Consider the following 1,052,468-nt stretch of genomic DNA (forward strand, 5'->3'; position numbering starts at 1 on the left):
CGGTTCTACCCTAATGACCTCATTCAAAACGCATTTACTGAGCATCTGTTATATATAGGCACTGGACATTCAGAGGTGATAGTACCTAGTGGAGGGAAAGAGCAGGAGTAGGTATATAAATGTAATGGTGGGGTAGTTCAGGTATGAATTAGAGGCTTTGACGTTCCTTCCACTATTTATTCAATGAACATTTCAAGCATCAACTTTGTTCTAAATACTGTGTCAGAAGCTATTGGGTTGGGAGGCAGAAAGGAGAGACTGATACCAACTGTAATCATTTGAAGATACATCTTTTATCATGTATTGATATTTCTGAAATTATATGTGTTTTACAATCATAGTAAGTTTAGATGGTAACTTTTGTTTCTCTCTCAGTGGTGCATAAAATAGTGGTGCTTCTTACAACTGACAGAGCCAATTAGATTTAATAAAACATGATTTTTGGGGCTTCCCTGGTGGCGCAGTGGTTGAGAGTCCGCCTGCAGATGCAGAGGACGCGGGTTCGTGCCCCGGTCCGGGAAGATGCCGCGTGCTGCAGAGCGGCTGGGCCCGTGAGCCATGGCCGCTGAGCCTGCGCGTCCGGAGCCTGTGCTCCGCGACGGGAGAGGCCACAACAGTGAGAGGCCCGCGTACCGCAAAAAAAAAAAAAAAAAAAAAAAAAATGGCTGTACGTTCAATACTCTTTCTTCCATGAATTGACTTCCCAGCCTTAATACCTTCTTCTTCGCAGGCATGTAGCTTGAGGAAAGTAAAGCAGGACTAGCCATGGGGCTGTTCACTGTGGGAAGCGAGCCAGAACGCGCCCCTGACAGGAATCCGTGGACTAAGCAGCCTTTCAGGCCTTGGCCCCGATCCCAGGAAAGAAGAGCAAGGGGCTTTCCACCTGCCCCAAGCCTCACCCGGATACCAGGCCTCTCGGGTTCCAGCCGCTGGGGCTCCGCCTCCAAAGCCGGCCGCCTCCTCTCCGCGCCTTTTCCCCGCCCCTCCCCTCACGCTCGACGGGCTCGCTCCCGCGCAGGGCACGCGGGCGGCGCACGAGCACGCGGACGCGGAAGGAAGGCCGACAGGGCAGTCCACCGCGGTGGCGAGCGCGCAGGCGCCTTTCTGGGACCCGCTGCGGCGCGAATCCCCGCGTTCCGCGGGCGGCGGGGTAAGGGGTCGGGTCACTGCTGTTCTGGGGCGCCCGGCAGGGGTGGGGAGAGACGGGCTGGCGGCCCGGCTCCCGGCACCGCTTCGCTCAGAGGAACGGCACGCGAGGCCTCCGCAGACCAGCCCGCAGGCTCGCTTGGGAGTCGGCTGGGGGACGCGGTGATGGTGGGGCCTGGCTGGAGCGCCTTGGCACCCTTGTTCCTGCGGTCCTGAGGGTCTGGCCCGCCGGAGAAAGGGAGAGACACATCAGGAGGGGTCCCTTTGGCGAGACGTGCTCACCTGGGATAGCAGTAGTCCCTGGCTGTGGTGTCCATCTGGGGGAGGCACCTTTCAGGCTGAAAGGAGCAAGTTCAGCCCTGGGACGTGGACGGCAGACTTTTTTTTTTCTGTCCAGACGCACCCTCGGGGCAAAGTAGGACGGAAAACTCCTCTGCTGCCCGCGTGGCAACTTCGTGGCGCGAGGATGGGTTAGGAAGTTACTGTGCTTTGCTTTGCAGATGGGAAAAGTAATAACCCTTTTTACTGTTCAAGGAGAAGAGATCGGTTAAAAGTCTCACAGAATATCTTTGACCATAAAGGACTCAGTAAAATTAGGTACTTCCCTTCACACGCGAAGATCTCCATTCAGCAAATATAATACTTTATGAGTACCTGCTTTCTGCCAACATTGTTCTAAGCGCAGGGAACCCAGCCACGACTAAGGTAGGAGGATCCCTCCTCGCCTGGGGCTTATATTCTAGTTGGCAAATAAATGTAATTTCCTTTATACTTTTTAATTGGAATATAACATGTACAAGAAAATACGGTACATAAATTGTAACTAGTTGATTTATCATTAAGTAAACACATCTTTTAACCACCACTCAAATCAGGAAGCAACATTCACAGCATCTTCTCAGAAGACCTTCCTCGAGACCTCTCCCAATCGCCGCCATCCCCTTTCCTCCCCAAAGGTAACCTCTTTCCTGATTTCTAACACCACAGATTAGTTTTGCCTATTTATGAGCCTTTTTTTTTTTTTTTTTTTTGCTGTATGCGGGCCTCTCACTGTTGTGGCCTCTCCCGTCGCGGAGCACAGGCTCGTCCGGACGCACAGGCTCAGCGGCCATGGCTCACGGGCCCAGCCGCTCCGCAGCATGTGGGATCTTCCCAGACAGGGGCACGAACCAGTGTCCCCTGCATCGGCAGGCGGACTCTCAACCACTGCGCCACCAGGGAAGCCCTATGAGCCTTTTGTAAATGGAACCATATGGTGTGCATTCTTTGGTGTCTAGCTTTTTTTTTTTTTTTTTTTGTGTCTAGCTTTTTAAACTCAAGATTATGTTTGTGAGATTGTTTCATGTTGTGTGAAAATATAATTTCTGATAGTGAAAAGAATTAGGAAGAAAATAAAAGAAGGTAACGGTACAAGCAGTAAGAAGTGGAAACCATAGTAAGGGTGGTCAGGGATAAACTTTCTGAGGGGATGACTTGAGGTATAAGATGAATGACAAAAGATTGGCCAGTGAGCTGACTTAAGAGCGTTCCAAGCAAAGGGAATAGAATTGGAAAGGAACTGAGGTATGAATGAAATGGGCAGGTTCTAGAAAGAGGGAAGACCTTGTGGGAAAGTGGGAGGAGATGAAATTGGAGAGGTAGGCAGGATCTTATGGCTGAGGTACTTGGATTTTATTCTAAGCGTAATAGAGGCCAGGAAGAGATGTTTTTTTTTTTTTGCTTTTTGCGGTACGCGGGCCTCTCACTGTTGTGGCCTCTCCCGTTGTGGAACACAGGCTCCAGACGTGCAGGCTCAGTGGCCATGGCTCACGCGCCTAGCCGCTCCGCGGCATGTGGGATCTTCCCGGACGGGGGCACGAACCAGTGTCCCCTGCATCGGCAGGCGGACTCTCCACCACTGCGCCACCAGGGAAGCCCAGGAAGAGATGTTTTTGATGTCCTTCAGTTTCTAACATGAGCCACTTGTGGAGGATGTGAAGGCCTACCCATTTTACTCATTAAAGAAACCCTACAAAAGTGGCAATACTTGTCACTTACTGGGGATTAGGACATGTTGGGAGACGAAATCATCTTTTGTATTGTCAGGATTTATATTAATTTAGATACATAATATGCATCCAAAATCAGATTTAAAACACAGTTTAGAAATTAGTTATCTGTTCTCCACTCTAAAATATTCTTTTCAGGTTGTTGCTTAGCTTCTGCTTGAACCTTTCAAAGAGAAACTCCTTTCTCAAGAAGAAGCTCATTTAATTTTTGGACGGCTCTAGTTGTTAGAAAAGTTTTTCTAATATTTAATCTAATATTGGTCATCAGTTCTGGATCCATACAGAACTGATAATTATCATCGTTATCTGTTGCCTCCCTTTAAATACTCAAGCAGTTGATCTTTGTTGTTTTTTTCACATTTAAGTGCAGAACTTTGAATTTATCCCTGTAATGATTTCTGGAGTTAGATTTGGTCCATCATAGATGTTGTCCAAGTCTTTTTGGATATGATTCTTCATCTGTCAGCTGTTCCACCTTTGTGCTTCTTTTTAATTTTTAAATTTTTTTAATTTTTTAATTTATTTGTTTATTTTTGGCTATGTTGGGTCTTTGTTGCTGTGCGTGGGCTTCCTCTACTTGGGGCTACTCTTTTTTTGTTGTTGTTGAGGTGCGCGGGCTTCTCACTGAGGTGGCTTCTCTTGTTGCAGAGCATGGGCTCTAGGCACACAGGCTTCAGTCGTTGTGGCTTGCGGGTTCTAGAGCGCAGGCTCAGTAGTTGTGCACGGGCTCAGCTGCTCCACGGCATGTGGGATCTTCCCAGACCAGGGCTCGAACCCATGTCCCTTGCATTGGCAGGTGGACTCCTAACCACTGCACCACCAGGGAAGCCCCATCTTTGTGCTTTTAACAAACTTGATCAGAAAAGTTCCGTGGTGGCCTAGTGGTTAGGATTCCTTGCTTTCACTGCCGGGGGCCTGGGTTCAATCCCTGGTTGGGGAACTGAGATCCTGCAACCCACGTGGTGCAGCCAATAAACAAAAAAACTTGATCAGCATGTTATTAGTTAAGCATTATGTTCTTTTAAAGTTTATTATGATTATTACATGTTGTGGATTATTGATTTAACTTGTTTGTATTAGTGATTTAAATTTCAAGATGGAATATTAGTTAAGCTGTATTTTTAAATCCAGGAATTAGCATTTGTAAAGTCAATTTTAAACTTGATATCTCAGCAGAAAATAGAGTGTTGTATTGCAATTCTGAAATATATAGTGCAATGCGTTGTTAAAAGGGGCTTTTCGAGTTAGACTAAAAAAGGATTTGAAAAGTTTATAAATGGCCTATAAACTGTGTCAAACCTGAAATCAACATCGGAAAGTGATTTAATTTTAATTTTTCCTCCTACCTTGCCTCTGTGGTAGAATTTCTAATGAACAGTGGAATGATCAAAGGTGGATGCAGTAGGAGGGAGGAAAGAAAAAGGAAATTTATATAAACCAAATTTGAATAATATAGTCACATAGCCTTATTAAATGCTTTGAGTCATTCTACCTAATTGAGATGCTAGACTTATTAGTTCTAGAGTTGTCCCTTGCTATTTTTAAGTAAGAAAATACTTTTTTGACCTGTAGGTAGACTATGCCAATTTTTCCCTAAAATTTTCATTTATATATTAATTGCATTTTTCTGAATATATGTAAATTAAATTATATCCTGTGGTTAAAACGGCCCATGATTTTTCAAATCTTTGAACTTTTAGAACCCCTACCCAATAGGGAAAAAGTAAAAAAAAAAATGAAGCATGTAAGTGGTTAATTAATTTTACTGCTTTTGTATTTTCTCTTAAGAGTTGGGGCTATTCTTATTGATTCTGACAAAGGTTCATTCTCTAGAATGGAAAGTAGGTGTAGTTAGTTCAAGTATATTTTGGAAGAAAAGAAAAATCAAACTACATAAATGACTTTAGTGGAAGATTTTCTCAAGCTGAATATAAAGATAAAAGTCCTCTTTCTGTCTATACCAAAGGTAAAATCACCCCTTTGTTTATCTTTGTGGTCTTGTTTTTACCTGTAGGTAAAAATTCTCTGTTTAGAACTGACCTACTATCTACACATCTGTGTTGTTTTTCTTCACTCAGAAATATTTCCTTGTGAGAGCAGATCCTTACTATATCTTTAGATATATTGAGTCACATTTAATAGGGAGAGCTACATTTTGAGGTCCATTTCCCAACTAGAGGACTAGGGGATAAGGAACTTAAAATTATCCCCTTTCCTTGATTCCCCGCCTCCGCTTCCCCCACTTCTCCATCTTTCTACTTGGTTTAATGGGTTTGTTGTTGTAGGTACTATGCTCAGCTAACTCTTGGTATCTTTTTTCTTTTTTTCTGCAGGCTACTTCTTCATAGACATAAAAATCAGTATTTGACTGGAAACAAAGCATCACTTAAAATCCTCTCAAATTCCTGATTCCAAAGAATTGATAACATTTCTCTGATCAAGAAAAGAAGTGATTGACTGCGTGTTAAAAGTATTCCAGCATTGGTCCTGTTATTTTTCCTCTCCCTACATTTGAGAAGAAATATGGAGAAATGCTACTTGATGACAGCTCTTGTCTTACTAGGACTAACAGTACGGTGGACAGTTTCTCTTAATTCTTACTCAGGTAATGCATTTTTCGTTTAAGATAGGTAAATAATTTTTTGAATCATTTTTCTTGTTTGTTTTTTGAGGTTTTTAGTTTTTGGTAATAGTTTATAGTCTTCTGACCGGGACAGAGAAGAATTTTAGGTTTTATTGGTGTAGTCAAGAAAATACACTTAAGCATCTAATTCTAATAAATAGAATTTGTATAAGAGCTAAATAGAAGCATGGGCTTTGTGATAATGATAAAACAAAGATGTGTTTTAACTGGGAAGATGACAGGTTGAGAAACAATTATCTATTAGGCATTGAAGAGAGAAATGAGCTAGTACTTCAAAGGGGGAGCAGAATCAAAAGAGGCTTTTTTGTTTGTTTAGGGTAGAGAAGGCATGTTACTACATTGAAAGGAAGAGATCAGTGGAGAATAAGATTGGGGACGATGTGAGAGTAAGGGAGGAGGAATTGATGGAGTGTGGTCCTGGAGGCTGGGGATGTGATTAAACTTAACCTTGTGAGTATTTATTTAATACTTCTCATGTTCCAGGCATTATGCTAAGTGCTAGAAATTCCAGGTGAGTACTTAAATATTTAACAGCTCCAGTACTTAAAGAGTCCACATTTTAGTAGATAAGTAGTCACAATACAATGTGATAATTATAATGTTGAAGTATGTGTGAGGTTCAAAGGTAACAGAGAAATGAGTGATCAGGATGCACTGGAGAAAACTTTTCAGAGAAGATGATTTTTGAGTTCAAGGTTTGAAGGATGAGTTGGAATTTGCTAGGCAAATGGAATGGGGAAGATATTCTAGACAGCAGAACATGTGCAAAGACATGGTCGATGGCATGAGAGCATGGTTAGAAGTGTTTGGTATTGGATAGCATAAAAAGAAGGAACGAAAAGGATGGGGAGGGATGGCTAGAGGCTTGGCTATACAGTTAGCTCGGGAAATTATTTGTCTTAGAAAAATAACTTTCATTGTAATAAAAAATGATTGTAGCAAGAAGGTTGGGTGTAAAGAGACAAATGAGACAATCTTAATAATAGAACTAAGAGCTACTCTTTTTTAAGTATTTACCAAATGCTAGACACTGAGCATTTTCCTTAATACCACACCACTGAAGATAGGTATTATCTCTAATTTACAAGTGGAAAATGAGACAACCAATAAATGACAACTGGGACTCAAATATAGTTATATTTTATTCCAGAGTCAGTGCTTTAACTCTGCTCTCTGGCCTCTGAGAAAGAAGTCTTGAACTAAGGCAGTTAGTTGAAAGATGAAGAAGTGAATTTAAGGAATATTGAGGAAGTAAAATCACTTGAATGCAGCCATAGACTTGGGTTCAAATCTTAGTTCTTTCACCTGTTGGCTGCCTGATCTTGGAGAAGGTTCTTAATCTTCATGAACCTTGTGTACCTCTTCTACAAAGTATGAATATTAATATGTACTTTAACAGAGTTGTTGTGAGGATTGAGATAATATGTATGGATTGTGCTTTATTTTTAGTAATGTAGGAATAAAATCAGCACATTAGTGGTTCATAACTGTTTTCTCATTTGATCCTGACATCAGATCATTTAACTCTAAAATATTTACCGAGTGTCTGCTGTGCAGCAAAAATAGGTCTTGCTGGTGATCATATCTTTAGGTCTGGTCTTTAGGGTGACCAAGAATAATACATGGTAGGTACCTGTGATATTGTGATTCATAATAAGACATATATATTTGGTCTTCATCTGTGGTTTTGGCACAGAGCTCCTAAAACTGCTGGAATTTTCTAAGTGAGATGATAAAGTTGTTTTTGTTATGTTAATGAGGTGGCTTTGGGTCCCCCCACTTAAGGATGGAGGCTGGTTGCTAGGCAAACCAACCTTATGCTTAGAGGGTGGGAACTTTCAATCCCACCCCCTGATTTCTGGGGAGGGGAGGGGAAGGGTTAGAGATTGAATCATTGCCTATGGCCAGTGATTTAATTAGTTATGCTTATGTAATGAAGCCTCTATTAAAACCCAAAAGGACTGCATTTGGAGAGCTTCTGGGTTGGTGAACACGTGGAGATGCGGGTAGAGTGGCATGCCTGGAGAGGGCATGGAAGCTCTGCTCTCCTTTCCCCACATCTTGCTCTATGCATCTCTTCCATCTGGCTGTTCCCAACTTACATCCTTTTTTTTTTTTTTTTTACATCCTTTTATAATAAACCAGTAATCTATAAGAAAAATGTTTCTCTAGCAAATTGATCGAACCTAAAGAGGAGATTGTGGGTACCTCTGATCTATAGCCTGTCAGTCAGAAGTACGTGTGATAACCTGGATTTGCCATTGACACCCTGAGTTGGAGGGGGCAACCTGCAACCTGTAGGCAGTGGGTCTTGACAGTGGTGTCTGAAGTGGGTGTGGGGTGTGGGATGCAGTCTTGTAGGACTGAACCCATAACTTATAGGATCTAATGCTATCTCCAGGTAGATAGTGTCAGAATTTAGTTGAGATATAGGATACCCAGGTGGTGTCCAGATAACTGCTTGCTGGATGTGTGTGGGAAACCGCCCCCCCCCCCCCGAAATGTTGTAATTGGGTCTTAGAATCACACTTTTACTTCCCTAGAGAAGTTCACAGTCTAGTGGGTAGGGCAGATATGTAGGTATATATTACATTAAAATATAGTGTGGTATAAACAAAGTAGACTGGGAGCACAAGGGACTTCTAATTCAGATGAAAAAGGCTTAGAATGCAGTAAGTTCCCTACATACGAACCTTCAAATTGTGAACTTTCAAAGATGCGGACGTGTGTTCGCCTGTCCAATCATGTAAATTAGTTCACGTGACTGGCATACCTTGTCACGTGTGTGCATCCTCTACAAGTGGTTGTGCTTTTGTGTACTTTACTGTACAGTACTGTATAGAGTACAGTAGTACAGTATCTTTATTTCAAGCCCAGGATGTCCGGAGGCAAGCGTAAAAGCAGTGGTGATATAGCTGGTACTGCTAAGAAGTGCCAGGAATTGGAGGCCCAGAGAAAGAACGAAGAGAGACAAGAGGAAGAAGAAGTAACTGAAGAACCGAAGAGATTCATGACGCAGGAAATGGCAAGGGGATTTTCTTTATTTGAGGAGGCAGTTAGTTTTGAGGTACAGGACCTGAACGTAGAATGGTACACGAAGGTTGCAACAGCCGTTCAGAATGCAATTCAGTGCTACCGTGTCATCTATGATGAGAAAAAAAGAGCTACTGCCCAGACATCACTGGATTGTTTTTTCAAGAGGGTAGGTAGAATTGAATCCAGCAAGGAACCAGAACCTGTGCTGTCAACGTAAGGGCTGAGTGAAATTGCAGCTTGCCCTCTGTCTCCTATCGCTGACGATCCTTCAGCTCTACCATCTCCCACCTCTCCGTCCTCCAGTCAGTGACTCTTCTTGCCTGTTCACTCGATGCCAGCCCCTGTATGCCGGCTGTTGTACTGTGCTACTGTACTTTTCAAGGTTCTGTACTGTAAGATTAAAAATGTTTTCTTTATTTTTTGTGTTCGTTTGCTTTTTATGTATTATTTGTGTGAAAAGTATTATACCTATTACAGTACAGTACTATATAGTCGATTGTGTTAGTTGGGTACCTAGGCTAACTTTGTTGGACTTAACGAACATGCTCTCGGAATGGAACTCATTAGTGTGTAGGGGATTTGCTGTATAACGTTAAAGTTTGTTCTAAAAGGGAGGGAAGAATTTTACTAGGCAGAAAAGGAGGTGAGGAGAGTACTCCAGTAAGAGGAAATAGCACGACCAAGGGATGAGAGTTCTTTGAGGTTTGGTGAGGATGTAGGTGTGACTGGAATACAGGGTGCATGGTAAGTGGAACAGTAAGAGATGGGGTGGCAGAAATAAATTTGAGGCAGACTGTGAGCCGAAGTAACGTGTGAGGGATTTATCTTTTGGGCAATAGAGGTTTTTAAGCCGGGAATTCACATAATCAGATTTGTTTTTTAAGAAGACAGCTTTAGAGGCAGCATGGTGTTTGGAGTAGAACGTGTAGAGACTGATGATAGCATCTATGTGCAGTGGCCTCATGTATGTTTATAATGCTTATTTGAAGTTGTTATGCATAGCTGGTTTCAGTGGTCTTGGAAAGGGATGATGAGGGCCTGGACTAAGTGACTAAATTTGAGAGCCATATTAATTAGGTAAAAATCAGCAAAATTTAATGACTAATTGTATGCAAGGATAAATAAGAAGGAAGAGTTTGAGAATGAGTCTGGTTTCTAAGTTTAGAGATACTGAGACTGAAAACTGAGAGGTAGGGCAGATTCAGTGCGGGAAGGTAATGAATTCTCTTTTGGTTATGTTAAGATTTGGGTGCATTTTAGTCATAGAAAAAAGGGGGAATTTTGGGAGATGCACTTTGGCTGGGGGCACAGGAACACATAAATCCATCTTCAGCTGGTCACAGAGAACACTTTGTTATTAGAGTTAGTTTCTAGCTTCATACTCCAAATGCAGCCTGGTGGTGACCTTGGCAGGGCCAATAGCAGGACTTCTTTTTCTTGGCTAGAATCAAAGTAGGCAGATCGTATTTTGTCCAATTTCTCTTTAAGCTCATGCCTAACCTCAGAGCTAGAACAAAGCAAGTGCAAGAGATGAACCAGAAATCATTTGTGCCAATTCCTAGAGCCAATTTTATGTAGGTGGTCCATTCTGAGCCTTTCTAGTATTGAGGCACTTCCCAAGTGGGAGGGTTCCTATTACTCCACATTCTTCACAGCATTTGGTAGTGTTAAACTTCTGAATTTTTGCCAGGCTGGAGTGTGTGAAATGATATTTTATTGTGATTTTAATTTTAATTTCCTTCATTGCTGAATTCATTTATTTATTTTGAATTTCATTTCTAAAAGATTGAGCATACTTTTGTGTTTATTAGTCATTTGTATTTCCTTCTCTGTGATATTTGCTTATGTCATTTGTACATTTATATTAGTTTTTTTCTTATGTATTCTATATTTTGGCTTTTGTTTTTTTCCTATGTGTTCTGTATTCTGGAAGCTAACCTTTGTACAAGTTGCAGATATCTTCTCCCAGGTAATGGCTTATCTTTTCACACTTTACAGTGTCTTTTGATGAACAAAAATTTTTGACTTTAAAATAATGAAATTTACCAATCTTTTTCGTTTATGATTTGTGCTTTTGTATCTTTAAGAAATCCTTCCCTACTTCTGGGTCACAAAGATATTTTTCTAAAATTTTCTTCTAAAAATTGTAAGATTTGGGAATTCCCTGGCAGTCCAGTGGTTAGGACTCTGCGCTTTCAATGCTGAGGGTGTGGGTTCAATCCCTGGTCAGGGAACTAAGATCCTGCAAGCCGCGTTGCGTGGCCCACAAAAAAAAAAAAAAAAAAAAAAAATTGTAAGATTTGTCTTTCCTGTTTAAGTCTTTATCTCCTTAGAACTGAACTTTATGTATAACATGTGAGTTAGGGAGCCATTAAAAATTTTTTTTTTCACATGGATAAAAACAGTTGTTTCAGCTCATTTATTGAATAGTCCATCCTTTCCCATAAATCTGCACTACCAGCTCTGTCTATATCAGGTTTTCATACACACAAGGGTCTGTTTCTGGCTCTCCATTCTGATCCATTGTTTCATCACTGCCATGTCTTATTACTATAATTTTACCTTGTCTTGATATGTTGTGAGGCAAGTTCTCCCACCTGATAGTTCCACTTCACTGGTGTCTGAGCTATTCTAGGCTTTTCTCTTTCATATTGTAGTAGGAAGAATTTCTTAAATGGTCCCCCAGAGATGTCCTGCCTTAATCCCCAGAACCTGTGAAAATGATGAGATCTATTTGGGAGTGATTATGTTATGTCATATGACATAATTGACTTTAAGATAGAGAGATTGCATTGGATTATCCAGGTTTGCCCACTGTAATCACATGAGACCTTAAAAGCAGAGAACTTGCTCCAGTTGACAGTAGAAGGGAACCCTGGAGAGATTCAGATCATAAGGACTCAGCACTTTTGCTGGTTTGACAATGGAGGGGGCCATATGAGAAGGAATAGGAGTGGCCTCTAGTTGCAGAGAGTAGCCCCCAGCAAGATACAGCGACCTCAGACCTGCAGCCAATCACCTGAATGAACTTGGAACTGAATTCTTTCCCCAGGCCTCCAGGTAAGTGTCTAGACTGGCTGACACCTTATTTTGGCCTTGTGAGCCCTGAACAGAGAACCAAGTTATGCCCACCCAGACTTCTGACCTGTAGAACTATTAGATTACAAAAGAATATTGTTTTAAGCTGCTAATTTTGTAATAATTGTTATGCAGCAATAGAAAGCTAGTACACACATGTGTCTTTTTTTTTTGGCTGATGGGATCTTAGTTCCCTGACCAGGGATTGAATGGCAGTGAAAGCGCCGAGTCACAACCACTGGACCATCAGGGAATTCCCCATATATGTCTTTTTTAAAAATCAGATTGTTAAAGTCCTATGAAAAACCCTGTTGGGATTTTGACTGGAATTATATTCTATACTATTGATTAATTTGGGTGGAATTGACAATCATTACCATAGTAGGTAGGGCTTCTGATTCATTAAGATGGTATGCTTCTCCATTTATTTGTCTTCTTTAATGTCTTTCAACAAAATTTTATATTTTCTACATGAAAGTCTTATACATCCTTTCTTAGATGTATTCCTAGGTGTCTTAAATATCTTTTCTTCCTCACCATTGTAGATGGTATCTTTTAAAAAATTGCTTTTCTAAATGCTTTTTCCAGGGGTATAAAAATGTTTATTTTTTAATATTTGGTAACTTTCCTAAACTTGTAATTCTAATAATTTCTCTGAAGTATTTTTTGGATCTTCTGTGTAAAATAAAGTGATCTATGAATAATGACAGTATTATTTCTTCTTTTCTACTTCCTACCCTTTTTATTTCCTTTTTCTTCTTAATTCTAGGACCTTATTACAGTGTTGAATAGAAGTAGTGATTCTGGCTTCTTTCTCTTGTTCCTAATTTTAATAGATGCTTTTAATTTACCATTGAGTATGTTTTTGTTCTTTCTAGCATTGCACCAACCTTGCATTCCTAGAATAACTATTTGTGTTATATTATCTTTTTTTTAAAGTATATTGATAGATTTGGCTTATTAATTTTTTATTTATGATTTTAGCATCCATGCTTACAAATAAAATTGGCCTGCAATTTTACTTCCTTAAAATGCCTTTGTCAGATTTGTTATCAAGGATGTGCTAGCCACATAAAATGAATTAGGGAGTATACCCTCTTTCCTAAAATCTGGAATAGTACTCAAGACTGGAATTGTTTTTGGTTTAAAATATATATTCTCCAGTTTAATAGTCTGCATATATCCATTTACTTAATATCAGTTGTTTTGATTCAAATTTTTTATATTCTTACTGATTTTTGCCCAGTTGATCTACCAGTTATTGAGAGAGCTGCAGTTTCCTTTTGTAGTTCTGTCAATTTTTGTTTGAATATTTTGAATCTATATTATTAGGTGATTTAGAATATTTTTCCTTGTGACTTGAATTTCATGACATCATTATCATGTCCCTGTTTATTTACAGTAATGCTTTTGTCTTAAAGTCTATTTCCTGTAAAATTAATATAACTTTACTAGTTTTCTTTAGGTTAATTTTTGCTTGGTATATCTTCTATTCTCTTACCCTCTACCTCTGAATCCCTGTGATTTAAATATGTCTAACCAATTCCCCTCCCTAATTCCATTTTCTCTCCCCTACTGACTTGGAAGCTATACTTTATTTTGTTCTTTCAGGGCTTACTCTGGAGATTTTCACATACATATTTAACTTAACAAAACCTAAAATTCATATTTATATCCTCTTTTTGAACAACACTAGGACCTTATAATGTTTTAACTCTACTTACAAATCTTCACCTCCTGCCTCAAATTAAAACAGTATTATTGCCTAGGATTTCAGTTCTTTCATGATTTTAGATGTTAGTCACTGTTATTTTATATAATTTATAGTTACCCAGTTTTACCCTCATTTTCTTTTTACCCTTTCTTCTTACATAGTACATCTTCCTTTGAGATCATTTTCTTTCTTCCTGGGAGGTATTTTTTGGGAGGTATTTTTTTTTTTAGTGAGAGTCTGTTACTGGCAAACCCCATTTTTGTCTGAAAATACCTTTATTTTGCTCTTTGTTGTAAAGTTTTTCTGGATATGGAATTCTGTATTGACAGTTATTTTCTGTTAATACTTTGAAAATCTTCTCTCATTGTTTTTTAGTTTCTGTTGCTTATGTTCAGACATCAGCTGTCTTTTTTTTTTTTTTTTTTTTTTTGGCGGTACGCGGGCCTCTCACTGTTGTGGCCTCTCCCGTTGTGGAGCACAGGCTCCGGACGCGCAGGCTCAGCGGCCATGGCTCACGGGCCCAGCCGCTCTGCGGCATGTGGGATCTTCCCGGACCGGGGCACGAACCCGTGTCCCCTGCATCAGCAGGCGGACTCTCAACCACTGCGCCACCAGGGAAGCCCAGCTGTCATTTTAATTGTTATTCCTTAGTAGGTGATTTGTCTTTTCTCTCTTGCTGCAATTTCACACACAAAATTTCTAATTTTGACAGATATATTATTTTCTTTGCACTCTTTATCTCAAGAGAAAGTTAAATTAATATCAGGGTATAGGGTTAAATAATTTTAAAAAATCACACCATTTCAGTATTACTAGTGTACATAATCAAATGCTTAATGGGAATCAAGTAGAGAACAGCATGCATATATAATACTTTTCTATCCCTGTGGCTTACATACATTACTTATTCTAACATTTCTCTCCTAAAGTCTGAGTTTACTCAGTTACTTCCCTCATCTGAAAACAGGACTCCTGTTACTTATTTTATTTATTTATTTATTTATTTTTGGCTGTGTTGGGTCTTCGTTGCTGCTGCGGGCTTTCACTAGTTGCTGCGAGCGGGGTCTACTCTTCGTTGTGGTGCGCGGGCTTCTCCTTGCGGTGGCTTCTTTTGTTGCAGAGCATGGGCTCTAGGTGCACGGGCTTCAGTAGTTGTGACATGCAGGCTCAGTAGTTGTGGCTTGTAGACTCTAGAGCGCAGGCTCAGTAGTTGTGGCACACGGGCTTAGTTGCTCTGTGGCATGTGAGATCTTCCCGGAGCAGGGCTCAAACCTGTGTCCCCTGCATTGGCAGGCGGATTCGTAACCACTGCACCACCAGGAAAGTCCTGTTGCTTATTTTAGACCTTACTCTTAACAGTATAGAGTTTACTTAAAAAACTAAAAATAGAGTTACTGTATGATCCAGCGATCCCACTCCTGGGCATATATCTGGCGAAAACTATAATTTGAAAAGATACATGCACCCCAGTGTTCATTGCAGTAGTATATACAATGGAAGGAACCTAAATGTCCATTGACAGATGAATGGTTAAAGAATATGTACAATAGACTATTACTCAGTCATAAAAAAGAATGAAATAATGCTGTTTGCAGCAATATGGATGGACCTAGAGATTATCGTACTAAGTGAAGTAAGCCTGACAGACAAATATCATGATATTGCTTGTATATGGAATCTAAAAAAAATGATACAAATGAACTTACTTATAAAACAGAAATAGACTCACAGACATAGAAAACAAATTTATGGTTACCAAAGGGGAAAGGGAGAGGAGAGATAAATTAGGAGTTTGGGATTAACATACACACTACTATATATATATAAAATAGATAACCAACAAGGATCTACTATATAGCACAGGGACCTATACTAAATATCTTATAATAATCTATAAGGAAAAAGAATTTTTAAAAGCATAGATATATATGTATGTATAAGTGAATCACTTTGCTGTATACCTGAAACTAACACCTCATTGTAGATCAACTATACTTCAAAAACAAAAAAGTTAAACCTTACTCTTAAATTGTCTTCTAAGAAAGTCAACAGAACAAGAGTATTTTTGGATCACTATGTAAGAGGAGTATTGTTATTGCATATTAAAATATTTGTAGCATCTTTTGTAGGTGGTTGTTATATATTTTTGTTATTTTTCAGATAAGAAAAATAAAAATGCTGAATACTAAGAAAAATGGTGATTCTGTCAGAGTTCTCAACTCCATCGTAAACAGTGTGACATTTAGTGTTCACGTGTGACGAACTTCTATATCAGAGGAGGCTGGGAGGATTATTGAATGAGTGTAACATCTGTGACTCTGTTGAGATTTTTTTCCCTCTATTAATTAAAATACTTATTTTGGTTATAATTTGCTTTTAACATGCTTATTTTAGTTTGCTTTCTGTTTTTCTTGTTTTAAGATTGTAATTAGGAAGCACTGGAGTGAGGAAGCTCAGGTGAGCTTGGTTAGTATTAGTCCGTTACTATTAGTTCGCACATACTGTATAGTTTCTCAGCTTACCCATTGTTGTTTGTAATGTTTCTTGTCACTCACTAAGAATATATAAAAGGGGGATTATTATGGAAAATTTTAACCAAATTCTCTTCCCTTAGAATGTTTAAAGTTTCATTGTAAAGGCAATTAGTATGTATTGTTATCAAAGAAACTACTTGTTTTTTAAATTCTAACATAATTCTGAATAGTTCAGCAATTAATAAAATGAACATTTAAGTGGTGCTTAAGCCCATTTTCCTAAGAATGAGACAAAATTGAAGCTTTGTAAATGTACATTAATACGTTTTCTTTATGTAATTCTGAATCTCATGTAAATGAATTTGTAGAATTGATCACAGTAGAAGGAATCCATTTTGCCCTTCCCAAATGAAGCTCCGATAGGTACGGTTGGGTTGGTCTTCTGGGTTGCTTTAAGGGCACTTTAGCAGTTTTAAAAACTTAAGTACTAATTTCATAGCCAGTGTCAGCTGCATTTATTGAGGTAGGTCAGACTCTGGATAGAAACTTGTTTCTCAACCCTGAAGAGAGTCATTATCCACTCTTCTCTTTGTTAGAGAATGGTAATAAATTCTTCCACACTGACCCCAAGTCTAGAGCAATTTCAGAAAATCTAGATAGTTGGATTTTTTCAGGTGTAGGAAACTACTTAAGATCCTCTGTGACTTAAGTAGTTTCCTATGCCCACTGTATAGGTATTATCCCAGTGGGCCAAAAACAAGCAAACAAAAGCAAAAGCAAAAAAAAAAAATCAATTCCTTTCTCCCTGTAGATAGCAGCTGTATCACCAAAAAGAGAAACTACCCCCACAGCACACACACATCTATAAAGTGCATGCGTAAAGATAAGGTTTATTCAGTGGGAAATTATTTTCCTTCTTTAAAAAAATTGTAAGTTGGGCTTCCCTGGTGGCGCAGTGGTTGAGAGTCCGCCTGCCGATGCAAGGAACACGGGTTCGTGCCCCGGTCTGGGATGATCCCACGTGCCGCGGAGCGGCTTGGCCCGTGAGCCATGGCCGCTGAGCTGGCGCGTCCGGAGCCTGTGCTCCGCAATGGGAGAGGCCACAGCAGTGAAAGGCCCGCGTACCGCAAAAAAAAAAAAAAAAAAAAAAAAAAAATGTAAGTTAATCCCCCCCTCCTGTTCAGTTAACGATGAGCAAGTTTTAACTGAAAGTATGTACTATATGCCTAGCAATATGTTTCCTGTGAACTCTGGAAAAATCACATTCTATGTCCACTGGAATTAAAATTCTTATTTGGGTAGCTATTAGAAACTAGTATAATCATGTGACAAAATATATGATACTGAAAATATAAGTATTATGAGAAGTCAATAATTTTTTTTTCCTTTTAAAAATCTACTTGACAACTATTTTGATTTCTACATTTTTTCACATGCTGTTTATTAAACAGAAGGAGGAGATATAGCTCTGAGATACTGTGGTAATGGGTTTTCAATTCACTAAACAATTGATATATTTCAAGTTTGGTATTTATTTCTTGTTATGGCTATTGTCTTCTATTTCCTATTCAAATCATGGCTCTACTGTTTACTCTCTGACAAGGACGCAGGTATTGAGATTTAACGCCGGTGGGTTTGAATGTTACTAGCTGTGTCTTATTGGCTGTGTGACACTGGGCAAGTTATTTTAAAATTTCAGGGTCTCAGTCTCCTCATCAGTAAAATGCTGGTAAAATCATAGGTTGCAGATCAAATGAGTTACATCTAAAGCTCTTGGCATTTTGTTTTGCTCTTAAGTACTTAATAAAATTTTCACTACTGCAGTTGCTAATAATTCTTTTTCCTTAATCACTCTGACAATCCCTAGCCTAATATGAAGAAAATAAGAATTTCAACACTTGCTTGTTAGACTTACTGTAATGAATAATAAAATAATATATATAAGTATGATGTCTATAGTTTGCCCTTAATAAAGATTAGTTCTAAGAAGTCAATAATTAATGATCAGTATGTTTTTAATTTATAAGGGAAGGTTTTGTGGAGAATTTGGCAGTTGCATGGTTCTTAAAGGTTGGATACGAGTTGATAAAAGAGGTGTATGAATAGGGAGAGGAAGTAAGCAGCATGAGCAGAGGCTTGGAATTTCAAAATGCCAGATAGTAACTTAAAGATGTTTTGAGACAAGAACCAGTATATGGGCATTGTGTTAAAGTAGCCTTCGCATAATTAATTCGTCTGCCATCACAAACTGCTTAGTGTTGCACATTCAGTAAGTGGAAAGTCAGGGACTCAAAAATTCAAATCTTTTTGAACTAAAAATCCTTGCTATATCATACTGATAATATTGACATCCTTCCTACATCATCATTCACTGAGAATCTGCTAGGTGCAGTTACATCCTGAGAATGCAAAAATGAATAAGATATGGTACTTTCTAAGAGAGAGACAGCGGTAGGTTTGTGTGTGTGTATACATGTGCCTGAACTGTGGGTAATGTTTTGCGGCAGTCACTCAATGTGTATATGCTTTGGAGATGTTAATCTGCTTTTCCCATGATTATCTCATACTTGGGAGTATCTCCTTGGGTGGAGATGCTAGCATTTAAAGAATAGTGGTATAATACAGCTGTTAAATGCAAAACCTCTACTTAATGTAGTGTTCTAACGCTGGAGAACGTCTGGGTTAGAGTTTGGTGATTGATAACATATCATTCACCAATGTGGCACACCTTCCCAATGGATTATTGAATATATTTGACTATATGTGATCTTCACTTGCTGATTAAGAAACCTGTGTCTGTACTGTACCTATTTGGGCCTTCTCACAGTTTTGTAGTCAACTGCTAGCTAAATAGTGGTTGTTTACTATTTACTAAATGGAATTACCTTTATATCATTTAAAATGATTTAAGGTTAACAATGCCTTAACCAAGTTGTGAGGCAATACACAGTAGGAGCCCAGAACATGGATTATGGAGCCAGTCTGCCTGCATTCCAGTCCAGACTCTGCTATTCATTACTTGGGTGACCATTGCCTCTGTTTTGCTAGCTGTAAAGTGGGGATGATAATAATAACTGCTCCATTGTTGTATTTGGTATGTAGTAGACACTGTCAATTGTTAGTTATTAAAGATCCATTATCCCTTATTTGCAATTCTGAAGTAAAAAAAAAACTAGAAAGTGGCAGTTTTTGTTTGATTTTCTTTTTTTTTTTTTGCGGTACGCGGGCCTCTCACTGTTGTGGTCTCTCCCGTTGCGGAGCACAGGCTCCGGACGCCCAGGCTCAGTGGCAATGGCTCACGGTCCCAGCCGCTCCGCGGCATGTGGGATCTTCCAAGATCGGGGCACGAACCCGTGTCCCCTGCAGCCGCAGGTGGACTCTCAACCACTGCGCCACCAGGGAAGCCCGTGGCAGTTTTTATATAACTCATTTGACATCAAAGCCTGACCTGACCAATGTCTTTGCAATATATAGTCCGTTTTTGGTTCTGTACTTGACCTTAAGTTATTTATATTTAGCTTGTAAAAGTCCTTGGTAAAATATAGACGTTTGTTATTATTGTTTTATGATACTTATTGGATAGTATAGTTGACAGTCTTTCTCATGAAGTAAAAATAAACTTGGATATCTTATGATTAGTATCATCAACTAATTAATTAAAAACTAATTAAGGGATTTCCCTGGTGGTCCAGTGGTTAAGACTCCATGCTTCCAATGCAGGGGGTGCAGGTCTGATCCCTGGTTGGGGAACTAAGATCCCACATGCCGTGCGGCATAGCCAAAAAAAAAAAAAAAAAAAGAAACTAATGTTAATAACTAATTAATGTTAACAATATTTATTGAATGTTTATGTGTGCCAGGTACTATACAGGTTATTTTATGTTCATTATTTTCTTTATTCCAACAGTCCTTTAGGTGACAATATTGATTCTGTTTTTAATGTACTGAGGCTTAGGGAGGTTAAGTCATTTGCTCGGGGTTACACAGTCACTCAGTGTGCTAGCAGTGCTAGGATTCAGACCTCATCTCTCTGACTTTTTAGGTAACTTCTGTGTTCTTTTCCTCCACCTATACTATCTCTATAATTTAGAAAATTTTCATAAGGATTTTATTTCATAAGGAAATAAAATCACTGATATACTAAAGTATATTTTTATTTTGCTTTTTTTACCTTTCATCTTAGGTGCTGGAAAGCCCCCTATGTTTGGTGATTATGAAGCTCAGAGACACTGGCAAGAGATTACTATTAATTTACCGATCAAACAATGGTATGGATAATTTTAACTTGATTTTATTGTTTATCGGTCAGTTAATGTAGATTATTTGAAGATACTTAAAAGGAAAATATGCTATTTCTTAACCTTCAGAATCCTCATCTTCCTGTATACTGATGTCACATATATTACCCTGCATATTGTCGGTTCATTTTGAAATTTCATCCTCCTGAAAGTTACCCATATATTTAGTTACCAGCTGGAATCTGGTGCTGAACTAGAACTTGGAGGATAGGACACTGTATGCCATGGAAGCTCCTCAGGACATAAACTGTGGAAGTTTATGGACTAAGAGTATTTCTTCTGGAGGTTTTGCAAAGCTTCCTCCTGTAAGGAACATATGAGATGAAAAAAAAGCAGTAGCTTAGTGGTGAAGAGTGTAGGGCTAGAGTCAGACTGCCAGACTTCAGATCAAGGCTTGTACCCTTTACTAGCAGTGTGAGCTTTTGCAAGTTATTTAACTATCTCTGCCACAGTTTTATCACTCATAGAATGGAAATAATAGAATACATATTTCACTGGGTTATTGTGAGGATTGAATAAAATGATTCATTTAAAGCACTTTAGACCAGTGCCTGAAGTGTAATGAGTTCTCAATAAATGTTAGCTGTAGTTATATCTCACAGAAATCCATGCACTGTCATTTTTGTTGAACACATTCTGATAACAATTGATGACAGTATTTTTTTACTTATTAGGTGCCTGGTAGATTATTGATTAAACCTGGCTGTGCAAACCGTTTATATTGTTCTGTTGATTGCTTTGATCACTGCTTTTTTTTTTTTTGTGGCATGCGGGCCTCTCACCGCCGTGGCCTCTCCCGCCGTGGAGCACAGGCTCTGGACACACAGCCCCAGCAGCCATGGCTCACGGGCCCAGCCGCTCTGCGGCATGTGGGACCCCCCTGGACCGGGGCACGAACCCGCGTCCCCTGCGTCGGCAGGCGGACTCTCAACCACTGCGCCACCAGGGAAGCCCTGGTCACTGCTTTTATATAACTCCTTTCTGAGAGAGTTACATACAAGAACTTCATATTAAACTCTCTATTAATAGGTTGGCTGTACCCTAGTCCAAGTTTGGAGTATTTAAAATAGAGGTCAGCTGAATATTTGATACTATTCTTTTTTTTTAATAGGTGTGTGCATATTTGTTTATTTATTTACTTGACCTCACTGCGCAGCTCGTGGGGTCTTAGTTCCCTGACCCCGTAATGAACCTAGGCCATGGCAGGGAAAGTGCCGAGTTCTAATGTTTAAATGGTGTGATTTCTTTTTTTCCCCCTAGTTTGAAGTTCATTGCTGTATGATTCATAATGACTATCATTGAAAAAGATATATCTCAGTGGCACAGTTTATAAAACAGAAAATATATCCTTGGGACAGGTTCACTGTTATCAACAGTGGATATAAATCTATATTAGAAATAACATTTCTAATATTCTAAATTTTTGGGCTAATTTTGTCAAATTTGATTAGTTTGCCATTATTGTTACCTAGCAACGTGGCTGAGGAATGGTTTCTCATTTAACTTCAGTTTTCCAAGAGTGGGGACTTCCCTGGTGGTCCAGTGGTTAAGACTCCACGCTCCCAATGCAGGGGGCCCCTGGTTCAATCCCTGGTCAGGGAACTAGATCCCACATGATGCAACTAAGAGCCCACGTGCCACAACTAAAAACCCTGCATGCCGCAACTAAAGATAACGCATGCGGCAACTTAAAACGCTGCACAGCCAAATAAATATTAAAAAAATTTTTTTTCCAAGAGTGAAATCTTTCTGTCTTCATCTAGAAAGTTAGCCATAGTACAGTCAAAACTTTCAAGTGACAAAGTTGTCTAAAATGTGAAATCAGGATCTATGAGGTAAACTTTTAAAATGTCAGTTTTGGGACTTCCCTGGTGGCACAGTGGTTAAGAATCTGCCTGCCAACGCAGGGGACACAGGTTCGAGCCCTGGTCCGGGAAGATCCCACATGCTGCGGAGCAACTAAGCCCATGCACCACAACTATTGAGCCTGCACTCTAGAGCCTGAGAGCCACAACCACTGAGCCCATCTGCCACAACTACTGAAGCCCACGTGCCTAGAGCCTGTGCTCCACAACAAGAGAAGCCACCGCAGTGAGAAGCCTGTGCACCGCAACGAAGACCCAACGCAGCCAAAAATAAATAAATAAATAAATCTGTTAAAAAAAAAAGTCAGTTTTATAATTCTAAATTTAAACATTTATTCCATTTCAATACACATAGTTATAAGTAATAGAGGAAAATTGAACTTTTTTTCTTTAATTTTATAATGATAGTTCCTTATGTGTGAAGTCAGGAGTAGTTTTGGCATCAAGTAGTAGAAAGCCTAAGTAATAATAGTTTAAGCAATAAAATAATTAACTCAATAAGTAGGTCTTTGCAGGGCTGGTTAACTGGCTCAATGATAGCAATCAAGGGACTTCCCTGGTGGTCCAGCGGTCAAGACTCCGCACTCCCAATGCAGGGGGCCTGGGTTCGATCCCTGGTCAGGGAACTAGAGCCCACATGCCTCAATGAAGATCCTGTGTGCTGTAACTAAGACTCAGCACAGCCAAATAAATAAATAAATATTAAAAAATAATAGCAATCAAGGACTCAGGCTTTTCCATTTTTCTTCTCGTTCATTTATTCTTCTTGGCATGTTGGCTTTTCATCCTGAGGCTTTTCACCCCATGATCAATAGATGACTGCCAGGGCTACCAGCACTGTGACTTTGTACAACCATATTCAAGGCAGGAATAATAGGAATACCTTATTATTTTTATTTTTTTTGCAGTACATGGGCCTCTTACTGTTGTGGCCTCTCCCATTGCGGAGCACAGGCTCTGGACGCGCAGGCTCAGCGGCCGTGGCTCACAGGCCCGCCGCTCCGCGGCATGTGGGATCTTCCCGGACCAGGGCACGAACCCGTGTCCCCTGCATTGGCAGGCGGACTCTCAACCACTGCACCACCCGAGGGGAAGCCCGAGCATGTTGCCTTTTTAAAAAAAATCACAGGTTTATAAGTCAGTAATTGTGGGAATGACTTTATTTCAGCATTGTTTATAATTATGAGAAGCCTGAAACACTCTAAATATCTTTTAGGAGGTGAATGATAAAGTACATTTCTCCTGTGTACATGTGTACGTGTTTTTCCTAGGTAGATTCCTAGAAGTGGAATCTCTATAAAGTAGCCAGTTTTAATGGATACCAACACAAGAATATCTCTTTCCATATACCCTTACCAATATTTAATAATAACAATTAACACCAGACTTCTAAAATTTCCATTTCCTTGAGTACTTGTGTTGTTGAGTATCTTTTAATATATTTACTGACCATCATATTTTTTCTCAAATTTGCATATTTATATATTTCCCCCATGTTTCTGATGGATTGCTGATCTTTTTTGTAATGATTTATATGATTTTAAAATAAACAATTACATTAATTTTCTATGCTGTGTTAACAAGTGAACATAAATGGTACTTACATAAACACACATTTATTATTGTAGTTTCTTTAGGTTAGAAGTCTGGGCACAGCTTAGTTCAATATTATGATCAGGGAGGGTCTCCTTCAGGAGGTTGCAGTCCAGTTGTCATCTGAGGCTGCAGTCTTATCAGAGGCTCAACTGGGGAAGGAACTGTTCCCAAGTTCCCTCAAGTTATTGGCAGAATTAATTTCCTTGCATTTACAAGACTAAGGGCTTTGGTTTCTTGTTGGAAGCTACCCTTATTTCCTAGGGTCTACTTGCAGTTTCTTGCCATGTGGCTTCTCCAGTATGCCCACTTACTAAAACATGACAGCTTGATTCTTCCAAGTCAGTGAAAGGGAGTCTCTGTAGCTTAGCCAGCAAGATGGAATCTTACATATACATAAAACATAAGCATAGGCTTGACCATCTTATCACGTTTGTCATATTTTGTTTACAAGCAAGTTACAGGTCTTGCCCACACTTGAGGGGAGGGGATTGATTGTACACACTTAAGGCAGGAACACCAGGAGATGGGTTCATGGGGATGACCTTAAAGTCTGTCTGCCACAGTATTCAACAGTATACAATAGTATTCTATATTTTAATCAGTTTTTGGTGTGTGTATATGTATAAAATAAATATCTTCTTCCCATTCTTTGAATTTTTCTTATGGTGTCTTTTGTTAAATAAATTTTTACATTTGATGTACAGAAGCTCTTTGAACTGTTCTTGAAACTTTTAAGTTTGGAACTATTTATTTTTAAATTTTATTATTAATAAAAATTTTTTTTGGCTGTGTTGGGTCTTCGTTGCTGCACATGGGCTTTCTCTAGTTGTGACGGGTGAGGGCTTCTCTTCATTGCAGTGTGTGGGCTTCTGATTGCAGTGGCTTCTCGTCGCGGAGCACGGTTTCTAGGCGTGCAGGCTTCAGTAGTTGTGGCTTGTGGGCTCTAAAGCGTAGGCTCAGTAGTTGTTGTGCACGGGCTTAGTTGCTCCATGGCATGTGGGATCTTCCTGGACCAGGACTCGAACCCATGTCCCCTGCATTGGCAGGTGGATTCTTAACCACTGTGCCACCAGGGAAGTCCTGGAACTATTTTAAATTAAAGTATTTTTTTGTAAAAAGCAAAACTACCCATGATATGTTAGAAAAAATTACATTTTGAAGTTAATGATAACACTCTTGAATATAATTTCGTTCCTTCCCACTTTGACCAGTTAGAGGAGCCTGTTAAGTTATGAACATTAGATCTAGCTTTCTTCCTTAATTCACAGAATTTTGCATGCAATAGGCTCTCATTACATGTTGGTTGAATTGTGTTCAAAGTGTTATTAATAAAAGTATACCTGTTTCATGCAATATTTCTTTCTTTGTAAACCAAATCTTTATGTGGTCTTTGACATTCATTTTTTATTTAAATTGTGATTTCATATTGTTTCTTTAATTTTTTAGACCGTCAGAAGCAAATTCTCTTTTCGTTGCATATTTTCTTTTGTATAAGTATTGGTCATTAAGTTTACTAATAGTAGAGTGATAACAAGTTCCGGTTTGCCTGTGAGAATCTTGGTTTGCCTCTATTGTTATGGCTTAATTATTTACAGCTTCTTTCTTAAGAGTACCTTGGTTTGACAATAAATTATTTAGTCACACTACTCAATAACAACTTTTAATTGTGAGTTCACAAAAATTTTTAGGAGGGGGAGAAGTTTAGATGAATTTTTTTTTAACCTTGTATAACATTTTTTCATGTTAATTAAGTTAAATGAAGTGAGATGTTAAATATAAGTATTTCTTGAATATTGATTGTTGGAATGGTGCTTTCTTTTTCCTTTTCAGGTATTTTAATGGCAGTGATAACAACTTACAGTATTGGGGATTGGACTATCCACCTCTTACAGCTTATCATAGTCTTTTATGTGCATATGTGTAAGTTTTTCTTCCTTAACATAACTTTAAATATTTATGCCCTAGCAGATGTAGTAAGGAAGGGTTTGTTGAATAGAGAAGAAATCGTTTGTAGCTACTATTGTATTATGGTTTGTAGAGCACCATACCTTTATAATTGGATTGTAGGAAAGTTTATCAGAGTTTGACTATTTTCATAACTTTTTTGGAGGAAAGTCTAGGAAGATACGCAAAAATCTAGCTTTGTTTTGAAGTAGAGGTGTTACCAACTATGCATGGATTACTGAGAAATATATCTAATACAGTTAGTTGTGCATAGGAAAGCTTTTTTCCTGGAATGGCCCAAAGTAAATGAGAAATAAAGGTCTAAATGGTATTCTGACTAACCTGTCAAGTAAGAAACTAGAAGTACCATAGTGTTTCACTTATGATTTAAGATCGGGATTGGAATTCCTTTTTCTTTTACAGAAATGGAATGGTTTATAGAAGATTAGGTGCTTCTATTTAGTGGAGAACCAGTTCTACTCTGTTCTGGTATTCCATTTCAGACTTGAAGTGTATCAGCCGAAATTTGAGGAACTTCTTCACATTATCTTCTGAACTCATTTTATTTGTTCTATTTCATATTTTGTAAAAATTAGTGTCCTGGATTAAAAATAAGTTTCCAAACTTCAGGATAATCAGATATACTTTGCAGTGTTCTGGAGAATGTAATATGATTGAAAACTTAATTTATCTTTAATAATTATGTTCAGTTTTATGCAATGATTTATGATTAATAGCTATTTATTATAGCCTATTATGATAACTGAAAAGATTATAAATTATAAAACTATGATCCTCTTGTCAATATTAGTGTATTGCTCTTTACAAAGTATATGTTTAATAAATGAAATGTGACATAAGATTGTTTTCACACTGGAAGAATCATGAAGGTAGGGCTTTTAGTTAACACGCTACATGGGTTTGTTGGAAGATAAGCATGGCAGATTCTGATAGCGTTAGTCAGTTTCACATGGTTAAATAGAAAGAGTAAAGCTTAAGCCTTAACTCCATTGCTTTATAGGAGCAATGGCCTCTTCTCAAAATAGATTCATATGTCCTCAGATGTCCTTATTGCTAAAAGTATTGGAGAATAAAGTGCATGTACATATGTTTGATTTGCAGGGCAAAGTTTATAAATCCAGACTGGATTGCTCTCCATACATCACGTGGATATGAGAGTCAGGCACATAAGCTCTTCATGCGTGCGACAGGTAAAAGAGCAATAGGCATTGAGTGTAAAATTTGACTTAAAATTGTTTTTGAACTGATGACAGGTTCTATTATTGTCCTTACTTTTATAGTTGTGTAACTATAAATATGCATATATATGTATAATATGTGAGCAAATGTATATGTAAGCTAAAAAACAAAAGGGTAGAAACTAATAATTCTGGGTGCTTTACATTTACTATTATCTCCCTTAATAATTTGGACACACAAATGAGGTAAATACTGTTGTTATCCTTACTGTAAGCTGAGGAAACTGAGGCCTAGTAAAGTGAGGCTAATATTAATAGCTCACCTGAAGTTGGTTAGCTCTAAATTAAAGTTTTATTTGTTTAGGCTGTTGCTTTAATAAATCCCTTTCACTTTTACAGTGAATTACAGCTGTATGTCATATATTGTATTGCTTTGCAGTGTTGCTAAATTAATCTTTACAACAAATGTTTATTGAGCATTTATTGTGTGCTGTTTAAAAGTTGAAAGTAATAAGCTTAAATTTCTTTAAAAAGCTTTACAAGACTTAGGCTTTAATGCTAGCCTGGGTCTTTTCCTTAATTAGTCTAAATCTAGTCAGGGTTTGTTCTCTTTACTATTCATCCAGTCATGGAATATCAGGCCCAAGAGATAACCTCTGTATTGCCCGTCTTTCCCTCTCTCACACCACTCCCTCTTCCCAAATGCTTTAATCCTTTTTGAACCGCATACTCACCACATGATATTTAGCTTCTGAGCCAATACCTGTATCTGCAGGGAACTTACAGCCTTTAGAGACTCTATTCTATTTTCAGAGAGCCCCAGTCATTAGAAATTTCCTTCTTATATTGAACCTTCACTAGTCATTTTAGGTTCTGTTTCCTTGGGCTACATAGAACAAGTCCAATCCTTTATATATCTAACACCCTTCAGACATTTGAAGTCATCTCCTGTTGAGGTTGAACATTCGTAAATACTTCAGCTGTTTCTTAGACAACCAGTTTCTTGAATGTGATTATGGTTTTGAGGCCTCTGGTTGTGCTCCTTCAAATATGTTACAGTTTGTCAGTGTCATCTAAAATGTGGCATCTGGAGCTGAAAATAGGATTGCATGCATCTAACACTGACAGTTTACTATCATTTATCTTATTGTGCACAAATATATATGTGTGGTACAAGACAAAAACAGGCTTTTTTGGATAGCTGTGTTGTACTGTTGAAGAACTTAATAGTTTTTCTTTGTTCTAAAAGGACTGAACATTCAGAATTATGAATTGCTTTATTTTTTTTCCCACTTTTTTTCAGTTTCCTCCTCACCTGGACCTATCAAGCTCTTTGTAGGCATTAATTAGCAAAAATTTATGAATTTTTATAAATATTCACATTAAAAAAGATTCTCCTATGCATCTCCACGTTTGAGGTATTGTTCACATCAGAAAATTTGGAGTATACGGATACTGAGGGGAAAATAAAAGTTTCCTTCCCTTGCTTTGAGTATTCTTAATTTTTATGTCCAAGTCAGAGCAAAGAGAGAACTGGTTTTAGATACAGCTAATTGATTTAATATGTGAATTTGTTAGAGAAAATTAAGAGACTCTAGTACTGTATCAGTTGAAATTAGGCACAGGTGAAGGGAATGGAAAGTGCTCAACATGGAAAGGACTTGTCCAGAGTGGGTAGGAACCTTGTGTTAATAGAATTCCCACTCGGGGTTGGAGGAAGGCTGTTAATAGGTTATAGTAGACCCTGATGGACTCAACGCTTAAAATCATTTGCTTGTTATTTCAGTGTTAATTGCTGATTTGCTGATTTACATACCTGCAGTGGTTTTGTACTGCTGTTGTTTAAAAGAAATCTCAACTAAGAAAAAGGTAAGTTTTGAAGTAACCTGACATTTCATCTCTGAAATGTTTTATTACCTTAACTATTAAGTGTAGAGCTTAAGGAAGTCATGCTTTTGGGAATAGATAATAGGGAACAGTATATCTTCTGTCAATTAATTTCATTTAGAAACATTAACTTAGAGTAATTATTTTAATGTCCAAATATAGTAATAAGATGCACTGAATTTTAGAAGTTATTACTGCTGAAATGCACAGCATGCTACATTTATTGCTTAACTGGTAAATCTGAATTTTGAGTTGGCTTGTGAGAATGACAACTGAAAGTCATTTTGAAAAGTTGCGATATATTCACAGTTAACAAATATGCTCTTTTTTTAAAAAAATCAAATGGTTTGTGTTAGAATTTTATTATTTATTATTTATTGGCTGCATTGGGTTTTTGTTGCTGCGTGCAGGCTTTCTCTAGTTGCGGTGAGCGGGGGCTACTCTTCGTTGCAGTGTGCGGGCTTCTCATTGTGGTGGCTTCACTTTGTTGCAGAGCACGGACGGGCTCTAGGTATGCAGGCTCAGTAGTTGTGGCTCGTGGGCTCTAGGTGTGCAGGCTCAGTATAGTTGTGGCTCACGGGCTCAGTAGTTGTGGCTTGTGGGCTCTAGAGTATAAGCTCAGGAGTTGTGGCGCACGGGCTTAGTTGCTCCGCAGCATGTGGGATCTTGCTGGACCAGGGCTCGAACCCGTGTCCCCTGCACTGGCAGGCTGATTCTTAAACACTGAGCCACCACGGAAGTCCCATGACTATTCTCTTTGGTCATTTTATATAGATTAATCATTAGATTAATTTATCTGATTTATATATCTAAAAAGTGCTTTCTCAGACAACACCTTTTAGGGATTTTTTTCCTTTTTACTGAAGTATACTACGTCACCTCCATGAAGACTTTAGTGTTTAAAGAGTTGCTTTATAAAAATGGAGTATTTCGATAAATAGAAGGTAAGAGGGGAACATTTGCTACTGTGTTAAATGAAACTACACTTTTACCCGGTTTGATTCAAGTAACAGATTACTTTCTTATTTCACAATAATTTTCTTTACAGATTGCTAATGCATTATGCATATTGCTGTATCCAGGCCTTATTCTTATCGACTATGGACATTTTCAGTATCCTTTACTAATTTAGAAATGAAGTCAGATGCATATCATGAAATCTAGGCTCAGTTTGTATAATGTTGTCATCTAGTAACGTCTTATTTACTAGGGTTCTTGCTTATATAAACCATTTTTTAAATGGTAAAAGAATCTCTTCAGCAAGTGTTTAGTTGAAGGGTAAAGTACAAATTAAAAGTAGCAATGTTTTTTTCACAACTATTTGGATTGGGAACAGAATATTGGTAACTGATTAGCTGTTCTGGAGCTAATTCTGAAAAGGTGAAACATTTTCTATCTTTTGTAAATGTTTTCTGATGCTTACAAAAACAGTCTTCCAGTTTTTGAGTTTTAAAACAGAATGTTCCTCTAACAGATAGTGGTAGCTGGGAGCTTTAGGAAACTAAAATTGAATAAATCTATGTGGATTTTATGTGTGTAATTTTTGATACCTAAAATAAGGAAACATTTCAAATAAACAAATTATAGAGGAAAGTTGATAAAATCTGTACATGGCTCTCCAGTTTATCTTCTAATGTATTAAATATACTGTTTGTCCCAAAGGAAAATAAATAATCCACACCATGATTGCTTAATTAAATTTTTTCCTTTTGGTGCCAATCTGTTTTAGTTATAAAATTAAAATGTATATCTGTCAAAGGACTTGCAAAAATATTCAAATAGGTAGTTACTTCCATCGTATTTTTTATTCAGTCCTCTTTCCTAATTGAGCCCTTTTTTTTGGCATTATAGGATCATGGCTTTCTAGATAGTTTTGATAATATCAAGAACATTGATAACAAAGAAAAGAAAAACGTTGTTTACAAGCTTTTTTTTTTTTTTTCGGTACGCGGGCCTCTCACTGTTGTGGCCTCTCCCGTTGCGGAGCACAGGCTCCGGACGCACAGGCTCAGCGGCCATGGCTAACGGGCCCAGCCGCTCCACGGCATGTGGGATCTTCCCAGACTGGGGCACGAAACCCGTGTCCCCTGAATGGGCAGGCGGACTCCCAGCCACTGCGCCACCAGGGAAGCCCTACAAGATTTTTTAAATACTATATTTACTTTGAAATATTCTCATACAGAGAAGTACACAAAATGTAAATGAATTGGCTATTATCCATGTCGAGAAATAGAACATTGCCAGTATCCAAAACCACACCTGTACGCATCCCAAGTAGTTCTCCCTCCTCCTTTCTCAAAGATAGCCACTTAACTGACTGCTAGTACTATAGTTTGGTTCTCCCCCTTTTTTGAACTTTCTATGAAAAAGACAACACAGGGCTTCCCTGGTGGCGCAGTGGTTGAGAGTTCCCCTGCTGATGCAGGGGACACGGGTTCGTGCCCTGGTCTGGGAAGATCCCACGTGCCGCAGAGCGGCTGGGCCCGTGAGCCATGGCCGCTGAGCCTGCGCGTCCGGAGCCTGTGCTACGCAACGGGAGAGTCCACAACAGTGAGAGGCCCGCATAACTAAAAAAAAAAAAGACAACACAGTAGGTATTCCTTTGTGCTTGGTGTTTTTGGTTCAACATTCTGTTTGTGAGTTATTCGTGTAGTTGTATGTAGCAGTAGTTCGTTCTCTTTCATTGCTTTATAATCTATTGCATGAACACACATGATTTTATTAGATAGACATTGGAGTGTTTCCAGGTTTTGGCTATGATGACTATGTTGCTTTGACCTTTCTTGTAAATATTTCTTTGTACACATGTAAATATATTTCTTATGAGTGGAATTGCTGAATTATAGGGTGTGCACTTGCTTAATTTTGGATATTCCCATATAGTTTTTAAGCATGATCTACCAGTTAATACTCCTGTTAGCAATGGTGTAGGAGTCCCAGGTGTTCACCTTCACCAGTTGTCAGTTATTTTCCTTTTAACCATTCTGGTAAATTCGTAGTGGTATCTTCTCCGTGATTTGAATCAAACTCTGGAAGCTTTGGGGATTATGTCATTTTGTAGGGACACCCTTTTTTAACCACTATTTACTTTACTTTCCTGATTTGTAAAATGGAGATGATATTAACCCTTATTTTTTAAGCTTTTTGAGAATTAAATGAATTCATATTTGTAAAGCATTTAAAGCAGTACTTGGGAGGTACTAAGCACTACATAAGTATTTATTGCTATTACTAACTGTTACTGCTGCTGCTGCTTTTGTTGTTCCTGTTTGTTACTTTTCGGGCTCTGAAATTTTATAATGATTTGTTTGGGCAAAGATATTTTTGACAGTTGTTTTGGACACTATGGGTCATTCATTTTGAAGACTCATGTTCTTCAGTTCTGGGAAATTCTCATAAATTATTTTTTTTGATAATTCTCTCCCTTCTTTCTTGAGCTTATTAGACAGATATTAGATCTTTCAGCTCCATCTTGAGCATCTCTTTGTCATTTTGTTTTATAGTTTTGAAGATTGTCTTGCTTTATGAGTAACACTTCTATTAAATTTCATTTGTTCTGTTAAGCATTTAATATCTTAAATTTCAGTTTACTCTTTTTTTTCCCCACTGTTCCCTGAATTATTTCCATTCTCCTAGGAGTCAGTCTTTTCTCCTCTTCACTTTGGTCCTTTTTCTGTCATAGGTGTTCCTTATATGTCTATTGATCCTGGTGTATTTATTCTAAGAATAAGGCAGAAGAGAAAGCTGCATGTGAGCTTTCTATACATTTGGTCCACTATAGGGTACATGGCAGGATTCTGGCCAGTACTCTGGGATCCTTAAATGTCACAATGTGGAGGAATTTGCACTATAGTGTTGACTTCTACACTAGTTGCTCAGATAGTTTATTCCATTTCTTTGGAGAAATATTCCTTCTTTTGTTGCCTGGTAGTAAATGTTTTGGCTGCCGGATAATCTTTGCAAAGGAGTGAGGTGGGATTTGACATCTCCATCTAGGAGTTTTCAGTGCATCCTCTTGTTTTCTCTTCAACATACTCAAGCACTCCAACCTGCTTGTTTCCACAGTTCTCGGGGGCTTGCAGGGTGGATTGGCTCCTTGCTAGCCTGAGCTTCCTCTGTGCATTCACTAGGCTTCTTCTAGTTTATTTGTTGCCACTTCTCTGTCCTTTTTCCATCTTCTAGAAATGTGTTGATATCTTCATCTCTTGTAATGCATCTTCCTGTTCCCTTTATGGCTGTGAATTTATACTTTAAAAAATTCCCTATCGTTTTAAGGGGGTCTCAGGAAGGAGAGGAGGTAAACATGAGTACTCAGCTCACCGTTTTCAACTGAAAATCTAGTTGTGATATTGTTTTCATATAAGTGTTATTAGTTTCTAATCAAGCACATATATTAATTTATATTATTGATGCATATTATAGAGGAAAAATAGTGATATCAGTAAGTTTGGTGTTTTTTTTTTAACTTTTGGAGCATTGATTTTGGTATGTGTTATAGTAATATTGTGAAATAGCCTAGCAGAAAACAAAGCTATGTGTTAACCATTTAGAGCTCTTTTAAACCTAAACAAATCAGTTGCTCTGTTTAGTAGTAGATTTAATATATTTGAAGCCACTACATGTAATTTCAAATTTGTTTATCAATTCAATACTTTCAGCTTTTATTTAGAAATCGTTTTCATTATAATGTATCATTACAAAATCACATAAGAAAAATGTTCTATAAAATGCAAAATCTATCTCTTTTAATTACTGAGATAATTCCTTGACACAGAAACATATATAATTCTGTGAGTCTTGGCTTTGCCTTGTGGGGTGTTCTTGGAGTATCTTACGACTGGGACCTGCTGGGGTCCCTGGCGTTTTGCTTAGCTATAAATTATAAGCAGATGGAACTTTACCACTCCTTGCCATTTTTTTGTTTTTTACTTGGCAAGTGTTTTAAGAAAGGCCTCAAAGGAAAAGGGTGAGTGTCTTTTAAACAACAGAATTCAAAAAATTACTTCAGATAATTTATTTGGCATACTTACCTTTGCCTTCTGGTGATTTCTCATTAATGTGTTGGTGGCTATGGAGTAAATGGAAAGAGAGATCAAGTCATGTTCTATATTATTGTATTTTAAATCTTCCTAACTAGAGAAATATTTTGACCGATGTATATTTACTGGAGGTAATGTGAATTGGCTTGTTAGAACATTGCTGTAGGATTTCATCCCTTTAGAGCATATTACATTATATACTTACTAGAAACACATCCCAATTTGACATTTTTCTTCATAGCTGCATAGGAATGGCATCTAAGTTAAATGTTAAGAAGGATGGTGATAGTCTTCTTGTTGGGGAATTGCACATCTTAATAGTTGTGAATTTCTTAACTCTGATTTAAGTAGACTCTCATCTTAAACCCATATTGGTGGCATAGATTTTTACTATACATTTTTACTATACATTACTATACATTTGCATTTATTATATTTATAGTAATGAGACGCAGATTGATTTCTCAGAATTACTAACCTCTCCCTATCTTACCAGTTCCCTTTGTTTTTGTTCTAGGTTTGTGTTGTTGATTAAACTGGCTTGTACTGTTGTGGCTTCCTTCATTCTCTGCTGGCTGCCGTTCTTTACGGAAAGGGAACAAACCCTGCAAGTTCTAAGAAGACTCTTCCCAGTTGATCGTGGATTATTTGAGGCATGTTTAAAAACTTTTCTCTCGCTCCTTTCTGTTACAGTACCTTCCCTGTGACCTTTGGGGATTTCATGTAGAAACACTTCAGCTGCTCTCCTCCTGCAGTCATTCCTTGCCAGTTATTTAATCTGGTACATAAGCTATAGCTCATCTGGCATTTTCCAGTACATTGTACAAATAGGTAATGTTTATGTCATCCTGAGATCCATAATTCAGTTATACATTTTTCTAATGAAATAGGGTTCGTAATGAAAGACAGCATGAGGAGTTGCAGCTACAAAGGTAACAGCTTTGTGGGGTTTTTTTGGTTTATATTCTTTTTTTAGTCCTAGGAAATTATTTATTAAACTAATAATCATGTTTGCTTCAGAAAGATCTCATAATTCCTTATGAGGTATATAGCTTTCATCCATAGTAATTTTTAATGAGAATCATTCATTTCATTTCATTTAATGCCAGCTTAATCACTCTTGTTAAATTTTTATTGCATGGATAATTTGATTTAGAGTTAGTAATTAAATTAAACAAACCATTTTTCTGAAACAAAAAGGTCTTTTAATAAAGTTAGACAGAGACAACATATTTATAGATAATTTGCTTTTGAATAAATATTTCTTTTAAAAAGAATTAGAAAAGCATATATATCTTTCTAGTTTTTGAGTATATGAAATGCTATAGAGTATCTTTCAGTGGATCTGTGGGAGGGTGGAACCAGCATTTTGAAAGAGGCTAAGAAAGAATTTGGTGTTGTGAAGGAACAGAAATGTGTGCCCTGTATGTCAGTGGGGATGATGATAGTGACGGCCACTATTGCTATCACCACCACTTTCTTACTAGGTACCAGGCACTTCACATGTAATTTTATTTGATCCTTAACCATAGTGCTGAAGTAGCTGTTATACCCACTTTACAGATCAGAAAACTGAGGTCAGAGATTCATATAGCTTTTGCATGGCAGAGCTGTAATTTGAACTTTGAGAATTGTGCTCCTAACGTCTTTATATATCCTCTAACCTTAATACCTATATAAAGAAGAGTTTAGTTCTCCATGTAAGCTGCCTGGTTATTTGCCTTGCCTTCTATTGGGTTGGCCAAAAAGTTTGTTTGGGGTTTTCCATAATATTTTACAGAAAACCCAAACGAACTTTTTGGCTAACCTAGTATTTCAGAAATGGTATTTATCATGATAATTATAAAAATGAGTGTCATGCACTTTTGATGGTGCTGTTGGTTACCTTCACTCACTTGTTGCCCTCAAAATCTGAAGAGCAGGGCTTCCCTGGTGGCGCAGTGGTTGAGAGTCCGCCTGCCGATGCAGGGGACACGGGTTCGTGCCCCGGTCTGGGAGGATCCCACATGCCGTGGAGCGGCTGGGCCCGTGAGCCATGGCCGCTGAGCCTGCGCGTCCGGAGCCTGTCCTCCGCAACGGGAGAGGCCACAACAGTGAGAGGCCCGCGTAACGCATAAAAAAAAAAAAAAAAAAAAAAAAAAAAATCTGAAGAGCAGTTTCATTGGCCCGACAGAGGGAAGTAGGATGGTACAGTTGCCGGTGATAGTTACTTTCTTTTTATTTATTTATTTATTTTTAATTGGAGTATAATTGCTTTACAATGTTGTGTTAGTTTCTGTTGTACAATGAAGTGAATCAGCTATATGTATACCTATATCCCCTCCTTCTTGTACCTCTTTGCCACTCTCCCCACAGTCCCACCCATCTGGGTCGTCACAGAGCACTGAGCTGAGCTTCCTGTGCTTTATAGCATATTCCCACTAGCTATCTGTTTTACACATGGTAGTGTATATGTCGATCCTAATCTCCCAATTTGTCCCTCCCCTTCCCCTCTGTGTCCACATGTCCGTTCTCTATGTCTGTGTCTCTATTCCTGCCCTGCAAATAGTTTCATCTGTACCATTTTTCTAGATTCCACATATATGTGTTAATATACAGTATTTGTTTTTCTTTCTGGCTTACTTCACTCTGTATGACAGACTCTGGGTCCATCCACATCTTTACAAATGATGCAACTTCATTCCTTTTTATAGCTGAGTAATATTCCATTGTATATATGTATCTTCTTTATCCATTCATCTGTTGTTGGATATTTAGGTTGTTTCCATGTCCTGGCTACTGTAAATAGTGCTGCAATGAACATTGGGGTACATGTGTTCTTTTGAATTATGGTCTTCTCTGGGTATATGCCCAGTAGTGGGGTTGATGGGTCATATGGTAGTTCTACTTTTAGTTTTTTAAGGAACCTCCATACTGTTCTCCGCAGTGGCTGTATCAATTTACATTCCCACCAACAGTGCAAGAGGTTTCCCTTTTCTCCACACCCTCTCTAGCATTTACTGATTTTAGGTTTCTTGATGATGGCCATTCTGACTGGTGTGAGGTGATAACCTAATTGTAGTTTTGATTTGCATTTCTGTAATAATTAGTGATGTTGAGCATCTTTTCATGTGCCTCTTGGCCATCTGTATGTCTTCTTTGGTGAAATGTCTATTTAGGTCTTCCGCCCATTTTTTAATTGGGTTGTTTGTTTTTTTGATATTGAGCTCCATGAGCTGTTTGTATATTTTGGAGATTAGCTAATAGATTACTCTGATTTCAGGTGTGTGGTAAAATGGGTCAAACAATATGTGTTCTACATTAGACAAAGTAAAGATCTCTTAGAAACTAATTTCCAAAGATGAATAACTTCAGTATTTAGGAATAATGTGCTGCTCTTCGAAAAATATTAAGTATTTCTTGGGCGCATGTAAATTATGGTTGGCTAGATCACCTCCTGTTGCGAAAAATGTGTGTGTATGTGTTCCTTAGAGAGTTTAATCAACTTAGTTATGAAATTGTGAACAAGCGCTTCTCATGACCCCAGAGTTTATCTATTTAGAGATTATGGGCTGTACTTCATGGAGTTTAATATTTCTTTCAATTATACTAGAATGTAAAACTAACAAATTTCTTTTAAGGATAAAGTAGCCAATATTTGGTGCACCTTCAGTGTCTTTCTGAAGATCAGGGATATTTTGCCACATCACATCCAGATAATGATCAGGTAAGAGACACCAAGTTTGTATATAGTGTTTTATAAGCTACTCTAAAAGTGTGGCAGTACCTCATTTATCTGGCATCATAGGGAGTAAGGTAGTCTTCATTAGTGAATATTCCACATAATGTAAACTCATTGCTCTGTATAACAGAACTTTTTTATTTGAAACATTTTATGTGAAAGTTACTGTTACCTACTTCTGTCTTCCTTAAACAGTATATTAAACATGATTTAACATAACCTTGAAGAGTCATAATTTTCCGCGGTGTATCAGTCAGGGTCGACCAGAGAAGGAGAATGAGTAGGAGATCACTGTGTGTGTGTATGTGTGTGTGAATTTATTATGAGGAATTGGCTTATACAATTGTGGGGGACTGGCTAAGCAAACTGAATGCCAGTCCATAAGACAGACATTCAGGAGGGGCAATCTAGAGGGAAGGAAGAGCTGTACTGACCCCACTGCTCTTTGGAGTCTGATCTCAGGGAAGGCCTAAGCCTTTTAAAGGGCTTCCAAGTGATTCAGGTACCACCCAAGGCCGCACCCTTTTGATTAACTTAAAATCAATTGAATAGGGACTTTAATTACATCTGCAGATCTCTTCACAGCAGCACCAACATTAGTGTTTGAATAACTGGGAGGGGTGTGTGTGTGTGTGTGTGTGTGTGTGTGTGTGTGTGTGCTGCCTTTCTCTTTCCTCCAGTTCTTTTGGTTGGAGGGTATCCTTTGTAGCCCACCGTAACAGGAAGCAGACTAGTCGAGCTGAAGCCACAAAGCCTCCTCAAGTGGGAAAATTAGTTATTGTTTTGCATTATAATACTTGTTTTCAGGGCTTTCCAAGACAGATTGCCTTGGTACTAAGAGGCTCCAGACTCCTCTGCTTGTTGAGTTCTTTTTTCCTCCTTGCCCATCAACCATCACAAGGAGAAGCTCTAGCAGCTTCCCACTCTCTTTCTAGCTTGTTCTTTCTGATTTATCATGGGCTTGAAAATCAGATAATCAACTTTTGTGAAATTGAGGGCCAAAAAGGTTCTCTTGTGAGTAACTTTTATGAATGTTTGTGTTACAAATATAGCATTGTCTCTTTATACCTGGTTATGTTTTCTTGTTTGATAATTGACTTTTAGCTATCTTTGTATCTTTTCCATAATTGATACTAAATACTAAAAAAACATAAGCAATATTTAGTTCTATAATATTTTGTTCTATTTTATATAATCATGTATATATTAAAGTGTGTACATTTTTAAGTGTATGGATTTTATTTAAATGTTATTTGGTCTTGAATTTATTATTTAATACATAAAAACTTTAATTTGAAATCAACTTAAGTTGATAAGTAACGTGACCCTTACATTAAAAAATTGTTTCTTTGTTTTAGCTATATACCTTTATAAAGAAAACAAATGTCTAATTTTTATTAATTTTTTAGCTTTTGTTTTACATTTTTGAGCCTGCTTCCTACATGTATAAAATTGACACTTCACCCCTCTCCCAAAGGATTCAAATTTACTCTGGTAAGTTTCTTATTACTTTAGATAATTAATTCTTGCTGCAATTGATCTTTTAAAAATACAGATAATTATTTTCCTGCTTTGAACAGGATTATTGGATTGAGACATAAGACATTCATTTATTTGGCAAACACTGAGTGTCTGACATACTTAGGTGCTGTTTTGCACTAGGCTGAGCAATCAGAATCTTACAGTTTAATTCAACAACTATTTAATTTCTTTGTGGTGGTCAGTGAGGGAATACAAAGAAGAAAACAGTGGTGATAGACATGTTTAAATTATTATGCTCTAAAGCAGACAGTATTAAGTTCTGTCAGGTACAATGGAGTGCTGTGATAGTGTGGGAAAAGGAGATATTACTTTGAGGGCAGATTTTAGACTATTTCTTAAAGCAAGTGGGATCAGAGCCAAATTTTGAAAGCTGGGCAAGATTTGGAATAGGTGGTTATATAACAGGAGAGTTCGAGACAGGAGGAAGAGCTTGAAGGTACAGATGTGGGAAGGGATAGGGAATGATCTGGGAACAGCTATTAACCAATGAAATTTGTGTAACTTTTACCTGGGTATGTGTGTGTTGAGGTTAGGAGAGGATTTAGTGGGAGAGAAGAGTCGGAAAGAATCAAATTATGTAAGAGCTTGGATGCTGGGCTGAAAAATTTGGAGTCTGATTTGTGTGCAAGAGGAGCAAAAAAGATTTTGGAGAAGGAGAGGGAACAGATCTCTGTTTTAGGAACATGACTTGTGTCAGTTGGAACATGGATCGGGTATATATTTTATATTTTAGGGTTTCTCTGCGTGGGTTTACAGATTCCTCCTGGTTGTATTTCTGTGGTATTTAGAATTTGTTCCTGTGTACCTTGGTCTATAAAATGACATTTAAAGGATATCCTTTTAAAATATCAAGAAGAGTTAGTTTATGAAAACAGTCAGTCTTAGTGGACTTATAAAGGGACAACCTTTTATTTTTTATTATTTAAAAAAAAATTTTGGCCATGCCACGCAGCTTGTGAGATCTTAGTTCCCTCACCAGGGATTGAACCCAGGCCCTTGGCAGTGAAAGTACTGAGTCCTAACCACTGGACTGCCAGGAAATTCCCTAAAGGGACAACATTTTAGAAATTGGAGTTTCAGTTCTGGGACTGCCACTTATTTATATTGCATTCTAAAAACAAGCCAGAACAGAGCATGTCAGTCAAATATTTCAAAAGTGCTTATTGGTTCCACAGTGCAAAAAGATTCATGTTCCTCTTTTTTAAAGTTACCTTTTTATTGATGATGTCTGTTGTTTCATTCTGTGAATGAACTCTAAGCATAGTAAGTCATCTATAGTTAATATTCTATAGAATGTTTAGAATAGGAGGGATGTGGTTAGTAATATTCTGATGTCTTCAGTAGCCCTAACTTGAAATATTTGCAAGCTTATGTAAAATGGTTATTTATCATGCTAAATAAAGGTATATTTCAAAGATGATGGAATGGAACTTCAGAGTTTCGGTAACTAGCAGTGTTAGAGATGGTTACTTTTAGGATTATAAAGCAGAAAAAGCATTTTCTTTCTCTTAATTTCCTAATTTTATTTAGTTTTTTGTGTTTTAATACCAGACATTGTGTTTAAAAAATAAAAAAGACATATTAATGACTTATTTTATTTTTGTTGATAATGTTTTAAATTCTTATTGAATACTTCTGAGAGCTTTAAAACATTTCCCATTATAATTATTTTAAAGTGTTTTTTCCTTTCAATTTAAATTGAATTATTTCTTAATATAGGTCTATAATTAAGGTAATTGATAGTATAAATACTAATATATCTACAGCAGCAAAGTTACTTTTATCTATATCTTTTCAAGTAGTATTTATTAAGTGCCCTTTAATGTGTCAGGTCCTCTTCTAGGAATTGGCATATAAATGAATGACAGCTAATATCCCTGCTCTCTTAATTGGGGGACATTCATGCTAGTGGCAGGAGAAGAACAATAAACAAAATAAATCAGTTAACAGGAAAATATCTGGGAGTGATGAGGATTATGAAGAAAATAGTATTATGTGAAAAGAGGGCTGGTGGGGTTTGGTTAGGGGGGTACTACTTCAGATTGAGTAAGGGAAGGCCTCTCTAGGGAAGTGGCATTTCATCCTGGAACTGAATGATTGATTGATCAGAAGGAACCAATTACAAGAAGATCTGGGCTCTGACTTGACAAAAGCAAGTTTCTTCTCCAGGCAGGAACACATTTGGCATGTTCAAAGCATTAAAGGGACAAATATGAAGTGGCTGGTGTGAAATGAGTGAGGGAGACAGTAAGAAAGACTGGAAGAGGAAGGCAGGACCCAGATTATGTAGGAGTTTGGATTTTATTCTAAGTGTAATGGGAAGCTATTGGAGGATTTTAAACAGGGAAATTACATGATCTGATATGGTGGCTAAATGGAGAATGGACTGTCGGGGGCAGGAGCATTACCAGTTGGGAGGTTACTGCAGTGGCCCAGCAGAAAGGTGGGCGTGGCTTAGACCACTCCTCTGCCGCCGTCAGCAGAGGGGAGTGGAGAGAAGTCAGTGGATATTGTATTTGGGAGATGGTGTAGATAGGATTTGCTGATGGATTGGATGTATAGCATGTACAAGATAGTGATCCAGGTTTTTTGTTTGAGCAACTAGATTGGATGTATATAGATAAATGTCTAATATGCAGAATATAAACTCCTGAAAATAGATCTAAGTCATTATTAATTTAAAATCCCAAATAGCAAGTGATTACTTTATAGAACATTGAATATATTTTATTGAAGTGCACATTTTAAAAACACTAAAATGGATTTACTTTGCCAGTTTTAGATTTTGACTTACTTGTCCTTCATGCTTTTTAATTTAAATTGTCAGAGATTCCAAGGGAGGATGAAGGTATGATTGTTGTGTCTGGATTATTTAGTAGTTTTGTTATTAATAACTGAGACTCAATGAACTTGTTGTAGGTGGTTAGGTATAGCTTTATAATAATTATTTTTCAAAATATTTTGATTATTAAATTTGAATAAAATATTATGCACATTAGAGTTGTGTATATATTTTCCTTCTAGCTACAAGCTATATTAAACTTTAAAATTTTACTTGAAATGATTTTTAGTCAGATTCATAATTAAATTGATATTATATTTTGTAAGTTGTTATGTCTGATTTTGTCCTCTTTTTCCTTAAGGTTAGCTGTGCACTGTCCTTCTTTCTATTTTCTTTCCAAGTACATGAAAAGTCCATTCTTTTGGTATCATTGTAAGTAAAAATGTTTCAAGTATGTTTTATTTGTTTATTGTGATGTGTTTATAATATGTAAATAAATTTATTGCTTACATTTAATCACCTAAGTGCAAATCAAGACTATGCAAATGTTACATAATTTCATAAAATTATTTCATAAAATTACATGTTTTCCAGAATGATGATCTCTTACAATTTTACTTCTTTATGATATATTTTAAACTGATGAAATTTTATGGAATAATTTCTGATATCTTATTTCTTCCTATTTTTTTCATTTATATTTTCTATATGCTAATAAAAACGCCTTCCAAAGAGGCTCTACTTAGGTTGGAGCCTGTGTGTCTTCTTTGCCTTTTTCACCTCATTCATTTCCACATCTATTCAATAGCCTGTTCTCTCCATCAACCTCTTTAGAGGCTTTTATATGTTGCCTCCTTTTTAGTTCTTCTGTCAAAACCTTTGTTTAGACCCTATTGGCAATCCCTAACCACACTCCTTTTTTTTAGGAGCATTAAAATTTTTTCCTGTTCTTCATAGAAATTGAGTGGCAGTTGGGGGTATATTATCCCAATATTAAAATAGTATTTGCCCAGAACACATTGGAATACTTGAATCCTGCCCAAGATCAATTCCACCCATGCCTGCCACACCCCTCACCCTGTGTTTGCTAGGTTCCTGTGGAAGATGCATGTATGAAATGACTAATGACAAATGGAAGGGTGTATTGCTTTTATTAGGTGGAGCTTTGAACTAAAACCTTAGTGCAGAGCTTTATAGTAGGTGGGGCTGGCTATGGGGAAGCCTTCTTTCTTCCAAAAAAAAATAGTCTCGTACCATTGCAGACTGGGAGGGCAGCTTAATTTCATCCCCTGAAGTCTAAACTTGAGTTAGATCTGACCACTGTTATGTGAGGCTAGGCTGACCCTGTGCAAATCCCTAGTGCCAGGGGATGGAACTATGGAGAGGTATTGCTTTCAAACATGTATAATCTTCCCCAGGATTCCTACTCCAGAGAAAGGAGCTCGATCAGTGAGTGACCTATAATCTGACTATTCAGATTAGCTCGTGGGCCCTGAATTTCTGGAAGTTCATACTCTACAACTGTACCTGGATTATTCATAACAGTGCATGACTTTAATATAATTTTGATCAAATATTTTAAAGTTCCTCTTGACCTGGTTCCAGCTAAGCTATCATTAAACAAATATTTCACCCAATAAATATTTATTGAGGGCCTGCTATTTGCCAGATACTGTTTTATGCACCTGGGATATATCTGTGAACAAAACAGACAAAAATCCCTACTTTCTTAGCTTTCATTCTCAAGGACAGACACTAATAATTAAATAAAAATAAGAAACTAAATAATGTGTTAGCAGGTAATAAAAGTCATGAAGGATACATAAAAGAGGATAAGGGAAGTTGGGAGTACTGGAGCTGGGGTTACAGGAGTAAGTGCAGGTTGCAGTTTTAAACAATCGGATGTCAAGGTAGGCCTTGTTGAGGAGATACTTGAGTGGACTGGAGGAGGTGAGGGTTAGCCAAGTAGATATCTGGGAGAATAACATTCTAGACAGCCAGTGCCCAGGCCCTAAGATGGGAGTATGACTGATATGTTTAGGGAACAACAGAATGGCCAGTGTGGCCAGAGTGCAGTGGTCAATGTAGGAAGTAATAGGAGGTGAAGTTAAAGAGGTAACAGGCATGTAAATTATATAGGATCTTGTAGGCCATATTGGGAACTTTGGCTTTTATTCTGAAGGAAACGGGGAGCCATGGAAGGATTTTGAGGAAGATGCATGATCTGACTTGATGTGTTTTTTTTGTTTTGTTTTATTTATTTTTTATTTTTGGCTGCGTTGGGTCTTTGTTGCTGCACACGGGATTTCTCTCTAATTGCAGCGAGCAGGGGCTACTCTTCGTTGCGGTGCATGGGCTTCTCATTAAGGTGGCTTCTCTTTGTTGCAGAGCACGGGCTCCAGGGTGCGCGGGCTTCAGTAGTTGTGTCACGCGGGCTCAGTAGTTGTGGCGTGCGGGCTTAGTAGCTCCACAGCATGTGGGATCTTCCTGGACCAGGGATTGAAACCTGTGTCCCCTGCATTGGCAGGCGGATTCTGAACTACTGCACCACCAAGGAAGTCCCGTGACTTGATGTTTGAAAAGGATCACTTTGCTTATCAAATTATACATGTTAAATATGTACAGTTAATTGTATATCAGTTATACCTCAATAAAGCTGTTAAAAAAAATAAAATGATCATTCTGGTGGCAGGTCAAGAACAGATTGTACAGAGCGAGGGTAGAAAACACAGAGACCATTTAGAAGGCAAAGGCAATCACCATTATCCAGGTTGAGAGATGGTGGCGATGGGGACCAAGATCGTAATAGTGGAAGAGGTGAGAAGTGGTCAGTAGAGCCTGAATGTTTCCCGATGATTTGGATGTAGCATGTGAGAGAAAGAGAAAAATCAAAGGTGTGTTCATGGATTTTGGCCTGGAACGGGAAGGATGGAGTGGCCATTGACTGAAATGGGGGAGACTGCAAGTGGAGCAGGATTACACTAGATGTGAACAAGGTGGGAGGTTCCCAAGTTCAGTGTTGGACGTGTCTTTGGACATCAAGTGGAGGTGTTGAGTTAGTATTTAAATACAAGTCTGGGTTGGATATATGAGTGGAGTCCAGAGAGAGACATAAAATTAGTAATTTCTCAGTAGAGATGACATTTAAAGTCATGAGACTAGATGAGATAACCAAGGAAGTGAGTATAGACAGAGAAGAATACCAGAGACTGAGTTCTGGGCCACACAATATTAAGAGGTCTGGGAGAAGAGGCAAATGGCAATGGCCAACTAGGTAGGATGCAAACCACAAGAGTTGGTGTCCTGGAAGCTGAGTGAAGAAGGAATTTTAAGGATAACAAGGTCCGCTGTCTTACACCACTGACAAAAATTAACTTGAAGTGGCTTAGACTTAAATGTAAGGACTGAAACTGTAAAACTTGTAGAAGAAAACATAAGGGAGAAGCTCCTTGACATTGTTCTTGGCAATGATGTTTTGGATATGACACCAAAAGCAGAAGGAACAAAAGCAAAAATAAATAATTGGGACAGCATCACACTAAAAAGTTTCGGCACAGCAAAAGAAATATCAAAATGAAAAGGCGGGCTTCCCTGGTGGTGCAGTGGTTGAGAGTCCGCCTGCCGATACAGGGGACACGGGTTCGTGCTCCGGTCCGGGAGGATCCCACATGCCGTGGAGTGGCTGGGCCTGTGAGCCATGGCCGCTGAGCCTGTGCATCCGGAGCCTGTGCTCCGCAATGGGAGAGGCCACAACAGTGAGAGGCCCGCATAACGCAAAAAAAAAAAAAAAATGAAAAGGCAACCTGTGGAATGGCAGAAAATATTTGTAAATCATGTATCTGATAAAGGGTTAATTATCCAAAATATATAATGAACTTATACAACTCAGTAGTAGAAAAAACAAATAATCCAAAGGACCTGAATAGATATTTTTCTAAAGAAGGCATACAGATGGCCAACAGGTACATGAGAAGGTGCTCAACATCACTAATCATCGGGGAAATGCAAATCAAAACCACAGTGAGATATCACCTCACACCTGTTAGAATGGATCTTATCAAAAGGACAAGAGGGACTTCCCTGGTGGTGTAGTAGTTAAGAATCTGCCTGCCAATGCAGAGGACATGGGTTCAAGCGCTGGTCTGAGAAGATCCCACATGCCATGGAGCAACTAAGCCCGTGTGCCACAACTACTGAGCCTGCGCTCTAGAGCCTGCGAGCCACAACTGCTGAGCCCAAGTGCCACAGCTACTGAAGCCTGCACGCCTAAAGCCCGTGCTCTGCAACAAGAGAAGCCACCGCAATGAGAAGCCCGCGTACCGCAAGGAAGAGTAGCCCCCGCATACTGCAATGAAGAGTAGCCCCCGCTCGTCGCAACTAGAGAAAGCCCGCACACAGCAACAAAGACCCAACGCAGCCAAAAATCAATCAATAAATAAATTTATTAAAAAAAAAAAAAGACAAGATATAACAAGTGCTGATGAGGATGTGGAGAAAAGAGAACCCTGTGCACTACTGGTGGGAATGTAAATTGGTGCAGTCACTATGGAAAACAGTATGGAGGTTTTTCAGAAAATTAAAAATACAGCTACCATATGACCCAGCAATATTTCTGAAGTAAATGAAATTAACTGTCTTGAAGAGACATCTTTACCCCCTAGTTCTTCACAGCATTACTTGCAACAGCCGAGACATGGAAACATGGAAGTGCCTGTCAACAGATGAATACAGAAAGTGGCGTATTACTCCCCCCCCTCCAACACACAGAGGAATATTATTCAGCCATAGAAGAGGAAGGAAATCCTGGGGACTTCCTTCCTCCAGTGGTTAAGACTCCATGTTTCCACTGCAGGGGGCACAGTTCCAATCCCTGGTTGGGGAACCAAGATCCCACTGCCATGCTGTGGCGCGGCCAAAGAAAAAAAATGTAAGGACATTTGCAACAACATGGATGAACCTTGAGGGCATTATGCTAAATGAAGTAAGTCAGACAGAGAGAAAGACAAATACTGTATGAGCTCACTTAAATGAGGAATGTTAAGACATAGAAGCATCGAAACTAAACTCACAGAAACAGAGTAAGTTGGTGGTTGCCTGGGTTGGGGTGGAGGGGAAATGGGTGAAGGTGGTTAAAGAGTACAAACTTACAGTTATGAGATGAATAAGTTCTGGGGATCTAATGTACAGCATACACTGTAGCTGGCTGTAGTTAGCAAAAGTTAACAAGTCCCCTACATACGAACCTTCAAGTTGCGAACTTTCAAGGATGCGAATGTGCATTCCTTCAGCGTCACATGTGAGTGAAATTGCAGCTTGCCCTCTGTCTCCTGTGGCTGACGATCCTTCAGCTCTACCATCTCCCACCTTTTCTCCCTCCTCCAGTCAGTGACTCTTCTTGCCTGTTCACTCGATGCCAGCCCCTGTATGCCAGCTGTTGTACTGCACTACTGTGCTTTTCAAGGTACTGTACTGTAAGATTAAAAATGTTTTCCTTATTTTTTGTGTTTGTTTTTTTAATGTATTATTTGTGTGAAAAGTATTATAAACCTATTATAGTATGGTACTATATAGCCGATTGTGTTAGTTGGGTACCTAGGCTAACTTTGTTGGACTTAACAAACAAATCGGACTACAAACGTGCTCTCACTATGGAACTTGTTCGTATGTAGGGGACTTACTGTATTGTATACTTGAAAGTTGCCAGGAGAGTAGATCTTAAAAGTTGTCACCACAGACACGCACAAGGGCACACACACACACAAAAGGTAACTTTAAGTTGATGGATGTGTTAATGAACCTTATTGTGGTAATCATTTTGCAATATATACCTATATCATCACATTGTACACTTTGTTCACATTGTGCAATGTTATACGTCAGTTACATCTCAATAAAACTGGGGAAAAAAGGACATGATGTGATCAGTTGTATCAGATGCTGTTAATAGGTCAAATAAGATGAGGGTTAAGAATAGACTATTTGCCATAGTGAAATGGAAGTCACTGATGAAAAGTGACTTTTCTAAGTCACTTAGAAAAGGCTAGTGTTGGTAGAGTGATGCAGGGAAGAGCCTGATTGGGGTGGGTTTAAGACATAATGAGAAGAGAAGAATTGAAGATAAGTATAGATGATTCTTTAAAATATATATATATTTAAGTATATACTATATTATATATATATATATATATAAATGGTGAAATACACTATTAGTACATTCACAATGTTGTATAACTACCACCACTGTCTACTTACAGAATACTTTCATCACCCTAGAAGGAAACCCCATACCCAGTAAGCAGTCATTCCCCATTCTCCCCTTCCCCTAATCCTTGTAACCATAACCACTACTCTACTTTGTCTCTGTGGATTTGCCTGATTTGGATAGTTCATATAAATGGAATCATAAAATATGTGGCCTTTTGTTTCTGACCTGTTTCACTTAGCATAATATTTTCAAAGTTCATCCATGTTGTACCATGTATTGGTACTTCATTTTTATGCCTGAATAATATTGCATCATATGGATATACTACATTTTGTTTGTCCATGCATCAGTTGATGGACATTTTGAGTTGTTTTCACCTTTTGGCTATTGGGAATAGTGCCACTATGAACATTCATGTATAAGTTTTTGTTTGAACACTTGTTTTCAGTTCTCTTGGGTCTCCAGGAGTGGAATTTCTGGGTCATATAATAATTCTGTAAACTTACTGTGGAACCACCAAACTAATTTCCACAGTAGATATACCATTTTATATTATCACCAGTAATTGTAAGTGTTCAATTTCTCTGCATCCTTGTCAGCACTTGTTATTGTCTGTTATTGTTTTTGCCATCCTAGTAGGTATGAAGTAGTATCTCATTCTGGTTCTCATTTGCGTTTCTCTAAAGACTAATGATGTTGAGCATCTTTTTATGTCCTTGTTGGCAATATGTATATCTTCTTCAGAGAAATGCCTAATACTTAAATCCTTTGTCCAATTTTTAAGTGGTTGTTTCTCTTTTTTGTTGAGTTTTAGAAGTTCTTTATATATTCTGGATATTAAACCTTTATCAGATATATGATTAACAAATAATTTCTTCCATTCTTTGGATTTTCTTGATAGTGTTCTTTGATGCACAGAATTTTTAATTTGATGAAATCCAATTTATCTATTCTTTCTTTTGTTGCTTGTGCTTTTGATGTTGTATCTAACAGACTATTGCCAAATCCAAGGTAATATTTACCCTCATATTTCTTCTAAGAACTTATGGATTTAGCTCTTATATTTAGGTTTTTGGTCCATTTTGAGTTCAGTTTTGTATATGGTGTGAGATAGGTAGGCAGTTCTTTAGATGAGTTTTGCCAAAAAGGAGAACAGAGAAATTAAGCAATAACTGGTAGAGAAAGTGGGGTCAAAGAGGTTTGTTATTTGTTTTCAGATAGGAGAGATAATGGCATGGGAATGGTCAGTAAGAGGGAACATTGATGATACAGGAGAGGTAAGAGTTGCTGGAGCAGTGTCCTTCAGAGACAGGTGGAGTAGGATCTAGAGCACAAATGGAAGGATTGGCTGTGGACAGATGCATGAATCGTTCATCTTAATAAAAAGAGGGAACACACTGTATCAGTACAGATGCTGGGAAGAGAGTAGATGTGATGGTGACATCTGTGAAAGTTCTCTTTTAGTTGCTTTAGTTTTCTTATTGAAATGGAGGACGAAGTCATTAGGAAAGAGTGGGTTAGAGCTGTTGGGAATATGAGAAGAGAGGAGAAGGTGGAATTATCTTTGTAAGGAGACACAGAGTATGAACAGACTAGGGAAATATATATTAATTGCTGGACACTTGAATATCATGATCATGTATTTAAAGTGAGCATAGTTAGTGCGGGTAAATGTTTTCCTCCAGAGCAGTTGCTCAGTAAGGCCAGAGTAAGTGCAGGTGGAGAGTTGGGTATTTCCAGGTTTATGGTTTTGTCTAGTGAGGATAACTCACTTGCTTGGGATTTGAGATTGAATACATGGGAGTGATTATAATGATTGATCTTAGAATTTAACCTGGGTAAGAAGGGAAAAGGCCATTAAGATAGTGAGGCAAAGTGAAAATGTGCTAGGAACAATGGATCGAAGGTATTGGGGGGGATTGTTGGAGTACTGAAAAGGTAGGAGATAGTAGTCAGAATGCAACTGATGAGTTGTGATTATGGAGGGCTTACAGTCTAGCATATGACCCTAAGTGTAGGCCTGAAGATGAGATCACTAGAAGAGGAGTTCCAGCAAATGAGAGGTCTGGGTGTTGGAAGATCATCTATGTGTACGTTAAAATTGCCAAGAATTGAGATGAGTAGGGTTGTAGACAGTGACAGTGTGTAAGAAGTTGAAATTATTGAGTAATGAGTGAAGTGATCCTTGAGGCTGGTGGATGATAACAAAGACGAGGAATAATAAGGGATAGACAGCCAGATGACAGGAGATTCAAAGCTGGAAATTGTTGAGGTGGGGAGAGGGAGAGTAGTGTGGAAGTAGTGATGAAGAGCAAAGAGGTTATGTCCCTTCTCAGGGCCTTTAAATTGTTTGAGGGCTGTGGAAACAATAGCAAAACAGGCACAATTGACAGGGCAGAGGGGCAGCATTTTCCTTAGTGGGAGAGAACCAGGATTTGTTTTGAACAAGGTGGTGAAAGGAAGGGTTCAGAGAAGAGGTTGAGGTTGTAGACGATTTTGCAGCTTGATTATAAATATTAAGTACCTAGAAGTTAAGGGCTGAGTTACATCATCACTGCATTCCTTTCAGAGCAGTGTTTTTACATACTACATTTTCAATAAATGCTTATGTTCAGTAAATGAATACCGAATGATTAAGTGGGAAAGAATTAAGACCTAGAAACAGAAAATAATGTTTATTGAACACCTACTGTGTGCTTGTAATTAACAAAAATACATTCCAATTATAAAAGCATAAAGCAATGAAGTTGAAAGTCCTCTAGTATTTTCTTTTAGTGCAGTAGTTTTCAATCAGTTTATAAACCTAGGCCTCCCATCTCATATTCTAGCTGACATGAGGAGGAGTCATCCTTCTAAGAAAGGAGAATACTTAAACCTTTTAAAATAAGGAGACCAATAATAATAACAACAAAAATAATTATTCAACAACTACCACCATTAGTAAAAAGTTATTTTATTTTTGTTTTACTAAAAAATAAACACTAGATAATACTCACAGAAGAGTTCTTTCAACTACTTAACAATCCAAGGTATTGTTATTATTTCCATTTACACATAAGAAAAAGGTTAAATTAATCATTTGTTCAAAGTCAAACAGTAAGTAAGTGGCAGGGATGGGACTAGGTAGGACTTAAGTCTTCTGACTAGACCCTTCTTTTGGAGCACTGCCACAGTTGAATCCAGAAGGTAATGCAACCAGGGGTAGTGCTAAGGAGGTCACAGAGCTTGGACCTATGAACCTACACGGCTTTCTGATAAAGCCAGTGGTTCCATCTACTGGTGTTACGCTTCCTCTTCCTACACTATTGCTCTTTTCATGTAGCCTCTTCCTACTCATTTTGTCCTTTTTTCTTTTATTCTACCATCATCAACCCTTTATAATTCTTCCTTGCCTCTGCTGTCCTCTCTGCAGTGGCAGATGATGATCCTGTCTTTTAGTTTTTAACTTAGCTGAGCATTATGTCATACGGAAGATCATAAAAAAGAAGTTTGAAAACCACTGTACCAAGTAGGATATTCATGTTTACCAAGTAGGATGAAATATGTGAAAAAGCTCTTTTTCTCTGAATGTTCAGTTCTGTTTGATCCTTTCTTTAAGCTACTGTTTGTATGATAGGGAAAAAATGTTTCATTAATGGATACTGGAAGAAGCAGTTTTCCAGTTGTTATGAGGAGTTGACACCCTCTCTGTGTCTAGATTCATTTAGTTTGCATTGATAGTTATAAAAAACTGAATCAGTAGCCCCTATGGAGTATTTTGTGTGTGTGTGTGTGTGTGTGTGTGTGTGTGTGTGTGTGTGTGTTTTTTCTTACTACCTCAAAAATCAGACAGGTAAAATGTATTCATATTTTTACATGTAAGCACTGAAATTATATTCTCTACGATTAACATATTTTTCTTTGTCATTTTAGACCAGTCTGCTTAGTTTTAAGGGAAATTCCTTTTATGTCTACTTGGTTTTTACTTGTGTCAACATTTAGGTGAGTCAAACCAATTTCCAGTATAATATTTTCAGTGTAGTACTTATAAACTCATTTAAAACTTTTTTACAAAGTGATTATGGTTTGAATTGACAATTCTCTTTTTAACGTTTTTTCTGTTTTCCCATATAGTATGCTGCCTCTTCTATTGAAGGATGAACTCCTAATGCCCTCAGTTGTGACAGTGATGGCATTTTTCATAGCTTGTGCAACCTCCTTTTCAATATTTGAAAAGACTTCTGAAGAAGAACTGCAGTTGAAATCCTTTTCCATTTCTGTTAGGAAATATTTTCCATGTTTTACATTTCTTCCAAGAATTATACGACATTTGGTAAGTTGTTTAGTTTTTAAGGTACTATTTTTAAAAAGTTATTATAATATCTTTTTTCTTTTATAGCATTTTTGAGATATAATTCCCATAAAATTCACCCATTTAAAGCATGCAACTCAGTGTTTTAAATATGTACACAGAGTTTTACAACCATCCTCCTAACCTAGTTTTAGATTATTTTCCATCACCCCCAAAAGAAACCCTAGCAGTCATTCCCCATTCCACCCTCACCCCTAACCTCAGCCTTGGACAGCCACCCAATTACTTTCAGTCTCGATAGATTTGCCTATTTGGACATTTCATATAAATGGAATGCATTAGTCCCTTAGGGCTGATATAGCAAAATACCACATCAGGTAGCTTAAACAACAGAAATTTACTTTCTCACAATTCTGGAGGCTAGAAGTCCAAGATCAGGGTGACATCAGCATTGGTTTCTGGTGAGGCCTCTCTTCCTGATTTGTAGGTGACCTTGCTGTCTCCTCATGTGGCCTCGTGTGTGTGTGTGTGTGTGTGTGTGTGTGTGTGTGTGTGTGTGTAGAGAGAGAATTCTTTGGTGTCTTTTTCTCTTCTTATAAGGACATCAGTCCTATCAGATTAGGGCCCCAGCCTTAGGACTTCATTTAACCTTAATTTAATCTCATCTCTAAATGCAGTCACATTGGGGCTTAGGGCTTCAACATATGAATTTTGTGGGGACACAGTTCAGTCTATAACATGGAATCATACACAGTGTTGTCTTTGATGACTGGCTTCTTTCACTTAGCACATTTTTGATTTTCATCTGTGTGGTAGCACGTATCAATACTTCATTCCTTTTTATTGCCAATTCCATTATATGGATATACCACATTTTGTTTATTCTTCAGTAGATGCTTGCTTCCACTTTTTGGCTGTTATAAATAATGCCGCCCTGAAGATTTGTGTATTAAGTTTACCAGTGCACATATACTTTCATTTCCTTCAAGTATATACCTAGGAGTGGTAATTCTGTGTTTAACATTTTGAGAAACTGCCTGTCTTCCAAAGTGCTGCATGATTCTACATTCCCCCAGCAATATATGAGGATTCCAATTTCTCCACATCCTCGACAGCACTGGTTATTGGCTTTTTTTTATTATACCCCTCCATTATTATAGCCATACAAAGTGGGTGTGAAATGGCATCTCATTGTGGTTTTTGCATTTGCCTAGTGACTAATGATGTTGAGTATCTTTTTGTAATTTCTTTGGAGAAATGCCTATTCAAGTCCTTCTCCCATTTTTTTTTTTTTTTTTTTTTTTTTTTGGCCACACTGCATGGCTTGTGGCATCTTACCTCCCCAACCAGGGATTGAACCCAGGCCCTTGGCAGTGAGAGCACGGAGTCCTAACCACTGGGCCATCAGGGAATTCCCATCCTTTGTTCATTTTTAGTTGTCTTTTTTTTTTTTTTTGAATTGTAAGAGTTCTCTATACATTCTTGATACAGGTCTCTTACTAAATTGCAAATATTGTCCCCCATTCTGTGGGTTGCTCTTTGACTTTCTTGATGGTATTGTTTGTTGCAGAAACGTTTTCATTTTTATGAAGTTTAATATATCTAGTTTTTCTTTTGTTTGTGCTTCTGGTGTCATATCTCAGAATCTATATATAACCAAAGGTCATGAAGATTTACTCTTATGTTGTTTTTAAGAGTTTTATAGTTTTAATTCTCTTTAGGACATTGATTCATTTTGAATTAATTTTTGTGTATGGTATTAGGTAGGAGTCCAACTTTATTCAGTTGTTCCAGCACCAATGAATTGTGTTTGCACCCTTGTAGAAAATCAACAGATACTAAACGTAAGGGTTTATTTCTGGACTCTCAATTCTATTTCACTGATCTATATTATCCTTATGCTGCTACCACAGCCTTGATTACTGTGGTTTTATAGTTAGTTTTGGGATTGAAAATTGAGTCCTCTAACTTTGTTATTCATTTTCAAGATTGTTTTAGCTATTCTGTGTCCCTTGCATTTTCATATTCTTTTTAGGATCAGCTCATCAATTTCTCCGAAAACCAAGCTGAGATTTTGATAGGGGTTGCTTTGAATATGTATTTAAATTTGTGGAGTATTACCATCTTAGCAAGATTTAGTCTTCCAAACCTATGAACATAGGATGTATTTCCATTTATTTATTCTTTAATTTCCTTCAACAATGTTCTGTAGTTTTCAATGTACAGGTCTCACACTTCTTTTGTTAAATTCATTTCTAAGTATTTTATTCTTTACGATGCTTTTGTAAGTGGAATTGTTTTCTTAATTTTGTTTTCATAATGTTCATTGTTACTGCATAAAAATACAATTGATTTTTTATTCTGAACTTGTATTCTGTACTATAAGTTTTTAGTGAATTCCTTATGATCTTCTATATACAAGATCATGTCATCTGTAAATCATGATAGTTTTATGTCTTCCCTTTAAAACTGGATGCCTTTTATTTCTTTTCCTTGCCTAATTACCTGGCTAGACAGCTCCAGTACAGTGTTGACTACAACTGGCAAGAGTGGATATCTTCGTTTCTTCAGATTTTAGGGGAAATCATCCAGTCTTTCAACATTAACTATGATGTAGTTGTGGGATTTTTATAGATGGCCTTTATTTGGTTAGGAAGTTCTCTTCTGTTCCTAGTTTGAATGTTTTTTCATGAAAAGCTGTTGGATTTTGTCAAATGCTTTTCCTGTGTCTAATGATATTATGTGTTTTTTTCCTTTATTCTATCAATATGGTATATTACATTGATTGATTTTTGTATATTGAACTAACCTTGCATTCTTGGGATAAGTTCCACTTGATCAGGGTATATAACCATACTTATATGCCACTTGCTCGGGTTTTCTAGTATTTTGTAGAAGACTTTTGCATCTTATATTCATAGGGGATATTGGTCTGTAGTTTTCTTTTTGTGATGTCTTCGTATGGTTTTGTAATCAGGCTTAATACTTGCCTCATGGAGTGAGTTAGGAAGTGTTCCTTTTCTACTTTTTGGAAGAGTTTATGAAGGACTGGTATTAGTTCTTCTAGAAACATTTGGTATAATTTACCAGTGAAGCCATCCGCCTGTTCCTGGATGTTTCTTCGTGGGATTTTAAAGATGACTAATTCAGGAGAGAGGGATAAAATCAGAGTATGGCATTAACAGATACAAACTACCATACATAAAATAGATAAGCAACAAGGATTTACTGTATAGCACAGGGAGCTATATTCAATGTCTTATAATAACCTATAATGGAAGAGAATCTGAAAAAGTATATATAACTGAATCTCTTTGCTGTACACCTGAAACTAACAATATTGTAAATCAACTGTACTTCAATTAAAAAACGATTAATTCAATCTCTTGTTATAGGTCTATTCAGACTTTCTGTATTTCTTGACACAATTTCAGTGGTGTGTCTAAGAATTTGTCCATTTCATCTGTGTTATCTAATTTGTTGGCATACAGTTGTTCATAATATTCCCTTATAATCCTTCTTATTTTTATGTATGGTAAGGAGTGATGTTCCTTTTTCATTCCTGACTTGGGAGATTTGTACCTTCTTTCTTGGCCTTGGTCAGTCTAGCTAAATTTTGATAGTTTCATTGACAGTTTTGCTGAACCAACTTTTGGTCATTGATTTTCTCTCGTTTTTCTGTTTTCTATGTCACTGATTTTATATACCCTTTTTTTTTTTTTTTTTTTTTATGCGTTACGCGGGCCTCTCACTGTTGTGGCCTCTCCCGTTGCGGAGGACAGGCTCCGGACGCGCAGGCTCAGCGGCCATGGCTCACGGGCCCAGCCGCTCCGCGGCATGTGGGATCCTCCCAGACCGGGGCACGAACCCGTGTCCCCTGCATCGGCAGGCGGACTCTCAACCACTGCGCCACCAGGGAAGCCCCATACCCTTTTTATATACCCTTTTTCATGCTTGGGTTTGGTTTACTCTTTTTTAAAAAAATATTTATGTATTTGCCTGCGCTGGGTCTTAGCTGTGGCACGTGGGATCTTTGTTGTGGTGTGTGGGGTTTGTGGGATCTTTAGTTGTGGCATGCAGGATCTTTAGTTGCAGCATGTGGACTCTTAGCTGTGGCACGTGGGATCAATTCCCTGACCAGGGATCGAACCTGGGTCCCCTGCATTGGGAGTGCAGAGTCTCAACCGGCGGACCACCAGGGAAGTCCCTGGTTTACTCTTTTTTATCTAGTTTCTTAAAGTTCAGGTGGTTGATTTTAGACCTTTCTTCCATTTTTATATAGTCATTCAAACCCATATATAACCCCTGTGCCATTCTTAAGCAGTATTCCGTAAACTTTGAAATATATGTTTTTTAATTTAGTTAAAAATATAGTCCATTTCTTCTGATTTCTTCTTTGGCTCATGAATTATTTAGGCATTTGTTGTTCAGTTTCCAGATATTTGGGAATTTCCTTGACTACTTCATGTTTTTCTATTCGAATTTAATTCTAATGTATTTAGAGAACATACTTTGTATTATTTCAGTATTTTCAAATGTATTGACTTTGTTAATTTCCCCTTCAGTTTTGAAGGGTATTTTTGCTATTTCTTTCAGCAATTTGAATATCATCCATCCTGCTGCCTTGTGGCATCCATATTTTCTGATAAGTCAATTGTTAATCTTATTGAGGATAGTTTATATTCATATATATATACACACACTTACTTTTAGGTGCTTATTAGATACCCAAGTGGAGATTTTAAGGAGAACTTGGATATGTGAGTCTGGAGTTTAGGGGAGAGGTCCAGGCTGGAGACAGTAATTTGAGTCTTCAAGTATATAGACAATGACTAAAGTCACTGTGACTAAAGTCATCACTGGATGAGCTCACCAAAGGTGTGATTATACATTGAGAAGGAACCAGCGAAGTTGTCTGAGAAAGATTAACTAGTGAGGTGGGAGGAAGCCAGGAGAGTATGATGTCATGGAAGCCAAAGGAAGGGTTTCAAGATGGCAGTGATGTATTATTTCAAATGCTGCTGAGAGAACAATTAAGGCAATAAGAACTGACCACTGGATTTAGTTTAGTGGAGGTCATCATGGATCTTTCATTGGAGTGATTGGAGTGAAAGCCTAGTTGGTGCAGGTTCACTAATGAAAGGGAGAATTGGACACAGCAAGTCATAGTTAACTCTTTTAGGAAACTTTTTTTCTAAACAGGAGCAGACACGTGGGGTAATGGCTGGAGTTTGACGCTGATTCAGGATCATAGTATCATGACATTTCATTCAGTCCCATATTTCTTAAGTTTGAAACTTTTGATTTGATGATTTCACTTCAGACATTTTCATTCCTCACTAAGATTGACTCATATTTTCCCTTTGGAGGATATTTGCAGCCTATTTATACCTGTTTGTAAGCCTTTTTGGCTTCCATCCTTCCCATTCTTCCATCTGGAATGATCACTACATTACTCTCTTTACAGGTCTTACCAATTCTGTCATAATCTAGCCATTAAAGCATCTTTCAGGGTTCCATTTATGTCCCACTTCCTTCATGGAAGTCACTACTGTTTCTCACTGCTTGTTTTCTACATTTACTTAAGCAGCTTCCATGTCCTTGTCTGGCTGGTCCTTGTCTCACAGTCTACAGCTATATTGTCCAATATCGTAGACACTAGACACACGTGGATTTAAGCTTAGTAAAGTTAAAAATTCAGCTCCTCAGTTACAGCAGGCATATTTCAAATGCTCAGTAGCCGTTATGTGGTTAGCAGCTACTCTTTTGGAGTACACAGATATAGAACATTTCCATCATTGTAGAAAGTTCTATGGTGCGGTGCACTGGTCTAGAGAAGGAAACTGCTGCACAGTTACAGTAAATTCAGTAATTATGTCTACTGCTCATCTTGGCATTTAATAAACTGTGACTCTGTGATTTTATTTCATTCATTCCCCTAAATTGGAAGCTCTTCGAGGCCAGAGGACATTTTCTTTCACGTGCCCCACCATGCTTTACTATAGCACTGGCTCACTGAATGTGTTCAGTGAATATGAAATGTAATTTTGCATTTTCTGTAGAAAACTTTTTCATAGATGAATTCTTAGATTAACTTAGAATTTTAGATCCTGTAGGGCCCTGGAGCATGCCATGAATTTAACCCTGACTAGCAATATTATCTATTTCAGATACCTTTTTTCAGTGCTTGGGTGATAAGAAGTATTAGATAGGGGCTCTCAGGCTTTGGCTACACATGGGAATCACTTGGAGAGCCTACCCTAGAAACTCTGATTTAATTGGTCTGGGATGTGGTCTGAGGATCGAGATTTTTTTAAAACCCCCAGATGACTCTTCCATACAGCCGAGGTTGAGATTCATTAGTAAAAGAGGCTGAACCCCCAGCTCTCCCCTTCAATTCTGCTCATTTACAACTATAAATCAATGTTACCGGTACATTTAAATGTTATCTTTTATCCTATGCAGTAACATTTTTTTTCCCTCCTTATAGTTTCTTATCTCAGTAATGACTATGGTCCTTCTGACACTGATGACTGTCACACTGGATCCTCCTCAGAAACTACCGGACTTATTTTCTGTATTGGTGTGTTTTGTATCCTGCTTAAACTTCCTGTTCTTCTTGGTGTACTTCAACATTATAATCATGTGGGATTCCAAAAACGGAAGAAATCAGAAGAAAATCAACTAGCTATATGCCCATAGAAATGTGAAAATGTTAATAGTGCTACAAGCTTTTGTGAAATTTTTGCCGTGTATAAAAAGAAATGATCATTTTGAGAATCATGGAATTATAGGAAAGGAGATGGTGAAAAGTCATTGTTGTCTACACAAAATAAATGTATATGGGGACCAAAGCAATGGAGGCTTTTATTTTCTAACTACTGGGTGGCCAAGAAATATTGTAGTTTTATTAAATTCACAGTTATTATTCAAATGGGAAAATAAGAGAAACATGTCCTTAATCTCAGTGTTTACTTAGGAAATGTACTCTGTAATTTGTTGTCTTGAAAAAAATCTGCAAATACAGTGAGCTTAATGGGAGAATTTAGCCCCTTATTTTTGAAGGAAATCACTAATTTTGGTATTCAGATTTAGTTTTCTTTACAGTTTAGAATGCTTTAGAAATTATATCTCAGGGATTAAATTTGTGATAATCTTTTGTATTACTATGAGAAGGCAATTTAAACTATTTAAAGTTTGAACATGCCTCATTACATGTGCAAATTTGAATTTTTTTAGCAAGGCAGAGATTAAACTGTGTTCTTATTTATTTCCAAGAACTCTTGATTTCCCTGAATGCAATTAAACAATGAATTTTCCTAAATTTAAATCTAAGTGGTTTGAATGAAGTCTTTTTAATTACTTATGATCATTAGTTCTAAACTTTCAGGATCATTCTGTTTAAGTTAAGTGGCCTTATACTGGGTTCATCCTTCTGTTTTTCTTTGTTATGACATGGTTCAAGGTTACCAATGCCATATGCATTGATCCATATCATGCTTCATGTTAACTTAGCCCTGTTAATAACTATATCACCCTATATTAGAAGAAGCCCATCTTTACTATAGTGTTCAGTTGGTAAAAATAATTTATTGTAGCCATGTTGTAGATTCTCATGTTAAGATATGTTTTCTTTAGTCTCTGTAATAAAAATAACCACTTCCCCATCAACCCATGTTTTTAATGAATATATTTCTTTAATAAGCCATTAAAGCATAATAACTAAGTGGTGGTATATTTTAAAACAATGCAAGCCAAACACATATACACAAAGAAAATTTGGTTCTAGACACGGACACCTACAGGCTGATGCAACAAGGTATATGTTTTTAAGTCTGATAAAGGAAGTGGGTTTAGACAAAGCAAAAAATCAAGAAGTATTTCCTTCTCAAAGCAAATGTGCATAAAGACTCAAAGGGCAGGTCAGCACAGAAAAGCAGCCTTGAATCGCTGCTGAATCAGCAGGAACATCGCTGTCCATGGTCACCATCTGTAATCACTGTGCCCAAATGTCAGCATCTTGGCCGGCTGGTGTAGTCTTTTTTATTTTTTGTAATAGAAAACTTGCATTTAATACAGGATGTTGATTTAATTCAATGATGAGGAAGTTCTGACAACTTCTAAATAGTTGGAGTAGAGAAACATTATTTGAAAATGAAAGTATTATTTAAACATTAGTAAAACAGAATGCACCCTTATTCAAGGTATCTTATAGGTGAATTCTAAATAAAAATACATTTCCAGATGATTTAATCTAGTCATATGGAGTTACACTGTAGCTTTAGTGGAGACTTGCAGCAATTATCTCGTAAGTCAGGGATCTCATATCTATTAGAAACCAGTTTAAGAACAGTCCACTTTGAACTTTGAGGGATTAAGTACCAAAATAACAAAAATATCCAGTGATGAATTAAGATCAGAAATAAGCAATTTCAAAGCATTTCTCTCAGCTATATTCAGGATTACAGGGATATTTTAATATAAAGATATTTAGCTTATACAAAAAAATTAAAGACTTCTTACTTTATTCACTGATATACCTGTCAAAAAATGATCTAAGTTATTTTCCAGTTCATTTTAGAGGGAAGGGCTGTTTCTGAAAAATGCAGTTTTCTTTGTTGCCAATAAACTTAGGTATGCGTCTTAAAATGAAGAGAACAGGGTATATGTTCATGTATCAAATATGAGGCAACAGAAGTCATTTTGTCTTGAAGCCTTAGGGAGGGGAGAAAAATCCCCGATGTAGCATTCTGTCCAAATGATAAACCACAACTAAGTGAGTGAAACATTTACAAAAGTCAAGGCAGCCAAAGGAGCCTCTCTGTTCAAGGGAAAGAGAGTAAGAGATGGATAGGATGTAACTAAATAATGGTTGGAGTAACACAATGGTTTCAAGTCTCAATTGGTCTCTCTCTTCTGTTATGTTCATTGGAAGATCAGGGCCAAGTGTATCCCACGCCTTCTGCCCCCGCCCCTCCCCCCCGCCCATATAAACATTAGTTTTGTGTGTGGATCTTTCTGCTTTGTCCTTCATGTGGCCTCCAAGGGTGATAAAGCGAGAGTCATCTGATCTACAATGAACAGAACTGGGAAGGGATTCTTAGCGGACCCAGCTGTTCTGAAAGGCAAAAGCTTAGTATATCAAGAGGTCAAACATACAGTAACTGATTTAATAGCATTAAGCACATAGCTACATAACTTGGATTACATATGAAACCAATCTACTTCTTAACCCTTTATTTCCTGACTAATGTAGGTTTCTTTATATGTTTTGGCTTACATTCTAAGGTAAGTTTTCAATGGTAGAACACAAAGGAATTATCCTTTTTGGTATATTTTAGGCAATGTTCTATTAGCACTGTATCACAAAGTATCCTTAATATTTAGCAGATTCTCTAAAAACCTTATTTAAGTAGTACCAATAAAATCACTAGTGAAGGCAATTAGTTTTACTGCGTTACTGTTTAGTATTTCAATGAATAGTTTTTAAAAAATAACTCATTTTCATTTTAAGAGGTGAATCTGAAATTTCTGTAAATGGAAAATTAGTTATTTTCAACCTTAATTTGTTAAAAATTTTGTTTCATATTTTTCATAGTATTTTTATTTTCATGATACAGTGAATTAAATGACATGGTAATACCTTACACAAATTTTGTCACAACAATTTGTGTAAGATATTATACAAGGGAATAGCATTTTTTTTCCCTGTGGAAATGGTCAAAGTATATAAGGTTTAAAAAAACGTGCTATCAATTCTGTGATTCTCTCTTCCCCTTTATTTTGTGACAGCACAAATGATGATACAAAAAAAACTAGAAAATTAAAAATTTAAAATAATGCTTCAAAGTAATTTGGAGGGGATCTCATATTGCTCCATGAGATATGTCTTTTCTTTAAATTCAGTAGAGTCTGTGTAGTTCAGTTTAAAAACAACTTCATATTTAAAAGTCTATACTGAAAAATACATTCCAATATTTTATAAAAGGAGATGTGGAAATTTTAAAAGTTTGAAAATACTTTTTCTCTACAAGCGTAAGAATAACTAGAATATAATGAAGACTCATCCCTGAGATAGCTAAAATAAACTTATAAATTTTAAAAGCTTTCAAAAGAATCTAATAAATACACATCTGGAGCTTTAAATGGGAAAACTGGTACCTAATACCACTATTAGATTTAATCTGAGCTTTAAAATATATAGCTCTACCAAAGGTGCCATTTTTATTAATGCTTTATTAAGTCTATCCACAAATGCTAAAAGTATATAGAAGCATATGAGATACAAAATATAAGTCAAGATCCTCTTCTACATGTTGGCTTACTTTAAAGGGTCAAGAAGAAATGTATTATTTACGTTGAGATTATCTACTGGTGCATGTAGAAAGTTTAAATTAGCTGCAAGAAATTTTATCTAGACATGCACCTGCCTGTGCTATGATCTGGTATTTATTGGGCAGATTAATTACAAATATTTCTTCTGTTCCTTTAAATATGATCAGGCAGATACAGAAGTTGGCGTTTTCATAGTGAGTGCATTTCTTCTAAATGCCTGCAGGATAAAAAAGATGCTTATTAAATCATCAAGAATTAGTTTCCAAATTAACATGCATCTCATACATGATTTAAGAAATGATTTAAACACCCATTTACTATGTAATTTGGTACCTAGTTTAGTTAGGTACTGGTCATCTCTCATTTATTTTTGAGTCTTCAAAGCAAGATTCACCTTCACAAATAATTGTCAATATGACTACTCTGACATAGCACTCTTCACTTTATGTGAAGATGGATTTGAGATACTTCGAGAGGGTTCTAAAACTCCTACATGACCTAATGAAAACACCAAATCTTACATGCCTTTTGTCTATAAGCCTTCAGTGCCTTTTAGCAGGTGTTTCCTCCAACAGCTGCCCCCGCAAAAAAGAGTCTTTACTGACATTCCTATTCAGAGTATGTCCCTCTGGGGACTCCTAGTGGTGACAGAAGTTCTTGTCTATTTGGCCTTAGGACACTTGTGTGAGAGGAAGCCTTTGAAAAAAGCACCCAATGGCAACTGATGGCATACATTCCCATAGGGCATGTGGACCCTTTACTTCCTTAAGTATCCCTTCCTTGCTTATATTGGCAGCTATGAATAAGTAATACATGGTGGGCCCCTGTATTTCCCTATTCATGACAGTCCACCTATATTCTTCTTGTCCTACAAGTAGATAGGCTTCCAACTTGACAACCAACTTTTGCCAACTCATGAGCTGAGTCTGATCTGAATACTAGTAGAAGATTTTAAGCATCCTAGGGTTCACTTAATATCCTTATAGGTTATTGATACACAGTTATCAGAACTAATGATAATACTGTGGAGGAAAGGAAGACTGCCATTTATTAAAAAGTTACTGTGGGAAAGGTACTAATTAAGCTAATTATTTAATTTAATTAATTTGACTTTTATTTTATTTTTTTTTGCCACACCGCGCAGCTTGCAGGATCTTAGTTCCCTGACCAGGGACTGAACTGGGGCCCTGGCAGTGAAAGTGCCAAGTCCTAACCACAGGACCACCAGGGAATTCCCTAAGCTATTTTATATAATCCACAAGGTAAATAGCATCGGTTCCATTTTATAATTAAGGTTTTGGGAACCGAGTGCCTTGTTTAAGGCCACTAGCTAAAGTAGGTAGTAGAGCTGGTGCTGGACATCTAATCCAAATCCCATTCTCTGTTACAATGCCAGGCCCTGCAAAGAAGTCTCATCAGTTGATCATGGCTGCCAGGACAGTTGTGTTGAGAAAGATTCTGAGGCCAAATTTAGGATCCAGCAAAGATCAGTACTTCGATCAAGGTGATGTATATCATAGCACAAGAGTAAGGAACAGCAGCATGTTTGTTTTCTCTACACTGTCATACTGGTTCTGGAGATGAAGATCTCAGAACACAAATGAAAAGAAATTTACATACAGTGATGCAGTTCATGAGCAGTATTTTGACAGAATTCATCCTTTATATAGCAATTATATTCTTTCTAAAACATATTTTGGATTGTTACCTCCTTAATAATCTTCACTGGTCCATTTCCGCCTGATGAATAAAGTCTGAGCTAATTTATTAGCCTGGTGATCATAACTGTCAATGATATATCTGGAATCTACTGTTCAATCATTCTGCTTCTCTGCCTGTTTTGTTCATGCTGTTATCTCTGCCTAGTATGTTTACACAGCCCATCAACATTACCCATTTTTCAAATTCCAGCTTCCTAGTAAAATACAAACATTTCTATTACTAGGGTCTTGGATGGCCCTCTGTTAGAGATTATGTACAGTGGAATAACTAAAACTGATTTTAAAATCATGAACCCTTAAATAATGACCTAATCACTCTATCCTAAAGGTGGTCTATGTTGTGTATTCCTATACTACTGCTTATTCATTTTGTACTTAGAGTAGGAAAGAATGTTTACTCTCCTCAGTCTGAAGAGGAAGAAATTTCTGTCAACTCTTCTGCTCCCTACAGCCCATGGAAAAGTGACAAATTTGACTGAAGTCCCGAACAGTAGTCCACATTTTACCAGTCATATTCGGCCACTATTCTTACACAACACTCTTCTTCCCCACTATTCAGCTTCCCTTTCACCGTCTGTCTACTTTCAAGTCCAGGTGGCCCTCATGCTTCGTAATTTCATGTTGTAAGGAGACCAGACCATTCTCTCTCTCTCTTCTGCAACCAAGCATATAAGGTAGGTCTGTGGTCTTTACTGTTATAGACACACGTGGACTTGGGTCTATTTCAAGGATCCAGCTTTCTCCTCAGGTTCAGGAGAGCACATGGGATTCAAGATCTAGATTCAGTAGAGGGGAGGTTCCACTTCTGCCTTAGTCCACATTAGTTACCCCAACCTTCTACCAGAGGGCCTGCCACGTTGGAGGTTAATTCCTCCACTAATCAAGTTGACACTTTGATCCTCGTTAGATTCATAATCTTTTTTTGTACTTGCCATTGTCCAGAATCCTAGAAAGAAGAAGGGTCTGAACTTGTATTACTTATCATAGCTTGCCTTATATTATTATTATTTCATGTATATAATATGAATCTTATATCCTTAGCTTGAATACTAGGTTGGCATTAAGCAAAGTGCTTTGTTTATACTAACCCTCACACTTTTGTTAACCAAGTGATTTATTTACACTGTTTCTAGGAAATGTATCTCAGCATCGCTCGTCGACATTAGCCCAAATCATGCTTTCTCCGCCTCTTTTGCTGGTCTTCATACTGTCTGTGGCCTATGGGTTGCTGTCTCCCTTACGCACAGTCTCTCTTATTGTAACATTATTTTATAAAGGCTCCATTTTCTAAAGGCTCTGGGAGCGAATGCATATGGGGTGCTTACCCCCACTGAATAATATAGGTCGGGAGGAATAATAACTGAAGTGTGACAGAGGGCAGAAGTGATGTGCAGACAGGGAATCTGGCCACAGTGGTGTCAGGGGCATTGTGACTGTCAGAGGTTTCTAGGGCATAGGACAAGATCAGGGAGTTTAATATCCTCCTTTAGACATACCAGTTAGGCAGCTGTGACAAATGTATAAAAGAACATGGAAGAGAGGGATCTAAGGAAGCCTTGTGTAAGGTAAGTTATAAGCAGGTTTTGAAAGACAGGTAAAATTTTGATGATGGGGGAAAAGGTATGCCAAGTAGAGGAGACAAGAACAAAGATAAGGAAATGAAAAAGGTGCTTTCTGAGGAATGTGTCTAGGTATGAATGGCAAATAATCTGGAGTGACTGAGGCACAAAGACATATTAGAAAGGTAAGCTGGGGTCAGATCAGGGAAGAGTCCTGAATGATGGTATAAATTTGGATTTTACTATGAATATGGTGGAGTGATACCTTTGAAAGCATAATCTGTTCAGTAGCAGGACAGGCTGTAGGGAAACAAGATCAAAGAGCAGAGAGGCAGGTTACAATGAGGATGCAGATAATCTGGATGAGAGGTAATGAAGGAATAAACCAGCGCAGTGGACATGGAAAGAAGTAAACGTTTTGGGAAGTGATATGACTTGGCAGCAGTTTGGATGTGGGGACAACTGGATCAGACAGAATTGTAAGGTTTTCAGCCTTATCACTGGATGAATGTAATCCCTAGAAAGATAAAATGAGGGATAATATGAGGGGGGGATGAAATCAGCATATTAGGGGAATAATGTATGGGAGTTGAGATTGTTTACAGCTCAGGAGGAGGGTGACTTATACACTAAGGTGAGAACTAAAGTCAAGGAATGGATGAGATCATGAGGAAAGCACCCAAGGTGAGAAGAAAACGTGATCAAAAGAACCCAAGGAAATGTCTCAAAGGTAGTCAAGTACATTTCACTGTTATTTCTCTCTGTTGCTTCCCACTAAAAGGGAAGTTGACTAGTAGGTCAACCTTAATTCAAGTTTTTTGAAAGTACTACTCAAAGACTCAAAAACATCCCTACTAGATGTTTACTAGAATCCATGAACACAAAGCTATTCTCAGTACTCTTAAGTTTCCCAAAAGTTCATTAATGAGACTGTCATATATTAAATGTGTATATTCATTTGCCAAATGTATGACTGTGAATATTTATGTGTGTATATAACTGTGTATTTATGACAACCATCTAATAGTTTGCTGCTGGATTTCCATAGGTCAGAAATTGTATAAAACATTTTACCCTATAATGAATGAATGTATGTATTTGTATATATATTGTATACTTAAAACTTAATAGGATCTAAAACCTTTGAGCAGTCATGAAACCTGACATTCACTGATTACTACAATGTAGTGGGCAAGAGCACAGGCTCTGGCACCAGACTACTCTGGTTAGTATACTGGCTCTGTCTCTTAAGTGATTCTGGTACAAGGTACTTAACCTCTGTGTCTCAGCTTCCTTACCTGTAAAATAAAGATACTAACTATCTACTTCACATAAGTTGTTGTGAAGGTTAAATGGGATGCATATAAAGTGCTTATAACAGTGTCCGGCACATTGAAAGTGCTCAATAAATGTTAGCTATTATTATAAGCTATTATTTATTGTATAATACAGAATGAACATTTTAAGGAGTGAAAGTGATACAATTTTCTGTAGAAGATGCTTTGCAAATATTTTAGAAACATCTAGTTAAGAAGATAATATTAATCACTTGAGATACCATTTCTAAAGAAACGTATTTTCAGTATAGAACTCTTTTCTTGCATTAATTTTTTTCTGAGAGAAAACAGGCAACATCTGGTTAGCTTCTAAGAATCTTAGTATTGATGCCACTAAGTCTGGGATAATGCTAGTTTTTACTGTGAACCTTCATTTGCAGGTACACTAAACACTAATGTTACATCATGACTCAATGCTTCTAGCTAATATGTTATAGTAAGCTATTTATAAATATATCATTTTTACTTGTATTGCTGAATCCACAGGAATTGTTTTGAAGGAAAGGTACAACTAATTAATATGTAATTATTTACTTAATTCAGCACATTTCCAAATTCACTGACTTGTTATATCTTTGTTCAGTCAGATGTGCCCTATAGAAACTATAACCTACCTCTCACTATTTAGTTAGCTATTTTTGCTAAAGGTACTCAATTAAGGGCCCTCTTTATATTCACTAAAAAATGTGCCCTCTCTGAAAGCTAGCCTGGTAAGCTGAACAGTGTTCTCTTTCAACAGCCTCTAACTCACAGATCTTGTTAGACTGCCTTCCTATTATTTATAAGAATAGATAAAATACACTTTCAACTAATGTCCCTATTTTCTTTACAGACAGACAATACCAAGTTTGATAATACAATTAAAATGTTTCCACCTGAAAAATAAACAGTGAAATCTAACAAGGCTAAACCTAATTATAAAGGTGAAACAGTACCTCGGTTTAAAATGGTTTTAAGGAATTCATAGCTATCAAGATCATATAATTAATTCTATATGAAAGAAAAAAGACTTTTTTTCAGAAAACAGTGCAAAGTAAGTTGTCATAGTAATGATGCAGAATAAATGCTTAGAATGAAATTAAAGAACCTACACATAAAGTTTTATTTTACATTATAAATAACAGCTTTGGGGCTATAAATTCTTGTTTCAACAGCCTACAGATTTGCCTGATTCTGTTTCAGAACATACATTTAAAAATTTAGGATGAAAACTACCAAGAAACTTATTATTATAATGTGTGCTTATGTTTTATTATAATTATTCATCTTTTGTGCTAGGTTCTATAATCCTGAGGGCAGGACTATGTCTGTCTTATTAGTGTATCCCCAGTGCTAGAATAGTGCCTGGCTCCTAGTAGGCATTCAATAAATAGTAAATGGGGCTTCCCTGGTGGCGCAGTGGTTGAGAGTCCGCCTGCCGATGCAGGGGACACGGGTTCGTGCCCCGGTCTGGGAAGATCCCACATGCTGCGGAGCGGCTGGGCCTGTGAGCCATGGCCGCTGAGCCTGCGCGTCCGGAGCCTGTGCTCCGCAATGGGACAGGCCACAACAGTGAGAGGCCCGCGTACCGCAAAAAAAAAAAAAAAAAAAAAAAATAGTAAATGAATGAGGCATGTAAGGAAATAGCAATTTATAAGTATTTGAAAATATCTAAGTAATTCCTTTAAAAAATTCTTAGAGTGGCCATTTGTTTTTATTCATTCACTGAATATGCATTATGGACCTTCTATCCAGGTTCTATACTAAACTCTGGGACTACAGTATAGAGATAAGACTTTTGTTTGTTTGCCAAGGAGAAGCCCAGAGAGAGCCCTGTAACCAGACAATTACAATACACTATCACATGATACATTTATAATCATTCAGACAAGTGTTGTAGAAGCCTAGAAGATGAAGCAACTTAGCCTTTTACCTAGGTGAGCTGGGGAGAGTTTCAAATGATGTGACACTGAAGGCTGACCTTAAGGCATGAGCAGGAGTTTGCTAGACAAAGAAGGAAGCAAGTACAATCCAGGCAGAGAGAGAATTAGTAGAGAAGCCTGGCGTCCTGAGAGAGAGAGAGATTCCAGAGGACTGAAGCATATGGTATGAACAGTGTGAATGAAAAAGACTACTTTCTGCCTATGTGTGGTCTGAGCTGGAGGAAGAAAAACACCTAATATGTACTGATTGCCCAAGTCCTGCTTTTAACTATATAATTAGCTATATAACACTATAAATATCTGCTTTATTATTATATACATGTGTTTAAAATACAAAAACCACTTAGAGAATTTATCTAACACTGAGGAGCTTCTCTGACTACTCTAAGAGTTAAAATGGGAAAAAAATGTTCACCTGTCAGGTGACATAAAACCGATTCCTACTAAATGTGCCAGAATAATTTTTCTCCACCTCAAGAAGAGTTAGTCTTCAGTCTGTTCATTACTGTCTTTTTATAGTATTTTTATTTAATAAAACCTATTAAGACTACCATACAAATCTCTTTACTTATGCTTTTATCTTTTAACTGATCAATTTTTATATTGCTGACATCCCTTCTTCACCATTTGCTCATTTAAAAATTCATAGTATATGAAATATGTCTCTGGAGAAAATGTCTATAAAATTTGTTACAGCTGGCAAATGTGTATGAGTCAGTGATAGCACATGACTAAATGCTTCACAGAAAATAAAATTTGTTTCTGTAGTAAGCAGAACTGTTTAAATGTTATTTATTTTTATGTTTCAAAGAAAATATATTGTGAAGTGCTGCATTGATTTAATACGCAACAATGTCTGTGTACACGCTGTAGAAGGAAAATTTATGAAACCTTTGCACAACTCCTTTAATTGAATTTTCCAAATCTCTCACCACACACAAATAATCAATATCTTCTGCAGAGAAAACCAGTCAGAATTATTACTGTCTTTCGTTTCAATTTTGTTGTCATCAGCACATACAGAGCACCTGGATATTTGTAATGTCTGATAGCAAGTTATTTACTATATTTACACCTCTTAAACACATAATTGCTATTAAATGAGTTAAAATCTATGGTTTAAAATTTTTTACCTAATTATTTAAAAGATAAAAGCATCGTACTTCTAGTAAAGTATAAAAAAAACTAAATCTTGGAAGAAATTATTTAAAAGGCTTTGAAAAGTAATAAACCAGTTTGTTTTTCCTTAAATCCTAGACGAATCTCAAGTAAGCAGTCGAAATGTAGCTCTAAAAGTGATGAATAGTGTAAAGCAAAAGCATGAACATTTATTAATAGGAAAAGGTATGACCCACATACAGCATATGTGACAACTGAATCCTTATAAAGAGTTGAGGACTACAGTTGTACATTAATGTGTATTTGTGTCACCAAAACTAACATCTCTATTTTTTATCTCCAGATAAACTAATGTTTATCTGGAGATAAACATAAGAATGTTAACATAAACATAAGAATGTTAAAGCATAGGGGAATTTTTGTTGTTTCTCCTAAAATTCATCATGTCTAAACCTCAGTGCTTTTAATATTGGAGTATTTGTTTGAAAAAAGATATTGCTTGATGTTAAGATATAACAGAAAAAAAAAGCGTAGAAGTTTTCTAGGAGTAAAATTATTTAGCTGTTATGATGAATACTTTTTCAAGACTGAGTGGGGGAAAGAACAACATATTTTTAAGCTAAAAAATACTTCAGTGGGTGGTTAGAATGAAAAGGCAATATCCAACTATTTTATAGTCTTAGAACAGGAGTTTAAAATTTGTCCTGTGGTCCAAGAATTTGAAAACTTCAAAATCCTATAACCAAGATGAATTTTACAATGCAAGAAGACAGTAAGTCAGCTAAAGAAAGCCAGAACATGATAGTTTGTGCTTTTTTCTTTTTAAGGCCAGAGCTAGAAATTCTGAAATATTTTGTATTATAAACAGCTGAAACAATCAACTTTTTTGAACAATGTAAAGTTCAGATGGTTACATTTCATTTAAATTATGCATACTTCAACCTACACAATTATTCTCAAAACAGATAAAATATGTTTTGGACTGAAGCTAAGTGTCTAGATTTCATATCTTAAGTGTCTAGATTTCATATCTTGGCAACTGCTCTATAATTTGCTTACATTCTTTTAAAAAACATTTTGTTTACTGGAAGTACTAGTCACAGACAAACAATGCTGGTATTTTCTAATATCTCCAGAAAAAATGAAAATACCAAGTACAATATAATGCCATCTATTGTCTCAGGAATATTTGTATCAAGTTGTTTTATGTAGGGGTTGATTATGCAAAGTAAATAAATTTCATGCCTTCCCATGTGATGATAATGTGACATTCCATCTGTATCAACCCATTGAATGGTCATATGTTTTAAATCTTCAGCATAACAAATTAAAAATAATTTTGAAAATTCACATCCAAATATAACAGAAAAAGAACCTTTCATTTCATTATTTTTCTAATAGTCATAAAGCCAATATTATTAAGGAAAGTGAAGTTAGGCTTACTTCCTAAGTAACTGAAAAAAGAAAGAAGCCTTCCTTTGTTTAAGAAATTTGTAGTTAGCAAAGGAGGTCCTCTTTATTCATATGCTCTATCAAGGCATTCCCTAATGTGTAAGGTCCAGTTCTGAAAACTATGAAAATCTCAGTGTACCTTTTCATGTTATTGTGTATGTTTTAAATTTCCCTGGAATAGTTTATATAAAGGCTTAGAATGTGTGTCAGATGTCTATTTAATTAAAACACTAGAGTCTTATCTTTACAATTATACTTCTCTGCCTGTAATAAAGACTGCAACTGATGCTAAACAAACAAGCACTGAAATGAAAAACAATAAACAGAACTAAAGGACCAATTCAAAGGTGCAATGACAGCATAAATGTTGGAATTCTTCTGTTATTGTGTATTTTAACTATTCTGGGAAAATTTGATAAAAATCTGAAGGACATTCTTTTTTTTTTTTTTTGCAGTACGTGGGCCTCTTACTGCCGTGGCCTCTCCCGCAGAGCACAGGCTCCGGACGCGCAGGCCCAGCGGCCATGGCTCACGGGCCCAGCCGCTCCGCAGCATGTGGGATCTTCCCGGACCGGGGCATGAACCCATGTCCCCTGCATCAGCAGGTGGACTCTCAACCACTGTGCCACCAGGGAAGCCCTGAAGGACATTCTTTTGATAGTGAAACAAGTAATCTGTTTATTTTCATTTTCATAATTACCTAATAAAACAAATCCAAAACATAGGGCTGATTTTTACATTATGTAATTTGTGACTATATAGTTTCTAATATTATGGAGATTCTCAAAACATTTTAAAATTTAAATAATTCTGGGTAACAGCATAGTAAAAGAAAAGAGTAAATTAGAAATTTTTATAAAAAGATGAAGGCTAGATCCCCAAATAAGGAATATATAAAGCAAATAGTTTGAACTGTCAAAAAAACTAACAAAGCCCTCTTAAATAATAAATGTATGAATAGAAGGGGGTGAAAGTTAACTTAGCAAAGAAATTTACATATAACATGCATGTGTTTGGTGTCCATCACCTTTAACCGAAAAAAAAAAAATCCCACTAATATTAAAAAATACACATATTAGGAACCAGAGAAAAGAACAGGGAAAAGTATTCCATAAAAATATTTAGCTCAAATTCAAATTAAAAAATTCAATCTACTTTTCAGGCAATATTACTTTAAAATATAAGTCGATACACTAATGAAGATTTGAATACCTCAGTAAATATTAAGAGCTAATGTAGCTCTTGCCAAGAAACAGAAATGGAAAATGACATATATTTTCATATATATATTTCTATATAATTTATATAAATATTATATATTTAATATATCTTAGCTCAGTTTTCATTTAAACCACAACAAATAATCAATGCTTATTAGAAACTTTAAAACATGATTTAGTGATACAATCTCCTCTATGCATGAACACTCAGTTCTTAGGGAACACCTGGTAATGGGCAAGTCAGTTTTAATGCCTAAAATACTAGAAAATGGTTTTAAGGCTGATCATGCAGACACACACAAAGAATCAGTATGTACTGGATAACTGAAAGGAGATGACTGTTTTAACATGTGGAAATAACTTTAATGTCTTAATCAATGTTTAGGGAAGGAAACAATAGGAAGTTCACCTATTTGTTCTACAATTTTCCCTTCCTCACAAGCCTAATGTAAAGCCTAATTCTAATTAGTTCTAGGAAATTACAGATTAAAAAAAATTACACCATTGCCACAGAATATATAGAAGAAAGATTTCCTCTAGTTGGGAAATAATAAATATTCCAATTTCCCATTATGATCCTCTAAAACTTGTCAAGTTAGTAGAGATTAAAACCACTGAAAACCAGTTACACATTATAATCCAGTTACACAGCATCAGAAGAGATCTCAAGCCTTTTTTAAGGAAAGAGCTGCCTTCATGCTCTTAAATTCTATGGACCCTAATGGGAGTTAGCTGCCCAACTGAATGGCTCAGGAAGCCTGCTCACTTCCCTTCCCACATGAGTTTTGGAGGAGTTTTTCCATGGCTGCTAACGACCCAGTTGGCCTTTGGAACTGACCAGCAGGGAATCTAGCTCTTTCCACAGCAAACTCATCGCTGGCTTTGTTAAAGATCCTAAACACAGACTAACATACTAGATTGGTTGAACCAGTTTCAGTTATGCCTTATGTTTGAATCTGAGAGCAGGGATGACTGGATGATTTCATTTGTTTTAGGAAGAGACAACATGGAAAAATGCAAAGACCATACTTTTTGAGTAAGACTGGTCTTTAGTTGGAATCCCTGCTCTGACACTTAAGTAGCAGTGTCTTTGGGCAAGTTACTTAATATTTTTCTGTGTCTTTGTTCCTTATCTATAATGACAATAACAGCTATCTTGCAGGGTTGTTGTAATGATCTGCTGATTCTAGTATTGGGAACACAGTAATTATTAGTCCTCAACAAATGGTAGTCATTGGTACTCAAAAATGGTAGACTAAAACATGGCTATCCACTTCAGGGCTACCTCTATCTGCAGAGATTGCCAAATGGCATTCATGTCAGTAATATTAAAATCATCCCTCTTAAGTTGGTCTAATGGTTTTAATATTTTATAGTATTTTGCTTACTGAGGTATGAATGTGCATGTGTTATGAGAACTTAAAATCTGCTGATTTAGTTTCCCATACTGTGAAATGCCCCAAGGTGTGAGTTCACAGTAGATCAAATGTCATTAATAATCTGAAAGTTTTCAAAACACCGGTTACAAAGTAACTTTTTTTGTTTTGTGGATCTTTCTAATTCACCATTAAAAGTTGCCATATATTAATGCATTGTTGCCCCATTTGTCTGTATTCTCAAAAAGAACTTTTAATAGAAGAAAAAATTTAACTCTTGAACCAGAAATTGTATTTCAAAAGTTCAGTCATCAGGGAAGCTGATCTTACCAGACACGGTCTTTTGCTAAATGCAATATAATGTTTTTCAAATTAGATTCGTGGTCTTTTAAAAAAAGGGCCCATGATAATTGGTTGAAATGGTAAAATGAGATGAAAGGATCTCTTTATGTAATAAATTAAAACACAACTCTCACCTTTGTTGGGAAGTCCTGAATTCTTCTTTTCAAATAGTTTTTGTTTTGTTACTTTTGTCACTAAAGGAAAAAAAATCTCATTAAAAATTAATACAGAATATTAAATAATTTCTCATTTTGGAAGAAACAACTTCATAAGAAATAATTTCAAGCAATACATACTTATAAATATCAAGTATAAAATGCAATACCTTTTATCTTTTGTAAAGAATGAGAACTGCATTAAAAAAAAGCCTAATACCAGTTTCCAAGGTACATTCTTTCCCTTCACATTCAAGAAGAATCCCTGAAATAACATATCCTGGCAAAAGATATGTGGCTTCCTGTTCTAAGTTTGCAAACAATAGAGAGACACGATCAAAAACTCATAAATTTCTCTTACGTAGGTCTTTTGTTTTCTGCATTTCTCTTTTTAAGACACCTGATGTATGGGAGATACCAATGAGATTTTCAAGCTCTCTACTGTCCTCCAAAGCCTAAAAGAAAGTCATCTTAAATGAGTTAAGTTCTCTACAAATATAATACTACTGACAAGTCTAGTGAAAATACAGTATACTGCTTCCTTCATATGAAAAACTTAAACTCTATGATAATGAAATTTAACTTTTTCTGTTAGGTTAACTATTGCAAGCCTTAAAATACCTGAATAAAAACAATTCATTAACTAAAAAAGACTAAATATAATTAATAAATTTACTTTTAAATGTGAAGAAGCCAGATATTACTAAAATATTATGGTTAATTAATGTTCATATATGAAAAGAAGTTCCCATGAAAAGTAAATCGAACGTATCCCCTGTAAGTTCTTTCTGGGATTGGATTCTCCTATTCTTTTTCAAATAGGGTAACAGAATATGAAAAATTATATGCCAAAAAAAGCAAACCTGTATATTACTTAAATTTTGCATTATTTCCATGAATTCGTCTGATGATTTCTCAACTTTAGATAGCAACACCATGAATCTATGAATGAAGAAAAAAATATTCAGCAAGATCAGGCACTTTCAGAGCTTTAATTCTTTTGAAAGCATCTTTGATTCAGTTTTCTAATCCTTTTCTTTATATTTTTCAAAGTGGTAAAAGATGTAAATGCTTCTCCTTCATGCTTTCATTCCTTTACAAACAGTATATTTTACCAACCATCCTGTCCTTTGGTGTTTCACTTTCTCATTCCCACTTTGCAGTGGGAGAGAAGATATAGCTGGCTTGTCCTTTCTCCCCCATACCACTTTGAGAAAACTAATACATCACCATCTCCTTATTTACCTAGATCTAAGCCTATGAATCAGTGTCACCCAGTGATCTTCTTTAATAAAAAACCAAGTTTTTTAGCTTTAATATATCTCAATGTGACAAAGACACAAAGGCACTCTTTTAAATTTGAAAACAATGAAAACTTCACTTTGTAATCCTACCTTCCTTCTAAACATATCTCTAGTTAGCATATTAGCATTCTGGAAAAATCTTAGGTTTTAAAAATATTTTTATAACTTTATACCACACTTTCTTGCCTTAATATAACATTACACACACACAAACACACACATATTCATGTGTCTATAATTTTAAAAGCTGCACAATATTGTACCTAGCGAATACACCAAAGATGATTTAACCATTTCCTTATGGCTGCAATTTTAGTTTCTTTTTCGATTTTAAGATCTCATAGATAATGATATGAGATAATCTATATGTATGATTATCTATACCAGTGCAGTCTAACAAAAATATAATGCAAGCCACATATGTAATTAAAATTTTTCTAGTAGCCACATTAAAAGAAGTAAAAAGAAATAGGTGAACTTAATTTTAATGATATATTTAACTCAATATATCCAAAGTATTACCATTTCAACATGTAATCAGTATAAAAATTATTCGAGATATTTTATACTTACTTTTTTTTTTCAAAATTCAGTGTATACTTTACACGCATAGCACAGCTCATTTCAGAATAGTCACATTTCAAATGCTCATTAGCCATGTGTGGCTGGCTAGTGACTACTGTTTCGGAGAGCACAAATCTATACTACCGATTTTATGAGAGAAACTAGATATTCTCTTTAAATGCTTTTCAAAATCACATCAGTGTTATCCATTAACATTTGTGTGCTATTAAAAAATAAGACAAATGTGATGTTAAATGTACATACACAATGAATATGAACAGTATGTTTTTCTTTTTTTAATTAATTAATTTTTTGCTGCATTGGGTCTTTGTTGCTGCACATGGGCTTTCTCTAGTTGTGGCGAGCGGGGGCTGCTCTTCGTTACGGTGCGCGGGCTTCTCATTGCAGTGGCTTCTCTTGTTGCGAAGCACGGGCTCTAGGGGCGCAGGCTTCAGTAGTTGTGGCATGAGGGCTCAGTAGTTGTGGCTCGCAGGCTCTAGAGCGCAGGCTCAGTAGTTGTGGTGCACGGGCTTAGTTGCTGTGTGGCATGTGGGATCTTCCTGGCCGAGGGTTTGAACCCATGTCCCCTGCATTGGAAGGTGGATTCTTAACCACTGTGCCACCAGGGAAGTCCCTGAACAGTATGTTTCAACTAAGTAAAATATATAAGTATACAACAAGGAATGGAGAGAAAGCATTATGCAAAAGCTAAAAATTATGTGAGGATAGTGGAATTACAGGTCATATTCTTTCTTTAAAAATTTTCCTTTATTATTATGCATTTTAAATTAGAAGTCATCTATCTGTCTGAGGCCTCAACTGCTCACCACTGGAACCTCAGTTTGTGACAGAGTATCATAAAAGGATTCCAGCTCCTCCAATTGAGTTCCAAAAGCCTGAAGGAGCAAGACGACTTAAGTGACTCCCACCCAGGGCTGGGAACCTCCAGCTTCCCCTATATTATACGTAAGCCTACTAAGTGCTTCAGAAGTGCAAAGCTGAGGCAATTAAGCTACTCTGCTATGAGGAGGAGTCCTAGGGGCTTTTTTCCTTGCATCCCTTTCCTGGGAGGATTGGAGGGGCAGAGCCTCTCCACACTGTCTTATCATACCTTAAGGAACTGATGCTGTTCCCTGTCTACCCTGAGGGAATTGTGTGAGAAGCGTTGAGTCCTGCAGGATTGCCATCTTGAATGACTCAAAGGAGCTCTGTTCAGATAGAGTAAGATGTGAATGGTGCCCCCAGGAGCTGTGCTATGTAGCATCCCCAACAATCCTATTAGTAAATCTCTCTCCCAAGTTAAGATAGTTATCCAGCAGCTAAGCAAACTGTTTGTAACCTTGGAGTTTTTGGACTGAGTATCAATTCTCTGACTATCAAGATATTCTTCACATGCCTAAGCTACTTTTGCAGGGAAACTTGCCTCCACTGCAGGACCAAGTAGAGTAGTGGACACTCCATCACTCTTGTAATTTTTATTTTAATTTCCTTTCCTTTCCTCCTCCTCCTCCTTTTACTTCTTCCTAGGTGAAATCAACTCCTTTTCCCATCTCGGTTACAAGCAAATTCACAGAATGGTTTTAAAACTGTCATCCAACTGTTAAATTTTGAGAAATTCAGGAAGTGTGTTCTCCATTTCTACATCTTCTGACTCAGTGGACAAGGCTTCATAATCTTTGGAGATAAACTACTTGCTGAGCAGCTTTTGGGAGAAGAATGGTTGCCACTGTCTTCATCCTAGACAAAATGGCAATTTTTATATTTAATCCCATTTGTGCTGGAGACTGGATTTTTATTGCTGCTAATAGCATTTTCTATATTTTCAGTGGATGGTTCAAACTGTACTTTGTTGCCTTAAGACAGCATCACTGTTTGCTTTAATATCATCTCGATGTCCCTTCACTAATTTACTTATTTCTGAAAACCAACAATCTTTTATTCCTGCCTGCAGAATACATTTGTTACAAAATTTCCAAGTTATTGTTGCTCCCTCTTTCAAGTTGGTGAGTGAAAGTGTCATCAGTAGGTGCCATTCAGATTTTATAGAACACTACTCCTTTCTTAAACAGATTTACCTCTGGCTGGACTAAATTGGCTCAAATCCTTCATCTTATAATGACCATTGCAAGCTACGCAGATGTTGATGGGTACTGCATCCCGATATCTAGTGACTGCTGCCAGCTTCATGGCATCCTTATAAGATTTGATCACATCCTATGTTATGGCCAAAGACCACTGTAGTACAACTTGAGAAATCTGAAATCTTGGTCCTCCTTGAATGAATCTTTTTTTGTTTGTCAGTAGAGTAAAAGTCCAGCATCATCTTTTTTTTACCAATGGGTATTTTTAAAGTGTCTGGGTTAGTCCTCTAAGATACTTTTAAAAAGAAACTATGATCCAGTTGCTCCCGCACAACAGAAAGTTGTTCACGTTTTGACATGTCTTTGCCAGACTGCTTTACGTCAGGGCAGATACTTATGGTATGTTCACTATGAATATCTCTTTTTCTCTTGAGAAAGCCACATGCCAAAAATTCAGGGTTTTCGGTGCCTTTTCCAATTTGCCTAGAAAAGTCTCACTGTGAAATTCAGAGTTCTCTCATTTTCCCCAAAGAGGAAGTCTTAGTATTCTGAAGAACAACTGAAATTAGATGCTTTGACCACATAAAATCCATTGAGGGATGTATCCATTAATTATACTTTAAATTTCTTCCACAGAAATTTCTTCAGTTTCAAGCAAGTCATATGTAATGTAACTTTCAAAACTATCATTCTGCTCCAATTGTTTTTTTCCCATCTTGACTGCTTTCAATTATTTTCCATTCTTACCTTCAAATTTAGCTTCATCATTTTCCTTTTCTCCATAAAGTTCCTCAGATATATTCTGAGGGGAGAACTAAAAGAATAAGGAGAAACTATCGTTAAATTGGTGGGTCTGACTAAAAATTGCTGATACAGGTGGTTAGCAAGCATTAAGTCAGCTGTTGCTATGCCATTCTAGATGTGGAAGAAGGGAGGCAAAGGAGATAGGAAAGGAGCCCACTAATGTCTTCAAGATTCCCTAGCATGCGACTCATGGTGCCTACTGTATTAACTGTGCAGGCACTGTGGGTGTAGTGAGAGAAGAGGAGAAACGTCTAAAAGCCATCATGGTCTTTAAAGATCCTGATTTCCCCCTTTCTGTAACTTCCAATTGTTTGGCATCTGTCTTCCTCACCAGACTGTAAGTTCCATGAAGGCAAGGACAGGCTCTACCTGTTTACGTTGTAAACCAAGTTACCTAGCATGGTGTCTGTAGTATGGTAGATATTATTTGATGGATCAATGAATAAAATAAAAAAGACCTAGTCCATTAAACATCCATTCCTAGATCCAAGTGAAATATGCTCATCTTTTATTTTTTTCTTTCTTTTACGTCCTTCTAATCATAGACTTCATAGTTCATGTTTGTTACATCACTGAGAAAGCTGGGTGGGGTCAAAGTGTACAAGTCTTCATTTATAAGATGAATAAGTTCTGGGGATCTCATGTACAGCATGGTAGCTATAGTTAAAAATACTATATTGTATACTTCAAATTGATAAGAGTAATCTTAAGCATTCTCACCACCAAGAAAACAAGGTAACTATGTGAGATGGTAAATATGTTAATCAACCTTACTGTCATAATTATTTCACAATGTATACATATATCAAATCATCACGTTATACACTTTAAATATATATATTCTATTTGCCAATTATACTTCAATTAAGCTGGAAAAAACTTGAAGAAAAAGAAAATTTTCTCAGTCCCTTAACCTTCTGCCACACACATGGGTGTCTAATACGTAATCCTGGATTTCCTACCTATTTGTTTTCTTCATTCCTGGCCCAAGCTGTGAGTGCTAGAGAAAACTTACAGCACTACTGAAGGTCAATATTACAAGTACATATATGATTTTGCTGGGCCCCTGATGCTTTTAACTCTCCTTTTACTTAATGAATATTCTCTCTTTTACAAACCATTGCTCAAAATAATGGTCTAGATCAATCTCCACTTCCTCCATCCTGAAATTAAATTCAAATATTCAGATTTCTGCCTTACTCCTCTACTAACACTATACTCTCAAAGGCCACAAGTGAACTCTTAATTAATTCCATTACTAAAAACTTATCTGAAAATCACTACCCATAAGAGACTGTATTTTTATAAAATCTCAAGAAACCTGAGAGCTGCATGTACATAACAGGGATAAAATCCTCAAGATTTTGTTTTTATAAAATTTATTTTTTCTTTCAATTTTATTGAGATATAACTGACATGCAGCACTATTTAAGTATAAGGTGTACAGCATAATGATTTGACCTTCCTACATAATGAAACGATTACCACAATAAGTTTAATGAACAAGTTTTTCTTCATTCTCACAATATTATATATATACTACCAAATGTAAAATAGATAACTAGTGGGAAGCAGCTGCATAGCACAGGGAGATCAGGTGGGTGCTTTGTGACCACCTAGAGGGGTGGGATAGGGAGGGTGGGAGGGAGACACAGAGGGAGGAGATGTGGGGATATATGTATAGCTGATTCACTTTGTTATAAAGCAGAAACTAACACACCATTGTAAAGCAATTATACTCCAATAAAGATGTTAAAAAAATGTCTTATACAGAAAAAGGTTAATCCATCACTGAACCTCTACTTACCTAACTCTATTAATCTAAATTATTTTGGATGATGATAGCTGGATTATAAAAATGAAATATATTGCTAACATTTTTTGAGCTCTTTCCAAATACAAGGCATTGTATTTATTACTTTACAAGCTGTATCCTGTTTAATCTTTTAAACAACTCTCTGGGGACTTCCCTGGTGGTGCAGTGGTTAAGAATCCGCCTGCCAATGCAGGGGACACGGGTTCAAACTCTGGTCCGGGAAGTCCCCACATGCCGCGGAGCAACTAAGCCCGTGCACCACAACTACTGAGCCTGTGCTCCAGAGCCCGCGAGCCACAACTATAGAGTCCACAAGCCACAACTACTGAAGCCGGCACGCCTAGAGCCCATGCTCCGCAACAAGAGAAGCCACTGCAATGAGAAGCCCGCAAACTGCAACGAAGAGTAGCCCCTGCTCACCGTAACTAGAGAAAGCCCACGCGTAGCAACGAAGACCCAACACAGCCAAAAATAAATAAATAAAAGTAAATAAATTAAAAGAACAACAACAAAAAAACAACTCTCTGTGGTAAATATTATCTCCATTTTATTGGTATGGAAACTGAAGCACAAACAAATTATTTAATTATACAAGGGTACACAATAAGGAGCAGAGTCAGGACTTGAACCCAGGTGTTTTTTTTTTCTCTTTATTTTGAGGTAATATTGGTTTATAAAATTATATGTTTCATGTGTACAACCTTATACTTCCACTTCTGTATACACTACAGTGTGCTTACCACCAAAAATTTAGTTTCCATCTGTCACCATACAGTTGATTCCCTTTATCCATTTTGCCCTCCCTCTGTCCCCTCCCTTCTGGTAACCACTACTCTGTTCTCTGTATCTACATATTTGTTTTGTTTAGTTCATTTATTCTGGTTTTTTGTTTCTCTGTTTTTTATATTCCACATACGAGTGAAATCATGTTGTATTTGTCTTTCTCTGACTTATTTCACTTACCATATACCCTCAAGGTCCATCCATGTTATCACAAATGGCAAGACTTCACCTTTTTATTTTATGGCTGAGTAGTATTCCATTGTATATATATATATGCTATGCCACATCTTCTTTATCCATTAATCCACTGATGGGCACTTAAGTTATTTCTATAGCTTGGCTACTGTAAAATAATGCTGTAATGAACATAAGGGTGCATATAGTTTTTTGAACTAGTATTTTTGTATTCTTTGGTTAAATACTCAGAAATGGGATAACTGGATCCTATGGTAGTCCTATTCTTAATTTTCTGAGGAATCGCCATACTGTTTTCCAAAGTGGCTATACCAATTTACATTCCCACCAACTGTGTATTAGACAGTATACTCTTTTGACATCAGTCTTAGCAATATCTTTCTAGATATATCTTCTCCGGCAAGGGAAACAAAAGCAAAATACATCAATGGGACTACATCAAACTAAAAAGCTTCTGCACACCAAAGGAAACCATCAACAAAATGAAAATGCAACCTACTGAATGTGAGAAGATATTTGCAAATCATATATTCAATAAGGGGTTAATATCCAAAATATATAAAGAACGCATATAACTCAACAACAACAAAAAAACTGATTAAAAAATGAGCAGAGAAGCTGAATAGACATTTTTTCAAAGAAGACACAGATGTCCAACTGGCATATGAAAAGATGCTGAACTGAGGTGTTTCTGACCTATGTTTATAATAATATTTCCCAAAGCGTAACTCACCACTGGCATCAAAATTCCTTGGTGAGACTGGTAAAGATACAACTTTTTAAAAACTAGGCTGCATTCAAGATCTACTAATCAAGAATATCACTAGATGGGGCCTAGAAATACGTTTTTCCAGGAGATTCTTATGCACATCAAAATTAATTAATGGCATTTTTCTCTGAAGAAAGATTGGTTAAATAAAAAATCTGGACAATATAAAAAACTGGACATTTCTTGTCAAAAGAATTTTTTTCTGTATTTAGGTCTATTTATTCCATTATATTCGCAAAAGCTTTCTCAGGAAGGTTTTCTTTAGCTGTTCGTGTAGCTGTTTTTCTCTTTTTAAATTTTATTTTGGAGTATAGTTGATTAACAATGTTGTGTTAGTTTCAGGTTTACAGCAAAGTGATTCAGTTATACATACACATGCATCTATTCTTTTTCAAATTCTTTTCCCATTTAGGTTATTACAGAATACTGAGCAGAGTTCCCTGTGCTATACAGTAGGTCCTGGTGGGTTATCTATTTCATTTTTAAAAAAATTTTTAAATTTTATTTATATTTTTATACAGCAGGTTCTTATTAGTTATCCATTTTATACACATCAGTGTATACATGTCAATCCCAATCGCCCAATTCATCACACCCCCACCCCCACCCCCACCACTTTCCCCCCTTGGTGTCCATATGTTTGTTCTCTACATCTGTGTCTCAATTTCTGCCTTGCAAGCCAATTCACCTGTACCATTTTTCTAGGTTCCACATATATGTGCTAATATACGATATTTGTTTTTCTCTTTCTGACTTACTTCACTCTGTATGACGGTCTCTAGATCCAACCACGTCGCAACAAATGACCCAATTTCGTTCCTTTTTATGGCTGAGTAATATTCCCTTGTATATATGTACCACATCATCTTTATCCATTCGTCCGTCAGTGGGCATTTAGGTTGCTTCCACGACCTGGCTATTGTAAACAGTGCTGCAATAAACATTGGGGTGCATGTGTCTTTTTGAATTATGGTTTTCTCTGGGTATATGCCCAGTAGTGGGATTGCTGGGTCATATGGTCATTCTATTTTTAGTTTTTTAAGGAACCTCCATACTGTTCTTCATAGTGGCTGTATCAATTTACATTCCCACCAACAGTGCAAGATGGTTCCCTTTTCTCCACACCCTCTCCAGCATTTGTTGTTTGTAGATTTTCTGATGATGCCCGTTCCAACTGGTGTGAGGTGATACCTCATTGTAGTTTTGTTTGTTTGTTTTTTATAAATTTATTTATTTATTTAATTTATTTTTGGCTGCTTTGGGTCTTTGTTGCTGTGCGTGGGTTTTCTCTAGTTGCTGCGAGCGGGGGCTACTCTGTTGCCATGCACGGGCTTCTCACTGTGGTGACTTCTCTTGTTGCGGAGCACAGGCTCTAGGCGTGTGGCCTTCAGTAGTTGTGGCTCGCGGGCTCTAGAGTGCAGGCTCAGGAGTTGTGGCGCCTGGGCTTAGTTGCTCCGTAGCATGTGGAATCTTCCCAGACTAGGGCTCGAACCCATGTCCCCTGCATTGGCAGGTGGATTCTTAACCATTGCACCACCAGGGAAGCCTACCTCACTATTGATTTTTTTTTTTTTTTTTTTTTTTTTTGGTACGTGGGCCTCTGACTGCTGTGGCCTCTCCCGTTGCGGAGCACAGGCTCTGGACACGCAGGCTCAGCGGCCATGGCTCATGGGCCCAGCCGCTCTGTGGCACGTGGGATCCTCCTGGACCGGGGCACGAACCCGTGTCCCCTGCATCAGCAGGTGGACTCTCAACCACTGCGCCACCAGGGAAGCCCCTCACTGTAGTTTTGATTTGCATTTCTCTAATAATTAGTGATGTTGAGCAGCTTTTCATGTGCTGTCTTCTTTGGAGAAATGTCTATTTAGGTCTTCTGCCCATTTTTGGATTGGGTTGTTTGTTTTTTTAATATTGAGCTGCATGAGCTGTTTATATATTTTGAAGATTAATCCTTTGTCCATTGATTCGATTGCAAATATTTTCTCCCATTCTGAGGGCTGTCTTTTCGTCTTGTTTACGGTTTCCTTTGCTGTGCAAAAGCTTTGAAGTTTCATTAGGTCCCATTTGTTTATTTTTGTTTTTATTTCCATTACTCTAGGAGGTGGATCCAAAAATATCTTGCTGTGATTTATGTCAAAGAGTGTTCTTCCTATATTTTCCTCTAAGAGTTTTATAGTGTCCGGTCTTACATTTAGTTCTCTAATCCATTTTGAGTTTATTTTTGTGTATGGTGTTAGGGAGTGTTCTAATTTCGTTCTTTTGCATGTAGCTGTCCAGTTTTCCCAGCACCACTTACTGAAGAGACTGTCTTTTCTCCATTGTATAGCCTTGCCTCCTCTGTCACAGATTAGCTGACCAAGTTTATCCATTTTAAATATAGCAGTGTGTACATGTCAGTCTCAAATTCCCAATCTATCCCTCCCTCCTACCCTTCTGCCCTGGTAACCATAAGTTCTCTCTCTAGGTCTGTGAGTCTGTTTCTGTTTTATAAATAAGTTCATTTGTATCATTTTTTTTTAGTTTCTGCATATCAGCAATTTCATATGATACTTGTCTTTCTCTGTCTGACTTACTTCACTTAGTATGATAATCTCCAGGTCCAACCATGTTGCTGCAAATGGCATTATTTCATTCTTTTTAATGGCTGAGTAATATTCCATTGTATATATGTACCACACCTACTTTATCCATTCATCTGTCAATGGACATTTAGGTTGCTTCCATGGCTTGGCTACTGTAAATAGCACTGCAATGAACACTGGGGCCCATGTATCCTTTCAAGCCATGTTTTTCTCTGGATATATGCCCAGGAGTGGGATTGCTAGATCATATGGTAGCTCTATTTTTAGTTTTTTAAGGAACCTCTATACTGTTCTCCATAGCAGCTGTACCACTTTACATTCCCACCAACAGTGTAGGAGGGTCCCTTTTCTCCACACCCTCTCCAGCATTTATTATTTGTAGACTTTCTGATGATGGCCATTCTGACCAGTGTGAGGTGATTTCTCATTGTAGTTTTGATGTGCATTCCTCTAGTATTTAGCGATGTTGAGCATCTTTTCATGTGTCTCTTGGTCATCTGTATGTCTTCTTTGAAGAAATGTCTATTTAGGTCTTCTGCCCATTTTATGATTGGGCTGTTTGTTTTCTTGTTATTGAGCCACATGAGCTCTTTGCAAATTTTGGAGACTAATCCCTTGTTGGTCGCATTGTTTGCAAATATTTTCTCCCACTCTGTGGGTTGTCTTTTCGTATTGTTTATGGTTTCCTTTGCTGTGCAAAAGCTTTTAGGTTTAATTAGGTCCCATTTGTTTATTTTAGTTTTTATTTCCATTACGCTAGGAGTCAGCTCAAAAAAGATATTGCTGCAATTTATGTCAAAGAGTGTTCTGCCTATGTTTTCCTCTAAGAGTTTTATAGTACCCAGTCTTACATTTAGGTCTTTAATCCGTTTTGAATTTATTTTTATATATGGTGTTGGAGAATGTCCTAATTTCATTTTTTTATATGTTGCTGTCCAGTTTTCCCAGCACCATTTATTGAAGAGACTATCTTTCCTCCATTGTATAGTTTTGCCTCCTCTGTCATAGATTAATCGACTATAGGTGTGTGGTTTATTTCTGGGCTTTCTATCCTGTTCCATTGACCTATATTTCTGTTTTTGTGCTAGTACTATACTGCTTTGATGACTGTACCTTTGTAGTATAGTCTGAAGTCTGGGGGACTGATTCCTCCAGCTCTGTTTTTCTTTCTCAAGATTGCTTTGGGGCTTCCCTGGTGGTGCAGTGGTTGAGAGTCCGCCTGCTGATGCGAGGGGCGTGGGTTCGTGCCCCAGTCCGGGAGGATCCCACATGCCACGGAGCGGCTGGGCCCATGAGCCATGGCCGCTGGGCCTGCGCGTCCGGAGCCTGTGCTCCACAACGGGAGAGGCCACAACAGTGAGAGGCCCACGTACTGCAAAAAAAAAAAAAAAAAAAAAAAAAAAAGATTGCTTTGGCTATTCAGGGTCTTTTGTGTCTCCATACAAATTTTAAGATTTTTTGGTTCTAATTCTGTGAAAAATGCTATTGGTAATTTGATAGGGATTGCACTGAATATGTAGATTGCCTTGGATAGTATAATCATTTTGACAATATCGATTCTTCCAATCCAAGTACGTGGTATATATTTCCATCTGTTTATGCCACCTTTGATTTCTTTCATCAGCTTCTTATAGCTTTCAGACTACATGTCTTTTGTCTCCTTAGGTAGGTTTATTGGTTCTTGCACTCTTGTGGGCAGGGCCGTGCTCAGGAAGACTTTAAGCAGCCTGACTGCTGGCGGGTGGGGCTACGTTCCTGCCCTGTTGGTTGTATGGCCTAGTATGTCCCAGCACTAGAACCTATGGGCTGTTGGGTGGGGCTAGGTCTTGGGGAGGAAATGGTGACCTCCAGGAGGGCACACGGTAATAAGTACTTGCCAGAACTGCTGCTGCCAGTGTCTTTGTCCCTGCAGTGAGCTAGAGCCACCCCCCGCCTTGGTGGGAGACACTCCAACACTAGTAGGTAGGTCTGGCCCAGTCTCTTATGAGGTTACTGCTTTTTTTCCCTGGCTCCTGGTGCATGAGACCTTGTGTGTGCCCTCCAAGAGTGGAATTTCTGTTTCCTCCAGTCCTGTGGAATTCCTGCGATCAAAACCCACTGGTCTTCAAAGCCAGATTCTCCTCCCGTTGCCAGACCCCCAGGCTGGGAAGCCTGACGTGGGGCTCAGGACTTCCACTCCTGTGGGAGAACTTCTGTAGTATAATTATTTTCCAGTTTGTGGGTCGCCCACCAGGAAGGTTTAGAATTTGATTTTATCGTGATTGTGCCCTTCCTACCACCTTGTTGTGGCATATTCTTTGTCTTTGGATGTACGGTATCTTTTTTGGTAGGTTCCAGCATTTTTTGTTGATGGTTGTTCAGCAGTTAGTTGTGATTTTGATGTTTTTGTAAGAAGGCGTGAGTTCACATCCTTCTACTCTGCTTTCTTGCCAGATAATGCATATTCAAGTAGTCCCTGTAGCTGGTTTTAAATGGAAAATTTTTTTTCTTATTGTGGCAAAATATATATAAGATTTGCCATTTTCACCATTTTAAAGTGTACAATTCAGTGGTACTAGTTACATTCACAACATCGTACAACCATCACTACTACCTATTTTCAAAACTATTCTATTACCACAAACAGAAACTCTGTAACATTAAGCAATAACCCTTAGCCTCTGGTAATCTCTGATCTACTTTCTGTCTCTTTGAAGTTGTCTATTCTAGATATTGCATATAATTGGAATTATATAATGTTTGTCCTTTTGCATTTGGCTTATTTCACTTACAATATGCTTTCAAGGTTTATTGTGTTTGTAGCATGTATCAGAACCTCGTTGCTTTTTATGACTGAATAATTTTTGTACATGGTGTAGAATTTTGATAGGCATTACACTGAATCTGTAGATCACTTTGGGTAGAGGTATTGACATCTTAACAAATTAAATCTTCTGCCCATGAACACAGGCTGTCTTTCCATTTATTTAGGTCTTCTTTAATTTCTCTCAGCAATACTTTGCAGTTTCCAGTGTACAAGTCTTTCACCTCTTTGGTTAAACTTATTCCTAGGTATTTTATTCTTTTAAATGCTACTGTAAATAGAATTGCCTCCTTCATTTCCTTTTCAAATTGTTTACTGCAGGTGTATAGAAACACAATTGATTTTTGTGTGTTGATCAAATACCCTGTAATTTTGCTGAATTTGTTTATTAATACTAGCAGTTTCTTGTGCATTCTTTGGGAGTCTCTCTCTATAGGATCATGTCATCTGCAAATAGAGATAGTTTTATTTCTTCTTTTCCAGTTGGATGCCTTTTCATTCTTTTTCTTATCTAATTGCTCTGGCTAGAATTTTCAGTAAAATATTGAACACCAGTGGGGAAAGTGACCATGGTTGTCCTGTTACTGATGTTTGGAGGAAAGTTTTCATTCTTTCCTTTCAAGAATTTTAAACAGTTGAAAATAAAAGTAAATACTGGTTTCCCTCTTAGTCTTTGATCACCTACAGAATATAGGCATAACTATATCTTCATCCTAAGCTTTTGATAAACATTTTCAACTAACTTATCCCCAGAGACTCTCATTTAAGCAGAAAATGATCCATAAGTCAGTATTCTTGCTCTTTGATTAAATACTTAAAATACAGTAAAGAGAAAATTAGAATTCTGAAATGTGGTTACTTGCCACAATTAAATTGTATAGATAAAAAACAAAAAAAAACCCATTTCTGGTGTAACATTACTTTTAAAAAGGTCTTATTTGGATTAGTATAGAAATAAAAGTTACTCTTCTGCCTATAAGAGAATAAACCAGTGATTGAAAATACACTTTATACAGCAGGAGGGATCCTTGTGGTGACAGGACTATTCTGTATCTTGACTGTGGTGGTGGATACGTGAACCTACATATGTGATAAAATTGCATAGAACATATACACACATATACAAATGAATATGTATTGTAAAATTTAGAAAACTGAATAAAGATTGGTGCATTGTGTCAACATCATTTCCTGGTTCTGATATTGTACTACAGCTTTGGAAGATGTTATCATGTCAGGAAAGTGGGAAAAGGGTACACATGATCTATGTTTTACTTCTCAAAATGACAAACCTACAATTATATGAAAACAAACTTTATAGAAGGACAGTCACCATTACTGCATTTTTTGTAGCAGTGCCAGCAGCAGCAAAAATTTGCAAAGAGGAAGAAAAACCAATGGCAGTGAATTATATATTTTCCTTTTAGAGAATAAACAATATGGAAGTTCACATGAAATATTAATGTGTAGGTGTTTGTTTAATTTATAAACAAACTTTATTGACATATTGAGCTTTATTGACATGTCACTAATTGCTTGTTTTCTGGGAAAAAAAAATTTACCTAAAACATGGAACTATATTTTCCTGCTGGAGAATCCTTACATTTAAAACTTGTCAAGTCGATTAACAGGCAGTGATTTCAGGACGTATTTGTAAGTGGAAAGAGCGAAGTATGAAAGAATATAAATTGTATGCCATCTTTGTATAAGAAGAGAAATGAGATAAAATAAATGAAACGGCTTAATTTTATAAAAATAAACATATGAAAGGCAAACCAGAAACTAATTAATTTGGTTACTTAGAGGACTACACAGAAGGAATGCAGCAGGGAATAGTAACACATCTCTATGTATACTTTTTTGTAAAGTTTTGACTTTTGGAACCATATCAGTTGTTTTACACAGTCAAAAAACAAAAATAAAAAAGGATGAGAAAAAAATATCAAAATTGCATATAAACATCAACAAGCTAACCTAACTACTTCAAATGACTGACTAATTCTTCATATGGAGAACTAATCCAAGTAGTTCTGAACACAGTAATTTGACTATATACCTTCAAACTAAAGACCAAAAAGAATGCAAACAAAAATGCTTTTGCAGGTTTGTTTTTAGCAGTGCAGGAATTTTGAAACCATTTTGTGTACACTGTAGGAATAAGCAAGTGTGCAAATGGACTGCTGCTAATAGAAGCCAGAGATCTACTGTTTGAAAAGGAGTGCAAATATGGAAAGGGGGAAGGCAAGGAAAGACACTATATCACTATGAACTCATGACTTTCAAAAAGGCCAGCTAACAGAAAGAATGATGGGGTTAGAAAATCACTGCTATGCAACCGTCTTAGTAATACTGGCTCAGTAAATTGCCTTCCCCAATGTGGGTGGGCATCATCCAATCAACTGAGGGTCTGAATAGAAGAAAAAGCAGAGGAAGGGAGGATGGGTTCCCTGCCTGCCTGCTTTAGCTGGGATATTGCTCTTCTGCCCTTGAACTGAGATTTACACCATTGGCTTCCCTGGTCGTCAGGCCTTTAGTCTTGGACTGAAATTATACCACAGGCTTTCCTGGATCTCCAGCTTGCTGATGGTACATGGTAGGACTTAGCCTCCATAATTGCATGAGTCAATTCCTCATAATAAATCTATCTATATAGGTAATTGTATATATAATTCATTATTAATTAATAATTATTACATCAGTAATAATTTTTTATTATTATTATATTACTATATGTATGTACATTTGCTATTGGTTCTGTTTCTCTGAAAACCACAACCTAATGCAATTGCCAAAACAAAACATAAAATGTTATAATCATTTAAAATTGATCTAAAAATACAAAATGTTCGGTTTAATTTCAGGTTTTAAAAAATCCAAGTCTTTGGAATGGTTTTACAAAATAATAAAACAAATCTAAACAAATGGAATAAATAAAGAACTTATTACTAAAGCTAATAAAACAGCTCTATTGACTAGGTCTGAGTAATTTTATGATGGGTGGAAAAAAACAATCAGAAACACATAATTTTTATACATTGTAAGATATCTTGGCTTGTACTTAAATTCATTAATTCTAACACCAAGTCATGGAATGATATACATAAATAACAGGGATCTTTAGAAACAAATATTGAGGGAAATTAAATAAATATTGGCAAATTCCTAAGTGACCCATAACAAAGGTTCTTGCTCCTCCCTTGCTACTTGAAAGCTCACTGCTATGGGAGCTACTGTGTATATGTATAACTGAATCACTTTGTTGTACTAACACAACATTGTTAATCAACTATACTCCAATATAAAATAAAAAGTTAAAAAAAAATGTCAAGCTGTAAGCAGACTGATGGGTTCAGAAGAAAAAAGGAAAAACACTATGAAAACTTAGGATAGCTTGAGTGGAGCTGATTCAGGGGAAAGCAACAGGTAAGTCTGGTTTGCTTACATGGTATCACTACTGTCCAAAAATATTTTCTCATTGCCTGTCTATTTTTACTTCTAAGTTTGTTATACTTCATACAACTGTATCAGAGATTAATTTGGTTTAGCAGGTAACTGCTTTCAAATACAAGATTATATGTGATTTAAAAATTGTTACTTGCCACTTGCTTTCTATATATCCCTTTGTACAGTTTGAGTTCTTATTATGTACATCTACTGTCTCTTTTAAAATATATTAAATAAGTTAAACAAAAAAATAATGCTTCTCACTTAATATCTAGTTGAGATTGGTTTCACCAAGGAAATTGGAACTTTGGTTAGAGGAAGGAGGAATGGTAATTGACAACAAAAATATCTGTGGGATAGGGCACATGAAAATATTTGGAACTGGGAAGAGTACGGCTAGGGAAAGCAGCTATAAAAACAGATAAAGGGGTACAGGTGATAGATGAAGCTGTCAAAGGACACCTCTTTGAGAAGACTCTTCCCTTTGTCCCTACTGTACTCGAAGTGGCACTCTCCATGTCTTTTTATCTAGACTACTACTGATTAATACTATACTTCACCTACATTATGAAAAAAATAGACTTGTAGCCCTGACTTGAGGTTATAACCACAAATAACAACACAATTTGTATGGAAAATGCATTCTAAGGTTCACTCAAATGATTTAAAAAACACTCAGACCCAAAACTGAACCAGAAAGAAATAGAAAATATGAACAGACCAATCACAACTACTGAAATTGAAACAGTAATTTAAAAACTACCAAAAAACAAAAGTCCAGGATCAGATGGCTTCATAGGCAAATTCTACCAAACATCTGGACAAGAGTTAAAACTGACCCTTTTGAAACCATTCAAAAAATTGCAGAGGAAGGAATACTTCTGAACTCATTCTATGAAGTCAATGTAACTTTGATACCAAAACCAGACAAATATATCACAAAAAAAGAAAATTACATGCCAATACACACATGTAAATATCTTCAACAAAATATGAGCAAACCAAATCCAGTCATACATTAAAAGGATCATACATCATGATCAAGTGGAATTTATCCCAGTGATGCAAGGATTTTTCAATATCAGCAAATCAGTCAACATGAAACACCACATTAACAAATGAATAATAAAAAGCATGTGATCATCTCAATAGATGCAGAAAAAGCTTTTGATAAAATTCAACATCCATTTATGATAAAAACTCTCCAGAAAGTGGGCATAGAGGGAATATACCTCAACATAATACAGGCCACATATGACAAACCCACAGCTAATATCATACTCCACAGTGAAAAGCTGGAAGCATTTCCTCTAAGATCAGGAACAAGACAAGGATGCCCTCTTTTGCCACTTTTATTCAACATAGTTTTGGAAGTCCTAGCCACAGCAATCAGAGAAGAAAAACAAATAAAAGTAATCCAAATTGGAAATGAAGTAAAAGAAGTAAAAGAAGTAAAACTGTCACTGTTTACAGATGACATGATACTATACCTAGAAAATCCTAAAGATGCCACCATAAAACTACTAGAGCTCATCAATAAATTGGTAAAGTTGCAGGATACAAAATTAATATACAGAAATTTGTTGCATTTCTATATACTAACAATGAAAGAGAAATTAAACAATCCCCTTTACCAGCATATCCAACAGAATAAAATACCTAGGAATAAACCTACCAAAGGAGGAAAAAGACCTGTACTCCAAAAACAATAAGACCCTGATAAAAGAAACTGAAGATGACACAAACAGAAACACATACCGTACACCTGGATTGGAAGACTCAATATTGCTAAAATGACCATACTACCCAAGGAAATCTACAGATTCAGAGCAATCCCTATCAAATTACCAATAGCATTTTTCACAGAACTAGAACAAGTAATTTAAAAATCTGTATGGAAACATAAAAGACCCTGAAGAGCCAAAACAATCCTAAGAAAGAATGGAACTGGAGGAAGCAGGCTCCCTGACTTCAGGCTATACTGTAAAGCTACAGTCATCAAAACAGTATAGTACTGGCACAAAAACAGACACATAGATCAATGGAACAGGAGAGACCAGAAATAAACCCACGCACTTATGATCAATTAATCTACAACAAAGGAGGCAAGAATATACAATGGAGAAAAGACCGTCTCTTCAATGAGTGGTGATGAGAAAACTGAACAACTACATGTAAAAAGATGAAATTAGGACATGCTCTAACACCATATACAAAACTAAAATGTATTAAAGATCTAAATGTAAGACTGGATACTATAAAACTCACAGAGGAAAACACAGGCAGAACACTCTTTGACATAAATCGCAGCAGTACCTTTTTCGAGCTGACTCCTAGTGTAATGGTAATAAAAACTAAATTAAACAAATGGGACCTAATTAAACCTAAAAGCTTTTGCACAGCAAAGGAAACCATAAACAATACGAAAAGACAACCCACAGAATGGGAGAAAATATTTGCAAACAATGCGACCAACAAGGGATTAGTCTCCAAAATTTGCAAAGAGCTCATGTGGCTCAATAACAAAAAAATAAACAACCCAATCAAAAAATGGGCAGAAGACCTAAATAGACATTTCTCCAAAGAAGACATACAGATGACGAAGAGGCACATGAAAAGATGCTCAACATCACTAATTACTAGAGAAATGCACATCAAAACTACAATGAGAAAGCACCTCACACCGGTCAGAATGGCCATCATCAGAAAGTCTACAAATAATAAATGCTGGAGAGGGTGTGGAGAAAAGGGAACCCTCCTACACTGTTGGTGGGAATGTAAAGTGGTACAGATGCTATGGAGAACAGTATAGAGGTTCCTTAAAAAACTAAAAATGGAGCTACCATATGATCTAGCAATCCCACTCCTGGACATATATACAGATAAAAACATGGTTTGAAAGGATACATGCGCCCCAATGTTCATTGCAGTGCTATTTACAATAGCCAAGACACCAAAGCAACCTAAATGTCCATTGACAGATGAATGGATAAACAAGGTGTGGTGTATATACACAATGGGATATTACTCAGCCATAAAAAGAATGAAATAATGCCATTTGCAGCAACATGAAAGGACCTAGAGATGATACTAAGTAAAGTAAGTCAGACAGAGAAATACAAATATCATATGATATCACTTATATGTGGAATCTAAAAAAACATGTTACAAATGAACTTGCTTACAAAACAGAAACAGACTCACAGACATAGAAAACAAACTTATGGATACCAAGGGAAAAGTGGGGGGAAGGGAGGGATAAAATAGCAGTTTGGGATTAACAGATTCACATTACTCAATATAAAATAAACAACAAGGGCCTACTGTATAGCACAGGGAACTATATTCAATATCTTGTAATAACCTATAGGTTGTAATAACATATATATATATATACACACACACACACACACACACACACACACACACACATATGTATATAAAATTGAATTGCTTTGCTGTACACCTGAAACTAACACAACATTGTAAATCAACTATACTTCAATTTAAATAAATAAATAAATAACATTTCAAAACATAACCCATTTCTAAGTTAGAGTAGATATATTAACTTACAACATGAGACCATAAGCTCCCAATGGGTAGATGTTTCATTTTCCTCATCTTTACCCATCCATCCATCATATTGTATGGCACACAGAAGATACAGCTGGAAAGGTAAATGAGCTGAACATATGAAGTACTTTAAAACTTGAACCCCTTGTTCTGCTTATTTCAATTTTTCCAGCCTCAGTGGATAGATATAAATATTCTTCCCAGAATACATAGGCAGTAGCTTTTTACACATAATGACTTCATTCAAGGCACCCTTGACAGGCCAATATGAAAATAACTGATGGCCGATAAGCCTTCTAGGTTCCTCTAGATTCCTTACTCTGCTGGCTTCACTGTGTTCCTAGCTCTTGAACCAGCAATTATGTTCCAAGACAATGTATTACTTGTCCATCCATGTAAATCCAAAGAGGGTGTTTCCCTCAGTTTTACCCTAAGCTAGTCTCTTAAGCATAGGCTGGGGAAACTGGGCTAAATGGGTATTAAAATAAAGGTATCATATATCACCATCATATGAACATGGCAAAACACATCATAAATAAAGAATTTTACTTCTTTAAGAAAAAATACTTCTACTCAGGTATAAACTATTCATTTCTGCAAAGAAATGATTTATCTTAAATCATCACTTTAACAAATATGACATTTTTCTTTTAAGACACACGAGTATATTATTTCAGCAACAACAAACTTACTCATCATTGTCTTCTATAGTAGATGCCTTTCTTTCGGTTATACTGAGGTGATTCCAGTTTCTCCTCTTTCCTATATGTGTGCAATAAAAAGAACATAAAGTTAAGGCAAAAACTGTCAAATTTTAAATAGAATTTAAATCACCAACTTTTCAATAGAAAATAAAAGGGTTGACAAATGAAAGAAGAGTAGGTAAAGAAAAAGTATCCTGAAATTTGTTATGAGAAAATTTTTTCACTATTGTGGATAACTTTTCAATAGGTAGTTTTTTTTTTAATTTGCCAGTCTCCTAATGTTTTATTCATGATTACATTATATAGAAGAAATAATCTTTTGAATAAAATTTCCACTGGGGCTTGGTATATTAAAAAGAAAAACTAGATAAACCACTTTGATAATATAATTAGTTTAAAATACATTAGTTTTTCATCAAATATTTTCATGAGGAGGGACCTTCAAGATGGTAGAGGAGTAAGACATGGAGATCATCTTTCTACCCACAAATACATCAGAAATACATCTACACGTGGAACAACTCCTACAGAACACCTACTGAACGCTGGCAGAAGACCTCAAGTTTCCCAAAAGGCAAGAAATTCCCCACGTACCTGGGTAGGGCAAAAGAAAAGAGAAAAAACAGAGACAAAAGAATAGGGACGGGACCTGCACCTCTGGGAGGGAGCTGTGAAAGAGGAAAAGTTTCCACACACTAGGAAGCCCCTTCACTGGTGGAGACAGGGCGTGCCAGGGGTAAGCTTCGGAGCCACAGAGGAGAGCACAGCAACAGGGGTGCAGAGGGCAAAGCAGAGAGATTCCCGCACAGAGGATCAATGCCGACAGCACTCACCAGCCCAAGAGGCTTGTCTGCTCACCCGCCAGGGCAGGTGGGGCTGGGAGCTTCAGCTTCGGCTTCAGAGGTCAGATCCCAGGGAGAGGACTGGGGTTGGCTGTGTGAACACAGCCTGAGAGGGGCTAGTGCACCACAGCTAGCTGGGAGTCCAGGAAAAGTCTGGAACTGCCTAAGAGTCAAAAGACCATTGTTTTGGGGTGCGCGAGGAGAGGAGATTCAGAGCACTGACTAAATGAACTTCAGAGACAGGTGCAAGCCACGGCTATCAGCCCGGACACCAGGGACAGGCATGAAACACTAACGCTGCTGCTGCAGTCACCAAGAATCCTGTGTGCAAGCACAGGTCAATATCCACACCCATGCCCCAGGGAGCCTGTGCAGCCCACCACTGCCAGGGTCCCATGATCCAGGGACAACTTCCCCAGGAGAACACATGGCATGCCTCGGGCTGTTGCAGAGTCATGCTGGCCTCTGCCACCACAGGCTCACCACACATTCTGTACCCTTCCCTCCCCACAGCCTGAGTGAGCCAGAGCCTCCAAATCAGCTGCTCCTTTAACCCCCTCCTTTCTGGGCAAAGAACAGATGCCAGAGGGCGACATACATGCAGAGGCGGGGCCAAATCCAAAGCTGAACCCTAGGAGCTGTGCGAACAAAGAAGAGAAAGGGAAATTTCTCCCAGCAGCCTCAGCAGCAGCGGATTAAATCTCCACAATCAACTTGATGTACCCTGCATCTGTGGAATACCTGAATAGACAACAAATCATCCCAAAATTGAGGCAGTGGACTTTGGAAGCAACTACAGACTTGGGGTTTGCTGTATGTGACTGACTAGTTTCTGATTTTTATGTTTATCTTAGTTTTCAGCACTTGTTATCTTTGGTAGATTTGTTTACTGATTTTGCTGCTCTCTTCTTTTTTCTTAATTACCTTTCTTATTTTAATAATTAAAAAAATTTTTAATTTTAGTAACTTTATTTTATTTCATTAAAAAAATTATTTTTTCTTACTTTCTTTTTTTTCTCCCCTTTCTTCTGAGCTATGTAGCTGACACGGTCTTGGTGCTCCGGCCGGGTGTCAGGCCCGAGCCCCGAGGTGGGAGAGCCGAGTTCAGGACATTGGACCACCAGAGACCTCCCAGCCACACATAATATCAATCGGCGAGAGCTCTCCCAGAGATCTCCATCTCAACACTAAGACCCAGCTCCACTCAATGACAAGCAAGCTACAGTGCTGGACACCCCATGCCAAACAACTAGCAAGACAGGAACACAACCCCACCCATTAGCAGAGAGGCTGCCTAAACTCATAAAAAGTTCACAGATACTCCAAAACATACCACTGGATGCAGTCCTGCTCACCAGAAAGACAAGATCCAGCCTCATCCACCAGAACCAGTCCCCTCCACCAGGAAGCCTACACAACCCACTGAACCAACCTTACCCACTGGGGGCAGACACCAAAAACAATGGGAACTAAGAACCTGAAGCCTGCAAAATGGAGGCCCCAAACACAGTAAGTTAAGCAAAATGAGAAGACAGAGATATAAATACACAGATGAAGGAGCAAGGTAAAAAACCACCAGACCAAACAAATGAAGAGGAAATAGGCAGTCTACCTGAAAAAGAATCCAGAGTAATTATAGTAAAGATGATCCAAAACCTTGGAAATAGAATGGAGAAAATACAAGAAATGTTTAACAAGGACCTAGAAGAACTAAAGAGCAAACAAACAATGATGAACAACACAATAAATGAAATTAAAAATTCTCTAGAAGGAATCAATAGCAGAATAACTGAGGCAAAAGAATGGATAAGTGAGCTGGAAGATAAAATAGTGGAAATAACTACTGCAGAGAAGAATAAAGAAAAAAAATGAAAAGAATTGAGGACAGTGTCAGAGACCTCTGGGACAACATTAAATGTACAAACATTCGAATTCTAGGGGTCCCAGAAGAAGAAGGGAAAAAGAAAGGGACTGAGAAAATACTTGAAGAGATTATAGTTGAAAACTTCCCTAATATGGGAAAGGAAATAGTCAATCAAGTCCAGGAAGCACAGAGAGTCCCATACAGGATAAATTCAAGGAGAAACACACCAAAACACCTATTAATCAAGTTATCAAAAATTAAATACAGGGCTTCCCTGGTGGTGCAGTGGTTGATAGTCTGCCTGCCGATGCAGGGGACGCGGGTTCATGCCCCGGTCCGGGAAGATCCCACATGCCGCGGAGCGGCTAGGACCGTGAGCCATGGGCGCTGAGCCTGTGCGTCTGGAGCCTGTGCTCCGCAACGGGAGAGGCCACAACAGTGACAGGCCCGCATACCGCAAAAAGAAAACAAAACAAAAATTAAATACAAAGAAAAACTATTAAAAGCAGCAAGGCAAAAGCAACAAATAACATACAAGGGAATCCCCATAAGGTTAACAGCTGATCTTCCAGCAGAAACTCTACAAACCAGAAGGGAGTGACAGGACATATTTAAAGTGATGGAAGGGAAAAACCTACAACCAAGATTACTCTACCCAGCAAGGATCTCAGATTTGATGGAGAAATTAAAACTTTACAGACAAGCAAAAGCTAAGAGAATTCAGCACCAGGAACCAGCTTTACAACAAATGCTAAAAGAACTTCTCTAGGCAGGAAACACAAGAGAAGGAAAAGACCTACAATAACAAACCCAAAACAATTAAGAAAATGGGAATAGGAACATACTTATTGATAATTACCATAAATGTATATGGATTAAATGCTCCAACCAAAAGACACAGACTGGCTGAATGGATACAAAAACAAGACCTGTATACATGCTGTCTACAAGAGACCCACTTCAGACCTAGGGACACATACAGACTAAAAGTGAGGGAATGGAAAAAGATATTCCATGCAAATGGGAATCAAAAGAAAGCTGGAGTAGCAATTCTCATATCAGACAAAATAGACTTTAAAATAAAGACTATTAGAAGAGACAAAGAAAGACATTACATAATGATCAAGGGATCAATCCAAGAAGATGATATAACAATTGTAAATACTTATGCACCCAACATAGGAGCACCTCAATACATAAGGCAAATGCTAACAGCCATAGAAGGGGAAATTGACAGTAACACAATCATACTGGGGGACTTTAACACCCCACTTTCACCAATGGACAGATCATCCAAAATGAAAATAAATATGGAAACACAAGCTTTAAATAACACAGTAAACAAGATGGACTTTATTTATATTTATAGGACATTCCATCCAAAACCAACAGAATACACTTTCTTCTCAAGTGCTCATGCAACATTCTCCAGGATAGATGATATCTTGGGTCACAAATCAAGCCTTGGTAAATTTAAGAAAACTGAAATCATATCAAGTATCTTTTCCAACCACAATGCTATGAGACTAGATATCAAGTACAGGAAAAAAACGGTAAAAAATACAAACACATGGAGGCTAAACAATACACTACTAAATAACCAAGAGATCACTGAAGAAATCAAAGAGGAAATCAAAAAATACCCAGAAACAGGGCTTCCCTGGTGGTGTAGTGGTTAAGAATCCACCTGCCAATGCAGGGGACATGGGTTCAAGCCCTGGTCTGGGAAGATCCCACATGCTGTGGAGCAACTAAGCCTGTGCTGTGTTCCACAACTACTGAGCCTGTGCTCTACAGCCCGCGAGCCACAACTAGTGAGCCCATGAGCCACAGCTACTGATGCTTGTGCAACTAGAGTCTGTGCTCCACAACAAGAGAAGCCACCACAGTGAGAAGCCCATACACCACAACGAAGAGTAGATCTTGCTTGTCGCAACCAGAGAAAGCCTGCGTGTAGCAACAAAGACCCAACACAGCCTAAAATAAATAAAATAAAATAAATTTTTTTAAAAAAGGTTTTAAAAAACATGAAGTTCTAAACAAAAAAACCTAGAAACAAATGACAATGAAAACACAATGACCCAAAACCTATGGGATGCAGCAAAAGCAGTTCTAAGAGGGAGGTTTAGAGCAGCACAATCCTCCCTCAAAAATCTCAAATAAACAATATAACCTTACACCTAAAGCAATGAGAGAAACAAGAACAATAAAACCCCAAAGTTAGAAGAAGGAAAGAAATCATAAAGATCAGATCTGAAATAAATGAAAAAGAAATGAAGGAAACAATGGCAAAGATAAATAAAACTAAGAGCTGGTTCTTTGAGAAGATAAACAAAATTGATAAACCATTAGCCAGGCTCATCAAAAAGAAAAGTGCAAAGACTCAAATCAACAGAATTAGAAATGAAAAAGGAGAAGTAACAACTGACACTGCAGAAATACAAAGGATCATGAGAGATTACTACAAGCAACTATATGCCAATAAAAGGGACGACCTGGAAGAAATGGACAATTTCTTACAAAAGCACAACCTTCTGAGACTGAATCAGGAAGAAACAGAAAGTATAAACAGACAAGTCACAATCACTGAAATTGAAACTGTGATTAAAAATCTTCCAACAAACAAAAGCCCAGGACCAGATGGCTTCACAGGTAAATTCTATTAAACATTTAGAGAAGAGCTAACACCTATCCTTCTCAAACTCTTCCAAAATATAGCAAAGGGAGGAACACTCCCCAACAAATTCTACCAGGCCACCATCACCCTGATACCAAAACCAGACAAAGATCTCACAAAGAAAACTACAGGCCAATATCACTGATGAACATAGATGCAAAAATCCTCAACAAAATACTAGCAAAGAGAATCCAACAGCACATTATAAGGATCATACACCATGATCAAGTGGGGTTTATCCCAGGAATGCAAGGATTCTTCAATATAGGCCAATCAATCAGTGTGATACACAATATTAACAAATTGAAGGATAAAACCATATGATAATCTCAATAGATACAGAAAAAGCTTTTGACAAAATTCATCACCCATTTATGATAAAAACTCTCCAGAAAGTAAGCACAGAGGGAACTTACCTCAACAAAACAAAGGCCATATATGACAAATCCATGGCCAACATCATTCTCAGTGGTGTAAATCTGAAACCACTTCCACTAAGATCAGGAACAAGACAAGGTTGCCCAATCTGACCTCTATTATACAACATAGTTTTGGAAGTTTTAGCCACAGCAATCAGAGAAGAAAAAGAAATAAAAGGAATCCAAATTGGAAAAGAAGAAGTAAAACTGTCACTGTTTGCAGATGACATGATGCTATACATGGAGAATCCTAAAGATGCTACCAGAAAACTACTAGAGTTAATCAATGAATTTGGTAAAGGAGCAGGATACAAAATTAATGCACAGAAATCTCTTGCATTCCTATACACTAATGATGAAAAATCTGAAAGAGAAATTAAGGAAACACTCCCATTTACCATTGCAACAAAAAGAATAAAATACCTAGGAATAAACCTACCTAAGAAGGTAAAAGACCTATACTCAGAAAACTGTAAGACACTGATGAAATAAGTTAAAGATGATACAAACAGATGAAGAGATATACCACTTGATTGGAAGAATCAACATTGTGAAAATGACTATACTACCCAAAGCAATCTACAGTTTCAATGCAATCCCTATCAAACTACCAAAACCATTTTTCACAGAACTAGAATAAAAATTTCACAATTTGTATGGAAACACAAAAGACCCCAAATAGCCAAAGCAATCTTGAGAAAGAAAATCGGAGCTGGAGGAATCAGGCTCCCTGACTTCAGACAATACTACAAAGCACAGTAATCAAGACAGTATGGTACTGGCACAAAAACCAGAAATATAGATCAATGGAACAGGATAGAAAGCCCAGAGATAAACCCATGCACACATGGTCACCTTATCTTTGATAAAGGAGGCAAGAATATACAATGGAGAAAAGACAGCCTCTTCAGTCAGTGGTGCTGGGAAAACTGGACAGCTACATGTAAAAGAATAAAATTAGAACACTCCCTAACACCATACACAAAAATAAACTCAAAATGGATTAGAGACCTAAATGTAAGGCCAGACACTATCAAACTCTTAGAGGAAAACATAGGCAGAACACTCTATGACATAAATCACAGCAACATCCTATTTGACCCAACTCCTAGAGAAATGGAAATAAAAATAAACAAATGGGACCTAATGAAACTTCAAAGCTTTTGCACAGCAAAGGAAACCATAAACAAGACGAAAAGACAACCCTCAGAATGGGAGAAAATATTTGCAAATGAAGCAACTGACAAAGGATTAATCTCCAAAATATACAAGAAGCTTATGCAGCTCAATATCAAAAATACAAACAACCCAATCCAAAAATGGGCAGAAGACCTAAACAGACACTTCTCCAAAGAAGATATCAGATTGTCAACAAACACATGAAAGGATGCTCAACATCACTAATCATTAGAGAAATGCAAATTAAAACTACAATGAGGTATCACCTCACACTAGTCAGAATGGCCATCATCAAAAAATCTAGAAACAATAAATGCTGGAGAGGGTGTGGAGAAAAGGGAACCCTCTTGCACTGTTGGTGGGAATGTAAATTGATACAGTTACTATGGAGAACAGTATGGAGGTTCCTTAAAAAACTAAAAATAGAACTACCCGATGACCCAGCAATCCCACTACTGGGCATATACCTGGAGAAAACCATAATTCAAAAAGAGTCATGGGAGAAGCAACTTCTCAACTCGAGTCTCTGTCTGCTTCGGCCTCCTCGCCTCCTCTCCAGCCTCCACCATGTCCATCAGGGTGGCCCAGAAGTCCTACAAGGTGTCCACCTCCAGCCCCGGTCCTTCAGCAGCCGCTCCTATACCAGTGGGTCGGTGCCCACATCGGCTCCTCGGCCTTCTCCCGGGTGGGCAGCAGCAGCAACTTCCGGGGTGGCCTGGGCCCCAGCATGAGTCTGGCTTGAGGTTATGGCGGGGCCCTGGGTTTGGGGGGCATCACAGCTGTCACAGTGAACCAGAGCCTGCTGAGCCCCCTCAAGCTGGAGGTGGACCCCAACATCTAGGCCATGCGTACCCAGGAGAAGGAGCAGATCAAGACTCTGAACAACAAATCTGCCTCCTTCATCGACAAGGTGCGACACCTGGAGCAGCAGAATAAGATTTTGGAGACCAAATGGAACCTCCTGCAGCAGCAGAAGACAGCCCGGAGCAACACAGACAACATGTTTGAAAGCTACATCAACAACCTCTGGCATCAGTTGGAAACCGTGGCCCAGGTGAAGCTGAAGCTGGAGGTGGAGCTTGGCAACATGCAGGGGCTGGTGGAGGACTTCAAGACCAAGTATGAGGAAGAGATCCAAATGCACATAGACATGGAGAATGAATGTGTCATCATCAAGAAGGATGTGGATGAAGCTTACATGAACCAGGTAGAGCTGGAGTCCCACCTGGAAGGGCTGACTGAATAGATCAACTTCTACAGGCAACTGTATGGAGAGGAGATGCAGTTGCATATTTCTGACACCTCCGTGGTGCTGTCCATGGACAACAGCCACTCTCTGGACCTGGACGGCATCATCGCCGAGGTCAAGACCCAGTATGAGGATATCACCAACCGCAGCCAGGCCGAGGCTGAGACCATGTACCAGATCAAGTATGAGGAGCTGCAGACATTGGCTGGGAAGCACGGGGATGACCTCCATCACACGAAGACAGAGATTTCTGAGATGAACTGGAACATCAACCGACTCCAGGCTGAGATTGAGGGCCTCAAAGGCCAGAGGGCTTCCGTGGAGGCTGCCATTGCTGATGCTGAGCAGTGTGGTGAGCCGGCCATCAAGGATGCTCAGGCCAAGCTGGCTGAGCTGGAGGCCGCTGTGAGAACTGCCACGCAGGACATGGCACAGCAGCTGCATGAGTACCAGGAGCTGATGAACATCAAGCTGGCCCTGGACGTGGAGATTGCCACCTACCGCAAGCTGCTGGAGGGCAAGGAGAGCCGGCTGGAGTCTGGGATGCAGAACATGAGTATCCACACCAAGACCACCAGTGGGTATTCAGGTGGGCTGACCTCGGCCTACGGGACCCCTCGCCTCAACTACAGCCTGAGCTCCTACCAGTCCAGCTTGGGCTCTGGAGGGGGCTCTGGCTCCTTCAGCTGTACCAGTTCTAAGACTGTGGTTGTGAAGAAGATTGAGACCCATGACGGGAAGCTGGTGTCTGAGTCCTCTGACGTCCTGACCAAGTGAAAGCCTCCTGCGATCCCTCCCAGCCTCCCCACTCACTTGCTCCTGCAAGAAGGAGTTGTGCGGGGGAGTGTCAGAACCAGAGACCTGAGGCTCAGCCCCGTCCTTAGCCCACCCCAGGGGAAGTCAACTGCCTGGGGCTCCCTATCTTGCTCACGCCCCCAACTAAAAGCCAATCCAAGAGTAAAGCTTCAGCTGGCTCTGCCAACACACACACACACACACACACACACACACAAAGAGTCATGTACCACAATGTATATTGCAGCACTATTTACAATAGCCAGGACATGGAAGCAAGCTAAGTGTCCATCGACAGATGAATGGATAAAGAAGATGTGGCACATATACACAATGGAATATTACTCAGTCATAAAAAGAAACAAAATTGAGTTATTTGTAGTGGGGTGGATGGACCTAGAGTCTGTCATACAGTGAAGTAAGTCAGAAAGAGAAAAACAAATATCGTATGCTAACACATAGATATGGAATCTAAAAAAAAAAAAAGGTTCTAACGAACCTAGGGGCAGGACAGGAATAAAGATGCAGACGTAGAAAATGGACTTGAGGACGTGGGGAGGGGAAGGGTAAGCTGGGACGAAGTAAGAGAGTAGCATGGACATATATACACTACCAAATGTAAAATGGACAGCTAGTGGGAAGCAGCCGCATAGCACAGGGAGATCAGCTCGGTGCTTTGTGACCACCTAGTGGGGTGGAATAGGGAGGGTGGGAGGGAGACGCAAGAGGGAGGGGATATGGGGATATATGTATACGTATAGCTGATTCACTTTGTTATACAGCAGAAACTAACACAATTGTAAAGCAATTATACCCCAATAAAGATGTTAAAAAAAAAAAGGGATTTCACGAGAGCAACAAACTGGTTCCTTAAAAAAAAAATATATATATATATATTTTTTTTTAATCAAAGTATATTAAAGTTTCCAGCTTGCATTATTTAACCCCTATTTTTTTGTCTCAGAGTTGACAACAAGGGATTGTTGATACTAATATCTAGAAAATAGTGAGTTCCTCAGGATATCACAGTAAAATAAATATGATTTTAGAGGTAAAAGTACCTGACTGTTTAAATGCATATTGATTTAGTAAATTCTTGGAAAGATCTTTAGTGCCTATGAAAATATTTCAAATACTGTATGGTATCACTTATAAGTCAAATCTAAAAAAAATAATACAAATGAATGTATATGCAAAACAAAACAAAAAAAAGTAATATTTTTTTTGATATTATCTCCTCAGGCAAGGAAAACAAAAGCAAAAATAAATAAACAGGACTACATCAAACCAAAAAAGTTTTGCATAGCGAAGCAAACTATCAACAAAACAAAAAGGCCACCTACTGAATGGGAGAAGGTATTTACAAATGATATGTCTGGTAAGGAGTTAATATCCAAAATATATAAAGAACTTATACAACTCAACATCAAAAAACCAAACAACCTGATTAAAAAATGGGCAGAGGATCTCAACAGACATTTTTCCAAAGAAGACATACAGATGGCCAGCAGGCACATGAAAAGATGCTCAACATGACTAATCACCAGGGAAATGCAAATCAAAATCACCTCATACATGTCAGAATGGCTATTATCAGAAAGACAAGAAATAACAAGTGTTGGCAAGGATGCAGAGAAAAGAGAATCCTTGTGCACTGTTAGTGGGAATGTAAATTGGTGCAGCCACTATGGAATACAGTGTGAAGGTTCCTCAAAAATGTAAAAATAGAACTACCATATGACCCAGCAATTCCACTCCTGGGTATTTATCCAAAGAAAATGAAAACACTAATTAGAAAGGATATATGCATCCCTATGTTCATTGCAGCATTATTTATGATAGCCAAGATATGAAAAGCAACGTAAGTGCTCATCAACAGATAATGTGGTGTATATACACAATGGAATATTACTCAGCCATTAAAAAAGAATGAAACTGCCACTTGTGACAACATTAATGGACCTAGAGGGTATTATGCTAAGTGAATTAAGTCAGAGAAAGAAAGACAAGTGTCATGATTTCTTTTATATGTGGGATCTAAAAACCAAATAAATGAACAAATGTAACAAAACAGAAACTGTCATAGATACAGAGAACAAACAGGTGGTTGCCAGAGGGGAGGGAAATGGAGGGATGAGAGAAAATGGTGAGGGAGATTAAGAGTAAAAACTTCCAGTTATAAAATAAGTAAGTCTCAGGCATGAAATGTACATTTGGGGAATATAATCAATAGTAATGTGATATTTTTTTATGGTGATAGATCGTAACTAGACTCATGGTGGTGATCATTATGTGATGTATAGAAATATCGAATCTCTATGTTGTACACCAGGAACTAACATAGTGTTGTATGTCAATTATACCTCCAAACCAAACAAACACATAGAAAAAGAGATCAGATTTGTGGTTACTAGAGGCACAGGGTAGCAGGGAGGAGGAATGAGATGAAGGTAGTCAAAAGGTACAAACTTCAGTTATAAGATAAATAAATGCTAGGGATGTAATGTACAACACAATAAATATAATTAATACTGTGATATATATGAAAATTGTTAAGAGAGAAATCCTAAGAGTTCCCATCACAGGGAAAAAATTTTTTTCCTTTTTCTTTTATTTTGCTTCCATATGAAATGATGGATGTTCACTAAACTTATTTTGGTAATCATTTCATGATGTATGTAAGTCAAATCATTATGCTGCACACCTTAAACTTAAACAGTGCTATATGTCAATTATAGCTCAGTAAAACTGGAAGAAATTGGTTGAATGACAATAAAAAACAAACTGTATCTTTCCTAATTTTTTTTAATCCATTTTATCAGCTTCTGAAAGAGGTAGTTTAAAATCTCCTACGATGATTAGGGATTTGTGAGTTTCTCCTTGCAATCCTGCCTATTTCGTCATGTTTTGAGTTTTTATTTTTGATGCACAAAGGTCAGGATCCTTTTTCTGGTAGTGAATCTTTCCTTCTCTCATTATGTAAAAATTCATATTATCTTCAATAAAGCCTTTTTGTCTTAAAGTCTATTTTGGTCTATATTAATATTAATATTCTTGTACCAACTCTTAGCTTTTTAAAAAAGCTAATATTCACTGTTTTTTTATCCTTTTATATTAAATCATCTGACGTCTTTTCTTAAAGTATAATAATAATATTTTAAAGTATAGCTAAAATATGTATTGAACACTTACTATATGCCAGGCACTGTTCTAAGTCTTTTTTGTACATTAATTCTTTTAATTCTCACAACAATCCTGAGGTAGATATTATTATTTTCCCCATTTTACAGGCAAGTAAACAAAAATACCATTAAAAAGTCAAGTGACAGATATTCCATCTGCTCCCTGAAAATTATAAGGACCTTAAAATTTTTAATTCCTTTCTGCTTCCTCATATATCTCCCATGCTATTATGGTCTATTAGTATTTGTTTTCAACCCCCTATCAAGTTGTTTTTGTTTTGCTTTATAGTCAGCAAGATTTGTAATCACAGTTTTATAACTAGATTTATAGATCTACCAACATGTTTGCTAATTCATTTTTTTTTACCATTGCTCTTTGCATTTCATTCCTTTATTTGAGGCTCAATTATGAGCATGTACTTACAGAAGTACATTCTTTAGTAATCCTTTCAGGGAATATCTGTGAATGGTAAATTCTCTCAGACTGTCTGAAAATATCTTTACTTCATTCTTACTTCCTGAATAAAAAGTTCAGCTGTGACTTTCAGTTGGTATTATTACTCCATTTCCTGCTGCAGCCTATAGATACTGATGAGAAGTCTACTGTCAAGCTGTCATTAAAATTTTCTCTTTGTCTTTGATGTTCTGCATTTTTACCATGATACGATTAGGTGTGAATTTGTTTTATTTCATCCTGCTCAGATGAAGCATGCCAGTCTGATCTGGAAATTCCTGTCTTTCCTCAATTATGAAAAGCCGATAGTCCATGTATCTTAGATATTGCCTCTGCTCCATTCTATTTCCTCCTTGTAGAACTCCTATTTGACATATGTTGGAGCTTATTCTATCCATTATTTCTCTTTACTGTTTTATCATATACTCCATCTCTTTATCTCTCTGTGCTGTTACATTGCTACAGTCTGGGTGATCTTTACAGATCTATTGTCTAATTTACAAGTACTCTCTTTGTGCAAATTTGTTGTTTATCCTTCTACCCCAACTATTAAAAAATAAGTCTGATGCAATCTTGGGAGTAAAAGAACAGAAAATTTTACCATCCTTCCTCTCCTCTGAAAAGGATACTAGTTTGGAAAAATTTGCTAAGGGGTAGGGGAGGGGATAGCAATATAATGATACACACACACAAACATACATAAATGTAATCAATATATATGATGATAAATAAATAAAAGTGTGTGTGTGTGTATCTTTTTTTTTTTTTAAGCAGGATTTCAGGCACCTTTATTCACAGCAGGTATTTTTGGTCAGGGGAGCTTTCTCTGAAACCTTCCTGTTACTTAAGGAGACAACTGCTTACATCCTGATGGTCCACTTGCCATTTCCCAGGCTTGGAAGCATCTTGCACGCGGTTCCACCCAGTCCCTGAGTCCAGCCGGCTCTGGACTTTCAGGGCCACACCTCGCAGCACAACCTACCGGCCCAGTGAGGGAGTTTCTGCAGCTCGGTGGTAACAGTGGGGAATTCATTTTATCCCAGAAGAAATCGACTCCTCTGTGTTCCCCATATAATTTATAAATAGGACAAATTATTCCTTAATATTATTATATATTTGCAGTACAAACAATTAAGACTAGTGACATAGGAAACTTTAAAAAAATCATGCTGTGTTGACTACGGGTTTCCCTCTCCACAGCACTGTTCCATTCCTCAGCTTCTTCCATATTCTCTATACAAAATCATCCCGCTGTGACAGTTGCATGGGTCTCCTTCCCATCAACACTGCCTCTGGGCTCAGCACTCCTGACACTGTACAGCTGAGCCGTAGGAGTTATTTTCCCTGTCTTCCATCATCAATTATAAAGCCACTACTCTCCTCGAATTTAGGTAAGAAACAGTTTAAAGAAACAGTATTTCTTAAAAACTCAAGCCTACTGCTAGTTATTTAGTAGGCATGGACTTAACATGGTCTGTTTTCCTTTTCTGTTTCTTTTCCCAGCCACTAGCTCAAAAGATGGAGTAGCTTAGTTGTAAAGTCCTGCCAGATTTCCTATGGTAACTGCTGTAGATGGACAAGGTAAGGTCCTACTGAAGGTGCAAACCTCATGCAAAACTCTAACTGCTGAAAACCTCATCACATCAGACAACTCTGTCATTGTCTCTATTTAAAAATGCTAACCGTAAAGTGGCTTGTGGTCACTCTTTGTTACTGTAGCATCTGACCTCAGGGACTCAGACATAAAATCGTGGTTCCATTCCAAGTTTTGGTGACACAGTAGTGCCAGATATTTCTGAATACACAATTTTAAATGTTTTTAACCACTTGGAAAGTATCGCCAACACACTATTTGGTGTTTACTCAGTCACTCTGAGGATCAAAGAACCTTAACTATCAATGCCTTACTTCACAAAATCTTATTATAACCAAGGATCTACCCTATGTCCAATAAAAAAATTACACAGCAACTTTTATCCAACAGCAACTACTACAAAGGGAATGATAGGAAAAAAATGACTTCACAAAAATACACTAAAAAATTTGACAATTGTATGCAGGAACTGCCAAAGTTTTAGTGTTTAATAGCACAACTGACCAAGGTCCAAGACGTGAAGTTACCATGTTCAGGAAACATGGGGGGCAGGGGAGGGAAACTACTCTATAAACCAACTCTATAGTATGTGGTAAGAAGAATGCACACTTTATAATATAAAACCTGTCTACAGAGTAGTTACTTGCAAAAAGCTATCCGGCTTCTCTTGGCTTGTAAAAAGGGTGTTCCAGATTCCAGTGCAGATGAGCAACCTTCAAGTCTTCTGTGTGGCAGCAATCCTGCTTTCCCCGTCCAGCTTTTCCACCCCGGCCTGTGTCATGAGGTCTGCGATGTTTTTCTCCAGGCCATCAATGTGACTGCTCATGTCATCAATTCTTCCAATGATCTGGTCAGACATGGTCTGAAATTTATCTTGCATCTGTTGCAGGAGTGTCTGCACCACCGAGGTGAGATCCTGCACGGTCTTGGGCTCAGCCTCTGCCATCTCCCGGGTTCCCACCTTGGCGGTGCTGTCTCAGACCGTCACCTACACTTCCATTTGTCCGCGCAGACGCCCCGTATGTGTGTATATTAAATGTATAAACTGGAAGCATTCACGCCATTTGTGGGCCATGTAGAGTCTAAGTAGAGGGAAGACTCAGAACCACATTTTCTTCCTTTTACAATTATAAATAGATTTAAAGTTAATATTGTCACCTGTTCACATAGTATGTGATTCAAATGAATATAGAAAGTACATATAAATACCTGGAGGAAGAATATTCGAGATTGAGAAAAGTGCAAGTGCAGTTCTTGTGAAGGCAACAGGCTCAGCACGATTGACAAATAACCAGAAAGTAAGAGTGGCTAAAGTACTGTAAACATTGGAAGGGCAGCAGAAAGTGAGGCAGGTGAGGTAGTCAGGTATTAGATGACATATAGCCCTGAAAGTCATGATAAAGTTTTGACTTATATATCCTAAGTGTGATGGCAACTGAGTAGCACCTAAAATGTCCTTGAAAATGCTATTTAAGTAAAAGTGCTTATTTAAATTGTACCTTATGTTTTGTACAATATTCAAAAAGTGAGAATTGTTAACAGAAGTTATGACTTCATTTGGAACTTAAATTACTTTATAAGACCCAGGCTTTCCTATTTCTAAAACATATATAAGATGACATATTAGGAAAAGCAATGTAATGATTACAAATGACATAATCCGATATAAGATTCTAGACAGAATTCTATTTTGAGACTTCTGTATGTGTGATCTATATATCAAAGAGTACATAAAACACGTATGTGCAGTTTAATGAATAATTATAGCGTGAACTTGCATAACCATCACATAGAAATAGAATATTACCAGCACCCCAAGAACCCTTGCTATATGACTTTTTAAAAAAGAGCTTACCTAGTACTATAATCTGTGATAATTATCCACTTAAATGTCAACTGAGATCATGTGACCAATCTTTTTATGGGCAAAAGAAATGTTCCCTTAAGTCCATATTTAATTTCAATATGGAAATTGAGTATGTATCCACTTGAAATCTATTCACATTTCAGGATAGAGATGTTCTATCTCTAAGGCACTAATTTTTAATTTTAAACAAAAGATATATCAAGCGAATGAAAAAACCCCCAGAACTATATAGAGCTTGAAGAAAACACATACATCTTCATATATTTTTGTGAAAGCAAACCTAGTAGTGATAGCTTTAAGATAAAAAGCACCTGATTAAAGTAAAATAAAAGTCATTCAAAAGTTTAAGATCTCATTATAGGTTTCATTACAACAAATTAGGTAAAATGAGGAGACTTCTTTGTTTCTCTGTAGTTTCTAGTACATGCTTAGCACTCAAATATTAAATAGTAAATATGAATCAGGCTAATCACAGAATATCTAAAATATATTTTACTAAATTTAAACCTACTTAATATTTTATATTATAAAAACTTGACATGTCACTGATTCATGACCTTTTACAATATTAAAAATTAAACCTATGAAATCTAGATTTCTATATCTTTATTTTTCTCAGCTCAAGTTTAATAAAACTACAGAAGACCAAAAGTGATACCCTACTACTATACACATCAGTTTGCCTGCCCCATAATACAGCTCAGGCCATTCCCTCCAGAGGAAGAAAGGCTAGCCTCCCCAACCGCTGCAGGAAAGGCCTGTCCTGTCCCACACCACATCTGGGCTGAGTGTAAGATCTTGTGTTTTAAGCATGACAATAGTACAAAAGAGGTTTTGTTCTCATGGCCATCTACTTCAGCCTGGCCCTAAAATGGCCCAGTGCTCACTTCTGCTTAGAGAAATATCCTTTGCTTTTCTGGACATCAGGCTTGATGGTATCACTGCTAGGCTTCCAGCCAGCTGGGCACACTTTCCCACGTTTGTCAGTAAACTGGAAAGCCTGATCTAGTCTCAGTGTCTCATCCACAGAACGGCCAACAGGAAGGTCATTTATGGTGATCTGTCGAAGGATACCTTTATCATCAATAATAAAAAGGCCCCTGAATGAGATGCCTCTATCAGCCTTTAAGACCCCATAGTCCTGAGCAATGGTGCGCTTGGGTTGGGGTCTGGTATCAAGGGAATGTTCATGGGTCCTAGTCCTCCTTGTTTCTTGGGTGTGTTGATCCATGCCAGGTTTCAGAAGTGCGAATCCACAGAAGCACGAATCACTTGGCAGTTGAGTTTCTTAAATTCTTCTGCCGTATCATTGAAAGCAATGATCTCCATGGGGCACACAAAGGTGAAGTCAAGAGGGTAAAAGAAGAACACAGCATATTTTCTTTTGTAGTCAGATAGGCTGATATCTTCTAACTGACCATCTGGCATTACAGAAGCTGCTTTGAACTGGGGGACAAGGTGCCCAATTTTGGCATTTCCTGAAGACATATTGCTATCAGCAGTTCTCACAGACAAACTACAGAGACAGTCAGGAAGGAGACACGTCTAGATTTCTATATCTTTTAAATGAATATTTTAGCAATAAACTACCAGAGAACAAGAAATATGTGTGGTCAAAATTAAACTAACAATATTTTAAAATAAAGAATTTCATATTAAAATTAGGTTACTCTCTAATGGAAAATTCAAAAAACCTTTTGCAAATGCATTTAAAATAGTAAAGAGGATGAAATATAATAAATAAAAGCAAGCTATAAAGACACAGGAAATGTGGAAAAACTAAATGGATAACATGGATAAAAATAACATTCAGAAGTATCACTCTTAAATTGTAGTGTAGCATTACCTGAATTATGTGCCCTTTAATTTATGTACATGATGGATAGCTTGTTAAGAGGCTATACCATTATAATTGATAGTGGCTGAAGGCAGTCAGGCCATAATTTCTATTTAATGGATGGGATAGTAAGAGAACAAAGTCTGCAGTAGCATTTTAAAATAACTGCCTATAAAGTTTACATTTATGTCCAAAGTGTTACCTATATTCTAGTCTTTTCTATGTTGAATTCTTTAAGAAAAAAGAGAAAAATCAGCTGCAGCAAGATCCACATATTATTAAATCAAAATTCTGATTTAACCAATAACTAGAAAAATCTCACAATAAATGGAAAAGAATTTTCAACTAACCATCTGATGGTCCATTTTTGTTCTCTTGTTCTTTAGAGCTTGTGGGAGAAGCAAATGGGCTAATTTGACAGGTTCCAGTTGTTGGAGAATAGGCTGTAACACTTATCTTCCTTGTGATTTTTGAAGAATCAAATGACTAGAAATAAATATTAATTTGGGACAAAAATACTTATGTTTAGTTACAGATCTTTGGAAATACATTTGAAAAACTCGCAAAATTCAAACTAATACTCTTTTCCTTGATCTTTCTTTTCGGATTTTAAATATACACAATTATTATCTTCAAAGTGAACACTGTTATTTCAAGGTATGTACATTTTCCTGGTCTCCATACTGATTAGGGCATCTCAATTTGATTTTATGAAGTTTTAACATTAAATGGTTACTACATTCTGAGATGGTATTTCCAAACAAGTAGAGATAGCTGACTCTCCCAATTACATCCTGACATTTGTTGTTAGCTGAACGTGAAGTATAATTATGGGCCTAGACCAGAGAAAATCTCAGAAGTGTCTCTTAGTAAGACCCACAAGGAAACCCTAGGAAGGATTAGTGGTGTCCTTAACCTTCACAAAGTTGCTCTGACACAGTATCTTAATGATAAAACAAAAATAATGTTCAAACAATTGAGTATGGCATTTAAGGCCTTTGAGAATTTGATCTATTCTACACAAATCCTCTCTGCAGCTTCCTCCTCTGTGTTCCCATAGACCTTGTTCATACCTCTTATTGGAGTTAGTAAATTCTAATAATTTATTACATTTCTGTACACCCCATTAGTATTTAAGTTTCTGAAAATACATATTACTTCATCCTTGTACTATAGGAACTCAAAAAATGTATGATGAATGAATGATTTAAAAGAAACAGCCAGTAAACTTAGCCAGGCCACTCTATTCAGAATATACTCATTTGGGGCTTCCGGGTGGCGCAGTGGTTGAGTCCACCTGCCGATGCAGGGGACACGGGTTCGTGCCCCGGTCCGGGAAGATCCCACATGCCGTGGAGCGGCTGGGCCCCGTGAGCCATGGACACTGAGCCTGCGCTCCGCAACGGGAGAGGCCACAACAGTGAGAGGCCCGCATACCGCAAAAAAAAAAAAAAAAAAAAAAAAGAATATACTCATTTGTTCACTGGTCATTCATCTATTATTAACTGACGCCTTTAGTCCCAGTCACTTAGGTTATGCACATTTGGGTCTCAGCTAGTCTTTCTTTGGTTTGGGGCCTCATTCTAATCCACTTCCTCCAAACACCCATTATCACACTATTAAATTGCTTGCTCTTCTGAATTCCTTTTTAAACATATTTTCTGATAATGCTTATAATCACCCAGTATTTGCTAACTACTGTGTATACAGGAAGAGAACAAATTGCTCTGGCCTCATAAACAGCAGAGGACAGGTCTAAAGGTAGTAGCTTGTTACAGAAATTCAGAGAAGAGGGAAAAACCAAAGTGGGCTGCAGTAATCTCACAGAAGGATTCTTGTGAAGAGGAAGGGTGAAGGCTTAGATAACTGAAAATAAAAGGTATTGAAAAACCTGAAATCTAGAGGTGAAACAGACAGCACAGGTGGATTTAGGATAAAGGAAAGGTCTGAAGGTTCATGATATGTTGCCAACACTGTAGAATTAAAACTTTAGCTTGGCTGCTGACTTGAAAATAGTATATAATTCTCCATTGTCCCCTATTCTTTATTTTCAAGACACCATGGCAGAAATAGTGGCTATGTCACCTTTTTCAATAATCTTGGTATTAGTTCCAGAATCTATAGCATCAATTTTTTTTTTTACAGGTAAGATTTTAAATGATAGATATTCTTTGTATTGGGGGAAAAAAGGCATTATATTTTTAATTTTATGTATCCACAGTAGCCACAATATAACCAATATTTAAAAAAATCAAACTACAATATCAAGTTATAGCTTCAAAGTAATCTTTTTTGTAAGGTGAAAGAGTTTTAAGGTCTCTTTAACAGGTGGTTATTATTACCTCTCCATCTGAGTTTTCAGCTGTTTATAAGTATTCAGTCATAAACTATGACATTTATCCAATCCAACCCCACTTTTCTAAGAATTTATTGCCCAGAAATATTTCACTGTGTATGTACAAGAAATGAAAGTCACTACCCTAATGTACATTTATGTCAATCTGTTTTCCTATTTTCACCAAAAATCTATTTTTCCAATTGCCAAATATCTAAATATTGGCAACTGGAGATCATTGAAAACAATTTTCTAAGCTTTCGTAAAATAAGTCTTTGTGTGTGTGTGTGCACGCACGTGTGTGTTATATATATATATACAAATTTCCCCCCTCACCTTAAAAATACTAAGTCTTCTCTTTTGCTTTTTTTTTTTTTTGGTGATCTGTGTTGATTAAAAAGGAAAATATATGTCTACAATCGTAATGTACTTAGAGGGAAAAAAGAAAATCTACCTTTCCCTACTATCCCACTAAATATTCTTCAGTAAATAATGCATTTTTATATGTCTGCCTACTGATACACACAAATGCAATAGTCCTTACTTCTTTAAGTTCTTTTCCTCTCAAAGTTTAACCAAGGTCCTCTAATTTTTAAACTCTGAAGATGCTTAAAAGTGATCCTAAAATCCTAAGAATTTCCATTCTGCCAACGCCCAAACGTTGAAGGACTTGGTCTTCTTATTAGTCGCCTACAAAAGGAAGAGTTAAGAAGACTGGGATTTGAGAGAAGACTGAGCTACTAATTGAGAAGTCTGGAACTCTTTCCATTCAGCAATGATGAGTGCTACCTACCAGTCCTTTAGAAAACAGAGGAAGAAAAAGTGAGAAGAACAGATTTGGCTAGAGAAGGGAAAGAATTCAGGATGCAAACAAAATATAAGGATATAGAAATCAGATAAGTCACAACTACTTTCTATAATAATTTACAACTGCTTGTAATATTTATTGACAAAGTTATTTAATACCACACTAAAAAAAAAAAAAAAAAAGATTCTGTCTAGGATCAGTCCAAATGCCACTGTACTTTCTGTAAGGTCAAACCTTGTACATTAGCAAAACTAAAATTTGGTCATTGATTTTTCTGCCCAGAAAAAAAGAAATGAATGTTCTCTCCAGAATTTCAAATATATATGACATTCTCCTTCAATATGTTTCACAAATTGTAGCTTGCTTCATCACCTTGTTGAAAGCATATTCTACCAAAAAGGTACCTGTATTTTATATATTTTTACCTATTATAAACAGTCTAGAAAGTACTAACTAAGGGTTCTTTCAGGATGAAATGTGGGATATAATGGATCTGCTATTATTATTATGAACTACTAGACTACGCTATCACTGAAATATTTAAAAATACAGGTACTGTAGGTATTTGGACAACCAGAAGCAAAAGAAAAATAAGGGTAGCTAAAGGGAGACAATTCTTTATAATCTTATACTGGTTAATTAGGTTATTGGAATGTTTCACCTAAGGCAGTATTATACATCACTAGTACTTATTATAGAATTTACATTAGAAAATTTTAAATACTAGCTGTCTCAGGGATTTTTCATGATTTGGGCCTAGGGTTCCTAGAAGAGTCCTAAATATCAACTAACTTTTTATCAGTTGCCACAATTACCACCCTTAATGACTCTAATAATATTTAGGTTTTGTTATTTCTAATGGTAGTTATGGAGAACAAAAGCATTTTGCACTTACCCCGTGATCTTACAGGGACATCAGGGAAAGGATATAACCAATATATTAGATCTGTGCTGATGACAATGTTCTATTTCTTGATGGGGTGTTTGATACCCAGGGATATACATTTGTTAAAACTCATTGAACTGTACACTCAAGATCTGTGAATTTCACAATCTATAAATTTTACTTTGATAAAAATATTTTAACAGGAAAAATAAAACATTGGCTAAAAAGTTGATACACTGGTGTTTCTATTTGTGCACACTACTATTCCACAATTTTAAGACATTAAAATACTAATTTTAATATTAAAGACATGACCATTTTGTTACTCTCTTGCACTGTAGTCTTCAATAAGTTTTTAAAGATATATTTTCATGGCTATTGTCATTCCTTCATATGTCCTCCTATTTTTTCAGAATAGGAAGTGAATCCTACCTCAAATATATTTTTTGTTTATTGAAGTATGATTTACTTACAATAAAAATACACAGATCTTAAGTTGTCTGGCTTGCTGAGTTCTGATAACTGTATATATACACTGATGTCACCACCCCCCAAGATGAAGAACATTTCTGTCATCCCAGAAGATTCCCTTGTACCCATTTCCACTCAATTCCCACTCTGCAGCCCAGAAGCAACCACTTTCTAATTCCTATAACCATAGCTATTTTTGCCTATTCTTGAACTTCATATAAATTAAATACATAACTCTTGTGTTTGGCTTCTTCTTTTCAATGTGTTTTTGAGATCATCTATGTTGTTGTGAGTGGTAAGATTGTGTTCCTTTTAATTTTACTATTCCTTTGCATAAATGTACCAGAATTTGTTTTTCTAATCTCCTGTTGAAGGACATTTGGGTTATTTCCAGTTTGGGGCTATTAAGAATTAAGGGGCTAAAGAACATTTTTGTATATGTCTTTTGCGGATATATGATTTTATTTATTTGGGAAGCCCAGGAATGGAATTGCCAGACTATAGGATGGATATAGATTTATTTTCTATATATAAAATAAAGGCTAAATAGTTCTCTAAAGTGTTTGTATCATTTTAAATTACGATCAATAAATGAGAGTTCCAAATGCTGCACATCCTCACCAACCTTCAGGCTGTTTTAGACATTCCAGTGTTGATTTTTAAAGCCATTCTGTTTTGTTGTTGTTATTTAGCTATTCAAGTGAGTGGGAATGGTATTCCTTTGTGGTTTTAATTTGTATTTCCAATGACTAATGATGTTGAACATTTTTTCATGTGCTAATTTTCCATTTAAACATTTTATTTGTCTTAGATTTATAAAGCTGGACAGTTGCTGATTTGGTGATCGTTAGGTCACTCAGACTATGTAAACACAATGTATTGATCTTTCTAAATGTTCTTCTGGGTTTTTAATTGTTTACAAATTTCTTTTTGTATTGAAAGCAAAAAAGACAAAGTATCTTTCAGAGGACTGTATACCAGCCAAAGGGATCTGGAATATCATCTTAGGGCCACTCTTCTTAAAGTGGGAAATCCTGTTATTAGTGACAACATGGATGAACCTGGAGGACATTATGCTGAGTGAAATAAGACAGAGACAGAAAGACAAACACTGCATGGTATCACTTAATAGGGGAAAAAAATAAAGTCCAACTCACAGAAATAGAGAGTAAAAAAGTGGTTGTTAGTGGCTGGGGGATGGGGGAAATAAAAAGAGGTTAATAAAGGGTACAAACTTTCAGTTATAAGATGAATACATCTGAGAATCTAATGTATAACATGGTGACTATAACTGATAACACTGTATCGTACAGTAACTGAAATTTGCTAAAAGGGTAGAACTTAAACGTTCTCACCAAAAAAGAAAAAGAAAAAAAGAAAAATCTGAAGTGATGGATGCATTAATTAATTTGATGGGAGGAATCCTTTTACGATGTGTGTGTGTGTGTGTGTGTGTGTGTGTGTGTGTGTGTGTATATATTCACAATATATACATCAAATCATCACATTGTACATTTTAAATATCTTATATTTTGGTTAATTATAACTCAATAAAGCTAAAAAAAAGGGAAAGCCTTAGATCATCCTTTTTTTTTGTTCTCCTTTCCCTATTTCCTATTTTAGACCAGATCTTCTGTCCTAAAAACTTGACTCCTACACTACACAGACATACTCTTTAGATTCTTGAGTGTCTCCATAACTCCTGAATCATTTGTATAAAAAAACCTGAAGAAGTTAGGAATATGTCATCCCTTGTGCCAAACCTTGTGAGTCAAGACTATTCCTTGATAAGATTCATGCAAAACACTTACACTGGCATATGGACGGACCAAACCTACTTAATCTCCTATTACAGATTGAGAGAAGCAATGGGGGGCTTTCATGTAGAAAGACGGGGTAGGAAACCAAGAGAGGGAAGATGAATGTATATATCCAAGTCACTCGGGAACTTTTATGCAGATGCAAAAAATTTAAGTCAAAACTTATGTTTAATAGGAGATGGACAAATGTAACTCCATGTTTACTACTAGAAACCAAAGCTTTGTGCTAACTGTTGAATTTATAAGATGGGAAAGATAGCATGAACCTGTTTGTTCTTTCCCTGATACCTTCCTCTCATTCCTGAACTACAGAAGACTGAGCTCCCTTGGGCTTTGGTGAATCTATCACCAGTGTGTGTTTATGGTTTTAATGGATACTTGCTTCCCTTTCTGCTATACTTTTGCTATATACTTCTGCTATATGCTGATCCTTTCCCCTTCCTCTTCTTTTCTCCAAGAAAACACAATGAATAAAGACTTACTGATACTGAAAAAAAGAAGATATAACAATTATAAACACACACACACATACACATCTAACAAGACAGCCCCAAAATACAAGGAGCAAAAACAGGCAGAATTGAGGGAAGAAATAGAAAATTCAACCATAATAGTTGGAAACTTCAGTGTCCCACTTTCAACAATGGATAGACCAACTAGACAGAAAATCAGCAAGGAAACAGAAGACTTGAACAACACTATATACCAATAAGACCTAACAGACATCTATCGAACCCTCCACCCAACGAAAGCAGAATACACATTCTTCTCAAGTGCATATGTAACATTAGCCAGGATAGAAGATATGTTAGGCCATAAAACAAATCTCAGTAAATTTAAAAAGATTTGGATCATGTAAAGAATGTTTTCTAATCACAATGGAATAAAATCAGAAATTAAAGAAAGAAGGACATTTGGAAAATACAAAAATACATGGAAATTAACAAACTCCTAGATAACCAATCAAAAGGGAAATTAGAAATACACTGAGGAGAATGAAAATGAAACACAACACATGTAAAAACTTACGGGATGAAGAGAAAGCAGTACTCAGAGAGAAAGTTAAACATACATTAAGAAAGAAGAAAGCTCTCAAATCAATAACTTATCCTTCCACCTTAAGAAACAAGAGCAAACTAAAACCAAAGGAAGCAGAAGGAAAGAAGTAATAAATACTAATATTAAAGAGAACAAATGAAATGTAAAATAAGAAAATAGAGATCAATGAATCTAAAAGTTGCTTCTTTGAAAAGAAAATTGACAAACCTTTATCTAGACTGACTAAGAAAGAAATGAGAATCAAATTACTAAAATCAGGAATGGGGGGCGGATATTACAGCTGACCTTGGAGAAATAAAAGGTATTATAAGCGGATACTATGAACAATTGTATGCCAACAAATTAGATAATCTAGATGAAATGGACAAATTCCCCAAAATACACAGCCTACCAGGACTAAATCATGAAGAAATGGAAAATTGGAATGTATCAATAGCAAGTAAAGAGATTAGATCAATTCAGAAAACTTGTCAAAAAGAAAAGCGTGGGACTGGAGAGCTTCACTGGTGAATCCTACCAACATTTAAAGAAGAATTGACACCAATTCTTCTCAGACTCTATCAAAAACAGGGAACAATTCCTAACGCATTTTATGAGACCACATTACTCTGAGACTAGAACCAGACAAATACCTTAAAAGAAAACTACAGACTAATCTCCCTTATGAATACAGATGCAAAAATCCTCAACATTCCTGCAAACTGAAACCAGAGAAAAATAAGAATTATATATTGCAACCAAGTGGGATTTATCCCTGTGAAAAGCAAGGTTGGTTCAATATAACAAAAACCAATCAATAGAATACATCATATTAAATAGAATAAAGGAAAAAAACCCACACGATCATCTCAATAGATGCAAAAAAGCATTTGACAAAAATACAATTCTTTCATAATAAAAAATAATCATCAAACTAGGAATAGAAGGGAAGTGTCTCAATCTGACAGAGGGCATTTAGGAAAAACTCACAGCTAACATCATATTTAATGGTAAAAGACTGGATGCTTTCCCCCTAAGATCAGGAACAAGGCAATGATATCTGTTCTTGCCATTCTATTCAACATTGTTCTGGAGGTTCAAGCCAGGGCAATAAGCAAGAATAAGAAAAAAATGCATCCGATGGGAAAGAAAAATGACATGATCTGATATATAGAACACCCTAAAAATCTATAAGAAAGTATTAGAGCTAATACACGAGTTCAGCAAAGTTACACAATACATGATCAATATACAAAAATTAGCTGTGTATCTATACACTAGCAATGACTGATCTAAAGGGAAATTATAAAAACATTTACAGAGCTTCCCTGGTGGCGGCAGTGGTTGAGAGTCCGCCTGCCGCTGCAGGGTACACGGGTTCGTGCCCCGGTCCGGGAAGATCCACATGCTGCAGAGGCGGCTAGGCCCCGTGAGCCATAGCCGCTGAGCCCTGTGCGTCCGGAGCCTGTGGCTCCGCAACGGGAGAGGCCACAACAACAGTGAGAGGGCCCATGTACCGGCAAAAAAAAACCCCACAAAAAGCCATTTACATTATCACCAAAAAGAATAAAACACTGAGGAATAAATATAACCCAAAAGTATAAGACTTGTATACTGAAAACTACAAAACATTGTTGAAAAAAATGAAAGAAAATCAAAATAAATAGAAATAGATCCTGTGTTCATGGTTTAGAAGAATTACTAATTTTAAAATGGCAGATTCAGTGTAATTCCTATCAAAAGTACAAATTTTTCTTTTTCAGAAAATGAGAAGTGACCCTAAAATTCACCAGGAATTGCAAGGCATATGGAACAACAGAAGCAAATCTTGAAAAAGAACAAAGTTGGAGGACTCACACTTCCTAATTTCAAATTTATAGTAATTAAAACTTTCTTTTTGAAAAACTTATGTAATCAACACAGCATGGTAGTGCATAAGTTCAGATCTACAACCAAATGGAATAGATTTGAGAGTCCAGAAAATAAATCCATGAATTTTATAATCACTGATTCTTCAACAAGGTCTAAGGCCATTCATGGGGGAAAATAATAGCTTTTCAACAATGCTAGGACAAATGAATATCCACATGTCCCTAACCTCATACCATGTTCAAAAATGAACTCAATAAGGTCTTAAATGTAACATAAGTGCTAAAACTATAAAACTCTTAGAAAGAAACATAGTGAAAGTTTGCATTACCATAGACTGCACAACAGTTTCTTAGATATGGCACCAAAGCACAGGCAATCAAAGAAAAAGTAATTGGACTTCATCAAAATTTAAAACTTTTGTGTATCAAAGGATACTGTCAAGAAAGTGAAAAGACAACACACAGAATTGATGAAAGTATATGCAAATCATATATCTGACAAGGTAACAGTATTCAGAATTCACAAAGAATTCTTACAATTCAACAGTAAAAAGACAACCCAATTAAAATATGGGCAAAAGTTGTGAACAGATATTTCTCCAAAGAAAATATACAGATGGCCAATAAGTACATGGAAAGATGTTCAACATCATCAGGGAAATGCAAATTAAAACCACAATAAGATAGCACTTCACACCCAGTAGGGTGGCTAAAATCAAAAATTCAGAAAATAACAAGTGTTGTTGAGGAGGTGGAGAAAGTGGAACTCTCATACACTGATAGTGGGAATGTAAAATGGTGTAGCTACTGTAGAAAAGAGTTTGGCAATTTTGCAAAAAGTTAGAATTACCGTATGACCCACCAATTCCACCCCTAGGTATGTAATCAAGAAAACTGAAAACATGTTCATACAAAACATTGTACAAGAATGTTATATACAACATTATTCATAATAGTTTAAAAGCGGAAACAACCCAAATGTCCTTCAGCTGAGGAATGGATAAACAGAAGGTGATATACCCATACAAAAGAATATGATTCAGCCATAAAAAGGAATAAAGTACTGTTACATGTGACAACATGGATAAACCCTGAAAATGTTATGCTAAATGAAAGAAGTCAGTCACATATTGTATCATTCCATTTATATAATATGTCCAGAATAGGCAAATCCATAAAGACAGCAAATAAATTATTAGTTGCCAGGGACTGGGGGAGTAGGGAGGAGGAAATTGAGACTAACTGCTAATAGGTATGGATTTCTTTTTGGGGTGATGGAAATGTTCTAAAATCAGATAGTGGTGATGGCTGCACAATGTAATGAGTATATAATAAACCACTGGTGTATACTTTAAAATTATGAATTTTATATTACATGAATTATATTTCAATAAAAAATGCTAAAATTAAAAAAAGAGAACTGAACTGTCAAAAAATATATGAGATAATTGGAGAATTTGAACAAAGATGTCCATTTGATGATTAAGGAATTAATTCTGAGAGATATAATACTTTTTTTTAAAAAAAAATATTTATTTATTTATTTATTTTTGGCTGTGTTGGGTCTTCGTTTCCGTGTGTGGGCTTTCTCTAGTTGCGGCGAGCGGGGGCCACTCTTCATCACGGTGTGCAGGCCTCTCACTGTCGCGGCCTCTCTTGTTGCGGAGCACAAACTCCAGATGCACAGGCTCAGTAGCTGTGGCTCACGGGCCTAGTTGCTCCGCGGCATGTGGGATCTTCCCAGACCAGGGCTCGAACCCATGTCCCCTGCATTGGCAGGCAGATTCTCAACCACTGCGCCACCAGGGAAGCCCTGATAATACTATTATAGTTTTTTTAAGTCTATCTTTTAGAAATAATTACTGAAGTATTTAGGATGATATGGATGATGTTTGAGATTTGCTTCAAATCATCTAGTATGGGGGATACTGAAGTATGCGTGGGAATATAAATGAAATAAGATTGGTCTTGTGCTGATAATTACTGAAGCTGGGTAATGAGCAGTGCATTCTCCATAATCAAAATTGTCCAAAATCAAAAGGTAAAAAAAAAAAGGAATCAATATTTGGTAACTGTAGTGAAATAAGGAATCTATAAAATAATCATTAAGGAATTTTTTAAAAATTAGGAGAAAGATTGACAGAGAATTTTATTATGGGTGGATGAGGCTGGTAAAACCAAGACCATTTTGTGCCTCCTGAGGTGATGAGACAGGAACTACACAGACTACCTATGAGGCATTCTTATCAAAATATGAACCACAATCTAACCAAGCCTCTAGTTTTAACTATGAGTTTTATAGGAATATGAAGATTAGAGAAATCACTTAAAGGACCCACAAGAAAACAATCAACCAAATCTAGAATGTGAAATATGAAAAAATATGTCAGTGTTTTCAAAAAACAAATTACAGAAAAAGAGTGAGATTTTAAAAAGATTTAAAAGGAGTTGGGGGAAAAAAAATCTCAAGGTTCATAAGAACCACTACAATGTGTAAGACCTTGTTTGGATCCTGGATTTTAATAAGCCAACTGTAAAAGGACATTTTGAAGCAACTATAGAAATGTGAATATAAACTGAGTGAAAGATATTATTGGACTTCCCTGGGTGGTGCAGTGGTAAAAGACTCTGTGCTCCAATGCAGGGGGGCCCGGTTCGATCCTGGCCGGGGAAACTAGATCCCACATGTATGGTCGCAACTAAGAGTTTGCAATGCCACAACTAAGGAGCCCATGCACTGCAACTAAGGAGCCCATGAGCCACAACTAGACCTGGCACAACCAAATAAATAAATAATAATTTTAAAAAAGATTTTATTAAGGAATTATTTCTTATTTTGTAAGGTATGATAATGGCACTATAGTTATGAAAGAAGTCATTATCTGTTAGAAATGCATACTGAAGAATATTCTGATGAAATAACATGTCTGGGATTTGCTAAATTCCAGGAAAAAAAATACAGACACATACACACATATATACATTAATATGTGTACATATATATATAAATAGATGAAGGCAAAATGTTAATAATTTTTGAAGCTGGGTGATGGTTACATGGTAGTTCACTGTAATTATTGTCTCTACTTTTGTGTATGTTTGAAAGTTTCCATAAGTAAAAAGGTAGGAAGGAAGGGAAGAAGAGGGAGGGAGGGGGGAGAAAAAGAAGCAGATGAGCCAATCAATAAGTAAGCCTACAGAATATGAGCTGTAATATTTCCTAATGCCCTGAAGTCCCAAGTTCTTTCTAATTTCAGGAGTCAGGAATAGCCTTATCTCAGAGAGATAAGGTTAGGCCATGGGAATAATCAGACTTAGAAGTATCCTACTAACGGTAAAGAGAATAATTCCGACTGGGTATGTATGTCCAAATCAGCAAACCTCCCCCAAACCTGCACTGCATTCATTCTAGCAGTATGCCTATTGAGTCGGCCTTGGTAGGAAGTATGTTCCTTCCCTTCCCAATCTGCAGCATCTGCTTCTCCCATTCCTTCTCTGAACTAGCCTGAAAGAGATTAGGTCAAGCTGGCTAGGTATATGACCAGGTAGCCAGCTGTCCCTATAAATTCATCTGGACTGCCATTGGCAACAGTTTGTAATAAATAATTCAACTTTGTTTCTGAAAATTCATCTAGAAACAGTGCTTGGAGGGCAATAACTTCAGCAACCCCAATATTGCAGGTAATGATAAATCAAAACCTTCATCACTCATTACCCCCCAACAATTTGAGAGGTTCAGCAAGTAGTGGTACTCATAGTATATACTCTATATATATTAAAGGAAGATAACAGGGAATGATCCATACCTCTGTTTTCCCTATTAGGGGAATCATAAGGAAAATTACTTTTGCAGACTTGCCCTAACATCATGGAGCATTAATCTCCATGAAGGTCTGTAGCCACATTGGGAACACTGGGATTTGGTAGTTCTAATTATTGCTGGGAGAGAAAACACCAGTTGTTTAGAATGAACAGGCTCCACTTCAACCAACTGGCATATAAAAGCCATCTCCTTTCCTTGGACACCAGAGCCTTCTTCCTTCAGCATCATATGGGTAAGGCAAAATGACCACAAAGTTACTACTAGTTTCTCTGTAGCTTCACAGCAATTAGGTGCTCTTAGAGTTATAGGTAATTGTCTGATTTTTCCTTCGCACAGACTAAGGCAGGCCCTCAGTGGGATCACTGGCATGTAGCAGATTCTTGGGAACCAGGCTGCTTCAGGGCTTAGCTGTTACTGGAATGGATAGAAGCATAAATGTAGCTAAAGAGAGAAGCCTAGATTTAGCACCAGAGCCAAAGCTGTCAGATCTAAGAGCTGCAAACAAATTATGAGGCAAGATACAAAAGCTGAAAATATCAGAAATAATAATAAATATTAGAAATAGGGTTAGAAAACAGAAATGTTGAAGGCCCAGGCTAGGATGCTAGGAACCTGCATTTAGCAGTTGGTGGCCATGTGGTACCAAGCTAAGTGGAACTGGTTTAAAGGTACAGAATTGGGCCAAACATAACAATGTATTTTTCTAATACAGGATACTAGCTGTGTCACTGGCTACCTTGACACATCCTAATCTGGAGAAAAATGGATAGAAAGCTTGCCATGACGACAACTGTACTTTATGAAAGGATGAATTCCTAAATGGCCATTCTCTTCCATTCAAATGATGTTACCACCTCCCAAAGAACAGTTTTGGGGCAGGAAAAAACAGTATTTCATTTCAAGCTGGACTACTTCATCTACCAAAATACCATTCTGACCAAAGAAACAGATGCAAAATTACAGTCACAGCTGCATTCTGTACAGAACAAGTTGGATAATAGTGTTCTAAATTGCTAATTACACTGCCTAATGATTTTTTTTAGTGGCATTGCAGTATTCTGCCACCTTTGTTTAAATTTTTAAAAAAAGCATCTAGGAATTGTTAAAATGGTAAAATTGTTAAATACCAGTGAGTCTTCTGAAAGAGAAATTCCATATAAAACCCATTTCTTGAAATGGCATTCTCATATGGGATCTCACATAGGAGCCCATTTACTGACTAGCTATTTGTTTTAATTTACTTTCTCACCAATTTAATTGCATTTAAGATTACTAAGGCCATAAGTATCCCAGTATTAATGTCTGTATCTAGATCCAATATTGGTAATGAAAAGATAATAAACTAGCATATGTCATGATATGCTGGTATTGGTAATGTGCTATGAATGAGATTTACAAAAAGTAATAGCAACAGTACAATTTTATTCTTGTTGTGACAACCACAGTGAAATTTATTACAGTGTTAGTATTTAATTGTTTATTCATGCCAGCGTAGCTGAGGGGGTAATTACCTTTTTGATATAAAAATGTTTTTAATGCTTTTATTTCATTTAGCAGATTAGAGAATGCAGAGTAAAGCACTGCCATTGTTCCATCTTTATTTATCTGCATTTAAGTGGCAGAGCATTTTTTTTCTACTAAATAGGGGAATTAATTTCTACTAAATTATTTCACTAAGGTTTCAAATAATTTGCCCTTTAAATAAAAACCTCAAGCTGGCCAGGAATTTCCAATATATTAGATTACAAATTTTATATGTAGAAAAATGGTGTACCAATAACAATTATTCACAGTGGGTTTTTTTTGATACTTTTTACATTTAGTATAAGGGTAAATTAGCTGTTAAAAATTAAAAAACACAATCTTATTATGCTATTACAAACTCATAAGTAAATACTTACATTTGCTTTTAACAGATCATCCAATTTCAGTGATCTTTTAACACTGCAAACAAAATAGTTAAAGACATCTTAGATTTAATATGCTTTAAGTAGCCAAGTATTTAAGAGTAATCTATATAAACAAAGATTCTAAGTTACTTTCACCAACTAAAGTAGAATACCTATGAAGAAAGCAATTTTCACAATGATGAAACTGATTTTTTGATAGCATATATCAAGATGAAATCATAATTAAATATTTAGATGGATTTTTATATATGTAGTTTTATATATATGCACCATTATACAATTCAAACACTAAAGTTATATTATAAAATAATCTTAGTAAAAAAATTAATATATTTGTGTGTTTTAAAATACCACTAACAAAAATTATACATAAAAGGAAAATAATTTACATACCTTCAATGGAGATGTTGAAAGTATATTATTTGCAGAAATAATACACTAGCTATTAAAATAAAAGTATGAGCAAGGTGAAAAAGTTTTGCACCTTATTCTAGCTTTAAACATGATTCAGTGCTACCAGACTATGACTTAACTGAGGAACAGATGCTCTATGTCTTTATAAGTCCCCAATCCATAAGAAACTATTTTTTGTCTCCTTCACTAAACTGATTCAGGAACATGCCAGGCTCTCTCTGTGCAAAATCTGTTCTGCTAAACTGGATGCCCAGCTGTTGGTGACAATGCTTAGAAAGGAAAGCTGAATATTTATAATACTTTATTTCGTACAGCTGTCTTCTAAAGAGCAGTCATCAACATTTTATTGAACACAGACTAAATGCTCAAAGGAGAAAAAGGTCAATATAAATTAAAACTAGTTTTCCCAGTGACAAAATGCAACGTTAAAAGTACTTTCTCGATCTCTGAGAAAAAAGAAATTAAGTTATTTAAAATATTAGAGAATCTGAGCATAAGCAAACAAATTTTATTATAAAGGTTGTACTACAGAAAACAAAACCAAAATTTATAGAATCCTAGAAAATGACTATTCATAAATAAGTGACTACTGACTTTCAAACAAGTGACAGAAGCAGGAATAGAAGAGATGGACAATTTATAAAAATTACTCAGCAATAAATATTAAATACAAAAATTTAATCTATCTAAAATAGTTCACTTAATTTTGCTATTATATCTACATTAGCCTATCACATAACATTATTTCTAAAATTAACTAAATTGGGTTTAAAGAATTACTCATATCTTTTAGAGGTCCACTTGAAATCAATTTAATGTGAATTCTCAATGAAGCAAGAAGAGAAGAGAGGTTATGAACAAAACGGCAGCTAATCAAAAAAAGTACTATATTTAGCTTTGGAATATATATTACCCTATTCAGGTGTGTGAGATGTTTTTGTGTTTATAAAACTTCAAAAGTAGAAAAATCAAAAACTAAAAGTACACAGTACAGCATTTTCAGCCTTTGTTTTTAAATGCTGTTAAGATGCAATACTACTTTTTAGAAGTAAATAACCCCCACCCCCGATATTAACCATTCAAAATATTCTTGCTTTATTAGTGATGGCTAATTCTTAGAGAAACTAAATATTTGTATTTAAAAGGTTTCCAGTTTAGGTCCTAGGGTTGATCTAAGAAGCCCAAGGAGATACATAAAAGTAAATAAGAAAGTGATCTGAGTTAGACTGTTATCTCTCACTCTAACAGTTTAGTGAGAATCTAAAAACATGATTTATTGTGGGTAATGTGGTTCTCAGATAATTCAGGCATCTAATATCCAAAGCTGGTAATAGTTACAAGAATCATAAAGACATTTACTAGACAAGACTAGGAGAAACCTAAGAGATTACTTAGGTCATCCAATAGAGAAGAGTTTTAGTGTGATTTGCCCCCTATCACACAGTTTGAGGGAGAGAAACTCAGATTTTACACCCTGTTCATAATAAATCCTTGTTGAATTGAGGGGAGGAGCTAAAGAGGTAAAGAAAAACAAACCTACTAGAGGAATTTATGACCATCTATTCTTACCATTCTGGTAGAACTGGCCCAGTGTCAAGATATCAGTTATTAAATTAAGCACCTACTAAATGCTTTTACCCTTTTAAAAAAACTCACAAACAACTGTAGCATAGATGATGCTAAGTGGATTAGGATGATGTTAACAGAAACAGAGAGAAAGAGATGGATGAAACACACAAAGGAAGGACAGGCAAAACTTGATTAGATATGTGGGACAAATATTTTCCTAAAGTTCTTACTTATTTGCTACCAGTATTAGTTAGCAATTAAAAGTGATATATCTCTGGTAGTTCTGTAAAGTAATAAGCAGCTCTTGTGGTTACTACCTTGATTTTAAAAAAATGGGCACCCCCAAATAGGCAAAGAACTCAAATTGACAGTTCTCCAAAGAAGATATACAAATGGCTGGTAAACACAAGAAACAATGCTCAACATCGCTAGCATTAGGGAAATGCAAATCAGAACCACAGACACACAAATCAGAACCACAAGATACCACTTTACAACCATCAGGATGGCTACTATCAAAAAATCCAGAAAGTAAGTGTTGGCCAGGATAGAGAAACTGGAACTCTTGTGCTGTGGGACTGTAAAGTGGTACAGCTGCTATGGAAATAGTTTGGCAGTTCCTCAAAAAATTAAACCTAGAATGAACATATAATCCAGTAATCCCACTTATGAATATATACCCAAAAGAACTGAAAGTAGGGACACAAACAGATATTTGTACACCCATGTTCATAACAGCAGTATTCACAATAGCCAAAAGGTGAAAGCAATGCAAGTGTCTGTGGACAGAGGAATAAGTAATAAATTTGGTATATACATATACAAGAGAATATTATTCAGCCTTCAAAGGAAAGAAAGTCCACATGCTACAACATGGATAAACCTTGAAGACATTATGCTAAGTGAAATAAGCCAAGCAAAAAAGGACAAGTACTATATAATTCCACTCAAATGAGGTGCTTAAAGCAGTCATGCACCCCAGTGTTCAGTGCAGTACTATTTACAATAGCCAGGACATGGAAGCAACCTAAATGTCCATCAACAAAGGAATGGATAAAGAAGATGTGGTACACATATACAGTGGAATATTACTCAGCCATAAAAAGGAACAAAATTGGGTCATTTGTAGAGACATGGATGGACCTAGGGACTGTCATACAGAGTGAAGTAAGTCAGAAAGGGAAAAAACAAATATTGTATATTAACGCGTATACATGGAATCTGAATAAACTGGTATAGACGATCTTATTTACAAAGCAGAAATAGAGACATAGACATTTATGTATGGATACCAAGGGGGAAGCGGGGGGGTGGAATGAATTGGGAGATTGGGACTAACATATATACACTACTGATACTATGTATAAAATAGATAACTAATGAGAACCTACTGTATAGCACAGGGAACTCTACTCAGTGCTCTGTGGTGACCTAAATGAGAAGGAAATCCAAAAAAGAGGGGATATATGTATATGTATAGCTGATTCACTTTGCTGTACAGTATAAACTAACACATTGTAAAGCAACTATACTCCAATAAAAATTAAAAGTATATACATATTATAGAAAAGAAAAAAGAAAATAGAAAGATAGTTGCCAGGGGCTAGGAGGAGGGGTGAATAGGGAGTTACTGTTCAATGGATAGGAAGTTTCAGTTTTGCAAATGAAAAAAGTTTGGAGTTGGATGATGGTAATTGTTGTACAAACGATGTGAATGTACAGTTGACCCTTGAAACAAACACGAATTTTGAACTGCAAGGGTCCACCTATTCTCGAGGGTTTTTTTTCCCCAAGAAATACATACTACAGTACTACACAATCTGCAGTTGGTTGAATCCGTGGATTCGGTACCAGGGATACAGAATGCTGACTGTAAAGTTATAAGGTGGACTATAACTAGAGTAAATCCCCAATTTACTCAAGGGTTACCTGAACTTAAGTGCCACAGAACTATATACTTTAAAATGGTCAAAATGGTAAATTTTATGCTATGTATATTTTCACAATTAAAAATAAATAAATAAATTTTAAATGGGCACCTACCTATTATATCCTAATTACCTCCCTCTTATGGGTAAACCTTATAATCTCTATGGCAGGGGTCTCCAACCCCCAGGCCATGTGACCGGTACCAGTCTGAGGCCTGTTAGGAATTGGGCGCACAGTGGGCAGTGGTGGGCAAGTGAGTGAAGCTTCATCTGCCGCTCCCCCATCGCTCGCTATTACTGCCTGAACCATCATATCCCCCCACACACACCCTCACCCTGGTCCGTGGAAAAAACTGTCTTCCACGAAAACCGGTTTCCTGGTGCCAAAAAGGTTGGGGACCGCTGCTCTACAGGTTACTTCTCACTTTCAACTTAACCCAAATTTACACCAGTGCCCACAATTTGAATACTACGTACCCCTAGTACACTTAGGTGTACTAGGTTTAGGTTCACTGGGATCAAATTCTGGTTGCTACTAGCATTATTGCTAGTGAGAATTTAAGAAAGATAAAGATATGTAGTTTTATATCAACAGGAAGAAAAAGAAAGTAACCATGTAGAATTAGCCATATTACTCTCAAAGACCATCTTCCACTATTTTATTTATGCTTACCACATGGTAGTATCCTGCGTAGGATTCTCTAACTCATCAGAACAGAACAAGTGCATGAGTTTTAGTATGCTAACATTAATAACAGCAGTTACAATATTACAATATTAAAAATAACTATTTTAGAAAACATAAAACTATCATTTGATTCCTAATTAAGAACAGGAATGACACCTCCAAGACTCATGAAGCAACATGATTTGAGGTTCCCTTACAGGACTTTTTTTTTTTTTTTACATTAAAAAATATATTGCTTAATGGATTATTATAAGGCAACCACCCTTGTAACCATCACCCAGGATCAAGAAATAGAAGTTTGCCAGCTCATCCCCCAAAACCTTCCATTTGTCCCATCTTGTTCACCCCTCCTTTCTCCCACATAAGTAACCACAATCATGACTAATAGTAATACATCATCCCTTACAGGACTTTTAAAACATTGGATAAATATGATTTTCAATAGAGCTGAGGGGAAGAGTGTATGTGTGTGGGGAGGAGATAAAATTAGTAAGGCATATAAAGACTCAGGAGCCTTGATGTTATGCCAAAATTTCCCCTAAGGTTGGGCAAATCACATAATCTCACTAAGCTTCATAAAGGTGATAATACTGGCCTGTAAACCAGTGGTAATTTCTGAATGGAAGATAAAAATATCACTTAGTATATCAGTGCTTCCATTTACTTCTCTCTATAATGGAGATAATAATATTGCAGCTACAACTACACAACAGTTTTTAGAAGGATTATAGAATATGCTTATGAGATGCTTAGAAATCCCTTGATGAAAGGCAATGGCCAAATTCACATCCCATGTGACTCTTTAGGTACAAACTGAGAAATCTAAAATGACACATTTTCCATTCCATGTATGGGAATGAGCAAAGAAGGGAGAAGAATCTCCTATATCCTTCTGCATTCTCCCTTTCATTCAAGCCTATGCTTTTTTGTGTTCAACACTGACAGAGGTCACATAATTCATTATCACAGCATGGGTAAGTGGGATTATCACTCCACTGCATGGAGAAATATGGTCACCACGTGAAAGCAACTAACTAAATGATTAATCTTGTTATTCTTCATGATAAAACTAGCCAAAACCTTAACCAGCTTGGGCAACACGTTTATGGTGTCAAAAGTTGCTTTATCAAAAGATTAATAAAGCATTAGCTAAAGAATTTTTACAGACATAAAAGGGATATATTTGGGAATACTGAACCAGAAGATATATGGATGGAGGTGAGATGTTCTTTGGGTTGAATAAAATGAGAAATGCCATAAGATCATTTCATTCTTAAGTGGGTACTCTCAAAAGTGAACATTAATAAAACATTCATTACTATTACCTTCTGTGAGAAACATATACATATGTGTATCATCACACATACATATATAAAGGACATGAATAAGTCTTTTAAAAGATTCTATTAAAAGGGGCTAAACAGGTTTATCAGAATTAAATGTGGTAGACTGGTGACATTTTATATACCTTTTTGTATGTATAATATTTTACAACATAAAAATTAACAATAATAAAACTAACATTGATGTCTACCCTTTTCTCTGAGATTCCAGCAGAGTCATATTTAATTTTTCCCTGACACTGTTCAGATTGCACTAAGGGTCTTTCCATTCCATACCTATAATACTTGTGCATGTTCTTCTCATTAAACTTATCAAGTTGCAATAGTATATTTCCTCCCTAGACTCATGTATTTAGATCATTAGCATCTTGTCTGTTACTGGTAAAATTATTAGTTCTAAAAATACTTGTTGAACTATCTCTCCCACTAAATGCAAACTAGAGAGTGTAAACATCTGTTCATATTTGAATCCCCAAAGCCTGACACAGTGATTGGCACAAAGGTGTTAATATTATATAAATTAATAATTAATTTTTTTTTACTTAAAAACGTCAGTCTTAAATTCAAGAACATATTAATTCCTTACATTTTTTATAATCCTTCAAGTTCTATTTAAGGTGCTTTAAATGCAGGTTCCCAAGAGGATGTCATATTAACACTGTCTTATCTTAAGGCAGTCTCTTATCATGGATTTGTGTTTTATCAGTTCTGGAAAAATCTAAGCCATAATTCTCCAAACTATTGGCTCTCCTTGATTCTACCTTTCTAAGAATCCCTCTAGAAGAAATTTTATATTTTCTATTCCATTTTCCATATCTCTAAACATCTATTTCTTATCATTGATCTCTATGCTGTCAGGCAATTTCTTCAGTCTATCTTTAGTTGTGTAATTCTTTCTTTAATTGTGTCTAATTTACAGTTTAATCTACCCATTAGCATTTTTAAAAACAATTTGACGGGTATTTTTGGGGAAACTTTTAATTTTTATATATTTTAAAGTTAAAAAATATTCTAGGAATAACAGTTTTTGGATATCCTTTACCCAGACTTAATACTTGTTTACATTTTGTCCCAGTTGCATTATCATTCTCTATAGAAACATACACACACACATACATATACAATGCAAAATCTTTTTTATGATCCATTGAAAATAAGTTGGAGACACTGTATACCTTTATCCACAAATATTTGTGTGTTTTTCTAAGAACAAGGATATTCTCTTACATAAACACAATACAATCATCAAAATCAGGAAAATTTTTTGAAATATAATATTAATTTCAGATGTACTACATGATTCAATACATGTATATATTGTGAAATGATCATCATAGTAAGTCTAGTTAAAATCCATCAATCACCACACATAGTTATGATTTTTTCTCTTGTGATAAGAACTTTTGAGATCTAATCTCTTAGCAACTTTCAAACATACAATATAGTATTATTAACTATAGTAACCCTGCTGTACATTACATCCCCAGGACTTAATTTATTACATAACTAGAAGTTTGTACCTTTTGACCACCTTCCTCCAATTCCTCATTCCCTATCCCCCACCACTGGTAAACACAAGTCTGATCTCCTTTTCTAGGAGTTTGTTCTTTTTAAAGATTCCAAATATAAGTGAGATCATATGGTATTCACCTTTTTCTTTCTGACTTATTTCATTTAGCATAATACCCTCAAGGTCCATCCATATTGCAAATGGAAGGATTTTCTTCTTTGTTATGGCTGAATAATATTCCATATGTATGTATATATATATATATATATATATATATATTTCTTTATCCATTCATCCATTGGTGGATATTTGGCTATTGTAAATAATACTGTAATGAACATGGGAGTGCATGTATCTTTTGTTAATGTTTTGATTTCCTTCAGATAAATACCCAGAAGTGGAGTTGCTGGATCATATAGAAGTTCTGTATTTTGAGGAACCTCCTTATTGTTTTCCATAGTGGCTGCACCCGTTTACATTCCCACCAACACTGCACAGGGTTCCCCTTTCTCCATATCCTTACCAGAACTTGCTATCTCTTGTCTTTTTGATAAGAGCCATTCTAACAGGTGTGAGGTGACATCTCATTGTGGTTTTGATTTGCATTTCCTTGCTGATTAGTGACGTTGAGCACCTTTTCACGGTACCTGTTAGCCATCTGTATGTCTTCTCTGGAAAAAATGTCTATTCAGGTCCTCTGCCCAGTTTTTTGGGGTTTTTAAACACTTTTATTCGAGTATAATTGCTTTACAACGGTGTGTTAGTCTCTGCTTTATAACAAACTGAATCAGCTATACATATACATATATAAGTGCTAACTGGGTTATTTTTCTAGTGCAAGAGTAGTGAGGCAAGTCTTTTAGCTTCATTTTGGGGAAAGGAAAACCTCTTTAATAATCCATACCTTTTAAGGGTATAAGTGAAACATATATTTATTGATACCTATGTGTAGGACACCTTATTAGGTGCTGAGTTCCCTAATCTGGAAAGTAGAGATAACAGCAGCGCCTACCTCCCAAGGTCCTTTTTAGGATTCAATGAGAAAATGTAGGGAAATTGCTAAACACAGTACCCAAATCATAATTAAACATTCAACAAATGTAGGTTATTATTTCTGCAAATCTTTCCACTTTCATGTCAATTCCTATTTGATACAGATGTCCCTCCTCCCACCCTATGTTACTTTGCATTTGCTCAAACCTGAATGTAACGGAGAAATAAGTTACTCTAGAAGCACGCAAGAGAGGGTACCTAAATCAGCCTGGGGACAAGAGGCAGCCAGAGAATTTCATGTGTTATATATTATCCCCACCCCCACCCCAAAGAAAAAGTTCTTTACAGAGCTTAAAAAAAAAAGTCTCTATTGGGCAGTGATAAGCAAGAAAACTGAAGCCCGGAGGTAATTAAGCGATTCGCTCAACGTTGGACAGCTCTTTACAGAATTGGCTATGCTTCCTCATTTGAGAGGTGGAGTTCAGGTCTCTTGGGACCCGGTCCATGACTTCTGCCACAAGTTTATATGAGCTCACGACACTAATCTAGGCATTAAATGGCTTTATCAAATTATACGGCGTGATGTAGTCTACCCTGTCCTATTCTCGGTATGTTAACCATATTTGAAATTATTTCAAGCAATACATCACTAAATATAACTCACAGCCTATAAAATCTGTCAGAAGCCTTGTGGAATCAGAATTAAAGTGGAGAAATACTACCGGATAAGTAAGGCTGGAAGGGAAGCAGACGTAGGTTGAGGGAACCAAGCACTAGGAACTGTCGTAGGAAAAGATAAAGTACAAAAAGTAGGAAAAGAGAAAAGGTTATCGGGCTACATAATATCTATTCTTCTTGCTCACAGAGGGGCCCAAACACAGCAACACCCGGGGAGGAGATACTTACGGCATTTCGACATTCAGGGACGCACCCCTGTCACTGGATAACACCACTGAGCAACTCTTACGAAAACAGAGAACCTTCGGAGAGAAACACTGAAGCCTGAAAAGCGCGGGCGAACGGTCACTCGACGCTGTGCCACACTCCACGCGGCCCGCCGGAAACACTCCCCCAGCTACAAGGGATCCCAGTGTATGACGGGAAGGGGGGAGGAGAGTCTACAGCTCTCAGTCCCTGCCAGGGCAACGCAGGACACTCTCTCACGACTCTGACCAGAAGGCCCCCGATAGATGAGAGTCAGAGCCATCTCCGTTAGCTCTGGAGTAACTATTCCCTAGGTTTCTAGCCGGACCATTTGGGTAGGTACTCCGTACCTTGTTTCCGGTAGCGGAGAGGTGCAGTTGCCATGGTAATTAAAAGAAGGCCAAGGACCTTCCGGCCGCTGTGAGAGGGTTGCGGAATCCGTGAGGAGAATTGTCTGCGCTTCCTCGTTTGTGACCTGCAGTTAGGTAGCAAGCAGCTCGCTGTCTGTCTCTTCGCCCGCTCCGTTCGTCACTGTTCGGCTTCCCTTTCGCCACCTGCATCTTTTATCTCTCTGTCATACGTACACTTGCTCCATGTCTGTACTTAAAAAATGTAAATATAAATGCAGTTTTATTCCCAGAGGAATACAAAAAAAATAGATGTTGCCGGAGATCAGCTGTGAAGGTATTTTACTATGTAGGGACGGTGACTGGATGGCTGTTTTCCCTTGGCCCTTTAGAAGCCTTAGGTGCTTGTACACAGTTTATTTTTCTTGCTATTGTGCGGCTGCTTATTTATGGAGCGGTTCGCTGCAATGTACTCTCTAGGCCCTTGTCTTGGTCTTGGGCTGGAGTTTTAGATGCAGGAGGTTTCCAAGCCTGAGGGGCGCAATTATATATTTAATTATATATTTAAGCTTCAGTTTAGTCTCTCGTTACAGAGAGAGAAAAAATAGCATTCTGGAACACTTCAGCCATGGGATTTCCACGTGAGGGAGTCACCTTATTTGGAAAGAGCATTTGAGGACACTCTTAAAAAAATATTTACATTTTTAAATTGCTGGCTGCAAAACGAACGTTCATTCTTCCTTCCTTATTGGAACAGTTTTCTTTCACATTTGTGAGGAGATGTGTTTAAAACTGTATGTGTTTAAAACTGTGATGCTTAATTATAGCGATACCAATTTGCAGTAACCAGACTGTGACACCACATCCCTTCGGGGTCCTTCTAAATCTGGTGTAAGATGAAAGTGTCAGGCAGTTGGTCTGTGTATTATAAATAGGGTACTTCATCCATGATAAGCGATTATTATCTTTCTTTCCCAAGTGTAAAAGACCTATATAATTCAAGAAGGTGCAAGTGATTCAGGCCTCCTGAGTAAGAATCCAATGAATCCTGAAGGGGACCCTACCTGTGTCGTCTTATTGTTAAACTTGAAATATTCAATTTATTAGGTTGGAATGTATTTTTGGAAGTCAGAGCTGGGTAAAATAATGTTGGAAGCTGTTAGACCTCCAGCACAATTTAGGGCCTCATAGTAACTGTTGTACAAGAAGCCTTCATTCACATTAAAAACGAAGAAACTGTTATCGAAATTTGCTGCCTTTTGCTACTTACTATTAGCTGGATGACATCTCTGTCTCTCAATTTCCTTATCTGTAAAATGGGCAAAAAATATCTGACCACTGTAGTAGGTATAAATCAAGATGTATGACAGTTTTTTAAGCTCTTATGAGCAGAGGTGCTATATAAACCCCCAAATTATTATTATTATTATTAACATTATTATTGGTAGTAATGGAACACAGTAAAACCTCAGGATAATGCTATAAATGACTGGATTTTTAAAATTCAGTCATTTAAAATGTGGGGCTGAATTACTGAGATGTTAGTGAAATGACCTGGTTGATGCTGCTGTGGAGATGGATGCCAACTGCCAATCACATTATAGTCAAATTCTCATTATGGTGGCGATTCACTCTATCTACAGTTTATTTAGCAATTATTATGTGCCAGGCACTGTTCTATATGCTTCACATGTGTTAATTTACTTAATCCTCATTACAATCCTATGAAGAGTCTCAACTGACTGTCCTCTAATTTTGAGAGAATAGATGAATGCTTTTCCTTTGCCCTGTGATTCTTCTTTTGTATTTATGTTACACCTTTGTTTTGGCTTTGTTCTTTTGGCTCTCTTATATATATATTTAGAAAGCAACTGCCAAAGGCTTATTCTAGCTTAACATATGATAATATAACTGTATGCATATTATAATGTACATCTTTTTTCCACATATAAAAACCTTGATGTCTTGATTCCCCCTTGCCCCAGTTTGAAAGGTAAAGTGACACTTGAATTTTAGGATTAACACTGACTAAAATAAAATTTTAAATTATTTTCTAATAGAATGGCCATCAGTCCAGGAAGTGATGCAGCTTTCTCCAGTCAGAAATCAACGCTTTCAGAGAGTCCTCGATCAAAGAAATTTCCACTAACTGAAGAGGAGATATTTTATATGAATTGTAGAGCTGCCTACTTAACTGTTTTCAAAAGCAGCTTAGATAACATTATTTCTAAAGATCAACTTTGCTTAGGTAATTTTTTTTAACTTAAGTAGCTTACCTTATTTGTTGAAAGTTAATAGATCAGAAAGACTGCAATTAGAATTACATTGTTGAATCAATCCAATTTCTTAGTTAAGCTTGAGCAGTGGAACTACCTTATGCTATTGTGCCATTTTATATAGCTACATAGTCTAAGAGGTTCAAAATAAAACTTTCAGTGTTCAAATAGACTAGATTAGTATTTTTAAAGCTTCCATCAATTACTTGCTTAAAAATACTTTTAAAATTCTTATCTTGGTACTTTAAGATTCATAAATTCTTATGTTGGTACTTTAAGATTTATAATGATAGAATTAAAACACTTCTGGCAACTGAATTACTAGTCTGAATTTGACCTACACTGGGAAAAATGTAAAGGGAATATATATATATATATATATGTGGTTGAATGATTATAAAAGAGTAGTATTAGAAAATAAGTGAAACTTTAAAAGAAAATTAAGAATTCTGGGTTTTGTCCTGTTCTTTAGGGGTGAGGGCTCGAGAGAGTTGATCTTTTTTTGCTTCTTTCCATTATATTTTTTAATTTTATTTTTTATTGAAGTAGAGTTGAATTACAATGTTGTATTTATTACTGCTGTACAGCTGAGTGACTCAGTTATATATATACATTCTTTTTCATATTCTTTTCCATTATGGTTTATCACAGGATATTGAATATAGTTCCCTGCCCTATACAGTAGGACCTTGTTGTCTATCTATTCTATATATACCAGTTTGCAACTGCTAATCTCAAACTCCCAATCCAACCCTCTCCCACCCTCCTCCCCCTTAGCAAGCACCAGTCTATTCTCTATGTCTGTGATTCTGTTTCTGTTTCATAAGTAGGTTCATTTGTATCATATTTTAGATTCATATAATGATATATAAGTAATATAATATGATATTTGTCTTTCTCATTTAGTATGATAATCTCTAGTTGCATCCATGTTGCTGCAAATGGCATTATTTTGTTCTTTTATGGTTGAGTAGTATTCCATTGTTTATATGTACCGCATCTTCTTTATCCATTCATCTTTCGATGGACATTTAGGTTGTTTCATATCTTGGCTGCTGTGAATAGTGCTGCTATGAACATAGGCATGCATGTATCTTTTTGAATTATAGTTTTTGTCTAGATATATGCCCAGAAGTGGGATTACTGGATCACATGGTAATTCTATTTTTAGTTTTTTTTTTTTGGCTGTACGCGGGCCTCTCACTGTTGTGGCCTCTCCCGTTGCAGAGCACAGGCTCCAGATGCACAGGCTCAGCGGCCATGGCTCACTGGCCCAGCCACTCCGTGGCATGTGGGATCTTCCTCTCTCAACCACTGCACCACCAGCGAAGCCCAGTTTTCTTTTTTCAAAATAAATTTATTTATTTATTTTTGGCTGCGTTGGGTCTTTGTTGCTGCACACAGGCTTTGTCTGGTTGCAGTGAGTGAGAGCTACTCTTCGTTGCACTGTGCGTGCATCTCATTGCAGTGGCTTCTCTTGTTGCGGAGTATGGGCTCTAGGTGTGCAGGCTTCAGTAGTTGTGGCACGTGGGCTCAGTAGTTGTGGTTTGCAGGCTCTAGAGCACAGGCCCAGTAGTTAGGCGCACGGGCTTAGTTGCTCTGCGGCATGTGGGATCTTCCCAGACCAGGGCTTGAACCCATGTTTCCACCAGGGAAGCCCTATTTTTAGTTTTCTGAGGAACCTCCATACTGTTTTCCACAGTGGCTGCACAAACTTTACACTGCCACTAACAGTGTAGGAGGGTTCCCTTTTCTCCACACCCTCTCCAACATGTATTATTTGTTTAATGATGGCCATTCTGACCAGCCTGAGGTGGTACCTCATTGTAGTTTTGATTTGAAGTTCTCTAATAATTAGTGATGTGAAGCATCTTTTCATGTGCCTATTGGCCATTTGTATTTCTTCTTTGTAGAAATGTCTCTTTAGGTCTTCTTTCCATTTCTCAATTGGGTGGTTTGTTTTGTTTTGCTTTGTTTGCGGTACGCGGGCCTCTCACTGTTGTGGCCTCTCCTGTTGTGGAGCACAGGCTCCGGACGCGCAGGCTCAGCGGCCATGGCTCACGGGCCCAGCCGATCAGTGGCATGTGGGATCTTCCTGGACCGGGTCATGAACCTGTGTGCCCTGCATCGGCAGGCGGACTCTCAACCACTGCGCCACCAGGGAAGCCTGGGTGGTTTGTTTTTTCGTTGTTGAGTTGTATGAGCTGTTTGTATATTTTGGAAATTAAGCCCTTGTCAGTTGCATCATTTGCAAATATTTTCTCCTATTCTGTGAGTTGTCTTTTCATTTTGTTTGTGGTTTCCTTTGCTGTGCAAAAGCTTGTAAATTTGATTAGGTCCCATTTGTTTATTTTTGTTTTTATTTCTATTGCCTTGGGAGACTGACCTAAGAAAACATTGGTACAATTTATGTCAGAGAATGTTTTGCCTGTGTTCTCTTCTAGGAGTTTTATGGAGTCATGTCTTATGTTTAAGTCTTTAAGCCATTTTGAGTTTATTTTTGTGTATGGTGGGAGGGTGTGTTAACTTCATTGATTTACATGCAGCTGTCCAACTTTCCCAACACCACTTGCTGAAGAGACCATCTTTTTCCTATTGTGTATTCTTGCCTCCTTTGCCAAAGATTCATTGACCATAGGTGTGTGGGTTTATTTTTGGGTGCTCCATTCTGTTCCATTGGTCCATATGTCTGTTTCTGTACCAGTACCACACTGTTTTGATTACTGTAGCTTTGTATACTGTCTGAGGTCTGGTATGGCTATGTCTCCTGCTTTGTTTTTTTTCTTCAGCATTGCTTTGGCAATTCTGGGTCTTTTATGGTTCCATATGAATTTTAGGATTATTTTTTCTAGTTCTGTGGAAAAGGTCATGGGAATTTGATAGGGATCACATTAAATCTGTAGATTGCTTTGGGTAGTATAGCCATTTTAACAATATTAATTCTTGCAATCTGAGAGCATGGGATATCTTCCATTTCTTTGAATCATCTTCAATTTCCTTCATTAATGCTTTATACTTATCACATATAAATCTTTCACCTCCTTGGTGAGGTTTATTCCTAATATTTTATTTTTTGAGTTGTGATTTTAAAAGGTATTGTTTTTTACATTCCCTTTCTGATATTTCATTGTTGGTGTAAAGAAATGCAACCAGTTTCTGTATGTTAAACTTGTATCCTGCTCTCTTGCTGAATTTGTTTATCAGTTCTAGTAGTTTTTGTGTGGAGTCTTTAGGGTGTTCTATCTATAGTGTCATATCATCTGCGTATAATGACAGTTTTACCTCTTCCCTTCCAACTTGGATACCTTTTGTTTCTTTTTCTTGTCTGATTGCTGTGGCTAGGACTCCCAATACTATGTTGAGAGAAGTGGTGAGAGTGGGCATCCTTGTCTTGTTCCAGATTTTAGCAGAAAGCCTTTTAATTTTTCACCATTGAGTATTATATTGGCTGTGGGTTTGTCATATATAGCTTTTACTATTTTGAGATATGTTCCCTCTATACCCACGTTGGTAAGAGTTTTTATCATGAATGGATGTTGGATTTTGTCAAGTGCTTTTTTTGCATCTATTGAGATGATGATGTTGATGTGGTTTTTGAGTTTTCTTTTGTTTATGTGGTGTATCATAAACAAAATTGATTGATTTACGTATGTTGAGCCATCCTTGTGAACTTGGGATGAATCCCACTTGGTTGTGGTGTATGATCTTTTTTATGCATTGTTGGATTTGGTTTGCTAGTATTTTGTTGAGAATTTTTGCATCTATATTCATCAAAGATATGGCCTGCAATTTTCTTTTTTGGTGGTGTCTTTGTCTGGTTTTGGTATCAGGGTGATGGTGGCTTCATTGAATGACCTTGGGAGTGTTCCCTTCTCTTCAACTTTTTGCAAGAGTTTGAGAAGGATCGGTATAAGTTCTTCTTTGTATGTTTGGTAGAATTTGCCTGTGAAACCATCTGGTCCTGGAATTTTGTTGGTAGGGAGTTTTTAAATTACAGATTCTATTTCAGTTCTAGTGATCCATCTGTTCAAATTATCTATTTCTTCTTGATTTAATTTTGGTGGGCTGTATGTTTCTAGAAACTTGTCCATTTCTTCTAGGTTGTCAAATTTGTTGGCATATGATTGTTCATACTATTCCCGTGTGGTATTTTTGTTTTTCTGTGGCATCAGTTCTTATGTCTCCTTTTTCATTTCTTATTTTGTTTATTTGTGTTCTCTCTTCTTGGTGAGCCTGGCCAGAGGTTTGTCAGTCTTGTTTATCCTTTCAAAGAACCAGCTTTTGGTTTTATTGACTTTTTCTATTGTTTTTTTTTAAGCTCTGTTTTATTTATTTCCTGTCTGATCTTTCTTCCTTCCTTCCTTCTGCTGACTTTAGGTTTTGTTTGTTCTTTTTCTAATTCTTTTAAGTGGTAGTTTAGGTTGTTTATTTGAGATTTTTCTTTTTTTTTGAGGAAGGCCTGTATCACTATGAACTTTACTCTAATAACTGCTTTTTCTGCATCCCATAGATTTTGTATGGTTGTGTTTTCCATTATATTTTAAACCTTCTGGTGCAAATATCCCCCGAACCAGTGACTTTGGTCCTTATTAGGTGTGTCAAATGACTTGGAGGTCTTTAGTCTTAAGAAAGTGGGAAACAACAATACCAGATAATACTATACTCATGTCGGTTTCATCAAGGCTAATAACTTCATGAGTAGAAAAACTGAATTTTTTTGCCAACTTTAGAAGCAGTTTCCTGAAATAAAAAATCTGACATATTCTTGCAACAGTGTCTTGGATTTGTATGCAATAAGATATCTATTTGAGGAAACCCATTTTGGGAAATATAAAAATTGAAAAGATTAAAATTTATATTTTATTATAAACTATAATTTTAGTTTTTTCTCTCTATTCTTTTGGATATTGGTTGAGATCATGAATCTACTAAGTATAAAAGTTTAACATGCTTTCTGCTACTATGGCATTTAGTTTAAATCAATGACTATTACTAAGGTGTTATCAGTCGTATAGAATTATCTGGGAAGATAATAATGCAGTGTTCATCTCTTCAACTTTTGATTTTATGGTGGAATATTCTTTGTAAAATTGTAATGATTGATTTCAGATAATCTAGATTTTAAAAAACTGGTTGTGTGAACCAGTGATGTCTCTTTCTTAAACTTTTATGCCTTTCGTCTATAACCTTCTGCCACTTATGCACATACATGTGCTTTGACATTCCATTTTGAAATAGGATAAAGCAGTACTTTAGCTTATTTGGAAATGGAAAGTCAAAGAGAACTTTAGAGTTCCTTTTTTTCCCAGCTTACAAATAACACAGGTATTATAAACTCATGTCAAAACTTAAAGTAAACCCTGGCAGAAGATCAGTATTTTGGTGTAAAGCTTTAAACATCTACAATTACATTGTGTTTTCACTGTTACTGGACTTAATAATGAGCTCCAACTAATTCTAAAACTAAAGATTAAAGTTAGGTTAGTATTGTACCTATTTCTTAGATATGGGAATATTTAGTTAATACCATGTTTTGGGAAAAATAATTTTATTCTGAGCAAGTTGTTCTTTTAGACAACAGTAATTTAAAAAATATTTTAAAAATATTTTGTTATTGAAGATAGCAACAAGCATTTGAGCTGCCACTTAGGGGAAAGAGTTACACATCTATTTTTCCAGAGCTGGACAGAAAATACCATTTTTTTCACATGGACTTTTGACTTTAAATCACAACTTCATTTAGGTCCTACTTGTATTCCCAGATTTTAAAGGGAGGAGGCTGACTGGGGATGGAATCCTAAAACACATATGCCCTTTTTGTGATTATCTTGGTAGATGAATTAAGGAATTGTCCACTTATACACTAGGCAGAGTACTTATCTTTTATTCCTGGGCAACATGGTAATTAGGGCTTTTGTCTACGTCCAAAATAAACGTGTGGAAATTTTAAAAACCATGTTATCTCCACTGTTACAAATTTCCACAAAGGCTTTCTAGGTGAATAGAAGATGGCAATTGCTATAGCTGTAACTTCTGGTAACTCTGAGAGTCACCTCTAGTTGATGATCTTGTTTCTGTTTCTTTGCCAAAGTTTATGTTATCTAGGTACAATGCACTGGCATAATGTGGAAGATGGGAACATTTATCTTAGTCCATTAACTTCTAATATGTTATTAACCATAAATCTTGACCACAAGTAGCAACTTTACACTTAAGGTGTGGACTTACTATTTAGGTTATAAAAGTTCTTAGGAACCAAGAAGCTTATATCTTTAAAAATAAAAAATCACCTCATATTATTCTTGTGTACAATGAATGTTCAATATAATAGACTCACAAATGTCTGCATTTTATTGCCTTGATCTGGTTTCTATTTCCTTGAGGATATTTCTTTAGTTAAATTGGTTTTTATATATTATTCCTTATTACATTAAATTGTAGAATATCTAGATTATCAATTTTTAATGGTGATTGACAATGCATAGATCTTGTGAAATCTCACCTAAGATAGTTGGAAATATCCAATATAAAGTTTTATAATAGAAGTTTGTAGTATAATTCAGGACAGTTACACCTTTTAAAATTCTGTTAATTTTGTCTGTGGTGCTTAGGAAACTTACTATTGGATCATTTTAGATAGTGTTAAGATATTAAAGCCTTAATATGAAGAGATTAGTCTGTTTGCAAATTACCAAGTTACTCCTATTCAAATGTACAAAATATCTACAATTGTTTAAAACCATTATATTTTAGTGTGATATGACCTGCAAATATACAAAGCCTTTCTCACATTTTAATTCTTTGCTTCTAAAAAGGGCACAGCTTTTAAAATAGGAATGTTTTATGAATAACTGGTTATAGGGCTATTTTTAAATGTTCTGGTTAAAAATGAAAAGTAATTTGACCATTGCATCTCTATAACAGAGTTCTCTCAAAGTTTGTTGACATTCTTGATTTTTAGTAGGCTGTAACTGCAAGTAGGATACATTTTGTGCATGTATTTGACATTTGGGACATGATTCATGTTCTTGAAACTAATAGCTGGCAGTGATGAACATTTTAGATATCATGACTTGTTGTCAGCGATATTCTCAAACTAATGATTTACTCATTTCATTAAGTTATTTGTTGAGCCAGAAAAAGTAATAATTTATGCTTTTTTTTATTCCTATGTCCTCAAAACAATTAAGTGAATGGTTGTTATTAGATCTTTTTTTTTTCTCCAGGCACTCTTATGAAGTAACTCAGATATTGTCAGTTAATTAAACTATGTAAGTTGAGAACCAACTATCAGAATAGGAAAAATCTATTTAATTCTGGCATTTTAATATATTTGAGAATCTTTAGCTGGTAACATATATGTATATTGTCATTTTTGAAAGTTAGGCATACATTGTTAGCACTAGATTATCAACATCAAAGGTAATGTATTGGTATGTGTGTACTTTTGTATAATATTGTAGTATATAATGATTTTTTAAAAATGCACTTAAATACCAATTCCAAATGTTACTGTAACAAATAATACTTGTTTTATTGGACAGCTCTTCAGCATGCAGGAAGAAATCCATCCCAAAAGACTATTACTAAGTATTGGACTCCTCAAACTGCCAAACTGAATTTTGATGATTTTTGTTTAATTTTAAGAAAGGAAAAACCTACTTCAAAAGCAGAATTACTAAAATCATTTAAGCAATTAGATGTAAATGATGATGGCTCTATTTTACACACTGATCTTTATAAACTTCTAACAAAGGTAAGATCTGTGAAACAGTTTTGTAATATGCATGTTTTGCAGAACAACTTGGAATCTAGCTTTGGCTACCGAAGTCCACATCAGAAATAACTATTTCACTGGCAGGTGAAATGAATCACATATACGTTGTTTGTAAAGTACTTAAGGATGAAGTACTTCTGGATGAAAGTACTTTATAAAGTATAAAATTGAGCCTGTGTTGTAATCCTCTTGTGCTCCTTTGCAATTCTTTCCTGCCAGAACTCTTTGTAAATCAGTGATAGGTTCATATGTGATAAGTAAAAGAGAACTAAAGTATAAATGAGATTCAGAAACCATTCTGTTTCTTGGTACAGCATGAGAAAGTATTGTTACTCTGAATTTAATAGTAGTTATTACTGAATCTATGATATATATTGTTGAAATTTAATAAACTGAAATTCAGCGCACTTTTATACAATTTAATTGTGAAAATTGTGAAATTTTATTTCATATAATAGGTTCATTTTTGCTTGACATAATACTCATTCTGAGATTTTTAATGAAATCGTATATTCAAATTTACTTGTAGAAAAGATTAAAATTAATTTCCACTCTCCCCATGCAAAACAAAGTGATAGGCATGTTGCTTTAAAATAAATCTTTTTTTTCCAGAGAGGTGAGAAAATGACTCGAGAAGAGGTAAATGCCATAATAAATTTGGCTGACGTAAATGCTGATGGCAAATTTGACTACATCAAGGTACATAAGCTCATACTGTATAGGAGAAGTATTACTGTATAGGAGAAATATTTTTAAAGGCACATATCTTTTAAATATTGACAATGATATATATTATGTACTAATTGTACTTGAAATTTAATCTCTCCAGTCCCACAATTGTAATCTGAATGACTACCTGAAAAATAATGTAACCAAGTTAAAATACATGCATGTGCTCACACACACACACACACACACACACACACACACACACACACGCACACACACACTCTTCTTTGAATATGCCTCTTCTGGAGTGGAAGAATCATAAAAATTATTTAGAACAAACGCAAGTCTGCACGTCTTGTAAAAAAATAATAATAAATCACCTTTCTTTGTGTAACATTTTATTTTCACTCAGGGTATGGTCTCCTTATTGAATCATGGCTGCATTTCACTAGGTCACTTGAGGGTGGTCAATCTGATTCAAGAAAATAAAATGAGTAACCTAGTTCAATAGGAAATATATTTCATCTATCAGTCTATCCCTTGCCTACTAATGTGCATTTTCTTTCTCCTCCCAAATGTATGATTGAATGTTTTACCCACTGGAGTACTTGTTTCCTGTAGTTTTGTAAATTATATATGACAACCAATGAACAATGTCTCAAAACTACGCTAGAAAAATTGGAGGTTGACAGTAAACTGAGGCGTCAACAGTTTGGAAGCCATATGGAAGGGTCCCCTGAAAGGGACCCATCACCAGTACCAAAACCATCACCCAGAATCATAAGAAAAACTGATCAGGAATCATTCTCAAATAAAGGTATTTACTTTTCTTGTTCAAGAATTAAGGATCATATTCAGATAAATTTTTCTTTCCATCTTAGCTTATCAGTGATAAAACAAACTTTTGTTAGCTACTGTTTCTAGACTCACTTAGCTATAAAAATCTATTGAAGTAAAATTTTATTATGGAACTTGACTTGGCTTTGTTCATTATATTTTATTAAAACTAAAATTTCAGGCTAAAAGATGACAGATTGAAATAAAGAATCTTATTAGTAGATCAGAAATTAGGAGCCATTAAAAGTCTGATAAATATAAAGCTTTTGAGTTTATTTCAATAGGAAGAACAAAGAGAATGAAATTAATACATAGTCCTTTCATACTACACTGTGTTTAGAAACAGACTTCTTATTGACAGCTTCTCATAATGTGAGACTGAATAACTATTACTTGTTACAGGAGACACGAGGAGTTCTTTACTGACAACAACTAGAGAGTTCAGAACATCTGTTTCTTTCACAATTACCATGGGCGCTAATAGTAACCAAAACTCAAAGTTAACTGAGCCAAACTCAATAAAGGTATAGTATTTTAAATGAATAGTATGACTTTTTCTGAAAACAAATTTGACATTAAGTTTATTAATAACTTTTTGGTGTTTACAGAGAACAAGTAAAGTTTATGAAGTAATTCTTTGAGGTTTTTTGTGGATTGTAGCATTTCTACCTATAAGCCAGTTTTAGTAAATTTAAAGTGAAAATGATGGATAAGAATATTATTAAATGGTCTTCAGTTTAAAAATGATGACTCTTCAGTTTTTGAACTTGATGAATAGATTTTGCAATTATGTACTTTGCCAAGCAATTTTTTGGTTTTGTTTAACAAATACTTCTTATAGGTGTTTCTTATAAATAAATCATTCATTCAATATCAGTTCCTTTGAGAGAAAGACAACAAAGTCACTTTGCTAAGTCAATATTTGTAGAGTGTTAATATTGATCTTCTTCCTTTGTTTTCCCTTTCTAGACTCAACCTTTACTAGTTTTCTTTCAACAGAAAATAATAGCTACAGACATATAAAACATTAACTGGAAACTGCTAGGATACATTAAAAATGTGTACCTAGGCGCGTCCGGAGCCTGTGCTCCGCAACGTGAGAGGCCCGCACACTGCAAAAAAAAAAAAAAAAAAAATGTGTACCTAGGGACCTCTGTAAAAGGGGGAAAAATGGTTATGACCAAATACTATAACTGCTGTTAGAAAACTGAACTGATTTTTCTCAAGAGCTACATTTTTGTTTCAAATAACAACTCTGTATTTGATATTGAACTCTGAAGTGCCTTATATCTTTAAATTGCTAGACAGTGACATTTGTTCTATATTAAAATTTTAAAACATTATCTCCAAGGAATTTTGTTCAGACTGTTTAGGAATCTATACACCCTAAGCAATTTGGTGTGCATGTCCAACATGTTCACACACAATATTTAGTGTTCCAACAATATTATTTTCCGCCAGTGAAAACTTTCTGTATTTTGCAACTAAATTAAATGCTAAGTAATAAAATCAACTTAAATAATTGTTGCTTACCTGATTCAAAAGTGTAAATAAATATAATTTTATAAAATATAAATGAATATTAATATGGGTTATATTAAAGCCATAATAAAACTTTTTCTCTGTTTCATGCTCTTATTAATTGGGTACATACCAATACAGTTCCTTTAATTTAGTTCAGCTCAACAAGTATTCATTAAAAAGGTAACATATGCGAGCTATTTTGCTTAGTGTAATGGGCCCTGAATTAAAAAAATAAAAATTTTCATTTCATTATTAACAATATACCAAGTTAGTATAGCATTTCATTTATTCAACAAATATTTATTTAGGCCCCACCAAGCAGTGTGGCTTGTGGGATCTTAGTTCCCCGACCAGGGATTGAACTCGGGCCCTCAGCAGTGAAAACATGAAGTCCTAACCACTGGACCACCAGGGAATTCCCACACCAACAAATATTTATTGAATGACTACTTTGTGCAAAGCACTGTTCTAAGGTGCTGATTAAAACCTTTGAATAGACAGACCTGTGTTTAACTTTTAGCTTTATCACTTAATAACTGTGTGACCTTTGGTAAGTTAGTCAGCAGCCCCTCTGAGTTTTAGTTTCCTTATCTATAAATTGGGAATAATTATATTTAGTGTGTTTTTGAAAGATTTAAATCATCTAACATATATAAATAATTTAGCACAATGCCAGGGACATAGTTTTACTTTAATAAATAATATTGTTATTAATATTATTATGGAAATAAGAAATTGCTGTAGGTCTTTGTGTGGGAATAGCATGATGAAAGTATAGTTTAAGAAAAGTTATTACACTGTTGTATATTGTATATGGAGACTTCAAATTAGGGAGACTGTAGAGAGGCTGATAGAGTTATCCAGATACAAAGTAAGTACAGCTAGACCAAGGGTAGTACCTGAACATAGTAAGGAAGGGACAACTCTAATAGACAACACCAAAATTAATCTGTAGGCCATAGTGATTGTATAACAAAAGACTAAAGTTTTGCATCTAAGACATCAAGAGCAAGGAAAGGTACTGATGATAATTAGGAATTAGGTAAAAGATAGTAGGAGAATTTAATGATTAAAAGAAGATGGTTTACTGTCAACTCATAAATTCTGTGACTTTCATATAAAATTTAATGTCTTTTAGAAATACTTCATAGCTTTCGTATTACTTACCTGACTTTATGTCCTTTTTCTGATCTTGATATTGCCCACTGTTTGTACTCACTGATATTTCTTAGATGAGCTGAAATGATTTTTTTAAAAAATGTGTGATCCTTTTGCTTCAGCAGAATTCAGTTCTTTGTTTGCATTTTACCTTGAAGTTATTTTTAAAATTTTCTTAAATTTTATATATTTCTTAAGCTTCACAACAACTCTAAGAAGTACTTGGTTAGGAATACAATTATTGTATAATTTGTTTTAATTGAGATTGATAGAATAAGAATTATGAAATTAATTTTCTTCAAATACTTTAAATCTATTTTAAACAAGTTTGGGTACCTCAGTTTCATGTGGAGTGGAGAAGTATGGAATCGGGACAGAAAAGAAAGGTCTTTTCAGAAATTAGAAAATTATTGTAATGGGGTACACATAAGCCAGATTTTAAATCATAAATCTACACAAATGGTAAAAGACCTGAATTATGGGAGGAAAGTACGACCTTCACAGGGACTATACATGTGTTACTTTCTGTATACCATATGTAGGTACTGTATCACTATTCTTTATTTAATCCTGAATTCTCTCCATTTACTTAGGTTTCATAATGTACAAGGAGTGTCAGAAATTTTTCTTTGAGAGAAATATAGCTTCAGTTGCCAGTCATGACTAAAATTAGAGAAAGCCATGAGTTGTAAGCTCCAGAGTTGCAATACTATATCCAGATTCCTAGTTAGACTATGTCTACATATATTTTACATATATATGTGTTGTGTAACATATATATACAACATATGTGTTGTATGTGAATATGTTGTGTAACATGTAGGTTATATATGTCTATATATGTAAAACAATACAAATATAAACATTTTAGACTTGAGATGGTTGTCTAACTTAATTTTTGTGAAGGCTCCAAAGAGTAATTTTCTTATAAAAGTCTCTCATTTTCAAAATGATGATCAATTCAACTTGTCAATTAGGTGAGCAATCTATGTCAAATTTTCCCCTTATAAATCATCTATTTAACCTCCTGTTTTTAAGTATGTACAGTTTTTAAGTATGTACAGTTTAAAATTCTTTAATAGCAAAAAGTTCAATAGCAGTCTGTTTACCTACTTAACAAAAAGTAAATAGCCTTCTTATAGTGTGACGTACGGTATCTTTATAGAAAACAACATGATGATGATGATGATAATGATGACATAGAAGTTCCTCCTTTGACTAAGTCTATGGCAGATCTACTGCTTAATAATTCTACCTCACCTAAAACTTTAATAATACAGAATTGTGTGTCAAACAAATCATGTTCTCTACAGTGTTCCAAGAAAAATGTAACTTTACTGATATATTTAGGTTTTGAGAGCTAGAATTTTCAACTTTACTATTTTTAATTTATGCTTTTAAGCATTTCCTTATGCATTGTGAATGAAAATAAATAATATTTGTATATGACAAATGAATTAAGTTCTTTTTCCTTTTATATGAATTTACTTGAATTGGTAGAATATAGCACCACCTTATGCCCTATATAAGAATTACAAGCTACTATTTTATTTCTGCTTTATATTGTCAAAAATTATTTCATACATGGAATTTCTTACTCTATCATTCTCAGAATTTTTAAAAAACTCAACCTTCTTCCATTTTTCTCATAATACTCAAACTGTCAACTTAATCTATAATCCTTTCAAGTTGATTTATTTGAATGAGCCAGCCAATTTGTCAGTACTTTTTTCCTTTTAATTCATAACATTTTAGTCTAGGTCCTAGAGAAAAAGCTCTGTGTGATTGTAAGTCTATTTGTTTTAAAGTAAATTTGGGGTTGAATAAGCATTGTGTGTTTAATAACTCTGACAGATCTTAAGAATTTGAATTCTTCCTTTCAAACAAGAGAGCTACAAATTCTCCTAGTGGTGTTATTTAATATTCAAAGTAAACTGATTATCACATTGAAGTTTGGTTGATATATATAATATATAGGCTTTCTTCTATTTAATAATAGCTGTTTTCTTACCATTTTCCAGCCTTATTAACCATGTGTTGTATTCAGAGTGATTGTCTTTCAAAGACACTTGTAAATTCCCTTCTACCTGTACCTTTTCTAAAATTGGAACTTAGGAAAGACGTCTAATAAAAATACTTAATTCGCTCCCCAGCTAAATTTTATAAAGCATCTCCTATCAGCCAGAGATACCATAAGCACATGGAGAAACTCTTCCATTTTTGAGTTTCCCAAATGCCACAAGTACTTTTCACTATGTGTACCAGGCAAAGTACATTGTTTTTTAGTTTCATTTAAACATTTTTTAACTGGAGAGTAGGAGGCTGCTATACCCATGGTTCCAATACAAATTTAAGAAATCTTTTAGCTACTGAAATCTACATTTTTTTAGTAAGAAAACCAAATAATTATGTTTATCTTAACACTTCAGTATATGTATAATTCTGAATGATAATGAGTTATCATACTTATGATAATTTTATAAACATGAAGTTTAAAAAATATTAGCTTTAGAAAAATCATGGCAGATATTTAAATGTGGGGAAAAAAAAGATTTTTGAATATAGCTGGTAGTTTGGAGAGAAAGTAAGGATACTTAGGTTCAGCTCTGGTTCTGCAATCAACGAGAATTGATTGCAACGAGAATTAAGCATATCATTTTATTTTTCAGAGTTTCATCAGTCAAAAGAGAAGTCTGACTGAATTGCTTTTTAGACTTCTACCTTTAATATTCTGTAATTCTAAACTAGTATCCTTTACCATTCCAGTTGGGTAAATGTAAAAAATATATTCATAAGTTATATTAGATTAAATTCCATGTGTGCTGCAACTAAGGAGCCTGCCTGCTGCAACTGAGACCTGGTGCAACCAAATAAATAATTATTTTTAAAAAATTGATTGAAAGGAAAACAGTTTAAGTGTTTTCCATTTGATGTCAGAATCTTAGTTCAAACTGTCTCAAAATTCCATATGATTGTATCTTTCCTTTCTTATCTGTGGCAGTCATCATCGTCCAAGGTCATGTTGATTATGTTCAGGACAATTGGCTTTGAAATAATGTCAGCATCTGTTGTTAGTCAATAATACATTCCCATCCAAGAGATTTACAGGGAGGCTAAATGAAAGTCTGTACATACTCTTACTCATCATTAACAGTTGAACTTTTGACTCAAGCCCAACTTTGAACTTCATTGTGTTATAAAAATTTTGAATTTAGTACCTTGAGTATATTTTCTTTTAGAAACATGATTTAATGGTAAAGCTTTGATCCAGAAGTCTTAGACTCTACACCTAATATTTCTACAAACTCCTTGTATAACTGTGAACCCATATAATCTATGGGTATCTCAATTTGTCTGTTTATTAAAATGACTAATTTATATCTACCCCATATTGTCTTATAGGGACGTTGTTGAAATATCATGTATAATGACTTGTTTCTGTCATGGGCAGTATACTTGTGAAGATGAATTCCAATAATTTAAGGTCACATTTTAATTTCTCAGAATTAAAAGTACACATATCTTTTTTTTTTTTTTGCGGTACGTGGGCCTCTCACTGTTGTGGCCTCTCCCGTTGCGGAGCACAGGCTCTGGATGCGCAGGCTCAGCGGCCATGGCTCACGGGCCCAGCTGCTCCGCGGCATGTGGGATCTTCCCAGACCGGGGCACGAACTCGTGTCCCCTGCATCGGCAGGCGGACTCTCAACCACTGTGCCACCAGGGAAGCCCAGTACACATATCTTTTATACCCCAAAGGTGTGACAGTGCATGTGACTAATGACTGACTAAAAGCTTGAGTAATAGTTTAGCAATAATGATAATTTCTTAAAATTCAGTTTAAGAAGAAATCTCCAAAGAAAAGATGAATATAAAAATGGAAAACTTACATAATTGAAAAATAACCAAAGCTAAAATTAAAGGAAATAGAGAAAATACATGCATCAAAGTTTACAAAGGTGATTAATACCTAAAATAATCAAAATAACTTATTAAAATATGTAAGAAAAATACCAAGTCCACAATAGATCTATGACGATAAGGGATAAATAGGCAGTTCACACAGAAGGAGACAAAATTATAAACACATGGGGAAATGTTCAACCTTGCTAGTAATTAGGGAAATTAATGCAAAAATCATTACAATACCATTTTAATTTATTATATTTTATTACGTTAATATAAATTATTGTAAAAAATCATTAACAATACCATATACAAAAATATATGTAATGCTATAATGAATATTTTATGTACTCACACCTAGCTTAAGAAAGCATCCCCAACCACTAACGAATTTTTTAATGGTAACACTACTGACCAAGTTATGGTAATAACAAATTATCAAATTATCACAACTGTAAAGTTGCATCACTTTTATAAAGCGGTATGAACATATGTCATTAGCCTTAAAAATACACATACTTTTTAAAAAGTTTGTTTATTTTTATTTTATTTATTTTTGGCTGTGTTGGGTCTTTGTTGCTGCACACGGACTTCCTCTAGTTGTGGTGAGTGGGGGCTACTTTTCCCTGGGGTGCACAGGCCTCTCATTGCGCTGGTCTCTCCTGTTGCAGAGCACAGGCTCTAGGCATGTGGGCCTCAGTAGTTGTGGCACATGGGCTCAGCAGCTGTGGCTCGTGGGCTCCAGAGCGCAGGCTCAGTAGTTGTGGCACACGGGCTTAGCTGCTCCGCGGCATGTGGGATCTTCCCGGACCAGGGCTTGAACCCGTGTCCCCTGCATTGGCAGGCGGATTCCCAACCACTGCACCACCAGGGAAGTCCCCACATACTTTTTGCTTAGAAATTCTTCCAAAGGATATGCATCAGAAGAAAAGCATTTAGACAAAATAGTATTCATTTTAGCATTATCTATACTGATAACCTACATGTCCAACACTTTAGAAATAGTTAAGTAATGGTATATAAACTCAATGGGTAATAAAAGAACCAGTTAAATTGAAAATTTGAATATTGCTTAGCAAAATTTTTTTTTTATCGTGCTAAAATACACAGAACATAAAAATTACCATTTTAACCATTTTTAAATGTATGAATCTGTGGCCTTAAATACATTTGTGTTGTTGTAAGACCACTACCACCATCCATCTCCAGAACTTTTTCATCACCTCCACTTGAAACTGTACCCATTAAACAATAACTCCTCATTTCCTCCTGCCCTCAGCTCCTGGCAAATGCCGTTCTACTTTCTGTCTCTGAATTTAACCATCCTAGCTACCTCATATCAGTGAAAGCATACAATATTTGTCCTTTTGCTTTTGTTTTGGCATACTTCACTTAGCATATGTCCTCAAGGTTCACCCATGTGTAGCATGTGTCAGAATTTCATTCCTTTTTAAAGCTGAATGATATCCCATTGTAGGTATATACCATATTTTGTTTATCCATTCGTCAATGGACATTTTATATATTTGAGTCTTTGCTTTCAGTTCTTTTGGATATGTACCCAGAAGTAGAATTGCTAGATCATATGGTAATTCTATGTTTAATTTTTGGGGAGGAACTGTCAAACCTTTTCCACAGTGGCTTCTTCACTTTACATTCCTATGAGCAATGCACAAGTGTTCCAATTTCTCCACGTCCTTGTCAGCACTTGTTATTGTCTGTTTTTTTTTTTTTATTAGCCATCCTAGTGGGTATGAGGTGGTAACTCATTGTGGTTCTGATTTGCATTTCTCTAATGATAATGCTGAGCATCTTTTCATATGCTTATTGGCCATCTATGTATCTTCTTCGGAGAAATATCTGTTCAAGCCCTATGGCCATTTTTTAGTTGGTTTCTTTTTTTGGTTTCTTGTTGTTGAGTTGTAGGAGTTTTTAGTATAATCTGGATAATACTCCATTTCAGATATATGATTTGCAGATATTTTCTCCCACTATGTGTGTTGCCTTTTCACTGTGTTGATAGTGTCCTTTGATGCACAAAGGGTTTTTAATTTTTTTTTTTTTTTTTGCGCTACGTGGGCCTTTCACTGTTGTGGCCTCTCCCGTTGCGGAGCACAGGCTCTGGACGCGCAGGCTCAGTGGCCATGGCTCATGGGCCTAGCTGCTCCGCGGCATGTGGGATCTTCCCAGACCGGGGCACGAACCCGCGTCCCCTGCATCGGCAGGCAGACTCTCAATGACTGTGACACCAGGGAAGCCCAGGTGTTTTAATTTTGATGAATTCAGTTTATCTATATATGTTTGTTGTTGCCTATGCTTTTGGAGTGTCATATCCAAGAAATCATTGCCAAATCTAATGTCATGAAGCTTTTGCCCTATGTTTTCTTCTCAGAGTTTTGTAATTTTAGTACTTACATTTAAGTCTTAGATCCATTTTGTGTTAATTTTAGTTTATGGTATAAGGTAAGGGTTCAAAGTGATTATTTTGCACAGGGATATCCAGTTTTCGCAGCCCCATTTGTTGAAATTTGAATTGCATTGGCACCCTTGTTGAAAATCATTTGACCATATTTGTGAGAGTTTATTTCTGGTTTATCTTTTCTGTTCCATTGGTCTATATGTTTGTCTTTATGCCAGTATCACACTGTGTTGATTAATGTAGCTTTGTAGTAAAATCAGGAAATGTGAGTTCTTCAACTTTGTTCCTTTTCAATAGCACAATGTTTCAGATATAACATTAAATGAAAAAGGCAGGACATAAAATAATATTAATTAGAATGTAAAAAATAGGTTTTTATATAAAGTCAGTATTAGGAATGATTACATAAGAATCAAACTAGGGTGGTAGAACTATGGGGACTTTTTTTCCTTATTTTTAAATTTCTAATTTTAAATGTATTTTGGTACCAGTAAAATAATATAAAATATAAATGTAATTATAATTTACATAGTAGAAAAGTAGTGTGTAAGTATATGTTAAGATAGTTTAGCCTTTAAAAATGTGAGTAAGATATCAATATCAATGTAAATAATGTTTGTTCTTGACTCTTCAGTGCCATAGTAAATCCTTCTAAAATGGATTAATAATTTTTTTAAAAAAATATTTATTTATTTGGTTGTGCCAGGTCTTAGTTGCAGCAGGTGGGTTCCTTTTAGTTGCAGCTCACTGGCTCCTTAGTTGCGGCACGTGGGCTCTTTAGTTGTGGCACATGAACTCTTAGTTGCAGCATGCATGTGGGATCCAGTTCCCTGGCCAGGGATTGAACCTAGGCGCCCTGCATTGGGAGAGTGGAGTCTTAATCACTGTGCCACCAGGGAAGTCCCAGGATTAATAATATTTTTGATATTATTGTTACATAGCTAATGCATGCCTTTTCAGTTGTTATCTTAATATTATTAAAGCCTTGAGCTTATTATTTAAATATACTAACAGATAATTTTTCAAAATCATCCTTTATATAGTCACTTCAAAACCTCATTAATATTCTATTTTTGGAAGCCATTAGGAGTGGAACAGAAATATGTCTTATAGGTAGGCAAGCCTACTAATGATAAAGTGGAAAGCATTTTTGCTCACATCTATGGTAATGGAACAATTTCTCATACCTTCAACAAAGAATCCTTTACTTTCTGCAGAAAGTGCCATCTTCAAGTAAAACCTGTTATGAAGTTCTAGTTATGAGATCACATGTAAGCATGTTTGTTTGGAACTAGGAGAAGGAATTTGAGACCAAGAGGTAGTAGAGATAATTATATAGAGAGGTCTTTCTCAAAACTGGTATTTATCAGCATTTTGCTATAGCTGTGAAATGAATTCAGTCTTTTAGTTACCTAGACTTGAAGCAATTATTCTGGTTTATTATACTTTATCTTTTAAATATAAAGTCCTTTCACTTTTTCTTTCAACATATCAGTTTTAACAATCCTTACTTCTTCATTCTTAGTATGCTCTAAGCACTAATCTCACCCTGATTATTGCAGCAGCATGTTCATTTATTACTTTGTTTCAGTACTTTTCCAGCTCTCATTAACTGTATTTTTCATATTTCTCCTCTCCATTATATCTTTTCCTAACTTTTTGTTATCTAAATGCTGCCTCTTAATGATGTTGCAAATTCCTGGAGGGCACTGGCTCTAGTTGACATTTCTTTTATATGTTCCCTAGGTTTTTTCTCATTGCTCTTCATGCTGGAAACTTGTAATAAATATTGTTTGAAAAAAGTTTTCCTTCATTTCAGGAGTGGCGTTGTGTACAATCAAAAGGTTGCTTTTTCTTAGAAGAAGATGGTGAAATCATTAGTCATCAATATAGGATGCAAATAGCTCAGAGATCCCTGGTTTATCTAACAATTAAGCCATTAAACCTGAGTCAAGCTGAAGGCAAGTTTAAATTTTCTGTATTTTTAAAAAAATATCAATTTATGCCCACTTTGAAAATACTTATGTAAGTATTTGATGGTTCTAGTTAGTGAAGAAAATGATCTGCCTAAGAAACATGTGGTTACATATTGCAATACACTTAAAGAAAGTCGTTTGTACATCGACTGGGTTGTCATATTATGCAAAGAAAGTAAATTGTTTTGGACATGTTTAAAGTATTTTTGTTTTAATTTATTTAAAAATGAGAACAAAATGTTACCTGGTTTCCTTTTGACATAGAATTAACTTTTTATCTGCTAATAAGTCCTTAGCTTTATCCATTTATCAATTTTTTAAATTAATATGCATGAGACAACTTCTATAGGAGCATAATTTGGGACAAATATGAACTGCAGGTATTTTTGAATACCTTCAAAGTGCCATGTCATATGACTTAGACAATCCTTATTAATAATTTTCATATCCCTGGTAATATTCTTTTTCTATACATCAATGCTAGATAAAAATTAATAATTTCCTAGTGTCTACAGTGGTTATTACATAATTTTTAATTAGTGAAAAATGGCTATATGGGTGCTTTCCCTAGATATCCTTTTAATGTTATTGTTCTAAGTATCAATCTTTATTTTTCTTTTATTATGTTTACATATAAACATCTACTTACTAGAGGATTCTTCCCCACTTACATTACTTTTCCCTCCTAAAGTAGAGATTCTGAAAGTTTTCACTGTATATATTGTAGGACACTTACAACATTTCGTAAATGATACTTTTAATTTTTTTTATTTTAATTTTTTAATAAATTTATTTATTTATTTTTGGCTGCATTGGGTCTTTGTTGCTGCACGCAGGCTTTCTCTAGTTGTGGCGAGCGGGAGCTACTCTTCGTTGAGGTGCGTGGACTTCTCATTGCGGTGGCTTCTCTTGTTGCCGAGCACGGGCTCTAGGTGCGCGGGCTTCAGTAGATATGGCACGCGGGCTCAGTAGTTGTGGCTCATGGGCTCTAGAGCGCAGACTCAGTAGTTGTGGCACCCAGGCTTAATCGCTCTGCTGCATGTGGGATCTTCCCGGACCAGAGCTCAAACCCATGTCCCCTGCATTGGCAGGTGGATTCTTAACCACTGCACCACCAGGGAAGCCCTGGTAATTGATACTTCTAAATGACAATTACAATAGTCATTTTTCAGATAAAAGTATCAAGATAGGTCTGCAAATTCAATGTAGTTGTTTATTCTCTGTATTCTTATGAAGAAGATTTTTTTTTCATTTATTTATCAAATATTTATTGAAGACCTTATAAACCAAGTATCATTTTAGGTGCTTAAGATACAGATACATCAGAGTACAAAAAATACAAAATCCAAAAAAAAAAAAAAAATACAAAATCCCTGCCCTTATGAACTTACATTCTAGTGGAGGAAATAAACAATAAATAATAAACATAATAAATAGTAGGGGATTCCCTGGTGACGCAGTGGTTGAGAGTCTGCCTGCTGATGCAGGGGACACGGGTTCGTGCCCCGGTCCGGGAAGATCCCACATGCCGCGGAGCGGCTAGGACCGTGAGCCATGGCCGCTGAGCCTGTGTGTCCGGAGCCTGTGCTCCGCAACGGGAGAGGCCACAACAGTGAGAGGCCCACCTACCGCAAAGAAACAAAACAAACAAACAAAAAAAAAACCCATAATAAATAGTAAATGACATTGTGTGTTAGAAGGTGATAAGTGCTATGGGAAAAACGTAGAGGAAAAGGGGCATTGTGAATACGAGGGAATATGAGTTGCCATTGAAAGGGAGTATTAGTGTATGCTTCATTAGAGGTTGACATTTGAGCAGATTTTGAAAGAGGTGTATTAATTATCAACTGCTGTGTAACAAACTACCCCAAAACTCAGTGGCTTAAACAATTAAACGTTTGTTTGCTTATGAGCAGTTCTTTTGGTCTGAGCTGGGCTTGGCTTTTCTCTATAGGGCTTACTCATGCATCTTTGATCAGCTGCAGGTTAACTGGTGGCTGGCTTTAACTTATCTTGGCTGGGCCCTTTCCCTTGTATGGGTTTCAGCTGAGACAACTTGATTCAGCCTTTTATAGTCTCTTACCCTCTAGTAAGTTAGCCTGGACTTGTTCTTATGGTATAACAGGACTCTAAGAGAGAAAGCAGAAGCACCATAGGCCTGGGCTCAGAACCAGCACATTACTTCTGTTACATTCTGTTGTGCACAGCAAGTCAAAAGGCAAGTACAGATTTACAAGGTGGAGAAATAAATTTGATATCTTGATGGAAGAGCTACAAAGTCACATTGCAAGGGGTTGTGGATACAGAGAGGGATGGCCATTTTTGCTGTCTTCCATAGGAGGCAAGGGAGTAAGTTTTGTGGATGTAGGCTGGTGGAAGGGGATGGGTGAAGAGTGGAGGAAGTGACAGGTAGAGGGAATCCTCTGTTCAGAGGCTCTGAGGTGAGAGTGTGCTTGGTGTTAGAAGAACAACAAGGTGGCTAGAGTTGGTATATTGAAGTAAGTAAGGAGAGAGTGTAGGGGCTGAAGACAGGGAGAAACAAGGACAAAAATCAGGTAGAGTTTTGTTTTGTTTTTTGCCATAATGAGAACTTGGACTTTTACTCTGAGAGAAAAGAGGAACCCTTAGGAGGCTGCCATCAAGATTTACTCTTCATCTTTGATTTTCAGTAGTTTGAATATGTGTCTTGGTGTTTTGGGGTTTTTTGTTGTTGTTGTTGATGCTGTTTTTGAGTTTTGGGGAGGTTTTTTGGTTGTTTGTTTGTTTGTGTTTATCTTTTTGGTATTTATCCTACTAACGGCTCTCTGAGTTTCTTAGATTTATCCTACTAACGGCTCTCTGAGTTTCTTAGATTTATGGCTTGTTGTCTCATTACTTTCAGATAATTTTCCATCTTTATCTCTTCTGCTCTCTCTTTTTTTCCACTTATACACCTGACATCTCGTTCTCCTGTGTGCCACCACCAATAAGCCAGTGCTTGCATCTCATCTCTCCTTGGAGGGGTCTGTCTTTCCTTGGATTTCAGGCTGCTTGGTTGTCCTGTGACCTCAGCTCTGACAGGTTCAAGAAATGTTATAATTTTGTATTTCATGCATTTTTTCTCATTGTTAGGGTGGAAGCAACATTCTTCCAACTTTCAACTGTATTAGAGGATTTTTAAATAGAGATGGAACATAATCTGACATATTTTAACAAGAGCAGTCAGGTTGCTGTATTGAAAACAGATTGAAGGTACAGAAAGCAAGGGGTCCAGCTAGGACTCTATTGCAGAATTCTAAGAGGGGACTGGTGTTGCTTTGAACTGGGGTGTAGAGGGTATAAGAAGTAGAGATTCTGGATATATTTTGAAGGTCAAACCATAGCATTTCCTGAGGCTTCGTTATGATATGTGAGAGAAGGGAAAAGTTAAAGATGATTCCAGGATTTGGGGTTTTAGCAACTGGAAGGAATGAGTTACTCTTATCTGAGATAGAAAAGAGTATAGATGGACAGTTTTGTTTTTTTTTTTCAGATGTTTGGGAAAGCCAGTTTTAGACATAGAAATCCAAGTGGAAATGTCAAATAGGCAGTTGGGTATATGGGTCTAATGTTCAGAGGAAAGGTCCTAGCAGGAGATACAAATTTTGGAGTTAACAGCATATAGATGATGTCTAACATCTCTTCCTCCTGTGCTCCTTTACAGGTAAGCCAGTGCTTGCATCTTCTCTCTTCTTAAAAGGGTTTGTTTGTCCTTGGATTTCAGCCTACATGGTTACCTTGCAACCTTAGCTTTCTGATGAGTTTAAGAAAAGTTATGATTTTTAGAAAGTGTGTATATAGAGAATGTTTCTAACAATTTCATTGTGTATAGGTATATGCCTTATTGCAAATGCTATGATGTTTATAAAAATGGATGTGTATTTCTAAAAAAGAAATCCGAATGGGAAAGAAACCACTACTTTTTTAAATAGGAAAGAGTAAGTAGTGATTGCTTATTTTAAGATGTTTGGGTTTTTTTGTTTATAGGAAAACCATCCCCTTGGTTATCAGTTGATACTGCCCTGTATATTCTTAAGGAAAATGAGGGTCAAGCAAATCTACAGCTCATGTGTTTTACTGAACTACGAAATAGAGAGGTATACATATTTATTTTCCAATGTTTAGTTAAAAATATAGTATGACCTCAAGTTTGAGGAAAATAATCATTTTTTTATATATTTTAAAACTTTTTATCTTCCCTTCCAATTAAGGTATATACAGTAATCACTATTCATATTACATATGTTTTATTAATTGTGAAGGACTTTTTCTTATTTGCTGAGATTTAAAAACTGAGGATTGATTGGCCATTTTGGCTTCATAACTTATAAGTGTGACATTGTACTTCACTTTCCTCTTTTCTAATGCCCTGATACCCCACATATGAATATTTTTTTTGTTATACTCAATAAAAATGATTGATGCCAGTGGATTTTTTTCCCCTAAATACAAGAAATTCAAGGCTTTGAAAAAGTTCCTCTAGATGTTTGTCTTACTTATACTACTATTGCAAAAAAGAAAAACTTCAAGATTACTATCCTCAGGCTTGACTCATAGGGTCCAAAAATAGATTGATCTGAAGAAATGCTTTCAAATGATTTTATATGTTGCCCATGGGGTTGTTCTGATCTTTTCTAATTATATATTTACTCAGAGGCCAAATATGTGAGGCAGATACATAAATGTGGCTATTTGTTTTATGAGGACTACAAAATATATCTGCTACACAATAACAGGAATAATACTATTCAAGGGCTTACTGCAATATCATATTTAATCTTTATATAGGCCCAACGACAGACAAACATTTCCCTGATGGAATGTTATATAAAAGTATTTATTGTTGGCTTCCAACAGACAAGAATAGTTATAGGCAAGAAACAAATAAAATGACAGCAGTTAATGTTTTGATTAAACTGTTCTTCAAAACTGACTAAAGTTAAATTCAAGATAAAGCATTGTCTAAAACAATAGCTTTCCCACTTTGTTTTGCTAAAAATTACTTTCTTACGAGATTACATGTATAAAAATGTTAGTACATAGCAAGCCTATAATAAAATTTGAATGAGTTTCTATTTACCTCTTTCCTATAGGCCTCTGTTTATCTTTAATATGTCATATTTACAAAGGATTTTTAGTTTTAGTTTCACAATTATTTTCTTTAAGAGGAGTTTTGTGCCCATGAAAGACTTTCCATTTGCCAACCACTGTGGCAGTTCAAGTTTATATGTAGAGATAAGGGAGGTTCAAGGGATAATATATATTAGGAAACAGCAAGAACTACTTTTCATTCCTGGATATCAGTCAACATCTGGCCAATCTAAAAGATTATGATTTCCAAAAGATGGGTTTGGTCAATCTTTAGTTTTCAAAATGGCCCTCACTTTTATTGGATTCCTTCTTTTATCAAAATAGGACATGGTCACTTTAGGATGATTATGGTTCCTCTGACTTGTGAGGGTAGAAATAGGGCCGAACCCAGAATTTGGATGAGCAACTTTGTTTTGTATATGAGTCCCCAGGATGACCTAAAGTAAACCTGGGATTGGAAAGGAGTTTTAGACACAATACCAGACAGAATTCCCTAGGGTTATTCTGTGCTGAAGGGCAAATGGCTACTTGCTTAGATATTATACACGACTAGGAAATGCTTAGGTTTAATATATTTGACAGAGACAATCCCTAGGTTTTATAGGAAGGCATTGGGCTCCAGAAAGCACCTAGAAGGTTCATAGAGGGATGCCATTTTGCTTTTTCTTATAGAACAGGAGAATAAAATGTTTTCCTATACAAATGTCTTGGCACTCATTATAAATATCCTGTGATGGAAAAGAATTTTGTATAAGGTAGGTTTATCTGGGACTCTGCCTTCTTGTTTTATAGTCCATATTACATAAATAGTAGTAAAATTCCAGTGCTTTTGTCCACATAATTGTATTTTTACAAATATGGCTAATTCATACAAATAGTGAACTCTTAAAATATATTTAATTTTTATGTTGTGTCATAGCAATCTGAATTACAAATCATATGTTTATATTTGAATCAAATTAGGCAACTATAACCCAGAAAAATTCCTCTAAGATTTTTCTCTTTGCTTCCTGTTGAAATATTTGCATAAAAAACATCTTTGAAGATTATTGGGAAGATTTAGAAGTTATATAACTTCTAACCTGTTACAGCTTTAGGCATTTGTTTTTAAAATATGTAAAGTACTACATCTAATATTATTAGCCTTACCATTAACAAAAAGATTTTGAAGCCTATAAAACATTGATAGAACCATAATAGAATTGGTGAATATTGGTATAAAAAGAAACTGTTTCTAATGCTTCCCTTTCATAAGAAAGATTAAAAGTCATTAAGACTCATGGTGGTTGTTTGTTTGTTTGTTTTTAAAATTCTTTTGGAAAAGATGTTTGGGTGGACTGGTGAACTAGGACCTGGAATTTACTGGTTAATTCCTTCCACAACTGGCTGCAGGCTAAAGAAAGAAATAAAACCAATAACAGAAGAAGCCCAACTTGTATATAGAGATGAAACAGGGGAATTATTTCTCACAAAGGAATTTAGGTAAGTTTTGTTTATTAAAGTTAAGAGCTATAACATCTAGACTGGATATATATCAGTAGCCTGTCTTCCATCCTTTCCTTTGGCTAGCTGCAAATCCCAACCCCACATTCTAATCAATAGCTCAACTCATCCACTAGGCATCTGAAAGTGACCTTCTACTCATAGGTCTGGGATTGCCATTCATTTCTGGGTTCCATACATTTGGCAAGTCAACTTTAGTTGCGTATCTACTGATTTCTCATCCACTAGAAATAAGTCCTGCTAGTTGCACTATTGACTTAGATAGCTATCAAATATGAAATCCAAATAGGGTAGTTCTCCCATACCATACATGTACACAGTAAGATCTGGCTGCAGGTAGAGAGGAAGAAGAAAGTAGATGGACAAAGGAGAAAAGAAGAAGGGAACTTCTCTTTGAGTTCCTACTACATGTTGACATGCTGGGGTTGCTTTGGAAACTTGTTTATGTCATGTAGTACTAGACTGAGTAACATATATATTTGGATACATTAATTTTATCATTCACAAATATCGTTTTTTATTTTATTCTTTTGCATTATGGTTTATTATAGGATATTGAATATGGTTCCCTGTGCTATACAATAGGACCTTGTTGTTTATCCATTCTATATATAATAGTTTGCATCTGCTAGTCCCAAACTCCCAATCCAACCCTCCCCCACTCTCCCTCCCCCTTGACAACCATAAGTCTGTTCTCTGTGTCTGTGAATCTGTTTCTGTTTAGTAGATAAGATCATTACAAATATTGTTTAATGCCTTTATATTACTTCCTTTTGAAAGTTATCCTCATAGAAACCTTTTTCAGTCTAGTTGCCTTAGAGACAAATAATTTGCTATTTTTTGTAATTTTAGGTCAACTTTATCAGATATATTTGAAGTGATTGATTTAGATGGAAATGGTCTTCTCAGCCTTGAAGAATATAATTTTTTTGAACTGAGAACAAGTGGTGAGAAATGTGATGAAGATGCTTGGGCTGTCTGCAGAGGTAAGCACTTTTCTTTTTCTTAATGGTTATGTAAAACATATATATATATATATATATATATATATATATATATACATACACACACCCTTTCATCCTTAAGAAGTGAAATGTCAAATTTCTCCATGGAATATTATAGCAATTGGGACAGTTTAAAAGTAGTAGCATTGTTTGTAGACCATAAAAAATTAAACATTTATTTTCCTTAAATTAGTAGTTGGTGTAGTACTCAAGTTAAAATAAAATGTGAATTAATTAATCATAATTTCTATGTTCTTTGGAGCTTAGAATGTAAAAAAGTTTGTCTTACCTCTGATAGCAAAGGGACTGAAATGGTTGAGAGAACCAAACTGCGCCCAGGAGAGGGCAGCAAAGAGCTAATAGGCTAGAGTTTTACTGAAAATTAAGAGGTTTCCAGGAAGTCGTTTATATATCTTAAGAATTCTTTTGTTTTTTGTATTTGAGTTGAATTAAGAAAGTCCATCGATGGACGTATAAAAGCCAAAAATGCTAAGATAGGCAAAGAAAAATACTGAGAGCGAGGCAAAGTCAGTTGTCACTTGCGAGGAGTCTGGGAAGAGGCTAGAGCTTGTATATTTAAGCCAAGGACTAAAAGGTCAAAGGGGAAAGCCAGAAAGCCACAGCCAACTATAGATCACAGAACAAGAAGTTGAGGAGGCTAGAATGCAGTCAGGAGAGAGATTAACTCACATGTTGCTGTCACTGGGGTATTAATGTGTCCTAATCCTCTGGTTCTTGAAATGGTCTAAGCTTGGCAGTCAGTGAGCCAGAGGGGAGTCTGATAAGTCTGTTTATCTAAACAGCAAGTAAGGTAGAAATATTATTAATATAAAGGTTTTTAAAAATACATCTCTTTTTAACTGACAGTTTATATACTGTAATCAGTAACAAGAAATGTATATTGATTTATAATAGTAAACTTCAATTAACAAGATTGATAACACACATAATAGAGTATTATTTTTAGGAGGATGTAATCATCCTGTAACTTTAATGATATAATATTTTGATTCTCTTTGTTCCCTTGTCATATATCAGTTGAATATATTTGTATGAGTATTTTCTGAGTTCTCTATTCCACTGATCTGTTTGTCTCATCTGTCACCAGTACCACACTGTCTTGATTACTGTAGCTTTAATGTAAGTCTTGAAGTTGGGTATTAATAAACTTTAAAAACTTAATGGAGAATTGATCATTTTAAGTTTTAAAAGTAGATTATTGATAGTCTCTATAGCATAGTATCTAGGTACATTTTTCTTGAAAGTAATAATTTCTTTGTATTATATATCAAATATTAATTTTTTTATCTTGCTTTTCTACTTAGTAGCTCCAGCTTCCATTTTAGTGGCTACCATGTCTTTCTATGATCTAATTTAATCTACATTTACTTTTTTTCCTTACAAAAGTTATGAGTCACTTTCCAAACTCTGAACATTTTAAAGTATTAATCAGTCAACCAGTTTTAAGCAGTTATGTCTCTGCCTCTTTTCTCACAGTAATGTGTACAAAAGAGATATCTCAAATAAGAGTACCCATTTTCCTTGGGTATATTACAGATGGGAGTTGGAAAATAAGATCTTTCTTTGTTGTAGGACAATTAACAGAATGTAATCTAAAATGAGTAGCTGTTTATTGTCTATATTATAGAAACAGTCAGGAATTATATATATCTAGATATTTCTTCATGAATTTATGCTTATAAACAATGTTAAAATGGGTACTTAGATTTGTCTGGGACATTCGTGGACTCCAAAGTGTTCCCCATTATCTAACAGTTTTTTAGGGACCAGTGGACAATTCAGTTAAAATTAAAGCAGTTTAGAATATAGCAGTCTCCTTAAACCTGGCACCATCCACATTTCCCTTTTGAAACACCAGTAGTTTGGGGGGTATTACATCAAATTCATTTGGGTTTAAGTGGCAAATATATAAGAAGCATTTTAATTTTTGAAATACACCGCTGGATTTGGCAGCACATATACTAATTTTTGAAATATATGTCAGTATATACTTTAGATAAGCAGGCAGGTTGGAATTTACCCAGAAAAATTAAAGTTTCCTCTGATTTTGGAATATATTTTTGACTTCAGATCTTGTTGAAAAACTAAATCATGCACTGTGACAGTGCTTATTGTGGAAAATTAGAACAGTATGTCTCAAACATGTTTTGAGTCATTCTTATTTCACTTTTGTAGTGCTCACAGATTCCTAAGGCCTCCTTTAAAATAAACATTTGTGAATACTAATATATAATAGACATTTTAGTAAGTGTATGAATTTTTAAATTATGTAAGAAAGAAACTTCTGGTTGTTTTGACAGAGAACTTCGATACAAAGAAGAATGAACTAACAAGACAGGGCTTTATGAATCTGAATCTAATGGAAGCCTATGATGGAGAAGGAGATCCTCATGACCTTTGGGTAACTCTGCACTCAATGGGCTACAATAAAGCTCTGGAACTGACAGAGGTAAAACAATCTTGAAGTTTTTCAGTGGGTTTAATGTACATAATATTTTACCCCATGAGCATTTTCCTGACACAGGACTTTTGAATTGGGCTCTAAAATCCTTGAACTTCAATACGTGAATGAATCCTGGGTACAACAGTATGTTTCTGCTAGTTTATACAAGTTCTTACCTGAAATTTAGTTACTGCCAACATTTAAGTAATTCAGGAACAACAGGAGTTTGAGCATATGATGTGCAGGAAAAAGATTGGTAATATAAAAAATTATATTTCTTAATTGGCGATGGCTATTTGAGTTGCTAAAATTTCATTTCTATTCAGAGACTCTTTGTCCTAATAGAATAAAGGCTCTCATATAATAAGGAGAATATGTCTGGATGAGAACTGGAATTCTGATCTTTTTACAGAGGTACTCCTTGGGTTAATATTTGTAAAACACTTGGAACAGCACTTGGCTCATAGAAAGCACTGTGTATGTATTAGCTATCATTATTATTATTTATTAACATGATAAGGTATAAAAGTTGAATAAGACTCACAATAAACCAGAGGAATAATAAAAATTAGGCCTATTTCTTAAATTGTATCTTTTTGTGTCCTTTAATAAAGTTTAGAATAAAGGATTTAATAGTTTTAGACCACACAATTAGATAACAATACATTTGTTTATAAATTAAAAATAGTATCTGTCCTTTCTATAAATAAATCAACCTCAGAGGGTAACACTACCACCAACAAATTTTAAGTTTTGGGTGTATTGAGTCTTTGGTTTAGTTCCTAGTTTTGACATCATTTAACATTCCTCATAAATTTGTTTTCTGAGAAGTTCTCTGTAATATTTTTTGCCATTTCTATTAATAAGAGGTGAATAGTTCCAGTAACTTTTTACATCCTACTTTAACCTAACATTTAGTGAATCTCACATTTTTAAGCATGGTGCAAAATCAGCATCTAATCTGTGAATAATATTGTGTCTGCTACACATGCTTTCACTTAACAAAGGAATTAGTTAAGAGCAAATTAAGACATTTTATAACATTTGCTGATGTCGTTGACTTCTGAAGTCATAGGCAAGAAGGATTTCTGAGACAAAGATCTTTTTATTTAAATTTTATTTTTTTATTGAATAGGTAATATATTCATATCACTGAATGTTCCAAAGGTTAAAAAAAATAATTTATACAGTGAAAATGTCAAAGGATGATGAGACCACCACTCAGTAGCTGGAATAAAAAGACAAAAAATGAATTGATTGCTTACTACAAGGGAGAGCTATCTGGTCAGGTGTAGTTTCTCTATGCAAAGCAGAATGTTCATCTTATTTATAAAGTGTTTTGGGGAAGCATGGTTACTCAGGTGAGACTGTTGACTGGTTGGCACTCAGTGGTATATTTATTTACATGAGTCTGTCTGTGATTACTTGACTTTCAAAAGTGAGGAGCCAACACTGGCTGACTTACAAAAGTGTGTTTATTGAAGTGAGTTGTTGCAGATCAACTGAACAGTTTTAAAACAAGTTTCTGGAGAGAGAGATCAAGATGGCAGAATAGAAGGATGTGGATCTCACCTCCTCCCACAAATACATCAAAAATACATTTACATGTGGGCAATTCTCACAGAATACCTACTGGACACTGGCAGATCTCATACAACCAAGAAAGATCACCACGTAACTGGGTAGGATGAAAGAAAATATAAAAAGGAATCAGGATGGGACCTGTACCCCTGGGAGGGAGTTGTGAAAGAGAAAAGGTTCCCTCACCCTGGGAACCCCCTTCACCAGCTGGGAGATCAGCCGGGACAGAAAGGGAGATTCAGAGGCTCAGAGTGCAGCAATAGGCTTGCAGCAGGCAGAGCAGAAAGAGAACAGCACGGATGGTCCTGGCCACCTTGCTGAACACTCCAGCCTGAGATGCGCATCTATTGGTGTGCACAGTGACTGGGTGCTGAAACTCGGGCTTCAGCGGACAGACCTGGGGAGGGGACTGGGGTTGGCTGCATGGAGACAGCCCAAAGGGGCTGGAGTGTGGCCTGGGCCACAAATGGGGGTGTGCACGGGATGAAGCCTAGGTCCGCCATAGAAGCCCCGTTGTTAATGCATGCAAAGGGAAGGGCAGGGCCCTACACTAGCAGCCTCATTCTTCAGTGACCTCACAGCAGGCGCAGCTCCACCTCCATGAGCTCTGGGAGCACCAAGCTGCAGTTGCCCACATGCAGAGGCAGAGCTGAAATCTGAGCCAATCTCCAGGGGCTGCTCGACTTCAGAAGCCGGGCTGAAATCTGAGCCTTGTCCAGAGGCTTTGCAACTTTGGTGGATGTATGCTGCCAGCACCTTTGTAAGCTCAGCACCTGTGGGACATCTGTGAGGATTACTGGTGCTCCCATGGCTGGGGCAGGTCTGGAGTTAGCAGCTGTGGGCTTTGCAGGCACGCACATGCAAAGGCAGGGCCAGGGTCTGCGCTGATTCCCTAGTCCCCACAGTGGGTTCAGAGGCACGACTATATGTGACTACTGTGGGTCCTGGTGCCTATGAACACAGTACCTGAGGGACATACGGGTTGATTGCCTGCAATCCCATGGCTGAGGTGGGGCAGAGGGCAGTGCCAACAACAGTGTACTTTGTGAGCACACAACAACTGACACACAACACCAGAGCACACTACCTTGTGGACAGCTCCCACAGAGGAATACTCAGTGGCTCTCCCAGCAGAGATACTTCAACCCCACCTACCCCACACCACAGCTCAGAAATGGATCTGGGGACTTCTACTTCAACAACTGAAGAGCAGACCTTGACCCTGACAGGGCTATGACAGCCACAGAGCAAAGAGGAGGCCCTGCTCAACATCCAGTAAAGGCACTGGTCACCACAAGTCCAATCACACCCCCTATCAAGGGGATAACAGCCAGCACACACTGAGGAAAAATGTGGCAGGCATCCATACTAAAAACAGCCCTCGCACCAAAACTATTAGACTCATGTAGGCTACACAGGAATACTCCCACATAAAAACAGCCCTTCATGACCACAGTAGATACCTGTTTCTCCTAAATTCAGAGTCAGAGAAGTATAAGTAGAATGAAGAATCAGAGGAACGACTCCCAATGAAAAGAACAAGAGAAAGTCCCTGAAAGGACAAACAATGAAACAGACCTCTCCAGTCTACTAGATCCCAAGTTCAAAGAGGAGGTAATAACAGCACTGAAGGGGGAGTTCCCTGGTGGTCTAGCAGTTAGGATTCAGCACTTTCACTGCCACGGCCTGGGTTCAGTCCCTGGTTGGGGAACTGAGATCCTGCAAGCCTCATGGTGCAGCCAAAATAAACAAAACAAAGCAACAACAAACACTGAAGGAATTAAGAAAGCCTATTGATAGAAATGCAGATCACTGTAACAAGGAACTAGAAACTATAAAAGAGGAGCCAATTAAAATTAGAAAACTCACTTGCTGAGATGAAAGCCAAGGTAAAGGCAGCAAATAGCAAACTAAGTAATGCAGAAGAACGAATAAATTATCTGGAAGACAGAATAATGGAAATCACCCAACCAGAACAGCAGACAGAAAGCTAAACAGCAAAAAAAAAAAAAAAAAAAGAAAGAAAGAAAGCAATATATGAGACCTATAGGATAATATAAAGCAAGCCATTCTATGCATAATAGGGATCGCAGGAGAAAAAGAAAGAGAAAAAGAGATTGAAAATGTATTTGAGGAAATTTTGGCTGAAAACTTCCCAAACCTAAAGAAAGAAACATATCCAGGTACAGGAAGCACAGAGGGTCCCAAACGGGATGAGCCCAAACAGAACTATATCAAGACATATTATATAATTAAAATGGCAAACCTCAAAGATAAAGAGCGGATTCTAAAAACAGCAAGATAAAAACACAGTTAGTTACAAGGGAGGCCCCATAAGGCTGATTTCTCTACAGAAACATTGCAGGCCAGAAGCAAGTTCCAAGACATATTCCAAGTCCTGAAAGGGAAAAACCTGCAACCAAGGATACTCTACCCAGAAAAATTATCATTTAGAATAGAAGGAGAGATACTGAATGTTTCAGGTAAGCAAAAACTAAAAGAATACAGCAATACTAAACCTATCCTAAAAGAAATATTGAATGGTCTTCTCTAAATAGAAAAGAAACAAGAATCTATAGGAAAGAGAAAATCACAGTCAAATCAGGCATTACACAGAAAAACAGTTTCTTTGTGAAAGCAATGATAACTACAATGAACAGCAAAAGCATAAACATGAATATGAAAAAGAGGACATCAAAATAAAATGTGGCGGAGAGGAGTAAGAAAATTTAGGGTTTTTTTTTAAGAATGTGTTTGAGCCTATATGACTACCAGTCTAAAGCAAGTAGATATACTAATGGGTTAACATACTTGAAAAACAGGGTAACCACAAATCAAAAAACATATAATAGATTCACAAAAAACAAAAACAAAAGAACTCAAGCATAACACAAAAGAAAACCATCAAACCACCAAAGGAAAAGCAAAAAGAGAAAGAAAGGAACAAAGAAGAAATTGAAAATCTGGAAAACAAGGTTTAAAATGGCAGTAAATGCATATCTATCAATAATTACCTTAAATGTCAATGGACTAAATGCACCAGTCAAAAGACATAGAGTGGCAGGTTGGATAATAAAACAAGAGCCTACAATATGCTGCCTACAAGAGACCCACTTTAGGGTGAAGTACGCACACAGATTGAAAGTGAGGGAATGGAAAAAGATATTTCATGCAAACTGAAATGACAAGAAAGCAGGGGTAGATAGCAATATTCAGACGAAATAGACTGTAAAATAAAGGCCATAAAGAAAGATAAAGAAGGACACTATATAGTGATAAAAGGATCAATACAAGAAGAGGACATAACACCCATTAACATATATGCACCCAACATAGGAGCACCTAAATACATAAAACAAATACTAACAGACATAAAGGGAGAAATTGATGGGAATACAATAATTGTAGAAGACTTTAACACCCCACTGACATCAATGGACAGATCATCCAGACAGAAAATCAATAAGGCAACAGAGATCCTAAATGATATAATAGACCAGTTAGACTTAATTGCTATTTTCAGGACATTACATCCAAAAAACAGAATATACATTCTTTTCAAGTGCATATGGAACATTCTTTAGGATAGACCATATACTAGGACACAAATCTCAGCAAATTTAAGAGGACAGAAATTATTTCAAGCATCTATTCTGACCACAATGGCATGAAACTAGAAATCAACCACAGAAAGAGAAATGAGAAAAAAATGATTACATGGAGACTAAACAACATGCTACTGAAAAACCAATGGGTCAACAATGAATTAAATAAACAACTTAACCTACCACCTACCACCTTCTTAGAAAAAGAAGAACAAACAAAAATTAAGGTCAACACAAGGAAGGAAATAATAAAGATCAGAGAGTAAATAAATAAAATAGAGATAAAACACATTAGGAAAAATCAATAAAACGAAGAGCTGGCTTTTTGCAAGGGTAAGCAAAATCAACAAACCTCTGGCCAGGCTAACCAAGAAGAAAAGAGAGAGGACCCAAATAAACAAAATAAATGAAAAAGGAGAAATAACAGCTGATACTGCAGAAATACAAAAAACCATAAGAGTATACTATGAACAATTATTTGCCAACAAATTGGACAACCAAGAAGAAATGGACAAGTTTTTAGAAGCATAAAGCCCACCAAAACTGAATCAAAAAGAAATAGGTAATTTGAACAGACCAATCACTAGAAGTGAAATAGAATCTATAAAAAAAAAAAAAAAACTCCCTGCAAACGGAAGTCCAGAATCAATGGCTTCACTGGGGAATTCTACCAAACATACAAAGAAGAACTTATACCAAACCTTCTCAAACTCTTCCAAAAAGTTGAAGAGGAAGGGACACTCCCAAAGTCATTCTATGAAGCCACCATCACCCTGATACCAAAACCAGACACTACCAAGAAAGAAAATTACAGGCCAATATCTTTGATGAATATAGAGGCAAAAATTCTAACAACACATAAAAAAGATCATACACTGTGATCAAATATATTCATCCCAGGGTGACAGGGATGGTTCAACATACGCAGATCAATCAATGTGGTACACCACATCAACAAAAGCAAAGACAAAACACATGATCATTACAATAGATGCAGAAAAAGCATTTGATAAAATTCAACATCCATTCATGATAAAAAAAACTCTTACCAAAATGTGGTTAGAGGGAACATATCTCAACATTGTAAAAGCTATTTATGACAAACCCACAGCCAACATAATATTCAATGATAAAAGCTGAAAGCCTTCCCACTAAAATCTGGAACAAGACAAGGATGCCCACTCTTACCACTTCTCTTCAGCATAGTATTGGAAGTCCTATCCACAGCAATCAGACAAGAAAATGAAATAAAATGTATCCAAATTGGAAGGGAAGAGGTAATATTGTCATTATATGTAGATGACATGATACTATATGTAGAAAATCCTAAAGACTCCACGCAAAAACTACTAGAACTGATAACAAATTCAGCAAGGTATCAGGATACAAGATTAACATACAGAAATCTGTTGCATTTCTTTACACTGACAATGAAATATAAAAAAGGAAAGTGAAAAAAAAATCCCTTTTAAAATCACATCAAATAATTAAATACTTAGCAATAAACCTGACCAAGGAGGTAAAAGACTTATATGCTGAGAACTATAAAACATTGGTAAAGGAAACTGAAGATGATTCAAAGAAATGGAAAGATATTCCATGCTCTTGGATTGGAAGAATTAATATTGTTTAAATGGCCATACTTCCCAAAGCAATCTGTAGACTTAATGAGATCCCTTTCATGACATTTTTCACAGAAATAGAACAAATAACCCTAAAATTTATATGGAATCACAAAAGACCCAGAATTGCCAAAACAATCCTGAGGAAAAAACAAAGCTGGAAGCATAATCCTCCCAGACTTCTGACAATACTACAAGGGTACAGTAATCAAAAGAGTATGGTGTTGGCACAGAAATAGACATATGGATCAATGGAACAGAATAGAAAGCCCAGAAATAAACAAACACACCTACAGACTATTAATCTTTGACAAAGGAGACAAGGATATACAATGGAGAAAAGACAATCTCTTCAGCAAGTGGTGTTGGGAAAGCTGGACAGCTGCATGTAAATCAGTGAAGTTAGAACACTCCCTCACACCATACACAAAAATAAACTCAAAATGGCTTAAAGACTTAAATATAAGACATGACACCATAAAACTCCTATAGGAAAACATAGGCAGAACAGTCTTTGACATAAATTGAAGCAATATTTTTTTTAATTCGTCTCTTAGAGTAATGGAGACAAAAGCAAAAATTAATAAATGGGACATAATTAAACTTAAAAGCTATGCACAGCAAAGGAAGCCATAAACAAAGTGAAAAGACAACCTATGGACTGGGATAAAACATTTTCAAATGATGTGACCAACAAGGGATTAATCTCCAAAATATCAAACAGCTCATATAGCTCAATATCAAAAAAAAAAAAAAAAAGCAATGCAATCAAAAAACAGGAGACCTAAAAAATAGAAAAGACCTAAAAAATAGACCTAAAAAAGAAATAGACATTTCTCCAAAGAAGACATATAGATGGCCAACACACACATGAAAAGATGCTCCACATCACTAATTATTAGAGAAATGCAAATCAAAACTACAATGAGGTACCACCTCACACTGGTCAGAATGGCCATCATCAGAAAGTCTGCAAATAATAAACACTGGAGAGTGTGTGGAGAAAAGGGACCCTCCTACACTGTTGGTGGGAATGTAAATTGGTGCATACACTATGGAGAACAGTGTGGAGGTTCCTTAAAAAACTAAAAATAGAGTTACCATATGATCCAGCAATCGTGCTCCTGGGCACATATCCAGAGAAAACTCTAATTCAAAAAAATACATGCACCCCAGTGTTCATAGCAATGCTGTTTATAATAGCGAAGACATGGAAGCAAACCTAAAAATCCATCAACAGAGGAATGAATGAAGAAGATGTGGTATATACATACATACACACAATGGAATACACACACACACACACACACACACACAATGGAATGCTACTCAGCCATAAAAAAGAATGAAATAATGCCATTTGCAGCAACGTGGATGGACCTATAGATTATCATAGTAAGTGTAGTAAGTCAGACAGAGAAAGACAAATATTATATGATATCACTTATATGTGGAATCTAAAATATGATGCAAATGAACTTATTTACAAAACAGAAACAGATTCACAGACATAGAACAAAAACTTATGGTTACCAAAGGGGAAAGGGGGGTAGGGATAAATTATTAGGAGTTTGGGATTAGCAAACTACTATATATATAAAATAGATAAACCACTGCATATAAAATAGATAAACAGCAAGGTCCTACTGTATAGAACAAAGAATTCTATTCAATATCTTATAATAAACTATAACAGAAAAGAATATGAAAAATATATATATAATATATACGTACATATCTGTGTGTTTATATATATACATACGTATATAACTGAATCACTTTGCTGTACACAAGAAACTAGCACAACATTGTATATTAACTATTTTACTTATAAAAATTAAATATATATTAAAGAAAAAACCAAGTTCTGATGACTGCTCATTACCATAACGACAGAATAATCAGTTTTTTCATAAGTTTATGGGCACTTTTTTATTCCCAGTCTTTCCTTTTGATTTTCATCCAGCTAAGGTTGCAGAAAAAACCATCAACGATTCACTCAACCACTGATGTTGATTCTCTTTGAAGAGGTTTCCTCTGTGGAGATCTAATTTTCAGTTTGTGCATGTATCATGATTTCATCCTGATTTTGCCTTTAAGTCATCTGTTGGGAAAGTAACTTTTTAAGTTACTGAAGCATTTTAAGATTCTGGACAACAGTTAAACTCTGAGACAAGTACAACTAGAAGTATTATAAGAAAGGACTGAAGGGCACTCCAGAATCAGGACCCCAGATTTTCCAGACTTGGCCAAGAAAAGTCCCAAGGACTCCTTAAGTCTATTTTTTATAGCCTTTTGTAGTTTTAGTTAGTTTTACTTCTAGTGTTAATCCAGGTACAACCTGAAGTATTAGCATTAGTGCAGACTCCTCCCTGATTGTTCAAAAGAAAGTCGAGGCTTTTTTATTATCTATACCCGTTTGTGTTAAAGAATTTAACTCAACTGGCTTGTTGTGCCCCCAGGGCTTAGGCTATATTAATTACTGTGTCAACCAAAATGAAGGAGCAATGTTTTGATGATCATGTGGAGTGGCATAACTGCTGCGAATCGGCTTACTATCTTCAGGAGTCTTTTGCAGAAAGGGTTTTATTATTTTGGGGTGTATGTCAGGAAATATAACCCACTGAGGGTATTGGAGAGTCATACCCTTGTAATGGCCTAACTAATAGCTGTACAAAATAATTTACCGTGGTTCTGGGTTGGCATTAAATAGTCTGATTTCCACATAGAAGCTGCACAAGTCATGTAATCATCCTTTGTGGGATTGTAGGTATATTGTTTCTTGGTGTTTCTTGGTGCTGTGACTAATAATAAATATTGCATTTTTATTTCTCATAGTTCAAACATATTTTCCTTAAAGCCTAGACTTAGGAAAGTCAGTATTACTAATAAGGAGAACATGATAGGCTAAGTCAGACATATATACCCTTAAATCAGTAAAGAGGAAAGCTATGAATAAACAAGAGTGTTCAAAGAAGACTGTAACCTATAGAAGAATCTTGCTCCAGTGGTCTCGAGAGAAAGCTTCTTACTTCATATGGTCATGTGCTTATTGAAAGGTTTCTGGGTTAGCAGTTAATTCTGTGTACTGCTGGCTTCTGGAGGTTCTCTGGTAAACCTCACTTTAGGATCTTTAAAGGGTGTGTCTTTCTAATTCTGTTAAGGCCCTTATCGTTTTCCCAGAGATTTGGGAACGATAAAGACAAAAATGTTTTTGAGTACATAATCCAAATTTATGAATAATTGTTCCAGTTAAATGTGTCCCTTGTCACGGGATCAGTAATTTGGAATGTCCTAGGCAGTCATGATGGTTGTGACCTTTCAACAGGGAAATATTTTGATCCATTCTGAAAAGAAATGTGCTATTATTAGTACGACATATTCAGAAACCATGGCAGGAGAGGCAACTGTATAAATTCAATTTGGACATGCCCAGAGTCTTTTAGAGCATAGTCTCAGTTCATGTCCCTCAATTTTTTTAGGTTAATTTAGTTCCAAATAAAGCATGGACCGACTTTATCCTTCATCATCCTAGGAAGGTTCTTTCCTTAGTGTTTGATATTATAGCCAGTTTGTCCCTATTGGAATGAATTGTTTCACAGAGGATTTTATCCTTTATTTTTGTAGTCCAGATGGCTATTTTGGTTTTGTCAGATCTTAATCCTCGTGGTTCTTATAACCTGATTGTACCCATTGTTTCTTTTCAGAATTTGGGAGGCCAAAGTTTGTATATCTACAATGCAATCCTTGAACTTTTCCATGGATTTTATTTTATTATTCTTACAATGCTTTTACATAAGGACTTTAGTCAGAGTAGTCTGTTTAATATAATGGTCTGTTAAAAGTATTTGTATAGTACTTCTAAAGTATTTCTGTGGTATCTATAGTATAGATATTAGCTTCCATAGAACTTCTTTTACTGTCTCTTCCTTTATGATAGCAATTATTTTAGGTATCAAATCATGTATTTGTTGTTCATTTTTAAAGAGTACTTGAGAAAGTGCAAATAAAACCTTGTTTTTTTCTATAACATTTTTTAAAAGTCAATTATTCTAAAAGCATACTAGCTGTTAGCTAGTATGTGTATTTTACTCTCTTCTTCTAGTGATTTGATATGCTTTAGAGAGAGCCATAATTTAATCATTTGAGCTAAGCTATTTCATGGTAAGGAAATAGATTTTACAGAAGAGACTAGGCTACTTATTATGTCAAGCCTGGTATTGTCCTTTTTATTTTTTTTAATATAACCCCATCAACAAACAATATTAAGTCAGGATTTGGTATTGAAGCATCCAAAATTTTTTTCTGGGTATGGATACTTCTTGATTTACAGAATCATAATGAGGATATTCTCCTCATTCAGTAAGGGTTATAGAGTTGTTGGGTTGAAAGTATTGAATCAGCAGATGGTAATAAAGGGAGAAAGTAATAATTCATAATTAATTAATTGGTATAAAAATATTGAATACTTCCATCAATGATAGGGATATACACATGTGATAGCATTTTATTTAAAGGATTCATACAAAATCTGAAGGTATTTGGACTGATTTAGTTTTGACTGATACCTGTAAGTGCTCTGAGACAATGAGCCTGTTCAGTTAAGGTATTAGCTTTGATAGGCAATGGTTCTTTGATGTGTGCTATGTTACTGAGTTAATATACCTAGAGCATGACCTAACATTTTCATGTTTGTAAAAAAAAAAAAATTTATGATAATTTAGGAAGAATCCATTTAAAATCTTATGGGCTGTGTTCTAATTGGTTTGAATATGTCTGTAGAGTCTTTTGCCCATAAGGATTCAGGAACCGTTTTTTTGGCAATTTCTTGAGTCGTATATTATGTAAGTAATCTAACGTCTAAATGAGCTGTATTTTGATCCCACCTATTAAATTAGTAGGTATTGTGTCACAAAGACTAACCAAAGTATCAGTTACAGGTTAGGATTTAGGAAAGGGCTTAGGTTTGTTTGAAATCTCATTAATTGAATGGTTTTAGTAAACCAAAGTTTATTTTAAGCATTCTATAAGTTACTATATACTCTCAGTTTGTCTTATTTTTTTCCTCTACAATCAGGCACAGCCAGTCACTTTTACTTTATTTTTTCTTATTAAACCCCCTAATTCAGTTTTAGAATTATAGGTTATCCACTCTCTCTATCAACTTATAAAGGCAGATCCTCTTTCAAAGAGCCGCATAACTTCTTTATTGTTCCTCCTGCAAGAGCATTGCCCCTATGTCACCATAACAATAATTTGTTCTTTATTGGACATTGATAAGCAAAACGTATGCCTAGTTTTTTTCCTTTTTTTCCTTCTCTTCTTTTTAAAAAAAGAATTTCATGGTATAAATTCCTTTTGGAATTCAGAACTGGGAAAAATTTCCTTCGTTTTTTTAGATATTGAGAGCTACGTAATACACTCTCTTTCACTTTTATCTTGGCTAACAGGTAGCTAAGAGCCACACTTTGTGCAAAATTTTAGTAGCATGCCTTAATCTAGGTTTTTTTATTACAGTCTTCCCCGTCTTCCTTATTATATATTGTTAATAGTTTTACAATTACCAATTTACAATGAATTGTTTTCTTCCTTATTGTATGCTTCCTATATTAACTTAGTAGGATAAAAAAGATAAGTAAATAAAAGATCAAGTCCATGAACAGAAAAAAGTAATACAGTTACAGGGCATCATTTTTAGAGTAGATAAGATTTTATTTAAAAATTTTAGGGAATACGTCTTTAACAAAGACTTTAAGATGTTTATAGTCAGTGATATCTGAATGTAATATTGATACTCTTTGGTTGAATAAGACAAATAAGCAAGACTTGAAAAATGGTAGAATAATACCAGAATCTATTCAGTACTGAAAAAATAAATTAAACCTTTAAAATGCCATAATCATAATTATTGCAATTTTTTTTAGAATTCTATATTGTGAAATATTTTGACACATATTACTATTAGATATTTCTAGCAACTCTTGGCAGGATATATACTGTTTATCCCCACCTTCTCAATGAAGAAACTGAGCCTCATAGAAGTGAAGTGACTTCCCCAGATCACGAAGCTAGTAAATGTCAAAACCCAATTACAGGGGCTTCCCTGGTGGCACAGTGGTTGAGAGTCCGCCTGCCGATGCAGGGGACACGGGTTCGTGTCCCGGTCCGGGAAGATTCCACATGCCGCGGAGCGGCTGGGCCCGTGAGCCATGGCGGCTGAGCCTGCGCGTCCGGAGCCTGTGCTCCGCAATGGGAGAGGCCACAACAGTGAGAGAGGCCCACGTACCGCAAAAAAAAAAAAACCCAATTACAAACTCAGATCTTCTGCTTTCTTTTCCAGTGATTTTTCAGACTACTGTCTCTTAAAAAGGTGACTTTATTATTGCCAAAGGTTGGAGTCATTAAATGTTTTTAAACTTTTTAAAAAAAATAAAAATGTATATTGTTCTACTAAGTTCAGACTTTTATCTTTTGTCCCCATAATAAGAAGTTGATCATCAATGTGTGTGAATTCATTCATTTACTCAACGAATACACTTTAATGCCTACATAAAGTAAGCTTGTAATAAAGAGGCACAGTGATGAATAAAATAGTCAAAAATTCTGCCCTCATGGACATTCCATGAAGGAGGATGACTGATTAAATGCAAAATTAATAAAATCATTTCAAAAGTGTTTTGAAGGGAACAAGCCAGTGGCCAAAGTAGAGAACAGTGGGGGAGTGAAGGAGATTGGGGGACCAGAGCCACTCTCTCTGCAGAAGTGACACTTAAGCTTAAACTTGAAAGAGGAGGATGAGATATATATGTGAAAATGTATGAATCTTCTAAGCAGGGAGAATACTACATACGAAATCCCTGACACAGGAAAGAGCTTTATTTGTTCTAGGATATGAAAAAGCAGAGTAACTGGAACATGTCCTGCAAGGCAGGGGACTGGGCTGTATAGAGAGGCTACCGTGTGCAGTATCTTGTAGGCTATGGTAGAGACTAAAGAGTAGACATTAGAAAAATCTATTTCCAAATGCAGAAAATCTCTTTAGATCTCAGATTTTTAAAGGTGCTTTTACACTAACTATAAACTGTGTGAATTAATTTTTCTACACTTAGTTATTTTTGGTGCTATATATTCGTGTATTGAGTTTCACATAATTTCTTTAGAGCCTGTTGATGAATTCTTTCTGTAGTCTTTCTGTAGTTAGGAAAGGAAATTAAGTAACTAACATGACATGAGTTAGCTTTTGAGCAAATGGAGGGGTTGGCGTAAAGGAGGTTTCTTTCCTTTTCTATGAACATTATCAGTTAATATGCAACCAAAAAATCAGAATTTCATGCTTTTTTATTAATCAATTCATAGTACTAAAATTTTCCTCATAAACGTGTATCAGAAGGACAAGCTAGAAAGTATGTTCTTAAGTCATATGATAAACATATTAATAATAAATAATTTAAATTCTATCAAAAGGCTAAAACAAGGTTTGATTTATTTTTCATTTCAGGCATGCCCATTTGTCATCGATATCTATGCAGACAAATGCAAGCCAAGAATTAAAACTGTCCATATGGAGGCATGCAGTGGGCAACTTGAGAAGGCCATTTGTAAATCTGTTCTTAACAAAGGCGATGCCAAAGTAATGGATGGCTATGAAAATATAATTGTACATACTTATAAGTGTGACACCTGGATAACATCAGTTATTGAAAACAAGGTATCAGTTATGAGGTGGTTCTCCTCATAACAGCAATGTTTGCTACTATGTTCCATCTTCTTTCTCACCCTATTCTTGCATAGTAATTAAATACCCCATTACATTAATAATATCTGTAATAGTCAAGTTATTCTTTTTTCTTTTTGAGTTTCTAACTCAAACTGGGCATGATAATTTTTATATATTTTTAAGGTATATAATATTTACTTTATTTATTAGATATTTATTTTTGTGTTTCCTTTTGAGACAATTGTTTTTCTATTAAAATATTATGAAAATTAAATATTTGGAGATCTATGAAGATAGAGCATAATCTGGATACAAAGTATTTTATTTAGTTTGTTACTAAAAGTCTTCACACATACATAGCTATTTTAAACAATGGACATCATGTTTTAAAGAAATATAAACAACGTAAAGAAAAGAATTTAGCCCAACTGTTTTATACAAACTTTGCAGTATCAGAAATCCTACAGATTATCATCATTTTATCTAATTAAATATATTCCACTGTCCAGGACCTGTTTTTATCAAGCCAATTATTTCTGGCTTTTGGCCATCTTCTTTGCTACTATTGATATTGCTGGTCAAGAGAATACACACATAAATTCTTAAAGTCAGATATACTGAGTTTTCTAGAAATTATAAATTTTTATAAAATCTTACTCAAGATGGCTAGGTTTTTTAGAACTGTTGGCTTATTTCTTTTAGTTCCTGGGTGAGATTTACATTATTTTTATGCCTTTCATAAATTTCTTAAAGTGCATTAAGATTTGGCTGAGTATTGAGTCAATGTGAATATATATTATGTAACTCTCATAGTCACCGTAGGGGCCACTAGAAAGTATAACATGGTCTCTGCTGTCAAGGAGTTTATGGGCTAATTGTAAAGGCAAAATTAATACTCTCGAAATAACAGTTAAATGTTAAATTACATAATACTGTTTGTATGTGCAATAGGAATTCAAATGTATTTGTATCTCTTGTACTTGATGTTAGTTTGGACTATAGAAGTTGGGGAAGGGCTTGTGATTAGGGGGAAGGGAACTGATGTGGGATTTAAACATGTGTATAGGATTTGAAGGATAACTAGGATTTAGATACGCAGAGAGGCAGCCTTTAGAAGCAGGAGAAACAGTATAAGGAGAAATATGAGTAAGAGTTAATGTGAACTATAGATGAAAAAGTGAGAATATCTCCTTTGCAGAAACAGAAAGCTTTATCTGGAGAAGTATTTGAAAGGTAAATAACATAGGTTGAATGGGTCCAGATTATATATGTTATCTTGAAAACAAGATAGAAGAGTTTAGACTTGATGAAATAAGAGGTTCCCCAGCCAGTAGATTGCAGTCTTCAAATGGATCATAACACTTTGGAGAGTGGTTCCTAAGATCCAGCATGTTTCTGTTTCTGCCCTCTATGTTTTCTTTTTTGTTTGGTTTTGGTTGTGTGTGTGTGAGCCCTCTACGTTTCATTAGAATTAAAAGGGTGGAAGAGAGCCACTACCTTACCCCAATTCCTCTGCTCTATTACCTTCATTTCTCAATCCTCCATCTCCTTTTCCCTCAAGGAAAATTAAATTTCCTTCACCAAAATGAGGTAATAATATTTTAGAGCTTACCATGTGCCAGGCACTTTAACGCTTTTACTTCTCACAACAACCCAATGAGGTAAGTATTATACTATTCCTATTTTCCTATTCCTAAGTATTATACTATTCCTATTTTACACACAAGGAAACTTGTGCACAGGGATGTTAAACTTGTGCACAGCGATGTTAAATAACTTACAAAAGGTCACAGAGCTAAGTAGTAGAAGAGATGAGAGATGAATCCAGGTAGTCTAATGTTATATTGCCCCTTTGTAGTCATTAGAGTGATTACAGGTTCTTTAGCAGGGGAATACTTTGACTCCTACATTTCTCTTATTTATCAGCTTCATTCTGCTTTCTCTTGTTTGCTATCCATCCTAGAGGCTATCGTTATCAATGATATATTATCTTCAGTATCACTTCTTCCATAAGGTCTTCCGTGATACCCCAGTCTGAGCTAATGTTTCTGTGTTTCTATAACGTCTTCTTTGTTTCTATAGAACCCTGTGAATATCTCTATCACAAGACTTGCAAAGTGTTTTGCAATTATCATTTTGTTTGTATGTATTTAGTAAAGAAAGGACTAGCAACTTATAAAATCTTTTTTTTATAGTCAGATAATAAAGTGATTATTCACATCAACAACGAGCTGAGTAAAAACTGTGTAAACAACAGAGGACTTGACATATTTGCAGTAGAAGTGGCACCAAAATCTACAATGGTAATGCATTGTTTTCTAATTAAAGCCTTTTGTTTTATCAATTTGAAAAAAACATTTTTGCTATTAATGTTATGGATAAATATGTAGATAAATATAAATAAAGTAGAAAATTATTTTAAGTATGATATTTGTATTAGTACCATCCTGTACTATGAGATAGGAGACTGGTTCTAATCCAGTTTTCACTATTTGGTTCAGTAATTATGGGACATTCACTTAACTTCTCTGTTTCAGTCTCTTTTTTGTTTGTTTCAGTCTCTTTAAGTGTAAAATTAATGTAATGTCACCAGTTTTAGGTACTTCACAAAATTAATGTAAAGATAAAAATATAATGATATATGTGAAAGCACAATTGAATATTATATAGAAATACAAAGTAGTATTAATAGTAATAGGACTTTTGATAACTCAAAATATTTTTATCTACATTATTAAGATTTTCTGAGGTAACCTAAAAGAAAAAATGCCTGTGAATTTCAGATAACCAACTAAGTCAAGAGCTAGAATAGCTGAAGTTATGGTGTTAGCAGAACTCTGGGTTTCTGATTTAGCCAGGAGTTCAAAGGCAGGGAGAGATCAGTAGACCCTGAAACTAGTTTAGTCAAGGGAAAAAGGAAAAAACTTTCTATTCTTTCCCTTTTTTTCTCCATGCTGTCAGTGAAATCCTAAAACAGGATAAGAAGAGTTTATCTTTTCTGTTATCCCAATCATGGTTTTTTTTTTTAATGTTCTAGGCTTAGTGAGGAAAGAATATTTACTTCCCTTTCTACCACTCCTCTTTACCCACATTCACAAATACCAACTACCAAATACTATATTATGTAGAATTTAGGCTGGATTATCCTGTTAGACATCAGATCGTAGATTGCAGGTCCCTGCTAAGGACAAATATTAAAGAATTTTATCTGCACAGAGGTATTTTTTACATAGGTTCTAGAAATGTCCTATTGAAAAATTAGCCCCAAATTACAGTATATAAAAGGAAAGTAAAGGCTTTCTATTTTTATATGCAGGTTTGTCAACATGTAATGCCTCTGAATGAACGACAAGAATGGATATATTACTGTGTGTATTCCCTTATATCTTAAACGTTGTTTTTAGGAAATAATTTTGCTTGAGACTATCAAACTGAGAAGAATTATTTCAAGTTTAGTCTATTATTTGTTGATCAACAAAATGCTAATCAATTTAACTGATGTACGTAATAATCTATTTAATTTGTATGCATTTACATTTCATGTCCATATTATATACTTTGTTATTAAAATAGAAATAATTTTTTAATGTGTGGCCTTCTTATTAATTTAATGGGAAATCTGGGCATATTTCATTTATGACTAGTAAATTGAAATCAAAGTACAGGTAAGCTTTTAAAAAGTAATACTCAATGAATTCTATAAAATCCTATACACTTTTGATTTATCCAAAAAATCCTGGAATAAAATGTAAATGGGCAAGCTGCAGTGAGTGCCTTGTGCTTTATCCCTGTGCTCTGGCCTGTCCAAGGAGCCCAGTGGATCCAAGACTCCTATCCTCACCGATATAGTCACAGGCATGTGGCTGTGAGAGGACCAGGAGTCCTCCTTCCTGCTGCTGCTGCTGTGGCTGGTGACGTGTAGCCCTTCACTGCTTGCTTCTTCACCGGCAGCCTCTATCTCCTGCTGCGCCTCTTCAACCTTGAGCATGTGCCCTCCCACAGGGCTCTGCTGGTGCTCAAGCCCCAGGACCGAGTTTCTGCCATTGGCAGTGGCAGTCACAATGAGTCAGAGAACAGTTGGATGCTGCGTTTCCTTCTGATGAGATTGCTACCTTAATGCACAATAGCACAAGTAGACTGATGGGACTGGTCGATGTGTGATTTGACACTTGAACAAATTAGAAAGTTTAATCCTGCAGCAGATCACAGATTCAGGAATAATTTCCCTGATGAGAAGATCCCTGCCCTGAGGGAAGCTGGAGCAGAGTGCCTGAACCATAACGTCACAGTCTTCTTTGATGTCAAAGGCCATGCAAATATGGCTACTGATGTTCTAAAGAAAATGTGTATGGAATTTCCTCAACTATACAATAGTAGTAGTATTTGCTCTTTCTTGCCGGAAGTTATCTATGAGACAAACAGATCACAGTGTAGTAATGGCTTTAACTCACAGACCTTGGAACCTTAGCCAAACAGCAGATGGGACTATGATACTCTCTGGATACAATCCATGTTTGTGGTAATAGATGTTTCATTTGCTTGGAGCATACGTAATATCTTATGGTACCTGTGTGGAATTTCAGGTTTCCTCATGCAAAAGGATTTTGTATCCCCAAACTACTTGAAGAAGTGGTCAACTAAAGGCATTCAGGCTGTTGCTTGGACGGTTAATACCTTCGATGAAAAAAAGTTACTATGAATCCCATCTTGGTTCCAGCTCTGTCAGACAGTGTGTTGGAAGACTGCACATCAGTTCTAGAATCTCCCCCAACCCCCTCCCCAAGGAAACATGTACAGAAACTGCCTGCTGGTCTCATGCAGGGATATCAAAATACCCCTTGTGCTAGCCCAAACCCTGGGAGATCAGGTAGCTCACACAGTAATAGGAACCAAAGCAAAGTCTGGTGTTGCCAACATGCTCCGTGGAATGCCTGAGTTCAACACTTGCTCTTGAAAGTCTGGGTCTGCAAAAAGGCAGAACAGGGCTTCCCTGGTGGCGCAGTGGTTGAGAGTCCGCCTGCCGATGCAGGGGACACGGGTTCGTGCCCCGGTCCGGGAGGATCCCACGTGCCGCGGAGCGACTGGGCCCGTGGGCCGTAGCCGCTGGGGCTGCGCGTCCGGAGCCTGGGCTACGCAGCGGGAGAGGCCACAACAGTGAGAAAGAGGCCCGCGTACCGCAAAAAAAAAAAAAAAGGCACAACAGCTCCTGCCCTGACCTAAGTGAGGCATACACCTTAACCTGGTGAGGATAAGCACAGACCGAGTTGTGAAATTTGGGGGTACAGATGCAAATACATGGGAAATGCACCATCACTCAGAGTTGACATTTTAAAACTTGCCACGCTTTTGTAACATTTCAATACTGTCTTCAGCTATGTTATCAATGTATTGTGGCTGTCAAACTTGTGACCACACTAAAAATCATTAAAAGGAATAAAATAGTGAATGCAGAAACAGCCATTTAATTATATACTGTATTTAGTTTTCCCATGAGGAAATATAATTAAAGCAAAGTTTGGAGAAATTAATTTTTGTATTAAAGAAGCCAAAATCTAATCACAACAGTAGGAATATTTTGTTCTGACAGTAAATTGTTTAATGGATTTACCTGTGGAGTATTTTTAATTAAATGTATTTTGAAATAATAGAAATTAAATCAAATAGCAATTAATGAAGTAGTACGGTGCATGAAATACTATATTAAGGAATTAAGACCTGTGTAACCATATCAGTAACAGAATTCTTGGCTAGTAAATGTCAGCTTTTGAAATATGAATACCAGTATAGCAGTATATTATTTTTACCCAGCATATGCTAGCACATAGTTTAAATGTCACTTGGATTTTTGGCCCTTGATTAGATGTCTGTAAAATGGGTTGTCGTTATCTAGCAGTTTGAATTCTTCAGATGATGTCTTAAAAAGTAATGCAATGTGAAAGCATTTTATTAATTGCCGGATGCTTTCTAAGTCAAATAAATGTGGCCTTATATTCCATTTCACAAAGTATTGAGTTGCAGGAAATAAATTATCTGGCTCTGTTACCAAAAGCATATGATAAAGTTGCTATCTTTGCCGCAAGTTGTAAAAAGGCTTTTTATAATAGAATGATAGGTGACATAAAGTGCTATCATTGGAACATGGAGACTCAAGAAAGAATAGTGAGCACTTAAGCCTTATCTTCCACCACTGTCACCACTTAGACATACCAAGACTTTTTTCTTCTTCCCATTACTCACTTATTAGAGGGGAAAAACCCCAGCTATCTTATGGTCCCATTTTCAATTACTCAGTAGAAAAGAAAGATATTTTGTTTCAAGTTAAACTTTCTTCCAAGCAAATGAAAATCCAAGGGAATCAGCTAGTTAATGATTATAATAAGCTGGGTTCCATTTTTGGACGTTTAAGTAAATGATGTTTTAAGAATTACCTCAGTACTGTGGTACTAGAATATCCAGAAAAAATTAATTCAAGTCCTGAAATACCAGACTCATAGGTTGATAATGATTCTTTATTCAACTAAAATAAAGTTGATTAACATGTAAGAATGTTTTCTTTAAATTCAAGAGGTACTACCCTTTTTCAGGGTAGTTTTGTGCCGATTGACTATTACATTTTCAAAGGTAACTTTTCATGTTGTTTAATTTTAAAATCACAAGGATTCAACTTACAAAAAAGACATCTAAATGCCCCAAGTCTCTCCTGTTCCCTTCCTATCTTCATGGTATCTACATTAAAGCTCCCCATGAAAAAATTTTATCTACAAACACTTCCTCGAAATTAGCTTTTTTTTCATTATTATATATATGTGTTCTAGACTTTTCATCTTTAAGAAACCTCTCATTCCCCATCTATCTCTATCATTATTCTGTCCTCCCCTTCACACCAAAAAGACATGAAAGAATTGTTTGCTATACCTACTTTTTTGACTCCCATTCATTCTTCCCAGTTAATTCAACTAGTGGTTGTTTTTCCAGGGACATAAATAACTTCCTTATCATTCAACACAGTGGATATTTTGAAGTCTTCTCTCCAGTGTTAGATATCGTTGATCTCTCTGACACCATATTCTCCAGATTTTCTTCCAACCTCTGACCATTCCTTTTCAGGCTTCTTCCAACCATACTTCTGTACCTTCTCTCAGTTTCTGCATTCTCTCTCACCTCAGGCCCTTTGGATGTAATATTTCCTTCTTGCCCATAGAGTAAGTCTTCCTTCCCCTTTTCCTCTTCTTCCTTCAGGTCTCATCAAATATGTCAGTTTTCCCAAGAATCCTTTCTTGATTACTCCCCCCCACCAAGACCACTTTGATGGCCCTATTACTTTGTGCTCACTCTTTATGGTCACACTCAGCATCCCATACGGGAATTACTGTTTTATCTGTACCCTTCACTAGGCTGAAAGCAGGGATAGTTACAATTCCAGCATATACCATTGGAACCATAATATACAATAAATATTTTTTGGATGATTGAATAAAGTGGGCAGAAAATTTAAACTTACATGTGGTATAATTTTTTCCTAGTTCTTGGGCTATTTGTAAGTTAAAAATAGAAACATAAGAAAAGAAACACAAGGTCTCATTACTATCCAATTCCACTTATACAGATTTTGTTTTTCATGTAATTAATTACATGAAACAGATTAAACAACTAAAACAAAATGAAATATTTTTTCGTTATCTAAGTTTTAAATGGGAGGGGAAATGGCTAAATGATCGCTGTAATTCCTTCCTACTCTAAAATTCTACAGTTCCGATATTTTAAAGCCAAATTAGTGTTAATTATCAAATGCTGTCATAAGTAATTCTTAAATTACTATATTTAATAAGTTTGTTGATTTTTCCATTACATATTGTAGTAGACCTGTGGTTTTTTTTTTTTTTTTTAAGCCAATGGCCTTCTTTTAGATCTATTTTTGGTGTAAGTTAAATAGGAAGCAGAAACTTAATATACCACAGTGATCATATTTTGGATATAATCCAGGAAAATGGAAATGTATTTCTGGTTTTGACCACCAGAGGGTGAGCATATTATTTCATTATTCATTAGTGCACACATATGCCCCAGAGAGAGAGAGACTGATAATATTTCTCAGCAGTGGTTTAAGTCCTTTATGACTTCTAAGACTGCTTTGGGGAAATATATTGTATATTGTGGATACATCCATACACAAGCATATACACCCATTCTTATTAGAGAATATATAAAAATTATTTCTAACTTGTAAAGTGGATACTAAATCTTCAGCTCTTAAAAGGCTCTTCACTTGTTCATGAAGTTACAAATATTATATAAGGACATATAGAGATAGCCCTGCTAGGTTTTCATAGGATTATAAAGCCTATCTTTGCTACTCAGCCTTGCTTAATTTCTGGAAAAAATAAGAGCTACATAAAGATTTGAGGAAAAATAAGGCAAATAATGGAATTGATTTAGGGAAAGTAGATGCGATTGTGGAGACACAATTTAGGGGCCAGGGACTAGGAATTGTTGCTGAAAATCTAAGAGATAAAGGATTTTGATTAAAGTGTCTGTATTTATTAGCTATGGCTAATTCTTGTCTAAGGAAGATGAAGAATAGGCATTCTCAATTCTTATGAATAATTCACAAGCTGCATATATTTGCAATATTTGACCACAGTTGATTTAAAGATATATATGAATGTTAAAAAGAAGACTAACATAAAGTGGTTAGAAGTATGGTTCCATTCCCTCCAAATTTAAAAACAATATTTTAAAATTTCTTTTAGATACAGTTGGTAAACATCCAACATTTTATACATATTCTTAACTTTATTCTTTCCTCTACAGTTTAACACAAGGTCATCTAAATTAAATTCAAGGCCAGCTTAAGTTCAATCATCCGTATGAGGCTAATGTCAACATAGAATATCAATGCAATAGTGCCAGTTACAGAATACCAGCATTGTAACCTTTCTGGCAATTATAGATATGAATATGCAGCATTACTAAAACATACATTTCTCTGCGCCGTTTCTAAACATTGTTGTAAAAATTGTTTGCATTTAGCTTCTTCAGAAAGACTTGTTTTCTTCCTTGCAGAGCAGTAACAATTTTGGAAGCCAAGTAGACTGGTGAATGGTATACAAGGACATAAAATTAGCAAGTATCTAGCACACATGGCATTAGTTACAAGGCCGAAGTAGTGGACATGATCTCTGTCCTCAGGAGAAGAAAGAGCTGAGGAAATGAGTTACATGTTATCCTACTAAGGAATGATATTAAGTCTTAAATTACAGTAGTAAACACTGATCATTAAGCATAAACTAGGGATGAGTTAGGGTACAGGAACAGAAAAGGAAGGGAAGACTTGCCCAATTTGAGGGGAGAGGGGTGATAAGATTTTCTTGGAGGAATGAAGGAATGAAAGAAGTGTGGTTTGAAGCCGACAAGTGCTTTGATTTGTTTTTAGTCATGCAATACAATGTATTTTAAAATTTAAATAATGGAAAAAGGCACATTTTAATAACTATTAAAGGAAATGAGTCATAGGCTTTAAAATATTGAGAAGTACTACACTAAAATATTAGACCATGTTTGGTAGAACCAGTTTGGACAAGTTGGAAAGAGTAGTGTGGCTGGAAGAATCAGGGAGATGAGCTAGAACTTTAACTGAACTTGAAGGGATAAAAGGGATTTAGAAGGGGGAGGAGGAACTTTCAGGCATTTTCTCATGTTTTTCACTTTTCCTACAATTTCTTGTATTGTATCTCTGCCTATTAATATCATAGGCAATAAGTCAATAATCATATACTTATTGATTGCCAAATATGTATAGAGCACTGCTTTATTTACTGCATGTACACAGGTGATCAAACTAGACATTGTTCCTGCTCTCATTATATATAGTCTATCAGAGAAGATAGATTGTGAACAAGTATTACACACTGGGCCTTTAACATATATTTTTTATATTCTTCATGAAGCCTTTAAACCTTTCCCCAATGCAGAAGAAACTATTCTGCTTCTTGAGCTTCTATTTTAAATCTAATACTTTTTTTTCTGTGAGTTTTTTTTTAAAATAAATTTATTTATTTATTTTTGGCTGCGTTGGGTCTTCGTTGCTGCACGCGGGCATTCTCTAGTTTCGGCGAGCGGGGGCTACTCTTCACTGCAGTGCGCGGGCTTCTCATTGCGGTGGCTTCTCTTGTTGCAGAGCACAGGCTCAGTAGTTGTGGTGCACGGGCTTAGTAGCTCCGCGGCATGTGGGATCTTCCCGGACCAGGGCTCAAACCCGTGTGCCCTGCATTGGCAGGTGGATTCTTAACCACTGCACCACCAGGGAATCCCTCTGTGTGGTTTTAATTCCATATTAAAATAATTATTATACAATAAATTTGACCTTTTGTGGGGGAGGAGGTGAGGTTATATATTTCTATTGAATTAACACACGTATAGATTCATTTGACTACCACCGCAATCAGGATCCAGAGCAGTTCCATCACCAATAAACTCCCTTGTCACATCCTCCTCTCCTCCTAGCTCCATACTCCCAGCTCCTGGCAATCACTGATCTGTTTTCCATCACTATGGTTTTCTCTTTTTGAGAATGTCATATAAATGGGATCATGTATCAACCTTTTGAGACTGAATTTTTTCACTCAGCATGCCTTTGAGAATTATCCAAATTGGTATATCAATAGTTTGTTCCTTTTACTGCTGAGTAGTCTTTCATCATAAAGATTTACACAATTCGTTTATTCATTCATCTGCTAGGTTGTTTCCAGTTTTTGGCAATATTAACAGAGCTGCTGTAACATTCAAGTATAGGTTCCTACCTGAACATAAGTTTTCATTTCTGTAGGGTAGATACCCGAACGTGAGATTACTGGATCATATGTTTAAGTGTATGTTTGACTGTTTAAGAAACTGTTTCAGTGTTTTCCAGAGTGGCTGTACCAGTTTGCATTTCTACCTGCAATATATGAGAGCTCCAGTTGTTCTGCATCCTTGTTAGCACTTAGTCAGTATTTTTTATTTTAGTCATTCTAATAGATATGCAGTGTTATCTCATAGTGGTTTTAATTTGCATTCCCCTAATGGCCAATGATATTGAGCAACTTTTCATATGCTTCTTTACTATCTGTATATATCCTTTTCAGTGAGGTATCTCTTTAAGTCTTTTGCCTATTTTAAATTGGGTTGTTTTCTTACTGTTGAGTTTTGGGATTTTTTTGGTAATTATTTAAATTTTTTTTGAACTTTATTTTTTATACAGCAGGTTCTTATTAGTCATCAATTTTATACACATCAGTGTATACACGGCAATCTCAATCTCCCAATTCATCACACCACCACCACCACCACCCCCGGGGCTTTCCCCGCTTGGTGTCCATATGTTTGTTCTCTACATCTGTGTCTCAATTTCTGCCCTGAAAACCGGTTCATCTGTACCATTTTTCTAGGTTCCACATATATGCGTTAATATATGGTATTTTTTTTCTCTTTCTGACTTACTTCATTCTGTATGACAGTCTCTAGATCCAACCATGTCTCTACAAATGACCCAATTTCATTCCTTTTTATGGCTGAGTAATATTCCATTGTATATATATACCACATCTTCTTCACCCATTCATCTGTTGATGGGCATTCCATGACCTGGCTATTGTAAATAGTGCTGCAATGAACATTGGAGTGCATGTGTGTTTTTGAATTATGGTTTTCTCTGGGTATACGCTTAGTAGTGGGATTGCTGGGTCATATGGTAATTCTATTTTTAGTTTTTTAAGGAACCTCCATACTGTTCACCATAGTGGCTGTATCAATTTACATTCCCACCAACAGTGCAAGAGGGTTCCCTTTGCTCCACACCCTCTCCAGCATTTGTTGTTTGTAGATTTTCAGATGATGCCCATTCTAACTGGTGTGAGGTGATACCTCATTGTAGTTTTGATTTGCAGTTCTCTAATAATTAGTGATGTTTTCATGTGCTTCTTGGCTATCTGTATGTCCTCTTTGGAGAAATGTCTATTTAGGTCTTCTGCCCATTTTTTGATTGGGTTGTTTGTTTTTTAAATATTGAGCTGCATGAGCTGTTTATATATTTTGGAGATTAATCCTTTGTCCGTTGATTCTTTTGCAAATATTTTTTCCCATTCTGAGGGTTGTCTTTTCGTCTTGTTTGTAGTTTCCTTTGCTTTGCAAAAGCTTTTAAGTTTCATTAGGTCCCATTTGTTTATTTTTGTTTTTATTTCCATTACTCTAGGAGGTGGATCAAAAAACATCTTGCTGTGATTTATGGCAAAGGGTGTTCTTCCTATGTTTTCCTCTAAGAGTTTTATAGTGTCTGGTCTTACATTTAGGTCTCGAATCCATTTTTGAGTTTATTTTTGTGTATCGTGTTAGGGAGTGTTCTAATTTCATTCTTTTACATGTAGCTGTCCAGTTTTCCCAGCACCACTTATTGAAGAGACTGTCTTTTCTCCATTGTATGTCCTTGCCTCCGTTGTCATAGATCAGTTGACCATAGGTGCCTGGGTTTATTTCTGGGCTTTCTGTCCTGTTCCAGTGATCTATATTTCTGTTTTTGTGCCAGTACCATATTGTCTTGATTACTGTAGCTTTGTAGTAGAGTCTGAAGTCAGGGAGTCTGATTCCTCTAGCTCCGTTTTCTTCCCTCAAGACTGCTTTGGCTATTCGGGGTCTTTTGTGTCTCCATACAGATTTTAAGATATTTTGTTCTAGTTCTGTAAAAAATGCCATTAGTAATTTGAAAGTGATTGCATTGTATCTGTAGATTGCTTTGGGTAGTATTTTCATTTTCACAATATTGATTCTTCCAATCCAAGAACATGGAATATCTCTCCATCTGTTGGTATCATCTTTAATTTCTTTCAACAGTGTCTTATAGTTTTCTGCATACAGGTCTTCTGTCTCCCTAGGTAGGTTTATTCCTAGGTATTTTATTCTTTTTGTTGCAATGGTAAATGGGAGTGTTTCCTTAATTTCTCCTTCAGATTTTTCATCATTAGTGTATAGGAATGCAAGAGATTTCTGTGCATTAACTTTGTATCCTGCAACTTTACCAAATTCATTGATTAGCTCTAGTAGTTTTCTGGTGGCATCTTTAGGATTCTCTATGTGTAGTATCATGTCATCTGCAAACAGTAACAGTTTTACTTCTTCTTTTCCAATGTGTATTCCTTTTATTTCTTTTTCTTCTCTGATTGCCGTGGCTAGGACTTCTAAAACTATGTTGAATAACAGTGGCGAGAGTGGAAATCCTTGTCTTGTTCCTGATCTTAGAGGAAATGCTTTCAGTTTTTCACCATTCAGAATGATGTTTGCTGTGGGTTTGTCGTATATGGCCTTTACTATGTTGAGGTAGGTTCCCTCTATGCCCACTTTCCAGAGGTTTTTATCATAAATGGGTGTTGAATTTTGTCGGAAGCTTTTTCTGCATCTATTGAGATGATCATATGGTTTTTCTTCTTCAATTTGTTAATATGGTGTGTCACATTGATTGATTTGCATATATTGAAGAATCCTTGCATCCCTGGGATAAATCCCACTTGATCATGGTGTATGATCCTTTTAATGTGTTGTTAGATTCTGTTTGCTAGTATTTTGTTGAGGATTTTTGCATCTATATTCATCAGTGATATTGGTCTGTAATTTTCTTTTTTTGTAGTATCTTTGTCTGGTTTTGGTATCAGGGTGATGGTGGCCTCAAAGAATGAGTTTGGGAGTGTTCCTTCCTCTGCAAATTTTTGGAAGAGTTTTAGAAGGATGGGTGTTAGCTCTTCTCTAAATGTTTGATAGAATTCACCTTGAAGCCATCTGGTCCTGGACTTTTGTTTGTTGGAAGACTTTTAATCACAGTTTCAGTTTCATTACTTGTGATTGGGCTGTTCATATTTTCTATTTTTTCCTGGTTCAGTCTTGGAAGTCTTTACCTTTCTAAGAATTTGTCCATTTCTTGCAGGTTGTCCATTTTATTGGCATATAGTTGTTTTAGTAATCTCTTATAATCCTTTGTATTTCTGCAGTGTCAGTAGTGATTTCTCCTTTTTCATTTCTAATTTTATTGATTTGAGTCCTCTCCCTCTTTTTCTTGATGAGTCTGGCTAATGGCTTATCAATTTTTTTTATCTTCTCAAAGAACCAGCTTTTAGTTTTATTGATCTTTGCTATTGTTTTCTTTGTTTCTATTTCATTTATTTCTGCTCTGATATTTATGATTTCTTTCCTTCTGCTAACTTTGGGTTTTGTTTGTTCTTCTTGCTCTAGTTCCTTTAGGTGTAATGTTAGATTGTTAATTTGAGATTTTTCTTGTTTCTTGAGGTAGGCTTGTATAGCTATAAACTTCCCTCATAGAACTGCTTTTGCTGCATCCCATAGGTTTTGGATCATCGTGTTTTCATTGATATTTGTCTCTAGGTATTTTTTGATTTTCTCTTTGATTTCTTCAGTGATCTCTTGGTTATTTAGTAACGTATTGTTTAGCCTCCATGTGTTTGTGCTTTTTACCTTTTTTTCCCTGTAATTGATTTCTAATCTCATAGCGTGGTGGTCAGAAAAGATGCTTTATATGATTTCAATTTTCTGAAATTTACTGAGGCTTGATTTGTGACCCAAGATGTGATCTATCATGGAGAATGTTCCATGTGCACTTGAGAAGAAAGTGTAATCTGCTGTTTTTGGATGGAATACCGTATAAATATCAGTCTAGCTGGTCTATTGTGTCATTTAAAGCTTGTGTTTCCTTATTAATTTTCTGTTTGGATGAGCTGTCCATTGGTGTAAGTGAGGTGTTAAAGTCCCCCACTATTATTGTGTTACTGTCAATTTCCTCTTTTAGAGCTGTTAGCAGTTGCCTTATGTATTGAGGTGCTCCTATGTTGGGTGCATATATATTTATAATTGTTATATCTTCTTCTTGGATTGATCCCTTGATCATTATGTAGTGTCCTTCCTTGTCTCTTGTAACATTCTTTATTTTAAAGTCTATTTTATCTAATATGAGTATTGCTACTCCAGCTTTCTTTTGATTTCCATTTGCATGGAATATCTTTTTCCATCCCCTCACTTTCAGTCTGTATGTGTCCCTAGGTCTGAAGTGGGTTTCTTGTAGACAGCATATATATAGGTCTTGTTTTTGTATCCATTTAGCAAGCCTGTGTCTTTTGGTTGGAGCATTTAATCCATTCACGTTTAAGGTAATTTATTGATATGTATGTTCCTATGACCATTTTCTTAATTGTTTTGGGTTTGTTTTTGTAGGTCCTTTTCTTCTCTTGTGTTTCCCACTTAGAAAAGTTCCTTTAGCATTTGTTGTAGAGCTGGTTTGGTGGTGCTGAATTCTCTTAGCTTTTGCTTGTCTGTAAAGCTTTTGATTTCTCCATCGAATCTGAATGAGATTATTGCTGGGTAGAGTAATCTTGGTTGTAGGGTCCTCCCTTTCATCACTTTAAGTATATCATGTCACTCCCTTCTGGCTTGTAGAGTTTCTGCTGAGAAATCAGCTGTTAACCTTATGGAGTTCCCTTGTATATTATTTGTCATTTTTCCCTCGCTGCTTTCAATAATTTTTCTTTGTCACTAATTTTTGCCAATTTGATTACTATGTGTCTCGGTGTGTTTGTCCTTGGGTTTATCCTGTATGGGACTCTCTGTACTTCCTGGACTTGGGTCACTATTTCCTTCCCCATGTTAGGGAAGTTTTCAACTATAATCTCTTTAAATATTTTCTCAGGTCCTTTCTCTCTCTCTTCTCCTTCTGGGACCTCTATAATGCAAATGTTGTTGCATTTAGTGTTGTCCCAGAGGTCTCTTAGACTGTCTTCCTTTCTTTTCATTCTTTTTTCTTTATTCCGTTCCACAGCAGTGAATCCCATCATTCTGTCTTCCAGGTCACTTATCCGTTCTTCTGCCTCAGTTATTCTGCTATTGATTCCTCCTAGAGAATTTTAAATTTCATTTATTTTGTTGTTCATCTCTGTTTGTTTGTTCTTTAATTTTTCTAGATCTTTTTTAAACATTCCTTGCATCATCTCAATCTTTGCCTCCATTCTTTTTCTGAGGTCCTGGATCATCTTCACTATCATTATTCTGAAATCTTTTTCTGGAAGGTTGCCTATCTCCACTTCATTTAGTTGTTTTTCTGGGGTTTTATCTTGTTCCTTCATCTGGTACATAGCCCTCTGCCTTTTCATCTTGTCTGTCTTTCTGTGAATGTGGTTTTTGTTCCACAGGCTGGATTGTAGTTCTTCTTGTTTCTTCTGTCTTCCCTCTGGTCTGCTAGTGTTGGAGGGTCTCCTGCAGAGGCGGGGCATGGCTGTGTCTTACCATGAGGACAAGGACACCGGCAGCAGAAGTTCTGGGAAGTACTCCTTGGTGTGAGCCCTCCCAGGGTCTGCCATTAGCCCTACCAAAGAGCCTGGGTAGGCCGAGTTTTGGGCTTCTTTATAAATTCTGGTTCATCTTTTGTTGGAGATGTGATTTGAAAATATTGTCTCCTAGTCTGTAGTTTGTCTTTTCATTCTCTCACTTGTGTCATATGGAGAGCAACTGTTTAACTTTGATGAACTCCAATTCATCAGTTTTTCCTTTAATGGATCATGCGTTTGGTGTCAAATCTAAGAAGTTGTTGCCTAACCCCAGGTCACAAAGATTTCCTCTTGTTTTCTTCTAAAAATTTTATAGTTTTACTTTGTACATTTATATCTATGATCTTTTTTTCCCCATTTTAATTAAATATTTCACTTAGCTCTTTATTTTTTTAACACTGTGATCTATTTTGAATTAATTTTTGTGTGAACTATGAGGTTTAGGTTGAGGTTCGTTCTTCTTTTTTTCCATATGGATTTCAGTTATCCTGGCACCATTTGCTGAAAAGATTATTCTTTCTCCGTTAAATTGCTCTTTTATTTCTGGACTCTATTCTGTTCCTTTGATCTATCTGTAATTCCCCTAACCAATACTACACCGTCTTGTTAGTGTAGCTTTATATATATAGTATATATATATTATATATAGTCTTTTAATCAGATAATGTGATTCCTCTAATTTTACTGTGCTTTTCCAAAGTCAGCTAGTTTCTTTCCCTTTCTAAGGAAATTTTAGGACTAGTCTACAAAACGTTTATATATCTACAAAAAGTTTTGCTGGAATTTTGATTTATATTGTGTTAAATGTATTGATCATTTGGGGGCAATTGACATGTTTATTATGTTGATGCTTCCAATCCATGAACATGGTATAGCTTTTCATTTATTTAGGCTTTCTTTTATTTATTTCATAAGCATTTTATAGTTTTTAGCACACAAATCCTATACATTCTTTATTAGATTTGTATCTAAGTATTTTATTTTTATGAGCTATTGTAAATCTATTTTTTTTTAATTTCAGTTTATACAGTTGTACATTGCTAGTATATAAAAATATGATTGATTTTTGTGTATTGGTCTTATATCCTGAGGCTCTTGCTTAACTAATATATTAGTCCTAGGAGTTTTTTGTTTGTAGATTTCTTAGGACTTTTTTCATAGAAAAACATGTCATCTGCAATAAGGACAGTTTCATTTCTTTCTTTTCAATCTGTATGCCTTTTCTTTATTGCATTGGCTAAGACTTCCATAATTATGTTGAATAAGTATGATGAAAATGGATATCTTTACCTTGCTCCCAGTCTTAGGGAATAAAGCGTTTATTCCTTCACCATTAATGCAATGTTAGCTGAAAATGTTTTTGTAGAAGTCCTTTATTAGGTTTGGGAACTTTCCTTCTATTCCTAGTTTGCTGAGAGTTTTTATCAGGATCCTGAATTCTGTGAAATATTTTTTCTGCATCATCCTATGGTTTTTCTTCTTTAGACTGTTAATATAGTGGATTACACTGATTGATTTTCAAATACTGAATCACCCTTTCATTCTCAGGATAAACTCCACTTGGTTGTGATACGTTATTCTTTTTATATATTGTGGATTCAATTGTCTAGTATATTACTGAGCATTTTTGTGACTATGTATATGAGGGATATTGGTCTGTAGTTTTCTTGATTTGTAATGTCTTTGTCTGGTTTGGGTATCAGAGCTATGCTGGCTTCATAAAATGAGTCTGGAATGTTCACTCCTCTTATTTTCTGGGAGAGATTGTATGGAACTGGTGTTATTTCTTCTTTAAATATTTGAATTTGCCATTAAAACCATTTGGGTGTGGAGATTTTTGGAGGTTTAAGTATTAATTCAATTTTTTAAAACAGTTATGGGACCATTCTGTTTATCTATTTCATCTTGGGTGGGGGGTAGTTGGTAGTTTGTGGGTTTTGAGGAATTGGTCCATTTTATCTAAGTTGTCAAATTTATGCACATAGAGTTTTTAAAAATTGTTTATGGGGTCTGTGGTGATATCCCCTTTTTAATTCCTAATATTAGTAAAATATGTCTTCTTTTCTTTGCCACTGGCTGCAGGTTTATCGATTTTATTGATCTTTTCAAAGAGACAACTTTTAGTTTCATTAATTTTTCCCTATTTTTATGTTTTCAATTTCATTGAAATCTGTTATCTTTATCATTTTCTTCTTTCTGCTTGCCTTGGGTTTATTTGTTCTTTTTCTAGTTTGTTAAGGTAAAAGTTTAGGTTATTGATTTGGGACCTTTTTATTCTAATACTAGCTTTAAAAATCAATACGTTTTTTGTGGCTCATGCTTGTTTCTTGTATTTTATTAATTTGTATACATGTCTGTACTCTCCTATTTTAAACTCCTTGAGTACAAGGATCTTATCTTACATGACAAATCTGGGCCTACCTAAGTATCTTGTACTATATGTTTAGTAAGTATTTCATAGAAGGCTTGAATGGAAGGATGGATGGATGAAAGGAGAGTTAGTGAAGACAATGAATATAAATTATTTCAAAGATATCTTCAATGTTAAGAAAATATACAGCAGGAGCTACAGGAGTCAGGAGTGTCAAGGGAAGGAAACAAAACAATTCACTCTGAGGAAAAATTGCTAAAGCCAATCTAAGCTACTTCTGATGGGGAGTATTCAGAATCTCTGTGTGGTATACAGAACACTCACAGTATGCTATGTTCAATTCTACATAGTGGATGAAACAGAGACTCTGTTTCCTAGACAATTCAACAAAATATTTTGTTAGATAATTTAAGCAAAACAATAATTTGGAAATAATTACATCCATGATTTTCTCAATTCCTTTTTTATTTGTGATATACCTTAGATACTTTCCTCTGTTGTTAATTCATTGGTAGAGCCTCAGGATAGCCTTCTTTTCTTATTCTGTCTCTTGCTGACCACCTGAAGTCACACTTTAGGCCTCTAGAGAATCAGACCATGAGTTTCTTGTCTAGACTTCTCCATAAAGTTAAAGCATCTGTGTTAGTTTCCGATGGTTGTGGTAACAAATTACCACAAATTTGGTGGCTTAATACAACATAAATTTTCTCCCACAGTTTTGGAGGCCAGAAGTCCAAAATCAGTAACACTGAGCAAAATCAAGTTGTCATCAGGCTGTGCTCTTTCCAGAGGTTCTAGAGGAGAAAGCATTTCTTGCCTTTTCCAGCTTTTGGTAGCTGCTGGCATTCCTTGGTGTGTGGCTACATCACTCCAAGTTCTGCCTTTATGGTCATGTTTCTCCTCTTCTGTAGTCAAAATCTCTCTCCTTCTCCTACTTGTCAGGACACTTGTGATTGCATTTAGAGCCTGCCTGATTAATCCAAGATAATCTCCCATCTCAAGATTCTAAATTATATCTGCAAAGTCCTTTTTTTGCTAAAAGAGATAACATTCATGGGTATCTTTTGGGGGGGCATGATTTAGCCTACCATAGCATCTTGATTTCTTAATCAAGAACACTGATGAAATGGGATAACAGAAGACATTCATTATCTCTTTAAAAATGTCTTTCATAATCTGTATTTTTAAAAGCTTATCTTTTTGTCATTTATATTATTAATATTTGCATATGAAATATTCATATAAATTAATTCAGACTGATATCCTTTATAGTAGATTCCAAAAATGAATTCTAAGGGAAAAGTCCAATTTATCATATATCCATCTTTTTCACATAAAACTTCATGAATAACCATTTGACACTGAAACATTAGTGCAGAAACTATTATTATTTTGACAAGGAACAAACAATTTCAGAATCACTGACTACAGATATCCATTAAGTTTTATTCAAATAAGTTTTAAGCACTTGAATAACTTACAGATGCAGATAGAATAGATATTGAATGGTTTTATATTACTTACACATGTAGGAACAAGTCATTTCAGCAAATTATAAATAGATCAAAATTTAACATAATGAACTAAATCTACAGCCACAAAGAACCTATGATTTAGGTTTAACAAAAGAACAAAAAATGACATTTGCAGTGTTGTTCAGTATTAATTTGTATGGGGATATGGAATCATCAATTAGTTATTTGACAGCTACAAATAATTGAAAGTTCTTGTAGAAGATTATCTACGACTTACATATTCCATCAGATTTCTCATAATTGAGAGACCTCCTTACAGGCCTAGTAGAACACTTGGGTAGGAGAGAGATTTGGGTGACCATTCTAGGCCTAAACTGGAGACCATTCCGATATTCCTCGATATACACTGTTCTGCTATCACTTGACACCACCAGATAGGAAGTTGAGTGTATAAAAATAATGAGTTGTGTTTTGTTTTTAACTACAATATGATACACGTTTTTATTGTATGCCATATAGGGTCTTTCTAAGGCCTTGTCTACATGTTGTTAATTACTTTTCAGTGTTTTTTATTTTGATAATCAGTTTCTGTACAAGCCATATAACCAGTGTTAAATGGCTAATGCCACTAGATCACCCACTTCACCACCCAGTGTTTCCACTATAAATTCCATACATGTCTTTTACATTATAAAATGCGTACCATCTGCAATTTGTTGAAGTCATCAAAGATTGATATCCTATGGTAAACACATTTCTTTAAATCATTATAGTTGGAATGCAAATGATGATTTGTGAAGGGTAAAGGTAAAGCTGCTTTAATGAACACTGTATTTGGAAATGGGATTTGACCAAGCATTATATACTTATCTAGCAACGATTTAACCTACCTTCCATTTATACACACTTGTATATGTAGACAGAGAAATCATTCAACCCTTTCACAAAATCGCCCACTGCTTGTTCCTTGACCTAGATCAAACTTAACAAAATTCTGGATAATTTGGTTTATAGGAAGGCTCCTAAATGGCATATTAATAACTTATTTAAAAAGCAAATCTTCCTTGCCTTTGAATGTAACCTAATAGGTTTGAACTCAGGTTTACGGAAGGCTGGATAACATACAGAAGAAACACATTTAAATCTTCCTGCTAGGTCGATGTTCCTAAAGAAGTTGTTTTTCAAAGGTAGAAAAGCCTAACTTTTTCACACTGCAGTTCTTGGCCTTTAAATGTTGGGGTTTCTCGGAGCTTGGTATTGGACTCTCTTTTTTTTTTCTGTACTCTATATTCTCTCCCTGGGTGATTTCATTCACTCTCATGTTTTCAAATGCCATCTATATGCTAATGGGTTATAAGTTCATATCACTTGGCCAAGTCTCTTTTCTAAGCTCTAGACCTCTATATCTAACACATTATTCTATAACTCCTCTCGGATGCATGACAGGCACCTCAGACCTTACATATCTAAAACAGAATTCATGTTATACTGCACTACCCTCCAACCCCACATTTCTTATAATAGTCCCAGTCCCAGATTGCCATGGGATACCACTCCTTTTCACTTACCCTATACATACAGTCTATCAGCAAGTTCTGTTGACTCTACTTTCTGAAAATATCTTGAGTCTATTCACTCCTATATATCTCCTTTGACTTCAACCTCGTACAATCCACTATAGTTTTCCACTTGCCTATTTGGTTTCACTTCATCCACTTTCTTTCATTCATACACACAGGAGCCAGAGTGATCTCTTAAAAATGCTATTATGATCATAGTATTCCTCTGCTTAAAACCCTTTTGGCATGCTACAACAGGATGAACCTTGAAGACATTATGCTAAGTGAAATAAGCCAGACACAAAAGGACAAGTGTTGATTCCACACATATGAGAATAGAATAGTTAAATTCATAGAGACAAAGTACAATGGTGGTTCCCAAGTGCTGAGAGAGGGAGGAATGAGAGGCTATTATTTAAATGGTACAGTGGTTCAGTTTGGGGTGATGAAAAGGTTCTGGAGATAGTGGTAATGGTTGCACAATGAATGTATTTAATGCCACTGAATGTACTTAAAAATGGTTAAAGTGGTAATTTTTATATTATGTATATTCTACCACAATTAAAAAAAACCTTTTGGTTGCTTATTGCTATTATGATAAAGATCCTAATGTTTGACACCATCCAGAAGGCCTGACATGATTAGACCCTCTACCCCTCAGTTTCTATGCTACAGTAACACTGATTGCTCTTTAAATCCTCGATGGCACAAATTTTCCTTCTTATTTCAAACCTGCCCCCTTAACATTCCTTCTCATGGAATGAAATGTTCTTTCCTCCCATTTCACCTGGCCAACTACTGCTCATCCTTCCAGTCCTCAGCTTGTACATCAGCTCCTCCAGGATATTTTCCCTGACTGCTCCAATGATAGATCCTCCTATTTACATTTTAAAGCACCACTATGTATTTGTAGCACTTATCACAATTATGATTTGTTATTCAGTATTTGCCTCCTCTAACATATGGAAAACTCGGTGGGATCAGGGACCATTCTGACTTGTTCACCTAACACCTTTTAAAGAGCGGGTGCTTAGTAGCAGTTCAAAACGTATTTGTAGAATGAATGAACCAATACATGAATGAATGAATGCCATCTAAAGGATAACTCATTAATGAAATAACATGAGAATTACCACTTAAAAGAGGTAATAAAAAGAAAAAATGTGTTTTTATTATTATAAAAACAATACAAATTCCCTATAGAAAGCATGGAAGATCCTGATAAAGCATAAAGGAATATATAAGAATTACCCTATCCCACAACCCAGAAGTAATCATTGTTATATATGTTGATCTATTTCCTTTTAGTCCTTTGCATGTATGTGTTTCTAAAAGAAAGAAATGAAAACACTAAAGTAGGATAATACTATATATACAATTTTGTTTCTTTTACGTTACACTATTTACTTAAGCCCATAATATAAGTAATGCTGGGTTAGAATATCTTTTTTTTTTTTTTGCGGTACGTGGGCCTCTCACTGTTGTGGCCTCTCCCGTTGCGGAGCACAGGCTCCGGACGCACAGGCTCAGCGGCCATGGCTCACGGGCCCAGCCGCTCCGCGGCATGGGGGATCTTCCCGGACCGGGTCACAAACCCGCGTCCCCTGCATCGGCAGGTGGACTCTCAACCACTGCGCCACCAGGGAAGCCCTAGAATATCTCTTGATAAATCTTTGACAGCATCTTGGATTTTTATTAGGATTAATTAGTGAAAGTAGATACATTGTATGAACATGAAAAAATATGAATCAGAAAAAAGATGAAAGGGGCACATATCTCACTATAATCTAACTGCAAGGAAGACAACTTACTTTTTCTATAACAACTTAATGTTTTCTAAACTCCATTCTGCTCAGGTGGCAGAGACTTAGATTTCTATGAGTAGATACAAATCTTAGGCCACAGAGTTAGGTGTTCAGGAAATAATATTTATTTCTCTAGAATTCATCTTGATTTCTATTTCGTTTGCCTGAGATAATCCATCTGGGACTATCATTAAGTACAGTTAGCTTATATGGCACCAAACATTGGGGAAGAATACCTGGCCTCTGATACCAAATGTCTTTGGAGGCACACAATCATCCTGTCGAATTCTTGACCACTGGTCCACACTGCCAAGAATTCTCATTTCTATTTGTATGGGCACTTCAGGTCCAATGGCTTCTTTTCCCACTTCACTTGCCACCCAGGAAGGAACAGGAATCATTCTGCTGCTTTTCTCAATACTACAACTTGGAAATCTGTACGTCAGTTTCTGAGTGCAGGTAGAATATTCGAACATGATGGGATATAACTTCCATGATTGTTACATTATGTGGCAAAATGGAGGTTATCCAGGTATTCTGATCTAATCACACAAGCCCTTTACAAAGCAGTAGTTTTCTCTGGCTGATGGTGGAAGAGGGAGTCAGAGATTGCAGCCATGAGAAGGACTCACTGTAGGTGGCCTCTAGGAGAAGAGAGTGGAGCCTGGCTGACAGCCACCAAAGAAACAAGGACCTCAGACATACAACTGCAGGGAAATGGATCCTGCAACAATTTGAATGAACTTGGAAGCAGATTCTTCCCAGAGCCTCCAGGTAAGAGCTCAGCCTAGCCAATACCTCGATTTCAGCCTTGTTGTACAGGTACTATGAACATTCAACCCAGCCAATCCCCCCCCAAGACATCTGACCTGTAGAACTGTGATAATAAATGGGCGTTAAGTTGCTGACTCTGTGGTAATGTGTTACACAGCAAGACAAATAATATAAGGGGATTACATAAAAGCATGATTACCAGGAGGAGGGGATCGTGGGGACCACCATCTACAGGAGCCCAGTCAAGATCCGCAGAACCACCCAGTTAACTCATAAAATCATGGGCAATAAGAATACATGGTGATTGTCTAAGTTGAAGAGTGGTTTGTTATATAGCTAAAGCTAATTGTTACAACTTCTGAGGTGAGAGAAGTATGAAACAAGTCCTCTTAAATGAAAAGCCTCATCCTAGTTCCAAAGATAGGGAAGAATAGAGAAAGAGCATGAGATCTGAAGTTGAGCCCACCACTTTATAATAATGAGTTACCATTTACTGAGTAGCTATCAGTACTGTGCGAGGAGCTCTATATTCAGAACGTCATTTAATCCATACAACTCTGAGAGGTTCATATTTCTAAGACTCAGTGATTCTATGCTATATTTTCATTTTGTGGAGTCAGGTAACCTTGATTACATTCACCATTCTATTCTCAATCCTCTAGTCTATAAAATGAGTTTGATTACACTACTTAATTCACAAGATGATACTACTCTATAAGCATCATGCTGCTTTACTTACATCAGCTGATTATGATTGAATCTGTTTGGATCAGAACATGGCTAGTTTCTAAAGGGTGTCAGGTGAGTCTACTGTGTATGCATGATTGAGAACTAGGGACATACAAAACCCCATTAATTCTTGCAGAAATTCTCTAAGATAGGTTTTGTGTCCATTTTATAGTAAAGAAACATATGCCCACAGATGTTAACTAGCTTTCCCTGGTTAACACATCTTGTAAGTGACACATTTCTCAAGCAGAGGAGACAACCACTCTCACCAAATCAAGGGAGATGCTGAACCTAAAAGACAGAAGATTCCTAGTTAACAATCGAGCCTCTTTGATTGACTCTGTATCCTCCAACCCTTTGTGGCCACCTCAGTTCTTTTTGATCTCTTCACCAATTCTGTACTACATGAATAACTGGTGGTAGTAACACTCAGCCTTACCGTGTATTTGTACATATGTTTATCAAGGCTTCCCCATACATTTCCTAGTTCTCAAACCTGGTGACATGCAGGCAAATCATGATAAGAGCCCTGGCTTGGGAGACACATCCACCTGAGTTGGCCTCCTGCATATACTTATCTCTGTGGCCTTGACTAGTTTTTATTTATTTATTTATTTATTTATTCATTCATTCATTCATTCATGCGGTACGCGAGCCTCTCACTGTTGTGGCCTCTCCCGTTGCGGAGCACAGGCTCCGGACGCGCAGGCTCAGCGGCCATGGCTCACGGGCCCAGCCGCTCCGCGGCATGTGGGATCTTCCCGGACCGGGGCATGAACCCGTGTCCCCTGCATCGGCAGGCGGACTCTCAACCACTGCGCCACCAGGGAAGCCCCCATTTTATTTTTTGAATCTCAGTTTTGTGAGCATGAAATAGGGGAAAAAATAAAACCTGTACTTTAGAAACGTTATACTCAGTAAACATTATATTCAATAAATCTTATCTATTAGTACACCCACCCTAACCAAATGAAGTGTGGCCCATCAGTAAACAGGTGGAAAGTAGTAGGTTGAATTAGACCTTTGAATTAGACACAAATACCCTAATATTTAGATAGAAAAAATGAGTCAAAATCTAGCTAAGGCTGACACTTCCATCCCTCAGAACGTGTTTCCGGAAAGTTATTTACATATGAAACTCCAGCTTAACCACAGGAAATGTTGTACACATCTTCTTCTACTTAGGGTTACCTCCTGATAAACCCACTGTTAGGTGAAACTATCATAAGGGGAAAACGCATTTAATACACCTAACCTAGCAAACACTGTAGCTCAGCTTAGCTTACCTATAAGAGTACTTACTTTACCCTGCAGTTGGGCAAATTCATCTAACACAAAGCCTATTTTATACTAAAGTGTTGAATGTCTCATGCAATTTATTGAATACTGTACTGAAAGTGAAAAACAGAATGGTTGTATGGATACAGAGTGGTTCCACGTGTATTGGTTGTTTACCCTCCTGATCAAGTGTCTGACGGGGAGCTGGGGCTGGGTTTGCTGTCACAGCTCAGCATCTCCAGTGTACAGAGTACCTACTGCATATTGCTAGCCCAGGAAAAGATCAAAAATCAAAATTAGAAGTATGGCTTCTACTGAATGCTTATTGCTTTCGCACCATCATAAAGCGGAAAAATCCTAAGTTGAAACCTTCCCAAGTCTTCTAAGTCCGGCTGTCCCTACTCTATTTTTCCCGCTCTGCCTCAAGTCCTTGCCCTGTGACCCGGTCCCTACCCCAAGCTCTGCTCTTCCACTTATGGGAGGAGTTCCGGATTTCATTTTACAGCGGATGGGTTTACGAGGGGAGGGTAAATCAGAGAGGCTCCACCCATCACACTGGTGGCCTAGGGGTGGGCGCTCCCCATTCCCCTCCCTCTCGGACCTGCAAGGAGGTGGGCTGGCCGCGAAGGGAGGGCCCTGTCCCCTGTCCCTTTAAGGAGGAGGGACGAGCACCGCTGAGAGAGCCTGTATTGCCCTGACCCGTCAGAGGCCTCACCACACAGCAGCTGCAGCCACAGCTCCGGTCGCCCCTCGCTTAGCAGAGTCCGCTCGGGCCCCAGGAAGCTAGTCGCCACCATGGTGAAGATCGTGACCGTTAAGACCAAGGCGTACCAAGACCAGAAGCCGGGCACGAGCGGGCTGCGGAAGCGGGTGAAGGTGTTTCAGAGCAGCGCAAACTATGCCGAGAATTTCATCCAGAGTATCATCTCCACCGTGGAGACGGCAAAGCGGCAGGAGGCCACCCTGGTGGTGGGCGGTGACGGCAGGTTCTACATGAAGGAGGCCATCCAGCTCATCGTCCGCATCGCCGCCGCCAACGGGGTAAGGGACGCGCCCGCTCCTCGGTCGCCCCCGTCGCCCGCCCGCCTTCTGCCTCACTCTTGCGGGGCCACTTCCGCGCGCGCCGCTTCAGTCTCCACCCCCACAATTCTCTGCGCTTGCTCTTCCTGGCCTAGCGGGCCGGGCAGAGGTGGCCCAGGGCCGGACAGTGGCCACGGGGCGCCGCAGAGCTGCTCTTTTGCCAGCTCCTCCCCTCCCTCGTCGCCCCTCCGCCCCCGCGGGCGGGGAGGCGCGAGGCGAAGGGCAGGGCTTGACCTTGGGAGGCCCGCCCCTCCGCCTCCTGCACCTCCCTTCTCTTTCCCCCCTCCCCCCCTCCCCTCCCCCCGCCGCCGTCCAGGCCTCTGACCTTTACGTTAACCTTTTCTGCCGGTGGAGATGCAGTTACCGAGCAGAGGGCAGTCGCCTTAACCGGGAAAGGTTAGAGGCCGCCGCCTTGCTCAGAACCGTTTTGCATCCCGCTGGGTTGCCTGCTATTCTCGTCCGGGACTGGCGCTTCCCGCTGGCTGCGAGCTCAAGGCTTTGGACACCCGCCCCGCTGGTGGTCAAGCACTCAGTTCTGAGGAGGCGGTCGCAAAGTCCCTTTCCCCGTCCCCTAAGTTTGCTGGGACGGAGCTTCTGCCTCTGCCCTGGAGCGGCCTGGTTTTTGGGGGGGCAGGCTTTTGAAAACGGTAGTCTTTGCTCGGTGTTGCTACTGGATCTGTTCCACCGAGGGGGCTGGAGCTGAATTTCCATTAGAACAGAAACCACCTACCCAAGGGCGCTCTTGTGTAAGCAGTCGTGGCAGGCCAGGAAATTAACGCAATACCTTGGTTCTGCCACCACAGCTAAGGAACGTTAAATGAGTTAATGGGGCAGGTCCACATAGGTGAAACCTTGAAGTAGACTTTTCAGTCAACCTGGTACGTTTGCGAAAATGCGGCTTTATAAAATAAGTAAATTGGGGTAATTGTTTACTCTTATAAAAAAGTTTTCTAACGAGTTTTTTTTTTAAGTTTTCTTTTTTCTTTCTATATTTAACATAAGATTTGACTTACACTCACCTCTTCTGGAACTCAGTAATATTTAGAAATATTTTTATCCATTTTAGCAGTACTTTATTTCTCTTATTAACATATTGAGTGCCATTTTGCCAAGCCCTGTGAAAAGTACTTCCCTGCAGTATCTCATTTATCCTCCCGTAGCCTTATGAGGTAGATGCTATTATGGGCATCTTCAAGATGCCAATTAGAAAACTGAAGCTTAGGCAGGTTCAACAGGAACTCTAATGGCAGCACTGAGAATCTAGTATACACCTGCTAGTTCCAAGGACTTCTGGGAATGAAGAGACCCTGAGCCTAAAGACATATTTTCCAGCTGTCTCTCAAATCTAAACTGGGAACAATCTACATCTGCCTCTCTGGGTCAAACATTTATAAGCATCGGTGAGAGAAGATTGTCTGGATTTGTTTTCTTTATAATCCTGAGTTTTCAGACAACCTCACATTCCCTTGAAAGAAGAACGAAGAATGAACAAGACCTGTATCCCAGTACAGCTCTTGTTCATTTCCCTGTTATCACCTGTGTTGAATTTGCATTTCTTCAGCAAATACTGAGCCTATACTATGTCAGAGAAATGGATGGAATAAAAAGATGATTTAGAAGCAAGATTTGTCCTTAGGGGGCTTACAGCATAGTGGGAATTTAAGGGGTCCAACTGGAAAACTGTCCATTTGAGAGTAGTGTGGGGTGGAAGAAAAGAATTAGTTAAGACTAAAAATATATGTTCTTAAAACCACTTCACCCTTTTGCTTCTACCCTGTTGCTTTCCCCGCCCCCTTTTAGCCAATCTTTGTAAAGGTTGTGTACATTCACCATCACAGATTTCTTAACTCCCGTTCACTCACCGCCTTACTGCAGTCTGGCTTCTGTTTATTCCACCACTCCACTGACGTTGCTCTTGCCAAGGTTACTGATGACTTTCTGGTTGCTAAATCCATTGCACATTGTTTAGGCCTTATCTTATCTGACCTGCCTGTTGCATTTGGCAGTGCTGACTTTGTACTCATTAAAAATTCTCATTCCCTTGCCTTGGTCACTGTCTCCCGATTCTACTCACACTTTTTGAGAGTTCCTTCATGGACTGCTTACTCTACCCACATCCTAGCTATTCCCTAGGTTTCCATCCTCAGCTCACTGTTCTCTGATTTTATTCTCTCTCTCTGTCATCCCTCACCAGGGATTTAAATATGCTGCTCTTTCTCTTCTGGTGCAATCCAGATAGCATCTTCAGAAAGCCTTTCCCAGCAGCCCCTGTCTGCCACTCTTCTCCCTTAACTGACCTTTCCCCATAGATACCGCTAGAATAGATGAAATTGTCAGTTTACATGTGACACTCCCTCGTACCTAAGGCAATGCAGCATTCAATGAATCCTTGTTCTGTTGCCCTGAATTATGAAGTATATGGAAAACACTTCAAGTATATTCCAGCACTTAAAGCCAGCATATAGTTTATGACCCATATATTTATTCTCATTAAACATTTACTATGTGCTTATTTCTTATCAGTCATTGTGCTTAGTACTTGGGATATAATACATTCCTGCCCTCAGTAAGTACATAGCCTAGAAGGGGAGGTAGACAGGAATAAGCAGACAACACAGTGTGTTAGGTGTTGTGAGGGAGTTATGTGCCAGATGGTGAAGGGACAGGAGCATGGCAGGCTGTACTTGGGCGCGGAAGGGGAAGCGAAAAAGTTTTCACAGAGGGGTGGTAGCGGGATTGAGGCTTACAGGATGAGTTGGAGTTTCTAAGATGGATTTGTTGGGGGAGGAATTCTAGACAAAAAGAATAAAAATCATAGGAGTTGGGGACAGTTCTCTTGGGCAAGTTATTCAATTTCGGATCCTTTTTCCCCCTTGTCTGTGAAGACTGGAAATGATAATATGTACGCAGTGAGGCTCTTGTGAGGATTAAATGAAACAACATATTTAAAAGTGCCTGGCAGCCCCTTTTCACCTGGAAACTGTTTGAATGACACTTGTAGGGAAACCTCAGGATGAGCCTGAGGGCAGGACTTTCTGTTATCAATGTTCTGCTAATATGGGGACACTAGTTAATCATACCCAGCCCGAGGCACATATTAATGCCCACACCCCATAGATCTCAGCGTTGTCTCCTACCTTCCTCTTACCCTCAATGGCCCCAACCAAAATAGAGGGATACCTTGTTAGTCAGAACCCAGTTGGGTACAAGTGACAAAAACTTAGATTAGCCCAAGTGAAAAAGGAGGGAATTTGGGATACCTTCCAAATGCTCATTTACTGCTTAAAGCTTTACCCAGACTGGAGAGGGGGAAGGGTAAGCTGGGATGAAGTGAGAGAATGGCATTGACATATATACACTACCAAATGTAAAACAGATAGCTAGTGGGAAGCAGCCGCATAGCACAGGGAGATCAGCTCGGTGCTTTGTGACCACCTAGACGGGTGGGATAGGGAGGGTGGGAGGGAGGCGCAAGAGGGAAGAGATATGGGAACATATGTATATGTATAACTGATTCACTTTGTTATAAAGCAGAAACTAACACAACAATGTAAAGCAATTATACTCCAATAAAGATGTTAAAAAAAAAAACCTTTACCCAGACTGACAGTGTCCTCAGCCACTCCCTGCGGGAATCTAGTATTTGGAACACAGTCCTGGCATATCTGTGTTTGCTACTGTGTAACATCTCTTGCATTGCAGGAACAGAGGGGGCAATTCCCAGTCTCTTTTCCTGACTCTGTGAGTGTGGGCCAGGGACGCCTGAAATGTTTGCTGTAGTGAGAAAATAAAGCAGTATGTGTGGAAGTATCTTGTAAAATATAAAACATGAGGGGTTTTTAGTGTGTTTGCTTCCTGTAGAGCGTGAAACAACAGAGTTGGAGGACGGGGCTCTCTCCAACCAGCCTCTTCAACCTACTTCTCCAACATGCTCTACTCTCTCACATCTGGTTCCACCTGGAGCGTTCTTCTCGCCCCTTCACCTTCAGGTCTGGGTTTAGTTGGCACTTCTCTGCTCCCAGTCCCTGAATCAGGTGCACCACTTTTCTGCTCTCGTAGCCTGTCTTGCTCACCTCCATGATAGTGCTGACTGCATCTTATAGTGGTTGTTGGGTTGCTTGTCTGTAACCCACCTGGCCTCCAACACAAATCTTCTTGACTGTAGGTCTCAAGTGGATGAAGCCTGGGCTTGTCTCGTTCTCTGCTTTATCCCAGGAGACCATTCAGATGAACTGCGAGTTCATCTGGAGCTCCTGCCAGTGTTTGTGGTCCTCACGCTGGTTGGTTTGGCCCCAGAATGGCTACTCACCTCGCTGATTAAACCCATGGGGCTCACACAATGTAGTGACCATTTCAGCTCACTCTTTAGCAACACAGGTGTTTGTAAGCATATTAGAGTTCAGTATAAGAGACTATTATTTATTCAGAATCAAATCCTTACCGCCAGATCCTACCATGTGGTGACTCAGGAGGAAAGTTACCCTAAATCCTACCCCCAAATCCTTATCCCCAAATCCTACCAGGGTGTGACCTGGGAGGAAAGTAATCCTTGGGCAGAATCATTCACACTCAACAGCAGGCAAAAACAGATTCATGTATCAGTTGTCAAAATGAGCCGTATGGTATAATCTATAGGAAAACAGGATCTCACCCTCCCTGTATGCCACGAACAACAGTTTAAAAGGAAGAGGCCAAACTTAACCCTGGGAAGATTTTTATAATGTATGGATAGTCATATCAACCCTGGGGTGGTGGAAATTGATACTTCCCAATATCGTTCTGGGGCCCTCTTGCAATCTCACATGACTCTTTTGTATATTAAAAGCTCTGAAAGTCCTACTTAACATTGCCCAAGCCAGTTTTCCCAAGCTTTTAAGTAAGATATAACAATCCCTGAAACTGCTTGCTTTGGGATATACTTATTTATGGAAAAGATCAACTGGATGAAATATCAGAAGACCAGAGTCCTGATTACAACTCCACCATTTCTAGCAGGTTGGACAAGTCAACCAAGTCTTTCTGTACCACCACCCACCTGTCACGTTTCTTCTTTTCAGAAACACTTTGGGGCACTCATGAAGAGGAAAAAGGGAAGAAATTGTTTCCAGTACGAAAACGTAGTGTTCAAAGTGTTTCAGACTCATTGGCCTGAGCTGATTGACATTCCTCACTGTATTTATTCAGGGTTCATTCACCTTTTCTATCTTGTGCCTCGGGGACTCATCTGAGTGGTGATTGGGATAAGCATTGGGAAGGGAGACTTCCAACAGTTGAAGTTAAAAAAGCAACAAAACCCTGAGGCAAAGGCAGCCCCTTTTCACCCTTTCCAAACATCCTCCCCACCCCTAGGGCTACCCCGTTTGTGGTCCATCCCGTTTGAGGACACCAGGTAAGAAAAGTCTTCTCCAAATTCTCCCAACTGAAGGTGAGCCCTCGATTACTTGGCACACTCAGGAGCCATTAAAAATTTTTTTTTTATTTTTTAATTTGTGTGTGTGTGTGTGTTTTCACATCTTTATGGGAGTATAAATGCTTTACAATGTCATGTTACTTTCTGCTGTATAACAGAGTGAATCAGCTATATGCATACGTATATCCCCATATCTCCTCCCTCTTGCATCTCCCTCCCACCCTCCCTATCCCACCCCTCTAGTGGGTCACAAAGCACCGAGCTGATCTCGCTGTGCGGCTGCTTCCCACTAGCCATCCACTTTACATTTGGTAGTGTATATACGTCAGTGCTTCAGTAGCCATTTTTAAAAGGTGATTCCCCACTGTAACCACAGCTCCAATGGCCACAGAATGACTGGGTATGTCTGTGTCAAGTTCAAGGAAATTTAAGGGAGAATGAATGGATCATAGAAACTTGCCTGCTTAACTTTCTTAGAGGTGTAGCCCACTCAAATCATTCTTCTGAAAGCTTTTCTGAAGTCTGAAGGGGTCCAGAATACATCACTGTGGCATAAAAACTATTTCGAGCTGAAGGCCTTTGAAAATAGGCATTTTTCTGAACCCCTTTCTCTGCCTAAAAGCAGAGCCTCCTCAGTTGTCATAAATCCTGTCCCTGGGAGAGAGTTTCTGGAAACCAAGGAAAATTGACTCAGCACCACACCTAAACAGACATTATCACAAAATTATAATATCCCCTATCCATTCCTTTAAGGCCCCATTTATCTTGCCTAAAAGTCCTTTGTTTCTCCAACACTGATAACCACAGTGAAAGTTCTCACCTAGATGGAGTTTAGAAGCCTGAAAACATTAGCTTTTATTTTTTGGCCTCTATGCTTTGTCCCTCCCCTGATTTCTCTGTCACTGATGGTCACTTTAAGACAGTAGGAAAAGCTAGGCTGGGTAAGAAGACAGTATCCTTAATGGGTTATTTGCTGGTAGGCTAGTTCCCACTGTGTGGCAGAGAATCCCAGGAAAGATTTAAGCCTTTTCTGCTACACCTGCTGCTTCATGGGTAGCTGCTTTAGCCTAGGTATACAAATGATCTTCATCTCAACTCTGCAGTGTACAGATTACTGGACTTGGGCAACATGGTGTACAAGCCACAAAGAAAACTTTCCTTAGCAGAACCATCACCTCCATTTCTGCTTGCAGGATGCCTAGTCCTTGCCTGAGCTCCTCTCTGTATTGTGGCAAGAAGCAGCCAACAAACACTCCTGTTCTGAATTCTCCTAACCATTTGCCTAGAGCTACAGGTTTGGTTGGCCCGTGGTCTGCCTTCCAGGGTAGTGGTGGTAAAAATTTTGCCATGGCCATAAAAAGTATGCCAGTGCTGCACATTTTAGATTCTGTTTTGGTACAGAACACCAAATTTTATCATTAGTTAAAACATAGGTTTTGGCTGCTATAGCAGAGTTCTAAAATAAGTTACTTAAAATAAAAGTTCATAGTAATAGGTTCAAGAGTATTACCCTTTCTGTAATAGACTGGGTGTGGGCAGTCCAGGCCTAGGGTGGTGTTTCCACTGTGTCAGAGGATGCATGTTTTTCTTTTGTTGCTCAGCCTTCCCCAGTGAATCGCCCTTATCTGCATAGTCCAACGTGGCTGCCTACCACCATATGGTCATTCCAGCCAACAGGAAGGGGAGAAAGAGAGAGGAAGGCACACCTTTCTCAGAGGCTGCATGTAATCGATTTCACTCCTGTTCCATTGGCTGAAACTTAGGCTAAGGCCTCCTCAAGCAGCAAGGGAGGCTGGGAAATACAGGTATACCTCATTTTATTGCACTTTGCTTTATTGCACTTCACAGATACTGTATTTTTTGCAAATTGAAGATTTGTGGCAACTCTGTGACGAGTTTTTTTCCAGCAGCATTTGCTCATTTCGTGTCTTTGTGTCACATTTTGGTAATTCTCGCAATATTTCCAACATTTTCATCATTATTATATTTGTTATGTGATCAATGATCTTTGAAGTTGCAGGTGCAAAAAGATGATAACTCACTGAAGGCTCCGATGATGCTTAACATTTTCTTTTACCAATAAAATATTTTAAAATTAAGGTATATACAGTTTTTTAGACATGATGCTGTTGCACACTAAACAGACTGCAGAATAATGTAAACATAACTTTTATATGCACTGAGAAGCCAAAAAATTCGTATGACTTGCTTTATTGTGATATTCACTTTATTGCAGTTGTCTGGAACTGCAATATCTCTGAGGTATGCCTATATTTTTTAAATTTTTTTTTTAAATTTTTTTATTTATTCATTTATTTATTTTTGGCTGTGTTGGGTCTTCGTTTCTGTGCGAGGGCTTTCTCTAGTTGTGGCAAGCGGGGGTCACTCTTCATCGCGGTGCGCGGGCCTCTCACTGTCGCGGCCTCTCTTGCTGCGGAGCACAGGCTCCAGACGCGCAGAGCTCAGTATTTGTAGCTCACGGGCCCAGCTGCTCCGTGGCACGTGGGATCTTCCCAGACCAGGGCCTGAACCCGTGTCCCCTGCATTGGCAGGCAGACTCTCAACCACTGCGCCACCAGGGAAGCCCGGTATGCCTATATTGATGTTATTCTGGGTACTATGTGTTAGGCTAAATATTGGGGGTGTCAGTCCAAATGAAGGGGAGTATTAATCTTGGGGAATACCCCACAGTCCTCATTATCATAAACATGCTTTCCAAATTTAGTGAAAACCACTCAGTCATTTTCAAGTGATAGATTTACAGAGAGAACATAGAGACCTAATTTTATATCGGTACCTAGATTTTTTAAAAAGACCTTGACTATCGTTTATTCCAACTACAGGCTTAGAAAGGAACCTAGGCAACAATCATTCTCATTGTGGAGGACTTTTAAAATAAAACTATTTTATTGAGATATAATTCACACACCACACAACTTATCCATTTAAAGTGTACAACTCAGTATTTTTTAGTGTATTTACAGAGTTATGCAACCATCACCACAATCTGATTTTAAAATATTTCCATCACCCTAAAAGAAGCCCTGTGCATTAACAGTCAATCCTTCTTGCTCCCCTACACCTTCAGCCCTAAGCAACCACTAACTCTACCTTAGGCCTCTATAAATTTGTATGGGTGGATTTTACACAGACTGAATGTCCAGTTTTGCTTGCCAGGCAGAAGAAATTATATTTGACAGGTGAAGTCCTGGGAACGTGAGAAGCAAAGGCAAAGGGTCCGCCTCCAGAACGGGGATTAGTGTCCTGTGCTTCTGTGCACATTGTCTGAGCATCGGAGATACAGGAACAAAATAATGTCCTCATTCTCAAGGAGCCTCTAGTTGAAGGAGGTAGATTGACACAAAAACAGACAATCACCACTAAGTTTTATAAGTGCTAATACCCGAGGGAAAAGAGATGGCTGTGGACGCTCAGAGCCGGGATGCCTGCCCCCGCTTGAGGTGGGGGTTATGTGTGGGAGGGGGTAGTGTGTCCAACGAAGCCTTTCTGCAGGAGATGAGTCTATTTTTCTCAGCACACTCCTTGTCCAAAGCCAACCAGGCTGTCAAAAAAAGGAGGAGAAATTTCTCCAGGAGAATAGCTTCTTCATTTTCATGAGTGTAAGCAGTCAGATTTCTTTTTTTTACAAACATATTTGAACTTATATATCCAAATTAGTATTGTACCCTGCCAAGTCACCACTCTGGGAACCATACACTTATTCCAGTGATGCATCTAGTGCTCAAAGCGTTTTGAAACTCCTCTACGGGAATTATTTTTCAGCTAGTCGGTTTATGGGTCACCTAGGGAAACCAGTCACATTATTTTACAGTCATGCCTCATTTTTCACCTAAAATGATGTAACAAGATTTGATCACCCACTTTATTCATTAGACATGGCTCCGACCAATTTTCTTCTCTTTCCAAAGTTCACATCTGTTCTCAGAGGATGAAATTTGTTAAGACTGAAGACGTTCAAAGAAAGTACCACAGACTGTAAAGACAGCTGCCTGAAAAAGAGTTCCAGAAATGTTAGTGCAAAGTCAGCATTGTTTGAATACATACGTTGCTACCCAGGGTGCTTGTTTTGAAGGAGATAATATTAATTTAGATGAAAATACTCTGGTATAACTGTTGAAAATGAGTTACATTTTATACTGTTCAAGCACACTGCCCTGTCGAGAAGGTCTTAGAAGACAGTTCATGCTGAGGGAGATTCTGGCGTTCTGCTTTCCTTCTGCAGTTTACCGCAGTGGGCTGGGGATCCAGTTCTCGTCCATCCTGGTAAGCATCTCAACATGCTTTGGTGCATTTAGAAATTGTACGCAGTAGGAAGTTTTGTGAAAGCCCAAGTAGACAAAATGACCCTGACCTTGGAAGGGAGTTCTGTCAGCTCAAAGCCACGAAAACCAGAAACCTAGGTGTTAAGCCTGTGTCCACCTCAACTCTGAGAGATCATCCCATGATTGCAAAGAGGCCAGAAAATGGAGCTGGGTTGGCATAACTGGGTGGGGATGGGGAAAGACCTTTTGCTTTGGTAATAAAACTATTATGTTATGCTGCCCCGTGGGGACTTTGAAAGAAATGCGTTCTGTGGAGCCAAATGAAATCCATTTAAAAATGAAGCAAAAGGGAAATAAGTGTAGGAAACGCAGATGGAATTGGGAGTGAGGCTGGCTCCTGTCACAAAAGACAGCTGCCTCTCTGGGTTGGGCCATGCAGTTGGCGCCAAGCCCTCTGAGGTCAAGTTCACTAGAAACATGCTCATCACACAGTTCACCATAGCCTTTCACCGTGTAAGTAGATTTGGTATAAAGAGAGTAAAAATATCTGCCTTAACGATTAACGTGAGAACAAAGTAACATTTGTGAAGCGCTCACTATAGTGCCTGCCGTTGGAAGTATGTAGCAAACAGAAGCTTCTGATGATTCTAATGATTATTATGATTATTCCAAACTCTGAAGCCAGTGGAGGGGCAGAGGGGAAGGTCTTCTGTGTCTGTCACCTCCACTGCCAACATGTCCTGTCCTGTCTCTGTCCATACGTTGTCCCTTGAATTTGATCTGTGAGGCAGAGGTTCACAGTTGCTCTAAGTGTCGGTCACAAGGCCATTGATTTGAGGCCTTCACCTTACTGGAGTCATGAGCTAGCAGTGCGTAGTTGAAGATGGGTATTTTGGGATGGATCTATGGCATGGTTACCTGGCCCAGGCCAATGTCATGCTACAGATGGGAAGCTGCACGAAATGTGTGCTGGCGTTACTGTGTACCTCCTGGACCACATGTATTTTCTCATTCAACAAGCATTGCTGAGCACTCTTTAAGTGCCAGGCACTGTGTGAGATAGTTGCAGGTACAAAGATAAATAAGACAAAATCTTCATTCTCAGGATTCGTGCTGGTAGAGGAGAATCCATAAGTAGTTACAAAAATATGGTGTGAATACTAGTTTGAACATTGGTGTGAACATTAGTTTCCTGTTGCTGCTGTGATAAATGACCCCAAACTGGGTGGCTTAAAACTACAGAAATTTATTTTCTTACCGTTCTGGAGATGAGAAGTCTGAAATCAAGGTGTTGGCAGGGTTGCATTCCCTCTGAATCTCCAGGGGAGAAGTTCAGGGAATCAAAGGATCACAGAGTCACTCAACCCCACCTTGAAGGGGAAGGGAAGAATGAGGATGTTTTCTCTGCCCAGACAAGGTGCTTTTTGAGACAAGTGCAGGATGATAAAGAGGAATCAGGGAGACCTTAGCCGAGAGTGAAGTGAGGGTGGAGGCAGGGCACAGTCGCTGCTTTACTGCATATACCTAATACCGTTGTTGTCCTATTTAAAACTATACTAATGGTAATAACTGACAAGAAGATTCCAGTGCTCCATAATCCACACTGCTTCTGTAGACTTCTGACATAATGTCAACCGGAAGACAGGCCACTTGGTGGCTCCTTGAATCTTACCAGATAACTTTAGTTCATAGTGATGGGTTGGAATTGAAGATTTTGTTTCAAATCTCAGTTGTACCATTTACTGTGCAATATCATGTATTCTGCTTAACTGATCTAAAGCTCAGTTTTCACACGTAAAATGGAATCAATTCTAGTATCTGCCCTATTGGAGAGTTTTATGAGAATTAATTTAAATAATGGGCATACAAAGGTTTGGAAGACTCTAAGGTGCAGTCATTGGTGCAGAGAACTCCAATCTCCGTCTCTGTCTTCACTGGCTTTCTTCCCTATGTGTCTGTCTCTGAATCTCCCTCTTCTTATAGAGACACCAGTGATTGGATTTATGGCCCATTCTAATCCAGTATGACCTCGTCTTAATTTGATCGCATCTGCAAAGACCCTTTTTCCAAATAAGGTCACATTCACAGGTATCTGGGGTTCAGAATTTAACATATCTTTTTTTTTTTTTGGTGGGATGCTCAGTTCAACACACAACACCTGTGCTCTGTCTACCAAGTGCAGTGGGTTGTACAGGCATCAAAACTCATATACTTTGCACTTGCCCAATATCCCGATGAGAGTCACCTGGAATCTGTTTCCTCTTAATTTTTTCCAAGTTCAAATGCACTTGATCATCCAAAGGAGCCATACAGCCTAAGCACCAGCTTTGGCGTTAAAACTGGTGTTGAAGCCTGCCTTCCAGTTTATTAGTTGTGAGGCTTTGAGCGAGTCATTTATTCCCTAAGCCTCAGTTTCCTCATCTGTAAAATGGGGGTTGTGAGGATACCTATATTGCAGGGTTGTTATTAAATAAACCTGCCTGAGAACCTACATGTAATCCTGTGTACCATGATAAGCCCTTTACATGATCTCCTTTTATCCTGTCAACAACTCTTAAGAAGTTGGTATTTAGACCTCTGTTTTACTGATGAGGAAATAGAGGGTAAGTGATTTGCCCAAGATCACCAAGATACTAAAAATTATCAAGAGTAAGGATGCAAACCTAGATTTCCACTATGCTGAATTCCTCAAGGTAGACATTTTTAATAGAATTATCTAGAGCTGTAGTCTAGGGGGTTCCCGAATCTTTTATGTTGTGGTGCAACTTTTGATTTTCCTGAAGCCTTGTTCTCACTTAAATCTTAAAACCCAGTGAGAGTGTCCTGCCTCTGCCCACTTGGGGTACTGTTTATCCCAGGAATTCCCATAAATGGTGTAGAGTGGGAAAATGACCGCATCTCTTTAGATCGCTGTTTTAAAAGCTATTGCATATTGTGTATTTGCCACATAATACAATAAGAGGCAACACGGCATGATGGTTAAGAGGGTGGGTTCTGGAGCCAGATTCCCTGGGTTCAAAACCCATCTCCACAATTTCCCAGCTATTTGACCTTGGGCAGATGACATAACCAGTGTTCTTATTCCTAAGATAGGGGCTGAGAATAATAGTATTGATCTCATAGGGTTGTTGTAAAGATTAAGTGAGTTAATGCTTGTAAAGCTCTTGGAACACTGCCCAGCACATCGTGACCTACTGCAATTATCTCCTACTGTACAACAGCCTTTAAAGCAGTGTCGTTGTCCCTGTTTTACAAATAAGAAAAATGAGACCAGAAAGGCCATACACAGCCAGAAGCTGGCAAAGGCAGGATTCGGACCCAGGCCTGTCTGAAGTCCTCTGGTTAGAGCAGGGACTGTAGATTCCTCTGGTTAGAGCAGGGACCGTAGATTCCCCTTCCTCCACCTTTTCCCTGGCCCATCGTAGGTGTTTAATCTATCCCACAGGCCGACCCAGAGCATTGATTCTCTCCTGCCTGGGCCCACGTGCTTTAGAGATCAGGGGTTGTGTTAGAAGGATGGGATCAGTGCTTCTCAGTATCTCTATTTTGGTAGTTTATATAACATTTACTGAGTGGCTACTCTACAGGCCGGCATTGTGATAAGCACTTTACATGCCTTTCCTCATTTGCTGTCAGAACCTTTAAAGGAAGTTTTACTATCCCCATTTTACAGAAACTCAGACTCACAAAGACCCCATAGAAAAAGATGTTCCCTCTCTCTGGCCACCTTCATTCAGTTTCTTTACAGCTGGACATACTAGTTTGGCCAGACCGTGCAATTGGAAAAATCCTTAGTGAGGAGACAGAATAATGTAACGTCTCTTCTTCTTAAAAGTCAAGAAATCTGCCACATTTTAATTATTTGACAGAGGGCCAGTCACTGTCTGCCACAGAATTCCGAGGGACTTGATTCTCATTGTATTCCAGGTGAATGGTACCCTCGAGAGTTGTGTAATGCTGCTCCAGGCAGGTAGCCCACCCATTCTGAGGCTGTAGGAAATCTTGCTTGTGTTTCCATTTTGTAACACAAGAGGGAAGCATACAGCTATGAATGATTTGAGATAAAGCAATTCTATATAGATAGCCCTCTTTTTACCAGAGGATTTTTTTTTTTTTTTTAGTACGCGGGCCTCTCACTGCTGTGGCCTCTCGCATTGCGGAGCACAGGCTCCGGACGCGCAGGCTCAGCGGCCATGGCTCACAGGCCCAGCCGCTCCGCGGCATGTGGGATCTTCCCGGACTGGGACACGAACCCGTGTCCCCTGTATCGGCAGGCAGACTCTCAACCACTGCGCCACCAGGGAAGCCCTACCAGAGGACTTTAATACATAGTTCCTGGTAATAGCCAGAATATGGGAAAATATTCTGCTAACTCCAAATGAATGTTCTTCACGGATTTAAACAAAAAAAACTTTTAAGGATGCTCCAAAAAGGAAATAAGATAAAAATACATATAAAAATTTTATGTGAACCATATTCATTGTTTTTTTAGGTCAGGATGATTGAATATTGGTGATTTCTTATTAAACAGGAGTCTTCTTGACATGTGCATTTTGTATGAAAGTAATTCCTAAGCCTTGAGCATCTTCAAGTTGGAGAGACTGTTTTTAGATTTAACCACGCAAGTTAAGAATGGTATTTGTGGAGTGGGGAATGCCTTCCAAAAATTTTCTCTCTCCTCTGAACACTCAGAGCACCCTTGCAAGCTCCCAGATTTTACTCCTTTTAAAATGATTTATTGACTTATTAATCTCTCCTTTTAGATCAGGAGTTTGATAACTTGAGTCTGTCATCTTCCCGTGGTGCACAGTACCTGATGATCTGAATGGAAAAGTCAGTTTACATAGTAACTGCTGGACATATGGGTGTAAGCAGAGGGCCAACAGACTGGCAGATGCTAAAGGATGTACACGCTCCTAGGCAGCGGTTTTGTTTGTTTTTAACTTCAAAATGTGCTTCTGGAGTATTTTTTGAACCTGGGATTCTGTACAACTCTAAACAAACCATTTGGTCCTTGTAATTCTTCTGGCCTTGTACCTTTATAGTTTAATGTAGTTTCTCCTTTTCTTTAAAGGACACTTCCTAACTCTATTAAAACATATGTACTCATAGATAGCTATTAAACGCAGCTACATGTTTTCAGATTGGTTCAGGGTAGTCATAAAAGCTAACTCTTATGTAGGACTCACAGGGCACTAGAACCAGCCAGTGCTAAGCTCTTTATACTTACTAACTCATTGTACCTTTATACAACAAACCTGTGCAGTAGGTACTATATCTTTCTTTTTTTAACTCTCTTTAAGAGATGCATTTTTTTAAAAATTGAGGTATAATCAACATATAACATTGTGTTAGTTTCAGGTGTACAAGCTAATGATTCTAGATTGCAATACTATGAAATGATCGCCACAGTAAGTCTAAGGAGGTGCTATTATCAGTCCCCGTTTCAAAGGTGAGAAAATGGGGGCGCTGAGAGGTTAAATACTTTGCCCAAGGTCTCCTTGCTGTTGGCTGAGGTTGCTCAAAGTGTGAAGGCAGGAGGTTTCTTTTCTTCCTCTTCTTCCCTGGATGGGACAGCAGGTGGAACCTGCCTCAGAGCTGGCAAATGGGAGCCGTGCACTACAGAGCCCTGCTCCACACACTGAAGCGTGCAGGTGTGGCAAGTATTGAAACCCAGTCTGACACACTGAGCCTCTAAGAGGACTGTATCATAAGGCCAGAGGGTCTCCTGAAAGCCAAGGGCAGGGTGGGCACTTGGGCCTCACAAGAGCCTGAGGCAAGAGGAGCCCAGGCAGCTAGCCTCTGTCTCTCCTCTCTGTTTATCTCAGCACATCTGCTTCATTTTCCTCTCTCTGCTGACTCCATTGTCAGTGTAAGTTGGTGCGGGGGTGTGTGTGTGTGTGTGTGTGTGTGTGTGTGTGTGAGAGAGAGAGAGAGATCTTAGCTATATACTCAAACTCCTATGAATATTTCAAGTTTATAAATCAAATGTTTATTTACTTTTTACAGCTTTTGTCTAACAAGCAAAACTTTGAAAATATTCCCATTGTTCTCATATAATCTAATAATGATAATAGCAGATACTTGTGTAGGGTACCTTATGCCAGCAATGGTTTTAGAATTTTCTGTATATTACTTCATTCAGTCATGACTGCAACAATAAGTGAGATAGGGGGACTGTTGTTCTCCCCATTTTTACAGATGGGGCAATGGAAGCCCAAAGAGGCTAAGTAACTTGTCTGAGGTCACACAGCCAGTGACTGGCAGAGCTGGGTTCCAACTCTTGTCAGTCTGGCCTTAGAATCCATTCCCTGAAATATTGCAGTAAACTCTCTGCATCTGATGATTTAAACATACAAGTATGGTACATTCAAAGTTTTCTTGAATGATCCAATAATGTTTATAACTTTTATAAAATTCTCTTACTTGAAATCATAAGTCAAAATAAGTTACTCACCTATATCTTATAAATTGGAATCACAGGGCCGATCTATTAGATAAATCAATATCCCAGAGTCTCTTAATATACTTAAATATAGATTTTCTCCCAAGCTTATTGCAAAAATATTAATACTATGATTTATTATCTCTCTACTACGAGTTTGATTTACTTCATGTCTACACTTAATTCTAAATCTTTTTATGTTAAGAAGTGCCCAATCCCCGGCTTTAAACTATATCACAAAACTACAGTAATCAAGACAGTATGGTACTGGTACAAAAGCAGAAATATAGATCAATGGTACAGGATAGAATACCCAGAGATAAACCCACACACATATGGTCACCTAATTTATGACAAGGGAGGCAAGAACATACAGTGGAGAAAGGACAGCCTCTTCAGTAAGTGGTGCTGGGAAAACTGGACAGCTACATGTAAAAGAGTGAAATTAGAATGGTACCTAAGAACATACACAAAAATAAGCTCCAAATGGATTAAAGACCTAAATGTAAGACCAGACACTATAAAACTCTTAGAGGAAAACATAGGAAAAACACTCTGACATAAACTACAGCAATATCTTTTTTGACCCACCTCCTAGACAAAGGGAAATAAAAACAAAAATAAACAAATGGGACCTAATGAAACGTAAAAGCTTTTGCACAGCAAAGGAAACCATAAACAAGAGAAAAAGACAACCCTCAGAATGGGAGAAAATACTTGCAAATGAAACAACAGACCAAGGATTAATCTCCAAAATATACAAACAGCTCATGGAGCTCAATATCAAAAAAACAAACAATCCAATTAAAAAATGGGCAGAAGACCTAAATAGACATTTCACCAAGGAAGACATACAGGTGGCCAAGAGGCACCTGAAAATATGCTCACCATCACTAATTATTAGAGAAATGCAAATCAAAGCTATAATGAGGTATCACCTCTTGCCAGTCAGAATGGCTATTATCAAAAAATCTAGAAACAAAAAATGCTGGAAAGGGTGTGGTGAAAAGGGAACCCTCCTGCACTGTTGGTGGGAATGTAAATAGATACAACCACTATGGAAAATAGTATGGAGATTCCTTAAAAAACTAGAAATAGAACTACCATGTGACCCAGCAATCCCACTGCTGGGCATATACCCTGAGAAAACCATAATTCAAAAAGAGACATGTACCACAACGTTCATTGAAGCTCTATTTACAATAGCCAGGACATGGAGCCAACCTAAATGTCCATCGACAGATGAATGGATAAAGATGTGGCACATATATACAATGGAATATTACTCAGCCATAAAAGGAAACAAAATTGAGTTCTTTGTAGTGAGGTGGATGGACCTAGAGTCTGTCATACAGAGTGAAGTAAGTCAGAAAGAGAAAAACAAATGCCATATGCTAACACACATATGGAATCTAAAAAAAAAATTGGTACTGATGAACCTAGTTGCAGGGCAGGAATAAAGATGTAGACATAGAGAATGGACTTGAGGACCCGGGGTGGGAGGGGGAGGCTGGGGTGAAGTGAGAGTATCATCGACATATGTACACTACTGATGTAAAATAGTTAGCTAGTGGGAAGCAGCAGCATAGCACAGGGAGATCAGCTTGATGCTTTGCCATGACCTAGAGGGGTGGGATAGGGAGGGTGGGAGGGAGGCTCAAGAGGCAGGGGATATGGGGACATATGTACGCATATGGCTGATTCACCTTGGTGTACAACAGAAACTAACACAGTATTGTGAAACAATTATACTCCAATAAAGATCTGTTTTTTTAAAAAAATTCTTTTATCCCAAGCAATTAGGAGTTACCTTTCCAATGGAATTGGGGGTGACACTGACCGGAAATCTGGCTATGGAAGCACCCCAGTCCAGAATGCCAGTGCCACCAGGGGAGTCTCAAGTGGCTTGTGTTCAAAGACCACAATCCCCAACTCTCATGTCTCACGAGTCTGCAACCCTTACCCACTTGAAAAGATTCATCTAACCTATATTCTGCCTGAATCTACTCTGAATTCTTTTCCAGTTCTTCCTATACATCAGGCCCCCAGCTCTTAGGGATGCCTGAGTGATCCAGAGTTGGATCCTGCATAATATTGTCTCATATTCTCATGTATCATCTGGCTGCCAGTTACAATTCTATAGATATTCTCATGACACGATATCCCTGCCCCACAGCACCTGAGTTTACCTGTATTCCCAGTTCAAGAACTAACTGAATCTGACTGGCACACTTTTGAGTCCTAATTCTAGATTCCTAGGAGAAAAAATATGAGTGATCCAGCTTTGGTCAGGTGTCTGCCGTTGGTGATCATGGCCTGCCATCAGGGTCCTGCAGTAGAAACTTGGCCCTAGGTATCCACTGTTGTGGGGTGGGATAGGGGACAGTTCTCAGAGAAGAGAGAGAGTGAACTGAAGGGGTCAGAGGAAAGAGCTTGTTCGGGTAGTGTCTTCATATTGGAGGAAGATAACTTAAAAGGGCCCAAACTGGCCAAGACTCAAAGTTGAAGTCCTTTGTAAGAGGAGCAGGTCTTGACAAGATCACAGAGACCAGGATCCTCAGAGCCACCTCAGCTGCAGAGGCAATCCTTTTTTGCAAGCCTTGATTCATCTTTTTCCAGTCTCTCCTCCAAGCTATTTGATGCACCACTGGCAGCCATTCAACTTTCCAAAAAATAGCAGTTTGTATTCCTCCGGCTTAAAAATTTCCATAGCTTTTGGTGTCTGCAGAATAAACTTTATTGTGATTCATGAGACTCTATAATCTTGCCCCAACTACTTTTCAGCCTTACCCCATCACTACAACCTCTTGCGAGCCATGGCTCTGTCCATGCACCTCTGGGACAGCACGGAGGCCACCAGGCTGTGATGGCTCCTCCGAAATGAACTTCTTAAGAACAAAGGTCTGTTCGCCTTTTTTTCCTGTCCCTATCACCCCTCAGAATGTGAAAAAAAATTCATATCTTTACATCATTTTCTAGTTCACAAAGGCTTTCACAGACATTCGGGGAAGTCATCGTCCCCCAAACCTTGTGAGGCAGGTATCATTATCCCATTTTAGAGATGAGGACATTAAGGATGGAAGGGTGAGGGGCTGGCATTTACTGATAATCTGCTGTATTCCAGACACAGGTACTAAGTGTTTTCACACCTGTTGCCTGATTCAGTTCTCAGAACAACCTTGACAGCTATCCCCATCTTACAGGCTCAAGTAAGTTAACTTGCTCGAGATAATACCTCCCCATACATTTTAGAGTGCAAGATATGAGCCCTGGGGCTTCCCTGGTGGCGCAGTGGTTGAGAGTCCGCCTGCCGATGCAGGGGGCACGGATTCGTGCCCCGGTCCGGGAGGATCCCACATGCCGCGGAGCGGCTGGGCCTGCGTGTCCGGAGCCTGTGCTCCGCCAAGGGAGAGGCCACAGCAGTGACAGGCCCACGTACAAAAAAAAAAAAAAAAAAAAAAAAAAAGATATGAGCCCTGGTTGTGTCTGGCTCCTGAACCTGTGGTTTTTGCATTATCCTGCAGTGCCTCTCCTGGGGCTGGCATTCACTACATGCCTACTTACTGTTGGTTGGAGAAATGAATGATTTTTCCCAGCTTTTGTTTCCTGTCACTGGGGTCAAACACCCCAAGCACTCAGGCAGGCACCTGCAGCTGTCACAAGCGCAGGGCTTTGGGCTGGGGGTCTAATGGGCCCTGCTGCTTTTAGCCCAGTTAGTAGCTTTCTTTCTAGTGCTTGTGCTGAGAGAAAGGGTTACCAGTTCTATCCACTATGCCCACACCTGTGGCATTTTCTAAAGAATAATTCTTGGTGTGAAGAGGCGAACCTTTTCAGGCCCTGGGTCCAGCCCTCCCACTGGCCCTGGGGCACAGCAGTTAGTAACCCAGTAAATATTTGTCAATGGCAAAAAAACAAAGAAAGGTAGAATGAATAAAGGATTGGCAAGTCTTCAGTTTCTGCTGTGTTCTACTAGGAAGGCATCATTGCTGATCAGAGTGGGAGCTGGAGTCTTTGCGAGGCTGGGAGCGAAGGGGTTCATAACTCTGCCATTGTGAAATTGATTGGACCCAAGACCAGTATGAAAGTTCCTTGTCTGAAGGGAATAATCCTTAAATCCCCTGCATGGTTTAAATGTAATTTGTGTCATTGTGAAGGAGTACTGGCAAGGCAGGCGGATTCATTAGGCCAAATTGGGTTCGCTATGCTCGACAGTAACGTTTCCGAAGATGAAGTTCAACCTTTGCTGGAGAGCTCAGACAAATGAGTTTCTTAATAGCTGGCCCACTTAGTCTGAGCGTCTTTGGAAGCTTAATGTTTTTAATGCTTCTTCTTTTTTACCACACTTCACAGTCCATCTAACATTGCTGCTTCTGGTAATATTTTTATGTGGGGTTGAATTCTATAGTGTCCATAAAATTATGACCCAGGCCCATCTTTAGAACAGAAGTTTTTCTAGGGCAAGGATTATATCATTTTGGTTTAGTTTTGCATGTTGACAAACACCATGCTGACACGTGTAGTTGGTGAAAACATTGCTCTTCATTTTGGGGTACAGAACTCTCTCCTTCGGAGCCTTAGATTTGAGGTGCACTTAAATTGCTGGATATTCATTGGCATGTGCAGGGGCCATGAGAGATGGGGTCTTTTCCAGTCCATGCCTCGCCGTAAAGCTGGCTCACATACAGTGAAGTAAAAAAGTGTGTGTGCCCACATGGACATTCCCATCCAGGAAGGGGGTGCTGGGTTCACCTAGTGACCTGATTCCCCAGGTTTCACAGGTAGGACTTCCCGATGCTCAAACACTGCTGTCTATTTCCCTTTGTGTTCAATAATGTGTTAAATATGAAGATGTTCCACTGGGGAGCTATATTTAAAAACTTGGAAGTGAGAGGCCATCAAATAATGAACCCCAAAGTGGCATATCAGCTATTTGGAGAGTTAGGAGTAGAAGACCACCAGCATTATTGTTTGCAATGATTCTTCTAAACTACTTTAGAATATGTATTTTTTAACCTTGAAGAATCAGAATACTTATGTTTGGAATACTTTCTGTATCAGTCAGTTTTTAGGTGGTTAGAAACTGGTACTAGGCCTAGGAACAGGCTTAATCCTGGAGAAGTGTAGCTCTTACAACAGTTTCAATGTAAAAAATATTTTTAGAAACAAATTTTAGTTCATATGAAAACACACTGCTAAGCTGAGGTGTTCTAGTATATGATGTGGCCACTGTCTTTAAAAAAAAAAAAGCAAGCATTTACCATCCTTTGAAATAACACCTGTTGGATCTTATGCTGCAAACAAACCCATTTTGATGCTGTGGGTTTTTTTGTGTTGAACATCTATCGATTTTGAATTTTCGTAGTTATGCCTTGATTCTTCATCATTTCTCATTTTACGGAATTGATTTGCATTGACCATAAACTGTAAATAAAATAAGTGAATGTGTGGGAAAAGCCCCCAACAAAACATTACTCTTCTAGTTCTGGCTTCAGAAAGAGCTTCGAGAGAAAGCGATCGATCACCAGCAGAGAACATGCTGGAATGTGTGGGCAGAGAAGTTTTAGTGGGGATATTGGAGCCCCTTTGCAACGAAGTGTCCCTGAATCTATGCTGGGCTTTCAAGACCTTGTTAAGGACACTACCAATTACATGGTTGGTTGCTCTGTTATTCCCAATGAAAAGACTGTTGAGTTGATATTTCATGAATGTGGATCTATTATTAAATATGTCAAGACACATAGACTGGCATAATTTGCGAACCTATCTAAAATCAGAGAAAACTGGCCATGGAACTTAAAAAATATGAATTAAAAAAATGCATTTGTAGTAAGTTGAAAAACATTGGGTGTGTAAACTACTGTTCATAAAGGAAGCTTACTTCATAAGAATTTTGGTTTTAAACTTGAAATAAGAGGGAAAAATAAGCTATAAAAAGCAATTGTCTTTTGGCTGACTGGTTTTCAGCTTAATAGACGTGTCCTGTGAATTGTTATAATGTTATGTCTCGAGGTCCTCTTTTCAGGTGGGCCAGCCCTGTTTGCCATTTGAAGGAGACTAGGCTTCCTTGGTAGTGGCCTGCTTTCTGCTCATGAGCCCGCTAGCTCTTCTGGTCCAGTATGTGTAGCCCCTGGAGCACAGAGACACTCTTGCCTCTCAGAGGGCAGTCTGCTGCTCTCAGGGCCTGTCTGCTTTTGGAACTGGCTTGACAAATTATTAGAAAAATATTCAGATTTTGTTTCTCAAGAGATTACTACTTTTCCCTTGAAAACCTGACTTTTATGTGCACATCAAACTCCCCAGACATGTGGCGTAACTAGTCTTGATTTACGTTTTAAGCCTTGTTAACAAGTTCACCAAAACCTTGACAATGGAGCTTCATAATTGACAACTTTTGCTGAGCCAGATAAAGAACACAACATGTATGTACTGAAATAGATTATTAATAAAATCTCAGGGATCAAATGGGATGAGGTAGAATGTTTTTAAACATCTTAGGTTCTTCAAATGCAAAGGACTTAAACTGCTTCACTAAAAATGTTTTCTTAAAAGTCAAATACTTAAAACTGAGAATATGAATATACAAATTTTAATCTTATGTTCATATTATTTTTCCAAATAATAACTTGATCAAGCCTCATGCATTCAGAAAAACTTACTTCCCTCTCCCCCTACCACACACACACTATTCTGCTTATGTTTTCAAGGATTTGGTGCATCTTCATCCCTACTTTTCTATAAGTTCAAGGGAATGATGACCAAGCTGTTGGTCATTCAGGGCATATTTGTGAATCTCTATTCTTCTAGAACTGAATACTTTTTTGTTAAATCTCTGGTGGCCAGTGAATAAATCTGTTCTGTTAGATGCTTTTTTTCCTTCTAACTGGGATTGCATGTGGGAAGTAAAAAAAAAAATCACTTGAGTATCAAATACTTAAGTATCAAAATGACAGTGATGAAAGGAAACCAGAGGTAACTGAGATCTTTCACTTCCATTTTAAGATTGACCTTTAACTTGTGAGATGGCCTGGAACAACTTTAGCTGCAGATGGCCTTCTCAGTGATGACTGCCCAGAGAGGCTCAGTTTTAAGGGGTGTCAGTAGCAGAGAGCCTGGTGGGAGCCACACCAGGTGTCCTGTTAATGATCCTGCCTCTTAGGACTGCACTTGCTCCGTCTTTGTCTGGCTCTGAGAGTGGAGTCTGGAGGCCACCTGGTGTTTGTAACTGAAGTCTGCTGCATGCAACACCCTCTGGACCCATCTCCACCCTAACAGGGAAACGAGGCAAAAATAATTGAAGGGTATTTGGCTTGGTTATGTGGGCAGACTGTCCTCATCAAAACAACTTTGAAGATCTGTGGATGTGGGTGGGTGTTTGGTCCGTAACTTTTTCACACGGGGTGACGACAACAGGAGTTAACTCTGCTTCGTCATTGAGAGTGATCTTCCAGGCAAGACCTCTGTTTTAGTTACTCGGCCAACACTGTTGCAGTTTCAGTTTGGACAGACTATTTGGGGGACCCTTGGCTGCTTTCTGGGCACCCTCGCTGAGCCAACTGGTGGAAGTGAAAGATGAGTGATCCTGATGAATGGATTTCTGGGAAATACAGAAAAATGGAAGAAGGTCCTCTCCCTCTGTTGACTTTTGCTACAGCTCCCTACTACGACCAGAAACCAGGAACTAGTGGATTACGGAAGAAAACCTATTATTTCGAGGCAAAGCCATGCTATCTGGAGAATTTCATCCAGAGTGTATTCTTTTCCATAGACCTAAAAGATCGCCAGGGATCCTCACTGGTGGTTGGTGGAGATGGGCGGTATTTTAATAAATCAGCAATAGAGACAATAGTGCAGATGGCAGCTGCCAATGGGGTTGGTATACGATAAGTATTGCTATGCTTCTGGCTCTCCACATAACCTCTTAATTTTGCAGAAATATACACAAGTACAAAGATTTGTATATTGTAAACACCTCAATGCTACTAGCATCCAATTAAGTTTCATTGTGACTTCAGAGATTGTATATTGTGATGTTACCCCTGAAATTACATCAGTCACATTGGGATATGGGAATGTAAGCTTAATTTCTTATGTTGTGCTCTGTGCCTGTTGCTTGAAAAAGTACCTGTTGCTTTTAGACATTCAAAGCGTACCCCAGCCTTAAGCTGTCTTATCTACATTCAACTAGTTTTGAGGGACACTCTGTCCTGTGTATGAGGCTCTAATGAGCAGCGGAGAGAAGAAGATTTTGTTTTCTTTCAATGGCTTCCTTGTTGAAGTTCAGTCACTTGTCAAACAGGAAAACAAAAGCCAGGGCACGCTGTTATTTGTGGATCCCGGTAGTTGTGCAGAAATGCTAGGAGGGAATTGGAAAATGTTAGGTGTGAGCTCTCCAAGAGGACCTGTTACAGGGGAACCCACTTATAATGACCTTGGACACAAAGAAGCCCTGTGTGTGGTGAATTTGTGCAGCAGGGTAGAGATAATAACTCCTGTAAGACTATAATATATGGAGGCTCTGCTAAAGCTCTGCATCGTGAAAAACTGTGTTGCCTGAATTAACCAAATCAGAAGGAATCTTGCACCAGGAAGCATTGATGTTGATAATCTAACAATTTGCACAGCCTTACTGATTTACGGGAAGGCAGGCATCAGGACATTGCTGTTTTTGCTCTGCAAATTCCTCTGTGGGACCAAAAATATATTTTTAGATTTTAGATTACAGTTAGCAATAATTTGGAGCACACAGTCCTTCAGTACTTACAAATTTTAAAAATCTGTTTTAGTTCCTTTCTGGAAGCAATTCTGATGCTGAGAACATAAAAATTTAGCATTGTAGCCAAATGTGTTGGGCATTCATTTTCAGTCTGTTTTAACAACACACTAAGAAGGTGTGATTACAAAAGCCAAATTTAAAAAAAACCATACGTTATCAAATTTAGAAGAGTTTGTAGATCCTATTGTTTATGTGAGGTTTCCTTTATACCCAGTTTCAGAATGAGAATGCCTCTCATGTAAAATTTGCTGATAAAGTACTCAAATACGAAATTATGACACATACACATTTTTAAGATAAAATGTGACATGCTGTCAATTTGAGGAGAGCTGCAAAGGGAACGAACGGTATTAAGATGCTTTTAATCTTTTGGGGGAGAACGAATGGCACATTATTTCTCCGAATATATCTAGATTGTTGAGTGGATCTGGTACACTGTCCCCTTTGCTGTGATATATTTGGCTTCATTTCATTTTTGTGCAAAGCGGAAGGATGTGGAAGACGTGGTAGGAATGTGTGGTAGGAATTCAGGCAGACGCTATAGACTTTCTCAGATTTACCATCTGAAGGTTTGCTAAATAATGCAATTAAGTGATAATACTTGACTAAATATGGTAACTGCCTATTTGTTAGAGCTGTGACAGCCCCAGCAATATTTTCAAGTCTTTCCAAGGACATTCCTCATTAAAAATAGTGTTGCATTTAAAACAGTCACACTACCCAGCTGACTTACGTAAAACGTTTAGTGGACCCATAAAGCACTTTCATCTGATAAAACCTATCAAATCCTATATAGTTTGATTTCTTTTTCTAACATATCCTAAATTCTGACTATTTTAACATCCCTTTGATTGTGGGCAGAACTTCAGGGAGGCAATCTAAAGGAAAGAAAATTTATTGCCACAGATTTTGGTAGAAGTCAATGTTCCTTCCTCAGCTTTGTCAATACCTACTCCACCTATGAGCCGATTCTAGGAGAGCTTCTCAGCCCAGTGAGCTACATGGAGACCATTTCATTTCTCCCCTTTAGTACAGTTTTATCTGGTACATTTACAGATAATGGAATACACTCTGCCTTTGTTTTTATTTGCACAGAGCTGTCTGCATTTACAGGCAATTTTAATGTACAAAATAAAACATTGGTGGGGCCCCGTTTATAGTACGGGTATGTCATTCAGTCCCCCGAGCTTTAAACCTAGAGATAATTTTGGAAATGAGAATAGAACCTGTGTGTATGACTGGCAGAGCAAAGAAAATGGAACTTGTTTTTTTTTGTTTGTTTTTGTGTGAAACATAAAACACCAGGCCCTATTTTCAATTAAAAGGAATATTTTAAAGTTTGCTCCCTGTCATGGTTAACTATCAAATATGGGGTTGGGGGGAGAGTGAGGTATCCAGCTTGGCAGCAGGACGTGAGTCTTACGGAAGGGAGTAGAGGGCCAGGAGGAAGGGCAGGAAAGGCTGCTTGGTGAAGGACTCTCAGTGCGGGATGAAGGGGTATCTTTAAGTTGGTAGACACTTGGGACCCAGGGAAGGGTTGTTTTTTTTTTTTAATTTTCTTTTTTGTGGTAGAGTATACCTAACAAAATTTGCTGTTTTAACCATTTTTAAGTGTACAATTCAGTGGTATTCATTACATTCACAATGTTCTGCAACCATCACCACAATCTAGTTCCAGAACCTTTTCATCATCTCATCCAAAACTCTGTATCCACTAAGCAAGAAGTCCCGATTCTCTTCTCCCCCCAGCCCCTGGCAACTTTGGTTTTACTTGCTGTGAATTTGCCTGTTCTGTGTCCTTCATATAAGTGGAACCACACAATACTTGTCCTTTTGTGTCTGGCTTATTTTACTTAGTATAATGTTTTCAAGGTACATCCATATTGTAGCATGTATCAGAATTTCCTTCCTTTCTGAGGCTGAATAATATTCCATTTTATGTGTATACCACGTTTTGTTTATCCGTTCATCTTTTAATGGACATTTGGGTTGTTTCCACTTTGGACTATTGTGTATAATGCTGCTGTGATGGGTGTGCAAATATCTGTCTGAGTCCCTGCTTTCTTTTTGTGTCTATACCTAGAAGTGGAATTTCTGGATCATATGGCACAGGGAAGGTTTTTGAGTAGGGGAGGGACACAGTTAGAACTATGGTTTAGAAAGATGAACTAGGTGGGCCTGAGTAGGTCAGATAGATTCAGCCAGGGTAGGGCAAGGGAGGTACAGGTGGGGGAGAGGCAGGGGAGGTTGAGTCAGGAGCTGTTACAATGCTCCAGACATCCTTAAGGGGAGGAAGATAATAGAGTAATATCTCCCCAATATCAGGTTGAGGATTAATATTGCTGAGGATAATTCGTGGAAAAGAGTCTGCTCTGGAAGGGAATATTTTGGCCAGCTGTACCTGTTCTTGGGCTCAGGAGAAGGAACCTACCATGCACTTCCCTTGCTTCTCTTGACTTTCTGTCTTACTCTTACCTTCTGGTATAGTCCTCTCAGTCTTGGACCATTCCTGACTGCAGATTTCACCGTAAGGAATGGTAGAATTAAGGGGTGACTTGGGTGGCATAGCTTAATATTCATTTATCGGTTTCCCCTTCCACATTAAGAACATACAGAATCCAAGTAAAAGTCAGCGTGCTTGATGGGGAAACACTGTTTCCAGATAACTCCACCAGCCACTCTGGCTAATTAAACTGACATCTGTAAGCTCCTCTCATCGAAATTATGGAACTGCTCAGCCATAGGCTTTTATTTTCATCAGAACCACACCCGGAAACTGCTAGAAGGGTGAGATGTTACCATTACCACTGTATTGAGTCAGGGAGCTACCACTTCCTGAGGGAGGCAGAACGTAAGAAATATATTAGGATAACAGAAATTGTTCAGAGAGAGACACATGAGAGCCAAGATGTGCCTGCAATGAAGTGGCTGCCTCCTGAGAGGTGGTTGGTAGTGGAGAGGGTTAATTATAAGGCAGTCGAGCCGTTAGTGACCTGCGGAAAGGTGGCAAAGCTAACAGTCCCAGAAAAACTTCCCCAGGGAATCCAGGTATCTCATTGGCATTTTCAACATTAGAAATGCATCTTCCACCATCAAGTCATTTCTTCAACCATGTTTATCTTGGGTGGGGCAAGAAGAAATAACAACTGGAAAACTTAAAAACATCCTCGTCCCTTCCTTCTTTCAGAGGGGAGAATGGAGGAAGGGCACAAACTCCTTGTTTTTTAAATCTTTTCATGTAGCAGTCACATCTTCTCTAGTCAGAGGAACGGACAGAACTTCTTCCTTCTTTTCCAACTTGCGTCGTGTTGAAACAGATATAAATTACTCTCATTTTAGCAAAGGAGTTGTGCTGATACCATCTGTGAGAGAAATGGGAAGGTGAGTTAAGAACGCAACAGAAGTACCACCTGCAGCTCTTTCATGTAGGTGTTCTGGCTGGTTTACCCAGTAACACTCCCAGCATTCCCTGCCTTAGGCCCAGGAGGTAGCTCAGGTACACCCTAGCGTGGGTAGGTGTGTCCTGCTTTGAGGAACCCCCAAATCCAAGCTTGACTGGAAACATAAATTTATGAGATACATTTTGTAACATTTCTTCATGTAAAGTTTGCCCTTTTTACTTTGTCAGATATTTTAGTTTACAGAAGCCTTCTGTTTGGGTTAGAATTCCTTTAACTAGTTAAATTTATATTCTCTTTCCCAATGTGGATTGAAAGTATGATTATAGTGGATAAAAATGTGGGTTTTCTCACAAATTTTTAATGTATTCAAATTATGAACCTAGTCTGGAAAGGCTGTGTTTTGTTTTCTTGCCAAAGCCTTACAGCATCCCTGGATCATACACTACAAAGTCCTAAAAAGCTATCTGAAGGAATGGCTTTGTTCAGCAATGCTGATTCTACTTCAGTAATAATATTACTCAACGACAGCAATAAAATACTCTACTTCGGTATAATAATACTATTAACCCAAGCTGTTAGATGTTCATTAAAGGACATCTTTTCTTGTCCAGTAGAATATTTCTTTGTCCATCTGGCTGTTCTGGCATTTCTGTGCAGTAGCTCTGGACTTATTAACATTAAAGTGTGTGTTCTGGATTTCTTCTCCTAGATCGGTCGCTTGGTTATTGGACAGAATGGAATCCTCTCCACCCCTGCTGTATCCTGCATCATTAGAAAGATCAAAGCCATTGGTGGGATCATTCTGACAGCCAGCCACAACCCAGGAGGACCCAATGGAGATTTTGGAATCAAATTCAATATTTCCAATGGAGGTGAGTTTGCTGTCATTTTGAGTATAGCCAGTTTTATGTTCTGTAGGACACACTGATAACCAAGGCCTTGGGAGGTCAGGGTTCCCGTTCTGATCCTTAGCAAGGGAGCTTTTTGTTTCCTTTTGGTGAAAATGAGATGCTTCTCATTTTGCTGTACCTGAGTATGAGGAGCCGTGCATGAATGATCATTAACGTAATATTTCCTTTTAGAAAATTCCGACTTTGCTGCTTGAATGGTGGCATGGCAGATGTGCTAGTAAGGAGGAGTTGATGAACTTTGTGCTCTTTGTATTTCCATGTCAACTGTACAAAATGACCCACTGTTTGCTGTTTGATTTCCAGGTCCTGCCCCGGAAGCAATAACTGATAAAATTTTCCAAATCAGCAAGACAATCGAAGACTATGCAATTTGTCCTGACCTGCATGTAGACCTTGGGGTTCTGGGAAAGCAGCAGTTTGACCTGGAAAACAAGTTCAAACCCTTCACAGGCATGTTTACTCTTCTCCTCTGTTGCCCACTACTAGTTCCAGCTTGAGGGATTTGCCTTTCAAGGTTTTAATAACATGGGTCTTTATCTTTGGAAAGATTGTGGTCACCAAGCTTTGCAGGCATTAATTAGCAGGTCTGGAAGTCTAGAGAACTGGGCTCTTTGGGCCCTGCTGGGGATCAGCTGTGTGACCTTGGGTGAGTTGTTTCCAAAACTCTCGGCTTCAGTTTCCATACCTATAAAACAAACGGCCTTAAGGAGAAGACCTGTAAGATCATGTTCATAGCTATCTTTTATTGAGCTTTTATTGTGTGCCAAGCTCTTCACATGCGTTATCTCATTTTATTCTTACAGTAGCCCTGTGAGGGCAGCACTGTCAGTATTCACTTTTTCCAGATGAGGAAACAAAGGCTGAGAGAGCTTAAGTAACAGGCTCCAGGTCACATAGTCAGTGAGTGGTAAGCCAGGATTCAGACACAGGTGTGAATGATTCCAAAGCCTGGGCTTTGATTTCCTTTTCAGTAAAATCAACTTAGACCATTTTGGGGGCTACATTGAAACTCCCTGTGTAGCAGCTGTGGTAAACATTTTGTTGTTGAATGCCAAGTTTTGACAATAATTGATGGAATAAATGTTTATAAAATTATTCATATTAATAAACGAGGATGAGATGGGTTAGCAATGTGACTTGCATTTCAACTTTGCTCTAAGATGTATTCTTTCCTCTGGGCTGCAAGTTTATGGGAGGCATTTTTTTTGTTTGAACCTACCCATAAGGAGCTGACAGTTGCATCCCAACAAAGAGGAGGAGGTGCTTTGGTACATTCTGAAGACATTCTTAGGGTTTAGAAAACACCAGTAGAGAATTTCTTAAACACTTCATGTTTTGAAAATGTTCAGACCCGTGAAAATTCAACAAGAACAATACTTAGTTCTTACATTTGTTTTATTCCTTTAGCAGTGCATGTGAAAAGTGATTCATTAAAAATTATTTTCGGGCTTCCCTGGTGGCGCAGTGGTTGAGAGTCCGCCTGCCGATGCAGGGGACACGGGTTCGTGCCCCGGTCTGGGAGGATCCCACGTGCCGCGGAGCGGCTGGGCCCGTGAGCCATGGCCGCTGAGCCTGCGCGTCCGGAGCCTGTCCTCCGCAACGGGAGAGGCCACAACAGTGAGAGGCCCGCGTAACGCATTAAAAAAAAAAAAAAAAAAAAAAAAAAAAAAATTATCTTCTCTGGGGCTTCCCTGGTGGTGCAGTGGTTGAGAGTCCGCCTGCCAATGCAGGGGACACGGGTTCGTGCCCCGGTCCGGGAGGATCCCCCATGCCGCGGAGCGGCTGGGCCCGTGAGCCATGGCCGCTGAGCCTGCGCGTCCGGAGACTGTGCGCCACAACGGGAGAGGCCACAACAGTGAAAGGCCTGCGTACCGCAAAAATAAATAAATAAATAAAATTTATTTTCTCTGCTTTTTACTAATATGTCTTGATGGCAAGGGGCCTGGAAAAAGTAAAATAAAGTAGGTGTTACATTTTCTGTTATTTTTTGACACCAAAATACACTTCTCGTGGAGACTGATAGGGAATCAACGTGGCAGCAGAACAGAGTTTAGCATCAGGCAAAACTCTGTCAAAATTCCCCTCTGTGCCCCATCCCAGGTGTGTGGGCAAGTTACTTAATCTTTCAGGACTTGAACTTGCTCGTCTATAAAATAGAACTGATAACATTTACCTCTCAGGAAATTTGTTAGCATTGAATAAGAGATCATGTAACGCGGCCCTGGCACATTGGAGCTGCTCCGTAAATGTCCTTTTAAAATAGCAATTGCACGTTTACAGCAATGTGATCATTTCAGAGGAGAATATTTCTAAATGTGTTTAGTTCCTCCATCTTTAATGTTGCTTGTTCTCACAGTGGAAATTGTGGATTCGGTGGAAGCTTATGCTACGATGCTGAGAAGCATCTTTGATTTCAACGCACTGAAAGAACTGCTTTCTGGTCCAAACCGACTAAAGATCCGTATAGACGCCATGCATGGAGGTATGGAGCCATTTGTTTTCTGTTCCCTTCCCTCAAAGACATGAAGCAGCTCTCGACTTTGTGTATTATGATGCTTTAATAAACCTTTTCTTAAGACTCTCTCTGTTTGACGGTTTTTAAACAGTTATGTTGCAAAAATTTCAGAGTAATATTCACGCAGATAAAAATCTAATTGTATGCAGGAAAAATTCCTAATGGTAAGGTAGTGTGAAGGTCAGCGTTTCCACATTAAGCATCAGGTTTTGAGTAACAGGCAACTATTTTTGTGTACCCTCCCTCCCCCTCAGAAGATGCCTTACATTCTTCTTAAATGCCCCCATCTATTTCCGAGCTGGCCTGTGGTTTGCTAGATACGATAAACGTGCTTCTGAGCCCCACACCCCACTTGCCTGCTCCCACATAAGCCTTTACTTAGAAGATGACCAGAGCAGGCTGAGGATTAAATTCAGGAACAACAGGATGTATGTCTCTCCCTCTTCTTCCTCTGTGGGTTGTGTGGCCAGGTCAGTAGAGAGAGCAGCTGTCACCGAACCAGAACCATGAGGTTCTCTTGCATATAGGGAATTCCTGAGCACTTGAGTTTATTTGTTTTGTAATAATTTACAATTTTAGACTCTTTGAGTCACAGGGATTTTCCCTGGTGTTGGAATCCATCTGCCTGCCTGGTTGTGGAAGACTTTCTGCCTGTGCTTGAACCCTTTCCATGATGCTGTCAGGGCCTTCTGTTACACTGCAAAACCACAGTTAGAAAACTTCTCCTGGTGGGCTGAAATCTTCTGTCTCTGGAACTTCTCCCATTGGGTCCTAACTTGCCTCTGGAGTCCCATAGAATGGGTCTCCTTCTTGTTTCAGACAAAGGCTATTCTGACTTTTCAAAGCATTCAACAGACATGTATTGAGTAGCTACTATGTGTATGCTTGGGGGTAGGCAGGGGTTCAGTAGAGACTCTCTTCAAAGAGCTCTGCAATGCTTGGAGAGATGAGGTAGGTAAGAAACCAACCATTGCCAGGCCAGCAAAATGAGGGTTAGGTAGAATTTCAAGTATTCTCCTTGGGGTGTGGAAGAAGGCATAGTTTGACCAAAGGTATCAAGAAAGGTTTCCTGGAAAAAGTGGCAACCAACTCATCTTTTATGAAAGAAAGACGTAGGGTGGTGGAGAGTCAAGTGATGGTCATTCCCAGCTGAGGCAGTTGGCTGTAGCAAATGCATGAAAGCTTAAAGATAGCAGTCACGTTAGGGGAATGAGCAGAAGCCTGGGCTGGCTTGAGAACGGAGCCTGTGATGGGGTATTTGCTAGTCGCTGCCAGTCACGAAGCTGACCTCTTTCTCCAGGCCTTTATGTTGTTCCTCGAAAGCCTCAGTTGCTATACCCCTCACAGCCCTGGCTGCCTCGGCCTCATTCTGTGGTGTGTCAGTAGCCTCCTTAACAGGAGGCCCCTAATGGGAGACACGTATTCTATACTGTTCTGACCTCTGTCGCATATATTGGTGTCGGTACCTTCCTTGGTGAAAAAACATTCTCAGCATTTTAGAGATGAACATTCTTGATCGTTACACTAAGTATCACTGTAAAGTATGTGACTGGTTTTTCCTGTTGTTCATTGTTACTGTTTTTTGTTTGTTTGTCTGTATTCTTTTGATCAGTTTTCCGGATAGCTTGATAGAGGAGAAGGATTAGGGCTCTGAATCCTAACTCCCACTCCTGCTCTCTGTGTAAGTCTGGGCAAATAGCTTCCTCTCAGAACCTCAGTTTTCTTATCTATAAATTGGAGGAAATAATCGTAATTCAAAATTTATAAAATGTGTGCTGGTACTGTTCTCAGTGCCTCATATCTATTAACTCATTTAATTCTCACATCAACTATTATTATCCTCATATTGCAGGTGGGGTAGACGGAGGCACAGCAAAGAGATTACATAGCTTTCCCCAAATGGCACAGCCAGTAATTGGCAGAGCTGAGATTTGAACCCAGACCCTCTGATTCCAGAGTCCAGGTTCTTAAGCACTATGCTGTACCACCTCATGGGCCTTTTTTGAAGGACTGAGTGAGAAAACAGTTGAGAAGCACCTGGTACAGGTGTGTAGCAGGGCCTTCATAATGGTTCGCTCCCTTCCCTTCCCCCACTCTTTCCTTCAACAAATGGCCTCACCCTTTCCAACCTAATCTCTCAATATTCCTGTTTGTAGAACTTTCTACTCCAGACTTATCTCCCCACAAGCCCTTGAATACAGTTTGCATGTTCTCTTTGCCATTCTCCCTAGAACACCTCCACCTTATGTAGTAAGTCCTCACCTCCTGTAGTAAGTTTTTATTTTCTGGTTCTTTATTTCACGCTCTGCATAGTTGTGGGACCGTATGTGAAGAAGATCCTCTGTGAAGAACTCGGAGCCCCCGCGAACTCAGCAGTTAACTGTGTTCCCCTGGAGGACTTTGGAGGCCACCACCCTGACCCCAACCTCACCTATGCAGCTGACCTGGTGGAGACTATGAAGACAGGAGAGCATGATTTTGGGGCTGCCTTTGATGGAGATGGGGTGGGTACAAGTGTTTTTAAGTGAACTCTGATGCAGGGCAGGCCTGATTCTAAAGACGGGGGAAAAAGCAGACTGCTTCTACCAGGCCCTGTGGGCCTAGGAGTGCCAGTCAACCTCCTTCATTGCACCTGGAGTCAGGGCTCAGTTATTAGAAGACCCTCTTGAACAGAATGAGTCCTTGAAATGGAACCCATGTGTTTAATGTCTGCTAAGAGGGGCAGGGTAATTGGGGCCTGGTTATGATGTCATGACTGGTGCTTCATGAACTAGTTGGGTTCTAGGTACCTGTCCTGAGGTAGGTTTTTGCTCTAAACGAGCAGCTAGCTACTTAATCTCTGGCAAGGGTCTTGGCCTTATAATATACCCACCTGTTCATTCACATTAGCTGAAAGATGAAACTATAATGAGAGAATTAACATTTTATTCTTTAGCTACAATTAATATTTTAAATGAACACGCACTTTTATTTACATTGGTGAGTACATGACAGACGAGGAGGGAAACTGTCTTAGTTTTGTATACTTGATACTCAGAGATAGTAAACACTACACATATTTACTACATATTTACTACACTTAAATATGTGTAGTAAACACTACACATATTTATTATGTCGAAAATATATTTTGGTGGTTGCTATTATTCTTTAACATCATCTAGAATTCATTGTTTCCTAAAAATAGATATTCCAATATCAAAATTTGGAGAAATTAGAAGGGTCCCTAGCAGACATCATTTGCAATGCATCTTTCTGTGGCAGTGCATGATGGGAGTTTTTCCCTCCATACTCTCAGTTACTTGAGTACTTCCGGTATGTCAGGCACCAGGAGAGCAGTGAGGTGGCAGCGTGTTCTGTTGGGTCCTGCGTCACGTGGAGGGCCCAAGATTTAGAAGCCTTTCCTTGAGGGAATCTGCTTTGTTCCTTGAAGGATGTCTGGTAGACCTACCAGACTCTAAAGAGCCCATATTTCCTCTCATTGTGATCTCTCCTCTCTTTTGGGAGACAAGAGAGGTGATTAGTTCCAGAGTTTGGAAAAGGTCAGGGAGGTTACAGTCAGCTGGCCTCTGGAGGGAGAACAGAGGATTCGGCCCAGAAGGAGTTTGTGCCTGCACTTTAATTTAAAACGGTTTTAGCTCTTCGGCACGGAGGTGCCGCTGGCCCAGTGGTACTGTACAGATTCATTAGGAATAAAATCCAGTGTTTAGAAGCCAGTATGAATAAATGTATCATAGTTTTAAATTTTATAAAACCTCCATGTAAGATAGTTTTGTTTCTTCAGCACTTTGATTAAAAGATCTTCCTTTGAATTCCCCTTCTCCCAAAGGATCGAAACATGATTCTGGGCAAGCATGGGTTCTTTGTGAACCCTTCAGACTCTGTGGCTGTCATTGCTGCCAACATCTTCAGCATTCCATATTTCCAGCAAACCGGGGTCCGCGGCTTTGCACGCAGCATGCCCACCAGTGGTGCCCTGGACCGGTACGTCTCTCCATTCCCTTGGCTCCCGCCAGGCCCTTCACAGTGCTGGGAACACCCTTCTTCCCTTTTCAGCTAGGGCATCAGATGCATAGTATGTGCTGTGGAAGTGTTTATTTTATGAAGGAATGGATGAACTTTTTTCTGGTTTGGTTGTCTCCCCTCTGTGCTCCCTCAGCACCCTGCATTCTTCCATCCTGGCACTTATCACACTGTGTCCTGATAGCCTGTTTACTTGACTATCTGCCCCGTTAGACTAGAAACTTCTAGTCAAGTCTAGTCTAGAATGTCTTATTCACTGTCCTAAACTCTTCCTGATCATGGTGTGCCACACACACACACACACACACACATCATTTTTAAATATGAATGATTGAATGTTAATGAATAAATGAATGGATAGCACTTCGTTGTAGTCAAGACATCATTCTAGAGACTCACTTTCCCTTAGCAGTGTACACAGAGTTTGGATGAAAGAGCAGTTTGTTGTAAGATCAGTGTTTCAGCAGAACTTTCAAAAAACATCCCTCATCCAGCCCCCATCAGATGCCCATACACACACAAGCATAGTAAATGTTCATTTGTCCAAAATCTGAGTAAACGTAAAGCTAGAATAGTTTAAAAAGTGCATTCGGTTTTTGAGAAAGGCGGTACCAGTGACAGTAAACAGTTGATATCTCTGACTTGCTTATTTATTGATTGATTGCATTTCATCTCACTTGCAAAGGCTTTAGGGTAGCTTACGGGATCACATCTAAAACATCTGAAAAATATAAGTTATCAATGAGGACCAACCAGGGAGAGTATTAGCTAGACCATGTTAGGTGTCCAATAAATGTTTCCTGAATGAATAGATAAAGAACAAGTGAATGAATAAAAGGTGGAGGCCAGGGAGGAAAGCAGAATGTATGTATCTAGGCGCTTACAATCATAATTAATATTAATTGAACATTACCTTATGCTAGACACTAGATATGTTTTAAGTCATTTAATTCTCAGACCGACCCCATGAAGTAAATGCTATATTTAACTCCTCTTTACAGGTGGGAAAACAAAAGAACAAAGAAATTAACTAATTTGCCCAAGGTCACCCAGCTAGTCAATGATGGAGCAGAATTTGAACCCAGAACCTTTGCTCCTAACCACTGAGCTATACAGTAGTTTTCTATTTCGTGTGTGTGTGTGTGTGTGTGTGTGTATGTGTGTGTGTGTGTGTTATAGAACTAGTGCTGACTTCAGCTAACAAAGTAGTGGCTAATATTCATATAGTAGTTTGTAGTTGACACAGCGCCTTTTTACATTCACCATCTCAACTGATCCTCATAGCAGTCCTTATTTTAAAGAGGAGGAAACCAAAAGAGTAGTTAGCAGTCTTGCCCGGGACCCCACAGCTACATCAGAGCTAGAATTAGAACCTGGTACTTCTGCCTTCACATCCTCCGAAGTTGTGAGCTGGTGTGTGGCCACGCTCTTGTACATTAGACTGATCAGGTCCTGAAATACCTTCTGTGTAATCCAGAACAGTTTAATTCCAAGTTCTGAAAAAATTGATAATCCACATATAGAATCACAATGGAAAATACCTCATTACCCAGAAAAAAGTTCATTGTACTTTCACAGGTTTCAAAATCGTAGATCTAATTTTCCTCAAATATTAGAATTGAAATATGATATTGTGTTGCTAGTGATAAGACAAGCATTTTGGAAAGCAAATCTCACTAAAAGAGTAAATGAATTGTAGGTAACTTTTCCTGTTCAAAGGGCAAGGGTTTAAAAAAACAGTCACTCAAAGGTTTCAAATAGGCTAAGGATAATATAGGGAGAGGTAAAAGATATATTGGAGGGGACAGGGGACCATGCATCAGTGTGGATGCAGCTGGTGCACACGGGAGACTGCACTGGGCACTGTCCTTGGGGGGCCTTCCAGGGAGATGAAAGGAGCACTGACTGGGCAGCTGGATAGCAGGCATTGGTCATCCTGGCCGTGTGACCTCGGGCTGATCACATAACATTCTGGGTCCTGTTTCCTTCTCAGTAAAATACTGACCTCCCAGACCCAATATTCTATGTCTCTATGACTATAGGTGCATCAAAACATCACTCTTTTATTCACTATGGAATGGTTATAAATATTGTCTGTATCCAACACATGTGGGTTTAAATGGCCCCCCAAACAGCCTTGCCCATTTTGCCACTGTTGCTTCTTCTAAAATGTTAAACTCAGTGACCTGAATTAATTCTTTCTTCGTCCCCTTTTCCCCCCTCCGCTGACTCCACATATAATAGCACATTGTGTGCAAGTTTTCTCATATGATTTTTCACCGATCTTAGAATTATGTGTACCTCTGAGGAATACTAAACAGGACCCTTGATACAATAATGGTTGCTGTTTTCCATCCCTCACATGGCTATGCTAGCAGTCCTGCTGTGATGTAACTTTGATTTCATGCCTTTGAAGGGTGGCTAATGCTACAAAGATCACTTTGTATGAAACCCCAACTGGCTGGAAGTTTTTTGGGAATCTGATGGATGCAAGCAGACTGTCCCTTTGTGGGGAGGAGAGCTTCGGGACCGGTAAGTGTGCAGTCCTGAGCCACCGCTTTCTTTCCTGTAAATGCTGCTTGCAGTGAAAGAAAGCTTAGACTGCTAAAGGCAGCACTGAAATAGCAACAGTAGCTGATGTGTCCTAAATCAAGATACAGCTTATTTATAACAACCCTGATGGAGTGTACACATTTGAAAAGCAATGAGCACGTTCTGCCAGGGAGGGCTAATTTTACTTTCAGAGGATCACATCTACTGAGGCAGGAAGTTTGATCCTTGAGTCTGTGGGGATTAAACAGAGTGATAAACACATTTTTCTTCCCTCGGTGGTCAAGGAAACCTTTATAAATGTTTTCATTTCTAAGAAGAAATATGGTGGAGCGAGTCAGTTTCTTGTTTTTATATGAGAAGGTTTCACCACAGCATTACATCTTCCTCTTTAATAGGCACACATTTTCCTTAGCAACAGGTTGTGATTTATTAAGGTTAAGTGGAGGGAGACCATTAGGGTGGAACTAAGTTGCTAGGTATCAAGAAGTTGACGACAAGGCTCTATATGTAAATTGTGGTACGATGAAAGAGTAGAACATGGTACGCTTTGGGAGATGTCCCAAGACACCTAGATCCCACTTTCTATGCTCTCTCTCCTCTTCTATGTCTGTCCAATATCGACCTGAATTCCCACCTCCATGACCTTTCCTGTAACCCATCCTACATCAGTCTCTTTCTTTTCTAAACATTCATTCAGGTGTGTGGCCTTTTCCCTCGTGTTATCTCCAGCAGCTAGGTTACAAGGTACTTCAGTGGCCCTATTTCCTTTCCTCCTATTTCCTCTACCCAATATTTTGAAGTAAAAGGACCAGTCTTCTGGGTCCTTCAGTACCATTCTTCCATCCTTTAGCAAAGAAAAGGTCAAAATCTAGCATTGTATCAGCCTTGCCATTAAGTTGCATGTCATGCTAGTTAAACAGAATAGAATGCTGATTTCTTTTCCTACAAGTCCTAGGGCAGGGTGGGTAGAATGGGCTGGTAAATTTGAGACACCCATTGACAAAATTCTAAGCAGTTTAATATCCTTGAGGGAGTGGCAATACTTCTTGGTAATGAATTGGCTTGATGGAATCGGAGAGTATTAAGCAAGATGGATGAGTCTGGGGGGTTGAACAATGTCTACAAAAAAGGCTACATGATTTCCCAAGGTTCTAGATCTTTGGTAAGAGGTGACAAGTCTACTGCTTAGTCCTTTCCTACCTCATAAAGTATGGATGGTGCCATGTTACTCCATGGGATAATAGATGAATACCCAATGGACCTGTGAGGTGGTCTTCTCCCATGAAATCTCCTCAGTGTTATCCAGTGCAGACTTGGTGTCAATAATTCTTCCCTATGGATGAAGCTGTCTTTGAAGGCAGGCACCGTGTCTAAACCTTTGGTTTCCTGACCCCATGTACCTATTTCAATGCTGAGCCTAGCAAAAAGAGAAAAGTCTAGAACAGGTCTTTCCAGGGTGTTTGGATGTGTGGAAAGGTACTAGTTCCATGCAAGAGTTCTGAGTTCAATACAGATTGGGAAACTTGGAATATACCTTTCTGTCTTGGATATTCATGATGATGTTATCATTTGAGGATTCCAAAACATTCTGCTATAAGGAATCCCGTTTGTATAGTTTTACCTAAGCATAGTTAACTGCGATATCTCTTTTTTGTGGTATATCTAGTAATGTATTGCCCCACAGACCCATGTGGGTAGCATTGGTCAAGGTGGGTCAGAGTCTTAGCTGCTCCTCCCTCACATGACAGGCCTTCAAGATGCCAGAGGGCAGTTCTCAGGTCCTCTCTTCTCTGGCCACCCATCCCTAGTCCTCCAGTCATCCGCCACTTCATGTTGGTTATATACCCAGCATGAGTTTCTTGATGCTTCCCTGTTCACCAATGCCCTTTGAAGAAGATCGTGTCTAGAACTGAGCCCAAATCCTCCAGGATTGACCTGACAAGTAAAGAGTAGATGGGATGACTATTTCTAGAAAACTGGACCCTGTAGTTTTCTTGATGTAACTTTCATTTATGTTAGCTTTTAGGACATTTCGTAATACTGTTTAGCCCATGTAATGTTGTAGATAATTAAACCCCCTTAAGCTTTTACTTAGGAACATTTGCCAAGAAAAGTCCCCATGTTACGTTTGTGGAACTGATTTCTTTGAATCCAAGTATTAGATTTTAAGTTATTTCTTATTAAAACTTGTTCTTATTTGTTTACTTATTAACCCACTCATCAAATACTAAGTACCAACCATGGTTTTATCTTCCCTTTGATATGTTTTATATCAAAAGAGAGAATTCATCATAAGAACAATCCACAAACTCATTCTCTCTCTCTCTGAAAAAAGGACAATTGTTCTGCAATATTTCTGAGATAAGCATTTAAAAAACCAGGCTGCATAGCCATGGGTCTCCACTGCTAAGTGAGTGCAGCTGGACTTATTTAACTGAACTTCTGATCTCCTTATTTATAGAGGAGTTAATTTCCACCTACTATGTCCCTTGTCGGCAAATGCTTCCAACGGTTCCTTTACAGAGCTTCTCTGTAAAGGAGAAGTGATTCTACAAGCTTTGAAATGTTTAAATTCTGTAGCTTAATTGAGTACAGGGTCATTTATTTGTGTATTTTTCTAGGCAAGAGCAGAGGCAATTTCTCAGGAAAGCCTTCCTAACCTTCCAGAGTAGGTCCAGTCCCCTTATTATTGGACTTCATGGCACTGCATACTTCTTCCTTGCACGTATTACAGCTGTAACTTTACAATGATTTATGATTAACGTCTGTTGGTTCCACTAGAACGTCTGTTGGTTCCACTAGATTTTAAGTTCCATGAGGACAGGAGTCACATCTGTCTTGTTCTCCGTCATATCCCCAGAGCCTCCTATAAATCCCCAAATGGACCAGGTGCTCAGCAAACACTTGTTGAATGAATGGGAGAACACGCTCTTTACTTGGCATCCTCCATTCAGACCAACAGAATCCTGCTGTTGGAAAGGAAAGAACTTTAAACGTTATCCGACATAATTTTCTGTGTGTTGCCGGAGTCATAAATAACCAGTCAGTGCTCTTCTGCTTAAACACCCGCCTCCGTGGAGAATGCCCACCTCACCTCTGGCGGCTGCAGTCTGGGACTCTTGTGGGGACTCAGCATCATTCCCTCTCCATAGTCCAGACCTGAGGACCCAAGGTCTTTGTGAGACGAGATGACCTTTCATGAAAGAAAAGGAGAAGTTTACTGGCAAAGAGGTGCATAGGAGTCAGACTTCAGAACTGGCTCACCAAATAAAACAAACCACTAGCATTTAAAAGCACAAGCCATAATATGACTCTTACCAAGTATACGTTAGTTTGTTCCTGGTGGAGAAACAGCAACTGTCTAGCATGATTACTGTAGCCACCAAGGCTATGACACTTCCTCAGACATCAGCATTACAAATGCCAGGGATAAAGGTGTTTTTGTTAGGGCACCAGAACTAGACAGGGTGAACCTGCTGTTTCTGGTTGATCTCATGGAGCAGTTATTTGCCCCCCTAACTGTGGATGCTAACGCACGTGTTCATGCACAAGGGTGGAGGGAAACCTTGAATTCTTGGGAAACTGGGAAGGAAATAGAAAGTGAAGTCACTGAATAGATTAGAATGTCACTGCTTTTTAAACTCTTCCTTGGGAAAAGTGGGGGGTCCTGGGAAAGAGGGATAGGAAACCAGGTTGAGGATTAACTTGGTATCATGTAGAAATATGCCAGTAAATTCTGATCTGGTTGGGTCCAAAGGTTAGCAATATTTTTCCCCCATCCCATCTTGAAAAGGTCCTAGTGATGATATATTATATAGGAGTGATTATCTTGAAGAAGTACAGCATTCATGCTTTGCAGATTTCTTTTAATTTTAATTTCTTATGAAAAGTCCTTCATATTTGTACTTCTTTTCATCAACTCATTCCTCAAATGTTTATTGAGCTTTGACTGTAACCCAGATACTGAATTAGGTTCTGGGAACACAGTGTTAAGCATAACCTCCCTGTGGAGGACTCCGTGGAGGCCACATTTGGGGAAGGAAATCGGACCCCGGCCAGGCTCTTACAAGTGTAATAGAAAGTGATAGAAACTGAAGTACAGGATGCTCTGGGAACTGTATAGTCAGGGCGCCTAACCTGGTTCTGTGGTGTAGGGGATTAGATGTCCTATCTACTTCTCTGCCTGCCCTGATGTGCATACCTACTGAGTACATTTTCCTGTAGGTAAAGCCCCCGCAGGAAGGTTAGAGCATCCCGTCTCTGGAAATTTCCCAGGCAGAACACCCCAGTAGAACTAGGCTGATACTCTAATTATAACTAACTCAGTTAAACTGTTACCTGCATGTCTGTCTCCCTCATCTGTACATCTGTGCTCTTCTGTGAGGGCAGGGAATGTATCTTATTCATCTTAGTATTTTCTCATATACTTGGAACATGGTAGGCACTGATTCAAATTTGTTGAGTATCAAATGGAGTTCGGGTTAAGACACATTTCCTGCCTGTCAGGCGCTTACCAATTTCCTCCAAAGAAACAAAGTTCCAGGGGCAGTCATGAAGCAGCACAAGATGAATTGATAAATGGAAAGTTTGGGGGTTGCTGAGGAGGAGCCCCCTTGAAGGCCAGCGTGGTCTGGAAAAGGCTTCCTGAGGAGCTTATCTGCCCTTTCACAGGGAAGTCATTTGTGCAGTGGAAGCCAAAGAGGACAGCACAGTGGACAGAGCAGGTCTGCTGGACCTCCCAGCCAGTCAGCTGAGGTCTGGGCATCCCCCGGGCAAACCTGTATTGAGAGCTGACTGCACACCAGGCATGAGCTGGGGATACAATTCTTGGCGTAGGTTGGGGTAGGAGCAGACAGGGTGTGATAGAATAGGGGTAAGGACAGAGGGTAACAAGTAAGGCATCCTAGATAAGGAGGAAGTTGAAAGTAGTTGCAGGAGATGTTGGCCAGGCTAATAGGTATATGTGGGGTGGACATTTCCAGGCATGTTTAGGAGATTGAAGGAGAGACAGAGGTGGTCAGAGAAAGAGAGAGAGGCAGAGAGACAGAGGCAGACAGATGGATGCTAGGGTTTTCAGAGAACTCTGTGGAGCTCTTTTTCTGCTGCGTGGTCCATCCACAGGCCTTGGCCTGGCAGAGGCAGAAGCCCAGGCACTCCTGAGATGCTCGTACTGGTAAATGAAACCTAATCCCAAAACTATTGGCTCTTGGCTCCCTGAACAAAGGTTGACATTTTTCTTGGCTGAGACCAGAGTGTGCCCTGACTGAGCAGTTTATACATATCACAAGGTGCTGATTAAGTCAGAGTCAAGTGACAGGTGTTTGGAGATGCTGAAAGGGTAGAATCCCCATAGGCTTAGTTGGTCCCTGACCTGGACTAAGTATGAAAAGACCTGAGGCAAAACTCCTGTCAGCTAGGATCGGTGGTGCTTGCTGGTAGTTTTCCCTTTCCTTACACTTCAGTGGGATTGGCTGTTTTTTTTAATTAAAAAAATGATACCAGTAATTCACATTCATAACTGGAAAAAATTAGATAAGGAAGAAGAGAAAATCACTATAATCACACTGCCCGGAAAAAAAGAACTTATTGGGTTATATTCCATTTTCTTTCCCATTATGTAGAGTTAAGGGATGTTATTTTTTTATTTTATTTTATTTTTACTTTTTTAACAAGCACCATACCTTCTGAAATTTCTATTCTACCTAATTCAGATTTCTCTGATTCTATGTTCTTTTTTTTTTTTTACATCTTATTGGAGTATAATTGCTGTACAGTGGTGTGCCAGCTTCTGCTTCACAACAAAGTGAATCAGTTATACATATACATATGTTCCCATATCTCTTCCCTCTTGCGTCTCCCTCCCCCCCCCCATCCCACCCCTCTAGGTGGTCACAAAGCACCGAGCTGATCTCCCTGTGCTATGCGGCTGCTTCCCACTAGCTATCCATTCCACACTTGGTAGTGTATATATGTCCATGCCACCCTCCCGCCCTGTCACAGCTTACCCTTCCCCCTCCCCATATCCCCAAGTCCATTCCCCAGCAGGTCCACATCTCCATTCCCATCCTACCCCCAGGTTCTTCATGACATTTTTTTCTTAAATTCCATATATATGTGTTAACATATGGTATTTGACTTTCTCTTTCTGACTTACTTCAGTCTGTATGACAGACTCTAGGTCCATCCACCTCATTACAAATAGCTCAATTTCATTTCGTTTTATGGCTGAGTAATATTCCATTGTATATATGTGCCACATCTTCTTTATCCATTCATCCAATGATGGACACTTAGGTTGTTTCCATCTCCGGGCTATTGTAAATAGAGCTGCAATGAACATTTTGGTACATGACTCTTTTTGAATTATGATTTTCTCAGGGTATATGCCCAGTAGTGGGATTGCTGGGTCGTATGGTAGTTCTATTTGTAGTTTTTTTAAGAAACCTCCATACTGTTCTCCATAGTGGCTGTACCAATTCACATTCCCACCAGCAGTGCAAGAGTGTTCCCTTTTCTCCACACCCTTCCAGCATTTATCGTTTCTAGATTTTTTGATGATGGCCATTCTGACTGGTGCGAGATGACATCTCATTGCAGTTCTGATTTGCATTTCTCTAATGATTAATGATGTTGAGCATTCTTTCATGTGTTTGTTGGCAGTCTGTATATCTTCTTTGGAGAAATGTCTATTTAGGTCTTCTGCCCATTTTTGGATTGGGTTGTTTTTTTTTTGTTATTGAGCTGCAAGGGACGTTATTTTTGAAAGCTTAATGAGGTAGTAGAAAATGTTAATTTTCCCTAAAAGTTTTTTTATTTTTCCTTATTAATAATGGTATCTTGCATTTATATTGTACTTAACAATTTATAAACTATTTCCACTCTCTATCGCAGTAAAGTCTTAAAATTGTGTGAGAAACGTGGCATCATCCCCATTTTACAGTTGAAGAAACTGAGGCTTGGAAAAGTTAAGTAACTTGTCCAAATTCAAGCAGCTTATAAGTAAGTTTCAGATTCAGGTTTTCTGACTCTTAAGCATAAAACATTTTCCATTGAACAACAACTGCCACAACTGCAAAAACAACAGTAGCTTGAGAAACACATACACACACCATTGCCTTTTTTCACTACTAGCTTGTCATCATTCATTAGAACCCGAAAGAAAATGAAACTTACCCAGACTTCCTGAGTATTAGTCAGAGTTACCTAGAGTTTTGATACATCCAAGGTGATTAGTGAAATTAATGAGAATTTTCAAAGAGACTGGGGATTGTGTAAATGGAATAGAATATTTATTTATATTATCCAAGGCAGATGATTCGTTTGTAATATTAGGTGTGTGATTTAGTTATCGCCAAGTAACTTGGTCAGAGTTGGGTGAGAGTTTTAGATTTTATTGTCATTTCTACATAAAGGAAAAAGCCAGTTCATTACTTGGAATAGGAAAAGCACAAAGGAACACTGCCCCCTATGCTTTCAGTCTAGCCACCTCCCTTCCGCCTCTCTGCACCCCACCCCCAAGAAAAAAGAAAAGAAAAAGGAAGGAAGGACAAGAAAAAAAAAACCAAACCTAGGGGTTCACAGATGAATAATTCCAAGCTGTACACTTCTGTCATGAATTCTCAGTATACTGGGGAAGCTGCTAGGATCTTACTGCTCAGGGTAAACTATTGCCAAAACATATCATCATTTGCAAAAGCTGTAGGAGCCAGAGAGCTAATTTTCTGTTCCTTGAAATAGCACTAAAGGCAAATAAAAGTCCATAGCTAATAAAATTAGGTTAACATTTCTGCAATTTGTTATATAAAGTGCTAAAAGTATTGCCTGATATTTCTAGTTTGTCAGCATCCAGGTTTTGAGAACTGCTGTTTCTAAAAGTAGTGTCTTACTGAAGAGGGACTCTTTTGGGGGGAAAAGTTGTATATTTTTATGAACCAAAAAGAGAAAGAGAAGATGTTGGAGTAGAATATTAATTGATTAATTCATTTATGAACTCCTTCACAATTAGTTATTTAATATATTCCATGTGCTATGCTAGCCACCAGACTAAGTTACAAGGATATAAGAGATGCCTCCAAGACATACATGGATAGTGGGGTAAAAGGCTCATAAATAGATGGCTGAGGCTCAAGGAGTATGGCGCCGCACCACATGTTTTGAGCAGTTGCTATGCGAGAAGAACAAGTAGCTCATCACTGTCCAGGGAAGCTGGGAGCTAGTCTCAGATAGGAGAGAGGATGTTTCAGCTGGGTCAAAAAGGATGAAGAGAGGAGGGAAACAAACTTACCTCATGCCTCATCGCCAGCATTGTGCTAGATACTCTCACAGTTGTAAGGAGAATAAGACCCAGTGGGATGTCAAGAAGGACAGAGAGGTACATAAAAAAGTTCAAGGCATGATAACATGCAAAACATTATTGGAGGGATTGTATCGAGTCCTATTCAGAAATCAGAAAGTAAAGCTCAATATCGTCTGCTCTTTTTAGAATAAGGAAGTTAAAGGCAAAAAAATGAGAGTTCTGTTCCCCATCAGTCTCTTGGGAAAGGGTCTCCATGCATATAAGCACATCCAAAGGAGCCAATTTGCTATTTTTGATAAAGAGTTTAGCAAGGACCTTAGCAGGAGACAGATGTGCCAGAGTTTATTTAACCAAACCCCTTTTGGTTAAAGAAAGATATCCTAGAATTGGAGGAGGATCCAGGAGGATCCACAAGTAGGTCCATTTTTAAGCCTTTCATACTTTTTGCCAAATTGCTCTCTGGAAGGACTGTACCCCTCCCAGCAGCAGCATGTTGGAATCCCATTTCCCTTATACCTCCCCGATGCTAGGTGTTCTCATTTTTAAATCTATGGCCATTTGTCAAACAAACAGCAGTTTCTTATTGTGATTTTAACTTTAATTTGTCTTCTTAAAAATAATACAGCTTTTTATTATGTAAATTGGGTACCTGTATTTATTCTTCCATGAATTGCCTATTTATACCCTTGGCCTGTTTTTCTATCAAGATTTTACTTTTTTCTTATTAATATATAAGAACTTTTTCTATATTGAGTGTTTTAAATATCTACTGTATATTGCAAATGTGTAGTTTTTTTTTTTTTAGTTTACCAATGGCCTTTTAATTTTATCTATAGTAGTTTTGCTGATAGAAATGCTAATTTTTAAGTAGAAAAATACATAGATTTGTTTTCTATATGAATTCTGAATTTATATGTATTTGCCATCTCTAAGATTTAAAAAAATTACATATATATTCTAATATTTAAAGGTTTTCAGTTTTTATATTTCAATGTATAATTCATCTGGAATTCTTTTGTATGGTGTTTTACAGGGAAAAAAACTGATTTTTTCCCAACTGTTTAGCTAGTTAGACAAATACTACTTAAAAAGTAATCCATTCTTTCCTACAGCCTTAAAGTGACACCTTTATCATTTATTCAAGTCTCATATGTGTTTGGGTCTATTTCTGGGTGCTCTCTTTTGTTCCGTTAAGCTACCAGACTATTTTAGTTATTGAAAATCCACAGTGGTCATGTTCTTTTGTTTTTTCCACTCACATTCATACTTCATAATTGATACATCAAGTTCCACCAAATTATTCTGCTGACATTTTTACTGGCATTTGCCTTAAATTTCTAAAATTACTTTGGGAAACATCACCTTCTTTTCAATAGTATGTGGCTTTATTCAGTATGTGGTTTCTTCCATGTATTCAAGTTCCTCAGTAAAGTTTTATGACTTTTTTGGTTGGGTCATATACTGTTGAGGAGTTTATTCCCAAATATTTTGGAGAAATCACGTTTCTCACAGCCGCATGCTGTCCCCCGACCAGGTTCTGACCACATCCGTGAGAAAGACGGACTCTGGGCTGTCCTTGCTTGGCTCTCCATCCTAGCCACCCGCAAACAGAGTGTGGAGGACATCCTCAAAGATCACTGGCAAAAGTATGGCCGGAATTTCTTCACCAGGTAAGCCACAGCCTGGCTGGGCACAGAGGTAGCATGGGGAAGTGGATAGAGAGAATTCTCATGTGTACAAATTTTTTACTTCCTGTCTTAAGTGATAATAAAACCTCAGTTCCTTCAGCCTCTATCAATTGAGGATTTTTAGTATAATTCAGTCAGGGTCGAGATGAAGTCAACTTTTATGTTAGTCGTAAAGAACGAGGCTTAAAACTTTTAGTTAACATATTCAAAAGAATGAATGTTTTGTCAGCCTTTTAAATGTACCTATCAGGTGGACATGATAATACATTGGATTTGGATTCAGAAGAATGGATTAGAATTTTATTTCTGCCCCCTAGTAGATTGGGAAGTCATTTAACCTCTTTCTGTACTCAGTTTTCTCATTTGTAGAAATGGAAATAACAGTCTAGCTATTGAAAGTGTTCTATAAACTCTGGGACACTGAAAGTATGGAAACTTTTTCTGAAATTATGGAAACAATTATGCTTAGTCTAAATCAACTTTTCTGACTCATTAAAATAGGTCCCCAAAGGCTGTGTAGTTATCAATACTTCATTCATTGATTCAATATATATTGACTGTCTACCTACTTTCTGCCAAGCACTGGGGATTCATCAGTGGACAAAATACTTAGACTAGTTAGTAAGTCTTCTTTACCATACATACTTCTTTTTTTTTTTTTTTTTTGTGGTACGCGGGCCTCTCACTGTTGTGGTCTCTCCCGTTGCGGAGCGCGGAGCACAGGCTCCGGACGCGCAGGCTCAGCAGCCATGGCTCACGGCCCCAGCCGCTCCGCGGCATGTGGGATCTTCCTGGAGCGGGGCACGAGCCCGTGTCCCCTGCATTGGCAGGCGGACTCTTAACCACTGCGCCACCAGGGAAGCCCCATACTTCTATTTTTAAGAAGCATTAACATTTTTTTCCAGTTGTATTTTTCACTAATTTCAATTTGCCTTTCCCACAGTAAGTGTAAAAATCTAATAATTTTTTTCCTGAACCTCACTATTCTAATTATGGAAAATAAATATGAGGAAAAGCATATTAAATAAATTATTTATGTAAGAAATACAAAGGTATTATTCCTCTGAGCCTCAGTTGCCTTCTCTATGAAATAGGTGAGTTAGACTAGAGAATTTTTAAAATATGTCACAGATTTAATGGTCCATGATCTTTGGATAGTCAGGAAAAGAATTCAGCCTTCAGGAACTTGGCCTCCTTAATCAGGATCCTTTTTTTGACTTTGGACAAGTATATTGCTATCTTTCTCCCTCAGGTTATTTTTTGTGGAAGGTATAAGTGGTATCTGCCACATGGTACCACACAGTAGCCCTGGTAACCAATGCAAGAATCTCTACTTTCTAAGAACCAGAAAAATCTAGTAATTTAGAACAGCAGTCATGAACTGTCTAGAGCCTAAAGGATCATGAAGGCAGGACCATATCTGTTTTTGTAATCCATGGTATCACCAAACACTAATTCATAGTGACATTGTGTAAATATGCTTTGAAGAGATAAATGAATGAGTTAACAAATGAAAAGTAACCAGAATGGAATAAGGTTAGGAGGGTTTGTTCAGAGAGGGTCACTCTTGAATCAGTTAGGAGTCTTCATCTAAAAACGATCTTAACACATTTTTATTAATTTCACATAACTGCTAACCAAGTATTACAAATAAAGTCCTCAGAAACTGAATTTATGGTTAGTTAAGACTCCATTATACCCTCCATTTATTTAACAAAAAGTGCTTTTTGCATGCATTGTTTCACATCGGCTTCGAAAACAGTTATTGATAAGGCAACTGAGATTCTAAGACATGAAGCAGCTTTCCCACAGTTGCAGTTGGTAACCAATAAAGGCTGGGTTCATAGCTCGTTCTGATTCCAAAGCCCAGATTCTTTCCATTATACCCTTCTGTGCCTAGGATTTATAGAACATTTCCCTCAAACACCCAAAGGTCACAGATGTAAAGCACAAACGCCTGGTTGTAATTTTTTTGCTGTTTATCATTTTAACTGGGGGAAAGAGCTGACTTCAGGATTAAGGGGACTGCTGTCCTTGATTCATAGAATCCTGGAGCCAGAATAGTTGGCCTTAATTCCCTGGTATTTCTCATGTCTCAGAGGTGTCTGCTTGCACATATCATATTTGTTTCACTATTGCAAATAAATATAGACTCTGCTATCTTGAGCCTCTAAAAAAGAACTCTCTCAAGAGGGTGTGTGCCACTAGGACAAGAAAAGCCACCTGTAAGAGTCTTTAACCTCATAAGAAAGAAGTCAAGAACAATTCTTGGAGGAAAAGTAACAGTCATAGAATTTCATTTGTGATGTACTTTTTGTTTCTTGGCCCTTTTGCATCCACACCAGGCCTCCTCTGTCAGGGTGGATGCTGTGGACCGGAATCCACTCTCACTGAGAGGAGGGAGGCATTTCAGGTGTAAAGAGTTAGGGCTTAAAAAAAAAAAAAAAAAAAAAAAAAAAAGAGTTAAGGCTTGGCTCCTTCATTTGGTCAGTGAAGAATTGGCCTTGGGCTTCCCTGGTGGCGCAGTGGTTGGGAGTCCACCTGCCGATGCGGGGGACGCGGGTTCGTGACCTGGTCTGGGAGGATCCCGCATGCCGCGGAGTGGCTGCGCCCATGGGCCATGGCCGCTGGGCCTGCGCGTCTGGAGCCTGTTGCAAAGCAGCAGCGGGAGAGGCCACAGTGGTGAGAGGTCCGCGTACCGCCAAAAAAAAAAAAGAATTGGCCTTACTTGAGGAAGCTCCTGTGGAGACTGGAACTCTCCTTATCCAAAATCTCAGCAGCCTCAGGCAGGTCCCAGACTGGGACCCTTCCCAGCATTTATCCCATAGAAGCTCCAGCAGTTTGGAAGAGCAGTGCCTGAGTCACGTGTGCATTTATGCAGATAACATTGCTTTTGTTTCTACATCCTCAGGATGTGGTGATTAAATGTTAGATAATCTCTCTCAAAAGGCTTTGAAGCTTCTAAGAGCTTTATTCTGTAGAAGAGCCAAGATGGGAGTTTTCTGCTTATTCAGAAAAGCTCCTAAGCCTTTCCTGAAACCCTCCAAACCCTTCTTTTCATCCCTCGTCTGCTCCATCCCCAGAGAATGACACGCTCATATTTTTGCCAGCTTCTTCTGAAGTTAGATGGTTTGGGGGAGGGCCAAACAAATGCTGTAGAAAGTGGTGATATAAGTTGGTGTGATCTGAAGTCAGCCCACAGGCCTCAACTTTGTGATTTCTTCCAGGTATGATTACGAGGAGGTGGAAGCCGAGGGCGCAAACAAAATGATGAAGGGCTTGGAGGCCCTGATCTCTGATCGCTCCTTCGTGGGGAAACAGTTCCCAGTGGGAGATAAAGTTTACACTGTGGCGAAAATTGATAACTTTGAATACAGTGATCCGGTGGATGGAAGTGTTTCAAGAAATCAGGTAGGAACAGACGTATGTGCAATGTGGGAGAGAAGCCTCAGACTTTGTCTCTGAAATCTCAAGAGAAAAAAGAAAAAGGCTTCTTGGTCATTTGTCCTTTGCTGCCCTGTTTTCTCAAGTGACTGTCTGCTGAGTCACACATGATTTGCACAGGTACTTGTAGGGAAAATGGTTTTTGCCCTGATTCTACGTACACCCCTATGCCCTCATTCTGGGATTCTTAGTGTAGACTCCAGAAAGACTTTTACATTCTCCAGAATTCTATGCAAGAGGTCATGTTGAATTTGTGTGCAGAAAAGAGCCCTAGAATCTTAAAAAGATGGAGAACTGCTGCCTTAGACCTCAACCTCCTTCTTCTCTCTCAAGAGCTTGTAACAGAATGCCGGCGTGGCATGAGAGTAGCCTCTTCATAGGCATTTCTGTGATATGTTCTGATTTCTAAAAAAGAAGAAAAAAACAGACAAGCCATTTACAGACTTAGAAACATTCACTGTTATTACCTGTAGCACGTGACTCACAGCTGACCCTAACACAGCAGCGCGTAGGAGGACATCACAGTTGAGACCCTGGACTGTGTCTGGATATGTACAGAACGGTTAGCGTTTCCCTCACTGGGCACCAGGCACCCAGGGTGCAGGCTGGGTCAGCCCTTCTCACTAACACTCGGGCTCAGGCTCCTCTCTCCTCTGGTTCTGTTGTTGTTGTCACAGAATGGACTCATAACTTAGAAACAAAGATAATAAAGAGGGAGGTAAGATTATGCTATAGCTGTCCAGTTAGCTTTTTTTCTGATCCAGACCCAGATTTTTGGCTGGGTCCTTCTCAAGGCATCCAGCAGGCTTTGAAGGAGTTGGGCTGCAGGACTTTTTTAAAGTCTCTCTCTGGAGAGCAGGTAGTGGACGAGTGGATGGAGCATGGCCATAGTGACCCTCAGTGCCTGGAGTCTCCCTTTGTCAAAATTCTGGCCCCGTGGCTTTTCTTCCTTATGCTTTTTCACCATCTGTGAGAACTTTGGGTCTAGTATGGATGATCGTAAATGATGTCTGAGATAATTAGAAAAAGAGAGGCCTGGGGTTGAGGAGAGGGTGGGTGTAGGAAAGGGGAGGGTGGGGTCCGGGGGCCGCAGAGCAGAGCAGAAGATTTTGTGGTGAGGCTTCAGAGAGAGAACAGACCCTTAGGCAAAGTAAACCCTGACTCTGCGCCGCATCCGGCATGTACCAGGAGAGAGGGGGGATGCTGAGGTATGCATGGGAGGGGCGTCGGCGTGAGCACGGGCCCTGTGCTCTGTGCTCAGAGGAGGAAGTCAGCAGCTCCACGTTTTGTAATCAGAAAGTCTGAGCATTTAGATGGAAGACCGGGGAGGGGGGAAAATCTTCTGAAGTAGATATAGCATCTGCAATCAAGTGAAAAAAATTTAAGAGGCTTCAAGTTGAAAGTTGTGGGAGGAGGAGGCCAACCCTGGTATGTGTCTAGAAAGCAGGAAATGGTAAACGGGTATTAACTGTATCCTCCCCACGTTGACTAAGTGGGAATGTACTCTGTGTATTTCATCTGCTGTCTTCAGTGTTGAGTGGCATGATTAAACCCTGGATTGGGTCTGGTGACAAATAGTAGATGAGAGGTAGTACCTTTCCTTTTGGTAGGCCATCAGCTTTATGCAAAGTTCTTTTTATGGAAGAATTGACAGCCTCATCAAGACTGAAGGGTCTTCAGATAACTGTCTTGCTCAGCCTTCTTGCCTCAAGAGTCCCCAGCCTTTTTTCCCTGAATCAAGATTATTGAGGACAAGAGATGAGGCCAGAGAGGGAAGGCGGAGGGCAGGAGATAGAGGGGCGGGGCTTGGCATTGCACCCACATGGGCCCTGCTTTCAGTCATCAGGCATTGGTGGAGACTGACCGCTGGATCTGGCTCAATAGGTCGGAATAGCTGGCCTCTGTCATTTGGGGCACGTGGCTCCCTGTTCTACTTTGAGGCTCTCCATCAGTGTTTTGCAAAGAGTTCTTCCTCTGTTTCACCTGAAACCTCCTCTGCTCTGGTTTCAGCCCATTCTGTCCGTGTTTCCCTCCTGATTTGGAAATCAGATTTCCGTAGCTAGCAGCTTATTTATTTATTAACTTATTTATTAGGCTTCAAACTGGAATAGTTAGTCCATAAATCACAGGGAAGTGGGATGGAGAGGGCAGGGCTTGTGTCAGCCAGCCTCCCCAGGATCCTGTCTCCCGCCTGACCCTGGGGATGTTTTTCCCCCATGAGCCCAACCCCCATTGGCTGGATGCAGTGACAGGCTGACCGAGGGCAGACTCACGGGGCTCAACTGTGGTGTTTCTCAAGGATCTAATCCTCCGACTGATCAAGTACGGATGAAATGAGATCTCCAAATAGACCCCTCATAACTTGTCAGCCTTCAATCTTTCTTCCAGCATGCGAGGAAAAAAGAAACTCTGTTACCTTTCCCAGGGCTTGCGGCTCATTTTTGCAGATGGTTCTCGCATCATCTTTCGACTGAGCGGCACCGGGAGTGCAGGCGCCACCGTTCGACTGTACGTCGACAGCTATGAGAAGGACATCGCCAAGATCTACCAGGACCCCCAGGTAATGCCCAGACCCTGCGCCCTGGCTAGTTCTTTCTGTTGGAGGGAAGGGTAGTGGCTCCATTGCGCCTGTCATCACAACCCATTTCTCAAATGATCAGACAGGCGGGCTCACTTTCCTCCACGTCTTCTTCAGTGCATCAGAAGGCAATAATAGCTAACAATTATCTGAGCATTTTCTATTCACCAAGCTCTGTTCTAAACCCATTACCCAAATGGATACACTCATTTCATTCTCAAATCTGTTATTCTTATCTATTAATACCCCTTCTACAGATAAGGAAACGGAGGCTCAGAAAGGTTAAATAATAGTTAATAGGTTCACACGCCTGGTTAAGTGGCAGATTCAAGAGAACTAATCTTTCAAATCAGCCCCTGATCTGGTATTCTGGTCTGTCACTGATTGTTTGCCACTTTGCTTGGTCTCATCACCTGCCCTGGCAGAACATACACTGGCTCTAGATTTGGTCAGGGCTAGGGGGTAGGCAGGGAGAGACTGTTTCGTGGCCCAGAAAGAAAGGTCTTTATGGGAGAGTCTTCGGACTTGCAACCTGTATTTTGGGGTCCCAGCCCCACCCAGAGTGTCTCCAGAAGTATGTTAGAGTGAGGAGGGGCCCTGGGAGCCAGAGGTGGAACAAAGAACTTGGAGGACAGCCACCCAAATGGGGAAGCAGGGACGCACAGGGGAGAGTTTCCCCACGTGTGTTCCTTGTTTTGGAAACTGCTCCCCAACCAGAGCTCCAGAGCCAAAATCAGTTTAGGAAGTGCTGGGGTACGTTAGCTCCGCCTTAGCAGCTCACGACACACACCTCGCCTTAAAGCTCGGAGCAGACTTGCAGTACATATGCCAGTTCGCCATGTCTATTCTCCCACAAAGCCCTTTTCCTTCTGACACCTAATTAGAATCCTGTGAAACTCATTTGGAAACCCCTGGCATAGTGATTTTGATCTCTCTAACCTGTTTTGGAGTTAGATCTTGTTTTAAATTCAGTTCCTTTATAACTGTGTGTCCCTGGGTAAGTCTTTTCAATGTTCTGAGCTTTGGTTTCTTTGTCTGTAAAATGGCAGAATGCTACTTACCTCACAGAGTTGTTACAGGGATTTAAGGAGATGATGAAGGCAAAATTCTGAACACTGCCTGACATATGGAACTAGCTTTTGAGGAAAAGTGGCTCTTAGAATTGTTTTTATTACAAAAAGAGAGAAATGAAAGGGTGCTTCAAGTTTACAGTTTTTCCAGTGGCCAGGCATTAGCTCCAGTTATCGCCAGATTGCTGTGGTGTTGAGACATCCCTAAAACTAAAATCAAAGGGGATGGTGTCTACATTGTAGATCCACAGAATAATAGCGCAAGAGCAAAAGAGGAAGGAAGTTGTGTTTCTCTGTCTTAATACCTGACACATGGTAAATACAAAGAATGAGTGAGAGTTGTTTCGTCTGAACCATAGTCCTCAGGAAGTGGGAGGGCCCTGAAGGATGCAAGGTGCCCACATGCCCAGGTGTACCACCATTCTATCTGGGGACATGCCTTTCCCCTGGGCTTCAGCCTCAGCACTTCATTGGGACTGTTGGAGCCCCAAAGGGAATGGCAAGTGTGCCATTGTGTACAGCACAATGGTATGCCAGTGTGTACAGCGGTTCTCCAACTTTCTTCCAGGTGTAATGAGCTGGTAGAGATTTAGACGAGGGAAAGCAACAGTGGTCAATAGAAAATGTACTACTCTTGGCTCTGCCCTTGAATCACTTGGTCAAATCACTTCACTTCTTTGGGTATCAGTTTCCTCATCTATAAAATGGGCAGTTCAACTAGATACATAGTTTTCTTTTTTTAATATTAAAATATTTATTTATTTAAGCAACAGCAGAATTCTTTTTTCCCTTAAGTGAGAGGTAGATGGGAGGGTGGTGTATTTTGAAAAGAGTGCTTTGGGTAGAGTGTGAGGAAACAAATAGGAGGGTGCAGAAGCACATCTTACCTGTTCCAGGTAAGAGGGAGGACTTGGTTTACCGAGAGCTGTGGCACTGGGGTGGAGAGAACTGGGTGACAATGGGAGAGAGGTAAAAGATAAGTCACTTAGGCTGCTGGTGGGTTGGACAACAGGAATGTGAGGGAGGAAGGTGTCAAGAATGACTCCTATTCATTCACTTGCTTTATGTAATAGATCATTGACTGAAATAGGGAATGCTGGAACTAGGTTTTTCTGCGAAGAAAGAACATGTCTTTGTTTTTAGACTTACACAGTTTGAGGAGCCTTTGGGTTATCGGAGTAGGCAATCAGACATGGGTCTGGAGCTCGAGGCCTACTCAGGGCTGGAGCTATGGATCCGTGTCTAGAGAAAGTGATGGCAAAGGTTTTTCTCTTTGTGTCTCCCTCAGGTCATGTTGGCTCCCCTTATTTCTATTGCCCTGAAGTTGTCCCAACTCCAGGAAAGGACGGGACGCACTGCACCCACTGTTATCACCTAAGAAGACAGGCCAGATGCGGTACATCCTTCCACCCCAGGCCCTCCGAGTCATCTGATTGAAGAGCATGAACAGAAACAAAGTGTATTCACCCAGGCTTTTTAGGATTCGGTTCTTCCACTAACCAGTCATTTGCAAATGGTACAATTCCAAGACATTGCCAATTGATATGCCCGTAGGAGCCATGCAGGAAAGAGAAAAAAAAGGACCCAGGGGCTTATACTACTGTCAGCTCCTTTTTGTGTCCTCGTGCACCACTGGTGTGTGGGTGTTTGTCTCCTTAGCACCAGGTCCTGTTTACACTACAGTGGAAGATGGAGGTTGAGCATCAGCTCATGAGGCTAATTTCCATCCTTAGGATCCACCCGTGAAATGATAGCGCAAGTTCCTTTCTCCTTTGTGAGCCTTTCCCCCCATTTACTGTTTACATATAATCCAGCAAAATGCAGTTTCTGGTGCCTTCTCTCCAATCAGTTCTTTCCTCAGAGTGAGACGTGCTTGTCTACAGAGTTCTGCCTTGTTCTGTAGCATAGTCCCATTCACACAAATATTTTGGGATATTAAAGCAAAATAAGCTACTATTTCTGTATGTCTTTTTTCTTTCCTGCAAAATGCTCTTTTGATTTCAGAAAGAAACCAGATTTTTTTAGAGGGGGTGGGTGGTATTGTATTTTGTTTGGATGTCCTAGCTAGAAAAAAAACGTTCTCTGTGCTTGGTTTAAAATTAGACTCAAGAACTATAATTTCAAATCTTAGCAGGGTCAGCTGGGCCCTGGCTCCTTCGGAGGTGGATAAATTAAGCTCGACATGGTTAACTTGGAACAAGGAAAAGGAAGATAGTTTTCAGGAGATCTTAAATAGCAAAGCACCGTCTTGTGCCTTGTGGTGCTGAGATGCCACCCTGCCTGTTGAGGGGACAGAAACAGAACTCTCGGAATCTGAGAGCAGGATTTCTGGCATTTGGCTGGAAATCTTGAGCCTGTTGGCATCTTATTCATCTTAGACTATATTCAGCCCACGAGCGTAACTTAGTAGTTAAAAGCATAGTCTTGGGAGCCAACAGACCTGAGTTTGAATACCACTTGAGACCTTGAGTGATCTTGGAATGTCGTTCTCCTTATCTTTAAAATGGGCTTGAAAAATAGTTCTAACTTTGTAGGGTCATTGAGAATATAAAGCAAGTAAGTCTGTGAAAAGCCATGGGCACAGTATCTCATTCATGGTAGGTTATCAAATAAATGGGAACTAGGATTACGTTTACAATATTGTCTCTAGATTTTAAAGAATCAGAAAAACAAAAACTATAAAACAAATATTTGAAGTGCATTGTATGGTTTGGAAGGCACTTCCCATAGTCACCTGCCATATGGACTGTTCCAGAGAGACAGCCCAGCTCTGCACCCCTCCCCGACCCAGGGTGGAATCCCCGTTCCAGGTGGCAGGGTCTTTATCTAGGGTGAGATTTCCAGTGTTGCCATTTAACCAGGGAGTCCAGCCCAGCAAACCGAACTGAGCTTTGACAGTGATGAGGGGAAGATGAATACTTGCTGAACGTTAATCCTATACCAGGCGCTGTGCTGAGTGCTTTCCATATACTCTGTAAATGCTCCCAATAGCTATGAGGTAAGTACTCTGAATATCCCCGCTTTAGAGATGAGGTTCAGCTCATCATCCAAGCTCGCACCACGGGAGGGTGGTGGCATGTACCCCGGCAGGGCAGCCCTAGTCCTGCATGGTTTACCAATGCTTTGTATTGCCTCTAGTACTAACTGGCTACTTCTCAACTACTTCTAACAGGTGGAAGAAAGGCGTGCAAATGCCCCTGTATTTTGGTGATTAAAGGGTGATGCCTTGGGTGCCAGAAACTCAATTAATTTTGGGCATTGTTGTCCAACCCCACCCTGGGGATATGGATACCTGGGTGTATCAGTCAGCCAGGAAACACGTATTGACCACCTTAAGTGTGAGATGCCTTGGGAAGGAAAGGATGTGTAACACACAGTTGCTGCCCTCCAGCTGCCTGTGAGACTAGCTAGAGGAATGGAGTCCCACACAAATAGAAGGCTGTGTAGGACTCATAGACATAGAGAACAGACTTGTGGTTGCCAAGGAGGAGCGGGGGAGAGAGAGGGATGGACTGGGAGTTTGGGGTTGGTAGATGCAAACTATTACATTTAGGATGGCTAAACAACAAGGTCCTACTGTATAGCACAGGGAACTATATTCAATACCCTGGGATAAACCATAATGGAAAAGAATATTAAAAAAAAGACTATATAGATGTGTATATCTGAGACACTTTGCTGTACAGCAGAGATTGGCAGAGCACTGTAAATCAACTATACTTCAATAAAAAAAAAAAAAGAAAGAAAGAAAGGCTGTGTAGGATAAGTGCCTTAGGAGTTGTATAGGCAACACATGCTGTTAAAATCCAAATTTTCCAAGCACCTTTTCTGTTTCAGAAGATGGTTTCCAGTAACCCTCCAAGCAAGACACTCTTGTGCCCGTTTTAGAGCTGAGGCAACTGAAACTCAACAGAAGCTTAAGTAATTTGCCCCAGGTTTTCAGCTACCATGTGGTAGAAGTGGACTTTTGACCCTGAATCTCGCTCATTTTCCATGACCCTTTGTTGCACCCCCCGTCTGTTGAATCAGCTGTACACAGTTCTGGGTCTATGGCCCCTGGAGCAGCTTCAAGAATTTCCTCCTCAAACCTGATCATAACTGAGCTGCTTTCCCTGATCCACTTGGCTATAGGTTTGGGAGCCGTTAGCTCAAAGGAGGAAGAGGGAGGTGTCTGGGGCCGTGGAGCAGTGGGATGGGCTGGGGTATGGGCTGCCCTTCCTCCCTCTGTGGCCTCTAGAGAGACACCCCAACACGTGCCCCCAGGCGTGCAGGGAGACGGAACCGTGAGACGCCGGCCAGCAGCACACAGCCAAGCTTCCCTGCCTCCCAGGATTGATGTGGTCCGTGAGTCAGGCCTGTTTTCTTTAGGGTGTGGTGAGGACTACAGCGAGATAATTGGGTTTCAACTGTCTGGGGCCCAACTCTGAAATTTCAACTTTTCCCCTCCCTCTTGACATTCAGCTCTGATTTCAGAGAAGGAGGTTCCTGTTCAGGGATGTTCCTCAGGCCCAGGGAATGGCCAGGCTTCCAGGGGGTGGGCCCTGCCTCATGGAGAATGACAGCAAAGGCCGGGCTCACTGCAGTGTCCCAGAGGCCAGCTCTGGGGCCTGGGTCCTTCTGCCCCCTCTGCCTCAGAGCTCATCCCATGCTGCTTCTGCTGCACTTCCTGTTTACTCATCAGACAGAAAGTGGCCTTACTGTGTTCGAATCTTCCAGAAAACATAATATGTAAAAGACACACCCTTCATCTTTCTATGTTCTGAACCCCCAGCAAAAGGAGTTGGAAATGAGTAGCAGCTCATGCACAGAATCATTGCATCCCACCTGGGTTACAGCAGAGGCCTCCTCACGGCCCCTGGCCTTCATTCTTGTCCCCTCTCATCCGCTATTCTCATCACTGGCTAAGTGCTCTTTCCAACGCTGACTCTTTCAAGTGCTCTTTCCCCAATTCCTTGCGTAGCCTACAAGACCAATGCAAACTTGCCTGCCGCTTTCCATCCCACCCCCCCGCTCCTCTTCTACCTTCTGCGTTATGTTGGATGCTTCAGCCACGTGAAACCACCTGCAGTTCTCTGGAAATACCGTGCTCCCTTGTCTCCAGGCCTTCGGACCTGCTTGCATCACCCTTCTCCTCCGCCCCACCCTCCCCCATATTCCCCAACTCCTACTCCTTCCTCAGGCCTCAGAAGCTTCTGAGCTTCCAGTCTCTGGCTTGGGAGCTTTTTCTAGTGTTCCTGTAGCAGCATCCTCTTCACAGCACTTATCACACTCTACCTGTTTATTTTCCATTTCTCCTACTGTCCTGGAACTCCCAGAAGGCAGGGGCTGCCTTTTTCACCAATGTTTACCCAGGGTCTAGCCCCATGCCTGCCACATCGTAAAAGTTCAATAAACGTTTTTTTTACAGAGTGCATCTCACACCGGTCAGAATGGCCATCATCAAAAAATCTACAAACAATAAATGCTGGAGAGGGTGTGGAGAAAAGGGAACCCTCCTGCACTGTTGGTGGGAATGTAAATTGATACAGCTACTATGGAGAACAGTATGGAGGTTCCTTAAAAAACTACAAATAGAACTACCATATGATCCAGCAATCCCACTACTGGGAATATATCCTGAGAAAACCAGAATTCAAAAAGAGTCATGTACCAAAATGTTCATTGCAGCTCTATTTACAATAGCCAGGACATGGAAGCAACCTAAGTGTCCATCGACAGATGAATGGATAAAGAAGATGTGGCACATATACACAATGGAATATTAGCCATAAAAAGAAACGAAATTGAGTTATTTGTAGTGAGGTGGATGGACCTAGAGTCTGTCATACAGAGTGAAGTAAGAAAGAGAAAAACAAATACCGTTATGCTAACACATATATATGGAATCTAAGGGAAAAAAAATGTCATGAAGAACCTAGGGGCAAGATGGGAATAAAAACACAGACCTACTAGAGAATGGACTTGAGGATATGGGGAGGGGGAAGGGTAAGCTGTGACAAAGTGAGAGAGTGGCATGGACATATATACACTACAAAACGTAAAATAGATAGCTAGTGGGAAGCAGCCGCATAGCACAGGGAGATCAGCTCGGTGGTTTGTGACCACCTAGAGGGGTGGGATAGGGAGGGTGGGAGGGAGGGAGACGCAAAAGGGAAGAGATATGGGAACATATGTATAACTGATTCACTTTGTTATACAGCAGAAACTAACACACCATTGTAAAGCAATTATACTCCAATAAAGATGTTAAAAAAAAAAAAAGAGTGAATGAAATGTTTGTTGCATGGCAGAGTGTTTCCTTATGCTGTGACCTCCCCAACCTGTGAGGTATGATTAGCTTCATTTTACAGGTGACCAGTGAGTTGACCAACTTTTGCAGCTAGTGACTGGCTAGCCAAGAACTCTTTCCTAAAGCTTTAGAGGCTGAAGGGGAGAATCACCCAGGACAGAGGGTCGGGGTAGGGGGGGGATGCTGGCAGGAGATGGGAGATATGTATCATGGTCACTTTGAATAAAACTAGATTTACATGTTAAACAGTATTTTATCTCCCATTGCTACAAAAGTTAATTGGGGGTATAGCTGGAGGAGGGTTCTACCAACTTAGCCTGAATCCAAAAGGAGTTACTTTTCTTTAAGGAGTAGACTCAACAAAGGCAGGCCCAAGCCCCAAAGCCCCACCTCAAGCAGGTTCTCGGAAGGGGAGTCATGATGGGACTAGGTGGGCAGGCTGGCCCTGGGCCTCGCACTGGAAGGGCACACAGCATGTACTTCTGGGAGGCTGAGAGGCTCTTCTCCATTCTTATTATCAGAGGCAAGAAGCAGTCCCACAAACTTGGCGTGTCATTATCGAAGAGAAGTGAGGTCACCGCCAGCAAGAGTATGTCTCATGTCTGCTTGTCATGTGGGAATTTTTGAGGGCTTTGGTTTGGTTTTTACCAAATGTGAAAGTTCTACCTAGATCCATTAAGTTGGATTTGTGGAAGTGGGGTAATAACTATTTTCCCAAAGGCACGTCTTTCGTGATTCAGAGTGCCACTCTCCAGTCGATGGAAAGGCTAGTCAAGAGTAGCAATCATTTGCTCTTCATGACGGTGTTGTTTCATAAACACCCTGTCTCATAAAAGCTCAGTCTCTATTGGTTTCTGACTTCATTTTTGTACTGTGATAGGAAGGCTATTATTATCCCAGATAAAGGAATGGAAACTTTGAGAGTTTTCCTGTCCTGTGCAGATTCTCACAATCAAGATGAAGGAAAAAGCAGACCCGCCACCAGCACCCACCCTTGGTGTTTGGGATGCTTCTTCTGGTTTACCATCGCTGTGTAACAAAGCACCCCAAATCTAGTGGTGTTAAACTTTTGCATGATATTTTTATGCTCACAGATTCTGTGGGTCAGCAAGGCAGACACAGAGGAGATAGCTTGTCTCTGCTCCATGACGTCTGAGCCCTTACCTGGGAAGGCCAGAACAGCTGGGAATGACTCAAAGGCCATGGGCAGGAATCATCTGGAGCCTCTCAGAATTGAAGGCTGGGTTCAGCTGGGAATGTCGACAGCTTGACCTGCACATGATCTCCTGTGTAGCTTGCTTTTCTTACAGCACGGTGCTGGCTTCCCAGAGGAAGCTTCCCAAGAGCAGGTATGCCAAGAGAGCCAGGCAGAAGCTGGGATTCCTTTCCTACCCAGCTTCGGGAGTCAGGCAGCCTCACTTCTGCTATATCCAATTGGTTATGACCCACTCAGGCCAGCCAAGATTGAAGGGACGGGGCATTACACTCTACCTCTTGGAGGAGTGGCAAGGTCACATTGCAGAAGAGCATGTGAGCTGGAAGCTCTGTAGCCATCTTATGGAAAACACAATCTGTCATAATACTTGAATATTCCACCCCCTCCCACCGCTAAATATACCATTCTGAGTCAGGTGGGCAGGAGAATGAATTTAATCTTGAAATTATTTTCACCAAGAACATCCATTTGTCAATTTTCTAAGTATAGACATGTGCTATTATTTCACATTCCCATGCCCATGGCAGACATAACTAATCAATTGCAGCACTATTTCTACTAAGTCCAGATAGGGCCCCAGACACCTCAATACAATGCACTGGACAAGATATATTAATCAATGGTAGTGGGAATGTCAATGAAAACTTATTTGCTACTTCTGAGGAATATTCCTACTTTCTTTCACAAATGTTTAATTAACATTTGTGGGTGTGAAAGCCTATTTGAAAATAGACCAGCCAATCTGTAAATTGATAAAAAAATATGTGCCCAATATACAGACAATTAGTAGTTACTATTAAATGAGATAAATCACGATTTCAGAAATAGTACAAAACATATTAATAAAATAGTTGTACAGATATTTTTAAACTCAGAAGTGAATTAAAGATTGATTTCAGTAGTTTAAGTTCATGACCCCAGCTTTTTTCTACACTTTGGCTTTTTCCATCTGCCACTTTGCAGCCTCGCCTGTAACAGTCCCCCGTGTCTGACTTCATGATTCCTAAAGCTGTACAGCACTTTCAAAGCATTCAACTCGCCTTCTTTAATTTAATCTTCACAACAGTGCTGTCAAATATGTAGATTTGCAGTAAATATGACATTTTGCAATCAGATTATTTGCCCCAAATCATACAAGCCACTGCTACTACTAATATGTATTGATCACTTTTTGGTACCAGATACCATTTAATCACTTTATATACACCATGTCATTGAATCCTTATCATAACCCTAAAGGTGGGTATTATTAGTTCCATTTTACAGTTGAGGAAATGGAGGCCAAAAGATTAAGTCATTTGCCTGAGGTTAAAGTTAGCCAGTGGTGGAACAGAGATTTAAACCAGAGTTGATCAGATTATAACAGTCAAGTAAAACCTAGAAGAAGAAACAAGGCCTCAGTTACTTCCTTTGGGAAATAAAATTTTATTCAGATCTAATTTTTTAAATGATGATTTTAGCAAGACGAACCGATGGTAAAATTTGATGTATAATTTGATATTATGTTTCTGACAGATGGGTGGTGGTGGAAGGGAGATATTTACACAACTGATACTTGGGGAGAAGTCAAGCCTAGTCTGCATAGAAGCCCAGGTTCAGGGGTTCCAAGTGTTATCAGGAGAGAGCCCCTTGCAATGTGGCTGATTACAGAAGGCAGGAAAGACCTGGGGGTCTGCCGCATCTGTGCAGTCTCCCTGAACCAGTCTAGCCTGGTTGTTGTGCTAGGGAAGTGCTTGGCATCATAAGAGCAGTTCCTCTCAGGGCCCCTAAGTTCATGTTTATGCTCCCACCTCCATGCTTAAGGCAGATTTATGTCCTATTATATAGCAGTTTCCAGCAAATGAAGGGTTGCCTTCAAAATGTCTTTTTGGGGGGTGGGTGGGGAGGGGACCTCTGACGACAGTGGCAGGGGTTCCCACTCTAGTGCCCACTGTGATCTCTGACCCAGACTGGGACCACAGTGAGTGTTTATGGGATAATGATGTTTACCACCATCACTCCTGCCCTGCAGTGAAAGAATGTCCTGACTTCCAGAGAAAGGGGACGATGTTCACCCCAGCTGCTCTTCCCCAGCCTCCCTTTCCAGTTTTATCTCCAATCACAATCCAACTTCTCCACCCTCCACCCTCACAGTTCCCCAAATATCTCATACTTTTCCACACTGGTCTGACTTTGCATGTGCTGTTACATCTGTTGGAAAAATTTTCCCTGTTGTGCTAATGTCATACTGTCTGCTCCACCCAATTCCCCTTCTAAGGGAAACTAGCTTCTGCTGGGGAGGAGGATATGGCCATGAGTTGAACATGATCCACCCTCAGATTTCCTGGCCACAGCTGATTAGACCAGGGCTGAGCACCTGACTCAAGGGCAGCCAATCCACTGGCCTGTCAACAACTTATCACCTCTGACTTACGGCTTGGTTCCAAAAGATAAGCTGGAATGATCAGGCTCTCTCTTGGGAATCTGAGGTAAGACAAGAACAAATTTGTTCAATCTACCTAGCCAGGAGTAAGACAGACCCTCTCCTTCAGATGAACACAACACTTCATACTCCTTACAATAGTCTCTGAAGGAGAAAAATGATGTCTTGCATTGTATCCACAGGGTCTAGTTCAATGTCTGGCCCACTGCAGGGGCTCAGTAAATGTGTAGTGAGTCCATAAACTCAGATGGGCAAGAAAAATTCACATTTCTTATTATCTCAAGGCAACTTAAATCTGGATGTGACCCCCATTCCACTAGGCTGTCAGGATTTTATTTTTTTAATTGGACACTTTATGTTACTCATGTAATGCTCACAGCAATGGAAGATTTTTATTTCCATTTTCTACATGAAAAAGTAATGGTGCAGAATGTTTAGGTAACTTGCTCGAGGTCACAGTGCTAACAAGTGACAGGTCTCAGATAAAACACAGTCAAGTCCTCACTCTTAATCAGATTTCATCTTTTAAAAAAAATTTTATTGAAGTATAGTTCATTTACAATGTTGTGTTAACTTCTGCTATATAGCAAAGTGATTCAGTTATACACATATATACATTATGTTTCATATTCTTTTCCATTATGGTCTATCACAGGATATTGAATATAGTTCCCTGTGCTGTACAGTAGGACCTTGTTGTATATCCATCCTGTATATAATAGTTTGCATCATATTTCATCTTAGCCAATGTTGCTACTCACCAATGAATGAACGAATAAGATGCTCTGACCTACAACTCCTTTCCACCATTAGTTGGTCCCTCTTTTTTTCATGTTTCTTCAGCATTTATTTCACTCATATTTAATTTATTCACATCCTTTGCAGAGAAATTCCCGTAGTGTAATAATCAGAGCTAACAGTGAGTACTTGCCTTATGCCAGGTACCGTTCCAGGGAATGTGGAGAAAAAGTTGATTAAATATGGCTGAAAATTATTTGTCTTGAAATATTAATTCAAGTTGCTGTGAGTTCAAGAAGGGATTCTTTTTTAATGCCCAGATGCTTTCCTCTTGAAAATTTGAACTTTGGAGTAAAAAATTTCAGATCCTTGAGTCAAGCCCTTGTTTGCTTTCCTTGGGAAAAGCTTAAGTCATGGAATGGTATAGGTTCCAAATACTCTGGAAGTTTTCTGCAGATCATGTGATGTGCGATGTGACAAAACCCAAGCAGTATGTTTATAAAAGTTTATTTTTTATTTAATTAATTTTTTAAATGGATCTTACTCTTGTTTGGTTGGCAATTTGGAATTATTGTGTGATCTTATAAATTAAGATAACACTGGTAAAGTCAGCGTGGTGACTGAGCTGTTTTCCCCAGTATTCCACCAGATGGCGATTATTATCCCCATTTTACTGATGAGTAAACTGAGGCCCAGAGACGTTGTGTAACTTGTCCAAGGTCCAGTAGCTATAAGTAGCAAGCAGTTAGACTCTAGAGCCCTTTAAAAAATTGTTATAACTCACATACATGAAATTCTCCCTTTTAAAGTGTACACTGGTTTCTGTGTATTCACAAGGTTGTGTAACCATCGCCACTATTCAATTCTAAAACATCTTCTTTGCCCCTAAAAAAACTGGTACCCACTAGAGCCACTCCCAATTCTCCCCTCCCTTCAGCCCCTGGCAACCACAAATCTACTTTCTGTTTCTATGGATTTGCCCCATCTGGACATTTCATATACATGGAATTGTATAATATATGGCCTTTTGTGTCTGTAGAGCTCTTATTTTAACACAAAGCAAATGCCCCTAAACTATGAATTCCTCCAGTGTGAAGACTTTCTGTTCAGTTTTGTCTTCACAATGCCCTGAATCCACTGTGATGATTAAATGAATGACTGAATGTGCAAATGAATTATGAAATAAATATATGTAGACACTAAATAAGCTCAGAGTCTGACGTTTGCTGAGTGCCCACTATGGACCTGGCAGGGTGCTAAGTGCTTTGCAAAAGTGACCTCACTTCACCTTCATAACACCCCCACGAGATTTACTGTAACATGCCCATTTTACAGATGGAAGACAAGGAGGTTAAAAAACTTGCTGCAAGTCCAAGACAGTGGGTGGTGGAGCCAGACTGCACTCGTGTCCTCGGTCTCTTGAGTCTGCACTTCTAAATTGTATGCAAAGGAAAGTCCTTTAGAGATAGGGTCTAACCTCCTCTGTCTGCAGCAAGAAAATGGAGATCTATAATGCATTTACAGCAAGTCCCCTACATACAAACCTTCAAGTTGTGAACTTTCAAAGATGTGAACGTGTGTTCGCATGTCCAATCACATAAGCTGTAAGTGAAATTGCAGCTTGCCCTCTGCCTCCTATCGCTGACGATCCTTCAGCTCTACCATCTCCCACCTCCTCTCCCTCCTCCAGTCAGTAACTCTTCTTGCCTGTTCACTCGATGCCAGCCCCTGGATGCCGGCTGTTGTGCTGTACTACTGTACTTTTCAATGTACTGTACTGTAAGATTTAAAATGTTTTCTTTATTTTCCATGTTTGTTTGATGTTTATGTATTATTTGTGTGAAAAATACTATAAACCTATTACAGTACAGTACTATATAGTCGATTGTGTTAGTTGGGTACCTAGGCTAACTTTGTTGGACTTAAGAACAAATTGCATTTACAAACGGACTCTCAGAACAGAATTTGTTCGTATGTAGGGCACCTAACATTCCTTGAGCCCATGCTATGTGCCAGCCACCACATTACGTTGGAGACCACGTGCTAGTCAAGAACAAAGGTAATTAAACCAACAACAGCAATTCCCTGCAACGGGCACGAGGTAGAGGTATATGTGCACGGAGAGCTGCGGGAATGGTGGGTCCAAGGTGCCTGCGCGGGTGCACATCCCAGGGCCTGAGCCAGTTTCTACCCAGTGCTGTTAGCAAAGCACATCCCCATGCATGAGCTCATGGGGCCCATTGTCACCCTCCTCCACACCTTGGGGGCTGCCTTGAGGGTTGGATGTGCTTATTCTCCTGGCCTGTCAGGGCTGTCAAGGCCCTTGTCTCTCAGGACAGCAGGTGACTGGGCCTTTCCTCCTCACTGCGGGGCTGCAGGACAGGGTGCAGCTGGCAGCCCACTCCCTTAGTGTTTCTGGCCTGCTGGTGGCTTTTCTCTTCTCACAAAGACTGCTGTGTTGGATCTGTTTTGAGTCAGATAGTTATTTGATTTCCACCTCAGAACTCTGTGCCAGTGTTCTGTGTTGCCAGCCTCACTGCCACAGGCCGTGGTGTGGGAAGGAATTCAAGTTCTGGAGCACTGTCTGGGCACTCCTCAGTTAGGGGGTGGAGTCAGGAGAGACTCCCACACCCACCATCTGACTCGGGCCTGGTCAGCAAGAGGGCAAAGTGGCTCTGTGTCAGGAGGAGCCCAGGCCACACCACCTCCACGAGATGCCTCAGACTGGGATCAAGACCAACCCAGAGCCTGCCCTGGTTCATTTCTCCTTTTCTCCTGCTCCCTCTGTCTTTGTCCAGCAAGCAGGGTCAGAACAAACTGAGAGGGGCATAGTGCACATGGGGTCATGCCAGTGTGTAAGATCTCAAAGCCAGGCTGGGCCTAAGGTGGAGAAAAACTGTCACTGGGGGGCAGTCAGGGGCTTCATAACTAAAGGAAACCCCGGACTAGGTTGAGAAGAAGACAGAAGTTCCAAGCCAGAGAAATGATGCAAAGATCAGGGCTATAGTGGGTTCAGTTCAGCCCTAGGCAGGAAGAGGAATCACGAGGACAGACACTAGGAAGGTCAGAAGCAGATTGGGAAGGGGTCAGGATACTCCAGTGGCCACTGGCCAGCTAACGGCCCATGTGGTCATCACAGGGGAAAAAAGATGGCTGAAAACCTCAGCATGGGATGGTGAGCACACATTCAGTGAAATTTCTCCGGGTGCGTCCTAGATTGAGGGTCTCTAGAGAAATTTTTGTTTGTTTCTTCCAGGTACCCCACTGGGTTTGACTTGTTTGGAATCCCTTTAAAGTTGAAGATTTCAGGACCATGCCAGCAGAATAAATTTCAACCCCAAACCCATGAGAAGACTCATGTCTATACACTCTCAAAGGGGATGGCTTTTTTTCTACCCAGAGGCCAGGCCAAGATGCAAATACTTTCTTATTCTCTCTCCTTGATGATGGGTGCATTTTTTCCCCTGGTTCATTGTTTCACCATTCACTGAAATCCCCAGCTTTATGTGGGGTATGGGCAGGAGTAGGAAGGTTCTCAGATCTAATGTCCATCTCATTTAGGCCTGAGACCCTCTCTCCTTTCCCCATGCGGCTGTTAAAAACATAAGTCTCTTGGTTATCTAAGGCTGGAAGAACTTCCAAGGGAAAGCAGATTCAGGTACTCACTTAACACTTATTTTTCAGTTTCCTCCTTGTCTTTGCCCCCAAGAGGATTTCTCGTACTTTCCTTCAAGTACTACTGTGCATTTAAAAGGATCTTTGCTATGATTTATTGAGCATTTCTAGATAATTTCTAGGTAGCTGGGAGGTGTTTCAGTTGGCCTAGAATCTGAAGTCCCTTCTGCTTCTACCCTTTTCCTTCCATTCCAGTCTTACAATAGCCAATGTGATCTTTCAAAAAAATAAACCTTAAAATAAAATAAAATAAAATAAACCTTATCTTGTTTTTCACTTGCATACAACATTTCAGTCGTTTCTCATAGCTTTTTGTTAATTATGATGTTGTTTTGTCAATGTTTTTGCATATCCCACATTTTTTCCCATTTCCCTTCTATAATCAGCACCACTTTTCTTTGGGGGAAATCTCCTCCCATATTCCATATGGCCCTACGTCTGTCAGTCACGGTGCCTCCCCTTTTCCTTTATTCACCCTCCACCCTCATTCTAGCTACAGTGGTAGGAACATGGCCCAGGTTAGGCTGATCATTGTACTGCCTCCCTGTGGACATAGTGATTGGTCCAGTGAGTCTAATGGTTCCAGCATGTGACCAAAGCTGAGCCAGATAGAGTCTTTCCCTGATTTTTCTTTTCAAAATGGAGATAGAGGGGTAACTTTCTCTTCCTTTTGGATTATAGGTTGTAAAGATATAGGCCTGGAATATCAGCCTATTTTCCTACCAGATTTACAGAATATGTCAGTGCAAGAGAAAATTAGAACTAATGACAAACGCAGAAACAAGCAAAGATAACTAATTCATTGAAAAGGAAGTCTTGATGATACTATCTGAACTCCTGGATTCAGCCATACCTGAAGCTTTAATGCCAGATTTTCCAACTATATGAACCAATAAATTGCCTTTTCAACTTAAACTAGTTTGCATTAGGTCTTGTCGTATGTAATGAAAAGAGACTTGACCGATAAAGGGCCAAATCCTTAACATGGCATTCCAAGGCCCTGTGTGACCTGTTTGCTGCCTATTTCCACAACCTCACCTCACACCACTCTTTTGCTCTCCCTTGATGGTCCATCAATACAGAGCTTCTTTTAGTTCATCAAATGCACCAGGCTCCTTCCTGTATCAGGGCCTTCACACATGTTGTTCTCCTAAATCACTTTGCTTTGCTAATTCCTACACATCCTTCAAGTGTCTGCATATAGAGCATGTCCTTAGGGAAGGCTTTCCTGACTGACTGACCAGGCCAGGGTCCTCCTCTCCCCTTCCACATTATGTACTCCTATAGCGTCCTGTGCTTTTCCTTCTAAACACTTGTCACAGTAATAATGCACAAATTCCTTGTTTACAATAAGACAGTTCCTTGTTTATAGCCCATCCTTTCCATGGGACTAGAAAATTCATGAAGTTAGGAACCGTATGCCTGGATCATCATTGTGCATTCAATGCCTAGCACAGTGTTTGGCACAAAATAGGTACCCCGTAAATATTTGTTGAATGAAAAAAAGTGAAATGAATAGGTCAGTGTTTGACTTGGAAGCCCATACTTTCCATCTCTGTGGGTTTTGTTAACTAATAAATAAACACTGGCAGTCCAGATTCATAATGTGATCACTGAAGGCTCCCTGGGGGAAGCAGAGAAACTAACATGTAATTTAGTCAGGTATTCATTCTGAGCTAGATTTCTGCCTGGCCAGACCAGATGGACCTTGTTCCCAGGAGAGGGCAGTGTTGTACAGTCTTTGGCTCCTCAAGCCTCCCAAACGCTTCCCTGAGGCCCTGGGAGCTACTGGGCTTGGCCTTGACACCCAGTGCCCCAGAAGCCAAAGTTCATGGCCCTTTCAGAGAGCTGCATGTTCAAAGCAGCTCAGTAGCAGAGCCTTTATTTCAGAGCCTGGCTGTCCCCCAATCCAAGATAAACAATCCTGATTGATCGACTGATTGCTCGGGTTTGGTTCCTCTGTTCAAGAACTCCATTTTTCTCAGGGTGGCCCAAAGGCTTCCCTTATGCTCTACAATCTCCCAGGAGAGAAGACTTCAAGTCACAGCGTTGGTACCTCCTGAGGCTGTGGAAGGTTCTCCCTATTCATAATTTCTCTCAAATCCAGAGGCTGCAAAATAGCCCAACTACCAATGTAGACCCACAGGTGGACAGTCCTCTGCTCAGATCCTGGCTCTGTCACTTACTGGATGACCCAGGATAAACATCTTACCTCCTCCCAATGAGAGAATAGTAGTATCTCCTTCTCAGGCTTGTGCTGGTGATGGAGCCAGCTGTATGGAGACTGCCTGGCGCCCTGCCTGGAGCACAGTAGGTGCTCAGTGAATATCGGTTCCCTTCCTTGTCCCCCTCCCACCACCCTGGGGCAGTCATGTGCACAGGGAGAAAAGGTAAGAAGTCCTCCTCAGCAGATTTTTACTGGCAAAGACCTAAAAACAACCACCTTCTTCACTTCCCCGAAGCACCTACCTATCCCCAGTGTGACTATGAAGCCAGGTTAAAAAGTTCTCGTGGACACTGGAACACACCCCAGTCAGATAACCTATGTCACTGGTCTCATCCACGTGAGCCTTGCTTCTGCCACTCCCCACTGTGGGGAACCAGGTGTTCCCTGGAATCCTGAGAGCTACCCTGACCCAAAGGCCCTGGCTCCTTTTCAGTTCATTTCTTTCATGGTGGAGCGGCTGGGCCATAGCGCTGGAAGTGTTTTGGCTCTGATGCTGGAGCCCTTATCTCTGTGCTGTGTGAGTGCCATTCCTGCCATGTCAGAACCCATTAGCGGCCACTCTGCTGAGGCTTTTGAAGGAGTAATCGGTTTGTAGAGGGAAGGGGCCGTGCCAAAGCCAGGCCAGATGGAGTAAGTAATGAAGGCCCCAGATTAATCTCACTTCTCTCTTTTTTTCCAATATGAAGCCTCAGCCCAAGAGCTTGGCAGTCTCAAGACAAATTATACTTGTCAGCTTCAAAGCACAAGTTCCCTTCCAAGTCAGAATGTTTGCGCTCTCTCTCTGTCTCTCTCCCTGTCTCCTTCTCCCTCTCTCTTAAAATAAAAAAATTGGAGTAAAAAATGGGGTGCAAATGAAATGTTGTGACACTTTTGCCTCATTGTAATAATAAGAGCCTCCACTGGGCATTTACTATGTACTAGGCAACATACCACATCCTCTACTTGCATTCAACTCATTTATTTCTCACCATAAGCCTCCAAAATAGGGTTATAGTGGACAGTCCTCTGCTCAGATCCTGGCTCTGTCACTTACTGGGTGACCCATGATAAACGCCTTACCTTCTCTCTATGAGAGAATAATAATATCTCCTTCTCAGGCTTGTGCTGGTGATGGAGCCAGCAGTGTGGAGTATCCCCATTTTACAGATTAAGAAACCAAGGTTTAGAAAGGATGACTGACTTAAAGTCATACGGTTAGTAAATTGTGGAGCAAGGACACAAACTTAGGTTTGTGTTATTCCAACCATTACGCTTTACACACTCTTTTGTCTTAAGAGCTGCTAATCTCTCTGGTGTAAGTCTTTACCTGAAGGGAGAGTCCAGCTCTGAAGCCAAGAACACAGTTTCCTGTTCTTACTTATTGTTAAAAACTCTCCCTGGAGTCTTGGGCAGAAAGCAAGGGGTAAGGATTGGGTTCCCAGAGAAGCATTTCCTGAGGTATACTTTATAAAATCCTAGTCTTTGACGTATGTGGGAACACATATCCTGTGGTCAAATAATGTGGGAACCACTACTTATATCAGTCTCCAAGAGTCACAAGGCATGTGAGCAGGCAAGAAGTCCTGAAAGTAAAGGAACCTGTAGAACTTTGCTATGCTCACTCTTTCCCCAAAGTATTTTGGCCCAGTTATATTTTCAAGGCACATCTAGAAAGAAGACATACAGATGACCAAAAAGTACATGAAAAGATGCTCAACATCACTAATTATTAGATAAATGCAAATCAAAACTACAATGAGGTATCACCTCATACCAGTCAGAATGGCCATCATCAAAAAAATCTATTTACAAACAATAAATGCTGGAGAGGGTGTGGCGAAAAGGGAAGCCTCCTACACTGTAGGTGGGAACGTAAATTGGTACAGCCTCTATGGAGAACAGTATGGAGGTTCCTCAAAAAACTAAATATATAACTACCATATTATCTAGCAATCCCACTCCTGGGCATATATCTGGAGAAAACCATAATTTGAAAAGACACATGCACCCCAATGTTCATTGCAGCTGTATTTACAATAGCCAGGACAGGGAAATAACCTCAGTGTCCATTGACAGATGAATGGATAAAGAAGATGTAGTACATATATACAATGGAATGTTACTCAGCCATAAAAATAGAATGAAATAATGCCATTTGCAGCAACATGGATGGACCTAGAGATTGTAATACTGAGTGAAGTTAAGTCAGACAGAGAAAGACAAATATCATATGATATAATTCATATGGGGAATCTAAAAAAAATGGTAGTCATGAACTTATATATACAACAGAAATAGAGTGATGGATGTAGAAAACAAACTTATGGTTACCAGCGGGGAGGGGGCGGGAGGGATAAATTGGGAGATTGGGGTTGACATATACACTCTACTGTATGTAAAATAGGTAGCTAATAAAGACACTATAGCACAGAGAACTCTACTCAATGCTCTGTAATGACCTATGTGGGAATAGAAGGTAAAAAGAGTGGATCTATGTATATGTATAACTGACTCACTTTACTGTAGACCTGAAACTAACACAAGATTGTAAATCAACTACACTCCAATAAAAATTAAAGAAAAAAAGGGCACACCTAGAAACATCCATGGAACTGAGTCCTCAGAAACTCTTCTGCTCCAGAGCCCTGCTACTGAAAGCAATGTGTTCAGACCAGCAGAGCCGCATCACCTGTGAGCTCGCTGGAAATGCCAAATCTCAGGCCATACGCCACTGAATTCTCTGGTGACTTCACAGCCTTAACCCCTGGGAAGCCCTGCTCTAGGTTAGAGTACGGCCAAACTACTGTCACTAGACCAGGAAGCCCACCGAGTAGACAGGCCTCATTCGGCCACCCAAGTTTTGAAAGATGGCAACACGAGTGCTATTTGGAAAACCAAATTAGAAAGAAAGCCCAGTTTCTTCTTTGTCCCATCAGCCCCAGCCCCCCAACTAAACATAAATAGGACATGGAGTAAGAATGCCATATTTAACTAGGGCCCTGGCCCACCTATAAGATTTTGGTAATTCCTCATTAGGAAGAATTAACTCTATGAATGATCGTTTTCTCCTTCTTTTCATCCATGCTGCCTCAGAACCAAGATCCTATCATTCTGCTTAAAAATTTCTAGACGTTTGAGCGGAGCCATATCTGGCAGCCCCACCATCTGCCACATTCACAGCCCTGCCCAAGTGAAGGGGTTCTCCCCATAGCCTCCGAGGAAGACACAGTCCTACGTGCTCCAGGGACATACGGTGTGATCGTCCTACATCTCTGTTGGATGAGGGGCCACTGAACCACAGATGGGCACTTGGCTTAAGGGAAGCCAACCTATATGCTGTCCAGCAAACTGTGTGCCCTGGGGCAGAATGCGAACTATAGGAGGCAGTGAATAGAGCAATGGGTCCCAAAGCTGAAAGGTTCTAATACAGACAGGAGCCAGAGAGGACAGGGATAGGCTAAGCGTAAGCCAACGCTGTGAGAGAGCGGAAACGGTGAGGAAGCAGGGGCTCTGAGGTGGAGAAAAGATACAGCGGAAGGTGGGAACAAGGGTGAGAGCGTAGAGCAGATGTGTGCAGAGCTGCAGCCTGCTCCAGGCAGAGCAGCAGGCAGTGAACCACACCTTGTGTTGGTTTCCTGTGGCTGCTATAACAAATGACTACAAACTTGGCAGTTTAAAACAACAGAGATTTATTCTCTCATAGTCCTGGAGGGTAGAAATCTAGAATAAAGATGTCTGACGGTTGTGTTCTCTCTTGAGGCTCTGGGGGAGAATCCTTCCTTGCCTCTCCTATCTTCCGGTGGCTGCTAGCTTTCCTTGGCTTGTGGCTGCACCACTCCAATCTCTGTCTCTGTGGTTATATTGCCTTCTCTTCTGTGTCAAATATCCTTCTGGTTCTCTCTTATAAAGATACTTGTAATTGCATTTTGGACCTACTTGGGTGACCCCGAGTAATCTCCCCATCTTGAGATCCTTAGTTTAGTCATATCTGCAAAGTCCTTTTGCCAAATAAGGTAACTGCTATGAACTGCTTTTGTGTGGGCGAAAGGGGGGCCCATTCCTATGTTGACGCCTGAACTCTCAATGTGACTATATTTGGAGATTGGGCTTTTAGGAGGCAATTAAGATTAAATGAGGTCATAAGGGTGGGGTCCTAATCAATAGGACTGGTGGCCTCCTAAGAAGAAGAGAAATCTCTCTCTCTCCACGTGCACATGCTGAGAAAAGCCCATGAGAGAACACAGAGAGAAGGCGTCATCTGCAAGCCGGCTTGGAAGAAGACAGCTCTGACCAGGAATCAAATTGACCAGCACCTTGATCTTGAACTCCACAGCCTCCAGAAATATAGCAAATACATTTCTACTGTTTAAGCCAGCCAGTGTATGGTATTTTGTAATGGCAGCCTGAGCTGACTAATGGTAACAGTTACAGATTACAGACCTGATGTCTCTGGGGGTCATTATCCAGCCTACCGCATACCTCAAGCCCAGGGTCCTAGCCTTGGGTCTACAATGGCTTTCTGATGTCTGACTGTGCTGGATCCTGGGGTCAGCTCTTCTTATTTTATTCTAGTGTTTCGATTTGGGGCTCACTTGGAGCAAGTGCCTGTTCTTTGTGATCTAAGAGGCCAGCTGACCCAGAAGACTCACATACCTACTTAAATGATGTGTTATGAGAAGCCAGCAGTCCTAAATCTCCCCTCTCCTGTAAAGTAAAATCCCGGTATTTCATTCCTCTGTGATATACAGTGCCCTCAGCCTATATTTTTCTTTTAAAATGATCAGATGCCTGGGAAAGATAACAGATTAACCCTATATTTGCCAGAGTCCAGTCAGGAAATAGGACTCAATAGAGTGGGTTTAATTTAGGGAATTTGTTACAGAGGTGTCGAAAGGGCTGAAAGGACAGCCAGAGGAAGGTGAGGTGACCCAGAAATGAATGAGTTTAGGAGGAGGAGATGTATTACCAGAGACTAGGACCAGAGTTGCCTGGTGGGAGCTGGAACCTTGGGGGAAGGGCTGTGTGAGGGGCCCCGTGGCCTGGGTCATCAAGTAAGAGTCCACAGCAGGGGTTGCTTGACAAGAGCTGAGACCACCGAGAGAAGGGTGCTTAGTGGGAAGTGGAACCACAGAGATGTGACCACTGTTAAAGATGCTGCCTGGAGCTGAGAGAAAGGGAGCGAAACACCCTGGCTTCTTCCCAACCCAAGCCCTCCATCGCCCACTAGTGCCTCTGCTGAACCTGACCAGAATCCTTCAGACAAAGGAGCTCAAGGATCATTGACAAGGATGGTCATGAGATTCAGGGTAGAGCAGGAGAAGGGTGGGGTTGGATCAGAGAGCCAGCAGGCAAGTGACTGGTGCAAAGCCCTAGATACCCACGTGGGTGAGGGTACCAGCTCTTTTCTTCCTTGAGAACGGGCTGCAGCAGGGAACAAAGGGAATCTGGTGGGGAGAGGATGAGACCACTCATGGAGCAGAGAAGAACCATGTCAAGAGTGGAGAGCCCCAGCATTGCCTGACTTTCACTCTGACCTTTGCATGCTTCTGGCATATCCAGCTGTTGTACTGCCAGAAGCCCCTGCAGGCCCTGCTGGGAGCAGTCCAGGATCCATTCAGACGTCCTCCCCTGCCTTATATAGACACACACACCCCCATCACTTGTTCACTCTTCCTGCCTTACTGACCCCCTTGGTTCCAGAGACCCCAGCTCCTGACACCCACTTCAGGCCACTCTTGTTAGGGAACTTGAGGATATGCCTCTGTGGGTTTGGCTTCAGGCCCTCTCCTGGAGCCGCTTGAACATCTTCCACTACTCATTTCCCCACAGGCTGATGCAGAGGTGCTGCCGAAAGGAGCATCACAATTGCTGATTCTAAAACCGTCTTTTTGGGAAATCTTAAGTCTTGGTCTTACATGGGGACCTAGGCATTCTAGTGATCTTAACTGGCAGGGTGAAGTAACGAGCAATTATTGAGTGGCTGCCGTATGCTCCTTGCTGTATTTGGGATCCTGTGAAATGCACGCACGCCATTGAACACCAGCATATCCCTTTTTTTCTAGATAATCCTTTCTCAAAGTTCACTGAGAAATTAACTCCCTTCCTTCCCTCCTTCTTTCCTCCTTTCCTTCCGTCCTCTTATATATCATCAAATATTTATGTGCCAATTGGGATGCAATGGTGAGCAAGGAAGGACGTGGTCTCTGTCCTTAAGGAAGCTCCGTTTGCTGAGAGAGAAAGAAGGACAATTATAGTTCAATGAAGAAGGCCTGGGGCAGGGGGAGAAGAAAGGCATGGAGGGAGGAGTGACGTCACCATAATGTTGACATAGGTCGATCCTGACCTCGCTCCCCCTCACAAGAATAAGTAACGTCTATTCAAGAACAAGACACCACCAAGAGAATCCTAGAGCATGGGGTGAGGCTGAAGCACCCTCCTGCACCTCAGAGACCAAGACAGACCGCGTTTGAAGGTAAGAGAAGCCGGTACACGTTCGCCGCGTTGCCCCTCCCCCAGCACGCGGAGAGCTCTCCCCTGAGCCTCCAGGTCCCCCAGTGGGAAAAGAGAACCCAGGGGGCACCCAGCCCTCCCAGCACTGTGGGTCACTTTGCGGGAGCCCCTACTCTGATCTCGCACCATGGAGACTGCAGGGGAGTCTGCGGGGCTCAGTCACTGCCTGCGTCCTCTGCTCTGAGTAAATCCCCTTGTGCCTCCGCACTGCGGTCACACTCTAGTTGCAACGACCGCAGTCCGTGGGGTCCAGGTGGATAGATGCGATTCTTTCCCATTCGCAACCCACTGATTTTCCATTAAGTAAACAACAGCTGTGTTCAGATTTCAAAATGACTCTACCTCTGAAGTCTCTGTGCCGTTGAACTATCTTCTAGATTTTAGGAGCTTGGCTCCCAATTCTGGTCTCTGGTCTGTCATGTGTTTGTTTAGAAACTCTAATTAGCATTCTTCAGACTAGACTACTTCTGTCTCCCTGAAAATGCTTTTAATAAATAATAAGTCTTGCTTGTTAGGTAGGCTCCTGGCCACAAAAACCCCAGGTTAATCAACCCCATGGTATTTACTTATTTTGAAAGTTTCTTTACCTTTTATTGAATGCCAGGTATTATGTTAAGAGCTTTACATGAACTGGTTCATTTACCCCTTTGAAGAATGCTGTAAGGTATTATTCTTATTATATAGTTGAAGAAACCAAGGCCCAGAGAAGTTAAGAAACTTTCCCAAAGTCACACAGCTAGGAAATAGTGAAATACAAATTGAAATCAAGTTAACTACCTTAACTACCTTTGACCTTAACTCTCTTAATTCTTAAAGCAGGTTCTGTAAAGAGCCTGGTAATATGTTTACAGGCTCTCTGAGCTGACCCATTTGAGAGACAACAGTGGTTTTCAAATTGAAATCTTGATATGCGTATTAAAAATCATTCCTATTTCTGTATTCATGTTTTATAAGTGACTATCATGTCTTATATGTAGTGGTATCCATCCATCCATTCCTTCCCCTGCCCATCTGCCCATTCTTCCATCCATTCCTTCCTTCAACCATTCATTCATTTTCCAACCTACCTATTCATCTACTCATCCACCTACCCACCTACTCGTCCACTTACCCCTCCATCTGTCCACCCACCCATCTATCCATTCCTCCATCCACCCATGAATCCATCCATCCATCCTACAGCTTTCCATGTAACAGACTCTATTCTAGGTGCTGAACACCCCCATGACATCACCTTCATATTATTTCCCACACTCAAAGCGACTTCCCTCTTCCTCTCTGCCCATCCAAATCCTCCCCTGCTCTCATACCCAATTCAAATCCTTCATCTCCCTTAAAGACTTCTCTCACTATGTTCATCCAAATGAACTCAGTCTAACTCTGGATGGAATGTCACATTAAAGAACACAAGGCTTAGAATGTGACAGACATGGGCTCAAATCCCAGCTCTGCCCTCTCCATAACTATGTAACCAAATTGTTCTTTTTTGAGCCTCTGCCTTCCTCATTTGTGAAATGGAAATCATGGTAATGAGAATAGTAATAATGATAATATCTACCTCATAAGGTGGTTGGATGATTAACTGAGAAACTGAATTTAAATTATATAGTAGGTAGTAGGTGCTTAATAGAAGTTATTTCTTCTCCTCTCTGCATTGCCCCTCCCTCTCCAAAAATTGGACCAATGGTCTGTACTATAGCCATCAGATTCATGCTGTTAATTAAGTTTAATTAAATTCTAATTAAATTAATTTGATTAAATTTTAACTGATTTAATTAGTTAAAACTTAATTGTTCAATTCACATTAATCATTTCCTTGGTAAGAAGCCTATAAATTCCTTCAATGCATAGACCACACCTTGGACATCTTTAGCATCCTTTCCCTCCATGGGGTTTCATATGGTGCTAGGGGCATAGTAGATGCTCCATAAATAATTGTCAGGTCAAACTGAGTTAGTGTTTCACCCACTTCTCTCAGCTGTCAAGAAAAAAAAAAGAGTCAGGAACACTCAGGAAGTCCTCAAGAACCTGCTGCAGGCTGGGGCTCCCGTGTGCCTACTTGCTCTGAAGCCCCAGCAAGACTGTTCACATCCTGGGGTTCTCTCCATCACTGTGACTTCCGTATTGTTCAGGCAATAGGATAGCTCCCACCCAGGGTCTGGGGAAGGGCTACGGACAGGGGTGGAGAGGAAAGCAGCCACAGAAGCCATGTCCTAAGTCGCAGTGACATGCAGTAGAGCTCACCTTAGCTTCTGGCCGTGGAGCCCGCAAACTTTTGCCAATTAGGGTCTCTTAACGTCAAGATGTAAGGGCACCAAAAGGAAATGAGTGCAGACTGAGCACTGAGGAGGTGGATGGAGGTGAATGAAGGCGCAGGCCAGGCAGCGGCCAGCCAGGATGCTCATCTATACGGGGAACTGGGACGTCACTAGACAAAACTGGCAAAATATAAATTGGTCCTGTTCCCCTTAAGGGAGATGGCATCTGTCACTGGGAATGAAAAACGCTCCTGGCTAGCCCTGGCCAATCTCTGTTGAGTTTTTGTGAAACTCACAATGGTCGCGCTCTGATGAAATTCTGAAAACCATAGAATGAATGCATGGTTAGTGCTCTTTCCTGGGAACTTATGACTCATTTTATCATCTAAATTTAAAAATCCTCTGAAGTGCCTCCTTAAGAAGTCCACTTCAGGAAGTCAGCAAAGAAAACTGAAGACAGAATCAGAATTCTGAAAGGTAGGAAATTTTGTCAGATTTTCCTGAACATTGATTCTGCTTCAGCCAGTAGACAAGAACTAGTAATTAAGTTGTTTCTGTAAATAGTATTTATTCATAGGAAATCGGTGTTTATTCATAGCATTTTTCCATAGGAAATTGCAACCTTCACTTAATAACTATTGAATAAATAATCAGAGAAGAGTGATTGGAAGGCACAGCAAGTGACTGCTGCCTGAGTGTGTCCTTGAGGGCAGGATGTGAGCTCTGCGTACAGCTGGCCCTGATTGGAGTTTCCTCAAAGGCTGACTCCAAGACTGGGAAAGTGTAGACAGTTTATTTAGGAGGTGCCCAGCACCAGCAGGGGGTTGTGGAGGTGAGGCAGAGAAGAAAAGAAAGCAAAGGGGGAACGTGTTTTCAATCACCTTACCATTGTGGGAAACTGGAGCCTGACCCCACTGGGGACTCTGGGAGCCAATGTAGAATACCTGCCTTTGGGTTATCCTGCTGACGGGAACCCAGGAGCTGGAGTATTTATATACCGACTGCCAGAATTCACCAGAGTCCCGCCCCTCTGGAGTATGGATTCTAGGACTTGTCGGTCCTGCCTTGTAGCAGGCAGAGCCATTTTCCTCCACTGAAAAACAAAAGAACAGAAAAACAAAGAAAAATCCCTAAGGCAAAGAGGTGCACATGTTGTCTGTGGGCCAGCTCACCCCGAGATGGGAAGGCCTTTGAGTACTGGTTTTTCTCTCTCTCTCTTCTTTTGTTTTTTAACTGTTACAGATGAACCCCAAAATAGGGTGTTTTCTGGTTTCAAATAAAAGTCACCCCTACCTGGAAAAATATGTGGGTACCAGCAGCATCTGTTACCCTAAGGTATTGCCAGACCCCAGGCAGTGCCTGGCCACAGCTGACGCTCAGTGTTTTCCCACTAAATTGATGAATCCACAGCTGCACCCATTTTAGCAAGGCCACAGCGAAGGCTGAAGAGGTAACCCACTGGTGCAGCAGGCAACAGTAGGGCACCCAGGTGCGGTAACTTCTCCACACCTCAGGCGTTCGGATATAACCGTAAGACGACTTCGACTGGAGGACTTGGCCCTCCACCGGGCTGGGGATGAAATTCTAAAACCAGCTTAAGCTGGAGAGGCAGAATAATACCTAGGGCCAAAACGCTTCCCACGGATCTCTACGAAATGCTGCCAGACCAATGCTGTGCTGCATCCTAGACTCGGAATTACAAGGAGTTCTCTGATTTAGGAACCAGACTGTTTGGTGGGGTAGGCAATGTTTTATCAAATCAGAGTTGGATGATGAAAGAGGTGAGGTTGTGGCAGGGCCGGGAGAAGCCAGGGGGTTGGGAAGGAGGCCTCAAAGCTCGGGTGGCCCTGAGGAAAGCTTCCAGCCCACCATGCTGACATATTGTGACAGCTGAGCATGCTGGTTAGCTTATCCGGATTCCAAACCTAGTTTTGTCGTCTACTAGCCATTGACTTTGGACAATTGCTAGACTCTCAGCCTAGTTCTCTCATGTACATGTAGAGTTAATCCCCATCTCGTGGTTCTGTGAGAATGACATGAGAGAACACGGGCAAGTGACTTTCTGCCTGCAGGTAACGGTGCTGAATACACTGTCAGGCTCTCTTCAGGATCCCCAGCCGCTAGCCGAGTAACTGGCACAGAGCAGGTGCATGAGAAATAATGTTAATTGAAATAATCATTTGCATTCTCCCTGTGTCTGCTAATTCATCACCTTTCCCCCTTCTATCCGAGGCTCGTCGGAGTTTACTTCCAACGTCCTGAGAGAGTGAAACTTGAATTGAAAAAATTCTGCTAGAACTTAGGTTGGGGACAGATTTACTGATCTTACCTTGTGCCAGGCACTGCGGTAAGCACTTTCTGTGGATAATTTTATTCAATCCTGTACAAGTATTCCATCGAACCACATGGAGTTGTCATTTCCGTTAAGTCAAAATGGTTAAATATGGACAATTTCACGTGCCTGTGTCCTATACATGCATTAGGTCTTATTACTGTTATTCTCGTTGTACAGATGAAAAATCTGAGACTTGGCAGGGTAAGTAACTTAACCACGGTCTCAAAGACCTGTGCTTCTCAAACTGTATTGTGCAAACCAATCACTGGGGACCTTGTTAAAGTGCACATTCTGACTCGATCTGAGAGTCTGCATTCTCCAAGTTCCCAGGTGGTTCCTGCTGGTCTGTGGACCGCAGACTTTGAGTTGTAAGGACAAATTAATACCTGACTTGAGTTTACCTGATCCCTACAGGACCCCTAGAGCTGAGGTGGGGATCAGGTAAGGAGACTACCAGAAAAGCATCTTACACTATATTAAACTTTATAAAGGAACTTTCCTTGCATTCAACGTTATTTACTGCCCACTATGCATTGAGCAGCGGCTAGGCACCCATTTTGACAACCAGAAAAGGACTCCCCTCTCCTTTTCTTCACCTTCCCTCCCTCCCTCCCTCCCTCCCTCCCTCCCTTCCTTCCTTCCTTCCTTCCTTCCTTCCTTCCTTCCTTCCTTCCTTCCTTCCTTCTCTCTCTTTTGTCTTCGCTTTTCCCTTTGATTCCTATTGTATTAGTTAAATTTTTTTCAGATGCAAGTGATAGAAACTGACTCTGGTTTCACTGAGTCAAAAAGGATTTGATTGGAAGACTATGTGGGCTCATGGAATTTCCAGAAAGTCTGGAGGACCACGCTTGGAACAGAGGCTAGAACTGAGACAGCTCCAGAGGTCCAAGAAGTCAGCCCCTGAGCCCCACTGTCTAGAGGGAGCTGTGGCTGAGACACAGCCTCCTGATGTAGACATGGCCACCCCAGCCATAGATGTCCTTCTGCCAACCACCATAACTGCTACTATAAAAGAATTTTAATGACTTGCCATTTTCCCACCGTCCCTACAGGAGTCCAAGCACAGGGCAAGAATGTTCAACTGGCTGATCTTGGGTTCCATGCCAGGACCATGGCTGCCAGGGGACCAGGCAGAGACAGAGCCCTACCCCTCCCAGGCTGCTCCCAACAGGCATTCCCCTAATAGAAAGGGGAACTGTCACTGGATAGCCCAACCTGCAGATGTTCACCGCAGCTATGCAGGGCTAGTCTCCTTTACTCTCCCTTCTAGAAAAGGGAAAATACCTCAGCTGCCCTGTAATTACTGAGAAGCTCAAGAAAAGAGTGAGAAGTGCAGCCTGTGAGTCGAGAGCCTAATGACCACAATTCAAACAATACCAGGCTTTTGTCTGCTCAGCTATAGGAGAAAGGGAGAAAGGAAAGAAGTTTTTATTCTGTTTTTTAGAATCTGCTGGTGAAAGTTCTGAAGCCCTTGTTGTTGACTAAATGATTCTGTATACCCAGTGTGGCTCTCTGTAGTTCACCATGAGCTGAGGGGCTTGTAGAAAATGTCTTTCCTCTCTCCCTCTTTCCCATCATTTCAGGCATTCATTATTAAGCATACCTGTTTTTAATGAACTTTTATTGAGTACCTACTATGTCTCAAAACCTGTGCTAAGTGCAGAGGAAACAAAGATGAACAAAACAGAATTCCTCAGGAGCAGCCCTGAGAGAATGAGGTTGTAGGGTATGGGTATGAAAAAAATGAAAGTAAGTGTTAATTGTACACTTAGTTCTGGAGGGCTCTGAGAATTGGGAAAAGCTTTTTATTTATTTATTATTTAGGTAAGTGTAACACGTCTACCTCTGGCTGGCAGATTTATTATTGAAAACAAAACATTCTTAGCTGCAAAGGCATGGGAGTGTTTTCAAGGCAAAAAGCTTCCCACCCTAACCCAACAGAGCAAGTTACCCTCCATTTGTCACCAGTAGGGGGCAGCAACACAATGGATTAAAGCTGGAGTTTAGAGGAGGAAACCTACAGAAAACATGTAACCTCCTCATATAGGAGCTGGGAAAATAAAGTATGGGAGTAAAAAAAAAAAATCTACATTTTTTTTTTTTTTTGTAGAAAACTGTTTCAAAACTTTACAGTCTGTTCTCAGGGAGTAGGTCCTTAGGTCAGTGAGAGAAGAAATTCACATAATCAGGTCCGGTATAAAATCAATGTGATTTAGGTTATATTACAAGAGTCTAGGGGACCAAAAAATCTAACAAAAATAGTCCTCAGTGTTAAGATATAATGTGTCTTTATAGACCAGTTGATCAGAAGTATTTATAGTGGTGGTTCTAGGGACAAGAGTAGCATTCAAAGAAGGCAACCTGCCTTCAAGAGAAATATAAATTTCAATATTCTTTAAATTGAGCACATGACAATAAGCTTAACATTTTAAAAAAAATTTTATTTTATTTTATTTTTTTTGCGGTACGCGGGCCTCTCACTGTTGTGGCCTCTCCCATTGTGGAGCACAGGCTCCGGACGCGCAGGCTCAGCGGCCATGGCTCACGGGCCCAGCAGCTCCGCGGCATGTGGGATCTTCCCGGACCGGGGCACGAACCCGCACCCCCTGCATTAGTAGGCGGACTCTCAACCACTGCGCCACCAGGGAAGCACAAGCTTAACCTTTTTGTTCTGGGATCTACTTTATAAGGTTTGAAAAGTAGATGGAATCTGTAGTCACTGCTTCTGTAATAACTTTGGGCTACTGGCTTCCACAAACCTCTCCATACTTGAGAAAATACAACATGACTTCCATCGTTGAGTTGTCTCACCGATCAATCAGTTAATCAGTCACAAACACCCATGAATTAGTGGCACTTTGTTGGGGTCCTGAGGGATACTGAGATCTCAAAGGCATATTCTCCGTCCGGAAGGCACTTGCAATCCAGTTAGAGGAGTAAAACACGGGAAAAAACATGCTGTTTAGTAGCAATGGAAAGAGCCAGATGGGTGATTTGGATGGACAGTCGGGGCAACAGAGGACTATCCAGCACAGGGGGTGAAGTGTGGGTTTCCGGTCAGCTGGTACCCCGGCTCTGCCTTTGCTGGGGTGACCCGAAGCAAGTCCTCACCTCACTGAGAAGCCAGTGGGACTCCAGAGATAGGATGCTGGGTTCGATTCTGGAACCAGCCCCTCATCTCTGTGGGAACTTGGACAAGTTCAGCTTTCTGAGCCTCACTTTTCTCATCAGTCAAGTGAAATTATAGTAACAGTGCCACGTAATGGGGTTGTTGTGTGGATAATCTAGGTAATCCATGAAAAGTATTTGGTCGACTGTCTGGTGTACTATTAGCTTTCAGTATGTTGCTGGTGCCTCTTTCCTTTTCTGAAAATGAGGGATAACAGTGACACATATTTCACAGGGCTGTTGTGAGGATTAAGTATAGTAGAGATTGTAAATTACCCAGCACAGTTCTTGGCACATAAGAAGTATTCAAGAACTACTACAAGTGTAAGAGAAGATAGCTTTATGCCAGGGTAGTCAGAGGAGGCTTCCCGGAGGAAAAGAGCCTTGAAGGATGGATACTCTTTGGAAAGAACACAGGATGGGGCGTTCAGGCAGGGCCACCGACATATAAGCAAGGAGTGGAGGTGGAAATATGAAAGGTGTGCTCAGTAGGAGGTAGAGTTCCTGAATGGAGCACCTGATCAAATCAGAAACTTAGGCCACTAGACTCAAGGAGAGCCACACTACAGCAGCCCAAACCGACTGGCCCCTGAGACAAAGCCCTTCAGCAAGCCACTTCCCTCCCTGGGCCTCAGCTTCTGGGCTGGTTGGGTTGGACAGGAACGATTCCCCATCAGGGATTCTTCCAGTGCTAATGTTCTCTAAGTCCAAGTTTGTTCCACAGTGAATTCTAATAAGTATGTGAGCATACATGTTTACGCAACTCCAGAGCACGTTGACATTCATGTGCAGTGTCTCAGTGCTTACCCAGGAAAAAAGTTTCCTTCAAGTTCTTCATTCATTCTTCCATTTCTTCTTTCAACTAATGTCCATCAGATGTTTACTGAGCACCTACTATGTGCAAAACACCGTTCTAGATGTCGGGGCTTTCTTTCTAAAACCAAGATCTGACCACATCACAGCCTCACTGCTTTCAACGACTTCCCGTTGCCAAGTGCAAACTCCAGGCCACATACACCATGTACTTGCCCACCTGCATGCTTCTGTTCACGCAGTTTCCCTCTCTGGATTATCCCTCCTCATGGTCCAGACGCTTTGAAATGTCCCTTCCTCTCTGAAGCTGCCACCAAACTTACCTTGGTTCCCTTCCCTGACTTACGCCGGCATAGTGCTCTCCCCTCTGTGCTCACACAGCACTTTGCACCAGCTCTGTTACTACGCCTCTTGCTTTGTAATTTTAGTACATTGTTTGCATGGCTTTCTCTCCTGCTAGATTTTTAATTTAATGAGGCTGGAACAGTGTTTTATTCATCTTGGTAACCTCAGAATCTAGCCTACTGCTTGACACATGAGAGGTGATTAAACATTTGATGAATTTACTTGTTGAAACATTGGAAGTGGATGAGAATGGTGAGATGAATTATAATGACAATGATAGTAACCATGTTGTATATTTCTTACACGCTGAACGCTGAGCCCAGAGCTTTACATCCTTCTGTGCTCTGTTTAGTTTTAATCCTCACAATGCCCTGTGAGGTGAGGGGCACAGCATCTCCGGAGTCAGAGAGGCCAGGGTTTGAATTCTGGCTCTCTGAGTGCCTGCACACTCCTGTAATTTGTGTTCTGCATGAGGGGCTTGCCTAGGGGGCAAGTGCGGCCAGCTGCTCCTTCCACTTGCCAAAACACGCACTCTGGAATGGGGCTGCATCTGACTTCTCCAAAAGTAAATAAAAGGCATCCTGCAGGCAAGCACTAGCCTCGTCTGTCTCTACCCCTTGCCGGTGGTGGCCTGGCACAAGTTCCTTACCTATGCTTTTTGCCTAGACTTTCTCATCTGTAGAATGGGGCTATAGCACCACCAACCTCAGAGGGCTCTTGTTAGGGTGAGGTGGGATAACGTATGTGATATGCGTGGCACTTGTCTGACACTTGTATTCAATATATGTTAGTTATTGTTATTATTATTAAGTAGTCTTATGTGTCAAACAAGAGAATTTCAAGAAAAAAGAGTTGGCAGAGAGCAGAACATGGGGGCCTTCGTCCATTTAGGGGCATCAGAAGGAACTAGGAGGGAGGAGGGCTGCAAACATTAAGCAAGAGTTAGAGGAGAAGTTGAGCAAGTGTAAAGTGCTTCTGAGAAATTAAGCTGGAAGAGGCTGAGAAGAATCCCCTGGACCTGACAGTTAGAGGTCATCAGTGACCTTTGAATGAAAAGTATCAGGATAGCAGTGGGAGAGGAAACTAGGTTTCTGTGGGTTAAGGAATCAATGAGTGATAAGGTAGAAATAGTAACTGGCTTATTCATCAGGAATTAGGTAGTAAAGGGTCAGAGACAAATAGGTTGGTTGCTTTAGGGAGATGCAGGATGGATAAGCAGCTCGCTTTCACAGACTTTACTTCAGGAGATAGGCACCCCCTTCAAAGGGCCAGATCAATGGAGCTCTCAGGAAATGTGGACCCTCTGCCCCCGCCTAAATCTGTTTGGAAAATCTGACAGTCTCTGCAGACTCCTGGGATGACCAGGAGGATGACTTGCCTCAAGTACCCAGCCTCTAGATGGGACTCTCTTTCATTTAAGGAAGGAGGAGAGTTCAATGTATTTTTTTTGTTTTAGGCAGAGGACAATCAACAGAATGCAGGTGCAAAACAGATGGGGGGATGTGATCAAGCGCCTGGTGGATGGATTCAGCCTGGGGGGTGGTGGGGATGGGCAAAGAATGGGTGAAGACACACAGACGAGTCAGGGATATAGCAGAAGGAAGTTGGACTCTCTGGATGGTTTGTCTTTCTTGGAACAGAAAGTGGCAATGCCTGCCAAGAGTGCTACGAGTAAAAGGTGAAGGGCTGTGCATTAGTCAGGATAGGTTAAGTGCTGCGACAAACAAGCCTTGAGTTTTAGTGGCTTCACACAATGAAAGTGTATTTCTCTTCCCATTAAATCCAGTCAGCATGGGGTTCAGAGAGGCCTCTGTTGTGTGCAGTGATCAGGGACTCAGGCTCCATACATTTTATGGCTCCTCGAGGATCTCAGAGTCTTTTTCTGGATCGTCTGCTCTACTGGCAAACACAGGAAAAGAGAAAGACTGTGGAGGATTGTGTAGGAGACTTCAAAGGCCACACCTGGAAGTGTTGCACATCACTTTTGCTAGTGTTCCACTGGCCAAACCTCAGTCCCATGGCTACTCCTAATCACAAAGGAGGCTGGGAAATATCATCGAAGCACGTGTAGCATCCTGTCCTGACTGCATGCCCAGTGCCTGACGGTGCCAGAGTAGAGTGGGTGCTCAGTAAGCATCATTGAATAAATGCGTAGATGAACTTTATCTTCTTTCTCCTCATGACTATTCTATCTGGGCAGAGACCTAGTGTCCTAGATATGAGCGAAAGGCTGGGCGCGGTCCTGCCTGCTGCCGTGCTGCAGGGATCCATTAATACTCTCTGCACCTGTACGCTGGCTACCTGGAGTTAGGTGAACCTGGCAGAGTGATGCTGACTTGCTTTCAGGGAGATAAAGATCAAGGTGTTTCTTCCAAAGCCTGCTGCTATAACAAGTTGAGCTAATCAGCCAGAAAAACATATTAATCAACCCCTGAGCTACAATTTCCAATCCAAATATGAACTAGCCAGCCCATGGTTTTGCTAGCCAGATCCTACCTGAACTAGCCAGTCCCAAGATGAATAGACAAGTCACTGAGATAACCATCCTCCAGTTAAGCTAACTAGTTCCTTTTCAAACGAATTGGTCACAAGTTATCACGGATTCAACTGTGTCCTGGAGAAAATGTTTAAAGCCCAGGACTGGGATTAGTCTTCTCCATGGCCCTTTTTATGGATAACACAAGCTCTAGAAAGGGAAGGAAAGCTGGTGATGTGAGTCATAACTTTCCCAAAGGGCAAGTAAAGGACTCCTTATAGGGCTGGTAAAGCTCACCTGCAAGTGGAGCATGACACGGAGCTGCACAGGGCAGGGAATGCCGGGGATTTTTTTTTTTTTTAAAGGCTTCAAATGCTGGGTTTTTTGTTTCTTGTTTTTTTTAAATTTTTGGCTGTGTTGGGTCTTCCTTTCTGTACGAGGGCTTTATCTAGTTGTGGCAAGCGGGGGCCACTCTTCATCGCAGTGCGCGGGCCTCTCACTATCGCAGCCTCTCTTGTTGCCGAGCACAGGCTCCAGACGCGCAGGCTCAGTAGTTGTGGCTCACGGACTCTAGAGCACAGGCTCAGTAGTTGTGGCACACGGGCTTAGTTGCTCCACGGCATGTGGGATCCTCCCAGACCAGGGCTCGAACCCGTGTCCCCTGCAGTAGCAGGCAGATTCTCAACCACTGCGCCACCAGGGAAGCCCGCCAGGGATACTTTTATAAACAACCCCAGAGATGTCAACAATGTGGGACTGTTGCATAGATTCCCCTATTTGCAGATGAGATTCCATGAGCAAGGGTGCCCTCGAGTGAGAGTCAGTGCCAACAAGCCCAAGAAGGAAGAAGGAAGCAGAAGCAGATGGTTATAAGACAAGTCAGTGTTTCACACTTGGGGAGACACGGAGGTCAGTACCGACACCTCTGTCTCAGCCAGCCTGGCCCGCGGCCACAGTGGTGGGTCTGGGTGGCTGGGTGCCGGGTCATGTGAAGGGGGGTAGGGTGCCCAGTGCCAGAGGCCCTGCCCAGACTGAAACACGAGGGCTCCAATGGCGAGGAGATGGGCATCTTCTTGAAAGGGCCAGATTAGTGGAGCCCTTGGGGAACATGGACTCTTCTTCCCCACTGGAATCCCAAATCTGTCTGGAGAATCTGGTCATCTCTCCAGACTCCTGAGATGACAGGAAGGATGACTAGTCTCAACTACCCAACTCAACCGGACCTCATTGAGCTGCTCGTGATAAAGTAACTCATTATGAAACAACAGTCGTGGTGTCACCGAAAGATGCCGGTCTTTGGGTCAGTGAGTTCTTTTTTTTAATTGATTTTTATTGGAGTATAGTTGCTTTACAATGTTGTGTTAGTTTCTACTGTACAGCAAAGTGAATCAGCTATACATATACATATATCCCCTCTGTTTTTGGATTTCCTTCCCATTTAGGTCACCACACAACACTGAGTAGAGTTCCCTGAGCTATACAGTACGTTCTCATTATTTTATCCATAGTATCAATAGTGTATATATGTCAATCCCAATCTCCCAATTCATCCCACCCACTACCCCGTTCCCCCCTTGGTGGTCAGTGAGTTCTAATGCTTCCAGTTACCTCTTAATAGCAATGTGGCATTGGGCAGTCTATTCAGCCTCTCTGGACCCCAGTTTCCTTTTGTATAGAACAGTAATTCTATTTTTCAGGTTAGCGAGGATTTAATGTGGTTGTGCATGAAAAGAGCCTAACCCGCTGCCTAGAAAACACGAGGTGCTTAATAACGTTCCCTCCCTTCTCTCCAAGCCCTACCCAGTGCCCTCTGGGCCAGGCTTAAGCCTTGTCACAGTGCAGCCCTGGACCAGCCCATCGTATGCTTCCTACAGGGTCCACCCTGACCGGCCTGCCCTGGCCCACGCGGGCCCGCGAATGGCTCCAGCCCACGGGCTAGCGGTTCCAACGGCTCCCAGGCTGCGATCAAGATCCAGACCGCACATACTTATATTTCTCTGATTCTTGGAAAATAGTAGGCAAGAGTCTGGTAAGCAAGGGCTCAAGGCTGAGAGCCTCTGTCAGACCTCACATAACAAACCACAGTCTGCCTCATGACAGACTGCCTCATGACAGCAGTGGCTGGGCTGCCCAGGCCCTCACGTCTGTATCTAACAATGTCCACACTAACGTCCAGTTCTGCAGGTGAAATTTTCTAAATCACAGCGGCTTGACCCAAAGGAGGGCTGAAAGTCAGGCACACTTAAACGATGTAATTCACATGAGCTGAGCTGGTGTAAATGGGAACATGTTCATGGGCAACCAGAGGTCATAGGCATTCTTTTTTTTAATAAATTTATTTATCTATTTTTGGCTGTGTTGGGTCTTCGTTGCTGTGTGAGGGCTTTCTCTAGCTGCGGCAAGGGGGGGCTACTCTTCGATGCGGTGCGCGGGCTTCTCATTGCGGTGGCTTCTCTTGTCGCAGAGCATGGGCTCTAGGCTTGTGGGCTTCTGTAGTTGTGGCACGAGCACTCAGTAGTTGTGGCTCGTAGGCTGTAGAGCGCAGGTACAGTAGCTGCAGCTCACAGGCTTAGTTGCTCCGCGGCATGTGGGATCTTCCCAGACCACGGCTCGAACCCGTGTCCCCTGCATTGGCAGGTGGATTCTTCACCACTGCACCACCAGCGAAGCCCTCATGTGTATTCTTGAGTCAGGTTGGGATGGTGTTTACTGTGGTCCAGGGAGACCTTTGCACATGCTCGACCCCAGGCTAGTGCTTAGTACACAGGAGTATCTCTGGATCACATTTCCTGGCACCTCCAGGGATGCTTAGGCGCAGTAAATTTGGGGAACCCCATCCTTCCTCCTTGATCCTGTCTCCTGTCCCTCTCCACTCTTTCACTGTGCTCCAGTCACCCTACTCTTCCTACTTGAACACTCCAAGCTTTACCACCTGGAGCCTTGTTACCACTCTTCCTCCTGCCTGGGACTCTGTTCCCTTACCTCCTCCAAGACTCACCATATCAGAGAGCCTCTTACTGACCACCCTTTAGAAAAAGGTGACCCACTCCCATCATCCTCTGTTTCCTTATCATAATAATTTTTCTCCTTAGAACTTAGCATCAGACCTATTATGTTTTATTTATCACGTCTGCTCCCCACTGGAATGCAAGCTCCATGAAGACAGGATTTCATTCTGTTCACTGCTGTCTTTTCAGTTCCTAGAATAGCCAGGCCCCTGGTAGGACTTTAATAAATACTTGATGGAGAGATATTGGACGTGACCTTTAATTTGGTCTGTTGTCCGTATAGTGAATTAGATAAAATGATATCATTAGTCACACTATACAGATCAGGAGACTGAAGTCCAGAGAGATTAAGTGACTTGCTCAAGGTCATCAACTAGTTGGAGGCAAGGTCAGGACCAGAACCCAGATATCCTGAGTCTCAATCTGAGGCACATGCTGAGAGCCACATGTGTCTCCTTAACTCTTCAGCCCATTTCCTAAAGCAGGGCATGTTGTCTTGCCTTAAAGACCACCCCTGAATGGAGCACTGCCTCCATTTAAGCTTGACTGATTTTTTTCATGGACTGGTCAGAAACTGGAATCTAGAGATAATAGGCAGAGACTAGGGTTTTTTAGTAAAAACCACTTTTCAGTTCACCCAGCCTCTATTCGGAACTCTGTTTATTCCAGGTCTAATGGAGAAAATATAAGCACTAAAAAGCAAATTAAAAATAAATAAGTGAGTTAGAAACTGCCCAGGGCTGTCAGGAACTTATGTGCCATGCTATGTGGGTTTTGAGTAAACATTTGCTTTGCAAGCCAAGAAGCACTATGTATTTACTGAGGCCATCTCCGGCCGAGGGCACATATGCTGCTTCTGGGATTTGGAAGTTTCTCCAGAGAAGTGTGCACACAGGCCTAAGTACCATGGTGATCTGAGAAGAGGAGGCAACTTGGCATCGGGGGACCTGGGTTCTCGTTTGAGGTCTGCCTCTCTCTTGTTTGGTAAATTCGGGCCACGTGGTACCCTTTCTGGACCCTTTTGCCCTTAGCAGAATCCTATGACTTCAAGAGGAAATATCAGTAGTTTTCTGCTCAGCAAATTACTGAGATGACAGAGAGGGAGCGGGGGAGGGAGGGGGAGAGAGAGTTCTGTGTACTTTAGCTGTCTCTGTCTTCTGTTTTTTCCACTGAGTCAACTTTTTCTTCATTTTTTCCCCAGCACAAGCATCTCTCTTCCCAAGAGCTTGCAACCAGTGCCAGAACCTTCTGCGGGTTTCTGCTTTGCTCTTGAACAAGAGCTAGTACCTGTGCCCAGGTCCGTCTGGCTTGTAGTAAGTGGTTGGCTATGCAGGCAGGTGGGACGGGGGCTGCGTAGCTCCTCTGTCTGAAAGCATTACTTGTCCAATCCCACAAGGGGAAAGATGTTCATTGCACATCTGCACACATTCAGAGCCTATTTATTGACCTTCTGCCACCGGGACACGCTAGGGAGCAAAGCCCACGAAGCTTCAGGTCTGGTGATGGAGAGACGGTTGAGGAACCAGGCACATCTCATGCTCCCGTGACACAGCTACAGGGAGCTGTATCCATAGGAGGGCTAATTAACTCAGACCTGTCTTGAGGGGGAAGATTCTAGCAAACCTTCCCAAAGTAAATGACACGTAAGCCAAGATGTGAAACTGGGAGAGTAGAAGTTATTCAGGCAAGGGTGAGGAGGGAGGAAGTGTCTGAGGCTGAGAGTATAAATGTGTGTAAATGCAGAGGCCAGAGTGGGGGGCCGTGGGTGTTGGGATTGTTTCTAAATAAGTCAGGAAGCCCAGGAGCTGGAGTAGAGAGTGAGGGGGAGGGGCAGGAGATGAGGTCTGAGAGGGAAGGGGATGGGGGAGGTCTTGCCTAGAGCTCTGCGAACCTCTGGAAAGAGTTTGGATTTTGTGCCCAGGGCAGTGGGGGAGGGGGGAGGGTTCTGGAGTTGGGTACCATGAAGTTCCGATTTGCATTTTGGAACGCTCACTCCAACTGCAGTGTGGAGCCCCCTCGGGAGGGAGGCAAGGCCGGAGCACCAGACACTGGGCGACCAAGTAAGAACAGTAAGAATGCAGAAGAAATCTCTTGCCTCCAAGAGCAGGTTCAGGCTTTGGGATTCCTAGAACAAGTTTTGACTCCTGTCTTTTCTCAGACCCCTGTGGTTCCTTTTCTCCATGCACCACAGGATTCTATAATTTAATTCTAATGAATTCTGGGACTTCTGTCACACTAGAGCAGTGGAATCTAACCCTTTCGAGCAAGAGGACCCTTTGTTAACATAAAAGACCTCACCCGCATGGCACAGTCGTTTTGCTCTTAGTATCTGTTAATTGAGAAAATACCTAAAGAACAAAGCGTCTGTAGATGCATGCACGCTTGAAAATTATGCCTACATATATGTGGGAGCCAGTATTTAGCCAGCCTATTGACATGGCTGCTATAACAGATGAACCTCTAGAACCATCTGAAAGAAGCCTGCATCCCCCCGAGGGGTTGGGAACCGCTGTCCTGGAACACGTGTGTTAAGAAGCCACATCGCCGTCTGTCCCCAGAGCGCAGTGCACGGCTGCCTTCTCCGTAAACCGCGGGCTGCATAAACTCAGCTGGTTCTAATTGCACAGGGCATGCCATATTGTTGCCCGATGTAATGTCAATTTTTATTTATTTGTGTTTGTGAAAAGCAGGGCTGATTAGACCACTTAAAACTACACAGGCTAGTTAGAGCCAGGCTGGCGTTAGTGATTTCAGCTGCCCTCCCTAAAGTCCTCGTTGCTCCCAGCTCATGGCCTCCCTCTGAGAATGTAAACTTGGGGCCTTGTGCTATCATGATTTCTATTTCACCCTGACTCTTATAAACTACCATATAAAAAGCAGCCGCTGAAGATTTTTTTTTCAATTTCATTTTGAGGCTTGGAAAATCACAAAATAAAAATAGCCCTGAGAGTGGAAAGTTTGGGGGAGTTTGTTTAGCTTTCTTTGAAATGCACTTTGTGAAGGAATAAGTAAGCTATAAGATCCCTCTTTGTGGAGTGCTTTACGGTATACGTAATTTTTTTCACATTCCTTTTTTCCTATTTGATCCTTATGGAGACCTGTGAGGTGTGGATTATTACTGTCTACACTTTGCAAGTGAGACAGAAGCTTCGGGAGATTAAAAGATGGGCCTGGCCCAAGATTACATGACAAGGTAATGGCAGAGTCAGGCCAGGTAGGTCCTCACTCCAATTGCTGGCCTCCCCCTGCCCTTCTTCGTCTCTCCAAGAGTCCCCTCACTCAGGCCCAGCTCCTGTCTTCCTCCTTCTTCATGTCCATTCTGATGAAGAAAAGGTGTCCAGGCCATGTCTGGACAAGCACAGGCTCCTGGCTGGTCACCAAGGATCTGCCTCCCCAAGGGACTCAGTATAATATCTCCTTATAGACCTGTCTGAGTCTCCTCACAGGCTGCCAGCTCCTTGAGTGCAGGGCCTTTGCCTTGGTCATCTCTGTGTCCTTAGGGCCCAGAACAGGGTCCAGTGGACAGTAGATGCTCTGTAAATGTCTTCCAAAGTGAAACATCATTGAATAAGAAAGTTCAACCATCCTTCTATTTCATTCCATTTCTCTCCTGACGATTAATCGGCCATTAGAAGACTGATTAAGGTCTTCAAGTTATTACCTGGCTCCACATTTCCTAAACTGTGTTTTGAGGAGTGTTCTGAGATACATCAAAAGACATTCCCAAAAATTAAAACTTCCATGGTCATACAAATTTGGAAAATACTGATTCAATAGGGTCAACAGAGTTTTTTGATTGAAAATTTTCTCCAAGCACAGATTCTCTTCCAGGTCTGGTTCCCTTCAAGCTCTCCCCATCTGTATGAGTCTTAGGCATACCTCTCCATTCTCATGACTGTATAATGAATAACTTTTAAGCACACATATCTACCCTCATACACAGAACTATTTTCCCAAATGGTCCATAGCTTTCGGGGCTGCTTCCCTTACGGTGTCATCAGTACTCAGCAAAGGGAGAATCTTCCTTCTAATCTTCCCTGCATCCTACCCACCACCAGGCCACAGACCTCCTGATGGCTGAAAAGCTCCCTTTCCTCTAGTTCCTTCCCTTTAGCCTAAAAAGCGCTAACATCTTTTTTTGTTTAAGGAACTCCTTCCTTGACCATACCACGTCCTCACGCTGTGGCTCCATTGTTCTTTCTCTTTGACTTGAAACGTTTGTGAACAGTTGCTTTCATCCAGGGTCACCCACACACACCTTCCTGAGGGCAGTCAGCCTCCAGTGAGTGGTGAATGCCTAGGAATCAAGCCAGCCTCCTTGCCTAGATTCAAGATTATTCTTCAAGTCTGTCCAAGCTCCAGTGGTCCACCTGGGATTAGCTGAGAACTGCTGTGAGTGCTTCAATACCCTACCTTCTCCTTCTGTTCAACTCTGTTCCTTCATGTCCTTCAAGGTGTTTATTCTGAGAATATTCTCCAAAAAGTTTCCGATGTGCAAATGTTCATCTCAAAATCTGCTTCCCAGGAAATCTGACCTGCAGTAGTTGGTTCCTGGAGTGTCCAAGAATGCAGATGTTAATATAAAATTTCTGAGCTGGCTGCAGGCAGTAAGAATGTTATCACTGGTGGTAGATGGAACACAGATGATTCTTGGCACAAGGTAGCAGTGAAATGCCTAAAATTTTCACTGTGGTAAACGGGGAAGGTATACGAGTGTCTTTCCGTACAGTGGTGGGTCAGATGTTTGAGTAATATGGAGGAAATGGTCTATGAGGAGGATGGAATTGGATGAGTGTGGCAGGGAGAAATTGATGCTCCAGAGAAAGATAACGAAAGACTGAGGGTAAATATTCAGCAGCTTATATGGAGACTCCCATCACCTGAACTCTGGAACAGAAAGAGCTCAGCTGACCCAGGACTTAAGCATAAAAGTAACAGAGATTCTAAGCTCAGGCAGGGTTAGTCTACCGATGTTGAGCCCTGATTGGAAAGGGGACCCTGAGATGTGGCAGAAGGACATCTGGGTTGACGTACTTGAATATCTTGAGTCTCCAGATTGCTCTGAATTTTCTGGGTCTGCGGCAGTAGCCTACCACTCCCCGTGAAAGGCTAGTGTTTCCCCCTCACTTGAAGACAATGCAGAGGCCTTTACCTTGTGAGCTAACACATGACACCCCTATTTGCCCTCCTTTTAGCCACCAGAAAAATATAGGATGAAATCACAACATATTCCAGCTAGGGAAGTGCCAGGCCTGGTAAAGGAAGAAAGGAACTATAACCCAGAGGAACTGCAGGACAGAGCCAGCATGTACCAACAGAAGCTGGGAGAGTGTGTATAGACCTAGATTCCGAGAGTGCTGAACCAAGATGGGGTACAGACCATAAAACTGGATAAGGAAAAGTTTAAAGATATGGCAGCACTCTCCCTGACTAGGACCCTGGGAGACAGTGCTAACACACTTTCAGGATGACTCTTAAATGTTTGCAGAATGCATATAGCCCACAGTCAGTGAAGCTGAAATACCATAGTTGCTATGGAAGATGTTGGAACAGGAGATGAAATGGCTCAGAGAAGTGTGCAAGCTAAGGCTGGGAAATCCACCAGAAGACTGTGTTGCACAGGTGGGCCCAAAAGACACATCACTTGCCAGAGCAATAAGGAACACACTGACCAGAGGAGGATCAGCATCACCAAGAAGCTCAGTGATGGATGTTCCCTATAGACCAGAGGTCATGGTAGGGGAATTGGGATACGAATAACAATGGAGATGACATGATCCCCAAAACAGAGGTGAGATTTCAGCATTTAATTGTCAAAATCATAGTAGTTGCAATTATCTTAATGAGCGCCGAGACAGAAGAGTGAGCCTGATCTGAAAAAAGCTATGGAGGTGATGTGCTGTCCCCAGTAGTCTGGATACATGGATCTGGAAACCAAGGGGTTTATGTAGGAGTAGCCTCCTTGCCATCATTCCCAATTATCCACTTGGGGAATTTGTGCTTCATCCCCACGACTCTGGCCTCTACATAAGTTTATTTACAGAAAGGGAAATGCTTCTGGAAAGAATTCCATTTACTTTTTTTTTTTTTTTTTTTTTTTTTTCTTTACGCGGGCCTCTCACTGTTGTGGCCTCTCCCGTTGCAGAGCACAGGCTCTGGACGCGCAGGCTCAGCGGCCATGGCTCACGGGCCCAGCCGCTCCGCGGCATGTGGGATCTTCCCGGACCGGGGAACGAACCCGTGTCCCCTGCATCGGCAGGCGGACTCTCAACCACTGCGCCACCAGGGAAGCCCTCCATTTACTTTTCAGCTACCTCTTGCTCTCTCATCCCTTCAGCCTCCTGGAAGGGGTAATTGATTCTGATTAGCAGGAAGAGGTAGAGCTGATGTTACACAGTGGGGGCAGGGAAGAATATGTTTGGCACCCAGGTGATTTATTTGAGTGTTTCTTGGTACTTCTTCACCTAATTTTGATGGTAAATAGATAAGTGCAAAAGTCATTGCCTGAGAAGGCCAGGATGACCAAGAGTTCAGATCCTTCAGCGATGAGAGCCTGGGTCACCCCTCCAGGTAAGCTGTTTAAACCTTCAGAGGCACTAGCTGAGGATGAGGGGTCTGGAGAGTAGAGGAAGGAGATGATGAGTATCTGCTTTGTCCTGCAGCAGTCAGTGCAGTAGTTTATACCATTCACCTTATTTTTAAGTTTTTCCAGAAAAAGAGTCCAGTAAATTCCTGAAAGATACGCTTCTAGGACATATTGCAACAAGTAGATCTGAATATCATGAGGGGTGGACTGTAGTGGATGCTCTGGTGTTCCAGCCCAATTCTGTTTCCTACCCCCATCAGGACCAGCTTCTAAGAGTGTTGGCAGTTGACAAGGTACAGCTGAAGAGAGTTGCCTTGCCCAATGTCACACACCTCTCTTGAGGGCCGCCTCAGTCCAATGAGTCATTGCTGTGAAATTATAAAGGCTCAGCTACATTGGCCCAGTTTGAGACAATGCTTCTGACTCTGGCCATCTAAGTGCCAGAGTCCCCCATAGGATGGGCTGATGATGCTGTTTTTGTGACTACATCACAACCCAATTTCATCCTGTTCCAATCCTATTCCTTTACTTTACGGACCTTGATCCTGAGAACTCTCTTCAAAAAGCTTTCTGCATGCCAATCTTTTACTCAGAGTCTATTTTCCAGAGAATAAGGCATACAACAGAAACCAATTCTCAGATCCAAAATAACAACAAGTTACACACACACACACACAAATACAAATAATGGCAAACTCCAGAAAATCAAAAAAGGTATTTGGAGGTGGGATGAAAGAGAAGATAAGTTGGAAAGAAAAGATAAGACTTTTCTCAAAGCATCAGCAATGTGTCTGATGGCTGACTTCTCTAGAGAAAAAAAAAATATATATATCTTACTATATTATCTCAGTTTTTATGCGGAGTCTCCTTGGGTTGCCATAACAAAGTAACACAGACTGGGTGACTTAAACAACAGAAAATTTTTTTCTCAGTTCTGGAGACAGGAAGTCTAAGATCAGGGAGCAAGCACGGTTGGGTTCTGGTGAGGGCTCTCTCCCTGGCTTGCTGACAGCCACCTTCTGGCCATGTCTTCACATGGCAGAGAGAAAGGACGAGCACTCTGGTGTCTCTTCTTCTTCTTCTTTTTCTTTTTTAAATTGGAGTAGAGTTGATTTACAATGTTGTGTTAATTTTTGCTGTACAGCAAAGTGATTCAGTTATACATATATGTATATTCATATATACATTCTTTTTCTTTCTTTTTAAAAAATTTTTATTGAAAAAAATTTTTTATTGGATTATAGTTGATTTACAATGTGTTAGTTTCAGGTGTACAGCAAAGTGAATCAGTTATACATATATGTATATCAACTCTTTTTTAGAGTTTTTTCCCATACAGGCCATTACAGAGCATTGAGTATACATTCTTTTTCATATCTGTTTCCATTATGGTTTATCACAGGATACTGAATATAGTTCCCTGTGCTATACAGTAGGACCTTGTTGTTTATCCATCCTATATATAATAGATCGCATCTGCTAATCCCAAACTCCCAATCCACCCCCTCCCCTACTCCTCTCCCCCTTGGCAACCACAAGCCTGTTCTCTATGTCTGTGAGTCTGTTTCTGTTTTGTAGATAGGCTCATTTGTGTCATATTTTAGATTCTACATACGAGTGATATCATATGGTATTTGTCTTTCTCTTTGACTTACTTAACTTAGTATGATCATCTCTGGGTCCCTCCATGTTGCTGCAAATGGCATTATTTCATTCTTTTTTATGGCTGAGTAGTATTCCATTGTATATATGTGCCACATCTTCTTTATCCATTCATCTGTCAATGGACATTTAGGTTGCTTCAGTGTCATGGCTATTGTGACTAGTGCTGCTATGAACATAGGGGTGCCTGGATCTTTTCAAATTACAGTTTTCTCTGGATATATACCCAAGAGTGGGATTGCAGGGTCGTATGGCAACTCTATTTTTAGTTTTGTGAGGAACCTCCATACTGTTTTCCAGAGTGACTGCACCAACTTACATTCCCACCAACAGTGAAGGAGGGTTCTCTTTTCTCCACACCCTCTCCAGCATTTGTCATTTGTAGACTTTTTAATGTTGGCCATTCTGACTGGTGTGAAATGGTAGCTCACTGTAGTTTTGTTTTGCATTTCTCTAGAGAAAATATGGAAGCCAGAAAATGGTGAATTGATATCTTCAATGTGCTGAAATAAAATAACCCACAATTCCATACCCAGGAAAACTACCCATCAAGAATAAGGGTAAAATACAGAAATTTGCGGAAAAACAAAAACTGAGAAAGTTTACTAAGAGCAGATAATTATTAAGGAAAATGATGAAATGTTCAAGGAGATATGGTGAGTGGGGATTTTGGTAAATTTGTAGACGAAACTAAGAAAACTAAAATAATGATAATATCTAGTGTCTGGGGCAAAAAGCCAAGAACTGAAATATGGACAAAAATAGTACGTGAGTTTGGAGGAGGAGGTGATCAGATTTAAGGCATTCTAAGGTTACAGTATTTTCTGAGAAAAAAGTGAAAATGCTATTTATACTTTGTTGAAAAGAATAGACTTGGAGCATTTAATTTCCAAACAAGTACAGGGAGAAGTAGGATGAGGAAGAGGAAAAATGCAGTCAGTTCAAAGAAGGTAATAAGAGTGGGTGTAAAACAGTAAAGATAGTAAGAATAGAAAAGAGAAATAGAAATAAGAGGGCAGGGGCTTCCCTGGTGGTGCAGTAGTTGAGAGTCCACCTGCCGATGCAGGGGATGTGGGTTCGTGCCCTGGTCCGGGAAGATCCCGCATGCCGCGGAGCGGCTGGGCCTGTGAGCCATGGCCGCTGGAGCCTGTGCTCCACAATGGGAGAGGCCACAACAGTGAGAGGCCCACGTACCTCAAAAAAAACAAAACAAAAAAACAAATAAGAGGGCAGAAATAATCCAAATCAATCAGTGATCACAATATATGTAAATGGATAAAACTCACCTGTTAAAACACAAAGATTCTTAGGCTATATAGAAACCAATTTAACTATATGATTTCTATGGGATGTTCAACTATAATGTATGAATACAGAAAATTTTAAAGTCAAAGGCTAGAAAAAATAAAGCAGGAAAATATTAACCTAAAAAAGCAGCTACAGTTAAATCAATGCAAAACAAAATAGAGTTCAAGGGGAAAAGCTTTAAGAAAAATAAAGAGAATCACTGCATCATGCCAAGAGGTTCAGTTTATCAGGAAGGTAACAGTATAAAACATATTCACCTAATAGCATAGCTTCAAAGTTATATATTATATATATTATTAGATCTACAGAGAATTATTAACAGATCCTTCACTATTTTAATACAGCTTTCTCGGTTATTGATAGATCAAGCAGAAAACAACATTGGCAAAGATATTTAAGATTTGAATAGCACAATTAAAAAACTTTTAGGAAATTATACTGGCTTACATCGCCCTCCCTCCTTGCAGTTTTCTCCTTTACTCCACATATGCTCCCATTACTCTTCCTCTGGACTTTTGCATTTGTTCATTTCAGGGAAGCTCTTGATTCGTTGTTCTGTGCCTCAGTTTGTTACTTGCCTCTGATTTGAGGCTCTACTCATACCCTCATTTGGCTTCTTAAGCAGGCTCTCTCTTCTAGTATCTGAGCTGGGAAAGGCCCCTGGTGGGCAGGACCAGACTTTGACCACTTGCCTTCCTCATATTACAAAGTGAGTTGGGGAGGCTATGTTCAGACACCAAATAAATGTTGGCACATGTTGGGTAAGGGCTCATAAATGTATGTAGAATGAAAACATTAAATATTAGCTTATATGAAGTGTTTTCTTCCAGCAGCCTTTACCTCTAGACAAAAGTACATAGTCAAATCAGATCCTAATTCCTAAATGCAGAGAGCTTTATCAACCTTCACTCTCCCAGCCCTGCATCCCTACACATTCCACTTTCTTCTATATTTAGTCCATATTTCCTACCACTTTGTGCCAATTGCAGGATGAGAGTCTGAGAATGATTTCTCCAGAAAGGCTTTTGACAGGAACAGCAGTGGCAGACAGAAACCACCCATAATATCTACCGCAAATGCTGGGCTCTCCCAGCTGAAAGCCTTCTTAGAAAATGAGAATTCATCTGGCAACAAATAACAAGGGCTACAAAGAAGATTCTATTCTTCAATCCAGTAATTCTACTTCTGGGAATTTACTCCAAGGAAATCCCTTAAGGGGGGAAAAAGTCATCTGTGTAAAGATGTTCATAGCAATCCAATTCATAAGAAAAGAAAACTAGAAACAGTCCCCACTACCACCATTGGGGAAATGGCAGAGCAAATTATGACACATTATCACAATAGAATAGCTATTTCAAATGACAAATATACACACTAGGCCAATTCTTGGAAATGGACTTCTGAAGCAACATTCAGTGAGAGGCAGCAGACTGGAAAATATTTATTGTCTGTAGCATGTAAGACCCTCCAAATCCAGAAAGGTGATAGGATCACCTGGTTCTGAGGATGAGGAAACTGAGGCTCAAGGGGTGGGTGAAACTGAGTCAAGTGGTTTACTGTCCTTCCTAGAGAGGACCTGGAATTCGAGCCTGGGTCTGATTCCAAAGTCCATGTCCTCCTGTAAATGCAGCTCCCAGCTGTGCCTAATTTTCTGGCAATGATATAAAGGAAACATAGAGCTCCAAGGAGACTAGAGTTTATTTTTAATTGTCATATTAATGAAAAATTGTGTAAATTTAAGTTAGAAGAAAACAAAGGACTAAAATGAGATCTGTCCCATGAAGACCAGGTCTGAACATTAGGATCCTTGTAGAGTAGAAGCCCATACTATTTATCTCTCCATGATGTATCCAAATCACCTGAGGGCTTGTCCAGCCCACACATGCCCTCTTCTCTCTGTCCCCAACCCTGCATTTAAACTCTATGTCTATGCCATAGTGAGCTACTGCTCCCAGTGGAAGCATGAATATTTATTTTTTATTTGTTTGGAGCAAAAAAGACAGACTAAAAATCACTGGTTAAAGCATTGCCTTCCAAAGGTTCCTGTGAAACCCCAGGAGCTTGTGTCTCAGATGGCAGGAATAAGCATTTTCTTATTTTAAACATATCACCCATGCAGGTGACATTGTATTAAACGAAGGGTACATTGGTGTTTGTGTGGATTTGGGAGTAAGGCTGATTTGGGTTCAAGTCTTGACCCAGCTATAATTGTAAGTAAGATCTATTTTACACACACACACACACACACACACACACACACACGCACACACACACACACAAACACACACACACTGCCTTGGCTTGTCCTTAGAAACTCTTAGAACTGCATGTTTATCTTGCTTTTTACTCTAATAAAGTTGAATTTTGTAACCAAGGAAATGTCCTGGTTCTTCGGCTAAAGATGCCTCAGCAAAAGATAAGGATTAGAAATACTTTTTTCCTAAAGGTCTTTTGTTTCTTGGCTGCTATAGATTAAGTATTTCTTCTGTCCCCTCAGGATTCATGTGTTGAAACCTGATCCCCAACGTGATGGTATTTGGAGGTAGGGTCTTTGAGAGGCAGTTAGGTGATAAGGGCAGAGCTCTCCTGAATGGGATCAGTGTCCTTATAAAAGAGACTCCAGAGAGCTCCTTCCTCTCCTTCAGCCGTATGAAGACTTAGTGAGAAGACAGCCATCTATGAACCAAGAAGTGGGCTCTCACCAGACACTGAATCTGCCAGCACCATGATCCTGGAAGTCCCATCCTCTAGAACTCTGGAGAAATAAAATTCTGTTGTTATAAGCTACCCAGTCTTTGGTACTTATTACTGCAGCCGGAACAAACTAAGACATTGGCTGATGCTTGTGGTTTTACTCCTTGTCCTCCCCTAGCGTACCTGTCAATTAAAGCTGCAATGACAGGGCTTCCCTGGTGGCGCAGTGGTTGAGAGTCCGCCTGCCGATGCAGGGGAGGCGGGTTCGTTCCCCGGTCCGGGAAGATCCCACATGCCGCGGAGCGGCTGGGTCCGTGAGCCATGGCCGCTGAGCCTGCGCGTCCGGAGACTGTGCTCCGCAACGGGAGAGGCCACAGCAGTGAGAGGCCCCCGTACTGCAAAAAAAAGCTGCAATGACAGCAGTCCTTTGGACTCTTCCTAAGGCCAGCCTGCCGCTGCAGTTGAGCTGGATGACTTCACCACCTCCTTCTTAAATGCTCCTGATTGGAGAAGCAGTTGGATCACATGCATGAACTGACCAATGAATAAAAGGCAAGGGACCATTTTGAAGTAGCAACCTCCTGGTCCTAAAGAAACTGTAAAAGCAAGCCAGGCAGAGAAATGGTAGAGGTCTCCAAGCTCAAGGGCAATAGACCTAGAAGACACCTTGCCATCAGAGTACCAGCTTCTGAATTGCCTTTCTTGGGTGCTGTTCAGAGCCAGGGGCTATTTCTTTAATGGCTTTGGAGTAGCAAGATGAGGTGGTGGGAGAAGGCAAGGGACATGAGTTTGTGAGAGCCTTGCAATCAGCTGATCTACCTGCCCTGCTTGCTTCCTACTGCCATGACCATGTCCTTTGAGTTAAAAATATCAATAATATTTTTCTTTTTATTAAGTGGCAGATGGTTGGGATTTTTTACTTTGCTATTGCAAACACGTAGGAAGGAAACAACTGTAAGGCTAAGGGGCAGACAGAATAGCTCAGATATTAAAGTCAGGAACTTGGTTACAGGGCAGGAATTAGAAGATGAGGCTGTGATGTACAGACCTCTCAGAGTCACCAGCTGATACAATGACTTACTCTCAGTATACGTTATCTCTCTCATCCTGAGGTTCCTTATCTGTACAATGGGGCTCATTCTCCCATGTTGCAGAGTTGTATAAAGGTTAGAGAGAATGTATCTAACATGCCTGGCTAGCAGTAGCCACTAAATGAATGAGAGTTACTTCCATCGTTGACATACAGTAGTCTGTTGGATTCCCTTCCTCCCCTTTTTGCTTCCCAAGCTGAACTGGCTGTGAATCAATGGGAAAGCAGTCAGGACAAGTGTCACCATCCATGATGGTTAATGTTATGTATCAAGTTGACTGGGCCAGGGATGCCCAGACACTTGGTCAGACATTATTCTGGGTGTGTCTGTAAGACTGTTTCTGGATGAAGATTAACATTTGCTTTTTTTTTTTAACTTTTTATTTTATATTGGAGTACAGTTGATTAACAATGTTGTGTTAGTTTCAGGTGTTACAACAAACCAGTAGACTGAGTAAAGCAGAGGCCCTCCCTGATGTGGGTGGGCCTCATCCAATCAACTGAAGACCTAAATAGAACAAAACCGACTGCGTAAGAGGGAATGCCTGCTGTTTGACGGGCTTGAACTGGGACATCAGTCTTTTCCTTCCTTTGGACTCAAACTGAAAAATCACTCTTCTTGGGTCTCAGGCCTGAAGGCTTTCAGACTGGAATTTATACCATTATCTCTCCTGATTCTCAGGCCTTTGGACTTGGACTAGAACCACATCATGGGCAATCCTGCGTCTCAGACTTCTTTTTTTAATTTTTATTTATTTTTGCAGTACGCGGGCCTCTCACTGTTGTGGCCTCTCCCGTTGCAGAGCACAGGCTCTGGACGCGCAGGCCCAGCGGCCATGGCTCACAGGCCCAGCTGCTCTGCGGCATGTGGGATCCTCCCAGACCGGGGCACAAACCCGTGTCCCCTGCATCGGCAGGCAGACTCCCAACCACTGCGTCACCAGGGAAGCCCAGTCTCAGACTTCTTGATTGCCGATCTTGGGACTTCTCAGCCTCCATATCTGTGTGAGCCAATTCCTTATCATTAATAAACAAATAAACAAACACGTATCTGGTTCTGTTTCTCTGGAGAATCCTGACTAATACACCACTTAGGGCGCTGAGATAGAGGACTGGCCAAGGGGAGGACCTGCAGAGCCAGGGGAGGCCTTCCACACTGGGAAAGAGGAGCCTGCATGCACAAGCCAAGAGGAAGCATGATTAGGAGGGAAGGGAAACTTTGCCCCTTGCCTTGTTCGCCCGCTTTAACTACTAGAGACAGTCTGACCTAGTCTGGCTCCTGCGAGTGTTCTAGGAGCGGCTCCTGTTTGGCTGAGCCCAGAGTGACCTTAACATAGCAACAGGCAGAATGCAGTGTTCCACCCTATGTGTGCCCTGAGCACTTTGTACGTAGTAGAACTATAGCCATCGCAGCATCCCATCATATTTTAATAACACGCCTGTCTCTCTCACTGGTCTGTGAGCTCTGTGAGGAGAGGGATTGATTCAGATTCATTCCAATTCCCTCAGGGCCCAGCTTGGGACCTGGCACCATGCTTAGCTCATGGTGGACACTTTCGTACTTTGAAATTGTAGATTAGTATTTGGGTGATGGAAACACTTTATTCTTTCCCTCTTTCCTGTACATTTGCCTCATCTATTTCTCAGATGTAAAGGAATTTGAAGCAAACAGGCGTTTTGGGATCAGGTTGGGCTAGGCTGTGTTGCAGTAACAACCCACTCTCAAATCTCAGTGACTTAAGACAAGTTAATTTCTGACTCATGAAAAGTCCCTGTGGTTCTGGGCAGCTCTCCAGAGCAGCTGCTCTCCATCCAGCGGCTCGGCAATCCCAGACTCCTGTGATTTGGTGTCTCCATCATCTCAGCCCAGGCAGGGCAGGAGCTCGTGGAGAACACACACCCTCTCAGCCGTGCTTCAGACCAGATATGCTAGCGTCACTTTCCCTCAGAGCCCTGGGGCTAGATCTACTCCCACGGCCACACCTAACCACATGGTTATTGGGATGAGTGGTCTTCTGTGTGCCCAGGAAGGAGGGGCGAACTGGATATTGATGGGTACTAAGCATACCTACCAAGCTGAAATATAGGACAGCTCAAATTAAAAGTGGGAAAACTACCAAAATTTGTTGTTCTTGTTATGATACATATATTTATTTATTTATTCATTCAACAATTATTTATTGAGCACCTCCTAGGTGTTAAGCATGGTTCTAGGTACTGGGGCACAGCAGTGAGTAAAACAAAGTCTCTGACATTATGAGCTTACATTCTAATGGAGAGAGACATACAAATCGGTATATACACTCTCAGAGGGTTATATGTGCTATGAAGGAAAATAAAAGAGAGTAAAAGGCTAGAGAGAGATAAGAGGAAGTTGCTGTTTGGGATACGGTGGTAGAGGAAGTCTACCCCCAAACCCCAGGGTATTTCCCTCATCTCTTTACCATAAGCTCTCCCCCAGGGTACTTCAAGGCCCTCCCCATTAAACTTCCTAAGCAGAAAAGTCCTTTGGGAATACAAGTGATGGTTATGCATCAGGAGAAGGATGGGGACACTCCAGTTCATCACTTAGGAAACCTTCCTTGGGGTAAGTGTTAGCAGGGGTGTCCTTCACAAGGGTATTTTATTGAGGGATTTCTTCTTTTGTTTTGTTATATGTGTAATGTTGTTAAAGTCCAAAATATTTCCTTATTGCGTCCGCTGTAGTGTGTGTTTGTCAGCTCTGTCTGGCTGAGAGAGGCTCAAGGCTTAGTTCAGCTTCTCTCCTAGACATTTTAGAAATACTCCCTTTTCTTTCTGGTTTCAAGATATTTGCATCAAGTTTCAGTCTTGCGGCCACTCACTGTGTTCTGGTGGCAATGACCTGGGAAGTGATCCGTTCATAGAGCACCTACTGAATGTGTCCCGTGAGCCAGGAGCTGTGCTAGACCCGGGAAGCAGAGAGCAGTGAGACAGGCCTCAGCCCAAGGAGCTCAGTCTAGTGAAAGCCACACCTCTGGCCAAGGGCCCTTCTTGTCCTCAGAAAGGCTGGTTAACCTATATGTACCTTATTGATTTATTGCCTACCTGAGAGGTAGAGTGAATTATGTTCTACAACAACCCAAAGCCTAGCAGTCATCTGCTAGTTGTATATTTAGTTAGCCTAATGCTAGATGCTGTAACAAGTAAACCCCCAAATGTATGATGGACCAACAGAACAGAAGTTCATTTCTTGCTCACATTCAGCCCAAATGTGAGATTCTGTTTACCCAACGGCTCTTCTTCCAGCGGGGATGTCTGGAGTGTCTGTGGTGAGACTCTCTGTTTTCTACCAGTGGATGGGAAAAGTGGGAATAAAGAAGGCATAACCACTTCTTAAACACACTGCCCCAAAGTCACATACACGACTTCTGTTCTCATCCCATTGGTGATGACAGATTCCACAGCCACATCGAGATGCAAGGACAAAGGGAGGCCTTGGCTTGGCAGTCATTTCCTAGCAACATGGCTCCACTATGAAAGGGGAACACCATGCTTTGCTGGAAAACTAGCTGTCTTAGTTATTTCTGCCTTCCATGGGTAGGTAAAAAATCTGTAATGACCTGCCCATTGATTTGCCTGTCGCACCCTTTTTTCTCTGCTTGCTTTGCTCCTGTGTTTTACTCCAGGATCTTATAATTCCCTTTCTAGTATGATGGAATTAAAAGAGCTGTGAACTGGATGTCAGATGATCTGGGTTCTAGAATTACAAACACTATCTCACAGGCTCATCTTGAGCAAGTCATCTTCCCACCATGTGCTTCCCTTTATCCGTAAAATAAAGATACTAGTACATACCATACGGGGGTGTTAGGAAGATTAAATGTGATTCACATCCAAAGTGCCTAGCACAGTACTTGACAAATAAGAGGAAACTACGCATATTTATGTATAATTGAGTGAATGATGAAAGACATTTTTATCAGCCATTTTCCTGCTAGCTTCCACTGGTTCCTGTGGCCATGTTTCTTGATATTATTTAGGTATGTGGTGGTACGGATGGGTGGGAGGGGAACTGGAGTTTGCCCAGCTACTCAGTAAAGTCACCGAAGGCAGGGACTGTGTGTGAGCTCCCTCATGTACATGCCTCCCCTCCCCCTAGGGTGTGTCTCTGGAGGGGATGCCTAGTAACCCGATGCTGGGTGAGTGAGTTTTGTTGAATTACAGAGGCGTGATTACACTATTGCCTCCAAGGGGCTAAATGCTAGGGTGACCACAGTTATGGCCATAGACCAGGGCTGGGGTTGCCCAACCTCTAAAACTCAAATTATTTTTGTTCTTCTGTTTTCAAGGCGTGAGGCAACATTTCTAAGGTGGGAAGGTCAACATGGGTCCTTTCCTGACTGAAAATGTGAGAGGACCCTTCTGTTCACCAGGTAGACGACTTTTGGCCTCCAGGCTGACTTTGGAAGCCAAATTGCCCACTTGAGTATTCAAAGCAATGAGTGTTTCTGGCAAACCATAAACAACTGGTGCTGGGCTCGAGTTAGACATTGGAAGACTTGGTTTCAAGTCCTGAATGTGCCATTCACTAACTGAACAGGACTGAGCGGCAGAGTGAAAAGGGAATGAGCGTCACAGATCACTAGCTCTGGCTTCAGATTTGGGTTTGGCAGGGAGGTTTTAGGCACCTTATTCCACTCTCTGAGCCTCAGTTTCCTCATCTGCAAAATGGAGACCATAATCCTGTCACCTTCCTTTCCTGTCTCCTTTCCTAACAGGGTTGTTGAGGGAGCAGATTAGTATTGCATAAAGGTTGAATAATTAGGCTCTGGTGGCAGACGCCCTGGGCTCCCTGGACAAGTTATAATCCTTCCATATCTCAATTTCCCAATAGGGACAATAGTACTTCCTACCCTATATGCTTATTGTGAGGATTAACTGGGTTAATTTACGTGAAGCGCTTAGAAGAGTGCCTGGAACAAAATAAACAGTCCACTGCAATACGTAATAATAGCTATTACGTTATTATTATTATTACTATTACCAAGAGAATTAAATGAATGTAGAGTCGTTTGATAACTCTAAAGCCACAAATCTTAGGTTTTATTTCTAAAGCAATAGGCCTTCTCCTGTCCCCACCCAGATCTATTTTCTGGCCTCTTTGGAACTGTGGGAAATTTCTCAGCATCAAGGGGGCACTTGCTTGATTTTTATGCTCCTGGTTCCTGTGGCCGAGAGCTGGTGGGCTTCTGCCCCATCAGAGCCTGTGCTCTGGTGTTTTTGCCCTGCTGTGTTTGGAGTACGCGTTCCCTTCAGTGCAGCTCCTATTTGTACTAACCAAAGCATTTCCTACCATGATTTTACACTGTCCATGGGGTGGGAGGGAACTGGCCCCAGGCCAGCACCACGGAGGAGAAATTGGGGTACCAGGACCTCTCTTAGCGTGAGCCAGCTTCTGATGCTCCACCCTGGGAAGTAGGGTGGGACATGAGGTCAGTGGAGGAGAGACCACACACTAGGAGGCTGAGAGCGTGGGGCTTGTGGTCTGACCAACCCGCGTTTGAATCTCGGCTTTCCCTTTCCGTAGTTGTATTACTTGACTTGACCTATTTGAGCCTCGGTATGTTCGTCTATAAACTGGGGAATATAATACCTACTCCCTAAAGTGGTGGTGAGCATTGGATGTGATCGTTCAGTGTCTGGCACATAGCAAGCATTCAAACACTGTGAACTAAAGCCAGAGGGCTAGGGGTCAGCAAAACCGGCTCTGGAAAAAACATCTGCTACAAAGGTTCTGCGAGGCATTGGGCAAGTCAGGTCATTTCTCTGGGCCTTAATTTTCTTCATCTGTAAACTGGGTGTGGTGGCTTTATACCATGTCAATTTAGCTACGCTGGAATCATTTTTCCCAGAATTCCCTTCCCTGTGTGGATCTCATTTCGAGTTGGCTACAAGACAAATCTGTGCTAGATTTGGAAGGTGGCAGCGAAGCAGGAACTATTTTTATGCTGTAGCAGGCACTGTGGCAACACACACACACACACACACACACACACACGCACGCACTCTCACACTGTTGCTGATCTGCTAGCTCAGCTCATTGGTGTGGCGCCGCACCTGGACCTTCAGCTCCTATTACATGCTCCTGTAGCCCTTTCAAGTCCTGGGTCAGAGTGTGTGCAGTTGCACGTAAAGGGCACAGCTTCTCCTGTAGGTCGTTTGTGACATTGAGGTTGGAGGTGATGGGAGATGGACACAGGCTCTGGTTCATGTTCATGGGGTCCCTATTTTCCATGCGGATTCTAGCACGTCCTTGCTCTCCATCACTTCATGTCCAGCTTTCCCTCCCGACTTCCAGTATCAACTGTAGGCACAACACCTGACGCAGACCCTTCTCCATGAGCTTACCCATGGCAGAAGGTCTAATTTCTATGGTAAACCCCTTATTCTATATCAAACCATAGTGATTCCACTTGTCCAATCAAATCATGATGCAGTGGGGAAAGCAGCAGCAACCTCAACAAGGCTGCTTTAAGGATCAAATGAGATAACAGACAAGCAATTTCTTTGAAAATTATAATGTGTGTTATGGATGTGTGTGCCTTTTCAAAACCTCACATGTGGATAAATGTTTTACTAAAACTCCCAGGTGTAATTCTTTTCTTTTTTTTAATATATATTTTAAAATTTTATTTACGTATTTATTTTTGGCTGTGTTGGGTCTTCGTTGCTGCGCGTGGGCTTTCTCTAGCTGCAGCGAGCGAGGGCTACTCTTCATTGCGGCGCACAGGCTTCTCATTGCGGTGGCTTCTCTTGTTGTGGCTTACGGGTTCTAGGTGCACAGGCTCAGTAGCTGTGGCACAGGGGCTTAGTTGCTCTGCGGCACGTGGGACCTTTCCGGACCAAGGCTTGAACCCATGACCCCTGCATTGGCAGGCGGATTCTTAACCGCTACGCCATCAGGGAAATCCCCCAAATGTAATTCCTCAAAATAGTTCTTAAAGCAGAATTCCTGGGCTCCCCAACACCTGCTGTACTGTCTTCTTTGCAGATGCTCGGGCCCAAATCTTGGATCCTCCTGGACATCATGTTCTCCTACACGTCCTTTCTATGTCCAGCACCAAGTCACTACTTACCACCTCCATCACTAACTCCCTGGTCCAACCCACCAGGCCCCTCGTCAAGGTTAAGGTCTCCTTGCTGGCCTCCCCACTTCCACTCTGGCCCTGAAATGATCCAGTTAGAACCTGAGTTCGATCACAGCCTCCTTTGGTCACACAGGTCCTGTCTCTCACTGCTTCTCTGAGCTCATTGCCCCTACTCACTCTGTTCTAGCCACTGGCTTCCTCATCACTCATCAGATGTGCCGAGTGTGGGCCAGTTCTGCAAACAGGACAAAGTGTTTCAGAGAGAAGGAACCAGACTGGAATGATGGCTATCGGGTGTTAATGTTGGCTTAGACACATCTGGGGACGTCATTTGCCACCCGTGCACAAGTATTTACTAGTAAGCTCTATGACCACAGACCAAAGCTGGATGACATTCTGGAAAGTGCTTTTCACCAGGAATTAAACACAAGTTGAGGTTGCTGTTAGATTTACAGTTAACAATGACAACTCCGATTTTAATGATTACAATCCACGGTAAAATCTCACGTCTCTGTGGATACCCAGGGTTTTCAAAGTGCTTTCGTGTCCTTTATATAGCTCTAGCAGTTGGGTGTTACCCTCCCCCACCAACTCTTTTTACAGGTAGGAAAACTGAGGCTCAGCCTCGCCCAGAGTCAAAGAGCCAGTAGTGGACGAGGCTCAATCTCAAAGGCAGATTTGCTGGTATTCTTCTCTTTGTGCTACAATTCAGAGCTACTTCTAGGGCCAACCTGATACATAAGTAGGGTCAGATGGAGTGAAAAAAAAGTTGTGTTTTTTTCCCATTGCCATCATCTACAATTCAAAATATGCCCACTATGCCCAAACTTTCCAAAATTTTACATTTACTTTTAATGCAGATATCCCTGAGATTTGCGTGAAGAGTACCTCCGCAGAGAAAACGGCACTTTTTGTTTTGTGGGAATTAGGAAGGGAGAGAATGGAGGAGTCCTGGGAAGCATGTTGTTCAGGTAATTGAGCAAGTATATTATTATCCTCATTTTAGGAATCAGCAGTATGACTCAAAGTGTTCAAAGCAGCTGCTGGCAGGGAGCAAATCCATCATATCACGTTTGCCTTGTAAATTAGGGATGTTGGATGCAAATGTTGCTAAATTCTCTTCTAACGTGTGCCTAACTTGCTGAACCTTTGCAGTGAAGTTGTGATGAGGGGCCTCCAAAAAAGTCTGAGTGTGGTACACTCATTTTTTAAAGAAAAATGAGAAAAGGCGCACATGTCTTAGCATTGCAAGCATGTTCTATAAAAGCAAACAAGTGTTTCCAAAAGCACACGATTTTCTGTCACTCAGGCAGGAACCCTGATTACATTGCTGGGCCATTTGTCATGACCCTGGAAGTGCAGTGTTCCTGGTATTTGGAGCCAATAATCCCTGAGTTTGTACTGTGGTCCTGACGCTTACCATTTTTTCTAATAAGCATTGTCATTTATTGGACACTGATGTCAGGTGTTGTGCTTTACCTGCATTATGTCCCTTAACTAACCACCCCCAATAACCCCATTAGGGAGGTTGTGTTTATCTCCATTTTATGTATGAAGAAACTGAGACTTGAGATAACAAAGCTGCTGTAGCTGCCATGTGGAAGAGCTGGGATTCAGATAGTCTACTGCATTCTAGAATCCATGTTCTTTGCGATATGGCACTTTAAAGCAGAGGGGGAAAGGCACAAGCCCAGGCGATTGCCTTAATTTGAGTTTAAGAGACAACAGGCAAAGCCTGCTTGACTCCAAAAGGTTACTTAGTACTATGGGATACAGCCTCCTTCACAGGTTGTTTTGGGATTAAAGAAACCTGTATAAAGGCCCCACCATAATGCCTGGCACATAGTAGGTATGAGTAAATGGCACAGGAGGTAGTGCAAGATGATGCTTAGGAATGCTGTTCTAGTCCAAATCCCACCTCCTTCACTTAATAACTATGTGACCTTGGGCACGTCACGTAACCTCTCTAAGCCGAAATTTCCTCGTGTATAAAATGGGGATAATAACTAACTTGTTCCAAGGATTAATTGAGATGATCCTCCTAAAGGACCTAGCACGGCGTAAAGGACCTGGCTCATCGTCATCATCAAGAAATGTTGACTCTTATTATTACTATGGTTATTTTTTCAGTCCTCATGTGTGCTGCTTTTGCTCCAAGAGCAAGGATGGTGATGGGAGTTGTGGTGAGTAAGGAATGGGGAAGGAGGTGAAACCCCCATTTCCTCGGGGCCCCTCACATTCAGTAAGCCCACCTGTATAACGAGGAGGCCTCCCAGAAGTCAGCTGGATCCGCTGCTTCCCCATTTTCTATCGGCTCATGTTCTCTCACGTGGTTTGGGTGAAGAAGCTGATGAACAGTGAGGAGAGCAGCTCAGGGCCCTGAAGTGGGTTGGGGGGAGGAGGGAGGAGAGTTCTGAGTGTCTGCAGGTGGAGAAGACGGAGGCCCCACGCTGCTTGTTGGATCCCAAGAAGGTTGGTGGCTTCTATATTTACATTCCAGTGTGGGAGGCCAGGGGGCTTAGAGGGAGTGAAGCTCCAGGCTGACCATCACAAAAGGCCAGAGTGACCAGCTGGGGGCTGCCATCTTGTTTCTTCTAGCAGCCCGAGGGGCAGAACAAACTGTCTAGAGATTTTGTGCTCTTTCCTTGGGACAAAGAGATCAAGGCCCCAGGTCAGCAGAGGTGAGAAGGTGCAGGAGGTGTGGAGTAGAAGGTCCTCCTCTCAGGGAGGACAATTCTCCTTCCCTGTCAAGGGCCCAGATGTGACAGGGCGGATAGGTCTGACCAAGTGTGCTCTTGGAGCAGCTAAGACAGTCCCCTCCCCTGGGCACGAATGAACGAGAAACAACTAGACTATGGACCCTGAGTTACCTCCCACACAGAGTAAATGCCAAGATACTCCCAGGACATCACATCAGACTTCAGGAATGGAGTTTAATTTTGACGGGTTTTATGTTGCCTTTTTCTTTTCTGTTGCTAGAAATATAAGCCGTCTGTATTATTCAGTGAAAACAAGGGAAAAGATGGTGTTTACCGCGATGATGACGACAATGGAAAAGAACAGCGTTCGACACATAGAAGTAGTTGCTCAATAAATATTTGTTGAATGGATGAATAAAGCTCATACAGAGGGAGAAAGAACTTGCAGGGGGAAAAAAAAAAACCCCTGGAAACTGTTATTGGTTGGTGATAGGATTAGTGGTGATTTTTATATTTTCTTAATCCTCTACAGTTTTATATTGTGGTAATGAGAATATTATAATAACAGGTAATTATGACCAAAAGGAAATCAGAGCAAAACTAAGGGGTCATTTTCATATGAAGCAGAAGGCAGCTTGTAGAATCAGCAGTTCAGCTGTGGGAACCAAGTCCTGCTGAGGAGGGATACATTTTTTTTTTTTTTTTCCGGTACGCGGGCCTCTCACTGTTGTGGCCTCTCCCATTGTGGAGCACAGGCTCCGGACGTGCAAGCTCAGTGGCCATGGCTCACGGGCCCAGCCGCTCCGCGGCATGTGGGATCTTCCCGGACCGGGGCACGAACCCGCGTCCCCTGCATCGGCAGGTGGACTCTCAACCACTGCGCCACCAGGGAAGCCTGAGGGATACATTTTTACATCTATTTCACCTCTGCTCTTTCTCCTCAAGAAGTACGAAATCTCTCCCTACTCCAAGTGAATGCATGCCAATCCCCTTCTCCCCCAAATTAATTAACACCAAATCTGGAACCCTTGCCAGGGTTCCAGAGGCAAGATTTTGTAGTCATTAAGACATGAGGCTTTAGAGGAGACAAATGATTTGAGTGCCTTAAATTCTACTGTTAATTCTTAAAAAAAACCAAAAACCTCATGGTACGTAGTTTTTCAAAAAGCATTTTCTCCTGATTTTAACACTGGGTTGAGAACTATGTAAAATTTGCAGTAAACAGTTAGCCCTTTTACTGTGAACTGGCACAGTCCACAGGACACAGATTGACTGTTGTCCAACCAGGGCTAGATTAGATTTGGGGAAATCCTCTCCCAGGCCTCCCTGTTCTTTTATGAGGAGTTGGTCCTAAAATATTTACCCATTATCTTCTAACCCCATAGCCCTCTAGGCTAAAATAAAGCCTGCCAAAGGAGATATGGCAGTTTTAGGATTAGGCCAGAAGAGACTGGCTCCTGTGCTATCGGGTGACAAGATTCAGAGACCAGATGGGATTGTCCTCTTCATCTCCTAAGACCTGGTCACAAAGGAGATATGATCGCTCTGGCTGATATAGGCACACCACGAGCACAGAGGCATTTATAAAAGAACTCTACCACTTTTCCTTAAACTACCCGGAAACACTCTTAGTCACAGGGCCAGGTTGAAGTATTTGAACTTTGGGGTAAGGACTAGGTCTGAGAATTCCTAATATAGGAGATTCCTGGAATGCATTCTCCATGCCAGGGAATTCCCATTCTATCCTTATTGGGCAGTTGCCACGGGGATCTGAGTTCTATTCCTGGCTCTGCCATTGACTTATTGGGTGACATTCCTCAAGCCGCTTTGCTTCTTTGGACCTCCATTTCTTCAGCTGTAAAATGGGAACAATAATCGTCACCTCATAAGTTTGTTGTGCTGATGAAATCAGATATGGTAGATGAGAGCATCTGACTGGTAGAGGAGGTTCAATGATTTTAACTCCCTTTTTTCTTTCTCTACAAAGAATCAGGACAGTGCCTAGTGTACTCAAGGTTGTCAACAGCTGCAGCAACCTATGCTGGGTCCCTCCGCATATACCACCTGAGTCAGAGCTTTAAATTAATGCCAGGTGAACTCCGGGTTGGATCTAACAGTTCAGGAGCTCTGAGTCAAGCTTCATCAAGGAATTATTGCAGGAGCACTTTGGGAAGGACTCGTGCTGCTCTGGGTGATGGGGGGCTACACCCCGGTGCTTGGAAGTTGGTGTGGTGGTTGCATTTCGTTGTTAGTTTGTTTGATTTAAAATATCCACATCCTGTCCCACAGCTGGGGCATAAAATCAAGCTTTAGTTGTGGGATTTTTGTTTACCTTATTCACTAGCTGGGCTGGCCAGGAGTTTAACCGAGGTCAGTGATTTTACGTTGCTTGGATTCTGCAAAGAGACTCCAGCAGTTTTCTGGCTACTAAATACGCTGGTATAAAAAAAGGAACTAAAAAAATAATGGTTGACCTACACAGTCTAATTGCTTTTAGGGCACATTCATTTTTGTTTTGCTTTAAAAATTACAACAAACTTCTAAATGTTTATATGTTTTCATTTTGCCCAGGCAGCTTTGGCAATGGGGAGGTTTGGTAGAAAAAAAATCATTAAAGAAATAAATGTGGCAGCTCTCAGAGCTGCAAATCATTGATTCAGCTCCACTTAGAAAGAGGGAAGGAAAAAGGGAAGAGAAAAAGAAAAAGCGATTAGCCTTCTTGCCAGAGGATGACTCCCTGTCAGTTCCCATAAAGTCTTCCTCACGTCCTTTCTCTCGTAACATTTCAGAGGTCTGGAAAGTATTTGATTTGTAAAGGGTGAAAGTAGACAAAATAGAGCTTCCCAAAAACATTTTTTAAAATTTAATAAGACTGGATGCTATTTCCGTGGTAAACATAATACATGTTCATTAAAGAAAAATGAGAAAATATTGCAAAGAAGAAAGGGAAAGAATTCCTGGCTGTCCAAACACAGCTATTACTGACATTTTCACATGCTTTCTAGCATATGTTTCTTCATTTGTTTCTCATAGATATAATGATGGGGTGTGTATGCTTTTGCACTCTGTCTTTCACTTAACAGATAATAGCATTTATGGAAGCCTTGCTCTGTGCCAGGTACTGTCTGCCACTGCTCAGTATCTCTAAGCCAGCCTGACATTCTCATGTGTCCATCATCGCCATCAGCTACATAAACGTGGTTAAGTTCCTGTCTGTCTCTTTGGCATCACAGTGCGTGAAAACAGCTGGATGAAGTTTCATTCATTTTGAAGGTGAGGATGGTCTTCATTTGAGGATGGTCTTACTTCAAATATGAGCTACAGGACATAAAATTTCCACCATAGGACACCTCGGGTGGAGGGGGGTGGGGCTCAGCTTTTTTTGTTTCTACCCGGAGCGAGTACTGTGACACTTCATTTCGAAGATTTCACTGAGTCAAGTTTAGACATTTACATTTAAAAAATCTTTCCATGATTTTATGGATGGGTTCAATGTATTTCAAAATAGTCACAGTTTTTCCCCCTGTGCATACAAGTACATATAAGAAATTATACCTGACCTAATGCCCTCTAAAGGCATTAATTCACTGTCAGGAAGAATTTTTTTAAAAGAGAACTTTAAAAGAATCTAGCACATCAGTCAGAACGGGATAGATGTTTGAAATCCAAAGAGGAGAGATGCAATGCGACGTCTCATGGCAGTTGTCCAAGGGCACCTGGGGCAGATGTCCAACCCGGGGATGTTGAAACACCTATGTTGATAGGTGCTCATCCTTCAGAGCAATGAAACTGAGGTACAAAGAGAAGTACCTGTGATGCCAATTGGGAGAGACAGGTCATTGGGTTAAGCTGCTATGGATATAAAACCAACAGTGGTTTCAAATATGAAGCTTAACCCTAGGTTGCCTGTGGGCGGATACTCTAAGATAGAACAATGAAGCTGCCTCTCGCTTGGCAACTCTACATTAAGGATGATTCAGGGTGAGAGACGAAGATGTGTTCCTATATATCCCAATCCATAGGACAACAAGTGTGTGTATGAAAACATTTTTTTTTACCAAGTTGAAAATTATTAAAGACCTGTTTGAATTATTACAACTCTAAACATTAAGTTTCAAATAGCTTCTATTAAACAATGATGCTTCTGATCAGTTTCATATAATACAGCTTGAAATGATAATAAGGGCTACAGTTGTTAAGTTAAAACCCTCCCTAATACTCAGAAATATGCTAGATGGCCTGCTTAGTACTGCACGCTTCATTTCAAATCATCTCTACTATAATCATTGTTATCATGAGATAGATATCATTATTATCCCTATTTTCTAGATCTGGGTCAGGGCTAGGGTGAGGCAAGTCCATTTCCCAGAGTACAAAGTTAAGGAGGCACACTCGGGCTCCTTAAATTTTGCCAAGCCTACAAGTGAGTGCCTCATTTGCCTTCCCTTAGTCCTGATGCTTTTATAGATGAAGGAACTGAGGCTCTAAGAGGTGAATTGGCTAAGGTCCTCATCTAATAAGGGGCAGAGTGAGTAACTGAGCCTGGTCTTGGTCAGCCCCAGGTGATTTCAGTTCTTCATATACTGAATAGTGACTGGATATCTTCTATAATGGGCACTATGGATATAAAACATCTACTCTTAAGGAACTGACAGACAAAGGCAGGGAAGGGAAACACGTATGTGTGAGAAGATGACTTGTGTATTATCTTAACAGTGGATCTCAATTGACATCCTTTTAGGGAATGAACATTCTTTGTTTACAAAAATGTCTTAATAAATTACTGAGGATAGGATGAAACTTTGTGTGTTGGCAGAAAAATAAAGACCAAATAAAGTGGTTAAACTGTTCATGGAAAAATGAGAGAAGGAGGGGAGAGAGAGAGAGGGAGAGGAAGAATAAGAAGTTGGAGGCAGAGGGAAGAGGAGGGGAGGGGAGATGGAGAGATGAGATGATCCAATGAGCTGATGTGAAGTTGGGGATTATGTAAGAAGAAATGGCACTAAAAATTGTCTGGTAAAGAGGTTACTAAACCATAGTTTAAGAACAGAAATGCCACCGCCTCCATCTCTCCTGTCCCCCGCCGCCCGCCTGGATTCAAGCTGTCATCTGTATCACAAACCCTTGTTATAAGGAGGGGCACAGGACCACCACTATCCCATGTTGTACATTTTCGTAAATTAGTAAATGGAACCTCTTATTGGTGGATGTTGAAGGTGAGCAGGTCACAGGCTGGTTTTCAGACCTCCCTGCCCCTATAGTTTGATGCCCTTCAGCAGAGCACAATCTATATAGCCCTACGTGATGGCCTTGGTCACACCTGGGTCAACATTGTAGACTAGAAGCAGCAGGTGTAGAACCAGGAGCTGCAGATGGGGGACAAGGGAAATATAGATCCCCTGGGAATTCACAAAAGCCATAGGAAAGGCTTTGGACTTCCACACGTCGTAGAATTGGAATTCAGTGGGCCTTTTCCAGCTCTGGGGGACTAGGATTTGGATTGCCTGTATAGACACACAACTACACTGTAATATAGTGAGTGTGCTGATGGAAGTAGGTACAAAGTGCTGTGGAGTCCAACAACTAACCCTGCTTGGGAGAGCTGGGGAGGCTTCCTGGAGGAGGTGACATTTAAGATGCTATCAAAGGCTGAGGTTGGTTAGCAGAGAGATGAGGAAGAGACATTTCATGGAAGAGAGCATTGTGTATTAGGAGCATGGAGAAGAGTTCAATTTGGTTGCTGCAAGGCTTGTGTACAGGGAAGTGGCATGGCATGGGGATGGAGGAAAGCCACAGCTGAAGTTTTAAGGGTCTTAAGTGCAAGGTTTTGACTATCCTGTAGGGGCTGGGGAACCACTGAAAAATGGCTAAGTTATTCGCAAGCTTTCTCTGGCATTGAGGAAGAGGATGGAGCAGGGAGGAAACATTTGCCAGGTTCCAGGTGACTCAGGATGAGATCAGAACTAAGGTAAGAGCAGTAGCAGTGGGGGAGACTGTGCTGCTATGAGCAGGTATCTGTTAATTAGGGTTGCCAGGACTTGGTAGGTGGACTTATAAGGGATGAGTCACAGCTAAATCAAAATTTCTAGTTTGGTCATCAAAGCATCTACAAACAACAAATGCTGGAGAGTGTGGAGAAAAGGGAACCCTCTTGCACTGTTGGTGGGAATGTAAATTGATACAGCCACTATGGAGAACAGTATGGAGGTTCCTTAAAAAACTAAAAATAGAACTACCATACGACCCAGCAATCCCACTCCTGGGCACATACCCTGAGAAAACCATAATTCAAAAAGACACATGCAAAAAAAAAAAAAAAAAAAAAGACACATGCACCGCAATGTTCATTGCAGCACTATTTACAATAACCAGGAGATGGAAGCAACCTAAATGTCCATCAACAGAAGAATGGATAAAGAAGATGTGGCAGGGCTTCCCTGGTGGCGCAGTGGTTGAGAGTCTGCCTGCCGATGCAGGGGACACGGGTTCGTGCCCCGGTCCGGGAGGATCCCACATGCCGCGGAGCGGCTGGGCCCGTGAGCTATGGCCGCTGAGCCTGCGTGTCTGGAGCCTGTGCTCCGCAACGGGAGAGGCCACAGCAGTGAGAGGCCCGCGTACCACAGAAAAAAAAAAAAAAAAAAAAAAGAAGATGTGGCACATATATACAGTGGAATATTACTCAGCCATAAAAAGGAACGAAATTGTGCCATTTGCAGAGACATGGATGGACCTAGAGACTGTCATACAGAGTGAAGTGAGTCAGAAAGAGAAAACAAATATCATATAATATTGCTTATATGTGGAATCTAGAAAAATGGTACAGATGAACTTATTTGCAAAGAGACACAAATGTAGAGAGCAAACGTATGGCTACCAAGGGGGAAAGGGGGGAGGTGGGATGAATTGGGAGATTGGGACTGACATATATACACTACTATGGATGAAGTAGATAACTAATGAAAACCTATCGTGCAGCACAGGAAACTTTACTCAATGATCTGTGGTGACCTAAATGGGAAGGAAATCCAAAAAAGAGGGGATATAATATGTATACATATAGCTGATTCACTTTACTGTACAGCAGAAACTAACAACACTGTAAAGCAACTATACTCCAATAAAAATTAATTTAAAAAAATTTCTAGTTTGGGCAACTAGGCCCATTATTGCTTTCCAGTCCTCAAACCAGAATGTGCATTGCTGTATTTTGAGGGCCTCACCCCCATGCCTTGTCTTGAGGACAAAAAAGAAGTTGTTTCTCCCAGGCCCAGGTTTAAAGAAGTGAGGGCACCAGGAGGGAAAGACTCCAAGGGCAGGGAAGCCGTGTACAACTTGGCTTTTTCTTACATGTTCAGGAGCAGTGTGGCCACAGGTCAACTGGGGCAGATGTCCTGTCTTTCAGATGGTGGCTGAGGGAGCAGGGAGTGGTCCCTCCATGCCCTCCACCAGCTTCCCTGGAACAGAGCAATGAGCTACAATAGCACCTAGCATGAACATGGAAGGGTACTGCTGGCACTGAATCAGTGAGATGGATGAGGAAGTAAAACCAGCAGAAGAATGACTAAATCCCTCTCTCACTCTTGTAGGTGCCCTATCTGTGTGGGTCAGCCTGAGCCAGGCCTTGGTTTCAGGGGCTCTCAGGGACAGGAAAGCCCATCTGAGGTCTGAAGTTGAAGCATCCATAAGGTAGTATTGCTCTCATTTTACAGATGATGATATTCAGGCCAGAGAGGTTACGGTTCTTCAGGCAACAGGGGTCAGAGCCAATAATGATAGGTAGTATTTTGGTGGTGGATACCCTGTGCGGGCGTTGTTCTCAGCATCTTTTTTTTTTTCCTTTCCAGTTTTATTGGCATATATATAATTGGCATATAACGTCATATTACTCCAAGGTATAAAGCATAATGATTTGATATCCGTATATAGTTATAAGTTGGTCTTCTTGTGATAAGAAATTTTAAGATCTACTCTCAGCAACTTTCAAATCTACAATATTGTTAAGTATAGCCACTGTGCTGTACATTACCTCCCCAGGACTTGTTATCTTATGGCTAGAAGTTTATACCTTTTGACCACCTTCAACCATCACTCTTCCTCCCCCGACTCTGGCAACCACCGGTCTAGTCTCTATCTATGGGGTTTAGTTTCTTTAGAGTCCACGTATAAGTAAGATCATACAGTATGTCTTTCTCTGTCTGACTTATTTCACTTAGCCTAATGATCTCAAGGTCTATCCATGTTGTCACAAATGGCAGGATTTCCTTCTTTTACGGCTGAATAATATTCCACTGTATACAAATACCACAACTTCTTTATCCATTCCTCTGTTGATGGACACTTAGGTTGTTTCCATGTCTTGGCTGTTGTTAATAGTGTTGCTGTGACAGTGGGGGTGTGGATTTCATTTCTTTGTTCTCAGCATCTTATTTGAATTACGTCATCCCTGTGATGTTGGAACTTGTATTATCCCCATTTTACAGATAGGGAAACTGAGATGCAGAGAGTTCAAGTAACCTGTTTAAGGTTACAACGCGTATATGATTGTGCTGGACTTCAATTCCAGGCAGTCTGACATCAGGGCAGGTGCCTGACCACAATGCTCCTTTGAGTTCAGCACCAGCCGGGTCTTCTGATGTCAAGCCCACTGCTCTTTCTAATGCAGTGTAACAGTCAGTTCTTGGCATACAAATGTCAAATATCAGGCCAATAATTTCATATGTAAGGATTTCAAAGGTGTACCTCTGGGGAATCTATGATCTCAGCCACATTGTAGGAAATAAATCGCTGGAGTTTACTATCTTAAATTCAGATCCCAAACCTAGGAATAGCAGTATGGTAGAAGTACTAGTAAAAATTTATCTTATTAAACGAACATCTGTTTCCTGGAATTTGACAGCGTTCCCATACACTTATGGCTAGGTTGGGATGGCTCACTGAAAAAGTTTATTTTCTAGTGCAAGCTGCCTAGTTATAAAATCTTTACAGATGAAGTCCGTGGACAAGCAGTCTGAATTTTAGTACCCCGAAAAAAAGAAGGCATTTTTTTATCTGCCTAATTCTAGAGCCATTGTATCTCCCCAGCCAATAAGATGCAGAAAGACTGTGCAAGGAAGTGGCATTTAGAGGAGAAAAGGCAGGGAAGTGGGCATGGTCCAGAATATTAGAAAATGCCACTGCCCTTCATCTGCTTTTGGGAATGGGGCTGAATCTTGTAGTAGACTGACTGCAAAGAAATGTCTGCAGTTCTCTAAGCACTTTGCAGTGTGACTCTGCCAGCCATCAGGAGACAGAGTCTATTTCCCCACCTCTTGAATCTGGGGGCTGTATTCTGACTTGCCAGTGAAATGTGGCAGAAGAGATGGTATGTCTAAGGTCTCGCACACATCCACTCTCTCTTGTTCCTCTGCCTTCACCATGAGAACAATCCTGAACTGGCCTGCTGGGTGATGAGATATTGTGTGGAGCAGAGCTGAGTCATCCTAGATTAGCCATCCCCAGAAGACCTTCCACCCGGTGGCAGACACATGAGCAAGCCCAGCTGACATCATCTGAGCCCGTCCCAGATCAGCATAGTTACTCTGCCAGCCCCTAAATGCATGAGAAATAATAACTGGTTGTGGTTTTAAATCACTTTAATACTGGCCTTGTTAGTTATGCAGCATTATTATGGCAACGGATAATTGATAAAAACACCAAAGGCAAATCTCAGCGGTGGCAGGATGTCTGTTCCCCTCCATCATGCCTTCTTTCCTATGTCCCTGCTGGCTTGTTTGGCATTTGCTTCCAGTAGTGGTTGCAGCCCCACCCTCACCCAAGCCCATATATAATCTGAAGTCAGGCCATGAGTTACCTACTTGGGGAAGGTAGCCAACTCTTAGATTACAAATGTACACACACATGCTCCCCTGCCTACAAGACCAAGTCGCCAACATGGAAGACATCCAGTCCTTCCTCCCTTGTTCCCATCATGCTTGTACTTTGATCCATCTCCATTTGATTCCCAACCATGGCTCCACTTCCCATTTAGAGAGGGGTACAACAGAGTTTAGAATCAAGAAACCTGGGGTTGCACAGATCTGGATTCAAACTCTGGCTTTGTCACTTACCAGCTCTGTACCCTTAAAAAGTCCCTTAACTCATCGAGCCTCAGTTTCTTTGTCCATAAAATAGGAGTAATAATCTGCCTATAGAGTTATTGTGAGGATTGAATGACATGTTAAATGTCCATTAAATAGTAGTTTTGACTCTTTCGTTGATAATCCAACCCCATTCTCTCCAGTTCCTAACTCTGGTTTGTGTTCATACTGCCTCCTCCACCCCCAGCAGTACTTCCATGGAACCAGTACTTTCATGGACTCTCTCAGGAGCTGAGAGTCCAGTCGCTGGTCCCTGTGGGCACCCAGATGGATGGCCTTGCATGCCCACTGCAGCTTCACTGTGGAGTGGGACAGAACCTGGAGTCCAGGCCCTTTTGCCCGTGGGTCAGTGGACAAGCCCACCTCCCCGGCCCTCAAGCTCTGCTGACCGCTTTCGATGATTTTCACATGATGCAATGCTCCCTCTCCACTCAGCAGCAGTATTAGGTTTCCTCCCATTCCCATACACTTCAGAGACTGCTGCCCCTCTCACATTTCAGACGCTGACCTTCTCCTCTGCACTTTTCCCCTCTGCTTGTCTAGAGACCCGCGTAATGAAAGTCAGACAGCAGTGAATGCTGCGCTCTGTCTGACTGCCCCTCCAAACGGGGTGACGAGGCCGGGGCTCCCCGCCTTGCAGGGAGCTTGCTTCTCCCATGGCTTTGACGCAAAACTGGGTGAGAGGAGCAAGCCCGGTGACTTCCTTTCTTTTCGTCAACTCATAGGTTCCTTTTTTTTGATCTGCCTGTGGGGGTAGGGTGTGGGGTGGAGGATACATGTGATACATAAAATGAAACAAGCTTTCCAAAAACAGCAAGGCTGAATCATAATAACTTACATTTGTGGGACACTGTAGTTTCCAAAGCTGTTTCACATGCATTGTCTCATTGGATTCTCACAGCAGCCCTGGGAGACAGACAGGACAATGATTAACATCCCTGTTTGACCGTGAGATCACACAGTGAGTAGGTGACAGAGTCCTGGCCTGCACACTGGTCTGAGGACTGCACACCCAGTGTTCCGTCCTCTGCGTGAGGCTGTCTTCTCTCTCACACTTCACACCACGACTGAGGCCCAACATTGGTACAAATTTCCCAGAGAAACATCCCTTATGGCAGAGGGAACGAACAAAATTACTACCAGGTCCTGTGTTTTGTCCAGAAAACATTCACTCAAAATATGAATTCTGATTAATTATGTCATTTATATTAAATAGCTCTTATATTCTTAATGTAAAAGTAAGGTTTTATTTTAGCTTTCTTCAGCTAAAATAGATATTTCAGGAAGATGGCTTTGCTTAACCCCTGGTAACTTTAGGGATATGTGGCACCAGGTTCTAGATGCTTCCAACCAGAGTGCCAGATGAGTGCGTAACACACATGCATACAACCATGGCAGCCACCCGAAGAAATGCTTAATTTTAGCCCCTATCTCAGGAAGAATGTCTTTTTTTTTAACAAGCATTGTTGACTGGGGCTTCCTTTAAACCATCTGCCCCAAACATTCCATCCTGCATTCTTTGACAGTGGAAAGACACATGTTTATAAGGTATGTTTAGCGTCTGAGAGGCTGAAGGAGTGAGCTTTCCAGCATTCCCAGAGGCACTGAGTGCACTGCAGAGCGGAAAACACGCGCCTTAGGCAGGAACCCTGAGCGGGGAGCAAGCAGAGCTAAGGGACTAACTGTGGGGGGCTCAGCTGAAGGTCCTGAACCCAAACTTTGGGTTCTCAGAATTGTTGTCACTCTCTGCAGTACCTTACATCCCCCTCCCGGCAGCTCTCTCTTGGCGGAGCCTTGAAGAGGAGTCCCACTGTCAACCAGGAGTACTTTCCTCTCCACTCCATGTGGGAGGCCAAGGATCCCTAAATCATAACTCCAATTCCAAAGGGAATCCATAGCTCTGACTAACCTTGCCAACCCTTGCTGCCCATCCCAGAGCCCTTGCTAGTGGACTGTTTGCTCCAGAGAAGCCTCTAGGGACTGGTAATTGGCACAGGTGGCGGGACGATTTCAGCGCACTTGTCAGAGCAAATGGGATGCAACCCTGAGTCAGAGGTGGGGAAACCATCCTGAGAGCTGGCTCCTTTGGTGTGGGTTTGAAACAAATAGGAATATATTCAAAGTGCTCTTGCAATTGGTTGCAACCACGGAGTTGAGATTTACTGAAGGGAAGAGAGGGAACACGATCTCAACAGCCAGCACGTACGAGAGCTTCCTATGGGCCACGCACGGATCCATGCGTCGTCACTGCATGAGCTCAGTGTCTTCTCACCACAGTCCTCCAAGGTAGGTGTTCTTGTGCTCACCCCCTTTCACAGGTAGACACTGAAGCAGAGAGGGGGTAAGCAACTCGCCCGGGATTAACAGCTAGTGTGTGGCAGAGCTGGGATTTGAAGCCACACTTTTAACCACCATGCTGTGCTACCTCTCACTGCCTGCACAATGTACCCAAGAGTAAGAGTAACAGAATCTTCTTTAGTCCCTTTATGGCAGGCACTTGCTGAATGCTTCTTGACTTGCACTGTCCTCCACTATCCTTACAGTGTTCCTGGAGAGAAAGTGCTGTCATTACTTCCATTTTCTAATTGAGGAATCTGAGGTTCAGAGATGTGAACAGGTTAAGACATGACTTGAAAACCCACTCTGTTTTGCTGCCTTCCCTGTAAACTGCATAAACTGTAAGTAGCACAAAACAAAGGAAAGAGTTTTGCAGAGAAGCTCCTTTGTATTCCGGAACACGAAATAGGTACAAATTCACTTCCAAGAAAATTGTACAGGATTTGAGATCTGGGAGTCAGGCCATATGGTGAAAAGCAAAGAACCCCGAGCTTGTGGTTAGCAGATCCAGGTTCATGTCCCATCTTTGGTGCCCACATCCCGGAGCTGCTCATTTTCCTCACTTGTAAAATGGAGGTCACGGCAAGACCTGCACGTGGGACTTGAGTGATAAGACACGTGGTACTGTTGTTGTTTAACAAATGAAAGGTGGGTTTGTTTTTGTTTTTTACATTACTGTTCACTCTTTGTGTTATACATTCTAAGGATTTTGACAAATATATAATGACATACCCACCATTATATCGATAGTATCATAAAGACTAGTTTCCCTAAAAATCCAGTGTTTTGCCTATTTATCCCTCCCTCCCCCAACCCCTGCAACCACTGATCTTCTTACTGTCTCCATAGTTTTGCCTTTACCAGAATGTCATATGGTTGGAATCATACAGTATGTAGCCTTTTCAGATTCGCTTCTCTCACTTAGTAGTATGCGTTTAAGTTTCCTCCATGTCTTTTAATGGCTTGATAGCCGCCTTTTTTTTTCAGTGCTGAATAATATCCCATTGTCTGGATTGTCACAGTTTATTCAGGGGTTATTATTTTTAGCCCAAATCTCTTCCTATTATAGATGAGAAAACTGAATCCTAGAGAAGGTAGAAAAACACGCTAGGGCTTCCCTGGTGGCGCAGTGGTTGAGAATCCGCCTGCCAATGCAGGAGACATGGGTTCAAGCCCTGGTCCAGGAAGATCCCACATGCCGCAGAGCAACTAAGCCCGCAATCCACAACTACTGAAGCCCACGCGCCACGACTACTGAAGCCCGCACGCCTAGAGCTCATGCTCCACGACAAGAGAAGCCACCACAATGAGAAACCCATGCACCAAAATGAAGAGTAGCCCCCGCTCGCCGCAACTAGAGAAAGCCCTTGCGCAGCAACGAAGACCCAACGCAGCCAAAAATAAATAAAATAAAATAAACAAACAAACAAAAATAACACGCTCAAGTGTCCCAGCTGGTTTGTGACAGAGTCAGGACTCGAAAGCAGCTCTTTAACCTCCAGTCCAGCACTTTTGCTACTTTGATGGGCTGATTTTCTGACATTCTCTAGAGCTTGCGTTTTAGGATTCCCCTCTCAACTTCCTTGCAGTCATTTGCTAAACTACCACTTATCTCACTTGTATTTTTGTGGAATTAGAGGTCAAAGAGAGTTTGGATAATGCAGATACACATTCTCTACAGCCATCTAGTCGGTTAACAGCTTCCATTTCCTTCCTCATGTAGGAGTTTTAAAAGAGCAGCTGAAAAGTAGTAAAATTGGTAGAGGGGTTTCCATCTCCCCTGTCTCCTGCTCATCTTTGGAGAATGTGCTACCTAATGATGATGTGAATGGGAGACAGGGAAGGCATGGTAGAGTTCTTTAGGATAGCCTTGTCTGCTGCAAAGGCAGGCGTGGAACTGTGGGAAGAGGGAATCACTAAAGAAGAAATCCAATAGGGATCAACACAGACCCCTACACCTAGGTTCAAAAAGTCAGCTGTACCCGATGCAGGCTATAGTAGAATAAGCCACACAAAAATGGCTTTGGAGTTTAGCTGTGTAAGCGCAATAGGAAGCAATATTGCTATGGGTAGCCTAAAATGTGACTGCACTCCTAGGGTGCATTTTGAATAGAGTTGACTTCTAGTGCTGACCTGTCACAAACAGACTGGGAGACTCAGCTTTTTAAGTTTATTAAATGTTTCAGAGTGACGAATGTTACAGTCCCTCTGTATTCTATATTTAAGTAGAGACGCATAGGAAGGCCCATTTGTGGACATCACTTCTAAACTTGGTACTGACAGGCTGGAGCATAGCGAGAAGGTGCTGATTGGGCACTGGAAAGGGACTCACCTTTGTGGGGACCATCCGTGTACTAGACGCTAGGGCTTTATCTACCTGGTTTCAGTTAATCTTCACACCAAACCTGAGACGTAGGTTTATTAATCTTGTATTTCTTAGAGGAAGAAACGTGCCCACTATCACTCCTCTTTCAGGTGTCAGTGCTTTCTCCTAACCCTATGTCCTTTTCAGCTTAAAAATAGTGAAAGTCCTAAAAACCATTTCATAAGAGGACAGCTGTAGAAATCAGGCACACACAACCATCCAAAATATTTGAAGGACTTTTCAAGTGGAACAGGGAATTCGATTTATTCCTCCTGGTCGCAGAGAAAACTAGAGCCAGAAGATGAGTGTTACAGGGAAGTGTTACATGGGAGTTGATGTCAAGGAGAACTTTCTGTTAGAGGATGGCTCAGCAAAGGACCCAGCTGCTTTAACTCATCCCGAGTGCCTCCTCACTAGAGGAGCGTTCAAGGAGAAGCAGATTGGGCAACGGTCAGGGATGCTATTCATTCAGTCAGTCAATATTTAATGAGTAGCCATGATGCGTCATCACTAGCTTAGGACTTGGGGGTTCAGCAATGTACAAAACAGACCAATAAAAAAATTCTCATCTTCATGGGGTTTATATAGCAATGGAACACTGTACAGTGGTAGAGGGAATTGTAACATTCTCTGGTACATCATAATAGTGGACCCCCAAGATGCCAGTCATAGATGCTGTCTGTGCCTGCCACTGTTCCCTCAGCTTGTACCACTGCTGGGCATGCTAGCTCCACCTCCAATTGCCAAATCTGTGAATCTATGCCTAAGGGCGTGCTCTGGTCATTGCGTGCTGCGTGCTGGTAAAACAAGAGCATTGGATTAGATAAAATATATATGTGTCATCTATATTCATATCCATAAGCATACCTAGCACTTAAATGTGTAGACTCCTTTACCTGCTTCTGAAAGACCCTTCACATCCATGTTTGATTTGATCCTCAAAATACCTCTGTGAATTAGACTGGGTACAGACAACTTTGCCCGTTTAAGAGATTAGACAATTCTTCACCATAAAAACTTAGTTTCCTTCTTTCTCTTCTAAACATTTTAACCAATGCTGTCCTGGAGTTTGAGCGATTCCCATCTGTATTCTCCTATTCTCCATCTCCAGTCCTGATGTACAGAACAGGTTTCCTATTTCTTGATTCTCTGAAAAGTAGGTTATAACCAGGAAATGGCTGGAATTGTGACTAAAATAAGGAGGGATCCAGAGGGCATCCCCTGGTGGTCCAATGGTTAGGACTCCATGCTTTCACTGCTGAAGGCCCAGGTTCAATCCCTGGTCAGGTAACTAAGATTCCACAAGCTGCATGGTGCGGCTGGAAAAAAAAAAAGAAGGGGTCCAGAGCCTTTGGAATATAAAAAATTCCACCTTCAACAGCTCATCTGTATGGTGCTATGTGGGACAAGAACATGGGGGTAAGCACATACCCTGAGCTAGATGCAGATGTACTTGTGAATTGTGTACCCACCCTCTGATAAGAGACAGCATGAGATACATATATATATTTCTCTGTGGTTTACAGAAGCACTTTCATATCTTTTATCTCACTTGATTCCCACTAGCCCTGTGAGACACTATAATATTTGTATTATTCCCATTTTGATGGGGAAATAGGCTGAGAGAGGTTGAGTGGATGTGATAAGTGTAATGTATACTTGAAAATGTTAAGGCAGATGCTGCTGCAGGTCATCATGCCCAGCCCTGTTCAATGGAAAGCTGTTGTTATGAGTTCTCATGTAGCTGTGTAGATCCAGTTGCAGGGTGCATTCCAGAATAAGACAGGAGGACTCAGTCATAAAGAACGGAAGAGTAAAGACGGCGACCCTACAGACTCCTTGAGTTATTATTAGAGAGATGACCCATGTCCCTACGCAGAGAGGGAAGTCAGACTTTGGCATTCCACTGAATCTTTAGGGATCTTTCTGGTCCAAATTCTTCTGTGGTCCAGAGAGGGGAGGTAACTTTGTTTAAGGTTATACAACTTGTAGGGTGAGCAACCATCCTGAGGTGCACTGAAATTCCCACTTTCCAGGAAACCCCAAGCCAACTAGGACAGTGGGTGACTCTACAACTGGTAAATAAATGTCTTTGAGACTCCCAAGGCTGTCTGACTTCAAAAGGCTGCTTGTTTAACCACACTGGCACTGACTGTAATAATGAGTGAGGCACTTTGCCCCTCCAAGCTTCAATTTTCTCATCTGTAAAATGGAAACAATAATAGCAGACTCAAAAAGTTTGTGGATTAAATCAGAAAATGCATGTAAAGTGCTCACTAAATGGCAGATGGTATTATTATTACTTACGAAGACTAGAAACAGGTTATCCTGGCTTTTTACCCACCTCTCATTCTAGGACTCTAGCAAGATTCACAGATCGCCATGAGGGGCTTTTCTACACATGAAATAAAGTCTCCATATTATGACTGGAAATTTTGGTAAATTTAGATGCACGGGAAGCATAGTTCTTTTTAGTGAACAAAAAGCTTTTGCTTTCTGTACCAAAACTTACATCTTCCAAGAGGAATTTTGGAATGTAGTTCAACTGTACCCTAACGATTTCTTTTTCAGATTGTGAGAATAAGCTATTATCAAATACGCAATAAAATGGAAGGATTTAGATGTATCTGGCATCGAGGGTTTAACTAACGTTTGTGGTAGGAAAGAATGACTATATTTTTTAAGTCACGTCCAGTTATGTAGAATAAGACTGTATTGGCTATAGCTGCCATTTGATCATATTCTTTCTGTTGCTACCATCCCTGCCCACACAAATATGCTCTAGTGCATTATATAGAGGGAATAACAAAATCCAGCATTTCATGCTAGATTTAGAAGGCTGTCTCGTTCTCCTGTTGTAGTGTTCCGAGTATGCGTTTGAACTCTGAAACCTTGAAGACTGAGCCCCTCAAACAGGCTCTTTCTGTGTCTCAGTGGGAAACTCTTTGCTTCTCTTCTTCAGTTTCTTCAGCTGTAAAACAGGAATCCAAATAATTCCCTCTAGCCCAGGGATTCTCTGAGCTAGTCTGTAAAATTACACAGAGATGAAAAACCCTGTAGTGACAATACACGCCTAACATTGTTATGAGTCTAGAGCTCAGAGGTCAATGAGATTAAAAAAAAAAAAAGATCCAACATCCAAGAGGAAAACCCCAAAGTGCTCTCTGCTCAAACAGGGGTATTTTGTGCATAACTTTTGGGGATCAATTTCTGTGCAACTTCCTGGGGTGACCTTGCAAATGTTTTTCTACTCTTTTCCCTAAAGAAAGCTCTCTCTCTCATAGTTTTAGGATTCCCCACCTCCTTATTTCTCATTTAACTGTAGTAAAGGGAGAAGATTGAGTGCAGCTTAAGGATTGTGGAGAACAAATTGTGGAGAACTGATTGTGGAGAACAAATCTGTATCTCTTTGGAAGCTTGTTGATCAAAAGATTTGTGTCATCTGTGTGTAGTACGTTTCTCTGAGGGGAAAAGGCAGAGTAATCATGCATGCTTCTCTTCTGAGAGGGAAACAGATGCACTGTGTGTGTAATGGGACTGCGTTTAAAAAACAAAGTCAAGAGCCTGGGAGAATTAAAATGGTGCTGCCTCTGCAAATGTGTGGAGATAATGGGGGCTCGAAAAGAGACCTCACATTCCAGAGCTTTTGGTGTGTATGGCAAGAAGCAGATGAAATGTGTCAATAAAATCTGGCATTTATTAGAGAGATAAGGAAGCCTGGAGCAAAGGGTGTTCTCTGAGTAAGACAAGAAAACAGAAACATTTCTGTACCGCGATACTAACTTCTAACTTGGGTCTGGGGGCACCCGGGTTTATTATTTAGAATCTTTAACATATTCCCTTCAAATGATTACTAGTTTTTGGAGTGCTCTCCTCTTGGTTGATGGTGCTTACAATTTACACCAGGCAATAGATCTTTAATTCTATTATTAAAAAACAGTAATAAAAAACGGGTTGCTTGTCATGCATTTTTCTCTAGGAGAATGAAATCCGCTAAAGTATTAACCACCAGCGTTTTCACTGTTTGAAAAAGCAAAACAAAACAAACCATAGACACACAGAGAGTCAGCTGATCCTCCTCCCATGGGTGGCTCTTCCATAGCTGTATCTAACTGTCTAAGGCAATTACCCTCATGATGACCTGTGTTTCATAGTGGCAGCATCAAATATAATCAGAATACTGAAAACTTCAAGGTATTCTTCATATTTTGTAATTAGGAGAGACAAATGAGAAGATGTATCTATTTCCAGACTTTGGTTTTCAAAAATGTTTTTCAGGTGGACTCGTACTAGTTAGTTCATTACAGGCTTCCTGATTCAGTGTTTAGGTTGAAAGAGGAAAAATATTTTGGACTGACAGAAGATCAAGAGCAGATGTATGTCAATGTTTTTGTGGGTTATCTGTTGGTTTTCCCCTTTCTCATCCTGAATATGTTTTGTGTGTTTACTTCATGGGCTCATTTCAGGTTTAATGCGGAGCTGTCACCATGACCTGGGCAGCACTGGTTTTGACACCCATCGGTTTCCTTAGGAGACGGAATGTGGTTATAGAATCACTTAAAGTTGTGGCTATTGGAACACAGGTCTGTGGAAACAGGGAAGTTTCAGGTCAGTATGATCAAGGTAGGATGTCAAATTGGATCATTTGAGACTCAGGACCCCCAAAGTATATCCACTCGTGTGTCCAAAAAAGTCCAGATTGAATATCTACACTGCTCAAATATGCTGGAAGGTTGCCAGATCTCTGCTTCAGTTGGTGTGTGTGGAAACTGCTGACACATGCAGCCACCAGGGAGTCAGTTCTGTTGAATGACTGTCTGAATGTCAACACAGCTCATCGTCATTTCTAGATGACAAATCATAAACATCGTTGGCCCTCTGGAAAGGGTGGTTAACTGTGTGAGGTGGAATGGTGGAAAACACAAGTTGCACATGTAAATGCCTGTGGGTCCAGGTTTATATTATTAATATAAGAAGTGAGGCAGGCCTGGAGTTAGGGTGTGAGAGATGGTAGGGACCATGGAGACCTGAGGGCACCCACCCCATCTGAAGGCTCTCCACTGCCCTGCCTCAGTGGAGGCTCAGTGTTGCCAGATCTGCTAACATTTTTCAAGTCAAGCAGGAAATTCAGATTTTTTATGTGAAATCTCTCAAACTTTAAATGTTGACTTAAATTTCTTAAAACACTATCCATTCAGATTCTAAATACTTCAGAAGGCTGGATATGGCCCCAGGCTACTATTTTGAGATTTCTGAATTAAGTGATTCTTTGAGAAGAACCTCCCTACTCTCCATCTATAGACTTTTTCCAGTAACCTCGGGGGTGTCTGTTCTTATAAAAGAACACTGGACTGGGGATTGGGAGACTGGGTAAGCCAACTCTATCTTTCCTAACTGCATGATCGGGGCAAACCCTTAAACTTCACTCATCTTCAGCTTTATATCAATTCATAATACATGTCCCACCCATCTATCTCACAGATTAAATTTGTTAACCTAACTAATATTTATTGAAAATTTACTTGAGTATATCCTGTTTTATTTACTCCTCAAGAAGACCTTATGAGGTAGATATTCTTAACATGAATGTAGAGATGAAGAAACTGAGATTCCACAAATTTTAAGGAAACTGCTCAAGGTCATGGAACTAATTAGTGATTGAGTGGAGATTGAGACCAGATCTTCTCATATTAAACTCTACTTTCCACTGGGAGAGCAAATCTTAAAATAGATAAGAAGCCATAATCCATTTAAAGATTTTTCTGATGTGGACTTTTTTTTTTTTTTTTTTTGCAGTATGCAGGCCTCTCACTGTTGTGGCCTCTCCTGTTGCGGAGCACAGGCTCTGGATGCGCAGGTTCAGTGGCCATGGATCACGGGCCCAGCCGCTCCGCGGCATGTGGGATCTTCCCGGACCGGGGCACGAAACCATGTCCCCTGCATCGGCAGGCGGACTCTCAACCACTGCGCCACCAGGGAAGCCCTGGACCTTTTTTTAAAAAAATTAATTAATTAATTTATATTTATTTTTGGCTGTGTTGGGTCTTCGTTTCTGTGCAAGGGCTTTCTCCATTTGCGGCGAGAGAGGGCCACTCCATCGCGATGCGCGGGCCTCTCACTGTCGTGGCCTCTCCCGTTACGGAGCACAGGCTCCAGACGCGCAGGCTCAGTAGTTGTGGCTCATGGGCTTAGTTGCTCCGCGGCATGTGGGATCTTCCCGGACCAGGGCTTGAACCCGTGTCCCCTGCATTGGCAGGCAGATTCTTAACGACTGCGCCACCAGGGAAGCCCCATAATCCATTTAAATCATCATTTTCATCAGCAACATTATTATGGTGTTTTCTTATCTAGCCCCTAGACACAGGGTTTACAAATAGAATCTTACCTGGGCAAGTTGCTTTATCTCTCTAGGTCTTAGTTTTCTTACTTCTTAAGCCGGAGAAGTAAAACTTGAGAAGAGGTGCAAATTGGTATTTCAAGGGCTGTATTTAGCTCAGAGATGTCTTTGGTTGGGCCTAAATTTTTTCTGTTTTTAAAAAAACCTTGTTATTGAGGTAATACAACTGACATAAAATAAAGAATACATATATTTAAGTGTATGATTTGATAAAATTTGACATATGAACACAACCATGAAAACCATCACAAAAACCAAGATAATGAGCATATCCATCACCCCCGAAACTTTCCTCATGCCCCTTTGTGATCTATCCACTCCTTGCCCCAGGTAAATACTGATCTGCTTTATTTTACTATACATTTGTTTGCATTTCCTAGAATTTTATATAAATGGAATTATAAAGAATATACTTTTGTGGAGGACATCTGTCTTCTTTCATTCCTTCCATTATATGGATATACCATGGTTTGTTTTGTTACTCACCGGTTGATAGACATTTGGGCTGTTCTAGATTGGGGCTACTACAAATATACCTGCCCTGACTATCCATGTATAAGTCTTTGTATGAACATATGCTTTCATTTCTCTGGGTTAAAAGCCTAGGAGTGGTATGGCTGTGGCCTATGTAGTGTATGTTTAACTTTTTAAGAAACTGCCAGTTGCTTTCCAAAGTTGTATCATTTTACACGCCCACCAGCAGTGTATGAGGGTTCCAGTTTCTCCTCATCCTTGTCAACACTTGAATAAGCAATCTTTAAAATTTTTATTCTAATATGTAGGTAGTGGTATTTTAATTTGGTTTTTTTTTACATCTTTATTGGAGTATAATTGCTTTACAATGGTGTGTTAGTTTCTGCTGTATAACAAAGTCAATCAGTTATACATATACATATGTTACCATATCTCTTCCCTCTTGCATCTCCCTCCCTCCCACCCTCCCTACCCCACCCCTCCAGGCAGTCACAAAGCACTGAGCTGATCTCCCTGTGCTATGTGGCTGCTTCCCACTAGCTATCTATTTTATGTTTGGTAGTGTATATATGTCCATGCCACTCTCTCACTTTGTCACAGCTTACCCTTCCCCCTCCCCATATCCTCAAGTCCATTCTCTAGTAGGTCTGTGTCTTTATTCCTGTCTTACCCCTAGGTTCTTCATGACATTTTTTTTCTTAAATTCCATATATATGTGTTAGCATAGGGTATTTGTCTTTCTCTTTCTGACTTACTTCACTCTGTATAATTTGGTTTTAATTTGAAGTTCCTTAATGACTAATGATGTTGAACATCTTTTCATGTGCTTATTTGTCAACTTCATATCTTCTTTGGTGATGTGTCTGAGTCTTTTGCTCATTTTTATTGTGTTTTTTTTCTTATTATTGAGTTTCGAGTGTCCTTTATATACTCTGGATATAAGTCCTTTATCAGATATATGACTTGCAAATATTCTCTCTCTCAGTCTGTGGGCTGTCTTTGCATTCTCTCAACAGTGTCCTTTGAAGAGCAAGAGTTTCTAATTTTGATAACATCAAATTTATTTATTCTTTTATGGATTGTGCTTTTGGTCATTAATTTTAAGAATATTTGCCTACTCCAAGATCAAAACATTTTCTCCTATATTTTCTACATGATTTTTCTACTTAATTTTATATAACTTGAAAATTATTTGCCAACATTTAAAAGTTGGAAGATTTTATGTAAGAAATTTGAATTTCCAGTTTCTCTTAGAAAGGGAAGAGCTGGGTATACTGGCCTGCATTCTTGCAGGGTGGTGCTCCACTGGACCTAAATGATCCAGTCTACCAAGGTACCATTGCACTGGCCTCACTCCTTTACGTTCCCAACCTTGCTACTCTGTGTGCAAAGACCTACCATCCGGTGCCCTCTAAGACCCTTTGCAGTTTTAAGCTTTGGTGATTCTACAAATCTTCCTTTTATTATTACATATGAGCCTCCTTCCAGAGGCTAAGAGAGTGAGCTACCCTGCAATGGATCTGGAATCAACTTGGAGATTCTGGAAGAATCACAGTAGTTACTGTCTTTAACGATCTGGGGAAATTTTAAAAATAGGTTAAATCTGAAAGCTGTAATTTGACTCAGCTTTGGACATTTGCCTACTCCTACATTTGTCTTTCTCATTTGCTTTCTGCTGTATATTAAAACAATTTATATATGGTAAGTATATAACATAAGATACACATATCTTGATATGTACAGTTTCATGAATTTTCAAAACTATAACTACCACTCCAATTATGATATATAGCATTCTCATCACTGAGAATTTCCTTTCTGTCCCTCTCCAGTCTATCCACGGGGGAGAGAGAGGGATGCAAGTTCCCCCTCTAGAGTCAGCCACTAATATATCTACTGCAGCTGAATCTTCTCTGTTCTTGAAATTCATAAAAACTGAACCATAGAGTAAGTACTCTTTTCTGTCTGGCTTCTTCCTCTGAGCATAGTATTTTTGAGATTCATCCACCAGTAGTTGTCATTACATCCACCAGATGTCATTACATCCACCAGTAGTTTGTTCCTTTGTATTGTGAGTCGTATTCCATAAAACAAAAATGCCACATTTTATTTATTCATTCTCCTGTTGGTGAACATTTGGTTGTTTCCAGTGTTTTGCTTTCATGAATAAAGCTGTAATGAACATTGCTGTAGAAACCTTGTACGTAGATTTTTATTTCCTTTTGGGTAAATATCTCAGAGTGAAATTGTTGGGTCATAAGGTAGGGGTATTTTTACCCTCTTAAGAAACTTTTAAAAAGTTACCACAGTGGTTGTAACATTTTCTACTCTCACCAGCAATGTATGAGAAACTCAATGGCTCTCCATCTTCTCAATATTTGGTGTTTTTGTCTCTTTAATTTTAGTCACTCTCATGGATATGAAATGGTAGCGAATTGTGATTTTTAAAATTAATTAATTTTTGGCTGTGTTGGGTCTTCGTTGCTGTGCATGGGCTTTCTCTAGTTGTGGTGAGCAGGGTCTACTCTTCATTGCGGTGCGTGGGCTCTAGGCATGCAGGCTTCAGTAGTTGTGGCACGTGGGCTCAGTAGTTGTGGCTCGCAGGCTCTAGAGTGCAGGCTCAGTAGTTGTGGTGCACGGGCTTAGTTGCTCCATGGCATGTGGGATCTTCCTGGACCAGGGCTCAAACCCGTGTCTCCTGCATTGGCAGGCGGATTCTTAAGCACGCGCCACCAGGGAAGCCCTCTCATTGTGATTTTAATTTGCATTTCCCTGATAAGTAATGATGTTGAACATTTTTTTTGTGAGTTTATTGACCATTCAGTTAAAGATATTTTTTTGATGAGCAGATGCTTTTAATTTAAATTCTAATTTATTAATTTACTCTTTTACAATTACTGCTTTCAGTGTCCTAAGAAATCTTTCTAGCCTCTATTCACAAAGATACTCATGTATATTTTATTCTAGGAGCTTTACAGTTTTAATTTACATGTAAGCCTTAATTCATCTCAAATTATTTTTTCTTTATGGTATAAAATGCAGATTAAATTTCACTTTTTCTCCAGTTGGTACAGCACCATTTGATAGACCTCCTTTTTTTCATTGAATTATACCAATGCCTTTATAAAAAGGAAAAAAAAATCAATTGTTGGTATTTGTGAGAGAGCCTATTTTTAGATTCTCTATTCTGTTCCATTTGTATATTTTTCTGCCTTTATGACATATTTATAGTATTGAGTTTTTCAGTTCATAAGCATGATATACCTCTTCATCTATTTAGGTTTTCTATAATTTCTCTCAATAATATTTTGTAGTTTTTTAGTGTAGAGGTCTTTTTATTTCCTTCATTAAATTTATTCATAGGTATGTATTTTGGTGCTATTATCAATGGAATTTATTTTTAAATTTTATTCCCAGTTGTTTCTTACTAATACATAGACATTCAATGGATTTTTGTATATGGTCATGTATACCTTGCTAAATTAACTTATCACATTTATTTGTAGGATCTTAAAATTTTTGTTGTTAACTCTTTTGGGTTTTCTACATTCACCATCATGTTATCTCCAAATAAAGACAATTTTATTTTCTTTTTTCCCAATATTTATGCCTTTTATTTCCTTTTCTTGTCATCATTGGCAGGTACTTTAATGTGATATTAAATAGAAATGGTGAGAGTGCACATCCTTGCCTTGTCCCCCACATTAAGGGGAACATGTTTAATATTCCATTATTAATCATGATATTTTTCTTAGATACCTTTTATAGATTGAGGATGTTCTCTTTCATTTCTAGTTTTATGAGATCTTTCTTTTAAAATCATAAATAGGTGTTGGATTTATTTATTTATTTATTACATCTTTATTGGAGTATAATTGCTTTACAATGGTGTGTTAGTTTCTGCTTTATAACAAAGTGAGTCAGTTATACATATACATATGTTCCCATATCTCTTCCCTCTTGCGTCTCCCTCCCTCCCACCCTCCCTAGCCCACCCTTCTAGGTGGTCAGAAAGCACCAAGCTGATCTCCCTGTGCTATGTGGCTGCTTCCCACTAGCTATCTATTTTACGTTTGGTAGTGTATATATGTCCATGCCACTCTCTCACTTTGTCACTGCTTACCCTTCCCCCTCCCCATATCCTCAAGTCCATTCTCTAGTAGGTCTGTGTCTTTATTCCCATCTTACTCCTAGGTTCTTCTTGACCTTTTTTTTTTTTCTTAGATTCCATATATATGTGTTAGCATATGGTACATGTTTTTCTCTTTCTGACTTACTTCACTCTTTATGACAGACTCTAGGTCCATCCACCTCACTACAAATAACTCAATTTCGTTTCTTTTTATGGCTAATATTCCATTGTGTATATGTGCCACATCCTCTTTATCCATTCATCTGTTGATGGACACTTAGGTTGCTTCTATGTCCTGGCTATTGTAAATAGAGCTGCCATGAACATTTTGGTACATGACTCTTTTTGAATTATGGTTTTCTCAGGGTATATGCCCAGTAGTGGGATTGCTGGGTTGTATGGTAAGTTTTTCAAGTGCTTTTTCTTAACTATTGAGCTTGTTAGATGATTTTATCTTCAAACCTGTTAATTATGTTGATTAGCTTTGTGAATTACATTGTTTTAGAATGTCAAAATAACTTACATTACTGGGATAAATACAACTCAGTCACAATATATTATTCTTTTTATATTCCTGAAATTATTTTGCCAATATTTTGTTAAAGAGTTTTGTATATAATTCATGAGAGATATTGGTTTGAATATTTCTTTTCTTGAAATATCTTTTATCAGGTTTTAGTATTAGGGTCATCGTAGCTTATAAAATGACTTAGAAAGTGTATTCTCCTCTATTTTTAAAAAGAGTTTGTGTAATATTGGTGTTATTTCTTCCTTAAGTGTTTAATAGAATTCCCCTGTAAAGTCATCTGGACTAGGGGGGTTTCTTTGTGGAGGGGTTTTAAATTAAGAAGTCAGGGCTTCCCTGGTGGCACAGTGGTTGAGAGTCCGCCTGCCGATCCAGGGGACACAGGTTTGTGCCCCAGTCCAGGAAGATCCGACATGCCGCGGAGCAGCTAGGCCCGTGAGCCATAGCCGCTGAGCCTGCGCGTCCGGAGCCTGTGCTCCACAACGGGAGAGGCCGCAGCAGTGAGAGGCCTGCATACCACACACACACACACACACACACACAAATTAAGAATTCAATTTTCTTTCATAGTTACACAGCTATTTAAGTCTTCTATCAGTTGTAAGTTGTGTTTTTCAAGGAATTTGTCTATTTCATCTACATTGTTTAATGTGTTGATAGGACCTATGGTTATAACCTATGGTTATAGTCTCTCTTTCATTGTTTTTTTTTTTTTTTTCGCCACACTGCAGCTCGTGGGATCTTAGTTCCCCAACCATGGATCGATTGACTAGAACCCAGGCCACTGACACTGAGAGTGCTGAGTCCTAACCACTGGACTGCCAGGGAATTCCTTCTCTTTCATTCTTGATGTTGGTAGTTTGTGAGGTTTTTCCCTCTTATTTTCATTAATCAATATTACTAGGGGTTTATCAACTGTGTTAGTATTTTCAAAGAACTAAATTTGGCTTTGTTGATTTTTCTCTATTATTTGTTTTCTATTTCATTAATTTATTTTTTCTTATCCTCATTTCTTCTGCTAACTTTGGGCTTATTTTGCTCTTTCTTTTCCAGCTTGCTGATAGGGAAGCTTAGATCATAATTTTAGAGCTTGTTTCCTTATATAAACGTTTAAAGTTATGAATTTCCTCTTTATACCACTGTAGCTATATCCCCTAAATTTTATTTTTATTTTTATTTTTGAGGTACGCGGGCCTCTCACTGCTGTGGCCTCTCCCGTTGCGGAGCACAGGCTCCGGACGCGCAGGCTCAGCAGCCATGGCTCACGGGCCCAGCCGCTCCGTGGTATGTGGGATCTTCCCGGACCGGGACATGAACCCGTGTCCCCTGTATCGGCAGGCGGACTCTCAACCACTGCGCCCCCAGGGAAGCCCTCCCCTAAATTTTAATATGTTGTGTTTTCCTGTCATTTAGTTCAACATATTCTCTAATTGTCCTTGTGAATTGTTCTTTGATTTCAGAGTTATTAAAAAATGTTAATTCTCATATATCTATGGATGGTCTACATGCATTTTATTGTTGGTTTCTAATTTATTTGACTTGTGGTTAGAGAATATACTCTGTATGATTTCAGTCTTTTGAACTTTATTGCAATTTATTTTATTGATTAGCATATAGTCCTTCTTGATGAATGTTCTGTAAATGCTTGAAAAGTATATGTATTCTTTAGTTTCTGGATATAGGATTCCATAAATATCTACTACATCAAGTTGGTTAATAGGGTGCAAGTTACCAATTATATTTTTTCTATTAATTACTAAGAAGTATTCGTCTCCAATTATGATCGTTCATTTTCTATTCTATCTTTAGTTTTATCAATTTTTGCTTCCCACATACTTTTAAGCTCTATTATTAGGAGCATACACATTTAGGAGCATATATGCATAAACACAAAAAAATTTAGAATTTTATGTGTTCTTGATGAATTGATCCTTAGCATTATGAAACATCCCATTTTATCTCTAGCAATACTCTTTGTTTTGAAGACTATTTTGTCTGACGATATTAAATCCACACCAATTTTCTTATAATTACTATTGGTGTGGTGTATCTTTTTTTTATGCTTTTGCTTTCAACCTGTATTTTTATATTTCAACTGTGTGTATCTCTTGAATATTGCAAATATGAAATTTGTGTTTCCCTTCCTCATAACCTTGGACTTTGCCCCCGTAGAAGGAACTCTTCCACTAAGCTCACAATAAGAGTCCCATTAAATTTTAAGCTACTGTCCAGTTACTTTGGGTTCCTCATACCAAAGGGTCAGTAGGCAAGTAAGGGAGTTATCATCCTGGCAGGAGTAATTGGCCCTGATTAGCAGGAAAAGGATGCTGTTTATTTTAATTTAATTTTTATTTTATATTGGAGTATAGTTGATTTATAATATTGTGTTAGTTTCAGGTGTACAGCAAAGTGATTCAGTTATAAATACATATATATCCATTTTTTTCAGATTCTTTTCCCATATAGGTTATTACAGAATATTGAGTAGAGTTCCCTGTGCTATACAGTAGGTCCTTGTTGATTATCTACTTTATATATAGTAGTATGTATATGTTAATCTCAAATTTATCCCTCCCCCCACCTTTCTCCTTTTGTAACTATAAGTTTGTTTTTGAAGTCTGTGAGTCTGTTTCTGTTTTGTAAATAATTCATCTGTATCATTTTTAAAAGATTTCACATATAAATGATATCATATGATATTTGTCTTTCTTTGTCTGACTTACTTTACTTAGTATGATAATCTAATAGTCAAGACAGGGGAGCAAACTAAATGTTCATCGATAGAGGAATGAATAAAGAAGATGTGGTACATACAATGGAATATTACTCAGCCATTAAAAAGAATGAAATAATGCCATTTACAGCAACATGGGTGGACCTAGAGATTATCATAAGGATGCTGTTTTTTGAATAGTGTGTAACACTTTTCTACACATGGCAGGGCCACACAGAACCCTAGAAGTCTATCCTGTGATTCTTCTACTGAAGGTTGCTATTAATTCCACACAATTTTTCCCACTACAAACACCTTCAAATAGTACAGGATCTACTGAGTCATATGGGCCCAAGCAGCAGGGCCACTTGTACCCTACTTGGGCAAGAGCTCTTTCTTTTATAATTGCTGTACTGTTGTAGGGACTTTCTTCCTGAGGATCTGCCTCTCCTTTAGTCAACTGAGTTCTGGTCAGAAAACTGATCCTGGCCTGGAACCTAGTAAAGTACCATGATTTTTTTTTTTTTACTGGGGAAGCTGCCTTCCACCTCCTGATCATCCAACCTTGATTAATTTTGGCTGAATGGTTTGAACAATGCCCTTGTTGCCTGCCCACATAATTTGCTCCTAGTGATGCTGTGTCCTTTTAAACATCTCCATAACTCTGTGAGCCAGGCTTCCCTGGCTGCCCCTCTAGCCTCGCTACTCATCACAATAATTGTGTCCATGTTGCATCTTTGGTTAAGCACTTCCACCTGGCCTTTACTTGGGGATATTATCATCCCTATTACCACCAACGATCCATTTTCTAACAGCATCTCTTAACATCTGCTCTGGACTTGCAGAAGAGGGCCACTACTGAGCGTCTCATTGATTCTGGTATCCTCCCGTCATCCACCCCCCTTTCCCACACCTACTTCTTGATTTCAATTCTTTCAATCCTTTCTTTCAGTATTTCTCTTCATGATCTTAAATAACGTATAGCTGCATCTTGATATTTCAGTTTTAGTCATTATCTATTTATTTTTTTATTTTTAATTGAAGTATAGTTGATTTACAAAGTTGTGTTAATTTCTGCTGTGCAGCAAAGTGATTCAGTTTTACATATACATATATACATATATATACACACACACATATATACACACACACACACATGCATTCCTTTTTCTTATTGGGGTATAGTTGTTTTACAATGTAGTGTTAGTTTCTGCTGTACAACGAAGTGAATCAGCTATATGTATACATATATCCCCTCCCTCTTGGACCTCTCTCCTACCGCCCACCCCATCCCACCCATCTAGGTCATCACAGAGCACTGAGCTGAGCTCCTTGCACTACACAGCAGGTTCCCACTAGCTATCTGTTTTACACACGGTAGTGTATATATGTCAATCCCAATCTCCCAATTCATCCCACTCCCCCTTCCCACCCCTGTGTTCACACATCTGTTCTCCACATCTGTGTCTCTATTCCTGCCCTGCAAATAGGTTCATCTGTACCATTTTTCTAGATTCCACATATATGAGTTAATATATGATATTTGTTTTTCTTTTTCTGACTTACTTCACTCTGCATGACAGACTCTAGGTCCATACACGCCTCTACAAATGACCCAATTTTGTTCCTTTTTATGGCTGAGTAATATTCCATTGTATATATATACCACATCTTCTTTATCCATTCATCTGTCGATGGACATTTAAGTTGATTCCATGTCCTGGCTATAGTAAATAGTGCTGCAATGAACGTTGGGGTGCACATGTCTTTTTGAATTATTGTTTTTTCTGGGTATATGCCCACTAGTGGGATTGCAGAATCATATAGTAGTTCTAGTTTTAGGTTTTTAAGGAATCTCCAAACTGTTCTCCATAGTGGCTGTATCAATTTACATTCCTACCAACAGTGCAAGAGGGTTCCCTTTTCTCTATACCCTCTCCAGCACTCATTGTTTGTAGATTTTTTGATGATGGCCATTCTGACTGGTGTGAGGTGATAACTCATTGTAGTTTTGATTTGCATTTCTCTAATGATTAGTGATGTCGAGCAGCTTTTCATGTGCCTCTTGGCCATCTGTATGTCTTCTTTGGAGAACTGTCTATTTCAGCCTTCTGCCCATTTTTTATTGGGCTGTTTATTTTTTAAAATATTCTTTTCTATTATGGTTTTCATAAGATATTGAATACAGTTTTCTGTGCTATGCAGTAGGACCTTGTGGTTAGTCGTTATCTATTAAATTCCACTATGAAATATGAGCTCTCTTTCATAATCACTGCCCCCCCAACTCTATACTTCCCATCCTCCCACTCTCTCATAATTGATTGTAATTTTGATTAGATTCAGTGTTTGTGGAATTATGTCTGTGTAATCTCTAGCTACAGCTAAACCATGTAACATACTATGTTTATTTTTCCTTTTTTGTACAACTTTTTTTTGTATTTCATGGAGTTAATCATTGTTTGTATTTATTTGTTTGGTTTTCTATATGCTTCTCATCAATTCATCCCAAAACTTTTCCTCAAAAGCAAAAGTTTTTCTTAGACCTAAATCTACCTGAGATTCTACCTCCTAGAGTCTTCAGACCTGTTCCAATCTTGGCTAATTCTCCCTGTTCAATTATTCAGTTTTGCTCCTGGAACACGCTTTCATTAACATCCTGAAAATTCCTCTCCCCTTTTTCCTAGATTCCAAGTGTCCATTTTTTTCTTTCTTTCTTTTTTTTTTTTTTTTTTTGGTTTACTTTCTGAATAGCTGCCATATATTCTCTGATAGTGTCCTTGGAGAGGGTTTGTGGTAGGCTGAGTAATGGCTTCCCAAAGACCCCATATCCTAATCCCCAGAACCTGTGAATTCGTTTCTTTACATAGCAAAAGAGACTTTGCAGATGTGATTAATTTAAGAATTTTGTGATGAGGAGATTATCCAAGTGGGTCCTGTGTAATCACAAAGGTCCTTATAAGAGAGAAGATATGAAGATGAAGTGGAGAGAGATTTGAAGATGCTACACTGCTGGTTTTGAAGATGGAGGAAGGGACCATGAGCCAAGGAATGCAGCTCTAGAAGTTGGAAAAACCATATTCTCGCCTAGAGCCTCCAGAAGGAGCCAGCCCCATTGATACCTTGACATTAACCCTGTAAAACTGATTTTGGACTTCAGGCCTACCAAACTGAGAGAATAGATTGGTATTCTTTTAAATCACCAAGTTTGTGGTAATTTGTTACAGAGGCCATAAGAAACTAACACAGGGTACATGGAAGACACTTCTGAGGATTTGCATGTCAGCAGATGTTCTTCTCTCACTTCAAATGATAGTTTAGCTGAGTATAGAATTCTAAGTAAAAAATAATTTTCCTTCAGAATTTTGAAAGCATTTCTCCAAGGCTTTTCTTTTTATTTCAGACATAATAATTATTTTTAATTTCCAGGACTATTGTTCGCTACATCTTTCTCCCCCTCCTCATCCCCTGCAAACTGTTCTTATTCTATAAGAACAATCTCTTCACTTATCCTTCTGAATGTGTGAATGATAGAATGTGTGTGTGTGTACGTGTGTGTGTATAAGTTTTCTTCTATCTAAATAGTCTATTTCTTCCAAGGTATTTTTTCTTATTTATTTTTCTCTCTTATTTTTAGAACCTTTCTCCAAATGGTATTATTTGGCTGTCAGCATGTATTAGTTACTTTGAAAGTTTATTGAGGTGTAACTGACATACAGACTTTAAATTGAATATATTTAAAGTGTATATTTTTTAAAAATTTTAATTTATTAAATTGTAGTTGATTTACAATATTGTGTTAGTTTTAGTTGTACCACATCAGATTCTTTTCCATTATTGGTTATTACAAGATACTGAATATAGTTCCATGTGCTATACAGTAAATCCTAGTTGTTTGTCTGTTTTATATATAGTGGTGTATATCTATTAATCTCATACTCCTAATTTATCCCTCCCTCATTCCCCCTTTTATAACCATAAATTTGTTTTCTATGCTGTGAGTCTGTTTCTATTTGGTAAATAAGTTGATTTGCATTATTCTTTAGATTCCACATATAAGTGATATCATATAATATTTATCTTTCTCTGACTTACTTCACTTAGTAGAATAATCTGTAGGTCCATCCATGTCGCTGCAAATGGCAATATTTCATTCTTTTTTATAGCTGTGTAATATTCCATTGTACACGTATGCCACATCTTCTTCATTCATTCATCTGTTGATGTACACTTAGGTTGCTTCCATGTCTTGCCTATTGTAAATAGTGCTGCTATGAACAATGGGGTGCATATATCTTTCTGAATTAGAGTTTCTGTATATTCCCAGTAGTGGGATTGCTGGATCATATGGTAACTCTATTTTTAGTTTTTTAAGGAACCTCCAGACTGTTTTCCATAGTGGCTGCACCAATTTACATTCCCACCAACAGTATAGAATGGTTCTCATTTCTCCATACCCTCTCCAGCATTTGATTATTTATAGACTTAAAAAATTTTTTTTATTTATTTTTGGCTGTGTTGGGTCTTTGTTGCTGCACGTAGGCTTTCTCTAGTTGCAGCAAGCGGGGGCTACTCTTCGTTGCAGTGCGCGGACTTCTCGTTGCGGTGGCTTCTCTTGTTGTGGAGCATGGGCTTTAGGCGTGCGGGCTCAGTAGTTGTGGCTCGTGGGCTCTAGAGCACAGGCTCAGTAGTTGTAGCTTGCAGACTCTAGAGCGCAGGCTCAGTATCTGTGGTGCACAGGCTTAGTTGCTCTGTGGGATCTTCCCGGACCAGGGCTAGAACCCATGTCCCCTGCATTGGAAGGCGGATTCTTAACCACTGCGCCACCAGGGAAGCCCCTATAGACTTTTTGATGATGGCCATTCTTACTGGTGTGAGGTGATATCTCATTCTCGTTTTGATTTGCATTTCTCTAGTAATTAGCGATGTTGGAGCATATTTTCATGTGCCTGTTGGCCATCTGTATGTCTTCCTTGGAGAAATGTCTATTTAGGTCTTCTGCCCACTTTTTGATTGTGTTGTTTGGCTTTTTGATATTGAGTTGCATTAACTGTTAAAGTGTACAATTTGATGAGCATGTCAGTTATCAACTTATTGTTCTCAGTTCTGAGTGCACCCTTCAATATATGCTATATACTAAATAATGGAATTTCTTTAAGTGTTTGTCCTTTAAAGTGAGCTTTTTCCATAGCCAGGTCTGGAGGGACATTGCAGGAGGAAGAGGCTTCTTGCAGTTCCCAGCATGGGCCAAGTCGTGTGGGTGTGAGAACACAGGTGGTGGCTGCCCCAGCACAGGCCCAGAACTCTATCTCTCTGCCACCTTCTAGCCTTGGCCTGGTGATAAGCTTTCTCATAACCTTCTCAGCAGGGAAACCAAAGCCCCTGTGTGGCTTGTATGCAGTCACCTGTGGCTAAGATGGTCACACACTGAGCAGATGTTCCTTTTGTAAGTCCCCACAGCCCACCTGTGGCTCCAAGCGGTAGAGGGGTACACACAGAGCTGCAGCTCCCTCTGAAAACCCCTCACTGGTCACATGTTCTGAAAGCCTCCTGTCCACACCAGCACTCAGACTCCCACTGCACACTCATGCCATTAGTTGCTCTCAAGAAGGGGGCCTATTGCTTGCTTTAGTCTGGACGAGTCGGTGAACATCATTACTGCCTGGTGGGCTGAACCGTACCTTCTCCAATGAGGTCTGAACCTCTTTTAAGTTTGTAACATATCTAGTTTCCTTATATCTTATAGTTACTCTTTTATCACAGTTATTAATTCGTAGAAATAATTAGAATGAAACTTCTCCTGCTTAGTCTATGGTGTGGTTTCTATCACATGATTGGATCTAGACTGCTGCAATGAGTTTTGACATATGTATACATCTATAAAACCATAACCACAAACAAGATTAAACATATCCGTAACTCCCAAAAGTGTTGTTATGCCTGTTTGTCATCCATCCTTCCAATTCTCTGTCCCCAGGTAAACAGTAATATATTTTTTGTCATTATAGATTAGTTTGCATTTTCTAGAATTTTATATAAATTGAATCATGTAGTATATATTATTTTAAAAAATCTAGCTTCTTTCATTCAGCATAATTATTTTTATATTCATCCATGTCATTATATGTATTAATAATTCATTCCTTTTTACTGATGAGTAGTATTTCATTGTATGGACACTAGATTTTGTCCTTTCCCCAGTTGATGGACATTTGGGTTGTTTCCAATTTTGGGCAATTACAAATAAAGCTGCTATAAATTTTCATGCGAAAGTCTTTGGAAATATGTTTTCATTTGTCTTGGGTAAATACCTAGAAGTGGAACGGCTGGATCAAATGGTAGATGTACGTTTAGCTCTTAACTGCAAAACTGTTTTCCAAAGTGATTGTACCATTTTACATTCCCATCAGCAATGTATGAAAGTTTTAGTTGCTCTACATCCTTGCCAACACTTGATATGGTTCATCTTTTTATCTTTAGCCACTCTAGTAGGTATGTAGTAGTATCTCAACATGGTTTTACATTGCATTTCCTTGATTATTAATGATGCTGAACATCTTTTCATGTGTTTCTTTGCCATCTGTATATCTTCTTTGGTGGTTTTTGTTCAAATACTTTGCCCATTTTTAGAATTAGGTTGTTTCTCTTCTTATCAATGAGTTGTAAGAATGCTTTGTATGTTCCAGATGCAAGTCCCTAGTCAGACATATGCTTTGCTAATATTTTACCCTAGGCTGTGGCTTACCTTTTTATTTTCATAACAATGTCTTTCAAAAAGCAATAGCTTTGGGCTTCCCTGGTGGTGCAGTGGTTGAGAGTCCGCCTGCCGATGCAGGGAACACGAGTTCGTGCCCCGGTCTGGGAGGATCCCACGTGCCGCGGAGCAGCTGGGCCCGTGAGCCATGGCTGCTGAGCCTGCACGTCCGGAGCCTGTGCTCCGCAGCGGGAGAGGCAGCAACAGTTAGAGGCCAGCGTACCAAAAAAAAAAAAAAAAAAGCAATAGCTTTTAATTTTGAAGAAGTCCAACCTATCAACCTATCAATATTTTCTTTTACAATTCATGGCTTTTGTGTCTTCTATAATAAATCTTCACCGAACCCAAGACTGCTAAGATTTTCTCTTGTTTTCTTTCAGAAGATTTTATAGGCCATAACATCTTGGTATTAGTTACTAACAATACTTTACTGTTCTTGAATTTCTTGTTAATGAAATTCTGATGGTGATACTAGGTTGAGGAGATGTTACACACACACACACATACACGGTATCTCAAAGGTATAGCATGGACAAGAAGAGCACAACATTGGGGTGCAACAGGGAAGCACATCTGTCTTTTTATCATCTTTTTTACCCCTATACGAATGGACCTGTGAAGCTAATGGATAAAAATATATGAAATCAAGATTGTGCTAGAAATCCAGTCTGTATGACCACCAAATTAATGACCCTCTCCCACCCCATAATGTAGAAGTTTGGAGAAAAAAATAATAAATAATTCATTGAATAGGCACCATGCTAAACACTGTGTTGAGACCTTTATATTCAGGGTATATAGTATATTATTTTATAATCAAAATAACTGTTTAGGATTGGGTCTATTATATCATAAAGAAGTATAATTATTTGTTCAGGTCATCCAGCCAGGTGTGTCTAACGCTAGGGCCCCTGATCTTAATCACTATTTATAATAGCTCATAAATATTGGCCGCTTACTGTGTGATAGGCACTGTACTGAACCCTTTACAAGTGTTAACTAATTTAATCTTCAGAGCAAAGTAAGATGCTAAGTATTACTACTATGCTTCTTTACAGAGATTCAAGCTCTCACAGCTATTAAGTGCAAAGCCAGGATTTGAATCCATGTACTCTGGCTCCTGAGTCCTCACTTGTAACCATCACGCTACTTGGTTTCTCCAAGATGAAAAATTAATGGCTATATTTGTTGGGTATATCAAGCAAATGCCCCAAATGAATCTCTCTCTCCAACAACTTTCTGAAATGTAAGGTAGTTTCTTTTACATTCTCCTTGGCACTTGACCCCATTGATTTGCCACTATCCTGCTCCTTTTCCACCTTCCCACTATGACTTATCCATAGTTGTGCCTTCTAAGTGTCCACAGTGATAATAAACAGAGCCATGAGTGTGTGCTTGTGGGAGAGGCCATGGTGGATGGTGGCCTTCTTCAGAAGCAGGAACCTCAGCTGGTACCTCATAGCTGGAGCCAGGACTCTGAAGAGAGTGGCTCCTCCTGGATTATCTGATCCATTTGTGTCAATTACTGGAGTGGTTAAGGAAGAGGGCAGGTCCATAGAAGGCCTGCAAGAGGAACATTTCTATTGCTTATATCTTTTCACACATCCCATCACTTGGGTATAATGTAGAGAGATTTGACTTAGGCTTGAGTCCTACCTTTTTGCCTTAATTTTATGGCTTTGGGCAAGTTTGTTTCCTTTTTTTTTTGAGAGTGATGAAAACATTTATTAAGCAGAAGCTCAGTATCAGGCCCTGTGCTAAGCACGTCACATTTTTTATTTAATTAAAATTTCCCATTCTGTGAAGTATATATTTGTATTTTCTTTTAACTAATGAAAGAGGTTAAGCAACTTTGGGGCCAGTTTCTTAACCTTATTTTAGATTAATTTCTTCATCTGTGAAAAATAAAGATGACACCGACCTCATGGGAATTTTGATGGCCTAAGTAAGCTCGTGTATGTAAATAATAAAATAATAGTGTTATTATATCTATAACATTTTTTAAGTGCCTACTCTGTGCCAGATTCTCATAAAAGCACTTTATGTGAGTTAACTTATTTAACATTCATAGCAGTATGGAATAGGTACTATTATTATCATCATCACTTTGAAGACGAGAGCCTGAAGCACAGAGGGACTAAGATATTTGTCCACGTTCACTCAGCAGAGACAAGAAAAGCTAGAGCATGCACCCAGGCAGCCTGTACTCATAAGCACTGGCATTTACTGAACTTGCATAAATATTTCCTTTGTCTTTTTTTTAAACAGGAAGAGCCTTTTTCTAGCCTATCCTTTGGGAACTAGTATGTTACAGCTAAACTTCCAGGGATCTGGGATGACTGAGGGAGTGCTTACCTGGGTCTGGACTTGTTGATGCAGGTTCCACTTTTGGCTCTGACCAGCTGTGGGACCTTGGGCCAGGAAGTTTCACCTCTCTGACTCCCATGTTTCTCCCCTATAAAATGTTAAGGGGGGTAATTTCCAGGGCCCTTTCCAGCTGTCACATTCCTCACGTCTATGATTCTGTGATTAAGTTCCTGGAAGGTTTAAGTACTGATAAAAGTGCCATTAAGTTCTGTATACTCAGCACTGGCCGCCTTCTGTTACCTAAGATACCTGGGCCAAGCCGTTATGGGTTGGAGTTTGGGGGCAGGGTGGGTAGAACAGAAAAGGCTCCTTGTCCGGCAACTAAGTGTTGTTCTGTAGACGACGGAAGACTGTTCAGCAATGTGCAGTGTCCTGAGATTCCTCTGATTTCTGGACCATGGTGGATTGAGGCCGACCATCAAAGACAGTTTTCTAACAAGAGAACCTTGTGTAGTAAGTTCCTCAGGCAAGTGACAGGAGATAATTGAGACAGGATTGAATGCGTCTCAGGCAGAGAAACTTGAGGACAGACCTATTTGGGCGATAAACTGGTTGACCCAAGGCCTCTCTGTCCATCATTCCTTGACCTCAGGTCAGAGTGATAGAAAGGGGAAAAGCTATCAAGGCAGCTGGGGACACTCCTGCCCTGAAGTCCTGAGAAGAATAAGTGACTGTTTGTCCCACATGGGTTAGTCATTCACCTGCCTGAAGGCAGAGGGCCACGAGCCTAGAGTCTAGGACCTGCTGGGACAGAATGTGGGCTACAAAGTCCTTGCCTTCAATGAGGTGACTGCTCATTATAAAATCCTAAAGCTAGGTACTTAGAGGCTATTGCTGCAGCAATAATAACCACTGCCACTCATCGAGTGCTTGTTATATGCTAGGCTCTGGCCAAGAACTTTTAGGCCCATCATGGCAAAGAGACTGAGTCTTGGCTTGGCCATCCATTGTCTGTGTGACTGTGGGCAAGTCACTTACTCTTTTTTGCATTTCAATCTCTAAGACTGTATTATGAGGATAATCTATGTAAAAGTGCAAAGAGATGTAAAAATTTGTAATGACTTTTTTTTAAACTGTCAATGGAAGATTCAGGAGCTAAATGCACACAAAGCACTAGGCAAACAGGAGGTATTCAAGAAACGATTATCTATACTGTGGGTGTCTCGGTGTTCCTCTAGGCCAAGGCTGACTGGTGTCTCTTTTTGCTCTTGCATCCTCATAGCCTAAAGCAGGGCCTGGAACCCAGCAGGTGCTCACCATTCCATATGATCAAAGGCCCTCTCTACAAGGTCATGAGTATTTATGTATCACAAAATTCATAACCCTTAACCAGGAGAAATGGACAAAAACATACTGTTAGTAGGAGACTTTAATGACCCCTTTGGCCGAGCAACCGGACGAAAAAATATGCAGACACAGAAGGCCTAAGAAACATAATATAAAGGTCAAATTGAGATAGTCACCTATCTCCACATTCTGAAGACAGAAAAACACCTTTCAAGAGACCAAGGGGACATTGACAAAAACTGACCACAGAGAAATCCTCAATACATCTCCATAAAGAAACAGTACAGATGACATTGATTTCGATGCAGTGAAACTAGAAATTGAAGACAAAATGGGAACACAGAAATCACTTGGGTCAAAGAGAAACTCAGAAGGGAAATTGCATGGTATCACTAAACGTTCTATTACCCGGGGTCACACAGCTAACAGTGGTAGAGCTGAGGCCGCTAGAATCTAGGTCTCCTAAGTCATTCAGCCACGAACCGGTTTGCGAAGCCCGACAAGTGTCCCTGAGTCTCGGTTTCCCTTTCTGTCAAATGGCCCCAAGGGCCCGCTGGGCTCAAGTCCCGCCACAGGTTTGAGCTGTCGTGGGGCAGGACTTTTGGGACGTCTGGCAGGGTGCGGGTGTTGAGAGGCAGCAGCAGAGGGCGCTGGGTCGCCGGCCTGGGCTCGCCTCTGCCATTGGTCGGGGCCCGGCCGCTGGGCTGGAGAGTTGGTGGAAAGTGACAAGTTGAGGGAGGTTGAGAGCAAGAGAGCGAGCGCGCAGAGCAGGAGGAGCCGCCGCGGCCGCCACGGAGGGAGCCCCGGGACGGCAGCCGCCGGACGCAGGGCGCGCTCTTCTCAGAGCCCGAGCCGGCGAGACTCTCAGTCCGCGAGTGCGACCCCGACAGCCCGGGACTGAACTGACCGTCCTGACGCGGCGAGGCTGCAGCCAGAGGGCTGGGGAGGGACCGCGTTTACGGGGTCCTGAGCGGCCGGGCGGAGGCGAAGGAGCAGGTTAGAGGGAACAAAGAACTTCTCAGACGCCCCCGGCATCCTGTGGGGAGAGCGGCCGGGACGAGGTGGCCGGGACCCCGGGCAGAGCCCGTGGATGTTCTGCGCGCGGCCTGGGAGCCGCCGCCGCCGCCGCCGCCGCGAGAGGAGGAATGCACCGGCCGCGCCGCCGCGGGGCGCGCCCGCTGCTCCTGGCGCTTCTGGCCGCGCTGCTGCTGGCGGCGCGTGGGGCCGCTGCCCAAGGTAAGAGGAGCATCGGCCGGCTCGCGGGCCCGCCCGGCCCCGGCCACCCTCTCGCCGGCCCGCCCGGCGCTGGCAGACAGGAAGCGTCGCGCCCGCCTCGGGGGGCGGCCGGCGCCCCGTCGGGGGTCTTGCCAGCGCGACTCCAGGCGCCGGTGAGGCAGGCGAGGGGATTCACTCGGGAGCCCCGCTGTGGGCCGGGGGTGCGCCCGGGGACTTCTTCCTCGGCGCCCAGCCGCAGTTGTCAGCGCTGACAGGAAGCGTGGAGGGGTTGGGGGTCGTGGGGCGATGGGATGCTTTTCGTCCCCCCCCATCTCTCGCCGGACCCCTAACGCACTCCAACCGGTGTTCAGGCAAGTCCATCCTGCTCCCAAATCGCAGACGCCTTGGAGAGCGTGGTCCAGAAGGGAGTTTGTATTTTCAGGGGTGCCTGCGAGAGCCCAGGCTGTCCGCAGACCGACCCAAACAAAAGCCCTGTCCTCCTGGGGCTCGGGCGGCCTCGCATCTCCCACCGTCCCCGGCTCGCCGGCCTTCTGGAGGGTCACGATGGAGGCCACAACGTGTGCGCTGCCGCCGCCGCCACTTTGTGCAAAATGTGCTGTCACAGGAGGCCTGCTGCTCCAGAGTGCGTGTGTGTGTGCGTGTGTGTGTGTGTTACAAACAAGGGGGGAAAAGACAGCTAATGCATACTTGATTTTGGTAATCTCCAAAGACAATCGCAACAGTTAGAGAAAGACTTCACCGAAAGCCAGAGCGTCTTAGCTCGCTGCGGGAAGCTGGGATCCTTGCTGCGTCTAAGCCGGTACACAATGAGAGGGAAGAGCCCGGCTGCGCCTGTGGAGACAGCCGATTCATTCTTTGGAGGTTGGAGGGGGAAAGTTGATTAAAGTCTCCAGGGTCTTGGGCCTCACTTTTAACATGCATCCCTTGAGGGGGTGCTGGAGCCCCTGGATTCTTCCCTCCCCCACTCACAGCCCCAACCCATGCTCTTTTATCATGCATCTTTCATTTTTAAGTTAACGCTGGCTTTAGGGAAAAAAGGCTCTAGGCTATTTAGCAGTTGAGGGGAAAAGATCTATTGGCTACATGGACTATGCAGAATTAGTTTAGACTAAAATCTAGCTAATATTTTTCGTGGTAGAAAACACACTCTGGAAGGAAGTTGTGGGTGAATTTTGATTTCTTAGAGATGACTTTGGGGAAGTGGGAACCACATTTTCCGAGGATGATTCTGAAATTGATCCTATAGTGTGGTTGGGCTAATCTGGAGGCTCCTCGGGGTAAATACAGCTCCTAATTGTAATTAAGATGTACGTCAGCAGGGAGTGCACCTTCTTGATGAAAAATCCTAATGAAATGTAAACAGCTTGGTCACATGGATGTTTGCTTCGTTGATGCCAAACATCTGGTTCCATGCCACACACCTGGGTGAAAAGTAAAGAAGGGGCCATGCTGCCTAAAACATTGTAAACATCCTTCTGATGTCAGGTTGCCCCGTGAATTGAGGTGGAGATAACCAGGGTGATTCTAGCTAAGGCAAGGAAGGCTCCTAGCGTGGGGCCTTGATTTTTGGTTATATCCTCTGTTCACTCTACTTCTACATAAGCTTTCAAAGGTGGTTGCTTTTAGATCATGGGGAAGGGGGGGAAGGGGGGAGGGAGGGTACAGTCCACCTTTCCTTGGTTAACTGCCTTTAAATAAATGTACAGGCAATGATTTTGCTGAGTGTAAGACAATTTTGTTATCGGCAGTCACCCAAATTCTGTCTTGTTTAATTGTCTACAGGCTTAAAAAAACTTAAAAAAATTCCTCACAAATTTATTGTTTCTTTGTCTAAAAAGTATAAAAGCTGCCAGCTTTGACCACTTCTTAGGTCCCATTTCTGTGGGACCTCTATGTGTATGAATTAAAATTGTTTTTCTCCCATGAAATTTTTTTTTTAAAGAAAGAGTATTGCCTATCCTGAGCTCTTCAATATTGAGCTAAAATCAGTTATTACTGTCTTATTTATTGTCTAATAAATCCCTTTCTATTTCTGTGAATGCTTGATATTTTCTCTGGGGAGAAGTCTTCTAGTGGAACTCAGATTTACCTTGTCTGATCCAAGATTCTTAAGGTAACTCAGCCAGAGGCTCAGGAAGTCAGCCTAAGGGGAGATATGTTTCATTTATTGATTTATTTTAAAAGTGCTCAGCATTTCTCCCATCATTTCTCTATTTTGTTAGCCAGGAGGAGCAAACCTTTACATTTGCTTTTTCTGGTCTGTTCATTGTTTTCTCCCCATCTTCCTTTTACCAACCTGAGCTACACCTCTCTAAGAAGCTGAAGCCGTGATAACTGTACCCAGAGCTCAGGGCCTTTAGAACCCACCTAGGCCTCTCAGAATCCTGTAGATTCTGTGGTTTGGCTGCTAGGAGTCAGAGGGGGGCTGGCCTGCTACTGTTTGCTGTCATTTTGTAAACTTTCCAATGATGTTTTAATAGGTGCCTGTCCTGTTGGTTTCTAGAATCAGAATCTCTTGAGGGCAACAGGACTGTTAGCTTTCCTGGTGAAAACACTGGAGACCAAGTCATCCAGCTGCATCTTTATTAGAGACACCTGAAAATCCTACCTGGGGGAGCCACACAGAGGCCTAATTAACAAGGGGTGTGGTCCAACTGCCTCTGGCAGTGTGTTGGGAATATTTAATTTTTAATATTGATTCAGTATACCTGATGGCTGTATTGCTATTCTGATACCTGGGATTATCTTTCTGGTATTTAGTTAGGAGTCCTTTTACAAACTTAACCTTGGTCTGTATTTTCCTCTCTTCATCTCCGACATGGTGAGCATAGGCCTCAAATGAGACTTGAAAGTTTCTAAATGGTGTGTTACTTGCATTCATTAGTGTTCAACTTGGCCATGGTTTGGTGGTACCACATACCCCATTTCAAGTATTTTTGAAAATTGTACCCAGCATCCTATGGAGAAAGGAATGCTCTGTAGACTATATTATGTACATATATATCTATATAAATGGCATATGTTTATACATGTACATAGTAAGTGGGCCATAGATTTTTGTTGAATGAATGGAGAATAACTTTTTTGGTTGTATGTAAAATTGTTGTGTTATTTGCTTTTCCTAGTTAAAAACTCAACATGGCGTATTTTCAAGGATTTTTCCTTTTCTTGTCTCATCTTCTAGTATGAAGGGAGTATAGTAGAACTGAACAGTAGAGCTTAATGGTTATGAGCACAGGTGTTGGAGTTAACAGACATGGGTTTGAATCTTTTCTCTGCCACATACTGGGTATGGTGATTAGTTTTTCTCAGCCTTACCTGAGTGTTATGAGATCTCAATGAAACCATGTATGGCAAGTACTGGAGAAGAGCACCCAGCCTAGAGGGTCTTAACTTGGGGTACCTGAAATTAAGGCTAGGAAACCCCCCAGAAATAATACACAAAATTTAATATGCATTGTTGTGGTTGTATGTTCCTAGATGTAATCTGATTTTTTAAGGAAACTGCAATCCCCCCAAAATAGGAACCATTGATTTGGAGTGTTTGGTGCTTGGGGCAATGAGTTGCCTTCCTGGGTAGGTTGCAAAAGGTTGAGGGTTGGTGGTGGTGGTGGGGTCCTGGGCCTTAGCCCAGATCTGCACAATCCATGGGGCCTCTATCTCTCCTCACTTTCTGCTTTCTCTCCCACCAGGCCGGCTGTTATTGGGCCTGAGAAAAGCTGAAGAATGGTGTCAAATCCTTTGACCTCTACCAGGAATGTATTTCCCTGAACCCAAGCATTCTGAGATGCTGGTGTTTGCACAATTTATTTAACAGACACTTGCATAATCCTTACAATAGGCCAGTCACTGTTCTAAGCATTTTGCGAGTATTAACTCACTGAATCCTCACAACAACCCTATGAGGGAGGTGGCATAATTAGCTCATTTTGATTTAGGCACAGAGAGGTTAAATTACTTTCTCAAGGTCACATGGCTAGGAAGTGGCGTTGCTGGCCTTACAGAGGCTAAGAGTTCATGCTCTTATCTAACTGCTGCCCTAGACAGTCTCTCCTGGTTTAAGTCTTAAAATTTACACTATTTTTATGTTATGTAGGAGCCAAAGGTGCCTTTTCCCCAGGTTTTCTAAGAGCAGCAAAGGGATGTTCTCTTAGCCGTATCTAGGGGTTATAATAAATGACTGGAGACAGCCAATTTCAGTTTTCCTTCCTGTGCTGGAGTTGCCTGAGCGTCCTGAGGCATGTGCTGGAGTTGACCTGCTGTAACTCAGAGACAGACCGGAATGGCCTCTATAGTCTGCACTTCTGATCAGGAGGAATTATATTGTTGTAATGAACTGCGCCTTGGATGCGGTTTGAGGAGTGTGCCTGGCAATTCCTTCCAACCAGCGATGAGATGTATTTTGATGAAGTGCCTCTGTATTTGCATCTTGGTGTACAACTTGGGGTGTAGGCTGAAAAGGGGTGATTTATTAGAGTGTTCTCTAGTGGGAGAGCTGGCTTGCCAACTCCAAGTTCCTGATGTGGATCAGACCCTCGCAAATCCAGCCCCATCTGGGAAACACTCAAGTCTCCGAGGACTCTTTCTCAAACAGAAGAGCCTCAGCTTGGCCTGACCTAGTCCCCAAGGTGTGTCAGGAGAGTCTGTTCTGTAGACAGACAGAAAGGAATAGTCTTCTATGATCCTGAGAGGGTTCTCTGGAGTTGAAGCGGGGGATGATGGGGTGGGGGCTTTGGGTTGGGGGAACTCTTCGAGATCCTTAACTAAATGCAGCTGCTTGTTACACGGAGCCTGACTTGCATGCCAGGAATATCTAAAAAGCTAACGAATACAAAATAAAAATAAACAGCAGTAAAAAGGCTCTCTCTTTGTTGCAGTAAGCTCGGTTGGGGTTTTCAGTTTGTTTAGGAATGGGTTAATTGTGGCATCCACTTTATTTTGGTAAGGCAGTGAAACGTGGATTGATGTTATGTCATTGGGATGCTACCACCACCTGAACTTTTTCCTTCACACCTCCCCCCTCAGGACGCCCAGGCATGAACAGCCACAGGGCCTGAGTCTCAAACTGTTGCCCCTGAGTGAATTACATTGAAAGAGGGCAGATAATTTAATGGGATAATGTTGGCAGGGCCAGCAAATTTCACACCCCATCTCTCACTAATAGAAAGGCAGTAGAAGGCTACAATATCCTCAGATGAAAAGGTTGTATAAAAAGGTTCTGCATAACAGTCATTGTCTGTCCATAAATAAGGTTCTGTAGAGTTTTGATCCAAAAGCTGTTATGAAATACTGATAAGCCAACCCTCATAATGTTTGGCCTGCTTACATTTCCTTTTTTTTTCCTTCTCTCATAGAACCATAGATTTTTTTTTTTTTTTTAAGAGGGGGAAAGGACCTAAAGATCAACCAGTCCAAACTGTTTATTTTCTGAAGTATTTCTGTACAGAAAGAACCTTCCTTTATAGCCTTTTAAAGAGGCAGTATGGAGTAACAGAAATGGAATGGGATTTGAACCTGATAGACTAGAGTTTGAAATGGGGCTTTGCTGCTTGCTGGCTGTGTGATCTTAGGCAAAGTTCTTTGACCTTCAGAGCCTCAGTTTCCTTCTCTGCAAAATGGGGATAACAGTAATATCTGACTCACAGGGTTTTTGTAAGAATTAGAGGAGATAATTGTCATAAAGCACCTAACACAGCACCACAGACCTAGTAGCTGCTATCATCAGCAGGGTTTGCTGGAGAAATCAGAACAAGTGGTTCCAAAACAATGAGCATTGTTCTGTGAGATACAAACCAAGACTCAGAGAGCAGCAATTTTTTCAAGATGGTAGGACTCTTGAGTGTTCTTTTTTACAGGGAGCATATAGATACTCTAGATGTGAGCAGTCCCAGGCTAGTGCTGGGGACCTGGACTGGAGAAGATTCCACAGGGCAGTTTTGCAAAGCCTTAAAACAAAGGCTTTTTTCAGAACAGTGAGCTCTTTGGGGAAGAGCAACCCCTCCCTGGTGCTTGGTGTAATTCCAGAATCCTGCAATGGGGAATGTTACATTTCAGGGACCTCCACTTGTAATCTGACCGTTTTTAGCTCCAATATCCAAATAATCTTGCTGAGCACAACTTGAAAGAGAAGGATAATGGCCGGAGGAAAGAATCCTGAGGTGCTCTGTTAGCCATTTAAAATTTCTGAGTACAAAAAAAAAAAGTTCACGTTACCCAAAGAGAGAAGAGTAAAGAAGTGTGTGGGAAGGGGGAGGGGAGATAAAAACGAATGCGGTCTAAAGACCAAGACCGGGCTTGTGGTTTTATTTTTATTTTTCAACAGTAAAGCTTGTCATTTAATGCATTTCAACTTACATTTGTTTTATATTTATTATATGCAAGATATGGTGTTTGTGCCTAGGAGTAAAACATTATCACTGCCCTCAAGGAGAGATGGAGGAGGGACATTCTTACTTTTTAAAGAACCTACTATGTGCCAGGCATAGTCTTTATAGGTATTAGGTTTATATGTCCCAACATCCCCTTGAGGTTGGACTTCTGACCCCATTTGTCGGATAAGGAAATCGAGGCTCAAGTATTGAGGTAAGCGTCTTAGCCAACCTCACAAAACTATTAAGTTGGGTTTGGCATTTGAACCTAGGTATTTGGACTCTCAAGTGTATGCTATTTCCACTGTCCTTGAAGTGTAATTGGAGAGGCAAGATGAACAGATACGTACCTCCACATGCCAACTGGCTCTCCCATAAGTGAATTATAGGAAAGGGTTGTGAAAAAAGGACTTTGGGAACACAGGGGTAGAAGACATTAATTCTCACTCAGGGAATTGGAGGGTCAGAGGGAGAAATCCGTGCCCTTCAGTGGCTTATTGTGAGGATGCAATGAGATAATGTATGGAAGATGCTCAGCATCCTGGGTGCTCAGCTGTAGTTCTGTAGCCAGAGAGAGGCCTGGTCAGGATTAATCTTCCTCGAAAGCCTGTGTGCTCTTAATTGTTCTGATGTGCTCCTTTTCAACAGGCGTGTGGTTTGTGGGAAGAGTAAGTGGCTATGCAGCCCCCAAACAGAAGGGAACACAGTTTCTCTGGTATCTTCCCTACCTGCCCTAATCCAGATTCTTGGATTCAGCTCTGCTTTGGGCAGGATGTGTGTGTGGGGGGTGGATTTGCACAGGCGTGAGTTTGGAGAGACTCACGGAGCCTAATCATAAACCATAACACTTCTGGAACTCTAGCCAGGACCTGCCATGTTCCCCATTCATTCTCTGATCATACATTTTTCTATGCACTTACTTTGAGCCAAATATTTTCCTAGTCACTAGAGACATAAAGGTGAATAAGGCTAGGTCCTTTCCTTGGAGGGTTTTTCAAATGGCAGGTCTGTGGCAGAGATTGCTAGCTGATCATCAGATCTGTTTCATCTCTTCCTGGGCACATGGCTAGACTACATTTCCCAGGTCCCTTGCAGTTAAATGGAGGCCATGTGACTAATGTGCTTTGTGCCCAGGAGTAAATGAGGTTGAAAGCAATGAGTGTCACCTGTACACCTGATCCATAAAAAAACTTCCCAGGCAGGATTGCTATGATCCTGTATGTGGGAACTCTAGAAGTCATGTGTTGAAGACACCACAAAATGGAAACAGCTTGGAACCCACCCTAATGACTGCCCGGGGGAAGCCGCCTGCCAGTCCACGCTTGTTTAGGTTTTATGTGAGTAAGAAATGAACTTCTGTTGAAGTGAAGGCTATTTCAGGGCTTATCAGTTACAGCTGCTAGTGTTATCTTAACATTATTTATATAACTAACATTTTATATCTATCTATCTATCATATAGTTGTAAACCATAGTGCACCATGAGATGAATTTTGTGGGTCTGAATCACTATTTTTAGATAGAATATAGTAGGAAATATCAGAGAGCATTACATTAATCTGGTGAGTATTTTGGGAAACTTTAGCTTCAGTTTGGTAAGTGCTGATTTGGGTTATTATTGAGCTCTCATGATCAAAAGTTTGAAAGTCACTGTTTTACTGAAGGCGTACAAGTCAACAGCTCTGCACAGCAGAGTGTGGTAGTTACGATAATAGTGGTAAAGTCCCAGTGCTATAGAGACTCAGTTAACGAGTGCCTAGGAAGCAGAAATGGCAAAAGGGGTTCATCTTTCCAGTCAATTTGTATTGGCTGCCTGTGGTGCAGCGTTGAAAAGGATTCTGAGGTTTCTTCCAGGGTCTCTGGGAGGGAAGGCTGTGATCTGATAGCAGCATCTGCCGTGGGCTTGGGAGGAGGAGTAGAGGCTCAGACCTAGCTTGCATCTGACCACTTTGCAGGGAGTCTGAGCTCCTTCCAGTGAATTCAACCCCTTCCCCAATTATTTATGGCACACAAACGGTGTCTGTAGCGCTGTGCTCAGCACTGTGGGGATTTTAGAAGAACTATGACTAGCCCTTGTAGAGTTTACCTTTTAGGGGCAATAAAATAGACACTTGTGAAATAACTTTGCAGCCAGAGAGCACAGAGTTGGCAATTACAGATGCAGAATGCCTAGGAAAGAGGGCTTTGAGTGGTGCCTTCATGGTTTTTTTGCGTATGAAAGGAGCAGGGGATGGGAGGAAGAAGCAGGGTTTTACTGGAAGCCTGATAACTTATTTTTCTCTCCAAAAGAGCATCCCAGAGAATTAAAAATCCAGTACATTTCAGGGCTGCTTGTCAAAGGCATCGTGTATCTTATTCCCTCTGCTGCAGCAGTTTTGTTTTGTAGTGAAGGTTACTAAATCTCAGTCCACCTTTTGCCTGCGTGATGAACATCATAATAGTTGAGTAATACACGTCAAGAATCCTGTGTGCCAAGAAATATTTTAAGTTCTTTAACTATTTTAACTTGAATTGTCTTCGGGGAAACCCTATGAGGTAGGCACTAATTATTAGCTCCATTTTCCAGATAAGAAAATTGAGGTACAGAGAAGGTAGGTAACTTGATCAGTATCAAACAGCAAGTTAAGTGGGAGAGCCAGGATTTGAACCTAGTTGTCCCGAGTCCGGGGCTTTGTCCTTGATCATTAGGCTATTTTACATCTCATTAAAAAAAAAAAAATGCGGGCTTCCCTGGTGGCGCAGTGGTTGACAGTCAGCCTGCTGATGCAGGGGACACGGGTTTGTGCCCCGGTCCAGGAAGATCCCACATGCTGTGGAGTGGCTGGGCCCGTGAGCCATGGCCGCTGGGCCTGCGTGTCGGGTCCGCAACGGGAGAGGCCACAACAGTGAGAGGCCCGCATACCGCAAAAAAAAAAAAAATGCTACCTGATGATTCAGATTCTCTGTAATAGCTGAGTCAAAATAATTATAATTGAAGCCTCCATTTGTACAGGGCTTTGCAGCTTACAAAATTACTTCATGTATATTACCATTAATTTTTCAAATATTCCAATGAAATAGAATTTCTTTCTTTCTCTCTCCCTTTTAAAATTAGGCCTGTGAGGTTGGCAGTTCACCTAAAGTCACTACAGCTGGTGGAGCCTGCCTGTAACCCAGCCTCTTTTTTTTTTTTTTCTCTCTTGCGGTACACGGGCCTCTCACTGTTGTGGCCTCTCCCGTTGCAGAGCACAGGCTCCTGACACGCAGGCCCAGCGGCCGTGGCTCACGGGCCCAGCCGCTTCGCGGCATGTGGGATCATCGCGGACCGGGGCACGAACCCATGTCCCCTGCATCGGTAGGCAGACTCTCAGCCACTGTGCCACCAGGGAAGCCCCCAGCCTCTTTGACTTCAGGCCTTTAGTGCTTTCTGCTCTAAGTAACTGGGGGAATTCCCTGATGGTCCAGTGGTTAGGACTCTGCGCTTTCACTACCAAGAGTGCGAGTTCGATCCCTGGGCAGGGAACCTGCAAGCTGCGTGGCCAAAAAAAAATTAAGAAACTGGAATTCGTGACTCTACATCTTGTCACTGCAGTTTTACCAGTAAATGAATTTGCCTGATTCTCCTCAAATCGGCTATGGTTTTTGGAAATAGTTATGAGGCATTTGTGGGTGGAACCTGGAGCTAGGGTTCCTGTAACCTAAGAAAGTTCACTTGCAAACAGACTGAGAGAAGTTACTTAAAAACAAGGAGTTTCCTAAGTGTTTGGTGATTACAGCATGCAGTGGAGCCAGTAATAGAAGGGCTTTGGCATCAGAAGTTCTTGCTGTGAAACTGGGCTCACCATTTCTGGCCAGGTCAGCAAATGACTTGACCTCCCTGAGACTCACCTTCCTCACCTGTAAAACAGGAAGCATAACGGTGCCCACCTGCATGGGGTGGGGAGGACCATGGGAAGTGCATGTACAGTGCCTGGGTGGTGTTCAGTATGTGCCTGCAGCTACTCCTGTGAATTAAATGCAAGAGTGCACTGCCTCCTTTGAGATTTTCCCAGGACATGACGGAGCAAAACTTCTAAACCTCAGAACCTTTCTTTTATAATATAATCATCCCTGGGGCAGACCTTCCTAGCACCTAGAACTTTTAGGTTATAATTATATTAATATTTCTTCAGGATGGGGACCTTTCTTAAGCTTCGTGAAGATTGAACATCCTGAGGTAAGAAGAGATCCTGCTGCCTGAAATCCTAGATTTCCTGGAAGGCTCCTATGTGTTCTTCCAGGAAAATTGACACCATTTCCTGATGGCGTTAGGCATCCATCACAGCAACTCATTTCACTTTTTCTCCAAGAGAGAGATTATATCCTCACCTCTTGGATTTCACTCCGATCTGGTATGTCATAGTTTTTACATAATTTTCACATTTCCTGCAGAGGATTTGTTGTTTTTCTTTTCCCTACCTGAATGTTCAGTGTGATGCTTCTCCATATGGGCTCCCCTGAAAGGCGTGCCTTAAGAAAGTAGTGCTTAGGGCTTCCCTGGTGGCACAGTGGTTGAGAGTCTGCCTGCTGATGCAGGGGACACGGGTTCGTGCCCCGGTCGGGGAGGATCCCACATGCCGCGGACCGGCTGGGCCCGTGAGCCATGGCCGCTGAGCCTGCGTATCCGGAGCCTGTGCTCCGCAACGGGAGAGTCCACAACAGTGAGAGGCCTGCGTACCGCAAAAAAAAAAAAAAAAAAAAAAGTGTTGAAGAAAGTAATGCTTAGTTCCATGGTGGCTATTTACCTCCTTCCTTCAGAGAATTGCCGTGTGTCATCTAGGAACTTTCAGTCGCAAAATATTGCCTATTTGAGATTAGCTGTGTTGACTGCTGACAACAAGCAGTAACAATTTTTGACGATGTTCTTAATCTACTGGTGAGTTACCTTCTCTTTCTCTATGCTGCTCACAGCACGCTCTGCCCACTCACATCTGGTGTCCCTAAGCCAAGGAATCAAGTGCTTTGCTTGTGGCCAGGTAGTCTTCAGATGGTCAGAACCTGCAATGGGGGCCTCCCAGGGGCCACCTGGTAAAGGGCATCTCTCCTACCCAGTGAGCAAGGGAGGATCTGAGCTGAGCATGCCCAGTTTGTTCTACCAGCTGTCAGCAAGTCACCGTATCCGACTGTGCCTTGCAAGGAGTAGTTAAGTCAAGGGGTAGAGAGAGTCCAGCACTTCCAGCACTGATTGGTTTCCCTCCCCAAGATGAAAGTAATGCATTGCTCCCTTACACTGGCTGCAACTTGATTTTTTCTTAAAGGAGTAATTGTCAGATTTTATGGATGTGTTGGGATTAAAACTATATATACGTTAGTCAAAACGTTTTATAAATAACCCTCCTACCTCTCAACCTCAGGGCTCAGGTTTAGAAAGTTTCTCGACCAGTCCAGGATGCTGGTGAAGGTGGCTTCCCTCAGACTCACGGAATCAAATCAACAGGCCAGTGGCTCTGTCTGCTGAGTGTTGATGTAGAGGAGAGAAGGAAAGAAGGGACCCAGGAGGCACAGCTCCTTACCCGCCGAGTGACATGTCCTGTGTAAACTCCCAGGAAGTCACTGGCGATTCCACTTGGTTAAATATTTGTTTAGCAACTAAAGTGGATGCAGGAGAAATACATGGCTAGATTCTCTTCTATAGGAAGTTTACTGTTTTTGTCAGGGAGACAAGATTGATATCCCCGTATGGCATGAGAATAACTCATTGAATCAAACTCACTGTTCTGGCCTTTGTTTAGGCCCCTTTCTCTATCATGCAGCCTCTAGAATCTGTGTACTTAGCACCCTCCCTCCCCGCCTCCACACATCTGGCTCAAGCTCTTTCCTGTCCATCTCTCCTCCCTGAAATCTTTTTTTTTTTTTGGCGTACGCGGGCCTCTCGCTGTTGTGGCCTCTCCCGTTGTGGAGCACAGGCTCCGGATGCGCAGGCTCAGCAGCCATGGCTCACGGGCCTAGCCACTCTGCGGCATGTGGGATCTTCCCGGACCGGGGCATGAACCCGTGTCCCCTGCATCTGCAGGCGGACTCTCAACCACTGCGCCTCAGGGAAGCCCCTCCCTGAAATCTTGTTCTTCAACCCCCAGTGCTCCCACCTTCAGGAGTCCACCCTTCTGCCCTTCTTTCCCCGGTACCCTCACATTCAGCCAGCATTCCCACATAAGCCTCCTAAGTCACACTCATTTATGCTGATTTAGCCCAAACCTCAATGTTAGTGGTGTAATAATAATCACCATCATTTATTGAGCATCTACTACAGGCAACAAATCTAGCAAGGCATTCTGTATTTTGCGGTGGAATCCTATTATTTTGTCTTTCCAAAATTATTGCCCTGAATTAAACTTCTCTCCCCTTACTTCCTCCTTCTGCCCCTTTGTCAACTGGGAAAAGAAGCTGCTTTTGTCCACACTCCAGCCTTGTTATGGGGAGACTGCCAATCATAACCCCTGCCCTCCAGCCTCACTATGATGGGCTAATCATAGTCCAACCCTGGGATTTAGGGGTAGCCCCTTTAGGGTGGGGAAGCTGAGAGATGCCCTCAGCCATGTCTCTACCCCAGAACAAAGCTGGCCTGTAGGAGAGAATGACTTTGATATTCAGAGCAGGTGCTACTGAGAGGTGTGGCAGGGGTCCAATCTCTCCTCCGTCTCTCCCAGAATTTCTGCTCAGAGCCCATAGACTCTGCTATGGGTGAGGTTATTGTGTCCTGACCGTGAACACATCATACCGTGCTAATCCTCACAAGAAAATGAAGTGGTTTGTCTTTTTTAACCTAAAGGAAAACAGTTTGAATGCTTTTTTTCTCATGAGAAAATATATGTTCACTAAAAACAAAATCAGAAATGTAATGCAAAAACAAAATTCGCCACAATCCTATCCCTCAGAGATAACCTCTGATAGTGTTTTGAATACACGTGTATTTATAAGAGGAGGTCACACTTTTTTTTTTTTTTTGCGGTACGCGGGCCTCTCACTTCTGTGGCCTCTCCCGTTGTGGAGCACAGGCTCCGGACGCGCAGGCTCAGCGGCCATGGCTCACGGGCCCAGCCGCTCTGTGGCATGTGGGATCCTCCCGGACCGGGGCACGAACCCGTGTCCCCTGCATCGGCAGGCGGACTCTCAACCACTGCGCCACCAGGGAAGCCCAGGTCACACTTTTATTCCCAAGAGAAACTGAGGCTCAGAGATATTATGCAACTTCCCCAGTGTCATAGAACCAACCACTTTCCATTCTACCCACTTCTTCACGAGCAGGGACCAGATCTTTGTTAGTTAACAACTGTCTAGTTGAGCATGTTTTACTTGATAGGAAATCACCAAATATGGGTTGAGGGAATGCTAAAATCAATGTAATTAAGTGCCATGAGGAAGGTGCACACGGTAAGTTTTGTAGATCAAGGAGGAGAGAGGTGTGCATTGTTCGGAATTACTGGGAGGGTTTCTGAAGGAGGTGGAGCTTGACATGGAGAGCCAATATTAATTTGCTTTTCTCCAATATGCAGTGTCCTCAGTGGTCCAAGTCAGCAAGCGGGGACACCTGAACGCTTCTCACTGCTAGGGTTGGGCACTGCCCAAGACATACTGATTACGTTTGAGCTGTTCTGAAAATGCAAAAGGTCAAAATGAAAATTTGTCCATGGCAAAGAGGAAGAGAGGTATAGTATCCAGGAGGAAGTTCACAGCGGTTGGTGCAATAGGAAATGAAGACCTAAAGACTTTGTCTTAAAGAAATTAAGTGGGGGGAGGGAAAGGGTGAGGGTATCCCCAAACATATTATCAAGGAGCCTCTGACAGGGCTTTCAGTCGGGCCTTCCCAGTCTGTCTGCCGCTCCCTCTCGGGTGTCATGGGACCCCTTTGCAACACAGTGGCTTCTCTATGGGCTGTCCCCTCCCACAGAAACATCCTTCCCCAGCCCATCAGTCCTTCGGCCCTGGCTTAAACGTCACTTCCCTGACTGACCAGACTAGATTGGGCTCCCACCCTACTTGCTTTCATAGCACCCCGTATTTAAAAATATTCATCATTACGAGTTTTAATTAGGTATTTATTTGTGCAGTTATTATTTTTGTGATATCTCCTCTATCACCGGATCAGACGCTCCATAGGGTAGGGTTTGAGTCTGCATCACAGCCAGCACAGTGCCTAGGGGCCAACTGAATCAACTCTACTTACTTTTACTAAGCTTTGTCCTTACTTCCTAGAGACTGGGAACATTCCAATTGGTTTTGCTATTACTGTCTAGCAATTTGAAAAGGCATCTTTGAACAGCTGAAAATCTCAAGGCAATCTCTTCCAAAAGATGAGGAATCTAACCCCATAAAAAGCCAGTCTGGACTCAATCAAACCTGCTGTGGGCTCTATTTTGCAGGGGAGAAGTGGGCAGCCGAGAGCTGAGCTGTTTTCCCAAGATGGAAGATCTGTGATAACTCTGGGTTCCGCTGCCATAAATTAGGGTCACTCTGTCCTTAATTGGCAACAAATTAAAATTCTCCCTTAAGGTCCTCCTCTTTCTCTTCTTTCATGTATACTCTGAGAGAAGATGTGGGAAATACTGGCATCCTGCCACAGGGGAGAGGGCACAGTGCCTGAGGCCACAGGCAGGTCAGGGCTATGAGGGCCGCCTGAGGATGGGGGCGGCCAGTGATTCTTCCCTGACTAAGCATCCTTCTTCTCCCTCCCCTGGTCCCCTTTCTTGACCTTCTGCTCTCCCCTCCCCTTTCTTTCTCCAGGAAATTTGAAAGTTCTCATTCCTAGGGAAATATCCCCTGGGGAGCTCTTACTTTCTCTTCTTTCTCTTAGTAAGCAGAGGGGAAAAATTTCTCTAAATTTTGAACTCGCAAGCAATTTGGATGCAAATATGGCCAGAAAGGCCTGCCTGTCTTTGCATTTCCCACAGCACCTCTTCTTAAATCCCTAGAACCATCTGCTTCAGGCCAGGCCTCCTTTCCTTCAAGCAGGAGAGAGAAAAGAGAGCTTAACAAAAAACTTCAGTTGGGTTTCTTGGGGCGGGAGGCAGTAGTGAAGGAGGAGAAAGGCCTGGGCTGTTTTATTTCTTGCCCTGCTGGGTGGCTTTCATGGGGGTAGTTGGTCCGCATGTACACGGAGGTCTGCTGGGAGTCAGGAACTGCGTCGGGGCCTGGGGCTCCAGGCATTTCTCCTGGGAGCTTGTCTTGTGGCTGGCCTTGAAAGCTGATGGCTGTGAAGTAAGGCAGGGGCACAGGTCCTGGAAGTGTGGAAGATGGAGCAGCTAAGCAAGGCGCTGGGTTGGATTGGCAGAGGGGGGAGTCAGGAAAGGTGTCTCGGGGGGGCGGTGCTCTCCTGGAAAACATGTATCTGGGAGGCCCTAAAACAATAACCCATAGTGCATTTTTTATATTATCGATAATAATAGATGGGTTTATTTTAACAAATGTGTTTACAAAAGTCTACCTTCTGTGATATCTGGTGCTTGACTAGGTGATAAAAGCCATTTCCCGGGCCCCTCTCTGTAAGCCAGCCCTTCTTGGGAACCTCAGTTGCTCCATCATGGCCAGAACAGCTCAGAGGGAGGCTGAGACCCACCACATTTAAGTGCTGGATGGAGATAGGGCTCAGGAGCCAGCCCAGGCCTCTGCCTCTCCGGAAAGTTGCTCTGCTCTGAGGTCTGGGGTCTCAGTTTCTTCATCTCTGCAGTGGGGATTATAACTCCATCCCTGAAGATTATGGAAGACTAAAGGAGATGAAGAAAGTAAAAATATATTGTAAACTTTAAAGTCTTATCTGAGATTGAAGGGTCAGATAACAAGCAAGAATTTGTCTCCATTCCTTGGTGAATGGATCCAGGCTTCCTTTATTCACTCAACAAATATTTATGTGGCTGGCGTTGTTTTAGATGCCAGGGGTGAAGCAGTGAGTAAAACAAAGACCCTATTCAGGAGGGAGTCTGAAAATAAAGAAGTAAATGCTTTATCAGGTGAGAGAAAGTGCTAAGAAAAATGAAACAGAGTAAAAGAACTTGTGATGGGGTGAGTGATGGGGTGGGGTGGGCCCTGTTGTATAGGGTGGTAGGGAAGGCTCTATAATAAAGTGTCTCTTGAGCAGAGACCTGCAGGAGGTGAAGGAATGAGCACTGTGGCTGTGTGTGTGTGTTTGGTGGGGGAGGGATGACATCCAGGAGGGGACTAGTGTGTACAAAAGCCTTGGAGTGGGAGTGTGTTCTCAATGAACAATCCAACAGCAATTGCTTCTGTTACCACTAGTAACATTTGTGTGCCAGGCAATATTCAAGCATCACTTAACAATGACCCCGTTAGGTACGCCCTATTATTATAACCATTTCTTAGATGAGGAAACTAAGGCATCCTCAGCAACAAGTCAAGCATTCAGATAACTGGGGAAGAAGAAGTAGCTCTCATTTATATGAGGGTGTATGAGGCAGCCCTGCACAGAGGAAAGACTGCATGGTTTGGAGAGAAAAAAAGTCTGAATTTGGGCCTGGCCTGCCACTCATCTGCTGTGCAATTTTGGGCAAGGTGCTTAACCTCTCTGGGCCTCAGTTTCCTGATTTGTAAAATGGGCTGATAAAATCTCAGATGATTGCTATGTATATTGAGAAATATGTATATTGTTACATATATTGTATATGGTGAAATGATATTGTGAACTGCATATCACCATGCATAACACTATGAAAATGTTCCATTATTATTATTACTACTACTACTACTACACGAGTATACCAATTCTCCTTCCTAACCTCTTGAAAAGAGAGTGAATGAGAGAGAAATAGAAGCTTGCAACTTATATAATTTCCTCTGTTCCCTCTCCGAAATTTCATTTTCTGATGTCTTTGATGGTGAATCAATTTCAGTATCCAATAGAACTGGCAAGCATTTTGCTGAAAGATTAAGGAACTATGAGGTGAAGTTGGTGGCGAGGCTTCTCACATTCCTAAAGAAATCAGTTGAGGTCCTAGAACTTCCAGTCCACTGTCTTCCATAATCCCAGGCTTCTTGTCATCCCCAAACCTAGACTTTTATGGCAGTTTTCTCTAATTTTGCATTGTGTCGATAGTAGGTGCTCAATAACTTTTAAGTAAATGACCCTAAATAACTGTACCTTTAAAAATTATTCTGTGCCTTTGTTAGAGAGTCCTGTGGGATGAATGGGTAAATCCCGGGGGATTTGGAGAGATGCGTGTTATTATTTGGGGCTGTAGAATGGGAAAACTGAGGAGAAGGAAATTACCTCAAATCGAATAATTGCTGGTGAGCCTGGGTACTCACTTTTATTTCTGGTGAGGAATGCTTTGCTTCCACAACTATGGCGGTGGGTCAGTAGGTTCATTTGTTTGTCAACTGATGGAACGCCTGCTCTGGTCCAGGCACAGTGCCAGATGTTGGGAATTTGCTCTCAGGAATGCTCTTAGGACATGCTCAGGATACGATCTCTAATTTGAGTGCTTGCTGCTGTCCTACTTGGCACCTCCAGACAATGCAGAGGTGGTAGTTGCTTCATTGTCACCTGCTGACGACTGGCAGGTGTGCACCCATCCAGTTGGCATCACATCCAGTGCCTGTGATGACACCCGAGTTGTGCAGTCTGCGTTTTATTTCCCCCAGCGTGACAGCGGCTTCCTGTGATAACCTCCTTCCTTCCCTGGGGTTGGGATAACAGCCTCCTGGGGATGGTGGCTAATCTCAGGAGAAGCGGAGCCCCAGGGAAAGAATGCTGTCTCTCACTGTGTGCACCTAGGATTAGGCAGAACTGCCGCTAATGCAATTAGGTAAGGGCGAGGAATGATTGCTGGGACAGGAAGCATGGGGGTGAGCCTCCTGTTTGTCTCATGAAGGCCTTCCTCACTGTCATAGCTTCTTATAGTTAAAGGGGCCCCTGAGAAAGTGAAATGAGACAGAAGTCAAATACTGGCCTGGGAGTCAGGTAAACCCATTCAGCTCACCGTGACCTTGGGCAAACCTCAAAGCCCCAGTTTCCCCATCTATAAAACTTAGGTGCTAATCATATCTACCTCATGGCCTTTGGTGAGGATGAACTTACACACTGCTCTCAGACGCCTGGCAAGTACTGAGCCCACACAGTAAACATCAATAACTCAGGTCAGATTGCCATGTTATAGGTGAGAAGCCTGAGGCCCACGCTGACATTGGTCAGAATTAACCCTTTAAAATTCCTCAGTGCTGGAGTCTGGAGTGGAACTCGGCTTTCCTGCCCTCCAGCACTGGGCCACGAACGAACAAATCTCCTTCTCTGCTGGATGGGGTGGTGGCCTACCAGCCCTGCTCCCTGGCCTGGAGACAGGGAATGAGGAGGGACTGGGGTAGGTCTGCCATGGACGGCAGAGGCTGGAGAGGCTCTGTCCAGCTGGACCACTAACTGGGACACCGCATCCCTTGAAGGTTGAGCTGAATTCCTCATCTGTAAAATAAGATGGCCTGACTGTCCCTTCCAGCTCTAAAACCTTTTTAAGATGCCTACTGGAAGAAGCAGAAGAGCCAGAAGGGAGAAGTGGAGGAAACATACCAATATTATCTGATAAAAGAGTTAGCATTTTCTAAATCCTGACTACTCGCCAGGGATTGTGCTGGGCTCCGGGGATACATCAGGAGCAAAACATGATCCATTTTCTAGGGGCTCCTGGACGTGGAACCCGTGGCGGTGGGCAGAAGGGATGCGGAGAGACAACTAACCACAGGAATTAGAATCCGTCTTGGTTTATGCCTTAAGAGGAATATGAACGGTGAGTGTGGCCCTTAGACGAGGCTGTCATTTGCTGTCATGAGGCCGCCTGGACATGTGCAGAACCGTCAGAACACTGGCCCCGATGGTGTACAGTGAAGGGGAGCCAGAGCCCTGCGTGCCAGGAAGGGGAGTTTGTGGTTGAAAGGGCAGGTTCAGGAAGGTTGAGTGGGAGGGTTGGCAGCCAGGCCAGAGCTCCAGGGGACTGATGGATTACATTCCTCCAGTGAGAAACCATCAGAAGCCCCACTGAGAGGAGCTCTTGTGGCTTGGGAGCTTTGCTGCTGTTTCTTCTTGCAAGGGGGAAAATTAGTTTTACCTTTAAGTGTTACCTTTCTGTCCTCTTGGTTTCCTAAGTGTGGCAAGACCCAAACCCAAAGTATTTGCACTAAACTTGTTAATTTTAACCAAGTGGTAGAATATAATCAGAATGTGAGACAGCCGAAATGCTGCCAATTTTTCTTCCCTTTGAGGTTATGTTTTCTGTCCTTTTAAACAAAGTTCTGTTGAAAACCTGGAGAATGTGTGACTCTAGGTGGTGGATGCGACACTTTCATGGACATACTATATACTTGGGCCTGTGCTAAGTAATTTCATGGAGCAAGATTTCTCGAACTCTTCAGATTGTTAAAATACAGTTGAAAGCCCCAGGAGGCTTGTGAGTGATTTCTGAACGGTGGGAGGGCGGGGGAGGCTTTAAAGCCATCCTGTTTGAACACTTAGGCTGCTAAGTGCAACTCTTCAAACACTTCATGTGCCTTAAATGGTCCAGTGCAAAGGATATTCAAGGGACATAAAAATCCCTGCTGGTATTGGGATAAAAACCCCTTAGCTCCTCCCTAAATGTTGATTTAGAATAATAGCTTGTTTTGAACTTTCTCCCAGTAAATTAATTTTTAATTTAGAAAAGTACCTCTAGGGAAAACTTAGAGAGTATATAGGTACAGACAATTTTAGAGACATGGGTTAGCTGATCTGAAGTGTGTCTTTAAAGAAATCAAAAATGGGAAAAAAGGTAAAGACACTTAGTTAGAATATGGCTCTCCACCCCATCAGATTAACCCACTGACACAGATTATTTTGAGTATCTTTTGTTTGTAAGACTCTGAGCTGGAAACTGAGGGAGTGACTATGATTTAGCCTCTGTCCTCTAGGGAATGTGTTTGTGTGTGTTTGTGTGTGTGTGTGTGTGTGTGTGTGTGTGTGTGCGCGCGCACGCGTGTCTATTTATATGTGTGTGTGGTGTAAGAAAATGAGATTTTTTTAGAAACTTGTTTTTTGGGGAGGGAGAAAGGATGACATTAGGGCATAGCAGAAAGAGCTCTGGCCTAAAAGTCAACAAACTTGAATTCAACTCCTAGCCCTGGCTTTAACTAGCTGTGTGACTGCATACAAGACATTTGCCTTCTCTGATCCTCGAGTTCTCTTCTTCAAAGCAGTGGGACTGGACCCTGCTCTGTGGACCAGCAGCATCTGTGTCACCTGGGAGCTTGTTAGGTAAGAATGGAGAGTCTAAGGCTCTTCTCCAGAACCATTGGATCAGAATCTGCATTTTAACAAGATCCCCAGGTGATTTGTATGCAAATTAAAAAAGCATTGCTTTAAAGAACGATTCCTGTTCTAATATTCTAGTATTTTTTCCTAATATATAGTAAAATCCAATTATGAAGAGTTTACTCAGGGCTGGGCCAAGCATTTTTACCCTGCAAAAGTGTACTCTGTGAGAAAAAAAGATTTAAAGGCAGAAACATGGGCAAATAGTTATCTATTCAGCTCCAAAAGCTGTATATACATATTTCTCTTTTTGCCTTGTATTTTAGGTCTTGGTAGTATGGTAAGAGCAGTGAGAGAGGGGAAGAGGAGCTGGGAAGTCAAGGTGATTGAAGGTGGGGTTTGGGTTGGCAATGGACTGGACCTTCTGAGCTGGCAGGTGGCACAGGGCACTCAGCTCCGGTCCTCAGAATCATCCTAAGGGTTCTGAGAATCAGGAATCATCAATGATTGCCAAATAATATGTCATATTTTTCAAGCACCACATATGAATGGTGCTCTGATGAACTGAATAAAAATTCGTAGTGACTTTTTGATATTCCATATTTTACTAATTAATTGATACTAAATGTTAAACCTATTAGATGGGAGGGGGAGTCTCCATGATTTTTTGCATTAAAAGGAGTCTTCTTACTTGAAACTGTTGGGAACTACTGGAATAGGGAATAATAATTGATAACAATATGATGAAAACAACTAACAAACATTGAGAACTTTCTAGATACCAGGCATTGTGCCTTACAAAGAAGGACCTTAGGTATCTGCTAATAAATTTATGGATAAGGAAACTGCAGCTCAGAGTGGTGTGATGATTTGTTTCAAGTCATACCTTGAGGGAGTGATGGGTGGACCTAGGACTAGACCTCAGGTGTCTGGGCTGCCGGCCAGGTTTATATCTGCTGTGCTAGACTTTGTGACTTGTCCATCTAATGCTCTGGGGTAGCACATGCAGGAATGTTGAGTGGAGAGGAGGACACTCCTGCATTCCTGCAGAAGGAGTCACAGACCTGCAGAGTCAGGAGGACCTCTGGGCTTCTGGGCCACTCACCTTATTTACAGGTGAGCACACCTGGCCCAGCAAGGGAAAGGGACTTGTTCAAGGTCAAACAAGTAGTTGGGGGCTTCCCTGGTGGCGCAGTGGTTGAGAGTCCGCCTGCCGATGCAGGGGACATGGGTTCGTGCCCCGGTCTGGGAAGGTCCCACATGCCGCGGAGCGGCTGGGCCCGTGAGCCATGGCCACTGAGCCTGCGTGTCCGGAGCCTGTTGCTCCGCAACGGGAGAGGCCACAACAGTGAGAGGCCCATGTACCGCAAAAAAAAAAAAAAAACAACCAAGTAGTTGGGTTTGTTTGCTTGTATGGCTCTCCCTCCACCTGAAACTCAGCTCTTTATAGATAAACTTTTTCACAAGAGATGGGTGAGTGAAACAAGCCCTTCTGTGAAAGCAAGTGAGCGTGGTTTCTAATATCGCACCTAAGGTTTTTGTGAAGGTTTATAAATCTTTGTAAAGGATTTAGAGTAGTCGCTGGTAGTTAGTTATAGTACTTACATAATAATAATTTTAGTTTGTTATTGTTCTTATTGTTTTTTGAACAAGCTTTGTATGTTAAATTTAGTAGCAGTTTTTTTTTTTTTTGTTTGTTTGTTTGTAAAGTTGGGCTGATTATAGCCTTGACTTTTTCTCACCATGTTCTCTGTCTTAACAATGACCTTTCGGAGGGCAGACTACCAGAATCTTTTTTGCTGAAAACAGTACCATGTAATCATTGGAAATCATTTAACAGAAAGGGAGAAAGTCAGCATTGGCTATTGGGTGGCTTCATCCATCTTACGAGCCCACAACTTACTGACTCTCGTTAAACAGAGAAGCTGTCTCCTAAGCAGTAGGTCTCCTGATCCTTAGAAAATAAGAACAGAAGAATCATTGTCCAGGAAGCTGTCAAGCACCTTTCTGTGTCTTGTACAATTGTTACTGATCTAGGGAAGTAGAAGCTAGGTTAGAATCAGGATCGGCTTTGTGGGTATGCAACCTGTGCAACTGAATAGGTTCCCTGCCCCCTGCCTCCACGGTGGGTTTAATGCTCTGCTATTGCAGTCCCGAAATTCTTAATATTATTTTGAACAAGGGACATACTGTTTTATTTTGCACTAGGCCTTGCAAATTATGTATCTGGTCTTGGTTAGAATAATCCAGAATCGGGACCAAGAGCCCCTGAGGAACAAGTCAAGTGGGGACTGCAGCCTTTTGGGGGAAGTTGAGGGGGAAGGGGAGGTGGAGGAGGAGTAAGAGGGGGAAGGGGAGGAGGTCTGACCCCTTGTGGTGGTGTCCAAGACTGCGTGCTTAAAACAGGCAGCCTAGAAGACCTAAATAGACATTTCTCCAAAGAAGATATACAGATTGCCAACAAACACATGAAAGAATGCTCAACATCATTAATCATTAGAGAACTGCAAATCAAAACTACAATGAGATATCATCTCACACCAGTCAGAATGGCCATCATCAAAAAATCTAGAAACAATCAATGCTGGAGAGGGTGTGGAGAAAAGGGAACCCTCTTGCACTGTTGGTGGGAATGTAAATTGATACAGCCACTGTGGAGAACAGTATGGAGGTTCCTTAAAAAACTACAAATAGGGGGCTTCCCTGGTGGCGCAGTGGTTGAGAGTCTGCCTGCCGATGCAGGGGATACGGGTTCGTGCCCCGGTCTGGGAAGATCCCATATGCCACGGAGCGGCTGGGCCCGTGAGCCATGGCCACTGAGCCTGCGCGTCCGGAGCCTGTGCTCTGCAACGGGAGAGGCCGCAACAGTGAGAGGCCCGCGTACCACACACACACACAAAAAACTACAAATAGAACTACCATATGACCCAGCAATCCCACTACTGGGCATATACCCTGAGAAAACCATAATTCAAAAAGAGTCATGTACCAAAATGTTCATTGCAGCTCTATTTACAATAGCCCGGAGATGGAAACAACCTAAGTGTCCATCAACAGATGAATGGATAAAGAAGATGTGGCACATATATACAATGGAATATTACTCAGCCATAAGAAACGAAATTGAGCTATTTATAATGAGGTGGATAGACCTAGAGTCTGTCATACAGAGTGAAGTAAGTCAGAAAGAGAAAGACAAATACCGTATGCTAACACATATATATGGAATTTAAGAAAAAAAAATGTCATGAAGAACCTAGGGGTAAGACAGGAATAAAGACACAGACCTACTAGAGAATGGACTTGAGGATATGGGGAGGGGGAAGGGTAAGCTGTGACAAAGCGAGAGAGTGGCATGGACATACATACAGTACCAAATGTAAAATAGATAGCTAGTGGGAAGCAGCTGCATAGCACAGGGAGATCAGCTCGGTGCTTTGTGACCACCTGGAGGGGTGGGATAGGGAGGGTGGGAGGGAGGGAGACACAAGAGGGAAGAGATATGGGAACATATGTATATGTATAACTGATTGACTTTGTTATAAAGCAGAAACTAACACACCATTGTAAAGCAATTATACTCCAATAAATATGTAAAAAAAAGAAAAAGAGTCTATGTGAAGAAAAAAAAAAAAAAAAGCGCAGGATTGAGCTTCCTCTGATTGGCTAGGTAAGAAGCCTGAGACTCTCTCTGGGATCCAGAGGGACTAGATTAAAAAAAGAATCCACCTGCCAGTGCAGGGGACACAAGTTCAATTCCTGGTCCAGGAAGATCCCACGTGCCACGGAGCAGCTAAGCCCCTGCGCCGCAACTACTGAGCCTGCACTCTAGGGCCCGTGAGCCACAACTACTGAAGCCTGCACGCCTGGAGCCCGTGCTCCGCAACAAGGGAAGCCACCACAATAAGAAGCCCAAGCACCACAAATAGTAGGTCCTGACACATTGTGACAAATAACATTGTTTACGTTATTGCTGCCCTGCAGTGCACCATCCATAGGTAACTTTGAAAAAAAATAGGTGAAGCTCTTTGTGTGAGTTGCATTATAAAATTTTCTGTTTTCAGTGTCATCACCATACTGCATCTCTGGATGATCCAGGGGCCTTACACTACTTTCCCTGCTGGTAATCTCTTCCTTATATTAATCCAACTAGCTGGATGAACTTTCCCAGATCCATTACTAACTAGCCATGTGACCTTAGCACTTCCTTCATATTTCTAAGTCTCAGTTCCCTCATCTCTGGAAAAGAGATGATCATGTTTACCTTGAAGGGCTATTAGGAAGTTTGAAGATAATACATGTAAAGCCCAAGGAATAATAGTGACTGACATAATACATGGTCAATAAAGTAGTATTTCTTATTATAAAATTACAAGATTTTAAGATTATATATGATTATATATGATGTATGAATGATATACAAACAGCTTTCATCATGTTACTTCCCTGCCTCAAAGAAACCTTCAATGGCTCCCTATTGCCATGGAGGGTCAAGGCTCTGCATAATTTAGCCACAGTCTATATTGCCTGACTTCCCCCATTAGTGTTTTAAGTACTTCTAGAATACTAGTTGTGGTTGTTGTTTTTACTCTTTCTATATTGTTTCGTAAGGGCATTGGGAGCTCCTTGGCAGTAGAATTCTGTCATCTCTCTAGTGCCCAGGAGAGTGGTGGGCATACAGTGTCTGTGTGGTTGTTGATTGCTGACCACAATGTATTTCAGGAATGTACTGTAACATTGCTTGTTTTCCATCTGTTTATACCTCTTGCTCCTTCAAATTGGAAATGGATTATGATTTTGCATTTGAATCAGGAGGTGGAAAAAACACCCTTCCTTCATCTCCTGTTTTTGTTTTTGTTTTTTTTTTAAACAGCCACTGTCACTGTCTATTGGGATTGTTTGTTTACATGTTTGTCTCCCCTTCTGATCTGTGAGCTCTGTGTAGGGAGGAATGGTATTTAATTCTCTTTTATACCTTCAATGACTGGCACAAATAAAAAAGACATTCATTAAATATTTGTCAAATCAATGAATATTGGAAAGCTCAAATTTTTATGGCAGACAAGGGAGACAGTGGGAGCCTTCTTTTTACTAGAAAAACATTGTTTATTGGATCTGAATGGATCATTTAGAAAATATGCAGTTGGATATCTTTTACAGTCAAAGAAGAAAATCAGTATAAAATGCTTAATTAAAAGCAAAGGCTAACATTTCTCCTTGTAATGAAGGCAGAATTGTGAATATTTTCCTTTCCTCAGCCCAGTTGGGCAGGCAGCCAGGCTCAAAGACAGGGATGCTGTGCAGACAGATAAGAAGATTTGACATTAGGAGGGCTGGGTCCTGGGATTACCTGGGATTACCCTGGGTCCATCTTTGCTTCAGTGTTTCTCCTCAGGGATGTTGAAAGTTTGAAAGGCATTAACTCCTTTAAGATACTCCGGAGACATTGTCAACTCCTTAGGATGTTTTGTTCTGTTACCTATGAAATTACCACTTGTTTGTGAACTTATAATGGCATGTTTTTCAGGAGTATGTTCTGGATTTGAGGTTAAAAGGCCCAAGAGGTGTGGGTCTTTTTCCTTGTTCTTCTAGGTGCTCCTGGTCCTGGCCCTTAATAAATGGGATGCCTGAAGCTCTTACTCACCCAGCATCTGCAGGGTTGGCCCTGTCCTGGGTGTAAGAAGCTGTTGAGGACCAGGATTTATGGAGGCAGGGAGGGCGATGATGTTCTGAATGTTTGCCACCTGGAGGAAAACAGTGAGTGGAGGTGCTCTAGGATAGGACCTTGCTACTCAGTGTGGTCTAAGGACCAGTAGCATCAGCATCACCTGGGAGCTTGGTAGAAAGGCAGAATCTCAGACACCCCCCACTCATTAAATCAGACTCTGCAGTTGACCAGGATTCCCAGGTGATTCATACGCACATTAACATTTTAGAAGCACTGCCCTGCTGAGAACATCTTTCTCATCCTTGAGGTTTGATTGTCTGGATTTTTGTAATTCTAGGGTGTAACATGATCCTTGATCCCAGAACTGCCTTAAATCCCAGAACTGCCACCATGGAGGTATTACTTGACCCTTTTTAATCTTAGATTGTTTTCATCAGTAATATGTATATGTTGTGTGTTTTGCTAGTTTGTGTGTTAAATGAAATAATGTAATGCTCAGCATATAGTAGGAACTTAATAAATATTGATATTACTTGTTGCTGATACTACTTTTTAAATCTGGTTTTATTTTTTATATATTTTAAACAGATTATTTTACCTGAACCCTAATGCAAACAGTTCAACTATTTATTATGAGGGGAGAATTGCTGTGCTATGATTACTAAAATGTTGTAATTTTGTATTAACTTTGTCTTTTGCATGAATTAATCGGTGGTTAAAGAATCAATAGCTTCTGAATCCTCACTTTTTTAACCTGTTTTTGTATTTTTCTACTCTTTTTTTTTTAGATGTTGGGGTAGGAGTTTATTAATTTATTTTTGCTGTGTTGGGTCTTCGTTTCTGTGCAAGGGCTTTCTCTAGTTGTGGCAAGCGGGGGCCACTCTTCATCGCGGTGTGCGGGCCTCTCACTATCGTGGCCTCTCTTGTTGCGGAGCACAGACTCCAGACGTGCAGGCTCAGTAGTTGTGGCTCACGGGCCTAGTTGCTCCGTGGCATGTGGGATCCTCCCAGACCAGGGTTCGAACCCATGTCCCCTGCATTAGCAGGCAGATTCTCAACATGTACTTTTCTACTCTTAACGTGGACATGTGTTATGTAACTCTGTTTATAGCCATCATCTAGTTTTAAAATATGACTGAATCACTTATATTTTCTTTTTGAGGTTCCTTTCCCCCTTCATTCTGATGATAATAATTAAGCAGAAGTCTTTTTATCCGCTGTAGTTAGACAGTTAATGAAAAAGGTCAGTTAAAGCAGGGAGTGAAGAAATAAAAGCAACCATTTTATTTCACTTTAATGCCTAGATGTCCATTCTTTTAATATCATGGTTTAGGGCCAAGGCTTTTCCTTTGAGCCTGGGTCTGATATTTGGAGGTCCTTTCATGTCCACACCTTACTTAAAATACATCTTCTACGGGCTTCCCTGGTGGCGCAGTGGTTGAGAGTCTGCCTGCCGATGCAGGGGACACGGGTTTGTGCCCCGGTCCGGGAAGATCCCACATGTCGCGGAGCGGCTGGGCCTGTGAGCCATGGCCGCTGAGCCTGCGCGTCTAGAGCCTGTGCTCTGCAACGGGAGAGGCCACAACAGTGAGAGGCCCGCGTACCGCAAAAACAAAAAAACAAAAAACATCTTCTATGATATCCAGTTTGGATTTCTCTAAAGTGGATTAGAAATTTAAAGACATGTAAAGCAATTCAAATGGAGAATTCTTGTACATATTTACCCCCTTCTCTTTTTATCCTTATCTTACAGTTAATACAGTGGGTTTTTTTTTCTTAAGGGGGAGTTATTTCTATTTTACTTTTCCAAAGAATTTGACCTAGTTTTCATAAAAGTAACAGCTCTCTTTTCATACTCTTGTTTCATCAATGTACATCCTGTACAAAGTCATAATTACTAAAAAAAAAAAAAATATATATATATATATGTGTGTAATGAGCTTTGGGACCAAACTCTATTGATTCTCGTTAGAATAAAACTCAAGAGGGCTTCCCTGGTGGCGCAGTGGTTGAGAGTCCGCCTGCCGATGCAGGGGACACGGGTTTGTGCCCCGGTCCGGGAAGATACCACGTGCCGCGGAGCGGCTGGGCCCGTGAGCCATGGCCGCTGAGCCTGCGCATCCAGAGCCTGTGCTCCGCAACGGGAGAGGCCACAGCACTCAGAGGTCCGCGTACCGCAAAAAACAAAACAAAACAAAACAAAAACGTCAAGAAGTGGGCGCAGCACGTGGCTTGTCCAGGAGCACCCGTGGACTGCAGGCAGATACTTCATAGTGGGGATGGAGAGAAATGACTAACCCAGTGAGTCAGTCGTGTGGTGTTGGTTAAAAAAAAGTTTGCATTTCTATTTATGTGCATGCTGCTTTACAGTTGTCAGAGCACTTCCAAATGGATTATCCCATTTAATTTTCACAATACTCTTGTGAAATAGGCAAAGCAAGAATTTAGAGGTGAGGAAATGGAGGTTCGTAGAAGTTGAATTCTGTGAATGGGAGTAAATCACTTCATTGAGGATGAGTTAGGAATAGAATTCTGATTTTTTGGAGTCGTCAACCAGATCTCTATCTGTTCTTCTCTATTGCCTCTTTTTATGCAATCTTGAAAGCGGTGATGAGACTTCGGCTTTCTTCAGATAATTACCATTTTCTTACAGCATTATGTTCATGCTCTAGGGCCTGTCAGTAATAGTAATATACCGTGTATGGCCATGTTAGACAATAATCACCTCTAGCAACCTAGATATACACAAATAAACAGAAAGATAAGCAAAATCCCTCTGGACCAGTGCTGTCCAATAAAATTATAATGTGAGCCACGTATGTAATTAAAAATTTTCTAGTAGCCACATTTAAAAAGTAAGAAGAAACAAATGAAATTAATTTTATAGTATACTTGCTTTATCCTAGTATGTTTAAAATAATCGTCATTTCAATATGTAATCAGTATAAAAATTATTTCACATTCTTTTTGTACTAAGTCTTCAAAATCAGGTATGAATATTTTGCATTTACAGCGTGGTTCAATCTGGATTTTCCACATTTCAGGTGCTCTGTAGCCACATATATGAGCAGCATACCCTTAAACTTTGGGGAGAATGATTGTAACAAATACAGGAATGGGAGCACTTTGAGATAAAAACTTATAATATTGGGTTGGCCAGAAAGTTCATTCAGCGTTTTCCATAAGATGCTATGAAAAACCCGAACGAACTTTTTGGCCAATCCAATACTTTGGGGCCATTCAGTTTACAAATAGTTCTGTAGATTTCAGTGGCTCATAATAATGGCTCCAAATAATTAAAAATAAGATTAAATGATTTACGTCGTACCATAATTAAGAGGGCAGAGTAGCATGTGAAATGCATGGTTTTAGAAAACTCCATTGAAAATTCTTTGAAATAAAGGTTTTACATATGACTCAGCAGTTGTACTCTTGTACCTTTGTCCCAGATATATGAAAACTTATGTCCACAACAGCATTATTTGTAATAGTTAAAATTTGGAAACAATTCATATGTCTTTGAATGGGTGAATGGTTGAATAAAGCGTGGTACCTCTGTATCATGAAACACTACTCAGCAGTAAGAAGAAATGAACGGTTGTTACATGCAACAGTTTGGAGAGATGTCAAGGGAGTTATGCTGAATGAACAAAAACTAATCTTAAAAATATGTTTATATTACATTCTGAAAATAACAAGATTATGGAGACGGCAAACAGATTAATGGTTGCCAGGTGTTAGGGACTGGGTTGGGGATACTGGGAGGGGGATGACTATGATGATAAAATGGTAGCATGAGAACCTTGTTCTGTATCTTGGTGGCGATGGTGGTTACACGAATCTACATGTGATGAAATTGCATGGACTATAGATGCACACTCACAACTGAGCACACGTAAAACTGGTAAAGTCTGAGTAAAGCCTAGGGATGTACCGAAGTCAATTTCCTGATTTTTCTCTTACAGTTATGTAGGATGTCACCACTGTGGAAACTTGTGGGAGGGGACATGAGACCCCTCTGTTCTATTTTTGCAGCTTCCTCTGAATCTACGATTATTTTAAATAAAAAAAGTTTGGTGCTTGAATGAATGTTTAAGGCATACCTCATTTTATTGTGCTTTACTTTATTGCTCTTTGCAGGTGTGTTTTTTCAAATTGAAGGTTTGTGGCAACCCTGTGTTGAGCAAGTCTATCAACGTCATTTTTTTTTTTTTTTTTACATCTTTATTGGAGTATAATTGCTTTACAGTGGTGTGTATCAACGTCATTTTTCCAGCAGCATTTGTTTACTTCCTGTCTGTGTCACATTTTGGTACTTCTTGCAGTATTTCAAACGTTTTCTTTATTATTTGTTATGGTGATTTGTGATCAGGATCTTTGATATTAATGTTGCAAAAAACTACGACTCGTTGAAGGCTCAGATGATGGTTAGCATTTTTTTTGCCATAAACTATTTTTCAATTAAGGTACACACATTGGTGTTTCTTTAGACATAGTGCTCTTGCACACCAAATAGACTACAGTATAATGTAAATATAACTTTTATATACACCGGGAAACTGAAAAATTCCTGTGACTTGTTTTATTGCGATATTCGCTTTATTGTGGAAGTCTGGAACCAACCTGCGGTGTCCCCAAGGTATGCCTGTATTTGGAAAGCATCCTGCCCTGAACTCCTAGTGATGGGCCCTAGTGAAGCTGAATAAATGAAGTACACAGACCTTTGCTCAGGACTCCCTTTTCCATGCCTTCGGGGCTGGACTCACCTCTGTGCAGGGGTGTGTGGTCATGGCCCAGCTGCACACTCTCCCCTGCAGGGAGGCGCCCCTCTATTGATCACTCCCAAGGGCATTCTTGTTCTGGCTAATCTCTTGAGCTCACTGCAGTGGACAGTGCTAGCACTGAGTGCTCATCCGAAGGTATCCTGAGCAGGCCCCTGGACCTGAATGTCCCCTGAGCTGACCCCACCTTGGGAATGCTGGAGACACAGTCTTGGCAGTCTGAGACCTCGTCCCTCCTGGCTGAGCTCGCGATTCACGTTTTCGTATTAATGAGTCACTGGCTTTCAGCAGTTGCCTCTCAGTAATGCAGTTAGTCCCTGGGGAACATTCCATAGCCAGATGAACTTTAATCCTTGAGTGCTCCGGAAAGGAGGGTTCTTGTTCCTCTTTTGAAATTTCTGTTCCCCTGTAAGAAAAGTGCATGATTTAATTAATGGATGAAAGAAAAGGGCCCAAACGGAGCCAGAAGGGAGTCAGCAGCATTGCCATCCACCTGCAGACACACAATAAGATAAAGGCAGCCCTGAACAGGGAGGGGAAGGACTGGAGGGAGAGGGCTGCAGCCCAGAGTTGGGAAGCCTGTGCTCCAACCAGCCTGGTCATTGACTAAGTGTGACCTTGAAGCTCAGTTTCTGGGGGATTCTTTTTTTTCATCCTTTAAAAATGGGGATGAGAATATAGATACTTCCTACCTCCAGAAATGTGTAGATAACAGAAAGAGGAAAGGAGAAAGTCCACTGCAAAGTTGAAAATGCCCTACAGTGCAGTCATTTATGATTGCTAATAATGCATTACCTAGAATGAAACTACCAAGCCAATTTAAGAGAGGAAAGATGGGAGGATACTTGTTCATGTTTCTTAAAAAAAAAAAGCAAAAAAGATGACCTCTTGGTAAAGAGTAGTAGTCTGTCTTTTCTTATAATGATGATAATAAAATTATAGTAGTGGTTGTCCATTCCTCTATAGGGACATTTCTCAAAGTGCAAGATGCTCCTTTAAAATACGTGCTCCTTAGCTTATAAGTAAGGCATATCGTGCTGCTCTTTGGAGATTTATGATGAACATATTAAAAGGTCCTGCAACAAAGAAATGTTTGAGTTTTGTTTAGTCCAGTAATTCCTCAGTTTATTATCCATGGAATCCCTGCCTGCCCCCTGACTTTTTCTTAACTTTTTACATAGCTGGGTTAAGTACCCTGGAACTAGTATTGAGCTCAGCAAAACTTTGAACTGAGTTCTTGAGGGGTTAGCTTGTTTGTGCCTTTCATACGTTATAAATTTTGTAAATAATTTAGTTTTTCTTTCTCTACTTTGGCTTCAAGGAAACTCAGAGGAAATTCATAACTCAGCGTTAGCTTCTCTTTTAGACTATTGTGACCTTCCTATTTTTGTACTATATTTTCCTGGTTTTCTTGCCTTGTCCTATTGATATATTTACGGACTCTGACTTAAATACTTGTTATTATCTTATTTGTATATTGTCAGCCACTTCAAGTTTGCTCTGGGTTGAAGTGGGCTATGAATACAGATAAAGAAACAACAAACTAATAATAATATAAATAATCTAAAAAAGATGCTAATAAGTCTTTATTGAAGCACTATTATTTGTCAGGCACTGTACTGGGTCCTTGGCATTAAATGATTTCTTCTTCATTTGATCGAGGTGTTCCTTACTTTTACCCTAGGAAGTTTCAGATCTCAGGATTCCAATTTAGATTCTCAGAATCTTACAACTAGGAGGGACTTTTGAGAGCCTCCAACCTTAAGCAATAACCCTGAGGGAGGTGAAAGTCTAACCATCCAGGACAGATGGTCTTCTGAGACTCTCCATGGCAACCTGCAGCTAATCTCTGCCCTCCTGCCACTTCTGGGAAAATTGCTTTAGGGAAATGCTGTTTTAACTGGGACCATGAAATCATTAATGACAGACAAGGTGGGGTTTGGGTGGCTTGTGTTTGGAATATGGAGATGCAACGCCTGTCTCTCTGGGGGAAGCAGCAGCTGTGTGCTGGGATTATCTAGGACACTTTCTCACTGGTGAAAGAAGAGGGCAATGTCTTCCTCCACCCAGGTGGGCTTTGCAGGGCTCTCTCACATGCTGAGCTGGTGCCAGCATTGGTCTGCTAGTTCCCCTGCCTTCATGTAGCCCAACATCTCATTCAAGATCTGTCCTGTGGGCATGAGTCAACTGACGTCATCCTTCCTCCTCCAGGGCCATTTCTGGCCGTCCTAGGCTTCAGAGAGCTTTTCCTCATTTGCCACCCGGCTTTGCAATTCCTTGCTGCATCATCTTTCCTTGCTGCATCATCTTTCCTTGCATTAGTGCCCTCTGGACTCCTTGACTAGACTGGACCCTCCTGAGGGCAGGGATGATGCCATAGCCACAGTTGTTTCCCAAGTCCCAGGGCATATTGGTCCTGGGTGGGGTATTTACTCTTCCTACTGATTGACATCAACACACAGTTGCTAAACATCAGTAGAGTGCAGGGCTCCTAGCTGGCCTCTGGCGATACAAAGCTGCAGGGACACTTTTCAGGTTGTAGTAATAACGCTGAGCTCTTTGAGGGGAAGGGCTAGGATTTATTCATCTATGCCTCCAGTACCTAGCACAGTGCCTGGCATATGGAAGTGTGCAGAGGCTGCTACTTGTTCCTTCTAATGTTTGTGGCTGTTCCTTCCCCACTTCCTCCTCCTATTCCTCCTTCTATAGTAATAGGAGCTTTCTCTGGACATGTTTCCCGGCTTTCCTTGTAGCTGAATATGGTCATGTGACCAGGTTTTGGCCAAAGGAGTGTGAACAGAGGTAATATGGTTTAACTTCTGAGTTGTGCTCTTAGAAGTAGACGAGTGGGCCATCTCTTACCCTTTTTTCTCCTCCTTGGGCTGGAATGTATGCAGGCCATCTTCAACTATATGAATAAAGGTGACACTTTCAGAATGGCAGAGCAATGAGATGGAGGGATCCTGGGTCCTCTTCACCCCTGAGCTGTCATCCTAGCTGTGGACTGAATAACTGGACTTTTTATCTCAAAAAGAATGTGGGGCTTCCCTGGTGGCGCAGTGGTTGAGAGTCCGCCTGCCGATGCAGGGGACACGTGTTCGTGCCCAGGTCCGGGAGGATCCCACGTGCCGCGGAGCGACTGGACCCGTGAGCCATGGCCGCTGAGCCTGCGCGTCCGGAGCCTGTGCTCCACAATGGGAGAGGCCACAGCAGTGAGAGACCCACGTACCGCAAAAAAAAAAAAAAAAAAAGAATGTGTATGTGAGAAACAAGCTTCTATCTCGTTTAAGTTTTTGTAACTTTGGGTTTCTTGGTACAGCAGTCTAGTTTTATTCTAATTAATTCAGTAATTCAGTGTTTAGTAAATGTCCGTTGAATGAATGAATGACTGTCTGCCTTACCTTTATTACATTATAGTTTTAACAGCAGTCAGTGCACATATTTATATTGCGAAGGAGTCTTTCAAGTGACTTTTCATCTACATTTCATTGGCCAGAACTATGTCAGATGTGTCTCTAGCTGCAGAGGGGGCTGTAAATTTGAGTTTCATTCTCTAGTCTCTATATTTGAAGGAGGGAAAAAAGGGGGTAGGAAAGGGGAGGAATGAATGAACCAATCTATAGTGCCTCTCAGTCACATATGGGAAAATTAGCTTTGACTTATGTTGTTTAAAACTACAGGACTTAAAAAAATTTTTTTTTTAATTAAAAGAAGAATATAAGCCACCTAATTTGAGTATTGCCAGGATGAGATATAGTTCTTATCCCAGATGAACCGGATTCTAGGAAGATAAGACGTCTTCAAAAGAATACAGATCATTATCAGTAGGGACCCTGGGGCTAGATGTGGTCATCTTGTCATACAACTTGATCCATGGCCACCTGGAACTGACTACAAAGGGATATTGATGTGAGGCCACCTGCTGTATTCAGTGTCCTAAATGCTTTCTTTGGGGCCATAGCCAGTCCCAGGTAAGGCCTGGCCATCCCAGAGTCTGCAGGTAAGCTGGAAAACGTAGTGTCAGAGCGGTCAGAAACGTTCAGCAGATACTTACTAAACACTTCCGTGTACCAGCCAAACTGGGCTCTGGGGACGCAGAAGCAAGCTCTCTGCCATCTAGAGGGAGATTGAGAGACAAAGCTGATGGTTACAGTGTAACGAAGGCCATGTATAGAATGTCTATACATATCGGAAGCAAAGGAGGAAACAAGACGGCAGGTCTTCCAGGAAGAGCAGCAGGAAGTACCTGGAGCTGAAATTTCTCTATTTCAGTGCAAAAGAGACTCCAAAACAGTGGATCTCAAATACCTGGTCTGCTTCCAAATTGTGTCTGAATTAGTATCTTGTGTGTCACATATGCATTGTGCTTGTTACTCTGTGGGGAATGTTTCAAAGCAGTCTTGAATTGAGGCACTGTCCCCCTCTGCGGCTAGGATAGGCACTTCAGAAAATCTGAGACCATTTCCCGTCTGACTCCTGGGCCCTTCCTCCCATGGAAGGGCCAGGTTTCATCAAATGAGTTTTTCATCTTTTAACTAAAGAGAGAAAGTTGCTCATGAGTATCTTTCACTTCAGGCAGTGGGTATGGAATCTGGAAAATATCGGGGTAAGAAAATCTTGGTAAACTAAAATCATCTGCTTGTACCTTTCCAAAGGCAAGAATACATTGGACATTTAGCTTTTTAGACTTTAGATATTCTTAAAGCAAGGCACACAAAAAGATCAAAGAAGGTGCTCTGAGATGCTGACAAAGAAGGTACACAGAATTCAATGCTGGTTAACTCATCTTACCAGGGGAAATTTCAGAAAACAAAGAAAACTCCTCAGCAGCTTAACTCACCAACATTTGGATTCCAGTGCTACAAACAGACTGGATGCAGGCAACTTGCCCAGGCTCTGCAGAGTTTAAAGCCGGGTGTTTGTGTAGGGGAGGAAAAACATTCAAGATTTTTTCTGGAAAAATGTATTCAGTTAAGACCAGAGAAGCCCATTTTGAGAACGTAGTGCATATGTTCATTTTATAGGTGTGTTGGGAAATTATCAGCAGGTGAATGGATTTGGTCACAAAGCCTTTGGGTTGATTTGGAGGAAGAATGTTGCTTCTTGGGAAGCGTCCAGAGGAGTCAAGAGATATTTTGGGAACATTCTCTATTCTCCTTTTTGTTGATGCCTTCCCAGTTGTCTAGCCCTGAATCTCTTCTGTGAGTTAGGAAATCACGTAGAAGTAGAAGGTGTACTTCATTTCTTTACTTGACTATGTGTCCAGAACCAGTGCTGAGTTCTGGAGATGAAAAGACACAGTTCCAGCCTTTAAAGAACTCAAAAGCGGGGGTGGAGACCCATCCATATCATGTAAATGATGTAATGTAGCACAATAAATGGTATGTAGTGTTGTGGGTTTGGAGGACAGTTAATTACCTTGAGGACATCATAGAGAAGATGGATTTAAGTTTGCTGCTGAAGAGTCTTGAAGGTGATTTCCAGGAAGAAGATGAGGAAGGGACAGACCAAGTGGAGGGATCAGCCTGTGCAAAGGCATAGAGGCGTGAGACAGATGGCACCCCTGGGGGAGTAGCTGGTGGTTCATTTAGCTGGAGGAAGGGTTTGGGGAGGCCCATGGAGGGTGCTTTGGGAGGTAATACCAGACTACAAATGGCTTGATACCCTAGCCTAGGAAATCTAAACTTAAACTTTTAGGAGGTAAGTAACTTCTCTGTAGGAAAATAACTGTAAGTGATAGTTATACATTATGTTTGCTAAAAAAAAAAGCCAGGACTTCAGGACTCACAGGTACTGTCCGGTTTCTTCTTGGTTCCAATGTGTTGTCAGAAACCTGAATCGTGCCTGAAAACTGACCCTAAGAGAGATGGGAAGTGCTGAGAGGCTGCAGAACCAACCGACTATACAAGGCTGTGGGATTGAGGTTAATATATAATTTGTTTTAACTTGGCTGAATGTAGCTTGGGGAGAGTGACAGGAAGATAAATTCACGCTCATCTGATTATAGTTGTGTGACTTGAGCACCTCTTCCTTTAAAATGGGTTGGGCATGGAAAGGGATGAACATGCCTTCAACAGGGCAGTGCCTGAGAAATCTGCATGAGGACTGGCCAGGAGCTGAGCTGCCCGTTGCTGGAAACCCCCTGAAAGGACAGAAGTTAATGATCAGCGCTCCTAAAACTGTCAGATAGGTAATTGATTGTGAGAAATTGGTCCAGGTGTTGAGGTTACTTTTTTTTTTTTTTGCGGTACGCGGGCCTCTCACTTTTGTGGCCTCTCCCGTTGCGGAGCACAGGCTCCGGACGCGCAGGCTCAGCGGCCATGGCTCACGGGCCCAGCCGCTCCGCGGCACGTGGGATCTTCCTGGACCGGGGCACGAACCCGTGTCCCCTGCATCGGCAGGCGGACTCTCAACCACTGCGCCACCAGGGAAGCCCGAGGTTACTTTTTAAATCAAGATTTTGTGTCTCCTCAGAGAGTCAGTTGTCACGAAACCCCCTTTGGCCAAGGAGAGCCTTGTGGCCTGTCCTTTTTGCTAAAATCCCACAGGCTTCTGTGAGCAGCTGCTTTTGGTAGACTTTACAGGGGAACCCCTCCCTCCTCCATCTTCAGTTTTTCCATCTGGAAAAGAACACTGAGGTGTAATAGGAAGGACCCTGGTCTTTGGGACCGGAGGCTGGGTTCTAACTCTAGTTATGCTGGTTGCCTAGTGACTGGGGACACACAATGGCACTTCTTTTCTCTGGTTCTCAGTTTCTTCATCTGTGAGGTGAGGGCACTGGAAATGCAAGGTTTGTCATGACTGACAAGTTAAGGTTGTGCCTGCCTTCATGGCCTGTTTTGGGTTCCCTGCAGTCACCGAGTGGTAATGATCTAGAAGGGTCTGGATGGCTCAGGCAGTTGGTATGGGAAGAACTGCCTTACCTTTGGCTCTGCCTTCTCAGGTCCAAGTTGGAATCAATTTCAATAAATAAAGAAGGCTTTCAGGAAGTAAAACCAGACTCTTAGATTAGGAGCTGGCAAACTAAGGCCTCCTGGCCAAATGTGGCCTGTGGCTTGTTTTTATAAATAAAGTTTTATTGGAACACACCCACACACATTCATTTACACATTGTCTATGGGGGTTTCTGTGCTACAATGCCAGAGCTGAGTAGTTGCAACAAAGACTGTATGGCCTGAAAAGCCTAAAATATTTACTATGTGGCCGTTTATAGAAGCATTTTGTTAATTCCTGTTTAGATCATAAGCTCTAGGAGGGCTGGGGACATAGCAAGCACTCAATATGTTTTGGCTGAATGAGTGAGTGAGCGGATGGGTAAATAGAGAGAAAAATCTGAATTTATTAAGTACATAACTTTACAATCAACTTTTTGTGACACACTTCAGGTCCCAGTTTCCCTTTAAATAAAATAAGAACAGGAATACTTATGAAATAGGCAGTACTTAGGAGGATTATTTCCCATAATACAACTTTGAGTGTTTAAATGCTATTAAAAATATAACTACTATCTTTTAAGCTTTATATGTGTTGAGCACTCTATGAAGGGCTTTATTTTTATTACCTCATTTAATTCTCATGACCGCTTACTAAGAGGGAGGAATTACTGACCCCGATTTATAAATGTAGGAATTCAGCCCAGAGAGGCTAAGTCATTTGCCAAGGTCACACAGCTGGGAAGGGATTGAGCTGAGTCCAACTCCAGTGTGACTGGTTCCAAAGCCTTTCTACCATGCCCCACTGCCTCTGAGTGCTGTTAAGTGCTCCTGCCCCCTTCTTAAATAAGAGAAGCAGATATTGGTCTTGAGGGGGTTTCAAGATAGGAAATAGTAAAATGAAAAAGATTGGTTTTCAAATTTTTTTCTTTTTCTTTTTAATTGAAGTTTAGTTGATGTACAATATTGTATAAGTTACAGGTGTACCATATAGTGATTCACAATTTTTAGAGGTTATATTCCATTTATAGTTATTATAAAATATGGGCTATATTCCCTGTGCTGTACAATATCTCCTTGTGGCTTATCTTATACATAATAATTTGTACCTCTTAATTCCTTTCCCCATATTGCTCCTCCCTCCTTCCCTCTCCCCACTGGTGACTACTAGTTTTTTCTCTATATCTGCAAGTCTGTTTCTTTTTTGTTACATTCACTAGTTTGTTGTATTTTTTTAGATTCCACATATAAATGATATCATACACTATTTGTTTTTCTCTCTCTGACGTATTTCACTTAGCATAATACCCTCCAAGTCCATCCATGTTGTTACAAGTGGCAACATTTCATTCTTTTTTATGGCTGAGTAGTATTTCATTGTGTGTGTGTGTGTGTGTGTGTGTGTGTGTGTGTGTGTGTGTATGCACACCACATCTTCTTTATCCATTCACCTGTTGAGGTATCACATTCCCTGACATGAGATTATACTACAAAGCTACAGTCATCAAAACAGTATGTACTGGCACAAAAACAGACTCATCGATCAGTGGAACAGAATAGAGAGCCCAGAAATTAACCCATGCACTTATGGCTGATTAATCTATGACAAAGGCAGCAAGAATATACAACAGAGAAAAGACAGTCTCTTTAGTATGTGGTGCTGGGAAAACTGGGCAGCTACATGTAAAAGAATTAGCTTAGAACATTCTCTAACATCATATACAAAAATAAACTCAAAATGGACTAAAGACCTAACCGTAAGATCAGAAACCATAAAACTCCTAGAAGAAAACATAGGCAGAACACTCTTTGACATAAATCGCAGCAATATTTTTTTTTGATCTGTCTCCTAAAGCAAAGAAAATAAAAGCAAAAATAAACAGATGGAACCTAATTAAACTTAAAAGCTTTTGCATAGCAAAGGAAACCATTGACAGAATGAAAAGATAACCTACCAAATGGGAAAAAATATTTGCAAATGATATGACCAATAAAGGGTTAATATCCAACATATATAAATAGCTCATACAACTCAACATCAAAAAAACAAACAACCTGATTTACAAATGGCAGAAGACCTGAATAGATATTTTTCCAAAGAGGACTTGCAGATGACCAACAGGCACATGAAAAGATGCTCAACACTGCTAGTCATCAGGAAAATGAAAATCAAAACCACAATGAGATATCACCTCACACCTGTCAGAATGGCTATCATCAAAAAGACAAGAGATAACGAATGTTGGCGAGGGTGTGGAGAAAAGGGAACTCTAGTACAGTGTTGGTGGGAATATAAATTGGTGCAGCCACTGTGGAAAGCAGTATGGCGGTTTCTCAGAAAATGGTTTTCAAATTTTTTAACCTTTTAAATAATTTAGAAAACAATGAGGTTGTTTCATCATTAAAAACACACTTTAGAAAACTCTCCTTAAAATTCAGCTCAGTTATATGGAGAAAGCTAAGTAAAAGATCATGTTTCTCCCTTGGAAAGACAAATTTTGCAAGTTTTAGGGCTTTGGAAAATTTTCATTTGTTTAGCAATGTTGTATGTAGTGGTAATATGCACTTAAAATGCTACCTTGTTCTAGAAACCTTTTGCCGCATTTGAAAGGACCTCCCTCAGAACCCTGTGCCCAGCACACAGCAGACATTCAATAAATGTTGGTTGAATGAATGAATGAATGAATGAATGCATTCCAGCACTTCATACATACTGCCTTCCAGTATAATTGGATGCATGTGTGTGTCCTTACTTATTACAGAGTAAGCACCAGTGCCCTCACCACATCCTTGTACCCCTACAGAACCTACCTACCACAGTGCCTGGCACTAAACAGACGCTTAATAAACATTTGTGGCATTAAAGTGATGGGCAGTCTGTGCCCCCAAAGCTTTGGGGACTTAGTGAATGACATGTCAGAAACTAGTGTGAAGATCAGATGGACTTCTCTCTGTATCAGAGGAATGATTTAAACCCACAATTATATTGAGGGTAAAAAGTCCAATAAACAAAGGCAAAAAGTATTTGTTGCTTTAGATAGAAATCATATTTGTTTCTTTTATTCTGGAAAATATATTTACGAAAGGTCATTGAGCTTGCGCTTTTCCCCCCCACTTAGCTGCCAGTTTGTGGGTTTAACGCATATACTTAACTTTTAAATGAAACTTTCGTAATACATGTGGCCCTGAATCAGGATTTTTTCCCCATCTGCCCCTTCTGTTGCTAATTTCTCTCTTTTGTGATTTACATACGACCCATTATTTTGTGTGCTGTTTTGGATTGCTGAAGCAGCAACACCTGAAACAATACCCGTGACCATTTTAGCTTTGGGGAGTCAGGCAGCTGCCCTGGGACTGTCAGGTCAGGGTCAGAAATGCTCATCTGCTTTTGTTTCCATGGAAGAAGTTGTCCTGGAGCTCTGGAGAGACACAGGTATCTTCTATGCCCTTCAACAAACACAACAAACAGGCAAAGTCACGCATCACAACCTTAGCCTGGGGTGACCCCTTAAAAACACGTTCCCCAGCTTTTTCACATACTCTTTTTTTGGCTTGTTGAGCTTGCCTATGATTTTATGCAACTCCTTTAAAACACAAACGCAGCTATTCAGGTTGCTTGAAGGATCAGGGCGTTGGCTGGTGCCTTTTTTCAGCCTCTTACTACTTCTGTATTTTACTGGAATGTCTCTATTCCCCTCAGCTAGGAGTTTGGATCTATTTTGCCCAGTTCCCCCCTCTCCACCAACCTTTTTCCTCTCACTTAATTTGTTTCCACCTACAGCTTTGATCTCTTTGGAAAAAAAGCACCAGGGCACTGGAATATTATTACTGGCCTCTGTTTATTTTTACAAATGTACTATAATTGGTGGTTGGTCTTTTGGCCAGCCTGATACCACCTGACCCTCAGCAGCCCTAGTTCCTCCAGGGCATTCTGTGGGAGAAAAATTAGTTTTACCCATTTTTTTCACTGATGTTGGTGAGAGTCTCTAAGTGACGATGACTTTTTGGATATGGAAAAAAGCAGAGCCAAGAGAATACCAGTAATTATGCTAATCTGAGAGCATTAAATCTTCAAATATTATGCATTTTTGGATAAGTAATTCTGTTGTTTTTGAAGTGTGGTTGTCTTTTTGTTTCTTGGGTGGTGGCCTGTAATTTTGTATTAAGGAAAAATGCCTAATCCTTCTATGTTGACTTGCTGTGGAAATAGGACTGGCTTCTTAGTTGTTTTCTTTTGTGTGTGTGTGTGTGTGTGTGTGTGTGTGTGTGTTTGGAGTGTTCATGAAAGGAAGCTAGGAGGATGTGTGGGTCTAATAATATACTATTTTGTGTATGAAGATGAAATGAATAATAATAATAATAGTTTTGTCAGGGGTGAAAGGCTTTTAACTTTCAAAGCATAATTCCTTTTATGAACTTATTTTATCAGTCAAGGTGATTTCAGCTACTTTCCCTACGTGATGATAGGTCTGTGGGAGCTTATCTGACCATTCAAGTGAGTTTGAGAGACTCCATCCCAGTGGTTCTTAATCAGGGGGGAGTACAGAATCACCTGGGGGCCCACTATAAATTATCCATGCACAGATCCTACCCAGGACCTACAGACACAGACAGTCCAGAGGGAGGGGAGACCTGCTTATTTGGAAAAAGCTTCCTGGGTGATTAAGGGCCACCGCATCAGTCCACTCCCTCTACTGGACCCCTCCGGGAGTTGTGGTCATCTGTCGTGGGTAGGCGGTGGGGATGCCATGCCATCTGTGACTGGAAGCCAAGGAGAGTGATTACTAATCTGGGGATTACGTAGAATCCACAACGGCAGTCACCCTTGGAAGCTGGCCACAGGCAGAACTTTATTAACTGTTCTAACCATTGAATATTTGTATTGTGCCCAGTGACTTTCCATAGAGGGTCCTTGCATATACTGTCTCACGTAACCATTTAAACCAGTTTTATCACCAGAGAACTGTGTTAGCAGCCCCTTGAAAGAAAACGAGCTTCCAGCTCGATTCAGGAGGTGTGGTCTGAGGAGAGTGATTTAATGGATTTTCACCAATAGGGGTTTCTTGAACCTCAGTTTCTTTGTCCGTGGTATGGGGCTAATGCTCTTACTGGGGAAGAAGTAAGAGTGATGGGCTCAGGTGCTGCCTCTGTTCCATGCAAACCTTACTTAGCCTCCCTGAGTATCCTTGTCTTCATTTGCAGGATGAGGCTAAGAATGCGTACCGTATGGGCTTGCCGTGAGGGCTGCATGTGGTACAGTAAGAGAAACGACTTGCATTCTGCTTGGTACGTGGCAGATGTTTAATCCATGGCAGGTATCTTCCTTGCTGCTTTGTATTAGAGGTCTATGAGGATGGCAGGGGTGTGTTTTGCACAGCTGTCATCCTGAAAAGTTCTGCCTAATGCCTTGCACTCCTGACAGTTGTGAAGCAAATGATGGTCATAATAACAGTAGAAAGAGCTCCCTTTTACTGAGTGCTTTCATTGAGTACCAGGCACTGTGCTGGGCATTGGGCATACAATGGGGAGAAAAAGATGGACATGGTTCCTACCTCATTGAGCTTAACAACAAGAAGGCCCTAAAGAGAAAGTTTTCAAAGCATTACTCTTCTCTGTGTGTATAAGAGGAAAGCTTTAATGTGATAGGATGGCTTCTAAATGTGTATTTCATAACATAGTGGGTAGAGTGTGGAACGTGTCTACTGGGAGGAAACTGGAGTTTTGCATTTCCTGCCTGCTTGTGCTTTTGAATTTGTGGCTGTAATGCTCCCCTGCCTGAGGTTTCGGCAGTTAATATTTCCCAGGGCAGCATGATGTAAATGCCCCGTGGTCTGTACATACTAGAAGGATATACCCAGGGCAGAATAGGGGGAAAGGACCATTTTCAAGGTCTCTCTTGAAGAACTTTGTTGAGTTTTAACTTGAATTTCTCCCCATCTCCTTCCTCAAAAGTTCCTAGTGCTTGATACACATAAACCATGCCAATGTTTTGGAAGATTCAGGTTTGGCCACCGTAAATTGGTTCATATTTCCAGCAGGGCAGTTATTTAATTTCCTGTTGGAAGTCTACAAATGTTGGCACTGTTCACTCTTTGGCAAAGGACCAAAACCCAGTACAGTATCATTAGCGTGCTCTGGTGTATAGATTAAAGCACGATTGTCTTTAATAAGAGGCCATCCCTGTTTAGGATGGGGCTTCGGGGGCTGCAAGGGCATGGGGAAGCATAACTGAGCTTTCTAATCAAAACCAAAGTGTAGTAAGTGGGACTCACTCAAGAGAAGGGTTAGGAGGAGGGCAGAACTCTGTTTTCTTGTCTCAATTTCATTTGTTTGGGTTATTTTTCTCTAGACCCTGGGAGAGTTTGGGAGGCTGAGGCTGGCCAGCTTTATGCCATGTCCTCATGGAGGCCTTGTGTTTCTTCCTGGCCCCCTCCTCTCGTTTGGCTGTACTGCTCCTGGGAGCCACCCACCTCCAGAGGGCCCAGGGAAGAAACGTGGAGTGCCTCCACAGAGCCCATTGTAATAACTGAAATGTGCTAGAGCCGGTATTCATTGGTATTCATTGAGGCTTTGAAATGGGTGAGGCACTTTACATATGTTCTTTCCAATCTTCACAATAACCTTGTGAGATATGAATTATTATTGATGCATTGAGGATGAGATTTTTGAGGTGCAAAGAGATTAAGTTACCTGCAGCCAGTGAGTATCTGAGCTGGGGTTCGAACCCAGTTTTATCTCTTTGAAAAGTTCTTCCTCTTTCCATATGCTGTGTCTATATCCTAGTAGGGTTCTGGGGAAAGAAAAGGTTTGGGTTTTCGGAGGGAAGGGTGAGAAGTTTGAAAATTTGCCTGGAGCAAATTTGAACTGGAGCTTGGAGGATTACTTCTAGATGCTTTTTACCATGTTAGCTCTGTCTTTCATTAGCAGGGATCCTTAAGTGTTGGCTCCTTGGTAGACTCAGCACAGAGACGTAATTTTTCCCCTCCAAACATTGTATCATGAAAAATGTCAAACATTGAAAAGTTGATAATGGTGAATATTTAAATTCTACTAATTCTTCTTCTCTTCTCTGTGGCAGACACCATGCTAACTGCTTTTTCACCTTATCTCATTTATTCTTTCAGCATTCCCAATTTATACATGAGCAAACTGAGCCTTAGAGAGGTTAAGTTCCTGAGTTTCTATAGTTAGTAAATTGTATAGCTGGGATTTGAAACTGGTACGTGGAGACAGTGGTGTGATTTCTTTGCATTTCACTGTATTCTTCTCGGTGTTTCTATTCTTCTTCAATATCATGTTATTTAGAAAATCAGAGTCTAGATGGGGTGTCCTAGAAGGTTACTAATAAGGCAAGCTTGCTAAAGCCCCATAAACTGAAGGCTTCCAGAAGCTTCCAGGAGCCTTTGGGGGGCAAGACCTAGTTCCTCTGAGAATCTTCGCCAGACTTCCTCCAGGGAAGGGGCAGAAGTTCTGCTCCCCCCAGAGAGGCCTTTGGAGTTTTTTATGATTGATTCACATCTTCCTTTCACCTGTTAAAAGATCCAAACTCTTACCTTGGGTCATAGGTCAGTTAATTTTTTAATGGTGGGATTATCTATGGCCTCCTCAGACCTACAGACAAGACATCTTTCTTTCCTGGGGTAGAAGATGGCATTTGTAGGCACTGAGTCATGGGAGCAAGTGCAACTGTGTATGTGCCTTTTGTAGGGGACCAAGTTTGAAAGGTAATTGGTGCTTTTGGCATATTTATGCTTGAACCTGCTTCATTGCTGATTGGATGTGCCCTTGGGCAAGGCACATAACCTTCTTAAATTCTGGGCCTCCCTGCAACAGCAATTATTGTCAGGAGGATAGAGAAAATGTACAGGCAGAGTTCCTTCCATCAGAAAATTTAATCTTCTTAAGGAGTCAAGACACATATCCATGAAAAAGATGCTGCTGAAGAGGTAGGGCATAGCATAGACAGGAATTGCTCTAGAAAGGCAGCAACGAGACAAAATAACTATTGGTTGGCATAGTTGAGGGGAGGAAGAGAGAGTGCCTGGGGCTTAAAGTTGGGTTCAAATCACAGCGCTGTCACTCATTAGGTGTATAATTTTAGACTCATCGGTCCTCAAGTTTTCATCGTAAAATGGAGTTAATAATACCTGTATCATAGTATCATTGTGAGGCTTAAGCTTACGTAACATGGGTAGAGCTCCTAACACAGTAGTTCATAGCAGTTGGCAGTTGAGATATCTTTAAGGAGTAGGAAATGGGAAAACTGAGGTAGGTCTTGACAGCTGAATATGATTTGGATATGTGAAATGACTCAGTTCTGAAAGTATCTTACAAATTACTGTATTATCAAGAAGCATGGTTGAAACCCCAAACTCTTCCTTCTCTTAATAAGGCAAATTTGTTTACTTAAATATGTTTACTTGTTTGGTAAAATGCCATTGGTAAGATGTCAAAATGTCGGACAGTTGGGAGTTCTTCCTCCTGCCACCCGTACCCTGCAATCTGCTGTATTTTTCTACACACCTGTTTGGTTATTTAATGAAATCTATGCCTCTGTACTGCCGCAGGTACAAAGAACCAGTGTTGAGTAAGAATCACGTTGGAAATTGAGGCTGTAATTGCACTATTGAAAATTTTTTTCTTTTGCTTTGTTTTTAGTTGAGAGGTCGGGGGAGGAAAATTGCCCCAGAAGAATCGAAATCCTGGTCTAGCACTTTGAGAGAGTGTATTTTTTCCTCTCTTTCTTCTGTCCTACATTGTGGTCATTTCCACTGTCTGCAGATTAAGGTTTGATGTGAATTTTGAGTTTAGCTGGAATTAGTTCTTTTATGGCCTTGAGAAGTGTATGGATAAAGAACTTAAAGCACACCAGGGGTTGACAGTAAAATTCAAAGGTCAAATGAGGTTCTAAATATGTCACTTTCTTGGAGTGGTTCTGTAGTGGTAGTATTAGAACTTTATAAACATTTTCTCATGTAATCTTTCTAAGAACACTTTGTTATAAAATAGGTATTGTTCAGTGTTATTAAGTCATTTGTTCATTTCTTGCTAGGTATTGTTTTTATTGCTATTGTACAGATGGGGACAGAGGGGACACAGATGAGGGAATAATTTGTGTGAGGTGATGCAGCTAGGAAGTAGCTGGGATTTGAACCCAGGTGTCTGACTCCAAGCCCTTCCTCTGAATCTCAGTGGAATACACGCTTTCTTCTGTAGTAAGTAATGCTTGCTTGTGCTTTGTAAGGAGCCCCTGGGAGCAGAGGAAGGGGAAAGAGGACTTCTTTGTATTCACTTTAAATCCAACTAAGCTTTTTTATGCTCAAGATTATAACGAGGAAAGAAGCGCCAGAACTACCATGTGTTAAGTAGTCTTTTTGTGCCTGGATCAGAGCAAGGTGCTTTGCATAACTCACCTTGAACCAGGATATCATTATCTTTGTTTTATTGATGAGCTTCAAAAAAAAAAACAAACAAGTAACTTCACCCCGGGAGAACATGCTGGTGTTAAGATTTGAATACAGGACTTCCCTCATGGCGCAGTGGTTAAGAATCTGCCTGCCAATGCAGGGGACACGGGTTTGAGCCCTGGTCCAGGAAGATCCCACATGCCGTGGAGCAACTAAGCCCGTGTGCCACAACTACTGAGCCTGCGCTCTAGAGCCCACAAGCTATAACTACTACTGAAGCCCATGAACCACAGCTACTAAAGCCTGTGCACCTAGAGCCTGTGCTCTGCAGCAAGAGAAGCCACCGCAGTGAGAAGCCCGCGCACCGCAACAAAGAGTAGCCCTAGCTCGCCGCAACTAGAGAAAGCCTGAACGCAGCAACAAAGACCCAACGCAGCCAAAAATTTAAAAAAAAATAATAAATTTATATAAAGAAAAAGATTCGAATACAGGTGTTGAGTACACCATCTTGCCTCCCTATCCAGTTTTTAATGACCTCTGCCTGACAATCACATGATGGTGATTGTGGCTTTAATTTCAAAGACCTTTTAGATTGTTGCATGGCTGAAATATTTGGTATCTACTGGAAACTGCTGAAACTTATCACTGCTACATTTGGAAGAAAGCGGCAGTGAGTTGACGTGTTTGTGATTCAGGACTTCTGGGAAACTGAAAACACCCGTGTATACTTGTTTTGAGTCAATACGTTGCTAACGACTCTGGCCCAAAAGGAGAGATATCTGTCTTCTGAAATTGAATGCATGTCTCTTAGTGGCTTACCCCAGCAGGGAGCCAGTTATTACATAAGTTGAATACCAGGTCCGTGGGTTTCCCTAGCCTGAAAAAGAAGCAGCGTCTGCAGTTATGAGGAAAACAGAAAGACCCATTTCTCTGTGGAGTGATATTGAACAGGCAGCTTCAGCCATGAGGATATTCTGGCCAGAGGAAAATGTAGCTTAAGAAAAGCCCCAGCTGGTTCAAGTAACTTAAGCCTAGCTATTCATGAAATATTATCTGACAGCCTCCCCCTCCCCAAGTGGCAGGGGACTGACTCAGAATTGCTCCAGGAACCTGTGTTCTCATTTTGGCATTAAAGGTTTACCCACTTTCCGCACTAGTTTTGAGAAAAGCTGTATTTAGATCAAACCTTTTTTTCTTTTTCTGTGAACATAAAAGCATTTAATAAACGTACTGGGAGGCTTGCTGTGATGAATCCTTTTATTAAGAAATGAACCAACACTGGGCTTCCCTGGTGACACAGTGGTTAAGAATCCGCCTGCCAATGCAGGGGACATGGGTGCGAGCCCTGGTCCAGGAAGATCCCACATGCTGCAGAGCAACTAAGCTGGTGCACCACAACTACTGAGCCCATGCACCTAACGCCTGTGCTCTGGAACAAGAGAAGCCATCACAGTGAGAAGCCCGTGCACCGCAATGAAGAGTAGCCCCCCGCTGGCCGCAACTACAGAAAGCCCGCACAGCAACGAAGACCCAACACAGCCAAAAAAATAAAAATGAAAATAAAAAAATAAAAAAAATGTTAAAGTAAAAACAGGGCATGCCTTTGCTGCAGGCCCTAAACAGTTAAAAAAAAAAATTAAGTAACAACTGATTTCTAAATGAGGGCTTTCACATGTGTCCAGCACTGTGCTTGCTGATGTGGTAGATACAGACAGATGAGACATGTAAAACACTAGAATGGAAGCTCCACGAAAGCAGGGATTTATTTTGTTTATTAATGAAATCTTGGTATTTGGAAGAGTGTCTGGCACATAGTGGATGCTAACTCGATATTTGTTGAATGAATGAGTATAGGTTTCTGCCTCTAAGAGCTTACACCATTAATTAATTAAGTAGCGCTTGTAAACTAGTTTGTTTGCATTATAATTAATTAATTAATATCAATGAGTAATTTAATTCCTTTATTCTACTCGTGTGAGTATCCTGGAGTCCTCAGTCTTATTGGATCTTTAATTCCTTTTATTTTAATTTTGTTTAAAAATTAAACCAGTGATGTGTTTATTGTAGAAAGTGAGAAAAGAGCAGATAAGTAAACAGAAAAATAATGAATTAATAATTATTTTCATTTAAGCTTATATCCTTCAAAACTTTTTCTATGTAAATAAACATTTTTTTTTAAAAAAATGGACTCATCCCCATGCAAGTTGATTTTATGACTTGCTTTTTCCCTTACTTATCATTGTTACTGTGAGCAACTTTCTATATCAGAATACTTAACACTCAAATAATCAGTTTTTAATCATTGCAAAATTTAATATTATGTGTGATTATATCACAATTTTCTTAAGCCCTATTGTTAGACATTAGATTTTTTCCCCCTTTCTCTCTCTTTCTAGTTTAAACAATGCTCTGATTGTCTGTAAACTTTTCCACATATCCATGATGATTTTCTTGGCAATAATTCTTAGAAGTGGAATTACTGTGTCAAAGGTCAAAGGCTTTTGATACATATAATCACATTGCTCACCATAAAGACTGGGAAAATGCATACCCCACTCTATTGAAAGAAAGTGTGTTTTCCTTTACCTATACTGACACTGTGTATTGTCATTTTAAAATACTTGACTGTCTTCTAGGTTAAAAAAGTGAACATTATTATTGTTGATGTCCAGGTACTTTTGATTTGCTAGTGATGTTAAACATCTTTTTCATATGTTTTTGGGTCATTTGTATTTATTCTTTTGCGAGTTACCAGTGTCTTACTCGGAAATTCATGAGGATAGATCTTCTTTTCTTGGACCCTCCTGACCCAAATGGGACTTGCTATGGCACTTATGCCACAGTTAGACCTCAAGAACTGTTGACTTCATTCACCCATCTACCCATCTACCCATCCATCGTTCATCTACCCATCTATTTATTTGTTGATTTATTCAACAAGTATTGAAGACTAAGTAGGTGCCAGGCAGAGAAATACAGCCTTATAATTGAAAATAGTGCTTTGAAAGTTTTTGATATTGTTGCTCTCAGCTACAAATCCTATATTTTTAGGAAAGACCTTAATATGAATTAATGCAATGAATGACTAATCCAAAAGTTTTTTCCCTAATGAATTTTCTTTAGGATAATAGAACTGAGTTTGGCTTTTCTAAGCACCCATCAGGGGTAGGTAGACAGAGGCCAACAAACTTTTTCTGTAATGGGCCAGATAGTAAATATTTTAGGCCATGTAGTCTCTGTGGCAACTACGCAGCTCTGCTCTGAGAGTGCAAAAGCAGCCATAGACAGACAGGTGAGCTGTGTTCCAATAAAAGTTTATAGCCACTGAAATTTGAATTGCATATAACTTTCATGTGTCACAAAATATTATTATCCTTTAATATTTTTCAATTATTTAAGAATGTAAAAACCTTTCTTAGCCTGTATGTCCTATGAAAATAGGCAGTGAGCTGGATTTGGTCTGGGTTTGTAGTTTGCCATCCCCTGGAGTAGAATGCTTTAAGGCAGAGAGGAGCCATCCTGGTTTTGCGGATTTGCTACAAACACCCCCATAATTCATGAAGGGAGAACTGAGTTGACTTTAGCTGGGGCTGGGGAATATCCTGACTCTTAGTGATGTGCAATGTGTAGTTTTCAGTGTTTTAGCAATATTTAAATTTTTAAAATGTATTTTAATTATATATTTACTCATACCAAAAATTCACAGTTAAGTGTAAAGAAAAAATGCTCTCATATCCTTTGTCAAGGATAGCAGATGTGTTTTTGATGTCTTTCAGGTCTTCATAAATGTGTAGGGCTCACATTTGTGTGACGCCATTCTATATAAACACTTTTTTTTTTTTTTTTTTTTTCGGTACGCAGGCCTCTCACTGCTGTGGCCTCTCCCGTTGCGGAGCACAGGCTCCGGATGCGCAGGCTCAGCGGCCATGGCTCACGGACCCAGCCGCTCCGCGGCATGTGGGATCTTCCCGGACCGGGGCACGAACCTGTGTCCCCTGCATCGGCAGGCGGACTCTCAACCACTGCGCCACCAGGGAAGCCCTATATAAACACTTTTAAATCCTGCTTTTTTTCTTTTCATATTAGGTGGTAATATTTTTCAGTGCTGTTAAATATTTTAATGTAAACTAAAACTGCAATAAGATACCACTACACTCTATGCACCGCTACACACAGAATGGCTATAATAATAATAAAACCCTGAACTATTGATAACTTATCCGAGAGAAATGAAACCATGTGTCTACACGAAGACATGTATGCAGACGTTTGAAAAAGCATTATTTATAATAGCTCAAAAGTGGAAACAACCCAAATGTTTATCAACTGGTGAATAGATAGACAAAATATGGTATATCCATATAATAGAATACTGTCTACAATAAAAAAGAGCAAGATACTGATATAGATTACAACATGGATAAACCTCAGAAACATTATGCTAGGTGAAAGAAGGCAGACACAAAAGAACATATATTATATGATTATATGATATTTCCAGAAAAGGCAAAAAATTAGACAGAAAGCAGGTTAGTTTTTGCCTGGGGACTGGGTGGGAGGGGAAGCTTACTGAGACAGCAGAACTCTTTTGGGGTGATGCACATGTTCTAAAAGTGGAATGTGGTGAGGATTGCTCAACTAGGAGCATTTACTAGAAACCATTGGGCTGCACGCTTACAATGCACAAATTGTATGGCATGTAACTTATACCTCAGTAAAACTGTTAAAAGTATTCTTTGGAAACTCAGTTTTTAAGGGCATCATTCCATTGTGTGAATGTTCCATTTCTTTATCCTGTGTGACTTGGGAGAAATGTTCAGGGTTTATTTCCTTTTTAGCCAAAATCTATAATCAGTAGGTTGGATTTGAGCCATTAGCTGTAAATAAGAATGATTTAGTGGAATGACCCCTAATCCAATGGGCAAGGAACCTAGTATGGTGTCAACTCTGCCTCCTCCTGAAGGGACCTCAGTCCCCTCATCTGTAAAATCTAGAAGAGAAGTGGGCAAAAGGAAATACTGGGCCCTAAGAGGATGGAGGAATGAAATAGAAAACATAGAAGTGGTGGTAATAAAAAAGACTGATTTCCCCAGAAGTCTGAGGCCAGAGACCGATTACTGACCCGAGTGTTTCCACCTCCTCTCCACCCCTGCTTTCTTGTGCTGGGAGGAAGTCAGTGGGAACTGTGTGCAGGGTTCTGAGGTAGGTGATCATTACCAAGGAGAACATAAGAAATTGGAGGAGACTCTGGAGAGACTGCAGTGATGACAAGGAGTTGGGTGGGATCTGCTCTGTAAACTGGAATGTTCTGCTTGGCCTCGGCCCGCGTCACGGTGATGGAGCACCATTTGGGTGATTCAGTCACTGGGAACTATCTAGGTTTTGTGCTCCCAAGTAGGAGCGTAGATCTCATTATAGGAAGACTGAGGTTAGAAATACTTTTGGAGTCAAGCGTTTAGAAATGTCGCCATGAAATAACAGGTCATCGTGTTTGCTTTCCAAGGGAGAGCTTAAACTGGTTGAGATTGAACTGGTCTTTGACTCCTTGTGTGCTCTGTCACCAGCCGAATTCCAGGGTTTCCTAGAGTATAGCCAGCAGCCTCTGTACCAGAGAACACAAAAGAAAAGCTGTGGAAACCTAACTTGTAAATGTTTTTTTCATTAGCTCCAGGCTCCCAGCCACCAATAAACTCTATGCTTTTAAAAATCCTTTATTATTTCATGAGTTAAAAAAAAAAAAAACTGTGTTTTTTTCCCCCTTGTTCATGGGCTTCTCTTAAAATGTTACTTATCAACCAGTTATCTGTTTAGTCCTTCCAAAAGGTAAAACAGCACTCTAAGTTTTTGCTTAAAAGAGAAAAAAAAAAAAAAAAAAAACCATTTAATAAACTTGCTGTAACTTGAGCCTGTTGGTGGTCTTGGAACCAAACCCAAATCCAGGTTTGGTTGATACTGTGTAATGTGAATGCAATTAGTAGTGGTTTTCCTAAAGTAGAAAGAGATGTAGAAAAATAACGCACAGCAAATTTAGGTCAGAGCTGGGAAGCTTACAAATCCTTATTTTTGTTTTCATTACCTTAAGTAATAGGGAAGCTTTTGTCTTTATTACGTAATTTCCGTAGCAGTAATAAGTTTTAAAACATTTTTGAGTTAATTTCGTCTGTTTGATCAGAAAGCCACAGTTCATAACCCTGTGATGTGGCTGCTGGCACTGTTTATGTACAGATTTCTTGTTCATCCCTAGGCAGCCAACACTAAAATCACTGATGGGGGCAATGTTCACCACCTGTTTCTTCATTCAGTAGATGGTCCGACGAAGCAGTTTTCAGGTGATCAACATCCTCCTGCTAGGTGAAGGAGTGAACCGACCTGTGTATCGGTGTTGTCGTATTTCAGAGGATGTGATTTGATTCTAGCATATTTAAACCTGTGTGACCAGATCGTGAGGTCTTCAAGGACAGGGGCTATGTTTTCCTGATGATGCTCAGGCAATAATAGCTCTTAGTAGTCTTACCCTCCAGATTCGAGATGCAGTTTTCACTCCTCCCAGCTGCACCATCCTCCGTGCTTCTCCTTGAACTTGCCAGGCCTACTCCTGCTTCAGTACCTTAGCATTTTCTATTTCCTCTGCCTGAAGGCCAGATACCAGCCTGGACCACTCCCTCACCTATTCCAGGTCTTTGTTCAAAGGACACCATCTCAGGAAGGCCCTACCTCTCTCCTTTCGTTGCTTTATTTTTTTTCATAGTATCATCACCATCTGATAAACTGATATGCTAATGGATTGTATATCCTATTTATTTATTTGGTTTATTGTTTGTCCTTCCACCACTAGAATGTGAGCTCCCGGGCAAGGGTTTCTGTCTGATTTGGTCATTGCTGTGCACCCAGTGCCTGGAACATAGGAGTTGCTATAACTTGAATGAATGAATGAATGTTCCACTGTTTGCTAGTTATGTGGCAATGGCAGGTGCATTTGTTCTCTTGGATCCTTTGCTTGATTCCCCATTTGTTCCATAGAATGGCACGTGTGGGTCACATGAACGCTCGTTCATGCTACGTCATGCACATGCATTCATTCGTGTTTTTCATTTAACAAGCCAGACACCCATCCTGCCTTCACAGAGCTTAGTCTTATGAGGGAATTGGACAAATACACGAGTAGTTCTAGTAAAGTGGGCTAGCAGCCATGATAGGGAAGGTGTGATGAGCTATGGGAGGACCTGTGAGAGACTCCTAACCCCGTTAGGACCAGAGAAGGCTTCCAGAAGGAAGGGGCATTGAAGCTGAGATCTGGAGATGGAATAGGCATTGAACAGGCAGAGTCAGGGTGATGTGATGGGTGGTATGAAAAGTATTCCAGGCAGGAAGAATAATGTATAGAGCCTGGAAGTGAGGAACCATGAAGTATGGGGAGAACTGAAAGTCATCCAGTCTGTCTGGAGCAGGCAGTGTGGAGGTGGCAAGTGGACAGAGGTGTGGCTTGAGGTATAGTCCGGGGACGGATCAGGGAGAGCCTAGCAGGCCATGCCAGGGAGCTTGGATTTGATCCTAAGGGCAGTGTGGATCCATGGAAGGGTTCCAAGTACAGGAGTGTCTTGTCAGACACAACAGTCATTTTATGGAGTAAGACAGTTTTTTCTCCCTCGATGAGGAACTTGAGTACAAGCTCCCTAGAAGAGAGATTGTGAAAATAAAAAAGCCAGAAAGTGAATCTTTAGGCTCCATGAAATCTGCTGAAATTCTGTTGAATTTGACTGGTGAGTTTCACAGCAATAAGTTTAGAGATGCCTCCCCCCAACTGACACACACACAAATGCTTAAGAAGCTTAGTTATCTTTGGGTGAATAGCTCATAGCTTAAGTTAGGGGACATGCCATTGAACTTCACATCACTGTGGGGCTGACAAATACAGTAAGAGTGGAGGAAGCAGAGAAGATTCTAATCTTAGAATTTTGACCCAGGGGAGTGAGGGTACCTCCTACTCAGCACTAGTTGCCAAACGAAAAAAAAAGAAAAGGTGGCACCTTTAGGGGATAAAGTGGTGGAGCAGACAGCTGGCAGATCTTGGTCCCATCCTTGCAATTTACGTATCACGAATGATGTGGCTTTGGGAACCACGTAACCTCTCTGAGCCTCGGTTTCTTTTTCCGGAAAATGGAGTTAATGCTACCTGTCTTTCAAGGTAGCATTAGGATTCAGTGAGATAAAGTACAGTCAGTTCTGTCTGCTGTAATACTTGTTTTAAAATCACAAATTTGTTCCAACCCGATTGATATATTAGGGAAAAATTTGAGGATAATACAGATTTCGCGTTTGTTTATGATGGATTTTATCCATGAGAAGTGCTAGGTGAACTCAGAAAACTGCGCCCAGCAGAAGTGAGCTGTGTAGGAACATGCAGAACACACACCTCAGGCACCTACCGGCTTCACGGTTCGCACGGTGAACACAGTTCACCACGTGTGTTCCGAGCCACACCCCTCCACATCTGGTGTTACAACTTTCTGTCTGATTTCCAATAACCCTTCTTCCACCACTTCTCAATAACTCACAAATGGCAACCCTTCCAGCACCCACTTCCACAAGCAAACTTCAGGTCTTTCCCAAGAGAAAGTGTCGTATTCATTCTTAATGTATGTCTTAAGCATTTACTTAACATGCAGTACTATGCTACTGTGTTTATTTGATTCCTATCTTTTATTCTGTGTCACTAATAAAGTTTTTGAGTGGTGGTCCCCAATCCTGTTTTCCCATAAGCTGTGTGGTTTTTATTTCATGATTTTGCATAGTGTGGTGATTTTTTAGAACTAGTATTTTCTGTTATAGCAGAACCGTCTGTATCTATTTTCTGTTATAGCTAATGCAACTCCTGGCAAACAATGGGCACTTAGGAAAAGATAGTACTTTCATTATCAATATTAATCCACCTAAATACGATGTTGGATTGGGGCAGGGATAAGTAGTTAGAGCATTTACAATAATTGCTTGATTGTGAGCATAAGTGGAATGGAATGGCTGGGTGGAAAGGTTTTGGTGCTTCTGTTTTTTCTGAGTGTGTGGTGGACCGATTGGTGACAAACCAAGTATGTCCAGAAAAGAGCAAGCCGGGAAGAGAGAAGGCATGAAAATGGTCTTTAAACAATGTAGAGTGCTGCCCTGGGGAAGAAGGGTTGCTTTGTTTTGTAGGGTTCCAGGTCCCCTGAGCAGAAGCTCCCAGAGGTCAGGGTTCTGCTTTGCCCAGAGAAGTGGTGGCTACTATGAGACAGGTGACGAGTCAAGAGAAGTCAGGTGTGGGTTTGGAGGTTCTACCTTTAAAGTTCCTTTTGAAAAAAAAACGATGTGCAAAGACAGATAACTGCAAGGCTTACCAGAATAAATTTTACACAAAAACAACCCAAAGTTTTCCAGCAATACTTGGACTTCTGCTTGCCTTTTTTTTTTAGTGGTCTAAAGGAATCGTTCGCACATGGACATATTTACTCACTGATTTCTTTAGTTATGCTCTTGAACTGGCAACATAAAGACTCTGCTTTACCTATATTTATGCTCCTGGCATGCTTAGGAATAGTGAAATCACATCAGCGCTTTTTCCATCCAGAGCTCTGTTTTCCCTCTTCTTTTTTTAAATTTTTTTACTTTTTGGCTTTTGTTTGTTTTTGTTGTTTTTTTCAACTTAGGGAGAAAGTGCAACTAGTTGCTGATCTGGATTTAATTTCTCTCTAACATCCTGTTTAGCTTTGGCCCTGCCCACTCTGGCCAGGCTGTTAAACTCTTGTAATAGTAAGATGTTACCCTAGTCTTGGATGCTGTCAGCCAAGCTACGAGGGAGAAGCACGAGGGCATTTGAGTTGGGAGTGGGCAGAGTCCGCCTCAGGTACTTAAAATGGGATACTTTGAGCCTTCAAACTAGAGGCCTTAGGGTAATATCTCTAGGAGAATTATTTTTGGACTTCCAGATGAGTTAAAATGTAATTATATTGAGCATTCTGTCTATATACTGATATATAAGATTCTAGGTTTCTATTTGATGTTACTTTATTAAGAATAGAAGATGTTTCAAACATACTTGATTTTGTTCAGTTAGTTTTCCCTCTAATCATAGAAGGGGTACTACTATTCACATGCCAAAGCTTAACAAAACCATAAAAAAACCTTAAAATGCCATATTTTTTATGGCATCGCCCTTGCTCTGTTGCTTTAAAAATAATGTTATCTTTCTTTTTGTTTCTATGAAGAGTACATGGGATTTAGGCTTGCTCTTAAATTGATTTTTCCAAAACTAACGGTTATTAAATTTTTTCATCTGAAATCTGTTCTCCTCCCCTTCTAGCTTTCTGAAAAATGTGGATGGTCTTTCCACATGGGAGTTTTTGAGCTATGCTTATTGGCTCTAAGAACACATGGGAAATGGACTGCTGTGTCTGAGATCCAAGGCTGAGGTATTCTGATGGGCTGGCCTGGACTTGTAGATAATGACCAGAAGGAATTGGGCTAGCATTGCCATTTTCCCCAGCCACTAGCCTAGATAAATGATCCTGCTTGGCAGATGACTCTAATCAACATTTCTAGCCTTGCTGGACATGGTTTCAGTGGCAAACATATAAGTCAATCATTGGCTGGGGCAGGTGGCCCCATCTGGTCAACCTCCTTCCTTAAGACTGACTCACCAGTTGTTTTCACCTCCTTCCTCCCCTAAAGCCATATAACTTCAAATAAGTTGGTCCCATCTATTTTGGTGCTTTTCCCTCTTCCTTAGTCTTACATAATAGAAAGAGCATGGACTCCAGAAGTGTGGGTTTAAATCCAAGCTCTGTTATTTTTTGGCTTTGCAATTTTGGGCAAGTGACTTAATCTCTCTAAGCCTTTGCTTACTCATTTAAAGAATGGTATCAATCATCCCTCCCTCCCAGGGCTGTTAGGAAAATATGTAAAGTGTCCAACACAGTGCCAGGCACACAGAAGGCCTTCCGGAACTGGAATCCACTCAGATTTTACCAATTACTTTTTTATGAGTAGGCTAATTGCTTTAATCCCAGTCGACATGCCTCCAGAGCAAAAAGATTCATTGATCCTGCTTTCTTCTTTGTGCCAGGCTCAGTCCTAGGCCCAGGGGCTTCAGAGATAAGTAAGAAAGCGGAGTGTCTAGGAAGAGGTACTCCCAGCTTTACTCACATCCATTCATTCAACAAACATATTTTGACACCTAATGTGTGCAAAACCCTGTACCCTTGGGGAAGGTGCTAAGATGACTCAGTGACGAATTTATTACACCTTTATAGGTTGTCTGTTGTGTGCCAGATACCGTTACAAACACTAGGGGTAGAAAAAGCATGTATGACAGCCTCTTCCTTTGAGAAGCTCACAGTGAAGTAAAATACACCTAATGGTGGGAAAAGCAGATAGAAAGAGAATATGATCTGGTTGTTAAAAGGCACTTGCTTTGCTGTGTAATACAGGCTGCACACAGCAATATAAGTTGCATTTTTCCCAAATATTCAGATCTTGAAACTTAGGGCTTCACTGAGGCAGTAAGCTTTTATTTCACAGCTGGGGAAACAGCCCAGGAATGGTTACTACATCACAACTTTCAAGTAAAAGTAAAGACCAGCCTCCAGAATCTTTTTTTTTTTTTTTTTTTGCGGTACGCAGGCCTCTCACTGTTGTGGCCTCTCCAGTTGTGGAGCACAGGCTCCGGACGCGCAGGCTCAGCGGCCATGGCTCACGGGCCCAGCCGCTCCGCGGCATGTGGGATCCTCCCGGACCGGGACACGAACCCGTGTCCCCTGCATCGGCAGGCGGACTCTCAACCACTGCGCCACCAGGGAAGCCCCTCCAGAATCTTTCATCTATGTAGTGACTGAAGTTGAACCCACTCTTTTTTCTTAATCCTATTGTTATCAGTAGCAGATCTGTCATTTGCCTTTTGTAAACGATCCCATTCCATCCTTCCAACAGCTCCACTGGTATCAGGATCATGATGGGCTTAAGGAACTTGCTCAAGGTCACACAACTTGACATACAAAGGCAGGATTTGAACTCAGGTTTATCTGATTCCAGAATCCTAGCCCTTAACCTCTATCCCATACCCTATTGATGATTCATCTTCATTGAAGTATCTGAAGGCTATTTTTTCGGGACAGTGTGTAGAAAAGACAACACCATGAATCATTTCTTAGGACTTGCTTATCTGAACCAGTGGGAAACCTAAATTTATGAACAATAAAAACAGTCTATAGGTGTTCGCATGCCAAGTGGGGCCGGATGTAAGCAGGAAAAAAAGCTATCATCAAAAAAGTTCTCCTATACCCAGTTTCTTAAGATTTCATAATCAGAGGGGTAATTTTGGGCAAATGAGTATAAAAAGACCTCTGCAAGTGGTCTAAGAGATGATGCCCAAGTCCAGAGATCATAATAGGAAAGAGGAACAGGCACTGGAGATTTTCCTCTCCTCCACAATGTCTTATTGCAGAATTTCTGATTTTGGCGCAGATCATACCTAAAGTTAATTTCTTAAAATCACTGATGCCTTGTTTAAAGAGCTTAAAATTCTGAAGATGGCTGCTCCACAGCCAAACAAAAACATCCCCTGGTTCCTTTGTGATTGCTAATGCAATTGACTTTCCACCTTTTAAGAATGTCCCCCCTACCACCTCCTTGTCTTCCAATTAATTCATGTTTATTTTATAAAAAATTTATGGGCCTGTTGAGTTGATAATGGTAAAGGCTGACAACCACACAGAGGTACATCTTACAGCGATGAAGTGTGTGAGCATGTTTGAATTTTCTTTTAACCAGCATCAAAGACACTGAAGCTCTGTCCTGGATGAGTGGCAGAGGAGACCAGGCTTCATTTGGCCAAAGCAGCAGGGATCTAATAGAATGTTTCTTCTCCCCTTAAAGAAAGGTAGTCAAGCATCTGTACTTCCCACTGAACTCCAATTTCCATTCTGCTTTGAAATCCTTTTAGCTCTGTCAGTGAGAGCCATATGACAAATGTTCAGTATGTCAGATTTGTTTTCCTTTTAGACTGCATGTGAATTTGACCTCCACAGTAGGGCTATGTTAATTTCCCAAAGCTTTTTCAATAATTGTGTGCTTTTAAAAAATGTGCATACTATTATTCTTTTTTGGGGTTGCATTACGACTGGTGTTTTGAAAGTGGTTAGAGGATCACTGGTTTCATATGAGGTCATGTGAGCATGCTGCATGTTCCCAGATGTAAACAGCCATTAAGATCATTATCTAGTTTGTATAACTACTCTACTCATTTCACCAGACGCAATTTTCGTAATATCCGGCTAGCAGAGTAGGTTTTTTTCCTTCAGCAAAGTTAAGTTTGCATAAGCTTTTCTGAAAAGCAGCATTAGTTTTGTCATATTGATATTTATATTGATAATTAATTGCTTGTGGCTGCCAGAAGAAAGGGTGTATCTAATTGTGGGTGGACCAAGTTACTCTTCTTGTGTTTGTATGGTGACTAGTTCGTACATAATCAGTTACCTGTACCATCCATTCAGAATTTCAAAGGTTGAATCTATATATCTAGGATGTTTGTAAGTTTCTCTTACCTTAAAAAGTCAGTTGGTTAGTTTAGAGAAGAGGGAGACAGCCTAGGTGGACAGGGAAGCCAGGTCTTGACTGTACTTCTAAGAGGAGCCATTCTGGAATGCTTTCGGTAAAATAATGTCTGTCTCTATATCATTTACCCATCTATCTATCTTTATCTATCTATCTATCCATCTATCTATCTACCTATCAATCATCTATCTATTAATCTCTCTGTAAAACAAACATTCAATACATTTAAGAAATATAAGAAGTAGTATAGATCTTGAAAGAGATTAATACTTTCAGCAAAGAAAGGGACAAGTAGAGACAGAGTATTAGCTGTCTGGTCTCTTCCATCTCTCCATTCTTCTTCTCCTTCTTCTTCTTTTTTTAATTTGCTTACTGCAATTAAAAGTGTGCAAATAACGTTATGTCCATTAAAGAAAATAGAAGAATATTGAGAAAGTGAAAAACTATTCGATCTCCCTTAGGCTCATATTACAAACCTAAATAATCACTTTTAACATTTTCATATATTTCCTTCCAGCCTCTTTTGCCGTATGTATACATATGGATATTTAAAAATTCCATAAATGTGATCATCTTGTATACACTATTCTGTATCAAGTTTTCTCACTTAACATGGAAATATTATTTTTTCCAAGTCTTTATAAATGTTGTCTTTTATGTCTGTGTGATGTTACACACAATGGGCATAGTCTACATAGTTTATTGAGCCATCGCTTGATGGTTGGCGATTGGGTATTCCACCTCCACTGTCTTCGAAAATGAGACAACAGTAACAACAACAACAAACTTGGTTGAAGTCCAGGGTGGCCCAACACCTTGGCTATACATCTTATCCATCTGCTACATTATTCACATGGAAATGAGGGGAAAAACCCTCTGCATCTTTGAGAAGGGTATATTAAACTAATCAAGGAAGTGTTTATGAACAGCCAACAGATCAGTAAGAAATGAAGGTTGGTAAATGGAGTCATTTTATTTCATAAAGGTACCTCAGAGCTTTAAGGCCCACACCTCTCAATTTTGAGTCAGTTTAGATTTCATGGGTCAGTACACTGACGCACTGTGATTTTGCCTTACGTGGTATTCAGTGTGAGACATTAACTCTTCCTTACTCAGTTTTCAGAATCTATGACGTAGGACTGCAGCCAGCCTGGAAAAGTCTACTTGTCTGTTTAGATATTTATGAATCATCTTTCAATACTGAGTAGAAGACTATTAGTAGTTGTCGACTGAAGGTACATGCTTCCAAAGATCCCTGTTCTTTTCTTTAAAAGTATAAGTTGTAAAAAGTGCATTCCTTTTCTCCCTGAGGAGGCAATTTGGCCTTGACTCTGGAGCCAGACAGCCTGGATTGACTTCCTGCTCTACCACTGTCTGCCGGGTGACCTTGGGCAAGTTATCTGACTTGTGTAGGTGTCCATTTTCTCATCTGGAAAATGGGAATAATACTGCTCATTCATAGGTGTGTTGGAATGGTTTATATTAGTTAAAAGACAGTAGGCACTCAGTAGTGTTAACTATTATTGTTTTCCTAAAGTTGTGCATTTCTAGTGCTTTAGGCCACTTCAGTGCATTTGTAATGTTCTTCAAGATCCCTCAGTGAGTGGCTTTTCTCTGAGTACTTCTTCCCCAACTGGCTTACGATAATGGTAATAATTCTAGCTACCACTTTGAAGGAGTACTAATGCCAGGTGCTCTACATGTATTATCAAGTGTAATTCTCATCACCGTTTATGAAGTACACATTTTTTATTATCCCCTTTTCACATGTGAGGAAATGAAAGGTTATAAAGGTTAAGTAACTTGATCAAGGTCATAAAATTGCTAAATGTGGGTCTAGGGACTAAATTCTGGTCTGGCTTATTTGCTGCCACTCTACTTTTGTAAATTCCTTTAAGGAGGGAAATTTTATACTTTTAAAATCCCTTACAGCTTTTAGTGCAGTTCCTTGAACAAATGTAGTAGGTCCTCAGTAAGTCTTTTTTTAAATGAACGAATGAAGAAGTGGTATCGCGGCTAAGAGAACTTGGAACTCTCCTCTAGTAAGAAAACCAACAGTACTGCTTTTTAATGACCATGAAACTCTGAATCTTAGAATTGTGTTCTGCTTCCGAACAGAACATTGCACATGAGAGAATGATAGATTTGTAATTATTTGCATATGAAACTGGCTGTATTTCATGTGAAACAAATTTAGACACTCTGAGATCCTGATTTGAGAAAATCTAGATTAGCATTACAGAGATAGTTGTTGAAGCAACTTTAAAGCTAATTCTAGGTCTGGTTTGGCCATTTTTTGAACAGGCATTTATTTAGCACGTGCACTGTGTCAGGCCCTCTGCTGGGCACTAAGGAGTGTAAGGATGAATAGCATGAATAGGATGGCTCCTTTGAATGCTCTGCCTGGGCACACGGAGGGTCCAGCAGTCTTTTTATATGTTGGATAGAGGATTTTTATGCGTGCTCATGGCTTCAGCTACCCCTGATGCTAATGGCCCCTATACCTATATCTTTAACATAGCCCCTCCCCTTTTGACTCAATCAACCAGCTGTTTGCTAGATATGTCCACATAGAGGTCTCAGAGGCCACCAAACTGAATTTATCCTCGAATCCCCAGGCCCCCTGTGCCCCAACCTTGTACTGGTTATATATTTTATCTTAGTTGGTGACACCACTGTCCTCCACTTCATCCAAATTAAAAGACCTGAAGGAATCTTTCATTCCTTTTTCTCCCTCACCTTCTGCATTTAGCCCATCACCAATTTTCCTGCCTAAATAAATCCTCAGCTGTGAGGGATTTGAGATTTTTTACCCTATTTGTAAATAAATTAGTCTGCCAGTTTCATGGATACTGGCAGAAGGCATGAGACTCCTGGGTTAGAGACAAAGGAATTTATTGTTCATAACAATACCAGTAGCCAGAGTGTCAGCATCTTGGGGTGACAATTCCCATAGGGTAACATGAAGAGGGCCAGATGACCCCTATATGTGCAGGAACCCTGAGCTTAGGGAACCCAAATCTTTTATATTGGGCAATAAATATGCTTTCCCTTTGCTCCAGAGGAAGACTATATCTTCCAAGTCTGTCATCCATACAAACATCTTTGAAAGGATAATCTGGGACCAAAGGCAGCCAGTGCTTTTCTCATGATTTGTATAGAAACTCAAGAGACCCACGGAAAATTGGCTCCCAACAAATGCATTTTGCATCTGTTCCCTCTGCTCTTTCCTTACACCATTAGGTCAGGTCACCCCATCACTCATGGGAATATTGCAACAGCTTCTTATCTGGTCTCCGCAGCCCTTCAAATCAGTCCCCCACACCTTGCTGGAGTAGCCGTCTGCACCCAACCTGACTGTGTCACCCTCTTGCTTAAAACTATTCACTGCCTCCTCATTGTCTATGGGAAAAGCCCAAGCTCCTTAGCATGACACTAATGAGTTCTCAGAGCAGCCCCTGCTGACCCTTGTAGCCTCAGGAATAGGCAGCATATCAGAGGAGTTACCGCCCTTACTGTTCAAGTTGCTTTACCTGTGTGGCCCCAGTTTCCTCATCGGTAACATTAGGGTTATGGGAACTCCCTCATGGGGTTATTGGGAGGATTAAGTCAGCCTCACATGCAGTAAGCCCTCAGTCAGTGCTGCCTGTTATGATTGTGTTTTTCCACCCTGCCTCACACTTTAAGGTCTGGCCATGGCTTTCTGTTCTCTCTGTGTTGCTTTTCGCCACAGGGAGGGCCTTTGCTTTCACCGCCCCCCAGTCCTTAATGCCTGGGTTTGGCTGGTTAGACACAGCCTCTCTCCTTTCTCCTGGATACATTGTGCGTGTCCCAGCCGTTGAGCTGGAGGTATCTGTTAATGAGTCAGTTATTGTCACTGGACTATGAACTTGTGAGATTGGGGCTGTCTTATTTATCTTTGCGTTGCTCGTACATAGCCCGTGTTAGAAAATCGTTGAATAAATAAATGAAAGAATAAAAGGAGTTCACATTCTACTGGTGTGTTTGGGGGCTGGGACTGAGGGATGGAAGGCAGTTAAGTAGCTTGATAACGGTGCCGGGGATCTGAGGAAGTATTGGGCTGAGGTGAAAATTAGGCCCTGTAGGAGTCCAGTGCAGGAAGTTTGCTTGTTCGTGGGATTTGGAAGCCTGTTTAAAGTTATCTGTTAAATGAAAGAAAGCGGCCCATTCTATGTGATTCTAATTATTCCCTTTCCTGAAAGAAGCTATTGCAAATGGAAGGTCATGCAATCCGCCTTCTTGTAAGATTTTCAGTTCCTCAGAATACAATGCATTCTCTGTTACCTGGTGGAGTGGGTGGAATGGAACTTATTTTTAATTAAATCGTCTCTGCAACAGAAAGTGTGTGACCTTATCCTTCCTTCTGAAGTCTCCTAGGTCTTCAAGGCCTGGCTCAAATCACCCTCCTTGAATTTACTGTCCCATTGGTGCACCTTGCATTGTGAGTTATAATTTTATGTGGGCATGTCTAGTTCCCTGATGAGACTGGGGCTTTTGGGAATTTATTTATTTTTCCTGAACTATTTAATGTCATGCTTTTGAATTAAGAAGGCCCTCCACATACATTTATTGACTGACTGGGATTCTCCGTATATGTGATAACAACTTTTGAATAGTTAGAACACAGCCTTAGTCTCAGAATGTCAGCCATCTTCTCCAGGACTTCAGGTTCCCCGCCATAGCTACTTCTCAAAGCATGTTATAAATGTTTAATTTACAACTTTTATTAATTTTGAAATAAGAAAAACAGATGTCTATAAAAAGCTATTTAGAAAATATTGATAAACAAAAACCCTTGAAATAGCCCAGTATCCAAACCTAGTGATAATGACTTTTTGTATTTAATATGTCTCTCTTCCTTTGCTTTACATTATTGTGTCTCTCTCTCTCAACATACATTGGGTCATAGTTTACCACTCATCTGGCAATCTGCTTATTTCCTCCTAACTTCAATAGACATTTATTAGAAGTGATGGTACTGAACACTTTCTTGTAGCTACTGTTCCAGCCCTTGACCCACCATGTTGCCTAGGTTGTCACTGCCTGTCCTTTTTGGATTTCTTTTTATCTCTCTGGATTGACCAGCTATTGCTTTCTGCTCTTTGACACCTACATGCATCTTGGTAATAAGTTCCTGCTTTTTGGAGTGTCTGCTGTGTCATCCCAAATACTGTGTGTGTTGTACACACTTTAAAAATCTGTTTTCTGGTAGACTGAACATTAGTAATGTCCATTTTATAGATGAGGCATTTGGTTTAGGGAGTTAATGACTGTAAAAGATCATGAAGGTGGACCTTAATCTTATAGTCTTTATGTCCAGCACCCTCTCCAGTATGAAAATTGCCACACACACACCCCTCCCCTTCACACTACTTACTTACCTTCAAATTCCTTCTGGAAAACTGGATTTTAGGGGCTGTGTCTGATCAGCTTTTGGCTTTACAGTGTCCCTCCTACAACCCACGCCCCTGGGCCAATGTAGTGAATTTCACAGGCTTTACTTGAAAGAATGTGTGGGTGTGCGTGTGTTTGAGAAATGTTGTGGCTCTTGCTTTCATCCCTCATGGTGCTGAGGTGGACTGCCCCTCACATCTGTTTTCAACCCCCAGCCCCAGTACCACAGTTATATTTTATTAACTCGATGCACCTTTTCTTTGTAATTCATGTCAGTTTTCCTCCCAGCCACCTGCACAGTCACTGTCTCTCTCTCTCTGGCTTGCTCTCAAGGCTGTAAGTTCTTTGTGTATTTGCTGTTTTTGATAACCTCAGCCCAAGATTTAATGTCAAGGTGGAGCCCCTATTAAAGATGTTATTAATCATCCCGTATCGGTTTGAAGATTTCCGTGTTGGCAAGCGGGCAGATAGAAGTCGTTGTATGTTTCCCAACCAGCTGGACTGGTAGCTCGGGTGGCGGCATTCAGCTGAAGCACATTCCTATCATTATTTGGCAGAGAAAGGGCCACTGAGATTAATAGAATAATCCTTGCTTGTGATCCAGATTCATCGGCTGAATCATAGAGCCTCAGTGCTGTAGAGGACGTTGAAACCATCCACTCCAACGGCATGATTTTATACTTGAGGAAACTGAGGCAACAGATAAAGGAAATGGTTGAACATTACGGAAGGCCAAGGCTGTGAAGGACTTCTGACACGACTGAGCCTTGCTCTCTTATTCTTTGGGGAAGGCTAGTGAGGCCTTGAGAAGTTCAGTTACACCCCTCAGGTCACAGCTTGTTACTGTGGAGCAAGGACTCTCTTGCATTCCTGACCTCAGGCCCAGGAGGGGTGACCTGGAGGCCAAGCCACCGTCCATCAGTTTCTAGGGTGGATCTGTGGTTTTTGGCTGGTACAGGAGCGTTCTTCTCTCTCACGTTCCTTGTGCAGTGGTGCACGTTGAGTGCTGGTTGGTGAGACAGAAGTTCCTTTTGGTGAGGGTACGGGTGGGTGGAGTTCCCTGATGTTCCCCTCAAGTTGACTCCCAAGGGTCTCTGGTTGAACTCTCAGTCCAGTGTTCTTGCCTCACCCCCGCAGCCCCGCGGAGGTCTTTTTCTACCTGGACAGTTGGAACTGCCTTCTCCAGTATGTCAGGAGTGAGGGAATCAGTGAGGGGAAACCCAGGAGAGAAGAAGCCAGGGAGTGGGGCAGGAGGTGCCAGCAGTTCAGAGGTGCTGGTCGCTTGCCGTGGGGTTATGGGTTTTTATTTATTTACTTATTTATTTATTTACTTACTTATTTATTTATTTATTTTTTGTGGTACGTGGGCCTCTCATTGTTGTGGCCTCTCCCGTTGCGGAAAACAGGCTTCGACGCGCAGGCTCAGCGGCCATGGCTCACCGGCCCAGCCGCTCCGCGGCATGTGGGATCTTCCCGGACCGGGGCACGAACCCGCGTCCCCTGCATCGGCAGGTGGACTCTCAACCACTGCGCCACCAGGGAAGCCCCCGGTTCACTCTTTTGCTGTTTTTCAGTGTTCAAGCCTATGGATTGAGTTAGGAGAAAGATGAGGTTTATAAAGAGGTCTTTCTGGTCCTTCCAGTACTAAAGCCCCTTGGATAAGGGCCAGGGAGATTCATCCCCCAGAGTCTAGGTGGTGGTGATGGAGGCTTCCTGCCAGAAGGATCTGAGGCAGAGGGCATGGATGCTGCCACGCTGGCGTCTCCATGCCTCTGGCAATGAAACAAAGAACTTCTGTCTGCCCTACAAGGTTAGGTCGGTAAAACCCACTTCAAATGAAAGCCACCATAATTTTGCAACTTGATAATTAAAATTCTACTCTATGAATTAAACAAAACATAGGGCTACCTTATTGAAACCCTAAGATACAGCCGCAGTGACTCTACTGTTGTTCCTCCTGCAGATCTGTGGCTTTCCCACACACTTTCTTTGTTTCAAGCCTTGATTCAGGCTTCATCACCTCAGGAAATAAGTCCCATGTGACGACCCCGTGGTTGGGCAATGCGTGCGATGATGCTTTTGTGACGGGGAGAAATAAAAGAGAGTGTCTTCAAATAGGTGGCATCTCAACGGCCAAGGTAAACAAAACCCCCGGGAAAGGTACTTTCGGAGCTCCTCTTTTGTTTTCCTGGTGATTACAAATATGAAGGCCGAAGAGAAGAGAAATAAGAGGCAGTCTTGCTGAGGTGGACCATCAACCTGAGCTTATGGATTGATTTATTTCCTTGCATGCTCTGAGAAAATGGCCACTTGTTGCTTTCTGCTATTAATAAAGAGGTCACTTTATCATTAGGCCTTTGAATCTGCATTTAATGGCTAAAGCAGATGGTTATAATTTCTGGCTTCGTGTGGCCACCTTATTAATAAAAAAGAACTGATGGAAAGGAAAAGGCTTCTTCATTTTTAACTCCAGAAGCATAACACAAATGTCTTCCAGCCTTTCTTTGTGTGGAGAGCAGACCTAGGGACTGCAGTAAGATCCTGTTACACATTTGAAAAAAGACTTTTGTAGAGCGGAGGTAACTCCATTTGAATCCTTCTTTTGTTAAACTTTAAAGAGACACTATGAATACATGCCCCTGCTTCATGGAAAAGGTATTTTGAAGGAAGCTCCAGGATTATATTTAAAAGTAAATTAATATTTTAATAACATAAAGAAGAAAGTAGAAAACATCCACCTCATTTCAGAGAGTGGAGGTCTGTGGTAGTTTCTGAAATTAGTCTCTTTGCTTACATTATTTTAAACTGCTTTTTCGGATTTAATTACTGGGTTTGGGTGAATATATCATGTATCTTATTTTGGTTCTTTTAAAATTCAACTGAATTTTTGTGAAAAAAATAATGGCGAAAATGTATGGTAGTGAATTTCTGCTTGGTTTCACTGAGTCTGTATATTCCCCTATAATGGTCAGGAATTTGAAATCACAGTGATCACACTGGCAGCAGCTTTTTGTTACATTCTAGCATTCTGAGGACAGGTTGGGAACAACTTCCAGTCGTGAAGACAGCATGACTTAGAATCCTAATGCACCTGGTAAACAGGGCAGAGAAATGCGGAGAATTCTTTACAGAAGGCTCAGAAGGGTGCTTTAATCAATGCATTTACCCTACAGCTTATATATATTTCAGGCTGTTGGTCATATCTTGGGGTCTGTTATGACAATGAACTTCTGCTCCTTTAGATGAATAGAATGTGATGAGTGTTCAGTGGGTGCCTCTGAGATACGGAAAAAGCAGTGAATTCTAGGGATAGAAAAATCTTCAAAGGTTACTTTGTGTACTTGTTTTCAGTTTTTTTTTTTCTACTAATGATGCCTTTAAGAAGAGCCCTACATTGACCCATATGTAGAAATAGTTTGAATTTCAAATTAGTAACAATAATTATTTTTTTCCATTTTTATTAATCAAAGGCATGTGTAACAACCCATTCAGTTCATTTGGTCATTTATTTGTTCACTTGTTGGTTCATTCATTCATTAACGTTTAGTCTGTATTTACTTTTGACTAAGCACTGTGCTTGGACATGGGGATACAAAGGAGTTTGTGATGGCCATTAGACTTGCTAAAGTGCCCCAAATTGTGGATGGACCATTGTTATTTCTACCTTCTCAGACTCCTGGATACCCAGATACCAATACATGGCCAATCCATCATGCTTTGTATTCTGTTTTTAATTTTGAAATATCTTAAGTATACAGAAAAAACAGAAAAAAAATTGACAAATTCTTTTTCAAACATCTTACCATACTTGCTTCAGATTTTTTAAAGAAATAAAGCAGCTGAACCTCCCTTCCTAAATCCTGTTTCTTTTCTTCTCCAGAGATAATCTCTCAACTAAATATAATGTTTTTTCATTCCTATGCATGTCTCTATGCTTTTGCTATGGATGTATAAATCCACTAATGATGCATGTTATTACTTTGCTGATTTTTAAACCTTATGTAAATAGTAACTTATTGTACCTGACCTTCCACAGCTTGCTCTTTTTAGCTCAATATTATGCTTTTGTTATTTAGCCTTGTTAATATAGGAACTGCATGTTAATCTAGGAAGTTATTTTAGCTGTTGTGCGGTAACTATTCTACTATGTGACCATTTCACAACTAAAGTACTCCTTCTCCTGTTTTCCTTTTTTTCTGTATTATAAGCAATGCTGCTGTGAAGAATTTTGACCTTTTTTTTTTGTGAACATGTGGGGAAATTTCTTTAGGCTCTATACCTAGGAATACGGTATGGCGTGCATCATGTCTTCATCTTACCTAGATATTGCTGGATTGCACCCCAAGTGCCTTGTGCCAGTGTGAACTCCCGCCTACAGTGTATGAGTTCCTGTTGCTCCTCACCTTTTTCAGCTCTTGGTATTGAAAGTATTTTTAGTTTTCACTTATTTGATGGGTATGAAATAAACTATCTTCATTTGGATGTATAAAGATATGTCAAAATTTGAGTAAAGACGTCAAGCAAAGACTGGAGATTTTTCCCTTCCCTCCTGTTTGAGCTCTATTGTAGGGCAGGTTTGAGTTTCTGGTTGGGGAGGGTCGTCCTCATCAAAGCCTATTTGGGCCTTAATCATCTTGCTATGCACCCATTGTACACAGAACTTATCCTTATATATCTTTCTAAGGAGAGTGAAGATATACAATCCAAACTCATAGAAACTGTGTTGGGTGGGAAGCAGTGGTCGCTATGGCCTTATTTACAGTGGATTTAATGGAAAGGGCCCTGGTCTCTGCTCTAGCAGAGGCTGCTGCCAGCTCGTTACTAGCTTATGCACCCTCATCCATAAAATGTGGGGTTGCATTACTCATTCTTTCTTCAAATGCTGATTTTTTTTTTTGGTTCCAAAATTCCATATTTCTCACTAGTAATGTCCCTTGGTACTTTAAAATGTTTTTGAATCACTGCTACTCAATTTTTCTTGAGAACAGAGGAACTTGATGCAGGAACCATCACTCAGTGAAGAGCAGTTAAAATTGCTAAGAAGTCCCCTTTGAAATTACAATCTAAATTAAAATTATGTAGAAAAAGATCCATGCGTGAAGGCGATAGGGAAGAAATAATAATATATAGACTGTGAGTGATTATTCCCCTCACTGCCCCATTTTCCTGTTTTCCAAATTTTCTTTAATGGTCATAGAGTAATATTCTTGGAATAAAATAATAAACATATGCAAACAATTATAAGCTCATTTGGTAGGAAAAAAGAATGTGATTTACACAAAACATGTGTTGGGCAAAGGGGGGAACACCTGTATTTGAAAAATGATTTGTAATACTTTCTTAGGTAATTCCTGTAATCCTTTCCTGGGTTAATGTTGGTGGATGATAAGTGTCTTTCTTTATGTATTGCTGTTGGAAGGATCCAGGGAAGATGGAAAACAAGTAGATTAGCATCTTAACGTAAGAGCAGCGGCAAAGCTGAGTGTGGAACAAAGCTGAGTGTTGAACTTCTCTCAGTTGGTTTTAAGACCAAAAGAGAAAGTGGAAAGCAGAACTAGAGAGATTTTAACCAATAGGTCATGTAGATTATCCTGTTTCAAAGGTGTCTAACAAATCCACACTGTTTATCAGAGGTAAAAATAAGAGTGAAAATAATCATGCCAACTACATATTCAGTGTCAGATATGTGTGTTTTCTTTCAATTCTGGGGCGACCCCGGAAGGTAGGAATAGCTGTTCTGATTGATAGTTGAGGGCTCAGATAGCTTAAGAAAACTGCCCCATGTGAAGAGCTAATCGATGGTGCAGCCTGGATTTGCCCCAGTCTCTTTGACTCTGTGGAGGCACGCGTGTGTGTGCACCCTTGCCCTGGGAGGTTCTCCTTATATAGAGCTGAAAGCTGCCCCCCTGCAACTTTTCCACACATTGCTTCTCATTCTGTCTTCCCAAGTGCTCAACATCAGAAGTCCGCTCCCTCTTTCACCTGACAGCCCTTCAGATCATTGAAGAGCGTTATCGTGTCCATATTCCTATCACCCCCGCTGTCCCCCAACCCCTTACCTCACTCTGTCATTTCTGAGAAGCTTAGAGAGGTGCTTTTATTCATAGATGCCTTGGGAAATTTCATGGTTTTTAGACTCATGCTGAGTTTGTCCAGATGTGCCAATATTTGTCTTATATGATATAAATTAATTGTTCAGAAGAGGAAGAAACCTTTGTAGGCACTTATTCACTAATTCAAACCAGTTCCTTTGGGAAGGGAAAAAAAGTTAAAAATGAACCAGATCATTTCCATTGGGAGAATGTAGTCGTTGAATTCACATCCTACGTTTAGGACAAATCTGTAGCGTGGCAGTTCAGTGTTACCACATATTTTAACCAAGGGAAACTCGGGCTGACACTTGTAATAGAGCCCAGCTTTTACGTGAAGACATTGCAGTGATGGAGAAAGTGTGATATTCTCATATTTTATTACCCAGCTCTATGGCCCAGTGTTTACAGCCTGGTGGCAAAGAAATTAGCACCTCTCAGACTTACCAGAGTAACTGTTATTATTATAAGATAATTGTGAGAGTGTTGAGTAAGGTTTAAATTTATGGAAAAGCACAAACTTTTAAGGAGAGGAATTCTAAGAATAAAATGCTGTAACGTTGTCATATATGCACCTGAGTTCTCTTCATGATCCAGAATGAAAAAAATATGTCCAGTGTGGATGAGCCTCAAGATCTCGATCATAATCATCGTAGTCACCAACCATAGCAACAGCTGCTTCTAATATTTTTTGAACTCCTGTGATGTGCCTGGCAGTGTGCTTTGCATTAGTTATCTCATTGAATTCTCAGAACTTAGGACGTCGGTACCATTGTTAGTCTCATTTTACAGATGAGAAAACAGAGAGCTTAAATATCCTGCCCAAGTTCATATATCTCGTGTGTAGCAGAGCGAGAGTCCTAGCCTATGCTCTACTTCTATACCTTGTTTCTTTCCTCTGCAACATAGACTATAAATTGAACATTAAACAATGCACTGGGGACACATTAAGGAATCTTTCACTGTAAATGGAACACGAATGAAAATTTTCCCATTATGAGGTTTTCTTAGTGAGACACTCATTCTTAGTAAAACTAAAATTAAACCAAGGTTTATTGTAAAGCATCCATTTCCACATCCAAATATACCTTTCCTATATTAGTATAATTCTCTATGAAAACCACAGCACAAATTAGATCACTCGAAGAGATGGATAAATGCAACGTGATTTGATGTAAAGATCACCAGCTTCCCAGAGGTGAAATGACATGAATTTTAACTAGTGCTGCCGCTAACCCTCTCTGGGGCCTTGGTCCAGCCTCATACTCAGTCTGGGTTTCAGTGTTCCCGTCTGCAAAATGTGTGTTGTGCTCTGATTGTGAAACTTCCTTTTAGCTTTGCATAATGCATAGTGTATAATGACTGCTAACTTCAGGAAAAATAAAATGCCTTTCTTCTTTAATGAAAATATCAAACAGCCAACCTCAAGCCAATTGCTTTGAACTTTTTACTCACTAAGGCTTTATTCTGAAAACATATTGCTATCCTGCTGCCCATCTATTTAAGTCATTCTCCAACAAACTTGTCAGGGCTTATCTGAATCTTAGCACCGTTTAGGTGTGGTTGATTGCCTGGAAGAAGTTTCCTGACTTCTTTCTTACATGGATTAGTGCAGTAAAAACCAGTGAAAAACTGGCTTCCCTCTTCTTTCTCTTGAGGACTCTGCCACTTATTTTCCAGCAGCAGTTTTTGGAAGCCAAATCTGGAAGCAGGACGGGATGGAGATATTAGACATAGGTGACAGTTGTCTGTCTCGTGAATTTCTTTTCTATTCTTTTCTATTTTTTTCTTTTCTCTTGCTGAGTGAGTTGCTCCCTTCTCAAAACGCTTGAACACACTTCCTGTAGAGCATATCTTGCAGGGTGGCCAGTAGTGTTTTCTCTCGTTTGCTTCCTCTGCATTATAAACCCATCAGAAGGAGAGACAGAACATGTCTGTGCTTAGCTAGTAACTGACACATAGATGCTGCTCAATAAAAGGTGAATGAATGAATAAGGCAGAAAGAGTTGCATTTCTAAATATATAATAATGAGCAGTGCTTTAAGTTACATGAAAATATCCATTTATGAAACAGACAGTTCAAATGTTTGCTCTTTGACCATTCTTAACCTGATCTTTCATCCCGAGCATGAAATAATTTGTTCCTCTCCTCTAAAGAATTTTGTGTTCCATTTGTTTGGTAAGTAACTATGTAGTGCCTCAAGACATTTTTTTCTGTTCTTATAATATTTGTGGTTTTCAAATATTTTATGACCTTATTGTCTTTTTTTATCAAAATTTGATTCCACATAAAGGTTGTAAATTATTTGAAGATAGGGATAAATATTAAATATTTATTAATATAATAATGTATTAATCATCTAAATAATTATATTTAATAATGTAATTAAATATAATATTTCTCTGTTGATTTTTAAAATTCTATTTTCTCTGTGTTTCATTTTGAATAGTCCTGATATTTGTGTTTTCAAGTTCACTAATCTTTATCTTCTGTGATATCTAATCTGATGTTAATCTGATCCAGTGTATTTTTCATCTCATACATTGTAGATTTCAACTCTAGAAGTTTGATTTAGGTCTTTTTTTATGTCTTCAATGTCTCCACTTAATTTTTGAACTTATGGAATGTAGTTATAAGAGCTGTTTTAATGTTCTTGTCTGCTAATTCTAACATTTGTGTCAGTTCTGGGTCAGCTTTGATGGATTTTTCTCCTCATCAGGGGTCATCTTTTCCTGCTTTTTGCATGCTGTGTAATTTTTGATTGAATGCCAGACATTGTGAATTTTACCTTGTTGGATGCTGCATATTTTTGTATTCCTGTAAATGTTCTTTACTTGTTTTAGGATGTAGTTAAGTTGCTTAGAAACAGTTTGATTCTTTTGGGTCTTGCTACTAAGATTTGTTAGGCAGGACTGGAATAGTACTCAGTCTAGGGCCAGTTATTCCCCATGTCAGAGGAGAGACCTTTCTATGTGCTCTCCCAATGCCTAAGGAATCATGAAGTTTTCTAGTTAGAAACATCCTTTTGGATTTGTTCCTCCAGCCTTGAGTGATTGCCTCACACACATTCACTGATCAATATTCCACTCAAAATTCACTCCCTGTGAGTCTCTGTGAAGCTCTCTCCCCTATCTGGTATTCTCTCTCTCTCTCTTTTTTTATTTTAAACAATTAACACTTTTATTTATTGGTAAAATATAAAAATCCAGGTCTCTTAAATCAACACAGTCTCTCCAAATATTTGGCTCGGGTCCTCTGTCTTATGGATTCTAGTTGCCTTGGTCTCCCTGGACTGTTAGCTCCATTTACTCACCTCAGGAGGTCCACTCGAGTTTTCCCTGCCCCCGCACACCTCGGCCTGGAGACTCCCTCAGGTAGTAAGCTGGGGGACTCATAGGACTCACTTACTTTGTTTCCCTTCTCTCAGAGATCATTGCCCTTGGTAGCCTGTTATCCAGGTCTTGACAACTGTCCCTGTTACTCCTTCTTGGCCAGAAGTGGAAGTGATCCATTTTATTCTTTCTATCTAGAATTATCCTCCATCCCCAGCTTCCAAAGCTCACCATCCCTCACCCCATGAGATTGGGTAAGGAGCCCTTCCATTGTGTCCCCATTATACCTGTGCTTACAATAGCTTAGCACAGCACTCAGCTCTCTGTATTGTTATGGCAGTCTTTACTCTCTCTTTCTTTATTATATGTTATTTTCTTGAAGGCAGGGAATATCTTTTACATCTGGATTTTCAACACCTAATGTAGTCCCAGGCATTTAACAGTTGCTCCTAAGCATTTGTGGAATGAATGAATGAATAAATGAATGAACAAATAAGATTCCACTTACAAAGTACCGGTTTATGAACAACTTTCAGAAGCTTTTTTTTTTAAAAAAACAAAAAACAAGAAGGAGATTAACGGTGTGTTTTCATGTATGCAGTTTAAGACTTTACAGTTTCTAGATTATCAGTTGTTTATGGTGGCTTAGACCTGGTTTTTATCTGTTTATTTTCTGTAGCCTCTCATTAAAGGTGGATAATGAAAGTCACTCTAATTAATGCTTGAAATAAAATGTGGAAAGTAAAGGAACTAAGAATAGAATAACTATATTTTGTAGATATACACAATGAAGACTAACTTTTCGGTAACGCACTTTATGGTTGTGGTGTATCCCAAGTCTGAAATTTACTGAGGTGGTGTTCTTATCTCAAGTGCCTTTTCCATGTTTGATGTACTTGGATATCTGTTATCCAAGTAGACTACAGCTGGTCTGCAAATAGCTGCGAGTCTGTGCATTCTTATCAACTGGAGACAATTGACAGTGGATATGTGCCATGGTCAAGTACAAGTCCATACTATATTTGGGTCTTTTAGAGTCGGTAGAGTAAACTATATTTGGTAAGCCTCTTAAGACTATCTTGTTCTGTTTCCTCAGCACCTCTTGGTTACCAAAGGCACCTTCGGAGTCTCCCTATTCTTTTATCACCATTCCACAGTTGACATGATGGAAGTAGCTTGAAGGCTTGTGTTCTTCTAGACTCAGTGTTTTTTTTTTTTTTTTTCCCGTGCATTAGGGATAATGAAATTTAAGGCAGGTTGCTTTGAGGATTAAATGAAGTAATAAATGTAAGTTGCCTATCACAGTTTCGGGCACATAGGACCCCCCTCCCACTTCTCCCCAACCTAATTTAAAAGGTAGCTATCTGCCCCTGAAGTTGAACTATACTGGCTGGCTACTAATGTACAGATACATGGAGTTATTCTATCTGTATCTCTCACTTACCAGCTTTTCCTTTTAGGTTTAATGTGTGTTCCTTTGCTTTCAGGCCAAATGCTGATTTTCCTAAAACAGTGTTTTCTTGACTTTAAGCACAGTCTTCTGCTTTTTTTTTTTTTTGTTTTTACTGCTCTTGCCTGGTGATCAAATTGTTTAAAGCCATCTTTGTCCTTCCTCCTTCTAATCCATGGCCAAGGCAGGGGGTGGCTTTAATTAACAGGAACACTCTGTATTAGCTAAGCAATTTCTCATTCTACCTCTCAGGTATTGATTCCATCTCTTGCTGATGCACAAATGAAGACTGGATGTATTTTGCATATTTTCCTAGAATGGCACAGTGATTCTGTGGCTAAACCAAGATTAGACCTTGCTAGTTCTAAAAAATCTGACTTTTTGCTTTAAAGAAACTGTGTTGCCTCCAGAACTGCGAGTTGAGTTTACCTTTCAAGTGTATTTTGTATTTAAATCTGATGATAGTCTTGTTTTCCATTTGTCTTATTTAGATGAGGGTCTTGGATGCTTTTCTTTACTGGGCTGGTACAGCTGCCCTGACCGTGACCTAGATGGCATGTTTCTTGATGCTGTCAAGAATGCTAATTAAGATAGTTATTCTCTTTTGTCCTACTGTTTATGAAACTTGCAATTATGTCTATTAGATGGTAAGCTCTGTTATCTCCCAGTATAATGAGTGTGGCTCTCTGTACACAAAGAAATGTTTGAATGTGTGAGCGTGTGAGCGAATAAATCAATACGTTTATATTGTTACTGGTTTAAAAAAAGCCTCCGGGTTACTGGTTTAAATATATACAGTCTTAGGATGGGGTGTGGGATGATAGAACAAGAAATGAGACTGTTTGTTAGGATGGCCACGGGCCTTAGGGTGCCTATGTACAGATTAGAAAAGGTGCCCCTTCCAGTGCATGTCTGCCATCCCATGTCAGGATGCTCAGTGTGGCTGGAGGAGGGCTGGATGGATTTTTGTCCTCACCTGCCCCCTGGGTTGGGTGCCCTACTGCAGGGCCCAGCCAGCACAGTTGTATGAGGACCTTCTGATTTTTGTCTCACTAGGGGCGTTGGTGTCAAGTGGTCTTCAGGAAGGCAGTTACCCTTATGCTAGTCAACGTTTCCTTGAAGAGCAGGTCCCAGGAAGATGAAGATGGCTCCCCCCCACCCCCACTGCTCCATTCTGTCTTTGGGACTCTTTTGTGATGCTTCTGTCTGCTTCCTCATCTTCCAAATCAGTTTCTCTGTGACGTTTGTCTGTTCTATTGAAGACTTGGAGCAGAATGCTGTTGTCAACGTGCCTTCCTGCTACCTGAGGCTTCATGAGTTTCTCCCATTTTGGTGGAATCAAGGCCAATCGCCCATGCTGGTGTTTGAGGTCCCACTTGTCCTGGCCTTACTCTAGCCATCAAATCACATTTCTTTCTGTTCTTCTTCAGACACTTCTTCTCAAGCCATTGATGGTGACGGGCTTACCACTCACAGCTTGTGGCCATGGCCCACGTGGTTCCCTTTGTCTGGATGCCCTCTTCTGCCCCTACACATTCTGTAGAATCCTTTGCATTCTTGTAAGCCCACTTTGGGTAGCTGTTCTTTGATGAGGATATACCATTCCTTCTCCTTGGCCCCTTGAATCATTCTACAAAGCCTACTTGATTTTTTAAACTAAATATTAAACATTAAATATATAATCAATGTTAATGGATATTAACTCCTTAGATCAAGGCCCTGCACATAGTTTATGCTCAGTATTTAGCTATTGTTATACTCTTTTTGAATCACTTTAGCCATTCATTCACTCATTTATTCAACAAACAGACATTCCTCCTGCAGGTACTGCTCCAGGTCTGGGGATTCAGAAATGTGTAAGACCTGGAGCTTGTGTGCAAAAGCAGGGGTGATGGCCTCCAGTTCCCTGGAGGGAGATGCTGTCGTAGAAGGTGGGACAGTGTCTTCAAGGCTCTCCCCATCGTCATACTCTAGACTTCTAACGTGACTTCCTCCACTGTTCTGGTCAGCATGAGGCAGTAGAGATAAAGGGCTCACACTGGGTGGACGTACTAACTCTGAGCTTCGGTCTCCACCTCTTAAAATAGGGAGAACAGGGTACGTGCCACATATCATTATGAACTAGGCCCTGGGTTAAGTGCTTTATGTTTGTGATTTAATGGAATTCTCAAAATATCCCTATGAGTTATATCCTGTTAATATGCTTACTTTACAGATGAGGAACCCGGGACACAGAAGGGTTAAGAAAATGGCTTACATGGTAGAGCTTTGAGCTGAACCCAGGTCTGTCAGAGAGCAGAAGTCACGTTCTCATCATCATGTAGCATCACGCTATGTCATGTGTTAAGAACCCAGGCACACAAGGTCAGAGTAAATAGCTATTATTAGTAATATTATTACTATTATAATTCTAAAATTCAGGCCTTTCTTCACCACACCAAGTAATGTACATCATAGCGGTTGCATAAAACTTTATTCAGTTTAATTAGTTGTGGATTTTGTGTGTAGGGAGGTGGGTAACTGCCACCTCTAAAGAAATTCTTAATAGGAAAATCTTTTAAAATGGGGAAAGTTAACCACAAAATATAGCAGCCAGAGAAGCAAACCAGTTAATGAGATTCTGTATTGGAAAGTTGGAAAGAAGCTAAAAAGAAATGAAGGGTACAATCTGGTGGTTGACAACATTTGAAAATACTCTGACCAGCAGACAGTGTTTTGAGCGAAAGAAATAGAGATGAGTCAGTTACATGGTTGTCCCTTACAATAATGACAGAGAGGAGGTGGGGCATAGTCTTTCAAGTTTAAAAAAGGATTTGTCCTTCTGCCATCTCTTCCCTTACCTTGACACAAATCTGGTCATGGCCAAAAGATTCTGCTCTGTCTGATGAGGTTTTGAGGGAATTAGGTTAGGTTTTCTTGAAGACGGCTGGAAGAGAAAATAAAAGATTTTCTCTCTTTGGAGAGGAGCTTTACTCCGGGGAAGAGCACAAGCTGTCCAGGAGGAATCTGGGACGGTAGAGACCAGGAACTCCCATCCTTCCCCCACCTCCTCCCAGTGTTTCACCAGCAGAATGAGGATATTATTAAAGCTTTGTGATGAGACAAAGCCACACACTGAGACGTGGCTGCCAGCACGTTTATCTTTATGGTTCTCTTGAGTTTGGGAGTGAAATGAATGCTGCTACATATGCAAATTGAGAGCAACATTTTCCACTTTGGTAATAGTCAGTCCTTTGGTTTTCTTTTGGATTTCAGCCATTTCTCTCTCCTGTTGGGTATTGCTCTGTCCCAGCCTGCATGAGTACTGAATCTTCAGGAGGGCCTGAAAGCCAAGTCTGGATCCTAGGTAGCCAAGAACATTCTGCAACAATGCCTAGTTACATTCTGAGCCCGCTCTAGAGAGAATACCACTGCCCTGCTGTCCAGCATCTTGGACTGACTGTGCTCAGGAAGAAGATACCAGAAGCCCCACCAGAGCCCACACTGCATCAACAGGCTTGCTGGAAGATTACCTTCCAGGAAGCACTTTCCGCTTCCCTTGACTCCTTTTCCAGCACCCGTGTTTTGCAGAGGGGCTTATGATTGCTTTGCCATAGGACCCCTGGGAAATACAGTTTTTTGGATTCTACTTTGACTTAATGGCCTTCATCAGTAAAGTGGGAAACTATCAGGATGTTGAGAAGATGTTCAAAAGACTTGGGAGAATCTTGAAATACGAGTGTCCACTCCAGTCAGCCAGGAGGTCAGTCCTGGGGTTTCCGTGATAACATGGGGCTTGCGGGTGGAGCGGACCCTTCTGACAAGTCTAGAATTGATTTTCTGTATTTGCTAAAGTTTGCTAAAATAAAAATTCTAAATGGCATGTTCTGTAAAGAAAGTGAATGTTAATGACATTTTAATTCAGCTGAAGTAATACATAATGGGTATCATATAATTTCTATTATCATTTTTCACATTTCAGGATCTTTCTTCCTGTGAAGTTTCAATAAAACGCTTAGAAATACATTTTGCTTTGTTGTAGGCAGGATGTGCTTCAAGAGGCCTTCTTCGCCTCTGTGTCTGATCCATTTGCCAAATGTCTTGACTTTATATCTCCCATGACCCATTTGATCTTTCTGTGGTTGCAGGAGAGACGTACCTTTGAAATTAGAATTTCGAGTAAAGAAAGCTAGCAGTTAGGGGTTGATGGCTAGGCTCTTTGGCTCCTTGTTAATTCTAGCTGGAAGCTACGTGCTGTCACTTCTTAGGCCCCTTGATCTGCCACTGAGCATATATTTTTCTTTCTTAGTGTGGATTCTGTCCCTTGGTGTAGATGGTATTTGTCATTTAACTCTGATATAAACATGTAGCCCCTCTGTGCCTCAGTGTCATTATCTGTAAAATGGGGCTATAGCATATTTCCTGACCTTCTTCATGGTTACCGTAAAGCTTGAATGGTAGCATACAAAGAAACCTTTTTAAGAATTATTAAGTGTAATATAAACATAAAGTGACATACAGTTAATTACAAGCTTTATGATTTCATTCTATTTTGTGACCTCATCAAATTGGGCTCCTTTCAGCTCTATCAAGGCTGTCTCGTCATCTTCTTTTCTTTTATTTTTTTAAACAGATTTATTTATTTATTTTTGGCTGCATTGGGTCTGCATTGCTGCCTGTGGGCTTTCTCTAGTTGCAGCGAGTGGAGGCTACTCCTTGTTGTGGTGCACGGGCTTCTCATCGCGGTGGCATCCCTTATTGCAGAGCACGGACTCTAGGCGTGCAGGCACAGGCTCAGTAGCTGCAGCACACGGGCTTAGTTGCTCCACGACGTGAGGGATCTTCCTGGATCAGGGTTCGAACCCGTGTCCCCTGCATTGGCAGGCGGATTCTTTTTTTTTTTTTATAATTGACTTACAATATTATATTAGTTTCAGGTGTACAACATAGTGATTCAATATTTCTATACATTATAAAATAATCACCACAATAAGTGTAGTTACCATCTGTTACCATACAGAGATATTCCAATAATACTGAGTATATTCTCTATACTGTGTATTACATCCTTATGACTTATAACTGGAAGTTGTATTTCTTTTTTTTAATTTAATTTAATTTATTTTTTATACAGCAGGATTTTATTATCCATTTTATACATATTAGTGTATATATGTCAATCCCAATCTCCCAAATCATCACACCACCAACACCACCCCTGCCTCTTTCCCCACTTGGCATCCATACGTTTGTTCTCTACATTTGTGTCTCAATTTCTGCCCTGCAAACCAGTTCATCTATACCATTTTTCTAGGTTCCACATATATGTGTTAATATGTGATATTTGTTTCTCTTTTTCTGACTTACTTCACTCTGTATGACAATCTCTAGATTCATCCACGTCTCTACAAATGAACCAATTTCATTCCTTTTAATGGCTAATATTCCGTTGTATATATGTACCACATCTTCTTTATCCATTCATCTGTCGATGGGCATTTAGGTTACTACCATGACCTGTCTATTGTAAATAGTGCTGCAGTGAACATTGGGGTGCATGTGTCTTTTTGAATTATGGTTTTCTCTGGGTATATGCCCAGTAGTGGGATTGCTGGGTCATATGGTAATTCTGTTTTTAGATTTTTAAGGAACCTCCATACTGTTCTCCATAGTGGCTGTATCAATTTACATTCCCACGAACAGTGCAAGAGGGTTCCCTTTCCTCCACACCCCCTCTCTAGCATTTGTTGTTTGTAGATTTTCTGATGGTGCCCATTCTAACTGGTGTGAGGTGATACCTCATTGTAGTTTTGACTTGCATTTCTCTAATAATTAGTGATGTTGAGCAGCTTTTCATGTGCTTCTTGGCCATCTGTATGTCTTCTATGGAGAAATGTCTGTTTAGGTCTTCTGCCCATTTTTGCATTGGGTTGTTTGTTTTTCTAATATTGAGCTGCATGAGCTGTTTATATATTTTGGAGATTAATCCTTGGTCACAAATATTTTCTCCCATTCTGAGAGTTGTCTTTTCATCTTGTTTGTAGTTTCCTTTGCTGTGCAAAAGCTTTTAAGTTTCATTAGGTCCCATTTGTTTATTTCTGTTTTTATTTCCATTACTCTAGGAGGTGGATCAAAAAAGATCTTGCTGTGATTTATGTCAAAGGGTGTTCTTCCTATGTTTTCCTCTAAGAGTTTTATAGCGTCTGGTCTTACATTTGGGTCTCTAATCCATTTTGAGTTTATTTTTGTGTATGGTGTTAGGGTGTGTTCTAATTTCATTCTTTTACATGTAGCTGTCCAGTTTTCCCAGCACCACTTATTGAAGAGACTGTCTTTTCTCCATTGTATATCCTTGCCTCCTTTGTCATAGATCAGTTGGCCATAGGTACGTGGATTTATCTCTGGGATTTCTGTCCTGTTCCAGTGATCTATATTTCTGTTTTTGTGCCAGTACCATATTGTCTTGATTACTGTAGCTTTGTAGTATAGTCTGAAGTCAAGGAGTCTGATTCCTCCAGCTCTGTATTTTTCCCTCAAGACTGCTTTGGCTATTCGGGGTCTTTTGTGTCTCCATACAAATTTTAAGATGTTTTTGTTCTAGGTCCGTAAAAACTGCCATTAGTAATTTGATAGGGATTGCACTGAATCTGTAGATTGCTGTAGTACAGTCATTTTCACAATATTGATTCTTCCAATCCAAGAACATGGAATATCTCTCCATCTGTTGGTACCATCTTTAATTTCTTTCAACAGTGTCTTTTAGTTTTCTGCATACAGGTCTTCTGTCTCCCTAGGTAGGTTTATTCCTAGGTATTTTATTCTTTTTGTTGCAATGGTAAATGGGAGTGTTTCCTTAATTTCTCTTTCATGTTTTTCATCATTAGTGTATAGGAATGCAAGAGATTTCTGTGCATTAATTTTGTATCCTGCAACTTTACCAAATTTATTGATTAGCTCTAGTAGTTTTCTGTTGGCATCTTTAGGATTCTCTATGTATAGTATATCATCTGCAAACAGTGACAGTTTTACTTCTTTACCAATTCGTATTCCTTTTATTTCTTTTTCTTCTCTGATTGCCATGGCTAGGACTTCCAATACTATGTTGAATAATAGTGGCGAGAGTGGACATCTTTGTCTTGTTCCTGATCTTAGGGGAAATGCTTTCAGTTTTTCACCATTGAGAATGATGTTTGCTGTGGGTTTCTTGTATATGGACTTTATTATGTTGAGGTAGGTTCCCTCTATGCCCACTTTCTGGAGAGTTTTTATGATAAATGGGTATTTAATTTTGTCAAAAGCTTTTTCTGCATCTATTGAGATGATCATATGGTTTTTCTTCTTCAGTTTGTTAATGTGGTGTGTCACATTGATTGATTTGCATATATTGAAGAATCCTTGCATCCCTGGGATAAATCCCACTTGATTATGGTGTATGATCCTTTTAATGTGTTGTTGGATCCTGTTTGCTAGTATTTTGTTGAGGATTTTTGCATCGATATTCATCAGTGATATTGGTCTGTAATTTTCTTTTTTTTGTAGTATCTTTGTCTGGTTTTGGTATCAGGGTGATGGTGGCCTCATAGAATGAGTTTGGGAGTGTTCCTTCCTCTGCAATTTTTTGGAAGAGTTTTAGAAGGATGGGTGTTAGCTCATCTCTAAATGTTTGATAGAATTCACCTGTGGAGCCATCTGGTCCTAGACTTTTGTTTGTTGGAAGATTTTTAATCACAGTTTCAATTTTATCACTTGTGATTGGTCTGTTCATATTTTCTATTTCTTCCTGGTTCAGTCTTGGAAGGTTATACCTTTCTAAAAATTTGTCCATTTCTTCCAGGTTGTCCATTTTATTGGCATAGTCTCTTAGGATGCTTTGTATTTCTGCAGTATCTGTTGTAAGTTCTCCTTTTTCATTTCTAATTTTATTGATTTGAGCCCTCTCCCTGTTTTTGTTGATGAGTCTGGATAATGGTTTATCAATTTTATTTATCTTCTGAAAGAACCAGCTTTTAATTTTATTGATCTTTGCTATTGTTTTCTTTGTTTCTATTTCATTTATTTCTGCTCTGATCTTTATGATTTCTTTCCTTCTGCAAACTTTGGTTTTTATTTGTTCTTCTTTCTCTAGTTCCTTTAGGTGTAAGGTTAGATTGTTTATTTGAGATTTTTTTTGTTTCTTGAGGTAGGCTTGTATTGATATAAATTTCCCTCTTAGAACTGCTTTTGCTGCATCCCATAGGTTTCGGATCATTGTGTTTTCACTGTCATTTGTCTCTAGGAATTTTTTGATTTCCTCTTTGATTTCTTCAGTGATCTCTTGGTTATTTAATAACGTATTGTTTAGCCTCCATGTGTTTGTGTTTTTTACGTTTTCTTCCCTGTAATTCATTTCTAATATCATAGCGTTGTGGTCAGAAAACATGCTTGATACGATTTCAATTTTCTGAAATTTACTGAGGCTTGATTTGTGACCCAAGATGTGATCTGTCCTGGAGAATGTTCCATGCACAGTTGAAAAGAAAGTGTAATCTGCTGTTTTGGGATGGAATGTCCTATTAATATCAATTAAATCTATCTGGTCTGTTGTGTCATTTAAAGCTTGTGTTTCCTTATTAATTTTCTGTTTGGATGACCTGTCCATTGGTGTAAGTGAATGTTAAAGTCCCCCACTATTATTGTGTTACTGTTGATTTCCTCCTTTATACCTGTTGGCAGTTGCCTTATGTATTGAGGTGCCCCATTTTTGGATGCATATATATTTATAATTGTTATATCTTCTTCTTGGATTAGTCCGTTGATCATTATGTAGTGTCCTTCCTTGTCTCTTGTAACATTTTTTATTTTAAAGTCTATTTTATCTGATGTGAGTATTGCTACTTATATCAGGTAAAATATGAGCTTCCTTTTGATTTCCATTTGCATGGAATATCTTTTTCCAACCCCTCACTTTCAGTCTATATGTGTCCCTAGGTCTGAAGTGAGTCTTTTGTAGACAGCATATATATGGGTCTTGTTTTTGTATTTATTCAGCGAGCCTGTGTCTTGTGGTTGGAGCATTTAATCCATTCACGTTTAAGGTAATTATCGATACATATGTTCCTATGACCACTTTCTTAATTGTTTTGGGTTTGTTTTTGTAGGTCCTTTTCTTCTCTTGTGTTTCCCACTTAGAGAAGTTCCTTTAGCATTTGTTGTAGAGCTGGTCTGGTGGTGCTGAATTCTCTTAGCTTTTGCTTGTCTGTAAAGCTTTTGATTTCTCTGTAGAATCTGAATGAGATTCTTGCCGGGTAGAGTAATCTTGGCTGTAGGTTCTTCCCTTTCATCGCTTTAAATATGTCATGCCACTCCCTTCTGGCTTGTAGAGTTTCTGCTGAGAAATCATCTGTTAACCTTATGGGGGTTCCCTTGTATGTTATTTATCGTTTTTCCCTTGCTGATTTCAATAATTTTTCTTTGTCTTTAATTTTTGCCAATTTGATTACTATGTGTCTTGGTGTGTTTCTTCTTGGGTTTATCCTGTATGGGACTCTCTGTGCTTCCTGGACTTGGGTGGCTATTTCCTTTCCCATGTTAGGGAAGTTTTTGACTATAATCTCTTCACATATTTTTTCAGGTCCTTTCTCTCTCTCTTCTCCTTCTGGGACCCCTATAATGTGAATGTTGTTGTGTTTCATGTTGTCCCAGAGGTCTCTTAGGCTGTCTTCATTTCTTTTCATTCTTTTTTCTTTGTTCTGTTCCACAACAGTGAATCCCACCATTCTGTATTCCAGGTCACTTATCCGTTCTTCTGCCTCAGTTATTCTGCTATTGATTCCTTCTAGTGTATTTTTCATTTCAGTTATTTTATTGTTCATCTCTGTTTGTTTGTTGTTTAATTTTTCTAGGTCTTTGTTAAACATTTCTTGCATCTTCTCGATCTTTGCCTCCATTCTTTTTCCGAGTTTTTGGATCATCTTCACTATCATTATTCTGAATTCTGTTTCTGGTAGGTTGCTATCTCCATTTCATTTAGTTGTTTTTCTGGGGTTTTATCTTGTTCCTTCATCTGGTACATAACCCTCTGCCTTTTCATCTTGTCTATCTTTCTGTGAATGTGGTTTTTGTTCCATGGGCTGCAGTATTGTATTTCTTCTTGCTTCTGCTGTCTGCCCTCTGGTGGATTAGGCTAAGAGGCTTGTGCACGTTTCCTAATGGGAGGGACTGGTGGTGGGTAGGTCTGGCTGTTGATCAGGTGGACAGAGCTCAGTAAAACTGTAATCTGCTTTTCTGCTAATGGGTGGGGCTGGCTTCACTCCCTCTTGGTTGTTTGGCCTGAGGTGACCCAACATTGGAGCCTACCCCGCTCTTTGGTGGGGCTAATGGCGGACTCTAAGAGGGCTCATGCCAAGGAGTATGTCCCAGAACTCCTGCTGCCAGTGTCCTTGTCCTTACGGTTAGTCACAGCCACCCCCCACCTCTGCAGGAGACCCTCCAATACTAGCAGGTAGCTCTGGTTCAGTCTCCTATGGGGTCACTGCTCCTTCCCCTGGGTCCTGATTCTCACACTACTTTGTCTGTGCCCTCCAAGAGTGGAGTCTCTGTTTCCCCCAGTCCTGTCGAAGTCCTGCAATCAAATCCCGCTAGCCTTCTAAGTCTGATTCGGAATTCCTCCTCCCATTTCTGGACCCCCAGATTGGGAAGCCTGATGTGGGGTTCAGGACCTTCACTCCAGTGGGTGGACTTCTGTGGTATAAGTGTTCTCCAGTTTGTAAGTCATCCACCCAGCAGTTATGGGATTTGATTTTATTGTGATTGTGCCCCTGTACCGTCTCACTGTGGCTTCTCCTTTGTCTTTGGATGTGGGGTATCTTTTTTGGTGAGATCCAGTGTCTTCCTGTTGATGATTGTTCAGCAGTTAGTTGTGATTGGCAGGTGGATTCTTAACCACTGTGCCACCAGGGAAGTCCCGCATCATCTTCTTCTAGAAAAGTTAAATGCTTATTGAATTTCACAAAGCAAGTTAGCACAAGAGCTCAGGTCTTCTGACTCACAGACCAGCAGAATGCTTAGATTTGATTTCTGCTTTGCTTTATCATTTGTGTCATCTTTTCAGTGAATGAGGATACCTATCTCTTTTGGAGGGTTAAAATAGTACCTTAGAAGTAGCAGAGAGTACTGTATCACTTTGGTTCTTTTTAACCCTCATTACTTGTTGCCTTCTTTGTCTACATATCCTGGGCTGTCATGAAGGTAGAAAGATATTAATGACTAGGTTCTGGGCTCCAGGGGTTGACAATCTAGTGGAAGGAGGCCAACGAACAAATAAACCTCCAAGAATTTGAGTTCTTGACTCTGCTACTTACTTGCAGGGTCTACCTGGGCAAGTCATGCACGTCTCTGGGTTCAGGTTTCCCAGCTGCCCAGTGAGAGTACTGGACTAGATGTACAGGATGGCCATACTCATTAAGGCCTCTTCTAATTTGTCACCATCTATGGTCTATGAGAGTGCAAAGCTATGTGCCGGCCAAGTCTTCACAAGCTGAAATAAAGGAAAGCTATGAATCTGATTGCATATTTTTCTTAATTATTATTTGTGATAAAGTTCTCAGGCTGACTACATTTTCTAACACCCAATACTCCCATTGTATTGAGATACAGGTGGTGATACTTGTTCAGTTAACCAAATGTCAACTTTGCCAAGAAAGCAGACATGAACATCTGATGATTTAATAAAGGACATTAATTAATTAATGCCAGCATTCACTACTATTTCTGCAGTTCTCTAGTGCTTTTCTAACATGAACTTTTATTATGTTAGGTCATCTTCCTTTTTTCCTAAAAAGGACCATAGAATAATTATAGCTAACATTTATTTTGTGTTTGCCTATGTACTAGGTAGAGGTTGCTCTAAGTGCTTTCCTTATAAAGATTCATTTAATCTCTCCTACATTTTGAAGCAGGTTTTATTATCAATCCCTGTCTTATAGATAAGGGAACTGAGGTACAGAGGAATAAGTAAAACCTGTTCCAAGATTACACCACAATGAAGAGACAGAGGCAGGATTGGAACTTGGGCAGTCGGCCTCTAGCAGCTACTGTTTTCATGGCTGGACCATTGCCTACATACATGAAAGCTGCTTGCCTTCAGCTCATGTCAGAGAAGCTGGAGAGACTCACCTGTTAAGAAGCCACAAAGTAAGAAAGCAATTGAATCATCTTATCTGCAGCTGTATACTTGGCCAGCTCCTCAAGTGTAACGTCTCTTACTATGTGCCAGGGTTCTCAGTCTGGATTCTGTGTCTCAGGTGACTCATGAACGTTTGGAAACTTGTGTTAATTGTATTTATGTGTTCATGTGTGTTGTTATGGTGTGAGTTGCGGGGTAGGCTGCTTGTTGGTTTCCTGCACATTACCAGAGGGGGCTCCCTAACCTGTTTCTGGCAGAATTCTAGCTGTGCAGGTCCTCCTCAGCCCTAAATCTGGATTAATGTTCTGGGACTGGAAGTTTGAGCGTAACTACCCATTGAACGATTGAGTGGCTGTAGGAACCTAGGAGGACCAGACTTTCCAAAAGTCCCTCTGCCCCTCAGAGCTGTGTTGCCTAGGTGCAGTTGGACAATGCCCTTTTCACTCCTTGAAGTCTTCCAAAACTTTAAATCATTTTTTTCGCTCTCAGAATTTTGGAACCTCAAGGTTTTGAGATGTTTTGTTTTGTTTCATTTTATCTCTTCCTTACTGGCTTTATTCAGAAATCAGATGTTCATAAGCTTTTTATTACTTATCCAATTCATGAGTTCAGTTTCCCATTTAACTTTTATGAATGTTTTCTTTGTCAATATGGGTCCTTTCAAAACCTTGTAAAGAATGTTTTACCACATACTAACATAAGAATGGAGTGGTAAAACTAGAAAATCCGACAGGAAACACACACAGACGCGAGCATCCCCATAGGCAATTTAGCTTCAGTTCACAGAAATTGAGTTTACCTATTAAGGAAAAAATTTAAAGATGTTATCATTTTGATAGTTGTGTTAATTTGTATTCCCTATTCTGTCCTAGTCTCTGATTTTAGTTGATTATGAAGTTCTTTTTAGGGGTGAAAATGGGTCACACGTATTATGCTGGTCTGGATATTCGAGAGATGATGCCATTCTACTACATAATAGTAGAATACTACATACTACATACTACTATATACTAGTTTTGTTATGTTTTGGGTTCAGATGAGTAATACAACTAGCCTGTTTCTTTTGCTGTAATCTGGAAAACTTTACCATCTGTCTCATTCTTCTGCACTACAACAAACTTTTAATGTTGTTTCAGTGTGATTTCTTTTAATCATGTTAGGGCTTTGCCTTTGCAGACAGGCTGGGGTTCAGATCCCAGCTCTGTCATTTACAAGCTGTATTACTTTGGGCAAGTTTGCTTAATCTCTTAGAATCCTCTTTTCTGCATCTCTAAAAGGGGAAAGTAATAATTGTATGTTGCTTAAAGGGTTGTGAGGAGTAATATCAGCCTATACATTTACCAAAGGCTTTTCACACAGTAAGCATTTGCTAAATGATTTTGTTGATTGGTTGACTGTTATTATTGTTGGTGTTGTTGTGGTCATTATAACAATATATCGTAATATAATATAATCATTATTGTTATCATCATCATCATACTATCTATATAATATGCCTGATATACTGCCTGGCACATAGTAGGCACCAAACAAATATTTTATTGGCTTTGACTGGACATAGCGAGCTTTGGTGACTGAATCAGAGGTGACCAGTGGTCCCGTTTTATTTATTAGATTAGCTAGGATGGAATTGTTGAATGGAATGAATGATGGCTCTACCTTTAAGTCCCCGAACTTCATAGCGAGGTGATCTTGACAGCAAACAATGAAACGTTGCAAGTCTGGTGGAGAAAAGAAACAACTGGGACTTCCCTGGTGGTCCAATGGTAAAGAATCTGCCTTACAATGCAGGGGACGTGGGTTCGATCCGTGGTCGGGGAACTAAGATCCCACAAGCTGCGGGGCAACTAAGCCCGCATGCCACAACTACTGAGTTTGGATGCCTCAATGAGCGAGCCCACGTGCCACAAACTGCACAGCCCACGCGCCCTGGAGCCCGCGCGCCACAACTAGAGAGAGGAAGCCCGCACGCCGCAATGAAGAGCTCGCGCACCACAACAAAAGATCCCGCGTGCCTCAATAAAGATCCCACTTGCCACAACTAAGACCGGATGCAGCCAAGAATAAATAAAATAAATAAATGAATAATAAATCTTAAAAAAAAAAAAACAAAACCAGCAACTACCTTGACGCTATTTCAAGGAGCAGCAGTTGTCTATCACCCCAATTGCTGACATTTTGCTTCTCTCCCTTGAACGAAGAAAGTGGAGTGGCGTAGAAAGGTTACTGGTCGTGTTCATTAATTTTCTTTCCAGAACTGCCACGTGTCACCAGATTGCCCCCCCGGCACCAGTGCTGTTTGGCGGTCTTCTCTTTGCCCACAAGAAGCCAAAATGTTAAATCGGTGGAGCTGACTAGATCTGACAGAGAAATGCTTCACGTCTGGCCTGGGTGTCTAAGTGAATTTAGTGTACTCCTTGTGGTCTGGGGCAAATGCTGGAAGCTATTAGAATTCTGAACAAAACCCTCCATTCAAAAACTGCTCGTTTCCTGCTGGGGTAATCCAAGTATCAAACATGAAGAAATCTGGGCATGGAGAATGTAGCAGCTCCGTGCAGAACACACCGAGGTGTCTACGGCAGCTCCCCCAGTGACTGAGACTGTTACTTCCACTTGATTATCTCAAAGCAGAAGTTTCTTTTGAAAGTCAGAGCGCCACGTTTCCTACATCAAGTACGGATGAGAACTGGTTGAATTTCTTGTCAGTCAAATATAGGACAGGGAAGCTTTCTCCTTCCCTTGAAGTTCTAGAGACCTCAGTTTTTGTTTTAGTTTTTTTGTTTTCTAATTCTTTCAAGTTTCCTTCCAAAATCAGAGAGTATCGTTAGCTACAGAATCTACTTTTTTAGACTTGGCCTGGTCAGTGGCTGGAAACTATTTTATTTAGAAACCTTAATGGAGAAGCTATGGTTTATCTCATGAAATATCTGAGTTTGTCATATACTGTTTCCTTTCTGTACCGAAGTTTATTTTCTGTGAAATTCCAGGTGTTCTTTTGCATAGACTTGAAAGGAATAGAGTTGATAGTCAGTTCAGGGTTTTTTCCTAAGAAGAATATTTTCTTGTGATGGATTAATTGAGGATGAAATCAGATAACATAGGTGAAATCACTGGGTATGCATAGTGAAAACCATTACTGTAATGAATTTTAGTTACACTCTGTTGTACAGCCGGTTTTGAATGGTGTGATGTTGAAGCTGGTAAAGTGTTCTGCTTCTGCACTTATCAGACTGATGGGAATTCCTTTCTTAGACACTCTCACTCCTGCTAGACTGGAAACTTCTGGAGAACAGGGACAAAGGCTTATTCACCATTGTATCCCTAGTTCACAGCACCACATTAGACACACAATTAATGCTTTTTAAAAGTGAATGAATGAATAAGACATTTTTACAAAACTTGAATGTTCAACCAGGTGATTGGACAAAATAAAGCATTAGAGTCAGTTTATGGAACTTCCTCTTATGTATTCAACGTCATTTTCAGCTTCTATCTATGCTTTGATTCCTTCTACTAGGTGGTTTATGTAGGGAGTCTGGTTTTCTTTCATCATTAAGGAATTCAGCTACATTAATTAATAGTCCCAGTCATGTTCCTTTCCCCAAAGAATCTGTCTGAGATGTGAAATACATGAAACGATAACGTCAAGTGGGAAAAATTAACCTATTCTGATGACTTTTAAGGAGTTCTAACTAGCAAGCAGCTCCCTTGTCAGTAGACAGCGGTCCTGTGTTATGTCAGGGATAACATGGTCGTTTGCTTTCAGAGAGCTTTTTGTCTTTTCCTCCAAGTTATGCTGACCTCTCAGATGAAAATATACCCCTTCGAATAAAAGTCAGAGCAAATTGATGAACCTGCTCTTGACCACTTGTCCTTTACGCTTTAAAGGAAAAAATAAATCTAGATTAAGATTGGTAGGTTACTGTTGGACCATGTAAATGGTGGTCAGGGGCCAAATATTCTACCTTTCTTGGTTTGCCTATCTTTCCCTGCTTCGGGCTGTTGGGGGGTGTATCAAAAAGCTTGTGGGATGAAGCTGCTGCAGGGAATGGTAATGTAGTTAGTTCTCTTTACAGGTACAAGCTGTTGTTCTCATGCTCTGGCACCACACAGGAGGTCCCAGGTTGGGTTGAGGTGAGGCCGCGGATGGGAGAGTAGCTGTGGCCCGTCAGGACGAATCAAGGTGGGCCGTGTGAAAAGGAAGACATTCTGTAATTAAAGGTCCAGAAAAATATTAGTGGTATCTTATGTTACTATGACAATTGCCCTTTCTACCTGTCCCCATGGGTTTTCTGTCATTTTATCATTCATTCAACAAGGATTCGTTCAATACATACTCTGTATTCTGTTTGCCATATATTTCAGGGATTACTTAAATGGCTCATAAATGAGTGTGTGATGACTCAGACATGGGTCTGTCCTCCAGGATCTTGTCACCTAGGAAGAGAGATAAATATGAAGTAGAGAGTAACCGGGCCACGGGGTATGACAGGATGCAGAACAAAGGGCTTTGGAATCTAAAAGACTTGCATTCAAGTTCAGGATCTACCACTGTTTAGCTCTTTCGGCTTTGGGCAAGTTACTCAGTCTGATTCAAGTTTGGTTTCTCAACCTTTAAGTTGTGACTAATACATTCCATTCCTGGAATGGTTGCTTTAGGATTTGAAAAAGCTATGCAGAGGGCTTGGTTCAGAGCAGGCCCTCGATGAATGGCAGCTCTCATTATCTTATTATAATAGGCCGGATACAAATATGTGAGCTTAGAGGAGACGGTCACCACCCACTAGATGGCGCGGAGCGAAGTGAGAGTATCAGAGGGCAGACCAGGAGTTTCAAGGGGGACGGGTGTCTGAGCTGAGCTTGGGAAGATGAGTAGGATTTGGGCATGTGGTGAGGGAACAGAGAAGAAACAGAATTTAAGACTTGTTATGTATTTTTACACATTTTTGTTTGTTTTAAGCAAATAGGCACTCATTTTGCATCACTTTTATTTGCAGTATGTGAATCAAATCATCATGTTACTGAAACCTTACCATGAATCCCAGTGCCAAGAACTGTGTATTTCTTCTGTTTTCTTTTGTGATCCCCTAGAGCCCTCTATAAACAGCATCTACTGAATGACTGCAGAGGTTCACGAGCTGGCTGTTTTGAAATCTCTGCATTAGTGGGAACGTCCCTCTGAATCCACTGTACCAACAGAGGTGTTTTGGAAAAGATGCTCAGCTCCTAAATTCTAGTTGTTTCTTAGAACAGTGAGAGCCTAGAGGTATTAGAGCAGGATCATAACCTGTGAGCTCATGCAGGGCTAAACCTCGACTATGATAATGATGGTTGTGGTTATTATTAATTATTTGGAACTTCTAATAATCCAGAATTTTAATTTGTCAAGGATACCTCACTCCTCGGTGAATCTGAATACACTGCCCTCAGCCCAGTGTTCTTTCACACTGGCCTACAACACATTTTGACTAGGCCAGCTTTGGCCTTTCTGCCCAAAGCTGTGTGTCTGCATGTCTGCGTGTCTGCGTGTCTGCGTGTCTGCGTGTCTGCGTGCCTGGCCTCTGTGCCATCCTGCCAAGTCCTTGAGATAAACTGCACTTTACTGTCTCTTGTCAGACCTGCTAAGAGAGGGACTTGTGCCCTACAGAAAAGTATAGAAAGAAGGTCTTCACTGCAAATCTGATTCACAGTGTTCTCTCCTCTTTGCATGCTGTGAACTACATCTTGCTCTTCCCCACATATTTTTAATAATAATTTTTTTTTTCCGGTACACAGCTTAGCTTTGTGGTGCTGGGTCGTTAGGAATCCAATGTTTGTTCACCGTAATTGTAATTTTGCTGTTTTTCTCCTCAGAGTAGGAAAGCAGTACTTGTGGAATACCTCATTCTATTATTTTAGAACACTTGTCAAGCCCCCAGAGGAGGTAGTATGCTGTCCATAAGATTTGGGCCTAGAGGCATGATCAAAAGGAACCTTGCCACTGGACATAGTTCCTTTTGAGGTGGAGAGAGGTAAGTGAGTAACCCCAGATAGGCATCCTAACTCAGAATTTTCTAAATGACTGATGCTTGGCTGATATGTTATAAAGCTAATTTGTTTATACTTGTGTCACATAATTATATACTCTGTTTATAATATGCTCTTGAATGATTATTTATTTCACACAAATAATATAACAGAAACTGAAGACACAAGGAAAAATGTGTGGAGGTTCATCATTTGTAGAAATCAAACTTTTTGTATAACGTCTGGCTGGGTTCCTTACTAGGTCCCTGTCCACATACCCATAACAGTATGGTTGGAACCATACTGTTGATATCCCGGGGTGTTCTACTCTCCCCAGCTTCCCCCTCCACACACATCATTATATTATTCACATATGCTTTCAAAAAGAAGTATATCTACATGCAGACATTTAGGTCTCTTATAGAACCTGTGGTTTAAATTCTGAACATCTAGAGGAGGCTCCCACCACGACCACACCCAAGTACTTTCTTTTCTCTTGGTAGTGAGAAGAGGAATTAGGGGCAGTGGCAAGAGGGAGCTACCCAGAGTTTATTGTCCGTGGCTGTCTTTGGTGCTTTCATCAGAAACCTAGAGGCATCCTCTGTCAGAGTGAAACCTCTTTGCCTTTCATATTCAAAGAAAAGACTTTAGAAGGGAATATTTGAGGGGCTCTGGGACATTCAGGAGGTAGGTTCCTACATTATTACTTTAAGTGGAGGAAGTTAGGTGCAGGTAAATGGTGACTAAGGGAACCAGTACCTTCGCTTATTTGGCAATGCTTTTGCGCTTGGGTTTCAATACTTGTGATGCTGTAGGTGTTCTCTCTCTCTCCCTCTCTCTCCCCTAAGTACGTGCAGCATCACTTTAGAGACTGTTGATAGGGATGTCAGGGGAATAAGATGATAACTTGAAACTTTCCAAAAGTTCCCAAGGTGGCCACAGTGCATATGATATTTTCCAAAGGGATTGGGAAGGAGCTAGAAATGCAGCTGGGGGTGACAGAGAGGGGAACCAGTGGAGTGGAGAAGAGAAGTGGCTTTGAAGTCAGACAGTGAGTAGAGTTCAAATCTTTGCTCTGCCACTGGTTTGGTGGCCTTGGGCAAATTTCTTAATGTTTCTAAATCCTTCTAAGAGGAAGCTAATTACTGTGCCCACCTCACAAGGTTGTGGTGAGGATTAAACTGGATAATGTAAATAATGCACAATGCCTGATGTAAATAGTAAGCACTCAGTGAATGGGAAGCATTATTACTATTGTTATTTCTTGTTTCACGTTATAATCTTATAACTTTCCAAACTGGTATCTCTGGACTAAGGTAGTAATGGGGTTTGTAAATCATTTTTGGTGTTTCAGAGTCTGAGAAAAGTACACAGTTCTGCTCATTGTAATAAGCACATGGGAGAGTTTTTTGAAATATGATATCCATGGGGGAAGAATACTGGAAGGGGTCCTTGGTGTTGAAAAAGTTGAGACTTCTGGCTCAGGAAGTTAGCAAGTTTTTAAATAAAACTTGTGGTTTTCTAGTATTAATGGGAGTAAATAGAGGATGACTTGCGCAAAGACCTTGATTGATTGGTACAAACGATCATCCCCTGTGGAACATCAGAAGTCTCTGGAATCCCCAGTGCTCAGTTGTGTTAACTGGCTTGTTGAACATGCTATCACTGCCAAGTGTGTTCTTGGAAACTGGAACCACTGAGAAAACTGCTAGGCAAATGGAAACCGGTTTCTCTATCCAACTTGGTAGAGCATTTGCTCTAGGCAACCAGACAGGCTCCAGGAGACGTCGTTTGTCTTTATAGTGCCTTTTTTTAAAGCTGTAATTTAAACTGACATCACTTGACTTTGACATTGCAATAAGGTCTCTGTAGACAACGTTATGTTCATTTTCCCATGCACATCCTCACTGGAGATTGATGGATTTACACCAAAATGGAAACTGGTTGGAACAGAAACCATCCAGAAAATGGTTAGGGAGCTTGAAGCTTTTTGAAACTGGGCACAGCATGCATTAAGTCATTATTGTTTTAATGAAACTTGTCTTAGCTGAGGTCTCTTAACCACTTGTTTTCTAGTTTTAGTATTGAGTCACTAATTTACACTAATGAGATGCTGTCAAGATTAAACACCAATCTTATACGGTGTTTGCCAAAGCGTAAGATCTAACCTGAGATGTGGCTTTGCAAAATCCTTTGTATTAAACTTGTGGAGAAATAGAAACAAACAAACCGCCTGGTTTCAACAGAAACTGTCAACATACACATCTGGGAAGAAATTCATGGTAAATATGTTTTATATTATAACAGGGTGGTCTACAGTAGGGTCCCATCAGTAAACAACTAAATATCACCCTTCCCTCAATTTGCATACTTACGAGTCTGCTGTGAAATGCTTTTCCCATCAGCTTTTGATGATCTTGTCTGTGGATCATCCACTATGAGAAGTGTCTCTTAAAAAAGGGAAGCAGCAGACAGCAAGGCAGAATAGAAACAACATAGGTGTTGGAGCCAAACACATGTAGGCCCAAGTCCCAGGTCCCTTCTTTTCCAGTTGTGTGGCCACATAAATTTCTTAACCTCCATTTGCCTTGATTTTTCTTCATGGTGGTGATATTTATAGGGCACTGCTGTTGGAAGGTTTGGTAGAGGAGATTCAAGTAGACAATGCAGCACCTCACGTATAGTTGGTGCTCACTTAAAGGTCAGTTTAAACACACACACATTACCCAATGGAGTTCTTCCCAGATCTGTCCAAGGCCACCCAGACTTTCTTGGCCTTCTCTCCCATTATCAGTTAATGTATATTCTCGAAGGCAGGCTGATTTCATCATTGGTTTGGAGGTAGGAAAATAATTAGGAAGGCAAGCCTACTGCAAGGGAACCTATCTATCTTGCTGCAGGATCAAATACAAATGGTTCTCAGACTGCCTGTTATTTCTCTTTCACTTCTTCCCTTCATTAGTGGTGCTAATGGAGACATAATTATCATCTTACTTTGTTAGTCATAATCTCTTGGTCTCTTCAAATCCCACAATAGTGGAAATATGTTGTCTTTTTATGATCTCTTTTGGCTTCCCAAACCCAAAGAAAGCTGGAGAGAAATGATGACCTGAGAGGTTTCCATTCCCAGGGTTATCAGGGTATATTTATGACTTTTGTTTTTATGAAGACCATATTCCTATAGAGAACTATTCTCTCTGACTCTCTCTGTCCCAACTGGAATTGGAGATAATGGTAAGTGATGGGAGATATACACTCTGAACTGCTTTCATCAAATCCTGCTATGATTTCTCTTTGTGCTTAGTTCTGAGGTCATTGGTGCACCATGGAGACTTGCCCTCCACTGATACATTTGCTCCTAGATTCAGGGTGGAGTTGGATGCTTCTGTTTGAGTGATTCTAGCTCCTGCTAAATGGTGTTTCTGTTTCAAATAGTATTGTAAAATTTGGAGTAAGATATTTTTTTGCCGGGAGATCTTGTTTTTTTTCTTAGTGTATTCTCCACTTTCACTCCTCCAAACCATTCTTTAAAAAACAAAACAAGACAAACAAAAGCCTATATTGAGAAAACATCCTGAAAGAGTGAGCAGCCTAGGTCAAAGCCTTTTCCTGATACATGGTAGAATCCTGTTACCATCCTTTTGATTGGCTAATTTCAATTGTTTTAGACTGATTCATGCCAATCTCTCAGTCACATTGATGGAGACAAAAAGAAAAAAGGTATCATTAAAAACTCTCAGAATTGGTTCAGGAAAAATATTCTTTACCTATGGAAAATTCATTATCCTGTCTAGAAGAATGCCTTGAAAGAGCATAAGATTTTTAGGCCTTTTATATCTTTTACCAAATGATACATTGTTCAAAAAAAAAAAAAAAAAGAAAAAAGCTTTAAAAAAATCATACTAATAGTAGTACTGAAAATACGTATCCATCTTCATTTTAACAAGGAATGCAGTAGTTCATGGGAAGTATTGTCTGACTTAAATTTAAAACCACTGCCGTGGTTCTGATTGTTTTTTTCACTGAGAAGGGCTCAGATTCTGGAATGTGTTTATAGATCTTGACCTCAGATGTTTCTTCTGACTCAGAAACTGGAAAACATTTTGGTGGAGGGACCAACAGCGAGTGGCCTCCGCTGCTATCAACTGGGCCCAGGGCTGACGTGGTCCAGGGAGACCCAGGAGGCTGATGCCACAGTTTCTTAGTATAAAAACATGAAAAACAAACAAGACACACCCTAAGAAAAAGACAACTCTGTGAGATAGGCTAATAAGTTCATTAACCAAAGAGGAATTTGAGGAGGAAGTGGAGAAGAGAAATTGCATTTTTTAAAAAAGTAATTACTCTCTTGCTTTAGAACGCAATAGTTGTTTGGCTTATTTTCTAAGTGTGGTATGTTTTACCTTTGTTCAAACTTGTCAGATTCTCAACGTAAAGCCCACTGAAAACATTTTTTCTTCTTTTTTGCAGGGGAGGGGTGTGGCGCCGCTTCTTTTGGCCTCTTAAAGATGATTCGAGGTTGTAATTTGTGAGGATTTCTATGGCAGTTTTTGATAGTGGTAGTGCAAGACTGGATAAATGGATCAGAGCAGAGGCTCACAGGTTACCTGTCCAGTGTTCCATGCAGTGCAAGAATCATCTCTGCCCACAGTTCTTCCCACCTCTGGTGGATCTCACTGATCAGAGCACAGATCTACCACTTCTGAAATGCAAGAGTAATAGATTAAGCTAGGGAACATTTCCTTTACCTGATACTTGTTGACTACTCAGTAAAAATTGGTGAACAAATGAATGATGAACAGTTAGGTCCTAAGGCTGCTTCCCACATCTTCTTAGGGTAGTCAGGGCCCTCTTGACATTTTGGGAAAATGGTATGTGTACTCTTGGAATTTCCCATCCAGGCCAAACAGCCCCAATTACTCCATAGTTTTAAGACATTGTTTCCCTATTTCTCCCCTTCTTGCTGTCTGCTGGAAAGTTCCAATTTGTCAATGTGTTTCTTAAAATATTGTGAAAACACTTGAATGAAATGCCCCACGTAAAGTCAGATGAGCACAGAGTATAAGTGGAACGTTTCTTTTTTGGTTCTGGATTCTGTTATTCTTATTAACGGAGCCAGAACCTCCTGGACCTCTTGGGGTCACCACGCTTTGACAGATGGATAGTACAGTGTCAAAGAGAACAGCCTGGAGCCAGCTGCCTGGGTTTGAATTTAGACTCTACTACTTATGAAAGGTGTGACCCCAGGCAAGTTGCTCAACCTCTCTGTGCCTCAGTTTCCTCATCTATTTTATAAAGTTGGGGATAATCATAGTACTTCCTTCAGAGGGTTATTATAAAGAGCAAATGAATTAATTTACGCCAAGTGCTTATAACAGTTCCTGGAAAAAAATAATCTTTTATTGAACTAACAATGGGAACTAACAATGGGTCTTTCTATCTGAAGTTCAGTTAACTTTCTCAGTGAGGCTTTAGAATTAGACAGGCTACGTTTAAATTCTAGCTCTGTTACTCTCTGTGTCTCCTTGGGTAAGTTACTTCACCTTTCTAAGCTTCTGTTTCCTCATCTGCAAACTGGGCATATACAAGGATAAAAATAGTATCTTCCATGTAGGACTGTTGGGAAGGTTAAATGAGATAGCATGCATAGTGCTTGACACATTGTAAGTGCCCTGGAAAGATTTGCTAATATTATCGTCTGAATTTTTGAGCCCTAATTAAGATTCTTGAGGGCAGTAGCCATGGTTTACACTGCTTTGCTTGCTTTTTTTTTTTTTTTTTTAACTCTACCTAGTATGCCATGTGTAGAAGCACTGCTGAAGTAAAAGAATAAATATTTAAATCGAGTTTTCCCTTTGGGTCTTACCTTGGGTAAGTGGAAAAATGAAATTCTTCCAAGCTACTTAAAACTGTGCTCTCAGTTCACGGTGGTGTTTGGCCTGGTTGTTCTGAAGAGTGTACTTTCTTTGCTGCCATGCACAGCCTCATTTTCTTGGGCTTCAGTATAAATAGACTTGCTTGATCACTTCTCTCCTCATTAACTGCTGTCTAGAATTTCTAGGGAATATTTAGGCTGGTAGCTGCACTGCCCACTAGCTGGAGGCCTCTCTTGCCTTTCAAATGGCCCATGAGGTGGGTAAGTAATCAGTTGAGTGACAAAGGTTATAGGCAATTTTCTAGGGACTCTGGGAACCATTTTTCTTGTGTCCTTGAAGTTTTAAGCAAGTGACTTTTATGGTTGTTGAGAAAGTGGGAGATAGTTTATAGTTATTAATGGTTTATAGTTATTAATGTTTTCAAATCTTGGTTGGATTTTAAAGGCGGGTTAAACTGCTAAAGTGAATATAAATTAAAACCAGTTAAACAGAGGAGTCCCTCGTCCATTCTGTCTTTAGTGTGCTTAAAATTCCATAAATTTTATGGGTTTCAAAATACTTGCCTTGTTTTGAATGTTTCTAATAAGATGGAGTGAAGTGGCTTACACCTCGTGAGATATGGAACCGTTACCCAGGAATGCTGTTTGGCGCACATATAAAGAAAGCTCTGGTCTCTTGATTCATAAAAAATGTGTGGCTCATTTCCCTGGGACATGTGTATTATTTTCACAGGAATTTCATTTTTCACTCCCTCCCACCCTGTGCATCCCTTGTACATGTTTGCAATTCATCAACTGTGATTTCCCAGGTTTCTGCCCCACCTCTCTCAATCCACCTCCATCCAACTACCCAAAGAGAAAGAGATTATGTGGGGGAAATTTTTCTTAAATGCCTCATCTTCCTGCATGCAAAGAACATGATGAATTTGAGAAAGGGTCTGATTGTTAGCCCAGATGACTCAGTGCAATTATGAAACAAATTGGAAACTGTTTCCATGAAAGAGAAAAAGAGAGAAACAGAAATGTGTTTCTATGAGCTCTTTCTTTCATTCTCTCTCTCTCTGTTTCTCTCTCTTCCTCTTTTTTTTTTTTTTTTTGCAGTCTCAAGGCTATATTTTAGGTTGGCTGTAAGAAATGAGGTTGTGCTGCCCAGACTCACCCTCTAAACCAAAATATACCAAGTGGAAGACTGCGTAACTCATCCAATGAGAATCTTGTGTACTGCACTCTTACTTGTCAGTGAGGTTGCCAGAAAAAAGAAAATAGCTAACTTTGGCTAAGAGAGCAGTGGCTCTTTTCTGCAATGAAAATAGCACTTTTTTTCCTTCTGAAGTTTTTCTTAGAAAATGAGAGTATGCAAGGATTAGTGCTGACTTGTCTAGTTTGGACGTCCAGCTTTTGATTTTCTAGTGAAGCCGGGTCATTTCCCTTTTGATGCTTGATGTAGTGGAAAGAGCAGTGACGTCCAGTTCTGTTCTTATTCAGCCATCAAGATCTAAAGAGCTAATAGGTTTGCCCAAAGTTGAAAGAAAAATTCCCCTGGGAGGACAGTTAAATTTCCCTGGGTGGAAAGCCAGAGTGGTTAAAAATTTGGCCTTTGGAGCTAGATCGACATGGAGTTCAATTCCGGCTCTGCCACTCAGTGTGCGAGTAGGGCAGATTGCTTAATCTAAGTCTCAGTTTTCTCATCTGTAGGATGGGTATAATAGTGCACACCACCTGATGTTATAGCCATGAGTTAGTGACAGTGTATGTTAAGTCAGGAGTGTAGAATCTGGCACGTGGAAAGAGGAAAGAAAAGACATAGTAATGTATAATTTTTATTCTTCCTTCATTTGTGGTTATGCTGAGAAGACTGGCCTTGGAGGGAGTAGGGTGAGGAGCAGTTTGTGGAAAGGTGGGGTGGGAGTGTGAGGAAGAGAAGAGAAAATTCTGGATATACTGTGACTGGAGACTTGGTACGTAGTAGCCTTTCCTCTTACTGCAGGTCAGGGGAGATTTCTGTATTTTTCTCTCCTATTTCTAGAGAAAATTTAGGGGATATTGATTTTTACGGAAGATTTAGACTTCCAATTTAAAGAGGAAAATTTATCAGCTCCTATATTTAGAAGAAACGATTTATTAGAATTTTTGTGGGGTGGCGGCAGGGAACCATTAAAAGAATGAGACGGGGACCCTTTGCTATGTGCTGTCAAAGTTGATAAACTATTTGGTGAATTTAGTACGAACATGTCACATAAGACAGACTCCTTGCCGAGATGCAGGAGGGCTGTGCACAGGTGTGGATTTCCAGCCTGCTTTGGGGTGTGCGGAAAGTCTTTCTCACCCTGGAGCCTGGATTCTCACCGTGGAAGCTTCTCTCCTGAGTTGCAGAGTACTTCCCGAGTGCTTGCATCGAAGGACCTCTCTGACATCTTGCTGAATTTCATACCACCCTTTTTACTTTGCATCTGCGTCCTTGCCTCACTTTGGCACACAGCCAGAGAGAGGGTGGGCAGATGGTGTGGCCCCGGGCACTCCAGAACGCCCTTGCTGCCCTTCTCTGCCAACAAGGACTATGTAGCAGGGTCCACCTGTGGGGAATCAGGGAGAGGAAGGGGTCTTTACAGGACTTTATCTTTATAGGACTCATGAGGAATGCCTGCGAAGGCTTGATTTCCAAACATACCTAAGCATTCTCAAGCATTAGGTTCTTGCACTTCCCTTTTGCTTTGGAAACACCATTACCATTCCCTGGCAATGTGGAAAGATTGGAAATAAACCTAATTGTTATTTACTTAACCGTTTCAGGCCGTGCAGCTTGTAGCAGCCTCCTGTCTCTGTACATTTTCTCTATGCCCTTCTAATCTATTCTCCACATGGTAGCTGGAAAGATTTTTTTTTTTTCAAAAACAGAAATCTGATCGTGAGCCTTCCTTGTTTAAAACTCTTTAATGGTTGCCATTTCTTTATAGGCTAAGGGCTGAAATCCTTACTGTGGCTTGGCTTACTGTACTCTGTGGGTCTGGCCTCTGCCTACTTTGCTTGTCAGCATTAGCCTTTTTCATCCTTCATCCTTCCCTCTTCCAGAACACCTCATCTAAAGGTGGAGCCCCCTCCATCCCCCAGTCCTCTCCTGGTTATTCTCACTCATAACATTCTCTCTTTTCCTAAGCACTAAATAAGCATTTGTCACAATTCATTACTATTGTATAGTCGTGTGTTTATTTCTTATTAGTATCTCCTATAAGGTTATAAACTCAAACAGAAAAAAAGTTACAAGTGTTGATGAGGACGTGAAGAAAAGAGAAAGCTTATGTACTGTTGGTGGGATTGTAAATTGGTGCAGCCACTATGGAACAGTACGGAGGTTCCTCAAAAACTTAAATATAGAACTACCATATGATCCAGCAGTTTCTCTTTTGGGTATTTACCTGAAGAAAACAAGAACACTAATTCAAAAAGATACATGCGGGCTCCCCTGGTGACCCAGTGGTTGAGAGTCTGCCTGCCGATGCAGGGGACACGGGTTCGTGCCCCGGTCCGGGAAGATCCCACATGCCGCGGAGCGGCTGGGCCCGTGAGCCATGGCCGCTGAGCCTGCGCATCTGGAGCCTGTGCTCCGCAACGGGAGAGGCCACAACAGTGAGAGGCCCGCGTACCGCAAACAACAACAACAACAAAATGGTCCACATCAAAAAAAAAAAAAAAAAAAAAAAAAGTGTTCTCTGGTCAGGTACCTTTATAAAATACTACACATGATATCCTGGCCTCCTTTTGAAGCTGTTTGGTGCACATCAACAAATAAAGACCTTGAGAAGTATTACAGCAGGGAGGTATTGTTTAGCTGCTTAATCCACCATTTTTCAATCTTATTTGACCACAGAAAATATTATTATGGGACTCCCCTCAGAACAGACCTGGGGAAATGTTATTTTCTTTTCTTTTCTTTTTGGCTGCACTGCATGGCATGTGGGATCTTAGTTCCCCAACCAGGTATTGAACCCATGCGCCCTGCATTGGAAGTGCAGAGTTTTAACCACTGGACCGCCAGGGAAGTCCCGGGAAATAGAATTTAGGAGTTAGGGGGAGAAAGAAGAACCAGCATATGAGATGAGGTAAATTTTCTGCTTTGTTGAGAAAGATATTTATTTATTTATTTTGCGGTACGCTGGCCTTCCCTTGCAGAGCACAGGCTCCGGACGCGCAGGCTCAGTGGCCATGGCTCACGGGCCCAGCCGCTCCACGGCATGTGGGATCTTCCCGGACCGGGGCACGAACCCACGTCCCCTGTATCGGCAGGTGGACTCTCAACCACTGCGCCACCAGGGAAGACCCCTTTTTTTAAAAAATTTAAAAAAATTTTTAATTGCAGTAGTGAGTGGTGTGGAGATGTCTAACTAATAAGGGCTAGGGAGTGAGGGTCTTTCGTTTATGAAGATGGTGGGGGGCACACTCATTTCATAGAGGGCTCTGATCGTTGGGAAGACAGGTTGCTGGTGTGAATTCAGGCTCTACCATGTCTCAGGTGGGTAACACAAGAAATTACCTAATATCTGGATGCCTACTTCCTCATCTGTTCTTCTGTGAGTTAAAAGTGATGATGCTTGTGTAATGCTGAGTATACTACCTGGTTCAAAGTAAGAGCTTAATAAATATTGGCTATGTTACTAGTTTTGCTGATTAAATGAAGCCAGGGGATTAATAAGCCCTTTACTCAGAACAAAATCTAGGAACTTCTGATAGCCAACTTTTTCTTCTCACTGGGCCTTTTCTAACTTGAGTGAGTAACTATTTTTAGAAGCTGATGGGGTACCAGTTTCCCAGCTGGGAAAACCCTAGGCTCCATGATGGATATAGAGGACTGCACTATGTGGTCCTACAGTATTGCTATGGCAGTCATGCTATATACAAGTACATCCAAGTCAGTAATCATAATTAGCCCTGGTGGCAGAATCTAAGTCTTCCTTGGTAATCTCTTGAATTATATATTCAAAGGATACTTTCCCTGGAAAATAATTTGAGCCTAGTAAGTTTACTTATTACTTAACTTGAGTTCTGTTTGAAGTGTTGGCTCTCTTGTTGATTTTGCCAGGTTCTTTTTGGTTTCTAGGAAATTGAATCAAGAGATAGGATGTCTTGTTTTCTAGCTACTCCATGGGTAAAATTACATGCCATCTCTCCATCCACCCACCCATCCATCCATCCATGCATCCATCCAACCATTCATCCATCCATCCATCCAATCATCTAAACATCCATCCATCCAGTAAACATTTATTGATCACCTACTTCCAGCTAAGTACTACTAGCTACTTCCATTTTACAAAGCACCTTCACAAAGCCCCAGAATGTGGTTTGGATATAGGAATTCTGATGAGGCCTCTGAAAGTTACTTATGGAAACAAAGGGGACTTTGCTCTATCTTAACTTTCTTACCCTCTGCAGGTTCTGTTCTATGCACATTGTGACTCTGCAAGAGTAACATTAGAGATTTGATTAAGTTTAAGATCTGAAATATCCATTTGATAGAGATACACAAAGAAGGGCTAATTAATAAAAAATTAAGTGATGCTGCCAGCCCTAATTTGACCTTTACATAACTGCAGCTGCCCCTAGACTTGTTCCAGGGGCTATATATATATTTTTTTTTTAAAATTCATTTTATTTATTTATTTATTTTTGACTGCGTTAGGTCTTTGCTGCTACGCGTGGGCTTTCTCTAGTTGTGGCAAGCAGGGGCTACTCTGTTGCAGTGTGTGGGCTTCTCACTGCGGTGGCCTCTCCTGTTGCAGAGCACGGGCTCTAGGTGCATGGGCTTCAGTAGTTGTGGCACATGGGCTCAGCAGTTGTGGCTCTAGGACTCCAGAGCACAGGCTCAGTAGCCATGGCGCACGGGCCTAGCTGTTCTGCGGCATGTGGAATCTTCCCGGACCAGGGATCGAACCCGCGTCCCCTGCATTGGCAGGCGGATTCTTAACCACTGCGCCACCAGGGAAGTCCCCAGGGGCTATCTTTAACAAACCTTGAGTGTGATAATAAATTAGTCTCTTTAGGAATGTTTTCTTTTTGGTTCAAGTGGCTGTCTCTGAAGAGTGTTCCATGGGGAAGCAATCTTCATGATACAGATTTCTTGTAGATAAAACTTTGGCAGACCTGTTTTCAACCCTGGCATTTAGACCTCCTAAAATTACTATCAGCTAATGGGTATTTAGGAGACATAAAACTGGGAAGGCAGTCAAATTGATTCCAGGCCTCTAAGGCCATACATGTTATATGTATCAAATGGGGGCTGTGACTACAAAGACCAATCAGGCCAGCCTCCTCAGGGAGCTCTGTCCAGAAACAGGAGGAGAAAGGTCTTAAGTAGTGGTCAATTATTATTCTCTAATGTTAATCACAATTCGTGCAGTTGACCAGCTCTTGCCACTATCGGAATTATATTGTTTATAGGGATCTTATATGAACACGAGAAAATTTATTTTTTAAGTGCTAACTCACTGGTAAACAAAGTCATTATTCAACAGGCATTTACTGAGTTAATTTAAGCCAGTTACTTTGCCCTAGGCCTAGCAATACAAAGGTGAATGAGGCATGGTTTCTTCCCTTAAGGAAATTAGAAAATAGTATAGGGTTTCACCTTGAGTTTCAGATCCAATCAATTGGTAGTGGCTGCCTGGAGGGTTGTGTTGGGAAGAATTCTGAGGCTTCATCTGGACTCAGTGATTGATTAACACAATCTTCCATGAAGGTAGGAGAGGGATCATGGCACATGGGCCACGCATTTGCTGTCCCTGGTCTTCTGGGAGACACAGGCAGTTGTAGACTAGTATGTTGGGTACTTTAGTTGAGGATTATATGGGATGCTCTGGGAACACCTAATTCTGCCTGTGAAGCAGAGAATAGCTTCATAGGCAGGTGACACTTGGAGCTAAGATGTGAAAAATCAATAGGAGTTTACCAGGTGAACAAGCAGGGAATGGGCACCCTAGGCAAAGGACGCGGAATTAAAACTTGGAGGCAAGGGATAGTAGATGTCCTTGGGGAAAGGCAAAGTGTTCTCTGTAACAGGGAGAGTGAAGAGCTTTGCAAAGGCCAGATCACACTGAGTAGTTTGCATGTTCAAGGCCAGGAGGACAATGAGACGGCGCCAAAGAATACTGACTCCTTGATAAATATTAATCTGGAAAGAAGGCTCTCTAGTGGCACCCGTTTGAACTCTGGCCTCTAGCCTGTTCTGTTCAACTTTTATATCAGTGAGTTGAATAGACAAGGATGACATACATGCTGATCAAATTAGTAGAAGACCCAATGTTTGGAAGGTCTGTGAATCTGGATGACTTAATCTGAAGCTAGATGTCTCAAACAGCTTGAGTGACTCTAACCAGAGGATACTTAATAGGGAAAAATAGAAAATTCTGAACTTTGGTTCAAACAACCAGTTGCACAAGAACAGGATGGAGGAATGCTTGGCCTGGAGATAATATATGCGAAAAGGGTCAAATCTGGGTTGCAAACATTACTAGTCCACAGTGTGATATGGCCACACATGGGCATAGAATGTTCAAAAGAGGAATAGCAGCCCTGTACTCTTCCATCATGTTCAGACCACAGAGGGAATGTTCATTTTTATAAAGAATTTAAAGATAAAAGTCAGCTGGCCTGTGTCTAGAGGAAAACAACCAAGCTGGGGACCAGTATTTTGGGTGATAACTTAGAGGTTGCTAAACCTGGAGAGAGAAAACACAAGAACTGTCCTAAAATTTTTTGAATTTTATTAATAGCATAAGAATTGGGTTTATGTCGTATGGAATGATAAACAATTGGGTCAAATTTCAGCTCAGTTTCTCTATGAATCCTCCAATGTTAAGATCTCCAAAGTAGGAAGGGAAGATAGTTCCCTCTCCCAGAAGTGATGTTGCAGAGAATGGGTTAGCTCTTGCTGGGGATACTATAGAAGGGATTTCTATGTTAGATAGGGGTCTGGGCCCATAGACCCTTCCAACTCTGAAATATTTTGTATTCTAGAGAAAAAAAAATATCTCAACACTGTACTGTCTTTGCTAAAGCTAGAAAATGAGCATCCATAAATCTGAGCCCAACCTTTACGTTGAATCTCTTGGTGGAACTGACTTCTTGTTGGGGAAGTTTTTTTGATCTGCTGTGATGACAGCAGAGCCTTTCTGCCCTTCATCCAGTCCTTCCCGGTTCCATTCGTAGACTCTCCATCCTCTTTTTCTTTTTTTTTTTAACTTCTCTTTCCCTTGCTTTTGGGGCCACTCATGTCAAAGACACTCCATAAAATATTTGCCTGGAAGAGAAGGCACCTTCCTATAAAAGTACGTACCTAGGGCTTCCCTGGTGGTGCAGTGGTTGAGAATCTGCCTGCCAATGCAGGGGACACGCGTTCGAGCCCTGGTCTGGGAAGATCCCACATGCCGCGGAGCAACTAGGCCTGTGAGCCACAACTACTGAGCCTACGCGTCTGGAGCCTGTGCTCCGCAACAAGAGAGGCCCACGCACCACGATGAAGAGTGGCCCCCACTTGCCGCAACTAGAGAAAGCCCATGCACAGAAAGGAAGACCCAACACAGCCAAAAATAAAAAAAAAAAAAAAAAAAAAAAAACAAAAAACGGTACGTACCTATAACTTAGAGGACAAGATGCAAAACGCCCAATTTACCAGCTCTGAGCTTTTGTTAAAACTGGTGTTATGACTGAGTGAAATGAGCTGGCCTCAGAGAGGAGGCCAGACAACACGAGGGAGTCCTTTTGATGACTGGGGGGCATTCTCTGCCATCTGCAAGTCTACAGAACCCATGTTGTCTCTGGCCGCCGACACTCCGTCAGATGTTTTGCCAGCTTCAGTTCTGAGTCTGATTTTTCATGCCAGGTTCATTTTGCTGCTGAATAAACGAGGTTCCCCCCATCAAGATACTCCTTCCCCCTCCTCTAGGAGAAATCTTCATCCGAGGGATCTGCAGCCATTATGGACGAGGTGAAGGAGGGGGGAAAGCAAAAAATGTCTATGCTGTGCACCCATCCAGCTCGTGCTCCCAGTTTTCTCCAAAACCTGCCCGTTAATCACCTGTTTACATTGCCAAGAATGCTTGACTGGGTAATGATAACGGGGGAAAAGCAATGAAAGGAACATCACAGGTCTTGCTCTGATGGAGTAATCCCTTCCTGAGTTCCTGGCGTTTCGGTGACTTTCATGCAGACAGAGTGGCTGCTCTCATGCTTTTCGCACTGATGGCCAGCGGCCCCCAGAAGGCAGCTGGACTCTTTGACCCCTTAGGCTGCCCCCTCTGTGGTGCTTTTTGCGTGGAGTGGTGCTACCGGGCTTGGTGCCGTCTTCTGCCTCACCCCTTCTCAGTTAGCCTTCCTGCCTGCTGTCCTGGTGACTGTCTGTGAAGTCAGACTGGTGGAATTGCACCTCTGCCTGTGATGTGAGGGACTCACAAAGACTAGCTTGTCTCTAGTCTCTTCTCTCGACGGCCTGCCCCAATGCCGCAGTCCTAAAATATTGCAGCTGAAAGGGAACTCAGAGGTCGTTAAGCGCAACCCATTCACTTTGGTAGTGAGGAAACTGAGAACCAGAGGGGTAAAGAAGTTGCTCAAAGGTCGCACAGCTAGTTGGTAATGGGACCTGAAACTTCCGCCTCTTGATTCACAATCCAGGGATTTTTTTTAACATTAAATTTTTTTCTTTACATATATAAAACATATAACATATATGTAATATGTATAATTGAAACATTAAAAAATATATTTATTTCCCAGTTTTATTGAGTTATAATTGACATACATCACGATATAATTTTAAGGTATACAGCATAATGGTTTGCATAAATTGTGAACTAATAAACTTATTGTTTATTAGTTTAGTTAACACCCATCAGTAAGTTTAGTTAACACCCATCATCTCATATAGATACAATAAAAAAAGCAAAAGTAAAAGAAAAAATTTTTTTCTCCTTGTGACGAGAACTCTTAGGATTTAATTTCCTAACAACTTTCCTGTATACCATACAACAGTGTTAACTATAGTCATCATGTTGTACATTACATTCCTAGTACTTATTTATCTTACAGCTGGAAGTTTGTACCTTTTGAGCACCTTCCTCCAATTCCCCTTCCCCCCAAGCTCCACTTCTGGCAACCACAAGTCTGATCTCTTTTCCTATGGATTTGGTTTGTTTTTTGTCTTTGTGTTTATTTTAAGATTCCACATGTAAGTGAGATCATATAGTATTTGTCTTTCTCTGTCTGACTTATTTCACTTAGTAGAATGCCCTCAGTGGGGTCCATCCATGTTATCATGAATGACAAGATCTCCTTCTTTTTAGTGGCCGAATAATATTCAGACATAGACATCACATTTTCTTTATCTATTCATCCATCAATGCACACTTAGGTTGTTTCTGTGTCTTGGCTATTGTAAATAAGGCTGCTATGAACGTGAGGGTTTTTATGTTTTTTAGTTAGTGTTTTCGTTACCTTCGGGTATACTCCCCGAAGTGGAATTGCTGGATCAGATGGTAGTTCTATTTGTAATTTTTTTGAGGATTCTCCATACTGTTTTCCACAGTGGCTGCACCAATTTACAGTCTCACCAACAGTGGCACAAGGGTTCACTTTTCTCCACATCCATGCCAGCACTTGCTATCTCTTCTCTTTTTGATAATAACCATTCTAACAGGCATAAGGTGATATCTCATTGTGGTTTTGATTTGCATTTCCCTAATAACTAGTGATGTTGAGCATCTTTTTTTGTGTGACCATTTATATATCTTCTTTGGAAAAATGTTTATTCAGGGCCTTTGCTCATTTTTAAATTGGATTATTTTTTGTTTTGTTTTATTTTGTTTTTTACTATTGAGCTGTATGAGTTCTCTATATTTTTTGATATTAACCCCTTATCAGATATATGGTTTGCAAATATTTGTCCCGTTCCATAGGTTGTCTTTTAATTTTATTAATGGTTTATTTTGATGGAGTCCCACTTGTTTATTTTTTACTTTGTTGCTTGTGCTTTAGCTGTTATATCCAATCATTGCCAAGTCTGAAGCCAAGAAGCTTTTATCCTGTGTTTTCTTCTAAGAGTCTCATGGTTTCAGGCTAATTTTTGTAAGTGATGTAAGATAGGGGTCTAGTTTCATTCTTTTACTAGAATAAATATCTAGTAAATACATTTAGCTTATAAACTGGATATTCTAGTGAATATCCAATTTTCCCAGAAGTAGTTTTTGAATAGACTCTCTTTTCTCCATTGAATATTCTTGGCTCCTTTGTCAAATATTAGTTGACCATAAATGCTTGGGTTTATTTCTGATCCAAAGATCTTTATCCTTTCTCAGATTAAAGCATCACCCCCTTTTTTTTCTTTTTGCGGTACGCGGGCCTCTCACTGTTGTGGCCTCTCCCGTTGCGGAGCACAGGCTCTGGACGCGCAGACTCAGCAGCCATGGCTCACGGGCCCAGCCACGCTGTGGCATGTGGGATCTTCCCGGACCGGGGCACGAACCCGCGTCCCCTGCATCGGCAGGCGGACTCTCAACCACTGCGCCACCAGGGAAGCCCAGCATCGCCCCTTTTGAAATGGACATATTCATTCATTTATTTATTCAGAGATTCAGCAAATATTTACTGAACTGTGACAGAGATGAATAAAGTCTGTCTCCATAAGCTACTTGTAGTGGAGTGGAGAAGACAAGCGCTTACCCAGGCAATTTTGATTCAGTGTGGAAAGTGCTGGCAAATAAGGGTAAGAATAAAATGCTCTGAGAACATAGACGGGGAAATGCCTGACTGAATTTGGGGGCGGGGGAGGGAAGGAAAAAGCACTGAGGTGATCTGGAGAGCTATATAGTATAGTGGTGACCAAGAGACTAGCTCTAGAACCAGACTACCTGCACTTGAATCCAGGCTCTGCCACTTACCCACTGAGTAACCTTGGCTAAGTTGCCTAATCGCTTTATGCCTCACCTTGCCACTCTGGAAAGTGGGAAAATTAATAGTACTTATCTCCTAGGGTTATTGCAGGAGTATTAATGCATTAATACTCTCAATGTGCTTTGAAAGTGTACTAGAAGAGAGTAAAACCCCTATGTTAGCTATCATTATTATTGACTAAAAGCTGTATTCAAGTGATAGTATGCTAAGAAATGGGACAGACCCCGTGTTTCATTGGTGACCAGAGATCCAGAAATGTTAGCGTAGATGCCAAAGAGAGACGGTGGTTTCCATTGGGGCTGCTCAGAGGGGAACCAGGCACGTGGGTTAGAAATGCCAGGTATCACGTGGAGGCAGTGAACAAGAAGGGATTTAGAGGAGAAGGAATTCGGAAGGCTGGGATTTCCCTTCTTCATGGTTTTGTCTGAGTTGAGGGCCACAGAGGGGTGAGCATCATTCAGTTGAACAAACAGGGGGTATTGGCAGTGTCTGAGGCTTTGGGGGACCAGCAGTGGTTCTGGGCATGGCCCTTGATTTGAAGGAGCTTCCTTCCAGAGGTGGAGACGAATTAGCCCACAGGTGCTCTGCCCTGGAGAGGTGCTGCCCAGGGCAATGGGGGAGAGAGGAGGGAGAGCAGGATCTTAGGATGTTGTCATCTGGTCCCAGTTTCTACTCCTGTCTAAACTATTTGTTTGCTGCCTGAAAGCATTTCCCTCCCAGGGATAGCTACACAGAGACACCCATGGATACAGAATCAATGCAACAGAGTGGACTTGATTCTTCTGGGTGTGAACCCTCCTATGTGTTATGGGCTGCATTCTCTTTTGGAAGACAAGATGGTCAAGGTAGATGGTTTCTAAAGTTTCTTCTGGCTGTAACAATCTCGTCCTTGGGTCTTTGCATTATGAATTTTACACACATTGTTTTCACCACCTACCAGGAATCTGGGAAAGCTTACAACACATGGTCATTGCAATTTTGCTGGGGCAAGTGTTTGACAAGAATGGGTTACATAGCTGGTGAGTAAACCTTGCTGACCACCCAGTCTCCACACTTCAGTTCATGGCACTCATAAACTGTGGGTGAAAAGGGCTCTGGGTCTTCTCCTGCACAGTGTTGAAGGCCAGCTGCTTCACCATTTTTCCTCGGATTTAGAGAAGGAAAATGTCTTCCTCCTAGGGCTCATATGTCTCTCTTCTCCAAAAGAGACTTTTATTTTTAAAATTAGAGAAAAGCCTCACATACTCAACCACTCACTTCTACCCTAGCACAGATCCTGCTGAAATGTGGAGCCCTGAGCTACCCAAGCCCTGCTGCCTCACCACCAGGCAGGTGGGATGGAAGCCAGACTTGAAGTTAGAGCAAATTTGAATTATTACAGTTACCTGGTTATATGATGTTTTTCTACTGTGTATAAAGAAGGATGGAGGGATCCTGAGCTTCCACACTCCCCCCTTCTCCCAACTGAATTTCTTGTTTGTTTGAGGGGCTAGACAGCCAGGGAAACTGAGGGCTTCTGTCTCCACCTGAGCAGGTCAGGCAGTGACCCAGGTGGGTGGCTCAGAGCATGTCTCTGGGGAATGGGCACAGACCACCTCTGAGGGAGAAAGGGGAGGTTGTCTGAGGGCCCATTGAGAGCCCTCACCTTCCTTTGCCCTATTGTTTCCTGTTTGGTTTGGGTTTTATTTTGTGGGGGAGAGTGCATGGCAGGCTATACCCATCCACTCCGAGGTCCTGGCCTTTCTTCTGTAAGTAATATACAAAAGGAAGAAGAGGAGAGTGGGCTTGAGCCCATGACAGGGGACCAAACCTCTGTTTGGTTACATAAGGTAATTTTTTGGGGTTTATTTTTATCATTTTTGTTGAAGTGTAATTAACATAGATGAATTTTATGTGTTCAACTCCATTTGTTTTAACGAAGCAAGTGATAGAACATTTCATCATTCCAGAGAGTTCCCTTGTACCCCTTCCGGTCAATCCTGTTCCGTGTCTCTACTCCCACCCTCCCACTTAGAGGCAATCACTTTCTGACTTCTATCGTCAGAGATTACACACAGGACCATTTTTGAAAACATGTATTCACTGCAACCTGTATAAATCCAAGAAGGGTTACATTTTATTCAGGACTGTGCCTTAAAAAATCAGAAGGTGGAGTTAGGAGCAGCTTTCCCCTTTCCGTGAGCAAATCCTTTGACACGCTGGGCCTTGATGATCTCATCTCTAAAGTGAGTATGATCACAGTAATCCCTACCACATAGCAGAAAGTGGAAATAGCACACATTTATCAACCACTGACTATGTGCCAGACTCTCTTCTAAACACTTCACTTCATTATCTTATTTAATCCTCAAAACAACACACTGAGATAAGTACTGATTTTCCTATTTTACACATGACAAACTGAAGCTCGAAGATGTGAAGTAACTTGCTTAGTGATGATTCTAAGTCAAGAGCCTCTGTGTCCGGGACTTTAACCCACAGCAGATCTATGAATAAAGGACTCTCCTTAACTAATGTAACAGCTAAGCAGAGGACACTATTAATTTAAAGGCAGTATCTATTGGTCAGGTAGTACAGTCTTCCTTTTTTCTTTTTCATTTAAATATTTGCATTAAAAAAATTTCATAGCTCCTCAAGGATGGTTAACATCAATGGGCATCTGTAACTTAGAACTGTAGGTGCTAAGATTAAACGTTGTGTCAACAACAGGAAATATGGAAAAAAAACAAACCAGCATTAGGATTGATGACCCTCCTACTAGTTTCTTTCCCACAGGAAAACATTGCAATGAATCTATAATAAAATATTTCTTGTTTTATTTTACACGTATAATTATTAACAATAAAATAATAATTATTAATTGATAGTAAAATTTATTAATATAATTTAAAATTTTATAGCTATCATTTGAGTGCCTAATATGTGCCAAGCGTTTGATATGTATTATTTCTGATCCTCATTATAACTTTGCACAACAGGCATTGTATTAGTTATTTATTGCTGCATAACAAACAACCCCCAAATTTAGCAGTTTAAAACACCAAATGTTTATTATCCTACACAGTTTCTAAGGATCAGGAATCTGTGAGAGGATTAGCTTAGTGGTGCAATCCATGAGATTGCAGTCAAGCTGTTGGCTGGTTCTGCAGCCCCTGAAGGCTTGACTGGGGCTGGGAGTTCTGCTTCCAGGCTCACTCAGTGGCACATGGTCATCTGTACATGGCTGCTCACAACATGGCGTCCCCCAGAGTGAGTGAGAGAGAAAGCCCAAGATGGAAGCCGTAGTCTTTTATAACCTAATCTCAGAAGTGACATAGCATCCCTTCCGCTGTATGCTATTGGTCATAGAGGTCCACCCTGGTAAAATGGTAAAAGGTGGGAGGAGGCTACACAGAGTGTGAAAACCAGGAGGTGGGAATCTTTGAGGCCATCTTGGAGGCTGGCTGCCATAGTAGGCATCATTGACCCTATTTTACTGATGAGAAATGGATGTTCACAGAGGTTCAATAAATTCCCAAATTACGTATCTAGGAAGTGGGTAAGCTGGCATTTGAACACTGATCTGGTTGATGGCATTGTCTGTATGATTTTCAGAATGCCCAATGCAAGGAACACTGAAGATAAAACACAGCCCATGCAGAGCTGGCTATGGGTATCCTAGCTCATCACTGAGGGTGCCTCAGATTGCTGTTTGCTCATAGATACCTACCTTTATAGAGTTAGTATGTCCCTGAAGAGCTGGGCACAAACCAAAGACTGGCAAATTCAATTTTATTTAAAATGTGTTATGTGACTTCAATATTTAAAAGACATTTGCTTACATCATCTCTATCACTCTGTTGGTAATTTGTAATTATTTTTTTCTTTCTTGATTTTTCCTTTTCTTTAGTTTTGTCTTCCAGTTTTATTGAGATATAATTAACATACAGTACTATATAAATTTAAGGTGTACAGCATAATGATTTGACTTATATATATCATGAAATTATTACCACCATAAGTTTAGTGAATATTCATTATCTCATATAGATACAATATTAAACAAATAGAAAATAACTTTTTCCTTGTGATTTGAACTCTTAGGATTTACTCTCAAAGGCTTTCGTATATAACGTACAGTAGTGTTAATTATACTTATGCTGTACATTACGTCCCCAGTACTTATTTATCTTGTAACGAGAAGTTTGTACCTTTTGACTACCTTCATCCAATTCCCCATCCCCTCACCCCCCTGCCTCTGGTAATCACAAATCTGATCTCTTTTACTATGAGTTTGTTTGTTTGTTTTTGGAGTATAATTTACCTACAACACTATGTTAGTTCCTGGTACACAACGTAGTGATTCAATATTTCTATACATTTAAAAATGATCACCATGATAAGTATAGTTGTCATCTGTCACCACACAAAATATTACATAATTATTGACTGTATTCCCCATACTATACATTTCATACCTGTGACTCATTTATTTTGTAACGGAAGTTTGTACCTCATAATCTCCCTCACCTATTTCTCTCCTTCCCCCACCCACCTCCTTCCCCCACCCACCTCCTTCCCCAACCCACCCACCTCCTTCCCCAACCCACCTCCCACCTTCCCCAACCCACCTCCCACCTTCCCCCACCCACCTCCCTGTTCCGTGTATCTTTGACTCTGTTTCTGTTTAGTTATGTTTGTTCATTTGTTTTATAGATTTCACATATAAGTGAAATCATATGGTATTTGTCTTTCTCTGTCTGATTTATTTCACTTAGCATAATACCCTCTAAGTTCATCCATGTTGTTGCAAATGGAAAGATTTCATTCTTTTTTATGGCTGAGTAATATTCCATTGTGTACACACACACGTACACACATGCACGCATGCACACACTTAGGCACTTAGGGTTGTTTCCATATCTTGGCTATTGTAAATAATGCTATGGTGAACATAGGGGAGCATATATCTTTTCAAATTAGTGTTTTTGTTTTCTTTGGATAAATACCCAGGAGTGGAATTGCTGGATCATATGGTGGTTCTATTTTTAATTTTTTGAGGAATCTTTATACTGTTTTCCACAGTGGCTGCACCAATTTACATTCCCACCAACAGTGAATGAGGGTTACCTTTTCCCTACATCCTCACCAACGCTCATTATTTGTTGTCTTTTTGATAATAGCCATTCTGACAGGTGTGAGGTGGTAGCTCATTGTGGTTTTGGTTTACATTTCCCTGATGACTAGTGATGTTGAACATCTTTTCGTGTGCCTGTTGGCCATCTGTATGTCTTTTTGGGAAAATGTCTATTCAGGTCCTCTGCCCATTTTTGAATTAGGTTGTTTTTTTTTTTTTGATGTTGAGTTGTTATAAGTTCTTTGTCTATTTTGAATATTAACCCTTTATTGGATATATCATTTGCAAATCTTTTCCCATTCAGTAGGCGACCTTTTCATTTTGTTGGTAGTTTCCTTTGCTGTGTAAGAGCTTTTTTGTTTGATCTGGTCCCATCTGTTTATTTTTGCTTTTGTTTTCCTTGCCTGTGGACACATCCAAAAAAATATTGCTAAGGCTGATGTTAAAGAGTGTACTGCTTATGTTTTCTTCTAGAAGTTTTATGGTTTCAAGTCTTACATTTAAGTCTTTAACCCATCTTGGTTTTTAAATAAATGTTCAGATATTAGAGTACACCAGTAGTATTCTAATTGCATATGAATGAAGCTACCATGAGGGGAAGATTTTGCTTTTCTCTTCTAGGGTAAATGTGGTACTAAGTCCCATTTTAAAATATTTTGAGATCTGTGGAGGACACTAATAAACCACATGAAAGTCTAGTCCTGTTAAAATTCTAGAGGATTGGTGTGTAGATGGTGTTTTCCCAGATCATCCCAAGCCACCCTGGCTTACCACATCCAGAAAAGGACATTTTTATAGTTGCCCCCTCTGCAAGAGGACCTGACCACTGAGATAAATCTCCCTGTCATGACCTACTTAAGGAAATTTCATTTTAGGGAAAGAATTCAGGGAGATTATATGGTCTCTAGCTGGACCATTAAAAAATGCAGACATTTATTCACTTTTTAATGTCCATACCAAGCAAATAATAAAAGTTACACGTACTTCGCAAGCTCCTTTTCTTTGGAGAGCTCAGAATATTTTACAGAAATAGGAAGATGTCACCTTTCTTATCTTGTTCACCAATTCCTTCTTTTTATTTTTGATTTGCCAAATTGTCCTACTTTTTTTTTTTTTTTTTTATTGTTTTTTTTTTTTTTTTTTTTTTTTTTTTTGCGGTACGCGGGCCTCTCACTGTTGTGGTCTCTCCCGTTGCGGAGCACAGGCTCCGGACGCGCAGGCTCAGCGGCCATGGCTCACGGGCCCAGCCGCTCCACGGTATGTGGGATCTTCCCAGATCGGGGCACGAACCCGTGTCCCCTGCATCGGCAGGCGGACTCCCAACCACTGCGCCACCAGGGAAGCCCATTAAGGGAACTCTTTATTCATTCTACTCATTCATTCATTTAATATTTATTTAATACCTACTCTGTGCTAGAAGTAATAGGTATAAAATTCCATAATAGATACTGGGAATAAAAAGGTGAAAAAGGTAAATTTCCTGCCTTCAGGGTGCTCACAGTCCAAAGGGAGATTCAAACAAAGAGAAAGATGGTTACAATGCAAGGGGATTTTTCATTTATTATAAATCATAGGTGAAAGAGTACTTTATTCTGGATAGGAAATGCTGGAAGATTTCCCAGAGGTGATGAGGAGTTTGCTAAAAAGAAACAATGGCGGGAAAGTGGAAGATTAGGATGGTGGTGGAAGAATTCCAGGTAGAGGGAATCATTCATAAAGACACAAAAGTGAGAGACAGAATGGCCCACTTGGGAGTAACAAGTTGTCTGGACCCTAACTGATGACTCTATCTTCCATAGAGATATCAGAATGTTATATTTCTCTAGAACTGTTCCAAATACAATTGTGTCATTTACCCCAAGGGATACAGTGTATAGTAAAGAACTTGAAAGATGACATCTTTTATTATTATTCCTATCACCGTGACTGATGATATTTAAAACTGCATTTTGCGCTTGGTGTTCATCATGGCCCTTGGGAACAGACTTCTGGGCTTACCATGAGTCAAATACGGGAGCATCTCATAGCCCACTGCTTCCTGTTAATCAGACCCACCAAATGCTGATTCTCTCAATGTTCCTCAGAGTTGCAGCAGTCACAGGTTCCAGTTTGGGAAGAAATTCTGTGTTTGATTTATAACATTAATTCCATCTCTTTGCATCTTGAGGGCCCTGTTAAAAATAGCACATAAAAAACTTTCTCTTTTTTGTGGTAAGTTAGAAATACCCCAGAGACTGTCAAAGAGTGATACATGTAAAAAATACTTTGGTATAATTATAACAAATCAAGTGACTGGAGGGTGGTGGTGTGGAGTCCTTTGTCTGAGGCATTCAGAGCTGATGGAGGTGTGTTACCTGTAAAAACACCTCAGAGGAAGACTTGCAGGTATGAGTGGTTGCCTAGGACTTTCATTTCAGAATTTGCAAGTCAAAGAAAGTATGGTCACCTTTAGTTTGTTTCAAGTCACTTTGCCCATTAGTGATGCTTTCTTTTTATTATTTTTAAAATAGTAAACAATTTCATTTTTTATGGGCCCAGAATTGTGCTAGGTGCTAGAGATGCAAAGATGATTAAGACATGGTCCATTTTCTTGAGACTCTCACAACCTAATGGGGAAAAAAGCACAAAGAATCATTATAATATAGGGCAAAAATAGATGTGTGCAGGGCGAGCTTCGCCCCCCACTACATCTGGAAGGACAGAGGAGGCTCTGCAGAAGATAAGAGCAGGTTGAATCTGAAAAGATGAGGAAAAATCCATCTGACCCAGAGGCCTAATGGATCTTTAAACACAAGAAGGAAACTTGCTGTGGTTTATGAAGAATGATTTGTCAAGAGCAGTAACATTTTATATTCCTATAAGCACCTTTAAATATATTCTCAGAGATGAACATCTCCCTTGTGAGCTGTAGCTGTATTTATTGTTTATTTTACAGACGAGAAAGCCTGAGAAGGCATGGGTGGGGAAATGTTATTTCCACAATGTCACCAACCAGTGAGCAGTGACTCTAGGACTGAAACCCAGCATTCTTTTCCTTACTGTAAAACCCACGCTTGTGCAAGTCTATATTGGACTCGAACCAGCAGTCCTGGGTTTGGCCCAGCTCTGCCACCACTAATGAGCACCATGAACTTGGACAACTTGCCAAAGTTCTCTGAACTTTTGTTTTCTCATCTGCAAAATGGAGAGAGTAGGACTTGTAATGTACCTCCCCTCACCTCCCCCAGCTATGCAGCCTGAGATTCCTAGAAATAGAACCAGGAAGGGTACGATGGGTGGGTGGGTGGGTGGGTGACAGGAGAGACCAGCAGCTGCTGTCACAAAGACTAGCTTTGTGGCAAGCCTGGATTCCCAAAGGCACAGTCCCTCCCCCCTGCCCCTCTCTGCCAGGTGCTATGAAACCACTGTGTTTGGTTCATCACTTGCCTTTGCCAAGCACCAACTGACAGAAGAAAGCAAAAAGCAGCACGGCATATTTCAAGATGGATGGGTTTCTATGGGGTCAGCCGCAGAGTGTACGATTTCCCTGCCTCAACAGTGGTGGACACAGTGTACAGCGGGGAGAGTGTTTCTTTGAGGGGCGATTGGCTGTGCGCTTAGGCAGTAAACATCTTCTGGGCACAGTGTCACTGGGAGGATTTTGTATTGAGAGGGCAGTGAGGCGTGAAACCTCAGACTTCTGTGGTACTTCCTGCTACCAAAGTGATGTCAGAGTCTTGCTGTTCAGAGTTTCCAGATCTGGTTCTGATTTCTCAAGTTCTGCTTCCACAGTATGGCGAGAAGAAGAGGAGGCATGGTAAAATCTAATTCCTAGGAGGGTACACATAAAGGTGGGGTTGAGAGAAGGAAAAAAGGATGCATTAAATTTGGCCTTAAAGATAATTATTCACTTGTTTGTCTGTGACGACTTGTATGTCAGGTGAAAAGAGGCTGATTTTTGGCAATTTTATTTCAAATATATCTCCATGATGTCTAAATAAAAGAGTTTTGGGTTTTTTCTTTCTTTCTGTGCGTGTAGGTTTCATCTTTTTTTTTTTTTTTTTTTGCCGTACATGAGCCTCTCACTGTTGTGGGCTCTCCCGTTGCAGAGCACAGGCTCCGGACGCGCAGGCTCAGCGGCCATGGCTCACAGGCCCAGCCGCTCCGCGGCATGTGGGATCTTCCCGGACCGGGGCACGAACCCGTGTCCCCTACATCGGCAGGCGGACTCTCAACCACTGCGCAACCAGGGAAGCCCCCTCGTCTTTGAATTTTTACTGACTGGGTAGGGACTTTCCTCTACCGCCCTCCATCCACACACACACCCCCGCCCCCCTCCCGCCTTCATCTTCTTCACCAGATTTATAGGCTTCAATGTTTCTAGGAAATAAGGGAAACAGTGGTCTTTTCTTTCAATTAATGACATCAAAAGTATTGGTAATCTCTGGTAGTGCTATCCCATGTGAGTCAACATTTGTGTTCTAAAAGTTTATAAGAGAAAGCACTTTGATGGCGATGGTAAATGCCGGTGTGCTGCTCTCTGCAGTAACCATTCTCACTCATTCATTCATTCATTCATTCATATACGTATAACCCCCCACCCCCTGAACACATCACACACATCTTACATTTGCATGATGAATTTTGTGAGCCTGGTGTTCATTCCTATCATGTTTAGGCTTGGGCTTCTTTAGCACAGGGGAGACTTCTGGGCTAGGTGAGTTAAAAAAAAGGAAGGAGGAACAAAGAGGATCTGATTCTTCATTGTTCACACATAGAAACCACTGCCACTGCCCTGTGTATAATCCCTCCTTCAGGGCAATGGATTAGTGACTCGGCAAAGTGGGGAAGACGGAAATGGTAGTTACAAATATTCTGCAAATTGTAGAATAAAAGCTGGTTTTCATTTGAGCTGGCCATTAGCTTAGAATGTGTTTGGCTAGAAGGTCAAAACCCTTTCTCTGGCAAGAGCATTACATCTTAAATGTATTTTCTTTATTTGCCAAGTAGACTAAAGTCCTTCAAATCCTTGAAGGGAGTGTGGGAAATCCTACAGTACTTGTTTTCCCTTGGTCCAAAAAACGCTTAGACATAAATTATGGGAGGTTTTAGGTCACATTATTTAAGCCGGCTTTGAATACCTTTATTAAAACATATTTGAAGGTCACATAACATTGATAGTCTTATAGAATGATTGTATTTTATATGTAAGCATGTGATTTGACCAGAATTTGGGGAAAGTTATAAAGCATTTTAGATAAAATCTCATAATCCCTCAAGGTAGAGGTGACAACCAACAGCATGTTAGATGGCTGATGAAGATCCTTGGACAGAATTAACAGTGTTGCATTCTTATAATATATTCGTGTTCTTCGAACACAGGCCTATTACTCAGATTTAGAAATATAAATAATAGTTATCCACATTCTTCTTCATTGTCTCTGGTTAGGTAGTGGATATAATCTTGTCTTTAAGTTGGCTGCATTTCTGGACTTGACACTTTGAGTAAAGGCTAACACCCACCACCCACAAATAAGCCCTGTATCTTGGTCTCATTAAAAAGATGGTTGGACCTTAGAAAGAGGACCATCTAGGTTTACCAAGTTGGAGTTTAAAGTTGAGGCAGATGGAGTCAGACTGAGATTCTGGCATGTGGTTCCCATATAGAAAATGTGACAACCAAGAATAGATATCTACTCGTTTCAGTTAGGCACCCAATGTACCATTAGCCTCTTTCTGAAGTCACTGAGTCACCGCCTCAGCTAATAGAGAATTTTGAGGTGCTCTGTCAGTTTCTTTCCCCTCTCATTTTACCATAAGGGATCCAAGACTCAGGAAGATGGAATCGTTGGTCCTGAACACTTAGCTATTAGACTTTTTCTTTTGAACATTGTTGGAAATTTTTAGACTTTTTTCTTTTCATCTTGATCCTAGATACATTATGATTTTCCTTCTATTTTATCATACCTTTCCTTATTTCCTTTGAGACTGGGTATGTTTTCTGCTCAGAAAGTGATACCCAGAGATGTCATGGAGATGGCATTTATGAGATTAGAGCTATGACTCCTCTGGGTCTGGGATGACCTCTGTTCAACACAGATGATCACAGGGTCTTTAGGTGGACTTTAGAGGTCATGACATCCAGCCTCCTGCATGATGCATGCTTCCATCCACAGTGTCCTAGATAGGTGAATCCTTGATCCTCCATTCACGGTATGCTTCCTCTTTAACCAAACCAGCCAATCCCATTATTAAACAGGTTTCATATTATGTCATAATCATTCAATAACCTCTACCATACTGTTAAAGAAACATACAAGTAAATAACACGTGTGCAGTATCTAAAGTTGTTTTGATAGCAGATAGAATTTTAAAAGGACTTCTTTGGCACCTGGATCACCAGAGCTTTGCTTGAATTATGGTAGCATTTCTGGGAATATGAGCAGGAATCCTCCAGTGTTGTTTTATGTTCAATAACTTGAACTCTATGCTATCTGAAACCGTCTCCAATATATACTGGTTCCTCTTTTACGCTGAATGATTTCCTTAACACTTGGTAGGCACTAAAGAATGGTTCTTCCTCCTTCCCCTTCATTTTATTTTATTTTGTTTTCTACACATTTATTTATTTATTTATTTGGCTACGTTGGGTCTTTGTTGCTGCGCACGGGCTTTCTCTAGTTGTGGCGAGCGGGGGCTACTCTTCGTTGCGGTGCGCAGGCTTCTCATTGCGGTGGCTTCTCTTGTTGTGGAGCACGGGCTCTAGGCACGTGGGCTTCAGTAGTTGTGGCTCGCTGGCTCTAGAGCGCAGGCTCAGTAGTTGTGGCGCACGGGCTTAGTTGCTCCGCGGCATGTGGGATCTTGCCGGATCAGGGCTCGAACCCGTGTCCCCTGCACTGGCAGGTGGATTCTTAACCACTGTGCCACCAGGAAAGTCCCTTCCCCTTCATTTTAAATTGACTTGTTGAACTTAAGTGTTCTTTCCTCATCTAATCAAGGAACTGGATTTTGTTGCCTAATGATGAAATCAGGGTTAAGGTGGCGATGTTAGCGAAGCAGCAGAACTGATTGGCAGGATGCTGGGGAAAAACTGACGAGTCCCTGGTTCCTTTATGAGACAGCTTGAAATTTCTTATAAGCAGAGGTGAGCCAGTCACTGGAAATGTTGAGTGGTATGTAAGCACATTTAGCCCTGTGCACCAAGGGAGCTGCTGTCTGCAAAGCCCCTAAAATTTGCTTCACACATTCCCACCTCACCTTGGAGCCTTATTCCAAGATGCAGGATAAGAGGACAAGAGTTCGAATTCTGGCTCTCTATTAATTATTAGCCGTTGAGCTTGGGTAAATCCCTTAATCTCTTTGAGGTTAATAATAGCTACCCTAGAGAGCTATTAAATGTGCCAAATGAAGTAATAGGTGTGGGAATGCTTCGTAAGCTCTACAAGGCCATAAAAAAGCAAGCTGTTATTAACGGTATTTTCTGTACAATTTTCCTGACTTACTTCAGCTCTCAGGCTTTTGCCTTTGTCTGCACTCACTATTGGTACGGCCCCTTGACCCTTTTATCTACCCATCCATGATGCTGGCTAACCCATCCCCTGGGTAGAACTACTCTCTCTGGCAAGTCTATAATTCTAATATTTTAAAATTAATTTTGTAATATTTTTAAGAATATAAAATATCCTTTGATAAAATAAAAGGATATGCCATATGCGTAACATATATAAATTTTAAAGAATGAAACCGTGTTTTAGTCAACATTTATTGAGTGCTTATGAAATGCTTGACATTGTGCCAGGTCCTGGAAATATCCAGACAAATAAGACCATCCCTGTCAGGAAGTAACTCCCTATCTGGGGTTGGGGGGCAGAGGGCAGGGTTAGTATTGAACGAACAGACAAAGAGGGAGAGAGGCTTTTCTACCTGGCCAAATTCAGGCTACATTCTGAAAGTATTCTTATTCTAGATTGTTCAGTCATTTGCTATTTTAAATTGTTTTGAGGCTTTGTTTACCTGTTTCTCAGTTCCCCCACTCTCTTCTAAAATGCAAACTCAGTGAGTCTTGGAGATATACCTTCAATAAATATTTTTTGAGCATCTACCATTATGCTGGGTACTCAGTAGAATATCAACTCCAGAAAGGCAGAGATTTTTGTCTCTCTTGTTCACTGATATATCCCTAGAATAATATGTGGCATATAACATATAAAAATAATATATATTATTATATTAATATTTTAGTATTAATAAATATTTGTCAAATGAACTGTCACACTATTAGTTAAGATAGTACTAGCTGTCATAACTGAATCCTTGAAAACTCAGGGGCTTAATACAATAAAAGTATATTTCTTGCTATCTGAAGACCAGTTTGCAGTGGATTGGGAGACTCTGCTCTGCATAGTCGTTCAGGGACCCAGGCTGATGGAGGTTCTGCCACCCTCAACTTGCAGCTTCTACCGTTCGTTACCTTAACATACTGTCAATCTCCAGCCAGCAGATGGGAGAGGGAGAATGTGAAGGGTTACAAGGAGGGTATTTTTGGCTACAGCTCACTTTGTTACCTGACCACATTTAGACAACTGGGGTGGGGCTGGGACAAGACGTGTAGATCCTTGCTGGCCACTTCCCAGCAATAACTCTGCATCTTGAAAGGCACACACAATTCTCTGGACAGCCGGCCATCTCTGCCTTATAGACTAAATAACATATGTCTCCTGTTCACATGTGGGTCTCCTGTAACCTGTGAGCTCCTTGGTGTCAAAGGCTATGTCTTATTCAATTCTCTATCCCTAGTTCCCAGCATACTATGATAGTTCAAAAATATTTTCTGAATTGAAATTAATTGTTTTTCTATTGGGTACCTGGCACCATAATAGATGCTTCAATTTTTTGGTTGAAAGAATTTATAAAAGGAAAGAATAAGGACTAAGAAGCCATTTGCTACAATATTGGTGTGCCAGTTCTGGTACCTGGTGCTAATATGGTAGGTATTCAGTAAAGAATTATTGGAAAAAGAAAGGGAAAAGAGAAAAAGAGGAGAAGGAAGGAGAGAGAGTAGGAAGGAGAGAGAAGAAAGGAGGGGTGAGAGGGGAGGGAAGGAGAGAGGAAGGGGCCTGGAGTGAGTGGGAGAAGGAGGGAGACAGAAAAAGTGAGAGAGGGAGAAAGAGAGGGAGAGAAAGAGGGAGAGGGACAGAAGAAGGAGGAGAGAAAGAAAGAGAACGCAACGTATGTGACTTTATGATCTGCCCACCCTAACCCAGGACAGAAATATCTCCCTGTCCTCTGATGGGGAAATGAAGTTCATAAATCTCCCGGCAAGTTTGTGCTTCTCTATGGAAACGGTACATAAAGTACCCCCGCCACCCACGGAGAAGCACCGGGAGGGGCAGAGTGCTCAGTCACACGCGACCTCACACGCGACTGGCTACCCCCAACACACTCCCCTTCCCCCTTGGTCACAGGTCGGAAGGTGCAGATCTAGGGTGTGGGGCTGCTAGTCTCCGAGATCCCGGGAATACAGTGTTTATTTTGCCTCTTTAATCAGTCTCTCTCGCTTCTGGCTCATTGAGTTTTCCCTACAAGATCCACACTGAGAAGTTTTTCGGGATGTGATTGATGGCAGCTGCACACACAGGCGAGAGTGTACCACGCTCAGATGCCTAGCAGAGTCCCCGACCCAGCGCTGCTAGTTGCAGCCTTGGCGGGTACACCCACTGCAAGCGTTTGCCTTTTGTTTCCTTTTGTGCTTTTAACATTTTTCCCTCTTTGTGCCTCTTGAATTTGCACATTTATGGAGTGCGATACATTTTATCAAGTGCTTTCACACCCGCTTTTGCAGAATTCTTCAAAAGTTATATTAATATGCCTGTTTTATAGATGAGGGAATTGAGGCCCAGAAAGGTTGAGCATCTTGTCCATGGTGCCTGGCATCAGGCCACATTGTTCAGAGTCTTCACCCAATCCTCCTTTTAACAACGAACAATGCCGTGGTCCCGCTGTCACCGATGTAGTCCTGAGTTCTGAAGGGCACTCATGGATATGGGTTCCGTTGGCACCAGGAAACCTAGCTGTGTTTGGATGACTGGAGTCTAAGAGTGAATTTAACTCCAAGAGGAGGAAAGGCAATGTTCTCTGTACAGGTACCCTCTTCTGCTTACTTGAGTTTTACAAAATTCTAATTTCTATGTAGGACTGGACAGAGCTTTTGATACTGCTGTAAAATTGCTAAAACCATAAATGGTTACTCTTGGTTTTAAATATCAAACCAGGTGAAGGGGTGGAGGCACTTCTCAGTGTTAGAGAAGGGAAAATCACTTAAATAGCAGAATGGACACCATGTGATAGGTTTTTTTTTTTTTTTTTTTTTTTTTTTGTGGGGGTGTTATTTGTTTCCTCTAGATTCCAGTAACTGTCTGTCACCACATAATACAGGGCTAGGAGGAGTATGGAGGGATTTAGGATTTAGTGAGACTGGTGTTGCTGAAATTAACTCTGTAAAACAAGTCTGTTTACTCTTTATACTAATTTCCATGTTTGCCATTGACTCTGATTTGGTTTGAAGAAAGATATTCTAAGAGGCATTCTTACCATTATGGAAAGGAAAAGTAACGGTGTGTGACTTCATTTTCTTTGGCTGAGCATCTGATAACCATGTATCAGAGGGCAAAGCTGTGGATTCTGAGAGCCGTGCTGCCTCCATTCCAGGGGTCAGGAAACTCAGGGCTGTGTTGTTAAAATGAATGAAATTGTTGCTTTTCTTATGGTAAAATTTATATAGAAAACTATAGAGAAAATAGATAAAAGCAAAACAGCCTGTAATCCCACATCTAAGAGGAAATCACTATTAATATTTTTATCATCAAATATTCTATCAGTTAGTTGGGGCTTTATATTAATTTCCAGGATTGCTTTATGAATTAGGGGCCAGGTATGATTTAAATATATTAAAATTCATCCATTTTGGAAAAAAAATTATCTTCTACCAGAGTATTTTCTATTCATACACGTTATATGTTAATTTGACATCTTACTCTATACATCTGTTTTGAAATGTCATTTTACAATTTGAATATATCATGAATATTTACTCATGTTATCATTTCTTCATTCTTCATTCATTCGCTATTGATAATAACTAACACTTCGACGTGGCTCTCTGTGTGCCAGGCACTCTTCAATATACTTTACAAACAGAAGCTCATTTCATCCTTACAACAACCCTATGAGGTAGTAGTAGTATTATTCCCCCCATTTTACAGATGAGGATGCTGAGGCACAGCGGGGTTATACAGCCTGCAGGGTCGTACAGGTAGGAAGGGGCAGAGTCAGAACAGGCACCCATGGGGTGTGACTTCTCTGTCCCCTGGCACCCAGTACGGCTCCTGGCCTGCAGTAAGCTAGCAACCCTGAGTGCTGAATAAGTGTTGGTGATTAGAAGACTGACTTGATGAATGAGAATAGGGAGTCTTAGTTTTGGGAATGGTGATGATAGATAGTTGACATGTGAATTACTTTTGTATGGTTCTATGACAGCCGAGCTCAGTGCCAGCGAGGATCCTGAACCAGCAGCTGATTACCTACAGGTTTGCAGAATTGTGACACAGCAGCTTTACATTTGGCCTTGGGTGTTGTTGGCTGGTTCGTCTTGACCCCCAATTTACACCTCTTTACTAAGTCAGTCAGTAGCTGTAATAGAGGATGTAATGCCAGTAGGCTTAAGGGCCTGCGGCACTCCTTGATGTGTTTTGGGGTTTCTATATAGCCAAATGGACTCAGCAAAAATTAAACCCACTTTTCAGATTCTAATAATGCCTTTAAATATTTCAGTGAGAAGATATTGTCTTAAGCAGTGAACAGAATCTGATTCCAAATGAATTTTCTAATTCCAAAAAAGCCTCCAAATACTCTTTCCTAATTTTAGAATAAACTCTTTTTATTAATTTTTTTTTCTGAAGGACACACAATTAAGCTTATTAATTACAAGCATACCTTGGAGGTATTGTGGGTTTGATTTCAGACCACCACAGTAAAGCGAATATTGCAATAAAATGAGTCAAGGGAATTTTTTGGTTTCCCAGTGCAGATTGCCAACAAACACATGAAAGGATGCTCAACATAACTGATCATTAGAGAAATGCAAATCAAAACTACAATGAGGTATCATATCACACCAGTCAGAATGGCCATCATCAAAAAATCTACAAACAATAAATGCTGGAGAGGGTGTGGAGAAAAGGGAACCCTCTTGCACTGTTGGTGGGAATGTAAATTGATACAGCCACCGTGGAGAACAGTATGGAGGTTCCATAAAACACTAAAAATAGAACTACCATATAACCCAGCAATCCCACTACTGGGCATATACCCTGAGAAAACCATAATTCAAAAAGAGTCATGTACCGCAATGTTCATCGCAGGACTATTTACAATAGCCAGGACATGGCAGCATCCTAAGTGTCCATCGACAGATGAATGGATAAAGAAGATGTGGCACACATATACAATGGAATATTATTCAGCCATTAAAAGAAACAAAATTGAGTTATTTGTAGTGAGGTTGATGGGCCTAGAGTCTGTCATACAGAGTGAAGTAAGTCAGAAAGAGAAAAACAAATACCATATGCTAACACATATATACGGAATCTAAAAAAGAAAAAAAAATGGTTCTGAAGAACCTAGGGGCAGGGCAGGAATAAAGATGCAGACGTAGAGAATGGACTTGAGGACACAGGGAGAGGGAAGGGTAAGCTGAGACGAAGTGAGAGAGTGGCATGGACATATATACACTACCAAATGTAAAATAGATAGCTAGTGGGAAGCAGCTGCATAGCACAGGGAGATCAGCTAGGTGCTTTGTGACCACCTAGAGGGGTGGGATAGGGAGGGTGAGAGGGAGGGAGATGCAAGAGGGAGGGGATATGGGGATATATGTATACATATAGCTGATTCACTTTGTTATACAGCAGCAACTGACACAACAATGTAAAGCAATTATACTCCAATAAAGATGTTAAAAAATGTTATGTTTACATTATACTGTTGTCTATTTAGTGTGCAATAGCGTTATGTCTAAAAAACAGTGTATATACCTAATTAAATACTTTATTCCTAAATAATGGTATCATCTGAGCCTTCGGTGAGTTGTAGTAGTAACATCAAAGGTCACTGATCACAGATCACCATAATGAATAGAATAATAATGAAAAAGTTTGAAATATGTTGAGAATTACCAAAATGTGACACAGAGACATGAAGTAAGAAAATGCTGTTGGAGTAAATGATGCCAATAGGCTTTCTTGCCACAGGGTTCCTGCAATATCTATAAAGTACAATAAAGCAAAACACAATGCAATGAGGTATGCTTATGTGTATTTTGCTTCTCTGAGGTCCAGAATAATTCATTCGTCTTTCCGTCCATTTGTTAATGAAGATAACTCCCACGACGTGGAGGTTGTGCTAGATAGTGGATGTACTAGACCTAATGCCCTGCCCTCAAGAAGCTAACAACCTAGTGAGGAAGGCAGATAAATAACGAAGAATCGCAACACAGTGTTCTAAACACTGGGGCAAATACAGAGGGGCAAGATGAGTGTGAAAGTGGTAAAATAAAAGACCACTTTATAGTGTGATGTTACCAAAACATCCAAACCATGTTATATTCAAGTGATACGTTCAAGGGTTAGACTTCAACGCTTTCCTAAATATATTCAGTCTGAGTCAGTAAGTGTAACAAAAGAGCTTATCCTTAGCTTAAAAAAAAAATCCTTTGTCTATTACCTAGTTAAATGGAAAAGAAGAAAGAGTTGTCATATGCACAGTTTTCAAAGTAATTCAAAGAATTTCATATGAATTAATGGAATCAATAGCAACCAGGGAAACTTTCCAATCCCAGCTTAGTTGGACTTGAGGATGCAATAATAGACTCTTATTTTCTTGTATAAATAGGAGGGATGAATCTGTGCAGTGCTGGAGATGTAACGGGAGCTTAGGGATTACTTGTAAGTGGCACATGTGGTTGAAAATACCCTGAACTGGGAGTTAAGAAGTGTGGATTCTAAATCTGGCTCTGTCACTAGTCTCAGCTGTGTCAGAATCTGTATTCAGCCATGTGTTACAGGGACCTGAAAAATATTGGTTTAAAATGTTATGGAGAAACACATTGTTTAATTTTCTCATGTAATGAAAAGGCAAGATTTCATTAGAGATTTTAGAGAACTGACATTTCCATTCCACAGTGTCTTCTGGGACCCAGACACCTCTTCTCTCTCCCTCAATCATCCTTAGTGTATGCTCATCATCTTGTGGTCATAAGGTAGCTGACCTACCCTCTGCCTCACGTTCATGTTCTTGATGGCTAGAAGGGGATGGGCAAAAGTGTCGGCACCAGCTGAGTCAGCCCCCTTTAAAAAGCTTCCTCAGGACCCCACCACCCTCACCCTAGTTACATCCAGGTTCATCTCACTGGCCAAACCAATGTCACATGACCACCCCCAGCTATCTGTAAGGGAGGCTAGGAAAAGATCTCAGATGATCCCATTGGTGCCCCCAATAAAAACAGGGTACTATTATAGGAGGGGAAAAGGGAGACTGGATAGTGGGAAGAAATCTAACAATCTCTGTTATATCAGCTATGAAACAAATGAACTAAATTAGTGGTTAGCTAACTTTTTTTTTTTTTTTTTTTAATGCACGCCCCTCTCCTTTTCTTCATTAAATCTTCACGGGTCCAGTTCCAAATCCAGGTAAAAGTTGGTTGAAGTTGGAGTTGGGATACCAAGGTTATTTCCCCCTCCTATTTCCCTCTTCGTGTTATCATTCATTTGAATTTTAAGTGGGTTCATTTGTGTAGTTGCATTCCATTTTAGGTTTATTTTTACCCATCCTTATTGATTTTGCTTATTTATTTATATGTTTGTTTATGTGTGAAACATTAATATGGTTTTAGAAGTCAGAACTATACAGAAAAGAATACTCAAAGACATGTCCCTTCTCACCATCCTTCTACCCCATTCCCACCCTCCCATCATGTCCGCTCCTATCCCCTAGGCAATCAATCTCATTAGCTTCTGATTTAACCTTCCTGTATTCCCTTTTGCACCAGTGTGCAGGAACATGTATATTTTATCCTTTCCCCATTATGAAGAGTAAGATATTATAGTTGTCTTTTCACTTGAGAGTGTGTAGATAGTTATAAGAAATGAAATACTGTTGAGGCTGGGGAGAATGACACATGTACAGTAAGGGAGGTGAAACCAAACCATACAGGGAGAGGAAAGGTTTTGTGAAGGAGGCTGCATTCAAGCAGGGTCTTAAGAATGGGTGATGTAGCAGGGAAGGGAGGGATTTCTCTACACATCAATTAAGGAGAGGAGAAAAATAGCCAGTAGACTAGTTGGATGGCAGAGAAGGGTACCAGGGCAAGGGGCATCAGTTCAGCGGAGCCCTGCAGCGGAGTGCATGGATGTCCAGCTGAAGAATGTGAATCTTTGGGGGGTGGGTAATGTGATAGGTTTGCGATTATGCAGGAAGCAAGACCCAAGTGTTGTGTGCCTTTTTCGTTTATAGGATTCATAGAAGTTTTAGAGATCATCTAGCAATTCGTTTTAAACTGACATGGTGCCCACCTGTTATAAAGGAGGAAACTGAGGCCTAGGGAAATAAGGGGACTTACCTAAAGTCTCACAGCCAGGTGGTGGCAGAGTTGGAAATAGCCATACTCGTGACTCACAGTCCCATAATCTCTTCCTCAGGATCTAAGATTTCAAAAAGAACACGAGGCAGCCCTATGCCTCTCAGAGCTGGTGATTGTTTCCTTTGCCGGATTGGCTTGGACCTTTCAGTTCATTTAATCCCAAATCTCAGAATTCAACCAGACTAACAGCAAACTTAAATCAACCTCTTATGGGCTGAGTTGTGTCCCCTTTAAAAATTCATATATTGAAGTCCTAATCCCCAGTACCTCAGAATATGGCTGTATTTGGGAATAGGGCTTTTAAAGAGGAAATTAAGTTAAAATGAGGTTACTAGGGAAAGTCCTAATCCAGTATGACTGGTGTCCTGAGACGTGCACAGAGAAAGGACCAAGTGAAGATAACGGGGAGAAGACAGCCATCTGCCAGCCAAGGAGAGAGGCCTCAGCAGAAAGCAACCTTGCAGACAACCTGATCAGGGCCTGATCTAGGCCTTCTAAGCCTCCAGAAGTGTGAGAAAATACATTTCTGTTGTTTAAAACCCCCCAGTTTGTGGTACTTTGCTAGGGCAGCCTGAGCAAACTAAGACACAGCTTTAACCTGTGCTTTGGGGTGGCTGGTGGGGTCTCATGGCCAGCCTGTGGCGTCTTCACTCCTGGTGGTTGTAGCTCCTTCTTGTTGCTGAGAGCCCTCGTTGGGCCCTAACTTACATTACCCACTCAGTTACCTTGCTTCAAAGGCAAAGGAATAGTGGAGGGGAGTCTGTTGTAATGCAGAGAAGAGCAAAGGGCAGGTCAGGAGCCTGACGGAACCGTTCATGGCCAGCAAATCCTTAACCTTCTGGGCTCCAGGGATGTGGGAATCTAGCCATTTCCAACTGCTAGATTCTATAAGCAATATGGAAATAAAAAACTATTTGTTGGTTTTAAAGACATACTTAGGGATTTAAAGGTATTTTTTAAATTATATGTTTTTAATTAAAACTTTTTTTTTCAAATGCTCTGCCTTACTACAGACTTTAATGCATAAGGATATTAAGATTTTAAAATAAGGTGGTAGGATTATGAGTTGTTTTAATATTCTTTTCAAGCCTTTCTATATTTTCAGTTTTCTTTAGTAAATGTATGTGACTTTATGGGGAAGTATGGGTCATAAAGGTGAAAAAAAATTCTAATCCTGTGTTAGAGCCAAACAACAGTAAATGATGGGTGAATTAAAAAAAAAAATCTTCTTAATTTCAAGGAGTTCCAAAAGAAGATAGCATATTTCTAAATGAATGGATAATGAAAATAGTTGTAGGGCAGGGATGTATACAACTCTTGACATCGTGAATATTTAATATCTTAAAAATTCCTCTGTGTGTGGAAAAACTAATCTTTCTAACACAAATTGTAAAGAAACAAGGTGTATACAATTTTATATTAATTGACATATAGAGTATAGAAGGGGATGTAGATCTAAAAATAATAAAATATGAAAATATTAGTCAAGTTGAAGATGGAAAAAGCTATCACGAGATGTCTATTCATGATTTGTTAATTGGGTCATGGCAAAGCATATGTGATAATAGACTCCCACCATCATGGAAAAACTCATTCTGTTGACATTTTGGCTTGGCCTCGATTGTACTTGGGAAGAAGATGGTGAAGATGAGAGTGTAATTTAAAATTAGAAAATAGAACGGGATTCAGAAACTATAGACATAGCCAACTAGTCTCATAATAAAAATGAGAAAATTTCACCGTAATTATAGCCTAATTCCCCAAGTAATTAAGCTGCTTTTTATTTAAGTCACTAATGATCAAAATAATTCCCTGAGAATACTGGGACTCTGTAGATAAGAGAGTATTATAATAATTAATGATTACTAGCCTCTACTTCCCATTTAAAATGCCCTTCAATAATCTGGATTCTTGTCATTTCCTGTAGACCTTTGCCAAACACAGGTCAAATATACAACATCTTTATAATATGGGGAAGAACAGATCTCAGCAAATGGGATTTCTTCAAGACCTTTTTTCTAGGTCACTAAGTAAAACAAACTGGTGATGGAAATCCATCCACCTCTATGCACATTTCCGAGTAAACTGCCTGTTGGAACACGGGCCCATCCTCATAGGTACAGGTCCTGACAACCTGAGACCTCCTTTTTGGCAGTGATTACAGGAGTGATCACGCCTCCGATGTCCTCTTTTGTAGAAAGCCAGGACCATTTTGGGAACATATGGTTTCATCTCAGGAGCACATGTGCTATCAAGATTTGTGTGTATATGTGTGTGTATTTGTAAAAGACATTTTATGTATGCCTTGAGTGACCTTTCCAAGAACTGCACAGCTTGTGGATATTCAGACCTGTTCCATGGATTTCTCTTGAATGCAAATCCAGCTGTGTCAGTTCCCTTAACCCGTCCTGTACCTGCTCAAGGTTAAGCGTTGCAGGCAGCTCTTTAGTGAGTGTCCAGAGCATAGTTACCCAGATGCACCTGGCTGGGGTTTAACCCCTTGTATCCCCACCCTCCTGCCAGAGTCACGGGGGAGATTCAGATGTTCAAGAGAGGCAGGGTTAGTGAATCGCTTCCCTCTCTTGAGGTAACTTGATCTTGTCAAACAATGCTTTTTATAGAGCATATGTGCTTTAGTTGATTTTAACGTTCTGAAATGACATTCTCCATTTTGCTCACCACCGAGGCATATGCACAAAGAAGAAAACCCTCTTTTGGTTACACATGAAACTTTATTTTTTTATTTTTGTCAAAAGAAAAGCCATACATTTTCCCAAGTTAGAATAAAAGTGAATACTGCAATGTCACTTTATCCAGAGCCAAAGGCAGGAGAGAAAAGTTGTGAAAATTGAATTTAGGGAAGAGCAGGAGGAAACCGAAATGACTTCCCCAGAAATGGATATCTAGCTGTTTTTCCTTGGCTGTATTTTGGGAGAAGAGAAAGAGTTATTTTTAAAAAATAAAAGTTAAACTGCTCAGATATGAACAGCTCTCTCCAGATGCCCTGGGTCTCATTTATGCTGCAAATGAGGTCTTGTCTCAGGCTTGGGGTGTTCTAGGTGGAGGGTAGTTGTGGGCTTGCCCAGGACCATGATGCAATAGCAGCACGTCAGACAGGGACTTGAGGAGGCCCCTGGATGTGGAGTCTCACAGGGGAAGAACTTAGACTTTGGTGGTCTACTGTTGGGTCTGTTGTACAACCTCTGGCAAATTGCTTAAGCTTCCTGAGTTTCAGTTTCTCTCTCTGAAAAGGGTCCATTGATGCTCCCCTCATCGAGTTCTTTCAAAAATGAAATGAAACCAACTATGTCAAGTGTTTAGTGCATGCCAGGCACGTTACAAACATTCACGTGACCACTGTTTTATGATTACAAAAGGCAGTTCTGCCACAAAGATATGTGACCCTGGGTGAGTCATGCTGAGTAGATGACTGAGCTTTGCTTTTCTTATCTATACAATGTGAAATTTTAAGCTGCAATGCTTCTAGTTCTAAAATTTGGTGAGGCTTTGAATCCCCTCTTGAACCTTGGTAAATTCTAAGAGTATTTTCTGTGCCTAGCCATGGACAGAGTTGCCAAAGTTCACAGTTAAGTTCTTGCCAGGTAACTAGAACTTGTCTTAAGAAAACTGCCTGCAGTTTTCTTCATCCTGGCACCAAGGCAAGGGAAAGAAATCTGTTCTAATTGCTCCTTAGTCTTATTATGAACCTAAAAACCCTCTCATATCCAAAATCTATATTCTCCTACATCTCAGACTCTCCTGATCTTCCTCATTACTTTAAGATAACGCACAAGTAGTGCACTGTTGCTTCCAGACTGTTTGGATTTATGTTCTGACACTGGCTCCTCGGAACCATTCCATGGGGGTAGATCTATTATCACCTCCAATTTACAGATAAGGAAACTGAGGCCTGGATTTGCCGAGATCACATGGCCAAGAATTTGCAGATATGTAGTACATACTCAGGTCTTTTTACCGCAGAAACACATGTTTCTCACACTGAGCTAGGCTCCCTTCTAAAGTGCTGGAGCCTTTTGTTTACAGATGAAGAAAAGAGGCAAAGAAAAGGATGAGGTCACAACTGGAAATAGTACATAGAAATGCTGATTCCTTCATGACTCATGAGTTTAGGTCTGTGACTCCCAACATCTTTTTACATGAGGACCTATTTTTCTTTTGCAAATAGAAGTTTATTGTTTTATTATATAGGTAAAATACAGATGAGCAAAAGAGAGGATAATAAAAAGCATTCATATGCCAGTGATAACCACTGTTAACATTTTGATGTAATAACTTTCCAGAGATTCTTTTCATATTTATATATTGATGTGTTTATGAATGTGTATTCAAAAAAGTGTCCTTAATTTACACATACTGTTTAAGAACTGATCGTTAGTAACAAAAAATGATACAGGTTGCCCAGTGATAGTTGCATGGAACCCAGATTATGCATCTCCCCAGGATGGCTCATCCACCTGCCTCTTGGGCCCTAGGTTGCTTGCTCTGTGGAGAGCTGGTTGTCATTACTACCACCTCATTCCCTGGGGCAAGCCTGCAACTGAGCCTCTGTAGCTCCTGCTGCAATGGATCCCGGCAGCATTGGCACCCAGACCTGGCTCAACCTGTACCGCAGAAGCCCTGGCATCTCCCACCATGCCAGGACTCACCTGAAGCTCTGTGGGCGCTGGCGTCTCTGGGAACTCTCCTTAGGGGCTACTGGATACGACCAAGAAGTGCAGGGGATTTAAGACCCACGGGTGAACCTTGGCCAAGGGGAGGCAGGAGACGGGGAGGCTGTTCTGGGCCGTGGTGGGTTCTACACAGCCTTGTCCTGGTGAGCCAGCAGCGAGCAGTTTCTTGTGAGGTTGTGACAGCTTGGTAACTACCTAATGAGTTGCCCTGTATCTGCTTTATCTCCTTTCCTACCTCACCTCTCTTATTCCCTCTTGCCTTCCACTCTGGGATTGTACTGTCCTCTTCTCATAAAGCTTTAGCATGTATACTTTTCCTCAGGTCCTTTTTTTTTTTAACCTAGAAAACAGAACAGATGATGGTCATTACATTTATAGTATCTCTCTGTTCAGTAAGTGCATATGAAAGAATACCCCCAAATCAAGCGCTTTTTGTGGATGTGGATTTTATTAATGACAATAGTATCTTACGGACTTGAAGAAAAGTAGTATATTGAAGTTGTCTTCAGGTACCATATGGTGATAGGTGGATTAAAGGACCCCTTGAAGCCACTCCATGCCTCTCCCAACCCTCTTGTCCCCAAGAAGGTCTGAAAGCCATGGTTGGAATTTTAGGTGAGACAGAGGTCATCACAGCTATTTTGCCTTTCGCTTGACCTTCTTGCTGCAGTGGAAGACTCTCAGCCATAAACGTCAACCTTCCCCTGCTGCCTTTCAAGTGTGTGAAGTCTCGAGGCCTGCACACGTTTTCCCAGAGCGAGGCGCTGTACACATCTGGGTCAACTTTATTCCAGTTTTCTTTTCTCTCTTTTTTTAAAGTCAATCAGTGTGAGTAACTGCTACATGAAACCATGAAGAAAATGGAAATAAATATGTTGGAAACACTAGAAAGTGATCTGCAGTTGTTTATTCTCCTCAGTTTTACTTCCTGGGCTTATTTTTAAGCATTCAAAGAGTTGCAGCAATCTTGAAGAGTGTTTGGCATGCTGCAAAAAAAATATGGTCTGTTCTCTAATAGGAAAGAACTTTTACACTGTGCTTCCTGGTTTGGAAATGTGTGGGAGAGTGAAGGGGAAACTAGTCTCAAGGGACAGGGCCTCTCGTGTGCTGACTCAAGTTCTCTTAATAAGACACTTACTCTATTACATAATTCAATGCATTTAATCTATTAAGAAGCATTCACTGGGTTCCTCTTTGTTTCTTGAAGGCAGGGATTCTGTCTTACAAGTTTCCATGTTCCCCAACAATGCTGACACCTAATAGGCACTGCCTAAACTCCTTGAATCATGAGATGGACAGCGAATTTCTCCATCGGATGAGTAAATAATAGTGATTTGCACAAGATGCTCATGTTTCAAAGAGCAAATGTTAAAAACATAATTTAATGTGAACAATTAGTGAACAAGGCAGTGTATTTGTTTGCACACTGCACTATTTTCAGACAGAGCTCTTTGGCTGTATTCACAGAAAGGGCTCATTTGGCTGGTTTAGGCAGAAATGGAGAGAAAGATCTGTGAAGTCAGGAATGGTGAAGGAAGGCTTGCGTGCCAGGATCTCGTGGGGGTGGAAGGGGACGAGGTAGTGGACTGCCAGACTCAGAATTCTGAGTTCCAGTCTTGCCTCTTGAAATCTGGTCTAGCCTTTGGGGCCTGCCCCCTCCACAAAGCTTTTCCTGATCCTTGAATCTAACCTAACGTCCTGTGACGTCATAGGCCTCTGTTGGGACCTTTCTCTTGGCTCTGCTTCTGGATGGCCATTTGTGGTCTTACGTGATTCCTTCCACTAGATTACTAAATAAGGGCTGGACTCTTTGTGACTCATCCATTTGACTCCCAGAGTGTTTAGCATAGCGCCTTCCACTCAGGCCACTGCACAAATGCTTGTAGAAGCAGACTTGCCAACCCCGAGTTTCAGAGTGAAAAGGACCTGCAATCCCATGCAGGGCTTAGTCGTGTAGTGGGTTGAATAGTGGCTCCTAGAAAGATATGTCCACATCTTGGAACCTATGAATGTGACCTTATTTAGAAAAAGGATCTTGCAAACGTGAGTTGAGGGTTTGTGCCTTTGGATTTTTTCTCTATGGCATTTATCCTTATAATGCATAATCATAGATTTAATGATGCTTATTTTGAATGACTCACAGTGAAATAATTAATTACACTTAGTATCAATGGAAATTATGAGTGATGATGCTGAATACCTTGATACCACAACGGACGATGATTTTGGTCTGTTAGTTTATCGTTATAGTGAGTTGAATGGTGGCTCCCATCCTAACCCCTGGAATCTGTGATTGTGATCTCATTTAGAAAAAGGGCCTTTGCAGATATAACTAAGTTAAGACTCTCTCAAGATGAGATAGATCATCCTGAATTACCTGGGTAGGCCCTAAAACCAATGATGTGTCTTTATGAGAGACAGAAGAGGAGAAGACAGAAGAGAAGGCCATGGGAAGCCAGGCAGAGATTGGAATGTTGCAGCCACAAGCCAAGGAGTGACTCGAACTACCCAATGCTGGGAGAGGCAGGGAAGGAATCTCCTCTGGAACCTCGGGAGGAACCAGCGGACACCTTGCTTTCAGGCTTCTCACACCCAGAACTGAGACAGAATAAACTTCTGTTGTTTTAAGCTACCACATTTATGATGATTTGTTATGGCAGCCCTAGGAAGCTAATACTATGTGGATTTGTCTAGAATTTCGATTCTACCCCTAACTAGTTGTAAACTCCTGAAGGGCAGGGACTCTGTCTGTCTTGTTTCCCAGTGGGGCCCCCAGTGCCCAATGGAGCAACAGACACGTCACAGGCCTTCATTAAATGTTAATTCCCTTTCCCTTCCTTCCTCCCCTGTTGTCCAGGGTTACCTCTTTGCTAGTAAGAGCAGAGGTGGTTCCAGAACACACTTCCACTCTTCCTTAATTTCCTATTTGTGACAGAGGTTGTTAGTTATCTCCCAATGTTTGTTCTCCTTTTCTTTGACTGGCCTCCTTTTGCAGCTGGGTGTGGCTGTGCACCTGTGCTCTGGCAAGCTGTAAGTGGCAATGTTATGAGGTAGCTTCTGGGAGCCTTCCCTATAAGACAGCTGGTAGTTGCCGTTTACTCCTTCTCCTGCATGTTTCTCCCTCTGTCTGCCTGGAATGAGGAGCTACCATTTTGGACCATGAGAGCAGGAACCCTCCCTGGGATGGAGAGTAGTGATTTGGGCAAGGCCAGCAACCCTGTGTGGAGCAGAGACAGTATACCAGCCCTGGGCTGCAAGCTTCTGGATTTTTGTGTAAGAGGGAAATAAAGCTCTTGTGTAAGCCATTGTTCATGAATGTGTGTGTGTGTGCGTGTGTGTGTGTGAAATTTATCAGCATCTACAACTTTGGGACTCCAAGGGATTATTGCTCATTACATGGACTGTTACCTTTGGTTGTCTGAGGGGACAGAATCGAACGAGAGATACGTCGAGCCTTTTCCTCACTGTGATGTTTCAAACAGTGGCCTCCATTTTTTAACCGAGGAAGCCCATGGCATAACTTCTGGAGTTAAACAGACTTGGGTTTAAACCTTGACTTGGTTGCACACTCCTGTGGAGTGGCCTAACCTCAGTTTTCTCATCTATGCAATGGAGGTAACAGGTACTACCTAGAGTCATTGTTCCATTGCAGCAGGAGCTACAGAGGCTCAGTTGCAGGCTTGCCCCAGGGAATGAGGTGGTAGTAATGACAACCAGCTCTCCACAGAGCAAGCAACCTAGGGCCCAAGAGGCAGGTGGATGAGCCATCCTGGGGAGATGCATAATCTGGGTTCCATGCAACTATCGCTGGGCAACCTGTATCATTTTTTGTTACTAACGATCAGTTCTTAAACAGTATGTGTAAATTAAGGACATTTTTTTGAATACACATTCATAAACACATCAATATATAAATATGAAAAAAAACTCTGGGAAGTTATTACATCAAAATGTTAACAGTGGTTAGGCATTAGAATGATATCGTGTCTATTATTAGATACTGTTAGTTGTAGTGTTGTATCTTTATTTGTTTGAACTAGTGAAATCACTAAGGTTGAAAGGAGGAAACACAAAACTGAATGCATAAAAAGTTTAAAGCCATAAGCATTAAAAGGAACACTTTGAAACAAGAAGAATCTTAAACAACCTAGCATTTCACCTCAAGGGACTAGAAAAAGAACACATGAAGTCCAAACTTAGTAGGAAGAAGGAAGTAGCAAAGATTGGAGTTGAAATAAATGAGATAGAGATGAAAAAGACCAATGTAACTAAAAGCTGGTTCTTTGAAAGGATAAACACAATTGACAAAACCTTTAGCTAGACTTGCTAAGAAAAGAAAGAGAGGGTGCTCAAATAAAATCAGAAATGAAAAGAAGGAGACATTACAACTGGTACCGCAGAAATACAAAGGATCACAAGAGCGTTACTATGAACAATTATATGCCAACAAGTTTGACAACCTAGAAGAAATGGAGAGTTCCTGGAAGCATACAACCTTCGAAGACTGAATCATGAAGAAATAGAAAATCTACTGCTAAGGAGGTTGAATCAGTAATCCAAAAACCTCCCCAAAAAAGTCCAGGACCAGTTGGCTTCATTGGTGAATTCTGACAAACATTCAAAGAATTAATACCGATCCTTCTCAAACTCCTCCGAAAACAGAAGAGCAAGGAACACTTCTAAATTCATTTTAGGAGGCTAGCATTACCCTGATACCAAAAACCAGACAAGGACACCACAAGAAAAGAAAATTCCAGGCCAATATCCCTGATTAACACAGATGCAAAAATCTTCAACAAAATATTAGCAAACTGAATTCAACAATATAGTAAAGGGTCATACACCTCCATCAAGTGGGATTTATTCTAGGGATGCAGAGATGGTTCAACATCTGCAAATCAATCAACATGATACATCATGTTAACAAAACAAAGGGATAAAAATCATATAATCATCTCAATAGATGCAGAAAAAACACTTGACAAGATCCAACATCGATTTATGATAAAAACTCTCGACAAACTGGGTATAGAGGGAATGTACCTCAACATAGTAGAAGGAACATTTTGACCTATACAAGAGATGTGCTGAGGGAACTGGGTAAGGAATTCCTGATCAAGCTGTCAATATCAGATTTTGGCCATGAGGATGAGACTGGATTTTTAAATGCATTCAGCAAACATTTCTTGAACTCCTACCGTGTATCATGTATGTGGGTGTTCCTTGGGGGTATCCAGAGGTAAGTTAAGACATGGTCTTGATCTGTACCCTCAGGAGTTCACTGTCTAGTGGGAAAGATAAAGATTATTATAATGCACGGAGAAAACTGTTCAAATGCAGTATTCACGAAGTGCTGAGGGACCACAGGGGTCTATCTGAGTGAAATGGAGAAAGCCATACCTGGTCCCATTTAGGCTGGGTCTTGAAGAATGAACTGGAGTTCAGCAGAAGAGGAGAACATCCTAGAAAGGATAGCTCACATGTACAAAGGCAAAGAGACACAAAAGAACAAGGACATGACATTGGTTGTGCTGGCATATTACATGTTAGGGATGGGAGAGGAGGGTTAGTGGGACGTGAGGCCGAAGATGTATCCTTGACATTGCTGTCTGAGAAGACGGTTTGCTTCTCTTTAGTTTGGGGAGACCAGGGACCTTTTTAAGGAAGGAAATGATGTGGGCAGTTCTCATCTGATGCTTCTCTTCTCCCTGTCTTTTGAGTTGGAATGCCCCACTCAAGGGCAGTGGAGGAGAAATCTTCTGGTAGTCTTGGGAGACACAGATATCCTCTACCTTGGTTGAGATTAACAAAACAAATTAACCCTCGGTGTGAGGAGAAACCCTTCAGATAAGAAATGGGCAAACTCTGCTGGGGTCACTGATAGTGACACCAAATCTGCCTTGTTTTAACTTGGCTGGGCCATTTACTTTTAGTTTTCTCCCCTCTCCTTAAAAACTGTTGTATTTCTAGTAAAAATAAAAAAAGATAAAAATAAAAGGCTCCATCTTAAGGAATGCAGTGTGGTTTTACTTCTGGTAAGAAGTGAAGGAAATTTAGGTTCTGAATTTTTCTATGCTTAATAGAGGGCATAGTGTGTAAATGTAGGTTACAAGACTATATCTCCAACTTGAGCTCAGATTTATAAAAGAAACTATATGCATATACAATATAAATTGCCCTTTGGGTTACAGAATTTTCTTCTGTATTTTCCACGTCTTTTTTTTCAGAGAGCAAATAAATCTTAAATATTTTTAACAAAAGTTCTCAGTGTAATCCCTGTACTCAACCTCAGAAACAAAAACAAATTTCTTGGGAGGAGGAAGGATAGAATTATGGTAGGCTGTGTGTTTTGGAAAGAGTTTGACTCCTCTCTTGCTGATACCTTTTACTGGGCTATTGGTGAAGATTTCGAAGGTTCTTTCCTTTTTCAGTCAATGTGTGTTTACTGAGCAGCTACTCAGCAACCAGTTACACCTTACTGGGCAGGCATTTTTGAGACCAAAGGCCAGTCCCTGCCTATCTCCCTGCCTCTCCCTGAGATTTTCTTAGCTGGGCTCCATGTGGCCACAGTGCCCTGTGATTCTGTCATTGCCTCTTGGGCTGTAAGGGGCCACTCCAGAGCCCTTCATAAACAAGCTGTCCAGGCTGTTTCGAAAAGAGCAGAGAAAAGGCGATAATAAACTCGGGAGGATGGCACAGCCAAGGGGGTTCATACTGACCAGTTTTAATGTTTTTTCACACACGATGAGCTCTTTCTTGTCAGCACTTCACAGCGCTGTCCTCACACAGCCACCCTGTAAATGCCAGCCTCTGCTGGGGAGCCTTCCATAACCTAGCAGCCTCAAGTTCAAGGGAAGGCTCTGGTTCTTTCTTCTGAGAGCAGACATCAATATCAGAAGTCTCCCTGCCTGTGTCTGGGGCTGTAGGTTAGGTGTGCAGAAATGATGGCTAAGTTTTAGAAGCTGTGTTAGGTGTTCTAAAAACAGGCTTTCGAAAAAATCTCTAAGATTAAAAAAAAAAAAGATTAGACGTTACTAGCTGCCAATTTTTCTTTTCCAGCACCAGCTGAATAACCAGAACCCTGAAATGAACCAGAGTATTCAGGAAGGTCAAGCACAGAGGGAAATGTTTTATTAGAAACAGGCTTTTTGGTTGTGACGAATTATATGTGAAATTTCAGGTAGAGACCCACAAGGCTGTGATGGCTTCAAGCATGTTCAAGTGTGGTCAGAAGGAGAAACCTGCCCTGCTTGGTTTCTCGTGTGGTTTTGCTTCTTTCGGGAGAGGGTAGGCAGGGGGAGAGAGGAAGAGGCACACAGCATTCAGGCTGTGGCCATCCCCGGCATCCCAGTTCCTACCAGGGTCAGAAGACTTTTCAGGAGAAGGGACAGAGAGAGAGAAAGAGATTTAGAGAGAGGTCTAACTGTTAGGCAGAGCCGGGAATCTATAAATTGAGCTAGAAGACAGTCCAGATCGCCTTGATGACTCTCAAGGCTTTTTAATAGTCTGATCCTTTCCAGATTGTTCTACTAACCTGTCCTAGTAGCAAATGTTTGTGCATAACCTGACCCTCAGACCCCTCTTCTCTGCTTGGCAAACTCCAAATCCTCCTGCAAGCGTTGAGTTCAAGTGATCAGTGAAGTCTGAGCCATTTTGAAAAAATGGGTTTAACATCTGCTCCCTTCTTTCTCTTCACTGCTCCATCATTCCCCAGGGCAGAATCAATTGCTCTTCTGTGTGGCTTCCATGTGACCTGGCTCATGAACACTGTGCGAATTGACAGTCACAGCACCGGGTAGCAGATGGGTTTCTGGGAGAGCCTCTCAGGGGAACTGGCCACCGGATCTCATGAGATAATATGTTGCAGGTTATTTGTTAATCGTAAAGCACTAACGTGCCAGTGTGGTCATCAACTGCCCTTTATTGAGTAGGTCGTGCTTGGCATTTTCTCATTAAATCCTCACAATAATCACTGGAAGGATCACCTTCCTTTTAAAGATGAGGAAACTCAGAGAGATGTTAAGGTGGCCTGCCCAAGGCCACGTAAATGAAAGCGGCAAAGTTGGAATGTAAACCCCGTTCTGACTCCATATCTTGACCCAGGACACCATCTTGCTGGGCCCGTGGGGAACTCAGATGGGGAAGGAGACGTGTGTATGCCATCGAAGCTTCCAAGTCTGGGTGGAGAAGTAAGACAGTCACTGCCAGCTGGGAGACAATGTAGGGTGAGACAAGGGTTCTAGGAAGGTGAATGTGAAAAGGTGATCTGAGTTATTCTTCAGGGAGTAAAAGAGGCTGTGTGGAGAGGGCTCACTTCCCCTGCACCTTGACGACTGGGTAGGGTTTTTGCAGTAGAGTTAGAGAATAGGGAATGGAAGACATTGCATGAATAAAGGCTTGGGGGAGTGTGTGTATGGGATGGGGAGCATGAGAATGAGTCTCTCTTGGTCACGTGTTATTACGAGGACTTAGGGCTCATAACATTTCCCACCCGCCCCTCACCTCCCTTTGTCAAGATAGAAGATTGTCGCTAGCCAGCACGTAGGAAGAGCTGCTCGTCCAGTAGTCCTCACCCGAGGGGGTACCACTGCCTGCGCTTGGAAACGTATTTTTTTTTTTCTGCGGTACGCGGGCCTCTCACTGTTGCGGCCTCTCCGTTACGGAGCACAGGCTCCGGACGCGCAGGCTCAGCGGCATGGCTCACGGGCCCAGCCTCTCCGCGGCATGTGGGATCTTCCCGGACCGGGGCACGAACCCGCGTCCCCTGCATCGGCAGGCTGACTCTCAACCACTGTGCCACCAGGGAAGCCTAAGAAACGTTTTTTTGATTGTCACAATGATTGGCAGAGTGTGAGTGTGTTGGTTGTGTATGAAGCAATGTGCTTCTACTCGCTACTTCGGTTGCCCTCTGAACCACATATGCTAAATATCTTGCAGTGGATGGATCAGTCCCTGCCCCAGGAAGAATCCTCCCACCCCAAAGGCCAGTATGTCCCGCAGAGAAGCAGTGGCGATCTCTCTCTAAGAGTACATGTGCTGACTCCTCCCCCCACCCCTGGCCACTGCAGTGTCCCTGTGGGAAGCCTGATTCTGTTCCTGGCATCCCTCCCCTATCACATACACTAACAATGGTCTAATTTTATCCCCAGTCTATACCTAACCTCCAGGACCTGCTATTTATGCTGCTTGCACAGCTTATAACTGAAAATAAAAATTCCTACCCTGTGTTTCTTCCCCTGCCGTATGCTCTGCACCTGAGACCACTTAAGGAAAAGGCTGCCTTGGTAGGTTTTCATAGCCTTCCTCTTAGCGTGAACAATTACTGCAAAATGATCCATCCGATCTGGCTGCCACTGTGGTGGGGAAGAGGATGAAAAGAGTATTCGTGGGGTCAGGCACTTCTCAACAAGGGCTCATCAAAGTGGAGAGCCAAGTGGCACATACTTGTGGAGAAAGTATGAAAGGAATAGGGGTGGGGGAGTGGTAGGGATTGAGGAAAACCCTAATAACATGGTAATAAGAGATAACAGACTACAAAACCCTAGTGAAGCTGGGAATAAAAGAGCCCAGTGCCTCACAAATACAGGATTGAATGAGTTTCATGTTTAATGTAAACACACCTGCCATTTGTTCTCTGAAGCGCTGGTTACAGGTTTTAAGGTAAAATAGAGTTTTGAACACCGTGCCAGTGTAATTTGATTTTGCCCCTGCACTGACTGTACACTTTGTTCCGAAACAGTCTCTAGAGACAAAATACTGCTCTGGCCACAGCTCGAGGGTCTCACCTCCTGCTGTTGTCCCTCAGTCACCTCTGCTTCTGCCTGGCCTTCGTCTTAGACTCCTGAGCTGCTGACAGAGCAGAGAGAAGGGAGAGAGTCGGCCAGGAGTCATATGTGCTCATTGCCAGAGCAGATAATTTTACTCCAAAGTTTCCCACTGCGTTAAGGGTAAAGACCGAAACTCACACTCTTTCCTACAAAGCCCCTGCCTGCTTTTTGCCTCCAATCTCACCATACTCTCCTTAGTCTCTTGGCCCCAGTGATCAGACCTGCTTTTAGTTCCTGGACTTTTAAGTGCAGCATCCAGCCTCAGGGCCTTTGCTGGCCCTCCCCCTGCAGAGCCCTCCCCATGCCCTCCCTTTCCCCTTTCCCCCTTCCCTTCTTCTTTCCATAAGTCAGCATTAGATAGCTCTTCTTTAGGGCTGCTTTCCCTGAGCCCACCCTCACAACAGAAGAGATCAGATCCCCTCTTACATTTGGTCGTGGTGCCCTATACTTTCCCTTTGTGGCTCTTGTCCCAGTTTATAATTATATATTTGTGCGATTACTTGATTAATATCTCCCTCTTGCACCGGGACTGTGGGTTCCGTGATTGTAATTACTATGTTCCTCCATAGTAATTCTGGCACCCAGCACCATCCTGATGTGTGGAATGTACTCAATCAGTATTTGTTTAATGAAGGAATTATAGACAGTATTATAAATAAATTAAAAAATGCAAATAAGCAAAATGGAAGAAAAAATATAAAAAGCAGTGGTAATCAAAGAAAGAAAAAGCACTTTCACTTTTGACATATACCTTTTCTGATTTTTTTCTCATCTATAAAATAATATGATGATTTTTCAACTTAATAATATTGTAGACAGGATGAAATATCCATGAAATAGTTTACCATCATTTTATTTAATTAATCCCTTATTGTTAGAGCCCCAGTTTGACGGTATGATCTATGCTTCCTGGAAATGATGGAAATAATTTAATAATTATATCATGTTTACTCAACCAATCAACATTTTACTTATCCAAAAGTAGTGTATAATGTGAAATTGGGACTGGCTGTCTGGAAAATGGAGACATATGGCAGATGGAACTCTAGGCTGCATGGGGAGAGCCCTGGCCACTGGAAATGGCTGTGGTTGGTGGAGGGGAAAGTGGTGGGTCTGTTAGGAGTCCCCGCCTGCCCCTGGTGGAAGGCACATCGCTGTGGGGAAGCCACAGTGTGTTATGGCGGCTTCTCTGCCGGCTCAGTGAGGCGGGCGAGCAAATGGCTGCCTTGGGGTTATCTGGGAGCTTCTAGGGCTGAAGGGGTGGTGACTGAGGGTGAGTGGAGAATACCTTAGTGCTGCTTTCCTAGCTTACTGCTGGGTAAAAAGAGGATGAGAAACCTGGTCCTGGGGAAGGGACTGTTTGTTGTTCTAAAGCAGGAATCAGCACCATCACCGCTCCCTCTGACTCTTGTTTAGCGCCCCTAGTGGCTGCCCCTGTTGTTAACCCTGACTAGGGTGCCTTGGTGCCTGTGGTAAACCAAGCAGACGCAGCTTGGATTTAGGTTGACTGGAACGGGACGAGGTTTCAGAAATTTGTATTCAAGATTCACCATTTTGCACTTGCTTGTGGAAGGGGTCCCTCCGAGAGTCAGGGTAGTAGAAGGCTGACTGTATTTCCACCACCACACATTGAATGCTTATCATCAGTAGACATACTACATAAATCTCACCGCAATCTCGTGAGGTGCTTACCGCGGTTATCCCCCCATTTGTAGACTAAGTACCTGAGACTTGGAGAGAGTCAAAACAGAATTTGAACGCAGGTCCGTTTGACTCCAGACCCTGTGCTTTTCCAGCCCCTACTTCTGAAGAATCTCGGTAGGTTCTGAAGCACCAGGCATGTTACTCTCTAGAGCCTTTGTGACCCAACCGTATGAATTGAAACAAGGCAAGCTCTGTGCTCCCATTTGGGAAAAGTTAATATTTCACATGCTCTCGAGAATTTAGGAGCTTGGTAGAAACTTACTATTAAACAGGGATTTCTTTAATTCCTTTTGTTTAAAGATTTCATGTGAAACACTCTATGTACTGTGCCTCCCTCTGAGACGTCAGTGGTGCCAGAGACCGTTAGGGAGTTTGTGTAAATAGAGAGCAGGCCAAGGGCTGCCCACACAAGTAGTGAGGCTCAAGGCTGTGTGTGCAGAACAGTTTCACAGTTATCCCGGGACTCCGTGGAGTGTCCTGAGGCCTCATCCCGGTCTGCAGATCTGTGGATACACAGTGCCATCAGGGGCCCCGTGGGCTTTGTTCTGTAGGTGCCTCAGACTCTAGCCGGCCAGGAGACCAAGACCAGCATGAGGAAATATCTTTCCCCATTGATGTTAAAACAGTTAAGTTTGCCAAGGAGATAAAACCAGTTAGTCTCAAAAGATCGATATTATATGTATAACTGATTCACTTTGTTATAAATCAAAAACTAACATACCATTGTAAAGCAATTATACCCCAATAAAGATGTTAAAAAAAAAAAAGATCAATATTAACTAATGCCAACACGTATCTTGATTTAGAAAAAAAGAAACCTGACACTTCCTACAAAAGGCAGAAATAGAGTAAATAACAGGACACAAATGCTTTGAAACATCTTTGAAATGATGGTTAATGCACAGGGTCAAGGGATAGAACTGGTTCTCGTCAGGTATTTTTTTTAAAATGCCTCATTTTTGTCCACCTGCTGATGCAGGGGACACGGGTTCGTGCCCCAGTCCGGGAAGATCCCACATGCCGCGGAGCGACTGGGCCTGTGAGCCATGGCCGCTGAGCTTGCGCGTCCGGAGCCTGTGCTCCGCAACGGGAGAGGCCACAACAGTGAGAGGCCCACGTACCGCAAAAAAAAAAATAAATAAATAAATAAATAAAATAAAATGCCTCATTTTTATTTAACATTGTTTTGCGAAGGATTGCACTCTATCGACACATTGAGAAAAAAATTACTTTTTGTTTTTCTAAAACTAATAGGAGCTTAGGCATTATGATTAAGGACCAAAAGAGAGCCAACTCTGATGAATGCCCCCTTTCTTCAGCTACAAAATTTAATAGCTGCCACAGAGAGTTTTTTCTTTTAATCAGCAAAAATTTATTTTGTCCTTGACATTTTATGCCAAAAATCAGCCTAGAGAGTGTGTTTTATAGCCTGAGCTGAATTGCCTTACAGGTAGAGTTTTCCTGTGAGCAGCCTTCGTTGAATTGGCTTTTTTGCATTAGATAACAAACCAATATCAATCTATTAGATAATCCTTTCAGTGTTTCTGAAGGACAAAGGAAACTTAAGCAGAGCATTATGGGTAAGCATTATAGGTTCTTATGGGAGACTGAGTTGTAGGTTCCATTGGCCCCACTAGTTCCTAGCTCTGTGACCTTGAGTAAATTACTATCCCAGAGCCTGTTTCTTCTTTCATTTGGGGATCATAATAGTGCTAGCATCATAACATTGTTGCAATGATTAATGCACCTGAACATTCCACACAGCCTTGACCCTTAATGATGTCCGCAAAATATTAGTGATGCACCGCTGTATATAACTTAAAACTTTGCCTCGGAGAAGGCCTTCTTATGGTTTGACAACAATAGGAATGAGCAGAAAATATGATGGTTTGACTATCTAGAAAAACTACCCAGTGTAAGTTTAGCACAGGCAAAATCAATGTAGCTTAAAATGCTGAAAGCTGATTTTGCTTCTTAAATGTTATAGAATTGCAGTTATGTTATTAAAAGTGATAGGAAATCCATCCAAAATCTCCTGTCCTTGTTGTATCTATAAAAACAGCTGGGGTGATCCAGAAACACTGAGTAGCTGTTCAGGGCAAGGGACAGTGTTAGGCATATAAAATAGGGCAGAGAAATGTAAGGTGCAATCCCTGCCTTGGTGGAATTTTTAGTGTAACTTGGGAAGTTAAAAAATAATAAATAAAAAATCACCTAGCTCCCAAATAAGTAAGGAAGGAAAGACCCCCAGGCCGAAGCATTGGTAATGAAGCGGGGATGGATTTGAGCTGATTTTTACAGGATGGAAAGGAGAAGCAAGAAAGCCTCTTAGAGGTATTGGTTTATGGCAAGAGCAAAGGCAGTAAGGTGGGAAAGAACAAGGAATGAGGGAAGGGACTGGTTAGCAACTGAAGGCTCACAACATTTAAGGCTACCTTTGAACCTGAAGTGTCTGTCTGACTGGATTGAGTAGACCTGTCCATCAAGCCATTCTCCACCACCAGGATTTACTACCTCAGGGTATCTTATTTTCATATCAAAAGTAAGACAGATACAGATATGAGGAAGTACTTTGCTTTTCACTCCTGTGCCAAACATAGTTTACATAGCAACACTGACAATCTGTCAGCCCACCTCTCCTGGACAGTTAATCATTTCCCTGGAATCCACTGGAATAATGTTTCTACGCATTACAAAGTATGTTTCTGAGAGTCTGTTTCCTAAGATAAGTTTGTATTCCTTCAAGTGGTATTCCTACGCATTTCTTCTCAAAGCCCAAGTGGACAAGTTATGAATGCAGCTACCTCCATGGCCTGTTAATAATAATGTCTGACACTTATTGAGCACTTACTATGTGCCAGGCACTGTTCTAAGTCCTTCATGTGTACTCATTCATTTAATTGTCTAGACTGGAGAGCAGTAGGAGAAAAGGAAGATGGGCAGATGTTACACATGCTGTGATTAAATAATTAATCATCAATTAGTTCTACAAATATTGATATAGTGTCTGTTATGTTCCAGGCGCCATGATTCAATGCTGGTGAAATGAATGAACAGACAATTGAAGGTTGAAGTAAGTTAGTAATTGCATCCTAACTGCCCGTATGGGTATTTTATCAGCATTCTACATTCTGCATTGACTGTTTATTGAACACATATTGAGTTTTTGAGAGCAGTGCTTAGTCACATTTTAATGTACATATGAACCACCTGGGAATCATGTTCAAATACAGATTCTGATTTGGAATCTCTGTGGTGGAACCTGAGAGTTTGCGTTTCAAACAAGCTCCTAGGGGATAGTGATGCTGCCCATCTTGCTTGCTCTTTAAGTAGCAAGATTTTAGGGACCTGAGTAAATGGCAGAAGGAAACACAAGAAAAGTAAAGACAGGAACAAATTGTCACTTTCACACGAGAAGAGGCAGCAAACCTGGGTTTGGCCACAGATCCCAGCAGAGGACTTAGCTTGATTGTTATTGTCATTGTCATTCCCATTAGATTCTTGTGCACCTGCAAAGAATCTAAGAGATTGGACCCTCAAGGCCCAATGGCTCGGTTTATAACTCCTAACACACATCAAAGTTAAAGGAGCAGTGTGAGCTCTTCTTCTTAGGGACACGATTTGTAAGGTGTGGCAGAGAAGGTGGTGGATTGGAAGCCAGGAAACCTGTGTTCTCTTCAGAGTTCATTTACAGACTTGCTGTGTGACCCTAGTTAAGTCACAGAGCCCTTCTGTGCTTTGGTTTCCTCACCTGTAAAACAGACTAATAACATCTGTCTCACCCATCCCAGGGCTGTGGACATTAGTAGATGAAGTAGGATGTGCAAAAGCTTGTGGAAAACCCAAAGGAGTGCTCCAAATATGCATTTTCACAACTAAAAATTACAGGGTCCTCAGCAGTAGGCAGGAAAGAGGGGGTGTCTCATGGCTCCTACTGTGGTTTATCTCTCTCTCTCTCTTTTTTTTTTTTTAAATTTAATGACTCTCAGCTTATTCTGTATTCACAAGACATGTAGACCTTCTGGGAAGCTAGCTTTGATTTGAGAACAGGCATCTCAGCCTCTACTTGACCGATAGAAACCTCTGGACTATCATTGCTTGTCCTTCCCGACCCTGAGTGGTGGAGGGAAGGTGACATTTACTGGGCAATTTATGCGAGTTATTTTACTTAATCCTCACAGCACTCCTCGGAGGAAGGTATTATTGCAGTTTCTCAGATGAGACACCTAAAGCTCAGCCGGGCTCCTTTGCCTGTTTCATTTTGTCCCTCACAGTGAAAGAGTATCCTTCTCCACTTTGTAGCTCTCGAGATGTGATTACTTCACTTTCACAAGACTATAAAGTTAGCAAGCTCTGGGATCTGGTTAACAGTTCATCTTGGGCTTGTTATTCCAAGGGTCCATATGATGAGTTTAGGGTGAAGCCAGGAATTTTGTGCTCAACACCCAACAGCCCTATGAAGTTGGCTGTTTCGTTACCCATGTTTTAGAGAAGAAGAAGCTGGAGACTTAGTGAGTTAAGAAACTTTTGCAAGGCCTAGTACCCCCAAGGCAGGTCAGCCGGGACCTCAGTCCTGGTCTTTCAGACTGCAACACTCATACAATCACGTCCAATGGATTAACCACTGTCATTGACCATCCAGGTTTAGAAATTGGCAACGGCCCTCAGTGGGAAAGAACTACTTGAAAATAATAATAATAATAACAATATTAATGACAGACTGCCAGCTTGCTCTGCTGCTGGTAGGGTCTCCTCTGTTGGCCCTGTCACATCTCATTATGTCACAGGGCATATGAGATCACAGGGCTGAAATAACCCTGGGTGACGGATGTACGGCAGATGGCATGTGACACCTGCCCTTGGATTTCCCAGCATGGTGCTTCAGCCCCGCTTAGCTCACAGAGTGTTAGTTTACCAGCTGAGTGCTTGGATCCCTGAAAGAGCTGCAGTGTAACTCTGCAGCTTCCACTGGGACAGGATCCCAGACCCTGTGGAATCTTGAAAGGCACAAATCATTGGAGGAACAAAGTCCTGTTAGTTTGCACTAGTTACTTAATCTCTCCAAACCCTAGTTTTGTCATCTGGTAAATGGGAATAATGGTAGCACCTCCCTCAGAGTTTTGAGGGTTGGGATTGAACCAGTGGTGCTAGATTGTTGGTAGCACCAACAAAGAGGATCATTGTAGCTTACCTTCTCCTGGATCACATCATCCTTGATTTTTCCCTTTCCCTCTCCTCTCATTTACAATCCATCAACACATTCTGTCACTTTATCTCTAAGTTATACCTTGAATCTGTTTTCCATGCCTAGCTACCACCATCGTCCAGATCAGCCTCAGCTCTGGCCTGGATTACTATAATATCCTCCTATCTGGTCCCCTACTTATATTCCTGCTGGACAGAGCATCCAGAGTGATTTTATTAAAATATAAATAGTATCATTCACTCCTTTTCTTAAAGCCTTCTGGTGGTTTCCCATTGCATGTTGGACCAATCTGTACCCTTTTCCCTACAAGTTGTTACCTGATCTGGTCTCTGCCCACTGCCCCACCTTCACCTCATGCCCCTTGTCCCCAGGCTCACTGTGCTTCAGTCATGGTGACCTTCTTTCTGTTCCATGGATGGGCCAAGCCTTGTGGCCTTCAGACCTTTACACCTGCTGTTTGTTCCTCTGCCAGGAATGATGTTCCTCAAGGTCTTTGCATGGCTGGAAATGTCTTATCATTTAGAGAAGTGTCCCAATTTCTCAATAGAAAGTCACCAGGTCCCCTCCTCCAATTACTTTCTAACATGCTACTCTGTTTTAATTTTCTTCATGTACTCATCAGAGCCTGAAATTTTCTTGCTCGTTTGTTTAATAATTTGCAGTTTATCTCCTGCTAGAAGGTAAATTCCCTGACTCTAGTCACGATTACATGTCTAGCTCCTAGAAAAGGACCTGGCATATGTGAGGTACTCAGCAAACATTTATTGACTGAATGAATAAATGTGATCTTTATTGTAAATTAAAAATAAATACAAACAAGTTAAAAAAATAAGAAGAAGGCTTTCAATATTTATCTTCCACCTGAGGCCTGGGATCCAGTGGTCATGGGTGGACCTAATGGGAAGTAGTGAGTGGTCGGATCAGCCCATCCTCAGAGCATTGCTATGGTAAGAGACTGCCTCAGCCCACTGCCTCCAAATGCTTTCGTTTGTATCTTCAGTTATTCGGCAAGAGCTTGCTTCCTGCTGGACCCTGTGCTGAACTCTGGGCTTTAAGCAACTAACCATGAGAGACCTAGGCTCCACCTTCACCAAGCTTAGAGTTTGCAGGGGAGACTGGCACTGAGCGCAAGCATTTTCAGATGAAACAAGTATTTAGCAAGGAGAACAGTGCAGGGGGCCCAGGGAGCATTTTGTAGGAGAGACTGTCCTGGAGAATTAGGGAGGCCTCCTTAAGGGAGTGATGTTCAAACCAAATCTGGAGGATGCTTCACTTTGCCCACATTTTCTCTTGAATTTCTTATCATCAGTCCTTGAGGAAGGTACAGAGTTGTGCAGGTTGGCCAGCAAAGGGGATGCTTCTTTTGGAATTCCGTTACCCAGAGGACACCTGTTTCTCGCTTCTATTTATAAAGTAGCCCATATGTAAATACTAGCAGCCGCCTTGGAGGGATGTTGATCTCTTCATTATGGATGAGGAAGCTGAGGCTTCCTCAGCAGAGTGGAGGGGAATTTGTGGAGGAGGGGAATTTGTCCAGTCCATGCCCCTTGTAAGTAGTAGATGAAGCCCATGTTTTCATGACTTCCAAGCCCTACACTCCTTTAGACACCTTTAGGCTCATCTGCCCCTTTGTGATCATGAGCAATTTAAGGCTCAGGACATTCCATCTTATTGGCTTTGTTTCCCCAGCCACTTGGCCTGTTCTGGATTTTTAAGAGTTAAAAAGTTGGCTGATGCTCGTTTCAGTCCAAACAAAATGTCTCAATAGTCACAGCCCTTTGAGATCTCTTGGCAAGTGAGAGACCAAAATGCAAGTAGGTCATTTTTTTGCCAGCCAGCCTAATGACTTGGCACACCGGAGCTGAGTGGTTTTGAACCTTCGGGCTACCTCTGAGTACCTGCATCCCCACCCTTCTGCAAGTCACAAAAACTCTCTGTAAAGTGGCCAGTACAGTCTTATAGAGCTGGTCGTGGAAATGCTCATGAAATTGATCTTGAGGGGCTTGGCAATTGCAAGCTTCATAAGAATTCCTGGTAAGAATAATTAACTTATTTTGGAGGATGGATTTACTTAAGAAAGCTCCATCTGCAGTAAGGGTGGGCCCCTCTTTCCTGTTGCTCCTGGCACGTGTTCTTCTCCAAGTAACATTTGTTGCAGTCTGGGTGGTTCGTCTGCATAGAGCCATCCAGAAAAGTCGGTGGGAAAAGCCAACAGGCCGTTGGCACTGAGAGACTGGGGTTGGCACCAGTCACAGTGAGAACATTGCTTTTATTAGCAACTTAGTCATTTTACAGCAGGCGAGGCAGAAGTGCCTCATATGCAGACTCAAGATGCAAATGTAGCTCTGAGGGTAAGAGGAGCAGATACAGCCAGCATCCCACAGGGCTTCCAAATTATAATAGGCAGAGCACACCTTCCACTAATGTGGTGGGAAGACTTGATGTAGAGGCTTGCTTCTAGGCAGACTTGCTGCCAGTCTCTCCTAGGTTCCGTGGTGTGGTGTTTGCATCCCAGTTCTGCCACTTATCAGCTCTGTGATTTTATGATCGCATGGCCAACCTCTCTGTTCTCACCTGTAAAATTGGGATGTTAATGGCATCTATCTAGTTGTTTAAAGGAATAAGCAGGTTAATACACGTAAAGTGCTTAGAACAGTGTCTGGCACTTAGTGGGTGCACAGTGATGATTGGTTCTCATTGTTATTAAGCTGCAGCTAAATCTCCATATTGCACCTCTCAGCTTCTCAGGCCTTTAAGTGATTCCTTGGGACTCCTTGGGAATCTGAGCCATGTGGCCCTCTACTCTTTACCTCCCCCTAACAATGAAAGGACACAGTGTACCCTCGGATCAGCCCTGGTTATAGACTAAACCTCATAAAAGTCAGAGGGAAGGGTTTGGAAATTTAACACAGCTGGGCATCCCAGATGAAAAGGATACGTTTTAAAAGACCCATTACAATTTATACAGGCAAACGTACAAATAGGTGGATTGACACTTCCTGCATCTGGGATGCAGGGTTGTGACCTGACACTTTCCAGTCTCCTGACCCCTTGTATGTTTTCTCTTTCTTCCTCTTTCTTGTTTAATATAATTTTTGCTTCCTAGGCTGTCAGTAAGCACTAAATATTGGGCATCTGTCCTGTGGATTGCAGGTGTGATAAGAGAGTCGTGGTTGCTAACGTGGGGAAATTTTGCAATGTCAAAATATATGCTTTTATGTGTGAGCACATTTACCTGTCCAGATCCCATTCATTCTTTAAAGCCCATCTCAAATATCACCTCCTCTAGGAAGCCTTCCCAGAATTCTCCTTGCACAGTTAAAAATTTTCTTTCTTTTCTTTTTTTCTTTTTTGGTTGCTTCCATAAAACTTTGACTTTAGCCTTATTAAGATTGTGATTGTCTGCTTGTCTGACTCATATATTAGACTGGACGTCCCTTGAGAGAAGAGACCACAGAAGCAATCTAGAGGGATATTATGTAGTTCTTATATATCTTTGTATCCTCTAGTACTTAGGCACTCAGTATATGTTTGTCGAATGAAATGGTAAACAAATGTAAATGGTAAATAATAAACTAATAACACTTACTGAGTGTGTTTTGAAAAGCAGTTCTTAGTCCCTCTGTACTGTAATGGTAGCTGACATTTACTGAGGGCTTCCTTTAGCTCTTTGCAATTTTCTTACAGGAGCTTATTTGATCATCTTAACTGCCTTACGAGAAAGTATAATTAGTTGCCATTTTATAGGTGAAGAGACAGAGGCACGTAGAAGTTTGGGAACTCATGCTGGAATTCATACCCAGCAATCTGACCCAGAACCTGGCCTCTTAACAGCTACACTAAACTGCCTTCAGAGACTTCAAAAAGAGTTTTAGAATTTTTTATGGGTCCTCCCCTCTCTCAATTTGAAGGCAGGGATTCTGGCTTATTGGACTCTGTTGCCAAATGAGCTAAGTCAATGTATCCGTTCAGTAGAGGTCAGGTTCCTTTTTGGTTAGTTTGGGAACTATATCCCCTCCCCAATAACCTATGTTACAATGAAAGCAAGTCATAGGCTAAATCTTCCACAAGTATTAGCATTTTTTAGCCAGCAGGCATAAAAATACTCATAAATCTCTTTCCTTTAGGCTCTGTGAAATCCCTTCTCTCTGTCCTGGAGGTCAACCAACCATCATTGCCTAAAAAGTTCAGGCTGAGACCAGCATTATAATATTCTAATGTCAGAGTTGGCCAGTCTTCTAGCTGCATCGGGTGATAGACTCCCTGTGTCAGGCACATAGGGCTTACAGAACTCTGGACCCAAGTGCTACTCCCAAGTCCTCTTCTTGCTAGAGTAGAGACGCCCTTACAATGCTGCAAGCCAATCACATTTCTTGAATGTTGATCAATGAAAATTTTTTTCTAGTGCCCCTTATTAATTAATGTTCGTTAATGACTTCTCTAAGCAGATTTAGACAATATTTGATGTGCTTACAGTTGCATCTTTTACATTCTAACTAATCACCTCTCAGTGTGAACTCCTAGTTAGGGTACTTGAAATGTTAATAACTGCTCCCCCGAGAATACAGACTTCTGTTTAGGCTATGTAAATAACCCTCCATCCCTCAGAGGTAGATGAAGTTTAATTTAGAAACATAGTGTCCATCTCATCATCAGTACTGCGGGGCTTTGAAGTAAATCACTGATAAAGTGACAGCCTTGCTCAAAGATTGTGTAGAGTAGTGGAAAGAGGTGGGCTTAGAGGTCAGGCAGGATTTGAACCCTTGTCCAGCTGACTCTGGCTGTTGCTGTGGAGGGGGGCTGTGCATGGGTGTTTCCCAGCCACCTTGGGGAAACCTGGCCATCTGCTGGGTTTTCAATCCACTGATTTTTACCTGAAGCATGAAGACTGGACCTGGGTGATGGAAGAACAGGTTCTGGGGCCAGAAAGAACTGGCAGAGTGGGCAGGGCTGTTCAGAGCCTTCGTTGCCCACCTGCCCTGAAGCCCTTTCTCTCTGCATCTCAGCAGTAATCAGCAGCAGTCCCCAAAGATGCCTTTCCCCTGCCCAGTGGCAAGACCAGGGATCGTGCCAGACTTAATTGACTTGTGTTGAAGGTTACAAGAACTGCTCTTCCCTTTAATTTTCCCTAAATTAAACACTGTGAAAGGATGAGATGATGGGAAATGATCAAGAATCCTGAGAGAGAGTCATTGTAGTGGTTGACTTGCGCTGCCTCTCATAGCTGTTGGACCTTGGCCAAGTGAGTCTCATTTTTTTTTAATGTGTAAAACAGGGTTGATAACGTTGGCCTCAATGGTTGTGAGGGTCAATGAGATTCTCCATTTAACTGCCTGCTGTTAGGCAGGAACTTAATCAATATTCCTTTACATTCCCAGAAATGAGCCTTGATAGCCTAGTGTGGGTTTCAAACCTTCATTCAAATGTCTGGCACATCATAGGTGCTCAGTATTGGTTGACTGATGAATGTGGTTGCTTTGCTCTCTTTCCAGGCTTTTAGCTAGAGCACAGAAGGGTTAGGAGGCCATTAAAAGGTGCTACCTTTTAAGGGGCAAAGATAGTAACGACTGTTGGACACCAGCTACCACCAAGTGCTTCCCATGTTATTTAATTACAATAATCTTGAATAACTTTATTATGCTTATTTTTAAATGAAGAAATTATGGCTCTGAGAGGTTCAGTGAGAAAGCCAAAGTCACCAACCTAAGTGGTGGGGCTGGAATCTGTATCCAGAGTTGATTCCAAACCCTGTGTTCCCACCCACCAAGCCCATGAGAGTGTTTAGCCTGTGTATCTCAGGTGAGACATGCCCTCTGCTTGAATTGAACATACAAGACCCAGAACAAGTTCCACATTTCAATATCTGGACATGGGGTAGGTGTGGCTTCCGTACAAGGAGCTGCCGTGAGTGACGAAGTGGAGAGAAGCAGGGTGAGGGCTGTTTGGAACCTCAGTGCTTGGGAGCCAGGCTTTATCTCAGCTCCGGCCTCCGTTCAGCTGTGGCTTTGCAGGTACAGGACTCAGTGTGGGCTCAGGCTGTTGGTGAGGAGCTATGTCACAGAGAGTAAGAGGCAGTGATGGCAAACATAAGGGATTCAACGATAAGGACACGTTCAGGAGCCTGTGGGTGACCTATAGTGGTATGGACTGGGTGTCTGCCATGGAGCAAGGGGCCCTGGAGCTTTGCATTGAGGGTCCTTACTCTGAGCTATACTACCTCCTGGTTTGAACCCAGGCCTGCCACTCACTGGTGACCTTGGTCAAGGCTTAGTCTGCTCATCTGTATAACGGGCATTATGCTAATGATATCAACCTCATCGCCTTGTCGAGTTGACAATTTTCAACACAGTATCTGGCTCTTGTACGCATATAAAGAAATGTTAGGTATTATCATTGACCAAAAGGCCACATTCTACCCTGAACTTTACTTATTTCCTGAATGGATCTTGTGGGATGATTTTGACAGATAAATCTATTTCCTGAATTCTTACCCTCTGACTTAGATTTAGAACTGCTGGGCAGAATCCAATTTAACACATATTTAAATTTCACAGAAAGAAAACATTTGGGTTGGCCTCGGTAGGGTTTCCATTTTTAAAAAGTTTATTTAAAAATTTTTGTTTTTGCGGTGTCAGTGTCTTGAGTGACAGACAGACTGTGTCTAATGTCTGGGGCTGAGAAAATCTAGTAAGAGTCAGGCCCACGGGGTCAAATTGGCCTTTCAGACAGAGCCTGTCATAGACTTTCTGAGGATTTAGACGATGTAAAGGGGAGTTAACCCATCCCACATTGTAAATTATTTTTTCAAAGGAAAAACAAGAGAGCCAAGAAGCAATTTGTCATGATTCTTTTACATTTTGACTGGGTAAGAATTTAGCAATCTGCCATCCTTCTCCAGCTCTGTGTGATTTGGGAGAATTTCTATAAACCAAATGTTTAAGAGTAACCTGTTTGTTTTTCATTGAAATGTAAAATATAATCCAATAATCCATGCAACCCCCTCCCCCGACCGCTACCAAAACTATCGTCCATGTGTTAGCTAGACTGTCGTAGGGAAGGGATGGGGTTACAACAAAGTGTACTTTGCTTGGCAGAAAATAACCATTAAATGGCAGAAAGTTCCAAACACTTGATGTTTTGAAAAGGTTACAATGCATTCCAGTCAACAAGATACCACAGTGCAAACAAACAACCAAGCACCCACTTCCTTGCAGTTTTTTGACTGCCTAGAGTAACCTTCACCCCGTTATAATGATCATGCCAACCCTGTCATGAATATGCATGCGTAAGACTTTCCTGGGAGACGGCTTTGAGAGCTATCTCCCTGTCTCCTTACTCGTCACAAGTAGTCAACGTTCCCTGTCTCCGTACTTGTCACAGGTAATAAATGCTTCTGCTTTGACTGAAAATACTTTGGTGTGTTCATTGGCTATGCACCCCGAGTGACGGACCCATTGAGTCCAGTAACTCATGTTCCTTGACAGCAAAAGGTAATTTTCAGCCTTTGGTTAGAGAAACAGAGTGGAGGAACTTCATGCTTATAACTTAGCTTTACCAGTCCAGGAGATCATTTACTAGCATCAGGTGGGCAAAGACGTAATTCTGCAACTTCTGAAGTCCAGGCTCTGCTGGCTACTAGTAAAATCATCTTTGTCTTCAAAATTCAGTGCAAATAATTGAGTACCTATATTCTCACAGTTCTAGGGGATGAAAGTACAATGGTGTGGTGACATGGTTCCTGATGGGGCGTTAGAACTTAATATTGATGATGATGTTAATGATGATGGAGGAGGAGAAGCAGCAGTCGCAGCAGCTGCCGTTCACGCAGCATCTGTGCCACTCACTTTCTGCACCTTTTCTCATGGAATCATCTCATAACAGCAAATGCCTGCTTGAAGGAGGTTATTTTTAACCTCATTTAATAGATATGGTAAAGAAATTTCCCTGATATTAAGCAACGTGGTCGTCTCCAAAGAGAACAAGTAGATCAGCTTGTCTTCAGAGCTGGATCTGCCTTTTCAAAGACTGTGCTTGAAACCAGGATGCTACACTTGTGCAGGGATTAAAGCAGATGTGTAAGAAGATCACTAGAATATACTGTGGTGTGTGTTAAAGCAGGGGTATCCCAGGTGCTTCGGGAAAATGGATGAGAGAGACTCCCCTTTGCCTGGGATGCTGGGCATGGTCTCCTAGAGGAGGCTCCACTGGAGCTGGGTCTGGGGGTGATTGAGTAGGTGTTTCCACTGCTGAGGAAACGGAAAGAAGGCTTTGCCAGTAGGAGACACAGCTAACGGGAAGTTGTGGCACACTGGGCGGGGTGGGGAACGCAGGCAAATGGTCAGCTTCGTTGTACAGGAGGACACAATCAGGCCCACGTGTACTGGGACTAGAGAAAATCAAGTTTCTCTAACTAAAACCTCCAATGTGGTTAAAACATTCTAATCATTTACCACGTGTTTTTTTTCATGCTATGGTTTGGTTACTGAGAAGGCCTCTTCTCAGGATTATATATAATGTTCACATACCTGATCACTGAGAAAGGAAGCCAAGACCATATTTAATCACAAACTGTACAGTGTCAGAAAAGGTCCTGGTACCCTGTCTTGTCACTGCCAAGAGTGGTAGTAATTTACAGCTTGAAACGGCAGCTGGAGCAGGAGGGAGCCTTGAAAACAGTCAGATTTGTTGGTTCACTTCGGTTAACACAGAGGTCAGAAGCAGTTTCTGTCTAGCACATGAGATAACTTTTGAAATGTTTGACAAGTTGCAGGTAGCATTACAGGAACATCCACACTTGTGATAAAAAGGAGTTATTTATGAGGTAGCTAAGGTTTCAAATGTAAGAGAAAAATAAAAGTCCTGTAAATTATGAAGACTTTGGTAACAAACCCCAGTTGAACGTTGCTGGCATTTCTGAGAGTGGGAAAGCAAGATTTGCCAGGAATAAAATGGGAATGTCCCTTTAAGTACTCGCTGGAATTCCATTGGCATTACCTGCTGTTTGAAAATGACAGTCCAAAGAAATGTAAGCGACCATCATGGAGAAAAGATTAATGCCTTGAGCCTTCCGATTGGATGTCTTTTGTGTTATGAGTTACTATGGAAAAGTCTACTGGTGTTTTCCAGCTGATCTAGTATTGTCTAGAAATAAGTGAGAAAAATCGATTGGTTCCAAAGAGATCATCACAAAGCATATATAATCTGTTAGTTTCCTGTCTTGACTTATCAAAGCTAAGAAAGAAAGAGGGTGCTCTAAAGTAAAAAAAAAGTAGACACCTCAGACTCAGCTGCTCTCTGAAGTCTTTTTTTTTTTTTTTTTTTTTTTTTTATCCCCTACAGAGAGTTCATTGTTGTATTTAGCAATAGAGTACATGCTTAGGGGGGAAATAAGGATTGTATTTTAAATACCCTTACCTCAAATGCTGGAATTTTAGCCTTCTGGAGGATACATGACTAAGTCAAGAATTGTTTTTCTATACACGTATGGCTGCTGGAAAAGTAGAAATTAATTAGGAAGAAAAAAAATTGTAATTAGCTCTATTTAGTACAAAATATTTCTTCTTTCCTTCTTTGTCTGTTGGTGTACATGCATGCCACATACAACGGGAGATAGCGACCTGGGAACTGGCCTTGGAATAACACATCCTGCCGATGCCACTTCCAGCTAGAGATCTGGGGAAAGTGCTATAACCTTTCTGAGCCTCAGGGACTGATAAGCACCTACTTTAGGTCCTTACTAAGGTTCTTATCAGGATCAAATGTAGTTCTCTGCCCATTTGTAAAGTACCAAGCATGTATGGTGATGAAAGTAAACTCTCTGAGGGCAAGGACTGTAGGTGATTTAGGCGCCTTTATATCCCTGTTACCAAGCGCAGGGCCCTTTGTTGAATAAATGAGGCAATCAGCCATTAGACAGCTTTATCTCGTTGATGGCACGGTTTTTATTACACGCCCAACGTGTTTCGTGTCTGAACCTTCCGTTGATGGTTTTATCCAGAGCAAATGATGTGGTCTCTGAATTAGGAGATGCCTCTTAATTGGCCAAGGAAGTGAGTGAGGATGTTATTCATTTTCTGCTTCCTTCACTTGACTATATGCGCCTGCAGAGCGAGGGTCAGGTGTCATTCATCTTTCTAGCTCTTAGCCACTGAGGCTTAGCACAATGTTGTGCATTTGTCAGTGAGCAAGAAGTATCTCCTGGATGGAATTTTTGATGGCCCTGGGCAATCCGTTCCTGCCGTCTCGGCCCTGTTCCCACTTCCTGTTCTGGATTGGAATTTAGAGCTCGTGCAGAACCTTGGCAGGCTTGTGGGCATGCCCTTCTCCCACTCCAGGAATATCCTACCAGATGCCAACACTGTTCTAGGTGGGCCCTTCCACATGCTGCGCCCTGTTTGTTATATAATCACTAATGGCTCACTCGAGAGCCCATTCTTCTAACTTCCGCAGATGTTACCAAAGATTTTTTTATAAAAATCACTTCCGCACGTGCAGTGATCACTTCTCGCTTTCTAGGGCAAGCTGCCTCAGATGGCCATCTTGGGCATCTTACTCAGGGAAGGGAGTAATCCTAATCCTGACTAGGAAGAGGGAGAGTCCACACGGGCAGTACAGTTGTAAGTCAGAGTCCTAAGGTGTCCCTGGAAGGTGGGAGATACCTGAACTTAGAGGCAAGAAATATGACAGAGGAGGAAGCTAGTGTTCTTTTAGCGTGTTTTTAATGTTCGTGTGACAGATTACAAAGGAACCTGTTAAGTCTGAATTTTGACTAGTTGCTTCTTCTAGTAATTAAGTCGTTTCTGTTACCTTAGAGCCCATTTAGACAGGTAGAGTGTGGCTCAAACACCCAGAAGGCTCACAGTTGGTCTCCTGCAGTGCTCTTCTGCTCAAATACTAACCACCAGCAGCTTCTATTCATCTCTCCTCCCAGGTCTTAACTCCTTCTTTTCTTCCCAGCCTCAGCTGGGATTTTACCTGCTCAAGGAAGCCTTCCATGATATCCCACAGGGCATATGCCTTGCTTGGTCCTCCTAGAGCCCCCTGCACTCCCCTTAGTGACTTTCCCCAGTGACCCCCATTAATGGTACTTGAGGCCCCGAGTGTGTCCACCTGCTCTCCACTGTATTCCCAGAGCCCTGGCTGATGCCTTGCTCTGAGCTGCTCCACAAAAACTGTTTGGATTGTTTTACCATGAAATCTCGATTTTGCCCATAATTTTTTTTTTTTTTTTTTTTTTTTTTTTTTGCGGTACGCGGGCCTCTCACTGTTGTGGCCTCTCCCATTGCGGGGCGCAGGCTACGGACGCGCAGGCTCAGCGGCCATGGCTCACGGGCCCAGCCCCTCCACGGCATGTGGGATCTTCCCGGACCGGGGCACGAACCCGTGTCCCCTGCATCGGCAGGCAGACTCTCAACCACTGCGCCACCAGGGAAGTCCCAAGCCTGGAACATTTTGTTGTGCTAGAATGTAAACCAACTAATCGGTGATGTCAAGAAGATACATGAACCAGTTTGAAGGGGCTTCAGCTGGCCAAATCTAGGACAATTTGAGTGATAAAATAAATAAGGACAGTAATGGATTGTAAACCATTGATTGAAATAGGAATCCATGAGTCAGTTCTGTGATAGGTAGATAGATAGATAGATAGATAGGTATGTGGGGAAAAGGGAAGGGCTCTTCCTTGCAGTGTAATGCCAACTGATGTGGAAGAAGTGGTAGAATTGGAAAAGTCACCATTTTTCAACCCTAGAATCACTTGGGCAAGAATCATCAATGGATGTTAAATCTGGGGCAGGGGGAGGTTTGATAAGGAACAGATATTTGTATGGTCCTGAAGTGTCTCCCCACATATAGCTTATTGGTTACTAGTGGGCAAATGTTAACTGTACTATGGAAAAAAAGGGACAACATCTTGGCCAGATGATTAGTCTCATATCACCAGTGAGGAGCAGACAGACATCATGAGACATCCAGATATCCAGATCCAGGTATGAGACACACCAAGAGGGGCACAGCATCACTTAGGTGGTATTCTGGCCAACAGTACATCACCTGAATCTAACCAAGAGGAAATAGACAAATGCAAGCAAGAGACAGTCCATAAAAGAACTTGCCTGTTTTCTTCACAGGCCAGTGTTATGACAGACAAAGGACAAGGAACTGTCCAAGTTAAGGGTGACTGAAGAGACACAGCTATTAATTGCAGTAAGGGATCCTAGACTGGGTCTTGTACTGGAGGGAAAAAATGCTATGAAGGACATTATTGAGACAGTTGACAAATTGGAATATAGCCTCCGGATTAGATGAAAGTATATATCAATATGAAATTTTCTGAATTTTTTCACTTATTTTAGAATTTTTAAATATTGAGATATAATTGACATATAACATTGTGTAAGTTTAAGGCATACAAGGTGTTGATTGGACACATTTATATATTGTGATGTGATTTCCACCATAGCAGTAGCTATCACCTCTATCACATCACACATATTATTATTTCTCTTATGTGGTGAGAACATTTAAAATCTAGTCTCTTAGCAGCTTTGAAGTATATAACACAGTATTGTTGACCGCAATCAGTATGCTGTGCATTAGATCTCCAGAACTTATTCATCTTCTAGTTGCAGGAATATTCTTATTCTTAAAAAATACATACTGGGGCATGATGTATGCACATACTCTTCAATAGTTCAGGAATAGATAAGTATACACACGATAGAGCAGCTGTGGTGAAATGCTGAAAATTGACCCATTGGGTAAAAAAAGGGCACCAGGGAATTCTCTAGAAAAAGTATTTGCAATACAGTCAAGAAGTGGAGCCCAGCCATCTGCCTCTGCTTAGCTGTGTTAGTTTAGGCAAGTCATTTATCATCTCTGAGCCTCAGTTTCCTTGCCTTTGAAATGGGAATGACATAATACCAGTCTTTTTTGCTTTAGGGTTTTATGTGTGAAAGGCCTAACTGCAAAGAGCTGTAGACAGATTTTTAATTTACACACTTCCTTGCCTCCAGGGCTCTGGATCAATCTCAAGTGTTTGGCTCCTTCTGCTTTATATACCAGCTACTCGTGTTTATAACATAGCCCCTCCGTCACTAAACTATGAGATAATGGTACCACTATCACCACTACCACTAATAATACTACTAATATCTAATGCTTGCAGAGCGCTCTATAGCTTGTATAGTGCTTTCTGTGTGCCTGGCATCTTTCCAATTACTTTGCATGTATTATCTGATGTAATCCTTACCAATACCCTAGTAGGTAGGTACCGTTATCTCCATTTTACAGAGGAGGAAACTGAGACAAGAAGAAGAGCAGAGCTAGGATTCAAACCCAGAGCTGCACCTGAACAAAGGGAGTGCCTTTTTCTAAAAAGTGTGATAGGGGCTGGCAGTGGCCCTGGGATTCAAACCCAGGCAGTCTACCCTCAATTTACGTTCTCAGCTAGGATCCTCTACTGAATCAGCCTCTCCTGTGCCCAGCATCCTTCCTGGCATAGACCCAATACATGTCTGTGGAACGACTAGTGGGGAGCAGAGTGTTTTGGAAAGTACAAGGGTTTGGAAATGGCAGGACCTGACTTAGAGTCTTCACTCTGCCTTTACTAGCTACACTCAGCTTCTCTGCGCCTCAGGTCCCGTGTTTGATAAGAACAGTCTTAGCACGCGGGGAGCGTGCACTAAATGGTCACGATTCTCTTCCTCCTCCTTCTCCTTTGCCTTTTTCTTCTTATCTTTCTTTCTGAACCTTTCACTGTGGACAGCATTAATATTGCTTTTAAACAGGCAGTCTTTCTCCCTTGCTTCTATTATGATTTTTTCATACCATGTTTATAATAATTGTGATACCTTATTGTACTTATTCGTTTTCTGTCTTCATTTAGATTGATTTTCTTGAGGACAAAGACTCATGCTATTTTCTTCTTTATATCATCATTGCCCAGCACCGTGCATGGCCCTGGGAGCAGAGCCATTGCTAGCTCCTATCACACTTTTGTGAAATTTAGAAAAGGCATGCCCTCTGGCCAGGTGCAGCTCTGCAGGCATAAGGCTTGGTCAGTCTCCACATGAAGAAAAGACCCCCGGCCATAGTCCTCTGCTGGAGGCACAGCTTGGCAAGTGGAGCTGTATTTCACTCCCCACAATTCCCTGCCCCTGAGCACTTTGTGCAGTCCACAAAGTAATGACTGTCTGCAGCAGCCCTGCCTATGGGCTACTCAGAAAATGTTTGTTGAATGAATGAGCGAATGAACAGGCAAACAGGTGACACATCCCTTCCTGGGTTCCTTTCCCCTCTCAGCCATGACTCAGCCAGAGAACTGATTCCACGGCTGCTTTTTACGCAACCCCAGAGCCCAACCATTATCTTCTTTGTCAGACTTTTCAGGTGTAATGATGCTGCCACAGGATTTCTCCCTTCCTTAAATTCTTAATCTGACTGTGAAGATGGTTGCTCCTCTGCCACAGCCTTTGAGCAGAAGCCCAGTGGAGGCCCAAACCCAGGTTGGAGCACAGTACCCAATCCCAAATTGCCCTTCCCAGGTCAGAACAGATGGTCTCTGCATGGATGCAGCTCAGGGCTGGCCCCTGGGCTTCACAGCTTTGGTCTTTAAGATGTGCACAGAGGAACAGGTTTCCCCTTCGCTTCCCCAGTGTGATCTCCAAGTGCAGGAAGGGAAAGAACTTCACTTGGGCCATTGCCAGCACTGCCAGTGCGGATGCCAGGCGAGAGCTCTGCTCCGCAGGCTGGAGCCCTGTGGTTAATTGACCCGAGCTGGTAGGTCACATTTGCAGAGAGAACCTTGACCTTGTCATGTGATTACAGGTAGTCATTTCTCCTTTTTACTTGTGATTTATGATTATTCTTTCTCAGTTAAAATACTTTTCTTTTAAGATAGCAAAGTGCTAAAGCATTTGTTACAGAAAACCTATGATAATACAGACCAACAAAAAGAAAAGAAATACTCATAACCCCACTCAGCCATAACCACTGTAAATACCCGAGTTTACTCTTATCTCCCTCTCTCTCTTTCTCTCCCCTCCAATACACACACACACACACACACACACACACACACATATACCATAGCCTCACCTCCATTTATTCATCATATTTTGGAACAGGTTGGAAATTTAGAGATTATACTGATTTGTTAAAGCAACCAAGTGATCTACAAATGTAAAGTATTATTAATATGTTAGGAATGGAGGTGAGCTTATACCTTAAGTTCCATCATGCCTGAAATAAACTTACTGGAATGTGAGCCTTTCTTTTATGCCAAGCATACGCTAACCAAAGAACCTACTTCCCAGGAGATGGGCTAAACCAAGCATGCTGTGTTCCATTTTTATGATGAAATACAGATTTCCCATTAAAAGGAAATCTCTTCCTTTCAGAAGGTTGAAAAAGATGATACTTACGAAAAAAGGAGGGAGAAAAAAGAATCCCAGCTGGTTAGATTTAGGGCGCTGAAAGAAATCCAATTGGCACATAATCCCTGGCCATGGGCCCACAACATTTTCATTTGATTGTGCATTGGATACATTTTCATTCATTTTAAGCCTTTGCCTTTCAATGTTTTGTTCCTTGGAGACAGGCAAACTAGTATCAATAGCTCTCTAGGCCTCCATCAAATGGCTTGATTTACTTAAGTGGTCTATTTCGTTATTCCAGTAAGGAGGGACCTGTATTTGTTGACGCATTTCTGAGAATGATTGTGCAAAGAAATTCTGAGATTTGAATTGTTTTTGCCTCTCCTCTCATTGGTAGACTTGTTTTAAACTGAAAGAAGATGTTGGGTTAAGTGGTGAGTGTGGGACACAGGGAAGAGGGCACTCTGGACCCAGGGTCAGGAGGCTTGGCTTCTCAGCCCTGACACTGACATATACATACGGCCTTGGCTAAATCTCCTAATGGCCTTGAATCTTAATTTCTTCATCTGTAAAGCAGGGATAATCGTCTCTTCTCTGCTTTTCCCTCAGGGATGTTGTAAGGGTGAAATGACCTAATCCAGTGGCTCTCGACCTCAGTTGCACCTTAGAGTTACCTGGGGAGGTTGTGAGAAATAAACTTGGCTAGACCTCACCCAGACCAATTAGATCAGACTCCATGGGTGTGGACTCTAGGCACTGGTAACTTTTTATATCCCAAGAGATTCGATTGTGGAATCGGGGTTGAAAGCCATTGAAATCAAGGAGATAATATATTGGAAGGCCTGAGAATGCAAGGCACGAGAAAATATTGAAACCATCCACCTTAGTATGGTGCTAGGCAGTTTTCAAGTGGTTGTCACTTGGAGACTTATTAAGGGATTGTAAGACAGTGGATTTCAAACTTTTTGGAGTGTAACTTAAAAAAAAAAAAAATCACATCTCGGTAAGCACAGTCAAGTAACACATAAATATACTCGGCCTCATGTATACACAACTTTCAGGGAAGAGTGCTTTCCCTTCCTATGTACGAGTCAATCTAATATTGTTTTCTTCTTTTCTATTCCATTGCAATGTACACTACTCTATTTCATTTTTTTCTTTTTATGCTGGTGGAAAGCCACAGAATTGATTTAATGATCTGCTAATGAGTGCTGACTTGTAGTTTGAAAAACAACGATAAAGAGCGGAGTATTTCTGGGAAGCAGGCTCACCCACTCTTTGATGCTTGTTCCCTCTAGTTCACGTTGAGTCTCAGTGGTGCTCAGATCCACTTCCTTGCTCTCCCTCCCACCTCCACCTTTACTTGCTGCTTCAAACATACCCACCAGGGCTGTCCTTGTTCTAAACAAATTTGGCCCTGAATTGGGTGACTTGGGGACCTGTTTTCTCTTCCACATTTTAATCCCTGAAATGGTAGACCTTCTACGTCAAAAATTACACTTTACACCTCACCCAGAATTTGTGAAACGAACTCAACCCACATTGTCAATTGAATTATATGTAGTTTGCTAAAGAGGTTCCTTAGCATAAATACAAGAAATTACAGTTAATGGGTAGCTCTAGCTACAACGTGGTGCTGATGATAATTCCCATCTCTCTAGGGAACCGGGGAGCCCCCTAGGTCACATGGGGTGAACAAAACCATCTCCCTCTCGTTCTGCCCAGATCCTCCTTGTTCATGATGCCTGCCCCTCCTCTGTGTATCCTACTGTTCTAAGTAGCTTTGCTTCAGCTACAGAGAATTCTCAGCTTCTGTCTCTGCGCTCATTAGCAGTTCGGCTGTCACAGCCCAGAGTCAGCCTCTATCACATGTCTTTAGGCCTGGTTTGTGATGGCATCTCTTTGCTGGTGTGTGGTGTTGGGCAGGCACTTATAGCTCAAGAATTCTCTCCCAGGACATACTCGCTAATAGACAATCTAATCAGATGCCTACTGGTTCCTTCTCTCTGCTTTATCCCTGGAAGGGAGATTTGGGGAGGAAGAGAACATTTCCAGGTATAACTATTTCTAAAAATGTTTCCCAGTGCCTGTTTAACTTTTTTGGGGGGGATGGGGTGGGGGAACTCTGCTCAATTTGTGTTGTATTGCCTCTAACTTTGACAATGGCACAAAATCAAATGTACTCAAATTTCAACAGATAATAATTGAACATATTGACTTCTGTTATTCTTACTTAATGTCTAAAGCAGTCTCTGACGAGAGGTGTTACAGTTTCCGCTGTGTGGAGGGGATAACAGACTCAGAGCGGTGAGGTGACTTATTTCGCTCTTAAGTGTCAGAGTGGGATTCGAATCCAGGTCTAGAGCCTAAGTCATGGCCCCTGTCTTCCACATCAGGGCTCTGTATATCTGTGACAGGCAGTCCTTGCTTCCTCAAGGCATGTCTGACCCAAGACAGAAAGACTTGTAGAAAGGGTGCCCTAATGCCAGGCGTGAGCTTGGCAAGGGTTGAAGTGGTGAGCCCTGCAGTATGCCTGGTTCCCAGAGTCGATAGTTAGCCTTCACCAGAGCTGTCACCCTTCTGAAGACTTACTTTTGGGGGTCAGGCTTGCCTGGGGCCACCATGACTGACCAACATACCAAATCTTTCCTGGCAGAGGGGGGCTGAGTTAGGCTGGGAAAGGAATCTAGTGAAAGAAGAGATCCACCTCGCCTCACCCGTGCCCTGCAGGGGATGCAGGCAGCCTTCTCTCAGACGGCTGTCTCGGTTCCACGGTGATAGGCGTCCTGAGTAAATACTCTGATAGACTAAACACACGTTACCCGCATTGGCCCAGGGAGCAGCCATCCCGGGAGTGCTCCCAGTATAGTCCCCTGCGTGGCAGGCCAACCTGTTAATCATTGCACTGGCAGGCTGGCCAGGATGGAGATATTTAGCTTGGGCCCTGTGCGTTACCCTGTATGCTAATGTGAGCATTCTTAGAACTGTAATTTCCGTTCTGACCTCCATGGACAGTCTTTATAGGGAACACAGACATAAAACAATTTGTGAAATGTCAGGGAGAAATTGCATCCAATGTGGGGTAGCTCTGCCAAGGAAAACATAGGCTAGTTTTAAAGCGTTCCCATCCATGCAGGGATGTTTGAAAACAACTCATGCATCTGCACTGGGGCCTGAGCGCTTTTCCATGTCCTTTAATAAGTCGTAATGCATATACCAGCCAGCTCCACTGCAGGCTCCCCATGGACCGAGGCGGCCTGTGAAGGAGATGGGGTAGTAGGCTGGAGGTGACAGCTGAGACCTGTGTGAACTGGCATCAGCCAGAGATCCTTCCTGGAGGTCAAGACAAGAAGATTTACAATGGGAAAAAATACTATGTACCATAATGATTTACCTGCATCTGTTACAATGGAGAATATGATTCCCAGTTGGGTCTTGAACCCTTGGCCTTCCTGATACCTGATGCCAATGGCTGAGAAGCATGACCTCCACCGTTTAGAGTCTTGTATTAGGAGACACACTGTCTGTCTTCTAAAATTGGGCTTATGTTTCCTTAGTAATCTCTAAAATATACAAACAGCTCATGCAGCTCAATATCAAAAAAACAAACAACCCAATCAAAAAATCAGCAGAAGACCTAAATAGACATCTCTCCAAAGAAGACAAACAGATGGCTAACAAACGCATGAAAAGATGCTCAACATCACTAATCATTAGAGAAATGCAAATCAGAACTACAATGAGGTATCACCTCACACCGGTCAGAATGGCCATCATCACAAAATCTACAAACAATAAATGCTGGAGAGAGTGTGGAGAAAAGGGAACCCTCTTGTACTGTTGGTGGGAATGTAAATTGATACAGCCACTATGGAGAACAGTTTGGAGGTTCCTTAAAAAACTAAAAATAGAACTACCATATAACCCAGCAATCCCACTCCTGGGCATATACCCTGAGAAAACCATAATTCAAAGACACATGCACCCCAATGTTCACTGCAGCACTATTTACAATAGCCAGGACATGGAAACAACCTAAATGTCCATCAACAGAGGAATGGATAAAGAAGGTGTGGCATATATACAATGGAATATTACTCAGCCGTAAAAAGGAACGAAATTGGGTCATTTGTAGAGACGTGGATGGACTTAGAGACTGTCATACAGAGTGAAATAAGTCAGAAAGAGAAAAACAAATATCATATATTAACATATCTGAAAAAATTGGTATAGATGATCTTATTTACAAAACAGAAATAGAGACACAGATGCAGAGAACAAATGTGTGGATACCAAGGGGGAAGGAGGGGGTGGGATGAATTGGGAGATTGTGATTGACATATATACACTATTGATACTGTGTATAAAATAGATAACTAATGAGAACCTACTGTATAGCACAGGAGACTCTACTCAATGCTCTGTGTTGACCTAAATGGGAAGGAAATGCAAAAAAGAGGGGATATATATATATATATATATACCTATAGCTGGTTCACTTTGCTGTACAGTAGAAACTAACACAACGTTGTAAAGCAACTATACGCCAATAAAAATTTTTTTAAAATATATACAAAGAGCTCCTAAGAATCAGACAGATGAATATCCAATAGAAGGATTGGCAAGCAAAAGAGGAAAAAAAATTAAAATAACAATAAAAATATTCATCCATGAATATATAAAAATTGTATAAAGCTCCACTAATCTCACTGAGTTGCATTTCCAATAAAATACTTTCTTATATTTAATAACTATCAAAAATAAAATAAAATTGTGCTTGTGAACAGAGACCACTTAGAAATAATAATATATTGATAATACTTGCTATTATTATGAGTGTTTATAATATGCCAGGAATATGTCCTCTTAACTAAATGATCTCATTTTAACCTTTTCAATAACACTGCAAGGTAGGTGTTGCTGTTACTCTCAATTTTACAGAGAAAACTGAAGTGCAGAAATTGTCCAAGATCACACAGGTAGTTAATGGCTGACCTGGAATTTGAAAATCATGCCCTAGACCTGGGCAAGATGGTCCACTGGGATAACATAAGGAAAAAGCAAAAAAAAAGAAATATTAGAACTTATATTTATACTTAGTTTTTATCTCATTCTTTACTCATTTCTGTTTTGTATATATGTTTTATAAAATATAGCATTATAGTACAGAACTACATGTATATAAGTTCTGAATAAATTAATATGCATATTAATGGAGAATCATGGTCAAATATTTTTACTCGTAGCTCAGACAAATTTGGAGATCACTGCATTTAACCACTAAGTCCAACTGAGAAAATTTCTTTTCCTGATAAGTAGATGATATTGATAATATCATGGGAAATCTGATATTTCCAGAGAATGTAAGCTTCTTTTTTTTACATCTTTACTGGAGTATAATTGCTTTACAATGGTGTGTTCGTTTCTGCTGTATAACAAAGTGAATCAGTTATACATATGTTCCCATATCTCTTCCCTCTTTCGTCTCTCTCCCTCCCACCCTCCCTATCTCACCCCTCCAGGTGGTCACAAAGCACTGAGCTGATCTCCCTGTGCTATGTGGCTGCTTCCCACTAGCTATCTATTTTACGTTTGGTAGTGTATATATGTCCATGCCACTCTCTAACTTTGTCACAGCTTACCCTTTCCCCTCCCCATATCCTCAAGTCCATTCTCTAGTAGGTCTGTGTTTTATTCCTGGCTTACTCCTAGGTTCTTCATGACATTTTTTCCCTTAAATTCCATATATGTGTTAGCATACGGTATTTGTCTTTCTCTTTCTGACTTACTTCACTCTGTATGACAGACTCGAGGTCCATCCATCTCATTACAAATAGCTCAATTTCATTTCGTTTTATGGATGAGTAATATTCCATTGTATATATGTGCCACGTCTTCTTTATGCATTCATCCGATGATGGACACTTAGGTTGTATCCATCTCCTGGCTATTGGAAATAGGGATGCAATGAACATTTTGGTACATGACTCTTTTTGAATTATGGTTTTCTCAGGGTATATGCCCAGTAGTGGGATTGCTGGGTCGTATGGTAGTTCTATTTGTAGTTTTTTAAGGAACCTCCAAACTGTTCTCCATAGTGGCTGTACCAGTTCACATTCCCACCATCAGTGCAAGAGTGTTCCCTTTTCTCCACACCCTTTCCAGCACTTATTGTTTCTAGATTTTTTGATGATGGCCATTATGACTGGTGTGAGATGCTATCTCATTTTAGTTTGATTTGCATTTCTCTAATGATTAATGATGTTGAGCATTCTTTCATGTGTTTGTTGGCAGTTTGTATATCTTCTTTGGAGAAATGTCTATTTAGGTCTTCTGCCCATTTTTTGGATTGGGTTGTTTGTTTTTTTGTTATTGAGCTGCATGAGCTGCTTGTAAATTTTGGAGATTAATCCTTTGTCAGTTGCTTAATTTGCAAATATTTTCTCCCTTTCTGAGGGTTGTCTTTTGGTCTTGTTTATGGTTTCCTTTGCTGTGCAAAAGCTTTTAAGTTTCATTAGGTCCCATTTATTTTTGTTTTTATTTCCATTTCTCTAGGAGGTGGGTCAAAAAGGATCTTCCTGTGATTTATGTCATAGAGTGTTCTGCTTATATTTTCCTCTAAGAATTTGATAGTTTCTGGCCTTACATTTAGGTCTTTAATCCATTTTGAGCTTATTTTTGTGTATGGTGTTAGGGAGTGACCTAACCACATACTTTTACATGTACCAGTCCAGTTTTCCCAGCACCAGTTATTGAAGAGGCTGTCCTTTCTCCACTGTACATTCCTGCCTCCTTCATCAAAGATAAGGTGACCATATGTGCATGGGTTTATCTCTGGGCTTTCTATCCTATTCCTTTGATCTATATATCTGTTTTTGTGCCACTACCATACTGTCTTGATTACTGTAGCTTTGTAGTATAATCTGAAGTCAGGGAGCCTGATTCCTCCAGCTCTGTTTTTCGTTCTCAAGATTGCTTTGGCTATTCGGGGTCTTTTGTGTTTCCATACAAATTGTTCTAGTTCTGTGAAAAATCCCAGTGGTAGTTTGATGGGGATTGCATTGAATCTGTAGATTGCTTTGGGTAGTACAGTCATTTTCACAATGTTGATTCTTCCAATCCAAGAACATGGTATATCTCTCCATCTATTTGTATCATCTTTAATTTCCTTCATCAGTGTCTTATAATGTTCTGCACACAGGTCTTTTGTCTCCTTATGTAGGTTTATTCCTAGATATTTTATTCTTTCTGTTGCAATGGTAAATGGAGTGTTTTCTTGATTTCACTTTCAGATTTTTCATCATTAGTGTATAGGAATGCCAGGGATTTCTGTGCATTAATTTTGTATCCTGCTACTTTACCAAATTCATTGATTAGCTCTAGTGGTTTTCTGGTAGCATCCTTAGGATTCTCTGTGTATAGTATCATGTCACCTGCAAACAGTGACAGCTTTACTTCTTTTCCAATTTGGATTTCTTTTTCTTCTCCGATTGCTGTGGCTAGGGCTTCCAAAACTATGTTGAATAAGAGTAGTGAGAGTGGGCAACCTTGTCTTGTTCCTGATCTTAGTGGAAATGCTTTCAGTTTTTCACCATTGAGGACGATGTTGGCTGTGGGTTTGTCATATATGGCCTTTATTATGTTGAGGAAAGTTCCCTCTATGCCTACTTTCTGCAGGGTTTTTAATCATAAATGGGTGTTGAATTTTGTCGAAAGCTTTTTCTGCATCTATTGAGATGACCATATGGTTCTTCTCCTTCAATTTGTTAATATGGTGTATCACATTGATTGATTTGCGTATATTGAAGAATTCTTGCATTCCTGAAATAAACCCCACTTGATCATGGTGTATGATCCTTTTAATGTGCTGTTGGATTCTGTTTGCTGGTATTTTGTTGAGGATTTTTGCATCTATGTTCATCAGTGATATTGGCCTGTAGTTTTCTTTGTTTGTGACATCCTTGTCTGGTTTTGGTATCAGGGTGATGGTGGCCTCGTAGAATGAGTTTGGGAGTGTTCCCCCCTCTGGTATATTTTGGAAGAGTTTGAGAAGGGTAGGTATTAGCTCTTCTCTAAATGTTTGATAGAATTCTCCTGTGAAGCCATCTGGTCCTGGGCTTTTGTTGGAAGATTTTTAATCACAGTTTCAATTTCAGTGCTTGTGATTGGTCTGTCCATATTTTCCATTTCTTCCTGATTCAGTCTTGGCAGGTTGTGCATTTCTAAGAATTTGTCCATTTCTTCCAGGTTGTCCATTTTATTGGCATAGAGTTGCTTGTAGTAATCTCTCATGAACTTTTGTATTTCTGCAGTGTCAGTTGTTACTTCTCCTTTTTCATTTCTAATTCTATTGATTTGAGTCTTCTCCCTTTTTTTCTTGATGAATCTGGCTAATCGTTTATCAATTTTGTTTATCTTCTCAAAGAACGAGCTTTTAGTTTTATTGATCTATACTATTGTTTCCTTCATTTCTTTTTCATTTATTTCTGATCTGATCTTTATGATTTCTTTCCTTCTGCTAACTTTGGGGTTTTTTTGTTCTTCTTTCTCTAATGGCTTTAGGTGCAAGGTTAGATTGTTTATTCAAGATGTTTCCTGTTTCTTAAGGTGGGCTTGTATTGCTATAAACTTCCCTCTTAGAACTGCTTTTGCTGCCTCCCATAGGTTTTAGGTCTTCGTGTCTCTATTGTCATTTGTTTCTAGGTATTATTTGATTTCCTCTTTGATTTCTTCAGTGATCACTTCGTTATTAAGTAGTGTATTGTTTAGCCTCCGTGTGTTTGTATTTTTTACAGAACTTTTCCTGTAATTGACATCTAGTCTCATAGCGTTGTGGTCCGATAAGATACTTGATACAATTTCAATTTTCTTAAATTTACCGAGGCTTGATTTCTGACCCAAGATAGGATCTATCCTGGAGAATGTTCCATGAGCACTTTAGAAAAATGTATATTCTGTTGTTTTTGGATGGAATGTCCTATAGATATCAATTAAGTCCATCTTGTTTAATGTATCATTTAAAGCTTGTGTTTCCTTATTTATTTTCATTTTGTATGATCTGTCCGTTGGTGAAAGTGGGGTGTTAAAGTCCCCTACTATGAATGTGTTACTGTCGATTTCCCCTTTTATGGCTGTTAGTATTTGCCTTATGTATTGAGGTGCTCCCATGTTGGGTGCATAAATATTTACAATTGTTATATCTTCTTGGATCGATCCCTTGATCATTATGTAGTGTCCTTCTTTGTCTCTTCTAATAGTCTTTATTTTAAAGTCTATTTTGTCTGATATGAGAATTGCTACTCCAGCTTTCTTTTGATTTTCATTTGCATGGAGTATCTTTCTCCATCCCCTCACTTTAAGTCTGTATGTGTCTCTAGGTCTGGAGTGGGTCTCTTGTAGACAGCATATATATGGATCTTGTTTTTATATCCATTTAGCCAGTCTGTGTCTTTTGGTGGGCGCATTTAATCCACTTACATTTAAGGTAATTATCGATATGTATGTTCCTATTCCCATTTTCTTAATTGTTTTGGTTTGTTATTATAGGTCCTTTCCTTCTCTTGTGTTTCTTGCCTAGAGAAGATCCTTTAGCATTTGTTGTAAAGCTGGTTTGGTGGTGCTGAACTCTCTAAGCTTTTGCTTTTCTGTAAAGGTTTTAATTTCTCCATCAAATCTGAATGAGATCCTTGCTGGGTGGAGTAATCTGGGTTGTAGGTTTTTGTCCTTCATCACTTTAAATATGTCCTGCCACTCCCTTCTGGCTTGCAGAGTTTCTGATGAAAGATCAGCTGTTAACCTTATGGGGATTCCCTTGTGTGTTATTTGTTGTTTTTCCCTTGCTGCTTTTAATATGTTTTCTTTGTATTTAATTTTTGACAGTTTGATTAATATGTGTCTTGGCGTGTTTCTCCTTGGGTTTATCCTGTATGGGACTCTCTGTGCTTCCTGGACTTGATTAACTATTTCCTTTCCCATATTAGGGAAGTTTTCAACTATAATCTCTTAAAATATTTTCTCAGTCCCTTTCTTTTTCTCTTCTTCTTCTGGAACCCCTATAAGTCGAATGTTGGTGCATTTAATGTTGTCCCAGAGGTCTCTGAGACTGTCCTCAGTTCTTTTCATTCTTTTTTCTGTATTCTGCTCTGCAGCAGTTATTTCCACTATTTTATCTTCCAGGTCACTTATCCGTTCTTCTGCCTCAGTTATTCTGCTATTGATTCCTTCTAGAGTATTTTTAATTTCATTTATTGTGTTGTTCATCATTGCTTGTTTCCTCTTTAGTTCTTCTAGGTCTTTGTTAAATGTTTCTTGCTTTTTGTGTATTCTATTTCCAAGATTTTGGATCAGCTTTGCTATCATTATTCTGAATTCTTTTTCAGGTAGACTGCCAATTTCCTCTTCATTTGTTAGGTCTGGTGGGTTTTTACCTTGTTCTTCATGTGCTGTGTGTTTTTCCGTCTTTTCATTTTGCTTATCTTACTGTGTTTGGGGTCTCCTTTTTGCAGCCTGCAGGTTCGTAGTTCCCATTGTTTTTTGTGTCTGTCCTCAGTGGCTAAGGTTGGTTCAGTGTGTTGTGTAGGTTTACTGGTGGAGGGGACTAGTTCCTGTGTTCTGGTGGATGAGGCTGGATCTTGTCTTTCTGGTGGGCAGTTCCACGTCTGGTGGTGTGTTTTGGGGTGTATGTGGACTTATTATGATTTTAGGCAGCCTCTCTGCTACTGGGTGGTGTTGTGTTCCTGTCTTGTTAGTTGTTTGGCATAGGCTGTCCAGCACTCTAGCTTGCTGGTCGTTGAGTGAAGCTGGATGTTGGTGTTGAGATGGAGATCTCTGGGAGATTTTTGACGTTTGATACTACATGGAGCTGGGAGGTCTCTTGTGGACCAGTGTCCTTAAGTTGGCTCTCCCACCTCAGAGACACAGCACTGACTCCTGGCTGCATCACCAAGATTCTTTCATCCACAGGGCTCTGAATGAAAGGGAAAAAAAGTAGAAAGAAAGAGGATAAAGGAAAATAAAATAAAGTAAGGGAAAATAAAATAAAGTTATTAAAATAAAAAAATAATTATTAAGAAAAAATTTTTTTAAAAAGTAAAAAAACAAAAACAGACGGATAGAACCCTAGGACAAATGGTGAAAGCGAAGCTATACAGACAAAATCTCACACAGAAGCATACACATACATACTCACAAAAAGAGGAAAAGGGGAAAAAATAATAAATCTTGCTCTGAAAGTCCACGTCCTCAATTTGGGATGATTCGTTGTCTATTCATGTATTCCACAGATGCAGGGTACATCAAGTTGATCGTGGAGATTTAATCCTCTGCTCCTGAGGCTGCTGGGAGAGATTTCCCTTTCTCTTCTTTGTTTGTACAGCTTTGGATTTGGCCCCGCCTCTGCGTGTAGATCGCTGGAGGGCGTCTGTTCTTCGCTCAGACAGGACAGGGTTAAAGGAGCCGCTGGTTCGGGGGCTCTGGCTCACTTAGGCCAGGGGGAGGAAGGGGTACGGAGTGCTGGGCGAGCCTGCGGTGGCAGAGGCTGGCATGACGTTACACCAGCCTGAGGCCCGCCGTGCGTTCTCCTGGGGAAGTTGTCCCTGGATCCCGGGACCCTGCCGGTGGCGGGCTGCACAGGCTCCCAGAAGGGAGGTGTGGATAGTGACCTGTGCTCGCACACACGTTTCTTGATGGTGGCAGCAGCAGCTTTTGTGTCTCATGCCCTTGTCTGGGGTCCGTGCTGTTAGCCGCGGCTCACACCCGTCTCTGGAGCTCCTTTAAGCAGTGCTCTTAATCCCCTCTCCTCGCGCACCAGGAAACAAAGAGGGAAGAAAAAGTCTCTTGCTTCTTCGGCAGGTCCAGACTTTTCCCCAGACTCCCTCCCGGCTAGCTGTGGTGCACTAACCGCCTGCAGGCTGTGTTCACGCCGCCAACCCCAGTCCTCTCCCTGAGCTCCGTCCAAAACCAAAACCCGAGCCTCAGCTCGCAGCCCCGCCCGCCCCGGCGGGTGAGCAGACAAGCCTCTCGGGTTGGTGAGTGCTGGTTGGCACCGATCGTCTGTGCAGGAATCTCCCCGCTTTGCCCTCCGCACCCGTCGCTGTGCACTACTCCGCGGTCCCGAAACTCCCCCCTCTGCCTCCCGCAGTCTCCGCCCGCGGAGGGGCTTCCTAGTGTGTGGAAACCTTTCCTCCTTCACAGCTCCCTCCCACTGGTGCAGGTCCCGTCCCTATTCTATCGTGTCTGTTTTTTCTTTTGCCCTACCCAGGTACGTGGGGACTTTCTTGCCTTTTGGGAGGCCTGAGGTCTTCTGCCAGCGTTCAGTAGGTGTTCTGCAGGAGTTGTTCCACATGTAGATGTATTTCAGTTGTATCTGTGGGGAGGCAGGTGATCTCTGCATCTTACTCTTCCGCCATCTTGCCCCTTTCGGCAACTCGGATGCAAGCTTCTTGAAGGCAGACATTTTTGTCTGATTTGTTCACCACCACATTCTCAGTACCAGACGTATTGCCTCATTGGCATTCAATATGAAAGGCGGCCATGAAGTCTGGAACCACAGGTGAACGCACACAATGAATAGGTTATTGCTATCACATTATAACACATGGTATGTTCAGTGGTATCACACGGTGTGTGAATGAATCGTCCTTCACAAACGATGCAGAACCCGGTGTTCTGTGCAGAACCGCAGGGAATGTGGTGTGATTTCATCAATCCCTGCACAAGCATGAACCTTTCCACATAATGAAGGCAGGAGTGAGGGCTTTAGTAGAGAAAGGGCTTATGATGAGTCAGGAGCGTGGAGCATAGGAGAAGGGAAAGCCAAAATAAATGAAATCAGATCCAAATTCAGTTTCACGAAGTGATTTTCACGGATCACCCGTTCCTCTCTACCTGCCTGCTGAGGAACTGCTTTCTTTTTGCCCACAACATCCCAACAGAGAAAGAAGGCTTTTGGCTGAGCTGAAGTAATGGGGGAAGATTCCAGTGAGGAGGTAAGGTTTGAGCCTGGCTTTGGATCGTTGGGGAGGGGAAAAGACATGTTTGAATAGCGTCTAGTGCAGCGGTCCCCAACCTTTTTGGCACCAGGGACCAGTTGCGTGGAAGACCATTTTTGCACATACTGGAGGGCGGGGGTGATGGTTTGGGGATGATTCAAGCGCATTACATTCATTGTGTACTTTATGATTACAGTGTAATATATAATGATTATATAATATATAATGAAATAATTATACAACTCACCATAATGCTGACAGGAGGTGGAGCTCAGGCGGCAATGTGAGCAACGGGAAGCGGCTGTAAATACAGATGAAGCTTCGCTCACTCACCCGCCACTCACCTCCTGCTGTGTAGCCCAGTTCCTAACAGGCCACGGACCGACAGTGGTAGCCTGGTTTTACACCCATTTTATAAATGAAGAAACTGAGGCTCAAAGTGGTGAAGCAGCTTGCTATGTTCACGTAGCAGGTGTTCTGATTATGGCGCTATTCTCTTCTTGCCACACTCCACCATGGGCTTAGACAACATTTCCAGGATCTGCTAGAATTTTTCTAGGTGCTAAGGGCTTAGTGGTTCACTCCTTCAGTGATCTGTTTATTTCTCTTAAAAATGGAAAGATTTCACATCACTTCTAGAAGTGCTTAAGTTTCTTAAAGGGGATAACCTGGGAATTTAAAGATCTTAGTAATTTTCTCCTTCTTCAGTACCCCAGTCCAGCCAGTGTCCTAACTTGTACAGATCAAGGAAAATTGGTTGTTTGTGTGTGTGTGTGTGTGTGTGTGTGTGTGTGTGTTTGCAGTGGTGGTGGATGTTTTTGTTTTTCATTAGACAACATTTGTAAAAGTACTTATTTTTCCTGAGTTGGTCCAGTCGTTTTGACCTTTGACCTGTAGATATCTTGAAGATGCCTTCATTAGCTGAATCTCTGGGAATCTGCATAATGGTTTCCAAACTTGGCTGCCCATAAGAATCATCTGAGGTACTTGTTAAACACACAGAATGCCTTGCCATCTTCTGGAGATTCTGATTAAATAGATCTAGGTCAAGGACCTCAAATGTATAATAGTCACAAGCATTACAGGTGAATTTGAAGATAGCCAGATACGGGAACCAGTAGGCTATCCTACACTTTCAAAGGAAATAATAAGGGATGCCCCACAGGGGTTAGACTGTTTTGAAACCAGACTGAAGGAAGCAGAAAATGGCACTGAAATTTCATCAAAGCCTTAAACTGAGTTGGGGGAGATGACCACTCATCATGGGGAAGGATGATGAAAAGGTAGCGAAGAGCCTTCACTGAACAAACAAACAAGCAAGAAACATCATTAAATTTACTAGGAAGTCCTAGCATCTCCAAAGACAGTACGTAAAATAAAGCCCCAAACTTTGCATCCTTTCTGAGCAAGAAGTTCTCTCTGGGTTGTTCTGCCGAGCTTTTTTGGGTTAGAAATAGAAGGGACCCAGTGAGGGGCACGAAGTGATTTGCTGTCTGTCATTAGCCATAAAACGGTCATGGCCCATCTTCTCAGAGCTCACAAGTCATGGAAACGAGGACAGTTAACCACCCAGTTTCCTTGCTCTGATCCCACTTATCATTTGGGTTTTCAGAGAATGTAGGAGATGGCTGTTGGGCTCATTTTATCATGAAGCAGATCTTTTCAGAGCACAGCTATGTGGCAAACATCGTTCCAGGCCCCATGCGCTGTTGAACGAGACCAAGTCTCTCAAGTGCTGACATTCTTGTGGGAAAGACAGACAAGAAATAGGTAGAAGAAATAGTAAAAGATCATTTAAAAATAAAAAAGATCATATCAGTGAATGTGAAGGGACATGAAAATATAACAGGGTGATGGAGGGAACTGAAGAGAACACTTCTCTGAGGAGAGGATAACTTTGAAGGGAGGCCTGGCTGGCAAGGCAAGTGCCATCTGAAGATTGCAGTGATCCAGGCGGAGGGAATGTGATTCAGGATCTCTCCGGAAGTGACTGAAGGTGATGCTCTGGGCTCTGTCCTAGGGCTTTATTTCACATACTGTCTTTGGAGATGCTAGGACTTTCTGGTAAATTTAATGATGTTTATTGTTCGCTTGTTTGGTGAGGGCTCTTGGCTGTATTCTCATCATCCTCTCCATGATGAGTGGTGATCTCCCCCAACTAAATTCATAGCTTTGATGATATTTCTGCATGGGAGGGGGCCTTAGTTATTTTGCATGTGAAAGTTCTTTTAAAGACACAACCCACATACCTACCCACCCCTGTTATATAAGCTTCAAGCTCCACAAAACCTAGATCTGTCCCTGGCAACATGGAGTACAAAGGTGCTGAAGTAGGGAGGAACTCGGAAGGACCTAAAGGAAAAAAGAAAATTGGTGTGGAGAGCTAGACTCAAGGTGGAGTGTGGTACTAGATTCATTCATTCAACATTAATTCATTGGGTAATGGACACTGACAACCAAAAAAAAAAAAAGAAAAAGAAAAAGAAATTGAGTCCCTGGCTTAATGGAGTTTCCATTCTAGTGGAAAGGAACAGAAAATAAAGAAATATATATAAAATGTGCCAGTGGTGAAAAATAGGCAGCCAAGGGGGAAACAGAGTGTGTGTGCGGGGGTGAGGGGAGGTTGGAGGGTTTGTTGTTTTATCGGGGTAGGGAAGGAAGGCCTCTCTCACAGTTCCCATTTGAACTGAGATCTAGAGGAAGTAAGAGAGTGGGCCGTATGGGGAAAGAATATTCTAGGTAGTGGAACGGCAAATACAAAGACCCCAAAGCAGGAACGTGCTGGGTCTTTTTGGGAAAGGTCCTAGAGATAGAGGAGAGCAGGGCTAGGTAATGGAGGCCCTTGGTAAGGAATCTGGATTCCATTCTAAGAGCAGTGGGTTGATTTTGCTGATTTTGCTGATTTTGAAATCAGCAGCAGAGCTGATTTCAAAGTGGGCCTGTAAGGATCCAATAGGATAGGCAGAGCGTAGCATAAAGAGAAGACCTAACAGGAGCCCCAGCAGGAGCCCAGGCAAGGAGCTGGAAAAGGAGACCTTTCTGTGGGCCAGGTGACAGGTGAGCACTGACTGAGCTGGAGTTCTACTCTGGGAGAGTGCTGGGGATGAGGTAGGACAGGCAAGATTTGCCTGAATCATGGAGAGCCTTGCAGCCAGGCCAAGGAATTTGATATTCGTAATGTGGATTCCTGGATGCCACAAGTAGGACAGTGATGACTCCAAAGTTTCTGTCTAGGAATACTTTGGGGATGGCTCCCTGGTCAGAGATAGGAGTGATGGAGAGGGGCTGAGGGTGTGTCTTAGAGCTAGCAAGTAAAAGGTTTTACCTAGATTGCATGTTTACTTGAGGGTGGCTTTGGGGTAGGGGTGGTGGTCACGATTTGCGGTCTTGCCCTAAAGCGACATCGTGTAGCAACCACACTGTTCTTATTTATTTGGGGCTAGTAAGGGGTGGGGGACAATGAAAAGTAGGGGGCCTAACCCTTGGCTCTGTCTCAGGAGAATGAAAATTACACGATGAAAGCTGTGACTTAGGAAGTTTGACAAGAGTGAGTGTGGAGAGGCATTCATTCATCCATCCATTCGACAGTTATTTACTGAATGCTCTAATGGGCCAAGTGGCAGAATGGAACTTGGATATCCCTGAGTTCAAATCCTATTTCTACCACTTACTAGCTGTGTGACCTTGGACAGCTTTTATTGAATCTCCTAGAACCTCAGTTTCCTTATCATTAAAATAGCAATAACAATATCTACCTTAGCAGTTGTGGTGATTAGAGATAATGTGTATACACTGCCCACCCCAGAGCCTGGCACCCAGTATTATGTGTTCAACAAATGGTAACTCCTACTGGTTTGCAGTAGATGGGGGACACTGGAGGCAGGAAGCAGTTACTATAGCAGCAGAGATTTGCCACAAGGGCCTCCATTAGGGTGAGGGTGGGGACTGTAGAGCAGGGGATAGTTTTGAGAGGCTTCGAAGACCACCTTAAATAGAACTTGGGACTGGAAGGACAGGGTGCATTCAAAGATAACGTGAAGGTTTTCAGCACCCCCAACACACACACACACACACACACACACACACACACACACACACACACACAGCAGTAACTGGGAAGAAAGTGGACTGGATAACAAGTCACAGTTTAGGTTGAATCTGTGGTAGTAGCCAAGTAGAGGTAGTCTCTAAACTTGGGGAGTTACAGTGGATTTCAAGAGTGAGACCTGAGCTAAGCAAATGCATTTAGTATAATCATCGCTGTGACAAAGTACTAGTCAGGATATAAATTGGGTTGCTATAACAAAGACCCCAAGGAGCAGTGGCTTGTGTAAGAGAGAAGTCAGAGCAGAAGTCATTCGGGGCTTTCCAGTCCCTTATCTTGTTGCTCCATCTTTACTAATTGGTTGTCTTCATTCTTATGGTCCAAGATGGCTTATCTGCATGCCTGCATTCCATCCAGAAGGACAGAGAAATGGGGGTAAAAGTGGGCATACCCACTTCTCACATTTCATTGGCCAAACTTTGTCATAGAGTCACACCTAGCTGCAAAGGAGGCTGGGAGATGCAGCCTTCTTCTGGGAATCCAGATTCCTAGCTACAATTCTATTATTTTGGAAGAGGTGTTCAGGGTGGATAGCAATCTCTGCCAAAGCAGTATTAAATAAAGACCTGAGGATGGGTGAGATCATGGAGAAAAGGAGTGAGATAGGAGTTAGGAGGTGGACTTTAGGAAGACTCTCTGTTATGGCAACGGGAGGGCTTAAGAAGTTAACAAAAAAACATAGAGGTTAGACCAGCAGGCAAAGGAGGCTGGTGTCGGTTGAGGGATGGGACAATGGACAGCTGTGTCAGATCCTGCAGGGTCCAGGGGAATTGGATTGGTGATTAGTAACTCACTAGGGAAGGTTCTCAGTGGTGAGGGGTGAGGGCAAGCAGAGGCCAGCCTGCAGAGGGGGTAAGGCTTGGACGAGCGGGAGCAGTGGTTGTGGGTCCCCCTGGAGAGGTTTGGCAGGCAGCTAGAAGGACCTCGGAAGAAGGTGGAACCCCAGGGGCCAGCCAGGTTAAGTGAAATGAAGTTCACATGTCTGAAAGAGTTTACAGATATACTTTTACTTTTTTTTTTTTTTTTGAATTGAGAAGTGGCCTTCTAAAGAAAGAAAAAATTCTCTTAACTGAAAAGGACTAATCCTTTTAGGGAGTTTGCTAATGTAGGCATACATTTTTTTCTTTGGCAGTTCTTTTTTTCTTCTTCCTCGCATCTCCCTCAGATAATCTTATCTCAATTTAGAGTCAGAAATCTTATTTATAGCATTTCTAAAGAGAATTATTTCAATGAGGGCAGATTCTTTACCCTTTGGACTTATTTTCTTTTTAAAAACAGATAAGTTATCCCTCCTTTTTCTCGAGAGAGACAGTTAAATTATTAATTGAGAAACAATGATTGTGAGCTAAAAGGGGGCGTAAATCAAAGGAGGAGGAAGAAATTCAGCTGACTTCCTGTTTTTGTGTTTCTTTTTCTTTTTTTTGGAGGGAAAGTAAAAATGCCAAAATTCCATCTTTCCCTCAGGACTAGAAGAGAGCTTCACACAGCTTACATCCTTAATAGACCTGGAATAAAGTGGGGAATGGTGTGGTCTTCTCATGCTGTTTCCTCCACCTCTACCTCCCTTCCCTCCACCACATCTGATTTAGAGGAACAGCTTGACGTTCAAGACTCTGAGATAAGCTGGTCATACATACTTTTAATAGCTATAGTAATTGTAGTTCCTCTTGCCTGCATGCTACTATGTGCATTACAGTGTGTCGTGGGCTTACATACTTTCTCACAGCAGCCTCACTTCTTGCTGTTATCTCAAGTTCAACAATAAGGAAACTGTGGCTCAGAGGCTCTCTCAGCTAGAAAGGCAGCTGAGCCTGGTCTTGAAGCCCATCTGAGTCCTAGGCCTGTGTGCTTTGGTCATTGAGTACTTGTGCTGTAAGAGAAAGCATAGGGGCAGCTCCAGCTCTCCCAGTATTCTTGTGAAATGCTCTGCTGTCCTGGCCCCATGGGCACCGTGGCTCCTGATGACATTTTAGTACTGGTGATGCCAGCCATCCTAGGGCATGTGTGGTGTCGAGCTTGGATGAGATGATATCTGAAGCCTCTTCAAGCTTTAGCACACTCTGGACCTTAGGAAAAGGAACTGTCACCAATATTCTGAAGGCATGAAGAGGGCATCTAGACCAAGGCGCAGAATCAGTCCCCATCTCTGGATAAGTTCTTTCTGCATCACTCTGGCGGGATGGCTGGTCCTCCAGTTTGATCACTGCCAGCATCAGAAAGGCAAAGCTCATTCCTAAAGAGGCCAGGGGATCACTGATCAACAGAGCAAAGCTCTCAGAAAGCTGAAGAGGAAAGTGGATGTAAACAGGGGCCCCAAGAACAAAGAGTCCCAGATTTTTACCCAGAGTCCCTGAATCTAATTCATAGGATTGTTGAAGAGTAGATGCATCAATACAGGTGAAACGCTTGACGTGGTGCTTAACACGTTAGTAAGGATTCAGTAACATTGGCTGCTATTTATTATTAGATGGGCCCAAGGCAATGGCCCAAATTCCACCCCAGTTCCCTTAACTCCCACCGATTCAGTGTATCTGAGGGGTCCTGTATCATTATCAAGTATGTACTGTATGAATCACTCATCAAAATCCTGATACCTTGTGGAGAAAGCTTGTGGAACCCACTTCACTGAGAAATAGTTTTAAAACTAATTTCAAACATTTAAAAATTAATAGAAGGCTGTAGTGAAAGAATTCAAACCTGACTGAAAAGTATAAAGCTAAGAAGTAAGGCTTCCTCCCACTCTCCCCAGAATTCCCAGTCCCATTTCTTTTTTTCTTTTTTTTTTCTTTTTTTTTCTTTTTTGCGGTACGCTGGCCTCTCACTGTTGCGGCCTCTCCCGTTGCGGAGCACAGGCTCCGGGCGCGCAGGCTCAGCGGCCATGGCTCACGGGCCCAGCTGCTCCGCGGCATGTGGGATCCTCCCAGACCGGAGCACGAACCCGTGTCCCCTGCATCGGCAGGTGGACTCTCAACCACTGCACCACCAGGGAAGCCCGCCCTTGTCCCATTTCTTAAAGGTCAAAATGGTTACCGTTTTCTTGGCTATCCTTCCAGAACTTTAAAAAATGCATATGCAAATGTAATGGAGTTGAAAGCACTACCTCTGCGATGTGCTAGAAAATGTAATGTCTTTTTTATTAATTAGCTAGTCTTGTTCCGCCTTGCCTCCTTCCTGGAGGGGGAAATAGACTTGGATTCAAGCCCTGGCTTCTTCACGTTCTCTGCTTTGGGTTTGGCTGGGCCAGTTGTGGGCTGGTGTTTACTGACGAGGTCTGTGGCTGGTGAACTTGTAGGCAGTTCTCTTGGTGGAAACGTGGTCCAGATTATAAATCACGACCCCCGTCTACTGTCACCTGTCTACTGTCACGACTGCTTCTTGCAACATCTTCCTGAGAGTCAAGGACAGCTTGGAGTGCCCTCCTGCAGCTCAGGTGTGCCAGTGTTACTGTGCTGTCGCAATTTCAGGTCACGACAGAGCCTCTGGGTGTAGATGTCCCCTTGCCCTCCAAGAGTTCCTGGCGGGAAGTGTAGTGCCTGTTCTGAGCGGCTTTCGCTTTCCCCCTAAAGTGCGGAACTCTGTCGTCCTTCACCTTTGTGGAATTTCAGCCCAGTGTGGAGGATGAGAATCCATGAAGCCAACAAGCATCTTCTTTCTCCTTCTCGTACTTCCCCAAAGGCAGCAGGGTGGGTGGGGCTCCTCTTACATCCTCTTCTCCTCATGCCCTACTCTTCCCATCACCTGAGGTCAGAGTAGTGGAATGGCTGCCAGGAAGGAAATGGAAAGCATATTCTCAGAACATTGTATCCACGGCATAAGTCAGTTTGTCTGTCAGTCATTCTGGCCACTCATTCATTCATTTAACTTTACGAAGTGTTTTGCAACTTGCTTTTTCACTGATCAATGGCCCTTGATAATCTTTCCATTGCAGCACTTACAAGAGTATCTACCTCATCCCTTCTAATTCTGTTGCATGGCTCTATCAAGATTTATTTACTCATTTTCTTATTGATTGAATAGATTATTTATGATTGTGTAACTATGTCTGAAAAACACTTCACGCTCTCTGCTCACATTTTCTTTCCTCTTCCTTTGCAAATTCCTTTACTTGTCACCTAGTACATAAGCAACAGTCTGCCTGTCAAGAGCTTCTCTTTCCTTGTGAGTCCTCCAGCTGCTAGCTGCTGTCCATTCTTCCTTTATAGTACTTGTTATCCTTTGTTTGACTATTTTGACAACAGAAATATGAGATTGTGGTTTCAGGGGAAGGAGCAGCAGCAATGTCATAGGAGTGTTCAAATCCCCAGGTGCATATTTTTTCAGTAAGTGCATATTCGGTGTCCAAAGTAAGAGAAGCACATTTTCAGAAAAGATAAGCATTTCTTCTTCTTTGCCCAGAGAAAAGGGAGGAGAGTAGAATTATATGGCTGATCAGTTAGGATAAACCTGAGTATAGTAGCTTTTACAATTTGAAGTTTTATTCTCTTATATAGAAAAGGTCTGAAAGTAGGTGGTGATCCAAGGCTCATATGGTGGCTCCATGAAGTTATCAGGACTTTCTGCTCCATCTATGTATGTTACACCCACAGCATGTAGTTTCTATCCTCAGGTTCTATCCTCAGGTCCTCAAGATGGCTGCTGGAGCTTCCTGCATCACATCATGTTCCAGGCAGGGAAAAGTAGAAGGTACAGGACAAATGAGGCATGTTTCAGTTGTCTACCTTTGTAGGAGCTTCCTTTACATCCCACATAATACTTACATTTATATCTCATTGGCCAAAATTTGTCATACGGCTATAGCTAGCCACACTGGGGTTCTGTTAGTAAGGAACAAGGAAAGAGTTGATACTGGATAGGCAGCTCGCTGTCTCTGTCTCATGTGGTTTGATCCATGGCTTGGATTTCTCATTTCACCAAGTGCTGACATATGGAATAGTAGTTGCTGCTCACAGCAGAGATGTGAAGTAGCTTAAGTTTCTTTGCTCTTTGCCATCATCTGAGTTTCTGCCTTGTTCCTGCTAAGGATCTCATCACAAACTGTTCCTTCCTGAATGAGCAGGGAACTCTGGTGAAGCGTATCACACGTTCAAAATTTCCTTTCCCCAACCTTCCCTTCAAAACTTACATGTTCTGTGTCTCCTCTTTGCTGGGCACAATTAGGCAGCGGGTTTACTCACTGAAACAATACGAGCTGAGGAGCTAGGAATCAGTAGTTTAACATTCCAGTTCCAGTTCCCAGTGCCCTCCTTACATTTCCAAATTCTTAACCTCCAACGGTGCTGAATCCCCTTCCTTGTATCCTTTAATGAGTCTGGACATTTGCACAACAGCCTCTTCTGCCTCAAGTGTCCTCCTCATCCCTGTATCCCTTCTCCAGCCCCGTCCCTAGCAAATACTGCTTTTTTTTTTTTTTTTTTGCAGTACGCTGGCCTCTCACTGTTGTGGCCTCTCCCATTGTGGAGCACAGGCTCCGGACGCGCAGGCTCAGCGGCCATGGCTCACGGGCCTAGCTGCTCCGCGGCATGTGGGATCTTCCTGGACCGGGCCACGAACCCGCGTCCCCTGCATCGGCAGGCGGACTCTCAACCACTGCGCCACCAGGGAAGCCCAAATACTGCTCATTTAAAATGACCCGATTCAAACATCACTCCTGCAAGAAGCCTTTTCTACTTCCTTGGCATTGATATCCTCCTGTCTGAGCTCACAGAGTCCCTCAAGTGCCCTGCTGTCAGAGTTTATCACACTGAGTCATCAGTGTTGATGTATGGGGTGCCTTCCCCCACCAAATGCTGAGCTCCTTGAGGGCAGGGCAGTGAATTTACCACTCACCTCTTATGTCTAGAAGGATCCTTTTTACTGTTTGTCGAATGAATGAATGACAACGTTCAGTGCTTTGATCCAGAGAGAGAGTAAGTGTGAATTTCCTTGATGGAGAGATCTTTTGTTGATGGGAGATCGTCACACAACCATATCATGATGATGGCATCTTCCTGCTTCATCAAAGCACAAAGCATGCCTGGAATTGCTGCGATATTAAACTTCTTAATGGTGTCTCTGTGGTCAAGATTGTCAAGGGAGAAGGTCTTAGTTTGCGCAGCTGAAAGGATTCATGAAACTCCATCAGCCACTTGAATAAAATGCTGGGCTTTCTATAATGGTTTATTTTTGAATAGGAACAGGTCTGTAGCACTAATCCTGTTTGAATCCTGGGGCTCTGTTTAGCAGAAAGATGAGCTGGAGACCTCAAGTTACATTTGTTGTTAAAGTTTGACCAGACACTTGGTGTAAGTGTTTGTCATGCTTGACTTTGCTTAAGTAATTAACATTCCTGTCAAGGCTTCTTAAAGGGGCTTGTGTTAGAGAGCCCCTCAAAAGACTGGTTTAAACCTTTGAACTTCTAGCCTTTCCGTTTATTGCCAATTACTGATATGCTTAAGTTTCATTTTTCTAAAAAGTACAAAAAAGGATTAGATCTTCTAGGAGAAATGTTTATTATTAGGAGAAGCAAGCTTGGAAAGTGGGGCATTTCAAAATGAAGAGGTTAGCCTAAAAGTGGTATTAGAGAATGTGTTGGGGGAAAAAAGCCTAAAAATACTTTTTTAGGTTAGGAAAAGAGAAGAATTAATGGGAATGTGACAACAGCTTTCAAATATTTTAGTGACTGTCTGCAGGCAAAGCAGTTTGATGCACCAGAGGGCTGAGTTAGCATTTAATTACCTCCCTCTTTTCTTTCTTCCCTTTCATCTTTCTTCCTCTCTCCTTTTCCTTTCTTCCTTTACTTTCCTTCCTCCCTCCCTCCTTCCTTCAATCCTTCCCTCCTTTTCTTCATTCCTTTCTTTCCTTTTAAAACATTGACATTACAGTCTGAATTCAGTTCCTATTAGGTGCCTTTAAGATTCTAAGGTCTGTGAGACTAGGAGATGGATCTCACTTGTTAATAGAGGTCCTCTTGAATGAAGGAAGGAAGGAATGGCTGCTCAAATGTGCCAAGCACTGGGAATACTCAAATGGAAGACACAAAGGTGAAGGGAAAGGTAACACAGTTCACTTCTGCGTAGAGACATAAGCACATGGAGATGTACACGCAGGGGCTGCTAAGAGAGCAGAAGAAGAGTGTAGCATCCACTCCTAGCTGTGGAAGGAGGAAGGAGCTGGGGGCAGAAAAGCCTCCTAGAGTTGGTTATGACCTAACTGTGTCTTGAATAATGATCAAGTGACATTCAGATAGGTACGTGGAGAGAGTGCCTTAGGTAGGACCAAGCAGGAGGAAAGACGTGGAGGTGAGAGTATCGTGACATAGGCTGGGATCCCAAACTATCTCTGTGCTGTCTGTGGGCAGGTGCAGGGCAGGGGTGGTGGGTCATGGTGCTTGGAGAGGTCACTGGGGCCACACGATGTATGGCAAGTGAAAGAATGCAGATTCTGTCTGGAGGTGATGGGACACGTGACGGATTTAAAGCAGGAAGCTCAAGGGTGTCTTTGAGGAGAAAAAGAAAATTCAGAAGTTGTTCATTAGACCAGAGTAAGATGGTTCAATAAAACCAGGTGAAGGCCCAAACTTGGATATGGTAGAGGATGGAGGGAGGGGATGGATTTGAGAAATATTGGGACTTGTTGCCTAATCACATTGGCTGACTGGTTAGATAATAGTGCCTTGCACACTAGACAGTGAGTTTCTTAATAAAAGGTGCCACGTATTATCTTTATACCCTTAATACCTAGATCAGTATCTGGTTGCCTAGTAAAGTTTAAATTTCAATAATGTTTGTGTAATGAATGCTTTAATTAATTAATTATCTAATTATAGTAACCTACACACCGTATGTATCAAAGAGTGCTAGTTGCCTCCCAGTGTCTTTTCCTCTTTTAGAAAAAGAACTCTGATTTGTAACTGCATACGTTGCCTCCCAGGTAAAAATATATACGTTTCCCAGTTGCTTTTACAGCTAGGTGTGGTCATGTGACTAATTCCTAGCCAATGAGATCCAAGTATAAGTGCTACTTGGAACTTAAAGGAGGACTTTTAAGAGGAGGAAGCACCCTTGATTCCTTCCCTTCCACTAACTGCTTTTTCCGTCCAGTTATCTAGAATGCAGATTCAGTGCCTGGAGGACCAGTATCCATCTTTCTAAGGATGGTAGAGCAGTAAGGTGGATGGAATCTGGGTCCCTTCTGTAAAAACTGACATTACAGCCTGAATTCAGTTTTTCATTTCACCCATTCTTTATCACATATTTGAGTTTTATTAGATGTTCAGTGCTATGCCAGGAGCAGGGGAATAAAATAATTAAATCACACTTTTTGTCCCATAAGGAGCTTACAGTTGATCTTTGAGGGTTCTGAAGGAAGCATTTCCTTCCCTTCCTAATTTCTGAGGTGATGTAAATCGACTTGTGGATTTCATCAGTTTGTGTGAAATTAGTTGTGCTAATTCACAGAAAGCTTGGACCCTCAGCAGTGGGGCACTTTTGATTGTTCACCCATGCAGTGTCAGTAACACATGGTGGTCTGATTTCGGTTGTGACTCCTGGTTTCTGAATGTGTGGTCGTGCACTTCACCTCCTGAGTCTGAGCACCTCGAGGTATGGGCTAGAGGCATGACCTGAAGCTCTTTTTAAAACAAGATGAGTTTCTCAGCTGGGCATGAAGAGGCTTGCAGTTGAAAACCTAGGGAACAGGTTTATTAAGGGTTCCCTTAGGGGTTAACTTTGTGTTCAAATTTCCACATGGTCTTTCTGCCCCCGTAGGTACCAGGAAATGGAAAGTTATCTAGTATTAATTGCTACCATTTATTGAGCACTTTTTAGTGTGCCATGCACTTTATGTACCATCAGTTATCTCATTCTAACAACTCCATGAAGAAGAATCATTCTCTATATTTTACAGATAAAGAAGCTGAGGTTTGGAGAAGTTAAGAAAGCCCAGGTCTAAATGCGTCCAGAGCTCCCCACTGCACTCTCCTGCTTCCCTTGGTGACTTTAGATGTGTACACTTACACTCTTTCCCTGGTGAAGCTGGACAGGAAGGCTTAGACCACCTGGTTTCTCAGCACTTGCTCATGGAAAGAGTGTCTATACTGGCCGCTGATTAGCATAAATAGTGTTGTCATTGGAAACTTCAATAACAGTGTTTCTCCACATAACATTTTGCCAGACATTTCATTTGTTTAGGAAAACACTCAACGTGTTAAACCTATCTGAGCAAACTGACCACAGCTTGTAATATTTTCTCTAAAAGAAGAAAAACTGAACCCTGAGTTTCCAAAAGCCCATCAGGGCAATGCGAGGACTCTTTCCCCAGGGGCTTGCACAGTTGTAAGTCACAGCTGCTGAGAATCACAAGTGTTTCGAGAGATTATTTTATACTAATGTGCTGTTGTTGCCTCATTCAGTATAGTCCCAGCGTTAGACTGTTCGGGTGGCTATAACAAAATACCATAACCTGGGTGTCTGGGGACTGAAAGTCCAAGATCAAGGCACTGGCAGGTTCGGGAGGGCCTCCTTCCGGATTCACAGGTGACCGTCTTTTCGCTGTAACTTTTCATTGCAGAAGGGGCTAGCTAGCTCTCTGGGGTCTCCTTTATAAGGGCACTGATTCCAATCATGAGGACTCCACCTTCATGACCTAATCACCCCCAAAGGCCCCCCCTCCTAATACCATCACATTGGACATTAGGTTTTACCATAGGAATTTGGGGGGGACACAAATGTCCAGTCCACAGCACAGAGAGTTCTAAGCTTTTATTATATCATTTGCATATTAAGAGGATAAGTCCTTTTTGGAGACTTGGGTTTCAAATTAATTGACAAAATACTAAATTAAGCTTGAGGTGCTCCTAAACGAAGCATGGGAGGCAGTGGTCGCCCCAGTGAATACCACAGACAGACCTGGACTCTAATTCCATCTTCCTTATTAACCAGCTCTGTGACCTTGGGCAAGTCGCTAAACTTCTCAGCCTCAGTTTATTCCTCTTTAAAGTGGGGACATGACCATTACTGACAGTAACCCCCCTCAGGATTGCTAGGGGGGACTAAATCCTATATTGTCAGTAAAGCTTGAGTGCAGTGCCTGACACAGGATAAACGCTGGATACCTGCCACCCACAACCAGTTATCATTCTGATCCTCGTGCTCTGTCATGTAATGTCTCAGATGTGGTAAAAGCCAGTTAGCTTCTTTGGAAGTTGCCAAACAAGTAAGTAGCCATAAAGCACGCTGGCGGCGCTGCTCTGTTGGTTCAGTTACTCAGAACTGTCAGCGTGCCAGCTGGAATCCCCTTCCTTGAACGTCAGCTGTGCATGTCAAGATATGCTTCCTGGGTCTCATGCGTGTAGAGCTTCCTCATGGATTGCAGGACACACCTGAGCTCAGTGTGTTGACAGAGTCACTTGGCTGTTCATGAGAACAGTCCGTTCTAGCCTGAAGTCTTTGAATTTTGCACAGGGACAAACAGATGCCTAGGCTTGTAAAATTTCTTGCTGGGTAACCTCGTATGGAGGTGTGATCTATCTGAAGACTTCAAAAACTTACCTAGCTGTGACAAAGCGAGAGAGTGGCATGGACATATATACACTACCAAACGTAAAATAGATAGCTAGTGGGAAGCAGCCGCATAGCACAGGGAGATCAGCTCGGTGCTTGGTGACCACCTAGAGGGGTGGGATAGGGAGGGTGGGAGGGAGGGAGACGCAAGAGGGAAGAGATATGGGAACATATGTATAACTGATTGACTTTGTTATAAAGCAGAAACTAACACACCATTGTAAAGCAGTTATACTCCAATAAAGATGTAAAAAAACAAACAAAAAAAACTTACCTAGTCTGAGGTGAGCTAAGGAAAGGCTGAATGAGTCTCTGTTGGTGTCCTGCCCAAGCCGCATACCCTCACCTTGCACTCTTCCCTCTAAGTGACACTTCCTGCCCATCTCAGCCAAGTTCTGATTAAGAGCTTCTTGTTTTGTAATTAGTTACTTTTTCTAATTATTTTCCTGCCTCTGAAAACCTCTCAGTAATTGAGAACTAAGTATTGTTTCAGGTTAGTCAAATTTTAGTTTCCACTTTGATTGAGGGAACTGGCATTACGTATTGTGGGGCTAATCTCCTTAACTGGAGCATGAACAAGCATTGAACCAATTGGTCTAAAAGCTTCTTACTTCAGATCAATTCCTGGGCTAGCAGATAGCAGCTTTCCAGGAGGCCTTCACACCTTGTTTTTCAGTGACCTTGTTTTCCGACTTACCTGCTTACATTCCACTTTGATTCGGTGCTGCCTTATCAGGAGGGATTCTCTAAGCTCTACGGGATTTAATTTATTTGGCCTCCTCAGGTTTGGGATTTTCTCAAATGAGTTCTTAAGGGGCCTTGCTATGATTTAGTAGAGGCTCAGCCTAAACGAATTACAGCTTACCCTTGAACAAGGGTTTGAGCTGTGTGGGTCCACTTCGACGCTGATCTCTGTCAGTATGAAATAGTACAATACTACATGATCCATGGTTGGTTGAATCTGAGGATGTGGAACCTTAGATACAGAGGAACTGTGAACATAGAGGGCTTGGCTGACTATAAATTATAAGTGGATTTTCGACTGTTTGGAACGTCGGTGCCCCTAACACTCACGTACTTCAATAGCCAACTGTATTATAAGTGAAGGGCTTAGAATAGTGCTCGGCACATAGTAACTGTTCAATAAACAAAGCAGTTGTGGAGGTGGTTGTTATTAGTCTAATATTTTATAAAACCTGGCGGATATAATTATTTATGTCCTGTCTCCAATTTTTGGAATAAGTATTAAGTTTTGATTCCTTCTTAAGAAATAACATCATTAGAACCCAAGTTGAGAAAAAACAATACCTGCATAAAATGGAAGATAACGTAGTAAAGATACTATCCTACAGGGGAAAATAAACACAGTTCCCTTTCATAACTCCTCCTGTTAGTTCTCCTCTTTCTATCTTCTACCATCTTTATCGACCCTGCTGTAGTCACCTCTGTATTTCCACACTTGCGCACTGGCTTGTGCAAGAAGTTCAGTAAGCACTGAAGTGACCTAAAGCCACCTGCCCTCATGCTAATTCTGTCATTTACTATTTTATTTGTGTGACTTTATCACTAAAGTGGATGATGAAATCATCCTTTCTCTCTGGTCCTCAGCTTCCTCATTCATACAATGGGAGTTTGGACTAGAGGATGTCCTGGTCCCTCCTGACCCTGACACTTCATGATACTCTGTGGCATTTGGGTTCCTGTGGCTGGTGGTGTGCTATGACACGTTATGAGTGAGCATCCATGTGAAGGTGAGGTAGTTTTACACAAGTGTTTTTTTTTTTTTTTTTTGCGGTACACGGGCTTCTCACTGTTGTGGCCTCTCCCGTTGTGGAGCACAGGCTCCGGACGCGCAGGTTCAGCGGCCATGGCTCACGGGCCCAGCCGCTCCGCAGCATGTGGGATCTTCCCGGACCGGGGCATGAACCCGCGTCCTCTGCATCGGCAGGCGGACTCTCAACCACTGCGCCACCAGTGAAGCCCTACCCAAGTTTTTTAACACAAGTTTTTTTTCGTTTTTTTTTTTTTAATCCTGGAAAATGAATTAGGTCAAAGTCTGTTTAGGAAGCTCCTCTTACAGCGGACGCATAATTCCTTATTACATTTTGTACTCTTTAGGCCTTTAGAAATTGGTAAGGGTATATGACTGCATGAGTGTATGTCTATGTATGTCTATGTATAATATACTTCTGCATCTGTTAATAATTTACAGGTAGATGGTAAGAAGTTTTTCTGTCAAAGAAGGTTATATGATAATTACATTGTATTTGACCTAGTAATTCATTTTTCGGAATCTGTTCTAGAGAAATGGCCTAGAATGTAGATAATTTATGGACAAAGTTATTAATAACAAACTTACAGTACTGAAAATACAAAATAAATGCTTAGCAATAAGAGAATAATTTTATAAATTTGGCATATACATAAAATAGAATATTATATTAAGAAGGAATGTACATAGTTATTTTATTCAATCTCGGCTATTTAAAGCAGTGTATAGAAAAGGAGTGGAAGTAACCCCAAATGACAATAATGATTATTTCTGGATAGTAGGATTATGAAATATTTTTATTCTCTCATTAACATTTCTCTTTCTGTTTTTTTTTTGTTTTTTTTAGCAATGCCTATAATTTTTCTTATGAGAAATCTAAAATATAGAAACCTATCCAAATGTCTAAATATCTAGATACTTATATATTTATTTAGGTATTTAAATATTTACATGTTTAGATAAGCCTAATTTAAATGTTTATATGTTTAGATAAACTTCTAAATATAGAATCTTATCTAAAATATAGATATTTCTGGGCTTCCCTGGTGGCGCGGTGGTTGGGAGTCCGCCTGCCGATGCAGGGGACGCGGGTTCGTGCCCCGGTCCGGGAGGATCCCACATGCCGCGGAGCGGCTGGGCCCGGGAGCCATGGCCGCTGAGCCTGCGCGTCCGGAGCCTGTGCTGCGCAGCGGGAGAGTCCACACCAGTGAGAGGCCCACGTACCGCAAAATAAAAAAAAAATAAAATATAGATATTTCTGTAATGAACGCTAAAAATAACAATGCCAGTTTCTTTGCTGTGTGGGAAATACCATAACAGAAAAGAGTAAGATGAATCAAACTATCCCACCCTCAAGTTTATTGTACACATCCACTAGTTCTCTAAAAGGTCCTGACCGTAGCATCCGGTGAACTGCCTGGCTGGGATCCATGTGCCTTGCACAGGCAGAAAGAGAAGGTCCCCTGTAAACCGTTCTGCCAGGGACCATGATAGCATAGCCATCAAGTCTGCAGGAATTCACTCACAAAGTTCAGTGTTTACAGAAGAAGGTGGTGCAGACCCAGGAAATAATAAAATGAATGAATAATTTCCCATTAAATGTTTTGTGACAAGGAGCATTAAACAAGAGCATCCTTGGAATCCTAGAATTATAGAGCTATCGGGGAACCTTACATATCACTTTTCTCTTTACTCCAGATTCTGGACTTTCTCAGCACACAGTGGGAGAAATCCTGTTTGGAGTCATCCCAACTACTGTGGCTTTCTGGTTGTGTGAACTTAGACAATTTACTCATTCATTCAAGAAATATTTACTGAGTTGTTGCTTTGCGCCAGGCTCCGTGCCTGGTGCCAGGAATAAAATACTGAACGAGATGGAGAACCTGCCCTTATGAAGTTTAATGCCCTCAGGGGTGGAGGAAGATACAAACAAGCTATTTCACTTCTTTGGCAACTCCTGCTTTCTTTACATTTCCATTAAATTCTGCTGCTTCTCATGGTTTGGTACCAGGTTTGGTCTTCTCTCACATTCCATGGTCTCACTTGAGAGTTTCATCCTCTCCCATCATTCTAGATAATACCTGTTGAGTGATGGCTTCCCATCTGTATTTCCAGTCTGGGTTGCTCTTCTGAGCTACAGACTCAGAGCCGATTGTTAGCTCCCATTGGGAGTCTAAGAGCCACCTAAAACTCAGCTTGTCCAAGACTGAGTTTGGTGTCATCTTCTCCCCCGATCCCCACCCAAACCAGCTTCTCTCCTGTGTTTCCTCTCTCTCCATGAAGAGTCCTCTTGTCCACCCAGTGTCCGAGCCAGAAATCTCTCTTCCTCCATTTCCTTTCCTGCTGTCCAGTCCACTTCTATTGAACCACCCAGGTCTGTTAATTACCCCTCCTATGGAGACATTGTTCATTTCAGTCCCCTTCTCTTTACCCTAATCCCTGCTACTTTTCCTCAGGTTTTCCAGCCCCCAGTCACTTCTTCACATTCCAGACACTTAATCTTTCTTTGTGTAACTCTGATTACATCATTCCTCTGCATGGCACCTCCTTCGCGGCTCCCCCCTGCCCTTAGAATACAGAATAAAATCTAGTCTCTTTGCCATGGCCCTGCTGACTTCTCCAGTCTCATTGCCTGCCCCCTTTTTCCTTAAATCTTAAAGCGCCAGCCACCCCTTCCCTCACTTGTTTGGACCACTCCATTTTATTCCTTAGATCTTGAGTCAGATATTGCTTCCTCCAGGAAATCTTACCCAAATTCCAAAGTGTGGGTTGGTCACTCCTGCTGCCTGTTCCCATAGCCCCCCATCCTTGCTCCCCTTCATTGCTGTTAGGACATTGCCTGGCTCCTCTCTTACCAGAAGACCATGGGCTCTGTGAGGGCAGGGACCATTACCTTTTGTGTTTCTAGAATCTAGTGCAATAATAGGTAATGGTAGGTACTTAATAAATTGATTAAAAATAAGTAATTTTTTATTTCTTCTGATCACATTAATATGGGCATAAAGAGAAGATCAAAATAATAATGATAACAGAACAATTGTTTTGTTCTCTTGGTCCTTCCTTGGCTCAAACCCTGGTTGTTAACTCTTTCTTCCCTTAAGAGGTTCTCCAATCTCTCTGGCAAACTGACCCCGGGTGGTCCACTCCATGAGCTCATAGGCCCTGCCTGGGGGTGACTAAACTCTAAGATCAGCCACACTTAAAACTGGAATAAAACTAGCCCTACATGGAGCTGCTTTGTTAGATTCTGATCAGAAAGAGGGAAGTGCCGGAATGAGAACAATAGCTAACCTTGGTTGAGAGCTTCTTATATGCCGGACACCATTCTAACTGCTTTTATGAATTATTTTGATCTTCTCAACAGCTCTATGAGGTAAATATGATTATTTCCATTGAACAGATGAGAAAACTGAGGTCTTGAGAAGTTAAGTAACCTGCCTCAGGGCACAGAGCAGAGAGTGATGGAACCAACTTGGGCAGTATGGTTCCAGGGCCCTCACTCTTAGCCACTGCACTTACTGCTTCCCTAGCTGAGGTCTAAAGGACTTTAGCTCTGACCTTCTGTGTCTGTGGACAATAAGGCATTCACTATTAGGAGTCTTCTTCTCTCTCAAGCACTATCCGTTGTTGCCCTTGGATGCAGACAATCCAGGTGGAGTCAGTCCTTCTTCAAAGCCCTCTGTGACTCCTTCCTTACTTCCTGCATAGATGTTCATATTCTTCATGAGAGGTAGAGTAGCATATTGGTTAAGGAGTAGACTCTGGGCCCAAACCACAGCTCTGTCATCTATTAGGTACATGACCTTGGACAAATTATTTAACCCTTTTATGCCTTACTTTCCTCATCTATAAAATGAGGATAATTGTAATCTTGCGTAACCTATAGGCTGTTGTAAAGATTAAGGGAGTTAATGTATGTAATGCACTTAGAACAGGGCTTGGCACATAATAAGCAATACATTTGCATTAGCATTTTCATAATTGAAATAATCTTGTTAATATTTACTCCAACTGGTAGTAGGATGCTTTGAGTATTAAGTACCAGGGTAGTTCTACTACTCTTCAAGATGTAGAAGCCTACCGGTTCTTTCATCTCATTTTGGGCTTTAAAAATATGTATCACCCAGCAATATAAAAATAAATCATCTGCAAAACCTCACATGAAAGGTTTTCATAAATCTTGCAAAAGTTGGGCCAAGTTTAAAGTTCACCGCTTAGATCGATTTAAAGCCCTTCATTGTGAACATTCTAATGGCAGTGCTTATAAAAGGAGGATCTGGAACGGCCTGACTAGCGGTACATGTGTGCCTGTGTATGTGTGTGCATGTGTGTGTGCATGTGTGTGTGGGGGGGGTCACTGGAATCATGACCTTTTATCTACCTGATGGGTGTGAGTAAGAGGAGTTAGCTCAGGCGCAAGGAGAGTCTGCAGATGATAAAACGTTATTCTCAGTCACGCTCACGCCCACAATGGGTGGGTAGTAGACTGTGTGAATCGGGTTTGCGGTCCTTTGCATGGCATTCATGGGCTACCCTCGATGTCCTGATCAAACCCACCTTTCTACTCTGTACCCTTCCACTCTTACCCTTTTTTCTGCCTAGAATTTTCTCACTCATCTCTCAGTAAGACCTGATCCTGTGTGTCTCTCAAGGCCGAGATTACAACCCATTTCCTTCCTGGAGCTTTTTCTGAGCCCCTCAACCTACTGTATGTTTCCTTCTTTGCCCTATGCTTCCCTCTCTGTTGCATATTTTCACCTTCTAACTTTGGTGTACTTACAGGGAATTTCCCTTTAGCCTGGGCTCTCAAATACATTCTTTCATTTAACCCTTCAAACAACCTTGTGAGGTCTAATATCCTTACTTTCCTGATGAGGAACCCAAGGCTCAGAGAGGTTAAGTGATTTGCCCAAAGACACCAGCCAAGTCAGACCAACTCTGGTGCCCTTTTTTCTGCCCCAGACTCCCTCTTTGAAGTCCTGTGCATGTCGTGCTCACTTTTGTATCATCCCCTGAGATGCCTAGCACAGCTTTAGGCTCAATACATTTCTTTATTCATCAACTCATGTTTATTGAACCTATGAGGTATTAGTTAGGTCTTGGGCCCTGGCATTTTACAAATATAGAGGTTTGGGAAAGGAAAGAAGATAATATGGTAGTGGCATCTGTATTTCACTCAGCAAAGTGGGTTTCATGTGGTTTACCAACTCCATTGCCAACAGGGCAGGTAGGTATTTGGGTGAAGAAGGTTCGATATAATCCATTGAAGAGTGATGTGGACATCACAACTGGATATCAGTACTTTGTCTGATGTGAATGGTCTGTTTAACTCTAGCCAATTGTTGACACATTGGATTATGGACCTAGTGTTATGAGATTGTCCATTTTTTCAGAAAAACCAGAAATCCAGACTTGTACAATTTCCTTTTATTCAATGTTGGCAGCTAATTAATTTTTTTTTAAAGACTGAAGACCTAAACAACACATAGCTGGTTGTTACCACTTTCTGCCTTGAAATGCTGAGTATTGAGCTAACCGTGCAGCCGACAGTGCCCACATTCGTGGTCAGGGAGCCCGTGCTGAGGATGGGCGGGGTCTCTCCTCTTCTCCTGGTCTCACTCACCTGCTGGCCCACCTGGCTTTGCCACAATCACTCCACCTCCTTGCCCCCTGCCCTCTTGGCCTGTCCCAGGGTGACGACTGTCCTGTCTCCTCCACAGACATCTCCAACACTGGATCTTGCTCTCTAATTTAGCTCCTTGTCTTTATTGTGATGAATGAGGCTGAGCAGATGACAAGCAGACATCACTGGGCAGAAGATCAAACGCTCCCCATGGGCTGCCCGGGGCATATTTATGACTTCACTGCTTTGGGATATTCCATCCATGAAAATGCGAGGCCTGAAGAGAGTGAACTTCTACCCCCCAGATACCTCTACTCTGTCCCAGTGGGAAAAGAGAGATTCGCACAGGGGCTGCCAAAGGAGGACCTCTGAAAACAAAGCTGATGACAACCTGTTTGGGATTTTTTGTGGCTGGAGCACTTCATAGAAATAGGGTCCAAATTAAGGCACCTGTGGAGTCACTTCTGCTTTGTGATCTGGTGACTCCAAAATAATATCAAGGCTTGTTTAAAGTGTTGATGGAGGTCGTTATGCTAAGGGACTCCTGCTTCAGTCAATGGTATAGTCCCCAATATCGTGTCACGGGGTTTCTAGGAATATGACTTAAGCATCAGAAGCAGACATTCTGAATGTTTGTTTATAAAGTCAGTTCCTGGCCTTCATCCCAGATCCAGAAACAGGGTCTGAGAATATGCATTTTAAAAGGTATCTCTGGGGACTTCCCTGGTGGTGCAGTGATTAAGAATCCACCTGCCAATGCAGGGGACACGGGTTCGAACCCTGGTGGGGGAAGATCCCACATGCCGCAGAGCACCTAAGCCCATGCGCCACAACTACTGAGCCTGCGCTCTAGAGCCCGCGAGCCACAACTACTGAGCCCACGTGCCACAGCTACTGAAGCCCACGTGCCTAGAGCCCGTGCTCCACAACAAGAGAAGCCACCACAATGAGAAGCCCGCGCACCGCAATGAAGAGTAGCCCCCGCTCGCCGCAATTAGAGAAAGCCTGCAAAGACCCAAAACCCAGCCAAAAATAAATGAAAATTTTAAAACTTAGAAACTTAAAAAAAAAAAAGTATCTCAGGAGATTCTCCTGGGAGCGAGGATTAGGAAGCTTTGACTAATGATGATAATATAACGATGGCCACAGAGCCCTAAGTGTTCTAAGTGCTATATATTTATTCCTTAAAACATGCCTATGAGGTCCCTGTTTCTCAAAGTGTGAAGTAGTTGGCAGTTTGCAGTTGAAATTTCAGATGCCATAAGGATGAATTTAAAAAAAAATTTTTAAGTTTTATGTTTAACTTATGTATATAACTCATATTTAACCCACTAAACTCATGATCTCATGGGTACTACATCTTAAGTGAAGGCTAAATTTATTTGAGTAAAAACAGTGTATCAACTAAGGAAATATAAGTCAGCAATAGTTCTGGTAACAAAATACTGGGAAAGTGGAATATGAATATTTGAAGTTTGTGAAGCACTGAAATGAGTGAAAAAGCTCTGTACTGAGCCAGAAAACTTGGATTTAAATCTAGAATTAAATCCTTACTAGCCGTGTGCCCTTGAGCAAATCTCTTTGCCTCTCTGAGCCTTAGCTTCCTTCTCAGCAAAATGGAAATATTAAAATCAACTTTACTGGGCTGTGCTGAAGAGTAAATGAGAAAACGTAAAATAAAAGAGCACATAGTAGGCGGTCAAGAAATACTGAATATCAGTATTAGTTGAATTTTCCTAAAATACTAATTGAATATGTCTTTCATGTGGACATTACTTGAATCTTCCTAAGAATGTGTTAGATACATAAACTCTTATTTTCTCATGTCTTTTTCTGAGCCTGTGTCTTTACCACACTTACTAAAACGTTTAAGGGGAAAGCACTGAACTGAGAGTCTAAAGATTTGGGTTCTTATTTCAGCTCTGCCTCTGGCTACCTATGTGACCTCCAACAAGGCATTTTGCCTCATTGTACCTCAGTTTTATAATCTATAAAGCATGTTTGCAGTAGAAGGCTTCCAAAGTTTCTCCCAGCACCAACATTCTATTTGCATCAGAGCTGTTTCTTTATTATCTGCAACAAAAGAAGAACAGTCAAAGCACAGATTAAATGTCATTTTAGCCCAGTAGGTGATCGGCCAGAACTGCTGTCCGGTGGCCTGACTTCCTGGTTTTTTCCTCACATTCTTTGGAGGGGCTAATGAACATTAAAATCAAATGGCTGGCAGAGGAAGAGGAAAAAAGACGATACTGGAGCAAGGACTCTGGATTCCCCACAAGCTAGAAATATCTCCCAAATGAATAAAAATTGATTATAAGTTTACAGTACTGTATTTTGACAATATGGTATAGCTTGTTAATGAATCATGCTAGCATTTGACTAGTGAGTGACCCATCATTAAATTGTGTCCCTCTGTTTCTTCCTGCCTTAGAAATAGCAATAATATGGATTTTTAAAGTGGAAGATTAGTCTTTAAAAAGTAAATCAATAATTAGCTGTGATGGTATAATTAGCTGCCTGGGTGAGTTCTCTGAAATGAACTTTTTTGGGGTCAGCTATCTAGCAGTTAAGCAGTTACACAGCATTCTTTCTATTTCATGCCCAGAAGTATGAAACAGAAAAATCATGGGATGCTGAAATTGCTGAACACACACGAAGCGGTGCCACAGTGCCCCCACTCTGTGCCAAAGCACATTTCTGAGCGTTATATAATTTCTCCCTGGCTTTGAGATCCCACAGTCCTGTCTGAGGTTGATGCTGTGTAATCTGCTGAGACAGTATTCCATTAGGCATTTCCTTGATGGGTGATACCTCGTCCACCTTAGGGACCTGTGAATGGGATTGGGAAAGAGGCTTCCATCGTTTCAGCCACATGCAGCAGCTTGCCATCTTCCAAAATTCATGCTGAGGATTGCTAAAAAGGATAGCATTTAATTGGCTGAAGCATAAATCATGACTTGCAAGGGTGCATTCATTCATTTGGAAACTATTTTTTGATCATCCACTGGGCTAATAGTGCTGTGGAATTTGAAAAAAATGTATTTTATATGGTTTCAAGAACAAAGTATATGGTAGAGGTTTTGCCCTCAAGGAATCAACAGTCCTTTGGAGAGCCAAGACATGCATTCATAAGTTAAACAGCAACACGCAGGAAAACTAGATACCCCTGCAATGCACTCCTGGTAGAGTTGACAAAAGGTAATGTCATGGAATGTGAATGCTGGTTGGGTGACCTTGTCTAATCCTTTTATGTTCCTGATAAGGAAACTGAAGTGCAGAGAAGTAAAAACTATGTAGCCCTTAGGAAACAGCCAGGAAAGGATTGAATTGGGGCTTGAATGCAGATCTTCTAATGTCCTCTGACTCTGTTTTCTGCTCTTCTAAGACTGTTTAAGCATGAAATTAGGGATTTCAGAAAGCTATAGATGCTCAGAGGGGGAAAAGTGGTCCACTTTAAGAATCAAACTTCCAGTATTACTTCAGGAAGTAACAGAGACGTACAATTTGATTTAATGCGATGCACATACTCTCTAGTCCAACGGCAACATCATGCCATTAACTAGACACACACTATTGTCAAACTGTGGTACTGTAACACCATCATTGACTTTTCACCATTTAGGAGAGAGTTCCAGCCTGAGGAGAATCTAGATCCCAATGTCTTGTGTTTTTTCCCCCTCTTCTTCCCCCTCTTCCTTCCATCAGCTATTTGGCTTTATTCATTAGCACCTTCAAAGGTATATAAGAAAATGAACCTAGTAAGTTGGCTGTCATTCTGAAGCTCTGGAAGATTGCCCGTCTTCACTGAATTTCCTCATCAGTAAAGGAGATGGTAACAGCATTGACCTCGTAGAATTGTTCTAAGAATCAAATGAGTTCATACGACTTAGAACAGTGTCCAGAACATGGCAGAGGCACTCTCCACTATATTATCATCTCCACCATCATCCCCATGTGACTCTACCTTGCTTGTCCTTGCCTCTGACACATGCTCCCCACAAGCTATACCGTTGTGGTATGCACACTGTACCAAAATGTTCACGTCTTTTGTAGAAGGAAAATATTCATATCCTCTCTTCCCCATCTAAGATCTTAGCAAGAGTGCTTAAATTCAACCTCCTAAGAAACTGACATTTTTGTTGCTGATAATTTCCCTGAACAGATTTTCATACCAGTTTGTGTTGGAGTGCGTTAGCAATCATCAACCATTGCCCTTTCATTTACAGATGTTGTAGAAGTTATGTCCATCTGTGGTGGATGTACACTGGGGGTTGTGATCAGCCCAGTGAGATTAGAATTAGGGGATCTTGATTTTAATTCCAAACCACCGCTTTTTTTTCTGCATTCAGGGAGGGGAAGAGGAAATACAAGACATGCTTTATAGAGATAGTTGATGTTGGCTTCCTGAAAGAACCACCCTAATGACCTGTTGAAAGCCCAAAGCTGCAGTTATTATTGTGATAAGGGAGAACACTACCTTGAAAGAGGAGAAAGGGAAAAGCTGTGATATTTATGATGTTTGGGGATTTGGGTTAAGACAGTTCTTTGAATGCAGGGACTTGGTCGGATTGTGTAAGGATCAAGATATAATTGTTTAGAATTAGTGAACACAGCTATCAGTGAGAATGTTGGAGAATGAACAGTCATTTTATGCTATCTATGGAAAGGTTGATCAATTTGATGTTTATTAAATGGAGTTTTCAGGAAGTTATTTGCAACCTTTATCTTCCTGGCCAAGAATTTCCTGGAATAGTAAAATCAAGTTGATGAAGATTAATGGAACAATAAAGTGATATGGACAAAAAGCTGTGGTGTAGATAATTTTGGCCTCAGTGATAATTACACATTTCTTAGGCACCAACAGTCTGCCAGATCATTTGTATACTTTTTTGCTGAAAGTTCAGTATGGGCAAGGATGATTTTGTAGATTATTCTGTTGCTAGTTCCCACATATTGTGTCTGGCACATGGTAAACACTCTCTAAATAATTGTGAAATGTTTTAATTTTGTTATAGCATTATGGTTTATAACACCATACAGTTGATATCATTCCATGACCCCGATATTTTACCTCTGGGTATATAAACCAAAGAAACTCTCATACACTTCTGTAAGGGAACATGTAAAGAGCCTTCACCACAGCACTGTTGGTGTTGGCTGGGAATTGGAGACAATTTGGGTGCACATCTTTATTAGTCAGGGTTCTCCAGAGAAACAGAACCAGTTGGACATATATCAATATATATATAAGGAGTTAAGAAATTGACTCATGGGATTCTGGAGGCTGACCAGTCTCAGATCTGCAGAGTGGGATGGCGGGCTGGAGACCAGGGAAGAGCTGGCGCTGCAATTCAAGGTAGAAAAGGTCAGCCTCAGGGGCACAGGGCTAGGGGAAAATGACCAAACAGCCCAGAAAGGACCAAGGACAAAAGACCAGCATAAATAGGATGCAGCACTTAGAAGTAATGAAGTAGATACGCTGATAATGACATGGATGAATCTGAAAGTACAATGCTGGGTAAAAATGATAAGAAACAGATCTAAAACTCAATTCCAATTAAAAAATTAAAAATACATACACACAAAATGACAATGCACATTTGCAAGAATGTTTGGGAACAAAAGCATACACGTGAAGTCTGTGGGGTGTGTACCTATGGTAGGGGAGAGGAATGTGGATTAAAGGGAATAAACAGAAAAATAAATAAAAGAGGGATTTTTCCTGGACCAGTGTTGATAATGAACCATGAATGAGGAAAGGGATTAATTAACTCAACCCTTTGCCTCAAAGGTCCAACTTTTTTACAAAAAGAAAAAATCTAGTTGGTATTAGTTTCTCTGGTATAAGATTGTGGCAGCTAAGGCCTGAGGATTTTGATGAAACAGCCCGAGGTTGTGAAGGTGGTGGGAGATCCCTCCAGGAAACGAGAGGCCAGGAACATCCCTGATGCAGACCCTTCTCTTAAGTTACACTGCCATGACCCTACCTCCATGAGACATTTAATCCATGTAATACAGTGACTGACCTGTGTGAACTCATATCGCTGCTGTACCTTTTTTGGGCTCCTGCCTGGCAACCAGCGAAGAATATTAATACTTCTCCAAATACTAAGGTCCCACTTTCAGAGTTTGAGAACTTACTTTAGAAAAGTACCACCATCGGCCTTATACCTATCATTAACCAAATCTTCTGTAAATGGCATCATTTTCGCGGCAAGGTAATTGTCAGGTTGGGCCTGGGCAGACACAGACCTCAGCTCTCATCTACAAGGTCGCTTTCAATCTCTTGCCCTTTTCCATCTGTCAACAGGCGTCTCACTTGGTTTATGTTAAGCTTAGAAAATGGGGTTTGGGTTTAGCCAGAAGGCATAGATGGCCTCAGCCACCTGGCTCTGGGAGGGAAGGAGGTGGGGATGGTCTTAGCCACCCTGGGGCTCTGTGTAAGGGGGCCAACCAGCACTTGTCCCTCAAAGGATGCTTGTTGCAGGAGCCAGAGTGCTATCTGCCCACAAACAAAATCCTCTCCACTGGAGAGCTCCCCAGGCTGGGTTTTCAGGAAAGGGCAATCATGGGCATGGCCCCAGGAAGCTGTAGTGATCACATTAGCAGATTGTGAGAGGAAGACAGACAGGCTTTGGATTCTGGGAGTTATTAGAAGAACAAATACACACTTGTCTGGATCACTCACGTTGCCAGATCAGAGAAACCTGCATCACTTCGGTGTAATTAATAACGATAACAGCGGAGACAGTAATTATAAAATCGACCACCATCATTTTTTTTTTCATCTACTCTATAGGAGGCACGGTGCTCAGGGCTGACATCCATGGTCACATTTCATTCTTGTGACAATCGTTTTTTACTGACAGGGAGACTGAAGTCAAACAGGTTAAGTAGCCCCCTGAGCCCAGAATGGAGACAGAAGAGGATTCAGTTCCCACAGGCTCCTCCGTCTCTGCTCCTTCCTCACAGAGGTTCAGCTCCAGCCCCAGTAGTCTAGTCTGTCCTGGGATAGGCTGGGGTGGGCTAGGGCTGGAAGCCCAGAGAAGGTTAAAGCTTCCCATGTGGGGCTAAGGGAGACCTCCCAGAGGCTAGGATCGATGCTTGCCTTTAAGTCAGGGTCTGATTCTTGGGGTTGTTTTTCCTCTCCCCACCTAGAGAGTATTCCTTTTTACCTTCCGAAAGGACCACTCTGATAAGAAGGGAGTTCATCCAATGGCACAATCAGGATATAGAACCTGCCAGACTGGGCTGATGCATGGCTCCCTCGTGGTGTCTTGAGAGCCTGGGGTCCTGGGATCCTCTGGCTGGGCTGGAAGGCTCAGCCTGGTCCCGGCCACTGGGAAAATGGGTGGAAGGCAGGGGAGGGTGGGCCTGGCCCAGGGTTTCAGGTGTGCTCTGAGCAAGCCAAGGTCCCTGGCACCAAAGTGAGGGCTCCTGGGCTGTTCCTGGGCTGTCAAAGTGAGCTAGTGTTCATTTCCCTTCCTCTGGTCCTCTTCATGGATCACGTGACTGAAGTCACATGCTCCCTTCCTTGGCAACCAGTGCCCGAAAGGGGATAAAAGCCCACTTTGCCCAATTTGTTTTCAGGACTTTGTTCTCGCTGCCTCCTTTTTGGTTTTCTTTTTTTAATGATGTTTTGTCTAGTAACAAATAATACTAAAACTAAAGAATTAAATGATTAATAATAATGATAATAAAATAATTGGTGACAGGCACTGTTCTGATTGTCTTACGCTGACGACCTCATTTGATCCTCTGCATAACCTTGTAAATTCTTCTGCCCAATTGGCAGATGAAGAAACTGAAGCTTGGAAGGGTTAGGAAACTAGTTCAAGGTCACACAGCTAGAATATTGAGGAGCAAGGAACAGAACCCTATTCTGTTTTCCTTCAAAGCCCAGGATACTTTCTGCTTGACCACATTGACTATAAAATGGGGCTGGTTATAATAGTAGCCCTGCTTGCTTTGCAAGCCTGCGGTGAGGATCAAATGAGACAGTAATTGGGAAAGCACTTCGAAAATTGCAGAGCACTGTATAAATATATGGTATTATTCTAATGTATCACTGGCCTACAAAAACACTGCTCCAACATTTCATTTAGGAGAAGACACACCAGACCATTATTCAATAAGATAACACCACATGTGATCCTTTTATCATTCTAAGAATGTTTACGAAGTCTACAAAACCAAAGCCATTAAGAAGGTTTTGTTTTCTGGGTAGACTCAGTAAACTTGGAGCAAACTCAAGACATCTTTAAATAGCCAGGAAGTTAAACTGAAGAGACTGCATTAAGTGTCAGAGAATTGAATGCCCTTTCAGACTCTGGGAGTTTAAGATATATGCTATTGATAAATTAGAGTATTCCTAGGAACTGCTTTCAAGGAGTTAGATGAGAATTCCTTTGGGACTAAAGGGAGCTATGATAATTATACAAAATAATAGCAAAAGTAGTTACGACAAGTGGAGTAGCGGGACATCCAACCAGACTCCCTAGTTAACTTGATATATAACCTGGGCAAATTCATCTGTGCCTTAGTGTTCTTACTGGTAAAATGGGAATAAAAGTAGTACCTACCTTTTAACATTATTGCGATGATTAAATAAGTAATTGAAACAGTGCCTGGCACATAGTAGGCACTCAGTAAATGTTGCCTCGTGCCATTATTGTGATTTATTAAGCTCACAAGATATTTATGAACAGCACAAGAAGAGAATGTTAAAGATACTAAATTCAGCTGACTGATGATGAAGAGCCTCCAGTGTGCCAGGCATTATGCTCTATAATTTATATACATTGTCTCTTTGATTGCTATAACAACCACCAGAAAGAAATTTTACCACCCTCCCCCATCTTACAGATATGGAAACTAAGGTCCAGGGGATACTGTGTGATAGTCTGAATTGCTCTCTAAAATTTCTTTATTCTTTACTACTTCCCAGACTACCAAAGCCTGGTAGCTGGTAGCAAGTCCTCTGCTTGATATTGATGATATTGGTTGATACTGAGATTGGGGAGAAAGACTGTCCAGTGTCCTAACCTCTCTGCCCACACTGCTGAGAGATGGGCACCAAGGGGAAGGAAGACCCCTCTAGAAATGATGGCTAAGAAAGTTGAAGTTGGCCTTTCCATACCTTTTCAGGGTTCTGGAGCTATTACATTCCCCAGTTAGGAATGTTCTTGAAGCTTCTTTGAACCAGATTTTAAGGTTTTAGAAATATTCAGTAAGGCAGGCATATGGGGCTGGTACTTTGTAGTCCCTCAGGATTTCCAAATGGGTTGATTTGGGATATTATCACATCAGACCACAGCTTTAAAACTTCCTTTAGCTCCCCATTGTTGAAAGGGCAAATGTCCTGATTCTTTAATAAAAATGGTAGAGTGAAGTAAGTTAGGCCTTCAAGGTCCAACAGACCCAAGTCTGAATCCAGGCTCTAGCTAGAGACATCAACTAGCTGCATGATTTTGAGCTGAGATTAATTTCTCAGAACCACAGTTTCCTCATTTACTATGTCATGCTTCCTTGCCAGGTTATTGTAAAGATCAAATAAGAAACAAAGGGATACTAAGTACCCCACCCTGTGTGGCTCACTGTAGGTGATTACTAAATCATAATAGTTCCTGCTCTTTCTTTTTTTTTTTTTTTTTTCTGTACGCGGGCCCCTCACTGTTGTGGCCTCTCCCGTTGCGGAGCACAGGCTCCGGACGTGCAGGCTCAGCGGCCATGGCTCACGGGCCCAGCCGCTCCGCGGCATGTGGGATCTTCCCGGACCGGGGCACGAACCCGTGTCCCCTGCATCGGCAGGCGGACCCTCAACCACTGCGCCACCAGGGAAGCCCCCCTGCTCTTTCTTTTAGCAAGGGACACGTAAGCCTTTCTAAACAGACCTCAGTCTATGAATTAATGTACACTCTCTCTGTGTGCCCTATAGTTCATGAAGATGAAGTTGAAACATGTCATTTTCAACTTTGTCACATAAATGAGATCATTTTTGTGGAATTGCCTAGCTTAATGCCTGGGCAAGGTGTGGGTTCTAAATAAGGTGGAATGAATGAGGGTGGCCGAATAGGAGGAAGTAGGGGTACTGGGAATGTTTTCTTTCAAAGGGTCCCCAGACTGAACCTCAAACTCAGGGAAGTCTCTAAGGGGGAGAGGGGAATGGGGGGAAGGGAAAATGGTCAATGAAAGACAGAGCTTTGGGACCTGTATACTGCTGCCCACTCCCCTGTCCACCACAGTGTTTGCCCCCCTCTCTCTCCGTGAAGCCAGACCGCAGCCCATCACATTTAAAGTTTGCTATTTGTCCATCCTGGAAAGGGTGCTGCATGGCATAGGATTAAAGTCAGTGCATAGTGATTGCTTTGTGCAGAGAATTGTCCCCGGCTAAATCTGCATTCATGACTAGTCCTGTAAATGTCATTAGGGTGTTCAAGTTAGCTGCTCCTGTTGACTTCATGTTGACTTTCTTTGTATCAAACGTAAGCTCCTGAAAGAGTTTCTGTGCAGAGGGCCATGTAAGGCCATGCAGTTGGTTTGGGATTGCCTGGGAATACAGCCTCTCCTGGAATTGCATTTAGGACCCTAACTTAAAGTGTATTTTCATGCTGATGTTTCCCTTGGTCCATTTCCATGTGTCGGGTATCTGGAAATGGACAGATTACACGATATGAAGTCTCTTTGGTTTCTATAGGAGCACATTTTATATCTGGCATTGTCAGCTCATTAGCTGTTCTACCTAAGTGAATTTTCCAACTAACCAAAGCATTCCCCATTGAATGCCAAATGCTTTGCTGTTTAGTGGAAATCTTCCTTAATGGATTGCCCATACACCTCTGTCTTCGTAAAGAGGGATACCTTTTCACAATAATGCACGGTCACCATTGTGAGCTATTGGATGGTGCTGCCGTATAGTACAGACCCAGGGTCTGTTGGAGTTTAGACTGATTGCCCCAAGCTGTCCTTGGGTCCTCTCTCTTTCTCTTCAGAGTGCTTTCTAGTTTATCTGCCTCCATCTCCTTTCCTGCTGTCCATTCGTTGTGCCTAGTCAACTCTGGACTGGGAAATCTGATAACTAAGCTTGTGAAAAGTGTGTATACACAGCTTCTGAGGGAAGACCTTTAGAGCTTTCTAAGGAGGAAGAGCTTCAGTGTGTAAATCTAGGTTGGCTCTCGAAAACGGAAAGAGTCCTTACTTGGACCATATTTTGTCAGATGGTTGTTTACCCGGTCTGCCAAACTTGAATCACAGGGACCCGATCCAGATGTTGCCTGAGGGCTTCCCTGGTGGTGCAGTGGTTGAGAGTCCACCTGCCGATGCGGGGAACACGGGTTCGTGCCCCGGTCCGGGAAGATCCCACATGCCGCGGAGCGGCTGGGCCCGTGAGCCATGGCCGCTGAGCCTGCACGTCCGGAGCCTGTGCTCCGCAACGGGAGAGGCCACAACAGTGAGAGGCCCGCGTAGCGCAAAAAAAAACAAAAACAAAGCAAACAAAAAAATGTTGCCTGAGACTTCCACATTACTACCAGCTAAAGTAATTCCTTTAAGTGGGATTTATAAGAACTTCAAAACGATTCATTCAGTCATTTCTTGTTTACTGCCAGGCACTGAGTTAAGTATTGGCTATCTAGAAAAACACAGTCCTTGCCTTTGGGTTGCTGAGAGTCTAGATGGGGAAAAAGCATAGCAATAGATAAGCTTGGAGAACAGTGTAAAGGGGTGTATGACTATTTTCTGTATAGCTTAGAGGAGGGAATGGCTTGGAAGGATGAAAGACGAGACAGTTTGCTCCCTCTCTACCTCCCTCCTTTATTTATGTCTTTCTTTATCTCCCTCACTCTTGCATTCAATAAACATTTACTTAGCACCAACTCTATTCCTTGCACTGAGATTACAGTAGTAAATAAGAAAGATATAATCCCTGTCCTGATTTGAATATCAAAGAATGAATTAGAGGAGGGCAGAGGGATGGAAATGAGCATCCCAGTAAGGAGAATCAGGGCATGAAAGGGTGAAGTGTCTTTGGAATGGTGAGCTATGGTTTAGCATGGCTGGAATAATGGCAGACTAGATTATAAAGGACTTTGCATGCTCTGCTGAGGGCTTTAGACTTCATCTCATGTGAAATAGATGCCCAGTGAAGGTTCTAACCAGGGGGTTCTTAGAAAAGAACCCTCATATGGTGTGGGGATTATGGCATGGAAGATGGACAGTAGCAGAGGAGAACCAAACCCATACCATCTAATAAATTATATATACTTTTGAACTTCACCTTTAGGCCTTAAATTCCAGGTTTTCTGCCTCAATTACCTAGAATCCATCAATGGCTTTTCTGTTGTCCCTGCCTTGGCTCTTTTTACCCCTTGAATGCTGTTACACAGACCCAAGTAATCAGAACGTGTCAGAGGTCCGAGAGCCTGCCTGCCTCTGGAAATGAGCTAATAGATGAGTCCACCATGGGTTTGTTGTGGAATGATTTCAGCGGAATTTATTATATAAATAAATGTTATTCTGGTTTTTAATGTACATCATGAGGACTAAATGAGACAATGAGTGTGAAATTCTCTTGTCTGACCCATAAACGGTAACTAAACAACAGTTGTTTTTAACCATACTTATTTCACTTTTCACGCTGGCTGCCTATTTAACACACTTTCAGCTTTTCCCCACTATTCTATTAGCTCTTCAGCCGTGGGGACTGGGAATGTTAATCTTTGTGTCATACTGACTTTTTTTTTTTTTTTTTTTTTTTGCGTTACGCGGGCCTCTCAATGCTGCGGCCTCTCCCGCCGCGGAGCACAGGCTCCGGACGCGCAGGCCCAGCGGCCATGGCTCACGGGCCCAGCCGCTCCGCGGCACGCGGGATCCTCCCGGACCGGGGCACGAACCCGCGCCCCCTGCATTGGCAGGCGGACTCTCAACCACTGCGCCACCAGGGAAGCCCCATACTGACTTTTAATTTATATTTAACCTGTCATACCCTGATTCAGTAATGCAGAGACATATGCCTGCTTTCAGAGAGCAGCAGAAATTCAGTTTTAATTTATCATGGCATTTAAACTGGAAGAAAACCTGAGGGTAGTATTCCTGGAGGTTTTAATGAGAACAACATTCTCTTTGCATTATCAATGTTCCTCAGACCCCACTTGGCTGGAGCCACTACCTCTGGCTTCAGTTAGCTCTTTACATTCCTCTATTTTTATATAAATTGTGCTATATTAGCATATATTTCACACTGTGACCTAGTGTTTCCCAGATCCTTTAAGCCAGGCTATTTGTACAGTACTCAACGGCAACGGAAGTAAAATCGAAAACTAAGTGCACACTATAGCCCTGCTACATCGCCCACTCTGTCATGCTGAAATGGATCCCTTGTTCTAAGAAGATTTGCAGTGAAATACAGTCTATTTACATTAAGGAGACCCTTGTATATTTCAGGCGTAATTGTTTCAGGGCCTTCATTAATTCTTGAACTGCAAGACCTAGGTTTTCTTTTCTTGTATCTTTTCTATAACAATGGAAGTCAGGGGTTTCCAAAAAAATAACAAACTGGTCCTCATTAAAATGGAGCTGGAAATGGTTTGCTGGTAATATGCTTTACGAAAATGAGAGAAACTGATTGTAAACCAACTCTAGGACCCAGCTGTCTCAGGGTCCAGGCTGGGAAGCTCCAGGATAAAAAGTAGTCTGTCTTTTGGGGGAAAAATAAAACAGGTTTTTACTTCTGTCATTGATGAAGTGCTTATCTTGTCAGAGAATTTTAGAGTTGGAAGGAATCTCAGAGTTCTCTTAACCCAGCCCCTTCCTGGAATAATAATCCCTTCCTCAGCATCTCTGACATATGGACATCTTGTCTCCACTTGAACACTTCTAGCCATGAACATCTCACTCCTTTTAAAAACATATTGTGGTTAAATATACATAACACAAAATTAGCCATTTTAACCATCCTTACGTGTACAGTTCAGTGGCGTTAAATTCACTCGTTTGGTGACCATCACCACCCTTCATCTGCACAACTTTTTCATCTTTCCACACTGAAACTCTGTACCCATTAAACAAGAATGCTCTATCCCTTCCACCCCTCAGCCTGTGGCAACCACCATTCTACTTTCTGTCTCCATGAATTTGACTGCTCTAGGTACTTCATGTAATTGGAATCATACAGTATTTGTCCTTTGTGGTCTGGCTTGTTTTACTTAGCATAATGACTTCAGAGTTCACCCATGTTGTAGTATGTGTCAGAATTTCCTTCCTTTTTTTTTTTGCGGTACGCTGGCCTCTCCCTGGTGTGGCCTCTCCCGTTGCGGACCATAGGCTCTGGACGCGCAGGCTCAGCGGCCATGACTCACGGGCCCAGCCTTTCCGTGGCGTGTGGGATCTTCCTGGACCGGGACACGAACCCGTGTCCCCTGCATCGGCAGGTGAACCACTGCGCCACCAGGGAAGCCCTCCTTCCTTTTTAAGGTTTAATAATATTCCATTGTATATATGTACCACATTTTATTTATCCATTCATCTGAAGATGGGCACTTGGGTTGCATCCGCCTTTTAGCTATTGTGAATAATGCTGCTGTGAACATGTGTGTACAAATACATGTTTCAGTTCTTTTCTTTTTTCTTTTTTTTTATTGTGGTAAAATACACATAACATAAAATTAATCATTAAGTGTACAATTCAGTGACATTTAGTACATTCATGATGTTGTGCAACCATTACCACAATCTAGTTCCAGAATATATGTTTAAGTTCTTGCTTTCAATTCTTTCGGGTATATACCCAGAAATAGAATTTCTGGATCATATGGTAATTCTATGTTTAATTTTTTGAGGAACTGCCATACCATTTTCCACAACAACTGGACCATTTTACATTCCCACTAACAATGCACAAGGGTTCCAATTTCTCTACATTCTCACCAACACTTGTTATTTTCTGATTTTTAAACTCCTTTTTAAACAATATAATATAATTGTAACAGCTTGGACTTTGGCTTTGAAACCTGCCTCAGCCACATACTTGTTGTGTGAGTTTGGACAAATTATTTAATCTCTCTTATTTATTTTTTTATTCTGTCTATTTTTTTGTGAAATATGAATAGTAATGGAGATGATAATAATAACCTTATAAAATTATGAGGAGAAAATGAGACAATTCATTTAAAACATTTTTCAGTGTCTGAAAATAGTAGACTATCAGTGAATGTTTGCTTTTGGGTTTTTGGTGGCCGTTGATTAGTTCATTCTATTTTGGGGCCACTCTGACTGTTAGATTATCTTCTTTATTTTCAGTTAAAACCTACTTTAGTGTAACTTCTGTAACTTTTATAATGGTTGCCTTCAATCCATTGGTCCTGATTCTGCTCTTTATAGCCTTACAGAATAGATCACATCTTCCTTTATGTATCCCTTCTCTGATAGTTGAAAACAGCCATCAGTCATTCACTAGTCTGCTTTGGCCAAGCATTCTGGGTTTCTTCTACTGTTTCTTAAGTGATGTGGTTTCTAGATCTCTCATCATGTGTCTCAACCAATTCTGGACCACAGTTTATCTGGTAGAATAGAGTGACTAGAAATTTCATCACCCCCCCATTCTTTTGAGTTTATTCCCTAACAGTGATGTCCATATGGAAGGATGGGTCTGTGGATACTGACGAATCAGTTCAATAGATTAAGCTACCCCTCGTTCCTTCCCAGCATTTCTTCTTCATTGCTCAGAATGCCTGAGGTCTGTAGCACTTACTTTTTTTTTTTTTTTAATGTATTTATTTATTTATTTATGGCTGTGTTGGGTCTTCGTTTCTGTGCATGGGCTTTCTCTAGTTGTGGCAAGCGGGGCCACTCTTCATTGCGGTGTGCAGGCCTCTCACTATCACGGCCTCTGTTGTTGCAGAGCACAGGCTCCAGACGCACAGGCTCAGTAGCTGTGGCTCATGGGCCCAGTTGCTCCGCAGCATGTGGGATCTTCCCAGACCAGGGCTCGAACCCATGTCCCCTGCATTGGCAGGCAGACTCTCAACCACTGCGCCACCAGGGAAGCCCTGCAGCACTTACTTTTATTCAGTTTAGGATCAGTCTTGCATCATTTCACATATTCCCCATTTGTTTTTCCTCTCCTGGCTGTCAGCTCCTTAAGAGGGAGCAGGTAGTCCCTGCTTCCATATACCTTCTTCATGGTCACACGAGCACCCAGAGGGTACCCGGGCTGTACTTTTGAAATAAAATTTAGTTGTACTGTTAGATATGGAGCTGTGTCTTCTGACACAGTCACAGGATCCATTGAGGGCATGGACTGAAGTATAGGCCTTTTCGTTATTAAGCTGAAAACCCAAAGACTTGCTCAGGAAGAGAAGTCTGGGGTGGGAGGATATTTTGGCTGAAACTCCCAAGAAGCACTTTGAACTTGGGTCTTCAAACATGAAAGCCTAGAGAAGGCTTGCTTACCCCACCCCACCGTGTTCTGTAATGCACTGACTCTCCAGTGCCCAGCTAAATTGTCGGTTTCCAAATTTGCCCTTGGGAGGATGAATGGAGTGCCTTGGAAATACTGGTGCTGTTTTTGAAAGTTCCCGAATAGTCAGATATATCCTGCGTATTTCTGATTTACAGGCCTAACTCATCTAAATATCTTTTCATTATGAGCTCTTTGCAAAACAAGAAGACTTTTCAGTTTTATTTCGAACCTTTATACACTTACAGACAAAATTCTAAACCCCTTTTCAAGAGAAGGGAAATTGTATTTTTACAGAGGATAAAACAGTTGAATGGCATTCTCTCTCAGAAACTCAGCTGTGTGTTTGAAAACCTAATTCCTCATCCTCCCAAGCACATGCCATATATTTATATTTTAAAAAGGTAAAAGCCAGAGTCTCTTCCTTTCTATAAAAACAAAAACAGTGAAGGGGAAGGGAGAACGACTCACTTTCTTGGCATTTTAATAGAGTACCCAGAATATTCCCAACATAAGGCACTATTCTAGTTGAAAGGCATGTTAAAACTGTGTACACTAAAAACCCTGGCTTTCGTATAGGACTAGTAGATTCACTTACAATGGACATACATGAGCTTTATGGTATAGGTTTTATAAATTCTACTTTAACCACTCAAAACATTAAAAAAATATTTATCTATAGTTATGGCTATTTTTCAAATATTTGGGGTTGCCAGATTGCTGACATGCAGCTAAATAAAGTCTTATTTTGCAAAGTCGCATCCATGTGGTCACTTCTTAGTTAGCCTGTTTGCCATGTATGCATTTGGAATGATGTCATCCATGCCTGGTGATGGGCATCCCAACACAGGCATTCCACACCTGGCAGTGTATCCGCCAATCACAAGTGAACAGCAGGGAGAAACAGCTCTTCTTCACCCTTTTGGTCACCATTTTTTCCCACATCTAATTTGGGTTTTGTATCCAGTGCAGCAGATTTTACTTTCGTTGCTTTGTTTGTGATTTAGTTGCTATATCCATTGAAATCTACTACCTGAAGATGTTGGCAGACATCACGAATTAATGTTTTGAGTTTCTTTAAGGTACAGAAAGGAAGGCTTAGAAGTTTCTTTGCACATAAAAGGAACACCCTATTGGTAGCTGTTAACATCTAAGCATATTAAGGAAGTCAGTCCACCATCATCAACACGGTTGTCATGAAATGTGATGACCCTTCTCGCCTCTGGATCACTTGTCTCGCTTCACTAACTCTACCTCTCACAGTTCCCATTCCAGTGTGGAGAACATGGTATGACAATAGGAAAGGAGAATGTAAAAGATGATGGCTGCTCAGTGTGATCCAATTTCCCTGACCTTGTATTTTAACATTGTAACTTTTATATATATTGCATATATCCACAAATATAAAAGCACAAGCATTTTTTTCTTTTTATACAAATGATATTTTTCTATATACACAATCAGTACCTTCCTTTTTAAATATAACTTAAGGATATATTTTGGTGATTTCTTTCCAAATCAGTACCTACAGAGCTTCTTTATTCTTTTCAACAGGTGCATTGTGTTCCATTGCAAATTTTGGATAGGCCATAATTTATTTTACCAGTAACCCTGTAGCTGGACAAGTAGGTTGTTTCCAATCTTTTTCTGTTATAAGCAATACTACATTGAGAATCTTGTGTAAGTAGCATTTCATACATGTTTGAGGACATCTGTAAGATAAATTCCTAAAAGTAGAATTGCTATTGACAGGGTATTTGTATTTAAACTTTTCATAGATATTGCCAAGTTGTACCAGTTTACGTTCATACCTATCAATATAAGGGTCCCTGTTTCTTCATATCCCTCTTAATATAGAGAGATATCAAGCTCTTTTTAAATTCCTAATCTGATTGGAGGGACATGACATCACATTGACATTTTAATTTGCATTTTTTATATTATCAGTGAGCTTAGTATGGTTTCATGTGTTTAAGAACCACGTTTCCTTATTTATAAATTGTCTAGGGCTTCCCTGGTGGCGCAGTGGTTGCGAGTCCGTCTGCCGATGCAGGGGACACGGGTTCGTGCCCCGGTCCGGGAAGATCCCACGTGCCGTGGAGCGGCTGGGCCCGTGAGCCATGGCCGCTGAGCCTGCGTGTCCGGAGCCTGTGCTCCGCAGCGGGAGGGGCCACAACAGTGAGAGACCCGCGTACCGCAAAAAAAAAAAAAAAAAAAAAAAAATGTCTATTTATTCCCTTTGCCCACTTATCTATTGCATTCTTGTTTTTCTTCCTTGCTTATTTGTAGGAGGCTTTGCTTACTATATTATGGCAGTTAGCCTTTGCCTTTTGAGTTGCAATAATTTTTTCTTCCCAGTTTCTGCTTTTTTTCCTTGTAGAATTTTTAATGCAATCAAATGTATCATCTTTTTATGGCTTTTAGATTTTGTGTCAAACTTTGAAAAACCTTTTTTACTCAAGATTGCTAAATAAAATAATCCTGTGTGCTGAGGCTACACTTGCTTGATGGGGACCTTGAGGCAGCAGGTGAGGAAAAACAAGGGCAGCAGGAAGGACTTATGGGGAAGGCCTACAGAAGAGGGAGGACTTCTGGTGGCCGATGTCACAGCCATGGAACCTCAACTGTGACCTCAAGGGGGAGGCAGTGAAACAGGACCCGTCAGCTTACTTCCTTCTCCCAAGCTGTTCCACCAGCTGCAACAAATTCTCCCAAATACCTTGGTCATCCCTGACTGAAAATGGACGCCCACATTCCATACAGGGGAAGTATACACCTTTTCTGAGCCAAGCAGCTGTTAAGAATGTTCTCTTATCAGCCGGAGATCAAGGAGCCCATCGTGGTAGGTGACACACATGAGCGAACAGGCCACCCCATCCATCATGTGGACAGTAGCACTGGTCGTTCCTGTTCATTGCTGGTGATTAGAAAGTCCTCCTGAAATGCTGCTGCTTGTCGGCCCTGGGAGAAGGAAGAACCCTCCCTTTTCACCTAAGAGAGGCTCTTTGGCAAATCCAAAGCATGCTCTTGCATTGTTGTGAAAAGTTCCCATGCCTGCAGCCACAAATACCCAGGCTGTTTAAAAGGCTGCAGGTAGCACTACATTTCAGATGCAGATGTTGACACCTGGGAACCAACTCAAACAGTTTCCATCAGATTTGAAAACTGAAACAGACACGGCACGTCGATGGTGGAAGGGAATAGTCACAAAATTTACTACGTGCAAAATTACTTTTCTTTCTGATAAGAGGATGAAGAAAAAGTATATCGCAGGAGGGAATGACCAAATCACCAGCTTTGAATAGCAATCGCTATAAGTTGAGTCTGTGTTTATGGATGCGTGAATATCATTCCTTCCAGATCATGGTGTAAAAGGATCCTGTACTTTTGCATCTCTTTAATCGGATCAGATGAGCTGCGCACACGGGACCCTGTCTGACAGAGGTAGCTCACTCTGGTGGGCGGTTCTCCATCCTGCTTCACAGCAAGGAAAGGAAGCTCCTCCCACATTCGTCTCTTGCCTTTAGTTTCTCAAACTTATTTCTGAATGCCCAAGAATATTTTAGATTTGGTCAGTTTATTTAGTGGAAAGACTGTGGGCTTTGGAAACGGAAAGACTGGATTCAAATCCTGGCTTTTTCACTCTATGGCATTAGGCTAGTTCCTAACCTCATTGAGCCTTAGTGTTCTCATCTGTAAATGGGTATCTGTTACCCACAAATAATGCACATAACACACCACCCCAAAATTTGGTGACCAGAAACAATAAACATTTATTTACCTCGTGAGTCAGTGTGTTGGCTGTGTGGTTCTTTGGTCTGGACCAGGCCAAGCTGGTCTCAGCACATTTTGTTAGCCAAAGCAAGTCACAAAGGCCAGACCAGATTCAAGTTGGGGAAGTAGACTGTATCTCTTCATGGGAAAAGCTGCAAAAAGTTGTGGGTACAGGGAGGAATGAATTGTGGCATTTTGCAATCTACCCCACTACCTTATACAAATAAATGTGGTAAAATATGGAGAGTGCAGCTATTATATCACCTATACATTCAGAAAACATTTGTTGAGTGCCTACTATGTATACAATTCAACAGCAGCTGCTGTGCTTAATGTAGAGATAAATAAGTCAGACCTCATCTCCAGCCTTGAGAAGTGTGCAATTTTAGTCAAGGACACTGAAGCAATTGTAGGTCACCTTACAATTGTAAAGTGTTGTAAGAGAGGAATTGATAAAACACTATGGGATCTCAGAAGAGGGAGAGATTAAACTAAGAGGCTCTGGGAAGGGATTCTGGCCCCGGCTTATGCTCTGCTTAATGTTTCCCTCTATTTAATTTTAATTATTGATCTCCCAGGCTATCAATAATGACATGGTGCAGGAAACCCAGTCCAGACGGGCAAAGCATTTTAAACTGGAGCAATTTGAGGCAAATTAAGTATTTGAAAATTGCCAGCCATCTGGATCCTACACGCGTAGGCTAACATGGCTGGAGCAAAATCATCTTACTATCTTGCGGGATAATAGTAATCCTCCTAAATTTACCTCTCTGATTAAGATAATTTCCACTAACCCAGGCGTCCCTCAATCTCATTAACTTAAACACTTGGTTTCCAGGGACAGGCAGAAAATACAAATTATACTTTCAATAGATTTTTTTCTGAAAATAGTTTAAAAAAATGTTTGCTCCACACTCTTTGGAACTTTGAAATGATTGAATTAACAGTGTGCTAGAGGGGCTTAGAAAAAAAACAAACCTTAATACTGGAAAAGAGATTTCACCAGCGGTGTAACAGAGAGCCTGTGTGGAGCCAGGTTTGGGTGAGGGAAGACGGTGCTTACGTTCCCCTGGCACTTCATGACACGCCAGGGGACTTTAGGCAAGTCCTCTGGCTGAATCTGGGTTTCTTCAATTCCAACCAGGGTATGATTATCTCAGGCCTTGATCCTTCACATGTGGAGTCATGAGCTAATGTCTGTTCTGTGTACAGGCTTTCTTGAAAGGAAAAGTGCTACCTAAATACAAGGTACTTGTATTACTGTGAGGTGGTTGGAATCTTAATAGCTTTTTCAACTGCATCCAAAGTGGCCTTCTCTTTGTAAATGCTTTAAGTGGCTGAGACTCAAAGCTGAAAAGAGTTTTGTTTCTCCCTCCTTGTAGGGAGTCCTGCCTAAAGTAGGAGGACTACATATTTTTAGAGTGTGCCCAATTTGCTCATTGGGTGGAGAGCTCCACAAACATAAAATTCCCAGCCACTGAGATCCTATGTAATGGAGATACTGGTGGAGACAAAACTGCCCTGCTCTTTACAGGATGAGAATTTTCCTCCTAAGAGTCTAATTGACTAAATTGTTGGTCAACCAATTAAGAGGACCTTCTAGTTAAACATAAATACTTCGCTTTGAAAGATATTCAAGTGGTATCAATTTTGCCCTTGGTTAGTATTCACTGGGCTGTCTCAATATTGAGATTGCTGGCTGCTTTGGGATTTTATGACAAAAACAAGAGTTAAGTTTTAGTCTGCCAACTCCCTCTCCCCTAGATTCTTAAATTACATTAAACTTCTCAGTTCATTTAAAGCTTTTTGTGTTGTTTGGGTTTTTTGGCAGGCATATCATTATATGAGTTTCCCTAAACTAGTGGGTTGTAGAGAACCAGTACTAGGCTAGTTATATAAGACCCACCTCGGGAGAGTTGGTAGTTTAGGGATAGGGGCTCCAAAGATCTGTATTTGTCTAACATACTCCCCAGCTGGGTTTGGGAATCACTGCATTAAATACCCCTGAAGTTGTATCTATAGTAAGTAAAAAAGTCTTTACCAATTAGTTATAGCTGCTACTTTGCTGGGCATTGTACCCATCTTCAAATATTTTTCTAGTAATCCTCATTGCAGTCCTGCAAGCTCATTACTACTGTTCCCATTTTATGAATGAGGAGCTGAGGTTTAGAGGTATGAAGTAATTTGTCCGAGGTCATAAGCTAGTATGTGACAGACCCAGGATTTGAACATGTCTGATTCTAAATTCAGTTTGACCCTTTCATCCCTCTGCTGTGCTGCTTCTCATCTAGCATGTTCCAGGATCGTGTAGGAACCAGGTAGGACACAAAGGAAACACAAGACATGATCCTTTCCCTCAAGAAGTTTACTATGCAAGCAGAGTGAAAGGAAGAACCCTTACTCACTGATGGCCAAAGAATATGTGGACCATAGCATTGAGTGCAAACTGTAAAGTAGAAAATTAGAGTAATTCTAGTCTTTCTGTCTTTTCAGTAGAAACGGAATACCACTGAGTTAGCAGATTTATTATATTTTCCTATTGAACTGCAGTTGTTTTGCTGTGATTTAAACATAGCTTGAAGTAGGAAACAGAGGTATCCTATTTGAGATTCGAACACGAGAAAAATTTTATTGATGTCAGTATTACGCTATTTCAAGGAGATGAAATTTGTGCATCAAATATTTTGTTTGATATATTCCATTTTTTCGCTGATCTGGCTAGAGCAGAAGTCATTTAGCTCATGCGTAGTATCGTGTTGAATGGACAGTTATTTTCTCTCATTCCAGAGCCAAGTGTAAATTAGAAAGGTAAAAGGAACTTAGAAACTCTTAGACAGGTTACACTAACCCTCCATTCCCAGCAGATATATATGTTGCTAAGGAGACAAAGGCACAAAAGATCCAGTCCTGGTCGAAGAATCAGTTTAGGAAGTATACAGGGCTGGAGCTAAATCACTCAAGCTGGGAGAGACATTCCCTGTTTCCAGTAGAAGATTCATTTTAGTAGCCAAGCTCTGCAGGTAAGGGCAGTTATGTGATTACGGCGAGCGAAGCCATACCCACTGTAGAGGTCTCAGTCTTTGTTCACTTTTTGCAGAAATAAATTCTGTTCTATTCAAAGAAAAAAATTAGATTATTCGGGCTCCTCGTGTCTATCTAAGCATGTGGCTCTCCATAAACCACATGAATTTCATCACCAAAATCTTCGGCCAGGACAGGATCTTCCGAGACTGTGCTGAGTCCCTTTACCTCCCCACCTCCCCAGCCTCCACCCCATACACAGCATTTATCATACTGTACTTTAATTCTTTATTTACTTCTCTGTGTCCCTACCACACAGTGAGTTCCATGAAGTAAGGAGTGGTCTTTTGTTCACTAGTATATCCCAGCACCTAGCTAGCACTTAGCTAGTCTGGAACAGAGTAAGTACTTCATAAATATTTGTTGAATGAATGGATGGATGGATGAATTAATGAACAAACAAGTGAATATGATCACATTAAAATCCAGGTGAAAGTAAGGAGTTTTTAAAGAAATCCTTTTTGGCCATCTAGTTTTCCAAACTGTATACTAATACACTATGGCTTTAGGAAGCACCCAGCACACCTTAACTTCCTTCCCACTGTATATAGGACTTAACCAAGGCTTCCTTTGTTTTGCAAGACTCAAGAATAAACTCTCAGCTGTCATTGAACTGCAGCAAGGAAAGCATCTTTTTTGGATCTCGTGTTTCTTTTAAGAGGCAGGTGACTTTGAATTGACCAGGGGCAATTACAGAGTAATAGACCTTTATTGCAAAATGGATTATAGAATATGAAAGTGTGCGTGGGCCATACAAAGGGGGAAACTAAATGGCAAACCCCAGAACACAAAGACAAACGACGCAGCAGGATGAGTAAGAAGGAAAAATTGCCAGGAGGCACTTTTGAGGGGAAAATCATATAAGAAAGACCAGTCAAGTGGAAACCAGAAGAAAAGAGGGAAGTTTGTTGATGTCATTGGAAATCTGAAGTGTCTGCAGCACCCGAAAGGAAATGAAATAAAACCCCCGGAGGGAGATAAGACCAATTTCTGGGCTAAGCATTTTTCAGCAGGCTTTCTCCTTTCTTTACTCTGTCTTTGCCAACTTATTCTGAAGCCAGAAATAAACTAGTTGTTTTGTTGCACTAAGCATCCATGGATGAATGAGGGAGCTAACTTTGGGTCCATTCATTTGAACTTCTCCTTGGGGAAGATCAAGGTTAGAGTCATCTGGAAATTTCTCTTAGGACTTTGCACTGACCCTAAGATCATTCCTCCCCAGTAATTAGCTGAGGTGTTTCCTTTTCTCTTTAAGGTGGGGAAAAAACCCAAAAAAACTAGAAGTCCCTGGATTTTGAAATTACTATTAGTTTCCCTCTTGGAAAAAGCTGCTCCTGTATAGTTGAGTATGACCATTATTGATTTATGTGCACTTCCCTTAGTGTACCGTAGTATTTCTAATACACAGGCCTCCTCTCAGATTGGAGCAGTCTTTCCCACTCTCTGATCCTTTAGGTTTCCCCTCTCCAAACTGGATGTTGTACTCTTCCTCAGTGCTGCCTTGGAACCTTCTGTTTACTTCTGTTGTACCTCTTATCACAGATTTAAGTTTAGAGTCAAGGCTTATTTAACATATTTTCTAACTTGTTTGATTATTGTTGCTTCCTTGCGTTATTGCCCCTTCCTTCTAGATCCAGCTTCCCTCTTAGTGAAATAAAGAATTTATTTAGCACAAAAGGCTATGAGTTGGGCTTCCCTGGTGGCGCAGTGGTTGAGAGTCTGCCTGCTGATGCAGGGGACACGAGTTCGTGCCCCGCTCCGGGAAGATCCCGCATGCCGCGCAGCGGCTAGGCCCGGGAGCCATGGCAGCTGGGCCTGCGCGTCTGGAGCCTGTGCTCCACGATGGGAGAGGGCACAAAAGTGAGAGGCCTGCGTACCGCAAAAAAAAAAAAAAAAGGCTATGAGTGCATTTAAAACAGTTTTATTTTTAATACACAGAAAATGGAAACAACCAAATGTCTGAGGTGAATGGTTTCAGTGTGATAGTACATCTATACTATGGAATACTACTCAGCAGTAAAAAAGGACACGCCATTGATACACACAACAAATTGGGTGGATCTCAAGGGCATTTTATGAGTTCATTTATATCACATTCTTGAAACAACAAAATTATAGAGATGGAGAACAGATTAGTGGTTGCCAGGGGTTAGGAACGGTTTGGAGGAGAGGGATGGGTGTGACTCTAAAGGAGTAGTATGAGGGATATCTTTATGGTGATGACATAGTTCTTCATCTTGATTGCAGTGATGGTTATACGAATCTACACCTGTAATCAAATGACAGAGAACTGTACACATACATTATAACAATGTTGAATTCCAGGTTTTAATACCGTAATTACATAAGCTTAATTGGAGAGAAACTGGGGGAAGGGCACATGCGACGTCTCTGGTCTTTACATACCCTTTTGATTTTTTGTGGGGACGTTTCCTCCCACCCTACCCATGTCCTGGGTGGACTCAAGGGTTCTAGCAGCTTCTCTGGACTTTGGGGGAAGTATTTCCAGCCCCTTCCCACAGATGGGGGAGCTCTCCCAGGCTCTCGTAAAGGCTTTAGGCAAAAACCCAGATCTCCCTCTGGCCACGTGTTGTGAGCTTTGTGAGCATTGCTATTTCAGCCTCCAGCCTGGAGGACCTGTATTTACAGGTATCTTCCGCATCAGCTTCTACTTACTGTTCTCTTCCTTTCTGACACCTGAGAATGTCCTTTTCTTTCAGTCTCAGCTATGCATTATATTCTTTTCTTGTGGTATTTTATTCAACACTCTTGGTGTTTGTAGCCTGATTGGGGTGAGACGGGAGGAATGACTTGTGGGAAGGGGAGACCATTTCTGTCCATTTCTGTAGTTGCCCTGGGACACTGTTTATAATTGTGTTCCTGTACTCCTCTCCCACTAGACTGTAAGTTCTCAAAAACTGTTAGCGATCAGGTCAAGCTTCTTCGTCCCAGTTTTTATGCATAGAAAGTGCTAATATACACGTGTATTGAATGAATGAATGGGTAAATGAGTGAGTGAATCTCCAGAGTTCCATGGTAAGGAGCCCAACTATGGTGGCTTTTAAGTAAGATAGTTTTCAAGAATATTTCTATTCATTTTAAAGAAGATATGTGTCATTATATGCTTAAAGAAGATATGTGTCATTAGATGCTTTGTGTAACATAATTCCTTTAAATACAAGAACTGTGTATGATCCATAATATTAATTCAACAGATTTAAAGAAGGAAATAATATTTCCAAAGGAAAAAAGACATTTAAGTGTGTTTCAAGAAGTATTTCCTCTCCTCCCTTTGTGTCTCTCACCATCTTTTGGGGGTTTTAGAATTAGGGAACCAAGCATTGACGGGAGAGGAATGTGGCCTCTGGTACTGGTTCTCGAGCGATGTTTTGCTGAACTTAGGGTTCACTGGGGTCCTCTGGGGCTGAAGGGGGCTTAAGCTGGAGAGCAGTGGGTACGTCTTTTGGCATTGCCTCCCTCCCACTCCCATTTTGGCACAATTGGAGACACTGGCTCTGCTGTCAGACCTCCTGGGTTTGACCATAATTCCCATCCCCCCCTAACAAGCTGAGTAGGCAAGTGCCTTAATATCTCTGCCTCAGGCTGTCCAATCTTAGAATGGAGTTAGTAATGGTACCTGCCTTATGGAATTGTTGAGAAGGTCTCTGAGTGTTATCCTCTCAGACATTGGGAAAACCTGGACAGATTTTGTTTTTTTTGCAATTCTCTCTCTATAAAAATATGAATAATACCACAAATTTTGGTATATTTTAAATTTCTCTTCAACAAATTAGTGGCTTTGTCACATGAACAGTAATGGTGCTACTTACGAAGTCATTACAGGTTTTATAAAAAGATATCATTTCATAGTGCGGTGTAGGTGGTGTGATTGGGTATTTGAACAGTTTAAGGTTGCAGGACTGTGCTGTCTTCTTTCTTGGTGATTGTACTGAAAACTTATTTTGAAGATTATATCAGACATCCAAATCTGAGGTCACTGAGGATTAGGTCGTTGTAGACACTGAGCATAGTAATTCTCCACTCCTGATTTTCCCACAGGGGGTAAGGGAGGCTCTCACTTCCCTCTCCTCAGTAAATAAACTGAGTCCCAGAGTGGAGGGGCCCCCTTATTCAGGACCCTAGATGTGGGGTGATTGTGAACCCAGGGCCAGAGCAATGCCCAGGCTGACTAACCCCTGGCGCTGTTGAGGAATGTGGCCTGCCTGCCCTTCTAAGGAGAGCAGGCTCTGACATTCCCAAACAGGTGCTTTTGGTGAAGGTATCGTACCTGGCTATGGGCTTCTCCTCCACCGAGGCGCTGGGGAGAGGAAGGAACCAAGTCTGAGATCCTTGTGTCTAAAGTAACGCTGCCTACCAGAGAACTTGAAGCCATTGCACCCTTGCCTCCTTCCCACCCTCTTTCCCCAGATGATCACGAGCAGAGACCTTATTTTACCATAGAAGAAAGTGTGCCCCTTTTGTGTGACTGACGTCAGCTGTTTAGATATTCCCTGTGCGTCTCTCTGAACTCGGCTTCTAAGGAGACATATCATCTCTTACGGGCACAGACAGAGGAAGATTAAGGGCAGTGAGAAGGCAGCATGCATTTATTTCTTTTCTTTTAAATTTATTTTATTGAAGCATGTATTTATTTCTAAGCCATCTCTAAGGCCTGGCTCTATCTTAGGACTGTGATTTTGGCCAAGTCACTTGACTGCTGTGGGCCTCACTTTCTTCATCTGTCAGATGAGGAGACTGTACCAGATAAGAGGCTTAAAATTTTTTTGTTTAAAGCGTCGGCGCATTTTTCCATGACACCTGAATACGTAACACAGAGAAATGTAGAGTTGTTCCTGTTGAAGGAGGAGCTATAGCCTGGGCCACTTGTCCTCTGTACCCCCAGATCCTCCAAGGTCCCCTATAAGGACACCTCCAGAAATCCTTAGGCTTGAGTCATGAGCTACTTGAACTTGTAAGAAATTAAAATACTGCATATAACATCACATGACACTTCTAGTTTATATCTAAGGAGAGAAGGATCCACATACGATTGCCACATTAAACCATGCACCCCTTTTTAAAAAGTTATAAATTTGTTAACTCTGTGGGGAAAACGCCCCACAGTGGTTATTAAAGTTTGACTCACGAGCAGCAAAAAAACCCACTAACAAACAACATAGTTTGCTAAATAAGTCCTGGGCCTGTACGGCCCACTCAGATGTAACACTGCAGGACTCAGTGTCACTGGTCATGAAGGGCATTGGGGCAGCCACTTGTCCCTCACCCTTGGCCTTTGTGACCACTGGGCTGGCCACCAGTCTCGTGAGAATGCTGGTTTGTGCCTGTGTAACCTCAGCTTGTTACTGGATGAGAATACAGGATGTGGCATGGCCAGGGGCTTCTTGGAAGAGCTTCTGCATCCTGTGAACATGGGGTTGTTCCCTGCCAACTGCTGAGACAAACCAGTGATCCTCGTGGAGAGCACAGGCTTTTATCAATGAGGAGGAGTCAAGGCTTATTATTTTTTCCCCTCCCTCCAAGTGACACTCCCACTGTTCAGGCTTAAATACCAAAACCTTATGTTTGCAGAATCAGTGCCAAAAAGTCACTCATCAGTGAAACTGCAAAGATAATAGCTCCTATTGATCAACTTGGGAGAAGAATGTCTTGCCCTCCTGCAGAGGTCAGGAAAGATAAGAGCTGGAGTTTTCTCAAACATGCTGGATTTGCTTAAATTGGATAAAACCACATAAAAACACTGATGTTCTAAGAGAACTGGTGACCGATTCAGGAAAACCTCACAAAATGAAAAGATTGGCTTGGATTAGTAAGGCGTGCAAAATAGGGTCTTTCTAAAAGCACAGCAAATGCGTCATTTCAAACCTAGACAGTGACATAGCCGCTAACTGGAGTATGTCCACACGGCATATGCCCATTTGCCTTGCTAGACAGAAGGGGAGGCATGAAAGATCTTGAGTATCCACTCTATGCTGGGCACCCTTTTGGTCCATAATGTGATTTAGTCCTTACCACATTCCTGTGAGATGGCTTTTATTGTCCCCATTTTACAGATGAGAAAATAGTGGTCAAAGGATGTTAAGTAACTTGGTCCTGATCACAAAATTAGTAAGTGGCAGAAATTAGTATCTTAATGTAGGTGTGTATTTCCATTAAATATTCTACTATCTCCCAGTTGGCACATACAAATTTGCCATTACCACAATAAATTTTACACACAGAGAGGCTGCTAGTCTGGTATTAAATATCTCATCCTTTTGCCACGGTGAAGAAAATAAGAGAGGAGCTGAATCCATTAGTGGAGATCTGCAGGGTCAAGACTGGCGGTCGCGTCTCTCTAAAGCTGCTGCTGACCCTGGAATCGCGGGCTCTCAAATTGAGATGTGCTCAATTTTTCTTGCTTAAAATTCAGCCTGCTTTTCGGGAGGTGAGGGGGGAACCTTATTAAACATCATTTTTGTGAGGGGCTACATTCAACTACTAACATTAAACTTTTCACATTAAATAATCAGCCTTTCTTTCAAAAAAATGTGGCCTCAGAAGACAATATTTTTCAGGGAGATTATTCATGTTTTAAGATATTTTATCTGTTTTTATTATCACTTTATCTGAAAAGCTGAACATGTGGCTATCTCGAGGAATAGATCTGGAGTCTGAGAACAGAATTCCTCAGAAGCATCACAATCACTTAATGAGCTTGTGAATTGAAATTATCTTTGCTGTAGCCCAAGAACCCAGTGGTAATTAGTGTCCGGGGACACATGGGGAACAATTTCAACTGTTAGCAGTGCCAAGAATCCATTCATTTGTCATCAGTCTCAAATTATATTCAATCAGCAATTCAAATTCAGGCTAGAAAAACCAAGTGACATGTAGCTAACTTTCTATAAAATTAACACTGGAAAGTGAAACCTGTGTTTCTGGCAATTTAGCTGTGAGCAGCAGTAAGATAAAGCTCTGAAAATATTGAATGTAAATGCTGTCAAAATCCGTCTTAATCCCACCACTTCCCCACTCTTTGCTTCCTTGCCTGAATTGCTGCGGTGGCTGCCATGCTTCTATTCCCAAGCTCCCTGAAGTTCTGAGTATTGGAGTGCCTGATGAGCCTTTTTATAAGGGGAACCACAGCAGTCCAAAATACTGCCGACAAGGGGCCTTTATTCGAAGAGCCAAAGTGGGTGGCAGCAGGATGGGGGTCAGCGTGGAGTTGCAGTTGGAATCACACATGGAGGGCTCCAAAACGTAGACAATTAGCACTTCCTGGTAAAATCACCTGCATGAAATACCCATTCCGAGGACAAGAGGTTGATGACAGAAGCACTGTTTCCCACTGTGGTTTTGTGCTAAGCATTTTTCTTACCTGGGCAGATTTTCCTTTTTGGCTTCATATTTTGGAATTCTCTGTGCTGTAAGATCCCTGCCATACTGCCCATCTGACTTCAGTTCCCCTTAAAAGAATCTATGCTGTTGTTGGCTCAGGATATAGCAGGTGACTGGGGCTGTTTGGGGTGGGAAGGGTACGTGTGGTTTGTGTACTTTCTTTCCCACCTGCTTTCTTTTCCCACCTGAACGGGGGAAGCGACAAGCCAAGGAGGCCTGCACAAACCAAACAACCTTTTGTCTCTGCTGTACGTGGCAGGTTGATTGGAGACCCAGTAGACAAGCTAGAAGTGGCCTCTGCAAGGTCTCAGTGGGTAAACATCCTGTACTTGGCAAAGCTCACTGATGACGGGTTGTGGCTTCTATGGCCATGTGGCAGACGGTCCCCATTAGTAAATAAGGAAATGTAGAGAGTGTGCTTATCTAAGTGAAAAGGTGAAGCCAGAGAGAGGTAAGGTGAAAAACAAGTCAGGTTTCACAGACTTGAGGAGTGGGCAGCATGGGCTGCCAGGAGGTATGTGCGTGGTGGAGTCAAGCAGACCTGGATGTGAATCCAGTTCTTCCACTTACTAAAGTTTATCTTGCATTCCGACACAGATCCATTTTCAGTGACTACCTAGAGTACTGTGTTGAAAAGGCTGTAACGCAGACCCCAGGTTTAATAAGCAAAAAGGGCCATAATTGACTAATGATGTCTGAAGGAAGGGGAAGTGATGGCATGGGTGCCACGAATCTAACGACCCAGCCTCTGGGCTCTCTGATATCCTGACTAGCACTGAAGTTCTGTAATGCAGTGAGTGTGTATGTGTGTATGCACGCGTGTGTGTAACCTAACAATTGGTTAGTGCAATCCTATTAGAATGTGCTAGTAGGATGGTGTCATGGGTTAAATTTTCAAAAACAAAGACATCATTTGTATATTTCAGTATATCACTGAAGAGTTTTAAAATTTTAATAGGGTATCATGTCCCTTAGACTATTGATTTGCACGTTTGCTTTAATTTATAGTGGTTTTGAAAATTATCTTTGAATTTGGGTTACCACGAATGACTCTCCATATTCAAATACTTAGCTTTCATTTGTCTTGACTTAAGGTTTCAATATAGGGAAATCGATTTCTCTATTAATAGAAATGCTATCATTTCACAAACACAAATGAAGCCAGCAGCAGGAACAATGCTGTTCTCATGTTTCATGGGAAGACTGTTGACTATATTAATCTAAGACTTGTCTTCTAACAAGAAAAGGAAGTTTGTGTTGGATGGTATTTGGTCATTTTTGTAGGTTTGGTTTTTCATCAATGAAATATTTGTATTTTAATTTTCAAGCCTGTGCTTTAAAGAAAAACAACTTGGAATCTGGCCTCCAGTGTGTTTGTCTGGATAGCCTCTATGATGCAGGCACCTCTGCCAGGCAAGTAGAGCAGACATTCAAGTTTACTAAACTGTGGGACCGTGTGGTTTCTCTTGGAAGGCAGGGCCTTTGGAAATCTCCTGTGATGCTTCTAACAGCCCATAAGTTACTATATTTAATATTGCCCTTGTCTTTTTCCCCTCCCTTCTTTGTCTTTTCAGAAACAGAGTTGTCAGTCACTGCTGACTTAGTGCCTACCTCATCGTGGAACATTTCAAGTGAGCTCGACAGAGGTACACAGTGGGGACACGTAGGGGTGGAGGTGGAAGAGGGGAGGCATGAAATGCCAGGTTTACTCCTGGCATGGCTGTCTTTGAAATCAACTGCTTTTTAGATCACTAGAAGGAGGCAGGGGCCAAAATAAATTCCCTGCTTACTGTGATCATTTAACATTTAATTACTTGGAATTCTATTATTTCTGGAAATGTTTGTTGTTGTTTTCTTCCCACCCGCCCCCCCCCCCTTTCCCTTCTTCCCCTAAAATGTTCCACATGGTAAAAATGCTTCAAGATGTGGAAAAGGGTAGTTTCTGACCTTCCTGACACTGCATCTAGTGGATCTTATTTAGAGGATTTGATTCTGCCTGAGCCAGGACTGATCAGAGCTGTTTGCTGGGTGACCTTTTACAGTCAGTATTTGATGTGCTTGCAGGGTTCAGGGCAGAGTATTTGGAATGTTTGTAATTGCCTGTGCGTACAGATGGCAGCTTCCTGTGTGCACGTGGAGGACAGGTTCCTGCTATGGGTCTGTTGTAGTATTAATTAAGTCCTGCCGTATGCTAAGCAGTGGCTACTCTGTAGAGATCCTATGTCCTGGAAGATAAATCAGGACACATTCAGAATCCCTGAAATTGGCTCATCCTACCCTTCAGGCTTATTTCTCTTTAGTCCCCTTTATGCCCTTTTATGCATCTCCAGCCCGATTTCTATTTCATCTTATATGTCCTGTGCTTTTTTGCTTCTCTACTTTTGTCTTAGCTGTTCTTTCCATCTGAACTGCCCTTCCTTCCTTGCCAGTCCCCATTCTCTCCCCTCTACAGGGCAACAAATTACTTCTCCTTTAAGTCTGAGCATATAGTCTATATTAGCCACAGTCTTATCTAATCCCTCAGCAGGAAGTGACCTTTCTGTATTTGGAACCCCCATAGTCTTTTTCTCTGTTCTTCTCTTAGCATTTTCTATGTTATATCATGGTGATTTACATACTTGTCTATCTCGCCCTTAAACCTGGAAGTTCCTTGTAGGTAGGATATCTATTTTGTTCTTTTTTTTTTTTTTCTCCTGTCTCTATTAAAAAATCTAGTAGAGACTCTCATTCATAGGAAATCCTCAATAAATATGTATGGAATGACAGGTGAGTCACACTGTAGTCATATAGATGGATGGGCCACATCCATATATATATATATACAGATACATTCAGCAATCTTACTGAGTTTCTACTTTAGTTCAGGCATGATTTTAGGTTCTGGGATTATAGTGATAAAAGGAGCTCAAAAATCATCGTCAAAAATTGCCTTTTATGATCCGCTGTCTTTTGTCTGCTCATGTATTCACTGGGAGTTAGATTTCCTCTCAGAGGAATGAGAATGTTACTTTATAAAACAGGAACGGGAAGATTTACTTTGTTGGTTATGCTCTTTAGGCATTTTAGGGTGGCAGGATGAGGTGAGATGTCTTTTCACCTTAAAGCAAAGGACATTTAGGATCATTTGTTATCGTCAAGTTTGATCTGGACATTCTTTTTCTAATTAAGGATTAAAACAGGGACTGCACGTTATGCCTCTCCATCTCCAGCACCAAGCACAACGCTGCGGAGGCAGTAGTTTATCAACGAATATTCGTGGATTTTTTTTTTAACGGAAAAGAAGAAATAAAGCATACTAAATGTTAAAGCAGTGCCTACCCTGTGCCATGCAGTGTGCCACGGGCTTTCAAGTATGTGAACTTACTTGGCAAGCTCCTTATAGCACCAACAGAAATATTATATCATTGCACACTACCTGTTACTGATCAAGTTCCAGTTACGGCTCTAGAAGGACATCAGTATGTGCTAAAAAGGCAGCAGAGCCACCAGTCAACTACCTAGCCTGCCAGACTTTGAATTTCTAGCAGACTAGCATTGTAATTAGCAGCTGTTGCCCTTCAAGAAAGTAGTGTCAAGTAGTAGAACCTACTGGCCAAAGGGTGGAACCTACTGGCCAAAGGGTGGAACCTACTGGCCAAAGGGTGGAACTGAGGCAATCCCCAAACTCCTTTGATTGCTTAGCATGGCCTTCCAGAGAGCATGGATGGCTTTCCAGGGGTTCTTGGTGTCTTCTTTCTCTAGAAGGTAATTAGTATGTGGTCTTTACTTCCCACTTAGAATGAAAGCGAAAGCTGATTGATTCATTTATTCACTCATTTTGATCAATTCCTTATTGCTTCCGACTCTGATCTGGGCACAGTCTGAAGACTCAGGATCAAAAGATGAATCAGGGACTTCTCTGGTGGCACAGTGGTAATCCACCTGCCAACGCAGGGGACACGGGTTCGAGCCCTGGTCCGGGAAGATCCCACATGCCGCAGAGCAACTAAGCCCATGAGCCACAACTACTGAGCCCACATGCCACAACTACTGAAGCCCATGCGCCTAGAACCCATGCTCCGCAACAAGAGAAGCCACCGCAATGAGAAGCCCATGCACCGCAACCAAGAGCAGCCCCTGCTCGCCGCAACTAGAGAGAAAGCCCGCGTGCAGCAACGAAGACCCAATGCAGCCAAAAAAAAACAAAACAAAAAAAGATGAGTCAGACCAAGGTCTCTGTCCTCCTTGAACTCAGAGCCAAGAGAGAAGGACTGATATCTAAAGGCATAAGAAAAACTTTCTGGTCAGATTGAGTTGTCAAGGGACATTCCTCCCAATCACAGAGAGATGCTAGTATAAATACACAAGGGAAAAAAAAATCCATCACCAGTCTGGTATGCAGAAAGGAGAAATCTCCAGGTGCCCGAACTGAAGAACAAGCAGTGTTCAGTGGGAAGGAATGAAACAAAAGGTCCTATGAAAACATGGGAAGTATGTATGGTTCTTAGGGGCTGGAGTATCAGAATCCTATAGGGATGAGAGCTGAGGCCATAGGAAACAAACTCCTTTCCAAGGCTGTCAATGAGGAATGACAGAACTGAGCATGAAATAAGGAAAATTCTGCCAAGGATCTGGTATGGAAGTCTATCAACCACCCTGGGCCACTGGGATCACCCACAAGAAATCAAAACCCCAACCTGTGTTCTCCATGGGTATGGGGTTGGTATACTTCTCTTATAGTGCACAAGCCACAAACCAAGAAGATAATGTAAAAACTTGGTCTGGAATTGATTAAACTATGAGATCCTGACAGGGGACAGCCTAAAGCCAAAAATCATTGTCAAAAAACGTCTCAACAGCCCAGCACGTATGGGTCTCCCACCAAAAACAAAATTTAAAAACTCAGAACCACAAAACAACAGAACTCCTGATGTTAAGTAATTTTAAATATTATAGCGTGTTCAAGAGAGGGAAAAAAAGCCACCATTAGTGAGAGTCAGACAAAACACGTGGAGAAGTTCATATCTTAGGAACTAAAAGCAATAGACCAATTTGAGAGAGTAGATATGTTTAAAATGTTTCCTGGTGAAAGGAAATAGAAACCATAGGATAATATGACCAAAAAGTAGACATTTTACAAGAACTAAATAGAAATTCTATAATTGAAAAATAGAATTATAGAAATTAAAAATTCATCAAGTGGGTTAAACGGTGGCTGCACTCAGCTGAAGAGAGAAATGGCGAACTAGAAGACAGATTGAAGATAATATGGTAGTTCAGAGAATGGACCCTGGAGCCAAGGTGACTAAGTTTGAATCCTGACTCTGCTACCTGCATGCTGTGTGACTTTGGGCAAGCCACTCCACCTCTCAGTGCTTTGGTCTTCTCATTTGTAAGATGAGATAATAAGAGTACCTACCTCACATGGTGGTTGGTAAAATTGATCTGGCTAACAAATCTGATAAACTAATTAGTTGAGAAGTAACAGCTGTTTTTGGTTAATACAGTTATTACTTTGGGCTTGGTAGTTAAAAAAAAAAAATCATTGGTATTTTGGCAGGCTTGTAAGGAAAGCGTATATTAGGGTTGGAGTGAACGTTTCAGATCCTGTTAAATCAGCCCATGTCAGCAGCCACCCACTCTGGCCTCCCCCACATGGCTGTTCACCCACACCAGCACCATATTTAGTTTGGTAAACAAGGTTCTCTATGGTCTTACCCTTGCCAGGTCCTCTCACCTCACCCCTACACTCCATACTTTGTACTCTTTGTTTCAACAACCCGCCTCTCTAATTCCCTAAGTATATCCTTCTATACTTCCAGTCTCTCTGCCTTTGTTCATACAGTTCCTTTTGATTGTATTGTCCTTAACCTTATTCTTCACTTGGCTGACTCCTTTATTTAAGCATCACCTTAACCATTGCCTCACCCCCTTCTCCCCGCAGTGCTTCTAATGGGCATAGTGCTGAATAAGACCACCAGGGTTCCCGTTTTGGTGGACCTTGCATTCTAGAGGGAGAGGCAGATAATTACGAATCCTTTCATCAACCCCATTGACCATGCCATCAACAGTGCCCCGAAACATTTAATATGTGGGGTACCATATGACCCCATGTCTGTCTTGCTCAGAATCCTTACCAGACTGTATTGACATCATCGATTCTGTGCCCATCTCTTTAAAGTCAGGTCTCTCTTATCCATTGGCAGCTCTTATTGCCCAACCAAGTGCCTGGTGTGTAGTGGAAAACGTGTTAAATGGTAGGGGTTCCAATGCCATCTGTGCCAACTAGTGTGAATTCCTACTAGGTGTGAGGTACTTGCTGAGCATGTGAAGGCATCATTTGAATTCACACCACCGTGGGCAGCAGAACAGATAGGCAGCTGAGGCTCATGAGGGTTAAAGGACTCGGCTAAAGGGCATAGCTCGTGAGTGGCGGTGCCAGGATTCCCACCAAGGCCTCCACACCAAGTCCAGGGATCCATGTCCAACATGGCAGTTGACTGCACTGTCTCCCCTGCATTCATATCCCTCCTCCCGTGGGACAATTTCCCTCACATGGAGAAACAGTAAAATAAAAGTCCGTCACTTGGTATTCTTTAATGCCTTTCTCTTCACCAACCTGCTCTGTTCCACCCATCAATCCCATTCTGGCTCCCCAGCCTCACGCTGGTCCTGGTTTTCTGTTAAATGAGTCCAGTCAGTGGCATTAAACAGTTACCTGTTTATCCTTTCCAACAGGAAATGAAATTTAAGAGGGACAAGGCCACCCGGGAAGAGCCGTTGAAAGCTACTATTGACAGAGCATGGGGGTAATTTCTGAAACAAATGCTTCAGAAGCAAGCGCCTCCTAAAATAAATCGATCTACAGGGGCCCAACCTCAGCTTCCCTGTGGAGGCTTCGGGGTGGGGCATGATGAGGGCCTCTTTCCCCCTCTTCCATTTTCAGTCACATGAGGTCTCAGAGGTTCTCTATAGAAAGCCAAATGTTTCTTTTGGAGAAAGCACTGGAAATTGCACCCGTAGGTAGCAGAAAGGGAGGGAGCCTCCAACTTAAAAAAATACTGAGGCCTCATTCCAACTGCAAACAGTTCTCTGTGCTGACATACTAGATTTGGGGGTATTTTCGTCCTGCTCTGCTTTTCTAAGAGTTGGCTTTCTCTACCAGCTCAGAGCTCACGCATGGTAGGGAAGCGTGTAGCAAGGCTCTTATGAGCATGAACTCTGGAGTTACTGTGACTCTGAGCTTCCTTTTGCTCACCTGTGGAGCAGAGGCCTTCATCTCTATCACCTAAGATTGTTTTCCTGGCCGACAAACACATCTGTGGGTTGCATTTGTGCTGTGCCCGAGGACAGCTGCTTGCGTGGTCGCGATAGACAGATACGTGCTGGCCTCAACCCCTTAGCTCACCATCAAGGGTTGTGACCAGGTTTTCTAGTTCAGGAGTGGTTGCTTCCTCTTGTCCCCCCTCTCTGTTACTTGATTTGTCTTTGGTACATAAAGAGGCTATTTAAATAGCATTGACTGGTCTATACCTTGGAGCTTGGTTCACAGCTAGTCCTCACGGGACAGCTGAGTCCTTTCTTTGTACTCCTAATAGTATGTATCAGGAGCAGGGACAGTGGGTGTAGGGGTAAGAGGGGGATGGACTAGATCAGGAGACTTGGTACTTGGCAAGCTAAAGAGTAGTCCTCCTGGGACTGGTAGCTGGCTGGAGGAATTCCTGGGGGAATTGTTGGGGGTAGCTTTGTGGTGTTTAAAACAGCCCAAGTTCAGCAGCCTTTGGCCTTCTGCAATGTCTTCTTAATATTGATAGCATTGTTTTCTTTCAAGGACTGATATCATACGGCCACTATTAATCGCAAAAGCACTTGGAGCCTCTGTAACCTTATATGGAAAATGGGAGAAGTGGTATCACTCCAAAGCGTAAAATAGAGTCTAAAGTCCCACCACAGTCTCTAGGACAGATAGTTGCTCCTTTCAGGTAATTCTCTTAGCCCCACCCCTTCTTATTCCCAAGGGGAGGGTAGCATGATCCAGTGAATGAGCCCTTGACAAAGAACCTAGATTCTAGTCCCAGCTCAAGTGCACAACCAGGTCAGTGACTTGTCATTTAAGCTCTGGGCCTGAGTGTTCTCATCTGTAAAAAGGGAGTTATCAATTCTTGTTCTGTGAGGCTTCAGTGCTGCAGGTCCATTATGGTAGCCACCTGTAGCTGTTGAGTACTTAAAATGTGGCCAGTCCAAAATGAGATTAGTGTGACTGTAAAACCCAAACCAGATTTCAGTGGCTTATTCCATTGAAAAAGGACTTAAAATATCTTATTAATAATTTTTATATTGATTATATGTTAAAAGATAAATTTTCTTATATTGAATTAAGTGAACTATATTATTAAAATTAATTTTACTTGATCCTTTTCGTGTGGCTACTAAACAATTAAAAATTACACATGTCTCTTGCATTATAATTCTATTCAAAGGTACTTCTCTAATGAAACAACAGCTAGAACTTCAGGTAAATCTAACCTGTGTTTCCTACTTGCAACATGAGGCCATGTTCTCATATCTATGCGAGGTTTAACATTCTAGGAACTGCTTTTTATTAAAAGAAATTTTTTGAGAACTGATTTTTTGTGTGTGTGTGATGCTTAAAAATATATCAAGTACTTTATGTGTAAGGGATAAGCATTACTGATTCCAAGCTGATCATTAACTCTCAGAGAAAGGCAATATCTCAAGTAATCTCCCTCCTGTGGAGAAAAACTTTGTAGGTTAGAAGTCCAAAGCACAGAAGGTTTACACTTCGATAATGGTTACATAAATGACAGCAATGGGACCCCAGAACAAGTCAGGAAACCCCAGCTTCGGGGCAGTAGTTGGGTATATTCAAACAGGGCCCTGATGATCCAGTGTTGCCTCTATCTCTCAGACTTCACCTTGCACTATTCTTTCCTGCTGGCTATGCTCCACCAGCCACACTGGCTTCCTTTATGTTCCTCTAGCAAGCCAAGTGCTTTCCTGACCAAGGGCACTACCCAGAATCCCCTTCTCTTGCTTTTCCCCTCCTTCAGATCTTGATGTAATGGTCATCTCCTCAGAGAAGCTTTTCCTGATCATCCAAAGTTAGTTTCCTTTTCCTTTATAGTGATTTTAAAAAGAAAGAAAAAAATCTGGTCTAGGCCTGGAAGCAGTGAGAAAAATCCCTTCTTGGTAAGAAAGCGGGGGAGCTTCTTGCCAGCTCTGCTGTGTCCACTTTATCCCTCACTAACTCACAACAAGCTTTCAGTCCCTTTGCCCGGAGCCCAGCATGGAAGCACGTGACATGGAAATCATTTCCTCTTCAACCAAGCTGTTCTCTCCAGGACTCTTGTTCATCCTCTTTACTTGACAAGTCCATTCACTTTAGGGAAGGGAACCGCCAAGATGAGAACTACGCAATCTTGTCATAAAATGGAGGGGAAACGAACCTTTATGGTCAATCTTGATCCTTCAAAGCCTGCTCCAAGGGGAGGAGTTGGCCATTGGGCACCACCACTGGGGCAGAGAGGGTCAGCCTCCCCACTCAATATTCCATCCAGCCCATCATTCCAGCTCTAGCTCCAGCTCTTGGTACCACCAGTCCCTCCCAGCAGCCCTCCCTCCCCTCCCCTGTGTGCTGCTGTCAGTGGGGCCTTCAGCGTAGAGGCCTGGGGCCCAAGGGTGTTCTGCAAATGGCCAAGCTTAGCTGAGTGGGGAGCACAGAGCTCCCCCTTCCCGGCAAGCACCACCCAGTTGAGACAGAAGGGCAATCGAACAAGCTTGGAAATGTTTACGCTCCTGTTTTTACCATTTAGAATCAGGATAGAGATTTATCTGCCTCCCATCATGGGTCTCAGATTCCTTACTCCCTTGGTACCATCTTCAGTAATTCCTGGCAAAGACAAGGCACAATCTTGGACTCATAAATAATCAGGAAGCAGCAGAAAGGGCATTTCTCGATGCTCCCAGGCAAGCTTTGTCCTTGCCTGGTATCTTAGTTTTGATTTAAACCTGCCTGCCGAGAGAACCTCCCTGAGTACCCACTTCAGAAATGCCTTTGGAGTTTGGCCTCAAGGTGCTTCTAGAAACTTGTGGACTAAAGTCCTGCTCACAGGGATTATAAGGAGGCCTTTGTAGTCCTGGGCCTATGGCTCTGGTCAACCCTTGCTCACAGACTCACAGGGACTTTTGGACTTAGAGGCCTCTTGACAAGGGAGGGAGAAGAGATTATACAAAGTGCCCTGTGGCTCCTGCCTCAGCGTCCACCTCTCTGCCCCCTCCACTCTTGCTTGCTGTGCTCGAGAACCAACTGCTCATTGTCCCCCGTCCTATTTCAGGCCGCTATGCAAACTCTGCTGTTTGCTATGATGAGAGTACCCTCCCCCACCCTTTTGTCATCCTTAAAGACCCTGTACAGATTGATCACTTGGAGGAAACCTTTCCTGACCCCACCTGCCCCTATAGGAAATCACATCTTACTCTGTGGAGGAAGTGGTTCTGCCCACCACACTGCTGGGGGATGCTGATTTCCGTGTATATTTTCTTTCTCTCTCCCCTTCTTCTTCTCTCTTGCAAGAAATATGCATTAAACATCTTCTTCATGTCAAGCAAAGCCCTCACGGCTCACCCACTCTAGCAGGAGGGTCAACCTGGAAGGGCACTGTGGAGAGTGCTTTGAGAGCCACGAGAACAGCTTGCCAGGCTGTGAACGTCTTGAGATCAGGAATTAGGTCTTTTTTCTGCATCCCTGTAGCTCTAACTCTAGTACAGGTATTTGAATAAATAAATAAATGAGTGAGTGGTAAAAATCAGAACATCAGAGTTGAAAGGCACTTTAGAGTCACAGTCCTCTAACACTGCTGGTCTCAGAATCACCTGAAGAGACCCAGGCTCCTTGAAGCAGACTAGACTCTAAGCCTCTGTATTTTTACTGACTTCCCAGATGATTCTGATTCTCACCAAAGTTTGAGGCCCACTGAGAGAGCAGTAGGTCTTAACCTCAGCTGTGATTGGAATCACCTGTGGAGTTTTAAAAATTACTAATGCCTGGGTCTATTCCCCATTCCGCACCCCTCCCCCCATTCTCATTTCACTGTTCTTCTATACAATCTGGGATTTGAGGGCTTTAAAAGCTCTCCAGGTGATTCCAGTGTGCAGCAAAGTTTGAGAGCCACTATTACAGAGTTCTAGGCTAATCTACCCTGTAGTCTTACCATGGTGTTCTAACAAGTGATTTATCCAGGTACAGATGGTTGGAACTTTCTCCATTTCTGTCCTTAATTTTCTGAGGTAATATAGAAAAAAGAACGGGGGTTGGAGTGAGAAGTCCTTGGTTTATATTTGAGCGCTGTGGCTAACTCCGGTTCTCAAAAATTGAGCTTTACTTTTGTGGGGTTTTTTTTTGTTTTGTTTTCATCTGGCAGGGTTGTCATGAATATGAATGTAATGACATAGGTAAGAGGGCTGAGCTAGGTCCCAGCCCTGATTAAATAAATATAGAGATAGATAGATTGATACTGATACTGATACTGATTTGACATACTTCTGAAAACGTCTGAATGAGTTGGTGTAACTCCATCACTTTTTTTATGCGGCCATGAGGAGTAATACTTTCCTGCCTTATGAAGTAATATCAGCTATTACCAGTTGCCAAATATTGAGTTTTTTAATGTGCCATGAACACATAAAGTGATTTACATGAGTTGTTTTATTTAATCCTCATAACTATTCTAAGAGATAGTACATCTATTTTATGGATGAAAAGACCAAGCCTTAGACAAATGTAATGGGCTGTCCGTGTCCTAATCCCCAGATCCTGTGAACTTTATCTTATTTAGAAAAAGGGTGTTTGCAGGTGTAATTAAATGACGGTAAGGATCTTGAGATGAGATCACCCTACATATCCAGGTGGGCCCTAACTGTCTACAGGTATCCTTAGAAGATAGTGGCAGAGGGAGATTTCATACAGACCCACAGAGGAGCCAGTGATGTGAAGATGGAGACAGAGACTGGAGTGATGGAGCCACAAGCCCAGCAATGCCAGGGCAGTCCCCAGAAAGTCGAAGAGGCAAGGAATGGATTCTTGCCTAGAGTCCCCAGAGGGAGAAGGGTTCTGCCTGCTCTTGGACTATAGCCTCCAGAATTGGGTCAAGATAAATTTCTGTTGTGTTAAGCCACCGAGTTTGTAGTAATTTGCTACAGCAACACCAGGAAACGAATAAAAGCAGTTTCAACAATTTGCCCAAAGTCACGAAGCTGTGAAACCAGAATTCAAACACATGTCCTTACCCAATATAGTCTGTTGCCTCCAAACGGAATTGAAATTCGTAATAAAATATCTCAGATTCATTTACTCAACAAGTGTATATTGCATCCTACCGTGGACGAGGCCTCTTCTAGGATCTGAAGGTGTAATAGTGAACAAAACAGAAACAGTCCTGCCTTCAGATACCCTAAAGTCAGTGGAAGAGAGAGACTTTAACAATTAATTTTACACAGGCACATATACTAAAAATCATTTAATTGCAGTAGTGATAGGTGCTTTAAAGGAGAAGTATGACAACATAGCTGTATAAAAACAGACAGTTACCCTGGAACAACAGGTTCTCACACCCTCCCTCACTAGGCCCAGCTAATAGCCACCTGAGGTAGGGGTCAGCACTGCACTTTTTCTGGCCAGTTTCTTGGGAGGTTACATGTCTACAACTCCATTTGGGCCCTCCTGCACTTTAGGAGAAGTCAGTCTAGAAACAGGGCAAATCCCTTGCTTGGGATAAGGACCCACAATAGGAGGAGGGCAATAAGGCCTTCAGCAGGCAGTGAGCTCTGCAACCTATTACGAACATCATTCTGAGGCAGTGGCGTGTGGGGAAACTGCTCTTAGACAAGGTTGGAAATTTGTGCATTCCTGTGCCAGACAAGATTTCCTGTAGGGCCCTGAGAAGCTCACTAATCATCTCCTTAGTTCCAGGCGATATTACTTCAGGGCAGTTCCTGTCAAGGCCCCATGCTTAAATATCTCTTTGCTTGGGTTTATTCCATCAAATGCTTCATTTGCTTTGAAAAAATGCTCTGACCCTTAGCTGGGTCCAGCCGCGTAGGAAGTTCAACTCACCACATGCCTCAGAGGGCTCCTAGCTTTGACCCCGGTTGCTGCAACTAAGACTAACTTATTTTCTGCAAATGATTTCATTTTGGGGGCCCTAAGTCAGTCCTGGTCCACTCCAGTCATTGGAATATGGTTGTGTAGAATTCCAGCTGACTCGCAAGAATTCTCTCTATCCGTGGCCTTTACTTGTCTTCTGAACTCAGAAAGCTGTGTTTTCCTGGAGATCCTTCCCAGGTGTCTAATCCTTTTCCCATCACCTATATACACTTATTCATTCAACAGGTTCTTACAGAGTACAAACTGTGCACCAGGCACTGTGCTAAAGACAGAGTGGTGAAAACACGAAGCTCCTCTCTCACGAGCCTCACTTCCTGGTGGTATTAGCAAATCCCTGTGTGGGAAGTACTATTCCGGCTAATCCTTCCTGAATGCCTGTTCTGTTCTAGGCATTGTATGAGACATTTTGCTCACAATGCCATCCCATTTAATGTGCCATCAAAACCCTGTGAGGTAGGTACTATTATGCCCATTTTCTAGCCATGAAAACAAGCTTAGAGACGTAAAGTGACTCAGCTAGTAAATGGCAGAAGTAGGATTCAGATCCAGATTTTTCTGACTACAAAGTCCATATTCTCAAAGCCCATATTCACTGCCTGCTGAAGGCCTTATTGCCTAGTTCTAAACTAATAATCCATGTTTATCGGGAGGAAAGAAAAAATTGGATTATAACTTTATAGAATATCCTTTCTGGAGGAGGATATTTTTAATTACCCTTAGGCGATTTTTCTTACTTGTGTTTTTCCTTTAATTTCCACATTTTCTTCAATAAATATCCTGTACTCTTGTAGTTAGATATAAGCAAAATATGTAAGAAAATAAGGAAACTCATGTATACCCCCAAAGAATTGAAAACAGGTACTCAAACAAATATTTATATGTACTTGCATGTTCTTTTTAAAATTTATTTATTTATTTATTTTTGGCTGTGTTGGGTCTTCGTTTCTATGCAAGGGCTTTCTCTAGTTGCGGCAAGCAGGGGCCACTCTTCATCGCGGTGCGCGGACCTCTCACTGTCGCGGCCTCTCTTGTTGCGGAGCACAAGTTCCAGACGCGCAGGCTCAGTAGTTGTGGCTCACGGGCCCAGTTGCTCCGTGGCATGTGGGATCTTCCCAGATCAGGGCTCAAACCTGTGTCCCTTGCATTGGCAGACAGATTCTCAACCACTGCGCCACCAGGGAAGCCCTACTTGCATGTTCTTAGTAGCACTATTTATGATAGCCAGAAGGTGGAAACAGCCCAAATGTCCATTAGTGGATGACTACACTGACATATTGTGGTGTACACATACAGTGGAATATTATTCAGCCATAAGAAGGAATGGAATACTGATACATGCGACAAAGTGGATGAACCTCGAAAATGTTAAACTAAGTGAAAGAAGTCAGATACATAAAGTTCCATGTTGCATTCATGTAAAAAAAATCCAGAATAGTTCAGTGCTAGAGATAGAAAGCGAATAGGTGATTGCCAGGGGCTGGGGTGAGGGGGAATAAGGAGCAACTGCTTAGTGAGTCTGGGGTTCTCTTTGGGAAGGGGTGCATATTTTGAAACAAGATAGAAGTGGTGGTTGTGTAACACTGAATGTACTAAATGACACTGAATTTTGTAATTCACTTTAAGATGGTTCATTTCACATTATGTGAATTTCACCTAAATAAAAGTAAGAAAACTCAAAATAAATAAAATAGGCACATTGATAAGCTTTTATCCTGCTACTCTTCTTTACTGCTAGTGATGTGAGGGCTATAAAAATGGATTTGACATCTCCACACCAGGACTATGTTTACTTAGTGCCTCAGCCCCTAACCCAAGTAAGAGCCCTGGCCTAGCCACTAACTAAAATAACCTTGGACCGGTCACTTAACGTCTTAGAACTTCAGTGCTCTCAGCTGTCACACAGAATTAATAATGTCCACTGAGGTCATTATCAGATCCTAATATGATAATGTGGTGCTCTGTAAAATGTAAAGTGACTTGCATATATTTTTCCAGTCTTTATTTTTATATCAAGAACCACTAAGTAATCAGAAATCATGTCCAACTGCTTACCAAGTGTGTGTGTTAAAAGAACCATGAAAGTAAGTAGTGAAATCTTGTTATTGTGTGTATTCAAAGACCATGCTTTTTGTTGTTGCTGACTTTGTTTTTTTTATTTGTGGGTGTTTTGTTTTTGCATTTATAATAAAGTCTATTCCGATAAAAAAGGATGTTTGGGCTGGGCTTGGGGAGGAGGATAGGTTGGGATAATGAGATACATGGACCCCAGTGTTCATAGAAGCACTATTTACAATAACCAAGACATGGAAGCAACCTAAACGTCCACCAACAGAGGATATGGTACATATATACCATGGAATATTACTCAGCCATAAAAAAGAATGAAATAATGCCATTTACAGCAACATGGATGGACCCAGAGATTATCATACTAAGTGAAGTAAGTCAGACAGAGAAAGGCAAATATATGATATCACTTATATGTGGAATCTAAAAAAATGATACAAATGAACTTACATACAAAGCAGAAACAGACTCACAGACATAGAAACAAATTTATGGTTACCAAAGGGGAAAAGGGTGGGGGAGATATAAATTAGGAGTTTGGGATTAACATATACACACTGTTATGTATAAAATAGATAATGAACAAGGACCTACTGTATATCACAAGGAACTATACGCAATACTTTGTAATAGCCTATAAGGGAAAAGAATCTGAAAAAGAATGTGTGTGTGTGTGTGTGTGTGTGTGTGTGTGTGTGTGTGTGTGTAGCTGAATCACTTTTCTGTACACCTGAAAGTAACTCAACATTGTAAATCAACTATACTTCAATTTAAAGAAATCCATCTGCATATTTACAGTCCCTAGCAACAGTGTAGGAGAATGCACCATTCTACTTATTTTCACTAGTACTAAGTGTTATCATTTTCTTAGTCATTGTCAAATTTTTTTTTTTTTTTTTTTTTTTGTGGTACGCGGGCCTCTCACTGTTGTGGCCTCTCCCGTTGCGGAGCACAGGCTCCGGACACGCAGGCTCAGCGGCCATGGCTCACGGGCCCAGCTGCTCCGCGGCAATTGGGATCTTCCCGGACCGGGGCACGAACCCGTGTCCCCTGCATCGGCAGGCAGACTCTCAACCACTGCGCCACCAGGGCAGCCCAATTGTCAATTTTAAAAGCAAAAATGATATGTCATTTTTATTTTAACTTTCATTTCTTTGATAACTAAGTAAGGCTGAATTTTTTTCTATGTTCAGTGGCCATTTTTTCCTCTGATGAATATTCATTCCTTATTCTCATTCTATTAGCGTATATATTTTTACTGCTTTGAAATCTGCATTTTTAAAACTAGCTTAGCTTTTAACTTTGCTTATGGAATGTGTATCTTTTCATATAGATAACTTTTAATTTTATGAAATCAAATCTATCAATCATTTTCCTTTATGATTTTTTACTTTGGTGTCATGGTTAGGAAAGCCTTCCCTTCCCCAGGATGATAGAAGCACTTATATTTTCTTGAAGATATTATAAGTAAAGACTTCCTTTTCAAAATCTGGATCAAGTTGAGCAGTATTTCCAGCCCTAGAGAGGGCAGCAAATTAATCTAGTGCCAGAGTCAGCTATATCTCCACAACCTATACGCAGAGCATCTCCCAGATGAATGACCCTTAGAAGGTAATATAATCCAACCTTCTAGCTGATTCGTGACTCTCTCCTTCTAAAAGCCTCATATGTCATTCTACACTAACCTTCTATATGAACGGTTTCTCTCCGATTAGAAAGCTTTTACATGAACACTTTCTTTAGTGACATTATAGAAGTCTACCCTACTCTTCCTTTTGAGAATCCTAAGGTTAGGATGGTCTTTCTTATGCTGAGCCAATTGGTCTTTGTTTTCACTCTTTCTGCCATGTCTACTCCTTCTCAGAAGGTGGATGAAAGCTGTTCTTGGGACTTCGTAGTCATATTGGCCTGGTTCCTGCCCTGGTGTTCAGTAGCTGTATGGTCTTCAGTAAAATTACTTAACCTCTTTGAGCACCAGTTTCATCATCTATAAAATGAGGATTCAAAAATTCCTATTATTACACATTCTAACTTTGAGACAGACAGAGTTAAATGCTGGAGCACCTAACAAGCTTAGCAGGTGTGTGCCATCATTTCAGACTTGATTATGACTCAAGGTTTTCTTTAGTTCTAAGCTTCTAAGATGTGTATGCAGTGTTTGAAGCAGTGTTTTATAGCCTATGATTAATAAAGAAAGCCAAAATACATCTCCAGATAAATTTGTAAGTACATTGAAAAGAGGCAAGAGTCAGAATCAATGTCATAATATATTAATGCCAATAATCTGTTATGAAACTTACTGTTACATAGATGTCTTCATTAGTTTCAGTATTGCTTTGAACTTTGGAATAAAATGACAGATAGCCTCTGGGAGTCTTTTCTGTTCTTAGATAGAGGACCTGGCATATGGATGCCTAGACCTCATGAGATGATCTTAAGGATTAGGGGAGTTCATACATGACTGTGGTAGTACATTATCATTATCATATTATTGACCACAGAATCGTCCCTTTCTTGGGATAAACAGTTACCATTCTTTTCATTATGTTTCCTCCTAACTTGTTTTCTAGATCCTTCCCCCATAAGAGGTAGCCTCCTGGAGTAAGCACACAATACTCCAGGTAGACCTGGACCACATAAGATGCAGCAGGACCATCTCCTCCTTCTTTTGCATTTTTATGCTTGCAACCAAAATTCTAAGTCTCTGGGTAGCATCATCTTGTTGTTAACTTTTGAAAAACTTGCAGTTAGCTAAATCTCCTATGAGTTTCTCATAATTTTTGCCATTTACCTGCATCTCTCCTTTCTCATACTTGTATGGTCAGTATTTTACATCCCAGTACTTGCTATAAGCTATTCCTATTATATTTCAACATGTTTAATTTATCATATTATTTGATGCTATCACTTAGCATACTTAAAACCTTCCAACTTTGTATCTTATTAATTTGGTCCTCATCTAAGACATTGATATGACTGTTGGCTGGGAAAAGATATAGACAGAGTCCCCATTATGATTATATCTTGTCTTGTTGCCAGTATGGAGAACCGTCTCTCTTACAAGTGTATATAATTCAGGTCTTGTTTTTGAGAGTCTACAGACCTATTTTAGCATCTTTCTGTTTCTCTGAACTTTTTAAAGTCAGCATTCCTATTTTGTCCCATTAATGCCTTTCAAAAGCATTTGTTGAACTATGTACCAGACACTGTGGCAAGTAGTATGTGCCTGTCTTCAAGATGCTCACAGTCTCACGGGGGAAACAGACTGAAAGGAGAGGGTGTATAATAGAAGAAATGGGGGAGTTGTAGATAAAGATTTATGGAGGTGGTGACATTTGAGCTGGGTATTACGCAATATATAGAAGTTTGCATAGCAGAAAGTAGATCAAGGACACATCTGGCCATGCCCCAAATCCCCTTTCCTTAGACCACATGAATGCCAAAATTGCATGTTCATTTTCTCTCATGGTTCCTGCTGTTCTTCTGCAAACAGTATTTCCTTGTTCAGAATTAGATTTCTATTACTGGCATTCTAGGAGATGCAACTGCTCTCCAGGATTGCTAAGAATAGAGAATATGTACCATCTTTTAGCTGGTGGATACTTTTAAGAAGTATTCAGATCATTGAACATCCTATATCTCTCTAATGTCTTACCTCAGTACCAGTGTTATGATCAGCAATTATTACAATAATATAATAATAATTGCTAACATTTATAAAGTACCTGCCATATGCCAGGCATGTTCAGTGGTATTTACATATATTATCTCTTTCTACCTTTAACAAAGAAGAGTTTTAAGCTCAGAGAGGTTGAGTAACTAGCCTAAGGTCACACAACTAATAAAGGAGCAAAACTGAGACTTGAACATTGGTTTCTCTGTCTCCAAAGCCTGACCATTTACATTTCCTTATTCTGGTCATTTGGTCAATATACCCATCCACTCTCTCCTTAGGTCTTTACTCATTGATTTTTCTCCTCAGTAGTTGCCCTTTGTATAAGTCTACTATAGGGCTGCTATAACAAATTCCATAGACTGTGTGGCTTGAACAAAAGAAAGTTATTTCCTCATAGTTCTAGAGGCTGGAAAGTCTAAGAGCAAGGTCCGAGAGGGATCAGCTCCTGGTGACAGTGCTCCTCTTGGTTTGCAGATGGTAGCCTTCTCACCCTGCCATCAAATGTCAGAGAGAGGGAAAGAGAATGAGAGGGAGAGGGAGAAGGAGGGAGATAGAGGACAAAGATTCCTCTTCTTATAAGTTCGCCAGTCCTTTTTGATGAAGGCCCCATCCTTAAGACTTCATTTAACCTTAATTACTTCCTAAAAGCCCTATCTCTAAATACAGTCACACTGAGAGTTAGAGCTTCAACATATGAATTTTAGGAGGACCCAAGTCATTCCATAGCACCCTTCTTTAAACATTTTTAATTCTCCATGCTTTTGTTTATGCTATTCCCCAGCATAAGCTTTTTGCCTTTCAAAATCCTTCTAGTCTTTGAGTATCCAACTCAAATATCACTTCCCATGAAGGCTTCTCTGGTTTTCCCATTAAATTTAGTTGCTTCTTCTTCTACACAATAATAGTAATACATTGATTTAGCCCCTGTTTTACCCAGATTATATTATATATTCAGGATCCTTAAAAGCAGGGACCCTGCCTTAATATGCTCCCAATTGACCTGCCCCTAATTCTATTGGTACTCCCTAAAGGTATGACTTACGTTATTCATCAGTTCTAAGGAATGGCAGAGACAATCAGGTAGGTTTAGGCTGGAGAAGAGAAGACTGCAGGAAGCCTCATGACTGTCTTCAGATGTTGGAGTGATGTCTTACAGTGGAGAGAGGAAATGGTTTTGTGTTCCCTGAGAGGTTTGAATTGAGGCTACCAGGTGAAAGTTACAAAGAAGCAGATTTCAGCCTAATACATGGAAGACGTCTTTAGTAATAAATGGAAAGGGGAAGAAAGCTAACATTAACTGATAACCAAGAGCTAAACGTTGCTCTACACACATTATTCCTCCTCCCCCACAGACTTATAAAATAGTTCCCTTCTTTTATACATGATAAAACCAAAGTTCCAATAGGCTAAAGTCCTAGTGTAATTTCATGTAGTTAGTCTATCTCCTTTAGCGATTCTTCATGAAGAATCTGTCTCCCTCCCCCTAAAGGGAAGCAGACTGTATGACCATTTTTTCAGGAATGTTGTATCAGAATGCTCTGGGGGAATTGATATAATTAATATTTCAGTTTTCTTCCATCTCTGAAATCCTATGACTCACGAATTCTCAGTCTCTGACATTGGTTTAATGGGAATAGACCCATAAAACCTATCTTGTGTCATACTTTTTTGGAAAAGATACATTATAACACTCTTATTAAGATTATTACAAATTATCATTTCAGTATTGCATGTGTCATTGGTCCCATTAGTTCATATTTATGAAGCTGTTTGGAGGACACAGATTTGGAAATATCCATGCTAATAAAATTGACTTGATCCAAGCCATTAGTGGCTACCGTTTCAAACAAGGTCTATTCCATCCAGGAAAGAATGATACTATACATAAGTTGACACCTGACTCTAGAAGTCAGATGCATGAGGTACTTAGTTTTGCTCTCCTGATTACATTCCATGCGGAAGGTGGGTTCCTGTAGACTGAACCCCTCCCTAGTCAGCTTCTGGGGCAGGCAGCCAATGTTCTGAAGCAGCTGCCAGTTTTGCAGGGTGATTCATGTGTGAAAGTGTCTCCTCCATAAGAATTTGGGTCATCTTGTTCTTCCCAGAACCAGGCTCTTATCAGACGAGAAGTGTCTCTTCATACAAACACATCCAAGTTGGGAAGTTTACAAATGATAAGGATAGTCGTTCACTCCAAATATGTAGCTCTTTTGGTCTATGACATCTTATATTTGGCTACACTGTTTTTGTAGTCAACAATATTAGGTCTTAGAATCCTGGTGATGGTGTACATTTTGGTGTAACGTTAGAGATAATTTTTAAATGATCATATATCTCTATCTTCTCAATTCAGATGGTTTAACTCAGTGTTTCTCTTTCCTGTATGAAGTCATCGTCTTGAATTTGAGCAAAGGCTTTGCTTCTGTGTGTTTGTGTGTGTGTGTGTGTGTGTGTGTATGTGTATGTATGCATGTTTTAAATAATATTTTGGCATGTGCTATGAAAATCCTCTCTACTCTTTTTTCCCCAACCCCTCCATCTCACCCTGGTCAGAGGAGCAATGACAACACTGAATGAACTGCCAGGAACATCTAAAAGCAGTTCAATTTTTTGTTGTTGTTTGTTTAGTTTTTCTTTGCCCCTGCTTTATTTTCCCAGGGAAAATATCACAGGTATCCTCCTCTTCTTCCACTTTTATTATACAAAATATGGTGTTCCTTGATGGAGGTGGAGAGAGAGAATGATATTTTGTAGTAACTGGCAAGGCAAGAATGTCATCAAAACATTTGAATATGAGGTTTACACTACTTTGGAATCATTTAACCCAGTCAGCCTCAAGTTTAACAGATATGACTCAGAGAGGAGTATGATTCAATCAACATCAAACAGTACTTTTGTGGTGGAAGTGGGACCAGACCCCATTCCCTGGTCCTCATTGCATAGCCTTAAAATATCATAGCTTCCAAGAAGTCTCCCAAAATTGCAGTTGAGACAAGACTGAGTCATCAGCCCCATCAGGCTTGAAGGATGCTATCAGGGCAGTGTGTCTTTGTTCCTAAATCACAGTTGGGTTGCAAATCTCAAGGATTTGGAACCCACAAAATGAAATCCTCAATTAACTGCCATTGTTTTCTGCATGCAACATTTAAAGACAAAGATGGAAAAGGTAAGAAAATAGATAAGGGATTTATTGAAAAGGCAATATCCTGTTATGTGTCCACTTATATGAGGGACCTGGAGTAGTCAAATTGATAGCAACAGAAAGTAGAATGGGGGTTGCCAGGGACTGGGAGGAAGGGAGAATGGGGAACTGTTGTATAATGGGTACTAACTCTTAGTTGGGGAATATGAAAAAAGTTCTGTGGGTGGATGGGAGTGATGGCCGCACATACTATGAATGTACTTAATGTCACTGAAATGTACACTTAAAATGGTCAATTTTATGTTACATATATTTTACCACAATTAAAACAACAGCAACATCCTTGGTACAATCTAGAATGTTTTTTTAAATTTATTTTTATTTATTTTTGGCTGTGTTGGGTCTACGTTTCTGTGCGAGGGCTTTCTCTAGTTGCGGCAAGAGGGGCCACTCTTTATCACGGTGTGCGGGCCTCTCACTATCGCAGCCTCTCTTGTTGCGGAGCACAGGCTCCAGACGGGCAGCCTCAGTAGTTGTGGCTCATGGGCCTAGTTGCTCCGCAGCATGTGGGATCTTCCCAGACCAGGGCTCGAACCTGTGTCCCCTGCATTGGCAGGCAGATTCTCGACTACTGCGCCACCAGGGAAGCCCCAATCTAGAATCTTTATAAGCTGTGTGTATGCATCCCCAGAAACAGGCTATGATGTCCTAAAGAACAGTAATAAATTTATACTATCTTTATTTGCCTTGCATTTTTTGTTTTCAAAGTAATTTTACTTACATAATTAAATTTTATAGTCACCAAAACTATCAGGGGGAAAAGCATGGCAGGTATCCTCATCCTTATTTACAGATCAGTAAACTGAGGCCCAAAGTTACACAGCTGACAGACGTAAGAGTTGGTATTAGAATCCAGGGCTTCTGATGTGTCTTCCTGGAGTCAAGCAAGATCGTGTAAAAAGTTTTAAATTGATACTTTACTTATTATACTTACTAACCCTGGAAAGTAGCTTAATATATTTTAAAAGGATTTTCAACAACTTGGAACACTGAAGTGGTTTGGAGGAGGGTTTTAAGATGAGAATAAATTAACTTCGTCACCCCATTGTCTAAACATTCTGATTAACTGAAGTTTTACTGTATACTAATAATATTAACACTTATATAGATTTTACTATGTACCAGGTACTATTCTAAGTGCTTTAATTATACAAATGCATGGAACAAAGTGTATTATTTATAATTTATAACAGAATTTATTGAGACTAACTTGTGCTGAACACCCTCCCAAGTGCTTTATATACTTTATATCATTTAATCCACAGAGCAATCTGAGGAAGCAGGTATTACTAGAGCCTGGAGGTGTTAAATAATTTGCCTGAGGGCACTTGATAGCAAGTGACACAGGCAGGACTCAAACCCAGGTCTGCCTACCTCTTTACTGCTACTCAAACCCATGGTGTGGTGTGCATCTTTCCAATCACTGTCATCTCCAAATATTAATTATGTCACTCAGGCATGCTGGGGCAGTGTCTGAGTGGGGATGCTGGCTGGCTCATCATTTGCTTCTTGAGGGACTTCTAAGTTTAACCCTGAAATTCTGGCTGGAAATTTGATTCCGTTCCTGAAAGTGGAAGAAATACAGCTTTCATGTTCATGCACAATTTGCTTTTTCATTTTCCATTATTATCCTGAGACTTACTGTAAATCACACTTTCCCATCAGTCCTGGAGGTTCTGATTATATTCATGGGGTCCAGCTAAGAGCAAGGGCAGTAAATTACTGCCACTTTGTTTGAAAATTTTTTTAGCCACAGTACATTAGCTGCTTTTGTTTGCTTTTCCACTGGTGGTGTGTACGTTTTTATTTCAGAATTGGTGTCTCTTGAATGTCTCATTTGTGAATAATGTAGCTTGCAAAATGGAAGGACTGGAGAAAAACTATGCAAGAGGGCATCCTGTTGGCATCTGTAAGATTTTAAAGCATTTATAGCTAAAATGTTATCGAGTTCTCTTTTTCTCTCTTTCACACACACACACACACGTGCGCGTGCACGCATACATACACTCATAGACACTCATTCTCTGCCTTCTCCTGTTCTCTCCACTCTACATTTCACCCAAAGCAATTGTGAGGTTATGACCAATATAGTGACTAATATCAGGTAACTACCAAGAAATGCCTTCTTCCAGGCTTCTCTAAATATTTTTGTTTATATAAAAGATCGATAGATCAGAGGGCCAGGAGACATGTTTTATTGTAAGTTTCTGTTCTAAATTTCCTGATATTTTCAGTAAGGAAAAAAAAAAAGAAAGAAAAAAGAGAAGAAAACCTTTTAAAGGCAAAAAAGGGGCTAATAAGAACCAGACCTGAAAGTGATTGTCAAAAATAACTGCTTTTCCTTTTTGCAATAGCATTAATCTTCAGGCACCTACCTTTCTGTAGACTCTCCCTAATGGTTTGACTTAATTCTCTTGCTGGGCCATCCACAAATAGAGTGGCTTCTAAAGTGATACTCTAGGTATTTTTAAATTTCTTCTTTGATTTCTTGGTTATTTAGCAGCGCACTGTTTAGCCTCCATCTATTTGTGTTTTTTGTGGGTTTTTTCCTGTAACTGATTTCTAATCTCATAGCATTGTGGTCGGAAAAGATGCTTGATACGATTTCAATTTTCTTAAATTTTCCAAGGCTTGATTTGTGACACAAGATGTTATCTATTCTGGAGAATGTTCCATGTGCACTTGAGAAGAAAGTGTATTCTTCACTTTCTGGTGGAATGTCCTAAAAATATCAATTAAGTCTATCTGGTCTATTGTGTCATTTAAAGCTTGTGTTTCCTTATTTATTTTCTATCCAGATGATCTGTCTATTGGTATAAGTGGGGTGTTACAGTCCCCCACTATTATTGTATTACTGTTGATTTCTCCTTTTATGGCTGTTAGCATTTGCCTATGTATTGAGGTGCTCCTATGTTGGGTGCATAAATATTTATAATTGCTATGTTTTCTTCTTTGACTGATCCCTTGATCATTATGTAGTGTCCTTCCTTATCTCTTGTAACATTCTTTATTTTAAAGTGTATTTTATCTGATACGAGTACTGCTACTCCAGCATTTTTGTGATTTCCATTTGCATGGAATATCTTTTTCCATCCCCTCACTTTCAGTCTGTATGTGTCCCTAGGTCTGAAGTGGGTTTCCTGTAGATGGCATATATATGGGTCTTGTTTTTGTATCCATTCAGCCAGTCTGTGTCTTTTGGTTGGAGCATTTAATCCATTTACATTCAAGGTGATTATCAATATGTATATTCCTATTACCATTTTCTTAATTGATTTGTGTTTGTTTTTGTGGGTCTTTTTCTTCTCTTGTGTTTCCTGCTTAGAGAAGTTCCTTTAGCATTTGTTGTAAAGCTGGTTTGGTGGTGCTGAACTCTCTCAGCTTTTGCTTTTCTGTAAAGCTTTTGATTTCTCTGGGAATCTGAATGAGATCCTTGCTAGGTAGAGTAATCTTGGTTGTAGGTTTTTCCCTTTCATCACTTTAAATATATCCTGCCACTCCCTTCTGACCTGTAGAGTTTCTGCTGAGAAATCAGCTGATAACCTTATGGGGATTCCCTTGCTTGTTATTTTTTGCTTTTCCCTTGCTGCTTTTCATATTTTTTCTTTGAATTTAATTTTTGATAGTTTGATTAATGTGTGTCTTGGAGTGTTTCTCCTAGGGTTTATCCTATATGGGACTCTCTGCACTTTCTGGACTTGAGTGGCTATTTCCTTTCCCATGTTAGGGAAGCTTTCAACTATAATCTCTTCAAATATTTTCTCAGACCTTTTCTCTTTCTCTTCTTCTTCTGGGGCCCCTATAAGTTGAATGTTGGTGCATTTAATGTTGTCCCAGAGGTCTCTGAGACTGTCCTCAATTCTTTTCATTCTTTTTTCTTTATTCTGCTCTGTGGTAGTTATTTCCACTATTTTATCTTCCAGATCACTTATCCATTCTTCTGCCTCAGTTATTCTGATATTGATTCCTTCTAGAGAATTTTTAATTTCATTTATTGTGTTGCTCATCATTGTTTGTTTGCTCTTTAGTTCTTCTAGGTCCTTGTTAAATGTTTTTTGTATTTTCTCCATTCTATTTCCAAGATTTTGGTTCATCTTTACTATCATTACTCTGAATTCTTTTTCAGGTAGGTTGCCTATTTCATCTTCATTTATTTGGTCTTATAGGTTTTTTCCTTGCTCCTTCATCTGTAACACATTTTTTTGTCGTTTCTTTTTTTTTGATGGTTGGGGCGGTATTTGTATTCCTGTCTTACTGGTTGTTTGGACTGAGACCACTGGAATTTGCATGTGGTTGGGTTGATCTGGGTCTTGGTGCCGAGATGAGGACCTCCAGGGGGCCTCACTGGGAGTCTGAGGTTCTCTGTTAGTCCAGAAGTTTGGACTCAGCGCTCCCACTACAGGAGCTTAGTCCTGACCTCCAGCCTGCGAACCAAGATCTTGCAAGCTGTGCAGTGTGGTAAAAACAAGAAAAAAAAGGATCAGTACAATAACAAAGAATAAAAAATAAAATAAAGTAAAATTAGAAAGATAAAAAATATATTAGGAAAAATAAAAATATAATTGAAACAATTGCAACAAGGTAAAACAAAACCACAACAGAAAAAAGAAAAAAAAGGTGGGGGAGAACAAGTCAAAAGGAACAGAACAATAACAAAGTATAAAGAATAAAATGAAATTAGAAAAATAAAAGATTTATTAGAAAAGAATATATAAATGAATCAACAAGGTAAAACAGAGCCCCAACCTAAAAGAAGAAGAAAAAAAAGAAAAAGAAAAAAAAAGGCCAGAAAAGGCCTTGGCTATGGGGGGCAGAGCTTGGGGGGGGGGGTGGGACTTAGGCAGGGGCGGGGTTTAGTGTGGGGCGGGGTCTAGGGGTGACGTTTAAGCATGGGGCGGGGCCTAGGCGCAGGACCCAGGCAACCGGAAAAGTCCTTGGGGGTGGGATCTAAGTGGGGTGAGGTTCAAGTGTGGGGCATAGCCTGGGCTTAGGAGCTGCAAGGGGAGAGGCAGTACGTCCAGCGCGGGGCCTCTGAGGGTGTGGAGTTCCAGGAGTTTGGAGGTAGGGCCCTGGGTGAGGGTGTGTGGGTGGGGTTTAGGCCCATCGCGGTTGCAGGGGGTCTCAGAGGGGGTCTCCGAGTGTAGAGGTAGGGCCCTGGGTTGGGGTATAGGGGCGGGGCTTGAGCTCTGCACAGCAGGACGGAGGCTCTGAGGGCAGAGGATTAGGCCTGGGAGCCCAACAGGCTCCCTGGTGCCCAAGTGGGCAGGGAAAGCGCTGGCTGCGTTCCCTTCTGTTCCTCCGCACCCCCCCGGAGGTCTCCCCCACTTGCCACTGGACCCTTAACCGTGGGTGGGTCCTGCTGGGTGTAGGAACTCCTCCCCTCCCCCAACCGCCCCTCAGGGGTGCTAGTCCCATAAGTCCGGCCTTTACTTTTCCTCCCCCGTCCCTCCCTCCCACTCCCTGAGGCCCCACGCAGCTAGAGGGGCCTCAGTGGGCAGACGATCAGGCCCAGGATGTCAGCAGGCTCCTGGGGGCCCAAGTGGGCACGGGAAACCTGGCCACACTCCCTTTTGATCCTCTGCCCTCCCAGTGGTCCCCCCCTTTCCTCCTCGGGGCGCAGGATCCCTTCCCCTCCCCCAGCCGCCCCTCAGCGGCGCCGGTCCTTTCCTGCCTCCACTTCTCCTCCCCCCTCACTCCCCCCACACTCCATGCCCTACCAGTCACTGGGGGTTCCTCCCATCCCCTTAGGTGTCCGTGGTACCCCACTGGTGCCTGGTAGGTGCACTAGTTGTGCGGAGGTGTGAATTCCGTGTCCTCCTAGTCCGCCATCTTGACTCCACCCCTAAAGTGATACTCAGATCCTCAATAGCTTGCAGTAATTGGCGTGGAAGTTCAGAGGAGATATTTGTTTATGTTGTTCAAATCACATCTTTTGATAAAATGGTGAGAAAGGAGGCCCTGGCAACCCCGAGTCTGAAGGTCTCATGAGCTGGCATTGCCATAATGTTCACAGGATCATCCTAAAGGCGCTAGAAAATAATAATTATGCAGGGCCTAGGTGAGGGTGAAAAGTAACTGTTTATTCATGAAATTCGTCAGAGTTTCTGAAGTGGCTTTGGAAAGGATTTCAGTGCATATGATGAGGGAGCTTAAGTTAGAGAATTTTCATCCTTATTGATAATCTATACAATGGTTCTTTCATTTTTTTGGACTTTGTAATAGACACCTCTGAAGGAGGCTGCCTGCTTTACAATAACTCCCCCATTGTGTGAAAACTGCCCCCTGGACCCACTGTGATGGGCCTTTGGCAGCCATGTTTATATTATGTAACCCACCTCTCTGGGGAGAGTTGATTGGATCAGGGAGAAGACACTTGACCCAGGTTAGGCCAACAGAGTCTCTTCCCAGAGAGTTTGGAATTGGGATTCAGAGACAACCAGTCAGTGTTTATGAGTTGCTGGTAGTAGAGCCATGAGATTAACTTGGGGGCCGTGAAATGACCTTCTGCTCTGTGTGTAGAGAAGCCAAGAAAGCCAGTTTGCAAAAGAGAGGAGATTTAAGCAGGTTCATAGAGAAAACCAGAGACGGGTGGTGGGAGGGAGAGTGTTCACCTGGTTCCCAGCAGCTTTCCAGTCCTGGTTCCTGTCCTCTGGACTCCTTGTCATAATTCCACAAAAAACCCTTGCATCCTATGTTAAATTCCCTGTCCACCTCACCAGTCCCTCCTCACCCTCTTAAACTAGCTTGAGCTAGCTTCTGCTACATGCAGAGTCTTAACAAGATGGTTTGACTCTCTCAAGCATGTGTTTGTTTGATTACAGAGATGGCCAAGTGAACAACTAGGTGAATGTTCATACTTTCTCTTTCATGACCTTGAAGGTTTAAATTGGAAATGAATCTCAGAGATCTCTCAGTCCTATCCTCTCATTAGACAGATGGGGAAACTGAAGACTATAGATGTGAAGTGATTTACCCAGGATCACACAGCCAAGACTGGAGCCTGGACCACCAGTTCTCAGATAGGCCAGTGCTCTTTCTAGGCTGGTCCTCTGGTGCCATCTGTCTATCCATCCAACAAAAACATAATGCACAAGCTCCTACTATATTGCAGGTCATGGGATCATGCTTTCTGTGTTCAACGAACTGACTGTGTGGTAGGATCAAAATTCTATACACTTATTTTCACTTCATTCCATGGGGTTTCCCATCTGAAGGGCGCCTGGCTACCTTTGCTAGCCTATCATCAGAGCAAATTCATCCAGGACTCTCAGAGTATACTTCTGCCATGTATTCTCTGCCTCTCTTATAGCTCTCTTTTTAAATATCTGTAATAATCTGTGTTCATCTCCTATCTCCCCTGGAAGCCCCTTGAAAGCAGGAGCTGTGTATGAATCATTACCTTCACTTCCTAGCACAGATTCTGTCACAAGGCATGTCTACAATAGACATCTGCTATCCTGGAGAATTTATTTCACTCCTTAGAATCTCAAGTGGGGACCGTGTATCAGTTATCTATTGCTGGGTAAAAAACCGATGTAAAATTAATGCCTTCCACAGCCATCACTTATTTTTAATATCTCTCATGGTTCTGGGAGTTGACTGGGCTCCGTAGCTGGTTCTTGTTCAGGGTCTCTCTAGTGGTCACAGTCAGATGGTACCTGGGGCTGGGGTTACCTTGAAGGCTTTGTCATTCTCATGTCTGGTGTCTGGACTGAGAGGATTTAAACAGCTGGTGGTTGGAACAGCTGGGGCTCCAAGGGGCTCTTTCTCTCTCTCCCTGGACTCTCCACATGGTGGCCTCAGAGTAACTGGACTTCTTACATGGCAGCTGAAGGCTCCCAGAGGAACTACCCCAAGAGAGACTAGCAGAAACTAAGTAGCCTTTTCTAACCTGGCCTCAGAAGTCACTCACACGTGTCACGTCTACAACATTCTATTCATCAAAACAGTCACAGAGGCCCCACCAGGGACAAGGAATGGAGACACAGACTCTACCTTTTGATGAGAGGAGTGTCAGTGGATTTGCAGATGTTTCTGCATCTCTGCTTTCTACTTCTTCACATATTGGAGATGTGAAAGGATGCTTTATCCCTGGCCTCAAGGAGCTTGCATTTGAGTCTGGAGCCATGGTTTTCTGGCAACTGCTAGTTTCTGACCCCACTGACAGCTACATCCTTTCCAACTACTTTCCCACTCCTAGCCACAGTCACTCACAAGGTTTGCTAATCATGGACTGGTGGCCTAGGAGTTAGTCTAAGTCAGCAGGTAGGGTCAGGGTGTCATTTTATCATGAAATTTTTATGTGCTGGGAAATATGTTAGGCACTCTGGAAGAATAGACAAAAGGCTCACATTTGGGCCCTGCCAAGAAAGAGTGTACATTTATAGATGTGTAACTTATGGAAATCGTACAAAGGGGGAAAAGATTTAAACATAAAGGTGTACACTGAAGCATTATTTTTTAAAAGCAAAGAAATAGAAGGGGGAGCTAAATACTCATCTTTTGGGGTAATCCTTTCATTGTGATTTCTGCAGCTGGATGTGCTCACCTCCCTCCGGAGCAGACCACAGCATTTTTTCTCGCATCTTCCCTTGTTCCAATTATTTTTATCAGTCTCTTTGCCATCAATACTTTGTGAAGTCCAGGAGAGGTGGGACGGGTCCCTCCCTAGTACCTGCACAGGTGTTTCATAAGTAGTTGCTTATTTTTCTTCTGTTTTCCCCTTCTCTGGACTCCTTCCCTCCCCCAAATGCTTGCAGATTCCCAGCAAGAGGACAGGAAATCTGGGGTTTCTCTCCTCATCCACTCTGCTCTGGCTCTTGCCCATTCTGCCTGACAAAACACAGGGGACCATCGTGCCCCTCTGCCACAGTCACACCGTTCCCACAGCCAGCCCATTTTAATCTCACCTCCCTTCCCCCGAACGCCTTCAACGCCACTGTCTTGACCACACACTTAGCTTTTTTTTTTTTTTTTTTTTTTTTTTTTTTTTTTTTTTTTGCGGTATGCGGGCCCCCCACTGCTGTGGGCTCTCCCGCTGCGGAGCACAGGCTCCAGACGCGCAGGCCCAGCGGCCATGGCCCACGGGCCCAGCCACTCCGCGACACGCAGGATCCTCCCGGACCGGGGCACGAACCCGTGTCCCCTGCATCGGCAGGTGGACTCCCAACCACTGCGCCACCAGGGAAGCCCCACACACTTAGCTTTTACGCTCACTCTGACTTGTACTTTCAAATTAGATCCCTCTTCCTTCCTTCAGGATCTTAAGGGGCTCCTGAAGGACGGGGACCATATCTCTTCCTTTTAAAAACTCACCTCCTTTGGAAACTCTTCTCTGACACCTCTGTCCCAGAAAGCAGGTTAAGTTTCCCTCTTTTGTGGTCCTCTGTCACGCTAAATGTACTCAGATCACACTGGATCATGATTGTTACTTTCACTGTTTGATTCTGTAGCCAGGCGGAGACATCTTTGAGCATAAGCGCTTAAATCCATTGGTTCATTTAGCCATCAAACATTTTCTACATCTATCCAGAGCAAACCTGTGCTTGATTTAAGGTGCTTATAACAACGAAACAAGCCTGATCTGATCCCCAGTGTTCAGTCTTGTGTGTTTGATTGTTGCCACTTGCTACTAAGAAAATATTACCCACTTCAGTTTTCATTCCAGATGGCTTAGTACTTTTCTGGTTTCTGGAAAGAGCGGTAGAGCCAATAATCTCTCATGTTTGAGGAATTTGGTTCCAAATTTGAGGGCAAAACCACTCCATTCAGAACAGAGGACATTCGGGTGACAAGAACTTCTCTGATGCACTGCCCTACTAACAGGAGATCTGAGATGTGGTTAGGTCAGCAGATGCTTTCAAAATTTGAAACATAAATCCTGGACAGTGAATGGAGATGGGAGGAAAGAGTGGTTTGTGTGCCCTTTCATGTTGCCTGAAGTTTATTTTCTGGGGAAACCTGAGACTGGGATATGGGCCTTTGTGGAATGGAGTTGGAAGGCTGACTGGCACACAAAGGGACTCGGGTCCTGTTCAGTCAAGATGTGACTTTAGGAAACTGAGAGGGTATAGCTGTGTGGTCCCCATAGGAAGAGAAATTCCTTGGCCAGAGTGGCAACCTTTTTTTGGGAAAACCACTCAGGCTCTACTTAGAGCCATTGAATGCTTGAGAATTTGTTCTGACTGGCCAAGCTGCCCTTCACAGCACGACAGTGGACATACACAGTGACTCGGTCTCGGAAGGCCCTGAATGTGGCTTGGTTCTTCCTCACACAGGGCTCCCTAGCAGGGCTGAAAGTGCATCCGTTGCCTTTGCAACGGGCCCGAGCCCAAGAGTCAAAAGTTTTTCTTTTTGTTGTTTTTAAGTTAGAGCCTTACTAAGTTATAGTGAAATGAGGTAATAGCTGGTGGTTTTGCTGGTATTATTTGGTTTGGTTTTGGAGGGCTGGGAGAAGCTGCTAGTGATGCCTTGGGATGTAGATCTATCCTGTACCTGAAGAATTCTTAGGTCTGTGAATTACTTACCATCGTAGCATTCAGCTGAAAATTGGTGGCGGGGGAGGAAGGACAGGAGAGGTGGGTTAGTTAAAAAAAAAATGGCCACGTTACAGTTAGAATGGATGAAGACCTAGGGAGCCGGAAACAAGATTGGGACTATTTCTCTAAGATGCAGGGACCAGTTCTCAAGCCAGAAACCTTGTATCCTTGTGAATTTCAGTTAGAAGAAGATAATCATATCAAAATCAAGTCATTGTTCTTATGGTTAAGTGTGTTTCTGCTCATCATTTCTAAGTATTCGTATTATTTCCAAATTTAAATGAAATATGCACATAGGATCAACATGAAGTAATAAAATGATACCCCCAAATAATAAAAATGGTTCAAACATCGTGGTCAAGTAGAATGGATACTCAAATGAACCACCAAAGTCCACAAAAGTTTATAACCAAAGAAAAAAGTCGCTAGAGTAACTTCGTTGGCAGTTGCCAATGATCCCATCAGATAACGTGCTCCAGGAGTAAAAAATGAGGGAAGGTAATGATCACAGCATCTTTGCATGACAAGGAGGTATCATCCAGATGGATTCAGGTGAGTTGGTGGTGGAAGAAGTTCTTAATGATACTAGGGTATAAAACAGTACATTGAGATGGGACAAGTTGGGAGTGGGAACAGGAGGATGTTGGGGAGAACGGGGTCCAATCCCAGCCCTGACCTAGTTATGTTAAAACCTCTATAAGCCTTGGTATCTTCCTTAGGCGAGGCTAGAAAAACCTACAGACATGACAGGGTTTTGGAAAGGATAAAATAAAGTAATATATGTAAAGTGCCTGATAGAATCAGTGTTCAGCACATGTTTATTCCCCTCTCCTCCTACCTTTATTAATTATAGCTGGGACACAAAGTAATCTAAAGCCTGGAGGCCAGCCACTCTCATTCTTTGTAAATCTTAACTACTTAAGAGGAAAATGTAGTTTCCCTGAGCTTTTAAGGGTCTATTTACATACAATTGGCCTACTTGTAAAAATGACCTATTCTTTAAAACAAGCCTCTAACTAGTAGGTGTAGTTTCTGTGCTTCCTAAGGAAGAACCTATAAAGGTGGCTCTGTTTTCCATTAGTCCAGATTTACAGGAGGTTTGCTCTAAGTGCACATTTGCAGAACCATTTCTGATGTATGTGAGTTTCCTCCCCCAGAAGGAGCTGCTTCGTTGACCATTTGTTGTCTTTGGTGCTATGGACATGCTTTTTGTTTAGTTTGTCATAAGCTTAATTTACTCCCCTTAGAGTCCTCTTCTTTATTCTGAGATAATGCCCCCACCTACTACTGCTTTTGCTTTTTAAAGGTACCTGGTTCACTGTAGCTATGGACACTCTTTAAACCTACCCTTGTTACTCAGAGGTCACAAGGCTGAGCTCAGCTTGACGCTTTAGTACTTGAACTTTTAAGAAAATGTGAGTGTTGGCTTTGCTGGGGTTTTTTTGTTTGTTTGTTTTGACTTTTAACCATCATGCCCCCTGGTCTACAGCAGCTTTGTTCAGCCAGAAAATGTTTATCTTCATCGAGCCATCTCTTTCCCTGACTGAAGACGTAGGCTTGAAGACTGGCCAGTTCAAGGCAAAAGTCTTGGTTGGAGATGTGGTTTCACTCTTGATCAGGCATGTGACCTTAGGCAACGTGCTTAATGTCTCAGTGCTGGTTTCTTCTTCTGGACAATGAGGAATGTAGTGGAGAATCTTTCTGGAGATTTTGAGCAGTGAAAACAGGGCTTGGCAGGAAGCCAGGTAAGAATCAGTGGTCAGAAAGTGGTAGCTATAATTGCTCTAGCCAAGTGTTCTACGTTTACATTGCCTGCTGAGGAGAATCATTTGGGGAGCATCTAAGAAAATGCTTATACCTGAACTCCACCCAGGATCAATTAAATGTGAATTTCTAGGGGTCAGACCCAGGTGTCAGTGGAGTTTTTTTAATTATTATTCCTTAGGTGATAGCGATGTTCCACGAGGGTTGAGAATCTCTGGCTCTAGCTCCCTGTAGTGAATGTTTTTGATGTTTCAGAGAAAGACGATCTCATTTAACCTCCACAGCAACACTTTAGGGTAACTAGAGAGTTATTAGCCCCATTTTACAGTTGAGGAAACTGAGGCTAAGGGAGGTTAAAAAAACAGCAAGTGAGAGGTGGTACTCAGATGTGGGGCCAAGCAGTCCAACTCCAGAGCCATGTTCTTAATTACCATGCCGCATTTCATTGTCACGAATAGCGCCTCGAGTGAAGCTCATCAGTGGAAATTAAGATCCACCAAGTGGGGTCATCCGGTGGTCTCTGGCTCTTTCCATACCTTCAGCTTACCGACCTCCTGCTCTCCGTGTGTTCGGAACTTCCCAGCAGCCTCATGTCAGATAACGAACTGCGGTTATTCAGAAGTCCCCTGCTATTTCCACTGATTTTTATTAAATGCAGCTTGTGGCTCTGAGTCAAGAATGTGCAAGCCGATTTAGATTATGTTTTGCATTGAGTTTATTAAGATAAAAAATATTTCCTGAGATAGTGAGTCAGAAATATTTATGGTGAAGTGTGCTGAAAGTGAATGCAGGTTGATAGCATGAACAGAATGTTCTCTCAAAGTCAAATGCGATGACCTAACCATGTTTGGCAGCCTTCCTTTATGTTTAGCTAAGCATTTTATTTCATGTCAGGAACCCCCTCCCTCTTCTGAATAGGATCGGTCCTGAAGGGGACTAGAATTTGGCATGTGCCTCTTTGATACTGAGATGCAGGCCCTGAGCCTAATTGTGGCTGGCTCCCTGGCTGACTGGCTGGGTTGCCATGGCAAAGGACTGTTAAACTTTTTATATCTGGGTTTCTCTCACCTGTCAGAATGGCAATATAACTCTTGGCCCCGCCTCCCTCCCTGTGGGGAAGGGGAGGGCACTTTGAAAATTAAGTAATAAATGTTGGGAGGGATTTGTGAATGTGACGTCTTGTCAAATGGGTGAGTAATAAATGGGGTGTCTCCAAAGCTCATTTGCCTGAAATACACTTGAGCCTTCCATTTACTTAATCAACCAGCATTTATTAAATGCCTACGAAGTTCACCATCTAACACATGGAGTGCTTGGGGGGACTACGAAAAGGAGGAAATAGAGTCTCAATTCCCAGAGAGCTCATAAACTAACTTCTTTTTTCTCGCAGTTCACTTCTTAAGTTGATTAAGCGTCAGGATGAACAATGCCTGTGGTGTATTTTAAAAGCTCCTTCTCCATGATGGCTTCCACTTACAGCATAAGAAAGTGGTAGTGATTAGTTGTTCTCAGTACCAGTGGGTATTGTCTACTGCTGGATGGACTCATTAAAAAGGGCAAGACTATTCCATAGTCCTGGTCGGGGTAATAGGAAACAATGAAAGACTAAAGTGTGGGTTTACTGGGAAACGGTGCATTGGCTAATATTACGGTCTCTTGTGTCCAAAGGTCTGGGTTTGGGTCCTGGCTCTGCCACTTTCTAACTGCATGACTTTGGGCAATTACTTAACCTCTCTGTGTCTCATTTCCTTATCTCTGAAAAAAGGGTAAGAATAGTGTCTACCTCAGGATTGTTTTCAAGATTAAATAAGTTAATGTGTACAAGGTGCTTAAAATGGTGCCTGGAACCTTGTAAATGCTCAGAAAAATGTTAGCTATGATCATCACTTTCTGTGGGTAATGGAGGAAATGGTGGTACTGAAAGAATCCTGGCATTTTCTTTTCATACATTTTAAAAAGCATAAATATCTTTTTTTTAATTCAGAGTCCCAAACTTTTGCCCAGATCTACAAAAATCACTTAGGATTGCCCCCAAATCCCAAGTTGCTTATTCAGAAATAGAAAACAGACCATGCAAGCCTAGCTTATGGTATTCAGGACTTGAGCTAAATCATTTTGTTCTGAGAACCTCACACTGGTCCAATACCCATAGGGGTGGCAGAGGGCAGCTGTGGAGTGTGATGGAAAGAGCATTGAGCTTGGAGTCCAAATCCTGGATTTAGCTTTGATTAGTTGGGACAGGCCTAGGATAGGTCTTTAAGTTCTCTGAACTGCAGTTTACCCATCTTGATAGTATAAAAGCAATGGTAGGTAAAAATTCTGGAGCCTAAGCATGAGTCAAAACAGTGGTAACAAACTGTACTAAACTGTACTAGAAATTACTGTATTCTCCACCACCACACCCTTTAGTTTAGAAAAAAAAAGCCAAAATTGTGAATCACTATATTGTACACCTGTAACTTATATAATGTTGTACATCAACTCTACTTCAATTTTAAAAAAAGGAAAGCCAATTGCATTTAAGAATATCTTTGATGAAGCAGCAAAAATTATTGACTAAATCTTGACCCATGGGCTTCCCTGGTGGCGCAGTGGTTGAGAGTCTGCCTGCCGATGCAGGGGACACAGGTTCGTGCCCCGGTCCGGGAAGATCCCACGTGCCGCGGAGCGGCTGCGCCCGTGAGCCATGGCCGCTGAGCCTGCGCGTCCGGAGCCTGCGCTCCGCAATGGGAGAGGCCACAACAGTGAGAGGCCCGCGTACCCCAAAAAAAAAAAAAAAAAAAAAAAAATCTTGACCCATGAGGTACATGTCTTTTTAAATATTTTGTATGGCAAAATGGGAAGTATATATAAGCAGTCGTGCTGACTGGTGAAACACTATGGTTGTCACAAAGAAAAGCATTTTATTACTTGAAAGAATGATTGACAATCAAGCTATGGTTAATTATTCTTGAAAATAAACAAAACGAGCCTGACACTTGAAGGAAACAGGAGATAGTATTAGTTGCCAATAATAAAATTTGAGCTTTCCAGCAAAAATTTAAAATTTGGAAAACTTTTAGCCACCACCAAGAGCTTGACAGTTTCCCCATCTTTACTAATGAGATAGATGGTGATACTAATGAATGTGATTTTTCTATATTACATGATTAAATGTGTTCATATCTGGAAGATCTATGTAACTCTGAACCAATGTTTTCTAAATGAACAGGGCATGGTGTTAAAAAATCATACATGGATAAAAGATCTGTTCAACGTGCAAGATAAATCAATCCATTTTAATATAACAGATTATGAAAAATTCACTGGTATGGTTTCAGATTTCACATCACAACTATTCTGTAAGAAACTACCATTTGTCTGCTGGAGAGGGTGTGGAGAAAAGGGAACCCTCCTGCACTGTTGATGGCAATGTATTTGGTTGGTGCAGCCGCTATGGAAAACAGTGTGGAAGTTCCTTAAAAAACAAAAAATAGAGTTACCATATGATCCAGCGATCCCACTCCTGGGCCTATATCCAGAAAAGATACATGCACCTCAATGTTCATAGCAGCACTGTTTACAATAGCCAAGACATGGAAGCTACCTAAATATACACTGACAGATGATGGATAAAGATGTGGAATATATGTACAATGGAATATTACTCAGCCATTAAAAAAGAAAGAAAGAATGCCATCTGCAGCAACATGGATGAACCTAGAGATTATCATACTAAGTGAAGTAAACCAAACAGAGAAAGGTAAATATCATATGATGTCACTTATATGTGAAATCTAAAAAAATGATACAAATGAACTTATTTACAAAACAGAAATAGACTCACAAACATAGAAAACAAACTTATGGTTACCAAAAGGGAAGGGGGGGAGGGATAAATTAGGAGTTTGGGATTAACATATACACACTACTATATATAAAATAAACAACAAGGACTTACTGTATAACACAGCATACTATCTTCAGTATTTTGTAATAACCTATAATGGAAAAAACTGAAAAAGAATATATATATATATAACTGAATCACTTTGCTGTACACTTGAAACATTGTAAATCAACTATACTTCAATTTAAAAATGTCAAAAAAAACAAAAGAAACTACCATTTGTCAAATTTTGGTTTAGTATCAAAGAATACTATCCTAAATTATCTGAGAAGGCTATAAAAATACCCCTCTCTTTTCCAACTGTACGAAGCCAGATTTTCTTCGTATACTTCAGCCAAAACAACATATCTCAAAAGATTGAATGCAGAAAGAGGAGAGTCCAGCTGTCTGGTCTTAAGCCAAATGATAGATCAATGACAATAGAAAACAGTGCCACTCTTCTCACTATTTGCATGTGTATCAGGGGGTGCAGGGGGGAATATAGTTATTTTTCATGACAATATTTGTTAAGTAATGAGATTATTTTCAAATAAATTAGTAAACAAATATTTTAAAATTTTCTCTTGGGGGTCCTCAATATTTTAAAGAGTGTATAGGGGGTTCTGAAACCAAGGGGTTTGAGAACTTCTGTCCTGGAACAAGGACTCTGGAGCCAAAATAATTTTTTAAAGATTTTTTTTTTTAAAGAACTACTGTTTTTTAAATTAATTAATTAAAATTTATTTTTGGCTGCATTAGGTTTTCATTACTGCACGCGGGCTTTCTTTTAGCTGCATTGAGCGGGGGCTACTCTTCGTTGCGGTGCACGGGCTTCTCATTGCAGTGGCTTCTCTTGTTGCGGAGCACGGGCTCTAGGCGTGTGGGCTTCAGTAGTTGTGGCATGTGGACTCCGTAGTTGTGGCATGCGGGATCTAGAGTGCAGGCTCAGTAGTTGTGGCGCACGGGCTTAGTTGCTCCGCGGCAGGTGGGATCTTCCCGGACCAGGGCTCGAAACCGTGTCCCCTGCGGTGACAGATGGATTCTTAACCACTGCGCCACCAGGGAAGCCCTAAAGATTTTCTTTCAGAGAAGTTTTAGGTTCACAGCAAAATTGAAGGGAAGATACAGAGATTTTTTTGTATACGCCCTGCCCCTTTACATGCATAATCTCTCCCATTATCAACATTCCCCACCAGAGTCGTACATCTGTTAAAACTGGTGAAATTACATTGACACATCATAATCACCCAAAGTTCATAGTTTACATTATAGCTCACTCTTGTGTTGTACGTTCCATGGATTTAGACAAATGTATAATGACATGTATCCACCATTATAGAATCAGAGAGAGTATTTTCACTGCCCTAAAAATCCTCTGTGATCTGCCCATTCATTCCCCCCCACCCCCCAGTCTCTGGTAACCATTGATATTTCTACTGTCTAAAGTTTTACCTTTTCCAGAATGTCCTATAATTGGAATCATGCCATATGTAGCCTTTTAAGATTGGCTTCTTTTACTTAGTAATATGTATTTATGCTTCCTTTATGTGTTTTCATGGCTTGATAGCTCATTTCCTTTTAGCACTGAATAATATTCCATAGTCTAGATGTACTACAGTTTATCCATTTACCTACTGAGGGACAGCTTGTTTGCTTCCAGCTTTTGGCAATTGTGAATAAAGCTACAAACATCCATGCGCAGGGTTTTGTGTGGACATGTTTTCAACTACTTTGGGTAAATACCAAGGAGTGAGATTGCTGGATCATATGGTAAAAGTATTTTTATTTTTGTAAGAAACTGCCAAACTATCTTCCAAAGTAGCTGTAACATTTTGCGTTCCCACCAGCAATGAGAGAGAGTTCCTGTTGCTCCATGTCTTCACCAGCATTTGCTAATGTCAATGTTCTGGATTTTGATCATTCTAATGGGTGTTTAGTGTAACTCATTGTTTTAATTTGCGTTTCCCTGATGACATATGATGTGGAACATCTTTTCATATGTCTCTTTGCCATTTTTCTTCTTTGGTGAGGTATCTGTTAAAGTATTGGCCCATTTTTTATTGGGGTTGCTTTCTTATGGTTGAGTTTTAAGAGTTCTTTGTATATTTTGGTACTTTATCAGATGTGTCTTTTGCAAATGTTTTCTCCCAGTCTGTGGCTTGTCTTCTCATTCTGTTGATATTGTCTTTTGCAGAACAGACATTTTAAATTTTAATAAAGTCCAGTTTATCATTTATTTATTTCATAGATCATGTCTTTGTTGTCATAGCTAAAAAGTCATTTCCATACTCAAGATCATCTGGGTTTTCTCCTATGTTATCTTCCAGGAATTTTGTAATTTTGCATCTTATGTTTAGGTCTGTGATCCATTTTGAGTTAATTTTTGTGAAGGGTGTAAGGGCTGTGTCTAGATTCATTTTTGCATGTGGATGTACAGTTGTTTCAGCACTATTTGTTGAAAAGACTGTCTTTGCTCCTTTGTGGTAACTTTGCTTCTTTGTCAAAGATCAGTTGATTATATATAGGTAGTCCACTGGACTCTATTTCTGGGCTGTCTATTCTCTTTCATCGGTCTATTTGTCTATTCTTTCACCAGTATCACACTGTCTTGATTACTGTAGCTTTATAGCAAGTCTTGAAGTTGGGTAGTGTCAGTCCTCCAGCTTTGTTCTTCTCCTGCAGTATTATGTTGGCTATTCTGGGTCTTTTGCCTCTCATATAAACTTTAGAATCAGTTTGTCAATATTCACAAAATAATTTGCTGGGATTTAGACTGAAATCTAAATCAATCTAAATGTGAATCAATAATTGTTTTGTCTCACTTCTACTTACTATGTGATCTTGGATGGCTTTTTTACCATCCCTGTGCCTTAGATATCTCATGTATAAAATGAGGACAATAATAATGGTTTGTAACAACACCTGCCATGGTAATAAGTACCCTATAGATGTTAACTATTATCATCATTATATTGTATCATCATCATTGTCATTGTCACCATCATCATTATTACTAGTACCCCCACTGGGAGACATAGTTCATTCAGAGACACAGAGCTGGAGGTGGAGTCAGCAGAATTGGAATTTTTTTCTCTCTCCAGCCAGATTATATCCCACCTCCCACTCACCAGTCTGCCATCTCAACATTTGTGGTCCACAAAAGCAGGGAAAGAAGGATGAGAAAGCTTCCACAGCTCAAGCACACATTGTCAGAGGTATTGAATAAAGCCACTGAAAAAAATATTGTTAAAAAACAAAATGCAAGTGAACAAATTTTTTAAATCTTTTTGGTTTTATTCAACAATTCATGAATCAGGCAGCATCCCATCTAGCAGATAGAAAGGAGTTCTGAAGAGCTGTACAAAATGAAAGACTTATATAGGCAGAAAGGGGCAGAACAGGGTTGTTCCTAGCAAAGAGTAGATTGTTTGTGGCAAGGTCACTTTTAGGGCACAGCAGGGGTCTATCAGGCAGATCACCTCACTAGTGCTGACTAGGTAATTCCAGATTGATTGGTTTAAGAGTCCATTCCTGGGAGAGGTTGAAAGTGTAAGTTAGGTATTAAGTTCTCGGTTTGGTGATGTGGACTTAGCACAAGTGACTCCACTTTGGGCCTTTTTTTTTTTTTTTTTTTTTTTCGGTACGCGGGCCTCTCACTGCTGTGGCCTCTCCCGTTGCAGAGAACAGGCTGCGGATGCACAGGCCCAGCGGCCATGGCTCACGGGCCCAGCCGCTCCGCGGCATGTGGGATCTTCCCGGACCGGGGCACGAACCCGTGTCCCCTGCATCTGCAGGCGGACTCTCAACCACTGCACCACCAGGGAAGCCCTGGGCCTTTTTTAACAGTATGAATAGCCAGGCTTAAACATACAGGCCAAAATGCTTTTTCTGGCATTCAGACTCAGTACCTGCTGTCTGCTGTCGACTGAAAAAGCTGCACAACCTAAAAGCTGACAATTGTTTTATTTGGCAGACTTACTGAAGACTTAAGCCCGGGATACAGCCTCTTAGGTAGCTCTCAGGGACAGTTTCAAAGAGGTATGGGAGGAGCAAGGACATATAGGAACTTTACCAAAAAAAAAAAAAAAACCCCAAAACCAAATGAACAACAACGACAAAACCAGGTAGTCGGAACATCAAAAGATTACTGCTAATTAAAGAAAAACCGGATATCTCAATTTAATGAATCAATTTAGTGCTCTTCTGTAGGGGGAGATGCAAGAGCCTGGACTTAATGAAATTATTCCTTTGCTATGCAGCTTAACTATCTAGGGCCAGTAATCTCTTTTTTTTCTCCATCCTGAATCCTTTCAGGATGTACCATTGGGGTTGGGGGGGTGGTAGAGGAATTCAGCTGTAGTGGCTGACGGCTCAATGGCCACCACATCTTGTTTACTGATATGGCAGGCGGCATTCTTAGTCCACACTGCCATCCAGTGCTTCTGTAGCTGAGGCCCATATGGAAACTTACACTCTTTCAGGAGGTGCAGACCGCACAGGCCCATGTAATAGATCATGACTCCAAAGCCCAGTTGCAGCTAGGTGGTGGCAAACTGGTATCAGGTCCAGTTTACAGATTTCCTCTGCCCTGGGCGGCTTCGCTGGGATGCCCAGGTGTTCTCTGAAAGAAATGACTAGTCCATAACCTGCAATGGCCATGCCAGTGCTGGGTGTAGAACAGAGAGTGGGTCCCCTAATGTGGCCCATGAGGCTGCTCCAGGAGGATCCAGATAGTTCTGGGAAGAGAATGGATCACGGCCAGAGGCTTGTTAACAACAAGGCTGATAGCAATGATTCAGACATGCGTTTTTATTTTATTTTATTCCAGTCACAAAATGCTTTCGTGTTGTTTAGGCCAAATGTGTTTCTGATGCTTCCAGTCTTTGCCAAACTGAGGACCAGATCATTTGCTTGTTTTACTTATTAAGTGAGCAGCTACAGATGGCGAATAAATTGAATATTATTCTTTATCACTAAAAAGTTAGAACCAAATTCCCTGTGTTTATGGCAAGGCTCCTTTGTTCAGTAGACACAAAGATTTGTTTACATTTCCTTTGTTCTCCCTGGAAACATACTGCCTGAGCCAGCTATTACACTGATTTCAAGATGCCCTGTAACCCTTGTTGTTTTTTGTTTTTGTTTTTGTTTTCTGGTGCGTGGGCCTGTCACTGTTGTGGCCTCTCCCGTTGCAGAGCACAGGCTCTGGATGCGCAGGCTCAGCAGCCGTGGCTCACGGGCCTAGCCGCTCTGCAGCATGTGGGATCTTCCCACACCGGGGCGCGAACCCGTGTCCCCTGCATCGGCAGGCGGACTCTCAACCACTGCGCCACCAGGGAAGCCCCCTTGTTTTTGTTTTAGGTAGATATGATATAGAACTTCACGGACAAATTAACCACTCTCTCCTGCAGTGTGTTAGTTATGTGATCTTGGGCAGGTGGCCTCATCCCTCAGATCTGTCCTGTAAAGTCAGGACTGGACATGGCCAGGAAACCAATCAGTTCGATGGATAATCATTCCCCATTTTTAGGCATAAGTTATTTGTGAGAAAAAGAAAAGAAAAAAATAACTAATATTATAGCAGAAACTTTCACATGCTGTTTGCTCCGTGCCAGACCCTATTCAAAGTACTTTCCATGTATTAATTAATATAATCCTCACAGTAGCCCTATGAGGGAGATATAATTATTGTACTAATTTCACAGGTAACAAAATTTGAGACACAGAGAGGTTAAATAACTTGCCCAAGGTCACACAGCTGATAAGTAGCAGAACCAGGATGCAAATTCAGACATTCTAGCTTCAGAGTTTGTGAGGGTTGATTTCGTCTGATGGATCAACCCATACTAATTTGTTTTCAATAAATTTGAGTACACCTTCAGAGAATACTTGAAATACTCCGCCCAGTTATAGAACTCTCTGTCTCTGGGCTAATTTATGTTCCTAGAAGAAAAAATTTGAAGAACTGTGTGTCTGTGATTGTAGTATCATGAAAAGTAACTGGGGTTTGGAGGCAAAAGAAACAGTTTAAAGTTCCAGCTCATCATTTTATATTTTACGCTATGAGGGCTTGGCCAAAAAGCTTGCTGGGATTTCAGTAGCAACTTCCTATGGGGGAAGAACCAAAGAAATAAAGTAGAATTGACTTTTGTTTTCTTGACTAAAACTCAACAGTCATGTCAACCCCTGAGACGCACACCTAGACACTGCCATCCTGGCCTCTGGGGAGTGTGGTTGATGTTGGCTGGCTTTGATATTTAAAGGAGGTAGAAATCTGGGAGAGGGAGCCAGGCTGTGGGAGTACCTGAGTGATGGCACCTCTTACCACTGTGGAGACCTCTCTGAAACCGTGCAACTCAGATTGGGACTCGAACCCAGCCTAAACGCATATTGGGACTCGAACCCACACACCAGGACTCGAACCCTGCCAAACCCAGGTTGGGACTTGAAACCCAGTCTTTTAATTGAGATTACACACCTGGTCCCAGGACTTAATGAAGCTCAGGTTCTTGATGGCTTGTCGCAGAAAGACTTCAGTGAGAGACAAAATGATAGGTGAGAAGTGGATTTATTTAGAGAGAAACCGACTTTACAGACAGAGTGTGGGCCATCTCAGAAGGTGAGAGGACCCGATACATGGGGTGGTTAGTTTTTATGGGCTGGGTAATTTTATATGCTAATGAGTGGGAGGATTATTCCAACTATTTTTGGGGAAGGGGCAGGGATTTCCAGGAATTGGGCCACTGCCCATTTTTTGGCCTTTTACGGTTAGCCTCAGAACTGTCATGGCACTGGTGGGTGTGTCATTTAGATGGTAATATATTACAACGAGCGTATAATGAGGCTCTAGGTCCACTGGAAGTCGAATCTTCTGCCATCTTGGACCTAGTTGTTTCTAACCAGTTTTTTGTCATGTCCTATGGCTATGTCATTCTTTTAAAGGTTGTGCCCTGCCCCCTTCCCTCCTGTTTCACCTCCATCTCAAAGCTGGACCCATGCTACAGAAAGGACAGGAAACAGGAGGTAGCCTCAAGGAGAAGGGCCTATCAGAGGATATCAGGTCAGTGAGGTACCTGGCTTCTGGAGGGAAACCATAACACCAGCCAGAACACATAGCTAAAAGTTAGACCCATTAGCCAGACAATCCTGGCTGGAGTCAGGGGAAGATCACAGCCCTGTGGGTGTGTGGATATGTGTAAACCCCAGCTCTTCTTTAAGGAAGAAGTTTGAATTCTGTCTCCCCTCCTCAGTGTGGCTCAGGCTACCAAAGCAATCGGATGGGGTGGAAAGAGCTAGGTTTTTGAGCCAGAGAGAGCTGAACCAGCCCTTGGCTCAGCTGTGTGGCCTTGGGCAAGTCACTTAACCTCTCTGATCCTAGGTCTCCTCATTGTTGAGCAGCGATGACAATTCCTCCTCCCTTGTGGGGTTATAGGACAGGTAAATACTAAAGTAAAGCCCCTGGCATATGGCAGGACTTAGAGTCTATCTGTTCTTACTACTGTACTAACCAGCTTGGCTCAGTTGAACTTTGTTTAGGTGCTAGTCTGAGCCTGAGGACACAAAGTCGTTAGTGCTAGAAGCTTTGGGCACAATGTACATCTTACTGTGTGACCACAGGGCAAGTCAGCTAATTTCTGAGACATCTCCCCTGCAGCTGGGCATCATGATACTTCCTGTGCCTTTCCTACCTCACGGGGTTATTAGAGGATAACAGGAGACAGAGTAAAAGGCATTGCACAGAAGTTGTTATTATTATAAAAATAATAGATCACTGATTAATATATATGAGTGCTTACTTTTCGCCATATACTAGTTTAAATGCCTCCCATGCCTTGCCTGATTTAATTTTAATTTTTTTTTTTTTTTTTTTGCTTTTCATCTGATTTAATTTTAATCCTCTCACAGTTTTGCCAGGTAGACGGGGTGGAGCAGGGATTCACTACTAAGGATCTTGGGGGTACTTTCGGGATACTGATGATGTTCTGTTGTTCTATATCTTGATAGGGGCATCGTTTACATGGGTACATGCATTTGTCAAGGCTCGTGGGGCTGTGCAATTAAGACTGATACATTTCATACAATATAAATTATATCTCAATTAAAAATTGAATGCATAGAATAATATATTGTAATGTGTTGCGGTTGACATGAGTAACATATTTCATTGCCTCTCACCACTTTGTCTGCCAGCAGCCTGGCCTTCATAACCCTTATTATATCATCACTGACAGGAAGATTTTCAGCATCCTTCCCAGTCTTGGGCCATGTGGATATAAATATATTGCTCCTACCTTTCCAGTTTTTCATACTTTCTCTCTTATCAAAAGTGGACAAGCTGGTAGGATCTTTGCCAGAATGTTAAGAGGGATGTCATTTCGGGATGATGTAAATTTTACTTCTTTTTCACTGTATTGTTTGAGTTTGTAACAAGAAGCATGTATTTTTTTTTTATACTCCGAAACACAAAAGCTCATCTTGTCTTGGCCGAGAAATGTATCCATGGGTACCACATTGTCATTTGAAAACTTTGGGTTTTATACCATGGTTAGTAACAAATTTCCTTCCAAGCAGCAGACTCTATGGGTAATTGTTTAGTAGTCACAGGGTCTCGGTAAAGGGATGATTTCAACCATCCCTTGTCTGTCTCCACCATGCCGCTCCTGTTCAGTCTCTCTGTGGTCTGGGGCACACAGAGTTGAGTTTGGGTTGCTTGGAGGTACTCTCCAGCAGTCTGCCCCTCTCACCTGCCTGCTTCTCCCTGTGCACAGAGTCTTACCTGGCGCTCGATGAACCGATGAATAACATCACCACGTCCCTGGGGCAGACGGCAGAACTGCACTGCAAAGTCTCTGGGAATCCGCCTCCCACTATCCGCTGGTTCAAAAACGATGCACCTGTGGTCCAGGAGCCCCGGAGGATCTCCTTTCGGGCAACCAACTATGGCTCTCGGCTACGGATTAGAAACCTCGACACCACAGACACGGGCTACTTCCAGTGCGTGGCGACGAACGGCAAGAAGGTGGTTTCTACCACTGGAGTCTTGTTTGTCAAGTTCGGTAAGCAGCTTCCTACTGGGGATGGCCTTTGGCCCTCAGCCTCCGCGGGGGTGAGGAGGTCCTGGGTGTGCCCAGCAACACAGAAGCTGGTCCTCCTGTACCCATTTTAGAAATAAGTAAACCAAGGCCCAGCATTTAAGTACTATGTTCACAGTCACCCAGCCAGTAAACTGCAGAGCAGGAGCAGGGTCCAGATAGGTCTGACCTCAGCCCCAATTCTAAGTCACCACATCAGTGAATTCTTCTCAACAAGAATGTTCCTTGTCCAGAGAAGCTGGGAAGATTTCCAGCACTCAGGCCCCTTTTCTGTCCAGCTGCCATCACAGACCCCTGCCTGCTGTTGCAATGAACGTCCTGGTACTCATTCAGCCTCCCACTGAAACTCGCTGCATCTCGTGAGGATGCCTACTCTGACTCATTTTTTAGCCCTTGTCTTAGCATTTTTCAGGCTCTGAACTGTGGGATATAGACACAGTCTCACTGGTATGTTTTTTCATAGAGGTGGTTGGGGGAGCTGGAGCAAAATAATAAATTCCAGAAAAATAAATATCACCTCGGGGTGGCTGAGAACTTTAGTCCGTAATGGCTTGACTGTCCTGATGTTCACCCTCCTATAACCCGGACTGACTGTTTCTTTTGTTTTTCTTTCATTTCTTCAGGCCCCCCTCCCACTGCAAGTCCAGGGTCCTCGTAAGTACTCAGATCTTCTTTCTTGTCTTTTTTAAGCGCTTCTCCAGAGTTGCTAGGGCAAAGGCAATGTTGTCCTCTGCTTGGGTCAAAACACTGTGTTTCCAGATTTCATTCCATTTTGCCCTGCCCTCATTCCATTTTGCTTTTTCTTTGATATGAAGATTCATAGGAGACCAGCACTGGCAGTAATCTCAAGCATGGTAATGTTGATTCTGAGCAATCAAAGCAAAAAGTCTACTTACATGTACTATTTTAAAATTAAGCTAACATTTAGTTACAATGGATTTGGTAAAATCAAACCAAAAAAATGAAACACTGCTGGCTTAGGAACCTATACTCTAGTCTTTGCTTAAAAGGATCTATTCTCCGTTTCTGCAGATATTTCTGATGCTTTAGTTATTGAACAGGTCATCTGTTGGGTGATCACTTTATTTTTATTCCCTTTAAAAAACTCAGGCAGAAGTTCTGACTCACCTAGGAGAAGAAAGCCCTGTGCCTGGATGAGAGTTACATGGAAGTTTGATTCATTTTGAGTCCCTTATTCATAGATCTCAAGATCCAGTTTCTTTAACTGACACTATTGTTGATACATTTTTCCTTTTCTGGCTAAGGGAACCTCTTCTTTCATTGTAGGAGCATTCACTTGGGATGTTTTTATTTATGTATAATTTTTATTTTGGGGGGGAGACCCATTTATTAAAACCCTTGCTCTGCAAGAAAATATATTCCATATTTTGTAGATTTCTGAAGTAAAACTTGCCAGGTTCTGCCATGAGAGCATCAAAATGCCTGGCCTTGACTAAACCAATGGCAAGTACAACAGCCGCTTAATTTGCTCTAATCCTCTCTGCGCCTCTTAATTACAGTGTGGGATATTTAAATATATTTGTGTGTTCCTGGAGGCCCAGTGGCCCACAGTCCCATTAATAAAACAGGTAACGGATAAAAATAAACATTGGCTTTCAGCCACACTGTTCTGCTATTTCTTCAGCCAATTAAAGGCAACTGTTAAGAGTCTTTAAAATCACCCAAGTGCTAACTGCATTCTACTTGCTCAGGTAGAAAATGCTGATTCATCTTGAAACAGATCAGAAGTGTGGTCACTGTGCCTTGCATTTCTTTCTCTTTTTTTAAAAATAAATTTATTTATTTATTTTTGGCTGCATTGGGTCTTCGTTGCTGTGCGCGGGCTTTCTTTTTAGTTGCGGGCTAAAAAGTAGTTTAGGGGCTACTCTTCGTTGCGGTGCACAGTCCTCTCATTACGGTGGCTTCTCTTGTTGTGGAGCACAGGCTCTAGTTTCGCGGGCTTCAGTAGTTGTGGCACGTGGGCTCAGTAGTTGTGGCTCGTGGGCTCTAGAGCGCAAGCTCAGTAGTCGTGGCACAAGGGCCCAGTTGCTCCACGGCATGTGGGATCTTCCAGGACCAGGGCACTCACCCATGTCCCCTGCATTGGCAGGCAGACTCCTAACCACTGCTCCACCAGGGAAGCCCTGCCTTGCATTTCTTAAAGTTAATCTTTTTTTTTTTTTTTTTTTTTTGATGAACTCACTTATTAGTTGATATGTGGAATCCTTTTGAAGTCTTATTTAAGCAAAGATGAAAACTTTTGTTACTGGCTGTAAAAATGCTTCCCACTCCGGTACCTTATTTGTTCCTGTTAATCTGAGTTTCAAATATTGTTGATAATCTGTATCCTAGGTTGATTAATGTGGTTCACTAGTCTGCCTTTGCTATTAAGCACTGGGCTGTTGACCTTCTAGCTGTTGTATTTGTATCAGAGTTCCTTTTTTTAGTATCAGAATTATTTTTAAACCCTTTTATGTCCTTACTTGAAGTTTTCATTCTTTCTTTGCTGCTACCTTTCTGATGAGCCCAGTCTATCTTTCATGGTTTTTAATTTCATACAAAGATAGTATTCTGAGCTGCTATCTGTGGAAAGGGTATTGAAGTTCCTTAAGGATGCTCAACCGTAGCTAAAAGTATCCTTTGATGTCAGGCAGTCTGTTTTATGTTAGCTGTCCATTTATCCATCATGTTAATCGGCAATAGCATGAAATGTACAGTTGCCATGTTTTCTTGGAGGTAGCTGCAAAAAAATACAATCAGAGTTGGAAATCCTACAGGGCCTTCTGCAGCTCAATCTTTATCCTCAGTTTGGCATTTTGATACCCTTTTCTCTCATTCCCTTAGAAACTGGCGATGTATCCTGCTTTTTTCTCCTTTCTCAGCTGCCACCACTTACCCTATCTCTAAGAGTTCCTTTCTTCCTAAGACTTACTCCCAAATGGAATGCTAGTTCCCTTCTCTATCCTCATAGCCCTCAACCAGCAGCCAAACCTCCCTACAAGGGGACAGGCAGGACGTAACAACATAATAGCCGTGGGGAATATCACCGCATTTAGGAGTGCTCTGAAAGCCTTTCGTCAAACTGCACAGTCCTTTCCCAATGCAGGAGTGAAGTGCAGTTATAAGATTGCTCTGTTTACTTGAAGGTGGCACCACAAGAGTTACTGCAAGGAAACCAAATGCAAGTTCATGACGCACCCTGACATTTGGAACAGTGAAATATATTAGGTGTATGAAACCTGGTGAGAGCTGAGTGCCCACTGAGGCCACAGGGCTATATACCCCTGGACTGGGATGGGCTTGTAGGGCCCTGGGGACTATGGCCCAGGAAGGCAAAGTATGTGAGGCACTCACCACTGCCTCTAGGGACTGCATCAGGTCCTCACATGAAGCTTCCAGGATGGCATTTTAGTTTGTAGTAGGAGCAAGTTAGAGCTGTTGGTTTGGCTTCTGTTCATAGCTGCAGGCTAGCTTTCTTCTGTCATTCCTGGGTCCTGCCCACCTCTAACAATTATCGGACCTGGGGCATGAGCACAAGTGGAGGCCCACATACCACACACGTACATATTTAAATGTTGTAAATCAAGCTAGCAAACTGCTCAGTGAAATATGTTCTGTCCTCCCACATTGACACATATACCTTCATAATGACAAAAGTTAAAAATACATGCAAAATTATGGTTTGTATATGACTGGAAGCCAGGTGCTATCAAAAATGACTACGTAACTCATTCTTCTTCATGCCTGGATATTCTGTAAAGGGGGCCAGAGATATTATATGTAATTCATAGATTGTTATGTATTAGTTCCATTAAAACTTTTTGTATTGCCTTCATTTCAGCAGAATGAATACCTAATGTTGTTCTAAACAAGATTTTCACATAGTGTGTATTCTTTTGACATTCTTTGGCTTGTAGGTGCATCACCCCATTTTCTGCTTTGATACTCGCATGGCATTCTCCCTGTGTGTGTCTCCAAATTTCCTCTTTCCATAAGGACACCAGTCATATTGTATTTGGACCCATCCCAATGACCCCTTTTAAGCATGATTACAGGGGTAACAGATTACCTCTGTAATCAAGTTACCCTGTTTCCAAATAAGATCACATTCTGAGCTGTTGGGGATTATGACTTCAACATGTCAATTTAAGGGCACACAATTGGACTCATAACATGTAATATTACAAACTTTTTCTTAGCCATGTGAAACTGTTGCAAATATACTCTCATTTGTGAGAACTTTCAGAAGCACTGATTGGAATACAAAGCAAAACAGGCAAATGGATGCTCGGTTATACTGGGAATGATAGTTTGTTGTACAAGAATCTATTGCGTTCAGACTGGGAAGAAGAATTTGACAAGTTGATTAATTTATCTTTTCTCTTACTGAAGTGCTTTTTTTTTTTTTTTTTTTTTTTTTCGTTTAAGCTACTATTTTTTTTTAACATCTTTATTGGAGTATAATTGCTTTACAGTGGTGTGTCAGTTTCTGCTTTATAACAAAGTGTATCAGTTATACATATACATATGTCCCCATATCCCCTCCCTCTTGCATGCCCCTCCCTCCCACCCCCCCATCCCACCCCTCTAGGTGGTCACAAAGCACCGAGCTGATCTCCCTGTGCTATGTGGCTGCTTCCCACTAGCTATCTATTTTACGTTTGGTAGTGTATATATGTCCATGCCACTCTCTCACTTTGTCACAGCTTACCCTTCCCCCTTCCCCCTCCCCATATCCTCAAGTCCATTCTCTAGTAGGTCTGTGTCTTTATTCCCATCTTGCCCCTAGTTTCTTCATGACCTTTTTTTTTTTTAGATTCCATATATATGTGTTAGCATACGGTATTTGTTTTTCTCTTTCTGACTTACTTCACTCTGTATGACAGACTCTAGGTACATCCACCTCACTACAAATAACTCAATTTCATTTCTTTTAATGGCTGAATAATATTCCATTGTATATATGTGCCATATCTTCTTTACCCATTCATCTGTTGATGGACACTTAGGTTGCTTCCATGTCCTGGCTATTGTAAATAGTGCTGCAATGAACTTTGTGGTACATGACTCTTTTTGAATTATGGTTTTCTCAGGGTATATGCCCAGTAGTGGGGATCATATGGAAGTTCTATTTTTAGTTTTTTATGGAACCTCCATACTGTTCTCCACAGTGGCTGTATCAATTTACATTCCCACCAACAGTGCAAGAGGGTTCCCTTTCCTCCACACCCTCTCCAGCATTTATTGTTTGTAGATTTTTTGATGATGGCCATTCTGACCTGTGTGAGATGATATCTCATTGTAGTTTTGATTTGCATTTCTCTAGTGATTAATGATGTTGAGCAATCTTTTATGTGTTTGTTGGCAATCTGTATATCTTCTTTGGAGAAATGTCTATTTAGGTCTTCTGCCCATTTTTGGATTGGGTTGTTTGTTTTTTTGTTATTGAGCTGCATGAGCTGCTTGTAAATTTTGGAGATTAATCCTTTGTCAGTTGCTTCATTTGCAAATATTTTCTCCCATTCTGAGGGTTGTCTTTTGGTCTTGTTTATGGTTTCCTTTGCTGTGCAAAAGCTTTTAAGTTTCATTAGGTCCCATTTGTTTATTTTTGGTTTTATTTCCATTTCTCTAGGAGGTGGGTCAAAAAGGATCTTGCTGTGATTTATGTCGTAGAGCATTCTGCCTCTGTTTTCCTCTAAGAGTTTGATAGTGTCTGGCCTTACATTTAGGTCTTTAATCCATTTTGAGTTTATTTTTGTGTATGGTGTTAGGGAGTGTTCTAATCTCATACTTTTACATGTATCTGTCCAGTTTTCCCAGCACCACTTATTGAAGAGGCTGTCTTTTCTCCACTGTATATTCTTGCCTCCTTTATCAAAGATAAGGTGACCTGAAGTGCTTTTGCCACTGCAACCCTTCCTGCTCTCCAAGCAGTGTCCATCACTTCCACTGGCAGTGGCACAACTCACAAATCTTCACAGTATACAATCATGGTTGTCTTCTGTTTCAAGGACATAGGGTAAGAGATGTTAGAGAAGGGATCCCTAGGACCAGAGCAGTGTTAGTCGGTCACGGGAGTGGATGTTTAAGGCTTGGATCACTGTGCCAGCACTTAGTGCCAGATCCCAGAGAGTCCCATGTGTACTCTACGCTTATTCAATTTATTTTCTATGTACTTTTTGTATGTGGGCCCGGGACAGGGGCCTTCTTCTTCTTTTTCTGTTTTTTTTAATAACCATTTTACTGAGGTATAGTTCACATGCCATAAAATTCACAATTTTAAACTATAAAATTCAGTGTTTCTAATATATTCACAGTGTGGTGTAACCTTCACTACTATCTTATTTTAGGATATTTTCACCGTCTCATAAAGAATCTCCTCCCAGTCCCTGATAACCTCTTGTCTGCTTTCTGTCTCTATGAATTTACCTGGTCTAGATAGTTCATATAAGTAGAATCATACAATATTTGTCCTTTTGTGTCTGGCTTCTTTTATCTAGCATACTGGTTTCAGGGTTCATCCATATTATTAGCATGTGTCGGTACTCCATCCTTTTTTATGGCTGAATGATGTTCCATTGTATTCCGTGTTTTGTTTATCCATTCATCTCTTGGTGGACTTTGGGGTTACTGCCACTTTTTGCCTATTCTGAATAATGCTACAATGTTCATGTACAAGTTTTTGTGGGGTGTGTGTTTTCTGTTCTCTTGAATGTATATCTAGGAATGGAATTCCAGGGGCATATGGTATTTCTATGTTTAACTTTCTGAAGAACTACAAAACTCTTTTCCAAAGGGCTGTACCATTTTATGTACCCTTTTATACTCCTACAAAGAATGTATGAAGGTTCCAATTTCTCCTATGTTCCTTCTATTTATTTTTAATTATTATAACCATCCTAGTGGATGTGCAGCTGTTATTTTCTTTCATTGTGATTTTGATTTGCGTTTTTATAATGCCTAATGATGTTGATCATCTTTTTATATGCTCATTAGCCATTTGTATGACTTCTTTGGAGAAATGGCTGTTCAAAGTCTTTGCCCATTTTTAAATTGGGTTTTTTGCCTTTTTATTCTTGAGTTGTAAGAGTTCTTCACATATTGTGGATACTGTACCCTTATCAGATATATGACTTGCCAGTATTTTCTCCCACTCTGTGGGTGTCTTTTCATTTTCTTAATAGTGTTCTTTGAAACAAAAAAGTTTTAAATTTTGATGAAGTTCAATTTATTATTATTTTTATTTGGTTGCTTGTGCTTTTGAGAAACCATTGCCTGATACAAGAGCACAAAGATTTATTCCTATCTTTTCTTCTTACTTTTATAGTTTTATTCTTATATTTAGGTTTTTGGTTCACTTTGAGTTAAATTTTGTCTATGGTATGAGGTAGGAATCCAGATTCATTCTTTTGCACATGGAAATCCAGTCTTCTCAAATCCAGTCTTTTGTGGAAAAGACTATTCTTTACCTATTGAGTTGTCTTGGCACCCTGTTAAGAACCAATTGACCATAAATGTATGTGTTTACTTCTGGACTCTCAATTCTACTCCATTGATCAATGTCAATATTCTTTATGCCAGTTCCACACAGTCTGGATTACTGCAGTTTTGTAGTAAGTTTTGAAATCAGGAAATGTGAGTCCTCTCTTTCAGTCAGTGTTCTACTGGAAAAACAGAGCCAGAGATTTATTGCAAGGAGTTGGCTTATGTGATTGTGTGGGCTTGCTAGCCAGGTCTGAAATCCATAGGGTAGGGTAGGGTGTCAGGAGGAGCAGGCTAGACTCTCCTCGCCAGGTACTCATGCTGCAATCTATACATATAATTTCCTCTTCATCAAGGAAGCCTTACTTCTGTGCTAAAGGCCTTTCAACTGATTGGCTCGAGCTCACTCATTTATGGAGGATGATTCCCTACAGTTAGTTAGCTGACTGTAGATGTTAATCGCATCTACCAAGTACCTTCACAGCAACACCTAGACTAGTGTTTGAATAACTGGGAACTGTACCTTGCCAAGTTGACACATAAAACTGACCATCACATCCTCCAAAATTGTTCTTCTTTTTGAAGATTTTTTTCCCCTATTCTGAGTTCCCTTGCATTTCCATATGAATTTTAGGGACAGCTTGTTAATTTCTGCCAAGAGGCCAGCTGGGTTTTTGATACCGATAGCATTGACTCTATAGATCAATTCGGAGAGTATTGTCATCTAAAGAATATTGAATCTTCCAGTGCATGAACGTGAGGTGTCTTTCTACTTAATTTCTTTCAATAATGTTTTGTAGATTTCAGTGTACAAGTTTTACTCTTTTATGTTAAATTTATTCCTAAATATTTTATTATTTTTCTTGCTATTGTATATGGAATTGTTTTCTTAATTTAGTTTTCAGATTATTCATTCCTACTCTGTAAAGATACAACTGATTTTTGTAAGTCGATTTTATATCTTATACCCTTACTAAACTCATTTATTAGCTCTCTGTGTATATGTGTGTGTGTGTGTGTAGCTTCCTTAGTATTTTCTATCATATGATCATGTCATCTGCAAGTAGAAACTGTTTTAGTTCTTTCTTTTCAATCTAGACGCCTTTTATTTCTTTTTCTTGTCTAATTGCTGTGACTAGAGCCTCCTGTACGATGTTAAATAGAATTCGTGAGAAGAGACATTGTCTTTTCCCTGATCTTAAGGGAAAATCTTTCATGATGCTAGCAGTGGGTTTTTTGTAGATACCTTTTATCAGGCTGAGGAAGTTCTGTCCTTTTCCTATTTTGTTGAGTATTCTTTATTATGAAAGGGTGTTGGATTTTGTCAAATGCTTTTTCTGTGTCTATTGAGATGATCACAATTTTTTGGTCCTTTATTATATATTAGTGTGGTGTACTACATCGATTAATTTTTAATGTTAAACCAAGCTTACATTCCTGGAATAATTTCCAGTTAGTCATGATGTATAATTCCTTTTTATATGTTGCTGGATTGAGTTTGCTAGTAATGTTTTTGAGAATATTTGCATCTATGTTTATAAAAGGTATTGGTCTGTAGTTTTCTTTTTGTATGATGTCTTTGTCTAATTCTGATGTCAGGATAATACTGACCTCTTAGAATGAGAAGTATTCTCTTCTATTTTTGAGGAAGAGTTTGTGAAAATTCTTCCTTAAGTATTTGGTTAAAATTTACCAGTAAAAACATTTGGGCCTGAACTTTTCTTTGTGGGAAGTTTCAAAATTACTGATTTGACTTCTTTACTTGCTATAGGTCTATTCAGGTTTTCTATTTCTTTATGAGTCAGTTTTAGTGGTTTGTGTCTTTCTAGGAATTTGTCCATTTCATCTAGATTATCTGTTGTTGGCATATAGTTGTTTATACTTTCTCTTATTTTTTTTTTTTTTTTATTATTTTTTTTTTTTGCAGTACGCTGGCCTCTCACTGTTGTGGCCTCTCCCATTGTGGAGCACAGGCTCCGGACGCGCAGGCTCAGTGGCCATGGCTCACGGGCCCAGCCGCTCCGCGGCATGTGGGATCTTCCCGGACCGGGGCACGAACCCGTGTCCCCTGCATCGGCAGGCGGACTCTCAACCACTGCGCCACCAGGGAAGCCCTCTCTTATTTTTTTAAAATTTCTGTAATATTAGTTGTGATCTTGCTCCTTTCATACCTAATTTTAGTAACTTGTATTTTCTTTTTTTCTTGGTGAAACTAGCTAGTCTAGCTAAAGGTTTGTCAATTTTATCAATCTTTTCAAAGAACTGCCCTTTGTTGAAAGCTGGGCATTTAAATAGTGTAATGTGGCAACTCTAGAAATCAGATCACCTCCCTTCTCATGTTGCTGTGTGTTGTTGTTGTTCCTGTTTGTTTAGTGACTTTCCTGGAATAATTCTGAAGAGTCTATATTACCCCATCATGTGTGGCTACTGAAGTCTCTGCTCAGTTAGCTCAGTGATCAGCTAACAACTGGACAGAGATTTCTTTAAACCCATGTCTCCCATCCTTTGCCGAGGGGCCCCATGTGTGTTTGGGGGGATTACCCTTAGCACTCCAGCAGTTTATAATTCTGCCTTTGCTTTCATTTCCTTCTTGAGCATGGCCTCAAAGTTAGCCAGGGCTTTCTCAGGTCTTTCCTGGGCATGCACACAACCCCTCACATGAGTGCATCCTCTACATCCCCAGGAATATGTCAGAGGTTTTCAAAACCTGCCTATAAACATCTCATTCCTTAGATCCTCCCTTTGAGCTTTTGAGCTTTTTGGCCAGGCTCTTCTTTTCCCCAACTGGTATTGTTACCCCAGACAACTATGAGTTTTTTTCAACAAATGTCCTGGAGCTAGGGCCTTCCCACCAAGAAGCTCTGAGTCCAGTCAAAAGAAATAATCAAGCCCTGTGAATGGGGCTTCTCCACAATGCTGCTGGACAGGGCAAGTCATGCCGGTTCTCTGGAGATGTGGCTTTTGAGGCGCTCCAACCCATCTGCCTCCTCCAGTGACTGCTAGGCTGCTGGCCTTCACAGCTGCTGTTGGGGGGAAGCTGCTGCTTTTCAAGGCTACTGTGGAACTCAGATAAGGGAGATGAGAATAGGGCAAGTTAAAATTCCATAGGGCTCTGATCTTACCAAATTTAAGTGTTTTTTCTTGAATAAATGCTCCTCAGAGTATTACAAGCCTTTGGCTAATTTCCAGAGTTAGGAAAATGTTGATTTTTCACAATTTTTTTTGCCACTATTGATGCTTTTATGGAGGAACAGATTTTTGGAGGTCCTTACTCTGTCATTCCATATTCCTGCCTTCACTTGGGCATCTTATTGATGTCACGGACAATACAGGGTGGGTGCTGTCTTAGGAGTCCAGTGAGGCCCCAGGGTATGTTCCATTTGATGACAGCTTCCCTTTGTTGAATTTCTTCCCCCAGTAAGGCAACGGATGGGATTTTTTTACATACAACACCTCTCTGCCCCAAAACAGCTCTCCAGGGAAGATGTTTGGAGCCCCATATTATTGAAAAGGCTCACAGAAGTTAAATGGCTTTAATTCGACCTAGTTCATATTTGACTTCTTCAGTTTTAATCTTTTGGGATCATTAAATTTATTAGTTGACCCCACTGAGGCCTGGGGAGCACCAATACGGTATCACTCATGTTTGCCTGAGGTCTCCTGGTATATATCTTGAGCCTTCTAACAGGCAAACAGATCCAATACAGCAAGCACTAAGCATTAGTTCAGTCCAACAAATAGTTATCAGTCACCCACAAAATGCCAGGCTCTTGTCCAAGCTCTGTGGAAACTACAAAGACCAAGCTTTTCCCTGCAACTGCTTAGCCAGTGTGTTGGGGCCTTCCACTGCCTCAGCAAGCGCTTCTGACCCCTCCAACCCCTCTTCCCCATCTCCCCTGCCACCCTCCTCTCCGCCACTCTCATATCCCATTTGAATTTCGTACTAAGGCCGCTTAACCTTCTTCCGCCCTTGTCTCCTACAGGCGATTTCTCATCACAGAAACCAGAGTAGCTTTTAAAAATGACTTCTGCCCTATTAGGCCCCTCTCCCCCCAGGAATCCCCATTTGGATTGATTCCCAACTTCTTGCCCTGATGTGTAAGGCTCCCTGCCTCCCTCTGTGGCCTCCCACCTCTGACATTCAACTCCAGCCACGCTGGCTGTGGTTCTGTTCCTTGGACTCTCCAGGCGTGTTCTGCAGGTCCTAGTATTTCTGTGTTACCCCTTCTCTCTACTTGGAAGGCTTTGTTCCAAGATCTTGGCATGACTCGCTCCTTCTTGTCATTCAGTGCTCATCTAAAATGTCACCTCCTCAGAAATGACCCTTGAATCTGAAGCAGCCCCAGGCATTTTCTATCATATAACCCTGCTTCATTTATATCAGAGTTTTTATCACTACCTAACATTTTCTTTTTTTATTTATTTGTTTGTCTACAAACTAAGCTTCATGAGGTCAGGGCACTGGCTGCTTCATGTACCAGTCTATCCCAGTCCTAGAACATAGCCAGCATTCAGAAAATAGTCACTAAAAAAAAAAAGGGGGAGGGGGGTGGGGAGAAAAACAACATGTAAGCATCCTTTTCTACAAGGTGGCGATAACAGTACCTATCCTATAGGATTGTCATTGGCAGTAATGAGACTATGACTATAGAGTACTTAACACCTAGTAGAACTCAATAAGTATTCCTCCAATGAGTGAGATAATATTTGTTGACTGACTGACTATACTGTTCCACTATCTTCTGACACATGAAAAATCCCAGCATGGGGCCTGGTAGATAATTAAAGTGCAATGAATTTAAGTTATATTTCTTTTCTTTAATCCTGTCAGGTCTCCTGCAGAATCAGTCTGTAGAAAGATCATGATTTTAAAAAAAGTATCTCATAGAGTTGTTGTAAAGGTTAAATAATAAGATGATGTGTGTAACGTAGGTAGCACTGTACCTGGCGCATATTAGAAGCTTCATAATATTGACTGATGTCACCATCATCATCACTGCTATTTTAGCAAAGAGGCTATGCCTTCTTTCCAGCTAGAGTCCCTCTGGGTCATAGATCCTGTTGTGAACACCAACCAGGGACCTTGAAGCCTTTATTCCCTTGCCTCTCGTTGGCCTTTGGCTTAAGTCCCTTTCTGCAGAAAGACAAAGTGACCAGCTTTTGATGAATTTTTCCTTCTCTTATCTCAGCCACAGTGAAGAAGTGTAGCTGGGTGCCTGCCCAGCCCAGGAAGTGTTAATGTAATTTTTAATTCAAGATAAACTTAAGGCTAACTTTCAACACAGTTACTCAGGCGGTTTAAAGATGGAGGTGCCCTGCAGAGGGGAGACAGGGAAGTCCCTCAGCAGCTGGCCCAGGACACAGGGGGCCATGGCTCCAAGTGAAGTAGCTAACCTCCATCTCTTCATCAAACCGCTTGAGACACAGTGCTCTGCAGAGAAGGGCCAGAGGGAGGGAATGTGGAGAGATTAGATAAGAAGGATTTACCGATCCCACTGGGGGATGGATCCAAAAGTACAGAAGGTTGAGAAGCCAAGCTCTTATATCCCAATCCACCCCCATCACTCAACAATTCCACTGTATGACTAAGGTGTGGAAAGCTTCCAATTAGAACGATACTTGTGAACATTGGCAAAGTGTATCTGTGTGTGCAGGGCACATTTAAAGGGAGAAGAGGGAAGATAAGTCCTTGCTTTCTAGGAGCACATGCTCTGAAATGAGCTTCTCAGTCTACGTGTTAGTCATAAATGTATCCCCACACCTAACACAGCACCTAGCACATAGTAGGTGCTCAACAAATGTGTATTAAATTGAATATCTAAGAGTCTCTGTTCTGAAATACTTTCTCCACATATGGCAAGGTTTTATTAATTTGCTTGACACATTTTTATCTAGTTCCTTCTATGTTCCAGTCTTCTGATTCCTAGAAGCTGTTTTTAAGTCATACAAGTGGATGCCAGGCAACAAAACCAATCTAAAAGTCCTCATTCAACATGATTTATACTTTCCTTTCCTGTATTCATGAGCTCTAATAATCAGCTTCTGCTATAAGTTACAGAGCAAGTACCTTTCTCAAGAAATAGTAAACATCTCTACCGCAATTCTGGCTGTGGGTGAACAGGAAGCCCCAGAGGAATCAGAGTGTGGTTTCGAGCACTACTTCTTAAATTACTGTGCTTTAATTTCATGGAAATTCTTAAATTAATTTACTTCTTAAATTAATGTAGTGTAGATGTAAGTCACCTGGGGTCTTGTTAAAATGTAGATTCAAAAGGTGTGGGTCCAGGGGCTTCCCTGGTGGCGAGTGGTTGAGAGTCCGCCTGCCGATGCAGGGGACAAGGGTTTGTGCCCCGGTCCGGGAAGATCCCACGTGCCGCGGAGCGGCTGGGCCCGTGAGCCATGGCCACTGAGCCTGCGCGTCCGGAGCCTGTGCTCCGCGACGGGAGAGGCCACAGCAGTGAGAGGCCCACGTACCGCAAAAAATAAAAAAGGTGTAGGTCTGGGGTGGGGCCTGAGGTTCTGCATTGCTAGCAGGCTCCTAGCAGGTACAGGTTCTGGTGCTGCTGGTCCACAATCTTTGAGAAGCAAGGGTCTAGAGAAAAGGCAGCTGTCTGGATTCTAGTCCTTTCTGTGTCATTCACTAACCAGTGACCTTAGAACGCTTACCTCCTTTGGGCCTCAGTTTCTTTATTTGCAAACTGAAGAACCTGAGTTCAGTGTGATCCAAGAGTTCTTCTAATGCTTAATTTTATGGCTCATTGGCTCAATTTGCTGTTTCCTTTATTATAGCAAGATGTCTTCGAGTTCTGAATGTCATGCAGTTTGCTCTTGCGTTCTCTTTCTCCGCTTTGAGGTGTTAATTGTCCTCTTTTTATCTGACATGTACATCCATCCTGCCCATTCCAAGCATGATGGTGTATAGTTAGATCAATCAGTGAGAATGATTTTGCAGAGAACTTCCACATAGGAACTCTCACCATCACCACCACCAGATTCTGCAGTGGTGTGATATTGTGCCCTTCTGGGTGAAGAGGAAATAACTATTCGTTCTGCTGGTCAGTAGCAGGCTCTGCTCGCCTCGGTTAAATAGAGCAGCATTTTCCTGCCGTATTTCTTCACTAGGCTCCTGCCTTGAGGGCTGAGTTCCTCTGCTTAAAGTTAAGCAAGGGGATCACAGCAGGAAACAGTGTGATGTAGTATTGGAGACAGCCCTCTGGTGTCTTCACACGGGCATTTTTTTTTTTTTGCGGTACGCGGGCCTCTCACTGTTGCGGCCTCTCCCGTTGCAGAGGACAGGCTCCGGATGCGCAGGCTCGTCGGCCATGGCTCACGGGCCCAGCCGCTCTGCGGCATGTGGGATCTTCCCGGACCGGGGCACGAACCCGTGTCCCCTGCATCGGCAGGCGGACTCTCAACCACTGTGCCACCAGGGAAGCCCCACGTGGGCATTTTTAAAGCACTGATCAGATGACCTTGTTGCCTGACTGGCAGGCCCTGAAGGCTCATAGGAAAATAAGGACACTGGTTTGCATGTGTGACTTGTGAATACAGGGTCATTACTGATTCATATACTCATAGAGCTTTACAAGAGAAACAACCAAATCTTACAACAAACACAATAAATGAAATGTGATGAATAATCTTGACTCTGCTAAAGGTTGATGATGCTACTCAAAGATCAGCAACAGATAGAAGCTGCAGCCATGCCTAGACTGGCAGGACAAAGGGTAGAGGCAGTTTTACCGGAGCCTGGGAATAGGGTCATCTGTGAAGGTCGAGATATTGGCAAGCCTGTCCCGTGGGCACTGGGGCTCCCCCTGATCTCCCAGGGCAGAAAGAAGGGGGAAGGCAACTTGGCTTCTCCCTTCCTCCCCACTTCCAAATGCCAGCTAGTGCCTCCCATTAGGGGAACTCTACAAGAAGCCAGCTGACACAGGAAGCCTGAGAATTGCAGCCTGCAGAGGTCACCTCCCTTGTGCATGCTGAGCTGAGCAGGGGAAGGGCGAGGAATGAATCTGAGGGCACATAGCACCAACATTAATACCCCAGATTGATTTCCATGCCACTGGAAAGCTGGGGTGGAGGCAGGCTAGGAGGCAACTCTGAGTCAAAGATAGCATATTCAAAGTTGCTGTCCCTGCGTGATCTTTGGGTGGAACCATCCAGTGGACAGTTTGGGTTGTGGAACTGGGACCTGGGATAGAAATCAGGACCGAAGGGGTAGGCGTGGTAGTCATTTTGCCTAAGTTGATGGGCAAAGCTTTGCAGGGGGTGAAATTCCCAAGAGAGATTGTAAAAATGAACAAGAATAAGAAGACCCCTTACATTTGTATGACTGTAATTTTCAGAACCTTTTTTCCTATGTCTTTTGACCTTACAGCCATCCAATAGCTTTGACAGCATAGCCTGGTGCTCTACTTTCCTGCCTAGAAATATAGACAAATTGAAAAATGATCATGTCTGTGCTTTTTCTTATCATAGTAAGTTCTTTTAAATTGTGTAGAGAGGTGCTCAGAGTCTAGACCTCAATGTTTATGAACTCTTGGAGGCTAAAAACAGAGACAGAAAACTTGTAGAAATTTGCTTCTTGGGACTCTACAGACAGAATTTGCTAATAACTGGGGTAAACACGTACTGAGTGCTATTCTGTTGAAGAAACTATTGCTCTGACTGAACTTTCTCTGAACTTACAACATCCTTCTCATGATTTACTGACTTCTGAACATTAACACTTAGGTCTCTGAAGAGGGTATAAAGAATTGTTTTCAGTTAAACAAAAATAAAACAAAACCAACAACAGCAAAAAAAAAAAAAAAAAGAGTGCTATTCTGTGCCAGGCATCTTTCTAAAACCTTGCATGAGGATGCACTCATCAAATCCTTTGGTGTAGGCATTATTAGTTCCCCATTATACAGATTAAGTAACTCACTGTGTCTTAGTTAGTCCAGGCTGATGTAACAAAGTACCATAGACTGGGTGCTCTTTAAGCAACAGAAGTCTATTTCTTACAGCTCTGGAGGCTGGAAGTCCGAGATCTATTGATAGTTGCTAACATGGTCGGGTTCCGGTGAGAGCTCTTTTGCAGGTTGAAGACTGCTGTCTTCTTGTTGTATCCTCCTATGGTGGAAAGAGAGCAAGAGAGCTCTCTGGAGTCCCTTTTGTAAGGGCACTAATTCTATTCATGAGGGCTTCACTCTCATGGCTTAATTACCTCCCCAAAGCCTTACCTTCTAATAACATCCCTTTGGAGGTTAGATTCCAACACATGAATTTTGCCAGGACGCAAACATTCAGGCAATGCACTCACTCAAGGAGACACAGCTAGCACAGGATGAAGCCTCACTCTGAGACCAGGCAAGTGGACCCCAGGGCTCAGGCTTTAGCCAGTCAACTATATGCCTCCTCTGTGGGGAGACAATCCGTTGATGAACTCTTACATGAATCACACATTAGCTACCTGACGTGTCTGACTGCTAAAAGGACTCCCGGCACTCAGTTTACCCTCATGAAACAGTCATTACAGGCAAGGGATACAGCACAACAACAGCAGGATGTGGATATGCAATGCAGGGGGTCCAGAGATCTCAGGCATAAGTTTTGTCTTACAGCTGGTTGCACAGGACACCCTTTGTCTCAAGATCTCAAACCTCTACTGGCCTGCATGTGAAGCACCTGGGTATCAAGAAGCCCAAAGTCAGCTCATCGTAGAGGTCGTTTCTTAGTGAGCTGGTCACATAGGCACATTCCAGTCACGTGACACAACTCAACCGATGAAACCCCAAGACCCCACTGAAACCAGGTGCAAATCATAAATCCAATTATTTTTACTAAATGATGCTGACAGGCCAATATACCCTGCCCTAAGTTGAACTCATGGTTACAGACCATCATTTATCTTTAGTAAATACATTCCATAGTGATTGCCAGTGGTTGGTAGCTTTAGAAGATTAGCCGGGATCAATTCAGACCAGCTGAGATTAACCCATGCTCTCCAACCCTCTTGGCTTTGCTTAGTGCATAAGTCAGGAACCTACTGCTACAACTTGGACAATGGTGAAGTAACCTAAATGTGAATGCTTGCCATTGGGATGGGAATTATTCTATAGAGAATGGAAAAGCCATCATTGGTCAGTTCTTACAAACATCTGTTACTTCAGCAGATGGCCTAGTATTTCTGTAGCCAACTTCTAATGTCCCTACCCTTTGCTGAGTATTGCAAGACTGTACCAGGTAGCCGTTCTGTGTGCTTGCATGAAACCCTAGCTTTGTCTCAAGGCCATTAGAATATAATATGATGAGTGCTGTGATATTTATCTGTGTCTCTAGAGCAATGCTGCCCATCAGAAACATAATGCAAGTTATATATGTAATTTTAAACTTACTAGTAGCCACATTTAAAAAAATGTTTAAAAGAAACAAATGAAATTAAATTTAATAAATAAGTTATTCATCCAACATGTCCAAAATATTGTAATTTCAACATGAAATCAGTATAAAAATCATTAATGAAACATTTTGCATTCTTTTTTCTAAATTTTCAAACTCTAGTGTGTAACTTATATTTGCAACCCATCTTAATTTGGATACTAAATTTTCATCAGAAATACTTGATCTGGGGAATTCCCTGCCGTCCAGTGGTTAGGACTCCGTGCTTTCACTGCCAGGGGCACGGGTTCAATCCCTGGTTGAGGAACTAAGATCCTGCAAGTTTACGCTTTATAAAATTAACAATTAAAACCATAGATTCACATTCCCAAGTTGTTCCAAATATGCTCAGTTTTCCAATAACCAAATTTAATAACCAATAACCAAATCAAATCCAATAACCAAAAATATCATTTTTCCTTAATATTCACATCCACATTAAAAAACTGGCTTATCATTTTTAGAAGAAATGATTTGACTTTGAACCATAAGGATATCAGTTTCTAAACTATGTCTATCCACATTAAGTAAATTCACTAAATCTTATATCAGCTCAGTATTAATAATATTGAATTCAAAGGTGTAGTTATGCAACTCTAAATTTATCAATACCAACAAAGCATTCTTCAAATTTTTCTTGTAGTTTTTGCAGTAAATTTATAAAACTCTGTCAATTACAATTAAAATATTCTGCATATCAATTCATGTTAAATATATAAAAATCATGATTGTTGATTTGTATTATGAAAAGTCTCATTTACAACATGCATTCTCATACTTGACTACTTAGGTTGCAATAAGCTTTTCCTTTCCTTGGAGATGCAAGTTTAGCTTGTTCACATCCAATGTGGCATCAGCAAAAAATGTAAATCATTCTGCCACTTTCTTGTCTCTGATTATTGAGTATTTGGCAAGCATCCCTTAAATTTCAAGAAAGTCTTGAATTGGAGTTAACAGCAAAGTAAATCTTTGTAAAATTCTTCCAAAATTCAATCAACAAGCACTGGCAATGAACACCAGATCATTACATTGATTGCCTTTAATTTCTTTCACCATTTCTGTAAACTGGCAATGATTCCATTTGCATGTATATATGAAACAATTTTAACAACAATTGTATGATGATGCTTTTCATAGAGTCTGCTTAACAAAACAGCACAGATATTTTCAATATGTTTCAAACAGAACTAAGCAATAAGGAAACCACCAGTCATTTTAAGATTCCACTAAGTCTAAATTTTTGACCTAACAGCTGGAATACCATCCATCGTGGGAGAAACTAATTTCTTCATGCATAGCTAAAATTCTTTGACAAATGTAAAAGATTATAAACTACCTACTCCAGGAGTTCCATTTTATGGGCTACAAATTGACATTTCTTTGCGAATATGGAAGTCATTTAAAGTAAAATGCACCCGAAGTATTAATTGGCCAGTTTTATAACTTTCGACTCATCTAAAGCAAAAGAAAAGTTCCTAGAATTTTTCAAGTTATGAGTCAATTTGTCTTTGACTTTGTTAGAAAAGTTTTACATTCTACAGCCTACCCATAACTAAAACAAAGTGGTTTTATACTCTCTCCACCTCAAAGTGGTTTCATAATTTGGCCAAAGTCACAACTCAGATTCTGTTAAAACTGTGTAAAAGGGCTTCCCTGGTGGCGCAGTGGTTGAGAGTCCGCCTGCCGATGCAGGGGACATGGGTTCGTGCCCCGGTCCGCGAAGATCCCACATGCCGCGGAGCGGCTGGGCCCGTGAGCCATAGCCACTGAGCCTGCGCGTCCGGAGCCTGTGCTCTGCAACGGGAGAGGCCACAGCAGTGAGAGGCCCGCGTACCGCAAAAACAAAAAAACAAAAACTGTGTAAAAAAAACTTCTGTACAACATTTAATTCTGACTTCAGGTGACCAGTTGCATTGATTCTTTTTTGACTGTTGAGAGGGACCTATTTTAAAATCAAAATCACTGTGTAATTGCTGAAAATGCCTCATTAATATTGTCTACTTTATTATCTTTAATTTTTTAACACAATAAACAACTTTTTTTGTTTGGCTTTGCACAGTTGGCATTCATCATGAAATTTGCAACATACTTTATTTCAGTCTCTTTTCCCCATTACTGTTCTGGTCTCAGTCCTATCTTCCAAATCACTACTCAGTTCTGCATCAGTAGTGTACCTTCATTTTAAACTTCAAAATTTGTCTGTAGTTATTTTTTAACTAGAAAAATAAATTAACTATATTATAATGAAAATAATAGTATTTGAAATTAGTCACCAACTATGATTTACATAGGTTTCACCATAATTCATGCTCTCTGCATAAAATACTCAAAACAAGCAAATTACATTGTTACATAGTGTACAGAAAAAAATCATCTGAAATTACTCTGGTTTTACCTTATAGATTGGTGATGTGTTAATATGGAACGTTGGAAGCAATGTACTTGCTTGACACATGAAACATAGTAAAAGAATAAAATCTTAGGTGATACAGCAGTTAAAGTAAAATGTAGTCCTACCAGAACAAATAAAGTTGTGTTTAACAGAAAAATATTTTACACTGCTTCAGTTTTTAATTAAAATTAATTAAAATTGAATGCAATTAAAATTCCATTTTCTCAACTGCATTAGCCATATTTTAACTGTTCAATGGCCACATGTGTTTTGTGGCCACCATATTGGACAGTGCAGCTCTAGAGTCTACACAGATCATCAACTCTGGCAGCAGCGAACTTGTTTACCTTGTTCACTCTTTATTCCCAGTGCACAGTAGGAGTTGAGTAATAACTTGTTCCATTAAAATGAAATAATGGGTTAAGCACAGTGACTGGCACTTAGTAGGCATTTGTTGAAGTGCTGATTGAATAAATGATGTGCCCTTTACTCATTCATTTACCAGTGACCTGGACCCAGGCAGTCTCTCTAAGCCTACTCTGCCCAGGTGACCCAAAAAGTCAGTGAACAATCACACCGTGGCCTCATTCCAAACAGTCCTGAAAACACCATCTTACTAGTGTTGTCCAGCCTATTTATTTCATTGAATTCAGGGGAAAAATCAAGAAGTTAGCATTTCTAACCCTGATAAAGCACTCTGATGGTTAGAGCATGGGGAGATTTGATATTTGGGAGCAAAATGAGAAGCGTTCTGTTAAACTTGGGGACTGGATAATGTTCCAGCTTTGGGGTTAGAAAGATGTTTCAGGCATCTTCCAGCACAGAGCACCACCCCAGTCCCCACTGCATCCCCTCTCAGTTCTGTTTGAGAGAGACTTTCCTTGGTAAAAACACTACAGAACTCACCACTTCTCCAGAGTAATATTTGTTTGAGTCAGTTTTCTGTTTAGGGCTAAAAATAGAAACTCAAATATTGAGAGCGGCAGTCGGACAGGATTTCAGATCAGCATTCGGCAGGCTACATTGTCTCTTGGATTAAAAACAAATTATATGTATATATGATTGTTTGGGTGATCATTCCTGATTAAAGAGAAAGGGTAAATTACAAAGAGAAGCACTACGAAGTCTCAGAGTAAAATGTTATTCTTTTAGATTAGGGTTAACTGTGAAACAGTCCACCTCGCTGGCAGGCAGATCCTGCAGAAGGTCAGGACAATGACATCTGCAGCCAGCACCACGTGGGGGCCGAGGGGACCACGGCTTGGAGTGGGTTCCTGGCTCAACTTCCGAATGGCTGTGGGTACCTGGCTCTCCTGGGGAATCTTCCTTGTTTTTTTGTTGTTGTTGTTGTTGTTGTTTTTGCGGTACTCGGGCCTCTCACTGTTGTGGTCTCTCCCGTTGCGGAGCACAGGCTCCGGACGCGCAAGCTCGGCGGCCATGGCTCACGGGCCTAGCCACTCTGCGGCATGTGGGATCTTCTCAGACCAGGGCACGAACCCGCATCCCCTGCATCGGCAGGCGGACTCTCAACCACTGCGCCACCAGGGAAGCCCGTTCCTTGCTTTTATTATCATTACCATTACAAAATATACATAACACTAAATTTACCATTTTAACCATTTTTAAGTGTACAGTTCAGTGGCACTTAGTATATTCACAGTGTTGCACAATCATCGCTGCTATCTAATTTCAGAACATTTTCGTCACCCCAAAGGGAAACTCTGTACCCATTAAGCACTCACTCTCCGTCTCCCCCTGCCCTCAGCCTCTGACAACCACAAGTCCGCTTTCTGTCTCCCTGGATTTGCCTCTTCTGGACATTTTATATAAATGGAATCATGCAGGATGAAGCCTTTTCTGTCTGTCTTCTTTCATTTAAGCATGTTTTTAAGGTTCATCCATGGTGTAGCCTGCATCTTGTATTTTAATGGCCTTGGGAGACTACCTGGCATAGTTACAAGAGGCCTGGCATAGGAGCTCTGCGGACCTGGGTTTGAATCCCAGGCCTGCCCTGAGCTTTGGTTTCTTGAGCTACAGAATAAGAATGTCCTGAGATGTCCGCCTTGGGAGTCCTTGGGAGGGTTCGTTTGTTAATATTGCTAATTCAGCAAATATTAATGGAGCAACTGCTGTGTGCCAGGCCAAGGCTTTGGGAACACATTGGCAAGCAGTACCAGGCAAGTTCTTTGTCCTAATGGAACTTGGTTCTAGTAGAAGACTGGCAACAAACACAGAAGCATGTAAGTTAAATAGGAAGAATATTGAGTGATGTGCAATTTTCTGGGGGTAGGAAAGGGGCTGCTTTCACAGCTTGGTGAGCAAAAGTTTTCCCCCAAGGAGTTGGCATTTAAGCTGACATCTAATGAATGGGACGAGCCAGCCTTGAGAAGAGTTGGGGAAAGAGAGACTATCCTAAGCAAAAGCACAGCAAGAGGAAAGGCCCTGGAGTGGGAAAGGATTTGGCACAATCGTGGAACGGAAAGAAGGTCAATGTGGCTGAAATTGGGTGAGTAGGGGTGGAAGGAGTGACGTGAGGTTGGAAAGGTAAGTAGGAGCTGAGTCTTGCGGTGCGACGTGGACATCTAAATCCAAGAGTGACTGAAGCCGTGGGAGGCTTTAGCTGAAGGAGTGGCATGTTCTAACTTATAACCGGAGGAGTACCCTGGCAGCTGTGTGGAGGCTGAGGCAGGTACGAGCAGGAGCTGGAAGGCTAGTAAGGAGGCTGCTGTGTTAGTCCCTATGGGAAAAATAGGTGGTTTGGTGACTTGGTCTAGGATGGAAGTAGGTAGGTTGTAAAGAACTAAAAAGATCTGAGATGGCCTAGAGAAGAGGGAAGTGTAAAAGATTAAGTTCAATAAATAAAAGTAAACTGAATGAAATCAAAGGAGAAAATGCATGCAAAATGCCAGTGCCTAGGACAGAGCTGGTATTTAACTCATGCCCCCTTCCCCACCCCACCCCACCCCACCTTCACACCCCCCCATGCACATACTCATAAACTTTGGTGGCTTTTTAAAATTTATTTATTACTTTTGGCTGCATTGGGTCTTCAATGCTGCATGCGGGCTTTCTCTAGTTGTGGCGAGGTGGGGCTACTCTTCGTTGAAGTGTACAGGCTTCTCATTGCGGTGGCTTCTCTTGTTGCGGAGCACGGGCTGTAAGTGCGCGGGCTTCAGTAGTTGTGGCATGCAGGCTCTAGAGCACAGGCTCAGTAGTTGTGGCACACGGGCTTAGTTGTTCCACGGCACGTGGGATCTTCCCGCACCAGGGCTCGAACCCATGTCCCCTGCATTGGCAGGTGGATTCTTAACAACTGTGCCACCAGGGAAACCCAACCTTGGTGGCTCTTTGATGAAGTATACTATGGGCCTCATCCTCACCTGGATTTTTCCGTCATCAGGGATGAGTGGTGACTGCAGGGAGAGCGGCATGGATGTGTCTCTGGCTTTCATAGGAAAATCATCTTTGTGTCCTCTACCACTGGCACAGAGAGGGCATTTGATGAATATCTAAACAATCAACTGGGGAGTCACAGACACTCCAACACTGCCTGGCTCAGAGCAGAGAAACTTCTGGGGATGCAGACTAACCTGTGAGGTTTTCTGTTCCGTAAAAATGGGGATCGTCATAGCATCTACTCAAGGGATTTTGCAGATTAAGTGTGATAATGTGTGTGAATCATTGCACACAGTGCCTGGCCCATAACAAACCCTCAATGGAAGTTTGCTATTATCCCAGTTATTAAGGGTTTGCTTCCTGTGGATTCTTCATTAGGGTTGTTGAACGTAAATGGCCATAGAGACTCTCTTTGGGGCCCTGGATTAAGTGGGGAATATGGGCCAGTCTCTAGGAAAGCAGGGCTCTGGTGCAGGAGCCTGACCGTGCTCTCCTATGCTCACTGGCCCCGGGAGGCGTGAAAGTGGAATTAATAAAGTGCCGTAGGTTTACTGCCGGTTCCTTTACAGCCTGACTTCCTGCGTGTTGTCTACCAGATGAGACATAAGGGATTGCAAATGCAAATGGAAAGTGGGATATTTTTAGCTGGGGCCAATATAAATATATTTGTGGGGGAGGGCAGAACAAAGGCCTGAGGGCCTGATGTTGACAGAAACCATGTTATTGTTAATATATGACTTCATCCTAGTAAAAATGATAGCTCCCCCAGGCCTGCCAGGGAATGGGAGAGCTGGGTTATCTGTACCTACACATGCCAGGAACCTTGAGGGGGGGGGCAACCTGCATGTGACCCTGACCCATCCCCCCAGCAACCCTCTTGGCATGTCTGGGGCAGGGGCTCAGCAAATGGTACTCACCTTGGAATCAGAAGTCTGGATCCCAGCTCTGCAGGGCACCAGCTACAGCCAAGGCTTCAGCTGGGAGTCTCGGTTCACCCTGATAGAAATTCAGAAAACGGTTGAACCCTCACAGAGTAGTTGTGATGAATAAACAAGATAAATAAGGTCCACAAAGTTTAAGAGAAATGCTAAATTAAAGAGAGCCTCTGGTATTTGCGTTAACCTCACCGACCCCGTGTGCCTGTCTCCCGCCACCACAGGAAGCATCGCAATTCCAGGCTCTGTCTCCAGCCTTCCCCTCCCCACCCTTCCCCCACTCTGCTTAGCTTATCTCCTCTCCATAAATCTGTTTTATTTCATTAGACCCGTTGCAAGATGTATAAATGTTGCCGGGCTAAGAAAGCAGAAGGCCCGGGAAACCTCTAAGAAAAGATTGGCCACTTGGGGTCCTTATTCTTGCCCAGCCAGTGGGAAGATGCCAGCTACTGCTCTGCCTGCCCCTTTATTCTACCCATTTCCTCCATCATAAATGGAAGCGTGAGGCTTTGACGCCACAAGGGGAACCTCCGTGAGTGGAAATTCTTAGGCTGTCAGCTGAGGAATCTCTTCAATTTTAGGAACACTAGGGCCCAAGAAGTGGACTTGAAGCTCCCCACTTGGCCACTCTGTACCTTCCATTTTCTTCCCCTGAAAGTTTCCACCGGACATTCCCCAGCTTTGGTTTGAGTGCTTGGCTCTGTAATCTTGGAGACATTCAGCATACACCCCGCAATTAAGACTTTGCAACTCCATGCAGCGTTTCTTAAGAGAAAGTTAGAGTCAATTAGATCATTTGAAGATGGATTAGCCTGCCGTCTGCACAATATTAAGAAAAATCACGTTGGCAAATGACGGAGCCTCTTTGAAGAGCTGTAAAGGAAAGCCACTAATGAGTTCTACACAGGGTTTCCCCCCTGTCCCCGAAGGGTTAACACAATTTGTGGGAAAGGAAAAAAATCCCCTGTGGTATTAAAATGCTGTGTCAGAGATTTGTAAGCTCTCCTTTGTAGCTCTGCCCCTAGGCCTGGCTCACTTCAGTTGAGATCAGGTTAATAAGATCTCTGTTGCTGCCTAGCAGTTCCAAATGGGGTTCCAGTCTGGTGCCTGACCAGAGAAGAACAGTTATTATTATTGGTATTAAAGTGCCGAGGAATTTGATTCAATAAGGTAAGGGACATCTGCTGTTCTTGCCTGCCCGGTATCCATTCATCCTTTTTGACAAGAGCAGCTTGCTTTTCCTTTGGGGAAGACTGTCTCATGTCCACTATCCGTCTGGATGGAGCTGGCCCCGTCTCCAAGTGGGGTAACCACGTGCCCAAGCCGGATCAATTGGTATATTGGAGAACCCAACCATGCACCAAGCCATGGGACTTGTCAATTACATGAACCTATAAACACCTCTTCCCACTACCCTCGCTTTTTTTGTTTTTAGCTTCTGCCAAGTGGAGTTAAGTTTTCTGTTATTTGCATCTGAGAGTCCTGGGTAATACAAATACTAAAGGAACTTGTACTATACGAGGCACTCTGAAGGGACAGAAAAAGAAACACATATAAAACTGTCTTACTCTTAGGAACCACCAACTTCAAAGAGTTAAGTCTTAGATACATTAACTATTTAAAGGATTGAACAGTGTTGAATATAATTAAATGACCAAAAAATATGTTCTGTGGGAAGTCAAGAGAGGGAGAAATTGATGTGGGCATGTGGGCTTCCTGGCAGAGGCTGAATTTGAACTGGGTCCTAAAGGATGGAGAGGATTAGGTGAGACCATGAGAATGCAGTGCTCTGCAGGAGGTGCTGGGAGAACTCAGAACGAAGTTCCTTTGTGGATAAGAAATGGAAATGGATTTTGACACAGCGTCAGGGCAGATACCAGAGGACTTGGAATCCCTGGCTATTTCTCCGTTGTGGACTTATGTACAAGTAGGGGAAATCCACAACACTGGCTTGGGCTTCCGGTTTAGGCGAGTGTATGGCACCATTTATGTTTCACCTGTGCTGGAGAGAAGCTGGTACAGGGGAGGGGAAGACCCACTGGGCTTGGCTCTACCACTTAGTAACTGAGGAACAATGGGTGAGTTCCTTAACCTTTCTGAATCTCAGTTTCCTCATCTGCAAAATGGAGATAATAATAACTAAACACTCAGGGTGTTTGTGAGGGGCACTTAGGACAGTACCTGACACATGATAATAACAGCAGATAATATCTGTTGAGTGTTTACTATTGTCCCCCGACGCTGTGCTAAGCACCTGACCTGCTTTATTTCATGTACTCCTCTCTATAGCCAGGGCTCAAAGAATGTCTGCTGTATCTGATTCGGGGTAACATTTTCATTTCTGTGCTTCATCAAACAATAAGCCTTATCAGAGTTCAAATTCACTGTCCAATGGGAAATGAGTATATTATCTGAACATTCTCGGAAGTTATGAGTTCTAATTTAATACACATTTTTTAATGTTTTAAATTTAATATAATCACACTACAGAACATTTGGAAAATAGGTTAAAAGAAAAAAATGTATACATAGCTCCCGTACCTACAATAAAACCGTAATTTCCTAATAGACAGAGGTTGAGTATCTGCTTCCAACAATTAACCGCAGTGAGATCTTAGGCGAGTTACTTTAACTTCTCTCAGCCTGTTTTCTCATCCTATCAAGAAGCATCTTGATAGAAGCCTCCTCATAGAATTTTTTGGTAAGGATGAAATGAGATTATTCATGCTTTATTGGGCACCTGGCACATAATACACACTCAATCAATGTTATCAGTACCTTTGGGTTATTTTCCCCATATGACTTTCATATGATTGCAATAGCCACGTATGTACAATTGCTTCCATCTTTTTTTCCCACTTAACATTGTACCGTAGATATTTTCCACGTAGTGACTTGATCTCCCTATCTCTCATCACTAATGTGTATGTTCTCCTGACTAAAATCACTGCCATTTGTCAACTTGTTCCCCCTTTTTTAAACATTTATAAATAATGCTGCACCTCACATCTTTACCCAAGTGGGTCTTTGTAAAGGTTTAAGTCTCAATCCACTGTTTCTTTGAGCTCAGACCATGGGTCTGTCCATACCTTTTCAGAAAGTGGTGAGTAAGAGTCACACCCATGTTAGCAAAGACCTCTGACAAATTGTGGACTATGCTGGTTTGATGGACCGCCACCAGCAGATAGGATTGTCATTATTTTTCCATCAGTGAATTCCCTGCAGTGTGATATTCTGTGCCTCATCTTTAAGGAGGTCTTATTATGGGTCTGAGTGTCAGCTCAGTCTCTACCTTTCTTGCTGACAGAGCAAAAGGAATCCCAACATCTTTTAGCTGGAAGTTATTACCCTGGTCTCTCTGAATCTTGTTTCTTGGAGTAGAATGGACTCTGCAAAACAATTCGAAGCTGTCTTTCTGTTGCAAATCAAAGCCTCAACCCCTTATTTGGGTCCTGGAGTAAGAATTTCCTAAGGACTTTGAAATCGGACCCTCCTGCTTACACCTGGAGTCACCAGTAAGCCTGGCCCCCAGATCCCCCGGATGATGGACACACAAAGTTAAGGGCAAAGGTGAGCTTTTCATTTCTTCCCCAGGTCCTAAAATTCCTTTGAAATCTTTATGATCTGTACCTCCAGGGATCATGCAAACAGCTTGAGGAAATCCTAAAATTGTGTTTTCTCCAGATAAGCATTGAGGTCAAAGGAAAGACCTTTGCATGCCTTCCCGTTGGACAGAATCTTGCCTAAGTTTAGAAAAGGCCACCAAGAACAAAAATGGCATTCAGCATTTATGCAGTACATTGAGAAATCGTTTTCAAAGTGCAAGCAGCAGAGAATAATACCCTAGAGCAGTGACACCATCCTAGAAGTCTCAGACCCCACAGACACTTGGAGTGAGTAGTAAAACTCCAAGAACTATTTGTGAAATTTCAAAAGTCCTACTGTTGTGTATTATTATTATTACTTTTTTAAACAACACAGGATAACTAGAGCCAGGAGTTTATTCGTCTCAAATGAGATCAATTAAATGAACAAACATTTGCATTCACATGCTAATTAGAGGCTTTCATTGGAAGTAGTATTTTTATATACTTACTGTATTTCTATGTTGTATTTTAATACATTTTGGTTAATTATTTTTGTATTTTACAAAGATACTTATTTTAGTAACAGTAAGGGGAACAGTTACTTTTTTACTGAATTAGCTGTTCGTTAATTGAGATCGTTTAAAAAACTGTGTGTCCTTAGACAAACTGACTACAAATAAGATCTCTTATAAGGTGTGTGGCCCTGAACAAGTTACTTAACTACCTGAGCCTCAGTTTCCTCATTTATAAAATAGAAATAATAGACTCTCCCCATAGGGTTATTATAAGGAATAAGAGACAATATGCACATAGTACAGAGGCAGAGTACCTGGCACACACTAAGGGTTCAATATATAAACATTTTCCCCATAAAAACTTCAAATTTTTATATTCAACAAAAATATGTAAAGCATAGGTCTTTGGGGGCAGGCGGATGTAAGACTCCTTTTTATGATGGTGAAAAAGTTAGAGGACAGCTCTTTGGCTCTGACTAGTGTATACTTAAATAAAACAACTAGCCACACCATGACCAGAATGAAACGTCTAGTAAAATTCATCTCCACTTGGTAGCTACCAAGCAACATTCCTTCAAGCGCTTTCACACCTGGCATAAACATACCTTTTCTCCCTGTACTTGGTGGCTGCCATTACCCCAGTTCCTGAAGGCAGAGGTGGAACTGAGTGCTGGATCTGGAAGACAGGAGCTGACAAGCAAGTCCTCTGATCGTTGCCCAAGAGCCTGCTTTGAGCCGTGGCAATAATGCCACTTTTTTTTCTTAAACATCTTTATTGGAGTATAATTGCTTTACAATGTCGTGTTAGTTTCTGCTGTATAACAAAGTGAATCAGCTATACGTTTACATATATCCCCATATCTCCTCCCTCTCGCGCCTCCCTCCCACCCTCCCTATCCCACCCCTCTAGGTGGTCACAAAACACCGAGCTGATCTCCCTGTGCTATGCGGCTGCTTCCCGCTAGCTATCTATTTTACATTTGGTAGTGTATATATGTCCATGCCACTCTCTCACTTTGTCCCAGCAATGCCACTTTTGTTCCGCCTTCAGTGTTTTGCCCACAGCTGAACCTGGAGAGGCTGGCTATTAGGGCAACCCTGACTCTCCAAGGGCAGACAGCGCCAGCCAGGACCAAGAGTTCATTTGACCCCCAAGATCCAGCACGGTGGTTCCCCCCACTAGAGAATCAGTCTCAGGGAAAGCTAACCTGCTCTTTGGCATTCACATCCATTCCAAGCTTCATGAACGTAAATTGGAGTTTTGAAATGTGATGTCACTGCTGAAAAGGCCAGAACCATTAGCCCAGAACCAGTATACCCTTGTTAATTATAAGACATGATAATTGCCTTGTACTCATGCAAGTGAATTGTCATTCACTCATTCATCAGATATGAGTTCCTACCAGGTACTAAGCATTATGCTCAGTGTTAGGTACATATAGATGAAAAAATGGTGTCCCTGCCCTTAGATTTGCAGACTGGTGGAGAATTTGTCACCCGCTTAGACAAATACAACGTAATGTCCTGGAGAAGATAAGGGATACCTAGAGAAAAGGAAACGGAACCTGCCTAAGAGGCCAATAATAATAGCTGCAATTTATCAAGCATTTATTCTGTGCCAATCACTGCACCAAGCACTTGGTATATATTATTTTAATTCTTTTTTTTAATTAATTTATTTTTGGCTGCATTGGGTTTTCGTTGCTGTGCACGGGCTTTCTCTAGTTGCGGTGAGCGGGGACTACTCTTCATTGCGGTGCGTGGGCTTCTCATTACGGTGGTTTCTCTTGTTGCTGAGCACGGGCTCTAGGCACACGGGCTTCAGTAGTTGTGGCTCGTGGGCTCTAGAGCACAGGCTCAGTAGTTGTGGCGCACGGGCTTAGTTTCTCCGCGGCATGTGGGATCTTCCCGGACCAGGGATCGAACCCGTGCCCCCTGCATTGGCAGGCGGATTCTTAACCACTGCACCACCAGGGAAGCTCTATTTTATTTAATTCTTAAAACACACCTATAAAACTGACTATGTGGTGGTCTAATTATCTTTCTACCTCTCTAGGGAAGGCCTTGCAAAGGAGATGGCATCTGAGGGTCTTAAAAAAAATAAGTTTGCTAACTGGACAAGGGAGATATCATTCCAGGCACAGAAAACAAAATGGTTTTCAGATCCCTTGGTATGTGTGGAGCAAAGGGGGTATTCTGATATGAGGATGCTAATTGTAGTGAGGTAAGAAGTAAATGAGATAAGGCTTCAGATATGGATGACCCTTAGCAGAGCCAAGATGTAGAGGAAGGTGGCTCCGTGCTGTGGTGCTCTAGTTACAGGGAGGAATGGCCATGTTTGTTGGTTCGTTTTGAAAGGGAAAGCCTACACATATAGGTAGGCTGTGAGAAGGGGAGAATGAGAGGGAAAAACTAAAAACACAGAATAGGAAGAATGATTGGTGGAGACAGATCTTTATCCTCAGATTGGAGGAGAAATAAGAAGAGACCTAACGATGTAGGTAAGTTGGTAAGAATAAGTCTGGGAGGGAGGACCCAGGTAGGAGGCAGAAGGAAAGTATATATGATCTTGAGAGTTGTATCTATACGATGCCTGTTCTGTCTGTGAGACCAAAGACAAGTCTTCTGAGGGGAATGAGAGGAGGTAAAGGAGTATGTTAGGGCCTTGATGACAGGAGTGAGAGTTTAGCGTCATTGTTGACTGCAATTATGAGGTGCTGGTGAGACCCCTTTGGATCCTGAGGAAGGAATCAGTGGTCAGAAGAGGAAGAAGAGAGTGACTGGTGGTGAGACAGGTGATGATGGCATGTGAAAAACAGTTGAACGTACTGGGAATGGTTGACTGGAGTGGAGAAGAGTCGTTGAAGAAAAGACCTAATAGTGACTTCGGGGTCTACTTTCAAACATCTAAATGAGGGAGTGGACTTATTCCAACAAATGTTCATTTCTCAGAGGCAGATTGTAACCCCCAACATGAAAACTGGTAAATAAGTAGTGCTGTCCAATGATGGAATACCTTGTGAAAGGTTTCCATCATCTGTCAAGGATCTTGTGCAGGAAATTTGGTAAGCTTAATTAAATAGCTTCTTAAGATACTTTCAATACTACGATTTTATGGTTATGTAGCAAGTAAGGTATTAAAATGGAGGGAAGCCAGTCTAGCATTCTTGTAGGTTGTCTCACTTTCTGAGCATGAGAATCTTGATTGTGATGTTCAGTAGGGTTTATGCAGTTCAATAATTATAGAAACAGTCTTGGAACTTTTGTTAATTCCAGGAGGATTTTTGTTAAGATTGGCAGAAGCCATGCTCTGGAGAAGACCCTTAGCTGGGGTGACTAAAGGAGGACCTTCTGTTCTTATCTGATTTAAAGTCCTCTGCTCAAAAGATGTTTTGTACATCTTCCATGTCAAATAACTTTCTTTTTATTTGCCCCCCACATTGGGATTGGCTGCTTTCTTTTTTGGAAACTATTAGTTTATTTCAGTGATTCTCAGCAGGGGTGATTTTGACCCTCAGAAGACATTGACATTATCCGGAGACAGTTTTGATTGTGACGACTGGAGAGGGGTGCTAGTGGCATCTGGTGGGTAGAGCGCAGGAATGCTGCTAAACCACTACAATGCACAGGACGGCCCCACAGTAAAGAATTGTCCAGCTCAAAATGTCAGTAGTACGGAGGCTGAGAAACCCTGGTCTATTTTTAATTTTCTTCTAAATCACTTGCTATCATCACATTCTGTAAAACCCTAGATGCTTCCTTTTATTTTCTAATTTAAGAATTGTTGCATGGCTGAATGTTCTGTCTCTGTGAACTGCACACCCCACCCATTCCTTTCTTCATGTTGTAGCAAAAAGAGGGGCATTTTAAACTCTCTTTGGCCGGAAAAGTCACTTCTTGGTTAGGGTCCAAACAAGAAACAGATCTCACCCTGGATAAAGGCAGGGATGCCATGACTTTTGGGGTAAGAGCATCAGATATCTCCTAACTGCAGCAGCTCTGGGTCAAGGGTACAGATGGAGGACAAGCTACAGATACAGCTGCATGGCACCATTTGTTTAACTTTAAGTAAGAGCTCATATCCTTTGTAGAAGACTGGGTATTAGAGCTCAGTCATGAAGGACCCCTGCAGCCTTTCCAAGCCCCGACAAGACCAAGACAGCAATACTGATGCAAATGTAACTACAGCACAAATACATCCTGAGAAAATAGTAGGTTACTCCTGATCTTCTGATTCTCATGCTACCTGTACCTACACATCTGAATCCCAGATCACGCTGAGGTTTTAAGGGAATTAGATTGTAAGTTATCCCTTTGTAGCTCCCAGGCCTTCTACCCCCTAAAGAATCCTAGGACAGCATCCTTTCATGACCCTGCAGGGGTAGCCTGACCCAATACAAATAACTTAGGGCTGAGATTTCCCTTTTCATCCCTTACCTTTTACAGGCTGGATGGCCTTGGGGAAATTATTCAAATTCCTAGAACCTAGGTTTTCTCATCACTGAAATGAAGATATATATACTTTCCCATTTCTGGAAATCCATTCTGAGGAAATACTCTTTAATTTGGATGAAACTTTATGTACAGAGTGATTTATTGCTTTATTATTTAACATTAGACATCATTATAAAATAGATTAATTGTGACACATCTACATAATGAAATGTGCCAATGAAAAAATAATGTGCATGAAGAGTTTTATTGACTAAGAAAATGCTTATGCTCTAATGTCAAGAATCAGAAACAAGATACAATATACACATACGCACATATAATATGATCTCAACCGTGTAAAATATGTGTAGAAAAAAGTCTGGAAGGAAACCAAACTATTACCAAAAGTTTATACTTAGTTTTATGTTAGCACATATATCACATGTTTAATAAAATTTAATGCTAGGGTATACAATAATTTTTTTTCCTTTTGAAAGCGAGCATATAACACTCGAGTCTGAGAAACATTGATTTAGAGTTCTGGACAGAACTGGGCCTGGAGATAAAAAATTTTGGAGTCATGGGTATTTCAGTAGAGGTTGATTAATGGATAAAGTCATCGAGGATGAGCCTGTTGTGTGATAGGAGACAAGAGTTAAGGACTGAATCCTGGGAAACGACAACATTTGGGAGTGAGAAAGATGAGCCAGGGAGAGCAATAAGCAAGTTTAATCAATACGCAGTATGCAGTCTTTAGGAATAGTGGCGCTGAGAAGAAAGATGGAATGATAATGCTGAGAAGCATTTTAGAAGAATTTCAGAGCTCCAGATTGGATATAAGCAATAAGGGTATTGGAGAACCCAAAGATCACTTGAAGTTACCTGGTTTGGAAGATGGAAGAACTCTGATACCAAAGGCAGAGATGGGATCATCTGAAAGCGTATAAGGTGGGAGAGGAGGAAGGAAAAGCTTAGTTTTGCATGGATTGTGTTTGAGATCTCCTTTTGAGAGAGATCCTGCTGTAAGAAATGCAGAACCTGCTGTAAGAATTGCAGTTAGCTGACAGCCTCCGGCTCTAGCGCCTTGGGCATCTGCCATAGCATGCAAGCAAGGTCACACTCCCCAGGCAGCTCACAATCAACCAGTGACTAAGCTCCGAAGGGGTGATAGAGCTGAGCCTTTCTGTCCCACGTTGGCCTCCTCCGATAGGCAGTCAGTGCTCTGGGGCTCTCCACTGGGCTGGCCCAGACTCTGAGCTGCACCTTCCTTAAATCCTCCTTCCCTCCCCCTCTCTTTACTAAGATGTCAGGACTGCATCACAGTCTGAAGCCTCTCTCTGTGTGTTTTACTCTTTTCCCCTTTTTCATCCACAAACAACACCCCCAATAAATCTCTTGTACTTTTAACTGCATCTGAGCATCTGCTTCCTGAGGACTGGAACTGAACCACGTGATGGTTTGTACATCCAAATGCAATTATGCTGGAGGGAAAATAGGATGGGTCTTGAAGACAATCAGATTGGAGAGATAAGTGAATTCCAAGGGCCTTCCCAACAGCATGACCAGAAGGAGGAATGGAAAAGCAAGGTTTGGGTGTTAAGTGACACTCATCTTTGGGAGGGGGTATAGGAGATCATTATGGGAGGGGAAAAGTTATTAGAGATTTAGAAGAAAAACCAGGAAGTACAATATCATAGAAACCATGGAGGAGAGAGAGAACTTTTGGGGAGTAGGGGATTAAACAGAGTGTTTCAAAGGAAAATGAGTGGGGCCTAAGATTGTGCATTTAGAAGCCGAAATTGTGGTTGGCCATCGAGAGATCACTTCAGAGAAAGAATGGTGCCTTATGTACAGTAATCAGGAAGAAACACCGGGAGTTCCCTGGTGGTCTAGTGGTTAGGACTCAGCGCTTTCACTGCCGTAGCCCGGGTTCAATCCCTGATGGGAGCTGAGATCCTGCAAACTGTGCGATGTGGCCAAAATTAAAATAAAAGAAAAAGAAAGAAAGAAACACAGCGAGAAGTTACTGGAGGTAATGACAGTAGATCTCACATTTAAAATGTTTGTGAGTGAAAGGAGGAAAATTGGGCTCAGGAGAAGTAAGACTGTGTGTGTCTTTAGGAAGATCTGACCATTTCTGGAAGAGGTCTTTGAAGACACTAAGGGGCAAAGACAACCATTGTGGGGTTAAAATCCTGGTGGTAATGGGAAGAGAAAAGCTACCCAGGACAGGTAGAGGGGTTGATGTCAATAGGGAGAGAGAAGCTTCTTCTCTGGAACTTGGAGGGAAGAAAGAGAACATGGCTGGAATGACAGAGAGACGGATGAGAATAATGGGTGAGAATGAGGAACGTCATACTCACTATGTCTTCCAGTAACTGAAATGACCAGGAAAGCCTCTGAAATTAAGGGAATCAGTTGGGGAAACTATTTAAAGGTGGGAAAAGTCAGGAACAGCTAATGTGCACACTCACTGAGTTATCCCTCGAGAAATGTGATGGGGTGAAGAAAATGCTTGTTGTTTGGCCGCCCCACACGGCTTGTAGAATCTTAGCTCCCTGACCGGGGATCGAACCTGTGCCCTTGGCAGTGAAAGCACGGAGTCCTAACCCCTGGACCGCCAGGGAATTCCCAAGGGAAATTCTTGCCTTAGATGCATGAAGCTTGGTCTCTGTAAAAGTACTGGACCAAAGGACTGTGACTCTAATAGGCAAGAAAGGACAAAGAAGTACTGACATTTCTCTTAGAGTTTGAGTGTTCCCAGCTCAGATGGAACTTAAGTGTTCAGGGAAAGGGACTCACACTGTGAGATCTACTATTGTAATTATCGACGTGCGTAGAAAAAGAACCGGTCCGTAGATACCCATTTGCTTTGTTTGGGTGGCATCGTACTTTATTCTTCATAGCAATGGATGATAAAGATGATGAGAATGACTGAGAATCACCGTGCTCTATGTGAGACCTAGTATGATCAGAGAAGAAATGTTGGTCTCCTGAGCAAAAGCTCTATATCATCAGTCTGGATTTGCATGGTGTTTAGGCTTTATAGCTTTATCCTGGTCCCTCAACTCCTTGGGCTGTAAAGGAAACCTTTATTATTGACATTCCTACAAGGAAAAAAATCAGTTGTTAAGTGTGAAAGCGCCTAACTCCCAAGTATTTTTTCTATTGAAATAATTGTTTCAATAGCATAGTATCTGCAAACTTGTGATATCTTAGGAACATGACTATACATTTAGAGCAGAGCAGAGCCCAGAACAGTAGCCTGAAATCATCTGAGTGGCAGCATCCACAGCAACTGTCATTAGTATGAGTCAGATGTGGCTCTAAGAGCCAGTTCATGGAGAGGCCTTTACACTGTTCTTACGAAGAGAAAAGCAATGCAAAACAAAGACATGAGCCAGGCATGTCAGTTTCTCCAAAGCTGCCAACTGGTATGTCTGCAAGGATGACTTATGCTTGCTAATTACCCCCAAAGCCCTGCACCAAGACAAAGCTCTTTATTTGTCTGACTTTGAAGCCAAAGTTGGAGACACCTTGAGAAGGTCAAATGATAGGCCAGCGTTTGCCTTGTAGTGGGCTGTGCAGGTGCTGCCTGTTGGCTTCCAAGCCTGTTTTAGTCCCAGCCTGGCAAAGTTTACAGGAATGTCATGTGAGGAGATTTATAATACTTTCTGATTCCACCCAGCTCCAAATCACTATATGAATAATCTTTCTCAGAGCATATGAGTAATTCTGTGAACAGTCTTAGCCAAAATCAACGGAATGAGCAAACTTAAGGAAATACTTTCTTTTTCCTTTTAAAGGAATTGTTTTGCTGAAGTTTTACAAACCTCATAAAAATTAAGGGTTCGTTTGAATTTGGGGAAAAGACTCACTTTATCTAGGTTCATTTGCCAAAAATATTTAAATGAGCACATGCTGGATATAAAATCGCCAAAGAAATAGTATCAGTTATGCATTCTCAACCTTCCAGACTCTCCAGAGCCCTTAAAGCGCAGCGTTTTCCTACAGGTGTTAATGGGATCCTACAAAAAGGAAGGCGATTTCCGGTAGGGTTGTGACACAGACGCTCATGCGGTGGGTGCTCTGGAACCCACTGAGGGCTCCTGACCACCGTTCCATTCAAAGCTGACAATGGCACCCGTTGTTACAAGCAAGTGTCAGTCACAAAAGAGCTGCCATTACGGAGTGGAGCCCAGGTTTCCATATTCCCAACATGGCCAGAGGTTTCATTCCTCGAGAATGTGTTTATTCAGCCTAGTAAAAACATTAAAAAAGAGAATAAATCTCTGCTGACCCCAGAATGCTTTTCACCACAGCTGTAAACCATAAAACATTTAGAAAGGTAAGCAGGACCAAAGATAATATAGTTTCCCCAAGCAGCACGGACGTGGAGGTGGCCCTTGTAAAGACAGCTGCAGTGCGCAGGGCTTCCCTGCAAGATCATTAAGAGAGGGACAGGTTCTATAAGGTGTTAAATTATTAGTAGTCATTTTGTTTCTCTTTAAGGTGGGGAGGGCAATAATCAAAACCACGTGCTCAGCAGCCTGCTTAGCCATATAAACTAGAGAGGCCTGTGACTTTAAGTGTTGCTGTAAAAGGGGTTAATTGTCGATTTCTGAATGTGCCAAGTTTATTGATCTTGTTAACAGCAATGAAGCATGTGCTGTTGGTTACCATGGAGGGAAAGAAAAACAGTCTTCCATCCTGTTATTCTGTGGACACCCTTACTGGTTTTGGAGCCCAAGTTAAGGGACATAGGGGTAAATGCAGCATTAAAATTGCTTTCTTTCTACCTATCCGAATTTGTGCCCCATCCTTATGGTTCCAGCTCCTCCTTACAACTACATTTTTACTGTCATTTGTCAAGTGCTCTCTGTGGATCAGTGCCTTTCACAGAAAATGTGTTATTTATTTGTATGACAAACGCATGTAGTGGATGGAGATTAGATAGCCATTTTACAGACAGGGCAACTGAGGTTCAGAGAGGTTAAGGAAGTTCTCCAGTAATACAGAGCTACTGAGCAGGGATCCCAATCAGGTCTTCGTATTCCAAGTCCAGAGCGTTCCCACTAATTATTTAAACAATTCATCCATCTATTCACTAGATAGATATTTATTGACCACCCACTAAGAGCCAGGCACTGGTCTAGGTGCTATGGATAGAACAATGGACAAAACTGACAGCATCTGTGCCATTGCAGTGTCTATATTTTCGAAGCCATTATCCCAGCTTTCAAGACCCACCCTCTGTTCTAAACTACTTTCATATGCGCAGTCAGCATCTGTAATTTTATACTTTTTGCTGTTAAGTATAGTTCTGCTGTTATTTCATGTGTGTGTATTCCCTTTGGCTCCCCGCCCCCCCAGCTAGACAATAAACCGTCTGAGGGCAGGGCTATTATCTAATGCTTCTCTTTTTCACACTCCATCCTGTACAGACCATTAGATAAAGGGCATGTGGCTTGTTCTCTGCTGCAGAAAATCCTTATTACTCTGATCTTAATATCATTTAGGGCTTAACTATTGCCACTTCGGTGATTGAGCACTTTGCTAAATGTGATACTTACATTGTCACATTAATGCTGGAACAATCCAACTATAAGTACCATTTTCAACTGAGGAAGTTGTGGCTTATGAAGGCTAAAAAACTTACTCAAGATTTCACTACCAATAAGAAGCAGAGCTGGGATCTCCGGTGGCTCCAGCTGGGTTCTGTTTCATAGCAGTTGGCTCATGCCCTGGCTTTGTCCCATCATCTTTGCTCCGAATGGATGCCAACTGCTGATGTACTATGGTGCTTCAGACCCCATTCGTTGTGCTAATACTACTGGGATCCTGGACACTACGTGAAGGCTGACCCTTTCTTTTCAATTTTGATGGCATAGTTTCCACCTTAAGTAATGTGGGCTTAATGTTCATTTACACTCTCTGATCTGCACAGAAATGTATTCGTTATTGTTTTGTGATAAGCAGTAATGATGTAAAGCAGGGCTCCCTGAAACTGCCTGCAGTTTCCAGGATCTGGACGTAAAGACACAAAAATGTAGTGAGGAGAGAGCCCTGCTGCATGACAGAGTTTATTAAAATAAAAACAAAACAAAACAACCTGAAAGAAATGAATGCTAATCCTTTTGGAAATTTTATCAATCAGTCTGTCAACAAGTAACTGATAATTGCTGAATGTGAAGATTTGGATAACAAATGAGTTACATGTGTAACTAGGTTTTGTTTGGTTTTTGCGTGCGGATAATGACTCCATTGGTGAGGACAGTCAGAGATCGGCAGGCTAGGAGACTGGGTCTCCTGTGAATGCTGTGTTTATTTAATGAAAGGCTACTGTTTTCACTGGGGCTTGCTGGAAGAGTGATACCTGGCCAAGCTGCATTTTTGCTAGTTGTGGTTTTGAGATAATGATTTAAAATTGTGCGCCCAACTTAAAATCCACGGTCTTTTTCATGTAGACACAATTCAATTCAGTCTCCTTGAAAGAACATGACAGTAATTATTGCTTCTCAATATTATTGAGCATAAGATAATATAAGGAATGATCCAGAAAGGAGTGATCTATTAGTAGTATGCCCTCGCATGAAAGGATCATGGGCATGTATTATTTTGTATGTCCAAAATCGCTCCTCTTAATTTGGAGGAAATATGTCCCTTCTCACTAACTATATGACTCTTATGGGCATGCCCACCAGAGTGCTTCACACTCAGAACACAGAGACTGTTCCAAGGATGGGCAGATGACACAAGCCAGGCCGATCCTCGTCCTTCCACAAAACTTTTCTAATATGGAGCAGACCAAAATAGCTCTCTTGTGTTTCTAGATGTGTTACTGCAGTATAAATCTGGATTTGCCTGTGGCTATGAAACCAGAAAGTTAAGATGAGAGACAGGTAGGAGTATCTGATTCCTTGGATCCAGTCTTTCCTGAGCCAGCTGCACCCCTGCTCTTCCTAGACATTGGCTAGTGAGCCAATAAATATTCTTTTATTGCTTAAAGTAGATCAGGTCGGGCTTCTGTCATGTTCAACCAAGAGTCCTGAGAGATACAAATGACTAGAAAGATCAGCCCCAGAGAAATATGATCTTTAGTAACCTGATAATTGGGAAAAGCATTCGGGCAAGCCTTACATTAAATGAAATAAGGAGAATGCATATGCAAAAGACAGTACACTTTAAGACATTAAGGGCTAGTTTGAAACCTTTGAGGAGACGTACAGGCTGCAGAATATATATCTTGTCAAGAGAAACAATCTCTACAATGTTTTCTGTAGAACTGAGAGAACAGAGCTTAAAAATGACAGATCTCAAAAAAAAAAAAAAAAAGTGACAGATCTCATTTGTTCTGGATACAGGTTTTCAAGAACATTTTTTACTATGTCTTAAAATATATTTCCATTGTGACTAAATACTGTTATTGGTATTTTTCAGGAGGATTACTCCAAAAGTGAAAAGAAATTATTGTACTCAAAATTATGATACATTTCACCTTTGGTACACTGTTTTATTTCCCAAGTTAATGCTTACCATTTTAGCTGGCCTTGATAATAATAACTAAACAATCAAACCAGTAGGTTAAGAAGTATGAGTATGGACAGGCTCTGTTGAGGGATATTAACCAGAGAATAAACAGACTGGAATGTACACATCAAACTCATTTTTCTTCTTTGAAAATGTTAACAACGAGTGGGGTACATTTCTATGTCTATAGCTATACTTTTCATAAATGAGAAAAAAATATATGAAAATCTGGCCACAACTTATAGTTTTTGGAGGCAGGAAAATATTTGATATTCACAGTGGAATAAGGGAAATATAACAACTCTTCTGCACATTGAAGAGAAAGTGCCTGTTGTATTCTCCACGTCCAGATCAATTGCATTTATCCCACGTTTAGGTATGCCTCATGGTTCATTCAAGGAACACCCATGGTGGGTCACGTTACAGGCCTTTGGGGAGAAACAGAACCATGTTCGTAAGTATCTATTCAAAAGGGCAGAGGATCTCAGAAGTCACATTTGGATGAACTTTAGTTGATTCATTGAAACATTAATTATGTCAAATATCTCATGCACCTTAAACTGCCTTAGTAAAAAACTCTCTGATGCTCTGTTTAGTCAGTACATAAGTACCTCCAATAGTTGTTGAATGTACATAGAGCAATAATTAAAGATGAATAAATAAACAAGTTGGGATATGATGTCATCAGAGTGCAAGGAAATGACCCAAAAGCTCGATGTTCTAGAATTGTTTTCCAAGAGGAAATCAGTTCCTACCCCATATGGCGATTGTTACAGGCTAGAATCTGGATTTTGTTTGCACTTGACTACACAGAGGAGGAAGGAAAAAATATGTTGTCCTGGTGAGAAGCAAACAGTTGGGTGGTTTTCCTCAGTGAAAATCAACGTGAAATCTTACTCCCAGGCCTAGAAAAAGGTGAGGGAGTGGGAGAAGGCATGCTGTTTAGCTCACCAATATCATTAAAGTTCCCTTTTTTCCCTGCTGAACATCCTTTTTCTGATTGCATAGCTTAATTCTATCCAGGGGCTCTAACGTGAATTGCTCACACTTATATGGGCCTGTTGTAATAATGGCCATTTCATGTATTCAAGCAATTTTCAGAGCAACCCTATTAGTTTGATACATTTGTTCTCATCCCCACTGGGACTCAGAAAAGTTAAATACTTGTCCAGAGATCCTGTAGATGGTTAGAGGCAGCTAGGATTTGAATACCCATCTGTCTGAGTCTGAAGCCCATGTCTTAACACTAAACCTATTGAAACATGCAGTTCACTCCCATGTATGCAGGGTTGCTGCTTCTGACTCATGAATGCTTCAAAAGTTATCAAGGATGAGCTAGGGGGTGCTTCCTCCACACCCCAGACAGGCACACATTAGCATAGTGGTATAACTTTGTGAAAGGTCTGACTAGAGTATGAAATACAGATTGGGCCCTGCCACCAAACAAACCCGGAAGCATGTTTCTTTCGCATTTTGCATTAGCACAGCTAGACAGCTGACCAGAGACCGTAATACTAGCATTATAGACTGTGAAGAGATCAATAAACTTCTTTTAACGTATTAAATTTCAGCATATTTATAATCGCATTTTATAGATGAGGTCACTGGGAGGAAAGGAAAATGACAAAACTTTGATCCCTTTGTGTCCTGGGATGCGGTACACGGGCCTCTCACTGTCGCGGCCTCTCTTGTTGCGGAGCACAGGCTCCAGACGCGCAGGCTCAGTGGCCATGGCTCACGGGCCCAGCCGCTCCGCGGCATGTGGGATCCTCCCGGACCGGGGCACGAACCCGTGTCCCCTGCATTGGCAGGCGGACTCTCAACCACTGCATCACCAGGGAAGCCCCAGAAATACTCTCTTTTAAGCTCTGTCCTCCCACATGCAATGCCTACCTGGGATTCTTCCTTCTCATCCCCAACCACTGACCACCATAATATTCTTGCCTCTCCTCTTCTCTTCTTCCCCTGCCGCTCTCTCCCTTCCTCTCTGTCTCTTTCTTTTCCCCATCCTATTCCCATCATAAGATTTAGCATCAAGCCGTGCCTTTTCTCCTCAAAACTGAGTTTCTTGAAGTCTGGGGTCATTCACTTCCCATATCCCTAGCCGCAAGTGATATCTCTGGTAAAGAGCTATGAGTTGGATGGATGAGACAATGGAGGGATGGAGCCTTGGACCATTTAGTTCCTTCAAGGCTCATTGAAGTCATTGAATTTAGTAAGCAAAGAATCATTTTTGATATCATATTTTCTCCCTTGCAAATTACTTATATCCATAGTTTTGATTTGGACTCTAGGAAGGTGGGGTAGTTGCCCGTGCTTTTAATGTTGAAATTTAATTCTCTCTTCCCCTCCCTCCTCTTTCCCTACCTCCCCTCCTTTCCTCTCCTCCCTTCTTTCCTGCCAAGTATCCTTTAGACAAGCGAAGAAAAAAAACTTCATTGAGAATTTAAACGGTTTGTATCTGACTGTGTGACTCCTATGAAGTGAACTGCAGATGGTTTCAGACACCTTGTTAGAATGATTCCATGTTATATAACGGCAAGAACACTGGGCTGGATATCAAGAGGCCTGGATTTAGCCCTGGTCTTCCCTTTCATTATGCCCTGAATTCTGAGCAGGTCACTTGGCCTCTCTGTGCCTAGTTTTGTCATCTATAAATAGGGAAGGTAGGACTAGTGAGTGATTTTCAAACTGTTCCTGGGAGCCCTCAGGTATTCACGGAGGTGCCTTGGGGTCTGACTCAAGAGGGATACTGGCATAGAGAAGCAGAAGTTTGTAGAGAATAGGCAGGCTTATCCCTCCCTACCCCTCATCTCTACTTCAGTCAGAATAAACGTTCTTGTTTTCAACTCCATTACTTTTTTTTTTTTTTCCGGTACGCGGGCCTCTCCCGTCGCGGAGCACAGGCTCCGGACGCGCAGGCTCAGCAGCCATGGCTCACGGGCCCAGCTGCTCTGCGGCATGTGGGATCTTCCCGGACCAGGGCACAAACCCGTGTCCCCTGCATCGGCAGGTGGACTCTCAACCACTGCGCCACCAGGGAAGCCCACTCCATCACACTTTTGAGCTTCTGCTAGAAAATCTATTCCAAAAGAGTTTGAAAACTACTGCCATAGATTAATATCTGATTTCAATATATAAATTATCTGCTTATGGTCTTCATTTACAGAAAGAATGGAAACTTTTCCTCCTGTGATTGTTGCTCTAAGAATGAATTTCTTATCACAAGAATAATCTTTTCATCCTGCTTCCTACCTGGCTCAATACAGCACAAAATGCACCAGCTAGATCCATTATCCTCTGTGGGAATACCTTCTATGTAGACACATTTGTCAATGGTGGCTTTGTGAAAGACGTGTTTTCACAGTTGCCACACGGGGCCAACTGTTTAGGTAAGAATGACCACGTAGGACAGCTTTGCACTCTTGAGCTGTCCTCTGTTAGCTGGAAGTCACAAGCCATCATCAAAGCAGAGCCCAGGTTGTTCATCCACTTGGAAAGAGACATCTTTATGGTCCTGCTGACATTTCCTTTACTATATTAATAATGCGTTTTGAGAGGGGGTGTTGGTTTGTTTCTGGACAAGTTGAATGAGTCTCTCTCTATTTCAGCCATGGGCCCTTTGTAGGGTTTGTTTTTCCTCCGCTGTCCCAAGACAGACACCTTAATGGGTTGCTGAAAATGTCCAGGCTGCTTCTGGCTCTGGAGGTAGCTGGGCTCCAACAGTGGAAGGCATTTAGCAGAGCCTCTATGTTTTCGAACAGGAAAGACTCCAGAGGGCATGTCATCTGGTGTTTTTCAAGATGCTTTTAAATTTTTTAAGCAGCTCACTTTCCCCCCCTAAACAAATTCTGATGCAAAACCTCAATTTTATAAAACAGATAAAAGAAGGGGATGGAAGTAGGGGAGTTTCTACCAAACTGCACTTCCCTTGCTATTTGCCCTCTCCCACACTCAGCAACACCTAAGCAGTTGGGGAACCCTCCGACTTTCTAGAAGCAGTTATAACTTCACTGATACAGCCCTGTCCTAAACTCCTTTTTCATTTTGTCAAGAAAATAGAGACCCAGTGAGTTTGAGTGACTTGTCTAAGACCCCACAGCTACAGATGCCAGGGCCAGATTACATGCTTTCTGATTCTAGTTCAGTCTCCCCGCCCAATTCCCACCAGTGCCTCGACTTTACTATATGCCACCTGACCTTTAACGCTGGAAAAGAGTGGGGGAAAAGATTTATGGACCAGGCAGTGTGCTCGATACTTATACATCTGTCTTTAATTCTCAGAGTAACTTTATGAGGTGGGCATTATTATTATTCCCATTTTACCGATGGGGGACATGGACAAATAGAGGTTAAGTAACTTATCCAATGAAACTCAGCCAGAAGTGGTGAACTTGGATTGAAGCTAGTCCTATCTGATTTCAAAAGCTGCTCTTTCTCCTACACCACAGGATAAAGAATGCAGACTAGGGCTTGGCCGGAATAAAGCCCTTTCTTAATAGGGCAAGTTTAAGTAATAAAGCCGGACTCAATTTCATGAGCTACTTTGTAGCTCTTCTTTTTTTTTTTTTTTTTTTTTTGATGTGGACCATTTTTAAAGTTTTTATTGAATTTGTTACAATATTGCTTCTGTTTTTTGTTTTGGCTTTTTGCCCTCGAGGCATGTGGGACCTTAGCTCCCCGACCAGGGATCCAACCCACAACCCCTGCATTGGAAGGCGAAGGTCCCAACCACTGGGCCTCCAGGGAAGTCCCTGTAGCTCTTCTTAAATAACCACTGTCGGCTGCCCCTCTCCAAAGTTTGTGTGTCTATTGTTAGCACCTTGGAGGGTGTTTTCCCAAACCTTAGCCGACAACACCCTACTCCTAGGAACCATTCCCTGTCATTCCTCGAACTCACACCATCCAGAAATTGGGGCTTCCAGAAGCCATAATTTTAACGTTTGATTCAAGTCAGGTCTTGAGTAGGCCAAGCTAGGAACGAGGACCAAGAGAGAGTCAGCATGGAAAATCAGGAGGCTTACTTGCCATGTGTATTGAACGTTGGAAAGAAAACCAGAGATAGAAATGGAAAGACATCCTGTGGAGACTTATATCTCGGTTCTATTTCTGTCCTTCAGTTCGGTGAGACACCCTTCTCACCGTGTTAATGCAGTCTGTCATTCCTTTCTGAAGCTGTGGTTTCTATTACACAAACAAAACAGTCCTATTGACTATATCAATCCAGGGGTCTGAAAATTCTTCAGGTGGGTTCAGACTACCTTCCTGTTGCAGTCATGCTTATTGTACATACAAACCATCCAGTGCTGGCATTATTAGAGGCCTCAGCAATCAGCTGTTTCATTCCTCTGTCTACAGAGAAACAAGTGAGTCTGTAAAATCCCTTTTCAGACAGATAAGGTGCAATACGCAGAGAAAGTTGACCTTGCTCTGGCCCAGCTGACTTTGTCTCTTAGAGGTCTCTCTGCTGTACAGAATATGGAAAATATGTATGTTCAAAATAAATTAAAAGTAGAATAAAATGCTTTCTATTTTACAAACAGATTAACTCAAGAAGCAAAATCAAAGTTATTATAGTGTCCAAATGGAAATAGCCCAAATTTCCATGAACAATAGAATAGATAAATAAATTATGGTATGATATAATCATAGCATATTGGATAACAGCAAAAAGAAAATTACTGCGTAGCAGCAAGAAATAATGAGTTATAGCTACAGGCAACAACATGGATGAATCCCACAGACATGTTGAAAGAAAGTCGAGTGCAAAAAAGTAGAAATTATATAATTAAGTTGCTCTAAAGTTCAAAAAGATGAAAAACTAACATAAGGTGGTAGAAGTCAGAACAATGGTTACTTTTGTGGGAAATGACCAAGAGAGCCGTAGGGGAAGTTTCTGGTTTCTGTAAAGTTCTATATCTTACTTAGATGGTAGTTATGTGGGTGTATTCACTTTGTGAAAATTCACTAGTCTCTATATTTATGATTTGTGTAGATTTCTGTTATGTATATTATACTTCAATTTTAAAAGCTTATTCCCCCAAAAGTCTGAATTATTAGAATTCAGGCACAAAACTTACTTCTGTTAGGTCTTGATCTCACATTATATAAAATAGAAATTAGACTCAGCATTCTTAAACCTGGAAGAGATCTAAGAAAGAGTTATCTAGTTCACTCATCAAGTATTTTACCAGAAGAGAGACCAGGGCCAAAGAAGTGAAGTGATATGCTGTAAATTTTACAGCTTATAATTCGCGGAGCTAAATTTAAGGCTTAGATCTTTTAACTATGTTAACAAAGATATTCCAGATAAACTTCTTAAAGAATAATATGCTAAAATCAGTTCACTCTGAAGTGTACTTTTGTATTGGCAACAAAGGGTTTGTAAAATAAATAAATAATGTGAAAAATGCTATCGGTGTTTGCATAGAAACAATATGATAGCATTCCTAAAGTCCTTCTGCAACCCCCTCATGAGAGAGCCATCTGGTTTCGTTTCTGAGAATTTTGCCAAAATTATATATTGCTAGAAATCTCATTCCCAGGCTCATACTTGGAATAAAGCCTTGATGATGATGTCAAGGATGATGACAATGTCAATAATGATCCGTTTTCTAATTTGCTCACTCTCCTAATTGCTGCTGTGACAAATGACCACAAACTTGTTGGCTTAAAACAACACAAATGTATTACCTTGCAGTTCTGGAGGTCAGAAGTCTGAAGTAAGTCTCATCGGGCTAAAATCAAGGTTCCTTCTAGAGCCTCCAAAGGAGAATGCATTTCTTTGCCTTTTCCAGCTTTTAGAGGCTGCCTGCCTTCCTTGGCTCCTGGCCCCTTTGTATCTCCAAACCCAGCAATAGGCAGTAGAATCTTTCTTACACTGCATTACCCTGACACTGACTTTTCTGCCTCCTTCTCACACATTGAAAGGATGCTTCTGATTACATTGGACCCACCCAGATAATCCAGGATAATCTCTTTAAGGTCAGTTGGTTACTGATCTTAATTCCATCTGCAACCTTAGTTTCCCCTTGCCATGTAACGTAATGTATTCAAAAGTTCTGGGGATTAGGATATGAATATTTGGCAAGGCGGGGCTAGGGGGAGAGGAGGGCATTATTCTGTCTACCACAGGTAGGATTGTATTTGTGCATTTTCCAAACACTTTTACATCTTTTTTCTTTTTTAAGCCTCAAAACAATGCCTTGCCTACAGCAAAGTTATTCTGCTCTGGGTACGATTATTCTCTTTTTCTTCCCCTTTATTTTTGGGTGCGTTGGGTCTTCGTTGCTGCGTGGGGGCTTTTTTTTTTTTTTTTTCTGTCTAGTTGCGGTGAGCGGGGGCTACTCTTCGTTGCGGTGCGCGGGCTTCTCGTTGCGGTGGCTTCTCTTGTTGCAGAGCCCGGGCTCTAGGTGCACAGGCTTCAGTAGTTATGGCACGCAGGCTCAGTAGTTGTGGCTCACGGGCTCTAGAACTCATGCTCAGTAGTTGTGGCACACGGGCTTAGTTGCTCCGCGGCATGTGGGATCTTCCCGGACCAGGCATTGAACCCGTGTCCCCTGCATTGGCAGGCGGATTCTTAACCACTGCACCACCAGGGAAGTCCCCGATTATTCTGATTTTACCAAGAAAAAAAAGAGAGAGAGAGAATCGAAGTGAATTGCCTACATTTCTGCAGCTGGTTAAGGCAGAATCAGTACTAGAAGAAGCCAGATTCCCAAACTCATTACCTGTGTCCTTATTCAGTGACAAGTGGTACTCTGAATCCATCTCTTTGTTCCAAGCTCCAGAACCTCTTGAGCCATGGTGGACAGTTTGAAGCACTTGAGTTGTGAAGGCTGCATAGTAATTGCTACTTGATGGACAAATTTTTGGAAAAATAGGGCATTCTCATTCAATCTATACACAATTGCTACTCATCTACAAGGCTTAACATCTACCTCACTGTTTCTTATATTTAACTCTCAGTCCAAGTCACGTGCTGATCACAAAGCAATATTTCTCTGGCTCTAGGAAAACTTCAGCCCTTGCAGGTTTGTTCCAGGTAATTGGGGGAGGCCCCAAGGCAGTGTTGAAATTGAGTGAAAGCTGCCAATTGACTGGACCCAAAGGCATGCACGGTGGGTGAGAAGTCCACACAGTGTGGTCAGGGAGAGAGACTCTTATCACAAGCATTTAGGTTTTTAGATGTGCCGTGCTTCTGTGCAGAGGCAGCCACCCTGCAAGCTCATTCCCCAAACCCCCTCTGCAATGGTGGGAGGAGGGGTCAGGTTGCGCAATTCAAGCAGCTCAACGTCTTCACTCTCTCAGGGGTAAATAGAAAAGTGATGTTCCTGACCCTTCTCTTAGCTCGAGGTCTCTTACAGCGATGTGGCTGGCACACCTCTACCATTCCTCTTCAGGCCAGTATTCTCAGGTGTGCTGAGCCGTGGGACAAACTGGGACTCCAGGCTAAACAAAAACAGCACAACTGGAAGTGAAAACACTTTATTAGTGCAGGCCTGGCTTTATCATCACTCTCTGTAACTTGTTCAGGTTTCTTCCCAGTGATCGCCCCTCAATGTTTTTGACGATGCGATCTCAGTTTCCGTGATTCTTCAGCACCCCTCCTGCAGGGTCCAGCCAGAGGGGATCTCTGTTCACAAATGTGCTATGTGCCTGATTCTTTCATCCCAGCTGTATGTGGGGCAGAATAAGTTTTGTAAGGTTGTTACAGAGCTAAAGCAGACCCCGTTTGACTTCAGGATTTCATCAGCCTAGAATAGTTTTCTCTTAGTCGTAAGTAAATCATTTCCTCAAGAACCATGAGAAATAAATATTAGGGCTCTGGGTGAAATAGGTTGCGGAAGAGAATTAACGTTATAAATAATAATAAAGGAATCTTGCATGTTTTACTGTTCCTAAAGCACTTTCACATATATTATCCACTTACTCAAGAAATGTTTATGGGTGGGGCCCCAGTGCTATGGATACATCAGGAAGTGAGGCATAGTTTATGCTCACAGGAGACTTATACACTTCTGGAATTATCCGGTGAGTTTGCTGAGGAATGGACCTATGATCCTGAATATCAGAGTATACCTCCAGCCTTAAGCTATAATTCCATGAGGCAGGCAGAGTCTTTTACATCCATCACAAGGATGAAGAAACTAAATCTCAGTGTGGTTAAGAGTCTTGCCAGAGCCCCACACATTTGTGTGTTAGATCTGCCTTAAACTCCAGTGGTCCTTCCAGTGCATTGGTTTGTTGTGACGCACAGTGCTTGGCCCTTAGGAAGCTCTCTGTAAATGTTCATGGCTACTAAGCGCTCAATGTCAGTGGCCATTATAATTGTTATTGTAGCATGAGAAGGATGAGGAAACTCATTTGAGCATCTGAACTCATCAGAGGCCACTGAAGGAACATTCTGCTCTGGAGCATTTGCAGTCTAACCGAAAACTGTAAAAGCAGAAATAAAGTGTTTATATTTTCTAGTGGATCGTAAATCGAGAAATAATGATTAAAAACAAATTAATTGCCTGACCCAATGTTTTAAAGTTTGCATATAGGCTAATATTTTTTCCCTGAATTAAATAATTAAGATAATTAGAATTTCAAGCAACACATGCTCATTTTTGCTAAAAGAAGTTTGTGGGTTTATTGTTGCAAATAAATTAGGTGCTTACTGAACCGAATATTTTAAAAATTCGTAAAAGATTTCTGAAAAAAGTTTTAAAATGTTACCACAGTAGATACTTAATAACTGTATCTTGAACTAAATTGAATTCGATTGAATCTTTTGATTTTTAAAAATAATTAAAAGTGATGTTTTAAAATGTCTATCAGTAATGTCCCAAAATACTAACATCGATACCTTGATTTAGAGATAGCTGCTTTCCAGTGATTTCATATCAGCATCACTTAATTTTAATAAATAAATACTCCAAACATCCATTCTGTTTTTAAGTCCAGTTGTAAAATAAAGCTGGACAAATATCAAAACCCCTGCTGGTGCATGCCCTCCAGTGATCAAGGCTACACATATCTGAGTCAAAACAAGTCTGTTTTAAGGGTATCATGAACACTAGTGATCCACCCTCCACAAGAAAACATCTAAGTCTGTGGAGTCCAGAGTTAGCCCAGAGTCAAAATCCAGACACCCTGGGGCCTGTAATTCAACCTAGGTAGGTGCCCTCTCTGTGCCTGGACCGTGGAATAGATCGCTTCATAAGATTGCCACATCTCAAGAGACAAGTCTTTTCAGGGGCGCTCAGTGATTAGGCCAAGTTATTTGGGAAAACCAGTCGCTGTATTTATTTTTACAAGCCAGATGCCTGCACATAGTGCATTCTTTTACAAAAATAAAAGGGGATTGAAAAAAAGAAAGGTTTGGGGTCACAGATGAAACCATGAGAGTGTTTTACAGTTTTATGGGTAGAAAGTCTTCTTTATTTTTACCTTCTATGGTGGTTCTGAGAAAAACAGTTCAGCTGAACTTTATGAAAAGTAAAGTAGGAAAGAGTTTTAAGTTATGCCCAGAGTATGATAAAGACCTTAAAACCAGGACTTCAAGGGACTCTGTGCCTGAGTGTGTGGAGAGGGTGTGAGTGCCGTGGCGGGTGGGGAGGGACAGGAGATCGGGAGTCTCTGCTCACCGTGAGCCTGTCTTCTTCCTAAGGAGTCTTCGGGAGCCCTTAGTTAAGCTGTTTTGATAAAAACTAAATAATAACCAGCTGGAGTGTGTGGAATTGATTTAGAGACGAGGGTTTAACTAATGCACTAAATAACCCCTCACATGCTGGTGGAGTGGGGGAAAGGTGGAAGTGGTCATGGTACAAGTTCCTGACCAAGACTGGCCAGGAGACTTTGCCATACTCCGCAGATATTCACTGAGCAGCTGTATGAGCCAGTGACTTGCTCTAAGAACTAGGCAGAAGAAATAGGCAGAGATTCTGCTCTTTCTCTTGTGGAGCTTTGCTTACATTCTTGACGGGGGAGCCAACGATGCGAGGAAGGGATGACTGCTTAAGAAGAAATAGAGGGCTTCCCTGGTGGCGCAGTGGTTGAGAGTCCGCCTGCCGATGCAGGGGACACGGGTTCGTGCCCCGGTCTGGGAAGATCCCACATGCCGCGGAGCCGCTGGGCCCGTGAGCCATGGCCACTGAGCCTGCGCGTCCGGAGCCTGTGCTCCACAACGGGAGAGGCCACGACAGTGAGAGGCCCGCGTACTGAAAAAAAAAAAAAAAGAAGAAGAAATAGAAAGCAGAGTAGAGGAAATCAAGTGATATGGTCGAGGGCTGCTACCTTACTTAGGTTGGCTAGCGAAGGCCTTTCTAATCAGGTGACATTTGGGCAAATGCCTGAATGAAGGAGTGAGCCACTAGCCTATCTGAAAGAAGAGTATTCCAGACAAAGGGGACAGCTGGTGTAAGGGCTTCTTGACAGAAGTGTGCTTGGCCTAATCAAGAAGTAGCAAAGAACCTTAGAAGTTGATTGAATACAACTTGAAGATCAACTGTCATCTTTTTATCAACCTTTTGGAAACTTCTGTATGCTGCATAGTTATCGGTCAGACATGAAAAGCTGGAGTCCATCAATAACTGTAGCACCTCCGATATTCAGGCAATGAGGAGAAGAAGACAGTGCCCTCGAGAAGCGCAGAGTGGGGCTGGGGAGAGGTTGGGGAGAACGGGAGGCTGAGGCATAAATGGCGCATAAATGGCTAACGAGACTTCAAGTAGCAGAGCCCTGACTCCCACATTCCTCCTGTTTGTTTTAACAGCTCTACTTAGCAGCACCACACGAAGGAGTGTGGAAAGTGTGGAATCAGATCTGTTTGTTCAGTTTTTACATTTCAGACGATTAAGTGAAATGTTAAATGAAACCAAATCTATATTCCTGTCAGTGTGAGGCAGAGAAGGAAAATACATTCCAACTCCTGGTGTAGACAAGGGAAGAGTGACACAAGCAAACCCAGCTCCTTCACACCCTCTCCCCCTTCATGTTACCAAGAGCAGCCCCTCAGAGGCTCTCGGAGCTTACAGTAGATGTGTCCAGAGGCGATGTCAGGTGAACTCTGAGAGCCCCAAGAACTCAAGGACCCATTGTTGGATCCCATAGCTGTGCATTTATGCAGACATCTTTTATTACATGTCCACCATCAGCCAGCATTGTGCTAAGTGCTATGATGGGGGATGTACACAGGCCCATGGTGTCCAGAGGGGGGGCTTCCAAATATCAGATTAGAAAAGGCTCCCTGAAGAAGGCAACATGTATCTCAAAGCCAGACAATCAGGATTTGATTGACTTTGTTTCTTTTTTTTTAAGTTTATTCATTGTTCCTCTGCTAAAATCATCTCAGAGCCGTGGTATAGACTGGGATTTCTCAGCCTCGACACTACTGACATTTGGGGCTAGATAGTTCTTTGCTGTGGGTTGGCTGCCCTGGACGTTGTAGGATGTTTAGCAGTGACTCTGGCCTCTGTCCACTAGATGCCAGTAGCCCCTTAGCCCCCAGTTGCAACGAAAACCAAAAATATCTCCAGACATTGCCAGATGTCCCCCGGGGTGCAAACTTGGCCCCTATTGAGAAACACGGGTCCGGAAGTGGAAGTCCCAGGCCAGGCCTGAAGTTACTTAGAACCTCCAGGTATAAAGGAATGAATCTCTTCTGATAAACAGCTGGTCTCATGTTCCGCTGAAGCTTGAACAATGGAAAACAGGCTTAAAGAGGCAGCAGGAAGATGTTAGGTTAGCTATGCAAAAGAATTCCCTGCTTTAAAAGTCAGTAAGAACTTAGAAAACCTCAATGGAATAGTTATAAAATATCCTTGACTTTAGGTATGTGAGTGAAACAAAACATCATTAACCTGCTTATTAAAAGGGAAGATTAATCTGCATTAGAGGACAGTCAGAAAACAAGTTGTTTTAAAAAATATTCCCATTTCAGTTCTTTTAAGTGTAGTTATCAGTTTAAATTTGCCTGAAAATTGTTGGCAGTAGATGTGGGGTTTTTTGATAAATGTTTAAGAATTGTTTGTATTTAATATAGAAATTGAATGTAAATGGCTTTCCCGTGAGTGTTTATAAACTATGTTTTCATGAGTGAATTCAGTGTCCTCTGGATTATTATGGACACTGCTAACTTTTTTCATGTTACTGAAACTATGGGCTTCAGTTCTGCCATTATTTAAATGAACACAGCTTCCAAATTAGTTGGGTCTCATCTCACCAAAAACTTATGAGGCTTTATCCAAAAGGAGGGAAAGAATTAACATTTATTGAGCACCTATTATATTCCAGGCACTGGACTAGGCTGGTGGTTCTCAACCAGGGGCGATTTTTGCCCTCCAGGGAACATTTGTCAATGTCTAGAGATATTTTTTGTTATCATACCTGGAGGGGTACTGCAGGCATCCAGTGGGCAGAGGCCAGGGATGCCACTTAACATCTCACAATGCACAGGGCAGCCCCCGACAGCAAAGAATTATCCAGCCCAGAATATCAATAGTGCTGACATTGAGAAATCCTGGACTAGTTATCTATGTTATCTCATCTAATCCTTCTAACATTCCTTACAACATCCTTTGAATTATTAACCTAGATGAAGAAACGGAGGCTCAGAGGGGTGATATAACTTGGTCAAGATCCTAAAACTAGTAAATGCAGGAGTCAGGGTTCATCTCCACCTGGATCCTGTGGTCAGTCATCTCTACTATAGCCAGCTGCCCTCCTGAAGGTAGGTTTTAATTTATTATGGTTATTATTTTTACTTAAAGCCACGTGTGGTGGGACTTTGCAAGGAGGATGCTGATAAGTCAGAAAAGAAAAATCACGGATCTTGTGCCCAGTGCTGTACTAGGCAACATAGCTCCATATGTCTTATTCCCTCACAGATAATCAGTTCTTGGTGCACAGTTGTGGTCCTTTGTTCCACTCTGTTTTCTTCTGTTTCCTAAATGTGCCGTTTTTGTTCTGCCTCTCGCCTTTGTGCACGTGCCAAAAGTCTGGAAGGCTTTGCCCTCCATCAGTCCATCTTCCCAGAGCCTCCCCCCTGCCACGGAGGTGGAGCAGGCAGGTGACAAATCATGCTGCCTAATGAACTCCAGTTTTCTCATTTGAAACAGGGACAATGACACTTTTCTCATGCGGTCGTTGAAATGATGTGAGAATAATAATAGAGGAGCCATTTATTACATGCGTGTGTGTACTCGATATTATATTAAGTGCTTTACATGTATTATCTCATTTAATTTTTAGAATAACCTTTACAAGTAGAGCTGAAGCACAGAGAGTTTATGTAGTTTGCTCGAGCACACACCGTGAGTCAATAGCACAGCCAGCATTTGAACTTGGGATGTCTAGTTGTAAGGCCCAGCCTCTCTTAACCACAAAGCCCTCTGTCGAGGATTACACAGATGTGAGAATCATTAGGGGTAATGATAACTAGTTTAGGTGATTAGAAAGCCGTTGTGGGTGCCAGAGCCTCTCCACAGAGCAATCATAACCAATTCCTCTTCTAGTTTTATCACTGAGATGATCTTTGTAAGGTGCCTATTATATTTCACTTTTGTGTTTTCCCAACTTTAAATAGGGAAACTAGGGCCCTTTTTAAAAAAAAATCTGGCTTTGTTAATAAGTTTTCAAAACACATTTTAAAGTGCCAGCAAATTAAATGCTGCTCTTGATTTGTACAAATTTTTTTTCATCAATTCACTTTTTAGATTTCTATTTTAAGCCCTCCACTTAGAGCTGATTACAATAACCCTTATTCATAAATGTAATTGTACTGGGCCTCACCTCTGATGTATTTTCAAATTTGGTCTCACTCACTATATTACTAAGTAAAATAACCATTCATCAAGCGGAGGTAGGGTAGAGAAAAAGCATATTTCTGTAGCCCCCTCTGTGTCCTGAGGGAGCCAGCCATAAATATTCAGCATCGGTGGCCAAAGTTTGGCCCTGTGCTAAATCATAATCATTTTAATGGCAAATAAATGACATGTTTCATTGTATTATACAGTTGTATAAATTGGGGGTTTGATTTGAGCATCACATTTTTGCCATCTGTTTTTCTTTTTTAACCACTTTTTAGTTCTAAGCCATAAAACATGAGGTCACTGCAGGCTAGCAAAATCTCAAATAACCGGAACTTTCAAATAACCCCATGTTTGTAGCTCTCCGCTTCTAAGCTAAAGAGGTAAGCGACGTGGGCAGAAGCTGGCAATGGGAATTGCTATGGGGCTCCTGAACCCTGGGCAAGTTATGTTTTGTGAGCCTCCAGTGTACCCACTACACACACACACACACACACACACACACACACACACACACACACACACCCCAATATAACATTTTAAAATAAAAAAGTGAATATTAGTGATATTAGTGATGCTGATCACTAATGACAGTTTTGAAGGAAAGAACCAGGGAGAAGAAGTCTCCCAGGGATGTCCTGTGTCCCGGGGTTTATGCACAGAGAAGCATGGGAGGAAGTTGTTTGGCAACTAGTTTCAATAAGCTTCTGTTATACGGGTCACCATTACAAGATCATGAGTACCCCTTGGGGGAACTGTTAAAAATAATGTTTAGGAGTCATACTAAATCCAGATCTCTAGAAGAACTAGGGGAAATGAATTTTTTAAAGGGCCTCAGGAATCTGGGACCCACTCCAGACCTACTGAATCAGACTCTAAGGCTGAGGCCAGGGTACAGGACTGTGGATGAAGCTCCACGGATGGTTCTGATATAAACCTCTGCTTTAGAGCAACCTCGGGGTCCCTCTCTTCCTTAACTCTGTTTGGGAGGGTGACACCTTCCTCCCTAATGTTTCTCAAGGTCTGGTGGGCAGTCCACATGCAGTTTGTTAAAAGTGTACATTCCTGGATCCCTTTTGAATCAGACCTCTGGGGGTGGCTCCTGGCCGTCTGCATCTTTAGCGTACCCTCTTAGGTGAATCTTATGGACACCCCAGTTTTAGTAGCACCGCACCAAGGATTGTTCTGACTTTTATCAGAACAAGGGCAGCCTAAACTCCTACACTTTGTAGGTCGGCTCCAATGAACAACATTGATGTGAAAACAGGCTTTATTACAGTCTACACAGCACTTGCACATTTCCTATTTCTTTTGGTACTCAAAGTCCGAACAGGCTGCTGTACCTGGAATTATATGAAGAAAATGAGGTTGAGAGAAGATAAGTGACTTCTCCAGGCTCATCATCACACACTCTGAGCAGTGGCCCTGTACATCTTTTTGACTCAAGTCCTAAACTCCATTCCCTACATTAATGATTTTGTACACAGTGCTTATAACTGTACTTTCACACACAAGACCTCCTTTGAACTATAGAAGACCCCTGTAAGATAGGCAAAGCAGGTATTATCTCCACTTAAAATAGTAAAGTGCTATCACTAAGAGATTAAGTTCTTTATTCGGGGTTGTATGGTGCACCATTGATAAATCTGATATTGGCACTGACATCTAGTTCTTACTTCCCATGCAGAAACACAGTCATAGGTTGTATAAGGTCCACAGCTAGCAAAGATGATTCTGTTATATTCAATGACCCTATTACCAAAGCAAGAAGAAAAGCCCATTGATAGAGCAACAAATTTCATTCTTCACTTTATGCCACTCATTGTACTACAGCCCAGCGGGAAGAAAAGGTTCAGGAAGGGTCCCAACATTGATGAAAAGACATTATTTCCTTTCCTCAAGGAGGTCACAGTCAAGTGGAAAGTAGACTTAAACATTTTAGAAAAAAATTCAACCTAAAGGTTTCAATATAACTTTCACTTCCTACTAGAAAATATAATAAACTAGAATATTCCATTCAGTTGACAACGAATAGTTTGCAACACCCCCTGTGTGCCAAGCACTGTAGTAGACCCCAGGCATACAAATGTCACTAGAACTGTCACTACACCCAAGAAGAGACCAACTGTTTAAGCTTTGGGGATGTGTGGTTCCGAATGAAAGTAATTTCTAAAGAGGGAAACTTCTTCCCATCCAGAATCTCTGCAGCTGGTCCCAGATTTCCCAGTAGACAAAGTACTTCCTTAGGGAAATAGCAGTACAGGAGGAGCATTAAAGATAATCATTGGGAAAGAATGTGATATTTTTAAAACATTGCAGTGATCATCATGGGAGAAAGTAGATTTTTGTGGAACTTGCTGGCATTTCTCCCTCCCTCCCTCCCTCCCTCCCTTCCTTCCTCCCTCCCTTCCTTTATTCCGCCCTCCCCTTCATTCATTCATTCATTCATTCTGTAGTGAGGTGGGATGGGCAAGGAATACATTGTCTTTTTTGGGCTTCTGACATCCAAGGGTCTTACTCTGGCCTTTGAGCCAATATAACTCAGACCAGAGATAACCCAACAGATCTCTCACATGTACATACTCGAAACATGTTTCCATCTGCTACCACTAAATAATATCTCTGAATGGCATTTAGAATATGGGCTGCAGTTAGCAAATCATTAGTGCCTTTGAGCTGGGCAGGGCCAAAGGCTCAAAAGGATTTGTTCAGTTTTAAACACTGGAAGTAATTATTGTAAGCACTTACTTATCACTTGTAGGTGTGAGGCATACTGTACTAAGACACCTATTTCCCTCATGTTATTGGACCATAAGATTGAATCATAATCATTACAGACCTGCATTCTATGGGTTGCCCTTGGGTTAAGAGGAGAGACCAAGCCAGTTGCCATGAGCTCTAGACCTTAAAGTCACTCCCAGCTGCAAAATGATCGTGTTTAAAATCTTTCTGTGTTTTTCTTTTGCACTCAGGATGAAGTACAGACTCCTTTCCTTGATTTAGAAAGCCATTCCTAATCTGTTCTGTCCTTCTCCACCACTCTAGCCTCTTCTGCCCTGATCCCCAACCCTAATCTCTCTCTACACTAATCCTGAACTACTCTAGCTCTTTCTCGCTCAATAGTGTTTGCATGTGCTGTTCTTTCCATGGGGAACTTTCTCACTCCTGCTCTTTCCCTTCAGCTCTGTTTAGACATCAGTTCCTCTGGGGAGCCTTCCCTACAGCCCCCAGTCCAAGGTCACATGCCCTTCTCTGTACTCCCCAGGCTCCCTGTCTTTATGTCCTCCATATGGGACTGTCTGACTGTCTTCTGAGGCTAAGTATTCTCCATATATACAACAGGCACCCACAAACACTTAACTAAGTATTTGTGGAATGAAAGAATAATTGAGTAAGTGTAATTAGAATCAGTGGGTAAATCCTTCTAATGTCCAAAATCATGAAGGCAACTCACTTTCCTCCTATGCCTGTTCTAAAATCCAACCATCCTTCTCTTATCCATATTGTCAGATTTTGTGTACGTAAATACATGGTAATGTGGGAAGAGAGACTACTAGAGGCAAGTACTACTTCCTGCATTTGACATTGAGGAAACTGAAGGTCAGAGACAGCAAGTGACTTTCCCAAGGTCACACAGCCTATCAGGTATAGAGCTGGGATTTGAATCCAAATCTGTCTCATTTCAAACCACCCCAAGGACAGATAACTAGTATCACAGCTGGGATTAGAACTCAGGTCTTCTGATTCCCATTCTCTTTATTCTATTTGATTCCTGCATGAAAAAAATAATAACTAATGAGGGTTGTTTTTGTTTTAATAATTTCTAGGTTAGTACTCAATATAGTTCAAGGATATCTTAATGGAAAGTCATATGGTACTCATTGGCTACATATTCCTTCATCTCCTTGCAAGGGTTAAGCTCTGATCCCCCTTATTTTACCAGATGAGAAATGAAGGCAAGGAAGTTTAACACTCTCACAAGCTCCTCAGAGGCTTATATATCTTGAAAGCAGAATACAGAGTAGCATTGGAGGGGCCAAGAGTAGATAAGGATTAAGGGACTATGTCAGGAGAAGTGGGATAAAGACCTTTAACTTGACACCATTAAATATATATATATACTTTCACACCATATGTTTATAAGCCCAGGTAGTATCTGAGTCTCTGATCCAAATCCTTTTCCACAAAATGAGTGCTAGGAAACTCGAGGTGGGGACTCGGGGAGGGGGGGCGGGGAGAAAGAAAAGAAAGGACAATGATGCCATTCAGAAACTTGTTCCAAATCCTTGTCTCTTTCTTCTATCAGAAATCCTCTGTTGTTAGTCCCTGGCATTCCCAGGAGATTTCCTTCACAGTGGCATTCTTGTGTTCTTACTAAACTCCTCCTATAAGAGAATGTTTTGCTTTTAAGAGCCAGACTTAAGAAAGCAAATCGGTGTAAAAATACATTTGGTTGTAATTTTTGTCAGTGCTGCCATCTGACAGGATTTGAGGATGCTTCCATCTCTGCCGGGATAATAGCTTTGTTATCTGCTGAGATCTGCAAGAGCTCTACAGCACGGGAAAACTGTGTCTTGGCCCCCTGCTCCAAATTTAGCTTATGCATTACCCTAAAATTGGGTTTACACAGGGAAAATTACTTTAGTGCTAATCCAGTTGACTTGTAAGTAAATTTAGCCTCCCCAGACTCCTATTTCCACCATCTAAACTGATTGCAAAGGCAGCTTTAGTAGTCTTCCCCCATTTCTCAAGAACACACAGGAGCACAGATCCCCAACATGCCGGTCACTGTCTCCTGGTCCATTGCAAAGCCTTGGGGAGATGTTCTTTAAGCTGGTGACACTCACAGCCGTGGCACACATCCATGACCCCACAATTACACACTGCAGGGTGGGCCTGGGAGTGGGCTGAGAGAAGATAGCTTTCAGCTAGTCATTTCACATTTCTGTGAAACACTGGTGACAGATGAGGTGCCGCATAGAAGGGAAAAAGCAGATCACATTCTTTGAACCCATTAACAGGAAACCTGTGGAATAAAACCCTATGATTAAAAGTAACAAAATCTTCCTATTTTTTTTTCCTTGTTACCACGTGTTAGATCTGGGTTCACTTTCCACAACTTACAAGCCAGTCAAATGTGATGGTTTTTCAGACTTGTTTACAGTGGTTTACCCAAAGCTCATCAATAGAAAGTTCTCACATTTCCAAATCCTGGTCAGCTTGACAGCAACAGTCCCAGAAAACGGCATAGTTAACATCACGTGCCTTCCCAAGAATTCCACCCCAGAGCCTTGGGTTCCATCACAAAGCAGTGTGTGTCCTGCGTGAGTGGGGGCCTACCAGGGGGATGGAGAGGTTGATCTGATCTGTGACCTCTCAATTCAGAAGCCATGAGCTTTTGAGAAATGGGCCTTTCTAGGTGGATTGGCCTGTGTGTAATAGCAAACACCCACTGATTGCTTACCGTGTGGCAAGAATTGTTCTAAACGCTATTGTGTTTATTGAGTCCTCATAATAATCACAGGAATCGAGGAAAGGTGTTGGCCCCAACCCAGGCACAGAAAGAAAGATTAAGTTGTCCAAATCACACAGCTAATAAGTGGCAGAGCTGGGATTCAAATCCAGGCACTCCATCGTGGTTACTAGTGGCCAGGAATCAGATGATTACAGTAACTTGTCCCAGACGTGGGAGACCTGTGTGCTGACCCAGGAGCACCAAAAATCTCCTAATTGAAAAGTCCAGTGGTTCCGTCTCAGTTGCCAACATACATCATCTTCGTGCGCTTTCTTCTCTAGTATTTTTCTCACCCTTCTCTCCACTCTCTGAGACTGTCTTTTTAGTTGGCTCTGCTAATTCCTCTTTTCGTTTCAACCCCATATTTGTGGACCATCACCCAAGTTTCTCTCCCTGCCCTTCCTCCTTCCTCCACCATCTAATCTCACCTGTATACCTGGATGAGCTCATCAGTTCCCACAGCTTCAGTTGCCAGCTCTAGAAGGATGACTGAAGTTTGTCAATCAACCCCGACTCTGTTGAACTGAAGACCTGCATTTCCAACTTCCCATTGGACATTTCCCCATAGACAGCCTGCCGGTATTTCTCATTCAGCCTGTCTACATTGCCCCAGTAACTTACACGGTAACCAGCACATGATAAGCGTGTGCTAAATGTTTAGTGGATGAATAAATGCATAAGTTAATGAGACGAGTTTCATAGATTTTATCTCCCAGATTGCTCTTAATATGCTGGCTTCTTCCATTTTCCTAAAGCCCCCTCGAGTATCCTTCTCTCGGGCTCCTAGCATCTTATGTTTCTCTTTGTTCTGGTGCCTATTTTTTTCCCCTACATTCTGTTATAGTTATTCATGTAAACATCTTTTCTTTTCAAGAATGTACATACTTTAAGGGCAGAAATCATATTTTATTCATTTGTATTACCAAATAGCCTGACAATGTGCTTTTCACAAAGAAGCACTTAATATTTATCGAAAGAATGAATCAGTTAGTAAAAGTGGATCTAGCACTTTGCAGTTGACAGAGGGCTTTCACATATACTTTTTTGAAAATTACACAGTATGTTAAGAAGGTAGGTGGTTGAGTCACAAGCCCCATTTTACAGATGAAGAAGCTAAAGGTCAATGTAGTATTACTGGCCCAGGATCTCACTGGTCAGAAGGCACCAAGCTGGTCTAAAGTGGAAGATGGATTAACCCCTCATCATGACTTTCTCCTCCATGTGATCAGGAAAAATGAGGGACAAGGAAAAGAGAAGTTTGGGGGGAAAACTTGCACTGCGGACAAGTTTGGACTTACACATTAGTCCAACTTGGTACCTGAGATGTCACAGCCACTTACCCAAGTTCCATATGTCTTTCAAGAACCCCCATTTAAAGCTCCTAAGAGTAGCTCACTTCAGAGGAGACCCAAGTACAAGTAATTCTGGGGAGTTCCAGGATTTAGTCTCTGATAAGGAAAGCATGAAGTTAAAAATATCCAAGGATTTTTCTTTTGAAATCAGACAGATCTGGATTGGAGATCCAGCTTGAACATTTAACAACTTTCTCTTCATCCTTACCCTCCCCCACCCATCTATAAAATGAAGATAATGACACTCTGGCTCATGGGACATGTGCAGATTCAAAGGGGGAAGTTTTAAAGTGCTTGGCATGGCTCCTGGCATGGGGAACCCAACCCATCCTCTTCTTCGTTCCCCGAATTATGCCTCTGTGCCTTTAATTCTTTCTACATGTGCGACCCTAACCAGTGAACTTGGGCCCAAGATGAGTCTCACCTACTGGGAGGAAAGAGAAGAAAAGAACAAACTAAGGACTGAAGCACAAGATGAAACTGGGAAATGTCAGCTGCTTCTTGCTCGCTCATTTGTCACAGTGTTTTAGCAGCTCGAGACCATCTGCAACTTGCAAATGACTGACACACAGCTGAGTCAGACCAGCAGAATTCCTCAGCCTAGTAGGCCACTTGTTAAGACAGTTAGCACCCGTTGGATACTGCGTTGAGAAGCAAAAGGGGAGAGAGTGGTTTCCAGAGGAGTGACTCAAGTGGGGAGGGGCCCGGCCATTGAGAGAGCAAAGGTGCCTGTGGCAGGTGTGAACACAAAGCTGGCTTCCTTGGGAGGTTAGTACTGAAAGAAAGCCTGGCCCCATGGCCTTGCAGCTCCTTTAAAGAAAGGGTGGGAGAGACAAGCTTGGGTAGTCTTTCCTGCTGTACAACAAGGGCCCAGGGTATCAACGGTGTTGACAGATCAACCGAGAAGTGGTTTAAGGTGGCATTAACAACACTGGCACATTGCCTTTTCTGATTGACAAGATTCAAAAAGGCATCAACTACCTTTCAGTCCCATTGAGAAGTGGTGAGCGATGAGGGCATCAGAGAGCCATTCCAGGGAATTCCTGGCTGGGACCGTGAACCATCTTTATTTAGATCCGTCTCTTTGCACGAGTGAGACATCATTAGATAAGTGATAAACTCTCCATTCACAGGAACATTTCAGCAAAAAGCTAAACGAATTTTTAAAAAGAATTGTTTGCCTTTTATTTTGTTATGGTCCAGCTTTTGTTAAGTAAGGGTAAATTAGGCAAAAATAAGATGTTTGGGATTTTTTTTTTTTTGAGAAAAGTAATTTTAAGTAATGTACAGTTTCATGTCTGGGGCTTTGCGCCACTACTTACTAACTAGGTGACCTTGGATAAGTTTCTTAGATTCTTGAATCTGTCTCATTTTACTCATCTGTATGAGGGGATAAATAGAACTGACCTCTAAAGAGTTGGAATGATAATTAGAAGAGATAGAGCCTGACCACTTACAAAGTATACATACTTGATAAATATTAGCTAGTTTTAATAATACTGCTTTTGTTCTCTGCTTTTGCTATCTCTCTATTCCCACCTGATACACATATCAAGGTTGAGTGGCTTTGTAAACAGAGGCTGGTATCATGTGGGCCTGGCTATGAACTTGGCCAAACTGCTTCATTTCCCTAAGCCTCAGTCTCCTGTCTATTAAATGAGAGTAGTAATATCTGCCTCTCTTGTTTGTTATATGGTGCGAATAAGGTCATCTTTCTAAAGTGCTGGGCCGTCCACGTGCCTGCAAATGGTCGATGTTACAGTGTTTTTAGCAAGGACTCTCAAAGCGCTATAAAGTACAAAATCATCAAAGAAAGCATCTCTTCATCCATTCACCATTTATTTCTTACGTACTTACTCTGTGCCAAACACAGAGTTCGGCACTGGGGACACAGATTTACAATGTGTCGGAACAAGTAGGGAGTTTCTTGTGAACTCTCAGTCACTAAGGAAACAAGGCCATCCCATTCCCCTCGCACTTTCAAGTTAATCCACACTCTTCCACAGAATCCTTACATTCCAGCCAGCTACGGGATGGCTGGGTTTCATATCTCCTCAGATCAAAAAGTATTTCTATGAACAGTGATGTCTAATATTAAACTGGCTACATCAAACTTGATACTGCAGCCATTTTGTGTTTTGTGTCACAATTTTTTAAATGCCGTGCCTGGTGGATCTGCACATGGTAGATATAAAGGAGGTTTCAAAGAGGGAAGCTTTACTACTTGGGCTTTTACATTGCCAGTCTGCATTTTTGGGAAAGCCACAAGAAAGAATGCTTTTTTTTTTTTTAATGAGTATTACCTCGGAAGGTATAGCTCTTTCACAAAAGCAGTATGCCATTCTGAGCACTGCCCTCAATTGATTTTACTGATATTGTGATGGTCATTTCGACTAACATATGAATCAACATCTTAGACCACAAACATTCACAAATAGACTATCTGCTTGCCACAGCGTATGTCCCCCAACCGAGTAACACATGAGTGTGTTTGCATATGTGTGTGTGTTTAAAGTCAAAGGGCATTTTTAATGTAAGATCTAAAAAAAAAAGGAAGATCTACTCTTCCCTTTGGTGCCAATCCTCATAGTAAGAAGAATACTTGTCTGAGACTCAGGATCTGGCCTCTGGCCTCCATTCTGCCATGACTACGAGAAGAAGCTCAAGTTCTACCTACTCCAGGAAGTCTTCCCTGACCACCCAGCTTCCGGGGGCATTTTCCTGCACTGAAACTATTACACTTAGATTCTGTACTATAAGATTTAATACACTTTCTCCCTAGTTGTTTCAACATTTGATATCTTATCTGTCTAGAAAGTTTACATGCTCCCTGGGGGTAGAGGCCACGTCTTTTGAACTCTCTGAGATAAAGGACAGTGCTGGAAAGTAAATATTCTCCTCAACTAACACCTGATTAACCAAGCCCAGTGACTGATCAGTGAGGTTAAATTCTATTCTGCTAAACATTTCTTGGCAGGGAATAGAGGGAGACAGTAGGATGGAGGTTGGGCTCAGAGGATACTGAATGAAGAAGAAAGGGCATTCGATTCAACATTAAGACCTGGTATCAAGTCCCATCTTGCCAGTTAATAACCAGGGATCAGACAGAAGCTACTCGATCTCTTCAATCTCATATTCCTCAACTTTAAAACATCCACCTCATAGAGTCACTTTGATGATCAAACGAGACAATGCATGGAAAATGCTTTGTAAGCAGGAACCCACTTTGCAATGTTATTTTTTAATTCAATTTACAGTTTGGTTTGGGTTTTTTAAAATGGATAACTTTCTTTCCTCAAACCAATGAGGGAGGGAAGAAGTGATAAAAATCACATTTTCCGAAATTACAGAGAAGTCTTACAGAAAAGTCAGATCTCCCTAATCTTTGCCTTTGTGTCACACCAAGCCACCCACTGCATCCATTGATTAGTCTGGTACATTCATGTAGGGTTTTGTAGCTCACAAAAGCATTTTCACATGCATTGTCATACAAATATCCTGTGATCCAGGCCATTCGGAGGTAAGTCTTCCCATTTAATAAGCAAAGTGAGACTCCAGGAGCCTTACAAAATTCCCCCACGTCACCGGAGGGGTCTTGAAGCCTTGCCTTCCTCCCAGTTCTGCCCTCTTCCCACGATACCACCTCTGCTCTGCGGTGCACACGTCCTACCCAAGGCCTTTTCAATCACCAGCATGGTTACATGTGCATCCTAGCCAGGGAGACTGGTTCCCTAGCATTTGTCTCCATAAAAATAATTAAGGGGCTTCCGTAGTGGTCCAGTGGTAAAGAATCCACCTTCCAACGCAGCGAACGCAGGTTCCATCCCTGGTCGGGGGAGCTGGGATCCCACATGCCGCGGGGCAACTAAGCCCGTGTGCCACAACTAGAGAGAAGCCCAAGCGCCGCAACGAAGAGCCCACACCACGGTGAAAGATCCCGCACGCCTCAACGAAGATTCCGCGTGCCGCAACTAAGACCCGACGCAGCCAAAAAAATAGATAAATAAAACAAAATAATTAAGACATTCAAGCTAAAATTCCATCCAATTTATAAGTCTTTGATATTGAATAATGAATGTAAACATCGTGCTCCTGGCCTTTCTGTATTGGTAGCAGCATGGCAGCCTTGTTAAGAATTAGCTGGAGCTGATTCTAGCGCTCGTTCTGATACTCGCCGGATCAGGGGGACATTGAGAAGCCTGTCTGGACCTCGGTGAATTCGGGTTAACAGTACCCAGCTCCCAGCGTTGCGGTGAGGATGCACATAAAGCCCTTACTCCCCTGTGTGACTCAGGGAGGAAAGCCTCTGGGATTTCAACTGCTCCCAGCTCTGTGAAGTAAGGTCAGGGTTACGTCTGAGCAACACGTGAAAGGCGCAGCATTTGAACCCGTAAATGCTGTCATGCTTTGACAGTGTTAATGAAACACTTCATCGTGCATCAGGCAGCATCACCTTGACAGGCAATCTCTGGCTGACGTAACCCGAGGGCCAATGTGAAAAGGACATTTCATCAAGGACAAACCAGGTTGCTTTGTTTTTCTTCCTTCTTTAAGAACTATTTCAATTAATTTTTTTCATGCATAGGGCTGACCCCTTAGCCTCCAGGTAGAACTCTGTACGTGCATGATGGGAATTTTGACGTATATTGTGTGCACTCAATGGGAACGTGGTTCTCCTTTTACTGCCTTTCCCAGCCCTCTCCCCAATGGCAGAATTTTTCCATGAGGCAATGAAGCAAAGGTGATTCATACCCCGGTAGTCATATTTTTTTTTTTACCTTTCTTCCTAATTCTGAACAGCTCCTTAAAAGGGATGGCTGGGGGCCTGGGGTCTATCACCCATGAGTTGGCCTGCATCCATGGCACGTGTGTTATAGGTGGAACCACGGTGTGAGGTGTGGGTAATGGTATCCTGGCTTCAGAGATGAAGAAATGGATGCGTGAAATGGTTCAACAATTATTCAAAGGCCACACGGCTAGGGAAGGGCAGAGCTAGGATGTGAACCTGGTTTATCTGACTCCAAAGCCCTTGCTCTTGTATATTACAGCTTTAGAGTTTTTCAAATGCCACTTTCTTTAACAAGGGCCTTCTAGAAACAAACACTTTGAACTTCAAGTCCAGCCTTTCACGGGGGAAGTTTGTGTACTGTGGCAGTCCAGTTGGGAAAGGGTGTGTTCTTTTGAAAGGCAAAAGAAAGCCGTTTGGGCCTTCTCGACTGCTCTCCAAAGAGGATGCTGGGTACTCTGCCCACATGTAGGGGCCTCCGTTCCTGGGTCTTTAAAGGATCCCACTGAATAATCATGATAATTCTTGATAAGTCCTAACACCCAGAGAGCAGGACTCTCCCCCATGAACAGGACCCTGGAGAGCTGGGACTGGGGGGCCTGGGGAAGCAATGACACGGCGGAGTCAGCAGGCCAGGGGAGAACTGGGTGGGAGGAATATGAGGCGTAACTGGTAGGTGGTAAAGCAGCACCAGCCAGTAGAAATATCACGTGAGCCACGACTACGAGCCACATGTGTAATTTTAAATTTTCCAGGGGCCACATTTTAAAAAGTAAGAACACTGAAATTAATTTCAACTCTTTACATTTTAGTGTATTATACTTTAATGATATGTTTTATTTAACCCAGTAGATCTAAAATATTATCATTTTGACATGTAATCAATATACAAATATTAATGAGATATTTTACATGTATTTTTGTTTGTTTGTTTTAAGTCTTTGAAACCCAGAGTATATTTTACACATCTCAGCTGTCCACGTTCAAGTGCTCAAAACAAGCACGTGTGGCCAGTGACAATTGTCCTGGAGCATGGGGGTCTACCAGCAGCACTGACATTGCAGCCTCCCTCACCTGCCAGGCCTCACTCTCCCCCACCCCTGCTTTATTTTTCTGCATACCAGTTAACACTGGACAAACTATGCTTTCCCTTTCTTTGTTTATGGTCTATCTCTCGGTATTCATTAGGATACAGTCTAGGCTGGTGTAATAAATGAGTAGATAGATAGATAGATAGATGAAGATACAGTGGCTTAGACAAGATAGAAATTGATTTCTCCTCAGTCCTGAGGAGGCTGCTGAGAGCTGGAAAGGTAGCTCTGTTCCCCATGCCCGCCCTGAGACTCAAGCTCAGTCTGTATTACTCTTCTGCCAGCCCCAACATGTGTCATCTATCTTGTTCTAGATGGCTTCTTCAGCATCTTCACGGCCACACTCCAGTCAGGAGCACATTCTTTCTTTTTTTTTTAATCTGAAGAAACAACAATCTTTTTTTTTTTTTTACTTTTTATTTTATATTGGAGTATAGCCAATTAACAATTTTGTGATAGTTTCAGGTACACAGCAAAGCAACTCAGCCATACATATACATGTGTCCATTCTCCCCCAGACTCCCCTCCCATCCAAACTGCCACATAACATTGAGCAGAGTTCCCTGTGCTGTACGGTAGGTCCTTGTTCGTTATTCTTTTTAAATATAGCAAGCACATTCTATCTTTTCTTTTATAAGGACAGAGCCCTCTCTTCTTCCTTTCTTCATCCCTTCCTTCCTCCTCTCCTCCCTTCCTTCCTTCCTTCTTTCCTTCTGCCTTGTCTCCCTCCCTCTCTGCCCCTTTCTTTCTCTCTGCAGGACCTGACCCAGAGGTAATACACTTCACTTCTGCTCACATCTCTTTAGCCAGAACATAGCCACATGCCACCTCTAGCTGAGGTCTCCTGCTAAGTGAGCCGGTGGCCAGCTGATATGGGCAGCTCTATTACTAAAGGAGAGAGGAGCCATCACCCTCCCCCACTGGCATGTCAGCTCCATGAGGGCAGTGACTGGGGGATGTTTTGTTCACTATAGTAGCCCCAGCAGTGGTGTACGAAGGGCAGGGCAGTGGGAGCATCTCCCCGGTGGATAGGAGTATTTCATAGGACGTTGTTTGAATCACAGACACAATATGGTAATAACAGCAGACTAACAGAGAGTTGGTTTCATGATTGTTTTAAAATTCTCCGCAGACCCTAAACCCTAGATTGGCCGCACCGAGTAGACTGCTCCCCTGCCCTGCCGTTGGTTCACCACTGAGCCCTGGCACCTAGGATAGTGGCGGGTATGCAGCGGACACTCAGTATCTGCAGAATGAATGAATAGAAGAAGTACTGCTGCCTCCGTTCCTGCCATTTCCTCCTCACCAGGTCGTAGCCCTTATGACGTGTCGCCACCGTTTCTTTAAACTGTGAGCTCCTCAAGCACCAGGACCTGCACCCACTGCCACACTGTAGCTGGCGCTCAGCTGGTGCTGGTTTGTTGAAGGAACCGATAACGTTCATTGAAGGCTGCCTCCCGGGGCTGCCCCTAGCCTGCACTGAGCCAACCCCAGTCAGGAGTTTTCTATCCGATTCTCTTCCTCCCGTCAGAACAACAGAGCATAAGACTGGAAAGAGAGACAGGCTCCCATTTGTGAGCCAACTTATGCATCCGGTTATAGAATGTGCACTTTTTCCCAAAAGCAATAGGGAACCATCACCATGGTTTAACTGGGTGGGGCTTTAATTAGAGATGTGATTTAGTGATGTGAGGATGGAGAAGAGGGAACTAGTTGGCCTTTACTCCTCAGACCTCTGACTTCAGCTCTGTAGGCACTGGCGTTTCCTAGTTATCTTCAGCCACTTCAGAAGTCATCACTCGTTTACCATCTCCGTCCAAATGTCCCTCCTCTGCTCTCCATTTTGATGAGGACAATCTTTGACGCATTCACCTATGTATCCACTCATCCTCAGCAGCCACGTACTGGATACCTTGAGAAGGTATGCTCCTTTAAGGCAGGGGCTGTGTCCACTGCTGGATCCCCAAGGGTGGGGACAGTGCCCGGCACCTGTCAATAAATATGTTTTCTGATTGAGCACCACGTGCCAGGACACTGGAGATGAGGCGACGACAAGGGAAGCTGAGAGCACACGTGTCCAGTAAAGGATGTAGAGTGTCCTTGAAGCATTTGAAGACTATTCTTGTGTTCCCTCGAGTCTTCTCCTCTCCAGGCTCCCCTCTCTAGCTCCTTCAGCCATTGCTCTCGTGATATGATTTGAGTTCTCTTCATCAGTCTAATATCTTTACTTCCCATGAATGCTTCCCTTTTGAACTCTGCTGCCCAGAGTAAAGCCTGATGCTCCAGGTGAAGTTGGACCAGGAGCTCCGCTGATGCTGGTTGGTTGAAGGAACCGATAACGGCCATTGAAGGCTGTCCCCCTGGGCTGCCCTAGCCTGCACTCAGCCACTTGCACGTCCCTCCCTGGTTTCAGAGAGCATGCTCCTAGTCACGAGTGCCCCTACCATCAACCAGCCTTTTTGGTAGCTACCTTCCCTCCCCCTCTGACCAGTGGAATAGACCATCAACCAATACCCCATCCCCATGTGCACCATACACACCAATACACTGTCACCTTCCTCAGCATCTCTCCTCACATCTCTGCCTACGGGTTTACTTTAAGTCTACCAATCTGGAGGGAAGAGCTCATTCAAATAAAACACATTCTAAACACGGTTCTTAGGCTATTGCCATTTCTCTGCAAATATTCTAAGCACACAACTCAGTGACTGTAATTAAAGACCAAAGAGATATTCGATACTCCTCATGAGGGGCTCTGCACCTTGTTGTACTATTGTGGATTTTCTTGATTTTATTTATTGTGGTTTCAGTGGATTTTGTTTTGCTGGGTTGGACTTAGGATATTATTATCCTTGGGATTTATAAAAGAATACCGTGCCTAGCATGACATGAAGCCGACTTAAAAACCAAATTTGCCACTTTACTATGTGATCTCGAACAAGTTGTCTCTCAAAATCTCAATCTCTTCATCTAATAAGAATACTAATACCAACGGTAGAAAGGACAGAGAAAATGCATAAAATATGCAAATGTTTTACATTACTAGTACAAATGTTTTACAAACATGTGAGCATAGGAAAAATATGTTTAACTTCCCTATGGATAAAAATGAGATAAGGTCTTAAAAAGTGATAATACCTCGTAGGTACCTTAGCAGGTATTTGTTAGCAGCAAGTGCGGAGAAACAGACACCATTCTGTACTGATGGTAGAAATATTAATTAGAACAATTTTCTTAGAAGACTATTTGGAAATATATGTAAAAAGCCTTAAAGAGTTGCATACCTTTGACTTAGAAAATAATTCCACTCATTGTTTGTAGCCTAGAGCAATATCATAGATGTATGTAAAGATTCATACACAAGGATATTCATCTCAACATTTTATAAATAACAGAAAGTTGGATACAACCTGAATGTTTCACTGCAACCACTAAAAACCATGTTTTAGAAGAATAATGATGGGGGAAATACATATTCCATTCAAAAGAAGAAATTATGTCTGGTATAATTCCAAGTTGTAAAAAGAATTCCTTCGTGTGTTTATATGTATGCATGCATATATTTGTTAAGAGTGATTATCGGTAGGTCCTGGATGTATGGTGATTTTAATTTTCTTCTCCGTGCTTCTATTTTTCAAAATTTCCACAACAGCCATTGCTTTTTCAAGGGTAGATTAAGAATGCCCTTACATATCTTACAAGAATGTGATCAGACTCTAAACTTAAGTTATGTGTGTTGAAAGGTCATATGAATTTATTTCATCATCATGAGATGTTGTATTAATCCCCTATTTTGCATTTCTTTCACACTTCTTTTTTGTCCTCCGTCCATCTCTCTGCCAAAGCCTTTACTTTCCTTCCCTTTCACTCTCTCCCTTCTCTCTAGGCTCTGCCTTACTCACTTTCCTGTCTCGTGGGCATTGCTCCACTGCCTTAGGAGCAAGGGTCAAACACTTGCTGACCCTGATCTGAAGCTCAGTTGATCCAAACCGAGCAAGAAGTGAACACGTTTCTTGCATTTCCTTGCAGAACTCTAGTAGCCCTGACACACATCCTGGACTAATTGAGACTGTGTGAAACGGACGTCTCTCAGTTCAGAGTTGAGCTCTTGTCATCTAGGACTGAATTACCAACTTCTCAAACACTGCTGGGAAGGTTGGGGGCAGGGTTGCTCTTTTCTTCTCCGTCCCAAATGTTGGATGCCCCTGCCTTCCAACACGACTCGAAAATAGCTTTGTCAAGCAAAGCATGAACACGAGGAGTTTCCTGACATTTTCATAACTACGAGCATATGATTGGCAGTTCATATTGAATAACGATGTAAGAAATCTGCCAAGAAATCTCCCAATACTATTTCCAGTACTGGTTCGTAACCAGTTCCAGCTGCCTCACCACAGAATAGGAGCACAGTAGACTACCAGGTTCCATGGTTCGCCCACTTGCAAAGTTTGTGTTGAGTTACTGGGAGTCATGCTAACGGGGGGAGTCACTCTCCCGGAAAGCATTTAAGATGAATAAAGCTGAGGGTTTAATGTACTAATGAAAAAATTTGTCAATATTTAAATCAAACGTGTGAACACTAAGTGTTTTTACATACGTTTGCCGCAGAGGTTTCAAGGCAGTCTCTGGCCTTCCAGACACGAATAAAGTAGATAGATGCACTGTTAGACTTTTGAACAATGACAAAGAAAAACAGGGAGTAATTGCTTCACTCGAAGCCTGCCAGGAAATTAATTGCCTAAGAGATGTATTTTATGCAGTGTCTAGAAAACTGCAGAGTCTACGGGAGTGGCTTGCTTTCACTAGGAGAAAACATATGTCACCTCTCACCAAAGATGTTTATGTCTTCTCACAAACCTGTCTTTTTTCAGCCTAAAGACATTCCAACTGGAAATGACTCCAAAGCCAGGAGTTGATAGGTTAGGGGTGTTTAGTAATGCTTAAAATAATACCCTCATGGCGGCAGATACGATTCTGTCCTGTGAGCCCTGTGGAACAGCAACCCGGATGCCTGGTACCTGGACGTCTTTTTGTTTCTGCTTAGATAAATTGGTGGGGGTGGGTGGGGAATGGTGAGCCTGCCTTTGACTGCCAGCTCTGAAACTCACGGATCTGGGCAGGGCTCTAGAGGAGCTATAGCTAAATGCACTTAAGAAATAGGGATGGAACCTGCCTTGGTCCCCCTTTGGGATTGTATTCCAAGGAGTGCTTGCGGAAGGCTGCTGGTTGAAGGCTGAAGGAAGTCTCTGCAATTCCGTAAACATTTCTTGGGCACCTTCTGCAAACCGGGTTAAATGGACTGGGCTCTGCTGGGAGTGAGATGGGGGACCTCACTCAGAGACTACAAGGAAAAATAAGAAAAGCTGCTGCGCTTTAGGAACCTTCTGCCTGGTAGAGGAACAGATATCTCAATACAGAATCCTAGACTAATGAAGTAAGTGCAGGAGGGTGGAGAGAGCAAAGCTACTCATAGACTAATCTGGGGGTTTCAGGAAAGCATCTTAAGAGAGCTAAGACTGAACTAGAACTGGAAGGATAAAGGACGGTGAGCCAGGTGGAGAAAGGTAAGAATGGATTTCTTGGAAGGAAATAGCCAAGGCATAAATGTCAGTAATAGTGTGGTGTGTTCAGAAACTACCAGCTGTTCCTTATTACTAGGGCCTGGAGTTCGAGAAGGGCAATGGTAGGAGATGGGGCTGGACATTCAGGGGCCTTGTGACCTCTGTTAATGTGATAGGACCGTCACCAGGGGACTTTATGCAGTGGAGAGTAACTGCAGTTGTAAGAAAGAGATGATCGGATCTAGCTTTCAGATAGCTCATTCTGCAGCAGTGTGAAATACCAATTTACAGCATCCAGAACGGAGGTCAAGAGACCAGTCAGGAGGATACGGCGATCGTCTTGGTGGGACAGGATGAGAGCTAAGACTAGAACAACCGTAAAAGGTTAGAATTGGAAAGAACACATCAGATAGTTCAACTTCTATATTATACAAATGGAATAACTGAGGAAAAAAGAGGGTAAGTGACCTCTCCAAGTTACGTAGAAATAAGCTTGTTGGCAGCCAGATCAGCACCAAGGACCCTGGTCCTCTGATTTCCAGCCCAGTGACTTTTCCACTCAGCAGTGCCAAGATCAGTCCCAGCATCCTGCTTGTTAGGTAATGCCCTAGAGAAATTTGAAACTTACTTGGCCAGCATTTTTCCTATCAATTTCTGGGAAGTGGGAACAGCCCTTGCTGAATAGAGAGAACCTGTATCAAGCCAGAGCACCTGGGAGGGATCTTTTCTGTTCATCTTCCTCCTCTCTGGCTTTAGACATCTCCTTAATATTTGCCTCCTTCCTCTCCTCCTCCAGAAAACCAAATACCGCTTATGAAATTCTCTCCCCTCTGCTAAGTCTAGGAAGTATACACACAATTGAGCACTTTTTCTCGAGCTTGTTTTCTCAGTGTTACTCTAACTACTATATCACTGCTAAGCACTGGGACAGTTTGGAGGACACGTGGTTCAATACAATCAACACTGACTATTTCCATCTAAACTCCTTCCTTGTCTATGTACATATAACCATTTTACATAGCAGCCTCATTTTACATAACCCTAACCCCACATAGCAGCGTCATATGTGCAAATACTCTTCGGTGTTTCTTTTTCATTAAATCATATGTGTACATATTTTCATATATTTATATTAGCTTTATAGTATTTCTTATAGTGGAAACAGCAGGAAATTTGGAGTGAGGCCCAAGGCTTTGGGCAAGAGACTTAGTCTCTGAACCTCAGTTTCTTCAACTAGAAAATGCAGGTAATTCTACTACCTTGACGATTCCTGGCACATAGTCAGTGTACAGAAAGCATCCATCCTCCCTTCCTGCCTTTTTGGGGGTTGTTTCTGGGGCAATATACTATTTTCATAAACATCTGGGTATGGTTACAAATCATACCCATAGCTAAAAGTCAAAGGTCATGCTTCTTTTTTTAATCTACCTCAATGCTGAAAATCTTGTTGAGGAAAGAGTACAATCTTGATAACTTCTGAAGGTAAGTGGAAGAAATGAGGAAGAGAAGAGGAAACCACTTGAACTTGAAAGTTAAATTAACAAAAGTTTGTGGCCTTCTCATCTTATAAATATTGAAGTAACCAGTATTTATTGTGTACCTGACGATGGCAGCGTGGTTTATGGAACGCGCCAGCCACAGGGATGACATAGATTTCCATTTTAGATGGCCCTTTGGCAGCTTCACGAAGGGTGGGTTTGGAAGAAAAGAAGACTGGAGGCTGGTCTCCCAGTTAGGGGAGTCGTCAGCTGAGGGGGGTGATGGGCTGGGCCTGGAGGGAAGAGAGGGGTCAAATTCAAGCAGTGCTTTGGAAGCCAATTTAGTTTTCAAGTTAAACTGTTGCTCCTCTTAAAGGTCGCCCCTTCTCCTCTCCTTCCCATCTTCGTTTCTTCCATTCAGCGGAACTAAGTGCGTGGGGAGCTTGAGTGTCTGGGCTGGGCAAGGGGAGAAATTGTAAATTTCAGGCTGTGAGATGAACTCAGTTTCCCTCTTTGCTGCCACCACACAGAAGTTAAAGCAAAAAATGGGAGAGATTTCATTCACTCATTAAACGTGTATGTATGTATGTACTAAGTGTCAACAACTTGATACTCACTAGGCACTGCTCTAGGCAATGGGGACACAGCTGTGACCAAACCAAAGTTCCTGTCCCCGTGAAGTTTGTATATAAACGATAAACAATTAAATGTATCACTACAGAGGATATCTGATGATACTAAATGGAATAGGTAATAATCAGTTAGATAAGGGCAAGGGAACAGTGGTAGGCATGAGGTCAAAGAGGTGGTGGGAGCAGCAGAAGACTATGTAGGGACGTTGTAAGGACTCCAGTGTTTCCTTAACACAAGAAGGGAAGTCTTTGGAGGAGTTTGAGCAGGGGAGGGACATAAACAAGGATTCCTCCAGCTGCTGCGCTGAGAATAGGCTGGGGAAGGCGGCCAAGAGTGGGAGTGGGAAGACCAGTTGTGAGGCTACTGGAAAAAAAATCATGCAGAGATAATGGTGGCCTGAACCGGAGGGTAGCAGTAAAGGTAGGTTTGGGATCGGTTTTGAAGGAGGAGGTGGAAGCATGGGCTGCTGGTTTGCATATGGTTGTGAGAGAAAGTGTAAAATCAAGGAGAGCACAAAGTTTTCGTTGTGAGCAGATGAAGGAATCGGTATTTACTGGGATGGTGGAAGAGTTCCAGAATGGTCTTGGAGGGAAATAAAGATTTCAATTGTAGACACGTTGAGTTTGAATTCCTTTTACATACCCAAGTGGGAATATGAAGGCTGAAGTTCAGAGAGTTGTCTCAGCTGTAGATAAGAGTGTGGGAGTCTTCAGTACAGAAATGGTCATTTAAAGCTTAGGAGACAGGAAGCTCAGGTAGGGAGAGAGAGTACAAGGAAGAGGTCTGAGGACTGAGACTTAGGGCTCTCAATGACTAAAATTTTGAACTAGCGCAGGAGACTGAGAAAGCACAGCCAAAGACGTAAAAGGAAAACCAAGAGAGAAAGCCTGTCCTGGAAGCTGAGTGAAAAAAGGTATTTCAAGAGCTGTGTCAGATACTGCTGCTAGGTCAATGATGATAAAGACTGGATATTCACTGTTGGATTTAGTAATGGAGACCACTGACCTTGACATGAGCTCTTTCAATGGAATGCCAAGGCAAAGGCCTGGTTGGGGTGGGTCCAAGAGCCAATGGGGGAACTGGAGAAAGCAGGTACAGACATCCTTGAGAGGAGTATTCCTATAAAAGGGAGTACAGAAACGTGGAGGTAGCTGAATGGGGACACAGTCTGAAGAGAATTTACGGTGGGAGGTATTATAGTACATTGATGTATTGATGGGAATGATCCAGTAGAGATGGGGGGAAATGGCAATATAGAAGAGAAAAGGGACAATTACCAGAGCAATATCCATGGATAGGTGAGAGGGGGTGGGGTCCATGCGCTCAATGGTTGTTGGGCCTTAAAGTGGAGCACAGAGCATCTACCCACAGTAATGGGAAAGGAGGCAGAGTCTATGGAGCAGACCAAGGAGGGGTGGTTTAATCAAACTTCTCTTCTTAAAGGCTAACGCCTAAGTCTTGGCCTTTCTGATTCATAAGCCATACCTACTTCTGTCCCCAACATGTTCAGAGTTCACACACATGCATGATTTTATGTATGACTTATCTTTGGTCCAATGAGAAGGAACTGCAAGATGCAAATTATAAAAGGGAGTGAGAGAAAGAGCTTCCAGCTAGAAATCTAAGCGAATGTCAGCACTACAAGGGTGGGGATTTTTGTCTGCTTTCTTCTCTCCAGTGCCAAGAATAGTACCTGGTAAATCGGTACACCTATTTCTAGAATAAATAGAGCAAAAACAGAACTTATACTTCATAAGCAACTACCATGCTTGAATAGTTTGTATACACAATCTTATATAACACACCAGTTTTACAGATGAGGAGATTACACACCTAGCCCCAGGCCACGCACAGCTGGAAGGCAGCTGTCAGGACTGCACCCAGTTCTGTGGGTCTCCAAAGCCCAGGTCTTGCCCGGACACTGCACTTTGACCATCCAACTACTTGGTGAACTTGGTCAAGTCATATAGCCACTCACTCTTGGTTCTTTCAGCCTTAGAAGGGGTTGGACCAGAGGTCGGAAAAGTCCCGTTCCAAAGGAATGACTCCATTAGACAATAAACAGACCCAGGGGACAGCCACAAGGCTTGGTGCCTGCCCTGAGTTCACAGTCCCCCTCCACACACAACCAGTTCTGCCAGCGGGCCCCTTACCATTTTCTGCCAGCTCTGACATAGACTCAGCTCTCTCCATGAGACAGCTGGATGTTCTGTGCTCTGTGTCTTGCATGTATTGCCCTTGTGCCAGGTTGTAGACAAGTTGAACCTGCCATCTTGGGCCCTAATCCCCAGCCCTAGCTCTCCAGCCATTTGCCAGACTGTCACTAATCACATCACTTTCTGGTGTCCCCTTGTCTTCACTATAAAATCCCTTCCCTCCCCATTTTTTTATAATTTTGAGGTAGCAGATTGAAATAAAGACTTTAAAGGAACATGAAAGTAGGATTTGAGTCCACAGAGAAGTCCCCTTGGGCCTGTCCCACCCCACTCCCCCCATTACTCCATGAACTCTCACTCTGTCTTCGACTCCACTTATCTTGGTAGCATACCATTTAATCCACAATCTGTTGAATTATTCCTTTTTGGAGCTATCACCTCCTCCAGAAGCCTTCCCAGCCTCAGTTGTATGTGCTTTCTTTTATCCTTAGCACAAGGTTTCAGCAAACTTGGTTGAAAAGAAAGAGGAATGGGGAGAAGGAGAGAAGGAGGGAAAGGGTAACAGAGGTGATGTTTATCACACTCACGTTTCTCCCCCATAGAATGTAAAGTCCTAGTGAACAGGGATCATATCGTTGGTATCCCAATGCCGAGAACATAAGGCCTCCCCTTTCTCTGCTCTGCACTTTCCCATTCTAGTTAAAGCAGCCCCACAAATTCACCCTCATTCCTCATTTCTCCTTAAAGAGTCCACTGGATTTCACAGCTCTGTCCCAGAGACCCCCTTGTCTAACAGATACCGCTTGTCCAGTTACAATATTCCCATTTGGTGCCTTACAAATCAAACCTTATTTTACTGGGAATTTCTGCCTCTTTACATTTTTTTAAAAATGTGTACTTTTTTTTATGTTTGACATGGGCACCTCTGTGTTGCCTTATTTGGGGCTGGGGGTTGGGGGAGGCATTATACTCACCACTGCTTTTTATGGAGGCTAGTAGTCTTTCCTAACTGCCCTCAGCAGAAGGAATGGGAAACAAAGCTGAGATGAAACAGAAAAGCAAAATGGGGGATTGGGTTTCACCCCATTTCTGAGTAGTAAGATGAAATCAAAACCCTCCTAAGAAGTCCCTAAGTTCCCTTTACCACTCTTTCCACAAACCCCCTTTTTTCAATCCATGGCCGTAGGCATAAAAGGAAAGTGAAAAAAATATCAAAGCAATCCTAGTAACACTTGTGGTAAAAAATCTGACCAGATTGGTATGTGTGCATGTCATATTATTCTAAACTTCCATTATTCTCAATGGGCAAATTTAGAGGGTAATTGGAATGCCTGATATTTGAAGAACTGCCAAAGAACATCCAAAGGGTTTCTAATGAGAACTCGGGGCCCCAAACGTGGGGGCTCCAAGACCCATCTGTACATTCCCAGTGCCAGCCTGAGCTTAGGAGCAAAGTAGGCCCTTCATAGGAGGAAAAGTCAAAACACCCCTGGGCTTCTTAGAAGGTACAAGGTTACTCCACCACGGAAACCTCAGTAAATAGGAGGGGGCAAAAGTCACTCATCCTTTTTATTAGTGACCTTCCATATTCTTACAAATACTGTCGTGTACAGTCCTATCATTCCAAATGCATGTCTAAATAGGAATAAAATCTATCACACACATAATTTCCCCTTAAGTTACATTTGTGAGATACAAGCCCGGGTAATTCTCCTTTTCCAAAGTGAAATAAAACCCTTGTGTTCCTAAACATCGCTATGAAGCAAAGCCAATACCTTCCCATTTCTAAGTTAGACACAAGTAACTATTACGTGCTGCTCTGGAAACTATGACAGAATGTTATTCATCTGTTTGTTTTAATGGTTCGCAGCCAAGGGGGAAAAAAAAACTTTAAATTTTTCATGTAATTTTTCAAAGCAAAAAAGTGGTGTGAGAGAGCGGACTCTTTTGCTGAGGAAATAAAAGTTACCAATTGTCAGGGTCCAGGTGTGGGAAACAGCGCGTGGTACTTGACACAGTTGCCTCACAATTGCTCGTGCTTACAAAGGCATTCCAGGAAGAGAAGGGCTATTAGGATGGGCTGATTTCTCAGCCTTGTAGATTGAAGTCTTCTCTGTGAGTCATCACCTCTCCGGGTTGATGTGCCTTGATTGGGTCACTTTGAAAGCTGATCTTAAAGGTCAAGTGTGTTTACACATTACCCTCTTTGATGCCCACTTTCAGGTTGGTCTTTAAAAACAGAGTTTGGACAATAGCGTTGGGATCCCACATTTAACCTGTAATCTCTCCACCGCAGGCAGCCTGAGGCAAAGTATACTTTCGGTGCCCCCGACAGCTCTCCTTCCAAGATGCCCACCTTCTCTCTTTCACTCCAGCCAGCTCTTTCCATGTCTCCACCTATGTTTATCCTGATACCTCTTCTCCAAGGGCCTTTTCTTCCAAGCTGGTATGACTTAAACTATTTTCCCTCCTCCTGGTTGGCAGTTAACCAAGGATGCTTCAAGGCTCAAAGCTGTTTCAGGAAAAGGAAGGAGGTGGCTTTGGAGAGGTGGTAACTTTTTTAGACCACACCAGATTATATTCTTTTTTTTTTAATTTATTTATTTTATTTTTATTTATTTTTGGCTGCGTTGGGTCTTTGTTGCTGCACATGGGCTTTCTCTAGTTGCGGTAGCGGGGGCTACTCTTCATTGCAGTGTGCGGGCTTCTCATTGCGGTGGCTTGTTGCGGAGCACGGGCTCTAGAGCGCAAACTCAGTAGTTGTGGCGCACGGGCTTAGCTGCTCCACGGCACGTGGGATCTTCCCAGACCAGGGCTTGAACCCGTGTCCCCTGCATTGGCAGGCGGCCTCTTAGCCACTTCGCCACCAGGGAAGCCCCCAGATTATATTCTGTTCTTAAAATTTCTGTGTCTCTGAGTGTTTATCCATATTGGGTAATTCTGCATCCTTTATGCAAATTCTTAATTTTATCATGTATCTCCCTTTTTAATGAAAAAACAGAGCTGATTTTCACCTTTAAGAGATCTGATGCACCTCCCAAGGGAGAACCTGCCTATGAGGTGGGAAGCTTTGCACCCAGCCCCAAGCTTACTAGTGCCAGCCCTGGGAAGCACCATGGGTGTGGATCTGCCGTGGCTGTGCTCTAACCAGATCAGGGTAATATGTGGCCTGATTTGCAAATTTAAAAAGGGATACCTTCCATCATTTATGTCCATGATGGTCTTTGGGGAAGCAAATGTAACTTACCAGTTATATTTGCATTGGTAAAGTGAAATTACCTCCCACATGAGAGAAAATAACCCGAACTTTGCTAAATTGCTAACTGGAGCACACCTAGGGATACTGCATCTCTTTGAACTGCATGATGGATTTCCTTCAAACCAAGATTCAGGGCTCTGGGGACAGGCATCTTGATGGGATTTCATCTCCATGGCTCAAAATGGGGCTTGTAAGAGGCACCAAGTGGGGTAAATTCAGAAGTGTTGGAAGATGCCACTCAAGGTAGTCAGTCCCCCATGAGGCTGCCAGGTTGTGGGCTTGTGGAGCACTGTCTCTGGCATTCCAGCTGAAGAACCATGAGAATCAGAACAAAAAAACCCGCTGGGACTGTGTAAAATGCCAGGACTTTTGGCCAGTGTGCTTGGAAACATGCCCCAAAATCTCTCCCCAGCTCTGAAGCTTAAAATCCCCACTTAACTGCTCCTCTCTGTTGCTCCCTCTACCTTGTCCCTTGTGTATAAATGAGATTTTTCATAAAAATTGAGGTGAAATTCACATCACTTAAAATTAACTTATTTAAAAGTGAGCGATTCCATAGCAGTTAACACATTTACAATGCCGTGCAACCACCATCTCTCTCTAGTTCCAAAACGTTTTTATCACAACGAAATAAAACTCTATACCCATTGAGGTATTCCCGATTCCTCCCTTCCTACAGCTCCTGGTTACCACCAGTCTGCTTCCTGTCTTCATGGATTTACTCATTCATGTCAATGGAATCGTATACTATGTGGCCTTTCTCATCTGGTTCATTTCATTTACCATAATGGTTTGGAGATTCTTCCACAGTGTAGCATGTTTCAGTACTTCGTCCCTTTTTCGTGGCGAATAATATTCCACCGTATGGATCTACCACATTTTGTCTATCCATTCAACTGTTGGTGAGCCTTTGGGGTTGTTTCTACTGTTGTGAATAGTGCTGCTATGAACATTTGTGTACAAGTATTTGTTTTGTTTGAGTGAGATTTTATAGTTAGCAAAGTCCTTTTATGTCCATTCTCTTCCTAGTAAGGGGGAGCATGCATTTTGACTAGTCGTATTACCCCAAAGGGGAACACGTTAGGGCCTCACTCATCAGTAAGAATCACTTCGGCTTGACTGAGCCTGTCAGGCCCCAGTGTAAAATCTGGTGCAGAAGAGAGTGGTTTCCAGTTTGGAGGGTCCTTCTGGTATGGAGAGGGTCCATGTCTGAGAGCTAGCCTAGGTCACCTCCATGTCTGTTATGTCTATTACAGCCCTGTTGGTCAGTCTGTGCACAGTGGGGTGGGGGTAGAAACAGCTCTCAGCAGCACCCTCTCCCTCATTCAGCTCTTATTTACTGAGCTGTGCACTGTGCCGGGCCCCGGAGTTACGAAGCCAAATCGGACATGGTCCTTGCCTTAGAGTAGTGGTGAAGTGGGCACTACATAATATGAAGTCAGAAATGCGTAGGAGTGGTGTGATAAAGGTGCTGGACGGGGGGGCAGGGGGGAGTGGAGTGGGCAGTGACTAACTTTCCCCGGGGGAGTTGGAGCATTGGGTTCTTAAAGACATAAAGGCAACCACAAGGTGAGAAAGAGGATGGAGGGAGCGCTGGGTCCCAGGAAGAGAACAGGCAAAGCCAGAAGAGTGGCAAAGTGCATTCCTTGTTTGGAGACTACCAAGGTCAGTAGCATGGCTAGTCTCATTAAGTTCACAGGCTCATCAGGCCAGGAACGAGGCTGGAAAAATGGGCAGGAACTAGGGAAAGGCCTTGTGTACTACAGTCAAGAAACTGTGGTGAGTCAGAAACTAGGATGAATTTTAGGCAGGAAATGACCTGATCAAGTCTGTGTTTTGAAAAGATCCCTTTGTAACAAGTGACTGATGAACCAGTCTCCCATACCCTCCCTCCTGGTCGGCCTTCTCTGTCATCTCACTGGCCGTAGGCTGGCCCTGGACTGAAGTGCAAGGCCAGGAAGATTGCCTTCCTCTTCACACACGGACCTCTCATCGATTGCCCCACCCTCCTTGTATACAACTTTCAACAAAGATGAAAGTGCCAACAGCAGTTAATAAAAAATCCATCTATACTGAGCTCTTCCTGACCAAGTATGTCATCTCTCCTGGAAGGATTTGAATTTAGAAGTAGGCCAAGCTCAAACAAATGAGTGAACTGTTCGTGACGGGAATTCAGCCACGCAGGGATAGGCCCAGATAGATTCTGATAAAGTTGTTTGGAAGATTAAGTGAGGTCATTTGAGGGCCTTCCCGATACCCTCACGCCATAGCCCCTCCTGCTCATCTGTATACAGTAAGGTTCCCACCCCCACCCCCCGCCATCCTGTAACACTTTCTTTCTTTTTCTTTCGTTGTTTTACTTTTTATTTTGAAATATTTATATTTAAGAAAAACGGCACAAGTAGTACAGAGTTTCCCTATGCTCTTATCCCATTACCCCTAATGTTAATGTCTTGCATCAACATCGTACTGATACCAAGAGTAAGAAATTAACATTGGTACAACGCTACTAACTAATCTACAGACTTCATTCCGTTTTCACCAGTTTTTCTACGAATATTAAGGGTTTCTTTGGAAATCGTGTCTAAGACAACAGTTGAGTTTGCTCTCTGTCTGCCTTAAATTGAGGCATGCTGCAGAAACCCTGCTCTCCCTGGAAACACTAAAGAGAGCGCCAGCAGGCCTCAGATGATCCAAACTTGGCACATCTCCATTTGGGCATCCATTTGGGGTATTCTGCGTCCTTTTATTCCCCATACCCCACCTACCCACCCATCCTTTCTCCTCCTTTCCTGCCCCCCACTCTCAAAAAACTACATCGTGGGCTTCCCAGACCCCACACTACGCAATGCGTTGTTTTCATTTTCGGAGAGCGCTCGAGAGCCTTGTTCCAGACCCGAGAGGTTTGCCAAGGAATGTGTAGCTATTGACTCCCACTGTCAAACTCCCGTGGGCAGTGTTTTCCCCATTCTCGATCCGTGGTGTTTCCTGAGTGGATACTCCTACTGCTGCCACGTTGGTCATCATTGCTGTCAGCTCGCGTGACCATCCCTCATAAGCTCCTTGCTCTGGGGAAGGGGGAGACCCCAGAGGTGGAGGGCAAACTGTGTTGGCTTTTCCCTATCGCATGACAGCGACTTCAGAAGGTTGAGGGGCTGGTAACACAGTAACTAAATTACCTTTATGAGAAACAGGAGTGCCCATCACAAAGCTCCCGGGCATCCTGACACCACGATGAGGTAGCTGGCACATGTCTGTGCCAGCTGCTGTGATGAATGGCCAGGATTCCACTTGCCCTCTCCTAGTGCACTTTTCTTCTCCCTAGAACGCAGCCTCGGGCACGCTCGCAGCAAGTGCCCTTGCACTCTTTCTGCCTGGCTGCTTCATGTTTTCAATTTGCTGAGCATGGAGGGCATCAACGATGAAAGAAGAGAAAAGCATAAAGCTGATTGATGTTGGAGGAGCGTTTGTTCCCCTCCAGCCACAGCCAGCAGGAAAAATGGAAAGGATGAAAGGTGATTGCGACTTGATGTTTAAAAGAAAATCTTTTGGCTACCCAGCAGATACCAAAACGTCTTCACAGTAGAAGGCCCCTGTACGCAATGCAAAAATGTCTATAGCCAGCCATTTGAAAGGAAGCTGTATACCATGGTTACAAGTGACAGTCTGGGGCAAATCTAGTTCTTCTGCTTGCTGTGTCACATTAGACAAGTTCTTTGCTCTTTCTGACCCTATAGTTTTCTCATCTGTAAAATGAGAATCATTACACCTTCACCTTCTGTATAAGACTGTTGTCAGGATTAAATGACTTAATATTGATTTTATACATAAATGAAATTGAACAGTGCCTGGCACAGAGTAAAGGCTCATTACAAAGCCTCTTATTTATTATTAGGCTGATTTAATTTAAAGTAGTATTGAAAAGTAGGACATCATTACAGATCCAACAGCCTGGTATTCAAGCTTCAGTTTGAATTTTGAGTTTAAATCCTAGCTGCACCACTTACTGGCTTTGTGAATCTGAGCCAGTTACTTAACTTCTCTGAACTTGAGTTTCTCCCTCTGATAAATAAGGATAATAACACTGCACAAGGGGCTACTTTGACGAAAGCACTTAGCATAGTACTCAGCACAAAGAGTGGCAGACACTTAATACATGTTTATTTTTCTAGTGCTGTGGTTCTCCACCACATTCAAATCACCTGAGACCTTTTTAGAACGCATGAATACCTAAGCTGCATCCCCAGAGACTGACTTAATAGGTCCGAGGTGGGGTTTGGGCACTGGTATTTTCAAAAGCTTCCTAAGGAGATTGTATAAGCAAACAGGACTGAGAACTACTCCCTAGCAGGTGACATTACATGCTGGTTTTTAAAATTTTGTTTGTTTTGTTTTTTATATCTGTCCCCAAGAGACTAGACAGAATATCAAGAATTCTGGGCACAGTCAAAAATTTAATACACCTGCAGCTCTAAGCCCTTGGTAAGAGATATGCAGCCAAGGGATTGCATTCCATTTTATTCCGAGAAACTGTATTCAAAGGGTCTTCTTAGAATCTTGAACTGGAAAGGTGGTAAGAAGTTTAGCCTAAGCCTCACACATAAAATATGGAAACTCCCAGTAGGTCAGGGATTTATATCTGGGGGTAATTCCAGGGTTTTGTCCTCCCAAGAGATATAAATTGAGGCCTTGAGGGTTTAATGCGGGGGAGGAAGAAGTGTTCTCATAATGACACCTTAAAAATCCAGAGGTCTGCTAATGCCTAGGGATAGAAAAGCATTGTCTGTAATAGTGGGGGTGGGAGTTGGGGGGTGCATTCTGGTCTCCGGACTTCGGTCTCCAAGATCCCAAGGCTGCATCATCGAGAAACTTCTCTCTCCTCATAGGTTTATGATTAGCTACCCAATAAAAGTGGGGCTAATTTTACAACCCAAGTAAAATTTAAGTCAAGAAGGCTTCAACATTAGGATTTATGAAAGTAAACATTTAGAGTGCTTGCAGGATTTTGCAACATTAAAATTTCAGTGTCTTTATGTCAGGTATATGATATATTCATTTGTACATGTACTTAAAGATTACGATTTTAAGAGCTTTGCACTGCGAACTATTCGGAGGACGACACTGAAGATACTGCTCCCATCTCCACCTTCAAAATGACTGTTTTAGTGAATAGGGAGTAGAAAGCAACTGAAAACCAGTGTCTTTTAAGGATCAGCTCTATCAGATTTTTTCACCTGGCTTCCTATTCTAGTGGGCTTTCTAGACTCCCTCACTGAACCCTCAGGTGTGGAAGTCCAGGGTCACAGCACTGACCGCAGTCGATTTTACAAAGTAGAAGCTTAGTAAATAATTCTCCTTTAAATAAATGTCTTCTTCGGTAACTGTAAGTGCTTTAATAATAATTGTATGTTACCTCAGTGTAGCACTTTTTAAAAGCTTTTACACAACTTGATAGGATCCTCATGACTGTGACTTACAGGGTCGAGAGGTCAGTTATTAGCTTCATCTTATAGATAAGAAAACCATAGCTCAGAGGACTTGGGAGGTTGCCTAAGGATATGCAAATGTTAAATGTAGAAGGAGAATTTTGTTCTCCTGATTTTTACTCTAAAGTACTTTAACTTAGAAGCTAAAGAGGAAAAATGATGCTTTGTTCAGATGATGTGTTGGTTCCAGCCAGGTTAACGGGGGAGGAGCATCCAGGCTAGAAGTCCGCCCATAAACCTGGCAGATAGCCTTCTGCTTGGCTGTGGTCTGCCTTTCAGAAGCAGATTGATATTCTGTACTCTGGTGTCTTGAGCTTATCATAGGCCCTTGTGGAAGGTTTTGGCCTCTGTCCTTTCAAGCTGAACCTGCCATCTTGGGTCCTAATCTCCAGCCTTAGATCTCCAGCCATTTGCCAGACTGTCACTAATCACATCACTTTCTGGTATCCCCTTGTCTTCAGAATAAAATCTCTGCCCTCCCTTTTATTATTGTCATTTGAGGCAGCAAAAATTTTTTTAAGATTTTTTTTAAGTTTTAGGGGATTATGAAAGCAAGCATCCATTGGCATTTGCTCTGGATTTCCTGGGATTTAGTGACTCATTTGAAATTGTCCGGTCCGTGGTTTGCCATGGACCTCTCTCTGCAGGGTGGAGAGAATAGGTCTCAAGCAGGAGCCACGTAACTGGACTGCCCTCTGGTTTCTTTCCAGCTGCCCCCAGCTTCTCACCCCGTGGAGTCTCCTAACTGACATATCAGTCCGAGTGTACCTTGGTGATAACGCGCCCACGCCTTTGTAGCAAATGAAGAGGAAATAATCTGTGCTTAAAAAACGAAAAACTGTAAAACATATGCCCAGATTTCCACCTCATTCCCTCTTTACTCTTACAACTACATCATCTTCCAGCCCACCACCAGCTGCGAAAATAAAAGTGTTTTCTCCCATATTTAAGGATGATTTTGTGCTTCAGGATGATTTTTCTGGGGGTGAAGGAAACTTGACCGACGTGACCAACAGATGTTTTAAACGATGGAGGGAACTGAGGAAAAAGTCGGATTCCTTCGCCCATTCTTTAGGATACTGTGCCCGACTGCGCCCCCTAGTGACTGTCTGGGGCATCGCGCAGTCAGAGCCAACTGCAAGTGTGTACTGCACCCTCTCATGTCTGTGCTCTGTTTTTAGAGATGAGTATGAAGAAGATGGATTCTGTCAGCCGTACAGAGGGATTGCGTGTGCAAGATTTATTGGCAACCGCACTGTCTATATGGAGTCTCTGCATATGCAAGGGGAAATAGAAAATCAAATCACAGGTAGGTAGCAATGAAATTATATTTATACTTTGCATAACAATTTTTCTCGCCAGAAATTTTACTGAGCTCTTCTCTTGACAAAGGATTAGGCTAAGCATAGGGGTTAGGAGCAGGGCCATAAAAAAGCAGGAGATGCAATCTCTGCTCTGGAATTTACATTAGAATAATTTATTGAGTTTGCCCTTAGAGGAAAAGGAGGCTTTGAGAAGTCTCACATTCATTCAAACACTCAGTAAATATTATTGGGTGCCTTTGGCATACCAGGACCTGGGCTGGGCACTGGAGATGTGATGCTGTGGGGAATAAGCCAGGTACGTTTCTGCCCTCACAGAGCTTACTGTTTGGAAGCAACGTTGTGTCGACTGAAAGCAGATGAATTTAGAGTCCATAATTCTGGATGCTAATCCCAATATTGCCATTACTGTGACTTTGGGGAAAGACTCTTACTCTCCATGGAAATCTCTTTCTTTCCCTGTGAAGTGAGCGAGGAGGCAGGATGATCATAGGTCTCTTCCTGCTCTAGCTTTCTCTATTTTACCCTTCACTTATCTGAATTGAAAGTATCTTTTTCATGGAAATCTAATAGTGAAGCACTACCTAGCACACGTGAGGTACGTAGTGTCGGCCACCTTGCACGATTTCGTACACCTAGTTCTGGTGGTTGCGGCCGCCTGTGCCTCTCCCATTAGTGTAGTTATTATGCCTCTGTGCCCCGTACCCTGGCAACACATTAAAATGGCCTTTCTGAAATTCTAATAAGGTTGCCAGCTTTAGCACTGAAAAATACAAGACACCCAGTTACATTTGATAATTTTTTAGTATATGTCCCAAATGTTTATCTGAAGTTCACGTGTAACTGGGTCCTTTGTAGTTTATCTGGCAACTCTAGGATCTAAGAGAGGCAAGAACAAACCCAAGACAGGCACACAGAATAGCCAACAGTCCAGAAACTATGTCCCGTGAGGACTTTGAAGGAGCTAAGAGAGGGCCAGGGGAGCTATTTAACCTGAAGAAGCAACTGTAGGAAGATGTATTTGCCCATTGCGGAAGCCCTCAGGCTTTCAAGCGGAAAGACTGTGAAATTCCAGAGCGGAGGCAGGACTGTGGGGGAGGGGCTATTGAAGAAACCTTTCAACCTAGTAAAAGAACATTTGAACATACTTTTTACTAAGTATTCACAAAAATAAATGGGAGTTCTGATATAAATATTGGGTCACCCAATTATATTAATCCTCTCTTGGACATTTTCCAGCTTACTGGAAAGTATTAACATTTTTTTTAATCCATTTAACTTTTTTAACAAGCATTTCCCAAACTTGTTTGCTTATGGAACCCCAACTTCTCAAACACTTTTAACATTCTACAGAATTAATGTTCTGAGGAACATACTTTGGGAAACAGTGTACTAACAACCTCTTAGGCTGCCTTGTGAGTATAAGCTCCTTGTCAGTAGAGTTATGCAAAGGCTAGTGCTCTTTTTGTACAGGGATAAGAGGTTAGGCTAAGTGACCACTAATATCCTATAATACACACTGGAACAACTGAGTTGTGCTCTTCGAGAACTTCCAGATGAGTTGCCGCATTTTCAGAAGATGGAATAGAAAGTATTCAAGCCACAAAGAAGTTAAACAAGTCACCCAGAGTCATCCAGCAGCTCAGAGGCAAGACACAGAACTAAATCCTGTGATCGGGCTCAGTCACTGCATAAAGCAAGTTCTGCCCTGCAGCTGTCAAATGTTTTAGAAGCCTCACAAAACTAATAAAAAGTACCGGATGAAACGCAAAGTTCTGTTGCTTTGTAGTAAAAATGAAAAATATATTGTACTTTAACCTAATTAATTCTTTTTATTAGGAAACGGTACATATGTAACTTAATCCTGTTGTTTTAACTTTGTAGTCAAAATTATTTTTTTCAAGCCAGTGAAAGTAAGCTGCTTAGACATCTGAAATGAATCTCCTTCTCTTGGCCTTGTCTGTTTGAGCACAGCAGATTCTTTCCAATGTGTGTTTACATCTGATATCTGTTGACTAGATAACCGGGAGAGATAAACCCTGCCCCTGGGAGTTAATAATTGTGTTTGTTTTCCAGCTGCCTTCACCATGATCGGCACCTCCAGTCACTTGTCTGATAAGTGTTCTCAGTTCGCCATTCCTTCCCTGTGCCACTACGCCTTCCCATACTGTGATGAAACCTCATCTGTCCCAAAGCCCCGGGACTTGTGTCGCGATGAATGTGAAATCCTGGAAAATGTCCTGTGTCAGACGGAATACATTTTTGCGAGATCAAATCCCATGATTCTGATGAGGCTGAAACTGCCGAACTGTGAAGATCTCCCCCAGCCAGAGAGCCCCGAAGCTGCGAATTGTATCCGGATTGGAATTCCCATGGCGGATCCTATAAATAAAAGTAAGTGGTAGCCCCTGACCGTCTGTGCTGCCTCGGGGGCCGGCAGCCGCATGAAAACTGGATCTTGATCCCTAGTGATGATTCGTGTTGATAGTCAGATTACCTTCCAATGGGCCAAATACTGTGTGGGGCTGAGCATTCAGCGGGGGATTAGAGGCAGTGCCTATCTTCAAGAAGTTGCATGAGGATGATAATTTTAAAATATGGTTTCTGGTTCCTTAATAACTTAAAAATAGAATTACCATACGTCCCAGCAATGCCACTCCTGGCTATATACCCGAAAGAATTGAAAACAGGTGTTCAAACAAAAACTTGTACGGAAAGGTTCATGACAGCTCTATTCACCACAGCTAAAAGGTGGAAACAGCCCAAATGTCCATCAGTAGGAGAGTAGATAAATACATTGTGGTATATCCACATAATGAAATATTATTCATCCATGAAAAGGAGTAAAATCCTGTTACATGGTACAACATGGCATGAACCTTGAAGATACTGTCATAGAAAGAAGCCAGACACCATTGTATGAGTCCATTCATATGAGATATCCATAGTAGACAACTCCATAGAGATAGAAAGCAGATTAATGGTTGCCAGGGGCCGGGGGAAGGGGAGAGTGGGCAGTGACTGCTTAAGGAGCATAGAGTTTCTTTGGGGGATAATATAAGTGTTCTAGGATGAGATAGAGGTGAAGGTTGCACAATATTTTGAATGTTCTAAATGCACTAATGGTAAATTGTATGATATGTGCATTGCACCACAATTAAAAAAATATGTATATGGAGGCTTACCTCCATCCTCCTTCGTCTCTCCTCCATGAAACAAAAAACTTTTTCTGTGCATTTCCCATGTGCACTGGCATGGCAATGGCCCTAACCCCTGTCAGAAACCCATAGTGCCCTGCCACTAACACTTTCTGAGAACTAGATTCTTTAGTACAGGACTCATGTGCAGAAATGGAAGAAACAGTCCCTGCACCATTCACTAGGAAATGACTCCAGTGCCCCCAGGTCCCACCCCGGTTCTGATTCTTTTCTGTGTTCAATATCAAAAATACTTGTGGAGGACTGGTTCTCTTCCTGAAGCATAAGCTGTAAATCCTCCCAGGAATGTCACTGCAAGGCCCGCTCTGTGTCCCATCAGGGAAGCCTCGGCCGTGAGGGTAATTGCACGTCCTCCCTCCAGAAACTGCTGGCCGGGAGCTCCAGCACCTCCTCTGCTTCTCTCTCACAGTTTGGGCTCTTCTTCTGTGTTTTTCAGATCACAAGTGCTATAACAGCACAGGTGTGGACTACCGGGGAACTGTCAGTGTGACCAAATCAGGGCGCCAGTGCCAGCCGTGGAATTCCCAGTACCCACACACACACACCTTCACCGCCCTCCGCTTCCCAGAGCTGAACGGAGGGCACTCCTACTGCCGCAACCCAGGGAATCAGAAGGAAGCTCCCTGGTGCTTCACCTTGGATGAAAACTATAAGTCTGACCTGTGCGACATCCCAGCATGTGGTAAATACCGTCATTGCCTTTAAAGGATTCAGTCACTTTAAAAGATCTGCACTCCATGCCCCTTCCCTTAGGAGAATCGTGTGAGGGGGCAAAGGAGATTGATAGTGTTTGTTTGATCTCCGTCTGTTTCTAGGATAGATAAACCTTGCTGCTTTGACATAAAACACGTTTTAGGGTACCAAAGCACACTCTCAAGGAGGAAACTGCTTTTATCCCTGCAGCCATTGTGTTAGTGAGTATAACAGGCACCGTCTCTCTCTTATCACCATCATTCATGTAGTGAAGTGTGTTACCCACGATGGTCTGTGTCCAGGTGTACCTTTTTTAGCACAACAGGTGTATTGGAAGCAGAAAGAGAATTGTTTTCCCTGTGTCCTTGAGAACACCCACAAGGGAGGATGAATCTATAGCCATTACTCAGTGATCCAAGGCAACCTGTGGATAAACTGTGTCCTTCGTCTCATCCTTTTATACTGCAGAAGTATAGAAAGAAAATGAAGTTTCTGAATCAGTTTGTTCCTTTTTCTAGAAAATGTTTGGAAGGTAGGAGAAAGAGAATGGAAATGCTGCTGATACCTGGAGTCTCAGACTTTTTTGGAACTGATTCAACTTCCTTATCCTAGTTCTACTGATAATGTCACCTGGGTTTCCCAGGCATAGTGGGAGAGTCAGGATGTCACAGGAAAGCCACACCAAGTAAAATGGAGCTAATAATGATATACATCCAGGGTTTATTGAGAGAATAAATGAGTTGATATCTGGAAAACTCTACAATGTCTGGAAGATAATAAATGTTTAATAAATATTTTCTAATGTAACTATTATATAGTCAATATATAAAGAGGAATTTATTATAATTAGTATGTAGTCTTCACATATAGAGGAATGCTTACTCTCAGTTTAGCAAATATTGTTTGAGCCCACTATGGAGTCAGGAGTGTGAAAAAGGAAGAAAATACGATTCATGTTACAATCGCAATGCAGTGTGTGTGATATAGTAGAAGTTAGCACAAATGCTGTGGAGTAAAGAAGAGGAAGCTAAAACATACTACAGAGGTCATTGGGAAAAAGTAATAAAAATATTAAAAGAACCCTTAGTGATAAAAATTTGGGAAACTATTATACTACAGTTTCATTCTTACATGTTACCTGTTACCACGGTATCTTTTCCTGCAAAATGATTTTATAAATGGTTAAACATACTCAGTTTGAGAAAGAGGTAAGCAGACCCTTTTTGTGTCGCTGGGCTTTAAAATGCCTTCATATGCAGCATAAAGAACAAATTATGAAGTTAACTCTTCCAGAGCCACCATTGGAAACATCAAAGCAAATTATCCTGTATTTTTTAAATGGTTTGCACCTAAAATTTATGACTTTTCCCACATGCTATATTAATAGGAAATTAATTAATAGGAAAGGAATAAAATAAAATGTAGATTTATAATCATTTACTTAGTTGCCTCATCCCTTCTCCTACACCAGGTAAGTGTGAAGATTTGCAAGAGAGCCAGGTATAAAAGCAATACTTACTGAGCATCTCCCTTGTGCCAGGCGTCATTCTTAGAGTTTCAGAGGCTTTATTTACGATAAGGGGGTTAAGAGGGTTAAGAATACCCTCACGTTGTGACAGGTATTCTTAACTTTATGCTGCCAAGGAAGAAACAGAGGCTCAGAGAGCAACAGAGTCACCCCGCTAGTCTGACTCCAAACTCATCTTCCTGCTACTTCACTGTGCTATCTCGGGAGACTGATGTATGTCCTTAAGGAAACCAAATGAATTATTTTAAGGAAGAAACACATTGTTTACTCGACTCTGGGTGAACACCGTTGTCCTTTAGGTGACTTCTGACCCTTAATTTCCAACTATAATCCTCGTCAGAAGTAGGGAGATAATCAGACACAGGGAACATACTTGTGGTTGCCGGGGGGAGGGGGAGGGGGGACGGAAGAACTGGGAGTTTGGGATTAGCAGATGCAAACTAGTATACATAGGGTTGGATAAACAACAAGGTCCTACTCTGTAGCATCGGGAACTATATTCAATACCCTATGAAAAAGAATGTATACCAAGATATGTATATCCGAGTCACTTTGCTATAGAGCAGAAATTAACACATTGTAAATCAACTATGCTTGAAAACAATTTTTAAAAATAATATAAAAATAAAGAAGTAGGGAGATAATTTGCTCATAAACTGGAAGATTTGTTGATAATCAGATTCAAGCTTTATTACAATTAGTTTAAGTCAACATTCGAAATGATACCTAAAAAATGTATTGCTTTCCATTTCAACGGTGTTCCTAAAGCAGTCAGACAAACACACTCTCCAAAAGATGAAAGAAACCCTTGAACAGTCTTTCAGACTGTGGACACAGAAAAAACGACCACCTATATTACCTACCATGTGCCTGCACGGTGCTTTGTACTTTACATCTTCATCTCCATTTAAAACTCATCACCACGCTATGGGATAGATGTTATTAACATATTCCACCAAAGTTCAGAAGGGTTAAAGGACTAGTCTAAATGAGACAACTCATGGGATTGGACCTTGAACCCTCGTCTACTTGCACATAGCTCTGACCAAACTCAAAGCTTGCACTCTTTCCCCAGACACTCTGCTGTTCCCCATTTAAAGATTTTTCAGAAATAAATAAAAGAGTGACAATAGGGTCAACCTCTGGATTTCAGTATACTGAGTCCCGTAACATGATACAACAACTAAACATGTTCCCTTGCTGATGAAGAATTCCATCGTAGTATTGTTCAGTATATTATTATTGTATTAATCAGTACAGTGATGTTGGAAACCCTAAGATATTTCTTTTTGAATATCAATCTGCATAATTCTGAGGACTGGTTAATTCTAGTCATATGAGGGATAAATTTAGATGAAAGTTAAATCTGCAGATAACAAGCCAGTTTTCACCACTTACAATAATACTTTTTTTAAAAAGAAATTTTCATTTCATTTGGAAAGAAAACAGTTCCTTTTGAATTCTTCAGGCCAAACCACAAATACATCCATTAAAGGAACAGGGAATCCTTGACATGTGATCAATAAGAAGCTGCTGAGAGGCCAGCGGCTCCCCAGGGTATGAAATAAAGAGAGCAGGTCGGCATCAACTGTTGCTCCAAGGCAAGCTTTCTTGTAATTGCCCCTTCATAGCCCACCTCTAACAAAATAATCATACTAGAATCCTACTTTTTTTTTTTTTTTTTGTGGTACATGGGCCTCTCACTGCTGTGGCCTCTCCCGTTGTGGAGCACAGGCTCTGGACACGCAGGCTCAGCGGCCACGGCTCACGGGCCCAGTGGCTCCGCGGCACGTGGGATCCTCCCAGACCGGGGCACGAACCCACGTCCCCTGCATCGGCAGGCGGACTCTCAACCACTGCGCCACCAGGGAAGCCCGTAGAATCCTACTTTTATAACATTTCATTAGAGCGTTTGATTTTTTTCCCATTTCATCCTTACAAAAATCATAAAAGATAAAGCAGGAATTTCCTGCCCTACTTTAACATATGAGACAACCAAGGCCCAGGGAAGTGGTAGGACTGACCCAAGAACACAAGTTAGTTAACAGAAACCAAGTCTCCTATCCCTAGGGCCACTCACTGCTGTTTGTTCTGTACCAGTGGTTCTCAAACAGGGAAAGTTTTGCCTTCCAGGGTGCATTTGGCAATATCTAGAGATATTTTGGTCATCGCAGCTGGGTGGGGTTGGGGGATGCTACTGGCATCTATCGTGTAGAGGCCAGGGATGCTGCTAAACATCCCAGAGTGCACGGAACAGCCCTCACAAAGAATTATCCAGCCCAGAACGCCAGTAGTGCCAGGTTTGGGGAACGCTGAGACTGAATAAGAATTATACAATTTAGACTATAGAATATAGCATATTGTATATACTGTATAAATTATACAATTTAGACTATAGAATAACAATATTAAACAACAGTTAACATTTACTGAGTGCTTACAAAAAACCACTATGCGAAGAGTTTTTTATGCATTGTCTCATATATAATAGTTCTATAACTGTATGAGTTGAGTTTTATTCTACCCAAGAAGAGGAAAATGAGACATAGGTTAAATAACTTGTCCAAGGCCGCATGGTTAATAAGAAGTAGACCCAGGACTCAGAGCTATAGCCAGTCTTGTAAATTCTATGATTTATATATGTGTGTGAGTATTTGTGTGTTTATGTATACAAGTAGGTAGGTAGATGGATGGATTGATAGATGATAAATAGACTGATAGAGATAGGATAAGTTTGCATCTTATAATGAGGTGTAAGCTGTGGGGCATATCTGAAATGAGTTATTTTCCTCCTTCCTCTCAAATGGGATGGAGTCTCATGGGAATGTTCCTGCATTCTTTGTTAAGTCAAAGTTAAGGAGGTTTCAAAATCTCCACGGGGTTTCTCATTTTCCTACTGATATCTTTTGTTTTCATTTCAACTAAGTAAGGCTAAAAGAAGTATAGACCTAATTAAATGCAGAATGTGAGCATTTGTTGTACTTTCTAGAATAAAGGCACTTGAGAACAGTCTGCCCCAGATTGTTTTATCTGTGAACTTTTACTCTAAGACAGAACATAAAATTAAACACAACCAAGTATGTCTGCTGTGAATTCTGGGAATTGGCTCAGCGAGGGCTGTGTGCGTGTGCCCAGGCAGTGCCTGGGAAAAGCTAAAGAACAAAAGATAGTTTGAGCCAGACTTGACCTCTCATGTTCCCTGTTTTTTCTTTCCTATCCCAGGCATCCAGCAATTAGAATGGTTATTATTTATTCATTCACTTACTAAAACCAATATGTGTTGAACTTCTACTACACTTCAGATTTTGCTAACAAGCCACGCCCTCGTGTAGCTTACAATCTAGCGGAAGAATCAGATGAAAAAGAATACAAATCACATTAAGCACTGTCTTACAGTTCGCAGCGTTAATGTGTGCTGTTATGTGCTTTTCTGTTTGTGCCATGATGTCTGCTGTTGGTTGAACACTGTGCTAAGTTCTTTACAGCAGCATCTGGCCTACGACTTAGCTGATGCTCAATAAAATGTGCTGAGTTAACCCTCATAATAACCACATGTTAAAGGTATCTCCTCCATTTTACTGATGGAGAAACTGAGTCAATGTTATTTTTACTAAAGCCAAGATCAGATCCACGGGACTCAAGGTCCAGCCTCTGTCCACCATGCTACAACTACTTAAAGGACACATTCTAGCTTATTCAGAGGAATAAACATTCCTTTATAATTTTCCTCTTCCCTTTGATCCTTATGAGCTCTCTAGGTCTTTGATTTTCTTATCTGAAGCTGCACAGATGCAGGAATGGAGCCCCCAGCCACAAGACATCTACTCTGAGACCCCAGGGTGCTCTACTTAGCCTCAGCCTGATAGGGACTAGGTCCCCCGGCAGCTCCACCCAGGCCTCACAGCGTTTGTCCTTTTCCCATTAAGCCCTAGATCTCCTCCCTTCCTGGCAGCCCCAGGTCCCCAGTCCTCAGAGTTGGCCATCTTCTGTGAGATCCTGCCTGCAAACCTTCATTCACTACGCTCTCACCTCTAGTCACTGTGGCCACCTTCCAAGCCAAATGCTGTGGGCTGGGTGGAAACAAAGTTGAAAAAGAAACATTTGCCTCTGGTCTTTCCAGCTGGCACCTAGGCACAACTCCCAGCTTCACAGCTTCACTGTAGCCCTTATCATTGCTTTTCTGTGCAGCCCTGAGTGGAGAACTGTGGGAAATATGTTTCTTTGGGAGCTCCTTTTGCAATGACCTAGCCATTTGCCCTTGTCCGTATTCTACCACATAGCTTATATTCTGTCTGTCTCCCCAGCTAATTGAGATCCCCCATTTGTTTCTTTCTTGAATTGTATGGGGAGGCGGAACCTTGATTACATTCATGTTTTCATATTCAAACCTTGGCCCTTTATTTCACTCTAGATAAGTCCTGAGCCACAGTTCTTCCACTAGCCAGGTCAGCATGTCCGATTCACCTCTAATTAAAGGTTTCTCCATCTACCAAACAACTAGAACTTCCAAACAGCAGTAGAATCTAAGTCCCTTACATACGAACCTTCAGGTTGCGAACTTTCAAAGATGCAAACTCACGTTCCATCAGCGTCAGGCGTGAGTGAACTTGCAGCTTGCCCTCCGTCTCCTATTGCTGACGATCCTTCAGCTCTACCATCTCCCACCTCCTCTCCCTCCTCCAGTCAGTAATTCTTCTTGTCTGTTCACTCGATGCCAGCCCCTGGATGCCGGCTGTTGTACTGTGCTACTGTACTTCTCAAGGTACTGTGCTGTAAGATTAAAAATGTTCTCTTTATTTTCTGTGTTTGTTTTTAATATATTATTTGTGTGAAAAGTATTATAAACCTATTACAGTACGGTACTATATAGCCGATTGTGTTAGTTCGGTACCTAAGCTAACTTTGTTGGACTTACGTACAAATTGGACTTACGAACGTGCTCTCAGAACGGAACACGTTCGTATGTAGGGGACTTACTGTGTTGTTTTTACACCTAAACCAGCTTCACTGAAGAGTACCCATTGATAAGAAAGTAGTGAACCATTTGGCTCAATTTGGAGTTTTCATACCTGGCCTGTTGCTTTTGTATTTCCTTTTAAGTCCTTGCCTTGCAACGGTTTGCCAAAGGGCACGTTGCCCAGTTCTGTGCCTGAATAGCCCTGACTTGTCCCATAATCTTACAAACACCCGCCCTGGGTTCTGCTTTGTCACAAACCATTTTCTCCAACGTGGTGGTTTACAGTTTGGGGCAAGGCAGATGCTTTCCAGATTGCGAACATTGCAGTTTTTAACTCACTCTGTCAGCAGCCTTCTCCCATATTTCACAGAAGACCTGTTGTAAGGCAATTTGTCTTTCAGCCATTTCTTCAAACCAAAATTGAACATTACAGTGAATTGGATGGTGGGGAGCAGGGGGGAGGAGGTAGGAGGAAGGAATAGGGTACTGCTTTGTATAGTCTGAAGTTTTCCGGAAGAGTTATTTTTGTGCTACAGAGATTTTCAAGATGTACTTTGGTCTCCAGTCTTTATATATTTTCGACAAAGTAAAGAACAATAGTTACCGAAAACTTATAACTGAGTCATATTCTATAAACATTTTTCACCAGGAAATAATTTTCTCTCAAAAGTTTTTTTATTGTCCCCAGTATGCATTGAGTCATTTACGCAGTGTGTCAGCTACTCTAGTAATAAGCTTTTGGAAGCCCTTAACCCTTCGGGCCCAGTACCACGCCAACAGGAAATGCTGCTCGTCATCTTGGACTTTTGGTGACAGAATTCTGCTATAACACCACAATGATTGTTGTTATTGGCTTCGCATCAGTCAAGATTCTGGCAGGAAACAAAAGGCACAGGCAAATAGACTTAAGAATTTTATAAAGAGATTGTTTTTAAAGGTGTTGGCAGAGTTGGGGTAAACCAATGAGGTACAGGACCTGGGGCTAGCAGGAGTGAGAAGCATTACCATTCTAGGCCTGGAGAATCAAGGGAATGATCGGTTACCCCTCCCCATAGAGTACAGCTGAGGCTGAAGAGAGGGCTGTCCAGTGTGTGCTGTGGCCTTTGGTGGAGGGATGCGGAACACACCAACCCTACTCTCTCTTCTTGCCCTGGGGTTCTTCTTATCATACCAATGCCTCCTATCAGTTGGACATAACTGGAAGCCAGAGTCCATTACTCCTGTACATAGAGGTCAGCCTCAGCATAGAGCTGGATAGAAAAGGACTAAGACTGGACCAGAGGACACGCAGGGAAAATATTCATCACTGGCTTGAAAACAATTGCTTCGTAAGAGAGTCCGAAGTTCAGTAGGGGTCTAAATAAGGTATGTCAGTCAACTCAGTTTATAAGATCAGAGAATCTTGAGAGGAACGTAGAAGTCAACCAGCCTCTGCTTGAACATGCCAGAGACCTCCAGAGACAGGGATATCTCTCTACACCAAAGTGATTATGGGGTGGCTCCCCCCGCTCAAAATCTGCCTTTGTATGCCAGAAACTAAAACTCGTATGTGAAATCTCCTGAATTTTTTTAAAAAATGTGAGCCACTAATTCAAACTGGGGTGGGGGCGGGGGGGAAGCCTAGTAAGGAACAAGTGTATTTACTACATCTGGTTTTTAACCTCTTGTGTCATTTCTCATCCAAATGTGAAGACATCTATTGCATCCTTCTTCGATTTTTTTCTTTGGTCTAAAGAGCATGTAGCTCTTCCCACCTTTCCTTCCCCATCCTCTTCCTCCCCTGGATGTTTCCTGCTCCTTCAAAGTCCTTCTTAAAAACATGACTCTTAGAGTAGAAAACTTTTGATGTCTTTTAACCAGAACCGACCAGAAGAGGACCATGATATTCTTGACCATGACTCAGTCCTGCCAGTGAAGGGTGTTTCGTTGCTATAATGCCATCTATGAAAAATTTTTGATCAATTTCATCATGCTGTTGTTGGGTCCAACTGAGCCTTCAAGTCTTCACTAAAACTTATTAGTCTTCTTTTGTTTGTTCATTTGTCTTTAATTTGGTTACCTCCAAAATTATTTAGTAGATTTGCTGAATCATGGACTTCTCTAAGCAAGGTCTTTAACCTAATTCCAAGCTATCATATTTATTTGTAAAATTTCAACTGTTGGTTTAAGGGTCATTATTTTAGCCTGTTGTGTATGAATCTCTAAAATTTTATTTCTATAGTCAATTAGGTATCTTCCCTAGATTCAGGCCATTTTCAAATTTGATAAGCATATCACCATCAAGTAGTTGATGACAATGTTGAACAGGAAGGTTCTCTCAAGGACAGCCTTCTATAATTTGATGTTGTTTTGCTGAGTACAGCCATGTGGTGAAGTACAAAACCATCTATTGATATTATTATCTAGCCCTCCATCTTTTGTCCATAAGGATATCATGCATCACCTGATCAAATGCTTTGCTAAAGTTTAACTGTGCTTGGTCTACCACTCCAAAATAATCCTATCAAAGATGAAAGACATTTAATTTTATAAAACTTATTGGATTTTGGAACTTAAAAAATTAGCTCAACTAAAAAGTGGGCAAAGGACTTAAATAGACATTCCTCCAAAGACGATATACAAATGGACAACAAGCATATAAGGATATGCTCAACATCACTTATAAAGATTAAAGTAATTAAAGAAATCAAAGCTACAATAAGATCTCACCTCGTACCCATTAAGATGGCCACTATCAAAAAATAGAACATAGCAAATGTTAGCAAAGATGTGGAGAAATTAGAACCATTTTGCACTGTAGGTAGGAAGCCAAAATGCTGTAGCTACTATAGAAAACAGTATGGATATTTCTCCAAGAGTAAAAAATAGAATTACCATATGATCCAGCAATCCCACTTCTGGGTATACAACTAAAAGAACTGAAAGCAGGATCTCAAAAAGATATTTGCACACCCATGTTCATTGCAGCATTATTCACAATAGCCGAGAGTAGGAAGCAAGCCACATGCCTACCAGTGGACGAATGGATTGAAAAAAATGTGGTGTACACATACAATGGAGCATTATTCAGCCTTAAAAAAGAAGGAAGTCTTGTCACATGTAACAACATGGATGAACCTTGAGATTATACTGAGTGAAACAAGCCAACAAAAAGACAAATACTATGATTCCACTTATATGAAGTATCTAAAGTAGTCAAATTCCTGGAAACAATAAGTTGAATGGTGGTTGCCAGGGTATTGGCGGAGGGGGAAATGGAGAGTTGCTGTTCAATGAGTATGGAGTTTCAGTTTTGCAAAATGAAAAAGTTCTGGAGACCTTCTGTACAACAGTGTGACTATACTTCACACTACTGAAATGTACACTTAAAAATGGTTAGGATGGGGGCTTCCCTGGTGGCTCAGTGGTTGAGAGTCCGCCTGCCGATGCAGGGGACACGGGTTCGTGCCCTGGTCGGGGAAGATCCCACATGCCGCGGAGCGGCTGGGCCCGTGAGCCATGGCCACTGAGCCTGCGCGTCCGGAGCCTGTGCTCCGCAACGGGAGAGGCCACAACAGTGAGAGGCCCGCGTACCGCAAAAAAAAAAAAAAAAAAATGGTTAGGGTGGTAAATTTTGTTATGTGTTTTTTACCATAATTAAAAATTTGTTTTTGATTTAAAAGAAAAGTTTAGCCCAACTCTTTCCTTTTATAGAGGAGAAAACTGAGGCCCTGAGATTTAAAGAAACTTTTAGTGAACTCGTGTGGATTCTAGTTGCTAAGATTTTTTCTCAAGTGCTCACAAATGAGTTACTGCCCCTAACTTAATGTGGTTAAAACATTTTCCAAAGAGAAAAATGTTAATCACTGTATATGGGCTATTCAGAGTCTTAAAGAATTCGTTTGAGAATACATAAGGCAATAGATCATCTACTTAGTATTTCCATTATCAAGTCAAGAGAGCGAATGGCTGGACCCAGCATGCCAACTGAAGGCCTAATTACCACAGTTTCTCCTTCGGCTTCCAGGTATACGCCTAAATATCACCAATGCAAGCCCCTGTCTGCCACAGACCTGCTTATATTGTAGTTTTCGGATAATAAATGGTGGCTATTCCTGTTTGTTTTCTATGGTTTTAATTTTTTTTCAGACAAGATCATAATTCAACTTGTTTAATTTCATTTGAATTCTAAGGTTCTATAAGACTCCTTCCCACCTTTGCCAGATTTAAGATCTGAGCACTTTCGTGTTTTAACTCAAAGTAATATCCCAGATATGTTTCACTTCATAAAAGTACCTCTTGAATGAGAAATTGTGTTTACCTTGCTTTAAGCCCCAGGAGAAGAAAGAAATATTTTTTCTCCATTATATTTAATTACTAATCAAAGTATTGAATATCATTGTAAAAATAAAATAGGAATGTCAGATGTGAACTGTGATACCAAATTGTTGATTTTTAAAAGGAAATTAATCATGTGGTCTGGACTAAATTGTTCGTTTCAAAAATCCCAAGTATTTAACTTGATGTTACTAAATATGTGCATTTAACTTTTAAACAGTTATTCCAAAGTATTAAAAATCTTCCCCATTTTAATTTTCAGCCAATTTTCTTTGCAGTGCCTCGGAAGTGTCCATTACCCTTTAAAGTGAATAGTAAGAATAATGTCCATTGTTCTTATGTGATTCTTCTTAATAGTATAGTTCCCACTAGATATTAGTCCTTACTGAGAAGGAATCTTGGAATCTTAAGAAGAATGATGAAAAACAATTCCATATAGTATTTTAATTTTTATTAGCCATATAATTTAAAAAGCACAGAGGCATCAAAGACAGACTCGCATTCCAGCCCTGACTCCACCACTTCCTAGCTTTGGCAAATTTATCCTTTCTCAGCCTCAGTTTCTCTGTTTATGAAATCAAGATAACCCAAAGTGCTGGGTTAAAATGAAGAATAAAAATGCTAGGATATTAAAAAGGAGTTGGTCAAATGTTAGTTTTCTAATTTTCCATGAGTAAGGTTTAGTTGTTCTGTGGAATGTTTTGTTTTTTGGGGGGTTTTAATATTTTTTAAAATTAATTAATTTATTTATTTTTGGATGCATTGGGTCTTTGTTGCTGCGCGCAGGCTTTCTTTAGTTGCGGCGAGCAGGGGCTACTCTTCATTGCAGTGCGCGGGCTGCTCATTGCAGTGGCCTTGCGTTGCAGAACACAGGCTCTAGGCACGTGGGCTTCAGTAGTTGTGGCACGTGGGCTTAGTAGTTGTGGCTTACGGGCTCTAGAGCTCAGTAGTTGTGACACATGGGCTTAGTTGCTCCGCAGCATGTGGGATCTTCCCGGACCAAGGCTCGAACCCATGTCCCCTGCATTGGCAGGTGGATTCTTAACCACAGCACCACCAGGGAAGCCCCTATGAAATGTTTTTATATGAAGTTTTTTGAGCCAGACACCGACTCCCCTTCTGGCCAAATGCAGAGAGCTGTGTGGGAAAGGAAGCATGTCATCAGTAAGACTTACAATAGGCCTGAATTTGTTTTCTGTCACTTCCAACATGACCACGTAGTGTTCTGCTTGATTATTTCACTTGGCAAGAAGACATTGTGCTAGTTTTGCATATCCTCGCTGTAATCAGAAGGAGCCAAGTCTGACGATGTTTAAAGGATTTAGCTTCTTGAAGTTTGTTCTCCTGCAGACCTACAGGGGGATTTGTCCCAGACCTCCCGTTTACAGTCAAAGGCGTTCTGTGAATAATCTGATACGGACTAAGTACAGAATAGACTCCTTTGTTTGCCAGACAGGTGAGAGCCCTACTTTCTCTTGTTGCTAAAAATGTCGGCCTGAAAAATGACTAGCATTGCATTCGTACTAAATTAGCCTCGTTCTTTTGTAATCTTACCCTCATAATGATTTCACTGAGAATCCAAGAATAACAAGAAGAGCTTACCCCCCTAGGGTCCTGAGAAATTTGAAAGTATTTTATAATGTTAACGCTAAGCATAACATCCAACAACTATGCAGCAGTTTTAGATTTTCCGAGGTTCTTTTGTGAACATCCTCTCTCACGTGAACTAAACAAGATGGGCAGAGCAGGTACCATTATCCTCCTTGAATGACTGAGGAGATGGAGGTCAGTGAGGTGACTCTTGCTTAAGGTTATTTAGAATTTCCTGCCCCAAACTTTTATTTCCTGAATCTTTTCCTACTCTGAGGGTGGGGGGTAAACATTGGGTGATTGAGTTGTAACAGGTCCTAGAATAGATAGTTTCTATGTTACTTCACTTATGGTTTACAACAGTTCTATGAAATAATCCCATTTTACAGATGAGTTTGCTCAGAGTGGCCAAGTGCCTACTCAAGGTTACATAGATAATGTCAAAGGCACTCTTCAGAGGTTTCTCACTCTAAAACATAATCTTCCTTTATTCTGCTACATTGTCTATATAGACATAGCAATCTCTCTCTCTCTATCTGTCCACCCACCCACAGACAGGCAGACACAATTGTTACTAAAACACCCGAGACCCAGTTCCTAATGACTAGAATGATTAGAGTAGCCTCCAGAGATGCCTGGGTTATATGTCTACCTGCCACAGCCTACAAAGCGGGGAGTTCAAAAGCAGAGTACCTGGCAAAGCTTTTGTGTTATTCCCCACCTTTCAGACCTCCTTCATTCTTCCTACCTGTGTGAAACAAGAAAAATCCTACCATGAGAAAATAGGTGCAAAACAACAGCCACTCTCAAAGTACTGGCGGTCTAGTGTAGTAGCTGGAACAGGAGGTGTGAAGCAAGACCAACAGGAGAGGAATCCAAGCGTTGAATTACTAGCTGCAGGTCCTTGGGCAAGTAAATTAACCACTCTGCCCCTCAGCTTCCTCACCTGTAAAAATGGGGATGAGGATGACGCCTACCTCATGGGGTTGCTTGTAAGGATAAAATGAATGAGTTTTGAAAAGTGCTTAGAATAATGCTTAGCCCATATTAATAATAACAGCTAACATGATTTTCTGCTGGTAGAAAACACTCAAGAAATATTAAAACGATCATTTTTATTATACTCAGTCAGCAGATTTTACCCTTCCCCAGCCCCTCTGAGGGTTAACCCACAGATCACAGTCCCAGCACCCAGGTTTTGGTGCCCCTTCCTAATTTCTTGTGTTGAGTCTGTTTCTGTGGGGAGTGTGATTAATTACTGCCATATCTCACTGAACAGGTTCCCAAAGAAAGTGTTGTGCGAGTAAAGACTATGTACAAGTATATTCTCACTTACCAAGCTTTGCTGGGTATGCAGCTTTTGACCTCCCCACTTTGTATGCTGTGTCAGGGAAGAGGGACTGTTGGGCTCTCTTCACCACTCTATCCATACTTCCCTTGTAGTATTTCCAATAGCATATTGTAATTACCTTTTCTCTGTTTTCCTTAGCAGATCACGAGGTCCTTAAGGGCAAAGGACGTGTCTTAATTCATTTTATATTCCCAGTACCTAGTGGAGTGCTTGGCAGTAGTAGCTGTTTGTTTACTGACTGACTGAAACAAATGGGGGGATGAGGGAATGGATGCATGGTTAATTCTTTTAAGTAAATAATCATCTCTGAATTTTGTGTCAATCTGAATTTTCACACTTTGGATTTTCTTAAAGCTAGATAACTGATAAGGTTACTGGTGATCAGGACATGTCATTATGCATCCCCTCTAATTACTGTCCCATAATGCTTGCATTGTTTTACCAGTCAAATCATTCATTCATTTTAGTCTATGCCCAGGGTATTTAGTTTAATGGTCAGACTCAAGCCAAAAAAAAGAAAAGTATGTGTCCTTGTGTCCTTCTATACATGTTATATTCTTTTCCAAGCAATGGTAACAGTGGATGTATAAGATTTCAAAAATGTACTTCAGAGGGTTAGCACTCATAATTATTGAGTTCATATGAAACCATTTAAGAAGAATTCTTGGGTTTCAAAAAAGTGTCAAGTTATACAGTGATGCTGTGCAAGAGGGAATTGTAGACACCATCCCAAACAGATACTTCACTTTTGTGGATGAGAAAAACTGAGACACAAAGAGGTGAATGATTTGTTCAAAGTCATACAGCTCATCAGAGACTGACCTGGCCCTGAGTTCAGGTCCCCATATTCTCAGGCCAGTGGCTTTGTGGACCCTGGGCCAGGATTCTTTGGTGATATTGCTTCTGGAAGATGCAGGACTGGCCCTTTTTGTCCAAGCCAGCCAAGACAAGGGCATGATTTCTGGAACACCACGTTGCGGTGTTTGATTTGGGCTGGCAGCCAGTGGAAGAAGACCCCTGGGGTCCACGTTAATGCTCTTAGATGTATACAGTCCATCCATGTGGCGTTTAACTTTTAAGGTGTTGGAGAAATGCAGGTCTGCTGCTGAAGAGAGGCAACATCAGAGGGGGGACCCACACACACACGAAGTCTTCACAGTGTCCCTCTGCAATTTTTAAACGTTTGAACTTTAAACTTTTCAACTTTGATAAACAACACTGAAGGTTTGATGGAAACAAATTGTAATAAGCAAGGGTTCTTTTTTCTCATAGTAGGTTTGTGTGTATAGAAGAATAGGAGGACATTTTAAGCTCTGCCATGTAATATTATTCCATGTGATTTGAACTAGTATAACTTTTGCTGTTTTCCATTTTCTACACCCAGATTCAAAGGATTCCAAGGAGAAGAATAAAATGGAAATCCTGTACATACTGGTGCCTAGTGTTGCCATCCCCCTGGCCATTGCTTTGCTCTTCTTCTTCATTTGTGTCTGTCGCAATAACCAGAAGTCATCGTCACCGCCTGTCCAGAGGCAGCCAAAACACGTCAGAGGTCAAAACGTGGAGATGTCAATGTTGAATGCGTATAAGCCCAAGGTAAAACTAGCAGTCCTGAGCTGCGCTTATTCTATAGACTTCAAGTTAAAGCAACATTTATAACCCACCCAAGCTTAGAAATCAAATGATATAGAATCAGAAATTTTATCAGTGCTAGAGTTCATTTTCAGCATAGCCATGCATTTCTAACTTTGTCCAAGGCAGCTTGAGTATACTTTCATCAGTGTGACCAATTCGGTGCTGGACCCGTCCTAGCACTACCTTACGTAGAGTTTGGGCTGGAAGGAATTCTTATGAGATCATCTCTTCCAGCCCCTGGGGACTCAGAATGTGGACTATTTTTCCACATTTTAAAGAAGGAAATTCCATTCTCTTCCAATCAAACTGAAAGAGATGAACAGAGAGAGAGAAATCAGACATTGTTTACTAACTTCACTTTCACAAAATCCTTTTGCTTGCACAGCAGTGCACAGGTATTAATACTACTGTACTGTACACTTAAAATGGTCAATTTTGGGCTTCCCTGGTGGCGCAGTGGTTGGGAGTCCGCCTGCCGATGCAGGGGACGCGGGTTCGTGCCCCGGTCCGGGAGGATCCCACGTGCCGCGGAGCGGCTGGGCCAGTGAGCCACGGCTGCTGAACCTGCGCGTCTGGAGCCTGTGCTCCGCGGCGGGGGAGGCCACGGCAGTGAGAGGCCCGCATACCGCAAAAAAAAAAAAAAAAAAAAAAAAAAATGGTCAATTTTACGTTATGTGTTTTTTACCACAATTTAAAAAATCCTTTTCATGCCTAACCTAAATCCCTTTCTCTTTGGTTTAAACCTATTTTAAGAGAAGTGTTGTCCTTCCCACAATCTTTGAATGCTGTTTTATAATAGCCCACCTTAGCCTTCTCCTCTCTTTGCTAAATCAATCCACTTCCTTTAGTTTTTCCTCAACGTCTTTCAACATTTGGGTTGCTCAGGGTCCTGGCAAGGAACCCAGGGTCACTGGCCCTTTCCTTAAATGGAGCACACACATCTTGAGGCTGAAATACAACAGAGGCTTTCTCTCCGGAAAGCCAGCACCCCAATCCCAGGCCTCTCGGGAAAGAGATTTCATTTAAATAACTTAGGATTCTTGCATCCACAGAAGCCTGCCTTTTCATTGTGTTCCAACTCCATAGGAACATTCATTCAACAAATATTTATCTTCTCTGTGGGTTAGTGACCATATTATTCTTTTGACCCTCATAAAGAGGAGATGCATCACTTTTTATACAATTTTAGGAAAAGAAATTGCCTTCACACTCAAATCAATCCTTTTACCCAATAAAAAAAGTAGCATAATTGGGCCTGACACACAGTCCTCGTTTGATTTTATTTTGCTTTGCTGTTGAATTTTTTTTTTTAATTTAAAAAGTCTTAAAATATTTTTCTATTGCAAAGTCATACTTGTTGGTAAGGTTTTGGGGTTTCTTAAATGCTAAAAGAACTCATTTTTTAAGTATTCTGTTCCAAGCAACACCACTGTTCTCTCTCTTTTTTTTTAATTTATTTATTTTATTTATTTATTTTTGGCTGTGTTGGGTCTTCGTTGCTGCGCGCGGGCTTTCTCTAATTGTGGCGAGCAGGGGCTACTCTTCGTTGCGGTGCGCGGGCTTCTCATTGCGGTGGCTTCTCTTCTTGCGGAGCATGGGCTCTAGGCACACGGGCTTCAGTAGTTGTGGCTCGCGGGCTCTAGAGCGCAGGCTCAGTAGTTGTGGCACGTGGGCTCAGTAGTTGTGATGCATGGACTTCGTTGCTCCGCGGCATATGGGAACTTCCTGGACCAGGGCTCAAACCCGTGTCCCCTGCATTGGCAGGTGGATTCTTAACCACTGAGTTCACTCGGTGGCTTGGGGAATGGGTGGCAGTGGAGGTTTAACTCGTGATATCCTAGCTGCTAGCTAGCCAACTTACATACGTTACAGCGTGTTACATAATAGCATGGTTAATCCCTATAAATGTAATAGGAGAAAATAGAAGGGTTAACATTATTGCACATTCATGTAGTCACACCTAGTTGACCGTTTACATATCCCATGACTTCAAATTTCTAGTGCAATAGTCTTTGTTCTGTGAGAATCTTTCCCTGTCATTTCTGTTATTAAGTTCTGAGAAGCCTTACAAATGCTGGAGCTCTGGGTGGGAGAGAGGGCCAGATCAGTTTGGTTCTAGTAGTCACTGTGCTGCAGCCACCATCCTGGGGAGGTGGGCTCCTCGTTGCTGTGGCAGGAATTATAGGAAGAATCATTTCCATTCGGAAAAATTACCCATGTTGTAGGTCAGCCTCAATCTGCAATTCAGTTCCATTCTAAGTGGAGGTTTATTTTGCAACACATGATATGTCCAACAGGCACGGTGTTTTGGATTTATGTTGTCTTTCAAATAAAGATCTCAGAGGGCTCCGTGGCACAAATAGAGAAAACTAATATATACTGAATGATACACATCATCAGGAACTATTCCAGGAGCTTTTACATTCATTATCTCATTTAATCCTCACACCTATTATATAAGGTAGGTATTATTATCACTCTCATACAACCAGGGTAACTGAGACTCCAAACCAGTTAAGTAACTTGCCTAAGGTCAAAGAGCTAGTAGTTGGAAGAGATAAAATGTGAATAGAGATTTTTCAGCTCTAGGGAGAGCCCTTGAACTTGCCCATGCCATGATAACTTTTTCACAGGACAAATCATGCTGGGAAGGGGCTATGGGGGCAGGCAAATGATTAAATATGACCCTCCATTTGTCAGTCTGGGCTGAACACTAACCACAGGATTCACCTGGCTCTGACAGACCTCCTGAAGAGGCCTGGATAACAGTTGTAAGCTTGAGTTACATAGCCCCGGTCCTGCCAGGGACATGTGAAATTTGGCCAGAGCAACAATAGTCCTCCATCCTCCATGGTCATGGAGACAAATGTAAAATATACGGGGATAAATTTTTCCTAAGACTTGGTGAAGCAAAACATTGTTTTCATCATTTCTGGACCGTCTCCGAAATGTGCCTTGCGAAATCTCCCAGTGTCAAGATTTCTCCAACACAGGGCTTAGAGTTTAGCCTTAAACAGCTCACAAGCAATTCTGAATCAGACTAGAAGTAGGAATGGCTCAAGAATATGTGACTGGGTTGAGGAGGGGAAAGGAAACAACAAAAACAAATGCTAACTTTTTTTTCTTACCCTCCTAAGAAGTTTGGCTCCAATCAAATTTGACTTATTCAGCTGTTTGTTTTGGTTCTTACTGAGTGCCTTTCCTGGAAAAAGCACAAAGAACTTTGTAGACCTTAAAGAAAATTCCCAAATGTAAACAGTCAATCTCTAAGACTGCTTTGAGAGGTCACTGACACATAAATATTACCCATACCTATAAAAGCTAAAAGGAAGGGACACACATAAGAAAGAAAGAGAAAAAAACAAAACAAAAAAAGTCTTGGAAAAAAAACACCCTACCAGAGTAAAATCAAAAGGATATTTGGAGGTTGAGATGAAAAAGGAATGAAGGGTAGAAGCTGGTCTGCCCTGGCCTCATTCTTATTTATCCAAATGAATGTGCCCTTCAGGGTTTAAACTATCTCTGTCCATCTCTCTCCACTTGCTGAGCTGATTTTACCCACCGTCCCCACCCCCTGCTGCCCCACCAACCTCAAGTGTTTGTATTAAGAAGAGGCTCCTCTGGGAGATTAGAAATCCATACCCTTCAGAGGTGACAATAGGCAGCTGCAGACAGACTGGCTGACGGGATCTGGCTTGAGTCCCCAGAGAGGTGAACGGTACAGTTGGAAGTTAAAACTTTTGAGGAGACATGAGTCTCTTTCTGACCTGTGGGGAAAGGAAGCCATGGACCAGACAGGCATCTTACGTCTGAGCCTTGAACAGTCAGGAAATGGAGATGCTCCCCTGGCTCCACCTCTAACTGCCCTGTGACCCTGAGTAGCCACTTAGCCCCTCTGTGTCTCAATTTTCTCGGCTGTTCAGAGAAAGAGGTCGACTGTGTTCATGCAAAGGACGGTTTGTTTATTTTTCTTTTATTTTGCTCAGCAAAAGATTTCAAGCCAGTCAGTTGGATTAGTTAATCTCCTATCTTTTCCATCTTTAAAATCTTCTGACAGTACTCTGGTGATGCAGGAACTACGTAGGGTTTTTCTATCTTGCATTACAAATTTTACAGTCTGAGTAAGGGTTTTTTTTTTTAAGTACTGTGGAAAATGAACCTTCTCCAAGAAGCCTGGAAACTCTAACTTGCCATCTCTCCGATTCTTTCCCTCTGCCTCCCGCCCCACCCCTCCCCCCCCCCAAGCTGTCACATCGGAAACACTGAGCAGTCTTGCTGAGGGAGGGAAGCTGTGGAGCTTGCCTCCTGGGGACTTAGAAGGGGAGCAGAGCCTCTCCGTCAAGCACAGGGTGAGCCAGTTCTGTCCTTCCCTATGTGACGCACCTATGTGGGATTTAGACCCTCAAAGAGGTTAAGGGTGGAGGAATTTGAGAATGAGGGTCAGGAAACCTAAATAAGCCTTTGGGTCAAACTCCTGCAGCTCCTGGCTGATGTAAGGAAGATTGGGGGGGAAGCAAAATTGGCCTATAGCTTTCTGAAACTGGTGGCTGTATTTTATTTCTCAACTAACCCTCATCTCTTGCCCGCTTCTCTGTTTCTCCACTTCCAGGCTATTCCTCTCACCTTTTCCTTTCCAGCCAAGGTATTCAACCATTGCTGAATGTACTGACAATTATGTTCCCTGGGCCTGTCCCTTCTGCTAGCAACATGCTTCCATCTAAAAATCCCTGCTGTGGTCAAGCCACCCCTTTGAAATCCCTGTTCTTATCCACTGTCACTACACTTAGTGCTAAAACGTCCTCAATAACTTTTCCACTCACTCCTTAAAGCCATTGTCTCCAAGGCTTCTGAGCTATCATTCTATTCACATGGCCTCTGGGGAATCACCAGTGATGTAATTTAATCCGATGGCCTTTCCCAAGTCTTCCTCCTCTTTAATTTCTCTGGAGCATTCGATATTCTTAACCACCATGTTGAAACACTTTCTCTTGGCTCTCCTACTATCTCCTCCCCTTTTCTTCACTAGCTCTTCTTCTTTTTAACTCCCCAAATGGGAGCCTCCTCTGATGTTTGTCAGTTCTCTTTCCTCTTTCTCTCTCTCATGCTGATTTCATCCTCTGGCATTGCTTTAGCTCCCACTTGACATAATGATTCCCCAATCTGGAAGGACCAAATCTCAAGTTATAAAATTCTTCCTCCCAGTATATAGGAGTCCACAGTCTCTGGGCCTAAGTTACCTTTCCAGCCACATTTGTTCTTAGTTTATTTCTAAGAGGTAGTATAATATACTTCAGAGATCAAGGATTTAGAGGCAGAGAGATATGATTACAAATCTTGCCTCCATTGTTTACTGGCCATGAGATCTTTGTTTTCTCATTTATAAAACAAGGATACAAATAGTACTTAAAAGAGATTTTTAAATGTATTTTTATTGCAGTATAATTCACACACATTACATTAGTTTCGGGTGTATAACATAATGATTCAGTATTTTTATATAGTGCAAAATGATCACGACAATAAGCCTAGCTAACATCTGCCAACATACATCATTACAAAAGTTTTTTTCTTGTGACGAGAAGGCTTAAGATTTATTCTCTTAACAACTTTCAAATATACAATCAGTATTACGAACTATGTTGGCCATGCTGCACATTCCCCATAACTTACTTATTTTATAACTGGAAGTTCGTACCTTTTGACTCCTTTACCTGTTTTGCCTACCCCTTCCCTCCCCACTCTCCACCACTAGCAGCCACCAATCTATTCTAAATGAGCTGTTTCTGACACTTCAAGATAGCGTGTCTGGCACCTCACAGGTCCTCAACAGCTAGAAGTTACTATTATTTTTTTGTTACAGTGATGATATGAACAATCACAAACCTTTTAAATCAACCACCAAATGCTGTGTACCAGGTACTGTGGGCTGGGGAGGAAGCTATAGGATTCAGCAACGCACAGCATTAACTGGGGTGAGGGCAAGGCAATTAGAGCAAAGATTATAGAGGTAGCTCTTTAGATAGCTCTGGTATTCCTGTGCCCATCCAGTGAGCATAAGTCCTCCGCCCCACACCCTGTTCACACCCTGGATAAAATCCCTCAGGACAGAGAGGGTCTGATAGTGAAGACTGGGGGACTGTCCAGTACAGAGATCAGCTTACAACTATGTCTTTAGAAGTTTTACTTCTAGGGAGAATTAGTATTATGAATAAGCTGAAGTACTTCACATGCATTATCTCAATACAGTCTTTACAGTAACCCTCTGAAGTTGGTACTAGTTTGAGCCTGATTTTGGGCGGTCAGAAAACTGAAGCTTGAGATTAAGAGTCTGCCCAAAGTCACACAGTTAGTGAGTGGGAGAGCCAAAAACTCAAAGCCAGGTCTATCCAGGTCCAGAGCCCAAGTGTTCCTATTTCAGCAGTCCCCAGCCTTTTTGGCGCCAGGGGACCGGTTTCGTGGAAGACAATTTTTCCACAAATGGGGAGCGGGGGGATGGTTCAGACGTTCACGTGAGCGATGGGAAGTGGCAGATGAAGCTTCACTTGCTCGCGGACCAGTATCCGTCCGCAGCCCAGTGGTTGGGGACCCCTGCCCTGTTTCACTCTACTGCCTTAATTTTCAGGCTGACTGAAACACACAAGCCCAAGTTATGAGCACACGGTGGCTCACGCTGACATTAAAATTACTGGCATCTGTTCTGCCTGTTTCCAGGCAGAATAGAACATCTCCTGTTGACATTATAAAGTAACTCCACCACAGAATCAATCCTGGTCACCACCAAACATTCAAACTAACTATCAGAAAGTTAACATTATAGAGAAAAGGACTGTTTCTGAAGTTAAATCACTTCCAGAGAAGTGCGGCTGAACTCTGAACAAATATGGCAAACTATTGGTTGGAACTCCCTCTAGAATTTGATTGCATAAACCAGAAGGCACTTAGTTCAGCTGTAGTCTTTGAAAATGTTCATAATCTCCCAGAATCAAATGGTCGTGGCCTTTAAGCTTTTAGAATGTAATCATTTCCATTTATGAGTGGAGTCAGTTGTTTCACAATTCTAACATTGTTTACCTAAGAAGCAGTAAGATGCACAGGAAAGGAAAACAGGCTTTAGAGTCAGACAGATTCCTGTCAACAGCCAAGGCCAGATACTAAAAAAATCTCAATTTCACATACTCTCCAGGGCTCTTGTGCCCAACTCAGGTACAGCCTTCTGTTGAATGGTTTCGTTCACTTACCCCAGTCAACTAATGGGAGCAACAGAGGATCAGCCAGAGTAAGGTCTAGGTCATCAGAGGCCAGAGAGCAATTACACCTTAACATTCCACTTTTATACCAGTGGGCCTCATGCTTTTAAAATTGTGGAGCCTTCTGAGGATCAAATGAAAACTACCTCTTCTTCCCAGAAAAGTGCTTCATCTTTGGAGCCAGACACAGCTGGAGCTGAATCTTGACATCACTACCTAATAGTTGTGCTTCCGTAGGCAAGCTACTTAACCACTGAAGGCCTTAATTTCTTGATCCATAAAGTGGGGAAATCATAGTATGAATCTCACGGATTTGGGATGAGGGTTAAATGAGTTGATGCATTGAACACTGAGAGACCCCACAAGGGAGTGTAGTGTAGTCATGAGGAAGACAGACCCTGGAGTCTGAATTTACAACCTTCTAGTTGTGGGATCACTTAACCACTGTTCCTCAGGTTCTCCATCTGTAAAATGGGGATAATAGTCACAGTGACCAATTTCATAGCGTTATTGTGAGGATGAAAAGAATTAATATGTATAAAGCACTTATAGCCTAACACATAAAGAGCCCCCCCTCCCCAGATCGTAGCCATTATTATGATCTCAGTGTCTGGTACATGGCAAGTATTCAATACATGGTAGTTATTACTAAGCTCAAATTACAAACATCTAGGATAGGAGTTGTGTCCTCTCTCCTCATGGTTCTTAAATGGTTTCTCATACTCTATTCTGTGTGTATACTCTTTGGTACATAGTATATATAGTATCAATTGACTGACTGAGGTAACCAGCTATGAAAATATATCCCACACAGTTGGCTGCACATGAAAATATAATAAACCGATGACATGGCCCAAGCTACAACGTGATTTCTATTTCAAAACCTTGAATCTCTCTGACAGTAGCCATGCAGAATGTAACCCAGCGAAATACCAGTCGATGGCTCTTACATTTTTCTCTAGCTGGCATTTCCAAAGCATCTCCCGAAGCACAGTATAGTCTCTGTCTCGTGTAAGTCAGAATCATTCAGTCAGGTTCTACAGACACACTGTGGTCATTCATTGTGCCGGGAGCAGGGTTCTCTCATTTATTCCAGTCCCAGAGCATCCTTATCACCTGGCAAGTTGTCAGAACTGCAGAATCTGACTTACAGAATTAGAAACTCTAGGAGTGAGGCCTAGCAATCTGTGTTTTAACAGGCCCTCTGGGGGATGCCAGTGCCTGCTCTGGTGTAGACTCTGCTGATCAACTTGAGATTCAGAGAGTAAGTCCACAAGGAATACAGTTCTCAGAGAAAACTGTGCTTTCAAAGAGAAACAGACCTGGTCATGCCCTCCTATTACCCAAACTTACCCCCTAACTTCAATAGGGTCTGCTTCATTATTCCTCTAATAGGGTGAGGACAAATGTCACTGTGTGGGGCCCACTCTTCTCCTACAGATACTTGTATACAGCTAGAATCGGCAAATGTGTATAGCAAAAGAGATTTGTAAAAGGGCAGCAGCCTTGGGACGTGAGGAATGGGAAAGGAACAGGTATAGGGGCTGCAAGGACTATAGGAGGAGGTTTGGGTCCATTGTAGGAACATGAACTTTAGTCCTTTTCCAGCACCTGCTGCTGGAGCCAACTTCCTGTCCCAGAGCACCGCCCTGAGCTCTGGTTCCCTCCACCCTCATGTGGCTCTGCTTTTCATCTGTGTGTCTACTTCAAATTGGACACAAAAGTAGAGCGATCAGTCATGCCCTGTTCAGGTTAGAGGTGAAAAGTCACAGAGCGGGATCCGTGCTGCACGCCAAGGTTGATGGCCATCACAGAATACTCATCTCATTTCCTGTGGTAGTCACTTAGGAAAAGTGAGCAGGAAATGGCAGCTTAGTCGCAAGCAGTGTCCTCCAGAGGAGTCGTTTCAAGTGTATTATCACCTAAGGTGTAACTTCCCAGAGGTGGAAAGACATAAAGTCACTGAGTCTGTCTGCCTTATCCATCTGCCATCTACATAATTACAATTTTTAAAAACTACCCATGGTTCATTGCTTTCATACCTAAAGTTAATGGATCTAAAAGGGGCACATGTCCCCACTTAGTATTCATCACTCAGGTGAGAGAAGCCACCAACATCCGCCTGGCCTCTCTAGCAGCTGTTTAGACAGGACTGCAGTACTCACAGCGACTCACATCTAAGGACTCACATCTAAAATATTCTCCCTTCATTTTCCTCCAGTGAAGAGCTCATTTAAACCTGAATGCAGTTGTTCTTCAAAAACTTCTAGGGGAAGAAGCACAATTGGATTTTAGAATAATGTATCAACTTCTACATCAACTTTGATTTTTCTCCCCCCCAAAAAAAATTATATAATTTTTTAAACCGCACTGAGGCAGATGTGTGTTTACTTTGAGAAGTAAAAATGTTAACATTTAAACTGAAAGCCTGTTTCAGTTTTAAGGTACTTAATTGCCTTACAGCATATAATAAACGGAGCCCATCTTGTCATTCAACTAATGGAGGGAGTGATAAAGAGATAGGAGCCCAGGACCCTATTCATTCCAGTTTTCCTTTGTACTTGGTTTACTTTGGCATCGTGCCTCATGTGTATTTTACACTTCTTTACATTTTGTACATCCCTGTATGACAAATACTTGTCAAACAAAAACTAAACAGATTTATAACCCCTTAACTTGAAATGAGCCAAAATTGAACTGCCAAAACTTTATGACTTCATTTTCTTTCATAGTTTTCCACTACATTGGTTCAAGCAGACAAACCCCACTTGAGGTCAAGCAGAGGTCATTTCACTTTCATTACCAAAATATAATTTACAATATGCCAGACCTAAACAAGTTTAGCCTAAAGGGTCTGTATAATGTAAACCATCTGTTCCTCAACAATACAGCTAATTTCCTGCCGTCACCATACAGTCTACTGACTGCTTCTTTAAGGGTTTTTATGATTTTTTAACTAGGTCAGGATTTATGTAAAATTTGAAAATGAGTCTATAGTTAAGACTCATTTGTACCAAATAACTTGAGCATTTAAAAACTGCAAATCACTGTGTAAATTGTTCCCCTGAAACCAAGCTCTGAGCAGTTTTTTCCTGGGTATTTCTATGCTGGCTGCTGCACAGGTGTTCCAAGGAAAGGTTTTGTGAAATTGGTCATTTTGGTTACTTTCCGTGCTTTTTTTCCAAAGCAAATCCCCAAATTTGGTTCTGACTAACTCTGATGAACTATCCCTTCCTTCTGTCAGCTGGAGATGATTTGGGACTCTATGCCGTCTGGCCCACCAGGTGTTGGGGAGCTATGACAAGACACACTTTGGGTCAAAACATACTTTTTCATCTGTCTGGACAGAGAGAAAGAAGAACAATTATCATTCCACAGAGTGACCACACACTGAAGGCTGACCTCACAGCCCTGCAAGGTGTCAGGCCCCAGGCTGAGCCTCCAGAGACATGCTGTGTCCAACTGGGGTTGCCGGCCAGCCAGCTTCTCTGGTTTCAAACAGAAGGCCTTGTACACACAAGGGCAGCAATTTTGGCTCTCCTAAAAATTCTTGATACTTTTCTAAGCCTCTTTCTCCATCTGTAAAATGGCAAGAGTAAGAGTTCTTCTTCCAAAGGTGAATACCAGAGGACTAATTTTCTTACCTCAGTGTATGGGAATGCAGCCGGCCGGCTTTCTTAGCCGTGAAGCCCCAGGGGCCATGTGTCAGGCCAGCGCCAAGGTCCCGTCCACCTCCTCTTCTTTTCCAGTCCCCACCAGTTTGGCCTGCTTGCTTCCCTTCCCATCTGCCACCATCCACTCTTCCACGTGGGTCTTTGCTCCCTCCACCTCCATCCGCATTTCCCAGAATCCTCAGAGGAGCAGACCACAGGCCACTCAAATTCTTACCCGCCCTCGGGTTCCAAAACAGAGTCTCTGTCATTTTTAAAGAATTTTTTTAAAAACCAGCAACTACAGGAGAACAGAGAAAGATTAACAAGAAGAAATTTAAACATTCGTTTTTTAAACATAGAATTATAGATGACTGTCTAGAGCTATTTAAGGCTGTAAATGGATGTAAATCATTTGCATTGACTCCACTTTCTGGATTACTTCCCTAAGAAGGATAATAAAATTGATTTAAAGAGCACTTATTAGGTGGAAATTACTTTCATACATTGTTGCATTTAATCCCTACTGTAATTATGGAAGCTAGATATTATTTTATTTTATAGATATGGAAATAGAGGTTCAGAAAAGTTAGGAAACTCACCCAAGGTCAGCCACCTAATATATAGGACTTATCCCACGAGGTTGTTATAGTAAATGAGTTAATATTTGTCAAGTGCTCAGAATAGTGTCTGGCGCATAGTAAGTGCTATATAAATATTAACTATTAATAATAGAAAGCGGCAGGTCCAAGATGCAAATTCAGATTTGCATGAGTCCAAAGGTTACATGATTTGAATTACCCCACACTGCCTATGGGTTAAGCTTCAGCAGGGGAAGGGGGAAGAGTCCTAACGCCTCATTAGATCAGTCTAATATTCCTTAGGTTTAGTTCCTCATTCCCACTTTCCCTCAAAAGTAGTTTATTACTCAGTCCTATACCCTTCTCTATCACCAAAAGCATGGGGGATCCTGTTTAAATCAAAAAGTAAGGGCTTCCCTGGTGGCGCAGTGGTTGAGAGTCTGCCTGCCGATGCAGGGGACACAGGTTCGTGCCCGGGTCTGGGAAGATCCCACATGCCGCGGAGCGGCTGGGCCCGTGAGCCATGGCCACTGGGCCTGCGTGTCTGGACCCTGCGCTCCGCAACGGAAGAGGCCACAACAGTGAGAGGCCCACATACCACAAAAAAATTTTAAAATAATAAAAAATAAATTAAAAAAAAAAGTAATACCTACCATGCCATTCAAGGGACTTTCACATAAATTGGATTCATTTACATCATTAGGTAAAGGTCTGATGGAAATCCCTGTTGTAATGTCATGTGGGAAAAATTCACTTTGGATTACTCTGGCCACGAAAGCACAATCAATCTGAGGGCTGAGGGCTGCAGGAGTTACAAAGTAGGCTTGGTTACTCTTCCCATCACGTACATTCTGTTCTCCCAAAGGAACTCCATAGCAACCACAGAATCCTGACCCTAGAAGCAAAAGGAAAAACAGTGAAGGAATTGTGATTGCAGAATAAATTTCCTGGATTCAGTCAGATAGAAAGATGGGTCATATGTTTTTAAATTATTCATTTTTTTGAATTGATAATATATTCACCTGGTTCATAAATTCAAAAGTATAAAAAAGCAGGGCTTCCCTGGTGGCGCAGTGGTTGAGAGTCCGCCTGCCGACGCAGGGGACACGGGTTCGTGCCCCAGTCCAGGAAGATCCCACATGCCGTGGAGCGGCTGGGCCCGTGAGCCATGGCCGCTGAGCCTGCGCCACCGGAGCCTGTGCTCTGCAGCGGGAGAGGCCACAACGGCGAGAGGCCCGTGTACCGCAAAAACGAAACCAAAAAAGTATAAAAAAGCATAAAGTGAAAAATCTCCCACCTCTGCCACCCTCCCCCCAGTTCCCACAGCAGTAACCACTGCTATTTCTTGAGTATCCTTCCAGAGTTTCTTTATGCCTATGGACAGAAATATGAATATATTCATTTTTTTTCTCCTCCTCTTTCACACAAAAGCAGCATACAGCATTAACTGTTCTTTTGCTTTTTATTTTTAACTTAGTAGTAGGATTTTGGATATCAGTACATAGAAAGTGTCCTCATTTGCTCTTACAACTGTATAATATTCTTACAAATGTATAATATTGTTTTTACTAGCTCCATCACAATTAATCAGTTTCCACTAAGTAGACATTTAGGTTATTTCTAATCTGTTACAAACAATACTATAATTAATAGGACTGTATTAATAAGCTTCAATTGCCTAAATGTTTAAAGCAAGAAGTTGCCATTACTTTCAGCAGAAGTAACTTTACTGTAAGACATTTATAAATACAAACCCCATAAAATCTGCTTTAACAAATTAGTGAGACCTATAGATGATAAGAAATATTATTTGCATGGAGGAATTAATGTTTCAAAATTCTCAGTTCTATTTTGTCCTCTTAAGTGGGTATTTTGCTGCAAGTTTATTTACACTTATAATTAGGTTAATGGGCATTTTGCCCTGCAAAAATTAGCCTAGAACAGAGCTAATCATCATGAATTCTAGATTAGTAGAGTTTGGGTTAGAGAAAATTTTTAGTTAATTTTCTAAACTGTTGATTTAAACTGTGTACAGAGAGCTCTGAATTCCCTATGTATTTGCAAAATTATCAGCTTCAATTGGGATACTCACAGCAGTACTTTTTTCTAAAAAAATAAGGATTTAAAGTGCATTTAAAGGGATTATTTAAAAAATCAGTTTAGGTACAAATGCATTGCTTTTATGACTTTTTCCCTAACAAATTAGATTAAATGTCAGGATAGATCAGAGGTGAATTTCAAAAATAGTAAAAAACACATGACATAATAGATGTTTACTGTCAAGATCAAATGTCACAATTTAATATTTATTTTCATTGTGAGCTAGATGCTTTCTCCTGTCTGTTTTCAGGTCAATCAGTAAATAACCCACTTGCAAAGCCACAGAGATGATCGGTTGGTTCGAAAGGCAATAGCTCCCTTCAAAAAACTGAAATCTGGGGGACTTCCTGGAGGTCCAGTGGTTAAGACTTCATGCTCCCAATGCAGGGGGCATGGGTTCAATCCCTGGTCGGGGAACTAAGATACCGCATGCCACACGGTGCAGCCAAAAAAAAAAAAGAAAACTTGAAATATGATTGAGAGGACAAAGTATATTGGTAGAAAGAGCAGCAATAGCAAGGTAATAATAGCTAAAAGTTCAGTAGCCCTTACCATGTGCCAGACATCATGCTGAACACTTGACAGATGTTAACCTACTAAAAGTTCACAAGAACCCTACGAGATAAGTACGATTATCATCCCAGTTTATAGATGAGGGAATTGAAGCACAGAGTGGTTAAATATTGTACCCAGGGTCACACGGCCGGTAAGTGGAGAGGGCAGGATTCCAATATGAACTGTGGCTGTGGAGGTCAGCGTGTAGCCAGTCACCTCACTGCATCCTGCACATAGTGGCATTCAGACGGTAAAGCCAGAGGGATTCCACGGGAGGCAAAGAACAGAGCGGTCAGGGAGAGTTTCAGAGCAAGATTCGATAGGTAGAGAGAAGCACATTCCAAACCTCCCCCACCTCTACTATGAGCACCTCAGAACAGCCTTTTGTTTTGGTTTCTCTGGCTTTTAGCTCAATATATACCTTAGAAATAGGAGAGCATTGGAAGAACAAAGGTAGTAGGCAAGAACATGCATGCCATTTGCATGTGGACAATGAGGAGACCTATTCAGCCTAAGTGATGCCATCATGTGGAGGTGTAGCAAGGGTAAGACCAGGTCACAAATACTCTTAGGTCCCAGGCTAAGGACTAAGGCTGTATCCTCAGCATCAGTGCTTCTCACACTCTAACATTCACCAGAATCACCTGGGGTCTTGTTAAATGCACATCATGATTCAGTAGGTCCGAGGTGGGTCCAAGAGTCTGCATTTGTAGTGAGCTTCAATGTTGCTCTTCCCAAGACCACTCTTTGAGTAGCAAGATTCAAGGTAACAGCAGGAAACCATTGTTGGAGCAGGGGGTGTGCATGGAGGGATAGGGGAGTGATGGACGAAAATCTGCCATGCCAAAGTTGCAGCCAACAATTCTAAGGACTTCTAGATGTACAATGTTGTAATTAATTTGATGTACAGAACCTTTCTCAATATGCCTCACCCCTCCTTTCAGATGCCAGGATGTCTTGCCTTAGAAAATGTTTTAAACCACACTTTGCCTTTCTTTCATACAGAGCAAGGCTAAAGAGCTCCCTCTTTCTGCTGTACGTTTTATGGAAGAATTGGGTGAATGTGCCTTTGGAAAGATCTATAAGGGCCACCTCTATCTCCCAGGCATGGACCATGCTCAGTTAGTTGCTATAAAGACCTTGAAAGACTATAACAACCCCCAGCAATGGACAGAATTTCAACAGGAAGCCTCCCTGATGGCCGAACTACACCACCCCAATATTGTCTGCCTTCTAGGGGCTGTCACTCAGGAACAACCTGTGTGTATGCTTTTTGAGTATATGAATCAGGGGGATCTCCACGAGTTCCTCATCATGCGGTCCCCACATTCAGATGTTGGCTGTAGCAGTGATGAAGATGGGACTGTAAAATCCAGCCTGGATCACGGAGATTTTCTACACATTGCAATTCAGATTGCAGCCGGCATGGAATACCTGTCTAGTCACTTCTTTGTCCATAAGGACCTTGCAGCTCGCAATATTTTAATCGGAGAGCAACTTCACGTAAAGATTTCAGACCTTGGGCTTTCCAGAGAAATATACTCCGCTGATTACTACAGGGTGCAGAGTAAGTCTTTGCTTCCCATTCGCTGGATGCCCCCTGAAGCCATCATGTATGGCAAATTCTCTTCTGATTCAGATATCTGGTCTTTTGGGGTTGTCTTGTGGGAGATATTCAGTTTTGGACTCCAGCCATATTATGGATTTAGTAACCAGGAAGTGATCGAAATGGTGAGAAAACGACAGCTGTTACCATGCTCCGAAGACTGCCCCCCCAGAATGTACAGCCTCATGACAGAGTGTTGGAATGAGATTCCTTCCAGGAGACCAAGATTTAAAGATATTCACGTCCGGCTTCGGTCCTGGGAGGGACTCTCAAGTCATACCAGCTCTACTACTCCTTCCGGTGGAAATGCCACCACGCAGACAACCTCCCTTAGTGCCAGCCCAGTGAGTAATCTCAGTAACCCCAGATATCCCAATTACATGTTCCCGAGCCAGGGTATTACACCACAGGGCCAGATTGCTGGTTTCATCAGCCCACCAATACCTCAGAACCAGCGATTCATCCCCATCAATGGATACCCAATACCTCCTGGATACGCAGCGTTTCCAGCTGCCCACTATCAGCCAGCAGGTCCTCCCAGAGTGATTCAGCACTGCCCACCTCCCAAGAGTCGGTCCCCGAGCAGTGCCAGTGGGTCGACTAGTACTGGTCATGTGACCAGCCTACCTTCATCAGGATCAAATCAGGAAGCGAATATTCCCTTACTACCACACATGTCAATTCCGAATCACCCCGGTGGAATGGGTATCACCGTTTTTGGCAACAAGTCTCAAAAACCCTACAAAATAGACTCAAAGCAACCATCTTTGCTAGGAGACTCCAACATTCATGGACACACCGAATCTATGATTTCTGCAGAACTGTAAAATGCACAGCTTTTGTAAATGTGGTGCACAGGAAAAACTAGGAAGTCGTAGAAAAGATTTATATTCAAATGTTTTTATTAAAGTAAGGTTCTCATTTAGCAGACATTGCAACAAGTATCTTCTGTGAAGTTTAACTGTGTCTTACCAACCAGGGCAAACACCAGCCAGAAAAAAAACAATGTGGGATTAACACTCCATCAGGGTGTAGGCCATGCCACTGGGATTGGTACATCTGGTTTCAAGTACTGAAAACTGCAAACCAGTGAAGAGGAAATGAACCTTCTGACTAAGTATCAAACCAAAAAGGAAAGTCAAACGGTGCTTTGTGTATTCACCTTTGGCTGCCATGACTGTTCTCTCCCCAAAATGTATATACCATAGCATTTGTCTACCTGCTGTCTTTTCTTCAGGACAGATGTTCAGGAATTATGTTGATTCAATTTAGACTCTGTGCATGTTTGTATGGAAGTGATGTTCAGAATCAGTGAGGAAACTTTAGGCCAGATTTAAAATCCCAGATGGAAACGAGCCATAAGTGTAAGTTTCCCTGAAGCCTTCTACACAGTGGGGCTTCTTTGGGAACGTGAGAAGTGTGCCTCTTTGTGAGTCTCCTCTGTTGATCATGAAGGCTTTTTCCACAGTGTGTTTACACAAGCCCTTGAAATAACATAGGGCATCAGATCATAAGGCTAGATGTGGATGCTGAAATTGACCACCGGTTGATAGTTCACTGTGTTGCGTTAGAAATGAGGCACCAAAGGCAGCACAGTCAGGAAAATGGCCCCTTGGCCTTGATCAGCATCCATGGGAAAGGAACAAGGGTTCCCATGGGGACAGCCTCACAGGAGCGTCCCTGGACCAATAACATTGAAGAATAGAGGTGTGGCTACGGACCAGCCCATCCATGCTTGCATCCTCCTGCTTATGAGCTGTCTAAGGTATGGGGGTGCATATGATCAGTGGACTCTGGGGAAGGAGGAAACTCTCTGACACCAGTATCTAGTTAATTTAAAGTTTCTCTCACTTTTTTTTTTTTTCTGATCTGGAAATGTTCACAGATTTTATTCTAGCACCAAGAGTTATGACAATGTATTCATAGTGTTAGTTGGAATCCAAAGACTATGAATTCTATTTGCAAAATGTTACAGTATTTTTATAAAAATAAGTACTGAGTTCTCACTTCAAAGATAACCATGAACTGAAATTTTTAAGCTGGTAACTAGAAGCAACGTGATCATTTTTGCCTTAGTTAGAGGAAGGAAGGTATCAAATGTGCATCTCATGCCTTACCTGCTAGCCATCTTCTGCCAAGTTTAGAATTCTTATGGGTTTCAAGTTCTACATAGAAAGGAATGTTATGATTGATTTTTCTCTTGTTAAAAGAATAACTCATTTATTCTAAGAGCAATGTCTCAAAGTCTCATTTTTTTATTTTACAGCTGAAGAGACTTATAAAGAGACTTACAGGATATAAAGTAATTCCTGGAAATGATATTTGATGAGGAGAATGTAAGAGACTTAGAAGCACGTTGACATTTCAATTTTGTAAAACAAAAAATTCAATTAGGATGAGAAATCAAAGAAATATGTTTACCAAAATGTGTTGCAATTTTCCCAAACACTGAATCTTCAGACAACAAATGTGGACTTATAGGTACTGTGAACACAAAGAATTGGCTATATTCAGATTTATTCAGAAATAAATTAAGACATATTTTTATGGCATAAATAAGCTGATTCAGAAGTTACATTTCTTAACTTTAGGTAGAGGAGAATATTTGTATCCTTTTGTTGCTATGCAACTGTTTAATGACGAAGATTCAAACCACAGTTTTGTATATCATACGACAATCAATTGTTTTCCAAGAATATTTATTATTTTAAGTAAACACAATTTCAGTGAACCTGAGTTTTTCTAGGAGTCCCTTAAAGGGAAAGTAGCATTCCATGAGCCAGTAAGATATCTACTCTGGAAAAACATTACTATGGGTAAAAAATAAATTCAAATTAGTTTTTTATAAAGAACTATAACATTTATTTTAAACATTTTATAATTACTGAAGTCATTAAGGTGAGCAAACTAAATTTCAAAACCACTTGTAATAATGTATTTTATAATAGCACTGTGATACTACATAACACAGTCCCTTTTGTATTAAAATAGTATTTTTTTCACAGACTGAAAAATATCTTTTGCTTTGTGGACAATGTTTTGTAAGATGACTTTATTTTCAGATCTTTTCTCTTTTTTGCACAAAACTATGTTTATGGTTTGTATCACAGAAGTGAAATATATCTCTGCATTTTTATATCTGGTCTGTTTCCTTGTTTCCTTTGTTTGTTTTTAACTCGGTATAGATTTTCTTCAAATATATAATGGCAGTATTCAGATATCTCGCCCTATCATATCTTTCCTTATTTTCACTGCATGCATTTAATCACTGTATTACTTAATGTTTGATTTGTTATTATGGGCATTTCAAATAGACAAGCATGGAATTGTAATGACAAGAAGCTTATTTTATATTGAGGATATATGCATTTGTATTTCACACACCAGAGATGATATTAAACACTGATTATTTTATGCTGCTGTTTATTAAAAATGTTTACCATAAAATATTATTTCCTGAATATTGCTATCATGGAGGTATTTGGGAACTTTAATATTATCTCTCCTAATGTTTGACATTTCATAGAAAGAGGAATCATAATTCGTATTTACTGCTATTTCATTGAAATGATTATTTTTAAGTAAGCTTTTAAAATAGACTTGGACATTCTTTTGCTAGTGACCATAGGTGGAGGGCAGAATCCCAGTGACTTTATGACCATATATCACCCACCTATATATGGCAAGATTCTAATTTTTAAAATCAAAATAATATATTGAATAATTACTTAACAATCAAATGTAATGTGAAAATCGGTTTTTAAAGTTGCATATTTTTCTGCCTTGATGTTTCCATGTGAACTTAGACATCAAAAATCATCTTAGAATTCTGAAGAAGAAAAAGCTGTGTACATCTTATGTTCAACTTAGACTCCAACCATATTGATAAAATAAAAGAAATGTGGCCATTTAATTGTCACAGCTTATCTTTATGACCTTATTTGCCCAAAAGAAAGAGCTCCCCATCTGGCGATTAATACACACTGTCAAGGAAAATGAGTATCATTACGAAAGTTCAAAGAACTTGTCCATTTCTGCTATTTAATACAGAAGGGGATACAATAAAACCTTCAGGGCCTTATCCATCTGTTTTAGGTACAGCTCTTGTCACCGCCTCAGCGATCAAACTCAATAAAGCAATCACTTCACATGGCAGTGAGATCGGTGTCAGGCTGGCTTTCTCCCTCTCACTTGAATTCCTCAATCTGCCCTTCACTCCCATTTCCTTCTTATGTCTCCAGGCTCTTCCCCTCCCACCATCCCTAACTCAACTCTGTGATTGGGGCCTTACCCTTAATTCCTTAATCACCAACATCTGCAGGCTCACAGCACCACCTCGGATAATACCTCCTACAAACCACTCAATACTGATTAAAGACGGGCTCTTTATCTACACACCTTCAAAGATGGTTACCTATCTCAGGGGTTCTCAAAGTGTGGTCCTCAGACCAGCAGATTTGGAACTTGTTAGACACGCAGATTCTCAGGCCTCACTTCAAAGTACTGAATCAGAAATTCTGGGGTGGGATCCAGCAATAAGTGAGAATTACAGGCCAGCCTAAAGGCCTGGGAGTGGAAGGTGGGAGGATGGTCATTTACATCCTTAGCAATGTGTATATAAACATTTAAGAACATTTCAGCCACTTTAGTCCCCTTAAAGGTAGTCAGGTTTTACTTCATCAAAAATTCAACACTAAAAACTTTTGCATTAGCCATTTGGCAATTTGTTATATTTTCTGTAGTTGTTCACTTGGATGGAAAAGTAACAGCACCTAGTTTTGCCAAGAATATACTCCTTGTCTAGTTCACTCAAGACCACATTCTTGGAAGGTGACCAAAAGCTTTTTCTTTCATATGGACAAGCACAAAAGAGTTGGTCCTTAGTGTACCTTTTTTTTTTTTTTTGACTCCTTGCATTGCTGATTAACACAACTAAAGGAACTCTCCTCTGCTTTGCAACTTGAGGTCGAGGATAGGCTAGTCCTTCTTGGGAGGGGGGAAGGCCCAGCTCCCAGTAAACATCAAGCAGAAGCAGCTGCAGAGGCTGCCCGCCTCCCCTGAGCTTCCTGTGACAACCTGACCCAGTCGGCTGCATGCAGTCACCTGTGGCTGGTCCCACTGTGTTCCTTTGCCAGCTGCAGTCTGTCAGTCCCCACTGGCTGGCCTTGAGTACTCCTCTGCTCCGCTGTGCTCCCCTCTGCCTCTGGAGGGCGGAAAGCTCTGGGGGAGGTACGAGAGGTGAAGCTCAGACTCTTCATTTATAGAGCATTTTTTTTAACCAAGAGTTCAAACGCTAAGGAGGAAACGCTATATTAGAGGAGCAGAAGGAACGAGGGAGCACACACATAAGAGGAAAAGTTTTGCAGCTACAGGATGCCTGCACCTGAAGTTTGTTACCATAAATGCCAAGAGTGTTAGGAAGCTGTTAACTCGGAGGAAGGAGAGTCTTACAAACCATCAAAGCACCCAAGGTCAGCGTAATCCTCTGGAAAATTAGGCTGGGAAGGCTTCAAAACATAGAGCCGGGGCTTCCCTGGTGGCGCAGTGGTTGAGAGTCCGCCTGCCGATGCAGGGGACACGGGTTCGTGCCCCGGTCCAGGAAGATCCCACATGCCGCGGAGCGGCTGGGCCCGTGAGCCATGGCCGCTGAGCCTGCGCGTCCGGAGCCTGTCCTCCGCAACGGGAGAGGCCACAACAGTGAGAGGCCCGCGTAACGCAAAAAAAAAAAAAAAAAAAAAAAAAACATAGAGCCGTCCAGGGAGAAGGTCTGCTTACCTATTTATGACTACTTGAATCCTAGGCACCCATGAACTGGTTATTCACACGAGGACTATGACATTTAAGCTGACCAGGCCCGACATGACACCGATCCTCACCCAAGTGACCAGGTTAGTAGCTGTTCTTATCCCAAAATGGTTAAATTAGGAGAACGACTCCTAAGATCAGATAGGGCATTACTGTACTTACATGTACTTACGCTTGTTAAAAGGTCAATATCTCAAGAGCTCAACATGCTGAAATAAGGGGATATTCAATTTGCAGGAAAGTGGTTCTAAAGGTCAAGCTTCATGGACCTATGTTCTTGAATGTAAATTCAAAGACACACACGAAACTACAGAACTGGCTGCACAAAGACATAGATTAACGCTCAAGCTCTCCATGGCCGTAGAGGCACATGTAATTTGCAACAGAAATAGGTGGAGATCAGGCTCCATTCTATGACACGTGCTCCTCCGCCACTGCAGCCCTTGGGCATTAGGGATGTAACTCCAGTTATCATTGGGGTCCATCCTAACACAGTTCCCTGAAAGGTTTCTTTTGAGTCTCTGCCCCTTAGAATCACTTGAAAGGAGTTGCAACTCCCCAATGGCATGATCTAGGTAGTTTACTAAGAGTCAACCTGATAAGACTAAAACTAATATTAAGGGAAATGACAGTTTAGGACTGAATTGTACTTCCAGAGTTCACTCTGGAAGTGGAGTGTATTAGTCAGCCTGGCTGCAATAATAACTGCAAAATCTCAGCAGCTTGCCTTGTAGGAGCGAATGTTCATTTCTCACTCATGTCAGTCAGCAGAGGTGGGTCAGCTGCTGTAGCTGCTCCCAGGTCTGCAGGACACACTGTTCTCACGGCACAGGGAAAAGAGCAAGAGGCAGCACTGAAACAGTCACTGATAAAACTTGCGCTCAGACATGCTGTATATCACGTCCACCTCGCACGTTCTCTTGGTCAACACAAATTCTGAGGCCAAAGCTGACCGTAGGACATGGATGAACCTTGCCCTACTGAGAGGCACCACAAGCCACACCGTCACAGTCAGGGGCAAGGAGGCAGAAACTTCTTCCAGGGAAGGGGGTGAATAGTTGGGAACAATAACACAATCCCCAGCCCAGCTGAAGCCCTGAGTACGTAGAGTCAGTACAGCAAACCCAGGGCACCAGCGCCCTTCTCTCTTGTGTTTGCGGCTAATCACTAACTGGTGCTCTTCCCAGCTGAGCTCAGATTTAGCCTTAACAGTTTCAACATACTGCTCTAGATAACCTACTAATCAGTCAAGAATAGCACCAGGAATGAAACTTATTAGCCAGCCCTACAATAGGGCAATAGTGGCCAAACCTGGTCATTATCACAATTGTCTGGGGAGCTTTTAAAAATTCTAAGTTCTCAAGACCACCCCAGAATATGCCATAAAAGTGACCATAAAATCGATAAATTCCTCAGATATAGCATCTGACATTATATGTCCACCGCCCGCCCCCCCTTCACGGACCCTGGATGAGGAGAATGGCGCAGGCACACGTACTTTTCAACTGCTCCAGCCCGTGATCCGGATGACCTCGAGGAAGTAAAGCAATCTCTACTTCCTTATCCGTAAAATGGTATAAATGTAGCATAGAGGTTGAGAGTAAAGGTTCTAATGTCAGACAGCCTGGGTTTAAATCTTCCCTTCACCTTTTGGTAACCATGTGAATTTACACAAGTTACTGTGAACTGCTGTTTCTTCATCTGAAAATGTATCCACTTCATAGAATTGAAACTAAGTAAAGTAAATGAGTTGCAGAGAAGAGTGCCTGACACAAAAGTTCTCAAAAACACAGTATATACAATTTTATCCGTTTTCTCTAATACCTGTCTTTCAGAGTTGATATAAGCGTTTAATGAGAACGTATACAAATATATGAGAAGTATCTGGCACATAGGAGGTGCTCAAAAAGTGCCAATGTTGCTATCATGATTCAATGTGTTTTAAACAATTTTTATAAAGCGATACATTATTTTCTAATGTGGTAAAATATTTAGAGCACAAATATCCTACTTAATTATTTATGCACATGCCATAACGTAGAACACTCCATACTGGTGCCAGTGAAGTGGGAGTGGGCTTAACCCATGAATGTTTCATCATCTCCCTTCAAACCACCCCTAATAAACACACACTAAGTAAAAACAGCTTCAAGACACATCGCTAAGCTATCCGTAAACCATATGTCATCCCTTACACCCCCTCCAAGCTGATTGCCACCTCAAAGCTTCTCCCATGTTGAAATTCTGGAACTCCCCAGGGGGCAACTGAGAGCGCTATGCAAAGGTATATTAAAAGCTTGGTCTGCCTTTGTAGATATATATGTGAAAGAAGCCTAGAATAATTATATCCTTTAACCAGTCCCCCTGCCCCCAACACACACACACACACACACACACACACTTAACAGTCACAGTCGTACTTAGATATTATGAAATGCATTATCTCTCAGTGATTGGTGTTCCCATGTTGGGAACAAAGTGAAAGGAGACATGATTCTCCTAAAACACTTCAGCGCAAGTAAAGTACCCAAGCAGGCACTGCATTCCTTCATCATAGGATTGCTAATATCCTCTCCTGATGTAATTCTGGGCATGATGTTTCAGAACGATGATTACGAGGTCTGGGCACCAGCCTGCCGTGAAAAACAAATAGACACAAACCTTTAAACACCAACTCCAAAAACAAACAGCTGTTACCAAATTGTCTATGCAACTCCCCCCCTAAAAAGGTTCTTGAAGCCCAAGCTAGGATAGCCAGTGGTGCCAGTTTACCAGGGATTATGCCAGTTTTAGCCCTGAAAGTCCTTTTTCCTATGAATTCCCCCAGTCCCAGGCAAACCTGGACTCTGGGTCGCCCTAGCTAAAGCAAAGAAGGTGAAATAAAAGCCAGCATGTATTGATTTTGAGTCCCCCTCTGTTAGGTAGACACAAATACAGATATAAATAGTGATCAAGGGGCCCCTGCATCTCAGGTACCTGACAGGGAGAGACCAAATTATTTCACAGCTAACAGAAATTTGGGGGAGCCTGCAACTTCAACTTTACAAAGGGGAACCAAGCGTTTCTTTGAGCCTAGACTTTTATAAGCTAAAATAGAATTTTTAAATGAGAAATTTCAGGAATTCAAGTCACTGAACTATGCTGCCTACCTCTTTCTTCCTGTTTGATCTTTGAAGATTAGCATTCAGTATTTTTCATGACATTTATATTGAGGAAGGAATATAAGATTATTAAAAGCAGAGAAACTCAATATTGGTAACACACATCAAAAGGTCTTCAAGACAAAGAAGGGATCATATGATTTGAAACCAGAGTTACTAGAAGCATGTGTGCTGCACTTCATTTTCTAGTTAACAGTGTAACATACGTCAAAATATGATTTAAAACGCTTCTCACAGCTGAGCTGACATTTGGCGATCCTCAGCCTTCTTTTGCTCTTGAGGATGGGGGTTCAAATCCAAATGAGGTTAACACTTTGTACTGGTACATATTCCTGGTGGATGAGAAAAACAGTCTTTTAGTTTAAGTAAAACGAAAACATCTGTTCCACTCCTGAGGGAAAGAATTGTTTTTAAAAAGAGGGGGAGGGGATTCTTGGTTGTTAAAGCTGGGGATGGCCTCAGTAACTTGGCAAATGTTTAATAAAATAGACTGTCAGGTGCCTTGCTCACCGAGGATGATGAAAACTTGTGCATGAGCCTTGGTTCACTTCATTTTTCAGGATGCCATACCCATGTTATCCCCTAACCCTGTCTAAAGCCATATGTTAATGTCTATCAACTGGTCCCAAGTTCTTTCCACACTGAATCAGGTAAATCCAGCTCAGTAAGTGACTGACCTTGTGCCACAAAGCTTGTCTTTGTCAGTAGCTGTGCACTCTGGGTAAGAAGTAGTATAAGTTAGCTATTGCTGCATAACAAAATACCACAGACTTAATATCTTAAAACAATATCATTTATTAGCCCACAACTCTCTCGGTCAGACCTCGGTATGGCACGACTGAGGGTCTCACAAGTATTGGCCAGGTTATGTTCTAATTTGAAGTTCAGGTCCTCTTCCAAGCTCATGTGTTTGTCCCACAATTCAGTTGCTATGGTTGTAGGACTGGGGCTCTGATTCTCTTGCTGGCTGTCAGCCAGCAGCCACTCTCAGCTCCTAGAGGCTGCCCAAATCCCTTGCCTCCTGGCCCCTTCCATTTTCAAAAGTGTCAACAGAGGATCTCCCTCACGTGGAATCCCTTTCATGCTTTCAATTACTCGCCTTAGGAAGAGCCCAGTCCCATTTAAGGGCTCACCAGATTAGGTCAGGCTGACCCAGGATAATCTCCCTTTCTTAAAGTCAATTATGCCACATAAGTCAACTTAATCACAGGAGAAAAATCTATCATATTCACAGTCTTGAGGATTATGCAGGGGGTGGAGCTCTTCGAGGTCATCTTAGAATTCTGCCTACCATAAGAAATATAATGCAACATTTCTCTTTTCAGTCCTTTGTACTGTAGTGCATAGTTTCTTAAGCTTTTTACATCACAGGCTATTATTAAAATGAATGAATTCCATGGCCCCTGTTCTACCAAGAAAAAAGTCTATGTGCACACACATACACATAGATATACAGACACATACAAAGTTGTCCACAATTTCAGCCACCCTACCCACACCCTGAGAAGTCAATCCACGTTTAAAACTCTGTAGATGGAGGCAGAATAAGCTGGAGAGATGAAGGGGATTCCTTGAAGTATTTTAAGCAGAGAATTACACGATCACATGTTTAGTTTAAATAATTACTGTCAAGTTTTATGACAGGAAAGTGTGGAGACAGGGAATACAGTATAAAGATGTTCTGTGTTCTAGCAAGAGATCACAAGGCTGTGCGCTTGGGCGCTGGTGGTAAGGTGTGAGAAGAAGCTAGAAAAGCAGCAGGCCTTGGTAAAGTGATTAAATGTAAGTCATGAGGAAGAGGAGGAGTCAGAGCGAACTTCAAGTTTCCAGCTTGAGAAACTGGGTAAAACAAACGGGATAGAAGGCTGCTTGAGAGGATGGGAGGTAATTATTTTTGGATATTTTGAGTTTGAAATGTCCTTGAGACAGCCTGGTGAGAACCAGGCAGCTGGGTATACTAGTCTGAAGTCCCAAGGAGAGGGCAAGGCTAGCAATAGATTTGAGGGGTCGTAGGAGAATATACCAGCTTGATTTTCACTGCACTAAAGTACCATATGTATAACAAGTTATAAAACTTCAGAACAAAGAATGCTTTAATTTTATCTTTCTCTCTTACTTTAACATAATTTCTCCTAGAGTAAAATTTTACACAAAAAAACAAAGGAGTCTGCATTTATTATCACAGTTTTCCCCTATCAGAGTAGAAGGAAAGACCACAGGGCCACCACGGTATCATCAAGAAACCTAGTTAATATCCCCAAATTGGGTCCATTACTTTCTCACAGAAGCAGCCCTTTCTTCACTTTCACCATACATTGCCAGTCCTACATAAACCCAAGTGAAAATCTGATGGCATCTGAAGGAGAGCCCCCCAAAATTCAATCTCAGGTCCAAGTTGATATTTTAATAGAAAAAAACCCTTTGTATTCAGTTCTATGAAACACAGAATCAAATCATTTTATTGTGCCAGATGTCAGTAAAGTTAAGATGTTGTTGGGAGTGTCTAAGCTACTCTACCTGGACATGAAATTGACCATGGGAGCCTTCTAAATGGTCTCCTGCACAATCCATTCTCCACAAGGCAGCCAGAGTAACTTTGTAAATGTAAAGCAGAGCATGACACTCTCATGCTTAAAGCCATTCAATGATTCCCATTTCTGTTCAAATAAAACCCAAACTTCGCACCGTGTAGGGCTCCATCCTAATCACATCTCCGCCATGTGTTCTCAGGCCCTCCCTGGTTCCCTTTTGAAGCCTAGCTTTTTCCTGACTGAGAACTATTGTGTTTTCCTCTTCCCGGAACTCTTTGCCCTCAACATTTCTTATAGCTGGCTCCTTCTCACCTTATCTTTCATGTATCACCTCAAAGTCTACTCCTGACCAAGGCCTTCCCTGACCACCATTTCTAACCCTTAACTACCTACTCTCTATTACATTACTGTTTTATTGTCTATACACACTTGTGATCTGAAATTATGATTTTTCTTTTGTACACTCGTTTCGGTTTTGTGTATTTACTTACTGAATACTGGAGCCAAAAGGGCAGTCACTTCATCTTTATTGTTCCATAGCATATGAGAAGTGCTAGATAAATATTTGTGGAATGAATGAACTAATTGAACTCATGTCCTGTTTCCATAAAATTAGTTAAATAAATAGTGAGAAAAAAAAGCACTCTGAGCAAGGATGCCAGTTTCTGTAGTTGACACCGTCAGATTAAATCCTTTAAGTAGCTCACAGTGGGCTGGAGAATGCCATAAGCAATTGTGATACAGCCTGATAAATACTAACAGGGTCCTCTAGGATCACAAGAAAGGAGCCTAATCTTGTCTTAGGGGATTCCATAAGGAATCACAGGCAAAGGGAAATCTGAACGATGAGTGAAGGAAAAATGTGGGGAGGAAGGATGGAAGGAACGTCGTGAGTGTCTAGACAGAAGGGACAGCAGGTGCAAAACTCTCCGGCAAGAGATGGGAATCTGAGAAATTTTAAGTAGTTCCCTGTTGTGGAGCATTCTCCCAGAGTAACTGTAGGATTCGATGACATAATAAGGTATGCGAACATATCGTGAACGCTAACGTGCCATATAAGTTATTATAAATAAGCGCAGACCTGTACTACTGGTCACTTATTACCTGATGGTTTCTGATATTCAAAGAAAAAGAAAACATTATTTCGGAGGACTTCGAGTGAACGCTTCTCTGACTTACAGACTTACATGCTAGATCCTCTGACTTCACCCCTCCTTCCCCCCACCCCAGCTGGGTAGAGTCAAAAAGTTGGTGGACCTCGCTGGCGCACGGGGAGCGGGGGTGGAGGGGGCCTCAACGACGGCTCTCATTGGCCTTTCAAACTGAACCGGTTGGACGATTGGCTGAGGAGGTTTCCAGAGGCCGCCCCACGTCTCTGATTGGATGAGGAGCGGAGAAGCTCCCACCTCCTTCACTCTAGACCCCCTCGGTCCAGTTGCTTGGCAACCGATTGGCATCCTCCGGCCGAGCCGGCACCCAGTTAGTTACACCTGTGAAGCGGAGACAACAAACGTCTACGACCGCCCTACGCTTACGCCTTTCACGCCCACTTCACGCCCAAGCAGCACGGGTGGTCCCAGAAGCTCATCCAGGTTTGCCTTCAGATGGGCTGTGGGCTGGCCCTGCAGTGACACACCGCAGTTGAGAAAGTGCTCACGTCTTCCTTCCGAAGTCCTCCTTTGGAAGAGTCAGAGGAGAAAAAAAGTCACTGTTATATGTCCAACTTAGAGCCACTTATCTTGGGAGCACACAGCGTTCTGAGGCTCGGTCGAGAAAGCAAGTAACTTATGTCAGTTAACTAGGTGCGGGAAGGTGACCCATAACCTCAGACACCTGCCTCAGAGGGAACCCTAGGAGTGCGGGGACAAGTGCCAGACTCTGCTGCCTTATCATGTACAGCAGAGCCTACATCTTGCTGCAAAGAGAATTCCAAGAGTTGAAGAAAAACAATTATGAGGTGAGTACTGGAGACCTGGAGGGTGTGTTTCATTGGAGTACCAATTTTTAAAAGCAGTTTAGTCTGTGTTTATTCTATAAGGCATAATTTAGTTAAACATAATTTGCCACTACAGACTTGTTTAATGAACCTATTTCAGTATAATTATCTACTTCATAATAATAACAGCTATTTGTACTTCATGATAATAGTTAACAATACTGAGCACACTATACTGAGTAATTTATGGGCATTTAAGCCCTGAATATCAGGGTCCATCAGGTAGTAAGTGACTAGTAGGTCCAGGGTTGCACTCATTAATTACAATACTACAAAATAAGTTCGTAGTATTTTGTTTTACCTACCAGAAACCTAAGCCTCAGAAAGGGTCAGTAAATATTTGGCCGCAGGATTCCATCACAGGGTTTTCTACTACTTCCTGTCTAGTGCACTTTTTGCCAACTTCTGTCACATATAATACAGAAGCACCTTTCCCTTATAATTTTAACACAGAGGAAGGCTTTGCCCCGAATGCCACCAATGAGGTTTCAGTGTTCATAGGCTGTTCAGTGGTTGCCATAGGCTGTTTCATCACATACAATATGGAGAATTTAAAAATGGAAGGGGCGAGGGTGTACTTAGAAAGAACAGAAAGCTGTGCATAGAAAGAGGGTGTAGCATGCTTACCAACAGCTGCATAGGGTGTAGGTCAATGGCATTGCTCTCTTTCCACTCCTGCCATAGAAGTATTGCCTTAACAGGAGAGGTCGGGAACAATTATTGAGTTCAACAACAAACATCCGAGAGGTATGAAAGTAACATTTGATGTTGTTTCTGCTCCACCTGGACTTTGTGGCTTTCTGTTGAAAGAAAATCTGTTGAAGGGAGAAGTGTTAGGTAAATATAGATAATGTAGGTAATAGAGACGTAATGGTTATCCAGACTAGCACTTAACATACCTAATAACTATGTGGCTGCTCAGAAGTATTTATCGACTATATTTAAGTGTATTCCTCAGCATAACCAATAACCTTATTCTATGAAATACATCCTTGTCCCTCCATTGGAATAATGCCTCAAGTGTAGGAAAATTTTATTTTTATATATGAGCATAATTTTAGAGTTGTGTTTTTCTTAATGAAAATTTTCTTACTTCATGGCTTATATAGCATCCATATGGTTTTTAAAATCTTTGAAGAAATGCAAGCTTTCCAACTATTTCTTTCATTTTGAATTTGAGTCTTAAATTGTCTGTTGTCTTACATAAGCCACACATTCTAGTCTTGACCTTTCTGTCCCACTTGTGATTTGCACACTACACTACTGATTTATTTAAAATTAGCTATTGCATGTTTTTCTGGAATCTATCTTAACTTCTCTGTAATAAGGCAATATATAGCACCTTCCCAAAATCAAAAGAAAATTATCAGAAAAATAAAGCGTAGAGCTTTTGGAATTCATTGTAATCTAATATCTGATTTTCCAAGCTGCAATAAATATTTAATCTTTTTTCTGCTTTAATTTTTCTTAATTAAAGGGTATTACTGGCTTTCCTGTAAGTGAAGATATGATGCAATGGGAAGTTGATATTGAAGGTCTACAGAATACAGTTTGGCATGGTTTGTGCTTTCAGAACTAATTTACTTTTTTAAAAGTCTTTGTATTCTTAGCCTATTTTCTTTTAGGTTGCATTGTATAAATTTTCTAGAATTCCTAAAGTATTTACATGTGATTTTTTCATTGTATGGTTTAATTTTTTGCCATTTCTCAACATGGATGGAAATTTCAGGTTTGAATTTTTCTTTATGCCCAATCAATGTTATCATGATTTTAAGAAGCACACACTGGACAGCATATCAATTGAGAATATCATCTGACAGTCTTCCATGAAGTCAGAGAATAGCTAACAAAATGCCTGTTGGCAGAAAAATCCCACAATTATGTCTCATTTTTTTCCTCTATGATTTTCCCACAAATTTCCATAAATCAAATTCTCAAGCAAACTAGGCCACTATAAGCTTTAATGACCACGCCCTCTTACAGTTGCGGATTAACAAGATACATTTGGTTAGTGAGGTAGGGGAGAAAAACACGTACGTGGATAATTGTTCTATAATAACATGTTCTATTATGGATTTTGAATGGAATACCGAGGAGGCAGTGATTAGTTAATTTTGCCTTGGAGAGTCAGGAACGGCTTCCCAAGGAAGTGACCCTTGAGTTGGGTCCTAAAAAATGTGTGAGAATTCACCAGGTTTAGAATCAGAAGGAAATCCAGGCAGAGTAAACAGCCTGATATGAGGTGGCAAGAGAGGGTTCTGGAGCAGTGAGTTCAGTAAAGATGAGATACACAGTGAAGGGGCCGGGTGTAAGGGGGACAGGGTCAGTGGGTAGAAAGGACTAGTGGGAATGTGGCTGAAAACATGGAATTAGATTGTGAGGAGTCTGTTACACCATCTAGAGGAGTCTAGGCATCCTATAATCCAATTTACTTATTAATATAATAAAACTCTAGGGACCTTGGGGAGGCTAAACTGTAGGAATAAACTTCAGTGTTAGGTTACAGTTAATCAGTTCAACATGACACTTTAGTAAAAATGTTTCTTTTTGTATCACAGGATCATTCTTCCAACTGAGAATAAATTTTACATCGGAGTATAATTTTGTCCCTCCAGTTGTGAAATTTAGAACAATTCCTTTTCATCCAAATGGTAAGGAACAAATGAAATTTTTATCATCATGGGTTCTGTCCCCATTAACCTTGTTCTTTGTTAGTGTTTAATAATGTTTTTTTTTAATCACTTTGTTACGATTATAAAAGTAAGCATGCTTATTGGGGAAAATATTAAAAGGCAGAAAAGAATTATCACCTGAATCCTAATTCAGAGAGATACTATTCTCTATATTTAACCAAATTTTTTTCCTTCTTCTATGTATGCATTTTATCTACATAGTTGAGTTATTACACAAAGTTTTATATATTTTTACTTAAAATGACATAATACATTTATTTCTGCAATATTAAACATTCTTCAAAATATAATTTTTAATGACTGAATGATAAACTTAATTCCTGTATTGTTCAGTATTTTAGTTGGACCTAATTTTTTACTATAAAAATAATGCACAGACAAATTAACATTTTAGAAAGAAATAAGTTAGATTGCTACCTCAAGTCATAATGCGAAGTAAATTCTTGATCGATTACAAATGCAAAAAATTTTAATGCTAAAAAGGAAATCTAATAGAACTTTTATGGGTGTGGTGAGAAAGGCTTTTCTAAAAACAACAAATCCTAGAAACCATGAGAAAAGCATGACACATTAAACTACATAAACTTTTTAAGACTTCTCTATAGCTAATGACATTATAAACAGAGATAAAAATACACTGACTTTTGCAAACTGAGGGAAAATATTTGCAATGCATAAAACAGAATATTTATAATATGTAAAGACCACTTGTGCATCAGTAAGAAAAAACAGAAAGCAACAGAAAAATGGGGAAAGGTTATAAACAAGCGCTTTTTTTTTTAGTGTGTTTTTGTTTTGTATTGAAGTATAGTTGATTTACAATGTTGTGTTATTTTCAGGTGTACCATAAAGTGATTCTGTTATATATGTAGTCTTTTTAAGATTCTTTTCCCTTATATGTTATTACAAAATATCAAGTATAGTTCTCTGCACTATATGGTAGGTCCTTGTTACTTATCTGTTTTATATACAGTAGTGTGTATATGTTAATCCCAAATGCCTAATTTGTCCCTCCCCCTGCTTTCCCTTTTGTTAACTGTAAGTTTGTTTTCTATGTCTATGGGTCTATTTCTGTTTTGAATATAAGTTCATTTGTACCGTTTTTTGTTTAAGATTCCACATATAAGTGATATCATATGATATTTGTCTTTCTCTGTCTTGCTTACTTCACTTAGTATGATAATCTCTAGGTCCATCCATGTTGCTGCAAATGGCATTATTTCATTCTTTTTTAATGGCTGAGTAGTATTCTGTTGTATATGTATGCCACATCTTCTTTATCCATTCATCTCTTTTTTTTTTTTTTTTTTTTTTTTTTTGGCGGTACACGGGCCTCTCACTGCTGTGGCCTCTCCCGTTGCGGAGCACAGGCTCGGGACGTGCAGGCTCAGCGGCCATTGCTCACGGGCCTAGCCACTCCGTGGCATGTGGGATCTTCCCGGACCAGGGCACGAACCCGTGTCCCCTGCATTGGCAGGCAGACTCTCAACCACTGCGCCACCAGGGAAGCCCTATCCATTCATCTCTTGATGGACATTTAAGTTACTTCCATGTCTTGGCTATTGTAAATAGTGCTGCAGTGAACATTGGGGTGCATGTATCTTTTTGAATTATAGTTTTCTCTGGGTATATGCCCAGGAGTGGTATTACAGGATCATATGGTAGCCCTATTTTTAGTTTTTTAAAGGAAGCAGCATACATTTCTCCATAGTTGCTGTACCAATGTACATTCCCAACAACAGTGTAGGAGGGTTCCTTTTTCTCCACACCTTCTCCAGCACTTATTGTTTGTACACTTTTTCATGATGGTCATTCTGACTGGTGTGAGGTGATACCTCAACATAGCTTTGATTTGCATTTTTCTAATAATTAGCAATGTGGAGCAGTTTTCATGTCCGTGTTGGCCATATATAAGTCTTCTTTGGAGAACTGTCTATTTAGATCTCATGCCTATTTTTTGATTGGGTTGTTTTTTTTTTTGATGTTGAACTGTAGAGCTGTTTGTATACTTTTACGATTAATCCCTTTTTGCTCACATCATTTGCAAAATTTTCTCCCATTCTGTAGGTTCTCTTTTTGTTTTGCTTATGGTTTCCTTTGCCTTTAAGTTTAATTAGGTCCTATTTGTTTATTTTATTTTATTTTATTTTTGCTGTACGCGGGCCTCTCACTTTTGTGGCCTCTCCCGTTGTGGAGCACAGGCTCCGGACGCGCAGGCTCAGTGGCTATGGCTCATGGGCCTAGCTGCCCTGTGGCATGTGGGATCTTCCCAGACCAGGGCACGAACCCATGTCCCCTGCATCAGCAGGTGGACTCTCAACCACTGCGCCACCAGGGAAGCCCCCATTTGTTTATTTTTGTTTTTATTTCCATTACTCTAGAAGACAGATCCAAAAAGATATTGCTGTGATTTATGTCAGAGTATTCTGCCTATGTTTTCCTCTAGGAGTTTTAGAGTATCCAGTTTTACATTAGGTCTTTAATCCATTTTGACTTTTTTTTTGTGTATGGTGTTAGAGAGTGTTCTAATCTGATTCTTTTACATGTAGCTGTCCAGTTTTCCAAGCAGCACTTATCGAAGAGACTATCTTTTCTCCATTGTATATTCGTGACTCCTTTGTCATAGATTAATTGACCATATGTGTGTGGGTTTATTTCTGGGATTTCTATCCTGTTCCACTGATCTGTATTTCTGTTTTTGTGCCAGTCTGATACTGTTTTGATGATTGTAGCTTTGTAGTATAGTCTGAAATCAGGGAGCCTGATTCCTCCACCTCTGTTTTTCTTTCTCAAGATTACTTTGGCTATTTCGGGTCTCTTGTGTTTCCATACAAATTAAAATTTTTTTTGTTCTAGTTCTGTGAAAAATGCCATTAGTAATTTGATAGGGATTGCATTAAATCTGTAGACTGCCTTGGGTACTATAGTCATTTTGACAGTATTGATTCTTCCAGTCCAAGAACACATCTGTTTGTGTCATCTTCAATTTCTTTCATCAGCGTCTTATAGTTTTCAGAGTACAGGTCTTTTGCCTCCTTAGGTAGGTTTATTCCTAGGTATTTTATCCTTTTTGATGTGATGGTAAATGGGATTATTTCCTTAGTTTCTCTCTGATTTTTCATTGTTAGTGAATAGAAATGCAACATATTTCTGTGTATACATTTTGTATCCTGCAACTTTACTGAATGCATTGATGAGCTCTAGTAGTTTTCTGGTAGTGTCTTTAGGATTTTTTATGTATAGCATCATGTCATCTGCAAATAGTGAAAGTTTTACTTCTTCTTTTCCAATTTGTATTCCTTTTTTTTTGTGGTACGCGGGCCTCTCACTGTTGTGGCCTCTCCCATTGTGGAGCACAGGCTCCGGACGCGCAGGCTCAGCGGCCATGGCTCACGGGTCCAGCTGCTCCGCGGCATGTGGGATCTTCCCAGACCGGGGCACAAACCCGTGTCCCCTGCATCGGCAGGCAGACTCTCAACCACTGCGCCACCAGGGAAGCCCATCCAATTTGTATTCCTTTTATTTCTTTTTCTTCTCTGATTATCATGGCTAGAACTTCCAAAACTATGTTGACTAAAAGTGGCGAGAGTGGACATCCTTGTCTTGTTCCTGATCTTAGAGGAAATGCTTTCAGCTTTTCACCGCTGAGTATGATGTTGTTAGCTGTGGGTTTGTTATATATGGCCATTATTATGTTGAGGTAGGTTTCCTCTATGCCCACTTTATGGAGAGTTTTTATCATAATTTGATGTTGAATTTTATCAAAAGCTTTTTCTGCATCTATTGATATGATTATATGGTTTTTATTCTTCAATTTGTTGATGTGGTGTATCACACTGAATGATTTGTGGATATTGAAAAATCCTTGCATCCCTGGGATAAATCCCACTTGATCTGGTGTTTGATCTTTTTAATGTATTGTTGGATTCAATTTGCCAATATTTTGTTAAGGAGTTTTGCGTCTAGGTTCATCAGTGATATTGGCCTGTAATTTTCTTTTTTTGTGAAATCTTTGCCTGGTTTTGGTGTCACAGTGATGGTGACCTCATAGAATGAGTTTGGAAGTGTTCCTTCCTCTACAGTTTTTGGAATAGTTTCAAAAGGAAAGGTGTTAACTCTGCTGTAAGTGTTTAATAGACTTCGCCTGTGAAACCATCTGGTCCTAGACTCTTGTTTGTTGGGAGTTTTTAAGTCACAGTTTCAATTTCAGTACTTGTAATTGGTCTGTTAATATTTTCTATTTCTTCCTGGTTCAGTCTTGGGAGATTGTACCTTCCTAAGGTTTGTTCATTTCTTCTAAGTTGTCCATTTTATTGGCGTATTGTTTCTTGTAGTAGTCTCTTATGGTCCTTTGTATTGCTGTGGTGTCGGTTGTAACTTCTCCTTTTTCATTTCTGATTTTACTGATTTGGGCCCTCTCCCTTTTTTCTTGATGAGTCTGACTAAAGGTTTATCCATTTTGTTTATCTTTTCAAAGAAGCAGATTTTAGTTTCATTGATCTTTTCTATTGTTTTCTTAGTTACTATTCCATTTGTTTCTGCTCTGATCTTTATGATTTCTTTCCTTCTGCTAACTTCGGGTTTTGTTTGTTCTTCTTTCTTTAGTTGCTTTAGGTGTAAGGTTAGGTTGTTTATTTGAGATTTTTCTTGTTTCCTGAGCTCAGGTTGTATCACTGTAAATTTCCCTCTTAGAACTGTTTTTGCTACATTCCATAGGTTTTGGATCATTGTGTTTTCATTTTCATTTGTCTCTAGGTACTTTTTTGATTTCCTCTTTCGTTTCTTCAGTGATCCATTGGTTGTTTAGTAGAATACTGTTTAGCCTCCACATGTTTATGTTTTTTTGAAGTTATTTTCTTGTAGTTGATTTCTAATCTCATAGTCTTGTGGTTGAAAAAGATGCTTGATATGATTCCAGTTTTCTTAAATTTACCAAGACTTGCTTTGTGCCCCAGCAAGTGATCTATCCTGGAGATGGTTCCATGTGTACTTGAAAAGACTGTGTATTCTGCTGCTTTCAGATGGAATGCTCTATAAATATCAATTAAGTCCATCTGGTCTAATGTGTCATTTAAGACCTGTGTTTCCTTATTGATTTTCTATCTGGATGATCTGTCCATTTATGTAAGTGGGGTGTTAAGCTCTCCCACTATTATTATGTTACTGTCAAGTTCTCCCTTTATGTCTGTTAACGTTTGCCTTATATATTGAGGTGCTCCTGTGTTGGATGCATATGTATATATATATATATATATATATATATATATATATATACAATTGTTATATCTTCTTCTTGGATTGTTTATTTGGTCATTAGGTACTGTCCTTCTTTGTCTCTTATAACAGTCTTTATTTTAAAGTCTATTTTGTCTGATATAAGTATTGCAACTCCAGCTTTCTTTTGATTTCCATTTGCATGGAATACCTTTTTCCATCCCCTCATTATCAGTCTGTATGAGTCTCTAGATCTGAAGTGAGTCTGTTATAGACAGCATATATTTGAGTCTTAATTTTTGTACCCATTCAGCCAGTCTGTGTCTTTTGGCTGGAGCATTTAATCTATTTACATTTAAGGTAATTATCAGTATGTATGTTCTTATTGTCATTTTGTTAATTGTTTTGCATTTGTTTTTATAGGTCTTCTTTCTTCCTTTCCTCTTTTTTTAAATATTTTATTGAAGTATAGTTGATTTAAATGTTGTTAATTTCTGCTGTACAGCAAAGTTATTCAGTTATGCATTTATATATTCTTTTGCTTACTGTTTTCTATTATGGTTTATCACAGGATATTGAATATAGTTCCCAGTGCTATACAATAGGACCTTGTTCTTTATTTTCTTTCTTCTTTTGTTCTCTTCTCTTGTGATTTGATTATCTTTAGTGTTATGTTTGGTTATCTTATTTTTCGTGTGTGTGTGTATATATATATATATATATATATATATATATATAATAGATTTTTGGTTTGTGGTTCCATGAGGTTTCTATATAGCATTCTATACATATACATGATTATTTTAAGTTGCTGATCTCTTAATTTCAAATGCATTCAAATGTCTTACATTTGTACTCTTCTTCTCTCATGATTACTAGTTTAGATATCATATTTGTGTGTGGATGACTTCCTGTCTTTACTGTATGCTTGCCTTTATGGGTGAGCTTTCCCATTTTGTAATTTTCTTGTTTCTAGTTGTGGTCTTTTCTTTTCCACCTAGAGAAGTTTCTTTAGGATTTGTTTTAAACCTGGTTTGGTGGTACTGAATTCTTTTAGCTTTTGCTTGTCTGTAAAGCTTTTGATTTCTCAGTCAAATCAGAACAAGAGCCTTGCTGGGTAGAGTATTCTTGGTTGTAGGTTTTCCCCTTTCATCACTTTAAATATATTGTGCCACTCCCTTCTGGCCTGCAGAGTTTCTGCTGAAAAGTCATCTCATAACCTTATGGGGATTCCCTTGTTGCTTTTAATATTTTCTCTTTATCTTTAATTTTGGTCGATTTGATTACTATGTGTCTTGGTGTATTTCTCCTTGAGTTAATCCTGTATGGGCCTCTGTGCTTCCTGGACTTGGGTGCTGTTTCCTTTCCCATATTAGGGAAGTTTTCAGTTGTTACCTCCTCAAATATTTTCTCAGTCCCTTATTCTGTCTCTTCTTCTGGGACCCCTATAATGCGAATGTTGGTGCATTTGACATTGTCCCAGAGGTCTCTTAAACTGTCCTCACTTCTTTTCATTCTTTTTTCTTTATTCTGTTCTGCGGCAGCAATTTCCACCACTCTGTCTTCCAGCTCACTTATCTGTTCTTCTGCCTCATTTATTCTGCTATTGACTCCTTCTAGTGTATTTTCCATTTCAGTTATTGTATTCTTCAATACAATATTGTATTCTTCTTGGTTGTTCTTTATATTTTCTAATTCTTTGTTAACACCTTCCTGTAACTTCTCACTCTGTGCATCCATTCTTTTCCTGAGCTCTTGGATCGTCTTTGTGATCATTACTCTGAACTCTTCCTTGTGTAGATTGCCTATCTCCTTGTCACTTAATTCTTCTTCTGGGGTTTTATCTTTTGCTTTCGTCTGGAACCTCTTTCTCTGCTGTCTCATTTTGTCTAAATTTCTATTTCTATTTTTATGTATGTGGAAGGTTGGTTATGTTTCTCAACCTTGGAGAAGTGACCTTCTGTAAGGGATGTCCTTTGTGTCCCAGAAGTACACTCCCCTCTTGTCTTCCAAGGGTCAGGGACCAGCTGGTCCCATGGTAGTTTCTGACTTGCGTTTGTGGACTTACTTCCGCAGACTGCTGGATCATTGTTTTCTTGTTTCTGGTGTCCACCCCCTGGTGGGTGAGGCTGTTGATGGACACTTGGATTGCTTCTTGGCTATCGTAAATAGTGCTGCTGTGAATATTGGGGTGCGTGTATCTTTTTAAATTAGTGTTTTCATTTTTTCTGGATATATACCCAGGAGTAGAATTGCTGGAACATATGGTAGCTCTGCTTTTAGTTTTGTGACGAACCTTCGTACTGTTTTCCATAGTGGCTGTACCAATTTACATTCCCACCCACAGTGTATAAGGGTTCCCTTTTCTCCACATCCTTGCCAACATTTGTGATTTTTAAACTTGATGATAACCATTCTGACAGATGTGAGGTGATATCTCATTGTTTTGATTTGCATTTCTCTAATAATTAGTGATTTGAACATCTTTTCATGTGCCTGTTAGCCATTTGTATGTCTTCTTTGAAAAGGTGTCTGTTCAGGTCTTCTTCCCATTTTTTGATTGGTTTGTTTGTTTTTGATATTGAACCGTGTGAACTGTTTGTATATTGTAGGTATTAACCGCTTGTTGGTAGCATCATTTGCAAATATTTTCTCTGATTCCGTAGGTTGTCTTTTCATTTTGTCAGTGGTTTCCTTTGCTATGCAAAAGCTTTTATGTTTAATTAGGTCCCATTTGTTTATTTTTGCTCTTATTTCTTTTGCCTTAGGAGACTGATCCAAGAAAATATTGCTATAATTTATTTCAAAGAGTATTCCACCTATGTTTTCTTCTAGGAGTTTTATGGTTTCTGGTCTTACATTTAGCTCTTTAAACCATCTTGAATTTAATTTGTATGTGGTGTGAGGGAATGTTCTAATCTCACTGTTTTGCATGTGGCTACCCAGTTTTCCCAGCACCACTTGTTGAAGAAACTGTCTTTTCTCCATTGTATATTCTTGCCTCCTTTGTTGTAGATGAATTGACCATAGTGCACTGATTTATTTTTGGGCTCTCTGTTCTGTTCCATTGATTTATGTGTCTGTTTTTGTGTCAATACCATGATGTTTTGATTACTGTAGCTTTCTAGTATAGTCTAAAGTCTGGGAGGGTTATACTTCCAACTTTGTTCTTTTTTCTCAAGATTGCTTTGTGGCTCCATATGAATTTTATGATTATTTGTTCTAGTTCTGTGAAAAATGTCCAGGGTATTTTGATAGGGATTGCATTAAATCTGTAGATTGCTTTGGGTAGTATGGCCATTTTAACAATGTTAATTCTTCCAATCCAAGGGCATGGGATATTGTTCCATTTCTTTGAATTGTCTTCATTTTCCTTCGTCAGTGTTTCATAGTTTTCAGGGTATTAGTCCTTCACCTCTTTGGTTAAATTTATTTCTAGGGGTTTTTCTTGCTGCCATTTTAAATGGGATTTTTTTTCTTTTTTACTTTCTCTTTCTGATATTTCATCATCAGTGTATAGAAATGCAATAGATTTCTGTATATTAATCTTTTATCCTGCAACCTTGCCGAATTCATTTACTAGTTCTAATAGTTTTAGGGTGGAGACTTTAGGGATCTATATAAAGAATATGCTTAATATTCTTATTAATATTTAATTAATAAAGATTTTGTTTCCAGTAACAATGTTGGAAATAAGGAAAAGAGAAATAACTCCAATGTCCATTAATATAGGAATTGTTAAGTAAAATATCTTACAGCTATATACATTGCTTTTAAACATAGCAAGGAAGATATATGAAGACTTTACTCTTTGGTCATTCTTGTGCCCTGGAATCTTCACTACCTGGCATATTGTTAGTGCTCAAATATTTTTTGCATAAACATGTCCAGAAATATGTTGACAATTTACTATTAAATGAAAAAATACTTTGAAGAATAAAATATAAAATATAATTCTATTTAATAAAAAAACCCCAAAACTACACACACACACACACACACACACACACACACACACACACACACGTGTGTCTGGTGTGTGTGTGCATGTGTATTTTTTTCCAAATACTGACTTAGTTAATTAACTGTGTTAGGGCATAGGCCAACCTTTCATATATCTTTCCAATTTATATATTGATGTAATGGAACAAAGCTGGCAGGGAGGTTTTGCCATCCTCAGTGTGTGGGTTCAATTTCTGGACCTAAGACATTTACTCTGTCACTATTTCCAGCCAGTGGTAAAGGGAGAGAAAAAGAGAAGAGGGCAGAACAACTTCCTTAAGAAAATATGATCCAGAAGGTGCACACTTTACTTCTGCCAATGTCTCATGATTAAGACTTAGTCACATGGCCACATCTTGTTAGAGGAAAGGCTGGGAAAATGTGGGCGACTATGTATTCATCTAAAACCACATGGGGGAATGGGGATGGGGCAGGCATCAAGTTTCTTATTATAGAGAGAAGAAATGGAGGAAAGGGAGAGCAAATACTGGAGGACCATGAATAGTGTGCACAAAACTTTTTATACCATCATCTTTTCTTTCACCACTGAGTCATAATTTCACTTGTAACTTACAACAGTTTTAATACCAACTAGGATTTGTTTCTAAATTCTTTTATCGCATTGTTCACTCAAATCTTGTGTCCATTGCGCTGTTACTATTATTGTAGTTTACAATACAATGTACCAAATCAAACACCCCTCTTTTCACCTTTTCAAAATTTTCTTCCCAGGTCTTACCTTTTTATTGCAAGCTTTTTCTATTGGAATATAAATGTTTTTCTTATTCATTTACAAAGATTATTTATACATTAATAAAAGTATTATTAATAACGATAGCTATCATTTTTTGAGGATCCATTATGTGCCAGGTACTCTATTAAGGGCTTTATTTTTTAAATTCTTTTCAGTGAAAGTAGGTACTTCAATCATATCCCCATTTCATATACTAAGCAAGTGAGACCTAGAGAGGGAAAGTTAATTGCTCAACGTCACACAGCTGGTAAGTGGAGGGGTCAACTGTCAAATCTGTGTGTCTGACACCAAAGTCCATGCTCTAACAGCTGCTCTGTATTAAGTGTCTGTCACATTCAGTGCAAATAATTTTCCTGCTTTATCATTTGCTTTCTAACTTTGCTATGACCTGTTGATGTTCATAAGTTTTAAATAATAATTTTATGTATTAATATTAATGTCTGATTTTAATACAGTAGACCCGCATACTGGCCGTCCCTGTATAGAATTTTTGGACAACACTCATAAGTGGAATAGAAGCTATACATTGAGCAGCATCTTACTTACCCTCCAGGTAAGAACAGATTAATATAATGCTGTCTTTAATACCTTTAATTACCCCAATTACTCAAAATATAACGAATAAAATGTACAATGCATAGTTAAATGTTTAAAGGATTTGAGTAAGCTTATATAAATCAATAACATTTCTACATCAAGACTGTAAAATGGAACTTGAATTATAAAAACGATTATTTTTAAAGTGAAATCGATAGATTAGGCCCTTCCCAGCCAAAGAATATGTATTTTATAAAAGAAGAAAAGAACTGTTTGGATGGTTTCAACTCTGGAAATACAGTCTTAGGTTTGCTTTTGGCTCCTAACTTCACTTTATAATGTTGAACAGGCCTTTTGGATCTTTCCGCATTCACGAACCTTGCCTTCCTCCGAGAGGTGAATCAAGTGACTACAACGTAGAATGTTCAGCTTTATCCTTTGTTTCTGACAGTACTAGAGACCTGCTTTTATAAGCTTTCATATCAAACCCAGTGAACAATTAAACCAGGAATTTCCTCCTCTCCTCAGTAGATGCCTGTTTCTAGAATGCACCCTTCACCTCCTAGATCCATGGTCTTCAGAAGCATGCCTCAGTGTTGTGTTATTCCCGACCCTCAAAGAGCCTCCCTTCTCATCCTGAAATGCTAAGATAAATGATTTGAGTGGCACTTGCTTTGACCACTTACATCTGGCTCAGTGAGATTCTATCCACTAGAGTCTGTCCACGATATTCTATCTATTTATCATTGATAATATGTGGAGATAAACTATTAAATTTTGATCATCTGGAATACCTGGAGAATAAAGTATTCTGGCTTAATTGAATTTTCTCTGTGACATAGAATTATAACACAAATTTCATCTCTCCCATTTCTTGTTTTTGAAAATAAAATAAAACGAATCATTAACTTTCTGTCTAGTCATCTTAGTATGCTGAGTAAAATTTAATATTTTTAAAAATTCAATGTTCAATTTATTTATTCATTCATTCTACAAATATGTGTTGAGCATATATAGCAGTGCCAGGCCATGTTCTGGGAGAGAGACTGGAGCAAAAACTTTGAGGAAGTAAGTGAGCGTGTTGTGCAGAGATTTGTGATCGATCTTTTGGATTCCTTCAATCTGAGTCATCCTGTCTCTTCCACCTAAATAGGATTGGCCTTAAAAATAGTAAAAATGAATGTTCTCAGGAATGTAATGAGTGTGGGCAAACCAGAATGAAATGGTGAAAAATGTGAATAGCAGAATAATTTAATAAAAGGTACATTGAGGGCTGTAAGTTTAGATAGCTTGGCTTCACATCTTGGTTCTGCCACTTAATACCTTTGCACCGTTGGACAAGTTTCTTCACTTCTCATTGCCTCAGTTTCTTCATCAGTAAAATGGGGCTGCTAGTAGCTACCTCATATAACTTGTGAGGACTAAATGAATAAGTAACATGTAAAGTACTTAGAACCATGAGTTGTCCAATAAAAGAATTCAATAAAATCTAGTTAATATTTTGATTGTTCTTAGTTTTAACCTGTAATACAAAATGACAACAAAGTGTTGCCAAATACATCATGGAAAGCCAGTAGATTACACAGTTGTTTTTATTTTTCAAATAGATTTATAAAACAAATATGCCCACATTAGAGGTTTTTAAGATAGTGGAAAGGAAAAGAAAATCACTGGTAATCATAAAGAAAATTCCTTACCCTATTGTTGTTAGCATTTTCTTCTAATTTTGTCTCCTGTGTTTTGGTTTTAAATCTTCAATTCCACATTTCCTGCAGGGTCAAGCCCAAATTCTGTTGCCTGACAAATGATGATCTACTTCTCACACCTCGGCTTTAACTCTCCCAAACACACTGTGGGATCCAGCTCCTATTGATATATTGATATCTTCTTCTTTTTTTTTTTTTTCCACTCACAGTGCTTGGTTCAATTCATGTTAAAAAGCATTTATAGAGTTCTAAACTCTAAAGTTGCAAACCTAAGTCAGTCTTGCGCTTTAAAAAGTGCTCAGTCCAGTTCCGCATCTGACCAGCAGCCCATTTTATTCCCTCTTTCTCAGTCTGTTCAGCAAGCAGCTGCTCACATTGTAAGAGTCAGGTCAGTAGAGCCCTCTTCTGCAATGCCTTTCCTGATTTCCTTTCCTAGGTGAAATTGATGGCTTTGGTTTTGGTGGGAAGGAGGTTTTCTTTGCAAAGTGGTACCCTAAGCAGATCTCTATGAGAGCGCTATAATGCTCTAATGCATATACTGTTTCCTTATCTGTCTTCCCCTGTTGGACTGTAAGCTCCCTGAGGTCAGGAAACAAGTCTAATTTGTGTGATAGGTACTAAGTAACATGATTGAAGCAACAAATCTGAATTTTTACGTCGTTGCAATGATGGTGTATATGTTCAAATTATATAGCCTATTTCTTTTTCACTTAACATTTTATCTCGAGTAATTTCCAGATTGCTAAAATTAATATTTTAATGGCTATTTAATAGTACTTTGAAGGTCAGTGCTGCCCAATAGAACTTTCCGTGCTTACGGAAATGTTCAATATCTGTGCTGTCCGATATAGTAGCCTCTAGTCTCATGTTCTACTGAGCACTTGAAATGTGGCTACTGTAACTGAGGAACTGAGTTTTTCATTTTATTTAATTTAAATTTAGATTGCTTTCTGACTACTACCTTTTGAATAACAGGTGAGACACATTTATAATTATCACATTGTTATACAAGGGGGTGGTACTTGAAATGGTGTTTAAAATATTTTAAAGTCTAAATATGCTAATCATCTCCTCCTAAAATTTTTATAATCTTGATTTCTTTGAAAACTTGTACTTCCACATACAATGAAAAAGTAAGTACCAACACTCATCCACAGGAGAAATTCCAGTTTCATGGGCTATAACTAATTGGATATTACAAAATGTACCCACTGGTACAGTTGTTTATTGATGCTTCAGATTTTTGTATTTATCCTCCAGATGGCTTTTTATATTATTTCATACTATCACATGGTGACTTTAAAAGTTGGACTGTTATTTTATTTTTTTACTGTTTTAGCAGGGTGTCTGATTTGTATATTTTAATTATTCCTTACATTCTAGTTCTTAAAAAATCATTAAATATACTTAATAGCTTGTGTATATATTATATGAAAAGGTCTTAGGCACAGTGGTCAATGCAAAGACTATTGAATAAACTTTACCAGATGTGCCTCTCTGAGTAAGATTATCTCTCCAGCCAAAGAGCAAAAGCTCGCTCTTGAAGAAAAGTTTCATCTGCTTCCCACCCACTTTGAAAGATATAGTGCAATCCTTATTTAAGCAATTATAATATTCTGGGAAATATAGCCCAATGTGTTTTCCAAATAGAAAAAAAAAAAAAAGCAGAAAATTCTTGTTGGTTTTGAAATATCAGATGTCAGATTACTGCTTTTATTAGTGAAAGATTGCTATCATTTCCATGACTCTTAAGCCACAGTAATCCACTCTGACCTGTATCTACACTTAAGACATTCTGGTAGTTGTTCTTTTGGCTATATTTTATTATCTAATTTGTATGTTATAACGTAAGATTCAGTATACTGAATTATTGAATAAATTTTTCAAATTTGGGCTAATATTAATTTTGAGATGCCAGATAAACAAGATCATGGTCTAGCAGAACTATTAAGTTTTAGTTACTACTGGTCACCTATTTCGTCCAGATGTGCAAATACTATTGTAGGCAGAATTTTGAAGATGTCCCCCAAGACTCCCATTCTCTGGTTACTCAGTCAAACACTAATCTAGGTGTGAAGGAACTTTGCAGATGGAACTATGGTTACTAATCAGCTTACCTTAAAATAGAAAGGTTATTCCTGAAATATGCAGAGGGCCCAAAGTAATCCCATGAGCTCTTAACAACAGAAAAGGAAGACAGGAGAGTCACTCAGAGAAATACAGTAAAGACGGAGAAAGGATATGACAGGAGGGGAGCAAACACGAGAAGGATTTTTCACACCTTTGCCTCTGACACATAGGGGTCCAAGTGTAAGGACTGGCGAGAGACATCTCAGGGTTGAGGGTAGCCCCCAGTTAATCACCAGGAAAGAAACGGGAAACTCAGTCCTACAAATACTGAAGTCAGGAACTGAATTCAGCTAACAGACAGCCTGAATGAGTTGGGAGGCATGTTCTTCCCAGAGCCTCTGGTAAGAGCCCAGCCAACCGACGACTTGATTTCAGTCTTGTTCAGTCTGGAAAAGAAAAACCAGCCCAATCAACCTTGACTTCCTACTTGTAGAAATGTGAGATAATAAATTTGTGTTGATTTAGTTCCTAAATTTGTGGTAATTTGTTATAGCAGCAATAGAAAACTACTACAGATACCAAGTTAAGCATTCAGTAATCTGGAGGGATATTGAATTGCATGCAAGTTTTTAATACATGTGTTTGTTTATTCACGATCTAAATATGATCTCATGTTAAAATGTAATGTATTTTTTAATGGAAATGTTTCAATGTTTTCTAATGTTTACTTCCCTTTCCATAAAAAATCAATTTAAATTTATGTGATAGGAAGAAATAAGTTACAGGAAGGAACTTGTAACTTGCTTTGATCCTAATGTTTGTCTCATGAATGTACAGTATAAAACCAAGATAGATCAAGTGTTTCTTGAGAGTAGGGACCATGTCTCTTTTGTCTTTGTCTCTATCTCCAGGTGGATACATTGTAGGCATTTAATGAATGCTTCTTGAATGTTGTATGTATTGGTTTGTCTTTTTGCTCTAAGAAAAAAGTTACTTTAAAAACTCTATGTTCTATATGTTTTCCTATAGGTTATGCTTTCTAATCCAGTGCTAGAAAATCCAGTGAATTTGGAAGCAGCCCATATACTGATTAAAGATGAAACTCTGTACAGGCAAATAATTCTAAGACTTTTCCACCAGCCATTACAATGTAAGAAGTGCCTACTTATTGTTATTTGCCAGTTATTAATTATTTATACCAAGTAAATGATCTAGCAAGTAACTTGTATATGGCAATATTTTCTGTATCCATTTTCAGTAATGAAGTCATACTAAGATCTCTCCTACTGTACCTCTTTTTCAGATCCATCAGTGTGATCCCTTTTTTTTTCCTAATTGAAGAATAGTTGGTTTACAATGTTGTGTTAGTTTCAGGTGTACAGCAAAGTGATTCAGTTATACATACATATATATCTATTTTATATATCTGTTTTTTCAGATTCTTTTCCCTTATAGGTTATTACAAAATATCAAGTAGGGTTCCCTGTGCTATACAGTAGGCCCTTGTTGTCTGTTTTATATATAGTAGTGTGTACATATTAATCCCAAACTCCTAATTTACCCCTGCCCGCCCCCTTTCCCCATTGGTAACCATAAGTTTGTTTTCTATGTCTGTGGGTCTATTTCTGTTTTGTATGTAAGTTCATTTCTATCATTTTTTTAGATTCAACATATAAGCAATATCATAAGATATTTGTCTTTCTCTGGCTGGTTTAGTGTGGTCCTTTTTAAAAGATTACCAAAAATCATGGGCTTAGTATCTTTAAAGTAATGGTCAGGCTTCCCTGGTGGCGCAGTGGTTGAGAGTCCGCCTGCCAATGCAGGGGACACGGGTTCGTGCCCCAGTCTGGGGGGATCCCACATGCCGCGGAGCGGCTGGGCCCGTGAGCCATGGCCGCTGAGCCTGCACGTCCGGAGCCTGTGCTCCGCAACGGGAGAGGCCACAACAGTGAGAGGCCCGCGTACTGCAAAAATAAATAAATAAAAGTAATGGTCATATGGGTGAATGGTGCTGATCAAAACTAGTCTACCCATCATAAAGATATGACATCAGTTTTAACTCTCTGATCTGTAATGGATATTTCTCAGACTTCACCTTTAGCACCCCCCAGATCTTACCGATCTGGGACTCCTTTCCCCTTGATTAGGAAAGCTTTCAGCATTTTTCTTTCTGGAGAATTCTTCCTCCAGGTATTCCTTCAAAAAATCCATGTGGAAGTGACATCTGAGCCTTTTCAGTCTTTCTGCTCTATTGACCAATGTTTTCCTGATACCGTTGGTCTGCTCCCTCTCATCCTGCCAGCAACCTTTTCTTGACTCTTAATTCCATCGCCTCTATTGCTCCTGTGCTCTCTCTGCAGTTAGCAGAGCAATGCTGTTGGCTCCTTATGCCCAGGGGTGTTTGCCACAAGTGAAGTTTGGGATCCTAGTGACATAGCTCTTTCCTTTACATTCTGCCCCTCCTTTCAGCAGTGCACAGCAGCCTCACACAGTAACTGGCACTATTAGCTCCCCACTCAGCAGGACTTGCTGTTCAGACTCACTCTGCCAGACTGATGCCTCTTGTGCTTTTTCTCTCCATTAGATGTCCACGATCTCTTCTTCCATCCCCTTCTAGGACCTGCCAGCCCGTTAGTCAGGTCTGTACAGTTTGTGGCCACGTCAGGTCCTCCTCCACAGGGCATCTGGGTCAGATGCAACATTGATCAGGCATCTTTTCCAGTATCTTCAAATATGTCATGATTGTCGCAGAGTTCCTCAAAATTCCCTGACAGTTTTGAGGCTGGTCTGTCCACAGAGGAATGGTACCGCTTCACTCTGATCATATTTCTGACCAACCAGAATACTGTAGCATCCCCCCCCTGTGTCCTCTGCACTCAGGAAGTGTTTGTGGAATGAGCAAATGAACGATACGTATCCCTTTTGTCATGCACTACAATACTGTCATTACACAGAAATATTCTGTACAAAGCTATGTCCATATTCTGGTGAATGCAAATTTCAAAACTGGTTTTAAAGAATTTTCTATGGTAAATGACTTTGGTTTTGCCCTGCAGAGAGAAGGATGAGAAGAAACCGCAAGACAAGTTCGCCCTTTCTTTTCTTCTTTTCTCTCAGACTGACATCACCCTTCACTCCTTTCAATCCTCCTGCTTTGCCAACAGACCAGACAGGAAAGCTGTCCAAGTTGCCAAATCACCCAACAAATGAGTGACAAAGCAAATAGTGCTTTGGTAGGTTTTCACTATATGCTTTATTTGTGTTGGTGAAATATGTGGGAATCCAAGACAGCAAATAGTTTTCAGCTTGCCTGCCATCACAGCAGGACTGGAGTGGTACCTATAGCGCCAGGAAGAAAATGATTTTCTGTGCTTCATAGGGAAAGAGTGCCGTGATACAGCAGAGGCAGCTGCTGTGGTGGGAAATGAAGTGCAGAAAAATGCGTTCACTCTAAATTAGATGGTAGCATAGTACCATGTGGTTTTCTGTGAAAAACTGCATCCAATGAGAATTCATTTCCTGTAACAACTTTGAAAAGAAAAGGTCTCCACTACAGTGCTGCAAGAATCAACTTTCATGTACGTTTAATATATTAATAAGAAGGTCTGGAAAATGCAAAGGAGAAATTATCCCATTTTTGGATAACACAAAAGTGGAACAGATAGTTACTTGTGTACATGAGAAACTCAAGAGGCAGGTAATTGTATCATATCCGTAGGCATTAATTTTCGGCTATAGCAATATCCTCAGTGCCCAGGTAGCAGTCTCTGGCTATAAGTATTGAATAAAAATTTGTAGATTGAATGAATGAAAAAAATACACATAAAGGGCTTCCCTGGTGGCGCAGTGGTTGAGAGTCCGCCTGCCGATGCAGGGGATACGGGTTCGTGCCCCGGTCCGGGAGGATCCCACATGCCGCGGAGCGGCTGGGCCCGTGAGCCATGGCTGCTGAGCCTGTGTGTACAGAGCCTGTGCTCCGCGACGGGAGAGGCCACAACAGTGAGAGGCCCGTGTACAGAAAAAAAAAAAAAAAAAAAATACCCCACATAAATTTAGATCCTGATTTTACTTCATAGTTTACAAAATGCTTTCACATACATTTATTCATCTGATCCTTAGCCTCTTCCCCTGAGGCAGCTGAGGATCGGTGATGAAGGGATTAGCCCAAGGCCACACACAGCAAGCTGCAGGGCCAGAGAGCCACCCTGGGCATTCCCCCTGCCCCTCGCCCCCGCCTCCAATTTAATGAGGTGAACATAAAGTCATTCATTTGGGATCAAAGAATTAAAATTTCCAAGTACTGAAGAGAAGAGACCTGACTTCATAGCAGACCTTTAGTCTATGAAAAATTCTTGGGAAGCTATTTGAACACAAGCTTAATGTGAAAAGCAAGTGCCCTTCTACCAAGCATGTGCAAAATGATAACTTGCCCGACTGTGGTTTGGTGGGCCCTTCTCTGGAATACCAGCCTTTTCCTTGGCGTGTTGACAAGAATGCACAAACTCTGAGTTCAAACCCGATTGGTGGGGACTTCCCTAGTGGCACAGTGGTAAAGAATCCACCAGCCAATGCAGGGGACATGGGTTCGATCCCTGGTCCGGGAAGATCCCACATGCGGTGGAGCAACTAAGCCCATGTGACACAACTACTGAGCCTGCACTCTAGAGCCCACGTGCCACAACTACTGAAGCCCACACTCCTAGAGCCCATGCTCCACAACAAGAAAAGCCACCGCAATGAGAAGCCCATGCACCACAACAAAGAATAAGCCCCCGCTCACCACAACTAGAGGAACCCTGTGTGCAGCAGTGAAGACCCGACACAGACAAAAAAGAAAACAAACGATTGGTGGAGGTCCTGATGACCTTCCCATGTCCTGCAAGCCTCTTCTTCTTGTGGCCTGGACCCTGACTCCCTTACTTATAGTTTGGGTGCTCACACATACCAGACTGCCTGGAACAGTCCTGATACAATTATTTCCCTTTCATTCTGTGTTCCAGTTGACTAAATAAATTGTATAGTCAGTTGGGGTAACTGATCTTTTCTAGAAGCAAATGCCACTGTAGTTGCAGCATCACTAATGGTGAAGTCCGTCAAGGTCCCAGCTGACCAAACATGAGAAAGGATTTTCCAACAATTCAAGTCGCTTAAGAATGGGCAAGGCCGCATTGACAGGTAGTAAACACCCTATCACTAAAGGTGTGCTTTCATAACTAGTGTTCATTTGGCAGAGCTTAATGACTTGTTCAGGGATGTTGTCAAAGAACTTTTTGCCCAGTGTTGGGAGTTGGACAAGGGGATCTTTCAAGTGCCTTCCAAGTTATACTTCTATCTGTTTATGAAAACTTGGAGGTCTGGGAGGAGACAGTGCATAACAACTGTTTTGCCTCCGAGATTCTGAGTAGTGCTACTTCCTAATTTGTTACAAAGGGATTTCATGTACCCTCTTAACTTCAGTTTTACTTTCCAAGTTTTCAGTTACTTGTGATCAACCATGGTCTGAAAGCATTAAGTGGAAAATTCCAGAAATAAACAATTCATGAGTTTTAAGTTGTGCACCATTCTGCGTAGTGTGGTAGAATCTCTTGCCATCCAGCTTCACCCTGCCCGGCATGTGAATCATCTCTTTGTCCAGCATCTCCTGCTTGTTAGTCACTTAGTAGCCATCTGGGTTATCAAATAAACTGTCTGATATCTGAAGTATTGCAGTGCTTGTGTTCAAGTGAACCTTATCTTACTTAATCATGACCCCAAAGCACAAGAGTGGTGCCACTGGCCATTCAGATATGCCAATGAGAAGTCCCAAGTTCTTCCTTTAAGTGAAAAGGTGAAAGTTCTCAACTAAATAAGGAAAGAAAAAAATCATATCTGAGGTTGTAAGAACGAATCTTCTATCCATGAAACTGTGAAGAAAGAAAAAGAAATTTGTGCTTGTTTTGTTTTTGTACCTCAAACTGCAAAAGATATGGCCACAATGCATAAGAGCTTAGTTAAGATGGAAAAGGCATTGAATTTGTACAAGATATTTTGAGAGAGAAAGAGACCACATTCCCATAACTTTTATGACAGTATGTTGTTAAAATTGTTCTATTTTATTATTAGCTATTGTTGTTAATCTCTTAACTGTGCCTAAGTTACAAATTAAACTTCATCATAGGTATGTACGTATAGGAAAAAAACCATAGTATATATAGGGTTTGGTACTCTATGTGGTTTTAGGCACCCACTGGGAGGCTGGGGGAACTACTGTAAACTTATACATCTTTTCTTTTTTCCAGTTTGTCCTCGTGAATTTTTATTTCTATATGGTTATGTGGTCAAATTATATTATTTTCTGTTTATCGTGTTTGTTTTGATATTTAAAACATAGGGTTCACATAATTTTAAAAACTTTGGTTGAAAGAAAATACAAGAATATAAAAATAACGAAACTGAATAATGGTAGCCAAGCCTAAGATAATAATTTTTCTCTTAGCCATGTGTATATTCCTATATCTTTTGTTACAGGAGAATCATTCTACTAAGTTTCAGATTCTTATCTAAATAAAACTCTAATATAGGGCTTCCCTGGTGGCGCAGTGGTTGAGAGTCCGCCTGCCGATGCAGGGGACACGGGTTCGTGCCCCGATCCGGGAAGATCCCACATGCCGCGGAGCAGCTGGGCCCGTGAGCCATGGCCACTGAGCCTGCGCGTCCGGAGCCTGTGCTCTGCAACGGGAGAGGCCACAACAGTGAGAGGCCCATGTACTGCAAAAAAAAAAAAAAAAACTATAATATAATTACTGACAGATATTATGACAGTCAAAATACAAGAATAGAGAAGAATTATAAAAATATTAGGGAGGGCTTCCCTGGTGGCGCAGTGGTTGAGAGTCCGCCTGCCGATGCAGGGAACACGGGTTCATGCCCTGGTCCGGGAAGATCCCACATGCCGCGGAGCGGCTGGGCCCATGAGCCATGGCCGCTGAGCCTGCGCGTCTGGAGCCTGTGCTCCGCAACGGGAGAGGCCAGAACAGTGAGAGGCCCATGTACTAAAAAAAAAAAAAAAAAAAAAAAAAAAATATTAGGGAGATTATACAACTAATTCACATTAGGTACTTTTAAAAAAACCCTGATGATTGTGCAAATCCATCCCATCCTCCTTGCAATTAGGAAGATGTTGTGATAAGCATTTGATTCTTCTTCAATTTAAGGTCTCAATTTGTTCACTTTTTTAAGTTCTCTTAAGAATAGAACAATTTTAGAGGAACTTGTTTCTACAGTTGAAGCAGGTGATGTCTCATAGGATTTCAGGTGTTGGGTTTTTTTATCTTAAAGAGAGTACTGGTTGTTAGGTATAGGAATACCCTTTCCTTTGGAAAAGATTCTTTCTTGATGTCAGGAGAAAGAGAAGTTTAGTCCAGTAGCTTCTCATTAAAGAACATGAGCTTTAGCACCATCATTCAGAGCCAGTTTTGTTGTTGATGATTACAGTATTACTCCAGATATTCTGCTGTCTACAGATGTCAGGAGATGTGGAAAACCTGACTTTAACAGGATGGCCTGTATGGATCTGTTTGCTGGAGTTACAGACCTCTTTTGTCCTTTTTTGTATTTCACTGCACCAGATGTTCCAGGAACTTTTCAGCAAAGTCTCTACTAAAGATGTTAAGTATTTATTTTCTATCAAAGAAGTATTTGTGCATAGCTTTAAAGGACAGATAACACCAATCGGTTTTTAAGGAAATATAGCAGAAGCCACACCTTCCATGGCTGAGAGCCGTCCCCACCCCACAAGGTACCAACAGCTTTCAACACGTTTATCTGTTTCTTTTGGAATTCACCACTATATTTCTAAATTTATTCTGTACTAAATTTCTGGGGTTTTCAGTTTAGATATTACTTATGAGCTTCTTCTGAGAGATAAAGATTTAGTTTTTATGTGCCATTTCCACTCACATTTTCTCTCCCCCATTCTCCTAGTATTGTTCGTTTACATTGATATGACTTAGTAAATATTCGTCGTAGGTGAGCCACGAATGATTATTTTTCTTGTACAAATGGCCTGTTTTTTCATTCCCTTGTTTTTGTTTTTTGGATTTTTGTTTGTTCTTTTTAAAAATATCTACCATTTATTTTTCCCCTAAGCTTTCTGACAGAGCTGTAAAGACAAACAAACAAACAAACAAAACACACACACCAGGTATTCAGTCAGTTTCCTTGTTTCCCCTGGAAGACGTCTTTGCTGGGGCACTCATGCGCCTCCTCCTTTTCTGAATTGGCAGTTCTCTCGTAGGGATCCTGGAGTGACCTTTTGGTCTGCCTCTTGGATTGGAGCTCTTGCTTGATCCCTCCTTTTCCTCTTGGTTGGTTTGCTCCTTCATTTTGTTGGAACACTTCCTCCAGGAGCTTCCAAGTACATGAGAGCTAAATCTTTTATTACTTCACATGCCTAAAAGTGTATTTTTCCCACTCTCGTATGTTCATAATTTGGTTAAACTTTAGTCTGAAAATTTTTTTCCTCCTCATTCATCATGTAGGGCATTTCATAGGCTGTTTAAATCTCAAGCTCTAATTCTTTAGTTCTGGACTTTTTTCTTATATGATTTCTTTTATAATACCTGTCTCCTCCAGTTTCCCTGTTCTCTCTTCTAAATCTCCAAAGATTTAGACATGGGATCAACTGATCTGTTACTCTGATTTTTTAAAATCTATTTTCTATTATCCATCTCTTTGTTTTTCTGTTCTGTATTCTGGAAAATGTCCAGAAAAGTATGTTCCTAGTTCCTATTTTCTTCCTGCTTATTTGTTTTGGTTGTCATCCTTCATGATAATGACTTTACTCAGATATCTACTGATCTTTGACTATGTATCTGTATGATGGGCACACAATGAATGAAAATCATTCATTGAAAAGGTTGGAAATTTTGGATACAGATTGGACTTGTTGATGGTTTTGTTTCGTTATAGGGTTATTCAGTGGGGACCTGACCTTACCTTTAGCTAGGCTTGACTATTTTTTCTGAGACAAATCCTCCAGTCTTATGCCTGAAGAGAGAGATGTTAACTACTTACACTCTAGGAGCTGGACAGAGAGTGAGAATAAGGAATCTTTCTTATCCAATACGATTTATTTGATTTATTCCCTGCCTTCAGTCGCTTACCATACTCTTGTTCTGCTATCTCCTGAATCTCTCTGGTTCAGTTTCTCCAGAATTAGACATACTCCCTCCTGCCTGGGCAGTGGTGGTCTTCTGGTTGCATAGGATGAAGGCTATGTCTTTGGGGTCCATGCTATACCTGTCAGTTTTCAGAGGTATCTGGTACCTCCAATACCTGAGTGTTTCTCAAGTTCTGAAGTGTAAATCTGCTTGCTTTTTATTGGCCTTCCCTCATCAGGTCGTTAGGTTTCAAATTTTTATGGCCTGTTAAGATAGTTACCACTTGACATCTGCTTTCCATCTTGAAAATTTTTCTTGCCATCTTTCTTTTGCGCTCCTTGAGGTTTTATACTTTATTTTTATTCCTTTCTTACCATCTTATTGAGGATTTGGAAAGAATGCACATAAGGCCATATATTCAGTCTTCCGAGTAAACTAGAATCTTTTCATATTTTTCTTTACAGCAAAAGATGACAGTTCTGAGTCACCTAAAGAGCCAGATAAAGTTAACAGGTAAGTTTTTCTTTATACAATTTTTTGCCAATTTATACACTAAAAGAACTATTGATTTAAACTGTGTTTTCTATCATAATTGTATTTTCATTTTTTTAACTTAGAAAAATTATTTTTCATTTAAATATATTTTCCCTTCCAATACCTTTTAAAAATGATGTTTTCAGGAAGAATATGGAGACTCTTGAATTCTTTCTAGTCTATTGAATTAAAATTGATGTAACTATGTTAGTTGCCTATTCTTTTAGTTTTTATTTCTGAAAAAGAAAAAAAATGTTGTCTACATAATAGATCCAACCATTATAGATCACAAAAATCCAAGCAATTTAGGAGATGATAAAGTCCTGGAGGAAAATGGTGAGAGTTAGAGCTAAAGCCATTGTACACTTGGGAGACCACCTGACAATGTGACATCAATTCAGCCTTGAACACCTGGACAAGGTGTAGGTTCTGCAGTATTCAGCTTCTCTAGCATTTCCATCAGCCTTATTCTGATAGTTAATCAGATGCAGAAAACAGCCAGCTTACTAGTGTTGACATAATACTTGATCTATCTTGGTTTTATACTATACATGCTCCAAAACAAGGATCCTCTTAGTGGATTAATAATAGTAAAATGTTCCCAAAGGACTGAAATCAAAAGGAACCCTCAGATCGGGGCTCTGTCCCAGAATGTGAGACAATGTTATGTCAAGGGACTCTGTGCCTGGAAGTGTTAGAAGCTCAGAATTAGAAGACCCAGAAACACCGACAGAATGATTAATTGGGACCTGACAGGAAGAACGTTGACCTTGTCTGTCCCCTAGCACTCAGATGAAGACCAGCCAGTAGCAGTGGTGGGGTCTGTCTCAGGCAGGAGCAGGAGGAAGGGCAAATCCCATTACAGGGAGAAAACTTTGGCCCTTTGGTTCTTTGTCTGGGGCAATGAGTCCCTCATCAGACAGGCAGCAAGGTAACCAGACGGCAACATAAGGATCCAGCACTGATCACAGGATTATAAAATCTGGGGTCTGGGAGAAAGACTTTAACTATAACTTTAGTCAGAAACAACTCGAGAGCCATGGTGAGATAAACTTGTAAATGGTGTTATCTTGAAAAATCGAGATTCGTGACAATGAAAGGAAGAAAAAGGGGGTGAAAAGTTGGGAGAGAGTGATGTCTTAACAGGTACAGTGAGATTCAGGGCAGAGGGAGTAACTAGGGTATTGATTCTAAATTGGATGTGAGAGTGGTGTGTTAGAGGCTCCGAAAGAAGGCCAATGCAGCTGGAACACAGCAAGGGGGAAAGAAGAGATGGGTAGGAGATAGAGTAAGAGATGTAGACAGGGCCAGATCACTTAGAGCTTTATAAACCAGGTAAGGAATTTGCATTTCATTAACCTTTCAGTAGGAATCGGGACAGAGCTGGACAGCTTTTAAGAAGAGGAAAGACATAATCAGATTTACATTTTATAAGGACTACTTTAACTTCGATGTGGGGAATCAATTGTGAAGGATCTAAGGTGGAAGCAAGGAGAAGAATTATTGGGTTATTTTAGTAGACCAGGGGAGAGGTGGGGTGGTATGAGCTAGGGCTGAGGACATAGATATGGAGAGGGAGATAAGTGGATGAATTGGATGGATTCAAGACTTAGTTTGATTGATGTGGGGAATGAGAGAAAGTGGAACCAAGGGTTATTACTAGATTGTAGTTTGAACTGGATGGGTACTGCGGCGACTTACTGAGATGGGAGAGATTGGAAGATCACACCACTGGCTGAAACTAACAATCCCAGTTATTGATGAGGCTGTGATTGCACTGTAGCTCTCCTACATTGCTGTGTACATTGTTGTACCGTTTGACACGCCCACAGCCAGTCTGGAAAACAGTTTAGCAGTTTCTTATAATGTCAAACATTCGCCTGCCCTCTAACCCACTCCTAAAGTATTTATCTTAGAGAAATGAAAGTCTATATTCACCAAAAGACTTGTGCACAACTGTTCATAGGAGCTTTATTCATAATATCCCAAACTGAAAACAACTAAAATGTCCATCAACAATCAACATTATATATTCAACAGTCGAACATTATATATTCAACAGTTGAATATATAAATAAATTGTGTTATAGTTATAAATTGAATACTCTCAGCAGTAGAACTGTTGATACATGCAACAACATGGAATAATAATGCAGACATTATGTTGAGAAAAAAAAACCCAGAGTTATAAAAGAGTGCGTGCTGTACAATTCAATGTACATGAAGTTCTAGGACAGGCAAAACTAATCTATGGTGATAGAGATTGGATCAGTGATTACCCAAATTGTCAAGGGAGATTGGCTGGGAAGGGGCAGTGGGGAACTTTCAGGACTAATGAAAATATTCTATATCTTGTTTGGGCTTATGGTTATGCAGGGGTCTGCTTTTATTAAAACTCATCAATCTGTACTCAACCTATGCATTTTATTGAATGTAAATTAAACTTTAACAAAGTTGAATTTTGAAGTTATTCAACTAACTTTACAACTCCTTTAGAAATCTAAATTTACTTCAAATGAAATCTTTTTAAAAAAGGCATTCAAACTCTTCCAGTAAATAGAGACAGTGAGTATGCTACCAAACTTCCAAACTCTGATTCTAAAATCAGAGATCATTACAAGAAAGGAAAATTATAGGTCAGTACCTCTTAAATCTGAAATGTATAAATCCTAACCAAAATATTAACAAATTGAACCCACTGATATATAAAAAGGGATAGTACATCATGACTAAGTGGGCTTTATTTCAGGAAAGCCAGGTTGGTTTAAAATTTGAAAATTAATCCTTGTAACTCACCTAGTTAACCAAATAAAGAGAAAAAAAACATAGACTTATCTAGGTGAATCCAGGAGACACATTTAATACCCATTCATGATAAAAATTCTCAGCAAACTAAGAATCGAAGAGAATTTCCTTATTTCAATAAAAGGAGTCTACAGAAATCCAACAGCTAACCTCACCCTTAAATGTGAAATGTTGAGTGCTTTTCTCCTGTGTTTAGGAACAATGCAAATATGCCCATTATCACCATTTCTATCCGACATTGTACTGAAGTCCTAGCCAGTGCAATGAGGGAAGGAAAAACAACAAGTTATAAAATGTGGAAAGGGTAAAGTAAACCATCTTTATTCACAGACAATACAACTATATACATAGTAAAATCCAAATGAATATACAAAGCTTGAAAGTTTGAAAATTAATCAGTAAATTTAGCAAGGATCCTGGATACAAGATGAATATTTAAAAATCAACTATATTTTTATATACTAGCAATCAACACATAGAAAATGAAATTTTAAAAATACCATTACAACAGCATCAAAATGTAACAAAAGATGAATAAGGTATCCATACTGAAAAATCACAAAATATATCTGAGAGAAATTTTAAAAGACATAAAGAAATAGAGATATACAAAGTTTGTGGCTTGGGAAAGACTCAATATTCCTACAGTGTCAACTCTTCCCAAATTATAGATTCAATTCAGTCTCAGTCAAAATCTCAGCAGCCTTATTTTTTTTCTGAAAACTGACAAGGTGGTCTAAAATGTATCTAGAAATGCAAAGGGTTTAGAATAACAAGGCAATCTTGAAGAAGAACAAAGAGCATCAACACTCTCAGAGATCAAGATGTATTAGAAAGCTAGAATAAGTTTCACTCTGATTGGAGCTATTTAGGTCAGATTCCCGTCCCTAAACTAGTTATCACTCAACTGACTTAGAGCCAGGGGTGGGGTCAGTCCCATCAGACCACAGGGCATGTACAGAATGGGAGAAGAATGGAACAGCTATCGGGGAGGCAACCACAATATCCACTGTGACAACCTTCATGTCTGTATTATTTTTATTGTACCTGAACTTTAATAAGTAAGACTTTGACAGGCACAGAGGGCAAAAGACTCTCTAATAGAACTGCTTGCACAGACATGGAAATGTAATATTTTGGTACACTCAGGATCACCGGGAAGTTCCATGTGATGGAGCCTCCGGATGTGGAGATGAATGATGGAAGAAAAGGTTGCAAATGGCCAGATGATGAAGAACCTCAAATTCTATTTAAAAGTTGTTTATATGTCATCCTACAGAAGTATTTACCAACTGTGGCTTTCAAGCAGAGGCATGATAACCTGGAATAGGGAGAGACTGAGGTAGATGAACAATTAGGAAGCTGTTTAGAGTTTACAGGAGAAAAATGATGAGGTACTTACCCAAGGCAGTTGAGGAGACCAGCTGACACTGAGTGCTGAGGGATGCTGAACGCTTCCTTGGCTGTTTTTATGCATGTTCACAACCACCACTGGAGAAAGTTCTATCTCTGGAAACGTGGAGAGGTTAGGCTACGTGCCCGGAGTTACACAGCTAATAAGAAATGGGGCCAGAGTGTTTTAACCCAGGCCAGCTGATTCCAGAGCCTGTGCTCTTAGTCATGATACTGTTGAATACGTGACTAAATATCCAGAGATATTTAAGAATTTAGTCATCAGGCTTTGGCGATGGTTGGGATATTGCTTCCATGAAATAGCGCTGCCATGATTCTCTTCTTCCCTTAATGATCCTTTTGGTTTCTTTCACAGGCCCCCCCTTAACTGTGAATTGGTTTCTGCTCACTCTTTTCTAAACACTTACTTACTCTTTGGGAGTTTGTTTTCCCTAATGGCGTCATCTATCAACCTTTGTGTTGATTTGACCTACATTTCTTATTTCCAGTCCCAATTTCTCAGTCACACTCCTAAAGGTCATCACCTACAACCCATGTTTAAAATTAAACTCATATTTTACTTCGGTTTCTCTAGACGCTTTCTATTAATAGCAAAGCTAAGTGGTCTTCTGGGTTTTGGGAGAATATTTGACCCTCAAATTCCTTCACTTTTCACACCCTATCAGGCAACTGGTTCAGTCAATTCTTTAGCATTCTCGTAGATTCATCTCCTCCCCTTCCTGATCTTTGCTCCCACCCGAGTTTTAGCTCTCAGAATCTCTTGCCTGCGTTACTGAATTTATTTCCTAACTGGTCCCCCTACATTTAATCTCTCACATAATCCTCTCTGCATGCTAATGCCAGAGAAAACTCTTAATCACTGATTTCATAGTTTACTTGCCTTATTTGAGAACTTCTGATTACTGTCTATCACCTAATAAATCAAGGTTACTGAATCGAGTCTAATCCATTCTCTGCCTAAATTTGAAGACCCAGCATTGCCTAGTTTCACCTATTTTTATCTAATTCCAATTCCTCTGAAATTGGAACTCTCTACTCTAGTCAATTATCTTGTTACTCTCACCTCTTCCCCCAACATCCTCTGTATGTAGGCAAGCACACACCATGCTCCTTGCCATCTAAGCTATTGCTAATACTGATTCCCTGGCCTAAAATGCCTCCTTCCTTTGTCCCAGGTCCATATCCAGGTGACACTTTCCCTAATGGCTCCAAAACAAAGTTACAGCTCCCTCCTCCAATTTTTTTTTGCTTATTGCCACTGCCAAAGAAATATCTGTCATTGTAGTCTCCAAATGTCTATGTTAAATGATGTAACAGTTTATTATGTTAATATATAAAGCTATTCTATTTAATAGTTCAGATATATATCTTATTTTCCCAACAGAATAATAATAAGCTGTGAGGTTCAGTTTAAAATTATGTCTTCTACTTTTTCATATTCATAATGCCAACAATAATACTCAATAAGTTCCTGTTATTGGTTGAAACTATAAACACATGTATTTTTTTATGCCGTATACATCCCTTCATAGTTTATCTGAATAATAGTAAATGGTTACTGTTCTCTTATTTTAAGAGGCTATTTCCTTTATAGAATTGAAAGTGCAGATATTCCCAAATGTTTGAGGCATTCTGTTTTGTATATTCAAACTATACTAAAGTTATACCTTTTAGGGTAATATTTTTAATTATTCTAGGGGAATAAAAGAAAGCCCCTGAAGGCTAACAGCTTGAAATTGAACAGGACACCATTGGGAAGGGAGAGGGTCATGGGTCGTCATCAAACAGACAAAAAACAATGGAGACGATTGTGCCTGAAGATGGTGTATTTTTTTTTCAGGAGACAGTATGTTGACAGTTTCCTTCCTCTTGGGTCATTGTTGTCTGCTAAGTGATCTGTGACAGCAAATTGATCACAAGCTTTTTCATGCAGGAGATATAATGCAACCTTTCATTTTGTTACCTCCAGTTGCCAAATGCTGAAACATTTCATTGGCAAATTAATGTTAGTTTAGTATATCATTTAGTAGTATAAAGCACGCATGTAGCTCTGGAAGCAATAATAGTAGTGATTAATTTATCTTTACCAAGTTTCAGATTTCTACTTAAGTGTGATTACAAAAGCAATAACACACTTGAAAAATGTTAGTCTTAAAATTAGGTGTCCGTAATTATCATTTAAGTAAATGAATGCATTAACAAATTTAGATATTGCCCCCATTAATTTCAAAATTGAGTCAGCTATTAAGGTACCTATGATTTACCTATAAAAATTAATGCTAATAACCTATTATAACTGAAAATTTGCTTCTTCCTCCAAAGAGCTAAGAATTTAAAATTAAAACAGACATAAAGTCTTTTATATTTGATGTTTAAGCATCTGTTTAAGTCAGTTAATAGATGATTTCACATGTCTGAAAAATATCTGAAAGTAATGTTTTGTTTGTGGAGTGTTGAGAATCTCTGCATTCAAGAAGATTGTAAGAAAAAAATTGGAAATGCAGTTATTTAAGAGTAAGAGACTGTTTCATAGGTCCCGTTTAATACTTTGTAACAGTCTTTGCTCTCCCATTAGGATTTGGTAGTATTAGCACAGGGAAGGAAATGTGCTGGCAGTAATATTAGAAAAGAGTTGTTTATTTTCCCTCATTGAAAGTGGCCAGATTCTGTGTAAAGATTAAACTAATCTCAATTCTGGTGTTTCATTTCTCCTCATAATAAAAGGAAAATAAAGGTGATTTTACTAAAATTTGGCATAGAAATTTAAGAAAGTTGTTTATCGTAGAAAGAGAAAATGTACAGCTATGATGTTTTATTTAAAGTTCTTTTCAATGTTAGTCATGAAAGGCACAGTTATCTTAAACCTATAGTTTTCTTTTTATAATATGCACATGGATGCACATTTACATTTATTATAGAAAACTGGTTTGGTTGGACCTTTTTTAGTGATTTGCATGTATTCATGGAAAATTATGTTAGATTCATTTGTTAGAAATAACTATGTGAGAATTTGCAGATCAGCCTGATGTCTTGTGACAAGGTATCTGAAAGAGTCCACTCTGATAAAAATAATTTTAAAAAGCAAACTTTCATGCTACTCACTGTCTGATCTTATTTTGTATTTTCAGATCAATTAAATCAGTCTCATTTTATGATTACTACAAGACATGGTCTGGAATAGCCACATCAAAAGCCACAGAATATTACAGAACTCCATGTAAGGTGATCTAACCTTGTCGTATTTTTGAGGGGAGGGGGGTTGGTATATTAATCTCAACATTCTCAGCTTGTCTTGCTTTCGAAGACTAGTTGACACATATTTGGAATCTGAGGGTGATAAACTTCTTTGTTGGCTCTATATACTAATCATTCAACAACTGTTCATTTAGTCCCTCTTTTGTAAAGAGTCCTGGACTGAAGTCTGATTAAAAGCCCAAAGGAAAGATAGGCAATTGGACGAATAAAAGACAAAGTTCTCAGTCGTTTGAGCTTTACTTTACACCCTTTACCCCAGAAGGAAACCTTCATAGCAGGAGGAAACTTTTTGGTGCTAAACACAATTATCCCCAAAGCCAGAGATATTATTAAGTAGAAAGACAGCAAGAAAACCTGGGGATGCTCAATTACATCAGTCAAAGGAAAAATCATCTGTTACCATCATACATTAAGAACTAGAAAGATGGAATAGGAGAGCTGGACAACTTTTTGGTCCCATTTAATCTAATCTTTAGGGTACTGTTTCATTATTTGTATCAAAGTAGGTTAGCCAGTCGGCACACATTTACTGAAATACGACTTTGCTTCAGCTATCCTGCAAAATGGTACATTCTGAAGTTATCAGTGGACTTCCGAATTCCCAGATTCAGTGATTACATTTTTTTAGTCTTTATCTTACTTGAAATCCTATTGGCTATGCTCTCCTTGAGTTAGAAGACACCATGTATCCATGGTTTTCCTCTTACCTTCCTAAAGGCTCCTCTGCCTCTTTCCTTAGCAATAACTTCTTCATTCAGTATTCTCTGCCCAGCTCTCTTTGAGAGACCTCATCCATCGCTATGATTTTCATTAGCCCACATGCCAGTAATTCCTAAAGCCTCATCTCTAGCCAGGCTCTCTTCTGAATTCTGAATGCATATTTACAACTGTGTAATAAGGCACCTCATACCCAAGATGTCCCAAAGTGAATTCATTATGTTGCTCCAAAACCTATTCTCCCTCCTTCATTACCTCTCTTGGTTAGTGGTAGATCACCGTTCTAGCATTTACTTGCCAAGCCAGAATCATAGACATTTCCTAGTCCTCTTTATCTCCCTTATTAAGCCTTACTGATTTTATCTCCTGCAACATTACAAATGTTTCCCCTCTACTCCACCTCCATGACCACTGCCTTAATTTGTGGTCTCATCGTGTTTCATCTCATCATTGTGATAGTCTACTAATTGGTTTTAAGAGAACAAAATATCACCCAGGAAAAAAAAATCATATCTAGTTTTAAGACACAAATTAGAGCAAAAAGGAGTACTAAGCTTAATAAATATGAAAATGTGAGGTCAATAATTTCTAAGAAGTTACTTGTTCTTTCAGGATGTTGGTTATTAGTAACTTTTTGTGATTACACATTATCTTCCTCACTGACTCGTAAATTAGTGATTAAGAAAAATAACTTGTTCAAGGTGCTTTAAGGAGTAGTCTTTAACAACACTATCAGTGTAAAAGAGTTTTATTGATTTTGATACCAGATTACATGAACATTTACTTCATTTAAAATATTTTGATTGAGTGCTTCTTAGTCAATTCAGCAAACACATCTTGAGTACTTGCTATGTAAGAGGCTCTGAGGAGCTCAGATGGGTTCCAGGAGGTGATAACCCTTAACAGATGTGGTGTCAAGAGGCAGTTGGCATGCTCCAGGGAATGATTCAGCGTCCAACCCCTTCAACCAAAAAACAAACAGATTGTTATAGGATGGTGCTTTATGGAATAACGTGTAAATGTATGAAGGCTCTTGGAAACTCCAGACTGCTAGGAAAAAAACAGAAGCACATGCCCAAACAAAGAAATTCCGAAATGATTGTCTTATAATAAAGAATAATTTAAAAATGGAAGTAATAATGAAGTATCACTGGCTACAATTTCTTCTTCAAAAGAGTTTGACACCAAAATATTTAAGTTGGTTCTTGTTTCTACATCTGTCACTAACCTAGTATGTAATTCATTTCTCTTTATGAAGGCAATAGCTGGTAATGGTTACCTCTAGCCCAGAAGAATTTCAGAGACTTTGATTCTAGCCCTTGGTACAAGATTTCACAATCGCTCCGCCTCTCTTTCCTACAGAGATTTGTCATAAGAATGTTTCAAAAGCTTTCCTTCAATAATAACCGGCACTTAATTAAAAAAAATTAAATGTAAACCTTACATGTGCTGCTGGCCAATTTTGTCTTTGGATAGTTCAACTGGATGAGATCCAATACTATGTTTTTTAATGGCTTAATTTCCTGGCAATAAGAAAGATGAAGCTGTTAGATTATAGAATGCTTCTTTAACTACTCAGAAATAAAGGGGGAACTTCTAATAACTTCCTTTTCTACAGTTATATTTTTATCACTGGAAAGATTATTAAACTCTTGTGCATATTTTTTTTTTTTTTTTTTTTTTTTAATTTTTTTTGCGGTACGCGGGCCTCTCACTGTTGTGGCCTCTCCCGTTGCGGAACACAGGCTCCGGACGCGCAGGCTCAGCGGCCATGGCTCACGGGCCCAGCCGCTCCGCGTCTTGTGCATATTTTTAAAAGCTTTTCATTTTACGAATAGTGATGAGTAAGGTTATATTATGATTTTTTTTTTTTTTTTCGGTACGCGGGCCTTTCACTGTTGTGGCCTCTCCCGTTGCGGGATGCGCAGGCTCAGCGGCCATGGCTCACGGGCCCAGTCGCTCCGTGGCATGTGGGATCTTCCCAGACCGGGGCACAAACCCGTGTCCCCTGCATCGGCAGGCAGACTCTCAACCACTGCGCCACCAGGGAAGCCCTATATTATGCTTTTGAGTATCAACTCTATTGCATATCTTTGTGCCACAAATCTATACATGGTCACGTATGCCATAATACTAGTAAGTTTATTCTTGTATAACACAGTTTACAGAGTATACTCCGTATTGTTTTTCTTGTTTATTTTTAATTGAGGTATAGTTGATATACAATCTTATGTAAGTTTCAGGCATACAACTTAGTGATTCACAATTCTTTAAGGTTACGGTCTGCTTATAGTTATTATAAAATATTGGCTATATTCCCTGTGTTGTACAATATATTCTTGTAGCTTATTTATTTTATGCATAGTAGTTTGTACCTCTTAATCTGTATTTTTTTAATCATCCCAATCTTATTGTCCTTTTATTCACTTATCAACCAATATTTATTGAACACCTAGTATATGTCATGCAGAGTTGTATATCAACCCAATGAGCTCGGCATTATTATTACTCTGTTTTACACATGAGAAAACCAAGACCAAAGGAAGCTAAGTAATTTACCTAAGGTCACACATGGACTATCATATATTGGTAAGAGTGTAAATTCTGGATACATATTGCCAGGGTTTAATCCTGGCTCTGCAATTTACTAGCTGTGTGACCTTGGATAAGTTTCTTAACCTCTCTATGTCCCAGTTCTCTCATCTGTAAAATGAGAATAATCACAGAACGTACATCATAACGTTGAAGCGCTATAATGGTGCCTAGTGCATAGTGAGTGCTCAGTAAGTGTGGCTAATATTTATTAGTACAAGTGGGCTGTGGCCCAAAGACTTGAACCAAGTCCTCTGACTCCATATTTGTTCTTCCCTCTATATTATATTGCCTCCATAATATGATATAAAATTGTAATTTCTGTATAACTTGAGATTTAAATTCAAACTCTGAAGTATGTGCAGTACGTTTTCAGTAATTAGAATGATTTGCTCATAATCATAGACAATCATATGGGAAAATGTACTGACGATCCACTATTTTCTGTCCATCACTACAGAATGGCAAATTAAAAGTTTGGCAGAGAACAAACCAATACATCTGGCTGTGGGGCAACAGCAGCTTAATGACAGAATATGATCCCCATAAGGAAATGTTTATGTTATACAAAAAGAATTCCTTCAAATCAGTGTACCCTGTAATAGTGAGCGGAGGCTTCCTGATGTTTCTTTGCTGTCATCAGGACAGACCAAACAGCCTGAAGCATCATGGGAATGCTTGCTTTCACCTTAGGATACTTTCATTCCTTGAGTCTTTGAGCTAGCAGTGAGGGCAAATGTCTCCAGAAATGCATTTAGATGCAAGAAGCAGTATCATCAACTTCTAATGCAGTGGTCTCAGTCTTGACTGCTCCTTAGAACCACCAGAGGAGCTCGTGCACATTCCCCGTGTACAGGGTGCACCCCCAGACCAATTACAGTAGGATCTTTGGGAGCAGGACCAGGGGGTAGTAGTTTTTACAGCTGCCCAGGTGGTTACAGTGTGCAAGCCAATGGAAAAGCCCTAGTGGGAAGAACCTGATATCAGAAGTTAGAGACTCCTAGCCTTATACTAGTTTTGCAGACACAGTTAAGTGAATTTAGGTTAGTCATTTAACCTAATTTAGGTTAGTCTTTGTACCTCATTTTTCATTTCTATTCATTGACAAGAATATTCAACTCTATTTTAAGTTCCTCTGTGGTTAGCATAAGATAGTATATGTGAAAATAAAACATGCCAAGGTAAGTTAGTGCTTATATATTTCATTGGACACAACAGTCCCAGAGTGGAAGAAAATTTTTCAGATCAACCTATACAGATGTTGGACAATAGGTGTGTCATAGAAAAAGCAGAGTAGAAGCAATGTCCAGTAATCCTCAGAAGGAAAGGAAGGAAGAAATGTACTATGGAGGCAATAGAGGATGCTTTTCTACACAGATTACAAAACTGCCCCAAGGGCAAGGTATGATAGTGATGGGGGGGGTGGATTTTAACTTCAAGAAGTTCTGACAAAATTTCACTGGTCCTCATTTCTTCATTATTTCCCTCCCATCAACATCATCCACTGAGCATCTTCTATGTCTATCAATGGGCTTTGTTGAAGACAAGAACATAAGTATTATGATAAGCTTTTTGAGGCATTTACAGTCAGATGGTAGGAGACAGATGAGTGAAAAAATTATGGGGATAAAATAGGAAGTGTTAAAAGTTTGTACAGATACTGTGGCATATTTCATCTCTTGGATAATAGAGAAAGCGTTGGAGAAAATGAGTCAATAATATAAAAGAAATGAGAACACAGTAAGTCCCCTACATACAAACGAGTTCCGTTCCGAGAGCGTGTTCGTAAGTCCAGTTTGTTCATAAGTCCAACAAAGTTAGCCTAGGTACCCAACTAACACGATCAGCTACATACTGCTGCTTTTATGCTTGCCTCCAGATATTCTGGGCTTGAAATAAAGATACTGTATTACTGTACTCTACGCCAAAAGTACACAAAAGCACAACCACTTGTAGAGTATGCACGCATGTGACAGTGTACACCAGACACATGAACTAACTTACATGATTGGACATGCGAATGCATGTTTGCATCTTTGACAGTTCCCAACTTGAAGGTTCGTATGTCGGGGACTTACTGTACTCAGGAAAGATAATCATGCCATTTGGGGTTTCATAATATAGAAGGAAGAGACTGCCATACATATTCAAATAGAAAATGTAGGGACAGCAGTTCCAAAAAATTAAGGAAAGACATGGATTATCCTTGAATAGAAACATCGACCTAGTGGTTAGGATTTGGCTCTTTCACTGCTATGGCCTGGGTTCAATACCTGGTCAGGGAACTTAACATCAAATAAATTTTAAATTTTGTTTAGGTAGTAATGAATAGTACATGTGAGAACACATTACTCAACCTTTCTGTGTCTGTCTGTTCATCTGTGAAGTGGGTATTATAATGGTAAGCACTGCATATCTACTTTACAAGTACCCCCATATATAGTAAGAATTCTATTAATATTAATTATTATAATCATCTAAAGGAAATAATCCTGCTAAGAACTCTGGGGAGTACAGATTTGCTTCCTTAAAGGAAGGAAGGAATATATTCCAAATAATAATAAAGAGTATTAATGAAGTCTATAAGAATATGTATGTATGTGTGTTTGTTTGAAGAAGATAAAGAATAGATTGGAACATTGCTGGTGAATATCATGTAATATTAATAGAAGAAAAGGAGAATTATTCAGTTTAAATGTTTTCTCTATCAATGACAGTTTCATCAAGCTGGAAGGGGTTAATTTATCATTGTTAAGAAGTAAGCTCCGGGGCTTCCCTGGTGGCGCAGTGGTTGGGAGTCCGCCTGCCGATGCAGGGGACACAGGTTCGTGCCACGGTCTGGGAAGATCCCACATGCCACGGAGCGGCTGGGCCCGTGAGCCATGGCCGCTGAGCCTGCGCGTCCGGAGCCTGTGGCCCGCGTAACGCAAAAAAAAAAAAAAGAAGCTCCAGATAGAGACAGGACTGGTGGGGAGCATCTGGTTGGTTAAATAGATCAGGACTATAAACCCAGGACAATTAGAGGGAGAAGAGAGAGCAAGACAGAGAGAGAGAAAGCACACAAGTGAACAGGGGAGGGAGTGGGGAGAAAAGGAAGGATATATATGTGCGTGTGTGAATGATCTGGATTAATAGTATTTTGTGTAAAAACTGCCAGTGCTTAAGCATAGTAGGTTTTCCGTAAATTTTATGTGAATTTGATTGAAGGCCTAAGGCTTATAATTAACCACAAACATATGAGCCGGTGGTATAATGTGATTTCCAGAAAATACTAATGCATATCTGAGCTAAATTGAGAGAAGTCCAGCACACAGATGGAGGGAGGTAGCAATCCCACCTGCATCTTGCTATTGATATGAAATCAAGATTCTGAGCCAGTTCGGGATGAAAACTTTAATAGGAATATCAACAAAGTTCACCACCAAGATGAGGATGGTTAGGTCTCTAGAAAATCATGACTTAAGAAAAAGTTGAAGGAACTGAGGCTGCCCTGAGAGCTATCTTCAAATATTAGAGGGATCCTTTCCATAGGGGAGGGATAAATTTACTCAGAATTGCTGAGGAGGTCAGAAGGCGGAGCAGTGGAAACTCAGCCCTCAGATTAAGGAAGGACATTGTGACCTCGGTAACTGTCAATGAAACCGGCAGTCTCCCAATAACAAAGAGACAAGGGGGCCTCCCTGGTGGCGCAGTGGTTGAGAGTCCGCCTGCCGATGCAGGGGACATGGGTTCGTGCCCCGGTCTGGGAAGCTCCCACATGCCGCGGAGCGGCTGGGCCCGTGAGCCATGGCCGCTGGGCCTGCGGGTCCGGAGCCTGTGCTCCACAACGGAAGAGGCCACAACAGTGAGAGGCCCGCATACCGCAAAAAAAAGAGAGACAAGGGATTCATTTAGAGGCTGGATGATCATCTGTTGCAGATTCTTGCTTTGTAGAAGATCAAGATCTGTAATGTCACTTTCAAACTCCCTGATTTTATTTTTTCCCTTGAAGTGCTGCATTAGAATTTTGTTAACCTATGGTATCAGTTTCTGTATGAGTTATTTTAAAACTATCCTCGTTTCTATAAATGATATATAAACAAATATCATGATAAGTTTCAAAGTCACAATCTGTTTGTTTCAAAAAAAGAAATTTGGAGAGTGTCTGAGGATTGTAATGTGACTTGAATGATAATAGTATGTGTTATTGCCACATACTAACTTAAGGAGAAATAAATTATTGTAAACTTTAAACTATTATTAAAGAATGTATGCATAGCTCCTTTGAAAAATATTCTAATTTCAGTGCTTGAAGATCCAAATTTCATTGGTGAGTATTACAAATGGAAGAAAAATGAGCTAAGACGACCTAAAGAATGGGGTTTAAAGTAAGTAATTTTAACTGTCTAGAATATTATCCTATGAACTTGAAATATCTATTATTCACTTTCTACTAACTGAACTATCAGAGGAAACCCATTGGATTTCTTTTAAACATAAGAACAAAAATAAGAGGTATCATTTTGTCCTTTCACATGAACCCAGGTGGGAAACAGCTTTGCTATCTCGCGGCTGCCAAAGGTGGGGGATAGAACATGACCCACAGTGAAGGAATCCCACAATACCTTTCCTATTAATCTTCTTATTTCCATTCTTAACCTTATCAAAATAGAACTTAGAAACAGGAAAAAAGAAAAACCAGCCTGTTTACATATCACCAGTTAGTATTTCTTTCTTCTCCTGGTTCCAAACACCTTTTCCTCTTTTCAGAGATGGATTTCTCACTCAGGAACCAAATATATTAAATCTAGTGAGGAAGTCTGTAATTAAATACAAAGATAAATTATTACAATATCTTTTGGAATGATTGACTCTTGGACCACATTAAGGAAGGGACCTTAATCTCATCTTCAGTCTCTTGACTCCTAAAGGCAGTTTTTCTGCTTCATCATGTTAGAGCACAGATTCCATCTCAGCTCTGTGGTACTGGCTGTGTTGCAGTGGTCATCTATTCTGGAGGGCTTATTGCAAAGCATTCAGTGAATGTGCTACCACAAAGCTAGGGGAATTAAAGTTCCTATTTTTTGTATTTACATCATTTTTATTAGCTCCTTGTTAGCATTGTGACCTCTTTTCTAGATGAAAATAATAGGATTAATAAAAACAATGTGCTGTATTTTGAATTTGTGTAGAAATCAAGGCTCTTAAAATAGACTTTCCTATCCTTTAATATCATAGTTCAGGTTGGATTTTTTGGTTAGATATTCTTTTTTCAGCTGATTTCTGCAGCAACTTTCCTTCAAGCCAAAGGGGAGGAAAGCTTTTGCATTAGAAACTTTTCTGCTTTCAGAGTAAATTATAAGCAGTAGAAAAGTTTTTATGAAGCAGAAGTTGAAGAAGTGTCAGCATGGTTTTTTTCTTGAAGGCATGTTTCAAGTTTCATTTAAAGAAACCTACTTAGAATATAAGGTTAATTTTGCTGTGACATGACTTCCTTTTTGATTTCCTTTAACAGAACTGCTTTGTTTTATTTGTTTGATTATTGATTCATTATGTAAGGCCAGCATCCCACAGAACCCCAAAATGTAGAAAAAGTAGGACCATGTCATTTTCAACTTATCCACCCACTTCTCCATATGGCTGAAATAATTGTGAACTGTTTGAATGCTAGAACATTTTCCTAAATACATTATTTTGAAGTTATAGGTCAAATTATCATGTGCGTGGTGACCCTGTCAGAATAAAACTCTCACACCTTATGCCATCTGGTGGTTGAAGAGAATATATTTAGATCAGATGATAACAAAACATTAATTTAAACATTATTTAAATAAAGTGTCTAAAAGATATTACATTTATCTACATAATTTTATTACAGCATAAATATTTGAGCATGCAAAAATATAAAGTATGGTGGAATCAACTTCTTTTTAAATAATTATTAAAAGTCTCATGTTCATCAAATACATGAGGTATAGCAAAGTGGTCAATTCAGAGTTTCAAGTAGGAAATGTTTGGGAATCTATGCAAGTGAGTAATTGGTCTATGTGTGCATGCAATATAATACCTTTTGCATCTCTCTGTTTTTAATATTTGAAAACAGAGAAAACTTTCCTCACGCTGAAATGTCCCCTTTAAAAAAACCCAGAAAATGCAAATTGAGAGCCTTTCATCTGCAGAGCCTTCAGGAAAAAGAGAGACATATCTCTCCTGCCTCACACCCCTCCTCCTACTGTCCTCCCATCCCCTCATCAATCAAGACCCGATTCTTAAGCTATCCTAAATTCTTTTTTCTTTCCCCCCACTATTGTTTGGGAACATAAGATCTTCTCACCACGTTGTGCTTTCTGTCTGGGATATCTTTCCCAACAGAGTCTCAAGTTAGGATTCAGTCTGAGTTAAAAGGTGGAACATGGGGTGCTTAAATGCAGGGGCACAGGAGCAAGACTCTTTGCATCTGAATCCTGGCTCTGCCAATTACCAACTCCGTGACCTCCGGCATGTTATCTGACTGCTTTGTCCCTCAGTTTCCTTATCTGTTAAATGGCAGTAATAACTCTACCCACCTCCCAAGGAGATTGTGACAATTAAATACACTATTTTACACATAAATACACTACACTACACATAAATTGCTTCAAACAGTATCTGGTACGTAGGAAGTACTCGAGTTTCGCTATTATTCATGCTTTTCCTACTGTGGCCCTAGTTCAGTTCTCACATGGAAAATCTTTCTTTGGAGGCAGCATGGGAAAGGGCATGGGCTGTAGTGTCAGATAGATCTTGGAGAAATTCTTACCCTCTCTGAGCTTGTCTCCTTATCTGTTCAAAGGAGATATTACCTACCTTGCAAACTTGTTTTGCATTGGTTCTCTTGAATGAGATCATATGTATATATATAAACCACATAGTGTTGACGCATGGACATTCAATAAATATTAGTTCCCAAGGAGAGGGGGTGACAAAAGCCCATGTCCCCCAACATTTTCAGAGAATAAAAATAGAAGTGTAAAAAAATTGTGAAATTTTCTCAGTCTAGAAAACAGCACCTATCATAACCACATTTATTTTAGCCCCATTATGCCCTTGGTTCTTTTCCCTTCTCCGTCTTGTCATCTTTTCAGCCTGGCAAAGTGCTCCACAAGGATGGCATGAAGATCCAGCTCCACTGTGTCTTGTGGAATGGTCCGTGATTCAGGCTCCCATGTCCCCCCATCCTCTCCTTCTGTAGCAGTCTGTTCCTGTCTCTTTCAGCGCCTGTGGTGGGGAGATTCATCTGTTCGTGCAGAGTGACCAGGGCAGGACTGTTCTTGTAGCTTTGTATCCTCTGCAGTTAGCCTGGTACCTGGCACTCACTTAGTGTTTCTTGAATGATGCATACTTACCCTGTTTCCCCACTTAATAGGAGGATTAAATGTGAAGGCAGTTACTTTTAGGAAAAGTGAAATGAAGGTGCCCATTCTAATGTAGAGATCATGGTTATACTTTGGGTATTCTAAGGGTATAGTCATAGAACAGTGATTGAAAACTGGAAATATAAATGACTGTCATGAATATTTTATGCAAATTCTTAAGTTTTACACGTGTTTTTAGTTAGTATTAATAGGAACTCATTGGCATTATAGGCAACTCAAAAATATTCATGAACTGATCATTTGGTTTGGCGTTCATTTCTAAGGCCTTTTTTTTCTTTCCTATTGCCTTGCCGGTCTTTTGGCTATTCCTGCAAATACTTTATTTCTACCAAGACATGGGAAAGAATATGAATCTAGAATCTAATCAATAGTTCATATTTATTTTCTCAGGAGAAAGTGAAAGATACAAAGTCAGAAAGCAGTAGAGGCTATTCTTTTGACTATCCTTACTTAAGCACATATAACACTACTTTTACATCATACTCTATACCCAGTGATTGCTAATATGGTCATGGAAAGAACTATGCCAGTTGTCTAAGCTTTGTCAAGCAGCAAGTTATCTAAATAAAAGTTGTCAATTCTGGAGAAGTTTTACATTCTATGTAGCTTCAGGAAAGAATATTGCCCTTGTCCCTACTTTGAAGTATCTATACAAAGGAAACCAGAACTAATATGGCGAAGCACCTACTGTGTGCCAGGCATTCTCCCTTCATTTCCTAACATAATACTGGCCACACTGTGGAGTGGACAGTTATACTTCTAAGTGTAAGCACACGCCTCTAAATGTAACCCACGAGACTATCTATCAGCCTCCTTCAAAGACACAACAAATCAACCGACACTCAAAGTCAGACCACTTCCCTTATTATACAGACATAGCTTCAAGAGAAGGTTCCTGGCCTCCCTTTTCAACTGGATTGTCACCCCTAGGTTTCTGTACAGAAATTGTGGAAAACTAGAGGTAGCTCTATCTGTAGTTTACTAATGAGAGAAACATGAGGCACAAAGAGATTAACCAACTTGCCCAGTTATTGATAAACATATTGTTTTTGAAAACTAAAACTTTATTTCCTATCTGCCATTAATATGTGCTGATTAAAAGCTTAAGTTTTTCAGGTAAATGTAAAAATATTGCCCACCCAGTTGCTAGCACAAAGTCTGCTTTTGTGGAAACGTTTTGCAGTTTTTCAGTCAATCTTAAATTCTATTATTAAGCAATGTTATTTCCTTTTTCCTTCTATATAAAATAATTAGCATGTGTTATATCAAATACCAACATAAAATATTCTTATATTTATAAAATAAACTCTTAGTTGTACTGTGTTTTAAATTAAGGAGTTAATATATATTATTTCTAAGTTCCTGTAGTGTCTGATTTTTTTTTTTTTTAGTGTCTGATTTTTTTTTTTTTTTTTTTTTTTTTTTTTTTTTTTATGCGTTACGCGGGCCTCTCACTGTTGTGGCCTCTCCCGTTGCGGAGGACAGGCTCCGGACGCGCAGGCTCAGCGGCCATGGCTCACGGGCCCAGCCGCTCCGCGGCATGTGGGATCCTCCCAGACCGGGGCACGAACCCGTGTCCCCTGCATCGGCAGGCGGACTCTCAACCACTGCGCCACCAGGGAAGCCCTAGTGTCTGATTTTTGAGTGTATGTTTTAACTCACAAAAATATGTGATCTTCCTCTAGCATAGCTATGTTTGATTCCAATTTCTCCAATTATATAGAAAATATTTATGATGAGTACATTAACTTAATGTATATTTATGCTATCCTTTCAGGGCTATTGAAGTTAAACATTGTTTTTGTAGGTTTACGTAATTATATATTTAATGCATTTTTAAGTAGAAATGCTAGTTTTTTATTCCCCAAAGATTAAACCTTGAATGCCATCTAGTGGTTAAAGAGAGAATTGGCATTAGAATGAGCATGGGAAATAATATGAATCTAGAATCTAATCAATAGTTCATATTTATTTTCTCAGGAGAAAGTGAAAGATACAAAGTCAGAAAGCAGTAGAGGCTATTCTTTTGACTATCCTTACTTAAGCACATATAACACTACTTTTACATCATACTCTATACCCAGTGATTGCTAATATGGTCATGGAAAGAACTATGCCAGTTGTCTAAGCTTTGTTGCTAGCACAGTGGGAAATGTCCCTTTTAAAATAAAGACCTGCATACAGAGTGAAGTCAGAAAGAGAAAAACAAATACCATATGCTAACACATACATATGGAATCTAAGAAAAAAAAATGGTTCTGAAGAACCTAGGGGCAGGACAGGAATAAAGACGCAGATGTAGAGAATGGAATTGAGGACACGGGGAGTGGGAAGGGTAAGCTGGGATGAAGTGAGAGTGGCATGGACGTATATACACTACCAAATGTAAAATAGATAGCTAGTGGAAAGCAGCCGCAGAGCACAGGGAGATCAGCTCGGTGCTTTGTGACTACCTGAGGGGGGGCGGGATAGGGAGGGTGGGAGGGAGACGCAAAAGGAAGGGGATATGAGGATATAGGTATATGTATAGCTGATTCACTTTGTTATAAAGCAGAAACTAACACACCATTGTAAAGCAATTATACTCAAAGATGTTAAAAAAATTAAAATAAATAAATAAAAAATAAAATAAAGACATGGAACAAATTAGACAAAGAGGAAAATTCCTTTTAAAAAATAATTTTGCTTAATCTCTGCTTAGATGTTTTTAGAGACAGGAAGCTCAGTACTTCAGGAACATTCAAATAGCTCTAATCTTCCTTATTTCTAGCTTAAATCCAGCACCTTGTGATATTCAACCATTCCACATTTCTTTCATTCATTTAACAGACTTTCTTGAACACCTACCATGTGCTTTTACATTTGTCTGCAAAACCATCCAGAAAATGAGAAATTATCTCCATTTGATAAAGAATATTTTAACAGAAAAAAATTAAAAAACAAACTCCCTAAGGTCACACACTCAGTAAGTGACAGAGCTGAAATTCAAATCCAGGCCTACCAGATGCTACAATGAATGCTTTGTTTGATTAGATCCAGAATCAGCTCAGACACTGAGGATCCAGGCTTGGCTTTGGATATGGGTAGAAGACATGATTCAAGGGGTGCTGCTGTGGCAGAAAAGAAAGTACTGCCTCTTGTCCTGGGAAACAACACAAATAAAGCTCTTCTGTTTTGTGGACTTGCCCTCTAAGTCTCAGAAAATAGCCGTCATGTCTTTCTCCCACCTCCTCTTAAGTTTTCTATTTTTAGAATAAACACACCCAGTTCTCTCAACTATTTTTTTCAATGAATTTAATACTCTTTATTGTTTCCCTTTTATGGATATGATTCATTTAATAGGTTTTTCTCTCAGAATGTTGCCCTCACATTTTACCATGGATTTCTGGTTGTAGCACAGAATCTGCTGGATCCTCCTTTATTACCAACAGCATGGCTTAAGGCTGCGTCCCCTTACATCTCTCTTCAGAATGAGGGGTTCTGAGTCAAATACACATACTGGGCTTCCCCCCACCAAGGGAATCTCTTCTTTGGCTCTGCTCCCACGTAGAATACTCTTTTGAGGGAGGGGTCTCTCTGTCTCTTGCTCTCTCTCCCTCTCCCCCTTGCCCACCCCTGCAACAACCTACCCCATTCCCCCCGTTTCCCCTGACACCTCCCACTCCTCGTGGGCACAGAAATGCGATGCATGGATCGGCTTAGGCCTTGGTCTGAGCAGGGCTGAGAGTAAGGAGAGCTAAGGTTCCCTATAGGCATATTAGATTATATTTTACGTGAAGGGAAGAATAAAAAGGAAGCCAAGAAGTTCCCTTAGAACATGTTACCAGAAATCTGATTACTAGATGCAATAAGTTTTATGATGCTTGTTATGTTCATAGAGTGACTTCTCAAGAACGTGTAGCAGTTTACAGAGCCCCCAAAATGATATGAGAATTGAATATGAACAAGCATTAGGGTTTTCTCTTTTACTTTTTTTTTGCGGTATGCGGGCCTCTCACTGTTGTGGCCTCTCCCGTTGCAGAGCACAGGCTCTGGACGTGCAGGCTCAGCGGCCATGGCTCACGGGCCCAGCCGCTCCGCGGCACGTGGGATCTTCCCGGACCGGGGCACGAACCTGCGTCCCCTGCATCGGCAGGCGGACTCTCAACCACTGCGCCTCTCAACCACTGCGCCACCAGGGAAGCCCCTCTTTTACTTTTAACTTAATAATTATGGCACCTTCCCTTATAGTCATTTTAATTGCAATTTAAAAATGGTGACAATAAACAGTTTTGTTTCTATAATTTATGTTTTCAGTTAGAAAAAGGCAAATGTTTGAATGAAAAAGGAAATATCAATAGTATTTAGTTTTTTGAGGACAAAGAGTTATCATAGGAGAAAAGGTATAGATCAAGTAATATTGTTTTCTAACTAAAGTCATGTTTGCCTCGAAGAAAATAAGATTCTAATGATTTGTTTGTTTTGTTTTGGAATTCACACAAGGCTCACAGAGGCTAGAAATAGTTTGCGTTCCTGCTAGTTAGAGTGGCAAAAACTCTTAATACAAAGGGCGTTGGATGGAGACTTCAGAAGGGTCATGCCTTAGGAGTAGGGCTGTATTTGTCTCCAAATAAAGGCTATTTTAGACCCATATGGAAGGCTAAACACAAACCTTGCAGTACTAAACTGATTTGTAAGATACTGAACTTCATGCCAGAACAATGGACAACTATATATAAAGGAAAATAACAAAATTCAGCACCCAGCAACATAAAATTTACATTGTCCATCACCCCATCAAAAATGACAAGTCGTACAAAAAAACAGGAAAATATAATCCATAACCAAAAGAAAATATATCAATATAAATACATTCATAAATAATAGAGATGATAGAATTAGTAGATATGGACCTTAACGCAGCTTTTATACATCTTATAAAATATACTCAAGGATCTAAAGAAAGTCATGAATGTGATGAAAAGTAATGGAAGATATACAAAAGACTGATGGAACAGCTAGAGATAAAATAAATAAAAAATGTTTTAAATACACGGTGTATGGAAAGAACAGCAAGTTAGATACTGAAGAAGAAATGACTCATGAACTTGAAAATGTAGCAATATAAACTCTTGAAAATAAGCGTAGAGAGAAAAAAGACTAAGAAACAAAGCCTCAGTGAGCTATGGGACACAGTTTAGTGGTGTGAGATACATGTAATTGGTGTTCCAAAGAAACTGACAGAAAAAAATAAATGAAATAATTATGGCTGAAAATTTTCCAAATTTGATAAAAAATATAAACTCAGAGACCAAGAAGCTCAATAAGTCCCAAGAAGCAGAAGTACAAAGAAACCATTCCAAGGCACATCGTAATCAAATTGCTGTAACTCAGTGATAAAGAGAAAAATCTCAAAAGCAATAAAGGATAAAAACATACACACATGTAGAGGAACAAAGGTAAGAACAACCAATAACTTCATGTCAGAAAACTTGGAAGCCAAGAGGTAATGCATGGCAACTTTAAAGTGCTTAAAAGAAAGAACAGTTGGGGAATCTGGGTGTAGGGTATGTGGGAGTTGGTAGTATTCTTGCAACATGCTTGTAAGTTTGAAATTATTTCTGAAGAAAATAAAGGCTATCATTCTTTCATGGTTAGATAAATAAATAAAAGAAATGGTTAACCTAGAGTTTTATACACTGTGAAAATCTCTCTAAAAGAAAGATAAAAACTTTTCATACCAATAAATTCAACCACATAGATGAACAAATTTCTTGACATCTACCAATGCTCACTTAAAAAGAAATGGATAACCTAACTAACCCTATGTCTAATAAGGAAATAGAATTGATAGCTAAAAGCCTTCACACAAAGACAAGTCCAAGGCCAGATGGCTTCACTGGAGAATTTTCCAGACATTTAAGGAAAACATAATACCAATGTATACAAACTCTTTCAGAAGATGGAAGAGAAGGGAGTACTTCCCAATACATGTTATAAAGTCAGCATTACCTCAATAACAAAACCAAAGACATTATAAGAAAAGCAAAAACAAATGAAGAAAACTACAAATCAGTACACCCTCTATACATAGATGAAAACAGTTTAGCAAACTGAATATAAATATATACATTTTAAACATGGTTTAAACATTTTAAATATTGATTTTTTAAAAATGTTAAATCAAGGTTACATTTCTGGTGTAAGCCCACTTGGTCACAATTAATTATAATAAATAATTATGATGATTATACATGACCAAGTGAGGTTTATGCTAGGAATGTAACCTTGGTTTAATATTTTTAAAATTCAAACAGTGCAAAATAGAATAAGAAAGAAGAACCATATGATCATCTCAATAGGTGAAGAAAATTTCAACACCAAATCCTGATTTAAAAAAAAAAAACCTCTCAGTAAATTAAGAATAGGAAAGAACTTCCTCAACCTGTTAAAGCACATCTATGAAAATACTACAGCCAACATGCGTAATAGTAAAAGACTGAATGTTTTGACCCTCATGTCAGGAGCAATGCAAGGATGTCTGCTTTCAGCACCTCCATACAGCATGTTATTGGAGGTTTTATTTTCATCATGGTACATATCACTGCTGATGTATCTTAATTTTCACATTCGCTTATTTTTTTCTCCTCTCAATGGGGCCAGGGACCTTGTCTGTCTTGTTCTTCCTGTATCATTAGCTCCTAGAACTGTGCCTGGCACAGTTGAAAAATGAATTGAAATTGAAAAATGAATATTTTTCAAATGAATGAACTTTTCAGAAGTATTGTGTGAGTGAGGTACACCTGTGAGACAAAAGCATTTCTATTCCACTTAATTTCAATTACAATAAACAATATTTTCACCAAAAGTTTTCTTGTTATAATATATTAAAAAATTTAGTCATCCCCAAAAGAAATTTTTGTAAAAATTTTCATTTCCATATATGAACTCCTTCTCTAAGGAAATGCTGTTGTAGCTTGACTTGGGCTCCTTGATATCTCCTGCCAGATGGTGGGTTTTTTCCAGGATATGTCATGAATTTTTCTGGTAGAATTTTTCCCTTGTGTAAGGGTTGCAGTGTTCCCCTGAAACTTGTGTCCACCCAGAACCTCAGATTATGACCTTATTTTGAAATAGGATCTTTGGAGATGTAATTAGTTAAGATGATCTATAGCAGATTAAGTTGGGCTCTAAGTCCAGTAACTGGTGTCCTTCTAAGAAGAGGAGGGCAGGGAGACACCAGGAAGAAGGCCATGTGGCAGTGGAGGCCAAGATCAGAGTGACGAAGCTGCAAGCCAAGGGGCACCAAGGGTTGCTGGGAGCCAGTAGAAGCCAGGAAGAGGCAAAGAAGGGTTCTCCCCTAAAGCCTCCAGGGGAAGCATGGTCCTGCCAACACCGTGGGTCTAGACTTTAGCCTCCAAAACTGGGAGAGATTAAATTTCTGTTATTTTAAGTCGCCATGTTTGTGGTAATTTGTTACAGCATTCCCAGGAAGCTAACATACCTTGCTCTACCAAATGATGTTTTTATTACTCTTAAAATATTAATCTAACACCATATTTGTTTACTTTTCTAAGTACTATTCTGTTGGAAAACACATATTGGAATAATTTCAGTTTACCATTGAATTAGTCAATACTCAGCATGGCACCATTGTCAAAGCCCATTGCTCTGCTTGTCTGTTTCGTTTGATTTGTCTTATTTTTCTCAAAAGTAATATACACTTCCCAAAATTCATTCTTCTTCTTCCACTTCTCCTTCTCCTCCTTCTTCTTCCTCTTCCTCTTCTTCTTCTTCTTCTTTACTAAGTACAAATGTTTTTAATAGGTGTTTTCTACCTAACTTTCAAGATGGGTCATTCAAACCTTATACATACTCTTTGAGAAAACAGGGAGAAAAACTCACTAACTCATTCAACACATTGACATCAAAACTTAACAATGATGTGATTTTTTTTTTTTTTTTTTTTTTTTTTTTTTTTTGCGGTATGCGGGCCTCTCACTGTTGTGGCCTCTCCCGTTGCGGGGCACAGGCTCCGGACGCGCAGGCTCCGGACGCGCAGGCCCAGCGGCCATGGCTCACGGGCCCAGCCGCTCCGCGGCATGTGGGATCTTCCCGGTCCGGGGCACGAACCCGCGTCCCCTGCATCGGCAGGCGGACTCTCAACCACTGCGCCACCAGGGAAGCCCTGATGTGATTTTTTTATATTATTTTTCTAAAAATTGTGTTTGGCCTTTCCATTTATATTCATAGGTGATAATTTCTTCTTTTTGTTATTCTAGGTATGCTGCTGCCATGGCTCGGATTGCTAGAGAAAATAAAAAGCCTCACAAAACCAATTATCCAACTGAAAGAAGTTATCTCTGTACAACTCCGGGTAAACTGAGTTCAATCTATTTGTTTTACTTTGTTTTTAGAAGTGAAATACTAGTCATAATAATAAATTTAAATTTTTATTCAGTTCAAATAAGTTTTAGGTATGTGAGGCCTAATCTTGTGTCCCCTTTTTAAAGCTGCTTTAACTCCTTCGAACAAAATAAATTCAGTAAGTTACTTACATAAGAATTGGAGCTTTGAAAAAAATGAATTAGTTATACTTTCAAGTTTTGTAGCCTTTGATAGGTGAATACACAATTTGAAAATCTAAGGCTAAGTTTCAAATGTATAAAAGCAGCAAAAATAAGCAAAACACTAAATAAACGGATTCCCAGAACTCATTTTAAATTCAGAGATACATGCAATATGGTTGAAAAGAAAGGAATAATATTAGTTGAGATGTTTCAGGTACTATTTTTAGAATGAAAATTTTTTCAAAGAAACATTTGGTACAGATTGGGGGTAGGTCTTGAGCAGGAAGAGAGAGCTGGTAACTTATGGAAATCAGCTACTATAGAAGGGAGAGCAAAACATTCGGGGTCAGAGAACTTGGGTTTAGATACCACATCTATGTAATTATAGGAGAGTCTCTTAACCTCTGAGCTTCCGTTTCTTCATCCTCAGCTAGTACCGGGTACATGGAAGATGTTCAGTAAATATTTGTTTCTAATATCCTTCCCTATGTCAGAGGATTCTTGTGACTAAATGACTCCATGGAGGTAAATATTCTTTGTGAACTGGGAAGTCCTCTGAACTATTCATTGCTGCTTTTGCTGTTGCCTGTCCTTGAAACACAACAGCCTACAAACGCCAGACACAGGCAATAACCTTCATTCAGTGATTGTTCAAGGTCCTGCCCCCATCTCTTTCTTTTCCCCACTCAGTATCTACTTCTCTTGCTCCTACTTGTTTTGGTGTGTCATGCATATTCATCCTCTAAATTACCAGCCTCAGTCTTCTCCATTCAACTGTGCCTTATACCAGATTCACGGTGCCTGGAAGAATTGGTAAGAAGTGTTGCTTTCTCCAGCCTTACTCTCTGCTTCCTCCATGAATTCTCTACTCCTCTCTGCAGTTCTCTCCTCCAACATCCCCCCACCCCCATCTTCACCAGCGGAAGAGGTCATTTCGTTAAGTTGATGATTGCAACAATTTCTGTCCATGCTTTGTCAGACTGCTTTCTATAGCTCAAATCTGCTTATGTTTTAAGCGAATCTAAAATTATTTGTCCTACTTACACCCTAAACACCACACTGACCTAGTAGGTCATGGTTGTTTATTCCCTCCTTCATTTCAAAAAAATTTGAGAGGTGCTCTGTGTTTTCTCATATACCCACCCCGCAGTTCCCAACATCATTCCCTCCTTTTTCTTCCTTTCTAGTACCTACTCATTCTGAGATTCAGCTCAGGTATTACCTTCTCTAGGAAACTTTCCCTGTGAGCCATCATAGCACACTATCATGTCTTACCATGCTCTATTAGTTTTCTATTGCTATGTAATAAATTACCACACACTAAATGGCTTAAAACAGCACACACTTGTTATTTCACAGTTTATATGTGCCCACAGTCAAGGCACGATGTAGCAGGATCTTCTGCTTGGGATATCATAAGGCTGTGATCAAGGCGTCAGCTGGGCTGCATTCTCATCTGGCGGCTGGAACAAGGAAGAATTTGCTTGCTGTAAGCTCACTGAAGTTGCTGACAAAATTCACTTCCTTTTGTCTTTAGGACCGAGGGCCCAGCTTCTTGCTGGCTGTATGCTGGAGGCCTCGCTCTGCTCTTAAGGCTTCCGGCAGTTCATCGCCTTGTGGGCTTTCCCAGCGTAGCCTCCTACTTCAGCCAGCCAGCAAGGAAATTCTTTAGAACAAGTCTGATAGTAAGGTAGAAACTTATATAACATAATCATGAGAGTGAGGTTCCATTACCTTTGTCATATTCGATTGATTAGAAGCAAGTAGCAAGTCCTACCCACACTCAAAAGGGAGGAGATTACACAAAGGTGTGAACAGCAGAATGTGGGGATCATGACAGGCCAGCTTAGAGTCTGTCCACCACATGTGCTATGTTATAGTGGTCTCTTTACTGCCAGTCTCCTTTAAAAGAACGTGACCTCCTTGAGGGAAGGGGCTGCTTACCTCTCAGCATGGTGCTTGGCATAGAGTAGTCATTCAATGCTCATGAACAAATGAGTGAATGATAGGATGGAGTAGAGTTGTCACTGTTTCAGTAACCCTGTGACTTCGGAAAAAGGGGGGATAAACTCATGATGAATGAGAAAAAGTAAGAAAAGTGAGCTGGAAGAGAACATTTTAAGGAATGTCCAGAAACTCATTTGATTTCTAGTTCTGGGTCATATCCTCTTTGAAATTGGAATAGACTCTCCTTTGTGTCTAATCTTACTGCTGAGAGAAGAGACTGTACCTAAGAGGTTGTGGCCAATTAGATTAGCGTTCAGAAACATTCACTCCCTATCCTGTTCCACCACCGTGGGCAAAATGTACTCCCTTGACCCTTGACTTGGAGCTTTGCCATGTGACTGTTTTGACCTGTGGAATATTAGTGGGTATGATGTGCTCAGGGTTTGGGAAGGGTTTGTGCAATTTGGCCTGCTTTTTTCACTCCTGCCATCATCACAAGAACATGCCTGGACTAGCCCTCTGGTCACCAAGCTTCCCAGCCAAGCTTCCCAGCCATCCGCAACCCACAGAAGCTTACCCACAGCTGACCTGCAGGTGCGTGACCTAAACAAATGCTTGCTGTCCTATGTCACTGAGATCTTGTGATTGTTTATTATATAGCAAGAGTGAACTTGTACAGGATACCAAAGGAAAATATGACTCAGCTGGAAAAGGAATGAACTCCGTGCTTCCCTTTTGCAGAGAGGGTTAGCATGTCATAGTTTGCCAATGTGAAAAAATTCCTCTGAGATTTTGGAGGTGGGAGTGGAGAAAAGGCCGTCATTCTTGAGAAGTGTGTATCATACATGGCAGCTTCCTCAGACACAGAAGTTTCATGCAGCTCTTCACAGACTCTCGCTTTACAGATGTGATGGCTTCACAGAAATCTCCATGAGCTCACAGTGTTTGTCCCACTTGGGATGGCTAGATGTGTGCAGCATCTCGTGCTGGTTTCCCCACTCACAGTGCATCAGGCTAACATAGGCAGTGATGTTCCTCTGGTTCTCCAGCTATGGCCTTCCAGACCTCACTGCTCCAGGTCTTCCCACACGTGTATAATCCTTGTTTCATATATTGAACTTCTCACTCTTGTATTACTTGTGAGGGCTCTGTTTTTCTTTTTTTTTCACATCTTTATTGGAGTATAAATGCCTTAAAATGCTGTGTTACTTTCTACTGTACAACAAAGTGAATCTGCTATATGTATACATATATCCCCATATCCCCTCCCTCTTGAGCCTCCCTCCCACCCTCCCTATCCCATCCCTCTAGGTCATCACAAAGCACCGAGCTGATCTCCCTGTGCTATGCAGCAGCTTCCCACTAGCCATCCATTTTACATTTGGTAGTGTATATACATCAATGCTACTTTCTCACTTCATCCCAGCTTCCCCTTCCCCCCTAAGCCTTCAAGTCTGTTCTCTACGTCTGTGTCTTTATTCCTGCCCTGCCACTAGGTTCATCAGTACCGCTTTTAAAAATTCCATATATATGCGTTAGCATATAGTATTTGTTTTTCTCTTTCTGACTTACTTCACTCTGTGTGACAGATTCTAGGTCCATCCACCTCACTACAAATAACTCAATTTCGTTCCTTTTTATGGCTGAGTAATATTCCCTTGTATACATGTGCCACATCTTCTTTATCCATTTCATCTGTTGACGGACACGTAGGTTGCTCATCTCCTGGCTATTGTAAATAGAGCTGCAATGAACATTTTGGTACATGACTCTTTTTGAATTATGGTTTTCTCAGGATATAGTCCCAGTAGTGGGATTGCTGGATCATATGGTAGTTCTATTTTTAGTTTTTTAAGGAACCTCCATACTGTTCTCCATAGTGGCTGTATCAATTTACATTCCCACCAACAGTGCAAGAGGGTTCCCTTTTCTCCACACCTTCTCCAGCATTTATTGTTTGTAGATTTTTTGATGATGGCCATTCTGATCAGTGTGAGGTGATACCTCATTGTGGTTTTGATTTGCATTTCTCTAATAAATAGTGATGTTGAGCATCTTTTCATGCATTTGTTGGCCATCTGTATATCTTCTTTGGAGAAATGTCTATTTAGGTCTTCTGCCCATTTTTGGTTAGGGTTGTTTGTTTTTGTGATATTGAGATGCATGAGCTGCTTGTATATTTTGGAGATTAAGCCTTTGTCCATTGCTTCGTTTGCAAATATTTTCTCCCATTCTTTTCATCCTGTTTATGGTTTCCTTTGCTGTGCAAAAGCTTTTAAGTTTCATTAGGTCCCATTTGTTTATTTTTGTTTTTATTTCCCTTACTCTAGGAGGTGGGTCAAAAAGGATCTTGCTGTGATTTATGTCATAGAGTGTTCTGCCTGTGATTTCCTCTAAGAGTTTTATAGTGTCTGGCCTTACATTTAGGTCTTTAATCCATTTTAAGTTTTTTTTATGTATGGTGTTAGGGTGTGTTCTAATTTCATTCTTTTACATGTAGCTGTCCAGTTTTTCCCACACCACTTATTGAAGAGACTGTCTTTCTCCATTGTATATCCTTGCCTCCTTTGTCATACATTAGTTGACCATAGGTGCCTGAGTTTACCTCTGGGCTTTCTATCCTGTTCCATTGATCTATATTTCTGTTTCCGTGCCAGTACCATACTGTAGCTTTGTAGTATAGTCTGAAGTCAGAGAGTCTGATTCCTCCAGGTCCAATTTTCTTTCTCAAGATTGCTTTGGCTATTCGGGATCTTTTGTGTTTCCATACAAATTGTAAAATTTATTGTTCTAGTTCTGTGAAAAATGCCAGTGGTAATTTGATAGGGATTGCATTGAACCTGTAGATTGCTTTGGGTAGTATAGTCATTTTCACAATATTGATTCTTCCAATCCAGGAGCATGGTATATCTCTCCATCTATTTATGTTACCTTTGATTTCTTTCATCAGTGTTTTATAGTTTTCTGAATACAGGTCTTTTGCCTCCTTAGGTAGGTTTATTCCTAGGTATTTTATTATTTTTGTTGCAGTGGTAAATGGGAGTGTTTCCTTAATTTCTCTTTCTGATCTTTAGTTGTTAGTGTATAAGAATGCCAGAGATTTCTGTGCATTAATTTTGTATCCTGCAGCCTTACCAAATTCATTGATTAGTTCTAGTAGCTTTCTGGTGGCATCTTTAGGATTTTCTATGTATCATATCATATCATCTGCAAACAGTGACAGTTTTACTTCTTCTTTTTCCAAATTTGTATTTCCCTTTCTTTTTCTTCTCTGATTGCTATGGCTAGGACTTCCAAAACTATGTTGAATAATAGTGGTGAGAGTGGACATCCTTCTGTTGTTCCTGATCGTAGAGGAAATGCTTTCAGTTTTTCACCATTGAGAATGTGTTTGCTGTGGTTTGTCACATATGGCTTTTATTAGGTAGGTAGGTTCCCTCTCTGCCCACTTTCTGGAAGGTTCTTATAAATGGGTGCTGAATTTTGTCAAAAGCTTTTTCTGCATCTAGTGAGATGATCATATGGTTTTTATTCTTCACTTTGTTAATTGTATAATAATTGTATAACAAATTTGTTAATATGGTGTATCACATTGATTGATTTGTGTATATTGAAGAATCTTTGCATCCTGGGATAAATCCCACTTGATCATGGTGTATGATCCTTTTAATGTGTTGTTGGATTCTGTTTGCTGGTATTTTGTAAGGATTTTTGTGTCTATATGTTCATCGGTGATACTAGTCTATAATTTTCTTTTTTTGTGATATCTTTGTCTGGTTTTGGTATCAGGGTGATTGTGGCCTCATAGAACGAGTTTGGGAGTGTTCCTCCCGCCACAGTTTTTTGGAAGAGTTTGAGAAGGTTAGGTGTTAACTCTTCTCTAAATGTTTGATAGAATTTGCCTGTGAGGCCATCTGGTCCTGGACTTTTGTTTGTTGGAAGATTTTTTTTTTTTATAAATTTACTTATTTTTTTATTTATTTGTGGCTGTGTTGGGTCTTTGTGGCTGTGTGTGCATGGGCTTTCTCCAGTTGCGGCGAGCGGGGTCCACCCTTTGCCGTGGTGTGCGGGCCTCTCACCGCGGTGGCCTCCCGCTGCTGAGCACAGGCTTCAGGCACACGGGCCTCAGCAGCTGTGGCTCGCGGGCTCAGTAGTTGTGTCACATGGGCTCTGCCGCTCCGTGGCATGTGGGATCCTCCCGGACCAGGGCTCAAACCCGTGTCCCCTGCATTGGCAGGCGGATTCCCAACCACTGCGCTGCCAGGGAAGTCCCATGTTGGAAGATTTTTAATCATAGTTTCAATTTCATTACCTGTGATTTGTTTGTTTATATTTTCTAATTCTTCCTGGTTTAATCTTGGAAACTTGTACTTTTCTAAGAATTTGTCCATTTCTTCCAGGTTGTCCATTTTACTGGCATACAGTTGCTTGTAGTAGTCTCTTATGGCCTTTTGTATATCTGTGGTGTCAGTTGTATTCTCTCCTTTTTCATTGCTAATTTTATTGATATGAGTCCCCTCCCTTTTTATCTTGATGAATCTGGCTAAAGGTTTATCAATTTTGTTTATCTTCTCAAAGAACCAGCTTTTAGTTTTATTGATCTTTGCTATTGTTTTCTTTGTTTCTATTTCATTTATTTCTGCTCTGATCTTTTTTATTTCTTTCCTTCTACTAATTTTGGGTTTTCTTTGTTCTTTTTCTAGTTGCTTTAGGTGTAAGGTTAGTTTGTTTATTTGAGATTTTTCTTCTTTCTTGAGGTGAGCTTGAATTGCTATGAACATCCCTCTTAGAACTGCTTTTGCTGCATCCCGTAGGTTTTGGATCATCATGTTTTTGTTGTCATTTGTTTCTAAGTATTTTTTAATTTCCTCTTTGAGTTCTTCAGTGGTCTCTTGATTATTTAGCAGAGCACTGTTTAGCCTTTATGTATTTGTGATTTTTACTGTTTTTTTCCCTATAACTGATTAGTAATCTCATAACGTTGTGGTTGGAAAAGATGCTTGATACGATTTCATTTTCTTAAATTTTCCAAGGTTTGATCTGTGACCCAAGATGTGCTCTATTCTCGAGAAAGTTCCTTATGCACTTGAGAAGAAAGCATATTTTTCCACTTTTGGGTGGATTGTCCTAAAAATATCAATTAAGTCTATCAGATCTATTGTGTCATTTAAAGCTTGTGTTTCCTTATTTATTTTCTGTCTGGATTATCTGTCTGTTGGTATAAGTGGGGTGTTAGAGTCCCCCACTATTACTGTGTTACTGTCGACTTCTCCTTTTATGGCTATTAGCATTTGCCTTATGTGTTGAGGTGCTTCTATGTTGGGTGCATAAATATTTACAATTGTCATGTTTTCTTCTTGGATTGATCCCTTGATTGTTATGTAGTGTCCTTCCTTATCTCTTGTAACAGTCTTTATTTTTAAGTCTATTTTATCTGATATGAGTGTTGCTACTCCAGCTTTCTTGTGATTTCCATTTGCATGGAATGGCTTTTTCCATCCCCTCACTTTCAGTCTGTATGTGTGCCTAGGTCTGAAGTGGGTTTTTTGTAGCATATATAAAGGCCTTGTTTTTGTATCCATTCAGCCAGTCTGTGTCTTTTGGTTGGAGCATTTAATCCATTTATATTCAAGGTGATTATCGATATGTATGTTCCTATTACCATTTTCTTAATTGATTTGGGTTTGTTTTTGTGGGTCTTTTTCTACTCTTGTGTTTCCCACTTAGAGAAGTTCCTTTAGCACTTGTTGTAAAGCTGGTTTGGTGGTGCTGAATTCTTATAGCTTTTGCTTGTCTGTAAAGCTTTTGATTTTTCCATCGAATCTGAATAAGATCCTTGCTGGGGAGAGTAATCTTGGTTCTAGGTTTTTCCCTTTCATCACTTTAAATATGTCCTGCCACTCTCTTCTGGCTTGCAGAGTTTCTGCTTAAAGATCAGCTGTTAACCTCATGGGGATTCCCTTGTATGTTATTTCAGCAGCCATGGCTCACGGGCCCAGCCACTCTGCGGCATGTGGGATCTTCCCAGACCGGGGCACGAACCCATGTTCCTTGCATTGGCAGGTGGACTCTCAACCACTGCGCCACCAGGGAAGCCCCTACCTTGCTGCTTTTAATATTTTTTCTTTATATTTAATTTTTGATAGTTTGATTAATATGTGTCTTGGCATGTTTCTCTTTGGGTTTATCCTGTATGGGACTCTCTGCACTTCCTGGACTTGATTGACTATTTCTTCTCCCATGTTTGGGAAGTTTTTAACTATAATCTCTTCAAATATTTTCTCACACCTTTCCTTTTTTCTTCTTCTTTTGGAACCCCTATAATTCGAATGTTGGTGTGTTTAGTGTTGTCCCCAAGGTCTCTGAGACTGTCCTCAATTCTTTTCATTGTTTTTTCTTTATTTTGCTCCCTGGCCGTTATTTCCACCATTTTATCTTCCAGCTTACTTATCCGTTCTTCTGCCTCACTTATTCTGCTGTTGATTCCTTTTAGAGTATTTTTAATTTCAGTTATTGTGTTGTTCATCACTGTTTGTTTGCTCTTTAGTTCTTCTAGATCCTTGTTAAATATTTCTCGTATTTTCTTCATTCTGTTTCCGAGATTTTGGATCATTTTTAATATCATTACTCTGAATACTTTTTCAGGTAGGTTGCCTATTTTGTCTTCATTTATTTGGTCTTGTAGGTTTTTACCTTGCTCCTTCAGCTGTAACGTATTTTTTTGTCATTTCATTTTTTTTTGATGGGTGGTGCTGTATTCCTGTCTTACTGGTTGTTTGGCCTGAGGCGTCCAGCAGTGGAGTTTGCAGACAGTTGTACAGAGCCAGGTCTTGGTGCCAAGATGAGGACCTCTGGGAGACCTTACTCCAATTAATATTCCCTGGGGTCTGAGGTTCTCTGTTAGTCCAGCAGTTTGGACTCAGAGCTCCCACCACAGGAGCTCAGGCCTGACCTCCAGCCTGGGAACCACGATCCTGCAAGCTGTGTGGTGAGGCAAAAAAAAAAAAAAAAAAAAGCAAAAAAGGAGCAGTACAATAACAAAGAATAAAAAACAAAATAAAATTAGAAAGATAAATAATATATTAGGAAAAATAAAAATATAATTGAAACAACTGGTTGTTGGGGGTTCCTCCCATCCTCTTAGGTTTCTGTGGTCCCCCACCAGTGACTGGTAGGTGCCCTAGTTGTGCAGACATGAATTCTGCATCCTCCTAGTCCACCATCTTGACTCCACCCTCCAGGGCTTTGTTTTTCTAACTGAACTGAAACTAATACAGAAGTGAATGGAAACAAACCATTGGGCAATAATCAGAGCCCACCAATCAGAACAGAACTTAGTATCTTCACTAACTAAATTATTTTAGGATTAGAAAAAATTTTAAGAAGCAGGGTTTTGAGGATCCATCCCAAGAAAGGCATACAAACCATAAGGCAATTAGAATTTGTGTTTCTGTAACTTATTTTAACATAGTAACAAAGGTTATTGTTATTCATTCCAATCAGTAAATCCAAGGTTTCTCAGAGCGATTTGTAATGCTTAAGATTTTCTGGAGGAAAAAGGTTCAAAATAATGTTTACTTCTTCTATGTCATGAGGAAACATTTTTATGTTTGTTTTGCATTATGCTCTGCTAATCTAGCTAGGATTTCTTTTTTTGCTTCCTAGGAGTGTTGTTTTGTTTTGTTTTTTTAGCAGCACAGGAACTAAGAGGGCAAATGGTCAAGGTCATTGACTCCCAACATTCATTCCACTCCAACAACTGACTACCCAATCATGGTAATCCCATTTCCCTTGCCAGTGACTAGTTTAGGAGTAGGGTGTGACACAATCCAGCCTGAGAGGAAATATACTAGGTCCTTCCAGGGGTAGTTTTCCTACTCTTAAAAATGAGACCCTGGAGAAAAGACCCCTTTATTCCTCTGCATGTTGCTGTGTCTGGTATGAGTACTAGAATGGCCACATGTCTCTTGCTGTGACTCTGAAGATGAAGACAATGCCAGAGATGGTAAAGCAGAGTAGTGTAAAGAACTTGTCCTGAAAGACATTGTTGAGTCACTGTATCATTCAGTCCTGCCCTACCTCTGATCTCCTTCTGTGAGATAAGACATTTCTCTGTTGTTTAAACTGGTTTGAATTGGGCTCTGTATTTCTTGTGACCAAAAGCATATGCATTTAGAACAGCTCAAACATGGTTAGAAAGAAGTATCATTAGTCCATCAATGATATGTTCATAGAGAAGATTTTCTCAAGGGAAAGACAGAATTTAATTTTAAATTAATAATAGCTAGAAGATATATTATTTTCCCCCTTTCCTCCTTTTGTGAGTTTGTATGTGTATGCTTCTCTGTGAGATTTTGTCTGTATAACTTTGCTTTCACCATTTGTCCTAGGGTTCTGACTGTCTGGGTGTTTTATTCTCCTTTTTTTTTTTTTTTTTTTTTTTTTTTTTTTTGCGGTACGCGGTCCTCTCACTGCTGTGACCTCTCCCGCCGCGGAGCACAGGCACCGGACGCACAGGCTCAGCAGCCATGGCTCATGGGCCCAGCCACTCCGCAGCATGTGGGATCCTCCCGGACCGGGGCACGAACCCGCGTCCCCTGCATCGGCAGGCGGACTCCCAACCACTGCGCCACCAGGGAAGCCCTCTCCCTTTTATTCTGAGCCATGTGGAGGACAGGCTCTTGGTGCTCCAGCCAGGCATCAGGGCTGTGCCACTGAGGTGGGAGAGCCAACTTCAGGACACTGGTCCACAAGAGACCTCCCAGCTCCACATAATATCAAGTGTCGAAAATCTCCCAGAGATCTCCATCTCAACACCAAGACCCAACTTCACTCAACGACCAGCAAGCTACAGTGCTGGACACCCTATGCCAAACAACTAGTAAGACAGGAACACAGCCCCATCCATTAGCAGAGAGGCTGCCTAAAATCATAATAAGGCTACAGACACCCCAAAACACACCACCAGACATGGACCTGCCCACCAGAAAGACAAGATCCAGCCTCATCCACCAGAACACAGGCACTAGTCCCATCCACCAGGAAACCTACAAAACCCACTGAACCAACCTTAGCCACTGGGGACAGACACCAAAAACAACGGGAACTATGAACCTGCAGCCTGCAAAAAGGAGACCCCAAACACAGTAAGATAAACAGAATGAAAAGACAGAAAAACACACAGCAGATGAAGGAGCAAGGTAAAAACCCACCGGACCTAACAAGTGAAGAAGAAATAGGCAGTCTACCTGAAAAAGAATTCAGAATAATGATAGTAAATATGATCCAAAATCTTGGAAATAGAATAGACAAAATGCAAGAAACATTTAACGAGGACCTAGAAGAACTAAAGAGGAAATAAGCAATGATGAACAACACAATAAATGAAATTAAAAATTCTCTAGAAGGGATCAATAGCAGAATAACTGAGGCAGAAGAACAGATAAGTGACCTGGAAGATAAAATAGTGGAAATAACTACTGCAGAGCAGAATAAAGAAAAAAGAATGAAAAGAACTGAGGACAGTCTCAGAGACCTCTGGGACAACATTAAACACACCAACATTCGAATTATAGGGGTCCCAGAAGAAGAAGAGAAAAAGAAAGGGACTGAGAAAATATCTGAAGAGATTATAGTTGAAAACTTCCCTAATATGGGAAAGGAAATAGTTAATCAAGTCCAGGAAGCACAGAGAGTCCCACACATGATAAATCTAAGGAGAAACACGCCAAGATACATATTAGTCAAACTATCAAAAATTAAATACAAAGGAAACATATTAAAAGCAGCAAGGGAGAAACAACAAATAACACACAAGGGAATCCCCATAAGGTTAGCAGCTGATCTTTCAGCAGAAACGCTGCAAGCCAGAAGGGAGTGGCAGGACATATTTAAAATGATGAAGGAGAAAATACTACAAACAAGATTACTCTACCCAGCAAGGATCTCATTCAGATTTGATGGAGAAATTAAAACCTTTACAGACAAGCAAAAGCTGAGACAAAGTTTAGCACCACCAAACCAACTTTACAACAAATACTAAAGGAACTTCTCTAGGCAAGAAACACAAGAGAAGGAAAAGACCTACAATAACAAACCCAAAACAATTAAGAAAATGGGAATAGGAACATACATATCGATAATTACCTTAAATGTAAATGGATTAAATGCTCCCACCAAAAGACACAGACTGGCTGAATGGATACAAAAACAAGACCCATATATATGCTGTCTACAAGAGACCCACTTCAGACCTAGGCACACATACAGACTGAAAGTGAGGGGATGGAAAAAGGTATTCCATGCAAATGGAAATCAGAAAAAAGCTGGAGTAGCAATTCTCATATCAGACAAAATAGACTTTAAAATACTATTAGAAGAGACAAAGAGGGACACTACATAATGATCAAGGGATCGATCCAAGAAGAAGATATAACAATTGTAAATATTTATGCACCCAACATAGGAGCACCTCAATACATAAGGCAAATACTAACAGCCATAAAAGGGGAAATCGACAGTAACACAATCATAGTAGGGGACTTTAACACCCCACTTTCACCAATGCACAGATCATCCAAAATGAAAATAAATAAGAAAACACAAGCTTTAAATAATACATTAAACAAGATGGACTCAATTGATATTTATAGGATATTCCATCCAAAAACAACAGAATACACATTTTTCTCAAGTGCTCATGGAACATTCTCCAGGTTAGATCCTATCTTGGGTCACAAATCTAGCCTTGGTAAATTTAAGAAAATTGAAATCGTACTAAGTATCTTTTCCGACCACAACACTATGAGACTAGATGTCAATTACAGGAAAAGATCTGTAAAAAATACAAACACATGGATGCTAAACAATACACTACTTAATAACGAAGTGATCACTGAAGAAATCAAAGAGGAAATTAAAAACTACCTAGAAACAAATGACAATGAAGACACGACGACCCAAAACCTATGGGATGCAGCAAAAGCAGTTCTAAGAGGGAAGTTTATAGCAATACAATCCTACCTTTAGAAACAGGAAACATCTCAAATAAACAACTTAACCTTGCACCTAAAGCAATTAGAGAAAGAAGAACAAAAAAAACCTAAATTTAGCAGAAGGAAAGAAATAATAAAGATCAGATCAGAAATAAATGAAAAAGAAATGAAGGAACTGATAGCAAAATTAATAAAACTAAAAGCTGGTTGTTGGAAAAGATAAATGAAATTGATAAACCATTAGCCAGACTCATCAAGAAAAAAAGGAAGAAGAATCAAATCAATAGAATTAGAAATGAAAATGGAGAAGTAACAACTGACACTGGAGAAATACAAAAGATAATGAGAGATTACTATAGGCAACTCTACGCCAGTAAAAAGGATAACCTGGAAGAAATGGACAAATTCTTAGAAATGCACAACCTGCCAATACTGAACCAGGAAGAAATAGAAAATATGAACAGGCCAATCACAAGCACTGAAATTGAAACTGCGATTAAAAATCTTCCAACAGGGCTTCCCTGGTGGCACAGTGGTTGAGAGTCCGCCTGCCAATGCAGGGGACGCGGGTTTGTGCCCTGGTCCAGGAAGATCCCACATGCCGCGGAGTGGCTGGGCCTGTGAGCCATGGCCGCAGAGCCTGCGCGTCCGGAGCCTGTGCTCCACAACGGGAGAGGCCACAGCGGTGAGAGGCCCGCGTACTGCAAAAAATAAAAGAAAATATCTTCCAACAAACAATAGCCCAGGACCAGATGGCTTCACAGGCGATTTCTACCAAACATTTAGAGGAGAGCTAACGCCTATCCTTCTCAAACTCTTCCAAAATATAGCAGAGGGAGGAACACTCCCAAACTCATTCTGTGAGGCCACCATCACCCTGATACCAAAACCAGACAAAGATGTCACAAAGAAAGAAAACTACAGGCCAATATCACTGATGAACATAGATGCAAAAATCCTCAACAAAATACTAGCGAAAGAATCCAACAGCACATTAAAAGGATCATACAATATGTTCAAGTGGGGTTTATTCCAGGAATGCAATGATTCTTCAATATACGCAAATCAGTCAACGTGATACACCATAATAACAATTGAAGGAGAAAACCCATATGTTCATCTCAATAGATGCAGAGAAAGCTTTCGACAAAATTCAACACCCATTTATAATAAAAACCCTGCAGAAAGTAGGCATAGAGGGAACTTTCCTCAACATGATAAAGGCCATATATGACAAACCCACAGCCAACATTGTCCTCAATGGTGAAAAGCTGAAAGCATTTCCACTAAGATCAGGAACAAGACAAGGTTGCCCACACTTACCACTCTTATTCAACATAGTTTTGGAAGTCCTAGACACAGCAATCAGAGAAGAAAAGGAAATAAAAGGAATCCAAATCGGAAAAGAAGAAGTAAAGCTGTCACTATTTTCAGATGACATGACACTATACGTAGAGAATCCTAAGGATGCTATCAGAAAACTGCTAGAGCCAATCAATGAATTTGGTAAAGTAGCAGGATACAAAATTAATGCACAGAAATCTCTGGCATTCTTATACACTAATAATGAAAAATCTGAAAGTGAAATGAAGAAAACACTCCCATTTACCATTGCAACAAAAAGAATAAAATATCTAGGAATAAACCTACCTAAGGAGACAAATGACCTGTGTGCAGAAAATTATAAGACACTGATGAAAGAAATTAAACATGATACAAATAGATTGAGAGATATTCCATGTTCTTGGATTGGAAGAATCAACATTGTGAAAATGACTCTACTACCCAAAGCAATCTACAGATTCAATGCAATCTCTATCAAATTACCACTGGCATTTTTCACAGAACTAGAACAAAAAGTTGCACAATTTGTATGGAAACACAAAAGACCCCATATAACCAAAGCAATATTGAGAACGAGAAATGGAGGTGGAGGAATCAGGCTCCCTGACTTCAGACTATACTACAAAGCTATAGTAATCAAGGCAGTATGGTACTGGCACAAAAACAGAAATATAGATCAATGGAACAGGGTAGAAAGCCCAGAGATAAACTCACACACATATGGTCACCTTATCTTTGATAAAGGAGGCAAGAATATACAATGTAGAAAAGACAGCCTCTTCAATAAGTGGTGCTGGGAAAACTGGACAGGTACATGTAAAATATGAAATTAGAGCACTCCCTAACACCATACACAAAAATAAACTCAAAATGGATTAAAGACCTAAATGTAAGGCCAGACACTATAAAACTCTTCGAGGAAAACATAGGCAGAACACTCTATGACATAAATCACAGCAAGAACTTTTTTGACCCACCTCCTAGAGAAATGGAAATAAAAACAAAAATAAAGAAGTGGGACCTAATGAAACTTCAAAGCTTTTGCACAGCAAAGGAAACCATAAACAAGACCAAAAGACAGCCCTCAGAATGGGAGAAAATATTTGCAAATGAAGCAACTGACAAAGGATTAATCTCCAAAATTTATAAGCAGCTCATGCAGCTCAATATCAAAAAAACAAACAGCCCAATCCAAAAATGGGCAGAAGACCTAAATAGACATTTCTCCAAAGAAGATATACAGATTGCCAACAAACACATGAAAGAATGCTCAACATCATTAATCATTAGAGAAATGCAAATCTAAACTACAATGAGATATCATCTAACACAAGTCAGAATGTCCATCATCAAAAAATCTACAAACAATAAATGCTGGAGAGGGTGTGGAGAAAAGGGAACCCTCTTGCACTGTTGGTGGGAAAGTAAATTGACGCAGCCACTATGGAGAACAGTATGGAGGTTCCTTAAAAAACTACAAATAGAACTACCATACGACCCAGCAATCCCTCTACTGGGCATATACCAGAAAACGATAATTCAAAAAGAGTCATGTACCAAAATATTCATTGCAGCTCTATTTACAATAGCCAGGACATGGAAGCAACCTAAGTGTCCATCAACAGATGAATGGATAAAGAAGATGTGGCACATATATACAATGGAATATTACTAAGCCATAAAATGAAACGAAATTGAGTTATTTGTAGTGAGGTGGATAGACTTAGAGCCTGTCATACAGAGTGAAGTAAGTCAGAAGGAGAAAAGCAAATACCGTTTGCTAACACATATACATGGAATCTAGGAAAAAAAATGTCATGAAGAACCTAGGGGTAAGACGGGAATAAAGACACAGACCTACTAGAGCATGGACTTGAGGATATGGGGTGGGGGAAGGGTAAGCTGTGCCAAAGTGAGAGAGTGGCATGGACACATATACACTACAAAATGTAAAATGGTTAGCTAGTGGGAAGCAGCTGCATAGTACAGGGAGATCAGCTAGGTGGTTTGTGATCACCTAGAGGGGTGGGATAGGAAGGGTGGGAGGGAGGGAGATGCAAGAGGGAAGAGATATGGGAATATATATATATGTATAACTGATTCAGTTTGTTATAAAGCAGAAGCTAACAAAAAAAATAGCTAGAGATTAATATTAAAGTATAAAAATAAGAACTCAATCTTTAGAGACCTCAGACCTCTTATAGGCTGATGGCAGCCGTCTAAACTCAAATCCCTCTATAAATCTTTCCATAAACCAAAGAGACCGAGAGAACAATTCATTCATAACCCTTGTCTGTAGCACAACTGGAAGACAATGGATATTACAAGGTTCATTTGGTACATAATTGGGGAAATAAACATATGAAACCAACAGAATTTGTCCTTGACCGCATGCCGGGCAATGAATTAGGTGGCAATAATTGTGCAGGGAGGGGAGAGTACAGTGGGGTTTTAGGGGTAGCAGAACATAAATAGCACCAACTAGGGTTCACCCCTAGAAAGCAAGTTCCCCTCGCTGAGTGGAAGTATTGAGAAATATAGATACTGTATCTATATTCTTCTTTTAAAATATAATCAATTTATTTCCCTGTTTACAAGACCCATGCAAGAAAGATGAAACTTCTTTGTGTGATATATGAGGCTTTCCTAACCTGGTCTCAGCCTGACTAGCCAGCTCCACTGAACTGTCCACACACTGTAACACAGTGATTTTGGATCCTTTGGACCTAGAATTAACTATTATTAGCTGGACGTCCTTGGGCAAGTTACTGCAGGCCACTCAGTCTCAATTTCCTCATCTTTAAAATAAAGGTAATAATACCTGCCCATCATAAGCATTGTGTCTAAGTTATATTTTACATGTAGCACATGCTTAGCACAGCACCTGGCAGAGCATAAATACTGAAACGTCAACTCTGTTTACCTCCAAAGCTGTCAGGTTCTCTCATGCCTTTGTGCCTTGGTCTGTGCTGTGTCCTTGATCTAAAGCGCTCCCATCTCCCTTCTCTGCCCCTCTCTGTTTAGCAAATTTTTCCTTCCCTGTCAAAGTCCAAGTCTTTTTTCACTTAGACATGGTGATTCCGTCCTTGTGCTGCCGAATCACTCATGGACACCTTTTCCCGTACACATCTACTGGCACTTAGCAGGGGCTCAGTACATGTATGAGCATAGAAAGATTGACCAAAAGGGAAAGAATGATTCATGACAAATAAGTTCATTGCAAAATGTGAAATTTAGAAACTTTAAAAAGGTTACTTGCATTCATTTAGATGATCTTAGGCATTATGCTACAAATGCAGGGACACTTTCTTTTTATTGTTTTTCCTGCCCATGTCTATTAAATTACTGTTTTTTGTATTTCCCATTATAGTTCAAACTTTTCCTGATTCACAAACTGAAACAGATATCGTCACAAAGACGGATGAAACAAAGGAGCGGTGGAAGAGAAAAGTTTTACCAGTTGATGTTAGCACAAATGAGCCATGGGAAGAAGAAGTGGAAGATCTGGTTGCCTGGACCAACACTCTTGATACAGATGCTTTGGAAGACCAAGCCTAATGCTCGAGGATTTAAAAAATTAACAGCCTCAACCACAGCTCAGCTTCATGGAGCAACTTTGGAAGGCTCTCACAACTTGGATTCCATTTTCTTTTCAAGTTGGTCTCATCCTATCACTGCAAGAACAAATTAGAAATATAAGTGCAAATCAGCGAATATGTTGTTTTAGATTTTTTGAGCTCTCCTTCATTGTTTGACCCTAAGTTAGCCAAGCAGCAGTGTTCATTGTGGTTTTCCAATCAGTGGTGTTATACCCAGCATTGTTAGGCTACTGGACACACATTTTTGCAGGCAGAACTTGGGTGAGGAAGAGGCTGGTATTGGAGGGGAACACTCAGGAGCTTCAGAGGCTGGACATTAACCCAAGTAGGGGATATATACATTGATCTCGATGTGCCTGGTTTAGTATCTTGTTTCCTCTGGATTCAAGGGACAAGATGTCACCTGTCCAGTCCACCAGTGCTCCTCTTCTGTTTTCTCCCAGAGTCCATGCTCTATTTTCTCTTCGACCTTAACTAACCATCCCCTCCGATTCTCATATCTTTATTTTCTCTCTCTCTTTTTGCTGTGTTACCCCAATCTGCAAATATACTCGGTTCTCTCCTATTCTAAACTGTGTCTCATATTGTATTTTGTCTTGTCTATTTAATCTTTTCTTTCAGGACGAAGAAGTTACATTTGTTGCTGACTTTTCCTGCAACCAGAAGACTGGGAGCAAAAGTGCGTGGTGGGGGGAGGTAGGGAGAGAACAAGTCTTTGGAATGGAGACATTAGTTAACAGAACAGGATAGTTAATTTAGTTACCTTCACTGTATCTCTGGCCGTTCATTGGGGGTCTTCAGTAGGGATTTCCCTTCTACCCCTAGCCCTTAGTGGAAGGTTTTTTGGGCTCTTGTCCAATGCTCTTCTCTACACATTTTTCTGGGGCAGTCCCGCCACCATGAGAGTTGTACCACCCATGCGTATTCTCATTCTCTGACCTTTTTCTACCTGCCTTAAAAGGCATCTTTGCTTCAACTTCCCGATGCATCTGAAACTCAATAAGCCCAGCTTAAACTCATCTCTTTCTTTTCATCCCACCCCAGAAGACCTCCTCCTGCCTCTTGTGCTCCTCTTTTCAGTTAATGGAAGGACCCCAAGATAAAACCTTGGGGATCACTATAGACTTCTCTCTTTCACTTATGGCCAGTTGATCACGAGGACTTACAAAATATTGTAAGCCCTTTAGATGTCTTTTTTTTTTTTTTTTGCTGTGCGCGGGCCTCTCACTGTTGTGGCCTCTCCCGTTGCGGAGCGCAGGCTCAGCGGCCATGGCTCACGGGCCCAGCCGCTCCGCGGCATGTGGGATCTTCCCGGCATGGGGCAGGAACCCGTGTCCCCTGCATCGGCAGGCGGACCCTCAACCACTGCGCCACCAGGGAAGCCCCTTTAGATGTCTTAAATCCATCTTCTCATTCCGGTCCTTACCAACACTGTGTATTACGAAGTCCTTTTCGTCCACAAATGAGATTATTCTTTTCTTTGGTGATATCATTTACCTGCCTAAAATTCTTCAGAGTGCTGAAATTTTCTGCCTGAAAGGTAATGTCCAAATCATAATGTCCATCATGTCAGCCATCACCCACCCTCTCCAACCTGATCCACCACAACTCCCCACCTTGTGCCTAAATTCCTTCTGCTTTCCCATGTGTAACATGCTCTTTCCTGCTTCCTTCCTGTTGCTTATGCCATTTTCTGTACCTGGAATGCCTTTTCCCTTCTTCACTTGGCCAACTCCCATTCATCCCCTGAAACTTAATTCAGGCGCTGTCTCCACAAAGTCTTCTCTGCACACCACATACCCACCCCAGGCCCTCCATAGAGTGTGTGTAGGTGTGTGCAGTTATATTATATTGAAATTGTCCATTTGCACATCTGACTTCTCCCACTAAACCTTCAAAGTATAAGCCAACCAGATAGACTCCATTTCCGGATATGTCATAAGACTCACATAGCAAAAGTTGCCACAGTTTTTCCACCTCAAACAAAAGCTCGTGTTTCACTGTCTTAGAATCTGCTGTAAAAAATAAATTTGGAAAACTTAGCAAATTGGTAATTTAAAACTGACAAAAAGGGAAGCTTTTATTAGCAAGCAGGAATATCTTGAGAGAATTGATTCTGGAAGAAGATGTTAGAGGTTTTTTTGTTTTGTTTTTTAAACAGCTTCAGTAAGGTATGGTTGACATACAATTAATTGAACTATTTATTTAATATTTATTTATTTGGCTAGCTGAGTCTTAGCTGCGGTACGTGGGATCTTCATTGCCGCTTGTGGGATCCTTAGTAGCAGTGTGTGGGATCTATTTTTTTTTTTAGTTGCTGCATGCGGGATCAAGTGTACAGTTTGATAAGTTTTGGTATATGATACAGCCATGTAATCATCACTACTATTCAGATTGTGAATATATCTGTCAACCCCAAAAGTTTCCTCCTTCCTCTTTGTAATGTCTGTCTCCTGTCTGGGCCTTCCTGCCCTTGATTCTCATTCCTGGATGATCCCTGATCTGCTTTCTGTCATTATAGATTAGTGTGTGTTTTTCAGATTTTTATATAAATGGAATCACACTGTAAATACTTGTTTTTTTCTAGCTTCTTTCACTCAGCACAATTATTTTGAGATCGATTCATGTTTTGTGTATATCATTCTTCTTTATTGTTGAGTAGTATTCTACTATATAGGTATACCACAATTTGTTTATCCATTCACCTGTTAATGGACATTTGAGTTGTTTCCAACTGGAGACTGTTAACAAATATAAAAACTGCTGTGGAATTTCACCCTAAGATGACACAGTGAGTCATGCTCTTGTATAATCCCTTCTCCTTGAGTGTGAACAGAACCTGTGACTTTTTTCTAGCCAATGGAATATGACAAAGGTGATTGGATAGCCACCTTTGTCAATTATGTTACATTATATAGGACTCCATTTTAGCAGACTGGAGAGAGATTCTCCTGCTGGCTTTGAGGAAGTAAGCTGCCATGTTGTAAGAATAAGAAGGCTGCATGGCCAGGAACTGCTCACTGCTTCTAGGAGCTGAGAGTAGCCTCTGGGTGACAGCCAGCAATAAAATAGTGACCTTGGCCTTATAACCACAAGAAATTGAATCTGCCAACAACCATGTGAGTTAGGAAAAATGCCTGAGTTCCAGAAAGGACTGCAGCATGACCAACACCTTGGTTGCAGCTTTGTGAGATCCTGAGCATCCAGCTAAGCCATGACTGGACTCCTGACTCATGGAAACTGAGATAAGTGTATGTTGTTTTTAAGCTGCTAAAATTTGTGGGCATTTGTCATGCAGCAATGGAAGATTAATATAGCCTGTAGAAACACTTATGTATCCTTGTATGGACACAAGCTTTATTTTCTCTTGGGTAAATACCTCAAATGGAAATGGCTGGGTCATATGGTGTATAAGTTTTTGAGAAATGGCCAACTATTTTTCAAAAGGATTTTACTATTTTACATTCCCACCAGCAGTGTATGAGGGTTCTAGTTCCTCTACGTCCTGGTCAACTCTTGGTATGCCCCGTCTTTCGAATGTTAGTCATTCCAAAAGGTGTGTATTGGTATCTCATTGTTGTTTTAATTTGCATTTCCTTAAAGACTATGATGATAAGCATCTTTGCGTGTGCTTATTTGCCATCCTTATATCTTCTCTGATGAAGTATCTGTTACCCATTTTTTGTTGTTTTTTTTTTCCTGTTATTAAGTTTTGAAAGTTCTTTATGTATTCTGCATACAAATTCTTTATCAGATAAATTACAGATTTATCATTAACAAACTAGTAACTAGTCTGCAACTTGGTTTTTCATTATCTTAACAGGGTCTTCAAACAGCAGACGTTTTTAATTTTGATAAAGTCCAACATATATTTTTTTTCTTTCATAGATTGTGCTTTTGGTGTTGTGTCTAAAAACTCTTGTCTAAACCCAAGGACACAAAGATTTTCTCTTATTATTTCTTGTAGGAATTTTACAGTTTTAGGTTTTACATTTAGGTCTATGATGCATTTTGAGTTAACTTTTGTATATGGTACAAGGAATGGATTAAAGTTGTGTGTGTGTTCCTTCCTCCTTCCTCCCTACCTTTTTTCTTCCTTCCTTCCTTCCTTTCCTCCTTCCCTTCTACCTCTTTCTTTCCCTTTCTTTCTTTTTTCTTTCTTTCTTCCTTTCTTCTTTCTTTCTTTCCTTCACCATTTGCTCAAACACTATCCTTTCTCCACTGAATTATTTTAGTACCTTTGTCAGAAATCAGTTAATCATATATATGTGGGTCTATTTCTGGACTCCTGTGATCCACTGACCTGTGTATCTTTACATCAATACCATATTGTCCTTGATTATACTATAGTTTTAATTTCTTGTCTTAAATAAGTTAATGTTCGATAAGAATAAAAATATTCTTATTTTTAGAATAAGCCATCAATTTCTACCAAAAAAATCATGTGAAGATTTTTATTGGGATTGCAGTGACTCTATGGGTCAATGTGTTGAATATGGAAGTTAGATTTTGTCAGATGATTTTCCTGTGTCTATTGAGATAAGCATATGATTTTTCTTTTTTAGTCTATTAGTATGGTAAAATACATTGATTTATTCTTTAAAATATTGCACCAACTTTGCATTCCTAGGGTAAACTCCACTTGGTCATGGTATGTTATCCTTTTATATGTGGTTAATTTGATTTGTTAACATTTCATTTAGAATATTTATATCTATGTTCATGAGGAAAATCAGCTGTAGTTTCCTTCAAATATCTTTGTCTAGATTTGGTATCAGAGTAATGCTTGCCTCATAGAGTGAACTGGGGAGAATTCCCTTCTTTTTAATTTTCTGGAAGCGTTTTTGAAGATTTGGTATTATTTCTTCCTTGTATGTTTGGTATAATTCACCAGTGTAGCCATTTGGGCCTGTAGTTTTCTTTGTGGGATGCCATTTAATTACAATTAATTTTTGTAATGGCTTTATGGCTCTTTAGGTTATCCATTTCTTCTTGAGTGACCTTTGGTAGTTTGCATCTTTCATGTAATTTATCCATTTCATCAAAGGGGTCTAATTTTTTTTAGCATAAAGTAATTAATAATATTCCCTTATTGTCCTTTTAATATCTGTAAACTCTGTAATTATGTCACTTATATCTTCTCTCTTTTTTCCCTATCGGTCTCGCTAGAGAGTTATCAGTTTTATTGATCTCAAAGAACTAGCTTTGGGTCTAATTTATGTACTCTATTGTTTTCTGTTTTCTATTTTACCGATTTCCATTATAATATTTATTATTTCCTGTCTTCTGCTTACTTTGGGTTTAATTTACTCTTTTTTTCCACTTTAATTTGTTAAGATGGAAATGGAGGTCATTGATTTGAGATCTTCTTTTCTAATATAGAAATTTCATATCATGCATTTCCCTCTAAGTACTGCTTTGGCAGCTTCCCATTAGTTTTTATGTGTTACATTTTCATTTTCATTCAATTGAAAATACTTCTAATTTCCTTTTTGATTTTTCTTTGATCCATATATTATTTATAAGTATTTTATTAACTTTCCATATATTTGGAGATTTTCCAGAGATCTTTCTCCTGTTGACTTCTACTGTAATTCCATGTGGAAAGAGAACATGCTTGTGTATGATATGAATCCCTTCAAATTTATTGATACTTGTTTAATGGCTCATAGTATGATCTATCTTGGCAAATGTTCCCTGTACATTTGAAAAACATGTATATTCTGCTACTGTTGAGTAGATAGTTCTATGAATGTCAATTAGGTCAAGTTGGTTGATTGTGTTGTTCAAGTTTTCTATATCTTCACTGATTTTCTGTCTGCTTGTTTTATCATTTATTGAGAGACATGCTGAACCCTCTGACTATAACTGTGGGTTAATCTATTTCTTCCATCAGTTCTATCAGTTGTTGCTTTGTGTATTTTGCAGCTTTGTTATTAGGTTTGAAAACATTTAAGATTATTGTGTCTTCTTGATGAGTGGGCCCATTTATCATTATGAAGTGACCTTTGCTTTGAAATCTCTTTTGTCTGATAATCATATAGCCACTCCAGTTTTCTTGTGATTAGTATTAACATGGTATATCTTTTTCTATTCTATTACTTTTAACCTATCTGTTACAATAGTACCTATCTCTAGAATACTCAAAAAAATTAAATAAATTACTAACAGATGTCCTTTCCCTTCTCCATATCCTATTGGTTAGAAGCAAGTCACTAGATCCAGCCCACACTCAAGGGGAGGGGATAAACATTTTTAAAAATAAATTGCTTACAACAGAACATAAAACATGGTGAATATTCAGTGTATGTTAATTACTATAACCAATTGCTATTTCTCATCACTATATTCAAGGCAATGAGAACAGTCCCTAATATATCAGTATGTTTTCATTACTTGGGTACAGTTGTATTTATATTTTCTATTTTTAGATGCAAATAGAAAAAATATACTAAAATTATGTGAAGGCCAAAATAGAAGTGTTTAAAAAAATCCAAATGAGAATATTTCCTATTATTTAACCTAAGTGAGGCAGCCTGGGATGGTAGTTAGGAGCTCGTATTCCGGAGCCGGAATGCCTGAATGGATCCCCTATGTGCTTACTAGCCATGTGACCTTGGGGAAGTTACTTAACCTCCCTGCATCTTGGTTTTCCCATCATCAGTCAGGGATGGATAATAATAGCACCTAGATTCCTACAGTTGTTGAGAAGACCTCATGCATTGATACATTAATATTTGTAAAGGGCTCAGAACAATGCCAAACCCATAACAAGTGCTCTCTATATAAATGTTTGATAAAATAAGAAAACAAACTTTACTTCCTTCCACTGATCATTCTAATAAAGTATGAAAGAAATTCATATTCAGAAGGCCTAAACTGAAGCCCATGAATCTGTAGTTTTATTAAATACTCCAGGTGATTCTGATGGAAATTATCAGTGGATGACACTTTGAGACACGGCATAATTCCAAGATTTATTTCAAATATGACTAACAGGGCACAACAAGTGGTACCAGTTGGTAACGGGAGTGTCACCGTGTGTGATGAAGACCCATGACTGAGTGCAGAGCCTGATTTGGAGAAAGATATCTAGTTTAATGTTGAGGTCCCCTAGCCCCCTTGTGACTGGCACAGGTGCATTCAGAGAAGGAAGGAGAAAAGCAGGAAATTCTCTTAAAATTTTTTTTTCCTAAAAAGAAAAAATTTTTTTTCCTATAATGTTTGGACTTACGGGCATGCATCATTTTATTGTGCTTTGCTTTATTACACTTTACAGATAATTTTTTTTTTAACAAACTGAAGGTTTGTGGCAACCCTGCATTGTCAGATGATGGTTAGTACTTTTTAGCAACAAAGTCTTTTTAAAATCTCTGGGAGTTCTTTCTTTATTAAAATTTTTTTCTTCTAGCTTTATTGAGATATAGTTGACACAGAGCATTGTATAAGTTTAAGGTGTACAGCATAATGATTTGATTTACATACATCATGAAATGATTACCATAATAAGTTTAGTGAACATCCATCATATCATACAGATACAAAATTAAAGAAATAGAAAAAAATTTTTCCTTGTGATGAGAACTCAAGATTTACTCTCTTAACTTTCAGATATAATGTACAGCGGTGTTAATTATCTTTATCGTATTGTACATTATATTCCTAGTACCTATTTCTCTTATAACTAGAAGTTTGTACCATTTGATCACCTTCATCCAGTTCCTCCTCCCCCGACTCCCTGCCTCTGGTAACCACAAATCTGATCTCTTATGAGTGTGCGTGTTTGTTTTTGTGGTATAATTGACCCACAACACTGTGTTAGTTCCTAGTACACAATATAGTGATTCGGTATTTCTGTACATTTCAAAATAATCATCGTGATAAGTCTAGTTACCATAATAAAGTATTTTTAATTAATTATGTACATTGCTTTCTCAGACATAACGCTATTGCACACTTAATAGGCTACAGTATAAACATAACTTTTATATGCACAGAGAAACCAAAAAATTCATGGGACTTGCTGTATTGCATCACTCGCTTTATTGCGGTGGTCTGGAACCTGCAATATCTCCGAGGTATGTCTCTATGTCATATTTTTAGTTAAGTTTTTCAAATTTTCTTTATTGTTTAGACTCCTCTTTCCCTCCAGATGGCGCCAGTTAACTGTTATTTTATGTACTCAAGTCAAGGTGCACTGACATTTTCCCTGGAAGTCAGGCACCCAGCCTTCCTTGAGACTTTAAAGGTTTGCATAGCACATGAACATAATTTGAGAGTGGGAATATTTTGCTTTCCCTCCCCAGGAAGATGTTTACTCAGTACTAGGAAAGGTTTACTAAGAGGAAAGTAATCCAGAGCTTACAAATTATGCGTGTTGATAAAATCATAGAACCATCCTGGAGAAATCAGTCAGTTCTGACCAATACCGTCAGGCAGGACCACACAGACACCACCCTCTCAGAGATGAGACTGAGTGCAGAGAGAGAACTAGAGAAGCTCAGGGTTTTGTTTAATGACTTGAGACACCATTGCATCCACTGAGAGCTGCTTTACCTCCTACCTGAGGAAAGGGGCAGTTCTCTAGGGGCTGGCAGAGAGCCAAAAGGCTTCAAGGCCTGTCTCCCACCTTAGATGGCCTTTGCCTCCTTGCTGCTTACTTACAGACCCTGGGTGTCCCTAAAGAATAAATGCTCAGCATCTTTGCATGTGATGGGGGTCATGGGAGACCCTATCCTATGCATCCCTGTTTACTTGTTTATTAATAAAAGGTATAAGGAGACCCAGAATTTAATTGCTTTTGGTTTTTTTTTTTTTGGAGAATCAATTAAATTTAAGCCACTATCTCCAGAGAGTAAGATCCAAATCTTATCTAAATATTCAATTCCAGGAGGAATATTCAATATTCACCTTCCAAGAGGGAGTACTTTTTGGCTACTCTGAATTCCAGATGCAAAAACATAAGCCCACTTGATAGGGGGTTTTCATCATAAAAGACAGAGAACAGCTGACTCTCATTTTCTGAACAATATCCCTTAATAGATCTGAAGGTTAATTTTAAGTGTTCCACACTCATCTACTATCTGTACTAACCAACCCCAGCCCTTTTTGCTTTTTGTCATGACCTGAATGTCCAAACCCTGCCTCAGACTCTTCACTTTCCTTTTAAGTTCTAGAGACATGACTAGAATTCAAATGAAAAGTGATCGCTCTAACAACCAAGGATAATTATATTTACAAGTTGAATTCCATTTCAACAAAAACAATGACAACATCCAATCTGATCTCTTGAGGCTTTTTTGCATGTCTCAACAACTAGATCATGTTAATAGTGCATTATTGATAGAGAAAAATGTTTCCTGTAGAGGAGAAAATCATATATAATAGATGTGTTCAAAAGTTGTTATACATGTTGAGGTCAAACTACATAATTAAGGTATTGTTCTGGTTAAGTGTATGTATAATAATTAATTTATAATATGTCTAAAATAAACCTCAGTCTATGTCACCAGTGAGGGCTATTAATAAAATGCCACTTTAATGTTCAAATTATAACTGATTCCTAACATTGTGTGACCACTAGAAGTAAAAATTTCCCTATATTCAGCTGCAAATAACAGAAGACCTAACAGAGGATTAAAGGAATAGAGTTCATTTTTCTCACAAAACAAGGAATCCTGAGGTGGAAAGTTGCTGGCAGTGGTCCAGTTAGTTGTGCAATGATGCCATCCAAGACCACGCTTCTTCTATATTTCCTCCCTGCCATTTTTAGTGTTGGCATTTGTCTCCATACTTTTTGTTTCATGATTACAAGATGGCTTCTAAGGCTCCAGACTGCATCTCTGTGTTTAAGAGAGAAAGAAGGGGAGGAAAAGAAAGGCGAGTGATGCTGGCTGCTACCTCTGTTCCAGAGCAAAGGGCTACCTCAAGATGACTCAGTGTCTTCAATGCTAGAAAATAAAACTGCTGGCAAATTTACAGTCAGTTCTGTTAATAATACAATTTATCTATACCTTCCCTTTTTCATTCACGGTTGATTCAATAGGTAGTTCACAGTATTTTCTGCCACATTTTAAAATGCATAAATTGATAAGGAAGGAAATGGTTGATTCTATATATCAATTTTTATTTTTATAATTTTGTACTTGGAAAAATGTCCTTCTCACTTTGAAGCAAATGAGAGACTGGCCATTGAGACTGCAGAAAATCTAGGCGTTTATATCTTGGTTGGGTAACCAAATACCCTGGGTGGCCTAGGACAGGAGCTTTTAACATTTTCTGTGAAACCAGCAGATATAAAAAGAGTCCTAATACTGGGTCCTCCTTGAAGTAATTTCTTCTCAGTCATAAAATAGTTTGGAATGAAGGGATCGAGAGATGATTAGGCCCATTCTGTATTTCAGAATTTGTAGGCTACGTTGATGTAGACAGTCCATTGACATCTCATAAACTAGGGTGTGCTTAGAACTTGGCACACTGCAACACATGTAACAGCAGTTAGGGATGGTCAGGTCCAGGATGGCCCCAGAAAGAGGTGACTATATCAGCATCCACTATAAACCGCAGTCTAGAATTCAAGAGACCTAGATAGGGCCCAGGGAGAACAACGTACTGGTGCTCAAGAGCAATTTAGATAGTTATCTAAGAGCAGTAAACTACAACGTCCTGGAGCTGGGGATTGATGGAGGAGTGGAGAGGAGTAGGATTCAGCATTTAAGACATTGACATGCAGAACTGATGTCACTCTATAAATAAAAGCATTCTGACACTTGCATATCCAGACCCTCCAGCTTTGGGCCTTCAATTGATTACTTTAGTGATCAAATAAGTCCAGTGCCATTGTTCCATATGAAAAAAAAAGTCTGATTTGTACAAAGAGAGAACTAGAAGAGCTCAAGAATTCTGCTTTATCTTTAACTTGGAATTGAATATAATTTGGCCAAAAATTAAAAGAGAACTTTATCAAAGAAAATCTAAAGAATGTTCAGATTCTCAAGATAGCTAAATGGAAGTGAACTTTTACTTAACTTACAAAGAAGTAAACTCAAGGAATGTGCTATCTTGTTTTGGTCAGAGCACTTAAAAGATATCCTATCTTTGGCAAAAATAAGTAAATAAACACAATTACTATTAAAGTAAAGGATTTAGGATTGAGAAAAAAAAGGCTGAATTTCATCAAGAAGCTTGGTAAATGTAGATCCAAATAGATACAGTCTTCCAAATTCAATTTGTCTTCCAATTTAAAAAGAGATACGTGAATTTAAAGAAAAATATGAATTTCTGCACTTTAAAACGGCAGCTCATGATTTTGCCAAAATCTGTTAGTTCCATTTGTTCTGAAGTCAAGTTATGAGTACAGTCTATGGACCAGGGTTATCTATTTTTGCATACAGATGGTATCCCCATTGTAGCCATCCTAACATCTGTAAGAATGTGGTAGTTGATTTGTTGCTCACAAGAGGAAGGAACCAAATAGTGTATCAGTTAGCTTCTGCTGTGTAACAAACTACCTTAAAACTCTGTGGCTCAAACCAACAGCCATTTATTTAGCTCACAGTTCTTCATAGCAGTTTGGGTTGGGCTTAGCTTCTCAGTTCTTCTTGTAGCACGGGGGCTCACTCGTGTATCTGCAGTCAGCATCCAGCTTAGCTGAGGTCTGTCTGATCTACAGGACCCCGGCTGGGATAGCTTGTCTTGTTCTTTTTGGCCTTTCATCCTTAGTTGACTGGCACAGTCTTGTTTACACAGCAGCTGGACAGGTTTCCAGAGTGAGTGGAAATGTTCAAGGTCTCTTGTCACCTGGGTTCAGAACTGGCACACCATTACTTCCACTGAGTTTTATTAGCCAAAACAGGTCACAAGTTCAGCCCAGATCTGAGGGGAGGACAAATTGACTCCATCTCTTAATGGGAAGGGCTGCAAAGCCACATTGAACAGGACGTGAATACAGGGAGGAGTGAGGAATTGTGATCGTTTGTGCAATCTACTACAGAAAGGATAGATAAATCAATACAAGCCTTTCTACTACTAGAAAAAGAAGTCTTCACATGCCAGGCATCATGCTGTGTAATAGAGATTCTGTAGGAGATGCTCTAGTAGCTATACTATGCCATGTGAAATACAGAAGGATAGGCCTGAGCTAGATAAGTGGAAGGTGTTTGCCCGAAGTTTTTATGCCAGGAGCAGTTTCTTTGGTAAAAAGTAAGCACTAGCATGCTATAATGTAAATAGATTGATTTTTTAAAAAATCAATCAGAATAATCAGATCTGGAGATTTACCTTCCCTATATGTTCCATAAAGACTTGGATTTTGTCTGTGTTCTTCCCTGCTGTATCACTCAGGCCTTGACCAGTGCCTGCCACGTAGTAGACACTCAATAAGTGTTTGAATGTTGATTTAAAGTCTCTTGGTAGAGGGAGGAGGTAATGGGGATATAAGTATATGTATAGCTGATTCACTTTGTTATAAAGCAGAAACTAACACACCATTGTAAAGCATTTATACCCCAATAAAGATGTTTAAAAATAAATAAAGTCTCTTGGTAATATAACTATGTGAACAGAAGGACAGAAGAAGGCAGATAACAATGGTGCTTCTGTGCTGGGGACAAAATCATTCTGGGTGTTCTCACTGGTGTACACAGGTATCTCTGGGGTTTTTTTTGTTGCATATTTAACCTTTTCTGTTGGTGTTTAACAGGAGGGAAGTGTAGTAGAGTAGATGTTGCCCACCTGGTGCAGTGATCACCATTCCCAGGTATGGTTGGAAGTGGAGTGGGATTGAGGTGGGAGTTGGGGGTTGACCTCATACTTTTTTGGCATTTGAATCAGTATGTTTGCAGACGAAAGAGAATAGGGCAATCAAAGCAGAGAACTACCAGAAGAGCAGACACTCCATTTTTATTCTACAGCTACTAAAAGTCTAGATCTTACCTTCCCCACTGCTGACCAATGGCAGTGACTTTGGAGGGAGAGAACAAAGGAGTTGCATACAGTTAGCTGGGGACCAGTAGAGAATACTGGGACCATTTGCTCATTCTTTTGTTTATTCATTTATTCATTCATTTATTCACTCACTCATGTATTGTGATGGTTAATTTTATGTGTCAACTTGACTGGGTCACAGGGGGCCCATATATTTAGTCAATCATTCTGGATGTTTCTGTGAGGGTGTTTTTGGATGAGATTAATGTATAAATCAGTAGACTGAGTGAAGTAAAGTAAATCCCTAATGTGGTGGGCCTTACCCAATCAGTTGAAGACCTGAATAGCTCAAAAAGGCTGACCTTCCCCTGACTAAGAGAATTATTCCCATCTGTGGACTTGTACTGAGATATCAGCTCTTCCTGGGTCTTAAGCCTGCTGGCCTTCAACTGGGACCACACCATCAGCTCTCTGGGTTTCCAGCTTGCTGACTCACCCTGTAGATTTGGGGACATGAAAGCCTCCGTAATCATGTAAGCCAGTTCCTCATAATAAATGTATTTCTCTCTATATACACCCTATTGGTTCTATTTCTCTAGAGAATCCTAATACATGTATATATTCATTCATTCCACAAATATCTATTGCGTTAAGTACTGGGGATAGTGATGAACCCTGCCGTCGTTGAGCTTTTAATTTAAGGGCAAATATAAACGAATAAATGGACATGGTATGATGGGTGAAGTTCAAGCTAGGTGGGTGTTACAGGAACCCTTAACTGAGACTTGGGGGACTAAGCAAAAGCTTCTCAGAGGAAGTAACATCTAAGCTGAGCCCTGAAAAATTAGTGGGGTTAGCCAGGCAACGAGGAGAACTGTGGGAAAGTGCATGGGCAGAGGGAACAGTTTATCTAGCAACCTGCATGAGACAGGTGACAGGACACAACATCTGAGAAGACCTCGAAGTGGTTCAGTATAACTGTTTCATAGAGTAGATATTGGGCAAGAGGTAAGAAAAGAGGCAAGAGAAAGAGGCAGAGGCCAGGTCATGCAGGAGGCAGCAGGCCAGGTGAGAAGGGATGACGACCTGACCAGAGCAGAGAGCAGACAAAGAAGTGGGTGGATTCAGGGGTTACATAGGAGGCTGAATTGACAAGAGTGGATGATGAATTACACTTGAGGATAGAGGGGTCAGGGTTTCTGGGTGGCCTGAGGCATACTGGGGTCATTTACTGAGATGGGGGATTAAGACATTTGGGCTGGGATGTTGCTAATAATCCCCACAGGTTTTCTCACTTTTTTTTTCCTTCCAAGGTCAAACTTAATATCCATTTTGATCTCAAATGGATAAAACTGGGTCCTGGAGGAAGCCAGCCTCGACTCAAACCTGTGCTCCTCTGCCTGTGGGCTAGAGATGTGACCTTGGGCAAATCTCTTAACCTCTTTGAGCCTCATCTCGCTCAGCATATACTGAGAAAATAATAGTGCATATCTCATAGAGTTGCTGTTGAAGTCAAATAATAAATCATATACACAGTGTTTCACACAGTGTTGAGTTCCGTAAACGCTAAAGACAATTCTTGTGTTGGAAATGGTAGGAAGAGAAAGGAAGAAATCTAGACCCAGAGGCCCTTCAGAAAATCCGGAGGAGTCAGCTAGGCAGGAGCCTGGAGGAGAGGGAAACACAGGGTCTGAGGAAATGTAGTGGACACAGGCCTAGACCATTGTCTTAATCTCGGCTGACACACTTCATCCCAGTGAGAGGCTGACCATAGATGCCTTTGCTCCCTGCCCCAGAAACACATTCCGACCTGCTTCTTTCTGCCCCTTATTGTTCCTCAGTAGTGGTCTTTCATTTGTTTCCCAAATTCCCAGCACCGCATTAGATGCTAATATTCTGAAATTACATATTAAAAACTTCCTTCGACAAGAAAGAACACAGGTCCTGTGGCACTGCCCTTATGCATCTGGCCCTGAAACCCAACCTGGACCCCCTTCTGATTACCAGCCAACACTGGCTTTGGTCAAGTGACTTAACCCCACTGTGCCCTGGCTTCCTAACCTGTAAGGTAAAGATGAGAGTAGTAACCACCTCAGAGGGGATCTGTGAGGGTTCAAAGTGGGTAGAACAATTGCTGGTCCAAGTACACCTTCAGAAAATGTTAGCCATCATTACAGGGCCAGCGGAAAGACTAGCGAGCCAGGCCGGTGCCTCCTGAGGCCCTTAGGTCCTGAACGGAGCAGTGTCCAAACCCATGGGTACTAAGAGAGGCCAGTTGTCCTGGGTACCCCGCTGCTGGGGTGATAACAACAGCAATACTTGTCAGTTATTAGGTGTTATTTCATTTCCATTCACAATTCATGGGGGGTGGGTATGGGAAGTTAAAGAACTCTATTGGGATTAGAACCCAAGACTCCATGAAGGTCTTAGTAACACTTTATTCTGTTGGGGAAAAGCTGCAAGTAGATCACAGGTAAGTTAAAATATAGGTTGGGAGCCCACCAATAGCCACAATCCACAAATGGCACTCCCTAGAAAACCTGGGAATTAAAAAGAGTAATTCTGGCATCCTAGGAGAAGCTGCAGGGGGATTCTTTTATCTGCACGATGACAGCTGCCTCTCCAGCCCCTGCGGTGCCCCCCAGCCCGGCAGGAGGATCCCATCTGCTGGCTTCCTCCTCCTCCCCCAGCCAGGCTTATCTGGCAGGCGGCCAGCCTAAGCCAGGGCATCTGAGGAGGCCTGATTTTAATAAATTTCTATTTCCTGTAGAAAACCGGTTTTTTCAGTGGCTTTGTAACTCAACCATTCTTGATCACATCAGGACTAAAACCGGCAGCCAGCTTGGCAGCTTGTGGGCACCCTGTATACAATGGTGCATTGTTTAGCCTTTATTATAATCCAGAGCAACGTAAGGAAAAGGGAGGAAGGGAAAGCAAAGAAAGAAAAAAGTGAAAGAGAAGAAAAAATATTCAAACCTCTTTTATAATTTCATAGTACAGCAGGGAGGTCCCAATTCTCTTTAAGGAAAATACAGAATCAATTAGCCTCTCTCTCTCTCTCTCTCTCTCTCTCTCTCTCTCTCTCTCTCACACACACACACACACACACATCACCTATAGAACAGACAAATGATGGATTCTAAGTTGATGCCTTTTTTCCTGTCTTTTTCTTCTTGACCAACACATGTCACATCCAAGGAGAGTTGAAGGAATGAAAATCAAGGCCTGAGAAAAGAGCATGTTTAAAGGATCTTGGAGACAAGGCAGTGAAAAGAGAGTGGGTCTGAGAGGGCCAAGGAGAGGATGAAAAAAACAGACGCATAACAGGTATCAACATATTGAAGTTATTGGGTTGAGGGAGAACATGAAGTTAGAAATTATATAAACTGAACGGTCAGAAAGTGTCCTATTTCATTCCTATGTTCGCAGAAAAAGTGTTGCACGTGAGCTATGTTTGGGGCCTCCCTTTCCCAGCTTCATCAAATATCCCTGCCCTTTTCTACACCCGTCTTGGGTGGTCACAAATACAAGTATTTCAGAGTGTCTTGTCTGAGTCCCTGCCCTCCAGTGCTAGACAGACCAGCCTTCTCTTCTGCCATCTAGTCACAAAGCTGACTAGACCCATGTTCTGTCCTCATGACCTACTTCTGAAATTACTGGAGAAACTAGTGAGCGTTTATGGATGTTAATATGCTCCATGTTATGTTTACATTGTTCTGAAGGTAAGAACGTGTACAGTTGTTCTATTAGAAATTCTAGGCACCCGGGCAGGTCTGTCGGGGAGAATTTTTCTTGGTGAGCAGTCCTCCTCCTATGTCCAATCAGTCCTATCACAGGGAGACCCAGGATTCATTTACAGGAGAATTGAAATTGTTGGGTATATATCATTACCGAGGGCAGGGTAGAGGTTTGCTGGCAGCCAGGGTACGCTTCAAATGTGATGCAGGGCTTACGTCAATAGTCTGAATAGATCAGAATGTACTGATTGAAAGGATGTAGGATTCTAATGAGGGTAGGTTTTGAAGTCACTTACCATGGATTCCAGTGTAGAGAGATAGCTAAGCAGACAAATGAAAAGACACAAGTAAACCAGGAATAGGTTTGGATACACGGTAGGGTCAAAAGCTAGTTAGATGGGAAATGGAGTATGGATAAGGGAATGGAACAGACCTTCTAATTCAACTAAACAATTTCCTATGGAACACCCTTATGTCCTTGGCATTGTGTTGGATTCAAAATTATGGGTCACGATACTTACCATCAATATTTTAGTCTCTTTTGGGGTGGGGGGGTGAAGGATTACACATCATAGTGCATAACCCAATGAGAAATGGGTTCTTTTTTTTTTTTTTTTGAGAAATGGGTTCTTAACTGAGGCAGGACTTGGAAAGGAAAGCATAGGAATCATCTAAGAAGCTTTTTCAAAACATATTCTAGATTTCATGAATCAGAATCTCTGAGATGGGTGGAGTTGAAAATGGGCTTGCCCGGTGTGAAAAGCTTCCCAAGACATGCAGGTGTGTACCCTGGTTAACAGCCATTGAATTAGACCAGCCCTTCTCAGTCTTACCTGATCATGAAAATCACCTGCTTTGCTTGTTGAGCATAAATTCCCTGGCTCCACCCACCTCCAGAGCGGCTGATTCAGCAGGCCTGGCACAGGGCACAGAAATGTTTCTAACAGTTGCTCCAATTTATGTAAATGTGTAAAGTTGAAGAATACCAAATTAGTTAATACTTACTTATTCAAGAACTGCTCATTGAGCACCTTCTGCTGTGCTGAATGCTGGGAAAACAGAGGAATTCAATCCTTCTGGCCTGCAGGAGCCCACAGAGAAGACAAATACAAGGTAAGTGCAATGAAGTGCTGGGCTAGGGCCGAATGGAGGTTTCAATAGGGACTGTGGTCAAGGGAGATTTGTTGAAAAGGCTGAGAGTTGAACTGGGCTGTGAAGGATTTGGCTCTGTGGAAAGGAAGGAAGAAGAGATCAGACGGACGGGAGGTAGGGATGAGTGTGGCAAAGTTCTGAAACTCTGAGAGCTGTTTCAACTCAGGAGCGCTGCCTGAATGGCTGTCTCTTTGTGACAGCCGCAGAGTGGCGAAAGCGTGGGCTCGAGGACTGGAGCCTGTGCTGGACCCTCAGCTCAGCCACTGTCGCTGTGTCCCTAGGATGCATTAGAACCCATGTGTACCTGGTTATCTTACTGGCAAAGTGGAAATAGTAATAGGCGTCCTAGGTTGTGGGATTTAGTAAGCAAGTACACCACCTAGCATTTCGTTCAAGTGCTCAATAAATATTACTGCTATTATATTTTACAATGTTTGCTGCTTACAGAGGGCTTTCACCAGCATGAATTCATTTGCTCCTCAATAATCTTGAGAGGTAGATATTATTATTAATCCCCCTTTACAAACGAGAAAATTGAAGCTAAAAGAGGTCAAGAAATCCAAACAAGCTAATCAGCTTTAACTTGAACCCGAGTCTCTTAACACAGCATAATCTACTCTTTCTCTTATGGCAAACTGCGGTATTCAGGTTACAGAGGAGTCCTTGAGTGCCAGTTTTAAGAAAGTTAGACTGACTCCTGCACGTAGTAGGAAGCATTTAAGCAGAAGATGGACATGTTGAAAATGTGTTATGAAAAGTTGAATATTCTGGATAAGATGGGAAACTGGGGGCCCTGGGAGAGAGAAAACTGAGTCATCTGCAGTATTTTAGGAGTAAACTGAACCTTAAGCATAATGAGGTTGGTGAGGAAAGGAAGAATAGGGGGACAGGGACTGAAAAGAAAAGGAAACACACCCTAATAAGCAGTGACAATTGATATACAAAATGCTTGGAAGGGGACGGTCCAACATTCAAAAATTATAGAGGCTGTTTTCACTTCTAATTGCTAGGATCAAGAGCTGGGAGCATTAGATTCTGTTTCTCGTGTTCATTCCGTGTGCTTGAGCATTCTTTCTACAACTTTGCACAAAGCTTTATGTTTGCCAAGCGCTGCAGTCATTATTATTTATTGTTTCTCACATCAAGGATCCAAGGTCTCAGCACTTAACTCTAGAAAGTGGTATTAGAATGCCCTGGGGACCCGACTGTGGAGGGGGAAGATTTTCAGCATCCTAAACATAAATATCTTCCAAGTAAAAGCATCGATTGAGAAGCCTGGATGGATAAAATTAACTGCTGCAATCTTAAAGACGTCTGGTTCACATCCTGGGTAAAAAGGGGAAGAGCTTTATGGAGCCTGTTAACGTCAATATCCAATGACATGAAACAGCATTATGCTAACCCTCTCCCCAAATCCCATCTAGTCCGTTATCTACTGCTCCTTAGTGTGTGGCTCACTGTCCAAGAAGGTCCCCCTTCGTACAGCCAGGTGGGAGTCATACGCTGTCTGCTTCCTTGTCTAGGAATGGATTTGATTTCTGGAGAGGTTACATTGACTGCTGAAGGTCACAAGCTAGTAAGTTGCAGAGCCAATGTTCAGACAAGTCTTCGTATTTATCTTCATTGCTCCTTTAGGCTTTTCTGGGAAATATGGCACTTGAAAATAATTTTTAAATAAAGCAGGTGTTGATGGAAAAATTCAAATAGCACAGAAGTGCTTGAATCAGGAAGCAAAGTCACCTCCCCACTCCCCCTCAGAGATAATCACTGCTCCAGTCTGATAACATCCTACCAGCTACTGTCTGATGCATGTAAGCATGCACACATGTAAATCTGCACATGTAAGTCTGCATCATGTCTTCTCTGAAAAAGTAAGAAGGCTCATTCTATTCATACAGTTCTGTAACCTACTATTTTTCCCCTCAACAACACATCCCAGGTAGCTTTAACATATAGATCAGCCTTGCTGACCTTCAAAGCTATGTTCCAAGGCACCGAAATCTATTTAACCAATTCCTTACTAATGAGCATGAAGCTTGTTTTGATTTCTTTTACCTTTTTTTAATTGAAGTATAGTTGATTTACAATATCATGTCAGTTTCAGGTGTACAGCACAGTGATTCAATTATGCATACACATATATATATTCTTTTTCAGATTCTTTTCCCTTATCGGTTATTACAAAATATTGAGTATAATTCTCTGTGCTATACAGTAGGTCCTTGTTGATTATCTATTTTATATATAGTAGTGTGTATCTGTTCATCCCAAACTCCTAATTTATCTCCCCCGCCTTCCTCGTTGGTAACCATCAGTTTGTTTTCTGTGTCTGTGAGTCTATTTCTGTTTTCTAAATAAGTTCATCTGTATATTTTAATTTTTAGATTAGTGGTTAGTACTCTGTGTTGTGATTTATTTTATTCTTTTAAAAAATACTTCTTTAATTATTTTTGGCCATATATCTTTGTGAACTAGTACTGTTATGGGGGAAATTCCTAGAAATTGAGTTGCTGGAGCAAAAGGAATATTTATCTTTTATTTTGATGGGTATTTCCAAGTGCCAAATAGCTCTCTAAAGTGTTTGTCTCAATTTATCCTTCCACCAACAGAGTGTGACGCTATTGCCTCACATCCTCACCACCACTAAGTATTACTAATCTTTTTAAGTTTTCCAGTGTGATAAGTGAGGTGTTCATTCACTGACTCTTCTTCATTCATTCAATCAACACAAATGTACTGAGTGCCTACCAGTGGGCTTTCTCTCTTTGTCATATGCATCGTTTGCATTAGTAGCGAAGTTCAGCTCTGTGTGTATATGGGTGTGTGTGAGTGTATGTGTGAGATCATCATACTTTAAGACTGGCCTAGACAATCTTTTGGGTTCCATCTACCTCTAATTATCTGCTTCTAGGAATAAAGCATCTTTGAGTGAAACTTTTTATAATATTACTCTTCTCTTTTAATAAAAGCATAATTCACTTTTTTCAACATTTCAGGCTGTCTTTATTTAGTTGTCTCCTAAGTGACATGGGCAGGTCAGCCTTCCCCAGACAGGGCAAATGCACATATAATATTATTGGACTTAACATTATTTAAAGAGAACTCACTAATGCCCTGCCCTTTCATACTATATAAGAAGAGCAGAATAATACTGCAAATCAAGTGAAGGACTTGGAGCCTGACTCCTCTTCCTATTTGCCATATGAACTTGGGCTAGTCAACAACTCTGAACCACAATTTCCTCATCTGTAAAACTGGGATAATAATCTTCATATACTTCATGGAATTTTTGTGAGATCCAAATGAGATCCAAATGAAAAATCCAAATGAAAAATCATGCACATAAAGTCCTTTTGTAAGTGGTAAAAGTACAATTCAAATGCAAGTTGCTGTAGTTCCTTAATACACAGTACTCTATAATAGCAGTTTTCATGCAACCCCATATATCAATGTTATCTGTGTATGCTATTTGTCTTTATTATACTACGAGAGCCTAGAAGCATTTATTCATCCTTATGCCCTTATAATGTGTTGCATCTTGTTTGATATTGACTGTGTAGGTACTTAAACAATGTTTATTGAATTGAATTGATGTTGGTGGTCACTTATCTTCCTTGTTGCTAAATTTTATAATGTAACACCTAGAGCCCAGAAGGTAAGTCTAAGTAGTATATACAACAGTTCTCAGATGTTTCCAGGGAAAACGAGTCTTATGCATTTGTTCATTTGGCTTTCTGTTTAGAATTAATTCTCTCCCTCCTATCAAGAACGTATGAGGCATCTTGCACAATTAAACAAAATGTTAAGGGATGATGAACATCAAAAACAAAATTAATCGCATTAAAATGAACAAAGGAATTCAAAGAGTAGAGGAATATTATCAAGCACATGGAATGGGTTAGTTACAGCATTTAAGACCATTAGTGCTGAAAGCATCAGTGTTTCTGTTTTCTTTTTTTTTTAATAGATCTTTATTGGAATATAATTGCTTTACAGTGTTGTATTAGTTTCTGCTGTACAACCAAGTGAATCATCCATGTGCATACGTATATCCCCATATCCCCTCCCTCTTGCGCCTCCCTCCCATCCTCCGTATCCCACCCCTCTAGGTGGTCACAAAACACTGAGCTGATCTCCCTGTGCTATGCTGCTTCTTCCCACTAGCCATCCATTTTACATTTGGTAGTGTATATGTGTCGATGCTACTCTCACTTCGCTCCAGCTTCCCCCTCACCCCTGTGTCTTCAAGTCCATTCTCTATGTCTACGTCTTTTTTCCATAGTGGACAGTAGTTTTCAGGGAGGGGAAGAAAGCCGTTGTTTCATCTCACACGCCAGCCCCTCAGATTTGTTTTGTTCCAAGTGCTGATCAGTTTAATCTCCATATTCCACCACAAGTGTGTGGAAAGTGTCTTGGTGAACTTCCTGTCACTGGCCCTTGAAATTGGCATCTCTTTGGTATTGAGCTGTGCTCACTCTTGAGGCAACGGTGCCTTAAAATCATGGTACGTTGCTACAGCACTGCAGAATTCCCTTGGAAAAACATATTACAACCTCATTAAAACCACATTAGTTTATCATAATTTACAGTGAGAGAACTAGAAGATGAATTATTGAGTAACTTCTTATTAATACAAAAGAAGTCTGTTACACTGAATTATAAACTGTAGTTTAAGGCATCAATTACAGGCCTCAGAGGCAGAATATATAAAGATGCTCTTCAAACCAAATGCCCCCACTACACGAGAATGGTCATAAGGCCTCCTGAATGTCAGTATCTGCAGAAAGAAGATGTGGTTCCTACTAGGCTCTTCACAAATTATTTAAACATAAATGGGACTTAACTACACAAAGTTGTTATGAGATAAATAATGTGTGTAGGGCCTGGTACATTTCTATGGAAGGGAAACAGTGAGGTTCCAGGTTGCTTAACACTTCTAAGAATCAAGTTCCTATTGACAGAACTGGAAAATCCACGGAAAGGAAAACAAGCCAACAGCTATGGAGCACCTACTAGTTGTCAGCACAGCATTTACATCTAACCCACTCTTCACAACTACTTGCTCAGCAACCTATTTTTGAGATGAAGAAACTGAGGCTCAGGGGGGTAAAGAACTTGCTCAAGTTAGTTAGGGACAGAGTGTGTCTGACCTCAGTCTGACTTCAAAGAACATCTACTTCACCGTACAGCTTTTATACTGAAATAGCTCTTTTATCCCTCATGCTTGGGAGGAGAGGTATACAAGATAACTAAAGTTTTCCCCTTAGGCACAGAAAATCTTAAATGGAAATGTTTCTAGAATATGTTGTTTTGCTACCTTAAAAATCAGGATATGCTGAATGTAGATTAACCCTTTTTTAAAAATAAAGGACTATTATATAATAATTCACTTATTATGCTGTAGGTGTAGGTTGACTGCAACTTATATGACCCCTTCCCCATGGCTGTGGTGCAGACCCCACGGTGGGCCATTTTGTACCTTATGGACAGGATCAACATCTTAAGGAAGGTCAAGTGACAAGACAGAAAGATTCTGAGCCCCAGAAGACTTCACAGAGCAGAGTTACCATAAGTGCTTACGTGTTTACAGAAAAGAAAAATGACTATACCAGGAGTTGGCAAATTTTTTTCTGTAGAGGATCATGCGGTAAATATTTTCAGCTTTGCAAGCCATATTATTGGTGTTGTGACTACTAACTCTGCTGTCATAGCACAAAAGCAGCCATAGATGATTCATAAATAAATGGGTGTGGGTATGTTCTAATAAAACTTTATTTACAAAAACAGGTGGTGGGCCAGATCTGGCCCCAAGGCCATGGTTTTCTCACTCCTGATTTATATAATTGAAAGCATGCAATTTTAGGTCTGTCAGAACAACTGAACCTATATTCTAAGTTATTTAAGTGCTAACCTGAAATTTTTAAACCTGTTTTCCTTACCATCTTGTTGCTACCTAGTCATTTTTCTTTTTTCTGATGAAAATAGAGAGAAACAACTTCAGTTGTGTGACCTCCTAAAAAAAGTAATATGACCATCTTTCTATGAATTTATTCATTGTATGAAAGATCAAAGTAGCTTGTCCCTTCAGTCAAAAGAATCATCATCTTCACAGTTTTTATCAATTTATTTTTTTATTTGGACAGAGCTCAAGCATTATGCTTTTTTCTATATCAGAATCCTCTTTACAGCCTAGTCAGTTTCAACCCATTTTCCTTTATTTATTTTATAAATATTTTCCGGTGCACATGTGTCAGGCAATGAGTTAATTCTCTTTCTTTCACTTATTGTTCTGCAAAGTGAGACATTTAATTATGGGTAAAAATTTACTCTTTATGAATTTTTAAAGGATTTGTACTAAAACAGAGCCATTTTTGGTACTATAGCATCAATAGACTTCCCATCTTAGTTTCCATTTATGGGGCTTAGTTTTCTTTTTTTTTTGCGGTACACGGACCTCTCACTGTTGTGGCCTTTCCCGTTGCGGAGCACAGGCTCCGGACGCGCAGGCTCAGCGGCCACGGCCCACGGGCCCAGCCGCTCCGCGGCATGTGGGATCTTCCCGGACCGGGGCATGAACCCGTGTCCCCTGCATTGGCAGACGGACTCTCAACCACTGTGCCACCAGGGAAGCCCTGGGGCTTAGTTATTTGAGCCTCTGTGGTTATGTCCAAGTTCATTATAATAACCTGAGAATTTAAGATTTTTTTATATGTATAACTGAGGTTTTATTGTAAAGCAGAACTAATATATGACTTTATGAGAAAATGTATGATTCCTGTATGTGGAATCTTTTCTACTTTTAAAATTAAATTAACAGTGGCTTTGATAGAGTAACTTGTAGCAGAACAAATAAATAAGCAGAAAAGCTAGATAAAAAACGAAAGAAAACCCAACCAGATAAGTAGGAAATCTAGATTAAAAACAAAAACAAACAAACAAAAATCTGCAAGAAGCTATGGAGATACAGAGGCAGCTGGGATGTAAGGGATCAAGGTTCTAGAGGGAAGGAAACATTACTGTTTCATGAATAAGTTCAGTTGTGTCATATTTTAGATACCACATATAAGTGATATCATATGATATTTGTCTTTCTCTTTCTGACTCACTTTGCTTAGTATGATAATCTCTAGGTCCATCCGTGTTGCTGCAAATGGCATTAATTCATTCATTTTATGGCTAATATTCCATTGTATGTATATATATATATATATATATATATACCACATCTTATTTATCAATTCATCTGTCAATGGACATTTAGGTTTCTTCCACATCTTGGCTATTGTAAATAGTGCTGCTATGAACATTGGGGTGCATGTATCTTTTTAAATTAGAGTTTTCTCTGGATATATGCCCAGGAGTGGGATTGCTGGATCATATGGCAACTCTATTTTTAGTTTTTTAAGGAACCTCCATACTGTTTTCCACAGTGGCTGCACCAATTTATATTCCCACCAACAGTATGGGAGGGCTTCCTTCTTTCCACACCCTCTCCAGCATTTATTATCTGTAAACATTTTAATAATGGCCATTCTAACTGGTGTGAGGTGGTACCTCATAGTAGTTTTGACTTGCATTTCTCTAATAATTAGTGATGTTGAGCAACTTTTCATGTGCCTATTGGCCATCTGTATTTCTTCTTTGGAGAAATGTCTATTTAGGTCTCCTGCCCATTTTTTGATTGGATTGTTTGGGTTTTTTTGTTATTGAGTTGTATGAGCTGATTGCATCTTTGAGAAATTAATCCCCTTTCAATCACATTGTTTGCTCCCAGTCCATAAGTTGTCTTTTCATTTTTGTTTATGGTTTCCTTTGCTGTGCAGAAGTTTATAACTTTGATTAGGTCCCATTTGTTTATTTTTGTTTTTATTTCTATTACCATGGCAGACTGACCTAAAAACATTGGTATGATTTATGTCAGAGAATGTTTTGCCTATAATCTCTTCAGGCAGTATCAGTTTTGATTTCTCGTCTTTCTTATTTTGCTTATTTGGGTACACTCTCTTTTCTTCTTGGTGAGCCTGGCCAGAGGTTTGTCTGTTTTGTTTACCCTTTCAAAGAATCAGCTCTTGGTGTTTTTTGGTTTTTGGTTTTTTTTGAACAAAGTTGGTTTATTGCTGGATGCAACAAACAGCTCTTGGTTTTATTGATTTTTTTCTATTGTTTGTTTAATCTCAATTTTATTTACTTCCTCTCTGATCTTTATTATTTCCTTCCTTCTGCTGACTCTAGGTTTTGTTCATTCTTCTTTTTCTAATTCTTTTAGGTGGTAAGTTAGGTTGTTTATTTGAGATTTTTCTTGTTTTCTTTTTGAGGAAATCGTGTATCACTATGAACTTCCCTCTAAGAACTGCCTTTGTTTTACCCCATAGATTTTGTGTGGTTGTGTTTTCATTGTCATTTGTCTCAATATATTTTTAAATTTCCTCTTTGATTTCATCATTGACCCATTGGTTTTTAGTAGCCTGTTGTTTAGTCTCCATGTAATCATTTTTTTCTCATTTCTCTTTCTGTGATTGATTTCTAATTTCATGCCATTGTAGTCAGAAAAGATGCTTGAAATGACTTCTATCCTCTTGAATTTGTTGAGACTTCTTTTGTGTCCTAGTATGTGGTCAATCCTAGAGAATGTTCCATGTGTGCTTGAAAAGAATGTGTATTCTGGGGTCTTCCCTGGTGGTGCAGTGTTTAAGAATCTGCCTGCCAATGCAGCGGACATGGGTTTGAGCCCTGCTCTGGGAAGATCCCACATGCCGCAGAGCAACTAAGCCCATGCGCCACAACTACCGAGCCTGCACTCTAGAGCCCACAAGTCACAACTACTGAAGCCTGCGTGCCACAACTACTGAAGCCGCGTGCCTAGAGCCCATGCTCCACAACAAGAGAAGTCACTGCAACGAGAAGCCCGTGCACCACAACAAAGAGTAGCACCCACTCGCTGCAACTAGAAAATGCCTGTGTGCAGCAACATAGACGCAATACAACCAAAAATAAAATAAATAAATTTATATAAAAAAAAAAGAATGTGTATTCTGGTTTTTTGGGGATGTGTTTTCCTGACAATGTCAATCAAATCTAACTCTTCTGTTGTGTCATTTAGGATCTCTGTTGCCTCACTGATTTTCCATCTGGAAGATCTGTCCATTGATGTGAGTGGGGTTTTAAAGTCTCATACTATTATTTTGTTCTCATCAATTTCTCCCTTTATGTCTGTCAGTATTTGTTTTATGTATTAGGTGTTCCTATATTGGGTGCATATATGTTAATGAGTGTTATGTCCTCTTCTTGTATCAATCCTTTTATCATTATATAGTGTCCTTCTTTATCTTTCGTTATGGCCTTTGTTTTAAAGTCTATTTTGTCTGATATGAGTATTGCTACCCCACTTTCTTGTCATCTTTTTCCATCCCCTCACTTTCAATCTATGTGTGTCCTTCACCCTAAAGTGAGTCTCTTGTAGGCAGCATATTGTAAGCTCTTGCTTTTTGCTCAAATCTGCCGCTCTATGTCTTTTGATTGGAGCATTTAGTCCATTGACATTTAAGATAATTACTGATAGATATGTATTTATTGTCATTTTAAACCTTGTTTTTCACTTGATTTTGTATTGCTTCTTTCTTTTTGTTTCTATTTTTCTATTGTATGTTTTTGCTTTATGGTTACCCTGCTTTTCAAGTATGTTAACCTATTACTTACCTATTTGCTTTAGACTGGTCAAACACATTCTGAAAAATAGTCTCCATTTTCTTACTCTTTTCCCCAACATGTTATGATTTTGATGTCCTCTTTTATATTTTCATGTTTATCTTTTTGCTGTTCTTTGTAGTTATCATCACTCTCACAATTAAAAAAAATTTTTTTTTTAATCTGTGTACTGGCTTATTTAAGTGATTTACTTTCCAATTATGATTTTCTCTTTCCTATACAGTCTTGCTTCTTTTAGAGAAGACCTTTCAATATTTATTTTAGGATAGGTTTAGTATTGCTGTATTCTTTTAGTTTTTGCTTGTCTGAGAAATTCTTTCTCTCTCCTATTCTAAATGATAATCTTGCTGGGTAGAGTATCCTAGGTTGCAGGTTTTTCCCTTTCAGGACTTTAAATATATCTAGCCACTCCCTTCTGGCCTGCAACATTTCTGTAGAGAAACCAGCTGATATAGCATTATGGGGGTTCCCTTGTAATTAACTCTTTGTTTTTTTTCTTGATGGCTTTAGAATCATCTCCTTAACTTTTGCCATTATAATTAAAATATGTCTTGGTGTAGGTCTGTTTGGGTTCATCTTGTTTGGAAACTTCTGTGCTTCCCGTATCTGGATATCTGTTTCCTTCTTTAGGTTTGGAAAGTTTTCAGCCATAATTTCTTCACAGACAAAGACATTTACATTGCTAATTATTTTGGTCCAAGAAATTGATGTCAGGATAGAGAATTTCATTTAAAAAATATGTTCGGGTCTTCCCTGGTGGCACAGTGGTTGAGAGTCTGCCTGCCGATGCAGGGGACACAGGTTCGTGCCCTGGTCCGGGAAGATCCCACATGCCGCGGAACGGCTAGGCCCCTGAGCCATGGCCCCTGAGCCATGGCCGCTGAGCCTGTGCATCCGGAGCCTGTGCTCCGCAACGGGAGAGGCCACAACAGTGAGAGGCCCACGTACCGAAGGAAAAAAAAAAATATGTTCGATTTTAAAAATAAAATGGCTTTTCTAGTTCAGGTAAATAAAATAAGTGAAATTAAAAACTCAGTGGATGGGGGCTTCCCTGGTGGCGCGGTGGTTGGGAGTCCGCCTGCCAATGCAGTGGACAGGGGTTCGTGCCCCGGTCCGGGAAGATCCCACATGCCGCGGAGCGGCTGGGCCGCTGAGCCTGCGCGTCTGGAGCCTGTGCTCCGCAGCGGGAGAGGCCACAACAGTGAGAGGCCCACGTACCTCAAAAAAAAAAAAAAAAAAAAAAAAAAAAAAAAAACTCAGTGGATGGATTTAACAGCAGATTAGACAGAGCTAAAGAAAGCTAAGTGACTTGGAATATAGGTCAGTAGAAAATATTCAAACTGAAGCATGGAGAGCAAAAAGTGTGGGAAATGCAGAAAAGAACTTAGGAGACATGGTAAAATTTTACTGAGTGGAAAAACAACCCCAACTCAGATGCTAGGACTTGAGGAACAGACACTATAAGTAATGTGATGCCAATATATTTGAAATTGTAAGTAAAACAGCAAAAGTCTTTGAAACACGCAGCTTAACAAACTGATACAAGAGGAAATAAAAAATCCAAATAGTCTTTTTCCTAATAAAGAAGTTAATTTTGTTATTAGAAACCTTCCTACAAGGAAATCTCCAGGCCCACAAACCTTCCTACAAGGAAATCTCCAGGCCCACATGGTTTCACTGATAAATTCTCTAATCATTTTAGGAAGAAATACACCAATCTTGCACAAACTCTCCCATATATATCAGTATATATATATTTTTAATGCTAGCATAGCTTTGAGATAAAAAACTGACAAGAACATTGCACTATAAGATATGAAAATTCAGGCCAATCTCTCCCATTAACATAAATACAAAAAATCTTAAAAGTATTAGCAAATAAAATCTAGCAATATATTTAAAAGATAATATATCATTACCAAATTGGATTTATTCCAGGATTGCAGAGGTAGTTTAGTATAGAAAATCATTCAATGTAATTCACTATATTAACAGAGTAAAGGAGGAAAATCATATTGTATCCATAAAGAAAAAGCATTTGACAAAATTTCATATCCATTCAAGATTAAGTGTGTGTATGTATATATATATATATAGAGAGAGAGAGAGAGGAATAGAAGGGAATTGCCTTAATCTGATGTAGTATTTGCAAAACAAAGAGAAAACTACCCCCTACAATATTTAAGGCGTTTACTCTGAGATTAATAATGAATCATGGATGTCTGCTATTCCTATTTAGTCAACATTACCAGGTCAAAGGCAAAGGGTTAGACGAAAGAGCATGTTGCGATATCTCTAGAATCATGAGTGACATAACCATTTTCCATCCCTATTTTATGCCTCCAACATTATTCCACACCTACTGCTATCACAGTACCCAAATCACTTGGTAGTATTTATATTTATTTGCAAGTTGGCTTCCATTAAGTGATCTGTAAACTTCTTGAAAATAGGAATCTTGTTGACTCTTTGCTATAATCCCCAGAACTTTATACAGTGCCTCACCCATGGAAGGCACGGTATTAGTTGAATATTTTGTTAAATTGTAATGTTCCCCAAAGCTCCTTGTCCAAGTTACTACTGGTGTGAAATAAACTATTTCAAAAGTTAGAAGATTAAAACATTAACTATTATACATATATATATATATAATCATACAGGAAGTACCTGGAATTAACTAAGCCATACTCTTAGTAAAAACTGGACTTCCCTGGTGGTACAGTGGTTAAGAATCCGCCTGCCAATGCAGGGGACATGGGTTTGAGCCCTGGTCCAGGAAGATCCCACATGCCGTGGAGCAACTAAGCCCGTGCGCCACAACTACTGAGCCCGTGCGCCACAGCTACTGAAGCCCACGTGCCTAGAGCCTGTACTCTGCAACAAGAGAAACCACCACAAATGAGAAGGCCGCGCACCGCAATGAAGAGTAGCCTGTGCTCGCTGCAACTAGAGAAAGCCCCCATGCAGCAACGAAGACCCAATGCAGCCAAATAATAATAATAATAATAAATAAAAACTTATATCCTCTAAGAATTAGACTGTAAGGGCAGCACATCTTCATCACTGCCCCTTCTCTATCAGGAATTTGACCTAGCACCAATATAATGGAAGCTCTGCGAAGCCTGAATTTTTTCTTCGCTCTCTTCAGGACCAGAGTCTCATGTTGTTGTACCTGATGTCTAGCTGTTGAATACAAGGAAACCTGGGAATTTGAGCTTTGACTTCAACACTGGGGAGGCTGGACTCATAACTTAGGAATTCTGAATTGTAAAAAAGTTATTCAAAATATGATGGCACCCATGACTGTGAATGCAAATGTTCATTGTATAGAGTTAAGATCTTTTTTTTTTGAACATCATTTTTATTGAGATATAATTCACACACCATAAAATTCACCCTCTTAAAGTGTACAATTCAGTGATTTTTAGTATATACACTGAGTTGTGTAGCCATCTATCTAGTTTTGGAACATTTTAATCACCACCAAAGAAGCACCATCACATTAGCAGTCACTCCCCATTTTTCCTTCCCCTCAGCCCCTGACAACCACTGATCTACTTTCTGTCTCAATGGATTTGCCTATTCTGAACATTTCATATAAATAGAATCATATAATATGGATCTTTTGTAACTGGCTTCTTTCATTTAGCATAATGTTTTCAATGTTCATCCATGTTGTAGCATGTATCAGTACTTCATTCCTTTTAGTGACCAAATAATATTCCACTGTATGGATATACCACATTTTGTTTATTTACTCATCATCTGGTAGACATATTTGTTGTTTCCACTTTGGGGCTATTATGAATAATGCTGACATGAACATTCATGTACAATGACTTGTGTGAACATAAGATTTCATTTCTCTTGGGTATATATCTAGGAGTGGAATTGCTGGATCATATAGTATAAAGATCTTAATCATTTTTCTGCCTTATATTTTTCCTAAGTTTGTCTTTTCCCTTTTGATCTTACTGATTTTTTGTTTGGGGTTTTAGTTTTTTACATAGAGAAATTTATATCTTTCTCTAGTCATAGTTATTTATCATTTCTTTGTGCTTTCTTACTGAGAACTTTTAGAATATGTTTGAATTCCTAACTGGTTTATCTACAGAGAGAAATTACCTTATCATGTCCATTGGAAGTATTCTGATCCATACTCTCCAGCATTTTATTTCCAATGGTTAGTACCATACTGATATGCTTTTGTTGTTATTGTTTAGTGTGTGGAAACAGAAATCATAAACTAAAAACTTTGTTTCAGCCTTCATTACAATTAAATTAAAATGTAAACCTTAAAACACAATGGTATTTAATCAGAAGTCTTTGAGAGGGAATAATCTTGTTGACATGTCCTTTGTCATTTCAAAGCACTGGGCTACTCATTACCTTCCTCATGAGATAAGGAAAGGAAGCTGGAAACATTTACATTTCTGTGCCCTCAGAAGCACAAGGACCAAAGAGTCTAGACAGGTGGGGGAAAAGGGCAATTGAACTGTAACATATCCTGTTTGCTCACATATGCATAAAACACCTCTGAAAGAATGGGATAAGAAACTAACAATAGTGGTTTTCCCTAAGGAAGGGAAGTGGGAGATTGTGAGATGTGGGTGGGAAGTCCCTTCACTATTACACCATTATGCTTTCTGAGTTTTTAACCATCTGCCTCTGCTACCTACATAATAAATAATAGAGAGATAAAAAATAATACCTTTAAATAAATACAGATTTCTTAAAATCTTATTATGTTATTTAGAAGTAGCAAGAAGCTTCTTGTGATAGTCAAGGTTTTAAAAAATTCTTCCGGGACCGTTCAATTCAGGCTTTCTGTTTAATCTCACAGGAATGTAACCTCCAACTGTAGAACATGGATTGACCACAAAAGCTTATAAATATCTTATTGTTCATTTAACCTCTAGCATGTTTGTTGTAGGAAAGAGAATTTGTTCTCTTAAATTGCAAAGCTACCATCCAGTCTTTTGTTAAACCAACCCATCAGTATATAAATCAGGTAAGCTCTTCCAGTCATTAACAAAGACCTTAGACCCTTGGTCTAAATTTTCTCCTTTTTTTTTTAACAATTGAGGCAGTCACATTTCTCTCAATAAATCAACAAATTGATATTTGGATTTATATTTCAGCCTTCTATGAATTTGATTAATATGAATAAATTCCTGAGAGGTTGATAATGCAAACCTGGTACTTGGCAGCCAGACAGCCAGTGCCTCCTGGTATCAAACATTCGGTCAAAAATTCTATATGTAAGTAAACTATTCCTTCAACTATATAAAAATTTGGATGCCTATAAACAAGAGCTAGAAGATAATAGGAGAATATATTAATAACAAAGATATTAATAGCTACCATTAACTGAAAACGTACCCTGTGCCAGGCATCACACGAAGACCTTTACACATATTATATTCTCACTTTCAAAATAACATTAAGCAGAATTGTTACCTTTTATGTGAGGAAAATGAGGCTTAGAGAGGCTGTGGAACTGGCCATGGTCATGTAGCTGGCAGAGCTGGGATTCAAACCCGTGGCTATCCTGAGACTGTGATCTCAACCAGTAACTACTTCTGACAAAATAGCAGGTAGAATGAAGGAATTATGGGAAATGTTTTGCTTCTTAGGAAAACTTTTTAAAAATTTAAGATATTTTTAAGTTTAAAATTCAAAAGGAAAGAAATCTATTCTACTGTGTTCTCGGTAAAACTGTAAATACATTTGGGAAATGGGTAATAGGTACACTCAGCAGGAACTGTAATAGACTACTACCATCTGGTTATTCTGGTAACTCACTATCAACATCAGAAGCTGGGATGGGGCTGCTGAAGGCCTGGAGCCCCATGAGGCAGCAGCTGAATTAGGAGGTGAAGGAAGGTCCCCAGAGCAGGGGACCATGGCGAGGGCGGGTGCTTCTTCCAGGGGACTTCTGCATGTATGAGACAGGGGAAGGAGAAATGGGACAGCACAGAAATCAAATTGCAGCCTTTGGGAGTGTGACCCAGTGAGTCTTGCCTCTGTCCTTCCCTTACCCCTATCCAGAACACCCCCATGCCCCAGGTCCACAGACACTGTGCTGAAGTGGGAATGGCCACAGCCCGGTAACATCTGCCCAACTGAGGCTTCCAATGGGTCAGAATGAGAAGAGGAGGCCTTGAGCCTGTCCATACCTGCAGCCAGAATCTCTGGCCTTAGGATGTATCTCTTGTTTACTCCATCATTCATTCTTTCAGAGATGAAGTACTTTTTATTATGAAAAATTTCAAACATGCAGCAAAGTGAAATAATTTTACAATGACCACTCATACACCCACCACCTAGATTTTATCATTAACATTTTGCTATACTTGCTTATCAGTTAACTATTCATCCTTGTATTCACTCATGATTGAGTCTTGATTCTGGAAGTTCAGGATGGAGCAGAGGAGAGGGCTAGCCTCAGAGAGGAAGCAGCCTCTAGTCTCACTGTACAATGCAATCTGCCCCAATGACTTGTTTGTCTGGGGTCTTATTCCCTTCCCAGCTCCTCAGTTCTAGCTGCTCTCAGACATTCTTCCTTATTTTTCTTACCATCAACACTAGTTCTCAGCATCTGTATTCATAAGATGTGGGTTCCATAAAATCTTCAGCAGTGAAAGGGATTTTATAGGTCAGTAATGTCCAACTCCTACAGCGTAAACAAACTTCTCCCTTGGACATTTATATCCTCACCGGGATACGTTCTGTATAATAATAACTACTTTCCTTGGAATAATGGCTTGGAGTTACAAAAGGACCTTCACGTACAGCCTGGCACACAGAGAAAATGATTCCATCTCTGAAGCACATTGAGGTAAACCAAGACAACTAGTTCATGAGTTTGGGCACCCCAGACTCTGCTACCCTGGTTTAAGGGAACTGGGGTCTCAGCATATCAGTAACCTATTCCAGGCACGGCCGAGAAGTTCCTTTGCTCTAGGAATTAACAGCCTGGGACACTTACTAATCAAGGAAGTTGCCCAACGTCCCTCAGTCTCAATTTTTTCTGAAGAATGGGTTTACTGTTATTAACTACCCTGATGAATAACTGTGGAAAAAAAAAATTCACTGAGCCCTTTGCTAGCCAGTGTATTTCCTTCATATTAGGTAATCATCTCACTAACCCCTAGTAGTAGGTACTGTTGTTTTCTGCATTCTAAAGGTGAGAAAACCAGGACTAAAAATGTTATAAATAACTTTCATAAGGTGACAAGTGGGGTTCACTGCCAGGACTTGAATCCCAGTTGGCCGGGCTGCAATGCTCACCCTTTTAACCTCTGTCGTTCTCAATCTGGGGCAGCTTTGCCTCCAGGAGCATCTGATAACATTTGGAAATATTTTTGGTTGTCACAACTGAGGGAAATGCTACCAGCATCTAGTGTGTAGACAACAGGGATGCTTCTAAGTATCCTATCGTGCGCGACTGCCCCTCACGGCAAAGCATTATCCAGCCCAAATGTCAATAGTGCAGAGGTTGAGAAGCCATGTTCCATATTTATTGTCTCCAACTAGTGGAAAAACAAAAATCCCCAAATGAAGCATGGGTTTGGAAGCTTTGACTGTTGTTTTAGGGTAACCCACCAAGGAGGGGGTCAGGCCCCCATCAGGACAAACACTCCGGTGGGGACACCGATGGCAGGCCCACCCATCAGGCATTATCCCTGTTGCCTGAGAAGCCACAACTCTCATTTGGCAATAGTCTGTGTGTCCAAAGCCGCATTCATTTCCTTTTTCTATAGTGTCTTTTGTGTCAAAGATCCTAAACTCCCTTGACAAACTGTGTGAAGCATAGCATCCTCTCAGCCACAGCTTTGCTCTGAAGCTCTGGGTGCTAGATAATTAGGGACAAACCGAGAATTCCGTAAAGAAGGAAAGAGACAAGCCAGCCAAGGAGCCAAAAGAAAATTCTGTTGTCACTTTTCCTTCACTGTGATTTCCCCAGCAGCTTCTCCTTCCAAAGCCTCAGCAGGGAGGTTGTGGATGAAGAGGGCAGAGCAGCCTCTGGGCCATGGGCAGCCGCTGTGGCGCCCAGCCCTGAGTCTGCAGAAGCTTTTGTTCAATTATTGATGTCTGGGGAGGGAAGCGGTGGGCTGGCTGGGCTAGGAGGGCTGACACAATCCAAGTGAAGCAGGAAAACCATCAGGAAGGGAGAAGAGGGGGCCTAGTCAGGTCTGTCTGTGTTGATCGACATGAAAACATGTCCAGGAGAGCTGATTAAGTGAAAAAGCAGCTTACAGAACGGCTCCAAGGGTGAGATTATTCAATTTTAGCATGTGTGTATGAGAGAGACAGATTTGAGAGGCATTCACCCAAAAAGTGAGTGGGGTTTATTTCTGAGTGGTAGGATTTTAAATAATTTCTAGGTTCTTTAGGCTTTCTGGATTTCTTTACTATTAATAATAAGTTAATATGATATTAATATTAGCTTAATGATAATATTAATATATCATTGATGTAATCAATATATCATTGATGTAATCAATTAATTACATTGATATAATTATAATAATATAATTAATATTAATATAACATTGATATAATTAATTACATCGATATAATTATAATATTAATTATAATAATATAATTAATATAACATTGATATAGTTAATATATCATTGATACAATTAATATGACATTGATGTAATTAATTAATATAACATTGATATAATTAATCGATAATATATTAATATAATTAATATTATATTAATATAATAATTAATTATAGTTAATATTACTATTAATAAGTAATTCCTATTTTCAGAACCTAAAACACCAGTTCTATTCCTGGAGGGGGTGGGGAGAGGAAGGAGGCGCAGACAGAGGTATGTGGAGCCGCAGCCAGTCCCCAGACTTTCAGAGGCTTAGTTGCCCTTGAGGGGCTCATGCCTGGCGAGAAGCTCATTAACATGTCCAAGGAACTGACTGGCCCATCTTGGCAGGTCGGGGTTGGGGGGAGGGGGGAGGAAATCTCGTTTACTGAGACAAGAAAGGCCTGGCTCCTGTGTCAGCCCTCATAGTGCAGGGACCTAGGAAGCCAGCTGTCTCCCCACAGAGCCTCTCCCACTGAAACCAACGTTCCCTTAGGCGGATGGTACTTTGTTTCCTCACCAGAAACAAAGCCCTGCCGGAAAAATGTCCGGGGTCCCAATGCAGAGTCACAGAGTCACACAACCGCAGGGTGGAAGCATCCCCAGAAAGTCATCACCTCGTCCAACTCCTCCTCCTGAAGTTTGAAGTCCCTCTGTCATGTGGTTGATTATTCTGGGCCTGTGCCACCCACAGGCCAGGGGACCCCCAATTTAGGGTTCCAATGGCTCTGTTTTTGGATAGTGTTAGGAACTTCATCATTCGTTTGAGCTCAAATCGGCCTCCCTCTAACCTCCACACTTTGGTCCAGACAAAACAGTTTTAACTCCCCCCACTCACCTTCCCTACTTTTTCATCGTTCTGTGGGCTTCCATCACCTTCATATCAAGTTTAAACTCTTTTTCTGGGTGTACAGAATCCCTCAGACTTTGGGTTATAAGGACTGTGGGGCCTTTAGGGACTTTCCACCCCCTCACTTGTTCCCGTAAACCAACCTCTTGCGCCACTCCTTCTCCCTATCGAAACCAATTCTTCTCCCTATCGTGCGCCACTCCTTCTCCCTATCGAAACCAATTCTTCTCCCTATCGAAACCAATTCTTGGAGTTTTTCAGTTGACGGGGACTTTCCAGCCAGCGGGTAATTTTCCAGTTGCCCGTAACAGGTATACGCAATGAACAAACAACTGTAACGGCCAGAAGGTGGGGCAAAAGTTCCTAAGCCAATGAATTCAAAAGTCACCACATTTACCCAATCATTGTGAGAATATACCCGCCCTATGAGTAAATAAACCTATAAAAAGTATGTGATTCCGCTTTTAGGGGTTCCCCATCGGCCTCCTGCGTGAGGTTCAGGGAACCCCGGTGCATCGGCTCCTAATAAACCTCTTGCGTGTTGCAACGGCTCTCGACTCTTGGCGGTTCTTGGGCGAGTTGGAATCCCTCGTAGACCGTTTGGGTCTAACAGGACCACAAGTTGACGGGCCCTAACATAAGCAGGAAATGATGGAAACAGGGGAACCTCATCGACTCAAAGAGCAGGAATCTGGGGAGCTGCTGGGACCGAGAACAGAGGGCATCTTGGAGACCTGCCTTCCATCTTCTCTGTTCTCCTTTGCATCTATACATCTTTTTCTCAGTCTCTCAAGGCCACACGGTGGGCAGGACTTGGGCCCTCACAGCTCCTGAGTTTTCTTCCAGTCTGGACCAATCTGGAATCTCTTGCTCCCAATTCCAAACTCCTGAAAGACCATTAGTGGCCCAGATTGGATCCAGTTCAACCAAGGGGATCAGGGGAAAGGGGTAAAGTGTGTATACATAACTCCTGAGAGCGTATAGTTGGAGGAAGCACTTAAAGACGTTATGTGACCTGTACAGACACCCCCAAAAGTGCCCACTTCAGATTCATTATGATCTGGGCCCTGTTGACCTCTCTTACATCATCCCTTAACTCCTTTCCTTTTGCCACTTCTCCATCTCTTGCTTCTTCCTCCACCACTTCCTCTTCTTCTTAGAAAGTCAGTAAAGTGTAATCATTAGATTACCAGTTCTATAGCCAGATTCCCTGGGTGCAAATCCAGTTCTGTCATTGTAGGCTGTGTGTCCTTGGGTAAGTTACTTACCTTACCTGTACCTCCAATTCATTTTTTATAAACAGATATAATTTAAAATGCCTACTTCATAGGATTGGTATGTTAATTAAGTGAGTTAGTAGAAGTGAAGCACTTAGAACAGTGCCTGGGGTATAATAATAACTTGATCTGTGTTGTAATGATTCCCTCTACCCAGCCCACTACTCCAGGAATACTAGATGCATTAGCCAGGGTACTCCAGAGGAACTGAACCAATAGGATACATATATACATTTATATTTATAAGGAGATTTATTAATTATAAGGAATTGGCTCATGAAATTATGAAGGCTAAGAAGTCCCCAAATCTACAGTTGGCACGCTTGAGACCAAGGAGAGCTGGTAGTGTAGCTCCAGTCCAAATCTGAAGGCCTGAGAACTGGGAGAGCCGATGGTGTAAGTTCTAGTCTCAAGGCAATCAGGCAGAAGGCCTCTTAGCCTTTTTTTTCTATTTAGATCTTCAGTTGATTGGATGAGGCCCATCACGGAAGGCAATCTGCTTTACTCAGTTTACCATTCAAATGTTAATCTCATCCAGATACAACCTCGCAGACATGTCCAGAATAATGTTTGACCAAATATCTGGCCACTCTGTGGCCCGGTCAAGCTCACACATAAAATTATCTGTCATAGTAGACAACCAGCATTCCCTCAAACATGCAAGAAATAAAAGTTCCGCAAAACGATGCTTACCTTATATTATACATTTTTAGAATGGCCACATATTTTGCAGACCCTACCATCAAGTTCATTTCTCCACTGCTTGAATTAACACATGAACTGCAGACAGATAATGGAAAAGTGCTTGCTCTCTGTTGCTGCTTTTTTTTTTTTTTTTTAGTTTTATTGGAGTATAGTTGATTTACAATGTTGTGTTAGTTTTAGGTGTACAGCAAAGAGATTCAGTTATACATATACATATATTCATTCTTTTTCAGATTCTTTTCTCATATAGGTTATCACAGAATATTAAGTAGAGTTCCCTGTGCTGTATGTAGGTCCTTGTTGGTTATCTATCTTATATATTGTAGTGTGTGTGTGTTAATCCTAAGCTCCTGATTTATCCCTTCCCCCCATGTTTCCCTTTGGTAAACATAAGTTTGTTTTTGATATCTGTAAATCTGTTTCTGTTTTGTAAATAAGTTCATTTGCATCATTTTTTAAAAAATTAGATTCCACATATCAGTGATACCATATGATATTTGTCTTTCTCTGTCTGACTTACTTCACTTAGTATGATAATCTCTAGGTCCATCCGTGTTGCTGCAAATGGCATTATTTCATTCCTTTTATGGCTGAGTAATATTCCATTGTATATATGTACCACATCTTCCTTATCCATTCTTCTTTTGATGGACATTTAGGTTGCTTCAATGTCTTGGCTATTGTAAATAGTGCTTTAATGAACACTAGGGTTCATGTATCGTTTCTAATCATGGTTTTTCTCCGGATATATATATGCCCAGGATTGGGATTGCTGGATCATATGGTAGTTCTATTTTTAGTTTTTTTAAGGAACCCCATACTGTTCTCCATAGCTGTTGTACCAATTTACATTCCCACCAACAGTGTAATAGGGTTCCGTTTTCTCCACACCCTCTCCAGCATTTATTGTTTGTAGACTTTTTGATGATGGCCATTCTGACTGGTGTGAGGTGATACCTCACTGTAGTTTTGATTTGCATTTCTCTGATAACTAATGACATTGATATTGCTGCTTTTGGAACCCAGCCTACATGTTTAGAAGCCTGGGTTAGCATGCTGGATGCTGCAAATGTCCTATTGTTCTAGCTTATCACCAGATATGTGACTGGGCATCAGTGATTCTCCAGCCCCAGTCCTGCCAGCCCAGATCAGAAAAATCACTCAGCCCAGCCATAGCATCTTAAGAAATTTTTTTAAAAGCATTATTTTTTTTAAAGCCAGTAAGTTTTCTGGCTTTTTACACAATAATAGATAACTGATGCCTACCGGAAGTGGGATGTAGCTATAACAGAAACCTAAAACAAAGACATTGACAATGGGACTGGCTAGTGAGAAGCTGGAAATGTGGTGAGGAAGCTGTTAGTGAAAACTGGGAAAATGATGAGCACATCATTAGCGGAGACTGGAAAACCATCGAGGGAACTAGTATAGCAGGCTGGAAAAATGATGACCCATGTTATGCCGTAACAAAACCATTGACAAAACTGTTGCCTACGGTAACCTGAAAGATAGAAAATTACTAATCAGCGGATCTGGCTAAAGAGACATCCAACTAGATGGTGAAAGTGTAAGTTGGGTGCTTTCAGCTGTAACAAAGAGATGAGCTGAAGAAAGACCTGTTTTGTTCACAAGCAGAATTCACAGGAAATTTAGAGAAACCAGGACTTGCTAGGTTGGAAAATAAAAGTTTCACATTTTTAGTCTCTCCAGAGGGCCAGAGTTTCAAAGAAATGGCTCAGAGCGAAGAACAAATCTAGATATGGCTATTAGACTCTTTGCTGAGACCTCCAAAATATTTAATTTAAGGTGATGCCAAGTGTGAAATAATAAAAAAATATATATGTTGGCCGGAACTCAGTCACACGGCCACGCAAGGAGGGCCTGGGGAGGTGAACTAGCTGGGTGCCCCGGAGGAAGGGGAAATGGGCAGGTGTGGAGGTGAGAGGCAATTGGAGGAAGTTATGAATGACAATGGAGTTGAGAGAGTATCAAAGTTATCATGATTGTTATTATATTTTTAGTACTGGAGATTTAAAAAAAATACTATATTAGAACCCAAGTATACAAAGTATGTAAAATCAGAGTGTTCTCTTTGAAACACAGGCTTTGGGCTCATGTCTAGCATATTGCCGCTCCGCATCCAACCCAGGCTTAGAAGACCCTGAACCCAGTGGTTGAGAGCAGGCGCTTTGCAGCCACCCAGCTCTGGGGTAAAAGCCAGTTCTGCTATTTATTAACTGTAGGATCTTTCTTTACCTTTCCGAGCCTCAGTAGCCGTATCTATAAAATGGGGATTATATTACTTATGTCACAGGATTTCTGGGAGAATTAAATGAATCTTATTATGTAAACTGCGTACTACCTGCCTGATGCATGGTAGGGTAATCCATAAGTGATAATATGTTTATTACTGTTCCTCCAAGAAGGCGTCTCTAAAGATGTCAGTTCCCCAGAGTTTGCTCCCCAGGGATGAAAGCTGAATGCCTAGGTGGGGATGTACACAGACACTAGCAAGTCCACCAAAAGAATGTCCTATGCCAGTAAAAGAAATAAAAGGCATTCCTGACATTTCAACAACAGAGGGCAGCTCATGCAGGTGCCTGCGGCAGCCTGTGACTAGAATTGTACCGGAAACCTCAGCCAGATTCTCAGACCCCATCCCAGATGGCCTCAAGAGCGGCGTCTAATGCTTCTCATTAAAAAACACAGCCAGTCGGCACTTTATGAGCCTTTCTCTTTTCACTGTGAAATTCCTAGCTCCTCTCCACTCTTCCTGCTTTCAAATGAAATGTATTTTCAATGAATAAAATGAGACCCTATGTGTTCTGGCTTTTTAAAATGCAACATCTTATTTGCCGTATCGTGATACAAAGCTAAAATTGGGAAGGAGATGGAAATAATTACCAAGAAGCACAGGAATATGGGAGATTTTGAAAACAGAGAGATATTAATCTCCTTGGACTGGTTAATATTAGGACCAGAAGGATCCTTAGCAATCAGTCAGTTGGATGCTGGAATTTCAAGCCAGGGTATTTAAATTTGAATCCTGATTCTACCACTTAATAGCAACGTGACCTTGGGCTAGCCTCATTTTCCTCAACCATAAAATGGAAGTAATAATAATACTTCTTGCTTACAGTTGTCCTGTGGGTCAAAGGAGATCACATGTGGGAAAACTACAATGTAAACTATAAAGATATAGATGGACATTAGATGTTGTTTTTATTGTGTATCATCTCAGTTTCACGAATACTGTGAATCCTTAAGATACTTTGTTCAGCACAGGAGATGCAAAGATGGACGAGGAACTCCCAGTCTGGTGTGGAAGACATGTAACTAATTTGACAAAATGCCAGAAAGGATGAGTACCAGAGTGGCTTTCCCATCCTGCCCTTACCACACGCCTGCCTAGGAAAGGGACTGGCCTCCACTGTAGGATCACTACTCACAGCTGCTAAGAACAAGGAGGACATGTGACCGTAGCTGGGCCAATCAGATTTCCTTCCCAAGATTTTGGAATTGGGCACGAATTGAGTTACTGGGCTGTAAAAACTGTGCTGTGAAATCCGTAAACTTGGGAGCCAAGGTAGGCATTTTGGTGAGGGCTGCATGTTGGGGGGCTTTGTATGCTGAAGAGCAAGCAGAGAACTTGTCTGCAAAGAGAAATAAGAGACGGGAGCAGATGCGTAGCAAGAGAAAGAGACAAAAGAGCAGGTGAAAGAAAGATTGAGAGAATCCCCTTTGGGTCTCTCCAGGTATGAGGCCCGAATACATTCCACTCGTGGGTAAAAGTGAGGTCCTCTTGGGTAAAATACAATATTCTTGTATTATACCCCTCCCTACCTTCCCTTCTCCCTTCTAAATTAATTTTGATTGGGTTTCTCTTACTTAAAATCAACAAGCCAAAGTAAAACAAGGTCACTGCACGTGCTGTCCTGGGCACCTGAGAACAGAGCATTCTCCCAGGACAAGGTGGCATTGAGAGGAGCCTTACAGTCTCATGCCCTCGTTTCACAGAACTGGAGACTGAGACCCAGGTCACGGTGATGACCCCGAGCTCACACAGCTGATGGGTGTAGAGCCAGGGCTTCAACCAAATCTGAACTCCTCATTTGAGAGGAAGACCTGACTCCAGGCTATCAGTCAACCAAGAAGATAAATGCAAACAAGAAGGCAGGCCCCTTCTCCCTCCTCTGCTTGTCAAATCTCAATTTAAGCCCAACTGACACCTCCCCTCATCTCTATGTGCCTCTAGTACTTCCTTCTTCTACTCTTATTTGGGCACTTAGCCCATACTTCCTCTCATTGCTCTTTGATGCTTCATTTATCTCCCTACCTGTCCTGTCAGGGAAAAACCACATCCTGAATCTCATACTCAGCTGGGAGGTAAAGTTCTAGAGTGGAAAAAGCAGAGGGCTTTTTAAGTTTCTCTGGGGTCAAATCTTGACTCTGCCTTTAGTTAATGATAATGATTAACTATTTACTGAGCATCCATGATGTACCCAATACCACATTATGTGCTTTATATGTGATCTGTTTAATATTCACAACAACTCCAGGAAATAGGGGTGGTTATTCTATGCCTACAGAAGAAGAAACTGAGCTTGACAGAGTGTCGAAGAGAACGCAAGTACACCGTTAACAAGAGACAGAGCTGTGGTTAATAGTACCAGCTCTGCAACTTCTATTCAGGGTTAGGGGTTGCAGCCTGACTATGAAAGGGTGCTTGTGAACTTGATTTAAATTTAAGTTTGCATAACAAACACATTACTTTAAGTTAGAATGTTTTATGTATTAATAAAAATAGCAAAAAAAAATCTACAAATGCATAATTTTTATAGAAGATTGAGAAAAGATCAAGTGTCCATATCAGAAACTAAGGACATGAAAGGTGGTGGCTTTGGGGTGCTGATGACCTAGATATAGCCCTTTCAGGAGTGTGGCCATGAATCCCTGCTCTCCTTGGGACATCACAGTGTCCCGTGCGTGCCTGACATGTGCCTGATGGAGCTGCTGTCCCCACAGGGAAAGACAGGAACAGTGAAGGTCTGAGCCTGTTTCTTGTGGAATAAACAAAGGGAAACATAAAATCAGTTGAAATAGTTAATCTGTGTTTAATATATGGGAATATTTTTTAAATTCCCCAAATAATTACAGTAAGTTAAGGGACCCAGCAAAGCCCACAGTCTCTGCTCTTCATCTGTTAGTTATAAAAAATGGTGCCCCAGAACCCTCTGCAGCTAGAGCTGAGGCCGAAGAAAAGTTCCAGTGTTTACATTTTCTGTTGTAATGTTTGGCAAAAAAGAGTATCTAAACCCATGCTCATCATTCAGATGTGAGCATTCAGAGCCTTTATAGATGTTTAGTGCTTGTTTGTGTTTCCTATTCTCTGGTTTCGACAATCACCAAAGGGAGACTGTTGACAAGACGGTAGGTGTGCCAGCTCCGGCTGGGCGTTCACCCAGGAGCCAGCCGGCCAGCTCCCACCCCAGTCCTTGATTGTGGTTCCTGCCTCTGGGGTTTTCCTATTGCCTTTTGGATCCTCTCCCAAACTCATGTCTCCCACTCTTCCCCCTTCTCTTCTTTATCCCATGTCCCTTCCTAACTGGACGTGTCATATGAGGTCATGTGTGCTGAGGTGTTTGTAAATGGCAGTAGTGTGACAAGCCCTACATAAACCACATTATTTCCATGGCTGGGTGGGGTGTCAGCACTGAGACTGACTACTGGCTTATCCAGAATTCATGGGGTGAGCCACGGAGCAAGTGAGGCCGGTTGACGATAGTGGCCAGTACCTATTAAGATGGGAAGGATGCTGATTATAACCTTGCTGTGCAAGAGTGCTGTATTTTTGAGAACCCCATCATTTAAGACAATTATCTCTGAAAGGGCAGTTTTTAAAGAAATGATGCCATGAACCATAACCAGATGGGACTGTATTGTTACAGGCACTGGCTTGATACTGCCATGGTTTGAAGGAATTAGAAGTTGATACTCAAAGTATCTGACAGCTGATAATGGCATGAGCACCTAGAAGGGGCGATCAAAATGCAGACCGTACTGGCTGAGAGCATTCCTGAGAAGAGAGTCTAAAATGAGATGACTTAATCACCTGCCATATGGCTCCCCTGCCATGATGAGGGCAACGAACCAACTATCTGGTGAAGAAGTGACCTGAAAAAATGTGACCTCCGTTTTCTTTATCAGATGGTTTGGTATTTTCTATTTGGCCACTGTAGTCTATAATGTGGCAATTAAGAGGTAAAGCAGTTTAGACTTTTCACCAGTTTTCATGTCACCTTGAAATGAATGGTGGGGGTAGTGAGGGAAACGGCAATTTCAAATTGCCCAGGTGATGAATAAAATACACAACTTCACACACACACACACACAAACACAATATTGGATACCAATAGTTTCCACTTCTTAAGTATTTATTGAGTTCCCAGCCTTGTGCTGAGTAGTTTACATGTTTGACTTCATTTAATCTTCACAAGAAGACTATGAGGGACAGTCTATGATCCCCATCCTACAGATGAGAAATTGAGAAGTAGAGAAATTAAATAGCTTCCTTGAGGTCACAGACCAGGTATTCACACCTAGGTCTTTAGAATTCTGAAACCCATAATCAGAATGACTCTGCTATTACCATCATTATGAATAACAATGACTGCTAAAAATAGTTAATGTTTTTGAAGATAAGACTAATAATTCTTTTTCAGACTTTAGCTATCTATCGCTTGAGTTGTTAGCTCTCCAAAGAATATTGCATGATAATAAGCAAATGCTGGTTCCCTGCAGATCAGCCATGATCATGGAAGAGTTGACTGACTGGGATTCCTACACTTACTTACAGATTCCTTGACAGTGAGCACCAGCCTCCCCTATCCTTGCCCCCAGCCCTTCCAATGGCTGTGTAGCTTCTATCTCCCTAGATTAAATTCTTTTCCACCCTGAAATACCTAGAGTAGCTTCTGTTTTCCTGACAGAACACTGAGGATATACCTCCCACTAACCTTTACTGTTTGTAACCATTAATAGGTAATGAACTGTTACTAATAAAATTAAAGCAGTTAATAAAAAAATACATATTGATTACCTACTGTATTCAAGACATTGTTTTTTGATGTTGGGACAGCATAAATAAGAAATAATTCTTTCCCTTGAAAAATGTATGCTATTATATTTTGTAAATATTCATTGAATGAATGAATACAAACAACAAGAAAAATAGAAATTTAGAAACAATAGTATAGACAGAACAACAGAATGAGTTTGAACTTGAGGGCAAGATACACTTCTGTAATCCACTTACTGTTTAATTGTTAACCATCATTGCAGAGCCTCTTAATACATTTTCCTAATTTTAATTTCACCCTGTGGAAGCCACATGGGTTTGGGATTTGAGTAGACCAAGAGCAGCCAATCTTTTTTTTAAAAATTTTTTTAATTTTTATTTTATACTGGAGTATAGTTGATTAACAATGTTATGTTAGTTTCAGGTGTACAGCAAAGTGTTTCAGTTATACATGTACATGTATCTATTCTTTTTCAAATTATTTTCCCATTTAGGTTATTACAGAGTATTGAGCAGTGTTCCCTGTGCTATACAGTAGGTCCTTGTTGGTTATCTATTTTAAATGTGGCAGTGTATACATGTTAATCCCAAACTCCAAATCTATCCCTCCCCCCGACTCTTCCCCCCCGGTAACCATAAGTTCCTTCTCTAAGTCTGTGAGTATGTTTTTGTTTTATAAATAAGTTCACTTGTATCATATAAGTGATATCATATAATATTTGTCTTTCTCTGTCTGACTTACTTCACTTAGTATGATAATCTCCAGGTCCATCCATGTTGCCCAAAATGGCATTATTTCATATCTTTTTGGCTGAGTAATATTCCGTTGTATATATGTACCACATCTTCTTTATCCATTCATCTGTCAGTGGACATTTAGGTTGCTTCCAGGTCTTGGCTATTGTAAATAGTGCTGCTATGAACATTGGGGCACATGTATCCTTTCGAACCATGTTTTTTCTCCAGATATATGCCCAGGAGTGAGATTGCAGGATCATATGGTAGCTTTACTTTTAGTTTTTCAAGGAACGTCCATACTATTCTCCTTAGTGGCTGTACTGATTTACATTCCCACTAACAGTATAGGAGGGTTCCCAAGAGTAGCCCATCCTTGATGGCTATTGACCTAGGGTAATATTTTCCATCCATAAAATGAGTTTTTAAAGTACCAAAATGAGCACATAAACCAGGACTCAAAATTCTTCAGTCCCTTCCTGAGAAGCAAAACTTTTAGTGAATGTAGCCCAGAGTGAGCTTTAAAAAAAAAATCTTTCTTCCTGTCTTCCTCCAACATGTAAGGGTATCTCTTGGTAGCTGGCCTCCAAGATGGCCCCAGTGATTCTCATTTCCTGGTGTTCATGTTCTTGCATATGTTCTCCCCACACCAAATGGCTGACCTGTGTAACTGATTGGATACTGCTGAAAGGACTGTGACTTCTGACACTGCAGTGTCCATCTTCTCTCTGTGGGGTCACTCACTTGGGGAAGCCAGTTACCATTGTCATACTCAGTGGAAGGGTCCACGTGGTGAGGAACAGAGGGCTCCTGCCCATAGCCATGTGAATGGGTTATCGTGAAAGTGACTCTTCTGGGCCTCATGCTTTCAGAGGATGCAGCCCAGCCAACACCTTGACGGCCACCTCATGATGGACCTGGAGCCAGAGCCACCCTGCTAAGCCACTCCCAAATCCCTGACCTACTGAAATTCTGTGAGATAAATGTTTATTGTTGTTTTAAGCCACTGAGTTTTGAGGAAGTTTGTTAAGTTACACAGCAGTCAATAACTGATACAGGGCTCAGAAATTCACTCACAGAAGTGCATCAAATCCCTTGCCCTCTCCTCTCCTCTCCTTTAGCACTCCAGACTCCTGGGAGTCTCTTACCCTCTACTTTAACAGAAACTTCTTACCAGCCTTCCCTATTCCATTAAGTTATACCTACACCCCTTTCTCCTCACCACAGCCACAGAAAACAGCCTCTCAGGAGTCATCTTTCTCCTGTTCTCATTGCCTTTACTCCTAAAAAATCTGTCTCTGCCATGTTTATCTTTTCTATTCTCAGAGATAAGAAGGAGGAATAGCGAAAGATGCTAAGTGAGCAAAAGAGAAGGGATGGCCGTAAATAAGTTTATCCCATCACATAACACATTGGGTTATGAATTAAATAAGGTGATACGTGACAATGCCCAGTTCAGTGGATGACAAATGACCATCCAGTCTATCTTAGTTCCCTCCTTTCTCTTCATGCCCCACTTCACCTCTCTTCTAGCCACACAGATCGTCTTGGGGCTCACCTCAATCCTTCACTTCTATTTGCATTAGCATTTTATGTTCCCTCTGATAGGAATGCCATGTGTCTTCTGAACTATTTGGTGACCTCTTACTCAATCTACGAAATCAGCTCAAGTTGTAACTGTTCTGGAAAGCCTTCTGTGTCCTCCCCGGGGTAACTACTTTCTTCTTCTCTGTGCCCTTCAATCTCTTTTTGGCATCCATCCATTGCTATAATTATTGCTCTCGTGTCACTCCCTGCCCACCCTGAAGGGCCTCAAGGACAGGGAATGTGTTCTCATGTTTGTAGCCATAGAAGAGAGAAGGAAAGAAGGTGAGAAAGAAAGAGAAGGAAAAGAAGGGAAGGAGGTAGTAGACATTGATTGGTCGGTCCTCAGCATCCATTTCCCACTTCTCTGACTTCCTGTGAGGGAATAACCTTCCCCTGTTCTCAGTCCTGGTGTCAAGGTGTGATTGACCCCACCCTGAAGAGTAGGCCTGAATGACCCAAAGAAATCACAGTATTCCAAGTCTCTGGCTACAGATGGGTTCAGATATGGGTATATAACCCAGTCAGAGACATTTTCGGAGTCTTCAGGGAAAGACAAGCCTCCTTCTATAAGAGGTACCAGAGACACTTCTCTCTTCCTGATTGATATGAATAAGGAATGAATGAATAAGGAAGAGTGTACACCTGGGGGCTGCTGGCACCCTCTTTTACTTCAAAGGGAAAATCTGTCTGAGAATGAAACAAATGTTTAGGAGACAGAGACCAGAAATGGAGTTAAAAAAAAAAAAACCTACATCTTGATCACATTGTCTGCACCCTGGATCAAGCCACACCTAAAAGTGTAGCCCCTGGTATTCAGATAGGAAGATACTTTTTATATTATTAAAGCCAATTGAAATTATAATACTGGCAACATAAAGAGTCCTACCTGCTACAAGAAGAAAAGAACAGGGACTTCCAGGGTGGCACAGTGGTTAAGAATCCACCTGTCAATGCAGGGGACACGGGTTCAAGCCCTAGTCCGGGAAGATCTCACATGCCGAGGAGCAAATAAGCCAGTGTGCCACAACTACTGAGCATGGGCTCTAGAGCCCGCGAGCCACAACTACTGAGACTGCGTGCCGCACTACTGAAACCCGCGTGCCTAGAGCCTGTGCTCCACAGCAAGAAAAGCCGCCACAATGAGAAGCCTGCACACCGCAAAGAAGAGTAGCCCCCATTCACCACAATTAGAGAAAGCCCGCGTGCAGAAACGAAGACCCAACGCAGCCACAAATAAATAAATTAATTAATTAATTTTGAAAAAGAAGAAGAAAAGAACAGAAGAAGTTAAATATTCTCATCTAAAATGTTTAAGATAAGTATAATTTTGTATTCAAAGGCATGTGCTTCATTTATCTGGAAATTTATTTATCTAGGAGTTTTTATTCCTCGGTGATGTCAGATGAGAAAGACATTGCTGTACCTCTCTGCCTGAGTAGATAACAAGCTCGTTAAAGGCAGAAACTATTTACTCATTCATTTGACAAATATTGAGCAGCTTCCAAAAGTCAGGTGCTGCGCTAACACAAGAAGAAGATAAGGTCCTTGTCAGATGGAGGAGACAGCCACATCTGCTCTTCCTCTATGGTATCTAGCTCAGAGCCCTGTCTATCAAGAGTGGGCAATAAAAATCAGTGAACTATTTCGTGACTTCTTAAGTGCCGCTGCACAGCAGCTGAGAGTTGGTTACCAAGAAAAAGAAGAGAGTAGGAAATGGGAGACTGGAAAGAATGCTCATTTGGTCCAGGTTGAAGGAACTGTAAAGCGAGTCATCAAAGAGAATACCATTTGAGAGACCGGGTCAGTTAGAAAAGAGTTGAATTAAGGGGCTGGCCAAAAGAAAAGCTGACGAGTTATGGACTTGCTGGGACACTGGGAGGAGCCTAGAGAGAAAGCCCAGTGGGTTCCCTAGGCCCAGAGTGAAGGAAGCGTGAGCGACCAGGTCATGGAGGAAGAGGCAAGAACTCTTTTTAATTTTTATTGGGGTATAGTTGATTTACAATGTTGTATTAGTTTCAGGTGTGCAGCAAAGTGAATCAGTTATACATATACCTATATCCACTCTATTTTAGATTCTTTTCCCATATAGGCCACTACAGAGTATTGAGTAGAGTTCCCTGCGCTATACAGTAGGTCCTTATTAGTTACCTCTTTTATATACAGTAGTGTGTATATATATCAATCTCCCAATTTATCCCTTCTCCCCCTTATCCCACCCCCTTTGACCATAAGTTTATTTTCTACATCTGTAACTCGATTTCTGTTTTGTAGATAAGTTCATTTGTAGCCTTTATTTAGATTCCACATATAAGCGATATCATACGATATTTGTCTTTCTCTCTCTGACTTACTTCATTCAGTATGACGGTCTCTAGGTTCATCCATGTTGCTGCAAATGGCATTATTTCGTCCTTTCTTATGGCTAATATTCCATTGTATATATGTAGCACATCTTCTTTATTCCTCTGCTGATGGACATTTAGGTTGCTTCCATGTCCCGAGCCAAGAACTATTAACCCCTGACCATCCTGATGAACCAAGTCAGGCAGAGTCAAAGAAGATTCTCTCTGGACTCCTTCCTCCCAGCTCTCCTTGAAGGCACCTCCCCCTGGTGCCTTATAGCCCTAACTAAAGCCCTCTCTGGCCCTGCCCTGCGTACAGAATAAACTTTTTAACTCTTTAATGCTTGCCCACATCAGTTTCTCCCAATTTCTAGACTCATTTCTTACCTTTAATCCAAGTAGAACTCGGATAATCCTATTATTAAACTTTGTTTACATTTTTATCTCTCCCACTGTTTTCTGGACAGGGACTATATTGTATTCATCTCTGTGGCCCCAGCACCTAGCTCCACTACTGGTATCTAAGCTCTTGCTAAATGACTGGTGAGGTATTGTGTTCAGATGGCCAAATGGTTAGGCAAGGGGGCCCAGGTTTGATGCCTGGTTCCTGCACTTACTGTGGGATTTGGGGCAAGTTATCTGATTTCTCTGCACTTGAATTCCTCATCACCTACGTAAGGATCTTAGTGGTAGGTACCTCTGGTTGTTATGAGGGTTACATGAAATAACCCTTGTAAAACAGAGACACCAGGGCCTGGCACAAAAGGCTCAATTTAAAGCTAAGTCTTATCACTGCCTGAACTTGGGAAATTGAGGGTTAAGCTCCAACAACTTCTAAAATCCCAACCCAACTTTAAGAGTCAGATTCTGTAAAATCAATCATCAGAACAGCGAATGCTGTACCTTTGTGCGTGGAGCACCCTGTGTTTCACAAGGCATGCTTTGTCTTTTCCAGCATCCCCAGTCCAGCACCGGGGAGCAGACTTTTAATAAATGTCCACACAACAGGATGCAGGAACCTGCTGGCCTTTTCTTAGTACGGGTGGATACCAGGTATTAGAGTCCTAGGCTGGCTGTAATATTACTGCCAACTGGGTAGCTTAAAACAACAAAAATTGGGCTTCCCTGGTAGTGCAGTGGTTGAGAGTCCGCCTGCTGATGCAGGGCACACGGGTTCGTGCCCTGGTCCGGGAAGATCCCACATGCCACGGAGCGGCTGGACCCGTGAGCCATGGCCGCTGAGCCCGCATGTCCGGAGCCTGTGCTCCACAGCGAGAGAGGCCACAACAGTGAGAGGCCCGCGTACCGCAAAAAAAAAAAAAAAAAAATTCTCTCAGTGTCTGGAGGCTAGAAGTCTGAAATCAAGGTGTCCACACAGCTGCCATTTCTCCAGAGGCTCTAAAGGAGACTCCTCCTCACCTCTTCCACCTTCTGGGGGTCCAGGTGTTTCTTGGCTGTGGCGGCACCACTTCAGTCTCTGCATCTATCTTCACATGACCACTGCCTCTGTGTGTCTGCATCTTCTTCTTGTCTGTCTCCTATAAAACACTTGTCATTGGGTTTAGGGTCCACTTGGGTAATCCAGGGTGATGTGATTGCAAGATTCTTAAATTAATTACAGCTACAAAGACCCTTTTTCCAAATAAGGACACTTTCACAGGTCCCAGGTAGACATATATGTTGGGTGGGCCACCATTCCACCCACCATGCCAAGCATGGCCTCAGAGGAGGCTACCTCTGCTGTGGCAGGAACCACCGGGTTCTCTTGGACTCGCAGAAGTAAGGGGAGCCAGCACTGCTTGCCCTGGGGAAATACACAGCAAGACCACCCCTCCCTGCCAGACTTTGGCTGCTGGGTTGAGGGGAAGGAAGCTGCTATGAACCCAAACCTGTATCCCTGAGAGTCCCAGGGTGTGGAGGATGGAAGTTAGAGCCTGATCAAGGTTACCACAGCAGAAGGGCACAGTGAGGGTTCTCACCAGGAGGGCTCAACCTTGCATCCCCTGGACCTGAGGCTGGAGGACTTTAGACCCAGCCTCCCAACAGGGGGTTCTGATTTGAGAAGTTACGAGTGTGAACTAAGAGAGTAAAATTTTGGAGCCAAAAGAAGGGGCACTACCGGTGTGTTGGCCAGGGTCCCAGAGGCAAAGGTGTCCCTGGGGCGGGTGAGCATCTGAGTGACAGTGCAAGACCAGGCAGTAAGGTGAGCTCACTGGGCAATGGACTGAGAGTCAGGTGGGAGAGCACATGTTAGGAAGGACCCATGAGGGAAACAACAAATAAGTGTATGTGAGAATTTTTTTTTTAAACGTCTTTTTTGGAGTATAATTGCTTTACAATGGTGTGTTAGTTTCTGCTTTACAACAAAATGAATCAGTTATATATATACATATGTTCCCATATCTCTTCCCTCTTGCATCTCCCTCTCTCCCACCCTCCCTATTCCACCCCTCCAGGTGATCACAAAGCACCAAGCTGACCTCCCTGTGCTATGCGGCTGCTTCCCGCATGTGAGAATTTAACTTGGTAAAAACTTACTCTCTAAGCTAGCTGGCTGGCATTGGATTGAGCACTTACTCTTGGGCACTGTTCTAAACATATCACATGAATTCTTGCAGTCTTAAGTCATCATCTTACGGGGTAATAATATCATCCCCATTTTACAGATGAGGGAAGTGAGGCAAGAGAGTCTAAGTAACGCCCAAGGTCATGCGGCTACTAGGTAAGTATTTGAACTAGATTAGAGCCCAGGGGGTCTGGCTCTAGTCCACTACACACTGGTTGCCAATCGTGCTGGTTATGTTGGAGGAAAGGAAGGAATCTCATGGAATCTTGAGACCTTCCTTGTAAAGTAGGCAAGGCAGGGACTGTTGTTCACTTTGCAGATTAGAAAACTGGTACTCAGAGAAAGTCAGTGACTTGGTTGATTTCAACCAGCTAGACAGTAGCAAAGCCACTGTTTGAACCTGGATCATCTGGGCCTAGTCCAGTGCCATATCTAATTTTCCATGCTGCCTTCAGCAGAAGTGCTTTTGTACCCTAAGTTCCTGCCTGAGCATATGTTCTTCAGTCATGGGGCATGTCTAAGAAAGAGAAAGGGGGAAGGCTGAGTTTGAAGCATTGCTGTGTTTAGTGCTGAAACCCGTGCTTTTTCTTAGGGGCCTACAAAGTTATTGATTCAATTAAACCAACATATAATCGAGCCCCTCCTGTCACCAGGAATGTGGAAGGATGGGGAGCTCCATCTCTGGTGATGTTCTGGTCACTAGACCCCCCGCCACCCCCTGCCCCAACACAGAACCAGCACCCTCTCCAAGGTGTGCAAACGCTCAGTCCCGGCTGAGGCCTTATCACCAACTGAGAATGACGCCTGGATGAGTGAGAAAGCCCAGGGATGCTAGATTTCAGCTGCAGCGCTGGTCTAATAAGCTGTGTAACCTTTCTGGGCCTCAATTTCCTTCTCCATAAAATGTGAAAGCTGGGCTGAGCCATTTCTAAGATGCCACCATATACTAACTCTCTAGGAGTCTGTGATTTCCTAGAGTCCACGCCTTAATCTGTGATGGAAACAGACCTGTTATGATAATAACACTTGTGTGGTTCTGATAAGAGTATTATCTCACATAGTCTCAGAGTCACCCTGGGAGATAAGTATGCTTCTCCCCACTTTGCGAGGGCTGGGGGGAAGTAGGACGGAGACGTGGAGACTTGACGTTCGGCGCTGTAACCCCACAGCTAGCAAGATTTGTACTCAGGCCTGACTGATGCCACAGCCCTTGCCCTGGCTCAGAACAATTGCATCCTGCCCACCACCACCTCCCCTATGGCCCTGCATGGGCTGGGTCCACACGTAGCAGTCTGGGCCTATGGGGTCATTGCCAGTCTTGTCGGGCTCAGCCTGCCTTCTTGCTGAGCCAGGAAAATAAGACAGGTGTGTGGGGTGCTTGTCAGGACTGTGGGCACCTCAGGTTGCTGAGAGAGAACTCACTACGTTAAGGAGGTGAAAGCTTCCATTCCTGGCTTCTGCTGGGCTAGAGACCCACGCCAGACCAGGCCTGATGGTTTCCTGCTGCCAGTTCCAGGGGGTTACCAACCAGTGGGTTTTTGAGGTTTGCTCAGCTTTCAAGTCTGGCCACATACAGTCCCTTGTCAGACCTCGGACCAGCCCTGGCAAATGCCTCTGGCAGTTGTAGCTGCATCCAAATGAAAACAACCCTTTGGTGAGCGGCATCTACATCATGGGGCTCCAGGGGTGGGAGGGAGATCCAGAACCCTCAGAAACCCGGTAGTCCAAGGTTCAGCCTGAGGTGCCGGGAGCCAGGCTCCCCTGGGGCGCCGGTAGCCAGGCTCCCCTGGGCCTGCCAATTTAGGAAAACTCAGACCCAGCTAGAATCATACACACACAGAGAACCGGAGCCACACAATGTCCCGTGACCCCTTTCTTTACCGTTCACTGCTGGGCCAAGTTGTTGACGGCCTACAAGGTACTGTTCACTGTACTCATTCATCCCTGTCCTTCCACGTACTAGCTCACGGCCTTCAGGAACTTATTTGACCTCTCTGTGCCTCTGCTTCCTTATCTATACAGCAAGGATAGTAGTTGTACCTCACAGGGTTGTTATATGATTAAATGAGAAGATGTATTTTCATTGTGCTTAGCACAACGCCCGGCACATAAGCATACAGCCTGTGGTGTTAGCTATGAGTAATCTACAGATAACAATTGAATCATTCAATAATTAAATGTACACATTCTAAATATGAATACTTGCCAAGGCTATTGTGCGCCAGGCTCTGTGCTGGGTGATGGGAGTGCAGCTACGAAGGTCACTTCTGTAGCATTTGCCAATTTCCATGGTGTAAATATTCCCACTGTGGTAAATTCCAAGCCACACTGTCATGTCCCTGAATGCAGATTTGGGAAGAGATACACGCAAGAGCTCTCACAAACCAGTGCCAGCACAGAGCCACTTCTGGTGGACGTCCAGCCAGCCTTCCTGGGAACTGAGCTGGAGGCAGAGAAATCAGGAACTGAAGCTCTCCATGTCTGGGTTGCTGCCTGTCCCTCTCACTTCTGCTTTTCTCCACATCCTTTCCCTAGAGAGTTTTTCTGTTTACTTCTGACACACGTGGCCCAGGCTGGAGGCTTCAGATCTTAAGGCCACCAAAGGTTTCATAGCTTACTGACTCGGCATCCCAGTGCACAATTCCCAAAATCGGATCACTCATCTTTTCTTCCAGAGTCTGGCTATACAAATCACTCTTTCATCTCTTACCTTGCTTTACATTCCTTGTGACATAACATCTATTTATTTATTATCTGTCTTCCCATTTGAATGTCAGGTCCATGAAGGCAGAGACACTATATACCTGGTGCCTAGAACAGTGCCTGTCACTTGGTAAGTGTTTGTTGAATTGCTGGATCAGTGAATGAATGAATTCACAGACCACTGATGCGATAACAGGTTGCCCAGTCTCAGGTCAGCTCAGCGGTGGCCCCTGGTCCACTCACCTTTGGTGAGAGAAAACCGTGTGGCTCACAGGGGCAGGCTGTCTCACATATATCTACTTCGGTCATCACTTAGATTAGACTAGCACTCTCCAGGGAAATAACGCACATCCCTAGAACATTGCACCACAGGAATTTAGATTTACCTATAAGATAGTCCATGAATATTCAGATAGGACATCTCACCTGCAGAGTTTGAGACTGGTTTGAGAAATTCTAGCTTGAGTGTGATCAGTCTAGCATACTGTTGGTGGAATTTATACTTCCTATAGAAGACATCTATTGCTCTACCTGTCTGGCACCCTTCTGTTTTATTCTAGAAACAGAATTCCCTTTTTGCTGGGAAATCTTCTTATCCCAACTCCATCCACTTATTCTAAGTGGACATCACCATGTTCTTGCAAACCCCATTTCAAGTCACAATTGAATAGACCAAGGACAAACAAATCACTCAAGCTGAGTCCCCTGTTTTTATTCTTGACACCAGGGAGAGAGGGTGGATCAGTCTTTCTCAGGTGGCGAAAAGAAGCCACAAGCTATGAAACTTGGAAACTATAGCCAGGATCTCCACCAAGCAAAGAAAACCCATCTGTGGTGAAAGGTAACGGCTCAATATGCAGAAAAATGGAAATAAAATATGGAGGACAAGAGTCCTGGCAGCATTTGATTGAGATCCAGATGAATCTCTATTCTTACTGTCATTTGTTCAGTGCTTCCACCAGTCATTTATGACAGACCTTCCCCAGCCCCAGCCCTATCACAATTCCTTTTTTGATATAAAGGAGTTCTAAGTTTGATTCTCTGCCACTTTTGCTGGGTTTGTGCTGACTCAAATTTCCATCACCACTTGCTATGTGTATAGTTGAACACCCCTGAGGGCAAAGCAGAAAGGTCCTTCGCAGATAGCTTTCTAGAAATTAAAACCCTGAAATTATAGAGCTCGAAGCAGCCTTATAGCCAGTATTTGAGGTGGGAGATTGTGGTGGGGAGAGGTACTTAGGGGGACAAAGTAAGGAAGGAAAGAGAAAGAAAACTACTCAAAGAATATCTATTTTATGCCATATATGTTAATTTATTATGTTATGTAAACCTCACAATAATCATAATAACTGTAATAAAAGTTGTTCCCATTTTATAGAAGATAAAACTGATGCTTGGACAGATTAACTAATTTGCCTAAGGACATCCGTGGTTGAAGGGAGCTAGGATTTTAACTCAGTCTTCTCCACTCTACTCTCCCTGGAGTTGACTCAACAGTGGGAAACCAAGAGTCTCTGAAGGCAGAAGATGCTCTCCCTGCCCTTCAAAGCCAGCGTTTCCCCTGCTGGCTGGTCCTGCCTGACAAAGGAGGAGAGTCAGTGCCCCATTCTCTTTGCTCTCACCCTTCTGTTCCATGGGTTTCCCTATCTCCCTACTCTTTTTTAAAAATTTATATTTTTATTGGGAAAACAATATTTTTAAAAATATTCAAAAATATTTATTCATAATACCCCACACTTGAGCTAACCCAAATGTCTATTATTAAGAGAATAGATAAATATTTTGTGATATCTTCTTTTTTTCAAATTTGTATTATAGTTGATTTACAATGTTGTGTCAGTTTCAGGTGTACAGCAAAGTGAATCAGTTATACATACACATATATCAACTCTTTTTTAGATTCTTTTCCCATATAGGTCATTACAGAGTATTGAGCAGAATTCCCTGTGCTATACGATAGGTCCTTATTAGTTATCTCTTTTATATATGGTAGTGTGTCAATCCCAATCTCCCAACTTATCCCTCCCCCTCTTTCTTCCCTGGTAACCATAAGTTTGTTTTGTATGTAAGTTCATTTGTACCATCTTTTAGATTCCACATATAAGTGATATCATATGGTATTTGTCTTTCTCTGTCTGACTTACTTCACTCAGTATGACAATCTCTAGGTCCATCCATGTTGCTGGGGAAGGTAATATTAAGACAAAGTGTCTTGTATATATGTACAATGACTGTTCCTTCTTACGTTAAGTATGGAAAATAATACATCTGTTTAACATCACGACTGCTCTGGAATTCTCGTTGAAAACTTTTTTAACAGAGTATCCAAGAACATCCTGTTTCCTCTAACTGGGTAATTTTTTATTCCAGTTTTATTGAGAAATAGTTGACATACATCACTGTATAAGATTAAGGTGTACAGCATAGTGGTTTGATTTACATATACTGTGAAATGATTATCACAATAGGTTCAGCTAACATCCATCATCTTACGTAGATACAATAAAAAGAAAGGAAGAAAAATGTTCTCCTTGTGATGAGGACTCTTAGGATTTCCTCTCTTAACAACTTTCATGTATAATGTACAGCCATGTTCATTATCTTTATCATGTTGTACACGACACCCCTAGGACTTATTTGTCTTATAGCTGGAAGTTTGTACCTTTTGACCGCCTTCCTCCAATTCCTTCTTCCCCCACTCTCCACCTCTGGTAACCACATGTCTTTTTTTCTGAGTTTACTTTTTTCCTGTTTCCATATATAAGTGAGCTCATACAGTATTTGTCTTTCTCTGTCTGACTTACTACACTTAGCGTAATGCCTTCAAGGTCTATCCATGTTGGTGCAAATGGTAGAATTTCCTCACCTTTTTATGGCTGAATAATATTCCATTGTATATATAATATAAATTCTTTATCCATTCAACCATTGATGGACACTTAGGTTGTTTCCATGTCTTGACTATTATAAATAATGCTACTATGTACATGGGGGTTCGGTATCTCTTCAACATAGTGTTTTCATTTCCTTCAGATATATTCCCAGAAGGGAAATTGCTGGATCATATGATAGTTCTATTTTCAACTTTTTGAGAAACCTCTGTACTGTTTTCCATAGTGGCTGCATCAATTTACAATTTCACCAGCAGTGCACAAGTGTTCCCTTTTCTCTACATCTGCTCCAGCATTTGTTGTCTCTTGTCTTTTTGTTGGTGGCCATTCTAACAGGCTGAGGTGATATATTATTGTGGTTTTAATTTGCATTTCCCTAATGACTAGTGAGGTTGAGCATCTTTTCGTGCACCTGTTAGCCTTTTGTATATCTTCTTTGGAAAAATGTCTATTCTGTTCCTTGCCATTTTTTAATTGGGTTATTTGGCTCTTTGCTATTGAGTTATATGAGTTCTTTATATATTTGGATATTAACCTCTTATCAGATGTATGGCTTGCATATATATTCACTTTGTTAATGGTTTCTTTTTTATTATTAATTTTTATTGGAGTATAGTTGCTTTACAATGTTGTGTTAGTTTCTTCTGTATAGCAAAGTGGTCAGTTATACATATATCCACTCTTTCTTTAGATTCCCTTCGCATTTAGGTCACCACAGAGCAGTGAGTAGAGTTCCCTGTGCTATATAGTAGGTTCTCATTATCCATTTTATATAAAGTAGTGTATATATGTCAATCCCAATCTCCCAGTTCATCCCTCCCCACATCCCCGCTTGGTAACCATAAATTTCTTTTCTATCTGTAACTCTATTTCTGCTTTGCAAATAAGTTCATCTGTACCATTTTTCTAGTTCCACATATAAGCCATATTATATGATATTTGTCTTTCTCTTTCTGACTTCACTCTGTATGACAATCCCTAGGTCCATCCATGTCACTGCAAACGGCATTAGTTCATTCCTTTTTATGGCTGAGTAATATTCCATTGTATATATGTACCACATCTTCCTTATCCATTCCTCTCTGATGGACATTTAGGTTGCTTCCATGTCCTGGCTATTGTAAATAGTGCTGCTATGAATATTGAGGTGCCTGTATCTTTTGAATTAGAGTTTTCTCTGGATATATGCCCAGGAGTGGGATTGCTGGATGATATGGCAACTCTATTTTTAGTTTTTTGAGGGACCCCCTACTGTTTTCCATAGTGACTGCACCAATTTACATTCCTACCAACAGAATAGGAGGGTTTCCTTCTCTCCACACCCTCTCCAGCATTTGTTATCTGTAGACATTTAAATGATGGCCATTCTAACTGGTGTGAGGTGGTACCTCATTGTAGGTTTTTTTAAAATTAATTAATTAATTAATTTGGCTGCATCGGGTCTTCGTTTTTGCGCGCGGGCTTTCTCTAGTTGCAGCGAGTGGCGGCTACTCTTCGTTGTGCTGTGTGGGCTTCTCATTGCGGTGGCTTCTCTTGTTGCGGGGCACGGGCTCTAGGTGAGCAGGCTTCAGTAGTTGTGGTGTGCAGGCTCAGTAGATGTGGCTCGTGGGCACTAGAATGCAGGCTCAGTAGTTGTGGCACATGGGCTTAGTTGCTCTGCGGCATGTGGGATCTTCCCGGACCAGGGCTTGAACCCGTGTCCCCTGCATTGGCAGGCGGATTCTTTTTTTTTTTTTTTTTTTTGCGGTACGCGGGCCTCTCACTGTTGTGGCCTCTCCCGTTGCGGAGCACAGGCTCTGGGCGCATGTGCAGGCTCAGTGGCCATGGCTCACGGGCCCAGCCACTCCGCGGCATGTGGGATCTTCCCAGACCAGGGCACGAACCCGTGTCCCCTGCATCAGCAGGCGGACTCTCAACCACTGCACCACCAGGGAAGCCCCTCACTGTAGTTTTGATTTGCATTTCTCTAATAATTAGTGATGTTGAGCATCTTTTCATGTGCCTATTGGCCATCTGTATCTCTGATGACTTTTTTTAAACCTCGAAACCAAGTTGGCTTTCGAGCCTAAGTGGAGGAAACCACTTCCCCCCCAAACAAGTCTTGGCTCTAGCCCGTGTACCTATATGGGATTGATGTCTTCTTCTAAGAATATTCTAAAGCAGTAACTTTCATACTTATAATTTTATTGGTGGAATCCTTCAATCAAATTAAAACTTACGGAGAACTGCGATATCTAAACCATGAATTCATTTATTTACTGAGTGCCTATTTCTGCCAGACTCTCTTCAAGGCACTGATCAAAACAGTGGAACTTCTTGGAGTCAAGGTGATGAATCCCTGAAACCTGCCTATTTATTTGTCTTCCCATCTTCATCCCCACCTGTTCTTGATCCCTGAGATATCTTCATAATTCCCAGGGGCTCTATGTCTCAGAAAACTACTGCCCCACATCACCTTTGGAATGTAACTTCTCAGAACACTAAGAGTTGGAGGGAGGAAACTTATGCAGCTTCCACTGACTGTTGAGAGGAGCTGTCAGCTTTGCTCCCACTAGAAGGTAGAGTCTGGAATTGGCAAATGATTTTCTAGAGTGTTCTGCACGAAGCTGTTGAGTTGAAACCTTGCCTCCATCCTTTCTGCCACTTCCAGCGATCTGTGCCTCTCCCCTCTGATTTGTAGCTTGTGTGCCATCTGCTTTCTAGAACTGGAGTCCTATGCTGACCTTTAGATCATTTGCTCAAGCTCTGCTCTCTAGCCCATCTCTTGTTGGATATTGAACTCTCCAGCCATGGGCCATGCTCCAACTAAGTGACTGTTAATCACCAATAAGGAGGCTAACCACTGTTGGCTGATCTTCCCTTTGGAGATTTTTCTATTAAATACCACTGCCATAACCACATTGACCACACTGGGTATTGCTGCCCCTTTGATACTGCAACTCCAATGTGGGCCCCGGCAGGAGTTGTCCCATAAGTCTCACTAGCCAAGGCTGGCACATTCAAGGACACTTTTCCTTATGACTGGTAAGAACAAAAGAGAAATCAAAACAGAGACTGGCATATAGCTTTATAGCCTGGCTTACAATATGTGGTCCATTCTTCACAGTTAAGAGCCCCTACAGCACACCTCTGCCTGGCCCTCAACATGTTCCTTGGAGCAGAAACCCTCTCCCTCACCACTTCTAAGCTCTTTGACATCCAGATCTTTGAGAGTAAGAACCAAAGAGAGTCAACCATTCTCATTTCTTATCTTCCTAACTGCTTACAGGCCTACCTTCTCAGTTCTGATTTCCTGTACCATGCTCTGTCTCTACCCCAAAATTATATAGGATATGCCTCCTCATACACCCACAGGGGGTAGTGTTACCTAGGTCCTTAACAGAAAAGCCACATCTAAATAAAATGCAGAAATATCAGTGCTATACAAAGGCTGTACTACACATATACACTATAGAGTTTGCATTGTGGTAGGAGTTGAGATGGTCTTTTATACTAGTCTGACATGAAGGGGGATGGAATTTATGTTTCTTAGGAGCCTACTATGGATTAGGCATTGAGCTTCCTATTCTCACCTATTTTAAATAGTTTAAAGTAATCCTCAGGGCAATCCCATGTAGCAGATACTATTATTAATCCTCTTTTTATAGTGGAGAAAATCAAGGTTTAGACAGGTTAAGAAACTTACCCAAGTCCCTTGCTGGGAAGTGACAAAATAGAATGTTAAGGCCATGTCACTGTAACTCCAGAACCAAATGTTAATGCTGCCCAGAATCTCCTGTCACTAGGTTGCCAGTTCTGCCTTGGTTGTGTGAGTGGACACTAGTTGAGGCCCCAGAGGCCGTTCCAAGCATGCAAGAGTAACCACATTACCAGTGACTGGTCCAGGGAGGGACAGGTCTAAGCCATTTTGAGCCAATGATACAGGAGGAGAAATTCACTGGGAGTTTTTGGGAAAAACATGTCTTCAGTCTTAAGAGAAAATCATAGGAAGCCAACCTCTCTCTTTCATACTGAGTGAAAATAAGGAAGCATGTACCCTTGATTGCTAGTGACGGCAACCCTACAAGGAACAGGGACCCCATCCTTGGGATGAAGCCAACACTGTGGACCTAAGAGCATGCACTGGGTCCTTGCCAAGGCCACTGAACCTCTTGCTCCCCCAACCCGAAGCCTCCCTGCCTCAGGGCTCCTCCTCTCTCAGCTAATACTGCTTAAGCCATTTTGAGTTGGATTTTCTGCTGCCCAAGGATAAAACCATCTTCAGTGATACAGACACTAATACCAGTGTTGTTGTGCACTGTCATTTGGCCTCTAGACTGTGTCTAGCATAAGGGCCACTATGTTTTCTGGCTGGTAACCTCAGCATCACTATAATACAGTAATTAAAATATCTAGTTCTGGAGTCTGAGTTTGGACTCCATCTCTTCCAGTTAATAGCTAGGCAAAGTTGCTTGAGCAATTTATTTAATTCTTTTTTTTTTTTGCGGTACTCGGGCCTCTCACTGTTGTGGCCTCTCCCATTGCGGAGCACAGGCTCCGGACGTGCAGGCCCAGCGGCCATGGCTCACGGGCCCAGCCGCTCCGCGGCACGTGGGATCTTCCCGGACCGGGGCACGAACCCGCGTCCCCTGCATCGGCAGGCAGACTCTCAACCACTGCGCCACCAGGGAAGCCCCAGTTTGCTTAATTTTATTTCTGTTTCCTCGTCTGTAAACATAGTAGTACTGTTGCCCTTGAAGGATTGTTATGAGGATTAAGTGAGATACAGAACATGAAGCAGTTAGTACAGGGCCTGATATATAGTAAATACTAGAAATTACAGTGCTATATATTAAGGTCGACCCCATCTGTTTCCATCTTTTCCTCCATCTCCCAGTATGCTTTGCAGCATAAAACAAGTGGATAACCACTAGGATGACCATATAATTTGTTATCAAAGTCAGGATGTTTTGTCTGAGATAAATGCTAAACTAGAACAGGGATGACCTGTCCTGGGGAAACCCGGATGCATGGTCACTTTAGGAATATCAAGAATGGATCTTGGACAGCAATTTTTCCAGCGAAAGTCATCACTCTAAGATACGATTATTGAGTTCAGTAGCAACTTCTCAGAGAATCAAAAAGTTTAAAGGTGTGGTCCATGATGAATGAGAGTTCTTTACAAGGAGACCATTCTTAGAAGAGCTGGACTGCCACATAAAGCTAATGTCTAGCCTATTCCCTTTCTGCATGTATAACAATAGAAACTTTTTTTTAAAATAAATTTATTTTATTTATTTATTTTTGGCTGCGTTGGGCTTTCGTTGCTGTGCGCGGGCTTTCTCTTCATTGCGGTGCATGGGCTTCTCATTGCAGTGGCTTCTCTTGTTGCGGAGCACGGGCTCTAGGCATGCGGGCTTCAGTAGTTGTGGCACATGGGCTCAGTAATTGTGGCTCATGGCTCTAGAGCACAGGCTCAGTAGTTGTGGCGCATGGGCTTTGTTGCTCCTCAGCATGTGGGATCTTCCCGGACCAGGGCTCAAGCCCGTGTCCCCTGTATCGGCAGGCAGATTCTTAAACACTGCGCCACCAGGGAAGCCCCAACAGAAACTTTTTAGAAGCTCTTTGCAGACAGCCCTCAGCTTTCTTCTAGTCCCATACCTGTAATGCATTTCAAAGAGATGGTGGAGACAGAGCATTTGAGGAACCATCTTAATGTAATTAATATGAGACGTATTATTGCCACAAGTTGAAAAGATGACTCTCTTTTTCTTTATTGTGTGCCAAAAGAAATTTCAGGAAATGAGTTCAAGCTGGAATCTTCCCTGCTGCCACCTCAGCATTGGGGTGACAGAGTCCCAGGACCCAAGAGCACATGCCCTGTGGTCAGCAGTACCAGGCTCGCTTTAGCCATGAGAAATCCTTTAGATGATGTGATGACCAGATGAGATTCTTTAAACCTCAGTGAGGCTCTTCTTTTTTAAACCTGCAAGCTTTAGGGGGGAAGCTGCCTGACTCCTTGTGTAGTCTGGGAGGAAATAGTCTTTCTTATGAACCCGTGAGGTTGTATGTCCTTAGGGGCACACCACCGGGAAGTACACTTGGTCTCTCTCAACATGTACCTCCAGCTTGACAAGGGATTACAAAACTTGACCCTGGGGATTTTCCCTTGATATTACTGGGTCAGAAGGGACCTGCCTCTGGGAAGGATCAGATTCAATCCCCTACTGAACAGGTATTTGCCTCCACAGTATCCATTCCACACAAACACACACCCATGATGTTGCAGCCATGCTATTTGGATGGACTTAACCCCATCCATCTCTGGGGGTCCAAGCCATCAGAGTCATCTCATGGCCCTTGCTACTGTGGTTCAGGAGTGGACATGTGACCTAACTTGGCCCAAACAGAGAAGCTTGGGCTTTTCTTTGAATATCTCTAAGAGTGTTTCTCTCCCCCGACTGTGAACAAGGAAACATGTAGCTCCAGGAGATGCTGTCAACCATCTTCATACCTTAAGGGAAGCTTGAAGATGAAGAGCAGTCCAGAGTTGAGAAATGATACAGGGAAATGAAACCATACCTAAAGTCTTCCACACCACATCGTTCAATTATGTGTGCCTATAAGTATCGTTTAATGTTAAATTGGTTTGAATTAGATTTCCTCTTGCTTGCAATTGAAGGCCTCCTAGGTTGAACATTGCTTTGCAAACATTTATATAGGTGGAAGGTTCCTTCTGGCTCCCAATTCTGGCCGTTAAGGAAAATCACAGCAGCATGATTGGCACAGAACGTTAGAGAAATTATTAGCTTGTTTCATATGAAATTGCCAATATTTGCTCATTTCTGACCTGTGCAATGGCAATTTCATGTGGTTCAACCAATTAGCAACAAGCAGCTGCTTTATAAAAAGCTAGGAAGCTTGGCTCTACCTCCAAAATGTGTTTCCTACCATTCCACTTTTCTTCATCCTCATTACCATCATCCTGGCCTATATCAATGCCATCTCCTACCTGGATGGTGTCTATGAACTCCTAAATCATCCCCTGTCACCACTCCTGTCCCCTCCAATCCACTCTCCATGAGAAGAGAGAAGTGACCTCTCCAAGATGGAAATAAGTTTGAATCCTCCATGCTTGAAATCCTTTCCTGGCTTCCCATTGCTCTTAAAAAAATGTTGAATATCCATAGAAAGCTCCCAGGGCTTTCTGCAACCTGAACTCCTACCTCACCCTGAGAGTTCCTTAGCTACCTTTCACTTCCTTAGTCACACCATGCCCACTCTTACCTCCCCACCTCTGCGCATGCTGTGGCATCAGCCTAGAACCTTCTCCCCCAGCAACTGTTGAGCGAGGTTATCTGTGGTCAACATGGTACAGCCGTGTCTGGCTAAGATTAGGAACTACACTCGTAGCGTTCCCTTTCCCACTGGCAATGAGGGGAATTCACGTGAGATTGGGAAAATGGAGATGGAGCATTCCTTTATTTGCCCCAAGTCATGGCAGCCAAAAATGATGGCAGTTTAATGATGGTCAGACAGAGCTATGTCAGGGGCAGTGGATGGACAGGCTTCTCGGACCTTGTCACATCTCCTGCCTCACACTTTGACTTTGGCAGCCAGATGGACACAACTCAGATTTCCCTGCCAACTGCAGCTTCTTCACCCACCCCATTGCTTCAGGCTGAAGTGATTAGTACCTGCTCCTCCAGTGCTATGAGTCCTCTTCCAGACCTTCACTCCCCCAGCTTCTCCCACATTCACAGAACTCTTAGTTCCTACATTAAACCCCGTATTCCTGTAGTGCTTAAAGGGACTCTTTTCCGGACCAGAGCCACTTGTGTCAACGGAAGTGTCATTTTCTCAGGGAGGGCGTTCATGACTGAGGCTAGATCCAGCCTCCCTTTTATATGTCCCCAGAGCTCCTGACATCCCTTTCTTAACAGACTGTATTAGTCTGCTTGGGCTGCCATAATAAAAACACCGTACACTGGTGCCTTAAGTAACAAATACTATTTCTCACAGTTCTGGAGACTGAGAAGTGCAAGATCAAGGTCCTGGCTCATCCAGTTCCTGGTGAAAGTCCTCTTCCTGGCTTGCAGATAGCCACTTTCTTATTATGTCCTCACATGGCGTGGAGTAGGAGGCAAGACAGAGAGAGGGAGAGTAAGAGGGAGAGAGGAAGAAGCAGACAGAGAGAGAGGGAGAAAGCAAGCAAGCTCTAGTCTCTCTTTTAATTCTTAGAGGACCCTAATACCATCATGGGGGCCCCACCCTCATGACCTCATCTCAACCTAATCACCTTCCGAAGGCTCCACCTCCAAAACCATCACATTGGTATTATTATTAGGGATTAGGGCTTTAATGTATGAATTTTGGGTGGACACAAACATTTAGTCCGTAACACCCTCCTCACATTCATATTACTTTTGGATGCCTGCTGATCTTCCCTGTTAGACTCTAAGCAACTGAGAAAAATAGGGGGTAATTTGGATGTGTGAATAACATTCCTCATTACTGAATCCCTAATGCTTAATAGAGCACAAGAAACATAGTAGCTGCTCAATAAATACTTGTCAATGAATAACTAAATGAATGAATGGAAGAGAGAAACATTGTATACTACCAGAGCTTTCTATGATCTACAAATGAACTTTGGCCTGTGCAGAATGCTTGCATGTTCTTAGTTATTTGACTCTAACGGTTTAGAGTTATACAAGCATCCAGCAGGTGCTCTTTATGCTTTACAACTCTGGGTGAAAAGAAATGGTTAATTCCAGTAGGAAGTGGGAATTTTTATGTTCCTAAATGGGGAGTTTCTACTAGGCAGGCAGAATTAACTGTGAACTTTATTGTTGGAAGATCTCCCTCCCCCTCCCCCTTGACACCCAGAGAGTCAAAGCACTTGCTTTTGAGGAAGAAGAACTGGGAATAATTTTGGCAAGTGAAAACCATTTATCACCCATCCACAGACCACTCAACACTCTATGTCTCTACTGTTAAGAATAAAGAAATGGAAGCCTCAGCCTTCATACTTACACACGTCTATTAAAACTCAGTGACTGAAACATGCCCATCCATCAGGGCTCTATCAGGGTGAAGTGGTAGCAGAGACAGTAGGAGAATATTTTGCTTCAGTAGCCAAAAGCAATCCATTTGAGAGCTGTTCCATGCCTTTGGTATCTCACAGGACACTGTGATTTTTTTTTTTTTTTTTAGTTCACTGGCTCTCTTTCATTTTGTAGGTATGTATTGAACATCTACCAGGCACAGACCCTGTCCTAGGCTCTGGCGAAACAAAATTCAGTAGGTCCTGGTTCCACTCCCCAAGGAAACTGAGTCTTCTGAGAAAGATGGACAAGTAAACAGGAAGTTACAGTATAGTTTAGAACCATATATTGGATTAGTTATGGTGAAAGTCTAAATATCTCAAACAAAGAGCCAACAAAACTGTGGCTTAAGGAAGAAAGAAGTGTGTTTCTCTCTTATGTAATAGTCCCAGGAAGGAAGGCATTTTCTGCCCCACACTGTCATTCAGGATCTAGGTTCCTTCCATTCTGTCATTCTACAGCCCACCTGTGGTATTGTCCTCATCTGAATGGCTGAAGCTGGGTGGCAGCACGTCTGTACTCCCACTAGCGGGGAGGAAAAGATGAGGAAGGAGCATGAGTGACACATTTTAAGGCCCAAGAATGACATGCACATATCAATGACATGACCTTAACATAAACTCAGTCATATAAACACACCTAACTGTTGCGAGGCTGGGCCATGCATTTTCTGGTGTCAGGTACCACATGTCCAGATACCACTCTACTGTCATAGAAGAAGGAGAAAAGAGATGCTGTTGAGCAACTAACCGTCTCCACCAGATCAGTGAGGATATCACTGGAACACAGATGAAAGGTGCCTTCCGCAGTGTGAGAGTGCCAGGGAAGGCGTCTCTGAAGAAGTGTCTCTCCAGCTGTGTCTTGAAGGATGAGTAGGACACAGTCACTCAGATGGGGTGCAGAGTACTCCAGGCTTCAGGAACAGCATGTGCAAAGACAACTAGTCCAGTGGGGCTGTGATTCAAGGGGAATGGATGAAACCACCATCATATCTGATGGTTTTTCAGCTCTTTCTGAGGTGACACAAAGTCCAGCCCAATCTAGTCCAGTATATAATCAAAACTCCAGACGCAGCCACTGTAAACTTCTCCCCTGCTCTAGACGTGGAGGCCTGTACAGGAGACAGGGGCATGGCTGCTGCTTCCCTCTCTCCTCACTCTACTTCTTTCCCCTCTAGTTGGTGGCTGGTTTGGGCCCCTGAGGCTCAGAAAGAAGGAAGAAAGAATTTAGGGATACGAGTAGTCTTACTTTACTACTCCTGTTGTGCTCTGACTTTGGGCTTTCTTTATACGGCCGAGGCACGATTGCTGGCTTTTTCTCCTGTGAGCACTTTAATCTCCCTTGGAGATTCCTTGCTAGACCTCCTTTCTAAAGTTCTCCTGGGACAGGCATCACCTCTTCCAGCTGGCTATAGGGTGGTCCATCCCTCTGTCGAGTCACATCACCACTTCAGGTAGTTTTCTTGGGAAGGCTCCCTTTTAAGATGACCCCAGACTGGCCCTTCCATGAGGCCTTTATCTAGTCCACAAGAAACACCCCACTTGGCTTGCCATAGGCGGTGGTACAGCAGTTGGGACAGTGCTTTCTTCAGTTTGCTCTGCCACATGCAGCAGCCTTTAGGTTTCTCTCTTGAGAGTCGCTGGGTCCTCAAAATTCCAGGGAACACATGTCAGTCTCTCTGAATGATTCTCTCAAAATCCTCTCTCCACGTGGTTCGAGGTAAAGGGAAAGAAGAAAATTAGTATACCTACAGTTTTCTCCAAAATGGTCCTTCCTATGACCTCGGTTATGAGCTAGTGCTAGGAGAACCTCTTAGCAAGTAAGGCACAGCTTTCTGGCACTTCTTTAGGATGTGTGGGTGTTCTTGGCCTTTTGGTTCTCTAACTCCCAAGAAAGCCGGAGCAGTCTCGCTTAACATATACAATGAAGTGGGTTTTTTTTTAATAAGTGGTATTTAAATTTTTTCAACATTGCATTTATGGTCTATTTTCTAATTCATTGCTTCATCAAAATAGTAGGTTATTATTTCAAAGAGAGATCACTGTTAAACAGATACTTTAAAAATTACAATAAGAATGAAGATGGCTCACATTCTAACCCACTGTGATAGAGGACACTTGCTAGTTCCTAGTCAGCATCTGGCCCCTTTCTGGTCCTCCCCCCACTCCACCTCCAGTCTCAGGGACGGTCTTTCATCTAACAAATACTTACCAAGAGCCCACACCGTGCTGGGCACTGTCGTAGGTGCTGAGGACACATTTCTCTACAAAACAGTTAAAGTACCTGCACTCAGGAGCCCGCATTTCAGTTGGAGGGAAGAAAGACAACGGACAAAATAAATAAGTGAAATGTATAGTGTAGTAGCTTGTGATCAGTGCCTGGCAAAGCACTTTCTAGGTGGTGTGCCAAGGGGTGAGTGGAGAGATTTGTAAGGTAGGACGCAGTAGTCCTGGGAACTGGCATTCTAGTGAAGGAAAGCGGAATGTAAACACAATTACAGTACGATGTGCTTAAATGAGTCAGAGAGAAGGGTGTGTATAGGTTGCTAAGTGACTAAATCTGCTCAAGGGCACTAGGGAAGATTTCACTGGCCTTCCGTTTGAGAACACGGGTATTGTATTTTAGAAAAGTAGCGAGAACTATCTTCAAACGTTAGCTGCTGCCCCACCCAGTGCTTGCTTCAGCTTGTGCATTCAGTTCTTTCTCCCGTTCAGCACGGAGGCCGGGAGCAGGTCTAGGTGGAGAGCTCCTTCTCCCAAAAGGCCAGCATTCTGAAAAAAAGACTTTGAGGAAGTGGAAGGAAACATGCTGGAGATACCCATGATCAGTCCATGAGACCCACAGAAGAGGTGGTCAGTAGACCGTGTTCTTCCAGCTGCTCCATCTGACCCCCAGCCTAAGGCTTCCTCCCTGTGAAGTTAGATCCTGGCTGGGCCTCGGACCATGGACATATTCTTCTATGTATTTTTTTAGATAGGGAACTCCTGGGAAGTACTCGCTCTAGCTTATATACATCTTTGCATGAGTCCCCAAAGCCTAGCTTCCCCGCCCCCAAAACCATGGCAGTGGCTTAGTAAGCAAAGCCTAATTGTAATGAAATGAAATACTTCAAAGGCAAAGATTCTGCTTCTGGGAGACATTTGTTGCTTATTGGGATAATTTTGGAGTCAGACAGACTAGAATTCTAATCCTGATCTCTTCTGTGTGATACTGGGCAAATTACCCAATCTCTCTGAGTCTCTTCCCCTGAACTTCTAGATAAGAGTTTGAAGATGAAACAAGGGTAATAAGAGAATGCTTAGCACAGAGTCAGGCACATAATACTTGTTCAGTACAGGGCCACCATCACTCATATCAGGGAGCTACAAGGAGGGTAGTTGGAGCCCAGTAAAGGGAAAAAATAAATAAATAAATAAATAATCATTATAGCTCACCAACAATCTAAATGGCTCCCTTGATAGGTAGTGAGCCCCCCATCACTGGAGGGATTCAACTAGTAAGGTTGGATGGCAGTTTCTCCATCAGAAATTTCTGCACTCGTGAAAGGTAGGACTAGGTATGCTTCATATGCCTTCCAAAGGTAAAGTCTGCCAAGGTTGATTTTGGAGGACAGGGTAACAATCAGATCATGGGCTTTGGAGGCAGGCAGGTTGGGTTCTAATCCCAACTCTGTCACTTTATTAGCTCTGTAATCCTACGAAAATTTTTTACTTGTGGAGCCTTAGTTTCCTTATTTGTGATAGTAATAGAACCCAGTATGCAGAATTGTCATAATGATTAAAGGAGTTAATACTCATTTAGTAAGCTCTTAGTAAGTCCTCAGTAAATACTAGTCATTATTTTGTGGACAGTGACTCTTCTGGTCTCAGGCAGACGGTGTCATCTGACATCTGCATAGTGACCTGCTCCAGGATTCAATGGATCATGACTTGCTTGAAGTCTCAGCTAGTCTCCCTCCCACAAATAATCCATACTTTGATTAAATTGAATTATTAGAGAGAAAGTGAATAAATAGTATCAGTGCTTCTGGGCAAGTAACAAGAATCTATACTGAAAGTTTTGAGCTCTGGAAAATGCAGGACGATAGCGGCTGTCCAATGCCCCTCAAGTCTCCTGATGGTCAGCGTGGGTTAATGCAGTACCTGTCCGAGCTACCCCACTCCCCCTCACTTAGCTTGTTCATCCCATGGGATCTTGCCAAATGTGTTTGCAGATCAGTCTTCCAGTTAAAAGGTCCCAAAGGAAAAGCTCCTTTATACAAAGTCAGGAGACATGGGCGTGCGCACGCACGCACACACACACACACACATCTCGAGTACCACTCATATCACCCACCTAGTTGAAGGAAAATATAACCAGCTTAGACAGAATCCTTCTGTCTTTGAAGTACATCTGAGTATCCTTTGCCTCCTTTTTTTAAATCCTTCTTTCTCCATGACACAAGGAAACCATCACCACACTTCAGGTCCTTCTATCTTCCTGCTGTCTGCATCCTCTTTCTCTAGAAGAACAGAGAAGGATTTGCATTAAACATTACAGTATGTTATTGATTGGCAGAAAATGTGCCTGAAACTCACACGCATGAATGTGTTCTCTCAGCTGGGTGTTTGGATGGTATAGGGGCTTAGTGTTTCTGTGGGCCCTGCATCCAATTCCACTTCTCTGGGAAGAATTTCCCTGTTTTCCATTAGGGACCCACTTCTCCTCAACCCCAGGCCACATGGGTCAGGGAAACCTCACTTACCCCCCTGAATTCAAATGTGGACACATGACTCAGACATGACTAATAAGAGTACCACAGGCCTTTGGCCACAGTGATAAGTCAAGGGGCTGGTACAAGACCCAACCTGGCCAAGGAGAGCTAATGAACATTGGCATTAGGACTTTTGCTTATAGGATGTCATCCTAAAGCTGCTGGGCATGACGAGAGTGGTTACCCTGTGGCTAAAGCTAACTTGAAGAATGAAGCCAGCACCAAGGAAAACTGATCTGAGAGATATACCAGCGCTAAGTAATAATGGCATTACTTGAGCTCCTAGGTCCAGCTGTACCTGAAGCTGACTAGTCTTGAAATTTTCGCCGTATGAGCCAATAAATCCTCCTTTTGCAACTGAAAGCCTCCTGACTACCATACATGAAATTTTTTTCAACTTTTTTCTAATAGAGGTCTATTCTCTTTGCCAAAAGAAATTTAAATTTTAGGGGGACTATAGAAGTTATTTTTTAAATGGAGATATATAGTGGTAGGGCACCAGGTATTTCACACTGGCTGAGAGAAGAAATCTATCTTAAAGAAATAGCATTAAGCAAGACCCAAGAGTAGGAACTGGGCATATGAAACACATTGTCCAATGGGGAGTACTGGGGCTCAAATAAGGGCCGTTAGAGAAGGTAGAGAAAACCAAGAAGGAATATCTAGGATCATGGGCAGGCAGACTCTGTTCATAAGATAATCACTCTCCCCTTTACCCCCAAGTGTCTAGAAAATATCTGACCCATTGTAGCCGTGCAATATTTATTACTATCACTATCTTTATTATTATTTATGGATAGTGGCAGGGGAGAGGTAACCCAAGGCCATACAGGAGCACATTAGTCAGAACTCGTTTGAGTTCAGGTGAATAAAATCCAGCTCAAATAGCTTAAGCAGAAGGGGAGAGAATTCCTTAAAGGCTCAGAGTGGAAGTTTAGCTGGATCTCAAGGCAGCTGGAATCGTGCATTAGATCCCAATAGAATGCTCTCCTCCACTCATGTTCACTTCTCTTGGTGTGTCGGCCTCATTTTCTCCCATAGAAGCCTGGATTTATTCAAACAGTGAGGGATAGTGAGCCTCATAACCAGAGAAGAACTGACACTCACTCTGCATCTTCATTTCCAAGTTCTAAAACATCAAGGAAGGTGTGTGACTGGCCTGTTTCGAGTCAGGTGTGGAAAGCTGAGGAAGGAGCCAGACGTGGCAACCTATGGCAGACACCATCAGTGCCCACCCAGATCTCTCAAACCCTTCACCTTCCAACTGCCAGCATCTGCATCCCTGTGCCCGCGGGCTTCATTTCCCAGTACCATGTAAAGATGCTCTGTGTCTATGAGTGGCAGGCCAGAAGCTCTGGGGAATTTTCAGTCCCCAGAAATCGTCCTCAACCAAAGACTATCTGGAATTGGTGTATAAATCTCCAGCTCCCTTGCTCCTTGGGGAGGGTAATTCTGAGGTATGTGGTTTGCACTGTTTCCCAGAGCTTCCCCACAGCACAGTGATCCAGTTGCTTTCTGAAGTAACATAAGGCACAATTTGCTGTCTGTCTTCCCTTCCTACCAAGGTCCTGCATCGCCCACATAAACTACGAGCTCAGGCTCTGCTTGTGGAAAAACTCAAACTAAGACATAAGCCAAGTCTAGAGGATTACCATCAACGTATGTCCGTGTGTGTGAGCGCACACACGTGTGTGCCCGTGCACCTGTACCTGCGTGTGCAACAATTCAAATCTTCAATCTGTGAACACAGACACCTCCAACTTTACAAAGCCAACAAAACAATTTTCAAAACAACTGTGGAAGACAAAGTGTTAATGCAGTCATTCGTTGAATACCTTAAAAAGACGAAAAGAAACCGAGGACTCCGAGAGCCTCACTGAAAAGGAGACGCGGAGCTGCTGGAGGAAATGATCTGTTAGACAAACACAGGGAGTGCTCATCTCCCCCGCTCCGCCTCAGGGATGAAATAAATGCAATCTGTAAAATGAAACAACAAAAGGATGCTATTACAAGAATTTCAAATATTGAATATGGATTATGCCTTTTTGCCCACAATATAGCCTAGGATACATTTATTTTATTATGTTTTGTGTATTACATATACTATATACCTTGTATCATGTTTGCATTATTATACTTCAACATGATATATTATGTTTCAAAAAAAAAAAAAAGACATAAGCTAAGGAGGACCCAAACTGGGTATCAAGAGGCCAAATACAAAATTAAGAAAATGAGGATGAAAGGCTGGGTAAATAAAGGAGGAGGTGGTCTTGGGCAAAATGCCTGGGACAGGGGCTGCTCACCTGGCCAGCTCTACAGCTCTGCGGGGAGGGGGGGCAAAGTCTAGGACAGAGAGGGGTGCAGTGACATGGACAATGATAGAGACATTGCAGTGCGTTTTCTTCCACTGAATTCTAGAACTAGGAGTTCCCACCAAACCTCCGTGTATGGAGTGTGTTTCTGGCATGCTTTGTGAGCTATGCATATGTATGCGGCTGTGGCTGTATTGGGAGTCGGGGGTGTGCAGGTGGTCCACATTACCTCCCTCCTGGCTGCCTCCTAGGAGGGAGGGAAAGTAGACCACCTCCCTGTGGGCTCTGTCTGCACACACGGCAGCACCTTTCTATGTGACTCAGTCATTTCCTCAGGAAACAAGAAAGTGAGGCCCTGGAGACGGATAGGGACTTTGAAGGGTGCAGTTGTGCTCCATCTACCTGTCAGAGAAACCTTTAATAAATAAAAAGGGAATGAGCTATATGGAAAAGAATCTAAAAAAGAGTGGATATATGTATAACTGATTCACTTCACTATACAGCAGAAACTAAGACAACACTGTACATCAACTATACTCCAGTAAAAATTATGAATAAATAAATAACGGAAAGGGGGAGATGTGGGATCACAGTTACAGGGAGAGAAACATGAAATGGGAAGGCTTCTGTCTCTGGCTCTAAACCAATGCATTTTGGGTCCCGAGATGAGAGACAGCAGAAATAGTCCATGGCCCGGCCTCCTCTCTGCTCTGCAGCAGCCCCCAGACCAACAGGTGTGAGGCCCTCACCTTCCTGCTCACAGGAGGGGAAACTATAGGGAACATAGGACAGTCCCCAGGCATGCTGGTAGTGTGAGTGTGAGTGTGTGTGTGTGTGTGTGTGTGTGTGCATGTACATATGTGAATGTCAGGGAATAGGTCTGAGGTAGAGCTGCTTTTAGCTTCTTCTCCAAAGTAGGCCACTGTATAGGATTTCAAGAGCCCAAACTAATTACCCACTATGGGGGAAAAAAAAATAGGTTACATATTCCTGTCTTTGGAAAATTCCAGAGAACATTCTGGGGAAGTAGTTGATTGCCCCACCTCTCTTCAGAAAGAAAACATTTCCAAAAGAACGGATAATGTGTTGTATATATCAGGCTACTCCCAGCCCTCCCCTTTTTAACGACTTTTCTAGAATCACAATTGTACGGTGTAGTGAAAAGCCCAGCTTCTTTTTTATTTAATTTTTTAGAAAATTATAGTATAGCTGATTTACAATATTGTGTTACTTTTAGTTGTACAGCAAAGTGATTCAGTTATGTGTATATACATATATTTTTTCTGATTATTTTCCATTATAGGTTGTTATAAAATATTGAATACTGTTTCCTGTATTGTACAGAAAATCCTTGTTGCTTATCTATTTTATGTATAGTAGTTTGTATCTGTTAATCCCATACTTCTAATTTAACCCTCTGCCACCCCCTTTCCCCTTTGGTAACCATAAGTTTGTTTTCTATGGGAGTCTGTTTCTGTTTTGTATATAGATTCATTTGTATTGTTTTTTAGGTTCCACATATAAGTGATATCATACAATATTCGTCTTTCTCTGTCAGACTTACTTCACTTAGTATGATCTTATCTAGTTCCATCCATGTTGCTGCAAATGGCAATATTTCATTCTTTTTTATGGCTGAATAATATTCCATTGTATAGATAGAGAGACAGAGCTAGCTAGCTAGACAAATAGATATCAAAGCCCAACTTCTTAAATACAGCATTTTCTGTACCTGTCCTATGACTTTCGACTTTCTCCTCTCTGGGACTGTTTTTTCATCTGTTAAACAAGGAGGCTGGCTAAGAAAGTGATTTCCAATGTTTTGTTTTAACCTAAAACTCTTATTCCTATCAAAATCTCATACAGAACTTCAGTAAATAAAATAAAGCACTGGTTAAGGAGCAATGAGGGACATAGGCCCCACTTGCCTAGCCTTCCTCTCAGGCCAAAAACAGTTCCAAAGCCGTCTGTGTGGAATCCTAAAACCCTGGGGAACCAGTTTGAAAACCACCTAACTTTGGGCTTTTCCAGCTCTAAGGTTCTAGGTCTCGTATAAGCTATGGGCTGCTGGGTTGTGTTTGATGAACCAAAGATGATCACATTTCTTTGTGTTAGGGTCACACTTTTCATCCAACAGCTGCATACAGCCAGAATTCTACCACCTTTGTCCCCATAGCTCATGAGCACCTCAAGGTCAGTTTGGCCTGCATGGGGTGGCCCAGCAACTGCGAGATCAGCCCCAGAATCCTTGTGTCTTACTTCCCAGGTAAGCCCCAAGAGGATAGGACTCAAAAAAACAAAACAAATATTCTTCTAAATTCCTATATGGTTCAATGGGATGCGTTCTGATACAATTGCCATCTAAAGAATGTCACTTGGGGCTTCCCTGGTGGCGCAGTGGTTGAGAGTCCGCCTGCTGATGAAAGGGACACGGGTTCATGCCCCGGTCCGGGAAGATCCCACATGCCGCGGAGCGGCTGGGCCCGTGAGCCACGGCCGCTGAGCCTGCACGTCCGGAGCCTGTGCTCCGTAACGGGAGAGGCCACAACAGTGAGAGGCCCGCGTACTGCAAAAAAAAAAAAAAAAAAAAAAAGAATGTCACTTGCCATCTGGCTCTACAAAGATTAGGTCATTAGCCACTGCAGTCACTGACCTTTAACACACCCTGAAGTGAGTTCAGGGTGGAGATCAGGAATGAGGCGCTCTGTGCCCTGGGAAAACCTGGCAGAACAGGCCTTCAGATAGTTAGATATTTTCAGAAGACTTTATGAGCCCAATTTCTTGCATCTTATACCTAGAAAAACACTAAAATCATTAACAGAGACATCTATGCCTTGTGACTTGGAGCAACCTTCTACCAAGATGTATGCTTGATGGCCTGGACCCTCTTCACCAAAATCATATATACACTGACCGCCACCCCCCGCACTTCGCAGCAGTTCCTCAGAGCTGTGTGAGAGGCTGTCTCCCAGGCGATAGTCCTCAGTGAGTCCCCATATAAAACTGAACTCACAACCCTCATGTTGTATGCTCTTTTCAGTCAACACAATCATTTTCTGTTTTCATGCTCATATTGCCCCAGATTTGAGCAGTGAAAGGTCAATAAAGCTACCATAATTTAACAAAAGGAGGGAGAAAAAAAAAGAGGACAAGACTCCATCCCTCCCAATGGCCCCCACTGAGCCTGTTTTCAGCGGAAAACACTCCAGAGACAGCAAGAGCTCTCAGCCCTCCGGAGAATCCCAAGAACCTTGGTCTTCAAGAGAAAGGGAGATGGGAAAAGGAAGTGATCTTCCCTTCACTTGCACCTCCTCTCTCTCCACCCTGTATGACTTCCAGTATAAGGGGAAACTCTTCCCTGGATCACCTAAGACCCTCGGTCCCTGCGTCCTCTGGCTCATGCCATGCACGCCCCCGCCCCCAAATCCTACATTCAGCCACAGCTGCCCACCGGCTGTCCTCATCTGCAAGCCTTTCTCTGATTCGATTCCAGCTCCTGAGAGCACTTCCCTCACCCCAGAGTCACCCACCCCATCAAAGCCAACAGGTTTCTGCAGCTTCGCCTCTCTTCTCCAACATTGATCCATACTTCCCTTCCCTTGACCACTGCCCCTCACCCCTACATTCACACACAAGCCTTGTCTTGGAGGGTGCCTCTCCTGCCATCCCTGGCGCCCTATTAGGTCCCCTAGGACACTGCTCTCAGTGTCCCCAGTACATAACAAAAATAGCTACCACGTGCCACATGCTAGACCTTATCCTAAGGACTTTGCAGGAAGAAACTCATTTATTCCTTGCAGCAATTCCAGGAGTCAGGTCTTATTTTCATTACCATTTTACAGATGGGAAAGTCCCGGGCACAGAATAACCTGTGCAAAGCCACAGAAGCAGGAGCAGAGCCAGGCTTTTTCTCAGGCAATCCGATGGCACTCATGCTCTTAGCGTCTATACCCCAGGCCTGATACAGAGCAGGAAGCAGATTTCAATTGAATGAACTGATTTGGACAGATTGTCTAACTTGGTCTGTGTCCTAAGAACCCCAAGATTCTCAACGGTGCCTCAGCAGTGGCCAAGGCCCTGGGGTGACAGGACCAGCCCCTCTCTTCTCATTTCTTCAACCAGGGCAGCTCAACCTTGATCTGCTTTATATATTGGGTTTTGTGTTAAAGGTTGTTGAAGAAGGACTTCTACTGCAAAGGGAAGGGAAAAAAAGAAAAGAAGAAGGAAGCTAGATATTTATTCAGTTCAAGTAATAATAGTTAATATTTATTGACTCTTAAGGTGGGTCAAGTGTTCTACATGCATTAATTTTTAACCCACTCAACAATCCCATGAGATAGTGACTTTATCATCCATACTTCCATTTCACAGATGAGGAAACTGAGTCATTGAATGTAAAGTGACTTGTCCCTGGCTGACATGAGCAAAGCCAGGATTTGACTCAGATCATCAGACTCCAGGTTCTTAATCACTGTGGAAGGCTGAATAATGCCCCCCAAAGATCAAAAAACCCTAATTCCTAGAACCTGTGAATGCAACCCTGTATGGCAAAAGAGACTTTGCTGCTGTAATTAGCTTAAGGATCTTGAGATGTGACGATTATCCTGGATTATCTAGGTGAGCTCTAAATGGAGTCAAGTGTCTTTATAAGGGAGAGTCACAGGGAGATTTGACTGCAGAAAAGGAGAAGGTAATGTGATCACAGAGGCAGAGATTGGAGTGGGGTGGCCAAAAGCCAAGGAATGCAGGCAGCCTCCAGAAGCTGGAAGAGGAAAGGAAGAGGTTTTTCTCTTAGAGCTTCTGCAGAGGAAGCCGACACCTGCTGACGCCTTGACCTCAACTGACTTTGGACTTCCTCCCTCCAGAACTGTATAAGAACAAATGTGTTGTTTTAAGTCACCAAGCTTGTGTTCATTTGGTACAGCAGCCATAGGACAGTAATAGAACCACTAAAGGATGCTGCTTTCCAAAGGAAGAGGACTCTAAAGGGTCAGAGCCAGTGGACTGAGGAGATTTGAGGCTGCAGGGAAGAGGGCTTCGCTTCACGACTCCAATCACATCTCAGGGAGTCTTCACCCACCTCTGCTGACCTGCTGCCTACACTGACAACATGTGTCTGTGTGCTTCTGGGCCGTCTCTAGGCAGAGGCTCCGGAGCTTGAACAATGTGGGACAGAATTTGGCAGTTCCTGCTTCAGTGTGTTTGAATTTTTTTTTTTTTACATTTTTACAGAGAAGGTGGTTAGAAGGATACTTCCTTAAGTCCTAAGTATCCCTTGTCACCTTGAAGACCACACCTCTCCTTTCCCCCATATCAGAAGGAAGGCGGGGAGATTATTCCACCTGGCACTGTGCTGAAGACAGCTCTGCTCTTCCTCTCCGCCACACAAACAGGGACATTCAAGCATCTGCACTTGATCCTTAGCTGGCTGTGGGACTTGGAAGCTGAGCGTTTTCCTTTATTCTAGTTCAGTTTCCTCATTGGTAAAATGTGGGTTAGGACACCTGGCCTGCCTCCCTCTTAAGACTGGTGTGAGGATGACAATGAGATACCACTAGCAAAGGCACTTTTTGAACAGTAAAGCTGCTCAGCACTCCAGCTGTTTCATGTATAGGGGGTCCGCCTCCCCCCCAAATTATAAACACTCCTCATTGCTACTAATAATAGGAATAAGGTGCCATTTATTGACAGCTTACTCTGCACCAGATACGTTTCATTCATCCATCATTTATTCATTAATTCGTTTGAAAAATATTGCTTGAACCTAAGTTCCAGGCATTATGTGAGTATACAGTGGATCAAGAACAAAATTGGTAGCAATCCCTGCTCTCCGAGAGACTGCACTTTTTTTTTTTTTTTTTTTTTTTTTTTGCGGTACGCAGGCCTCTCACTGTTGTGGCCTCTCCCGTTGCGGAGCACAGGCTCCGGGCGTGCAGGCTCAGTGGCCATGGCTCACGGGCCCAGCCGCTCCGCGGCATGTGGGATCCTCCCAGACTGGGGCACGAACCCGTGTCCCCTGCATCGGCAGGCAGACTCTCAACCACAGCGCCACCAGGGAAGCCCGAGACTGCACTTTTATAGGAGAGGCAAACAATAACTAAGAGAACAAATAAACACCTGTATAATCACAAATAATGATAACTCTATGAAGAGACAGAGCAGGGTGTGGTGTGCAGACCGTCAAGCATGGAGGTGGTCTGTATTGGTGTTGGAAGGGTCAGGGTCTTGTTAAACTTTTTAACATTTTTTTATCCCAAGTGTGGTGAAGGAACATTTGAGAGCTTTAAGCATGGGTGTCATGATCTAATTTAAGTTGTAAAGAATGGCAAGCAAAAGAGAGACATTTAAATATATATAACATCCTCTGTGATAGGTATTATTATTCTCGTTGCCATAGGAAACAGGCTCAGAGAAGTGAATTGAGTCACCCAAACTTTTCTAGAAGTGTCATAACTGGAACTCAGAGCCAGATCTGTCTCATATTTGAGCCCAGACTGGCATATTCACCAACAGCTCTAAATTCTTATCAGTTCCTTTTTACCGCATTTTTACCACCCTTTCTATGCCTGTACCTACTCATTTTTAATACCCAAGTGGGTATTTAATACCCAGTGGGGAGATTTGTTGGGCTTAGCTTACTTTTGTTTTGTCTTTCCATCTCAGTTTCCAAAAGAAAATCCTGAAGTCATCCCCCGCCCAGCTCTCTCTGGGTCCAGCTCCTCGCCCCCTCCAACTCCCCCTCTCGCCCCCCACTGAGGCACTCACTTCCCGCTGTGGACTAGTGGGGAGGAGCCTTCCTGGGGACTGCTGCCCTCTCCCCCATCCAACCCTTCACAGAGCTTTGAAATGTTAATGAAATCATAAAATCTCACGGAATCTGTTCGACTTCCGTTCCTCTTCATATGCCTCTCCATGGATATTCAAGTGTCAGACCTCAGTAGGTTGTAAATCTCCTCCGTGGCTGCAATCAGAGCAATTTCACAAGCTGGAGAGAAATTCTTCCTTCCAGGGAGCCTGGCCCTCCCCACCTTGGCCAGCCGCCTGGGAGACGAGAGTGAACGCATTCTCATCGTTACACTGACAATTTCCCCATGTGAACCGGGGGAGGATGGGGTCCCCTAGCCTGAACCAGGGGAGGATGGGGTCCAACACCACATGTGGAAAACCCACTGGGAAGCAGTAGCCTTGAGCCCAGTGCCTGCCTCCCTGGGCCTCGGTTTCCCCATCAGAACCTCAGCAATGTCTCCTGGCCTCCCACAGGGCCTCACAGAGAGAAGGAGGACTATTTATTGAATGAATGAATTATTGGCTATGTAAAACAGGAAATAATAGTCATATCTCGCGCTGTTGTCAAGGTGATTAAGCGAAGTAACAGCACGTGGAAACTCCTAGTGCAGAAAGGACACCATAAACAGAAGGGAGTTGCTTTCCTCCCCCCTTCCCCGATCCGTCCCTCCCTTCCTTTCCCCCTTGGCTCTGTTAGCCCCTTTCTGCCTGCTGCTTTCCAACCTCTTTCTCCTCCTTCTATTTTTAGCAGGAGACATCTCTACCTTGCAAGCTGGCAGGAGAATGGAGAGCAAAACTTTTCAGAGCAAGCTCCTAGAGCCAGGGACCTGGTAACAGTCCTCCAGCCCAGTGTGGGGAGATCTGAGAGGTCAAGATAAGCTTCCCACAGCTAGTAGGGCTTTCACATAGCAAAAAACTGAACTATTTCATGGGCCTTTCTTTCCTCCTGGAACTCTTTCAAGGAGAGTGAGGGCACGGTGAGGTTTCTAACTAGGTTTGCCAGTGGGAAGACACAGATCTGACCTCTGCCCAGCACCCTCACCTCCAAACACAAAGAATTGTAAACTAAGCTGCATTAGCCACTGTGCATTCTACTTATATCCATCAACACCAGCTCTCTATTTTATTAGCATTTATGACTGAAACTGTATTTTTATTGTTGGCTTATAGTTTATAATAGACGCTTGTCTCCCCTACTAACTCAGAGCTTCTCCAGGATAAACAGCTCTGTATTAGCATCCGGTATATAGCAGGCCTCAAAAAAAAAAAAAAAAAAAAAACCTGTGGAATAAATAAGTTTATTTTGTGCTTACTAAATGCAAGTCCTTGCCATATAGAAATGAATGAAAAAGGGTTCAAAACTCAAGAAATTCACAACCTACCAGTGAAGACACATATATGTATGCAAAGCAGTTGTCATTTTGTAACAGTAGATGTTATGTCACAGAATCCAGTATTCAGTATTAATCAGTCCATCCATCATTCCTTACCCCTTAAAATATAGTCGGTGCCTTAATAAAACCATTTTTTATCAGCAAGAACAGAAAAGACATCATGTGAGTTAATCGTTTTACAGTTTTCATTATGCAGATGAGTCCAAACTAAACTGACACCTTTCTGCCAGGTGAGCTGGCCCTCTAGTATTTATTACCATTTCTTTGGTATTATTTATAACATGGGTAACAATGTTGCCAAGGAATGCAGTGATAGACATAAGTCAGGTTTAAAGCTACCTACATGCATTATCTTTCCCAAGGTCTTCTTTGAGTCTGTACTTAATGATTTCTCTCTCTCCTCTTCCCATTACATCACCATCACTTTGAAAATAAATCAGAAGTTCCAAGGGCTGTCAGAAGCCTGCTGGGGAACTGTCTGCCCACTTTTTACTGCTCTTTTCCTTTACAGTTTCAATGTAATCTTTAGTTGCTGTCACTCTAAAAGGAAAAATATCAACACTATATTGTATTGAAATCCATAAGGACATTTTTCAGTTGCCTCCTTAGAGATTGGGTCTACAGGTTGGAAATGGACCATGATGCAGTTACACACTCCAATTTTCAACTGGGGACTCATATCTCACATTATGATCTGTGATATGTGACAGGAAAGCTTGAGCTATAAGGAACATATTAAATGCAGGACATGAAAATGTAATAACAGTGGATTCTTCCCTCTGCAAAACTAATCAGGCATCTTTGAAAGGCTTGGCATTATAATAGCAAAAAGATCCAAAACTAAAACCAAAACCACTAAGGTATCCAGACATGAAAAACTTGTGTAATCTCCTATCTAGTAGGAGTAAAGTCTGGATTCCAGGATGGACCCCACCTAACAATCATGGACACCAATTGTTATGAATATCAAATAAAAGCTTGCAGTTAAAGAACCATCTAGAAACCTGGCCAAGATCAATTATCTATTTCTTCATCACTAGGGATGCCAAATAGTAACACATTTGCCTCCCAGCTGCTATCATGTTTTGTATCAAGAGCATTTTAGTCTGAAGCCAGTGACTTTTCTGGGAACAAGCCATTTCCATTTGATATAAGACCTTCCACCTTTTCACTGCTTACACTATTACTCTTCCTTATTTCCCTGGTTTGCATCATGGTAGCTGCCCTCTTCCATTCCAACTCTGAGACTGCTCTCTTGGCCTAACCCAGGCAGATATTTTAAGAATAAAATACTTAGGAATAAACTTAATGGAGGAGGAGAGAGACTTGTACACTGAAAACAACAAAACATTACCAAAAGAAATGAAAGAGACACCAATAAATGAAGACATCCGTGTTCATGGATTGGAAGACTTAATATTCTTAAGATGTCCATACTGCCCAAAGGGATGTAAAGATTCAGTGCAAGCCCTATCAAAATCCCAATGACATTTTTTTACAGAAATAGAAAATCCTTCCTAAAATTCATATGGATTCTCAAGTGACTCCAAATAGCCAAAATAATCCTGAAAAGTAAGAATATTGGTGGTCTCACACCCCTGATTTCAATACTGACTGCAAAGCTACAGTAATCAAAACAGTGTGTACTGGCATAAAGGCAGACATATAGACCAATTGAATAGAATAGAGCGTCTAGAAATACACCCTTGCATATATGATCAAATGATTTTTAACAAGGGTGCCAAGATCATTCAGTGGGGAAAGGACAGTCTTTTCAACAAATTGTGTTGGGAAAACTGAATATCCACATGTAAAAAAATGAAGTTGCACCCATACCTATGCCATATACAAACATTAGCTCAAAATGGATTAAAGATCTAAACATAAAAGCTAAAACTATAAAATTCTAAGAAGAGAATAGAAGGGAAATTCTTCGTAACATTGGATTTGGCAATGATTTCTTAAATATGATGCCAAGATCAGGCAGCAAAAGAAAAAATAGATAAATTGGATATCATCAAAATTAAAAATTACTATGCATCAAAGAACACTATCAACAGAGTGAAAAGCCTACTCACAAGAATGGGAAAACACATTTGCAAATCATGTATCTGGTAAGGGATTAATATCCAAACTATACAAAGAACTTCTACAACTTAACATCAAGAAAACCAAATAAATTGATTTAAAAATGGGCAAAGGACTTGAACAGACATTTCTCCAAAGAAGACATACAACTGGCCAATAAGCATACGAAAAGATGCTCAACATCAATAACCAGGAAGGAAAATGCAAATCAAAACCATAATAGATAGTACTTCACACCTTTTAGAATGGCTATGACCAGAAAACACAAAATAACAATTGTTGCCAAGCCTGTGGAGAAATTGGAGCCCAGTGCATTGCTGGTGGGAATGTAAAATGGTGCAGCCACTGTGGAAAACAGTATGAGAGTTCCTGAAAAAAACTAAACATATAATTACTATATGGTCCAGTGATTCCACTTCTGAATATATATCCAAAATTATTGATAGCAGGAACTTGAACAGATATTTGTACACCCATGTTCATACAGCATTACTCACAGTAACCAAATTGGGTGGAAACAACCCAAATGTCCATCAGTGGATGAATGGATAAAGAGAATGTGGGGGGTGTGTATACACACACACACACACACACACACACACACACACAATGGAATATCATTTGGCTCTAAAAAGGAGGAAAATTCTGACAAATGATACAACATGGATGAACCTTGAGGACATTATGCAAAGTGAAATCATCCAGTCACAAAAGGGCAAATAGTGTATGATTTCTCTTATATGAGGTACCAAGATTAGTAAAATTCATAAAGACAGAAAGCAGAATGCTGATTGCCAGGGGCTGTGGGAAGATGGGAATGGACAGTTATTATTTATTTGGTACAAAGTTTCAGTTTAGGAAGGTGAAAAAATTTGAAGATGGATGGTGGTGATGGTTACACAACAATGTGAATGTACTTAATGCCACTGAACAGAACATTTAAAAATAATTTAAATGGTAAATTTTATGGTATGTCTATTTTACCACGGTTTTTTTCTAGAAAGATAACGTTATCATCTGGAAAGGAAAACCTGCTCAGGCTATCGCCACTCCTGGACAAGGACAAATTCTGATAATAATGAGAAATTTGAGTGTTATCTTGGGACCCAACTTCCCCAGATATATCTGTTCCTGAGAATTATGTGAATTATGCCTTTGCAAAACTAATTTAACTGCATTTAATGAGTTCTATTGTGACTAGGTAGGATAGTGGGTGCCCAGGTTGAGAACAAGGCAGAATATTTATTTTCTTTTTAAAAAGATAGTGTTTACTGAGCAAGAAATTCTGCAGAAAATCAGATTCTTTATAGGAGTGGGTGAGAATACTCTTCAGAAATACTAAAGCAAATCACAGATTATGATGGCCAGAGGGGAATCTAATAGATTAAATAGTCCAAGTCCTCCTTTTTTAAAAGAAAAGATTATTTATATAGGAAGGAGGATAAAAAGAGAAATCCTGTCTGAAGGTATGGGAAGGGCAGGGCACATTCACTAGTTTTGCCCACACATGAAGCAATTCATGGCCACACGCACTTTTCTCGTGGGAACAGGTAGCCTCCCAAGGGGCCTGACTGTTTGGCATTCATCGGCTTCGTGTGATCTCCAAGAGCCAGCCTCTGGCCCCAGCCTTACCAGCCTAGACATGTGATGTGCTCCCACACTGACAGCAGGCCAGCTCTCAGGAGCTGGCTCACATTAACTCTATTCCCAGGATGGATATAGGGAAAAGAGAAGGCCAGTTCAGGAATTCATGGTGAGATTTATAAATGCCACGGGACCAAAAATATCCAGTCATTTTGACCAGCACATTTTCTTCCCTGTTAAATATTTGTAGGTAGCCAAATATTAATCAGAGAAGACTGCTTGGTGAACATGAAACCAGACGTCAGGCATTCAGGCTACCTCAGTGTTTCCCAAGCCCGGAAGAGTTTTTTTTTTTTTTTTTTTTTTTTTTAAATTAATTCATTTATTTATTTATATTTTTGGCTGTGTAGGGTCTTCGTTTCTGTGCAAGGGCTTTCTCTAGTTGCGGCGAGCGGGGGCCACTCTTCATCGCCGTGCACGGGCCTCTCACTGTCGTGGCCTCTCTTGTTGCGGAGCACAGGCTCCAGACACACAGGCTCAGTAGTTGTGGCTCACGGGCCCAGTCGCTCCGTGGCATGTGGGATCTTCCCAGACCAGGGCTCGAACCCGTGTCCCCTGCATTGGCAGGCAGATTCTCAACCACTGCGCCACCAGGGAAGCCCCGGAAGAGTTTAATTGTTCTGGTTTCACCCTGGACATAGATGTAGCTTTAAAAACTGCTCAGGTGATTTTAATGTACAACCCAGGCTGTGAACCACTGGGGTAATGTGAGCTGATGTATCACAAGTCTAGAGACTATCCTGCAGATGCCCTTTGGTGAAGGTCCCCTCTCTGAATAGTGGTTGAGTACTGCCAATATCTGCCTCAGAGACTCTACTTTTATTTCCTAGGTGACCACCCCCCATTTTTTTCCTTCCAAGTTCTCATTTTACAGAAAAACAGGTGAAGTGACTTGCCTAAGGTTATACAATTAGAGGCAGAGTCAAAACTAAAATTATAGTTTTTCTCAACTTCTCCATAGCCTTCCCACTTCACCTGGTCTTCTGAGGGACCTGCAGGGACTATACAATACAGGATTGCCTTGAAGGAACTTAGGTTCTCACAGATCTTGTCAGGTCCTCATAGTTTGCATGTCAACAGCTTTTAGTTTCTTGAAGTATGACTTTGGGTGGGGACAGTTAATGAGTTCAATTGAGACATAGTTAGAGTCCTTGAAGTCTACACAGATTGGCTACCCATCCTCTGTGCTCCCTACCATACTGTGTGTTTACCTCTCTCTAACCAACTAGTTTAATTGTCTAATTATATGTCCATCTCATCCACTATCTTATTTATTTTGGCACCCCTAATTTCTGACATATGCCAGACACATAAATATGAATAATATAAAATTATGTTAAATCATCACGTAGTAGATGGGAAGTTCTAGAGCTCAGAGAAGCGTCCAGGCTAAAGATGTCAATACAGGTAGGCAATGAATTATGTGACAAAGAGTCCCTCAGGGAAAGTCCCCATCTTCCAGGCCCTGAAAAGCTAATTCTGCTCCAGTCTCTGAGCCTATATTACACAGCTAGAGAACACTCATGCCTTTGTGGGTCATTTTTTAGAGAGGCGAAATGGGGCAAACACCTCGTTCACATGATGGCAAAGTAATGTGCACTCATTGTTTGGACATGATGCACCTCTAAATTGCTATGATAGAGATTTTTTAATAAAGGACAGTCCCTGAAAAAATTGAATTAAAAATGTGGGCATTCTGTTAATAAAAGGTACCGTAAACTTGTTATAAGGAATCTAAAAACTTCAAATCTATCTCTATTTCCTGCATGCTACTTTTTTGAAAACTGACAAATAAAATGTCCCTTATTTCTCCAATTGTATATTGAGATACGGAGTCAGGAAAGATTCAGGCCGACCACCTACACTTTCTGTTAGAGGGTAGGGATTGCTGGTTTGACTTAATAGCCCAGAGGTACTATAAAATCTTGGAGTGTATTCAAACCACCAGAACAAGATTAAATTTTATTCGGAATAGTTTTCATGTCAATTATACTCTCATATTCCAAATTTTTGAAAATTAGTGATTCGTGCATGACATGTAAACTGTCAGTTAAACTATTTACCCTTTTTTCTACCACTTTTGGTAGGTGGGTGTTTATTTTATTTCTATTTAGGTGTTGATCCCTCTAAACCACTCTCCTCAGGCACAGGACCTGAAAAGTTTCCATAGTTTTAGTTTCTCCATTGTACTCATTTCAAAATGAGAATCTTTAGATTGTTTTTTAATTTCACTTCTATTAAATTAACATTTGAGGGTCATTCTTTAAGTCAGAATTTTGTCCATAATGGCCTGGTGCGTGAAATGGAGCTAAGCATTATTTTCTACATTTTAGGACAGGGAAAACAAAGGCTATGTCTAACAAAAGAATCCATCTTCTTCAGTTTCTGCAGCTAATTAAAATGTTTTGGTTCAAAGAGAAGCTGTAGTCCAGATTTCTGGGTTTTCATTACTCAAAGGACAGGAGGACCAATCTTTTGGAGGACTAATTTTTTTCTGTTCCTTCCCTTCATTCCCATTGGCACAAAGGCAAATACTTGAAACATGTAGATTAAATTGAGATAGATCCTGATAGCAGTTGTATACGATTCTAGAATCAAAGAAATCCAAAATTGGGAATAATTAGTAGAGCATTTAGCTTAAAGATGGCAGATATGATTGGTGATACAGCTGCCCCTCACTTCCCATCTGTAGCAAATATCATTTATCAATTATCGAGCCTAAATGTGGCCCAGCAGTTGTTTTCTACACAAGTCCCCCAGCAGCCATTACCAAGTAACCGGAGTTGCCAATGAGTCCCTACCTAAGCTAATCTAATCATCTTACTTTATGAGAACATTGAGGCCCACGATGGTAAGGTGAAGCTCTCTCAGGGAGTCCCTGGGGACTTGAAACCAAGGCCTTGGGTGCATTTAAAGGACTGGGGGGAAAGGCAGCAATGGGGCAAAGGCAGACTGAATGTAATTCTTTTTTATTCAGGCTTACTTGCCTCCTAAAAAGTGCCTCTGAACCTCTCTTGACAGAAATAAGCTTTAAGATGTAAACAAAGCAGCAGTCTGAGGCACTGAGAGAGAATTAGAAGCAACTGGGGAGAACGATGTGAAAGACTTTGAACAGTAAGACCAGATTTTCCTTCTTAAAAGGGGGTGGGTAAGAAGAAATACTGTTTCTAGCTGGGATAGTCTACATACGCTACTCACCTTCCCTCGGAATTCAATGATTGGCAAATATAATGGCTGTGAGATTGAATAAAAGGAAGGGAGTTTCTTTAAATCCAACTGACAAAGATGGTTGTTTACAGGCCTGTGGGCATTTCATGCCAGTTGATACACAGGACATAACTCATCTGAATCTCAGAAAAGGAACAATGATTCCATAGACCTTGTCAGTCTTCTGTTAGGAGTCCCTTTGGGGGTTGTCTCTTTCCCTCAACAAGTTTGGAAAGACCAGAAACTAATTTAATATGCGACCAGGACAAGGGCATTTGCTGATTTGTTGTTATTTTTATGAAAATATTACCATGTGCCAAGTGCATAGTGCTTTACATGGACATCCTCATGATCACCCACACAGCAACCCCCAAGATAGATAATCCTCCCATTTGCCAGTGAGAAGAGTGAGGCTCAGAGGATCAGGTCCCCTGCCCAAGATCCCACAGCTGGTGAGAGTCAGAGTCGAGATTAGAAGGCAGGTCAGCCTGACACCACACCCAGCCCTTGACCAGGGATGGTCACCCAGCAGGTCACATCCATTCAGCGGTCCCATTAGGAAGATCAAATTAGTGGGAGAAACCAGCACCTTGTAGTAACATGAAATGAAATAGAAAACAATGGAGGACATCTTATATAAAGGGTAAGGATTGGTTTGTGTTACATTTTTTTTAATTCTATATATATGTACACGGGGTCCTTGGTAGTGATATAAAATTGATTTCTTTTTTAAAAATTTTATTATTTCTTTTATTTATTTTTGTCTGCATTGCGTTTTAGTTGTGGCTCTCAGGATCTTTCATTGCAGCGTGCGGGCTTCTCTCTAACTGTGACACGTGGGCTCTGTAGTTGCAGCACATGGGCTCTCTAGTTGTGGTGCCTGGGCTCAGTAGTTGCAGCACACAGACTTAGTTGCCCCACAGCATGTGGGAATCTTAGTTCCCCCACCAGGGATCGACCCTGCGTCCCCTGCATTGGAAGGTGGAGTTTTAACCACTGGACCACCAGGGAAGTCCCTAAAATTGATTTCTTACTATGGATTAGCATCAGAAAAGTTTGAAGACCACTGCTCTAAACCAGTCAGTAATCCTGCCTCCATGTGTAGTTGGGAGGTGTTCGACCCTCTTACTGGGCTTTTAAAGATTTGTGGAGAGAGAGCAAAGGGTGGACCTCTTAGACAGCACTGAAGATAGAAATATCAAAAACTCTTTATTAGTTTTTGCCTCTTGAGTCAACAAACTTTTTCTTTTATTTTTCTTGTGGGCCACTTGCTTTATTATTTTTTTTCCACATCTTTATTGGAGTATAAATGCTTTACAGTGTTGTGTTAGTTTCTGCTGTATAGCAAAGTGAATCAGCTATATGTATACATATATCCCCATATCCCCTCCCCCTTGAACCTCCTCCCATCCTCCCTATCCCATCCCTCCTCTAGGGCATCACAAAGCGCTGACCTGATCTCCCTGTGCTATGCAGCAGCTTCCCACTAGCCATCCATTTTACATATGGTAGTGTATATATGTCAATGTTACTCTCTCACTTCATCCCAGCTTCCCCTTCCCTCCTATACCCTCAAGTCCATTCTGTATGTCTGCGTCTTTATTCCTGTCTTGCCCCTAGGTTCATCAGTACAGCTTTTTAAAATTCCATATATATGCATTAGCATATAGTATTTGTTTTTCTCTTTCTGACTTACTTCACTCTGTATGACAGATTCTAGGTCCATCCACCTCACTAAAAATAATTCAATTTCATTCCCTTTTATGGCTGAGTAACATTCCATTGTATATATGTGCCACATCTTCTTTATCCACTCATCTGTTGATGGACACTTAGGTTGCTTCCATCTCCGGGCTATTGTAAATAGTGCTGCAATGAACATTGTGGTACATGACTCTTTGAATTATGGTTTTCTCAGGGTATATGCTCAGTAGTGGGATTGCTGGATCGTATGGTAGTTCTATTTTTAGGTTTTTAAGGAAGCTCCATAGTGTTCTCCATAGTGACTGTATCAATTTACATTCCCACCAACAGTGCAAGACGGTTCCCTTTTCTCCACACCCTCTCCAGCATTTACTGTTTGTCGATTTTTTGATGATGGCCATTCTGACAGGTGTGAGGTGAAACCTCATTGTGCTTTTGATTTGCATTTCTCTAATGATTAGTGATGTTGAGCATCTTTTCATGTGTTTGTTGGCCATCTGTATGTCTTCTTTGGAGAAACGTCTATTTAGGTCCTCCGCCCATTTTTGGATTGGGTTGTAACAAACTTTTTCTTAAAGGGCTAGATAGTAAAATTCTGCAAAAGTAGCCACGGACAATGTTTTAAGTAAATGAGTGTGTCTGTGTTCCATAAAATTTATTCACAAAAAACAGAGAGCTGGCCTGTGAGCTGTAGTTTGCTGATGCCTGCTTTAGAACATTGAATAAAGAAAGTACCTGAACTGCCATAGTCTAAGCCTATAGTACTTGAATGGTCCCAAATTATAAGGACAGCCCCACTTTCAAATGATCATTTCCAGATAAAGTGTTCAGATTTCTGTTTCTTAAGACATGGTCATCATCCTTATGTTATTAGGTGTATTCGTTATGCAACGCTACATAAAAAAATTACCCCATGACTTATAGCTTAAAATGGCAAATGTTATTTCATAGTTTCTATGGGTGAGGAATCTGGGCCTGGCTTTGGATGACTCAGCTTCAAGGTCTCTCACAAGGCTGCAATCTAAATATCACCTGGGGCTGTGGTCTCATCTGAAAGTTTGACCAAGGGAAGATCTTCCAAGCTCACCACATGGTTGTCAGCAAGATTGAGTTTTTTACAGGCCTCCCTCAATTCCTTGACATATGGGCCTCTCCATGGGACAGCTCACAACATGGCAGCTGTCTTCCACCAGAGTCAGCAAGTGAGAGAGCAAGAGAGGGCAAAGCCTGAAGCCAGAGTCCTTTCATAACCTGATCTTAGAAGTGACATTCTTTCACTTTTTTTGCACTATTGTTATACACTAGAAGGAAGCTGCTAGGTATAACCCATACTCAAGGGGAGGGGAGTACACAACAGTGTGAATACCAGGAATCAGGAATCATTTTAGAGGCTGCCTACCACATGTGGGCTAGGTATTTCATTCATTCATTTAACAATTATTTACTGAGCACCTACTATATGCCAAGAACTGTTGTAGGCAGTAAACAGAACAGACGAAAATTCCTCCTCTCGTTCTGGTGTTCTGCCCCACTCCAAATTCACATGTTGAATCCTTAACCACCAGTGTTGCTGAATTTGGAGATGGGGCCTTTAAGAAGTAATAAGTTTAAATGAGGTTAAAATGGTGGGGCCCTGATCCAGTAGGATTAGCCTTACACTCTCTGTCCTCCCTCCCCCTCTGTGTACAAGCACCCAGGAAAAGCCATGTAAGGACAGAGGGAGAGGCAGCCAGGAAGAGATACCTCACTAGATACAGAAACAGAATTTGTTGGCACCTTGATCATGACTTCTAGCCTCCAGAACTGTGAGAAAATACCTTTCTGTTGTTTAAGCTGCCCAGTCTGTGGTATTTTGTTATGGCAGGCCTGAGATGACTTATATATGGTGATAAGTGCCAGGGAGAGAAAGAAAACAGGGAAGTGCTGGGAATGGGTTTGCAGCTTTAAACTGGGTGGTCAGTGTAGGCCTCACAGAGGTGACAGCCGAGTAAAGCTTACGGGGAGGTACAGGAGTGAGGCGGCAAATATGGGAAAGAGTGTCAGTGCGCTGGAAGCACGCTGTTCAAGGAACAGCAAGGGCACCATCATATGTGGAACAAAATGTATGTGGAGAATGGCGAGAAGATGTAGGGTTCATCAGCCATTTCAGGAATCTGGGCTTTTACTCGGAAGTGGAGAGACATAACAGGGTTTTGAACTCAGCAGTGCCATGCTGTAACTGATATTTTAATATATTCCTCTGGCTTCTGTGTGAAGAAAAGATTAGTAGGAAAGGCAAGGTTGGGCGCAGAAGGGCCAGTTAAGAGATGATGGGGTTGAGGGTGCTGGTGGTGGCCAATGGCGGTAATGAGAAGTCAACCTCTTTGACTTTCCGGAGCAGGCCGCTGGTGCATCAGTCTCTTCATCAGCAGGGCTTCCTCAAAACACTTTTTTTTTTTTTTTTTTGCAGTACGCGGGCCTCTCACTGCTGTGGCCTCTCCCGTTGTGGAGCACAGGCTCCGGACGCGCAGGCTCAGCGGCCATGGCTCATGGACCCAACCGCTCCGTGGCATGTGGGATCTTCCCGGACCGGGGCACGAACTTATGTCCCCTGCATCAGCAGGCGGACTCTCAACCACTGCGCCACCAGGGAAGCCCAACACTTTTTGTTTGTAGTGGGTGAAGTGCAAAGAGTACTAGACAGAAGCCAGGAGACCAGGTTAGTGGAGAAATAAGAGGCAAAGCAGTTAACCACTGGGTCTCAGACTTAGTCCTCCCTAAGTCTAAAGTTACAATTTAATGAGACGGTCTGTGGAAGGTGGATTTAGGACAAATGAACAGTTAGGTTACTGTTCATTTTAAGCTTGATCTTTGCTTGCAAGAGGGAAAAAAACATAGGAAATTACAGAGCTGGGCCTGCAGAAAAATTAAGAAAAAAAACCCAATTACAGGTAAATTGCTATCATTGAGAAAAACCCCATGTTTAATCTTTAGGCAGCCTGGGGCCTGAGAAGACTGATGGATGTGAATCACTCTGTTCTCTTAACACAGATGAACAAAACAGAATTCAACCCCAAATCAGACAAGACCCTATTGCTTAGGGAGTGAAATGATGTTACACTTTTAGAGCGAGTTCAGTCACTCTAATCTCTCTCCAAGTACCCACATGTCAAGTCCAATGTGCCATGACAAGGCGTTGCCCCTCAAATAGAGGCATTAAGGAGTATTATTTGCCATCTTCACCACCCACTGGAAATGTACCAGCGGAGGTTAGTAGAAGCCAAATAAGGCATCCTTAAACATTCACGTCAAACAGGTTGAAACTTGGTGACAATTGCTTCCAGAACCCATCAGGCAGTTTGTCCAAGAAAAAAATGCATATATACCACCAAATACATTTTTTAGTAACAAAATTACAGTTTTTAATAGGTCAGGGCAGTGCAAGGGGTTAGTATTTTTGGACTGTCCATAGCCTACCAGGTACCCACAAATGTTAATTCATTTATTCCTCAAAATGACCTCGGAAGACAAATATTATTATACCTGTTTTGCAGATGAGGGAACTGAGCCTGACTTGCCTGAGGACATGTGGCTAGTGAGGGCAGAGCTGGGCTCCCACCCACAACACTGCCATGTAAAATGTTTTGTCTCAGGGCTTGGCTCTGATCACTACATCTTAATGTTCAATGAGTCCCAAATGGAACATCAGTAACATTTTATCCACATTCTAGTTGTCTTCGTTCTAAGAGCTAATCTCATCAGTGTACTGGGGAATTTAAGAGCACCAGGTAAGTTCAGAAACTATACCAAGCTGGTTAGGGCTGCAAAATAGGTTATAAGACTGTAGAGAGTTTACAGGGTGGTAGTGATCTCTGCAGCCCAACTAGTCTAGATTCAAACCTTGACTCCACACGCAGTGTTTGGGTGACCTTGGTTGGGCAAGTTACTTAACCCTTCTGAGCTTCAGTTTCTTCATGTGTAAACTGGGAACAATAATTTTGTCTACCTCATTAAGTGCTGTGTGTGTTAAATGTGAAAATTCACAAGAATCACTTAGAACGATGCCTAATGCATAGTAAATGCTCAATAAATGTTATATGGTATTGCTGTTTACCTAAAAAAAATCTTCCTTGGGCTGTTGAAGCTATTTCCTTGTCCCTGCTGACTTTTCAGGCTGTAAGTTTTTGTGCATTTGTTTGTTTTTAAATAACAAATCTCAGAGAGTGACTGGCATAATTTTCTTTCCCCAAAGTTATAGCTGGTCTTGAACTTCATAGTCTATTTCCCAGCGAATTGGTGGTATATTGCTTGTCGATTCAAATCCTGGCATAGATAAATAAGTTTATATCTGCTCCATGTCTGTCCCGGAACTCTGGCTTTTAAAGCCATCACGGCTAGACCCTGTGCAAACTTCTCTTTAAGTAGACTCCACAATGCTGATGCTCTTCATGGCCTCCCAGAAATGTGTTCTTATTTTTTCCGAGACTTTTCTGGTCACAGAAATAAGTGTAATGGTCAGGTGGAGAGTGTTGCTGACTGAGGGAGGGCGAGAATTTTCAAAAAGATGTGGTTGCGGTTTACTTCTCATCAGTCTTTGCCCTACAAGATCCAGTGTTTCAAGAAAGGCAGAAAATGCAGACGTTGAATTTCTTTCTTTCTTTTTTGGTGGTAAAAATGCTTTTCAAATGTTGACAGCTAATTCAGCAGGGAGTCATGGGCAACTAATCAAATATTGATAAGTAATGGCAACTAATCCAGATGGGATCCATAGGACAATATTTTTTTTTTCTTTTTGTCTCTGATCTAGTATATCTCCCTCCTTTGAAAGTTTGAGATTGGTAACAAATGAATAAAAGTTAGGGAATGGAAATAGTCTCAGGAGGAAAAAGTCTTTTGGGAATGTTTTGTGATTTGCAGCCAAGAGCCTATTACCCAGCATATAGGTTTAGACGGGCCCAAAATATTGCCTCTAGGGCAAGATTTTCCTTCAGATTAATTCACTAGTGCCAAACTGCTTGAAATCACATGATAGGGGATGACCTTGAACTTGTAGAAGATAGCTGTCCACCCCCACCCCCACAGTTCCCAACTTAACTTTGGAAGCAGAATGGATTTTGGAACAGCTGATCTAAAGCAGGCCTACGGCGACCTGTTGCCACTTAAAATTAGAATCTCAGAAATATTTCATAGCCCATGTGGAACTCTTGCCATGTTAACTTGCATTTTAAAAGCATCAAATATTGTTCTTTGTATCTGTGTTAGTCAGAACATACTAGGTTATTGCAGTAATAAATCAATAGATGAGTAACTCTGAAGCATGTTCTGCATTGTCTCCCAGGGTTCTCCAAAGGTATTTGCCCCCAGTGGTTAATGGTTTTATAATGTGCCCTGTATTAGCTTCCTTTTTTCCCTGTCTCGCTTTCTTGTGCCTCTAATGAAACTTCTTCCAATTACCTCCCAAATAAACACAAATCTTTGAGTCTCGGTCTGCTTATGCAGAGCTCAAGCAAAGGCAGCCACCTTCCACTTATCTGCATGGCAACATCTTAGGTTTGTCACATTATTTGTGGATATCTAGAAGTGTACCTAGACTGCAATGAAACTGTTTTATGTGCAAGAAAATTTGGGGGTATACAATTCAGCTTAGGAAACCATTCTCTTTATATTGTAGCTGGCTTGTACCAATTAATCCTTAGGTGGCTGCTGGCAGAGGATATACACTAATGAGCAATGATTTTCGTCAGGCATCAAATTAGTTTCAAAGTAGAGGCATGAAAAGTTGGAGTCAACCTAATATTTCATTTACACAGATATTAGGACCCCTAGGTCCTAATTTAGTTTCTCTATAACTTTTTGCAGTAGGAAAGACTTTCGTGTGAGTTAGGACTGTAACTTACCTTATTTAAAAAAATAAATAAACAGACTGAGGGATGGAGAATTTATTGATTTACTAGGAAGTATAACTAGGAAGCCCGGGGGTAGATTTGGCCTTAGTTATGACTAAATTCAAGAGCTTAATTAATGTTGTCAGACTCTTCTGTCTCTCTAAATAGCTTAGACCCTTACTTCAATGACTCCCCTTCGCCCAAGGAATCAAGTCTCCAGTATCCATGCCCTTGTATAGACTCTGGGCTTGACCATGAGTATTGCTTTGACCAATGGGGCATTAGCAGGGTTTGAGAAAACAGTGGGGCTTGCCCTGTTGAAATTCTGCCACCGCCATATGAAGAAACTGAATCTAGCCTCCTTGAAGAAGAAAGACCACATAGATCATTCCCCGGTTTCATAAGCCCAGCAGTCCTAGCTGACTTACCAGAGAGTAGGGACCTTGTGTTAACTTTTCTGTCACTCCTAGACCACCTAGAGAGACATGGGGTAGGTGTTTGATAAACACTTGCTGACAGATTGATTGATTGGACTTAGAAGGAAATCTCCTTTAAATCTCTGGGTAATCAAAACTACTCCTTAATGGGGAGACGATGAAGGAAGATACATTTTTGAGGACAGATACGTGCCAGGTCACATGGCCCTCAATGGTCATCAATATCAAGTTGAATTTGTTTGCATTCCCTTTCCTTAATCTTCAGATTGTTAAAAGGCATATTTGGTGTTACTTGGTTAGTAAATCAAATAAGTAATTTCATAACTAACTGCCTCCAGGTTTAACCATTAACAGATAAATGAGTATTCAGACAGGACAGATCTCACAATGAGGTAGAATGAGCTTCTACTAAATAAATAATAAATTGATAGATGCCATAGAACCACAGAGTCTATGTCTCATTCATTCTACAAATACTCGGGCACCTACTATGTGCCAGCCACTTTTAGTCCTGGAAAGAACAGCAATCATCTAGTCTACCCACCTGAACACCTCACTGCCCAGTTAACAGATGAGAAAACCAAGGCTGAGAGAGAGAAGTAAACTTCCCTACATATCAAACCAAGGACTAGAATTCAGTTGTCTTCCTTCACGGGCTAGTATATTATCTCAGGATGCCTAAACACCAGACCAGCTTTGTCTCTAGTTATGTGGCCTTAACTCAATAATTCATCCTCTTAAATTTCATTGTCTGTAAAATGATGAGAATGGGCCAGATGAGGTCTAACACTTTTTCCTGGTTCAATCTCCATATAACCCTATCTATCTCCTGAAGGAAAGTTACTATAAATGTGTTTGGAAGTTTGGGCTTTTAAATGGGAGCCACAGATGCCAGCCCTGAAGGAGTAGCCTTTGTATATGTATCGTCCCTATTTAACCCACAGTAATAAAAAGGGATTTTTCTGTAGGCTGGATTTGATGGCCCCTGAGGTGGAGAAGGAAGATTTTAGTATGAAGTGCCATAGTTGACAATATTTCTAGCTATAATCTGATTTGAAAAACAATCTATTCTGAATGTGTGGGAGGAGGAAAAAGCACTTTAAAAAATATATATTATTTTGGTAAAAAATACATACATAAACTTTACCATCTTAATCATTTTGAGTGTACAGTTCAGAAGTGTTAAGTATATTCACATTATTGTGAAACAGATCTCTAGAATTTTTTCATCTTGCAAATCTGAAACTCTATACCCATTCAACAATTCCCCTTTGCCCCTCCCCCTATCTGGTAACCACCATTCTACTTTCTGTTACCGCGAATGTGACTACTTTAGATACCTCATATAAGTGGAATCATACGGTATTTGTCCATTTGTGTCAAGTTTATTTCACTTAGCATAATGTCCCAAAGATTTCTGCATGATGTAGTATGTGAGAGGACCTTTTTCTTTTTTAAGGCTAAATAATATTCCACTCTATGTATATACCATATTTTCTTTATCCATTCATCCATTGATGGACATTTAAGTTGCTTCCCCTTCTTGGCTGTTGTGAATAGTGCTGCTATGAACATGGATGTGAAAATATTTCTTCAATATTCTGCTTTCAATTATTTTGGGTATATACAGGAGTAGGATTGCTGGATCATATGATAGTTCTATTTTTTTGTTTTTTGAGAAACTGCCATACTGTTTCCATAGCAGTCACACCACTTTGCAATCCCACCAATGGTGTGTAAGTGTTTCAATTTCTCTGCATCCTCAGCAACACTTGTTATTTTCTGTGTTATTTTTTAAATACTAGCCATCCTAAGGGATGTGAGGTGATATCTCATTGTGGTTTTGAGTTGTATTTCTCTGATGATTAGTGATGTTGAACTTTTCATATGTTTATTGGCCATTTGTATACCATCTTTGGAGAAATGTCTATTCAAGCCATTTCCGCATTTTTTTTTTTTTTTTTGTGGTACACAGGCCTCTCACTGTTGTGACCTCTCCCATTGCAGAGCACAGGCTCCGGACGCGCAGGCTCAGCGGTCACGGCTCACGGGCCCAGCCGCTCCGCGGCATGTGGGATCTTCCCAGACCGGGGCACGAACCCGTGTCCTCTGCATCGGCAGGCGGACTCTCAACCACTGCACCACCAGGGAAGCCCCATTTCCCCATTTTTTAATTGGAGGTTATTTGATATTTTTGTTGTTGAGTTGTAGGAGCTCTTTATATATTCTGGTTATTAACCTCTTATCAGATGTATGATTTGAAATATTTTCTCCCATTGTGTAGATTGCCTTTTCACTCTGTTGATTGTGTCCTTTGATGCACAAAAGTTTTTAAGTTTGATGGAGTCTCATATGTCTATTTTTGCTTTTATTACTTGTGCTTTTGGTGTAATAGTCAAGAAATCATTGCCAAGTCCACTATTGTTAAGCTTTTCCCCTGTGTTTTCTTTTAGGAATTGTGTGTGTGTGTGTGTGTGTGTGTATGCATATACATATATATAAAAGAGAAAGTTATTCAGCCATAAAAAAGAATGAAATCTTGCCATTTGCAACAACATGGATGGACTTAGAGGGTATTATGCTAAGTGAAATGAGTCAGAAAGAGAAAGACAAATATTGTATAATCTCACTTATATGTGGAATCTAAAAAATGAAACAAACAAAACAAAACAAAAACAGACTCATAGAGAGAACAAATGGGTAGTTGCCAGAGGGGAGCAATGGGGGGGATGGGAAAAAGAGGTGAGGGGTATTAAGAGGTTAAAACTTCCAAATATAAAATTTAGAAGTTACAGGGCTGTTATATAGTATGGTAAATAGTGTCAGTGGTACTCTAATAGCATTCCATGGGGACAAGTGTTTACTAGACTTATCATGGTGAACATTTCATAATGTATATAAATTTTGAATCACTATGTTGTGATTATGAACATTATGAAATGTTCACCATGATAAGTCTAGTAAACACTATGCTGCAACAAACATAATATTGTACATCAACTATATTTCAATAAAAATAACTTTAAAATATATTTTAATCAAAGACGTTAGTAAAAGACAAAGAAGGGCCTTACATAATGATAAAGGGATCAATCCAGCAAGAAAATGTAACATTTTTAAATGTATACACATCCAAAAAAGGAGCACCAAGATAAAGCAAATATTAATGGATTTAAAGGGAAAAAGTGAAAACAATACAATAATAGTAGGGGACTTTAAAACCCCACTTACATCAATGGATAGATCATCTAGACAGAAAATCAGTAAGGAAACTTTTGACTTAAATGACACATTAGATCACATAGACTTAATAGGTATATGCAGAACATTTCATTGACAGCAGCAGAATATACATTCATCTCAAGTGCACATGAAACATTCTCCAGGATAAATCACACACTAGGACACAAAAGAAGCCTCAATAAATTTAAGAAGATTGAAATCATATTAAGCATTTCTGACCACAGTGATATGAAACTAGAAATCAATGACAAGAAAAAAAAAGAAAAAGAACGCAGAAATGTAGAGATTAAATAACACGCTATTGAACAACCAATGGGTCATCAAAGAATTTGGAAATGTAGAGATTAAATAACACTCTATTGAACAACAAATGGGTCATCAAAGAAATTGAAGAAGAAATCAAAAAGTATGAAGAGACAAATGAAAACAAATACAACATACCAAAATTTATGGGATACTGCAAAGCAGTTCTAAGAGGAAAGTGCATAGCAATATAGGCCTACCTCAAGAAACAAGAAAAATCCCAAATAAACAATCTAACTTTACATCTAAAGGAACTAGAAAAAGAAGAACAAATGGTGCCCCAAATTAGTAGACAGAAGGAAAAAGTAAAGATCAGAGTGGAAATAAATGAAATAGAGATTAAGAAAAGAAAGATTAATGAAACTGAAAGTGTATCTGTCAAAGATAAAAAAAATTGACAAAGCTTTAGCTAGACTAACCAAGAAAAAAAGAGAGTGTTCAAATAAATAAAATCAGAAATGAACGAGGAGAAGTTACAACTGATGTCATAGAAATACAAAAGATCATAAGAGACTTCATAGACTGATTACTAGTAAGGAGATTGAAACAGTAATCCAAAATCTACCAACAAACAAAAGCCCAAGATCAGATGACTTCACTAGCAAATTCTACAAAACATTCAAAGAGGACTTAATACCTATTCTTGTCAATTTTTTTCAAAAAAATTGAAGAGGAAGGAAACCTTCCAAACACATTTTACAAAATCAGCGTTATCGTGATACCAAAACCAGACAAGGACACCACAAGAAAAGAAAATTAAAGGCCAATATCTTTGACGAACATAGATGCAAAAATCCTCGACAAAATGTTAGCAACAACACATTAAAGGATCATACATCATGATCAAGTGGGATTTATTCCAAGGATAAAAGAATGGCTTATCTGCAAAGAAATCAACATGATATATCACATTAACCAAGTGAAGGATAAAAATCATATTATCATCTCAATAGATGCAGAAAAGACATCTGACAAAATTCAACATCCATTTATGATAAAAAAAAAAAAAAAAAAAACACCCAGTAAGAACTTCCCAGTCCAGTGGTTGACTCCATGCTTCCACTGCAGGGGATGCAGGTTCAATCCCTGGTTGTGGAACTAAGATCCTGTAAGCAGCGCAGCATTGCCCCAAAAAAGCAAAAAAACAAAATGAAACAAACAAAAAAACAACGCTCAACAGAGTGGCTCTAGAGGGAATGTAACAACATAATAAAGGATATGTATGACAAACTCACAGCTTACATCATAATCAATGGTGAAAAGATGAAAGCTTTTCCTCTAAGATCAGGAACAAGACAAGGATGTCCACTCTTGCCACTTTTTTTCAACATAGTCTCAGAAGTCCTAGCCACAGCAATCAGACGGGAAAAATAAAGCACCCAAATCAGAAAGAAAAAAGTAAAACCATCACTATTTGTAGGTAACATGATACTATATATAGAGAAATTTAAAGACTCCATCAAAAAAACTCTTAGCACTAATAAGTAAATTCAGTATATTTGTAGGTTACAAAATCAACACACAGAAATCTCTGTCATTTCTATACACCAATAATGAATTAACAGAAAGAGAAATTAAGAAAACAATACCATTTAGAAACAAACAGAATAAAATACCTTGGAATGAATTTAACCAAGGAGGTAAAGACCTGTACACTGAAAATTATGATTCTCTTGAAAGAAATTGAAGAAGATTTAAATAAGTGGAAAGATATTCTGTGTTCATGGATTGGAAGAATTAATATTGTTAAAATGTCCATACGACTCAAAGCAATTGACAGATTTAATGCAATCCGTATCAAAATTCCAATGACATATTTCACAGAACTAGAAGAAATAATTCTAAAATTTGTATGGAAACACAGAGACCTTGAATAGCTAAAATAATCTCAAGAAAGAAGACAAACTGGAGGTATTCCGCTTCCTGATTTCAAACATCAAACCTAATTGAAATATTATGTTCTGTACAGAAACAGACACACAGATCAGTGAAACAGAACTGAGAGCCCAAAAATAATCCCATATATATATGGACTATTAATTTATGAAAAAAGAGCAAAGAACATACAATGGAGAAACGATAGACCCTTCACTTTTTTTAATTGAAGCATAGTTGATTTACTATGGTGTGTTAATTTCTGCTGTACAGCAAAGTGACAATTTATTTAAAAAAAGAACAAAGAACATACAATGGTGAAAGGATAATCCCTTCACTTTTTTTTAAACTGAAGTATAGTTGATTTACAATGTTGTGTTAATTTCAGCTGTACAGCAAAGTAATTCAGTTATACATATATATACATTCTTTTTTTGATATATCCTTTTCCATTATGGTTTATCATAAGGTAATGAATATAGTTCTCTGTGCTATACAGTAAGACCTTGTTGTTTATCCATTCTATATATGAAAGCTTGCATCTGCTAACCCCAAACTTCCACTTCATACCTCCCCCAACCCCCTCCCCCTCGACAACCACCAGTCTGTTCTCTATGTCCATGATTCTGTTTCTGTTTCCTAGATAGGTTCATCTGTGTCATATTTTAGATTCCACATATAAGTAATACTATATGGTGTTTCTCATTCTCTCTCTTACTTCACTGAGTATGATAATCTCTAGTTGCATCCTTGTTGCTTCAAATGGTATTATTTTCTCCTTTTTTATGGATGAGTAGTATTCATATAAATATATATGAAGATGTAGTATATATACAGTATATGTAGTATATATATATATATATATATATATATATATATATATATATACATACAGTATATATATATATACTACATCTTCATTATCCATTCATCTGTTGATGAACATTTAGGTTATTTCCATGTCTTGGCTATTGTGAATAGTGCTGCTAGGAACATAGGGGTGTGTGTATCTTTTTGAATTATAGTTTTGTCTGAATATATGCCCTGGAGTGGGATTGCTATACCTCCTTGGTCAGGTTTATTCGTAAGTATTTTATTTTTGGGGTGCGATTTTAAAAGTGATTTTTTTTTAACATTCCCTTTCTGATATTTCATTGTTGGTGTAAAGAAATACAACTGATTTCTGTATGTTAATCTTGTATCCTGCTACCTTGCTGAATTCATTTATCAGTTCTAGTAGTTTTCGTATGGAGTCTTTAGAGTTTTCTATATATAGTATCATATCATCTGCATATATGACAATTTTACCTCTTCTCTTCCAATCTGGATACATTTTATTTCTTTTTCTTGTCTAATAGCTGTGGCTAGGACTTCCAATACTGTGTTGAATAGAAGAGGTGAGAGTGGGAGTCCTTGTCTTGTTCCAGATTTTAGCAGAAAGGCTTTCAGCTTTCACCATTGAGTATTATATTAGCTGTGGATTTGTCATAAATAGCTTTTATTATCTTGAGATATGTTCCTTCTATACCCACTTTCGTAAGAGTTTTTGTCATGAATGGATGTTAAATTTTGTCATATGCTTTTTCTGCATCTGTTGAGATGATCATATGGTTTTTGTCTTTTTTTGTTGTTGATGTGGTGTATCACATTGATTGATTTGCATATGTTGAACCATCCTTGTGAATTGGGATGAATCTCACTTGGTCATGGTGTATGATCTTTTTATGTGTTGTTGGATTCATTTTGTTAATAATTAGTTGAGAATTTTTGCATCTGTATTCATCAACGATATTGGCCTGTAATTTTGGTTTTTAGTGGTGTCTTTGTATGGTTTTGGTATCAGGGTGATAGTGGCTTCATAGAATGTCTTTGAGAATGCTGCCTCCTCTTCAATTTTTTGGAAGAGTTTGAGAAGGACTGGTATAAGTTCTTCTTTGTATGTTTGGTAGGTTTCACCTATGAAGCCATCTGGTCCTGAACTTTTGTTTACAGGGAGTTTTTAAATTACAGATTCCATTTCATTTCTAGTGATTTGTCTGTTCAAATTATCTATTTCTTCTTGATTCGATTTTGTTGGGCTGTATGTTTCTAGAAACTTGTGCATTTTTACTAGGCTGTCAAATTTGTTGGCATACAATTGATCACAGTATTCCTTTATAGTTTTTGTATTTCTGTGGTATTGGTTGTTATGTCTCCTTTTTCACTTCTTATTTATTTATTTGTGTTCTCTCTCTTTTCTTCTTGGTGAGCTTGGCCAGAGGTTTGTCAATCTCGTTTATGAGAAAGGATAGTCTCTTCAATAGATGGTGTTGGGAAAACTGGACAGCCTCATACCAAAGGATGAAACTAGGCCATTATCTTATATCATACAAAAAAATTAACTCAAAATGAATTAAAGAGTTGAATGTAAGACCTGACACCATTAAATTCCTAGAAGAAAACGTAGGCAGTAACCTCACTGACATTGGTCTTAGTGATATTTTTTTGGATTTGAATCAAAAAGGCAAGGGAAACAAAAATAAACAAACGGTACTACATCCAACTGAAAAGCTTCTGCACAGTGAAGGAAACCATTATCGAAATTAAAGGCAAAAAAAAAAAAATTAAAGGCAGTCTACTGAATAGGAGAAGGTATTTGTAAATCATATATCCAATAAGGGATGGGCAAAATGGGTGAAGAGGGTCAACTGTATGGTGATGGCTTGTAACTAGACTAGTGGTGATGATCACTTTGTAGGTATACAAAGGTCAAGTTATAATGCTATACACCTGGAATACATATATATATTTAAAAAACAATAAGTAATTTCTCTGGGAAAAAAAGCATAGGTAGCAACAAGAAGGGTTAACAAGGTGATTCATTGTAATAACTTCCTGACCTTTCAGGGACAAAGGGAAAGAGATTCAATTAATCCCAGAAAAGCAACCCATAGGAAGAATGGCAAAACAATGAGGCTTTCATTAGGCTGCAACTGATTTTCTCCAAAAAAAAAAAGCTAAAACCAGTGCAATACCCAACCACAAATATTCTTTATTTTTTGATGACATAATCTAACCACCATGAGAAATTCATATTACTAATATTAAGGATATTGATCTTATTTCTTGTGAAATAATAATCCTGGCCATTATTATGCTAAAATTGATACATTTTTCCCCCCTCCCACCCCTGTCCTGGATTCCATTACAAATCTTTCTAACATTCACTGACAATGAATAGTGCCATGATAAAAATTTCTTATTCCTAGTCCCTAGATTTCTTCTCTAACCATGGAGAGAGTTATGGGGGTAGGTAGGAGAAAGCTAAGTTCTCCCCAGTAAAGATGTGTAGAGAAATAGGAAAGCTCATAGCTTGGTGGGTTGGGTGGGATGGGGTGGTGTAGTTTCATGTAGAACTGAGAAAGGTAGACTACTTCTTTCCCAAGACCTTGTTCATATAATTCCGCTTATTACAGGTCCTTATAACCTCGCTAAAATTCCAAGTTCCTTGTCTACATTTCTCAGTTTGGTCCTGTGCTCAGTTTACCTGTCACCTTTCAGCCCACAACTTTTTTTCTCTCTTTGACTCTATAATTCTGAACCTGAGGGTCTGAATACTACTTTTCCCAGGAGTCCTTGACAACTGGCTTCCTGTTATTTTTCTTCTAGTAGGGGTCACTGGCAGGACATAGAAAGTAAGAAAATGGAGAAGTTATTCTCCATCCTCCCTCTCTGCTTCTAGCACCATCTTGGAAGTGGCTGCATCCCTCTTGCAATCCCTACCTTCTCCATAGTGGCAGCATCAGCGAGGAGGCCTCTTAGCCATTGTTCCAGCATAACCAAAGAGCCCTTCTACTCTGCACATCTGGGCTCTGGTAATATCATCTTCATCCCTTTGTCACCAGCCATAGTGATTATAGTTGCTTCATGTAGTTACTTAAACTGTAGCCATCCCCTTTGCATTCTCTCTCTATCTTTCTCTGACATTCCATTACTCATGTAACCAATTCCCTGTGTTAAATTCCTCCTATTTGAAATAGCTACAGAGGTTTCTGTTTTCTTGACTTGGACTCTGATTAATACAGACCCCAACAAACCTTTCCAGTATTATCTCCTTCTTACCACTAGAATCAGTCACTACCTCTCACCCTGACTCACATGTCATATGCTCTAGTCACACTCTATTTGCTCCCTCCTCACCTAAGTCATATGAAAAAGACCATCAGTGGGCAACGTTGACCAAGCAAATCTAAGTTTATTAGACTTACTGAAAGAAGAGAGAACACTTGCTAGAGTCCGAGTAACATCTCAGAGGGGAAGTCAGAGAAGGAGCAATATAAGCTTTTAGAGCTGGGTGAGGTGATTTTAAAAAGTCTTTTCATATAAGAAGCTAGTTGGGATTGGGCAGAGTTTTTAATATAAAAGCTTTGAATAATAATCCACAGTGAGACGAGGGCCTTAAAGTGACTACGTTAGTTAGTTCACAGTGTTATCTTCCAGAGGCAAGTATTTTCCAGAGCAGGTAGCTAAGTTATTTTGATTGATCTTAGTATTGTCTATCATAGGGGCTAGGAAGTGTACATGGTTCATGTTTTAACACAGAGAGAGAAATTACACTTATTTCAGTTCTAACTAAACCAGGCTTTCCGTGGTTTTATTTATCTGTCTTTATTTATAATGTTTCTTGCCCTTTGAATATATCTTATCTTTCATTGCATACTTATTCACCCATTAAATATCCATTTATTGAGGACTTATATGGCATGCATTATTATAGACACTGGAGGATGGTTCTTATAATATATTACACTTTATTAGGAGAGAGAGACAATCAAGAGACAATAGTTTTTGGCAGCAATAAATCCTATGAAGAAAAATAAGTTAGAGTAAGCAGAGAAAATGTGACTGTGATGGGTTTTAAATAATGTGTTGAAATCATGCCCATCTTTTTCACACCAACAAAATGAGTAATTCTTCAATAAGTCATTGTCAACCACTACATATATCGAGATGATATCTTGATATATTGACTCAGGTTTTTGTCCTCTCAGTAATTTTTTTTCATCCTCCAGAACTTCCACTATAAAACTCTACCTTTAGACTAAATTTATTGTCTGAGCAAGAACAAAGAGTTAAAATCTTGACTTTGAGTTCCAAAATATCAAAAGTAAACTTGAAGAATTCAGATGATATAGTTTATATTATAAATCGAGAGATGGATAGATCGTGTGGTGACATGAGATCATAGACAGGATATAAGAATGCTTTCTGGGCTAGGGATTGGGGGTGCTGCTGGGAGGCAGAAGTAGGGGGACAGAAGTGAGCTTAGTGGTGAGAGAGGGCTCTGGTCCCTTATCCTTTGGAGGATCAATCTTACAGTGTCTGTATCACCAACCACAGATAAGTCTGGGGAGATATCAGAGCAGGGGGCTTGTACCTCACCTCCCTAAAGAGGCCTCAAGCCTCTTGGAGAAGTTCCTGAGCCAGCATGCAATGGCTATAGGGTGGATGTAGACATTCTCAGAGATTCCACGGTACTCCTAAGTGGTACAATATGCACCCAAATTGTCCCATGTCCTAAGAGGCAGAGAGGACTAGAGGAGGAAAGGGGCTTCCTAGACACCACTGGTGACCCAGTCAATAGGTTATATGTGGATCATCCCCATTGAAGGAACCTGGCAGGACCTCATAGACCAGTAACAGTGAACATGCAAGAGAGGACAACATTCAAAGGCCAGACAAGAAACCTAGATCTAGAGGGGTCCAGCAATGTCATATGACCCCAGATGCCCCTCTCCCAATGCTCTATATATTAGTTTGCTAGGGCTGAAAACAAAGTATCACAAATTGAATGGCTTAAACAAGAGAAATTTCTCGTCTCACAGTTTGGGAAGCTAGATATCTTAGATCACGATGTTGGCATGGTTGGTTCCTTCCAGAAGCTGTGTTCCCTCCCTGCCTTCTGGTGATTTACTGGCAATCTTTGGCATTCCTTGGCTTTTGGAAGCATCACCCCATACCTCTGCGTTCACCTTCACATGGTATTCTCTCTGCATACATGTCTATCTCCAAATTTCCAATTTTTATAAGGACAGCATTCACATTGGATTAGGGCCCACCCTAATGACCATTTTAACTTGATTACCTCTGTAAAGAACCAAATTACCTTTTGAGGTATTGGATGGTAGGACTTCAACATATGATTTGGAAGAGGGAGACACAATTCAAGCCATAGTACCATTTATATAAACCCTTGGGTGAATAGAAGAAAGAATCTGAATTTGACTGAAAAGTTAACCAAGAGACTGAGTTAAAACTGGTGCAATTGAGTTACCTTATGTGTCAAACAAGTCTTGGCAGAGAATGTCAATTGTCCATATCAAAGAACCCTATTATTATTACTGTTATTAATTAGATGTCTTGGAAGGGGATTTTTAGAAAGCAGAGGGGAGAGTTTACTCCTTGCTGCTATTACTGCTAGCAGACCACCCAGAATCCAGAGCTCAATGTGGCTTTTTTGTTCTCTTCTCATTATCAAGTATATAGTAACTCTGGGGACATAACAGAAACGTTCTTTGTGAGAAGAAATCCAACTGATAGTGCTAATGATGGCAATAAAGAGAAACTAAAGAAGTCTAAGAAAGTGAAGGTCTTTGCATTTTAAAGATTAGCAACTGTTTTAGGATATGTCCCCTGTGCATGTCAAGAATCTACTCTAAATTATACCAATTGTAGAAAATTTGAAAAGGAAATACACTAACAGGGAGGAGCATACCCATACTTTTATTAGCCCCAAATAACAAAATTAACATTTTAGAATATATATTTCCAGTCCTTTTCCTGTGTTTTAAATCTAATTGAAATGAATAGCACCCTACTTTTTCCTCTAACATTTGAAAGGCAAGTTCCCGTACCAATTAAAAAAACGTCCAATAAACGTATTTTAACAAATGCATTCTATTCTATTACATTAGAGTAACATAATTTTGTAACATAACTTACTTAATAATCTCTTAATTATCCATTATTTTTCCAGTTTCATTATTATTATAAAAACATTGTCATGAACATTTTATAAATAAATTTTTTTAACGTCTTTATTGGAGTATAATTGTTTTACAAGGTTGTGTTAGTTTCTTCTGTACAACAAAGTGAATGAGCAATATGTATACATATATCCCCATATCCCCTCCCTCTTGTGTCTCCCTCTTACCGTCCCTATCCCACCCCTCTAGGTGGTCACAAAGCACTGAGCTGATCTCCCTGTGCTATGCAGCAGCTTCCCACTAGCCATCTATTTTAGAGTTGGTAGTGTATATATGTCAGTGCTACTCTCTCACTTTGTCCCAGCTTACCCTTCCCCCTCCCCGTGTCCTCAAGTCCATTCTCTATGTCTGCATCTTTATTCCTGTCCTGCCCCTAGGTTCATGAGAAACATTTTTTTTTTTAGATTCCATATATATGTGTTAGCATACAGTATTTGTTTTTCTCTTTTTGACTTACTTCACACTGTATGACAGACTCTAGGTCCATCAACCTCACTAAAATAACTCAGTTTTGTTTCCTTTTATGGCTGAGTAATATTCCATTGTATATATGTACCACATCTTCTTTATCCATTCATCTGTTGATGGACACATAGGTTGCTTCCATGTCCTGGCTATTGTAAATAGTGCTGCAGTGAACACTGTGGTACATGACTCTTTTTGAGTTATGGTTTTCTCAGGGTATATGCCCAGTAGTGGGATTGCTGCATCATATGGTAGTTCTAGTTTTAGTTTTTTAAGGAACCTCCATACTGTTTTCCACAGTGGCTGTATCAATTTACATTCCCACCAACAGTGCATGAGGGTTCCGTTTTCTCCACACCCTCTCCAACATTATAAATAAATTTTAACTGAAGTTTTATTCTTAAAGATGAGTGTATATATAATATTTCTATATCTCTGTGTGTGTATATGTTTATCTAGAAGTAGAGTTACTGAATCAGAATACTATGAACATTTTAAAATCTGTTAATTCATATTATAAAATGCTTTCCAAAAAGGTTGGTCTAGTTTGTACCCCTACTAGCTGTGTAAAACAGTATCCATCTTACCACAGCCTTGCTAGCACTTTTAATAATTTGATCTTAGTGGTGATATGAGAGAAGGATCTAATGCCTTTTGATCCAAATCTGCTTTGCAATGTTTTGAGAACTATTTGTTGAATAAACTTTCCCTTTACCACTGATTTACTTTAGCTCCTTCATTGTTAAATGATGATATATGATAGTCTTTTTCTGGGCTTTCTCTTTCTGTTCTGTCTGTCTAATTTTTGCATCTGTACCACATATACTGATTTGCTATAATTTCATAATGTGTTTTAATATCTGGTGGAGCAAGTCTACGTCATTAGTCTTTTTTGTATGGCTCTAAACTAATTTCACCTTTTGGGAATACGTTTGGTTTTAAGCTCTGCTATAGCACCAACCATATTTTACCTTAAATTATGGCTACATAACTATCCCCCTGAAGAAACGGAAAGCTCCTTAAAGTTGGATATTTTTAAATCTTCTTTTTTTTATGCCCCCCTTTCTGTACTACAATTATTTACTCATAAAATATGAAGGTCACTCAATGGCAGGCAATTGGTCTCAGTCAAAGCCACCTCCAAAACTGGCCATATTCTTCTCCTCTCTGAAAATCCTAGAACCTTGATGCAGCTCCTCTGTCCCCTTTATTTCTTGCTTTCCTCAGTCACAGCCCAGTCACATCCAGAGATCCCTTAAGCAGACAGCATAAAGGATTGACAACTACTATTGAGAGTAATTTGTTCGGCATACTGTCCTATGCACTTCCTCCCTACCCATAGGCACTATTGAAAAATGAACTAATGGGTCATTATCATTATACAGGATGACTGAAGATGCAGCTAAATATTAATGAATTTTATTCAGTAATTGCCCACATAAGAGACAAAATTATCATTTAAAAGAACTGTAGTTACTAATTAGGCTCATTACTCCTTCAAGGGTTCCACTGAGCAGAGGTTATTACACCTTGGTCTAAACTAAAACTAATTCTACCTATCACTGGTGATTTTTTTGGTGTTTCTAAAAATGGTACAGAAGTTAACTAGGGATATTTTTAAACCAAATAAGTGGCTTTTTATTTGTTTAATAAATGTATTTAGTCAAAGCAATAGTTCCTAAATCAAACTGTGCTTTATAAACACTTGGGGATTGAAAATGCAGATTCTTTTGTACCCTTATACAGGGAGTATGACTCTGTAAGGCCAGGCCTGGAACCAGGAATCTGGGTTCTTTTTCTTTTTGGTTTTTTTAATTCCCTTGGTGCCCCTGATACAACCTTTTGGGAGCTACTAGGCTAAAACATGTTGTTAACAAGGCTGAGATCATTGCAAATATACACTCATTTTCTACAAGACATAAATATTCTACAGAATTCTAGGCAAGGCCATTGGGTGTTGCTGAGGACCCAAAGGAGTTGATTTATCAGTAACTTGACATTCATGTGGAAGTGATGAGAAAAATACATATGGAGCATCTACGTTAGGATCACTGAGCTTTTCAAAACTGAACTTTTAATTCTTAGATCAGAAAGGGATGCCCAAGGCTGGCCTTCATGTGAGCAGAGGAGAGAATTTCAAGTTGAGGAACAAACTTAAGGACATCAGGTAGGTACCATCCCTTCTTATCCTCTCCCACCCAACCAGCCCTTTGGCAAATTATCTCCCTACTGCCGCTGTAACTGCCTAAAATCTTTTACTTACGAATTAATTCCTTTGAGTCACTCCTTATTATTCCATTCATTCTGCATGATAACTGAGCATCCAGAATTACTAGACAGGTTGCTAATCTCTGGCAAGTAGGAGATGAGAGATTCAGTCTCTGACCTTGGGGAATTCAAGTCTATTGTGGGAAGCAGCTCTATTCACTTATAATACAGCATGATACGTGCTGTCAGAGAAGAGGCCTTGGAGCCCAGAAGAGAAGGTTAAATGACGAAGTGAAAATCTCTCAGCCCTGCTGTTAAAGTCCTCAAAATTCTAGCCATGTTATCAGGAAGTCAACAGGGTTATCACTGCACACAAAGCAACACAGTCTCTTTGATGCTGTTGTTACTGCAATTAGAGGGTTCAAGCGTATGGGCCGGAATCCCAGCGGTTGGCTCTTTTTCTGTGTTCCCGTTCTCCAAGGCTGCCTGGCTACAACCCCCAGGGCAAAGCCCTCTCTGACCAGGTAAATGGTCAGAGGCTACTGGGATAGGCCAGTTACATTTTTATCAGGGCACCCAGCTGCGTGAATTTAGGAGCTGGACTTGAATGGCTTAGGGGCAATTGTAGCCACAGCAGGAAGTCTGTGAGGAGATTCATGGGGGCAGAGGGTTCACAAAGACAGTGTCAGATTATAGCAGGTCACCAGGGTGGTGGGGTGACAGGAAGGGTGAGATCACCAAGTCTTCACAGACACCACGAACATTACAAATGAAGGGATAGATGTCCGTCAGGTGATAGCTTGCCCCAAATTGTTCTGGATCCTTGTCTATTAGCTATTTTCTAGGTTTCTGCCTTCCAAATGATATGCAAAAGCTGGGTTCTAATCGAATCCATTGTCTTCCCCGGGGATGTAACCAGAACATCACTCTGCTGTAATACAATTCTAGTACAGCCATCCCAGACCATACTGTTTTCCTTGGGCATCCTTATCTACATAAACATTCTGAGCTGCCTTTTTATCTGACCCAGATGGTCTACCATAATTGCCTATGATTAGCTCTATATTCCTTTTATCTTTTATTTCCATCCAAATATATTTCGTCCCACTGCCACCTTATTTATTATGTGACATTCTTTACCCCTTCAGACACAATATCCTCCTTGACCCATGTTGGCATAATTCCCCCTCGCCTGTTGTGTCTATCTCTTATATAAACTTTCCATCTCCAAATTATTCCGAATCTGTTTCTGGTTTTAGCCTCTCCTTAGTAATCCTTGTTACATAATGTGTCTATTATATCTCTTGGTATTTGTTTTCTTTCAGTTCACTTCTTACCATGCATATGAAAGTCATTTGTAAGGGGAGCTGTTTAGAATTTGCTTTTATTTTTTCTTTGGTTTCTTTAAGTGTTCTGTCTCCATCCTTTGAGTTCTTTTAATCTCTGACCCTCCCCCCTTTCTTCAGCCCCCTTCATTTCCCTACAACATACTAGTTTGTACCTTCCTCCCAGATGCAGGCAATTTTTACCATTGTGGCTTTGTGTATTGCTGTGTGGTTTTCCAGAAGAGTTGGCTGTCTTTCATGTAACATTCCAGTCTCCACCATTCATTCGTTTAGCAGGAACTCCATTCAAAATCAGTCTTATCCCAACCATTAGCATGTGCCTAGAGCATGAAGGAAGTCTGATAGACTTAAAAAAAGTGCAATAAACTCATTTTATGTTTTCATGAGACTTTAGCTATCTATAAAAAGTCCAAACAACCAATTGAAAGTGAAAATAGTTTAACCCATTGCCTATTCTATTTGGCCTACAGGGAGTTCAATAGTTTGAATTTTTTTTCCTCATTAAATTCTTAACTCAATTTCCCTACTTCCTCACCTAAATGTCCTTTTTTTTGTTGTTGTTTTGTCTGTAGGTGTATGTGGGAGTTTGCATCACTTACACACTCCCTTCACATTTATGGAAAAGCTATCAGATAGGATGTCACAGATATAGCTATACTTCTAATACCACTGAATACAGCCAGCAGTAGTGAGGGTTCATGGTAGGAGTGAGATAAAGCAGTTACCTTGACTGAAAGTCTAGTGACAATACTTAAATATTTTCATGAAATGTAAATTTCCTTGGGGATGAGTTGTCTTTAGTCATCTTTGCTACTCAGCTACCCTGGGCCCCAGTTCCCTCATTTGAAAATAAAGACAATATTAACAATACTTCCTCAATGGGACTCTTCTGAAGATTATCAAAATACTGTCTAGGAAGAAACATTTTATTAATGGTGAGCAAAATAATCAGATGTGACTAGAAAGTCACCTGGGTATCAGTCAGTAAGTTTTTGTGCCAGGGAGCTAGTGAGTTATTCAATAACCTTAAAAAGAAAGTACATTTTTCTTATGGGAGTAATTTAGTGCCTAGGAGAATACAGATGAGCGTAATTACCACATCTCATTGTTTAAAGTACCTGAAGGCAAAGTTCCCCATGCTGAGATCCCATCCTGGCAATAATGTGGTTTTAACAGACTTTGAATGTAAAATGTATTTTTCCACTTTCCCCTTGCTCACCCATGAGCTTCCCTCACCCACCCATTGTTCTCCCTTCCCTGTGATCCTCTATGGCTTCTTTTCTTTTTCCCAAAAAGAGTAATATATGCGGGACAAAACAAAACTTAAATATGTTTTAGAATAGATATTCTAAATACATGCCTTGTTTCTCCAGGAATCTCTTCACTTTAAACATTATGAGCACTTTTTTCATAATTTTGCTACACTGTGAATTGTTGCTTATAAGAAAATGGATGGCATATTCTCGGGAGATTTGAGTTATTTCCTAGTCATCAAGTATCTAAATTTTGGCTCCGTATTGTATGTATCTTGCTGTTGTAATTATTCCCTGAACTCTTTGAAAACATCCCCAATGATAGAAAGAAATTTAGAGATTCAGTATGTATCTATCACTAATATAGGAGGCGCCACTATAGAATAATGGGAATGATTTCAAAATTTACACAGATCTTGCTTTCAATATGTCCTACCTGTGTTTATGCATAAATGTAACCGATACATAGTGTGTGGACTACATTGGTAGCAGATCTGAATAAAATGCAGTCGTGGTTAAAAGCACATGCTGTGCAGGCACACAGAAATGAGGATGAGTTGTATTCACTTCTTACCACTGTAACTTTAGGTGAAACACTTTCATCTCTAGACATCCTGTTTTCTTGCCATACTGTTGGGGGGTGGGGGGCGTAAGATCTCCTTTATAAAATTTTTGTTAGAATTAAATGAGAAAACATAAACCTGTAAAACTGTTAATGCAGTATCTGGCTGGCAAAATAAATACTCAATAAAAAAATAATAATAATATGGTTTCAAGTTTAGAGAGGACAGAAACCAGGAGAGGGAGCTCTGATTGGGACATTCCACTGTTCAGATCCAACTGTTGTTGACCTAAATTTAGTCAACAAAACTTTCCCAATAGTTTTGCTTTTAAAATTCTTGAGCCAATTGCATTTTAAGCTTATTCATAAACATGAAATTTAGAGGGAAAGAAATTTTTAAGTTTACGTTATTTGGATTAGGAGCACAGATTCTGGAGTCATGCCGCTTCCATGAAAATAGCAGTGAAACTATTTAGTGGCTATGTGATCTCAGGCAGGTTACTTAAACTTCCTGAGCCTCAGTTTTCTCAACTGTAAAATAAAGAGAATAATAATACTTTCCAAATAGAGCAGCTGTGAGGATTTTTTTTTTTAATGTATGGAAAACGCTTATCACTGTGCTTGGCACGTAATAAGCATTAATAAAAGCTTGAGTGCTTTTTATTTTAGAAAGCTGAGGGCCAAAGAGAATTTCATTTGCCCAAAGTCTCATATATATGCTCTGCAAAGAGTGAAGTCAAGATTCATTCAGTTGATGTCAATAATTTGGCTTTTTCTACCACACACTAGGCTCTCCATATTTGTTCTTTGTACTCACCCTCTTCTATTACCATTCTCTCACGTCTAGCAATCTTTTATCATTATGTAAATTATTCATAGAAAAGAGAATCCTTATTATTTAGGCAGACATTTTAGTCAAAGGTAGAAGGCCATTGATTCAGGTAGACAAGTTTGACATATCTATAGTTGACAGTCATATGTTCTCTTACCTGTTAGTCATCACTGTTCCCTCTCCTGTCAAATGGTATGCTTACTGAAGCAGGGCCCATGTCTTATTTATTTGTGCAGGTCCCAGCCTTGACAAATTCTAATCATTACCCATATCTTCAAAGTACGCTAGAAATAAAAAACTTGGTAGTCTTAGTAAATCACATATTACAAATTATTTCTAGCATTTTTATTATAAATTTTTCCCTTTTATTTCACACTGCATCCCATTTTACAATAGAGGACACCAACACTCAAGAGAGGTAAGTAGCTTGTCCAAGATCATACCACTCATAACTGCCTAGCAGGAACACAGACCCTGGGTGACTGACACCAAATCTCCATTATCGGAAGAAAAAGGGGTGGGGGTAGGGAATTCACACATTGACTGTACCTGTTCAGACACAATTTAATCTGATTAAAAATCCATTTCTATGAGAATACCCACACATTTTATGAGAGAAGAACAAATTTTACATGGCTCAATTATCTCAAGCATAGGTGAGCTTATTTGTTGACAAAAAAATTAGCTATTCCTTAACCAATACCATCTATGTATTTCTTTTTTTCAAATAATAGGTTCTGACTGATAATTGTAGAAAAATCAAAGTTCTCTTTTTTTTTAATTTTTTTTTGATGTGGACCATTTTTAAAGTCTTTATTGAATTTGTTACAATATTGCTTCTGCTTTATGTTTTGGTTTTTTGGCCCCGAGGCATGTGGGATCTTGGCTCCCTGACCAGGGATCAAACCCACACCCCCTGCATTGGAAGGCAAAGCCTTAACTACTAGACCACCAGGGAAGTCCCCATAGTTATCTTTTATGTGACATTCTTTCTCTTTTCAAACACTACATCTGTTTGAATCCATCTAGGCTTCATGTTAGGGTTAGTTTTAGAAATTGTCAAAAACACTTTTAACAAGCTTGTTATAAACCACTACTCCAAGAGAATCAGCTGAGTAAATTATGTCTCAACAAAAGAAAATATTCTATGATTATTATAGTGTTTGAAAACAAAGACCGTGAGAGCTACCAAAAAAAGAGAAAGGGGAGCAAAGTATGGTGAATTCATTACAAGTTTATTTACAACTGAAATTATTAATAATATGTATATTTGTGAACAATCATTACCTTTTTCACCAGCCATATTTTATGACTTCATGCAGTTATTAAAACATTCTTAAAATATTAAAGTCTATTCAAACATTGAGACTAAAGGGTTACATGTCAGATGAGTAATGAGAAAATCAATGGAAAAATAACTTGTCAACAAAAAGTCCTTATCACTTTATATTGAATATCAAGAAAATCAATGGAGAGTCTTTTTTACTTGTGATGAAAGTAGAGACACAGTCAATTTTAATCTTACTTAGAGCTTTACCTTGATCTGACTAGTCAGCATTTGAGTTGCTTTGTTTAGCAACTTGGATGTTAAATATTCTATATTTTTGAGCTTTCTTATCAGTGCAGCAAAGACATTTCATAGCATAGTACTTTGACAAGTATTTTTCATATAAGAGATTTGCTACAGAGCTTTCCTTCAGTTAAAGCTGATTTTATTCTTGAAGAGAGATATTTTATTTCTGATTTAACATTTTCCTTCCCAAAACAAGGGTTTATACTATTCTATTTTCACCATCTTAACATGACATTGGGTCTTTAATGGGTTAGGCAACTCCATCAGGATTTTATCTTTTAGAAACTGTGCTATCTTTGGGGAATTGAGCCAAAGGACACTGAAGTGAGATACATCTCTGACAAAGAAAAGGGGGCCCTATTACAGAATAATTAATGGGATTCCAGAAAAAAGGAGAGCTTAGATCCCGCAGAGAGGCTTTAGTCTCCACTAAAATCTAGTACTCCTGATCTCCTGAGTCCTTAGGCCTTAGCAAAGTGGATGGAAAGCAACACTTAGTTCTCAAACTATAGCTCAGAGAAATGAAAGCAAACTGACATCAGAGAAGATGGAAAGGGTGACACATGACGGAAAGAAAGGGCATGGTAAATATATCAACATAGGATGTTACAAAAAAAAATAGATTAAAGTAAGAAGAAAAGAATATATCATGCGAAAGAAAAAATAATGTAGCGTTCATAAAAACACATAACACAAACAATATATATATGTCCTATGAGCACTTGAGGCCAGTAAAGGATTTAATAAAGCTCTTAATTCAGTAAAGGAAGAGATCAATGGCAATATAATATACAATAAGAAAAAATGAATGGAGAGAATGCAAAGATAAGTAAACAAATTAGGAAATCAAAGCAACCATTATAGACCCAACAGTAGAAACAGTAAAAAGAAAATTAATGTAATAGTTAAAAGCTTCAGATAATCAACATGAATGCAAAAGAAAAAGGCAAAGAGATTAAGGTAACTAGAAGAAGATGATAGGTGTGGAAGATAAAGAAGATCCAACATAAAAGTAACTAGGATCATAATGATAGAACCAATCAAATAAAGCATTAAAATATGCAGGAATATAGTGCAAGAAATGTTTCTTGATCTAAAGGAAGAACTAAATTTACAGACTAAATTCCAAGAAACTGAAAAAAACAAGTTATGTAAAAATATTTTCTAGTGAAATCATTAAAATTCTAGAATTCTCTGGGATCCTAGACAAAAAAAAAAGTGAGGAAAATAAATCAGGCTATTATCCTCATTCACTGTTAAAAACACTGAATGCCAGAAGACAATGGAACAGTGTCTCTGATGTTCTGAGGGAAAGAAAAATATTACACTCATTCAAATGATGATTCAAAGATAAATGCAAATGACAGACATTCTAAGACATGAAAGTCCTCAGGGAATATAGCACAGTATTCAACAACCTGCCAAAATTAAGGAGCCACAGTAAAAGGAGCACCTGTGAATATTGCATCCATTTAAATGTAGAACTGTGTTTAAACAAACAAAAGGATTATGACTACAAAATAAATAAACAAATTTATAGACACTGACCAAATCAAAATAAGTCTGTAAGTAAAGGAGGAGAGGTGAGAAGAATTATAAGAAAGCTGATTTCCTCATCTTTCTTAACAAGTAGTCAATCTATCTTGTCTAAAGTTAACATGTAGGTATAAAAATAAATGATTCTCACCTCTTAGAGATTATTTCCTTCCGGCTATCCACCATTCAGCCATCCATCATTCCATCCATCCATCCATCATCTTACATATAGACATATTTTTAATGGTGTTCAACAACTGTTAATATTATTTATTTATGGATGGTGAAATTTTAGCTGATATATATCTTTCTTCTTTCACTCCTCTGTATTGCTTGAATTTTCAAGAAGCGATCATCACTGGAATGGATTAAAATTCTTTGCCGGTCTTCTCATCAGGAAATGGAGTCTATCTCCCACCCCTGGTACCTGAGCTTGACTTGTGGCTGGTATTGACCAATGGGACTCAACAGAAGCAATATACTGAGATTTCCATGCTTATCCTCTTGGAACCCTGAGACAAGCATGCTGCAAACAAGTCCAAGATGTAAGACCACATGAAGATACAGTCCCAGCAATCCCAGCTGTTCCAACCATCCTAGATGAGGCCCTTGGCATGTGAGTGAGGCCATGTTAGACCAATTCATCCCACCTGAATTGCCAGATGACTACAGCTGCATGAGTGAGCCCAAGCAGAAATAGTAGAACATCCTAGTCAATCACAGACTTATGAGACACAATAAGTCGTTTTTGTTTTAAGCTACTAAGTTCTGGAGTTAATTCTTACATACCAAAAATTACTGATTTATTCTCTTTTACAAAAAGAATAATTTCAGTACTCTTAAAAATCTAAATAGGGCTTCCCTGGTGGTGCAGTGGTTGAGAGTCCGCCAGCCGATGTAGGGAACACAGATTCGTGCCCCGGTCCGGGATGGTCCCACATGCCACAGAGTGGCTGGGCACGTGAGCCATGGCCGCTGAGCCTGCGCGTCCAGAGCCTGTGCTCCGCAACAGGAGAGGCCACAACAGTGAGAGGTCCACGTACCGCAAAAAAAAAAATCTAAATAAGATGTAAAAGTCCCCATTCTATATAAAAAGCAAAGTTCTCCTTAACCTGAATTTTTCAAGGGGTTCGTGATTTCCCTGTCAATATGTACTACAGCCCTCTTTCCCACTATTAACCACATCTGACATTCTCCATTACTGCCTTTGTCATTCTCTCACAAGCCCACTTCAACCCACACTGTAAATGACTGTAATTCCTCAGCTGCTCCAAAGTACCACAAGCACAAAGCTTGTGTATGTCTCAGACTTTCACTAAAGGTAAAAGATAAGATAGTACAAGCACTGTATTATTTATCTATTACTGTACAATAAATTATTCCAAAACTTAGCAGCTTACAATAAACATATACCAATCACATAGCTTCTGTGGGTCAAGCTTTTGGGAAGTGGCTTAAGTGGGTGGCTCTGGCTTAGGAACTCTCATGAGGGTGTATCAAAATGTTGGTCATGGCTGAAACCATCTGGAGACCTGACTGGGGTTAGAGGATCTGCTTTCAGATGACTCACACGGCTCTTGGTAGGAGCCCTTTTTGGGGCTTCTTGAGAGGCTTCATGACATGACAACTCATTTCCCTCAGAGTGAACAAGTGATCCAGGAGAGCAAAAAAGAAGTTGCAATGTCTTTTATGACCTAGGCTTAGAAGTCTGTTATTCCTGTGATTATCTATTGGTTACAAAGTCAGCCCTATTCAGTGCAAGAAGGGACTACATAAACACATGAATACCAGGAACTGGGAATCATTGGGGACTGTCTATCTCAAGCCTCCTAGGATGAAAGTGATTCACACCATTAGGAATCAGTGTCTGAGGTCTTCATCTCATTAGTTTACAAAACCACACACACACACAAAAACAACAAAATTCCCCCAAACACAGTCATGATGGAAAGTTGTACACATTGTTGGCCATACCGATAAACCCAGTAGAGAGATCTGAGCCCTGCACCCTAATGCAGAGTTATGTCTGTCCGAAGAAAGGGGTGTCTTTTTCTGGATTCAAATTTACTTGAAAGCCTGAAATGTACCTTTGGTGCTAAAGAAAACAACAGAAGTAGAGCTTAAACCTTCATAATATTTTAAACAAAATCATGCCAATTCTGTAATCCCAAAATGAGACTTCTGAGAAATCACTGAAAAACTATTAATATGGAATTTTTTTCTAGTATTTGCTACAAATCAGCAACTTACTGAACTTGCTTTGCAAATTTTGGCAAATTCCAATCTTAACAACTCATCACAATGTCTAAATACCTCCTCACCTTTTTCAGTTCTGAGTTTGTATCACACTGGAAGTTTTCAATGCTTTGAGGAGATTTTTATTTCTGGATTCCCCAGTGTAGTTCTATGTTTCTGGGATATTGTGTTCTAGGAATCAATAAGAGGTAAACTCACAGAAAAACTTCCTACAATCAGATTGTTTTGCAATCAGATATCCACGTGGAAAAAACTTGAAATGTGTATTCAGGGCTACCGAGACCTTTCAAGGCTATTGTATCAATATTTTTAGTCTCCGTCCTTCTAAACACAGGTATTTGTAACACATAATGGTTTAATCCAACCAAATCAGTCTCTCAAACCTTTCTAGGGCTACTTAATATATACCATGTTCTTCCTGCATGGCAAAGAGCTATTGCTGTCATTTAATTGGCTCTATGGAAGAAGAACCATGAGGAGTTGAAGTCACTCCCTTAAGACAGGTCCTTAGAATAAGTGGTTGTAGTCTATGCAAACTTCCTTTATTTTATTTTATTTCATTTTTTTTTTAAAAAAAGATGTATTTATTATTTTATTTTTGGCTGCATTGGGTCTTGGTTGCAGCACATGGGCTCTTCGTTGTGGTGCGCCTGCTTCCCTCTAGTTGTGACGTGCGGGTTTTCTCTTCTCTAGTTGTGGCGTGCAGGCTCCAGGGCACGTGGGCTCTGTAGTTTGCAGTATGTGGGCTCTAGTTGAGGCCCACGAACTCAGTAGTTGTGGCTCACAGGCTCAGTTACCCTGAGGCACGTGGGATCTTAGTTCCCTGACCAGGGATCGAACACGCGTCCCCTGCATTGTAAGGTGGATTCTTTACCACTGGACCACCAGGGAAGTCCCCTTCCTTTATTTTACATATCTCAATGTAATTTATGACTCTGAATCAAATTATTTTTTTTTCTCAGTCAAATTCAGTGTTGTTTTTCTGTTTTATCCCTCTTTTTTCTGTCTGTTTGGAAGGCCTTACATTTTTCTGGTTGCTCCAATATGGGGAGGTTTCTGGTCCATAGTCATCCCTTGTCTTCTGCTGGTGTCTGATAAGGTGCATCTCTTCCCCAGCATTTTTTGGTCCTTTATGTCCACCTGCATCTGGTAAGATTACCCTTGTCTTACCATGGCCTCCACCTGACAGGTCCTTGTACTCCTTATCCCAATCTCAAGGCTCCTTTGAGTCTACTGGCCTCTTTTAGAAAGATCCACACCCCTTTCATCAGCAAAGAGCTGGTTCCATGTTTCACACTGTGTGTTTATGAAATTGCCCTTAGACCCATCTGCAGAGTTGCTTCAATCAGCCACTGCTACTCTAGTGCTTAGCCTGACTCTTCCGAACCACATTCTAGGAGATGAAGACTAGGTTCCCTGTTTTTTGAGCTACTATCAAATATCTCTGGTGTTTCCACTGGCCCAGAGCAGAATAGGAGCACAGGATCCATTCTGTGAGACAGTTTCTGATGTCTATTTCCTGTGTATTCTATACTGCCTCCTACACATTTATTTTGTCTTAGAGATAATTATTATTACCTTTAAAAATCCAACTTCTTTATTTATGGTATTAAATTTATGTACCAACTCTTAGACCATTTGTCTCTGGAGTTTTAAAATCGGGCTCTGAGCATGTGAAAAATCTTTTCTCTTTAAAGAATCCCAGATCTTACAAATCAAAAGCTCTGACTTTCAAGACTATTATCTCTGTTTAAGTTTCAAAATGTGTTAATTTTAGTTAGGGCTGCCCTAACAAATACCACAGACTGGGTGACTTAAATAACAAAAGTTTATTTTCTCACAGTTCTGAATGCTAGAAGTCCAAGATCAAGGTGTTGGCAAGGTTGGCCTTTCCTGAAGCCTCTCTCCTTGGTTTGCAGACAGCCACCTTCTTGCTGTGTCCTCTCATGGCCTCCCTTTGTCTGTGTGTTATCTATGTCCCGATCTCCTCTCCTTATAAAAACACTAGTCATATTGGATTAAGGCCCACCCATATGACCTCATTTTAGCCAAATTCTCTTTAAAGGTGCTATCTCCAAATACAGTCACATTCTGACGTACTGGGGGTTAGGACATTAATATATGAACTTGGCGGAGGAGGGGGATGGTGGGGGAGGGAGACGAAATTCAACCCATAATACAAAATAATCTATTTAGAAACTCAGTTGACTTCTAAGTTTTCTTTGGGCTCCTTTTTGTCTTCTTTTCTCTGGGGCAAATGAATACAAATTATGGCAATTATGCAATGGATGAAGGGTCTAGAAATCTAATTTTCATCGCTTATAAAGCCCTTCATAAACTTTCACTAATTTTTTCAATGTGTTCTTTCAGTTTTCCCCATACTTCACTTTCTCTCCTCTAGTTATACAAGAGTTCTTTTAGATTCTCAAAATCCCCACTGTGTTTCTCACCTCTGGGTCTTCAAAAACTTTGTTCCCAGATCTGAAATGCCTTCTCTCACTCTACTTTCCTTTACCTTGCTAACTCCTACAAATCATTCATGTCTCCCTGTCTGCTTTTCCTGGGACCTGAAACTAGGTTAAGCTTCCCTATTTGTCAGGCTTCCCATAGCACATAACTGCAAGTTACCATTTTATAGAACTCCATCACTAGCTTTTCATTATTTATGTAATATCTGTATTTTCTGCTAAGCTGTAAGCTCCATAATGACAAGGACAGTATCTATGCTGGTCACTGTTGTATATCCAGAATGTCTGCCACAATGTCTGGCACAAAGTAGAGGCCAATAAATATTCAGTGAATGAGTAAAAAACTAACTCAGAGGCATTATTGGCTTGGTACACAGGAGTGGTATCTTGTGGAATTACACTCACATTTTTTTAAGACACAGACCTTGCTCTATGTATCAGGCAGGATTATAACTTGTAAACAACAGAAACTTATTTAAGCAGAAAAAGATATTGAATAGCTTTCAGTGTCTTCCAGAAAACCAGAGAACCAGGTCTGGAGGTTACAATGCCAAGTACAATGCCCAAGTCACAGTGCAAAACTGCTGCTACCTCTGGGCACCCAATGCCACAGCTGGCAATGCCACCCAATGCCAGCATCACTAGACACTAGGCACTAGGGCTACTAGGACCAGTGTCCCTGCTGCCTCCAGAAAGCTGTACCTGCTGCATGACTGCCTCCACCACATCATCATTACTCCCTCCATAGACTCCACTGCCCAGTTAGAATCCCTAGACCCGGCCCTCACTGCCATGGCCACTCCCACTACACCGGGGCCACTGCTGCTGCCTGAATGGATCCTGGGCAGACAGCACTTACTCACATTATCAGCCTTCAATTCAATAATCTGTTTGGCAGCGCCTAGGCCATGTGACCAAGGCCCTAGCTACAATTGAGGCTGGGGGAAAAATGTCTGCTATCTTAATGTCTATGGGACATACGGGCTATAACTTATAATGTAAGAAATTCCCAAACATCGGAAGGAGGTGACCCTAGGAGGCCAAAAAGAATGACAAATGTCCACTGCATTGTTATCGCAAAAGTAAGAAGTTCCATGACCCCACAAAGAACTGTGTCTTTGTAATGTGTGTGTGTGTGTGTGTGTGTGTGTGTGTGTATTTAATGCATCTTTACAATTGTTGACACTAAACTTGCTAGAGCACAACTAAAAAATTATCCATTATGATGCTAACATCAGTGGTCAGCTTTGCACACTTGTAGCCGATCCGTTCCACCTGCGACTCACACTCAATGCTTGTGTCCATCCCAAGTACCCATTCCACAAATTCTTCCATCTCCACTTCCTTTTCTATAAACACCCTTTTCTTCACTATCTTGTCTTCTATCTTTTATGTACTTGAATCTTCTCACCTCAAGAGAGCAGAGGCTGTCAAATGATCATGGGGATGTTGTGTTTATGTGGGGTTGTACACAGACTAGGCTCTCTCTCAGCAAAGAAGTGTTAAATGGAAACATAAGAGAGAAAACTACCTACCCCATGCCACCTCCCTGCAGACCTGGATTCTCCGCGATGCCTAGGATTTATCTTGTTCAATGGCTTAGGTAGCTATTTTTGGCATTGACTTGATTCCTTCACTGCCATAGATCCCAGACTCCCTTAAAACACTTTTTCTCAGGCAGGAGAAATATCAGGAAACCTCTTTGTCCCATGTCTTTGAACTGCTGGTCACACCTATATGTTCTTAGATCACAGCACGTGGCCAACGCATCAGTCAGAATAGACCTTCTCCCTGCATCCCTTCCCTCAGCCTCCCTCCCTTAGACCTTCCATAGTTCCTTGTTCCTTTTTGTATTTTTATTAATTTTTATTGGAGTACAGTTGATTTACAATGCTGTTAGTTTCTGCTGTACAGCAAAGTGAATCAGTTATGCATATACATACATCCACTCTTTTTAAGATTCTTTTCCCCTATAGGTCATTACAGAGTATTGAGTAGAGTTCCCTGTGCTATACAGTAGGTCCTTATTAGTTATCTGTTTTATGTATAGTAGTGTGTATATGTCAATCCCAATCTCCTAATTTATCCCTCCCCTCTCCTTTTCCTCTCGGTAACCAGAAGTTTGTTTTCTACATCTGTGACTTTATTTCTGTTTTGTAAATAAGTTCATTTGTACCATTTTTTAGATTCCACATGTAAGCGATATCATATCTTTGTCTTTCTCGGTCTAACTTACTTCACTCATTATGACAGTCTCTAGGTCCATCCATGTTGCTGCAAATGGCATTCCTTCATTCTTTTTTTGGTTGGTCCTTTTAATGCCTGCTCCTTTGCACCAGAATCCTGCCTCCTCTGGTGTCCTGCCTGAGTCATCTTCTCTTTCAGAGGCTGCTGATGAATATAGGAAGATGAAGAAATGGAGATCTGAAGAAATGACAGCAGAGAATTCCTCATAATGACCTGGGCTTTATTTGAAATATCTTTTTAAAAAATGTAAATGCCTCTTATACTGAGATTAACCTCTTGCTAGCTTATTTCCCCCTCCTCGCCTTTTTTCTTTTGTCTTCTATGAGTTTTAAGGTTATATTTTCCATATCCATTCTTTTAGTAGTGACTCCAGGTATTTTAACATGCATACTTTAGAAAGTCAAATGTTATTCAATATCTTTCTATTTCTTTCCCAAAACAAAGACACTAGTGCTTCATATCTAATCAAACTTCTCAAATTATATGCTATTGTTGTCCAGTATTTGGTTTGTATTTTTTAATTTGACAAAATAGACATTATTACTTTATACAGTCAGTATTTGTTTAGATTTACCTACAAAGATATAGAAATCTTTGCTGGTAATTCCTTTCTGTATCTGAGACTTTCCATTTGGTAGTACTTTTACCTGAATCTGCTGGTAGTAGGTTCTGTTATCTTGTTTTCTTCTAACGTGGATATGTTATTCTTTCCCTCCTCTCTTGAACAATCATTTCACCACTTATTTCATTGTTGGTTGACAATTATATTCACTCAGCACTTTAAGGATACCACTCATTGTCTTCTACTTTTCATTACTGTACAAAAATTACTCCATCAGGCTATTTGCGATGCCTTGTAGAAAGTCTTGACTCTCTATTTGCTTTCCAAGTCTTCTCCTTGCCTTTGATGCTTTGTAGTATCACTGTGATTTACATCTAAATGAGAATTTCTTTTTATTTATCTTTGCCTAGGATTTTTTGGAGTTCCAAATCTGAGGATCAATTTTGGTTTTTTTTTTTAAGTTCTAGAAACTTTGGGTCATTATCTCCTAAATGATTGCTTCTTCCACATTCTCTTGATCATATCCTCCTGAAACTCCAATTAGAGAACTTTTCCATATGTTAGAGAAGTTAGAACTTCTAACTGTTAGAACTTCTCTCTCTTCCCTATGTCTTAATCCCTTTCTCCCCTTATTTTTATGCTACAGAATGTATCCTTCACAACTTGTAGTAGCATTAAAAAAATCCACTTCTAGCTAAATATAATTGGAAATACAAAGCTCCAGAAAGGGAGTTGGAAGTAACAAAACCTTGTTCTATCACAGGACCAAAGCTCCATCTTCAGTCAGACCTGAGCAAGCTCGTTAGCTGGCTTGCCCTCAGGGCCACCCTGGCACCTCTCTGGAAAAGACACACCCACACAAAATCCCTTAGTCCTCCACACAAAGGATATGACCCTGATCTTGAGGAAGAGGTAGGTCAGTTAAAAATAGCATATTGTTCTTGTTCTTTGTTCACCAATTAGAGCTTCTCTCTGCAGAGGCGAGAGATGGAAGGGGCATGTGGTCCTCCATATCAGCCTGAATTACCTGCTTCAAGCAGAGAATGTTATTATCGAAAAGTTGTAGAAGAATGTAATGCATGCCAGGGTACCCAAAGCCTAGCCAAGATCCCATACTGACTCCTTTGATTTACTTAAACATTGTGTGTTGAGGTCAGTTCCATCTCCAAAAGGCTTTAAGAACTGCTGGTTCCATACCTAGCTTCTGTCACAACAGTCAAGCTCTGAATGAATTGTTTGCAATACAGAGACGTCTGGACAACAAAATTATGATTTCCATTTTCAGATGCTGAATTTGATAGATTTGCCATCAGAAAATCTACCTACTTTTGTTTGAGCAGCCACCATGTTGCTTCATTACCCTACTTCTAATGGGCAGACTTGAAGAATGACACGGTTTATCCTTAAAGTACTTTGTACCCATTGCCTGGTTTATCATGACTGCTCATGCCATTCCCACAGAAGTCAGTGTAACTGAATAATTGTCCTGGCCATCTCTCTCCAGGCTCCGATGACAATAAACAACAACAACACACACACAAGTACACACACACCATTTAAATAGATATTTAAAATAAATAGATATTTGGAAATAGATATTTAAAATAAATATTTATTTTGGAAATAGATATTTAAAATAAACAACAAAGGCTTTCTCTGGGTAATATTGTGTCCACACCTGGTGTTAATTCACTTATACTATGAAAGCGAGTCTGATCTCCTTAGCATTGAGTTGAGGTGGATTTTGTCTTTATTACTGAGTCCACAGGACAAATGTAACAAAAGTTCTAGAAAAGCATTTCTCAAAGCACACTGCTCAGAACAAAAGAACCTCGGGAAATTAAGAGGTGTAATGTAAGAAAAGTGTTCCATAGTCCAGCAATTTTGAGTAACACTGCATTAAATGAGGATAATAAAGTTAAACAGGCCTCTTTACTGCAGGACTTTTCAGAACCTTCACTATACTAATGTACATTGTAAATCATAAAGGAGAAGGTAATATGTAGCATTTTTTCAAATGTATTGGACCACGGAGTACTTTTTGTTAAGCATCTTACAAGAAGTGTTCCATGAAACAGACTTGAAAATCATGTTGGAGAGTACACATTGCTTTATTGCTCAACTTTCTTCCTCCTGAGGTAGAAAAAACCCAGCAAATCCAAGAGAAGCATCTCTTTTGGAGCCATCTGGTGTTGATTCTTTGTGAGTCAGTTGGAATAGCTCTGTCACATCTGAAAGAGATGTTCCTTGCCACGAATTTTTTTGTCTGACCACTCTGAGCAATCACAGATCTCCCTGCCTTCTTCCCTACTTTTTCTCCCAAGATAACTCCAACCCAGCCCTGTTCCTGGCCTTTAGCCTTCATGTCTTCACTTGCCTCCCTTGGCTTTCAACCTTTATGATTTGCTATGTCCATTGCACCCTGTGCTTTGGCCTTTGGTGCTGCTGTTATTTCCCAAAATCCATTCTCTTTCTGGCTGTTAGACTTAGATCCTGCACTGTGTTTTGGGAGAACTCCACTTCCTCCCCCTAATAATATGCTCCTATTCTTATCCACCTACGCTCAGCTACTAGTGGCCTCTTGCTTCTACTTCCCTGTTCATCCCTCCCAGCTTCCCTGTAGAAGCTTATTCTAGCCGTGTCCTTGACCCTCACCGGTAGCACTGCCCACAGCTAGGAGGTAACATTGACTACTGACGCTTATCAGGACCACAAAATATTGGAAGGATTTCTCTTGCCACATAAAAGATCAACTCAGCTACAGAAGTACGCCTTGAGTGCTAAGGCTCAGTATTAGTGTGTGGGTCCTTTTGAGTCCCCTGTGGTTTGCAGGTTATATAGCATTAGTCCGTGGGTATCTCACAGTCATTTTGTACCAATAAGAGATGGCATTATGACAACTTGTTCCTTCTGTATTTTTAATATCTTTTATCTGTTATACAGCACTCCTTAAACTTTGCTTATTCACATGTTATTAGGAGTCATGGCAGCTCTCTGCTTATAGACCAGAGATTATCATCGGCCTGTCATTTTACTTCATCTTCTTTTGTTTTTAGTTATTTTTTCCGTTTAAGCTCCCAAAGCCCTACAGGCAGAAGCGCCTTCAAATTAAAATGCATTGTTACTATTCCAGACCACACACACTTGGTTCTTCATGTGGCTTTGAGTTCTGCTGCTGAGATGATTGCGCATGGTATTCTCATGGTGAGAAAATGTGCCCAACTCAGCCTATTTTGAAAACTCTTTTGTTCCCTCAGGCAAACTTGGCATGGTTTTGTTATAAAGGTTCAGTTGGGATAACCCATATGCTTTCCCTAAGGTCACTTTTCAAATTCTTTGTCAATCAGTTCAATGAAAGGTAAATAAGTACCTGACTTCAGAGTAGTAGCCAAACAGAGTCAGTTTCTTGGGACAAGTGTATGGGAGCATGTACATGAATGTGTGTGTGTGTGTGTGTGTGTGTGTGTGTGTGTGTGTGTGTGTGTGTGTGAATGTGGTGGGGAGAGTTGAGAGGAGATTACAAGTCCCTCTTTCAGTGACATCATGGGGCAAGAACATTTAAATGTCTTAGAAAATTGACAAGATTATTAATTGAGAGACAGGTACCATCACAAACTTCAAAAAGATATCTCAGTGCTTATTTTCATTCACTGGGATGAGTATGTTTACAAAAGATTTAGAGGATGTTGTAAATCATATTTTTAAATAATATGACTTCCGATGCTGAAGTAAACCAGATTCCAGAGCCGCCCTCAAGGACACTTGTTCTTGTCTGCCCAAGCCTGTCTGTATCTGTTCCTTAGAATCACTTCACCCTCCACAAGAACACTAATCTTCAAGCCTGGACCATGTGCTTGTTCCAGGCTGCTCTGTTACAACTTGGCTCATCTACCCTCTCTCTCTGGTTATATCCACACATTCTCACTTCTGAGTCAAGAGTACTTGGCAGTCATTTCCCTGCAGGAATTGGCTCTTCTTCTTCCTATACACTTAGCCAAAGCTTACTCATCTCTCAATGCCAAACTCACAACAGTTCAATTCTAAACTCCAAAAGGGTAGAGGCTATGTCTGCTTTCTTTCCAATCACTTACCCAGTGCCTGGCATATAATAAATTCTCAAAAAATAATTTTGAGTGAATAGCAAATGATTGAGTTTTAAACATGGGCTACAGAATCAGGAAATCCTGGGGTATTTAATAAAAGGTCAGGTTGATGCCTGCCCTGAGTGACCACTCCTGCAGAGCGTGGCTCTAATTATTCACCTGTTCATTCCCTTGTTATGTGTTAAGCCCCAACTCTGTACCAGCACTCTGCTAGGTTCTGTAGGAGATAAAGATAAATCAGACTAGACTCCTATTCTCCAGAAACCTGTAGTCTGGAAGGTGGAATTTGATATGTACGTCAATAACTGGAACACAAGGTTGAAAGTGACAAAAGCCAATAGAGAAAAAACTCTGATAGATGAGAAGAGGAAGGAGATTAATTATGTAGGAGGATGTTACAATGAGACTTTGCTGTCTCACTTTGAGAATCAGATAGGTGCCAAGTTCCTCACAGTGACTCCACTGCCCTTGAGCAAAGGACCAGGCCGTTTACCCATGGAATGCTGGGAGACCCACCTCAAGGCATGGAAGAGGTGATGTACTAGAGGCCAGACTGGGGGATTTCTTTGGACAGAATGATCAGTGTGCTGTGCATTCCCCTCTCACTGGTCCACTGGGTGGAAGAAAAGGAGTTGGGGAACAAAGGAGTTGCTGTCCTTCATCTCAAGCCAAGTGAGGGGCTTCTAAGGGTATGTCAGAAGCTTGGGGAATGTGAGGACTTGTATCTTAACCTAATCTGGTGGTTTAAAGGTGAACAACCACCATCAGCTGAAGAGAGGAGAATGTAATGGGAGCAAGCTGCAGCTCCACAAACAGCAGGACAAAGGTTCACGTGTTCCTGGAAGGAAAGATGTAGATTCCATGAGAAGGAGCTGATCTGGAGTCTTCTCGAAACAGAACATACTCAAGATGATTCCCCAACAGGGTGAAAGGATCCCAACAGCAAGGGTCTGTGTAGGGTGTTTGAAAGCCCAGGCCTGGAATCAGCTCATCGACAGCTGCCAGAGACAAGCATTGTGTACACTGGGGAGACTGCCATCTGAGGTCTCACTGGGAGGCTCTCCAGAAAACCCACAAAAGCACTTCATGAAAACCAGCATCCAGGGGGAACCGATAGATCACCACAGCTGTTCTGGCCATATGAACCGATGCCATTTCCCCTAATCCCCTCTGCCTTGGCCCAACTCTAAGGGCTTAGACAAACCAGCAGTGAGTGAACAGAAGGATGGGCTGGGAACAAAGGAAGAAGACAAACAGGAACATTCTGCCTCCTCTGTAGGCTTCCAGGCCTAGGTCAGGACACTGCTGCAGGAAGGGAAAAGCTTTATATTAGATAAAAGTTTGAAGTTTTGATGGTTACCCTGGACCAGGCTGAAGTTATGTGATTATGAGGCAAGAGTGGACTTTTTAATGCCAAAACAAAGGGACTATGTATTCATTACCTAAGTGTGACTGGAAAAGTCATATTGCGATATTGCCCAATATATCCCAGTATTGAGACCTATCCAATATTTCATCTAGGGAGGGTTTAAACCAAGCAACAGTAGAAAAAGAAAAACGTTGCTGTTTCGTTGCATCTATCTAGTGACAGTTCATTCAATAAAAGCAGTTATAGTTCTTCTAGCTGAGGACATGAGGGAAGGAAAAGATTATTTTTTAACTTTTTATTGAAATATACTTACAGAAAGTGTACCTCTCATAAGTGTATAGCTTGATATACTTTCACAAGTTGAGCACATCCATGTACCCAGGACCCAGCTCAAGCTCTAATACCCCAGAAAAACCCCCTGGGATCCCTTTCAATCACTACTCCTCCCCCAGGGTAACCACTGTCCTGATTTCTAACAGCCTAGATGAGTTTTGGTTTTTTTGTACTTTAGGTAAATAGAATCATGCACTGTAAGGATGCTGTGTACTCTTTTGTGGCTTCTTTTGTCAACATTCTGTCTGTGGGAATCATCCACATTGTTCTCTGTTGTCATAGATCTTTTATTTTCATTGCTCTGTAGTATCCCTTTGTGTGACTATAACAGACTTTATTTATCCATACTTCTGCAAGTGGGCATCTAAATAGCATTGTTATAAATGTTCTAGTATGTCTTTATTTCTGGTTATACACCCAGAAGTGGAATTGCTGGTCCATAGACTATGCATATATTTAGCTTGAGTAGATGTTGAAAAAAATGGTTGTATCAATTTCCACTCACACCACTAGCACATATGAGTTCTATTACTCCACAATCACATCAACACTTGGAATTTTCCTACCTTTTTACTTTATCCATTCAGATGGGAGCAGTGGTATTTCATGGTGGTTTTAGTTTGCTTTTTCCTACAGACTAATAAAATTGAGCACTTTTTCATATGTTTATTGACCATTTTTCTACCCTCCTTTATGAGGTGACTGTTCAAGTTTTTGTCCTTTTTTCCCTAAATGGATTATTTCTCTTTTTTTTTTATTACTTTGTAGGAGTTCATTATAGAGGTTTGGTATGAGTCCTATGTCAGATATATGTATAGTGAATATCTTCTCTCAATCTGGGTTGCATTTTTACTCTTTTAAGATATTTTGATGAACAGATGTTATTAATTTTAACATAGCCCAATGTATAGTGTTGGGTACAGATCAGGGAAAAAAATTTTTTTCATGTATATCTCCAATTCACTCAACACTGTTTACACAGAGAACTATGTTTTCCCTGCAGTATTGCGTTTGTTATATAAACTAGGTACAACATATGTGGACTCTATCTGTTCTGTTCTATTGGTCAGTTATCTATCCTTGTATCAATATCATACTGCTTTAGTTATTTACTATAGTTTTCTAATAGATAGTGATATCTGTTAATGGAATTGTTTTTCAAGACTTCCTTAGAAATTCTGAACTCTTAGAGACGTACTTTATTAGATTGAGGAAGTTCCCTTATAGTCCTACTTTTCTGAGACTCTTATCAAGAAAATATGGCGAGGTACTTCCCAGAACTTCCACCTCCAGTGTCCTTGTACACGTGGTGAGCCACAGCCACCCCCCACCTCTTCAGGAGACCTTCCAACACTAACAGCCGTGTGGCTGACAGGGTCTTGGTGCTCTGGCTGGGTGTCAGGCCTGAACCTCTGAGGTGGGAGAGCCAAGTTCAGGACATTGGACCACCAGAGATCTCCCGGCCCCACGTAATATCAATTGATGAGAACTCTCCCAGAGATCTTAGTCTCAATGCTAAGACCCAGCTCCTCTCAACGACCAGCAAGCTCCAGTGCTGGACAACCGATGCCAAAAAACTAGCAAGACAGGAACACAACCCCACCCATTAGCAGACAGGCTGCCTAAAATCATAAGTTCACAGACACCCAAAAACACACCACTGGATGCAGCCCTGCCTACCAGAAAGACAAGATCAAGCTTCATCCACCAGAACACAGGCACCAGTCCCCTCCACCAGGAAGCCTACATAACCCACTGAACCAACTTTAGCCACTGGGGACAGACACCAAAAACAACGGGAACTACAAACCTGCAGGCTGCGAAAAGGAGACCCCAAACACAGTAAGGTAAGCAAAATGAGAAGACAGAGAGATATGCAACAGATGAAGGAACAAAGTAAAAACCCACCAGACCAAACAAATGAAGAGGAAATAGGCAGTCTACCAGAAAAAGAATTCAGAGTTATGATAGTAAATATGATCCAAAATCTTGGAAATAGAATGAAGAAAATACAAGAAACGTTTAACAAGGACCTAGAAGAACTAAAGAGCAAACGAGCAATGATGAAGAACACAGTAGATGAAATTAAAAATTGTCTAGAAGGAATAAAAACCAGAATAACTGAAGAAGAAGAATGGATAAGTGACCTGGAAGATAAAATAGTGTAAATAACTACCACAGAGCAGAATAAAAAAAAAAATAAAGAAAAGAATTGAGGACAGCCTCAGAGACCTCTGGGACAGCATTAAACGCATCAACATTCAAATTATAGGGGTCCCAGAAGAAGAATAGAAAAAGAAAGGGACTGAGAAAAAATTTGAAGAGATTATAGTTGAAAATTTCCCTGATATGGGAAAGGAAATAGTCAATCAAGTCCAGGAAGTGCAGAGAGTCCCATACAGGATAAATCCAAGGAGAAACACGCCAGGACACATAATAATCAAACTATCAAAAATTAAATACAAAGAAAAAATATTAAAAACAGCAAGGGAAAAGCAACAAATAACATACAAGGGAATCCCCATAAGATTAAGTGCTGATCTTTCAGCAGAAACTCTGCAAGCCAGAAGGGAGTGGCAGGACATATTTAAAGTGATGAAAGGGCAAAACCTGAAACCAAGATTACTCTACCCAGCAAGGATCTCATTCAGATTTGATGGAAAAATTAAAACCTTTACAGACAAGCAAAAGCTAAGAGAATTCAGCATCACCAAACCAGCTTTACAACAAATGCTAAAGGAACTTCTCTAGGCAGGAAACATTAGAGAAGGGAAAGACCTACAATAACAAACCCAAAACAATTAAGAAAATGGTAACAGGAACATACATATCGATAATTACCTTAAATGTAAATGGATTAAATGCTCCAGCCAAAAGACATAGGCTGGCCGAATGGATACAAAATCAAGACCCATATATATACTGTCTACAAGAGACCCACTTCAGACCTAGGGACACATACAGATGGAAAGTGAAGGAATGGAAAAAGATATTCCATTCAAATGGAAATCAAAAGAAAGCTGGAGTAGCGATTCTCATATCAGACAAAATAGACTTTAAAGACTATTACAAGGGACAAAGAAGAACACTACATAATGATCAAGGGATCAATCCAAGAAGAAGATATAAAATTGTAAATATTTATGCACCAAATATAGGAGCACCTCAATACATAATGCAAATGCTAACAGCCATAAAAGGGGAAATTGACAGTAACACAGTCATAGTAAGGAACTATAGCACCCCACTTTCACCAATGGACAGATCATCCAAAATGAAAATAAATAAGGAAACACAAGCTTTAAATGACACATTAAACAAGATGGACTTAACTGATATTTATAGGACATTCCATCCAAAAAAAAAACCAGAATACACTTTCTTCTCAAGTGCTCATGGAACATTCTCCAGGATAGATCATATCTTGGGTCACAAATGTAGCCTTGGTAAATTTAAGAAAATTGAAACTGTATCAAGTATCTTTTCTGACCACAACGCTATGAAACTAGATATCAATTACAGGAAAAAAAACTGTAAAAAATACAAACACATGGAGGCTAAACAATGCACTACTAAATAACCAAGAGATCACTGAAGAAATCAAAGAGGAAATCAAAAAATACCTAGAAACAAATGACAATGGAGACACAACGACCCAAAACCTATGAGATGCAGCAAAAACAGTTCTAAGAGGGAAGTTTATAGCAATACAATCCTACCTCAAGAAACAAGAAAAATCTCAAATAAACAATCTAACCTTACACCTGAAGCAATTAGAGAGAGAAGAATAACAAAAAAACCCAGTTAGCAGAAGGAAAGAAATCATAAAATTCAGATCAGAAATAAATGAAAAAGAAATGAAGGAAACAGTAGCAAAGATCAATAAAACTAAAAGCTGCTTCTTTGAGAAGATGAAAAAATTGATAAACCATTAGCCAGACTCATCAAGAAAAAAAAGGGAAAAGACTCAAATCAACATAATTAGAAATGAAAAAGGAGAAGTAACAACTGACACTGCAGAAATACAAAGGATCACGAGAGATTACTACAAGCAACTATATGGCAATAAAATGAACAACCTGGAAGAAATGGACAAATTCTTAGAAAAGCACAACCTTCTGAAACTGAACCAGGAAGAAATAGAAAATATAAACAGACCAATCACAATCACTGAAATTGGAACTGTGATTAAAAGTCTTCTGACAAACAAAAGCCCAGGACCAGATGGCTTCACAGGAGAATTCTATCAAGCATTCAGAGAAGAGCTAACACCTATCCTTCTCAAACTCTTCCAAAATATAGCAGAGGGAGGAATACTCCCAAACTCATTCTACGAGGCCACCATCACCCTGATACCAAAACCAGACAAAGATGTCACAAAAAAAAGAAGACTACAGGCCAATATCACTGATGAACATAGATGTAAAAATCCTCAACAAAATACTAGCAAACAGAATCCAACAGCACATTAAAAGGATCATACACCATGATCAAGTGGGGTTTATCCCAGGAATGCAAGGATTCTTCAATATATGCAAATAAATCAATGTGATACACCATATTAACAAACTAAAGGATAAAAACCATATGATAATCTCAACTGATGCAGAAAAAGCTTTTGACAAAATTCAACACCCATTTATGATAAAAACCCTCCAGAACATAGGCATAGAGGGAACTTACCTCAACATAATAAAGGCCATATATGACAAACCCACAGCCAACATCATTCTCAATGGTGAAAAACTGAAACCATTTCCTCTAAGGTCAGGAAAAAGACAAGGTTGCCCACTCTCACCACTGTTATTCAACATAGTTTTGGAAGTTTTAGCCACAGCAATCAGAGAAGAAAAAGAAATAAAAGGAATCCGAACTGTAAAAGAAGAAGTAAAACTGTCACTCTTTGCAGATGACATGATACTATATACAGAGAATCCTAAAGATGCTACCAGAAAACTACTAGAGCTAATCAATGAATTTGGTAGAGTAGCAGGATACAAAATTAATGCACAGAAATCTCTTGCATTCCTATATGCTAATGATGAAAAATCTGAAAGAGAAATTAAGGAAACACTCCCATTTACCATTGCAACAAAAAGAATAAAATAGGTAGGAATAAACCTACCTAGGAGGCAAAAGACCTGTATGCAGAAAACTATAAGACACTGATGAAAGAAATTAAAGATGATACAAACATATTGAGTGATATATAGATAGCTAATGAGAAGCAGCTGCATAGCACAGGGAGATCAGCTCAGTGATTTATGTCCACCAAGAGGGGTGGGATAGGGAGGCTGGGAGGGAGATGCAAGGGGGAGGGAATATGGGGATATATGTATACATATAGCTGATTCACTTTGTTATACAGCAGAAAGTAACACAACATTGTAAAGCAATTGTACTCCAATAAAGTTGTTTAAAAAAAAGGGATGTATTTTTTCAAATGCTATTTCTGCATCAAGAAAGATGATTATATTATTTTCATCTTTATTTAAGTAATATGGTGAATCAACATAACTCGTTTTTAAGTGTGAAACCAACCTTGCATTCCTTGGAATCAACCCCCTTGCTCATAATGTATTACCTTTTTTATATATTGCAAGAGTTCATTTGTTAATATCTTGTGAAGGATTTTTACATCTACTCTGCATGAAGGATATTAATTTTATTGTCTATTTTAGTACTCTCTTTGTCAGGTTTTGGGATTAGGATTTACTGGCCCCATAAAATAAGTTGGAAAAAGTTCTACCACTCTCTATTTTCAGGAGTAATTTGTGTGAAACTGATAATATTTATTCTTTAAATACACGACTGAGTTCATGCGTACAGCCACGTGGGCCAAAGTTTTCTCTGTAGGAATGTTTTTATTACATACTCATTTTCTAAATAGATGTAGGACCCTTCAGATTTTCTGTTTCTTCTTTTGTAAGTTTTGGTAAGTGGTGATTTTTGAGAAATTTGTCTATTTCTTAACAGTTGTTGAATTTATTAGCATACAATTCTTAATAGTATTCTCTTATTTCCTTTTAATGTCTGTAGGATCTCAAGTGATTCCATCTTTTTCATTCTTGATATTAATAATTTGTGTTTTTATTATTTTTTCTTTTGACTAGTATTGGTAGGATTTATTTATTTTGTTAATCTTTTCAAAATATTAACTATTGGCTCTGTTAATTATTTTATTGCTTGTCTATTTTCTCTTTTATTTTCATTCTTTTCTATTTCTTTCTTCTGTGTACTTTGTGTTTAATTTGATGTTCTTTTTCTAACATTTATGTGAAAATCTTAGATCATTGCTTTTAAAACTGTCTTCTTTTTCAATATATTCAATTAAAGCTGTGAATGTTTCTCTAATCACTTATTTAGCTGTATCCCACAAATTTTTAAAGTAGTGTTCTTATTAGCATTTAGTCCAAGTAATTTCTATTTTCTTTGTGACTTTTTCTTGACCCATAATTTATTTAGAAATGTTTTACCCAATTTCTAAATATATAGAATATTCTAGATATTTTTCATTATTAAATTCTGATTTCATTCTATTGTGGTCAGACAACATACTCTTTATGATATCTAACTTTTGAAATCTATTGAGTATTTTTTTTTTACAGGTTAAAATATGGTCTGTCTTGGTAAATGTGCACTTGAAAAGAATGTATACACTGCAGATGCTCTGTATAGTGGTCAGTTAAGTCATGTTGGTTGTCTTACCATAGTCTGATTGATTTTTTCTACTACTTGTTTCATCAATTACTGAGAAGGGGGTATTAAAATCTTCAGCTATGATTATGATTTTTATCTATTTTTCTTTGTATTCTGACATATTTTGCTATTTATTTTTCCTCCTTTTCTATCTTCTTTTGGGTTGAATATCATTATTTTATCTTATTTATTAGTTTTTTAGCTATAACTCTTCCTATGACCTTTTTATGTATAATGTACCTTACAACAGTATGAACTCATTCACTTCCTCTCCTGTGTAATTATTGCTTGTGCAATTATTGTTATATATTTTGCTTTTATATATTATAGACTTCCATAATACACTGTTATTATTTTTGCTTTAAAAGTTTAATCATCCTAAGAGAAATTAAGTGAAGAAAAAATAGTAATCTATATGTAGCCACATATTTACCATTTTGCTGTTCCAGAATCCTTCCTCTAGATCCAGATTTCCACCTGGTATCATTTCCTTTCAGACACAAGAATTTCTTTTAAGTTTTTTTTTTTTTTGCAGTACACGGGCCTCTCACTGTTGTGGCCTCTCCCGTTGCAGAGCACAGGCTCTGGACGTGCAGGCTCAGCAGCCATGGCTCACGGGCCCAGCTGCTCCGCGACATGTGGGATTTTCCCGGACCGGGGCACGAACCCATGTCCCCTGCATCGGCAGATGGACTCTCAACAACTGCGTCACCAGGGAAGCCCCTCACCATTCTTTTTTTTTTTTTTTTTTTTTCTCACCATTCTTTTATCTGAAAAATCTCTATTCTTCTTCATTGTTGAAAGATATTTTTACTGGATATAGAATGCTAAGTTGATAGTTTTTCATTTCAACACTTTAAAGATGTCATTCTATTTTGTTTAACTCCATTATTTTCTGATAAAAAATAAGATATTCTTATATATTTTCTCTGTTTTAAAAGTTTACTTTTTATCGTTGGGTCTTAGCAGTTGGACTGTCATTTGCTTAGATGTGGTGTTCTTTGTATTTATCCTTTTAGGAGTTCTCTGAGCTATTTGGATTTGTGGGTTGATGTATTTCCACTAAGCTAAGGAAATGTTTTATCTTATTTCTTAAGAAGAAAATTTCTACCCCATACTCTCTCCTTTTTTTTCTGGCACTCCAATTACCCATGTGTCAATCAGGTTGTTGTCCCACAAGTCACTGCAGTTTGGCTAATTTTTTCAATTACTTTCTCTCTATTCTTCAGTTTGTATAATTTCTGTTCTCTTGTCTTTAAATTGATTTGTCCATTTTTCTGCAGTATCCAGTCTGTTCAATTCTATTGATTAATTTTTTTCTTTTTCTTTTTTTTGTTTTTGGCTGTGTTGGGTCTTTGTTGCTGCCCATGGGCTTTCTCTAGTTGCAGCAAGTTGGGGCTACTCTTCATTGCAGTGTGCAGGCTTCTCATTGCACTGGCTTCTCTTGTTGTGGAGCACAGGTTATAGGTGTGCAGACTTTAGTAGTTGCAGCATGCAGGCTTATTAGTTGCAACATGCAGGCCCTAGAGCACATGGGTTTCAGTAGTTGTGACGTGCAGGCTCAGTAGTTGTGGCACACAGGCTTAGTTGCTCCGCAGCATGTGGGATCTTCCCAGACCAGGGATCGAACCTGTGTCCCCTGCATTGGCAGATGGATTCTTAACCACTGTACCACCAGGGAAGTCCTAATGTTTTCTTTTTTGATATTGTATTTTTTCAGCTCTAGAATTTCAAGTTGATTCTTTTATAATTTTCATTTAGTTTTTGGGATTCCCTGTCTTTCACCCATTTTGCTCATTTTTTTTTTTGGCTGCATTGGATCTTCATTGCTGCACACAGGCTTTCTCTATTTGAGGCTAGCTGGGGTTATTCTTCATTGCAGCCTGCAGGCTTCTCATTGTGGTGGCTTCTCTTGTTGTGGAATATAGGCTCTAGGCTCACGGGCTTCCGTAGTTGCAGCACACGGGCCCTAGAGCACATGGGCTTCACTAGTTGCAGCATGTGAGCTCAGTAGTTGTGGCACACAGGCTTAGTTGCTCCGCAGCATGTGGGATCTTCCTGGACCAGGGATCGAACCCATGTCCCCTGTATTGGCAGGCAGATTCTTAACCACTGCACCACCAGGGAAGTCCAGCTCCTCTTTTCTTTTTAATCCATTAACATATTTATAAAAGCTGTTTTTAAATTCCTTTAACATATTTATAAAAGCTGTTTTTAAATTCCTGTCTCAATGCTAACATAAAAGTCATCTATGGATTTGCTTCTCTTGACTGTGTTTTCTCTTTGATTGATTGCTTATATGTTCCTGTTTCTCCAAATTTCTAGTAATACCTTATTTTATCCTGGACAGTATGGATGAAACATTATAGAGATACTGTATTTTTGAAAGAAAGTTGAATTTTTACTAACAGAGAGTTAAGCTATTGGTGGATCACATTAATTTTTTTTTCAGTTTTATTGAGAAACAATTGGCATACATCACCAGATAAGTTTAAGGCATACAGCATGATAGTTTGATTTACATATATTATGAAATGATTATCACAATAGGTTAAGGTAGAATCCATTATCTCATATAGATATAATATAAAGAAAAGAAGAAAGGGGAAAAGGAGGGGGGAAATTCTCCTTGTGATGAGAACTCTTAGGATTTACACTTAACAACTTTCCTGTGTATCAAACAGTGTTAAATATAGTCATCATGTTCTACATTATGCCTCTAGTACTTATTTGTCTTTTTAGTGGAAATTTGTACCTTTTGATGACCTTGCTCCAATTCTCCCTCCTCCCACTCTCAGCCTCTAGTAACCACACATATGAATCATGTTAATCATAAGTGGAAGCTTGTTTTGGATTTATTTTCATTTTGCATTTAATTCTAGACTGGAGCCCTTAGTCCTGGGCTTACTTATAAGGTATGGCTTTTCTGAGGTTTTAGTGAAAAGTCTGAGATGTTCACCAAACCCTTCTAACTTGACAGATTTTGAATTTTGAACTCTTTCTCCCCAGCTCCATGCAGCTATTAAAATTTCTTCCTCCTAGTCACTTTTTGCTGGCCTTCTTGTGTTCTCACTTTGTGAGTTTTTACTTTTGCAGCCACTAAAGGATTTTAGGAAATTTTGAATGCAAAATTTGAGGGGTAGTGCACAACCATTAATATAAAAATTTTGTACCTCATCATTCAGGATAGGCTAAGTTATTCTGTAATAAAAAGCAGAAAATCTCAGTTTTCAGCAGCTTAAAAGCAACAAGAGTTATAGCTTGCCTTGAACTAACACTCCAAGTAATAACAATTATGAATTCTACACTCTGGGTTTTATTTTTATTTTATTTATTTATTTTTTTGCAGTACGTGGTCCTCTCACTGTTGTGGCCTCCGCCGTTGCGGAGCACAGGCTCCAGACGTGCAGACTCAGCGGCCATGGCTCACGGGCCTAGCCGCTCTGCGGCATGTGGGATCTTCCCGGACTGGGGCACGAACCCATGTCCCCTGCATCGGCAGGCGGACTCTCAATCACTGCGCCACCAGGGAAGCCCCTGGGTTTTATTTTAATGGTTATTTGAAAAATTACGGCTATCATACCAATCCCTTGACTTTAATCATATTATTACTTAAGTCAAGTTAATTAAAATAAACTTAGTCAATTTAAACAAAAATATGAAGAAAATAAAGTTGATACCTGGAGATGGACAAAAATTTTGAAAGTGGTATCTAAGTCACTGATGTATGTCAAATAACGGTATAAAATATTCTCCTAAATCCAAAGCAAATTTAGATTAAGAAAAATAGTTTGAGATGGTTACTTGAACAATAAATATTAATTAAAGTAATATGATGCTTTCTATGGAAATTGACTATATTTTTGGTGCTACATCACTAAGGAGGTATAGTCTTATAGAAATATTGGGTACATTCATAAATATTGAAAAATAAATATAACAGTAACTATTTAAACTCTTGTAACTTGATGCTTTACTAATACTACCATTAACTTTTCCATGACTTTAGGTAGATTTTGGATGAGGTAATGAGCTCTCTACTTTGGATTTCTTAGTGTCTAGTTTAAAGTTTGTACAATAAGCCATTATCGTACTACATTTTGAGATTTGCCAAAGATGAGTAAAAATAATTAGGGTTCCTCAGCCAGCTTATATAATTTTGACTTTGGCCATGAATATTTTACTCCTTTTCAGCTCCTCTTTCTGCTGTTTCTTAAATGGCATCCCGTGCAAGATTGTTGAAAGATGGCAGAGATCAACATGCCACTATTGTTTAAATGCAAGTCCATGACAACCTGAATCTAAAATGAATGCTCAAGTCAAGTGTTAATGAATCAGTACATTCATAATTGGAAAATAAGCCTTTTTCTCCCTCTCCCTGACTTGGTAATACCTCTCATTATCTGGTGGTACTGAGAATGCCTGTGATAGGCATCTGAAGGCAAAGTTGGATAAAGAGCTATCCTAACCCCATTGATAGCAGAAGAAAAGGGAAAGAAGCTGGGATTTCCCCACCCACTGTTTATAGTCTTTTAATTAAGCTAAGACTTTGTTGTGTCATTTACAACTAGGAGAACTGCACAGGCAGCTGCGTTTTACATACTGAGTGGGTATAAATAGACGAATTAATATAGAAAAGATGAAAAAAAATGTGGATAATCGGTATCTGTTACCTCCTGAACACGATCATGCTTTTATTTTTAAAAGCCAGTCTGGGGCTTCCCTGGTGGCGCAGTGGTTGAGAGTCCGCCTGCCAGTGCTAGGGGACACGGGTTTGTGCCCCGGTCCGGGAAGATCCCACGTGCCGCAGAGCGGCTGGGCCTGTGAGCCATGGCTGCTGAGCCTGTGCGTCCAGAGCCTGTGCTCCGCAACAGCAGAGGCCACAACAGTGAGAGGCCCGCGTACAGCAAAAAAAAAAAAAAAAAAAAGCCAGTCTGTGTACCTGCTATTTATTTATTTATTTTATTTTTGGCTGCATTGGATCTTTGTTGCTGCATTCAGGCTTTCTCTAGTTGTGGCGAGAGAGGGCTACTCTTCCTTGCGGTGCACAGGCTTCTCATTGTGGTGGCTTCTCTTGTTGCAGAGCATGGGCTCTAGGTGCGTGGGCTTCAGTAGTTGTGGCCAATGGGCTAAGTAGTTGTGGCTTGTCAGCTCTAGAGCTCAGACTCAGTGGTTGTGGCACACAGGCTTATTTGCTCCGCAGCATGTAGGATCTTCCTGGACCAGGGCTCGAACCCATGTCCCTTGCATTGGCAGGCAGATTCTTAACCACTGCCCCACCAAGGAAGTCCCTGATCCTGCTTTTTTAAAACTGGATTTTCTAAACTAGAAAGATTAGATCCAGAATTCCGAACCTGTGGACATGAGATGAACTCCCTTTAATTCTCACCTAAAACTCTCTAAGCCGATTTCATAACTATACATTAATTGTATGACTTTTTATTTAAGGTCTCTCTTTTCCTAGATAGCTACAATATTATATTAATTTCAGGTGTACAACATAGTGATTTACAATTTTATCGATTATACTCCATTTAAAGTTATAAAATGTTGGCTATGTTTCTTCTGCTGTACAATATATCCTTGTAGCTTATTTATTTTATATATAGTAGTTTGTACCTCTTAATCTCCTATCTCCATCTTTCCCCCACCTTCCTTCTCCCCACTGGTAACCACTAGATTGTTCTCTATATCTGTGAAACTGCTTCTGTATTTTTATATTCGTTTGCTTTATTTTTTAGATTTCACATATAAGTGATAACATATAATAGTTGTCTTTCTCTGTCTGACTTAGTTCACTAAGCATAATACCCTCCAGGATCAACCACATTGCTGCAAATAGCAAAATTTCATTCTTTTTTATGGCTGAGTAGTATTCCACTGTATATATATACCACTTCTTCTTTATCCATTCATCTTCTGATGGACACTTCCATATCTTGGCTATTGTAAATAATGCTGCTATAAATATCAGGGTGCTTGTATATTTTTTGAATGAGTATTTTCAGTTTTTTCAAATACATATCCAGGAGTGGAATTGCAGATAGTTCTATTTTTAGTTTTTTGAGGAAATTTCATACTGTTTTCCGTAGTGGCTGCAAAAATTTACATTCCCACCAACAGCGTGCAAGTGTTCCCTTTTCTCCACATCCACACCAGCATTTGTTATCTGTGGTCATTTTGATGATGGACAGTCTGACAGGTGTGAGGTGATTTTGTGGTTTTGATTTACATTTCTCATTGTGGTTTTGATTTACATTTCTCTGATGATTAGCAATGTTGAATATATTTTCATGGACCTGTTGGCCATCTGTATGTCTTCTTCGAAAAAATGTCTATTCAGCATATGGGAACATATGTATATGTATAGCTGATTCACTTTGTTATAAAGCAGAAACTAACACACCATTGTAAAGCAATTATACCCCAATAAAGATGTTTAAAAAAAAAAATGTCTATTCAGGTCTCTTGCCGATTTTTTAATCAGGTTGTATATTTTTTTGATACTGAATTGTATGAGGTGTTTGTAGATTTTGGATATTAACCCCTTATTGGTCATATCATTTGCGAATATGTTCTCCCATTCAGTAGGTTGTTTTTTTGTTTTGCCAATGGTTTCCTTCGCTATGCAAAAGCTTTTAAGTTTAATTAGGTCCCATTTGTTTATTTTTACTTTTGTTCCCTTTGCCATAGGAGACAGATACAAAAAATATTGCTACAATTTATGTCAAAGAGTGCTCTGCCTATGTTTTCTTCTAGAATTTTTATGACTTACATTTAAGCAATTAATCCATTTTGAGTTTACTTTTGTAATGGTGTGATTTTATTGATGGTAAGCCATTAATCCATTTTGAGTTTATTTTTGTAATGGTGTGAGAAAGCAGTACAGTTTGATTCTTTTGCATGTAGCTGTCCAGTTTTCCCAACACCGTTTGTCGAAGAGGCTTTTTTGCCTTTGTATATTCTTGCCTCCTTTGTAATAAATTGACCACATAAGTGTGAGTTCGTTTCTGGACTCTCTATTCCATTGATCTATATATCTCTTTTTGTGCCAGTACCATACTGTTTTGATTACTGCAGCTTTGTAGTATAGTATGAAGTCATGGAGCATGATACCTCCAGCTCTGTTATTCTTTCACAAGATTGTTTTAGCTATTCAGGGTCTTCTGTGTTTTGATACAAATTTAAAAATTATTTGTTCTGGTTCTGTGGAAAATGCCATTAGTATTTTGATAGGCATTGCATTGAACCTTTAGGTTGCGTTCAGTGGTATTGTGGTCACTTTAACAATATCAGTTCTTCCAAACCATGAACATGGTATATCTTTCCATCTGTTTGTGTTGTCTTCGATGTCTTTCATCAGTGTCTTATAGTTTTCCAAGTACAGATCTTTAACTACCTATGTTAGATTTATTCCTAGGTATTTTATTCTTTTTGATATGATTGCAAATAGGATTGTTTCCTTAATTTCTCTTTCTGATACGTTGTTGTTGAAGTAGTGCAGAAGATTTCTGTATATTAATTTTGTATCCTGCAACTTCACTAAATTCATTGATGAGCTCTAGTAGTTTTTTGGTGGCATCTTTATATTTTCTGTGTATAGTATTGTCATCAGCAAACAGTGACAGTTTAACTTCTTCCTTTCCAATTTGGATTCTTTTTACTTATTTTTCTTGCCAGATTGCAGTGGCTAGCACTTCTAATAATATGTTGAGTAAAAGTGGCAAGAGTAGGCATCCTTGTCTTATTCCTGAACTTAGAGGAAATGCTTTCAGCTTTTCACCATTGAGTATGATGTTAGCTGTGTGCCTAAAGGCTCACATGCCTTTATTATTTTGAAGTATGTTCCTTCTATACCCACTTTCTGGAGACTTTTTAGAAAGTATGTTGACATACTTTTTAAGTATGTCATACTTTATAAGCATGTTTATCAACATAAATTAATGTTGAATTTTGTCAAAAGCTTTTTCTGCTCTATTGAGAAGATCATATGATTTTTTAAACATCTTTATTGGAGTATAATTGCTTTACAGTGCTGTGTTAGTTTCTTCTGTATAAAAAAGTGAATCAGCTATATGTATATGTATATCCCCATATCCCCTCCCTCTTGCATTTCCCTCCCACCCTCCTTATCCCACCCCTTTAGTTGGTCACAAAGCACCAAGCTGATCTCCCTGTGCCATGAAGCTGCTTCCCACTAGCTATCTATTTTACGTTTGGTAGTGTATGTATGTCAGTTTTACTCTCTCATTTCATCCCAGCTTATCCTTCCCCCTCCCTGTGTCCTCAAGTCCATTCTCTACATCTGTGTCTTTATTCTTGTCCTGCCCCTAGGTTCTTCAGAAGCATTTTTTTTACATTCCATATATATGGGTTAGCATATTAGTTTTTCTCTTTCTGACTTACTTCATTCTGTATGACAGACTCTAGGTCCATCCACCTTACTACAAATAACTCAATTTCGTTCCTTTTTATGGCTGAGTAATATTCCATTGTATATATGTGCCACATCTTCTTTATCCATTCTCTGTTGATGAACAATTAGGTTGCTTCCATGTCCTGGCTATTGTAAATAGTGCTGCAATGAACATTGTGGTACATGACTCTTTTTGAATTATGGTTTTCTCACGGTATGTGCCCAGTAGTGGGATTTCTGGGTCGTATGGTAGTTCTATTTTTAGTTTTTTAAGGAACCTCCATACAGGCCAATATCTCTGATGAACATAGCTGCAAAAATCCTCAACAAAATAGTAGCAAACAGAATCCAACAGCACATTAAAAGGATCATACACCGTGATCAAGTTGGGTTTATCCCAGGAATGCAAGGCTTCTTCAATATACACAAATCAAACAATGTGATACACCATATTAACAAACTGAAGGATAAAAACCGTGATAATCTCAACTGATGCAGAAAAAGCTTTTGACAATATTCAACACCCATTTATGATAAAAACCCTCCAGAACATAGGCATAGAGGCAACTTACCTCAACATAATAAAGGCCATATATGACAAACCCACAGCCAACATCATTCTCAATGGTGAAAAAGTGAAACCATTTCCTCTAAGGCCAGGAACAAAACAAGGTTGCCCACTCTCACCACTATTATTCAACATAGTTTTGGAAGTTTTAGCCACAGCAATCAGAGAAGAAAAAGAAATAAAAAGAATCCAAATGGTAAAAGAGGAAGTAAAACTGTCACTCTTTACAGATGACATGATACTATACACCGAGAATCCTAAAGATGCCTCCAGAAAACTACTAGAGCTAATCAATGAATTCGGTAGAGTAGCAGGATACAAAATTAATGCACAGAAATTTCTTGCATTCCTATACGCTAATGATGAAAAATCTGAAAGAGAAATTAAGGAAACACTCTCATTTACCATTGTAAAAAAAGAATAAAGTACCTAGGAATAAACCTACCTAAGGAGACAAAAGACCTGTATGCAGAAAACTGTAAGACACTGATAAAAGAAATTAAAGATGATACAAACAGATGGAGAGATATACCATGTTCTTGGATTGGAAGAATCAACATTGTGAAAATGACTCTACTACCCAAAGCAAACTACAGATTCAATGCAATCCCTATCAAACTACCACTGGCACTTTTCACAGAACTAGGAACAAAAAATTTCACAATTTGTATGGAAACACAAAAAACCCCATATAATCAAAGCAATCTTGAGAAGGAAAAACAGAGGTGGAGGAATCAGACTCCCTGACTTCAGACTATACTACAAAGCTACAGTAAACAAGACAGTATGGTACTGGCACAAAAACAGAAATATAGATCAATGGAACAGGATAGAAAGCCCAGAGATAGACCCACGCACATTTGGTCACCTTATCTTTGATAAAGGAGGCAAGAGTACATAATGGAGAAAAGACAACCTCTTCAATAAGTGGTGCTGGGAAAACTAGACAGCTACATGTAAAAGAATGAAATTAGAACACTCCCTAACACCATACACAAAAATAAACTCAAAATGGATTAAAGATCTAAATGTAAGGCCAGACACTATCAAACTCTTAGAGGAAAACATAGGCAGAACACTCTATGACATAAATCACAGCAAGATCCTTTTTGACCTACCCCCTAAAGAAATGGAAATAAAAACAAAATAAACAAATGGGACCTAATGAAACTTAAAAGCATTTGCACAGCAAAGGAAATCATAAAATAGATGAAAAGACAACCCTCAAAATGAGAGAAAATATTTGCAAATGAAGCAACTGACAAAGGATTAATCTCCAAAATATACAAGCAGCTCATGCAGCTCAATATCAGAAAAATAAACAAACCAATCCAAAAATGGCAAAAGGCCTAAGCAGATAGTTCTCCAAAGAAGATATACAGATATCCAACAAACACATGAAAAGATGCTCAATATCACTAATCATTAGAGAAATGCAAATCAAAACTACAATGAGGTATCACCTCACACCAGTCAGAATGGCCATCATCAAAAAATCTACAAACAATAAATGCTGGAGAGGGTGTGGGGAAAAGGGAAACTGCTTGTACTGTTTATGGGAATGTAAATTGATACAGCCACTATGGAGATCATGTGATTTTTATTCTTCAAATTGTTAATGTAATGTATCACACTGATTGGTTTGCAGATATTGAACCAGCCTTGCATCCCTGGGACAAATCCCACTTGATCATGGTGTATGATCCTTTTAATGTATTGTTAGATTCAGTTTGCTAATATTTTTTGAGGATTTTTGCATATATGTTTGTCAGGGACCCTGGTCTATAATTTTCTTTTTTGTGATGATATTTTTGTTTAGTTTTGGTATGAGGGTGACGCTGGCCTTGTAGAATGAGTTTGGAAGTGCTCCTTACTCTGCAATTTTTTGAAATAGTTTGAAAAGGATAGGTGTTAACTCTTCTTTAAATGTTTTGTAGAATTCACCTGTGAAACCATCTGGTGCTGGACCTTTGTTTTTGTGAACTTTTTTAAATTACTGATTCAATTTCATTACTGGTAATTGGTCTGTTCATATTTTCTATTTAAACCTGGTTCAGTCATGGGAGACTGTAGATTTCTCAGAATTTGCCCATTTTTTCTGAATTGTCCATTTTGGTGGCATATAGTTGTTTGTAGTACTCTCTTGAGTCTTTGTATTTCTGTGATGTCAATTGCAAATTTTCCTTTTTCATTTCTGATTTTATTGATTTGAGTCATCACTCTATTTTTCTTGGTGAGTCTGGTTAAAGCCTTATCAATTTTATTTATCTTTTCAAAGAACGAACTCTTAGTTACATTGATCTTTTCTTTTCTTTTCTTTTTAGTCTCTATTTCATTTATGTTTGCTCTGATCTTTATGATCTCATTTCTTCTACTACTACCTCTGATCTTTAAGATCTCTTTTCATTTATTTTTGCTCTGATCTTTATGATCTCTTTTCTTCTGCTTCTTCTGGGGTTTTGTTTGTTCTTCTTTTTCTAATTCTTTTAGGTGTAAGGTTTGAAATTTTGAGATTTTTTTTTGTTTCCAGAGGTAGACTTTATCACTCTAAATTTCCCTCTTAGAACTGATTTTGCTACATCCCATAGATTTTTTTTTTCATGAAGCTGTTTATTCCTGTTATTAACCCTTAGACTCAAGTAATCCTGGTTATTCTGCAAAAAAACACCTTATTGTAGGAATCATTACATCTTCTCTTTCAATAATCACCTCTCCATGAAGCACTTTTCTTCTCTGATGTAACATATGAAAGTAGATTGTGGTAACAATGGTATATATGAGGCCATGGTTATAAGAAGGAAATAATAGTAGTCAAAAGAAGCATTGTATTTATTCGGAAGTCTTATTGAGAACATTCCTTTTTTCTTCACATATGGTAAGGCAGCATATATCGTAAGAAGTTCACCAGCAACTCTGACAGGATATAAATGATAAAAAAATTATATTAGTTTTATACTGTGAGTAAAGAGCCACACCATAAAGATTCTTGAACTCACTTGGACCCCAGCCACAAGCACAGAAGTAGGTACAATTCCGCAAGCAAGGCAAATGTCTGGAAAAATTTAAGTGTCTTCTAAATACTTTTATATAAACCTTTGTGTATTCCTTTTTCCATATAAAAATGTACCAGCCAGTACATTTTTAACTACAGTACATGTAGTAGCCAGTACCAGCCACCCTGCTCTCGTGGTGATGCTGTAGAAGGTGAGCCAGGCGGTGGCCAACAAGCCCAGGCACCTCCTCTTGCCCACGGCCTCTGAGGTGCTGCCATTGGTGCTGTCCTCCTCACCAGACGCCATGGTGGCCACACAGCCAGGGGACGTGGATGAGAGGAGCAGGGGAGTGGGAGGGGGCCCAGCTGAGCACACCGCTGAAGTGTCACCACCCGCTGCCACTGCATCCATCAGGCGCCCCATGTGCCACACACAGGGAGCTCAGCACTGCCAGCCCAGCCACCCACCGGGGGAGGAGCGGGCACCCCCAGCCCCCATAGATTTTGAATTATTGTGTTTTCATGTTCATTTGTTTCCAGATAATTTTTATTTCTTCAGTGATCCATAGGTTGTTTAGTAGCATATTTATTAGCCTCCATGTGTTTGTGTATTTTGCAGTCTTTATTTCTATAGTTGATTTCTAGTCTCATAGCATTGTGGTCAGAAATAATGGTTGATATGATTTCAGTTTTCTTAAATTTACTGAGACCTGATTTATAGCCTAGTATGTTCCATGTGTATCCATGTGCACACGTTCCATGTGCATCCATGTGCACATGTTCCATGTGTATTTGAAAAGAATGCATATTCTGCTTTTAAGTGGAATATTATATATATGTATATATGTGTGTGTGTATATGTATGTATAGATATATATACACACACACGCGTGCACACACACATACACATATATATATACCATCTGGTCTAACGTGTTGTTTAAGGGTTGTGTTTCTTTATTGATTTTCTGTCCACATGCCCTACTGTTATTGGGTTACTGTCAATTTCTCCATTTATGTCTGTTAATATGTGCTTTATGTATTTAGGCACTCCCATGTTGGGTCCATATATATTTAAAATTGTTATATCTTCTTCTTTGATTGATTCCCTTGATCTTTATGTAATGTCCTTCTTTGTTTCTTGTTACAGTCTTTATTTTAAAGTCTATTTTGGCTGATATAAGTACTGCTACCAGGCTTCCTTTTAATTTCCATTTGCATGGAATATCTTTTCCCATTCTCTCACTTTTAGTCTGTGTGTGTCTTTAGATCTGAAGTCAGTCTCTTATAGGCAGCATATCTATAGGTCTTGTGGCAGCATATATATATATATAAATATATATATATATAAATATATATATATATATATATATATATATCTTGTTTTAGTATCCATTTAGACATTCTTTGTCTTTTTTTTTTTTTTTTTTTGCGGTACGTGGGCCTCTCACCGTTGTGGCCTCTCCCGTTACAGAACACAGGCTCCAGATGCTCAGGCTCAGCGGCCATGGCTCACAGGCCCAGCCGCTCCGCAGCATGTGGGATCTTCCCGGACCGGGGCACGAACCCGTGTCCCCTGCATCGGCAGGCAGACCCTCAACCACTGCACCACCAGGGAAGCCCTGTTCTTTGTCTTTTGATTGGAGCATTTAGACCATTTACATATAAAGTAATTATTGATAGGCATGTACTTATTGCCATTTTGTTAATTATTCTGAGTTGTTTTTGTAGTTCTTTTTTGTTCCTTTCTTTGTCTTTTGTTCTCTTCTCTTGTGATTTGATGATTGTAATTAGTGTTATTTTTGGATTCCTTTCTGGGTTTTGGGTATGTATCTATTATAGATTTTTGGTTTGTGATTACCATGAGGTTTACATATAGCTATTTATATATACATATATATATACATATATATATATGATTATTTAAGTTGATGATTTCTTAATTTCAAACACATTTTAACAACACTGCACTTTTACTCTCCTTCCCTCACAATTACTGTTTTGACATCATATTTTACATGTAATTGTTTTGTGTATCCCTTAACTGCTTATTGTAGATATAGATGATTTACTACCTTGACTGAATATTTGCCTTTACCAATGTGTTTTTTCCTTTTGTAATTTTCATGCTTCTAGTTGTAGCCATATCTTGGGGCTAGTGCCGGCCCACTGGCAGGCAGAGCCAAGTCCTGGTGTCTCTGTTTGCAGGGCCCAGGGTACCCAGAGCTGTTATCAGACCACTGGTGTGTGGAGTCAGTTCCTGACACAGCTGGCTGAGGGGCCCAGGGTGTCAAGAAGCTTGTGTTGTCCTCCTGTTGAGTGGGGCCTGACCCCATGGTGGCTGGAGGGGACCAAGGTTTTTCAGATCTGATTTTGGCCTGCTGGTGGGCAGGGCTGGGGTCCATCATGTCCCAGGGCTGGTACAAGCCTGCTGGTGGGTGAGCTGTTTCCTGCCATGGCAGGCTGAGGGGCTGCAATAGTCCTGAGGCTGGTGTCCGCCTGCTGCTCAGTGGGGCCAGGGCCCAGGTGGTCCTGGTGCTGATACCTCCCATTCGGAGTGGACCTGGGTCCCAGTGTCTCTGGCTGCAGGGCCCTGTCGGGGGTCTCAGTTCTAGTGCCTGCACACACATGTCCTGAGCCCTCTGGTGGACAGGGCCATGTCCAGGGGCAGCTCTAAGCTCACAGAGTCTTAAAGCAACCTGCCTGCTGGTGGGTGGGGCTGTGTCCCTTCCCAGCTAGTTGCTTGGCCTGAGACATCCGACTCCTGGAACTTACAGGCTGGTGGGTAGGGGCTGGGCTGGGTCCAAAGGCTGATGAGCTCAAGGAAGGATTCCACATTGGTACTTGCCAGCACCAGTGTCCACATGGTAGAATGAGTGTTCCACAATGTCTGCTGCTGGTATCTGTGTCTCCAGGATGAGCTCTAGTTGCCTCTTGCCTCTCTGGGAGACTCTCCAAGATCAGCAGGTGGCTCTGACCCAAGCTCCTTTCGAATTATTGCTTCTGCCCTGAGTCCCAGAGCATGTGAGATTTTGTGTGTGCTCTTTAAGTGTGGAGTCTCTATTTCCCACAGTCCTCTGTGTCTACCAAAAGTAAGCCCCACTGGACTTCAAAGCTAAACATTCTGGAGGCTTGTCTTCCTGGTGTAGAACCCCTATGCTGGGGAACCCGATGTGAAGCTTAGACCCCTCGTGCCTTGGGGAGAACCTCTGCAATTGTAGTTATTCTCCCGATTATAGGTTGCCCACCTGGGGGTATAAGTCTTTACTATACCGCAATTCCACCCCCCCACCTGTCTTGTTGTGGTTCCTTCTTTATATCTTTAGTTGTAGATGATCTATTCTGGTAGATTCTAGCCTTTCTCATCAATAGCTTCTCTGTAAATAGTTGTAATTTTGGTATGCCCAAGAGAGGAGGTGAGCTCAGGGTCTTCCTACTACACCATCTTGGCCAAGCCTCTAATATATTATTTATACTTCTTTTACTGATTATCTTTATAACTTTAAATAATATTTAAAATTCTCTTCCTATCAATATTAGTCAGTATCCTGACTCAACTCTGTAAGATGAAAAATGAGTTCTATCCTTTTCTTTATGTTCCTCCCCTGCCTCCCACTTTCGATCTTGTTAGTTACACTTTCACATTAGTTGTTTCTCAGCAACAACAAATCCATATCTTGCCTGAAGGCTGACTCTAAACATTAAAAACTAGGACATACTACTGGGGCTTCCCTGGTGGCGCAGTGGTTGAGAGTCTGCCTGCCAATCAGGGGACGCGGGTTCTGTGCCCCGGTCCGGGAGGATCCTACATGTTGCGGAGCGGCTGGGCCCGTGGGCCATGGCCACTGAGCCTGCATGTCCGTAGCCTGAAAAAAAAAAAAAAAAGACTAGTACATACTATTTTCATATTTATACATATGTAAATATTTTTCTCCCATTTGTTCAAGAAGTGCACTAGGATTACATCTTTTTTACATGGTCACTATCTGATCTCTTGGCCACTTAAAAGAGATTATACTTATTAAAAATATTTAATGAACTCTATTTTCTTACACCATTATTTTATTTTGTTTCATATTTCAAACATGATTTTATTGTACAGCTTTTGTTTTTCCTGGACTTTTAATTGCTATTATTTTCTCTTTCATTAAAAAAATAGTCCTTATCAGATTTTCAAGTTGTCCTGCCCTCTCAGTCATATCATCTAAAGCATGGAGTCCCAATTTTTCCCCCAGGGAACTTTGTCCAAAGACCTCCTTCCTCCTTTAATATGGCCTGGCTTTTCCTACAGCTGCTGGCAATGCTCATCCTAGAACTTCTCTTCACCACTAGGTAGGAGGGGTCCTATGGTCCAGTTGCCTATCATCTTCATCATTTCTCTTTGGAAAAAACCCCAAATTTTAACTGAGCATATTGCTGCCTGATGTAAAACACATTTCCCAGCCTTCCTCAGTTTGGTATGACTGTATGGCGTTCTGGCCAATGAGGTGGAAACAGAAGTGTAGTGCAGGACTCCTCACAATACTTTTAAAGGAACCTGACTCTGTAGTTTTTTTGCCTTCTGCATTTTCTCCTTGCTCAAGCCTATAACTGTGACAGCTGGCATTCCACTGTCCATCTTGCAACATTATATGATGCTGAATGTGGGAGCAAAATGCTTAGGTGGTGGAACAGAAAGATAAGTCCCTAGATCCAAAATGATAATGGGTAGATAGCACATCAGTTCTACATTGTTTTTCTTTTATGTGAGAAAGTAATACAACTCTATCCTGTTTAAATTACTCATTTATTTTGTCTGTTACATGCAGCAAACCTAATTCTATCTGATATGGATTCACAGTTTCCATAATCCTATGTCTTCTTCCTCCTTGCTTTTCTGAGTATAGTCCTACACTATATTGTTGTAGCATTGATTATTTGTTTTATAGCCACTTTCTAAACCGTTTAGAGAATTTCCTACTTTATTACTCTTCATAGGAGAAAAAAGACCACTTCATTTTATAAGAGCTGAAAATGCCAAATAATTGCAGCTAAGTCATAAACATTTGCTAGAACATCATTGTTAATTGCATACAGAAGGTGGAAGAACAGAGAATGTGAAAAAAAGGCACAACCCAATTCTTAAAAGCCTTGCTCTAAGAGTGATAGACATCACTTTTTACTCACATTCCATTGATAGAGACCAGTCATATGAACCACCTAGAGAAAGGGTGTCTGAGAAAGGCAGTTTCTAACTAAAAAGCTGCTATAGGGACTTCCCTGGTGGCGTGGTGGTTAAGAATCTGCCTGTTAATGCAGGGGACACAGGTTTGAGCTCTGGCCTGGGAAGATCCCACATACCATGGAGCAACTAAGTCCATGTGCCACAACTACTGAGCCTGTGCTCTAGATCCTGCGTGCCGCAACTACTGAGCCTGTGCACCTAGAGCTCATGCTCCGCAACAAGAGAGAAAGCCCGCTCACAGCCACAAAGACCCAATGCAGCCAAAAATAAATAAATAAAATAAAATAAAATAAAAAGCTGCTATAAAGAAGGACCATAAATTTTGGAAGTCTGTTAGCCATCTCTGCCATAATTCATAACATTAAATATTTTAATACTGTAAACCATTGTCTTTTCTTTTTTCTTTTCCTTTTGTGTATGTATGAAGGTACATGAATTTACCATTAAGTTCGTGACCCATCTTTCGAATGGGAGCTCATGCATTTTCTCATTCGCATCTATGTGCTCTCTATTTCAATGTACATTGATTTTTACCTGTCATGTTTTTGAAAATTTGCTCCCCTGTTTATTATTTTCTTAATTAAATTTTATGGTTGGTTTTGGTTTACAATATAAACATCATATCAAATCTTTTGCTTTGCAATTTTTATTCTTCCTTGTTTTTAAGTTGAGTATATTCTACTTCTTCTCAGAGATCAAAAAACTATACATTAAAATGTGCCTACAGATTTTTATTTGTAGGTTTTTATAAGTTTCTAGTGTTCAAAATTATAATTTGATATCTTTATACACTACAAAGTGATCAGCACCATATATCTAGTTATCATCCATCACCATAAAGTTGACCCCTTCACCCATTTCACCTCCCCACAACCCCCTTCCCCTCTGGTAAACACTAATCTGATCTCTGTATCTATGAGTTTGTTTTTGTTTTATTTTATTTTAAAATTGCTTTTGTTTTTTTTAGCATTCTGCATATGAGTGAACTCATACTTATTTGTCTTTCTCCATCTGATTTGTTTTGCTTAGAGCAGTACCTTCTAGATACATCCATGTTGTCATGATGACAGGATTTTTTCCTTTTTATGGCTGAATAATATTCCATTTTGTATATATCTTTCTTTATCCATTCATCCATCAGTGGATACTTAGGTTGCTTCCATGTCTTGGCTATCATAAATAATGCTGCAGTGAACACAGGGATGAATATAACTTTTTGAATTAGTGTTTTCATGTTCTTTGAATAAAAACCCAGAAGTGGAATACCTGTGTCATATGGTAGTTCTATTCTTAGTATTTTGAGGAACCTCCATAGTATTTTCCATAGTGACTGCATCAATTTACAGTCCCACCAACAGTGTACAAGGGTTCCCTTTTCTCCACAAACTCTCCAACATTTATTTCTTGTCTTTTCAGTAATTGCCATTCTAACAGGTGTGAGAGATATCTCGTTGTGCTTTTGATTTACGTTTCCCTAGTAATTAGTGATGTTGAACATCTTTTCAGGGGCTTGTTGGTCAACCATATGCTTTCTTTAAAAAAAATGTCTATTCAGAACCTTTGCTTATTTTTTAATCAGGTTGTTTGTTTTTGCTGTTGTTGAGTTCTTCATATGAGTTCTTTATATATTTTGGATATTAACCCTTTATCGAAGATACGATTTGCAAGTATCTTCACTCATTCAGTAGATGACCTTTTAATTTTGTAAGTGGCTTCCTCTGCTGTGCAGAGGCTTCTCAGTTTGATGTAGTCCCATTGGTTTAGTTTTGCTTTTGTTTCCGTTCCCCTTGGATTCAGATGTACAAAAATACCACAAAAACCAAGGTCAATAAGGTTATCACTGATGTTTTCTTTTAGTATTTTTATGATTTCAGGTCCTACATTCAAGTCTTTAATCCATTTTGAGTTAATTTTTGTGTGGTATAGTTTCATTTTTTTCATATGGATCTCCAGTTTTCCCAACATTTATTGAGGAAACTGTTGTTTCTCCATCGTATGTTCTTTACTCGTTTGCAGTAAACTAATTGTTCATATATGTGTGGGTACATTTCTGGGCTCTCAATTCTGTTTCATTAATCTATATGTTTTTGTGCCAGTGCAATACTGTTTGATTACTGTTGTTTTGTAGTATAGTTTGAAATCAGGGAGTGTGATACCTCCAGCTTTGTTCTTTTTCCTCAGGATTGTTTTCGTTCTTCAGGATCTTTTGTGGTCCCATACATATTTTAGAATTCTTTTACTTTTGTGAAATATGGCATTGGAATTTTGATAAGGATTACATTAAATCTGTCAATTGCTTTGGGTAATATGGACATTTGAATAATATTAATTCTTCCAATCAATGAACATGGAATATCTTTTCATTTATTTGTGTCTTCTTCAATTTCTTTCATCATTTCTTGTAGTTTTCAGTGTACAGGTCTTTAAATTCCTTGGTTAAATTTATGCCTAGGTATTATATTCTTTTTGATGCAATTGTAAATGAGATTGTTTTCTTAATTTCTCATTTAGATAGTTGGTTATTAGTGTATAGAATGCCATGGAGTTCTGTGTATTGATTTTGTATGCTTCAACATTACTGAACTCTTTATTAGTTCTAACGCTTTCTTGGTAGAGTCTTTAGGATTCTCTATATACAGTATCATATCGTCTGCAAATCATGGCACTTTTACTTCTTCCTTTTCGATTTGGATGCCTTTAATTTTTTTCCTACCTAATTGCTATGGCTAGGACTTCCAATACTATACTGAATAAAAGTGGCTGGAGTGGGCATCCTTGTCTTGTTCCTGATCTTAAAGGAAATGCTTTCAGCTTTTCATCATTGACTATGATATTAGCTGTGGGCTTGTCATATATGGGCTTTCTGATGTTGAGTTACATTCTCTCTACAGCCACTGTTGAGAGTTTTTGTCATAAATGGATATTGAATTTTGTCAAATGCTTTTTCTGCATCTATTGAGTTGATCATATGATTTTTATTCTTCATTTGGTTAATGTGATATATCATGTTGATTGATTTGCAGATGAACTATCCTTTTATCCCTGGAATAAATTCTGCTTGATCATGATGTATGATCCTTTTAATGTATTGTTGGATTTGGTTTGTTAATATTTTGTTGAGGATTTTTTCATCTATGTTATTCAAGGATATTGGCCTGTAATTTTTTTTTTTTTTTTTTTTTTGTAGTGTACTTGTCTGGCTTTGGTATCAGAATAATGCTGGCTTCATAAAGTATGTTTTTAAGGTTTACATCCTCTTCAATTTTTTGAAAGAGTTTCACAAGGATAGGTATTAAATCTTCCTTAAATATTTTGTAGAACTTACCAGCAAAGTCTTCTAGGCCTGGGTTTTTCTTTGCTGGGAGACTTTTCAATACTGTTTCAGTCTGTTCAATTTTTTTTATGTTTCATAATTCAGTTTTGGAAAATTGTATGTTCCTAGGAATTTATCCTTTCTTTCTAGGTTGTCCAATTTGTTGGCATATGAGTGTTTGTAGTAATCTCTTACAATCCTTTGTATTTCTGTGGTATCACTTGTATTTCTTTTGTCATTTCTAATTTCATTTATTTGAGTCCTCTCTCTTTATTCTTCTGATCTGTCTAGTTTAAAGTTTGTCAATTTTTTTTAACTTTTTAAAGAATCAGCTCTTAGTTTCATTGATATTTTCAATCATTTTTAGTCTGTATTTCATTTATTCCCACTCTGATCTTTATTATTTCCTTCCTTCTACTAATTTTGGACTTCATTTGTGCGTCTTTTTCTAGTTCCTTTAGGTGTAAGTTTAGATTGTTTATTTGGGATTTCTCTTATTTCTTGAGGTAGACCTATATTGCTCTGAGCTTTCTTCTTAGAACTGCTTTTGCTGCATCCCATAGATTTTAGTATGTTGTATTTCTGTTTACATTTGTCCCTAGGTATTTTTTAATTTCTCCTTTGATTTCTTTGATGATCCATTGATTGTTCAGTAGCATGTTGTTTAATCTCCACATGTTTGTGGCTTTTCCTATTTATTTCTTGTGATTGATTTCTGGTTTCATATCACTGTGGTCTGAGAAAACGCTTGATATAATTTCAGTCTTCTTGAATGTATTAGGATTTGTTTTGTGACCTAACATGTAGTCTTTCCTAGAGGATGTTCCATGTGCACTTGAGAAGAATGTGTAATCTGATAGTTTTGGATGGAATGTTCTATATTTATCTATTAATCCATTTGGTCTAACATGTCATTTAACTGCAATATTTTCTTATGGATTTTCTGTATAGATAATTTTTTCCATTGATGTGAAAGGGAGTGTTAAAGCCCTCTACTATATTGTACTGCTTTCAACTTCTTTAAGTCTGTTAATATACACTTCATGTATCTTGGTGCTCCTTTGTTGGGTGCATATACATTTACAAATGTTATATCTTCTTGTTGGATTGACCCCTTTATCATTATGTAATTCCCTTCTTTGTCTTTTATTTGTCTTTGCTTTAAAGTGTATTTTATCTGATAAGAATATAGCCACTCCATCTTTCTTTTCATTTCCATTGCATGGAATATCTTTTTCCAGTCCTTAACTTTCAGTTTGTGTGTTTCCTTTCTGTAGTGAGCCTCTTGTAGGCAGCATATAGATAGGTCTTTTTTTAAAAAAAAAAAAATTCATTCCACCATTCTATGTCTTTTGATTGTCAAATTTAGCCCATTTTCGTTTAAAGTAATTATTGACAGGTATGTACTTATTGCCGGTCTGTTAATAATTTTCTGGCAGTTTCTGTTCTTCTTCTCTTTTCCTCTTTCCTGAGTTTTAGTGGTTTTCTTTAGTGTTATGTTTATATTTCTTATTTTCTTTTGTGTATTTACTATAAGTGTTTTCCTTGTGGCTACCGTGAGGTTCACATATAATATTCTATGTAAATAGTAGCCTGTTTTAAGTTGGTAGCAACTTAAATTTGAACACATTCCAAAGTTTTATCTTTTTTATTAACCCCCCCATGTTTTATCTTTAGATGATACATTTCACATCTTTTTATTTTATGCATATCTTAGCTAATTATTGTAATTTTAATTTTACTACTTTTGTCTCTTAACCTTCATGCTTGTTTTATAAGTGATTGATACACTACCTTTATTATATAGTTATCTTTTCCTGTGAATTTTTTACTTTTGTATGTTTTCTTATTATTAATTAGTGCCATTTCTTTTCAGCTCTAAAGAAGTGCCTTTAATATTTCTTGTAAGGATAGTTTAGTGGTGATGAATTCCTTTAGCTCTTGCTTACCTGGGAAACTCTTGATCTCTTCTTTAATTCTGAATGATAATCTTCCTGGGTAGAGAATTCTTGGTTGGAAGTTTTTTCCTTTTAGCACTTTGAATGTGTCATGCTACTCCCTTCTGGCCTGTAAAATTTCTGCTGAAAAATCTGCTGATAGCCTTATGCGGTTTCCCTTGTATATAACAAGTTGTTTTTCTCTTACTGCTTTTAGGATTCTCTCTTTTTCCTTAACTTTTACTATTTTAACTATAATATGTCTTACTGTGTGTCCTTTTGGGTTCACCTTATATGGAACTCTCTGGGCTTCCTGGCCCTGGATGCCTGTTTTCTTCCCCAGAATAGGAAAGTTTTCAGCCACTATTTGGCCAAGTACTTTTTCTGGCCTTTTCTCTCTCTCTTCTCCTTCTGGGACTCCTATAACGTGAATGTTATTCTGCTTGATGTTGCCCCGAATGTCTCATAAGATATCTTCATTTTTTTAAATTCTTTTTTCACTTTGCTTCTCTGTCCAAGATAGTTCATTATTTTGTCTTTCAGCTCACTTACTCATCCTTCTACCTCATCCAGTCTGCTGTTGAATCCCTCTAGTGTATTTTTCAGTTGAGCTGTAACTTCTGTTTCGTACTTTCTTACATTTTCTATCTCTTTGTTGAAGTTCCCCGGAATTCTATGAACATGTTTATGACAATTACTTTGAACTCTTTATCAGGTGGATTTTTTATTTCCATTTTGTTTAGCTCTTTTTCTGAGGTTTTGTCTTATTCTCTTGATTGGAACATATTTTCTGTTTCCTTATTTTACCTAATTCTCTGTGTTTATTTCTATGTATTGAGTAAATCAGCCATCTCTCCCAGTCTTAAAGGAGTGGCCTTATTTAGAAGATGTCCTGTGGGGCACAGAAGTTCAATTATACCTGGCCATTAGAGCCAGGCACTCAAGAGGTGTCCCCTATGTGGGCTGGATTCATCCTTCCTTTGTGGTGGCTGCAGCTACTACTGCAGTTCACTTGTAGACAGGGCTGGCCCCTGGACTGGCTATGGGACCTGGACACAGCTGCCGTGGTGCGATGGTGGGTGGGGCCATTTCCTAAATCAACTGCAGGTCCTGGCTATGGCTGCTGTGTGGCATTGGTGGATGGGGCTGGCTCCCAGCTAAGCTTCGAGACCTGCCTGTGACTACTGTAGTGTACTTGTGGCTGGCCTATTGCTCCAGGCTGTGATACTTGGTCAAGGATTAGGAGTGGGTGGGGCTCTCAGTAGGGGCCCTCTAATAGGTTAGAGGGAGAATTCCAAAATGACACCCGCCAGCACCAGTATTATGGTAGCCTGAGATCTCAAAAATGTCTTCTGCCAGTGTATCAGTTCCTGGGGAGAATCCCACTTGGTTTCTGCCTCTCTGCCAGATGCTTCAAGATTAATAAATGGGTCCCCTTCACCTATGGTCCATGCACTTTTCAATCTGGTGTTTTTGCACTGGCTTTCAGGTCAAGTGAATCTGCATGAGCCCTTTAGGAAGGAGTTTTTCATTTCCTGCAGTTCTATAGCTTTACTGGATGTATTCCTCATTGGTTTTCAAAGCCAAGTGTTTTGGTGGCTCATCTTTCCTGTGCAGGCTCGAGGAGTTGAGATGCCTGATGTGGAGCTCAAATCCGTCACTCATTAGGGAAAAGATCCCTACCTTTTGTGATCCTTCCTGTTTGTGGATTGCTATGGCTGGAGTGTGGTTTCTCCCTTGCTGAGACTGTCTCTGCCTCTTCTACCGGTCTGGATGTTGTCCTTTTACCCTTTGCTGTGGAGGCTCTGTTCCTCCAGCTTTCAGGACACTTTCTGAGGGCATTATTCCATATGTAGCTGTAGACTTATTGTGTCTGTGGGAGGAGGGAAGATGGAACTTCCTACACCACCATCTTGAACTCTCTCTGTCTCTATCATTTTTAAAACTATTAAACTTAATTTGTTTAATTTATTTTAATAAATAGCATGTGGTAAGAATGTTAATTAGTTTTTTCAGAGTATCCAATTTCTATAATACATTTGTTTCCTTACTCTTTATGTATTACGTTTTTATATACACCTGTGTCAGCTTCTGGGCTTTAAAGCTATTTAACTGATTTTCTATCTATTTTGAATCAGTACTACTTATTTCACTTTAATTGTTAGTGAACAATTTTCCACCAATAGTGATCTTTCTCAGTAACTGCTTAGTTATTCTTGTCTCTTCCTTTTCCCAGACATTTTCTAGAATTATTTGGATAAGTTCTTAAGAAGTACAATTTTGGTTAAAATTTTATAAAATCCACAAGATCATTTGGAAAAAAAAGTGACATCTCTGAAATGCTTAGTTTATCTGTCAAGGAGAGAAATCTAAGTAAATGAGTAAGATTTTCCAAAACCTGAAACCTTTGACACAATGTTTCCTCCTTCTTCAAATTCCCTATTAAGCACTTATTTCTAAACTTCATTTATAAACAGTCCTCAAAATGGAAATGATTAGCTGGCAGAGTTCACTAGTATACAATTGAGGAAATGAGAACTCTGTGCTGCTTCAGTCCCATGAGCCAGTTCTCATTATCTCTATAGACTTGTGTTAGTAAACATTTACCAAAATCATTTTTCCTTAGTCAGAGATGGTAACATTTTCTCTTTACCCAGCTTCTCTTTATATGCTGGAGTAAGAAGATTTCATCTTGGATGTTTAGTCTTTTATATATAGTTTAAAAGAGGATTAAATCTTAAAACCTTAACTCATAAACAAATATCAGACATAAGTTACACACTAAACCAACATAAAATACAAGTGAAGAGAAATTAGTGTGGTTTCAAAACCCAGGATCTAAGTAAGAAAATGAGTGAATGACTGTAGAGAAACTAAAACATGTAATCAACTTTCAGCCCAGCGACAAAGGGCGAACTTTTTCTTTTAATATGTCTGTATTCTTTGCAACTCCCCAGGGGAAGCACACTGCTTTGATTAACTACTTTGATAAAGAGGAGGACCTCCAATATCTTCCACTTGGCTCTTCCTCCTGTGATTGCGGTCATTTCATGGGACAGGGATCCAGTGTGGTGGGGAATTGCCAGAGATATTCATGTGAGATCATAGACTAAGGAAATAACCATAGAAATGGATTTAGATTCCACTGAACCTTCTATGATGTGAATTCAGATTGGAACTCAGCTTCAGACCATCTGTTCCCATAACACCCACAGTGGTATTTGTAGGTAGCCATGAATAAGTGTGGGTTTGAAGCCCAGATCCGATAGTACTCCTTCCCACTCCTCAATTTGGATATATCCTTCCTGAGTGAATAGTCACATAGACTGTAAGTTGCTTTGGGGAAAGGAGATGCATAGTAGACACATGGTGCGTTATAATAGGATCCTTACCTGTTTCCTCTTACTTGACCTTATTCTGTCTTCTCTTCATTCAAGGGTTCTAGGTCTTGAAGATTACTCAGGTCTGCAAATGGATGAGAGGACGTGACCCTATAGCACAATGGCTCATGTTAAGTCTCTGTTTACCAAACCTGATATGTTTTGGGTTATACAAATCAAGACTTTGGTGGGTCACTTGTTTAAATTATTTCTGGGAACCTATGATTAATTAAGCTTATCTGAGATATTCCTTTAGCAGTTTCTCTAACAGGGACTACTGAGCCCACATTATTCCCTATTTTAATGACCATGCTTACTTTGCCACATGAGCTTAGCCAATCTGGGTGCCAACTTCTCTCATAGTCAGAACTCTTTTGGTTTCAACGGACAGAAACACAGTTTGAAAAAACACAAGCAAAAAAGTGAATTGTTGTACTTCATGTACTAATGAAACTGAGAAAGGCTGAAGGCAATTGCAGCTGTGTCTTGATGTTTCTAGGAACTAGTCAAGCAATTCTGATTGTCTCCAACTGTCAAATTCATTCTCCCCTATGGCAGATACATGGTGAGGAATGCGGTCGCTGATGCCCTTAGATTCACATCTTAACATCTTGGGGATGTGACAGTATTACCTGCCTCATCACAACTTGGAAAAATCCTAGGAAAGGACTCTGAATTGTCCAGCTTGAAATATTGAGGCCAGGAGGAGTTGAGAACCAAGCTGCCTGGGTTTGAACCCTAAAACATTTATTCACTTACTAGTTGTATCACATGGGGGAAATACTTAATCTCTGTAAATCAAAGTACACTTATCTTTAGAGGAGTAGTTATCTCATAGAGTTATTTTGAAGATTGAATGAGTTGATTTGTGTAAAGCACCTAGAGCAGTGCCCAGTGCATATAATTGTTCAAGCATGAGTTGTGTGCCCACCCATTGGCTAGGGAGAAGGTCTGTTGCCAGAGTACCTGTGTAGAACAGATGAGGCTGCTGAGGCAGTCTCTGCAGGGAGAACCTGTCTTCCTACATCGATTTGTGAAGAAGTGTCTGCACAACTGCATAACAATCAGAACCGAGCCTTAGCTTCAACCTGGGCGAAGAGAAGGCAGAAGAGATGTAGCCACAGCTCCTCAACAAAAGGAAAAAGAGTCCATGAACCTTGTACAGTCTTAAAAGCAGGAAGTGACAGAAGGAAATGGCTAGTCCTGTCACTGAGGACCAGGCTCTGCCACAGTGTGTTTCAAACAAGGGAACAGTATGAGAGTGAAAGCTCAGCATATAGATACAGCAAGCTGGAGGAGAAGTTCCTGGTGTGTCCAGCAAAGATAGACCCTCCTATAACATAAAAAATATAACAAAGAAAATGAGGAAAAGAGGGTTGGAAGCAAGGGCTGGAGGTATGACTGCAGGTGTACACAGTAACCTCCTGTAATGGTAAACATGACCAGTGCCTGTCCAGGAGTCTAACCAATCAGAGTAGCAAGTCTTCCACCATTGGAGAGGATGTAGTAAGGGCGGAGATGGTGGTGGTGGTGGTAAAGTCTGAGGACATTTTGTTGCGCAAATATTTAAGATGCACATATGTTCAATCCATCTTGTCTCTGATAGCATCCATGAATCTCTCTTCCACATTTGGAATTTATGTATAGCAGCAGTCCCCAACCTTTTTGGTGCCAGGAACTAATTCCGTGGAAGACGATTTTTCCAACGATGTGTGTGGGAGGATGGTTTGGGGATGATTCAAGCACATTACATTTATTGTGTACTTTATTTCTATTATTATTACATTGTAATATATAATGAAATAATTATACAACTCACCATAATGCAGAATCAGTGGGAGCCCTGAGCTTGTTTTCACTTGCCACTCACTGATAGGGTTTTGATATGCGTCTGCAAGCAATAGATGTATTATGATCTCTGTGCAGTCAAACCTCTCTGCTAATGGTAATCTGTATTTGCAGCTGTTCCCCAGCCCTAGCATCACAGCCTCAGCTCCACCTCAGATCGTCAGGCATTAGATTCTCACAAGGAGTGCGCAACCTGGATCCCTCGCATGCACAGTTCACAGTAGGGTTCGTGCTCCTATGAGAATCTAATGCTTCCACTGATCTGACAGGAGGCGGAGCTCAGGCAGATATAAATATAAAGTTTTAAATATATATATCATGTATCTTATTAAATATAATAAGAAACTCAATGGCACAGACGTTCTAAATCAGTTTCCTTTTTCTTGGTGCATGACTAAACTACATTTCCCAGCACCTTCTTGGTGGGTGGACCCATGTGACTCACTCCAGCCAATGGGATGTGGACAGGTCTAGTGTGATCCTCCATGTTCTCTCCCTCGGCTTGGTAGCTGGCTGAATACAAAAGATCCAGCAGAGGAATCTGAGGCCCTAAGGAAAGTGTACCACTGGATAGAATTTTCCCCCCTCCCCCCAGTGCCTAAGTGGAACAGAGCCCTGCCCACTCCCCTTCCCACCACACCACATGCCTACTATGCCATGTGTGATGTGAATGAACAGTAAAGCTGTGTTAAGCCACTGCATTTGGGAGTTGTTCGTCATAGTGATTGCATAACCTCTGTAATTAACTTTCCAAACCAACTTTTTAAAAGTTTTCATCGAGAATAAAGAGTAAAGTTTACTGGATGACTTTTCAGCTACATTGAAGTTCTTATTTGATTCTTGTGGTATTTTCAGTTAACATTGTATTGGCTAGTGTTTTCCTTTGGTATTTTAACCTTGCTTCCACCATGTGGTTGTATTAGATAATGCCTAAAATAAGTTATTTTCTGTTGCTAACATTTTAGCTGGGAGTATTTGTTATTTGTTTGTTTGTAATTCCTGTCCCTGAGAAGTAGTATGGCATATTAGGAAATGCATGGGTTTGGAGCCAGAAAGATCTCACACTGAATCCTACTTCAGCCAATGACCCCATTGAGTTTGCCATTTAGCTGATCTAAATCTCAATTTTTTCATCTGGATAATAATGCCCGCCTTAGAAGATTTTTGTAAGTTTTAAACAAAACATTATATATAAAATACCTGATATATAGAGCATTAATAAGTTGGAGTTATTATTCTTAATTTGACTATGATTAATCCTCTTCCTCCCTCCTTCTCTTTCTCTGTCTCTCCGTCTCTCCTCACTTATGCCCTTTTTAAACTTGGAAATGTGTGTGTATAGAGAAGATAGGCACTATATTTATCTCTAGTATTTCCTCACATCAACCAATTAGTGTTCTACTCCCTCTGATGAGTAACACTGTTTACCCTTAGAACAGGCGTTCAAAATCTGAAATCCATTTCTTGCTCATTGTAGCCCATTGACTTTATAAACTGCCTGAAATTGTGTGTGAATTTATAAACCTCCTGAAGTTGAATGTGCAGTATTTTCTGGAAATATATTTCCTTGGGAGAAGGATACATAGCTTCAATCAGATTCTCAAAGGTATCTCCAAGCCAAAAATATTAAAAATTTCTACCCTAGATTCAATAACCCATCACTTCTCTAACCCACCATTCCTTCAGCTCTGATCTTCATAATACAGGTTCTTTGCCATAGAAACGTAATCAATCAGAGTTTTTGGTAGCATCTGTATGCCAATCACCTGTTCCATTTGACGTTCTGTCTTTCCTTGATGTCTTGAAACTCTCTTTTTCCTTTACTTTCATCCTCCATCTACTTCTTTGACCATTCTTCTATCTCTATATCTGGTCTTGTTTTCTCTGGATAGCCTCTGAAAGCAGCTAACGTTAAAATCTTTTTACTCCAACTATCTTTTCCCTTGACCATCTCTCTCTATGGCAAATTCATCTACTTTTACAGCTCCTAATCTCACCTCTTTGAAGATGACTTCTAAACTTGCCCTGCAGAAATAGTCTCTCTTCCCAGCTCTTATCCCCCCTACCAGTTTCCTATTAAGCACTTTCATGTGGCTTTTCTGTTGATACTTTACCTGAACAAGTCCCAGACCAGACTCTTCAATAACCCCCAACCCCATTCTTTCTTCCGACTTCCTTGACTCTATTAACAGCATCACTTTCCCCCCTGACATTTAGGATTGTAACTTTGGAGGCACCGTTTTCTCTTCACTCTTCTTCCTCCATTATATCAGTCAATTGCCAATTCAGTAAATTCGAACTCCACAGTGTCTCTTGAATTCATTCCCTCTTTACCAGGAGGAGACACATTTCTTTCTCATCTTTTCCATTCGAGTAGCAGCCACTCTATTTCTGACACGCATTTTTGTCTCACTTGGACCATTATATGAGTTCCTGTGCTGGCATCACCCCCACCTAGACTTTCCTTCATCAATCTATCCCTTGCCAAAGAAACTCTCCTAAAGCATAACTATTTTTTTCATTTTCCTGCTCAAAACCTATCAATGGCAGTTTATTACCTTTTTAAATTACATGAAAACTCATCACCTTGTCAGTCACATTAGACTGTGTTATATAGCTACTACATACCTTTGCAGCTTAGGCTCTACACTGAGGCAGGCTTGGGTTCAAATTCTGGCATTGACATTCCCTAAATAAATATGTGGAAGAGACCTTGTGCTATATTTATGAGCTTTAGCCTCAAGATGCCTTAAGGACTCCACTCTTTGTGCTTGAAAACCAAAGACTCTCTGGAGAAGGAACTCAACGTAGCCTTCTGCAGCAGGCATGTGGAGGAGAACCACAGCTCCGCAGCTTGCCCACCAACTGATTGCCAACCACTAGACATGCAATTGAGGCCATCTTGGACCATCAAGCTCCAGCTCATCCACCAGCTGACTATAAGCTGCAGGAGTGAGTCCAGGCGAGACTAGCCAAAGAACCCCGCCCCCCCTCCACCCAGTTGAGCCCAGTCCAAAATGCCAACCCACAGAATTGTGAGCTAATTGAAACCACTGTGTTTTGGGGTGGTGTGTTAAGCAGAAAAGTTAACTGATATCTCATAGGGTTGCTAGGAGAGTTGAATGAGACTCTACACATGAAATGGTGTCTCACAATAAAAGACAGTTATTACTCTATTATTGGCCCATTCCACATAGTCTATGGGCCAGTTTAACTTGACTATCCACTGTTACCTAAACTCACCCTATTTCTTATCTCTGTACTTTACTTATGAATTTTTAGCACTGGGCACCGTACAGGCATACTTCACAGATATTGTGGATTTGGTTCTAGACCACTGCGATAAACCGAATATCACAATAAAGTGAGTCACATGAATTTTTTGGTTTCCCAGTGCATATGATAGTTATGTTTTCACTATACTGTAGTCTATTAGTTGTGCGATATCATTACGTCTAAAAAAACAATGTACATACCTAAATTTTAAAATACTTTGCTGCTAAAATTTTTAAAAAGGGACTTCCCTGGTGGTCCAGGAGTTAAGACTCCACACTCCCAATGCAGGGGGCCGGGTTCCATCCCTGGTAGGGAACTAGATCCCATATGCGGCAGCTAAAGATCTCGCATGCCGCAACTAAAAAAAAAAAGACCCTGCACGTGGCAACGAAGAGCTCATGTGCCACAAATAAGACCTGTTGCAGTCAAATAAATCTTTTAACAAATAATAAAACAAAAAAGAAGCAGACTCACAGATATACAGAACAAACTAGTTGTTGCCAGTGAGGTTAGGGAAGGGGGAGGGCCAATATAGGGATGGGGGAAAAAGGGTCATTATGGGATTATGTGAAATCATGGGTGTGAAACTTTTGAAAATTGCAAAGCACTATAGAATTTAAAGAATCTTTTATTCAATAAAAATATCAATTAAAAATAATAAAAATACCTTATTGCTAAAAATGCTAAACATCATTCGAGCCTTCAGCAAGTCATAGTATTAACATCAAAGATCACTAATCACAGATCACCATAACAAAGATAATAATAATGAATAAGTTTAAAATATTGCAAGAATTACCAAAACGTGACACAGAAACATGAAGTGAGCAAATGCTGTTGGAAAAAAATGGTGCCAATAGACTTGTTTGACTCAGGGTTGCCACAAATCTTCAGCTTGTAAAGAACACAATTATCTGCGAAGCGCAATAGAGACATGGCTGTATTCTCTCTCTCTAATGTATTTCATCCTACTCATGATTCAAGCCTCATCTCAAATGCCTCCTTCTTCATGAAAACTTTTTGAAATTTATAACTAGATAAGAGAAGCAGAAAGAATGGGACTTTGAAGCCAAACACAGCTAGATTTAAATTCTATGCTACCACTTAATCAGGTATGCAATCTTGGTTCCTTTTTTCTAAACATTTTTTTTTTACCCTAACTTCCAACCTTATAAAATAAGTTTTTGTGGGGCTTCCCTGGTGGCGCAGTGGTTGAGAGTCTGCCTGCCAATGCAGGGGACACGGGTTCAAGCCGTGGTCTGGGAGGATCCCACATGCCGCAGAGCGACTGGGCCCATGAGCCACAACTACTGAGCCTGCGCGTCTGGAGCATGTGCTCCGCAACAAGAGAGGCTGCGACGGTGAGAGGCCCGCGCACCGCGATGAAGGGTGGCCCCGGCTCGCCACAACTAGAGAAAGCCCACGCACAGAAACGAAGACCCAACACAGCCATAAATAAATAAATAAATAATAATTTTAAAAAAAAAGTTGTTGTGAGGGTTAAATGACAATATAAAGTATCCAGCATTTTCAGTCTAACCTGTAATACCCATTCCATAAATGTTAGCTCCTTTCTCCCCTTCCTTCTCCAAACCCCTACAGCTCTGTCTGACATGCCTCCTAGTACATAGCATGTTTTGCTTTTGGTTATAATTATGAGTACTTATTTTATACTCTACTTAGGTTAAAAGTGTTTTATTTATCTTGGAGTATCTTAGATGGTAATTTGCACGTGGTAAACAATAAATATTTATTGCACTGAAAATTTTTAATTGCCGAATTACACCAGCAGTATGAGTGGAGGAAGAGCTCATTTTCACTGGGTGGTGAGGGTTGAATTTGTAGAGGACTTGGATTCAAACAAGTTTTTTAAAACGGAAAGGATTTAGAGAGATGGAGAAGCGGGAAAGGGAATTCCAGGAAGCCGTGAGTAAAAACACAGAGTTGGAACATGCATGACTATTCAGGAGATAGTGGCTGTAGCAGAAGACTGATGGCAAGATAGAAATATTTTTCGTTCCATTATAAAAAGTGAGGTAAAGGGCTTGAGAGTCTGCCCTGCGATATTGACCCTAGGGTGGCTGTGAAGTTGGGATGGGGTGACCTAAAGACAGTGGATTGCTGACAATTCAACTAGGGCTATAATATCCAAAGATGAATACCATCTACATGCTCTAGCTGTTCTTTAAGATTTATCTTCTTCCTAATTATTTTTCTTTTAACTTTCTCAAACTGATAGTACAACTGATGGAAATGGGTCTTTAAGTCAGTCTGCCTGTCTACATTTCAAGAGGAAAAGTAAACTCCCCCTTCAAGTTAAACTCTTACCCTACCCAGATAAGTCCTGGCCTGAAGCAAGAACGGGTAATGCACACTGAAGCTAACAGATATGTAAATTCCTTCTAGGAGCCTGGTTTAGGTTAAATGAAGCCAGGAGGGAAGCAGGGAAGGAAGGAGGGATTAGTGAACACAGCTTGCGTGAGGCAGGTTGTAGGAGGAGGGCTTTAAGAACCAAGGACAGACTGTCAGGGCTAGAGGAGCTACCCCTGAAGGGAGTGGTGTAGGCAGGAGAACAGGAAGGAGCCACAGCCTGGAGAGGCCTAAATGTGAACCACTTGCTAGCACATGAGTGCAGGTACATGTACACATGTAAGGCAGCAGATATCTACAATGCACGGAAAGGTCAGGGCACAGACCATGTACAAAAATGCTGAGAACAGGGTCTGATACATCATATTTGGGCCAGAAAAGTTAGTTTTAGCCCCTTCTGACTTAGTTGCTATTTTTTCTAAAATTTTCTTTCCCCCAAAAGTTAGAATTTGCCACCTCAATCCAGTTCTCCATTTGACCTGATTTGAGCATTCTGATAACCCCAGGGCTAGGATAAATCAGAAGATAGTTGGTTAAACTGTTGGTGAATGCAAGACTACTACTCAGAGCATTTTATATTATTTCTGTTATTATAAGTCAGTTTTGCCATTGGAAACAATTTTTTTTTCAGATTTCTGAAAAGCTTGGTGTGCATAATAGTTCTCTCAGTAGCAGACTGTGTAGAAAACACTCGTTTGATGCTGCCTCTCTAGTCCCAAGGCACTCCTAGGAAATACAGAAACCTATTTTTAATACAACATTTGTTGACAACTGTGCGTATCCATCAGAAATAAATGAATTCAGGAAGAAACTTGTGAAGGCAGGAGGCTGAGAGTACAGGGAAACAATACAGGCAGAGATCATGCTTATGAGAACATTTGCTTCCTCCTTGGCTGGATGTGACTGGAATACTTCTTTAGTGGATACTAGAATAATGACAGTTTCTAAGAAAACATTGTGTTCTGGAGTATAAGGACAGGGAGAAAATAAATGCAATTAAGACATTCACCAAAATCACCCTAAAAATCTCGCAAATAAAAATTAATGATAAAAGAAAAGGCTGGGTTCTGAAAACCAGACACTGGAATCACTGAAGTAGCTGGAGGAGAAGAGGCTCTTTATGGAATACTAAGTAGTCCTGCTTCCTATAGTATATCATTAGCCACATCTCTAGGGCTGAGGGAATGCATCTCCAGATTTGTCTGCTGCTTTCTGCACCTCAGCCAGAACTGTGGCTGTTTAGTGGCTTGGTCAGCTGGCCTGTCCTGCCCAAATCAGTTGTCCTGCTCTGATCTGCACCTCCAAACCTTGCTTGGTATTCAAGACTGAACTTCAGTGTCACTTCTCTGACGGTGTCAGCTGGAGTGATCTCTGCCATTTAGTTATCCCTTTGGCACAGGATGTAGGTCGGAATTACTGGGAGTCACCTTATGAGCTGTGCACCACAGGTGACGCTCACAAGCATAATGATTAGGAAGCGAAAACAGCCACAGAGACCATAGACAGTATGATTCCCTTTATGTGAAATTCAAAGGCAGGCAAAACTAAGTTATGTGATAGAAGTCAGAATTTCTACTAATAGGGAGGAGTAGAAACTGGCAAAGAACATGAGGGAGTCTTCTGGGGTGTTGGGAATGTTTTAGATCTTGACTTGAATGGTGGGTGCATGAGTGTTAGTGTTTGTAAAAATTCATTGAGTTGTACACTTAAGATTTGGGTACTTTGTATGGATGTTCCTCAAAAAATTAAAGATAGAACTACCATATCCAGCAATTTCACTTCTGGGAATATATCCAAAGGAAACAAAAAGATTATGTCAAAGAGGTGTCTCACCCCCATGTTCATAACATTATTTACAATAGCTAAGACATGGAAACAACCTAAGCATCCATCGACAGATGAATAAAGAAGTTGTGGTATGTGTACACAGTGGAATATTATTCAGCCACGATAAAGGAGGAAACCTGCCACTTGTGACAACATGGTAGACCTTGAGGGCCTTATGCTAAGTGAAATAAATCAGACAGAGAAAGACAAATACAGCATGATCTCACTTATATGTGGAAACCAAAACCAAACCAAACCAAACTGCATAGAAAAAGAGATCAAATTTACAGTTGCCAGAGGCAAATTGGATGAAGGTGGTCAAAAGGTACAAACTTCCAGTTATAAGATAAATAAGTACTAGGGATGTAATGTACAACATGAAGATTATAGTTAGCACTGCTGTATGACTTATATGAAAGTTACTTGGAGAGTAAATCCTAAGGGCTCTTATCACAAGGAAAAAAAATATTTTTTCTCTTTTTTCTTTTTGTGTCCAAATGAAATGATGGAGATGATGGATGATAGATGTTAAATAAACTGATTGGGGTAATCATTTCACAGTATATGTAAGTCAAATCAGTATGCTGTATACCTTAAACCTATACAGTGATGTATGTCAATTATATCTCAATAAAACAGGGGAAAAAAGATTTGGGCACTTCATGTATACTACTCAACAAATTCTTAAAATTTTTTAAACAAACTTCTTATTGACAGACTAACAAAGTCTTTAAGAGCATGACTTTGAAGCCAGACAAATTTAGGTTTGAATAATTCTACCACTTACCAGTGAACAGAACTTGTAGCCATTACTTTATACCTCTAAGTCTTGGTTTCCTTATGTGTGACAAGAGATAATAGTAATGTTCACACAGGGTAACCGTAAGGATTAAATGAGTCAGTTGAGCAAAATTCTTGGTATATTGTTGGGCAAAGGGTGAAGTATACTAGAAATGGTATCTAGTGTTAGCAGTGCTATTGCTACTACTAAATAATAGTATTTGTTTTATTTATAATTATTAATGAAGAATTAATTATGTTAGTGAACTTTTCTGTTGGTATACGACAGAAAAAGAATTTGAGAAAGAATATCTTAGATTATATATGGATGGCAAATGCATAGAATAAGTTTCCCTTGTGCAGTGTAGATGGTAAGCACTACCGTTTGATCATAACATTCTTTTCTGCTGAGTTGACTGACTTCAAATCCTTCCCAAATGCACTCCAGGCAGCTGATACCGATCAACTGGAAGTGGTAATGGAGATGAACCTCTCAGCCAATGCTGACGATAATCACCTAAAAGGCAAGAACAAGGCAATATGCAATTGAATGCTTGATAAATCTTGTCTGATGATGTGTACTCCATACAGTCCTTGTTAAAGAAGAAAGTATCAAGGAACCAGGATTTACTGGTTATTAAAAGGCACTAGGTTTTCGTTCAAAGTAAGCTGTTAGGTAGATATTAACACCAGAGTCACAGGCAACCAGAGTCTGCGCTATAGGACAAAGAGCTGCTGTTGTTGAGGAAAGCTAGAGCTACTTACCATGAAAAAGGAGCAAATAGGGGCAGAACCTGGAAGCCAATGGGGAAAACAGAACTACAGGTCTAGAGCAGGTTGAAGTGAAGACAAGACCCTATGTGGAGGTCAATTTAAGGTTAGAGTCAAACATGTGGTTAAGCCACAATGAGGGCATATAAAAGAAGTAGAGTCAAGGTAGTTATTAGAACAAAAACTAGAAAGATAGGTGGGGACCAGAAAAACATGCATTTGGGAAGTCTGGCTGAGGTGGACATATTAGGTTTGCGATGCCTCTTGAACACACAAGCAGAAAAGCCAGGTGGACTTGAATATTCAAGACTAAAGAGGCTGGAACCGGAGAAATGAATTTAGGACTTAGCAAAGTACCAGAAGGTGTAACGCTGACTAAGATCCCCTAGAACGTGAATATAGAGAAGCCAGGGACTGAAACGTGGGTCCCTTCAACATTTCTTTTCAGAGAAAAAAGGATAGGAGAAGACCCTAAATTTAAAAAATATAAGCAATAAATGACCGAAAACAAAGTGAAGAAAGTGAAGAAAATGTTTTCAGAAAGTGTTTTTAGTGGTGTTGAGAGGTCAGTAAGATAATGACTCAATGTTCACCCCTGGATTTTGCAAGATGGAGGTCACTGACGACCTTGACAAGAGCCACTATCAATGGAGTAGTAGCTACAAAGGCTTGATTAGAATGGGTTATAGAGAGATCTGGGGTCGTTAAGAGATGAAATGTTAGAAAAATTCTGTGAACTGTAAAGTGGCATACATATGAGAATTTTGTTACAACTTATCATTGTGGTAAAAAGTACTTAACCTTAATTCTTAAGACTTGTTGGTATAGATAAGTGAATGGGTGGTAAACAAAGATAATCAGGTGATGACAGGCAGACAGTGACAGAGGCAAATCTTAAGAACACACTAAGGCAGCAAAAACAATTTGTTTTTCCCCCTCTGGTCCAAGTCTCTGTGCCTTATTAGGAAGTAGCTAAGAGTGGTTGACAAGTGCAGTAAACACAAGTAAGGCAGATCTTTGAAATGGAACCGACGCATCAGTAAATGCAGAATTTGTACATATGTAGGTTCAAGTATAAACTTAATCAATAATCACTATCTTCAGACATTAAATTTTGGTTAATTATAAAGCCATGGAAACTTCCATTAGCTGTGGATAGGGAATTTGATAATCCATGTAGCAATTAAGTGGGCAAAGGGAATTATGGATTCCTATTTCCCAAAATATTATTTCATGCCTACTACACGTAAGGTTCTCTGAGCCAATCCCTACTAGTAAATATAGACCAGTCAAATATTTCATAGCATAAAATTCAGAATATGGGAGAAACTTGTAACTTTAAAAAATTTTTTCTGATGAATTTAAAGTTCCTCGATAGGCTCCATCCCATTGGTAAAAGGAAAAATATACTTAAATGCATTCAGCAACAATATCTCTTTCAGTTCAATTTGTCTATTTAGTTTAAACTTGCTCTCTTTAGGGTAACAACTCCCCTTTCAGGGGGCCTTCCTTTCCCTCTTCTCCCGAGGTTAGTCTTATTGGAGGATAACTTTCCTATTCTCCTAGCGATAGAAGGGCGCCTGCCCCCCATCCTGTCTTCTGGGTCCGGTCAGCCTCTGATGCAGTGTGGCTGCACTGCTCTCATCCCTAGCTGGCACCCACTGCTATAGTTTTTAGCCAAAGAAACATCTGGTCTATTCAGTGATGGCTCCAGCTGCTGATAGCCTCATATGTTCATGTCTCCAGTCCTGATGGCATCTTGCTGCCAACTCTATCAGGTGGCCCATTTTCTAGTGCCCTTTGGGGACTTTCCTCCCCAACTTGTGGGTTTTAGGAATTCTACAGAGGCAGAAACTTGAGCCCTCTGATTCCTAGTGGCAGGTCCCTACCACAACCTCTTGGGGAACTGATGGACATGGCTCATGCCCCTGTGTCCTCCACAGCCTTCTCTAGGGAGACAGCAAACCTAGGAATCCTCTCCTTGCCAACCTGGGCTCCTTGAGAAAGCAGGGGAGATCTGTCTTCTACATTGCTATGCCTCTCTGCCATCTCTGAGTCACAGCGTGGTGACACTGTGATCACTGCAGGGCCACCTGTATCAAACATATCTTCTTGTTTCCAAGTTTCTCCTTCCCCCTCACCCACAGGGGTTTCAGGCCAGAGAAGACAGCCTGGTATACATCTTCCCTCCCTGCCTTAGCCTTCTCTCCTTTCCTCTGAGACCCTACTTCTTGGTGTCAAAAGGACCATCTTTTCTTTTTCTTCCTCTACATCATTTTCTCCTCCTCCCCAAGGCAACTTATATGTTCCCTTTTCTGAGGGCAGAATGGCAAAAGAAAACTGGAAAACCAAGAAGGGAAACCCATTGGGAGATGTTTTTTTAGAAAACAGTGTAATTGTTCCAAAGAACCGAGCATATGAGAGGTTGCTTGTCCTCAGGGACTCTATACCCTAATTGGAGAGGTAAGACAATACGTAAAACGTGAAGCAATGCAAAAGCTACCCCGGTGTTGCAGATGTTATAATCCATCCAGAGGTGGGTTCAGCTGGTAGAGCTGAGGTGGAGGGCAACCTAGGAAGCCCCCCCCTCCCTAAATACTGACGTAATGGATGACACAGAGAACATTGGGTGGGGATTCAGTAGGTTAGCAAAAGGCCTTTAGAGAACTCTGGGCAGCAACTTTTAATTCCTTTTTTCTCCCAGAGTCATACTGCCCTGAGCAAAAGGAATTTTGGACAGACTATCATTTTGCAAACTGATAAATGTGAACTAATTCCAGCCTAGTGGAAAATATCCTTTGTTATTCACATTTTACTTTCAGCTGAAACATAACAAGGACGGGGCACATTCTTTAATAGTTTTCCAGAAAGGAACTTGAGCCTGCAAGAAGCATTTAGTCTTTCCCCTATGAAGGAATGTCCTTGTACAAAGCTATGTGTCTATGGCTTATGTTTCAATAATTTTCCCCTGGGTATTTGTTTCTGTGGTGAATATAGTCACAGATCCCAGCATTTAGATTTTCTTACTTTAATAATGCATTAATTCTTCTGTTCATCTTTATTCTTTTATTCAGTAAGTTAGATCAATATAATGTCAAAAAGGAAAATAGAGAACCAAAGCAGATATGTATGTCTGTATTTATATATATAATATAAATATAATTTTGTATGTATACATATCTGTGTTTATTTATATGCAAATGCATAGTATATGTAATGTCTATATAAAATATAGGTATGTAGTTAGAAGTGTGTGTGTATATATGTATGAAGTGCATGTAAAAATAAATATATATACATAAACATTATGTACACATACGTATAAATACACAGATACATATACATACATACAGATATACATACTGTTGGGTAAATATAAAAGTACTGAGGCTCGTATTGGTGTGTGAGCTACGTACCCACATTTGAGGCAAATGAAATGGTTTATGCCTTTGAACCTTTGCATATCTTGGTTCCTTCAGTTTGAAATGTTCCTCCAATCCCCTTTGCCTCCCAACTCCTACTTATTCTTCAAGAACCAGCTCAAGATCCACACTTTCACTATGCTGTTATTGTACTGGATTTCACCAAAGAATGCCTTCTCTGTGTGCTTTCATTATTTTATATACCAATCTCTCCTCCCAGACAATGAGCTCTTTAAGTGCAGGAGCTGAGTCATGTTCATGTTTGCTCAGCGCCAGACCCTAGCCCTTGGGCACATACTAAGCACTCAGTAAACATTTTATGAATGAGTAAATGCAGCTCTGGAAGAATAATTAAGACTTTGATGTAAAGGGACAGAAAGCACCCTCCTCACCCAGGGTGGGAAGGGACTGGAAACTTTTTGTAAGGCAGAGGTTAAAGGACATTGGCTGCTTTGGGGATGTACTTAGAGGATGGAGACCACCTACTTGGGTTACATGAAATGATGTCATACCAACAGTTTTTGTGTCTAGACCTTTGCAAAATAACAATAAATGATTGTTATTTACTGTTAATGATAAAAATGTTAATGATAAAAAATGATTACTTTTTGAAAGTCAGAAAAATCCAAAAGGAGGTCAAGCTCTCTGAAAGTTAGGCTGTTGTTAGTAGCTTTGGAGTTGGACACCCCTACACTTACCACGTGACCAGGGCTGGTCATGTAATGTTTCTGGGCCTCAGTTTCATCATTTGTAAGGGGAGGGGGACAGCAAAGAATAGTGCCTATCTTATAGGATGAGGAGGAAACGAGAAATTTTACCTGAAGTGTTTTCTATGATATTTTAGTGTGAGTCAGGGGCTGGTCAGGAAAACTGCAACTACTTTAAGTATTTAGAACAGAGGAAATGTAATATGGGGACTTGGTTAAATGGGGGATCAAAGAACTCAAAGCCAGAGAGGGAAGGTGAGGAGATCCAGAGATCAGCCGTAGCAGGAAGCTGTGACCATTCCTGTGCTAAAGAGATCAAGGGAGAGGCTAGTGTTACCAGATAGCAAGAGCTGAGGTCACCCAACAGAAGATGAAACCATGTCCAGCGGGGATTGGAGCCATGGAGGAGACACAGCTGCTGTTGGTGAAGCCACCGTCCAAGGCAGAAAGCCGAGCAGAAATACCTTGGCTTCCTTTTTCTCTGCCTTCCTGTCTCCTACGACTACCCCCCACTGTCAGAACACAGGGCTCGGCCCCTTTGTAATATAGGGTTGGCCAAAAAGGTGGTTCAGGTTTTCCATAAGCTGTTACGGAAAAACCCAAACGAAATTTTTGGCCAGCCCAATAAAAAGCAAAGCAGGAAAATAGAAATGGATCTGAAAGGAAACACACAATTCATTAGCACAATTAGTTAGTATTCGTTTGGTCCATGAGGGACAGAAAATTCAATATAACAGCAGCTTAAATTAGATAGAAACTTGTATCTCTCTCATGTAAAAGCCCAGGTAGGTAATTTACAGTTATTATGATGTATTATATTATCAGAGACCCAGGTAGCTTCCATCTTGATACTCCTTTGTGTGTGGCCTTGATCTCATGGTCCAAAGTGAAGGTATTTGTTTCAGGCATCGAGACGGTAGCGTGGACAAAGGAAAGAAGATTACATATGATGTTTCTGGTAGAACAATGCTTTTTGAATTGTGGGTCATGACTCGCTAGTGGGTCCTAAAATCAATATAATGGATAACTTTTAAAAATGAAATAGAATAGAATAGACAATATCAGAGTGTTTACCACACAGTAAAGGTAAATATTTCTACTTAAAGCTTTTGTTTCAGAAATATATATGGGCCTATAATATATGCAACATAATATAAAATGCATTTTGTATATAGGATGCTATCAAAAGAGTTCAAAGCAATTGTTATAAAGTCCCTGGAAATGCTCCACTTCTGTGTCTTCCCACTGGCCTGACCTTAGTCACATGGCTACAGAGAATTTCAAGAAGGGCTGGGGAATGTATTATTTTTATAGGCAGCCATTTGCCTGGCTAAACTAAGGATTTTACTACTATAAAACAAAGAATAGTCAAGGGCAACTAGGAGTCCCTACCCCATACAGAATCATCGTTATTATTTTTTACGGTTGAATGTTATTATTGACTGAAAGAGCTGTCTCACTCCGAGGGTGATTCTTGGTAGTTTAACAGTGATGACCAATTTGGTGACAGAACCCACACAGTCTGGCAGTCTTGATGTCTCTCTCATCAAGTTTTTGGAAGGATTGAATAAGGATGAAAGTCAATTGTTTAGTAGAGCACACGGTGCCTACAAAGAGCACAAGGATGTTGGGTGTAGACATCAGCATTGGAGCCCCGAGGCAGAGTATGTGGGAAGGCACCAGTGTGGTGGGACACTGTTTCCAGCCAACGTTGATTCTGAAGCAGTTGCTAAATTCATGGTAAATAACCTTTGGTTCATAGCAGCAGATGAGCTGGGGCCAGGAATGGGATATGAGTCAGCAAGGAGGAACAGTAGAGAACATCAGAACTATCTGGAACGATCTTGGAACTTGACCTTGGGCTAGTCACTGACCAGCAGCGGATTGTTACCTACGAAAAGGGGCTCCAATTTTTGTGCTTGGAATCCTCTACAAAGGGCTTCAAGACCTGCTTAGGGAAGCCCTTCATCCAGATCTTGTGTTTCTGCAACTGTCCAAGCTTGTCCTCCTTACTCAGAGCCGCTTTCTGGCAGACAGCTATCATTCGTTCGTCTCAGAAGAAAAATGAGGGGTGAACCAAAAGCAACTCCCAGGGTTCAAGTAGAATCTGAGTGATAACCACAGTGCCCGGCACATAGTAGGCCTAGATTATTTGTTGGATGACTGAATGAGTGAATGACCAAAATAGAGAAGATGTGAGCTAATTAGCTTGTTGACTATGATAGCAACCTAATTTTTTCTCCTGTTGCTGATGTAGCATGGAAAAAGACAAGGTCATATAAACGAGAAATCATGTTTAGGTTGAATACATTTTCAAAAGGAAAATACAATTGTCACACTCTTTCATTAAAAATACCTAACTTTTTCTTTCACCTTCTGCATATTATGGTTACTCTTTTAACACGAATTAAACACCCACCATGTGCTAAGTGGTAAACGGAACATGTGAGCAATCGTGTTTCTGCTCTCATGGTGACGGGCAGAGAAACTTGGCAGAAAACTCAGCGAGAAGGATGAAAGGGAATTTGATGTTATAACATTAATCTTATTGGCATAGTACTTTCAGGGAAAGTTGGAAACCTCTTTATGTATGGGGAAAAAAAGATAAGTCTTCATCTACTGGCAGAAGGACAAAGTAAATGATTTTCCCATGTTCCTTCTTCATCTCCAAAGAACATCATGTGCTCAAAGCAGAGGCCATTCTAGACAGGGCTAGTGTCCCACATGGCCAGTTTAATGCCTTTACATTACTGCCTGGTCCTGGTAAGCATTTGAATGTGATATTTCTACAAATACCAAATAGTCTCCAGATCAGTAAGAAGGCTAAGTTGGAAGTAATAGATTCAAGGGTTCATTAATTGAATGAATGTTTATTAAGTCTCCACTATGTGTCATTTGCTGCTGAGAAGTAAGATATTTACAGGCCAAAAACAAGTTGCTTTTCTCCTAAAGGAAGTGACTGCCCTCTGAGTAAAACAGTCAAGAGGTAACGGTTGCTATGCAGAGCGATAAAGGTGATGCCTGGAACAGGTGAGGGAACATGGAGAAGAGACTTCTACTTCTACGTGGGGGAGAGGGCAGAGTGGTCAGGAAAGGTTTCCTAGAGGGAAGTGATTCTACCTGGATCTCCAAAAATAAGAATGCCTTAGCCAGGTGGAAAGGTGAGGGAAGACACTCCAAGCAGATGAAATCCAAAGAGCAAAGACAGGGAAGGAACGAGGTAGAGCAATGAAGGATCGTAGTCAGAGATTCAGGGGACTGATTTTGGCTGATGATGTAGGCGTGTGCTGGGGGGGAGGGGAGTGGGGGGAATGGAGAGATGTGTTTGGGTCCAGATTATGCCAGTCCTTGTGTGCTAAGAATTTCCATTTCATCCTGAGGCTTATGTGGATCCTTGATAAATAAATGTTGGGGAAATGAAATTATTTAACCAGATTTTTAAAAAATGGGACTTCAAGGATGACTCTCTAATTTCAATCTTGACGCCCTCAGGTTGTACTTGTGTGATGCCCTCCCCTGAGGTCAGGCAGGAAGCAAGTCTGCCCAGTCTGTGCTGTGAGTTCAGGGCAAGGACACCCAACATTAAGATGCCTAGTGCCAGAGAGTGAATAATCCAAGTGTGTCCGAGGTGACATACTGAAGTAGTGGGTCCAATGGGGCTCATCAAAGCCAGGGACGCTGGAGGTGAAAATCTGGGTTTACGTGTGAACTTAATGGGCCAGGGAAATCTGGAGTGATGAATGGCAGGTGAAATAAGAGGTCTTCTAATTTGTTTTAGAGGCTTTGTTGCAGGTTTTTAGTATAACACTAGAAAGTTTTGCTTGGGCGTTTAACAGTTGGTGGGGGTAGGAGGTACAAATAGGAAATACAAATAAGCATGTTCCTTTCCTTTTCCTTTTCTTGACCCCTGGAGCTGTAGGGTGAGATCACAATGCTCAGCACACATATCCACTGCAGTAGGAATTCTAGAATTCTCTAACATCATGGAGTCATCAGAACAAAAAGAGCACTGATCTGAAAGTGTCTGCCTTTTGTAAAATTCCTCACTTCCAATTACTTGTGTTTGCAGTTACTAGGTCAGTATCTGTCCTTGTCTAAGCCTATGCAGTATGCCTGCACAGCAGTGCTCCCTAGCATATGGCAAAGTCCCTGGTGTAAGTAAGCGACGAAGGTTTTAAAATCCGAATCCTGTTTGCCCCACTAAGTTCCTCATGTTCAACTTGAACTCAGTTTAAGTCAGCTGGATGACACTGATAAAATATAAACTCTATGCCATTTATGTTTCTGATGCATCAAGATGTTTTGTGGTTAGGTTCCTATGTTTTGGCTTTCATTCAGACATGTGTTCATGACCCCACTTTTCTGAGCGTTACTTTTCTCCATTGGAAAATAGACTTGACAATAATACCTGCTTGTTATTATAAAGCAGGCGAGCACTGTAATTAAGAGTGGATTTAAATAATGACACCATCGCATGTTACTTGTGAAAACTTGGGCAAAGAACTCAATCCTACTAAGCCTCAGTTTCCTGATCTGTAAATGGAGATGACTATACCTACTAAATAGGGTCTTTGCAAGGATAAAATAAAATAATCCATTTAAAACACTTAGCATACTGTCTGGAACCTAGTGAGAGCTAAATAAATGTTAGCTATTATTATGATTGTGACTCATAGAATTCTAGGGATTAAAGGAGATAATTCGATATAAAACCCATAGCATCATGCCTAGAACCTAGTAAGCACTCAGAAAGTGTTGGCTATCAATATTTTTTCCATATATAGTCATCTTTTCACTGTGCAAACCACTGTTTGTGTACTTCATTTGCTTTGTCCATCTCTCCTCTTGCAGCCTTGATCTGTGGTTTAAATCTCTCATTGCTATTTCACTTTGTATATTTCTAGTCTTGCCTCCCTAGCCAAAGTATAAACTCAAAGCAAGCAGCACAGTTTCCTGCACATAGCAAATGCTCACCCTATAGTTGGTTTGATTTGGTTTATTGATAATTCTAGAACTCTTAAATAGTTTTTAGAAAAATTTTAAACCTTTGGTAAGATGGAAAGAACTATACTGCTTATTATGTCCAATCAAGCCCATGGAAAGAAAGTGTCATCTGATTTCAGTACAACTAGCTGAAAGTTAATTCTAACTCTTTGCTTTCTAAGACTCCATAAGTTATGTTTGCTTTCTAAGACTCCCTAGCTATGTTTAAGTTATTACTATTATGTTTATTAAAAGTCATGAGGAATCTTGCTAAAGCTCTGAGTATTTTCAATTTTTGTCTTGTTTTGGGGTTTTTTTTTTTTTTTGCGGTACACGGGCCTCTCACTGTTGTGGCCTCTCCCATTGCAGAGAACAGGCTTCGGACGCGCAGGCTCAGTGGTCATGGCTCACGGGCCCAGCCGCTCTGCGGCATGTGGGATCTTCCCGGACCGGGGCACGAACCTGTGTCCCCTGCATCGGCAGGCGGACTTTCAACCACTGCGCCACCAGGGAAGACCCTTGTTTTGGTTTTTTAAACTGAAATACTATGTCATACTTTTTCCTTAGAAATTTCAACATCCTAATTGGAAATATTTAGATATTTTGGGTTGCTATTTAGTTCAGTCAACCGGTCTGAGTCAAGAGCCCCTCTCTTAAATCCATACCCCAAAGAACTATATATAGTGTGATCTTTCTAAAATATCACTCTCCTGCTTAAAACCCTCTGTGACTCCCCATCTATCATGGAAGAAACTCCAAGTCCCTTTGCTAAGGACCAAGGCCTCTGTTTTCACCAACAGCCTCATCCACTGCCCCTTCCCACTTAATGCTGTGGAAATCCCAAACTTACAGCTCCTTTCTTCACATTGTTTTGTTTTGGTCTTTGCACATTTTAATGCTTTTCTCTACCAGGGCTGTTTTTTTTATGCCTGAGTGACACCTGCCTGTCCTTGGTGACCCTCCTCAGGTGACATCTTCTCTAGGGAACTTTCTCTGACCTAGCTTAGATTAACTTTCCCTCCCATTGTACATTCTCTAGAGCATTCCATATTATATCCATTCATTCAACAACTATTTCTCGAATACTTACTATGTGCCAGGTACTATTTCAGACACTGAGGATATGTTGACAAAACATATCAAAATCATTGCCTCCATCGAATTTACAATAAACAAAATAAGTAAGTAAATATATATGTTGCTAGATGGTATAAGTTAACAGAGAGAGGAGATATAGGGAATTTCCAGAGAGGGGGTTATAGGGGTTACAGTCTTAAATGGAATGGTGAGGGAAGGCCTCCCCTCATATTTGAGTCCAGACTAGAGAAAGGCAATGTGGGGAGATAATTCTCCATGGGTTTCTTGCACTTTTACCTGTCTCGTGAGCAAGGTACTGTCTGCCCTATTGTTCTACACTATATTTTCAAGGATGTTTGTTTAGTGAACAACATTGACAGGTAGAGACAGTGTCTTTCTTCAGAGCCTAGGGAAAACTTGCTTTCTGCCCAGTATATTAAAGATATCTCTCTCTGGAGCAAAGGGCAGTTTTTTTTTGCATTTTATTATAAATAAGATTTGGGTTATCTAAGCTTGGGGTTCCTCTTCTTCCATGGTACTTGATGTGTGCAGGTGTTAATGACCCTCTTCATGTTGCCAGTGAGAATTAGGGCTTGGAGAACTGGCACAAATGCTGACACTCAGGCTACTACTATTGATGTGAGTAATGGAGGCATAAAGTCCTTTGTCTCTAACAAAGGAGACAGAGGCTCGAGTCTTCTGCCATCAGCCGTGAGGCTGTGGTAGGCTGACTTGTTGGTTTGCAAGTAGGGTAAAGACTCAGACTTCACAGTTCTTGGCAGTGAAATGCAGATATCTGGAAGAAGAGCATTCAAGACACAGGGAATGGTGAGTGCAAAGGCCCTGAGGCATTTGTTGTGTGTGTTATTACCTGTCTTAAAATTCTCTGACTTTCCCAGTAACAGGAAAGTTCTTAAGGACAACCAATCTTATTCATCTGTGTATCCCTAGGACCCAGTAAAATTATTGGTTCATGGCAAATGCTCAATAGATGTTTGTTGAAATTAACAGGAAAAAAAAGTTGTTGCCTTAGAAATAAGGATGTTTCTCAGGCAGAGATCTATGGGTGTCAATAATTATTATTTCCTTTCTTTTCCCTTTCTTTTTGCATTCAGACAGGCACACAATAGAGCAGCAAAAGAAATGAGTTTGGAGTCATACAAACCTGGATTTCCAGCCCAGGTTTGCTGCTTACTAGCCTATAACTTTGGGCAAGTTGTTTAACTTTTCCAAGCCTCAGTTTCCCTGTGTATGAAATCATAATAATAATCTTGTCTTCTCTGCTTTGATGCTTAAATGATAGAACATAGGAAAACACACTGAGTTCAAGAAATGATAAGTTGTGTGCCATAGATGTTATCCTACCCTTGGTAGGGTCTCGGTTACTTATATCAGTTACTGTTATTCTATCATTGCTAGCTCCCAATCTGAAGGGGAGTGGGAAACCTGATGATTTTTAAAATCAGCAGGAGGAATATGGAAACCAGGGAGACTCTATGTTCTAGATGCTCTAGACAGGTAGCTCTTTCCATCTATTTAACAAGAAGCACACTTGCTGAGATCTGAAGTCTTGTAGAAGTTAATGAGCAAATGCTAATTTCTGCCCTTGAAGTTACTGATTCTATTCTCCCGAGCTCCCTGAGTTCACAGATTCAATATAGTTTGCAGCCAGTTATTGTTTTGAACGGGAAGCCTGCCAGCAGCATTAGGCTGAGGATTTGTTGTTAACTTGGCCCTGTTTCCACCTCAGAGCATGCAAAGGGGAATCGTGGTGGCTTGGAAACTCCACACCGCATTTTTGGAAATCTGACCAAGAATTCCTCAAAACTGTTTGACCTACAGGTTTTCTGTGGTGAGAAGCTTGGCCAGTGAGTGCCATGAGGTGGTCTCTCACTGAAGGGCTTTGCATCTTTCAAAGTAGGGAAGAGCAGCCAGTTTGATGAGGAATCTCGGTCCGTTCTTCTTTCGCAGTCAAGGAACAGTATCGTTAATGCTACTCTTTGCACAGAGTTAATGACTCATGGATTTTCTTAATTTTTTTCCCAGTTCTTTAGTCCAACATTTATTGGGTTTCTACTCTGGATCTAGAGTTGTGCTTGACAATGTGGCAAATGAATAAGACAGTTACAGTTCCTGATGGGTGATTCTCCCGTAGAAGCCTGTGGGCCACAGATTGAGAAACATTACGATGGAGAAAACAGACTTATAAATGGACATTTACAAGGCTGCATGTTAAGTGCTAGAGCTTATAAAGAGGAAACATAATGAACAGGTGTCCAACTCGGTCACAAGCAAGGAGTACCGGGCACTCTAGGGAGAAGCTTAATCTATCAGACAGCTTTCATGGTGGTCTCTAGTCTTCTGGACAATTGTGGCCCACTTACCAGTCTTTTCCTCATTTTGTATTCAAATAGTTACATAGTCAATACTGTCCTCTCTGCAAGAATGGATGATTGAACTTGTTCCTTGGAATTACATCAAGACAGAGGGGAGAAAAGAAGAGTCTGTTATTAATAGAACATGTAGACTTGGACTGTAACTGGAAAGTTCTGAAATCAAGTTAGTTCTGAGTCTGGGGGATGGCCTCTCTCAGGCCACATGTTCTGTGTACTCTACTCTCTCTTCTCTCTGCTTGGCTTTCTTAGCTCCTTTGTAATGTTTGCTCCCTCATAACTTCAGCTTGCAGACATCCCCACTATTTATTGGGTGCTTCTACGTACCAGGTGTTATGTGAAGTGTTTTATGTGCCTTTTCTCAAAAACTTCGGGTGTTAGTGTTTATAAAGTACAGATGACGAAACTGAAGCTAAGAGAAGTTAAGGTTTACAGAGATGACACAGCTAATAAGTACTGACCTTGGGATCTGAGCCCAGGTTTTCTAATTCTAAAAACCCTGCTCTTAGCTACCATGCTATATGACTGTATATGCACACATGCACACATACACATATATGGTTATATAT

General features: G+C 40.5%; 7 protein-coding genes and 4 pseudogenes across 17 annotated transcripts; 7 read left to right on the forward strand and 4 right to left on the reverse strand.

Annotated features, from left to right (window-relative positions):
- Positions 1-1,025: 1,025 nt before the first annotated feature.
- Positions 1,026-59,786, forward strand: ALG6 (ALG6 alpha-1,3-glucosyltransferase). 5 transcript variants are annotated; one of them, XM_032630773.1, is made up of 16 exons: positions 1,052-1,150; positions 1,681-1,851; positions 5,528-5,799; positions 20,324-20,408; positions 25,730-25,819; positions 26,966-27,054; positions 28,829-28,911; positions 29,978-30,042; positions 33,710-33,895; positions 34,486-34,621; positions 37,589-37,674; positions 39,099-39,183; positions 42,375-42,445; positions 52,131-52,199; positions 52,332-52,530; positions 59,000-59,786. In XM_032630773.1, exons 3-16 carry the CDS (start codon positions 5,718-5,720, stop codon positions 59,195-59,197), a joined length of 1,524 nt encoding a protein of 507 aa, XP_032486664.1. In that variant the 5' UTR covers positions 1,052-1,150; positions 1,681-1,851; positions 5,528-5,717; the 3' UTR covers positions 59,198-59,786. The 5 variants fall into 5 exon arrangements, with proteins under 5 accessions (XP_032486648.1, XP_032486664.1, XP_032486667.1 ...); XM_032630776.1 differs by lacking the exon at positions 1,052-1,150 and adding an exon at positions 2,022-2,102 and having other exon boundaries at positions 1,225-1,851; XM_032630757.1 differs by lacking the exon at positions 1,681-1,851 and having other exon boundaries at positions 1,026-1,150.
- Positions 59,787-60,716: 930 nt separating this feature from the next.
- Positions 60,717-138,865, reverse strand: ITGB3BP (integrin subunit beta 3 binding protein). The gene is made up of 8 exons (XM_032630815.1): positions 138,745-138,865; positions 129,385-129,427; positions 114,782-114,917; positions 96,461-96,530; positions 75,911-75,989; positions 75,409-75,502; positions 75,027-75,086; positions 60,717-63,061 (listed from the first exon to the last, which is right to left on the reverse strand). The coding sequence occupies exons 1-8, from the start codon at positions 138,747-138,749 to the stop codon at positions 63,054-63,056; spliced, it is 495 nt and encodes a 164-aa protein (XP_032486706.1). The 5' UTR covers positions 138,750-138,865; the 3' UTR covers positions 60,717-63,053.
- Positions 104,006-105,479, forward strand: LOC116753234 (annotated as a pseudogene).
- Positions 111,419-111,695, reverse strand: LOC116753254 (heat shock factor-binding protein 1-like). The gene has a single exon (XM_032630827.1). The coding sequence runs from the start codon at positions 111,671-111,673 to the stop codon at positions 111,443-111,445; it is 231 nt and encodes a 76-aa protein (XP_032486718.1). The 5' UTR covers positions 111,674-111,695; the 3' UTR covers positions 111,419-111,442.
- On the reverse strand, positions 113,298-114,082 carry LOC116753242 (annotated as a pseudogene).
- Positions 138,866-139,134: 269 nt separating the features above from the next.
- EFCAB7 (EF-hand calcium binding domain 7) lies at positions 139,135-189,844 on the forward strand. 2 transcript variants are annotated; one of them, XM_032611527.1, is made up of 14 exons: positions 139,135-139,247; positions 141,170-141,357; positions 148,930-149,141; positions 149,775-149,861; positions 150,453-150,648; positions 151,071-151,192; positions 161,492-161,633; positions 165,654-165,763; positions 168,082-168,239; positions 169,113-169,246; positions 171,586-171,734; positions 186,035-186,244; positions 188,449-188,556; positions 189,570-189,844. In XM_032611527.1, exons 2-14 carry the CDS (start codon positions 141,171-141,173, stop codon positions 189,642-189,644), a joined length of 1,890 nt encoding a protein of 629 aa, XP_032467418.1. In that variant the 5' UTR covers positions 139,135-139,247; position 141,170; the 3' UTR covers positions 189,645-189,844. The 2 variants fall into 2 exon arrangements, with proteins under 2 accessions (XP_032467418.1, XP_032467426.1); XM_032611535.1 differs by lacking the exon at positions 161,492-161,633 and having other exon boundaries at positions 139,164-139,247; positions 168,150-168,239.
- On the forward strand, positions 189,733-191,188 carry LOC116757733 (annotated as a pseudogene).
- Positions 191,189-213,153: 21,965 nt separating this feature from the next.
- Positions 213,154-271,022, forward strand: PGM1 (phosphoglucomutase 1). 2 transcript variants are annotated; one of them, XM_032649003.1, is made up of 11 exons: positions 213,154-213,637; positions 242,698-242,860; positions 243,203-243,349; positions 245,256-245,381; positions 247,728-247,918; positions 249,244-249,398; positions 251,854-251,969; positions 261,821-261,956; positions 265,202-265,385; positions 267,807-267,978; positions 270,355-271,022. In XM_032649003.1, the coding sequence occupies exons 1-10, from the start codon at positions 213,392-213,394 to the stop codon at positions 267,942-267,944; spliced, it is 1,602 nt and encodes a 533-aa protein (XP_032504894.1). In that variant the 5' UTR covers positions 213,154-213,391; the 3' UTR covers positions 267,945-267,978; positions 270,355-271,022. The 2 variants fall into 2 exon arrangements, with proteins under 2 accessions (XP_032504894.1, XP_032504902.1); XM_032649011.1 differs by having other exon boundaries at positions 213,285-213,637; positions 267,844-267,978.
- Positions 271,023-369,271: 98,249 nt separating this feature from the next.
- ROR1 (receptor tyrosine kinase like orphan receptor 1) lies at positions 369,272-781,368 on the forward strand. 4 transcript variants are annotated; one of them, XM_032629549.1, is made up of 10 exons: positions 369,272-370,394; positions 608,511-608,582; positions 653,979-654,266; positions 654,926-654,956; positions 742,292-742,419; positions 744,509-744,826; positions 746,087-746,332; positions 761,471-761,682; positions 770,168-770,232; positions 776,860-776,910. In XM_032629549.1, exons 1-9 carry the CDS (start codon positions 370,304-370,306, stop codon positions 770,201-770,203), a joined length of 1,422 nt encoding a protein of 473 aa, XP_032485440.1. In that variant the 5' UTR covers positions 369,272-370,303; the 3' UTR covers positions 770,204-770,232; positions 776,860-776,910. The 4 variants fall into 4 exon arrangements, with proteins under 4 accessions (XP_032485440.1, XP_032485420.1, XP_032485451.1 ...); XM_032629529.1 differs by lacking the exon at positions 770,168-770,232 and having other exon boundaries at positions 776,860-781,368; XM_032629560.1 differs by lacking the exons at positions 761,471-761,682; positions 770,168-770,232; positions 776,860-776,910 and adding an exon at positions 746,862-747,157.
- A 9,037-nt stretch (positions 781,369-790,405) lies between these two features.
- Positions 790,406-862,323, forward strand: UBE2U (ubiquitin conjugating enzyme E2 U). 2 transcript variants are annotated; one of them, XM_032629571.1, is made up of 10 exons: positions 790,406-790,914; positions 792,431-792,512; positions 793,512-793,604; positions 804,072-804,169; positions 808,959-809,079; positions 817,534-817,582; positions 824,950-825,038; positions 832,671-832,752; positions 844,041-844,135; positions 861,984-862,323. In XM_032629571.1, exons 1-10 carry the CDS (start codon positions 790,849-790,851, stop codon positions 862,169-862,171), a joined length of 963 nt encoding a protein of 320 aa, XP_032485462.1. In that variant the 5' UTR covers positions 790,406-790,848; the 3' UTR covers positions 862,172-862,323. The 2 variants fall into 2 exon arrangements, with proteins under 2 accessions (XP_032485462.1, XP_032485471.1); XM_032629580.1 differs by lacking the exons at positions 844,041-844,135; positions 861,984-862,323 and having other exon boundaries at positions 790,849-790,914; positions 832,671-832,756.
- A 151,925-nt stretch (positions 862,324-1,014,248) lies between these two features.
- LOC116757854 lies at positions 1,014,249-1,015,015 on the reverse strand (annotated as a pseudogene).
- Between the last annotated feature and the right edge of the window lie 37,453 nt (positions 1,015,016-1,052,468).

Source organism: Phocoena sinus, chromosome 1, assembly GCF_008692025.1.
Source record: "Phocoena sinus isolate mPhoSin1 chromosome 1, mPhoSin1.pri, whole genome shotgun sequence".
In the NCBI taxonomy this organism is placed as follows: domain Eukaryota; kingdom Metazoa; phylum Chordata; class Mammalia; order Artiodactyla; family Phocoenidae; genus Phocoena; species Phocoena sinus.

Coding starts and splice junctions, on each gene's coding strand:
- PGM1 (XM_032649011.1), top strand. CDS start 213,392: ATGGTGAAGATCGTGACCGTTAAGACCAAGGCGTACCAAGACCAGAAG. Junction 213,638..242,697: donor GCATCGCCGCCGCCAACGGG/GTAAGGGACGCG, acceptor TTCTTCTCCTAG/ATCGGTCGCTTGGTTATTGG. Junction 247,919..249,243: donor CTGCCTTTGATGGAGATGGG/GTGGGTACAAGT, acceptor CTTCTCCCAAAG/GATCGAAACATGATTCTGGG.
- LOC116753254 (XM_032630827.1), bottom strand. CDS start 111,673: ATGGCAGAGGCTGAGCCCAAGACCGTGCAGGATCTCACCTCGGTGGTG.
- UBE2U (XM_032629571.1), top strand. CDS start 790,849: ATGTACAGCAGAGCCTACATCTTGCTGCAAAGAGAATTCCAAGAGTTG. Junction 792,513..793,511: donor ACAGAATACAGTTTGGCATG/GTTTGTGCTTTC, acceptor TTTGTATCACAG/GATCATTCTTCCAACTGAGA. Junction 832,753..844,040: donor CCTAAAGAATGGGGTTTAAA/GTAAGTAATTTT, acceptor TTGTTATTCTAG/GTATGCTGCTGCCATGGCTC.
- ROR1 (XM_032629529.1), top strand. CDS start 370,304: ATGCACCGGCCGCGCCGCCGCGGGGCGCGCCCGCTGCTCCTGGCGCTT. Junction 654,957..742,291: donor ACTGCAAGTCCAGGGTCCTC/GTAAGTACTCAG, acceptor CTCTGTTTTTAG/AGATGAGTATGAAGAAGATG. Junction 761,683..776,859: donor TGAATGCGTATAAGCCCAAG/GTAAAACTAGCA, acceptor TCTTTCATACAG/AGCAAGGCTAAAGAGCTCCC.
- EFCAB7 (XM_032611527.1), top strand. CDS start 141,171: ATGGCCATCAGTCCAGGAAGTGATGCAGCTTTCTCCAGTCAGAAATCA. Junction 149,862..150,452: donor GCAAATTTGACTACATCAAG/GTACATAAGCTC, acceptor TGTTTCCTGTAG/TTTTGTAAATTATATATGAC. Junction 171,735..186,034: donor AAGCTCTGGAACTGACAGAG/GTAAAACAATCT, acceptor TTTTCATTTCAG/GCATGCCCATTTGTCATCGA.
- ALG6 (XM_032630757.1), top strand. CDS start 5,718: ATGGAGAAATGCTACTTGATGACAGCTCTTGTCTTACTAGGACTAACA. Junction 20,409..25,729: donor AATTTACCGATCAAACAATG/GTATGGATAATT, acceptor TTTCCTTTTCAG/GTATTTTAATGGCAGTGATA. Junction 25,820..26,965: donor AGTCTTTTATGTGCATATGT/GTAAGTTTTTCT, acceptor TTTGATTTGCAG/GGCAAAGTTTATAAATCCAG.
- ITGB3BP (XM_032630815.1), bottom strand. Junction 96,531..114,781: donor CAAAAATGGACCATCAGATG/GTTAGTTGAAAA, acceptor GCACACATATAG/GAAAGAGGAGAAACTGGAAT. Junction 75,990..96,460: donor ACTATAGAAGACAATGATGA/GTAAGTTTGTTG, acceptor CTTCATTCATAG/ATTCATGGTGTTGCTATCTA.